At 41.5% G+C, this 1,153,433-nt stretch overlaps 30 protein-coding genes, 3 long non-coding RNA genes and 2 other non-coding genes across 115 annotated transcripts in view; 13 read left to right on the forward strand and 22 right to left on the reverse strand.

The window, feature by feature from the left end:
• Positions 1 to 6,366: 6,366 nt before the first annotated feature.
• CHST3 (carbohydrate sulfotransferase 3) lies at positions 6,367 to 12,004 on the forward strand. Of its 6 annotated transcripts, XM_068688643.1 has the most exons (4): positions 6,405 to 6,496; positions 6,899 to 6,937; positions 9,545 to 9,827; positions 10,003 to 12,004. In XM_068688643.1, exons 3-4 carry the CDS (start codon positions 9,691 to 9,693, stop codon positions 11,249 to 11,251), a joined length of 1,386 nt encoding a protein of 461 aa, XP_068544744.1. In that variant the 5' UTR covers positions 6,405 to 6,496; positions 6,899 to 6,937; positions 9,545 to 9,690; the 3' UTR covers positions 11,252 to 12,004. The 6 variants fall into 6 exon arrangements, with proteins under 6 accessions (XP_068544743.1, XP_068544744.1, XP_068544746.1 ...); XM_068688642.1 differs by lacking the exon at positions 6,899 to 6,937 and having other exon boundaries at positions 6,367 to 6,496; XM_068688645.1 differs by lacking the exon at positions 6,899 to 6,937 and having other exon boundaries at positions 6,415 to 6,500.
• Positions 12,005 to 15,612: 3,608 nt separating this feature from the next.
• AIFM2 (AIF family member 2) lies at positions 15,613 to 21,436 on the forward strand. Of its 3 annotated transcripts, XM_068688649.1 has the most exons (9): positions 15,613 to 16,031; positions 16,596 to 16,711; positions 17,409 to 17,528; positions 17,825 to 17,917; positions 18,206 to 18,314; positions 18,403 to 18,555; positions 19,218 to 19,421; positions 20,388 to 20,585; positions 20,894 to 21,436. In XM_068688649.1, exons 1-8 carry the CDS (start codon positions 15,710 to 15,712, stop codon positions 20,540 to 20,542), a joined length of 1,272 nt encoding a protein of 423 aa, XP_068544750.1. In that variant the 5' UTR covers positions 15,613 to 15,709; the 3' UTR covers positions 20,543 to 20,585; positions 20,894 to 21,436. The 3 variants fall into 3 exon arrangements, with proteins under 3 accessions (XP_068544750.1, XP_068544749.1, XP_068544751.1); XM_068688648.1 differs by lacking the exon at positions 20,894 to 21,436 and having other exon boundaries at positions 15,617 to 16,031; positions 20,388 to 20,846; XM_068688650.1 differs by lacking the exon at positions 20,894 to 21,436 and having other exon boundaries at positions 15,630 to 16,031; positions 19,221 to 19,421; positions 20,388 to 20,846.
• Positions 21,227 to 47,064, reverse strand: MACROH2A2 (macroH2A.2 histone). 3 transcript variants are annotated; one of them, XM_068688653.1, is made up of 9 exons: positions 46,769 to 47,064; positions 40,453 to 40,685; positions 32,219 to 32,325; positions 30,695 to 30,892; positions 29,102 to 29,212; positions 27,344 to 27,443; positions 26,309 to 26,398; positions 24,162 to 24,336; positions 21,227 to 21,939 (listed from the first exon to the last, which is right to left on the reverse strand). In XM_068688653.1, exons 2-9 carry the CDS (start codon positions 40,622 to 40,624, stop codon positions 21,774 to 21,776), a joined length of 1,119 nt encoding a protein of 372 aa, XP_068544754.1. In that variant the 5' UTR covers positions 40,625 to 40,685; positions 46,769 to 47,064; the 3' UTR covers positions 21,227 to 21,773. The 3 variants fall into 3 exon arrangements, with proteins under 3 accessions (XP_068544754.1, XP_068544752.1, XP_068544755.1); XM_068688651.1 differs by lacking the exon at positions 46,769 to 47,064 and adding an exon at positions 46,218 to 46,361; XM_068688654.1 differs by lacking the exons at positions 21,227 to 21,939; positions 24,162 to 24,336; positions 26,309 to 26,398; positions 46,769 to 47,064 and adding an exon at positions 46,218 to 46,361 and having other exon boundaries at positions 27,386 to 28,039.
• Positions 46,447 to 69,977, forward strand: LOC137859519 (uncharacterized). 2 transcript variants are annotated; one of them, XR_011098351.1, is made up of 5 exons: positions 46,447 to 46,586; positions 48,327 to 48,398; positions 62,785 to 62,953; positions 64,290 to 64,376; positions 67,659 to 69,977. It is a non-coding gene; the product is annotated as an uncharacterized lncRNA (long non-coding RNA). The 2 variants fall into 2 exon arrangements; XR_011098350.1 differs by having other exon boundaries at positions 64,290 to 67,764; positions 67,851 to 69,976.
• On the reverse strand, positions 55,963 to 115,308 carry COL13A1 (collagen type XIII alpha 1 chain). Its single transcript, XM_068688641.1, has 42 exons — positions 115,267 to 115,308; positions 112,763 to 112,798; positions 112,193 to 112,219; positions 109,603 to 109,653; positions 105,804 to 105,839; positions 104,378 to 104,404; positions 103,871 to 103,897; positions 102,830 to 102,856; positions 102,702 to 102,728; positions 102,406 to 102,432; positions 98,628 to 98,693; positions 95,597 to 95,713; positions 95,111 to 95,152; positions 94,241 to 94,267; positions 93,464 to 93,499; positions 92,196 to 92,258; positions 91,575 to 91,601; positions 87,383 to 87,427; positions 85,739 to 85,771; positions 84,910 to 84,936; positions 84,285 to 84,347; positions 82,446 to 82,499; positions 81,807 to 81,893; positions 81,519 to 81,563; positions 80,786 to 80,830; positions 80,141 to 80,209; positions 79,627 to 79,650; positions 78,690 to 78,743; positions 78,139 to 78,183; positions 77,659 to 77,811; positions 77,026 to 77,124; positions 76,543 to 76,596; positions 75,697 to 75,738; positions 75,154 to 75,180; positions 73,798 to 73,878; positions 71,750 to 71,785; positions 69,404 to 69,457; positions 69,063 to 69,116; positions 68,243 to 68,278; positions 65,675 to 65,761; positions 61,610 to 61,648; positions 55,963 to 57,803 (listed from the first exon to the last, which is right to left on the reverse strand). Exons 2-42 carry the CDS (start codon positions 112,781 to 112,783, stop codon positions 57,771 to 57,773), a joined length of 2,034 nt encoding a protein of 677 aa, XP_068544742.1. The 5' UTR covers positions 112,784 to 112,798; positions 115,267 to 115,308; the 3' UTR covers positions 55,963 to 57,770.
• Positions 115,309 to 149,560: 34,252 nt separating this feature from the next.
• LOC137859520 (uncharacterized) lies at positions 149,561 to 172,680 on the reverse strand. 6 transcript variants are annotated; one of them, XR_011098352.1, is made up of 10 exons: positions 172,411 to 172,680; positions 165,260 to 165,300; positions 164,023 to 164,169; positions 162,677 to 162,812; positions 159,026 to 161,566; positions 155,912 to 158,937; positions 154,207 to 155,165; positions 153,043 to 154,098; positions 152,450 to 152,705; positions 149,561 to 149,844 (listed from the first exon to the last, which is right to left on the reverse strand). It is a non-coding gene; the product is annotated as an uncharacterized lncRNA (long non-coding RNA). The 6 variants fall into 6 exon arrangements; XR_011098357.1 differs by having other exon boundaries at positions 162,677 to 162,833; XR_011098355.1 differs by lacking the exon at positions 153,043 to 154,098 and having other exon boundaries at positions 172,411 to 172,679.
• Positions 172,681 to 181,696: 9,016 nt separating this feature from the next.
• On the reverse strand, positions 181,697 to 182,770 carry NEUROG3 (neurogenin 3). Its single transcript, XM_068688656.1, has one exon. It carries the CDS (start codon positions 182,494 to 182,496, stop codon positions 181,978 to 181,980), a length of 519 nt encoding a protein of 172 aa, XP_068544757.1. The 5' UTR covers positions 182,497 to 182,770; the 3' UTR covers positions 181,697 to 181,977.
• A 6,353-nt stretch (positions 182,771 to 189,123) lies between these two features.
• Positions 189,124 to 205,323, reverse strand: TSPAN15 (tetraspanin 15). 2 transcript variants are annotated; one of them, XM_068688862.1, is made up of 8 exons: positions 204,985 to 205,323; positions 200,966 to 201,151; positions 198,424 to 198,498; positions 196,692 to 196,787; positions 194,566 to 194,682; positions 191,876 to 191,923; positions 190,631 to 190,747; positions 189,124 to 190,148 (listed from the first exon to the last, which is right to left on the reverse strand). In XM_068688862.1, exons 1-8 carry the CDS (start codon positions 205,078 to 205,080, stop codon positions 189,996 to 189,998), a joined length of 888 nt encoding a protein of 295 aa, XP_068544963.1. In that variant the 5' UTR covers positions 205,081 to 205,323; the 3' UTR covers positions 189,124 to 189,995. The 2 variants fall into 2 exon arrangements, with proteins under 2 accessions (XP_068544963.1, XP_068544964.1); XM_068688863.1 differs by lacking the exon at positions 204,985 to 205,323 and adding an exon at positions 204,834 to 204,967.
• Positions 204,889 to 218,387, forward strand: TACR2 (tachykinin receptor 2). Of its 5 annotated transcripts, XM_068688857.1 has the most exons (9): positions 204,893 to 205,029; positions 206,079 to 206,187; positions 206,282 to 206,836; positions 208,078 to 208,495; positions 208,622 to 209,255; positions 212,481 to 212,675; positions 215,590 to 215,746; positions 216,332 to 216,528; positions 216,966 to 218,387. In XM_068688857.1, the coding sequence occupies exons 5-9, from the start codon at positions 208,852 to 208,854 to the stop codon at positions 217,159 to 217,161; spliced, it is 1,149 nt and encodes a 382-aa protein (XP_068544958.1). In that variant the 5' UTR covers positions 204,893 to 205,029; positions 206,079 to 206,187; positions 206,282 to 206,836; positions 208,078 to 208,495; positions 208,622 to 208,851; the 3' UTR covers positions 217,162 to 218,387. The 5 variants fall into 5 exon arrangements, with proteins under 5 accessions (XP_068544961.1, XP_068544958.1, XP_068544957.1 ...); XM_068688856.1 differs by having other exon boundaries at positions 206,282 to 206,549; positions 208,078 to 209,255; XM_068688860.1 differs by lacking the exon at positions 216,966 to 218,387 and having other exon boundaries at positions 204,889 to 205,029; positions 208,078 to 209,255; positions 216,332 to 216,532.
• Positions 218,388 to 221,132: 2,745 nt separating this feature from the next.
• On the reverse strand, positions 221,133 to 253,001 carry LOC137859600 (hexokinase-1). Its single transcript, XM_068688851.1, has 18 exons — positions 252,830 to 253,001; positions 248,108 to 248,270; positions 243,968 to 244,116; positions 239,389 to 239,508; positions 236,881 to 236,976; positions 235,460 to 235,559; positions 235,183 to 235,366; positions 234,472 to 234,627; positions 232,505 to 232,738; positions 231,502 to 231,806; positions 230,915 to 231,063; positions 230,693 to 230,812; positions 229,577 to 229,672; positions 228,633 to 228,732; positions 226,628 to 226,811; positions 224,443 to 224,598; positions 223,584 to 223,817; positions 221,133 to 222,981 (listed from the first exon to the last, which is right to left on the reverse strand). Exons 1-18 carry the CDS (start codon positions 252,890 to 252,892, stop codon positions 222,837 to 222,839), a joined length of 2,754 nt encoding a protein of 917 aa, XP_068544952.1. The 5' UTR covers positions 252,893 to 253,001; the 3' UTR covers positions 221,133 to 222,836.
• A 14,095-nt stretch (positions 253,002 to 267,096) lies between these two features.
• LOC137859607 (hexokinase HKDC1-like) lies at positions 267,097 to 283,794 on the reverse strand. Its single transcript, XM_068688865.1, has 18 exons — positions 283,503 to 283,794; positions 280,638 to 280,800; positions 278,391 to 278,539; positions 278,180 to 278,299; positions 277,327 to 277,422; positions 276,307 to 276,406; positions 275,496 to 275,679; positions 275,052 to 275,207; positions 274,100 to 274,333; positions 273,326 to 273,630; positions 272,887 to 273,035; positions 272,678 to 272,797; positions 271,549 to 271,644; positions 271,359 to 271,458; positions 270,396 to 270,579; positions 269,835 to 269,990; positions 268,906 to 269,139; positions 267,097 to 268,267 (listed from the first exon to the last, which is right to left on the reverse strand). The coding sequence occupies exons 1-18, from the start codon at positions 283,563 to 283,565 to the stop codon at positions 268,123 to 268,125; spliced, it is 2,754 nt and encodes a 917-aa protein (XP_068544966.1). The 5' UTR covers positions 283,566 to 283,794; the 3' UTR covers positions 267,097 to 268,122.
• Positions 283,795 to 288,478: 4,684 nt separating this feature from the next.
• On the reverse strand, positions 288,479 to 304,198 carry SUPV3L1 (Suv3 like RNA helicase). 3 transcript variants are annotated; one of them, XM_068688853.1, is made up of 15 exons: positions 303,920 to 304,198; positions 300,510 to 300,587; positions 300,141 to 300,248; positions 298,929 to 299,043; positions 298,197 to 298,365; positions 297,123 to 297,234; positions 296,780 to 296,857; positions 296,492 to 296,583; positions 295,371 to 295,551; positions 294,892 to 294,985; positions 293,524 to 293,743; positions 293,082 to 293,162; positions 291,427 to 291,603; positions 289,438 to 289,586; positions 288,479 to 289,035 (listed from the first exon to the last, which is right to left on the reverse strand). In XM_068688853.1, the coding sequence occupies exons 1-15, from the start codon at positions 304,152 to 304,154 to the stop codon at positions 288,540 to 288,542; spliced, it is 2,385 nt and encodes a 794-aa protein (XP_068544954.1). In that variant the 5' UTR covers positions 304,155 to 304,198; the 3' UTR covers positions 288,479 to 288,539. The 3 variants fall into 3 exon arrangements, with proteins under 3 accessions (XP_068544954.1, XP_068544955.1, XP_068544956.1); XM_068688854.1 differs by lacking the exon at positions 303,920 to 304,198 and having other exon boundaries at positions 300,190 to 300,248; positions 300,510 to 300,588; XM_068688855.1 differs by lacking the exons at positions 298,929 to 299,043; positions 300,141 to 300,248; positions 300,510 to 300,587; positions 303,920 to 304,198 and having other exon boundaries at positions 298,208 to 298,365.
• A 115-nt stretch (positions 304,199 to 304,313) lies between these two features.
• VPS26A (VPS26 retromer complex component A) lies at positions 304,314 to 316,116 on the reverse strand. The gene is made up of 9 exons (XM_068688861.1): positions 315,958 to 316,116; positions 314,151 to 314,300; positions 312,506 to 312,581; positions 309,917 to 310,073; positions 309,316 to 309,480; positions 308,744 to 308,850; positions 307,954 to 308,022; positions 306,989 to 307,131; positions 304,314 to 306,071 (listed from the first exon to the last, which is right to left on the reverse strand). Exons 1-9 carry the CDS (start codon positions 315,958 to 315,960, stop codon positions 305,958 to 305,960), a joined length of 984 nt encoding a protein of 327 aa, XP_068544962.1. The 5' UTR covers positions 315,961 to 316,116; the 3' UTR covers positions 304,314 to 305,957.
• Positions 316,117 to 316,335: 219 nt separating this feature from the next.
• SRGN (serglycin) lies at positions 316,336 to 318,236 on the reverse strand. Its single transcript, XM_068688864.1, has 3 exons — positions 318,069 to 318,236; positions 316,718 to 316,862; positions 316,336 to 316,599 (listed from the first exon to the last, which is right to left on the reverse strand). The coding sequence occupies exons 1-3, from the start codon at positions 318,157 to 318,159 to the stop codon at positions 316,404 to 316,406; spliced, it is 432 nt and encodes a 143-aa protein (XP_068544965.1). The 5' UTR covers positions 318,160 to 318,236; the 3' UTR covers positions 316,336 to 316,403.
• A 6,585-nt stretch (positions 318,237 to 324,821) lies between these two features.
• On the reverse strand, positions 324,822 to 334,114 carry KIFBP (kinesin family binding protein). Its single transcript, XM_068688888.1, has 7 exons — positions 333,709 to 334,114; positions 331,974 to 332,072; positions 330,062 to 330,141; positions 329,770 to 329,953; positions 328,551 to 328,635; positions 326,974 to 327,083; positions 324,822 to 326,346 (listed from the first exon to the last, which is right to left on the reverse strand). Exons 1-7 carry the CDS (start codon positions 334,054 to 334,056, stop codon positions 325,468 to 325,470), a joined length of 1,785 nt encoding a protein of 594 aa, XP_068544989.1. The 5' UTR covers positions 334,057 to 334,114; the 3' UTR covers positions 324,822 to 325,467.
• A 98-nt stretch (positions 334,115 to 334,212) lies between these two features.
• LOC137859615 (nucleolar RNA helicase 2-like) lies at positions 334,213 to 345,549 on the reverse strand. Its single transcript, XM_068688887.1, has 15 exons — positions 345,158 to 345,549; positions 344,724 to 345,002; positions 343,208 to 343,283; positions 342,029 to 342,207; positions 340,794 to 340,911; positions 340,042 to 340,227; positions 339,413 to 339,558; positions 339,030 to 339,179; positions 338,477 to 338,638; positions 337,802 to 337,921; positions 337,242 to 337,315; positions 336,275 to 336,434; positions 335,351 to 335,485; positions 335,077 to 335,121; positions 334,213 to 334,474 (listed from the first exon to the last, which is right to left on the reverse strand). Exons 1-15 carry the CDS (start codon positions 345,509 to 345,511, stop codon positions 334,295 to 334,297), a joined length of 2,364 nt encoding a protein of 787 aa, XP_068544988.1. The 5' UTR covers positions 345,512 to 345,549; the 3' UTR covers positions 334,213 to 334,294.
• Positions 345,550 to 345,635: 86 nt separating this feature from the next.
• Positions 345,636 to 359,912, reverse strand: LOC137859613 (nucleolar RNA helicase 2-like). 2 transcript variants are annotated; one of them, XM_068688883.1, is made up of 15 exons: positions 359,592 to 359,912; positions 358,764 to 359,027; positions 357,458 to 357,533; positions 356,584 to 356,762; positions 355,172 to 355,289; positions 354,774 to 354,959; positions 354,069 to 354,214; positions 352,873 to 353,022; positions 350,966 to 351,127; positions 350,077 to 350,196; positions 349,202 to 349,275; positions 348,836 to 348,995; positions 348,441 to 348,575; positions 347,037 to 347,081; positions 345,636 to 346,179 (listed from the first exon to the last, which is right to left on the reverse strand). In XM_068688883.1, the coding sequence occupies exons 1-15, from the start codon at positions 359,895 to 359,897 to the stop codon at positions 345,976 to 345,978; spliced, it is 2,325 nt and encodes a 774-aa protein (XP_068544984.1). In that variant the 5' UTR covers positions 359,898 to 359,912; the 3' UTR covers positions 345,636 to 345,975. The 2 variants fall into 2 exon arrangements, with proteins under 2 accessions (XP_068544984.1, XP_068544983.1); XM_068688882.1 differs by having other exon boundaries at positions 358,764 to 359,030.
• A 300-nt stretch (positions 359,913 to 360,212) lies between these two features.
• Positions 360,213 to 377,753, reverse strand: STOX1 (storkhead box 1). 3 transcript variants are annotated; one of them, XM_068688879.1, is made up of 4 exons: positions 377,614 to 377,753; positions 365,977 to 366,129; positions 361,886 to 364,178; positions 360,213 to 360,788 (listed from the first exon to the last, which is right to left on the reverse strand). In XM_068688879.1, exons 2-4 carry the CDS (start codon positions 366,107 to 366,109, stop codon positions 360,749 to 360,751), a joined length of 2,466 nt encoding a protein of 821 aa, XP_068544980.1. In that variant the 5' UTR covers positions 366,110 to 366,129; positions 377,614 to 377,753; the 3' UTR covers positions 360,213 to 360,748. The 3 variants fall into 3 exon arrangements, with proteins under 3 accessions (XP_068544980.1, XP_068544982.1, XP_068544979.1); XM_068688881.1 differs by lacking the exon at positions 377,614 to 377,753 and adding an exon at positions 370,049 to 370,326; XM_068688878.1 differs by lacking the exon at positions 377,614 to 377,753 and adding an exon at positions 367,081 to 367,335.
• A 7,617-nt stretch (positions 377,754 to 385,370) lies between these two features.
• On the reverse strand, positions 385,371 to 412,427 carry CCAR1 (cell division cycle and apoptosis regulator 1). 5 transcript variants are annotated; one of them, XM_068688872.1, is made up of 26 exons: positions 412,292 to 412,427; positions 412,047 to 412,174; positions 406,528 to 406,700; positions 405,908 to 405,952; positions 405,226 to 405,252; positions 404,059 to 404,252; positions 403,431 to 403,545; positions 403,154 to 403,346; positions 401,875 to 402,007; positions 401,390 to 401,551; positions 400,702 to 400,927; positions 399,278 to 399,391; positions 398,244 to 398,410; positions 397,339 to 397,549; positions 396,451 to 396,534; positions 395,622 to 395,807; positions 393,745 to 393,936; positions 392,937 to 393,170; positions 392,510 to 392,621; positions 392,205 to 392,246; positions 390,747 to 390,829; positions 389,395 to 389,541; positions 388,897 to 389,017; positions 388,084 to 388,269; positions 387,499 to 387,704; positions 385,371 to 386,281 (listed from the first exon to the last, which is right to left on the reverse strand). In XM_068688872.1, the coding sequence occupies exons 2-26, from the start codon at positions 412,117 to 412,119 to the stop codon at positions 386,222 to 386,224; spliced, it is 3,486 nt and encodes a 1,161-aa protein (XP_068544973.1). In that variant the 5' UTR covers positions 412,120 to 412,174; positions 412,292 to 412,427; the 3' UTR covers positions 385,371 to 386,221. The 5 variants fall into 5 exon arrangements, with proteins under 5 accessions (XP_068544973.1, XP_068544972.1, XP_068544974.1 ...); XM_068688871.1 differs by having other exon boundaries at positions 405,226 to 405,258; XM_068688873.1 differs by having other exon boundaries at positions 405,226 to 405,258; positions 412,047 to 412,173; positions 412,309 to 412,339.
• Positions 398,561 to 398,625, reverse strand: LOC137859980 (small nucleolar RNA SNORD98). The gene has a single exon (XR_011098699.1). It is a non-coding gene; the product is annotated as a small nucleolar RNA SNORD98 (small nucleolar RNA).
• Positions 412,428 to 412,515: 88 nt separating the features above from the next.
• Positions 412,516 to 439,991, forward strand: LOC137859621 (uncharacterized). Its single transcript, XR_011098416.1, has 3 exons — positions 412,516 to 412,859; positions 413,765 to 413,835; positions 439,849 to 439,991. It is a non-coding gene; the product is annotated as an uncharacterized lncRNA (long non-coding RNA).
• On the reverse strand, positions 420,233 to 505,184 carry TET1 (tet methylcytosine dioxygenase 1). Of its 4 annotated transcripts, XM_068688868.1 has the most exons (13): positions 504,104 to 505,184; positions 496,774 to 496,912; positions 484,426 to 486,474; positions 479,736 to 479,786; positions 464,714 to 467,234; positions 463,430 to 463,520; positions 462,719 to 462,812; positions 450,257 to 450,465; positions 448,991 to 449,141; positions 445,430 to 445,519; positions 444,845 to 444,982; positions 435,964 to 436,303; positions 420,233 to 431,244 (listed from the first exon to the last, which is right to left on the reverse strand). In XM_068688868.1, exons 3-13 carry the CDS (start codon positions 486,349 to 486,351, stop codon positions 430,103 to 430,105), a joined length of 6,753 nt encoding a protein of 2,250 aa, XP_068544969.1. In that variant the 5' UTR covers positions 486,352 to 486,474; positions 496,774 to 496,912; positions 504,104 to 505,184; the 3' UTR covers positions 420,233 to 430,102. The 4 variants fall into 4 exon arrangements, with proteins under 4 accessions (XP_068544969.1, XP_068544968.1, XP_068544970.1 ...); XM_068688867.1 differs by lacking the exons at positions 496,774 to 496,912; positions 504,104 to 505,184 and adding an exon at positions 493,870 to 494,271; XM_068688869.1 differs by lacking the exons at positions 479,736 to 479,786; positions 496,774 to 496,912; positions 504,104 to 505,184 and adding an exon at positions 493,870 to 494,271.
• On the forward strand, positions 502,142 to 518,806 carry SLC25A16 (solute carrier family 25 member 16). 3 transcript variants are annotated; one of them, XM_068688896.1, is made up of 9 exons: positions 502,159 to 502,491; positions 502,807 to 502,899; positions 505,181 to 505,314; positions 507,082 to 507,145; positions 512,862 to 512,983; positions 513,503 to 513,569; positions 514,324 to 514,486; positions 515,365 to 515,433; positions 517,202 to 518,806. In XM_068688896.1, exons 1-9 carry the CDS (start codon positions 502,392 to 502,394, stop codon positions 517,356 to 517,358), a joined length of 969 nt encoding a protein of 322 aa, XP_068544997.1. In that variant the 5' UTR covers positions 502,159 to 502,391; the 3' UTR covers positions 517,359 to 518,806. The 3 variants fall into 3 exon arrangements, with proteins under 3 accessions (XP_068544998.1, XP_068544997.1, XP_068544999.1); XM_068688897.1 differs by lacking the exons at positions 515,365 to 515,433; positions 517,202 to 518,806 and adding an exon at positions 515,039 to 515,358 and having other exon boundaries at positions 502,142 to 502,491; XM_068688898.1 differs by lacking the exons at positions 502,159 to 502,491; positions 505,181 to 505,314 and having other exon boundaries at positions 502,834 to 502,899.
• Positions 518,807 to 520,714: 1,908 nt separating this feature from the next.
• DNA2 (DNA replication helicase/nuclease 2) lies at positions 520,715 to 539,852 on the forward strand. Of its 2 annotated transcripts, none has more exons than XM_068688877.1 (21): positions 520,715 to 520,874; positions 521,392 to 521,571; positions 522,501 to 522,684; positions 523,873 to 524,018; positions 525,496 to 525,621; positions 526,481 to 526,700; positions 527,212 to 527,329; positions 527,638 to 527,803; positions 529,053 to 529,247; positions 530,059 to 530,289; positions 530,765 to 530,881; positions 530,966 to 531,075; positions 532,328 to 532,437; positions 533,422 to 533,646; positions 534,826 to 535,019; positions 535,123 to 535,212; positions 535,305 to 535,497; positions 536,895 to 536,984; positions 537,575 to 537,757; positions 537,899 to 538,045; positions 538,666 to 539,852. In XM_068688877.1, exons 1-21 carry the CDS (start codon positions 520,864 to 520,866, stop codon positions 538,720 to 538,722), a joined length of 3,093 nt encoding a protein of 1,030 aa, XP_068544978.1. In that variant the 5' UTR covers positions 520,715 to 520,863; the 3' UTR covers positions 538,723 to 539,852. The 2 variants fall into 2 exon arrangements, with proteins under 2 accessions (XP_068544978.1, XP_068544977.1); XM_068688876.1 differs by lacking the exon at positions 520,715 to 520,874 and adding an exon at positions 520,946 to 521,086.
• Positions 539,853 to 540,549: 697 nt separating this feature from the next.
• On the forward strand, positions 540,550 to 569,617 carry RUFY2 (RUN and FYVE domain containing 2). Of its 4 annotated transcripts, none has more exons than XM_068688885.1 (18): positions 540,550 to 540,839; positions 543,380 to 543,553; positions 543,997 to 544,114; positions 545,661 to 545,762; positions 546,950 to 547,073; positions 549,260 to 549,321; positions 549,899 to 549,964; positions 551,457 to 551,523; positions 552,725 to 552,826; positions 553,491 to 553,607; positions 554,240 to 554,407; positions 555,855 to 555,952; positions 561,905 to 562,024; positions 563,813 to 563,942; positions 564,566 to 564,660; positions 566,099 to 566,147; positions 567,089 to 567,166; positions 567,920 to 569,617. In XM_068688885.1, exons 1-18 carry the CDS (start codon positions 540,689 to 540,691, stop codon positions 568,061 to 568,063), a joined length of 1,965 nt encoding a protein of 654 aa, XP_068544986.1. In that variant the 5' UTR covers positions 540,550 to 540,688; the 3' UTR covers positions 568,064 to 569,617. The 4 variants fall into 4 exon arrangements, 3 of the variants coding, with proteins under 3 accessions (XP_068544986.1, XP_068544987.1, XP_068544985.1); XM_068688884.1 differs by having other exon boundaries at positions 540,552 to 540,839; positions 551,454 to 551,523; XR_011098415.1 differs by lacking the exons at positions 564,566 to 564,660; positions 566,099 to 566,147; positions 567,089 to 567,166; positions 567,920 to 569,617 and adding an exon at positions 562,797 to 562,923 and having other exon boundaries at positions 551,454 to 551,523.
• Positions 569,618 to 571,477: 1,860 nt separating this feature from the next.
• On the reverse strand, positions 571,478 to 577,729 carry HNRNPH3 (heterogeneous nuclear ribonucleoprotein H3). Of its 6 annotated transcripts, none has more exons than XM_068688891.1 (10): positions 577,521 to 577,729; positions 576,286 to 576,421; positions 575,623 to 575,761; positions 574,922 to 575,064; positions 574,392 to 574,478; positions 573,973 to 574,091; positions 572,644 to 572,779; positions 572,279 to 572,359; positions 572,109 to 572,195; positions 571,478 to 571,778 (listed from the first exon to the last, which is right to left on the reverse strand). In XM_068688891.1, the coding sequence occupies exons 2-10, from the start codon at positions 576,401 to 576,403 to the stop codon at positions 571,702 to 571,704; spliced, it is 987 nt and encodes a 328-aa protein (XP_068544992.1). In that variant the 5' UTR covers positions 576,404 to 576,421; positions 577,521 to 577,729; the 3' UTR covers positions 571,478 to 571,701. The 6 variants fall into 6 exon arrangements, with proteins under 6 accessions (XP_068544992.1, XP_068544993.1, XP_068544990.1 ...); XM_068688892.1 differs by having other exon boundaries at positions 571,478 to 571,813; positions 574,877 to 575,064; XM_068688889.1 differs by having other exon boundaries at positions 574,877 to 575,064; positions 577,521 to 577,728.
• A 232-nt stretch (positions 577,730 to 577,961) lies between these two features.
• Positions 577,962 to 591,084, forward strand: PBLD (phenazine biosynthesis like protein domain containing). The gene is made up of 9 exons (XM_068688899.1): positions 577,962 to 578,369; positions 580,280 to 580,379; positions 581,662 to 581,760; positions 582,041 to 582,150; positions 582,303 to 582,332; positions 582,825 to 582,913; positions 584,006 to 584,184; positions 585,942 to 586,004; positions 590,468 to 591,084. Exons 1-9 carry the CDS (start codon positions 578,286 to 578,288, stop codon positions 590,578 to 590,580), a joined length of 867 nt encoding a protein of 288 aa, XP_068545000.1. The 5' UTR covers positions 577,962 to 578,285; the 3' UTR covers positions 590,581 to 591,084.
• A 7,490-nt stretch (positions 591,085 to 598,574) lies between these two features.
• ATOH7 (atonal bHLH transcription factor 7) lies at positions 598,575 to 611,671 on the forward strand. Its single transcript, XM_068688975.1, has 2 exons — positions 598,575 to 599,158; positions 608,009 to 611,671. The coding sequence occupies exon 2, from the start codon at positions 608,644 to 608,646 to the stop codon at positions 609,097 to 609,099; it is 456 nt and encodes a 151-aa protein (XP_068545076.1). The 5' UTR covers positions 598,575 to 599,158; positions 608,009 to 608,643; the 3' UTR covers positions 609,100 to 611,671.
• A 2,974-nt stretch (positions 611,672 to 614,645) lies between these two features.
• MYPN (myopalladin) lies at positions 614,646 to 687,737 on the reverse strand. 4 transcript variants are annotated; one of them, XM_068688963.1, is made up of 20 exons: positions 687,611 to 687,711; positions 661,652 to 662,590; positions 651,657 to 651,832; positions 649,983 to 650,034; positions 648,776 to 648,923; positions 647,201 to 647,272; positions 646,849 to 646,990; positions 645,855 to 645,878; positions 643,675 to 643,791; positions 642,530 to 642,896; positions 639,885 to 640,472; positions 637,417 to 637,564; positions 628,378 to 628,599; positions 627,694 to 627,843; positions 626,678 to 626,757; positions 625,992 to 626,118; positions 624,246 to 624,453; positions 623,379 to 623,544; positions 621,386 to 621,519; positions 614,646 to 619,275 (listed from the first exon to the last, which is right to left on the reverse strand). In XM_068688963.1, the coding sequence occupies exons 2-20, from the start codon at positions 662,587 to 662,589 to the stop codon at positions 619,106 to 619,108; spliced, it is 4,029 nt and encodes a 1,342-aa protein (XP_068545064.1). In that variant the 5' UTR covers position 662,590; positions 687,611 to 687,711; the 3' UTR covers positions 614,646 to 619,105. The 4 variants fall into 4 exon arrangements, with proteins under 4 accessions (XP_068545064.1, XP_068545062.1, XP_068545063.1 ...); XM_068688961.1 differs by lacking the exon at positions 687,611 to 687,711 and adding an exon at positions 672,008 to 672,485; XM_068688962.1 differs by lacking the exon at positions 687,611 to 687,711 and adding an exon at positions 671,035 to 671,373.
• A 3,641-nt stretch (positions 687,738 to 691,378) lies between these two features.
• On the forward strand, positions 691,379 to 725,175 carry HERC4 (HECT and RLD domain containing E3 ubiquitin protein ligase 4). Of its 6 annotated transcripts, none has more exons than XM_068688965.1 (26): positions 691,379 to 691,536; positions 692,223 to 692,371; positions 693,598 to 693,884; positions 696,620 to 696,779; positions 697,794 to 697,870; positions 699,697 to 699,918; positions 701,386 to 701,477; positions 704,015 to 704,145; positions 705,156 to 705,316; positions 705,724 to 705,800; positions 708,102 to 708,226; positions 708,731 to 708,790; positions 709,317 to 709,428; positions 709,760 to 709,949; positions 711,470 to 711,642; positions 713,553 to 713,669; positions 716,185 to 716,208; positions 716,659 to 716,757; positions 717,122 to 717,289; positions 717,412 to 717,555; positions 718,323 to 718,489; positions 719,387 to 719,453; positions 719,689 to 719,771; positions 722,068 to 722,251; positions 722,852 to 722,954; positions 723,786 to 725,175. In XM_068688965.1, the coding sequence occupies exons 3-26, from the start codon at positions 693,659 to 693,661 to the stop codon at positions 723,992 to 723,994; spliced, it is 3,171 nt and encodes a 1,056-aa protein (XP_068545066.1). In that variant the 5' UTR covers positions 691,379 to 691,536; positions 692,223 to 692,371; positions 693,598 to 693,658; the 3' UTR covers positions 723,995 to 725,175. The 6 variants fall into 6 exon arrangements, with proteins under 6 accessions (XP_068545066.1, XP_068545068.1, XP_068545071.1 ...); XM_068688967.1 differs by having other exon boundaries at positions 692,223 to 692,322; XM_068688968.1 differs by lacking the exon at positions 691,379 to 691,536 and adding an exon at positions 691,881 to 692,059 and having other exon boundaries at positions 692,223 to 692,322.
• A 6,216-nt stretch (positions 725,176 to 731,391) lies between these two features.
• Positions 731,392 to 752,184, reverse strand: SIRT1 (sirtuin 1). The gene is made up of 9 exons (XM_068688972.1): positions 751,701 to 752,184; positions 749,676 to 749,792; positions 748,272 to 748,513; positions 746,853 to 747,005; positions 743,721 to 743,868; positions 740,858 to 740,937; positions 736,299 to 736,485; positions 734,540 to 735,097; positions 731,392 to 733,502 (listed from the first exon to the last, which is right to left on the reverse strand). Exons 1-9 carry the CDS (start codon positions 752,167 to 752,169, stop codon positions 733,186 to 733,188), a joined length of 2,271 nt encoding a protein of 756 aa, XP_068545073.1. The 5' UTR covers positions 752,170 to 752,184; the 3' UTR covers positions 731,392 to 733,185.
• A 3,848-nt stretch (positions 752,185 to 756,032) lies between these two features.
• On the forward strand, positions 756,033 to 765,507 carry DNAJC12 (DnaJ heat shock protein family (Hsp40) member C12). Of its 2 annotated transcripts, none has more exons than XM_068688974.1 (5): positions 756,033 to 756,302; positions 759,017 to 759,095; positions 761,076 to 761,215; positions 762,491 to 762,686; positions 763,906 to 764,337. In XM_068688974.1, exons 1-5 carry the CDS (start codon positions 756,225 to 756,227, stop codon positions 763,950 to 763,952), a joined length of 540 nt encoding a protein of 179 aa, XP_068545075.1. In that variant the 5' UTR covers positions 756,033 to 756,224; the 3' UTR covers positions 763,953 to 764,337. The 2 variants fall into 2 exon arrangements, with proteins under 2 accessions (XP_068545075.1, XP_068545074.1); XM_068688973.1 differs by lacking the exon at positions 763,906 to 764,337 and adding an exon at positions 764,360 to 765,507 and having other exon boundaries at positions 756,042 to 756,302.
• Positions 765,508 to 771,880: 6,373 nt separating this feature from the next.
• On the reverse strand, positions 771,881 to 771,962 carry TRNAS-UGA (transfer RNA serine (anticodon UGA)). Its single transcript has one exon. It is a non-coding gene; the product is annotated as a tRNA-Ser (tRNA).
• Positions 771,963 to 782,195: 10,233 nt separating this feature from the next.
• CTNNA3 (catenin alpha 3) overlaps positions 782,196 to 1,153,433 on the forward strand; it is a 477,233-nt gene continuing 105,995 nt past the window's right edge. The window contains exons 1-13 of one of the 27 annotated variants that reach the window (XM_068687731.1): positions 782,196 to 782,350; positions 785,569 to 785,692; positions 796,545 to 796,651; positions 801,701 to 801,893; positions 812,040 to 812,206; positions 823,596 to 823,715; positions 883,659 to 883,922; positions 891,562 to 891,765; positions 1,058,833 to 1,058,913; positions 1,063,465 to 1,063,617; positions 1,081,393 to 1,081,485; positions 1,108,405 to 1,108,561; positions 1,136,907 to 1,137,107. In XM_068687731.1, coding sequence (XP_068543832.1) covers positions 796,550 to 796,651; positions 801,701 to 801,893; positions 812,040 to 812,206; positions 823,596 to 823,715; positions 883,659 to 883,922; positions 891,562 to 891,765; positions 1,058,833 to 1,058,913; positions 1,063,465 to 1,063,617; positions 1,081,393 to 1,081,485; positions 1,108,405 to 1,108,561; positions 1,136,907 to 1,137,107 — 1,735 coding nt within the window. In that variant the 5' untranslated portion in view covers positions 782,196 to 782,350; positions 785,569 to 785,692; positions 796,545 to 796,549. The other 26 variants (XM_068687736.1, XR_011098147.1, XR_011098146.1 and 23 more) reach the window with 26 other exon arrangements.
• LRRTM3 (leucine rich repeat transmembrane neuronal 3) lies at positions 913,680 to 999,230 on the reverse strand. 3 transcript variants are annotated; one of them, XM_068687757.1, is made up of 3 exons: positions 998,680 to 999,230; positions 996,828 to 998,359; positions 913,680 to 914,565 (listed from the first exon to the last, which is right to left on the reverse strand). In XM_068687757.1, exons 1-3 carry the CDS (start codon positions 998,681 to 998,683, stop codon positions 914,356 to 914,358), a joined length of 1,746 nt encoding a protein of 581 aa, XP_068543858.1. In that variant the 5' UTR covers positions 998,684 to 999,230; the 3' UTR covers positions 913,680 to 914,355. The 3 variants fall into 3 exon arrangements, with proteins under 3 accessions (XP_068543858.1, XP_068543857.1, XP_068543859.1); XM_068687758.1 differs by lacking the exon at positions 998,680 to 999,230 and adding an exon at positions 963,287 to 963,337 and having other exon boundaries at positions 914,427 to 914,565; positions 996,828 to 998,673; XM_068687756.1 differs by lacking the exon at positions 998,680 to 999,230 and having other exon boundaries at positions 996,828 to 998,673.

Here is a 1,153,433-nt window from a genome sequence, read left to right on the forward strand (position 1 = left end):
AGCTCTGCCACTTCTACATGTTTAGGGGCTCTTTTTTTTTTTTTAATTATTATTACAAAGCATATAATGATACCTAGATATCACCTTCCTGATTGTCGCCATGACATAGCATTACCGTTTTTGCGATATCGCCTAGTAGTTTTCTCCCTTAAAATGGAATCACAACAATTATATAGCATCAAGAGATCAAGCACTGGCCATTTGCCACTGATGCTGGGACGGTTTGCAAGAGGGAAGCCCCAAAGCACAGCTCGCCCTACTGAGGCCAGGTCCAGCTCACAAATACGAGGAACCCACTGCACGGTCAGGGACCTCACCCTGACAGCATCACCGCAGCCCTGCACCATCTACCTACCACCTTCACCACCTTCTGCTTTTGCGAGCTTCTGCTCAGATTTGGGGTCTCCCCAAAAGATAGGCCTTTCAGATAAGGTGTCGCATAAGGCTTCTCGGGAATGGCTGTGGCTTGTCCGCAGTCACAAGCAACTGAGTCAGTGTGCTGTGGGTGGGGGAGAAGGAGACCTTTCCGACCTCATCCTGGGCACCACGTCTGGCATCCACCGGGCTCTGCCAAGAGCAGCTTCAACTCACTGACCTCCCCGCTCTCAGCCAGCTTTCTGCAAGCCTCACAAATAGGACAAGGCCTTTTCTTTGGGTTATTGAGCTCACTTTGTCAGGTAGCCAGCTGCGCAGATAGTGGGGCACTGGCTACAAGCTGCAAGCACTTCTTCTCACGGGCCCTGAAGCCTCCTCGCAGTGCCCTGTGCAAACTGCTAAACCAGAACTATGGTTGTTCAAAACCATGGAGGCTGCTTGTCCGAGAGCTTATTTTCAGCCCCAGTTCGAGAGGCAGAGAGAAAGTGAGTGGGAAGAGCCCCGGGCCGGGAAGCTGCTGGTGGCAGGGACTGTGCTGCAGCCCAGCCCGTGACTCATTTTCAGGGCTGCCTCCCCTACCAGCCAGTCCAGCCGGGCTGGCACCAGGGCCCGGCCGGCTCCAGAAAGCCTGATGCTCGGTTTTGTCATGCCTACGGCACACAAATTCCTTCCACGGGCCGCCTCGCCCTCCTCCTCCTCCTCTCGCGCTGCTTTCCTTGCTTTGCATAAGCAGCAGGCACGCACAGGAGACGTCTCTGTTTGGCAATCTCGGAGGCCAGCCAGAGGCCCCTGCAGGCTCTGCTTTTGCAGCCTGCCGGAGACAACTCTGCAGGAGAACCTCTCTCCTTGCCAAAAACAAACAAATAAATAAATAAATAAATACAGGCATTTTCTGCAGCAAAAAAAATTTCTGGCTCTCCGACCACTTTGCATTTCCCCTCCGACTGCACCAAGCTGTCAGAGAGGAAGCAAAAGCAAGCCACAAATTACAGCCTGGCAGCCTCGGGAAGGGCCTTGAGCACATCTGAAGTTTGTCCCAGCCCGAGCAGAAGCAGCCTCCCGGTGACTCATCACCAGCTCGCCGGGGCTCCCCGCCGTGTGCCAGATGCTCTGCCCCCATCCTCGCCACCAGCACGGTGCGGAGGAAAAGCTCCAGCCCCGACTGGAAGGGGGAAGAAGCACCAGGCCATTTTCCAGCTCATCTGGCCCACGGCGGGCCCCCCGCCTCCTGTCACTTTGTTCTGCTGCTCCTCGGGCTCCTCCACCTCCCTGCCATGGCCCTACAGCCCTGCCCTGCAGAAGCAGATGCTTCTTTGCTGGCTTAGTGACCCGAATCAGCCCAGGGCAGCAGAGCAGCGTGCCATGAGCCAGCAGGGCTGTGAGAGGGAGGCCGAAGCAGCCCCACGCTCCTCCACGAGCCTCGCAGCTCCTTGCAGCAGCACAAACAGCCCTGAGACAGCAAGGAGCGACCCGGTGCTCTCCTCAGGCCGGTTTTGAGCCGGGATCCAGCTTGCTGGTGGCAGCACGGGGTGCAGGCAGCTGAGGACCATCCCCTTTTGGCAGCGCTCGGTTAACGCTGCTGGCACAGCGGCCCTGCTCCTTCCCACGTTCGACAGCTCAATTATCAAAAGGGGTCACATCAAGTGCACCGGGTTTTCCGAGCAAAGCACAACACAGAAAGCCTCAAATCTCTGCAGAGAGGTCTCATTTCAGCATGTCCTTTGTCCTGCCCCGTGGTTTTCGTTCCAGTTAGAAGTTGATTGTTGCTTTTTATTGTTTCTCCAGCATTTTTGTGCTGCTTGCTGGGATTACACCATTCTTCCGAGGCAGGGCATATCCCAGCACACTGCACTGCTGTTTCAAACCAAATAGAGCAGCCATAAATGCTTTGCCCTCGTGAACCAGGGTTTCTGACTTGCAAGACCTGGAAGCACAACAGAGTTGGTAGAAAGGCAGCTGATTCTTCATAAATACGGAGGAATCGATATTTCAGCATCACCTTGCAAAGCCCATGCTTCAAAGGAGCTGCGTAAAAGCGCAGATCCCCATCTCTGCTCTCATTGTGTCATCTTTCCAGGGCTGTCAGCAGTCAGCATGCAGCCAGACAAACCTCTGCTACTGCCATGCCTCTGAAGGGGAAGCAGTTTTCTTGTTATAAATGGAAAGGAGAATTAAGTCACGGGTTCGTTTGCACACCCTACTTCCCCCCTCCGCCAAACCAAACCAAAGCACCAAACGAAAAATAAAACACCTCGAGAAACGTACATCGAGGCTACCCAGGAAGAAAATAAAGCAAAAAATTAATGATAGAGTTTAAAGATATATATCAGAAAGTAAAAGCTGACCAAGGAAAAGAGGAGGGAGATTTTTGGAGGCCTCGGTTCCCATTCACACCACTACAGAAGCAGCTCCCCAGGAAGCGCTGCCCCTTCTCCTCCCTTTCCCCTGTAAGGATTTAAAGCTGCTTACTGGGAGCTCAGATCCCCTCCAGTAAAATTGATTTTGGGGGGATTTCTGCAATAATAGCGAGGGACGAGCAGAAGAGTGCAGCTCCTGCCCTGGCTGAGCCACGTTGTGCTGGTGCACTGAAGCTCATGGTGTGAGAGCAGCCAGCTCTCGGCAGCGTCAGCTATCCCCCAAAGAGCCACTTTGCAGAAGGTGCTTTTAATGCATCAACTCCATTAAAAACCACATAAATAAATAAACTCTGAACCCGTTAAAAACCAGCCCAGCCCATTTCTAAGAGCTAACCCCTCTCCGAAAGGACGCCGCCGCAGAAATAAGCTTTTAGCTCAAGTCCTCAAAGCTTATGGGGGGAAAAAGAGAAGAGAAAATCACCCCGAGCACCCTGTTTGTGGCTCCCACGTGCCCACACCAGCGTGCAGGAGCAAACACCCGGCTTTTTGCATGCACCCCTGGTGGGTGCTGAGTGGGGACACGGGGGGGACCCTGCCTGGGTCTTTATTCGGTGTAATTCTCGGTGTGGCGTGGAGGGAGAGGGCTTTCCAAGAGCTCCCGTGCAGAGTTGCTTCCACGTGGCTTGGTGCTCAGAGAGCTGAGCTGAGCATTGCCTGGGTGCTGTGGAGCAACGCCTGATGTTCCCCTTTGCTGTGCTTTCGCTCCGAGGCAACAGGTTCCTCATCTTCCACCTCCTCCTGCCCGTGGCCTTTGGGTGGTCTCAGCTTCGAGCACAACCAGCAGCTCCACAGGCCACTGCCCTGCTGCTCTGCTTCTCTTACTGCCGGCCAGAATCGGGCAAAACCCCCCCTGCCGAAATCAGATCGATAAATCAGGACGCTTTTCCAAAATGTGGGGCCGAGTCCCTTTCATTTGCCTCCTGCTTTGCAGGTTTGCCAGTGTTACACGTGGCTGCTCCCCTCCAGCCCTCCCACGGCACAGAGCAGAGCTGCTTTGCCTGGCTTCAGCTGACACCAAAGTGATCGCACAGTCACGGGACAGCCAAAACCACGGCCTGAAGGAAAAGCCCCGAGTGCCCTGGGCTTTGCTGAGAAACAAGGCGAGATGGCAGGGCACAAAAAAGCTGCCGGGGCTGGTGTTAGAGGCTTACACGTTTTGGTGCCGGGCTGCGACTGCTCTCACCGTGCTCCTGGAGTTGGACGAGGTTCAGAGCCACGCTAACAGACCTGCAAATGAGAGCTAATTAGCCCGGGGCGATGTGGAAACTGTTTTTCCATTTTATTTTTTTTTATTTTTTTAAAAAGAGGATTATCAGGTTTGAGCTGCTCCTATTTCACAAGGGAGCTTAGAAAGCAAACGGCTTTTGCTCCTGTTTGGTTTTCCGGCTGCTGCCCGGGGCAGTCAGGAGACAGGAGGAATTTGGGTGATTTCTGACCCAAAAAGCCTCCAGATTGCCCCATCGCCTGCCCCGACCGGCCCGTTTTTGGGTTGAACAGCGAGGATTTGGTTATCTCAAGGCAGCCAAGGTTTCCAGGTTGAGGCCTTATCTCTGTATGACCACAGGGATTGTCCAGAGGCACCCTCTGCCCTTCTGCAAACAGGGGCTGAGCTCCGGGAGCATCAACCCCCACAAAAAAAAAGCAACAAACCTGGCAGCCAAGCAAACCAGCAGCAGTCACGTGCCAGCGTGAGCTCAGATCCCTCTGCAGGCGGCTGGGCAATCCCGAGCCCGCCGGGTTTTTTGGGGTAGGGTGGCTGGACATCTGTCCCATTCGCTTTCTGTGGGTCCTGCGGAGCACATTTAAGCAAAAGGTGTTGCTAGATGCTCTGTGGTTCTCGCTTCCTTCTTTCAGAGGGCACAAAAGTGGCCAAGTCATGTTTTTGCACACATTGCTACCCCCACCAAGGCTCAGAGCAGATGGAGCTGGTGCCGTTTGGGGCGATCAGCCCCTTTTTGGGGGTTTCCCTTTGCGCACAGAGCGGTCAGAAAGAAAAACCGGGTTCAGGTCCACCTCCCAGCATCAGGCCAAGGGAAGGAATTGAGATTTCTTTGGCTGACCCTAACCGCAGCACCACGAAGGGGACGAGGGGCAGGGGACGGGGAGCAGCATCCCGGGCTCCCCAGGTGTCCCCGTTCCCAGCTGTGCCATCCCGTCGCCGTTTTGGGTCGGGAAAGCCACAGCTAAAAATAATAAAGGCACAAAACCCGAGCTCGGCGACTTCCCCGTTTCACCCCGGGCGGTTTCGGGGCGAAGCAGAAGCGAAACGGGAACAGAAATCGCGGCGCGGGGCCGCGCGGGGGCGCAGCGGCAGCGGGAGCGCGCCCGGCCCCGCCGCCGGCTCCGGGAGGGATTTTTGGGGGGGGAGCCCGGGTCCTCGCGCCCCCCCTGGCGAGACAAAGCCGCCAGGAGCCGGGTGCAGCCCTGGGACAAAGCCAGGAGCCTCCTCTGCAGCCTCCCGGCCACATCCTGGCCCCCCTGGGAAGCGAAACCCCGGGGGGAAGCAGCCGGGCGGCGGGGCCGGAGGGCGGAATTGGGCAGCCCCTGGTGCGCGCCAGGCGAGCTGCCAGAAAAGCTCTGTCCCCGTTTTACGGAGCAAAGGGCAGCCCAGGCAGAGCAGGACGTGGCCACCGCCGCCTCCTCAGCTTGTGCCGGGGGCAAAAAACCAGCCGGGAGGAGAGTTTGATGCCATCCAGGGCCGGGATGCTCCTGGGGAGAGGAGCCCGGTGGTGCCACCACCGCTGCGCCGCTCCGTGGCTTCACACACACCCCTCCTGCTGCCAGCAAGGTGCTGCCCCACACGCCCTGCCTTCGTTAGGAGCCAGACACTAACGAGCTGCGCGGGCCGTCACACGCAAGCACCCATACAACTCGTGTTTCTGCATAACGCCACGGAGAAACTATGCTGGGAATGCACGAGAGGATGAAACATCTTGTGGGGACCCAGTTTTGGGGTCCTTCCCTGTGGAGCTCGCGGGGGGGGGGGCGCACAAATTTCCACTCATAAGCCAGAGCTGCTGTCCCCATCCACCTGGACATCACAGCCCACCCTGCGGGGACAGGGACAGCCCTGCACAGCGATGGGGAGATGCTGGTCCCCCCCGATGGGCCACAGTGGCCAGCACTCCCCCAAAAGGGCCACGCTCACCAGGGCACCCGTGCGCATCGCATCGTTGCCTGCCTGGCACACGGGGGCCATCGGGTGCCACAAAGCCACCCACAGACCCTACTTGGGGACCAATGCGGGGGGTCTTGGGGTGGCCAACGTGCATGGGGTGGCCAGTATGAGGTCTTAGGGTGACCAAAGTGGGGTCTCGGGGCGCATTTGGGGGGGCAATGCCAAAAGGGAGGAGGTGGGTGCGGAGATGGGGGAGCGAGGTGCAGCCAGCGAGAGCCACGGAGAGGGAGCATCGGGGGGAGGACGCGGGGGTGGCACGGAGAGAAACTTTTCCCCCGAGCTCCCCATTCCTCAGCACGGTGCAGGATCTGTCCCCGGCACCGTGGGACGATGGCCTGGGGCCCCAGCCCCGCCCCGGCCCCGCTCCCCCCCTCCGGCACCCCGGGAGGAAGGAAAGAAGGGAGGGAGGGAGGGAGGAAAGAAGGAGGGAGGGAAAAGGGAGGGAGGGAGGATGACAGCGCCGTGAAGAAAAGCAGGGGACCCGCCGCCCTCCCCGCTCCCGCACGGCAGGACCGGGCCCTCGGGGGTAGGTGAGGGTGGCACTGGGGGACACTTGGCCAAGGGGGGGGTCCCCGGGGGTCCCGGCACCCAGCAGGGGCACCGGGAGCCGGATCCAGCGGGGGGCTCGGACGGGGAGTTGCGGGAAGTTGGGGGAAGGGGAAAGGGAAAAGGGGGGGGAAGGCACGATCCTGGCACCAGGGAGGTTTGGGGGGCTCCGTGGTCGCCCCCCAAAGCCCCTCGGAGGCGGCTCCAGGGCTCCGCCACCGCCGCCTTTGTGCTGCCTCCGGCCGCGCCTTTGTCTGCGGGCAGGGAGCCCCCGCCGGGCCTGGGGGGTCCCCGGGACCCCCAGCCAAGCAGCTCGGGGCCATGGCAGAAAATTAAAAAAAAAAACAACACCAACAAAACCCCATTCTCTCTATATTTATAGCGGGAGAGATGGATGCGTCCGGCAGAAGGCGAAGCCAGGGTGAGCCGGGAAGCAGCGGGGCGGCGCGGGGGGAACTTTTCCCGCAGCGATCCCGGAGTTGCATCATCCGGCCCCATGGGCAGCGCCGGCAAGTTGGTGGCGGGGGGCTGCTGGGGGGCTGCGGGCACTGGCCGGGTGGCCACAGGACCCCAAGGGGCTCTGTGGCCAGTGGTGGTGGGGGTCTGGTGGCCGGACCCCGTTTCGGCACCATTGGGCAGCCCCGAGCTCGGCCTGAGCCCGCAGCATCCCCCCGCTGCTCGCCAGCCCCTCGCCAGCTGCAGGTGGTGCCGAAAAACCCGGCCGCTGGCTGTGTCTGCCAGCGAGTTTGGGTAATTTGGGGTAGGAGTTTGGGTCGAGTTTGGGGTTTTTTGGGTAGCCGGGCACCGCTCGCTGCCGGGCCAGGTGAAACCCCGAGCGTGCCGCAGCTGCGGGGTGCTGGGTTCAGCCGGGTGCTGAGCGGGGCTGGGCGCAGACAGCTCTCCTCGGGCACCAGCCGAGGCCAGAGGGAGGAAAACTCACCCCGTGGTGGCCACAGATTTGGGCTGGGGACACCAACATGCTCCTCCGACGGGCACCTCGCCGGCCCCGGTTTGGCCGAGGCTCGGGGCTATTCTGGGCAACTTTATAAACAGCGTGGGAGTTGATGTTTGTTTTTTTCCTCCCTCTCCTTTTTTTAACTTGAATTACACGTGTTGGTTTTGAGCAAAAAACAAGCACCTCTGAGCGAAAAACCCCGGAGGGAGCAGCCAGCAGCCAAAGCCAAGCGGTGCCACGCTCCAGCGCCTCCAGCCCGCTGGAGGGGGACAGGAGCCGGCCGGGGGGCGAGCTGCTGGACCCGGAGGACAGGCAGGGGCAGGGGCAGGAGCACAACCCCTGCGAGGCGAGGGCGAGCGGGGAAACCATCAGGTTTCCGTCCCAGCCTCTGGTAAACACGGAGAGAGCCGGTTTGTTGTGATTTATCTTTTTTTTTTTTTTTTTTATCTGCACGGGTTGCAGACAAAGAGATCAGCCCGCACGCCTGTTCTCTTTGTTGTTCCAGCCGAGGGTTTCGCCGGGTCCTTTTCCCAACCTGATGGAGCAAAGTGCTCCAGAGGGCTCCCGGGCACCGGCTGCCAGCCGGCGCTTCACCTACCGGCTCTGGGAACTCATCCTCAGCCCGTTGAGTCAGCGGAGGAAAATGTGACTTCACCCCCGTCACACCTCCGGCTGCTTTCCCCCGCGAGCCCACAGGCGCCTGCCCTGCCCTGGATGCCGTCTCCGGGCCGGAGGAGGGATGGGGAAGGGCTGGCCCCGTGCATCGCCCCTCGCCCGCTGCTCGGAAAAATCAGGCTGAAACGAAAAGCTCTTTGGGTTTAGGGAAGAGCCGGGTCCCTCAGCCCGCTCTGCCGTGCACAGAGCCCCTCTGTTCCCCCGCACAAAGAGCCGCTTGTGGCTCTCCTCCTGCCCCGGCCGGGCTGCGCCGCGCGCTCCCCAGCGAGGAAGAGCTCGAGGACGCCGAGCAGCCCCCGGCCACCTCGCTGGGTCACCGCGTCCCCTTCCTTGCTGCTCTCAAACCAGGACGTGCATGGCTTGGGGTGCTTTCTGCCTGCCCCTCGTGCCTCCCCGGCCCCAAGGCTGAGCCCTGTGAGGGTTCAGGGACCTGGCGGCTCATCTGCCTGTAGCCGCTCCTCTATTTAATGAATTACGCCCACCCCGGGCCTTCAAATCTTGGGTTTTGCTGGAAATCGCTCTCCGTACAGTCCCCGTGAATGATTCCTGGTCTGTGGATCATTTGTGGTTTGTCCGCTGTGGGCATTAGAGAGGGGGAAATCCTGGGCTGGCTGCGCCCAGGGCGCTTGGCAGCGCACAGGGCGCCGGCGCTGACCCTGGGAGCCGCCTTCCCAGCGCTCGCGACTCCAGATCCGAAACTCATTCCCCTGGCAGCCTTCCCGGGAGCGGCCGGCACCCTCTGCCAGGGTCTGTACACTTTAATTTCCCCTGGGGGTTGCTGAAATACCCCGAGCCCTGCCACTGCACGGGCACCGGGAGCTTGGTGGGGCGAGGGGAAGGCTTGGTGCAGCGGCGGGCACGCGGTGCTCCGGAGGCGGGCACTTTGGCAGGGCAGCAGGGGCATGAAATGCAGGGTTTCCACGCACGGCGTGTGATGGAGAGCGGGGCCACGAGGGGCCCTCCGCCTCCATCCAGTTCCTGGAAACCCCCCAGCTTTCGCTTTGAGACCCACGGGAAGGCGGAAGCTGCGCCCCAAGCACGCCATGGCAGGAAGCTGCCCGGCCCCCCAAAACGTACTTTGCCCCAAGTGCCTGGCTGAGTGATTCCCCCTGCCCAGGAGGGGGATTTTGGGCCGGCAGCTGGCAGGGATTGGGTTTCGGCGCTGCTGGGAGGAGGTGCAGGAAGGGGTCTCTCCTCCGGCAGATTTATTTCGGGAGCGGGGAGAGCGGCGCTGTCAGCAGCTGCTGGGCGCGGGGTGGAAGCGATAAAAGGGTTTTTGTGGCGCACAGCGACGGGAAATCGCCTCCAGGCCCTCGGCACGGGCTCTCCAGGCGTGGACGCTGCCGGAGAAGCAAGCGCAGAGGAAGGCCCTGATGTGTCCCCTCCTTGTCCCCGCAGCCAGGGCCGCCCGGAGGGGGATGCCGAGGAGCAGAGGATGCCCAGCAGATAGCGCAGGGCAGCGGCAGCCCAGCTGGGGGCTCCCCTGAGGACGGGAGGGACGTCGGGAGGACGCAGAAGCCCCGGCTTCCCGGCTCTCCTTCCCCATGGAGAGGAGATCCGCCCTGCCCCAGGACCTCCGCGAGGTGCTGCACTGCCTGAAGATGAGGAGCAAGTACGCCGTGCTGCTGGTGTTCGTGGTGGGCCTGGTCATCATCGAGAAGGAGAACAACTTCATCTCCAGGTAGGGAGCGCGGGGACTTGCAGCCTGCTTTTAGCCCTCCGCCCGCCCACCCTGCCTGCTTGGCCACCCCAGGGGCTGCGGGGAGAAGCGCAAGGGGGTCCCCAAAACCCCTATGGGGGCAGAAGGGTGGACGGAGGGGTGTCCTCAGCCCCGGGCTGTGCTTGCTGTCCTGCAGGGTGTCGGACAAGCTGAAGCAGTCCCCGCAGGCGCTGCCGGAGGCCAACGACACGGAGGCCAGCCCGACGCCGGCCGAAAACGGGTCCCTGGCCTCGCTGCGCCAGCTGGACGCCGCCTTCTCGCAGCTGAGGACGCGGCTGCACAACGTCACCCTGCAGCTGGCCGGGGGGCTGGCGACGGCGGGGACGGCGCCCCCGGAGCCCCGGCGGCACGTCCTGCTGATGGCCACCACCCGCACCGGCTCCTCCTTCGTCGGGGAGTTCTTCAACCAGCAGGGCAACATCTTCTACCTCTTCGAGCCGCTGTGGCACATCGAGAGGACGGTCACCTTCGAGCCGGGCGGCGCCAACGCGGTGGGGTCGGCCCTGGTGTACCGCCACGTCCTGCAGCAGCTCTTCCTCTGCGACCTCTACACCCTGGAGAGCTTCATCTCGCCGGCGCCCGAGGAGCACCTGACGCCCTTCATGTTCCGCCGGGGCTCCAGCCGCTCGCTGTGCGAGGAGCCCGTCTGCACGCCGGCCCTCAAGAAGGTCTTCGAGAAGTACCACTGCAAGAACCGCCGCTGCGGGCCCCTCAACGTCACGCTGGCGGCTGAGGCGTGCCGGCGCAAGCAGCACGTGGCCCTGAAGACGGTGCGCATCCGGCAGCTGGAGTTCCTGCAGCCGCTGGCGGAGGACCCGCGGCTGGACCTGCGCGTCATCCAGCTGGTGCGCGACCCCCGCGCCGTGCTGGCCTCCCGCATGGTGGCCTTCTCGGGCAAGTACGAGAGCTGGAAGAAGTGGGCGGCCGAAGGGGCGGCCCCGCTGCAGGAGGACGAGGTGCAGAGGCTGCGGGGCAACTGCGAGAGCATCCGCCTGTCGGCCGAGCTGGGGCTGCGGCGGCCGGGCTGGCTGCGGGGCCGCTACCTGCTGGTGCGCTACGAGGACGTGGCGCGGGCGCCGCTGCGCAAGGCGGAGGAGATGTACCGCTTCGCCGGCATCCGCCCCACGCCCCAGGTGGAGGAGTGGATCCGCGCCAACACGCAGGCGCCCCGCGACGGCAGCGGCATCTACTCCACGCAGAAGAACTCCTCGGAGCAGTTCGAGAAGTGGCGCTTCAGCATCCCCTTCAAGCTGGCGCAGGTGGTGCAGGATGCCTGCGCCCCGGCCATGCGCCTCTTCGGCTACAAGCTGGCCGGCAGCCCCGAGGAGCTGACGAACCGCTCGCTCAGCCTGCTGGAGGAGGGACCCCCCTCCTGGGTCACGTAACGCCGGGGGGCAACCGCAGCTGGGGGACCTTCGACTTTCCGGGAGGGCTGCGCAGCCCGGGGGCTTGCCAAAACCACGCCGTGCCCTCCAACGCTGCTGTCGCGGGGAGGGACTGAGCACGGAAAGCAGCACGGCTGCCCCGCGTGATGTGGGGCCCGGAGCAGCGCTGCGCTGAGCACCAGCAGGGACCCGAAGCCCCAAGGCCTTACTGGTTTAGTGCCTTCACACCAGCACGGACTGGGAGCCGCCCGCGGAGCCCCAGCCAGCAGCACGACGAGGTGGCTGCTCGGGTTTGCGCTCCTCAGTGTTGGTTCGGGGGGGTGGGGATGTGGGGTGGGGGTATTTGGTTGGGTTTTAAGTTTGTTTTCTTCCTTTTTCTCCGTGTACCAGGGTTGCAGGGCAAATCTATTTATTTATTACGTGAAAAAGAGGGGGAGGTACACCGGGGGTCAGAGCTAAGCCCAAAAAAATCAGAGCAGCGCAACGTGCTGCGGAGAAACAGGGACACCGACAGCGAAGGCAGGGGGATCGTGGCCCACGGGAGAGCCCCAGGAGAGGGGAATTGGGGGTGCAGCTCCCCAAAAAACCCTGGGCACAGCGGGGCAGGGATGCTGCCAGCAGCCAGCACCGGCCACAACCTCACACCGGGGCGAGGACACCCTGGAGCAGCTGAACCTCGTCACCTGCTGGAAGCCGTTTCACCTGGCTTAAAAAAAAAAATACAGATAATACAAAGGAGCAGATTCCAAAGCATCTCCTGTCTTGTTGGTGTTCATCCCCCCCACCCCATAAACATGCCCCATAAGCCACAGGCAGGATTCGGAGAGCCCCGGCTCCTCCAGGAGCCTTGGCAGCTGCCGAGGAGCCTCAGGGGGGCAAAGCGAGGGGCCCCCACTGCTGTCCCCGAGCCCAGCAGGGCCACCCGCGGCTCGCCGGGGCCACCGGCCCCCTTTGACAAAAGCAAAAATAAATAAGCAGAACTCAGCCGCCACCGGCTCGGCTCTGCTCGGCGAGCTCACAAAAGCTGCGTTTTTTGACCCAAAGCGGAGAACAGAGGCGGCATTGAGGAGCGCGGGGAGCAGCCACGCCAGAGCCGTCGGCAGCCGTCCTCCCGCAGCAGCCGGGGTTTTTCCTTTCCCCCCCTTTCGCTCCGCTTGCATCTGGCCTCAATATGGGAGGGAGCCGGGGTGCTGGATGCTGCCGGGCTCCGGAGAGGGGGCAAAAGCAGGGTTTGTGCAAAAACAGGGGGAAAAGGGGAGAAAAACTCAGCTCTAGTCCTTCTCCATACCATTAAGGACACGGATTTGGGGGAAAAAGGGTGCATTTTCAGCCTGAAGACCTACCTGAGGGTCCTGCTCCCCTCACACGGGCTGTGCCAGAAGACTGCATCTGCACCAACACCTAAAGCCCTCCCTGGGAAGGATCCAAGCTTTCTGGGACAAAACAGCTCCCAGAAAGGCTCGGGCTCACCCCAAACCAAACAACCCTCATTATTCCATCCCCCAGAGCTGCTCCCTCCCCTTTACAACCTGCCCTAAGCAGCTCAGTGCCTGCAGCTGTGCCGCGTCCCGCTGCTGGCGCAGGCCCCCATAGAGCCAGCCGCAGCTGTCCTTTGGGGAAAATTGGGGAAAATTGGTGATGACTGTCACCAGAAGGAGACTTTCTGCAGGCAGCCCAGCGAGGGGAGGACAGGGCCACCAGCCAAAGCCTGGAAATTAATTAAAAAAAGCCATTTTCCAGCTCGGCACAAGGTTTATCCCGAACACAAGAAGCCCCTGCTGCCCTGCCGGCCCTCCTAACCCCCCGTCCCCTTCTCCTCTCCTGCTCCAGCTCGAGTTAATGGGATTGGGTTTGCTAATCCCCCGGTACGATCGGAGGGGATTTCTGCAGCGGGACCAGGAGCAAACCTCTGGCCAAGCCACCGAGTGCCCCGTCCACCCCGCTGCCTCCTGCCCAGGCCCAGCCTTGCCCGCGGAGGGCTCGGCGCGCTCCCCGCGGCCAGGGCGAGGGGCCGGGGGCTGCAGCAGACGTGGACAGGTCAGAATTAAATGACAGCCTTGTTTTCTGTTGTGATTTTTTTCTTTTTTTTTTTTTTTTTAAGAGGCTGCATGCCTGACCAGACCGCATTTCTTGGTCCGCATCCCATATTTATCCTGTAATTACACCTCCAGACAAAGGCCGCCTGTCTGCGCGGGCGCTGTTTTTAAGGACACGGTTTTATTCCACCTTGGGCTTTCACCGCCGTGAAGTCCTGGGGATTTGGGGGAAGAAAACACCCCGCAATTCGGGGGTGAAAGCTGTTCTTTCTTGCAACCCAAACCTCTCCCTCCCCGTTCTGAGGAGAACCCAGCCACACATCCTGCTGCTCCGGCACCCCGCGGGGAGTAACGCCACCGAAACCAGCACCGGGTTTGTCCCATAGGAGAAGGATGGCACCCGAGTGCTGAGCCCCGTGCTCCGTGCAGCAGGACCAGAGCGATCCCATAAAAATCCCACAAAAAACATCCCGGGTAAGGCTGGTCGAGCTCCTTGCACCTGCCCGGCCCACAGCGATGGATTCCCACAAGCCGACGTTTTGCTCCAATTAACACCCACCGCAGCTTTGGCTCCGCAGGGGCGGTGAAGATGTGCACTGCCCGAAAACCAAAGGCATTCGGTGGGGTTTTTGGGGCAGGCTTTCCTCCCAGACAGGAGCTTCACCACCAGGAGCAGGGGGAAGTTTTGTGACCCCAGCTCCCCACGGCCGCTCTTTCGCTGCTCGTGCAGCCCAGCTGAAATGCAGAGAGCTGTGAGCTTTGCTTTTTTTTCCCCAAATCCCTTTTTTTTTTTTCCATGTGGGATCTGCCCGTAAGTGCACGTGGATGTTTTGCCCAGCCCGAGGTGGCCTTGGTGCCGAGGGCTGTGGTCGGCAGCTGGGCGATGCCACCGAGGAACTGGAAATGAGAAAACGAGCGTGGTTGGAGAGGGAATAAATAAAGCAGAGCCTTGTTGACTCTCGTTGAAAGCAGATTTTATTTATAAGGTAAAAAACAGACAGTGGAGACGTTTAAGAGCAGCTGGGAACTGGCCTGAGTTGTTTTTTCCAGGCAATTCTTTGCCCTGGGTTACCCGGGGCGGTGGCAGAGACCCCGTGGCACACGGGAACGACCAGAGCTCGCTAAGAGCTGTACTAAAATGGAAAGCAATCCCTCCATCACACCTAGGGGAACGCCGGCACCTTTCCAGGGAAGCATCTGCAGCGAGCTCCCCGCACCCACGGGGCCTTGAGCACTCGGGTTTTTTTATCCCCATTTGCCCGGGGCTGGAGGTGAGGCTTCCCGAGCCGGCCACAAAGGCCCCTTTTAGCTGTGCTGTTTGCTCTGGGCCCTGTCTGTGCCGCCGGCCTTGTCCTTCTTGTCGGTGCATCTCCGGCTCGCCGGCTTGGAGGATTTTCCCCGTGTTTTCCAGCGGTGGCCCTGACCTTCTGGTGTGAAACCCGATTCTCCTCAGCACCCCCTCTGCCCGCCAGCAGAAACCTGACGGGGGTGTGGAGCTGCCCCTGCCACCGGCTTTGGCTCGGCTTGAAGGCACTCAGAGGAAAAACAAACCCACCCGGGGCCATGCCCGCGGATGTTTTCCCTTTGTCTTGGAGGCAGGTTTAGGGGATTTGCGTTGTGGCCAGCAGAGATAGGGCAGGAACAGCACCCGCTTTGTGGCAGCCGCCGTGTGAATATCCCTATTTAAGGGATTTTGGCACCCTCCGTGCTTGCAGGGCCTTTGTCAGCCCCCCTGCTATGAGGACACCCAGCACGGCCCCGTCCCACGCCGAGCTGCCTGCACCCTCTGGCGGCCACGCCGCCTCCCTCGCAGCATCCCACCAGGACACCCTGAAAACGCTGCTCCCACCCCAAAGCCTGGGCACGATTTGGGGTTTTCTGCCTCCCGGCTACCTCGAGCCAACAGGCAGGGCCAGCTCTCCGGGAGTGAGCTCAGCTCTGCCCTGTTTTTCCTGAAAAAGTGCAAATTCCTTCCTCCATCCCCGCGGGTGAGGGCTGGGGGGGGTGCTCCAGCCCTCGACACGGGGCTGGTGGGCGCTGCAGGAGGAACGAGGAGCAGAGGCGGCCCTCAAAGCCTCCCGTGGAGCACAGGGCAGCGCTGCCAGCAGCGTGCCCGGGAGCTATAATTACCACAGGGCCGGCCGCCTATATTTATCCGCAGTGCCACAGGAGCCAGAAGACTTTGGGGGGGGGGGCGATTTCTGAGGTCTGGGCGCCCTTTTTGCTTCAAACTTCTTCATCCCAAAGGGGAGAAAACCATTTCAAATGTTCTCAAAGCCCAAAGAGCTGGAGGGCTGTAGGTGGGGGCTGGAGCTTGCAAAAACACTGCTGCAGATGGAGCTGCAGGGGCGCACGGCTCGGCACGGCTCGGCACAGCTTGGCACGGCTCGAAACAGCTCGGCACGGCTCGAAACAGCTCAGCATGGCTCACAAGAGCTCAGCATGGCTCAGCACGGCTCGGCACGCCCCGCAGGGTGCTGTGCTGAGTCAGGGGGCGGGTAAGAGGCGGGCCAGCTCCTGCAGCACTGCGCTGGAGCCTTCCTCGCCCCCCGAAGAGGAGCGTCGAGCCATGGGCTCCCGGCTGTCGCTGGACGACTCCGTGCGCGTCGTCATCGTCGGCGGTGGCTTCGGGGGCACGGCGGCCGCCAGCCAGCTGAAGGCCTGGGCCGTGCCGTTCGTGCTGGTGGATATGCGGGATGCTTTCCACCACAACGTGGCTGCCCTCCGGGCCTCCGTGGAGAGCGGTAAGGGGCGAGCGGAGCCAGTGCCGTGGGCCTCATGGCCAGCTCCTGCACCGTGCCCCGGGGCTCTGAGGGGAAAAGGGAGGAGCAGGGCAAAGGAGGGGCCTCCCCGGCTCTTGCCATGATGAAATGTTTGACATTTTCCACCTGGAAAACAAGCACTCAGCTCGGGGAGGTCCCACACACCGTCTGAGTTCGGCTAACCCCGTGGCTCGCGGGAAAAATGAGGCGTAGTTATCCGGATGCTCTTTTTTATTTTTTTTTATTGTTCTTCAAGAACTTAAAAAAAAGTTCACTGAAGTGAAACTCTCAGAGGCTGGAAGGAGCAAAGGGGCGATGTGTGAAATGCTGCCTCGCTCAGCAGCGAGGCCACACAGGACCAAGTTCAGTTTCAGCCTTGTCTGGGGCACCCGGCTCACCCCAACCCTCCAGGAGCTGGGGATTTAGGGGGGAAATTCAGCTTTCAGGGCTAGAAACAAGCAGCAGAATGACACCAAAACCTTTGTGGGGCTTGTTAATCCTCCAGCCGGAGGAAGATCTCTTCCTAACCATCTCCCCCTGCCCCAGGATTTGCCAGGAAGACCTTCATCTCCTACTCGGCCACCTTCGGCGACAGCTTCCGACAGGGCCGGGTTGTGGGCATCGACCCCGCGAGGCAGCAGGTCCTGCTCAGCGATGGCGAGGTGGGTGCTGAGAGAACTCGTCCCCAGAAAGCTGGCAGCCTTTTGGGGCCGCCCGCTGATGCTGAACATCGGGCAGCAGCGGGGTGTGCTGTGAGGCTCTCCTCCTCGGGTTTTCTTCGGTTGGTTTTGGCTGCAGGAAGGCGGTACCCCAAATCCAGGCTTTGTCTGGTTGGAGAAGGGATTTGGGATGAAGGCTGCAGGCAGCTCTGTGTGTTTGGGGTCCTCTGGCAGGGGAGGGAGTGGGCTCACAGAGGGCAGCACGCTGATCTGATCGCCCCTCGGCCCGCAGAAATACCTGGCCCCAAAGATCTGTGCTGCAACAGGGGCGTGCTGCAAATCCTCCATCCCACCTGGTGCTCTGATAAGCTTTTGTTCTCAGGGCTGGATTTAGAGCTCAATTAGCCCTGGAGCTCAGATCCTTATCTGACCGCAGGAATAAACCCAGGGAAGGAGCTCCAGGAGCTCCTCTCAGCCCCAGTATCTCACCTCTGTTGAGAAGGGGGTGAAGGTGGGAGGTCAGCCTGTTATCTGTGTCCCTCTGGACTCTGATCCCAGAGCTCCAGCTGATCTCTGGAGCCCTCTGTGACGGCAGCGTCAGCGACTGACACAAACACCGGGTTATTGCCTGTAAGCCCGTGGTTGTTCAGACCCCCTCTTTTAAAGGTCTAACACCCCCTCCCACCCTCTGCCCTCCCAGGAGCTTCACTACTCCCACCTCATTCTTGCAACAGGCAGCGATGGGCCGTTCCCCGGGAAGTTCAACAAAGTCATCGACATGGAAAGCGCCATCCAGGCCTACGAAGACATGGTTAAGGAGGTGAGGAATCAACTTACCAGACACCACTACCCGTGTCCGAGAAGGAGACCATGATGCCCGGAGGGGTAGGACAAGGGGGAAGCCCCGGGGAAGCACGATCTGCACAAGGGGAGACCTGAAAAGCTCAAAAGTATCACAGTATAGACAGGGAGGGCGCATGGGGTTCTCAATTTCGTCTCCTCTTAACAGACCAGGTGGTTTACTGGTGTTAGGCTGACGCCGTGCATCGGGAGGGTGTGCTCGCAGAGCGGCTGAAAGCCTTTCTCTCCTAACACCGGTTTCTTCTTTACTTCGAGATCGAGAAAGCTGAGCGCATCCTGGTCGTGGGAGGGGGAGCTGCCGGCGTCGAGATGGCTGCAGAGATCAAAACAGAGCACCCGGCCAAAGAGGTAGCAGCACATTAGTTGCTTTTACTTGTTTTTGAGCCTGTTCTTTGATGGGCCTGCTGCAGGTATTGGAGATGGCTACGAATCAGGAGCTTCAGATGCAATGCCAACCTTCCTCCCCGCTGCCTCCTCTTCTGGGAGCACCCTTATAGCCTGCCACCAGCAATTTTTGGCATTTGGCATCTCTTTGGGCATTTTAATGGGATAGAAGGAAGCTGTCTATCGCTGCTGCCACGTGCGTGGTGTCCTGGCCCGCTCCTGTATCCCCGTCTGCTGTTTTGTCCCCAACAGGTCACCCTCATTCACTCCAAAATTGCCCTAGCTGATACCGAGCTGCTCCACAGCGTCCGTCAGGAGGTGAAGGAGATCCTCCTCCGGAAAGGAGTGCGCCTCCTGTTAGGTACGGGCTGAATGCCTCTGAGGATCTGCAAGCTGCTCCTCCTTTAGCCTCGGAAAGGTTTGTGACCCAGGGCTCTCCATCCCAACAGGTGAAAGGGTAAGCAACGTGGAAAACCTCACAACCAACCAGTTCCAGAAGGACATGGTAGTACGGACAGAAAAAGGCACCGAGGTGGCTGCCGACATGGTGATCCTGTGCACGGGGATAAAGATCAACTCTTCAGCATATGCCTCTGCATTTGGTAAGTGAGAAACACCGTGGGTGGGAAAGCAGCACAGCTCCTCAGTGCCTTCTACTCGAGTACCGGGAGGTTAGAAATCAAACTTAGGTTGTTCCATGACACAGCAAATGCTCCAACACCACATTAAACACCCAACTGTGAAACGTGACCTCCAGAAACTTACGGATCATGAGGCTCACCACCTTCTCCTGCTCCTCCTGCTAATACCTGCAGCGTCCTGGGTCAGCACCAGGCAGGTTACACCTAGAAGCTGGTGACAACTCCTGTCATCAAGGCCAGGATTGCCTCCCAGATAAGGCGCTTGCAGAGCTCCCAGCACAAGTAGGCTCAGCACATTCAGCATTCTTGCTGCACAGTCAGTGCCACAGGGCATTGAGCGGATCAGTTTTTCAGTAGCACACCCTCAGTCTGAGTCCCTTACAGCCCACAACAGCTATGGAGTGGTGTGACCATTACCCAGTCCCTTTCTCTGATTTTAATGATTCCATGTTCCCAGACATATCAAACGATAATTGGTTGTATCAGAACATAACTCACTCCAGCAAGGCAACGAGCATCTCCTTCTTGATGTAGAAAAGAGGATGAAAACCTAACTCCCCTCTTTGTGTCAATGACACGTTGGTGGCATCAACCCCAGCCTGAAAGCTTGCTGTTTGGCCCAGCAGGAGAACAGCTGGCGAGCAACGGAGCCTTGCGCGTTAATGAACACCTCCAGCTGGAAGGACACGAGAACATCTACGCCATCGGGGACTGCGCAGACCTGAGGGAGCCCAAGATGGCCTACCACGCCGGGCTCCACGCCACCGTGGTGGTGACAAACATCATCAACAGCCTGACACACAAGCCGCTGAAAACCTACCAGCCAGGTGAGGTCGTCTCTTGGCAGCTGGCTTTAGCTGTTGAGCTGCTTTTCTGCAGGGAACAGCCGCATGCTTTTCTGCAGGGAACACATCTGCATGGGATGCTACTTAGAGGGGGGGAACCCACAATTGGGGTTGGCTATGTAGGCTTCATCTTAGTTCTTGCCAAAGACCCTGCAGAAATTCATTACCTGCGTCAGTCTAGGTAGGGAACGCATCCTTTCTTCACTAACATCTTCCTAATTAATCTACTGGTGGGTATCTGCCATTCATCAATCTTGGTTCCTTTGCTTTAAGTTCCTTACTGTCCAATTAAATCCTAGAAATAAAGAGAGGACTTGACTGTCTCCTTCCTTCTCCCCTTAAATGATACAACAAGCACAAACTGATATATCTGGTCAAAAAAAATCTAGCTAGGTGATGGGTCTCGCTGATAAGCAACTGATTTGTAAATACTTACTGTAATTATCTTGAAAGCTGTTCCACACGGATGGGAGGTATCTGGACTGCTGTTGGGTTTTAAAGGCTGCCCAGTCTACTTTCTTTTTTTTTTTTTTTTTTTCCTCTGCTTAAATTTTGTTGTCTACCTCTTGGACTCCCTCCTGGAAGGACAAAGTCATTCTACACCACACAGCATCAGCCAAATCCTTCTACTGCACAGCTCTAAAGCAGGGGATCTCCTGTTACACCATCAGGAGAGCAGAGCTAGCCTTCAGTTCTTCCGAAAGGCTGATGCCTCCTGAGAAGAGGGAATGAAAAAGGCAACCTCACAGATGTAGAACAGACAGTAGAAAGGAGAGAGTTGCAAGTCGTTCTCCTTGGGCCTGCTCCCTTCCTTGTCACGCAGCACATGGGTTACTGTGCTCAGCAGAGGAGGCTGCTGGGGCCAGCAGAAGTACAGCACCTACATGGAGTACGGTTTGGTATTAAGCTTTGAAATTGCTTCATTTAAGCTCTGTCTCTTTTTTCCAGGCTCCCTAACGTTCCTGCTTTCAATGGGTAAGAACGATGGCGTAGGGCAGGTGAACGGCTACTACGTGGGACGCCTCCTGGTGACCATTGCCAAGAGCCAGGACCTGTTTGTCTCCAAGAGCTGGAAGACAATGGGACAGACAATGCCCTCTTAAAGGGGACTAGAAACAAACCCGCAAGGAATTCCACAACCAGAAGGTGAGGGCGCACTATTGTTGCTTGGACAGACCGATGCTGTCTCCCACACCACCTCTGAAAGCCACCCTTTAGTGCAACACAGTGAAGGGGGGCCCTGTGTTACTGTAAAGGGGAAGGAGGCACTTGCCAAATTAACGAGCAAAGATCTCATCATAAAGAACAAGGAAGGAACGTTTCGTTTACTTCCCCGGTGAGATAGCTCTGAGCAAGAAACTTGGTCTACCTCCATTTGTAACAATAAACACTGTGGTTTGCAAAATGCGTGGCTTGTTTGTTATGTGGTTTCTCCCTGGCTTTCTCTGCTCTAGCTTCTAGGAAGGTATCTGCCTGTCACTCGGGTCCAGAGCTGGCATCTGCTCTGCAGCAAGCAGGAAGAATGGCGTGCAGCAGTGCCTGTGCAAAACCCACCTAGAGCCTTGAAAAGACTGTGGCGATCCTGAAACTCATCAGAATACAATGCAGCTTTGTGCCAGCATCTCCCCAGCAGCTTTAATTATGTCACAGCACTCTACTTCTACCAGAAGTACTTGTGTACTGAGGGTGATACAACAAGTACTTAGGGATGCTGCCTTCCTGTTTTTTTAAGGTGAGAAATTTCCAGAGCAAAAGCAGGGTTTATAACAATAACCACACTTGACACATCTTTTTCTTTTTTTCTTATAAAACAAACAAAATCAACATGAAATATTCCCAGTAATTACAGAGATTATTGTGAATTAAAAGCAAAACAGAAGCTCCTCATGCGTCACTTCCAAAATCCTCCCCCCCACCCTCCCCCGGCGGGCTGGAGGCAGAAGTTTAACATATACCCTCAAGGGAGGGGCAAAGGGAGCAGAATATTTAAGAGCTTTCTCTAAAGTGTGTGTGTGAAAAATTCATCACTACAAATCTAAACTGAAGTTACTCTTTAAAAACTTCTAAACTAAAGTAACAAGGGACACTAAAACTCCTGGAAAAGAGATGGCAACTCAATTGCTTAAGGTGATATAAATGGCTAGAGGATGCTGAGAGCATGAAGAAATCGGACTAAACCCCGCTCACCTCTAGTCACAGCTCTTCATCAAGTCACAACACATCACACTACTACCACTCCCCCTCCTCACCACATTGAAAAAATAAAACCCACCTCTAATGCTTTTAATGCTACTCAAGTTTGTTGAAAAATAAAGTTTCATTTGGCTGCCGTTGCTACTTAGTGTCTAGTTTGGCCATTTCTTGCACATAGATGCCAATACTTTCGCTGTCGAAGAGCAGAAAGTAAATGTTCTTCAAGGAGGAAGAGCTGGTGCCGTCAAAATGGGTGGAAATAGCTCTGAGAGTCACCTGGGCTGCCGTCTGTTTGGGGAAGCAGTTTCTATGTGACAGGGGAAGAAAACAGAACAAGAGTGTCAGCTACCTGTGCAAGCATTATGCACACGTGATGCCAAAAGGCACAAAGCACAGCCATACCCACTACAGGTTGCTGTTAAGACAGCACCAGTCACAGCTTTAACACGTGCACATCCCAGAAGCAAACCCCAAGGTTCTGATAACAACATTCATCTGCTGCTGTGTTAGCTCCCTTGCTGGCATAGCTACTGTTTTCGTTTGCTTCTACTCTTTATAACCACACAAAGTATTTTGAACACTCGCCCTCAGAATCAAACTCGTCTATGCCATGCCAGGCAGGCTAAAAAGCTCAAGGATTTGTTGTTGTTGTTGAAAACAGAATTGGTTTAAAAAGGTGACATCCGACTTCCTTTCCCTGTAATTAACAATACTTTGCTTGAGACCTCAATGAAAATAATTGAAGTTACAACCTCAAACCAAGGTCCACTCCCTCTGAATTGTGACTCTTCTTGGAGCACTGGGCCCATGTCTTTGAGACTTCGGTTTTATTGTATCTTAATCGCTCTCATACTCCTTTTTCAACTCACAGAAGTTCAGCTGCAGCTCGGTTCTTTGCCCTCATTTCAGCACAGAGTAGTTACTGTGAAGGTCAGCAGCTTTTCATCTTTGTTTATATGAAATATGACTGCTATAAAAACAATTTCAAGTACTGTTCTACTTGAACTTGACGCACACCTCGTGAAACACCCTGCCTTACGCTGTGCCTGCGCTTAGGAAGGTCTCCACATCGTTGTACTTTGTGCTTAAGAAGGTCTCCACATTGCTGTACTTGTCTAACACCAAAGAGGTTCCTCGACCTAGAAAGCATCCCTGTCCTGAAGTGACAGATGCGCCTCTCTGTCGCTGAGATCTGGAGGGAAAGACACACTTTTTTTTCATGCTGCTGCCTGACACTGGCTGTGATAGTTCTGCTGATTTTGCACAACCCTAGAGCACGTGGATGTGGCTTCCTCGCTACATAAGCATGTAGAGAGCCGAACAGCTCTCAGAGTCTGGGTGAGACTGTGCTGGGGCATGCTGAATTGTCTGAAGGCGAGTTAAGACCTAGCAGAGATTGCAGATAGGCATTGAGCATAACTGTTGTTTGCTCTTGAGTTTAATGTCTCCTATTTAGATTCTACTGTATGATAATGCTCCAAAGGAAGTTAGATGGATGCCAAGAACTTCAGCCAGAACAACCACACCCTTACTCTGGGGCAGGATTGCACACAACTCTTCTGCTTCTCAATTAAGTTTGTCTTCACTTATCCTCAAAGACCTCCAGTGACAAGGCCACACCAGAACACAGATATGCCATTCCAGTGCCTAACAACGCTTACAGTTGAAAAATCACAGTATTTTTAATAGCATCCAGAGCAGCTTTTAAATTGCTTCCTTTTCTCCCCCTTCTCTGATAACAATATGCTGTACGTTTGTGTATTTCTCCTCCTAAGTGCAGTACGACTCACTTCTATCTCAATTTCACGTTAGGAACTTCAGACTTATCCCATATCTATTAAACACTGCCCAAAAAAAAGCTTGGAAACTGATCATCAACAACTGTCATGTGCATACTCGCTATCATCTAAATGACCACTGACAGACAGACTTTTACTAGCTCTGGTCCCACGACAGACCTCTGTAACAACCCAGTTAATACATCTTTGTGGCAACTAGCTACCAACAAAGACTTTTTGAAAAAGTTTTCCAGCTAGTTCATATTCACAACACGAAAACCACACCACCTTTGGGTTTCTTAGTCAAGAACACTTTATTTGCTAGTTATTAAGAAAGAAATGCGAAGTTTTACAGTTGGTGTCATAGCTGCCTTTTTAGAGCAGAACTGTGTTTAAGAAATGGTGATTTTCTTTTGAAAGAAATCATTTGTGTGACTAGTGTATTTACTGTATATTCTTGGGATGACTTAAGTAAATATTCTGCATTTACCTAGCTCGAGAAGCATCACTTACCTTCAGCATGGTGCCAGTGGAACCTTATTAATACCAGTGGAGCTTTATTAAGGTTTACCACAACAAAATGAAAGGACATAACAATGTTCTTTCATTCTTCTACTCACAGTCAGCTCAGCTCTCCTCTCCTGAGAGTACGCTCATGTCTCTACTCACAGGCTCCCTCTCACAGCAGCAGCTCTGATAGTCACACAATTGTTACACAATTTAAAAGCCTCTTATGCAGAAAAAGCCATACCTGCCACTGGGAAAAGGGGGGAAAGCCACAGACTTCAACTTCTTGTCTTCTGCAGCTGTTAAGCAATTCTTTATGGTCTCTTCAAGCTGCTCTTCGCACTTGTCTGAGCCCCACTGAGGGATGTGACAGTGGATGACAAACTTTGCTGCTAGGCCGCTAGACTGAGTAAGCGCAGCTATCAAAGGAAAATACAACAGCGTTTAGTTTTGAAAGGAAATCACCCGGCAATGACTTCTCAGTCCCACGTACTTTCTTAATTCCATTGCCTCTCCCAAAAGAAATATATGAGGAATGAAAGAAAGCCACAATGACTCACTTGCAATCATAATCTGACTGTATTATCATTACTTGTGTGATCAATTGCTTCTTTATTCTCTAAAGAACCCAGGCTCATTTGGTTAACAAACAGTTATTCAAGAATAGTTTATAGCTTTCTCATTCTGCATGGCCTCTGCATGTTCTTTTTTTTGCAAAGTATCAAAACCTTGCACTGAATACAATGTCATTAATTCCCCAATGGACATTCCTGCAGTGTTGTCACGGCCTTATCTGAATGCCTTGCACAAATATTCTGCAACAACTGTACAGCTCCAGAGTTATACCTGGACCCCCTTCGTGGACAGGTGGTTTCAGAAAACAACCTGAGAAATCAAAGATGTTTATTGCAAAGTAGCCACCAGTATTAGAAATCTCAGATTCATTTTTCAGGACTTGCAACATCCACAGCATAGCACCAGTTTGCTTTTGTGGCAGTTATGACTTTCAGCACTTTTAAAATCTAAGCCTTGGGACTCTCAGGTCAAACACCCAGAAATTAACCATGCAATTATTGCCCAAGGATGAAAAAGTTGGATTTATTCACTTGTTCACTATCACAGAAGAATTCCATCTAACGCTTCACTTTGCTACCTAAATTTCAACCAGGAGAGAAACCTCAGGCCTTTAACCTAAGAAGCAAATTGACTGAAAACAACACAGGTAACCTGTGAACAGCACTTGAATTCAAGGCCTAGGCTGGAGCACAAGTGATTAAAAACCATTTGTTAGTGCTTGCCTGAAAACCAGTGGATGTGGCAACATCAAACGCAGCAGCACAACACAGTGCTTGACAGAGTACATCTTCCTTCCATGAAACTAAGATTATCCTCTTTCTTGGGACCAGTTTAAGAGCACAAAGTAAGTCTATTGTCTATGTGATGTTGATAGAGAAGTAGTTTGGTTGGATGTTGTGGCATATTATTCCTGATGCAATGCAAAAGTGAAGTAAAACACGCTGTACAAAAATCTCTCTGTGATTAGACTGTTCCTTTAGGAAATTTGAAAAACGAAACCCTTTAAAGTACTGACATGCTTTTTTCAGTGCTTTTAGTACTGAGGTACTAAGCCACATAAGGCATGAAGAGATATATTGTAACTTCTCCCATCTTCACCCACATCCAGCTCCTATAAATCGGCTAAATTTGTCTACAAATGAAGACAATCTCAAGCCCTTAACTATTCACTGCTCCACATGTGTTAAACATTTAAAGAGAGCTCCTTTGTAATTTGCATTTCTATATTGTAGCTGTAATGCCTGGGAGAAGAGCAGCAATTGCTCTTTGAAAACCATGCCAGTTCTATAGATTGTATCACATCTACATTTATTGGTGTTCAAACAAAGTGAGGGAGTTGCTCTGACTGCATCGTTCATCAAATATGCATAAATCCGGGTAATTTGTAAACTAGAATTGCTCACAGACTGAGAGCTAATCCTCTCTAAGAAATGTGGTACAAGTAGGAGAGGAAAGAGGCACTGAGGTAATAACACGATTTTTTTTCCATAACTTTTGGACTCCCACAGACAGGAATTGCCTAAGGGAAATTAATCATCCTGCTGTTACTTTTTAGGTGGCACTTAGAAGCCCAAAGACAGGATGTGCACAGCACAGAGGTATCCTAACCCTCTTTCCTTTTTCCCTTTTCCTGCCCCCAAACAGGTTGCCTCTATCAGCAACAATTTTGAAGAAGAAATGTTTGCATCACATAAGCAAAGGCACATATATAATCAAGAACAGCTTTGAATGCCAAGAAAAAAGAACATTTCAGTATGTTCTTTTTTCCTAATGTGTCAAGCCATTTCCACAAACAAAGCAGAATATCCTTTTTACCTTCAGCAACTTCCAAAGGTCCTTGAGATTTGCGAAGCTCCTTCACTGTTTCTAAAAACTCTTTTCCTCCTGCCTTTTCCAAAGCCTTGCCTGCAAGGAAACAGAGCAAAAGGCCTTGGCTTTGAGCTACCAGCAAAAGAAAACAATTCTACGTGATTTAAAAGGACATTGTGCACATACTGGCATGTTTCCCTCTATCAGCAGCAGCTGATGTTTATGCTTGCCACTATCAGCCACAGATAAAGTTTGCTTTTTATTGTTTTCACAAAAAACTTCTCTGTTATTACCGCACATTAACATAACTATCTGTAAGAATGCTAACTTCCTTTGGCTTATGGTTAAAAACACTGAAGAGGGGGATTTTCCAGACTCGGATTTTCAGTCTCCTAAATCAACTCAGCATACAAACACTACTACTTTCCTGAAACAATTTCTGAAATAAACACAGCTGGGATTCCAGTCAAGTCCTCAATGACTGACTGTATACAACAAGGATCCAAAAAGCCTACTAGTGAATTCAGTCCCTCTGTGCAACTGGCTGCATATCTTTTTTACCTCCCTCATGGCAATTCCCCTGTTTTACACCACAGTAATAATATTTCCTTGTATCACATGAGCAGTACAAGGCTTTGTACATGGGTATTTCTGAAGCATACAAAATCCTGTAAGGAAAAGCATAACTGTTATTACTGTAGATGATTTTCCTCATAGAATTTCCAAAAGCCAATGTAAAAAAGAAAATAACCCAATAAAGACTGGAATAACGATTATCTACACCTTTACTGCTCATGTGCAGCAACAAATCATCTATGTTTTCATTGTTGTTAGCCATCATTTAAAAAAATGAAGATCAATTACTGATTAGCATATTATATCTACTCAGTTCCAGCCTGATTTTCAGAAGTGTAAAGTGATATTTTATGGCCTGGGGAAAATCCAGATGAAACTGGATGGAATCCCGGCAGGCAGCTAGGAGACCAGCTGCTGTTGCAACTTTAGATGTTTCTTTTTCCCCTGCAGGTAGCAGGGCCTCACCTATCTCCTCCTTGAGGTCTATTTCAGCAGTTGTAGGGTGAACGATGCCTTCTACTTTCATGGAGCCAATATGGCTGATGTCACTCTGTGTCAGAGAAAGCTGCAAGATATGGATGAGAGAGTAAAAAGAATCAAATTAGTAATCTGTGTGTGAAATTACTTTCATACCAAAAAAAAAAAAAAAAGGCTGGACTCACAATTCACACAATTTTATTTTATTCAGTATGGTTGATTCTGACTTTTAACCTTTAATTAGTCTGTACACCATTCAGATGTTTCACGATGTGCCCATAGCTTGGAAGCCTGTTCCAGAGGAAATTACTGCTACTAGATTCATTCATGTCCTAGCATCACACTTTGAAGAAAAAAAATGCTCACCTTGGAAACCCTCTTGTTTAAAGAGAAAAATACTAAAAATAAAAGGTTGTCCCCTACAGAAACACTTGTCCCCAGTAAACTGCTTGCAGGGGAACTACTACCGATGGGCTAGACCCTATCTTGATCCATACAGACTTCACCACCCATGTAATTAATTTCATTTCAGCTCCTGACGTAAATAAAACAAGGAATGTTTTACCCACCCATGCATCAGGACACAAGAACTGGCCAAAACTTGATGTCTTAAGGAGCCCAAAAAAGGCTGCTCCCCAAATCTCACAGCCTCATCACTTTGAGCAGCAACAGAGGACAGAAATCCTAGAAATTATTAAAAAGACTTTACAGTTGCTGAACATGTGCCCGATACACCTCATTTCTTACAAGTTAAGCTACAGAATTGATGTCCTAATACGAAAAATAAACACCGCCCATTTTAGAGAAGAAAGGGGGAAGCTGCACAGGTTCTGGAGGAACTTAGAACAGCACTGAACTCTAACACAGGAGATACAGGTTTCATCCACCTGGCAAGATTATTGCTTTTAGCAGTCTTCTGGATCTAGTATGCCTCTGGCATAAACTAGACCACTAGTTTATTATGAGATGGGATCGGGTAGACCGAATTTTTAAGCACTGCTTCATATAAGGGTACATCAGTATGGGGGGCTTACAGAAGCAATTTCAGGAACAACACTTTTTCCAAATGATCCTACTACCTGAAAATCAATAATACAAAATCTTTACTCTATCTCTACGGTAATAATTCAAAATCTGTACTAGACTTTATAAGGAAGGAAAGAATAAAACAGATAGTTGGCTGGACATCACTGACACGGGTATTTTGGTGGGACAGTTTTGCAGTTCTGGCCAGGCAAGGTGTCACAGTCTGTGCTGAGATGGAGAAGCAGGCTTGATCACTTTGAAGAGAAAGGCACCCCATGGCCCATTTTCAGATGGAGTGCTCAGGCTTCTGGCACAAACCAGTGTGTGGAACTTGATGAGCGATCCTTAGGCTTGGCGCAGAATTTTAGTTTATTTTTTAATAAGTAATAAATAGCCTAGAAGGTTAAACCTGGTTTGGCAGTATGCTAGACACTCAGACAAGTCCAAATGGAACAAAACTCTACTACAGATTTAGCCAAGAAATCAGTCTCTAGAGAAGAGAGGCTGACTAGCATTGTTCTTGGAAATCTTTTATCTGCAGACATAGTTTTGAGATCCTCTGCCCCACCTATGACTTGAGTGATTTCTGGCCTTAAATTTGGGACCACTAAGGACGAAGGCAGAGAAGATTTTTTACTGCTGTTAGATTTAAAGCATCCTTCTGTTTATGCTAGGCTCCACTGCTACGATCCCAATCTGTTAAATCATAAATTTCATTACCTTCTGTCCTGGCACGAGGCTCTTGGAGGACAAGATAGTAAAACCATCCCCGGGTCCATCTTCAGATGTTGAATTTGAAGCTCCTTCTTTTTCGTTGTCCTTTTGTTTATTCTGATTTGGGGAAGAGGGGGAGAGAAACAGAAACTCTTGAATGCAAATTAATGCCTAACATTATTCGGTAGGAGATTTCATGAGTTAATACAAATTTCATCTTCTCTGAGCAATATACTACTTGTAGCTTTTTACTCCCCAAAGATCGTGTAATAACAGAGGTCTTCACTGTCTATAAAATGCTAAAACATCAGTGGTTTATCTGAGGCATTACATATGTTTGTAGACATTGAGTGTTGGGGCACACACCTCCACCTGTGGTTTTACTGATGATTAAGGTTGTATTTATGGATGGGTGTGTGCTAGTGTGTTTGGTTTTGCTGCTAAGAGAACAGAGCTCACACTGAATCAAACAGGAAACCCGACAAAAGGAAAAAACATCGGAAAGAAACCGTAAGCCTCAGGTAACAAATCGAATCATAAATCTCAATCCCTATTGACGGAAGGGAGCCATCACACCTCCATACAAACAGATGGAATGACTAAATGAGCTAACTAATAGGTGAAGGTTGAATGCAAAACCCCCTTTGTGAGACACATTCCTTCATGCAGCCCAGCTCCAGAAGCAAGAAGCCTGCTCCTGCGTGGGCTGCTGGAGCACACCTTCAACTACACAGCTCTGCTTTCTTTTAAAAAGTTGTTTCTACACATTCTCAACTAGAGAGATGTATCAAAGCTTAGAGGTCTCCAGAAAGATGTGCTTAAAAAAAGAAGTGTAAAAGGTTTAGGTCAAAGTTTAAAATGATTTAATCCCATCCTAATCAAAATTTAGCAACGTCTTACTGTGAAAGCTTTGGAATAACAAACCAAGTGCACTGATCTGTGTTACCGCTTTACCAAATCAAAGCATTTTGGATGGTGACAGAGGATGGGCAACCGTGAGGGAAGATGCGGTGGCCAAGTTCCAATTCATTTATTCTTCTCCTAACTCTTAAAAAACAAACAAACAAAACAAAACAAAACAAAAACAAACAAACAAACAAAAAAAACCAAACACATTTGTAACAGCACACCTAAGAATATATGAAACAAAATGCTTGTCAAAAACGACATGCATGTACCATGTCATGGCAACTTCTCCAGACAGCGAAAAACCTCTAAGAGCAATATGGTACCCATGAAAGGCTGATGGTGTGACATGGCTCAAAGAGAAAATGATTGTAAATGCAGCTCCCTGTATTTTTGTAAAAATTCTACAGTTATCAAGAAGGTACTGCAGAGGGTGACGTGGATATCTGAAAAGCTTCCCTTGAAGCTTTAAAGGTTTTTGTTACAGAAATTCACTGTAACAGTACTGTGATAAGCATCTTCCCTTCTATTTCCAAATTTAGAGAAATAAGTTCCTGATGTGTCTACTACCAACTCCTACCTCCAGTTGTGACAAATGCAGAGGCACCGATTTGTTCCTCCTGATAATTTCAGTTGGTTTTGATCCAAACCTTCTCTCACATATCCAGGATCCCGTATCTGCCTCATGCTTACCTTTTTGGGTGTCCGGGCCTTGTTAGACTTTGCCTTCTTCCCACTCTTTTTGCTCACCATGGATTTCCTTCCCTTCTTCTCAGGAGTCGGGGAGAGGATAGTCTCAGATTTGCCTTTGGCACCGCGTTTCTTGGCTAGGAGCTCTGGCTGAATTCTGGGCAGGACACCTCCACTTGCAATAGTCACACCTTTTAGCAACTGCAAGGGAAAGCAGCATAAAGCAGCTCATTATGAATTCTCAAAGTTTGCACTCCAGCAATTTTTGCTGACTTCATAGCACAAACACACCGAGCCCACACTTCCTAAAGCACCGTACCTTTTTTGTTTATCAGAAGAAAACCCAATTAGAGGGAAAACCTGGCAAGTCCCAGCGAGGTCGGTCAGCATACCCCAGAGAACTCTGTCACTCTACAGGTCAGACCCTTTTCTGTCTTTCAGTGCTGGTCTTTCTGCACACCTCGGTGACTCGCAGACAGTGAGTGAGGGTAAGAGGAGATAAGCACTTGCAGGCTACTTAAAAAATAAATAAATAAAAATTGCACTCCAGTGCTGCTGAAGGAAGGTTATAGACTGCTTTCACAGGAAAGCAGATGCGGTGGAAGTAAGCATAAGACCCAAGAACCTGCTTTGCAGGGGTAAACAACAGGAACGGGCAGCAGTATTTACACAGAGGGCAAATCCTGGCCGATCCAACTGACAGCAGTAGATCTGTTCCACAGGCCAGTGACCAGTTTTATGGTGCAAGGAACGGGCTGGTAGTGTTCCAATTCTTTTCCTTCTCTCATCACCTCTGTTTTGAGTTTTCAGTTTCCGTAACAGAAAACAGAGCTGGATGACTTCACGGGCACCACATTTTCATTATTTAGAGCAGACAAACTCGGTGCAGGAACCTTTCAAGGTGTGAGTGATGTCATCCATCTTTGCACAGGGCCATCCAAGAAGAGGTCCTCTGCTGCTGACTGATCCTTTCCAGCAGCCCTGAATGCTGCAATTCACAGCCCATGCCATGACCTCTCTTCTCCCTCCACAAGTGATCCTCAGAGTCAAAACACTCTGCAAAACCAGTCAGTGTGCTAACAAGACTCAGACATATGGAAGGAGAGGCAGTGCTGGACGCAGCTACAGCAGAGAGTCAGCCAGCTCCCCATCCAAGATGGGCCTCACAGACAGCGTAATAGAAAACACACACACTTCCACAGCTTTTGGAAAAGGCTGTCTGTCTTGTATATTTTTGTTAAGTATCAGATATCACCGAGTTAAAAATTAGGCATCAAGTTCTCCCACTTCAACACAACCCACAGGCTGTGGAAGCAACGAAATTTATATCCAAGTGATTTCAGATCTAATATCACAGAGAACCCTTTTTTTTTTTTTGGCTCTTCATTTGGGTTGGCAACATCTTGCCATCTTCTGCTTTAATATTTGTGTTTCATTCATATGTCAGGCTAGAATGTCTAACTTTCTTGGGAGCAGCTTCATTCATGCTACAGCAGATAACACTCGCACTGCAAGGTAAAGGAGTACCTGATTCAGCTCCTCATCATTTGCTACTGCCAGGAGGATGTGCCTGGGGGCAATTCTTCCTTTCTTGTTGTCTCTTGCTGCATTTCCTGCTAGTTCTAGAATTTCAGCTGCAAAACACATTGAGATAAAAATGAGTGACAAAAATGTAACTTCTGTACACCCTGTGTACTCATTTTACGTTCCCTTTTCCTATCTATTTACCTCTTGGGGGGTATTTTACCGATTTCAATGATCTTTGCTTTGTAAATGCAGAAACCAAACAACACTCAATATATTTTAACATTACATAACAGAATTTGTTCTTTCTAATTTCCTAAAGGACAGCTAGCAGAAAATATGCTCAGCTTGGTTCACATAACTTCTTTTATGATTCCCAAGTCAGAGTTCTCTTTCAAAAAAGAACAAACACCCTATAAAAGTGTACATCAGCAGTCCAGAATGTAGCAGTAACCCTGTAACAACAGAACAGCAAAGCATGCAATGAAACCCCAAACCTAGTTCAGAAAGTTGTGACAAAACAGCAAGGATTCTGAGAACCAGGTAAGACAAAGACTGAGGTGCATTTAAAGAAGTACTTTGAAAGCCAACAAACTAGCCAGGCGATGCTGCAATTCGGTATTAAAGGGCATTGAAAATCGGTGAGAGGCTTCATTTCAGAACAAGATACAAAAGGTTTGGCTTAGATGCAAGCAGAGACAACACGAGAGCTTCAATGCATGATCTGTTGGTAGAAAGTTCTCTAGGTCTCCTGGAACAGGCGGTCAATTCAAAAGTTCGTTCTACTTTTGCAGTAACTTTTAGACAGTGACTGAAGTCGCTGAGGGTTTTCTAATTGGTATAGAGGAAACACAGACACACTTTTTTTTAGCAAACTGTAGCAGTCAGCATTATTAACTTACACAGTTTAGGCTGTATTTACGACTTATTTCTCATGTAAGAACTCCACTGAAGCACCAAGAAGAAAGGAGAAGGGAATGTTTTGCTCCAAATAACCATCAGAAGTCATATTTGCCTCTTATTTCATTTAAAAAGGTATCAAGTGCCCGCCTTGTTTTTGTTTTTACATTTGTCAGTAACAGGAGTAAGAAACTTACAGCCCACCTGCTTTCTGTTATGATATCTTACTCCCATTTCATCAATTATATAAAGAGCTGCAACTATTACAGAAAGAACTTCCATGGAAAGTCTAGTGGGAATCTGCAAAATGCTCTCTGGCTAAAATCCAAAGGATTTCAACAAGAGGTTTAGCCCTCAGTTCATGGGAAAAATACAAGCTTTCAATTTCGCTCTGTTAGAATAACAAAAGTGCATACTTGTCATCCAGCTTTCACTGCTAAAGCACACATATTTAACTGAACGTTGGAGATGTGAGAGCCATTGTTTCAACTTGTGTGCACGTTCACAGCGAATTGCTCAAGAAACAGTCAGCCTCTGTTGAAACTGTTCACAACTATTCATGCAAAACTTGCAAAAAACATTATTAAAGTTGCAAAGAGGAGCATTTAAATTTTAGGAGCTATCAGAACCATGGCTGTCGTAACTAGGCCTCCAGCCTGAGGGAAAAGCAGCGAGCAGACAGGCAAAAACAGGATCGGGACAACACCACAGTGGGTCTACAATAAAAGCTGGGCCAGCAACCTCAGCTCTGGCATTTCCCAACTCTGAGGTGTCTGACCTAGACTTGAAAGGAGATGGAAAAGAGATCCTGCACTGTCCGGTGATGGTCACCCCCGTGGGGCTGCAGGGCTGGTGCTTGCAGATCCCTGACCTCTGTCGGTGGAGCGAAGGCAGCAGCAGACAGCAGGAACAGATTGCCATCCAGTGTGCAGACCAGCAGAGAGCAAGAAAGGAGACCCACACTTCTCCAGGGGGTTGTGCAGATTTATGCTGACAGCAGAGGAGAATTGCAGCAGGAATTAAAAAAAAAACATACTTACCTGGATGGGAACTGCAGTTCTTTCAGATGTGCCAACAACAAGCACATCCTGCTAACCGTGTGCTCACCCCACTCCCCCAGGCTCTGGGTCCTTTGGCCAGCAGCATCCTGATGGTGCACTCAAGTGTCCTCTGCCTAATGTTGAGAGCAAAAAACGCAGAACACTCAAACACCAGGCACTTTGCATCTACCACAGGACACCAGGAAGAAGGGAATCCAAGACAGAGATGATGTAGGGCAGACCGCAGACGATGCATATAAGTAACTTACCAAAGGATGCCAATTATTTGCATAGGTACATAATTGCCTTACCTCCTTCTAACGATTGTCTATATGCGTATTTTTCAAATGCTGGAGACTTCAGAACGAAGGCAGGGACTCAGTCTTAAGAACATAAAATGGCATGTGCAAAAAAGGAAAAAACAATCAAATCTGGAGGCTGCAGTTACCACATCCTCTACTGATAAGAGCAGATCCCTAAAGAAACTAGTTTATGTTTCCAGCAGAAACATCTCAACAGCTGAGGTCATCTAAACTCTAAGGAGACTGCAGTCTGAGAATATAACTCCTATAATGAAGTCCTTCACTACAGCAAGCTCTCTTGAAATTGGGCATCTGGATATTCTCAGACCTAAGTTGGTTTTATTTTATGTCCTCCTAACAGCAGACATTAAGAATTAAAGTGAATTCTGAAATAATTTGGCTCCCTCAAGATTCGAAATCCACACAAGAAGCCTCCACACTGGAAGCTTAACTTCAAATTCAGACATCTTCGGCACAGATGGCTAAAAGCAAACGAGCTCATTTGTGCACGCTGCATTTCACCATAGCCTCATGAAGGAATTGAACAGAGGCAGCAGAACTATGTCCAGAACTGGCCTGACTCTGCACAGCACCTAGGCCATTAAGTTCCTGGGTAGGTGATCACCTTATCAGTATTTAAAAAATCAAAGACACATCTCACCCTCTACAACTACATTTATAAAAAAAAAATGTGGAGTTTCTTGGACTTCGGGCTACAAGAGAGTAGAAGAAGACTGGGCACTGGTGTATGGATCTTGAAAAAGTTAAGTGACCCCAAAAAGAAGTTTTTAAGTCTTTTCAGCAGACCCTCTTAATCCTGTTTGATGAGTACTCAGGAGCAGGGAAGAACCTAGCTGTCCTGCAACCAACACAAGCAGCAGCTAAGCCACGACCTGAACGGGATGCCATTGTCTCATCCTGTAACATACAGGAGAAAGAGAGGTTTCCTTAGCTGATGGATCAACAAATCTGGAACGTGTGCGAACTAAAAGCATCACAGTCAGGCCAAAGTTATTTGGTCAGCTGAGCCCAGCCTGCTTTGTGAAGCGCTCAGCGGGCCCGATAAGGAAGATAACTGAGAACTAACGACCACAGAAGCAGAAGGATTTCAGACAGGTTATTGGGTTTTCCACTTCCCCTTTAAGGTACGCTGACAGTTCCTGTTACGCTACGACACACAAATCTGCCCCGTAATACCTTTGCTCTGACAAGATGCATCAGATGGAGTTTTTGGTCCTCCACTGGCAAGTGGAAAAGCAACTGCTCAATTTGTCTCCTGATGGCAGGTGAGAACACCAGACAGAAGAGCACGCCAGTCGATGTCCTTTGAAGGAGGAAGCATTTGCTGGCGTTGTTCCTTCCCTAATTTAGAGAACGCGGCTTTCCACTGCCACCTCGATCAGTTTCTCTCACCAGCACATTGTTCACATCTCGTCTGCTTCCTAAGCAAGATGCATCTGTATTCTCTGCCTACGTTTTGGAAGGTGCTTTAGGGCGCACATTCTGCTGCTGTTTGACTCAGACGATGACTGCAGTCAGCCCCGCACATGCTGCCAGCACAGTCTGGCACGTGCATGTTGCAAAGTCCAGAAATCAAGAACCAAGGTTATTTTTTCATCAGATTTTTGACTCTGAAGCCAGTGGAGGCCATCACTGTTCCAGGAAACACAAGCTTCTGGACAGGAATTAAGTTGCAGTTTTGCAATATGACCTTCAAGCCTAAGATATGAAACAAGATAGATTATAAAAAATAAATAAAAACATAAAAAGCTTTAGATCCTTGATAAGATCTTCCTCATCTGTGCTAATCAGTCGAGGTTTAACAGTACCTCTTCTCAAGATATGCTGCAGTGATTGTTGGCATTTTTACAACGGAGTTGACAAGCCAGAGCTCAGATTCAGTGTTGACAATGGCAGTGGGCTGCAGCCACAATCTGTCTTGCAAACAAAGGGCAAAAAGGGGATCTAGCGGCCTGCAACACAGAGAACGCCTGCAAAAGCCAGAAGGCAGACTGAACCACACGGTGGCAGGGCATAAGGATGCCCCAGGTGCACATGCACCATCTGGACGATGCTAGTCAAGAGGCTCAGTGCTTCAGGGTAACACAAATTCAGGCCACTGACAAATTACGTACATGGGAGAGTCCATCCTAAGTCCTGGACTGATGTCAGACAGCTCTGGTCCAATCTGACGCCTCCTGCCTCTCCCACCCTACCCATTCCCCAGCTCCACAGCCCATTCCCCTTTCCTAGGCACTGAGACTTCCACCTCATTTTCCTTCCCTGGGCATTTCTGCCTTCTGTCCGCTCTTCTCAGACTCAATCTTCCTTTCTAGATTCTTCACCAGCAGCACCTCCCTCCATGGGATCCATGCCCTGTGCCCTATTTTTGCAACTTTCTCTTCAGCTTTGGGTGTATCATTGTGGGCGCCCTCTGCCACTTACTTCCCCTTTGGCCCTCAGTTTAACTTCCCCACCAGCATGAGCCATCCTCAGCTGTCTCCAGCATCAGCACTCTTCTCCCATAACCATCAGCTCCCCAAAATATTACTAACTGTTCCTCCTTCCCCAAAGGATCTGGAACCTGTTCCCTGGCCCCAGTCTCCCTTACCTGGGATGTTTATCCGCTTAATCCCAGCCCTTCCCAGTTCGCAGCCAGTAAGCAGGATTAGCCTCTCCTACTCCCACCCAGGGCATCTCCAGTCCCAGACCTCTTGCCACCCGCCTCTTTGCAGCTTTTGTCAGCTCTGTGCTGTGACCAGGGGCAGCCAGGGACAGCAGTGAGAGGGGAAATTCCTTCTGAGCACCTGTAGCCCTGGGCTGAAGCATGCTCAGTCACTGTGTGGGGTGGCCCACGCGCGGTCCTGTCTCACGTCAGAGCTGGGAGAGGTTGAGGCACGCTCCGTCGCCCTGCGGGGACGATGCACCGGCAGTCTGGGCAGCACTAGGAGCTGGGAAGGTCCTCACTGAGCACACTCCAGCCTAAGTCTTCGGAGATTTTAAGCTGTTAAAATCAAAGAAGTCACTGCTGAGCGTGAGCAATCTGATTTTTTCAAAGTTACAGCTTGGCCAAACAGCAAATTTCTTTGGGATGGCTGACACCACCCTTCCCCTTTCATAAAGCAAAAAAAAAAGCCTCTGCCTAAAAGCAGAAAATAAAAAAATAGGGGAAAAGTTCTCATGAATGCTTTAACATGGCAAAAGAGAACTGTTCAACCCACTTTGGTGAAAGGGTTGAAGAACCACACCAGAGTTCTCCACCCTTTTACTCCCACTCCCCCAGATTTCGCCTGAAGCAGTTCCCCTGTGTGCAGGCTTTCAGCCCACGTAGTCACCACTTGATGACAAAAACATCATCAAACCAATTTAAAACAGGAAGCCTCAGATAATGCTAAGAAATGCTACCAGTTTGATATCAAATACCCTGTCTGACAACAACCTCAGAAAACCACATTTCATTTCTAAAGGCATCCCCAAACCAAATATTCTATGTTATTGCATACCCGTTGGGAATAGCTGGATCAGCAGGGTCAGCCGCAGTAATGCTGCTTTTTAATCAAGCTATCCATCTCTGTAATCTTTTCAAACAAAACTCTGGACAGAGCACAGAAACTTTGGTTTGGAAGTCCACAAACAATAGGTGTTTGCTCAGAAATATTGCTCTGCTCTCACAATATATACAGGGCTGGGCAAGGGCTCTCTCTGCTGAACCAAGCAGCTTAAAATAACATTCCCTTACAATTTATGTGGGCCCCCAGCCTACATATCTAGCAGTTCTCTTGCTTGGCTGACTATACATTGTTGTTTTTTTTTCCCTAAAACAGAGTGTAGGCCTGCACATAATCTGTCCTTACCATATTAATCATTTAAATTTAACTGCATTTGCTAGCCAGAAGCAGAACCAGAACCGAGGTACACTGTTCTAGTTCAGACAACAGGCAAACTGCTGTGCTGTGGGTTCTGAAAGGCTTACCATGACTTAGTCTGCGCTATGGAGGTGCTGCATGCAACAGACACTAACTTGGCAATTTATTCGTACACCTCGTAATAACTGTGGCAGCTCAGAGAACAAGCTTCTCCAGATGCTTATTCTAGGAAACTCCTCTGAAGGCTGTGGGCCTGTGGGCTGGGAAAAGAAAAAAGGGTTTCTCCCAGGACTGAAGGTCAGCAGTCACTAAGGAATGTGTTATTCAATAACAAAAGTTAGGATGATTTCCAAAATTCATGTAATGCTGTGTTCCTCTTGTCACCCCCAGACAACTGGCTGCAGGTGACTTCTAAGCAATTCGTGATCAATGGTACCGAAAAGCAAACACACCTTGCTAGAGAAATCCATATTTATGGCAATCCTAAAGGTCTCAACCCCGCTAGAAAACATACAGGGGCCCAGCAATAACAACAAGGTTGAAAAGCAGTGTGGGCAGAGCAGGGGAGCTGCAAGAGCTCTGAATCCTCTACCTCCACATCTCCCCCAACCCTGAAGCATCTCTGCTGAGCAGCATTCTGTGTCGCAGGTAAGGAAGCTCCACAAGCCACAGATTTCCCTGGAACAGCACAACTGCACCAGCTCCACTGAGAGAGAGATTTCGGCACTTGTAAGACTTCGATTTTAACATCTGAAACTGGATCGTGCAAATACTTATGTTCTTAATGAAGCGAAAGGGCGCCTCCAAACTCACTTTCAGAACTGATCCTTCTCTGTGATGAAATAAGACTGAAAAATACAAACGTGTTAGCTCTTACACAGCATTTAAAAAAAAAGTGGGGGATATGCTCACCATCTTGGATTTTGTTGTGCTTTTCAGTGGTGTTTTGGTTTAAAACCAGCTCCCTACTTAACTCCTGAGGGAGCTGGAGGTAAACATAAATGCAAGCATAAAAGTTTTGTTCACGTTTTTTCCACATAAGCAACATTTTATTTTGGTCCTGCAGTTAACCAGCACAAACGTGGAAGTTTCTGTAACACGCTATCAGGCATCATCAGAAATGTAACCTGAAGTTATCACTGCTTCAGATGTTCTCCACACCTTTAAAGGGAAACAGTGCTTTTAATGACTTTATGAGGTTTTGGTGTGTAAAAAGACAGCAGTGTTTACATAAAGGCCGGAGCACTGTTATGGACAACCAGGCTCCACACATGCATCGCCTGTGCCACTTTGGTAATCTGCACTCCTGAAACATTAACCCACTCGACTAATTCCAGGCTGGTAACTCCTCACAGATTCTTTAATGCACCTCAGTCTTGACCTGTAACACTTCAGGAACTGGAACTAGAATCCTCTCTCTGCCAAGCAATGAAACAATCCAGCAAGGTGCTGTTTTCCCACACTTAAACACGAATCCAGGCAGATACGTTCATAGGATGGTCCAAAACACCACAGTACATTACAACACACCACAGAATATTACAGTATATGGCATCCCGGTATCACCTGCCCCTTTCTCTGAAGTCACTTTCATAAAGCAAAGGAAAAGCTCAGGTGTGGAGGAAGTTTTAAATCCTGACACGGTTTCTTTATACATCCAAGAAGCCAAACAATTTTTTTAAATACAAATGCACCACCTCCATGTCTCATAGCACTTTGACACTGCTCCATAAGGAAAAATGCAGCCAACAAAACAGTTTGTTCACTTCACACGCACTACAGATGTACAAAGTGAGGTTTTTTTTCCCCTCTCTACTGTTATTCACATCCAACTGTATCAAACCTATCAGTTTTCTCTCAAACTACCTATTGTAGAGCAGCAATAAAGAACAAGCAGCCCAACTAGTGATCAAGCACAGCGCCTCTAAAGGAGAAAATTTCCATCCTCAGCCTCTTCGAGAAGCAAATTAATCTCCTTGAGCACTTTAAGCGAATTTATACCTCTCCTGCCCTTTCAGAGCCAGACTTTCAGAGTGCTGAACACGTCCATACCTCACCCCACAGGTACCCCAGGCTGCCATGCACCATCAGCACCCGAGGGGCTGATCAGCATCGGGTTCTTGGTTTACCTGCTAGATACTCTATGACAGCTGCCATGTAAACTGGTGCTCCGACACCTATCCGGTACTTGTACGTTCCTTTCTTCAAGTAGCGCATCATCCTCCCCACGGGGAAAATAACGCCTGCCCTGCTGGAGCGTGACAGTTTGGACATTTTCTTCTTCCCGCTGCGGCCCGACATCTTGCGGCTTTGTGCTTCTCAATGTGCTGGTGATTCTTAGTCCCTTGCTCCAAACCAAAAGCTGTAAGAGAGAAGAAAGAGGACCGATGTTCAGGATATGAGAAACATCTTTATACATCGTTGCCTTGTTCTTCCAGAAGAAAAAAAAAAACACAAACAAACAAAAAAAAACAAAACCCACAACAAATCCAGTCTCAATACCTGATAAAATCGAGGCATTATTTATATTCAGACAACTGGAACGGGTGCTATAGCTTTGTTTTGTTTGCTTGTTTTTGACTACCGCACCACCAGTATAGCAATACCACAGAAATACTGCTTGGAGAATTAAAAATAATAATAAAAATCCAGCATACATTAAATGAATCTTTAAAAAGAAACACAACCCAGAAACAACTCTCAGGAAGGCAGACAGCACAGCATGGCAAGTTTCAATGCTGATTTTAAAGTTCAGTGAGTTACAGACAGCTGAGAGCTGGGGTGATGGATAGCAGTAAGCAACCTGAAAAGCAGATGTTGACGCCACCTTCACCTGCAACTAGAGGAAGCTGTGCTGCTCGCACAGCAGAAGACAAAACCTACCTACAAATACAGCTTCCTCAGGGGTCTTTTATACAGAAAATCTAGCATGTCGGGCTGAAGAGAAGCAGGGAAGCAGCCGTGCTTCAGGCACCTCCCCTCGCACCGCTCGGCCGCAGGAACAGAGCCCCAGGGGGCAGCTCACAGACCTCACTGCTTTAATAATTCTCTCCGGATCACCTTCACAGTATCTACAGAGGGCTGCAGAAGCCTTCCTCCACGGATCTAAAGGATTAAAGCCCTCCCTTTAATCTCTCATCTCAGAAGGACTGGCTACCATTTTCTCCTGTCCATCCGGCTTTCTCGGGATGGGCTTTTTCTGCGCTGAGAGCCGATCTTGGTACACAAAGAGTAGCTCGAGATGCTCTCCTCTGAAGGCAGCGAGGAGCGTGACTGCCACAGATGGCATTTCTGGTACCGAAGGCACAGCTACTTAATTCCCGGCATCCACCCGCCTCGGTGGAACGAGGAAACAAAAGGCAGGAGATGATCTAAAAAGTATTCACAACTTTACGTGATGGCGTAACATATTTTTTTTTTATAAAATCACAGCCTGCATTTTAAAATAGCCACCTGAAAGAAGGCCTTGGGCAGCACTGCAGGCCCTTGGGAACATCAACATTTATTCGAGGAGGGCACAAAGCTGGGTTTCCTTTGTGATCCTCCCGTGAGGGTCACCTGGCGCCAGCACAGTCAGGCGTTCACAGAAAATGGCTCATCCCTAACAGCCTAATGCCAGGGTGGGTTTCTACGATAATCTAACCGAAACATTGGTTCCACTTACATCAAGGAAATAAACCCACCGCAAGGCCTGCGGGGATGGACAACACCCTGGTGTCTCCTCGTCCATCAGCCACATCATTTCTCTTAGTGCCTGCGATACATTATGGGGGCAGAGTAGCCGAAGCTGGGAAGGATTACACCAGTAAACCTATCAGATGTAGGGACATCCAAATTTATGCTGCTCGTCATCCCATCCTGAGCTCCACAAAAACCGCCAGGCCGGAGTCACGAGTGATGGTAAAAAGCTCATAAACTGCTGCTTATCAGCAGAGGTTAGACAGCTAGGGCCACTTCAAACACACCCAAGGGAATCAAAACTTCCACATAATGGGAATAAAGTGCATTTATGCAGGAGGAATTAGTTGTGTAGGACCAAACAACTGGTGTGGAAAGGCAAGCTCCGTGCCGCGGCCTCCGTGCTTCAGATACGGCACCAAAGGGGGATCCTCGGGAGTGTGATGGGGTTGGCCAGAGGCCTGACAGAAAATCTGAACAGAAAGATGAAGTAAGACATAATAATGGTCTTTTGAGACACAAATGACTGCTTCAAAGGTGGAAAAGATGGGAAAAGCTCCATGACAGCATCACTGGAAGGCGGCAGCAGCTCTCCCTCAGCACAGCTTCAGAGGGGCGAGAGATGTGCCACAAGTCAGCGAGGTACCGACAGGAGGCTGGACAAGGTCATCTCTCGAGGTCCCTCCGCTTGACAAAGTTTGCTACTTCTGACAAACCCTGCACAACTTGCCCATTTTATATTGTGCTACTGATTACCCTTCATAAAGCATCCTTTCCAGCTCGTGGTAACTGACGCTGCAACTAACCAGCAAACATAGGCTGGGGTCTAGGTTTCTAGCCAGGGGAAGAGCAAACTTGTGGATCAGCCTCCTGAGTAACACGAGCATATCACATTTTAATGTGAAACTTAATAAATGTGTGCAGGAGCCTACGATCTGGTTCCTGCTACACCAGGATGGTTTCATCACCCACCAATTCAGTTCTGCACTGAGATCCTGACAGAGAGCCACACTGAAGGGGCACACTACAAAGAATCACGCATCTAAATCATATTAAGCAAGCCTCTCATATATTTGCTGTAGTACCAAATCCCAGTTGCTTATAAATCAATGGGAAAAAAAATAAAAAAAGCAAACATCATGAGGCTTGCATCCACAGAAAACACAGCGGTTGTACTTGATCTCTGTGATAGAAAATCAAAACATGTTTGCATAACTAAGCACACTGCTCCAGGGCACACCGTTACGTTATATACACTTGTGGGTATAATTAAACACTTCTGGCTCATTCCTTTGTTGCCTCATTGAACTTCCCACCTTTGTCTCTGTGCCTTTATTCTCTCCTTATCTCCCTCAGCCTCTGCTGTTCTCAGCCATTTTTACCCACTGCTGCCAAAGCAACCTTTGGATTCCCAAACGTTTTTCCAAATGCACTGCAGGTACCAGTCCAGGTGCGTTTGCAGAATTTTGCTTAAGCCTCAGAACAGGAGAAGTTTCAAAACTCTGCTATCATTCTTCCCCTCTTCTTTGCAATGTACATGGACCAGGCTACACATGAAGCATCTGGAAGCTCTGTTCTTGTCTTGTATCCTACAGAAGATGATTACTGGTAGAAAACACCAAGCTCTGGCATAATCAAATCTGCTAGAATACAATTAATGTGAACTTGAAAAAAGAAACAGGATATACTACAGCAGTCAGCTACCTATGCCAGATATCTTAGGCTCAGATGAACATCAGTCCTCACTATCTTGTACAGAAGAGCTACACCTTGTCCACAGTGAGCTCCCAGGGGCCAGGATCATTTCTCCCCCTGGCAGGGACCCATTTGACCCAGGAGGATGCACACCAACTCATACCTGACGCCATTTACACGATGCACCCACCTGGGCTGCTCCAAAGCTGCCAACAGCAGAAGAGCTACAAGTTGAGCACTGCTGGTCCTCATTGTTGTCTACAGGTGATGCTGCTTAAACATCAAGATCTTATCAGTTGAAAAGCACTCAAGTCTACCCACATTAATCATTGCCAAGCGATGCAATGACTCTGGGTTTGCCCTAACAAACTAGATTCCCCACTGAAAAAACACGGCCATGGCACGTACATGAAATCCATCGTCACTGAGTTGGAAAAACTGCGTCTATATCTGGCTACCGTGACATCATGAGGCTTGGGCAATTTAAAGCAATTAGTGCTTCCAATCCCCTAATTGGTCACGGCACACTCCTACTCTTCACAGCTCCACCACCCCTGTGTTGCTATGGGGGATTTAACAGCTACCAGATCTCCTGGAGCTCTCTACAATATGATGAAAATAAGGTAGACTGTTGCAAGCTGGGCCTTGCTCTGGGAATTGCATCTTCCCAAGAGCCCAAGGCAACCAACAACAATTTCCTTTTGCCTGCTGGAAGCAGGGCTCTCCCTGCTCCCAGGCGGATCTGCTTTGGCCACCTGGAGGTTCTGCCACTGCCCACCCCACCACGGTTACCTGCAGAGGGCAAGCACCAGACTGCCCCATGATTTGCATCCCACATATCGAGGTTTACCAAAACAACCTTAAAACCACTTTCCAGCCCTTCCTACATCGATGCGCAGAAGTACAAAACCACATAGTGACATTTCGGTGGTGAGACCTCCAATACTATTAAAAAACACACGGACCCAAAACCAGATTGTGATGTGCTAGTGAGCCTGGAGTGGAAAAGCTGGCCAGGAAGCAAGCTCAGAGATCAACAGGTTCAGAGATTTATAGGTCAAGATCTGGCAAGAAAGCATGGGTGCCCTCCAGGTAGCTCAGTGCACTACCAAATGCCTACAACAAAACAACTGATTTTTTGTTTATGCTGAACAGCTGTTAGGCAAAACAAAGACAAGATTTTTAATAGTTGATCAAAAAGTATCTAGATCAGAATCTGCTTGTTGGAGCCCAAAGCAGAAGCTGTTTCTTGCACGTGATGTTAGCAGCCTGATGGAGGGGACAGAAGCCAAGGCGCCCTCCTGCTCCCTCAGGTCCCTTCTGGCATCAGTTCAGACAAGCTCCCCAGACCAACCAAGGAAAACTGTCTAATTTATTCTCTCAGAACGAAAACTGATAGAAAACAAAGAAAAGAAAGCTTTGTCTGTGCAATGCAGAACAAAAGCGCTGCAACACGGGTGGAGAACAGCAACCTCCAGCTGCTCCTCTTCACATCCCCGACCAAACACAAGGCAGGATAACACCTACACCAGGTATGAAGCACACGCTAGCGACTACCACTAAGCATTTGAGAAATAATCGGGTAAATCCCTGGTCAGATTAACCCAGGCGCTATATAAACAGCGCATATACGGCCAGCAGGCTATATACACCGTTGTCCTGCTGGGTTTTCGAGGTGGCAGAGACACCCCTGCAGCACAAGGAGCCCGGGGGCACTTGGGCAGGATTTGGGGCAGGATTTGGGGCAGGATTTAGGGTGGGGAGTTTTGGCAGCAGGCGCTCAGCTGGGAGCTGCCCCCACAGCCCTGCTGCTTTGACACGGGGCTGCTGAGCGGCGTTTTGGGGCGTGTGCGTGAGCCGTACGCTTGTGCTGGGCACCCACGGGCTTTGCTTTCCACAAATTATAACTTTTATTCGGAAAATTAAAGGTGAAATGTGTTGGGGGGGGGACAGGGGACGGGACCCGCGGCCCCTGAGGGGAGGCGGCAGCGGGGCCGTGTGCACGCGCAACGCCGCGCGGTTGCCATGGCGACGCCCGCCCCGCCCCTCCCTCCCCTCCCTCTCCCCGCGGGCGCTGAGGCGAGGCGGCCGCCGATTGGCTGCGAGCGCGCGCCCCGCGCAGGCGCCCTGCGGCGGCGAGCGGCGAGCGGAGGGGAGGGGGCGAGCGGGGAGGGGGGGGGCGGAGTGGCCGCGGCTTTCCCGCGCAAACCCCCCCCCCCCCGCCCCTCCCCCCCTCCCGTCAGCGGCCGGAGCCTCCGTGAGGGGGCGGCGGCGGGGGGCGCGCACCCCCCTCCCGCCCCCTTTAAACCCCTCAAACCCCCCTCAAACCCCCTTAAACCCCCTCAGAGCCCTCCCTAAGACTCCCCTCAACCCCCTCACCCCCCTCAGACCCCCTCACCCGCCCAAAATCCCCTCACACCCCCCTCCCAAACACCCTCCCCCCCCCCTCCTCCATCCCCTCACGGCCGCTGAGGGGAGCGTCCCCCCCCCTCACCCCCCCCCCTCACCGCCCGCTCCTCACCTGCCGGTGCTTCCTCACCGCCTCCTCCTCCTCCTCCTCCTCGGGGCCCCTCTCCCCTCTCTCTGCCCTCGCAGCCGCCGCTCGCCCTCGCCTCCTTTTCCCCCCCCCCACCCCGACCCCGACCCCGGGCCCGCTCGCCCCGCCTCAGCCGCCGGCTCCCGTCTGCTACGTGAGGAGGGCGATGGCGGCGGCGGCTGCTCCCGCTCCTGCTCCCGAGGGGGGCGGCAGGGCTTCCCTCCCGCTCCGCTACACCGCCTCTAGGAGGAGTCACCGGCCTGCTGCAAGCCCCCTGCGGCTGCCGCCCTCCTTGCCCGGGGGGGAAGGGGCCGGCGGCGGCGGGGAGCCCCCAGCCGAGCCCCCCCCATGGAGGTGAGCCCGGTGCCGGTGTGCCCGGCCCCACAAAGAAGGGGGGGGGGGGGGCGGCTCTTTGTGTCTTGCGGCCTGCTCAGCCTCCTCCCCGGCCGCCCCTGGGCTTTGTAGCCCGGCCATGAGGGCTGCCAAGTTGCTCTCGGCCTCAGGCAGGGCTAAGCATCGCCCCGAGTTTCTCTCACCTTTTTATCCTCACACGCCTCGCATCCCTGGCTCCGAGGCTGCTGTGAGGCGGCCTTAACCCAGCCGGCTCCAGCTCGCACACGGCGTGGTGCTGGGAGGGTGGCTGGGAACAACAGAGCAGGAGGATAAAGAGGCGTCCATGCTCTCAGCCTGCCCTTTGTTGCTGCAAAAACCACCAAGGTTCACCGGCTTCCCGGAGTTTGTGGCTGGCCCCGCCAAAAAGAAACTTTTGTGCCCGCGTAGAATCGCATTCGGTAGGGGAAAAAAAATGTTGAAGTGTTCCTTCAGATTATATTCATTGTGGACCACACCATCTCCCAGAGAAAGAGGGCGTGAGTGGCGGCAACCCAGGGTTTTCCCTGTGAGCACAGGCACTAACAACAGCTGTATTTTGACATGCTTTAAAAGGGAAATAAAGACACTCCTCGTCTTTTTCAGCAAGTTGCCCAACAAGATCCCCATATCCACAGTTTCATGCTTTGGAGCCTTCTCTTCCCCCTCCTTCGGCCCAGATTTTTTCTGATGTGCTATGAGGAGTGATTCCTCATCGCAGCCTTGCCTCTACGGGCTTTCCTTTCTCCTTTGTGGCCATCTGCCTTTACAAAACTTCCAGGACAGAAGTACGTGAGGTGCGAACCCCTGGGCCAGATTTAGATGAAACTGGCCACAGATTTGCTGGGTCAGTGTACGGGGGATGCACAGACTGGCAATGAGATAGCAGAAGTTTGTTTTTGTAAATGAGGTCAAAATGCTTTGAAACCCCAGGGAAAAACAAACAAACAAAAAACCTTGCATTTAAATTATTTTACACAAAAGGGGAAGTCTTCATTGGATCTCATCTGTTAATACTTTGAACATAGCAAAGGGAAAGATACCTATAGAGTTTTAAGTGTAGTGAACCATTAATAGCTTTTGGGGAGGGTAGGGGGAACAGACGAGTTTCAAGCACAAAGCATAAAACCAAAAGAATTTAAAACCCATGTGAAGGAGGAGGAGGAACATTTGTGTTTTTGTATTTCAAGATAGGAATAATTGCATCCAATAACGCTCACAACCATGCATGTGGCGCATAGCTTTGTTATTAAAAATAATTTGAGACAAAATAAGCATCACATATTTTTGAAAACATTCCCAGTTTGTTGCAGATTAACAAATAGTTGCTGTGTGATAACAACACAAAAGCGTGGGAGGTCTACAAAGAAAAAGCATTTATGCCTTCTGCTTTAGGCAAACTTTCAACACTTGGAAAACTCATTCTATTTACAAAACAAAACACCACAACTTTTTCTGTTTGTACACAGCCTTCTCATTACCTGCAGGCATGTTGTCAAGTCCACCACATGGGTACGTGCCTTTCTTACGGCTCCGAGGAAGTAAAACGCTGTCAACATGGGGCTCCTGCATGTTTTCCTTTTGTGGTATAATGTGGCTATCAGATGCCAGTCCTAGAAGAGGCATAGCTCCTCTGGGTGCACGGGGCTGCGGCCTCCTCATGCAGCTTTTGCCTTCCCTAAAATGAAAATCTAATTTCTGTTTCTTCTTTATCACCCATGGCAGGTTGTTCCCGTTTTCTGCAGTGACAGCTGTTGTGTCCCGGCACAAGTCGCCGCGCCACCGGCAGCAGAGCAGGTACTCTCTGGACTTGGGCTTTCCTGTTTTGCAGCGGCTTTCTGCTATTGCTCACGTTATTTCTGTGGGGAGTGTGGTCTGGGAGGGGGTTCTGTGTCCAGGGGAGCAACGCCAGCACGGAGGAGACCTGTGTGCTCAGTGAGCTGTGCGTGCAGGGCCTCAGAAGCAGCCGTCAACTCACAAGCCACAATGCAGACCAGCAAGGATGGAGAGCTACCACCCGGTAGCTTTCAGAACCACCTTTTTTAGAGCAGCGCAGACACACACATTTTATTCCCAGCTCTGGGCTCGGTGTTGAACGCTGAGGCTGCATGGGAACGGGGTGAGCAGGAGGTCCCCGACGCTGCTCGACAAGGCCTCTGTGGCAGAAGGCACCTTCGCCATCATGGTAGGCAGGGGATGAGCCCAAGGTTTTTGGTCTCAACAGCTTTATGTCCTGGTCTGTCAGATCAACTTGTTCAGGGAAAGATCACAAATAAGTCACATTCCTCAAACGGAAAACTTCCAGCGCTGGATTAAGCGGGAGCTTCCCCCTGCCATCAACAGGAGCGGAGCCTGCCCTCGCTAGGTTGTGCAGAGACCATCTGCCAGTTGCCTTCCCAGTGCAAATACAATCTGTTCCTTTGTCAAAATAAACAACATAGCTATTGACAGAGCAGTTATAGACTGCCGCCTGCCTAACTCACCAGCAAGTGGAATAACAGCCTGTTTATGGCACTCTCACTTTTGGGCAGAAGCTGTTAGATCTCAAACATTTCAATGAATATTTCATAGCGCCAGAACCAGGAGATACGGCTTCACTCTTGCTTAGGCTGGCAGGCATCCAGGGTTGGCCTGGCAGTACAGTAATGTCAAGCACTCCGAAAGCTCTGTCTTAGTGCCCTGTGTAATCCAGGAATTTCATCAAATCAGTACCAGTGTTGTCATGTTTCTAGGACAGCCTAACACAGTAAAAGTTGCTCTGCGTATATTATGGCAGTAGACAACAGATGTAGTAATTGAGTTCTGCAAATAATCCGTATTTCTGTTATGACTTTTCCACATTTTGAGCCATTTCTGAATCCCCCAAACACACCCTCCATAGCGTTTACAGCTTTAATATGCTAGTATTTCTTGCACAGCAAGCTCTTCGTAAAGGAAGTGCAAAAACTAAACTTTTTTTTTGAACTCTTATTGCAGTATTAGTGTAAAACCAGGCTGTGGCATATACTTCATAATTAAACGGTTTCTGTGCCCGTCAGGTTCCGGCATGGTGTTTAAGGCAGACTGGTGGTTAGGCTATCTTCAAAAAAAGTTGCAAACTAGCTCAGGCATAAGCAAAAAGAAGAGAGAAGCTTTTCCTGCCTAAGCACCCGTTCTAAAAGCTAAATGCTGCTTATCAGAGGGGAAAAAAAAAAGTATTTTTCATCCTTGTTATTTATCATTAAACACATTAGATGCAGTCTGCAGAGATAATTGCCTTGACTCAATTAGTCATAGAAGTAAAAATATTTAATAGGAATATTCAAATAGTTATGGTTACTCCTGATAATTACGTCTCTCGTCAAATTGAGATTTACAAAAATCTTTCAGAATTAGAGAAAAAAGAATAAAGGAACAAAAAGGGGAAAATAACACTATGTTCTTTAGTGTAGATAAAACCCGTTCGGGTTTTGTCCCCACAGCTCAGAAACAATAGCCAGAAAGGGGCGAGGTGTACGGAGAAGTGGCACGGTGATCACACAGATGGAGTGGCTTCTCTGAATAAGTAAACAGGTTGGGACTTCTAGCTAAGACAGCACACTATGATGCCATGGACACTTTCTTTTGCTTTGTGTCCCTGTACCTCCAAAGGAAACTATCTTTGCTGTTAATAAATAAAATCCCTATTTCAGTCTCTGAGCTTACGCAAAGCTGGATTGATGGAATGGTAAGTTTGTGATGTGTTTGGCTCCAGATTCGGACGATAACCAAACACTGCCAATCCCAATCTAGAAGGCAGAAAAGTCTCTATCTCTGTAACACACACGTTTCTTGAAGCAAACTACAACAGCGTGCTTACGCTTTTACCACAGCAGGGTTTTTCAGGGATGCCTGGAGAGATGCAGAGAGCAACACACCCCAGCAGGCACCCAGGGACTTCTGCTGTAAGGGTATTGTGGTCCTGCCATTTGTGGAACTTTGCTTTTTGTTGGAGGAGCAGGGGTGTAGCACTTCATCAGCTCACTGTTTGATCAAATCACTCCACTATTCATCACATCAGATCTGTGCTTCGGGATGCTTTCTTAGCAAACTGCCACAGCTCATGGAAAACTAGATTCTTTATCTCATTCCTCACAATCTTTGGTAGTTGTTTCTGATTTGTTGTTCTCATGCTAGTAAAAATATTTGTCCCTTTGCACTTACCCCCTTTGGTATGATTTGGAGCTGTGATAGATATTCCCTTTCTCCGCTGGTGACATTTACAAGCCTGGTGTCTTCCTGCACGGGACCAGTATGCTCTGAGCTTTTCTCAGAGAAACTTCAAAGGACACGACAGCACTGTGCATTCATCAACTTTCATAACTGCAGCTCAATTTGATTTAAAATAGCCAGTTTAAATCATAAATCAACTTTTTATTTTTCCCTACAGAGCCTTCAGGTGAAAAAAGTATCTCAAACCTGATCTATAAATGGAAATATATAGAAAGGCTTCATTTGGGTCACTTGTTTGTCAGGAGCAGAATGCAGCTAACCTCCAAAACACTTATTTATTGCACAAGTGCAAAATTTACTGCTCTCCCGAGGTATAGTGATTATACTTGCAGGAGCAAGAAAACCAGAAGTGACCTTAGATCCCCAAGAAATTATGGGAATCATAGGTTCCTGATGCATTTTCCTCTCCAAGTTGAAGCATCATAATGTGCTTTTTTTTTTTTTTTCCCCTTTTTCTGTGTAGCTTAGTTCATGAGTCCCTGTTAACCACCCAGATCCTTGAGGATTTTGCCTCATGATCCAGGGCTCATCACAGCTAAACCCAGAGGAGGTCAGGAGTGAGGCACTTAGTTTGGCTGTCTAACAGCTCAAGAGCTAAAGGTTTCTCAGCAAATCACTTTCCTCTCAAGGAAACACCACTGTGTCCATGGGCTCTTTCCCTCTGTGTTAATGCAGAGAGAAAGCCAGGAGGAGCAGAGAATGAGTCCTGCAGCTGCCCGTTTCTCCCCTTTCACTGAGAAGGGAGCTGAGGGGACCTTACTCCAAGGCAGGCACCTGATCTTCACGTCTGGAGTTAGAGGAGGTAAACGTATCAGGGGCATGGTGCGATGATCATGATGGCTGTCACAGCATTTGAGGCCAATGACGCCTTCCCTCTTGTTACCATGCCAAAACCAAGCCGCCAGGCCAGGTGCTGCTAGCCCCAAACCATCAGCCAAAGGCTCAGTCATTTGGGTTTTTGGTTGTTTGTTCCCCCCCAATTAGGGATTCATAGAAGCTGATCAGATGTTTCATTTTAGGCCAGATCCCTTAGACAACAGCTTTTGGGTTCTGAGCCTGCTATTTTGTGTTTTAACAAAGAGCTCCGATAAGGCTGGTCAGGGGTCTCTGGTGTCCAGTAACAGAGCTCAGCTGATATTGCTGCCTTTGCCTTAGCACAGGCACTAAGTCGGGCTGTGTCCTCTGTCCAGCTGTTTCCAACAGGCTGGTGAGAACATTTTTGAGACTTTTGTCCCCCTGCCGAATGGGTTGAGATGTGCCACCTAGTGCCACGGTTCCTGGGGTGACTGGCGAACAGCAGATGGCGTCCTCTCCTTAGGATCTTAATCTGAACGCCACCCCCAAGTGCAAAGAGGGGCCACCAATTTCTGGTGCGTGATTTGCATTGGCTGGCATTTAAAAAGAGACAGAAACTTTGTGTAAGTAAACAGGAGTTTTTATAAAATGGAAAAGTATGTACATCAGACGTAACAAATGCAGATCGCACTGGAATATTATGGCACACAGATTAAAATAGAAACCTCATTAAAACATTGACACCACGGAGTAAAGCTTCAACGCAAGGCACAGGGAATTCACCAGACTCCTCTTGGAAAATGATGGGACGACACACCAAGCAGGGTGGTCTGCCGAACACCACAACAACCACCCAGCCCAAGATGTTTTCTGTTACCTCCTGCCTGGTTTTCCAGCAGTCCGTTCCCCAAACTAACTTCCTCCTGGAATCCCCCAGCTTTATCCTGATGCGGTGAATAGGCTAAGGCATTTAAAACACCAACACTCAGCTCTCACATAGCGATTTTCCTTGTAATATAAAACAGCACCTCAGAATAAGATAAGTACTATTTTCTTTATCTGATAACTTGGTACACGGTGATTAAGTATATAAAATTTCCATCACTTGCAAGAAAGTAGAAATGCTATAAAGGCACTATAATTAAGCTGTAGGTTACTTTTTTGTAACTGAACCTCATTTATCGCTGAGCAATCAGTCAGCAAGTTAAGCACACACCTACTCGTAAGGACAGGCATGGCTCCTCTGAAACCATTCAGTTAACGGATGCAGAGTGGGGAACTGAGGCACAGTTCTGGTTCTGACAAAAATCATAGGCTAGTTGTCGTTCATACTGATGGAAGTCGTTTAAGTGAATCCCTTTTCTCATGTTAAATATTTCATCTGTTAAATATCTTTTAAGCTTTAAATCACACAAACATTTTGCTTATAAAATAGCGTAAAAATACAAAGAAAGAGAAACTAAATTATTTTAAGTTCCATTATGATCAGTAACTCCTTATGCCATAGCTCAGAGCGTAACCCTACAAAACAGTACCTCTGCTTTTCTAAAATAAGGTTAGAAACGCTCAACATGGAATTCAGAATTTCCAGGTTTAAAAGAAAAAACAAATCAAAGTTCTCCTATTACCAAGGAAGAAGTAGAAAAGAGAAAGCAAATGCTTGTTTTGGCTGAAGAAGCTCCTACAGAGGCTGGAAAGATGAGAAAGAACAGCCCTTTGTTCTCTTCATTCCAGCAATTATTTAGTGGGGAATTTTCTTACAGGCCAAGAAATTCTGAGTAGCTGAACTACGTCAAAAGGAGTTGAAATAGTGTCTCAGAATCAGCACATTGACAATAACAATTGCTGGTAATACAAAAGAACATTACAGCACTTACATTCGTGAAAGCCAAACAACGTTGGATATTTAATATCAATCAGAGTTCAATATAACCAATGTAAAAAGTGTATACAGGCTTAAATGCCTCCGTCAATCAGTGTTTATAGGAGACACGCAGAAACAATGCCCTGTTGATATTTACCCATAACTCAGCACTTTACTACAGCTACATTAAATATTGTACATTCTATGCCACCAAAAAAATATAAAATAAAATAGCGTCTCTCTTGTAAAATTCAAGAAAACCAGATAGGTTACAAATTGCTTCAGCAATCCTTCTCCTGCAGGGATTAGTGAATTAACGCCTGCCTGACGTTGGCCAACAAGCAGACCTTTGGCAGAAAGCATCCCCAGCATCAAAGAATTTGGTGTCCAGATTAGAGGAAGCTGAGAAACATGCAGTGCCAATGACACAAATGCTCCAGGTGTGGGAAAATGACACCAGGGAGGTGTTTTGTTGGGCTCTGAGTACCAAGGGGAGATCCACTTGACACAACTTTCTTGGCAGAGCTCATAAACAGGGATGGAGAAACCCGGTGAGGAAGCCCTCGGCCACAGGTAGCGAGCTGGGGAGCAGAGAGCACCACCTCTGCACGGCACTGCTCTGCGCTGGCTGCATTTGGCACATATCACCATCAAAGGTGTGCTTCTAAAGCACATCCCCTGCCTGTGCTCTCACGCTCTGCCTTGGCTCCCAGCACAGAACTGTCGAGCCCGTGGCATCTGCAGGCTCTCCCTGTAAACCAGCAGCTCCCCTCCCATCACTCTGCTGCTGAGCATCTGGAGTCAATTTTGCATCATTAAGCCTGAGAATTCCGTGGAGCCAGGCCATTCCCCAGCATCAAAGGGATGCTCAAGCCTCCTTAACAGGGCGGGGGGATGCAACAGCTACATTCTGCCCCGATTTACCCCAGCTCTCAATGAAATGCTTCCGAGGAAGTGTGTCATCTCCTCAAAAACTCACCAAGGTGGTGAGGCTTCTTGGTCTGCAGCTCGAGCACAACACCCGGGTAAAAGCAAACCCTTGCAGGAGAGCAGAGGGGAAGATTTACTGAAGCAACACTTTGAAACATTACTGGGAGAGAACAATGGAATTATCACAAAATGGAATTTCACACGCCCCACAAATCCCCGCCAGGGACAATGGATTGACAAACAGCCTGCAAGAGAAGGCAAGAACACCAGATCCTTTCCATCAGTTTCACAACCGACCCTCTTGCACCTACCACCGCCACGTCTAGCCTACTACACTCAGCATGTGACAGCAGTTAAAGTCATGTCTTGCAGCAAAGAAAAAAAAAAAAAGTCTAGCAAGATTTTCTTAAACAAACAACCCCTCTAATACTTGTACTAATTCTGTTTGTAAAAAACACTTCTTTATTTGATAACTTCAGCAAGCAAATAACCATAAGAAAGCTACGAAGCTAAACTGGTCTTGCCACGTAGCTTTTTAAACAGTAGAAGCTTTACAGTCAACTCCAAAAACTTGATAGATATCTACAGTCTTAATTTGTGTTTTGCTGTGATTTTTTTCCATTGGATCCAGGTGTTGGACAATGAAGGGCTACAGGAAAGGAGGAAGCAGTGCAGGAAGGATAGATAAATGAGTGGGAAAATGATCAAACTGTGACCAACAGGGATTTTCTGAAAATGCAGAAAAGAAAGTCCTTGTCCCTGACCAAACGGGTACATCTGGAAACAATAGGGACAAAAACAAGGGAAAAACAAAGATGTGTAAAAGAAACAGAGGCTCTCACCCAGCCCAGCATTTGCAGGCATGTTCGATGTGGAGCAAAGGCCGAAGATGAGCTGAGTGTAAGTGCACTGCTGGGGCTAGAGGAGGGAAAATAATGAGAGATGACGATACCGTGGCAGGTAACAACCAGGAGCTTGCTGTTTTCAAGCAAGCAGCTTTTGAGCTGCTAGCTCAGAACCACCTCCTAGCGAAGTCTGAGACTTCAGGCTGCAGAATGCTCCTGAAGAGGGCACAGCGACCCTTGCCAGGCTCATTTCCAAATGTCAGAGCATATGAAATCGAAAGAGACCATCTTTAATCAACCGGTCCCTCGCACAGCCCTTTTGGATTCTGTAAGTGAAGTTTTGGAGAGACTGTTTTGTCTGGGAGAGGTCACTGGTACCTGGTCCCTAGGCACAGCCTGTGGGGATGCGTCTGTCCCCACTGAAAATTGGTTTGCCTATGGAGAGCACCATCCTTATTCTTGGACTTTGGGAGAAAAAACAACACGCTAGGAATGTCCTTGGGACATCTCAAGTCAGAAACTTTTACAGACTTATTCCAACAGCTCATCAAAAATATATTTAAAAGGAAACACTAGAAAAGAGCAAACAAATTGCCCCCAAAATATCGTTAGTAAAAAGAAATGTAGAAGTAGCATTTTCAAACTATATACATAATTGTTTTTTTTTTCTTATTAAAAAAAAAAGAAGAAAAACACACACCTACCGCCTGCAGTTCTGGTCAGGTTCTCCCCTTCTCCCCCCACCCTCCAAAGAAATAAAAAATAAGAACTACAAATAAAATAGATTAACCCTTTCACCAGCTTGGCTCCTAACTGAAACAATTTATTCCCCTACTACTGTGCTTACTGAATGCATTTGTTCAGAAAAAAAAAATCACAACGGGTGTTCTTTAGATCAGACTCAAAGTAGAACTTTTCCCCTGCTCCTTTTAAGCCTTGAATTAGGTTAGAAGTGTACTTTCTATGCAGTGGACGAAAAGGGCTGGCTGCGGGGTGCAGATGTCCTTCTCAGAAGGTCGGGACTATTCCAGCTGAGTGGACGAAGCTGTCTGAACCAAGGTTATTGCGTTCTGGGGCTCGCTCAGATCTATTAAACATCGCTTTGAACTTGAAATCAGCTCCTTCTCTCTGAAGCAGCATGAATTGCTTGTCATTTAGTTCTGCCTAATGCTTTAGATACCATTCATCAACTCTAGTAATAATGGCCCCGATTCACCAGAGCACTTAAATATGCAAATAGCATCATTTAGGCCCATGGCAATCACACACTCGAAGTTAAATGTGTGTTTTAATGCTTGGACAAATGGGATTCCCAATGTACTCAACGAAAAAAGAAGTGTTATGAGTCATGTTCACAAGATATGCACTTAGTCTTCATTTTAGCCTTTTTAGTGTATCGGAAGAGTGGTGAAAGACCCTACAACGCTCACATGAACGGGATTTAACCTTCAGCAGTGGGAACTGACGGCAGGTTTGTGTGGCAGTTGGTATGAGGTGCCCACAGTTGCATGTCCTGACCTTCAGGTAGCTGGGAAACGTCCTCTGCACCCCTCAGCGCCTTGCCAAATCTTTATCTCCTTTCAGTAAATGTATTGGAACATGTGACAGTGGGATTTGACCCTTGTGGTCCTTATTTTCCATCTGGAAGTACATCTGTTGAAAGGTACCCACAAAAAGGGCCTTAATAGGACAGCAAAATAATACTTCTGGAGGGCTCCAGACAAAAAAAAACATCCAGTGTGCGTGGTGGAGACCAAACAGAAGCACAGAAAGCAAAGGAACTGTCCAGTAAAACCAGGTTTTATCCATCCTTCACATTTTCCTTCTCTGACAAGATATTTCACACCTTCAGTACCTTTCCCCTTTGCAGCAAAAGGCTTTGTTCCTTTCTAATTTACCAGGAGATAAAAAGTTTGTGATGAAAAGGTTAAGGATGGAATCATCAAAGATACAGGTGGAAGTTTGTCATCTGGGAACCAGATAGGGTAGGAAAAGGTTTTCTCGTGTCCTCGGAGCAGCACTCTGAACTGAGCACGTGCAGCTTGACTGGCTTTCCTAAAGAAAACATTCCAGAAGGATTTCTTTCTTGGATCAAAGGATCCCCCCACTGAAATTGTTTATGTCTTGCGCTCATTTATACAGCAGCTGCTGGAAAACAAGCCCAGTTCTTCATCTGAAGAGCCTGACCACAATAATAGACCGAAGTGAAAATGACCAAAGAAAGAGAACACAAACGGTGTCATTTCCAAACTCTGCCACTGGCCTCTGGGAGAAGGCCGAAAGCAAAGCAAGAAGCGCCAGCACGCTGAGCTCCCGCGGCCCCAGCAGGCCTTATCTGGGCACAGACTCCCGGCACACGGTTGAAGAACTCTTCCCAAGCTCCAGGGAGGGAACTTGCAAAGCATCTCCAGCACATCTTCAGGAAGGTCCTTCTTCTCCTCTCGTTTTGCTGTCGTTTCCCAAACTTCTCCACCCTCGTTTCTCTCACTTTTTAGCTATCAGCCAAGGAGTTTGACCCTTGAAGGGGCAGACAAACAATTTCACATGAAACGGGACAGCTGGAAAAACAGCGCTCAGCTGTGACAACGACCTGGTCCCTGGTTTCAGCAGGGAGAGGCCCTGAAACCAAACCACTGGATTTGGAGCGGCACAAGCCCAGCCTCTGCTAGGCGGGTTTTTCTTGAAATGCAAGGCAGGTAGGGTTGGGTAGAGCAGCTGATCGGTACAATTCCCCTCTGACTCACAGCCTTGGGTTGACTCGAAGTGGCTGGGGAGATCTCTGTACCCACAACCTACAGCGGTTTCAGATTTTATGACTATGAGGGGCTATCTACTTCAGGTAAGAAACAGAAAACAGTTTTTTGCCAAGGTATAAAAGGGGCTACTGCTTTTCAAGCTGAAGTAGAAATTAAATGAGTTTTCTCCTCTGAAACATCAGTCTCAAAAAAAAAACTTTAAAATGCTTTTTGCTGAACTAATTCCAGCTTTTAAGGGAACCCAAAAGGAAGTCTTGGAAAGTCATAAATTGTGCTGCCCACAATAAACACCTCAGAGCCCAGCAGTGCACGTGAAGACAAACCAAGGCTATGAACGGAACCATTTGAGACAGAGAAGAGGAAGGTAATAAGGATGAGCAGGTGAGCTGCTGCCACGTACACGTGCATGTAGGGGGCACACGTCTCTGCTGACAGGGAGTAGCTGAGTCGCACAGAAGGGGTAGCACCAAAGTCTCCCAGGGTCTGCCCTGGATAACTCAGGAACACCTCCACTGCTGACCGAGGAGTTATGCTGGGGCAAAGCTGGAGGTAGGGACATCAAATCAAGCCCTTTTGGTCAGACTCCTCCCTTGCATTTCGCTGATACAAGTCAGGTACTTTTAAAAGTTGCGGCAGTTGTATTTCAGGGTCCCCTCTGCCTCAGGCAAAAGCTTTCTCTCTCACAAACATATTCCCTAAAAACCAGCCCAAGAAACCAAAACAGGCAGAGACTCCTAGAGGAGCCTTCAGCAGCTGCATTAAGACAACACAACACACACGTGCTTCTTTTACTTTCAGATGAGGCAAACCCAAGCAAAGCCCCATGCAGCACAGTCACAAGGGCTACAAAACAAAAACACACTACAGACAGCAAAGGGAACAAGAAGTATTGGCAGGTTCTTCCATGGACTTATCAGTGTTTGAGAGTTAAATACAGCCAGCGTTTTGAGAAAGGACTGAAGCATTCAAACCACCTACCTTGTGGGCCACGTGCTACAAGAGCAGAGAAGAAACTCCTTGCTGCCACCACCATCACTTTTCAAAACCAGCACTGTAGCTGGGGGGGCTTTTATTGCTTTGTGTTCAACAGGTGTGTAACTAAAACACCAGAGCTGTGTGGCATCCTTGCTTAAATGAGGACTGTTCTTGGCTGAGCTTCACAGCTGCAGAGCTTTGTACCAACAAGCTGGGTCTTAAATCAGTGAGAGACCTCACTGAGAACACAAATGAGAATCCCTCAGTGCTCTGCAGTTCGTTTTCTTTCGCTGCCATGTCAGCTCCAGTACCCCTGGCATCTCATGACAACATCAGGCATGGAAAAGTTTCTCCCACAGCACAATGTTGGCATAAGAAGAAATGCTTGTGAAGATCACAAATTAGTCTAGGTTGAAAGTTACAGGGAGCTTCCTGACTGCGAGAGCAATCTGAGCGGGGAGCAGCCTGTAGGCACGGGATGCGGGGGGTAGAAACCTCACTGCTTTTTAGCTGAAGCTCGAAACGTTTCTGGCAGGGCGAGGTGACAAACGGCTTTCAGTCAGACAGGGGCTGGGCTCTGCTCCTGGGGGCCTTTTCTTCTGCACACCAGAGGGGCACGAACCCTGTGGTCGTGGTGCTCTGTGGGGCGTGCAGGCAGCTGGCACACAACCAGCTCGCAGCTTGAAGCCAGCTGAGGAGCGAGCACAGGAGATGCTCATCATCACTTCAGCTGGCACAGCCAGGAGAGGCAGTTGGGGGCACAGCCTGTGGTTCCTGTGGCACTGCCAGAACCGTGGGGGTAAAAACCAGACTGCAGCATTGTGAGGGTACCGATAGGAGGATTTTTAAGTACTGAAAGCAGCTCTGCATCCCCCTGGAAGCCCCAGGGTGCAACCTGCCCTTCACCCTTCGTGAACAACCAAGTAAAGCGAGGTATTTTAGGGAACAGATTTAGGCTCCCACTCTTTTGCTAATTTTGTAAGAAAAGCACTCTGTGATGTTCCTTAGTCTGATGATGTGTTTTGTTTTTCTTGTTGGGTAACAGGCTTGAGACACTAACAGTGGCAGGACAGGAAGGGTAATTAGGGTGGACAAACACAGGTTAGGACACGCTGCAAATTTGCATGCGGCTTTGGTTAGCATTAAAGGAGCCACGGGGCTCGGTTTATCTCATAACCATTCATCAGGGTATCATCGAGGTATCTGTCATCGGCTTAATTGTAAATGAAGCTTTAATCAGGCTTGTTGCAGGCCTACAACTCAGAAAGATGTCTGAATTCCTGAACTGTGGTGTGAGGGGTAATCCAGAGGCAGGAGACCGAGAGGCTCTTCATACACACCGGGTCTGCAGCTCATGGGGACGCTTCCCTTTCTGCGCAGCCCCAGGGGCTGGCACAGGCTGTGCTTGGCTACCTGAGTGTGGTGCTGACACGTGGCTTCCTCCAGAATTATCAGGGAAGCTCAAAGTTCCCAGTGTACAGGGGCTGTCCTGAATCTTGGCCGCAACACCCTTATTTAACCCCCAAAACCCTGTGCATGCGCCTCTTTAGGAAAAATATGCAATACTCAGAGATACTCTTGAATGATTCCAGCTTGAAAAATGAAAACGGCCTTTGAATCTATACAGGGCAGCTCCCGTGGGCGCTTTTAATGCAATAATTTATTAAGTTCCTATATTCATCATGTGTGCACAAGTATCATGTAAATATTACAGCTGTACTCCATGACAAAACAAGCGTAAAGCAGACACAGAATTATACAGAGAACCGACAAACGGGGAAGAAGGGAGATGTAGTATTTTCTGTACAAAAAATATGCAGCTTCTTGATAATTTGTAAAAATGCATTAACTTTTGGCATTTCGGAGAAGAACACTGTATAAAAATAAATATTCTATGTAAAATAACACACACAGGCCAGTCCAGGGTTAGAATCATCACTGCAAAAGAAAACAAACGGGCGTTAGTGGCGGTTCAACAACAGACAACAGGACAGAGGGACAGAGGGACAGCAGGAGGGAAGCTGGCTCCAGCATCTGCTCCAGGAAGAAGCGGGTGCTGGATCTCAGCAGCCACCCTTCGCGCTCTCCTGGAAGCAAGGCCAGGAGCTGTGGTCCACGCTGCTCTGTACCTCTGCCCTCTCCAACCACTCATGTGCTCTGAGTTACAGCACGCAGCGGGTCACGGAGCGGGGCCAGACCCTGGGGAGCAGCAGAGGCATTTAGGGGAGCCTCCAAAGGGAGCTCCTGAGGTGGGCGAGCCAGCAGAAACACGGCGAGAGCGGAGGGACTGGCATTTACACACTGCTGCTAGCAGCAGCGCCTGCCCCAACAGCAGGGCTATCGCTGCGCAGGTGCTGGAGCACTTCAAGGCCAGCCAGCTCGCAGGCCATAAACCCAACGCTACCCAATGCTCTCCTTTTTAGCCCATAAAATCAACCAGCATACAAACAAGAGCTTTGCTTGCTGCTTTTCAGAGGTTTGGTGCTGGAAATCCCACGCATGCCTTCACACCTATTTTGCTCATAGAAAAATCAGCGGGACCCGCAGCGCGGCCAGCTCAGCACAGCCACAACAGCTCCAGGGTTATTTTACCTTGTTCCAGCAGCCTTGAACCGGGAGGCCGTCTTCTCCCTGCAAAAAGGATGGGTGAAAGAGCAGGTTAGGATGTGGCAAGTCGTGCAGAGAATGCGGGAAGAAGGAACAGGCGAACTGCTACAGCTGCAACAAACAGCCCGAAGCGGGGCTGGAGGAATAGTCTGACAGATATTCCTCCCCCCTCTGCAGCGACCCGGCCCTGGGGCTGAGCCCAGCTGGAAGCAAGGAGGCAGGTGGCAGGTCCGTGCCCCCGGCTTGGCTCTGTGGCACCAAGGTGAAACACCACGCCTGGCACGCCAAGGGCAAGCAAACCCCGGAGGCAGCACTAACCTCGGGTCCAGAAAAAAATAATCCATCTCCTTTCTGCCCTGCTTGTTAAAGGGTTGGCTTCATCGCCTGAGAGGCTGCCCAGCTGTCCCCTCTTGCCTCTGAGAAGCTCCAGGGAAACCAGGAGGGCGAGCAGCTGGCAGCCCGTGCCGGCTGAGCATCTCGCTGACTCCTGGAGTGTTTGTGTTTTCTTTCCCCCTCCAAAACATTGGTGAGATTTCTGTGAAAATAGCCCTGCAGTTCTGCAGCCCTGAAGCCTCGGGCTATCCCATCCCAAGGTGGGTACACGACTCATTTATTTATCATTGAAAGCTGGATACTTTAAGGACTTTGCTACCAAAAGGCAGTTGGGAAATGCTTTTGTGAATTACTGCCATTAATTACATCTCAGTGCAGCTTTACTTAACGTGAGAAAAGAGGAAACAAACGTCAACAGTAACGTGCTCTTGAGCAGGAGATACACAGCTGAAAATTCAGGCACAAGGAGCTGCATCTGTGACACCAGAAGTCAAATACTTCTGTGTCTGTCAGGTTCTCGGGCTGGTGCTACTCCCACTGAGAACTGGAGGCAGCAAAATTGTACCGAGCGTGATGCAGGCACATTTCTGCAGTCAAATGACTCAGTTCTCACTGCCTCCAGTACCAGAAACCACTGTTGTGCGTTTCATCCCATTTGAGAAAGGGAGAAAAAAAAAAAAAGCAAATGCACAGTAGCATATTCTGACAAAAACTATTTAACAGAGAGAGACTTTCCAGGGATTCACAAACTGAGCACTGTCGTGATGCTGTAAGCAGTTTCTTGCTTATGTACTAAAATGCATATTGCTTTCTGACTGCATTTTCAGGACTGAAGTCTCCTCGTGGTTCTTTCTTCCCACTTCCACCCTCCCCTCCCAATAAGTGGAAATCCTGAATCACGGATTCATTAACCACCACTTCAACTGGGGCCTTCCCACTGGCATGCCGGTGGTGGTGGGAGCGACCGGTGTTGTGCGTCGCAGGAGGAGATGGCAGGTGAGGTGCACGGAGGAACGGGAAGGCAGAGCTACAGCGTGAGGATCGGAGGAGGACCAGGGGCACGAGGCAGTGTTTGTTGCAGAGAAGGGAAACAGGACATGCTTGTTAGCACCGAGTATCCCCATCCACGTATCAGGTGTGTGAAGCTGTAGTTGGCAGCCTCCAGGAGTTATGCACGTGGATGTGCCAGCAGGATGCTAAGCTTTTAACCCAGTTGGATCAAAAACCGTGCTTATTCAGGTTCCCAAGCTAGCTCGCATGCCAGTACGCTATATCTACATATCAATAAAAGTAATGGCATCTGCATTCCACCAGCTTCTCTGGCAAGTTTCCCTTAACAAAAATAGGTACGAAGAGGTGCGCATTCTCACATGGCCATGCAGGGTAAATTCTAACAGCAGAGACAAAAAAAGAAAGGCAGAATGTTGCGGCACAGGCAGAATCCTTGGCAGCTGCAAAATCAGGTGCTTTATTCAGCCAAACTTACTCCATAGAAACCTGGCTGTTATTAGTGGGAGGTGAAACACGTGGCTCTTCTTCCTTTGGAGACTGTTCCGGGCAGGCATGATTTCACTTTTGGGACTGGCAGAAGAGTGGCTTTGTGCTGCGCTGAATTTACAGAGCAGCAACTGAGAATGTGCAAGTGGTCACCGCTATGGTCACTGCCCCACAGAGAAAAAGGCAGCACGTGGAGCAGGGAGTGCTGGAGGCAAGCTGACACCAGCTCTTCACAAAGGCCAAATAACGAAGGCTTTTCTAATGGCAACCCTGGGGCTGGTTTCCTCAGGAAACTAAAAACCCCTTCTGGACAAAGTATGGCTTCACCTAGATACGTTTTTCTTTGGGATATGTTTTTCCAGTCAGTTGAAGGAACTGATCTCACATCCCCTGTAAATGGCATCAGACAGCTTTAAGAGAGCCTAAGGGATGGAGAGCCCAGGCATGGTGAACGGGGGCTGGAAGGGCAGGGGGATACTACGGGGTGGCTGGGACAGTTGTAGGGATAAACCCCTCACCTGGATGCTGCACAGCCACAGGGCAGCTCTGAGTAAGCCCACAGACCGGTGATGTTTAATGCGACACTTAGAAATCAGGTGAGGTTAAATGCTCCCACCTGCCTTTGTGCTACAGTCATAGGGTTAGATGCAGCACTGGTGCAATAAGCATTCTGGAATAGATGAGTGATTATCAGGAAATGGGCAATTCCACACTTCTTGGGTGCTGTGGGTACCATTCTGATTTTGGGGAGAGCCACAAATAGGAATGGAGGGAGATAAGTGCCTAAATGACATGTTTCACATGGGCTTGCTAACAGCTAGCTGTATTTTTACAGTCAACGGACGGTGACTGAGGCAACGCAGAGCAGTGCCAGACTGTGCTAACCACACCGAAACGCTTAAACGTGGAGCTACGGAGGGAGGTAAGCGTCGCAGCTCCTTGGCTACAGAGCCAAGCTAGCGCAGCTGCAGTCTCCATACACGAGTCTAATAAAAGCTCTCAAAGTGAAGGCAAAGCAAGAATCGAAGCAGTTTTACAATTCTCATTCCTGCTGCATTCTCCTCATGCTGGCAGCAGCTGTGAATCATAGCACCGAGGGGAAAGGACTGATCCTGGCAATAGCAGTGTGAGGAAGGCAGGGCAGGAGAGGTGAGGAAGGAGCTGCCACATGCATCTCGAGGGCATGCAGCTACTTGGAGGTATCGGGAAAGAACAACCAAGGCAAAAAAGCAAACCACCATGCAGGAAAGGGAAGGTACGCCATACCAATGGGCACGGGGCATCCAGCCCGTCCAGCCCAGGTAACCCCGGCTCACCCTTCTCGCCTTTAAAACCTCGGAGACCCTGTTCATGAGATCAACCACTGTCGTTATTTCAGATAATGCCAGGCACCTCCGTGGCACAGGAGGAGAGGCTCAGACCCGCGCTGGGACTGTCACAGGACACTCTGCTGCCTGCCCAGAGGGCACACCTCCCCGGTGGTACTTTATCCCTGTAATCAGCAGGAGCAGGTGCCTGCTCCATGAGTCAGGGCACACGTCTCCAGCTGAGCTCAGCCTGAGGATGGCAGTGATGTTTCATCTGCTTTGAAGTCCTCCATTTTTCCCATTTCCCAGCAGATGAGTTTCTAGAAGCACGATGCACGAGTATTGCTGGGATTTATGGCAATACTACCGATTTCTGGCAGTGTATTTGCTGCAGTATGAGATGAGATGAAATGTGCAGCTATTCATACATTGATTCACCCAGACTGACAGATGGCACATTCTGCCAGAAACGTGTCCCGCTCAGAACCACCGAGATGTGCTTCCCTCTGGGCAGTGCAGCTTGAGTGCCCCGTGTCACTCCCAGGCACTCACGGCGGCCAACCCTTATTGCAGGCCAACAAACAGCTCTGCTGTCATGCAGACGTGATGACACCGAACATTTCCAGAGAGCAGTGAATGAGGCTCAGGGCTCTGTCCGCACAGGAGAAAGCCCTGGGCTCCCAGCACGTGGCACGTAGCCATGAACCCCAAGGCTGTGTGAGCTCCGGAGGAGGAAGGAACGTAACCACGGCCACTCAACGGATCGGCTGCTCCCCACTGAAGGCTGCAGTGGGAGCCAGACCGGCCTTATCTTAGTGTTATGCTTTTGCAAGGCCATTATTTCTGTTACGATTTCCTTCTTCCTTCCCCACCGCAAATCTTAGAACAGTACATTTGATAAAACAGAACATACCAACGGACAGGGTGCATCTAATCCAGGCGCTCCTTGGTCTCCCTTATCCCCTTTAGACCCTCTAGAGCCTTTCTTGCCCCTCTCCCCCTGTAAATAACAGTTTGGTCCAAAAAGAAAAAAAAAAAAAAGAATACACAAAAGCTTTAGGATCATCCATTTCAAACAAATGTCAGCAATAGTTTAAAAAATGATAAACATTTAGGAAACATTTTAAAAGAAGTGAAACCTCCCTTTGGGATGTTAAGTGAGCCATAGGAGGGACCAAGGGAAGGCACAGGTGCCCTGGGACAATATCCTACGAGAGCAGGGCAGCCAAGGACGGGTGTAACAATGGGATTTGCCAGAGGAAATTCTCAAAGCTGCTGAGCATAAAACAGGGAAAGGGGCAGCTGCGCAGGGAAATGAATTTAGGGTCCTCGTGGGAAGGGTTAAAGGAATTAGGGGATAACATCAGACAGCGCAGGCTGCTGGTTCTTCTTTAAAATGTGTTAAACCCAAAGCTGGCAAGAGAAATGGATGGGAGAGGAGAAGCAACGAGGCAAAATCACCCAGAACCAAGCACTGGAACAGAGAGGATAATCCAGGAAAATGCAGCGTGGGTTGCTCTGGAGGGAGCAGGAAGGAACCAGGAAGAAAGGCGGAAGAGGAGGAAGGGATAAAGGGGACAAAGGTGGACCTGTAGGAGCGAGGAAGACACACGTACACACATGAGAAAAAATACAGGCATTAGAACAACAGCAAAGGTATCATCTTGACAGCAAAAGATCAGGGTTTGCACTTTTTCAGCTGGGCGTCCCAAAAGGCTGTGCCTGTTCCCATCGGGACCTACTGGCACCCCAGGCACAGCTGTGCTGCGCCCCACGCTGGGCAGCAGGAGGGCTCCTGACACTGCCAAACCACTGCTCTGTCTAAAGGAACTGGGAGGGTTCGCTGAGGAGCTTGGCAAACTGTCTGGAAGCTTAACAAAATTGATGCACTCCTTTAGTAGTGGTGACCTAGTCACCATTTCTGGAGTGGAGCAGGAGTGAGGAGAAGCCCTGGTACGAATGCATGGTGGGAAAAGAGGTATTTTCTAGGATCCCACCTGAAAAGGCATTGCAGTTGCCCATTTACAGGCTCGGCTTCCTCACGTTTTCACTTCAAAATGTTGGTTGCAATGAGGCAAAACATGCTTCAAGGGGCCAGCGAGTCTTCCCACTCGTGCTGCTTTCCAACCCATCCTCTACAAGGAGGTGTTTCCAGTTTTCATTTGCTTTTATGAGAGCTTAGGGAAATCCTACTGGCACACTGCAGCCAGTGAAAAACCCTTCTTTTAAGTAATACTCCTAGTTTAAAAGCCAACTGAAGAAGTCTAGGAATTGTTATTTTCTGTTTAGAAGCCACACAAACAAAAACACAACACATCTCGCTAAGGAGGAAGTTAAGAAGCAAAGCCAGAAATGGAATGATTAAGAAAGGGGAGGACTTTGGAGCTCCCAGGAAATTTGGACCTTTCTGCCCTGGTATAAGATGCCAATTGGCTACTGCATTCCAAAACTGCTCGTTCTGTGCAGAGCAAGGTCAGAAATACATTGCAGATAAAAACAGAGAACGCTCATTATGTTTAAAAAGCAAAATCATATAATGAAATCACTGCACAGGCACATGCACTAGAAATATTTACATTTTCAGAAAGATTTAGGTCATACCAGGGTCTTATCAAGAGAACGTGTGAGCACATGCATAAGACATACACGTTTGCTTTATTAAAGCTGACATATTTACACAACTGTAGTCTTAAAACCATAATCCAGAAGTCATTTATATTTCTAACTATAAATTATATTCAACTGTTAGTATTTTAACTGTTTTGAATAGACAAGATTCAGACTTAGCAAGCAAGAAGTTCCTTATGTTGTTGAAAATCCAATGATTGGAATGCCAATGAAAGGCAAGGAGTGTTCAGTGCACACTTTATAGTAATATCTATCTTTTTATAACATAGGTGGTGGGACAGAAGAGCAGCCATTCACATTACGTGTTTTGATCCAGCTCTTTAGCACACCCAGTCAGGACAAAGCCTGAGGAGGCTTCATGTCTGACTCTTTAAAGTATGCAAATTTATCTTCTCCAAATTTCCATCTTCCAAATTCTCTGGAGAACCCTTAGCTAGAGGTCAACTTTTTTCATGTTTCAGGGGGAATTTGAAAGTAACATGATAAGATCTGCCAACTGCATCTCAGTTAATTCTCATGGAAATCCCTGGACGCACTACCAAGCAGATAAGCAGGATTTCCTAAAGCACGCCTTGTTGGCCTAACTCCACCACACGTGAAGCTGTACTTCAGTGAGAACAGAGCTATGACAACAAAGAACACGTTAGAAAATTCCTCCTGTATCTTTCAGAGGGACATGCTGTGATGTTCTAGATGATGACAGAAACTACAGGTATCACCTTCAGAAATACAGGTTTGTAAATCATTCACACAATGGACTAGCAAACAGAATCTCATGCTAGCTGTCTCTCAGTGGCTCAGGCAGCAACCAGTCCACCACTGTGCAAAGACCAAGACTTGCTTGGTAACTTACCCGGATTCCTTTGTCACCAGGCAGACCTTGTAAACCCTGAAACACATCAACACAAAAATAGAAATATTTCACAAATGGACAGGTCTCACTGTATACCTCCTCAAAACGAACACGTGCCCAAGAGTTTCTTTCCATCGCTACCCATTACTATGTGGTAAAAATTAACATTTCCTGTAGACAACCTTCTCCTCACCTCCAGGAGACCATCCAGGCTAACACAGCACTGCTTCTACTCTAAGGATTTTTCACATAGAAACCAGACTTGCTGAAAGAACTCAGTTTCTGAAGAGAAAACAAAAGTACACAACAGCAACCTTCCTTTGTGTTTTTTCTTTTTTTTTTTTTTCCTCTTAAAAAAACAATGAAGCAGTTCCCTGATTACCTAAAACCAAAGGTCAAGCACTTGCTGCATTTTGCAAAAGTAACCCCAAACAATGGAACTAACCTCACTCAAGGCAACTTTTGTCACTGTGATGAAACCGCAGATACCCAACGTGGAAAGGTACACCATGCTCAAAAGCAGTATTTTGGAGTAAGATACAGCTCCTGCAAGTCCCGCACAGCTTCTTTTGGTACTTTGAGGGCAACAGAGAATTTAGAGTTCCCTTCAGCTTCATTTATCTCATTCTGAATAACTGCTCTGAAACCACCCAGCTCTTCCTGTTGCTCCCATGGGGTATTTGAGCTCATAATTTTGGTTCTTTAACACCTAACCTAGCTGAAATTGGAAATATTACATTACAGCAGCACCTTAAACTATCAGCCACAGCAAGGAAATAGGGGCTTGTAGATAACACAGTCCTACTGCTCTCACACTTACGGGAAGTCCTGCTGGTCCCATTGGTCCTACAACACCAGGATCTCCTTTACTGCCCTGAAATAGAGACAAAAGAGTAGAATCTGTTAACGCTCCTATTTGGTACGAACAGGCAGCACAACAATGACTACAGAAACACTATAGAAGAAATAGAAAGGTTATGATTTAGAGTACCTAAAACCCCAAGAATAAAATGCTTAGAAATCAGAGACCAAGTTGAGGGTCCTATATGCACAAAGACAGAAGTTTCAGCTGCCAGAAAGACCTAGAGCTTCTCCATTTTAAGGAACTGTTGTGTCTGCAGAGAAGTTACAGAGCATTGGTCAGTTTTGAACCAAACTCACCCTTTCTCCTTTTGGTCCTGCTGGTCCCGAAACCCCCATTGGTCCTGGAGTACCCTGTAGTTGGAGGAAGGGAAACACGTCAGGCCTTTTTCATTCCAGGGCTTCGTTAAAGCCAGGAGCCACCGCTGCTCCTTAGGAAGAAGCACAGCTGGGAAGGACAGTGCAGTGGCTGAAGGCATCGAGCGCCACTACAGCTTTCAGTGGTGGTGGTGATGGGTTTGAAGATGTTACATGCAGCTTGACAAACGGGGACTGCTGCACTCAGTCACACCAGCACCATCTTACAGAGCCTCGTTTTCTGTTTCAATCTTTACAGGGGGCATTTCTACTAGCACCACAAGGGAATATTTTTCTCTCCAGTTTGTCACAGACAATACTGAAAACTGTAGCAGAATAAAGGCCATTTATTTCGACATAAAAAGTAAGCAACTTTTATGTGTGTGTGTGTGTGTTTTCCTTCCCCCCAACCTCACAGTGTCACTAGGGTGGACAAAAGTGAAAGCTTGCATTCCTTGGTGGTAGGCAGCCAGTCATGCAAACTGAAAGACACCATGCTGCAAAGAGGAACACAGATGCATACCAGGAGTGGTGGTGGTATCATTCATTCCCAAGCCCTCTGCTCCTTTTTTGCCATTTCTGCTACTCCATCAGGCTCTTGATCACACTGACAGGAAAACCCTTTTTTTCACTCCACTTTTGGCACAGGGGCCCTCTCCCACTGGCACACCAAACCTACATGCAGGTAGTGCTGAGTCTTGTTCAGGTTTGGGAAATGAACCCAGCCCAAACTGGTCTTTAACGGGGGCAATAGAGCAGGCAGCCAACAGTCCTAACAAAACATTCCCGTTGAGGCAATGCTGGGTCCGGGCACCTTCAGCCCTGTCCAGCCTCCTGGGCTTTGGAGCATTCCTTGCTGTAGGGCCTGCTGCAACTCTCCCGGACCAGCCAAAGCACAGCCTTCACCTCTGCCGTGAGCATTGCCCCCAGCCACACTGCAGTCAGGCATTTATTTACCCAGCCCTACTGCCTACGCTTCTAACACTGGCAAGAATCAGAATGCAGAGTCACAAAAGTAACCCCTCCAAACTGAGTACAACTCCTGGATCAGAAGAGCTTTTCAGACAAGCTAAAATCTGCAGGACGTAAGTAGAGACATGCAGCACAGTTTCAATGCAGTGAAAAAGAGTGGCTCTCCTTGGATTCATGCACAGGAGTCTGCATCACAAAGATCCTAATTGCCTGCATATTTGCGTCATTTTAAGGTAATTTGGTGCCATGAAATATACTGAGAGCTGACCTGCACACTTACAAAAAATCAAGCTACAATTTTCCAGAACGAGTGAGCAGATAAGCTGTAACTCAGAACCTGTCCTGAAGTTGCAGAGCAGGGGATTATCCCCAGTTACACTGAGGAGAAATCACTTTGTAAATAGCCAATTGGAGCGTACGTGGGTGATGCATTTCCCAAGTGGGATAAAAAATGTATTTGGCCCATATTTAACAGTTTTTACCCAGGAATGGCAGAGTGCTTTACGAGAACCAGGTTAGTGGTACTCATCTCGTTCCAAGTTTGGCAGACTGAGAAGCTGAGCCAGAAGGAGTTTATTTCCTTCACATCTCACAAGTTAGCAACAAGAGATGGAGATCTTCTCCTGTTCAACTGAGAGAGGGCCTTGCCTCACAGACGCGCACAGCCGACTGGAAACCTCCCCAGGTATCTCAGCCTGAGGGAAAGCATGCACAGAGCTCATGGAGTTGTATGGCATCGTGCTGCTGGCAGGTGAATGGCAGGTCCTGCTTGCAGAAGGCCTTTTAGATGCAGCTTCTTCTAACAGAGGAATGCTTCCCAGGCAAAGGACAGAGACCCGTGAGCATAACCCGCAGTAACGCAGCCCTGAGCACCCAGTGTGAAAACAAGGCACGGCCGAAAGCTTTTGCTCACAAGATAAAGCAGACAGGCGTGATTATGGCAAAGACACAACTGAGGAGCTGCTGTTGTGAAAAGGCTGCAAGCAAGGCTGCCATGGAGAACAACAGGGCGGAGGGATGGAGACCCCTCACAAGAAAGCAGAGGGGAACCGAGCACCGTGGAGCCATGCAGAGGTTTCATTCATCCGGTTACTGAGATGAAGTGGAAGAGGTAGGGCTGTGATCCCAGACAGACTCATGGTATCAAGAAACAAGCACGTGTCTTAATCACCTCCCAGGCTTTAACACCCCCCCGTGCCCCAGAACCTGCTTTGGAGAAAACGAGGTTACTCCTGGCATAAACAAGACTGGTGGGGAAGACGAGACAAGTCACGATACGGGGGGAGGAACGTAGGGCAAAGGAGAAATGGAACTCACCGGTGGCCCAGGCCTGCCGTCCAAACCTGAAGCACCCTGAACAGGCGGGGAGGGTTCACAAAAACAAGGCAGGAGGAGAGGGGAGGAGGGTGAGGGGGGAAAGGAGAGGGGAGAGGTGAGTGAAGCCGTGACTTGAGACAAACATGTGCTTGCAATCAACAACAACTAAAGGTCTCGAGGACAGGTGATGGTACTTACAAGCAAACCAACAAAAACAAACACTGAGTACATGTAATATTGACCTGCAGCTTTCAGATCCCCTTAAGAACATACATTTGTTTCCCTCTTGCCATGCCACCAAGGAAACCCCTGAGGAAGGAGCTGCTCTATGACAGGTGAGGACGATGTGACAGGGGAGTTGAAGCTTGCACAGGCTTTGCACAACACAGAGACAGAGCTCAGAGGCCTTGCAGTGGCTCTGCCCAAGGCCCATCTAGCCCAGTGCGGTATCTCTGGCAAAGGCCAGGTGAGCAAGCTGAGGTAGAACTAGCACAAGTGGTGAGTTTCCTCCACTTGCACGTGACAAAGTCCTCAGCCTGTCACCCACTGCTGCAGACAAACCAACTGAAATTCTGGCACAGCTTCAAGCACAAAGTCTCACATGAAAAGCCAGCAGAGCCAACCAGGGGATTTTTTTTGGCATCTTGGTAGTAAGCAGCATCAAATAGGTCCTGAAATATTTCCACTGCATTTAGTTTGACAGACTGAAAACATTCTGGATCGTGCAAGGTAAAAGCTTATGGAGAGAGGTAGTTCTGAAGAGGTCTGCGATATCTGTGCAGAGGTCAAAAGACCAGATGCAGGAATAAGCCACAGGACCCTGGTTTCTGGTGGGGCTCTGCAGAGTAATTCCCAGGGCATCTTCTGCTCAGACTGTCACAAGGACCTCCCTTCCCTGCCCTGTTTTCCTCAGAGCTGAGGGAACACCTGTTTGTACACAGACCACTTATTTCTCAGGGCAGAATGGGGACTGGGTTTTTATTTCTCGTGGCTTCACTGTCCTTTGGATTAGAGCCTTCTGAAAGCATCCCCTTCTCGCCACTGGCTCTGCAAGGAGCCCGTTGCAAATACACTCACAACAATCTCATGTGAGTGCCTAGAGTTAGAGGAAGTGCATCCAGGTGCTGGAAGGCAACGGCTATAAGCACAACTGAAAAAGTACAACATTTTACAAACAAAGACACGCACATCTCAGCCAAAGTCAGGGACAAGAGCTCTGGGTGATCAAACAAAGGCAGACAAAGCCACACAGTGCACAGGATGTGCTCTTGGTAGTGTTCACTTCCAGGCAGGACTTCCAGCAAGGGGAGATGGTGTGCTCGGCCATCAGTACTTTTCCTGAGAGGATCTGGGGGCTGGCAGAGCAGCTGAGGAGGACTGAGCCAGTGGTAACTCATTCTCAGCACTCAGGTGAGTGTCAGGCACTGGGCGAGGAGGCTTTTTAGCAGATATGACATGAGCTTTTCTTTGCAAAGTCCTCAGGTTTGTATCTAAAGCTCTTCTAACTTCATAATCCTGCCAAAACTCCTCCCTGCAAGCTAAGCAGTGCACTAGTGCTAGCCTGGTGTTACTGAGGTCGCAAAGCAGGAAACAGCAGGCTTCTGGGGTAACAGGAAAGTACTGGCTGGCAAAGGCTGGATGCCCGCAGAACCACCACCCTTCTGCACAAAGCCTGGCGCAGGTGCCGGGCTGCTGGCAGGATGTTTCCTTCATTACTTCTGCACATCTTTGTGCTTCAGGGAGATGGGGGCGAGACCAGCCACAGCCCTTTCAAACAACCCATGGGAAAGTTACTGTTTTGCCCAAACCTGCCACAAGCAGGCAGAGCTAAAAGGATCAGTGATGCATTTAACAGGCCTTAGGAGATTAAGATTGTGTACAGAAACTGAAGCTTTGTAAGTTTAAGCAGCAAAGGCACAGTTATTTATAGATCATCTTTCTCTGACTTTACATATCAAATCCCTGCGTACATCTCCCATTGAGGGATCTTCTTACGGCTGAAACAAGTTTGGCTTGCTGCAAGTGCTGCTTGCTTCCTGGATACTTACGGGTAATCCCAGTGGCCCTCTGTCTCCTTTTTCACCCTGGGCACCCTTCTCTCCTTTCATTCCATCAATCCCTGCTTCCCCCTAAAGGAAGAAGGATGGAGCAGAAAATAAACTCACTGTGACACCACTTATATAACAAATATTCCTGTTCTGAAGCAGCAGAGGATGCAAGAGGCAAAGAACAACACTTTAGCCTGATTCTTGGCCCAACCTGAAGAAATCCAGTATCAGTCGAGTGACTTGCACGAGTACCTGTCCTACACCAGCGCCAGTAAGAGGGGAATCAGGCCCAGAGGATAACTGAAGATGGTCAAAGGGGGACTGAACTTGCCTCTGTGTTATTCCCCCTGCTCTTGCAGGGGTTGTCAATTGTTTTAAATGGCTTCACGTTTAAAAGTGTGAATTACTAATTATAGGGATGGAACAAAAACTTCCCCTCTCAGGACATCTCACTGCACTTGTTAGTTTAGCCTACACAGATCCTCTGTTTGGGGAGGAAATCAGTGCAGCACTGTTTGTAATCCAGCCTGTGCTGTGCAAGACTGCCACCTGCAATTATTTGGCAGCCAGCCCCCAAGGAGGGGCGTGTGCCAAGTCTTAGGGAAGTTTCCCCAGACACTTGATAGCAGTAGCTAGTGAGTTACGGACCAGGAAGGCAGATTAATTGTATTTGTAATCAACATCCAGAGAAGAAATGAATCAGGATAAATGTATCCTCCTCTCTAATGCCCAAACGGCACAGTGAGCCAAACGCTAAGCCTAGCCAGAATTAAGATGTTTTGTACATCTTCAAACCTTTGCTGAGAGCGCCAGGAAAAATGCAGATCTCACTGAATATTTCCACTCAATTATATATATTTTTCACCTAGGTGCATTCGTTTACTGTGGGTAAACGAGTGGTGCAGACTGAACATGCACACATTTAGGTGGAGATTAGAAAGCTTCAAATCACCCGGAGGAGTGAAGTTCTTGAATGGGTTTACAGCAGAAGTCACAGCGTATAAAACCTGGCTAATTTTAAGCTAGAGGTCAGCTACTTAGGATTGTGTGACAGGCTGCCCGTCCTGTTGTATGGACCTTTTACCCTTCAGACAGAGATTTCAGCTATGCTCTCATGGGAAGATTTCCAAGGGCCGGTGGCTGCCTTCTTCCCTAGAACAGGAGCGCACGACTGGTTTTCTGGATCCTAAAACGAATGCTGCTAATCCATTTTCTTCAAGAAATTATACAGGAGGTTTTATTCTCTTACCAAGTTGGAAGAAAAATAGCTTTGAAAGCTGAGGGGTTGTTGAAGAGAATTCTTGCACCCCAGACAACCCTAGTCAAATTTCAGGATTTGACGTCTCACAGCCTTACCTTCGGTCCCGGGAGGCCCTGAGCACCCTGTATTTGGGACAAGAAACAAGGGATGAGCAATGCTTAAGGGTGTGCCTTAAAAGCCAGGTATTGCAGTTCACTGTGCAGCACAGAGCTTTCATTTTCTGACATGCTGAGGGCACAAATGCTTAGCCCAAAGGCCTCTTTATTTGTGTAGAGGGCACTTCATGTACTGTTCTCATCTGGTAATGAGGAGGCTCTCGCCAAGAACAACCTGGCTGCAGGCCAGGCTTGCTATTAAGACCATTTTTGCAGTTGATCCCTTTAATCCTGTCCATCCCGTCTCACTACTGTCTTCCCTTTCATCTCAGACTAACGTAACCTTCTCCCTTTACTTCCCCAGCCCCTCGTAGCTCTGACCTGCCCTGGGGGTGGTTTGGAAACGACGCTAAGCATGTTCCTGCTTTCAGTGCTGCAGCGTTTCTGGCAGTTATCTCCACACAAAAGCCTCCCCAGCCACTTCCCACTCTATCCCCACTCCTGATCAATCAGGACTCCTCAGGTGAATCACTCAAAACCTACCGGAGGTCCTGGTGGTCCTTGAGGTCCAGGGGGGCCAGACATCTAGAAAGCAACACAAGAGAAGTCCCTGTCAGCCCAGCAGCAGGTGAAGGGGAACTGCTCAGTGGGGAGGGCAGGGCACAGGCTGCAGCTGAGCTCTGCCAGGCTTGGAAACCTGGGCTGCCCCCGAGGGCTGTGTTAGGAAGTGGCAGCAATCCAGGACAGAGCAGCCAAGAAGCAGCAGCAGGATGCTGGGGAGGGTTATTGTGGCAGCTGCAGAGACTTAGGTGGAAGGAAAGCAGTGATTTTTATTTTTTTCCTTCAGAAAAAGGTCCACTTCCACTATGGTCCCACGGTTACTGCAAGGATTCACAAGATTTACAGCCAAAATATCAAAATACCTGGAGGGAGGTTGCTGGCCCTACACACACAAGAGTACTGATAGCCCGTGGGGCTCCTCACTGCAGGGTGCTACAGAAATTAAGAGTGAGCTTTGAGGGGAGAAGTGACAAATTCATGAACCCAAGATCTATTGAAAATAGATAGATCCAGGCAGGTATTTTTCAGAAAATCCCTTTGCCACAAATGCCAAGGAAAATAATTGTTATGCTTCTCGTAGGCTCCTGTTCTTCCCTAAGCATTCATTATTGATTGCTTGCCGTGAGCTAGGTTGGTCTTGTGCAAAGGAGAAGCAGGAGCTAAAGAGGGCTGGCAGTTCAGCCCCACATGATGAAGCTGACTGTCCCTCCGTGAAGGATGTGTCGTAAGAGGGGGGGATGTAGGGGGGGATGTGCTGGTTTCCAGCAGCCAAAAATCATCCCTCCCCCGCTGGCAGAGACTGCAGAGAAAATAAGAGAGGTGACCTACCGATTCTCCTGGGTTTCCTTTGTCTCCACGCTCCCCAGGCTCGCCCTTCTCTCCCTGCACACAACAGACCCTGTCACAACGGCTGCACACTGGTACCTCGCTCCAGCAGGAGCCACCCGTGAGCCAAGAAGCTCCCCAAAAAGGGCTGGGAACGGAGTGGGTACGTCACACACAGCTCTGGTGTCCCTCCAGCACCCCTGCTCCCAGAGGTGACAGCCTACAGAAAGCGAGGCCCCTGGGAGCAGCGGGACACTGCCTGCCTCTCCCCAGCAGCCTCACACCTCTGCAGCACTATGGCACCTGAGAGAGGAGACACCCAGCTGGCTTCCCGCCTGCTGCTGGAGCCCCAGCAGATGTTTGCTGCCACCTGAACACCTCACTCCAAGGGACGGGGGCTCCTGAGACACTCTGCACTTTGAGGAATTTCTCTCTCTACGCTGTTTTCACCAAACAGGAAAGCTCAGCCTGTCTTTTCACTCTTACTGTCAATCCTGGAAGTCCAATGGGACCCGGCAGTCCTGATGGTCCTGGCATCCCTTGGTCACCTCGTTCGCCTTTCTCTCCAGTGGGGCCATCAAGACCCTATGGATCAAGAAAGATTTGCAGTTTTCTGAAAAACTAAGGCAGGCATAAGAGACATTGCCAGAGACGGGACAAGCTCCAGTTGCTCCAAGAGCACACTGCAAAACCTAAACAGCCTTCAGACACCTGAGGAAAGGGAAGGCTGCACCAGCATGGAACACAGACAGCGAGGTGCTTGAACCCCCTCCTGTCATTGGGGATGTGCCGTTCCCCAGCGCAGGGATGGGGAGCTGCTTTCCTGCCTCCAGGTTCTGCTCATGGTTAAGCAGTTCGCTGTAGCCCATGCTAGAAACACTCCAAAAGCCAGCTGCTGTGAGAGCAAGAGGTTTTTTTTTCCAGTAATCCTGCAGAGACGCAAGATTTCACTGCATAAAACCCGCTTGACTAGGGCTGGGGATGCAGAAGCTGTGACAGGCTCAAGCCAGGACACTGTGCACTGCCCCAGTTACTTAGGGGCTCTGAGACATCCAAGAAACCCCATAACCTGGAGGCCCACAAGGACAGAGCAACGCTGAGAGGCTCCGATTTACTTACCGGTGAGCCGGCTTGTCCTGGCTCTCCTTTATCCCCCTTCTGCCCTGCAGCCCCAGCATGGCCGGGCTCTCCCTTTATCCCGGGAGGTCCGTCCTTTCCTGGCAGCCCATGAGGGCCAGGGGGACCCATTTCTCCTGGCTTGCCCCGTGGTCCCTAAAAGAAACGCACACAACAACGAGTGAGTGTAGATAAAAGTTAGACTCCCTAGCCCAGAGCCTCTCTCATTGCTCATTCACTCAACACTAATGCAATTTCAAGAGGCAGGAAAAATAAACAGTAGTTTTGCCTTGCCATCCCAACTCTTCCTTAGAAGTCAGTACTTTGATAAGCCACTAACACACACTTCTGTGGAGCCAGATCATTTCCCCCTACCACCTCCCAGGGGAAAAGTAACTGTGCATCAGCAACAGCAAGATGGAGCAAACTAGCCCAATTTAAGGCCACTGAAGGGAAGAGCAATCACAGAGGCAGCTTTCTTACCTTTTCTCCATCATGGCCTGGAGGACCCGGCAAGCCAATTTCACCCTGAAACACAAGATTGTTACTCCGGCAGTTTGGAAGCAAGTTCTCTGACAACTTGTGTGGCATTGGGATGATGAAGGATGGGCATTACAGAGGCAGTCAGCAGGGACTCTGACTTTGAAAACTAATAGTTACAGAAAAAGCATGGAAAACCCTGGTCAAACAGTACATCATGTGAGTTCTAAGAATTTCCCCAGCCTTGTTTACCCAGAATGACAGTTCACAGCCCCAACACTGTAAGTCTCCAGCCAACACGATCCCTGCAGAGATCAGTTCCCATAAGCTGCTTCTTAAAGGGGAGTAGAACAGCAAGGGTCCCTCATCTTTGAGATAATGCCTTGGTGGGGGAAAGGGGATTCAGGATTTCATGCATGAGGTGTGGTAGAGCCTGACCAGATGCATCCTGATAGTGCCGATAGGAAGAAGAAGAGCACAGGGGAGGGATGTGTGTGAATTCTGCCCAGCCTGCTCCCGTGTTTCCCTCAGCTCCACAAGGGCTGAGCAAATACCTTCTGTCCTGGTGGCCCTGGAGGTCCAGCCACACCCGGAAGTCCTGGTGGTCCCTAGACAAAGAAAAAACAGTTTTCAAAATATCATCAGGGTTTTTGTTTTTGTGTTTTGGACCCTGCTCCTCTGAGCTTACAGGGAAAATTTCCTGGGGACTCCTAGAATTGTATTTGCTTGGGAAGCTAAGCAATGGCAGGCCCTGAGTTAGCAACAGGCTAAATCCAAAGCAAGTTGTGGATAAGTAATCGTTTCTCTACTTTCACATGGAAGAAAAGTTACGACAGCTATTCACTCTTAAAACTGAGAAGAACCTAACAAGGTTTTCCCTTCCCATCTACAAAAATGTATTTTTAGACTAGAGCTCATAGGAGACACGACGCTTCTTAGATCCTAATATTTATGAGCAGACTTTATGACCAGCTTTGGCAATTACCACTTTAAGGCAAGCAGCGTAGCCTAGCAAGCGGTGATCCTTCCACCCATTTTGCTCTGTCCTGTTGTTGTTCTGTATTTTAAAAATCCAGCTCCCCCACCCCTGCTTTAAACAATTAGATCTGTATGGGACTCACGTCAAATTACACTTACCAGTGGTGAAATGATGTCCTCCCCACCCACCACTAAGTGCCCACCATGGACTGCCAATGTTCTTTATTGCAAATCACCCAAGGTTTTTTTCCACTTGGGTCAGCCTCCCCTTGCTCTTCCCTCCCTCTCCTAGGCAGTGTGCATTACATTACCTCTTAAATCAAAGAAATCAAGGGCCTGATTGTAATTCAAGTGCTAAGATCAAAAGGCAAGGTGAGCTATTCCCTCAGCTGTCAACGTTGCCCCCACAGCAAAGGTCAAAAAACTTCAGTTGCACAAAAACCACCAGGCTATCTGCTTAGGATGAACATATGGCCACTTGCTTAAAACCACACAGTGAAGCCAGGAACTCACCATCAAGGCCAAAGTTCGTATTTCCTAGGAAAAAAAAGCGAAGAAACAGTAACAGTCATGTGAAAACAGAGATTCTTCTCAGGCTGGGTTTGTTCTCTATGAATGTAACACCAGCCCAAACGAGTAAGCACCTTAGAGAACGAAGCCAAAACTTATCTCCGAGTCCCATAGAGCTGTTATTCAGCAATTCCTCCCCCATCTCTTTCTTCCAAGCAGAACCCAGGCCAACCAGCAGCACACAGCTCTGGGAGGCTTTGCAGAGCTTTCACCAGTGTACCCCAAGTCACAGGCCCCTCCTGAGGGGCTTCGCATGGCCTTTGTGCCCACCAGTGCTAATGCACCTAATAAACAAGGTGCAAAAACATCTACTGAAACGCAGCACGCAGTGAGCTGTGGGTTGAAGGGAGCTATAGAATAACCAAGTATTTCCTTTGCTGCTCTGGGTTTTCTGCATCCCCTGGGAAACAGTAAGGCACCCAACAGCCACCTCGTGGACAGCCGGGCAGTCGCTCACCTGGAGAGCTTCACTGATGTTGCCATCGTAGTCCATCATTTCATCCTTCCCGGGCTCTCCTTTGGGGCCCTGCAAAATACCAGACCTTTAGTCAGGGTTTAGGGATCGTCCTTCCCACGGTGCAGCCTGAGAGCTGTGGCTCACCCTAAAGCAAGGAGGTGGCAGAGAAGGGGCAGTTTCACAAGGTTCTGGTTTTCAACTAAGCTCAAAAGCATATTTTAGAGAGGAAACACTACAGAACTGTAGCCCCCCAGACTATCAGGCAACAGTCAGGGTCTGGCAAACGATGAAGTTGAGGCGAGAATCCAGGAATTGTCTCTGTTGCCAGACTTGGCATATCAGCAGATGGCAGCAGCAGGGTGTCCAAGAGCCAGAATTCAGCCCGGGGTGCCCAGACACACCTCTTGCAGATGAGCTGAGCGTGAGGTGGCTCAGAAGTCTATTTTTTTTTCCCCCCTGAAGTAGCAGCACCTTCTGATAAGGGTATGGAGAAGTGGCCTGCATCAAACTTAACCCATGACCACCTGTAAGCACTTCAACAGATGGTGAGAACATCAAGAAAGCGGAGACCCAACCTAGACCATCAGTGCTTAGACCCCTGTGAAGGGCCAAAACCCTTTAGAGGTGTTAGTGAAGGACACCTACCCGTGGGCCCATGGGTCCCTGCTCTCCCGGTGCGCCAGGCTCCCCCTGTAACAAGAACGTGCTGTCAGCAGTGCCCGTCACCTTGGCTGCTTCAGCTCCAGGAACCTCCTCTCTCTGCTGGTCCTCTCTGACAGCCTAGGTTGGGCTAGAAGACCCTGCATGTGCCTGCAATACCTCAGTCACCTCAAAGTTTGTAGGTTTTCTTCATAGGAAGTAGCCTCCAACCCCCCTGGAGCCATGCCTGCTTCCCCAGACCAGCCTGACGGACTCTCTGGCACCCTGGAGGTTCAGCGTGCTCCAACACAGGCTGCTGCTGGAAGAGCTGCCCCTGTGGCACCAGGCCAGCCCAGAGGCTGTATTTCACCCTCTCCTTTCAGCATGCCGTGAGCACAGGACCTGATTTCTGACACGTGGTCGAGACCAGCCTGTTTTGCACAGAGGCATCTCTCCTTGCCCCTCCGTTCCTCCCCCCACCTACCCAGCCGAGGGGGCACCCTCACCCACAGCTATCAGGCTGGGGCAGCCCCTCTGCCTCTTTCATCCCGCAGGTACAGCAGCTGAGCACGGGGGGCTGGCCACCAGCCTTCAAACAGACTGACCCTCTGCCTAACCCTCTGCTTTTTGCCTGCTTCCTAGGCAGCTCAGTTTAAAGTGCTTCACTTCTGTGTTTTCCATGTACAGGAATCATTTTGCAGCTGAACGTAGAGCTGGGTTGCACGCGAGCCCTCCGTACCTTTTCCCCCTGCGGTCCTGCAGCACCAACGTCACCAGCTTCTCCCTGAGAGGGAAAGAAAGGAAAGGGATCGTTCTGCATGGGGCAGGTGGTGCAGCTCCTGCATTTCCAGGAGGAAGGCCCACACCAGCCGCTAACCGTAGCTGGAACAACTAAAACACCCTGCAGTAGCTGATATCCCTTCAGCGTGTAAGCAGAAATGGGGACAGATGAGTGCAAACTTCCCCCACACCTTGTGCTGGGCACAACCCCTCACAACAAACTCCCCATGCAAGGAAAAGCACTCACCTTTGGTCCAGGGGGCCCAGGCAGACCTGGGGGGCCGGGTTCCCCTTTCCCTCCTGCCAAGGCATTCTCGCTATTCCCCTTCTCGCCCTGCGTGCAAGGAAAAACAGACCACGTCTCGCTCCATCTCTGCGATTTCACCTGGCAAGCCACTGGCTTAGAGACTCAGGGCCCAGGATGGATTTTGTCACTGTCCCCCCGCCCTCAGCTGGCCTCCAGCTAGCCCAGGGACACCCGTGCTCAGAGCCCCAGCTGGGTGGCCACAAACCAGGCCAATATTGCTCCAGCTCCGAGCCCTGCCAGGACTTCACCCAGTGCTCACCCCTTCGGCTGCAGTGCTCATTCCTCACCCCCCACGCCTCCAGCTTGACCCCACTGTGGGTTGTTTTTTCCCCACTGTTGAAACAGAGCTGATAAAACCACTCGATGCTGGCTTTTTTTGGGTACATCTCCGTCTGGAGGTGCAGTTCTCAGGCAGACAGCCTTACAGAGCAGGTACAAGAGCAGTAAGAGGAGTTGTTAAATCCTCATCCTCTCCTGCAGCGGCCACTGCCATTCAGTGCATGGTCCCCTTGCCAAAGAGCAAGTACCTAGGGCCTGGCTTGGGAGGTGTGATGGCCCCAAATCACAGACAATACAAACCTTCAGGCCGGGGAGTCCGGGAAGCCCAGGGTCACCAGCTCGTCCCTTCTCCCCCTGTTGAGGAAACACAGCCAGGGGCTGACTGCAGCCTGTGCAGGAGGAGCAGCCAAAGGAGAAGCTGCTCCTGCTTTCAAACCGCTCCCCTTCCCCTCTGGGATCTCATTTTAGGCACAGACAAGGCACATGCCAGCACTGCCTGCTTGGGCAGGGAATTGTTTTCTCCTGCCCTTTGCCCCCCTCTGCACATCACTGCCATCTCTCTCCCAAGGAAGGTGAGCAGGCAGGGGATCCAGACCCTCCCACCCTTAATGCTCTGGTCTCCTAAACCCTTCTTCCTGTCAGCCCTCCAGCACAGGCTCTCCCCGCTCCTTATAATTAGAGAAGCTGCTACCCGGGGTGCCTCATCTTATTTGGGGTGCAGGAGCTCAGCTCTTCCCGCAGGAGCTGCCCACTGATTTCCCAGTTTTCACCCCTCCCAGCCACCACAAACTGCTCTGCCCTGGCAGGGATCCCAGCCAGCGTTCCTACACCTCTCCCGGGGTGGCTCCTGCCCCCACCTCCACACCCCAGCCTCATCACGCTGAAATAAAAGCAGCGCAGCAGCTCGGTTAGCAGCCAAGCTCTGCGACACACAGTGGTGGTGGAAAGCAGTGAAAACAGGAGTTTGGGAAAGGGCAGGAGTGGGTTGAGGCCCCCAATGGGATGCCTGAGAGCACGGCCTGCTCAAGGCACCCTGGAGGATGAGGGATGGTGCAGGATGAGGGCAGTGAGTAAAGAGGGCAGCCAGCACCCAGCCTTCGCTTGGTGAAGTGACTTTGCTTAGTTCACCACAGCATCTGCATCATCTGTGGATGCCTGGGGTTCAGCCAGTGGTCTTGACGTTGAAATTAGGTTCTGTTAATGCTATCCCACCCAACCCATGGTTTCCAGCTACTGCGTGCTGCCTGGGGCTCTGCCTTTTGTCAGGGCAGTGTGATATTGGAGGGCTTTTAATGCCGCAGAGACATTTCAAGCGCATCACCAGAACAAGGTGTGTCCTTACCTGCAATCCTCACGCCTCCATGACTAACAATTTGTGCAGATTACAAAGAACAATTCCAACCCCCTTTCCTAGCAGGTGCCCAGCTCTCTCCAGAGCAGCACCGCGTTCCCTGGTGCCGCACACCATGGAGTCTCATGGAGCTCAAGGGCACACATCTGGCATGCAGGGGGCTTGCATCAATGCTCCAAGAACAGACATGCACTGGCGGCTCCGTGGAAAATAATTAACAAGCAGTAATCATTTTTAGGCAATTCAGGAGTGCAGTGACCCCTTTCTCTAAGGTATTTCAGCCTGCTGCCACCTGGAAGGCCCCCACCAACATTTCTCCCATAGCAGAGCATGCAGCCATGAATAATTCTCTCCCTGGAAAGAATAAAAACCTCATTTGGGCAGGACTTCATGCCTGAAGAAAAAGGTTTGGCCTTCAGAGTTTTGGTAAGGATATCAGAATTTAATCATCCCAAATCCTGTCCCTGTAAGGGCTACAAGGGCCCTACCGAAAGCTTTGTGCCACCTGAACACCGGTGTGAGGAGGCAGCTTTCCTGAGGAGGGAGGTCAGCTTACTGAACCCTGGTGTTATTTCTGGAGCCAAGAGGTGTAGAACTGTCCTCAGCTGTTCCCAGGACAAGCCCACGCCCCGGGCCCTTCGAGAACACGCAAACGCACTTCACCAGCGGGGCAAGAGCCAGAGGAGGACACACGATGCCCCGCAAGCACAACGCAAGGCCAAGCAGGCTCCTGCCAGTCCCGCTCTCAGGGAACACAGCACACCAAGGCCAAACACGCGGTGTCCTACCCGCTGCCCCCTTTTCCCTGGCAAACCTGGGGGGCCCATCCTCCCTGGGACTCCGGGCTGTCCCTTCGTGGGGAAGAAAAGAGACAGAGAAGGGCTGTTAGGTGGCTGTAACACAACCCCGCCAGCCTCACACCAGGGGAGCCAGCTGCTCAGAAACCCAGCCGGCTGCTTGGTGATGGAGAGGGACGGGGTATTTTTGTACCCTGCCCGCTGCAGAAACTCAAAGCAGGTCGCACCATGCTGAGACGGGGAGGCTGGGCACGAACAGAGGCACTGCAGGGCAGAGCCAAATGTCTCTGTGGGCACAGAGGGGGTCTGGGGAGAAGGAGCTTGCTGAGACAAGCGTGCTGTGCATGTTTTGTGGGGTAGGGCCAGCAGGAGGGTGCTCCCCAAGCCACAGGCACCAGCAGGAGGGAAGGAATCTGTTTGCAGTAGTCTCTCTCTCACTTGGCATCACTGCACATGATTGCCATTCGCTATTGCCCTTGCTCATGGGGGCAGGTGTCATTGTGACCTGGGTTTGGGCACTGGGAAGTGCAGGGCTATTCCTCAGCTCCCTCAGAAGTGGAGAAAAACACCACAAGACAAAAATCACAAACAAAACAGAGCAATGCCTACAGAGTACCTTTTCTCCCGGAGTCCCAGGCTCACCCTGGTGGGGAAGAGACAGGAAAATAAAGTGAGAAAAAAAATAAAACAAGAAGACAGCACAAAACCTCCTAGAGCTCTCAGGGTGGAGGAAGGAACATTCCTCTACGGATGTCTTGCAAATAAAGGCATGAGGATGCATTAAATGCCTATTAAAACAAGCTCCAGGCAAAAGTACTATCTTCATTAGTCAGCTCCTGGAAAAAACCATCAAGCCTCAAACAAGAGGCTTTTGGGAAACTGAGTAACCACCTTGCAGGGTTTCAAGAAGAGGCTTCCAGATGCAAGGGAGCATGGTGAGACTCTTCTGCTGGCTTTAAGGAACTCGCCTGCTCCTGGCTGTGTTTGCAGACTGCGAGGCTGCAGGCCCAGCTGGGATGTGGGGGTGTGTGTTAATATGGGAACCATGTGGGATCAGGGAGAAAAACCCTCCCCACCAGCTCTGGGGATAACTTCCTTATCTGTCTTTCCTGCAGCAGCTGGGGGCGATCAGGACAACAATCACTGCACATCTCAGATTCCTCAGGGGAACTTTCCGCCCCCTAATAGGCACCCAGCTCACCCCTTGCTGTGCTGCCATCCCAGCCCTGCTGTGGAGTGCCATGAGCTCACCAGCCTCTGCTCAGAGAGGTGCAGAGCAGCAGAGGCACTGCTGAAGGGGGATGTAGCCTCTCTGCCAAAAGCAGTTCTGCGGTTCCCCTGCAGTGGGAGCTGTCTGACCATTTTCCCGTGCTCTCCTCGCACAGCTCCAGCCCTTCCCTTGGACGTGCCCTACTTGAGGGACTGCAGCGCCGCGCAGAACTGACCTTCATCCCGGCGGCGGCCAACCCAGGGGCTCCCTGTCAGAAAGAGAAGAGACAGAAACCTTGTTTAAATGAACTGGACGCGAGTTTTTTTGTTGTTAAGAAATAAAAAAACAGACAAAAAAAAAACAAACAGCCAAGTGAAACTATAAAGCAAAATCCACATCTTTTCCTTTCCAACACTCCGAAGTAATGCCGTAACGCCACAGAGCGCACGTCCTTCCCTGCACGGGGCGTTCACCTAGGGCAGTGGCTTTGCTTTCCAGAAAGCTCCTCTAAAGGCAGAGATCATGGGCACAGCCTGGTCACAAAACCAATTTCCACCCCTACCCTGCTGGTGAAGCAGGGCCAACAAGCAGAACGGCATCAAATAACTGCGGAAAGCAAAGAGACTGAGGACCGAGCACCCAGTCCAGCTCTTGATCCCAGATACGGAGCCCAGATGCTGCTTTTGTCAGAGAAGACGAGCCCTGCAGCAAGATGTTTTCAGGAGAGCTGCGAAGCCAGCCACCTTAGGGGAAAAAAATGACTCCCAAGCACTGCAATTCGGGTGTCATTCCGCACCGCAGAGCAAGCCACCACAAAACCATGGGACTCAGCCTGCCCTGCAACCGGAGACGGGTGCTCAGGAGCCCCAGCAGACAGGTGCACCCATGGACATTTTCCTCAACAGCACGGATGCAAAAAGCAGATCGTCGGCATCAACCCTTTGCTCTACAGTCTCTGTGTGCCCTGGGTTAGTATCAGTTAGGGGCGGGTGAAAATGTCCAGTTACAAAAGCAAAGATGAGGGATAATGGGGGTCTAAGGAGGGGGGAGGAGGTGAAGTAGTGTTAGGAAGTGGGAAATGACAGGGCTCGGGATGTAGCACATGAGGCGGAGAGGAGGACTGGGAGCCAAGTTCAAAGTAAAGAGAGCTTGGAAAAGTTCAAACAAGGAGGAGTGGGGAGCCAGAGAGCAGCGGGATCATACCTCTCAGCTTTCTGAAACAGAAATCGGGGACAAAGCTAAAAAACACAAGGACAGAAGATGGAGATCAGGGATTCTATGCAATAAAAGGGGAAAAAAGCATTCCAGAACGTCTCAGGGGTCAGTAGGTTTTAGTGAATATGGGCTGGAGTTATGAAAGGGATTATGTGCAGAAAGTGGCTCGGGTTAGGCTTTCACAGTACATTTGGGATGCCTGCTCCTCGCTCTTTGGCCTTTTAATGGCAGCGAACGCAGATGTTATTTTCTAGTACTGATCCCAAAACGCAACAAGGCACACGCATGCAGGCTTGCTTGCACACACCGACCCTGACCCATCGCTGCACCAGTCTGGGTCCGTGCCCGCACAACCCTGCGGGCCAACACGCAGCGGGGGCAGGCTCGCAGCGCAGCCCCCGGCTCACAGAGCACAAATTCTGGGTGTTGCCAGCCAGCATCAGACCAGGCATGCCGTTTGCTTGGTGAAACCTTTCTCCCCCTCGCAGTCAGCGCCAGGAATTGGGCCCTACACTTGGCAATTTAGAAGCGGGAAGAACTCAGCTGAGGGCAGCTGACGGACACACACACGCACACCAATCCAGGTGATGCTTGCGCATCAGGGCCAGCCGAGCGGTGTGGGGAGGTCAGGCAGACAAGCAGCACTGTGCTTTTTACAAGGTACCTTCATGCCGTGTCTTCCCGGCAGCCCTGGCATGCCTCTCTCCCCCTGGAAGCAGAGCAAGAAACACAGGAAAAGAGCAACAGACACAACGTGGTGGGACTTCTTGGGGGGACTTGCACTTCCCTGCTGGCATGGCAGCGTCACCCTCAGTGGGAGCCCACTGCCAACCCCCCAAAAAACATCTCTCAGCTCAGAGCAGGGAGTTTCCAGTGGCACAAGCCTTCCTTTCAACAGCACCACTAAAGCTAAGGGCTCTCTGGCCATCCAGCAGTGCGAGCCCAGTGAGGAACCGAGCAAAGGGATGAGAACTGCAACAAAGCAGGGACAAAAACAAAACAAAACAAAAACTTCCCCATCCTCCTTGCACTTCTGCTGTAGTTGTGGCTTAAGACTCATCACTTCTTGTTCAGCCAGCCCGTGGCACACACCCTGTTCTGCTCTAGGGAGATCCCCAAGCTCAAAGAAGTGCCAGATGCTGGGAAGGTAAATCCAAGGAACGCGGTGGGCCACCAGCTCTGCCAAGCCAGGGTACATTCAGGACACAGACCTAACTGCAAGAGACATCTTCCTTGGGCTGTGCTGGTTCACTGAAGCAAGCAGAAGTGGGGGTTTTTACACAGATGCTGAGCTAGGTGTCAGGGTCACACCAACAATTGAGAAGGCAGAACAGAAATACCCTTTTTCCTCGCAAGCTCATTGTTTAATAATAAGATATAACCATTGCACGGCACCTTTTGCCCACTGAGCTCAAAACTATTTGAAAAAAAGAAACAAACACTAGTATTTATGAATGCTTTGCACTAGGGAAGTGAAGACCAGCTTCTGCCCCTCTCTCCCAGCTGATACCCTGTTGTTTTTTTTTTTTCTGAATAAGACAAGACCAAAGCTTTCTGCTGGGAGCATGGCCCCACAGAGCAGCCCTGCACGGGGAAGCAATGCCCCATCCCAGAGAGTTTTCTGGAAGAAACTACCTGCCTGAAGAGCTGTTTAATTATTTAGCCCTGCGAAAGCAAAGCCACCCTAGTGAGAAAGAGCGAGGTAACCCCTAACAGGGGGCAAGTTACAGAGCAACCACGCAGCCTTGACATTTTCTGATGATGGCCTCAGACCATTTGCACAGCCCCCATCAACACCTGCAGGATCACACAGGCCCTAGAGCTAATTAGAGAGCAGAAACAAGCAGGATGCTGCACCATTAAAGAGCAGAAAGAAACCTCCGAGCCACAGCTGGAGGATAAGCAGGAAAAGCAAGGCTCCAGAACGTCTTTAAGCCCCTAAGTGCTTGAAAGCCCTTGTAAGGCAGTAAGTACCCACCGTGCTGATGGCTTAGTGCTCTCCCCACGTCCTCCGTGCCAAGGAAGGGCTGCACAGCGTGCCATAGCCACCACCAAGATGATGGAGCCAAGCCAGAAGCCGAGAAAGATCACCAAAGGCAGATGTGGGAGATGAAACACCCAGCTCAGGGCTCCAGGAAGGCAGCCAGCAGCATCTCCTGGCTCTCCCAAGCTTTGTGCTGTCTTAGGAAATACATCCCAGCTCCTCAATCCCCCTGGAAGAGAAATGTTACCCCTCTTCTCCAGTACAGGGGAAACCCCTGCTCTTGGTGAGCAGCTTTATAGCTGCTCAGTGCCAGCTGTGACAGAGCACGCCCTGTGCTAATCAGCTCGTTAGCAGCACTGGCTATGGGCTGCTAATTACACCGGAGACCCTTCCTTCTCTTCCCCTTGCTGTGACAGGCAGAACACGTGGAGTTATTGAGCAACGCTGTGGCCGATTTCTTCTTGCTCTTTCCTCAGAGCACAGGAAAAAGCCTCATCCTAAGGAGCTTTCATAAAAAGAGACAGAAAATGTCAGCTAAGCCGAATGCAATTGCCAAGCTGGGGGGCAGCAAGTGAAATGCTTACTGAAATGACCCAGCTGGTCATACTTACAGCTTGCCTAGTGGCCTTCAGGAAACACAGATGTAGGCCTCGAGGTTATCAAATGGACAAGGGGTTTGAATGCAATCTGTAAGCCCCAGCAGCAAGGCAGGGCCTTGAGATGTTCTCCCCGAGCACAAGCAGCAGTGATATGCTGCACAAAATTGATCGCTCCAGCTCAACCATGAATCAGCTGCGGTATCTGAGCTGGGCTCCCCAAACAAAGCAGAGGTAGATCCTGGCCAAGGTAATTGAATCCAAAGGTGGAAACATGAAAAGCTTCCCCGAGTCCCAAATGGCCCTCCTGGAAGGGAGGCAGACAGGAAGAAGAAATTTCTGGGGGCAACAAATTCATGCACCATGTGGATGCTCAGGAGCTGCTACTGGGTGATGTCTGGCTGCTGATTTAGGGCTATCTCTTCACTTTTATTTCAATTCCTCTGAGCAAAGAAGAAAGGAAGTAGAGAGAAAAGCGATACTGACAGTAACAAATGAAAGTCTGTGTGCGAAAGAACAGGCTGTTTCGGGACCAGGGAGGTGGCCCTACAGAGCTCCAATTTATTAGCACAAAAAGCGTGGCAGGTTTTGTTTCCACTATTTATGAAGTGAGATGAGTAAGGGCTCAAGTGGCTAGAGCATGTCTCCAGGCTCACATTGAATCTCTAACACAGCTCAGAGAAGGCTCTCAGCTGCGGATGACCCTGAGATATCACTGAAGACTTGGACATTTCCCTTTTGCCAGAGCCCAAACGCAAAGAGCAGGCAGAATTGCTGCAGAGCACAAAAGCTGTGGGGGGAAAGGACTGATTCCCTCTCTGCTTGGTGCAGGCTGCCCTGCAAATAACAGATGGCAGCTCCTTCCCCCATCTCTGCCCCTGGTCCCCTCCCAGAGCCCCCGAGAAAGGGGGAAGAAGAGAGCGTGAGGAGCCCCTGGACCTCCATGAAATAGCGATGCCAAAAAGTAAACTAGAATTGACTCAAGGGCTTGGGAGGCCTTCTCAGATCCATTATCTCCTGCGAAGGCTTTGTTTTCATCCCATCTGGGACGAGGAGGTTTCAGTTTGGGCTCCAGAAGATAAATCAAGGGCTGATTAGTCCTTGTACGTGGGTGCGAGCAGAGCAGGTGTCTGCTAACTGTGAGATGTGGGAGCAGGGCCGGAACACGGCCTCTCCTTCCAGACTTCTCTCCCACCTAGGCCGTGCTCCAACTTCAGTCCTGCAGTTCAGCTTAATTGGAGAGCACCTGGCTGTCGAGACAGCAGTGAATTTGTAGCTCCCAGAGCACCCAGCCCTGGGTGCAATTCTGCTTTCATTTGCATGAGCACAAACCAGAAGCAATTCTTTTGTGCTCGGTGGAATCGCACTAACGCGAAGATGGACACCGGGGAACCTTTGGACTCTGCATGCTCCGTGTTATTTCTGAGGAGGCATTGTTTTCTTGCAGGAAGACAATGCTGCTGTGATATTCAACTGTTAAACCAGAGCCTGCATTCCCAAAGAACACTTCCTGAAATTTGATGTGCTACATCCATCCACGTTAAGTTCTGAAGGTGCCTTTTCTTCTGTTTTTCAAACAGTGATGCGCCCAGATGGAAAAAATACAGCAAATGTGTATGCTGCACCATAAACGAGATGCATGCTACACATGGAATACTTCAAATGTCTGTGTCACTGTTAATGCCTTTCCAAATATTGCAGAACCAATCCTTTCTCGTGATGTTTAAAATGTATGGCATGACACGGGACGCTCTGACTGTCATGAGCACTTGCCAATGTTGTAATGTTTTAAGCACAGTCTACATTGAGTAATATACATTAAATATATGGGTACAGTAAATTTTAGGCAAATAGATAACATCTGGGCACAGACCATATGAGGCTGTAAAAAGTGTACAGAAACAGACAGAAAAAGCTGGTGCCAAACCTCAGCCTGAGTTGCAGAGTTTGAGTGGATTTGATGCGTCAGCTAACCAGATTTTATGAGGAAACCCCAACCCGTCCCATTGCATGGAGAGATGCAACAAATCATTAGCAAGCTTCAGAGTCAGAGAAATGCCTTTGCGAAGCATCAAATTCCACCGAATGGATAAAGGCTGCCTTTATTGCCTGAGCGTGGAGAGTCTGTTTGCTGTTAATGGCAGCACAGATGTGTACTCCATTAAATACCCCACAGAGCTGCCTCAGACCCAACTTCCTCTTACAACCCAGCACCCCAAGGAGCAGCATCTCCCAGATGATCTACTGTGGTAGAAAACCATATTGCTCATGCCTACCTTTATGCCGGCGTCCCCTTTTTCACCCTGCCCGGCGAAGAACAAAGGGAGAAGAAGCAGAGAGGGACAGTGAACATCAGGAGAAATCGAGCGAGCAGAACAATCTTAACAGCAAAGGGCCAAAGAGAAAGTTGCTGAAGGAGGGAGTGGGTGATAAAAGCAAGCCCCGGTGTCCGGATAAACCACGCTGCCAGTCTATACATGGGCTGTAACCCATCCCTTGTGGGAACACAAGGTGGCTCACCTTGCTGGACAGGATGCTGGAGGTAGCCCACACTAATCCCTCCTGCATGTTTTGGGTGCAGACTACTCAACCATTGAACTGTTTTGGGGAGCAGAGTGTCATCATTCTCCCAGCCTTAACGCAAAAGCCTCTGAAAGGCAGGTCACTTCTGTTCTTGTACCGGGACCTGTTTGGGGCTAATCCTGGTCCTGCTTCAGGGCAGCAGGGAATTGCTCAGTCCCTACACACAGGAGCAAGTCTTTCTGTGTGCATGCCTTACACCAGGCAGGGAATCTGCTGCCAGCCCCCGACCCTGTGTTTTCCTTTAGCATCTCTGGGCTTGTGTGGCACTTATCTGCCCCTGGCAGGCAGCCTCACCGGCTGCACCCAGCAGTTACCTTGGGGCCCGAAGCTCCAGGGAGGCCGTGCGCACCAGGCAGGCCTGCCATGCCCGCCTCCCCCTGGGGAAGAGAAGAGATGAAACAGAGAAAAAGAAGCAAACACAGTGAGTGAGCAAGCAAGAAAGGGAGCGTGCAGGATGGGGCAGCAAAGGTGGGAGGGGTCCTGCACACAGGTGCCTACCCGCCAGGCGTCACTAGGAGAGAAGCATCTCTCTGCATCAAGGATGCTCAGGGTGCAAAAAGTACGGATTGAAGGGAACGGGCCCACAATCCTGTATCCTAGCAGAGCTAGCATCTTTGCGCAGCTCTTTGCCCCGTTTTCCCTTTCCTCGACCCACTCACCGGGGAAGATTTTATCCCCTCCTTTCACCCATTCCTTCCACCTTTCCCAGGGAAAGGTCGCAGCCTTGGGCTCGTTCCTCCAGCCAGAGCGCGGGCTCTTAGCTCAGCAAGTAAATTAGCCAGACAAGTTTTTTCACGTAAGAGGGGCTCGTAGCAGAGACCCTCACCACGAGGTCGTTGCAGGGACCCCCTCACTGCCCGCCCGGCGCCCTCAGAATAGGATGGGCCCTTAAAGGAAAAACCGACGGTTCACTGGGACAGGAGGCAATAAATTGCATCTGTCTGCAGGAGTGGGCTGTGGGCCGCGGGGGCTATAATTTCCACTTCCTGACAGAACAAAAACTTCTCGGTTTATACAGGACTAATTAAAAAGCTCTAAGGTCTTGCCATTTTGCTCACAGAGCACCCATAAAGCAGCACAGAGAGAACACGGGACACGGGACTCCTGCCTGCTGGGAGCGTTCACCTTCCCTGTGTCCTGATGACATCTCTTCAGCAGCGTCCCTTCATTCCCTTTCCCTCCTTTGATCTCCCTCTGCGCCTTTCCCCCGTCTCTCTTTCTGTCTCCATTACACCCTCCGGACTTGACTCAACCCTGCTGTTAATTAGCAGATGCTAATTTAACCAGGGAAAGGATCAGCTTTTCCCTGCTTTATTGCAGGGAGCTATACTTAGCCAGGATTTGGCCTTTCCAGGTAGCGCAAGAGCCAGATCTCAGCCTGGAAGTGGCTGTAGAGAGACACACGGACAGGGACAAATCCATACCACTACTGCTGGAGGGTTCAAGGTGACAGTATGGGATCTGTGGGCCTGTCACAGCCCCTGGTCCAGCAGGAGCAGAACTGGGCAGAGAGCTCCAGAGGAGCCCACAAGGCATCGGTGAGTCTGAATTCACTGAGCAGTACTGGAAGTGCCCCTCTTACCTTTCTGCCGGGGTATCCCTGAATCCCAGGGTCTCCCTGCAAGAGGAAAAAGACAAAACAAAGTGATGCTTGCGCTGAGAAGGACAGGTCCCTGCCCCTTCCCCTGAGGAGATGCTGGCACGAAAGGCCACTGCATGAGGAAAATTCACTTTTTTGCTCAGAGGGACCCCCCAAGTCGCTGAACCTCCATCCCCAGGTGTCCCTGTTACCTGCAGTGACTGACACCAGCAGGAAAGATACAAAACCCCCTGGCAGCTGGGGAGCTCATGCCAGCTCTGTGCCCCAGCTCCGTGCTTCCTATCTCCTCACCCTGGCTAAATATCTCAAACAAAAACAAATGGGGGTGGGCAGTTGCAGCTGAAAAACAACAACAACCACCCCCCCCATTCGCACTTTGGCAAGTGAATAAATGGGAAACTGTGGTGGAGTTAACAATAGCATTGCAAAATCGGTTCCTGAAGCGCTGGTAAATGCTTTGAGAGTGGAAGAAGCCAATAAAGCTGTGTGTGGCAAAGAATTTTGCAAGAGGGGCTGATGAGGCGTGCCTTGCTCTGCTGAGATGCAACTCAGACACTTTGCCAGGGTAAAACCCATGAGTCAGCAAGCAAGCTGGGCCCCGAAGGCAATACAGAGCTGGGGCAGAAATCTTTCTCAGATATTTGATGTAACCTCCTTTTCCCCTCCTCCAGCCTTCAAAATGTACACTTCTCCCCGTGCCAGCAGAGTCCACCTCTCAATTTATCACCCTGCTCCTCTGAGCGAGGCCAAATGTCTCACCTTTGGTCCAGGAGGCCCAGGTAAGCCCTGTAGGTAAAATCAAAGCAGACACTGGAGTTGGCAAATGTAGACAACGTTATACAGACTTTGGGGTGATGCTGACTGATTTGGCTTGAAATACACCTTTACAGAAATGACTTGCTTAGGTGAGCTACATCCCTGACCTATTCTTCATGGAGGTAAATACTCCTTTAACCCATACTCCCAAATAGTTCATGCCCGTGCTGCTCCATTACTCCAGGCCTGATCTCACAGAGTCCAAAGACCAAAAGCTGCTTTGCCTCGTGCACTGTGCTCCAGAATCTTTCCTGCTTCTCTGGCTTTGCTTGGGAAACTCCTTCCCAGCCCACTGTGCAGCTCTGGAGTAAATCAGGCATTGGCAGCTTTCTCTGACTAGCTAAATAGAGAGAATATATTAACAAACAAACCACTTGTGTTTTGAAATGAGAAATAACCAAACAATTTACCTGCTCTGAACCATGAAGCACACCGGATATGCGTGCATGTAAATATAAATAAACAAAATATCCATACGGGAGCTGCCTCCCTGATGTGAGCAGACAGGAGGAGAAAACTATCCCAGACATGCTTTGATACCTATATCACCCTTGATTTTGCCTGCTTATGGCAATCCAAATGTTTAGTCACCATATCCTTGGCTCCTCAGAGCTCAAAGAGAGAGGAGGATGCTTGCAGGACACCCGACACTCCATCACGTGGAGAGAGGCACTTTGGCCTCAGGGGACAAGACTTGCTTGTCCTTCTGGAAGGCCTTGAAAAGTCCTGCAGATGGCAGCTCCTTTCACAGGGGCCAGCACGTCACGCTTCTCCCTAGAGCACCCAGGAGGGGAGCTGGGTTTTGGTACCCACCTTTCCATCTCTGCCAGGCTTCCCCGGTTCTCCCACTCGGCCCTGTTGCAAAAGAGAGGCACGTTAGCACGATTTTCTGCTCTGTCCCCTGACACTTAGCAACGGGCTGTATTTTACAAGGTGCTGTAGTTTTCGCCCTCCTGGGCTGCTTGCTGCCAGCCTGAGAGCAGGACAGGAGCAGGACTTCAAAGGGACAGCAGGGATTTTTATCAGCCAAGTTTCTGCTGCGAGGGGGATAATTACAGCCTGCGTGTTACTTCCGTCTGCAGAGGAGGAGGAAACGGGGCTGGTGTCACCCCCTTGCACGTGTGTGTCCAGATAGCGACAGCACAGGGTGCCCGCCCGCCCTCCCTCCTGGGAACTTCTTCCTCCCCACACACCCGCATCCCCTGCAATTTCCCCACCCGTGGCTCCAGCAGAGGCCAGAGGAAATTGCCTGCATTCTAGGAAGAGGAAGCTGAAAGGCTTTTTCTTAATCAGACTTACGGGCGGCCCAATTGGCCCGGGCTGTCCTGGGGTTCCCTCGGGTCCAGCCGGTCCAGAGGGCCCTGGCGGGCCAGGGGGCCCCGGGGGACCTTGGATTCCTGCTTGTCCTTGTTCGCCCTGAGGTTTGTTAAAACAAGAAGTTATCAGCAGGCAGAGCAAACCCATCACCCCAACACCCCGCCACCCACAGCAGGTCAGCCCGGCCGAAGCAGAAAAGGCAGAAGCAAGCCCCAGGTTAGTGCAGGAGAGGTTTCCAAGAGGCAGAGCCCTTCTGAGGACAGCTCCCCACGGTCACAAAGCCAGCTGAGGCCACCTTCTCAGAGCCCAAAGGGATCTACAGATGACCAAGCAGTCCAAACAGATCTTTTCCTTTTTCTTCGCAAGTCGGTGAAGTACGATTTACGTGTTAGACATCTCCTGGGCTTCTCAGGAGGCTTTCCAAAGCACTTGACAGTCACATGTGAAGCGAAGCCTCCCGTGGCCGCGCTGGCATTCCCGGCAGAGCCGCAGCGTCCTACCTCAGCCTGTTTTTCCCCCCGCGCTCCGTGTGTTGGACAAGGCTCCCTCTGTTTTTCCAAGGACCGAAAGCAGAAATGCCACAAAAGCGAACGAAAATAACACGATCATCATGGCATTTCTGGAGCTCGCCCAAAGCAGGCCTACGTCCGCCAGGCAGAGCCAGTTTCTGGAGGATTTCACAAGGCAGTGCGTGCGGGGCCACCTGCCCTTTCCAGCTCCCCGAACGAGGCCGTCCCAGCCGGTTCCTCCCCTCGGTAGCCCTCCGGCGGCTGCGGCTCATGCCTCAGCAATGTCATCTGGCCCCGAGGACCAGGACTCGGGACCAAGCGGCGCTGCGGAGACAGTGGGTTGGAAGCGCCCCGCTCGAATACCAGACTGCTGATCTGTAAGCGATGGATCCAGCTCCATCACAACTCCTCCGGCCCCGCTGCTGCCCCACGGGCTCCCCTCCTCGTGGCCACATCGTGACACCCCACCGCCGGCGACCCAACTTAAATCTGACCGGCTCTTTTTCCACGGGAAGCTCGGGATCAAGCGTGGTGGTTCCCCCGTTGTAAAGCGTTGGGTGTCTGCTGCATTGCTGCTGCTGGGTAAAACCGAGCCCGCTGTCACGCAGCGTATGCGGAGGACAATGCACGAAATCTGTCCCCTGGCCGCGTGCCTCACCAGGGTGATGTTTATCCTGGCTGCCTGTGGTGAAAACACGGAGATACGGGGACATCTGCTTTGTTTAGAATGAGAAATGAAAGAAAGGAGCTGCAAATCTCAGCCCGACCGCCGTGAGCTCTGTTCAGAGGAAAAATTTCCAAGGCGTGGGCCAGGCGGACGGGAGGCTGGGGAACTGGGAGCGGGGGCCGGCTCCCTGGCAGGGGATGTGGAGATGGATGGGGAGAGCAGGAGCCCTGCCCCAGCACGGTGAGTGGCTGCAGGGGGCTCACCCAAAGCCCTCCTCGTGTTGGCTTCGTGTGTAAGGCACAGCGAGTGCCCATCCATGCAGATCCCTCAGCGTGCAGAATGTTACTGCCACATGGCCGCGGTCTTATTAATGCATTCAGCACGAAAAGACCCCCACAGATCTGACTGGCCCGTAAGCGGATACCGTAAGGTGGAGATCGGGTGTCACGCTCCTCAGATGTCGCTCTGTATTTTTAGCTGTTGACTGGGGTGAATTTTTCAGCTCTTTCGAACGCCATTTGGTCACCCTCATTGTGCCTCGGCGATGCACAGGTCTTGCCGATGTGCTGCGAGGCAGCGGCAGGATTTTCCTCTCTCCAACACTGGTGCGAGTATTTACTCTGCAGCCTCGCGTTTTTTTCTTGGTGTTGAAACGCCGGGCTCCTGGAATTGCTCGGTGCTGGCGGATCTGTAGGCGTGGATTACGCTTCCTCACGCTCAGGGAACGAACGTGGCAGCAGCAAAAGAGATCAGGGCAAAATCCTCCGGTGAAGCTGGCCTCTGGGAACGGGGAGAATTTGCAGCCCTGGCTGACGACAGGACGCAGGGCAGCTATTCAAGTTTCCCACTTCATCCTGGATAGGAACTTCAGCTTTCAAAGCCTTCCCAAGAGGTCAGCCCTTGGCCTGGCTCTTCGGATTGTCGTGTTGAAGGGCAACCAGCGCCAGCCACGGGGCTTTCCGTGGTGTGAACGCCGAGCTGATAGGAACGGGACCGAGAGCATGGGACCGAGGGTTAAGGTCAGGGTTTTACGCAGTGCTGGGCAAGGGGCAGGCACCTCGTGGTGCTGCAGACTGCAGCTCCCTGCTAGCATCTGACTGTCTAGACGTGCAGCTGGGTGACAAAACCCAGCCGCTTGGTAGAGGGTGCCCAGCACACTTCAGTGGGGTAATTACAGCGGTTTGTCTGCACAGGAAAGCTAATCCCGACGGATGGAGCGAGGGAGCTTAAAGTGGGCTCATTAAAAGCCACATGAACTCTGACTACGGACACTCTTATTCACCATTCATATGTCCGTAATTCCTTTTATGAATTCATTCCCAAAATAAACTAAACTAAACATGAGTTATGGCCCTGGAAACCAAAATAAATGTGTTTACACAAAGATTTAATGCAATTTAATGAAACCATTATAAGAGCTTATTTAAACACATTCTCCCAAGTGTCTTAGGCCAGACTAGCCCTCAGAAGCAGCGTTTGCCTATTCATTCATCTCAGTTAAATTTCACAGACATGAGCTACATTTCAGCAAGAGGCTTCCAGCCTCTTCTGGAGATTGAATACGCAGGAACTGACTCTTTAAGGTAGGAGACTGCTTGTCGACAGTCCTGAGAGCAGTTTCATGGCCCATTTCTTTTCGTTTAAAGAACTGGCTTCGCTGCGTTTCTTTTTAGCCATATTATCACATCAAAGATTGCCTCCACTTCAAAGCAAGTCCCTCAGCTCTGCCCGAGCCTTTTGGAAGCCCCTCCGCAGGGGAAGACAGACAGGTAGCAAGCTGATTAATTGCAAGCATCGGAGTAGGCTTAGAAACAGGCAACGAGGAGGAGAAGTCTACCTGGAAAGTGCGTCTCTTTATGACCGGAGGTGGAGCCAGCCGCACTGAATTGAGGAGAGGCAACAGCTGAAGATCAAACCAGAAGGTCGCAGGGCAAAGGAGGCCATTAGGGCACCGAGAGTCAGAGAGCAGCCAGGGGAGAGAACAGAGAAGAGGGGAACAGAGAGATTGCCATCAAAGTTGACCGCCGCGCGGGGCACGGGGACCTGCCGGCAGACCTCCGAGCTCCTCCGCGCCGCGTGGTGCTCACAGGGGGACGTGCTGCTCGCCGGCCTCCCGCTGCACAGCTTTCACTGCTCGGAGATAAAACTTACCCAGGGGATTTCTGACTCCGCTCCACTGCTCTCCTCAGGCAGAATTTATTGCAAGACACCCCCCACACACACACTGGCTTTGCTAAGCTCTCCACTGACAGGATGGTTTCCCTTCATCTCTCATCATCATCTTTGGGGCGACTATCAAAAGGCTGATTTTCTCCAAGTTTCCCAAGTGTGATTTCCTATTTCTTTCCCCCTTCCCTTTCAAGAGACTGCCTGTATCTGTGGGCAGTCCCTGGGGTATGGACGGGAGTGCAGAGAGCTAGCTGGGGTCAGCAGCAGGCGTCGGGGCACCAGCATGGTGCATTCAGCCACGTGGACACCACCGAGGGAGAAGACGAGACCTTGGTGAGCCCCAAGCAGGGTCTTTATTGCCCTGGGAGCCTGCGCTTTGCTTTTCCTTGTTTAACAGTAACATCAGCCTCCAACTGCTTATAGCCAGGAATGCTGCCCTAGTGCACAAAGCTGACCCGGACACGCAGAAATCAAATGCACGAAAGCTCGGGAGCATTTGTTCATCCTCGTGCTGTATCCAGTTTCCACTTGCATCCATGCTGCTGTCAGCCTGGCACCCACCGTGCCGGCTCCAGGCCCAGGAATGCTCCTCTGCCCTGATCCGCTTTCCTGTTCCTATCAGTTTTCCATTGAGGCCGATCTTGGTTTTACACAGGGAGAAGAGAAAGAGGCTTTCTGTGCTCAGGCACAAAAGCCCGGCCCTGCTGTGCAGCCTTTCCCCATGTGAGCTGTGCCCTCGGAGGTGTGCCCGCAGGTCTCCCGTGGCACCAGGCGTGCCCTGGTCCCTACAAACGCCGCTCCTCACGCCCGCGGTGCAGGCCAGGACCCGGTCCCGTTGCAAAGGGAAGCAGGCACCCAATATCGCAGCACTGCCCCGTGCTCAGGAGGTTGTGTTCCGATATGCCGATCCTGACAGCCCCCAGCTATGGCAATAAAAGCACTGCTGGAAAATCAGCCGGGCTGATCTATCTGGAGGAAGTCCTGCTCTTTATAGGAGACAAGTGCAGGAGGCCCCTTAGCTCAGGAGAGCATTTGGGGCTGAGCTGACCTTCTCGGGGGGGATGTTGCTGTGAATCAGCACAAAAGGTGTGCCTGTATGAGTGACCCGGAGCCATCTGAGCTGGCTTTGTCTGTCTCCTCGAGTGCTGAAGTGTATCTGAAATATTATGCAGCTCACAGGGAAGCAGAGGGAGGATGCTGGAAAAGGTAAGGAAGCAAGTGGAGGGAAGCAGTAAGAGCTTTCCCAAAACCAGAGGAGAGACAACGTCCAGCGATGGATTCAGGTGCACGTAGGATTATTTAGAGAAGGAACCTGAGGCCTCCTGCAGGCAGCTCCTGCCCTGCCCCTCTGTGTCCCATTGAACAAGCAGCGTGCAATATTGGGTGCACATCCTTGTGCCTTTGCGTCGCAACCGGGTCCCGCCAAGCCGTCACCCACAAACCTTCAGCGTAAGGATCTGGTTAGAGCGCAGGGCTGCGAGGGTGGTGCTTAGGTATTCCTAGGGGACAGGGAAGACGTGACAAAGGGGGTCAGTGAGACACATGGCGTTTTGGAGAGCAGAGGGAGCACGGCTGCTCCCCCTCTTCCTGGCGCTGGGCTCCCGACCCCAGGGCAGCGCTCTGGGGACAGCCAGCCCACACCAAAGGTGCAGCCCCACGCCTGGGATCGTCCCTCGCAGAGCCGCAGGGCAGACAGACTCGTAGAGAAGAAAAAAATAGGAAACTGCAGCATGAGCCAAGGCATACATCCTAACCTACATTTCCTTCCTAAGAAAACAAAGGCCAAACAAAACTGAAATGACATCTCTGGCTTTCCAGGATGTTGCTTTTCCCTTCCCTGCCCAGAGCATCTGACAAAGGTCCTTGTCCATGAGTAAAGCAAGAACAAATTTCAGTTCAGTCAAACGGATGGCACTTTTACTGCAGTATGGCACTTTTTACTGAGGCTCATCCTCTTTTTCATTCCAGGAGGAGGAAAGGGAACTGCACCTCTGCTGGCTGCTCATACCCTGAGCCTGTGAGCAGACCCTCTGGGACAGCCCCCCAAGGGCTGACCTGACAGCAGTCGCTCTTCCCACGAGCACATCCTGGAATGCCTCAGGATGACCCGTGGGCTTTTTAAAATGCTGAGCTTGCTGCTTTGGTGAGTCCAGAGCTAACCTCCTGAGGCTTTGCTGGGATGTGAGGCTTTGCTCCAGCCTTTTCCCTGCTGTCCCCACCCTGCTGCAGTCACCCCAGGAGCGAGCACAGGTTTCCCCGTGTTGCTGCAGGTCCCGTCCCCACTTTTCACCTTGAGCTCTGAGGACAGACAGGAGCCAAGGGCTGTAACCAGAATCCAGGACACTGCTGGGGTGAACATTGCTGCTCGCTTCTTTTTAGCATAACAATCTAGTGAGCCTGCTCGCCTAAAGAAACACAGCTGACCTGCTATTATTGTACCCGGGCTGGCACATGCCCACCGTCCCCATCTCCCTCAGTGCCAGCTGAGATCTCGCCCCTGGCTCTGCCACACGGAGCATCCAGGGCCCTGCTCCCCCGGGGACAGGGCACGGAGCCCAGCTAATTGTCCGGAGGCTCGTCAAAAATAAACAGAAAGCCCTTAAGCCTGTCTCCCTGTACACCCAGATTGCAAATTCCAGCCGCTTCATATGATGTCGTTCCAATGCATTTCCAGTGGATTTCCAGCGCTCGGGTTGTTTTTAGAGCTGGTTAAATTTTGCCCCTGTAATCCCCTCAAACCCCACGATGTTCTCTCTCCTCTCTTGGCTGTGGTACATGCTGACCAGGCCAGGACAGAGAGGCAAGTGGGGCAATATCCTGGCTTTCATTAAGCGGCTGCTGGCATCGGTCCTCCCTCTGTGCCTCCTCTCTACCCTGGGGTCCAGCTCATGGGGGACCAGACAGCGCCGTGGCCACCCCTGCTCATCTTCAGGCAGGGAGCACAACCCTTCCTTCCCCTTGGCTCTGTGCGGGGTTGGGGACAGCAGGAGGAAGAACAACAAAAGAGGGAAGGCAATACAGTGTCCTGGGATCGGCAACCCCTGTACTGCTCCTGGCCATACAAGATGTGGGAGAGGGACGGAGCTGGAGCACCTCTGTTCCTCCAGAAACCCCAGGTTTCACTGGGTTTTGGGGTAAGGACACAGGCCTGGTCTCCACCACGTATCTGTGTCTAACCCCACGGGGGCACAGAGGCTCTCCAGGAAGAAGCAATGACAGCATTTAGCCGGGAGTCAGCCCCGGTGGGCAGGAACAGACCAACAGCCCTCCTGGAAAACCTTATCTGCAGCTTTTCCGTGAAATACATCAATCAGCCGGGTGCTGCTGCCTGGATGAGGCACCTCGTTAATGAAGAGATCTGTATTTCCAACAAGAAGCCACTCGAACGAAGGGGGATTAACATGCAGGAAGGCACAGGACAGACGATAACGACGCTAATGACTTACCCTGTGGGGGTACTCCGCACACTGACCCTGCGAAAGAAGGGGATTAAAAGGAAAGGGTTTAAAACGCTAACAGAGAGGACCAAAATAGACATGCAGGGTCAGAGCCACAAGGTGTAAATCACTGCGGCCCTACTGAACTCAGTGAGGCCATGGCAATTTACACCTGATAAGCAGCCTGCCTTCCACCCCCTGCCCCCAGAGCCCTCTGTTTCTCCTGCATCTCTCGGCCACTCAGAGTCTTTAGTTTTAATTTTTAATTTACTTTTCATTTTCAACACATCTCACGTTAAAATTACCTTTTCTCCTTTTTGTCCCGGGGGTCCCTATAAAAGAAAAGTGTGTGTTTAAAAGCTCTCAGTAGAGAGGTCGGTGCATGCGAGGGGAAAGGGATCAGGGAGGTAGAGCTGCGAGATGGGATACTTACCGGTTGTCCCCTGGGACCTGCAGCACCCTTTAAAGAAACACATTGTGATGAATGTGAGGAGAATTCCCATTTACAGTGACAAGACAACAAAACTCTCAGCATAGGGTGGAAGCTCAGATTTTAAACACGTTTGTGGAGAAAAGTTCCCAAGAGAGCTCTGGGCCCTTCGTGAAAGGGGGAGTGAAAACACACGCATGTTCTGGCTGCACTGTAGTGGGGGAATTATTAGGAGAGGGGGAAAATCATCAGGAAAACACACCCTCATTGTTCCCGGGCCCTCAGCCGATGCGCTGGGATGGAACCAGCGGCGGCCAGGACTGAAGCCTGGTTGCGCAAGTGAGGGCTGTCAGAGCGGGGAAGGGGATCTGCAACATGTGCTCGCCAGAGGCTACACCAACACCCAGGCTCCAAAAACAGAACGCGCAGAAGAGAGTACGCAGAAATTCAGTGAGCGAAGGTGACTACAGAGCTGCTAGCTTAGCACGTTGGTGTTCGGGGATGTCATCATCAGAGATGTCAAGAGAAACAAGACCGCATTTGGGTTGCCATCAAGCACGGCCCGAGTTTATCATTCACGACTGAAAGCATTTCGGTACAGCGCGCAAGTGAAACTAAGCTTCAAGAGGGGGAAGGAAGATATTTAATATGAAAAATGTGCTTGTTTTTGGTTAGATAAGTTGAAAGCCACCAGATGGGTTTTCAGAAAACTTTCCATCAACTTTTACTTCTGCTATGAGGCCAACCACGAAAAATGTCAGCTCCCAGAGTATATTTAAAGAACATAATTGCTAACTGCAAGGAAAACATATCCCATGCGTAACTAGAAAGTTGCTGTTGTGACATGATGAATCGATAGCCGTAATGTAAAAATGACAGACGTGCACCCCAGCATGCTGCAAGTTACAGGATTAGGGAGGGCACTGGCTGAAGCTAGGACCTCTAGCCTCGCTACAAGCTCATTTCCAGCTGAGTAATGTCCTTCCAAACTAACCCAGAAGCCACAAACAGACAGATTTTATTATTATTATTATTATTTTTTACCATTTCCCCCTTCTGTCCAGGATGGCCCTGCAAAAGAAAGACAACGTGTCTCAGCTTCAGTCATCATAACTTCCAGAAGATGTTGGCTTTTCCTGCTTACCCCTTGCCTTGGGAGGTACTTTATTGAGGGAGTTGACACGCCAAGCACATGCAGCTTTGCTTGCTCACCTAACAGGACACCACTCCCCCCTACCCAAAACACTCCGAACAAAGTGCTTTCCCTGCAGCAGGCAGGCTGATGCTCTTGCAAAGTGCTGTTTTATAGATTTGCCTAGAAAGAAAGCAGCCACGTTCTCTCTCCCTTCATCTCTTGACTCCTGCATCTCCCCCCAGGCGTTTGTGGTCTCCTCCTGCCTGCCAACCTTCTAATTTTCTTTTAATCCACGCGTGTGCATGACATTGCAAAATTACCCTCTCTAAAGCGTGCTTTGCAGCAGGCAGGTAGACAGGCCAGTGGGACATAGCAGGAGGGAGGGCACAAAGCCCTGAGAGAAGCTGTTTGCTTACCGGTTTGCCGTCCAAGCCAATAGGGCCCTGAAATCAAAAAAAAAAAAAAAAGAAATGAGGAGAAATGCTGTTGCTGGGGTGTCTGTCTACCTGTCCCAGCAAGCTCTATGTGCTGCAAGACTGCACAGCTGGCTACTACCCCAGCATCCTCACTGCTCCTGCTGGGACCTGCTCTCTGTCAGCCCATTGCAGCAGCAAAGCTGGACACACGAGGAGGCAGGAGGGATTCACGGGCAATTTGCAAAAACCCGCAGCATTTCTTGTTGCTCCGTCCTGTAAAGTAGTTGGAAATCAGCACAGTTTTCTCAAGACTTTGATTTTAAAAGGCACCCACCGTTGGGGGAAGAGGAATTTTTGCAAACGATCGAATAAGAAAAGCGCCCCGGGGAAGAGGTGACACAGCTCAGCAGCATTTTGAAGGTACTGCCTGATGAGAAACAGGCTCTGCAGAGCGCTGTCCCACCCGGCGCTTCTTGAGCCGTGCCGATTTGCTCTCTGCTGCTCCAAAAGCCAAAGACCACAAGGGCTGGGGGGAGATCTGCTTCTCCTCAGCCCGGGGGCAGCTCAGGGCCCCCCTTTCCACAAAGGGCAGAGCCACAGATCCCAGTCAGACAGCTCACAGACTGCCAATTCCTCCTGTTTTCCAGGCGTGAGTCTCCCCCGCAGACCTGCTCTGGCACACGGAGCAGCAGCTGAGCTGCCTGGCGGGAGCAGGGGCGCCAGGGGTGTTGGTGCTCGCCTTAGGCTTCCTGGTTGTCCAGGAGAAGTGCACAAGAATAAATAGCAACCCTGTGAGTTCTCCAGCAGCCTCAATGCTCCGGAGAGCATTGCCAGCAACCGTAGGGCTGAAATGATATTTGTTTTGTCCTCTCCTGGGCTTGTTTCCCATTCCCTTGCCCATCTGTAACTTAGCATTGGAGAAAAATCTCCCCCTTCCTGCGCTTTTTGTCCTTTCTCTTTGGCATGACCAGAGAGTTCAGCTCACAGTCCCCAGCTGAACTGCATCGTGTGGGACCTGTTTGGATCACAGATGCCTGCTGCACTGCAGAATCACCTGAAAGCGCAGTGAGGGCTGGAATTTCGCCTAGCTGGGGGTTATTTTCTTTGTTTGGGTGGTATTTTCATAGGATGGTTTTCTTTTACTGAACAGATCTGGCTTCAACTGTGTTATTTTAACACTTGTGGTGTGGGATTTTTTTTTAAATTAATTTCCTTTTGGAGTTATGTTTTTTTTTTTTTTCCTTCAAGTATCTTTTAAAGGAAAAAAAAAAAGAAAAAAGAAAAACAAGTGAAGAAAAAGCTGCTTTTTCCAGTGATCAAGTCAGGTCCCTGGTCTCAGACAGAAATGATAAGCTCCAGCGAGCACTAATGACGCTTCCTAGGAATGCTGCACACACGTACCCCATAAATTAGCAGTTACACTTACCGGGAATCCAGGAAAACCTCTAGTTCCAGGCTGTCCCTGGAAAGGGCAAAACAGAGAGAGCAGTTTAGAGGAACCAAAGAGGAATTTGATAAACCCTATGTCCTGTCTATGGAACCTTTCCTTCAGCCTCTGCCCATTTATCCTGCAGCTCTCTGAAGAGTTACCCAAGGTCTGATTTGATTTCCCTCCAAGGGGAAGGCGACTTGGGAAGGAGTGGAAATCTCACATCCCTGCTTCAATTTGTACAGGGCCAGCAAAATGCTGGAGCAGGTCCAGCTTGGACTGCAAGCCGTTTCCTTGAAGTTTGTACATTAATTAAACGGGTGTCCCTAGCCCATACGCTAGCCTTTTGGAGTACGTTCCAGAGGCTGAGCTCATTTTATGGCAATTCTTGCTGCCATAAACCAGAGGCGTTTAATGCAGGGTGCTGCTCTGTGCAAGACAAACCTCGCAGGTCACTGGTGTCTAAACACAGTCATTATTCTTTTCCTCCCCTAATGTGCATGTCCCAGTGCATTCATTTTCCTCACAAATAATTCTGGAGAAGAGATGATTTTTTTTTTCTGCTTTTTTTTTTTTTTTTTTTTTTTTTTTTTTCCTCTAAGAGCTATGAGAAAAAGGAGAGTTAGGCGGTGTGATGAGGAACACGAGCACCAAGTTCTCTTCCCCTGTGTTTTTCTGGCTAGCCAGGGCTGGCTACCATTTTGGGATCAGGTACAGCAAACAAACTAGCTCACTACGTATTTGGCAGCTTCTTTACTCACTTAAAACACAAGGAGAAAAAAAAAAAATGAAAAAATTGTAATTGTCCTAGCTGCTAATTTTGCATAATTGTACAGTTTCTGGGGCTTGTGACATGTCAGGTCACAAATACCCTAGGCCTTTGCTCATCCAGTAAAGATCCCACTTTACTTAAGGACTTCACAAAAAAATGAGTGAGCCAAGTCAGGAAGGAAGGTGGACCAGATTTCAGCGTATCTGGAAGCAAAGCCACATAGATGAAAATAGCAGGAAGAGGTAAATCCTGTACCATGCTCATCGAGTGACCACTGTCCAGCTTGCTTTCCCTAAAAGCTGTGCTGCGATGACAAGAAGCCCAGATTTCTTGTGCCTTCTCAGCTTTGTTTTGGGGAAGAAAATGCCTTCCTTAGGCACTTGGAGATACCGTGACTGGACTGTTTGAGCCTTGCAAGGGTCTCCTAGGAAAGAGCTGGGTATGAGCAAGGGTTTGCTTCTTCACCTTAACATCCTGTGTGGTGACGTGGGAAGGGGAAGAAGGGCACAGGTTTGCCAGACTGCAGGGAGCTGATGAGATTTGCTATAGCAGATAATTTCTGTCCCCTTGGGAGACTTCTTGGAGCCATATCAGCAGGAGAGGGAAAACCTTCAGGTTACATCTCCTCCATCCTCCCTGTGCAGAGATATTCAGTGGGGATTTGACCCCGCAGAGAATGAAGGCAAGTAACCTCTTTGCACAGTCTGAGGGCTGCTCCTACCACAGCGCCTGGACTCGCACCAAACAGTTGTGTTTCTCTACACAGTGCTAGCAGGACCGAATCACTTTTGCACTGTTTTCTTAGTTTTGCTAAGTTGAACTTGGTCAGCTTTGCTTTGCATTGCAAGATACATATAAAACCACCTGGTCTTGTTGGCCAGTGACCAGGAGGGAAGATAGGCTATAAATTAAAGGATTTGTCCACCGCTGCTTTCTGAAAAGGCAAAAATCAAGAAGAGCCTAGCCACAATTCATTAATTTTGGTTCCCTGTTGGAAGCCTCCCTGGACAAGAAGTGCTAAAAAAAGAATTAAGGAGAAAATCTGGAAATGGTGCAATTTGGCTTCCTCTCTAGACTACAGACTGCTGCTTCCCTCTCCTTGGAGGCCGGCAGAGTGATTTGCACGGTATCAGGCCAAAACAACAGTTCAGCAGCGAGCAATTCCAAGAGACTGTTTTTGTTGGGTAGCTGTTTTTCCTTGTCTTCTTTTTAAGATGTTGATCCTATGAAGTATGTAATCCTGGGAGCTGCCAAATCGTGGAGATCATCTGTTTCTGCCACTATCGGCACACTGTCCCTCTCCGGCCAGAAGTTTAGCAGCTCTGAGCTCAAGTGAAAACTTCAACCTCCAAATGGAAATCTGGAAACTATTTCTCATCCCACGTCTTCCCAAGTGGCCCCTTGGCCGGGCTTCCCGTGTTTGTCTTCAGTGCTCAGCCATCCTTTTGACCTATCACCAGCTCCACTGGAAACTGGATCATCTTCACAACAGGCTTTGGGGTGGAAAGCGGGGAGCTGCCCCGTTCCTTGCACCTCAGAGCTTTGACCAGGTTAGGCCAAAACCCATTTTAAGTACCATTCACCATTTTCTGCCGTTTTCAGGGTGCAGCATGTTCTGTGCTTTCCCAAACAGCAGCAAAGACAAGGAGGCAAATAAGCAGCACTGAAACAAACATTAGAATTTGTCCTGCAGACCAGGCACATGTCCTGCAGGAAAAGAGCAGTGCCCATCCACGTCTGCAGGACCTACAGTGCCAGGGACCACCAGCTTTCCTCTCCCATTGCTATTCCACGCTGTGCAGGAGGCTGAGCATTACAGCTTGAGGAAAACAGAAAAAAAAAGGTGCGGCATTTACCCTCTGTATCTGCTCATGGGGCCGGGTGGCCTTTCTCAGGGGCTGGAGGGACCGTCTGCTGGGTAGCAAATGCTCAGGGCACACATTCACATCCTGGGCTTCGGTTCTGTCGCTTCTCAAACTCCAGCGTGCTGGGCAGGTGTGCCTGGGACCATGCAAAGCTGTTTCTTGTTAGAAACACTTATCACGGGGCTTTTGGAAAGCTAATTGGAAAGCCAGATGTAGCCAAGCGTTCGTGCTGCCTAGGTCTCTCTCACTTGACCTCTGCTGGGAAACAAAAGTCGCCGGCGGCCCATCCTCTTCGCAGGTCAAGGACGGTGCTCTTCACAGGTTAATCAAAATCGGAAGTGCCCAGCGGGAGGGAGAGAATTGAGGCTCTGGGTCTTTTCTCATGGAAATCTCCGGTGGAGGCTGCACAGGGATGGAGTGAGGAGGACTGGCTGCATCTGCACAAAAGCAGAGGCTTGACGGCTGAACCGCAGAGCAAGAAGCATCCAGTGTTTAGGGCACGCCAAGGCTCCAGCCCTTCACGTCCTGTTGGCCTGTTTTTATTACCCCACACTTGCAAAAAGCTTTGTCTGGCTGACTCCCTGTGCGGATGCTTTTGCTGGAGTGGGGTGCAAAATCCTGCCTGGCCTTTCCTCTGCTCCCCAGCCAGCAAAAGGACTTTCAAGATTGTGGTAACTGTGCTGACAAAGAGTTTCCAAGATTTTGGGTACTGATAAGGACCTCTGAACAACTCGGATCTACCCATCTGTATGAGTTCCCAGTCACCAGCTTAGCCCTGATCCTGCCCTTCTGCAAAATCAGGGCTTTTGGCCTTTACTAATGAAACCAAAGGCTGAGATCAGCCAGAAAAAAGGGATAGTCTCCTCAAAAGTGGTAGTGGCCCTGCCTCAAGAAGGAAATATGCTTCTTCCTTTCAAATACAGGACTACGGTCTCCTTGCGAGGCAAGGCTTCTTCATTTGTTCTGGAGCATGAGCTGTAATTTCATTATATATAGTATATAATAGTGGTATAAAACCAAGCATGGCTCAGCACGAGAACCACATTATACAGGGTTTTTGCTCTTTCCCACCGATGCTGTCTCGCTGCCCCTCCTAAGTCTTTCCCTGTAACTTGCCCACATCCTGAATCAGTCAAAAATAGAGAAAAAAGCCACTTACGGGTGGACCGCGGGGCCCGATGATGGACATGCCTGCTTCTCCTGGAGCACCCTGCAGAGAGGCAGAAGAAAAGGAAAGGGCTGAACGAAGGAAGAAATGAAAATACTTTAAAAAAAGATATTCCCACCAAGACTGAGGTTAAATAAGGGTGCCCAAGGTGTGAGAACATCAGGGCTCATGAGGCAGCTGCTGTTCTGGCCTCCCCCAGCTCTTACCCTGCACTCTGGGAGAAGAGCTGTCATTTGGAGCTAAAATGGAAGCTGCACAGCAAGGAAAACTGTAAACAAGTCAAACACTTGCAGGCTCTGTCCCTTGCAAGTGTGAAAGATTGCCTGAAACCCTTGCTGTTGTTAGAACACATCATGGTGTCAGGCCAAGCTTCAGCTCAAGAGATGACTGTTTTTCTTTGGCATTTGCCCCTTGAAAATATCTGCTGCTGATGCTCAGCCTCAGTCCCTGATCCCCTCCACAGTGCAGGACTTTCTAGGCACCTTTCACATTCCTCCCCGGATGCAGCTCCATTTTGGTGACTGCTTTCTGCCCATCGTCTGTACTCTTTGTAAAGCACCCTGTCTGCTTTAGACAGGAAAAGTATTTGGGGAAAAATAAGCTTAAAAAAAAGCACAGATTCTGAATATTCTCCAGTGGGCGTTTATAAGAACATCTTTTGTAGGCAATACTGCTGGCTGGATAGCACCATACTGAAGAACATATTCTCTATTACAGGGTAAGGAAAGGGCAGAAAGGGATTGTGCAAGCTGCCATGTCTTTGGACTGCAAAGCTAGCGATTCTATGAATAGGTCAAATGAGACTTAATGACCGGACAGGAATGTAAAAGTTTAGGTCTAAATTAAATAACCCCACGTGTAAGCAGCTTGGCATACCGTGCAGTATAAAGGGCTGGGGGGAACATCCAGAAAATAAAGGGCTTGCTCATATGTGGTTTCTGGAAGAGACTGGGTCTGCCATGGAGGCAAGGAGTATGATTAATAATGGATCACGTTGAGCCAGACAGTTTGGGTCCGATCCTAAAAGGACATCAATTCTGACACCATTTTGGTACCTGAAAATTGTTACAGCCCCACTGCACCAACACACACAAAAAATACCTGAGGTCTAGCCCCTCCTGCACCAAGAACCTGCCAGCTCCACTGTGGGAAGGGCTGGATGGAGCCTTTGGGGCTGGTTTCCAGCCCAGCTGGGACTCGATGCGGGAGATCCCAGCAGCAATAACCCCTGGCCACTCGTGCCCTGCCACACAAACTGCCTTCATCCTCAAGGCAGAAACAGCCAAGATCAGCCAGGTCTTGGATCCTCTGGATCCTCTTCTGGGTTGACTGAAAGTCTTAAAGCTGCAACATTGGCTGGGGAGAGTGCAGCATGATTTGCCCAAGGCTTCTTCTCTATTGAAGTGTGGACTGTACTAAGCGGGCACAGAAACAAGCCCAGAAGTCAGCAACAGGCAGCTGATAAGAGGGACGGGGCAATTAACAGCTGCCAGCACAGCAGCTGAGCTCTCTCCTCCCCACAGCTCAAGACCTGGGTGTCCAGGAAGACACTGACGTGTCCTGCACAAGAGACAGAAGAAGGGTGGCCTCGAGGGGAATGGGAGCTGTGGGCAGCTTGCCGGGGAAGAGCTTTTCCAGTGTGCCAGCTCAGATGGGACGTGGATGAGAACAGCAAAGTCCTTGCTGGAAAAGCAAACAGCCGCTCCCCAGCTCCTAGCCACCCACGATGCGCGATGGGCAGGCCACGTTCGTGCCTTTGGAAAGCACGCTGCATCCCTGAGAGGCAGCTCCAGAAGTGCCCTGGGCACAGCAGCCTTTGGATGGAGCAGCCCATAAAGCAAACAGCCCGCGGCAAGCAGGGCTCTCTGCAAAACAAAGCTGGGGTGGCCAAGGAGCTAGGGCCTCATAGAGGGCTTTAGGGAAGCGTGGTTGGTCTGTCAGATAATGTTTGTAGGCTCCAATGAACAAGCAGGAGCTGGAGAGCAAGGAGAGGGTCTGTCCTACCTCACCCTTCCTCACTGAGCTTTTCTATTTCCTAGCAAGAGCAGCAAATGGCCCTGGCATGGTGAACGTCCATCCGTTTCCTGGTTCCTACACCTTGCTGCTGCTGGCTGCAGTTTCCCAGTTATTCACACACCCCAAACACATCCATTCCACTCTTCTTGCGGGTACCAACCACCACCACATCAGAAACAGGAGCGTGCCATCCTGTTTGTCCCTGCAACAGCTCGCACCAGGGACTGGGCTGCCCTGGGAGGCAGAGGGGAGCTGCAGGGGTGGTTAGGGCAAGCGGCGCTGCCAGCAGGGAAGAAACTCAATGGTTAACACCCAGGAAGCCTTGAGGGGAGCCCTACATGTGCCCGCCAGCTCTTACACTGTTAGTAAATTGTCATAAACAATAAATGCAGTGTTTTGGAAGGCTGAGTGGCCTGGAAAGAATTTGGGAGATAAACTCGCACTGCTGGGGGAAAGGGGGCAGCCTGGGGAGCGGAAGCCCAAAGCCAGGGCTGTGGCAAGGGGTTTGGGCTGGCCCTACAGGAGAGCAGCTGGGGACAGTGTGGGCTGCAAGGAGACGACTCACCTTCTCTCCGGGTTGCCCTTTTAGTCCCTGCGTCAGTGGCACCCATCACAGCCACATGCAAGAGGGTGCAGGGGGGAGAGAGAAAGAGAGAAAGAAACACAAACACAGGCGTCAGCGGCAAGAGCGTGCTCCCCTGCCCCCAAACCCAGGCTGTGGGGTCTGGGTGAGCAGGGTGGCCTCAGCTCCCACCCCAGCCCTCCTCCCCATCCTCACCCCAGGTTGCCCGAGCAGAGAGCAGCCCCAAAACGCAGCGCTCAGCCAGACAGGGCTTGCTCAGGGCAGGGTTATTTGGATAGGGCAGCTGCGGGCAGTGGTGTGAGTTAGCAAGCCCACGGTTAGCAAGCCCAGCCAGCACACAGGGCAGCTCCCGAGGGGATGGAAACACCTCCCACACGTATGTCGTTTACAGGGCAGGCCACCCTGTTGCAACCAGGAAAGCCCCTCAGGTGTAGGGCTTGGGGAGGGTGGCTTTGCTCACGCTGACACCCGCCAAGGGCCAGCCTGAAAGACCCCTGAAATCTCAGGGGTTGGAAGAGGAGGGGGAGGACAAGGCACAAGGTTTTGACTTACCGGCCGTCCAGGAATCCCCATGGCGCCTTTGTCTCCCTGGCAATTAAGGCAAAACCAGAGGCAATTGGAAACTGGCCAAAAGCAAGGTTATAAAAACTGCACAAATGAGCTGTGCCACAGACATGGCTGAGCAGCGCGGTGCAAGTATCCGGGGATTTTGAGAGAGGGAGAGAGCAAGTTAGAGAAAAAGTGCGTCTGTGTGTGCCCCAACCTGTCAAGGCAGCTGTGTAAGCCACTGGTTTCTTTGTGATATGACAAACCAGCACGTCTCCCGATAGAAATGACACAAGATGACTTTAGGCAGGGAAAAAAAAGGCAAGAGTCAGCCTTTTGTTCAGCCTAACAAAATCTAATCCCAATTTCCAACACTTCATAAAATCCACGTCCTGGGAACCAGCTTCATGCAGTAGTCAACTGTCACATTTTTCTCTTTCTTCACCAAAATCATCTCTGGTGTTAGCTATTTATTTATAGAGTTATCACTTTTAAACAGGATTCTCTTAGACTTGAGAATACACTCCTGTCCAGAAGCATGAAAAAAAAATATGTGGGAAAACAAGCTGACACAGGAAAAAGCATGTCTGGAAGAAGACATACGAGCAGCTGTGTTCGGTGTCCTCTACCCCTTTGAGATACTTCCCAGCGCATTGTCAGGGTGTGAACAATCCGAACAGCGGTTTGGGGAATGACTTTGGGTCAGGCAACGCTGAACAGAGCCTTGTAAACACACTGACAACACCGGTGGCAATTTCCTTCAGCCACTTACCTACACAGCAGATTCCTGCCTCTCGCAGTTCAGTTTGACTTTGTAATTAAAAATAAAATAAAATATATATTGCTTTTTAAAATTAACCCTTTCTACATTCCTGGTTGCCAAAACTAAAGGCTGTGCAGATCTGGTAGCCAGTCAGAAAGATCCTTTCAGCAATCAGCTGCTGTGGCTTCAGCAGTCACATCACTTTTGTTCTATGTTTTGCAAAAATGACACGATAACAATCTCTCAGTTCTGTTCCCAGTAACGTTTGGGATTTTCTGATGTTTTCCTGCCCACGGCTGCCTGCAGCCCTAGACACAAACCTAGCTTCCTAGTTTCTGCAGCTGGAGACACTGCTTCATCGATGCCACTTCTTTGTGCCTTCCCCAGGGCCAGTCCCAATGTCTGTGAACGCGGTCTGAAATCTCTAGAAGGGGAACGCACTTTTTTTCTGGGTGTACACACAGGTTCCTTTGGTCATGCATCCCAAATCCATGTGTTATTGCCAGGATCCAGCCACGACCTGGTAAGAGTTCAGCCATTTCCCTCTGCAGAGCGGGGAGGCTGTTCAGTTTTGGGTACATTTCTTTCCACACAGCTCATGTTTGGACCAACTGAAAAGCAGTAGCTGCTTTGCAAGAACATCCCTTGCAGATGGACAAAACACTAAGCAGCTGCTTGATATAATTTTCGTAGATGATGGGAAACTGCTTTCATCTAGGGTTTTACGCGGGCTCCCAGTCCAGCTAATATTTGCCTATCTCTGCATGTCAGCAGTGAGCAAAACTCCCGGTGTCAGCATCCTGCCCTGGGATTACTCAGCGGCTGCTGGAGAGCAGAGCGGCGAGTTTCCCTAGGCTTTTAGCCCTTTAAAAGCTGCTTTCCTCCTGAGCTGTGCTCCCTCACGGTTCAAGGTAAAAGCTGAGTTTATTTCTGCTGGCTCTGCTGTGGCCGGTGCCCGAGCAGGAAGAGCCCAAGGTCGGGGCTGAGCTGTGTCTGGTCTCCAGTGAGTACCTGGTGCCGGAGCGGTACGTGACTGCGCCGTGTCTGTGCAGCGTTACAGCCCCCCGAGCAACCTCAATGAAAGGGAGAGCTCCCAGTAGGACAGCAAATAAATGCCAGATGTTTCTGAGGAAAGGTTGGCCGTGACAGGGAGCCAGGAAAGAGCGCTTCTGGGTGGACGATACCATGTAGGTCAGTTACAAATCCACAGCGAAGCTGCCTGCAGCTCCCGTGTCGGAGCTAGAGCAGCACAAAAAGAAAGGAGCAGCCTCTGTCCTGAGCCAGGGGGAAGCCAGCAGCACAGCTGGCATTGCATTCGTTGGGACACTGCCCCTTACAGCTGCTGCCGTCACCAGGTGAGCTGCTGTGAGCCCAAACCCTGTGCTCCTTCCCTGATCACGACCACCACGGATGCAGATATTATGGACTTCCACATTTGTACCAGAGTGACTTAGCTCTTGCAAATCCTGCTGCAATTACCAAGCCCCACCAGCAAGAATACAGCACGCTGCACCTCTTCAGCTGGGCCTTCATACCAAAAAAAGCAACTTCAGAAGCAGTTTCCCAAATGTGGGAAGGCTCATAAGGACTACGCTATCCTAAAGTCTGGTCCTACAAAGCTCGTGCAGTCCCAGACCTGTTACAAGTCATGTGTGAGACCTCTACCTTCTCCCTGCTTACAAACCCTGGAGATGGAGTTACTGCCAGACAAGGAGAGGGAACAAAAAAGAAAGAAGGGAGTATTTACCGGAAGGCCTGGTCTTCCTGTAGGACCCTGAAACAAAACGCACAGAAAAAGTGAAAGTTAGCTTGAAAATCTGAATGGGGGTCTTCATAAAGAGAAGGAATCACAAGGCTTTAGGAAACAGGATGGTTAAAAATCTCTCCCAGCTTGTTGACCATCAGCTCTGACTGCCTGGGTTTCCTAATCTCCTGTTTGTAAAGTTTTCTCTCCTTTTGGCATGGCTCTACCCACAGCTCTCCGCACGGGCTCCAAGGTATCTGCAAGCCCGTGGAGAACAAGCTAATTACAGGGCTCTGACTTTCCTCCTTAGTTTCCATCTGCTAAATATTAATTTTTCATGTATGGAATTGCTGTAGTTGCCACAGAAATGTTGCATGTTCAGAAATGGGAGGGAAGATGTCCGTGAGAGGATCTTTTCCTTCGGATGTGGTCCAGACAGCGAAAAGAGTCCGGGAACCTCAGGCCTATTGCATGATTTCATCATTTCCTTCCTTCCTTTGCCCCTTTTTAGTCCCGATCTCACCAAATTTCTCGCATGACTGCGGGTTGCCCTTGCCTTTACCAAAGCCTCGATTGACTTGGTGGGAGCATCTGTTGGGCAAGAGGAGAGCGCGGAGGCTCCTTTTGCTCCCGGGAGCGTTGCTCATCCTTTTCCTTGGCTCTTCCCCCAGCTGGCCAAGACTACAGGCTGGGCTCAGCGCGTTCCTGAGGTACCAACACTGGCACCAGGGGCTGAGCCCTACCACCTGGCATCTTGTCTTCTGCGAGCTGGGAAAGAAACCCGGGAGAGGGGCGAGAGGTTGCCAGTGCTTTGGGGTCACCGTCTAGAACACGTATGACAGCCAGCCAGGCAGGAGCCCCAGTTGCTCATAAGTTTGGGTTTCCAGCCGGTTTTAATCATGAGAAACATGCAGGGAAGAAGTACTTCCTACGGCAACATGGAAGACTCTGCTCGACTCTTCAGCAGTGAATTTCTGCTCACGGCAACTGAGCCGGTCTCGCTCACCAGCCCCTTGGAAACCCAGAGGTCCTGAACGAGACGAGGGTGCTGTTAGCCCAAGACACATCCCACTTTGGCTAAAGACGCTCGGTCTGCCTGACTTCCTCTTGTTATTTCCATTGGCTGGAGCACTCCTCGCGGCCTGTCCTCAAAGTCTGCGTGCGGAGACAGGTTCAGGGGTCGCAACGAGGCAGGATACGGTAGCGCATATTGTCAGCACTTCTCCGGTGGTCCCATGTGTTTCTGCCAGACTTCAATCTTTCATTATGATATTAAGTTTCTAACCCTTATTGCTGCAAAGAAAGCCTGGTGTGTGCGTCTTCCTCGCCCTGCAAAGGCACGGACTGCTCCCCAGGAGACGTCTGCACTGACCTACTGCTTCCTCTCCAATTTCCCCCAGCAGCAATATAATCATCTAGTGCCAACTCCCCTACCAACGCTGTGCCACATCCCTTTAGCACCGACATGTGCCTGCCTGGGGCTCTGCTTGCAGCCCCCTCCGGAGATGCGATATCCCCCCAGAAACCACAGGCTAACACTGAAATGCGTTCAGTTCAGTGGCCAGTCCTGAAAGCCCCTGGGATCAATGATTGCTGAAGGTTTGCACGGAGCAGGGCTTCCAGCTGTAAAATGCTTTCAGACCTTCTGGCCTGGAAGGTGCAACTTTTTGGAAGATTGTTGTCATTAAATCGGGCTGCGCTCATATATCTGTGGGAGTTCAGTCTACAGCATTTTGACTTGATGAAAGGGGAAAATAGGTTGTGCAGCAACTACTTCTCCTCAGAACGTCATCTGCAAACTGTTTAAGACATTTTTGCATGAACAGACAAAAGATGACTACCGTATGTTTAACTTCTCATGTTCCTTCACAGAAACCAAGTATAGTTACTCTATTGTACAGGAATATAACCCATTTCCTCTGGAAGGACCGTGCTACAGACAATATAGCATTTCTTTATAATCCTGAGAGATATTGATACATGGCCTCATTCCTTACATTGCTTCTTCTGATTCACTGTGGGTCTCTTAATAGCTGTAAGAAAACTTCTGCAATAACCTAGCTATTTTCCTGAAGCCTAAATCGTCTGCGCTGAGGTTTTGCATTAGCTAACATTTGAAAAGGAAGCTGTCAACACAATTTTTCCTCTGAAATTGATAGTTATGCAGCTATACTTGAAGGCCCAACAGTTCCGCAAGCCCGGGTGAGTAGCATGGAGCAAGTCCCTGCCGCTCAGCTCGCGCCATGTGTTTGCGATCCATCTTCCCTTTTTTCACAAACATGTCTCGTTCAGCGTGTGGCATCCAGTGCATGCGAAGCACATGCAGCCGATCCCCCTGGGGTATGCGGGGCCAACTGCTAACACGCGGATATCTGAGCCCCTCACGTTTGCTTTGTCCCCATCCCTGCAATCCCCCTGTCTCGCCCTCGGAAGTTGCGACACAGCCGAGAGGGATCCCACCCCAACGCGGGCGCTGAGCACCCGCAGTACTTGCTGTTTGTGACATCCCGGGGCGCCCGGACTGCAAAGGACACCACAGACGGGAGACTTTGCCAGTTCATGCCCCGCAAACTGTGTCAACAGCTTGTAAAACCACAGAGGTTCGGTACTTACAGGCGGACCTGAAACAGAGAAGAAGAAGAAGGAGAAAAATAATTAACTTCATTAATACAATAAATCCTAAGGAGAATGGCTGGATAAACACATCGTTATCATTTGGGGGGAACTGATCCTGATGCTGCTTCCATTTCCTGACACGCTTTTACCACCTCTCTGCTCTTTAATTAAGGCATCCCCACAATTAGCAGCATCACTTGCCAGTCACCATGAGTGCAGGGCAGCCCCAGAACACCCCGTGTTGGGACGGCTGTGCCGGTCAGGCTCCCAGCACTGTCACCTTTGCTGGTGGTCCCCTGGCACACCGAGGGCTCCCTGAGCGTGACACCGCTGAGCACAGGGTCCTCGTTACCTGTGTGACTCCCCCTCGCATCCCACCCTCCACTCAGGGTCAAGAAAGCTAAATGTGGGGAGGTGGGAGCCCCTGCGCTGCAAAGATGGATCTGCCATCAGTGGTCCTGCAAAGGCGTGGAAAGGTTCACAAGGAAAGTGCAGCAATTAAACACATTGGGTGCTTTTCTCCTCCAGTACATCCTCGTTTTCCTTCTTGCTTCTGCCTCTGTTCCCGTAGAAGCCAACCTGCCCTCTTGGAAGAGATCCCCTAAAAACCTCGCCTCACCTCACTGAAGCACCGCATCTCCCCTGTACAGAACCGTTGCATGATCCATACCCAGGCTCAAACAACACACTTCTTTCATTGGATCCCAGAAATTTCCTCAAAATCCTGACAGATATTGTGTGTGGAAAGAAACCCCTGAACTCACCATTTTGTGGTTTTCCTCTCTGTGAGAGAAGCGAGACACACAATACAACTGTCAGGGGTTTCTACATTTTCCATACTTTCTAGACACTCTCTTCCCTTTTTTTTTTTTTTTTCTCCTCCACGTAAAGTGCCAAGAAGTAAGACTAAGCAGTCTAACAGGCGAGCTGACAGATACCAGGCAGCAACCTCTCCTCTGCACAGGGGGCGGATGTCACGGCAAGCACCTGCAGAGTACGTCGTCATCCTGAAAACGCCCCTGGCTGAATGTTCATGACAGGAACAGGAGACTTCAGATGAACAAACGTTTTCTGTGCTGGAAACATCCCACTTAGCATGACGCCGGCAAACAGTTTGGCTATCAAGCTCTGGTGACCTAAAACTGCACTGTCAAATGCTGTTCTTAGCCTTGTGCTCAGCTTTCTTCTTGGCTGACTGAAAAAGGGTGTCTTTCGGTTAAAACGTAATAAAAAGTTTAGCACCTTTCTGGTAACCAACAGAGCTGAGCCAGAAGGCTCAAGAACCCCAAACAAACAACTCTACCCAAATTTAGAATTGGGGCTCAGTGGGGCTGCCACCAGCACCAGCACTGCCCTAGCAGTGGGCCAAGTCTAAACAACAAAAGGATTTCTGATCAGAGAGTTCGTTTTGGAGGGCAAGGTCAGCCTCAGATTCAGGAATCCCAACTTATGCCAGACTGGGAGGAAAAAAACAACAGAGTTTTCTGACTCTGGCTTGGCTGACAATGAAGTTCTGTGAGAGAACTCTTTTGGAGAGATTCTGTTTCGGAGCGAGCGCCCTGTCACAAGGTCACTGCTTGCAGCCTGCCAACACGCGGACTTTATTTCCATTAGCAACACGACAGACCCTTAATAACCCGCCTACCTGTCTGCGAGGCTCTGGGGCACTCGTGGGCTGCACGAACCGAACTGCTAAGCTAACACCGCAAGAAAAAATTAACGGCAAGCAAATCCTCAGCTCTCCCTGCCCTTCCACACCGAGAGTGGCCAGCCAGCAGCACAGCCAGCAGCGGCATTGCAGCACCGCGGAGAGAAAACACTGCAGCTTGTGTTTGCTCCAGAAGCTGTGTCCACAGAGCTGAGTAAATCAGCAGTGCCGGCAGCCCCGGGCCCATCAGGCTGCGCACCCCACGCAGATCAAAGGCTGGAGGCGTACTGGAGGCCCATCTTTGTTATGTGCCCTCTATAAAATTAATGGTGGCGCGAAGGGGGGGCTGCACAGCCTTGTGTAAACACGCACCAGTGGGCGGCAGGGACACGGTCTTGGCTGCAATAACTCCAGGGGTAGAGACCGTCCAGGGACTGGGCTTCAAGTGTCAGGAGCATCGGTGGGACCCAGGAGAAAGCGAAGCCCTCGGGCACAGCCACTTCTGAAGGCACCGTCGCCTCGCGAGGGCCCAGGGAGGAGGAGGGCAGATGTCCCGAGGACAGCAGGGAGGGAGGAGGTGCTGCTGGACGAGCTGTCGCGGAGCACCGGGGATTCTACCAAGTGAAATAATGCTTCAGCAAAGGGGATTTGTCATGTTCCGTCACGGTGATTAACGAGAAGGCCGAGCAGAGCTTCGAGAGAGGCTCAGCCTTTAATACAACAACGAGTAATTTAACGCACATTAGAGGAAAGAGCGGGCAAGGGAGGGAGGGGACCCCCATGCCTCTGCTCCTGCCACCAGCAGCCGGGCTGAGCCAGCCTCTCCCGGGCAGCACTGGGCTGGCCCTGGTCAGGGCTAAGGCAGAGCCGCCCTGTTCTGCGCCAGGGACAGTGACGACTTCATAAATTGAGCAAGCAGACCTGCAAGTTGAAGCAGGAGCCTTTTAACATCTGGGCAAAGCCCGGCAGAGCTCCCCAGGTTGGCTGTGCTGCTCCTAGCAGGCGACCAGGCTGCATGGAGCTCTTGGAGAAAGCCAGGGGAACGGCGGCAGTCACCGCAACGCCGCTGCGGGTTCTCCCACGCACCCCCAGGTCCTCCAGTCCCTGCCAGTTTGGAGGAGCAGCACATAACGAGGCCTGACTGCCCCCAAACAGGACAGGGCTCAGCGGTGTTGGACAACCAAGGACTCCCCAGACAACCAGAACCAACAGCCTGGACAGCCACGAGTGCAGACCGCAGCTGCGGGGGCTCCTCCTCTGCCCTGCTTCTAGCAGGCTCTTTTGGGGTGAGCCCGAAGCAGCGCTGTGTAGGAGATCAGCTCCATCCCCTGTGCACAAACAGCCAGCAGAGAAAGGCAGAAAGCTGGCGACCTCCTGCCCACGACGGGTGGCTCAGGAAGCGTCTCTCTCGGTGCCGGCACTCTCGCTGAAAGGCACTGCAGGGCTGCGAGCGCTGGCGATCGCTGTTTATCCAGCTGCGGCGCTCGGCGAGCAGCAGGGGACGGAGGGAGGGGAGGGAGCAAACGTGTGGAGAGTGGACGAGTGGGAGGAAGCAGCAGCCTCCTGCAAAGAGGAGACCTCCAGAGCACCTTTGAAAAGGAGCGTTAAGAAAACAAAGGGTTCTTGCGGGGGTACCCAGGGTCCCTCCAAACATGTGGCCTCTGGAAATGAGCACCATCTGCACTGTCCCTCCTCTGCGGCGCTGCTTTTTGTGCAGATAGAAACTCTCTTTAAAGAAGCTCTGCTTTCCTGGAGACCGGGTGGGTAAAAGGAGCAGCCGTGGTCTGCAGGGAGGACGAGCCCACCTCATTGCACCTTCTGAGGGGGCACACCTGCAAAGAACGGGATGGCCGTGCCACAGAGCCCTCTGCTCCCTCGCCCTCCCCTGTGGCCAGCTCAAACAGCGGCTATCAAAACCAGAACTGCAGTGACCCCTTTTCCCTCAGCCACACAAAGAGCTAAAAAGCCACCCTCGGAGCTGTGGCCTCTTCGGGCCCAGAAGAGGGGATGCTTAGTTTTGTAAGAGGGTCATATTTATCCTAATCTGGAAAGTCCCACGTCCCGGCATATCGCAGCTTAAAAGCTGGACTGTACGAGAGCGGGTCAGCGTGGTGTGAGACCTTCTGCTGATGGCAGAGATATCCCCCGGCAACAATCTCGGAACTGATAGGATCATTGAAACCGTCCCAGCCATTTAAGGGCATTTCCCAACATCTGGGAAAGTGGCTGTTTAAAACACTCTTAAATGCTGCTGCTTAATTTTTTTTCCCCCCTGACTTCTTGGAGCCAGGCACACCAGCGTCCACAGCGTGGGTGCCTGCTCCAAAAACCCACATCCAAACCATTTTTTGTTCCTGCTCCAAGGCACAAACGACACCGGGAGGGTAGGGAGGGGACACGAAGACATTGCCATCGCTTCCTCAGATCTCATCTCACTCCACACGGCAGCAGGAGGGGAGATGTAAACATGTAATCCATCCCTGTGAGGAAATCCAGCCACTTCCCAGAGCCAGAAGGCAGCCTTAGCGCGTTAGAGAGATACAGTTACTTCCTGACATTCGGGACTGTTAATTGATAATGAGATAGCTGTGGGCCAGGCAATTAGTTATGAAAGGCTGATTGAAATGTCAGCAGCCCGTGCACAACCTGGCCCCGGGGCGGCAGAGGGAGCCCCTCGTTTGCAGCGTGGTGCTCCCCCGTTTCAGAGCAGGCAGACCCCAGCATGGTGCATGGAGCCCAGCTGGGGGTTTGCCTTTTTCAAAGACTGGCCACGCTGCAGTTTTGAAGCCCAGGGTTCCTCACAGTCTCCTGGAAACATCTCCCCTACCTCCATCAGGGGGCAAATGATTTGAGAGGAGGTAGAGGGAGCGTTAACTCAGAGCTGCAAATGAGGAGGCAAAAATGCCACGCACCTGCCAGGTAACAATGGGAAACACTTGCCATAATTCAACAGTCTTAGAACTAAGTTAAAGACAACTGAAACCTTCAAAATAAAAAGGAAAAAATAATTAACAGCGGTGATTTCCCACAGCACAGCCTCCAGAAGTGTTGCTTCAGGCGGTGTCAGCCACCTGGGAGTACAGCTCCCTCCAGAGAGCACCAACCCCTCCGAAAGCCAGGCGCCCTGTCCCCAAACCAGCCCCCTCCCTGCTATGGCCACGCGGCACGGCAGGAGGTTCTTCAAAGGCTCGCAGCAATGCTGGGCAGCAAAGAGGCTCGCGGGATTTCACGGCCAAAAAATGCCACCAACGCTAAGCCGCGGCACCAGCTTACGCCAGTCACTCGAGCTGGCCTCCGAAATCAAGCCCATGACATCACCGAGCCTCGGCAGTCGATATCAGCAGCTGCTGGGGACAGAAGTCACTGCTCAGGCACTCTGAGCAGCCCCATGCACCACTAGCACCACCCGAGGAGGAGCCGTCAAGCACAGACCTAGAGAGAAGCCCATGGGAAGCCTTGTCCAAAGCGAGCAACAAGGAGAAGTTGTTAATTTTTCCTGGAGAAATTAAAGTGGTTGAACAGCAGTCTCAAAACTAGAAGGTTGGGTCCAATAGTGAAGTTAAGTCAAGGACTCAAGCTGCACCTCTGAGCATCCACTTGTTTCAAGAAGTGCCTAAAAGTGCAACGGGAGCTGCTCAAGCCTGCAGAGAAAATCTGGGCTGATGGCATGACCTCAGCGAGCCCATCGGGCAGTTTAAAGTGCTCACAAGCAAGGGATCAGCAGCCAAACAAATATTCTGGCAGACACGTGGGAGAGCCCCTCGTGAAAACAAAGGGTGGGAAAGGGCCAAGAGCAGGCAGCCCACATGGCGCTGGCTGCACCCGAGACGATCGTGGCACCTCGGGCACCACTGGGGGAGATGTTGGGATGGAAAGGGCAGAACAATGCTCATTTCGGGCAGGCAGCCACGGGTCAAAAAGCTCTTTCCAAGCAGTGAACAATCGCATTTGTCCCTGCCATGCTGAAGCACTTAGCACTGCAGAAAGTGGAAAAATTAGGGCTGGGAAGGGCCCTCAGGGTCAGCTCACCCAGTGGGGTTTCTCGCTCAGTATCTGGAGGCCCCCTTGGGGTTTTCCAGTAGTGGTGCGGACCCCTGGATTGAAAATGTTGAAAGCAGATGGCAGCAGGCTCGCTGTGCCACCGCCTTCTGCCAGAGCCTGCGTGCCCCTGGGCTCCTGCGAACCGCCAGCTGCAAACCGCAGCTCTCGGCTGTCCCCTTTCTCTTCCCCTCCTTCCTCCCCTGAGCAAACCAAGCAGAGATGAAAGGATTCCTGGGGTGGGAGAGGGACGCGAAACCAAGGAGGGAACATCTTCAAAGCAACCCAAGGAAAAAGGCCTCTACCTAACCCACGTGGGCAAATATTGCTCTAACCTGCTGCTGTCCTCTGCGGCTGGAGACTCCACACTCTTACCTCATGATCCAGTCCAGGGAATACTCCTGCCCTGGTTCATAAGGCCCTATTTATTATCTTTCCTAGAGGCTACCCCAAATTTCCAGTGTTGCTGTTTCAGCCAACTGATGACCTCCCTGATGTATAGCAGACGTGAAGAACAGCCTTTTTCTATTTCTCTCCCCTTTGTGGTCACCTTTCACATGTTCAAAGCCTGCTCTTCTAATCCCCATCCCAGTCTTCTCTTGTCTTTAGACTAAACAAAACCTAATTTTTCCAGTCTCTGCAGCAGCCTTATTTTCTGGGTCGCTGGTGGTTCCATCAGCTTGCTGCCTACGTCAGTGGCAGATGACTTGGTAAAGGCAGAAGACCTGGTGTCCACGTACCTTATCCACAGGGTCTCGATCACACAGGGAAACTGAGTCCCCCGTCACCACGTCTGCCTTCCTTTTTCTTCCAAAACATCACTTCTCCCTCACGAGCCCTTAGGGGTTTGGAGGTTTCTTGCAGTGTTTCTGTAAGAAGCTCAGGTGCTTGGTGTCCAGTGGGACCCACTCTCCTGCTCCCCTGAGGAAGGCTTCCTTTTCACTCACAACTTTTTCAGCATTGTCTCGGTGTCCTTGATCATCCTACCTCACGTTCTTCTGTCTTGAAACCAGCTCACTGAGGAGTTTGTGATTTTATTTTGTTGATCCCTTCCTCTACCCTTCGTACTGGGATGGTTTTAGCTCACACCTTTAACAGCAGTTCCCTGCCAGACTGCAGAGTCTCTTCAGCTCCTTCCCCAGGGGTCCTACATATTAATTCTCTTGCCCCTGCTGCACTTTTGAAGTCCACCTCAAAGACCTGGACATGAGTACCTCACAACTCACAGTCTGAAGACACCCATGCAAGTGCAAAAGGCTACCACTCCAATAAAATCCTACCCTTGGCAGAGTAGATGTTTGATTGTCTTTCTGTCCACTTCACATCCTCCATTGCATCCTATTTCCCACCAGAAATATGGTAGATGCTGTCTGAAAGCTCTGGAGATCCAAACCTGGATTGAAAACTGCAACTGGTTATTCAGCAGTCTTTTGAAATTTCTCCTCTGAGGAGCTGACTGCTTCTTCAGTGCTTGGTCAGGCCCTGTACAAGTCCTGCTCCCCAGAGAGCTGCAGAATTAGAAAAGAACCACAGGGAAAAACTGGCCAAAGTAAATCATGGCTGGGTAAAGAGAAAAACAAAATCCACTGCACTTTTACTTCCTGCTGAAAATTACAATCTCTCTCATAATGTGGTTGTCTGGGAACAGTAGAAATTTGGAGCTTACTGCAGCTAATAATTATTTAAATCCATTCTCTGATCATGTACTTAAAATGCAAATGATACATTTTACTGGTCGGATTGCATAGATTCATTTTCTTCCTACACCATTTTTGCAATTTGCTGTTCATTTTAATATACGGTGCACTAACTGTTACTTTTTTCCCTAGTTCTTGTTATTCTTCCCTCTCTTCCATCTGCTTTTTTCTTCTTCCTTCCCCCTTCCAAAATATTTTGCAACTTTTGTACCAGCAAATTCTGTCACCTAGTCGGGGAGGAACAAAAGACCATTGTGTTCGGTTCATCTTTTAATAGACTCCTTCCTCAAATACCTCGTGGACTGCCAGTGCTGTCTTCCAGACCTTGTCTCACACCCTTTTGAGTTATGAAAATGTTTGGGAGGGTCTTTCCTTTAACCGAGACGTTTTTCCACCCGAGATGATTGATCGCTCCCAGTTACCACTAATTACCCTATCAGCAGTTGGACACAAGCCTAGCCACAGCGTTCTTCCTCCAGAGGCCGGCAATGCATCCCTGTCGCTCGTTATCCTCTTCTTCAAGGATGGAACAAACTGGCTAATTAGAGACACCATAAATTCTTCCTCCAGGCTCTTTCCTGATGTGCTGCCTTGTTTCCAAACAGAGCATGTGGAGGAGAGTGGGGCTGATGCTAGTCCTTTTAAAAGGAAAAATGCGATGGGGTTTCTGAGCCCAAGCGGGTTTGCACAGCATGTTTTATTGCACAGGAAGAGGAGGGTACTCCTTCATTCATCTAAATCTAGCTGATGCTTTCTTAGCACGTCTCTAACACCGAGAGGCTTGCTTAGCTTGGCTCCTACCCCTGCGCAGGGCTCTGCCTGGAGGGAGCCAGGCTGGGGCTACACGCACAGATGGAGACAACTCGTGCTGGCTAACAGCAGTAAGAAGATTCAGGACTTTCCTTACCTAGGATGAACTGACAGGCAGATCCCTTCGCCGACGCCTCCGGTGCCCAAACCAGATGCTCTGCACTGTGCACGCTATAAGGAGAGCAATAGGACTGGAAAAGCACAAAATAATCCCAAGCAACTGCTGCCGCCCTGCTGAGCACGGTCTGGAAAGCACCTGTATTCTCTTGTCTTCTCACGGTTGTGAGTCTGGCTCAATGAGTACATTTGCACAGGTTTTATTGCTGCATATACTTGTCAGAAACTCCATTTTGTCTGAGGCCAAAAGATTTTTCTTATTTAGCCACATAGGACACTACTCTTTAAGGTAGCGAGAGATCTCCTGATAATCTCAAGCAGAAAAGAGGAAGCAATGAAGATGGAAGAGAGGTTTCCCCCCTAGAACAGAGGAAAAATTGCTTGGAGGAAAACCGACTCAGTTTAGAAACTAGTCACTAAAAAGCTCTTCCTCTCAGCGTCAAGGAAATGCCCTGAGGGCACAAGGAAGGACAAAGGGCGTTACATTTAGAGAGAAACCTCTCCAAAGTACCAGGGGTTGATGGTATGCACACACTGAAGGGGTGCACATCTGGCAAAAAGAAAAAATCAGGGGGGCTGCTCAGATGGTGCCAAAGAGCTCGGAGTCCTCCAAGAGCAGCAAGCCCTCACTGCTCCAGAAAGAAAAAGATTAAAGAGGAGGAGCAAGGACCGAGGTCTGCAGCAGTTTGCTGCTGGGGAAGGCATGTGGAGAACCCCCCCACCCCCAGAGAACAAGGCAATGGCTGGAAGTGCATCAAGCCACGCAGGGCCAGAGCCAGGGCTTGCCCCACACACGTCCAGGAGCCAGGCTATATATAGCTCCCCTTCCTAAAGGACCTGAGAGTCACTTCCCAACACCTTCCCAAGCAACTCCAGGACCCCTTCCCATTAAAAGCCAGGTTAATGCAATGGCAAAGCACGGGAGGCAAGCCAGGATGCCTTTGAAATTCAGGGCAAGAGGAAGTCACGAGGCACAGCCAACAACCCCTGTCTCCTCCCGTTTCCCCAGAAAAAAACACTTGCTACAGGCACACAGGCCGTCTGTGAGATCACCACGCTCACGGACTGGCAGTAAGCAGAAATACAAGGCTAGGGATGAACGCAGGACATTTCATCACTTCTTTCCACTTCTCCTTCTATTTTTAACCCCACACTAAATTGTAGTGCACCAGGGATGCCAAACAGGGCCTCGCAATGCCACAGCTCTCCCCAGGTTTGGGACAGGTCAGGGCCAGGCTCTTCAGCAAGCAGAGGGCTGAGACTTGCCTCCCGCTCGGTGCCCAGGGCTGTGTCACAGACACGTGAGCTCTGTGGGGCACTTGGGGATTCAATCATTCTTTCACCTTGGATACAGTAGTGTTTAAAGGGTAGTTAATCTGCACGCTGCCATTAGTGGTCATATAACCATTCCCACGTTGCTGCCAAAATACTTCTAAAAGGAGTCGATAGTTAAGAAAATAAATTATGAAAAACAAAAACAACAAAAAAAAAGAGCCCATTGTGTGCTTCAGCTCTCTGTTAGGGACGGGGCCAACACACAACTCCCAGCAGCTGCTGCTGCCTCCAGCAACATCTCCTCCCTCGGACAGCAGCGGCTGACGATAGGGGAGGAGGACAAGCAAAGAGCAGCCACTGGGATCCGGCAGCATCCCAGAACCGGGTCTGGCCTTGGAAAAAACCCTTTTCCAAAGCTAAGCACAGCCTGCATCCCCTCTACCTGCCGCTGGCCCGGCTGTACGGTGGGGGAGCCGGTGTGGATGGGATCGCTGGGTGGTCCCAGCGTAGCTGCCCGGAGCGATACCGAACCATAATAAACAAGTCCCTCGCACAAAGCCTTGTCAGTTCAGATTCCACTTGGGCTGATATAATCTTCATCTTCCCTTTGAAAGAAAGGATGAAAAAAAAAAGAAGAAATAAAAAAGACAAACCCAGACATCCTAAGGGAGAGGAGTGAGGCAAGCGATGGATTGATACTGCCCGTGTGTGTCTCAGCCCCCCAGCGTGGGGAAAATGTGCTGTTAATCAGCCGCCCCCCCGGGGAATACACTGATTTAATTACCACCCGCCTGCGCGGTCCAGCCACGATGCTGCTCGCCCAAGACATCGCATGAGGAAGGAGCAGACAGGGAGCCTCGGCAGCCGGGCTGGAACAGGACGAGAGAGCAGAGCAGGAATTTCCCCAGCCACGTTTGGGAGAGCTGGGGGGTGAATCAGTCCGGGGAGGCCGTGCGAGGGGGCTGCCTCCCAAACCCACAGATGCAAGAGGGGGACAGCATCAAAGGGCGCATCACTGCCCTGCCAGAGCTGCGGGCATCACAGAGGGGATGGAGGCATCAGGGGGTCGCCTCTCCCCTATCTGAAAGGGGAGCTGGCTTGGGGGAAGCGCAGAGAAACACAACGAGGGATTTCCAGATGGGAAAGGGAAGAAACAGCCAGATGAAATGAAGTGGGGACGCCCAGTTAGCAGGACCCGATAACCAGGGGGTTAGCAGGGCACCCTGCAGCCCCCGTGGGGCAGGCAGCTGCAGATCACGTTGTGCCACAGCCCCTGCCCCAAACCAGCAGCAGGGCACACACCCCGCACGTGAGCATGCCTCTCCAGCCCTCCAACTGTCATGCTGCTGGCATTTCGTGACGTTAATCTGGGGTGCATTGGAGCGGTGCTCCAGTGCAGGCAAATGTTTTCCAGCGCTTATGTTTCACAATGCTTACGAATGTCAGAGAGGAAGCGCAGAGCGGAGCAGAGACACGTGCCAGGAAAAGCAGGGTGCGAGCTATGGTGAGCCCGGCAGCGAGGAGGGGAGCAAGAGGGACCTGCAGTCCCCTCAGCTGGGGTTATACACGGGCTGGGATGGGGGAAACCGAGCGAGGGCAAAGCGCTACGGGGCTGTGCCGCGTGTGGCCATCCCCCAGCAACCAGCAGCAGCGAGAGCTGGGACCAAATGTCCCACTTTCAGTCCTGCTCACCTACACCCAAAACTATTTCTCCATGAGCTGAGAGGAGAGACCTCCGCCTTGGGGCTGAAAAGCTTCCTTGGCTCACCTCGACAGCATTAGTGGGGTCCTGGGTTGTTCGCAGCAGTTTGCCCAACGTGGGACCTTTGTCAAGAAGCTTGGTCCAGCTCCAGGAGAGGAGGAGCTGCATCAGGAGCATCCCCGCAAAGCAACGCACCCGATGGTCACTTTGAAGTGGCTTCAGCACCTGACACATCTTCATCTCTCCCACCTGGGGGACAGCGGGGATGTTTAATAATTAATGGCCGTACGCTCGCATCCAAAGGCTGGCGCGAAAAGCGTGGCTGTGTCTTTAACGGCTGCCAGCGATGGGAAACTCATTGGAGTGTGTGTTCGGAGGGGAAGAAGGTTAAGATGATTAACTGGTGCTAACAAGTTTAGGATGTGGAAGAAGTATTTTCTTGGACGTCCATCAAAGAGAGGATTGAATGTTCCCCGGCGGGGGGGGGAGGCAGGCGGTATGTGTTTAGCAGATGAGGTTTCTGCCTCCACCAGCTCTGCCTCCCAAAGCTGCCCGCCCCGCATGATGCAACCTCTCCTTTTTAAACCACCACCTCTCCCCCTGCCCCATCGGCCCTACCTGCGGCCCCCAGGCTGGCACGGGGGCTGAAAGTTGATCCGGGGGGAGGAAAGCCGCCCCTCCGCTCTTCCTGTTGATCCTCACCCCGGGACAGCCTTCGGGCACCAGCGGATCAGCCTGGCCATCGCTCCCCGCGGCCGGCGAAGACGCAGGCGGATGCCCGGAAGAGCAGAGAGGGAATCGGGTATCGCTGCGCTGAAAGCTGACACCTCGAAGAAAGTTCCTCCTGGGCATTTGCAGCCCTGCTGCAAAACCCCACTCCCTGCCCAGTCACGGGGAGGCCGAGCAGAGCCATCCCCACCACCAGCAGCCCACTTTGTACCTCTGCATGGCCCTCAGGCACGCGGCAGCAGCTAACGTGAGTGCCAAAATCCCCTCGCGGATGGTTTTGGAGTGAGCCACTTGCTGCCTGCAGCATCTCCCTGGGTATTCTCAGTGCTCCTCACAGGCTGCCCACGCTTTGTGCCGTCGAGCCGAGCGGCCGGCACGCCTCGCCTTCATTCCTCCAGCCGCCGCAAAGCTGCCAGGATGGGCAGCACACGCGAGACCCGCCTCGTGGGGCCCGGACGTGCGTCAGCGGCTGACGCAAAGCAGCCCGGCCATGTGCACACAGCCCAGGCCTGGGAAAAATCCCTCCAGCCTGGTAGAGCGCTCGCCCTGAATCAAAGCCCTCGGCGTACAGTAGCAGCGCAATGTGCTCTTGGGGTTTCCCCAGCCAGCTGGGATGTCTTTGCCTTGCTTTGTCACGACGCTGATTTATGCCCATATGTACCATAGACATTGTAAGCGCAGGCACGCAATGGTGTAAACACTTCCACCAGACATCTGTACACAAACCCATCAAATACGCAGAAGCTCTCTGCTGCAGCCCTCCGCCTGCATCGCGGGTGCCCTGCAGGCAACCTGTCGGGCCCCAGGCTGCGTGCAGGGGGCCATTCCCCTCCAGACCTGGTAATTGGATGTGCTCTGGACAGTAAAGGTCACGGTGGGATCATTACCTGTCATGAATCAGCCTGGCCACAAATGCTTTCCTTCCATGCCAGGCTGTGCCCCACGCTGGAGCCCACCATGGGGGTACTTGCTCCTCAGCAGCGCTGTGCGCCCTTTCTGCCCTCCAAAATCTCAGTGCTTCCTGCACAATTCATCCTCAACATCTTTCTCTGCGCCATGTCCTTGTCTGGGGAAGAGCTTATTGCCTTTTTCAGACAAAGGACAGCAGAACCAAACAGCCAAGGCTTTTCTGGGGCTGGGCTATAGTACCTGGGCTGTAACATATAAGCACCACTGAAGCTACTGTTTGTGCCACCAGGACTTGTGCACGCTGAGATGAGAATATTCACCTGTCTGAACCCTTAGGGACAGCTCAGCCTCCAGAAGAAAAGACCTGCTGCAGGCCCAAGGAAATATTCTTCCACCATCCAGTCAGTTCAAACAATAAATAAATGAATAAATATATAAAAATGTAGAGGGTGGAGAGAGGAGCCCTGGGGCATCCAGGAGGTAGGCCCAAACATGGCAAGATGGAATTATCAAAAAAAAAAAAAAAAAAAAAAACAGACAGACGTAAATAAATCAGGCACCCTCTCACAGAGCCTTTGTGCCTCAGCACCTTCCCTTTTGACTGCATCGATTGCTTGTGGCCAAATGTTGGATGCAGAGGGAGAAGCGGAAGCTCTCTTCCAACGCCATCGATGTAACAGCACCATCAGGGTGCTCTTGTCTTCCAGTTGCTTTGCAGCCTGGGCAGCACTCACAGCTGTACTAGCGGCTTGTGTGAGCCGTCCTGGCAACAACAGCAGGTTCACTAAAATCATTTAAATAAGCCTTAATAAAGCCAGCTTAAATCCCAAACACAGACTAAGCCGGATGAGTCGATGCTTAGGGGAATAAGGAGCATCCCTGCTCCATTACCGTCCCTCAGCAGCAGACCTGGTAACAACCTCCAGGTGACAAAAGCCAAGGAGGGGTGACTCCTCCATCTGCCCCAGGCAGTTGTGTAAGAGCACAGCTGCCTACGTGTTTGGAGAAAGAGAGTTAACCGACCAAACAAACTGTTTGTTTGTTTTCTTCTGAATCGTTCATCCCCATCTATTCATAACTGCTCGCAGAATCCGTGGAATTCATTGTGTGGTTTGCATCTTCAAAACAAATGAAACAACAGTATGTCTAAACCAAACAAACCCCAACCCAAAATACAGCCAGCAGGCCAGGGCGCATGAGCAACCTTCGAGGCTGAAGTGTGTGTATACTCTAGAGGGCCAGAAAAATGTGGATGGGGGAACACAGCTAAATTTCAGGGAATAATAGAATTCCCAGGGAGATTTCTTAAAAAGGCGGGGGGAGAAAGAGCACAAGCATTTAAGCAATGATTATGCTGCAACTTTGCTTCCAGATGTGCTGCACCGTGGGGATGCCGTGCTAGCTAATGGCATCTTCCGAGGCAGCGATGCGCTGCTCCGGACGCTCAGCAGGAGCTGGGCTCCTCAGCCAGCCCGCCTGTAAGGGCTTTGCTGGGGTATCCAGGGAAAAAGGCAATTCACAAAGCTCCTCTCTCATTAGTTTTTTGTTCGGAGGTAGTTAAAAAGCCATGGTCAGGCACTTCCAAAGCAGAAAAAGGTTGTGACGCAGCCCAGAACACCCTTTGCATAGTCAGCATAGGGAAGCGTGCTGACTTACCATCCTGAAAATGGGGCAGACAAAAACATAGCGCTTGGAACACCTCCCGACAGCAGGCCACGGGGCTGGGTGTTTCATTAGGCACTCCTGCCTCACGTTCCTCAGGGCTCTGAGCCAGGGCCACCCGCTCAGCTCGCAGTCCCTGACATTTCAATAACCGGAGGAGAACCTTTCCATCCCGTGCCACGGATGCCAAATGCCCCCTCCACTCCGGTTTGTCTGTATGCTTTCAGATTTTTAATCTCACAGGTGCCCTCGGATCAACCCAAGCAGTCCCAGCGAGCTAAAAATGACAGCAAGAAAATGTAAAAGTCATGAAAACCTGCAAGAGCTGGAGCACCCCAGCTCGTGTACGGAGTGGGAGCAAATGGTATTTGGTCACCGCTTTCCTTTTTGGCCGATCTGCCCACAAGGGAGTCTAGGGAAGAGATGGGAATCTCAAGGGAGAAACATGGGTGCTGCAGGGCCAGGCTCAGCCCACGCTGCCCTGGAGGGCTGTCCACATCCCCGGTCGTGCCCTTCCCGACGTTTCCTCCCTCTGCCGGCTGCCTGCCGGGCCAGGCAGGGGTCGGGACGTGGGAAATCCTGCTGCCTGCTGCCAGCTGGCCCTGCCGGCGCTGGGTGACACGTCCTGGGCAGGAGCCAAGGCCCTGCCGCGGCCCCGCGATGTTCCTTGCTGGCCTCCTCCAGGGCTGAGCAGGATGCTCGGATCGAGCAGGCATCACCCACAGCCCCACGGCATGAACGGGGCCTCCACCTCACCGCTGCTCTCACCGCCCACCCTACACAAAGGGAAAAAGCAGAAATATTTTTGGGGTGTGGCGGCGCCTGCTAGGATTTCTGTATGGTCAGTCAAGCTGAAGAGAGCAGCCAAGGGGCTGGGGCAGATGGGGGAACATGGATGAGGGTTTGTGTGAGAAGAAATGCCCAAGAAGGGTTCCCTCGCAAAGACCCAAAGGAGTGCACAAGACCCCAGCCCACAGCCAGCACCAAAATCCTCACAGCTGCCCCATGCCCACCCCAAACCCCTAGGAGGGATGAAAAAGCCATCGGGCATCCCTCCGAGCCACTTCCCCTCTCACACGGCTGACCGCCTTCAGCCCTGCGGGCTCCCAACCTGCCCGAGGAGAAACCAGACCAAAACAAGCAGTGCGGAGGCAGAGGGAACGGAGCCAGACCTTTTCTTTTTTTCTTTTTAAGGGATTTCGAAGACTGGAGCAGAGAGCCAGCAGAGTGAAAAACAACCACGTGGGGACAGTGAAAATAGGAGCTGAAGAGGGGAAGATGGGAAAGGTCTAATAAAAAGTCACAGTATATAAAATACTCGGGAGCCCACCTCTGCCAGAAAGGCTGTGGGAGGGGGTTTGGGTGGTAATCCCTGGCTGCTTGAGACTGTCCAGGCAGATGGGGTCTGGATCAGAGCAGCAAGGCTTAGGGTTTCACTCTATCAACCTGAAATACAATGCTGTTCCCTCGCAGGGTTCTGTTATTACACAGCACAAACCAAGGGAGGTCAGTTGGCCATGAGAGGCTCCTCCAGAACTCGGGTAGTTCTCCACAGCTCGCAGCCAAGTCCAAATCCCACACAGAAAATAAATGCTTCCCTCATCTCAGCAAAAGCTACGAGGGGAAGCTCTCGCCTAGAAATCAGGCCCGTGGTCTCACCAGCACCCGCTCAGCCCCAGCGAAACACCCCTGGGAGACAATCCCATGGAATATCTATCAGATGAAGGGAACTGAGTCCTTAGTGAACCCAGGCAGGTTATGCTAAGGTCGCTGGGCATGTCCTCCCCACTTGGACACTGCTGGAGAAGCCCACTGTGACCTCTGAGCTTGAAAACCCATGGTGCTGTGGAACAACATCTCACTCACAGGTAGTCACGCCTAGCCCCGGCCCAAGCGATCTGAAGTACCAGCTTCCCAGCTGAAGGAAACATATATTTCCTTATCGCTTGCTATAAATACAGCTGCGCTGTTTTCCTGACCCTGTTATTCTTACAGTCCTTATCGTGTGCACTCAGATAGCCACGGCACAGTCACACGCTTCACAGCCTTCTTGCTCCGCTGTTCCCAGTTTTTCCAAAGCTTTTACACCCACAGAGCCTCTTGTCCTGAAGCTCTGGCAGTGGGTGACCTTGCCCAGGACCTCCACATCCGTACTGAATGGGTCAGCAGATGAACTTGTCTTCCTTTTCCCTTCGCCACGCGGGGACCTGGCTCCCAGTTAGGGATGTACTGAAATGTCATTTCTGATAAACATTTATTTTCGGTGGGGAACACGATGTGTGCTTGTTTACAGGCGGGGGAGCGGGCCGGTGAGAAGCAAAAGGCATGCGCCAAGTCTTGCGACATCTTGACGCTTCTCCGTGCTTCTGAATACCTCGGCGTCCCGCAAGGGTCACATTGTCTGCTCCTCGGGGCATTTTGGACACGGGGAAAAAAATGCATTGGGGGAAAAGGATTCCCGAGGTCTCGGCCTGGACAAGAGACCATGCTGAGACAGCACAACAGTGGTTTCAGGTGGCCTGCATTGCATCAGCCCAGAGACCGCAGGGAAACACCCCGCAGCAAAGTGCCTAAGATGAGACAACGGCTGGCCAAAGGTGCCTTCGTTTCTGTGCTGCCCAAAGCCAACCCAGGTTTCACCTGACAAAACTTCACCTTTGGACCACAGCTTCCTTTCCCTCAAGCGACAATTTGGCAGGGGGGGGCATGCGGATTTTTACAAACAGCTTCTGTGGCCCCAGGATATTTGATGAGGACAGGCAAGTTCAACAGGTAACAAGGAAGCCAGAATCTTTATGGGGCATTTACCGTCCTCCCAAATCAAAGCTGTCCTTCAGAAACGCTATGAGCTTAATGAAATGAGCAGGTAACTAAGGGCTATGAGAAACCCAGCACCAACCACTGCCATGGCTTCACAAGGGTATCTGTCACCAAGTACGAGGACCTCAAACTGAAATGCTTGGGTTATACGTCTATCACACACATGGTGCAGGCGGCCACACTCAGATGGTCTCTCAGATCAGTGAATCTGCTTCTTCCTGTGCTGCATTCAAGTTCTACGTTTCCTTCTCCAAACTGGCTCAGAAACACCAGGAGGATATTCATTCCTGTGGTTTTATGGCATTTATAAGTCAAGTCTAGGCAGGAACTTGAAAATGGAGTAGTGCTATGATTTGTGTTCCCATTGAAGGGAAAAGGTTAAATTTAAAAACAGTTGAACCTAGTTTTGATCTATCTTTGGAGAAGTGGAGAAGACATTTAATTTGTGCTGGCTTTTAAATTTAAACCAAATGGTTCCTGTTGTTCAAGGGACTAAGATGAAAATCCAGCAGTCCTGATTTGGACATATCAAATCACACATTTTCCAATGTCCTGCAAGTCTGAATCCTAGATTTCACTTCTTTTCCATCACAAACCTGTAGGGCTTTCTGCCTTGCTTTCACAAGCCACCTTACCAACCCATTTTAGTCTGAAAAGAGGCTGTAGCTCCAACATCTGTACAAAGGCCTAAACACATCAAGTATGAGAAAACATTAGTCATAGCAAAGTCAGCCCTTTTCATCATTTTTTCCACCGCTGTCCAACAGATGACCGTACTTAAATACGCTTTGATACCCCCACCGCCAAACTGCAAAAGGCTTCATGTTGAGCACCAAGAGAACCAAGAAAGAAACCACAGAAAATGGAAACGCCATGCTTAGGCACTTAACCAGACACAACTTTCCCTGCCCCTTTCTTTTCAAGATGAGCTTCAGCTACTCAGTTTGGTTATACACATTCAAACTCTTCCAAAACTCCAGTGCCTCTGGATGCGAGGGGTAGCCAGCACTTTTCTATTTCTTCTACACAGTCAAATGTATCAGAAGACAATGAGAAAGGCTGCATGATTCATAGTAATGGAATGAAATGCCATTCACAAATGTTTTTTCCATAGCAATTTGTCACTTATTGTATTGAAACCACTTCAGAAGACGTGTCTCAAAGAGCCTTTTGATATTAGCATGATTAAAAACATAATGCAATTAAGCAATCCCATAAGATTTCTGTATGCTATATGAGTGGGACCTTCAGTGACCACTTCGTTCAACCCCCCTGATATATGGCCGCTTCTAAGAGAAGGCTGTTATTCTGCAACATGCCTCAGATAGTTGTACAACACCAAGGAATTCAAATCTCCTCACCCCAGAGGCATTTTGGCTCACCAAAATTTAGCTATCCAGCTTTGGTGTTTGGCCTAGCCTACATGGCTCAAACCCTCCTCACATTAATCAGAAGGATGCATCTCCTAAAAGCCATTCTGCCCACCTCAGCGTTGATATCTAAAGCTAATGGGAGCATTTTCCCTCTTGATGCATCTTTCCCCCTTCATTAACTATCCAGATGTCTACCCAGGTGACTGGTTTTCCTGCTGTTTGTGTCGTATGCAGAATCGATATTTATGTACGCACCCATCTTGCCATGCACTCGTCCGTATTCATTTCCTGCACTCAAAGCACCTTGTTACAGGAGCACGTATAACTTTTCATTCATATGGCACTGAAAAAGCCTTCAATGAGAAGTAGATAAAGAAGACAAAAGGCACCTCCCAGGCTGCCAGCCGCCGCAGATCCCTACCTGCCGGGCAGTTGCATCGCTGGTGTGTGTCTCGAACTTCTCGATGTCTTGGCAAGTGAAACTTTAATTTCTGTCAAGAAACATTAAAAAGGAGTCGTTACTACTGCTGAAAGCCAAAGCGTCAAATTCTTGGAAAAGTGGGGCTGGGGGGACGTGCCCCAGCAAAGATGGGAAAGACAGAGCAGACCAGCTTGGGAACGAAGAGAGGCAATTCAAGTTCATAGTCTTTAACTAGAAATGCAGGGTTTGATTGGAAGCAGGCTAAGGGAGTTTCGTAATGGCCTCCAAATGTGGTCCTCCTGACAGGCATTACAAAATCAAGAGCCATCAGCGGGGACTGTGTCCTCATGAGAAAGCTGCATTTCTCAGAAGACCCACTCAGCAAACAAACAAACAAAAAAGAGAACCAAAGCAGGTACTCTTCCCTCTGACACTCCTCCAGGTGTCTCACTCACAGAGACACCTAGAAGGACAGAAGGGCTGCACTAGAAAATTACAGCTGAAAGTGGTCTGAAAACAGCAATGACTTTTCATGAAATTATTAGGGGCTTTGAAGTTTAATGTTACTCTAGTGCAGAATGAAACCAAACCTGCTGAGCATTTCCACAAGGTGGAATTACGTCAAAATGCTCATTTCCAATGAAGTAGTATTTCTACTGGTGCTGGTGTGTTAGGATTGCAGAGCAAGAGGCTATCTGTGCATCTCTTAGATGTGATAGAGCCATCCAAGGCCCCAGAACCTTCCCTCTCTGGAAATGTCAATAAAATCAACCCATATCCTGAGCAAAACACATTTTGGGGGCAGCAGCCACACCACCCATTCGTGGACGTTATTAAAATAACCAATTTAGTGAAGAAAATGCAAATCAATCCAAATAAGTTATTCATTAATGCCTGTGAATGACTCTTGGTTAATGATTTGAACTCATTTGAGAAGACTGAGCCGCCAGGGTGCCATGCTACGGAGAACCCCCATCTCCCCAGCTAACCATGCGATTCCAGTTGCATCTTCTTATCGTCCAATCTGCTTCATAGCCAGGGCTGACATTTAGAAATAAAGTCTTATGCTGGGCTCAAAAGAAGCCCACGCCCAGGATCATAAAGCATTGACTTGATTTTCACAAGTAAGAGAGCATCATCCTGCAAAAAGGAAGGCATGGGTTTGGGGATCATTTCTTTTATGGAGGAAAAAAGGCACGGTTCTGCCTGGGACAAGGAAAGGCAGAACTGGCTGGAATGTTTCTATTTTTCTCTTTGAAAGCACTGGCTTCCTCACGGCAAGTCAAAATCAAAAGGGGTTGTTGCAACTGACCAAAAATGGAGTATGTCCAGAGCTTTTTTGTCGCATTGGAGACTGAAATGTTTTGATAGTGAGTTAATTTGATACCATGGTGGGGAGAGGGTTTCACACCAGGAGAGTTGCCAGTTCCCATCCAGCATTTTATCTGAGTTTGCCCTCCCACTCTAAAAGCACAGATGCATGAATCTTGGCATTTGGGCACGCTCCCATCTAGCTGCCACCCCTGATGGCATGACTCCGTTCTGCAGCGCTGTCTGGCTTTGAACACATCGTGCTAATGGTCAAACATGGGCACAAGTAGGACAGGGGAGCCTTTATTTGGATACCCACGGGTATGTAGACATGCACATTCCCATTCCCATCTACACACGGGCCAACCAAAACGTTGGAACTCGGGACTGCCAGATCTGGGTGGCGTTCCCGTATTTGGGAACTGGGCTTAGCACAGTTTGTGTGTTTGTAAGGGAAGAGTTGATGGCTGACACGGACAGGGGCAGGAAGTCATTTCCTAACGAGCAAGGGTCCGACCCCCTGCCCATAGCGGGGCCCTTTTTATAGGGTAAAAAACGGCGAGGAAATGTGCAGCAGATCCCACCCCAGCAAAGGTCAGGGATGTGGAAGCTGCTCAAGGAAAAGAGCCCTGTGGGAGGGATGGAGGGGTGCTGCTGGGCAGGGCTGGGCGCACAGCACCATGCATTCAGCAGGCGCTCACCAGTGCAGGGTATTTTCACCACCCCTGGCCATCCAGGTGGCTCCCCGGAGCCCAGCAGCTCCACAAACCCTGCAAGTGCAAAGGGCAGTGCTGCCACGGGATCACTGCTCTGTGGTGGGAGGCAAAACCTGCCAGGAATTTAGGAGCGCCTGGCTTTCAGCTTCCTGCAGACTCTATCAAACAAACACTGACAGCAACAGAAAAAATCTTTGGCTTCTGGAGACCTCAGGTCAACTTTGGGTTGAGATGGCGAAGCAAAATGAATTCCTGGAGGTTTCTGCTTCCCTCATTACCACTGTGAAAAATACCGCCCGGTCCAACACGAGAAGCTGGATTTGCTCAAGGGAGCAGAAGGAAAAGGCTTTCCTCTGAAACTGGTCTTTTCCAGGCAACAGAAAAACAGTCACTTTACGGTAAGGCTGACTTTGTAAGCAGAAATAAAAGGACTTTGGAAATATGGCGTACCTCTTTTCTGAGAGCTCAGGTCTGCTTTTTCACCTGGAAGACATCAGAGCAGCCACTGTCTCCCTCTTGCCTACGTAGAAATTCCAAAACCCTTTCCTATATGAAAGAGCAGGCTGTCTGCACAGCCTGCTTGCTCTTACCTGTCATGTTTTCCAGTGACATAAGGGCTGCACCTTCCCCCTACGCATGTGAAAGGGTCTGAAAGAGCCTTTGCCAGTGGCTGACCAGCTCCTCCAAAGGGACCGCACGCCCCTGTGTACTCAGGGAGCCATCACACACTACTAAATGCAAAGGAAAAGCCCTGTCTGCAAGAGGGAAGGGCCTGGACGAGCTGGAAATGGGCAATAAAGCCAGTAGCACAGGCTTTTCCCCTGGGTCTTGTTAATTCCCCGCTAGTGAGAGCACAGGTCTGGCTTGGGTGGACAGAGCAGCGAAAGCAGAACCTCTTCTGGCATTAAAGGACCGTGCCTGTGGCCTCCTAAACCTTGCAAGTGCCTGTTTTGCATGGGCACTTGAGATTAGGTGAAAGGGAGGGCACTGCTTCAAAGGGGGCAGATTAATAGCTCTTTAGCAGACGCAGTTGTTTGCAGTCACCCGGGGAGGTGAAATCATTTCCCACCGCTATCTCCAACAGCTAAAAGAAACATGTCCCAAATAGATAATCTATTACACCCATCAGGAGGATTTCAAGGGCTGTTGGTTTCGTTAACTCTAATTGTTTTATCTCCAGTTCTGCTGTTTTTTCTTAAAGGCCCAGCTCCTGAAGCCTCAGGAGTATGTGGCATAGCGCAAAAGCAAGCAGCAAGCTCTGCTGGAGGGAGCAAAAGAGTTGGGAAGGAACGCCATCCAGGTTCAAGGACTGCAGGCAGCTGTGAGGAAATGGGACTGCGCTATCAGAGGAAGAGGAAGGGAAAATAGAAGAAATCTCACACGTTTAGCTTAGTGTTTTCCACCCCAAAGGGCAAGGCAGGGGAGGCTTAGGGTAAACTTGCTTGTGCCTGGGAAAGGGAATTGTGCAGTGCGGTTCTCAAGGTATTTAAGCAAATGGAGAAGAAAAGGAAGAAAAAAGCTTTTAAGTGGGGAGCGAAAGGGAGTTTTCAGGTGTTCCTCCTCTGCTTGTTTATGAAAGGAGAGTGTCCCAAGGAAATGAGACTACTGGGACAGCAGTGGTGACCAAAGCTCCCTGCTCATTCACAGCAGAGCCCCTCAGCCTCTTCAGCATCACTAGAAACTTGAGGAATACCTCTGACACAGACCTGAGAGGCTGTGCACACTCATCACAGTGCAGAAGGGCAGCTGATCATCCCCCAGGCTTTACATGAGATACCTGCTTTTGTTTTACACACACACTTCTCCCCCTACAAACACACAAATTCTTTTTCCCCCCCTTACAGCAGCACTAAATCCATCGTGCTCTCAACCCTGCCAAGCTTTTGGCAGGCAAACCAGTACCAAATGTTACCCAGCATGGGCAAGGACCCTATTTTCTTCTTTGGGAAGTCCTAACTCTGCTACAAATGCCAGTAGTGAGTTTATTTGTGCTCTTTGTATGATTTTCTGTTGCCCCATAAATGCAGAGGAATTCCTATGTGGAGCCAAAGTTCTCCCTGATCTGCCCACTCCACACAGACATTTTTGGGGGAAAGCAGTCAATTTGTGCCTGGCAAAAATCTCCCCTCTGGTATTTGCTGACACCAGGCAGAGGTTTTCACAGTAGCAAGCAAAGCAGTGCTGCCTGGGCTGCTTCAGAAAAAGCATCTGCCACCCTCTCCTCACTCATCCCTGCCGAACTGAGATGGAAACAGCACCACTGCCAGCTGCAGATGCTCCAAAACTGGTCTCCAAGGACAAAAAAAAACATCCCTACTGGCTGGTTCGTATAAAATGTTAATTTTAAGCCAACCAACCTCCTCTCCCTGCCAGTTTTGCTTTATTTCTGCTTGCCCAGAAAGGCACCTGCCAGGACTTTGGCATTTTGCACTCCTCGGTGCAGCCCTTATGGTGTCCCCACGGGTGCCCACAGCCCCTGAGGACACCCAGGTAGAGATGTGGCATGGTCTGGAGGGCAGTGCACACACTCAGAGCAGAGCAGGATGTGTTTGAGCATAACCCCTTGGAGCTCCTCTATCAGACCTCACAGGCTTTGTTTCCTCACGCGCATCCAGCTCATGGGCAGAGAAGATGGGGAAGGGACAGAGATGGGAAGCAGCAAGGATTTAATTTGCCCGTAGCAAAAGCTGAAGTGTGCCCTGGGCAAGGGCCACCAGCACCTTCACGCACCACCTCTCCCCTCACCCTCTCCTGCCCTGACCTCCCCAAATTTTGAGGGCTAACCCCAGCCTCGCTTCGGTGCCCTCCTGTGCCCATCACCTCCCACCCGGCGTGACCAGCTCCTTGCAAAGGCGAGCTTTCTTTCAAGCCTGGCTATTTCATTTTGTGATGGATAGCACGGAGCTGGCAGCTGTGAAACCCATTAAGGTCAGAACATGAGGAAACTGCGAGAACGTGTCAGCGAGAAGCAGTGAGGGTCTGCGTGGGGGGAATGAACCTCTCATTTTCACACCCACGACAGTCATCCTAGCCCCAGCCCCTATTCCCCCAGCCCAGCTTGCCACTGCCTTTTGCTTCCCCAGTTTTTCTCCTTTCATCCCTTCCCTGCTCCCCTTCATCTTCCCTGTTTTTCTCCACTCTTCTTGTCCCTCACCAGCCCATCCAGACGCCCATCCAACTCAGCCTTGCTTCAGACCTACCAAAAAGGAGGGTGGCAGGGGGGTTTGTCCTTTCCTAAGCAAAAACCCGATGTGCCAGCCCACCATCTGCCCTCCAGCAGCTCCTCGCCCTGCACCTTCAGCTGCTTGGCCCACGCCACTGCCCCTGGAGGGGCTGTTTTGGGAGCTGGGTAAAAGTGTGCGGCAAGGCTGGGGAGGGGATCCTGTTGTGGGGGGCACAGGTGCTTTTCCCTGAGCTATTTTTGAAGCTTGTGAAGCTGAGGTGGCCCCCAGGGGCTGAGGAAGGGCTGCTCAGAAAGCAGGGGTGCTGCCGGGCACGTGGGCAGCACGACAGCCCCGTTTCCTCGCTAAGCCGGGCTATAAAAAGGCAGAAAGGCGCCGCGGGCAGCGGAGCCAGCAGGACGCACGGCCCATCCGGCCCCCGGGAGGGGTCCTGCAGCACGTCTCAAATCACCCGGCGGATAAACCCTGACTTCCCAGGAGGCTCGTGCCAGCAGCAAGGAGGGGGACGCTGCACGTCACCCCCTGAGTGATACGCAACCGTGTGGCACCAGTCTGGCTGCTCGTGACACTTGTCCTGCCTCCACTCAAAGCTTTCCTCTCGGGGGTATGGCCCTTGCAGTCCCTGACACACCAAAACCACCTTAAAGCTCCTCTGAGGTGAGGGATCCTGCAGGGTGCCCGTCCCATCTGGGGCAGAGGCACGTGGGCAGCCCCCAGCAGCATCAGCACCGTGAAGAAAAAGGCTTCAGCAGTGAAAGTCGGTGCTTTTTGGCCCTCTTTATCGAGCAGCTCAAACTTAGGCTTCTTCAGCGGCAGCTCTACCCCGTCCTCAGCCTTGGAGGAAGACCCCACTGGCTGTGGTGGGGTTTGGATGGGACCCAAGTGGGTGTAGCACAGCCATATGCTTTGCGGCGATGCCACAGCAGCACCAGAAGCGATCCTGGCAGCACCAGCGCATCTTATTTCGTGAGCCAGGAGCGGTGGAAAGGGGTCAGGGCTGGCACAGCAGGGAAGCCAGCCCAGCACAGCACTGGCACATTTGCAGCTACCTGCAAATCAGCACAGCCAGGGCTTTCCTCCTCCCGTGGTCATGCCAGCTGTGGTGTGCCCTGCCTGTCCCTCTCCCAGGGCTCAAACCTGCACCGATTTCTCATATTCGACCTCTAGCCTCAGCCCTTCCAGCAGGCAATGCCACCAAAAACCAAACGGAGAGGGCTGGAGGCTCTTCTCTTCCTGCAGGGAACAGGGATGAGGTTTCCCCTTTGCAAAGTGCCGGTGTGGGCTGGGGCAGAGGGAAGCAAACGCCGGGCAGGTTTGAGAGGTGGGAGGGACCTGAAGGTACGGGAAATTCAACCTAGCAGCATCGCTTGTGCAGAAACACCTTTTTAAAGGGGGGAGAAACACACAACGCGACTGTACGAGCACGCACGCGCCTTAAAACCTATAGTACCCCAAACTGCACAGGCAAAATGAAAGGACACCGACCTCATCAAGCAGTTGGTCAACTCTTCCCAAAATAGCCGTCTCCATTTGGTCTGCTGAGAGCCAGGCAGGGAGCTGCGTGGGTCTGTCCGCTTCCAAGTGGGACACCCGGGACTGCAGATCAGAGGTCCGAAAGTAAAGCAGGAGGCTGAGCACCAGAGAGAGCAGGGAGACGCCGGGCAGCCCCGAGCCCAGCAGGAGAGGGAGGCGGCAGCATCTCTCCCCGTCGCCGGTCCTGGGGGGAGCCACGCACCCCCTGTCAAAAGCTGCTTCGCCCACGCCTTTCCAGCTCTTCTCCTCCAACATTCCCTCCCTGTCCTGAGAAACAATAAATAAATAAATAGAATAAATAAAGCCTCACTCCTCCTCCGAGAAGCACAATCCAGAAGGCATAGAAAAAAAAGACTGTCCAAGAGGATCCCAGTGCCAGCAAATGACAAATAACAGCAATTATGACAAAAGTGGATGGGGGTGTCTAGAAAAAAAAGAACTACAAAAAACAACAAAACCAAAACACACACACGTGCCAAAAAAATAAAAAGGTGCAGAAAAAACGGATCCAACTGCAGCAAAGATGAGGAGAGGGAAAAAAAAAAATGTGATCAGATTTTTTTTTTTTTCTGTCTTTCAGTCTTTTAGGGCGCTGATGGTTTTTTTGCTTCTTTCTATGCTGCCAGTTTCAGTTCCTTCGCAGACCGGCCAGGAGCTCGCACATGAAAGTCCCCATTAGAGAGAGGTAATTCTCAGCTGCTCGGTGGACGCTGTGCTCTGGCTGCTCGTGGCTCCTCTGTAACATGACACACTCCCTCCAAACGACGGGCTGGGATGAGCGAGCCGCGCGGCTTCCCAAAGTAACCTCCTCTGCTCGCCCTCTCTCTCCACCTCTCCCTCGCCGCATGATTTATTTATTTATGCAAAGCACCGGGGTGGGATCGGGCGATGGGACGCCCCCGTCCCGCTCGGTCCCCAAAGCTCCTCTCCACTGCCAGCCCTTCCCTTTGAAGTGGCTCTCAACGAGGTTATTTATAGCGGCAGGAAAGAGATTGTAAAGCAGAGGCTGGGCTCGCACCAGCCCGCGTCTTTCTTTCCTCCCTGCAGCCAGAGCACAAACGGGACAGCACAAGTGGGCAGAGCCCCGGGCAGCACCGAGGCGAGGGGCTGTGGGGTATTTGGACCCCGGCATTAGGGAAGAACAGCTGGGCAGGGTGAGGACTAGAAGGAGACAGCCAAAAACCAAAGCCAGGAGCCGAGGACTCGGCAAAAACTAGGCAAAGGGCAGAGGGGAGCAATGCCCCAGGCGGGTGAGCCCTGGTATGGGGGGGGGACCTTGTTGGTTGGGTTTGATTTGGGCGTGCAACATGCTGAGCCCGGGGGGACCGAGGGCGTTCAGAGGAATTAATCTGCTGAGGCCCTCTAGTGAAGCAGAGCTTCCCGTCATCTCCCCCACGTCCCACCGGACACGAGGCACCAGGCAGACTCCCCCATGGCAGGGAGCAGCCTCCCCAAAACGTGCCTTAGGGCAGCTCCGAGCCACGCGACCAGGAAACAAAGCCCCTTTCTGTTCTTCCGAAGTACCAGAGGCTCACCTCCCCCAGTTTTTCCGAGCATAACGTGCGATATTTTATCCTCCAGAGTGACATGTGGGCTCTGCTGAGCCCCTGCCCGTCCGTCCGTCTGTCCTTTGATCCGCATCTCGTGCACACACGGCAGAACGGGGCCCACTGCTGTGCACGCTTGCTAAAAGCAAGGGCAGCAAACTGGTCTCTTAAAATCTGGCTCCCTTGTGGCTCCTTCGCTGTCATTTACACATTTTAAATGAAGATTTTGCGTGCAGTCTGTGCTGGAAATTATTGGCAAAGAAAACTCATATTCATCTCTCGCCCGCTCTCTGTTTCAGAGGGCTGGAAGAAACAGACCTTCTGGGAGCAGGTTAAAGCAAGCAAGAGCTGTTTCTTCTCCACCAGACAAACCCTCGGAGGGGCCAGTAGCACACAGCCCCAATTCTTTGAACCGCCTCATTCCTTTTGCAGCCACTCGCTTCCCGAAACGGGGGCTTAGTGTCTGCGAGGCAGGAAATCCTTTCTTTCTTTCTTTCGTTTTTGCAGGTTTCTTGTCATCTTACTGCTCAAATTCACTTTGCTGCTCCGGCGCGCGTGGAGAACACCCCTCTGACGACTGCAGCTTTTCAACAGTTTCTCATATGAGCGGGGCAGGGCCGTGCAACCCGCAGAGCCTCTGTTTGTTCTGGAGGTGCAGCCCCCCTGTCTGCCACCCCTTGCTCGCTCTCTCCCAGCTGCGCCCACATTCGCAGCCTACTTCTCTGCGAAGGAAAAGGATTCGTCAAGGCCATGCCTCTCCAGCTTGGTGCTGCAACAGTGAGAAACTGTTGTCCGAGGAGCCACCTAAGATGCCATCTGCCAGCACAGCAGCAATTTCACCAAACCTGACAGTGAGAAGTGAGGGGAAGATGCTGAGAAGCTGATAAGACATGGGGAACACTGATGGACACAGGGAAATAACTGGGATGCTGGGCACCCTAGAGAGCGCTGAAGTACACAACTTAAGGCCCAGGCTGAGCAACTGGTGACAGCAGCAGCCCGTGTTATACGTAGCTTCACTGAAGGCTGTCTTATTTATACCAGTCCAAGCACTAAAAATCCGGAGAAATGCACCCTCTAAGCTGAAAACGGAAATCTGCTGGGTGTCTACGTTTCATTTCCCTGGGCCAGCTGGGGAGAGCTCTCTGTTCTTTCACTCTGAGTTGCAGTAGAGGTCCTGCTGTCCAGACACGAGCATCGCCTGAATGACTCTGTAAGTGCCTTTTCCTGCCTCCCCGCCAGCTCCCCTCCAGCTGATCAGTTCACTTACAGGGTATGTCAGAGCCGCTGCAGGCTGGGGAGCTGCACTCGGCCGGGTTTCACGGGGAAGCCTTGGCTGCAGATGTGCAGGAGGGTAATTTTTCTATCCACGAGGCATGGAGGAGCCCTGTCATCCCATGCCAATACAAATGGACTAATTTAGCCACGAGCCTGAGCCAAATGCGCACGTCGAGTGTGCAGCACTGCTCGCTGAACGAGCAGCCTCCAGGGACCAGCCCCAGCACACGGAGTCCTGGGGCTGAACACAGCCCAGCCTCCAGCTCCTCCCGCAGCCTCAGGGGTGGTGGGTGCCAGCCTGACACCAGCCCTCCTGCACGTTTGTGATGCCTGACATGGGTCAAGTAGAAGCAGATGCTCCAAACAGAGCGATTTCACTGATCAGTGACTCTCTCACAGCAGGCCGGACCACCGAGCTTGAGGCTATATCCATCTCTCCTCCAGGAGGTTGATGCAATTCCTTAGGAGGACAGGAACTGCACAGTTCCACCACTTTCAACAGGTCCTCTGGGGGATGGTTACAGACCCCAGCACAAACATGCACTGAAATCCAGAGCAAATATAAATATATACCGCCCAAGACAGACAGCTGAATGCATCCATACAACAAAACAAAGCGTTTCACATCTAGCTTGTGGCATTGGGTAGCCAATACGCTGGGTGTAGTTACGTACGGGGATGAGAGCCTCCAGGTTTCTCTGTCTGGCACTGGCACTTTGTCCATCCTGTGCCCCAGAGAGTTTGCCCAGTGCTGTTCTGCAGCAGGCACGCAGTGCACAGCAGGGTACCAAGAGGTCTCACAGCGCACAGCAGGGTACCAAGAGGTCTCACTGCAAAAGACCACAAACCCTCTGACTCCTGGAAATACCACCACAGGCCAGAAACAGGAGAGCCAGGCACAAGTGAAGTTGGGCTCACACTTCAGTGCATGTTGTTCAAGCCAACAAGTTGCCTACAGTGAGTATTCATTTGGCCTGGGAAAAGGTGGGCAACATCAGCAGACCTTCCCCACTTTCCTTCACTTTACGCGGAGCTTTTAATAAAAAAATAAAAATAATTAAAAAAAAAACAAACAAACATACTCTTCCTGTCACTAACTGGAAGTTGAGGCCAACTGAACAGAGATGGCCATGCACTCAATCCCATCAGTAATCTCCGAAACAGCCTGTAGAGTTTCCCCTTTTCAGGCCATTTACTAGGGAAAAAACAAACGCAACCCCACTTCTCTTTTTCTATTTTTTTCCCCTCTCAGGAAATGTGGGGATCTTGATGTGCTTGAACGAGCCATTAACTAGCAGCCGACATCTCCAGCTATTGTAAATATATTAACTCAAGGCCTTTCGCTGCGTTTATTAGACTCAAGAACAACATCTGGAAACAGATGTTTTCTGAGAGCAAAGGAGGGAAGGGAGGAGGAGAAAAAAACAAGGGGGAAGAAAAGACTTGCAAGTGGAAGTACATGGGTCTGCAGACCATCCCTTCACACAAGGCTGTTCAGAAGGAGTAGTGCGAGGGGCTGAGGCCAGCGCAGTCGTGTCCCCGTGTCCCTCCTGTAGACAAGGCTTTGCGAGAGCAGAACGTTTCTGGGGTGCATGTTTTCAGGGAGTCAGTGATGGGGGAGTAGAAAAGCTCACGACTGCTCTCAGGGCTCTAGCAAAGAGCAGTCACAGTGCTCACAAAGATGTCTCCTTCCCTGCCAACCTCTGGCACAGGGACCCACCAGTGTCCCACCTGCCACGAGCAGCCCTTGCTCAAAGGGCAGGCAGTGTGGAAACCTCCCACCCTGGGGCTGGGAAGGACCAAGGGGCCCTGCTCTGATTTAATGACGTCTTAATGGCACCATGGCTCATGTTTAGACACTATTTAGAGAGTTAACATAGTGTTACTAGGGGGAAAAGCATGCAGACGTGTGTACATAAACCCATAACCCGAGCATTACTGGTGGAACTACACTCTCAACTGGACACGCTTTGCTCAGGTTCCAGAAGTGACTAAGGTACAAGAGAGATCTGAGCCCAAAGCTTTCCTGCATTTCTTCTGAGAAGAAGAAATATCCCTGTATCCCTGAATATCCCTGTACCCATATGCTTACATACGCATACTCACACTTATTTTTTTTTTTTTTTTTTTTTACAATCACTAATTTCTCTTCTGTTACCCCAGGCTGACCTCCCGCATGCCCAGCCCCATCGCTCCTCTAATATGCGGCTACTAATATTTGGCTGATCAAGTCAGGAAAATTGAGCATTACCTACTTAACTGGGCAGTTGTTTATAGGATGCATCTAGTAGTCTACGGAGCAGAACAATTCCCGCCTGAGGAGCTGCTCTAACCCATTGTGGAGTTATAGAATAAAGACACATTCGATCCTTTGGGAAAAGGGTTAGGAAAATACATGGAAAAAATGTACTGTCCGCGCATAGTAATATCATGGCTGTTTTCAATCACTCGGTCCCTACAAAACAAAAGGGACCACCGCACAATATAAACTCCTAGCCCTGCCAAGCAGCAAAGGCAGAAAGAAAGAAGCAAAGCTCGCAGTAGCCGGTCGGGGCTTTGCATTTTCATACCCCTAAAATGCCTGAGCTCAGTTTTGCCTCCCTCCCGTCAAAGCCAAACCAGCTTCGTGCAGGCGCCGCGGTGGGAACCTGCCCCCAGAGCTGTGAGAGCTGCCAAACAACTGAGCAGAGCCGGGCTGGGCCAGGCCAAGTGCTCCTGCAGAGGCTGGGTCAGAGCCTCCAAGGGAAGATGAAGCAAACCCTGGCCTCGCAGCTTGAGACCACCCCTTCTCCCTCACCCCCCACAGAGGGAAAGCCCAGACCGTCCAGGCTTTGCAGGATGAGAGCATCAGGCAGCGCCTGGTGGATGCACAGTTCAGCTGCCCACACCCCTTGTGTTTTCAACTAACCTCTTGCCTGTTGTTCAGAAGAGGAGAATGGCCCTGAGCAAGCAGGCTCTGCACCCTTCTCTGTGGAAGGAGGAGTTTTTTCCCCCCAACAGAAGCGTTTCACATCCAAGCTGGGGTGGGGAGATGTTTTGCTTCTTTTCAGCTGTAGGTTTTTTTTTTTCCTCCTCCTGGTCTGGAGCTGATTTTTAATAGGTCGTGCTCAGAGCCGTGGGAGTCTGTAGAGATGGTCATCTCTGCTGGCTTGACTTCTGCCGTTATCTCATTTCTCACAGAGCCTGGGTGGTAGGACCTTCAGGGGAAGAGAAACGAAGAAAAATGACGTTGCTGCAAATAAGACAAGGAAAAGCCTCCACTGCTGCAGCAGCGTTCCCCAAATCTTTCTAGCTTACAGAGGCACACAGCAGCCTGTTTAAAACGGTCATTGCTCAGAGCTGAAAGTTACCTGCCTCAGGAAAACTGCTTCAGAAGCACTTCTGGTCTTGGTGCATCACTACAAGCTCCAGCACACAACCAGAGCAGTGCAAAATGCTGGCCACAGCAAGGGGCAGGCAGATTGAACATTCCAAATCTGCTCATAGGGGTGCAAAACCAAGGGTGAGATTTTCAGGCACTAAACCTGCACAGCCAGCTCCCAGAGCGAGGGGCAGCCATCGCTGGGACACGACGTTCTCCAGCACGATGCTGGAGCTCAAAGGAGCTACTCAGTTCCCTCCTGCAACTCCCCTTGGCCTCTTGCTGAGCCGAAAGCCTGCCTTTATTAAAGCTGAGCTCAGGCTCAGTTACCCACGCACCGAGGCCCTTGCCACAGCACCTTGGCACGCGTAGGGCTGGTAAGTCAGAGCACCGAGCTGCATTTGGGTTTCCCATTAAATCACTTTGCAAGAGGCTACTGCTGAAAGCCCGCAGCCTCGCTGCCCAGCCAGGCTCTTGCATCCACCCCAAATCCACACTCCTCCCACCCTTTCTCCTCAACAGGGGTCCTGTTCAGCCTCTGCTACTGTCTTCCACAGAGGCATTTCTAAGGGATCCCCAGCTCCTCACCTTCAGCAGCTGCGGTCCAGGCTCGTGCCCAGGCTGCCAGCAACCCAGGACATACGCAGGGTGAGTGCACTACGGGGTGAACAGGAAACCCCAAAAGCCTGGGGCCAAGCAGGCCTGCCCAGGGGAACCCAGACACCGCGTGCGTACCCAGAGGCAGGCAGAGACACAGCTCGGTCTAGGAAACCAAACCCTACAGTGCCGGGGCAGGCGCATGTCCCTGTGCAAGCAGCCGGGGAACCCACAGCAGCTTTGTACGGCCTTTGAAGCTAATGAATCGATGCTGGGAGGGTTGGGAAACCCAGACAAAGTGTCAACTGCTCTGAGGGAAGCAAAAATAATGAAGCAAGGCTCCCCCAGAAGACAGATTGCTTCAGAGCCCAGGAGCAAAGCGGAGTGGCTACAGCTAGCTCAGGAAATTGGAAACAACTTTTGGTTAAAACTTCCTTTTGCTCTAACACTCGGCCTTTTATCAAAGCTCATTCAGACTCTGACAGCAGCATGCAAAGAGGCTCTGCTCCATCGTAATGCAAAAGACAGGCCCAGCAGCCAGGAGGTTAGCAGCTAATGGAGCCGAGTCAGGTTTGATTTCCCTGCAAATTGCTCGCAGAGGAAAGTCAGGAGATGAGGAACGCTGCTAATGTCCTTCTGTGACACCGTGCCTCCTGCTGCTCAGGGTGAAGCCCTTGCTTGTGCCCTCTGCCTTCACCCTGCAGCTTGTTCCAGTGCTCCAGCAGGAGGGACAGCAAAGCAAAAGCAAAAAAGAGGGGGGGACGGGACGACACACATGAACTCCTGAGCCACGAGCAGACAGTGCCAGAGAGCAGCACAGCTCCTCACATCAGGGGTTTTCCTTCCCACTGATGTCGCTTTCCTAGTGCCTGATGTAAATCCTCATGCCAGGGGGTTAACCTGCCTTAAATGTGCCTCTCGCAGCAGATCCTCAGCCATCTGAGGAGTCTCTTCCAGCTCATGGTATTTTTTTTATTTATTTTTTTAAAGCTGCCACTGGGGGGTTGTCTCCTTTTAGCAGCATGGCAAGGGGAGCGTGGAAAGCTGTTTTTCCACCCCAAAGGAGCTCTGGCACAGCTGGTTCATGTGTCAGAGGGACAGTGTGCATGAAGGCTGTGCTCTTCCTTCAGGACACTGCGTCCTCATCATGCTGGGGCACATCCAAAGCAGAGCACCAAGAAAACAACATGTTTTAAGAGAAAGGGCCCAATTCGTCTCCCCTGGGACTTGTAACAGTCAATGGAAAAAACAAAAAACTTTTAGGCTTCCCTGGGCTTTGTCCCATATGTCCCAACCCAGCTTGACGTCAGTGTAGTTGCTCCTGCTTTGTGCTGGATCCGAAAAATGGAATCCATTGCGACAGGTCCTGATGAGACACGGGGAGAGCTGGGTCCTCCAGCCCCAAAAACTCAGCGTACAGAGGGAGGAGCTGAGCTCCCCCCATTTTACCACAGGCATCTGAAACTGCCTCACGATGCTTTTTAATGTTCTCCCTCTTTCTCCTCAATAAATCAGCCCTATCTTCTTTGTATGCATAAAAGTAAAAATAAGTGGAAGCTGTGCTTGAGCACTGCTACCTCCTTCAAATCTGAGAGGCCTGGAGCAGATTACAAGCAGCAGGGAATAAACCATAAATGCTTAATAGATCGATATTAAGAAGTAGTAAACACACCCTTGCCATTCCCCCTTAAGGATATGAGCCTGTAAAGGCGGTTCACATTCTTCAGGCTCAAAATATTTACGCGTTTGGGGTTTTTACCAATGTTACCAACGCAGAGAATAAGAATTTTAAAAGGGTCAAGATGGAAGAGCCCCCCTCACGGGTGCTGCTGCCCACCACCCACCTTGCAGAAGCCCACCCTGCCCGCAGCAGGCAGCATCCTGCACAGGTAGCAGGCAGCACCGCAGATGTCGCGAGGGATCTGGGCAAAGCCACCGTCATCTGCAGAGGTTTGGTGTGCTCGGGGGCCAGCAGGAGCTGCCTCCTGCCGTGCCCCAGCAGCGGGGAAAGGTGCGGGGGCCACGCACACAACTGTCCCTGCATACTTGGAGTGCGGGAGTTAGCGCGGAGGCTGAAATATCACGCCCATCAGTAGGGCCCTGTGAAGAGAAAATAGCAGAGGATCTGGTGGCAGCTTCCTTTCAAGACGTACAGGAATAGCAGCACACATCTCTGCCGGATCAGATGGACTGAATTCCTCTACCCAAATCCTTCAGCTTTGAATTCTGCTGCAAACCATTTTTCCCCCCCTCCTTGGCTTGTTTGTTGTTTCAGGACCGCTAAATTACCGAGAATGGTTTACATTATATAACCACCCTGCCCTTATTGCATTTTGGGGAGGAGACTCTGACAAGCAGCCAGATCTAATTTGTACTTTAAATTGGCTTCTGGGCCAGACAGTCATGCCTTCCAGATGGAAAATCCAGTTGCACTCACCAGCAAACATCCCGGTGCGTTTGGCTCCCGAAGCAGCTTTGTTTGTATCGCCCCAAAGCCTGCTCTGTGGCATGCTTTACTTTTACACAGCTGAAGAGAGGCTGCTGGTCACCGCAGTTCCTGGTGAGGCAGCATCGCTTTCCACCACCTGTACCAGTTCAGCTGTCAGCCCTGCCTTGCTGTCCTGTTGTTTTTCCTAGAACCCTACTCAACAGCTGCAGGAGCTTTACAACTGCCAGATTCGGGATTTGTCTCCCTGGGAAAGTCCTTTCAGGTTGCCTTGTCCAAGGGAGACTCTGCTACACTTGCTCAACCTGTTTAATGCTACCCTGAATCAAAAATAATTTTAAGAAAGCAAACGCCACGTTTCTTTTCATGCCTGACACAATTTGGAAGGCGCAAGATCCTCTCTTCTCCTGCCAGGGCAGAATCAAGGGTACGTTCAGCCCTGGTTTAGGTTACAGCCAGGGTCTGGCCAGCAGCACGTTACACACGGGACTCTCTGACATTGCTCACATCCACAGGGACTTAAAATGCTCTTGCTGATGGTGACAAACCTGTGCTGTCACTTGCTTTGTAGGGGGCAAGCAAGGCGAGGTGGGCACTGCCTTGAAACACCCCCAAACACGGCTGGGAGCAGCCAGTGAGCAGCCCTGTTCAACACGTACAGCCTGGGGAACAGCAGCCCAGGTGAGCCACAAAACTGCATCTCACAGGCAGGTGCACCACCTGGGGCTGGCTATTTGCTTGTATTCACCTACAGGAGAAATAGTGTTGGGAGAGACCATTACCTGCTCCAAAGGCAGGTGTGAACCTGCATCTGGGGTGGCCTCAGAGGGTCCATGGCTTCCTCACAGTCCCTGGGACACTTTTCACCCTTTCAGCCTTGATCTCACAAGCTGTGTATTGTCCTAAGGTTGTATAATCTGATGGATAAAACAACAACTAGAGTTTTGAGAGACTCATTCTCGCAGGGGCAAAATTCTGCCACATTTGTTTTTTTTGGTGACATTAGGCAAGGCCATTCATTCTGTGTGTCTTCATCCCTCTCCTTCTCTGCAAAATGGGACAAATGATCCTACTCTGTACATTGATCTAAAATAAACTGCTAAAAAAAGGACAGATAAGCCAAAACACTTCAAGACACAGTTATCAAAGCCTTACCTTGTGTGCAAGTACTGAATCTGACACTGCCCACAACTGCATTGTCCTCCTGCTCTGGAAAGACTCTTGTCACCGGGGCACTAACTCTGCTGATGAGCCTCACACCTCCAGAAGACACATGGCACGTATCATCCAGCGATGAGTGGTGCCGTGGGAGAGCTAGGAAGCCCTTTGGGGCAGTTCTGAGCTAAGTTCCTGTGTTTTCAGGGACTCTTTCCGCCTACCTCTTTCTTGGGACAGTTTAAGAGCAAGCTTTCTTGGGATCATCATCTGTGGGCAGCCAGAGCTTGCAAGGAAGGTCAGAAGATGGCCAGCCATGCTGTGCTCAATGAGCAAAATCTCTCCTCAAAAGTCTTAAAGAGAAGTGCCCAGCCCTAAAAGCCAACGCTGCAGCTGAAAGCATTTGGGTGGCCTCTGCCCCGATGGGCAATGAGCACTGCATTGCACAAGAGCAGGACCACAGTGGCTGGCAGGGACGGAGAGGCTCAGACAGGCATGTTCCTTGTGCAGGAGAGCCGAGGTGTTGAGCAACACCCAGCAAAGACAGGCAGATGCACAGCCAGGTCTCTGCTACGTAGTCTGACAGTACCCACACATCTCCTGGGTCTCCTCCATCGCCTCTTGTAGGGACACACATTTAGCACAGTAGTATAAACCACCATCGAATCTGAGTGGTTGCACTTTATAGCCACTTCAGCTCAGGCCCAAACAATTGCAGAGTCCACCGTAGCAAAGACCAGGCCCGTATATTATTTTAAAGCAGTAGTTTGTTTTGGTTTCGCTCCCTTGCCTGCACCTCTCTGAAATTGCCCTCTGTTTGTTTGGGATATCTGCAGGCATGCAATGTTTTCCCAGCCAACTTTGCAAAGGATGTTGCCGTCCTAACAGGCTCTGCCTTTGACTCCTGTGCTGCTGTGGCCAAGTCCTTGGACTCCTCTGCAGAGTAAATCAAATGACTTCTGCAAAAGCAGATGTGAAAAAAATAACATATGCAAAATGACTGGCACGTAAAACTATGAGCAGTAACTGCAGGTGTGCAGGAGAGCTCCAGGGCTGATGCTTATTGCTCCAGCAGACAAAAATGTCTCAAGGACCTGGGGCCTACACTGCATAACCCAAGTGAAACTCCTGCAATTCTTCCCACTTTGTGGAAACTGGCGCTTCAGAAAGTAGGGAAGCTGCAACCCAGTGACCCCCCAAACCAGTCCCAAGCACTCCCAGCCCCTGCCCCCATTTGATGCTCCCCTGAAGCAGGATTGAGAGGCCCAGCAGCAGGGACTAGCTAGAAGTGGTTTCTTATAAGATGGAAAACAAGTTTCCTGGGGGAAAAGAAGAATCAGGCTTCTTTCACTTTGAAGGCTTGTTTGTTTGGCGCCTTTAGAAAAAAGAAAACAGTGGTGTTTTTGATAAAAAAAAAAAAAAAAAAAAAAAAGAAAATCCCCCAAATGGAGAAACAAATCGTGAAAAAATGAAATAAGACAGTTATGCCTTCTGACAAAAAATGTTGGCCAGCCACAGTGCCGTGCTAAGTCAGATGTGGCACAGCACAGCTCAGCAGCAAACAAGGGCGCTCACAGACCACCACTGGCAGCAGCTGCTGAAAAATCCTGCCCTGGCTTGGAGCTCACGCCCCCTCCTCCCACCCTGCTGTTTATATTAATTGCCTGCTACTTGTACAATCTCAGCAGCACACATATTTACCTACCTGTTAACGCTGCACTATCATCTGCCACACACCAGAGTCACCGAGTTTCTTTTTGCACTGCCTCTACACAGACAGCACCAGGTTTGCAGAAGCATCCTGACCTCTAGGAGAGACCCGAGGAGAGCCAGCAGGAAGGCACGCAGCCATCGTGGTGCCACCATTCCTGCTGTGGAGCTCTACAGCTGCCTGTGCAGTGCTACAGGAAGCCCACTTTGCACAACTCTGCACACTCAGCCACACACCAGCCTTGCCCATGCACACTGCCACCCGCCTACCACTTCAGGCAGACTCCCTGCTAGCACTCCTTGCGTGCATGCCGCCGCTTGCTGCAGCTCACCACTGCACACAAGCTGCTCGCCAGCATTTACCACCACCGCAGGGGTGCCCGCGGCCCACCACTACGTGAGGGCAGCCCGTTTCTGTCTGTGGACAGCTTGGCAATAGCACAGTGCACGGCACAATCAGCATAGCAGCATCAACAACATTAGCACTTCGGTTGTGGCTTGTGATAGAATCAAAAGTTAATAACAGCAGCAGGAGATAATGTGCAGGACAAAGGATCCTAATTGCTGTTGGGATCCTAATGTTGGTCACTCACCACGTACCCAGGATACGCAATCTCTGCATGGCACATTCTGTTATCCGTATTCTTATGATGTCTGTCCTTTTTGGCATCACTGGATTTTCAAATAAAATCCTTCCCTAAGGCAACTGAAGATGCCTTAAATTAGAATGTGACTGAAGTAGCTCTTGGTGGTGTTGCTGTAATAACTGTGTTCCTGTATGGAGCCAGGAGCTGAACTCTATGATCCTTGCAGGTCCCTTCCAACTCGGGAGATGATGTGATTCTGTTATCTTTATGCCACCCTACTACGCTGAGGAGCTTCCATCATGGATTAATTCCTCCTTCCCTCTGCAAATTTATTTATTAAGTGCTGAACTGGCTGATTTCTTGGGCCTGCCCTTCCAAGAGGCACATGATGGTTTTTGCAATGAGCTGCACTGGGAAGAGCAAATAGTATGCAACTAAACATTGTTCCTGGTGAAAAGCAAGAGCTACAGCCAAGCAGCCCAACAAGCTGCCTCATGCTCCCAGCCTCTGTAGGACAAAACCATGATGAATAATCCAAAAGAGTAATCTTCAATACCACGTTTCAGCCCTAAACCAGCTAATCTGGTTAATATTGGTACGTACAGCATGCGTGATCCTACAGAAAGCAGAGGGAAGGATACCTTTCTTGGCATAACTGCCATCTGTGTTCACATCACAACTGCAATACAATAATGTTATCTTCAGTTACCTTTGCACGTATCTATCAAATGTCCCACAGTCAAAACATCTTGCCTCACAAAATACCTCACCGGCTGCAAGTGTCAAAGCAACTTTTCTCCTCCTCTCCTTAGACAAAACACATCCTCACCTCAGTGAATTAACACTGCGCAGGGTTTCTAACATGGTTACAGAAACCCAAGAGTTTCAGTGCCAAACCCACACAGCCCCACACTTGTCACCAAAGCATTCAGTGCTCCAACACTGAAAACCCAAACATTGCCCCTCCTTGCTTTCAAAGCAGCAGCTAAGCCAAAAGCCTCAGCAGGACCCAGGAACCTGAGGTGGTGTCCACAGGGCTTGAGTCCCAGTCACAAAGGTAAAAACTCACATTTCTGTGGGTTTTCTTCTTCTTCTTCACGTAAAGGAGGCAGGCTCTGTGGGCTCACTGCCAGCTGCCCCCTCACCTCAGCAGAGGGGGGAAGTGGAAAAATTGGGGGTGGGGGGAAAAGATATGATAAAAACTGGGAGATCCCACACCAGTTACTAGCAAAACAGACTCATTTTGGGGAAAATTCAATGCAGAGACAGTTAAGATGGATGTAGATGGAGAGAAACAGACAAAATTAAACCATCACCTTGCCCTGTGTGGAAGGGGTACCGGCGACACCCGCTCCTCTGCAGCAGCTGTGGGGGCTCTGCCATGGCAGCCCGAGCCCCTCCCGCCCTTTCTCCTCCTCAGGGCTGTTCCTCACACCTTCACCCCTCACTACTCCCCTCCATTTGGCATTTTTGCCCCTTTCTTCAATCCGTTTCCACAGAGGTACCGCCAGACCCTGAGGAGAGGGAGGCATGAGGGCAGTGCCGGAACATTCCGGAGCCTTCTGAAACTTTTCCCGCCTTTTCCTCACAGAGCCCCAGGTGTGGGGGGGGAGGGGCGCTCCCCACCTTCTCCCCAAAATATCCCAGTCTCTGTGCTCAAGGAGCCATCACCAGCTTCCCCATGGGGTTCTCCTCAGGCTGGCAGTCCTTCACCTCCACCCTGGCTCCGTGACAGGCGGCATTTTGTCCTCCCCTTCAAGCCCAGCGCAGAGGCGGTGCTGAGAGGGAAGTGACTCCGTACGCTCACCACCACACCGCTCGCACCACCTCTGCCCAAGTTTCCAGAAACAACAGTAATTAAGTTGTAAATGCAACGCTTGCTCCCCCCTCCCCATGTGTTTTCACTTCAGCCATACAGCAAAAATATTTCCTGGCAGCTGTCTTCAATTGAGGGCGGGGAGGGAGGTAAGCTGGTGGAGAGGAGAGACCCGTGGAAGGGACATGCTCTTTGAGCCCCTTTGGGAGGAAAAAAAAACAACACAAAGATGCCTTCGATCAATTTTTCATGACCACGATGCTATGAACAGCCATGGTGAAAGCAGGCAGGGAGCCTGAGCCCCGTTATCTCAGGTCTGGCTGACGAAGTCTGTGCATGTGCCCTGCACGCGGCTGCTCCAGCCCCAGGCTACAGCCTGCCTCACCACTTCCACACGCTGCTTTCCAGGCTCTGAAAACCCCCTCCCCATCGACAGCCGCCTGCATTACATGTAGGTCTGTGCAGCCTGCAGCATCGCTGGCAGAGGTGGCTGGGAGGCGATGCTGTCTTGGCTTTATTCACGCTTCCTTGTGAGGAGCTTGTGTCTCTCCCAGGGATCTCGCTTCACTTCTGGATGCTGAGAAAAATGTCCTCATCTTCACTTGCGTGTTTCCTTGCCTGAAAACAAAGAATCCCCCCCAGGATTAGCAGAGCAGATACCAGTGCAAAAGCCAAAACAGGAACAGTAACAAGCTAGCAAACTCACTGCTGGCCTCAGCACGAGGCTCCTGCCTGGGAAAGCACAGAGGCACCACGTCCCCATGGCTGCGTATTCATGTGCAAACCACAGAAACCAGGAGCAGGAGACAACACTTGCAAATGAAAAATCACAGCAAGGTGGAGATCAGGATCCACACCTGCTGCATGTTGGGGAGCACACAGAGCTAGGTTCAGAAAAACTCCTGGCCAGAAGATGAACAGCTCCTCCTTGCTGGCAAGTGCTCATGCCATCACATTCCTGTGCACAACTGGCCTGCACCATGTGAGCAATGTAAAAATGTGTGGTGAAATATCACCTGTAAGCAGCTCTTGCTCTTACAAGGTCATTTCACCTCACCCCTGCTCTCCACATGCACACAGAGAGCTTATTACCCTCTCTTTCCATCTGCAGGACATGAGGTTTTCTCTTCAATATTATAACCCTTCCAGCAGATCCACTTGTACGTTTTTTCATATCCTTGCTGGGACATATAAAAAAATCCTCTCAGTGCAAAGCTATTTTCCATGGCACATCCTCCAGGCTGCCCTGCTCCTTCCCACAAGTTCCAGCCTTCCTCCCCAACCAACCTGGAACCAAAAACTAGTGTTTACTTACACTTGAAACACGTTCCTGCTGCGTTGCGGCCCCTTTGTTAACTTACAAAGGCCTTGCGAAAAGTGCCTGCCATTTCCAGAGGGAAAGCCAAGCAATTAATGACTATCAGAGCCCAGCTAATCGTTCTGCATGCATTACCTTTGCACAGAAGCCAGCGAAGCAATAAAATCACCAGGGCCAGCGTGAACTGCTGTATCGCCCAAATGGAATCACCTGCTGCTATGGTATTTCCATAAAACCCCATCCCCTCTTCCTCCGGGCCACTCCACCCCCACATTTCTTTTCCTGCACTGTGGACTCAAAGGGCAAAAGCATTTGCAAGATTTTCATCGTGCCACAGAAAACACCAGAGTATCTCATTGGGCACCTGCTGACATTCTTTGCCTCAATAACCTGCAGAAACCCCAAAGATTTACACCCTAAAAACACCAGAGTATGCATCATGCGTAAAGAACAAGGAGATGTATCCACATCCAACACTCAGAGCTGTCTTACATGAGACTACGCAGAGAATCCTGACTTTGCAACACCCCCCCTCTACTCTCCAGGTTACTCTAGGTGCCCAGCCCCACAATGGGAGAAGCTGAGCCCCATCCTTCCACACAAGTGCAGCTCCTAATTGTGCACAACCCCACATGATTGGGAAGGTCGAGCTTGCTGCCGCGCTTCCAGGTGGTCCCAATTAATCCCATGGAGCTCGAGCACAGCACGTAATCGGGAGCTCGCCCGCGCAGTCAGCAACTGGGAGCCCCAGACACGCTGTATTTATCTGTAAATCAAAGTGAAGCTAAGCAGCTCCCCAGCCCTGACAGCATTGGTGTGTCTCCCAGAACGTATTACGAATGATTTTTATGACATGCTATGTGTCTTTCCTCCTTGGACAGAGTGTTTACTCAAGAGTTTCTTCCGAAAAAATGCCAGGGACTGTCCATTGGGACCAGAATAAATTCGAGAGGATATGCCGTCCTGTTTTATTTTTTTATCCATCAATAGCCATTGTGCTGTTTAAAGAACTGAGAAAAGTTGTGTTAGTGGAAAAGCTTTTCAACGCTTTGATTCCCTCTTCTCCCCTCCTCCTTTCTCTGCGAAATGCCACTTGCAATTCCCCATCATTTTTTTTCTCTGGGTGGTTATGCTAAAAACTTCTGCCCAAAGGCTTCTGGATAAGTTCTGCCCTCAGATATGGACATTCAACTGCTGGTGAAATTAGTGGCTTCTTTGCGTGCAAGTTGCAGGAAGGAATTTGGCTCAGCCAGCAGCATTTTCCGAGCGGCCACAGAGTGCATGCACACCAATTGTTCGGCCCCATGCTTCAGACACCATGGCCCAGGGGCAGCCAAATTCCCAGACCCCCACAAGTCGCATACCAAAACCTTCATGGTGATGAGCTGTGAGGAAGCATTCCTCAGCACTGGAGGAGGGTGCAGCACGCCCGCCTGGTGTGCCAGCACAGAGCCTGGCTGCTGGGCTCTCCTCTCCAGGACCTCACCTCCTTCTTGGCTATGACACTGCTCAGCTGCCTGAAGGAATCCTCAGGTAGGATCATCACAGAGGAAAGTTGGCACTGTGTGTTAAAAATGTGCATCATCCACACATCAAGGGATTCCCTGGGGTGCTGGTGCATCACTGAGTGGTTCAGCTCGTGTAGGACCCTGCTTGTTCTTCACTGACTGAAGAACGAAGAAAACCTGCTTTTAGAAATCCTGGTTCTTTCGTGTAGGCACACGCTCTCCTTGAAGGAATCTGCCAGTATGAGGAAATCAGGCCAGAGGAAGCAGCGCTGTGCACGGCTGGTCCCCACGTTATTTCGGTTAGCGGCAGGGTGGTAACAAATTCCAAGATGGGTGGAGAGCAGAAGAACAAAACAGCCCAACATCGATCTCTTTTGTTCATTCAGCTAACAGATGAATCGCCAAACGTCCACGCGCCGCTCTTCAAAAAAAAAAAAACAAAAAAAAACGCTTAACATGCCCACCACATTTGCAGCCCAAACGCCTTTCTAGTATTCATGTCCGTCTCCATTCTTACACCCTCTCCTCCATGCTGAGGCACACAGGGAGAAAACAACACCCCTGACCCAATACCCAATCCATGTCCTTTCCAGAACAGGTTATTCCCTCTCCCAGATTTTGGGGAGCCAACCTAAACATGTACCAAACGGGGCTGTTCATAGAAACCTCCCGGGTCAGCTGTTGAATTGAAGGCATTTCAAGCCTACAGAAGCCACCTTTTTGTCAACAGGACTGCCTAACAGCTCTCTGGAGCAGCACCTTCTTCCAGAAGCACGCAACCATCTCCTGAGAGAGTTACATAAAGGCTGTCAGCTTCTTCAGGCATTCGGTTGACTTTTTTTGGCCCTTATCCTGTTGTTCGTGTTCTCCAGCAACCCCCCCGACATCTGTGAGGCTGGTCACTGAGTAAACACTCCCTGCCATCAACAAAAGCCCTGGGAGGCGACTTTGTAGGAACGCACACGGCTTATGGATCTATTGGCACAGCGCAGAAGAGATTTCTAACCTTCCAAAACCTCCATACCTTCATAAACCTGAGGGTTTTTTGGACTGAACCTGCTCTCCTGCAGCCAAGTTGTCCCAGTGGAGCTGAACCAAAAAAAGCCCAATAAACTGCTCAACTAAGAGAACAAAAATAATTACCCCCAAAGGAAGAACCTCTCCAGAGTCTTGGCTACATAACACGATGATAAAACGAGGTAAAACTGGTCTCAGTCTCTTTTGACTCCAGAGACCTGGATGGATGTTGTTGCCATCACTTTGAACTGAAGGACACAGGCCTCATTTATTCTTCCTTCTTCATTCCCTGCCATAAAAGCCAGGAAATGGAGTAATATGGCATTTCCAGTGCCATTTCGTTCACTTTGTGCCTGAATTATTTTTATTTCCCAAGGCAAATGAAGGAGTGTGAGACAAGCGGCTGTCCTTAATTCCAAATTTCCTGCCATTGACCAGCTTAAACCATAGATCTAATGTTGTTAGGACAATATTTTCTTCTATACATGTCTTGCTGGTGATGTTAACTACTTACTGTTTATTTCCTACAGCAGCTGGGAACACGGAAACATGTACTGAAAGGGCTGAGTCACCTCCCCGTTGTCTAATGTTAGCATCACAGCCTGGACGCAGCTTGGTTAGGATGTTCTTGCCTCCAAAACCAGGAGCCCCTGTAAGGTTGGAGCACAGACCTCAAAAAAAAAAAAAAAGAAAAGAAAAGAAAAAAGGAGCAACAAGTAGCGAGAAGCAGCGCCAAATGGGGAAACGCCAGGCAAACGGTGAGCGGGGCCGGGCGGGCGGTCAGACCTTAATCCCACTAAATGGAAAGCAGATAGCCCTGATGGGAGGGGAACTCCTGCTACTCTCATCTCGTCATCTGAGCAGCGAGAATTTCAGCTCTTTGTGGACAAGCAGGGCTTGCAAGGAACGGGGGGAGCCACTGCCTTTATCTTCTCCCCAGTTTGCGCCGCCAGCTGGAGGCGAGCCCCCAGCAGCAGCCCCCGGCACCAGCCTGGGGACCCCCCATGGATTCAGTTTGGGTTAAGAACATCCGTGTTCCCTGGGAGCCAGGGATTTGTTGTGGAAACGCTGCCAGAAGGGCCTAGCTTTGGCTCCTCTTCCCAAACACTTGCGGAAAGGCTGCAAAGTGTCCACCGGGACCCCGAGCTGAGGGGAAGATAGAGGCGAGCAGGGAGAGATGCCCATCAGGGCTGCAGCTCCTGCCAGAGACGTGGCACAACATCAACCCCTGTCATTCAGGGGCAGGTGGAGTGTCCTCTCCTTCCCTCCACAATCTTCCTTCCCAAAATGTTCCTCCAGAAAAGGGATGGATCCAAGGAGCCCATAGGCACCAGGGAGATAGGCACCTCGGAGGGCATTACGCCGCCCTCTCCACCTTTGCACCTCCTCATCAGCAAGGAAGGTGCCATTTGGGACTGCCAGTCACCAGCTGGGAGATAAGCAGGGGTGCAAGAAAAAATAATTACCCTTCTATTTTCTTAGGGAAATACAGCAAAACAAGGACAGGGGATATGAAACTGCCGGCAGGAAACCAAGTCTTAGCAAAGTGAGGTGTAATGAACAGAAAACACCAGTCCATAGGACTCTCCGCAGGGGATGGTCACAACCCTAATGGAGCCATCAGAAAAAATATTGTTTTCCTTGCAGTAACACCTCAAGCCCAATTTACTACAAAGAGGGGAGAGCTGTAAAGGAGTGGGAAGTCTCTTCATCCAGTGCTGCTTCCCAGGGACCGCATGAGGCCAGTTCAATTTGCACCTTTTATCACCCCTGCCTGTGTCTCACTGCTTCGCAGGAGCCCTCTCCCCAAGGCAATAAAACCAAAATTACCGCAGAAAGCAGGCCGTGGAAATAGCTCACCTGGAATCCAAGGGAGCTTTGCTGGAGTGAGAGCTGCCAAAAGACACCACTGGACCCCTCTGGCACCAGCAGATCCTGGTCTCAGTAACATCTTTCACACCACACCAGGCGCCTGCTCCCTGCACCAAAGCACTATGAGCTGAGCTCCTCACTTCTGTGGTGCCAAGTTACATTCTGCTCCTTCCCCTAGGCCCCCCATCCCACTCTCCCCTCTTTCAGGAAGCCCTATAACTTTTTCCATCATTTTTCTTCTCCATTTCTAGGAAATGAGGGTCTAAACAGCTGCTGCCTGCTTCTCTGCTGCTGCAGCACTGCAGAGGATGAGTTGACCTGCAGAGCACCCCCTCCCTGACCCAGCGCTCCCCTCTCTCAGCTTTGTTTTCAGGCAAAATTAGGCTGAGTTTCAAGCAAACCTGGGCTGAGCTTCAAGCGAGCCTGAGCCAACTCCTAATTTATGCCGTCGGTGTATTGTTCGGGGTCAAAGCCATAAGACACATGGAGGCTTCGCTTCATTTTCCCTCCAGCCTGAGAGCACAGCAGAGACACCCGGGCTGTGTTTCGCTTCTGGCAGTCGCCCGGACCATGGCACAGAGCAGGACTCAGCTGGGAGCTGAAGGAGGCAGGACTCCGGGGCCGGGCTGAGCAAAGGGTTAACACACAGGGCCCCAAGTCCAGCCCGGGCAGTTATTTCAGGGTCGTGCTCCCAAGCGATAAATTCTCAAAAAACAAATCTCGCTGCAGGGGAAGATGCAGTTTCTCGTAATTACACAGAGATGCATCTTGGCAAGTAACCCTCCGCCTGCAAGGAGGCTGCGTGTGAGGGTAGGGCTCAACTAGGAAAATGTTTCTTCATTTGGACACCCAGACTTCAACTGCACTTTGTGGATGCTGGGGGGTTATCACAGACATCTGTCACTGGACAAACTGCTGATGGCTTTTAGCTTTGCCCCATTCTCTCTACACCCAGCCACACCTGAAATATTGCATCTCTCTCTGCCACTCTTTTCAGGACATGCAACAGGCACACAAGAGCCAGAAAAGCCACAGAGCCATTTCCACAGCAAGGTAGGCACCATGGACCAGGGACGTGCAGCCAGAGCCTCCCACAGCTCCCCAAATGCTGGCCAAGACCCCTCGCACCATCACCCTGCTGCCAGAAAGGTGGTGAGCAGAGCACAGAAAGGAGCAGGAAAAGGGATCTTGCCTCCTAACAGACCTGCCAGGCAAAGTGGAGAACAGGAAGGCAGGCTTTCTCCTTTGGAGACCTGTACACCAGTCCTGTAAAAGTCACGGGAGAAAGGTTTTGGCAGATTAGGGTTTTGCCTGCACTGCAAAACCAAAAAAACATTCTGAATTTGCAAAGGGAGCTGTAAACCAAACCAGCATTGGGGTGCTGAGGTGGGAAGACCCCACATGCCTGCTCGCTTTGCCAGCAGAACGGAAGGAAAAGCTGACCAGAGCATCTGCTTCATGCAAAACTCCCGTGTACAAAATCCAAACGAGCCGTCTCTTCACAGCATCAGCACAAAGGAGGCAAACCATGGTCTGCCGTGGAGCATCTGCATCTCCTCCTGCAGCAAATACCAACCTCAAAGAGGCCACCAAGATGATCGCACGGAGGCCAGCAAGGCCACAAGCTGGAGCACAGCTCCTCACCTCTGCAAGTTTTGCTCTCCCCGATGGGAAAGTTTAGTCTTTAGGAAGGCTGCATTTATCTTGTGGCTGAAGGAATTGCTCTGAGCTGGAGACCAGTAAGTTAAACAATCTCCCCAGCTTGTCTTTGTGCTGCAAACATGTTACACAGCGCTTCAATAGTTTGGGCAACAGTGGGGCTGTGTGTCATGTATTATTTCTGGCCATCTGGAACAAGCATTAACCACAAATAAGCAAATTTGCTTGTTCTTTACTGCAAAGAAAGAAGAGCGTTGCCAGAGTGGTGCTCATTTCCACTGATGACAGATGTTTCGGGCATGCTTGGGTACCGACGTGCATGCAAACCAGAAATCGCCCTCCTCCGCCCTGAGGACCCGCCAAGTTTTACAGGCTGAGATTCAGAAAAATTACAAGGGGAGGGGGGTGGAAATCTGCTTTTTAAATTGACTTTAGTTTACTTTTTTCCTGGCTTTTTGGCCCGGACTCGCTGCGGAGCGAAGCTCACCCAGCGGCTCCATCTCCTCGCTCTGCCAACTCCTGCAGCCCCGGGCAGCTTGCAGGCGACGCGCAGCGAGTCGCCCAGGGCGGCCGTATGCTCGAGGCTGGAGGGGCACACAGCAGCACGTCTGAGCTGGTGCCTGGAAAAGTCCCCAGACTGGGGATTAGATGCTTCCTAAAGAGCCAGCCCATACCCGCCCGCACGCTTTCTCCCCTGCCTCTCGTACACTCGCGCGCGGGCGGCCGCTCGCTTACTTTCAACCTCCCACACGAGCCAGAGGGACAAAATGAGCTCAATAAATAACCGCTGTTAGCTCCTGCACTTCCAAGGAGGTACACGGGGATTTGAGTCCATGCAACTTCCATTAACCTCATTTAGAGTCGAAAACACAACACCCTGGCCACTGCTCCGCGAACGGCCAGGCTTTGCTGCAAGCCACCGGTGCTGGCAAGACCTCGCTGTTTCTTTGCCCAGATCCAGGATTTTTATTTATTTGTTTATTGAGATGGGCAGCTGCTGTCCTAAAAGCTCCAATTTCCCTGTTAGTGCTTCCAGTTACCAGCATTATTCAGAGGGGGGGCCAGGACCTCCATCCCCGGGTGCCTGGGACTCCGGTTGCAGGCTGTCGGAGCACCCTGCACGCATTCCCATTTCCAGGCAGTCCCATTTCTTGCAGAAATTGCCCTGAAAATACATGTGCTGACACTCCCTACTACCCAGGCAGGAGCAGGGAGATGTGTCCTGCCCCAGTTTGCAATCGGGATAACGCTGCTGCATCCCAGCACTACGGGCACTCGTCACTCATTTGGTAAAGCACTAGAGGGAAGAACACGAGGGCTCACGTGCTGCACCAATTCCTGCAGCCTGGACGATGCAGAAGGAGCAAGAAAATAAATTATTATTTTTTCCAGCCCTGCTAAGCAGCCGATGCAATTAGCAAGGGAAACCAATTGCGATCTTCCTTGCCTTCGCCCTGTGTTGAGCTGAGCAGCTCTCCAAATCGCAGCACAACAGCACATCGCCGCTTGATCACACCCTGATCTGCCCAGACCTTTGGCCGTGTGTTTTTAGAGGCTGCTCAGAAGTACCAGGAGACGAGGCAATTGTCTTCCTGGTTAGGAAATCCTTTTCGAGAAACCCAATTTATAATTGGAGCTCGCTGCAAAAGAAAGCATCCTTCCACAGGAAAGGGCCTTCAAAGTGTTCGGGGACAGCTCTGGAGGCAGGTGAATTGTTCTGGGTTTTTCCTGTGTACTTGCTTTCTCTTTTTGTCTACTGGGACGAAGACAAAAATAAGATGTTTCTGATGACAAAACAAAAACATTTTTGAAATTAAGAACAGAAGAGAAAGGAACACATGCATTTCAATCTCATGCAACTGAGAACCCCACTTTAGATAAAGGCACTTTCATACATGCTCGCTTTCTAGGGGGGAGTCTATTTTGAACACTTCCATCAAAATGTTTTTAAACAAATGCCTTTTGTTTAAAGAAATTCAGCTGCATCTTGAGCAGCTCAGCACACGTAAAGCCAAGCGTTCATCCTGTTGGCAGAGACATTTTGCCAGCAGAACATTTGCAAGGTTTTCTCACAAAGACCAGAGCTGGGCTCTGTTCTTCACCCTCGGCATCACCAGCACAGGTGATGGATCTGTGAACCAAATCCACGGGGAAAGTGCTGTGAAAAATAGCTGGAAAATAACACAAAAGACTGGGTTTGCTCAGTGAGCAACTTGCCTACTGCTACGTTGAAGCAAAACCTTCTTTCAGGTCACGCCTGGAGACAAGTGAGCAAGCCCCAAAAGCTGTATTTACACACAGAGGCACTTCCACACACCTGATCCTAACAAAAAAGCCCATCCACGCAGCACAGAGCCACTTGCACAGGAAAATGTGTGCCTCCACACACAGCTGCGGAGCAGGGGAGTTTATGAAACCTCGTTTACTGCATCCTCAACCATCTGGCTTGGGCTCACTGGTGCCTGATACGAGCCGTGCTCACGCACAGCCTTTCCCTCCAGCAGAACACGGAAAGATCTCCTTTCTAACCTTTTGGCAAGGCCATCCATCTCCACAGCCCCCCCAGAAATTAAAGCCTTGGGACTTCTTCTCCCTCCCTGCCCTTCGCTCAGGATGAAGCCGGCCAGCAGGGAGGACACATGAATCGCAGGTGAGCTTTGCTCCGAGCATTGCACCAGCGTCCCCGTGCACCTCTCGCCCTCAGCCTCCCCCTAGCATGGTGCGGGATCTGCCACCCTAAAAATAGGCGCCCGGCCGACAGCTGATCCCCACACAAAAGACCCTCCGTATCCCAGGAATTTCACATGGCTGGCAGGCCGGGGAGCAGCGCTGCTTTGTGCTCCTGGCCCCAGTCCTGCCGTCAGCCTGTCTGTCTGTCCGTCCCCAGCATCCCGAGCTCGCTGCAAGCCCGAGCAGCCCCCGCGGATGCCTCCCCCAGCCCTTCCCCACACCCCGCTGCGGAGAAAGCCAGCATTGATTTGCACTGACAGATGCAAACCTGGGATGTTCTTATACGTAGAGGCTGGGCTTATTTTCCTTCAGCCTAAACCTTTTGTTTCTGCCCCATTTTCTCCAAGTTCCTGCAACCTTTACGGCAGCGCTTTGCAGCATCCACACAAGCTGCTTTGGACACACACACGATGGGAGCTGAAGCCTGCCCAGCCCCAGCAGCGAGCCACAAAAAGCCCAGAGGCTGCTGCTCGGTAAGTTACCAGCAAAGCGCTGCCTCAAGTGATGCTGTGAAAGTTATGGTGCTTTTGAAAATAGCGATGGCAAAAAAATCAACATCATTGCAACAGGCTGTGCTGAACACACGCCTCTTAGCCTGGAGGTTTTGCTCCCGCTTGGAGAGGGAAGGGGAAAAGGGGTGCAAAGGGGGTACCTGGGGTCAGCAGCATTGCCCCAGTGCAATGTATGGGACGCTGCAACTGCTGAACTCATCCCGGTGTGAGATGGGCACGAAGAGCAGGGCAGCACAGAGCAGGTGTGACTGTACATTGCCAGGGAAGGAGCTAGGACAAGCAGGGCACCCTTTATAGGATGGCCACAGTCTCACGTGGGCATTTCAGGCAGGAGCTGGCAGCTCCAGGCTCTGCCCAGGCTCAGCAGACATCAGGGCCATGCAAGTGCCACCTGCTTTGGCCAGTCAGCACCACAAAGCCAGCCTGGTGCGGATGGATGGAGGGCCACAGGAGCCTGCTGGATGCCTGGGCTCATCCTTATGTTACCCACACACCCTCCAGCCCTGCTCAGCTGCACTTCCCTGCTCGTGCCAGCCAGTGGCACCAGGAAGGTGCGGGGCTGCTGACACCAAAGCCCTTTGTTGTCTATTTATACCCTGCCCTCTGCAAGCAGCCTTGTCAAGGACCATCCCTATCATTATCCTTTTTTTCACAGAAGGACAAACAGGCACAGAGAGCTTCGATGACTGCCCACACACGCCCAATGCTGCTCCATGATACCAAAACCTTTGAGTTCACCAGGGACTGACCCATGGAAAGACACAGCCATGATACAGGTAACACCTACCTCCCTTCATACCCCTCTTAGTCCATGTCTAAGATTTATCCCATTCACATCCTCGGGGCCTTCCAAAACCTACATTCTCCAACCACAAGACCGAGATTTTGATGAGACCAGAGCAAGTGCCCAAGGAAGGGCACAACACCCTGGCAGGGATGCTCTGGGCAGCCTGCTGGGGACAAACCCTCTGCTGACCCCCCAGCCTCTTCCCTCCCCCCTCCAGGGACCAGGGCAGCAGACAGGCACCCAGAGGGACTGACGGACAGGGTTTATTTATGAGCAGCCCAGGGAGCCTCCAGCTGTCTCTGGAGCCACTCGCAAAGCCGTGAGGCCAGAAAGCGTCAGCTGGGGGAGCTGGTCATGTTGCAGAGCCTCTGGTGGGACGGGGCAGGAGGAAGAGGAGGAGGAGGAGGGCCACGGCAGGCGATGGGGCTGCTGCAGCACAGAGCGGGTGTCCCTCCGGATGCATTCTGTGGAGGGCTTGCACTTGGCAAGGTGAAGGGTGTGGGCAAACAAGCAAGGTCCTGGATGGCAGAGACCCAAACGCAGAGCCCACCTGGGAGCCAGGGGAGGCTCTCAGGGCTCTGCTCAGCACCAGAAAGCAGAAGCACAAAGCAATACGGCCCCAAACCCTCCACCCTGCAACACAGCTGAGTTTTCCACCATGTGCAAGAGCTTACACAGCCAAGGCCACATCCACCCCAAGGGATGCCAGGAGGAGCCCGGCGACAGCAAACGCCGACCGCTGTGACCGATTTCCAAAGCATTTCCCGTTTGCTTTCCCGAAACCCCTTTGCTTTGTGCTGGAAGGCTTTGGGGGCAGCCTCAGAGGGTGTTTTTTTTTTTGTGCCCAGGGGCTGAAGCTGCAGTTCAAACAGCTTTCAGATGAACGTAGCATTGGTGAAGCTTTGAGCACCACATTGTTTCCCAAAATACCGCTGCCCAGGCCCCAAAGGACTCACGGTATGAAGGATGCAAGCGCAGTTGTTCTGCTTTGAGCAAGCAGATTGCTCAGTGGCACCGAGATCTAAAGAATTCACCGTAAAATGCAATCCTTGTGCTATTTGTGCTATTCTCTTTTTAACTTCTTCCCTGGAATTTGGGGGTTTGCTCTCCCTGGGAGGCTGGTTTGGGCAGAAGCTTGGAAAGTTTCAGCTCTTCTCAGCAGCCGAGTTTGCCGTAAATGCTGGGCTCACCCATCCGCCCTGTAGGATGCCCCATCCCTGGGCTCCATCTCCCTCCTCTGGGCTACTTTGGGGACAATGCCTAAGTCCTGTCCTCCCAGCAGACCCAGGCCTAATGGCTCTCCTGCCAACATGCTTTTCCCCAGCTAGAAGAGAAGTGACAGCTCTGAATGGTTGCCTGAATGGCCACGTGGCAGCTTGGTGACAGGATCGGTGCCTCCAGCCCTCAGCTCCCCCCTACACCTTTAGGAAGTACTCGTGTGCCTTGGGGAAAAAGCTCTGGTGTGCACAAAACCGTTGCTCTGTAAAGTTTCCCAACACTTTACGTGCACAAGAAGAGAAAATCCCTAAAGAAGGCCATTAAAAAATTAACCACAAGCATTAACGATGTCTCCTGTGAGGCAGGGGAGCCCTGAAGGCACACACAACTTCTCCAGGAGCATCGCTGGAGACAGGCTTGCCATGAGCCACTGCTGCAGCTCCCCAGGCCTCCCCTTTTTCCCCCTTCCTCCTGCATCCCAGCTTCTGGTCCTCAGGAACAGGCTGGAAATGCAGCCCCAGCTCCGAAAAGCTGCTGCCATCTCCTGGAAAGAGAATCCTTCCCTGGAGAGAGGCAAGAGCGCGCCGGGGCTGCGAGCCAGAGGGGAGCTGCGGCCACCAGCACCTGCTGCTCCGGGCTGGCCTAATCCTTCCCCGTGAAGTCACAGCCATCACCCAGCCAAGTGAGGGTGACTTCAAAAAATAGGATTAGGGGCCTGTGCTGGAGGGAGCAGTCAGGGCCACCCTTGGGACCATGCTGAATCTCAGCACAGGCTGCCCATGGGCACGCTTTTCCCCTTTAACCTAACCAGCACGGTTGATGGTGCAGCACCAGGGCTGCTTTGTCCCCCTCCTGATTGCAAAGCCAGCACCTTCACTGCAAGGAAGGGGTGCAGGACGGCTCCCCCGAGCCAAGCACTGAGACACCAGGACCCTCTCACCACCAGGATGCTGAAAAGGTGATTAAAAAAAAAATGCTGCAACCCCCCAGCTTCCCTTTCATCTGCAGCACCCTGTGGCTCCCACACAGCTGGCCAAAACACAACCTGCTGCTTCTGCAGGCCTGCACAGAGGTTTCTTGCAGCCCGAGGAGCCTCTCTCTGGCACTAATGCACATTTCCATAAGCACACATGTCAAACAATGATGAGGTTTCTTTCCCCTGTTTCCCCAAAAAATAAAAAAATTCCATCTCAGCCATCCTTCCCTGGTGCCGTGAGGCTGAGGGGCTCGAATTGCCTTCCCCGAAGGATGGTGCCCATGGAGGCACAGCTGATGGGCTGTGCCGGGGCTGTAAGCCGGCCCGTGTGAGCGTCACTGCAGTATTTATATCCCTTTATTATACTTTAAACCCTTGTGGGGAAACAGGTGCAGAGCTGCCTGCAAAGCAGCGGCTAGCAACTCACACCAGCAATGCTCCACATGGCTGCAGAGAAGCGACGTGTGCTGACTTGGGTTTGGGGCACATCTTACCTCCTGTCTTAGCTTCCAGCCACAGTGGGTGAGCTGGGGGCACCCGCAGGCCCTCCCTAGGGAGGAGGGGAAGCCTCCTGCAGAGAAAATCCCTTCCAGACACAGAGCAGGCTCTTTACATCCCACCTGTGGTGCTCCAAGAACTCCCCGTCTTCCTCCATGGTCACTTTGTGCCTCCCCTTGGGGGCTCCCTAAAGAAATATCCTTTAACATCCTGGAGCCACAGCACCCCCAGCCAACCCAAAGACCAAAAAGTCCCACAGCACAGTAGCCAGGGGTGGTACTTTATCACCTCCAGCTGGTTTATCACCTCCACCCCTCGCTCCTCCTTCAAACAGGTGCTGAGGTTTACCAGGATCAGCGGGGAAACAGCCCCGTGCCCTGCTCTCAGAGATGCTGCAGTGGCACCGAGCGGCACCTTGCCAACGCGCACCACCTCAGGACGTGCCTGGATTTCCTGGAAAGGAGGGGGAAAGCCCTGGGTTAAATGATAAAACATTCACTCACACCCCACTGCTAGAAGGCTGCGTCCCCTGCAGCCGAACACCTCATAAATCTCCCTTTGGGAAGCCGGGGCAGCCCTGCTCTCACCCCGGGAAGAAAGCAGGGATTGTTCGGCTGTGCCAAAACGCGAGTGCTGTGCTGGGGAGCAGGGTGGCTCGGGCTGGGAGAAGACCCCCAGTTTCCCCCCCTTCAGGCTCTGGGGAACAGCCCTTCCAATTTTTATGTTGTTTTCCAAAGAAAAAGATGTGCTGTGCAACAGGGAAATGGAAAGGCACAGCTCAGGTCTGCCTCAACCACTCCTCCTACCCATGCAGGTAGTTGAGATGGGTTAAGGGATGTGCCCAAGGACGTGCGGGGTCTTGGTGGCGGAGCTGAACCCTGAGCCACTACGTCTCGGGCTGGAAGCCTTGTGCTTTAACCAAACCACCCCACTTTGCCCCTCAGGCCAGCTTCGTGCAGCTTTTCTCAGTTTAACCTCACCCAAACATCCTCGACTTCGACACAAAGCCGCGGGCACCTTTCACCGCCGACAGCCTGGCTTTGCAGATCTATAAAACATCTGGCCCGGCCAGGGGAGACCCCGTCCTAGATGTCACCGCCCCGGGAAGAAGCTTCCTCTCCCTCCGCATGGCTCCCGCAAAGGTCGGGGCTGGAGGGAAATTTATGGCCTTCCCTTCCCTAAAGGACTTCTCCAGATGGGTCTCCAGCGCCGGGATTTTTTTTCCAGGTGAAGGAAGAAAGGAGGAGGAAGGAGCAGAGCGAGGGCACGACTGCAGGTCACATTTTTCGGCTCCCGGCAAACCCATCGAGCCCCCCGGGGCGCCTCCCCAAGGCCACCCGGCACCCGCGGCGCTGCTGGGAGGCCACCAGCGGCACAAATGCAGCTGCCCCGCGTCCGGAGGGACGAAATTGATGGGGCTGCGGGAAGCCCACCAGGCCGCACGCTGGCCCCGCAGATTGATGGCCCCGGCGACGAGCCGCGCACAATGGCCAAGTTCAGGCTGCGGCGGCCGGGAGCTGAAAGGCGACGGCCATAAATAAGCCCGGGGAAAAGAGGGGAGGCAGAAGGCTGGCGGGGAGGGATAAATAAATGCGCACCCCGCGGCAGGGGGGGCGCGGGGAGAGGTGGTGCTGCTGAGGGGGGGACTGGTTTGGGGTGATGCTCCTGGTTCAGAAACACTGAGCTCTTCCCACATGGTCTTTCACCTGGCTACAAAGGGGCTCCATCACACATCCTCCCCCAAAACATGCCGGGGCTCGGTATGGGGGATATTAGGGACATAATTACACCATTACCAGCACTGTCTGATGCTTCCCCCAAAGACCTTTAAATCCCAGCAGGTTTCTCCACCGCCAGCCAACCCTCACCGCCTTCCTCAGCCAAAAACACCGACCTGGGGCTCTCTCTCCTCTTCCAGCCATCGGCCACCGACCAGCAGGGGACACGGGGGGGGAGCAGAGCGCACGGAGCTGGACATTTCCCACATTGTCCCCATCTGCTTCCTTCGCGCCGCTCGCTCTTCCCCGCGTTAAACAAGCCCTTTGCATTTTGTTGTGGTCTCCTCTCTCTTTCTCTCCCCTCCGCTGTTTTGTCAGGAAAAAAAAAGAAAAAAAAAACCTTACCCAAAGAGCCACCGTGATTTACGGCACCGTTAACAAATGTCAGAGCTTGGGAGCCGTGTCGGAGCCGCTCGCTGGCAGCCTGCCTGGACAAACATACTAAAAGTCAACCCCGGCGCGGATACTTGAGGAATTAGCGTCCGTACAAAGATGCATTAAATACAGGGAGAAAGACGGGGATTTTTTTTTCTTTATTTATTTTTTTTATTTCTTAAACAAGGGAGGCTTGAAAGGCTCCTCGGGGCTGTTTAACATATGTCACATCGCCCTGCACCTGCCCCGCGGCCCCTCGCTGCCCGTCCTTGTCACTGCGTCCCAAATGAGGACGAGCTGGGTTTTAGGGGGATCCCACAGCTCAGTGCCAAGCCTCTTCTTCTTCATAATCGTTATTTTTGAGGTCCCTAATGTTGTTTTGCCCAACCTTTTTTGTGGTTAATCCCTCCTGCAGCAGCTCCCGCTCCGTGGATCTGCCCGGCCGCTCCGTGCCAGGAGAGGAGCGCTCAGCCTCGCAGAGCGCAGCCAGGCGATGTTCCCCATCCCATGCCAGATTTCCTACAAACCAGAAGCAGAATATTAAAAAAAAATATCATGTCCTAAAATATATATAAAAAAATAAGTAGCCCCTGGGGTTTTTGGTAGAACAAAACATTTTTTCCCAAGCAAACCTGTTCCCATACACGCACGGCTGCACGCCGAGGCTCTGGAAAGGCTGTTATGGGAACTGATGTGCTGTAAATCTCCTGCATTAAAGGGAACGTCCTAACCCAGGGTAATTTAGCAACTCGACGTGCTGCCCCAGCAGGCAGCGTTACCTTATTTCACCTCCACGTCCCATCTCCAAAGCACAGCTCCTCGCTCACCGGGCATCGTGGATGGAGGATGAGCTGCTGGAAACCTCCCGCGGCTGTTCAGTGGTGCATAAATTGGGGTTGCTTACAAGGGACTGCTCGTCAGCCTGGTCCCTCACCCCAAATGGCTCTCCCATCACGGAGAGCACCCAGCTGGGAGGAGGAATGGAAAAAGCAGTCTTTTTTTCATGCCACCAAGCAGGGACAGCTTCAAGGGCTGGGCTTTAACCTCAGAAAGGGGCGAAGAGAGGCAGACAGAAAAACCCCTTGGCACAGCAACCACCCAGCCCACAGAGCAAGAAGTCATTTCTCTCCCCAAATTCAGGCCATTTCCCCCCTCAAATAGAGCCTCTGGTGTGGGGACACCACAGGTGAGGCTGCTCAGCACCATTAAGGGCACTCTCCCCATACTGACCAGGTTGCAGCAGCAGGATCAGGCCCATAAATGAAATCAATGCGGTGAAAACACAGCATACATGGGCACGAGTGCCAGGTCCCCCTACAACTCCACCCTAGGCCCCTATAACACCAAAGCCAGGCCCTTCCCTCACCACTGCCACTGCTCCTGGCAGGCTCTGTGTATCCCAGCCCAGGTATGCGGAAATTCCCCGTTTTTTCCATTTGGGATCACCCAATGAATGCCCCCCCTGTTTCTGCGCTTCAGCCTCCGCGGCACATCATAACCTGGGTTTTTATTAGCCCCCGGCCACTGCAATTCCAGGAAGCTCTAAAAAGCCACTTTGATTCCCAGAGCCCGCTTTTTCTTTGGGAATTGAAATACCTGCCGTGGTCACAAAGAAGGCAGCGGAGCTCCAGAAAAAGAGGGAGGGGGATTAAAGTACTGAGGGGGAACAGCTGGAAGGCGCAGGAACCTCCTTGGGCACATGGGGACGAGGCTCAGCAGGGCACAGGTGGCCCGTGGACATGTTGAATGCCCCCATATGGGGGTGAGGTGGTGGGGATCCATCAGTAGGGCCGTGTAAAGCCATTTATAAGGAGTTTTGAGCGTTAGGAGGGGATGCCAATGTCTGTTTTAATAGAAACGTGATGCCAAGGCTGTGCACTGTTGGCCCAGGCACCCGACACGTAGGGACAGCACCTCTCCACGCCGTGTAACGCCGGCTGGCGCGGGCAGCTCGGCACTCCGGTGGTGGGAACCCATCCCACAGCACTCCGGTCCCCTTCCCTGCAACCGTGGGGACCTTGGGGCCAGGAAACGTCTATATCGGGCCGCTCCCCGGCGGCACGGCGGGCTGCTTCCTGCGCCGCCGGGGCTTCCTCTCCTCCCTCCTCCTGCCCGCTCCCCTTCCAGAGCACCAGGCGGCCGCTGGAGGTGACTCACGGGCCCGTTTTTAGCCCGGTGGCAGCCCCGTCTTCCTGCCGCCAGCCGGGAAGCACGGCCCCCCTCTGGCAGCCACCCCTTTCTCCAGGCTCCTCGTGCAGGGACAGAAAAGCAGGGGCTGGGCAAGCGAAAGGCAGCACAGCCAAAATGCACACACTGGACAGCTTTGTGTGCCAGCGCCCAGGTGCACAAATCCTTCATGCCATTGGGGTTGTGAAAAATAGGAACAGGGGAGTTGGGGGAAAGGGTGATGGGCAGGGTGCCGGTGGGCTCGTGGACACACGGAGCCCGTCGCGAGCAAGGGATTTGGCCAAGTGGAGAGGGAAAAGGGAAAAAAAAATAAAAAGCGAGGCCACACCTTTCCTCAGCTCCATTCCCAGGCACTACAAACCTCCTGGGGCAGGAGCTGTGGGCCTGCAGCTCCCACCAGGCACAGCCGGGGAGCTCCCCTGCATCGCTCTGTCCGTCCGTCCATCCGTCTGTCAGCACTGCGGCGGGGCGCTTCCACCCGCCCTTCACCAAGGGTCAGGATTTCTCATGCGAGCACGGGCAGGGAAAGGCAGCGCTGCCCTTGGTGTATCACAAATTTGGGCAGGCAACAGGAAAAATCTTCCGCAGCCTGGGAGGCACCCAGTCGGGATGGGAACAATACTGGCCGCTGCGCGCTCGGAGCCCCAGCGCTTTTTTTGTGAAAAGTAAGAAGAATGGATGTTTACTCACAGGAAAGCTAAGAACGGAAAAAGTTATCAACTCCATTGTGTGCCGCAAATAAGTTCACCTTACCCAGTCACAGGGTGAGCTTTTAAAATAAAACAAACCCCAAACCGCTGCTTTTTGGCACTTAACATCACTCGCAGCCCGGCGGGCGCGGGGGCAGCACCACCTCCTGGCCGAGCCCCCCGAGCTGCTCGCAGCTTCCCCGGGGGGACCATGAGACCCCCCTGGCACAAAGGACGAGGAGGTGGCACGGGCACGGAGCATCCCATGGCATTTTCATCGTGGGCTGAGAAGGGGAGGGACATGCAACTAGGGGACGAAGGGGGACCCTCGGTGACCGTGCAACCAGGCATGGGGAGAGGGCAAGAGAAGGGGAGCAGGAGGTGAGTGGTTTGATTCAAATCCCCCAAAATTTCTCAGAAGCCTGGATTGTGGTGTGTTTTGTTGTTTTTTTTTTTTTTTTTCCAGCAACAGGTGCCTTTTCCTGTTTTTATCACGTTTATCCCTGGGCTCTGCTGCCTAAAGCAGTTGGTTGACGGCAGGAGCGCCGCACACCCATCGGCGCACGCACGGCTCCCCTCTCCTGCACATTTGGGCATCAGGGGACGCAGCGGGGGGCGGGGGGGGCGCACAAATAGCAGCTGGGTTTGGAAGGAGAGGTGACAAATGGCAGCGCTGCGCTCCCTCGGGAATTATTAACGGCGGGGGAGGCTGAAACCTTGGCTTTGCCCGTGCAGACGGGGCCGGCCGGGAGCGGGGCCCCCAGCGGTGCACCCTGGCAGGTTTACGAGCACCGTGTCAGGGATAAATCATTGCCAGAGCCACAAGGTCAGGGGACCCCCGGGGCCGGGGGAGGTCTCCTTGCTGTGATGTCCTTGAGCTCCCCGAGCCCACGTTGCTCACTGCTCTTGCACACGAGGGGTTGATGCAACCCACGGTCAGACACGCGTTGTTGCTCCCAACCCAAGAGATAACAGGGTGGACCCAAAACCCAGGGACCCCATATGTTGACCCCATATCCTCTCCTTTCTCGCAGACCCTCTGGTGACTGCAGCAGCTCCAGGTGGCCACCGTGCCGCACTGAGTGTTGACCCAGTGCTATCTCAGCTCCCACCTTATCAGGGAAAGGGCCAGCTTCGGCACCGAGCACCTGCCCCATTAATCTTCCCCTGCCCCACGGGCGCGAGGTCTGGCTGGAGGAAAGGACCCATCTGGGGGCGGGGAGCCAGGGATGGGCATGAGCTGGTGGCCTCCATGGGCTGGTGCCCAGCATTTCCCAAAGGCCGGTGAGCAAGTGGGATCTTCTCTGGGGTTAGCCGACGTTGCACAGCCCGGTTCCGGATGCAAATATGCATTGATTTGCCCTTTTCGTCCGCCGTACGAAACCTCCAGCGCCGGCCCCCGCCCGCCCTCCCCGTCGTGTGCAGCCCCTGGCCCAGACGGCGTTTCCCCCTCGCGCAAACTTGTGATCTCCTTTCAGCCCCGGCTTTGTGTATGGGCTTTAAAAGGGGGCACTGCGGCTTTAAAGAGATTCCCAGACTTGCCTTTGTGACCGGAGGAGAGGGTGGGGTGGTGGCGGAGGTGGGGACCCAGAAGAATGAAATAAAGAGGAGTACAACAAAAAGAAGTTAAAAGTGTGAGTGACAAGTTTGCGGCAACAGGCTCCAGCCCCTGTGGGGTCGTTTGCGCGGAGAATGGAAACAAATGAACAAATGAGCTGGATTTTCATGCTTGGTGGACGGTGAATGAATAAGCATCTTTTAAAACCCTATCAGGAACTCTTTGGATTGTCATTATAGCCGCGAGGGGCTGGGGGGGAAGGCAGACTTTTGAGCGCTGGCCATGTGAAAGAATCCCGATTCTTCGCCTTTTCTTCCCCGGCGAGCGCGGCTACGCCGAAACGTGCAGGAGGTGCAGGAGCTGGGAGGAGAGGGTCTGCACAGGAGCATCCTGGCCCCGGGAGCATCCCAGCCCCAGGAGCATCCTGGCCCCGGGAGCATCCCAACCCCAGGAGCGAGCCAGCCGGGCATGGACGGAGCCAGAGGGCAGGGGCAGCGCGCTTAAAGCCACCCTCAGGGCACGGAGAGGGGCCTGAGGTCAAAAGTGCTGCCCCAGGAGCATGGGCATTGCCCAAGTTTTCTCTCTTCTTGGAGCTGAGGGATGCTATTTGGGAACGACGTGGTCAAAAATCCTCTTGTCCAAGCAGCAGGAGACCTAGACCCAAGGAAACGTTGGCTTGTAGCCATGGGGGTCTCCTCCGGCTGCAGAACGAAAAAGACGAGCACATCTGGCAGCGCATGGGCCGTGTTTCTCCCCAAGCACATGAGGGCACAAGCCCCATGGCCACCTGTTTCTGCCAGATCAAAAAGCCCGGAGGCCGCTCGTTGCGGCAGCCCCGGCCATAAAGGCAGGGCGCTGGCGCTGGGACAGCCCCGCCAAGAGAAATGAGACCATCGTGCACTAAACACAGAGAAAAGATAAATGGAAAAGGAGTCTTTCAGTCTTCATTATCAAGTTTCCATGGGCTTGCCAAAACCATAGCAACCAGTTCAAGCAATGATTAACCTAATAATGTGGAGGCAAAGGGAAAAAAAAAAAAAAAAAAAAGCATTCAAGCCCCTAAAGAAGTCACTAGTTCTGCAGAGGTAGTAAATCCGACCCCCCCCCCCCCAGGACATGCAGCCCCACAGCCAGAAGAGCGGTGGCATCCCGAGCCTCTGGCCAAAAGGCTCTGCAAGGCAGGAAAATCCTAGGATCATTAAGGCTGGAAAAGACCGTCAGGACCTTCACCTGGTCCAACCATCCCCCTACCACCAACGTCACCCACTGAACCATGTCCCTAACCCGCGGAAGCGCCCATGAGCTGGAGGTGTGGGGGCACCTGGAGTCACCTCTCAGGGCTTTGGCAAAACCTGCTGCTCCTGGGGCTTTTAGGGCCCTGTCTCCTGACCATATAGCCCTGAGCTCCCTTTGGGAATTTCTCCCAAAACGTCCCTTTTGCAGACAGAAGGGCTGCCCGGTTATCCCCCGCAGCCCCGGGGCGCACACAGGTGAGGCGCAGCGCTGTAGGACCAGCGAGGAGCGGCCCCGACGGCAGCAAGCACGACACCACTCCACCCCCAAACCACCACCACCATTTTTGGGTTGATTTTTGGGGACCATTTCCACCTTTCCCCTCGCTGTGACCACACACGCTGCCTCTCCCCACCGCCAACAATAACGCGATTCAGGCGGCGAGCGGGGCGGGGGGCAGGACTCCCACCACCTCCCCACGCCGCCCGCCCCCGACCCCCGTGCGCGTCCCCGCGGGCCGTGGCGGGGCAGCCCCCACGCGTGGGGCCCCGCTCGCCCCCGGCCCCTCCTCGGCCGCCTTCAGCACCAGGGAGAGCGCCCGGCCCGCCGGGACAGCGCCCGCCCCGCGCAGGGCAGAGCCCCCCCAATTTCCCCAAATCCTCCCCATCCGCACCCCCACACCCGGCTCCCCGCACCCTCTGCGGTTCCCCCCTCCCCGTTCTTCTTCGTCTCGGAGCTTTTTTTCTTTTTTTTTTTTTTTTTCCTTTTTTTTGTAGGGGGGGACGCGCGCCGTTGTGTCCCGTACCCAAATTTCTTTTGTCCTACAAATTGCCTCAATTGCGGGGCTCTTCGCTGCCGGCGAACGGGCTCGGCGGCGGACAATTAGCATCACAACGGGCCCGCGGCCTCGCGGCCCGCTTTGTCTCCCCGGGAGGGGAGGGGGCCCGGCCGTAAATCTGCAGCTACAAATTGAGACCCCGGGAGCCCCCCGTCCCCTTCCCCTGGGGGCTGAGCGGGAGGGGTTTCTCTCCCCACCTCCTGCGTTTCTAACCGCTCCGGCCTCCCCCCGAATAGGGGAGGCTGCTGTCGGGCCGGGCCAGCCCCGAAATGACCCCAGGGCGCTGAAAATCCGGCGGCGAGGGGGTCCCACGGCCCCGCGGGGAAAGGAGCGCAGGGGACGGCGCAAGATGCGCGGGTGGGTGGCGGGGAGCTGGGGTCCCCCTGCGCCGCCCCTGCCCCCGGACCCCAGCTCCGCGCAAGCCCCCGCAGAGCCCGGCGCAGCCTCCGCTGCGGGCTGCGCGCGATTTTGGAAGCGCTCCTCGGGGAAATCAAAACGAAAAACAAGCCAACGAACCCCAAATCGCCGCGTCGCGCAGGTCTGGCCGCGACACACTTTATTCTCCTCTCCTTCCGAATGAAAAAGAAGGCGCCCCCCCCCCTCCTCCCCGGTACAAACAGCCGGACCACCGCTGCCAAAAATACTCTTATATACAAAATATATATTTGTTACGAACTATAATCAATAAATACCGATAGCGACAAATTAATATAATTTACCGTTTCCGAGTACAAAACCGTGATTTGGAGCCGCCTGCCCACCGCTCCCGGGCCAGGCCGGACCGGGGGGCTCCCGCGGGTGTCCCCCCCCCCGGTGCCCAGCGCGGAAAGTGCGCGGGGAGCCCCCTCCGACCGCGATTTGGGGCCGGGGGAGGGCAGGAGCAGGGGACAGCAGCTCCGGGGGGCTCAGAGGAAGGCGGGGAAGGCGGCGGGGGGCGCGGGGGCGGCGGGGCAGGGCGAGCCCCAGGGCCCGGGGGAGGCGGCGGGGGGCGGCGGCGGCGGGGGGGGCTCGGGCAGGCTCTGCTCGGCCAGGCGCAGGCTCTGCGTGAGCGCCCAGATGTAGTTGTGCGCGAAGCGGAGCGTCTCGATCTTGGTGAGCTTGGCGTCGTCGGGGAAGGTGGGCAGGACGCTGCGGAGCGCGTCCAGGGCGGAGTTGAGGTGGTGCATGCGGTTCCTCTCCCGGTCGTTGGCTTTCATCCGCCGGCTGCGCTTCTGCTTGCCCAGCAGCCCCTCGCTGCGCGCCTTCCCGCGGCCCCTCCGCGCCTTCCCCTTCCTGCGCGCCGGGGACGCGCCCCGGCTGCCCGCACCCGCACCCGCACCCGCGGGGCCGCCGGCGGCCGGGGAGGGGGCGGCGGGGGCGGCGGCGGGGGGGCCGCCGAAATAAGGCTGCCCTTCGCCCGGGGGGCACTGGCTCTGCGGGGCCATCCTGCAAAGCCAAGCCCCGCGGTAAGGCTCGGGGGGAGCCGGCCCCGCGGCCCCCTCTGCGCGGCCCCGGCGGCGGCTTTACCTGCGCGCCCCGGGGGGAGGCTGCGGGGAAGGAGAGGGGCCTCGGTTCCCCTTCTCCCGTGCCGAGCCGAGCCGTGCCGAGCCGTCGAGCGCGGGCAGGACAGGTTGCGCGGCCGGCACACGACTGCCGTTAGGCCCCTATATATAGGGCCGGCAGACAATGGGGATTTCCCGGCCGGGCAGCGTGTGCGCCCCCCCGCCCGCACCCACCCCTTGGCACGCTTTTATCTTATCAGCCCGCCGGGAGCGTGCCGGGCCCGGCACCGCCCGCCGCCCCGAGCCGGGCCACGAGAGAGCCCCCGACAGCTCCAGGACGATCCCGGCCCCTCGCCCCCTCTCCTCGCCCCCACCGCGCCGGGGCCGGCCCCGCGCCCCTCGCTGCCCTCCGGGCTCCGAGCGGCCGGGGGGAGGACTGGGGGGGCCTCTCTCCCGCCCCCCCCGCGCCGTCCCCTCGCTCCCCCCGGGGAAACGGGGGCCGCGTCCCGACGGGGAAGGGTCCCCCCCTGTTGCCCCCGGCAGCCGGCGCCCCTCCAGCCCTGCGCTCGGGCCGGGCCGGGCGGCCCCACGGCCGGGGCTCGGTGCGCAAAACGTGCCCGGGATTTTTGCGCACCGGCAGCGACGGGCGGCGGGGACCGGCCCGTGCCCGGCTCCCGTTGCCCCGGCGCAGGGCGGGGGGGCGCGGACGGCGAGGCCGGGGCCCCCCTGCGGAGCCCGGATCCCCCTCTGGGGGCGGGCAGGGCCGGCGGGGGGGCGCAGCCCCGGCGGGGAGCGAGCCCCCCACTCCCTCCCCAAAGCAGCGCGACGGCGCCCGCCGGGGGAACGGCGCCGCCGGGAGCGGCCGGGCCGGGCCGAGAAGGGGCTGAGGCGGCTCCCCCGGGCCGGGCCCCGCTCCCCGAGCCCCGGTGCTCGCCCCCCGACCCCCGGTCCCCGTTGCCCGGCCCCCGGCCCGGCGGTGCGCGGTGCCTCTCCGGGAGCGCGGCGCGGCGGCTCCGCTCCCCCCCGGGCGGCGGCGGCGGGCGGGGGAGAGGGGCCGGGGGGCGGAGGGGGGCGAAGGGGGGGGGGAGACGACGGCGGCCCGGGCGCCCCTTCTCGAGGGGCGGCGAGGAGGGCAGGGGAGGATGAATAGGAAGGGCCCGGCAGGTTTTTTTTGTGCCTGTGCAATTGGATGACAAAAAAATCTGGCGAGCGAGTTTCCAAGCCTCAGACTGCCCACTTCAAACGTCCTTCAAACAAAAGCTGGAGAGGGAAAGAAAGCCCCACCTGGTACCACTGTTTGCTAAAATAATAATAAATAGATTTCGTTTAATAAATAATTACAAGAGATTGTAAAGTGGAGTGCTTTGGGAAGCATTAATCATGGGGCTGGGGGCAGACATCACCTGCTGGCAAACAAGACAACTTTATTGTTAAATCACCTTCCCACTGCCACTTTCCGATAACTCCCTCCTGTTGCCACAATGCCCGGCCGGGTATGTTTACTCATAGTTAGCATAACAAGCACAATATTACCACAAACGTGATAAAAATCTCCGGGGGCACCGCGTCGGGCTCCTGCTCACACCTGTCTGAGCCGCTGCGGCGCGGGGCTGGCACCAAACGGCCCTTCCCGGAGGGGCCCTTCTGGCGTTTACATTGGCCTATTTTATGCTCCTTTATAACAGGTTTACTGCAAGCCCTATCTCCCGGCCCTATTTGTCTTATTTTATTGAAAACATATGGCAACCAGCGGAGCCCCGGCACATCCCTCGCCTGCCAGGCGTTGGAGACGTTTCGCAGAGCCGCGGCCCGGCCGCAGCCCGCCCGCCCGACGGCCGCGGGTCGAGCGGCGGAGAAACGGGGCTGGGGAGGGCGGCCCGGACCCCCACAGCCCCCTCGCCCCCTTCCCCGACCCCCACGGGCACGGCCGGGACCGCTCCGCGCCCCGCAGCCCCGGCCGCGCACGGCCCCGGGGCGCGCCCGCTGCTCCCCTTCCCCTCCTCCTCCTCCTCTTCCTCCTCTTCCTCCCGGGGCCGCGGCCCTGCCCGGAGCCCCCGGTGCTCACGGAGCCCCCCAGGGCCCCGCAGCCCCTCGCTGCGGCTCCCGGCAGATGCTCGGCAGCCCCCGCGCCCCGGGGCGAGCGCGCTGCGGGCACCCGAGGAGCGCGGATGCCGGGCGCGAGGTGCGCCAGGGGCCCCACTCCGTGGGCGCCGGATCCAAACGAGATTTCTCCCTTCCTCCCCCACGGGGCCGGCTCCCACGGGGGGGGAGAGGAAAAGGGGCAAAAAGGAGAGCAAAAAAAAGCAGGAGGAGGGCAGGGAAAGTGGCGCCGGGAGCGCGTCCCCGCCGCCCGACGGGGCGCACGGCTGGGGAGAGCGGGGCCCCCCCGGAGCTCGGCGGGGACAGCGGCAGCGCCGAGCCCGGAGCCCCGCACGGGCAGAGCTGCAAAGGGAGCTCGGAAATCCCGCAGGCACCGCTCCGACCGTGCCCCAGGAGGAGGAGAGCTGCGAGGGCGCGGGGAGAGGAGCGCCGAAGGCTCCGTCCAAGCGTGGCTCTAAAACGCAGCCTGCGGGGGCAGGCGGCTGCTGGCGCCCTGCTTTAGGGTAGAACAGGAGCGCAAGCGTTCAGACACCTGGATTATCTCTGCTTAGGAGGTGGGAAAGGACAAAAAGTGCCAGGGAAAGGACAGGGAGGCAGCAGACGCCAAGCACGAGGTGGTCAGAGGAGGATTGGGGTGGGCGATGCCCACAGGTGCCCGTGCCACCCCGTTACACGAAGGCGCTCGCCCAGGGTTCGCCTCCAGCCCCACCTCCCCGGGTTTGCTCCCCTCTGCCTGGTTCAGAGCCCCCGGCCCCACACTGCTTCACCACCAGCAAGGGGCTGCTGCTTCTCCAGCTGCACAGGGACGGCTCACGCAGCCAGTGCCTCTCCCTTGGGTTTTCCAAGCGTGCCCAAGCCTCACAGCCAGCCCCTGGCCAGGGTGCTCGGGCTGGCATCGCCCTGAGCAGCACTCCTGTCCCACGGGGCAAACCCCAGCTTCTGGCACGCTGGTGCACAACGGGGCTGCAAGGGTGCAGGCTGGGATGCTCGTCAGCTCTTTGTCCTGCCAGCTGCTCATCAGACACAGGGACTGGGCTCACCTGCTGCCCAAAGTGACCCCAGATGAGCTTCCCTCTCCACGTTGTAGGCTCTGCTGGTCAAACTGGAAGCGTTGCAGGAGAAAGCAGAGAAATCAATGCCAAGTGCCAGCCCTGTCCCTCCTCACCCTGCTGCTCAGGACAAAGCCTCTCCTCGCCTCCCTCCCAGGTCCAGCAGAAGACAAGGCGAGTCCCAGAGACAAGGGGATGGGTTCTGCCCTAGGCTGAGACCTGTGATGGATCCTTGGTGATGCGTTCATAGGAAGCCACGGCCAAACCTCACACTAAAAAGCCAGGACAGCGAAAGGCAGTGATTTCACAGCAGATAACAGCAGGGAAAGCTCAAAACGCTCCCTCACCTGGCTGCACCTGTGTGAGATTAGCAATTTGTGTAGCCAGGTGACCCCCAGCCATGGTCTCATTGCTGGCCATGCCTGGCAGCTGGGCTCAGACCAGAGCCGGGCTCAGAGCAGGGGCTGCAGCCCATGGGATGGGGTCAGGACGGGACCATGGGCTGCAGAGCCCAAGGACGTGGTCCTGCTCCAGTCTGCAGCTCTGGCACGTGGTGTTCCCCGACCCACCGATGGGTTTGGGGACCTGGGGGCTGCCTTCCCCCCACGCACACACACGGGAGGTGCTGCTGGCCTGGGTGAAGCTTCCTCGATTTTATCAGCACCTTCCCCCCAGGGGACAGAGGTGGGCTCGGGTCCCACGGGGCACCCACAGGTGGTGCTCACGGCCACAAGGAGCAGCCCCCAGCCACCACCAGCTTCCGTGGGTCCTAGGCTCCAACCCCCCCGTGCTCAGCGCAGGGATCCCCTCCCTCCCCCAGCTCTTTCCATCAATCCCCACCACGTTCCCAACATCATTTAAGTTTCTGAAGCAATTTCTTTTTTCTCTTTTTTTTTTTTGTCCTTTTCTTTTTTTTTTTTTTTAAGCAAACCATCTACCATATGTTCTCCCCTGAAAGGGGTAATTGTTAACAGATCATTAAAACACCGTGGCGAGTGCTCTGAGATTCCTTCCCTCGGTCTTACGCATTATCCCGTCTCTGTCACCCTTTCAATGCGGCTTTGAGGGCTCTGCTTTTCTAACTTCCTTCTCGGGGGAAGAAAAAAAAAATAAATGAAAGAGCCACTAAAGTGACCCTCTTCACAGCTCTCCTCCTTTCTTTTCAATGTCTTTTTCGACACCCAACAATAATCGGGGCCGGCGTGCCGCTGCCGCGGGGCTGGGGGCTGCGGGGCCGCATCCTGCCCCGCTCGGGGGGCACCGGGGTTGAAAGGCAGCGCGAGGTGCAGCGCTGCCAGCCTCACCTTTCCCTTCTGGGAAATGGGTCTACTCACACCCTGTTTTCATTATGTGGCTCAAAAGCTGCCTCCCATCCATCCCCGTCCCTTTTGCCCCTGGGGTTTGTGGAGCTGGCCCTGGGAGGGCTGCGAGGAGCATCAGCAGGGGCAGGTGTGGTCGGTGCCACATTTCGGGCTGCTGTTTTGCTGCCAGAATGAGCCAGCAAAGCCACGGCCAGCCCCAAAGGCAGGGGACTGAAAGTCATCTTCTGCAGGGCCAGGCTCCCCATCAGCGAACGCCAAGTGGTCGGGGAAGGAGAGGGGGATCCTTCAAGGCAGGACAGGGACGGGGCAGGACACCGAGTTTCCTGCAGGGCTCCAACAGCTGCATTTGCAGGTGGCTCTCAGCCCTATCACGAGGCAGGACTTCAGCCCTTCCAGCTGCAAAGACAGAGCAGAGCACGGGAACAGGGGCAGCGTTTTCATCCCAAGTGTGAGCACAGAGCAGGGCTGAGCCAGCTGAGGGGCTGGATTTCATTTTAACAAGCCCGACACCTGCTGACAGCACCGGTGGGGAGGTGCCCCCTTCCCTCCCCGCACAGCCCCTTCCCCAGAAAGGTGCGCGGGCAAATGATGGAGACAAAGCCGAAGCAGCCCCGTGTGCCCCCAGTGCGCTCCGGTGAGCCGAGGTCCATGGCATGGCAGAGCCTGAGGTGACAGCGAGGAGCTGGGGGGGAAATAAAAATATAGATATTATTTCTTGTGCCGTGACAGAGCCACACCGCTAGAGGGGGAAGCTGGAGGGCTTCCTCCCCCCAGCCAGAGCTGCAGAATTGCGGATTTCGTGGCAGAACATCACAAAAGCAGCGGTGCTGGGGTCACGCAGGGCTGTGCCCAGCTGTAACAGCAGCAAGGAGCAATTCCCACAGCCGGCCAGGGAGGCATCCGCGAGGAGGAGTTTGTCCCTAGCTGTGGAAAGCAGGGACCGAGTGGGATCAGTGATCTTCACTCTTTGTAAGACGGCAGCCCCAAGAGAGCCCAGATGGTCTGGTAAAGCACGGGGCTGCTGCGGTTTTCACGCACAGCCACATGCAGGATGAGACCAGGACAAGTGTGGGCATCTTCAAAAGGCAATTGGGTCAAAAAGCCCCATGCACCTAGCCCACAATGGCCCGGTAAACCCTACTCTCAAGTACCACGAAAGTGAACTTAAATGGTCCAAAATCGGGTACACCCCATGAGTTTCCTTGCTAAAAGAGACCGGCTCACTGGCATCCCCCAGTATTCTCCCCATTCCATTTGCCACTTAAATCCCCCTAAATTTAACCCCAAACTTCTGTCGCTTCGTGCTCTCCTGGGTATCTTGTCCTTCAAACATCCACGACACTTAAAAGACACCAGTAAAATAATAATAATAATAATTCGTTTCTCATTCCCTCCTTCCAAATTCAGCAGAGCGCTCCTGCCACCCCAGCCCCGGGTGCTGCTCCCCTCTCGCTGAAGGCCAGGGCACAGCTCTGCTTCTCCCCATTCCTGTTCCCAGCCCATTTCCCACAGCAGGCAAATTTGGGCTTCTGCACAGCCCCCTCACCCCTTCCTCCCTTCCACCAGCAGCCAGCTTCATCCTTCCACCCTGCGCCCTCCTTTTCTTTTCCCTCTTTCTTGCTTTATCCATAAATCCACCCCTAAATCCTGCCTTGCTTCTCACCTTGCCAAGCTGCGTTAGGCAGGACAGAGAGCAGAAAAACGGAGCTGCCAAAGGCTCGGAGCAGCCAAATCCCCAAGCAAACACTAGAGTGTGCTGTGTAGGAAATAACCTCCCCGCGCTGCTGGGCACCGGGAGCCCCCTCTCACAACCAGCAGCCACCGGCATCAACAGCAAAGACTCGTGGTGGTCTTTATTGGCACCTGGCAAAGCATGAAACCCCCTCAGAAATCCTTGGTGAAGGAAGGAGTCTCTGGTTTCTAAGCTGGAGACAAAAAAAAAGAAACAGAAAAGGTGATATTAAGAAAAGCAGAAGACAAGCAGCGAGGAAGGAGTGACACGAGGTATTTCTTCTTAGTGGAGTATCAGAAAGGAAGAGATTTACAAAAGCAGGATAGAAACCATCATTTTAAACAACGTCTTTGTGTGTGTGTTTTGGTTTTTTTAAAAAACTTATATTTTTTATTTTGACAAGAAGAATCAAATTCAGAAACATTTCAGCACATACAACTCCAAAAGAAATCACCTAGTTAAATTACTAATGAGGAAAAATACAGTACATACAAGACTCAAACGTCTCAGGAATTTATACCAACCCAGATAGCAATAAATTGCATTAAAAGTACATCAAGAATTACCTGATTAATTCCACACTGGCATTTGCCCCATTATTAAAAGGCACAAAAGACTGAGCAATGAAAATGTTCAGCGTCACATCCATAATTGTCAGTAAATTGAGATTAGCATAAAAAATTATTCACGGTGTTCAATATCCACCATTCAGGTCAGTAAGAAATCCATCTTCTGCCTTGCAACAAGTAAGAAAATAAAGTTTGATGGGGCTAACATTTAAATACAACACACCAAGGTACAAAAGCTCTTGATAGAAATCTAGCTTCGGATTTTCCCAGCATGAAGCCGTCCTGACCACGCATCACTCAGCAATCAGGCAGAGAGATTCAAGCGCCGACAAGACCGCCTTGGAGCTGTAACAGGGAGCATCGTTCCCACCCTCCAGGACACCAAAATCACTGTCCACCATGGTCACAGCGGGATGGGGCATCCCAGAAGGTCGGCGTCTCCAGGGCTCGCAGAAACCGGAGCGCGCTGCCGAGGGGCCTCGCGATAGCTCCGCACGCACAGAGGGGCAGTAGAAATATTAAGACCACGGGGCAGGGAGAATTCGGGCTCTGTTTTTGGTACTGCAGTTTCAAAACTACCAAAAAGGAGTGAGAGTTGATTAATTACACCCAGCGTCTGGAATAGCTACGAAGCCAGCACAACCCAGCAGAGGTCGGTGGGCTCCTGCCGTCAGCCGGGGTAGCACATGCAGCAGCCCGAGGCAGCAAACTCGGGCTGGGATCTCTGCCACGTTTCTTCAAAGAGATTTTCGCTCAGCTTGTGTTCGCTGATGATGTCTTCCACTCGCGTTATGTAAAGCAGAGACAGCAGCACCCCGAGGAACTGCAAAACAAAGGGGCATCTCTGAGCAGGGGATCGCGTGCCGCTTGTCTGGGCTTCCACAGCACGGCGTTCACAAATCACGCACACGTACATCAGGTTGATGGCTATGTACACAGTGTAAATACTGACAGAACCTCATGCTGATATTCTTCTCATAGGGATTTTGTGTATAAGGGAAAAAAAAATGAATCCTGTTTGTGAATAGCTGATATAGCGAAATATTTACCAGCCCGGTGCCTCGGAGCACTACGAAGTCCTAGAGGACACAGATCAGGTGAGGACTTCAAAACTAACCCCAGCAACCCCCCCACAAGCTGCAGTGGATCACAGTAATGCTGCTAAATTACCGGATGCCATCTCAGCTTACCAGTCACGCTAAATTTAAATAAAAAATAAAATGAAATGTAGTAACTGGGACTTCACAGACCATGGCGACAAATCAGGCACTCCCCTTGCTGGGTACCGCACCGGGCTCTCCTTACCTGGGGTAGCAATATGCCGAGCAGAATGCCAGCCATGATGCTGTAGTTGTCTAAAAACCAGATGAGCACTGCGTTCGTGCACCCTCGGACGTAAATGATGTGCTGAACACTCAGGCGCTGCAAAGTAACAGAACAGACCCTGAAGCAGCAGCTGGCACAGGCGCAAGACGCGGCAACACGCGGCACTGCAGGGCTCAGTCACACTGGGTCTGACTCCTCCACACCTCTTTAAACCTGCCGAGTTTGGTGGAGGCCTCCCCAGGGATCCTTTAGGCTGTTCCCTAGCTGTTCCACACCTGAGCAAGTTATTAAAAACAAAAAAGCCACCTTCTTCTGATACTACTTCCCCAAAAGAAATGCATCTGATTCTAATTTTAGACCACATGGAAAGGACAGAAGTCTCCCTTTAGCTTTTACTTCTACTTCTGAGTTGAAAGTACAGCAGTGGAAAAATATAAATTGCAGACAGAGAGCTTTGCAATGGCCTACAGGAAGGCCAGGAACAAGACAATTTAAGATCGAGCCCCGCAGGCTGCCCTGCACTGTGGCCCCAACCCACTTGAGCCTGCAAAGAGCCCTGAGCAGATGAATTGGGTGAAGTTAAGCACGTGCTTGAGTGCTTTGTGCGTTAGGGGCAGGCTGGAGCAGTTAGGTTTTGGAGGCAGAAGTCAGTGCATCCGAAGGAAGGCAGGTTACTCCAGAGCCTCTGGGGGTAATTTCCAAGGGGGAAAACCAAAGAAGGGGGCAACATCCAGCCCCCAGGGACGAGCAGTCTGGCTGCGGGCACAGCCCGGGCAGACCCTTTCCTCGTCCAGGAATCAGTTGTTTCCAAGTATTTTATATCCCAGTAATGGCTACTTTATTTGTAGGTCTTTAAGCCTAAATTGGCTGCAAGGAAACCAATTTTAGTCACGCCACTGTTGAAAAGCACTGAAGTATCTTTCTTTGTATTTGCTGTGCAGTTACTGTAAGTGTGTGTGTGTGTGGGGGGGGGGGGGTTGGAAAGAAATGCTTCATGCACATCAAACGAGAAATCATGGAAGGTGCAAAGAAAGGAAGATCCAAAAATCAAACAAGATATTTTTATATATACCAAAGCTATTCCAGGTAAAATCAGGTTAGCAGCTGCTTTAACTTTTTGGTAGATTCAAGGGTGCTGAAGACAATTTTATAAGTGACAAAAACGAATCCAGAAAAGCACAAAAAGCACCTTTACTGTCCCGTGGTGGATATGGGTTACTTTACCTCTTGGTCAATTGTTTTGTATCCACACATGGTGTTGATAATGTCTGTCTGAAAAGAAAACAACCAATTTAAGTACAGCAAAGCAAAAACCTGAAGGTCCCAACTGCCCCGGGCTGTGCTGTGGCTCTGAGGCCATCCCACAAGGTGAGCATGGTGGGGTGGGTGATAATCTGTGCCAAAATCAGCCAGGGGGAAAAGGAAGAAAATGCTGGGAGAGTTTCTCCCAATGCCCCCAGGGTCAGACTTGGAGCCCTACGTGGTTTTAAAGAAATGAGTACTGGTGGCATCTCATGAGGTGTCTGACCCCGATCCATCCAGCAAGAAGAGTGGTGTCAGAAACCAAAGCTAGCTAGGACAGACCTGCAAGCTGTCGCTATTTCCAGGGAATGAAGAGTCGGTTTTAATTGTAGGGCTTTAATAACTTCAGACACCATATTAAGAAAGGCAGGGATTAAGGCCATCATTCCATCAGGATGACAAGTTTAAACTTGGAAATGCCCCGGACCCAAATAACGTCGGATACTACAAACATTCTGTGAGCATTTTACGAGACCAAACTCTGAATGTTTGCATTCGTCGCAGATTACCAGACCATTTTCTGTGGTCTTTTAATATTTTACTTGGGTCCCGAAGCCTAAACAGCCTGCCAAGGCTAACAGGAAAATACTGTCCTGGACTTGCAAATCAACTAATTTAAAGCCCACTGGCATCAAACGAAGCCAAAAATGAGAACAAGTAAATGAGAATAAGGCAAAGCCAACTCTACTCTACAGCAATACTCCCCCACAAAATTAAGACAAGATGTAGACTAGTTTTGTGTGTTGTTTTTTTTTTTTTTTTTTTTAAAGAACCCAAGAAGCCAGGCTTTCCCTTGAACATGCAACTGGCAGGCAAACGAGGGGCAGGGCACACCTCAAGAAAACCCCTGCCCATGTCCCAGGTGTGTCCCAAAGGCACGGCGAGGAGCCATTCGTGAAAGCCAAGGTCGGCAGTACCGGGGGCATCGCCGTATTGCCCTGTTTGCTGCCAGAGACTTCCCATTCTCACAACACTTGAGCCTAACATAAACACGCAGGCCATTAGCAAAATATTTGACAACAAAGGACTTCATTGCATCACCGAATTTTAAACATGAGGCTTGCTAGGGAGACATCGTGGCCCAAGAAACTGTGCGCAATGGAGATGAATGCACTAGAAACAGAAGTTTGTATGCTTCTGGGGACTCATTTTTATATCGGCTACACTTGTGTAAGTCTTTATTAAAGACTTTGATTTGATAATAAATCCTTCAGATTGCCCCCAGCATAAGCATGATCAGAGCCTGGCCCATCTTGCACAAGGCTTTTAAAAAGGGTCAGAATCCAACCCTCCTACATTAACAGGAGTTTTCCATGACTATGAAGCGAATGAGTAATTACAAACCATATCTGTAGTTTTCCAGGACAGAAACCAGACTGTATTTGGAAGTGTTTGTCAAACATATAAGATTTATGCATCATCTTTTTCTTTTTTTTTTTTTTTTTTTTAAGGCAGCTGGCCATACAGAGCCGTGGTGTTCGTGTCACCCTGCCCGATACACACCCGTGCTGCTCACGTCTCTCTGACCACGGCACGGCACGCCAATGGCTCCGTGGTCCTGCTCCCAGGTGCAGCAAAGCTCCAAGCCCTAGCACACTGCAGTGTCTTGCTGAAGTCTACCCTTAAACAAGAAATCTCGTCGTGGTTCGGGGACTTCTCCGTGCCTCTCAGTTAACTTCGCTGAGCTTAACAGTTTGCAGGCAACTCCCAGCTACTCACTCTGTACAAAATCCATCAATGCACATCAAATAAGGGACACGAACATACCACAAACAGGACCTAATCATTCCAAAAGTAACTTCCATGTAGCAGCAAGAGCCACTGCTTGTTACAGCACTTACCCTCATGGTACTGCTGCATTTCTACACACATGAATTAACAAAGTGTTTACAACAAGGCTTCATTTGAGAGAAGTGAGATTCAGAAGAGCAAGCCCTGCAGCTGAGTCACCACTAAAAAGCCAGATTGCTCTTTACTGGTCATCTCTGTCTTCCTTTACCATCAACTGAGGGCAAAATCCTGAGCTCTCCTGCCAGCTCCATGCAGTGGATGAGCGTGTATTATTTTCAGATACAGCATTTCTCAAACACCTGAGACTTAAAACATAACTGTTTAGCTTTGGTTTCTGAGAATAAATCAAAGCTCAGCACATATTTAAACAGACTCCTTCTGACCCACAAGAACGTGTAAGCTTATGTGATAAACACCTTCGTGCTATACACATTTCTCAGCAATACCCAGCCGGATTACTGAGATCACTATTGCATTTTTCTTTCTTTTTTTAATTAAACATTTGTGCTTGACAATGAAAGGACTGCGCCTAACAGGCACCAGCGGGCTATCCATCACTAGCTCTCCATCAAAACGGGTACAGGAGACAAGCTGCCAGGTGCTCCCCGTGAAAAGGAGACGTGGATTTGCTTCTCCGAGACGTGCCGACGCCTGCAGAGGGCACGTTCGGGTGACACCTCTCCTCGCTGCCAACTGCTGGCCCCCAGGGAGACAGGAACTCCAGCCTAATCCCGCTTGTGGTCCCCAGCCAGGCAGGGCTATTTTACGTAACCCTGGTCCATCCAAGCCACCAGGTCAGAGGATGCTGCCCCCGGGCTCACCTTGTTTGTGACACAGCACGTGTAAGGCACCCCGCAGGCCAGCGGTCCTGGTGCCTCACAGCTGTGGTACACGTTTTTTGCCCAGTCTCTGTAGTCCTCCCCACCGCAACACTTAAACTGGGAAAACGACACAAAAGACAAAGGAAAAGAGTCAGATGTTAAGAGCAGCTCTTCTAATAACTGGAGGAAAGAAAAAGAAAATAAGAAATAAAACAGTTTTAAGAGCACCAAGGAACACGGCAGCTACCCAGCAATTCTGTTTTTCTATCAGAAAGGCATATGTAGATATATTAATGAAGTGTGACTATATACACAAATAAAATATGTAAGAAAGGGAAAACTATGTTCCTGATCAGATCAAGCAACAAACCTTTAAACCTCCTGGATGTTTTCAGAATCAGCTGAGCTGCAGGGATTGGTGAGAAGTGAAAAAGGAGTCTCTGGTCCCAAGGAGAAAAATTGTTTAATAATGTATCTCATATAAAATCACGTCCAAAAGAATGCTTTCATGTTCAAGACAAACAAAAAGGGCAGAAAGAGACCAAATTGGTATCTAAAATCTGTGAGCGTGGCTTGGCCGAGGCCAGCATAACTCAGGACAGGCAATCAACTGAAGTGCATCTCCAAGTGCTGACCACTACTTTACACAAGCCATCAGGGAGCGCAGGGAGGGTGCCAGATGCTGGAGGCTCTCGCTCCTGAACAGCACAAATATTGCTCCTGCACCAAAGAAACACATCTGAAAAGAATTCAGGACATAGACAGCATTCCTCTGTTGCTCATCAAGCTATTACACAAGGTGTCAGAGGAAAGCACCTGGTGCTAAGTTCCACCTCCAACCTTTTTTCAGGTTGAAAAACCTTCTTTTCAGGTCTTGACATCACTGAAAAATGTTTTTACGTTCACTTCAGCTCATCTACAGCTGTAATGCAGTCCTTCAAATTTTTAATTTTTAAGACATTTCTAAATGTCTCTAAAAGACAACAGTGTTGATATAAGGCATTAAAAAAAATCACCAAAATATTTCAGGTATAATTTAGTTAGTAGAACTGAGAGCTGGCAAAAAAATACTGTAAGTTTACACCAGCTTAATAGAAACATTCCTTTCCTTTAAAACATAAAGTAAACAGCAGCAGTTTAGATAATCACTAACATTTATATTCACTGCATATATATAAAATTTTGGGCAGTGCATGGAAACTTTAAAGCGTTATGAAGTATTATGACAAAATTTCCTCGGGATGATTTGTTTTTGACAGACTTTCTGTGCTAACTTTGTTTTTTGAAGCAGGCTGCCATTTCCATAACGATGTCATAAAACATACATACCATTTACTAAGTTAACGTGTTGTATTTTATTTTTTTCTATTTGGCGTGGTCAATGGCATCACATGGGCTCTGTAAACGTTCACATTTCTGAACATTTTCTGCTTCTTCTATAGTTTCCAAACTGTAGGTCAGAGCTCTTCAGTAAGCCAATAAACATTTCCACACACCAGTGTGAAAAAAAAGGCTATGAGTCAACTGCAAGTGCCATTAAGTAATGCTCAGCTGTGCCCAGCACAACTTCTGATTTTTAATTACAGGTATATATGCTTCCATGGGGATTTCATTTGAATAACCAGCTTATTAAAGAGCTTGCTATGTGCCCTTGAGTGAAAATACGATTGACCAGGTTAAAGCAGCTTACCTGCCACCCAATTTCTTCTTATCCAGCGCTTCCCGTTAACTAGATGTTGTTGAATGTCTTAGACCAGTCATCAGAAGCACTAAGAACAAGAACTTGGGTGGAATTTAAGCTGAATTTGTCCAAATCTGGCTGTGGGCCCCATATAAGCTTAAATATTTGCAGGATCTGGCCTCGATCATCAGTCACACCTACCAAGGCGAGAGCTGTGCTGTGCCCTCCCTTCTTGCAGTGATTTAGGGAGCTTCGGATGCCAGCTGGGACGCTGGAGGAGCCCTGCCCACAGCCACGCCGTAACAGATGACACATGAGACCTTGTCAATATGAATTTGATTACAACATCACTGGAAAAACTTAACACTGTCACTGAGGACCCACTACATCTTGGCATTGCTTGGAACTGGGTTAGTCCCAGGAAAAAAAATAAAAAAAAGCAAACCTGTTTCTGAACTGAATCCATGATGTTCTTGAAGTCCAAATCATCGTAGTAATTCTCAATTCCTCTTCTAATATTATCGTTCAAAAATTTGATTGTCTGGAAGGCAAAAGTAAAACAATTCATCAGTTCGAAATGATGAAACACTTAAAGAACAGGTTTAAGTCCCAAGTGTACCTGACAAGCAGAAAAGAATAGCCTTTTTATTTTTATTTAAATAAATAAACAAAAAAAAAAAGGTTATCACCTCAGCAATTACAACTAGCAAGGTATTTTGCAGGACTCTCCTAACTATCAAAGAACAAACAACAGCAAACATCAGCTACTCTTGTGCCATCTTTAATTACCATCTCATTTAGACTCAACTTCTTAGGATACACTTTGTCCTCTCATCAGGCTCAGGAGAAGCAGCGAGCAGCCAGCTCAGCTCTAAATAATTCATACACCTGCATCACAGCACTGCAACTACTGCTTTAGCTGTAAGGGGCAGAAACATCGATATTACACAATGGTTTTTAGTCCAAATCACAGCTGAAATAAACAAAGGTACCAAATGGACATGAAGAGAAAGGACAAGCAGGGCCCTGTGAAACCCAGTGTAACACATTCAAACAGTGCTTGTGCAGTGTGGCAGACAGGCGAGCTGCACACAAACACCAACAACGCTTTCCTTGTAAATACAAGCCATTGAAAGGTATTTCTCAGAATAAGCATGACTCAAAGAAAAGGAATAGACTGTCCCAGCTCTGAGAAGGAAATAGAGAAAGAAATGGATAAAAACAATGGGATGTGTAAAACTATCAGGATTTAAATGGAGGCTCTTGGTGTAAGCATTTATTAAATACTTCCTTCTCCTCCCCATCCTAACCCCAACTTGTCCATTAACCTCATAAACCGAACAAAAAGCCCTATCCCCTGCACATAGCTGCCCTGCTCAGCCAGCCAGTAATCGCATCAGGAAAGTGCTCAATGCGCAGAAAACCAACAATACTCTGTCTGTGTGTGGGAGTCAATAGCTATTCTCCCTCACCCTCTCAGAAATACCACAGTTGGTATTTACTTAATTTTCAGACAACCAAACCCTCTGTGTCCCGTGATGCCCCCTCCTACACTGCTGAGGCTGATCTGCTCCGTTCAGATGAGCCGGGTGCTCCCACCAAAACTCACATGAGTATTTTAAAACCCTTCTAACAGAAAAATAAATAGTCTGCTGCTTTCCATTAGAAAAATAAAGGTTTAAATATATATATAGGTAGTTATAGTGAGCTTGTAAACGGTGTGGTCTCCTACAGAAATGAGTTACGTTGCTCATGGATATGGGCAGGGAAGAGGTGTCCCTTATGCAAGGTAAAACATTTTGGCCAGTAAAAAAATAACATAGTCTCCAAAATGCAGCTGGAAACTCCCTGAAAGAGCAATCTGAGACACAGGAGGAAAACTAGAAGAAAGCATGCTGTAATGCATTAAAAGCTGGAAACTCGTTTTGCCTGTATTTAGTTAGCAGATTAAGTTAACAGATTTTCTCCAGATCCTTTAATCTGGAACTAATTTCCAGAACTGATGACCAGTTCCACCCTTCCCTACCCCGACAGGCCCTGAGAAGCCCGGACTTGCCTTCAGGCTCCCGTCAGCTAGTGCTTGGGTGACAAATGTAGTGCCTTGTATGTGCTCGGTAGCACAGCCACAACTTCATGTGCCAACCCTGGCGAGTGAAGCCTCAGCTCACGCTGCTCACCTGGTTTCTGAAGATCAATGCCACAACTCCACCCGTCAGCTCAATCAGCAAACAGAGACCAAGGATGTACATGAACTGCGGGAGAACAACAGCAAGTGAGATCTGAGGCAGAACAAATCACAATTACTCTTCCAGTTACTCTCCTTAGAGTCTATAGTATTCAGTCGCCAGCGTACCTGGCTTTCTGGAAACGAGATGTCTTTAAAGAAAATAGCATTTGTTGTTGTTCTTATAAAAATGGCTTATGTCACAAGAAAGACTTTCTTCTTCACTTGAGTGATTCTATATTTTTTTCCCAACTGGCAAACATTATTTTACAGCTCTGAATGCAATCCAAACCAATAGATGCATTTATCATGCCAGGACACTTCTCCCTATAAGAGCAGCCTGGCTCATTGCGAAGTATGTACCTGAACTGCTAGAAAACACACAGAATGTTGGGTTTTGACACTTCCAGCAAAGATGGCACGTAGCTGTTTTCATTTTTTAAGTAAAGCAGTGCTTTAAGATAAGCCAAACCATTTTATATTAATTTGCCAGTGTTAAATCAAAGCCAAATTCTGGCCTTGGTACCTTTCAATGTGCTGTTTCAGAAGTGAAGCCAGCAACTTGACTGTAGAGCCTTCAACGTGTGCACTTGCTGTGCCCATGCTAAGAACAATGGTATCAGCTAGCCATTTATTTACTTGTGTCCTCTGAAGCCAGGACAGTGTGTAAAACCACATAGATACATACATATTCCCATACGCATTGGCACACAGCCACAACACAGATATCTGTGACTACTGATCAAAGCACATCCAACACATGAGTATGAAAAAATACCAAGAAATCCATAGCAACACCATCAAATAACTGAAACATGCCAGTACTTGAAATGTTTTTCCCATCCAGAGGATTCTCTAGGTATAAAAGATCTGTTATGTGAATTTAGGTCTGCTTCTTAACAGCAAAATTCACCAAGAAAGAAGTTTTACAACCCCTGATCTGAACATAATCTTTAACACTCTTAGAGCCTGGTTACCCTCAGGAGAAGGAGGTTGTCCCCATTCGGTATAATTTAGACGGACACCCAACAACACCACGGGTACCCCTGCTGTTCTGCTCACTAACGAGCTCTCTAACGAAGCCGGTGACTTCTGCTGCAGCCCTCCCTGTTGCGAAACCCTGGGCAGCTGCAGGACTTGTCTCTGCGCTGCTCGCTCCACCCCAGCGTGCGGGTTTAATGCCTGGCCCATCGATACCTGGAATGGGTGTTATGAATTTACTGGACAGATGGATATCTTGCTGTTTTTTCCTGCTAAATATGGAATCAGTCTGAGAAACAGACAGCAGGGAGCTCGTTTGTTTAAGTGCCCGACCAGACTTTCTACCACAACGTGAACAGAAAATGCCCTGGGCATCAGATGGGGAAACAAAACCAGGCTGAGAATTGAGGAAATCGCTCCCAGCTCAGGACAGACTCAGCCATTTCTCGTTCCCTTTGGGCATGACTGCACAATGCCTCTTAGCCAGGTTCCAGCATAATTCCAAAATTCCCAATTACCTCTTGCTTTGGCCTAGGTAGCATACCATACACTTAACATTTCTTCAGAAACGTGCTCCTTCCAGGCACTGGAGATCACAGCTGTGTCCATTTCACTTCTCCCCCAGGACAGGCCCCCGTCTCTGAGCCTGAGGGAAACCCCGCTGCCCTACACAGCTCCCTAACAAGTCCCATTTCTCCATCCTCCCCCCGATTTCACACCCCAGCTGAGGGCAGCCAGACCTCAGCCACCTGCCCCACGTCAGCCCTGCAGCTTCTCTCTCTCGTGGCTTCCTGCGGGTCGAAAGGAGAAGCTTTTAGAAGAACCACCAGCGACCACAACTAACCTCTTCACTTTGTGCCTTCCCTGTTTGCTCACAGTACAGGCTTACAGCTTTCAGGCTTGCAGCATTTTCAGATGGGGCACGCCAGGGGCACTCCCACCCCGTCTGCTGCAAGCCTGCAGACCCCTCCTGTGCACTGACAGCACCCCCTGACAGCTCTGGCTCCGTGGTTTAGGTGATGTTTAATCTCTTAATCCTTCTGCCATTTACTATTTTACCTCCAGTACCCGTCCTAGTTCCCCTACACAGCCACCTCCTGCCTTGATTCCACTCCACTTTCAACAAAGTCCCAACTGGATATATTTTAAAGACAGCAAATTAATCATCAGGAGGAATCAAAGCCACCTATGAAATAAAACACGCCCTGGGAGCAGGCTATCCCAAAGCCGTGATTCCCCAATCTTCTCAACTTTTGTCTGCTTTGGACTGATTTTATCCATCGGTGTCTCCAAGCAGTGATGGGGGAACCCTTGCAGCAGTGAAAACTGCTTGCTACATGAGGCTCTTTGGGTCTCAAGACATCTACAGACAACAGCCAGAGGACCAAACAAACTTAGAATATTTTTCAGTGCAGCATAGATAGGGCTACAGGTTTAAATTCATGCGGCACTAAAAGGAAAAGCAATAAGCTCTTAATATTATTAAGAAAAAATAACAAAAAAACACCACTCACCGCTTGAAGAAGGCATAAATTGTCTCTTAGAGAAGCCACTACGCCCACTAAAGACACAACAAACATTATAACGCCCAGAAGTATTAAAATAATTGCTGGGGCTAGGAAGGCACTTTCCAGAGTTTTGTACTTCTGTCTTTCAACTTCTGCATAAATCCCAACTGCAAGGACAAGGCCTCCGATCACCTGGAAGAAAACAAACAAACAAAAAAAAAACAAAACAAAAACAGAATACAGATGTTAAGCTTTTTCCCAGTAAACACAGAGATGACATTTTATGCATACACACCAACCTGTGACTACTCACTTCAGAATTAATTATAACCTGTGAAACACTTCAATCAGAAGTTTGAAATAAAAAAAAAAAAAAAAAAATCTCAAAGTCTGAAGCCAAAAAAAGCTGGATTAGCAGAACCTGAGATTTGTCCATTTCCAAAAATATGTATATTTAATAACATTTTAATGTTCTGGAATTCAAGCAGTTACGTGTGCTTTAATGTGTTTAAAATGCAACTTATTACTCATCTGACATCACATCTATTAACTCACACTACCAAATGGCAGGGCATTACTTCTCCTCCTTCGCATGTCTTTCTTCCCCGCCTGTGTATGCAGATAGATACACATGCCCCTAAAGCGTCCTAATTCCTAGCCAGTCTGCAACCAACAGCTCCTATGTCCCTTTTTTTCACTACCCAGCCCAGCTCCTGGTGTATTTAGGGTCACTACACACAGCCAGGTGTATCCTGCATCCCCAGTCCTCTTGCCGTCATGGGAAACGGGCCCAAATAAAGGGAAAAACGGCACGTTTGGGATGAGGTCACCTTCCTGAGCAACTACCGGACAGAGCTGGCAAGCGAAGCGAGAAGTGATGCATTTCGTATAACAATTTAAAGGTATTCCAATCAAAATAAATATGACTAAGTCAAAATCGTTTGGTATTAATCCCATGGCATGCTGCAAGTTGATATAAACGATGCTGAATTTGGGAAAAAAATAAAAAATAAATAAAAAAGAACAAGTCCACAGTACTCAATCCACACTGCAGTGGAAAAACTCCAGCTCAAAGAGTCAGGCAAGTCCTTAGGGAAATCCCACAAAGCCCCGAGCATCAAATCCATCATTTTGGCAATCAGATAAATAAGAGCCACCTCTCCTGCCCTGACTTCGCTGCAAGCTCCACGAGCCTGCTGCCCACACGCAGGCGGTCGGTAATTACATGAGACTTTTCGATACGACACAGAAAATCCCAGCCCCAGCTCTGGGCAGACACACAAGCTGCAAGATCGTGAGCCCAACAGTCGAAATATTTGTTCTTTATTAAGTGCTTTTAAATAAATAACTTCCTGGAAATACTTGATTTTCTAGAGAAGAATAAACCCAAAGGGCACTGTGTGAGGAACGCCACCAAGTTGTCATTTAAAAAAAATCTCCGAAGGGTTTTCACCTATAAAAATAGGTGCGTGGGAGTAAGTTAAAAAGCAACTTAAAATTTGACACAGCCAAATTCAAAGCAACTCCTCCCCTGACAGATTTAGAAGCCGTAAGATTCTGGATGACAGAAGGATGACACAGCGGACAAACAGCAGGTACACGCATTTACCCTTTCTAGGATTTGACCTTTTCTGCTGTAAAACTTAATCGGGTATTACATTACTGCACGGTCACTTGGCAGTGTTAGCCAGAATCTTTACAAAATTGGAACGACCGAGTAATAAATTACAAAATACTCAAGTGGAAAACAATATGAACAACTTATCTTGAAATCTTTAATGTAGAAATATCAGTTGAGGAAGAGTCTCCGAAGCAGACAAAAATAACTAGAGAATTTAAAACTTGCCAAGTCCCTTCATTTCACACCGAAACACCACGCTGGGAGTGCTCTGCTGAAATGCAGGCACCCAGCACCAACGCAAGGAGAAACTGAAATTAATTCAATTCCGCAGACCCTGGGGACAACAAAACACTCCGCTAAAATGAGAGAGCGGCGCAGGTGTTTGATTAAAACTCTAATATTACTACTATTTTTTTTAAATGAAAGTAAAAGCCCAATCCCCTTATGTCCAGACCACATTTACCTACTAGGCAAGCAGCAGGGAATGCAACGCACGGACAAGCCCTGACCCAAGCCCCTGAATATATATATATATACACCCCAAATTCCCCATTTCCTTCTCTCAGCCCCATCTACTGCTGTCCTAAGGCTCGAGGTGGACAATGTCAGACCCTAGAAAAATCACAGGATTAAAGATATCTCACAAGCCTCGAGGGCTAACAGGGCCCTCCCATCGCTCCTCTGCTCCCCGCCAAGCTCTGCGGGGCTGCTCAGCGTGCAGATGTCAGCGCTTCACCGGGAGAGGAACCCAAAAACTCGGTGTGATACAGCTGCCTCGAGTGATTCTGAAATAAGTTCTGCAAACCGTGAGCTGCAGAGAGCAGGAAGGCTTCGAGCTGCATTCGTCAGCGTTGCTGTTACCTCTGGGTAAAAGCACCAGCTGATGGGTACGAGACAGCTAAAAACCATTACTGGGGGGAAAAAACACCTAATTGCACTATTAAAATCCTCATTCCCCACAATTTATGCTTTTATGATGTTGTGGCTTTTAAAGTATGAAATGAAAACCTTTTCACCCTTTCCCACGCCGCTGTGCTGACTCAGTGGGAATTTCACCCCGCGGACACCGCCTCGCCAGGAGCGCTCTCCCTTCCAGTGCCCAGAGGTGGAAACACAACTTTTACGTCAGTGGCCACAAACACACCGCCTGTTTACATCCTGCATCCTTCCCAACAGCTCTGAATCCAGCAGCTCAGGCTGCGTCCGCAGGAAAAATCGACCGGCCTTGACTCACAGCCAGCGAGCATCCAGCCCCCTGCAAACACCGGGGGCTTTCCCAGGTGCGGAAGTTGCTTTCCCAAGAGGAAAGAAAAGCTTTGATTTCCTAGCTGCTGCTTTTAACCCTGTGTTTACAGCATGAGCTCACCTGCCCACACAGCAAGAGCACCCTCTGTGTAAAAGGCTGGATGCTGCTGGCAAAGACTGGGCTCCCGCCCTGTGCCGGGAGAGCACTGGGGTGCCACCCATGTTATCAACAGGCTCCGGGTGGCACCGGCAGGCACCCAGGTGACACCAGCGGGCAGGGCAGCGACAGGCCCGTACCAAAATCAGCCGTCTGACGCTGTCACACTGACCTGCTTCAGACCCCTGGGATTTTAGGGAACGCCAGCAGCCGCCGTGCCGGGGAAACGGAAGCATTCGGCTGCAAACAGGGACCCGGGGTTAGAAAATCCGGAGCAAACAACCACGAGCAGTAAATGAAACCCTCACACTGCTGAAAGGGGCTTTGTTCCAGGCAGCCGCTCGGCGAAACGTGACAGCGGTGTCCTTTTTGTGCTGGCAGAGGGATTTTTGCAGCCTGGGGGCCGAAGGGAGGCACGGAGCAGGCAGCGCGCACCTTCCTTCTCGGGGAGCCTGCAAAACCGGGTGTGAAACCAGCACAACAAACCTGCCTTCCTTCCCCAAAATCGCACCCACACAATAACCGAGTAATGCAGGAAGCCTTCAGAGTCGAAAATAAGGGGGTTCCTTTTGTTTGCTTGCTTGTTATCAGAGACAAAACCACCAGAAGGCATCCGGGATCCCCCAGGAGCCGAGCTACACCCAAAGCACTTGGCTTTTGGATTTTCATTCATTCCTCAGCTCACAGCCTTAATTAAAGAGGCACCCGGTGAATCCGAAACCACCCTCCCACGCCTTTAACCTCCAAGGCAGAGACAAAAAGAAACCTGCTGGAGCGCCTGGCACACCGACACAGCCCGCAGCCCCAAAAAGCACCCTTTGAGAGAAAACGCGCGGGCTTCACCTGACAACCTGCATGAGCGTCACAGCACGGCTTCCCCCAAAGCTCGGGGGAGGAATCGCCCCTTTACGCCGGCGGATGAGGGCAGAGGCTTTACTCCTCCATCTCACGCGGGGAAGCAGCAGCAGCAACACGCCTGACACCCCGGCACCCCCGGCTCACCCAGAAGGCGGTGGAGTAGGCGATGAGGGTGAACTTGAGGCAGAGGTAGGACAGCCGCTGGCAGTAGCGCGCTTGCTCCGCGTCCCCCGTCGCCATCCTCGCAGCACCTGTCGCTGCTGCCCTGCCCTTCCCTTCCCTGTTCCTTTTTTCCCTTCCCTTCCCTCCCCAGCCTGGCAGGGAGCGGCCCCGCTGCTGCCTCTTCCGCCCCCGGGGACGTGGGGAGCGTGTTCGTGGGACGGGCTTCGTCAACCTCCAAGGGCAAAGGAGAAAATAAAAGCGTAGCGAGCACAAGGAGGCGTCCCCAGAGCGCTCTCCGGCTGGGTTCCCTCTGCTTCCCCCCCCAGCAGGGCCCTTCAGACAACAACACGGCCGTGGGGATGTCCAGCGATGGCTCCGGCTCACTGCCGTCAGCGTTCACGCTCCGTTTGCCACCGCCGGGGTTTGGGGAGCCGCCAGGGCTGCGTGTGGGTCAGGTTTGCTTGGGGGCAGTGAGAACACACCCGTCTGTTGTTAACATCTGGAAAAAAAACACCATCAGCAGCCCCTCACCGCCGGCTGGCAGGCAGGGGATGCGGGAAAGCTGCAGAGCGACGCTGCGGTTGGGGGTGCCCCCACATAACACAATACTTCTGAGTATTTATCTTCTAAAACATCACCAACTTCAACCTTTGCACAAAGCTGCAGATGTCCCTGACACCCACCAGCTGTACGTGGTCAGGAATGTCACCGCGTGGAGTGTCACCTCGTAAATCATTGAGCACCCGTCCCTCGTGTGTTGTGGGCGTCGCACCCACCCAAATACAGCCCTGCCACTTACACACTGCCCTGGTTTAACTCGGTCAGTAGCTGTCGTTCGGCTTTCCTGCCGCCTTGCCTTGCCCTTCGTGCTCCGGTTTCTGCAAATAAAGTTTCAGAGCACGAGGGGCTGGCTGGGGAAGCCGTTTGACAGGAACACCCGTTCTCCCGTTGTTTTCACTCCGGGCTGAGCCAATATGCCAAAGCAGGTTTCTGTTATGAAAGCGTATGGAAACAGCTGAATAATCCTCTTTCGTCTACATCCCAGTAACTTCCACTTCTTCTCCCTCTCCTTCAAGGCCAGGGAGCCATTGCAAGCACACCCAAGGCACGGTAGGTCCCACAGGACGTCAGAAAGCGATGGTCTGCAGAGAGCTTGACCCAGGACACTGGGGATCTGCAGGAAAGGTAAGTGAAGCACAGCGAGCCCCCTGCCAGGGAGTGGCAGGAGGACCCCGAGCATTTCAGGGCTGCCAGCAGCCTTTCTGCTGCTCTCTTCCAGTTCACGTCTGGCTGCTACAGCTGCTGCCCAGCTCCGTCCTGTGGTCCTCACCTCCTGGTCTCAGAGCTGTTCCCTGGACAAAGGTCCTTCCTCCCAAAGCTGAGTCCAACGTGCAATGTGATTAAAGCCCCTACCACCTCTTATTTTGTATTTTTCCACCAGACCAACTGTACCTTTTTCACCCTTCATTGACCTTCCAGACCCACATCTTCTGTTTGCATCTCTCGCCCTCTGCCTGGAGCTGGCACCGGTGACTCAGCACAGCAAGGTTTGGCCCCCAGCTATCTTGCCCATGGTAAAAACAACAATAAAGCCAGCCAAACCCCACAGCATGCCTTCAGATAGGCCCTTTCCCTGGTCTACCTCCAAAAACCATTACAGAAGCAGATTTTGCTTGCGGTCACAGGCAAGAGTGACTTTCCTGAAGAATTTGGATTCTGCCTTTGTAAAAATTGCTGGAGTGTGTAAGTCAAGAGGCCAACAGCCCACACTTCACAGCTGGCCAGGCTCCAGGACAATAACCTCATCGATGCACAACCGGCAACCAAATGCAAGGTGTGGGTGTGTGGAAGTGAAAGCGAGTCCCCAGCAAGTGGTATGATGAAATGTTGACCCAAGGGTGGCTGCTCTCAAACGAACACCCAAGTAACAGATCAGATATAGAGGTCAGAAAAAGGCCGGGGTGGCTCCAAGGAAGTGCAGGCGCCCTGAGCACCTTCAGTTTCATGGTCAGCCCACGGGGATTTTGGTTTCACCTTCGAAACATCAGTAATTTTTGTGGGGAATGCTTGCTAATATTGTGCTTCCCGTAACAAAGGCTGATGAATTACTTTAGCCACCCTCTCAGCTAGACACACGGAGGCTTTTGCCTCTGTGAAACTGGAAGAGATTTGAGTGAGCTAAATTAAAAAAAAATGTGAACACAATTAGCTACTGAACTCACATTGCAAAACAGATGAAAAGCCTTCCTGCACTGTACACAGAAAGCGAAAGGCTCGTAAGCTGTTTAACAAGGTGTCAGGGGAAGGGCCTGGGACAGCTTGGCCACACACAGGAAGAGACATTTTGTGCATTTTTGCAGTTTCTGGGTAAGGGAGTGAGTTGAATCCTGAAAGCAGGTCTTAATACCTGAAATGCTTTTAGCTTCTAGCAGAGCATGCACGAGCCAGTGCCAAGTGCTCTTTAAAATCTCAGCCTTGACGTGTTGCATCTGTTTACGTAGCTTGCTCCAAAGCTGCCAGCGAGCGGGAGAGCTGTGCTCCCAGCAGAGGTGGGGCCGGGGGCTCCCCTTGCAGGTACACCAGATGTGGGCTCCTCACATACATTTTTCTGCACCACATGTTGGGAAAATGGGTGCAGGGATCCCAGGGAGAACTGAGCCTTGGTTTCCGCATCCCTCACTCAGCCCCTCAGCATCACAGGGCTGGGAGCTGAGGTCCCTTGGTGCTAGACAACAGCTGACGGTGGCTTTCTGGAGCTCCAGATGAGATCCTGGGCACCAGCTTCCCCCTGAAGCCTTATTACAAGTCACTGCTCAGGTTTACTGTACCAAAAGCCTCTCTCCAGGCAATATTCACCAGTGATTCTTCAGGCACCAGCAGGACATGCTGCTCTGATCGACGTAAATCAAACCATACCAAGTCTATTAAATAGGGCTGGCTGAGTCGCATTATAGCGGAAGGTCCCCATTAAATGAAACGTATCAAAAGCACCGATAAGCCTACACAGAGCTGCAGAGAGCAGGAGCCCTTTGCTCAAATCTCACTGAATGTAGTTTGTTCCTTTGTTGCTACAAGGGCTCCCATGAAGCCAGGAAGGGTCCTGGAAACCCAAGGACGGCAGGACTGGCAAGCCCAGCGCAGCAGCTACCTTTGCATTTAAGCCTACAAACGCTGATACAGCAGCACGTCCATTTCAGAGATGACTTCCAAATAAACAGAGGGAGGAAACGAGTTTTAAGCACCACTTTGCTGCGTTTCATTCGATGTCGAATTGGTTGTTTAGCTTTTGCCTGCAAGAGACTCCACCTCCTTTCAAAGTGCCCTTAAACCCCGGAGCAAACCCATCCCAGAACAGCTCCCGCCTCGGTGCCACTGCAGAGGGGTCGGATACCTGACGCCGTGGAAAACCACTGCCTCGAAAAGGGATTTCCATTGGATCCAAGTTACTAATGGCTTGATACTTCTATTGTATTTTCTTGGCCCTAAAAATAAGGTAAAGGAAGAGATTGCCTGTCACTGACCTGGAAAACACCCCCCTTCCTTTTTTTTTTTTTTTGGTCTTTTTTAAAGGAAAAGGACCTCTAGTGGGAAGAGTTAATCTCTTGTGTTTGTTCTTCAGGCACAGGTTAAAATGCCAGGCAAGTTGGAGGCCCTTGCCATCAATCACTTCCTCCTGGAACTGCATCGCCTCACTTGGAAAACAGGAGGAGAGGACACGAGACATCGCATCCCAGGGCCTTTTTAACAGCACTTAAGCCATGCACATGGGGATTCGTAACACCAGCACTTACCGCAGGAAAATGAGCAGACGCCAGCTGATTTTATTCTCTGCTTAGCCGAAGAAAAACCATGAGCACATTTCCCATTTCAAACACGAGCGACATTTTGCAGGCAGACTCCCTCGAGGAGGGCGACAACCAGACGGCCGTCACCCAGTTCACCCAGCCGGGCTGGCAAATCGCCCTGTGGGCTATCACCTACTCCTTCATCGTCATCACCTCCATCGTCGGCAACATCACCGTCATCTGGATCATCCTCGCGCACCGGAGGATGAGGACTGCCACCAATTACTTTATCGTGAACTTGGCCCTTTCGGATTTGCTGATGTCCGCTTTCAACACCATCTTCAATTTCATTTACGCCAGCCACAACGTCTGGTATTTTGGCAAGGAGTTCTGCAGGTTTCAGAACTGGTTCCCCATCACCGCGATGTTTGTGAGCATTTACTCCATGACAGCCGTGGCCGCCGAGAGGTAAGAGGCGACTAGGGAAGATACAGAGCTGAGAAGTCTGCTCTAAGGTAGAAAATGTTATCGCAATGCTTTGTGCAATTGGCCCCTGCCTACCCTGTCAGGAGCCTTATCAGCAAAGTGGGGAGAGAGCTAGACAAATAGGCTATGGGGTTACACACTAGTAATGGGAAGAAAGTTAGGCTCTCCTCTCTTATCTCCAGCCTGAGCCATTCCTGAGTCTGTAACAAGTAGAAGTGGCTGAAATTTTATTGTTCCCATGTCCCTGGTCATAAAATGTTTGCCCGTCATCACGCAAGCTCTTTTTTCTTTAAACCACGAGAAGGCCCCATCATTGGGATGGAGCTGGAGCAATAGGAACGTATTGTGGGATGCTGAGAGCATCATAACCCACAACCCCGCTTGTGAGTCCAGTGCAGTGGCAAACCACCAGAAATACTGGGAAGTGGATCAGAAACGGCAGTGGCTTTCACCAGGTCACAAGAGTGACCAGTTCCAAGCGGGAGGAAAGTAATTACAGAGGCTTTGACTTCTGAGGTAATTTGGTATTTTCGTAATGCTCTCTTGCATCCACCGAGTCTCTTTTACTTGAGCTTAAATTTGGGCGCTCCGGATGTGCTTACACCTCGTTGTTGAGCAGCACGATGTTTTGCTTTTTACTAGAAAGCGGTCAAAAGCCCATGGGAATTTCCTGCCTTATGGGCAGTGCCATGTGAAAGAAATAAGGGAGATTGTGCTCCCTTTGAGACTCTCTGCCTGCCTTCCTTCCATTTCTTCCTCTGTTTGCCCAACTCTGGGGAGGAACATCTGTGTCTTTTCCATCCTATGCCCCTGCTGCAACCCCATGGCAAAGGTCTTCCCCCGGTCAGCCAGAAGTGAAGCCCTCGCGTTGGCTTTGCAGTTTCCTTCAGCCTTCCTCTGCTTCTTATCAAGCGTGCGTATCGGCACGGGGCTCTCCCAGCTCCCCCAGCCAACATCCCTCCGGAGCCATCTGCAGACCTTGCTCCCTGAGTCATCGGGGTCACTTCTGCACCGCCCGTCCCTGCGGGCAGCTTGGTTTGCCCTGGCACGCCCAGCCGAGGAAGCAAGCGATAGATAAATCCCATGAGATAAACAAACCCAGCTGGCATAAGAAAGCTTTGCCCTGCAACGCCCACTGAAGCTTGTACCTGAAGCCGGGACATGGCCGTGCCATTTCCAAAGAGCAGGGCAGGGGCTCCTGGAGGCACCGGGAGGATCGCTAATGAGCCCGGGGAGATGAGCCGTGTGCTGGTCACCCCGCAGGTGTCCAGATGAAAGCAGATCTCCAGTCTCAGTTTGAGACTCGAATACCCTTTTGCTGTTCCTGGCTTTTAATCATGGGTTGTTGGTAACAGCTATTTTATACGTGTGGTCTGCCAAAGAATATTAAAAAAAATGATAATCCTTTTCAGCCTGTCCCCATGTCTCCCAGCTCCCATTTTCCTTGGGGACACTTGGCAAAAGTTTCTATAAAGCCAAAATCTCTTTTGTCGCGTGACAAGGATCAGAAAGAAAACTTGGCATCTCCCTGCGAACCATATTTAGCTATTCTCGCTTAACCTTAAAATAGATCCTGACGCTGTCTCCTGGAAAATTGCAGCTTCCACTTGTTGTTATGAGAACTTGTGTCCTCTTCGGCTCGGTTGTTTAAGTTTAATAAAACATCTTTTGAACCTGTTTATTGTAAGGCAGGAGGACAAGAGGCGATCGATCTATTAGGCATCTTTGCTGTGGACAAGGCTCTGTCACAACCGCTCATCATCGCGTTTAGGACTACTCTGCTGCCCCATTTGGGGCTGCTGTGTGCTGGAGCAGCTGTTTCCACTGCACGCAGCACTCCAGGCAAAGAGGTATTATCAGCTCAAGTTTCACGCTCCAGATAACAAAATCTCCTAGGCCCTCTTTGCAAGAGCGGTAGGAGCTCAGCGTATTTCGTCCACGCAGGACAAGGACCAGAGAAAGGGTGCCAGCATCTTGGGGTGTCGCTTGGAAGGGGCACAAAGCAGGGGGGAAATGGAGCTTTTCTGCACAGCCAGAGGAACGAGGAGACCTCAGCAGATCTCACCAGTGGCAGCGTTTATACCTGGGGCTTGTTGGTCACCAAAAGCTGCAGGGCACGGGTTTGGGCACTTCCCTGGGCAAATATTCAGGAGAACGTTTGCTGCTTGATCCTTCCCTGAGCAGTTTTGAGCACTGTATAGTGAGGATGAGCTAAGGAAAGCGAGGTGACACGAACATTTCATAGCTAAATAAGGCTCTGCTGCCGTGCAGCTCTGGCTTACTGTGCTGCCTGTCCGTGCAGTCCCCCTCTGTCCTGCAGCAGTGCCTGAGCAGAGCTCTCTCCAAACGGCTTGGCCAGGAGACAGCACAGAATTTGTCACATTTTCGCTGTAAAAACCAGGAGGCAATTGGCATTTTCCACTCTGTTTTGCCTTTGTAAACAACCATGACAAGGAGAAGGGAAAGCATGACAAGAAATGCATAATTGATTAAGGGCTTGTTACGATACCCTGCCTTCCTGCAGAGGAAACTTAAAACCAGACAGCGCCCTGGGCTTGCAAATAATCTAATAGTCAGATGTGCCATGAGGGCTCCGAGCAGGTGTGGGAAGAAAGGGTCAGCCTTTCCCTTAAATCACAAGCACAAGTGCTCCGGCATTTACAGGCAGAGGTGGATGGCACAGGGCTTTTCCACTGCTAAAAATCAGGGGGAAAAATTCCAGAGAAAAAGAAATTCAAGGCTTCAATCTGCTGTTGTCATCACGTGGGGTGTAAACAAGATTGAGATAATTAATGGGACCAGCACGTTTAGGTCATTTTCCTGAGGAAGGAAGACGGGCATGGTGTTAAACAGTGCATATCTCCAAACTAACACGGTTCACAGCACCAAATTTCAGACCAAATGTACAAAGCATTTTAAAGTGTAATTTAAAAAAATTATCAAAGAGAAATACTTGCGAAGGCCCATATGCAGACAGTATAAATGCTTGCTTCCTCCTTGCACCAGCTGTATCCATCCAGATGGGATCAATCCATCCTACCTTAAGACTTGCAGTTTTTCTCTTCAGAAGGGGGTTAGCTCCTGGAACCTGACCGAATGGCTCTACAAATAAATCCCACCGTATCAGCTGGGGAGTTTTTACACCTGCTGCATTTGTTGTACGGTTTACCAATGGAGCCATAAAAGCATTACCCATTTTTCTTACAGGTATGTGGCTATAATCCATCCCTTCAAGCCCAGGCTTTCTGCTGGAAACACCCGAGTCATCATAGGAATAATTTGGCTGGTGGCATTTGGGCTCGCCTTCCCGCAGTGCTTCTACGCCGAGATCTTGACAGACAATGGAACGACAAAGTGCATCGTCGTCTGGCCAGATGACGTGGGATCGAAGCACCAGCTCACGTAAGAGAAACAAGAAAACTCACGGTTCCTGCTAAAGTTAGCTACGAAATGAATGTCGTGACCAAACTGTGGGCTACAGACAGCACTGGGAGAGAGGGTTGAGGGAGGGGGAGATTGTTAGGGGAACATGGGTTTGGGGCAGCCCATTTAAGCTTGGTTTAAGGCAGCTGTGGAAAAAGCAACCATGTTGTCATGCTCAGGGCGAAGAAGGGTGATACTCCATCCTCCTGCTTTGAAAGTTGGCTATAAGATCTAGAAAGCCTAGATACAGGGCTTGGTGGATTTAAGAGAAACGAGCATAAAGTCTTTAAACAAGCAATAAATTCTGGTTTTTAAAGATTTTGGATTCTCCCCCTCCATCAGGCAGAAGGGAGCTGGGTATTTTTAATGCCGAGAAGCCACATAATTAGCTAAAAATCATGCTGCTGTCTGTGAAAAAAAAAAAAAAAAAAAAAGAGGAGCATGTTATCTAGACACACATCTGCACTCCCGAGAGCTCCTAGCCCTCATAGCAATTTCCTCCTGCTTTAAAGCAAGATTGTTCAGACAGATGAAACAAGCCATACCCTGCATTTGGGGGATCTGCTGTGATTAATCATGATTCAAAGTACATGATATACAGAGCAGCTTGAGAAATCTATCAGGCAAAACATTTCTACAAAGCAGTAATGGAAGAACTGAGGAAAAGGAACAAATTGATTAACAAAATGGAAACAATTCCTCAAACCAAAACCAAGTGCTAATCTCCCCGCATCCATCCTTCGCTGTGAGCGCCTTTCCCCAGCTACATGCACCACGGATGCTTTTCCCTTCAGCACCTCTGGCAGACAGCTGGGCGCCTTCTACAGTTAGTTATTGCCCAACTAACAGGTTTTCACACTAATAAGTGCCAAGTTCCAGGAACTCCATGTAAACTTGGCTGATCCACGGCACATTCAGCCCCTGGCTGTCAGTTTTTCCCAGTCCCAAAAAACAGCAAAGAGTAAAAACAGGTTCACATCCCAGCCCTGCTGGGTCACATACCTCCGAGGGCTCCTTGGTGCTACCCCCGTCCTACGTGCTTGGGAACAAAGTACACCAGGTTCCCATCAACTGAGAAGGAGGGGTAGTAGGAAATCACCTTAAAACCAAGAAGCCTTTTGGTAAAGCCTGAAAGTGAAAATAAAAGATTGTGTCAGCATTTGGGGCCGAAACAGCATTTGGGGCCTATTTGCTTTTATGAGTCAAGCTGGAGAAAGCCACCTAACCCCTCACCTGCAAAGGTGCATGCTATTTCATTCAGGTGAAAAGCATCAGGTTTATTTCTCCCACAGCCATTCTTTGGGAGGAATTGAAGCAAAGCTTTGGCAGATTACCAATGAAATCTCTGCCTGTTATCTCTGTGGGCCCAGAAAAGTTGGGTCCTGACCACAGCAAATAACAGGGCAGATTCCTTCTGGGATCCTCAGCTGAAGAGCAGCAGCTCCTGAGCACAATAAATCTCAGGATGTTCACCAGCTCACCCCCTGAACAGCCTCAGATTTGAAGATTTCAGTAGCTTTCCTAGCAAGGAGGTTGGAAGCAGTGATCTCCAGAAATCATCGTGACTGATGGCTCTGTCGGGATGAACGCCTGCGATACGGAGCAGGGAGAAAAGGCCACATGCAGCCACTCTCGTGACAGTCCCAATCCTAAGGAAAAGAAGTATTAAGAGAGGTGGAGAGCAGGCTGACAACAAACACTCCACAGCTGACAAACAGAGTATTTTTCCACACTTATTTACTTTATTAAGTGCCTTTTCCAGGGCAATGGCTGGCAATGAAATGCAGCCCCCCACACAACAGGGTGGATTCCCCCTCCCAGCACAGCTTTGTGTTGCTATTTCCTGACTCCGAACCATCCCCGCTCCCCTTTCAGTGTCTGTCGGCAGGGTTTAATGTTGCAGAAAGGGGGTCCCATGTGGAGAGCCCCAGTGCTGACTCCTACAGTGCTCTGCAATACAGCCGAGCCCGGTTGTTAATGCGATGAGTATCCGAGTACCCACACGGTGTTGTCCCACTGAGAAAAAACACGCACCCAGCCTTTTGTGGTCTCTGCCAGCAGCGTGTGCCAGAGCCCTCCTGCCTAATCCCAGTTTTTCACACTGTTTATGTTAATGGGACAGCTGCTGTAATGGAGTGAGCAGGTTGTTCCCTCCCCATAAATGGTGGTGGCTTAAAAAAATCAAACCCAAGCACGGGGGAACCAGCAGAAGCTCATGGGGTATCACAGCTCAAGCTCACGTACAGCCAAGGGAGATGGCAGCGCTTTCATCCGGAGCAGAAACCAAGCGGCCTGGTGGTGACAAAAGATTTAATTGTGCATGTGCTCACAAATAAAACCAGCCAGCAACAGAAACACAACAATGGCTGTCACTCACCATGCACGTGCTATAAACCAGCAATGCTCCTTCCTCCCTACCTGTCCTGCTGAGTTTGTGCACTCTGCTAGCAGCCAGCTACATTTGCAAATCCCTGATCATTGCTGACTTAAGATTTTGGCTCCACTGCATTCATCAAGTAGGTTTTTGGAATATTCCTTTTGCAAATACAATCTAAAGGTTCATATTTTTACAGCCAAAAGCCTTACAAGTCTCTTCCCTGAGTGCAGCAGGATAGCAAAGTCCAGGTGGCTGTGGACTGTAACCCTCTGATAAAAGATAAATAGCATTACACTGTCGTGAAAGAGCAGTGAATCCAGTCCAAGGACTAATCATCACAACATGGGAGAGATGAGATGAGCCTTTGCTGCTTACAGAAGCCCCTCTCTAATGATGTTTGCAGGCAAAATTTCTGCTGCTTTATGCTTTGGGGTTGAAGTTAATGGGAGCCAATTTCTGCCAGATCCCTTCAAAGGATGTACTGACGATGCAAATGTGCCTGCTTTTCTGTTTCAGATACCACATCGCAGTGATCGTGTTGATTTACTTACTGCCTTTAATGGTGATGTTTGTTGCGTACAGCATCATAGGAATTACTCTGTGGAGCAGCGCGGTTCCAGGCAACCACATTAATAGAGCCCTCTACGAACACCAAGTCAATGCCAAGAAAAAGGTCAGAGGTGAAACTTAAAAATAATTACCCTAAACACACCAGCTCTTCTGCCCCCAGCTCCAACACAGAGCTTGCACGTCATGCAAGATCTTGTGGGACTGGGCACGAAAGGTTGACGAATTATTTTGGGCTGGGGGGTAAAGGGTAAAGCCAAGAAGCATGAAAAAATGGTGATTCACACGCACCAGCCAGGTTCCAAGGAAGAAAGGCTCACATCAGTGGGCCAGGCTGCCCGGCAGTCCTTAGAGAGTAAAGCAGTGCCCAGTGAAGCCACACACCACAGGGATAAACTCTGGATGGGGTGGAGAGGTTTCAGGGTAACTGCAGTTCTCCCATTTCCCTACCAAATCTCCCTGATGGCTCTTCTGCAGGAAGTGCATGGCAAAACATTTGCTCTCGCTCCCTCCTTGTTCCTCATTTCCATCACCAGGAGTTCGTTTGCCCAAGCAGCCCAGCTCTACGTACCACACACAGCGCTTCAGGAGGGCAAAACAGACCCAAAACAACAGCGGCATCTCCCATTTCCCCAGCCAGCCCAGACAACCCTACAGAGCCCAGGAATAACACACGGTGTGTTTCTTCCAGTTTGTGAAGACCATGGTGGTAGTTGTGATCATCTTTGCCGTCTGCTGGCTGCCCTATCACATATACTTCATCCTGGGGAGCTTCAAGGAGGACATCTACCAGCAGAAGTACATTCAGCAGGTGTACCTGGCGATCTTTCTGCTTGCCATGAGTTCAACGATGTACAACCCCATCATATACTGTTGTCTTAACCAGAGGTGAGTAGCGTGCACGCAGATCTCAGTCTGTAAAGGCAGAAACCTCTGGAGGTGAAAGCCACTGTGATTCTCAGCTGTGCCCAGCAGGCAGAGAAGTGAATTTATATGCTACTAACAACAAAACCGTAAGATTTTCTGCCTCCAAAGAAAGTGCAGACAGCAGACGTGTGATCAGCACGTGGCCAAGACTGAGCGGCTGTGCGAGCACAGCCCTGCTGTGCCAAGAGATGTCTCCCTTGCTCTGCCCTGAGAACGGGCTGCTCTCAGGACACTGGTGAAGCAAGCCCAGCCTCAGGCTCCCCGGTGCCATTTCCTGCTTCAATTTCAATTGAAACCTTTCATCTCCATGGTCATTCCGAGGTAGAATTACACACTTGCTCTTTCTCTGCGCAGTTAAAAAAAGATCTGCCATTTAATTTCTTTTCTTACGCTTACAGGTTTCGTTCAGGCTTCAAGGTAGCCTTCCGGTGGTGTCCGTGTATAAAAGCAACTGAGAAAGACAAGCTGCGACTTACATCCCCATCCCTTTACCAGTCGACCCGCAGGAAGTCAAGGAAATCAAGTTTCAACACAGAAACTCACTTCAATGAGGAAGAGAAGACATCATTTACCCCCACCCAGCAAACGCTTTGATTTCTTCTTCTGGTTCTGACTCTGCTAAAATCACAGAACGGTTTGGGTCGGAAAGGACCTTAAAGAACATTTAACTTCAACCCCCTGCCACGGGCAGGGATGCCTCTCACCAGCCCAGGCTGCTCAAAGCCCCACCCAGCCTGGCCTTGAACGCTTCCAGGGATGGGGCATATCCTAAGACACCATTTAAAGGCAGCAGGTTTGTAGATGTCCTGAGGCAGGTCTGTTTCCTAGGGGGCTTTTACAGGTGCCATCAGCACCAAAAGCACTCTGACAATAAAACAAGACTTACATCCACGTAGGTCCGAACATCACCCAGCTCTGGATACAAGTTCAGCCCTCCTTTAAAGCCACGCTGCAATACAGAAAAGACAAGGTTTTGCCCATCACGTCAAAACAGAAGCAAAACAGACCTCAGGCAGCATCCTACCAATTATTGCCTTCCTGATGGCGAGCTCCTGTTCTCTGTTCCACAAGACAGCTCCATCTGGAAAAGAGCTGAAGGAACAGAAAGGCTGGGGCTCCTCTGGCCCAGTCTGGGCGGACCCTTGGGGTGTGTGGGCAGCTAATTCCTGTGGCTCAGCAGCCTGGAGGTGGACGAGGCTGTGGAGCTGAGCTCCTTTACAACAAAGGCACCCGTGCTGAAAAGCCTGCCCTGAAGCTTTCCTGGATTTTGAGGCCTGTGATTTCACCTGCACCACCTCTCATCATTTAAAGTGGGAAACAGCTCCCTAGAGTCATTTTTTCATGGATTTCTGTAAGCTTGTACCAAAACACAATGTATTTTTCCTGTTGAAGCGTGCTTGAGCAATTCCTCCACCTGCACATAGTCCCTTGTGGTACCTCACCCGGGGAACGAGGCTCTCTGGAGAGCCACAGGCAGGCTTGGTCAGAGGGGCTGCAAGCTCCCGTCACTGGGGAAGGTGCTCAAAAATAGCTGCTGAGCATTGCTCCTCAGCTCCCTAGCTGAGCAGTCATGTTTGCAGCACGACTGCTTGCTTACAGGAGCAGAGGGCCGCCCGGGTGTGACACAGGGGTGGTGCACAGCTGGTGGCATCCCAGAGCTCTGCGCTTCCAGAGCTGCCTGTACCCCGACCCCGACAACCCCACCGTGGTCCCCACCACAGCCAGTCCCTTCGTTCCCCTTTCCAGACTTACCCCATCTTGTCGTCACTGTTCTTCTCTTCTCAGATACTAAAATAAAGGCTGAAATTTGTCATCTTCGAAGCCTGAGGCGTTATGTGCAGACACGCAGAACGGGACAAGCTGAAACACAAGCACAATACTTAATGCCATGCAGTATTTAATGCTGGTGTGATAAGTAGCACCTTGCAATCACCTTCACCTTTGGTGACAGGTTGGCACATAACACCCCAGAGACATACCTTGGCGCACAGGAGGCTCCTACAACACCACCAAGTCCCAGTTATTCCAAATAATCCCCTTTGCTCTGGGAGAACAAAAGCCACAAAGCGTTGCCAGGCTTGACTTATGCAGTAAATTCAGCACAAAGCTTTGTTGCTTGATCAGAAAAAGTGCTCAGGGAAATGATTTTCCCAAGTCCATTTCAGCACAGAAACCAGCAGACACATCTTTCTTCTCCACTTAATCTCCTCCACCTTGCTGGCTGCTGTGGGGAGCAATTATGGTACAGAGAGGCCCAGCAAACTTATCTCACTAATAGGCCGTGGCAGATGGCACAGGGCTGTGCGCCTTTCTTAAAATGTTCATCATTTTAAATTGTTCCAGCAGGCAGCTTCAAGCCTCGATGTTATCTGCCCAGCCTGCTCCTCCTGAGAGCGCACCGCAGGGGTGCACCAGGGCAGAGGGAGAACAAGAAGGAACAGGCAGTGGCAGCCAGCCACCACCAAGTCTTCTCCTACAGGGATTCAAAACACTTTGGAGAGGTGCTCGGCGAGGCACACGCCTCTGGGACTCACGCTCCAAGGAAGTGAAGAACGGCTGCACGACTATTTTGCTGTGTTACATACACAGGCTGTACCTCTCCCACGTGCAGCCGAGGGGACGGTAAGGCGTTAAAGCCCTTCTCCAGCAGCTTTCCAGTGCAGATCTTTTGGGACCAAGAGGGTCCGTCTCCAGCATCCCAGCTTACATTCCCCCGTGCAGCCCCTGACAAGCGCCGACGTTTCCTGCTCATGGCATCTCTCTCATTCTTGGTGCAGAAAGCAGAGGACGACTTCTCCTGTCTGCAAACGAAGCTCCACGTCCCCTGTAGGACTCACCCTGGGGATCCTGAGAAGTCTGTCTGCTAGAAATAACAACGGGTAAGGAAGCAGAGATGCCCCAAGCCCTCGTTGGAAAGAGGAGGGCATGCCGTGGCCAACGACTTTATTTCCTGTGATATACGAGGTAACAGGAACACTGTGCTCCAGAGTAAACACACACAATTCTCCATATAAATATAGACTTGATTAAATGCCACGCAGCAGTATAAAATGTCCAGGTCAGCGATAAATCCCCCCTCTGTACAGCTACTCGTGCCCTAAGTACCACGGAGTCCCTGCAGACTGTAAGGAAAAACATTTGAAGAATCTCATTGTTATAGCAAAGGAACAAACAAAAAGCACAGAGCAGGGTTCAGAAGTTCAGAGACACTTTATTTTGCCTTCTGCTATTATTTTTCTTAAGAAAACAAAACAAAACAAGGGCTGCTTGTTTTAAACCTATTCAAAAGGCTTCTGAGAAAACCCCCAGAAGAGTAAGGAGCAGATGACATTACAACAGCGGTATGCAAACGGCCTTTTCCCCAGGAAATGTAAGATTTGTGTGTCGATATCGAAGTAATTTCTACAGCTTAACAATTAAGAAGACCATGATTTTATTCACCAAGCCTAAAAGCTTTAAGTAAAACATCTCAGTCATTGCTTGGCTAACACTGAAGACATTTCTCCGGACAGTTATAGCTTGTGATTCACTTGCAAGTTTCCTAGGGATAAGAAGAAGTATGGAAATGGAGGATGGAAATGGAAGTCCCACCAGGTCCTGCTGTTTCTCCTCTAGTACATCACCTTTGGGCCACAGCAGGAACCGTCACGCCGTTGGAAGCACAAACTCTCTCCCTGTTTGTTATGAGCTGGATCCAATAAACAGCACCACCTCTGCCAGCATCTCCTCACTCCACAGCCACCCCACGACCAAGTTTAACTTGCACTTCACATTCATCCTCTGTCCTGCACCGAGCCTAGCCCACAAATCATAGCACGATTAAGGTGCTGAGGAGCCGCAAACTCAGGTCCCCCACTCACACCACCCCTACAGCAGCCCTAAGATTTACAAACCTTCAGCAACTAAAAGGCATCCCCTGCACCCGTAAACCTTCTCAGCTTCTTCTGCCTCCTGTTTGGGGTCAGAGCTGCACATCGAGACTGTCCGACTACTCAAGCTGTAACATCAAATGGGCTAGGGGAGAATCCCAGCTGTAGGGTATGCAGGAGGGGCCTTCATACACAACTCCAACGTAGGACGTGCAGCCCAGCAGCGCAGGAGCACCTGAGGCCGTGCTTCTGCAAGCACCAGCCCTGCGTGCACGTGGCTGCTGTGTGCCAGGCTCCTGCAGGAGCACAGCTCTCACAACGCAGCCATCAAAATATCTGGCAAAGCCTAACATAATCACATTTGCATTGGTGCAGTGGGCTGAAGTCTCCCTGCACTGCGGTTTCCCCTGCACAACAGGGCATGAGAGGCACGCAGACCAGCTCCACACACCCCAAGGTTTGGGCACTGCAAGCTCCGCGCCTCTGCTGAGCCACGTTAGGAAAGGCGAGGTTTGGTGTCAAACAAAACCCAACCCCTTTGAATCTGACCCCGAACGCCCGGGAATAAAAACACACACACACAAAACCCGGGCACCAGTGGGATTAGGTTCCAGCTCTGCCTGCACAATAGCTCTGCCCAAAGCACTGCGCCAGCAGCCAAGAGAAGCTCTTCCAGAAAGAACCACCGCACACCAGTTAACGCACATCAAAAAAAGTTTAATATTTCCACAGATATCACGTAACACTAGTATCGGAGCTACTAGTGTGCAAAGTAAAAAGACTCTCTACCTTTGCAAAACCAGTTAGGCATGCAATTTTTCAGGTAGACACACACGTAAAGCTGCGAGGACTGCTTGCGACTCACATGTTACTTTACAACATTCACTCACAGTGCACCATAATGCATATTGAAATGTTATCCATAGGCAGGGCAATCCAAATCTTAGGGGGTGGAAAGAGGACAGAGAAGAGTAGCCTGCAAATTTCCATCTACTTTCTGCAGGAGAAGAACGAGAGCAGGGAAAACCATGCAGAGATCTCAAATTCATTTTTGGTAGGAGAGCGGGAATTAAATACTGCTGTGGGGTCTCCCTCTTTGCAGAAAGCGGCGTGACTTGCAAATGTTAATTGCCTTTTGCCTTCCGAACTGGTTCTCGATTTAAGTAATGCAACTGCTACGCGAGTATAATAATGGCATCAGCTCGACAGAGGGCGGAATACACCACGTGTACACGATACCAACCCTGCTGCTGCTTTAGTTCGTGGGATAAGCTGGGTCCGATTCTGTCTGTGTGGTTTGTTTGGTTTACACACCCAGCTCCTCAACGTCGAGATCCAACTCGAGCCCTCATATTCCTTCCTGATCATTAACTCTAGCTGAGTGTTTGTGTTTCGAGTGGCTGCTTAACAGTATTAAAGATTAAAGCTTTGTGTGGAAGCAAACACCCATTTAAGGCAAGAGACGGAGGTGTGCACATCCAGGTGACACTGTTTTGCTGCAGATCCTGTAGACGGGCAGCTGCAGTGCCCTGATCTAAACCAATAACAAGAGAAAAAATAATTTTGCTCCGACCCCTTATACAGACAGATACAGCACAGCCTGCCTAAGGACCATAAATGTACCCATTTCCCAGGTCTGGAGATTTGGATTACCCCAATCACCAACCATTGTGTTTTACTCGTTAGGGATTTCTTGCCCAAATGTTACAGGTTTTGCTCGGTAACACAACACCATTCACAAAAGCAGTGGGAAATACCAGTGGATCCAGATCCGTGGGACAAGGGCGTTTACTTTAATTTTACCATGACAAAACAGGCATCAAGGAAGCAAGTAAGTCACATTGTCAAGTCCCACTACAGAGTTATGTGCGTGCACAGTGCCGACACACCGCGATTTTTCCACGATTGCTTTAAACGAAACAACAGCAGGTAGGTATGCAGGAGGGAACCGCTGCTTCCCTTTCACTAAAAGCTTCAACACCCAGGTTTGGTGGTCAGCGTGCTGGCGGTGCACGTAACAGGGATGCTGCAAAGGTCACACTTGGTACGATGCAACAGCAGCTCTCAACGCACATCAACTGGGGGCAATTTCATCTCAGACAACAACTGATTTTTGACAGCTGCAGAAATTAGAGACTGATTTTTTCCATGACCTACAGATGGGGAAGGTACCAACAAGGTGAATAAGAAACATGCAGATTGGGGTCCATAAACAGGAGATAGTATTAACAGCACACATTCTATCTTGTATCCTATACTTGTTTATGTCATTAGTTGTATTTTTTTTCCCGATAAAGCAGTGAGTTCTGTTTTATTTATTTATTTACCAGTTCAGACTACGCAGTCGCTGCTTTATGAGAAAGTGCTCACAAGACAGAATCAGGGCCGGGGTTGTGGAGTTCAGTTCTGCTCGGCATCACGAAGCCTGCATCCCACCGCCGTGATGAGAGCTGCCCCTTTCCCACTGCCGTCTTCCGAAAGCAGGAAGGTCACGTCGCACTTGGGTGCCAGGTCTTTGACTGTTTGGTGCATAATCCTCGAAAAGCTGTGAAGGGAAACAGTGGCCGTGGGCAAGGGAGGCCTTGCAGCACCTACAGAGCATAGCAGTGCCACGGGCCTTTGCAGTGCTCCCCCTTTCACAGCAGAGAGAAATAAAATGCTGGAAACATGTTACTACACTACACACACTACAGTGGGTGTGAAGATTGGGAGCAGGGGCCAAACCACTTTCATCCCAGCCCTTTGCTCTCTCTCCGTGTGGGGTTAGCTGGATCTCTTCTGCCACAGAAAAGTGCAAAAGACAAGACGGTGCCCCACCTCCTCTGCCTATCGGACAGAAACATCTGCCCAAGAGGCACCAGGCATTCGAGCAGTGCTCTCTCACTGCGTCTGCATAGCCAAGAGATCTTTCCCCTTCCTGTGTGGCTCCCAACCTGCCCAGCAAGCTGTGTTGCCTTTAGTTTGGCACAGCCCCCTGAATCCTTCATGATCCTCTGATTACCTTTTAGAAAGCCCAAGCAGCCCTGATTAAGATCTCTTTCCCCTGGCTCTTACCCTAGCAAGTAAGAGAAATCAGTCTGGAAAAGGACACGCAGCAACACGTTACAGGTCACGGGCAAACAACCACAAAGAAAGGTGAACACTCACTGTGGGTGTAGCTTGTACAGCGTCCCGTCCACACCAACCGTAATCTCCAGGTGCTCTAATCCTCTGTTCTCCCGAATTTTATCTACAACTGCAGCCATGCCAGCCCCGCACAACTGAGCCGCTCGCTTGGACACTGCTCCACACACGGTCTTGACGATGATGCTGTCGTCGCAGGTGCTGTTGAGCCCCAGCTGCTGGAGGATGGTTCGCACCTGAAGCAAAGCTAACCTGTCGCTGCAGGAGCAGAGGAACACAGAGCTCAGTTCAAGGCCCTCCTCAGCTGAGCCACCAGCATGACCCCCACCACATCGAGAGCTGCAGCCACACTCCCAGGCCACGCAGCCGTCCTTGCTGCTGGTACAAGAGACCCCGGAGAATGCAAACGCACTCAGCACCACGCTGCTGCCAAATTCGGGCAGAGCAGGAGGAGAGCACAAGCAAGCCAGAGGGGCTCTGAGCACAGCTCTGCATTGCTTCCCTTTCTCTTTTCATACCAAGTGCATTTCAGGAAATTATTTTTAATGATGGACTTTATTGTTTTTTTCCCCCCCATAAAGACTCAACAGATTTTAAGACAGTGTCTGAGCAACAAAGACACAAAAACATCCACTAAAGAAGTACGCATTCAGCTAGCATTCATTCAGTCCAACAACAACAGCTAGGCACTCACAACAGGCACAGGAAAACAGCCTGATTTCTGGTGCTTTAAAGAGCCTGCACAGGTACAGGCTCTCAATGAGACCAAAATCATCTCCGGAGCTCTGATCCATCCTCTCCAGCCATCAGTCCCCTCCAGCAGCATCACCAGGTGAGCAATACCACAGTATTTCACTCTGAACAGCCTCCTGTGCTCTCTTACCTCTCGATCTGTGAAAGGAACTTGGTTTCAAAGATATGCCTGGTCTTCAACGTCTCTGAAATCTGGCCTCTGAACAGGAACCCCCGCTTGGTGAAGTCGATCAGAATATTGCGGACTATTTCCCCCAGGTACATCCCACTGATCATTTTCTCATACCTGCAATGAAAGACAGCAGCACAGCTCAGGACACAGCTCATACTTGCAGAAGTGGCACTGCAGCTGCTTATTACCTAGATGTCCTGCCTGCACATGCTGGGGACATGAAATCTGCAAACTGATTTACACAGAATGGCCATTTATGAGGAGAATTGGGCAAGAAAAAGCAGTGGAAAACCTTGCAAGGTTTTCAAACAACCCTTGTTTGCATCCTACAAACACCTCACATACTCCTCACTACCATTCTCCCCCAGGGTAGACCCCCAGGGTCTCTCCACAAGGTACAGGCACTGGGAGTGCAGAGTTTTTAAGGGAGTCCTGTGCTGAAAAACACCCTGTGGAAATTTGAAATAAATAAATGAACGTGAAGAGGTATGTTCAGCATGTTCCCAGGATCACTGACCTGTAAATGAGCGAGCCAGGGGACCAGGGTTGGTTTGTGCTTTTCAGTTAACTCCAGCACCTGGTTCCCAGCAGGGAAATAACAGCCCAAAAGCCACAGGGAGGAACCAGGGTGTTTTGAACCCCCTCTTGACCTCACTTTGCACACAGAACCCAAGTTTTCCGCTGGCAGGCTTGCCCCAGGCTAGAGAGAGGGATATTTTCCACCTGCAGGTCTCTTCCTGGCACACACTGAGGGGTGCTCAGCGCTGGCACGGGGCAGCCCCATGCTGAGAACAGGAGTCTGCTTCGCCTCCCTCCCCTCCAGCACCATTCTGCTTTGAAAGGGGCATTCTGCAGTCCGTGACCGAGTTGTGCCCTCAGCAACGAGAGCTGAACACTTTCACATTTATTGAAAAGTTCATTCAGCCACGCATCCTTTATTTCACCTCCTGGAGCTCTGAGCAGGGTTTCTGCCCTGGCCTGAGCTGAGCACAGCACACCAGCCACCTGGAAGCAAGCCACGCAGTCCATTTAATACCATGAGCTCTCTCGGGCTTGTACCCAGCAAGCGCCTTCCCTCTCAAGTGCCTAACTTCTTCTGGAATAAATTATTCCCCTTGGCAGCTTCCCCTTCTGCCTTTGGCTGCTTACTCCATGCCAACCCTGCCGCCACATCAGGCTTGCTCAGCGTCCGCCTCTCCGTGTCTGTTTGTGCCCTAAACCCTACAGAGCTTCCCAAGGGAGCTGCCAGCTTGCCTGCATCCCTCAGGCTTCCAGGCAGATTTGCTGGAGTCACACAGCTTTCTTAATAGCTTCACTGCCCTCATGTCAAAGCAGAGAAATTATGAAAAATTGCAGTCTGGGCATGCAGCAGCCTCAGCCCAGGAGCGTTGTGCTGGGTCCATCTCCTTGTCAGCTCTTTCTTCGTGGGGGCAGGGAAGCACTTGCTCATACCAGAGCTGGGTTCCCAAAATGGGATCCATCCTCCAGGGCCAAGAAAGGCAGGTCCTCTACTGTGGCATGTCATCCAGAATATTGCCTGATGTCAGAGCTGGCTGCAACTGCTTTACAGTGACCAGCCCCGAGCTCCAACCATGCCTGCAGGTCGAGGCTGAGGATTTCAAGAGGCAGAGCCCTCGAACTAAGAGAACTCAGCTAAAAGAGATTAAACTGAGACCAAGAGCATAGGAATGACAAGCCTTCTTAAGCCTGTAAGTACAACATGGGATGAGAAAAAGGGTATTTTACTAGTTTAAATCCTCCTGAAGTTCTCACCAAAAACCCTGCTGCAAACAAGCTCTGGGCAGATGCTCAGTGGCCACAACAGCTCTGCCCACCCAAAAGGCTGGCAGAGGAATTTGGCTGTAGCTAAATGAACGGCTGCAAAACGGCCAGACAACGGTAAAGGCATCCATTGCCCATACAGAAGAGAAAGCAGAAAGAGAAGATCATGGATGTTTGTCCTTGGGGAAACTAGAAAACAAGAAGCAACCAGAGGCACAGAGGAGGGAAATCCCACAGGGCAGAAGGGCTGCATTCATTTTCCACTCTTAACCTCCTTTCTGAGAAGGGGACAAATTCAGTTCTCTCAAAAGCATTTGAGGCAGCCTGGCTTACTCTTAGCACAGCGTTTACCCCGCAGTACCTTTGCTTTCCAGCATTTAGTGAAAAGTCATCAACCGCTTTGTCATATATCGTCCTGATATCGTCCAGGCATCCATTATCCCCGAACGCTCCCCACTCCATGTTCACACACATCCGTCCTTGCTCACCATCCACCATCTCTATGTTTCTCATCTCTTCCATGTAGCAGGCATTGCTGCCAGTTCCTGAAAAGAGAAAACAGTGAAATTTCTGTGGGTTTTGTACTTTTTTTTTTTTTTTTTTTTTAACAAAACAACATTGGAGCAAGAACAACAGTCCTGACCAAGCCTTCTGGTGGATCTTGAAGGTGCCTTTTCTGAATGATGAGAAGTCAATTCCAAAAGTCACAAAGGAAAAACAAACAAACATAAAAAACCACTTTGATAATCCTAAACTAAGGGAGGATATTAGTGCATTATAGGGAAGCTGTGGCACGCTGCCCAGCGCGGCTCAGAGGAGCAGAGGCTCATCCAGGCTGGCTGGGCTGAGGGTCCCATGTTGCGGGGGGACCAGCAGCATGGCATTTTCAGCACACTGACCTCCAAGTGCTTTTAAACCCAAAACCACAGCAAGCAGCCAGCTGAATTCTGAAGTTTCGGAAGATAGGAGTCATCTTCCACAAAGCCCACAGACCTTCAAAGTTCAGGGGAAAAACTGTTGAAGTGAACACCTCAGGAAGATTTGAGGCATCAGGCAAAGAAAAACCCAGGGATTTTGCTGGCTAATGGCAGGGCATTTTTTAGTTCTTGTTTGTTTGTGTTTTTTTTTTTTATGATGCACAAAATTCAACTGTTTCAACTTCCACATTGAGATGCTGCCATGTTTGACTCTGCTAAACAGGAACCCTAAGGATTGTGGTAATTACCAAGTGCTCCGTGGGCACTAAGTCTTAGGAAGCAAAGCTCTGTTAGCAAAGAGAGGCAGATTTGCTATTACCTGGGGCACAGAACTTCCTGAAGATGCCTAGGAAACTATCACGTGAGCCCTGCATCACAGGCTCTGCACAAATTATACTGGCAAGTGTGTTTTACTTTGTGATCTCTAGGTGATATATCGATACAGTCTGAGCAAAAGTCAGTCCTCCCACAGTTCTCCCCTGCTGCAGCCAAGCTGAGACTCAGCACAGGGTCTTGGGGAAAAGTCATCAGAGCGGCCAAGGCAATCCCAGCAGGAGAGAGGGAGTTGTTAAAGCCCTGGGGCTTTTGCTCTCCTTATCCCAGATGTCCCCAGGCCACCAAATGAGGTGGGGCTGCAGCAGTAGCATCCCAAGGACACACTGCCCTTCCTGCAGGGAACTCTCACCGAAAACATGGAGCTCACAGACACAGCTCCCTACCCACACTGTGCTGTGCTGACTCATCCTGGATGTTTTCCAACTGTCTGAAGGAGAAATTGGTGGCATTTCATTTTCCTACAAGTCACTTTGCAACTGAAAATGTTACTTAAGCTCACAGAAGCCTTGTCCCTTTCCTTCTCTTTCTCACCTGGCAAAGCCCAGCAAACTCCTTTCCCTGGAGAGCTCTGGGAATTCACAGCACCCATGCCACAGGGACTGTCAAATCCCAGGCATGGGTTTTGCAAAGGCATCAGCAGTCACCTGTAGAATTATTTCAGCTGTTTCACTGCTGGGAAGGAATCTGTTAGTTGCTGCATTTTGTCTATCAGAGCTTTCCATTGCATGCTATTCAAGAACTGTGGCTGTGCATTACAAGTTTATTCTGAGAGACCACATGCTCAAGGCAAGCTGTGGGTCACCTGAACACCCAGGAAAATGCTTATGGGTTAAACTAACAAATACTCCAGGAGCTGATAAAACCAACTGAGCTCAAGTTTGCTCATTTCTGAAGGTATAGCTGTTAATCTCCAAATCTTTCACTTCTGGACACCCTAGCTGTATTTTTAGATAAGCACAGAGATGGCTCCATGAGAACACAGACAGGTGTCTGCATGCTGTTTAATTTAAAAAAAAAAAAAAGTGCCAACTGCAAAGCATTTCTAACACATACCCACAATGAGTCCAATTTCACAGTTTGGGTCTTCATAAGCACAAGTCATCATCGTGCCCACCGTATCATTCACCACAGCCACCACATCCAAGTCAAACTCCTTTGGAAGAGAAAAATAAAACAGTGAGAACTCTGGGTTTGGAGCCACCCCGAACACCAAAGGAGACACAAAAAGAACACAACAAAGGGTCGCTGTGAAAACACACTAAGAACAAATACATGTAGCTAGAAGTATTGGCCTGAATTTACCTCTGCAGAGATCAGAAGTTAGCGTACCAGCAGGTAGCTAAGGCTCCTTGCATGCTTTACCTACTACAGACTATGGCAGCAGCAGAAGGCATCTTCCTGACTGTTCTCCATGGCTTAGGCATACTTAAGAATAGATCTTGCATATAAGTACACAGTAGAGACCTATTGCCATTCTGTATCAGAGCAGTGCAGTAGCAAATACAGCAACATTTGCTGATAAAATTCTGTTAAACTCCTCAGGCTGTTTTTCTTCCCTTCCTAGAAAGTTTCAATTAAGCTGCTTAAGACTTTTTCAAGAACAAGAGCTGGGAGTGAGGAGGGAACTGTCAAATTCAGAAGCCTCTGGGGAAGAAAAAAAAAAAAAAGTGAAGAAAAAATCTCCAGCATGGCTCATTTTGAGTAGCAATTTCAGTTTGGTGCCTGACCTCTCCCATTTCTGCTGCATGCCCTCTAGACCATCCTACTATTGGATTGTGACTGGGCTACGTGCCAGCACCAGAGCCAGTACAGCCACAAGCCATCAGGGGCTGCTGCGTCTGGACCTGCAGCAAGACAAACACCTTCTGTGCAGGGCAGGAGGCCCAGCCCGTTTCCTCGAGGCACGCTAACCCCACAAGAGGGAGCCAGCCTGACCCATGAGGTCTGTAAACTGCAGGGGAGAAAGAAGGGGAAGGAAGAAAAATAATAATAATCACCTCTCTTCTTTTAATTCCTTCTCTAAGCAAATACACCACGTCTTCTCCCTCACAGTCTGTAGCCTTGAAGCCTTTTGTCCAGTTGAGGAGGATACCCTAAAAAGAAAGCAAATAGGTTAACACTTTTCTTGATGCACTACAAAATGCCCCAAATCCTATAATCCTCTAAGGAACCATCATTGAATAATTGTATCTAATAACTTCCCTGAATGAACACTTGAAATTTAAAATGTTTTACTGTGTGGTTATACAGAAGACTTTATAAAAAGAAATCTCGCTCTATATAAATCTCTGGAATCTAAAACTAATCATGCTTAGTCTCCAGATTTCCAAGACAGAAACACTTGCTAATGAGTGAACCATTCTGCATCGTGCACAAAGACAGAAAATAAAAACAAATTTTAAAAAAAAATGCAAAACATCAGATACCATAGTTCAAGACTGGGAAACTTTTTTCTTTTTGAAAATGCAGCTCACTAAAAAGGCACATGACCAGGAGAAGCACTATTGCCCAAACTGTAGCAATGCAACAAACTCAAAAATAAAAAGTGTGAAAGAAAAGATATCTATCTACAAAGAAAATGCTAAATAGACATGATATTATTATCAGCTGCACAGATGGAGTTGGTGAAGATGCATGGCAGTGAAGGAGTTAAACAGGAGAGCCAAGAGAACAAGGGTACACTGACAGGGACATGTTATAGGCTCCCCCAGTTCCTGGTTCATCCACTCCATCCAGCAAAACCAGATCAGCCTGGGACCAGGCGCTGGCAGCAGGGAAGGACAGACCCAGCTTGTGCTTATCACTCACGAAAGCAGGGCAGTATCACAGTCCAGCAGGTTTATATGATTGGGAAAAAACACGTTACATTAAAAAGGGCCTATCACCACCACGGAAACTGTAAATGCTCTCATCCGTCACAGCCACGGACTAACCAGCACTTGCATTACTACCTTTAAAGGAGCTGTTTATAGGACAAGCTGTACTGGTCAGGGTCAGAGCATGAACCCTCCCCTCACACGACCTGCCTAGGTGTCGGGTAGGTGATATGAAGGCACAGAAATGCAACCTAGCATAAGCACAAAAGCAGATTTAAAAAATACTAACGGACTTACAGCATCTAGACTGGTCTGCTTGCAAGGGAAGGAAAACGTGAAGCCGAGAGGAAGCCGTGCACCTTTTATTCCCATGTAATCCAGGAAGTCAGAAATGCAGGTAACGATGTGATCAAACAGCTTTAAAGAGAAAAGTCACGCGTTTGAAGCTGTACATTACACCGCTCTTAAAAAAGTATTTAAAAAGCAGCAGTGCTGCAGAAGAGAAGCACAGATACTCACCTCTTCTCCCGTTCCCTGCATCACCTCTATAGGAATTGCATAGATCTTGTTGTGCATTTCTACTGTTCTCCTTTTACCACTGCGAATTTTCACCAGCAAAACTCTAAAGTTTGTCCCTCCAAGGTCAAGTGCCAGAAAGTCACCGTTCTCTGTAATAGAAAACACGTGTGCATTTAAAGAATCCATCAGGTGAAGATATTAGGTGCTGCTCTAATTATTCCAGACTTTTTTTGTGTGTGTGGATTTTTGTTTCCTTTTGTGATGTTGCTGTTTTGGGTTGTTTTTTTTTGTTTGTTTGTTTTTATAAATCAATGAGGGAAAGAGGACCCAACAGAACTGCTCTTTGTTTTCACTGTGAGAAAGTTTCCCAGTTAGCTGACCACCACGAAACACAAAGAACTGCCCAGGTTGTGTGGGCAGGGTTCAGGTGCGTTTGGGTAGTTAGCCTAGCTGTGGTCTTATCCCCGTGGGCCACAGCTTGCTTGCATCCAGAAGCACTGGAATTGGGCTGGAGTGTCTGCCCTGCCCAGAGCTGGGATTTTTCTCCTTAGCACAGCTCTGGAGATCACACCAGATCAGCTCTGTACCTGTCCCATCCGGCGTGCTGCGGACGAAGGTGGGCAGCATCTTCACTTTGGCAGTCTCGTGACTCTTCTTCTTCAGGCCCGCTTCCATCTCCGTCCTCATCCTCTTCTTCACCTGCAGCAGCTGCTCGTGGGTGAGCTTGAACTCAGCCAGCGTCTCGTCGATCAGCCGGTGCTGCTCCGACAGCCGGTACGCCACCGCCGTCACCATCGCCGCCCCCTTCCCGCTGCCGCTCTCCGACAGCAGGAACCGCACGTCCGAGTCGGGCACCAGGCGCCGGGTGGTTTTGTGCAAGCGCCGAGCGTACCTGCAGGGAGAGGCTGCACGTCCACCGGTTGCCCTGCCTCCCCCACAGCCCCCAAAACCTCACTGACTGACTGTGAGGTGAGCAAGGAGCCTCAGCAGCCTGAGCTACGGCCTCCCAAGCAGGGAAACTGCCAGGGAAGAGCAGCTCTTCTTCACTGCCTCTTTTCACCTAAATTCCTAAGAAAAGTCAGCAAAAAACAGGGCAGGGAACTCAGAGTCTCATGCCCTGAACCCAACCACGGATGGAAGAAATGCCCTGGCTCTGGCACTGCTCCGATCCCCTCTGAGGGTCCTCAGTCATCCTTTAGATGGTGTGGGAAAATGATTCAGAAATAAAAACTGCCCATGTATGTTATCTTGACACACCCCAGACATGACCATCTAGAAAAGCTAGTCAAAATAGCATTCCTGGAAATGGTTTTTGCTTCCCAAATACTGTGTTTTTCCTTAATTAACGAACATGGTTTTTGTTGATTTTTTTTTTCAACAAAATAGTGGCAAACTGAAAATTAAATGCTACGTGGTTTTGTTCTTTCACAGATTTCCCCATAAACAACACTCAGTCCTCCCTGCCAGCCCCAATGCAAGGCAGAATCATTTCACTGGTATCCAAGTACTTCAGGGTTTGGGTTGTTTTGTTGTGTTTTTCTCTCTCGTATGTGTGTGTGCACGTGCTAACGGCAGGAGCCGGGGACTCACTGTGGGTGCATCTTGTAGAGGGAGCCATCGACCCCCACGGTGGTGCGGAGGCGGCCGACCCCTTTGTTGTCCCGCAGCTGGTTGAGGATGGCGCCCAGCGTGGAGGCCACCAGGTTGGCCGAGCGGAAGGACACGATGGTGCAGACGTGCTGGACCGCCACGCAGTCCTCGTGGGACGGCTCCACCCCCAGGCGGGTTAGGATTTCTTTGGCTTTATTCAAACCTTCTTTGCTCCTACAAAGAGAGGGAGGTAAAGGAACTCCTTAGAGGGGGGAGGCTATAAAACATAGGATTTAGGGACATCCAAGCACATATGGCCCTGCATGGGGTTTGAGAAAGGGATTAGGAAGAAAATTTCTTAGAGACCTGGAATGGGAGGCTTTATGAGGCTTAAAACAAAATGCTCTAAATACTCATTCATTCACAGATAGAAATATCTGTCCATTAAAGCCTGGTGCAAACATGCCACCTCCAAAATATACTATTTCAGCTATCGCAGCAGCCACCCTCTGGCTGGGATTCCTCCATCTGTACTCAGCATCCTGCCTTCTTCACGTTCCCTTCCCTCTGGGCAACAGTTTATCATGTCCCTGGAAACCTATCAAACAATAACCACGTGCACTTCTCTCTCCAACAGCGCAGGTCTCAGCTGCGCTAGGTGGTGAGACCAAGTCGTGTACCCAGAGAGTTTCCTGTGCCCCAAAAGCACAGGCACAAAGCTTGGGACTGGCCCTGCCCTGCTGTACTGGGGCATCTCCCAGGAGTGGATCCTGTGACAGCTCCTTCTGCACACCCCAAGGAAGTCAGCAGTGGCTCCTCCAAGAATTTTAACAGACCTGGAGGAATTAAATGTTTTTTAATCACCCTGATGCTTTAAACTTTAAGCAGCTTCTCCTCTCTGGAGCAGGAAGCACCAGCCCCACAATTCAGCACAGACCCGAGTGTGCAGCTAATCCTGCTCCCAGGTCTCAGTAAATTAAGCTCATTATGAAAAACAAAACCCCGAGTAAGGGTTGCCAAAGTGATTTCATCCTCACGGCCCTCTTTTCAGGCTTTTACAGCCTCCCTGACTTTCTGCCTCTTGCACTCAGTTTTCCCACGTTAGCACCCAGCCTGAGAGCAAAGTTTCTGGCAAAACTTAGTCGCGTACTGCTCAGTCATTTCCAAGACAAAAACAGAAGGTGTGTATCTTGCCATCACTAGCTGCACTCCCACACATCTTTTTAAGGATTCCTGCGTCTTGCTAGCATCAGCTGGAAATTTGAAGTGGCACAGGAACACCCTCCTTAGCTGTAACCAAAGTGTTCTTCAGGGAATGAGGTGGAATTTCAGGTCAACTTTTGCTCTCATTAACTGAATTCTGAAATTGGAAAGCTGGCCCAATCCCCACAGCCTGAGCTACCCCAGCGATGTGAATTTTAAAACCGCGGGGGGCAGAGCCAGTAAGTGCTGACCGAAAGGGTGATGACACCGTAAGGAACCAACTGGCACATAGCTCAGAGGTCGCCACGCAGAGCCCAGCACTGCCCACGAGACTGAATGCTCTGCCTTGTCACACTCATTTTCTTTCTGCCCAGCAATCCCGTGGATACAGCAAGGAGCAACACAAGTATTTGGTAGGAGGCACTAAGCCAATTCACTCCCACGTTTAGCTGCAGGCTAGCAACGTTTAGGTTTTTGCCATCAGGGTGAGTGGCAGCACAGTGAGTAGCTTGTGGCTGCAGGGACTGATGGTGCCTCCCAAAGCAGAGGGAAGGAGAAACCTGCCACCTCCCAGCTCATGGGAGCTGGTGGCTTGGAGGAAAGGATGCTGGCTGCCTTCTGGGGATCCCCACACGCTGGATACACACCCCACGGGATGGTGCCAGCTACCTCCAATGCAGCACATTCCTCCACAAAGCAAAAAAGTAGTGCTGGAAAATTAACAGGCAGAGTCATTTGGAACCCAGGGAGGGAGAGGTACTCACTTTTCTATGGCAGAAACATGCTTTGTCTCAAACTTCCCTTTGGTGAGAAGCTCGGGGGTGATTCTCCCTTCAAAGAGCAGCCCCTCCTTGGCCATCTTCACCAGGATGAGCCTCACCAGCTCCCCCATGTACAGCCCGCTGACCATCTTCTCAAACCTGCAGGAGAGGGCAGCAGCAGTCACCCAAGGGTCCACAGGCAGCACCAAGAGGCAGAGCCCAGCTGTACGCCTGCCCCAGCACAGGTAAAGTCAAGCTTTCTTCAACTGCTGAATTCATAACGTAAGTGGAGAAGGGAACAGTACACAAAAGCAGCAAGAGTTAATTTTAATTGCCTGGCTCCAGCAAGGGCTACATGGATAAGCTGTGAACTGAAGCTGATAGAGTAAAAATCAACAGCCCTAACTGGGACTGTGGCAACCCTGATCAGATCCTTTCCTCTGAAAACGGCTGCTAAGGGAGAAAATTTGAAGTAATGAGCAAACCATTTGGGGCCTGAAGACTCCAGTCCAAGCAGGGCTGCCCAGTCACCTGGCATGGTGCCTGCTCAGGGAACACGCACTCTCCTCCCAGCAGATGGCAAACTGCAGGCAAAATGTGGTTCTGCCTGGACCACGCCACCATCCCCTAGCATCAGTGAGCGCAAATGTTTCGCCTGAATCATACCACATGGCAGCAAAAGCCAGAGAGCTCGTAAATAACCGCCTCACTCACAGCTGCTTCCCAGGATTGAGGGATCCGCGGTCGATCTCTCTGTCAAACTCGGTCCTGATGTCTTCTAGTGAACCGTCATCTCCGAAGGCCCCCCACTCCGTGTTAATGCACATCCTGCCCTCGTCCCCTTCCACCAGGTCTATGTGCCGCATCTCCTCCATGTAACAGGCGTTGGTGCCAGTGCCTTGAGGGAAAGGACGTGAAAGTGCTAAGCAAACAGGCCAGGCAAAGGGAAAAAAGCCACGTGCACGCTGCTGCAGCAGTGTGTGTGTGTTACCAATGATCAAGCCAACTTCACAACGCTGGTCATCGAAGCCGCAGGTCATCATCGTCCCGACAGTATCGTTCACAACAGCCATGATGTCTGCATCGTAGTCCTGGTGGGGGAACAAAACGTTACTTGTACCATATGGCTGCTCTGCGAAATGCTGCTGGTGTTTACCAGCGCTTTGCTTAAACCCACTAATTTCCCCAGAACAGGAAACAAATCATTTGTCTGAATACCACAGCTCAACTTTTAAATATCACCTGCTCCATCTGCCACTTCTCTACCCCATCAACCCGGGGCAGGGAGAGCAGATTTAAGGCACCAGGAAAACCAACAAATGGTTGCAGCATGACTTCTAGAGGGCAAAGACCTGCTCTCACATAACACCCTTACGTGGGAAAGAGAAGGGGAACGCATGAAGGAGAGAGGAACTATGTAGTTAGAATATCATGGAGTAATTTCACGCCGTTTCCTGGAGCGTCAATACAGAAAATATAATCTTAAGATAACAAATTTCTCACAAAATACACTTAAAACATACTGTTTTATGTCAAATTAAGATTTTAATAATAAGCGTATAAGCAAATAATGCAATTAAATAAGCTATCCAAGCAACAAGAAGCCATTCCTTTCTGGTGTCTTTAGTGTTACTCTGATCACAGTAACTGACTACAGTAATGCTGTTTGGGGACAGTGAAACTCAGGCTTATGTAAAAATCCACGGCTACCCAAATTGTGCAGATGCTGCCCAGTTTCCAACAAATTTAGATGCTGAGTAATCAACGTATCACCTGGCTGGGAGAATTATACAAGCCCAAATTCATCCCACCTCATGCTCAGTGCCTTTTTATTTGCCTAAATCAGCAACCTGGTCACCTTCATCCTCCATAAAATCAGCAGGGAGAAACTGCAGGGAGCAGCACTGCTCAGTGAGCCTGAAATCCCCCTTCTCTTCTCTTCTCCTCTCTTCTCCTCTCTTCCCTTCCCTTCTCTTCTCTTCCCTTCCCTTCTCTTCTCTCTGCTCCTCTCCTGCTCCCCAGTGAGCCAGCTGCACAGCTCAGCCGAGCTGCTGGGGGGAGCCTAGACCACCAGAGGCAGTTTCTCAGGAATGGGAGGTGTAGGTGTCACTGAAAAGGGCAGCTTTTTCTCAGTGTCTGGAGGGTGATAAAATTGCTGAAGGTCGTGAGCACCAAACCAGAACGTAGTTTTGTGCTACGAGGAAAATCACAGCTCCCTCACAGCAACACTGCGACATCTCCACTTCCCCAGCAAACAACAAAACACCTCATATTCACACAAGAAAGCAGATTTGCACCATCATTCACATCCCATGCCCAAGCTGGCGATGTGAATGGTGCTCTCTGGCAAAGAACCAAAAGTTTGCTACGACAGAGTTTTTTAAAAAAATCAAGTAATAATGTACAATTTACCCCACGTTTCTTGATGGCCTTGTTAAGCAGCTTCACAACGTCTGCTCCCTCCACTCCGCTTGCTTTGAAGCGCTTCGTCCAGGTTATCAGAACACCCTGAGAAAAGTAGAGAGACATACTCAATACATTGCCACTATAAGACATATTTTTTTTTCTCCTTTAAAAACAAGATTTTGTACTCCAACATCATCCCCAGGTCTCTTTTCTTATGCATTTTACCAAAACAAATCTGAAGAGACCGAGTCCTTTATTCTAATTACAGTTAGCTGCAAGATGGGAAATGTTTTTCTTTCCTCTTCCTTGCTAGAAAACACTTTGTTTACATTTTGTATCTTCAGCCCACTCTTCTGCCTTCAGCTCCTTGATGTTTTTTCTTAGAAAAACATTTAATCCTGTTGGGCCACAGAAATCAGCTGCATTCATAAAAAGCTGACTGTGCAGGACTGGCTAAAGGGAAAGGATGTGATTTTTGTATGGCCATGGCTCGGCTGCGATGGGCATCCAGCTGCTGCACATTTGCTGCCTGGAGTCCCAGTTGCCCAGGCTTGTTTCACTGGGAGATAAATGCTTATGAGCTAACGAAAATGGAAATACTGCAAACATAACAAGGGTTAAAATGCTTAAATATGTATGTGGGTACCTGTGCTAAAAGCTAATGGCCAGGATTTGGTGTAAATTAACATCTAATGGGCTATGTACTTACAGAAAAGGTCGATATGCTAGGCTTAGGCAAAAAGTCTAAACATGAAAATAATTTCTATGCTGAAAGGATGAAGAGAAATAAAAATAAGGCAAGAGAACAAGATTTAAAAGTTAAATGAAGAAGAACCTAAGCAAAAAGTTGGTGTGATAGAGTACAAAAACCTGTCATACACCATGGCTCAAATAAAAAAGGAAACCCTGGTATTGAATTCCTTGTCTGCAAACTACCATTCATAAAGAACCTGGACATGGTTCCAATTCCAATGACGACATCTGATTTTTCCTATTCAGATGATGCCTAGCTCATTCAGAACACTCAGTAAATAAGTCAGTGATACTGAGATAAAGATAAGAGCATCAACAGCAGTCAAGAGAAAGGATGACTGGGATCAGCTGAGCTTTTCATACCCACCACATAATTCACACCTATCACAACAGGAGTCTGAGAAGCTAAAAAGCAGAGAAGCTGAAGCCTGTAGGCACAAGCAGCTGCTACCCAAATGTATGTTTGTCCATATATCAGCTTAAAAATCAACCACTTGTCCTGTGCGTGCTCACCCTCCAGGTCAGGAGGGTCCTTAGTCCCAGAGCTACCCGGAAAAAAATCTAGTCCACAGAACCCAGCAAACCATCAAGCTCCTAAATATCATGAAAACTCTTAGAAAACCTTCTTATCATAGGACACCCTTGCCTGCCTCTCTTTCCCTCTCCACTCTACCACCACTTTTCTCTGAGTCTCTTTGGGTGTCCCCAGCCCATCCATGTGCTCCCCCCCTGCCCCTGCACCACACGAGCTTTAGTTTATCCATTTTGTGCAGCAAAACAAGGGTAACCCAGCTTCACACCTGCATGCCCAGCACGGCTCTGCTGTGGTCAGGTAGCTTGAGCCTTACCACGCCCCAGGGCCAGACTGCAAAGCCACACCAAAATGAACTCACCTCTTCTGAACTAACACGGAAAAAGGCGCTTCTCTGCTCTGAACCACATTCAAACCCTGAGCTAATAAGTACCCTTGGCTTCAGCTCTCAGCATTACTCAAGATTTATGAAACGTAATAAAAACCATTGCCTCACCAGGCCCTGCTCAGCACACCACCTGGGAGCTGTTGCAGCAGGCTACCTAGAGCCCCGGCAGCCAGAAGAGCAGGTCACGCTTTAACAGCACAGCCTCTTAGGGCTCAGTGTGGGTTTAACTTCCCCGCATGAATTTGTGCCCCCATTGCCACAGCAATGTTGCACCAGCAGGCTGCTGAGTCACTGGTGCTGAAATGAGCAAAATAAAGGAAATACTGGGGCACCCTTCTCATGGGAGTCACATCGGTGGTTCCATACGATGCTGGTTATTTGCATGCCTTTTTAAAGCACGTTGCTTCCAGGTGTGCTATCCAATTCCTCTTTGCACTGAGCACATGCCTATTGGCACAGCTCAGCACCACTGATTGAGGAAAGCCCCAATATGGATCAGTGTCCACATTCGGGAAGTTCAGCAAAGTCTGAGCAAATGCTGCTGGACCAGGTCCTTCCCAGTTATGCTCCATGGAGAGGAGAAAAAGGCTGCATGGGAGCCAGGCAAAATTGTTGCTGTGTTTACACGGTAAGCCGTAATACCGGAGAGGTCACGCAGAGGCAGCACAAAACATCAGCTGGCGCTTTGTCATCTGTTAATCAGCTCTTTCAAACAGAAACGTAAATACAAACACCAAGCCTCACGGTGAAATGAGACCTGTCTGGGACGCTGCTTTCATAGCAGCGAGTTAATAACATGGTGGCTCTTCTGCGTAGTAAGAAAATCGTGAAATCTTCTTACCTCATCTAGCTTGGATTGTCGGCACGGGAAAGAGAACGTAAACCCAACGGGTAACTTCTTGTCTTTGATTTGTTGTTTCTCCATGAAGTCTCCCAGGCATTCAGCAACATGATCAAAAAGCTGTAAGAAAGGGAAGAGCATAAAACCATCACTAGAGTACGGTCTGGGGGAGAAAAGATTTCCAACTGCGTATGAAAACCATCTGGGATGGTGAGAAAGGGGAAGATATCTGCTCCAGGTTTTTAAAGAGATTTCAATGACAGAACTATGAAAATGCTCTCAGTCACTGTATGTTAACATCTTAATAATTAATAAATTATGAAATATGATGTCATTTTATGCAGCCAACTCTGAATTGCATCTTTTACATCCACATCAAAATGCTCTCCAGCCTGCCCTATCGCATGTACTTAACATTTTATGAGAACAAAAGACTCTCTTAACCTTTCAACAGCAGGAAGGACTATCTTAAAAGAACCTTTGGGGTCTGGTCCCATGTGAGGCTGAGCGCTTTTCCAGTGATGCACAGAAGATCGATATCCACTTCGCTCAAGCACTGCTGACACCAGAGAAGTCAGAAGTTGCAAGAGCCACCCAGAAGGACATCACCTCTCAAATCTCTTCCTAAAGCACACAGCAAACAAATGAAATGGAAACCTGGGGGACTTGTCTAAATGCTCTGAGAAACAACCCCAAATGGGAGCATTTTCTGCCTTACTGATGCCTGCAGGCAGCCAGTGCCAGGCTGCGGGTACCAATTCCCACCCAGCAGCCCCTCATGGCCCCATGGGACAGGCCAGGGAGCGCACGGCCCCAAAAGGGAGGGATGGCTTTCACACCAAGCTACGTGGGCAACCCTTCAGGAGGATTGCAACACTCAAAGCCAAAATCAAGCCTTGGCAATAAAAGCAACAAAAATACCCATCCATAGAACAAAAAGCCATATATGAACTGACCTGTACCCCAAACAGGTATCGAGCCTGCCAACAAGTCACCTCCTGCCCCAGAAGATAACTTCATATTTTGTTTGATTCTTTGCAAAAAATACATAATTACACAATATTTAAAAATAAAAATCTATCTGCAGTGTTGGCAGGCCAAGGCCATGAAACCTGCCCAGAAGATTGGGGATAATTGGAAGGGAGTACAGAAAGATATCTGTTGGTTGCAATTAGCCTTCGCAGCTTCATTAAGAATAATTTACGGTCTCAGAGATAGGGCAGAGCACTACAGACAATTACGAAAACGACGAGGAATATTTTGCTGTTTGAAGCAGGTCAAGAAGTGGTGTGTGTAACATTACAACTTAACACCTTTAACCAATTCCTACTCTGAGATCGGACTGAATTAAGCAAAAGCACGGTGGTTTCCCAGGGAAATGTTGCCAGTCCTTGTCCCGGGCACATCAAGGCCACTTCCCGGAGCACACACAGTGCAGCAGCACAGAAAGCAATGCACGCTGCACTGCTGCAACACTGTTTTCAGCTGTTCCAGCAATGGAGAGAGAAAAAGGAGTTACAAAAATAACTACAGCGAAGTAATAAAATACCACAATTTCTCAGGAGGAACACAAAAATAACAAGAGGATACGTCCCTATTATGTTTTCCATGCGAAAGTATCTTGCTGCATCGTGAACCTTATTAAACTCCCAGCTGCTACCAGGATTACGGATGATAACCAGGGGCCAACTGCAATCCCCTCGGGAATTTGGAGAGCAGGAAACAGCAACATTGACTGAGGACATTGCTGCACAATCCCTCCCTTACGCAACAAACCACAACCACACAGAGACAGGGCCTGTTTTCAGTTCCCTCAGCGATCCCAGATCGCTCACAACAGTCCATACACTTGCTGGCGTTTGCCTGTCAAAAACTCCCCTCCCCTGGTTAGCATCCAGCAAGCAGCACACAGCGACTCGTGCACGGGGAATGCCAGTTACCCATTAGCCACGTTCCTCGTGCTACGGTAGCTGGCTCTAGTCAGTAACGTCTGGGCTGGCTGTGCTACTGCTTCCAACGAAGCGTGGAAAAAAGGCGTTGCTCAAAAGGAGGGGAAAAAGAAAAAAGGAGAGAGGCATTTATTAACTTTGCTGCTGTCAAGTATAATACGTTTTTTCTGAGGAGCCTTAAGGAAGATGGGTATGTTCCTACGCCCACCTTAACACCCCAACCTCATAAACAGGGGACAGCAGAAGCACCATCATGAGGTCCTGCGGAAGACGTGAAGCAACACAACTGCCAGCCACCGAGCAATGCGGTACCGGCCCTCGCTGCTTCCCCTGGCCCTGGCCTCGCCTGCTCAGGTTGGGCTCCAAGAAGTTTCCACAGGGATGCACTGGGCTGGCAGCCAGCAGACTTTGGCAAGCAGCTGAAGATCGGAGCTGAGGCTCAGCCTCCTGAAAAGGGAAGACTTTAAGGAGCGAGGAGCTCACAGCTTCAGATGAGAGCAGCCGCAAATCCAAACCCTACCTCCAGCAGTGGCAGAACACACACAGAGCTGAAATCAAGCCTTGAGCACGCTCCCGTTTGCTGCGTTGACACAGAAGACAGGATTCCTGCAAGTTTTAGACCTGCTATTACACTGTGGAAGTCAATGAGAGTTTTGCCCTTGACTTTGACAGGGAACTGTCTCTGACCAGCAAAGGTGGCAGCCTGCACCTGACAGCTGGGGGAAAATCGAAGTGTGAAGGCAATGAAGTAGAAAATATCAAACTGAACTGTGCCATTGAGGCACGAGGCCATAAATCACAATCCCTTCAATAAGCTGATTACATATCAGGCTTTTAGAGTATAATTCAGTGAAGTTAATGACACAGCCTGCTGAAAAACATTAGTGGCCTACCCTGTGCAGGCAGTTCAGTCCAGTCCAAGTATTCCACTAATCTGGCTCAGAGATTTCGCAGTACCTCAGCCACAGGCATCAGTCATAAGCATCAAATCACCACCTGCCTGTGCTCCTCCTGGGCATCTGCCATGTTTTCCTGTGAAGTCTCTCATCGAGCGTTTTAGTCGAGGTTGCATATTGTCACAGGACGACTTCAAGCCTGGATACAGTTCTGATGACGGTCACCTCTTTTTTTCCCGTTAAATACTGGGAGCGACTGTCCACCAAGGCTTACTGGAAACCTTCCTTGCTTCCCTTCCCGTTCAAAAGCCATGACAAAAATTATCAGCCTGAGCTCCAGGCTGCTGGTTCCCGACAGCCAAATGGCCTTGGGATATTTAAAAATTAAAATACCAGCACAGCAACACCCGGGAAAGAATGCAGACCTGATGTCTCCTCTCCCAGCTTCTCCTTAGTGTCCTTATCACCTCTCCAGCAAGTCTCACCCTAAATCAGCCTGCCTGCACTGCCTGGGGCAGATTCTTGCCTCCTGGCTGTGCATGCAGCCCTGCTGCTTGTTGGCCTCCAGCCTCTGATCCCCCCTTCATGGAGGGGCAGCCCCAGGCTCCAAATTTGCCTCCTTGGCAGCCCACCTGACTTCTCTGCTTCCACCAGTAACAGGCAGCGTAGCTCAGCTCCCCTCCAAAATCTTTCCATGGGAAAGCTGCTGCACGGCCTGTCACAAAGCAATGATACTAGGAAAAATCTTTAGTAGAAAGGTATTTTATTGCTGCAGTTCAGATAGCCCAGCAATATTCCTTGCAAGCCACGATTGCCATCTCACACGCACCTTTACAAAGGTAGCAGCACTTACACACCATAAGGATGTTATGGCTACAGAAAATATATTAAGGACAGAAATGCTGCTTACTTTTTGTTATTATTATTCTTTTGAAACAAGCTTTAAGTTTTCTGCAAGCCTCTTGTTATACATTTAAATGGCATCCTATTCTAGTAAAAAGCGTAAAAACCGTGCTTTTTCCAACTATGAAATTACCTATTGTCTTACACTGACACGGAGACAAAACTACCCGTAAAACATTCACTGCAATCTGCTTCCTGATTATAAAAAGAAAACAAATTATTCCAACTAGCACAACTTGAAAACCATGTAAATGGATTCAAATATTTTCTACTCTTGGAACGTGGGGGACCAAGAAAAAAACAACAACAAAAAAAAGCTACATCATTTCTTCAGCAGAAATTAAGTTGAAGTTGTCCCCAAATATCTTATCAGCTTCCTGTAATGTTTCTAATGTACTTGTACCTTTCATGAATGCTGAGTGGCTCAGACTGCCAGGACAAATATTTGGTTGTCGGGATTTTCTGTCCCCCATCTAGTGTTAAAACCACAGGGCTGCTCTGGCTATCTGCTTACCAAGGCCAAGTTGTTTTCCTGCTCTCCGTTCCTACCTCCAGAAGGTTAATTTACTATAAAAGCCAGAATTCTTATTTCTAGGCCAGTTTTCTCCTAACCGAGGCAGAAGTGTCCCACACAGTGACAGCAGAGCTGCAGCACCCAAGAATGCCCTGTTACTTGTTTATCCTCAGCATTGACAAAGAGCTGTAGCAGGGTCCGTGCATGCTATAGGTGCAGCTTATAGGATGATAAGGTCAATCTTGTGCCCTTTTTCTAAAACGGCAGTGGGAAAGCAGCTGATCTTTCGAGAGAAGTCATAAGGAGGAGGCACTTACCCGTGTCCCGCTGCCGTGCATGATATCTTCAGGTGTGTTATAGATTTCGCTTTCCATTTGTACCGTCTGCTTCTTTTCGTGAGACACTTTCACCCGCAGAATGCGAAAGTAAGAACCACCAAGATCCAGAGCAATGAAATCTCCTTTCTCTACGTGGAAAACAAGACACAAGCGATTAAAATGTGCAGGCAACATAAATGTGTGGAAAAAAGAAATAAGCTCTAGTAAGTACAATGCACAGGCAAACACACGGTTCTTATAGCAAGTTCTCAGCTGCAGGGCATCCAGGTGAAGTCCTGCACCACTGAAGCAGATATTTGGAATTTGTTAGCCCTTGTAAGCTCCTGAATACATCCCCAGGAGCCAGGGAAAAAGTTAGGATACCCTCATCTCCCTCTGTAGTGGAAAGGAATTGGGATTTAAAAGGTCTGGAGCCAAATCCACTGTCCCCCCACTGTCACAGACTCCAAGGTGTAGTTCAGGTGACAGATGTGTGAGCCAGCTACCCGAGAACTGGCACTCTCAGTCCCCCTGGAGAGCAAGGCAAATAGATTTAAGCGAACCAGTTCTGCTATCTTGTCTTATCAAAGAGGGAGCAAACAAAGACAGCAATCACCGAAGTTTGTGAAAAGATAATTCTGAGGAAAGCAGTGCACACACCTTATCACACAGCCGTGTGCGTTCCGGCTGCAGTTAATCACTGAGGCTCTTTGCAAGCATTTGCCTCTGCACACAACATCCCCGGGCTCACCCAGAGGAAGGCTGAGCACAGGCACACAACACTTTCTCCTCCCAGTTCCCTCACTGACTGGCACTTTGCTGCAGTGCCAGAATCACTCCACACTGCAGGTGGGGTGAGCTGCAGCCCCTGCTTCCTGCGCCGCTGCTGCATGTTGCCAGTCCCACCCCGTAGCCCTCACTGGGCTCTTTTTCATTCCTGTTCCACCTTTAAACTATGACTACAGGAAGGCCATTCCCAGCATCATCAGTTTTCCATTTCTAACTAAATGCAATGTGGAGAAACCTAGCAGGTGGGAAGGCCAGTACCTGCTGACGTACCGTGTCACCTCAAACTTCAGCTCAGCTCCAGGAGCCTTCTGAGGCTACGCTGCCACCAACACATTGTGTATGCACCTTACCCAGAGGATTTCCAGATGCAGACTTGCCTCTGAGGTTGCTGTGCCCAATCTCAGGCCCAAACTCCCAAAGCCTGACTCAGTGACTGCTCCTCCTCATTGCCCCGTGCACCTCCAGGATCCCCATCCCACTCAGCACAGCTGGCGGGGGCATCCCTCGGGGCAGGACCTCGAATGGGAACAGCCAAAAGAGAAGCAAACACACTGCAAAAGGCTTCCTGCTTTTCCAGTGCTGCAGTGTAATACAGCAAACAAAGCACCACCGGGGGAGAAACGACAAAGAACAAGAGCCTGAATACAGAGAACCTGACAAAAAGACAGTGGGAGCCCACAGCTCCTACCAAGCCTTGTGATTTCACGATGCGGCCGTTCCTTCGTGCTGCTTAAGACAGGGGCAAACTCAGAGGTCCCAACATAAGATCACACAGAGCTTGTCTACCTGTTTCGGAGCTTTAAACACTGCTTAGCTCCAGTACAAATGTCCTGTCAAACATGTAGGCAGCCAAACTGCCTGACTGGAGCTTGCATAACGAATTCAGCTCCTCAGCCTTCACTGGGACAGGGCTGGAAGAAAAGCATTTAGCACAAGTACCTCATTAAGCCGAATACCTGAATACGCGTCGTCATCCTGGAGTGTCATTTGTCCAATGTAAACCATTACCTTCGATGAATAATGAAAAATCAACACTGGACCAGATGGCCCTTCTTCAAGCCTCCATGCCCCAGTAGCACTTCAAACAAAGAGTGCACTTCAGCAATACCTCCCTGGCAGGAAACTAACAGATTAGCCCGTCTGATTTCCAGCGCAGTCGGCTCATTACAAGGTAAAATTTAGCAAGGAGTTATCCTTCTGCATCAATAACAACGCCTTTGAACGCAGTGTAGAGCTTCCTATATGCAAAGGAACAGTTTTCTGTCCAAGTATTTCAGGAGCAGTATCTAATCTATACATTATAAGACAAAGACACAATCAAAGCTGCTGTAAATTAATTTAGGCAGATCCTTTGGAAGCGTTTTGAAATAGCTTCCAATATCGTTCAAGGCATTGTGGACAAAACCTCGTGGCTTTCATAGACTAAACCACTCTGAATGAAGCAAAAGGCCCTGCCAACAACAACATCAACACAGTCACAAAAAAATATGACTCAAAGGCTCCTTGTTAATGGAGTACACGAGCACAGACCCGAAACCAAACAACAGCATTTGTCTGAGCAGCCAGCTCTCAGAAGAACGATCGCACTCGAAGGGAAGGGCTTAAGAGATGGAAATCAGAGAGTGGCCAGAGAAAAGGATGGGGTTTCAGCCCTGGGTGTTTACAGACGGAGAGCTGAAGGCAGAAATTGTGGTCAGCCAGGAGCCACCCTGGGCACTGCAGCACAAACACATCCCGAGCCTGCCCGGAGCCTTTGGAGGCAGAGGGATGGGGACGGGGACGCTGCGCCTGCCCTGACGTGGCCAGCACGAGCAGGTGAGTCAGGGAAAGCGATGCCATGACACCGCCCACAGCAAATATTCCTCCTCGGTGTGGTCAGAACGTGCCTTTCCCAGGAAAACAACGCAATGCTTCTGCTTGTCCTTCAACAGCTAGCCAGGGAGACGCTCGCAACCTGCGTACACAGACAACAAGCCAGGCACACAGAGATCATCTGGGGCAAACCACTGCCTTGCTCTAACTCCATGCTACAAACACAGAGAGCCTTAGAAAGCGATCTCTCACACCGCTCCTGGCCAAGCACACATCTCTTTTCCTTGTGCCATATCTCCAAATCTCCCCAGTTTGTACCACAGAACATCCTGCAAAATTATGCGACTCACTGCAAGCAGCTCTGATTTTCAACCCCGCAACACCTGAGGGACCTGGGGACAGGTTTGTACTCAGCTGAACTCAAGCATGTGGGAAGGAAAACCGTGGATTTCAGAAAAAAAGGTTGGGATTTCCCACAAAAGCCACCTGACAGCACTTGCACAAGGTCACCTCACCTGCAGTCCCGTAGAGAAAGCCCTGCCTGTGACCCAGCGGTGTGCAGCCGCGAAATGGTTGCCTTTCTCAGCAGACTGCAGGTTTCAACACATTTCAACACAACAGCCAGCAGCGCTCATTGAAGGGAAACACAGGGTTCAAGCTTGTTCTCCCTTTAGGCAGACAATAGCGTTTCTATTAAAAAGCATAAGGTGGCAGAAAGCAACAGCAAAGCAGAACTATCGGAGATTTCCACCTGCCAGACAGCTCCAACTACTGCAGGCTTCTCTTTCCTTCACCCACTCGCTTCTTGATCTTAACTCAAAAAAGCCTCAAAACATGCAAGAACTGTTCAGCAGCTGAAACTGTGTAATTGCTGCACGCGGGAACTTAATTTGTGGAGCCACCAAAATACAGTTAACTAACTCATGCTACAGCAGATGGAAACCCAGTGTTAACACTAAATAATAAGCGTTTAGAAAAATATTTATATACTCTATAGAGAGCTTTGGTTTGTTTGCTTGTTCGTTTTTACAAATACTAAAATAAATACTAGGTGTAATCTGAGGCTCAAATACCAATACAACATCTTTTTGGTTTCTGATAGCTCAGCAAGTATGGGTTCGTACTTCCACTGGAAAAAATAAGTAGGAAAAGAGAGGTTGAGTCAAGCAGCAAATGACTAAAAGCCGCTATATTTGCTAGGACTAAATCACATGAACATGAGCTGCATAAATCAGAAATCTTATGCAAAGTACTGATTCTTGGCAGACCAATCCCTGTGGAAGTGTTACCTATCTACTGTTGGTGGGGGGACTGACAGGAACGGTTCTTCTGCTGCCACCAAAGAGAGTCTGACACAGGAACCACAAAATCCTACAGTTTCTGTGGGAACAACACTGAGCACAGAGGGGAGGTTATTTCCAAAATGCTGTCTGGGCTCACCAGGGAGCAAATTGCTCTAGTTCTCAGTAGTGCTTTGGTGTATTTCTAACAGGTTTTTCCACCATACTTTATAGGGAAAACAATTTCTCAGCCCCTTACCTGAGCCGTCAGGGATGGACCTCACGAAGGTGGGAAGCATTTTCACCGTGGCCGTGGGGTTGAAGTCTCGGGAGAGGCCGTTCTTCATCTCCCTCCTGAAGCGAGCCATAATGTCGATCAGCGTTTCGTCGGAGAGCCGCATGGCGTAAAGGTATTTATCAATCTGGGGAGAAGGACAAACACCACAACAGGGTGAAAGGCTACCCCGAGGTGCCCAAGCAGAGCCATCCCACCCTTTAATTACAAGAACAATGTACTGTCCCTGCTTGGCCATGGGGCTCTGCCCAAGCCAGCAACCCAGCTGAGCGCTTCGTGCCTTGTCTTTTGATATAAAATCAAGGAAAAGGTACAAGTGTTATGACTTACGTGGCCCATAAGTCCATCCTGCTGCCTTTCAAGGCAAGGCCCAGTCCTCCATCACTCTGCCTTCTCCTTTCCCCAAGAAAAGCTCACCCACAGCCTCACACTTTGTCTCCAGCCCTCCTCCCACTCATCTCTCCTGGCTCTCTGCGAGCTGAGAAGCTGAAGAATACACCTCTTTTTGCACCTTGTCCGAGCTGGGGGCATCGCCACAATCCCCAGAGGTGCCTTGTAGTGAAACCTTTCATCATGAAGGGCTCGCCACAGCGGTTCCAGCACTGTGCTGCCAGCTGAGCCCCCATTTCTGTGTACCAGGCCGTTTTCCCTGTCCTGCCCCAAAGCAATCACAGCCAGAGGCTCAGCAGAGACAGAACGGCACTGTGGGCAGGTGGCGTCTGCCTCCTCCACGCACAACATCAAATTACAAGGTGTTGACTTCGCCCTCGTGGTTTCCCAGGAAGGAAGTTTATCTCCCTGGATAAAGGAGACGGCTCCAGTTTTGCAGTAATAATACTTTCCATAGTATTACGCCCATCTTTATCATCAGGAAGAGCAAGAGATGCTTTGATGGCTCGGAAACACAACTTGGCCTTGCGGGGTTCTTGCTAAACGCACGTCCCACCCCTTTCATCTCAGCTGCCAGCCCGTTCTTGCCTGGTCTCATTATCTGCCTTGGAAATTTGGTTCCGCAAACAGTTCAGACCGAAGCCACACCTTTGGGATCACTTTGTGCTTGCAGCTCAGTGGGATCAAGAAAATAAAACCCTGCCCATGTCCTCCGTCCCCAGCAAAACTGGAAGAGCCACCTCATGTTAATGGCCTCGTGGGCCATTCCTGCGCTGAGGTTGGAAGCCTGGAGAGCGCTCACCTCCCCCCTGCCACCGCACCCGAACACGGCCGGGCATCAATAAAACTCCCCTCGTAAAACCCGTGCACGCAAACGCCCCGTACAGCTGGGACTTTGAGATGGGGAGCGACGAATAATGCCACGGGTGAGCGGGACACACACGATCCAGATGCAATCAGACCCTAAAGTTCCCATAAAAGCAGCTCCCCGGGAAGCGGTGCCGCACGTAGCCGAGGTGCCGATAGCTGATAGCCTATCTCCCCGCGCCAGGCGCCCTCACACCGTGACCAAGCACTTCCACAGCCAGGCAGGAGGCGGGCATGGACGGCACCATGGGCTCCCCGGCCTCATCCTGACCCATGGGGACAGCATCCCGGGGTCGCGGCCATGTCCCATGCCACCCAGCTGGGCCGACAGCCCCGGCACGGCCCCACAGTGGAGGCAGAGCCTGGCTCGGCTCCGCCGCAAGCCCTGCCGGAGCTTTTTTTAGCCGCGGCGGCTGAGCAGTGATGTCAGAGCCTGAGGTTGTTCCCTTTTAAAGCAGGGGGGGCTGTTAAGGCTGGCGGCAGCCCACGCCGCCACTCAGGGCCCTGCTCACACAAATCCAGGCCTGAAGGGCTCAGCCCCACCAAAAGCCCTGGTGCGGGCACAGATTTGGGGCTTTGTGCCCTCGGGACCAGCCGAGCCCACGCTCCCCAAATCTGCAGCAAGGGGAAATGGGAGGGAGGGCCCTTTGCCCTCCTGTGCAAACACAGCCCATTGGAAAGCTGATCTCGGCCTTATCCCCAGGGAAGCGGCAGGGACAGAGGCATGCGGGCGGACCCGCAGCCCTGAAGGAGCCGGGTGCCAGCCCTCCCCTGGGGCTGGCGGAAAGCAGGAGCGATTTTGGGCAGGCTGTGTGGGCAAGGAGCAGAAAAGGCTCCTTTCTTTAGCTGCCACCTCAGAAGAGCATCGTCCCAGCGTGCTGCCGCAGGAGCCCTCCAAGTGCTCCATCACTTTTTCCTTTTCCTTTTTTTTTTTTTTAAAGCAGACAGAATTTGCAAACCAGTTTTTAAAAATAGGATCTCGCAATCCAAACCACACGCGCCTAAGTTTTCCCGGTCACATACAAGAAAGGCTCTTTGTACGTGGGGAGAAGGACTTTTTGGAATCCCAAAATCGCAGGAGCCTCCGCGGGACGCTGGGAACGCTGCTGAGTGCGGAGCGAAACGCGCAGCCCTCGCGGCCCTTCCTCAGACACGTGCCTAATTCCTGGGACGCTGACTGCAGGCGGTGGTATCCAAGAGCAGGGCACTCCCATCACAACCCCAGAAATCATTAGCACCTACTCTCCCGACAGCTTTGCACGAGCACCCTTCCCTGTGTGAACAGTTTTGTGCAGAGCTGGTTGTGCTCCGCATCAGGAATATTCACCAGGAGCTGAAGCGTGTTGAAACAAGTCGTTTAGGCACCCTGAAACTGCTCGTGCTCGCTTACCATTTATCAGATTGGTTCCTAAAAAGCCTCTGTAGGGGCAGGTCATGTTTCGGGGGGTTTAATACCAATTCGTTCATTTCACACCTCGCTCCATCGCCTTCTTTTCAAGGTTAATGATTAAAGCGTGGCTCCTGATTGCAGGACTCTCTGTGTTTTCCTTCCCTCACCAGGCAGCACGACAGAAAGGTTTTGTTCCCCTGGCAGGCGGACAGAAAGCAGGCAACACCTAGAGGCTCCCTTCCCCAGCGCCAGCCGCTGCAGGTCCAAACCTGCTGGGGCCAACAGGAGCTCGCTCCGCGGGCACTTTCACAGCAGCTCTGCTGCTCCTGGGCCAGCAGCACAGGCACCAGGGACACCCCTGTAACAAATCCATCCCCGAATTCACCTGCTGGGCACTCGTAACCCTCTCTCGTCCCTCCCACGCCCCGCAGAGGCATGCTCAAGGTGACCTGCCGCCCGCACCGGGGAGGCTGAGCACGTCAAAACCCCAGGAGCGAGGCCGAGCCCCGCGGGACCAACGCCTGGAGCTGCAGCCCCCGGCCGGCTGCGAGCACGCAGCAGCAGAAGGCGAGCGCTGCTCTTCCGGCAGCAGAGAGCAGAGGGAGGGACCTGCAGCGGAGCCCCGCACGCACGTACTCCGGCGAGCCGAGACGGGGCCAAATCCCACAAGCAGCACGCTGAGATGGAGCCCAAAGGGCCTCGCGGGGTGGCAGGGCAGCCAAGTGAGGGGGATCGGTCTCTGCTCGGAGAGGAGACAGACAGGAAAAGCTGCCTCACGTCCTCCAACGCCAGCAGCCTGCTTTTCTTTAATTGGGTTTTATTTCGCTCTCCCCACAAAACCAGAGGGCTCTATCAGAAGGCTTCCCTTGCCACCAGACAATAGCGGCCTGGTGGTGCCAAGGCGGCCCGCAATACACAACCCCAGGAGCACCACTGAGTGCCCCCCGTGCCCGCAGCCCCCCGATTCTCCCCCTCGCCGCCTTTCTGCTGCTCCTCGGGCAGCGTGCAACCTTACGCTTATCTCGGCTTGCTAAATATAACAGGCACAGCGAGACGCCCAAGGCCTTACCCAGGCACGCACGCCTGGCGCGGGCACGGTGCGGCCAAATCCCCCAGGAACAGGAAAAAAAGGGGCTGGGGGAAAGGCCAAGCCGCTGCGTGGGGGCAGGAGAGGCAGGGAGCTGCCTCGCGAGAGCTGCTGGGTGGAAAGGCAGACCAAATCCACCGAAGGAGATGGGGAAGGCAGGGGGTGCAGCTTCAGGTTTTATCCAGGGGGTGCGGGTGGGCTCTGCAGCAGCCTGGGGTGTAGGAGAGGTGTAGGACAGGGCCCCCCGGGGCCTGGTGCTGTCTGTGGGGTGGGAGGCACAGCACGGCCCTGCTGGAGCGTCCTCCCAGGGATGCTTCCTTCGGTGGGTGCTCGCCGCGCACGTAGCAGCGCCGGAGGAGGTGGCGAGGGGAAGCCTCGGCTTCGTGACGTCAGCCCGGCCCCAGTGCGGGGCTGGGGGATATTTGCAATCATTTTCCCCCTTCGCATCCCCAGCCCCAGGGTCTCGGCTCCCTGCAGCCCCGCTGGGCCCTGCAGTGCCGTTTTCCTTCACCCCACGCTCCGCACCCGCTGCCCTGGTGGTGCTGGAGGCAGCCCCATAGGGCTAAAGGCAGCCCGCAAACACCCCCAGGAACACTTTCCCCTGCTCATCGCTCCCCAAAAATTCGGGGTGGCTGTGACACACAACCCAAGAGCCAGCTGCAGGCCATCGCCTTATCCCCATCACCCCACACAGGAGCCATGGATGCCAGGGGGAGGAAGGGACATCCTCCATCATCATCATCATCATCATCATCCTCGCTGCCATCCCCATCGCCCCGCATCCCCCGGGGGGGCTGTGGGCAGGATTTATTCCCTCTTCTCCCCCTGCGGGGTCGCTATGGGGACGCGCAAAGCGACGCCGGCAGCGAAATCGTTGATTTAAAAAAAAAAAAAAAAAAGAAATAAAATAAACGGACTTCGGGCCGGGGCGGGGGGGGGATCTCGGCCTCACCTTCTTGACCTGATCCTCCTTGAGCTCGGTGAAGTAGTAGGCCAGCAGCTGGGCGGCGATCATCCTGCCGGCTGCACGGGCGGCTCCGCGCACGCAGCGATGCGGAGCCCGGGGATGGCCGCGCCGCCAGCCCAGCGCCTCCCCTTCCTCCCCTCCCTCCTCCTCCTCCTCCTCCTCCTGCTCCTCGGCCTCCTCCGGCCCCGCCCGCAGCCCCCGCGGCGAGGAAGAGGAGGAGGAGGAGGAGGAAGGAGGAGGGCGATCCGCCGCCCTAGCCAGCTTTTCACAGCAAGCCCCCGGACACCCAGTGCCCGCTGCTCGTTCAGCTCTAGTGGGGAAAGGGAAAAGCAAAATAGATTTATTTATTTCTAAATGCTGAGCTAAAGCTGCTTTCAGAAGCAGCCTCTGCGCCCAGAAACCTTTGGGAAAAGAGCAGCACTGACCCAGACATCGTCCTCTGCCCCATGTGTGGGATCACGGGCAGGGCACCCCGAGCATCCCCTCGCCACGAGCCGTGGGACCAGAGCGAGCGGGGCACAGCCTGGGGGTGCTGGGAGCCCCCCAGGGGGTCCCCAGGGGAAGGAGAATCTCTTGGGCTGCAGTGCTCAGAGGGCTGCCACCTCCCTGCCTCCTCCACCAGCGAAACCCCTGCTTCTAGGTCGCTGCTGGCCGGGACGTGCCGCTGTTGAGTGCGTTCCCTGGTGTTTTCCCACCCCTGCAAAGCCTCCGAGGGCCCGTGCAGCGATGCGATGCCCCCCTGGAAGCTGAAGGATGGACGTGAGCTGACACCGAGGTGATGTGTGCCAGCAGCCCACAGGGCTCTCCCCCACGCCCTGTCCTTCCACGGGGCTGGGAGCGCACACCCATGCAAACGGCGGTGATGCTGGAGGCTTGATTTGCATGGGAATTGGCTGCCAAAGTCCAAGTGATTCAGAAGCTGTTCCCTGCCTTTCCGGCTTCCTTTTCAAGGCTGCTTGAATTCAGTGGTTGCGCTGGCAAAACTCACGAGCTCCTTTGGCAGACACGTCCTCCTTCACGCTGCCCTGCTCAGCGCAGGCAGGCCGGAGAGGATTTCCAGAGCCGTGGAGCTGGGCAGCGTCACGCCAAGCACCTCCTGCAGCATCCCCCTTGCACGGGCTGACCGAGCTCCCGCTCGGGTGTACTTCACCTTTCAGCCACTCTCCTCCTCGTCTGCCGGTTAGAAATTATCTTTAATTCCCGGCCCAGGCTTGCTCCTGTTTTCAATCCATCTGTCATCTGCTCACCCTTGCCTTTCAGCTGAAGTTGCTCCCCTACCTCCCTGCTGCTCACTTGCTATAAATACCCGGGAAGGTAACCGTACACCTCCCGGCTTTTCCTGCAGTAAGTACGACAGAGCTAGCTCTTTTTTCAGCTCCTTTCCCAGAAGACGACCAAGCTGGATTAGCAGCCCTTTTCCACACGCTCTCCAGCCTGAATCCGTCTCTACCAAAAGTGGCAGCTAAAGGCAGGGAAATTGTTCAAGAAAGGGCCCAAACACCCGTGCTGACAGGCACAGTTCTCCAACTGGAAATACACCAACCCCTGCCCATTCAGGAGCACAAAACCTGGGGCTGCCGAGGTTAACTGGGCCACGAAGACTGCCCTGTGCCATCAGCCCTGCTCCCAGGAGACAGCACATCCTTCATCCCCTGCTTACAGCCCGGCGGGGCCGGCAGCTTGCTGGCTGCCAGATGGCCTCACCAAAAAGCTGCCCTGCAGCAGCCCAGGTCGAAATTCACAAACAAGAAATCATTTTGTGCACGTGTGCCTTTCCATCTGCCTTTTGCTCCTGTCTGAGGGCAGCCTGGCAGCGCTTGGTTCCTGCAGGCTTTCCATTCGTGGTGCTGCCTCGGCTCGAGGTGTGCAGGCTGCCCTCGTATCCCCGCCAGCTCCAACACCACCAAGATGCACAAAGCATTGCGGCAGGAGTGTCTGCCCGCTCAGTTAACACACTTGGACGAGCTCGAGTTCTTTTCAGCTAATCTTTGACCAAATGAAGGCAATTCAAACCGCGCCCTCTCAGCTCTCGAGGAATTTGACTCAGCCAGCTGAAACTGAGAGGTACAAAAAATCCAAACTGGCTGTGAATAACGAAGGTCTTCAGAACAAAGAAGGAAGGACAAATTCATTTTTCTTCACCTGCCAAAATTATGCCCTAGGAGTGAACTGAAATCACAAATTTCACGAATCATTACAGTGTCTTTTCTCTCCACTGACCATTTGTATTACTTCATGTTTCAAAGCTCACCCAGAACCAGTTCAGGTTTCCTTTAAGCTACAAAAAGCAATAAGCAAGTTCCAAACCATTACCCTGAAGCCTTCCAAGTTCTGTGCAATGAAAATGAGGCCCATACACAATATAAACCCCCAAATAAACTAGAGACTAAAGCATACGCTTAAGCAGGAGGTGGTTCGTGTGACAGGACTCAACAGCAATCAATGGAGACGGCACCATGGTTTAATGAGCATTGCAAACAACCTGGTTTGTCTTCAGCTGTTGAGCGTGGCACTCAGGAAGAAATTAACTCTACACCCTAAACGACATTAGAAAAAAAAGTAACAGCCCATCTGAAGCAAAACAAGGGCGCTGTTTGCACATTTAGCATCTTTAACCTGCACCTTGTGAGGACAGGTGAGCGTGTGGGCAGCTTGTGTGCTGTAACCAGCACTGGGATGCAGGAGCAGGGCAGCTAAACACCCCCACGGACACCCAGCCCCCTTGCAAGCCCTCCCTGCACCGCCAGGCATGCTGCTGGTACTGCTGGGGTCCAGGAGGAGCTGTGCACAGGCTGCCTGACACAACCAAGCAGCTCCCCACCTCTGCATGCCGGAGAATGCCACCTCCTGCGAGGCTCTTGTGCCTCCTTACCACCCAGCCCTGGGTTTTTCCTTCTGCTTTACTGGAAAAGATCAATTCAGCAGCCAATTAATTACCGGCACCTAATGTACGCTGCCAGGCATCCAGCAGGCTAATTTTGAAGTCTACCGTGCCTCGAGACAAATCACTGGAGGCTGAACGTGACACCTGATGACTTGCAGCTATTCTGATGGTGCTCTAATCTTATTGCCCAGGTTTAGCTGTACCGACTGAAGTCATTCAGAGTATCAACTCTCCCGGGTGTTCCCCCAATTTCCCCCTGCACGTTTCTTCATTAAGCATTTGCTGTTCTGTATTAGTCTGTGTTCAGATGTGACTCTCAGAGAAAGGGGGGATTTTGCTTTTAATCACGTCCATCGCGTAGCTTTGCTGTACGCAGCAGCTAAGTCAGTCCTATTTTTGTAAGAAAAAATTCAGGTGGTAGTTGTGGGGGTTTTTTTTGCTTGCTATTGCTTGCTTAAGTGTCTGAAAAATGATCAATCCACATTTATCCACATTGCATTTTCCCTTCATGATACTTAAAGCACAGTGAAAGAGAGCAGCAACTCTAAGAAACAGTAATTTCCCAGCTCAGAGCAGGACGTCCAACTAAAAAGAGGATTTTTTAATCTCCTTTGAAGCTCCCGTTCCTCAGTAGGAGACCATGTGCTAGCGTGAAAGGAAGCACTGAGCACTGGTGCCGAACTTGGTGCAGAAGCTACTAAGAAAATCTGCAAGCAGCACAGATATCGATTTGCTAATGCATTTAACCTCATTCGGCTGAATTGCTTCTGCAATTTCACCTTGCCAGGAGGCACAGCAAGCAGGCACTACCACACAGCCGGCTGGGGGCCGGGATGTTTCATCTCATTTTTCCCCTATTAAGAAACACGATTAGCTAGGAGCACCGTGGGGAGATCTCAGTCCATACACGGGAAAGGCCACGCCACACGTGGACGTTGCAGCAGGCACTCAGAAGGTGGGTCTGATGCTCCTGGTACAGCACGTGAGAGCACATTTCCTAAGGACGAGTGCTTCTCCTGGTTAACCAAGGGCCAGAACAGGCTGGGCACATCTCACCAAACCAGACACCCCAGCCAAGAAAGCGCTGCGGGTTTCACCTGCGCCCAAACACCAGCAAGGCCCTAAGGCAGGGACCTGGTGGGACTGCCAGGGCTCTGGCAGGAGAGGCCAGAGCAGACAACCACCTCCAGCCCCCCAGAGCAGGACCCCTCTCCTGGCCCTCTGGTGACACAGGCTGAGGACTGCCAGTGCTAACAACTGCCTAACAGTGTGGTTTTCTTTTTAATGCATACTATATATCATCAAAATAATGCTTTAAGTTCTACTGTTTTAATTTACAAGCTAGCATTTTCCACGTCCAATAGTGTGTCTGGGCTGTCAGGCAGCATCACTGTGATATGCACCCTGCTGTCACTGCCTGCAGCAGCCGCTGGTGGGGAGAAGGCACACTGGGGGAAAAAATAAATAAAATAAAAAATAAATACACTATCTGGGAGGTCTAGCTGGTGATTTGTTTTTAAACCTTAATGATGGCAAGCTTCATTTAACTGGGATCTAAACAATTACTCTCCCTTTAGCTAACCAATACCTCCAAAACCCGTGGGCTGCACGAGCTGCTCCACAAAGGACTTCCCTCCCCAGCTCCTCACATTCGTGCTTAATGCCAGGAAACATCTCTCCAGAGTCACACGACCACATGACCTCATCTCCAGCTACCGTGCTATGCAGCAGAGCTTCTCTTTGCAGCCCTGCGACAAAGATGCTAAGAATTGGAAGTGGCTTAGTGTCTGCCTGTGCAGTGTTTCAGCAGAGAGAAAGCCAGCGCAGACGGGAGGGCACAAACGGCAGCCGAGCTGAAGGGCGGAAGGGAGGCCAGGCGGCACTGTTTGTGTCCAAGCCTCCCCTGCTGGCTGGAGGTGAAGCAGGACAAGGAGAGGCTGTAGGGAGAGGAAGAGTTCCTGCGGCAGTGGCAGGAGAGGAGCCTGACTTGGCAGTGAGAGCCAGGCCTCAGCCAAGAGCCACCAAGTCTCTCCTGACACAGCTGTGAATGGGGTGATCCTGAGGTGATCCAGTGCCCTGCCTCAGTAACACTCAAACAAAAGTGGGAATTTACCTACAACTAAATGCTCTCTTGTCACTCTTTAATCTCAAAGCCCAAACTCAGGAGCTTTATCACCCCATATTTATACAAATACCGATAATATAAATCTCCTATTCTCTGGTATTTCATAACATGTAAACAGAACTTGAAAGCCCAAATACTGCCCTGAGATAGATTCCTTCCCCGTAGGAGCATACCTGGCAGGTCCAGAGCGCAGCTACAAAAGGAAGGCACCATCTCTTTTGTGCTACTGGCATCCCCTGCAGCACGGGGATTCACCACAGCAACTTCTCTCTCCCCAGTGTCAAAAGATTACACCTGCTTTTACATCTCCACAAAGAAAGACTGTTGCATCAAGGAAGCGCTTTCACTAGGGCTTTGGCACTAAGTCACCGCTGCAGACCATGTGTGTATACACACACACACACCAGCATTTCAGCAACCTCAGTTTATAGGGCAAGAGAAGGGCTGGGTTTCTATGGTGATGAACCTAAAATCAATTAATTGCCTTTCCTGACCAGGAGGTGAAGCATTTGTTTCATTTCAAAGAACATCTCTTGACTCCAGCAAATTGAAATGAGCACAAATGCAGACTTCTGATACACTGCTTAATCTCTAATGTTAATAGAAAGTTTACAGAAATAACAGTGAAAAATTAAGTATAATACAGAGTGCGAACTGTTCTGAAATTCCAGAAGTCGGGACATAAGTTTAAAATATTTCCCGTTGTTCCATTCAAATCCTTTATCCAGAGAGGAAGCAGCTAAATTAAAGGATGTCTGCATAATCAGTAATTCACTTAAGTGACGAGGCAGTTACAATTAATTCAATGAAGAAAACACAACCTAACTTATTGTACTACACAGAGACAGCTTTCCTAAATCTGCTTTCAGCTCCTCACAGATCACGGAGGCACTTTGTCAAAGTGTAGCTCTAACACACCTTCTGTGCTGGATACAACAACAAAGCCAACCCTGCATCCTTACAAAAAGCCCACAGGAAAGGGAAGGATAAATGCAGGTAAACTCTGACAAACAGCTGTTTTCTGTGCACTGGTATGCACTGTCCCAAAAGCGTTTTTAATCACACACTCCAGACAGGTGTTTGGAGTGATACTGCAATGCTGTATTAATGATGCCCGCCACCCTTTAGCCCCAAAGGGTTGCAAGGCAGTTACTTACTGGGCACAGCGGGGAGCAGCAGTAGCCAGGCACATCCAGGGCATTCAGCTCCTTCCATGTAGCCATAGCGAGAGCACCTCTTGCCATGTCACATTGTCATCACAGGGGGCTGACAACAAGAAAGGAGGCATATTTTGTAGGTTTTCACACCTCCCCCCAGCCTCAGGATGCCTATGGACACCCCACAGGCTTGTATATGCCTTGCAGACAGGTGCTCTATTTAAAACCCATCCAACAGCTGGGGTACAGTCACACAGGCTGGGCTTGCAGTCAAGCATCACCCAGGAGCAACAGCAGATTTTGAGCTGCGCTGTGGCAATTTGGTGGTATTTTTGGCCAACCTCTTCCATCTGTCTCAGGAGAGGTTGGGGGAAGACGTCCACCGCCCCTCCCAGCCTACCTCCGTGAGCAGAGGAGCAAGGAGTTTGGCTTCTGTGATTTGACAAGTCTTAGTCACAAAATCCACACTTTTTAGCCCCAGGGAACCAGGGACCAGGCCAAGAGCTTTCTCCGGAGAGCAGAGGTCGATGTGCAAAGCTACCTCCAGTGTAAAACCCCAGGGTGTGAGGGGGGCACGGTGGGCTCAGCTCCCACACGCCTTGCCCTGGCTTTCAATAAACCATTTGGGCTGCCAAGGGAAGGGGTGACAGGCCCTGCAGAGAGAATCCACCTGCACCTGCCATGGTCAGCCACATCTGCACGCAGCTTCCCCTCACCTCCCCAGCCCTGGTGAGCGCCAGTGAACAACCTGTGAGGGGGTTTTCCACCCCAGTCGTTTTCGGGGTCCAGCTCCAGCCCCAGCCAGCCCCCAGGGCACCCACAAAGGCTTTTTGGGGTCCTCCTCTTCCCACCTCAACCTTTGCTCCCTCAGGCCACCCTGGCTCTCACAAGGTATTTGCCAGGTGGACAAGGTGCCAGCAGCGGGGCTGAGGGGACTCTGTGAGGAGAGGGCATGGCTGCCCGGCTGCTTCCAGAAGGTTCCAGCAGCCCCGCTGCAGGCCACAGCTGAGTCCCTCAGGGGAAAACAAATTGAAGAAGTGGCAAATTGAAGGAATACCAAACATCAGAGTAGTGAGGGGGAAAAAAGCGTGAGGAACAGCCCTGCAAGTCCCAAAAAGGAGGGGAAGTCTGGGTACCAGAGCAGAGACCAACAGCCCATCAGGAGACCACAGTGGGGCCGATCCCCACAGTGCTGATATGTCCACACTGGGAAAGACGTTTTTAATTTTGTCTTTGGTTCTCACAATCCAAATCTACTTTGGTAATGAATTAACTTAATTTTCCCTCAGTCCAGTCTGTTTTGCCTGGGACACCTGAATTTCTCCCCCTATCCTGCTGAGGATGGGGGTGGGAGCAGCTGGGTGGGTGTCTGGCAGCCAGCCCACGGCCATCCCAGCACAAATACAAACCTCAAAGAGATTCTGGGCTGATATTTTCATTCTCAGATTTTCACACACACAAAAAGGGTAGATGGGGAAGAAAAAATTTCAAAATTCATGTATGTATCAGGAAGTCCTTATTTTAACTAAATAGGTTTCTCTGTCCCTCTGACCTGTTCCTAACAGAAACAAGAGTCTGGGTTCATGACATTCTTGAAGCTTTTTTTTTTTCTTTTTCCTTTTATTTTTATTTTATTTATTTATTTATTTTTAATGTAAAAGAAGAAGCTGAAACACCCAGAATAAAGTTATGGCTTGATTTTGCAGACAGAGGAATTCGTGTTTGGACAGGAGAAAACACTGTGGCTACCAGGCAGCATTTGAGACCCAGAAAATCCCCCTCAGTTGCTCTAACACCTGCCTCATTATAAGATGCTACTGATTCAGGCCTCCAGCACCAATCTAGAGGGATGCCCATCATTCACAGATCAGGAGGTCTCAGGCTTTTCAGTACAGGCCTGGACAACCCTTTCCTTCCCCCTGCGTGGCAGTGACACCACACGTGGCTTAATAAATGGTTTCCTGGGTGGTGGGACAAGCACCCTCCTTGCAGTGCCTTGTCAGAACCCCGAGTACTCAGGGAATTTTTGCCTCTCTGAAGCACTACTTATTCAAAACAACAGGGCTCAACTCAGATTCTTTAAACTTTGATCGGAGCTGGGACAATAAATCCGGTCAATTTCAAACTGCAAAAGAGGAATTTGTGTAAAAATAAAACTGAATTTTTCACATACCCTTGACTTTATCTGGAGAGCAATCTGGACAGTAAGATACAACCACCAGCACAAACAGGATCCCCAATAAATTTAAAGAGCAAAAAGTCCCTCTGCAGCCGGGTGACAGTGGTGTTTCATTTGGATCTGCTTTCCAAATACTTACACAGCATCCCCTTCCAATCACAACATGCCACTTTGAAATGCCAGTACCACTTAGCTCCTGAGTCTATTAGACCATGAAACAATAAACCCAGAGATATAAAAATAACCCAGATACCTACTTTAGCACCCAGTTGAATTGACAGGTGTTATCCCGATGGCTCCGTGGCAAAAGCATCTTCAGAAATGCCATACCTTGACCTTTGCACAACAGGCGTCATGAAGATGGTCTCCAAAAACCAGTGTCTTCCCAAAAGGTGCTAATATTAACTAGAGCTCTTTGTTTCTTTGCACTCAAGGTTTCTCCCTGTCAGCTTTCTGGCATTTGCCAGCGTGGTGCACGCTTTATTGGGCAGATATTTAACTGCAAATTCCTTCATACTTCTCTATCCGCAACATTCTGCAGCTAAAGCGCTAACCAGCCAGCAGATGAAAATGCCACTTATTGCTTACTCCTGCTGCAGTTTGTTGAATTAAAACCTCTTTGTTTGCAAGCTGTAAACAAGTTCTTCTTAATCTTTCAATAAAAAATGTCAATTATGCTCTCTAACAATGTAACTTCATTGTGATGAAAGAAGGCATTGCTATTGCACTAATCATGATAACATATCAGCTGCTTTTAGAGTCAATTCCTTTTTGTGCAAAATTTAATGACCATGCAATTATTCAGATTTCAGACTAACAGACTAGGCTTTAGACCTACAATGCTGCTCCCTTACTCTGAAAACACACACTTGAAAGCAACAGAAAAGTCTCTAAAGTAGAACTTCCAAGCTCAGAACATAAAACACCTCTAAAATTCATTCAGCACAGCCAGACTCAGGCCCACATTAAACACAGCTACTTCACTGGAGAGCCTAAAAAGAAAGCCAAATCTTCAGCACTCTACCGCAGGTGCTTCTCAGGCCCGTGGCTTTCATTTGGCTTCACTGGGGGCCGTGTTTATCTCCACCTTCCTCGTCTCTCTCTGGTTTCAGTGCATTTCCTGCAGAATCGCTGGCCGCAGCAGATGTGCCCTTCGGGCATTTCAACTTTTTTTTTTTTTTTCTCATGCCAGTATTTATCCCATTTGTTTCCAGAATCAGCTGCAGCTCCCAAATCAGCATCTGTAACTTTCCACTTTGAAGTATTTAGGACACGCCTGCTGGGAAAGCATCTTCCTCCTTTACCTGCTCAGACCCTCACAGACTCTCACTCCCTGCCCTTCCGTCATCCATTTTCTCTTCCTGCAGAGAGCTCCCCGCTACAACAAAGTTGTCCATCACCAGCTGATCTGCTCTGTTAACTGCTTACGTCCCAATAACCATTCTTGTCATCCTAACCATGCTTTATTTGTGTTTTCATGCAGCCACAGCCAGACGTGGCTGCTCCCACAGGACTTCAGCTCCCCCCGTAAGGTGCCTTTCCCCCACTGCTGAGGGAGCGCCTGTGCTAAACGCAACCCCGCAGGACCCATCCCCTCCATGTCTCCCTGCTCTCCAACTCTCCACAGCAGCAGAGTAGAGCCTTTTTTCACTCCCAGGAGGGGCCAAAGACTGCAGCAATGAGGACAACCCTCTCTACATCCTCACGGGAGCAGCCCTAGTCCTACAGCTAACCAGATGGCCCAGCACCACCGTATGGTTGCCCTATAGGAACTGGGACTTCCCGCGGCCTTCCCAGGTGCACGGAAACCTTTGCCAAGCTGAATTTCCAAATAGCAAGAGGCAAATTAAGAACCACAAAAATAGTAAACTGAATCAACATTGCTGGTGTTTTCAGAGCTGAACCCTGGCATTTTTGAAATGCCCAAGGCGAGGAGCTCTGTCGTCCTGCCAAGTCCGAAGGAAACAGACACTAGTACAGTAGCCACCTCGCTGCCTCCCTTCCCTTTTTATCCTGCTCACAAAACAAACTGAGCCAGTTGACTTACTTATAGCCCTAAATAATCCTTGTAATTCACTGCTTATAACGTATCACACCTTGCATTGCTCTTACCCCTCCTCCCCACTACTGTGACTTACTTTGAGATGTTCCAATCTGCAATAACAAATCTATGGGGAAGCTTTGGCTGTTGCTGTGCCATACTCTTCACACATCTCTCCCTTCTTCTCCAAAGTCTTTATCCTTCCCAACAAAAAGAAGAAAAGAAGATATAGTGGCAGTGAAACCATTTTGGTCTTTCCCCTGCCCATCTCCTCCCTCTGCTTTTTTTTTTTTTAACCTATAGCTTTATTTTTATTTATTATTTGGGTTTAACTTATTGCTTTGTAGATAAAAATAGGAAAATTGTATTTGTTTTGAAAACTAGTCAGGAAAGATAAAGGGTGAAAGGACCTTCCACTCCTTCCAACAAGCTCCAGCTTGCTGAGACTCCCCAGCATTTGGGTCTGAATTCCTTCACAGGAGACCTCCAGCCTGGAGTCTTTTGTCTATTTTCCTGTAGCATATTCCTTGTGCCAGTGGCAAAAGTTTTCTGGAGGAACCCGTATTTACTGGGTATTTTAACTGTTCTGTTCTCTCTCTGTGGCACACAGTTTGTTCTCTCTCTAGAGGTGCCAAGGCCACGTGGGGCCCTCAGACACAAGGCACAGATGATACGTAAGACTGGGTAGGGAAGGGGCTGAAATCCAGAAGATATTAAAAAGCACATAACAAGATCAAAGTTACTTTGGCATTTCCTTCTCTGATAAATGTGACCACCACTTTTACAGCACTTTTAATGTGCACCAAAAATGCAATAGGATCAACAAGAGAGAGGAAAGCATTAATTAAGCTTTCTGTGCTTTTATACCTTGCTTTATATCCACTGAACGGATGCAGTGCTGGGACAAAGTAGACATCTGACTTCCCTGCCTCCCCAGACAGGCCATCCACACTCACGCATAGGAACAGTTCTGTGATGTTTTCTGTTGTTGTTGTTTTTGTTGTGTTTGTGTGCTTTGTTGTTGATGATGGTTGTTTTTTCATGATGTTGTGTTGTGGGTTTTTGTTGTTGTTTTGTTTTTGATTGACAAGCTACCTACTTGACAAGTCTGGGAAACGCTTGGGATGGGCCCTCAGTGACGGTCCAAGGCAGCGGAGGTCCTTACAAGAAAAACTGTGAGTTTACAAAGCTGGACACCACTGAGACTCCCAAGTCCCTCCTCCCTCTCCATGCACCACTACACTGACATTGTGTAGAGATGACATCTGAGACCCCAAACAAAAGACAGCTCACTTTACAAATGCAAAGAAACAGATGACAACAATACTTTCGTTTTGGTATTACCTACATTTCAGCCCCCAACTTCTTTACGCTGATCTGCTAATCCTATATAATACTGACTTCCCAAGGGAGATTATGCTAATCAGGATTTCTGAAAGATTTACACATGATCCTATATTTACTTTTGCACTGACAAAGGGTGGATGTCACCAACGAGCTGCTACTGCATTTTCTCTGGAATATGAGTCAAGCACCAGCGCTGTCCAAATCTATAGCCACTGAAACATCTTTTTAGCAAGAAAAACAATATATGTAGGATCACCTTTTCCCCACAGTTGAAAGGGTAACTGCAACCTCATGCTGGGAATTTCTAGAAAGCAAAAGCCTTTATACCTCTACCCAGTTAAAACTTTCCAAATCAAATGTGTGACTTAGATCTGAAAAAAGATGTTCATGTCTTCAAGAAGCAACAAAACAAAAATCAGGTTTAAGAAGCACCAAACACGTTGACAGGAGGGAAAACCCACAGAATATTATGAATGTATCAAAAAAAAAAAAAAAAAAAAGGCAGTAGAAAAGCACATCTAAGACATAAAACTGGAAGAATCCCATTTTATTTTAAATCAGCTACCAAGGTTATGTGATCAGTTGTACTATGTGTCTTTCAGAATACGGCATACCGTGTCGTATTTAATAGAAGGCCTCTACTTTTATTTTAAAATAGGTCTTTTAACCAAATCACCACATACAACATGCATAGAAGGGTTTTGGCTCAGTGGCTTGATATCCATACAACACAGACTGCAAGTTTGCAACGCTCCTTGAGTTTCCATACATCAACATAATCAGGGACATGAACGCTGCATCATTACCTGGGTGGAGAATGTTTTGTCTTAGTGTCAGCTGAAAGCCTGTGTGTTTATAGGATCCCTGGGAAACTGCAAGGGATGTTTGTAGCCCCCGTAACTCTCACAGCCCTTCCCTCCTCCATGGCTGCCCCAAAAAATCCTTGCTCAGCAGCCTCCCCAGCCTGGATGCCATCTCCCTCCCCAGCAGACGTGTTGTCAGGTCTGTGTGGCAGCTGCCTGGGTTCGCAGCAAACCTACAGAAAAGGCAAGAGCGTGTGTGTGCTGGGCCTTAGGGACTACAACAAGAGCTGTAAGTGCCAGGCACTTTGCGAGCAGAGTTTCAGGTTCATGTGATCAGATTCCACAACACCCACAGATTCACTGGAGAAAAAAAAAAAAGCAGATGCAAACATATACATATATATATATATGTTGTTGTTGTGTGGGGTTAATCTACTGCAGAACAGGAACAGCTGCAGCAGAGGTGTAAACTGACTGTGTGGACATTTCCCTAAAAAGACTAAAATGAAAATTCCAAGCAATATAGAATTCCTTTCTAAATTTAAAGCAAGAATCTGCACAAGTGGTTTACCTCGTGTTGTTACTGATACGCATTCCAGTTGTGCAGAGCCGCCTTTAGAACAGAAGCGCGATACATCCTCTGCATCATACTCACGTGTCCATCATGGGGCAAGTCCATGTCACCTCTCTCCAGCTGTACAGGGACATATTTCACCCACGGATGTACTTTTGCAGATTAGCACAATCCACGCCCCCAAAAGGACCCAGAAGTACAAAGCTAGTACAAGATCGCAGAGTGCCCAGGGGAAAAACAGCCAATGCAAAAGCACTACTGCTAGGCTCTGCATAGCCCCAACCCTTGATTTATTTTCTTTGCCTGTACCCAGCTAGATATAACTTTGCCTCAGCTACACAGCAAGCAGTTTCTGTGACTCTGGGGACTCTGAAATATAACAAAAAAAGGAACATATTAAGCTGCATGGCAGGAGGAGGAAAACATTACAAGTGAGTTCACAACTTGTCTCTTCTCCGTTGCTCAGCACAGGGAGCTCAGCATCATGAGGGACTCCTTCAGAAACAAAAACGACTCCCAGCTACTATTTTTTACCCATCCTGTGGCTCCAACACTCAGAGAGCTGTTGGCGTATTGCCTTTAAAAACTACAAACCAGGAAAAGTCTATATCTTCAAATTTTGCATTTGCCATTACTAAATTTAAACCTGTTGGCCTTATTCCGGATTATTACATAAATCCAGCTGCTTATCCCCGGCACGATAGTTACTTTTGACCTATCTAAGGCTTAAAACACATTTCTTGGCCCCACTTTCTGCTGCCAGCCCGAGCAGAAGTAAATAGCCAAGAAGAGAGGATTAAAGGAGATACTGCAATACTCCAGATCTGCTGCTTCTCTGTATTGTATTGCTTCAGTTTACTCTGAGATGGGTAAGTTAGTGGAAGGGCATCTGGTGATATAAAAGCATGGGGTTTTTTCCTGGTGTTTGCAGGCCTTTGAATATGCTATAGACAAATAAAAAAGTGCTTTATCAGTGTAGAGAAAGAGAGATATTTGGCTTCAATCTGACAGGCCCTATCCACAAGCCACCTTTGTAATAACGAAAATGATGCTGAATATTGTCAGACGCAGATATAAAGCTCCCACTTGCCTGCAAGTTCTTCCCACAACTCAGAAAAGGCACTAGACAGACAAGCAAAGGCTCACAGCACCACAGATTTATTTACAACAAACTACAGACAGGCAGAACAACTGGCAACAGAAAACAAAAGTCAAGGATAAACTCCCACATAATGGAAGCTATCCTCCCTCAAACGAGCAAGTAGATAGCTGAGGGAAAACAAAGAGGAGAATTTCAGAAATTCAGGTGATTTTTTTCCTTTCTACAAAACTATTTTGATGGCCCAAAGATGAACAAATTTGTTACTCTCTAGGTAGCTCTATCGTGCACATACCAGACCCTGTAGCTGCTTCTGCACCCCTTTTTTCCCCCAGAATCAAAAGAATAGCCACAATCAGAGTCCATCCAGCACTGGTTATGTTTATGTGCATTCAAATGCACTGTTATATTTTGACACAAACTGATATTCTGTAGAATCATATTTCTTTCTCATTACATTCATCTATTAAACATGCCTCCTGCACTCAAGGAAGTATTACAATACCAATGCAGTTGGGTGTGAGAGGAAAGCGTCACTGATCAAAGCCCATTGACTTATTTTACCTGCAGATTTATTGTAAGATCTGTGATGTCTTTGAACAAACATGCCCACTGGATATGTGCAACACCAGATATCAGTGTTCCGTGAGACAGGCCAAGTCAAAACTAAAAAACACGCAAATCTTAAGAACTTGATAATAAATTCTCTTGTGGTACAGTGTCTTAACTAAGCCATTGTAAAAAGACATGTTTGGGTTTTTGGTTGGTTGGTTTGGTTTGGGTTTTTCTGTTTGTCTGACTCTTCCATATGCATTAGATTATTCCACTGCAGGAAGTACAGAACTGAGTAGACTGCAGTGTGCCGAGACATAATGGTGGGGAGCAGAAACACCTGGTCCAGGTGGTGTCCCAGGGACAAAAATCCACAATCCTGGCTGGTCAAAAACCAACTACTCCCTGAAAATCAGGTACCTGGGTACTGGTGTCTGGCAAAGTTATCTTCAATCACCGCTCAGCAAATCTCTAGTGCACGTGCCTGGCAGTGCTGAAACAACTTCATTTCTCATTTTTACTTCCGTCCGATATTATGCAATCTTTTGGCCACCGCAGTAATGAGGGCAGCTCCCTTCCCACTCCCATCTTCAGAGAGCATGAACGTCACATCACACTGAGGTGCCAGTTCCCTCACTGTTTCCTGCAGGACCCTAGAAAAACTGAAAGGAGAGAAGAGAACATTTTAGAAGTCCCTTTCCAGTCTAAGACTGTTCTATTCATACATTAGAAAGGAACAATAACCTCAACCAACATCTTCCACTGATTCACCATCGCATCCCTTTCCATTTGCTTTTCTTCCTATACAAAATAGAGACAGGTTTCTGTACTCTATCAGATTTTAATTGCTCCATCTCCACTTTAATTTTGTTCAGCAAGATGCCAGACAGGCCTCTTGCCTTCAGAGACCACAGAAGAGGTGCTCATCTCCCAGCTAAAGCATCTGTTTCAAGGCCTTGCTCACAAAATACTGACCCAGCTCTAAATACTCAACATAACTTTCCTTCTGAGACACCTAGACATTGCAGAAATTCCTTGAAACACTGAGAAATAAATATTAGAAATATAAGTTTGCTCAGTACACCAGAGAACAAGAGCCTTCCAGTGATAACAGGGCTCTTCTTCACAATTTTCAGTCCTTTGCCTAGGCAAAGGAAATGGCAGGATGCAAGAAAACTTATTAGATCTTTATCTTCTCTCCTTTTTGATTGCCTCAGAAGAAGGCTGGTGCAGCTTGCTACATGTTCATGCTGGAAATGAGCTAACAGCAAAGGGAAGGGGTGGGTACCAAGGTACTCACTGCGGATGGAGCTTGTACAAGGTCCCGTCTACTCCAACAGTAATTTGCAAGTGCTCCACACCTCGGTTTTCTCTCTTCTTCTCTACAATAGCTGCCAGTCCCGCCCCACAGAGTTGGGCAGCTCTCCTGGAAACAGCTCCACACACTTCTTTCACAATGATGCTGTCCTCACACGTGCTGTCCAGGCCAAGCTGCTGCAGAATTCGACGCACTTGGAGGAGGGCGAGCCGGTCACTGCGTAAAGGCAAACAAAAGGCAGCACCAGGGCGTTACAGGAAGCTCTGGCAGGCAGGAACCTTTACAAGACTTACAGATGGGATTCTGAGGTGATTCACAGGAAGTGGGACTACTGTTCCAGCTCTCACACCCTCCATTTGTTTTAAAGCAAATTCCATCCTGAATTTAGATCAAAATTTTGCTCCTTGCATGCTCTTTGCTACGTTAGACTGTATTTCCAGAAGGCACAAACAGCAGCTATTCACCTAACTCCCAAAGTCAGGAGGAAGCTGTGCCAGATCAGCCACCTGACCTTGTTTTCTTTTGATCTGAAGGCTGAGACATTACCTTCAACGTTTTTCAATAGTGGGAAGGGTTTCAAACAGCCTGGAAGACTGGTTTGATCATGTACAGGTATTTAGGTAAGCACATATTCATGGGATATTTATATATCCCTGTCCTTTTTTTTGTAAAGTACTATCTTAAGTTCTACAAGAACAACTCCAAGTACAATAATGTTTGATAGCTAAGACATCCAATACAACACTGGTGTGTGGAAATGAAATGATAACTCATTCGGGGCTGGGGGGCACAAAGAAGGAAGCTATAAATGACTTCCTCAAGGAAAAGCCTCCACATTTTTGCAGAAGATTATCTTCTGGATGTTCCAGAAGACCTTGAGGACTTAAAACATGTAAATAAATTAATTTTACCTTTCAATCTGAGACAGGAATTTTGTTTCAAATATGCCTCTCTTCCTGAGTGATTCTGAAATCTGTCCTCTGAACAGCAGACCTTGTTTGGTTAAGTCGATCAGAATTTGCCGCACTATTTCACCTAGATACATTCCACTGGTCATTTTTTCATACCTGTTGTGTTATAAAAGAAGAAAAAATGCTTTTAAATGGGTTGCAAGTTAGCTCTATTTCACAAGTGGTACATACACACCTCTAAGAGGAAAATCTGGTCCCAAAGCAAGTAGAACTGAACAAGAGGCAAGAAGGAACAAAGCAAGACCTACATTTTGCTGGGAAATATTAAGAACTGCACTGTTTGATAAGTGCCCTAAGGTGGAAATAGTGCTCCAGGAAGAGAAACAATATACGTCTTTGTTTTTTTTTTTTGTCAGGATATCTGCGTTACTTACTATGCAACAAATGAAATCTAGTATTAAAAATTCCTTTCCAATTACTCTCATTAAGAACATCTTACAACTCAGTGTGTCTCTAAGACTTGCTTCATCAGGCTCCTAGGACCAGAACCGTCCCGTTTACCTCTGTTTCCCTGCGTTTAGTGAGCCTTCATCTACTTGTATATCATATTTGGTTCTGATGTTGTCAATGCAGCCATTGTCACCGAATCCTCCCCATTCTGTATTAATGCACATTTTTCCTTCGTTGCCTTCCACTATTTCTATGTTCTTCATGTCCTCCATGTAGCACACGTTGCTGCCAGTTCCTAGGAGGAAAGAAATGACAAGGCTTCAGCCAGAGGAAAAAGGATTCTGTCATAGGTCAGAAATGGCTTTGGGAGCCTTTGGCAGATCATTGCTGCCAGTCTGGTTGCACCACAGATCATCTTTTGCATTCGAGCCTGCTTTCTAAAGCAAATCCTGTCTAGTAGCCAGTCAGGCAGAAACCAAGTCTGAAGTGATTTGGTGAACAGGGCCTTATCACTTGCAACACGGGTTACATGAGGCAATACAAAGCTCATTTCTGCAAACAAAATGAGATGGCTGGTGTATGTAACCAGCCAGCAGAGTTTATTTTCTAACTGGGGCTTCAGATCTTCTATGCGTAGATGTATTTCTACATGACAAGTTGGAGGGACCAACTGGAGGGGATCATCTAAAAAGCCCACAAATAATTCAGGTAAGTTTTAAATTCAGTGAAATATTCTTGCTCCAAAGCCTACGAACTAGTTCCACAGGTCCTATTTGCTAGAACATTAACACATTTGCTAAAACAAAGACTCCTGCTGTATCTACTGTTTCCCCATTCTTTTACCAGACACCATCAGATTCTGAATCTGTTGGGCTTCTGATTGTATCTGCTACTGGTGCTATTATATTCTCTGTTGAACACCATAAAAATCTGCCAAGAACCCCAAGCGACCAGTAATACCACATATCTACCTCAAATAAGGGACATTGTTTTACGAATTCTATAGCAGGGCGTGAAGCCTAGCACCTGCACACATGCTTTCTCCTTACAGTGGCGACTGCAGCATCACTGTACCTGCAATAAGGCCAATCTCACAGTTTGGATCCTCATATCCGCATGTCATCATTGTCCCGACAGTGTCATTCACCACTGCTACAATGTCCAAGTCAAACTCCTAAAACATAAGTCACAATCATTAGTGGGGTACTGGAGGAAGAGGGAGCATGCGTTAACACACCAAAAGGAAGAAAGAAGAACAGCTCACATTTCTTCTCCTGATAGCTTCCCTCAGCATATCAACAACATCTTCCCCTTCACAGTCTGTTGCCTTAAAACCTTTTGTCCATCCCACAAGCGTACCCTGAAACAGAAGAGGAAAAAAACAGAAAATGAAGAGAGAAGACCATACACCCCAAGTGTAAGCCTTTTTCCTCTACCACCACCACCCTTTTTTTAATTTTTTTTTTTTTAAATGATGTTACTTCCCTGTCCAGCAACAGTAATAGACCAAACTCATTGGGTGATGTATTATGGGGCACTGAGAGTTGGGTCTCACACAGCTTTCCTGTAGTTTTGGAAAGGATATTGAGAGGTCTCCCCACAAACAAACAAATCTTATTACTAAGCATACAGATCCCAGTTAACATTAGAGGCTGTCTAGACTAGTCTCTACATTCAGAGACTATTGTGAAAACCACCAGGATATAAAAACTTTTGATAAAATAGTCGTCCCTCCTTTCCTTGTGTATTTTACATACATGTATTTGACTAGAAATAGGCAGCAAAACTTCTTTTTCCCCTTTAGGAAATGAATAATCAAGAATGATTTCTTCCTGAATTTGATTTTTTTTTTTAATTCTATTTATTTTTCTTACGTTAGATGGCTGAAAAGACAGAGATGAGATCTGTCAAAAAGCCATATACCTCAGATTAACAAATCCAAGCCAGAGAGGTCCAAGCCTTCCAAGCTCTGAACAAGCAAACTAAGTTCTGCTCCCTGACATTCACCAAGAAGCAGCTAATGCAGTACAGAAGCTACAGTCAGGGCTGTGCAGCAGAGTTAGGAAAATACCCAGGGATTTTAGCTGAAGTAGTACAAGGAGGAGTCTGTTCTCTCTTGGCATTAAAGGGAGAAGGCAGCATAAGAGATTCCTGGGCTATTAAAAATGCGTGGTCATTCAGCCATCATAAGCTAGCACAGCCTCTTTATGGAATAAAAGCAAAGAACATCTACCTCTTTTCACACACATTAGGTGGAAGTTCTACACACACTTACCCTTGTAAAGTCCTACCTGGGGGAAACATTTAGGAGTTTTTACCCACAATTTCCAAACTAACAAGCCATCCTCCCCCAAAATGATATAATTTGACCTATTTGTTATTGCAGTCCTTACCTTGTCAATGCTGGCTTGCCTGCATGGGAAGGAAAAGGTGAAGCCCAGAGGCAGCCGGGCACCTTTAATCCCCATATACTCCAGGAAGTCTGCTATGCACTGGACTATATGGTCAAAGAGCTGGAAGAACAAAAAAAGCATGAAAATCTCATGTGTTCTCCTATTAAGTGGATCTTGACTAGATCAATTAAGTGTTCATTAGAAGTTACCTCTTCCCCTGTCCCTTGCATGATCTCCAAAGGAATGGCAAAGATCTTGTTGTACATCTGCACGGATCTCCTCCTCCCGCTTCTAATTTTGACCAGCAGAACTCTGAAATTTGTCCCACCAAGATCCAGGGCAAGGAACTTTCCACTCTCTGTAAGAGAAGTATTTCATTTTGGTGCTTCTTGCGGCACGTTTGCCAGTCAGAATGCCATACTCTGCCACACATCTGCAGGAACACAGGAGAGCACACTGCCCCCTGGGGCATTTCTGCTCTCACTTCCTTAGGCTAGGGGCTAAAGGGCCAGCCAGAAAATGCTGCAGGAAGCATTGATCTGCCAACAGAAATCCCCCCTGGCATTTTCCAGAATAATTGGCATGTTCTCCCCCGAAAACAGACAGGAAGCTTTCATGTACCACCAGGTGTCCAGGAAATAAACTTACCAGTTCCATCTGGTGTCCCACAGACATAGGTGGGCAACATCTTCACTGTGGCACTGGCTTGCGTCTCTCTCTTGAGCCCATATTCCAGCTCGGCCCTCATTTTGTTCTTTACTTCTCTGAGGGTGTCCAGGGACAGCAGGAACGGTGCGAGAACGGCATCGATTTGCTTGCGCTGAGCAGCCAGCCTGTACGCCACTGCCGTCACCATCGCAGCTCCCTTGGCACTGCCGCTCTGAGACAGGAGGAACCGAACGTCACAGTTGGGGACCAGCCTTCTCACCACCTTGTGCAGGCGTTTGGGGTATCTGCGGGAACAAAGAGCTTCTTTAGACTCATTTCACACACGGCTTATTTCACCTACGCTTCTAATACACATCCAACACCTCGAGTACTGAAGCACAGCCAGAGAAGCACAGAAATTAGGACATGTAAGAAATGTAAGCATAGGTTAAAAAAAAAACAAAGAGGAAAAAAAAAGGAAACAACAAACAGTAAGTGCCCTGGATGCTCAGGAGTCACCCAAGGAACCAATTCTCTTACCCAGACAGCAGTATTGCATGTCATGTTGTTCCCATCCCACCCCAAGCTCTAAAGCTCTGAAGCAAACCCAGCTTTGCAACAGCGAGGCCAGTCTGACCCCCCACATCCCACCATACCTCATCCCAACCCCGCAGCACAACGAGCAGCTCTCCAAAAGCCACACAGACACAGCTGGAAAATCTTTGCAACATCAACACACAGCCAGCAATTCCCAAACCCTCTTTAGTTACTTACTGGGGGTGAGTTTTATAGAGTCCCCCGTCGATCCCGACAGTGGTTCGCAGCCTTAGCACCTTTTTGTTCTCCCTCAGGCGGGTCAGTATGGCTGCTAGGGCAGCAGCACAGAGGTTGGCCGAGCGGAAGGAAACGATGGTGCAGACGTGCTGGACAGCGATGCAGTCCTCTTCAGAGGGAAACAAGTTCAGCTCCGTAAGGATCTCCTTTGTGTTGCTCAGACCTTCCTTGTATCTACCCCAAAACAAAGGAAAGCATCACCTAATGCAAGGGTATTAAGGCAGCACGTAATTTAATATCTGCACGTGGGCTCAAACAAATGAGAGAAGGCCAGGGCAGAACCCATCAGGCACTGTCATAATTGGTTCCCATAAACCAGGAGCGCCTTTCCCACTCTATACCCAAAAGCATTACGAGGCTACTCCCTGGAGATCAGTTTTCTGCAAGACATACAAATTGGCTGACCAAGTACAGAACAGGATGAAATATTTAGAGAGCACAGCAATAGATGCACACCTTTACTCAGCACAAGAGAAACTATTCGTCCACAGTGATTCCCCTTTAAAACACCAGAATCTGTCAGCTTTCCACGTGGTCATCCATTAGGTGACCTATGGCATGCACTACCTCTCTGCAGCCCCAGGATTTGGACATCACAGAAGCTGAAAACTGCAAAAATCCTCCCACATACTCAGGTCTCCAGAGAGATCTTAAACAGACTGTCTGTGATGGCTGACAAACCATTTGCTACTGGGGTATTTTGCTAAAACTTCATCTTTCATCACTTCTGCGTACAGAAGGATCAACTTTTCTCCTAGGCAAAAGAAAAACCAAGCCGAACAGCTGAGCATCAATTCCCAGTGCTCCCTGATTATGAAGGAATGTCAGTTATCATTGCTGTGAGTGTGAAATACTAACAGCCCCTCTCAAAGGGCACGTTGTAAGCTCTTACTTTTCCATTGCACACACGTGCTTCATTTCGATCTTGTCCTTAGTAAGCAGAGCTGTTGACACCTTCCCATTGAAGAGCAGACCTTCCTTTGTCATTTTTAGAAGAATGAGTCTTACAAGTTCCCCCAAATACAGGCTACTGATCATCTTCTCAAACCTGGAATGAGAAGCAAGAGGGATTACAGGTGTCCACCAGCTCACCGGAGCCATAGCAAGTTCAAGTATGTTCTTATGCAGGTCAATCATTTAAGCATCTACAAAAAGGGTTTGGATCCTAAGATACCTTCCTGAGGTCCTGGAACCCAACTTGAGCCTCTCGAGAAAAGTGAGTGATTAAAAAGACTAGTCAAAAACCTGCAAGCAGCTCAGCCACTAGAAGCAGTTTTGATGAAGCGGACTTTAAATATGCACTTTTTAAGTAATCACTTTTTAAGAAATCACTTACAATTGTTTTCCAGGATTGAGAGATCCCAGATCGAGCTCCCGATCGAACTCCGTGCGGAGGTCATCCAAAGCACCATCATCTCCAAAGGCACCCCACTCTGTGTTAATGCACATCCTGCCTTCATCACCTTCCACCAAATCGATGTGCCTCATTTCCTCCATGTAGCATGCGTTGGTGCCAGTACCTATGCATATTAGAACCAGTGTGGATAAATTACCCATTTGCCTCAGGTTCACTTTTTGTTTTAAGCCCACATGTTTGGGAATAAATCAATATATTGTCTTTGAAAGAACGTATACAACCTTGTGGTAAGGATGCTAATATCAAGCCACCTGTGTTCATTAAATAATCATTTAACAGTGAGTGAAAGTACAAGAAATTAATCTAAGGCTTGACTTGTTCAATTATTTTTTCCCCTATCTCAAATGTATCTCTATGTGCCTTTAAAAAGCCACCACAATGTGTAAAGTGGAAGGGTTGTGGAAAACACAGCTGATCCTATCAGACGTGAGAGGAATTCAGCTCTCTCTGGACAGACGGACAGTAGTTTCCTACACAGTCAGCAGAGAAGTTTATTATGCTGGTCACAACTGAACCCAGACAAAATGGGGACTGTGGCCTTTGATGGCAATGTGATCAGCATAAAAACAGCTGCTTTACAGAAGGCAGCCAGGCTTGACAACCTTACCATTGTTTTTTTTCCTCATTTTCTTCCTGTTCTTTCCTGTGCTGGCACACTCCCTTCTGCTCAAGATTTGTTAGGATTAAACAAATGAGGAAAAAAAGATGCTTAGTGAAGAGGAAAACTTACCAATTATGAGTCCAACTTCACAGTGTGGGTCATCATAGCCACAAGTCATCATGGTTCCTACGGTGTCATTGACCATTGCCAGAACATCAACGTCGATGTCCTAATAGCATGAGGATGAGGGGTTAATAGGGAAAAAACCCTACAAAGCCTTTGTACTTCACTAGTACTTTGAAGGCCTGGTTCAGGAAAGCTCTTCAGTTTGAAGACATGCTACTTCCCCTAATAACACTATCCCCACAACACTAGAAAGTAAAAAATAACTCTGAATTCTCAAGTTATTCTTGGCCAGACAGGGTCTATCGCTGCAGGATTTTTTACCCGATCCATCCTTCTTTACCAGAAAGCAATTCATATCAGTTTGAATCTTGTGATAAACTGGCACTAGTGTATCTGTCCTCACAGGCTGAATTCTGGCAGCTTGTTTATGCTAGGATAATGTCCCACCCCACGAGCAGACCCCAAGAAACTGGGGGATTGACAAATTGATCCCAGAAAATTTGACAGAAAATACATAATATATAGAAAATATATAAAGGCAAATATTCAATACAAGGCCATGCACCCACATCACACACGAGTAAAAAGCCTTTCCATCAGAGATATGCAGGTTTCTTTTCCACCCTGAGGTAACTCAATAAAGCCTGATCAAAGTTATCAACAATTCCTGTAGCACAGATGCCAAGACTAGCAGGGAGCTGGACTTCACCCAGGAAGTCTCAGGTCCATCATTTCTGCCAACCACAGCAAAACTGACACAGATAACGAAGTGAATGGAAATCAAGAATCAATTTTTACCAGGTAGGAAAACCCAAGAGCTTCCTTTTTACTGCAAAGATGTCAAGATACACATTTTTTTCAAGTTTCCCTTCCGTGGCTTCAGCTCTGAGGGAGAACTCCCCTCAGAGATGGGGCAGCAGAGAACTTACAAAAACAACCCAAAACTTTACTTACAAAACAACCCAAAACAACCCCCTTACACCAAGCACAGGTCAGCCACTCAGACTGAGGTATAAAACTTGCCTTGTGCTTCCGGAGGGCCTTGCGCAGCGAGCTGACTACATCGGTGCCCTGCACTCCTCGGACCTTGAAGTGTTTCGTCCAGGCAAGGAGAGCCCCCTGGAAAGTAAAAGATCAGTGACCCCAAAGCTCCAGCCTCAGCATGCAAACCCGCCACAAGGTCTGTGGAGAAGCCCGCTATCTCTCTTCACACATAAACATCTGGGCCAAAATAAGTCACAGCAGAAGATCTCACCCTCAGGTGGGTGCCTGTCAGTACCAGCACAACTAAATGCTACAGTAATAAAGTCCTAATCCCATAAATGCATCTCCCTGTGCTTTGTTTAAAGCATGCTTGGCTTCACTGATGTTCATTGCACACTGACAGCATTAAGCACAAAGCACTGGCAGGGCTGGCACCCAAGGCACAGATCCCCAAAATAAAAGAGAAGTTAAAACAAGAGGCCACAAAATATTTGCAGCCAGCCCTTCAATCCCCCATGTGGCCTTTCCAACAGCTCAGCTACAGGTTTCTTAATTACCACCAACTGTAGGAAGTGCTGAATGAGAGGGATTTAAAAAATCACAATTTAGGACACAAAAGTGTGTGATTTAGTGTCCAGCAGCCTTCACGCAAGCCCATATGGTTCCTATGGAATCAGGTATGGATTAAGCCAAATAATAGTTTTAGCTGAAAGGTCCCATTGCCTTGAGATAAGGAATGAGTCCTTGAATGGTAGTCAGCTGTAGCTGAATGGCAATGGCCATCCACCTCACCTTCAGAGAACTGGCTGAGCCCACAAAAAGGCCCCAAGGTAGCACTCCCATGCAATAGCAACCCTGGCTTCTGCCAATAATATTCCTTTTTGCACCTTACCTCTTCCAGTTTGGTCTGTTTGCACGGAAAAGAAAATGTAAAGCCAAGAGGCAGCTTCTTATGCTGCAGGTTTTTGGACTCCATGAAGTCTAACAGACAGTCAGCAACGTAATTGAAGAGCTGCGGGAGAAAGGAGAGGACGGGGTCAGGCTTTGACCAGCAGACCCTGGCCCGAGCACGGCACCCCCACAGCAGCCCCTACGTGGCCTACCTCGGTCCCGCTACCCTGTATGACCTCCTTCGGGGTGGGGTAAAACTTGCTCTCCAGCTGGCTGCTCTGCTTCCCGTCGTTGAACACCTTCACCTCGAGGGCACGGAACTGGGAGCCGCCCAGGTCAACAGCGAGGAAGTCGCCCTTCTCTGCAACACCAGCGGGCAGCCCTCAGTGGTGACGGCCACCGAGCGCGGCCCAGATGCCACGGTGAGGGCCTCGGGCTCTCCTGCCCCACCATGGCAGGTTCTTGGGCCTGGGAGCACCACCAGGGAGGCTGAGACCTGGCCATGCTCTGTCCAGAACCCAGGCAAGGGTATCGAGTCCCTCCTGTCAGCTTGATACGTGGCAGCTAATTTCATTTTTATTTCACAGTCAGGCTTTGCCCACCCTGCTCGTGTTTTCAAGCTGGAGAGGGATGAGCTTCTCAGCAAGAGAGGTCCAAGGACAGCTGATCCTCACTGCTACAATAAAGCACTTATCTCCTACACGAAAAGGCCCTTCCCCAAAGGAAAATGCAGCAGAATGTCATAGCCCTGCATGATCTTTGCTCCATGGTACAAGCACCTGACTGAATTTTATCAAATCTGACCCTGAAAGGGAAGGAAGCAGGAAATTCTACCTGTAATACCATGGCTACACATGGCAAAGGTGACGAGGCAAATTGGGTTACTCAGTAAGCCGTGATATTAGTCAGGCCATTAATCCCTAAATGATTAAAAATGGATGGTGCTCCACGCAGGTCATTTCAGGTAGTTACACCGGGGGCAGTGAAAAAATCTCAAAAGTTCATTGGGAAAAATCCAGCCAAGCTGGAAATGTTTGGACATGCTGGAAGTTTTGTCTGGAAACGAAATACCCAATAAGGAACTCACAGGAAGGGAGCAGAAATAGACAAAAATCGATGCAATGCTTAAAATAGGCGGTATGTCAATAAGTCATAGCCCGCCGTGACACCGCTGCCCGGCCTTGGTACGGAGGGGAGGACAGGAGAGCGTTGTCCAAGGCTGGCCTTGAGGGGCACGACATTTTGTAAGAGCGATGACACCGCGTGCAGCTTGCCAAGTCCCCTCACCTCAGGGCTCCCTGCAGCTCCCGGATGGGGTCACTGCCAGGGGAGACCTCAGGACCTGGTGGTCACAGGGGTAACGAGGGTTAAGCTAATATTTCTTTTTCTCTGGGGAAGGCAGCGCTGGAAAGAAGAGTACCCAGTTCCAGCCGGGCAGTTTCTGAGTATGTAACCTCTCTATCCGTCCCTCATTTCAAGGGACTACCTTCCAAATGTTCTCTTTCTGCCATTAAAGCTGCTATTTCTCATGTAATTGTGAGCAAATTACCTCCAGAAGAAACAAATTCCTGTGGAAACAAAGAGCAAAGCAAACGTTTCTCTTCAGATTTCTGTGTGAACGGCTGTTGCACACAGAGTCCTGACCCAGGCCAGACACAGAGGCCCACACAAATTCGGAGCTGTGGTTACACTTGGAAAAAACACTCTAAATTTCTGTCAGCCTGCAGTGCTAGGAGCCAGCTGAGCCAGGGGCCTCAGGCAGGCTTCTCCAAGCAAGACAGGCTTCTCGGTCCTCACCTCACACCCTCCCAGAGGACACCACTCCATTCTCTGCCTCTCTAAGTCTTGGGGCAACTGGAAATAAGGATCTAGCTGCAGTAGCAGACAGGCTGTTCGCTGGCAGGCTCCATGTAGAAGCAGGTTTTTAGTGCAGAAGGCAAGGAAGGGCAGGAAGGGACCACCTTTTGGTGCAACAGAACAAGACAACAGCACAGAATTTGCTGAATTTGCTGTCAGGAGACTGGAGGAGCATTCTCACAGCTCTGAGAACACCATGTTGCCTCAACCTTGTGGTTTGAGGGGTTTCACTGCAGCATCCTGCCCTCCTGTACCTGAGCAATCCCCCAGGAGCAGCGCTGCTTGCACTGCAGGGGCTGAGCTGTAGAGGCTGCCCTTGCCATGCTCCTGCAGCAACGCCTGCACTGTGCACGGCCACAGTTGCAGTACGAGGTTGCTTTACTAAGATCTAAGCCCTCAAACACTCAGCGCTTGGTCAAAATCCACCTGCTATGGGCAAAAAGGCACCTGCCAGCCCCCCGAGGCTCTTGTCCTCTGCTTGCTGACAGGCAGTGACTCGGCCCACCGGCTGCCCTGTGCTCTTGTTGTGTGCTCCTCGAGCATCAGCAGCAAGCCTTCGGTTTCCCAAACCAGCCCCGCTAGGACTGAGCAGGGGAACTCACCTGAGCCGTCAGGAAGGGAGCGCACGAAGGTTGGCAGCATTTTCACCGTTGCTGTGGAATTGGTGTCTCTGCCCAGGCCCTTCACCATCTCGGCCTGGAAGCGCGCCATCACGTCCAGCAGGACATCGTCGGAGAGACGCATGTGGTACAGGTACCTGTCAACCTGGAGACGTGCAAGGTGTCACGAGGGAGGCAGGCAGGCCCCTCGGTGCTCAGCACAGCTGGGGGGACGCTGCCTTCATGCTGCCTGTGCCTGGGAGGTTTCCCTCTTCCCTGCAAGCGGGGGAACTGCAGAACCTTCCTAACCACTTGCGCTGGTTTTCTAACCATCAGGGGTGTAGGTTGGCATGAGGGATCTGAAAATCCTGTACTCCAGCTCCAGAAATATCCCCACATGGTTAGTTTGTTCGTTCCCACCTGTCTGATGGACACGAGGCTAAACACACCGTGAGGAGACACCAGAATCATGTACACGTGTAACAGACCGAAGGGGAACACACGATCTATGCAAACTGCACCTCTGATCTTGTATTCATTGCACTTGTAAACTCAGCAGATCTAAATTCCCATAAACGGCAGTGAAAGCAAGCTCTGGAGTATCATCACAACATTTACTCTTACAAAAACTTAGTTTAGAAAGTGATTATTTTTTGAATTACTGCCAAAAAGCCATCTCATTTGATGGATCAGTAACTTCCTGCCCTCATGAGCCCACAAGACTCTCTAGACCCTGACAGGCTGTTTTTACACCATTTTTTCCTCCTGTTTGTTTAATGAGCTAAAACTGCAAAGTATCCCAAGCTGGTGAGAATTTGACCTCTCAGAGCCAGGTCCAGACCATGCCGTCAGTGCCCCAGCGTGTCGGCTATGACCCAAAAACATCCATTCAGCTGCTGCCTCGCTCCCCAGCCCATGCACTTGGTTGGCACGCCAGGCTGGAGCTCAAAGCCCATTTCTCACCCCAGCTCTGCCCTCTGTTCCCTCTGATTTTAGGATCACATCGAGAAAACATCCCTGGGTGCAATCAATAACCTTCCTTAGGAGTCTGTAATTCACAGCACACAATCAAATAAAAGCCAGTTGAATTTAAAGGGAATCAAAAGCAGCTATGCCTGGTAGAGAAGCCAATTGGTATTTCTATTCAGCTTCATCCGAGCAAAACTTAAGGTCTCCTTCAGGGCCACCCACTGCTTGGACCGCTACTCACCTGCAGGGCTGTAAGGAGGACTACAGCCACTCAGCTGGATACAACAGAGGATCCATCCAGCAAAAGGAGAAGCTGTCACCATTTAAATACCTTTCATTTCCCCGGGGGAGACAGACTTTGGTGCTGTATGAACAAATACGGTGCAGGCATAGCATCCTGTGCTCCAAAGAGCTGCACACCCTCCTACAAGAGGCTCAGGGCCAGAGGCAGCAGGCAGGGGAGGGTAGTGTTTCATTGATCCCATATACATAGGGAGGGCTGGGAGATCACACACAAACCAGGTCCCACCAGCAACAAGCTGGGCTTTAAGAGATAACACTTTAAACAGAGAAGACGGGTTGGGAATAAATTGGCCACTTCTCTAACTGCCTGGCCACCTGCGTTAATGATGCCCAAACTAATTACCTAGTTACTCATTCACAGCCCCATGTTGAATGGATGGTGAGCAGTGACCCATCTGAGCATGCCAGGACCCTGACAATAATGTGGGCACCTACCTGACCCCAAGCACATGGGAGAAAATCAAACTACCAGGTGTGATTGCTAAGAAGCAGCAGCTGCCTTAAGATACAGCCAGAAGAAAACTATTTAGACATTTCTCTGTAGCCCCAGTTTGCACCACCATTTGATTTTCTCCAGGGCACCTGTGAGGCCCCACCAGGGTGCAGGAGGTGCCGTCTCCGCCCAGGCACCAGCACTGCCTCCTTGGGCACGCCAGCAGAGGAAAGCACGCCGGCTGGAAACACGCAGCGCTCACGCACTCTCACACAGACTCAGATAAACCTTGTAAGATAAGCCCTCGAGGAAAGAAAACTAAAGAGTAATAAAACTGGCTGCGGCCGTGCCTGCAGCTGCCCCACGGGAACTCTCTGCCCCCACCAAAGCTGCGTCCTCCACCCTGATCAGCACCAGCCAGAGAAGGAGACAGCCCTAGCCACGGAGTTAGATAAGGCCCAGCCTGGCAGCTCCCTGATTTACAGCCACAGCAAGGGCACAGGGAAATCACTGGCTTGCAAACTCCTCTCCAAGGCAGAATTAGCGAAGAAGCCCCCCTAAAAACGAGAGAGCTCACGTTTAACCAAGGGCATGGAGGGGACAGCAGGGTGCTGCTGGCTTTGCTGCGGAGGTGGCACTGCCCACGGGGACCTTGGATCGCCGCCCCGCCACGCTGCAGGTAGTCCCATTTTCAGCTTTTCCCCCTTTAGTTCCACCTACACGAGTTGGAACTGTGTGTTGAGTCCCAGGAGACCTGGCCCAAAGTCCCCAGGAGCTTCACCTGCCCCTGCTGCAATGGGAGTGAATCAGGTTCCTGCTCCTTTGAAAGACCCCATCCTTCACACTACCCACAAAGCAACTCAGCACGAGCTTCCTCGCTGCCCTCTGGACACAGACACCACACCAAATAAAGTTCAAACCCCATTTCTCCTTACCAAAGAGTACCTGCTCCACTACTGGAAAAGAATGTGTAACTGTGTAGGGGAAGGCACTAACCAAGACCTATTTCCACAGTCATCAGATGGTTTGTGCTCCAAACCTTTCTTACCCCATTTGGCTCCATGGCTTTAGTAGATAAAGCGCTGCCTAGTTTGCACTACAGACTTCAGACCCCACAGAGCCCCTGAAAACAGGAATCTCAGCTACTGCTCCCTCTTACATACCTTTTTTATCTGATCCTCTTTTAGCTTCGTAAAATGGAAAGCTAGCAAGTGGACGGCAAACATTTTCTTGAGGCTGGTGGATGTGTCGGTAGTGCCAGCTGCTGTGGGGTAACTCCAAAGCGATACGTCTTTATCCACGAAGCTGGAGCTAGAGAAACTTCAGCTGAGGCATTTCCCTCAGGGCGAGCCAGTGGCGTTCCTGGGAAATTGAGTCCAGAAATAAATCCATCCAGTGTGATCGGTTCAATGATTAAACTCCTGTCTCTTTGTATCTCCCCCGACATCACCCCAAAGTCCCTCCCTCCCCAGCTCCACGCTCCATTGTGCCAAAAGCAGGCACCTGGAGAGCTGCCAAGCTGAACGGGAGAAAAATCGATGTTGTTCCTGCTCCCCTTGGGAATTGTTACCACTTTGCCATGGAGTTGCCACGCAGCCTGCCCGGCTTCACCCCGCTTCCTACCCCCAGGGGCCGAAAAGCTGGCTCCAGCACAGCGCAAAGTGCTGCAGGGAATGGGGAAAGTTGGAGAGGATTTTTGGTTTCTTCCCTCTGCTCGGCACTCCCACTTGTGCTCTTCTGCATGAATTAACTCTGCTCTAGTTCCACACAGTGCACACTTATCTTCAGCTAAGCCTCGGCTGCGCAAAGGAGAGGAGGCACACGCGGACCCCTGCCCCCGGCTGAAACGCCTCTTGCGCAATTCCCAGCGGAGAAAGGTTTTGCGCAGATGATTCTCCCTTCACCCCTCCTGAAGGCAAAGTTTCAGACCTAGGCAGATCCTCCGTGTTGCAAAACCCAGGGAGGGGACGGACTGACCTGGCTGCCGGTGCAGAGAGCAGACCGTGGCACTGGGTCGAAGACGTGCCTTGGGCCGGCAGCACCCCGTGCCTGCTGCAGGAGCAGGAGCTGCTTCCTTGCCACCAGAGCTGGATCTGACACAGCCTTCAGCTATTACCCACTACGTTTATCCTGAAGACACGAGCACAGCCCGGATTTCGATATGGATACAGACTGCTGAAACATCATCCGAAGAAACTGGGTGAGATGGTGACACAAAGGAGGGAAGAGGAAAAGAAAAAGTCATTCTGAGGAATCAGTGGCTCGCTCCCAGCCTACACCTACAGCCAGTGCATCTTCCCCCGGCCACCGTTCAGTGTTTCAGCTGGAACAGAGCACACACTGCACTGGCAGACAACCTGCACCCCACATTTTGCTGAAGATTGCAATTAAAAATTATTTTGATAAACCAGAAAAAACAGCCTCGGGGCAGTACTTCAACTCTGCCCAGCACGGTTCTCAGGAATAAAACTGCTCAGCTCTGGCAGCTTGGAGAAAGCGTGGATCAGAGGAGACAGCTCTGCTGAACACCAGGAGCAGCCACAGGTGACGTTTCCTCAGCCTCTGATCACAAGGAAAGGCTGCAGGAGCTGAGGGAAGGGAAGAGAACTGCAAACAAATCACACAACAGCTCCACTTGGAAAGGCTGAGGTCTTTTTTTTGTTCCTTCTGCCTGCCGTGCATCAGGGATGAGCTCCACACAGGAGATCCCAGCAGCTCTGTGGATTTCCCACTATTCCAAAAGGAGAAAAGCGAGAGTAAAGCGGAGTGGATGAACAGTCCATAAATGGGGCTGGTTCTAAAATTAGGCCTTTGATCTTCAAGAGAAAAGAAGAAAAAAAGCCGCACTACCAGCCAGAAAGCACGGTTCACTTCTCCTGTATTCATCTTTTAATAACTGCTGGCTCGTTAAGTCAGAGACTGACTCCCAGAGGGACTGTCTCTTTCCTCATTGTTTGCCCATGCCATCCGAGTCACAACCCCTCTGGCCAGCAAAACTGAAAACATCACCTTTCAAGCTCCATCCCACTCTGATCCAGAGCTCATTGTGCCTGTAATACAGCAGCTTTGTCCCTCATTCTCTCTTTTCTTTCTTTCTCTAACAGATGCCACTGGAAAAGGGTCTCAAAGATCCACACGTCACAGAACTGGCAGCAGGCTCTGTAAAATACCTGTCACGTCACATCCACTGCGCTCACCTCTGGTGCTTCCTAGCTCCAAGAAGGCTGTTGTGTAAGAAAAGCCAAGACATTATCCCATTGCCATGCAGACAGCGGCTCAGTGCACTGAGAGCCCGATTCCCAAATATGTGACAGCCATTTAGTACTGGCCAGCAGAGGGGAGATGATCCAGAACGGATGAGCAGAACACCAGAGGGGCACAACCGGAACATCCACCCCAAGGACAGACGACGTTGAGAAGAGATGGAGACAGCACAGACAGAAAAGAGCACATGGGCTTAAGAGTAAGAAGGCTTTTTGTTATTGTTTTAACCAAGCAGCACTTACCATCATTTTCCATCCGAAGCACAACAATCACACGTGCACACACACAAATAAATTGTGAGACTAATAAAACTCCAACCGTCTGAAATGTGAATGCCTGAACTTAATCTGGAAATCTGAATACCCGAAACAAAAGTTCTGCAAATGTGATTCCCAAATCAGGAGAACAATGTTGGTATTGTTGTTTGGAAAACAAAGGCTCAGCACAGCCCCATGAGGAAGAGCAGCAGGCCACTCCACTCCCCCCAAGGCTTGCCCAGGACATATTAAAAATGTGCAGCTCGTGTAGCTCTGCACCACACCAGTCCGGATTTTACCACATGGGACCAAGCTGGCAGCCCCAGCACCCAGAGTCAATGACAACCACACCATTAGCTCAGAAGAAAAGAAAACTTTCATAAAAAGTCAGCCTGGAAATGCCTGAATAAACCTCAGAGCTCCTGACCAGTTACTATGGAGTCACTATGGGAACAGGCGCTGAATTAAGCCAAACGCTAATCTGGGCAAAATACAAAAAAGAATGCTCAGAGTCATCTCGCTCCCGGACTGCAAGGCTTGCTGCTCAAACACAAGGCTGGCTCACACCTCCAAGTCCCAGCTCCTCTTTCCTTGCTCAGAAGCACACACTGGGAAGCAGCTTAGCACACAATTCAAGGGTACATTTACCAAAACAGTCCAGAAGCAAGGGACAGCAGCAACAGGAGTCTCCTGTGGCTTGGGGGACAGAAGGGAGTCGTCCTCTCAGAAGCAGTGTTTGAAGTGGTACCTTGCAGAGCCAGCACGGTGTTTGCAGTCCAAGAGGTAAAGGAGTGCACACAGGCTGTCATAACCCGACTGCAGGCAGACCACCTACACCTTCCCTTTGAGTTTGCCAAGTGCAAAGCAAACAAGAACTCAAGGGATAGCACTCAGCCACGTAACCCATCTCTCTCCAGCTCTTCCACGAGCATCGAGGGTGATAAATTCGTAAGGGTTAATCACAAGTTTGTGCTCTGTGCCCGTCACGCTGCATTTAAGCAGAGGCTGTCCTGACTCTGGGAAAGAAAGGAGAATCACTCCTCCCCAAAGGAGAAAATGCCCGACATTCACATGGCCATGGCCACACATACATAGCAAAGCCCCATTTGAAGAACACAAAAATTTCCCTCCTCATGTTAGGTCCTGAAATCAGCAGAGGACATGAACTAGCAGCATTTCAGTAAGTAACAGGGAAAGTGCATGAAATACACCAAAACAGCTTTTAAAACCATGTTCAGACTGCTGCAGACTTGCTTCTGATCAGCAGCTTTAAGCTCTGATGCTAGCAGGAAGCAAAGGGGATTCAGACCTAAGTTTCCACCTGCAGAGAGATGCAGTTGAACATTTTAGAAAGTCAGGTATTTGGCAGAGAGGAATTCACCCATTTTCACAAGTATCCCAACATAAAGACAAGCAGCATCTGCAGGCTTGCAAATAGCCAACCACACACACAGAGTTGCCACAGCATAATTCTCCCCATGCAGCCACAGCAACACGTCCTACTGCTGAAATCTCATTCTGTGAGCACACACAGCAGTTTCAGCAGCCGATTTTTCCACTCCCCAGTATCTCTACTAGGAACTCAAAGGTGTACTTGAAACCTTCTTACACTAAAAATAACTGCAAGGGTGACAGAGCACAGAGTCGTGTATGAAACAGGCACAGCCTGGCGTTGCACTGCCTTAAACCTTGTTCCATGACCCTATCAAGTAGAGTTTCCTGAGAACTCAGTTCCAACAGACTAAACCTTCCTCGTGGTTATATGCACACAGGTTTTCCACTTTAAGGTATGTGGCAATACCACTGGCACTAGCATCAACCCCAGCTGTTACTTACTCTACCTAACAGCTTACAGTTGAATTGAATATTTCATGTCTCCCATCAAAATCCAGATGTCACCAACAAGCTAGAACATGAAGCAAAAAAAATATATGAATTGCAATACAACAAAATCATTTGTATAAAACTGAATTAGAAAAAAAAATAAGACAACTGAATTTCTCAAAAATGACTAAATTACACCTATGCCTCTAAAATCACCTTTCCCCAAAAAACGATACTACTTTTTTTTTTTTTCCCCAAACATTGCCTGAGTTTGTGTGATAAGCATTTCCTGCAGAAAAGAATACAATATAAAGAGCAAGGACAGACTTAATTGCCCTTCGGATGACAGAACTGCTACTTATCTCAAAATTCCTGTGACCAGCATGACATCATTCCCAAGGCATTAACACAAACGCTTTTTGCCTCCTTACACATTTTCACAAGACCCAAAGGTTAGAGGCACATGATTCCTGTCATCGTTCTGACCAAATTTCCTGCCAGGTTGTTCATTACCTGTTTGTTATCTGCTTAACTCTGCCCTTTGAGAAGGAATGGAATGAGTAGCTAATTCACCACTAGTGAAATATCTGGTGTTTATTAATGAGGTGAGGATATCTTGCAAGGCAGCAGTGGTTTCCGATTTTCACAGTGAACAAGTGTACAGCAGAGTGGGAAAAGCAAAGGCACGGCCTCTGAGCTTACAGGAGTCTGCCTCTCTGAGTGCTTCACATGAGTGGTCACAGGAGGAGAACGCCATCACAGAGCTGCAGCAGTGTAAACATGAAGTGCCAAAGTAGTTATTAAAATAGTATTTTATTTTATTAATAAAAACTAAACAGAATTGTGACATGGATTCTATTTTTTCTTTTTTCCAGTTTCCTTTGAACTACTCTGATCATCTCTTTTTGAGGCTAAGCCGTATCTACCACTCCTGTGCTGATCCTGCCACTCACTCTCCAGCTGCCTCAGCATCTCTTGTGTTAGAAGTCCTTCACGCAGCAACCTGTTGGCAAGCGATCCACGTCCATGGCTTTTCAAATCCTCCTGCCTCACAGAAGACCTGTAAGCTTTCAAGCTCCTGGCTCTTCTTTCTCCTGGAACCTCCAGTGCAACAGAGAGTGGCTCTGGGGATTTCACACCACGATGGTCTGAAAACACCCTACTATCTCTTTTAGTCCTTGAAAGAGGAAAGTCTTCTGGCACAACTTCTGATGCTCCAGGAGCGGCACTAGACTGAGACGCTCGGATCAGCTTCGTGATGTTGCAGACACCAATTTGTATGATGTCGTCTAGTTTCTTCTGAATACTCCTTACAAGGGCAGCATCAGGGAACATATCCATGAAGCGGTAACTGAAGAGAGGTGGAACAAAACAAAATACAATTAAACCTTCACACTAAAGGAATGCAGACTGGGACAAAAATGAGATGTATATTACGTAAAGTAAAAAAGAAAAATTATTACGTGTTGCATGAGAAGATCACTATATTTTAAGTGGCGCTGCAGCTGCTTCAGTCCAGGATCCCCTTGTTTCTAACTTTCTTTCTCTGTCAGTCACAAACTGTTCTCTGCAGAGCCTACAACTTGCTCCCACAACATAGCTACACCAGCATTTGTCAAGATCCTCCAAAGAGCCATCAAATGAGCCCATACTGCACCATATACACACTGGCTGGAAACACACTGCTTTCTAGGACAGTGATTCATAAATATTAGCAGGGAAAAAAAGTGATTCCCAAGCACCGAGTGAATACCTTAACCACAGATAGAGGTCAAAAACATCATGAACAGCTTCGAGGTGTACAAGTTCCTTGATGTTCTTTGGTGGGGCTAGCGGCCATTTGGTGTGCCGACAGAGCCAGTCAAACGTCAGAGGCTCATTTCTGCTGAACTGTCTTGCAAACTGAAAGAAAAAAAGAGGATTCGGTGAAATACGCAATTAGTCAGGAAAGAACAAATAAATTTGTTTACAGCACAGCCATTTCTCTAACCAGTTGCACTATTCAAGCAGATTATAAACAAACAGGCTATTTACATTCTTGTAACTGACAGAAGGGTAGTTTGCAGTTGGGCAGCTGCACACTAGCAAAGGCCCACTGTAATCCTCCGAGCACAGAACTGATTGAGAGTCAGTACCACAGCCTACTGCTAGCTAATGTTTGCAGGCCAGTTCATTATTAAAGAAACAGCCGTTAGCCAACTCAAAATAATCCCAGTGAACTAAATTCCCTCGAGTCTGTATACATACAATATTCCAGAAAATACCTGCTTTGTTTTACACAGCCCAAATGCCACACATTCTTTTAGTTAATTGCTCAACACAGCAGTCATCTCTCCTTTCCCAGGCCTCATTAACACAATTTGTCCATGGGCCGTGCACAGAGTTAAGCAACAGAAGTACAGAGCTATCCAGCAAAACCTAACACTGGAGGCATATGATTTCATCTAGCAGAGCACGCAGACTTGGTCTTTTCTTCTCCTCTTGCCCCTATTCTGTTAATTATCTTTTTTTTTTCAGAATCTCCAGGATTCAGAAAATCGTATTAAATGTGTTCCCTGACTTATGAAAGGCACTACTCACAACCCAAACAGATTAATCTGCAGTAACAGCTCTTCCGAAACCTAGACATCTCGGCTCTTTTACTAACAGATAAACAAGACAAATAAGATTTAAATTTAAAAATGTCAGGAGTACTGATGACTTGGATTAACTAGTTCCTAACTTGCTAGTACCACGATGTTTTTTCACAAGGGGCTAAAATTCACATCAGCATTTAACAACTGATGTGTCAGCTGTTAAATAAATGTACACTATCACTTTACAACCTTCTGCACCTCTATTATGGGGGATCTGGATGCTTGGCATTTACTTAGGAAGGCAAAATTTATTTTTTTTAAACTCTTGAAATCAATCACTCAACTGTTAAAGAAAGCTACTTGCCAGTTTTTAAAAGCTCAAGTCTATCTGATATATGTGACACGAGGTTAAATTTTTAGACTAACACAATCCTTGAAAAAAAGGGAGAAAGATAATAGCTTCTAACAAAGTGAAAGGCCTGAAAGAGATTATTGATCCTGAAAAACTGAAATCAGCTGACTGAAAATTCCTTCAAATTATCACTGCAGGAGCACTGACAAAAAGAGTTTACCCAGGCCTGCAAACTGAACTGAGATCAATATTACAGCACAACATCTTGTGGGAGTTTAATTCTACACAATTGTATTATAACATCAACAGTCACATTCAGTCCCACATTCTTCTGTTTTGTTGATGACCTAACACCCTGAATTAGGGGCATACTGGTTTTTAAGGACTATTTTTCATGACTAGACACACTGCAGTGCAAAGCTTACCTATGCACAAGTGACTACCTAACAGATACACTTCTGATCTCTCTCATTACAAAGACCACTTGCAAGGCAAGCAGCGTGATTCTCTGAGGCAAACAGTGGAAGAACTATTCAAATTCTAATTTACATCTCAAAATGAAATCAGTTCTCAGAAGTGAAGAGCTTTCCCCTTCCAGGTGAAGAATACAATTTAAAAAAACCCTCTATTTTATATATATGTATATATATATATTTATTTATTTATTTTTACCTATGAGCATGTTAAGAATGCTCTCAAGTGATGCAATGACAATACCCACAATGAGCAGAGCAGCTAGACAAGTCCCACTGCACCACAACCTGCTCAGTTCAATATAAATTCAACATTTTCTAGGGAACAAACAATAACTGACCTTCAGCAACGTGGTGCACACAAAGGGCTCTTTTCTATTCAAGGGTGCAGTGCAGAAGACATATCGCGATCGCAAATTTAGTGGAATGTGCTGAATCATATCTGCTAGAAATTTGAAGTCATCAATATTGCAAACAAAGTAAAGCCCATCAACTTGAGAGAGACTCACAAAAATATCCTGTGAAAACATAATCAAATGAAGAGGGTGTTATTACAGGAAAGAGTTGTCACATTTTATATTGACAAAACAAAATGATTTGGTGTTTTAAATGCTAGTTATACTGACAGAACAGTTAAAAATACTAATTTGAACCACAGTAATAAGAAAAAGGTCAGAGGAGCTCCCTCTCCTCTTTTAAGAGAATTTTAACCAAATTCTCTGACACAGGATCAGAGGATAAGACATAAAACACTATGTTTTGTAGAAGCATTTTCAACTGGTCTTTTAAGTATCCAATTTTATGTTAAAAAAAAAAATACACTTTAGCTTCGAAGAACACTATCACAAGAATCAATTATTTCCACATTTCGAACTTACTCCAGGTTTGTCACTTAGCATGACCCAAAAAGCTAACTTTACAACACAAAATTCAACAATTGAGCTATTTTTATACCAATGCCAGGAGCAGATCTATTTTAGGAAGAAAGAAGTCACAAGATAAATCTGGTGTTGCAATAGAGAAGTTCAAAGAATACCTGAAACTTATCCAAGGTCTGGAGTAATAGGAGATGTCACTGCACATTGCAGGTGGAATTTTTATTGGCCCACAAAACTAGTTTCTCTAGTGTAAATCTTTTGAAGATTTTTTTCTTTAAAAGATCTTTAGAGAAGTACTGAGCTTCTTAATTGGATACGCAACTGAATTCTTAGAGATTGATAATGACGTTTTCTTTTTTTTCAATAAATCTTGATACTGACAAGCTAGCTCAGAAAAACAGTTAGATTTTGAAGATGTGCTGTTACCCTACCAGTCTAATCTTCCAGGAGGTCTCTGCGTGTAATCTTCTATCTCAAGGTTAGAAACTGTAATTTGCTACGTAACAGCATCTCAGCAGGGAGCTAAATATGCACTCATACCCCTGAAAGCTGCCAAGAAGTTCTCATTGTGCTAAAAACAGTGAAACTATTGTTTAAATACAGCATTGGAAACTTAATTTCTACTTCAAAAACTTCAGGTGCTTCCAAAAATTCTATCATTCACGTAATGATGAGATCAAGTAGGTCCCACAAAATTTGTTTACACCAAGCTCAGCAGACTGTTTTACTGTAAAGTCCACAGAAGCACTCAGATATATAGAAACCTGACACGACCAGCTCCATTTCCCAGGAGTTTTCACATAAATTTGTTAAAATTTCAATCTAAGATTTTCAGACACAGACAAAGTCTACGTTTGAAATGGAGGAAAGGTGAAATGAAAAGGATCTTGCATGCTCTTTAACACAAGTGCACATATTTACACACTTCAAAGGCTTTCAAAGTTATTATGAAATGGAATAAGTAGGTGTTCAAAATGTATTTGCAGTCACGGCTGTGGTAAAAAGAAGAATCCAACTGATACACACAAAGCTGTCTGTTACGTTTTTAAAGTACACATTTCTAGGAAAGCAGTGACTATAGGCAATGCTACAGAAGCTAATATTTTGATTGCTCTTACAATTAGATTGGAAAGAGTGGCATCCGGGAGATGATAAGCAAACATTTCTATCTGCTCAGCAGTAGGATGGAGGCCAGCTGCCTAAAGGGAAAAACAAAGACAACATTTTCCATTAATTCTCAACATTGTGCTTAAATTAGCACATCAGATGAAGAATCTAGAAAGATAATATGCCAAAACACCCTACAGAGTCCAGTTTTTTGAGCACACTTATTTGGACCTTACAAACTTTTGAGCTTTTAATTCTTAAAAAAGCGGTTTCAGTATAACTGAAGGTATTGCAAGCCTCCAAATGAGCCATATATTCAAAATCATCCCAGCATGACAAAAAACAGTTTTGTCACTGAGTTGTTCACAGACACAAAGAAAAATGATTTGGGATCAGAAGACTGTAACACGGCTCCAGAGCACATCTGTACACACTGGGAACTGAGCCTCTCACCTTCACAGGGCGCACAGGCTCACTCAGAATCTCCTTCAGCTGCGCTAGGTCATCACGATGCATCGTTGTGACTTCTCCTTGCTTGAAAGATGAGCCGTAACGCCCAGCTCTGCCCGCGATTTGAAGAGCCTGAGAGGTTGTAATTAAATCTATTTCCTTCTCTCCCTTCTCATTGATAGTTGGCTTTACTATTGAGTTAAAAATTATTCTTTTTATACACCTGAAATATTTGAGAAAAAAAAAATAGGAATTTGGTTTTGCAAATTATTTCCAATAATTCACAGATACTACTTAGGAACGTATCAGATTCAAAAGGGCAGCATAAGACTACAGGTTAATAGTTACAAGAATCCCCGTCCCTACATATTTCAGTCCTGTTCTAATGGGGTCCCAGTGTACTCCTCACCATCTGCCTTAGCAGTTGATAGCAATATGACTGCATTGCTTTCAGCAGCATAATAGCTCTGAAACCGGACTGAACTTCGCAGAATCATAGAATTATTTAGGTTGGAAAGTGCCTGTAAGATCATCGAGTTCGACCATCACGTAACACTTCCAAGTCCACCACTAAGCCATGTCTCTTAGTGCCACAACCCCATGTCTCTTAAGTGTCTCCAGGGATGGCAATTCCGCCACCCAAAACCACGACTAAACAACCCCACATCCCTCAGCTGCCCCTCATGTATCTTGTTTTCTAGTCCCTTCACCAGTTTCAGTGCTCTCCGAGCACGTTCCAGCATCCTTCTTGCAGTGAGGGGCCCCAAGCTGAGCACAGTGCTCGAGCTGCAGTCTCACCAGTGCTGAGTACAGATGCACAAGCACTTTCCCAGCCCTGCTGGCCACGCTATTTCTGATGTGGGCCAGGATGTCACCACCCTTCTTGGCCACCTGGGCACGCTGATGGCTCCTGTTGATGGCTCCTGGCTTTCAACCAGCACCCTCAGGCCCTTTTCTGCTGGGCAACTTTACAGGCACTCTTCCCCCAGGCTGTACCACTGCACTGGGCTGTTGTGACCCAGGTGTGGCACCCGGCATTTCACTTGCTCTACATTTCACAAATGAAAGAGATTGACGCTAACAACCCAGCCCATCTGACCCCCACAAATCAGAAGCACCTTAACAGTGCTTACTGTAACATAGAATTAGATCAAGCAAGCCATTTCATTTTTAGAATCAGCTTTAGAATTAAAGCTCAGTCCTACCCAATCAAATCCATCAGTATTTCAGAAATAAAACATAAGTACTGTGGTTTTCTTAGCCATAGCAGATATTTAGCCAATCCAGTCAGAATGGCCAGAAAAAAAGTGAGCAAACTAATGCAGGTATCAGATCCCAAAAAATCATACCATAACCTGCCAAAGTACTTACAAATTGAGTCCCATTCCAATTGCATCTGTAGCAACTAAAATTTTGCATGGATCATCAGGATCGTTGAATTTCTTCGCCTGTTCAAGTTTTGTTCCTAAAGCAAAAAGAAACAAACACTTCACATAGCAAACTGTTCTTAGAAAATAAATACAGCTTATCACTAAGCTTGATGTCTTCATAATAGATTGAGGGGAAAAAAAAAACACTTTGGTATTGGGCTGTGGCTGAGGGTAGAGGGAAATTTAAACCGTTCCCAGAGCTGTGGATAGATCCCATTTAATTAAGTTTATCTGAAGAGTAAGATTAAGTACGTAATAAAAGGTCTGACCCCAAGATTATAAAAAACACCATTCAACAGAAGTCTTTATATTTGGATGCAAAACTAGGAAAACTTCCTTTTAAAAGTGGTTGATTTTTTTTTTCTAGAAAAGCAGCAAAATCAGACCATTCTCTTAAAAATAAAAGGAAGGAAGCTTTACCTGGTGGCAGACTGCCATAGATAACAGCACACTCTAATCCTCGAGCTTCAACCTGCCGACTGACAGAATAAATGTCGTTCTTACTGAAACAAACGATGCAGTCCCCAGGCCGGAGGTTATCCAAAGATTCTAAGGCATAATCCAACACTGTAAGAGGAGTGAGTCTTTCGTAGTTTCGGACCTGGAATTAAAGGAGTTACCAAAGATAATGTGGTTTTGAAATGAAAAATTCCTGTGGAAGATCATCGAGCATGGTTATTGTCACAACTGACTAACACTGAGGGACCTCTCACAGTCCTAGAAGGGTAACTACCAGAGAGAAGGTGACATACACCTCATGCAGTTGCATGCTTGCAACATTTCCTAGTCTGAGAACTAATAGGCCTTTTTAAGAAGCAGAGGAACTATATATTTTTACATCTCAACTAGTTTCAAGCGAAGAAATACACAAACTACATAATAGCCATTCTTGTAAGAAATGAGTTTGTTTTCCTTATTTCAGTCACCTGCATGTTGTAATTCTTTCACAGCTGCACAGCCCAGCAAGCAGATATATGTCATGTTGCAGCTAATTCACCAAGAATTCATGTAGACTGCACTTTCTTAGGACCAGATTTTGGTTTTTTAATGCTTTTCAGAAAGGAATCTTCCGAAGACAGCAGAATTCAAAACAAGTAAGTTGGGTTTCAGAGATTTTGCAATCGCTTTCTTCTGGAGATGAAAGCTCTTAAAGAGTTTTCCTCCTCATATGGAGAGTAAGTATCAACGGATCAAATAACCTGAGAAAACTGAAGGCATGGTTCCGTCCAGGAAGAACAAAAGAGTAAAGAAAGCCACTGAACAGCTACAGCATACCCTGAGGGGAAGTCAGGAAACCAATTACCTTTCTTTTAAGCAAAAACAGTATCACTATACACAAAAGAAAAGAAGAAAAAAAAAGAAATACAAACACTTCTCAACAACTCCTTTGGTTTACAGAAATTGAGAAACATGTTAACAGGAATCCTACAACAGTAACTTTGATCAGCAGTATCCCAGACAAGAGCCTGTGTTTTAGTCTGTTTTCCCAGCAATAAGAACGGGATGCTCTAGCCATAGCTTTGTAGAACTAAAAAGCTTACCTCAACTTCCTCCCCTGTGGTGTACATGAGTTCTGTCACCAAGTCAATAGCAGCAGCCTCTCCACAAACATGGATTTCTTCCGCAGAGAGTCCTGAACAAGACCCAGCGAAACAAAGTAAAAAGTTACATATTTATATCCAGCAGCACTTTGACTGACATTAACTGTTACCCCAATATTACATTTTGGTTACTAAACGCATCAAGGAGCATACTTCACCTCATATTAAATTATGAATTATTGTCATAACCTATGAACAAAAGTTAATTGCCAACACTAACAAGCTTACCTAGAAGGGCTCTTGTCCAAGCCCATCCTCTGGCAGGATCTCGGATCATCTGAATTTCATCAATCACAGCAACTTCATCTTAAAAACAAGAAAAATATGATGAACCGAGGAAGAGCATCCAGAAGAGCAATATTACACAGGAATGAACATCACAAAGGCTTTCAAAAATGTTGCTCAAATCAAGTTAAGCCTCTGCCAGCAAAAAGCTAAGCTAAGATGGTCTACGTAATAACTCAGAAATTGCTCAAGTAGGAGTGAAAAGGAATGGTTCTGCTACTTCAGAGTACCAGCAATAACACCTGCAAAGATCCCAGAGATGTGACAAATGATTGTATATACGTACAAGGTGTGTTAGTGCTGCACATTTCAATGGTACAAGCAATATGAGAAGCTTGTCTGGCATCTTCATTGGCATACACACGCTCTTCTCCTGTCACCAAATCACAGGGCACGTTCTATGGGAATTCAGAAAGCTCATGTTACATTTCCTGAATATAATATAATCCTCTTTCCAAAGGGGAAAAAAAATCAGCCTTTAAGACAGTATAAAGGAAGCTACACAGAAAATAATTACTTGGCCTTTTGAGACTTGTGGCCTGTATTTAAGTCCTATCAGACTGAAGGGCATAACGAGGAGGTAATAACTTTAATGAGATGCCCTCCCCCATTCCTGCAGGAGATTACATCTTACTTGAGTGTACACTTACTTAGAAATTCTCAGACTTAACAATATAGAGAGAGAAGTGACAAGAACCTTGTTAAACACTAATATATCTACATATTACACTGCACTAACGTGTGATGTGCTTCAGTAATACCTCAGAACAGGCATGGTTCTGTGCAGCTGCAAAAACCGTGGTGAAAACCCTTCGGAAAGATGTTGGAAACGATAAAAAAAAAAAGTAAACAAGAACAACAAAGTATTAAAGAACACCTCCTCTAGGGACCTGCTATAACAGGGCGCTGGCTTTCACCAACTCACCCAATCTGAAGTTGCAGAACTTTATTAGATGGCTGAGTTAAATGTATTTAAACACTGAAGCAAAAGGTTGATGGGAGTTAACTGAGGGTAATTACTTGAGTGCAAGCTAAAATAAAGGTCAGGATAAAAGAAGCAATGGTTTTGACACAGAAAAATCTAACAGTACAACCAGGCTAACCCAGGGAGAGAAAATACCACAGGACAATGAGTGCAGGTTACAAGGATGACAACATGGCATAGGATTTGGAGAAAGTAATGTTCCTCTCTGCCTAGAGCAGAAATGACCACCAGTAACTGACACCACCACAGTTTGCCAAAAGCACCCTTTCAAGTACACTGCTCCACGGCCTCCTTTAAGCAACCACAGCACTGAAACATGCATTCATGAGACTGCTCCAAGAGTTAAGAAACAGGTAAGTAAAACAACATACTGACAGCAGCATTACTCTTTTGGAAGATCTCATGAGCCAGAAGTTTTAACGGACCACAGTATATTCCAGACTTTGCTGACAAAAATCTCTGGATAGCATGGTAGGTTTTTCCACTATTTGTAGGGCCAGCATGGAATATTATCTTTCTCTGAATAGCCCTAGCTTCTGGATACCTGAAACACACACAAGAAAAAAAAAACTGTTGAACCTGTATCTGTTCTGGATACTGATATTTAGGTGAAATTCCAAATTAGCTTAAACATTTGCGTATCAGTAAACTTTCATGTGTGTTGAAAGCAGAAAGATCAAGTTCTTGAATACACCCTATAAGACATTAACCTCCTGTATCTTACCCATTCATCATACTAACCATACAATGCTTCCTAAGACTGAGATTGAAATTCATACATTGTGTTCAAAATAACTCTCATTACTACAGTCTCTCTTTGGGTGCACTAACATTTTAATGTTCCAACACACTAATTCCCAGACACAGCCACAAGTCAGCTTTCTGGAAAGAGAATACCAGCTCAGCTACTTTCATAGCTGACATGCTCTCCTTTTCCTTTTAATTGATTGCAAACTATCTTGTAACACAGAGAATTGCTGACACGTTATTCTAAAAAGAGAGAACTGGAACTGAAAACGTAATGCGAATATCCATCACAGTTCAAATCCACAGACTCCGAAATTATGTGAGGCTAAGAAAACACCACAAGCACTTCAACTCACTGACCAGTTGGGCGGCAGCCTTAAATCACTGATCTTTCGCAGATCATCCATGCAGTCCAGCATCGGAAAGATCTGCTTGGCATGTCTCAAGAAAAACGGAAAGAGATCATCCACGTGACCTAGAAGACAAGAAAGGTTGAATGCCTGTCCAAAGGCATGCATCTTCATGACAAATTTTGAAAAAAATTAATGCTGCTTCCACCACCACTTCGGTAATTACTTCAACAAACAAAGTTCTAAAAACTTAAGAGCTAAAAAGCTCTAAACAAAGTTCAATACCACAATCACAGAAAGGTAAACTAACACGAGTCATGGGCTCATTAAGCAGTATTCTACAAACACAAAGGAGCATAAGAAAAAAAACTCAGCTCAGTAAATTCACTCTCCCTAATCTTCAAGTCTAGAGACCTTCCAAATAAAATGAGAAGCTATGAATAAGCTGGGTGAGAAATTTTTCCGTCCTATGAAGATTTTTGTCTTTTATTGCTGAATTCATTTGTGGCCTTGGAATAAAATAAAGAAACTACGTGAAAGATTTTATACAAAACTATTATATAATGATTTCTTAAATTTCCTAAAGAGCAAAATTTCCTCAAGACTTAAAACCAACACTTTTCCATTTTAAGACAAAACTTAAGGACACTGTAACCTTTATATTATCATCATTAAGAACATACGTACAATGCCAAGGTCCAAAAGCTCAAACTCTGGAGAAAGCTGTTTGTGCTGTTCCCAATTAGCATCACCTCTTGGTTAAGTGCCGTTAATTACAACACACGAAGCAGTAAGCAAGCAAGCAAACAGCATTTTCTCCATTAGTGCCACACAGAAGCAGAACACAGACACAGAGTTGTGTTCCCAAGTTTTTCAAGCCACTGGGGCAGGACAACGCTCTCAAAGTGCCCCCTAGTGACTACTAAATTTTTGAGAGAGGAATAAATCAAACAGCACAGTTTCGTTTTAACCAAGGAACAGATGCTATAAAACAATGGGCTTCTACTTGCTAAGACTTCCACCTCTTTTGTCTCCACTTCAGAAGATTTAAAGACAGAACACTCTGTAGGATGGGCACAAATGGTTCTGAAGAGGAAGCAGAACGATTTTCAACCTCTTTTACAGCACCGTAGGGGGGGTCCAACAGGTAGACAGGTAAGTACAGCGGTTAAAAACAAGAGAAAAATGCACATTTTATTTTCCAAGCACCCCAGATACTTGCCTGCACCACAGCATATATCATTGAGAATAATATGCAAATCAGCACTCACAGAGCTGGATTCCATGATATATTTCCTAAAGCTTATAAAGGCTTGGTGAAACAGGCGAGCTGCAAAAAGACAATGAAAAAGTCCATGTGAGTAGAATCACAACACCGTGTTTGTAAACACCTAAAAAACCACTGACGTGGTCCATTAAAAACCTGCACCTTCACTTGAGCTATTATAAGCAATTAAAGGTTATTTAAACCTAGTGACAGAGACAACCTAACAAGAAGTGCTGTGAGAACTGTAAAAGATCCAATCTACTACTAACATACCCCAAAAAAAACAGAGTTCACATAAAAGAAACTCTTAGAATATTTTCTTACCATCTAATCCATTTTCTGTTCCTAGTCTTTGGATTTCTTTTCTTTTGTAGAACTTATTTAAGTTTTTTAGAACTTCAGCTGCAGAAAAAGAAGAACATTTTGTTAGCTTGCTGAACACTAAATCGCATTCTGCCGACCCCAAAATCATGGCTTATAGTCCCATTACTTCAGAGTGAGGGCATCTTTGCCATGCTGAAGAGACTCAAATGATTTTTCCCCAAAAGAAACCCAATCAACAGCTGAGGCCGTTGTGGAAAAGGACGATTTTAAGTCTGGGGGTGTTTTTTGTTTGCTTTTTATCAGCACTTATCAGTAAACAGCAGGTTTTAATGTAAAAAATAAATCTGCTTAAACCATTCAATGAAAGCTTTCCTAAACCTTCCCTCTACACTGCTTCTAAGACACTGAGAGAAATCAGGCCAACCAGATGCGGTGTTCTTTCTACTTCTCAGATAAGGTAAAAGAAAACTGAGCTGACTTTCCTCATATCTGTCACAAATCAAGGGGTTTGACGTGAACACCTGATTATTATAAAGTCATTAATAAACCCATTCTGTCCCCTGAAAGGCAAGTTCTGCGTTTTAAGAAAACTGTATTTATTATTATAAAACATAGAATTTAGGTCATTAAATGTTAGTCAAATCACAACAGCAGAAATGTCAGCTCCCCATCAATAACAAATCGGGAATTCATAGCAACCTAGCAAGTCTCAGCAGCACCTGGCCATAACCTTACATTATTCTTAAAGTTCAAGTCCAGCAGCCCTGTACTACACAGTGCCAGAACTGGTACAAAACAGTTTGCCAGCAGAACACCCCCACGCTCTGCCCTACACAGCTATTACCTATCTGAAAGCTCCGTCATGATGGGGAAAGCTTCCCATGAAATCAACCATAGATCACCGAAAAATTGCCTCTTTTTCTGAAAAGCTATACTCTAGAGTAGAGATAGCCCACTTTGAATAATAAAAATCATTGCTTGGCAAGAATTTGGTGAAGTGCAAACCAGTGCAGCCAAAGCCAGAAGCACAAGAGCAGTGGCTCCATCCATCCCACACTGCATGGGACAGAGTAGTGCCACGGTCTGTTCATAACTCATTGCAAATTACAGGCTGAAAACTACTTCTAAAGCATTCACAGGGGTAACTAAGATGAAGGCTGTTATCAGCAGGCTTACATTTATTATACAGACATTCATATTTTCATCAGAATATATTTAGGGCCTTGGAAATCAAAGACAGACTGGAAAACACCACAGTAAAAGAATGGAAAAGGATGAATTTTTCCTGAGAAGCCTCCATAAGAAGTTACACAAGTTAACGTGACATCAGACGTATTTAAGTCACAACCTGCTGGCCTTACTACAAGACGAAAAGGTCAATGCCAGAACATTTGTTACTAGCCAAGGCAATGTGACGTTGGGACCATCGCAGCCCACTCCAGGTCCCGATCCTTCCTAAGCACAACTACCTTAACAATAAGGCCTAGCCAAACAAAACGAAGCTGGCATCGCACTCCAACGATGCGTACAGCCACTGCAGCTAACATAACTGCACGCAGCACTATTTCTCAAACAACTAGCAGCAGGGAACAAACTCAGGAGGTTTTCAATTTTAATTTAATTTTAATTAATGTTAAATCACTCCATCATATAGTAATATAACATTGTTTTATCGTTAACACTGTGCTTAGGCTTTTTGGAACAAGGATGTCACCATCACACAAACCTATCAGTAACCCTACTAAAGTAAAAGCAATGAGAAGCTATCAAACAACATATTCTGGCACAATCTCTGGAAGAAATGCTCAAAAGCAATGCCCCTTCTACTTGTAACCTGCTTGATACAACAACAAGGAAAGCATACATCACCACTAACGAGGACATCCTAACGAAGTCAAAGTCAAACATAAAGATGCAGCTGGGAATGAATTCCCCTACTTGGTGTTAAGCAGCAGGTTTGTTACAAAAGCTTTTGCAGAACTGGCTTTGCAAAAGTAATCCAAAACGGTGTCTGCCCTATTGACAACGTTTGGCTGGCAGGAAAGGTCTGACCACTGTATCTTTTGGCAAATAACAAACTAACAAGATGATTTACTGTAATTATGAAAAGTGTAAGTAACAAAGTTTCTTCACTGGCTGTAGTGAGAGAGCTTGTAAGTACTCAGCACACAAATTCTTCTTTCACAGTATGTGACAGTAAAAGCTGAGAGTATCTTCATTCAAAATACCACAAGAACAGATGTGTGATTTGCGTTAAGACCTGGTCAGAATCCTGGAGGAAAACCAGAGGAAGAGCATTTTTTTCATAAAAAAGAGCAGATGATATGTGCTAAGGAAGCTAAGGTTTCAAAATCCAAAATCACTGACAGCAACACAGGGTGCTGCAGGCCACTGTGCCAGACAAGCACCACAGCAGCCACCTGGCCAGGGTTCCTCACACCTTTAGGTTGGCTGAAGCAGTTAGCTTTCACCTGCGGGAACACAAATCATTTTAGCCAATCTGTTCTCTCCTGAAGTTAAGAGAGCACACAGAATCTATACGCATTTTCCCATATCATTTTAATTGTAGCTTTGAAGAAATCCACCATAACTGCCTGTCTAATATAGGTGACAGTGAGTACCGTTTGCTACCGTTCATACTCGTTGGCAACCTTTAGCCACTACTCACGGACCAGCCTGAAGACAACACACGTTTCTTGCCTTACAGCTGTCCAGGATATTGCTCCTAACTACGCTTTTTACCTGTCAGGCCCACGTGTCCTTTTCTCAAAGGCTCCGAACAAATTAGATCCCTTTCCCATGTTTCCTATACCTGGGGTTAATAAAAGTAAAATGTTCTCCTAATCAAGTCTTCTGATGGCATAAAAGAAACCTCCTTTTACCCCCTCAGTGCTTGGCACCCCTGAACGCTGAGGGGAGCGGGAACTTGTTTCTTAGCAAGTCTTTAAGGCCAGCGCCCTGGCAGAGCTGGGTAAAACGTAACTCTTAGCGTGCAGAAGGAAGAAGCCGTGCATTTTATGATTCAATAAAATATTGTAAAAGCATCTCCAAACCGCGCCGTGTTTCCTGGGATGTAATTATACTGAGGGACAGAGGAGCGTAGAGCACCTGCAGGCCAAGGATTGGATTTCTTTCTTGTTTCCGCTTACAGAATAAAGAAGGATGCACGGGGCAGAAGATACAACTGATATATAAATAAATAAATATAAATATATATATAAATTCAGCAGGTGTACAGGGAGCTGCCCACCCCGGGAGCCTCCCGCCCGCCGCGCCAACGGCTGGCCCCGCACCTCCACATGCCTCAGGGCCGCCCCGACGGCCTCACCCCACCCTCGGCCCCGCGGACAGACGGACAGACAGACGGACAGACAGACGGACCGACCGACCGACGGCCATCCCGCACCCACCCTTGTCGAGGGGCCGCGTGAGCTCGGCGCCCACGTCCTCCTCCGCCGCGTCGCCCACGGGCTTGAGCGGCACGGGCACGAAGAGGGAGGTGTCGGGGGCCCTGGAGCCGCCGCTGCCGTCCGACGGGGAGGAGGAGGAGGAGAAGGAGGCGGCCGGGAAGGCGGCGGCGCCATGGCGGAGGGGCAGCGGCCGGCGCCCCGCCAGGCGCAGCAGCGGCCCCGCGCAGCGCCTCATCCGCTTCAAGGGCAGCGCCGCCACCGCCCGCACCGCGCATGCGCCCGGCCCGGCCCGGCCCGCCTCAGGCGGCCGCGCCCCTTCCTGGGCCGGGTGCGGGGCCCGGGCTGCCCCGGAAGGGAAAGGGCTCGGCCCCCGAGCAAAAACGACCCAAATGCGTAGTGAGAATACAGCTGTTTTAATAATTGAAATAGCAGCTCAGTATGGTTCTTGTTTATTATACACGGTTGCACAATCTGAGGCTGGTTAAATACAATCAGTTTCCAAAATCTCTTAGAATAGGCTCCGGATAACAACATGCAAGTGACCATGAAAATATTTGGCTTTTTTACTTTATTCTCTTAGATTTCCATACAGGCACTTACATGAGGGAATTAAATTTGCTCTGAAAGATATTCATAGTACGAGAAGTATTCTAGCATAAAGTACACAGAATCTTTGTCTGCTTTATCAAAGTGCCACAGTAATAAAACAGTTCTTACAGAAAAGTAATTCAGTAATTTGCTTACTCAGAAAGTAAGGTTACCAATGACACTTGCACTGAAGTTGAGAAGTCTTGGTTTAAAGGCCAAGTGAACTACAAGCGCAAGTAGCCTTCCACACAGCAGGCTTCAGTTTATGCCCAAGCCACGTGTCTGATACCAGACTACATGCTCAACTGGGAGTAGATGAAGGCTAAGTCATTTAAGCTATTTCTTCAAACACTAAATGCATACAAGATGACCAAGACAAACAAGTTGCTGTGCTAGACAAGCTTCTAACAGTTTTGAGGCTTGCCTGGCTTGAAAATACCTTTCTAGAAGAGCACAAGAAGCATGTTTACCCTCATCACGGGCTTAGATGGATGAGGAAGAGGTTGTCCTTTGAAGATGTTTTGCCTTTCCTATCAAGACAATGAGGAAAAATTGAAGACAGTAGAAGCATGAAACCAGGAGGAACCACATTTTGTGCATTCGCAAAATAATCAATGTTACTAGAGTTTATTTCGTCAACAAGAGAAAGAATTACGTTCAGATACTTTACCCACTCACCACCCAAAGGTGAAATCATGAGAACATCTCCAAAGTCACTCGTTACCGGGCAATGAACCCCCAACAGTCAGGAGCGACTCAGATGAAAGGCTTAAGGGAAGAATGGCAAAGTCAGAACTTGGGGGGGTGGGGGGGGGGGAGAGAGCAAAGATGTTTTCTAACATTCTTTGCTACTGAAATTCAAAGCTTCTTAGAAACCTTGGTAAGGTGTCTGAAGGCTCCAGTTATAGTCATAGTGCATATACGTGCAGTTTGAGTTAAACCCTGTCTAATACAGTGATTAGAAGTCTTAGGACAAGTCCACCATAAACCTTTTTAGTGTGATTTAGTCATTTGCCTTACTGCCATTTCAAAACAAAACAAATGCAAATAAGCAACATCGGAAAAAGACATGCAATAAACAACATGAGAAGGGAAATGCTTTTGTTTTCACTGTATAGGTGATCAGCAAAATCAAATACACCAGCCTACCATGCGTGGAAACAACTAGATTTAAGCTTACGCATATCCAGGTGCATATAACATTACCAAATAAAAGTAAATGTGCAGTATAAAATAGCTTAAGAAAGTTCCAGTGTTTGAGAAAGCACTTTATTTTAAAGGTATATACATACTTGAATGTTTAACTGAAGAATGTTTTAGTAGTATGGTAAATGCAGCACTGCAAGACGAAGGAAGACAGTTGTAATGGGAATTTTGGCCTTCTTTCCCCACAGGCTGCTGCCATCTTTAACCTGCTGAAGCATTGCAAAGTTTTTCGCCTCCTACCAGTTCACATTTCAGGTTGTTCAGCAGATGCTTGTGATTCTGGAGATTCAAATCGCTGGTGAAAGTTTGTTCGTTGTTTCCTCAGCTTCTCAGGCGCTTTTCTCCATAAAATTATTTCCTATGGGAGGAAGCAAACACTTTTGAACCAGCCACTTACCATTAGTATCAACTATTAGTATCAACTATCAACATTTACCAGTAGTATCAACTATCACTAGGATAAGTTCCTAGATGGAATAGGCAAAGGCTTTTGAAAAACCTCTGGATCCCCATTGTTTTCCATATGCACTTCCTGTTATGTAGTTAACAGATAGATTACAATTTACATGTTTAGTTACTGCCTGAATACCAACTTATGAATACTGAGCAGTCACCTCTTCCTTAACAATCCTACTCCTCCCTCTGATGCTATTAGAAGGGTCAAGAGATTTTTCTTCCTCCTCTTCTGAAAATCCCAAACCCATCATAGCCATTGCATGTCCCAGTTACCTTCCATTTCCCACATACATAACACCTGGTCTTATTCTTTAGAAGAAACATTCTGATGTATTTTGTCAGAATCCACATGGCTTCATTCCACTGACATTTTTCGTTATTTCTTTCCCTTTAACAGGTCCTCAGCTTTCGTTAATTTTTCAGTCAATTATCTTGACCTTACTACAGTTTTGAACCTGAGATAATGCTGGGAAGGGGACATTATCTGCAGTAGTTAGAAAAGAGCGAGCACAGACATGCATCTATAGCATCTATAACTTACTTTAGCCACAAAGCATATTGTCTGGATATTCACAATATAGCATTGTTTTAGGGCACTGAGCATTATATCCTTGCTGAAGTAGTATCTGTCATACCTGACTTCCTCCTGGAACTCCTTCTGCAAGTTAATATTTTCTGTATGGCTTCCAATACATTCAACAGCAAAAATATTTACGCCATACATGAAGCATAGCTGAATATACACTCTAATGTACAGAATATCCAAAGCAGCATGCAAAACACCCCAGAATTCTGCAGTGAAATCCCTTTAGACCATACCTGTTGTTTAAAGTATCGTCTGTCTTCTTCATCCACAAGCACAAGATTTAAGAAGTACCTCACTGAAAACTTCTTGTTCACATCTCTCATTGTAGGAGTTGGGTCATAGCCCGCTAAGAAGAGTCTGATAGGAATCGATTCACCTTGAAAAGGAAAGTTGCAATTAGTTCCTGAAAACTGGGTAATAATATCAAAAGCCCAGCAAAATAAAAGCACCTTCACAAGTTCTGTGCCTCTTCTTTCTGCAGGGGAAAAAGGGAACACCAGACTTCTGAAATCTGAGGCAAGAGGACGAGTCCTCTCACCAGTAAGTCACTTGTACCTCATTAGGTTTCAGATCATTTAAGAGCCTTCCACACAGTCATCAGAACCAGCTCCCACTAGTAGCAGCAAGCAAGTGGGAGTCTAGATTAAAATTTGATCATCACACTTAGATGAGACCTAAGTTACACTATCTTGTGCTACTGAAGCACCTTCACAGTACTGCTGCCACCTATGGCATCTACAAGCATTTGCATGTCTGAGTCCTGAACTCAGGCAGTAACTGCTCAGAGCTGGAATGCTTGATTAAAAATTAAAAAAAAAACAACCTCAGGTGAGTATGAAATCAGAAGTGGAAGCATTTTTGTCAGTAGAAGCAAAGTAACCAAGCAAGACAAAAAGAAATTGCATCTTGAACTCTCTACAGATGATTTACATCACAGAGTCAGGTTTAAACTGAAGTGATAAATTGATCAATCAGAATTTTCAATGATAAGTGTAAGAATTACTAGGGTCCCAAGTAAAAGTCCTTCAGTTAGTGAAAATGCCAGTTTTAAATAGGAAAATCCAATATTATTACAGCAACATAAGTAGAAAGGTGTTCTCTCTAAGAAAAGGTTACACAAGTCACGCTTATAATCCACATATTTTTAGGCAGTTAACTAAGAATATTTACCCTTCAAAATACAATCACAAATATTTACCTTTAACTGGTGCGCCATCCATTATTTCATACTTGGCAATGGTTTCAGTCTCCGTTGTGGTACTAGGTCCTGATAAAACAAGTTATCACTCTGAGAACACATGCTTCAGTTTTAAACATATTTACAAAGCTTTATCACAGCAATTCCTACTCCACGGCATTTAAATTACATGCCACCAGATTATTTTTTTGCCTTTATTTTGTATTTACACAGTTAAAGTGAGCAAAGCCAGCTCCTAGACAGAGTAACTACTCTTCATTATCTCCCCCCAGCACTGACACAGAAGAGGCAGTAGCCAGTGCTTCAAAGGAGCCCTCAGTATGCAGGCTTTAAATAAAGGACTAGCATGCAGGGTAAGGTTTGTGAAACTGTTCTGCCTTCCTAGTCCCACAGTGTGCAAGCCCAACCTGCAATAATCGAGCTGTTTCTGCCTCAAAGCCCCTAGATGTTTTTATCACATCAGTTTTAGGCATTTCTAGAGCCAGGGAGAGATTTCATGCCACTCTTTACCAAGCCCACTTCACTAGCTTTACTCTGCAGAGGCAAAGAGGTCTTCAGCATGCATTTTGCACCTCTTCCCTTGTTTGTTATCTATCAAGGCTGCTTAAGCTGCTGTATATTTTTTTGAACAGGTTCCATTTACAGTGGTTCAAGTTTGTGAACCCAGCCTAACATCAAAGCGCCAAAACAATGCCACAGACCTCAAGTATGATAATTGCAGCACAAAATGCAAATAGTTATCAAACATCAGTGAGGAAGAAGCCCATCTTTTGGGCTTTGTTTCTCTTACCAATTCCAGTAATCTCCTTTTTGATCAGCTGCAACTCCATGTGCTGAATTTTTATTCTCACTAAGAGGAAATAAATTTTCCCAACAATCACGTCCTTTAAGTGGTATCTTCGAAAGAACAGAACAAGAGGGGCTCGTTAATTGGAAAAAAAAAAAAAAAAAAAAAAACACTTTTACACCTTCTTCAATCAATTTCTACAGGCAGTTACCTTATCTGCCCCTTCATTACTCAGACCTCACTTCCCCACCAAGCTAAATATCTCAGCCACACTGGTGCAATTAACACCATTCAATCACTGCAGTATTGGTAAACGAAGTACTGTAGTTTTATTCAAAAATCATAAACGCAGAAATCAAGTCCTAAGCACCTGCAGTGACCTTCCTATTAGCACTGAAGGCAGAACAGAGAAGAAAAGCCATCATTATTAATAACCAGGCAGCTCAATACCAAAGTCACTGAAAGGTATCGCTTTCCTTTTCAACTCCCTAGTGCCACACTGTTCATCAAGTATTCCGTATCCTACCCTTTTCTACCAAAGTATTTACCTGTGTTTCACTCTAAGTTCCACTTACTTTGACTTATTGTATTCAAACTCTATATGAAGACAGTCTTCAATGCCTACTTCCATTTTAATGGAGTTGTTTACGTCCGGGTAGGTAGCAAGCTGGTGAACAATCAGATCGTATTCTTTCACCATGTCTGACAGTCGTCTCACTATTGTCACTTTTAGAAAATACCTAGAAAGAAAGCCATGAAAGGTAACCAGAATTACATAAGCAAACATCTTCATGTTCTGACATACAAATCGTTCTTTCAAAGACCACAGTAAATTATCTTTAAGACTGAGCAGAAAACAAAGACACCAAAATACAAGACAGTGCTTTTAGGTTAAAAAAAAAAAAAGTTTGTTTTTAAAGGGAAAGATGCAGACTGTTTTCATTTGCTTGAACTGAAAGAGTTTGATCTACGCAAACAACATCGTGTTACAATATGAGCAATTCCAAATAATATAGTAGAGGCAATTCTCAACACCATGAAACAGGGGACACTACTCACTGTTAAACATGATTTCAAATCCAAGGTGTGTGGGGGCATGAGGGGGACAAGCACAACTGCTAAGCTATGAAATATCCAGCAGGATAAGAGGGGAGAGAAGACCTAGGGGTTACAAACCTCAGCCGGACGTTGGCACCAATGTATGATTCATATGGCTTCTCAACCTGCATGAATTCGAAGTCATAGTTTCTGCTCTGGGTCAGTTCTCCAGGTAAGGCAAGTTCCTTCACTAGGTTCACAAATTCATGAGTATTGCTTTTGTCATTGAAGAGCTCTACAGTTGAGGAAGAGGAAAGTGGGTTTCAGCATTTATTTTTAGCAAACAAAACTGTCTCTAACTTGCCAAGAGCAGATGGGAGAAGACAAAAGCAAGTAATTTGATGTGAGCAACACATTTGACCAGATGTTTTATCCAGCTTTTCAAAGCTATCTTCTGTTTTAGCAACTTACAGTAAGCATTCCTAAAGAGCCAACCACAGTGAAAAAGAACACATTTGAAGCTTCACTAACATCGGATTTATTCTTTCCTCCCTTTCTTTAAATGACAGTTTAGCTAGCTTTATCAAGTATTTCTTGCCTTGCATCCTTCGTAAAGGCCATTGCTCAGTTTTGGCTGATGATGTGTATTGCTGGAAGTACAAAACTTAATGGGCTAATCTTGCTTTGCTTAAGGACATGCCAGTGATCCCAAACTGTATCCTGCAGGCCAACAACACCTATCAAATGGTTTATCATTACCACTGATATAAGTTCTTTTAGAATAATTGACCTTTCAAATAAGGTCATTTGAAAACGAGTTCTTAAGACATTAGCATACACACACCAGTATCACACAGGAACCACACCTCCAGTCCCTAGGCCAGACCACTGTGATTATTATTCACCTGTAGCTCTATGCCATGAAATCCTCACATAGATAAAAAGTTAGAGAAACATAACATGGTCATTAAAAGACTACCCACTTTAGTACATTATAAAAGCTGCTCACAATTCACACCTAAGAACATCAGGTAAGAACAGAAGCGGCAGTTGAAGTGGTTGTACACGGATTGAAACATTCCAGAAGAGAATAAGCAAACATCTACTTCACAGTTTATCACTGCAAATTTGATAGAAACTTGTATGTTCACTAGTAACTGCTTATTTTCTGATACAGCCAGAAATAAAAGGTGTGCTTTGTTTGCTACGACAAGCATTTAAATAACAAAAGGTCTGTTTCCTGTTGCATGTCCACTATTTTTTGTGCCAGTCAGAGAAGTACTCTGAAGAGTAGGTTTAAAATATGCTTGCGACATGCAGCTAAAGCTAGTCTCCATGTAGTGCAGAGAGAAGTCACTCTAACGGGATGTTTTTTGTATTAACTATGTTAAAACTTGAAAGGATACAAAGAATTATGAACAAGTAAAATAAGCAGTAGCTTAAGCCACTCCTGTGCAACTCCTTGAGAATTTCTAAACTTGTAGCACAAGAGAAAGACCCAGAAAAATATAAAAATTGATAAACTCCATCAAGTTAAAGCCATTCAGAGAATACAAATCATCCACCAGAGTAGATGAACATAGATACACAACTATTGGAGGGCAGACAACAGGCTGAACAAAGCTGACATATGGGAGCTGTTTTTTCTCCTAGGCTTCTCAACACCTCATTTCCTTCGCACTGCTGTTCCACTCTACCAGCCTGCTGTTATGGCTCCACTGATCAGATCCTCGAAGCATAAAGCAGCAGGTGTCAGAACTCAGTCATACTTGCTGCACAAGGGTTCACACGAAGGGTAACGAAGCCTAATGACTGAGCAGAAACAGAGCGATCTGTTAAATGCCAACCCAAAAGTCAATTTTATGTCAATTTTTTAGTGAGGTTTACTTCCAATGGGGACAACAGTGCAAACAGCCCTCTAACAGAGAAAGAAGGGATTTCAGCATCAGCCTCAAGAAGCTGAGGTTACTTGGACTGCTAAGAGGTTAGACACGATCAAGGTTCTTCACAGCTCAAAACAAGATCTGGTATAGTTAAAAGATAATTATGTTTATCATGTCAATACCACATCATCTTGCTAAAAGGCACACAGATCCTGTGAAGCTTCAACGGTACTTTATGTTAGCAATACAAAACTGTAGTTACTGCTTCTCTAAAGCAAAGAATTATTTCCAGAAGTGTTTAACTGTAGGCTGTCCCATCATTTCTTTTCTCTCTCTTGTCTTTCAGAGCCAGAATTCAAGACTAGAATTAAGGAGTCTAACACAATAGGTACACCTGATATTTTGGCTTGAAACCTTAAATATAGACAAAAGGCACAAGCAAGAAAAAAAAATAAATGTTTTGAGTTGTTTTTTCAAAACAGGGTCATTCACCACCTATAATTAGTGGAGAACATTCTTAAGTTATAAATGGACTGAAATACATGAAGCTGAAACAATGTGCATCATGGTTACAAGTTTAGATTTCAGAGATCTTGAGTGGTTCTTAATCAAGTTCTTAGCCAGACGAAATACTTGCCAGCCCAGTTCTCCCTCACATGTACACATCCTCCCTTCCAGTGATTTTCTGACTAGCACAAATTAGTATGTCACTTGTGTTAAAATTAGTAGAATACAATCTTCCTTTGGCACTTGTCATCTATTAACCCAAACTGCTGACAGTCGCATATGCAAAGTTGCACACACCACACCCACCTAACATCCCCTTCATAGTTTCAAAACTCACCAATCTGTCCTACAAATTCAATTCTAATTCCTTGGTGCTCTAGTCTCTTCCCATGCTGTTTAAATGAGATGTTTACCTACAAAGGCAAAAAAAGAAAAGTACAACAGTTAAAAGTTAATACTTTCACTTAATACGTGGTCTTAATACAGGCATGTAGCAATTTCCTTTTTAAAAGCTGCAACTCTTCTCAACAGCACTACCCGAGCTTGAAAAGAACTGAGTCAAACAGCTCATTAAAAAATTAAGCATAACCGAGGCCCCGCTAAAGCCTCTGAGAAAAATCTAGCCATCCATGAGACTGAACTCAGTAATCAGCCTTGAAACCCTCGAGCCTCACAATTAGGGGCCCAGCCCCCAGCTTCAGTAGAGCTCACATAAGCCAGCTGTGACTTCCTTGCCATCTTTGAGGGCAGAGAGCTTCAAAACATTTGGAAGTCTGAAGAAGAACTCCCATTAGATACATTCCTCTCAAGTCAAGTGTGCTCAAATCCTTTCCTCAGCAGAAATAGAAGCATTAGTCTGAGACAAATCAATGTTTCTGCACTGGGCAGCTACTACCAGAGAAACTCCTGTACCTTAAAATCCAATATATCATTGATATCCGAGTAGAAATCACTTGAATGGTCTATGTCTGTGATGAAAAGAAGGGAAGAGACAGAGGGAAGCTGCCCTGTAAATTACTGTTCTCCCAAACCCCCTGATCCCACTGTGCTGGTGTTAGTCAAAACTCATCAGGCATCTCTCAGGATGTGCTGATGTAAGCAAGAAGTCATTAGGTCAGTGAACGTGTAAAAGCCAGTTCCTTCTGTTCAAATTTGAGGCCTGTCTTGCAAGAGTTTCACATCCCTGAAAGGATCTTCGTAGAAAAGCAAGCTCATAACATGGGAAGATAACTAAAGAGCAGGAAGGTGCCCAGTGACAATCCGTCAGTCACGACTGAACTGGGTATTTAGAAGCCAGTCCTAGAACCCAACAGCTGGCCCAAGCTTCCTGGAGGAAGAGTGAATCCTACCAGAAATATTCAGAGAATGACTCCAGTAAAACCAGTGATAGTAAGGACTTCTTGTGGGGGAATTCTGAGAGATGAGGAATCCCTCTGGTAATTTTAACCGCATTTCCCCACCAAGAACTCCTGTTGACTCAACAGCCAGCTGAACTTAACATGCTGCCCCTTTGATGTAGTTCCAGAAACCACTTCAGGGCATGAAATGTAAGGCTTAGCTTCAGGGTATGCAAAGCAGGTTGGCTGCACCAGCCAAAAATTGCTCTTACACACATGGGAGTTGTGGATTTCAGAGTTCAAGGGGAAGGGCGGGTCCAGTTTGGAATAACTTTCTTGTCAGAAGCAGTGACAGGATTGCACATGGTTGCACAAACAGCGTATTCATAGAAACACGAAGACCAGAAAAGATTATCAGAAACAACCATGAACAAAACATTGAAAAGGCTCAGTTCTGTTGGCTGCCTGAATAACTATGATTAAAAAGACCAGATACAGGAAAATAGCATTTCCTTTCAGTCCCAACACAACCTGAAATGGCCATGCTTGCTTATGTTTGCTCATTTCATTTCCTGTATGCATTAGCAATCAGTGCAGTAATTAATTGCCACTCAAAAAAAAAAAAAAAAAGAAAACTAGAGTTACCTTTCCTGAGACAGATTCACCATCGTAGAAGAGAAAATGCTTTTCTACTTTACCATCTTCTGTTTTGATTTCTGCCGTTTTCCGTGTTTCAGCATCATTAAGAATAACGTCAATCTCACAAACGGGACTGAAGAAGCCTCCAAGAAAACTCTGGAATGACAAGAATTAGGTAAATGACTTCACAGAGGGCACCCCATTTTAAATGCAGGATCTCCTTGCAGCTGTGCACCATATACTGGGCAAAAACACTCGTGTTTCCATGAAATTAGGAAGCCGTTCTGCATTAAAGACCCAAGATGTAGCAATGACAGAAGAGAGTTGTTCACCTAGCGAGTAGCTGCAATCACAGCAACAAGCAGCAGTTGTACTTGCAAAAACGTGATGTTTATTATTAAAGTATGCAGCATAGCTGCCATCATTACTGCTACCTTAAAATGATAATAAATATTTGTGACTGTTGCAAACAACTTTGGTTTCTGCCGCTGCAGCATTTCATGGCATTTACTGCTAAACCAGTGATTTCACTTTGAAAAAATTAATCCCTTCTAACCACACACCAAAAAAAAAATCTTGTTAACAAGTTTTTTCCACCTGGGTGAGGATTTGAGCTATTACGTCAAAAATACGCATTGTTTGATCCCCACTGTTACTTACTGCGTGAACAGCAGCAACATCCCGACCAGAAGTAAGAGGAATGATGGAGCAAAGCGAGGTGAGAAGAAACAGCTATCAGGGGAATATTACAGAAGCTCCTGGCTGGCAAAGTTCAATAAGGAACTTTTATTTGCTGCCTCTTCCTACGCCCTGTAATTCTCTTTGGGAACAAAGAGAGCATTAGCGGGCTCAGGAGACAGCAGCTCTTCACACAATCTACCTTAACTACTCAACCCTGCCATCAGATGCCTCGCATGTTGCAAGTCTGTCTGTAATCCTGCTCCAGGCACCGATGTGCTGTGAGCTGTAGCTGTCTGTCCTCGCCTTGCAGCAGCATTCCCTAGGCATCAACTTCTGAGCGTTATCAGACAAGCGAGCAGGGAAGATCATCCTTTGACCTTGCACACAAACATTTCTTACGAGAAACTGGAAAACATGTTTGGCAGCTCTGTGGGAAACTCGACAAGGTTGGTGTGAAATCCCAGAGTTTTCCTAGGAATTAGGCACTCATCTGCTTTGATGTTCTGAAGCAGACAACGCTTTGCTAATTCAGGACAATGTTATGTTTTTAAGAAAGCATTTTGCTTTGAGAAGTTACACTTGGTTCTCAGTAAGGGCATCCGCTTTAGTTAGTGGATTTGGGTATAGATATAGCAGTCACCCTCATTTCGCTAATTTAACCCTAAAGAGTGAATACACACACATTCAAATATTCTGGGGACCTCAAGTTTTAACTGTTTAATTAGTAATAAACGGAAAATAAAAAATCTAAAATACGGTTTGATATGAATCGAGCTGCCTAGCAGCAGGAGCACCGAGTAACGTCTCACAAGAGGTGGTGCAACACGGAGCTCTAGGACAGCGACCCCACAAGCCTGAAGTGCCCTGGGGTGGGTTCCAGAGCCAGGCAGCCCCGGATCCCCTCACACAGCCGGGGACCGGAGCCCGCCCGGGGACCCCTCAGCTCCTCTGAGGGCAGCCGAGGCAGGTGGGCAGCCTGAGCGCTCCCCCAGGCAGGAGAGGCCGAGAACGGGCGGAATGAAGGCTCCGGCAGCCGCCCCCACAGCTCCCCGGCCCCTTTTTCGCCCGTTTCTCGCCCGTTTCTCGCCCGTTCCCCCCCCGCCTCAGGCGGCCCCGCCCCGCCCCCACTCACCATGGCCGCTGCCCGCCGCCGCCGCGCGCCACCAGCCCCCGGCCCGCGCCCCTGTCATGTGACCCTCCGCGCCGCCACGGCACGCCCCGCCCACGCGCCCGCCACGCCCCCGCCACGTGACGCGCCCGCGGGGCGGGAAGGGGGCGGCGCATGCGCGGAGGGAAGGGGCGGGAAGGGGCGGCTGTGAGGGGAGGAGCGGGGGGGGAGGGGCGGCGCTGAGGGGGAGTGGCGGGAGTGTCACAGCGCCGCAGCCTTCAGCCTTCACAAACGCCTTTAATGTAGCGAAACAGCGCGGTGTTGTGCCCCAATAAACGCTTTTAATGTACCAAAGCAAGCCAGCGTCCAGCCCCAATAAAGACATTTACCGAGCGAAAGCCGTTCAGGGTTATAAGGCAAGGGTTTTTATTGAGCGGGGGCGGGGGGGTCCCGGCATGGCGGCCGGGGCCCTAGAGGAGCAGAGCCTCCTCCGACAGCCGCAGCCCCAGCCCCGGCGGCAGCTCGGGTCCCCGGGCAGCGCGGGGGGCCAGGATGGCCTCGGCTCCAGAGCCCGAGGCCGGCTCCATCTCCAGTGCCGTGTCCAAGCCGGAGCCCGATTCCTCCTCGGAGAGCGGGAAGATGTCGCTCATCTGGTCGCTCTTCATCCTGAAACAGCAGCGGGTTCATTACACACACACCGTTTCCCACGTTATTTACCAAATATCACGCTCATGGGGCCAGACAAGCCACGGCCCTGCACGCCCACGGCACTGTGTGCACTTACGGGGACGGGTCGGCCACGGGAGGCAGGATCCTGTTGGCACCGCCATGGGGCAGGAGCCAGGGCGCCTTCTCCTCAATGCAGTTGGGGGACCAGGCGTCGGGCCGGCACCTCACCCTCTTGTAGCGCGCCTTCTGCACGGGGGCACCTGTGGGAGCAGCCCGCGTTAGCCACCCGCACCCACCGGTCCCGACGTGGGTGTCGCAACGGCAAAATTACCCAACCCCACCGCCACGGCTCAGTGCCCCCCAGGCCAACGGTGATGAACAAGTCCTCCAAAAGGACCAAAAGGAGAACACGGGGATGGAAGCAACAGTACAGCATCTTTCTTTCCAGTCTCGTTTAATTAAACTTGTTCTGAAGCCTCCTGGCACATCCTCCTCCTTTCAGCACTCTGTGTAATTTTTCTCAGTTTCTTGGGAATATCTGCCTGTAATTACGGCTCTCTGTTGCTCCATGTACTGCCACAGTGTGCTGGATGACTTACCGCTTCCTCCTACACTCTTCTGTCAGAGAAGAAGTCTCTCAGGTAGGATTTCCTGCTGCTTTCGCAGCATATTCCCTTTTCTTATTTATTTCTCTTAGCGTCTTATGGAGGTTTTTTAAAACAGCGGCAACAAAAGAAACAACCGCAGCCGAATACTTGTTAAATAAGCATTATACAGAAAGCAGGCTCTAAGCTCCGAAAAATCCTCCTCAGAGCACAAACAGCAGTAGGTGCATAATGAAAGCTTCTCGCTGCCATAGCCATAGTCTGGCAAGAAATTATCCTACACATCGTTGGTAAGTGCCACTCTCTTACAAGAAGGGAATCCACAAGGCATTTGTCATGATGAATCAACATTTCCTTTTCGTTGTTTTAGTGCTGCGTGTTGCAATTTTCTCTGTACTGAATAAACCGTTTAATTTCCTCACACTTACGTCCGATTTCGTTTCCTCCCTCCCACAAGTAGAGCAGAGAAGTTATGACATGGGGACTGCAACAGCCTGACTCTAGAGCTGCGTAACAGAATATCAGGAGATAACCCGACCCTTGACAAAGGGCTGGTTAAAAATATCTATATCGGCATATATTGGATAGATGTGTACATAGAGTAGCTTATTTTACAAAGTCTTTTTCTTAGACGGGCTGGGCGAGGGACGCAGAAAAGTTCCACTAGCAAAAGGCAGCTTTTCTTCCAATTCTCCCTTCAGAAAACAAGAAGCTAGCAAAGCAGGTTTCCTAAGCAGACCTCGTTCCTCCCAGAAGAAGGTCAATTTGAAAGATTCTCCCTTAAATTTGGAGGCTGCTTCATTGGCCCACACTGCCTCACCCAGAAAGAGGATTACAGAGAGAACAACCGCTCGGCGTTACCTTGCGCTGTGCATCCCACAAAGAGGATTACACAAACGGCCAGGAAAATCCTCCTGCTACATCTGACTGGGAGCTGCATTTTGGCTGGCATTCCTCCTCTCCCCGCCAGCCTCCACTGCGGCCTCGCGCTTCAGAAATACAGTGAGGCGAGGAGACCGACTTTTAGACAAGGTTTCCGAAACCTCAAACCCAACCCATAACCTGCGTCACCGCTTCCTGATTGACTGAAGTGAGGCATGTGTGGAAAAGCCCAGTGCTCCGGCCCCCCACTTCCCCACCGGGCACCGAAATCCCCACCCCGGTGCTGCCCACGGGCAAAGGCAAACCCACGGCAAGCCCACCAGGCACACGGGCCAGGCACACATCCCTGCCCACCGCTCTTTCCTCCAGCCCACCGTGTTGTTGCATTGGCAACTTTTTCATTGGGATTAAACCAGCCAGGCTTGAGTTTAGCCAAGAATAAATCAGGCACGAGAAGGCAACGGCAGTGGTGGGGTTTTTCTTACTCATACCACTCCCCACCAGGTTAAGCCGGGCAGAGATGTGGGGGCCAGCATGCTGCCAGCACCTCCCGCAGCACCGCTGAGCACGAGCTGTCTGTGGTGAATCTATTTTTATGAGGTGGAAAGTCCACCGAGGCCCCGGCGGTGCTTCTGCTCAGCGGTGACTTTCCCTGCGATGCTCCCTTGGATTCACTGCCCGACAAGGGGCTGCGAATTCTTCCCATTTGTTTTCCATTTCCACATGTGGTTTTTCCAGCATGGGAAAACCAGGAGACTGTAAGCTAGCACGAACAGACGGGCTTGCAGGCAGCAGCTATCTGTACCGACTTCTCTACTTTGTATTTTTAGCATCAACTCTGTGTTGGTTTTTGTTTTCTTTTTTTTTTTCTTTTCTTTTCTTTTGAGGTGGTTCTCAGCACATCAATAGGAAACGGAGCAAACACATGCAGGTTGTCATCCCTGCCGTCACACCTCTGACTTTTCCGCTGGTCACGGGCTCACGGAACCTTCCCAGGCCCCCCCCGGGTCTGGGCTGTGTCCGTGTGGGCAGGGGGACAGCTCACAGCCCCCTCTGCAACAGCGATAACCCTGAAACGAGCCATTGTGGGGCTGTCGGAGCATCCTACTGCCACTGTGCTGAAGCACTGCTGCTGCTTTCAAATCACGTGTAAGGCAGATTAAGGGCTTTGCATTTTTCTAAGGCATTAATTTGGGGGCAGGGAGAGGGAGGGGGCTGCTTCTGGCCCCTTGCGCAGACACCTGGGATTCCTCCCAATGTGCCCAAAATGCCTGGAAATAGCCCCAAAGCAGAGAAGAACCATTTCAAAGTCTCAAGTGATGAACAGCTCCTCAGTCATAACTCGCAGGGCTGTTTTATCTCCCACTTTACCTCAGGAGTGATGAGTAATTTATAACATCAGTAAATTGTGATCGTGCTGTGAGAATGCCCAGCATGACAGCAGCTATCCTGCCATTGACAACGGAGGATTTAGGGCAAGAAACTTCCCTCCTGGTGGCCCCGTATCATGCAGGTACAGGGGCGAGGCGTTGTCCACCCAGAGGGGGGTCCTGATAAAGAAGTTCCTCATTCATAACTGCTCAGAAATCAGATAAAGCCCAACTGCTGCGGGGTCACTGCACGCTCAGGGGTCACTGTTATCTACACAAACATATTACACATCGATGCGTTATCTGTAGGTCACTGTGCTGGGGACTGGTGGTACAGAAAGGCTACGCTTGTGCTGAGCAGCGCTGGAAAAGAGGCTAAAGGGAGAAGGATGGCCACGGGCATCACAGCTCGACAAAGAGCTGATGAACCCAGGAGGTAGATTTGGGACCCTTGAGGGGATTTCTAAGTCCAGCCTGGAGCCAGGATGGACTTAGTCCTAAGTCCACCCTGGCTGTGCCTGAGCCCAGCGCCTGGGATGCTGGCGCATGGCAGCCCGCACGGCACGGCATCCCTCTGCCTCTCGTGCCGTAGCCTCTTGCCTCCAAGGGCAGTATCAGGACCTGGCCCGTGAAGATAAGATTCAGATCTCACAAGAAGTCATTGCCACTCACGTGCGTTGCACAGAAATCTGACGTTTGCTGCCATCTAGATCGCGCAGAGGAGCAGCTCCCTGTTTTTTTCCCATGATAAAGGCCAACAGACACCCAGAGAGAAAAGCCACAGCTGCACGGGCACCGAGCGCTGCGGATGGTCCACAGGAAGCTGCCACCAGCGATCTTGGTCTGTCAGAAACAGGGCTCTGCCAGCCTGGGACTGGATTCATCCCATGTGGTGCTCCCAGCAAACGCTGCAGTAGGGATAGGACAGGCTGATGGGGGTGGTCACACCCAGGAGCCCCTCCTGCTAGCAGAACTTTGTGCCTTTATGGCGCAGAGAGAGGTGTGCTCTTACTAAAGCCCTAAGTAACATAGGCAGCTTGGCACCGTAAAAAATAAGACAGAGCACGTGGAGAAGTTCAGGAGAAGGATTTGAGAGTAATTTGCAAATACAGGAGGTTGTGCTGTTCCTTATCGTCCCCTCCTCTCCCTGAGCCTGCAGACCACGCTGGGCTGGTGGTCATCAGCTCCAGCATCACCCCTGCTGTCCTCTCATCTCTATTGCACAGAACCTGATGTCACTTTTGGCCCACCAGTGCCTCTGTTATGTGCAAAGTCCTGGTTTTCTGGCAGAGGGAGGCTCTGAGCTGACCTGACTGCCTTCTCTTGTGGGCTGCTCTGAAGCATCCCTGGAGGCTGCTGGACTCCTCTGGAGACGGGCTCCAGGCGAGCAGAGTTTCATGGCCAGCACTCAGAGCTGCTGGAGAGCCTGGGAACCACTTTCTCTTCCTCTCCTCCGAGAGGGTTAACTTACAGGAAAGCATCTTGCTAATTCCTTCTTTTTGCCCCCTGTGTTTCAGACCGGGACGTTGGAGCTCTCTGACGCACGCCCTCGCTGTCCTCTCACAGTGCCCAGTGCCTGACGTCTCGCTCCAACTTGTCCATCGCAGCCTTCACTCATCACTCACCCAATTCCTTTTTGTTCTGTCAGCAAAGTCTACTAATAGCTCTAACAGTGAAATACTTGCATCACTGCTCGACGTCTCTTTCGCAGTGTCAATGAGCATGTGAGGAGACTTTCAGCATTTCTGTGCACCAGATGAGAAAAAACCTCCAGCACTAAACACGTGAGCATTGCCACAGAACACCTGGATAACTGTGCTCTTCCAAGCTGCTGTCAGTCACTTCTCCAGACAAACTCAAGATATTTTGGTGGCTGTAAAAGGGGCTGTGCTTGGTATTCCCTCCCCACACAGTCTCTCTGGTACAACGCTCACATCTTTGACTGTAAATGCCCAACTGTGAGCTTTTGGAAAAGGGCAGGCAGGCAAACGGTTCTGGTTAGGAAATCACTGATTGCTCAGACATCTCGCTGGGATGAGGAAGAGCGAGACGTGATCAACTAAACAGCGAAATTAAAAAGTGCCAGCAGGCACTTCGAAAGAGTTACTTGGAAGCACATGAGCCACGTCTTTAAACGGAATTCAAAATCTGCATTAATTATTCCTGGCAAGCTCTAAAGTAACCTAAAATGTTGCAACTGAGGAGGAAAAAGTTGACAAATGCTTCCAGCCACAAATGTACACACTTGATGTTAACATAACAGTCTTCACTTCTGTAACTGCAAGGCTGTGAAGGGGTCAGCCTCAGGGACGCCAGCCGAGGTAGGGGTCCTGCTGGTGGGACTGGGGCTGGTTCTGGGCATTTTATAACAAAAAGTTCCACAGAAAACATCAAAGCAGCAGTGATTATCTCAATCTTTTAGAAGAAACACACAAGTAAAGCTCATCTTCACTGAGTGCTGAGAAAAAGGGAAAAAAAGAAAAAAAAACAAAACAAAACAAAACTGAAATGCCTGAAGCCGTAAGTTAAGCAGATCAGCCTTGTATCTCGTTGTCTGATGTTGAGCTTAATCAGGCTCCTGCAATGTTTCCGGACGTGGGGCTGCTGCAGCGATCACACCCAGTGCCAGCTCTGCACCGATACATCGAGGCATCTGCCTGCAGATAGAGGAGGAAGTCATCGCCTTGCCAAGATCACATAAGACTGTCCCCCTTGGGACGCGGGGGACACATTTTCCTGATGGGAAAGGGGAAGCGAGGGCTCGCTTCTCATTTCCCCTGGTGTTTCAGCCAGTGTAAGGGAGGAGAATGGCAAAGGACACGGCCGTTCTGCCACTCTCCTCAAGGGAAAAAGGGAAAGAGCCTCTTTCCATAGGCTTTGGGGTGAGACAGAAAAAGGCAGTGGGTTAATTCTCCGTCCTGAACCATTTACCAAGCTTCCTGATCCACCCACTTTGTAACACGTAAAGCATCTTCGCTAGTATGAGAATTGAGAGCATTTAAGTTAAAACGAAACTGTCTTTAAACAAAACAAATTGCCTCTAGTGAGTATTGTGCTCTGTCTGAAGAAGGACGCTGAGGTTATAGCCTCCACGTTCAGGAGATCTGACACTTGATATGCATGCTGCACAAACATGGGCTTCTTGTAAACCTCACTGCTCCACGCTGGGTAAGGAGAAAAAAAAAAACAGCAGAACAACAGAGAGGAGTTTTCAGTGGCATGAGTTTTTTGAGGTACAAAAAAGAACAAAATGCAGGTTAAATGGAGTTCACGGGAATCTAATCTTTAATTAATCTTTGAAATAAATGCCTGACCTCACACATACTTCACAGTTAAAACTCGGCATTCCTGAAGGGAGCTTTGCTGCCTAATCCAGCAAGTCCCCTCTTGGCCTCCCTCCCTTTTTTTAAGCTACTACACCATCTGAGTCCATTCCATCAGATAGTTTAACAAAGAGGAAATATTCAAGAGGTTTCCATAAAAAACACATGCCTTGAGGTCCCACAACACAATGTGTTGCAGTGAGCATCTGGCACGAACTAGTCTCAGGAATAAAATATGTTCAGCTGGTAGCAGTCTTCAGCTTTTACTGTAGATGAAGAACTGACATGATTGGTTTCTGGAACATTTCCCTAAATGTAATATATGATTAATATTTACACTTACATTATACTGCAGCTTTTAAGACCAGTTGAAGCACTCCCGCAGAGGCAAGAAGTGTCCAAACCACAGCACCAACCACACAAACTGAAAAAAAAAGTGTGAAAAAAAGCCCCGTTCTCTCTTATTTCCAGGCCTTTTAAAGTATTGTCCTGTTCTCCACTGAGCTTGGACCAGGATTTTGGTGAATACAAAGCAAAAGCTGCTACCAAGAGGGGTGCTCCTCTCCACACCAGCTGCTGGCTAAAAGTGACACGGGGCCCTGCACTCGGCTCTGCGTTTGTACGGTGGGTTAGCCCTCGGTCTGCCTTTCCCTGAATTACAGGCAAAGCCAAGTTTGATCAGCCCAGCCTTGCTTTAAAAACTTCACTTGAAGGCCCTCAAGGGTGGAATATTTAAAAACGAAGGAAAAACAAAAACAAACAAAATAATAATAATAATAATAAAAAAATAAAAATAAAAATACTTTTTCTACTTGAATAACTGCTTGAAGTTATTAGAAAAACATAACCTTATATTTTAAATTATACGAGTTAGTGGTAAAAATGCACCCTGCCTTTAACTGCAATCACACAAGAACACAGTACAGCCCTCCGCCAACCTGTGGGCCGTCCCACCGTCAGGCCGAGGGAAAAACTGAATTGAGATACTGACAGTGGAAAGGAAACTCGTAAAGGCTGAGTAGACAAGTAGGAAAACAAACAGTGCACACGCATTCACACACACGTGCCCACACGCTCCCTGCACGCATGCAAAATAGATGCTCTAGTTTTGAGCTTTGCTGCCTCTCATTTCCAGGCCCCGTGTCTTGGCCTATTTGCTTGTGGTTAGCAGTCAGCCAGCCCGTTCTGCGCAGCAGCCTGCAAACGAGAGGTTTTTACCACACACACACACAATGTACTTTCTTGCTTGCATACGCTCCTCCCTCACCCCCTCTCCAGTTAAAAATGTTCTCGTTTTCTTGAGGTTTCCATAAGAAACCCGTTGTTGGGCTGTTCTCATTTAATGCCCTCCATTTCTGTATAAGTCTTCCCATCAGCTCGATAACGATAAGGCTGCCCGCATGTGGCGGCTCGTTACTGCACACCCTTGTCACTGCGCTTTCCCAGAGCTGGCTGACCTCTCCAACTGTTCTATGTATGCGGCTCGATCGTGTGCTCAGCCTATGTTTTATCTACAGCACTGGCTTGTAATCCTTCCACAGACACAAGAAATACAAAGGCAAGCTCAGTGCGTGTTTTGGGGCAGAAACACAGCCTGGTCTTCCATGAAGGAGTAAATAGGGGGCTAATTCAGAACAGGGCAAAGGTGATAGTTTGTGTAAGACCAGGAACACGGCCAAAACAGCAGGTCCCTAATGAGAATCAGCTCTAGCAGCAATTGGCAATCCACAGCATCAAATCAGACATTTGATCAGTGCTCCTGAGGATCTGCAGCAACTTCGGAGAGGTGCCTACCTGCAGCACTGGCTGAGAAAGCTTCTGACCTTCCTGACCTACACAAGGAGCTGTTTATGGCACCTCAGGCCTTGAAGCAGTGTTTGGAGCACTATCCCACGGCACCTCTATACCCAACCACTTTTAAACAGTTGTACAAAGAACAGGGCATCTCCTCCCACCTTGAGCAAGAAAGTCTGCTGCTTTCTTGCTTGTCATTCTGGCGCTTCAGATGCTCGTGTATTTTGATTGATGGCACATGGGAAAACACTTTCACAAGCATTTATTTTGGTAGAAGTTGTACCGTGTATCATATCTTAGTAAGACAAAACAAAACAGAATTCTAAGGACTCTGAACAAAAAAAAAATTAGTGAAGCTAGTCCATTTATTGAGCTCGTATCTGTTAGGTTTTAATTAAGAGGGAAAGAAAACACTGAGCAACACATAAAATAAATAATGAAAATAGAGTTCCTTTCATACTGATAAGGTTTTCTGGGGACAAAGGTTATAAGAGAGAGAAAGTTTTCTAAATGGAAGAATGTGCCTCAAGTTTCTTCAAAAATTTTCCCCAGGGCAACAGATTCTCTTCGAAGAAACCATTCTTATGCAGCACTACATTTAGACCGCATCTCAAAGGGAAAAATAGAAGAAGAGGTTTATATTTACATACAGTACAAGCAATACAAAGCATCCTCTGGACATTCACTTTACATTTAAGGTTTAGACCATTAGTGTGGGTGAGCTACTAAAGTGGAGTGCTCTGTTTTTCAGGAAGTTGTGTTACTGCAGGCTCTAGTTGGACTGCCAAACCGTGGGCACCTCAGTTTTATTAATCGGCACAGAAACTGTCTGGCAGCACTGGTTTTGACAGAGATCATTTTAATAGTTCACCTTTCCTTCAAGGCAAGTATTTATACAAATGGCCCCAGTTTTGCTCTCAGCCTCTCCATTCTTGTTGGAAGAAGGCCCACCATCTCCTTACTGAGCTCTAGTTCAGTCTCAACAACCCGGACAGCATCTGGGTGCTTCTCGCAATAGTCTATCAGAAACGTGTAATATTCTAACGATGTCTGCATATTTTCCAGTTGCTTTTTGCTATCTGAAGTAATAAGCTTACTATAGAGCCGTGCAATATGAAATTTAGCCACCATTGCAGGGCGGAGAACATCTTCGTCGAGCTCTGCAGGAAACACCTTATCTGGGTCCCTCAAAGAATCTAAGAAGAGTTCGTAATACTTGATTGCTAACTGAGCCAAGGAATTCACTTTTTTTATCGTGTGGGAGTCAAGCCCCTCTAACCTGTTACCAATAGATACCTTTAAATCCATCATCTCGTAATAGGTCTCGGCTAGTTCAAACTGCAGCTGCCTACTGATCAGCAGGTAGTACTGCGGGTTCAAGTCTGCGCATATCGGCTCCAGCATGTCTATTCTACGCTTGTGCATTTTGCAGCGTCTCTCATAGTCTTCTTCGAAGAAAGCAAGGACCTTAAACAACGCACTGTGATCCTGAACAATCTCAATATGGTCAGTAACATAACCATCAACCTGGAAGAACTCTTTTGCTTCCTGAACATAGTTCTGACCCACTAGAAATATTTCCCTGGCTTCCTGAAAATCTAACGGATACACGCTGCTCACTTTCTCTTCCATGGCTAAGACAGAGTCACATATATCGCTCGTCCCAAAAAGGACAGCTTTTTTCCTGTCGTTCTCGTTCTCATCTTCCTGTTTTTTCCTTTGGGCTTTAAGTTGCATTTGCCTGAATGAATCCATCTCTCCAATGTCATCCTGAAAAGACAAAGCATAGTAATTAAAAGTGCACGTGCCTTACAAAGGCAGGCTTACACTGGATCATTTTATTTACGAGTTACCTTTCAAATACAAACTAGCTAGCAGCAAAACACAAGAGAAGACACACTTAAACATTAAACCTTATATTCACTAACAAAAATATAGATTGCCATCTTGATTCTGTAAAAAAACAAGACGAAAACAATTTGAGTCTCCCTACTCTGTGTGACAATGTAGTCAAACCAATAAATGTAAAGCCATAAGGCCCTGCTTCTGCAGAGCATTTAGCAGGCTAAAGTGCTGCATATCAAGAGGATGTTCTTACTGACCTGCCAAAACCAAGCAATGAGCAAATTCAAGAGAGGAGAGGAATTGGTGAAGATGCTGTACAAGCAGCACACTGATCACGTTAGCGAGCTGATCTCTCATCCATGTTTACTTCTAAGTACTGCATTAAAGCCAAAACATGCTACAAAATACCTGCTAGATTTCAAACAGCTATTTTATTATTCATTGGGCAATTGCTTATCATTTGCTACCAACTATGAACTGACTCCTGCTACAAGCATCAAAACAGACTTTTTCTTTTTAGCAATCTATTCCACAGAACAGATTTGGAGTTACCTCAAGTAATTTCCGAGCACTCTGCAGAAGATTCAAGCAATACTTAATCCAGCATCTCGCGATTTCAGCTTTTCTCTGTCGAAGGTCCTGCTGGTCTTGCTCATTTTCATCTAGTTAGTGGAAATAAACACAGAAGAACCTTAATACCTGAGCACTCCAGTAATAATCCCAAATCCTACATGCAAAGGAAACATTACTTGTAGTTAATTATTTTTTCTTCGTTGTTGGACAGATACATGTTCACTGTGTTAGGTGACAACTCCGTCAACAGCTGGTATGCTTCCACATGCCTACTGAAAACATCACCTCATTTTTTACTTTAATGACCATATCCAAGAACTCTGACAACTGTGCAGACAGGTAGCTACAGAAGCCCGTAAACACCGATTGAGACCTACTGAATATTTTATAACACAGGCAGTTTGAAAACCCCTGGGTTTTTACAGGCCTAAGAGATCAGCATAACCCGGCTCTGACAGCCCTGTTCCCCTGAAACTGAAAGTCTTTGGACACCATCATTTAAGTACATCCTCAAAGGCAACTGCATACAATTCTGTATTTTTGAGCAAGAAAAAATACTAAAAACAAATCAATGCACTGTCACTGAACTTCAATTAAATAAAATTCATTTGAGTCTATTCAGGTTATACTTTATGTGAATTAACAACATGGATGGATTCAAGTGCTAGAGCTCTAAACAGCTCAAACCATTGGATGTTAAACAATATAATTCACCGTTTAAAGTCAGAGTTATGAACTCACGCTGGGACTACCGTGAGTACTCCGTCAGTTAAGCTCTGTTTTGAAGCTGTCATTTGCCCAAGACATGGAACAGAAAAAGCTGTGCTGTAGATAAGCAAAGCATAATCCTACAACAGACAACTTACGTTGCGTACTGATGCTATCACGTAACCACAGGTCCTTAAAATTGCGGTCAGTTCTTTAGAAGTCTTTTATTGATCTTTGTGCTTAACAGTGAAGTTGTTCCTTTACATAAATACCCCAAACAATAAGGATGATATCTACAACTTCAAAAATAGCCATTAATGAGGCTGCAGCATTCAGCAACAAAAGGCAGTACAAATGCCTTCTCAATTTGTGGTTTTTAAGAGCTGCAGTTTCCCTCCCCCTTCAAAAACTATGCCCAGGAAGCACTCCTTTTGGTTCATTGAATCATCTTCCTCTGATGGTTTACAACAAAGGTAAGCTGGATTTTAAGCACACATACAGTAACAAGTGCGTGAACTGCCACTATTGAAAGCATATTGTTTTAAATTTCAGTTTTTAATCTTTGTCACTTTTACAGTAAATGCAAACCTTATCTAACTCTTTCTGGTATGCTTTCTGAAACATCATCAACAAGCACTCAATTTTATTTTCAAAGGGTTTACTCATAGCTAATCTTAAGCTGCAGTAGCAGCAGCTCTTCAGAGACATTCCAGTTCATTAACAAAAGAGATTTTTGAAAATTAACACTGGGATCTGTTTTATACATATTTATAGGCTTCACTTTTAATGCCTGTATGAATGATGCATAATTCACCGTATTTTATTGTTGAACACTTGTACGAACTTACTGTCTTCAGCAGATGGCACCTGGCCAGCTTGACTAAAGATGACACTGGCTGCTGCTAAACAATGTCGGGACTCCATGAAGCATTGCTGAGAGAAACAGAAACGGCAGCGTTTGTCACTGGAACAAGCAACACAAGCACTGCTCTCAGCTTGACTAGACCCCTCACCTCGGGCAGCACGGAGACAGGAGTACAAAGCAAATTACAGAACTGAGAGGCTCTCAAGAATATTCCCCTGGATCCTGGAAGAAAAGAATTTTTCCACACGTACTACTGAATGCAGTATTTTCTAACTATTTTCTGTCTACCACAGCCATAAATGCAAGCCACTCTTTTAATATTCTTTTTTTTTATATTAGATTGTGAACGTTTTCAGACTGCTCTGATCTATGCTACTATCACTTCCTGACATCTTCTGGTGAAGACTGTATCAGATGGCGTTAGTCAAAAGGAGCTGGACAAACAAGTCAATACATTAAAGTCAGATTTAGACTCCTTTACTTCTATGTGCCTTGTTTTATGATTACTCTTGTCAATGCATCAAAACCACATGGAAGTGGCAAGTTACTCTTCAAATGAGCATTAACTGGTTAATGTATGGCAGAAGTTTTTAAGGATCAGGAAAAAGCACCTGAGTAGTCTGGAACTTCAACATTCCTAACCAAAATGGAAGCATTTCCTAACAGAACTGATTGTTTAGAGTCCAGACAGATGTGTGGAAGTAACAGTTATCATCTTACAGTTAGCTTTAATGTTCACATAGGCTCAGTTCTTAAACACGTGCCAAAATACAAAGGATAATGATTTATATGGAACATTCAATGTGCAATACCTCAGCCCTAAGACGCCTTTGTTTTCAGACTCTATGAACAATATAATTAGAAGGAACAATTTAAGAGTAAGCAATTATGACCTAGTAAATTTCACTTACAAGCATCATGTCACATCACTGCTGATATGCTCATTAACTACACAGCTTTTCTTGTCTACAGCCCTGTCCGTTTTCCCTGCTGTCATCACTACGCCACAGAAAAAAAACAAGGCTACTATGGCTTCTTCAGAAAAAAATAATAGCTCTGTCATGTCAGAAGACAATCCATGGTTTAATAAGAGGCCACTTTTAATTTAACAGGGAGCCCTGCTCCAAACAGCTGTTTAAACAGTAGCCTTACTTGCTAGCCACGTTTACGATATAATTACAGCAGAAAAAACACTATATTACCTTAGAGAGATAGTACTGTGACAGCGTAGCAGCATTGAGTGCCCATTCCACGGGGTAATAGCCACAGTACTCAAGCTGTCGTTTCAGAGTAGTATGGCAATACTGAGCAGCCTTCTCAGTCATCTCTAGGTGTTGGTAGATTTGGGCCAGATAATACAGCGTATGGGTATAGGCTTTTTCAAATCTGAAAAAAGAAACTCCTTAGATTTCATCATTTTCTACTCCCTAAATACACCCTCCTAGGTAAGAAAATAAAAATTACAAAAATTCGAATATGCTGCTAGGCACCCACCTTTTTGATCTTTCTTGGTCTGTGAGTTTTTCTTCTTCTGACATGAAATGTTCACTGGGATCCAGGGGAGGATTTCCATCCTGCAGGAATACATGACCTATTCAGTCAACTACATTTCTCCTACTTTGTGACACAGCGCTCCCTCTTCTGGCTGCAGACTGCTTTATCACTTTGCAATCCTAAATTCAACAGAATTTCACAGAACGCATCTACAGCTATCTGAATGTCACATTTCTGCAGCAATTCTACATCATTCAAAAAATCTGAGACCACAATTTCACACAGAAGTACACCGTGTTCAGCTTGTAAAATATTTCTGCCTGCATACTTCAAAACAACACATGCTACCTGCCCCAGAAATACTCACCCTGTATTTTTACAGGACTACAAATGGGTGTCTTTAGATTATATAACATAATGGCTTTACATCATGTTTTTAAAGCACCAGTTTAATGCTAAGCTTGTCTTCAAGTGTGAAATATTCGTTTGCCCAGCAGCACTAATCGGTAAAAAGAAAACATCCTGCAGGAAGTAGCGCAGAGAACATTATGTGCAGAACACTCAGCAGACCTGATGCAGAGGCTGCTCTTGCCACTTTGCAATCACTCCCTTTATTCACAAGCTGCTGAGGCTGTTTACTCAAACATACAAATGAGACAACAGCCAATGTTTTTGGAGGATGAAGATGCTAAATCTTGATCTAAGACACGACCTACATGCAAGTTTATTAATGAAAACGAGTGAATTATTACTGAAATACTTCATTTTGTTTTGTTTTTTAAACCAAAAGCTCCATCATAATCCTCATGTATATTATGGTACGTACAAAGTAATTATTTTCTTCATACAAGAAGAATCTAATCCACTGAAATATGTGGTAGTAGCCATTCAAAACCATAACCACTGGAGCAAGACACAACCTTTTAGAGGTGCTGTGGAAGCTAACAACATCATACTTGGCTGGGTATATCACTGATGAACATCAGAAATTAATTAGAGTGAGGATCTGTAGAGAGGTACAGTGTCTCTAGTTAAACCAACTGATTCAGAGGGTGGAAAACAGACAGGCTTTGTAACACAAGTTGTTTTTTACTCCCTATATCCATTACCTCTTTTCTAACTGTACACTAGCATGGTTACAAAGGCAGTCCTGTGGCAGGAAATAACCCATAAAGAATAACCCATCTTAAAATTTCCAGAATAACTTATTCTGTAAACCATGTTCATGTAAAACTAATTTAATGCATCTAACTTCTGTCTGGCCTGAAACACAGCATACTTGCTCCTTTAAGTTCACAAATATTTTTAGCTCCCTCAGGAACTCTTCTGCGTCCCTGAGGCAAGTCACTGTAGGAACAGCTTTGCAAAGCACCTAACAATAGCACAAGGGAGCCTTTGTTGATATACAGCAGAATCCATGACTCAAAAGGTTGTTTAATATGCAAGAGGGGTATAACTGTTTGTAAGATTGTCCTCTTTGAAATGAACTAAACTCCTTGCCTCTATGCAATATTACATTGTGCATGGTCAGACCAAGCCATGCAAACATTACACTTTATTTCCCTTATCAGACTGAAAGTTTGACATTTCACAGTGCTCCCAAAACAAGATTAGGACAATCTCAATTAGGAACCAAGTTCTACTTGTTTTCAATGTGGAGTATCACCTCAAAGACCTTTCATCAAGGACTTTTTTTTTTTGAGCAAAACTATTTTCCCGAGTAAACCCATTTTGAAACTAGCAAGTGAGCCTCCTCTGCTTGCAGCACAAACCATCCCACTTCTCAAAAGTATCACAGCAGCGAGTATGAAGCTCAGAAACTCAAGTTCCATTGTATGTTTTTTCCAAGACCAATGAAACTGTAAGTGATGCACAAAAGTAAGACCTGACAGAATATTAATAAATACAGTACCTCTTTCATGTATTGATTATACAAGGCTTCGGCAGATTCCAGGTAAGTTTGTGCAGTTTTAATTTCATCCCTTTCAGACCACAGGATACCTAGATTGTTCTGCATTTACAAGGAAGAACAAAATAGTTATTTTCCAATTACATCACACATTTTATCCAACTAACTTATCAGTCTTCATCCCCATATATGTATTTTAAAATCATACATTTCAAAAGGCAACCCATCTTATCACAAGTTGCTCAAAGAGAAAGGTTCCCACAGGGGCAAATACATACAAACGTCATCTCACAAAGTGTAACTTTCTGTGTTGCTCTCCTAAATTAGGACTGGTGTGTTCAAATAAAGTTTTTTCAACACAGCATGCTCTACATCTGATTCAAGCATGTTTTAAATCATTCGCTATCATATTAGGTATTTGTCATCACAACTTTGTGGAAAAATTTAACAGGGAAAAAAATGCTAGGAATGAATGCTTGTACATTTTGACTACAAGAAGAGATGAAAGGAACTACTAAAATGTAAAAGCTATGGATTACAACCTTTAGATTTATATTACAGGAAAGTACATAGTAACTAACGTGTTACTGCAGCTGTGAACCTACCTTTTACAAAAATAAGACAAAGGTATTAATAGTGATCAATGTCTACTGTGCTAATTTAATTCCTAGCCAGTGTTATTACAAAATCGAGTAAGATTAAAAAAAAGACCTTCAAAAAAGCTACTATGCATAGTTGTATGCCAGCCTTGTGGCCCTTTCATTTCCATTCCTTTTATTATTTTTAAAAGAAAGCACCACGTAGCATGATGTTTATGAACAGAAACATTTTACCCACCGCTGAGCAGTGGAACTGACCAAATTTAATGAGACAAAAGTCGCCAAATATATCCTTACGTAAAAGGTCAGAAATTACAGGTAGGACTACAGGAACAGGCCCAGCAGGAAAAAGGAATGTGCCTCCCCTCCAAACAGCACAAGTGCAGTGACAACATAATTTGCAGTCCCTAGAACACGTTGATGTAGAATTACAGCCACGGTGACTACTACTGTGTTCATACTCAGGTTTGGTGGCTTTGTGGTTTTTAATTTAAATACTCAAGTCTTTTACAGCGCTTGGGATGGAAAGCTGAGGGCACGCTCATTTAGCAGCAGTGCTCATGGCTGCACACCTTGCACTGGGTGGCAGGTGATGGCAGCCCTGTCTGCTGTTGGACAGAGATTTTGTTAACAGTATTATCTACTTCAGTTTTAGGGAGTGAATGTTATTACTTCTAGACTCTCAAGATGGTGTTTACTTGTCTTGAATAAAATATAGTAGATTAAGAGATAACAGGCAATGCTGAAAAGTGAACAATAAGTAATTTTAAGAATAATTTACCTTTTCAGGATACCGCATAAATAAAAGCATCCCCCAACTCGCCTTTGACAGCAAGTGAGGGTTAAGGAGTAACAGTTAAGGTCTGGACACACTGAAATCTTCTACTATTCTTGCGAATTCCTTATGAATCCCTGCTTCCCTGTCTGAAGGAGGAGGCTGCTTTACCAACGCCTGGTTTATATCCAGAGAACACACTGCTAATGCTCCAAAGCAAGCAGCACACCTCCACACCCCTGAGGAACCGCTCTTTTGGGCGAGAAGCGAAGGGGCTGGAGAGGAGCAGCTCCCTCCCAGCGCCCCTCCGCCGAGCTCACAGCACCCAGAGCCCCTCAGGGCCCCCTCCGGGCCCCCTGCCCACCTGGGCCTGGATGTAGAGGGAGACGCAGTCCGGGGAGAGGCGGTGCGGCTGCAGGAGCTGCGTGCAGCGCTGCAGGTGCTCCTCGCCGGCCGACAGCTCCTCGGTGTCGGTGTGGTTGACGCCCAGCTCGTACTCCAGCACGGCGCGCCTCACGGCCAGCAGCCGCGCCTCGCCTCCCTCCTCGGCGGCGCTCAGCTGCTGCTTCACCTCCTGCAGCAGCGCCCGGGCGCTGTACTTGGAGCGGTAGGGCTCGCTCTCCGGGTCCTTGCGCGACTCCACGGCCGACAGGGTGCGGGCGCTGCGGAACTTGTCGCAGGCCTCGGCCCACCAGTCTCCCGCCGCCGCCATCTTGCGGCCCCGCCGCCCGCCCGCGTCAGCCCCGCGCCGCCTCAGCCCCGGCCCCTCCCTCCGCCCCCTAAGATGGCGGCCGCCGCCTCAGCCCCGCCGCGCTGACAGGAGGCGGCGCCACGACCGCCCTCAGGAAACACACGCAGGAGCGCCCCGTTTAGTATTATTATATATATTTTTTTTAACTTTTTATTTTTTTTTGGTAAAAACCAGCTCAGTCCCGTAGCTGTGGTAGAGGTTAAACGGAGGACTTGTTGAAGCGCCGTCCCCAGCTCCCGCCGTTAAACTTGCCGTTGCGCCTGAAGCCGCCGTCCCCAAACCTGGAGGGTCCCCGGCTCGCCTCCTGGGGCTGCTCCTCCAGCTCGGGCAGCTCCTTCGCCACCGCCAGCTGCCAGCGCCGGGTGTCCTGCCACCGCTCCTGCAAACAGAGCAGCCCCACGTCACGGCGGCCCCTTCCAGCCCCATGCCGTGCCCAGAATCACACAGAATCACAGAATTTCTAGGTTGGAAGAGACCTCAAGATCAAGTCCAACCTCTGACCTAATGCTAACAGTCCCCACTAAACCACATCCCTAAGCTCTACCGATGGCTAACAGCAGCACCAAATGCACCAGCACCTCCCAGCAAGACCCAGCCATGACAAAACAGCTCGGCAGAGCCCCACAGGGATCAGCATCAACCACAGCCTTCCCACATCATCTCCTTCCCAAATCACCGCCATGCAGAGGAACCGAGGGACAAAACGAACTGAAGTCCACAGAAAACTCTTTTAAGTGCTGCTACTCTCCACCAGAGAGATCAAAACCCAGAGCAGCCAAAAACATACAACTATGTTTAATGAAAATCAGCTTATAGGATGAGCACTGAAATGAGTATTCTCTCATTGTAATCTCTCCATGCAATGTCCTTATTAAATCACAAACCTGATCTCCCCAAACCACCCAGTATTCAATCTGATGTATGACAATCACCAAACATTTAACTTCATTTATCCCCCCGAAGGTTCCAAAAACAACTTACCTGTATTTGATTCAGTTCGTTAACAGGGATATCAAAGCACACCCCCTATAGGAGAAAAAAATAATCAAAAAACAAAAATAGGCACTTGCTTTCCAGAAACATAACCAAGACAATAAAACTCCAGACAGGCAGCACACGCAACTGAGATATGAACATTTCTATACTGGTACTTCAGAACTCCTGTCCCAACCCCTGTAGAAACTGGCCATATGCACAGACACGCACGTGGACCACACCGCCATCCCTCCTTCCCAAAGGATGGGTTATAACCTACCATCTTCCCCTTAAGGAAGCGCATTGCAGATATTTTGTCATCTATCTCTTCACCAAGCTGTTCTTTTAGTCCTTTCCAGGCGTAACTCATGGAACGCATTTCTATCGAGCACTTTAACACCATGGTCACATAGCCCTTCAGAAGAAACAAACAGAGAAAGACATTTGCAAATACATTTCGTTGGACTAACCATAACGAACAATGCAAGACCCTAAGAGAATCCTAAGGGACCAGCTTCCCAGAAGTAAAGCAACTAAAAGCCTCTTACGCTAAAGGTATACATTTTACCTAGGAGTGCCCATTGATATGAAAAGCCAATAGCATTTCTGTATTTTAGCCAGAAACAGAGATGTTTATTCAATAAATAAAGTTACAGCTGCAAAGGGGATAAAAAAAATGATACAAGAAGTACAGTCCAGTCACATGCTATTTCCAAAACTGTATTACTACACAATAAACTGTGCCAAGTTCTCCCCAGATGCATCAGGAAAAAGAAGGACTGTACTTTTCACCTGCCAGGATTTCTTTGAAATCAGGTAATTAATTGCATGTTAGACCTGCTTGAAATATGCAGAAATGCAAGATGCTCCCTGAGAAAGGAAAACAACAACAGCAAGAACCAACCTATCCGCTTGTGAAATTTCATTAAGTTCTTTTATAGTATCAAAGTCTTCTGTTACTTGGATCTCTAGAGCAATTCTTTTAGGTCTCATTACATGAAAATTTACTAAATGATCTCAAGTTTCTCTCATCTTACTCTGCAAGTAAGAACTGAGTTCAGTTAAGGAACAAGAAACAAACCAGAAGGAGGTAACAGCTGTAAGAAACCCTACTGAAAGAGCCTTAAGGGAAAATGCCACAGTTGCACTGGACTCAAGTGATTTGTTTATCCACTCTTATTAATGCAGGTATAATGCTATTTACCGCAGTTGAGTTGAGAAAGGAGCGCTGCTGTATGGAGGATGCTCCACAAATGTGGGCCAGAGCTGCTGCCAGGGCATCAACCGCTCCTTTTTCCGCTATAAGCTCTCGAGCCGACTGTCTGAAGTAGTCTATTGCAAAAGGAGGAATGGCCTCTATACACCTAGAGCGTTGATAAAAACAGCAAGGAAAGTTTCAGAAAGTGTTGCTAGCAGATCCGAAGATCCCTTGTGTTTACTTCACAAGGGGAACAAGCCACTAAAATACCACTGCTGGGCTGGAGCAAGGCACCTTCTGCTCCCAGGGAAAGCTGATCAAATTGGTTAGTTCTGGGAGAAGGAATAAGAATAAGCTGAGAAACTGAGAACAGTTACTTCTCTAATGCTGTTTTTGGTACACCAGCACTTCCCACCGCTTTTCAGTACAAGGTAAGCCCAACACCATGCCAATCATCTCACTAATGACAAAAATCTGTCAACGCAATTTCCACCAACTGGGCAGCAAGTGTAAACAGAGCTGCATGGAATAAAAAGCATAACAACCCTTGGCAATAAAATGACAGAAAAACACAGGATGGGGCTACAACACACTCACTACTGTAGTGGAATTCTTCATTTTACAAAATATTCTCTTTAAACACTGCTACCGTATACCATCTGAGCAGACAAAACCAGTTTCCCCACATGACAGTAATTTCTTGTTCTGCCTTTGATAGATTACTGATGTTCTAAACACAGGTCAATCTCAGCAAGGATTTAACAGATTATGTTCTATGAAAAGGCTGACATTCAAGCACACAGGTTTACTGATATCATCTTAAGAAAACTAGTCAGTGTCCACATGCAAGCAGCTGACTTTTACTGCACAGGGAAAGACGCTCACATACATGTCTGTTCTTTAAAATTGTGCTAACAGCATTACTGCTGGCATGAACTCTAGATGTCTTTTAAGAACAGAGAGAAAAACTTACTTTTTGGCATCATTACTTGATGCTTTGATTATATCTGTAGCAGAGGGAACACCTATCCGCTTAAACGTAATCCCCTGAAATCAAGAAAACAAATTGCAGTTAAAGGTATTTTCAGCACTCCACAGGTTCAACCCTACCTGAGTCACATTACTAGGACCTCTTTCATTTGTTGTTTATAGCCCCAACAGTCTTTACTTAAAAGAAGGTATAGCTCAAGCTAGAATAAAGATTGGAAGTCACTGCCTTGGTTAATTTGGAGCTACTTTCCACCAGTTTACAAGCAGATTGTAACAAAAGGCATGGCCTCATTCATGTATTCGGCCACAGTCTGCCTCCTGCCAGTAACAAGAGTACTGCCAGCATGGAAAAACTCATGAGACATTAGAATAAGCTGATAAAAAACGATTTACCAACACTTAACAAATATCAGCATTTTAGGCCTACCCACTCCCATGCTGACCTCATGCAGCCCTCAGCAGCTCGTGGTTACAAAGTCCAAGAGTACCACTGTCTTCTTAGGACCTGAATCATTTCATTAAGAAGTCCAAAGCAGAACTCACCGCTTTCTGCTCAACCTGTTTCAGCAAGTCTTCTTCTCTTCTCTGATAGAAACAAATACAGATCCCAGTCCGGCCAGCTCGACCTGTGCGTCCAGAGCGATGGATGTAGGAATCAACATCCTTCAAAAATTCAGATTAACGTGAAAAAAATTTGTGTAATTTAAACCATTGATATTTATACAATGTAAGAGGAGAAGTGGAAGCTAAATTTTAATTCAGAAGCCTAAGGAATGATACATTTCTATACCCAAACTTGTAACTACACACTAACCACTGGAGATGTAATACTTTGGGTTTAACAAATGCTATTGATACACATTTTTAAAAGTAAAAAGCTCCAATGGAGTTTCAAAAGAAAAAGGCTACAGGAGTATTTTAGTATTGTTACAAACTCCATCTAAAGGTGTTCAGAAAGGATTCAGAAATACCTAAACAATGTCAAAAGCTACTGTAAGACTTAGCGGAGTAACAGAAAAGCCTAGCTTTTACTTTAATCAGAGCTCAAATATAAAAGCTTAACTAGAAAATTCTAGGGCTGCATGTAAAAAAATCCACTTCATTGGTGAATCAGAAAATACACATGGCAAAATAAGGAACTCCCAACTATTCTGCCACAAAAACAAATAAACAAACAAACAAACAAACAGACACTTTCTTTTTCCCCTAATGACTTACTTTTGGTGGTGAGCACTGTATAACCAGGTCAACTTCAGGAATATCCAAACCACGGGCAGCTACATTGGTTGCAATCAGAACTTCAAACACACCGTTTCTAAATCCCTTTAAGGTAACTTCCCTCTGTTTCTGTGGAATGTCACCATGCAATGACTGGGCATCCTGTCAGTGACACAAACCGTTAAGATGTCATTTGATGAGGAAGTGTAGTCTGCAACATCCAGAGATACTTTGTATGTGACATTTTTCAAATACTGGGCAAAACATGCCTTCCCACCACTGGGAAGAGAGACAGTATTTCCTGGTTGTTCAGCACTAGCTGCGTATTTTCCATTGATCTGGTCTTGCATGATTTTAAAGCCACAGTAATAATCACATAATAACAGCCACAAGCGTATTTTAAATGCACAGCTCTACTTTTAGACATGGATTTCAGACATCTTAAAAACACACCCAAAAACAACTCCATCCACATGGTTCCAACCTCATATTTCTATCAGGACGTTCAACCCCCGAGTATCTGTAACTGCTGCTTTTCTATTGACCCCAGTACCTGCTTGAGAGAAGAATTCAAAGCCAACTCGTTTGCCTCCTTTTTGGTCTCACAGAAGATGATAGTTCGCCCACGGCTCCCACTGTAGACTTGAATGATATCCCCGAGAACTTCTGCTCTCTGAGATGAGCGACACTGTATAGCCAAGTGCTGTTTGGGAAAGATGCAGACACAATTAATTCAATTGTAGTATGTTTGTACTTTATTTTTTCAATTGCCAACTACAGGCCCTAAGTGAAATCTTTGCTTTAAAAATTCACGTGTCAATCAAGGGAAAAGTCATTCCACACCCCCACTTTCCACTTTGGAAAGTCACTGCAGAACCCATCTCACCCAGGCCACATGCTCTCAGCACCATACCGCTCTGCACCAGACTCACTCACTTCCACAGTGGTGGCAGTCCTCTGGGTCTTCTTGCCAATCAGGTCGATCTGTTCATATTCACCTTTCATGTATTTCTTTGCAACATCGTACACCCAGTGCGGACAAGTTGCAGAAAACAGCAGCGTCTGAGGGTTGTTCTCAGAACCTGGCAGGAAAGACCACCAATTTCAGACATCACAACGGACTCAAACTTGAGGTCTGATTTAAAAAAATCAATTGAATTCTCTCAATTCAATTCTCTCTCTTATAAAACCTATACAGATTTCCTTTTCTAGAAGATTACTTGTACAAATATTACTTGTACAAGGATCAACTAACCCTAAACCCAGTCATCTTTTTCAGAATGAGGATCATTAGGGCTTTTCCTAAAACCTAAAAAAATAGTGTTTAGGGGTTTTTTTCTGCTCTTTTGCCCTCCTCCTCCCTTTTTTCCCCCTCTTCTCCTTCCAAACATGCCATTCCAGCCCATCAGCCATCTGACACCTTGCTCTGAATCCTATCCTTTTCTCTGGGCTTTTATACTAGCATCACACAAAGGATTCAACCCAGGGAGCACCACCAGTTTTGAGGATAGTATAACTGTGTTTTCTGCATTGCCCCCTATTTTTTTCCTAATATCTGCATTTACCTTTTTTATAAGCAAATCCTAAGATTTCTTCTACTTGCTCGGCAAAGCCCATGTCTAACATGTGATCGACTTCATCTAAAACAACATGCTTCACGTTGGAAAGGTCCAGCTTGCTATTCTGAATGTGGTCGTTGATCCGCCCAGGAGTTCCCACTAGAATATCAATGCCAATTTTAAGGAGATCAACTGCAAGAAAAGAAACAAAAACAACAACTGTGTCAGATTACAGAGGAAAAAAAATCTGAAAAAACAACCAGTACACAGCAAAACTTCTAACCTTAGAACCAAGAAGCTGCACTTTCCTGCAGCTTTTGTCTCTGCATAAAAGCACTGCGGCATTATTGCCATGTGATGGCATTAGAAACCTCCATAGCTTTATCACAGAAAAAAAAGCTTGATTTTTTTTAGCTAATTTATTTCTTTCTTTCAGCCACTTCTGTGGAAATTTATGGAGCCACCTGCACATACAGTCGTTGGACAGTCATCCAGTCCCAGCGTATGTCCACTTACAACATACACAAACCCACAATAAAGAAGCAATCAGGAGGATCAGACACTTGCAGTCCTATAATCTTTCCTTTTTTTTTAATGACAATTTATTGGAAATAATTCAACTCAGCCTGTGTAATTCCTTTGAACGTAATGTCATAGCTGCCTGAAGTGAAACTCTGACAGGGAAAAAAGCCAGTTTTACTCATGAAATACATTTGGAGGAAGACAACTCCCATCCATGAGTTTTAGTGTTTACTTACACTGTGCTTTATATGGAGTTCCTCCATAAAAACAAGCCACTGACAGTTTTTTTGTGAGATTCTTGAAGTCTCTGGCTACCTGAATGGCCAGTTCCCTTGTTGGGACAAGAACCAACACCTGGAAAGAGAAAGAAAAGACAAAAATGTAGCTGTGCTTGGGAGAGGATGCAAAGAGAACAGGATTTACTTCATGTTGGACAGGGAAGCCGCGCTACAGAACTGCTCTGATTTTTTGCCTGCTGCTCTCCAATTCTTGTCATTTTGTAACCCTGTTTTTATGCTACACTTGTGGCAGAGGTGCCACAGCTCCCTAACACCCCAGTAACATTTCCTGCCACCTGGAACTGCACATGACAGCCTCAACACCAGCAAGAAGAAACAAGGGAAAGCATTACAAGATAACTAAGATGTAGAATGGTGATTTTTTTTTCTTAACACCAGATAAAACAGACACTTCAGTAACATTACTGAAGGCAACGAAGGCACAGTTCAATGTGAAAGGACAAAAACAGTCACTGAACAATTTGGCGTAGTAAGATCTGACATGATACACAGCATGAAATACTCCAGCCATGTACCCTCCTTCTCCATCTACCTGCCCTCCTCCATTACCTTTCAAGAACAAAGTGATAAATGATTTCATTCCTAGAAATCTTTCAGGCAATAGTATTTCAAATCTTACATCACCGTCATCTTTAAAATAAAGAAGGATGAAACAGGCAACGGATCTGTAGACTGTCACAGCTTTTCAGTCACGAGATAAATGCACACATCTTATCTGTGTGGGAATAGGGTATCTGATTACAGATACCTGGTTATAGATTAAATATCATGCTCAAGTAAAAATGTAAGTAGCCCTTGAATCCATTCAGTTGCATCTCCAAACATGGGGGAAAAATAAAATTAGCACCATCAAACTTACAGTAAGAAAACCTCACTGAGTTCTGAAGAGTCCAGCTGACACAACTGCTACAGGGGCAGGGGACTGAACCCCAAAGCCACACGCCAAATTCCTGAGGACAGGAGTCTGGACATCATAAGGAACCTCAAATATGAAACGTTTTATCACCGAGATGCTACAAAACCTCAGCCACACTGTAGCTCCTGGTCTGAGGAAAGTGTTCAGTATTAGGAACACAAAAAAAGGAAAAACAAGTCCACAAAGCATTTACAAAATGCTTTTGAAATCTGCCCTACTCAAAGGTTTTGGTGTTAACCCTTAAGTGGTAAGTTACTTTTGGTGAACGTCCTCTTCTCTCATCTTGTGTGACGCTCTGAAGTTTTTCAATCAGCGGAATAGCAAAAGAAAAGGTTTTCCCGGTTCCCGTCCGAGCTTGAGCAATTAGGTCTTTGCCGTCATATATGGGCTGAAAAGTCTTCGCTTGCACAGGGAACAGGTACGTTACACCTCGAGCTGCAAGGTAATCCAAAGAGATTTGGTTAAATGCTGCTGAATCTGCTGCAAACTGGACTAACAATTAGGAGCCCTCACACAGAACTAGCCTGAGTATGTGAGACACATCCTGCCAAATCCTGCACGCCACAGGAGGTACCAACTTAGAAGAAATACACACACACCTGTTGGTTTTCACTCTTACTCTAGATCAAGTATTCCACCCCCAAATGCAAAGGTGAGCAGTCGCAATGAAATAAGCCTTCTTTGCAACACTGGTGCAAGACATCAAGGGAAAAATATATGTGGTTTTTTTTTTTTTTTTTTTGATACAGACCAAGATTTTGTTGTAGCTTGGCTTTGAAGGCAGGGGACAAGATGAAGCTGTTTGTTTTAAGAAAACATTCTGAAAATTCAGAGACATTTTGCAGAATGGAAGCAAAACAATGCACCCCAGTGACGTTTCTAAGGAAAATGTAAGGCAACAGCAATAATTTTGTCTGGGGAACAAGAACTATACAACTTCCCAGAGAAAAGTAAGAATTCTACAGCTCTTACTTTAACAAGAAAGCTAATCTAAAGGAGAGATGAAAACGCCCCAAAGTATGAGGACAATCAGAGACAATCTTTCCACAGAAGCCGAAAGGCCCTCATATACAAAACTGCACTACGCTTATTTAAGAAGTGATATTACAGAAAACAGATAGGAGCATTGAAGACACACTGAAAATCAAATGATGCTAATAAGAAAAAAAAACACTGTCTATAAAATATACACGCAGTAGTAACCACGCTGTCAAAGAACAATTCTATCTTGAAATAAGTACACTTGAAATTGAACCAAAAGAACTTTATCAGACTACTAACAGCAGGTTCTTTGAACCTACAGTGACTGCTGGGGTGCGTATCCTTACTGCATAATAAATGCAGGACGATTTAGGTTTCAATCTCTGCTCTTAAGGATATCAGAGCACAATCCCAACAAACACTTACAGAAATTTATTTTGCCACGTTAACTAACCTTTGAGAAGGTTGATGGTGTTTTTGGAGAGCGGAAAATTGGAGAAAGCACCTTCTCTTGCTTCCTCTGTCAGCTCCTAAAAGGATAAAAGAAAACTTATTAGTCCTGAAGTAGGATCAAATAGCATAACCCACATATCCACACAAGAAAAGCTGTCTATTTGCTTTATTGGCACAGTTGTAGCAGCTACCTCCTTTCTAATTAAAAGAAAAGAAAGGCTTTGAAATGCAGGTACTTCACAAACAAAAATGTCATCACTGTAAAGCAGGCAACTCGAATCCAGCCACCCTGAATTAGAAGGCAAGGTGACACAGGTTGCAGCAGTCACAGGGTACAAGGAATTCATACAAGCAAATAGTGTTTTTAAATCAGCACAAACTCTGTGCTACCAAATCTCTCTGCTTGTTACCTGCAACATGTTTAAAACCATCTATAACGTCACCTCATCCCTAACTCAGATATACCTGCACCATATTTTAAAGTCCCGTGGCAAAAGAATGGGAACAAACACTCCTTCCATGTATCTGTGACCCATCACATCATACAGTTATGCTCAGCATGTCACAAAACAGAAACTACTTGCTATCACTCTCAACTGGCTCCACTGAAATAATAATCAGGAAACTTGTTGTGAGCAAAATATATTTGGTATCAGAATTTACCACGTTAAGCAGAAATTTCTGAGCAAACCAAATCTCCTTGGTACACTACACAAATAGCTTCTTAAATCTGCATGCCATTAGATAATTAGCTAGAAGTCATTATTCAGTTTTCTGCTTCAAAGATCTGAGGAATGACATCATTATACCCATGTACAAACAGCACCCTGGATTAACATTTCCATCTTAAACACTCGAGAGAAAATTACACGTGGAAGGACCGAGACAGAGGCTGGCAAGCTGCAGTGCCCACTCACACGTGTGTACAGGACCCAGGGGCTCCAGATGTCCCAAATTTGGGCAAGGAGATCTCAAGGAGAGGGAATTAAGTAACCGTCCTTTCCAGACTCCCTGCCAAATACTTCTTCGCAGAGCCTTCCACAGAGAAAGTGCCATCAGAGCACAAAGCAGTGCACGTTTCTCAGATGGGATCTGCTTGTGCAATCAGGAAGAAACCCTCGTGCTGTCGGACACGGAATGAATTGCTATGGGAAGACAAGCCAATACATGCAAGCTGCTTCCTGCTAGCCAGCCTCCTCCGCTGCCGGACACTCCAGACAGTTTAGCATTTGCCAGGAGGAGGAAGGCAGGACACGCAGACAGCTGCCACATGCTGCTCCATGTGCTGCTGTGCCTGACTCACCCACCACAGCCAGGTGCCTCGTGCTAGGGGCTCCCCAAAGCTGCTGCTCTGAGTCTAAGGAGAGCAGCACCTAACGCTACCTACGGCAGCAGCCAAATGCTCCTACGGGCCTCACACACCACGTCTCCACATGGCGCCCAGCACGTTGTTAAGCCAACTCGTTACCACCAGGACACCAACTAGGCGAGACAGGGGCTCTGCGGGCAGTTGCTACCTCGGAGTCGCCGTCGTGGTCTCCATCCACCTCGTCGTTGGCCACGCTCTGGGCAGCCTCGCCATCCCTCAGAGCCGAGGAAGGCTTGCCCAGCCCCACGGTGCCGCTCTCCTCAGCCCCATCGCTGCTTTTCAGCCGCTTCTTCGCCTTCTTGTGCAGGGGCGGCTGCAGGTCGCCATCGCCCAGCCCGCTCTCCTCAGGCTGCGCCTGGTCGCCCTCAGCCTGGCCGCGGCGCTTCAGCTTCTCCCGGCGCTTCGGCTTCTTCTCCGCGCTCTCCCCCTGAGGACACAAAGCAGCCGTCAGCCGCCCGAGGCGTCCCCTCAGCGCCCTCCATGAGCCCCCCTCAGCGCCCCCCTCAGCGCGGGGGGCACAAAATGGCCGCCCGGGGCGCCACGTGCGGGCAGCCCCGCTCCCTCCTTCCCTCCCTTTCCCACCTTCGCCTTCCTCCTGCGGCCTCTGCGGAGCGGCTCGGCAGCCGCAGGCGCCTGCGGCTCCCCGGGGCTGGCGGCAGGACCGGCGGCGGGCATGGCTGCGGGGCGCTCCCCGCACAGCTCGGCAGCGGATCGGGCTCCAGCGGGGCAGCACCAGGAGCCGCGCCCCGCCCCGGCGCGCAGGAAGGGAGGCGCCCAGACCCGGGGCAGCGCCGCCGCCGCCGCCACCAGCAGCAGCGGGCCCGGCCGGGCCGCCGCCGCCCAGCACAGCCCCCGCTGCCGGCCGCGGCTCGGAGCTGCCGCCCGGGAGGCTGCGGGGAAGCCGAGGCGGGCAGCGCGGCCCCACACGCCGCCCATGCGGCCCCACAGCCCGGCGCTGCCCGCCCCTTCCGCCCGCACCGCCCGCCGGGACGCCCGGCAGCGCCTCAGCAAGCACAGCGCGCCTCACGCCGCTCCCCTTAACACCGACAGACACCAGCACTTCGTAAAATAGCATTTTATTTTTTACGTCTTTTTTTTTTTTTTTCCTGGAAATGTACAGGTTTGGCCAGCGGGTAAGATCTATACATTATACGGTGAGCCAGGCTCCGGAACACGGGCTGAGGTGTCACACAGCTGGGATGGCAAATGCGAAAGAAAGGAAACAACACCTGCTTTTTCTTCTTTTTCCCCCAAAATGAACATGATTTTGTTTATGACCAAAGTAGTACTGAAGAAAAGAACTGAATGTTTCTCAAAGTGGTACAAACGCCCAGGAACAGCCTATTTTAACATCTTATAAAATGCTGCAGTTCCGTTTTCCCACTTTGGGACTGTCGAAGTTAACGATCAAAGGCTCTGTCGTAACTCCGCTTCTGGCCTCTGCCTCTGAATCTGTTTCTTCCAGAGCCGCCCCGCCGCCCTCCACTCCTGGAGCCGGAGAAGCTTCTGCCATTTCCTCCTCCTCCTCCTCGCTGCGATTCTTCTAACTCAGGTAATTCATTCGCCACACACAAACGGCACTGTTTTGAGTCTTCCCATTTTCCCTAGTGCAACAAAGTCACATGTATCAAGTTATATTCCAGAAAGAAAAAAATCCCAATTCATTTCCTAATTCAATTCCTAATGCATTTCCTAATTATTATATTTGCTCAATTGAAAAAAACAAGGAAAAATCTGTTAGCAAATACAGGGTATTCAGGTTTCTTTGTCAGTACTAGTTTCAAAACTTTAAGCATAAAAGCTACAGCTATCTGACTGTGCCTCAGATACTATAAAATAGAATCAAAACCCACTTTAGAGATTTATAGAGCAGCCCTTACCAGTAAACTCTTTCTCCACCTCCCACTTATTAGGAATACCACTAGAATTATTACTGATCCAACAGTTCCCACCCTCCCATCCACGATCCCCCCCATCTAATCCAGAACTAAAAATTGGTTTAGGAACAAATGCTGGGGCACGGTATGGAGATGCTCTGAGGGATCTCCACAGTCTAGGGAATTTTTGGCATGGGAATGCTAACTCTGCCAGACTAAAACCTGATCTCAAATTCACTTTTCTGGGGAGAAGATTCTGCGGGAAAAGCAGCAGGGGGCAGAATGGAAAAAAAAGGATCTTTAAGTGAAACACATTACCTACAGAGAGCAATTCAGGAGCAATAAGAAGGGGTAGATTGTTCACATCACCATTTGTTTCACTAGAAATGTTTCAAGCTACACATTTTTGCGGACAGGAATAGCTTAGGAAAAGGCCACTGTCTATTTGTTCTGTTCCTTTATGGCCAGCCCTTTTGGCCACTAAAAAAGGCAGGATACAAGCTAGATAACATTTTCAGCCTAACCCAGTACAGTCAGCATCATCTACAGTCTGCTGTTAGCAGAAACTCCAGTGAAGTACGTACCTCTATTTCCTTTTGGTCTGCCACAGGAATATCAAAGCAAACACCCTATAAAGAGAAAATAATTTCAGTGGATACAAATTGAGCCTTTGAATTGATTGCAGCTAAAAAGGAGTATAACAGAACCCAGACCTAGGTACTAAACCAAAGTTTTACATTTCCAAGTTATTTTTATGTTGACTTAGGATGCTTCAAAATCTTTGAACGTTGAAAGAGTTACACCAGTGTTTCACAAATCACCAACACTTGTACTTCCTTAATGTTTTTTCCTCAGATATACAATATTTTTTCTCTGCATATCCAGCACTTCATGGATTTTATTCTTTAACAAGCTTATCACCCTCTCCACTCCAAACTGTGGTCTATTAGCTTCTACGTCACTCATTTTTTAAAATTCTCTCAAAGTGGATTTTTTTTTTCTATACTAAGAAATGTATACATGCAGTAAATTGAACAGTTAGGTTCAGACTAAAGATCTCCTGAAGTTAAACAGGTACAATAAACTACATACAGGTTAAATAAAATCCATTAGTCATATGTTAAAAAGCAATTATTTGTCTGAAGGAGCAATTTGACTATCAGCAATTACAACTCAAGTAGGGAAAGCCATCCATAGACTGTTCCACACATCAAGTATAAAACAAGGCTGTGATCAGAAAAGCAATGGCAATAAAGGAAATCTCACCAATTAAGACAGCATTGAATACTAAGTATACATCAAAAATATATCAAAAAAACTCAGACAGATAGTAAAATAGTTCACTGCCATAAAGAACCGTCCCCTCAAGGTCAAATTTAAAATTAAGTCAGGAAACCTTATGAACCTATATATGAAATTCGTAAGTCAAGACATACGGGTTAACTTTTACAAAAAAATGGTACGTAAAAAGAGAATACATGCAGCAGCTAAAACTGTTATTTCTAAATAATCTTAGAACTGTTGCTTTAGTGTAGGTTGCCCTTTGTTTCAAGCTTTCACATGAGTATCCTCAGTGCTGGCATATAGACAAGCTAGGATTTTGATGATTTGCTGAACTAGACAGCGCCAACACCTGCCATTTTTACATCTCTCCCCCCTTCTGGTACTTCCAAAATGCACACAGTCAACTTCTTTTCATAGGGATCTTTATGCTTCTATTACATAGCAAGTTTGTACCTTTTACCTCTACTGCTACCCCTCTGGACATGCACAGTTATACTGAACTATCCTACCTCCTTAACATACCAGGGGAGCAGAGCCCTAAGCTGCTGAGGTGACCACTAGTAAGATAGATTGAGGCCCATCCCTCTGTCAGATGATCCTGTCTTTATCAGAGTCTGGAATGGGGGAAGAAAAGCCCAACTATCCACTCTGCTCTAACTTTCTTACAGTAGCAGAAATACAAGTAAAAAAAAAAAAAAGCTTACCATTCTTCCCTTGATGAAGCACATTCTGTTCACCTTCCTATCAACATCATCACCAAGCTGTTCTCGAAGTTTCCGCCAAGCATAGCTCATGTTGTTTATTTCTTCAGAGCAGCGCAGTATCATTGTAACAAATCCCTAAAGAGTAAGAAATTGGTCATGTTCCATTCAGCCAGAGGAAGAGGTTTTAGCTCATCTATCAGACATGAGAAACCTGCTAATTTAGTCTATAAACTACATTTTCAAGTGGCTCCCATTACAGGCAAACATGCATATTTATAGTCCCTGTATTCTTAGTTCCCATAAGGAGAATGAGGAGACTATTTTTACAAAATACAGGTATATTTGTGGTGGTTTCATTTTTTCTTCAGGACAAACATTAAGCTATATACACTTACAGCATCGGAGTTCAGCAGGGAGCGCTGTTCAATGGAAGTAGCACCTGAAATATGTGCTAGAGCTGCAGCCAGAGCATTAACTGGTCCCTTTTCTTTTATTAGCAACTGAGCAGATTCTTTGAAATAATCAATAGCGCTTTGCGGAACAGAATCCAGACATCTAAACAAAACCAAACAAAATTGTTAGTCAAGGAGAACAAAAGAAAAAGAAAAAAAAATCACACAGAGGTATCTACTTAGCTTTGGAGCATAAATAAAAATAGCAGTCCAAGACTTTAATAGTGATGAGCTCGAAATGGCAATGAACAGTCTAAAACAGCCCTTCTGAACTAAAAAGATAAGAAGATACAATAAAGCTTGAGTCACCTGATAGCATCCTTGCTGGAAGCCTTTATTATATCTGTTGCAGTAGGAACACCAACACGCTTGAATGAAATGCCCTGAAATCCATAAAGCAAAATACAGATGAATGTTGCAAACAATAAATAATTCAGTTTTTAAAGAAACAGCGTTGGACTCCAATGAAACAACCATTTAAATCTGATTTTTTCTTGTGCTTTTAAGTTTTCAAATCCCTACTTTGTTAATAAAAATTACAAGGTTATGATTACAGGAAAATAACTTAAAAACCACTTATGTATCAGGTCAGTTTAAGGGATCTACTGGCCTTAACTGGAAGTGAATAGACTATTCTGATATTTTCCAGCAAAAATGAAGGCCCACAAATTCTAAACAGAATTATATATCCAAGTAAAACAGACTAAAATTAAAGTATGACTTATGTTGCCTTTCTAAAGGCAAACCTAAGTTTTACATGTCTGTGACGAAACCATCACCTTAACTGAATGCTTTAGTGAGAAAACTATTGTATGGAATAGTACTGGGAAGTAACAGTTACCAAGAAAGCTGCACCTCTGAAAATCATTGATCACATAAACCAGGGTGAACACTAAATGGAAAACCTGCTGGCTTTCCCCCCAGCCTCCCCTTCTCATTTATATGGGTACGATCTTATGGCACGTGCTGAAAAAGCGTGGGCATGAGAATCTGCAGTGCAGTGCCTGCTTCACAGCAGCCTACAACATACCCAAACTCTGCAAGGTAACTGAACCTCAACGGGATGTTTTAGATGGTGTACTCTGTCATTGAGCTACACGAACAAAACGTGAGATGAGGATTTTACATGCTGCCCTAACACGTTACATTTGGGTGCTCATGAACAGAAGAAAACTGTGGTTTACCGCTTTTTGTTCCACGTATCTTAACTGATTTTCTTCCTTCCGTTGATAAAAACAGATACAGATCCCAGTCCGGCCAGCTCGTCCTGTGCGTCCAGAGCGATGGATGTAGGACTCCACATCCTTCAAAATAAATAGCCTCATGACTTATCTCATCACTGCAATTTAATCAACTCATTGCATTCATATAAATTAGAAGTCATTACTGTTAAGCCTGAACAATGCACAGTAATTACAAGTGAGAATTAAATTAAAAACCATTATATCACTTAAGTCAGAAGAGTAAGCTTTCCCATAAATCCCCAGAAAGCATGGTCGGAAAGACAGAATTATGAGCACAGCTCAATTAGGTCTTGTTTTGCCATTACCACAGAGAACACGAGAAAAACATTTTAAGTGTGTACACCTCCAATAATTCCATTCCCTGTCTTGCATATCAACTTGAGAGCACGGTTATTGAGATATTAACAGTGAATTCATTGAAACATTAGCTTGTTTTTTGTAAACCCTCTTAACTTCAGCCAATGTTCCCACTGCTGGGGTCTCCTTCTCACATGTGCCCCTACTTTGTTAATCATTCTTGCAAGACAAAAAGCTTTTTTTCCACTGTTCACTGCTTCCAGACCTGCAACTACCATATACAGCCTTGCAGTGAGAGGCTTCAGATGGCGCTAAAAGGCAGCATCGTAAGGAGCATCTTTACATATTCTAGGAACTGATGCACACTGAAAAATCCTCAAATAAACTACTTTTGTGTATCAGGACATTCTCTACCCTCAAATGCAATGCTCATAAACTCTGTAGTGAGCACCATCACTTGACACCATTTACTATCTGAAAACAAGACTATTATTATATTATCAAGACTATTATCATGAGACACCCAACCTACCTTTGGTGGTGAACTTTGTACAACCAGGTCAACTTCAGGGATATCTAAACCACGGGCAGCTACATTGGTTGCAACCAGAACTTTAAAGGCACCGTTTCTAAAACCTTTCAGCGTGATCTCCCTTTGCTTCTGAGGAATGTCACCATGCAATGACTGGCAATCCTGAAGAAAAAAAACAGTATTATTATAGGACTGTACCAACATTCAAAACAGTTCTCCCTTTCATGGTCACTTTTGGTTACAGTACCTTGGTATACAGTACACACTGTACAGTAAGATATAGAAAAACTAAACTGCCAGTTTATACTTTAGATGTCTTATGATACTTCCTTGGTGCTTCTAATTCATGTACCTCAAATACCTTTAACAAAGGTATGAAAACAACAGCAACATACATCTTACCTCCACCTCTAACTACCGTGACCCATGAAAACAACTATGCCCCAGCTTTCCACCCACATCCTCCATACAAGGCTTAGCTGTTTAAAAGCAAGCCATTTCCAATAATGTTCTCATGCCTTCACAGTATTTGTTTAGGTATCTTTTCCAAAATTGCGTTGCTTTTTAATCCCTCTTAGTATATTAGTTTCCCCCACTACAAATTAAAGGATTAAAACATAAGTACTCCTTAAAAAAACAAACTGCAGCATGTTTTTATCTAAATATTCTAAAAGTTCCTTCTGTATCACAGCAGCAACAAGTGCAAAGACTAAAACGTACAGAAATCGTTTTCTCTTCCACTTCCTTTCACCTCTTTTCTGTACTTGATTTCCATGCTTTCCTCATGTAAACAAAATCATTTAAAAAAAAATACTAAAACAATCCTACAGACACCATAATTCAAAAACTTCTGCACAGTTTTAAATTAATGTTGCCCCACAAATGGAAGAGGCATATATGCTGTTAGAGAACATCAATATGCAAAACCAGGAACATCTAATGGTTTCATCTCTTACCTGCCAAGGTCAGAGCTCTGCAATACCTATGCAAGATTGGTATCACTAACACCACCAGTAATGCAGGATAAGACTCCACGTTCAGGTTTAGCTGCTAGTGAGGACATCTAGGAGTGCGGGAGGAACACTCCTGAACACAGTTGCGGCAGATGAAAAAGGTTCTGCTTTCCCTAGGAATGTAATACTCTACAGCTTTTTTAAATATAAGTTAACCCATCTCCCTAGTGAAAATACATCCAGAAGTAGTTGCTGCGATACCACCACCAAAAAGGAGCATGCAGTACCAGTGCCACAACATATCAATATTGCACCACTCCATCAGCATGTTACTTTCCACCAGTGCTAGTGTGCTCTCGAGTGCTGCACCACAAACCTCAGGAATAAACTACAGCTCACTCACAGGACACAGCAGATGGAATTCTTCCTGCGCACACATCTTTATAAATTCTTCGTAACAGCTAATAAATACCTTAATGAGACACAGATAGAGCCTCTGGTGTACTTCTGCTCTAAACCCTAATTGGGGCCCCGTGACTACACTAATTACCATCGGCTTCCTAGCTCAGTAACTGTTATTCCAGTACCATGACCTGTCATCCTAGCAGCTCTACAAGTTTGTTTCTGTGTTTTAATCCAAGAGAGACAGTGTTCTCTAAAGAAAAACAAAATAGTTCACAACTGCTTCATTTAACATCAATGAAAAGATATATTTTCTTAAGAGAAAAGAATCATTTGTAGTCCAGTGTCTGTTAGAGCATCCTAGTCATGAGAACTATAATGCTGAGAACTTCCAACCATTTGTTTAAGGTTTTGCAGTTTCGAAACAATATGACCACCTGCAAAAGCCCGCATCGTTCATTTTCAAAAGTCTCTCCAAAACTTACTCAGCGAAGGTCTAATATCAATAGAGGGTCGATCTATCTGTGTTACCTAATACAGATGATAAAATACCTGTTTGATTGAAGCATTCAGAGCCAGTTCGTTTGCATCCTTTTTGGTCTCACAAAACACAATGGTCCTCCCGTGACTGCCACTGTAGACCTGAATGACATCTCCAATAACTGCAGCTCTCTGAGACCAGTGGCACGCTATAGCCAAATGCTGTGGAAAAGAATTCCAGTTTTTAGCTTACACAAAACCCACAAGATTCTTTAAAGCATTTGAAATTTGAAAATACAGGAATACTAAAGAGTTATACAGTTTATTGATGGCTAAAACATTCCCAGAACATGCAAAACCCCTATGGCCCTTACATGTACAACATGATCAGTCTAACATTAAGTGAAATAATTCGAGTAAGAAGTAGGTTGGACTCGGTGACCTTGGACTTCTCTTCCAACCTAGGTGATTCTGTGATTCTGAAAAAATGACAGTCCACAGATCTGTTTTTTTCCTTGCTTTAAAAAAAGTGGAGATTATAAACCGTGTCTAGAGAATAGTTACAGGTGCAGGATTTTATCAAAGCTATATTAGCTACAGTTATATGTCAGATAAAGTGAAACAGTGTGTTACAAGCTTCTTCGGAGCTCAAGATTAACGTTCTTTCAAAACTGCCATTACAATTATGATGTGCCCAACTGATTCGTCAGAGTATCTGCTAGAGGTACCCTACACCTAAAGAAAACACCTTTATAAGGCACAGAAAATGAATTCAGGCTCCTAACATATGCCTTGTATTCCTTGCCATGGTATTCACCACACAGCAAACAGAGGCCTAGCGAGTTGTGATACCACAGGAAGTCTGAAAAAGCCTCCTGCATACTGAATACCAGAATTTGACTGATGCCTGTAGTCATTCAAAAGAGCCAGGCTGATGTTAATGCATGCCTTTAGCTCACAATTCAGAGATTCAGACATGCTGAATTTCTCTCTGAAAATCAAAATAACTGATAACTGAATTGTCGCTCTGCTATAGGTGCCTATAAGGCTACTAGATACCGTGACAATATGAAAGTTTCTAAACCTAGCAATAGTTTGAGTAGCTGTAGTGTGTCCTACACCTAAGAATTCATTCTAAAAACAAAACTTTCAACATCACCCTTGATAAAGTACCTTAGATGGCACCATTTATGTCAACGGATGACCATTTGTGTAGAAAAGGGAAAGGGATGAAGCCTGAAAACACTGACATTAGACAGATTACTCACTTCTACTGTTGTAGCAGCCTTCTGAGTTCTTTTCCCAATTAAGTCAATCTGCTCATATTTAGACTTCATGTATTTCTTAGCCACATCATACACCCAATGTGGGCAAGTTGCAGAAAACAGTAGCGTCTGGGGATTGTCTTCAGAATCTTAAAACACAGAAAAAATCATTTTACAACCTTTATATCTTTCATTTTACAGACATATACTAGTTCATTACACATTTATTACACATCTCGCAAAGGTCAAATCTTACTATCTGAGATACAGAAGGAAAACTTTTTTTTTCTTTAATTCATGCATTACCAACACCAGGGAAAAGTACTCTTGAAACTAAAAGTATTTTCAAGATTAGAGAAAAAAGTTACTTTGAGCTAAAATACAGTCTGCTTTCAAGTGATTAAAAGGGTAAAAGCTTCTAATTCCTTTCAACTGGAAAAAGTCCAAGAAAAACTACTAAAGAGGTGCCAAATAAAGTTACCTACGGGCTCCTAGGTATTGGATTTTAAGCTCTGCAAAGGTCCTATGAGTGATTCCCAGTTTCACAACACTTCCTGACACTATACATGCACAGTACATTTCCTAGAATACACTACTCAGTCTTTCTAAATAAAGCCACATTACAACTTTCAGAAAAATATTTTTTGGTTTTAACAGACTAAAAGATTCCTTATATGTCCTACTATTTTTTTTAACTTTCGATATTACCTTTCTTGTATGCAACTCGCAAAATGTCTTCTACTTGCTCAGCAAATCCCATGTCCAACATCTGGTCAACTTCATCAAGGACAACATGTTTCACCTTGCTGAGGTCCAGCTTGCCATTCTGAAGATGGTCTTTGATTCGACCAGGTGTCCCAACCAAAATGTCAATTCCACTTCTAATGAGATCAACTAATAAACAGGAAGGAGAAGAAAAGGAGTTAGCAGTGGACCGATGAGCTGTAGTTATTTCCCACCATAGAGAGATATTCTGCGACACTCACTGAATACCCCACAATTGTCCCCCAGAGCTTGAGCTAAAGGCTGCATTTGGTAAGACGTGAGTGCACTTCTTAAACACATCAGTCAATTGACATTTCACTTATTAGCAATGTGTCACTTACTCTGTCCATTATATGGAGTTCCTCCATAAAAACAAGCTACCGTGAGCTTTCTCGTTATGTCCTTGAAATCTTTGGCAACCTGGTTTGCCAGCTCTCTTGTTGGAGCAAGAACCAGTACCTAGACAGAAGGACAACAAACAGATGTTCTCTCAACACAGCTTTCACCAGAACACATTAGACTTCTAGCCAACAGTTTAGGCCCAACCACTACATCATTAAAAAAAAAAAAGTTATCTAAACAAAGATTAGGAAACACACTTAAGCTTCTCATAACATCATTAACCTCCTTCAGCACATACTAGTATAAGACAGGCTTCTTTAAGTGAGTTAGACCAGAGGTACTTAGGTTTTGTTTAACTGCAGCTTTTGAACAGATCAGATCAGCTACAGATCTTCTTCTACATGCACATATATTGTGTGAGTACAAGACCGAAGAAGTTGGGTAAGCTTTTCAGCTTTTTTTTTTTCATTTTGATACTTTCTAGCAACAGAGGCTTAACAGAAGGACCTTTAAGATCCTTGTCTTGTTGTATCTTTCATCATTGACAGACATTATAAAAAAGTAAGAAGTGTACTATGCTGGATTAAGGCCTGAAATCTGTTCTCTTCTGACATTCCTAACTCCCTTGATGGAAGTTTTCCCTTCTCTGCAAACTGTACTGAATCTTAAGTCAGCGTTCCCAGTCAGACAGCCAACACGATGGCCAGATGCAGATAAAACAGCTAGTATTAGTTTTGGAATAACTTTTAGGTAGCCTGTGAGATGGGCGACAAAAAAATTCCACTATGACAAAAAAATTCTACTATGAATGACGAGGCATTGGCCTTTCTAGTTTTGGAAGGTATCATAAGATTTTTGGTAAAATAAACATATTTCTGAGAAGAAAGCAGACAGCTCATAATCAATCTGCATTCCCTGGAGCAGGATTTTTAACATCTGGTGGTGGTCCTACTTAAAAATTTTGTCTATTTTTTAAATCTCCTGCTGTTTATGTGCTTAAAAAAACATGCGTAAGCAGACAGCTATTACCAATCAAGAGAGTCATTATTTTGTTCTAACTTGGGAGAAAAAACAATCATCCAGTGACCAGTGGAGCCAAACAGGTAAGATGGCTGGCCAAGACTACCTAAAGACACACTGAACCCCTCCAGTTTTTTCTCCCTGTAAGCAGAAAAAGCAATTGTTGAGTGGATAGAGCTACTGTGCTCTTTAATCTTAATCAGAGGGCATGAGGCATCACAGGATGCAGACAAAGCCCCAGTGAATATAACTTTAAAAGAAGCTTTCAAAGCTTGCAAAGAATGTGAGCTAGCTTATCCCTGCACAAATGTGAAGAACTTTTCCAGGGGGCTAATGCTGTGAATCACTCAGATGTTAGACAACAGCAAAACCAGCATTCTAACTAAGTTACCTTTGGTGCACGGCCTCTTCTTTTTTCCTGCGAGTCTGCCTGAAGCTTTTCAATTAAGGGAATAGCAAAAGAGAATGTCTTCCCTGTTCCAGTTCGTGCTTGAGCAATTACATCTTTGCCAGAAAACACTGGGTGGAAGGTCTTCACTTGCACGGGGAACAGGTACGTCACTCCTCGAGCTGTGACAATGCGAACAGACTTCCTTAGCACAATCACATTTAAAGTCTTCTCACGTACATTTCAGAGGTCACCCCAAGCAGAATATCCCACAACTCTACAGTAAGTCAGGACTACATCATCACCTCCACTGCTTCATGTAACCACAAAGCCATTTTTAACGAGCACCCTGAGACTGCCTCTCTTACTCTCCCCTGCTTCATACCGCCAGAGAGAGATAGCTAGGACAGAAGAAGTTACTAGCCTATAATAGAAGTCTTTACACATCATGATTTTATTTATGTAACACTCCCCCCTCCTGGCTACAAAAAATCTCTTACCTTCAAATAAAATGCTAGTCAAAATCAATTCTTCTCTCAACCTCATATTAAGTCATACAACTCACGTCAGAGTTGCTAAATACATCTGAATTTCTTTTACTTGCAATGATATAACTTTTAACTGAAAATTTCTCAATTTTTTGAGCTTTTATCTGTTATTTCAAGTTCCACTGTAATGGCTGAACCAGGCAAAACTGAACACAGACTTCTCTGTGCTCAAAAATGTATTTAAAGTTGGCGTTCAATACGCTTTGCATGTAACATCGGTGCTGGCATACACACGATTAAAGCCCACCCCAAAGCTCACTGGGCATATTAAGTGCAAAAACACGACAGATAATTTACTTCCTGTGACCACATCATGCCAAGAAACTTACCTTGAAGAAGCTCAACAGTCCCTTTGGAAATAGGGAAATTAGAGAAAGCACCCTCCTTCTGCTCTTCAGTCATCTCCTGTTGGGTAAACAAGAAATCAAGTAACTTTACATGTGAGGATCAGATGACCTTCAGAAAGTTTAGGATATGGGCATGCACATTGGTGTCATAGACAAAGGTCAGTTTTTCCATAACTATATCACAGCCTTCTTTGTTTTACTTGCTTACTACCATCTTTCAGTTAGACGAAAGTGGTCTGTAATTTAAATTAAGGCAGTTTCAAATATAACAGTATAATAATGGAAAATATATAAATGAACTGTAATAGCTTTTAATTACATTTTAAGATTATATTTTAAGCAATTACGGACAGAGTAGGTTGATATGGCTTGCTAGCCAACTTCCTACTCCCTAACACAGCACAGTAATTTACACGTACACAAATTGATCCCCAAAAGAGCAACACATTGATCATTAAATTCACCCACTTACTAGTGCATCACTTCAATTTACACCGTAGCAGCACATTGACTAAAACGATAAGTGTGCTAAAAAAACCTACCCATGGCAATGCTGGGTGCTTTGCAAAGTGTCAATCTCCACAAAAAACGCAAGCAACAATAAATAACGTGACTAAATAGACTTAAAAACAAATCCTAGGAATGACAATATTTCCCCCAACAACAAAAAAAAAATGAATTATATCAAGCAATTTTAAAAAGACATAATAAACCACAGGAAGGCTTAAAAATACTTACAGAATTGGTCCTATGATATACTTTATTACACTAAGAAACATCACCTTACAAAGCACCATTTAGCAAGATAAGGTAGAAAGAAATTAACATATAACCCTTATTTTTAAACCAGCTAAAAAAAGAAATGTTACTTCACCCAACAAATATCCACTCTATCAAAAATAAGTCAATTAAAATGTATTTCTGGCCATTACAGTCACGTCCAATGATGCTGAATCCCATTAAAAGTACCCTCTCGCTGCAGCTCACCAACAGCTGCCAACAGCTACAACAGCACCGGAATGTTGAAGGCAGGAAACCATGGTGCACTGATCTAGAACCTCAACGCTTTCAGAATTTAGAACTTTTGCAAATAACCTACAGCAACGGCAGGCCAAGCAGCTTGAAAATTTACAGCAGAGTTCCCACTGATTGAGAGGGAAGGAGGAAAGGAAAAAAAAGAGAAAAAAAACGTGTTCTCAATTTAACCTTGTCGTAGCACAGGAGTTGAAAGCTAACCCGATAACTGTTAATAAGCCAGTTATTACTTTTAATCAGTTATTACTTTTACCTGCTCTTGGTCGCTGTCACAGTCCCCACTTGATGTTTCGCTGGAATTACTGGGCTGCTTTTTGCGGGCAGCCTTAAGGGTGAGGGAAGACAACCTGGCATTCTCCGGGCTCTCTCCTCCGGCATCACCGTTTTGCTTCTCTCTGCTCTTTGCTTTCTTGACTTTGGGCGGATCGAGCTCATCCTCCGACTGCTCGCTCTCATCCGTCTGCGATTTCCTCTTCGGAGCCTTGTCGCGCCGCTTGGCTTTCTTCTCTTTCTTCTCCTTCTGGGGAACAACACGCCCGTCAGCACCAACCCGCGCCTCGCCCAGCCACGGGGCACCGAGGCAGCACGGAGAAACGCCTGACAAGAGCCGGCTCGCCACCGGGGGCTCACGTAACTCGCCCAAACCCTCCCCTGGAGAAGAAAAAAACCCAAATCCCGCCCCCTCCGCGCATGTGCCGCCGGGAGCCGGCTTCCCGACGGCGGCACACGCGGCGCTGGGACCGGGGGGGGGTCGGGAGGGGCCGGGAGCCCCCCTGGAGGGGCCTCTCCAGCCGGGCCCAGCCCCGGTGCCGCGGCGGGGGCGTTGTGGCCGGGCTGCGGGGCGGCCGCGAGGCCTCCGGGGGGCCTGGCCGAGGCCACGCCGCCACGCACGTGGCCGGCCCGGCGCAGGGCAGCGCGGGGCCGGGCCCGGGACGGCAGCGCGGCGGCGGGGCCCGGCCTGAGGCGGCCGCCAGCGGAGCCCTGACGGGCGGGGAAGGCTCAGCCCGGCCCGGCCCGGCCGCAACGGTCGCGGAGCCCCCCAGAGCCGCCCCCCGGAGCCGCTCCCCGGTGCCCCCGGTACCTTGCGCCGCCGCCGGCCGTTGGCCGTGGCCGCCTCGCTCTCCATGGGGCTGTCGGAGCCCGCCTCCGCCCCGCTGCCCGCGCACAGCCGGGTGGCCTCGGGCATCGCCGCTCCGCTCCGCTCCGCTCCCCGCCGCCGCTCCTCGCCGCCGCCCTGACAGGAACGAGCCCCGCCCCGGAAGCCGCCCGCCGCCCCGGCCCGCCGCAGCCAATCGCCTGCCGCCCCGCCCCGAGGACTACAACTCCCGGCGTGCCTCGCGGCAGCCCCCGCCCGCCTCAGCCTCGGTCGTGAGGCGGCGGCCGCCATTTTGGGGGTGCCCGTGCGCCGCCCCTCGCCGCCGGGGGGGGGAGCGAATTGCGTGAGAGGAAAAAAATAAAAAAATAAAAAACGCAGGGCGCCCAGCGGGTTAGAGGGGTTGTGACCCTCCCCGCAGGCAGGGATATTGCCTCAGAATGAATCTCCTAGGGGTTTACGGTCGGTAAAAGACCGCGCAGGCTGGAAGCAGCGCAGCCTGCCTTTAGCTACGGGAAGAAACACGAAGGAGCCTCAAAGACCGAGTCCTGTGCGCCACACAGAGCCACGCACAAGCGAGCCTAGCAGCACTGCCGTGATTTCTCCCCAAAACAGTGAGGAAGCCCCAGGATTCATGCAGAGTTTGTGGTAACAAGGTGCGTGCCCAGCTGGTTCCTTTGCGGCGTTTGCTGACAGGGGAGAGGGAGCCTGGAGCCTGCCCCTGGGTCTGGTTTTCCACACAAAAAGTAAAAATTAAATAAACACTTAGGAATTAGATCATCAAACATTCCTGCACAAGTGGTGTAGTCCTGTTAGCGCAACACATACCCTTTCCAGATTAACAAAGGGATCTGAGGGAAGTGCATCAGTCCTCACTTTTATTAGACACAGGGATGCAAAAACTAGAGATGAGAGCAGCAGAAATGTGCATTAGATCTCCACACTTCTAACAAACAGCTCTGATTTAGAGGCAGCCTCACACTGTGACCAGTCATAGCTACAGTATGGTTGCATTGTTACAAAGAAAAAAGTTTACATAGCTCATTAAAAAACTAATCAAACATTCATGACCACAGTTAGCTGAAGCAAGGAATTTTTTGGTGACTGTCCTCCCACTCTGTCCTCCTTTTAGCATTGTTATTCTTTTAGAATTTGGCAGGAAGCTTCATCTTCTTTTCAGTCCATCTAAAACAACAGAATTATTAGATGTCAGACCTCATACTCTAAAAATAACCTGAATTGGCTTTGCTTCTGGTGCCTCAGGTGGCATCGATACAATCAGAATGACCCTTTAAACACTTTTTGCTGAAGAACAAACAAGAGGCTTCAAGTGTCCATGTCCAAATAACACATCAAAATTCTGCCTGAGAGAGTGTACAGCCAAAAAGCTGCTTAAGAAGGGAGAGAAAAAAAAAAACACTTGAGCAGAATTTCCTTAAAAATGGTAGTATGTGATTTATTCCTTTGTGTACAAGTTTCTCAAGGTGACAGTAAATCTCTAATGAGAACTTGGGTGGTTTAATTGTACTTAAATACCAGTCATTTAAGGTCTTAAGAACATACGATGCTATTAAACATCGATATGATTTTTTTTCCTCACAGCTTTTCATTTGATGTTCCTGTCTCTTTAGTTAACAGTTTTGTAAGTCTACCCACATGCAACTATGTGAAATATTGTTTCATACTGGTTTGTTTTATTAATAAATTTTCAAAAATCCACCTGAAAAAGTTACCTACTTATGAAGAGAAGAGAAACCTCTAGGTCAGGTGATGGTCACATTCTCCATTCTGTTGTGAGCAATTCTGATGATACTTTGTACTTTAAATTATGATTGAACACCTTTATAAAACACTTTTTATTCTTTGTCTACAAGTGGGAGAACTATGGCAACATTGTTAATATTACATGGTAAGATCAATGCAAGCTGAGCAACATTGTTAACAGGACCATATTGAGTTTATTCATCACCATGTTTCATAACATTTCTGCACTTATCTACATCTCCTTGTGCAAAGCAGAGCTCATAATAATGTCTTGTCTCATGAAAGCAAAATATAAACTGCAGCATTTGTATAGCGGACATAGGGAGAAAGTTCACATAAAAAGACATGGTAGAACTCTGCATTTTGAGTATTTCTGGGTCATAACACTTAAGTTTTTAAACATAATAACGATTTTGTCGTTGTGGAGAGGGATCTATGGTATACAGCAACCGGTCTACCTAAAGCTGATTGTTAATTTGAAGCTAGAACAGCTAACACAGTCGCATGTGTTTTCTTACCTTGGCGAGTCAATTCCACTGTCTCCTGTTATGCTGTGGTTTTCTGTCCCCTCTGTGTGATTCTGTCCTGATAGCACAGTACCCGCGTTCTTAAAAACCAGACCTTTCTTTCCCGGGGGATTTCTCGTTTCTTTGGTTTGTGGGCCCAAAGCACGGCACGCCACTGCTTCTCCTGTCTCACAGGGGGAGTCCAGCAAAGAGTCAGCCTCGTTGGTGCTGCAGAAATCAGCTACAGCTGAAGCCTTCACACGTTCAGTAAGGCCACTTTCAGCTTCCTTTCCGTGAACTGTCGGAAGAACCTGACTGCACAAACAGCTTTCTGCTGTAAAGTCTGGGTTTTGATGCTTTTTTGAGCCATCAAGTGATTCTGCAAAGCCAGCACACCCGTTAAATCCCTGGTGTCCAGAATCAGGTTTATTTACAGTTGTGTTGTATTGCGTTGAACAAATATTAACCTGGGAGTTTGTTAGAGCTGGCCCCATCTCTTGCACAGCTTTGTTCCAGTCCCTTGTACCTGGAGATGCACAGCCAGGAACCAAGTGCCATGGTTCATTGCTTTCAGAATTGTCACCCAGATGCAGCAAACTACCGGTGTCACAAGCTTTCTGGTACGGAAGATGGCCCTTACCAGTAAATCCTTCACTTTCCACCTTCAGCGATCCAGGATGGCTGGCACACTCATATTTAAATATAAGGTCATTCTTTTTATCAGTCTTCTGTCTGTGTTTCACACCAAATTCCTCTACCCGGCTAACATTGGTTGTACAACGTGAAAGACTGACATTCTGAAACTCCTTTGCTGTTTGATCCAGTAACTCACATACAGCGGCGGCTTTGTACCTGCAGTGCTTGGCTTTCGGATGTAGTGAATGCTTCGCTGCTTCTTTGCACATACCGTTATCCCCAGCGTAGGAGTGAGGGGATTTTTGGATATCCCCACGATTCATTTTGACTGTTCCACTGTGGATGTCTTCAGAAGTAACGCTCTCCACCAAGCATTTACTGTTACCGTCTGTTCGCAAAGTGCTGCTTTGTGGATAACTACGGCTTTCACTTAAACTGTCCAGCTTTACTTGGAGGGAGGACCTATTATCCCATAGTAATTTGCTTTGCCTAGCATTGTCAGCCTGCATTTCAGCAACTGGTTGTTCAGCTTCATATGCAAAGGCTTTTGAGGAGTCCAAGAAACGGGGCCTTTGCGAGCCCCTCTCCTGCTTTGGAGTCCTGGGCTTCAGCTGACTGTTAGCACGAGCTCTGTACCCTTTGGCATAAACGTTGTGTCTCCATGAGAGACCCTGAAAAGGGTTCTGGATCTGTTTTTTATATATGATGTGGGATTCCTCCGCTACATCCAGTGGCTGGTGGGTCATGGTAGGCAGTGAAATGTTCTCTTCCAGTTTCTGGTTTGGGGATGTTAGCTCAGGCATGGGAGATTTCCTGTTGCTTCTGCTAATTTGCTTCTCTCTGTCTGATTTGGTTTTCCTGCTGTGTTTTGCTGTTCTAATTTGTGTCTTTGGAACACACTCCTTTGAAAGATGCTTTTGCCTGAGGGTTAACGCTTCAGCAGAGATACCTTTACTGATACTTCTTTTCCTCTCCTCAACTTTTTGCATTAATTTTGTGTGCTTAATCAAATTATCAACTGTGAGGGTGGGGTTAATACGCTTGATGATTTCATGTTCAATATCACGTGGCATATTATCCAAGTTGTCTTCATCTCGGACTGGCCACTCCTTGGGAGGAAACTGGGCTGAAAAGGTAGAGAACTCCTTCTTCTGTTTCTCTTTTTTGGAAGTACTTCTCCAGAAAAGGCCAAGGCCAAATTTTTTGCATTTCAGTTTCTCTTTGACTGACGTCAGGGATTTGATGGTGTCCCAGGAGTGGTTTTCAGCAGAGGCAGAGATAACTTGAGTTTGAACTGAAGGCTTCAACTCACTGCGGCCTTTCTTAGCTCCTCCGTTAGCTTCATGGTTCATTAGTTGCCGATATCTTCGGTCACTGAGCATATTCTGGTCAGGGAAACAATGGCAGGATCTGTAACGGGATATGGTAGGAATGTTTTCTTTCACTGGGTCTGCACAGCTCTCAGCATTTACAAGGCAACTGATGGAAGACAAGGAGCAGCAACTGTCCTCCAGCAGGACTCTTTTATTGCCTTCTGGGGCATCATTTGCAACGAAGTAGGTGTTGGGAGTGACAATGAAGTATCCTTCTCCTGTGTGATAGATTTTCCTTTCTTTAATTAGAGCGCCAAGGATATTGTATAAGATTTGGTGGGAGGGAACTGCAATGCCTACAACAGAGATAGTACAGATATTTCAAATCAAAAATAAGTTTTCAAATAAAATGGAAACTGGTTGAAGAAAAACTTGCATGTAACAGACCTGGAAACAACTCAACACAAAATACCCGGTGTATTTAGCTTGCGGGATTCAGAATCAGTTTGCAACCGAAACGCGAATGGGAAACACTCAATTTCGACATGAAAATGCCTGGTACCACAGGACAAAGAGCGGGATTTATTTATTTTTTAATACATCACCAGCAATTGTGCTTTCACCCAGCCACATCCCTGTAGGGCTCCCCGCAGGGCAGGGACAGCCCCAGCTCCGCAGCCAGCAGCCGGTGCCGATCCTTGCGTGTCCCTTCCAGCTCGGATATTCCGTGCTCAGCCCTGAGCCGGGGACAGCTGAAGCAGCCAGGAGAGGGCAGCACACAAACGCCATCCCGCCGAGGGGGCTGCAGGCCTGCCAGCGGCGTAAGGACCAGCAAAACCCTTTTAACTCTCTCAAGACCATTCCTCGCTGATGAGGGAAGCTCGCCCCTGAGGAATAAGGCAAAGACAGCGGCGTTTCTGGTGGTCACGGTATTCTCTTTTGAATAAGCAAGGATGTCCCTATGCATCTGTCAGGATATGATTTTTGTGAGACCTTCTGCCAGGTAGGAGCCAAGCCATGTGTTGTTCAAAGCATTTGCCTCTAGGCAGGTTATTTAAGAGCAGCTTTCATTCCTCTTTCTCAAGCTTCTGGTACAGTTTGGTCATATTACAAGCACTGCCAAAATTTACCTCACTGAGACTGGTCTCAGCTGCTGGTTTTCCCTCAGGTGTCACATCATTAGTCTGGTGACACCTGACCAGCCACCCCAGATGCTGCTCATCTCCTACCCACAGGAAGAAAGACTTCCAGCAAGGTACAAACATAGCAAGAAAAATGTTCTCTCCCTCTACAGACTTGGGGAGTACGGCTTCTGGCTGAGCTGAAAACGCTACCTCGTGGCGTCTCAGTGCACATGTGGACTGCATCACATTCCTGGCAGCTTTTGGAGCCAGTTTATGGGGTTGCATTAAAAAATTTTCCCAGTAGTGAAAATGCTTACCAGATCAACCTGTAACATTTGCAGAGCTATAAGACTGCAAAGAATCAAACGAGGAAGCTCAGTATGAAACCAGGGAACCTCCTGCAAAGGGCTATAAGGAGCCTTTACGGAGACACAGGCACACGCACCCCTTCAATACTGCAGATTTAAGGGACGTTTTTCATATTAAAAGAAACTGCAGCATTTAAGAGAAGAGAATCATCAGAAGAGCTCATTAAAGCTCATTTGGTGTAATTAATTTGCTTTCAGGAATTTGACCAACAATCCTGATTCTGTGGGCAGCTCCATTTCAGGTACCAGCCACCAGGTGTAGCTCCCCTACTGTAGGCCCCTTTGCCATCAAAATCAAACGTGTTCCTGGCTCTTAAAGGAGGATTCAAAGCCTTACTGATCTGGCGGTCTCTGCTTTATGCTTTTCTAGATCTGGCATCTCAATCCCTCACCTGTTCTTTCCAACCCTTGAGAAAGGGCATGCTCTCAATGTCCTAACGACCCCAGTTTATTAAAATCTGTAAAAAGGATCATCGTCAAATCAATGTTAGGGATGCTCACAGGCTGATAAGGACGCCATACATATTTGTGCACTCTCCCAGTTGCCTGGTGGTTTGTAATCTTCCACATAGTCAGTTTTACTTGTGCACATTCATTGATAACTTGCCCCATATCATGATGGTGCAGTCACTTTTAAAAGGAAGAGGAAACGAACATTTTACCTGGATAACTTTTCACTAACTGCTCCACCAAAGTTTTCTGTGTGACCAGCATTTGATCTGCATTCATGTCTGATATGGCACGGCAGATTTCTTCTGCCAGAGGAAGAGACTGTGGCAGTGAGCAAGGATTCATGAGAACAGGGAGCACATCACCTGGAGTCCAGAAGGAAGGAAAAAGGCAAAGAAAAAGTTGTTTGAATGGCACAGTGCTTCATTTTTCTGTTAGCCACGATTATATGGTGTTACTTCAAAGCAAGCATCTTACCCTCAACTACTTTTATTTCACTAACTACTCATCAGTATTTCTCAGAGAACACAAATGTCTCTAAATACTCAGTGTGTTTTTGTAATGAAGGCAACAGAAGGCCACCTTAGGCACATCAGTTTGTTTGGTATTAAATTCCAGCTTAAACCTCCATTTAGCTCAGTAAACAGGGAGATCACAGAATCACAGAATTTCTAGGTTGGAAGAGACCTCAAGATCATCGAGTCCAACCAAATGGATGAGAGAGAGAATTAAATCTGATGACTGTTTACAAACAAAACCATGCAGAACCTGTATTTCTCTGAGTAGCTAGTGGAAAAGGTCAGCATCCAACATTCTAAGCACAAAATCTTTTCACCAGATCAGAATACAGAAGAAAAAAGACCAGCAACAGGCCCTAACACACACATTGGAACAGAAATGGTAAATTTTCCATTTTTAGACTGGGCTCTAGAACTAGAGATTATCTACTGGACTGTACAGAGAACAAAAATGCTTGCTATGACTGACAAACCGGTTACAATCATAATTTGTACTTCTTCACCACTGCACACGTTTTTTAGGCTACATCACCTGGTCACGTCTCCTGGTCAGAGACAACAACGCTGTCCCCGCTTTGCATGGCAAGAGCCAAGCCCTGCTCCCCCAGCAGCGCTGCAGCCCCAGCCCAGCCCCTGCCCAGCAGAGCACAGCGCACCCCCTGCCAGCAGCTCAACAGTTGGAGTTTTCATTTCCCTCCCTCTCACAAGGACAGGATACTGCGCTTGGAATGATGTAGGAAAATCTGAAGTAAAGACTTTTCCTGAAAGCTGGTGACAAAGAATGAAGCAGGGACTTACCTGAGGTCTGTGCATACATTAAGACTATGACTGTGTACACCCCAGACAAAACCAGGCGTTTTTCTATTCTTCAGGTAGACCCACGATCTGTTCTCACTACCTGGTGGTGTTTCTTGTTCTCTCCCGTGGTCTGTGTTGCAGAAAGCCCCTGGGTTTGCTCAGCTGCCAGCTCATTACTTCACCAGGCAAAAGCTAGAGTTAAATGCTAACAGCAATTCTCCCACTGGTGAGAATTGACAGCTTCGATTAAGCAATGTTCAGATTTAACTAAACTGCAGTTGGGGAGTCTGTTGGGCGACTCTGCAACCTGATATTTATCCTTTTGGCAGAAAACTAGAACACAAACATTCCTCTGAGTAAATGAATTAAGCAACAGCACTTGGAAAAGCTTAAATCGCTCTTGACCTTTGTTTTACAACTGCAGTTAGGCTCAACAAAAAGCTCTCAGAGAAAAATCCTGGCACCCAGTTTCCCCAGTGACGTTGCTAGGACACTCCTTGCAGGTGCAGGAAGCATTGCAAGGTTTCTTTTTGTATGGGAAAAGACTGTCAGCAGTGAGTAATAACTCTTGTGAACACTTTGCTGGCTCAGCTCTCTGCTGTAGGCACGCAGAGCTGCAGCCAGTTTTACCATTTGTTCCTGTAGAGTACCAAACTGCTAGGGAATAAAACACGAAATGTAATGGAAATGTATTAATGATCTTTATGAATATTAATTACCATGCCATCATTGTCCACATCTGTGTCACAGCCTCAAATCCCAGGTCTCTTCCAAGGGGAAGCCCTTTCAGGATAATATTTAAAACAAAGTAGTAAACAAAAGCCAGCTTGATAGTAAAGGGAAGAAACATAGTACGCTTAGTTGCTTTATAGTTTTTATAAGGACTTGCTTACAGTGACATGCAAGGTACCTGTCAGCCCTCAAGGAACTCAGGGTAAGCCTCTCGGTGGTTTAAATACAGCACAGTTCCCGTTGCACGCTCCGCAGCTCTTACAGAATCACGTTTACCAGTCCCCAGCAAGGCACTTAGCCAGTAGTCACGTATTATTGTCCCTCAGTTTGGTTTACCATCCTATTCAAATGCTGCTTATTACCTGGACACCCGAAACCCAAGAACACCCTTTTAGAGCACATATCAATCGCAGGGTGGGCAATCACCTGTAACACGAGCACTGGTGCACAGGAAGAGCCTCCAAACTCAGGGTACAGGAAAGTCTCCGGGTATTCTTGACCTGCACAAAGCGATTTTTTTGTTCCATGCCTGTAACGTGAGCTTTACCACTTTTCACTGGGTTGTTTAACCAGAAAAATGTGTACAGTGCAAGTTTTTTCTAGGTAAAAACAGGCTAGTCCTGAGAAAGCGAACAGAGGTGCATTTTATTGCATGAGAGCTCGATTTACTTCTTAAAAGCTGGGTTAAAGAATTTACATAGCAATAAAAGGTTAACGATAACTGATTAGTTCTGGAGAAAAATAAATGCCAATCAGCAATAATCTCCACTACATGATTCCACTTACATCTGCTGAGACACAACACCTGGAAATTACATCTAATAGCCAGAAAAGTCTATCTAGGACTCTATAATTGAGCATAAAATCCCACTGATCCTGTGCCTCTTTGCATGAGAGCCCTAACCTGTTTGATTCGCTTCACTTTCTGCAGAAATGCCAGAGGAAAACTATAAGCAAGTACAGTTCTGCTACAACTCCAAGGCTTCTGCTTTTCTGTAGACTGAAGCGCATCCCGGTCACATTTTATGGCAGTTTATAATTAAAAACTAGGAAAAGTTTTAAAGAGGAAAAAAGTTAAAAGGAACATAGAAAGTTTGGGAACTTTTGTAAAATCTCTTTTTGAACATTTATGGAGATTTTAACCCTTACTAAAGGAGAGCATTTCTACGTAGATTCCAAAGACAGAGTTAGGAATCTTAGCTCGCTTTCAGTTACAAGCACATAACCAGGAAGCTCCATTTTGGCATAACCATTGTGTACTAGACCCTCTGTTCAGAAACATCTCTTTACTGATGCGAAGAGCAAATAGTTCAACTCCATTAAAAACTGTCAACTCTTGCAACATGTTTAATCTGTTACTGAAACAAGCAGAAGCTCTGAAGAACATCTTTCTGTTTATTTTGTACAACTCCCTGAGAGAAACAAAATGACTGTCAGCTCAGGTCACTGACACTTCGTCAGCTGGAGCTGCAGGAGCAGCTGCACACACTTCAAAGCATCAGGGTTCCGCAACCACTGCAAGGACACTCCCAGATCACAACAATTAGGCAATGTCCTCCACTTAGAGCCAGGGGCTGATGTTTACAGATGGAGGATGAGGCCATGCCACAAAAAGAGCACTTCTGGGTGTTGAAGATGAGCAGGCAAGTTGTCCAGTGCTTGAAGATGTGTTTCACCCAAAACAGCTGTCAAAGCAGCCACCTCACAAACCACATAAACACATCTGCCTCTGGGTCACCCTCGCTGTTTGCAGCCTAACTGGCAGAGAAACTGGCATTGGATATATCCAGCACAGCTGATAGCAAGGAGGGTCATCGTTAACCATTTCAGCATCCAATGTCTGGCATACAAGGCAAATTGATTCAAAAGTTGCATTGCAAGGAGGTAAAAATAATATAAAACAAAAAGGTCCCTGGTAAGCTGCAAAACCGTGCAAGTAGCCATGGAGGCAAGCAGTAGCAGAAGAACAGCCAAGTCACTGGCAATGCCTCTGGCTCCTGTAATTGTCTGCAGGTGCTGCCAGCCAGAGCTACAGGATTTTGACACAAGCACATCTTTTCCACTGGGCCTGGTCCAAAAAGTCCCTTCTCAACCCTGGCATTTCTCCAGTGAAACCGCTCAGCTTTTTCCTTGCTCCCAGCCCTGCCCTCTCTTCTGTGGTAAATCTCAGCCCGTCCAACTAGCTCTTTAATGTCAAAATCTCTGGTCTAAGAAGTGTTGCTGGTTAGGTACTTACCCGTAGAGCAAAGGAGGCTGTAAAAACATCATCGTGCTGTTGTGCATTCCTGCCTCTTTTCACCGAAAGGTCAGCTCAAACTGCTGCTGTATTCCCAAGTCTGACTCCTGTGCTGGGAAATGTGCCGTCGCACAAAAGGCACTCACAAAAAGTGTACAGCTTAAGGCAACAGGCATGGGAGTAAAATGTAACTATGAGCATGTCTCCCTACCCTAGGTGGAACAAAATTCACTCCTTTGCACGGCCCCTGGCTTCAGCTCACATTTACCCCAGCCAAGGAAAGTCCCACACTGGTCTTTTAGACTAACAGCATGCACAGAGCTCTTCAAAAGAGAACACAGCCCCCTGCAGAGGGTTCCAGCAAACCATGAATCAGGGGACAAAACAGCTATTGCGTCCCACTCGCTCCCAGGCAACCCTTGGCCTAATCCCACCCACAGCACAAAAAGCTGCCAGAGAGCTTGGTGCTGTTGTAGCAGCCCTCGGAGCAGGGCCACTTGCTGTCAGGGAGGGCAGGAGCCACCAGCACACACACAGGTGGAAGGAAGCAGCTCTCAGATCCTGTTTCAGGCCATATCCCACTGCAGGGACTGTTGTCATTCAGCTGAGAACAAAGCTTTGATGGTACACGAGCAATTCGCACCTGTCTGAGAAGCCCATGGTGTTGAAGGATGCACGCAGCCACTTTTAGCTTCCTCTCTCCTTAAAAAGAAACACAATTTTAAAGACAAACCCCATGCGAAAGACTATGCTTCTGCACCAGGGCTGCAATTCTGTGAAAACTGGGTTGCAATTTATGGCCCAAAGGAAAAGGAAAGCAGCACGTTTGCCATCACAGAAGGTCTCTGAGGAGTTGTTTGGTCAGTGCAGAACTAACAGCAGTAGTTTGCATCTCAGGATACTGGCCCAGAGTTCCCAAACCTTTCCCCATGGCTTTGGGGCTATTAAACTCCCCTTCCATACTTCAATTCATCTAAATTTCAACCAAAAGGAAGTGGTAAATGGCAAACAGAGCAACTGAGCACCTTCACTCTGTTACAGAAGCCTCAGTAAATACCTTTTTCAAGAGCCAGTTGTGGAGAAGCTGTGCTGTGAAGGCTGCTGGGTCACACAGAGCAAGGTGAAGCCTCCCACAGAAGTTACAAAGATGTGCAGGTGCCTGTGGGATACTGAAGATGTAGAACAGTTAATGGGGGAAAGTAAACGATGCTGTCCATGAAGTACCTAAGCAAGTGTACGTTAGGGCAGGCTAGCTTTATTGCAATATTTTTTGGGGGGAACAAGGAAAATATTTAATAACATTAGCATAATTCTCAACCTTAGAAACTCAACATATAGCTGGCCATAGAGCACAAAGGAGAAATCCAGCATAAGGGTGGAAGGGGGTACTAAAAGGCAACATTTAAAACCTCATTTGGGAGTGGTTCATTTGTTTTAGAAAAGCAGAATAAAAATTCACAGAGGCTCAGTTTATTTCAGTTTAAAAACAAAACCAAAAACAGCATTTTGGCTTTCGAACAGACTGAGGTTGCTAACCAAACAGCAGTCGTGCCACTGCCCGGGAAGCTTTCTGCTTCGGTACAAATCGGGCTGCTCGCAGGGAAGCTGTGAGCTGCCAGCAAACGGACCATGGCTTGCCACTGATGCATCAGTGCAAGATAAAACATACTAGGAAAAAAAATGGTTTATATCATGGAGTATTTCCAAGGGTTTCACAGTATTCTCACCAACGTGGGCAGTTCTACATACCAAGCTCTCTGTTAGCAGTAAACACTGCGTGAGTCACAGCAGTGATGCACAGCACTGGCATCTTTGTTTTAGCTCTCCCAGGAGTGTTTTTATAAAATACAGTAAGGAATTGGCAGAGAGTGGCTCTGGGTGGATGTTGTTTTGGCAATGCAGACACCTACATCTCTCTAACCTAAAAGTTAAAAAAATAATAAGAAGAAAAGCCTCTTGCGAGTATCACAGCAGTTTTATTGGGCTAAAGAAAACCATGCTGCCGTCATCCTGGTTTAGGAGGACCTGCCAGCAGCCCCTCAAGAAGAAGACAGAGCCAAGCTCTGTGCAGCTGTGCGTGGTGTGAAGATGAAGGACAACAGGCATCAGCTGGAACGAGAGAGGTTCAGCCTGGCTATAAGGTGTTGCAGGAAGCACGGCCGAAAGCACGACAGATACCACTAGAGTCAGATCATGCTCCATTTTATTGCCCGAATAGCCTAACTTTTATAGTGAACTTAACAGGGGCGGATAATGTCTCACACAAGATTATTGGTCAAAAGCACTCAGACAAACAACTACAAGAAAACAACCCCACCTGCAAGAAAACAACCCCTTGTGATTAGCAGTCACATAGACCTTGTCTGTGAAGCCAGCTACTGGTAACAATATTTTTCTAAATTCCTCAGGTGGGCGATGTGGGAACACTGTCATGGGAACTTCTCATAGTTGCCCTGGTAGCTTGGTTTGCTCAGCTGCAGCAAGCCATGGGATCTTTGCTGTTTCAAAAAATCCCTCAACAATAAGGAAACCCTTTTTACCCTTCAGGACAGCCCGGCAGTGGAGCAGGTTGCCCAGAGAAGTTGTGCAGTCTCCAGTCCTGGGGAGTTTCCAAGATGTGACCGGACAAAGCCCTGAGCAACCTGGTCCGACCCCACAGCTGTCCCTGCTTCGAGCAGGAGGTGGGATAGGCTCCCAGGAACGAGGTAACAGTCCAGCATCCAGCTTAACTGGGCACTGGTGCCTGTGCCTCCCACAGTGGCTCTCATCACCCACTTTGACCACCCTGTTTTCTGTAACCCAATGCAACAGCACTTTTGACCTCTGCTAGCTGTGTGAAGTTTTCTTAGGTTACACCAGGTTAAAGAAAAAAGGGGATGGTTACCCTTATATCACGTCAAGGAGGCCATGCAAAACAGCATCTGAATGGAAAACCGATTGGATTTCTTCTCAACCTTCAAAGAGCCACTGTTTTCGTAACCTTTCCTTTGTCACTACCAAACTCTGTCTGTATGGGCTTGTTGTTAGAGTTGGTGCTCTCTGGTGGTGAAGCAGACACATGTTGAGGCAAGAAGGCAGTACAGAAAAGCTAAACTAACCTTAAAATGAAGTCTGATTTTGAAACCATATCAATATCTATATCAGACTAATAAATGCTGTTTATTTTATTAACTGTGTGATATTAAAATAACAGCAAATGAGCTCTTCAAATACCCTCATCGTCATTAATGAAGTTAAAATCTGCTGTTGAGGATTCAAAGTGTGAGAATGCAAAAAGACAGCTCAGCATAGCTCAGTCTGTTCTTGAATTTTGCTTTCTCACTCAAAAGACAAATAAGTTCATTCTGCTGAAAACTTCTAGCACTGAGAAATACACAGCACATATGAAGTTCTGCACAACTGATCTTATTAGAGGTGATGTTTAGAAAAAAAAACAGAGGCAATTGAAATGAATGGAGTTTACTAGATGTAAAAAATACGCTCCTGTTCAGCAGTACTTGTTAAATGGTGCAACAAGAGACCACTCAGTGAAACAGTGGAAAAATATGCACACGCATGTTTTTGCAGATAACACCTTACAGGAATTCAACCTGAGCAGATGTGGTAAATCCATCAGGATTTTGAAGAGTGTTGCAGTGCCTTGCTGCTGGGAGTCCCAGCAGTAGTTCAAATATCGCAGTTAGGTTCAGTGCAAAACACCGAGGAAAGTCTTTTGTAATAGAGGGTTGATAACTTACTAAGGACATGGAAAAGCGTGAAACAGTCAGAGGTGTCACCTCATTTCAAGTCAGTGGTAAGGGCTCAAAGCCAGCTACAATTAGGTGCTAAACGTTGCTAAATAATGTGAGATCTACACTGGAAGGATTGATTCAGTAAGCCAAAGATAGCAAAAATAAATAAAAAGTTGTCCTTTTTCAAAAAGTACAAATGTTTTCTTCCTTTTTTTTTTTTTTTTTATCCCAAAGATGTATTGGGCAGTCACCACTGGAACAACTGCAATAACCAGGAGAACCCGATTACAACAGAACATACAAGTTAGTAAGTTCTGAATCAGAGACCTTACTGAAACTAACTGGAAATAAAAGTTAAAAACGCAACTAAACCGCTCATGTTCTAACAGCCTATATGCAGCAGTGCAAAATAAAACATTTCTGTTCATCCACTCTTCGTCAAGCCTGAAGAAAATAAAAAAGGAACAAACTTTAAAAGAACCCTGAGAAGTCCAATGTGAACCATGACCACATACTGAGAGTTACACTTCACTGCCAACTGCATTGAAGGACAAAACTATTCTGCTTTGACTTGCAAACCTACATCCCACTGGTGAGGCAGGATGAAAGTCCCTGGAAGAAAGGGGCTCCAGAAGAGAGGAATCCCAAACTGCACATCCCAGCCTCTTGCAGAGCCACTGTCCTCACCAAGACCAGGTGTTCCCATGGCAAAACAGCATCTGCTGCTCACACAGACACGATTTCAGCTGTAGTTTCATTAGACTCTGCAGCAGGGTGATGCTGACACTGACAGGAATTGCTGTGAACAAATTCAAGGTACTGAAGTGAAAATAAAGAGAGACAATCTTTGTTCTCTTTTGTGCTTTTCAGCTATTTCTGATTGCTTCACTTCTCCCTCAGTTCTGGGGAGTATTTGCAGGGGAAGGAGGAGATGTGAGGAGCTGTGCTATCAGCTAACTCCATCAAGTTCACAAACAACTGGGCGAGGACCTGTTTTATGTTCTTATCTCATTCCAGTTCTCTCAATACCTGCAGCAAAAATGGACAAACCTTAGCACTTGACAGAGAAGCGCACTGTCCTTTCAGTGGCAGCATTCAGTAGGATGTTCTCCGGGTGTCCCCAGGAAGGCCCCGGGCTGCATTCTGCAGGCCAGCCCCAGCCTCAGCCCACCTGGGAAGCAGCAGGGTTGGTTTTAGCTCTCCTAGGGAGTAACTCGCAGCCCTGCGGGGGAGATGCTGGACCAGCAGCAATTTCAGGCCTCGGAAGCTTAAACAAATGAAAAACTGAATTTTCTATTGTTTGCCTCTACCTGACGGGAACCACAGAAGGGGAACCAGGCAGCTCAGCACACGGCAGACCTCTGGGGAGACAGACACGAGCTGGTTACGACCAAGGCGAAGCAAGCAGCTCCAGCAATGCGTCCTCCTGGGCTGACCCCCCAGCTTCTCTCTTCATACACCCTGGAGCGATGCTCCTCAAGCCGCGCTGTGCCAGCTGGATCCCAGCTCATCCCCGTCCTGCTCCTCTCCAGCACCCTGGGGCTGCCCAGGACAGGGGCAGGTGGAGCGCTTTGCCCCTCATTTGGTTAACAACAGACTGAACAAGCACCGGAGATGGGCCCTCAGGGGTGTTAGAATTGCCACCCAAGCCGCTCAGCTATCAGATCGGGAGGACAAGGGGGTTAAAACCAGCCCCCCTGCTTAACCCTCTGAGGGAGGGTTGAATTGCCATGATTTTCCCTCCACCTGCCGAGGGGGAGAATATAACAGCTGCCCCCCAGCCCTGGGAGTAGTGTGCACACCAGAGCCTGGCTCCAGGGCACAGGGGGAGAAAGAAAGCTGTTTGGGATTTATCTAGGAACAAATACAGCAGAGCGGTTTGCCATTCCTGATAAGCTTTTGGGACTGGAGTTTCTCCTTATTTGCTAAATCTTCCAGTGGCTGACATCAGAGGACCAGAGGAACAGCACAGAGTCTTCTGGTGACCAGCAGTAGCCAGGAAGGTTCCTTGCAATAAGCAGTGAGGAGGCCTCCTGAATGCTCGGGACTTGAAAAATAGAGTGCATCGGGGCCTGGAGCATGGCAAGACCCTCACACTAATTCCTAAGGATAATTCTTCACTGAAACTTGACTTGGCAAAATTACCACTGCAGTGCTGTGTGCCCCTTGCTTCTCGTTTACTGTTCAATGAGCAATGGATTGTGGATTAAAGAGGAAAAGAAAGAGAAAGAGAGAAACACCTTAAACCCGTTGGCTGATTTTCCTCATGAGTCTGAGAACTCAGTCCTGGCCCTTTTAGTGTACCGTGGACATAGATAAAGATATTGCAACCAGGTATCTGTGAAAGCTCTTCAAACACTAATGTAGTTTGCAGACACTGCTATTGCTACACGCTGCAGTAAAGGATGTTTCCTAAGAACCACCTCGGACATTTCTTGTTCCCTACATCCCAGCCACAAGTCGTGGAGCACGAGAAACCCACGTGCCTTGAATTCCACTTTACTGCAAATAACAGCTTGGGAGCAGGTAGATTAAAACAAGCAATCTATATAAAATAAAGACTGCTAACGTGATACCAATAGCTTCATTTTTCAATATTGTCAACTCCTTTAAGAAACAAAACCAAGAAAGCTTTGTCCCTTGGGTTTTAGTTGTCTAACTTGTCACTTGTTTTCCTGGAACAAAACACATACAAGGAATGGGAGAAGAGCCTTTCAGTGCAGAACATGGTCATTATCACGAAGGAAGGAAGAAAAGACACAGTACATCACTTTTCACCAGAAAATTATGTAAATAAAGACACTAAAATTACAAATTGGTTTCAGAAGAGAGGAAGGGAAGGAAGGAATCCCTTCAACATCAAATGTTTGAAAAAGAGAAATTCACAAAGAAGCTTCTTCAAAGGCATTTGATAAAAGAAACAGTAAGAGAACACCAACTTGTTAGAACCCCCTTTGGGCATTACTGCAGTGAGAGATAAAACGTTAGGGGAAGTTGTGTAATTCATTTGCTGAAATAATTTTCATTTGGATTCAGCCAGCCACCCTGTGCGTGAGAAAAGAGGTTACTGGGAAGCAAAAGGATGAAAAACCAAATGAATCGAGGTCTCTACATCATTTTCAGGAGACTGGCAAGTAACATATCAACAGTCACAGGTGATGCAAAACTACAGCAAGAGGGAATAATCCCCAACATATTTAGAAGTGTGATGTCTTTTTAGATGGAGGCCAGAAAGTAAAACACTGCTCTTGCTTATAATGCCCTACCGGGGTTAACAGCGAAGAGGGCAGCAGGCTACTCACGACCAGGACAGACAAACCTCTCGCTGGAGCAGGTGCAGAAGGTCAGCAGAGTGCCCAGAGAAACAAGACTGCATGGAGAGACTGAAGAGTCAGAGAACAGGGCTGAGGCAGAAAAGAGCTCTTCTCTGCAGACTATTGAAAGCAGTGTAAGTATCAGGAAAAGGGAGAAAAAATAAATCTATGTGATTTAAGCTAAAGCCACTGTTAAGAGAAGCATAAACAGGTTGAGCTGGCCAAGGACAACACAGGCTAGGCATCACATATTTTCACATTAAAATTTTTGAAAGAGGTCATTCTTAAGTCTTCCAAAAGGTGACAAAGGCTTTGAGAAAGAATTCAGAACTGCTGTTTCACTTGGACTGCTGCTTCTCTTCAACACAAAGCTTCTGTTACCTAATCAGATCCAGCTCTGCCTGAGGTAACATGTACTGCTAACTTTAAAATTCATCCCCTGACACAGCGGATTACCGAGCTGCCCTCAGGGAAGCATAACAATAAACCTCTCAGAAACGACAGCTGTGAAAATTCCTACCTTTGGAAATCCAACTAAACCAGGATTCGTTTGCACTTCAAGTACCCAGTAGTTACTATGGGGCTGAACAGCTACAAGCCTTCATTTCAGCATCTTCTGCTTGGGCTTTGCCACATTTCTGGTTTGGCTGCTGATGTTTCTAATCCTTTAGTTTGGGGCAAGTGGTTCAGATCAACAGGGTAAAGCAGGCACCTGAGCTGACATGAAGCAAGAACTAGGCTGCCCGTTCATCACTTACCGGTGTTTCTTGGTAATTACAACTTGCTACCTCCTATAATCACCTTCAGCAGAGAACACTCCTAATTAACCACAACAAAACCACATGGAAAGCTGCAAAATCTACAGCAGCTTCACTGGCCAAACCAATGGCTCAAGGAGGAGCTGTGAGGCAGCGTTCGGTACCAAGAGCAGAAATGTAGTTAACACAACTGCAACATTTCAGAGAATAATTCAGTGGCACTGATTCAAAGATCAAAGCCAAAATTCCTTTAAGTGGTATATTCTTTATTGCAGCGCTGGATGCACGGGGGATCTCTCCACCTATCGTGCATACCCAAAGCAGAAAGCAGTCTTGAATTTCTACAATCAATCTATCAATATTCTACAAGCGCCTATACATATTCATAACCTATCCCCGCCTTCCCTTGCTTCTCATGCTAATTAGCCTTTTGGCACCTTGCGCCTGCATAGAGCCTCCCAAGAATTGTGGGCAGGGGTCTTTGGGAGGAAGACCCCGAGTCTTCCTCACAGTGTACTTTTCACTTTTGGTCAGGAATCTGCTGAGTTGGCATGTTTCTTAATTGCAAGAGCTGGTTGTTGCTAATTCTTCCATTTGTTGTATCTTTATAATGAATTCCAATGTCCAGTTTTGAGATTTATAGTCCTTACATTTGTTTCTCTGTCCGTCTGCCGCTTCCTTATCATGAGTTCCAGTGTCTTGTTTTGAGATATACAGTCCTTGTCTGGGGATTGTCCTTGCCTCCCCAGTGCCTCCTTTATCAGCATCCGTGCAGTAAGAGCACTCAGTAACCCAGCAGCTGTATTTTCATGTATATTCAAAGCCCTTGATTGCAGCCTGGCCTCATTAGACGGGAAAGGTTACTAGCATAATTAATTGAATATGGGCTAATTGCAGGTACTAAATAGCAATGATGAATAAATACAATTTTCACCAGTATGATCTTAAAAATACACTTTTTCCCCCCAGATAGCTTTGCCATTGTTCCTACTGCCAGATGTAACAGCATGTTCTCTGTGTATCCCCTGAATGCTAATAGATTAAACAGAAGGGGGAACGGAGACAGTTTCTGCTGCAATATGCTATCTTCTGCAAAACTCTTACCTAAATTTTTCCTGTGAATAATTACATACTTAAGGTAGCAACCTGAATGTGCCCAGGTCTGATTTCTTCTTAGATCTTCCATCAATTACACTTTTCCCTATTTTTAGAAAAGCTTTCATAAACCCCTTTGGAGCTTCTTCTTGGTCAGCATTTCCAGAGGAATGAAGACTAAAAGCAGCTGCTGAGATCAGAGCATCGCCTCCACATGAGGTAACAAAATGCCTTCCCCTCCAGGCAGCCATTGCCCCACCGAGCTGTGGGGCCCCACAGTGCTGGGCACCCTCCACCTTTACCTGCCTCAGTGGCAGCACGCTCTGTAGCATTTTTCCACATAAATCTTTGTGCTGATTCACTCCATAACATCCAGCTGCAGTATTTTTTTTTTCTAGGCATCATTCTCTGTCTGAAAATGTTCATGGTGAATGGAACCGAATGAGTCTTCCACTGGTTATGAATGCACTTTCCAGCCGATAAGAGTACCGCTCTCTGGCCAGTCCCCTCCTCCAAAAACACCACTAGCTGCAACAAAACACCTAAACCAGCCTGGTCCTATCACATTTTCCCTAAACGTTGATTGCCCATGTGCACAACTGCAGTGCAACAACTCACCAGGTCACCACCAAGTGTGCTTCAAAGCAGAGCTCTGGCAGGTGAGACATGGTTTGCCCCGGTGTCCGTAGCGGGGAAAGGCTGCGGTGGTGATGCCCTGCTTGTTCCTTGCTTGCGCAGCAGCCTGGCTGCAGGATTTCTGCCCCCCAGGATTCACGCTGATGCTGCTAATCACAAAATGCCACAGGCAGAAGTCACCTGCCAAGAGAGCATGGTTTGGCACTTCCAGTGGACAAAGTCTCCGATGGCATCTGAGGCCATGCTGCTCAATCAGCCAGTGGCTCCGCAAAGCGGAGAGGATCTCACCATCAGGATCACACAGGCAGGCAGCGAAGGAGACAAGCAACAGAGTCAAGAAGAAAGGAAATAAATTCAGTAGCTCTGGAGGGCTGCCTGCTTCAGCCCCAGCTGCAGCCACTGCGGTCAGTTCTCCCCTCTGTCCCCGCTGCTCCAGCACGGGGCACTCTTCCTCTGGAAAATCCCAGTCTGGGCTGAAGGGAACTGCCTCAATTTTGCACTAGAATCCCACAGAGACAAAAGACTCCCTCCCTATCCCACTGCTGTGTTTTCCTCCCCCAGGGTCAGGTCTTGCCGTGTCTCAGGTTACGTGTTCATGGAGCGTTCACTGAGCGAGGCCCCAGCAAAGGAGGCAGTGGAGGCACCCCTTCAAGGGCAGCAGGCCTTGCTCCACACAGAATTTGGGTTAGACACGCAGTTCGTTCCTGTTGTGCAAAGCTGCACAGTGCATCTTCTCATCTACTGTGGAAAATCCTTGCCAGAGAAGGTAAGAGCACTGCTCATTTTGGAATCTGTGCTCAGGGAGATTTTGTATCGGACTGAGGGGGATTCTGCTGTGCTGTTAACTTGCAGGTCACATAAGAATAGCCTTCAAACCGTCTTCACTGGAAAAAGTGCCTAAAATTGACTCATTTTCCTTTTCTTAAACTTCAAGCAAAGTATCTGAATGAATTAACTGCTCAGAATATCTGCACTGCCACCTCTTTCTTATCAACTCTAACTATTGGCAGCCCCTGCCACCCGAAGTCAACGCTATAAAGTTTCTGCTTTTGTCAGTGGCTCTGTTACTATCCAGTGTATAATTCCAAGTCTCCCTTGGGGCTGCCCATCATTATATCCCAAATCACAAGACTGAAAATGCTGGCTGCACATTCCTTGCAAGCATGTTACTGGGTCCCGTGGATAACCAGAGCATTTGGAGACATGCTGCCACCAATATGTCCCCCAGAACTTGAAGTCACCTCTTTTTCCTCTCATCAGTACAATGAAAAGACACTTCTTGCTTGCCCCCACCACTCAACAACAGAGGTAATTAGCTTGATTTCAGGAAAGATATCAGCAGAAATCCAAGTCCAATATTGGTAAGCAACTACTCATTTTCATCCCTTCGGTCGCATTACACAAGGCTTCTTTGTATCAGAGATAATGGACAAATGATTTAAGGATACTCTCAACGTGTTTGGAAACCTTCCCCAGGATTTTGCAACTTGTAACACGACTGTCTTGATTGATACCTTATGTTTGACATAATACACTTAACAAAAGTACATTTGCTTGAATAGCTCTTTGGTAAAACGAGTTATCAGGAGACCAGCTGGAGGCTTGGACTAAATGTGTGCAGGTTTTATTAGCACGCAGTGACAATTGTCTGCTTCTGCTCCGACACTGCCTCTGCACGCATGCAGGGGTCTGTTTTACACTAAGGCAGGTTGGTCTAGGAGATGAGTCTTTTCTGAGACCAATAGCACCACGTACCTTTATCTCCCACTGTTCATTTCTATGACATGACATGCGGCAGCATTTTCTCCTTTTATTTGTAAATCTGCTGGCTACCATCCAGCCCTGCTAAAAAGAGATCAGAAATTAAGAGCAATTGCTCTCCAGCTGTTTCAGCCCTTGCATGACAAAACAGGAAGGTAACCAGATGACCCTCTGTCAGGAAGACCAAAAACCATTAAGTGAAATACAAGGGAAAAACCAATCAGCACAATCAGACAAATCCTTTTCTATACCATTGAAAAAGTTGCAAGCAACTAATAAAGCAAACTACTGCTCTAAAAGCAGTTGTTGAAATGGAGTGTGGAGAGTTCAGGCTGAGATTCTCTGTACTGCTCCTCCTCTCCACTCTTCCCTTCTCCCCAGTTTCTTCATGATGAAACGGGAACAATTCAGCCAACAGGATCCTTTCATTTGTGCCCACAATAGACTGAGGGAAAATGATCAGATATGGAAGTGAAGGCTATTATTTCTAAATAGAATAACATCACTGAGGTATTTCAACAATAGGACAAAATAAGGCTCACATGCCTGTGGCTTTACATGCTCTGTAAACAGTCTGAGTGTAATGGTGAAGCACTGCATGAACTAGAGGAAAAACTCCAGCAGTTTAACCTCATAACCTAGCACCAAAAAAAGCAAATGGCCAACATGGAACAAACAAATCCACTCAACACCGCTACCTTGCTCTGTCATTGTTAGGAAAAGAACACAGAGAACCAGACTGATAGTGGGCTAGATACAATAGCTTGCAGGATTCCTCAATCACACCTGAAAAGATACCAGTTCTTACATTCACTGTAGGGTAAATGACCTGAATCTTCATATCTCTTAGAATCTACTTGTTAAAGAGAACAAAACTTGAAAAAACAGCAGATACAAGAAATCAGAAGCAGCATAGAATTGCAGAGCATAGCAAGATTTCAAAGCAAATTCAGGTTATCAGGAATCTGGAAATTCAAAAGCAAAGCTCCTAACCACAGCTGAAACACTGAAATGTACAACCTTCAGTGTTCGGTGTGTTCCAAAAATCTGAATTTGTATTCCATATCATAATGTCCTCATTATGGAGTGGATGAAGAAAATATAATTTTGCCTAAAAGTATGTTATATTACTATTAATATTGTATTAATATTAATTAAACTGCAATTAATTTCTAATGCAACACATCTAATGAGACACAATACACAGAAACGTGAGTTTGTTGGGAAAACACTGGCAGTTTTGATAGCCAAGTAGAGGTATTTATTTATGCTGTTTTTATTGTTGTACTACATGGCAATATACAATTCCAGCTGAATTTCTATTTGAACCATTTCTGCTTTCTGAAAGTGCACTGACCGCACTACCTACACAGTTTGCAATCTATCACTGGCCATGAGACTCAGTCACTAAAAATGAAATATTTTATATTTTTAAATATAAACTGCACTGAACAAATGCACTAAAGATTTTAAACCTGACCCAGATACACAAAGATTGTAGAAGCAAGAGAAAAAACACATTTTGTGCACATTCCTGATAAAATTATCAGTGAAAGTTAACTGTGTTACATAAATCCAAACAGATACTCAACATAGTACGTTATTCAACAGAAAGATGGACTGAGAGCCATTCTCTCTCCAAAAGCAGTTATTTCAGCCTGAACAATGAATATATATTATGTTCGTGGACTCAGCTTTATAAAGTTACATTCTGAAATGACTCGGTTGTAAATGCTGGATCTGTGGAAACACGTGGTCACCAGACAGCATTCTAACTTCTGCTCCACAGGCCGCATGAAAGGACGCAGGGAAAACCAAGCAACAACTGGGAAGTGATTCTGCAGCAGTGCCCGGGTGCTACAGCCACGACAGATCAAGCACTGGGTGAGTCAGTAAAACATGTCATGTCAGTAAAACTCTGTCATGGTAGAATATGTAGCGGTGCTAGATCCAGCTCCATTATCGCCCATGCAATACTCAGCTCACCAGAAAGCTTTGGCAAAAATTCTCTATTGGCCTTTTTGCCACCGTTTCTATGTAGCACTGAAGCTATGTACCTCTACCTTTTGTATTACCAGATCAAACAAAGGGGCGTTATTAAAGTCTACTCCAATCTAGATCATGTTGCATGCACATGTATGGTGTGGAACTGTCTTCCTGTGCTCATCCACTGGTCTGAGTATCATGCTGTAAAGGTTCAATTCATTAATTTCATCATCCTAGAGCAATATAAAACGGGAGAAAAAAGCCTATAAACAGATTTGGTTCTATTCACCAGCTTGTTACAGCAGTGCTTTCTCTACAGAACAAAGCACTCCTAGATTTGCTACTCTGCAGAGCCTCTAAGATGAAAAATTACAAATTGTGTGCTTCAACACAGAGAGCTAGCAAGACCTTGCTTCAGCTCTTTTAGCAACCTTTTGTCAGCAACTGATACCCAGGGAAAGGTGTAGCAGTGGAAAGCCCATGAAATGTGAAGCGTGGACCTTAAACGCAAAAACACTTCATAAATTAAAACTGATAGAAGATTGCTTCTCCAAACCCCCATTACTGATACTGCCTTTTTTTTTTTTTTTTGTAAGAACTGCTTCCATTCCTAGAATATTACCAAGAAGTTTTAGCTAATGACCAGAATTGATGCGACATGTATACAGAACTTTGTGCCATTTGATAAAGTAACTTTACATGCTGTGAAGTTGCCTGTTGTTCCTCAGATTATTTGTCCTTTGGGAGACTGGTCAAGCCCTATGTAGGTTGTAAAATTTTTCCTTTTTTTTCCCCCTTTGTTTTTTAACCTTTCATTTTCCTTCCAACATAAATGCAGACTGCACCAGGGTTTTAAATACAATGCACATCAAAGCAAAATAGAGCAAGGTTACACTAATTCAAGCAATTATTTTTCTTAAGTACTATAAAAGTCTATATCACAAGCAATTATGTCACAGGGCCACTCAACTCAAACACAAGATGAGGCCTGCTTTTGTGACAACTGCTTTCATATCAGCTGTTTAAGGTAAAAAAAAAAAAAAAAGAAAAAGAAAAAAAAAGAAGAGATTCCAACAGAAGTTTCACAGTGAACCTACAAAGTTATCTTGTATTCTAAAATTGATCTCTTGCATGTTCACATCTACAGCTGAAAATTCCTCATGAAAAAAGTTATTTCAAGGTCAGTCCTTTCCTTACTATTTTAAATGGTGCTCGACGTATACATGCTGTCAGTCTGTACAAAGGTAAAGGTGAAAAATATAATTTGATTACAAAAGAATTTCACTTTACACTATCTGTATACCAGACGATGCTTTTCATAGGATTCATTTATGACCATCCTCACTCACTCTAATGAGATGTTACCTCTTAATTCATAAAGCATGCAATTTCTGTGTACTTGTATGAAAGAAGTAGTGTTTTTATTTTAACTCCTACTTTAGTGTGAACACTTAAGGTATTACCCAGTGACTCAACTGTGATGAATGAGAGGGAAATTTATGCATGTTATTTTAATGAAGAAAGACTTCACTTGTCTGGCTTCAAAAGAGCTAAGGAAGGAAATGATAGAAGCATCACCTCAGACCCTTTTGAACATCAATTCAGACATTTTAAGGTGTTTCTCACTAAAGCCACGTGAGCTTTCACATAGGTTATTCATACATTTTATGGCACTTGGACTTTCCTAACAGGTATTTAGTTACCTAGGACATCTAGGCTAAACAAAAAAAATCTGTTAAAATTAACCATTGCTGTAAGACAAGATTCCTTTCCCAACCTTCAAAACCCTTAATCTTCCTGGAAGTTGCACCAAAATACCATTGTTCGTGCTTCATCTCATGTAAGTAAGTTGCCTTTGACAAATGATGTCACATTAAGTTTTAAGCTTAGATCTCTGGTTATCTGTGAACACAAAGTAAAGGCAGTCTTAGCCTCTTTTCAACAAAAATTGTCCTGCTCCTTCATAAATATAACATGGAATATTGATACTTGTGTATCTATTACTTTGTTGGACTAGAGTATTTGAAGTAATTACACATACTAGGAAAGAAGTCCAAATTTAATTAAAGGTGACTTACAACGGTAGCATTTTGTCCATGTAAGGCATTATTCTGACATCTACTGGCCTGGTATCCAACCATACATATTAATACACTGCACTTGTTAAAAAGGAGCATATATATTAATCCAAAGGTAAGAACAATTAAGAAAACACGAATGACATACATTTAAAACAGGCCCATATATTTTCATATAAATCTCACAACTCTACCAGTATTGTGGTAGGTTTCTATTGCTTTCTTAACTCATATGCAACTCTGAACTACTGTATCTCAGGAAGCTTTATTACAAGCACTTTTGGAAAATTACAGTTGGAAGGGAAAAGAAAGTTGTGACAAGTAAAAAAAAAAAAATCTGAGAAGCTTTAAAAAAATCTTTACTTGCAAAATTAAGCAGCATGCTATTTTGTGATTTATATTTGAATTTAGAAAGACTAATTAGACAAATAAAAATAAAAACCTAAAAATGGCAATTCTATAAATAATGAAAATTTTGATTTCACTAGACTTTAATGAAAAACATTTGGTAATTAAATACTTGCTACTGTTCATTACGTTGATGAACTTTATTAGGGTTAAAACTGTAATAAAGTTCATCCTAGAACATTTTGCAATGCAAAATTATTTTCACTCAAGGAGTGTCTCAAATTGAATGCTAAGAATTACAAGCAATTTTCAGAAGCAGACATTCACATTCATAAAACTTTATACATCTTTTGGAACTAAGATATTTATACTACTAAAATCAAACATGCATCACTTCCCATACATTCTGGTATCATGATTTATATTACATTATGTAACACCGTTCTTCTAAACAGCAGCAGTTTTATCATACGTTAGCTCCATTTTCTTTGGATTTCTGATCTCTATCTTCGCTTTTCACAATATCCTTTAAAAGAAAAAAAAAAGGGAGAAGACTGTGAGTGCTGGAAATTTTATTTCTCATGTGAACTATAAAGTAGTGCAAGACAAAAATACTGCTTGGCTTTAACTTTTAGTACCATAGGAACTAGAATCTTACTCAGTTTAGTTAAACCAATTCCAGCGTCTTCCTGAAAAACTAATGGAGTAGTAATTAAATGTGACTTAAACAATTGTAAAAAGAAGCACAAAACCATCCCCAGAAGCCTCACTTTATAGTCTAGGCTTTTTTTTTTTCCTTTTGAAAAAAACAAATGAAAACAGTTTCTGCAAAATTCATTACATTATGGCAACATGTAACAGCTCTAATATAAAATACTGATATTGGTCAAAGATGTCTGAAAGCACTGGGCACAGGAGACATTTTCAGTTCTAAAATACTAGACAGAATGAACAAGGATATAACTGGGGCTACTTAAGCGTGGAAACAGAATTATGCAGTTCCTGGGGATTAGCAGTCTACAACACATAGCGAAATGCAGGACTGTTTAATGATACGGATGGCAGTTAGACGGCTGCAAGTTATTGCCAGTTTAATGAGCTACAGTGACTTACCACTTGTATCACACAAAAGAAAAGGCCAAACATTCGGCATACTTCTTTGTACATGTGCTTGAGTTTTTGTAAATGTTATATTTTCAAAATACACGTAGACAGAAGCAGCAGCAAGGCACTGTGATAGTACCAGTTTGCCAATGAGTAGCCTTCATAACCTCCATCTATTCAGCCTTACTTAAAAAAGGATCCTTCCAGCGTTCCCAGGGAATATGCAAATATCTTTTCATACAGGGATGGGGATGCTCTGGAGCATTAGGCAAGTTGCTTAAAAGTCATTTTACTAGAATACTCCTGATAAATTGAAATAACTACATTCTGCCTTGAAAAATTAATAACTGATCAAACGGAATAGTGCATTTGGATAAATGGGGACGGACAAGATCAGGACAGGAAAGCATTAACATGACTTGGGATTTACACTATTTTTTTTTAATATATATGTACTTTTAAATTTGAGTCAGAAACTTGTGTTTTAAGCTTAGAAAAAATATAATGTATTTGTTTTCTTTAAATAATCAGTATCTCTTTGAGCCTCTCATATGCACCATTCTGAGTTTTTTTTTTTAAAAAGGTATCATTAAATCTACAGAAAGCTTATAGACGAACAGAAATGAAGTAACATCTAACCTGTTTAAGAACACTCTGTATTTCATCCATAACAGTAGCTAAATTTTTGATTGTCTTATTCAGCTGACCCTCAAATTGCAAATTTTTATCATCCGAGATTTTCAAGTTCTCTTGCAGTTGACTAAGGTCCTTTTTGACTTCTTTGAGCTCCGTAGACAGACTTTTGTTAGAATTCTCCAGATGCAGTATGGTCTTCTCATCCTCATCTTAAAGAAAAAAAAAGTCACTTCTAACACCATGTATTTTGCATCCTAATATTCCATTACATGCCAACACCTAACTATTAATTTTGAAAGAACATTAATTAAAGACTGCACTGCCTTACCATTTGATAATACTCAATTCTAACTACATTTGAGAGTCTTATATTCAATTTGAATTAAAAGTCAGGAGGATTTCAGCACGGTGACAGTAGTATTTCAACTACTGTTGATGTGCAAGTTCAAAGAGTAATGGCAAATAGAAAAAGTACGTTTATAGCATGCAACCAACCATCTAAGCAACTTAGATCACACATTAGCTTATCTACTAAAAGTCTTAGCATCTTGCATCCATGTAAATACCACCTTCAAAGCAATGTCACACCTGTTTTTTCTTCTAGTAACTGAAGCTTTTGTTCTATCTCTGCCCGCACTCTTTCACTCTTCTCCAGCTTCTGTAAGAGGCTCCCAACATCCACCATAGCGCCATTGTATACAATAAGGCCAACATTTTCTTCTATAGCTTTTGATTCTTGCTTTATTGTAGGTGATGGCAACAGTAATCTGTTTCCTAAATTAGATTAAGTAGTGTTAGTAAATAATCATTGACATTTTCAGTTGCCTACAGTTCCAGGGACTAATGTTAAAAGCTTCCTACATTAGATTAAAAGCAACACCTCATACTAATTCAAAAGCCACACCTTTAACATGACAGAATTAAAATCATAATTTGGGATCTTCATATGTAAGGAAAACAATAAAATTTAGACAGTTTGGTTTGTCTACTCCACATTGCTCTTCTCCCTCCTTACCCCACTCACAGCCTCCCAAAAGATCATGCTGTTTCATGACATTCCTGTATTCTTCCTTTCTGCAGTAATTTGTATTAGAAAAATCACTCTGTTCTACTACCTACAGCACTGATCCTCCCAACTGCAGAGCTGCTGCGAACAAAAAGTGTTAACATTAACCTCCTCCTTCCTGTTCCAAGATACTAAGGTTCATCCTGTAAAAGCAACAACGTCTGGAAACCAGAAATACTGAAATTTATGATTTACTGCCCGAGATTTACTTTTCCAAATTGGCAGGTTCTCTGCAGATCTGCACTCGTTACTGTGAGAAAGCAAACATCTCAGGGCTCCATATCATTCCAGAGAACTGTTTCTGCGCAAAGTTTGTACAATACAAAAAACACTACCTAACATATCTTCCTGTAGCTCTTCCGATTCTTCTTGGTTTTCCTCATCTTTAGAAGTATCTGTTAGTCTTCTGTAAAAGCAGGATTCTCTAAGTACTACTTTATTAAGGAGCTTCTTGACCTAAAACAACCATGGAAAGAAGCATGGTATTACTTAAACACAGAAATTGTACTACCGAAACAAAAATGTTTTAACTTTAAAAACTTAAAAGAAATTGCACAGATTTTTGGTTTTTAACATACTGGAGATTAAAATGAAAAAAAAGTAGAAAAAATAAACATGAGACAAAAATCTACATATGCAATTGTGAGCATGTTAAAAGCTATAAATTTTTACCTCTTCATTCTAAAACAGCTTACAAATTATCAAATTAATATTTCATCATAAATACAAAATGGCTGCATAAAAACCAGGGATAAAGTATATAAGCAATAGCCTTTAGAAGCTGAACTCCATTTACTCTATAGCATTCCTATAATATTGGATAAATACAAAACCTGAGCACGTGATAAGTGTAGTCCAAGAGTGTAGAGTATCTCTTCCATGTCCTTCTCCAGAAGGTATCCACAATGACTTTGATCAAAATAAACGAAGGCCATCAGAAGGTCCCTATTAACAGTTACCATTTGTGTCTTGTCCTTCTCCTACAGGAAATTAATTATGGGATCATTAGGAAGGTAAAAATATCACCTTCTTTTCCTCTACTAAAAAAAAGCAAACTTTACAGTTAACTAATGTTTCTTCTCTGTTCATTTTATTATCACTTTCAGTAAAGCCACTAATACATTTACCTATCAAACCCAGATGTAAACATCAGCAAGCTATTTAGGACAAATAATCTTGAAAGACAAGATTTTACAATCTTGAAAGATTATTTGTCCTAAATAGCTTGCTGATGTTTACACCTGAGTTTGATAGGTAAATGTATTTGCTGATTAATATAATCAGCAGCACAATGCACAGTAACACCTGGTAGACAGAGTTTCCTTTTGTTCAAGCTAATACATCAAAAAGTTTGTAAAATCAACTAAATAAACAAGTGTAATAGGAAAAATCCCTTCTCTCATCAGTCAAATATTTTATTGAACAGCTGTTTTCAAAACAAAATCCCCATAAACACATAATGAATGAGCATCCAGCTCTCACAGCTAAAGCAGTTCTGCAGTCTCTGTTTTCCATTATTTCTGTTCCTACATCTCCTAATATTCCTTGAAAAAAAAAAAAAAAAGGAGAATCAGACGCTTTTTTTATTCCAGCATTTATAAAGAAAATTCAAGCACAACAAATCTAACTTATGCTGTTCCTTAATCTGAACTATGAAGGCTAGCTATTGGCCTCATGACATAAAGCATCCATTTTCCTGCAGGGAGATGTAGAAACACAGCTAATGATGGCATCCATTTTCCTGCAGGGAAATGTAAAAAAATTTACATAATGATTCCAGGCTTTACAATTTAAAAGCCCATTTATTAATCAAGCTAAGCTTGTGCTTTTGTTATTTATGAATGCAGCAGCTGAAAGCCATGGATAAAATGATCATCCGGCTCTTAGGCCTGCATACAGCATTAGTCCTCAGACTTTTCAGACAAATCAGTATCAGATTGTTGTAAGAAAGTTTTTCCAAGAGCTTTTACTTCGCAATCTTTAAAATAAAAATAAAAGTATCTTGTGTGTACCTTACCCAAAGCTGACACATGTTCCCTTTTATATATGCATAATGTTTCACTCTAGAAGTGCTGAAGGAAACAAGGAGTGCAAATAGGTCTTACAGTGAAAACAAAGACAAGCTTTAATTAAGACATCTCTAACAAAAAGGCTCTATGTAGTTGTTAGGAAAGGTATTAATTACTTTATCTTTAGACGACCTCTCTTTGCAATGCCTATTTCCCTCTCTTCTGTCCTCCCGTTTGTTCATTTCCTCTTCATCCCGGTCTATAAAATACAAACAAAATTTAACACACCCACAGCAAATGATTTGAAAAACATTAACTCAAATATGCATGTTCATTATGAAGTTCACATAAACTCCCTAGCACCTGAGAATATTTTCCTCAAAAAGAAATGAGTCCTGTTAAAATGTGTTGTTTCTCTGTTTTTAATATAAGACAATTGTCAATTTTATTCTGTAAATTCTTATTTATCTCACACACAGGATTGAAGAGCTGAAAAAAACACTAACAAGGCCAAAATAAGTTGTGCCAACACCACTATCTATTTAAGTGGTATGTCAGAAATTACCACAATTCTTAATTAGGCTTAGCAGAGTCTGCATTCAGCTGTGGTTATTCCTACCAAAATCAGTACTGTTTGCTTTCAAGTATTTTAGAATACATTGTAAAAACTGTACCAACTATATAATGAAAACTCTGTTTATACTCTGAGTGAGTGAGTGAGAGAGGTATTACTGGTGTATATGATCCTTTACTTTAGATCAAAGTTATGGTTCATATCACTTGTCAGATATGAAGCACAAACTGCACTATTCTTTTCTTTAAAGGTAGACAGTACAGTAAAACTAAAAGAGAAAGAGGAATGTGACAACTGCAGAGACATATGGCCTGCAGCCCTGTACCTTATGTACAAGTTTTTGGTCACAGAACCATGTGCCAAATTCAGCTTTAAGAAACCGCTCACCTTTCTCGTAAGGAAATGTTTGAAAAAAAACACCTACACATCACAACATTTATCTAATTTTGCCAACACATTTCTGAGAACCATGAGGTTTCTCCTGTACCTCCACGGTACATTAAATTGTTCTCACCAAACCTAACTGGGAATGGCACAAGGACAGATTATGGGAAGCAGAAGCACTTTACAGAACAGAGAAGTCCAGGGCACACTTTCCAGGGTCAGGTTATGAGCAATTAAGAGTCATTTTGGAAATAAGAGATTAGCACCAAGTTTTTTAAGGCTGGTGCAGTACTCTGACAAAAATACAACTGAAAACACTTCTTAGAAAGTGCTGGGACTACAAGTTCAGAACTACATCTCTAGCAAAAACTCTACCTAAGAGGACAAAACCCCACAAAAGTACAAACCAAAAAGCGTCCAGGTGCCTTACACCTTCCCGAATCTCTGAGCCAAGAAAGATTATTGCTGCTCCTAGCAGACAGGAAAGTTAATAGTCCCTTTCCCCACTTACTCTGGCAAACAGAACTCCACCCAAACAGAAATCAACTCCTTAGAGCATCACATAAAGAATCCCATGCTACATTGCAGCCTAACAAAAACAGGATGACATTTTAGAACTGATGAAAAGTTAGGCACTTAAAAGTGGCTTGGTTTTTCAGAGGTGCCGAATACTCACATCTCCTACTGACTTCAATGGGAGTTGCGAGTGGTCTGCATTCTGAAAAAAATAAAACCACTTCTATATGCATGCCTTACTTGGAGTACCACAGCTACAGTTTATATATAGACGATGTTAATAAAATGCCTAGCAGAAAGACATCTTAAGCAGATCTGGTCAGAATTACTGAAATAAAATTAGTGTAATAATGCAATTTTTGATTTTCTAGTTCCAGTGCATCTTCCAGCTTGAAAGAAGCTGGCATATGCAGTGGCAATGAAAAAATCTTATCTGGAAGTCACAAAATCCCTATTTCAAGATACCTTCATCTTCATCTTCAGCATCTTCTGCCTCCATTGGGTCGTATTCTTCTTGATTATTGTCATCTTCTGTCTCTTCTTCATCTTTACAATCATCTTTCCTTTTATCTTCCCTCTGTAAAAGTTCCTAGAAATTAGTCCATTCAGAACTAAAAAACAGGAAAGTGAAAACATCACACTAACACTCACTCAAAATTTCAGTATGCTTACATTTCATAGGATCACAGGATGGTCTGGGTTGGAAGCGACCTTAAAGATCATCTAGTTCCACCCACCTGCCATGGGCAGGGATGCCACTATGATATTTAGTCACATAAAAACACACACACACACAAATTTAAGTGATAAAGATGAACTGGGGACACCAGTCAAATTTTTACATGACTGATTATGATAGAAACGCTAGCTGATATACAAGTTAGCTGCAGACCTTCTTTTCATCTCTATCTTCTTTTTTATCTTTATCATCTCCAGATTTTCTCCTCTTAGGTTTTGGTTCATCATTTTCTTCTTCTTTTTCTTCCTTTTTCTCTTTTCGTTCATCTTTTTTGCCTTTTTTGTCTTTTTTGTCTTCCCTCTCTGGGAGAGAAACCAGTGCTTTGTAAATTCTGACACCAAAATCCCTCTGAAGCATTTCATTGAAGAGTTCTGCAAACAATGAAACCTGCACAGAAAGAAGAACAAAAAGAGAACTGAAAATGAGTTTTAAAATGCATATTAAGAATTTGTACACTTATGACTAAAAGAAGCCATCAGGTGTTATCTTACCAAGCTTTCACCACGGTAGTTTTATGCAGTGCTAGACTTCTTACCATTTGTTTTGAATTTGCAAACTTTAAAGAACTTTATACATTCTTCTTTCCTGTACTACCGTAGTATAGGACCTGGACTAGCTGTATAAGTTATAAATTCAGCTCGATATCTAAAAATATATGTATTTCTTCTGGATATCACAGAGTGACTATGTTGCTTTTGTAAACCCTGTACCAAATACTGGACTATTTTCCTAGATACTGCACAAAGAAATTAACTCATTTTACATTAAGTTTTCTTGTGTCATGCTATCATAACTTGCAGAATCTAAGAATACTGCAGTTAGCATAGAATTAAAAAGAAACAAGAATGACTAAGCACAAACTTCTATATTCGCTTGCTAGGCATCAGCTGTTTCTTCAATGCTATGTCTCAATGCAGAGCTCACTGGAAAGTAGCATTAATATGACAGCACCTCAAGTTACCTCAAAGGAATGTTCTTTATTATCCTCTAATCTATAGTCCAGAAGAACACTAAGCGACATAATGCTACAGTCGAACTTTCCACTCTTTGCTGCCCAGTTAGGATGCACAATGATTGCTGGTTCATCAGGCAAGATGTATCGTCTCTCCCGCCGCTGACGTTCCATTTCTTCTTGACGTTTTCTTTCCTCTTCCTAAATAGGCAAAACAAAACAACATGCAGCATATTCCAAAGTTTCAAAATATTCCAAAGTTTCAGCCTGTAAGTTAAGTTTTTACGACTCACTGCTTTGTAGGAAGTGAAGAAAAGCCTAAGGCTGCTTAATGCAATGAAGATGACAGACAGAAATTAGACCAGAATTTACAGAATGCACAATGCACCCACTGCCAACACTCACCTAAGAGTGAAGACTGAAAACTTGAGCAACACAAAGCAGGACATACAGTGTTTAACCGCACAGCAATGAGCATCTTCCAACAATTTCATGGTGCTAACTGCAGCATGTTTACTTAACATTGGAAGGAATCCTACTAATTCACTCCAAGAAATGGTATACAAGTTAGTAAAGGAGTCAATGCTCTGGACAAGAATTTTGGTTGGGTGTTTTTAGAACTGTACAGGGAAGTCCTACTGTAGTTTATTTCTTATATAAGAAAGTCAAATTTTCTACCATCATTGTCCCAAAGATAGCCAATACTGCTTCAACAACTGGCAGGTAACTACTCACCCAGAAATTCTGCTTACAAGAAATGCAATCTATAGATACAACTGATACAGATTTAAAAAAAAAACTGGGGGGGAGTGGTGGTGTTAAAAAAAAAAAAAAAAAGGTAAAATACCAAGCAGCTTATTAATTGCCAAGACAGGAATATTAAGTTCTTATGAATATGGAAGTCACAGCAGAGATTAAGCTTTCTGAAAAGCAAACACGATCAAACCTGCCTGCTCCTAATCTTAAAAGATAGATTTGGCAAGGAACTCCAAGAGAGTTTTCTTCCTCCAAGCTATGTGAGAAGGCAGCAGCTGAAAGAATTAGCAAGTGCATGGCCTCTGCTCCCCCAGTAAACACAACGTTTACGCAGACAAAACTAAAATTTCAAATTATCCCATAATGGTCTGCAGGTAGGAATATACAAAAAGGCAGGTTTAAAAGCAAGTATGGAGAATGCTTTGTTGTATTTATGCCCCCTTTTCTGTTGCTGGGCTTTAGTGTTATTGCACAGATCTTGTTCACCCTCATGAAATATCAGACCAGGCTAAACAGGAATGAAACTACCAACTGCAAAACTGGGAAACCTCAATGCACAAGAATTTTATCCAAATGTGAAAAGTAAGGTTTAATTACACAGAAAAACAGGAAACAGGCAAACCATTAGCCACGTGAAGAATTTAGACCGTTTGAGATACCAAAACATTTACAGATCAAAATAAACATTGCGACACAAATCCCTGAAGGCTTACACAGCAATAAAAGCCAACACAACTAAGCAGCTACTTTTCATATAAGTTTAAGATGTTTAAATCTTGTTAAACGCACTTGCCCGTTCACAAATGAGCATATTTTTGCTGAGGAGTTTGGGATTTTTTTTTTCCTTAGACTTAGGATCCAACATTAATTCAAACACCATTTATAGAGTTGCACATTTCAACTGACTTAGCTGATACAGGAATTCAAGCTTGCCAAGATTTCGTTCCAATTCAGTAGTTCAAGTTACAGCAGGAGTTCCCAGTAGTCATCTGAGAACTAAAAAATCTCAGCAAGGCATCACCCTGTACTTTTTAAAATTTTGTTTAAATAAACATATAAGTTTATATATAATAATTTATATATTTATGTACACTTAATAAGACTTAAATCAAGCATGTCCAAAACCTAACCTCTTTGTCATCTTCAGATTTCCTATCCTCCTCCTCTTCTTCTTCTTTCTCAGACTTTTCTAGCTCCTTTTGCTCTTCTTTTTGTTCCTCTACTTTCAGCTGCTTTGTCAGTCGAGCTATCAACTGAGATTTCAGTCCTTTAGAGCTAAGGGTTCGACTTTCTAATTCTTTTCGAAGGTCATTTACCTGGTAAATAAAACCTCTGTAAGTGGCATCAACCAGCGACATTGCAAAACAAATGATTAACAGAAAAGATGAAGTAAAAATTAGAGTAAGATCACTGAAAACTCAACTGCATTTTTTAAAGCTGTACTGTACAACGCTAGTATTTACTAGCATAAAACATATTACACTGAAAGTCATGTTCTCCCCAAATAACTCTTTTTTGAGGGACTTCATAGAGGCAGGGAAAAGATTTGGCAGTATAAAGCTATTAGTTCTTTTGTGGAAAACTTTTATTACGTTTTTGTACCATTATTGCCTTTTTAAACTAACATTAAAGTATTTTAGACCCCACATTTTTAATATAAGTAGATATGACCAGATGACCGCAGAACTTTCATTTTCCAGTTAAACAGTATCATATGTGATATACTTTAATTGTACAAAGTTCAGAAGTTCACAGTGGTTTCAATTATCTGTATTCATCTCTTAAAATCATAAGTCACATTCTCATACTGTGATGTCATACATAATACCTACAAAATCAACATGGCATATAAAACACTACTAATTTTTTTTTCCTCAGTTAAGGGAAAGACAGCTGTGTTTCAGGTCCTCCCTGAAAAGAGAAAATGTATGATAGAAACGAGTTTAAAAATGTAGTTACCTTCATTGTTTTGGGATCCAGTTTAGACCAGTGTGTGGGCGTAGAGATCTCTTTAGCTTCTCCATCATCCTTTTCCTCTTCATCCTGGCAAATAAAATTTAAAAATTATCATTCAGAAAGCTTGAAAGCATTTTAGTCATTTTTAAAATTCTGTTGCTGATCTGTGCAAGGTCACAACTGTTTCAGACAGTCTTCTCCTAAAGTTATTGTTTAGACAAGTTCACACACACATTCTACCACTTTTTAAATGATCAGTGCCACTCAGCCAATACAAGCCAGATCTGTGGAACACAAAAGGGTGAAAAGCAACACCACAAAGAATATCGGGGTTACAAAGACACTGCTGGTCTCCATTAACCACACAGTGTGTGATCTTCCCCCGGATTTTAAATCCCCCAAGTTCCTCTTTGTTCAGTCAGACTTTCCCTTATTCCAAGATGTTGATCAGCCACATGGCCTGAAATTCAGATGTTTCAGACTAGCATTTGTTCAATTTCAAATCGCACAATTAGAATTGGCCACGAGAGAGAATTTAGAAATTTTAGAAAATGGCAAAATGTTTGAAGACAGCTATTCATAAACTGCATCTCACTCAACAACTGGTCCCAGATTCCAGCAACTATTTCTACGGTAAAAAAATTTCTGCGCATCATAAGCACAATTTTATTCCATTTGTGATATCGGCATACGCATTTAAAGTTAGTAAACTAGCTGAAATAAAAATAAAAAACAACATTCACTACACTGCTGAAAGCTGGTTTACCAGTCATTGTTACCAGTTATGTTCCTCCTATGTATGTATGTTGTGTAGTATGTGATGTGCATTTTGTGCCTGTGTTCCTGTGCCTGTGAGAAGCAGAAATAGAAAAAGGGATTAGCGTTCAGTGCCTGTTCTCCATCAGCCTCCTTGCGTTCACCCTGAAGCTTCTCGACCAGCTGCTGCTTGTATCCTCGGGAGAGGGTTTCCCACTCTGAGCGGGTGGGAAGGCAATGCCAAACATCCGGGAAAAATAAAACCACTGTCTCCACATGAGCTGGAACTGTACGCCCCTTGTGGGTCTCCTCAGGGCGATGGTAGCGAATCTCTGCAAAACGGTACCTGTCGCAAGGGAAGAAGCATGTTGGAAAAAAAATTCTACAATACATTTTAAAGAGCCTAGATCACTTGTAGCACATCAAGTAAAGAAATTTTGCTGCAAGACCTTGAAGTTTATCTAAAGAAAAAAATTATGGAAGCCATATTTTCTCTTTCGGCATATATGTAAAAACATATCACAATTGCAAAGAAAAAGACTACCACAATCCTGTTGACAGTACTTAGTGCACATAGGCTTAATGCACAACGAAGAGGCACTGAAGCACTTCAAATTTAGCTTACAATAGACCTTTCCGGTACTAGTAAAATTGCTCTAAGTGTTAATGCAGGACAAAAACTCATCAAGAGAAAATATGGCTATATAACCAACAGCTAATTTATAACGAAAGAACAATGAAATGAAGTTCTCTTGACGATCTTCTCCAGCTATGCACAAAATGAGAAATATTTTCAACACACATTCATTAAAAATTACAGCAGAACACGTCAAAATAAGTTCAGAATCTTTAATTAGTCCTTAATGCATTATTCATCACAGTTGGCACCAATCGAGCTTACTACGAAAACAGAACACCCTTTGAGTAGTTTACCTGCGCTACCAACAGCGGCTGACAAAGAAGAAGATGTTTCTTTTCTTAATTTTTCATAACAGAAAAGTACTTCTATGGTGTACTTTACGTTGCAGTACAGTACTTACCATTGTGTGCACACACTTAAGTCAATCCCTGTCAGAGCCTTGCAACAACGAATAGCCGTCTTTATCAGCACGGAAGGGTCCTTTTCTGGATCAGGTCCATCCAGTGATGGGGACCAGTGTCCTCCAATAGCCATAGCTTCATCTTTGCCTTTCATACCCACTAAAAACTAGACAAAAAGAGTCTTCTGAATGTTCCCCTGCTAGGGGCAAAAAGTCATCTTCCCAAAGTGTAAAGAATATTTCATAGCACACACACTGAAATCCGTGAGCAAATGTCACGTTATTTTGAAATCTGAAAATGAAAGTCAGTCAAGAAAGAGTTCAGTTATTTTTTTTCCACAGAGTATTTCAGAAATGGAATAGGTTTAAAACATCATCACTCATTCTTGTTTGCAAGACTTTCCATCAAGTTTCTTTATTTGTAGAGGCTTGTTCCTTTGCAATTAAAAGCCTTCTAACACATAAGATAAACGCATCCTATTTTAAATGGCATCTTAATTCCAATAAACAACTTTGTAGATATTCCTGCCTAAAAGTGACAAAGGACAGCTACAAAAGATAAGACTGCAAGAGCATTGTATCTATAAATTCAAGCACTCCCATTGGCTTTAAGATGATGGAGTTTAATTAAAAGAGAACAAATGTGTTGTCTTGAAACACCACAGCACTTACAGGTTGTTCAACTTAACAACTGTTAAATTTCAATACAATAGTTACTTAACTGTTGCTTCATTTGTACTCTCATCACAGCTGAACCCTTAAAAAGGTTTAAGTGCTTGTAAAAAAGAGACTAACAGTTAATTAAATAGGTTTCTCCAAATATCTACAGTTTGAGTAAGCGGAAGAAAGCAGTAAATATGAAAGCAAAAAAGATAAAGCTCCATTAAATTTAAGAAGTGAAAAACTAAATCTCTGAAGAGTAAAATCAAAGCCATCGTTTAGCTGCCTACAAGCTCTTCCCTTACCAACAAATATTTTAAAGCTCTATAACCAACCTTCATTGCCAAGAGCATCTGGCAGTGAAGCATATTTACCTTTACAAGTCTAGCAGGATGCTGAAATCCATCACGAAGTTCTTGGGGATCTTCAGCCAGAGCACACGACTTGTGGTATAGATCCTCCATGCTAGGGCTAGCCATCAACATCACCTGGTGTGTAAATGAGATGAGTCTTGTGAAGGTCTCCCAAGTATAACCGGTAAACAATGACCACAACTTGCAAACACATACATACCAATACTTTTCTTAATGTAACAAAAAAAAAAAAAAAATAAATCAGAACAAGCTAAAAGGAAATTGCAGAACTGAGGCTTAACGTGTCTGCCAGGGAGCTCTTTCACTCCCTCACCACTTGATATACATGCAATGTGCGATCTTACAAAAAGACAAACCAACTGGAAGCGTATAAAAGCAACATGCAGAATTGCTGCTCTGCCTCGCATGTTACCGCTAGGTACCAAATAGCCAAGAAGCACACTGAGTACATTTCTGGTCCCCGTAACCGACTTCTTCCATTTTGTCACAATCACAAGAGAGCCGGCCGACACTCATCTGCCATCTTCTTAGCATCCCACTGGCCCTGCCAAATCTAACAAGCTTACTTTATAATCTAAACAGCTTAATATTATGAAACTGGATGCTATTTCTTAAGATACTGAATATATTTTAAAGATCAACTTTCTAAAACAGAGTTCTTGCTCTGCATCAGTAGAATGAAAAAAAACCAACACAGTACATCTGATACTTGAGCCAAGGCTTCAGACTTTTTATAGACAGTAAAGTAACTCTTCCAAAAATACAAGGGTTAAAGGCAGTTTTGTTTCTAAATTTATCTTTAACATTAAACACTTCTAGAACAGATTGACTTAGAAATCTCAGACCTATTTTAATGGAAGAGCTAATACACGGAAGGGTTTTAGGAAGATTCTTTTTGACCCTAAGATCCTTTACATGTCAAAAATGTTGCACAAGGGGCCATAATGGAGATTCCTATAATCCTGTTCAATCTACTTTCCATCAAATGGTAAAGATTGAAATGAATCTGAAAGGAGTAAGAAAGAAAACATCACTAAGTGGAATAGCACCAACTGCCCAGAAAGGATCCATAAAGGAAAACAAGACTCCATTAACTGTTCAGAGTGAATCGCCTAAGAAATACATTCAGAGATCCTGTGAGATGTCTTTCTTTCCTGGGTGCAGAGAATGGAAAATAGATTTCAGTAAAAACAAGACGTAGGACAGCTCTAGTAACAGGAAAAAACTGAATTTCCATCATGATTCTACCAAGCTCCACCTACCTGCTCTTTACTCAAAGAATTAAAATACTGTATTTTGCTCAGATCATTGCAAAAAACAAACAAAAAAAAACCACAACAAACACAGTTCAGTTATACTCAACTTTTTACTCTATTTGCAAAAAATACCTAATGAAGATCTGTAATAATGGAAACTATACAAACCTTTGCGCTGTACAGATGATCAGCATCAGGTGGATCAAGGACAGCAGCATTTTTATCTATAGGATCTACTTCTCTATGCATTACGTAGAAATTACAGTAGTTTCCGAGCTGAAATGGTCTAGACATAGGGAAAGCATCCACCCATGTAAACTGAGCATCAAAGAAATCACTTGGGATATACAAGTTCTGGTAACGCCTCCTCAGTTCCATCATATCGCAGCTACGACTGAAATAAACAACATTATTTGAAAGATACAGCAATAAAACAACTAAAAAAAGCACATCATTAAGAGGTATATTCATTGGAAACATCTACTGTGTATTTAATACCATGTGTGCAAGTGTGTGCACATGTGTATGAATTCAGAATAATGTATTTAAAAGGTCATGTATTAAGGATTATGAACACGTAACTACTACACATTCTTCTAATTAAGGTTTCTACAAATTAGGGAATATTTATTAAACAGGGCTATAAGCACATTTTGCAGTAGCACACAAAACCAACAGAGCCTAAAACGTTTCATACACGAGGTTCTCAGCCATTACATATTAGAACTTCCTTATGAGGAAGTTATGATCATAATTTAACATTCACTAAATACGTGTGTGCAAGCACTGCTCACACAAGTTTGTGCCCACTATTAAAGTGTGATCTTTAAGTAAAAATTTGGTTCTATAAACATACCAGTCCAATGAAAACTTGGAAAACTGAACTGTGTAACGAGGAACAACACGTCGTGGTCTTCGAGGTGACCTCTCCCTCTCTCGTCGAGGTGATCTCTCTCTGGAGCGTTTTCTCTGGGGTGATCTTTCCCGAGACCTACGTCTCTCTCGTTCTCTTTCACGACTTAAAAAAACATGCAGACAAGATATAAATATTTCTGCATGCTGCTAACACACAAAGCTTTCTAGTACAACAGAAGCTAGACTTCTCAGAGATGGCTCACAGAACAGAAAGGAGAAATTCCTCACCATTTGTTTCAGTACATTATTTACAGGAGAGACTGATAATGCAATTCTTTCATTTCAGACAGGAAAGAACTTTTCACCGACATCTAATGGTAAAAACACTTGTGCATGTCACTGACTCAGCCCGGTGCAAGAAGCTCAGCTCCGTTAGACTAGATTGTAATCAATGCATCCTATGAAGACCTGTTCCCAACAGCATACCTCCTGTCATCTTTTCGATTCGGCATAGGGTCTCCTCCTCTGTCATTCCTCCCAGAAAATCTGGATGGGGGATCTAGTCTTCGAGCTGGTTGTGGCTGTGAGACTAGACGAACAGGAGGCTGTAACAAACCACCTGAAACAAAAACATACGGCATCAACACGGAACAGTGGGCAACTGCCTACTCCCAGTCACCAAAAACACTGCTGCTTTACAGCTGTTTCCCTTGTGTACATTTTCTCAAATAATTCAAGTCAGTAAGTCTATTATTAATATCCTCCCCAAGAAACAAGAGACCTATGCTCTTGATACAAACTGAGACTCAACGATTTTAAAAAACTGAAATTAGTTTGAAAGCATCTTTTTAACATGGAAGCTAACCCAAATCTAAGAACATAGAAGTTACCTTAGTAAACAACAAAACCCTCTTTTGGAAAAGTAAAGGTTTTAATATATATATATGCTGCAAGCTCACAAGAAGAAATTTTACATTTTATTTCTGATTCTATTCATAGGTAAAATAATTAGCTTCTTGTATAAATTACTCTTATTATCCTGCTGCACTAATTCCCCAAAACATGTCTGCTCTCTCAAGACAGCACACACGTAAATGACTGTTTGTAAATATGGCAAACATTGCCAAACACTGCTGAACACCTAGGACTAAATTAGATTGTAATAAGCATTTATCAAAAAAAGTTCTGCTTTGGTGATCTTCTCCCCCTGCTTTTATTGTGGGTAAGAAGACGATGCCTTAACTGCGTCTTATTATTTTGAATTCTATTACTGATTTATCAGCCACACAAAGTTCAAGTGACACGACAACAGCCTTCGTTTCAGATTTGTTACATTCACCAATATTTATTCTTGCAAATGTCAACTTGGCTGACTAAATAAAACAAAAACAAATACAGAAATAACAGTTTTAAGAATACCACTATGCAAAACCTAATTTTGTTGAACATTCCAAATTATGAAGAGCTACATTGCAATTATTTCTTTCAACTCTGCAAATTGTCTGTAAAAGCATCCAAATAAAAATTACATTGAATTGACTTTCAGATTATGAAAACTTAATAGGAATGACGAGAGTCCACAGGAACGGCACTAACCAGCTGATTCTTGAGCTAGTGCAGACCTTACATATACACCTGAAGAAAAGATGCACGCTAAAACTGAAAAATAATGACCCTGCCCTTCTACAGGATCCTTTCCTCATTAGTTCACCTGTTAATTCAGTCAGACTAGACACAAAAAGGAGTTAGGACACTGAAGGAGCACCTTTCTGCTGCGGCTGCTGCAGCAATGGCTGAGGCTGTGTCTGAAGCAAAGGCGTGATTGAAGCTGCTGATATCTGTGCTTGCAACAAGGACTGTGGCTGCGGCTGGGCCTGAACACCGAATGCTGTCTGCTGAGCAATAGGCTGAAGAACTGCTGGAGGTGTCTTGAGTAACGGCTGAGCCTGTGTCTGGTTCTAACAGCAGAAAAGAAAAGGAGTTGTGAACGAGCTTAAACCAGAAGCAGTCAGTACAAGCAAGACCGGGTAAACTCTATATACCTGATTTGGAAGCGTCTGGATCCTCTGTGCGTTCCATTTGAATGGCATATTAGGATTGTAAGTAGCTTCTACCAAAACTCTGTCACCCACCTGAGGTGTCTTTCCTTTAACAGCACTGCAAACATTACAAAAAACACATTGAGAGAGCTTTATTTAGCTACAGAAGCTATTTTTACATTTGCAAGCTATGTTTAAAGTTGTGGGAAAGTAGACAAAGTTGACTGAAAAAAGCTTATAGGAAGAGCATCTACCTTTGGTTCGGAATGCAAAGGAATTTAATACCTGTCTTGGGCCCTAACACAGAAGTTCCCTAAACGATATTAAGGTAAGATAGGCAGATAGCAAAATGCATGCATTTAATCACCCATAAATTCAGCCATTTCATATCACAAGGAGCTTTCTACCTTTCACATCTCTTAACTTTGGGTTTTGCATTAAGAAAACTCAAAATTCCATGTAAGGAACTCACATCTACTAACTTACCCACCATCTGATTTTCAGTGTTGACAGAGAAAATGTAACTGCGGGGACTACCAGTGGAGTCACAGAACTATAACGCAGCAATCTAAACCTTTTCTCTAGGGAGGGAATCACAGAACACATCTGCAGACAACTCTTTACACCTTACCTAAGTTGAAAAAAGACATCTTCATCCACAAAACCAAAGGTATCATGTAGTTTAGTAACTACCCCAGTGAAGACACGCTGCTTTTGTGGCTGCGTTTGCTGCTGACTTGAGCGGGGTGCTGGATAAGAAACTGTTATCTGGGCTGCTGGTTGAGGAGTAGATAGGCTAAGACTGGTAGGTAGCGCAACAGCTGGCTGTAAGCAAAATAAAACAAAACTATAAATCTCTTAACCACCTGACATACCTGCAAGGAACAGAACTTTTACCCATGTAGAGAGGAGCTGATAACATCTCTAAAGCAATTATTCTGAATGGAGATTTTCAGAATGTGGAAGTCTTTATTTTTAAAGATGATCTTTCTTTGCTATTTTGAATGAAGATTGGCTTTGTTTATCCTTTTCTTTCTTTTTTTTTTTTAAAAAAGTCACATTTCCCCGCATATGTACATTTTCTAGAAGAAAATTAAGACTTCCTTATTGTTTACAGGTAACTGATACAGTGGGCTGATTCCCAACTCTGCTAGGAATAAGCTTAGAGATTTCTCCATTTGTATCCCAACTGTACTGTTAAATGAGTTAGTAAGGGTTGAGGCAAACAAGAACCCTTCTCTAACTCTAGTTCATCTGCTTGCCTTCTTATTAAATCAGAATAAGGAGGCAAAATATAAGCTTTACACAGTAAAACAGTGAAATGAAGTCAGCTGTTTTTACCTCAACTCTTTTCAAAGCATGTTTTTGTAAGTGAACAGTACGAGAGCAGCCTGCGGTGTGTTGAATGGTTTCGTATTTTAGGCTTGTCAAACTCAGCGAGATTCTTTTTAAACCTCTATAAATCTGTACAGCAGTAGTGTTAACACAAAGTTAAATTCCTTTTTAAAAGGAGAATTTTCTTGCTACTTACTGCAAAACAACTGAACACTTGAAGTTCAAACAACAAAAAAAGTGCTCAATACACATTTCCTTTAAGATTAAGGAAAAGCGGTTGTCATTCAGTTTTTGAAACCAAGGCTAATCATATTTTAACATCTGGATAAAAGAAACCTGTACCAATAAAACATCCATTCATATTAGTTCTTTTTATGGATTAAAATGCTCAAGAAGTCACAAATTTGCCCTCTTGCATTATCTGTGTTTGGGGATGAAGACCAAACAATAAAACCAAACTAACCTGCGTTAAAATGGTCTGCTGAGGTTGCTGCAACTTAAAATAAATAAAGTTATAAATTAATTTTATATGGTTCAGGAAATTGTACAATTTTACCTCCTTTTTACAAGTAAGAGTTTTTTTGTTTAATGTGAGTCAGTTAATAGTCCTTTGGGGTTTGGTGATTTCAGTGGTTTGCATATCTATAAAGTTGTGATCATTTGGTTAATTTTAAGATTGTGTAATCTAGATTTATTCAGTAATCTGAAATGCTGTTTTCTTGCAACTAAAAGTTAATAGGAATATAAAAAAAAAAGTTTTGGCAGCTGGAGAAGCCCATGCCTCTAATTTCCATGTCCTTTCTAAAATCCTGTCAATTGAAAGACCATAAAATATGTAAAAGGGAACTTTTTTTGGATGGCATCTTTCCAGCAGGTTAAAATACACGGCCCTGATTAGAGCAAAGTTTAGAAGGAATTGTGCACACATAGAATAGATTTTTGATTTCCTTTTTGCATGAAGGTAGACAGGCTTCCATTCTGGATACATCTCTCCAAGTTTGTAAACTCCAAGCTCTCTTTCACTACAAAAAGATATTAGTTTAACAACTTCCCATGTAAGGATGACTTTGCAGACAAATCCTACAAGACACATAACCAACAGTATTTTAAAAAATTGTGACGTATGCAGTAAGAATCAGACAAACCTGTTGCTGTACACTATAGAGAGTCTGCTGAGGTTGTGAATATTGCTGAAACAGATAAAAGCAAAATATCTCATAAACAGAAAGCATTATTGCCCCCAAAACACCAAATACAAGTAAGCTGCTAAGCATGTTTTAGATAAAAAAAAGTATCCACATCTAACAATACAAAACAAAACAAACAGTATCAATATGTACTACTTTTACACCAAACATTCCTCTTTAGACTGGACTCTGAAGCACTCCTCCTAGCTAGAACAGATTTTGTTATGCCTGACACATATAGTATCTAGGGCACAGCATGAAATCACGCAAACGCTATCAAGTTACGTACGGTGACTGGAGATACTTGAAGCTTGAGATAGTCACCTTAGGTGCAGCAAAACTCCTTTTTCCCCAAAGGCTTTCCATAGCAACTCCATAACCATAATTCCCACCTTCACTGATTAATACAGCTAACCAGAGCTGTAGGCCTACAATCCCACTGTTTTTTTAAACAGGTTTATAAAAAAAACAGTGAGCATTGCCCACTTACTTTTCTCTTAGACACTTTTGCTTTACATAACCACTGTTTTATATTTTGAAAGTTCCTACAGACAAGAGCAAACGCTCCTTTTTGTTACCTGCTGTAACGCAGCTGCTGCAGCTGCAGCTTGCTGCTGTAAGGCAGCTGTCTGAGTCAGCTGATAGTTGGTCGGGGTCTGGGTAGTGAGGCCTGCTGCTGCCAGGGCTGTCTGCTGGGTGTATATTGTAGGAGAGGCTCCAAGCAGCGACGGCTGCTGCACGCCAAGAGCAGCTGAAACGAGAACACGCACGTAAGCACAAACAGCAGCTTTAAACAGAGGGGCTTTCTCCCAGTTATCTGGGAGATCTGCCTTCCCTGCCTCCCAACACATACATTCAAGAAAAGACGCAGTGTGCATATTTCAGGTTTTGGATGAGCCTGATGAAGATCCCAGCTCTGTCCTGCAAATCAATTACCATTTCGCTCTGAGCAACCTTCAGTCTAGCAGCAGCTACAAAACGGAGGCCTATGGAATGTGTGCTGCTCTGGAAACGCACATGGCTTAGTCTCACTCAGTACTGTCTTTGTCCCGGAGTGAGCTGGGTTTTGTAGATGTGGGTGCTGGTAGAGGAGGAACAGCCTCGTAACAACGGGGAGTTTAATTAGTCTGCACATATAAAGGGACCAAGTCAAGCTGTCTCCAGCTCTTACTAGGAAGGCTTTATGCTGCACAAGCCCAGACTGCCTAGAAATGAAAAATAATGTATTTTATTGTCGTATCACTTTCAGTTCACTGCAGAAGGCTAAGCGTATCATGAGCACCAGCTATCCACATGGTTTGCCTCTTATGCATGTGGTGCTTCTGAGCAAAGAATGATTAAGCCTTACTTAAGGAACTCTGAAGGACAGCAAACACTGCACAATGTGAGTCTCAGTAAAGAACTGCAAACCTATCTGGAAACCTGCTCCATCTTTGGCAGGGGGCTTTCAAGTAAGTTACTTGCAGCTGCACGATCAAGTATCACTTCATCAGGCTATCAGTCTACTTCACATGTTCAAATGAAACTAAAAAGAAACTCGGCACAGAAGCACATTGCCAGCAAAAACAGGCCAGCCAGCCCCCTTCAGAACTGAAGAACATTAGAGTTTAACAGGGTTCCTTTCTTTTCCAAAGTTATTAAAGACACACAATGAAATTAAGAACAGATTTGCTGTAATCTTCCTGCGCAGTTTGTGCTCCACAGCATGCCTCCTGATCCAAAACGAAGCCGCCACCCCTGACCCACGGATGCAGTAAGACTGCTTTGTTCTCAGTGAACATCACCATAAAGCACACAAACTACAACCAACGCCTTCTGAATGAGGTAACCCCCCCCGCCACGCTGCTCTGTGTAGCAGAGTGAAGATCTTTAGAACTAAACAAGTTGATGGCACCCCTCACCTTACAGTTTGGAAAGAAACCTGCAAGAACTCTGTAAGCAACGGGGAAAATAAAAACCATTGCTATGATCTGGGTCAAATCCTGTCATATTCCAGGAAGTCATAGTATTTTAATAGTGAAATCAAGCATTCTACAGTACAGCAGTATGACAGTATTTCCAGTGTTACAGGAGACTATTTCCCCTGGAAAATTCCAACATTCACTTTGTTTTAGAAGCCAAGCAAGCCAGATCTGAGGCTTCTCCCGTGACAGGCCTTGATCCTCTCGCCCGCTGCTTCTCCCACCACTGGTTCCAATCTGAAGACGAATTTCTGGCCATCCAGCAGCACTCACCTGGAACCTCACCAATGCCTTACATAACATGCCTCACACAGAGCTTGAAATCCAATCTAAACGCTTTGCTGCTGTATCCTGGGACAGCTTTCACTTTTCCTGGCTGCATTACTTTGCTAGCTCATCCGAGGCAAATAACAAACGCATTAGTCTTTCCTCTCAGCTCCTGATGCTGAACAGAAATTCCTATTAGCAAATTCCATGAGTTCACTTCATGCTATTACCTCTGAACCTCTTTGACTATGCTAGTTGCTGTCATTCAGCCTCATGTTCTATTCTACACCAGCACAGAGGCAAAAATTGGCAAGCAAGTGTCATCAGGCAAGTTTCATAAGCCCTCTCCTACTTTTCGTACCAGAATATCCACAAAAATACTAACATGCTTGCTCCCAAAACCAGATCTTGGCTTACTCTGCTCTTTGGTTTCTATCCTGACAACTTCCCTTCCAGCATAACCAATAATCCTCCCTTTATGCAATTGCCAGCCCACCCTACGGCTCTTATCCCATTTTCTCCACTAAGAAAAAAAACATTTTTTCTACCACTACTGCCACTCTATGAGCACTCAATATCAACTGGGCACCGTGTCACCTACAAGACTGCAGATCAGCTTACCAACAACAGGCAAGAAGAGAAGACTGCTGAGATTCCCTTACAGACCAACGTACACAGTAGCAAGTTTCGCCAAGATGCATCTTGTCCCTACTAATTTGCTGCGAAGCATTCCAGGAGTTTCATCTGACTGCCTTTCACCCCTATGTACTCACCTTGAACAAGCAGGCTCTGATCAAATGGATCAAATAGGCAACTGTGGTTGCATTACTAGTAGAAAACAAAACAAAAAACCTATCACGGGGTGAGGGGAGAGCACAGTCACAGAGCCAAAAGCTTACCGAGTGGGGAGCTGAGACCTGACTGCCAGGTATCATTATTATTATTACTGGCAGCACACACCTACAGCAACAACAGCTTCTTGGGATTTACCACGCAGTAAGCACAGTGATGGAGATACCCCACTTCAAAGGCAGCCTGAACAACTTGTACCAAATACTGCACGTCAGTCTGAAAGGGCTCGGATATAGGCTGGAGTCCTAGGCTGCAGCTCAAGCATCCTTCTAAGTCACAGAAATTTCTGTTGCAGCAGACAAATAATAAAAAAAAAAAAGATAATATTTAACAGTTCCTCTTGCTGCTTCCGAATTCCAGAGGTAATTAATACATATTTACATATAACAATAAAAGAGTAGCCTATCCAGGGCTTTGGATGCCTCTCAAAATTCACAGAAATTGACTTTTTTTTTTCCTTCAAGCTTAACACCCTTGCAACATAAACTCCACACAACCTGCTCAAAAAAAAAAAAAAAAATCCCTCAACTGGCACACAATAGAAACTGGTCTCAGTGTATTCACCACAAGCCATCTATTTAGAGCAAGCCAGCAAACTGTGCATCAGCTGCTATTTCTTAGTGGCTCCCAGATGCACTGCAGGCTTGTCTTCCTCTTACACGTTTCTCAGGCATCTCCTAGGGGCCACCAGCAACAATAAGCGCATAGCTGAGCTGGAGGGACTTTTGTTTTCATCAGCTGCACTGTTCCCCACTGTAATGCAATTAGGTCTGGATATGGCAAAGAAGACAGTGCTCATCTGCCAGAAGGCAGCGCAGCCAGGACTTCCCCTTGACTACAGCTCCGTGAAAACAGGTTTCACACTGCAAGCAGAGAGCTCACTCTTTGAAGAGGGCACACGCTAAGCACTGCGCTACGAACACAACACGTGCTGAGAGGACAGGAAGGTATTTCCCTGAGCAAGCTTTTGAGGAATCTGCACATCATCAAGCCAAGCCAAAAGTATAAAGTGCACTTAAAGAAGCAGTCCGTGCTATCAAGGAATTGTATTTTTTTTTTTATGTTCTAACACTCAGATTTCTGCAGCAGGCATAATCTATACTCGAACTATGCTTAACCAGCATAACAGGGACCTCATTCTTTTTTCAGTCATGTGATGCAGCAAACCGTGAGACCAGGACTACAGGAACAATTTTGCTCTAATGCAAGCAGGAGTCTCTCCTCATACACAGGTATTTGCTGGCGCCTGGAATTACCTGTTTCTCTTCTACTACCAGAGGTACAGACAGTAATTAGTAAGCAGCCCCAAAACGATGCCAGGAACCCTTCATTACATGGCACGTAACTCTACAACTACCTTAGAGTAAGGCACCTTAATTAAAAAACCTTAAATCACACGGTGACTTCACCAGGAATGGCCAAGACAGCATTAAGTCAGCAATATGATTAAAAAAACCCCTGAAATTATCTTTCTGCAGTGATCAAAGGGGGCTTTAACATTACAGTCACCACTTCTGGCTACAGGTTAGGAAAAAGCTACCTATCATGTTGCTTGTGCTATCCCCCATCCATAAGCACCTTGATGCTTTGGAGAAGGAAGAGGTAAAACAGCTGGCATGCATAAATGTATTTATACCTTTTGTCAATCCTCTGAAAATACATCACAATTCGGAATATTTTTTAATCTGTTTATGAACACTGAGATTTACAGCCTGCACAACTTCTCGAGCTCAGCCACAGGTGAGCAGTCCTCTGCAGCCAGCACGCCTCAACACCCACAGCTTCTCTCCCTGTGGGGCAAGCAACCCGGCAGGAGAGTTGTACCTTCCTGCTGAAAGCTGCGTGAGGGAGGACTGACTGCCCAGCTGCAGCTCCCATTCTTCAGCTCTCGGCACACCACGTGTTTTTCAAGAGGTTTCCTGTGCTCCCTAGTGTAAGGCAGCTCCGCCAGTACAGAAAGCAGGGAACCAAGCATGGACGTGGGGACTACAACAGGAGCTGGGTAGCACAACCCCCGGGCCTGGCAGAGGCTGCAGGGAAGGGTGTAAGAAGCTAAATGCTTTCAAGTGACTCTGGAGAGAAGAAAGATACTGCAGTGGGAGATGGACACTAGGAACAGGAAAACTGGTGTAAATCCTGGGGGAAGAAGGCAAAAGCTCAGAAGCGGCGTGTTTAACAGCTCTTATGTTCCCAGAATAGATGAGCAGCTACGAATCCCTGCAGACATTGTCCTCACAGAGTAGGTGAGCCATCTCTCTACTGATGCCAACCAGCCCTATCCCAATTAAGTTCTGCACTTGAGAAGTAGGCTAACCAGAGGCAGGGCTGGAGGGATGGGAGCAGGGGACAGACTTTGGGGCACGCTTCTAGCGCCCCCCCCATCCCATCCCATCCACCTCTCTCTCCTCCGGGGCTCCCTCCTGGCCCCTGCTCGGCCTAAGATGGCTGCCAGCTCCTCCCCTTCAGCAGGGGGCTTGCAGCCTTCCCCCCACACCGGGACGGGCCGGGGGCAGCCCCTCAGACCGCCCCTGAGCTGTGCCAGCCTCCTGGGAGCCCCCCAGCCCCCAGCCCGGGGCTGCCACCCGGTGAGGCAGCGCAGCCAGGTGAGGCTGGTGCCTGCCGCCCTCACCCTGCTCCGCAACTTTGTGCGGGAGGAGAAAAAGTGCCGCTGGGATGGGGGGGGGGGGGTGAGCGACTCGGGGAAACGGGGAAAGTGCGCAGGGAGCGCAGCGGGGGCAGGCGGAGGGCTGCGGAGAGGCAGCCTGGGAGTGAATGTGAGGGGAAGAGAAGGAGAAGGCATTTTGGGGATGAGTTCTGGGGGACGGGCACACGCCCGCAGACCGGACCGTGCCCGGGGGGCAGGAAGGAGCCGGAGCACGTTAGGGGAGGAAAACCAACGGCACCCAAAGCACAAACCCGGCAGAGGCGGCCCGGCAGCTCCCCGGAGCTGCCCCAAACCCCAACCCCCAAGCCCCAAACCGGGCAGCCCCCGCCCCCCCCCGCCCCGCGGCACCGACCTGGCTGCGACACGGCGGTGGCGGTGAACTGCGTGGCCCAGGGGGGGTTCTTCTGCCCGCCGAACTGCGCCATGGCGGCCGGCACGGAGCGGCACGGCACGGAGCGGGCTCCGCCTACCTCCTGCGACCTGCGGGGGCAAACGGGCTGCAGCCGGGGGCGCGCTCGCCGCCGGGCCGCCCCCACCGGGCGCCGCGGAGCCCCCCCGGGCCGCCCCCCCCCTCCCGCCGCTGCCCCCCGCCGGTACCTGCCCCTGCCCCGGCCCCTGCCCGCCCCGCCGCCATCACGCCCGGCCCTCGCCGCCTCCCGCCCGCCCACACTGCGCACGCGCCCCGCGGCCCCGCTGCCGGCGCGCGCTGCTGCCGTCACGGCCCGCGCCCGGCCCGGCCTCACAGCGCGCACGCGCGGGGCTGCCTGAGGGGGGGTTGGGCGCGCGGCCGGCTCGCCGCGTGCCGGGCCGTTAGGCGCGGGGAGGCGGCCCGCCGCCATCTTGGCCCCGGCGCCATCTTGCGGGAGGGTCGTGGTGCCGCTGTCCCCTCCCGTTGTGGCCCCGCCGCCGGCTCCCGGCCTTGTCCCTGCCAGGCGGGGCTGTGAGGCCGCGTTCCGCCCCGACAGCGCCTCGCGGGGGGCAGCGGGCGGCCCCCGGCCTGAGACAAAGCCGCGAGGCGGCTGCCAAGGGAGGGGGCAGCGCTCGCTGACGGGACTCCGGTCCCCGGGCACCCAGAAAATAGCGTGGGGCAGCGCCGGGGTGGAGGGGGAGTGGGCTCACCACAGCAGGCGCTCTGAGACAGAAATTGCTGCCAGAAACCGCTGCAGTAAGTAGTTCAAGGGCAGCAGGCGTGTCTCACCCGTCTTCGTAACGATCCTTCTGCCCCTTAAATACTTTGTTTTACCCAAGTTCGCTGTGAGGTGAAAGCACATGCAGGATATTACGCAGTGTTTAAAGTCAGCAGGACACGCTCTGTAAATCAAATCGAGATTTTTGAGGCGTTTTATTTGTTGTCATTCAAAATAAATTTTAGTGATGGAAAAAAATCTACTTTAGAGGCAAAAACATCAAGCAGACATTCCTGTAAGGGCAACTTGCAGTGGGCAACATTATGCTATAGAAGGGTAACGAGAAAAAAAGCAGGAAACCGCCACGTGGTGGTAAATTCCTGTCAGCGTTTGGTGTTCCCTACCATACAAAGACAGAGCTGCCTTGGAACTTTAAAGCACAGCACAATTTACATGAGGGTTGAAATGTTTTACACCGATGAGGATATTTCTTCATCTTTTAAATCTCTATGCATTTTATATCTTACTCATGTCTCTTATTTCTCTTAGTGGCATAACTACATCAAACTCAATTGTGTGATTAAGAATCTGTACCCTTTCACCTGAAAGTAGGATTTAGAGGCTAAAAAGCTGACAGAGGTCTCTCAATGATTGAAATGGAAAGGACAGTGGCAAAAATTTATTAAGGGAGAAAATTGTCAGTAAATGTCAGAATTTTATGAAGTAGCTCAATTCTTCGGTCCTTTGGCCTGGGGCCTGTTTAACCAGACGATGTGTAACTCTTAGTGATGCCCTCAGAAATCATTACAAGTTTGTAGGAAACCTTGGGGTAGAACATGACTTCACGTACTTCCTCCTTTCCATACATATATTGCTACCATTAGCGGGCAGATGTTGATATCACCCTTTAGAGAATACTAATTAGTCCTTTTGATTTCTTTAGGTTTCTGTATCTTCAAGATCAGCCGTGGTGTTGTGACATGGAGCAGTTAAAATGAAAAACAGTGAAGAAATGTAAGCACTTCTTTTTTTTTTTTTTTCCAAACAAACCAAGAAAACACTGTAGGCTTAAGTGAATGTGCCATGTTCCATCTTCTTTTCCCCAAGCCCTAAATATCTTTCAAGTACATTGGACAATTTCAGCCAGAATTGATAAAGGGGCAGAATTCTGACAGGTATGACATTTCTACAAGGTAGCTTAAAGTAATTGGGCAAGTTGAGAAAAAGAGGTAAGTTAGAAGGAAAAAAACAAACAAAACCAAAAACTATAAAGCATATGCAGCCTCTAGCATTCCTGGTGGTAACGGGAATTGTTAAGAACAAGATGGGGATATTGTGGAGAGAAAAGATGACTTGTAAAACTTACTATTAAAGAACTTCATATGTATTTTGGCACAATCAGAACATTTAACAACAATGAATGGGAAAGAACAAAGAAAATACCTTTGGTATCAGGAAATGTTACATAGTAAAGTCTCACAGTACAAATAGTTTTTCAGATCTCTGGCCTTTAGTAATCAGCTGCCTAGCTGTGTCTGGGAAAGCCATGAAGATGGTCTGTGGCACCATCTGTGGTGGTGTACGTGTTCTTTATTATCCAGAGTTTTTCTGGAATTAAAATTACATATATATCCCCTTTGAACAGAGGCTTGTTTGGTACTTAATGGAACACAAATTTCAAAAGGTTTAAAACTTAGAGCTTTCCTCTAAGGATCTGTGTCTAAAGGAGCTCTCAGAAGCTACGCCTCTTTGTATGTCACAAGACAGTCAACTGAAATAAAGACACTATCACAACAGCAGGCAGCTTTACTTTCAGCACTGCAGAAAGAACAACTAATACACCAAAAAGAATCAATACTGAAGTAGCATGTGGAAGCATGCTGATCTTGGTAGTGAGTGTAAGCAGAGTACGGATCTGCGAGTGGATGTCACAGCTCTCTAATGAGCGCATTGGGTATTTAAAAAGCGAGTGTATGGCTTGCTTTGGGGTAGAGGCTTTCTCCATCGACCCAAGGATTATGTCATTGTACTGTTGCTGCATATGGTATACATTTTACACACACACTGATGTTGATACTGATCAACATTTGCCATATGGTATTTGCTGTTTGGTGCAGCATCTCACCTTCAATTGAAAAAGAAGAAAGAAAAGTCCTGTAATTCATTTTAGCGATACAAACATTTGCCCTTGGTGAAGCTGACTAATGACTCCAACTTCAGATCCCCAAGGTGTTGAAGAAGCAGAAAAACAATTACATTTGTCATTAAATAAATCTTTACTGCCTTCAAAGTGCCCCTGAGGTATTTCATAGCAGTGGTTGTATCATAAACTTACCACAGACCAAAGTGTTTGGTGCAGAGGTTTTGCAATTTAGAAGGAACAACTGGGTATCAGCTGCAAATAATTGTCATTACCTTTAGAAGTAAGTTCCACCTGAAAGCCTTGGAAAAGTAGAAGTCCTATTTTTGAAATAAAAAGCAACAAGAAACCCATAACATGTTATCCTTCCTTTGAAAATGTGAGCATGGTAAGGTTGTTTGTAAGGACATGATAAAAAAACATGCTTCGGAGGCACTATCGACAGTACCACAGACTGCTGCAGTACTACTCTGTAATAAATCACTAGACATTATTGACACTACACAGAGAGTTCCATGCTATGAACTCCATGCTCCTCATGGCTCCTTCCAACTCGGGATGTTCTATGATTCTGTAATAAATACAGTAGGACTGAACAGCTGCTAAATAGTGTCCCTCATACAAAAAATAAATACTTATCAACCAATTGTCACTATACAGCAGCACCAGGGATACTGTGATATTTTCCTGCATCATGTAGAACAAAACTAGTTTGAGACACCTTAGGTACAGGCTGTGAAAGAAAAAGATGGAAGGGAATGTGTAAGGCTTATCTTCGGTTGGAGAAACAAACCAACAAAAACCAACAGAAAGCTTGAATGGAATTCATGGTATGTATTTAGGAGAATTAATTGGAGGGGAAATTATAACCTTCTAATAAACGTAATTTGACAATCTGTACAATTGAGAGGACACAGAAATTACCTGTTTTGTACCAAACATGAAGCTACAAGACAGCAAACTAATAACGATAAGTAACAGGTCATATTGTATCTCTCCAGACAAGGTAAGACCTTTGCCAGTTACAGGGAGGTGGCTATTCCACTCCATTTTGATGATGTAATAACTCTGACGGTGAGACATCATAATATTATGTTTTTTTCTTCATGTTGGAAATATATTTCTATGTATCCTGCTCAATCCCTGAATGAACTTTCTGATACATACATGTTACTTCTGGAACCTGCTCTTTGTATCTCTGGATCACTCCGATTTAAACTTACTTTTACCTTTCCAGATATCCAGAAATACCTGATGATAACAATGGTTAAGATAATGGCTTTTTTGATGCTCGAATTACAGGAATCAAGTGCAGAATACAACCTTCTGAGCAGAGTAACTGCTTTTTCTTGCACAAAAAAAAATATTGTAGTTTTTCCTTGGGATCTCATATGTACTGATGCTTGACATTTCCCCAAACATGATATATTCACTACTGTACGTCTATTATACATGTGTACTGCTATACAAAGTCTTTGATGAAAGCGTTTCTGTACAGGCATTACCCCTCAACAAAAACAAGAAGGGGCATCACAGAGTTAAATCAACCTCACTGGGTTTAGCAGATTGCAAATAACAAATTTACTTACTTTTTTAAAGTGTCTCAAGGTGAGGAGGAAAAGGCTTTTATAGTCTACTGTACTGGGACAAAATAAAATGGGTTGAGAATAGACTTCTGACAAAGCATGAATTTTAGTGTAGATTCTGTAACGTAAATAAGACAAACTTTAATTATTTTGAAGCTAAGATGCACCAGAAACACAGGAGCTATCACAAACAATTTATCTAACTGGTAAAGTTCACTGTCTAAGGGAATGGGTAGCGATTCAATAAAATAACTTAAGATCATGCTTTTGGGGAGCTCAAAGGAGATAACCTTACCTCTTGGTGAAAGCCGTCGAGATTTACTGATATTGCCAAAGTAGCTGGAGAAACAAGTCTGAGACAGGCCTCAGTGCTGGAATGTTTTATGTAAGGACTGGAGCGAATGATTTGTTTGTAGATTTTAATCTGAACATTTACCATACTGATTTTTTTTTTTTAAAAGCAGTCTTAAAGTACAGAGAAAGGGCAGCGCAATCTGTCCATCCACTAAATACTGATTTGCTACCACATTTCTTGTCTGTAGCATATGGCTGGGAGACTGGATGCACTTGCAACTATTTCCTGAAATTTAATGTACTTGTATTTGAGAAGAGGCTGGTCCTTCTGCAGTTCAAGTTTGACGGCGTACTGGAGGGCCGAGTCCTAGAATATTTCACAGAGCATGACACAGCTGTTTCAGCTGGTATTACATGCAGAGGTTTGGCCCAGTTAAACTACTTGGGGATTGTTCTTGATTCAGCACTTACATCTCCATCTCAAGAGTAAAGGTTCTTGCATTTTGAAGGACATGCAGATGTAATTCCCAGCGCTGTGCAGCACAGCGTAGAGCTTCAGAGATTTAACTCGCTGTGGCCCATGCAGGCTGCAACTTACAGGAAGAACAGGGAAAAGCTTCTGAACTTCTGTGTGCAGTAACAGCCCCAAGGAGTGCCTCCTTCAGTGGGGGGGACAAAGGAGACAGACTTACAGGCTCTAGTCAATATGCATTTGCTCAGACAGTAGAAATTACACACAAAGGGAATACTCGCCTGTACTCTTTGGGGTGATCCAGAGCCTCTGACACTCCCAAGGCTTGTTGGTGTGCCCTCTGGGCAGACAAGCAGTCTGCCTTCCACCCCAGCCACACCTCTGCCTGAGCCACAGCCCCTGTAGTGGTTAAGCAGTGGCACACCTGAGCCACTGACAGCCTCTTCCCCTCAGAGCAAGGTGATTTGCACCAGTCCAATAGAGCTCACCCTGTAAAATTCATAGCAGCGGTGCCCCACATGGATCCTCACAAGGCTTTCTGCCTTAGTGGAGGTGAGTTAGAGTCCACCACAGAAGTGCTTGCTTGATGAAGCACGGGATTAATGCCTCGTTTTCCTGGAGGGATTCTTCAAGCGGAGGAAGTCAGAGTCATCACTATGCAAAAAACAAAGTCTCAGTGTAAAGCAAAGCGGTGACAAGCTGAACTGCTGACTTGTTATGCCACAGGAGGAGGCAAAGCTCCCACTGTTTGGTGCTGACAAGTAAGGCGAGGTCATGATGTCCCCTGCAGGAATTCCAGGCTAATTCACAAGAGCTAAGGGAGCAGTGTTGCCCAATTTTGTTACATATGAATGGAGACATACATGGGATATCATGGGGCTTATGAGTTGTTTTTGGCCATGTGGAAGAAGACATTGCCATTTTCAAGAGTTCAGCTGATAAGAATTTAGTATAACTGGGGTACGTTATAAAAGCAAGAGAGAATCCAGAAGTAAACAGACTGGACAGGGAATTAGAGGCCACTTTAAGAGTCGTGCTCCAGCCAATGGTTTTGGAAATAGCTGGGTTTAAATTTCCACATTTTAAATACCATCTCAGTGTGATTTAGATGAAAAACATGAACATGTATCCCTGGTAATTATTTTATTTTAGACAATCTAGGCTATTTCCTGAACCGAAACACTACTTACTGGAGCACTATCTCATTTTCTTTACAATTACTTTTGAATTTGATGCTTATGTTGATCTCGAGAATCCACAGACTGTCCTATATAATGATTAATTCCACTTTTGAAGATATAAAGTAGTAGGAAAAAAAAAAGTTATCTTTAAGTTTAAACTGGTGTTAGCAATGAATACTGTTGTCAATAGGTATTGTAATTTGAGGTCATAACATCTTAAGAATTGAAACCAACTATACTGTATCAATCTTGTATTACTTGCATAGTTTATATAAGAAATCTAAAATAGGAGAAAGCACTGAAATCACCTTCAGTCATTGAGCCCTGCAAAATAAACTGATATTCAGCAGCCTTTCTGGGACGCCAGGGCTGGTAACTTTTGTTTGGCTTTGTCCCCCCAAGTCTGAGGTGGCTCTGACTGGCAACAGCCTGGGCAGTGGCAGTGCTGGGAGGGGACAAGACGCGGTTGGCTGGCAGTACCTGAGAAGTAGCTGGCGACAGTTGCTCCGCATCGATGCCTCTCCGTCAGCAGCGGTGTTCCTGGGTCTGCTCCTGTCTCTCAGCGCCATTCAAAGCCCGCGTGCTTTCCTAGACACCTGTGCTACAGGTTACAAACACCAAACCGTGGGACACGTCCTGCTGGGAGGATTTGTTAGCACTGTTCAGAGCACGCCTGGGGCAGTCTGGGAGATGTGTTGCTATAAAAGCCCGTTAATGATCATCCTTTAAAGGAGCAGCAAATTGCATGGCAGGGTGAAGGCCTTCCTGGTGGATTACCACATGCAGCTCCCAGGGACTAGATGCACCGTATTACGGGATGTGTTTTATATTGCAAGGGAATTGCTGTAGCCCGCGGATAGCAGCATTTTTCTGCCTTCTAGGAGATGCCAGGTAGCTGGAAGATTGTTTTAATAGACACTTTTTGCTATTGCATTTACTAGAGAAGGAAAAGAGACAAATGTGAACATGCAGAGAGTTTTCTTCCTTTTCTCCAGATTATAAAACCAGGAATTCTCCCTAGTATTGTTGTGCACTCAAACGTCACCTACATAGTAAAGCAGACTAGAGCCAAGGTTGTTTTTGTCTTGAGGAAAATCTGTGAACTCTGAGATGAAGCAAAGATAAACAGGACTCTCTCTACTGGATGGGAATTAAGTCATAGTAAAAGACTCCCATAACCCTCCTCTGCCAGAAAAAGCTGGTAGAAAAACAAGGCACTGTACAAGTGTTCACAATCTGTGTTTTCAGTCCAAAGATGAAGTTTAGAATTTTCCAATAGCTTTTTGAATTGTTTTACTGACTATAGGGTAAACAATATAAACAGAGTATACAGAATCTAAAGAACAATATATTTTTTAGAGTAACTCCTCCCTATTTTCACATCTTTGCTGAGGTTCTTCACAGTTGCAGAAATGCTGCAAGACTAGACTACCTTTAGAAGCATTTTTTTTTATTGTTGTTGTTTCCCTAAAACGTAAAGCCATGTAATGGTTCTAAATGGTAAATAATAAGGTCTTCTACATTTATGCAACATTATATTCTGTATTATGAAGGGGGGCCTTAACTTTGCTTTAAGTTTTATTGTATAGGCTCTTCAGGCCTTAATTTTCAATCTTTAGTTACCTCAGTATGACTGTCTGGGTATGTATTGGGAAAACAACAACTTTTTTCCCACCTCAAACCATTTTACAAGAAGATTCACGTGAAAAATGCAGGAAAGAAAAATTAGACGACTAAGTGCAAAATAGAAGTATAAAATTTATTTAAAACCACCCACAAAGTTCTGTGTAATCAGGAATGATACAATTTGTAATAGTCTTTTTAAAAACTCATGACAAGATTTAAAATATATTTTCAATTACAGTATTCATTTAGCCTTATTCAGTTAGGACAATAAAAAAATGAAAGTTTACGTTCTAAACAGATGAGACACACAAGAAAAATAGAACAGAACAGACAATTTCCACAACAACAATTTTTACATGTATGTTTCAATACTAGTATCAACATTTCAATGCATCTTGCTACATAAACATGAAATCATGTACAACAACTGCTTGCACCAAAAAACATAGCTTAATTAGATCTTTCAAGTAACATGCAGTCACAACTCACAAGTCTTCAAGTACTGCTGGTAAGGGTTCCCTTGTCTGCAAAGAAGATTTTAAGGTTCAGTTTCTCAGCTAGTTCAACTCCTCACAGCTCCACCAATCTCATGAAGCTATGCTCAGTTATACTAGGAAAGAATCAGGCCCCAAATATTTTTTGAGAAAAGAAGTAATTTTTATACTTTCTCCTGTAAATACTGTGACATAATGAAGTGCTTTTTCTTTCTGATTTTTTTTTCTCCCTGTACATCATCTTTTTGTTTTTGTTTTTAAAGTTGTGTTTCAGATCTAGATACAGTAGGTTGGTAACTGGAAATAATCTAAAACCTCAAAAGTTGAAAAATAAATATCAAATGCATCCCAAAGAAAGAAAGATAAACAAGGAAAGAGATAGGAAGAAACAGAGAAGAAAGAAAATAGCCTTTTTTGGCATACTGTCAATCTTTTTTTAAAGTAGGAAAGAATTCATTAGCCGTATCATTTTAGTACAGCATGTCCTTAGAATTTGTTGTTTTTACAATAGCAAATTTTGAATAGCAATTATGACCTGGTACAATACTGTCACATTATGAGGAGCTGTCTCGTTTAAACTGAGCAAACTATTTTAGAATAATTAATTGTTAAAGACTGAAATGTCTTAAGTTTTTGTGTTGGTTAGAATTGGATTTTAGTTGTATTGGGATATTGGATTTGCTTTTCTTGCCTGCTGTTATTTTTAATTTTGAGGACAAGAGATTCATGAAGTTCAGACACTGCCTTATGCGTTGCAGGGATTACAGTCTGCAATTCACAATGTTCGTATGAAACCAGTTCTCCTTTGGTTCTGCAGTATCACTGCACTTCAGAAGTTTAAGAATGAAAATACAACAATTTTTTTCCTCGAATCTTTTTGAAAGACAAACATTTAACTGCAATGTTGTGAGGGTATGGGGGGCGGCACTTGATGCTTACAAAAAGCTTCCGTAGGCAGCGAGGGAAGCTTTGCGCGACTCAAGCATGCAGGGCAGTGCCAGCAGTTTCACTGCTGCGTATCACCACGGCCAGGGCAGTCAGAAAATGTTGGCTTTTAGCTTCGTCTCTCAAAACCTACCCCAGTGTGGCAACACCGAATGGAGTTCAGTAGATTCTCACAACCCCATTTTATGCAATCAAGTAAAAGGGTTCAAGTAATGATAAAAGCAAGGAAATATTTTAAGAAAAACTACCTATGTTTAGAAACAGCATTACTGACAACTCCATGAGAGATTTCTGGCCAGGTCATTACCTTGAGGTACAAATCTACCACATTCTCATTGTAGACAAGGTTGGGAAAAGGACAGCCAATAGAAACGAATACTTAAAGCTGGTTACAAAACAAGGTGGAGAAATTTCTTTTCAATCTGTATTTCTTAGCTAAGAACAATCTAGGTGTTACTGGCCAGTATGCACAAAATAGGGTTATCATGAAATTGATTCCTGATGGCTGTACACATCAGTCCTTTGGTAAGAATTGCAATTTATACGACTGATCTTTCATACTGTTAGCAGTATAACGGGATGCCCCAAACGATGTAAGCTCAGTGGGCATCCATTTACCCCTTTATCCTTCTAATGGGATGCAAAGGACATCAGTATAAATGAGAATCAGGGCCTTCATTCTTATTTTAAGAAGATTCCCAAACCCTAGACCCTTTTCCATTACAATATAATAAAAATACAGACATACATGTAAAATATTGATCAGATCACAAAACTTTCCACAACAGCATTAAAATGTTCTGTCGCAACAACTGCAATACCGAACATCAAACTAGCAGTTCCCTTGCTCCACTGCAACAGCACTTCTTTGGAATACGGTTCATCTGCTGTAACTGGCAACTCTCTGTAGGTTAGCTGACAAATCTCTCCTCCTTCTTACACAGTTTTTTGAGGTCTACAACCTGTGTACTCTCATTTTAAGAGGAAAGCTGGTAGGGTGTGCAGAGTGTTAAAAACAGCACTGTCACACCAAACAGAGCAAGTCACCTTCACATAAGTTATTTAGCACCCCAGTCTTGCATTCACTGCAAGTACACTGTTGGAAGATTCTAGCATTTTCATATAACTACGTGTGGAAAATGGCATATATCATGGTCCAGTAGAAAAGAGAGAAGTTGCTGTTGTAGAAGAATTCAGGATACAGCATCAAGAAGCATCGTATATCTTTAAAAGCTGAAGTTACAAGTATGTGGTTAAGCACTGTAAACAATGTTGGGGTGGACTGGGGAACTGGATTGGAAAAAGGATCCTAAAGTCTTTGCGTCTCAGAAAGAGAAAAAACAATGCCAACGCTCCTGTACCCTTTTATAAAAGGCAGTTACTATTATTTTCTGCTCAATCAGTTCCACTTGCTGCTACAGAGGAAGAACCCAAAAAATCCATTGTTCCACTCTTTTTTTTCCAAGCAGTCCTGTCAGTTAAGGCATGAACTTGCACAACACTAAGGTTTCTCACAAGGACGAGAACTATCTCTGCATGGGAATATAACCAGAAGATGTAAAGAAATACTCCTGCTCTTGTAATTATGCAGGGTCTGCAGCACCTGTCATGTCAAAATCTGAGCAGAGCTGGTAGAGGAACTCAAAAGAAAAGAAGGCACTCCACAGAGATGCTAGCAACAGGAGTCTTCAACTCTGAGCAAAGGGTCTTTTGTTTAGCTACTTGCAGACAGAAGAAGAGAGTGTAACAACTACAGCAAGAGATCTGAGAGTTAACTGGAAAAATATTTTAAAAAGCAAGGAAATACTGATGAAGAAAGATAATGAAATGTCCTTCTTTCTTGAAATGAAAAAATATCCAATATTATGGGTTCCATATGAGAGAACATGAATTAAAAAAAAAAAAAAGAGAGAAAGAAAGAAAGAATGAAAAAATGAGAACTGCCTTATATAGAATAAGAGGTGACAAAGAAACAGATTTTGGGACAGTCACAGAGAATAGATTCATATGGTATTCCTGAGATGATGAAGACTGGCTGATCTACATAGAAAGTAGCGACAGCTGTGGGGAGTGTTCACGAGCAGGCTGACATCTCTACTCCTACTGCTGAGCACTGAAGTAGATCTGCAGAGAGACAGGAAGAACTTCTGGAGCAGTTCTAAGTGTTTAAAGCATTCAGCAGCAGGTGAGAATGCGATCTAGTGCCGAGTGTGAAAACAGCTAACCACAACAGATGATCCACAAGGAGACTAAGGAATGAGAAAGCTGCCTGTAGTATTTGGTGTCATCTGTATAGAGCAGAAAGCAACACCTACTCATCGACACTACTCCAATTTAACGTTCTTCAGAGAGATGACACAGCAGCATGTTGAGAATTAAGTTGCCTTAATTTAGGAAGCAAATATGTAAAGGACAATATTAAGCAAAAAATTTAGCTCACTCCTTATTTTTGACTTGACCAAAAATGTTTTAACAGGGCAATAATAAAATAAATATTAAATCATTTTTCAAACACTTTAGAAAAAATATGTGACCTATATGCATACTGGTGCCTGCCTGATCAGATACTATGATTAGAAATCCTTGCTCTCTGAAAAAACCTCAAGTATAAATCTCTACATTTTTTGCAGCAACATACTGAAGCACCATTTACACAACTTCTGAAAACTAAGGATCAGGGAAGTCCAGAAGAAACTAGAGCCAGTTTCTGTACTGTTCTACTGAGAAGCCACGTCCTCGGGAGTTTTGACACTGGCTACTCTATTTAATTAAAGAAGGACAAAAATGTGTCATGGACTTCAAAAAGTTTTTGTATTTAAAATTACATACACCAAAAAGTGTCAGTATAAAGAAGCACCCTAGCAACCACAACACGTGTACATGAGAAGGCTGTTTCTGAAGTCCACTGTACCTTTCACAGCTTTGCCTCTGACTGTCTACACAGATTAAAGAGAGTGACCAACTCTCTCACCCTTTTCTTTTTTTTTTTTTTGTTGTTGTTCCTTAAAAAAGCCAATATACTAACGGAGAAAATGAGGGAAAAATGACTGTCCCTGGAGGAACTGTGGAAACAGCTGAATTTGTACGTGTACCCACAGCTGTGTGACACAACGGCACATCCTTGCTGGTTAGAAACAACGCTGTAACGCAGACATTGCAGTGCAGTCCTGTGGTGTTACAATCATCAATGGAAACTTTCTCTGCAGTTTAATTTTACGGAAAGATATTTCTCTGCACTTTCTCCTGAAAGTCAGATCACCACCTGATGGAAGTAAGAAAGCCAGGCTGTATTTCTACATGTGATTGGACTGTTCCTTGTCTCTAACTACTTATTTAAGATCAGATGACAGAAAGTTTCATGGGGCACCGCTGGACAGATGCTTATCACACGTGAGAAATACACCACCACCAATTTTATGGAAGATACGTCACAAAAACCTTACTTTGAATACAACTGCTCTTAAGCACAGGAAGTGTGAAGTAGACATGCGATTTAGCTTTTTGTAATATCTGAGGATATGGTTATTTCCTATAGGTTGGAAATGAGGAGACATTTCTTCTCAGAAAGAGCAGTCAGGCATTGGAACAGGTTGCTCAGGAAGTGGTGGCATCACCATCCCTGGGAGTGTTCGAGGAAAGATTGGACGTGGTGCTTAGGGCCATGGTTTGGTGGGTGATACTGGTGGTAGGGGATGGTTGGACCAGATGATCTTAAAGGTCTTTTACAACCTTAATGATTCTATGAACTTGTATGAACTAAAAGTTACAGGATTTCCATGGGGGGAAAAAAAAGGGCATAATCACATTGTTATAAATTATAAAGCTGATGACTGATTGATAAGTGAGCTAATTTCACAGAGAGAAATTTCATAGCAAGTGAAAAGGCAAGATTGAACCTTACATTTTAAATATAAAATCATGAAGATGCAGTTTGTTAGCATGTTTCAATTAAAATTTGTCATTGAACAACCTATCAAATAAGAAAAAAAAATCACAAAAAAAAAAAAACTGTCAACATAAGCCTGAATCAGGTCTGAAGGAGACCTGCCTGTATGCCTGAAACTCGATGTGAAGGCATTATGCCTCTCTACACACCACTAATCACTTCTTGTGCTACAAACAATGCAACCTTTGCACTTAACCAAAAGTACATTAATCCCAAGTCTTCCTGTGTACGTCCTTGTAAGACTATTAATTGTGGTATTGTTGCAGGGGTCTGAGTCAGCATGGGCATTGGTCAACTGTATCCATATCCATCCAGTTAAATATGAAAATTGCATAAAAGCTTGATAAATGAGCACATTGCAGTCAACAGGGCTGCAGCAATGTAAACAGGACCCAAATTTAACCCACCAATTTTAGTGTAATACTGCAATGATATTAAAAACATCTTTTTTAAAAAACACAAATGGTTGTATGTTAAAAATAATCGTTAGTACTAATGAATGTGTCATTTACCCATGCTTACAATGAAACGTTGCTTAAGATACTATAATTATTTCCTGTTCTAAGTGTAGAGAGGTGCTGTCAGGTACGATAAAGACTTTTAAAAGCAGTTTTCCTAAGTAAAAGAGTTAGCTTAGAAAGTTCTTTTAAAAAACAGAACTGCATACAACTGTTGGAGCTAGAAGGTCACAAGTATTTGTAAGTTCTTTCAAAGTTTTTTGGATCTTGTAACTAAAATATTTCTAGAAACAATTTTTGCTCCTTTCTGTAATACAAGATAGCCTGTTAGTAACACGGAGAAATTCTACGAGTAAAATTCAGTCTGTAATTGGGCACAGCTGCAGTAACTCCAAGGGGGACTCAGGGACTCAGAACTGGCTCTTGCAGAAGGCGCTACATTTCCCCCCCGTGGTGGTCCTGGACCCAGCAGAGAAAGGGGGTGAGAGACATCTCTTCTGCAAAATCAAAGGTGTTCCGTGTTGGGTCATGACAGTTTTTGCTAGAGAACTGGGAAAAAGAGTTAAAAGACAACCATATCCCACCACCAGCCCATACCTGAATCCATATTTTTTTTCCACTGAGTACAATGCCAGCTGTTGGAAACCAAATCAAATGTGTGGGTCTGCCCTAGCCAGCTACCTTAACTTTGGATCCAGTTCCTGATCTGGCCATCCCCAAAGGCCTTTGTTAAGGGATAAAAGCAAACTACGCAAGTGGTGGTGTGGGCTGCAAAGGGAAGCTATACTCCCACAGATGTACAAATCTTAAGAGACGACTACTGTTATAAAATGATAACCTTACTCAAAACAAAACCACATAATTTGTGTACAAGACTGATAAATATTCTGAAATGTTACCATAAATAGCACACAGTTGTAAAAACAGTACTAGGCTGTATTTTCTATACCGCAGTACAGCAATAGAAAATATGAGCTTCCCGACTCACAACCTGCCACGTGCCACAGCAGTAACCAGAAGCGGCCAGCTTACCTGCCTGTTAGATACACGCTGAGAAAGTAGTTATGTTATGAACAGCCAAGGAAAGAGCACCTATTGTACAGACAATATATTTTCTCATATAAGTAATCTTAATAAAGTAGTAGCTCTGAGCTTTAGCACCTATCAGTTAAAAGCATTAATCTTATGTTAAGATAAACTTTTCTCTTAAAATTGCCTTTTCAAATAAGGTAGACCTGGACTTGCTGAAAGTCTCCTGGTGCAGTCACTGGAGCAGTGACTTGCCGGGGGCTATGTTTGGAGGTATCCTTTTAGATCCACCTTTCAGTTTCTCACTTCTTTGAGGGAAGCTGCTGGTTTTTAAATAGAACATTTTCACCTTGAATTTTCTAACCACACAGAAGTAAAATCTGGACATTTACAGGGGAAGATTCAAGTGAAACTGATCCACTGTAACGATCTGAACATTTCTACAGGTAGAGATGGCTCTACCATTACTTTGCGTAGAAAACTTGTTACTCCTATGGGAGTGCTGAATAATATTCTGAATTTGTATTACACAACCCAAAGCTATCAGCACTGTCAGTGAAACCAATAAACTCATCTTTTCTGCAAATGATCGATCGTGGTATTGGACAAGGGTTTTCAGATAGCAAATACATGAATGGAATAGCTAGAGAACGTACAGTACTACTTACTGTACGGACAGCTGGAGTTCTTACTAGTCTTAGGCTCACCAAAAATATACAAGTTTCAAAATGGAAATCTAAGGCACACAAAATACCATAATGATTTGATGTATACTGTATATTACGTAGTCAAGAAGCATAAAACTGCTGGTACAAAATGATGGCATAATATTGTTTCTGTTTTATTATTATTTACAATCCCTTCATATCCTCTATTTGAACTAATATTAAGCTTTGAACTAAGATTTGCAGCATACCCGGTTTTTACAAATTTTACTTAAAATAGGTAAGATACAAAGAATGGGTTCAATTCGGCCATCCTCTGCCATCAACACTTTTGTTAATTTCAACAGGAATCTGTGGAATTGAACCCAGGGTCATTACATAGTGATTGCTACTTCAGACCTTGCTCCCGCAAACACTAGGTGCGTATCCATTTGTACAGGAGAACAGTCTCATTGATCAACGGCCGTATTGAAGTATTTGTAGCACCAAGGTCCTAACTGGCACTATGTGTTAAAAATACAATTTACGTACTTTTCGTACCAAAACTGTAGATAGAGCATTTACAGTTCAACTTTTCAAGGAAAGAGCACCTTGTCTAGGTTTTAAATAAAGCAGATCTAGATAATTCATATTCCTCTGTTACAGCACCACTACATTATAATATTATCAAGTATATTATTAGTATATTTTCACACTGGAAAACTCTAACCTCGTTATGCCTATGGGTTACCCAGCCGGGGAGGACTCCGAGGCAGAATTAAGGTACAGCTTCGTCTCTGGGGCCTGATCCTGCAGCTCTCAGTCACGACAGGAGTCCTGGCTTGCGCGGTGCTCCTGGCTCTGACTGGGCAGGTATGGCTACGCAGAACTGTTCTCACGGAGGAAGTTGCAGGATGAGGTCAGTCCTTAGCTAACGTTGTCATTTGGTAATTTGTTTAAATAAATAAGGTTAAAAAGGAAATACATAGGAGAGGAGAATCAGAAAGAAGAGTGGGATGCTACAGCATTTAAAAGCAATGGAGTGTCTGTTTTTCCTCTGGTCCAGCGAATACTCATTTCACGATATGTCACTTTTGCAACAAAAATGGAGAACATAAATTTCGTATGTTTGGAAGGAAGAATACAACCCTTTCTACATGAAATGTAGAAATAGCTTAAAAATTTACAAAGCATTTTTGTAAAAAAACTGAACTTAGAAAGCTGGTGAATGCTATAGATGGGTTCTTCTTACAGAAAAATTTGCTGTTAAATATTAGAAATTTAATTCTTTTCCAACACTTCTTTTGTATTTTCCTCAAATTAATATTTTTTGTTTCAGAATAGAATAAGGCAACTCTAGGGGGTATTTTTTATCCCAAAACAATCCTACCCCTGAGGCATTGGGAACATTTGGTTGTCATGTTAACTTATAATGCTCCAAACGAATGAGACTTATGCACTTATTGCTCAAAGAAATCGTAACATATGCTGCCTTTAAAAAAAAAATAAAAAATCTTAACTCCCCAATAGCAATGCACATATTGATGTCTCCTAATTTCATGTTTGTACACTCTCTTTCAAATAATGTTTCCGTATTTCATAACTGTTGTTTATATGTAACAAAATCTTCCACGAAAAAGGGCAAGTCTAAAAACAATCACATGCTATTAGCATACATACTGCAGCTGTAACAATATGGAACTCTACACAGCAAGAATAAAATGATTTCTTCTGTAGAGTATGCACAAACCTTAGACAATATGATCCTTATACTATACTATTTCAAGTTAATTTTAAAAATAGAAAGTGCTTTTAAAATATATATTTACAGCTTAAAAACAACTTCCAGCCATCATTGCCAATAACTTCATTTCATACATAATGACAAATCTAGAGAAAAAAAATTCATTGGTTTTCTAAAAGATTTATCTGTAATTTGGACTATATAGCAATGGTTGGAAGTTGTTAAAGCAATGGCACCATGAAGTAATAATTCAGCTTATTTATTTTAACTGTTTGATGTGGTTAAGCACCAAGAGCTGTGTAGAGCTATAACTGTAATAACTTGATTTAACACCATAAAATGTGAACCTGTTAAAATCCCTATAAATGATTTCTGTAGTAAACAGACTTGATTTAAAGCACCAAAATATAAATTCCTAAAGGTAATAAACTGAATGATTTCAATCAAGGTTAATAACCTAAACAAAATCTTTTTTAGAATGTATTAAAACTATACAACTTTTTTTTCTTTTTTTTTTTTTTTGCTTAAAATGTGCTTGAGCACCACCAAATGTTAAAGTCACAGTTTAAGAAGAAATCCCCCCCCCCTTTTTTTTTTTTTTACCTCAGCCTTAAAATGGTTGAGATGAGCAAATAGTAAACGACACGAGACTTGTTCTTTAACAGCACCTTAAAGAAACACTGCGTAATGCTGCACCAAGAGGAGGCATTTGATACTAAAACCTATGCCCAATGGTTGTAAGGCCCTGCAACTCGTGTAAGGGCATAAGAAGATACTGTTATTACGTTATCTTTAGTTACTGTTAATGCTCTGCGTGATGGAATTTGGTTGAACTCATTGTCTTCGTAAAAAATCTCTCTGTTTTCACTTGTTTGCTTTGTTTTCCTGCTGCTAGAGTTCAGTTCAGTATTCTCTGTTCCCAATCGTTCTGCTTCTTTTTCTTTTTCTTTTGCCCTCTCAGCCATCTTTGCTTCCCACATGGCTAACCCATGTTTTGGCTCATTTAAATTTTTGTGTTGGTAGAAAACTAAGGAAATCCGTGTGGGATGATTGCGGTTGGGTTTTTTAATAGGTGTGGTAGCATGGAGTTCACGTCTTGCACATTCAATTAAGATAGAACCATGAGAAGGTGCCACAGCAACACCGCCAATGTCATCATCCAAAAAATTGTGCTCACTGTCTGACCACAGTTCCTCAGCTTTTTCTTCAGAATCAGTCGGTTGTCCCAGTGCACTGTTCTGCTTTTCGTCAGCACAGTCAAAATCACACATCTGTTCTCGAAGGGAGCCACCCTTCTCCACTGGGCACCCGTGGGAGCAGTCAGCTTCATTTCCAACTGCGTCCCTTGCTGGAGAGCTCTGCGGTACTGACAAATCGCCAGAGCTGATCATCTGCGAAGAAGGAGAATTGTCCAACTGAGGCTGACAATTCTGCTTGTCTGGCTGATGTTCAAGTATACTGGGCAGGGGGTCTGTATGGGCTGGGGGGCCTGGAGCAGTGACCTCTGGAAGAATTGGTGGCACACCATTCATCTTGTCATTCAGCAAAATTCCAGTATAATCTTTGACCGACACATCAAAGTTCTTGCAATTAATATAAGGTGTCACGTGAGGTTGCTTACTACTGCATTCAAAATACCCGTAGGGAACTGAAAAATCTTGTTGAATATTAGTCACTGCTGTTAGGCCAGGCTTATGTGCTAACGATGAATAGGGATGTAAACTATCCACCTTGAAAGGGGGGGAAGCCGTGTACTGTTTCAGTAGGGAGCAATTTTTAGTAGTGTTTGAAGTATGTTTCATGGCATAGAGGTGATCGGAAGTCTCCATTTTTATTCCAGGTTTTAAAGCATCTGTTTTGTTCCCTAAAAAAAAGGCACACCAAAGTGTAAGTTACTTTTACTCGGTTAATAAAACACCTTTTATGGTATTTTCATACATGCTTTCTAATATGAAAGATATCAATGATGACTACAAATTTTTCAGCGTGGTAATTTTTAACATTCTAGGAGTATCTGTTTGACAAACTACATACATTATTACCTTGCTGAATTACCGCCTTAATCTGTTCCATCAGACTGTTGGTATATAAAACAGAAAGGTATTTCATGGAGGGATGAAAAAGCAGATCAAATAAGCACGCAGTTCCGATTCAGACAGCCCAGTTCTACACAAGTGCTTCCCAGCAGCTGCCTAACTGCATGGTCCAGCAGGAAGCACTGCATAAAAGGTTTTTAGGTAACTGCCAAAATTTAGTCTATCTGAAATTAAGCCTGTGAAACAACCAGAATTCTTTATCACCTTACCCCAAATTATGACAGAAGGAAAAAGCGCATTTACAGATCCTGTCCCTTGCAGAAAGAAAGTACAATTTGTGCATTAGCAAGTAACTGCTCAGAATTAAAAAAGTATCTGGCAACACACTCCAGGTAAATTCAAACTGCTGCATGCGACTCGCTCTGTCTTGCACCTAATTGGCACACACTAGATATTTCAAATCTTTTGGGGGATTACTTGTTCAGTTTATGTCAGCTCCCAATTTCTAGTCCTGGCACACTGCAGTTGTGCTCATTTGTAGAATAAAACTTCTCTCTCCTCAAATGACTTGTTCTGGTCACAAATAAGTTTCATCCAGAGTCTGTAAGTGTAATGGTAAATAATTCCGTTGACTTTGATGAACTTGACATCATGCCCTAAAACTGCTTTACATCTGTTAGCTGACAAACTAGTACAACGCAGAGTTCTTCCACATTCTCACAAAGGACTGTCTCTGTCAATGTTGTTTCTTTGTTCCATAAATACACAGAATGTCTAACTGCTTTACCGAATATAGAAGAACTATTCTCTCTTCTATTAATTTATAAATAGTGATGGATTAAAAAACATTCTTTCAACATGCTTTCAGGAATGAGGAAAAAAAAAACAAAGTGGGATAAACTACAGACAATACATTTAGCATACAGATACTGAAACTGAGGGGTGACAGAAGGAAACTGCATATATTCTTTTAAGGACCTTTTTATGAAAACAAACTCAAAGCATTCTATTTAATTAAGAAAAAAAAAACATACACTGAAATTCTATTTAACAGCATCAAGCTGAAATCAACATTTTCTATATAGAGTATATACATGTTAGAAAGATATAAAACTGTGTGTTCTGGTAACGTATGGAGGTGCACATTCCTCTGAAATTAATATTGAACAAAAGTCAGGGTCAATGTTTTGGTTAGGAGCAAAATACTACAGATGTTACGAAGCAGAATTAAATTCAAATCTGTGGGTAGAAGGAAATCAGTAACGGTTCAGATAAAGTGGCATCACGTCTCGGGACTACTACCTTGTGTTCAAAAGAGTGCAGCCCCACTGGGATCTGCTGGCTGCAGTACTACTGTGCTGTGGCCAGCTGAGACGCTGGCTCCAAGCTGGTGGTTTGTTTCCGCTTCTGTCCAATACAAGCCAAGAGGAATTGCCAGTATTTATGGAGAGAAAAAATAACATTTCTATCTCTAAAGTTTATTTGTCCAGAATAATGGGCTTTATGATGAAACTATATAAAGATGCATTTTTTTAATCTTTTTTTTTTTTTTTTAATCTTTAATATGTATGTTGTAACAATTTCGGATTTCAGTGGCTCTCAGCATTATCACAAATGTAAAAATTAATATTAATGAACAAAAATTGGCAAGAGGTGTGTGACAAATGCACCCTATTTAATATACAGTGTTTCTACAGAACTCTTGGCACAATTAGGAACCTAGCCAAGACATCACATATACCTGCTCTACCAAGCAGACCTAAGCTGTCTCCAGCACCATAAAGGTCCTCCTCACCATTATCTCTGCTGCTAGGTAAAAACAGAATAGTCTTGTCTTAGCACTGTGTAATTTCCAGCTCTCCATACGATGCAGACATGGCGGGCTAGAGGAGTCCCTCAAGGTTTACAGGCTTTCCAGCTGGGGATACAGTAATGGCTTTGAAATAATGGTCAGTCTCTTTCAAAAGAAGATCATGAACAACGGACAATACCCAATAGTCAGCCTTGTGACTCTTTCAGAATCCCCACTCTACTCCAAAGAGTGCTAGCCTCACGTGGCCTAAAACCTGACTGAATATCCAATGCTTATCTCATCTAATTGCACATTCTCCATATTCTTTTTAATATTTAAAAAGCAAAACCAATACTCTAAACTCTTGTCCTCATTAGTAAATTGAGCACATTACAGATACCATTTATCAATATTTTATTCCTTTCCAGTATACGTAAGTTAGTATTTTATTCTTATAGTAGTAGAAAATTTAACAGCCATATCTGACATGCTTAGGGTAGCTATTGCAGAACTCTCTTTACTCACTGCTTAATTGTTTCCTCCAGTTTGCAGTCAGGAAAGATGGCTACTGGATAGTCTAATTTCAACTCCTCTCTTCCACAGGCCATTTGATTTTGTTGTGATGTTGAATCTCGTAATGTTTGCCAGATTAACATTATTAATTTCTCAGGACTAAAATCATACCTGCAACTGGCAAAACTGAAAGAACCAAGGACTGACCCCTTATTACAGCAAGAAGTAGTATGTACAGGTTAATACTGTAATTTTCTACATTCATAATCCATGGATCTTTGTGTTTTTGGCAAGGGGCAGGGAGGCTGTTATGGTGACATTCAGCCATTGCACTGTGTGACTACAGGAAACACACACAATGCATGTAAATGCTTTGAGGTACTAGTCTTGGCCAGCTGCAGCAATGTGCCATCTGCGGATTTGGGCTTACTGTCTTGACAGCTTTTTTGAGTCAGAAAGAACGGCATAAACTCGACATGTTTCACTTGCAGAATCTTGAGGGAATTCCACTATCAAAATCTGCATGATAGAGGCTGAACCTTTACGACAGAAAGAAAATGGTTTTATTCAACAATTTTCATCTTTGAAAAACTTTCTCACTCTTAGGAGAATTTCTTCATCACCGAGTTATTTTTATCAGCAGCTCTTTTAGACTGTATTACCTAATTATTTAAAGTTAAGATCAGTTATTTAAGTTGACTGTTTTATGCAGTTTTTTTATTATTCTTGCATGTTTAAGGGATTAATGATAAAGTCTTACATTTCCAAAGCACACAGTAAAACTCTGGATAGCATGTCATTTGTTAAAGGCATGGCTTTCAAATTCAGAAGCCATGCCTGTTTTTAATGACAAGGTCACGCTCAGGTAGACAGTTCCTAACTATTTCAGTGTTTCAGCACAACTTTACAGTGAGATCAGACAATTTCAGAATTCCTTCCCAAGCCAGAGTCCTCTAATCCTTCCAGGACTTCCAGTCCACCCGAACCACGATGGAAGTTATTAATCATTGCTTTGGAGTTATTGTTGGACGTTGTCCTCAGCCTGAGAAGTCCTTTTATATTTGTTTCAGAGCCTGGACTGTCTCCCAAACTTACATGCAGATTAACTCAATGGCTGTCTAATTTCCTAGTAGTGTAATAATTCTTTTCTTATTTCATCCTACTGTATGCAATGATTTGTTGCCCTGTCTCATTTGAGAGAAACATGTACTCAGGTTGATGAGTACAAATTACAGATGTGTCAAATAGATTCTTGTTTGCAGTGTTTTTTATTTCCCCAGAACATATCCAGATTTAATTTTTGTTCCTCAAGTGAAATCTATCACATGTACCTGGATTTCCCTCATGAATTAACATTCAAAATTTCAGCAGGTTGGCTAAATCCCCCCTTTTCTTACCCAGAGCCAGACAGGCTATGCTTTTTATTTGTTTTCTCCCTTCTAATTGTAGAATCTACTCTGTGGCTTCCTCCTCATCTTCCTTCTTTTCTACTCTTAATTTCTGAGAAGTCCCAGGGAAGAGTTTTATTGTTCAAAAATACTTGTGCAAAACCTGACCCCAGTCAGCTAAAACAGCACGAATCAAAAGCATCTCCGCACAGCTCAGTCAAGTAATGGCTTCTATGCTGCACAAGCACACATTGTTGCAGAAGACTGAGGCCAGTGCAATCTCCCTGTAACGGAGAAAGCACACCTTGTACTTAGCTGCTGTCAGATCCCATCTCTCACACCCTCACCGACAGCATTTCAAAAAGTTTGATAAAACCTTGCTCCTTTTTTTTTTTTTTGGCAAGTCTCTTGCTCTGCTGCAGTGTCACTAAGTATTAGGAGGAAATTATCATCAACTCAGATTGTCAGAAAGCCAATGTTTCTCATACAAAGTAGGTAATGGTTCTTGTACTTCAAAATGATATAAAATAATGCCCATTGTTTAAATAAACATTCCTACCATTTCAAGATGCTCTTATTACCATACAGGAACCTGAAAACATTTCGTTGGTGCATTAGCATTACTTACAATTACAAAAACACCACCTATCTTCAAGAAGAAGACAGTTATCACCTGTCTTCTTCTGTGCCAAGAGAGAATGCTGACTACACTGTCTTGTTCATTAGCTCCTAAAACGCAGGGCAGGGGAGTACGTTATAAAAATGAGTATTAAAGAGCTTTTCCTTCCCCTCAGATGGGTATGACACAACACAGTGTCAGACAAGACCAGCAGAATTTAATGAGCATCACTCACCTAAACAATGCAATGTGTTGCTCAGATTTTCTGGTGCTTCAGTTTTCAGCTTTACTGGTGTTGAATATTTTTTGTCTATTAATGGCTGCTTTTCGGTTGGGGTCCTTCTTGTGTCAGGTTTCTTTTTCTTTGTAGCTCTGAGAGGCTCAGCTAACATTCGTACTTCTCTGGGAAATGCTGTGAGCACCTGTATGGCTCCGGCTTTTATCTTAGCTTCCAATCCTTCCTCTGTGCCGAATTCATCTGTTTGTGAGATTTTGTAGAGAGGTAACACGTGGAGCTGTTCATCACTTGGAATCACCCCCACTCTCCGGTTATCTTCCTTTGTTAATGTACACACCTGGGAGGAACAGGACCATTTACAAATACAACCAGAACACAAACGTTATTTAAATATTTAAGCATGTATCTTGGACTGCATTGTTTTCTTCTATTTTATAGTCTCAGTGCTATAGATTTTCAAATGTAGACATCTGACACATAATTTCTTTGATTTATGGTGATGCAGAAAAATTACTGGTACCTGAAGAATAAGGTGAAGGCATGTGTTTTGGACAGGAAAAATTTAGCTTCGGGCCAGCTCACACTATCCACAAGCACATGCCAAACTCATTAAATAGGCTGAGCTGTAAGTATACTGGAAATTCGTATTTTTTTAAATATATATTTGATGTTCAGGTTCATTTGTAAAGGCTAAATATGAAAAAAAAACACAAACAAACAAAAAAACACATGGATTCAACAAGAAGTTTGTAAGACATGGAAATATTTTTTGTTGTTGTCTGGCAAATGAAGTTATCTATATTGCTCTGTATTTTCAGTAAATCTCAGCTATAACTCTCTAAATCTACATATCTGCACACACACTTTCTTAAATTAACACCCCTCCCCAACTCTGCCTGCTGTAATGAAGTCACGAGACCCAACAAATATTTGGTTTCTCTCATGCCATTGACCTACTTTCTCTCATTAAATTATGTGTTGCCAAGAAGAGAAGGCTGGCTAGATCCAGTTTGATAAGAAACGTGAATAAATATCCAAAGTTATTGCAACGGTTTTCTTATTAGTTATTCCAAATCATTGCTGAACCTTCGCAGTACTTATGACTTCCAGCATGTCTAGAGTTCCAGCTGTTATTAATATTAAACCTTCACCTTAAAAGAAGAGCTAAAAACACATGCTTGTTTCCTAGGGACAAAAAAAAAAACACAACACAGAACAAAACAAAAACCACAGACACACACAAAACATTCTTAAAAACAGAGGAGCAAACCACATCTATCTGGTTTCATTCTGTGCTTTCCAAGGGATGGCGACAGTTTTACACATTGGAGCAAGTGTTCAAATAAACCACACATTAAGTTTCATTCATTAAATTCACAGGAGAATGCTGTTTTTCACAATATACCACATTACTAGAAAGCCATGCATTAATACCATGGCACAGTTCAGCTTCTATTCATGGGGAGTTGCTAACTACACACACAAAGCAATCTGAGCACCATCCAAGGAGGAGATGATACTCCCTAAATGAGGGCATTCTCTTGCCATCACTGTGTAGGTCAAATTTGATGCATATCACCAGTTAATTCAGTTTTCTAGAATCTTGTCACCATGCCTAACATTTTGGGGGAGAATAATAATATGATTTAGGGAAAACAAACATTTATTTTGTAGCATAGCTTTCACATAAAAGCATCACAGATTTATTTCCAGAATAACAGAATTACAGAATCCCAAACTAAAAATCCTAAATAAGTAAGGTGGTGGTTAGGGCTTTATAAATAGCCATATGCAAAGCTTGACAGTTGCAGAGCAGCAAGAGGAGAAAACTTGAGGGGCAGAAACAAAGGTGGCATTTTAAAAGGATCAAGAGAAGGGCTCTTCAGAAGAAAAGGTGAAAGGGCAAGTAGAAGCTGACGAGTAGCATTTACTGATGTGCTTGCTCCATGCGCACTTACCTCCACTGGGCAGCCTTTGGACTACGAGGAAGATTTAGAAAAAACAAGTCGTTCCATGAGCAGCAAATGACGCCTGGTTTCCTACGGACTTGTCCATCCCAACGCTCCCACCTGCCCAGTCCCAGCACCATTATCCCTGCCCCTGTCACACCTCGCTGCCACCTCTGCTGGGCACCAGCCCACGGCAAGCGGGGCCAGGCTGAAGCTCGGCACCTCCTGCTGTGCATGGATTAACCAGGAGCTGCAGCTGGATCTGGCCTGGGTCTGCCTCCCCGCTCAGCAGTGGACTTTCACTAAGCTTGGAACAAGAGGTTAAAGGCTCCAAGATACATTTCTGTGTTCAGTGGAATCTGGCTGAAATATGCCAACAGATTCCAAATTGTTCAGGGGAGAACTGGAGAGAGAGTAGGACATACAGAGAGCACAACTACATAGGGCTCGGCACATCCTCCCCTTCTAAATTAAAAACAAAAACAGAAATAAAATAAGCACAGAAGCACCTAGCTCCCGTTTGTTTTCATTAGACACTGCATGGTTCTCACTAGCTGTTAAAAATGTTCTGCCCAACCTTTGTCTGGACCCATACGCTAGTCTGAAAAAAGGTCTACTCCAATCTTGCTATTTTGAAAATCAAAACCCTCACTCAATTTACAGTTCTGCATTTCCAGGCATTTCATCAGATATGTTCATAGAAATCTTATCTTGTACAGTTATTAGGTTTATTCTTTCCCATAAAGAGATTTTTTTTTAAATATATTATTTTTAATCATCTGTTCATCTGACTTATAATTAGGCAAGGATAGATTAGCTCTATATTTTTGCAATGCTTGACCCAGGGGGAAGTATATGAGCAGAGAGAAAAAAAATAAAAATAAAAAACTCCTATCAGGTGAAAGAGAGCTTAACTGGAGGCAGAAACGAGTATTTGACAGTATCACAAAAGCAACATCTTCTTTAAAACAAGGAAGTCAAAGAACTCTCTGGAGGAACTAAAGAAGATAATGGCTGTAGGACTCTGGCAGAACTATGTGGAAGGTATAGTCACCTCCAGTACACAATATATTAAATACTCAAATGAGACAAGAATGAAGAAAATTCTACATTCTCCAGAAAAAAGAAAAAAAAAAAAAAAAGAATACCTGAATACCCTTAATATACCTGAAGCCTAAATACTGTAACAGAGAAGTTAATATATATTATTTTTCAGTGTCAATGTTCCCCCATAATATATTTCATTATAAAAGGAAGAACCCAACTGCAAGAGGATAACTGAAAAGTTAATGTTACCAGAAAACAATTTTATATTTAGATTTTAAATTTAAATAAATTAACCTACAGATTAGCTGGCAATTTACAGCAAATGTGATACATCCGTACCAAAAGCCCCTCTGATACTGAATTTTGTGCAAAATATTCCATGAGGAAACTTAAACATAAGCTACAGCTGAGAAGTTAAAAGCAGCATTTTCCATTGGTTGTGATACTGTGTGCAAATGGACCAGAATTAAAACTGAACATGAGAAAAACACGGACTCTGTTAAACCCCACTTAGGCAGTGAAACTGCATATCCTGCTATGCTCAGTATTTTTTCCAGAACATGCAGCTAAATCATCCAGGATGCCAGAAAGCCAAAAAAAATACTGGCCAGGCGGTTTGTTTAGGTTCCGTGTGCCTGGTGATCAAAACCATTGCCTATTCTGGGTTTAGTGATGTCATGGTAAAACTTGCATATTCATGGAACATTTCCCCCCCCTTCTTTTAATTGAAACACACCCATGAACTCAGCGACATGCCCTACACATCTGTAGCCACACAACTGTGAATGAATTATTCTGGGACACTTTCATCTGCCTTTGGCCTCCTGAACTTCACAAGTTGTAGCCTTTTGCACCCCGATGTAAGAACAGATGTTTTAAATTCCAGATGCAGCAAAGCAGTCAAACAGCATTTCCAGCCTTGAAGGATGAAACCAGATTTCCTATGCTCATCGTCCCTTTGCAGATGGAACAGAGAGAAGGTGCCACGTGGGACTCGGAGATGCTGTGCCATCACTGTTTAGCATTACAAATACAAACGGCTTTGCTTTCTTTTCTCTTGCAGCTGAGAAGCAGTTTGTTTTGTTGGCCTCTTATAACCTGAATGAGCTTGCGTAAGTCTGCAAGTCCGAGAAGGGAGTCCCAGACAGTTTTCCTTTTGACCACTTGAGGCTCTACTAACAGTGCCTTCTGGATACACCCACCTCAGGTGCTGTTTTCATGCCGCATACTGTAACATGGGTGCAGTGCACAAACCACTGTCTGGGAACTCACAGATTACCAGTGAAACTTCTAGTATTTCTCCATTTTCACAATATAAAGAATAACAAAAATCCTTCAGTTTTGGCCAACCTCTTTTCAGTGGTTTGCAGGGACAGGACAAGGGGCAATGGCCACAAAACGGAGCCCAGGAAGTTCCGCACCAACATGCGAAAGCACTGCTTCACGGTGAGGGTGACCGAGCACTGGCACAGGCTGCCCAGGGAGGTTGTGGAGTCTCCTCCTCTGGAGATATTCAAGGCCTGTCTGGACGCCTACCTGAGCAACCTGCTCAAGGGAACCTGCTTTGGCAGGGGGGTTGGACCCGATGATCTTTCGAGGTCCCTTCCAACCCCTTCAATTTTGTGATTCTGTGATTCCGTTAAGGTGCTGTGGAGTTTATCTTTTCTCTGATTTGCTATAATCTGGACCTCCAACTTTAAATACTTATGTAGCTCACAAAGAAGTTGTGGACATGACCTCAAATGCACTCTTCAAGTATTTGCAGACATATTGTGTCATTTATTGCAAAGGTCTGGACATACATATGCAGTGGTAACTTGGTGAGCTGTAACTACAGACATACAGTAAGTTATGGGAAGAGCAGAGCAAAAAAAATTATAAGAAGGAAAAAATCAGGAACAGTTTGTTGATGGATTGCTTATTGACACTAACTACTTAATTCTGCTGCCAGTAATTTTACATTGCAGCTGCCTTTGAAGCATAGATGTAAGCAGAGATGTATCTTCCTCCCCCTCCTTCCACAGTGCCTCCTACAGACTGTGCAGCCCCGCCACTGCTCTCTCACCTTCCTCCACCCCAGCAGAAACGGCAACATGCCCCACATGGTGAGCAGCACCCATATGCATGGCACACAGCTAGTAAGGTCATCATAAACCATTTTGTTCTAGCTGTTGTGAAACCCCTTATTTCAGTGATTTAAATGGATTCACGCAGGTATTACGAGTGTGATCCTTTGCAGCTAAGCCATTGAAGAAACAGCAATACTTACATTTCACAGAATCCATTAATAACTATAAAGCCTTTATTTACATGCTGCTCATTTACAGTCTAGCTTCACATCGACAAGGAACACTGCACCCTAACACCGTGTTTCAGCATACAGCAATGGCCCTTAGTACAACATTAAAAGATGACAAAAGAATCTGAGTAAAACTGGATGGCATATTTATTGACTTCGAGGTTCTTCAAAAATTCAATCCATAGGCAGAAATTACTTTGCTTCTTTCAGATAACCATACTAGTTTACACCTCTGTAGAAATGCCAAGTGTTTTCATTCTATTATAGAGACAAAGAGGGAATATCCACTTTTGTCTTCAGCTTTTCTATCAAAATGCAGTTCTGCAAAATTATCAGATTTTGATAGCCAGGAAAGGTTTTCAGCAAATCAAATCTCTCATGGTAAATCTTGCTTTTTCTAAGTTAAAATGTACTATTCTACCTTGTATCTACAAAAGATGTTTCCAAAACTTTTCTTCCTCCCCTGTTAACAAAAATGATAGTCATTTATTTTCAGAAACACGTACAAATAATTCACTTCATCATCAAAACATGTAGATCTGGAAAAATACAGAATGCTTTTCTGAAATTCTGGCAGTAACAGAGAAAGGAAATTATTCTTCACAGCTGATTAGATACAATATTATTTTAAATATACAGTAAATTCCCTACTTGTCCTTAAGCTCATTTAGTGTTTTGCTGAACTCATATCTGTGTCTGATTTAAATCATTAAAAAAAATATCTGTTTTTCCTTTACTTTCTGTGCACTATGCAGTATTTCTTTCCTATTTGTAGAGAAAGTGATTCACCAACTACTGAAGGAAGAAATGAAAATGTCACTCATGCCATAACTAGTGGTGACAGAACTGGCAGCATTTTAGAAATACCATCTTATAAGGTATTTATTTATTTCAACCTTTTTAGTCTAGAGGAACTTCCGATTTTATAAATGAACATGTTGTGTCTGGGTAAGAAGGAAGAGAAGCAATCTTACCAACACCAACAACGTGCAAGATGACAAGTATGTTTTGTACAAATTTTAAAAGTGTAAGTTGTGATTATCATTAAAAAATCAAATAAAGGAAACGAGGAAAAATGTAAATTAATTTGCATGCCTTTCAGTTTTAAAAAGCCAGGCAAGTCATCCCCATTCTGTTTATTAGCACGTTATCAGAAAACAATCATCTATATGAAAACTGACAGTCACCTCAGGTAGGTGTAATACTTGCACACATTGCATTTTGCATACAGAATATGTCAAAGGTAAGATGCAAATACCTCCATCATTGCCAGCAGTGACCTGTACGAAATGCTGATCTATTTTAAGCTAAGTAGGTAGCTGAAGTAGCTTCTGAAACTACATGGAAAACAGGAGGTGACCAGACAGATGCTAGAGTCACATGTGGTAATTTTGTTTTGTGTTCTTACGACTAGTTTTCCTATTTGTTTACAAGCCAAACTTAACAACCCTAATTTTGATCATCAACAAGCTGAATCTAGATTGAAGAAAGTCCAGCATATCCTATTACCTTGTCTGCAGAATAAAACTCTCTGCTTTGGGCTTCCAACTGTACCTACATATCTAAGCGTACTAGACAGCAACTTAATTAAGCCCTCTCACTGTGGATGTTGTATATAGATCATTAGCTAACTCTGAACTCCAGTTCACCTTCTTGTTAAATTTTGTTACATAAATTGAGTGTTAATATTTGCCACCTACTTATACACAGCCTTTTGTTTCAAGCGTATTGGAATAAAGAGAATATGAAGTTTGCAACAGGTATTTGTATGAGTGAGCTATCTGATGAAGATCCTATTTAAAGGTGAACTTCTCAGCAGCTGGAGTGATTTTATGTTTTGTAAGACTTACAAAATTCATCACCAAAATAACATCAGATTATTACACATACATACACGTTCATAGAACTATTCCTTGGTACATTCCTCAAAAAAACACCAGCACACACACACAAAAAACAAACAAAAAAAAAAACAAACAACAAGAGTTAATCATCCCTCCAGCCAACTGCTGGCCACACATTTATGACTTTTCCAAGAGGATAACTGTATTCTTTATGGGATCCAATATGGCTGAGTGAGTAGTGGGATCAGTTTCCATTTTGTCTTTACATTAACAGGCAAAGTAGCACTTAAAATATTATTTTGGGAACACCCAAATTAAGTTTCATTTAAAACTATGTCATGCAGTCTACCATGAAAAGGAAGTCTCATTTCCATATTTGAGATCTTTAAAAGGTCTGAATTATCATGCTTCAGAAGCTCTGAAGTGACTGTACATACACATGAGCTTACTCATAGTAGCTCACTAATACTTTGCAAAGTATGCTTTCAGCATTTTCTTACTAAAATATCTGCATATAAGTAGCATTCAGTATTAGGAAGAAAGTGCTAGTCTATTCAGGACTGGCATTCCTGATGAATTCTGAGGCCTGCTTCCATAGTTAAGTAACAGATATTTACCCCACCTGCAAGAAGACATTTAACATCAACAACCTTTCCAGTCACTTCTCCTTGACGTTACATACAAACACCAGTAAGTATACACTTAAATTCAATGCTTTATTGCATTCAGCTCATCACAGCAACACAATAATTGAATTCTCATTTTCAAATCTTAAAAAAATCAGTTTATAAGATGGCAGAGATTTTAGATGCGTTTCCTTTTTCTGTATACACATCCTTTGATTGAGAAATTATCCTCAAGTGTTACCGATGTACAAGAAGTCATCCTAGTTGTTTAGGAAGTATTTACAGTGTTCTAACTACTAAAGAAACAAAACTCATATTTACACAAGCATTGTCAGCTTTATTTCATTTTCTTCTGACTGTGTCCCTCTTCATGACTATGGGTCTCAGTTTCTAAAAGACTACTTAACTGAGTAATTCCCAACTGATTTTCTCACTAACAAACCAGCAAGGTATTTAGTACAATGATCACATTAAAAACAAACAAACAAACAAACAAAAAAAAAAACACTGATAACTGTGGGTTATCCTTTCATAGTGAGATACTCAGATTTAATTTCAAGGACCGTAACAGGCACCTGAATCCACCACCTGCTCCATGACATCACAGGATGTACTTTCTGACTAGTAACTTTACCAATGTGAAGCCTGGTAAGTGCACACTGCAAGAAGAAAGTGGATTTGATGGGCTGGGGGAGGTAAATTAATAACAAGTTTATTTGTTTAAGCTCTTCTACAGATGTGTGTGCAACTCCTTGATTAGGCCATTATTACCTGACTTTGAGCATCGAGCCTCTACTCAGAATAACTTATCCGTCCCATGGACAATCCTGTCTAAAAGGCTCTTGTGTCTTCAAAGAATTATGGTATTTTGTAGGAAAGATCACTCACATACCTTTCTTGATTTGCTTTACAACAAGATGAACTTATGTCCTCTGTAGACTAATAATAAATAGATCCAAATAACATGAGAATTTATAAATGGCAACGTGCAAATCATTTAATAATCGTTTAAAAAACTTCACACAAGTGTACCCACTAAATTAAGAAACATTTTAGGACACAGAGTAATCACAACAGTAAACAGTACAAAAAAAGAAAATCCTCTGTACATACCACAGTGCTTCCATTGTGCATGTTATGTGTATCCTTATGGGCATGGGCACAGAAATCTATGCAAGCTGTTACACCAGAGAAAGGCCTACCGTCCTTGGATCCAAGCCGACAGTCTGGGCCCATGTGCTCATTTTCCACCTAAAAATGAAATGAACTACAGGTACTTAGGACTGCAAGTGTGTGACGCAGAACCCCCTAAGCCACAAATGCATTTGGGACTGAATAAATACAGCCAGTAAGTATATCAGAAAGCACCTATTTCCCCACGAAACATGCAATACTTCTTACTGGCTGTCAGCAAGATTATCAGCTCAGCCAGGATCAAACCGTCTCTGCAAATAAAGTGTTTTTATTTGCAAGACTTTTAAAAATGCACAGCTGGTGGCGTAACTTAATCACCAGCTGGAATAAAAAAGATTTTAAAACCAACCACATGAAATAACAAATGGAAGTAACAGTGGGATTCGTCACATCTGTGAGATCTCCTGCTTCCACCTGCTAACATACTTCCACGCTGCATCTCATTTTTAAACAATACTGCCTTGCTGGAGGTACAGCTACACTAGTTGGCTGTCACAGACCTACCTGGTTCTGGAAAGCTTCAGGAGCAAGCTTTTTATAAACCGGAGCCACATCAGTAGCTAAAGTTTGCAAATTATTTTCAAGAAGTTCCTCCTGCAGAGAAAGACAATGTTTAGAGAGCTACAATTTACTTTAAATGAATCCAATCCAGTTTAGAGATGTCTGACTCAAGTCAGCAAAACCAATAAGGTCCACCTGTACCTTATTTTATCAATCTGACGTCTGTACCATTGTCTTCTGTCGCTGGACATAAATAAGGCAATTTTTAAATTACTAAAACACGAAAAACAATAAATACAAGTCAACCAAATAGCAACAGAGGATGTGTGCTAAGGCGGAGAAACCTAATATACAAGGAATTTGTTTTTGCCTTGTTTCCTCCTTCTCATCCACAGCCAATCAAGGAAAGAGGTGTGTTCCACAGAAAATAGAGAAATACCATCCAGAAGAAAAAAATTATACCACATTCTGGGTGGAGATGGAAACTCATGTCTTCTTTTAGTGTTTTGTTTATAGGGTCTTAAGTTACAATGATAAATTCCTGCTAAAATATAAAGTTTGCAACTTCTTTGTCTTTTAATCTGATGAGTTACTCCTAACAGTATTTAACACTGATTTCAGCTCGCAGGGGAAGAGGTATGTTTCTAAAACTGCAATAGAAACCTTAGGAAGAGTTGGTATTTTGTTATTTGGGTGTGAAAAATTCACAGGACCTCATAGAAATATCTACTAGATTTGGAAGTAATATTCAGCTCCCTGGGGAAAGCCATGGACACATGATGGGCTTCTGTGGCAGTGTGACATTTAAACTCTTATTTAGAAAAACACAATTCCTAAATTCTTGCTTTTCCTGAATTGTTACTTTTCCAGGAAAATCACCAGCAACCTGGGAAAGAAAAGGTGACAGACTCATTCTGGGGTTATGTATCTCCTGCTTTGTTTTCCTCCAAAGGCCAGGCTTTTGAAGACAACTGCAGCTTCAGTTTTGCACACTGGGTAGTGGCAAAAAACAGCAGCTTGCTTCTTTGTGTTCTACAAGAAACACTTGTCACCACATATTGTAAACACTTATGCCCATAAGTATACTTCACATTTTTCAATGTGATATTACAAAATGATACTGTATTTTTAACTTGTACTATAGCCAGTTTATTAACTGTTGATTGCTACCACATGTTCTTCTGAACTGCACTGAAGGTAACGCATCCTTAATTATCTATCCTATGTACTATTCTTACCTAGGTAAATACACCCTTAACCTCATCTGACTCCATCCAGGGCCTCAAATGATCAACCAATCCAAATCTTTCTGGACTTCGAACTATCTTCGTTTTAATGTGCTATATCTCCTAGCTTTATGCCATCTGCAAAATCATCAATATCCAGTTAGCTAGAAGAAGTATCTGATAGAAAAATAAAAAACCAAATGAAGAGAAAAAATATTCACCAGTAAGTACTCTTTTTTGAGATGTACAGCCAGCCCGCACACACACTGAAGTGCCCAGCCAAGCACCACTGGCACCTAGAGCTGGAGGCTTTTGCACAGCAGCAGCCAAAGGGTGCACACACTTCCCTCACAGACAAACACCAGAACGGAGTGCCTGTGTGCTCTGCAGCCCTTATCCCCTCCCAGCTGCACTCCCCAAGGAGATTTTAAAACTTCAGCAGAAAAAGGGAAATAAGACTATACACTTTCAGATCACACATCTAGAAAACATCCCATTATTGGTTAAGTAATCCACTCAGATAACTGCTAATGTACTGTAGTGGAAAGTATTCTCCTACAAAAACCTGCAGATTACCTGTTAAATGAACAGGCAACCCTAGAGTGCTCTCATTAGTGGGGCACCATTTCTAGATGCCACTATGAACGCCATCGTGCTTGACTGAATGGAGCTCAAGGTGGCCTTTCACAGACACAGGGGAAGTGATGTCACCAACATAGCCTGCAGACTCATGCAACACGGTGTGATGAGCGAAGAATCTATTTGAGCTGCCTTTTAAGAGATTAGGATGCAGGCTAATATTTCATTAGACGTGCATATGAAGACTGCCACCTTGCTGATCTCCCAGCTAATGCCATTAGAAGCATTAGAAACCTGCAGAGGAAACATGCACAGGATGCTCCGTGTGCGACACTAAGCAGGGAAGAACCTAAGACACAGTAACAGAAAACGGAAAGGGACAAAGGGGAACAGGACTACTAAAATGAAGGAACACCCAAACATACACAGTTCTCTGTAAATTAAAATTTATAAAACAAACTCCTTCAAGACATTTTAGACAAGCAGAGAATTTCTGCTTGTACTTCCTGAAGTCAAGTATTCACTAGGAAACAAGTAGAGAGAGGCTGTGTGCCCTAGACTGCTGAGGCAGAAGTCCCATTAGCACTTTTAAGTGCTAATGAAGTTCGTGAATACCCACAATGCGAGTGGACAGCGCAAGTCAAAGGAGAATGAGGGTTTTGCATTGTGCACATGAGCATAATATGTGCTTAATCAGGTCTTTTGTGGAAAAAAATAGGACTTGGGAGGAGTATTTAGCTCCAGTGAATAAACTGACATCACTCTTCCCAGAAACACTGTGTGCGCACACATGTGTACACTACACATTAAAAATGCACAACGCTCCTCCTGTCTGGCCTTCAACCAGTGAGGTCTTTTCTGTATCTGGCAGCAGTGGAGCTCAGGAGCTGAGAAAGACTAATGGCAGGATAACCCAGAAGGAGAACTAGGTAACAGACTGCTCTATATGCGTCTTTTAAAGCATGTCAGATATGCTAGTGAAGACCTAATTCATTTATCCAGGAGCTCCACAGGGAATAGGAGTTACGCAGTCAGAGCAAAAAGAACTTTAGAGTTAGCCCAAGGAATCTTTTTGCTTTATGTCCCTCAGGCAGTGCTTATCAGTTTATACCACATTTATTCCTTCATCACAAAGTAACTTTGTTTTTTAGAGGTATATTACTTGGCATAATCCATCATCATATTTTCTGCACTGAGCTTTATGTCACCACTAATGCTCATTATCAGCAATTAGGAGTATCAGTTGGATGCATCATATCTTACTGTAATTCATTCCCTTAAGTGTTTCAGAAGCATGTTGTCCAAGGAAATAACAGTTTATTCCCGATGTCAGACAGATACCAGGTTGTCTGCTGGTCAGGGATCAATGCAAAAGGCATGCAATCCAAGGCACAAACATTTCTATAACAGGACAAGAGGACTGAATCTGTTGAGGTGCAGTCTTGGTGCTTATAAAACCCTTTATCTCTAATTACAAAGTATCATCATTTCATATCAATTTACACAGTGGAGCTAAATATGTAAAAAAAAAAAAAAAGCATTTAAGGATAATTTTAGAGTACTTAAGGAGATAATAAGAGAGCACTTTCACGCAGTGGAAAAGTTATAAATGCTACAGCTACAAAACATTCAGTTGAATACCCATATGATAAGCAATGCGTACGTATGTGTGGGGAATATCTGCAGATCCCATTTCTAGTTCTGAAAATCATCTGAATAAATAGTTGGAGAAAAAAAAACACACAAAATAAAGTCTTACTTGTTTAGGGTCATCAGTGAGAAGCCTAAATTTCCTGGGGTTTTTGCTTCTTGCAAATTTACATCCATTGAAATACATACTCCATGAACAGCCAAATGAGAATGATGCTCCGCAAGTTTCTGGATCAAGTCCTTGACATGCACAAGTACGGCTATGAACGGAAATAAAGACAAGTCATGTTAGCTGACAATGCAGCTTGTGTTTTTTGTTTTTTTTTTAAACTTATCAGTGATATTTGTTATTTCTTTTATAATACATAGCAAAATAACACAGTTTAACCGGGTATTTTCTGTTAATTAAATATTTGTGTGTAGAGGATTTTTTCCCCAAGGAAGACAGTCCCAACTCCAAAAAGACCCACGAGTTCTACTGCTACAACACTGAGATTTAGCTATGTAAATATATATCCGTGCTTCTTTGATTTTGACTTCCCAACTGAGTAAAATTTTGTCCCACATAAATACCATATTACCCCAAAATACAGTAAATACCTCATGTGCAACAATGCCATTATTGTCAAATTGATCCAACTTCTAAAATGGAACAACCTTACTTAGCCTAACCATTTAAGAGCACAAGCATTACATTCAGGCCACTGCACAGCTGTTAGATATTGGTTAAATACAGGCAACAAAAAATCAGCATGAAGACAGCTCTGCTCCACAGCTTGAGTTTCAATGAGGTTCAATCTCTCATTTATTTAAAAAGATGGAGTATTTTAATTTTACATCTACGTAGAATTACAGCAACGTCAGCTGAAGAACATGAGGCAGCTGACAGCACTACTACTGCTTCTCTCATTTGATTAATATAACTGAAAACAAAGCACATTTGCAGCTGTCCTGGCCAGACTTGAGATGCTGGGCAATGTGTACTGCCAGGAAGAGACATCCTCAGATCTCTCAAAGGCCTCCCTCATGCCGTATACTCATGTGCAGGAGGAAAGGCAGCACACCTTCCTCTGGTGACCAGCCAGCTTGGCTCATGAGCACAGTACAAGTCACATCCTAGCAGCTCCTTACCATGCCTGCAATATGTAAAGTGTGTGCAAAGACAGGGGAGAAGTTGCCACCCGCCTCCCTGGGCTTTCCTTGTACAACTATCCCTTGGAGCCTGGCCTCTAGAAAAAGCCAGGAACTAAATTTTATACTGAAATGACACCTAGTGGTTTGTAACTTTAACACTACCAGTGAAATCTCATGCTATGTATTACAGAACAACATTCAAAGGGTGACCCAACGATCACTGACAAGTGAAGTGACATACTCTTCATTTAATGCACATCTGCGGCTTGTGGGACAGCCGTATTTTCTGAGGCTCTGCGTCAGTTCTTTGTACAGCGTGTCAGCCAGGAGATGAGGGATCCCTTCCCAGGCCAGTATGAGAATCACTATGACGGCCGTTTGACAGTGGTGTCCTGCACGCTGACGTACCAAGCACAGCAACTTTTCCTCATCGCTACTTCTTCGTATCACCTGGAAGAATCATTTTGTTTATTCTCAGATAAAAGTAGGAAACACATAACGTGTTGTTCTTCTGAGACATGTCAGGCCTGGAAGAGAATGAAAAATCGCTGCCTGAAGTGTCCGTCAGCAAGCAGGGGCAGGAAAGCTGTGGTCTCTGATGTAAAACATTACTTCAAATTACTTCTCTATCTGTAGAAACAGCGCGTGTTACAGGAGGAATACCCTAGGTGTTCTACACAAACAATGAAGACGGATTAAGAAGAAAATAACCACTAGAAGTAAATAATCATCTCGAAGTAACAGATCCACTGCTAATAATTACCTTGAAAGTACTACTGAAAATGTACTGCAGAACGCAGGTACATAAAAGCACACTCCAAAAGCAAACAGCCTTGTGTTAAGATGGTTACCACAGTTACACATCAGCATATAAGATGGTTTCTATCTTGGAAAAGAATATTACAAGAAAGTGATGAAAATAAATGGTGTTCTTAGTGAAGGAAGCAAGGAGATTTTACATAACATATCCCTAAATGACCTACATTACAGTACTTAACAAAGTGCTGATTTTTTTTTTACTGATTTTATCCATGCAACAACACACCAAAGGCTAACATGATACAGAACACTATAATGGCTTTCAATATACCATGAAATTAAAGGGGGGAAAAAAAAGATAGTCTAAGTGCTACATATTTTGTTTTTTGGCATAATTTGAAACAAAGCCGCATTATAAGAGGACCAAAAATGCATTGACACTAGGTAGTACTAGAACATAGGCTTTGAAAATATGTTTATCTATTTGTCAAACATGTTTTACCCACCATAGCCTCTATGAGGCTCCAACAAAAGTTCCAAGACTTCAGTGTTAAGCTTCAACAAATGTATTGGACCTGGACCTCTCAGGCATTAGAGGCCAAATCTTCCTCCTCGGCTCGGTTGTACACAGGATGAAGACAGCTGGGTTGCTCCACGCAGTGAGCCTGTATGCTGTAGATGGGCTCTGCCAGCCCCGCAGCAAACACGCTTGCTCAAGGCGAGCAGCCAGTCATCCTGGCTTTCCACCCAACAACCCCTATCCATTAGCAGAAACCCCACAGCTAAGTTACTAATCAGGGCCTATAAAAGCAGGAAGGCAACAGTTTCACCTATTCTTTGGATACCTCCAAATGGCTGAATTTTCATGCAGATTCCCTATCAGACTGATGTCAAAGCTTCTTTGTTGCCAGACTCGCAGCTAGCTGTCATTAATAATGTGAGCGCTAGCCTGATCAACTGTGAGTATCTAAATTATTTGAATTAATTCAAAGTGGGGACCAAAGTACCCTTGCAATTAATCTGCAAATGAAAGGATCTTCATCAGACTAACAGTTTCAGAGCAAATCTGTTCAGGCTGAGAAGAAAGAAGCAAGCTTCAAGTTAGTTTGTGTCAAGGGAGAAAGCATCACCCTTTTAAAGTTGATTACGCAGCCTTAAAATCAGCCTTAAATTGAGTGAGAAAACAAGTAACCGCATCTGAGGTACCATTTCTCAAAAGGAGTCTTGGTTGTGACTGACCAACCGGTACAGTATTTTCTGTAAAGAAAGAAAAATAATGCAACTCATTTACATTTGAGTGAGCTTTACAGAAAAGCTATTAGGGCTGACACACAATACAGGTTATTCATGTTGGTGTGAGTTTTACATTCCTGAGGCAGCACTGTTCTTTCGAGTCAGAAAGAGGAATTTGATTTTGTTACTCAGAAGGAAGGGTGATGTTTTTAATCTCTTTTGTCTTCCTTGGTTTTCTAGACTTCCTAACTTCAATGAGGAAATCTGGTATCTCTTAGTTTCTCAGTACAACATCAGGTTGCCCTTTGTGAGCTCTCACAGAGCTCTAAACTGGAAATACAGGGTCCAGGAAAAATGACAAATGGACAGGAAGGTAATTCATAGTTTGCTTTGAACAAACATCACACCACCCTGGAGTTAACCCCAGCTGGAATTTGCTTTATTGTGCAAGCAGCAGATATTGCAATACTCTTACTGGACCCCAGAACATTTTACAGTCCATTGTCTTTCAGGCCACAAAGGTGGCTAAGGGATTTATTAGTTGCCTGAATTTCATTTCTGCACCTCTTAAGATGTTACATCATATGCTCACATCTGACTACTGCAGCTGCAGTACTCCTGCCCTTTGGTAACTGGGGTAAGGCACTTTTCTCCCCCTGTCTTAGAAGAGCACAACTCACACCGAAGCAATCGCAGTTCCTCCGGGCTCACGGCCAGCGGCAGTGCAGGCAGAGCTGGAGCAGTGCTGCTTTTCCTATGTTAACTGCTGGTGCCCGTTCACACTACAGTTGACTTTCTCAAAGCAGTAATAAGTGGAGACTCTCTTTGCAGTAATAATAAACTCACAGCAACACCACACTCAGCTTTAATTCACAAAAAAGCACAGTTGAGGGAGACAACTGAAAAACTATAGAACAAATCCAGGCAATAGAAACACCATGTAAATTCCTGATGATTTAACATTTTTTCTCATGAGGAAAATCCCCACTGCACTCCTTGACTTGGTGACTTATTAGTGACATTAACACTCATGTAATTTCATTAATTTCCAGCTTGCCATTTGTTTTTTAGATTATATCCACTATGTTTCTAAACTCTGTAAGTAGTTATATATTAAGCTAAAGAAAAAATTACCATATCTGCTTTTCTTCCTGAATTTGTGTTTATCTCAGTAACTGGTAAAGCCCAAAATGCGAATACAAGCTGTGCACTGCTTATCAAGATTCTGTCTGATATGCGAACAGACCAGATTTCTTACTGTTTGTAATGGGCCTCGTAAGGTTTTACTTGATTGATCATTTCTCAAATTATTCTTAAATTCAGGCATCTCCAATATGATTTATTTCCATCCCAGTTTCTGCAACTTGAAGTGATTCAAGATGATTTCAAGACCTCTTAACCCTTAAAGTTCCCCAAACCACAGTGTTTCAACCCACTACTCCCCCCACAAACACACATTGTGTAAAACATCCTGCTTCTTTTAAATTTGTGCAACAACATCATCATTTTAAAGTCATCATGAGTAGCATACAAAGCCTCAGCCTACACTCTGAACAACCTTTTGTTCTTTGGGCATGTGCTTGATACAGTGGTCTTTCTCAGTAAGGCAAATTTTATTCATGCACTATCACAGCCACAGAGAATACAATACCAACATAACTTATGAATCAATTCTTCATGCAATGATTTAAAACATATATGGATGTGTTATTGGAAGTTTGTAGACTAATCCCAATGTACTTATTGTTTCCCTATGACACACTCAGATGCTGAACATGAAGTTAAATATGCAGCAGAGCAAGTCATTTAATGTTTCTCAGACTGTAAACAATGCACAAATCAGCTGGCAAATCTCATCTCCAATAGTTGTTGATCCTACCCATGATTTCTGTGATGTAGTTGTTAAAAATGGTAAAGTAAGCAATTAAATACTTCAGTTTGGTTAATTTGGGTCCCTAATGCACTTAAAAGGAATGAGAAAATAATCATTTAAGTGGTAAAATTTTAAAGGTAGCTTTTTAAGACAGCAAAATAAAAACTTGTCCCTGCAACTGTTTTTCCACACCATCATTTCTCAGTGACTCACATAGACAAATAATATAATAACAGAAAAAACAGACTTGTAGTAAGTTTCTAAAGTATTATATAACACTTAAATGTGGTACGATCATCTTTTTTGCAGGTACATAGGCCCAGATTATCCCTGAGCTCATTTTAGCAAGCAGTAACTGTCACCGGTACTAAGCATCCATCAGAAAATTCCTACATTTACAACAAAATCAGTTCCTGCTGTAACACAGCCCTTCTGGAAAGCCACAGACCTGACAGAGTGCCCTGCAATGCTGGACCTGGGCATGAAGCTCCAGGCAACCTGCTCCTTCAGCAGGTCACTAACATACACACATCTAGGACAAGCACAAAAACTGAAGTGGGACAAACACCTCCTGCCTAACAGCTTTCTTATGCACATCCGTATTTGGACACACAGCAACACAACTATCACCCTTGTAGGTTGCCAGTTTGGGCAGAACGTTCATTTGTTTTTGTCTTTTCCCAAACCTCATTTTGTACATTCCTCCTGTGCTGCAGTCTGGCACCCACCACCATTACTTTGTGGACCATGCCTGTTCTGCATTATTACAGCTCTCCATGTGTTCTTGTTTATGCATGCAACTTAAAAAGACAGCAATTCGACTCATTTCTTTTATTAACTAGTCCAGATATTCTGAAGTGGCAGAATCAGCTAATACAAGTAAGCCTTCAGGGTGAGCCACAAACTGCCAGCTAGGACAGAAAGGCCATCAACAGCACTTCTGGCAACATACCACAGCTAAACCTCTGATTCTACAAGCCACAAAGGTAGAAATTAACCCAATTTTCCTAACAGAAATTATGAACCCCGAACTAGATTATTAAAGAAGTGCCATACACTCCAGGAGTTTAACAAGGCGTTACGGGACAAATAAGCAGCTTCTCAATCCCTCACATACAAGGATACCAAAGAGACAGAGAAGGATAAGAGGACTTCTTGGGATTACTTTACTGCATTCATTTTGCCTCCAACTAAACACTGTAAGAGCAGGACCAAGTCAGAGAAGCTGACTGTCCAGCCTTATCCCAATCCTGGCAATGACTACCAGCAGTTGCCTAGGGATGAGCAGTAGCAGAGGCTTCTGGACACAGAGATGATTCTCATCAACTGTTGCTTCATAGCATCCATAGGCAAAGCTGAATTCCAGGTCGTGTGGAGGAAAAAACAACCCCTTTTCTTTGTGCTGAGCTCATCTTCCCCAAGCACTAGTGCTTTTGGTATAGGATGAGACTGGATGATAGATAGCTACTGGTCTCTCCATGCCACAAAGACCAAGAGAAGTGTGCTTTCTCCCTTTCCCACCTGCCAGGCAGAGAAGCCTTCCCTTGTTTTGCTGAGCTGGGAGACCAGAACTGCTGGCAGAATTTAAGACTGGCGTGCAGCATGCATTCGCCCAGAGGCATAACCATACTTCTTGGTTTCTTTATTCCTTCCCAGCAATTCTCACTGGCTTCTTCTGCTGTTTTCATCACTACTGGACACCAAAGCTGTTTTCTTACGTACTTTTATCCAAGCAGTAACCCTCAGACTGGGGTCCATCACTGTGTATATACAGCTCCACTCTGCTATTTGCATTGCTTCACATTTACCACCAGCAAGACTTATCTAACATTTTACTGGCCATTCATTCTGGACACCAAGTTCTGCCTGTAGGTGATTATAGCTAGCCCTCTTTTCTTTGTTGTCACAAACAACTCTCGTTGGCAACTTGTCACCTCAGTGTTTCCCACTTTTTTCAAATAACTACTGAATATACTGAACAGCATAGATAAAGTTTACCAACAAAACTTGCTCCAGCTGTCCAAGTGTTTGAGTTCTACTTACTTGAATTATTTCTTTTAGATTGTTGAAGCAATTGTCTCAACCCTTGGCAGGAGCTCTAGAACAAGGAATAATTACACTGTGAATAAAAAATACTTGATGTCCTTAAACATAAGCCAGTCTATCTAAATTAGCACGTACATGACTTATGTAACTTGCTAAGAATCAGACTGCAGAAGCTCAGCACACCAGATGCTGAGTTGCCATATGGACGAGAAATTACTTTCATATTTAGGGTAACCAGAATAGTCGTGTGAACTTTGGTACGATATAAACCAGATACTACAAGCAAATAAGTACAAAACTTTAACTGTGAGTTAAATGCAACAAATTACTGGATGAAAACTGAACAGAACTAACAAAAAGGCCCTTTTTAGACTTATTTCATCACCATGTGGTTCTACTGCAATAACTGTCCAGTCCATTCTGAATTTCTTCAGCAAAATAGCTGCGTCTCCTTTGCAGAGCATCAACAGATGATTTTAAAGTGAGAATGCAGCCTAAGTGCTCACAGTAATTTCCTAGGCAACTCATTCAGAACAGCTTGCCTCCACATTTTCTAACCTGTAGATTTTGCCTCTGGGGGAAGTTCACATATCAGAGTCCCTTCTACATACGATGAAATCTTCTGCTAGGATACAATTCCATAATAACCTATACTAGAACAGAGTACAACGCTGCTAAAAATCGCTGCTGTTCTAGCAGGTGAGGCTGTCTAACAGAGAAAGCAGGAGAACTGCTCTTGTTTGCAGCAGAAGAGAGTCTGCCCTCTTTTCCAAATTCAGCCCCCATATATACATGCACAATAAATGACATCAGACTTTTTTCTCACTGCAAAGTGATATATCCTTTTATTCTCAGTATGAATAAAAGATCAACTCCACTTCCCTGAATTCTCTCTTCTCAATAGTACTAGCAGACTACATCAGGTAAGTTAAAACAGAGCAGTCACCATCAATAATGCTATTAAGTTACTTATCTAAATTTAGAGAAATATCACTGAAGTGTTTCACAAGAATTATCAGCCAACACCACTTCCAAACTGATACTAGAAGCAGTCCTGTATACTTAGAAATGAGTAAACAGCAATGCAGATGCTGGTTTTCTATAACCACACAGCCAATGCTGCAGAAATGAGGCCAAAATTCATGTCTCAACTCCCAGTGCCCTCTTACCCTCTGCAGTCTCTCAAACTTCCCCTCCTGTTACATCACATCAATGGTAAACAGTGCTTCATATGATACGGATGACAAACGAGAACCTACACCCCCCGTTTGTTCAGATATCACTGTTTGTTTTGATGTGGTGATAACAGCAACTTAAATGTTTAGTCTTTCATAATACTTAATTTTCTTTATCTTAACGTGACTTTTTTGTTTGATATTTACTCTAATAGTTGAGTTTCACATTAAAGAAACGAGAACACCTCTGTTTCCTGCAGAAGCCATGCAAAAATTTCTAATTATTTTGAATCTCAAAGCATTGTACCACTTAGAGAACAGCTTGACTTTGGGTACTACATTTTTCATCCAAAATAATCTCCTCTATGCTTAACAGAAAAGCATTCCTGCAAACACTAAAACAGTGTGTATAAGAGGTACCACAGGTACGGAAGCACTAACTTCAATGTGTGTTGACAGATGGCAACAAAGTCCTGCTCTAATATAATGGTGGCCAAAAACATGACTAAAACCCCAGCCAACCACCCTACTGTGTGCCAAAATTCACTTCCTTCCGGACTTCTATGGAGATCATCATCCAGACTGGCTGGATGGCAGCAGCCCGAGAGCTGTGGTCAATGGCTGTGCCCACCCTGCCATCCTCCGCCCCGCAGCCAGCCGGGCCGTGCTATGCCAGACCTGCCCATCCCACTGCCAAGCAGCGGGCAGGGATGTACGCATCTGGGAGTCTGCTCACAAGTGCTTGACCTCCTGGGAGAGCAGTCCTCTGGGTAGTTGGTAATGATCACCTACTCCAAAGCACAGTGCCATGCTCGTTTGTCACCTCATTTTCTTTAATAAATTAAAAAAACATCTCTTCTAACACTAACTTACACGTATATACCCTAGAAGCTGGAGTAACTCCTCACTTTTCTTGCTTTTTCTATTTCCCACCACTTTCTCAAGCAAAGTGGAAAAAAAAGTCATCTCTGCATCTGCAGAAGAAATAATTGTTACCAAAACTCATTCAGCACCCAACAAACTGTAGTTTTTAGCATTGAGGCACAAATTCCTATCAGGTCAATGATCTATAAAGTCTTGGTTATAACAGTGAATTATCTAAGCATTACTTTTTGAAAATTTGATGAATTTAAGTGGCTAATATTAAGTCCAGGTCTTTAAAAGAAGACTGTCATTTAAATATATTTCTATTGTATAAGTATTCATATGTGCTTCTTTTTTATCTGTTTTTTTTTTTTTTAATATTTATATAACCTACCAATCTACGACCAACACTAAAAGATCATAAAGCTCTGTCAAGCTATAAACATAAAATCCCAAGAGATAGAAAGTACAAAAGTGAAAGAATTTGACAAAGGTATAACAATCCCATAATACTAAATTTTTCAAACTATTAGGGCTGCCACTAAGATATCAGAATCTGAAGGGTCCACAGATGAAAAATATCCAGGTAAAAAATAACAAAGCTCTCAGAGAAAATAAGGCCAGAGATGCAAAAGCCGCTTCTGCTGTGTTCACAAAAAGGTGTTTGGGAAGATTCCCGCTTCAGAACACTTCTTTGGAGGAAAACCCTCAGCTGTGCACCTTATCAAGCTACAGCTTCCTAAAAAAGTGGTTATAGGACAACAGGAACCATTGAAAAACATCACTCACTCTCCTCCCCAAAGACAGTAACAATTTGCGAAGATCAGGTAACATCCACCCCCAACACTCAAAGATGAGCAACAAAACTGTGACATCTGATGGGCACTGTTTTGGTTTACAATACACCAGTACCAGAAGGCATGAAGATAACTAAAAGTACAGCAGCTCGTAAAATGGGCCTAGGAGAAATCTGCCAATTTAATGATAATGTTAGCCCAGTATCTGTGCAGGGCACATCTGTAGCTCCGAAGGACAGAAGCAGTGATCGCACAGATAACTGTGATGCACAGGGAGAAGTCAAATGTTTGTGAAGGAAAAGTCACTGCTCGGTCATGCTGCAGGTCCTTCTAGAATCCCCAAAGCCACTCAGTAAGGTCCCTTAAAAAAAACAAACACCAATGTGTCTTGGGACAAAGCGAAAGACCACCCAGGAATAACTGGTGAGAAGACAAAGGCTGGTATGTCCCTGATGGGAGCTGTGTAGAACTGCATTCAAGCCTTTGCTCTCCAGCATGTTTGTCAAGGGTAAATAAAAGGATGACAACAGTTGTGGATGACAGCAAGTAATTCAGAGGAGTGAAGACAAGCACAATCTGCAAACAAATGAAGGAGGAGTTCGTACTGCTAAGTGGGCAGTAAGAGTGGCAGATACAATTCACCATAGCATGCATACTAAATGCACGTGGATAAAACTAATCTGTTTTGAAACAGAGAGGGACTGACTGCAGGCTGGCCATTACCATGCAGAAATGAGAATCTGGCATAATGATAGAAAGCTCTAAGAAACTGCCAAATCACTGCTCTGCAATAGAGTTAGAAAGGAAAAGCAACTGCTAGGAATTACTGGAGATAGAGCACATGGCGGAAAATATTTTGCTTACCAGTTTAATACCAAGAGTAAAAGAGGAAGGAAAAGGATGAATAAAGGCAACATTTTTATGAAAGACAACTGAGCACAAAGAAACTGCCTCCAGCTTGGGGAACCTCAGAGCTAAGAATGACTGGAAAGCGAGTGAGTCTTCTGGGGCCCCACTGCCCTGCTCTTACACCTTTCTGCTATCAGACAGCGCTGGAGACAGGGTATCAGTGAGAAAGACCTATGCCCCGACCCGGCTGTTCTTATCAGTTCTTATCTCCTGTCTTTATTCAGAGCTGGAGCCTTAGAAATTACATTGCATCTCTGAATGAAGACAGACAGCAATGATAGCTTAGCTGATCCAAGCCAACGTCCACAAAAACCAGGAGAAGGAACCCAAAGGAAGTCAGTGTAATCCAGAAACGTTAATACCTGAAGCTGCCCTCTGAGGTCAGCGACATCATCTTTGATTTCAGCACAGCAGGATTATGCCAGGAGTGAGGCTACCTACAGATAACAGGTTTATAAACCATTTCACTTAAATGATGTGAGGTAATCTTTATTTCCCATCAGACATACTGAGAACAGAAAAAAAAGAGACCACATCAAACAAAGCACTGATGAAACAATAGGACTGACATGAATCACTGATCACTGGCAGCTTATGGGGGATGCACTGTAACATGATTATATGAATGGGCTAACCCAGGAAGACACGCTGGCAATTCAAGTACTGCAAAGCTTTTCTTTTTTTCTTTTCTTTAACTTGTTACACAGAAACATGAAGAACTCGGACAAAACAAAAATGCCAAAGTGATCAAAACATAATCAAACAAAAAAGGAAAGAAGAGTACGTGTACCCCAGCACGCATCACGGAATGGTTAAGTTATTTTCTAATCATGCAATTAACACCTACAAAGATTTTCCAAGTTTATAGTACCCTAAAAAATAAGGAAGAAAAGGTCATCTTGTTTAGGGAAAAAGAGCATTTCTCAGTAAGTGTTTAAAACAACATGCACATGTTTGGAGCAACTTAAGTAAAAACAATTTTGGAGGACATCAGTATTATGAAACAGTCATTAACAGAAGACTGTATGGACCCAAGTATTTTACAAAGCCTCCTTTGATCCTAAAATGTATCTAAGGAACTGGTAAAGAACAAATTTAACTCATGGAAATAGGGAAATTAGTTGGGGAAAATAGCTAAATATGATCAATTGATACATTCAGTTTTTTTCTCCTCACATTTGCTTCAGCAGAGCTCCATTGTGGTGCTCTTGCCAGCAAGAGCCCTAAGGGCAATAGCTTGTCCATCTGCAAAGCAGAAATGAGTCTGTCCCAAAGTACAGTGTACATGAGTAAGTGAAAGTCTCTGTGCAGCTGACAGAACCTTGTGACTGCAATTATCAAAGAGCAGAGCAAACTTTTTCCATATGCTTTCAAACAAATTTCACAATTACGCTTCTTTGGTCAGAGCCAAAAGCCAACTATGCTCTGTTCTAAGGATTAAAATTAGTATTGTCAATGAGAAGTTAACTCACACATAATGAATACCAACCAAAAAAAGGGCAAATTTTATACAAGATGAGGCATCCTGTATAAAGAAGATTTCCTTCCCTCTCTTCTATTAAGCAGTCACACAGTAACAGCAGATTTGGAAAAGCATTCACCCTCTTTTTGTCTGAGCTTACACACAGAAAGTCACCACTGCACAAAACAAGTTTGGAATTTAGTTAAATTTACATTAAAGCTTACTCTTGTAAACACTTTACATAAAGAAATGTGACAGTCTAATTGAACAGCAGGTCCACCGTACCTTTACAGAGCCTTTTCTATATGCAGCCGAGTGCTTCCTGGCTGTCATATTGTACACACATGTTGGACACCTATGGCCACGCAGACACACAATAAAACCTATCATTCCTGTTTTATATAAAAGGCAGCATGTTGATACTGGCAACAGAAAATTCAATTTTAATAGTTAGCTTTAAATCTCTTCTTCCTTTCAAAGGCTTACAACTTTTTCTAAGATAAGATTTTTAGCTGTGTTAAAATGGAAGGGTTTTGTTGAGCTGAAATGCTAAGAAAAATAATTCCATTCTTTTTGGGTCAGCTGTTTCTGAAATTTGTTTGACCATCTCTGTTTCTTGGATGCCTATTTGTTATTATGTATTATCTGAAGCAACACACACATATGGGAGTCCTTTCCGAATAATAGTTTATGCGCTGAGTATGAAAACCACAATTGGGCTGTTCCAAACATGTAAGCAATAAATATACATGCAGTACCGTTCACGTACATTATGTACTATCATCATTTCTGTCATGTAGTTACCAATGCCAGTCTAACAACTGTACAGGTAATTTCACCAGGTTTTCAGTTATGTCTGAAACTCCTAACAGCAACAATAAAAAATGTATTTTAACAAACAAATTCTTTTTATTTCCAAAACTTAGTTTACAAGATTTCCAGTTTACTTTTTACCCCCCTTGGTGGTTTCAGCAAAGATTAAGGACAATCAATTCTTTCCAAGCTCTTTCCTGGAGCTTGTCTGTTACCTCATTTCCTGGCTCCTATGAAGCAACGTGAGACAAGATTTTAGTGACACTATCACTGCCACATTTACATTTCCAAATATGGAGTACAGCACCTCAAAGAGAGTAACAAACTCCATGGTATATGAAACTGAACTTCCTTATCCAGCACATGCTCCTTTTTTCAGATGATCACAGAATTAAGAAGAGTTTAAAACAAAATTTACTGTATTGTTTTCCAACTCTCCCAAACAATCATCCCTTCTTTCCTTTCAAGCTCCCCAATAGCTTACTTTATGCTCCAGCTTCCAGACACTGTCAAGAATTTCTTACCCTTGATTTGGTCATCTCTGCCAGCTCTATCTCTTTCAAACGCATGCAAACCACAGCACAGCAAACAGCATCACAGCTTAAAAAGTGTTTTCCTTAGCTTCATCATTCAGGCAGATTTGTAGATAAATTAAATGGAAAAACAGACCTTCATTAAAGACCAGATTATATTGAAGCTCAAAGACTGTACACATCATTTGATATTTAAAAGCCACACAGAACAATTTTACTGTTGTAACATAAAAACTTACCCACTTGGCAATCGGACACCCCTGAGAGCTTTTTCCTTCCTTTCCTGTATAAACCACTACCTCTATTCTTACAGCGCTTCCTTTTGCTCCATACCTGTATTAAGAAAGTTAATGAGTAAAACTAAAGCCTCTGAAGACCACTTCAAAACCGTAAACATTTTCTACAAGAACAACTTTATTTTTTCTTTGCTTTACTGAGAATAGAAGAAAACCAAAATATTTAAGATGTCAAAAAATACTTTTAAATTCAACACCCTGCTTGCAAAAGTCATTTTGAAATACCTCGTATAGGAGTAAGCTTCTGCCAAACATTACTTGGAAAGAAAATGTTATCTGCACGCAAATCCTAGTGCAATTGGTCACTGATGTGACCTTTTCTGTCCAACTTGCAGCAGGCTGTTTGTATGCACGACACCAGGAAGTGTAATCTTTGTCATCCCTACTGACTTCAACAGCACCTAAGAGCATACCACTCCTGCTGTAACTGAACCCTAAAACTGCAGGAGCTCAGAAAAAAAACACACAAATTTGGAACTGGAATGCAAGAGCTTACCTCATGCACAGATGAACAGGAAAAGGCTTTACAAATGAGTAGAGCAAAATTTTGTAAAAACAAAGCAAAACATAGCATCTGATTTCTCCTAGTTGCTCTTCTTTCCTGTTTAAACAGTCAAAAATAGTGGGTTTTGTACATTTTGTACATTTCCTTACCTGTTCTCCATTATTTCTCTCACAGCAGCAACACTTGGTCCTGTCCCAAGGTGGGTGTAATATGGGCCTTCATCTTTCTCAATAATTTGCTCTGTAAGCAGGTTGAGACAATTAAGTTTGCACATCCAAATTTTATTTACACTGCTATAAGCTTAGAAATGGTTTACAGAAACATCTTCCAAATTAAATACGTAAAATCTGCCTCTGAAGTGCAATGAATGACTATGACAGATTTTTCTCCTCAGAGAAATTATTTTATACTTGCTTTCTCCTATTAACCTTCCAGTAGATTTTTTTTTCTTAATACTATAGAGAAATCGTAATTATATTTTACATTCTCAGCAGTTTTCCATTGCAGCACCTGGCACGCATTGACTAAGTTAAGTTTCCCAACGCCCTTGTGAGTAGGAAAACATTATTAACTCACATTAGACAACGGAGAAGTGAGACCAAAAAGCATCAACTGAGTCATATACTACAGATCTGAACACATAATCCAGGCCACTTCACCAGCAGTTTGTTGATTCAGAACATTTAAGCAAAGATGAAAAAAGTCTGTCTGTGTACAACCTGAAGTCTCTGAGGTGATTTTTTTTCCCCTCCCCATCTGGTGCTTTGATAGCCTGAAACACAGCATGTCCAACACCAGCAGTCAAGCCGTATTTGGAAAGTTCTCAGGACCGAGTTTGATCCAACACCCCACACCACAATGCCAGCTACTACATATCCAGCTTTATCGCCTCATCTCCAGCTCACCTCTGATCTCTGAGACAAGAGACGTCAGAAGCCTTTGACAGGACACCTCAAGGCAAACTCTCCTCAGGAGCATCAGTGACAGCAACAAGACTGCCCACAACTATGCCCTGCTGCTTATCTAACAGCTTTCGGGCAACAATGAAAATGTATTGGGAATCTTTTGCCCAGCTCACCTCAACCAGAAACTAGTTCTTGACCATAATAATCATGATCTGATATTCTCGGATAAATTTACATGGCATTCAAGTCAGCAATGAATGACAAAACAAGTGAAACAATTCCTTTCCCCCAACTTGAATTTAAACCCTGCAGAATTTAAACTGGCCAGTTGCAAGGCCAAAAATACCAAATTTTGCTGGGCTTTGCAGGCCTGAGGAGCGCCACGCTAAAGTTATAGAAAGGGAAAAAATAATTTTCTCTGATTCCCTAATGGCAAAATGCTGATCCTTTGTCAAGGATCAGCATTAAAGGAAGCAACACAAACACACCCGTCCAAAAGGTACTGGCAGAATTAGCCAAAGGACTTACCAACACAGTCACAAGTTGGCAATTCAGATTGTCCTTTTTTTGTAGGCGTATCTATTAGATTTTTCGTAGGAGTATCAAGAAACTTCATAGGTGATTCAAGAAAGCTGCTGAGTGTGTTTTTTGCTGGAGAACACCCTGAGTCCCCTGTGCTCGGAGGGTGGTCAGTACCCAAACTCGTTGACGTCAGAACAGTAACTTCACCTGCACACTCCACGGTCCTGAGAGCTTCCGCAGCACCTGGCACCGGAGCCCCGCTGCAGGGACCAGGCAGCACCTGTGGCTTCACATCCCCCTGTTCAGTGGCACCCTGCAGAACATAGGCTCTGTCTTCGCTGCGCGTTTCGGTAGCTCTCAGGTTAGACTGATTAATGGTCTGAGGCAAAGGATGTGCCTGACTGACATTCACTGCTTGCTGTACCTGAGAATTGCATTTTTCTGTAAACATCTGTACGTTTTCACTTGGTCTGTTCAACACGGATGCTGTTTGCAGCTGTGAAACAGCCAGAGGATTACGGGAGGGCAGATGCCCGTACTGGTTACATGCAACATCATTTTTCAGTGGATCGACGCCTAGTGGGTCACCGGAGCCTGCAGTTTTGAGTTGCTCATTCATCACATCAGAGCCAAACAACCTGTCTTTTTTTTTCTCCTGGGGTACCTCAGGTAAGCACCTATGGAATTTTATCTGTGTTTGTGGGAGAAATAACCGAGGTTTTTCCTGTGATGCTAAAGTATTTTGATTCAGTGCTTTATGTACTTTGGTTCTCGGAGATTTTTTTTCAGATGGAGCTATTCTGGAGTCCTGTGGCATGGTCTGACCAAGCTTGTGCAGTTTTGATGATATCCACATGTCCTGTACCTCACTATGTTGGCATGACAGCAGCTCTAGCTGGTTTTGATTAATTTGCTGATAGCGTGTTTCTTGAGGCTTTTTTTTGTGTCTTGGTTTCCATGGTACAGCATTGCCTTTTTTATTTGATGATTGTTTTTGCTTTAACAGTAAGGAACTATAATTTTGCCTAAAAAACACAGACTCCTTTCGCTGCAACAGATCCTGGTTATGTTTTGGCTGCCTCTCATGTGATATTAGGTTAAGTAGTGACGCCTTTATGTCATTCTTCTGCTCTGGATTTGTCCGGTTTGATTCAATTAACGCTGCGAGTTGAGTTAGTTGTGTAGCTACATCCTCTTCATCCTGGCTGTGAATTCCTCCTTCTTTAACTAAAGAACTTGTTTCCAAGCTCAAATCATTACAGGCTGGCTTTTGGTCTAACTGGCCAAGAGCATCCAAGTTGTTACCTGCGTGTTGGACATTATGTGAAGCATTGCAATACCGTGCAAGGGTGACCGGATCATAGTTCTTGGCAGCGTGTGCTGAAAATGATTTTGCATTACATGTTAAATCAGATAAAGTTTTGGTATCTCTTGAGGATAACTGCAATTTATACATCTCACTAGCCAGATTGACGGGTTTATCGCGCAACTCAGAAATTGAACTTTGGCCATTGTATAACACTGCCTTATTAGGGAGCTGCTTCTGTGAGTGAGCACAGTGAGCCAAGAGCTGTTGTTCATTCTGCAAGTAAGTGTCTTTGATTTCTTTTAATGTAGAAGATGTGAAGGAGGATGAAATATCCCTTTTATAACTGTGGAGCAAGTTGGAAGTTGTTTCTTCTGTACGTTCAGTACTTTGAGTTTTAGGTGGTGAAGTTGTTTCCAAAGGGGCTTCAGATAACTGTGTTAAAGCTTCAATAGCTACAACCTGCTCTACAGTTAAATTTCTGTTTTTAATCAGGGACAAGAAAGTTGGCTGGAGTGAAGAGTTCTCATGCTGTGTCTCTGCGTTAGGTACTTTAAAGCCATCCTTCTGTACATACGCTCCCTCTTCAAGCAGCAGAGGACAGCACGAGCTTTCTCGCAGATCCAAAATGGAACCAGTGGGCAACCCCGATCTGTCAGAGTTCTGGAAGACACCACAAGCGCAGTTTTCCTCTTTCATGAAAAGGTTTCCGTGTTTGTCTGGGTGAACACAGCTAACGCCCGTCGCCAGAGTGTTTACTATGTTATTCAGACTGGTAGCCTTGGTCCATGGGGCATGGGAGTTGCTTGTCAAATCTGTCCTTTCCTCTACAGATGCTTTTTTCAGTGAAGCAACTGCTTCTGGTGGTGAATAATGTAAAGTTTTTATGCCATTTTTGATGGTCTGTGCAAACGACTTTTTTGGCTCAGCTAACTGACTGGGAGAGACTGCTCTTTCACTTCCTTCAGCATTTTTCAAGTGTTCATGGCCTGTCACAGTTCCGTGGATATCTCCATTGACGTGGACACCAAAGGATGGCTTCTCGTTATGTGCCCACTTCTCTGCTTCTAAGCCTGTCATTCTTTCTTTCTCCTTAGACTGTACATTTTCAAAGGGTTGCGTTTGGTTTGTTTTCACCCTGTATTTTTCACCATGACCACATATACTGCATTCCATGAGTTCTGGTCTGCGGCCATTTACTGGTTTGTTTTCTAAATTTGCCTATGAAATAATAATAAAAAATTTGTTGTAACAGCTGCTCAAAAACATTAAAAACAAGCATAAGATTTACAACAATTAAAGCCTACTTTGACAGATATGAAGAGTATCTTAAATCCAGGCACAGATGTTGGGGGGAAAAAAAAGTCTTAAAGAAAACCTGCAGCCTAAAAACCTTATTCACATTTACAGCAAGGATTGCCTGACCTCAAGTTGGGAGGTATGCAGAGAATCACAGAACAGCTCGGGATGGAAGGGACCTTAAAGATAAAGAAGTTTTAATCCCCCTGCCATAGGCAGGGACACCTCCCTCCAAATCAGGCTGGCAGAAACAAAACATGTGCATTTGGTAGTGTTGGCAAACTAAAGAAATGAATTTACACATAAAGGACTTCACTATTTAGACTAAAATCTAAGGATTCTTTTTTTTTTTTTTTAACTGAATTTGCATAAGCAGATGAAAGTCTCCTTTGAATTCAAAGCAGGACTGAAATCTAATGGCTTGTGCCTCAGAAAGTTTATAATTATGCTCTTTCTAATTATGCTTTCACAGCTACACCACTAAACTGATGCACACCACCTGGCTGGATGTGTGTAAGAATGGCTGATTTTCGGGTTAGCTGCACCAACTCCTTCAGAAACAACAAAAGCTGAAATGAAAAGGGTAACAAGCCAACTACTCTGTCAGCTCATCTGAAAGTTACCATGCAAACATTTGGTTGGCTTGTATGTTTAGATGGTAACTTCCACTTTTTTGAACAGTCCCTCTTGTAATTGAGCACTAGCACTCTTGTAGTAAATTCTTAATATTTAGTTTGTTGCAGCCACATAATATCTGTGAAGATGAAGACTGTATCAATGTCAGAATCAAGACAGAGTCAGAATACCCTGTCCTGCAGAGGATACTCATATAGGCTTCGTTTAAGACAGTACCATGGCTACGAGGTAAGGAGTTATGCAGTTAAAAAAAAATAATTAAGGCAAGAACTCAGGCAGAGACAGCAATAAAGACTGAAATCCAAGTTTTATTACCTTAATTAAATTTTATTTCTATTTATATTCCATTTTCTTTTAAAAAAATAAATTTGAAGTCACAATGGACATTACTGGTGCTTAATCTTATTGTAGTACCTAAGACTTATTTAAATATTCTGTAGCTTTAAGCCCTACTTAGCACAAAAAACAGAACTGCTTTTCAGAGTAGACAGAAGCAATGCATCTGGTTCATTAACCATACACAGAAAATCTTAGCAGTTTGCTGAAAATAGCACCCAAATTAAAATATTTAGTTAAATCTAACATGTTTTAGTAGCCACAGCCAAAATGCATGGAGTTCTCTGAGAAATGAAGTAAAAATGGAAAATAGATCTATGATTAATCATAACCATCAAGGCAATATTGCCAGCAACCCCCAGGCAAAACGAGGCATGTGGACCTAACTCCATCTGGAACCCAGTAGTCAGCTTAAAACTGACTTTTAATTGATGAAAAATCTAACAGAGAATTCATAGCATGCCTTAATATTACCTGAGGCATCAAACTCTCCTGGAAATGCTATGTGAAAATATATCCAGCACCTACATATCTAAGCCAAACCTATAGAAATCTCACTAAGAAATAAAGATACCATTTTAAATGTTTTTTTGTTTTTTTTTTAATTATTATTATTTTATTATTACACACAGGTACTGACTAAGGCAGTGAACCTCAACTCCTCTGGATCCTGGAGGTTTTCCATCAATGACCCAAAGACCTGGGGGGATCACGAAGTAATTTCTAAGGGTTCCACAGAAGTGGGTAACACAGAAGTGGATAACAATGGCTGGGTTTTCTTCAACAGAAGTATACTCAAGATCTCTATCAGTCCAAGGATCTTGACTACATAAAATTGCTATTTGAAGTTATTTAATTCAGTGATTAGAAAGCTGAGGAAACAGAAACAAATGGATTAAAATCGTCTCCCAGCATTTGTAGGTTCTCAACACAACCATGCTTTCATATTCCCTTCATTTATACAGGGTGTCACTCTTTCATATTCCTTTCATTTATAAAGGGTGTCACTCTCTACATTAAAAATAAAAGAGAAATAAATTAACTCTAAGTCTGGAAATTTGCGAGCAATGAGAGACAGAGGGAAAGAGGAAGGTTCAACCATGATCATCAGAGACGAGAGGATCTGACAGAGTCCACTGACAATGCTCAAAGCACAAACACACCATCATATTTCTCTCTCAAATATGCTGCTCCTCACTGAAGTACTTTTATCTGATCAAAAAGCACCACTGTGCTCAAAAATACCCAACATATTCCCCCGTAGAAGAATATAGGTGCAGTGTTGTGTCTACATAAAACTCCAATGATCTCAGCAGCAAAGTGGAATTATTAATAAAATTATTCCCCATACATCATAACTTCCACTAACATTACTGGAAGCTGCCTACATGCAATGAGGAAAAAAAATAAGAACCAGATGAATCATATCACTTGCATTATTTGTTTCATGTTTTTTTCCATACAAAGAATAGAAATTATCCTAAAATCTTAATTTGATTTTTTTTAAAAAAAGAATCTTCTTTTTGAGTAATACATTGCCTTTTCTCTTTTGTTACTGTATTGCAATGGATCCTGAAAAAAATACCTTTTTACTCCTTTTACCAGACTTTTCAGTGGCCTTTTCCATTTAATAGGTAAAGCTACTGTTTCCCAGCATAAAAAGAAGCACGGACATAGTAGCAGGGGCAGAGCTCATTTGATTCTTCTCCATCTAAGCCTGGCAGACCAAAAGCAATAGCTCAGCAAAGCCTTTGCAGTGGAACGACCTAGGAGCAATCTATCTTCCAGGCCTGAATCAAAGCACTCCAAACTACAGGCAAGGATACCACACTTCCAAGCAACAGTCTTAAAATTCATGGAAGCTGAGCACGAAAGACCAATCTGATTGATTTCTAAAGCTTTTACACAAGTGTAATGAAAAGTGGTAGAATAAACTGGATCAATAAAAGTAATTTCCTCTCTTCTTCATTAAGGGGAGCACAGCCCTAGCTGGGGGACATAAAACCCTAACAAATCTCATGCTTAGACCCGACAATAGTTAGTACTATTACAAGAGGAGCCGTAGGAGTATGGTCTCATGTAGCCATTACTAAATTGCTTCAACTCAAACCAGACATCCTATCTTTTTTGTATTTTTTTAATTATATACACACAGAAAATTCACTTCATGAGGCAATGCTTCCAAGCACACATGAAAAGCCAGTCGCAGTGAATCAACCCCCAAGAGTCAAAAGGCTGTGTGTAATATCGACTTTTCTTTCAACACAAGATGCCTCCAAAGTAACGCAAAGGTTTCACCAATTCACAATCAAAATACAATGCCAAGGTGACCCTGAAGACTTTGCCACATTTCCTGTACAATGCCGACCACAGCACAGGTTTACACTTTGTTTCGTGCCTCTAAGGGTGGTAACAACCCATTTTGTACCGAAGGACACAACCAGAAGCAATTATAGCCGTGAGCCAGTAACAACAGACGATGCCCAGATCAGCAACTGATAAAGTGGCTCTCAAGATCCCAAGAGATGAAAATCCAGCTGTACCTGCTTGCTTATGCCAAAGCCAGGATGACCTGAGCAGCAGTTCTTCCAGGCTCACAATGTTCAATGTGGCAAAAGGGTGGGTGAGCAAGGAGCACCTGCACCTCTTCTCCATGGCAGTGCTGTGGATCAGGCCAGACCCTGCTACAGCCCCGCGTGCCCCCCAGGGTGGCACAGAGCTGCTAAGCTCAGAGCTCAAGTGCCTTTAGAGGAATTTCCTTCCAGAAAAATGGTCAGGGGCGAAAAACAAACAAACAAACAAAAAAAACAAGAGACAAACAAACTTGATCTAAAAGAGGTTGGCCATATCCCTTTGTCTCCCACACTTTAGGTATTTATAAACATTGCTAAGATCATCCTCCCTCAGTCTTCTTTTCTAAAGGCTCAACAGACCCAGGTCTCTCATCCTTTCCTCATCGGGAGATGCTCCACGCCCCATACCACCTTTGTGGCCCTCTACTGGACTCTTTCCAGTAGACCCCTGTCTTTTTGTACCGGGGAGCCCAGAACAGGACATAGTACTCCAGGAGAGGCCTGACCAGGGCACAGTAGAGGGAGAAGATCACCTCCCTTGACCTGCTGGCCACACTCCTTTTAACGCACCCCAGGATCCCATTCCCTTAACACAGGTACCCAAAAGTGGCTCTGTTACAGAAAGAAAGAAAAACTGTAACGCTACCTTTTCTGCTACAGAAGCCAATATAAGCTAGGGTCTTGTTTGATTTGTTTGTTTTACTGATGTTTTGATTTATTCAATCATTTATCTTCAACATTGAAATGGAACACTCAAAGAGACACTGACAGCTCTGGAAAATATAGCACTCAATTAACCCACAGGAGAAAAATGATATGATCAGCAGCAACATGTATTCCCTAATATAACCTTCCCCTAATGTGCTTTAACTCAAACGGAGAGATGAAAGAAACTCCGTCTTTGAATTTATCCATCCTACCTAATGTCTCCTGTGTCTACTCATTTATGAAGCCATCACCATAACATTAACAAAGTCCTGCCTGGCCCGTAACTGTAAATGGGGAATCATCACAGAGTACTCATAATGGGGCCTTTAGGGAACAGATCACAGCCACGTATAACATTCTTAGCAATGACCCGTAAGAAAAGTGAATTTAATACTGATAGAAAAATAGCAAAAAATGAAAAAAATCAGACATGATGTTTCCTAAATTGACGGGCAAGGTGGCTGCAAGCAAACCTTTCACTGCAGATACTGGTGAAGCTGTGTATCTGACAACGAAGACATCAGACCGTAATTTACAAAATGCAGGTTTTAGCTTAGAAAGCATTGACCTTAGGAAGGCCATGATCAAGGTCAGCAACCAACTGCATTGTAACTATAGAAACTTCTGTTGCAACTTCATGGCCAGAACGGTTAGTGTGGTTCTCCAGTGCATAAACAGTGGAATTAGGAAGACAGATTATTTTATACCCGGTGTTTGGCACTTTTACACCTGCTAGTGGAACAGAGCGTCCAACCCTGGCATCCCCAATTCAAGCAAAACATTTATATGCTGGACGGGGCTTGGAGGACCATGCAAATGACAAAGGATTGAAGTATCTTGAAGTGAAAGCTGGGAGTCCACTTTCTACGAGTTAGCAAAGAAAAAGAAAACTGAAAGGCCACCAACTATTGCTAAGTCTATGTGGAAAAGAAAGCCAACAACAGAAGGCTCCTTGTTCTAGCAGACAAAAGTATAACAAGACTCAATGACTTTAAGTGAAGGACAGAGAAGTCTGGGCTGCAATTATGGTGCACGTTTTTGCAGAGGGACAGAGAGAGTAAAGAATCTTTTAGGCACCTTGTTACGTGTTTCATTGCCCTTTTCATCCATGGGAATTCTCAAATTGAAGTTCCTCGAGGTATTTTTAAAACATGATGCTTTAATCCAAATAAATTTATTCAGTCATACAAGCTCTCAGAAAGGTTGCTCAGATCAGAGCAAATGATCACAAAGACCTTGCCCGGCTTTGCCGTAAGCAAACCAAACTAACACAACTTCATGATTTTCACTCAGTACAGATCTTTCACTAAGGATCTGAACAGATAACGTTCCAGTTCCTGTAACCTAACCAGGAACACATTCAGCTCCTTATTTAGGGCTCAGTTTAAGTGCCTAACCACCCGTTGTGCAACCAATTGTATTCACAAGTTGCTACCCACTGGTACAGCAGCTCTCAGACCAGATCTGGTAAGGACACAAGCAGCAAGTTAACAACGCTACGGAGCCCTGCTGCTGTCCCTCACTCTGAAATTCAGCCACAGGTCCCAAATAGAGCAACAAGTCATGCACTGAGCTGTTGTTTTCAAATTCAAACATCTGTATTGTAGGAATATTCCAGCCTGGTTTTGAAGCTGATGAGAGGCCATAAGACTAGAAAGAATATCTAATCTAACACTCGTTACCAATGTAACAGCCACTAACAGGTAAGCCAGAGGACGAGCTAAAGACAATTCAGATAGAAGAACTAGAAATAGTCATGCTGATCAGCCAGGCCACCCAACTAAAATCCATGATTCAGGAGTCTGCATCTATGCCTTGTTTATTCCCATAAGGAAAAAAGCTGGAAGTGGCAAACAACGTTTCTCTTATAGCAGCTAGCATGCTCACAAATTTAAATAAAGCTAACAACATAATTTACACACACAACTTCCACTTTCTGCTTAGAGGAGTACCAGGCTCACTCACACACTGCAGTAACAGCATCACTCTGGAGCAGCACTGCAACAACAATGGTGTTTGAGTCACAGAATTCAGGCAGAGATCAGCTGCTACAAAAATAGAAGCTTTACGTTTTTAAATACTTGGAAACGTTTCCTCTTATTCACAAGTTCAATAAAAGCTTACTTTACAAAAATGGAACAGAGCCATATTTTACTAAAGAGCACCAATTAAATAATACAACATGGACAACACCAACAAAACACTGGCAAAGGAATTCCCAACTGAGTGTCAAGGCACAAACCACTCAATTTTAAGTGAGGCTTGGAAAATTCGTATTAAAGGTTTAATGTTAAAGTTGTTAGGACAAGATGACAGCCAAACACGTTCTATACAATAATTTTACAGGCGTTAATGAGAAGTGATGACTGCTAGGTCATTAATGCAATTCTGTTTTTTTTTTCTTGATATTGGTTAAGTCTCATATATTTGACATAAAAAAAAAAAATGCCATTGTTGGAATGCATGGATTCTTATAATTACAAATTTATTATAGTAGGAATTAAAGCCTTTGGTCCCTACAAAGGAAAGGCTCTTAGACTAATGCCCATGGAAAAGCCTGCTGCAGTGGTGTCTGCAAGATTTTTTTTTTTTTTTTGCATTTGTATTGCCATATATAAAAACTTTGCATAACATCATAGAGATGAAGCACACAAGTGAAAATCTGGTCCCACTCAAGTGTGCTGAGGACTTCTCACTGGGTTTCCTCCCACAGCAGTTACTGAAAGCAATAAACAAACTTGCTTAGCAATATGGTATAGGATTCTAAACAAGTAGCACCCGTTTTCACAGCATTTTCTATATACTATTATTATCTACAAATGTATGAGCATCAGATAGCAAACACTGACAACTGATTATTGCAGTCTGCAAAACCATCTCAAACATTTCAGTGCCTAGATTACATGCGGCAAGTACAAGTGTTCAGTAAAGCTCTTAATTCAGTAATAAACGCAAACATTATCAAGAAAACATACCTAGAATATGAACGTGTTTATTTTGTAATGCTAAAACTTCATTAGAAATATCTAAACTTAAGAACAAACCTGTGCATTTGACCTTCATTCATACATGGACGTGTTTTCCTTCCTTCCCACAAATTATGTTACTTCACTGATTATTTTATAAGGTTTTTGATCACAGACATTTGCTACCTTTTCAAGAAGCTCTTCTCTCCTCTAAATTCAACACGGTGGAATGCCCAGCACTGCACTAAAACACAGTGACAAGCAATACCTACAGTATTAGAGATTCAAAGCATGTGCAACTCCACCCCCTCAAAAACCACCGTAACTGCTAGGATGATTGAGCCTGGCCCTGCTTCATCCTGCCTGTGTCTCCAGCACTCCCTGAGCAAGAAGAGGAGCAGCACAATCCTCACAACTGCTCCACCACAGCAGCAGTAGTTAAAACAGAAAGCCCTGGTCCTCCCTCCTTGCCCTTTTCTCAAAAGCGTCCCTTTCTTCCCTGACATCCTGCAGGTTCAGCTGGGTTCTGGGGGCAAGGAGGAGGAGGCTGGCGCTGCTGGGCAATTAGCACAGGGCTCCTCAGAAGGAGGCAGGTGGGAGAGGAAGGGGCACTACAGCAGAGGAGCTCTATGGGTGCAAGGGAAGAGCAGCACCTCCGCGCCCTACTGAGCACCATCAGCACCACAGGAAAAAGTCCACAAGGGACGGGCTTCAACACCCCCCTGAAACTGGCTGAATAAAGTTAAGAGTTATAAAATTACTGGAGTGAAATCTGCAATTTACAAAGGCCTTCTTTGTTAAGACTTCATTCAAAAAACCCATCTACATACAGGTGAAATTTAATGGCAGCGTACAAAGGAAACACAGTTACTCATGTGGAAGTGCTGGAAAGGCTGCACACAGGGAAGTCCGGTACGGAATTCCAGCCTTACAGAATTACCATGCCTGCTTACTTCAAGTGAGGTGCAAGAGGCTGACAAGAGAAAAAAAAAAATCCAATTTGGACACACATTCAGTTCCAAAAAAGTCCTTAATAAAAAGGAACACTTTTGAAGCAAATGCTTTGAATTTTGAATTAAGTTAACTGCAAAGTTACTCCTTCGTTATTTTAAAAATAAGAGTTGGATAATTTGTGTAAGCCATTCCTACGCCAAAAGTAAATGCTCCCTATCAAAAAGAGGAGCAAAAAGGCATGGAAGTAGGCAGACACTTCCAACCAGTACTCAAAACAATTTTAATTGGTATTTTCTAAATGAGTATGTTCCAAGGTAAAAATGTCCCTTTAAAAAACACAAAGCACAAGACCAGTGCTTTCTGGACAGTGTCCTTTCCAACTCCTATTACACCATTCTGCCTTCTTCCTCTGTGAAATTCCACAGCACTGCAATTCCATCCATTGACTTCTTGATATCTTCTTTTAAAAATGAAGAAAATAAAGTTGAATTACTTCCAGCTACATTCTGGCAGACATTTTGCATCAAAACCCATATACTTTTAAGTTAGAATAGGTGTTCAAAAATCAGTTAAATTCATGCTCGCTTGAAGCATTATCCTGCACATTGCTAGTTGCTTCTAACTCTTGTTAACACACACAAGGTTAAAAGAGTGTATTTTTAATTTTAGCAGCGAAGCAAACCACATTTTGAAAAGGACTAATAACAGCAGATCTGCTATACTGACTATTTCTGCAAACTCTTTTTGTTAAGAAACACCATGCTTTCTACACATGGTGGAGAAATATTAACAGAGTGCTCAAGTCTGTATTTGTAGCTTTGATGGAAATGAGACTCCCACTAGTTCCCAATACAACGTTTAGAAATAAATCAAGTTCTAGATACTGAGTCATCTCTGGCTTCTGGCTTGGATTAAACCGAACTGATTTTAGAGCTTAGCAGACATCTTTCACACTTCTCTGGTGCACGGATTACCACGAGAGTGTTTGTGCATAAACATGCAAACAGAATTGGTCAGAGAACAAAGAATGTGCATGCAGTTATAATGCTCACTTAGCACTGCATATATTATTGGGGATCTGTCTCTCCAGTTGCTCTTTTTTTTTTTAATTTTATGTAAAAAAAAAAAACCAACTCCATGAATGCAGCAAACATCTGCAGCCATCCAAAAAGCGGCTTTGGCTCCATGGAACCTAGCAGGAAGACCACGGAGTGCACTTCTTCAGCAGCTGCACCCTGCCTTGTGGAAGGTTTCCTTACTGGTGTCACTGCTCAGCGGGACCTCCCTGACAGCACGATGCCAAGTTCAGCTGTCCCGCTCTTCTGAGCTGTGGTTATAAACTTGTGTGTGGCTGCAAACGTTTCCACACCTTTGAGGGGAGAGGTGCATTGCACTGCACTGCCCAGATTGAGTGAGAACACTGCTAAGTGTCTAAAAGGAGAATGCTACTAACTAAGTGAAGCAGAGCTTACAACATGCCTTTTGAAATGCAGGGAAAATAGTTTTTCAGTATGAATCCCTTTTATCTAGATTTTCCTGCTTAAGTGGGGAATACATACAAGATAATCCGGAAAGAAAGAAAAATAAACAACAACAAGACTATTCCTTCTTTAGTATCTATTTCTATGAACTCACACCAACTCTGTTCAAGGAGCATTCGCTCATTAGAAGAGACGAATATTTCAGATGTTCTTTCAAAATAACTATGGAGAACCAAACCCGGTAGTTATGGCACAGTGGAATTTCCTAAATGACTCTTAAAATAATGAGAAAGAAGCAATAAAACACAAACGTGGAAAATTAAACAATATGAAGTGAGAAATACAATGTAAGTCCCTTTTGTTCATAATGGTTTGTATATGTCCAGCCTGTTTTCAGCAGGAAAGCATTACGTGTTTTCACCCAATACAGAAGACCTCAGTCCTAAAAAGTGTAATTAGGAAGATCAGCAACCCTCTGCATAAATCTATGTGCATGTATAAAAACTTAGGGTGATTGGAGAAATACTAACTCAGACTACTACAAAACAGCCTTTAAGTAAGTTTACAATCCTCTTTGAACCAAAATGCAATGAAAAATTAATAAATCCTGTTAAAACTTTGCACGTCACTGGTCAGCACCATCAATCATTAAAACAAAGGCTGAGGTTGTAACCTAATAGATACAATACCACTTGGCGAGGCAGTCCCACCAGTAAGCCAGGTTAGAGAGTCATATAGCAGAGTGTCATATTTCTAAAACGCCCTTCTGAAGAAGTCTACAAATTATGTAGCTTTTTTTAAGTTCACTGAAGCTGACAGAGATGCAACCTAATTTAAATTGACCAACCTGCCTCTCTAGAAACAAAGCTAAACCTCACCGACCCCAAGGCAACCACTTCCATGTGATGCCTTCAGGGGTACCATGCTTTACTTGGTGCACACAAGTGAGCAAACTCATCAAATACAATTCAGCACCATGAAACAAAGACAAAATACTGGCAAACTGAAAGAACTTTCCCTAAAACCAAAGGGGAAACACCACAGAATCAATTCAGCAAAGGAAAAGCCAAAGCAGAAATAAACACAAGCCCAATGACTAACATATGATACTATGCACACACAAAAACAGACAAGCCTTTTTCCATTTAAGAGCCAAGAAAAAACTGTTCGGAAGGCTTTTTGGAAAAGAGAGGAATGACAGCATCATATTACATAGCAACCTGCCATGCCATCAAATCAGAAACAGTGGTAAAACCAACTCAGGAGAAAAATCTGAAGACCATCTATGACAGAACAGGTGTCATACCACTTACACGTCACAAAAACCGAGTGACCCATTTACAAGAAGTCCTTATTTTGCACACCCTCTACTTGACCACACAAAGAGTACAATGAACAAACGCTCAAGTTTTAACTGCACCTTGCCTTATGCTACAGAAGGTGCAGCAACTAAAATGGGCAATTAAAAGCATATCCACACCTTAATGAAATACGCTAATTTAGTAGATCAATATAATTAATGGAAGAAGAGGAGTACTTGTTAGTGTTTTAGAAGCACACTTGCTTAGCATTACATAGCTAAGCACGCAAGGAGGTGGTTTGCACAACTACACCCACATGAAAACACACACTTGAGATCAGACATTTGCAAGTCAAGTAACTTATTTGCTCTTTACTTAACTTTTAACTTCACCGTGTCTCAAAAAACTACAACTTATTTCACCAAGTTTCTGCAATATGTAACAAAGACAAAGCTGCTAAGGAACTAGAATGATTTCAAATGAGATCACGCTACAGACATTCAGCATTTATCACATCTACCATGTCCCATAACTTCGGAAATTTTTATGTACTGAAACAATGCTAAACTATGTTAAAATCACAATTGGTTGCACTCCATATAAAGAGAAGAGTTCTACAAGTAAGTTTAACAACAGAACATTTTTCTCACTTTATCTTCTTTTTACAGTTGCACCATCCACCCTTCAGCATTTTAGTTTGAAAGAACAGGGTTCAAAACTTAGTTCTATTCAAAATACTCTAAAGATGAACTGAAAAATGCAACATGAATTCGCTACCTGTTACTTCTTAAAATTAAAAAACTGGTCATAAACGTAGCAAAACTGTACATTGGTAAAAAACACAGAACAATATAGCTTGAAAAACAAGTCTTTTGTTATCATAAAAGATAGCCATCTTAAAAATCTTGATCTTAAAAATCTTGATGAAACGTTACCACATGAAACTGAAGGCTTTTGTAAGTTTATAGAATTTTCGGTTTCACTTGAGGCGTTCTAAAGTTTAAAGAAAAAAGGGAATCAAAACTACTGCAATTGAGGTATGAAATTTCCAGTTTCCTTAATTTGGTTTATATTAGACCAATGACTTCTCACGTTAAATTTCAGGTGCTGTAAAAGCCGTATATTGCAAAACCCAGCATACACTCAATGGCTATCTTTGGAAGGAGGCGAAGTAGAAGAAGAGAAAATTAAAGTGAACGTTGGATACAATGGGAAGCAAACTTTGTAGTCTGCAGCGTCCTGCAGGGAGACTCAGCTCTGTATACAGCATGCTGGAAAGCGGAGGGGGGGAGAGAGGAGAGAGGGAGGAAAAAAAAAAAAAGAAAATGTTCTGGGCTTCAAAATTAGCTAATCTGCTGAAGAGCTGGAAAGCGCTGCTGCCCGGGTTAACCCTTCGGCCTCCTGCTCGGCGTGACAAGGAAAGGCTGCTTAAACCGAGGGGAGAAACGGTAAAGCGATCGTCGGTTACCTTAAAAACTCTTTGCTTCCTCCTCTGAGGCCTTTTGTTTTCAGTTAGCACCTAAAAAAACACCAAATCGCACAGTAAGTTGCGGTCACAAAGGCAGCCGGCTCCGCTCTGCCTCCCGAAGTGCACCATGGCGCCAGTACCCCGCACGCCCGCCCCGCGGCACCCCGGAGGGCCGCCGGCGGCTCGACGCGGCCCCGCCGCGGGCCGAGGGGAGAGGCCCCGCCGCCCCCTGGAGCCGGCCTGGCCGCCGCCGCCCCGCATTCCTCACAGCGGCGCCCCCCCGGCGGCCATCTTGCTTCCTGCCGCAGCGCCGCCCTCCCCTCCGGCCGCCGGCGCGGGAGCGAGCGCGGCCCCGTGCGCGCGCCTCCCCCCCCCCCTTTCTCCTTTCTCCCCCCCCCTCCCGCTCCCGCCGCGCGCGCCCGGCGCAGCCAATGGGGAGGCGGCGGCCGCCCCGCAGCGCCCCCCCCCGGCGCTGCCCGAACAAAGGGGCTCCTGTGCCGGGGCCGCGGCGGCCGCCCGCAAGACGCGGCCCGGAGCCGCCGGGGGGACGCGGAGCCGGAGTCCGGGGGGGGGACATGGAAGGGGGGGGGAGCGCGGCGCCCACCCGCGCGGCCTCGTGGCTCGGCGAGGTCAGGCGAGGACACGGCCCGCGGGCACCCGCACGCGCGCGCGCGCACGAGGGAGGGAAGGAGGGAGGGGGGAGCCCACGCGGGGCGGGAGCGCGCGTGGGCAGGGAAATGGCAGCGGCTGAGGGCGGGCGGGACAAAGGGGCGCAGGCAGGCGGCCCCCCCCCCGCACACAGCCCCCAGCAGGACCCGAGGCCGGGGACCCGGGGAGCGGCCGGGCCGGCGGCGCGTTCCCTCGGAAGCCCAGCGAGAGGGGCTGGCTGGCAGCCTGCCCGCCGCCTCTAATTGCAGCAGCCTTCTGAAACGCGCCTGGGGTTTCGGCAGCACGTCGGCAAGCCGCAAGCAAGCGGGCCGCATTGTTGGGCACTATTTCCCCGCTCCTCGGATTACAGCTGGTAAATGAGACGTCCGGAGACACCTCGGGAAGGGCAGCGAGCTCCCGCTCACCGCTCTCCCCTCGCCTCCAGACCCCACAGAGCCCCCGCCTCTAACACCCACACCAAAACAACACACGCAGCACGGCCCCCTCCAGCCCTAGGACAGACAGCAGCCTTTGGAGACACTGTCACATCTGCAGAGCCTGCCCCTGCAAAGCCCTTTTCCCCAGAGAACCTAAATCTAAGGCAGGGATCACCACCTCGCCGCCCCACACGCAGCTCTGGAGACCCCCGGGCCCTGCCCCGCAACACACCAGACAACCTGGCTGTGTGCCATGAGCTGCCAGCAGCCCCACGGGCTGCTTCCCAAAGTGAGGTGGGCTTTAGGAGCCACCGTCTGAGAAACAGCCTTCAGCAACTCCTGTGTCAGCCCTGAAAGCTGCAGTCTCAGAAAAAGAGGAGAAAATGCCCGAGTATCCCACCGCCGGGCAGCTGGGCTTGTCCAAATGCTCTTTTCTCTGGGGAATGTTCCTGCAATATTCTGCTGTCCCTTTCTGGATGCGCAACACCAAGCCTTTTTCCCCTGCCTTTCAAAGCTTGCTCACACCTTTTCCATATCTGGCTGCTCCTTCAGGAACCAGTCAAGGTTTAGGATTTCTTCTTCGCCAGCTCCCAGGCAAGGCACCTCAGCGCAGGTCCCTGCCGAGCAGCACTACCTGTAGCGGCAGTGCCGCGCGGGGGCTGCGAGCGGAGCCCGCAATGCTTTCTCCAGACCTTCTCCTTGTGGCAGCCCTGCAAAACCCATTACCTTCAGCGAGGTAACATACCACGGTGGGTTTATGGGGATGTTATTTTTAAGGGATATTTTTCAAGTCCAATATAGTTTTCAAATCTTTATCTGGATGATGTGTGAATTAATGAAAATAACAGTAACATAACCAATACCAGCTCCAAACATGCAACCGATACTCTCCCGGGGTTGAATGCTTGCGCGCGCACAGCCGTGTGTTGGACTGTGCACTTCAAACTACATTCACGGATCCTACAAGCCAGGTCTGACTCGTCTATCCATAAACCCACACAAGATCTTAAGAAAAAAAAAAAACAAAACAGCATTTTGTGGGTTTGCGTTTGTTTGTTTTTTAAATACCACGCACGGACTTCCAAGCCTTGCACCAGCTCTCCTAGAGCCACCTAACACCGAGCTGTCATTGACTTCCCTCACTTTGGCACTGGTGAGTCAAAGTGCAAAGAAACGATTCCCTTTAAGGCAAAACATCGCTGTTTAAACTGTGATTGTGCAGAGAACATCCATCCCTCCACCCTCCTCCCAGTGAATCACCTCCAAAAAATGCTTACATTCCACCACCAGGACAGGCAGAGCCGTGCAGCTCCTCAAACTAGGAATGAACGCACTGAAGCCAGCCTAATTTCTCTTAATTACGTTCACTTTCTATACCATGGACAGAGACCTACAGCTGTTTTTCTCCAGCTGCCCTCTACTCGAAACACATCGCTGGCATGGAAGTCCCCACTGCTGCGGTCCCACCCCTATCACAGTTTGGGAAAACACAGTGGGATTCCCTTCCGGAGTGGGAGAATCTTATCTAAAGGACAGCTGCTAACGGAGGAATGGGAAATGTTATCTCTGATACCTCCCCCTGTATCTCAACATCTTTAAAGAGCTCTTGGAACATATGTACGCCGTGGAAATGCTTTTCTCAGAGCACAGTTTCTAGAGAACACAAGAGACCAAACTTGCATCTAGGAATATCCGAAAAGGCACCAGGTTTCATTCAAATACCATTTTATGAGAAAATACCCGACATGTTCTTAAATGCCAGGAATACTTCATTTCCTCCACACAGTACTCAAACTTCATACAAAATTTAACGAGAAATGAAGGAGGCCTCTGGTGCAGCTCTAAATGTATTGCACAAAACACAACCCGTTTAATAAAAATAAAAGCACACGAGCAATAAGCTGCCAAAGAAAGGCATATAAACAAGGAATTCCTCAAAGAAAGCAAAAGGAACGTCGAAAGAGGAAAGGGTGAAGGGGCAAGGCTAATCTGCAAGGAGAAGGTCAGGCTGAGCAACAAGAAAAGATGTATGTTTAGCCTGGAAAACAAAGGTTGACAGAAAAACTGGAGTGCTTCCTTTCACCGACCCTGCCAACCCCCTTTTTAAAACACGTCTTTCAAACTGTTTCCTACCTCATCTCCACCAGTGCTCTTCCATGAGCTCCTTCAGTCCCCCTGGCTAAAGAATGAATACAGAAGGACATCATGGTGCTACCCTCTTGCTGTAACAAGTCAGGACCAGCCTCTGTCACCTTTATTGCTTTCTTATAGATCTTAAAGTCACGTTTTAATTGCCCCTTGCCATTTATTAAAAAAGGTATTTGGAAACAGTTGAGACACAAAAGGATTTTGACTCAACTGTAAGCCAAGCTGTTTAAACCTACTTCCCTAAACATTTTAATTTAAAGTACACTTCCCTCGAAGGAGAGCATGCCATACCCTCACTGCTATGGGACTTGTCTTTCTCCTTGCCTGCTGTGAAGACAGAGCAGCCGTGTCTGCGAAACCTGGCAAGCACAGGACGGAGCAGTGAAAACAGGAGGTCTCCTGAGATCTCCGCAGCAGCCAGGAATTTCTACCTGCTGCAAGAACTCGCTGCTTTAATGAAGCTGCTGTCGAGAAAGGTTTTGCAGGTGCATTCCCCCCAGTGTGAACTGCTCAGCTCAGAGTGCACACTGCTGCAGAGACTTGAACCTGAGTTTCCCACATCCCAAGGCAAATGTCCCAGTGATTTAACTACTGGGATGGCATCTCCCCCTCCGCAGCTCAGCCACTATCCAGGCAGACCAACTCCCAGAAGCACAGAGGCTGGCTCTGCAGCACTGAGGTCAGGGAATTCAGTTGGGATGTGGGAAATCGATGTTCAACTCCCTACTTACCTGAATTAAAGCCTGATCTTGAACTGAAATCTCTCAGCAGGTCAGTGCTGTTATCACAGGGGCATACAGACTGTCTTTTCCCCTCCTCTTTGTTCCAAAAGTAATGACCTGGGTTATAAAAGGCTGATGGATCAGAAAAATGAGTAAGAAACACAGGAAAAAAAAGTATTTGCGGGGGATATGGTACGAGAGACAAAGGGAGAGTGGCAGGAGAAATGAAATGAAAGAAACAGAAGAATAGACATTAGAAAGGCAGAGAGATGTGAAAGGGGAAAATGCAGCTACAAATTGCTCCTGAAGATTATCAATTTATTTCTACCAGTTGAGTCATTACAAGCAAATTATCCTAACTCCAACTGAAGAGCACACACAGCCTTCCTTCTTTTACCTGTTAACCTTAGCTATTTTGAAACACAGACCCTTTTCCTAATAATTTACAGTCTCCTAAGACTACCCTCATTTCCTCCCTCCCCTCTAGAACACAGAGTTAAACCATGCTCACTGCTGATTTTATGCATTTATGCAGGAGGAACAAGAATAACTCTAGCTCACTTTAATCTACCCTTCTATAGATACCAAGAGAAAGTCATAACGCAACTTGCTAGCTCCAACAGAAACCCTAAGTCCTCTAAAGCTGCACAGTGACCAGCATTTCCCTTTGCAGAATTTTGAAATGTATCTCAAGCCTCAAAAGGGTGGACTTAATTTGAGACTCCACGGGCTTACCTCAAGAGGTAGTGTGATCGGCGGTGGTGGCTTTTTCAGTTCTTCACATTTTCTCTTTTTACATATCCGGTGACTGGTTTTGCGTTTCCTGCAACAGCTGCATTCTTCACAATTTGTTTTCCGCAGACAGGGCTCACAGACTCCACAACGCCTTCGTTTCTTTTTCTCTAACATAGGGAGCAGGGTTGAATAAGGAACAGGGTGATCACCAGCTGGATTTGTACGAGAGGATGGCCCTGAGGCCTCAACTGCTTCAGTGCTGTCGCTCACGTTGTCCTGAACCAAATTCAAGCTTATTCCAATACTTCCCAGCTGTGATGAATAATCATTATGCTGCAGTCTTGAGTCAGCTGGCAAGTCTGCATTTATGGCTTTTTCTGAGGCAAGAGCAGAGATTTCTGTGCTTGAAGGCAACTCTGAAACAAAACCTTCAGAGAATTGTCCAGAGTTTTCACTGGAGATTTTATCAACTGTGCTTTTTTCTAAATCTGACGATAAAGCGGGGACATAACCTGAATTCAAAATTAACGTCTCTGCATCAATACATTTAACAAGTTGTTCAATATCCTCCACTTCAATATTGCTTAAAGAGGTATCGGAAACTGGTTCACATGCTGTAAATATGTTTTGTGAGTCAGATTCTGAAATCTCTCTGGTAAAGCTCAAATCTGAATTTGAGTCAAGTTCCTTGTGAACGGGTACAAAATCCACAACTAGTTTCATGGGGGATTCTGCAGGGGAGCTTACACCTTCAAGATGTAAAAGTGAATTTGATTCAGTGGCAGACAAAGAGATGGAATTTGAACCGAGGTCTTTATTCTCTGACTCTAAATCCCAGTCTGCCTTTAAGCAGGACTCTGCGAGCAAGCTCGAATCTTCTAAATGTTCTTGTGAGTTAAACTCAGAGGTAACTATGGGTGCAGAACTCGAGTCATGTTCTTCACTAGCTAGCACCAGGTCCGACTCCGTTTCGGTGTGCGGTTCAGCAAGCGGGACCGACTCTTCCAGCGCTGCTGCTGAACTGAGGTCTGAGGTATCGACAGAACCGGAGTCGGGTTCTTGACTGTTAGGCACCGGGTCGAAGGGAACCTCTACATGCTCCTTCGAGTTTGATTCAGAGGCAGTTATGGAATCAGGAGAAGATGGAGGCACAAGCACGGCAGCTTCTACAAACGCTTCAGCTGAACTACCTGCACTGAGATCAGTGGGGGTCTGCTCACAGGGTGGGTCTTCATGCTGAGATCCCACCTCTGACACTTCGGTATCGCCGGCAGCTACCTGACTGCTTGGAACAGTGTCACTTGTTTCAGGTACTTCTACCTCCTCCTCTTGGGCGGCACATGTGGCAGCAGGCTCTTCGTCTGCGCTGCGTGGAGCATCCTCTACAGGCAGAGGAGCTACCTCGTTTTGTGCTGGATCCTGTTCCAATGCTTTTTCGCCCACTTCAACATTTTTTTCTTCTACTGCTGCCAAGGCTTCTTGTTCATGTTTTTCCTTTGTTTCTAGCCTTTTCTGTGCTGCAGTTTTCCTAGGTTTTGTGATTATTGGAGCCTGGCAAAATCTACGGGAGAATGATCGGTTACGAAGAGACATTGTAAAGCCATTGAAGTTGAAAGCATCCTGGTTATGAAAGAGGATATTGTCAGCTTTCTCCAAACTCACCCACGGTGTTCCAGACAAGGTTCTGGTGACACTGCTCCTGAGAAGTCTACCTGAAGAGCTCATGATTGGTTTCTTTTCTTGCTGTTTTTTCTTAACATCTTTTTCTTGTGCTGGCTTTTTGCATTTTCCAGAACTAACAGCCTTTGTGGAAGTCTTTGCGGTTTTCTTTCTCACTTGGGTAGATTTCTTTTTGCCCTGGTTAGTTTTCTTTTTGCCTATCTCTTCCTTTTTGGCTAATCTGGAAGGCCTTGCGTGGTGAGCCATGTCTGCGGAGTAGTAGAAATGTTAAGAGGAGAGATGGAAAAAAATCATGAGCTCTTGAGAGAATTTTTCAATAGAAAACTGCACACTCCCATTGCGGCTCTCTGTAGTGATACAGAGTCAACTCTGAAATAGAAAAAGATAAAAAATCACATTAATAGAAGCCCAATTAACACAGGAAGCACATATACTAAAATGACCATTTAAAAATACAGAGGTAGAACTAGAAACGTTGTTATTGGGTGTGAAGTTCAATCAACACAAAAGCTTTGAAAATATTAGTACACTGCAAAATGGAGAACTTGCCTAAACTCCTAGAACACCAACGAAGAAGTGAGCCAAACTCAGGTGACCATGCAACACCCCATATTTACAATGTTACTTCATTTTTTAAAAGACTGAGCTTTCTCAATCTTATTAATGGTTTATTAGCCACTCCTGCCCTTGGGAAAGAAAAGGTAAAATTTAAATCCACAGATACACTGCGGAACAGAAAGCTACCACCCTAAGGGCATTCGGGGAAAAGGAACAAAGCCAAGTTTACCTCGTGTATGTGCGCACTCATACACCATCCCCTGGCCATCCTTCACACTCCCACAGGCTGCCCACCATGGTACAATCCAGGTAAAAAGGGAGAAGTAACTACCTCCCTAAGCACGTCTAGCTTGGAATGCTGCTCATGGAGGAACTGAACCAGGGAAGAATCTCCTTTCCCAGGGTTATGTCCCGGGATAACATCTCACAACAACGTACTACGCTGCAAGCCTGGGTCCCGTCTAGCTATATCAAATGTACTACGCAAGCCATGACTTCTGCTTCACCAGCAGGACTACCACCTTATTTGCCATCAACACAATACCACCAGGTTTATCCTAAGCTTTTGCCCCCAAATATGAGTGCAATGCAAAAGCCCCTCAACTCCCCAAATACAGTCCAGCCATTTCAGAGGGTACAACCAACTCTTCTTGCTCCATAGCAATTTTCTTCAAGGTGGTTTGTGTTTTTTATGGTTTTAAAGTGTAAAGCAATTCTTTCAAGTACACAGTTTTTAAATGCATGCTATTTTAAAATATCTGTGGAAGGCTTTCAAAGTTTTATTTAGCTCTTCAAGCAGATCAGATGGGTGGACAAGAGCATCCTAAAAATGGGAGCAGGCAAAGCCAAGGCAAGAGACTCTAGTCTCAGGCAGGAGAGTGCTTTCCCTTTGTCATCGTTCCTAGGTGACCAGCAGGGCTCTTAGGCAGAGTCCTGCTGGTGCAGCCCAGCCTACTTAATGTGTAACGGTACCATGCTGCCCAGGTTTGCCTGGTGCAGGGCACACAGAAAGGCACAGAGCATGCAGAGAGAGCAGGCTCTGTGAGAACAGATCCTGTGTAAGCATAAAAGGGTGCAAAAAAACTGACAGCAGCATTGCACTGTGCCAAGATAAGCTCATCAGCCCACCACAGAGACGGTCTAGCACAGCCAACGCGCATGGCCTCTGTGCAGGACCACCGTCTCCTGCTGCCCCCCAAACAGCACACCAGCAGTAAGCTCATCCACAGCTTTGCCTCAGCTGGGAGCAGGCTGCCCAGTTAGCACAATACCTGCCAAGGCTACCGCTAACTTTCCCATACTCTTTTCTATCTAGCAGCTTGCCTAAAGCACTTTGAAGCCCCGTTCCTGTCCATTCAGCAGCAGCAAGCTGAGTGATTCTGTGTACTACAGAATATAAACCTAATGCTTCAAAGGCCATTGCCAAAGACCTAAACAGTTCCTGCAGAGGTGTTCTACAGAAGGTGGGTGAGACACTGAAATAAAATAAATACAAAGCTGAAATTAAGGTAATTTGAGAGATTTCCTCCCTTCACCCTTTCCTGGAGAGGCATGGGGGAAGGGGAGCATGGCCATCACTTGCCACTCCATGAACCCAGCATCAAAGAGGGCATCAGCAGCATGTCAACAGGTCTACGAAACTGGTTGTTAGCAGCCTGCAAAAAGCATCCCATTTTTTTTGTGGTTTGATGAGACTGTGGTTTGATGAGACAAGGCTCCTTGCTCCAAAGGATAGCCTGGAGGGCTGCAAAACCAGCTGCAAACAAGCAGCAGGCAGCACATCTGTAGCCATTAGTGGCTGGTGCTACATAACAGTGGTAGGAGAGGAAATGCGAGCTACTTCCAGAGACTATAGCCAGGAGAGCAAGAAAGAAAGCAAGCAAACAAGGGCCAGACAGTATGGGAATGTGTGAATCAGGAGGGGAGCAGAAGGGAGGAGATAAAGCTTTTTCTCTTTATCAGCCCTGAAACAGAAGCAGAATGATGAGAAAACAGATCAGGAATGGAAACAGACTGGATTTCTGAAGATACTGAATGTTTGTTAACACTGGTCATACTACTTCTCTACATAAACAGCTGCCACTGTTGCTGGGGAAGTTTTGGAAGCATCATGTCCAAAATCACCAATTAGAAGCTTAATTTATAACTATCTTGTCAATCTTTATTTTTCTTTAAAATTATATTTGTGTGATATGCTTTTACCTGCATTTAGAAACTTAAACACTGTTGCTTCAAGACTGAAGAAGTAAGACTATCCTGTTACATTTTGGTTCTGGTTTTTGTTTTTAACAGAAACCCACCTGCCTGGCAAGAACAAAGAAAAGTAACAATGTCAAAGTGTTGCTGCTTTTCAGAGCCAAAATCAGAGGCTCTGAACACAGAGTGGTTGAAGATCTTTTTCTTGGTAAAGAAAGAATGTTGTTATTTGTAGCAAATGGCCTGGCATTTAAATACTGTGTTAGAGAAGATGAGAAAAGCTGTTAGTATTGTCTTGCTCAGAAATAACAATACAGGAACATACAGAAACCAGCAGCAACTGTATCCATTTTGTTTTGATTTTGTCCCTGGAAATATATAGACCTGAGTAATACATCTCCAAAGGTCTTACTTTTTCCCTTTTCTTTTAATACTGGACTCCAGTTTTATTTGTCTGGGACTGAGCATATGACCTCCGAGGTGATTGTAAGCTCCTGGGAGAAATGCCTGTCAGCACAAAATCCTCACTTCCACTTAAAGAAACCCCAGAGTCTCAGTGAGCACTACTCTGCCACAATAATCTTAACTGCTAGATGAAAAATTACATTTTGAAAAGAAAGTTTCTAATAAAACCAAATTACATTGTTATTTCCTTGTTTACATTTCTACATTTAGAACCAAAATATTAGGTAGCTACAAGCTGAGCATTCAAGTTCTGTTTTCTGTTGCACTAAGGAATATTTTACCCTCCCTTTTCCATTTAAAGGGCTGGCAATGACTCTGCGTTGATGCCTGCAGCAGTTGCAAATTGCCTCGCATCACTTCTTAAGGACAGCCAATACCAACACCACACTAGTCACATTTCAAAGCAAGTTTATTTCCAAAATGTCTATGCCAACTAAAAAGGATTATCAAATATAAACCTCACTGTCCAATACAACAACTTGTCAGTTTTTCACCACCCTGGAGAGAAACAAACTTACTTCAATGCTCTCTTCTCAATGCCACGTCAGATGGGATATCCCATGCCCTCCCCCAGAGAAAGGACGGGCGTCCCTATAAAGTGAACCAGGTAACAGGAGGGTTTGCAGGGAACTGCCCTAGATAGTAACTGTGCATTCTGAAGCTGCTTGTTACTTGAGCTGACTTATCTCTTTAATTCATGTGCAAAACCGAAAGCTGGTTGTAAGGCCAGTTGCTTAAGTTTTGCTCACAGTAATAAATCTGGAGCAATCCCACTGACTGCTATAATCCTCAACAAATACCACTAAAAAGCTAATCAAGGGCTAAATCTTCTAGTTTCATCTGGGTCAAAATTCCAAACAGCTATAATGAGAATCTCGTCTACAAAGCACTAGGGGGAATTTAACCCCATATTGCTGGAATGCCTCCAGGGAAAAAAAAATAGAAAAAATTAACTGTGTGTAAAGAAATTGAAAGTAATGTAAAAAAAAAATCCCTTTAGAAGTAGTGTTTATCAAGTTTCTGTTTCATAACTAAGTGGAAATCTGAAAAAAAAAAAAAAGATATGTTTTCATAAAACGATGGCAGCCTTCTCGTGACATCATGAAAGAGAGCAAGTGACCCCTGAAAAAAGACAAAACAAAACAAAAAACATAGCTGCATAGGAAATGGGAAAAATCACACAGCTAGGAATAGTCAAGCCTGGTTTCACTACAGCCAGAATTAACTAATCAAATGCATTTTGTTTCAGTGTTAAGGTGTCTTTTTAAAAGTCACTTGAAATCAGCCTGGTGGGGAAACAAGACCCAGAAGCTTTCAGAAAAGCCACTTCAGCAATAATGAACAGGTCCCAAGCAATAAGGGTCACCATTTGACTTGGATGTCACACAATCTCTGATCTACAATTTTGAATTGAGGAGCTTTTTCAATCTTCCAGCTGCAAGCGCTTTAAAGGATGATGCAAGATACACCAGAAAAGACAGAAATTGGAAAACCTGACGCTCATGCTAGGTACAAAATCTTTTTTCAGCCCGTTCAGAATTATCATATCATCTGGACGCTCCTCCCAGCTGCACCAGTCAACCTGCTTTTCAATCTTGCTCCATTCTCTGCGTCTCCTGACTGCTCTGTACAACACTTTGTATATGAAAAGAAGGGAAATGGGTTGAGGAGGGAATTAGCTTTAAATCCATCTCCGCCCCCCCCCTCCCCTTTTAATCCTTGAGCATCCATTTGGTTTTGGTTAAGAAACAGAAATGAAACTTCTCGCCTGCCTTCTCAGGACCATGAATTATTGTACACAGGCTCTTGTAGAGGCCTCTCCCCTGTCAGCACAGCCTCCCCGCTTTCCTGTCACCCACCACCACACAGCCTCTCAGACTTCTCCCACAGAACCACCACTTCAGACAGGGCTGCAGCCTCGCAGGCCTTGCAACAGCACTGTTTTCTATTTTTCTACATTGATGTTTGCCACCTTGCTTTCCAGGATTATGCCACTCCTGAGGTAAAGTGGAGTATTTTACCCAGCTATATTAAACTTGGACTTACTTCCCAGTAGCATAACTGGGATGTGGGACAGGCAGTGCAGGATGCTGCCTCAGTTTGAGAGCATAACCCTTCTGCTGATGCTCAGCTGGCCAAGCAGCAAGGCCTTCCCCCTGATGTTTGTCCCTCCTGGACCCAGAAGCCTGCCTCTGAGCCTGGAGCAGCACAGGACTGCCACCAGATCCCACTTCCCCCCACTGCACCGGGAGATGAGGACTGCCCCAAGGCTTGCATTCTCAGTCTCACTGAGTTCAGCAAGAGATGTCAAGACTCCACATTTTGCGGCATCATGACTTCAGCATACACTTTGGAGCCTGCACAGTGAAGGAAACTAGCAAAAGCACCACAAAAAAGCCCTCCTACCTTAGGGAAAGCTCTATTAGAACAATAAAAAAAAAAAAAAGGAAAGAAAGAAAGAAAGAAAAAAGGCAAGGAACCACACATGCTTAAACCACAAAACTCAATTAAACCTCAAACAACTGGCACCAAAAACCCATTGTGAAGGCTCACACCGCATGCGCAAGCATCACCCCTCCGACCCAGGGAGCAACATGCATTTGCTTTCATCTGTTAAGCACAGCCAAACACTGACCTTAACTTGGAGAAGTGCTAAAAAGCAAAAAGATAAGTAATTTCTAAAGGCTCACCAACTGAAAACCTTTTCTGCAACAATACTTCTGGAACTTGGGAATAAAAAAAGCAAACAATCTCCCCAAACTAATCATATTTCCCCCAATTCTACATTTATGCTGCTTTAAACCATGATTTTCTTTTTGATAGCACTGGACTCCATTCTTTGAAGATTTTACCTTAAGAAAAAAACAACCACCCTAACTGAATCACCTTATCTCAAACTCAATTAAAAGAAGGGGGAGGTGGAGGGAAGAACCTTCAGGCAAAGATTAAGCCTGGAAAATTTCAGCCTGAAAGGTGTTTTGAAATGTAAGTAACTGAAAACAGAAAGCAGGATGGAAATGCTTAGGCTGGCTTTAACAAGCACGGGTAGTGCACCAGCTATAATAAAACATTATCAGTGGGGATTTTGAATTATTATACAATTAAGAATTCAGTCCTACAGAAATCACAACTATCAGAAAGTTCCTCAGTCTCGCCTTGAATTCCTCCCTGATTACCTGCCCCGTGTAACCCAGCCCATCCTGCATATCCCAGCCTTCTCCTTCACAGCCAAGGCCAGCCCGGCTACCTGCCCAGACCCTGAACAAATGCTACGTTTTCTGGATTCAATCCCTACTCTTAATTTGTGTTGACTGACATTAATGAAAACAAGGTGATTACTGTGTGGAAGAGTCCTCTGCCTCTCCATAAAAGTGCTGGGAAGAGCTACTAGTCAGAAGATTTTTAAATTATTTTCACAGGTTTCTACGCTGGCTGGAAAATTTAAAGAGACACCTTTGACCTTTAAGCCTGCTTGGTTACTCTTTAAGTATCCAGCGCTGCAACTGCACGGTTGCTCAGTTTTGCAGTTACAGCGTTGATGCCTCTGGAAGCGGGGCTCCCTAGCCAGGTCTGTGCTGGTCGCTGACTCTGTTGCTCTTTAAAGTCTCTCTGAGGTGCTGGACCAGCTGGGCACACACGACAAGCACGACTCCTCAAACCGCTGCTGTGCCTGGTGCCTTCTGGAGACCCTACACGCCCCTGGGGTGCAATGAGCTGTACCTTGGCAAGACGAAGCGGTCCTGCCCCCCAGCAGGCCGCCCTGTCCTTTTCTCTCACAGCGAGCCATGCCATCCCATTCCCTCACCCATCCCTGCCTCGGGGCTCCCTAAAGCACACGGCGGGGCCGCCCGGCTCGGGCTCGGCTGCCCGGCGGCACCGGGGGCCTGAGGCCCCCCTGGGCCGGGCCAGGCTCTGCCTCCTTCAGCGAGAGCAGGCGGGCGGACCCGGGAGGAAGGGAAAGAGGGGAGCAGGGAAGGGAAGGAGGGAAGGGGAGAAGGGAAGGGGCAGGCCCGGCGCTGGGGTAGGCGGCGGCTCCTCGTGGCCCGCCGGCCCCGCGACCCGCCCGGGGGCGGGCGGTCCCCGCGGGGCTGCAGGGGGCAGACAAAGGGGCCGCCCCCCTGCAAAGCCGGGGGGACCGGGGAGGGGGGGAACTCGCCCCGGGGCTGCTCCCCCAGGGCCCAGCGCGGAGCGGCAGCTGCTGGCAGCGCTGCACGGCCCCCGCCCGCAGCCGGGGGGGGTGGCTGCCGGGCAGGGTCCCTTGCATGGCTCCGTGCCCCTCCGGGGGGGGCCGCAGGCGGTTTCGCTGGCCCGGCGGCTTTCCGCAGGCAGGCTCTGGCCACGGGGGGCAGCAGGAGTGGGCTCGGTGTCTCTGTCGGCGCTCAATAGCCCTCGGGCTGCCCCACCGCCCCTCCGGGGCCACCCCCTACCCAACTCCTCAGCGGGCCGAGCAAGAGGGGAGAGGAAGAAGAGGGTGGGGGGTGTTAAAAATTAAAAGCGTGAGGAAGCGGAGCCCCCCCAACTCTCCCCCACCCCCCCGGTACGTACCAGGGCTGCGGCGCGGCCAGCCCGCGGCTACCGGCGAGGGGCGACGCTGGGCTGGCTCGGCGCCGGCTCGGCGCGGCTGGGTTCATGGCTCCCTCCTCGCTGCCGGTCCCCGCGGCGCGACGAGCCCAGCGCGGCTGGCGGAGCCCCGGCGGCGAAACGTGCGGGCGGCGGCGGCCCCGGCCGGACCCTCCGGGAGGGAGCGGGGAGGGGAGAGGAGGGGACGGGAGGGCAGGGGAGGGGAGGGGGCGGCTCGGCGGGGAGCTCGCCGCACTCGGCCCTCCCGGCAGGCGGCAAAACGCGCCCTGGATCCCCGCCGCTGGAGCCGGATCCCCCGGCCGCCCCCCCGCGGCTGGCCCGGCTCGGGGAAGCCAGGGGCCCGGAGCCCGGCCGGCCCCGGGGCTGAGAGGTGTCCCCCCGCGGGAGAGAACCGCCCGGACCCCCCCCAGCCACCGCTGCTGCCTCCCGGAGCTGCCTGGTAGTAACCAGGCTGGAGCCGCTCGTCCTACCCCAGTCATCAGCACGGCCCAGAGCAGGCCACCAAGGCTAGCGTCTCCTCGCACTGCAAAACTGGTGGTGGAAGGGGTCCATGGGACTCTGCAGCTCAGAAGTACTTTCTAAAAAAGCTTTGTTATTAAGTCTCTGGCTGTTGCACTAGAAAGCACTTAAAATGTGAAGCAAGCCATTCAAACGCAAGTCTGCAGGGAAGCTTCTCTGCTCTACATGAGAGCAGCAGCACTGCCCGCATCCACTCCTGCAAGGACGTTTTAGCACGAGTATTTTGCTACCTATTGTAATTTGCGTGAGAAAGGAGAGGCAGCACAGACCTGCACAGCTTATTGTTCCTGCCATCTCCTCCTGGCATCAGTTCAGAACCTGTGGGTGCTCATCACCAGTTCGTACCTCCATCCTCTTCTCTCTTCATTTCCTTACAGCCAAAAAGGAATATGATCTGGGAACCTTAGCCAAGCTCACAGACATCTCAGATATAATACAGCAAACCCAACAGCACATACACCTGAAATTAAAGCATGCTCCTTGCACTGGCTGCTAATTTTAACCCTAGATGGGAGCTCTCCCATCAGGACATAGCCACCATCTCTGAATGGTAGATTACTGTTTGGGTAGATTACTTTGTGCGGTGCAGGATATCAAGACTTCTGACAATGACCTGCCCAACAAAAAGAGGAGGTAATAAAATTTAATTAAGAAAGTGTTGAGGGATTTTTTGAAACGGCAAAAATCCCATGGCTTGCTGTAGCTGAGCAAACCAAGCTACCAGGACGACTATGAGAAGTTCCCATGACAGTGTTCCCACATTACCCAATTTAGGAATTCAGAAAAATATTGTTACCAGTAGCTGGCTTCAAGGACAAGGTCTATGTGACTGCTAATCACAAGGGGGTTGTTTTCTTGCAGGTGGGGTTGTTTTCTTGTAGTTGTTTGTCTGAGTGCTTTTGACCAATAATCTTGTGTGAAACACTGTCCGCCCCTGTTAAGTTCACTATAAAAGTTAGGCTATTCGGGCAATAAAATGGAGCATGATCTGACTCTAGTGGTGTCTGTCGTGCTTTCGGCCGTGCTTTCTGCAACAGGAAAGAATACATGATTTGAGAAGAACTATTGCTCTCCAAGTGCTGCACATAGCAGAAGTAGAAGGAAATTGGAAGCTGATGATAAAACCCCACATAAGCTAAGAGCATGGTTCCTGGCAAGATGGGAACACATCGGGGGGAGGGGAGGGCTTGCATAAAACAAGAGAAACACATAACCTGGAGGAAAGCAACAAGCACAGGTGCAAAAGCTTGTGGAATAAAAAGTGTGATAGAATCAACCAAACACTGACATGTTCAATCACTGCCCCATTAAGAACTCCACTAAAAGATAAGAAACAAACTAGAGTTAACATTTGTTTGCTTTCACAAATACAGACATACATGTATGCTTGTGGTCTATTTCAACACTAACCTAGAAGGTGAGTAGCACAAGGTGACAATCTTTCCTGACACTGCTAAGATGCTCAGCCTACCAAAACAAAAGCAGAGCGTAAAGGTTTGCAGAAAGAACTCACAGTAACACCTGGCTGGGCAACAAAATGGTGGATGAAATTATTGGACTAGAACACAAAGTGAGGCACATGGGGAAAGCACAGAAATCACAGCCTCTGAATTAGCTACTATCATTCAGAACAGACACCCTGGTACTGAGACAGGCAGTGCTGTCAAACTCTTCTGTGTGCTCAGTAGTGTCAGGAGCCATTACAAAAAGGGGAGAAAACAGACCAGGAGACACCACCATTCCATCACTTAGTCCAATCTGTCATTTGCTAAGATCTTGAATATAACACACAGTTCTTGTCCCCACAGCTTAAAGAGTCACAGGCACCACCCAAGAAGGCACAAGGGTGGTAACAGCAGCCAGAAATACAAGGAGCAACTAAGCACTCCGAGACTTTCACGCTGAAAAATGGCCAGATAGGTTAAACACCAAATAGTATATTTTAAAAACAAACAACACAAAGTATTAACAGAGAGTGATCACTATTTCAAGCCAATTTATCAAATAAACTCATCAGATGACAGCTACTGTCACAGTGTATTGTCAAACCATAGAACTCACTGCTACAAAGCACTGTAGATTCTAGAAGTCTTAACAGGTTAAGTATTCTTAAACATTAATGGGAGAAAATTGAATCAAAATCTGCGTAATAGAAGAGTGCTATTTCAGCTGTGGATTACTGTAAGGTAAAAGAGTATCTTAAGAAAACAGCCCTGTATGCTACTTCAGCCTTCTTCCAGGGATGTGCTACTAGCCAGAGGTAGACCTTTCAGCTGGTAGACCTTTGGCCTAATGCAGCACTACCATCCCTGAATGTTTATCCAAATTAATGTTAGAATTGGCACTTACCTGCAGAACAAATAAAACCGGGCAATGAAGTACTGAAGAATATAACGCAGGAACCCAGAAGTAGCTCCACATCTTTGTCACCTCTGGCAAAAGTCAGGTCTGCACTTGGTACCAGGGATCCATGCAGAGTATCTGCTCCCTGAGGAAGAGGGAGCCAAGCACAATAATGTAAATGGGGGACAGGAACCATGCTGGCCACTGCCCACCCCACTGCAGCCATGCAAGGAAAACAGAACAGGGCTGGTGACATCAACCAGGTCCAGCCAAGAGTCCTAGGGAGCACTGCTGTCAGATGATGAGACGTGTTTGAAGATGGACCAAGAAGTCAACATGGAAATCAGGTATAGGGGTACAATAGGAAAATAAGGCTTGACATAATCCAAGTGAATGGGGGACAGAGTTCATGAAAACTAAAGAAAACCACCCTTTTAAAATAATAATAATAATAAATATATATATATAACCCAGGGCTGAGCTTAAACAGCGGTCCTGTGTCCTAGGGCAGAGCATGCAGGTAGAGGCAGCTGATCAGGGCCATTAAGACCTATTAGTGCATTATATTAGATGCTGGCCCAAAATCAGTCCTGCAGAATTATCTGGACCAGACTTCTGATCATCTATCATCAGGCCAGGCTAGGGAGGGCTAGAGGTCACTGCTGCCAAGCCTGAGTCAAGCCCTTCACAAGCCAAAACCCCTAGAAATTACACCACGAAGACACCTAAACTGTTCTGTAAGAGAAAGATTGGATCTGTCCAGGCCTATGTAGACTTCTAGTGCCAGGTGCTAGCAATGGAAATGTGATGCTGAGACATTAGAGCTGGCTTCTGGTGTGATTACAAACCATGGGTTAAAACATCTACCTTGCAAAGCTTCCCTCCTATTTATTGACTCAGACTCTGATGAGAAAAAGTGAGGGGCCAGCTCTTGGACCAGCCTGGGAAGCTCCGTGCTGCACCGCCGCGGGGCTGTGCCTGTGAACCCACCTGAACGCAAGCCAGGCACTGCTAATGTCTTTGTAACACAGATAATCAGATAAATCACCCGCAGAATTGTCAGTTGGCAGTATCTGAAAGAGAAGTCTTGAATAACATGTGTTTAATGCAGAAACTCTTGGATTCTAATTGTGGTTTTGACAATGACTTCCTCATTTAGTCTTTCTTGGCCCTGGTTCTGCAGATAGTATCTACCTGCCTGATAGGCACTGAAAGTAAGGTAACATCTGGAAGCGTACTGAACACAGACAGTTTAAGTGTTAATACTATTTTATAATACTATAATTTCCTCTTCTGCCCCAGTTTTACACAGGTCCATTGTATTTAATCCAAATATTTTATATCGGATGTTCTTGACCTGTGGCTGACAGACTACACACAGCCTACAGAACAAATCTGCCAACCATAGCCCCAGCTTGCCACCCTCCTTTCAAAAGGGCAGTTTGAGAGCAGACTGTAAGCCACATGTGGCAGTAGTTTGCCCCTATTTCCCTTTTTTTGGGGGAAATCTTGGCCTGTATTTCACTACATGACTATGCATGAGCAGAGCAGTATAATGCATGAGGGCAGAATAACCGTGCTGTGCCTGGCCAATAAACATAGTCTGACAGTAAACACTATGCCTGGGAAGACACTAGCTAACTTTTCATGCACCAGCCTGGCATTTATGGGTGCTTCAAGTCTGCTGCACTTGTGCAGTAGCCTTATTAAGTAACACTAGAGCTCATGAAGTCTGCACCTCTTCCCTATACTTGAAAGAAAAGTAGAGGCCAGTGTAAAGAAACTTAGCACCACTGTGTTTGCAAGCTTCATGACTTTGGATAATCAAATATTTCTGTTCCTTAAAGACCTCACTGACAAGATACAGGTAGGGACTATAAGGCTCCTGATTGTATCAACAGCATTTAATGGCCCTGACCAGCCCCACCTGGGCTCTCCCCTGTCCACAGTCCCAGCAGCTCTATTTAAACTCAAGCCTGGACACCTATTCCTTATTTGAGCTACGTTATAGGTGTAGCTGCTGCCAGTCTTGGCTCTGGCCTTGTTACTAGATAAATTTTAGACTTGCCTCTAGTCCTGTTTTAGGTTTTACCTCCTATTGTTCCTGATGTGCTTCTGTAGATGGACCCTATACCTGCTTTGTCTCCTGATGTGAGCATTAGAGCCTGTTTCTAGCACCTAGCTCTGCTTCTCCTGCTACAGGACTGCACCCTGTTGGTGAGGATGCACCCTGTGCTGTAGATCAACCTTGGTTCCTGGCTCAGTTCACCTTGGGAAGCAGCATTGGTACCTTTATGTGGTACCAGAGAGCTCAAGATGCAATAGTATCAAGGTAGGCAAAATAGACAAAGACTTGTCTAGATGTTTTCAATTTGTAAGTCATGTCTTCACAGGAGAATGAAAAAATAAAACTTCAAATTCTATGAGTCTTGTGTGTGGAAGCTTGGGACTTATAGTGGCTTTGGGTATAGGTTAGGGCAAATTAACAGCACAGGTGTCAGTAGACCTGAAGTGACAGAATAGGTGTCACTTCAGGTCTATAACCTATAAAGACCAGAAATAAATATAAAGAAGAAAAAAAAATTACCCTAAAGCCTACAGATGTGACACTTGATAAAAACTTGAATGATTGTCTCAAAACAGAGCTAGGCATGCCTGAGCATTTTGAGAGTAATAAAAACAATCTTTTCAGAAACAAGTGCTGTGAGAACAGCTTACTTAATTGTAGTCTTGATAGCTTGTTTAAATTGATAACTGCTTGAAACATCTTAATAAAAACAAGTATCTTTAACAGTGCAACAATGGTAAAAAAATAGAAAGCAATGACATGTATCTACAAAATTACCTGCTACCTGTTTGAGTTTTTCTTCCACTTTGCAGCTATTCTTTTGAGTGTCTTGACTTCCATGTCTTCCCCTGCTGTATGGACAATCTGCCAGGGAAGGCTGATGGTGTCAGGCATGAGTATAACTTGAATGGCATTAAAAATGCTGATGACTTTTAAGAATGGGTCATAAAAGAGTCACCAAAAAAATTCTGTGAAGGGCATAAACATTTATAAACTTACTGCATGAAGTTTAACAAGGGCAAGTGCCGGGTCCTGCACCTGGGGCGCAATAACCCCAAGCAGAGCTACAGGCTGGGAGATGAGAGGGTGGTTGCACACTGGAACAGGCTCCCCAGGGAAGTGGTCACTGCACCGAGCCTGTCTGAATTTAAGAAGAGATTGGACTGTGCACTTAGTCACATGGTCTGAACTTTTGGGTAGACCTGTGCGGTGTCAAGAGTTGGGCTTGATGATCCTTAAGGGTCCCTTCCAACTCAGGATATTCTATGATTCTATGAGTGGTTGGAGAGCTGCCAGGCAGAGAAGGACCTGGGAGTGATGGTTGATAGTCAGCTGAATATGAACCAGCAGTGTGCTCAGGTGGCCAAGAAGGCCAACGGCATCCTGGCTTGTATCAGAAACACTGTGACCAGCAGGGCTAGGGAGGTGATCGTCCCCCTGTATTTGGCTCTGGTGAGGCCGCACCTCGAGTACTGTGTTCAGTTTTGGGCCCCTCGCTACAAGAAGGACAGCGAGGTGCTTGAGCGGGTCCAGGGAAGGGAGACCAAGCTGGTGAGGGGCCTGGAGAACAAGTCCTACGAGGAGCGGCTGAGGGAGCTGGGCTTGTTCAGCCTGGAGAAAAGTAGACTCAGGGGTGACCTTATTGCTCTTTATAAGTACATTAAAGGAGGCTGTAGCGAGATGGGGGTTGGTCTATTCTCCCACGTGCCTGGTGACAGGACGAGGGGGAATGGGCTAAAGTTGCGCCAGGGGAGTTTTAGGTTAGATGTTAGGAAGAACTTCTTTACCGAAAGGGTTGTTAGACATTGGAACAGGCTGCCCAGGGAAGTGGTGGAGTCACCATCCCTGGAAGTCTTTAAAAGATGTTTAGATGTAGAGCTTAGGGATATGGTTTAGTGGGGACTGTTAGCTGTGAGGTTGGACTCAATGATCTTGAGGTCTCTTCCAACCTAGAAATTCTGTGTGATTCTGTGATTCTGTGAAATTCTGTGATTCTGTGATTTCAAGGTAAGAAGATGAAGTGATAGTAGTAAGAATAAGACTTGAAGGTGTAAATAGAGTTTAAAAAGGTTTAGGCTAAACACAAATTTCACTGCTGAGTTTCATTGTGGTAGTGTTCCTCTGAGGAGATGTTCTGTTTAATTTTGCAATACCAGTTTCTTCCTGCTTTCCTAAAAAGTACCCAGTCATGGTGCACACTTCCCTAAATTACAAGGTCTGATGAAGTTTCTTCCTGAAATACCTCACCGCTGTCAAAAATAAGCAACAGGACATTTATGTGGTTACCAGATTTTTCGAGCTGTTTGTGAAACTCTAGAAGACTTTCAGCTGTCAGTATCGTTGCAACACTTGGGTGAAAACAGTAGATAGAAGAAATTGTTTACCGTTGGGGCTGTCCAAGCAGTGTGATTGATGTGAAGTTCCTGAGCAGAATCCCAGAAGAACACAAACTGACTGGAAAACTGTATGAACACTTACTATAAAAATGGGTATTCAAATAACTCTTAATAGGCTGGTTGATTTTGCATTGGAAACTTCAACAGGGCGACCTGAACAAAAACTATGAATTGCTGGTTTATTAAATGTTAAAAGGCTTGAGCTGGCTGCTGTAAAGGGTGTTTCGTATTCTCCCAGCAAGAGAAGTCTCTGCACATCCTTGATAATGTATTTTATTATTGGAAAAAAATGTGTATTACAATAGCCACTCCCCAAATAAGTAATGATCGAGCATGTAACCAACCCAGTACTGAAACAAACTTATTTTTAAGCAAGGTAATCTGTTAAAGGGGGAAAAAAAATAATGTCTGTTGAATGCAGTTTGACACAGCTGAAAGCAGAATGTTCTGCACACTTGCACCTCAGCTCAATGCATATGGGGCATAAAGTATAAGAAATGTGAGTAACTGCAGAAAATGTATTGAAAAGCTGACAGTATTAACTTGCTCACTAATGTCTGGCTTCAGGTACACTCCTTGCTTGTGATGTGCATTGGCATTCATTGCATGTTGAATTCCTGTCCTCCAAATGGTTTTTGGTAAGCCCTGTGCAGTGTATTTATCAGAGACGCTGTGGACAGCCTAACAAGTTGCGCAACGCTCCTGATAGCTACAAATACGGTACTGGTTTTGATAACTCTGACTGCGAGATAATTTTTTCGATGCAGCGTCTACGTCCCTTTCTGATGCATTTCGAAACTTGAGCGTGGGCGCGCTCAAGAACACGAAGCCACGCTGATGCAGACTGACGCAGTTTAAACGCTCGTGGTGCGGCCGGCTCGAAGCGCTGGCCCAGCGGAGCATGGGGTACAAGTTGCACCTCGCGGGGCCGGCCTCGCTTCTGCTGTGCCGTGCTGTGCGGCGCTCTCCCCGGGCGGGACGCTGCCGGCTCTGACGCCATCGGCAGGCGCCGCAGCGCGGCCCGGCGGCCGGAGCCCGGCGCGGCGGCGGCCGCGGGGAGGGTGCGGGCGGCCCCGGCTCCTCCCCTGCACCGCAGCGGCGGCTGCTCCGAGCCCAGCCGAACCGAGCCGAGCCGCCGCCGGCCGTGCCCGCGCTGCCCCATGGCCTCCCCGGCGGCGGCGGGGCCCGGCGCTGCGCTGCCGGCCGGTGCGGGTACGGCGCGGCGTGACTTCTACTGGCTGCGCTCCTTCATCGCGGGAGGTGGGTCCCGTGGCTCTGTCCGAGGGGTGCGAGGAGAGGGGAGAGGAGCCCTCCTTCGAGGGTGAAGGCTTCGCCCAGCGCTGCGGCTTCAGCGGGTGGCCGCCCTTGTGTGCAGCACGCAGTGAGCTTAGGCAGTGAGGCTGCTGGGGTTTTGTGGCATGCTTCTAGAGGATGTCCCCTAATTGGGGCCTTCTCGACTTCCTATGTAAGCTTCCTCTCTCCCACTCCGTTTGAAAATGCACTAGGAAATCCCTTATTTAACTGCTGACTTGAAGAACTTTGGCATCCCATGGCTTTTTTTCTCCTCTTGGAAAGGTGTCGCAGGATGTTGTGCCAAAACAACCACTGCACCACTGGATCGAGTAAAGATTTTGCTGCAAGCTCATAACCACCATTACAAACATCTAGGTAAGATGGCTGCTGCGTGTCTAATTCTGTTGTGAAATGCAATGTCTGTCATTTAGGTTTGTTGAGTTATTCAGTGATGAAATGGTGATAAAGGTGCTAATCAGACAGAAGGTCATTTCCGTTTGGCAGCCTATATTGCAAGCATTTAAAAACGAAACCAACCAACCAAACTGCCCTTAAACGAGAGATGTTGAGCCTGTACAATTAAGTTGCAGCACTGGTTGACAAGTTAGAGATTGAGATGTCAGAATAATCCTCCATAAGGCGGAAGAGCTGGGGCTTGATCCTCTTCTTACTGAAGTCAGCAGGAGATTGGTAATCACAGGTTCAAAGCTTGGGATCATTTATGTAAGACCTGTCACTGCTGCTAACTGTTACTGTGTTTACTGCCAGTACCTGCCTGCAGGGCTTGTGTGAGTGGGCACTTTTCAGAGCTTGGTGGTCCTCGCAGAGGGGCTGGTGATACCATGACGGTGACCACTGAGTCCTGCCAGGCTCGTGCACTTACCCTCCCTGACAGCAGTGTGATTGATGCAAATTGAAAATAAAAGTGGGCTGGTGCTTCGCAAAAGGTGCTGGCGATCTGCATTCAGCATCTGTGTTACATCATGGTGAGAGAGTCATCTCAGAATTGTCAGCATGTTCAGAACCGTTCGCTGTGGGGCTGTAACAGTGCCCTCTCGTGCATAATGTTAGACATATTTTGTCATTTGGTCTTGAAATACACGTCCTAACTTACATCCAGAAATTCAGGTGTGTGTCCAAAAAAAAATAATCGAGTTAGTTAACATTACATGAAATGAAACTTCAAAATTTGTAACTTAAAGAATAATGATCATGTTTTCAAGGCTTGAAAAATAAATCTTGCAACAAAATTCAACAGATATATATTAACTTTGATGTATGAAAAAGGGAAACATGAGGCATGTGGCAGCTTGGTAATGCAATCGCATAAGTACACATTCAAATCTTCACTTTAACAACGGAAGGCTGAAATAATTGGTTTAACTAATAGTTTAAATTATTACTTTGTACTGTGCCATAGTTGGCACTAGATAAGGTAGAATTAAGACTAGACATAGTTAAGTTTTGTATTCTTCCCCACTTAGAGTTAAATATGATTCTGATTGTTAGAAACGTGTCTGACTTGAATGCGTGTCCTTGTTACGTGTAGGCAAAAAAGATAATTATATGGATAGAATACCTGTATGCGCAGAGATCCGGTGGGTGGGTTCATCGCAGTCCTCACTAAATGTTTTTACTGTCCCTGCTCTGTGGAGTTCATGACAGCTGGATCTCAGAGCATGTATTGAAAGGAATAAAAAACAGTAACTCAGCATTGCAGGGTAGAGAGAAATTCTAGTCATGGTGTAAATATTTTTTCAGAGGCACGTAGTAGGTGCAACCTCTTAAAAACAAATACACTATTGTATTCTTAGAACCCCAGAAGCTAATTAACATTTGTTTAAATTTTAAATGGAAGTTTATCATTTTTTTTTCTGCCTTCAAGTAAGGTAGAGGTGGAAGCTTTTCTCAGGTTCACCTCTTCTTAAGTAGTTGCATGTGGAAATTGTTCAACTGTTATGGTTTATTCCTTTATTTAAAAGAAAAAAAATCAACTTGATAGCAGTTGTTTATAACTAATAATATGCTTCTCCTAAAGCTGTTGGTTTTGCCCTAACTTTATGTGATCTTGCATTATTTACCACCCATCAAAAGGGAGTAGGATTGCTTCTTCTTTGAGACAGGAAGTATAAAATGTTGAAGTAATGGGAGTCTTAAACTTGTTTACTTCATTTCCTCAGTAATGGCATTTAATCTCTAATTTAGCATGTGACAACAATAGGTTGTTTGCCCATTATTTTAGATTTGTTGTAAGGTTTTTCATTGTTATTGTTAATTGACTTTTGAATTGACTGAAATGCAACTCAACAGGTTTATTTCCTTCAGTTGCTAGTCTTAGCTTTTGTGGGTAGCTATTGTCATTTGCAGTAGGATTGGTGGCAGTCCAGGCGAGCATGAGGCTTGAAATATGTGAATGCAGAAGGAGATTCACTGAATATAGGAGGTGAGAAAATTGGTAAAAACTTAACCTTAAACCTCTTCCTTCTGGCAATATTTTGGCATTAAAAGTGGGTTTTCCACTCTCCATAGTTAAAGGAGCAACATGGTTGGACTTTACTTCTATGCATACTGTCCTGTTTTACTTGCTTGAAACTTTTTCTTTTTTTTTTTTTTTCCCCAGTGTAATTGTTAAATACCTCTTTTTGCATTGTGGCAGGAGTGTTTTCTACGTTGTGTGCTGTCCCCAAAAAGGAAGGTTACCTTGGGTTGTATAAAGGAAACGGGGCAATGATGATTAGAATCTTTCCATATGGAGCAATTCAATTTATGGCATTTGACCAATATAAAAAGGTAGTTGAATTTATTTTTCTCTTCTCTTATTTTTTTTTTCTTTTTATCTGGCTGCAATGAATACAGATTTTTACGTGATCAAAACTAACACTGAAACTTTTGTTTCTTACTGGTTAATCTGCACATCTTTCATAAGGTTGCTTCATTTTATCCAAATCTAACCATTAAAAATTTCAGAGCAACAGTGAAACTGTTTGCAGTGCTGCTTAAGGAAAAATTCCAAACAATTCTTGTTGCTTTGTATTGTTGATTGTGTGTGTTTTTACACACACACACACACACACACACACACACACACACACAAAGGTCATTAAAGTCTTCTGCTAGTTAATTTTGCTAAAAATATACCTTTGTGAAGAAAGTAGGAACAAAATACAAAACATAACCTTTCTATTCTTTATTATACTGCATTGGAATTCTTAGTACCCGATGTATGGAATAACTTTAACTTGAAAATCTGTCTGGCTATATTACTGTTATGTTTGACCTGAGAAATGACTGTCAGTGTCAGGCTGTAGATAAAAATGACCTGGAAGAGAAGGTGCATATTTCAGGGGGCATGTGTGATTTGTGTATTCCTTTCAACTCTTATGCATTTAGTCTTTCATAATAAATATCCATAGCATGTTTTAGAAATCAGATGTTAGCAGGACTATGTTTTTAAGTTTATATATGGTGAAAAATATAATTTTACTGTTAGCAATGAGGAATTTCATAGTTGAAAGGTCAGATTTAGTACCCAGTGAAGTAAATTGTAGGATTTTCACTGAAGACAGCAAGATTCAAATTGTGACTTCCCTCCCAGAAGAGGAAGTTTCAGAAGGCTCACACAAAGAACTAACTGTAATGAGCTTCATATGTTCTTTTTTTTGTGGTGTAATTGTAAATGCTGTTGATCAAAACGCTATGCTTGTTTTATATTGTGTTGAACAAAAGAGCACATGCCGTGCTTTATAATGAAATGATTTGTGAATCCACACATTTCAAGAAACCATTTAACGTCATAGCAGTTTCTTTTATCTATTATTTGACGACAAACATTCAAGATAGTTTGGAGCAGTGTGTAAAAGGAGGGGGAAACAATCCCATAGAAGGACCTCCACAGGAATAATAGAGGTCTTTAAAAGACGTTTAGATGTTGAACTTAGTGATATGGTTTAGTGGAGGACTTGTTAGTGTTAGGTCAGAGGTTGGACATGATGATCTTGAGGTCTCTTCCAACCTAGACAACTCTGTGATTCTGTGAATATATGAAATAATCCCATGAATGATTCTTCGTAGGAAAAACTGCTTCTTAAAACTGCGTAGTTCTTTGACATAAGTCCGAAAATTGTTTTCTAATTTCCTTGAAGGACTTAATGTAATTTAGGAAGTTCTCGTTCAAATGTGTAACTTTCCAATTTTGCTCACTGTCCTTTGTACTCTGTCATGCGAAAGAGGTAGTATTCAGTTTGCCTTGTTTGAACTGGATTAAAGATAACTAAATAAACAATCTAGTGTCCAGAGTAAATAGTACAAATAAGTTCAACTAATCATTCTGCCTTGTTAGAAGTATTTTAATACTTGGGTGTTTTTAATAAGAAATTGGTACCAACATAAAATTTCAAAAAACTCCTTTAACAGTAATTAGTGGTCTGGTTTGAATTTGTAAGGTTGTAAACTTCTTATAAACAGCTACAGGGTTTGCATTAATGTGCCAGTAAATGGTGTGATGTATTTCCTTGTATTTTCTATATACAACTATTGTAAATGTTCCTTATTTTGTAGGTAATAAAGAAGCACCTTGGGATTTCAGGGCATGTGCATCGGTTAATGGCTGGATCCATGGCAGGTATGGTTTTGTACTTGGGTTTAAGACATCCTTTTTGCTGAAAAGCTAGTATCTGATTAGAGGATGATTTAATGTGTTCCCAGGTCAAACTCCTGCAAATTTGTATTAAGCAAAAATATATGTAAATGGTTATGGTAACAAATAGTTGCCTGGTTGAAAACTGTTTGACTAAGAGTATTCTTTAAAATATATTTGTTCCAATACTGAATTCTGTGCTAGGCTGTAAAGCACAGGTTTTATGGTTTTCCTTACAGCTTCTGAATAATGAAAAATGCAATCTTATCAGGATGAAGAGTAAAGATGCAGGTTTTTGTAGAATTGGCTCATCAGCCTGTCTGCCATTGCTACTAGGTTGAAAATAAGCCTGGAGAAATAGAGGGAAATGCAGCTGCTTAAATGGGTGGGTTCTTTGGATTTCCCAGAAATATTTATATGTTCAACATGCAGTGTAGGATTGTCATAATACCCCTTACAGCATATATGTGAACATTAAAAATAATTAGCTATCAATTAGTGCAATAACAGTAGGAAAAATAACCACTTTTAACTGCCAGTATATAATATGGTTATACAAGTCCATTTTTCTGTTGCTGGTCATTCAGCCAAAGGTAGCTAAGAAAAAAAACAGGGTAAGGTAAGTAATAGTGGACAGATTTTTAATCAAGGTGTTTTTTCATGTGTGTTTTTACATTGTAAAAGAGGCTTAATACAGTCTATTGACAGTCCTTAACTAGTTGCAATGTATTCATATGTAGTTTCTGTTTTTTCTTTTTTTTTTTCTTTTTTTTTTTTTGGAAAAAAGGATGAGTTATGCTAACTTCAGTTAAACTAGGAAGACTTTATGAAAGTATTTTGGTTTTGCATGCCATCTGAGAAAAGGAAAAGATATGTTCTAGAACTTGACTGGCTTTTTGTGTAAAAGAAGTGGAAATATATATATTTTCTTTTCTGTCTTTAACTGCATTAAAAATATTTTTCCCCAAAATTCGTTATTATTAGTTTTTTCAGGAGTCTTGTCAGAGACCAGGGACCTGACTTGTGAGACACTGTAAAAAACTTTGAATAATTGGTTAATTCTGCCAGTATTGGACATGCTGAAATTCTTCGTGTAGGTAAATTAATAGTATCTGACATAGCTTTAAGCACCCTTGTGGTTAAATGTTTTGTGTAGTTAGAGTAACAGAAATATGATGAATATACAGAGGATATATCTGGAAACCCTGATCAAATGAAATGCTTGGTGTGGTGCATTTAAGTACAATATCCTCAATAGTCTGGTACTGAGAACCCCAAAACTGAGTAGATGAGCTGGACTTAGGTGTGTAGTGAAATGAATGTAACACACAAGTACGGTAGTAGTGTGACATTTGGGGAGTTCTAATATTTGTTTATTAGGTTGCATTAATATTAGATAAGAGGGGAGGGTTTATATTGAGCGTGCCAAGAAGATACGTGGAGGAAGGAGGCACAGAGTCTGGAGTGTTAGAAGTTCTCTAGAATTGCAAACAAAAAGAGAGAAGACTCTTAAAAGCAACTGACAATATTTCTGGCTTTAACTCCCATGGCTTAGTCTCTTCCTGGCACCAGCAAAGGGATATAATCCTCTTTTTTTCGACGTTTAAATGACTGAAAGAGATAGTGAGCTGCATGCACCTCAATGTTGATGGAGAGGGGTCTTCACAGTTTCCTAGAACATAGTGTTATGCAGTTGAAAATGGCTAGCCCTTGGTTCCTGTTCCTTTTTGCCCCTTCTGTGCCATCAGACCACACAGCTGTCTGCATTCACTTTAGTGTGTGGTACAGATACTTAAATCTTGCTTATGTCAGTGTTTCCAACATTACTAACAGTCAACAGACCTGAAATCAGCTTCAGAACGGTGGGAAACTTTTGAGTAGCTTTTGTAACTGATAAACAGGATCAAAGGCATATCCACAGGGAAAAGCAAGGCAATGAGGATGGGGGCAGTGGAGTGAGAGAAAAGAAAAACCTATTGTAATGCATGTATTTAAGGAGTTTGAGTTAAAGTTACTGTGGAAACTTCAACTCTGAATTTCCTGGGCCTTGTGTGATTTAAATTTCAGCTGTAACACCTCATTAACAGATAAATGGCTTATAACTTTTTTTTTTTTTTTTTTAGAAAATACAGAACTGGGGAGAGGATTGAGAAATCACAGATGTTAGTGGGGTTTAGGAAACAACACCTGTATTACAGAAAGACTTTGCAAATCTAAATATTTTTCATTTTTCTTACTGACAAATCTGACTTGAAACAGAAATGTGTATTTCTTCCCCTGCCCTTGATTAACTCAAAAAAAATAAAAAAAAAAGGTGCTGAAATAGACTGGATGTTAACAGAATAAACATAAGTTCTGTGAAACTAACAGAGAAAGAGAGCATGGTGGTGGTTTGTTTGTTTTTACTAAAAGTGATTGGAAAACAGTATGGGGTAGGAGGGTACTGCTATCTCAATTTTAAGTAGTATCTAACTAACAGTTATCTAATTGAGTCAACATTTAAAAAGAATCAGTGCTGTTTACTTCTTCAGGTGCCATTTAGAAAGAAATACAATTATGTATTAAAGGCCTAGACATACTAAGACTTGTAAATTATCCAGTTCTTTAACCAGTCTGATGCATGGTCTTTGTCATCAGCCATGTCTCTCTCTCTCTTTGTATAGTTCCCAAAGCTTGTTTTTTTTTTTTTTTTTTTTTTTTTCTCCAGAAGATGCCTCCTTGATAAATCAATCTACTTCATGCTAGTGAAGGAGTATATTTCCTTGCAGGCAGTGACTTGTGTGTATCATTTTCCAGAATGTATATCTCTGAATGAATAATCTGGTAGCACTAATTTAGTCTATGTAGTTTTCGATGTAGTACAAATTGCATGATGTAGAAATCAGATAAAATATGTACAGCAGGTATGTTTGCAGCACCTGTTCTTTATAAACGTATTTCGCTTTTTTCTCACTTTAGATAAGTTTAGTTTTGATTTTCAGAGAAAGAAAATTACTAAGAATGGAGGAATAGTAGGGAAATCAGGAGACAGTTCAATACCCATTCGGCTAAACTCATTGTCAACTTTGAAAGCTTGGATGGCCTAATTCTTGTGCTTTGTTTATGCTGAATCCCAGTAAAAGTCTGTGTAACCCAGTATCTTGTCCCCAAGAGTGGTCAGAAGTGCTTGAAGAAAAATTAATAAGTGAGAAATGATCTTTCCCTGACAATTCCTTGACTTCAGTGGGGTAGGTACTTCTGAGTCAGCATTTGCATTGAAAAAGTTGCTGTATCTGAAGAAGTGGTACCTTACAGGAGGGAGGAACTACATCTGCCTTATTACAGTTAATTTAGATAAGATGCTGGGATTTGCCGTAGGTATCTCTGAACTGGGGAGAGACTTCAGTTCTGTCCTGTTGAGACAGAAATCTCTGCTATAGTTGGTTTAAGTTAGTTGAAAAAGACTTCCTCAAGACAGGGAATCAGCCTTAAGGTGTTGTGGTCCATCTTCTGATAACTCATAGCATTTAGGGAGTAGAGATGAGATTAGTATTCTTGTTGACTTCCCCAAAACGGCTTTCAGTGTCCCAAAGCTGGCCACCATTCCTCCCAGAAAAGATAGTGTCTCTTCTGACTGAGAAAATCTTGATCCTTCCCCAATATACATATGAACAGTAAGCAGTAACATGCCTCTTCAAGTTCCTTCAGGAAAGCATATTGCATATTTTGTGGTTTTATCATCCGTTAATGTTGGACGTCCTTTTTTTTTTTCTGTTTCCAGAATTCATGGCTAGAGGATTTTAAGATAAAGTCAGAAATAGGTCCTATTTAAAACCATGCGACAGTTTCTTTCAGTCCCCTCTGATTTTTTTTTTCTTGAATTGTGCTATTGTGCTGGTTTTGGACTTCTTGTTGACTACTTACTGCATTCATCAAACTTTGGGTTGTTCTGTTTGCTAGTCTTTGTACAGAGGATAGTCCTGGATACTTAGTGCATGAGTGGAATGAGAACAGGGATAAGTTTGTCCATGTTCTGTATTATAACTTTCCTCTGAACTCTAAAGCTCTAAAAGTTTTGCTCTTTCCTCCCCCCCCTTTTTTGAAACTGCTTGAATTCATCCATTTTACAATATTGCTGGACGTCTTGGGCAATCCATTAGGAAAAGGCTGCAGTCTGAGGAATTGCATTTAATAATGTAGGTCAGTGGAAACAGTTCTAAAATTGCTTTGGTGTTATAGAGCTTCCAACTTTTGAACCCTAGGGGTGAGACTGCATCAAAAATCAACGACAGAGTTCTGCTTTTTTGTTCAGAGGAATAGTCCAAAATGTCTGATAGAGGTGTTTTTGTCTTCTAAAATAAAAGCTACAGGAAGACACAAACTTTGCTCTCAGTTGACAGCTGACCAGTGTCAGCTTTTTGGGTAGCCTTCTCATGCTGTTAATTTTTTTTGTCCATTCCTATCCAACACAGATATTTTATGTCAGATAATTCAGCTAACTGGAGTTGATTTTTGTCTCTGTGGACATAAGTTATAGAGATCTTTGCTGGAACTGTTTGGTTTTGCCTGTTTCACTTTTGTCTCTTTTCTCTTGTGGCTTTCTCTTCCTCTTATGAAAGAGGGAGAAAATGATGCATCTACAAAAGAGATACCAGTAACAGAGTATTAAAACTTAGGAGGAACTGGTGATTTCCTGCCAGTGTTCCAAAGTGTGCCCGTTTTCTGTAGGATCAATTTTAAGGGTGATCTTTAGGTAAAGAAAAGCGGTTGCTAGGGAGCAGAATAGGCTTTTGCTTTCTTCTTTTCCCAGTATATATATATTTTTCAAGAGCCAGTGGTACACCACCAGAAAATAATCTGGTGAGTAAGCAGGTTTTAGTAAGCAGTTTTAACCATCCCCTCCAAATAATTTGTCAGAAACTGAGTGGTTTACCTCAAAGACTAGTGGTTAAAAGGAATTTATTATTCAGGTAAATATAATAGAAGTTATTCTTTGTACTGAAGGTGTGTTTCCAAAATGACGAGTTGGTCAGTTATCTACACAGTTTTGAAGTAGGATTCATCCAGTTACGAGCTAAGATTTTTTTTCTTTTTAACATCTTGTTAAGTATAGAAATAGCTTTTTTGGTCAAAGTTTTAAAACCGAAGTGCTGGTATAACAAGAACTATAAAAATGCAGTAATGCAACACAGTTCAGTGCTCTTCATTAGTAGGCTCCTGACTTCATTTTAAACGTCGTTAGAATATGTTCAGTATTTTCAGATGCAGTAGGTAAATGCATGTATCTATACCCAGTAATCACACTTGAATTCTGACAACTTTTTGGTAATTAAACATATAAATGGTGCTATTTATTAGGTAACAGAGGATTAGATTTTGTGGTTGCAGTCCAGTAAAGGCCAAGGCACTTGATTAAGCTGATGCTTAAGAGCCACGGTGAAGATCGCTCATGTGAATACAGTTAGACCCGTAAATCTTTGGAGAATCAAGGTTGATGTGCAGCTTCAGTGAACATCGAGTATAAATATAAATTCCTCTTGTGTTGCTGAGGTTGCTATTTGCTGATTAGAAGTGATTTTTAAGTGCTTCTTTAACAAAGTAATTTGTATATGCTATTATATTCACTGCTACAAACAGAAATTCTAATTTTCAAAATAATCCTAGATCCAGATAAGGTGTAGGTGAGTTTTGTTTGCTTGTTTTGTTTTTGTTTTTAATAAAGGTATTACAGCAGTGATTTGTACTTACCCTCTTGATATGGTTAGAGTTCGTCTGGCATTCCAAGTAAAAGGGGAACACAAGTACATGGGAATTATCCATGCATTCAAGATGATTTACACAAAGGTATTTTTTCTTTTAATCTTCAGTCCTGTCAAAGCAAAATATGCTCCTTAAATAATGTTGCACTGCATTGAAGTAGTGAACTGGTGGAAAATAACATGAGTTCATTGTGTGTACCTTGAACTTCTTAATGTAAAAAATTATCTGGATGCTTCCTTCTACTTTGGCTGCTAAGATGTAGCTAAGGCTTGTATAAGTGGGAGGTAAAAACAAACAACAGAGAGAAGTTGGTTTTCAAGAACATATAATAATGATTCCAAAAATTTGGGGAGGGATATGTATAATGCAGAAATGTCTCCTAGGTTATGATGTTGGATATAGATACTATAGATTCATTTTGCCTTCTTCATTTATGGAGCCAGCAGTTGTCCCCTCAGTTCTTCAGGCACAAGAAACAGCACCTGCTGTTAGCTCCTTGTTGCTAGTCAGATTGCTGTTGTGCAGATCTGTATGAACAGATTTGTAGCTTAAGACATTTATTGTATTTCTTGCCACAAATGTCCGTGTATTTTTCTTTCAAAGGAAGGTGGTTTTAGTGGGTTCTACAGAGGGCTGATGCCAACTGTTGTAGGAATGGCTCCGTACGCTGGTAAGTTAAAAACAACACAGCAATCCTTCAACATTTTTGTGTGCTGCTAAATTTGCTTGATATGCTCACACAGCTACTTAATCAGCTTCTGTTAAAATCAAGGATTTTGTGTTTTACTGAATGGAGAGGGGAGGCCATTGGAAGCATTTGTAGTTCTTTATCTAAATTGATCAATGTGTGTTAAAGCATCGTCAGCAGGCTTTCTGCAGACTTGAAGTTGAGAGGGAAAGAGGCAAAGTAGTTGTTCTCTTCCTCTTCTGCTTCCCAGTCTTGTCGTAAGAAAGCATGTAGGTTCTCTCTCAAACAGGTAAATCCACGGGAGGGCAGAGGCGGAGGCTTAGTGGCTCTCTGTTGGCTCCATCTCCTGGTGTCTTCTGTAAAAATGCTTGGCCAAGCTGAAGTAGGTGGTGTGAGATGGAGGAACAGCAGAACTATCTACCTAAACTACACTCACCTCTAGATGATAAGTGTTTTCCAGTTAAATAGATCTTAGGGGATTACTCTTAGCAGCAATTCAGTAATATAAAATCTGTGGTCTAGCTTATTTAAAGCATTCTTTTAATATTAATTATAAACGTTTATTTGGACAAACTTAAAGTATTATTTGTCAATTCTATTTCTTTCTGCTTAAGAAAACTTCTGATAGGATTGGAAAATAGTTTAATCTTGTAATTGCAGATTTTTGTTTATGATGATACATACATCAAATACTTTGCTCTTTTGTGAAAGTACATAAAATTAAATTTCCTTTTAGGTTTTTCATTTTTTACCTTTGGTACCTTAAAGAGCATTGGACTTGCTCAAGCACCTAACTTGCTTGGACGGCCTTCCTTAGATAATCCCGATGTCTTAGTTTTGAAAACACATGTAAATCTGCTGTGTGGTGGCATAGCTGGAGCAATAGCTCAGACGATATCGTAAGTTTGGGTATTGTTTGTTTTTTTTGCTATATAGCTGTTTGTTCTAGAAAGTGTTTTTCATGAGAATGACTTTTTCATGAGTCTAGTTGTTAGTAAGGGTTTTTAATCAGACACGCTGCAATTATATTGCTTCACTTAGTAAACATCTATTTAATTCTCAGGGGGGTTAAAGATAAATGCATTGAGTCAATTAAATTCAGACAAAACTAAAATCAGCTGGAATCTTGTGCGGTAAACTATGAAATCTGGAGTGGGAACATCATTTGCAGAATTTTATTATTCCAATTTACTTCTAAAATTATGTAACCTGCAAATCTATAGAATCTACAATAACTTAAACTTTTCTTTTGTTGTTTGGCATTACCTTATTATTACTTTGCCTCTTTTCTTCCATTCTCATGCTGTCCTTGTTATATTTTCTTTTGGCCATAAACCAAGTGAATTTGAAAGACATTCGTGACATTGATTTTTCACTAAATCACTGTATTACAAATGTCACAAATACATTTTCTATTAATCTTTAAACTGTTAATTTTATTTTTGATTCAGGTGTCTTCTCCCTCCAGCATTTTACAGACTGTTTTATATTCTCATCTGATCTTCATGTGTCTTCCTTACTCATGCCAAATGGAATACCTTAAGGGATCTGATTTGCTGATTTTGATTGTATAGGGAAGTCTCTCCTTTTTGGAGAACTTTCAGCTGTGTTGAGAATCTAAGCCGGATTCCTGACTCACTGAAAAGGGAGCTTGGAAGTTGCACGTGGACTTCTGTACTCTTTTTTTTGTTTAAAAAAAAAAAAAACAAACAACACAATATTCTCATGTAGTCATCACACATTTGGTTGAACTGCTGTTCAAATATCTCCTCTATAGATACCCTCTTGATGTAACTCGTAGGCGAATGCAGTTAGGAGCGGTTCTTCCAGATTCTGACAAGTGCCTGTAAGTATTTCCTTTTCACCTTTGGGAACTGAGTTCCGAGATGTCTGAGCAATGTTAAATTCTTAGTTTAAAAGTTTTTTTTTTTAAAGAGTTATTGTAGTGTTGATTTCATTATGCTTTTAATCAAATATGTGGTTTCCACACAGTTAGTCAAAAGCTGGGGTTAAAATAATAAAAATCACATACACTTTGTTTTTACTAATACCGTGTTTGTATGAATAGGTATATATTTCATATTTTAACTCAACTAACTCATCCTTAGTATCCGTAGGATCCCTGAGAGACTGCCTGCTTCTCCTGAAATGAGATGTCTCAAGGCATTTCTTTAATGGTGCAGAATCTGTTCCAAAAGTTGATGTTAAATAATATTATTCTATTTGACTTGCTTTATTGACTTCGCTTACAGTAATGTCACATGCACTGATTGTAGTTGGGGTTCCTGCAGGTTTTTTAGTCATATGCTTCAGTCCAGTAGAGGTGGAAGTACCATAATATCCTTCAAATCATAGTATTAAGTCAGTTGTCATCTTGAAAAACATTCTGAGTTTCAAATTCCCCTAAACAAATTAAACTTCAGGAAAGTTTTATCTTGGCTACTTCACATTTTGTGGAATTGTGTGTATCTGAGTCCAGTTATGAGCCACCTGCATGATGAGTTGGATCTTACAAGCAGTAGTCTCAGTGAGCTTTCATAAATACCTTAGATGTTGCTCACTGTGGAAGTTACTGTTCTGTTTTTCATTAACAGCGTAAGTTTTGTTTTGTTTTGTTTTTTTCCTTGATTATTTTCACTCCAGATACTTTTAAAATAAAAATGTGTTACTTGTCCTTGGGCTTTTGCTTCCTGTGTTTATGAGAATTAATGCTTTTACGATTAGGCTTCCAAGTTTACCAATTCCGTTGTGACTGTGTTTGGGGAGAGAGCTGTACCTTGAAGTATAGTAGACAAATGTCTTTAGCGGACAAGAGGATAAAACAAGAAAAATACTGAAATTCTGAGGCACACTGAAGATATTCTCAAAGAGTAATGTCTTTAATATCTTGGAGTGCTGAGCACCTTACAGGTTTTTACTCGAGGGCTTTGCATTATAATGTCTTTGCTCCGTTTCAATATAGCTATGTGAGGAAAATCTTTCGCCTTGCATACCTTCCACAAATTCTGCTTCTAATAAGGTCAAACGTTATACTTAACATGCATTAGTGTCTCTCTCTTGAGAGAAAAGAGGTCTTTGCTTGGGGTGAGGAGGCTACACACATGCAAGATGTAGAAATCATGGCTAACCAAGCTTTATGTGCAGAACTTTAGGAGAAAATAAGGGAATGGAATGCAAAACCTAAATACTGATATTTCATACCAGAAGTGTGCATTGGGCAAAGTATATTGTTTTTGTTACTCTGTATTTGCATTGGTAAGCCAGAAATGGTGCTTCATAACTGCCTTCTGCCAGATAGAAAATGTGTGGCCATTCTGGTGTAAAATTTCTTACTACGTCTGCTAGGGCAGATCATTTTCAGACTGCAGTGTCTTGATATGGGATTGCACTGTCCTCTTTCTGATTTCCAGCCTTCGTGTGCAAACGTCTTGCAGAAGCTCAGACTGTCTTCTGAGTCCTGAAAGGACTGTCATATTCTGCTTTATGGAGTCATTTTTTTATTTTTAAACATAGATCTCTTGGGAATCAAGTAAAAGAAGTGGTTTGTGTTTAAGAAAGTGATTTGGCTGTTAAATGCATTTATTCAATAATGATTCAAGTTCTTATTTTTCCAGTACAATGGTGCAGACACTGAAATATGTCTATCAACAACATGGAATACGAAGAGGATTATACCGTGGTCTATCGCTAAATTATATTCGTTGCATTCCTTCCCAGGCAGTGGCTTTTACCACATATGAACTTATGAAACAATTCTTGCACCTCAACTAAATTTTCTGAAGCTTTAAGATAAAACTACACTATCAGTCCTCAAGTGTTATTGGTGAATAAATTACTTGAAGTTAAATATATGATACTGTGGAGCTGCTGTTGTATGACAACTTAATTTTATTTGCCAAAATGTAGTTAATTTTCTGGATTAAAACCAGGAGACAGATCATAATAAGTATTAGTTAGCTATAAACATTTTTTGCACTTGATCTTGTAGCCTTTATTAGATTAATGTTAAGAATTACACAGTTTTAAAATTACACCCACATTTTATACGGGTTTCAAGCTGTTAGCTATCTAGCTTTATCACCATTCCAGGAGTTATATACATGATTGTATTGCTTTTTAAGCTAATAGACATCTGTTCTTTAAAATTTAATTTGATTAAACTAATTTGAATAAAATGTAATGTTTTTTATATTCAACTACTTGCCAACTCTGCGGAAGCTAAACTCAGTAGACCACAACTTTACAATCTTTTCTTTTTTTTTTCCTTTTGTACAAATTTTCTGTATAATAAGAACAATGCACATATCTTCAGATGGGTACATATGAAAGTCCTTTCAGACATTTCAATAAACTATGACACAAAGTATTGAACATTATTTGTAATCTTGCAATTTGGAAAGCAGTTTATTTGCATGCATTCTATTCTAAAAAGAAAATGCTCTATCTACATAAAGAAAAGCAGGTGGAACTTGTACAATGACAAGTGCTAGAAAAGATCTCCTTAGGGCAGTTAGTATGGGCCTAATCTTGCAATGCATTATGAACCTTTTATGTGGAGCTTAATGTTCTCAATTTAGTTTATTGTAGGCTGTAAGTATATTATCTACTTGACAGTACTGGCTTTTGTAAACAGGTTTGTCCCTACCTTAAAATGTGGTGACAAACAAGAGCGCATGCTGCTGCATTTACTTATTTGGGCATCTGGACCATATTCAACCTCTTGGGGAGGATGTGAGGAGGAGTAAATGAAGGTTGTATTGGGAATCTGTAGATGTGTGTATGTATTGTTTCTAAAGTATGATATGCAATAGACTTACATTTTTCTCCTACTACAGTTCCTTTTGTAGAAGGAATTGTTTTCCACATTTGTTAATACATAATCTGCATTGGTACTTTTGATTTTATTCACTTGATTCAGGAAACTGTAAAGCATTTGCTTTAAGTGATGTAAATTATTTATTTATTGTAAATATTTTAGCAGTGTCCTTTAAGAATTGGTAATGGTTTTGTTAAATGAACTGGTTGATGATACCATGAATTTGCTTAAATTTGACAAATTTGACAAGCTGGATTTTGAGTTATATATCCCAAACCAACTTTTATGGCTCATTTTTTTTTCCAGTTTCTTAAAAGTATATATTTCTTTGATATTTAACAATATAGTTATGGACAGAGAACAAGATGTATTTGAATTTATTTTATTAAAATTTTTGAAGTAATATCTGTGTGATTTTGTGTGTTGTAGCAAAAAAAAAAAGTTTATGAAATTATCTGAATGTTTCTCCTTGTAGTTAAATCTGCATAAAATTGTCATTCTTAATTAAAAGAGACAACAATTAAGATTTTTGGTCTGATTTTTAGTTTGACTTGCAGGAAAACAATATTGCAGTGAATTTTTATTTCTGAAATAAATTTCTAATTTATTTTTAAACTACCCTTCTGCCACTGTTTTTCTAAATTTACTGGTTTGTCAGCAATTGGACCTCAAAGAACTTGGTGATCATTAACATACAGTTTTATTTTCAAACTATTCTAGTTCTTCAAACGTATCAGCAGCATAACAATTGGAAATGTGCTTGGGTACTTCCTTTCTAGAAACTTTAAAAGTTACTATAAATTGGTGTGTGAGTGTGTTGGTTCTTTCTTGATTTAATTGCTTCCAAGTCATTTTTAAAGGTTTGCTGAAGGTGGAGAAGATGTGTAAGAAAATATTTTTGACAATGCCAAGATTTAGTTTTTCTGTTTATTTGGTGGTATAGATAGTTATTCCAAATGACTTTATTGAATGAAGAAGCCTCAGTATCTTTTTTTAACCACATTTCCTTAAAATCCTAATCATAATAGTCTCATAACTGCTAGTGCTACCCAATGAAGTACTTAGCTTCTGTGAAGAATTGGTTATGTAGTCTTGGATAACACTTTTAAAACTCTGTTAACCAAGCTATTTCAGATACTCTTTGACATAAAAGTTTATGTGCAGGTTTATCCATAGTAGTTCCCAAAAATCGCAGTCTGAGTGTTTGTTTCCAGTGATCAAACACTATCTTTAAAATAAACTCCCTACTTCAACTATTTTCTCATAATGGAAATTTCTGCCTGCTGTAACTAACTAAGGCATTTATACAGGAATGATGGTAACATTTTCAGGAAAGTTAGACAGGAAAGTTTGCATGTATTTGAATCTTCTTTTTACACTGATAATTTTCAATATTTCTTTGCATTGTTTATTCTCTAGTGTATGTGAAAGGGAGAAGCAACATAAACGAATCTCCAGAATCCAAGGCTATCAAATGTACAAAGTAAAAATTGCTGTGAAAGTAATGTTTTAATACCATTCCAAATTATGTGCCTGTGCATTTAATAGTATGGCCATATTAACTATTCAGATAGCTTCTATTAGTGGCTGTGCGATGGAAACTATATAATGTAGTCTTTTCCATGTATATCAGGATTATCCCAAAGAGCAGGCACTCACTTGAGTACGACCTTACCTTGCAAAATTCAAGCTTGGATTCTCCTGCTACGGTGCATTACCACTTGCCAAATCTGTCTTTGAAGGACCGGAGGGCGATACTGTTTCCCAACGTTCGGCTACATTGAAGAGAGGCAAGACCAAATTGCAATTACATAGCTTTTATAACATTTTAACGACAGAATGCTCATATTGATGTGTCAAGAATAGATCTAATACCTGTGTCCTTCAGTCCTAGCGGTCTTGTGACAAAAAAAAAAAGTCTGCGTGTCAGTGACTCCCGTGCCACCTCAGAGGCCCTCGGTGTGGCTGCCCGCCCAGCAGCGACCGGTACTGAGGGGTTGTTCTCAGAGAAAAAGCTCAACGCCAGGGTTGAGGTTCGCCGACAGGCACTGGGAGAAAGAAAAGCACCTCGAAATTCCCTTTGAGCCGCCGCCCGGCTGTCGGAGGAGCGGGCACCAGCGGCGCTGACGCTGAGGGGCCGGCGCTGACCGTTGGGCTCCCTCACAGCGCGGCCCCACCCCTAACGGCCGGGGGCCGCCGCGCGCCGCTTCCCGCCTTCACCCCTCCGCCGTGCGGCGGCGCCTCCCATTGGCTGCGCGGCCTCCTTCCCACCAATGGCCGGCCTGGGGGCGGGGCTTCTCGGGAGGCGGGCGGGGCGGGCCGGGGGGCGGCGGCATTTTGTGAGGCGCGGGGAAGGGAGCGGGCCCCTCGCCTCATCTCTCAGCAGCTCCCCTCGCAGCGCTGCGGGGCTCAGGCGGGCAGAGCTGGGCCGGGCCGGGCCGAGCCGCGGGGGCTCTCCTCATGGCCGACAGGTAGCGGCCGGCCGGGGCGCAGCGCCCCTGGGGCGGGAGGTTTGAAATTAGAAGCGCGGCGTGAGGGCGGCTGACAGGAATAACGACCCGCCGCCGGGGGCTTGCTCACGGGCGCAGGGTTTGAAGCGTAGTTGGAGTTAAGTTTGGGATGAGCGAGTGTTGAGGCACCAAATGGAAGCACTAACTGCAATAAGGAGTAGCTTATGTGCTACGTATGTCTCCTTCATTAAAGCTTCCGTGGTATTTATCTTCTTCCTTATGGTTCATATGTCCAAATGGTGTCTTTGACTTCTTTCAAAGAAACAATATGGAACCATTGTTAGAGTTTTCCTACACGCTATCGGTATAAAACTTAAAAAGCACACTGTAATTACCTGTCTATATACACAAACATTTAGAAATTTGAAGGGGGTCGATGTTGAATTTATGCTTGAAGGTTGTTCTCGTCTTGTGTGTGGGTTAGCTCTTTTCTTCTCAAATAACCTAATGTCTTTGTATTCACAAATTGTTATTTCAGTTTCCGGAAGACAGTGACTGACTCCTCTAGTGCAATACTTAAGAATGGGTTGAACAACAGATACCGTGTGTTGGAGGTCAGCGTAAAGCAGAGTAATGGAAATGATTCTGAAAAGCACCTGACAGTCACCTCATCTCAGTCACTGCAAGATACAGAGCTGTGCATCCTTAGGAATGGCTGGTAAGGCACACAGAAATGTAGACATGAAATATTGTATTAATAACTCAATTTTCTTTGTGTTGCCTTAGAGGAGAGTTTTACTGAAAATGAGAGTATTGTCTTAAAAATGATTAGAAATGTTGAAACAACCTTTATCTAATATTGTATTGTCATCATTTTAGTGTAATGGGTGTTTGTCTTGAGAAAACTGATGCCATTTAACTTGTATTGAGTGCATATTGCTACCATAAAGTTTTAGTTTGTTCAGTCTTGCCTTCATATGAAGAAGTAGAAAGATTATAAATTTTAATTAGGCTACTTAGTTTCAGGTAGAAGTGTTACTCTGAGTGATGAACCCTCACTGTTCATATGAAAGTGCTATGTCTGTAAAACATGGGGTTTTGAAACATACGTTGAAATCTTAAGTTGAGCTGTACAGTAAAAGTATTTAATAAGGGAATCAATGAGGATTCTAGTTTAGGTGTTTGTGCATTGATGGTATGTTGTAGAGGAAAGGACTTGTTTAGTCTTTTGAAACACAGGGAAATGCATATGCAGTGTGCTTTTGAAAATGAAAAGCACTGCTTTTAATTTTGCGTGAAAGTCTGGAAGATGGAAAAGGAAAAGCAAAGTCTAAGAAGACTTTAAAAGACAAAATATAAAAGATCTTGAACCTTGAAACTTGTCAATTAATGAAAATATTTTAAAATTATTATTAATAATAAAATACTTTGAGATTTTGCTGAGCTTTTGAAACAAGTTTAATAGAAAGGTTGCAGTCACGTAATTAAAAAGTGTAGCATGCTAGCATAAAATACAACAATACTGAAATGACTCAAAGCATGGATCTGGAGTGACTTGAAGTATGGTGAATCTGTTATGTTAATGTATAATTTCTTAGGTGTGGTGACCTTTGCTTGCAAATGTTTTTTTAATGTATTGTTTTATAGGGAGTGTGTTCCGGTTGTTCCAGGAGACATCGTTCATTTAGAAGGGGACTGTACTTCTGGTACGTGGATAATAGATGAACAGTCAGGATACCTCATTCTTTACCCAGATCTGCTGCTGTCTGGCACTACAATATCAAGCAGCATTCGATGCATAAGAAGAGCAGTGCTGAGTGAAAAATTTAGGGTAAGTGTTAATTGTGGAGCATCAGATGTTTTATTGGGCTAATGTTTCATGGAAACTGTTAGTTTAACTCAATATTAATTAAAACTGTTGGTTGAGATGCTGTTCTGTAAAATTGTATTGATCTTCACAATGTTTAGGCTACTTGTGGTTTGTGGTTTTTTTGTTTTTGCAGAGGTTTTCAGTTGAAGTAATCTTGTGTTCTTAATACAGGTAGTGGGGACAAAAATGTTCTACCCCCCATCTTAAGATTCTGGCAACTTCTTTGATGCTCTTCTGGTTTTTAGACATGTACCTTGTGCATAGGAATCCCTTCTGAGGGATGTGCCTCCTGTTGGCTATATGAGAACATAATGTAACCTCATTTGGATAAGTTAAAAACATCAGAAAAATCAGCAAGGCTAGGCAGTTTACCCTCTGGAAAGAGTTCTTTAGCTCATGATCTAGCTGGAATATACCTATACTGGAATTAGGGCTGATGTGGGCTAATTCTGGAATCTAAATCCAAGTACTGGAACTTGGAACAATTTTGTTTGGAAGGGGCAATGCAAAGGGTGCTGATCACAGGATAACACCACCTTCCAATTGGGAGTGGAACCCACAACTGCCAGGTCTGTGAAAGAGATCAATAAGTACAAAACATACTGATTAGCTTTCCAGTTTCTTGGTGGCTTTTTAAAGGTCATAATTTACTGCTAAAGTCTACAGAACCCATTCCTGAATGGCTTAGACGGGTTTCTGAGCCATTCTGGTATTGCTTGGACTAATTTCATGTGAGTTGGTAAAACAATGTGAAATTGCTTAATGTGTGCATAATAAAAAATAGTATTTGTAAGATTGTAAAGAGAGTTGCACTAGGAAATGCTGCTGTTAATACTGTTCATGAGCAAAACTTGCTCACAATTCATTTTAATCTGTGTCTTTGTTCCTCACCTGTCAATCACATAAAGATTGCATCTTAACACCAGAGAAAAATGAGAGAGAAAGCAATAGGAGAGACTCATTTCATTTTGGCTGCATTCACAGTCAGGTTTGAACTGATATTAATTAGTGAGATGAAAGATCAAATGGTTTGTCAATTATTAAATAAGTGACATCTATCATGTGCAGTAAATAAACCCAGACATTTTGTAAAGAAGCTACATGAAGTTAGCATAAATCCTGATGTTTGTTGTATCATTTCTGTTTTAGGGCTCTGACTCTGGATCACGCCAAATGCTTGTTGGTACAATTCTTCATGAAATTTTCCAGCAATCAGTAACAAATAACCTGTCACCTGAAAAAGTAAAAGAACTAGCAAATAAAATCGTATATGGACAAAAGTATCTCAGAGAAATGTAAGTAGCATTGCAGATACATGTATGTTTTTGTTTTGAAGACTGGATAGGAATGCTTGAACTAGCAGATAACACATTTTTTTGAAGTAGAAATTTACTATTATCAGGAGAATGTTCTACCAAATGACCTTGCTTAATAAAACTCAGGAGTCTTTTAATATTTCACTGTTCCATAATGTAGTTTAATATGCCTGCCCTGCTGAATTGCTTCCATAGATGTAAATTATGCTTCTGAAGAAACTCCAACAGTGTGCTTGTGTGGGTGTTTTTGTCTGTAACACCTTATTTCTCGGCATTTCTTAAAGCTGATGAAAATTTGATGAGCATAATTAGTGTTGATAGCTGGGAAATAAAATAGTGCTTGGTCACCAACAAGCTTCTGAGATGTTTGATATATTCTTCATTGGGTTATTTAACGTCTCTGATGTTAGAGGACCTTTATTTTCTCAGCAAGTCTGATGGAAATGCTAGCTGGATGAATAGTAGTCTTCATATTTCTGTCAGAAATGATGAGACAAGTGGCTGTCAGTTTAAAGGGATCCACTGCAGACTTGACTAAAATTGAATTCAAGTCACATAAATCCAGTTATCTCTAGAACATTACAAAGCACGTACTGGGGAAAGTGTCTGTCAGCCTTGGAAGAGATGAGAAATAAAATGAGAACAAGATTTATTACTCTGGTTCTGATATGAAGGTGACTGTTTTAGATTGTCATTCCTCAAGGCATGTGTCTCACACTGGGCTTCCATATTTGAAACTGTTCGTTTCAATTGGTCTTTGCATATGTAAGCTACTATTTCTTGGTACTAGAGAGTAAGTTACATAAAAGCCTGATGTTTAAAGCCATTTGCACTTGTTTTGTAAAACTTGCTTGTATTTCTCTGGTGCTGTAAAATAATGACATTATTTCCAGTGGATGCCAGCACTGAATTGTCTAATGCCACATGATCAGGCTCTGTTTAATGAGGCTTCTGCTTTCTTGCGTGTTTGTAACTGTAGCAACTGAAGATGGTGATTCCTTCCCCCATTTGAAATGGCCTGAAGCCTATCAAAATGTATACCAAGAGCAATTAGCAGATCAGTGTATTGAGACAAAAAAACAAATACAAGGAAATGGTCATTTTCGTTCATGTTCTCAGTTTTGCATAAAGCATAGGAATAGGCAGTTCTAAATGCAGTCCTCTTTCACTTCTACTGTTGGTTTTATTTCATCACTTTCACCTTGCTGATGCTTCCTTTGTATTACATCTGTTGTTTCAAAGGAGTTAGATCAGAAACAGTGTGTTCCATCTTTTGTAACTGGTGCTCAACTGTAGTTTTATGGATTAATCAGTTGAGGTGAATCTTAATGAATCTGCTGTCTGTTTTATAGATGGTTCTTTAAACTTGACAGTCATTTCCAGTAATGTTTGAAATTCAGTGTCAGAAGCAAAGGTAATATTTGTCTCCTTAATGTAAGTGGCTTTATTTTTTTAGGTATCACTTAAATCTGAAGCAAGCAGAAGTAATGCAGGAAATAGAAGAATACTTGCCATCATTTTTTAAATGGACAGAAGACTTTATGCACAATCCAGTTAACCAAAATAAAATGCAACTAAAACTGTAAGAAGAAATTTAAAGCCATTTACAATTGTGTATCTTGTTTGGTTTGCTTTCATTTTTAGAAGAACGCTTCTTATGCAAGTCAGTTCAGTGATGAAGAGTTAATTAATCACCTCAGTGCCTAAATAGCTAATCTTGAGCTGCATATTTAGCTCCAATAATGAATACTGGGAAAAATATAAAGGACCTTTTATAGGACTGAGGGAGAAGTTACAAATAATCACAGTAGTCTTAACATTGTTTATAAAAATGTGGTACAAAATAGATATTTTAGTAATTAGTAGAGCAAGCATACTTGATCAACTGACTAAGCCTGAAGTTATAAATGTGTAAGACTGAAAACTAGAACATTAGAACTTACTGAAATGAAACTCTTCAGTAAGATAAGGTTATCAGTGAAACAATGTTTTGACTCTGCTGTTGCAGAGTTCTTCTTGTCTGACTTCTTGTTGTCAATGGTAACAGATGTAGGCTGTTTAGGTTTCAGAGAAATGGCAGGTCAGGAAGGTAGCATAAAGTAAAAATGTGTATGCTACCTTCTGGTGCATATATCACTAAACCTTTTGTAGAAATGAAATGTTTTTAGAGCATGTTGATTCAGAAAAGACCAAATGCTGTTAAAAAAACATTTCAAAATTGTATTTTATCTTTGAACTTTAGGTGAGTAGCAAAACTACATGCAAACCTGCAATTTAAATTAACTTTCTGATATGCTTTCTCTGTTAGTGGGAAAATGGCTTCTGTGAGACTTAATAGGCACCCACTTTAGAAATAATGTATATTATAACACATTTTAATGCTTAAGTATTAAGAACTAAGGGAATTTATTAACTTCTGACTTCCTTTATTTTCTTCTTAGGTCAAGTGATGATAAAACTGGAGATTTCTCTTCTAAGATAGAAATTCTAGAGATCTTAGACATTGAAGAGAATATCTGGTCTCCCAGGTTTGGATTGAAGGGAAAGATTGATGTTACAGCCAAGGTGAAAATCCATCGTCAATCTGGAGTACAATCTAAGATAATGCCATTAGAGCTCAAGTCTGGAAAGGAATCTAATTCTATAGAGCACAGGAGTCAGGTACGGAAAACCAAACAACCAAATAATTTGATTCTCAGTGGCCGTAAGTAATATCTTGTTTTATTAGAATGACTTATTTTGTCTTAATGAATGCAAAGTACTTTGTGTGTGGTATAACCAGTATTTGTGGATGGCTGATCCTGGAATGCAAAAAGTTGTAGATATAAAGTGAAATTTTGAGTGAGAACACTTACCACTTTCAAACACCTTTGTCTTTCCTCTTGAAGAGGAAAAAAAAACTCGATACATTCATGTACTAGCTTGAGGCAGACTGCTTTAAGAATTAGCATTGTACATCCTGGCAGATAGCTGGTCAGTGATCTAGAGGTAGTAGCCATGTACAAGCTTTTGTTAGGAAAGATGCCTTTTAATTGAAATATTTTATTAGGTGCTTACTACTTACACTTTCTAGATACATTGTGATAGCAATGGCTGCTTAAATTTTGGAAATAATAAATTCAGCCTTTTTTGGTAACACATTATAAAAGTTTGATATTTAAAATGTTTGCAGGTTATCCTGTATACCTTGTTGAATTTAGAAAGGAGACTAGATCCTGAAGCTGGATTTCTTCTTTATCTTAAAACTGGTACGATGTACCCTGTTTCTGGGACTCGCATGGATAAAAGAGGTAAAGCGGTTCCCTTGTCTTGCAAACCATACTTAACTATCATAATTAAAACTAAGCATTCTAGTAATAGTTAAACACATCAAGACTTACTCTTACGGACGTATCTGTACTTATAGATGTACTGCTTATCCTATTTTTACCTATTCAAATAAGCTTACGTTAAAAACTTAAATGTTTTGTTAATATGTTAGGACTTTGCTATATGAGTACCTATGCCTTAGCTAATTGTGATGCCTAGTTATTTTTCAGTTAAGAATGATTAAAAACAAAACTTAAACTGTCTACCTAGTTTGTTCTTTTTTTGGCAGAATTAATGAAGCTAAGAAACCAGGTGGCCTTCTACTTAATGCACAGCACATATAAATCTACTGTGGGAAGACAGCACTCACAGCTCGCTGCTTTGCCTCCTGTAATTGATGACAGTCAAGCCTGTAAATATTGCTCCCAAATGCACAATTGTTTCCTATATAGCAGGTAAAAAATAATGAAGTTTGACTCTTGTTTTTAAATAAGCTTTAAATGCTTTTAAATGATGCTGTAATCTGATTTTTGTGATTCAGTGTATTTATGATAATTCTTGCACCCTGAAATAACACTGTTGAATCCTGCACAATGCATATAGTCTGTCTGATCTGGCAGAGACTTAAACATCTTTGCTCAGGTGCACTTTGAGCAGGACAAAATCTGAGAGAAGTCTCAACAAATCACTTGATGAAGACAACAGCTGTCTACTATATTTAAATTAATAATAATTATGGTTAAAAAACTAATATCCTTACAACTTCTTGAAGTGGGCAGTCTTATGAAGCAATAGGGCTGAGTTGTGACTGGACAACTTTCTCATGGACTCCAGGCAGTAGTTTCCCTGTAAGGGTATCACACAAAGAATGATACATCAATACCACTGTAACACTACTGTAATCAGTGGTCTTACCACAACTCCCATTAAAAGACATGAATAAATGCTTGATAAGTTTTTACATGAAGTTTTTGAATTGGTTATAAAGGTATTATAAAGCTGAATGGTTGTTTTGTGTGTTTTTTTGACACTAAAAAAAAAAACAACACAATTTCATACTGAAGAGATCAAGTGGGTTTTAAAAAAACAGAACTATGGGGAAGATCTTTTAAAGCTGTAGGGATAAAAGTGTTGAGGGGACTAGTTTCGTGGGTATATGCTGTGTTTTTGTACAGTAATTTTAATTAAATACTATTTGTAATATTCAGCTGTTAAAGCATTACATTATTCCTAATTGAGTAATATTCTTAACTTGTGAACTAACCTTTTTCTCTTTGATTACATTTCTGTATACGTGATTTAAGTATGTCTATAGATAGATAGTTCTGAGATGAATTCACTTGAAGTATGAGATTTAACAGTTACTACAAAAACATTTGCTTAAATAAATCTCAATATAGTATTCATAGCTTGCTTTAAAAAAAAAAGGTGTAAAAGATAAAATATCTAAATATGTGTACAACTACCTTTGAAATATCTTTAACTGTTCTTTAACTTATTGTCCTTAATTAAAAATCAGAGAGGTGATGTAAAGTTATTACTATGAGATTGTTCATATGAACAAGGATGTATTCAACCTTATTTCAGTCATGATAGATAAATTTAAGTGGTGTGTTTTTCAGTGATTAAATTTAGATTGGCATTACATACACACAGACTTGTGGATAAAAGCTGATTCTTTCCTGTGTTTGGTTCTATTCCTAGGGCTGTAGAAGAAAAGATTGCTAGTATCTCTTTTCCTCCTGCCATGGTATCGATTATTGAAAAAGAGACCCAGCACCTGAAGCCCTCCCACTTGGAATATTTTAGTCTGTGGTACTTAATGTTAACGTTGGAGATGCAAACTGGAGAGGGCAGAAAGGGGTATAAAAATATATGGATGATACCTTCTTTGGAAAGGTAAGATAAATTTGTAACCTAGTACAAATGATCCCCTCCTTCAGTAACTGGAAGTGAGGCACTGTCAACTTGTAGTTTTCCCTATAAGGAAACTAGATGTTCTCCATTGCTTGTAGAAATAGTCAAATATGCTTTTTGCAAGGTTGTTTTTTGTGAAATGTGACCTAATGAAGGCATTAGCTTACTGCATTCATAAGTTTGCTATTTTCAATAGGAGATTAAGTCATATACAGGGAAAGTAAATTAACTGCAGCCTCAAAATTCAGAAGCAGGAGTTAGTTTTGTGTTGTTTCAGTGTCTGAGGGTTGACCCTGAGTATTGACTGTGAGTCCAGCTCATTACACCAGTTTCCTGAGGGTTGATTTGATGAAGAGTGATGTGTTTGGGGTCATATTCTTAGGCATGTCTAAGAACATGGATGAAAGGTGGCTAAGGGCTTTTGCTGGCTGAAGTGTCTTGCTATTTTACAGTGCTTGATCTAGCAGCTGTGGAAAAATTGGCAGTTTTGGGGCCCGTTTCAGGATGTCTGTAGAAGGGAAGTGTCATTGTGTTTAAGGTGAAGCAAGAAACTCAAGCAAATATTAAACACTTCAGTGAAGTGCATCCATTCATTTCAGTGTTCAGTTTTGAACAGGAAGTTATCTATAACTTTAGATAGCACAGTCTCATTGAAACAAGTACAGGGGTTTTTACAACTCTTCTGGTCAGAGTGCCTGTTGAAAAGTGTGTATTTAATTCTTTGTTTCTTTTTAAATAATCTCTTACCAAGGGGATTTTATGTAAAATATCACTTTTTGTTATATCTTCACAGAGAGAAGGCTGGAGATTGTGTTGGAAACATGATCAGAATTGATCAAGTGCAGGAAATTTCCGAGGGACAGTATCTGCATTCTTTCCAACGTAAAAATGGCACAATACCTGGAGCAAACCTCTTGGCTGGTGATAGAGTGGTTGTGAGTGGAGAGGAACATGGGTTGCTTGGTTTGGCTACTGGCTATGTTAGAGAAATCAGTGCAACAAAAGTCTCCTGTTTGTTGGGCAGGTAATAGAACAACAGAAAAAGCAGCTACCTGAAGGCATTATGATAGGGGCTTCAGGCCTATCAGGGGCACTTCCAGGCCTCAAGGCAACTCTGATGTGGTGACTTGGGCCTGGGGAAGTACACCCTTGAAAGACTAGTCTTGATTGAAAATGTCTGACCTTGATTAGTCTCTATGCTTGTCTATTTAACTAGGTTGACTGATTAAAAACATGTTTAAACTCAATTTACTTATTTCTCCAACATGAGACGATATGGATACTGTGACTGTTACTGTTAAAGGTAACCTGCATTATTCAGACTAAACTGCCTTTAAATTTGGCTCTGATTTTTATTTTTGCATCAGTCAGTAGTGTTTCTTCACGTTGTTGCTTCACTCTGTGACCTCTGGGAGCTTAATGCTTAGTAAAAAGTCTTTCATCATCAGCATGCTGCTTGTAAATAGAATTAATTTGTCCCTGTTACTGTCATCCTCCAGGAATTTATCAAAGCTCCCCAAGGATACCACCTTTAGGCTGGATCATGAAGAAGGAGATTTTGGTACAGGGGTCCCTTTTGAAAACCTTTCCAAATTGATGAAAGATTCCCCAGTCAGGTATGAAGAATCAAATTTGAAGGTTTTGGGGTAGTTTCTCAGTAGACAACTCTTAATTCTTGGTTTTTTTTTTTTCATCCACAGTGAAAAGCTCCGCAACTTGATTATTGACTTTGACAAACCACGTTTTATACAGCATTTGAGCTCAGTTCTTCCTGCAGAAGCAAAGGAAACTGTTGCAAATATTTTAAAAGGTATAAAATCTTTCTAAACCCTTCCTCTCACCCCTCCTAATCTTTCGTCTAGTAGCGTAAGTCCATTGACAGAGCATTTATCACACTAAATACAAGTTTCTTTCTTTCTGAGATCAGGGCCTGGTGGTAGTTTTCTGCTTAAAAACAAGACAAGTTCTAACATTACATGTCTTTCTGTGATTAAAATAGTTAGAAACTACTTGGAAGACATGACCAGATGTTTGCTTCGAATTTCACTTTTGTTACTTCCTGCAGCTTGCTGTTTGTTCCCGATTTTGTAAAAATAAGAGAGCAGAAAAGACTCTTGGGATAGGGGAAGTGGACTCTCAGAGAGGAAAGAGATGGGCTTTAATGTAAGCACTTGCATAAGCGCTCTTGCTGACTTGTTGACTGCTCAGTAATATGTGAAGCTTTGGGGCACTCTTGTTTTTTTTTTTTTCCAACAAACTTTGTATGTGGTAGTGTCATGTATTTGGTGAAAGTGTTTCTTTGCCTTTGGCAGAGTTGTCTATGAAAGCAGAAATTTAATTGATTTGTCTTAACTCTGAATACAAACTTTCTGAAGACTGAAACCTCTTGTTGCTTTGAGGTCTGCTTCAAATAAGGATTTGCCCAGCCTCCTTGCCAACTGCTGAAAGAATAGGAAATGCGGGGAAGGCATATATTATGAAATTTAAGAATGACAGATTAACAAGTACTGCAAGACAAAGAGTAACAGATCCTTCCTGTACTTGCAAGCCATATGTGTTCTTTATAGTAAGGCACTGATCATTCTAGATACTTTTTTTTTCCTTGAGTTTTGTCAAATCCAAGGCTCTGAAATATACTGCTCATCTGCATCAGACAGGGGAAAAATAGCTCTGGTTTCTTGCTGCTTCTTCTAGAAAAGATTATGCAATCTCTGCAATTCACTTCCCTTTGCCTTTAGACCTGTGTTTGAACCTGAAAGTGGGTATGATAAAATAGAAATGTCCATGCAAGATACCATATGGAAGTGGTCATTTAGTATATTAGGAAAAAAAGGCATAAAAGGCCTACAAAGGCAAACATTATATTATAATGTTGAACATTATAATGTACTTTATAATGTTGTACATTATAATGTTGAACTTCATCAGAACATACAGACTTGCCCCAATATTTTCTTTAACAGTTTAAGGGGAGGCAGAAACTGCAGTTTTGATTTAGTGATGTTAGCAAATATAATGATTTTGAAGGACAGATAATTGATGGTTGTTTTAATTCTTTAAAGGTCTGAATAAGCCTCAGAAACAGGCAATGAAACAAGTGTTGCTTTCGAAGGACTACACGCTTATTGTGGGTATGCCCGGAACTGGGAAAACCACTACAATATGTGCTCTGGTAAGATCTTGTGCCTGGACTTCTAATTTTTTTATGACACTTGGAGGGGAGTATTAAACACTTAATAAAGTGTATTTTTCAAAATTGATTGTCATGATTTAGTGTACTGCTATTTGTGTTTTCTTATTTGGATTTATACATTAATTTTGTTGAAGAACCTTTATTTGGTACAACTAAAAATTTGTTTTTGTGCACTTCTGCTTACTTCTGCTTTTGTGGAACTATGTTGAAGGGAGAAAATTCAATAGTAATATTTAGTCTGACATTTTAATGTTAAATTCTTTGGTCGCAAATGTCAGCAAGTCCCCCAATCCTGACTCACAGCTCAAAAAAGGACTCCTTGGAGAAGTCTGTAACTTGCTTGTGTTTAAATTATACAAATGTGTGGTGCTGAAGCATGTGTAGCCTGCTAGCCAGCTCCTCTGGCTAGTGTTCTCTCTCCAGGGATGGACTGTGGGGATGTACTGGACTCAGGCTGTAGGTTGAGTGAGTTCCTGACAGCTGAAAGTGAGATGTCACTATTATTTCATCTCTCCTAATTGGGTATTCTGCTCTTGTTCCTTACCTGCTCTGTGATCTCTGATGGGGAGAGAGGAGAAAGGAGAGCAAGCAGTGCTGCTATCAGATCAGCTCATTCTACTGAATCTAACGTAGTTAAATTGTGGAGAGAAGTATTTCTGGGAATGGACTGCATGGCTTGTTCTTTGGTGTGCTGCCTTTTTAGTGCAGTTGGCAAGTCTGAATGGAGGTTATCTCTCTGTTTTGCAGCATATGTTGTATGTGTGCTATTTAGGAGAAACATCACATCCATTGCCTGTGTCCCTTTGATAACAACTAGGTAGCAGATTTGGTCGTGAAGAGCAAGTCTTCATACTTGCTCTTGGTTTCCTCTGAAGATTACTGTTCCCCCTAGACAAACTTGGGATTGCTGGTTCTTTTTTATAAGCTAACAACTTCCTTTTCTTTCCCTTTGCCACTTGTTAGGTGAGAATTCTCTCCGCTTGTGGCTTCAGTGTTCTTCTGACTAGTTTTACACACACTGCTGTGGACAATATTCTGCTGAAGCTGGCCAAATTCAAAGTAGGCTTCTTGCGTTTGGGACGAGCTCAGAAGGTTCATCCAGATATACGGAAATTTACAGAAGAAGAAATTTGCAGGTCCAAGTCAATTAACTCTGTAACAGATTTGGAAGAGCTCTATAACAGTCAGGTGAGAAAATTGTTTTTGTTAGCCCTGTGAAATGTTGAGGATAATTGTTAGCATTTGAACAAACAGAATACTACGGAGAAGGAAACTATCCTAAGTGTGTGTTACTGCTATGAGAAACTTGAGCTGAACAAGATACTCAATTGTTGCCTCATTGCAATTTCATTATAGCTAATAATGACCAACATCAGTAATCTAAAAGCAAAAAAGCATTTTTTCTGCTTAAAAAATAGCTACATACAATATGTAATTACATGTGTAATACATATGTATAATAACTCCCACAGGCTCCAGTCCCTGTTATGTGTGCTAGTTGTGATGTTTGTAGAATCAGGGTGTGGGGAAGAAGAAGAATTGTGTTGTGGAGCTGATCTGACCAAACACTAATTTTTGACGGAAAGATCAGTGCTGCTCTGTGTGTTAATGCAAAGGACCACACCATGAACTGGGGAAACAGAGTGGGTGACAGCTTTAAATTAAATTCATTGAAAGAATGAAATGCCATGGTAGTTGGAATAAATGCTGTACTGCCAAACCCATCGCTTACTTTGCTGCTGATAGGCGTTGCAGGAAAATCATTGAAGTAATAACAGAAGTATTGTAACACTTCATATTTAGTCGCTTCAGATTGCACTGGAAGCACAGAGATGGAAAGAACTTATCATAGAATCATTTAGGTTGGAAAAGACCTTTAAGATGACCTAGTCCAACCTTTAATGAGTCACAATGCATTATGTATTCTTGCTGTGCTTCAGAAGAATATAAGAGTTTTATAAATGAGGAAATAATGACAGCTGCAAGTTCAGCTTTCTATTTTTATTGTCTGTTTGAAAGCTTAAAGGGGGGAGAAGGGGAGAAAAAAATGCTCCTACTTTTCTAAGGTAGTCATTTTAACATACTCCAGGAATTGTGTATGCACAGAACTTGGTATTATCCTGAGCACGTGTCAGGAATGAGTTATTTACCAAGTCCTATTCTAAAGGTGATTTTTGTTTGTCATTTGTTGATGCAAAATTTTAGGAATATTAGGCCAATGTGTATGCAGAATGTGAACTGCTCTGATTTCAAGGATTAAAGGTTTCTCATTTTTTCTTTTTAGTTAATTTAAAGTTTTCTTCTAATCTAAAAATGTACTGTTAAAGTGTGTAAGATGTCTCTTATTTTTACTGTCTCAATTTTCAGCCAGTGGTAGCAACAGCTTGCATGGGAGTAAATCACCCCATCTTTGCTCAGAGGCAGTTTGATTTCTGTATAGTTGATGAAGCTTCCCAAATAAGCCAGCCCATCTGTTTGGGCCCACTGTTCTGCTCCAAAAGGTTTGTGCTGGTAGGGGATCATCAGCAGCTGCCTCCACTTGTACAGAATTCAGAAGCAAGGTAAGATAAAAATGCTGCTGGACAGATATTAGTGATATGAATTCTGGGAAGTCTCTTGCAATGTGTGGCCTGACACATTTTTGTGGTTTTTCTTTTGTAACAGAGATCTTGGTATGAGCGAAAGCTTATTTAAAAGGCTGGAGAAAAATCAGAATGCTGTTGTCCAGTTAACTGTGCAATACAGAATGAATAGGTATTTGTAACTTCTACTTGTTACGGTAGGGTTTTCAATGTGGGATTGAAATTGCAGGATTTAAATTAATTTCTTCTCTTCTAAATCTTTAGTAAAATTATGTCGCTGAGTAATATGTTAGTATATGAAGGCAAACTGGAATGTGGATCAGAGAAGGTGTCAAATGCCACTGTTAACTTGCCGAACCTAAAGAAGTTGAAACTGGAACTTGCAGATGCTTCAAAAACATGGTTGAAAGAAGTACTTGAGCCAGACAAACCTGTGTGTTTTCTGAACACTGAGAAGGTAAAGTTCATTATATTCTCCTTTCAAAATTGCATTTTTGATGCAAGTTTTCAATACAGTCAGCACATAAGAATTCATACAGCTAAGGCAGGGTAAAGTACTTAGCTTTAAAATTGGTTTCTTGTTTATATGTAAACTGCAATGTGTAAAGATGTTAATAGCGGTAGAGTTGCTGCTGGAAATATTGCATTTAACAGCAGTTGAAAAGTTTAATTCAGGCAGTGCTGCAGGTAATGCTATATGTGCTATAGACTTTGTTCTTATGTAGACAATGCAGCTGTAAGTGTGCAGCCCTACTGATGTCCTTGCAACCACAGAACGCTGTCATTTCCAGTGGCTGAGGATCAGTATAGTCTAAGCTGTGCACCACTGGGAGGAATTATTGCAACTCTATTACATTTTGGAGACATTTTAAATTGGGAGGAATAAGTTGCTTCAGGTGTGTGCTTTAATAGAGACTCAATTTATTGCAGGAAAAATTAAACTCCATAATAGATGAGAATTAGGTAAATAAACTGAGGTAAAATGAAGAAGAGTTGATTAATCTTTTTCCAAATATATTTTATACTAACATATACTCAGTGTCATATTTGGAGTCACTGTAGTTGGTGACTAGATTATAATGATTTGAGTCTAACAGCTTGGATGCTGATTCCTCTTGACACCACCTTTTGCCAATAATCGCTGACCCTGGAAAGAACTCACCAGTCAGTCTGTGTGCTCTCAAGCACGTTTTCTGACCCTTTCATAGAAAAGGTAACAGTTGGTCATAGGGAAAATGCTTGTCACAGCAGGAAACGAGTTGGTATGCTGTCTGTCCATTAATCAGACCAAAATTAGTCATGTGAAACTGGATCTGCTGGTCCATTTTAATTTTTTGCTTTGCTAGAAAGCCCGTCTCAAGTATGTAGAGCTGTTCTGTTTGTAGAACCATCAGGAAAGTTTCTCTTTCCAAAATATTCTTGGTTTTGTTGAAGCATTAGGCTCTGATGTCACGTCGCTTTCAACTGCTGTAAAAATTCCACTTATTGTAGTATTCAAACAAAACCAAAAGAGCCACCTACAAAAAAGTCCATTTTTATATGGTATATCAGGTTAACTGTAAAGTAAGATGATTGAGCCTTGACAGTTTCCTGAGGTGCATTGCTATTACTAAAAATTCTCTATTATTTGAAAGTGCTTTTACTAGAAACTCATCTTTGTGGAGTGTTTCAACCACTTTGCAGATGCTGTGTTCTGAGGTTACTTTATGGTATAGGTTGTTATAGTCTGTCAAATTTAGTTTTTACCCTTTTTTATTAAAACTTAGTATAAAAATGTTATGATATGGTGAGTTAAGGATCAGAATACAGTGTGTGATTGTAGACACTCATTATTTTCTGCTTATATTTCTAAAGGTCCCAGCACCAGAACATGCAGAAAAAGGTGGTGTATATAATGTGACAGAAGCCAAACTTGTGTTCTTCCTCACGTCCTTATTTATTCAGGTATTTTTTAATTATGTTGCTCAAGAGTGACAGCTTTATAATGAATCTTACATTGCTGTAGAAGCACCAACCACACGTACAGGAGAGATGACCTTAAGGATAAATTCAGTGTTAGGTACATGTCACTATAGTGAGGGATCTGAGGTCTGCATTCAGTTCCTGTTCCTTGCCTGGTTGCAGCTGGGCTGCATAAAAGCTGGATGACAATTTCTTTGAGATTAGGACTTTTTATTGTAAGGGAGGGGAAAGGATTTGCACTTGTTCCTTATTTCAGCTAGTCAACTTCAGGAGTAATACAGAGTAATTAAGAGTTACGAACGCTCACCTCACAGTCTGAGGAAGAAAGGAAGGTGAGGATTTTGATATCTATCTTTATGCCAGGTTTAAGACAAAGCTTGGGGTCTTGCAGTATTTAGTATTTTCTTTAACGCCAATTATACCTAGAGTTCCACTGACTTTTTAGTGTAGAGATGATAGCTTGCAGCACTATTTAAATATATAGATTAGCCTCATTGAGGCTCTTCTGACTGTAAAGAGTATCCCAGGCTAACTGCAGTGACTGTTTTCTTCTTTCTATTTTCTTTATTTAGGCTGGTTGTAAGCCTTCAGACATTGGTGTGATATCACCATACAGACATCAATTAAAAATAATCACTGATTTGATGGCGAGACTGAAGGAGAACAGAGTGGAAGTCAACACTATAGACAAGTACCAAGGAAGAGACAAAAGTATCATAATTGTATCTTTCGTTAGGAACAGTAATGAAGAAAATGTGAGTTGGTTGTACTAACTTGACTTTCAATCTGGGTAAAACTCACCCACAACCTTGAAGTTTTTGATGCATTTTGACAAATTATCTACATTAAATTCTACGTCTTAGGTAGGAAAACTAATAGCAAATCATGTTTAACAGCTTGGAACCCTCCTGAAGGACTGGAGACGTCTTAACGTTGCTATCACAAGAGCTAAGCACAAACTAGTCATGGTGGGCTGCATTCCATCTCTGCGCCGCTACCCTCCTCTGGAGAAGCTATTGTGCCACTTGCAGGCCGAGGCAATGATATCCTTTTTCTCCAAACCGTTTTGTGAAAAGGAGAAGGTAAGATGGGACTTGTTGGGATAGGAGGTAAGGGTGGAAAGACCTCTGATCATTTAGGTCGTAGTTGTAACGTTGGTTGACAGCACAGTACAGAACGTGTCAAATGTGCCAAAAATATACTTTGAGGTCAAGCTAATAGGTGGACCTAGAACCTTTGCTCTATCTTCAAAAGTACAAATAAGTTCATGGTGATTTGCAATTCAACTTAAACCTAAGTTATTAAATCTTTCTTTGCATTTTTTTGTTAATCATCTTAGTTCCTTGGCATCTTAATGTTACTGTGATTCGTTTTCCTCTGGAAGAACGACACATTTAAATACAGGTTGAGAGAATGGTTCAGGAATAAGGTTGCTAGATGGAAAAGTAGTATAACTTTGATATGTGTATGTTTTTTTGGTTCTCTCCAGCATTGTGCCAAATTTGTTCTAGGTGTGGCTCCTTACATTTCCTATTTAAATGGGAAGGTTGAAAAGCTCTTAGATGTTTTTTTTAAGCATCACTACATACTCATCTTGGTTTTGTGTGTGTGATAGCAATACCTTATTGAAATGTTTGAGAACTACTTCCTTAACTTTTGCTACATCTTCAATCTTCCAGCTGGGGCTTATGAAAGTATCCACAAATGTAACATTTTGTGATTATGAAGACTTTAAAAGACATTTCCCATCTATTTTCTTCTGGTGCTGCTGAATGTAAATCACTGCTTGGTAGGGTGAGTGCTGATGTGCACTGTTCAATGTGAATGAAGCCAAAACTGAAATGACATTCAATTATTTTAAATGGTTCATTTCAGTAAAAGTAACAATACACATTTATTTCTTCAGTAAGCTATTTCTTAAGCTGGCCATTTCGGTACCAGTGTATTTGCAACAAGTGAGGAATATGAAGTCTTCTGTTCCTTCGGCTACTGGTTGGCTATTTCTATATTCACTTCTATCTTGATGAACATTTTTCTGTATAAGTGAATGGAGAAAAACTTGAAAAGAGGGGAGTAAACCAGTGCTGCATCGAGTCAGTTTTCTGGGCTCAGTTTGGTTTTAAGCACTCTTAACATGTAGTTGACATACCATTAATCCCGTTGTTAGCATTCCTAATAAACTGTGTTGTACAGTTTTGGGGGATGTGTTCTTTCAAAGCCTTGTGTTTTCCTTTTTTTTAAATACTGATCTCTCTTATATTTATATACATACTGTAAATAATCTTTCATATGAGGATCCCTTGGTGGCTTGTCTAATCCCTTGATTTTATGTACATCTGGGAGGAATGTGATACTGATTCACTTAACTCCTTTTTATGAACTAATGTATTTAGCAGGTGAATCTGCTGAAGTGATATGCTGCCCAGCTGAAGATTGTTGTAAAACTGCTGGTTTCAGTCTTTGATGTGTGGTCTTCATACAATATGAATAGAATTACCAAGAAACAAAACTAGAGTTGCAGCTTGCTGGCTAAGGTGTTAACATGTGCTTTTAATGATATCATGTTCAATACAAAGCATCTTCTACTTGATTAAGTCTAGTTTCCTTATGCTATCTCATATGCTAGAATAGTTCTGAAAGGCTTCTTTCAGAGATCAGTGGGAGAAATGTCAATTTTTCTTATTCTTAATCTTCAGTATTTATTTTCTCTTGTATCAATGTCAGGTGGTTTTGTGTATATAGTTGCAGACACTTCCAGATGTTAAATGTGGATATCTTTGTACTTCTTTAAGCTACTCCCTAACTTTTGTAATGTTTGAAATAATAAATTTTGATATTGGTTTCATTCCAGTTGTTTGTTCACAATGCTTCACGTAATACACAGCGCAGAAATAGTTGGAATACATGACAGGATCTCCTGTTTTCAGGTTACATGCTTCTTCAGCAACTTCGCATGTTTGGGTCTTTTGAAAGATACCGTTTAGCTGCCACCCCACTTTTTGCTTATAAGCATTGTTAGTTCAGGATACTATATTCTTGTTAGAATAGTTTCTTTCTTTGATTAGGATATGTACACAGAAGGCTTAAGATGTAGCTTTTTTCTTATACTAAATTAGTCATCCCTCTACCACCCTGCATCGGAAAGAAGCATGAGAAAAAAACTCTTCTTCCCTTATCTGCTTCTTCCCTTGATGTAGGGTAAAATCAGATTACAAGGGAAACAATGTTTTGGTCTGGTGGTCTTACACTTATGCTGTGATTCTTTGAAATACTCTTCTTATCTTCTAAGGAGTATCAAAAGCATCTCTTAAAAACTGACTGATCTCTGCTGCCTTAAGAACTGGTCTTTCTCAGTCATGGGTATCACCTTCAACACTGCCTTAGTGCTATATATTTCCCTAGGCTACTTCTGTAACTAAACATAGAAAGGCAGCAGTTGCAAAACAAAGGAGGAGGATCAGAGCCTGAGCACCAGGGCTGGTCAAGGTTTACAGCTATCGCTTCCTTTTTTTTTTCCTTTATATCGTTGAACGCTAAGGAGCCCTGGCACTGCAGCCGTTCTCCCACCTCTTCCCCTCAGACGCCAAAAGCCTGGTGCCCGAGCCCTTTTTATTCAGACAGCGACCACGAGCGGCGCCACCACGAGCGGCGCCACCACGAGCGGCAGCTCTGTCGCGCCTATCGCGATGGGAGGCCGGGGGCGGGTCCTCCCGCCGCCGGGGACGCCGTGTGGCGGCGGGGCCGGGCCGGGCTCACGCAGCGGCGGGGCGGGCGGAGCGGCGGGGCCCGCAGGGAGCGGCCGGGGCGGCGGCGGCGGCTCCTCCTCTCCGGCCATGGGTGAGCGGCGGCGGGGCCGGGCCGGGCTGGGCTGCCCGGGGGGCGCTGAGGTGCTCGGCCCGGGGGCGGCGGGGGGCGGCGGGCGCCGCGCCTCAGCGAGCACAAAATGGCCGCCGCGGGCGGGGGGCGCTGAGGGGCGGCTGGCGGCGGGCGCGCCCTCAGGGGCCGGTGCCCTCCCGGCCCCGGGGGGGAGGCAGAAACCGGCCGGGAAAGGCTAAGGGTGGGCTCCGGGGAGGGGAGGGAGCGTTTGCTGGCGACAGCTGGCTCCAGCCTGTGACTGCACGTTTTTATTATTTTCACGAATATAAAATTGTGGTGGCTCTGAAGCAGTACGAGCCGTGGCGGTGAGGCTGGGGAAACGGGCGCTGCCTGCAAACAGGCCCTTCAGCTGCTGCTGTTTTGGGGTGAGAAAAGCCCTTTTCGCCACGTCCTACGGAGGAGCAGCCTGCCTCATCGGGCAGCAGCTGTCAGAAAGCACACCGTGTAGAATCCCAAGTCGTGATTTTTAAGAAGCAGATGAAGGGAAATAACTCAATGCAGCCAGATCATATTTTAAAACAGACCTAAAATTCGGTGTTTCTGCATTAGAAGGACTGGGCAGGAGGGCTGCTGATTAAAAGGACGGTGGGTGTGGAACTCTGTCTTCCTGCGGGCAGGATCAGCTCCAAAGTCAAAATCAGGTCGCTTGCAAAAGGAATTTGTGAGATGCCTTTGGGCGGATGGACCGAATGCGTGGCGAGGGGGAGCTGTCCACCTGAAGCGAGCAATGCTTTGGCTACGATGAAGTTGGAATTTAGCACTGTCAGTACCAAACCTAATAAAGAAAGCAGGAAATCTGACATGACCCATACTAGCAGAAACGCTCGGGTTGTTGCAAGCCTGCTCCTGTTGCAGAAGGGGTATGGATTCTGCTCTTCCTCGGGCTGGCAGGCAAGAGACAAACAAGCGAGCAGGGACTGCTGACTGGGGGAATCCTTGTCACAGCACTGTCACTAGTTGGCTGCTGTGTCTGCCACCAGATCTTAATGCTTTCTGTTAAAGTGCTGGTAAATTAAGAGAATGTAAAAGTGATTTTTAAGGTTATCTTGGGTATATCACCTCAGTCAATTATTTTTTTCCTGGAACATTGACATAGGTCAGGCTGTATGGTAATATGGTACTTTGGCATTTGATGGGCAGTTATGAATACAGAAAACTAGAATGCAGCTTTCTAAGTTTATAATATCTAATACCTAAATACCTAGAGCTGTGCTACGTAAGAAATCAGCCAAATGATTTCGTTGCTGTTTGAGGAATCCACCAAGGAAGTGTGTCTTAGATATTTTCTTTTGAACACTGTTTCGTGCTTTCTGAAATCCAGAGAGACAAGGATATTAACACCAACATTTGCAGAGGAAGAGGGGAAGAGGTTCATGATCCCTCAGACACAAATATATAAGCATATTTTGACATGTGTGTCGCAATGTTTAAATAGGTGTTCTTCATTTGTTTGCTTTTTTTGGTTAGATTTAATTGCAAATAGCAGAAACCAGTAAATCATCAACTTTTTTCTTTGCCTCTTTACAAGTTCCTTTGATCATGGTGAATAAACAGAGGGTTGCTTTGTCTCTTGTTTCACTTTGGCAAAATAAAAGGTGGCCTGAATGCATGAAATGCTTAATTACGAATGAAATTAACTGAGAATCTTCTGAACACTCTGGTTTCAGTAGCTGGAGCTCAACAAAGAGGAACCTTGCCCATTCTGTCAGATTAGAACGATTTTTAAAAGGTGTGGGAATTTTACTGTCAAGGTTTAATCTCCAAATGTAAATTTTGTGGTGTGCATTTTGTAAAGTGTACCAAGAACATATTTAAGTGGAACTTAAGGTGGAACCTTTATTTCTTAAATGTTAATGTGTAGAAATTAATTTGTAGTTATATGAGAAACTTAAATATTAATTTTCCAGGAACAAAAACAACACACATGTGCATATGAAATGTCTTCGTGAAATCACTCCAGATTTACTCACTGAGACTATGTGCAGACTAAAAAGGAAAACAAATGCTTCTGTCATTGGAAATTAGGGCTGCAGTGGAAAATGGCTATATATAGAAGAGAAATATCACGTCTCTTTGTCGTTAGCATATTATACTATAATACACCAAGTAGATGTTGGCATCAGTAGAAATGCTGCTTTGATATCATGGTGAGGGCACTGATTGCTGTTGTGCCGATGAGTATTTCAGGACAGCAGTGATACCGGTGTTAATTTGCAGTTACTGATTGTTACTGGGAGGTACTGAGACAAGAAAGTAATGGAGAACTGACATTTCTGGCCTCATTTTTTCATTCACCTACTAAAACAATCTGTAAGGGCATTTGTTCTGAGCTGTGTGCTTTTCCATAATGTAGTGTCGTATAGCTCTTACTAAATTATTTCTTGGAATTTATCTAGTTTAAGATAAGCATTCCTTTGAACATGGCAGCCAAGAACCATTTTAATATTCTGCATCTTTTCTAAAACTTGAACCGTAACTTTTTGTTTTCTTTCTTGCCTTAGCTGTAAAAGACCCGACAGCTGTAGAAAGAGCAAATTTACTGAACATGGCGAAATTAAGTATCAAAGGACTCATTGAATCAGCTTTGAGCTTTGGCCGCACTCTGGATTCTGACTACCCTCCTTTGCAGCAGTTCTTTGTTGTCATGGAGCACTGCCTGAAGCATGGCCTTAAAGGTGTGGTAATTATACTAGGTGCATCTTTCTCTTCCCAAACATGCAGTTTTTCTTCCCTTCTTTCTTGAATGAGATGAAAACAGTGTTTTTTTTTTGTTTTTTTTTTTTTGCTTTAAGAAGAGAATCAAGTATGAGTTGTCAACTGTTATAATCAATACCGTTATTAATACTTTACAACATATATTTCTACATCTGCCAACTTTTTGTTTTGTAAACTGTTGTTGTAAGTGATCCAAGGATTCCACAACTGTATGTGTGTATGTAGCTTGTATTTCTAGCTAGTCACACTTTTTGTTACTATTTCGTTCTAGCATCAGCCATAATTCTATGTTCATGGCAAAGTAATTTGCGAGAGGGCTTTGGACACTGGTGAACCGACTAGTTGTTTTGAAGGAAGCTGGTCTAGTGTTTAAATGAATTCAGTTACATTTTTCTTCCCCTAGTAAGAAAATCCTTTCTAAGCTACAATAAAACCATCTGGGGTCCTCTGGAACTTGTGGAGAAATTATATCCAGAAGCTGAGGAAATAGCAGCAAGTGTCAGAGATTTGCCTGGCCTCAAGTAAGTTGTATTGGTAAAACATAACAAGAAGATACAAAATCTGATCTACAGATGTCTCATGATTTCATTTGGCACTAATCAAGCCTTTGAACACTAGCACACGATACTGGGGGAGAGCACAGGTGGTTCTTGGTAGCTGCTTAAAAATTTTTACTGTCAAAAGTGGGATTTTTATGTTCTTTCTGATATCCCTGTGAGAAAAGTCTCCTAAGTGGTAGACAAAAACAGCAGAAAAGGGAATGGGTTGTGTATTGCAGTCTAGAACTGCAAAGAACACATGTTTCTAGTCAGCAAAAGCTGTATAAAAACAAAAGGTACCATACTGAAGAGGAATTAATTGGGCAGTTCTTTGGATTTTTGTAGGAATATTCTCCAGTACAGCATCCTTCTCTAATGTGAATTTATGCTGTAGACTACAATCTCCTTCCATCTCTCTGCACTCCACTTCTGTGTTTAGCGTTTTAATTGACCATATATTAAATTCTGAAGGGATTTGCTTACATTGTCATTGGTTGTATGGCAGCATAAGTTATAATTTGTAGCCTTAGACCTCATCTAAAGCAGATAGGTATATAAATTATTATTTACTCTTGTATCAGGCTTGATGAAATAATACTTTTTGCTAAGTGTGTTGCACTTTCTATCTTGATACAGCATATAGGCGTGTGTGTGTGGTATTTTTTTTCTTTTTTTTGGGGTAGTGTTGTTTTTATTCTGTTTTGGCTTGGTTTCCTTTTTTGGTTTTTATTTTTTCTTCCTCATACATTCTCATCACTTAGCATGCAAGCACTTGAAGAGGAGGATGTGAAGTTTCAGGTTTAATTTGTTAGGTATTAATGTTTGCTAATTACATACATCTTCATTTTCTTTGAATTGTCTCTTCAAGATACCACAGATATAAAATGTACATACATAAAATGTATGAACTCAAGTTAGAATTCACTGTGTTTTGAGAACAGGATTGAGAAGGCAAACTTGCATGGCAAGTTGTAGTGGACGTTCAGTTACTTTTCTCACAATTTCTCTAAAGTCTTTATAAGTGAGCTGGAGAAAGGAATCTGAATTGTTGCAGACATTTTACTTCAGCTGGAAACTGGACTTTCAAGGTCATTGTTCACAATCATTGCTGTCAGGTTAAGAAGCAGGTATTACAGGAAAAAGCACCACTCTTAAAAATTCTTTCCACTTGGCTAGCCATGCATTGTGTGAAAACAAAGTACAGCGGTGTGTAGAAAGTTGCATGCTTTTACCCTCTTGAGCTAAACAGCTAATTTTACTGGCAGGCTCCTTTGCTTTTTCTATTGTTCTTTCCAGGGTCTACTTGCAAACCTGGCTGAGTCAATGAAAAATTTTCTTATGTTGTCCCAAAGCTTGGAGTCAAAGCCTAGAAAGCATGTCTGCACAGACTGTGTTGCTCAGTCATTTAAAATAACCTTTCAGAAATCTCAGTTGCTCTACCAGTATACTGGTAAGATAGTTAAGAAAATAAACTAATTGCTATATTGTTGATTTTGAACTGCTTGTCTTCTCTGTCCCCTTTGTCCAGAACACCACTGGGCCGTGCCCGGGCCTGGTTACGGTTGGCACTAATGCAGAAGAAAATGGCTGACTATCTTCGCTGTTTAATCATTCAGAGAGATCTTCTCAGGTAAACAATTAAGCAAATTCCATTTAGAACTTACTTTTATGGATTTAGTCTCCTGAAAAAATTACTGTCTTGTATTTACTACTTTTTAATTTATCTTTAACATAGTACGGCATAGTTTCTGGCCTGTGGGCTGATTTCTTCCAGTCCCTGGGGCAGAGGGGCCAAATGCTGTCCTCTCATCAAGACTGAGGGCCAGCTGATGGATGAAGAGATGACATTTCTCCCCATCATGGTAGAGGGGCCTTCTGCAGTGTACCTGCTGTTCTTTCACTGGTGGGGAAGGGGTCCTACTGCGTTCCTCAGCCATCCAGAATATGGACTAGAAAATTCTGTATGGGAGGTTAATCCACCCTTACCACGTGCATGGTTTTCTACTAAGCAGCCATTGTGTGGAGGGCTATTGCCTTGATTTTGCTAGTCCTTTCACAATTCTAAAACTGGCATTTCTCCCTTCTGTCATAAGGTCTGCTTTGTGGTGGGGTAGATGAAGCACAAAAGGAAAAAGGACTTGCCACCTTATTTTCAAATCTATAACCTATAAATATTTTGAAGAACTGTTATTTCTCGTAGATGATGCAGGTGTGTCAGGATGACACTGTTGGTCAATGGTTGTGTACTTTTCCACTGAAAGAACGGTTTCTTTCATAAAGTCTAAAACTTTAGTTAAAAAAATACAAGGAGGAGGAAGTAAATGTTGATATTCTGTGGCTTAGTGTAGTATTTTTCTTTAAAAAAACCTTTCATAATTTCAGCCCTTTCCATATTTCTTATACCCATTTACTCACTCGAAATTAAAGAAGCCAAGTAAGAGTGTTTTTGTTAAAGTCCAGAGCTTTTTTTTCACTAGATAAAATTTCTATCAGAAGTGGCTCAAAGCAAGTGTACAGGAAAAAAGCCTTTTTTAAGGTAAGATAAGTTGTATCCCCATCTTATGTACCCTAAGCTTGCAGCTTAGATTTCTGGAGCCGAGGGTATTAGCTATGTTTTTAGTAGCCTCTGAGACAAACTGCGCTTCCTGCTTTTAAATATTCATGAAGTCAAAATATAGGCAGAGTTTTTTGTCATTAAGAATGTTGGAGTAAGATTAGAATAAGAGAAACAATTCAAATTTAGATGTCACTTATAGTTAATTTATTGCACCTACATATACTGTATGTATCAATTTAGACAATCTTTTTATTTAACAGTGAATTTTATGAGTATCATGCGCTAATGATGGAGGAAGAAGGAGCAGTTATTGTTGGATTGTTAGTTGGCTTGAATGTAATAGATGCCAACCTGTGTGTAAAGGGCGAAGACCTAGATTCACAAGTAAGTCAATACAGGTAAAGTAACAAACATGCACTCTGGAAGATTTTGTGTACAATGAATTTCATTATTATAGAGCTGTGACTTGTTAGAAATCTTTCTAGATAGTTGAGGGTGTGATCCAGGTCCTGGATCTGTGGGGCCGTTGCATTAACCTCAATGTTGGTTGGATCAGACCTTTACATGGTGATAATGGTCAGAGTGCAAAGGCGAAGTTTTATGGCTTCGTGTCAAATGGATGCAGCAGTAGTAATGGCAGAGTTCTTCCCATTTTAATTGCATAACTCTGCTTCTTTCTTTGAGTATAGTTCACATAATCCCATTCAATTCATTTATTGTTGTTCTGGAACACAATAGGAGCAATGTGACCTGAAAAAAAGATAAAACGCTTCACACAGTGTAATAAAAGTCTTTATAAGAGAGTGACTGCTTTCAATGTGAACCAAGACTGGTATCAGTAGAGCAGCACTGCATGCTTTACAAACTGTGTTGACTTTGAACTCTGAGCTTTTCCAAGAAAATCTTGATGAAATCTTTCTTAAAGGCATAGGCGCAAGTGTTTTTAAGTATATACAAGATGTGTTCAGCCCTGACTGTGTCCAGATAGTTTGTGGAAAAATTCATAACTGTTTAAGTGATTGTTACTGTATTTCAGCATATGTTTGATGAAAAGCAATTTTTGTATTAAAGAAAAGCCGTAGCTAAGTGGTTTTGTGTGCTCTTGAATCATAGTTCACTTGTATTTAGGATTCCTGCTAGTTAATATCTAATGGTTTAGAAACTGATATTGGCTAACAGAAGACACAATATTGAAAAGCATGTAATTCCAGAAATTTATCAGTGTGCTTTCCCCAGTACTGAGAATTACACATGTGTATTATAACTTACAAAACAGCTATTGCTAGCTGCACCTTTGTTATCTAGGTCACTTGCTGGCTTTGTTCTATGAGGGGGGAGAAAACTTGATTTGAGAAGGTGATAGTGGCTGCCCTGGGGAGGTTCTACAGTAATTCTGTTTATGAAGAACAGTGTGAATAAGGCATCTTCCTCAGAGAAGCCAAAACCAGCAAGTTGTGTTGAGCAGAAAGAGACTTCTGAAGGGTTATGAAAGTCACATCCAGGAGTATGGTTTTGGTATTTCAGAAGAATCCTCTCCAGTGGAGAAATGTGTGTATGCACATATGGAGGATTAAAACAAAGTACATTTTATAGAGATGGCATTTTGCCTTTTTGTAAAGGGAGAATATTTTACTTTAATAAGCAAAATACATTTAAATGAAAGCTTTTGGAAGAGGGACCTTTCAGAAAAGATGAGGAAAAAACAAATAGAAGATGGTGATAGGAAGTGTGCAGGAGAGCACTGTACAAACCAAGGAAATGTTAGACTTAGCAAGTTACCTGTATTCAAAAGCTAAACGGAGCTCAAGAAAGAAGCAGTGGATCAGAGAAACTGAAATAATTTTATGAAGAGGCTGCTAGAGACCAGAAATAATTGGTTTTGGTAAAGTAAATAGTTTAAGTATGCTTGTAGGGCTTCATGAATAGAATGGAAAGCAGAACTCAAGGTAATGGTATTCATGGTGTATATGATTGAATTACAATTGAACAGAAAGTATATGAATTGGATTCATGTTTAGCAAGGTATAAAAATATGAATGGACAGTTGAGTGTGCACACCTGGGAGTCAGCAAGCGTGGAGAGGTAGTGCTGTTTGGCAAAGAATTTTGAAAAGCTGAACATGGGAGAAACGTCAGTTTTGGGAGTTGTGCTGCAGAGAGAAATGGCGTGAAATGCTATAGACAAATTAATCTCAAGTCTCCTCAATCAGTGATAGGGTTCAGTAGCATCTGATAGTCTCCCAGAAAAAAATCTTCCTATGAACTCTTGGCAAAGCTCCATCAGATGTAAGAAATCATCTTTTCTGAACTTGACTGAAGGATGTTTGTTTCACGGTGTGTAGTTTGTTTCAAAGGAAACATCGTTTTTAACAAACACATGAGACTGGCCTTTTGTTTTGTTCTGTTTAAAATATTAGTGTTCAATTCTTTGAGCTTCACTTAAACACACTGAAACTGGACCAGCCGTTGGAAGCTGATGTAGCTGAGGTTTTAATAAATGGAGACAAGACCGTGTATGACAACAGCAGTTACTTGCATGATATGAGACTGTGTACGTTTACTTTCCCTTAGGTTGGGGTGATCGATTTCTCCATGTATTTGAAGAGTGATGATGACATTGGGGGAAAGGAGAGGTACGTCCTCACACCAAATGCCTTAGTTTTTGCATATCAACAAATGTTTTCTTGACTGGTGCCCTGTTCTTTGTAGAAACAGGGTTCCCTGAATATGAAATTTTCTGATCTCACTGTCTTGAGATAGACGGCACGCTACTTTGGTCTGTGTTACTAGTTAGCTGTCAGAATATTTGCACCCTGTAGCAAGCCTAAGCAACATCACCTGCTGCATTTACCTGATGAATGGTATTGAAGGATTGCAAAGTGGCAGTGTGAAAGAATCTGCTAAGCTTTTAGCCCGCAGCTTGTGATGTAGTCAGTATATCAAAGAACCAGAGATATGGCAGAGTAAATAAATATCCTTTTTCTTTTGAGACTGTATAGATTTTTACATTCCATGTGTAGAAATTATTTGCAGTTAAAGCATTAGATCTTTTGTCTTTCACTGTTGTCACAACAAATAAGTTACTGACTTCATGACTGTGAGACAAAGTTGCTTCATTTTATTTTTTTTAAGCACACAATATGGATATTTGCATATGATAATTCATTACAGCATTTTGATACAGCTCACTTTATTATGTTCTTGCTTTAGAAATGTTCAGATTGCTGCAATTTTGGACCAAAAGAATTATGTTGAAGAACTAAACAGGCAACTGAAGTAAGTATTATTTTGAAGTATGAATGTCAGTTCAGGCTTAAAGGTAAAACACCTCTATTTCCGTTTCTATTTTCCACCCCAGCTTTGGGAGAGAGAACCTGAGGGAAATGGGTGAAAATTCTTCGTGCTTAGACTGGGGATGAAATGAAGTTGGAAAGGAGTCTACATTTTCTGGAGACATTGAGGGGAGGAAATGTTAATTTTCATGCTTTTGTTTTTGATAAACATAACCTTTAGAGAAATGAAAAACGAGAGGGCAAAATTGATCAAGGTACTTGGGGTTCATAACATCATAGGGTTCCTAGCATCATAGGATTTATCTGGGTGTGCAGTCGGTACAATTTTAAGTGCGATCTGTTTTAATAATAATTTTTGAAAAATTTTACTGTTCTGGATGATACCTTTCATAATTTAGTTTGCAGTTTTAATAACTAGGACCAAAACAGAATAGATTCATTGCTGTTGGAAACTATTGTATGGTCATGGTTCTTGCAGAACCAAAGTTTGCAGGAAAGCAGGCTTAGCTGCTAATATCCCATGGTGCTTGAAGAAAGTCAGTGCTGTGAGGTGCCTTTTGCTTTCCCGTTTCCCCTTAGATTGTAAAATATATTGATGTCTTCTACCTTGCCATTCTTAATGAATTGGTGTCCTGGTTTCAGTTAGAACAGAATTAATTTTCTTCCTAGTAGCTGGTGGAATGCTGTGTTTTGGCTTAGGATGAGAAGAGTTCTAATAACACCCCGATGCTTTAATTGTTGCAGAGCAGTGCTTATACTAAGCCAAGGACATCTCATGGCTTCTGAGGACACCATACTAGAAATAGGTGAAAAAGTAAATAGTTATACAGAATAGAGATTTTTTTTCAGTGCATAAAGGGAAGCCTAAAAAGGTGCTTACAGCAGAAATGGGCAGGTGGGTGATGACAAAGTGCTGGTCAAAGGGTGTAGTTTGGATTTAAAACCAAACAAACAAAAACCAGACAAACAGAAAGGAAAAAAATTCTGATGCGTCTTGTTAGTGAAGTCAAGAAGCAGCAAGAAAGAGGGAGCCTGAGGATAATATCTCAAAAAATGTGGAGAAGCCAATGATTTTATACAAATAAATGAATTTTGGAGGAAGATAATTTAGACAATGGTTTTCATTATATGGGGCTGGGGGAAGGCAAGATGATGATTGCAAACTGCCTTTTAAGGGAACTCATTAAACATTTGGATACAATATAAGCTGTAAGGATAAAGGAAAGGGAGGAATGTAGAGTCACATCCAAAAATGAGTTTGTGACAAGGATGATGTTGGGAGTTGGGAAGCAGTATATAAACATTTAACAAAGGAGACTAATTTTCTTATATTTAGGTAAACCTCAAATAATGGGAGAAGACCTTGTAGCACTTGTTAATGATTAATCACTTCCTTGCTTTAAAGCTTTTGAGCTTGGTTGAATGAGTTTGTATGTCATTTTGAATAATGCTTTCTTTCTTTTTTCTCTCAGTAGCACAGTTAGCAGTCTACATGCAAGAGTTGATTCATTAGAGAAATCAAATACTAAACTGATTGAAGAGGTATTATTTTTTAGTAATATATAATACATATTATTTGCACTCACTATATTTATAAACAAAACTTCTTTTAGTTTACGTCAGTTCTTTATAATATGTTCAGATACTTTTAATTTGACTTGTAGAAAGGGTTCAGTAGCTGCGGGGATTTACAGTCAACTTGCTTTAGTATCATGCAGCATCAGTAAAGGAGTTCTAGGGAACATCACAATTTCCTGCTTGGGACAAAAACAGAAAAGAAGCCTTTCTTAATGCCAGCTGTCAAGACAATTTTGTGCTGGTGACTAGTCCATAATGGATGACACCGGTTGCTACATAGAGACAGAAAGTAGTTCAGCAAGCAATTTCTGTTACTGTTCTCAGCTTTAGCCAAATGTTTCTTTCTCGTTTATTCACCATATGCTTATATACAGGTTTTTGATCTGCCTAGCTCTGGTTTTGCATTTATATCTTATATTTTCAGTTATTTCTGTTGCTTTGCTAGATTCCAATATATGTTGCTTTTTAAGAGAGAGCACAATTATTTTTTAACCCAAGCTGATTGAAAAATAGTTCATGTAGTAGAAAATTTAAATGTCCAAATTCAGTGACTGAAGAGATAGCTAGCTTGCTGTGGGTATTAATGTATCCACAGAGAGGAAAACACTTTTTCTGAGTGCTAATTCTCAGTTTTCTGGTTCCTTTGCAAACCTTCACTTCAAGGTGTCCACCTGTTTTGATCAGATGGTTTATATTTCTGTCATTGAGGTATATAGTATAGGGCCCAGTTGTAATGTTTTCCTCTTTTGTGTGTGTGTTCTCACCACGTGGGAGAGCTTTTCTTATGTAAATTGCTCCATATGATATGTTAAGATGACCAAAAAGTATCAAATTGGATGTATTTGAATGCAATTAAAAAGAAAAATGCAGGATGAGAAAAGGAGACTTGAGGGTCTCTGCATCGTAACGAAGCAATGAAAAGAAAACATGTTCTTCTTTACCGGACATGAAATAATGAAGTATCTTGGATACATATGGTGTTGTGTAATAAAGGTGACTCATTACTAAATAAGGGACCTTTATGTTTTCTTTAGGAATCCTTTATTTCATAGACTGCAAGAGTAGGGCAGAGAATGTCTAGGTCTTGCATTCATCAGAACATTTATTTGTTGTTTTTTTACTCACAAACATGGTCAGTGTCTTTTTTCCTTTTTTTTTTTTTCAGTTAGCAATAGCCAAAAACAATATAATTAAACTTCAGGAAGAAAACCATCAATTAAGGAGTGAAAATACTCTGATTTTAATGAAAACACAGCATCATCTAGAGGTACGTCATAGCATGGTTCATTGTCATTTGACTGTGTTTACATTGCAACTTAAAGTAAGCAGTACCTGGCCAAACTTAAAACAGCTCTTTTAGGGAAAGAATCTGTTAGATCTGAAAAGCTTTATTATGGCATAAATATGTTGAAATTTTAGGTCACTAGGTTGTTTTATGCATGTTTTTTTTCTTTTTTTCTTTAAACCGTAAGCTACATCTTAAGGGCATTTAGTACAGTTATCTGAAAATCTTGTCAAGGTAGTATATGTTTTAGTTGGTGAACAGTCTATTCTGACCTGTCTCATTATAAGAATGTTACATCATTTGGAATACTTGTATATACAATTGCTAAATGCTTTTTAAGCTGTAATTTGTAACTCCTTATGTAACTTCCTACACAGGATAATAGATAAACTTCTTTTACAGGAAAACAAGTAAAAGCACAGGTTAGACAGATATTTCGATTGTTCAGTATTGAAACGGTGTTTCGGAATGATGTACTGAGGGAGTACTGTACTGGAGTACAGCTTAGTTTGCTCATTTACTCAGTTTTCATAAAAGTGATGAACACGTAGCAGAAACAGGCTGCTTTCCTGTTTCTACTGTGCTTGGGGATTATGCTGTTAATTGCTAAACTTGTAATGAAAAAAGATTCTGCATATCTTTGTAGGTAACTAAAGTGGATGTTGAAGCAGAACTTCAGACATACAAACACTCCAGGCAGGGGTTAGATGAAATGTACAATGAAGCACGTAGACAGCTTCGAGAAGAATCACAGCTTCGACAAGTGAGTACATTTTTCTAGAGGTACACAGCATTTCTAGAAGAGATTATACTTGAGAAGAGACTGAAATCATTTCTAGTTTTGCTTTTGCACAGTTTAAGTACTGCCTTTAATTGAGTGTTGTTCCTCTAACTGCATGTAATAAAAAGGTTTTCTAAAAGAGCAATTTGCATTACATTACATGAGCATTTCTGTAACTATGTTGCCAAAGCATAGTAAAGAAAATACAAGTTCTTTGAAAAAAAATCAGATAAATTGTTAGTAGTACTGTATGCTTTGTGTATGTATGCTAGGTATTTTTTTGCAAAACTAGAAATCCTGTAGTTCTATTTTCGTAATTAATACTTAGTCAACTCTGTAAGAAATCAGTATTATCTTCCAGTATTGAAATGTGAGTTGTCTTCTCTAAGCTTTTTAAAGCCTAAATCACTAAGCACGTGAGTGTAATGCTTAGAGAGTGGGCAATTACTCAGCAAAGTTACAGAGGGGCAGAATCTCTGATGTGGTGAAATAGGTGGTACTGCAGCTCTGTTAGAGTTAGCTTTGTACTTCTTCAAAACGTAGATAAAACGTTGCATAATTGTTGAACGGTTCTGTGTTGCATTGTGTTGGTGTGATTTTTGTGTGATTTGTAGGATATGGAGAATGAGCTAGTAGTTCAAGTTAGCATGAAACATGAGATAGAACTTGCCATGAAGTTACTGGAGAAGGACATCCATGAGAAGCAGGATACACTCATAGGCCTTCGACAGCAGCTTGACGAAGTTAAAGCGATTAACATGGAAATGTACCAAAAGCTGCAGGTAAAGTCTGCTCTCAGATGAAATGATGTTGATAGAAGTAAGAAAGATATATTACCATTTTCTTTAGATACTGCTATTTCCTTAATTTTTAGTTTCTTTCCACTTTTTAGGTCAGTGTGCTTTTTGGGAACGTTACTGATGCAAACATGATTTCACACAAAGCAAAGTTTAAGGAAGTCACTTAATTTTATTGGATTATAGAATAACAGAGCATGAGAATAGGAGCATGAGAATAAGAGCATGGTCTTGTAACATTTTATGTGAAATAGTTATATCTAGAGGTATTCACGCTTTTTGGCCTGTGCTGTATAAAAACCAGAGAGAGAACTATAAAAGGTAGAGGCACGTGGTGAGGAATTAAAGAGAAAATGAGATGTGAGCATTCAAAGTAGGACATGGCACTTGAAAACAAGGTTCATTGGAGAAAGCTAATTACAGCTTTTTAAAATCTGTTAACAAATAAAGAAAATGTGTAACAGTGCAATGCTAAAAAAAAATTTCTTTGTGAGAATATGGATCTCAGAGACCCAAAATACATTTAACAAAACACCAAGGAGGTTTAGTATTAAATTATTTATGCACCAAGGAAGTTTTATGTATGGAAGGAATTATCAAAAACAGCACAAGAAACCAGTCAAATCTCTGACAGAATGAGGGAAAAAAAAAGTAGTGTGCTGCTGAGAGTTAAGTGGGATGAAGGACAAAGGATTCTACTCTTCTGCTTGCAACTGTCAGGAGACTGGACCAGAAGATGAGAAATACAAACAGAGCTAGGAAGAAGAATAAGAAGTGAATATTATTCATTATGTTAGCATTTGTAGGTTTTTGTTTTTCTTTTGAAGATATACTTCTGGGGACTGTAACACAAATTTCATGTAATGACGTTCAGACCCACTTTCTGGACAATGAAATGAGTCAAGCAGTTTAATCATGCTGAATTTCCTGTTCAGGGACCAGTGTATAGTGTTGATCTGTATAACAAGGATAATGTTCTCCCTTGCATTTAGATCTTCAAGCTGAGATTGTGATAGCTGTGCAAGCAATCAAAATTGTAAAATGTGCTAGTAAAATTCACAAAGTATTTTTTGGCACATATGGTAAAGTCTGATAGTGTGAGAACCTTAGTGATTTCCAGGTTGAAGCATCTTAGTTCTTAGTGAGCTACTGAAAAATACGGCCAGTGAATTTAAGTTGACTTGCAAAATGATGAACTAAGAAAGGAAACCAAATAAAAAATTCTTGTTTACTAAATAGCATCTACACATGTAAAGTACAAAACTACATGTTTTTAGGCATGAAATTTTGTCTAAGTACTTTGTCAAGTACACTTTTTAGATGGGAATGTTAAAAAAAAATCCATCTTCAACAAAGATGTTGAAGAGAGAAACTCCATGGGGTAACAGTGCAATACATACCTACTTCAGTTTTACCCTTTTTTATAACACAGGTCTCTGAAGATGCTATGAAAGAAAAGAATGAAATAATTGGTCGCTTAGAGGATAAGACCAATCAGATTAATGCAACGATGAAACAACTAGAACAAAGGTACAGGTCTATCTTTGTTTTTCTTCATTCATTTCTCCATCCCCTTACATTTACTTCATTCCCACGCAGTTGCCACTGAAATGTAACTTCCAACTAGAAAATTGAAGACAGTTTCTGAAACTCTAACTACTGCTTTACTGTTTGTTTGTTTGTTTTTTTCTTTTTAACAAATACACTTATTCAAAATACAAACTTAATCTTTCATTTTTCTTCGTCCACTATCTTCTGGTCCTATGTTTTTGTGCTGACACCAAAAGCTGTTGTTTCAGCTGTTTCAAAATTTAGATTCATACTACCCTTTCCCCCCTCCCCCCCCCAAATGAATGAAATGCAATAGAAAGCAAAGCATTAATATTGCTTATACTTAAGCATGGGCTTAATATAAACATTTAATGCCTTCATGGATCACTGCTGAATTTGCTGAATCTCTTAAAATTATTGTCAGTTGCTTTGGAACTACCATTGTTCTAGCCATGTAATGTGTTTTTTCACTGAAAGCTTGAAAAGTGAAAGACTAAAATTCCAGTGTATAAACTTCCGTTATGGTTAGATTGCATGTGTAACATAACATGAAAATGTGATGCATATGTTTAATTTAGTAGCCTATATGCAACATTGGTCTTTTTAATTGTAGAATATAACACATCCATAAACATTGTCATGTTGGTGTTTGACACGTCTTTTTTTCATTTAAATCTGATTATAAAAAACATGGTTATGTATTTTAAAAATTAGTGACATGAATATTCTTTTATTGACATCCTTTTTCCTCTTTTTTCTTTTTCTTTTTATCCTTTATCCCAATTTTTGTTCTTACTGTTTTGCTGCCTTCATCTGTCTTTGATTTTTGTCCACTGCATTCATGAAGTGACAAAGATCTGTTAACTCAAACTAGGACTATTGCAATGTCATTCGTCAAATGTGCCAGCCATGAAGCTCAGCACCAGTATAAACTTGTCAAAGATATATCATTCTGAAAGCTCCTCCTGATCTGTTGTGTTTAAATAATTACTGATAAAATACAACTTAAGCATTGTAAAATAACAATTTTACATGTAAAGTGGTATTAGAAATCCTGCACTATAACTGATCATAGCTGGGTTCTATTTTGTTTTCTGAAAGATCATCTCTGATCTCACTTTGCCCGTCTTCTTAAAAATAAGAGAGAAAGTAAATTATTGCACTATTATTAAGCAAATGTAAGCTAGTTTTCTAATGGTATTTAATCACTTCTTAATTGTGAAAGTTTATTTTAAAAGGTTAGCTATCTTCATTTTGACTGTACATATTTATGACATTTGTTGCTAATCTAGCCATTTTTCCTGTTGTTTGCAGTACTAAAAGATTTTAAAAGTAGCCCTTCTGGCTAATATTTCCCTTCTCCCCTGCTTATTTCTTTCATTTTTAGGCTGTGTTTATCCCAAAAGCATGCTCTTTGATGTGTTTTTTTTTGGTTGTAACTAGCACTGTTTTCTTGAACAGCATGAGCAGGAGATTTGGGGAAGGGAGGCTGAGTGCTCTTTCAGAATAGTATGCTTAAAAAAGGGGGGGCGTGTAAAAATATATGTTGAATACGTACAGTTGAAGAATTCGAGGGTTTGGGGATAAAACAGCAAAAGCACAATTCCATTCTGCTGATGTGATGGAGGATAAAACATTTTCCCAGAGGTACATCGTGTTTGGAGCCTGGACTTAGGCAGGGCAGCCTGCTCCAGCACATTTTGTAGCTGTAGCTTCTGCTGAGGATAGAAGCTGTAGCAATAGATAGGATTTACATTTCAGGCACAGATCCTGAACTTGTCTAACTTGTTTTTAAGCTGAGTTTCTTGCAGGTCATTGTAATCCTAACCTGTGGCTTTGCCCAGCCCCTTTTCCCTCTCTCCACCCGTCACTAGGCAGTCTTTACAAATCATATCTCTGTTGCTGCTTGCCTGCACTGCTGAAATAAGGGAGCTTTAGCTGCTGACTGCCCTTTGTGCTTTTCTCACTGTTTCCCTTTGTTAGAAATGGATCAGGATTCAAATTAGGATTAAATAAAAAAATAGGATTCATTAAAAGAATATAAAAGAATAGAGGTAAGCAAACAGCGCTGGGTGCACTGGGAGTCTCCGCTCCACCAGGATGCACACCAGCCACATCAAGTAGCTGATTTTTATGCTCCTAGACTAATACATATTCATTACTACTTCTAAAAAAAACAGGTTATTATAATTAGGTTCCGGGGTCCAGTCCCTCCTACTGGAGCATGCACATCAGTCTCCTCTGGGGGTCTCTAGGGGTCTTTCATGCTGAAGGCTCGTAGTCTTCCTCTCCAAGTCCTTCCCAGTTCTATCCTACTGGACAAAATGTCCACCATACAGCTAAATAAAAACATCATACGATGGGTGAGCAATTGGCTAACGGGCAGGGCCCAAAGGGTTATGGTAAATGGGGCTGCGTCAGGCTGGCGGGCGGTCACCAGTGGGGTCCCTCAAGGCTCCATTTTAGGGCCGGTATTTTCAATATTTTTATAAACGATCTGGATGAAGGAATAGAAGGTATTTTGAGCAAGTTTGCTGATGACACCAAACTTGGAGGAGTTGTGGACTCTGTTGAGGGTGGAAAGGCCTTGCAGAGGGATCTGGATAGGTTGGAGAGCTGGGCGATCGCCAACCGCATGAAGTTCAATAAGAGCAAGTGCCGGGTCCTGCACCTGGGACGGGGAAACCCCGGCTGCACGTACAGACTGGGCGATGAGACGCTGGAGAGCAGCCTAGAAGAGAGGGATCTGGGAGTCGTGGTAGACAGCAAGTTGAATATGAGCCAGCAGTGTGCCCTGGCAGCCAGGAGGGCCAACCGTGTGCTGGGGTGCATCAAGCACGGCATCGCTAGTAGGTCGAGGGAGGTGATTGTCCCGCTCTACTCTGCGCTGGTGCGGCCCCACCTCGAGTACTGTGTGCAGTTCTGGGCACCACAGTATAAAAAGGACATGAAACTGTTGGAGAGTGTCCAGAGGAGGGCTACGAAGATGGTGAAAGGCCTGGAGGGGAAGACGTACGAGGAACGGCTGAGGGCACTGGGCCTGTTCAGCCTGGAGAAGAGGAGGCTGAGGGGAGACCTCATCGCAGTCTACAACTTCCTCGTAAGGGGGTGTCGAGAGGCAGGAGACCTTTTCTCCATTAACACCAGCGACAGGACCCGCGGGAATGGGGTTAAGCTGAGGCAGGGGAAATTTAGGCTTGACATAAGGAGGGGGTTCTTCACAGAGAGAGTGGTTGCACACTGGAACAGGCTCCCCAGGGAAGTGGTCACTGCACCGAGCCTGTCTGAATTTAAGAAGAGATTGGACTGTGCACTTAGTCACATGGTCTAAACTTTTGTGTAGACCTGTGTGGTGTCAAGAGTTGGACTTGATGATCCTTAAGGGTCCCTTCCAACTCAGGATATTCTATGATTCTATGATTCTATGATTCCCTTTGTACTCCTTTGGAACCGTATCAAGTTTATAGAACATTTTCTGCAGGTCTTGTCTCCTAGCCATCCTTCAGCTTCTTTTTTTTCTTCGTCTTAATCTCTTGGCCACCTGGCCAGATACCAGAGGTTTGCATAGTATCCCATAACAGTCACTAGTTGTTATCAGTTGTTCTGAAACCCACAGACATCAAAGACTTCATACAAACACAAATAACTTTCTTATTGACACTTCACCAGTAATTAAAACATTCTTCACCAGCCATTCACAGGGACAGTCACACCTATAGCAGTGTTAAGTTAATCTCGAAGAAAACAAAAAAAAGGCTGTAACTGTTAGAAATAGAAGTCCGGAATAACAAAAGCAAACAGGTTCATAAATTTGAGGAGTGTTTTCTGAAGACTTGATAAATTGACTAGAATGAGGGGGAGACTGGGACACACTGCATCTGTGGTTCAAGAATTAAATTGCCAGTGCAGGGCCCAGAGGCAGACAGGACTGTTCTTTATGGACACGAATTGTTAAAACATTCCTCACACCTTGAAGTGTGGAAGGGGAGTTGACAGGGAAAAGAATCAGCAGGAGGGAATGTGCTTGCAGAAGTGGGGGCAAGACACCATAATTCAAGAAGGGTTTCTTACTTTGTGATTATATGTCATATTCCTTGGTTTGGAACCAGCAAGAGCCTTTAAAGTGAGCTGGCTACTAAAAAAAAAATAATAATAAAAAATCTTCCATCCTTGAAGAAAACCCAAAACAGAAACAATGAAGAAACCAAAACAGAAACAACGAAGAAACAAGGTGGATCATAGCAGAAATGGGAGCACTAACGATCTCATAGTCAATTAATGTGAACAATATCTGTCTCGGAATCATCTGAATCTCAAATCCTGCTGTGAACTCGGTCGAATTCAGCATTTGTCTGAATTACAGCTGTGCTGTTGGCCTTGGTGCTAGTCTAGAGGATGGTGCTGTAGCTTGGGTTGGCTAGCATGTTTCTTGGGTTACAAGCTGCCTTTCTACCTTGGCTGTGGAAACTGCATGGCACTTTAATTTGTAATTTAGAGAGGGTTTTAACTTGCCGTGTCTTTTCCTGTCTAGTGTAACTTGATTCAGTCTCTTGCCCAGTAAATTGACCCTGCTTTTTCCAAGTATTCTCCTTTCCATGTGTCTGCTTTGGCCCCTTTGTGCACTACCTCTGCAAATGTGACAGGGAACACACTTACAACAACTGGTATAGTTGAATGAGATAGTACATACTTCAGAAAGTGTTTTAGTTCCAGTCTTTAATCACTTGTTTACTGGTAGCTTTTGGAAATTCGCACTGGTGCAGCTTCATCAGTGGAAGCACAAATGTGATGTATTGCTGACTTAATTTCTTTTTAGCTGGGAGTTGAGATGGGTGAATGGGTGGCTCCATTCAGCTAAGGAATTGTCAAATCAAGCACAGCAAGAGAGTTATCACAGATTTCTCCCACCTCTTACCTGAGCTGGCACTTGAAACATGTTTGTTAAACTAGGCACAGCAGGTGGGGGCATTCAGTGGTATCGTACAGGCCTTTTTACTCTCCTGCCTTTTCATCAAGACAGGTGTAGCCACAATAGCACAAGTTCCATCTAGACACCTTTACTTTTGTTACATTACATCCATCTTTTTTTTGGACTTGTAGAGGTGGTCAAGCAGAGAGAAACCACAAGGAGCTAGTGGATTCCAAGGGGAGCTCTAGCTGAAGCAGAAACAAACCCCTAGAATTCAGAAAGGAAAGATTAAATTGAAAAGAACAACAACCCCTCCCTTCATGATTAATCAGTTTTATTTATTTTGTCTGTAGTATGGAGCTATTTAAACACTGTAAGAATGTATTATTTTTCATACAGATAATTACTAAGTTAATTACTAATGTGATGTAGTTGAGATAGTTCTCTAAATGTAGTGGGACCTGTCAGGGTGTGTCTCGTGTTAGGCTAGTTAAGTGTTTTGCTGTATGATTGCAGTGCTCTGTGTTCAGCCTTATGCTTGAATTGTTTTAAGCTGCTTTTGCACAACACATGTTCTGCCCTCTCTTAATGGGTGATTAGTCAAGTACTAGCCAAGCCAAGTACTTTTACAGGGTTTATTTTAAAAAAGATGAGAAAAAAGGGAAAAAAAAAAAGCTTCTAAAAATAACACAGGAACATATAGTAGAGTAAAAAAAAAACAAAAACATTAAGGTATTTGCTTCAATTCTAAAATGTATCATCATGCTTTGGCATCTGTTATTGATGAGCATAAAATAAAAAAACTGATTACTTACAGTGATTACTCTCTTACTGTATGAAAAACAGGAGCTAGTTCTCTAGGCATTGTATGGATTTCTCGTTTGAGTTTGTGAGTTTCCCCCAAACTTTGTTTTTATTTAGAAATGTTTCTATTTCCCCATTTTTCTTTTATTTGTCTTCTTCACCCTCTACACCCTAGTTCTAGCTTCAGTTTTACCCAAAGTTGATTTGAATTACACCAGATTGCAGCAAGCAGAGAAGGCTCAAGTGGAAGCAGAGAATGAGGATGAGAAACTTAAACAGGAATATGTGAATAAATCTGAAAGTCTGCAGAAAGAATTCTCCCAGAAAGAGAAACAGCTGTAAGTATATCTGTCCTGTTTGGAAAAATGTATAGCCGTAAACCTTCTGCAGTGCAGCATGTCTCCTGTGTTAATGCAGGCTGGTGGTTGATAAATGGTTTTGAACAGAATGTAAATACTAAAGATGGTAATGTTAGGTACTGGCAAAGTGACAGAAAATAAGTGCATTCCAGGGAAGTCAGGCTACCTTTGGGCACCTCTGAAATGGCGTGCAGCTCAAAAGGAAGAGAAAGAAGTATTTTTTGGCTAAAGGTGCTGGCGTAATTCATTAGGAAATTATCATAAGCAGGGGAAAATACGTAGTGTAGTAGTAGTAGTAGTAATCCACACTTTTAACAAACCCCATAAGTATGTAATAGTATAAACTTAAACAGAAATGGCATAAGAATAGTACAATTGATCAGGCTTATGAATAAGGTAAAAGCCTTAAAAATGGTTTAATTTACCACTGCATGAGAAGAAACCCACAGGAATCAAAAATACTAAAATGCAACATAAAGGCCAACCCTCTACCCTTTCTCCTGTTAAATTTTTCGGTGCTTATCTAAATAAATATCTAATGTAAAAAGCTCCCTGTAGGGGCAGGTGTTTTCTCTGTGATCAACATGACAAGTAAACTATTTAAGATAGTTGCAGATCTGTGACAAAAGGATTGGAGCTTAAATATTAGTGAATTCCAATCCGATTACCAGCCCACCCTGCCTCTCGTACAACTCTGAATGTTAATAAACTTGTTTCACTGTCATGACAAATGTTCACTTTACTACCACAGTCATCTTTGCAGATTTTGGGCAAAAGAACATTTCAGACCCCAACCTTAGAATTCTGCAATTCTGAAACCTCAAGGTCATGCTCACTTCTGATCTTTTCCAACCAGATGCTGAGGTAGTGTCCCAAATGTAAGTCTTTCCTTTAAAAATGATTTTGGTTTTAAAACAGGGAAATTAATGTGGATACAGGTTTTCCATCAAAAAACCTTGCATGACTACTCTCAGGCTTTTTTTCTTCTTCTGGTGTGTTGGCAAGATTTAAGTGTAGAAGGTTGGGCAGTGTGCTTCTGTCCTTTGTTTTCCGTGACATTCTAATCACCAACTCTTCCACAAAACTGATAACAAAACTCCAGCTAGAGTGGATCTTCCATCAGATTAACCCCAGTGCCAATAACTGGCCTCCTATTAAAGTAATAGGATTTAGATCCCTCTTTATGTTGAACCTCAGCCATGTAGGAAGCTCAGTTAAAATAGCACTTCAAAGTCCTTCCTTCTTTAGTCTTAATTCAGTTCAAATCTCCATAAGCCTTATTCTAAACAAGAAGATTAACACCTGAAGATACAATATTAAATAACTTCTGTGAGCACCAGAGACATATGTAAACATTCTGTGTATCACCAATGGCAGTGTGGTTTGTTTGTTTATTTTAGAAACAAGGTACGTAAAGTTAAGGGAGGACATCCCCTTATGCATGTCTTAAAAAATGCCTTAGAAGGTTGTGGTTAATCTTCTCTTGCTCATTTATTGTACAGCTCTTCAAAACGATGCCATAGTCTTGATCCTTTTAAATGATTTGTTTTTAAAAGCATTTCCTAAGTGACAGTGTTTTGTTTATTACAACGAGGTCTAAAATGTTTTAATAGTGCCGCACTATTTCTGTTTTAAAAAACACATCAGCTGTTTATTATGGTAATAGGATATTGCACCCAGAAATAAACTCATTTTTGTTTTATAAATGGTACTGTTGTGCTCAATGATTATTTTCTTTTGTTTGTTTGTTTGGTTTGCATATTCTAGGCTTCAACTGGAAACTGATTTGAAGATAGAAAAGGAGTGGCGGCAAACCCTAGAGGATGATCTTCAAAAGGAAAAAGAAACAGTATCTCATCTACGAATAGAAACTCAAGAAATAATTAACCTTAAAAAAGTAAATTCTACAATATAACTTCAGTTTCTAAATTACTACTGACTTTAAAGTTAATTATGAATTTAGGCGTGGTATTTCTAAGGATTTCTGCAAGTAGATAAGAGAGATTAGACTAATGTATTCTCACAGATTGATTAAGAAAAAAAATGGAAACATTGGTTTTCTTTTTACTCCCCATTTTTTATTCACATCAGAATCCCCTCCTTTGAATAAGGAAAAATTAAATTCTCATTTTCCTTTTTCAGTTTTATTGAACAATGTCTTCTTATGATAGGCCAGAAAGTGCTTTAGGTTCTCTCTGGCTTGGTACATGGCTATATAGTGTTGTTGATCTCTGCAATAAATTGTATTTATTTCCTGGAGAGGACCGAAGAAGCAAAAATGCTTCAGCTCTTAGGGTCTAAGAATTTAATCTTGAGTTGTTGCTGTTTGAATTGGACTTAGAAATCTTTATAGAGATTGATATCATCAACTGATATGAATCATCAATTCATTTACTTTTCTCAGTAAGATCAGCTTGGGTTAGGAGCAGTTTTCTATCCATTAGGCATGTGCATCTATATTTGCTGGGCTTTAGGCATATACATCTATATTGTGTGGATATATTTTTTTCTTTTTTTAAGGAGTTCCTTAAACTTCAAGAAAAAAACAGGCAATTGAAAAGGATATGTCAAGACCAAGAAGCTGCTCTCCAAGAACTGGCATCCAAGCTGAGCGAGTAATTATTCACAATGATTTCATTTGTCATGTTAACTTGGATTAAGAGAAATAATAGGATGGTGGTCATTTGAAGTTCAGTGTATAAGACAAGATTACCTAACCAGTTATCAGGAAGAAATAATGTCGTGTTAGTTGAAGTCTGCTTATTTTTATTTCTGACTTGTGGGCTAACTCATAGGCAATTGTGCACAGTGCTCTGATGAGGAAAATCCTAGGTAAAAAGGGTATGGGGGGCAGTAGGTGGAGTTTTTCATTGGAAGTGGCTGACAAGTTTGCATATCTTAGCTTTCCTAAAGAAGGAACCCAAGCAGAATCACAGAATCACCCAGGTTGGAAGAGACCTCCAAGATCCCATAGTCCAACCTCTGACCTAACACTACCACGTCATCCACTTAACCATATCGCTAAGCTCTACATCTTTTCAAGACCTCCAGGGGTGGTGACTCCACCACTTCCCTGGGCAGCCCATTCCAATGCCTCACAACCCTTTCAGTAAAGAAGTTCTTCCTAATATCCAACCTACACCTCCCCTGGTGCAACTTTAGCCCATTCCCCCCCCAAAAGAAGCACTCACACAACCCCTGAGAATCAGCAAGAGCTGTTTATTGCCAGGACATCTTGCAGGCAAGCCTGCGGGATGCCCGTGGTGTTTGGTGGCTCCAAGCTAATGCTTGCAATGGAGCCTGAGCAACAAGTAGGGGGCTTGCCAGGCACTCCTGCGCTGCTGTTGGTGCTCTCAGATGGCAGAGCACAAAGACGTGCTGCAGTAGTCCCAGGCCTGTTGTGGCAGAGGTGGATCCACTTCCATCCGTTCCTTCACATCTGGTGGATCCAGCTCCATGGGCTCCACGGTGTTGGGCAGAAGGCTAAGCCAGTCCTTGCCTGGGCTATGCCTCTTCAGACTATAATGAGCAGTAAGCTCTGAGCACAGTTTGTATCCTTCTCCGGTGTTGTTAAAGTTTCATTTAATGATATGTCTTCTGAATTGTTTTGCCATGACCAGTGTAGGCTTTCATGCCCTGTGTAAAAATTTCCTGTGTATATTGTAGTTTAGACAATCCGGAGTGGGCTGGCACTGGATTGCTGGGGGAAGGTTGGTTTTCCCAGCATGACTGTCCAGAAATTCGAATTCCTGGTTCATACCAATGCCATGTGCTAGCTTTAGGTATTTGCACAGAGCTACGCTGGTACAAATTTCTTTTATCCATATAATCCCAAACATATCTGCAGCCATTCGAAGGATTCTGAGCTCTTTGGAGAGAGCTTGTTCTCTTTGTGTAGTACTTAGGACAGCATCTCCTAGATGCTGCTATAATATGAAATACTAAGTAGAAGTTCAGAGTACTCTGCTTAAAAGTTGTTAAATACCTACACCTTTTAAAGTTGTTGGGCAGTAACTGACAAAAGTTTGAAATAGCATTATCTTTATTTTTTAGATCAAAGCTGAAAATAGAAGATATAAAGGAAGCCAACAAAGCATTGCAGGTTGGTAGGATTTGGAGGAGAGAGATACTTTTTTTTTTCCCACTGTCCCCATTGAACTGTTTTGCAAGCATGAGAAGGCTCCTCTCCAGCAGCAGCTCTACAGGAGACACTCACTCTATGACATCCTCCAGTGGGAGAGAAGCAGAGATTCTCTGTAGCCTTAGGGAAAGAAAATATACAGTTGCTTCTGATTTTTATTGTTTGACATAAAAGTACGTATTTTGACACTTCTTGCAACAGTACACCCTTTTTATTTTACAAAGTGTATCTAGGAAAATCTATGTAGCCAACTGAGCTTAAATTACATGCTACTTGTCAGCAATCACTAAATACTTGATCATCCAAAAGCCACTAAAAATACGATTTGTAACATTGAAAGATTAGGAACTTTCTTAAGACTTGCTCAGGGAGCACTTGAGAGCAGCAGTTGTGTCTGCACACATGCTGGATCACGTGGTGTGTACCTTCGGTGTTCTTTCAGTCCAGGTAAAGGTGTGCGAAGTGGTTTTGCCAAACACACTGCTGTTTTTATTAATTGCTTTAGACAGAAGGAAATGAACAGCTCTTGACACTTTTTTTTTTGTGTTTTTTTTTTTGTTTTTTTTTTTTTTTCTCCCCAGCATCTTGAGGACTGTTCCTCTGTGATGGACAAAGAAATAGGTTTCAGCTTTGAGACTTGGATAGCTTTCTGCTTTTCCCATCTCAGCCATTGACCATCTTTACTACCTCAAGCATGTTCTCTTTGCACCTGTTCCCTTTCTCTTAGCAGTGTTTTGGAGCAGCGTTACTCTGCATTAGTGTCTCTGTGACATTAGAGTAGTCTCAGGGCATTAACCAATTCAGGCAGTAAATGCTACTCCTATTGATTTGTTTCGTCCTTTGGAACCCGAAGGTTTACCTTTATTGGATACACATATTTATGATCTTTTTTTTTTCTCCAGGGCCAGGTTTGGTTGAAGGACAAAGAGGCTACACATTGCAAGTTATGTGAAAAGGAATTTTCCCTTTCCAAAAGGAAGGTAAAACTAAAACAATTTCTTCCAACTTTTTTACATGTATTATGAGAAATGTGTCAGCTGTCTTAGAGATGTAGTATGAAATGTCAACCTTCAGATGAACGTGTAGATATTTTCTGAGATGCTTTTCTAGTTCTTTGATATGTGTAACACAGTCAGGCCCTGCTATCAAAAGAAACACTGCCTTTGGGTAAAGTGTGACAGAGGACCATACTTAAAATTATTTGACCTACTTTGTGGAATCACTATCTCTAGTGCTTGTCAGCTGTGACACTGTTAAAATTTGACACGTGCAAGTCATCATATTGCATTTTTAATATAATAAACTTAAAAAGTTATGAATTTATTGTGGTTTGAAAGTGGTGTTAATTTCCAAGCTTTATTAATGTATGCAGAAATTTTTATTTTACCTATTTTTTATGTTAAATCTCATGAGCTGCTTGACAGAATTGTCCACTCATGCTTATATTATATTTTTATTTGGCAAAATATATTAGTTCATCTTATTTTTGGGATTGAAAAAAATCTGCAAAGTTTAGAAATTTAGTCTGTAAAAGATTGCATTATAGATTGAGATTTAGATGAATTATCTTTTGAAAACTGATTTCATACTTGGACCAAAGTATTGGAAGGAATCACAGCTGAGATCACTGTGTATACATGGTTTATTGGTATCCAATTACCAAGTATATTTCCACTGTAATTTTTATTTTTTTTTTTCTTGACAAACACTTCTCCCTTCTCCCCATTATTTAGCATCACTGTAGAAACTGTGGTGAGATCTTCTGTAATGCCTGTTCGGACAATGAACTGCCTCTGCCTTCTTCGCCAAAGCCTGTTCGTGTCTGTGATTCCTGCCATGCAATACTTATACAGAGGTGCTCTTCTAATGTGCCCTAAGATTCTTTTACAAGTAATTTATCAATTTTTGGTATTTAGCTAATTCTTTAAAAGTGTACCAGCTACAGAATGTACAGCACTGTTTCTGGAATTTCAGGTAAGCAGTCTGGAGTTGCATTTTCAAAGCACTGTAGAGGAGTTTAGTGGCTGCTTTCTGTTCATACAAATAGAGAAAATGGGATCCAAAGATGGAAAACACATGTTAAAACTGAACATGTTAAAAATACAGATCACAATGTTAGTCTAACAGATTACTTGTAAGCTTTTCTGGAGGAAGGAGGGCAGTTTATACAGGAGACTCAGTGTTAATGTGTATTTGATAAGTATCTTAGTCATTTTGATCTTGAAAAACGTGATATATTTACCTGCTTTTACAGGCTAGTGTGCAACAAGTCCAACCTAATTCTGCTGCACAATTTGCCTGCAGTATGCTGCTGTGAAGTAAAACTCTACAGTAGGTAGTTTTAAATTGTAGTTTAAAATTAGTAATGAAATTAATGCAGGTGGTCCTGTAAGTTATTGCCAAATACCATATTTGTTTGTTTCCCCTCAATTCTCAAGATTTGATGTATCAAAGAATATTGCACTGACAGCTCTGTTCTTTGTAGTCACAGCTGCAGAAGATTTTATCGGACAGGTGAGAAACAATGCCTTTAGGCACTGGAAGAAAGGGGATGTGTTTTGCCAAATTATTTTGGAAAATGAACTATTATTTCGGCATATCTGTGTTTTCATGGAGAGATGTTCATCCCAGTTGTTTTGCCTTATGTTGTCTGTAGCTTCAAACGAGTATCTGCATTGTTTTCATGTAAGTCATGCTTAGCTCTAGAAGCAGCGTGAATGTGCTGCCAAGAGACACTAGGATTAAGCACTGCAGACTGTGTCCTTTGTGTGGTGCCTGTGTTGACAGGAAGGTTATTCCTCATTTTGTCACTATCTTTCTCAGATTTCTAGTTCGTTTCTAAATCGGTCTTTCTTTTCTTCAAGACAGCTTTTGAGTGTTGCTAGGTCTGACACCATCTCTCACTCCTCTCATTGTTATCCCATGGTAATTTCTGCTGGAATGTAAGTCTTTATTCTTCTAGTAGCCAAGTAAGAATACATCCTTTTGGGTTATATTTAGTATTGGCCTCAGTTTGATGTCACTGCACTAGCATTAAACCCTCTTCCCTTCAGCCCTTTGTGTGGCTGGATCCAGCTGTGCAATCTGGTCAGTACTGAGGAGCAGTCAGCAGAATTATCAACTCCCTGGTTCTTTCATCCATGGGCCTGTTATATTCCTACTAACAGGAGCATGGAGGCTTAGAAACAGGTCTTTTAGTCATTCCTAAACTTCGTTTAGCTTAGCTGTGTCTTTTAAGGATAGGCATTTAGCCAGTATTCCAAGAGCCATCCTGTTAATTTCCACACATCAATGTAGTTGCTTATGTAGCTTTTGTAAAGGAAAGTGTTTTTAAAATTACCCAGCATTACTTTTTGTAAAATGTAAAACAAATATTTGTAAATCTGTAAATAGCTTTTGGAAAAAATAAATTTAATTGATCTGCAACTTAATGATGGGAGCACTGTCATATTAAAATTTGCAATTCAGAGTATTCTTAGCATTTTATTGATGTGATCAAGTTGCTTAGAATGTCTTTGCACATGTTGGACAGAGGGGAGCTACCCTACTCCTTACTTAACAAAGTGCTGCTCACCTGCCGCCTGAAAGTACTCTGATCTGAGGATGTTTGCAGGTGAGTTTTTATTCCTCTGCAATTTAAATGCCAAGTTCCTTGAAAGGTTCAGTACTGTTACAGGATGAAGCATTAGTGGGGAAGGGGCAGTCATAAGGCATTCACTGTCCCATACAGCAGAATTTCATTCAAGACTCACATTCAGTGTACCTTTTGTAACCTACACTTCAAGCTACTTTGAGTAACCAAGTAATTCCCCCTGGTCTCCCAAAGGTAAGTTTTAAACCAGTGTTGTTGTGTTTTTTCTCAGAAAATAGAATGCTGAGCATACTTGATCGAGGAAAGATTAGAGCTGACACTATTGTACAGTATTCAGACGCTATGCTTTTACAAAAACCTTTAAGTAGATGTGCTTTACCTGACTCTAAGATACATTGTCCTGACCTCTGTTACCTTAGTTTTACAAGGCAAACCTCAGCAACTGACTAAGAACCCCCTACTTAGATTGTGAGCACCAAGTTAAAAACAGAGCCCTGCACCATCCCTGGTATGATTTCAAGCCATCTTTCCTCCCCTTCCTCTCCCAAAGTATTTCACTTCCTACATGCCCCTTTCAGCTCTTACTTCCAGTCACTTGGACACAAGCACACACTCTCTAGTGAAATAAACTCCATTCTACTCTCTCCTGCAGTTAAGACATTTATTACATATATAACACAGTACTGGCAGAACAGGTGACAAACTTTCAATACCCAAGATCACATTTGACATTTTAAGGGAGGCATTGAGGACAAAGCAGTTAGTTTGGGAGATCACACTGGCTCAGAATAAATACCTCGTTACACATCAGGTATGTTAAGTGTCTTCAAACAATTGTTTCTTACACATCTTACATGTCACAAATGCACAAAAAACTTTTTTCCAATGTGTTCGGGGTTGTGTCACTTAACAAATATCGGGCTTACAGTTGGCATTTTAGAGATGTGGCTCATAACAAGCTCATCCATAAAATGGGTTGCCAAGTTTTGAACAAATACAGACAAATCAGCTATGTGCACTAAAGGAAAAAAAGCTCAATGATGTTGAAATACAAGTCTGATGAAAGAAACTTATGTCTTGCTTCAAAATCCCCCCATCTTCCTAAAAACACCCAAAAACAGTTCGTGAAGAAAAAAAGCTAAGCTAGTTTGAAATTAACTAGTATTTGACCTATTTCATGTTAGCTGAAAGCTGTGCTAGTGTTTTAGTTTGATTAGCAACTCATTTGCAAGTTAAATGTGTGAAATGCAGCACCTGGAGTTCTACAGCAAAGCAGAGAACTACTGTAGCTTGGTGTTGTGGATGCACACAATTTGGAAACTAAGCATTTATGTAACTGTGCATTTGAAAAGCACAGTAGATTGTGATAGTACAAGGAAGGAAGCTGGAACTATGACTTTTAGCCTCCACAGCTTTAGCTTAATGCCATGTTGAGAAATTATTACATACAACTTATCAAAAGGATTTAGGAAAGACTGTTACCAAATAAACTAGTCTATTAATCTACCTTTCTCCCCCTTAAACAAGTGAATTTTTCAAACTCGTTCACTACACCAAGATTACATAGAACTCAGTGTTCATAGGAGTTACAGTACAACCACCTTTATTGAACCATAGTACAACATCTTAAACCGACTGTTTCCTGAATATGTAATACATCCTTAGGAGTAACTAGTATAAAAAGTATCAACATCAGTGGTTTGAATATAAAAATTTATTTAAAGTCAGAGTATGCAACAAATAAAACCTACAGAAAACAGATTTTCCCATCACAATCTGTTGCTTACCAAATAATATTGTGAAAACACATTCCTTCAGTCATTATAAAGTTCTTAAAATACAAAAGAAATTAAATTTTGTAAGAAAGTCTAGTAGACCAGAGACTGTTTCTTCCAGGATATTACGCAGAAGCAAGGCTATCCTTCAATACATTCCACGCCATCCTCCTCCACCCATACTGCCTTGCCCATAGTATCCTCCACTATTTCCACTGCCACGACCTGCAAACAATTGACACAAGGTCACGTATACATACCTTAAAAAAAGAAAAGAACGTGATGGGTAATACAAAACTGTTCAGCACCAACTTAAGTTATACTAGAACAACAATACTTCAGCACTATTTTTCTAAAAAAGCATTTGCTGCAGTAGCCAAAGGTGTAAAAAAACCAAAACATGTGATTTGTAATTGAAGTTAAACCAATGCCCTCCCTTCCCTTTCTCCCAGCACATCCTACAGCACCCAGAACCCACCCTTCCAGATCATCTGTCAGAAGACAGATGTAGCAACACAGTCAGAAAATAAATTTTAAAACAGAACATCTACTTACTGTATCCACCCAAGCCATCAGGAGTTCCGTACCCGCCGCTGTAATTGCTACCCATGCCCATTCTACCAACGGAGCCGTAACCTTGATCTGAAAAGCAGAATGTGCACCGTTACAAGCTGGGAACCCCACTACGTTTGGCAAAATGAGCTCAATCTGGAATTGATGCATACCCATGCCATCTCTGCCATAGCCTCCCATTCCAGATCCACCTCCAGCAGTTGAATTCAGGAATAGTTCAATATATCGATGTTCTGTAGGAAATCAATAAACTAGGTTGTATTTTGATTCAGGAAACAGAAAGATTTGAAGAAAAAAAAAAATCCATCCTGCAGAATTAGTTGCAAGTCCACAGGATTTTTTTTTTTTAAATGACCAATTAGTCATTATTCTGATAAGCAGCAAAAAATACCACAATGTGTGTATTTAATGCAGTGTAACTTCAGTTATACTGAGTTTAAACCCTTACATTCAGCTTACCTATATATACCATAACAAAGCCTGGTCAACAAAAACCTCATTTGAACACAACACTCACGCATGTGATTCTTATCCTTTGACATAGCAGCTACTGCATCCTCATGTGTTACGAATTCCACATCTGCCTCTCCTGTTGCTCGTCCATCTGCCCCAATATCAATGTGAACTCTTATAGGATTCAGTGGCGAGAAAAACTAAAAATAAAAACAAAAAAAAAAGTCACATAAATTTAGAATTTAAGCCAGGTACATTTTTTGCTATCGCAGGGATTACAGCACTAAGCACTAAGTAATGGTTTTGTGTGGTAGAATGAGAAATTTAATTACTCATTTCCAGAGCATTACTTACAATCCCTATTATACAACTTGAAGAACTCCAGCCACAGATCTTAAGAAGCTCTCTTAAATATCCTGAAGTAGGGACACGTTTATGGAATAACAACAAAAGAGCTGTTAATCAGATTTCTCTTCCCACATAAGTCATGAAAAAGATGCAATGGTGTATCTGACCAACTGCTCTTTTAATAGACAGTATGTGCAAATGAACTTTTAGGATAACTATTGAGGAACTACTCAGCACGCTTTCAATTTGCAGTAATGCACTCTGAATCAAAGACTGAGGTCAGACCCTTGTTCTTGAAGAGTCCTTAGACTGAAGGAAACAACCAAACTAATGTTACAACTCAATTTCAAAATACAGAAAAAAATGGAGACGAGCACAACCTGATGGAGTTCCACATATACACTAAACAGATACAATACAGAAGGTGCCCCTTGTACAAAGCCTATGGTTAAACCAGGCCCACTGTCCCATGAGAACCCTCCCTGTAATCACAATAGACATCCACACTGACTCAAGATTCCTCAAATCCTGCACGTGTCCCTTTATCTGCCACCCTGATGTCGTATGGGTAAACATGATACTTTCCCTGCAAACACAGCTCCCTACTGTTTTCCCACTTTGTCCATCCTAAAACAAGTTTCATGTCAACATACAAACACCATCATCAAAGTTTTATATCTACTATCACTCTTTTACAAAATCACTCTATCTTCAGTTAAACTTCAGCTTCTGAAAGTCTTAGAATGAAGATACTGATTGCAACAACTGTATCCATCTTTTAAGGAAATTAAAATGCAGAAAAGTACAGGAATTAATGTTAATAACAATCTGACTTCTTTAGTAACCTTACCACAGACATTACCTTTATAAAAGCTCGTTTGTTGTGAAGTTCTGCAGAACTTGCATAATTAATCATGACTTCAGGTAGCAGATGTGTTAAAGCTATCAATCACTCACTGGAGAACGGTAAATTAGTTTGGAAAAGGGAAGATAAGAATGTGTAAACTCTTGGTGTTATAAGGTCAGTTTTTCCTAGTGTACTTACATTAGCAATGTCATTTTCTGTTGCTCGAAAAGGCAGTCCTCTCATGTGAACAAAATGACCACCACCATGGAAACCTGAACCTGCATCTCCAGCTCCACCGTAGCCATGTCCTCCCATGCCTAGAAAAACACAGCCAAGAAAACACACACCTGGTAAGTACACCATGAAAAGCAAGAAAAGCGATTACTAATTTTCTTTTCCTGAAAGTGCTGACTTTAGACTATTGAATAGGTTGCAATTCTAGTGTATCAACCTAAACACTTATCTGTGTATTATTTCCCAGAGATTCCTCAACTCCCCTTTCCTAAGTAACCTTCTTTCTTTACAAAACAATTTAATAAAGAAATCCACTTCTGTCTTGAAAATACTGTCTTACAATTCAAAGATAAAAAAACCCACATTTAAACAGTATTTTTTACCTCTCCCATCTCTCATTCTGTCATCATAGCCATCATTTCCGTAGCCATAGTTGTTATAGCCACCATAATCATCAAAGCCACCATACCCTGTACAAGTGAGAGAAAGAAAAAGAATGATTACGCTGTTACTGAAAACTCAGTGATGCAAAAGAATTGTTTTTTCAGTCTTTGAGCACCAAGATGTCTGTGTTTGCCTCTACAGACTGTTAAAACTGGGTTCTGAACAGTGTTCAAGTGCAGAATCCCTTTTATACCATAAAAAGACCAACATGCAAACAAGATATCAAATTCTAACGAAAAGTTTTCAAATATTTTCCATTACTCTTAAATAGGAAGCTGCATTTTTTTGATATATTACAAGTCAAATTTCTTTTTAGAGAAGTGCATCAAACCTAATACGAAGCTACTGCCATTTCGTTATTTCTTGACAAAAATGTCAGAAACATGAAACTGACAACAGAACCCCTATCATTAGATAAACATACCACCGTCATATCCACCACCTCCTCGACGCATTCTGTCATACATACTTCCACGCCCAGCTCCATAATAACCCCCTCTTCCTCCTATTGGTCTATCATATGGTCCAGGTCGCTGTTGTCCCATCATTCTTCTTGGCAGGTCACAGAATCCTCTGATTTCACTCTTACTACTTTTGAAGATTTCAATATATCTGAATAAGAGAGGATTTTCAAAGTACAAGTAAGAATACATGCGTAAGCTCTCGGAATATTATAAAAGGCCATACTACGTTTTCTACAACTAGATGTACAATCCAATAAAAATGACTAAAGATACCATACAACTTAATTTTCTTCTCAAAACCATAAGAATCTTTACTGTATCAAAGAAAAACTTAACAATAGCAAAAATTACTGTGTGAAAATTCTAGCTGTACAAATTAAGCATAGAACATGTCTTTCCAGTATGAGAAAGATACTGGTGAAAAACAATGTCTGGCTATAGTAGCACTTAGCACAAATTACCCTACACATGACAGAAATGACTGAAACAATTTTCTGAGTTTAGCAAGCTACATACACAGAGTAGTACTGTCTCCCCCACCCCCCAAATCTACCATATTTCCCCAATTAACTTAGGATCAGTTACAAAAAAAATCTTTAAAATACCCAGTTCCATATTATGATCCCCAACCCCCCCAAAAGCATTACTGACCCACAACCCCCAAAAAATAAAAATTTAAACACCATCCCAAACTCTCCATCCCCACCTGTGCCCTATTCTTTCCTTGTGTTTCCCCAGAGCATTTTCTGCTATCTCCTTTGAAGCAAACTGCACGAAGGCCTCCCCTGTGCTTCTCCCCTGGTAGTCCAGCGTCAATGTTATCCCATTTGGCACGATTTCCAACCCTTTAACCCAAGGACAAATAACCCCATCAAGGGGAACAGTGTTAAAGGCTGAAACATTCCCATCTGCAGCAAATACTTTAAGCATATCTAAACAACAACAACGAAAAAAAAAAGTTTCCCCCATCACCCAACAATACAAGCCAACAATCTTTCATTAAACATTTATGGAATTAGCCATACTTGTTTTCTGTTTTAGTTATGCAAAAATGCAACCACCTAGGTTACATGACGAAAACATAGCTACCAATCAAGCAATTTAACTGCTCCAAATGCTAACGTATAGGTTATCTCAATATGCATAATACATTTACCACCTCAACAAAAATAGATACATACTCAGGTGTACTACATCTACAGTTGGTTGTACTGTAATTACAGGACATAAATCTTACTTAAAGTAATCTAATCTGGCACAATACCCCCCCTCCACCCCATTAATGGGCATTACAAATTAAAGTGTGCAAAACACTGAGTAAAAGATACAAGAAAAGCCACTCTCTATATTTTGACTACACTAGAGATACCTTGGAAAAACTGAACAATTTCTTCTTTGCTGCATCCAAATGGCAGGCCTCGAAGTCGTACCACCGTTCCATCGTTAGTTGTATCATTCGGCCCGTTGTGTTTTCCACTCCAGTCCATTTTTATTTAAGTTAAATGCTATCAAGAGAAAAAAAAACGAATAAGTTTCTTTAAATTCCATATGTACCTGAGTCTGCCCCCCAAGCCTGAAAGGAAATCAAGTAGTTTTCCTCCCGTGAACTACTATTAAGTAGTATTATGGATAATACGCTTTATTCCCGTTATGCATTTAAATTTTACTTTGTCCCATCTTAGGCACATACACATCTAAAAACATCCCCGAGTCCGAGAGGGAAAACCGCTTGTAGGGAGCGTGGTACGCGGGCCGCAGCAGCGCTCGTTATTTCCTCAGCGTGCTCTCCGCGCTAATCCTGGCGGCTTTTGTTTTTTAACGCGTGACACTCGGCGGGGCAGGAACCACGCAACGGCTGCGGCGTGGAACCACAACCCTCCCCTTCCCCTTCCCTCCCCTTTGTCTGCGAACCGAGCGCCACGGGCCACGCTCCCGGCCCCTTTTTGTGTGCGCTTCCCCCCCCCCCCCGTCCCCCCGTGCACACGGGCAGGGCTTTATTCCCAATTCAAGCAGCCCGGGGCGGCGCCGCGGGATCACCTTGAGGGGCAGGGGGAGGCAGCCGAGCCCCCCCCCCGGCAGCAGGTGCCTGCAGGCCGCCACCGGCTGAAGGCGAGGGGGGGCTCGGAGCCCACCGCGCCGCCTCCCGCGGGCTCCTCACGGCCCCGTCCCGCCGCCGGCCTCCCCCCGCAGCGCCCGCTCCCCGCCCGGCGCCATTTAACGCGCCTCCACGGGGCCCCCTCACGGCCGCCCCTTCCCCCCCCGCCTCCCCCTTTCCCCTCGCCGTCCCCCCGGCACCTCTCAGCCCCGGCGGAGCCGCCTCAGCCTCCCCTCAGCCGCCGCCGAGCCCCGGGGAGCCGCCGCCCGCCCTCCGCAGGCCCGCTGCCGCCCTCCGCCTCAGCTCCGCAAAATGGCGGCCGCGCCGGGAGCGAGGCGCCGCCCCCTCCCCCCCCGCCTCCCTCAGCCCCTTCCCGGCCGCGGCGAGGGCCGGGGGGGGCGCGGCCGGCCCCGGGGGCGCTGCCGCCGCCGCCTCCTCCCCGGGCGGCCCCGGCGGGCTCCGCTGAGGCGAGCGCCGCCCTCCCGCCCTCCCGCCGCCCCGCCGCTCACCGGCAGCCGCTCGCACAGCCCTCAGGCGCGCCCCCGGCAGCGGCAGCTCCGTCCCGCCGCGCAGGAAGCTCCTCCGCGCTCCCGACCGGCCGCCGGGCTCCGAAACGACGCGAGCAGCCGAGGCGCGATGGCGGCCCCGAGCGCGCAACTATCGCGACAGCGGCGCCGCGCTCCCCTCAGCCCCGCCCGGGCGGCACACGGGCATGCGCGGCCGGCGGCGAACAGCGGCAACTGCGCATGCGCGGCGCGGCCGGGACGGGAGGGGAGCGCCCGCTCGCTCCTCTCCCGAGGGTGGCTGAGGGGCGCCGGGGCGCATGCGCGCTGCGCCGGGCGGGCTCGGCGGCGGCTTGGCGCCAAGTCTCTCAGAGAGGGGCGCGTGCGCCCCTAACGGTCGCCCCCTAACGGTCGCGCGGGCATCGCCTCACGCGGGCATCGCCTCACGCGGGCATCGCCTCAGCGCTGCCGTCGCCTCGGCGCGGGTATCGCCTCTTTCAGGCGGCCGTGGCCGGTCGGGTTGTCGGGCGTGTGTCCCTCCCGCCGTGGGTTAGGGAGGCAGGACGCCACACAGAGGTTAAAATCTGCCGTCATGAATCCAAGCCGCCGTTGGGCGCCCTCTATGTGCTCGGAAGTGACGAGCAGCACCCCGCTGGCTCCTCCTGTCGATAGGGAAACATTAACTTCAGAGCTGGGCTCCCTTCACGGGGTAGAACGGGTTAGAAAGCACCCTGAGGTAATCAGCGTAAAGCTAAATAGGCGCAAGCAGCAATGCAGATTCCTATTTTTACGGTTGATGCTTTTACAAACCGGCCGTTTTGCGGAAACCCTGCGGCAGTTTGTCTGCTCGAAAATGTAAGTTTAAAAAAAAAAAGTTTAAAAAAACAAAAAAAAAAAGTATGAGAGACTGCAGTGTTTTTTTTACCACTCCTAACTTGAGTGCTCAGTACCAAATAACAGAATCAATATTCAATAATTTTATTCTTGATTGAAGTTTTATTATTTGTTTCTTTGCTTTTCCTGTGGAAGAAAAGTGTGTGTGAGGGGAATGTGTAGGACTGGATCTGGGTCACTGAACGTGCCGGGCTCAGCTTTTCGCAGGTCTAAGCAAACAGCTTGCAGCACTTCAGAGCAGCCTGGTAGTTCTGTGGCATTCAACAGCAGTCGTTCTCTTCATGAAGATGTTCTGAACAAATGGTTCAAGTTGATATGCTGTTGACAAGTTCTACCACAACCTAGTCACTAAATAAGAGTAGAAATTTATACACCTTGTATTTTCGTGTAGTATCACTTGTTCAAAATTTAAGTATAAAAATATAAATAGTCATTCACCACATGAATCCTGCCTAAATCACTGCAATCCTGTCTAGATCTTGTACCATATTGTATACTTAACCAGCTCAGCTAAAGTTGTGATAGGGAGTATCTCACTTCAGAAGCATTGTAGCCCTTTGAAATCTAACTGCTCCCTCTCAGAACTAACTTAACTTAAAGTTATAAGCTTCTAATTGCATTTTTATATTAATCTTACTTTATTACATTAATGTGTTGTGGGCAATTTGCATGTTGCCTTTGGCATGTTGAAGTTTTGACTTTTTTTTACAGTACACAGGGTTAGAGGCTTCCGTGTCATATTAAAGCTGACATTCTAATTAATAGTCTTATTCTAAGCTCCAAAAACATACGGTGCAGGTAACAGCAGTGTTTCTGTTCCCTTCAAAGGCACAGCAGGTGCTTTACAAAAACTTGCCAGTAAAGCAAGAATGGCAAAGCAAACTTGCTGTGTTTCAGAAGTGCCACATGATGGCAGTATTTCAATAGAATTTTAATACTAATAAAAATTTTTTTGGTCAGTGTTTTGGTTTGGCATCTTTGGAGTAATTAACAGCAAGAATTATTTTCCTGGAATAAAGGAGACTCTTGGTACTGTAAAAGGTTAGGATGTTGTTTCATTGTATAGAATTAACTCTGCAAGGATAGGTCTATTCTGCCCATTGGTAGTTGTTTCATATCTATAATGTGGGATCATTGGTTTAAAGGATTAAAATTATTAAGAGAAATAAGTAAAGTTAGCAGGGCAAAGTTCAACCCGCCGGAGTTCGGACTTGTTCAGGTCCATTTAGTACATCATTGTTTGTACTTTGAAGACCAGATGCTTATACCTGGCCAGTCTGCATAATTGTGGGGAAAGAACAACAGAACAAGGGTTAAGTGAAATTTCATACTGTCACTACAACTCATGTGTCCCAGTATCAATGTTCACTGGTTGAGATCTGCAGGCAGTTAGAGCGGAATGTAGTGAGCCCAGCATTTTTGTTTTTTCAGTTTATCTCTCAACTTCTACTGACTTAGCATGTTCAAAGAGTAGTATTGAGGGTACAGCAGTAAGTGCTGATAAGCTGCCTTGGCCATTGCCCTAGCTGTTACTACATACCCTTTGCTGACATTGATTTTTCAGAGTTACAGAAGGAGGTTTTAGTTAGTTTTTGATTGTTCAGAATTACTTCAGTGTGACTTTCATCATAATTAAGAAAAAAGATGTACTCATTAAATGTCTGAGTTTAGTATTTTTGTAACTTTGTTCTTCATGTAGTTCAAGGATTTGTGAATTTACAGAATACAGAATACATGCTGGAAATGCAAAAAATTGAACTAAAAATGAATCTGCTTTATTACAATAAAAAATAGGATGACTGTGTTTATTTGACAGTTTGATTTTGCTTTTTATGGACTGCTTTTAAATGGATTTGTCACTTCATTGTTAGGACTTGGATGAAGGTTTGCACCAAAAAATTGCAACAGAAATGAATCTTTCTGAAACTGCCTTCATCAGAAAACTGCACCCTGCAGATGACTTCACCAAAAGTGAGTGGTTCTGTTTGAGCACCAATATTGCTTTCAAAAGAATAAGAAAATACTGTGGGTTCATTTATAAGGAAAAAGCTAGTTTGTAAGACAGCAAAAGCAAAATCTTGGAGTTGAGTTGCATCTTACAATAATAATATTAAGGTTTTTGCACATGGATTCTTTACAGTACTTGTTTTGCATATCAAATTAATTTTATAATATGCAAACACTCATAAATTAGAACATTTGTATTAGTATCTTTCACTAAGTAAGCAAGTTGTATACAGAAAATCTCCTGAAAGTGCCATGCAAAGATCCTTCAATTAATACTTCTATTTCTACTAATTATCTCTTGAGATAGTTCTATTATACATCCAGAAGAGAGACAGGGCTTATTCTGTATGCACAGGACTGCAGAGTGAGCAGAATCTGGCTTGGCTGTTCAGGAAATCATCACCAGGGTAACTGTAAGCTGTTCTTTGAGTTTGCACAAAGTCTTAGAAACTGACTGTGGAGCCAGTACCGGAAAAAAACAGGTTTCCATCAAAAACAAGGAATGTGGAATTGCACAAACAAACGCTTAAGGCTGCTTATTTGATCAGTTTGAGTGGACAGAATTCACTCTTCTTCTTTGGTAGGGCTTGTATATGTGTGGGGTGAGGAAACGGGTAGATGCTGAAAAAGGCAAAAAATATCAAACACAGAGCCCAATCAGAATTGCTTTGTGGATTAGTTCTCAGTATGCTGATTCTACTCACTTTGCAGCTGTGTTATCCTGAAGACAGATTTCAGATTAAGGTACTGAGTTAGCATCTAGTTATCTTAGATTTTTTGAATTTTTTTAATCAACCAATTGAAATAAATTTTTTAGTGAAATAAATGGTTAGAATACATTAGTCTTTTACCACTATTAACTGGTAGTTTAAACAAAATAAGTCATAACTGCTCTAGCTGAGGTGTAAATTCCATTATACCAGCAAAACTCTTTACTGGTGCATTGTGTTTTATTTATGGGGAAAAATCTTGTTTTACACTTGTAAGCAAGGAGCTTCTCTACTCTGCAAATTCTTTGTCCTTATAACAAAGTAGTTTTCCTCTGTAGACTCAAGTTGTAGTCCTGGCTCAAAAGCAATGGCTATTCCAAAAATCAGTACAAAATAGATTCCTAAAAGGGTGTTTGGGACTGAGACTGATTACAGCATGCATTTTAACTTAAATGTCCTTACTGTATATAAAGTTTTTGACATAAATTGAAGAGGAAAAAATCCTCTTCCACTAAATAACAAACTTTATTTTTAAGGTTCCTGCTTTGGACTCAGATGGTTCACTCCAGCCAATGAAGTTCCTCTGTGTGGTCATGCTACACTTGCCTCAGCTGCTGTTTTGTTTCACATACAAAGTATGTTTACAAGCTATTTGTTACTATAATTTTTTATTAATTGTAAGCTTGTAGTCTGATGTCTGCATTTAGGATTCTGATGTCCTGCCATCACTAAAGACTAGTCTCAGCAGCTTATTTACTAAATTAGCTGGGAATTTTGTCCTGGAATACAGGTTTACTGTAGCTATTAGGTTTTTAGCTGTATAACTAACTTTTTTGAATGTATTAGGCTAAAAGCTATAATAATTTATATTTAAATTCTTACGCTTGACAATGTTGCAATATTGTGTCTCTCTAGAAAACACAAATTCAGTTCTTACTTTTGTCACTCTGAGTGGGGAATTAAAAACGAGACGAGAGAAAGATCATATTGTCCTGGACTTACCGCTTTATTCAACCTACCCACAGGTGAGTCAAAATTTTATTTATAAAAGGCTTTCAAGGAAAGCCTGTGTTTATGTTTGCATGGGTGTATATATATCTACCTATCTGTAGTCAGATGGCTGTATGGCATACATGTTCTATCTTTTACAGTTTTTCTTTTTTTTTTTTTGCTTTAGGCACTTGAGGAAGTAGGAGAGTTAATAAAGGTAAGTAGAAATACTCTTAGAAATACATTTAAATTAGCTATACTTATTTTTGTATATTAAAATGGCTGAATAGTGACAACATGATGTTGGTTGAGGTACTTCATAGAGATTCATAAAACCTGAAAACTCTTAAGTTCTGCAGTTCAAGAAATGGAATTCTCCAAAATGCTGCAGTTAACCTTTTTGTCTTCCACTGCCGGTGCTTGGCATGTATTTCAGTGAATGTATGTGAGGGTACTCTGGTGTCCTTGCCCTGTTCTTAGTTTCTGGATTTCTTTCCAAGTTGACAAACATGGAGCTCCTGGCACCTGCCCATATCCATTCATGCACTTAGTGAATTTAATTTTCTTGCATGTGTGTTCTCATGGGCTGCGTCAAAGACCTTGCATGAGCCCTATTCTAGCAGAGAATTTGTTTGAGGAATATTTTAAGGAGATATTTTATATTCAGATGACTCTGTTTTTCTTTGTTCCTTTAACTCTTTTTTACCAGGCAGCTGTTGGTGACATGATTGTTCAAGATCTCCGTTATTCTCCTGACACAAAGAAGCTCCTGGTCCGCCTCAGTGATACTTATGAAAGGTTTGTGATACTTTTTGAATCAAGCATGCAGAAATTGATTCCTTTCATTTAACCACTATTCCATATAGGCTAGGTTTACTTACTTTTTTTTAGAAACAGTTGGAGATTAAAAACTCTAATTTAAACTCTCATGTTAAATAATTCTGTAATCTTCCCGTGTAAGTTTACAGAACCAGCAAAACTAAACTAAACTGGGAGTCTAGCTTCTCAGCTGAAGAACTATTAATTGTAGAGCTATAGAGGTCCTCATGGTGAGACAAGACACATCGACAGAATGCCATGGATTCACATGCCCAATTGACTGTAATCTGCTTACACATTCCTTACAGCATCATAAGTAGCTTTACAGAGGAAATTCCAATTCAATTGATTTCAAAGCATTTGTTAATCTCAGAGACCTGAATTTCCTTGTTGAATATCATTTGTGTGTGTGTGTGTGTGTATATATATATATATATACGCACATACATACATATACGTATATATTGTCCAAGCCTAAATTTTTTAATCAGGTCAAATTGCAATTGTTACTTGAAATTTGGACAAACTACTGTTTATAGAGTGAGGTAATGGGGAGATTTAAACAAAAAAATCAGCTGAATATCAGTATTTTTACTCTTTCAATACTTCGTTTTTTAGGGAGGTATCTGCAGCTTCACAGAGACTGAGAGAATTGGGACTGTTATAGAGTGCTTTACAATTCTTTGAAGATCTGAAAAGTATTAGTTGTTTCCTTTTTCTGGAAGCATGTGGAGTGCTTACACTTTGCATTCTGTAGTGATGAAATATTTTGTCCAGTGATGGAAAAACAGAAATGAAAGCGTATATTTCTAGAGCTTTTTTTTCTGGGCATTTTATTTCTGTTTTCAGAAATAGGAAATACATGGCCTGGCCTTTTTTCTCTGCTTACTAGGAGTGTAGTATATTCAGGGTAGTCTTATGTCAAAAGACATTGGGAGAACAATTTGCTCCAACACTTTGTTGTGGCTGTTTTGAGATTGTAGAGAAGACAGTTTTGTAGCTTTCTGATGCTTTTCAATACTTGAACTCGTGTGAAATTAATTTTTAAAATATTCTATAATTAAATTCAAGGTCTGTGTTAGAAAAACTGCAAGTGAACGCACAACAATTTCTATCAGCTGAAAAGACTGGAAAGGTGAAAGGACTCATACTCACTCTTAAGGGAAACTCCAGAGGAAAAGATAAAGGCCATGATTTTTACTCCAGATATTTTGCACCTTGGTATGGAGTTCTGGAAGACCCTGTTACAGGTATGTATTTGCATCATGGATGAATTACTCTTGTTTCAGTTCAGTTAAAATGTTCTTATTAAACTTCATGAATTAGTACTTCAGAGTCTCTCTTATAAATTACTGCTTTCTATGGACAGCAGGAAAATTTTGACTGATGTGAACCTCATTCAGAAAAAATCAGCTTCCTGCTGTCAGGAAGCCAGGTCAGATGTTCCTGCCTCTTTTTTTTTTCAGATCTTTTCCCTGAAGTATTACAATTACAGAAAAGCAAGAGAATGCTTTGGTATTGAGCAAGTACTGCAGAAGTTCATATCCACTTCTTTCAGTGTTATTTTGTGCTTCAGCTGAAATCGCTTCTTGGTTTAAGAACATTTTATTGTGTGTGTTCTCAGTGCTGCAAGTAATAAGAACTTAGCTAGGTATATTTTTAGAGGCAGAGACACTAGTTCGAAGTCTTCCTTTGATGTTCTGCTCCATAGATGTGATAATATTTGCTGCAGAATGATCGAAGTAATATTATTTGCTTAGGTACCCCTTAATCACAGGTTAATTGCTAGTCTGATGAGAACTTAGTCAAAAATACTCATTAAGTGTTTTGCTAAATAGAAGTAGGTCTTTATTGGAATAATGGTAGTCATTCTGCTTTTCTAGCAGAAAGGTTTGCAAGTAAACACAGGCCATGTTTCAGTTATTAAACTTGTAATCCTGCTTTACTGTTAAACCAGGGGACAGAGTAGTGGATGTATCTGATCCCAGGGCTTGTTCCTTAAGTTTTGTGAGAAGATTATTATTCTTATGTAGGAAAAGCTATATGTTCCCTGAATCTCTGAGATTTTCTAGGCTCGTAGCTCACAGTTGCTTGTCTTGCACCTGCAATCGCCCTTTCTTTTATAGAAACCAATCTCTTCATTATACTGCTGAATTGTACTTGTAAGTGATACAACTTTGTATTATCTTTCTTCTGTGAGAATTTCTTAATTGTTACATGTCCTGGTGTCCCAGAGCCCTGATAATTATAGCTAGTTCACAGTTGGGTTTCCAGCAGAGTGTCTTTGCCCCTAGCTGCTAATGTATACTGAAGCAGCATGTCCAGCTAAAAATCCAATAAGTCATTCTACATTTTTAAGCCATCTGCCACTCAGGAAACAATAAGTTGGTCTACCAGAGGCTGTAGTGAGATCTTAAAAGACCACCGTGAGTTACATCCTGATACTTAGTGTTCAAGACTGAAAAAAAACCCAGAGGTTTGCTTGTGAAAACTGTTAAGAGAGGGAATTCTTTCTTTTTTGCACATTGACTTCTGTCTACCTATTCTTAAAAAATAAAAAAATCCAAGATTCTTTTTTTTTTTCCTTATGGGTAGCTGTTGGTGTTTAATTGAATAACATTATGTTTAGATGAATAGTATTATTAAGCTTAATATTTTGAGATTCCATTGTTAGGAAACTTCACTTGTTTACCAAAAGTCAATACTTTGGCCCAAGTATTTTAATCTGTAGTGTCTGTTGTTCCTACCAATTGAGCCTCATTTTGAAGCCCTTACGCAAAATTTCCATTGAAGTCAGAGGATGAGGAAGTAATACTGCTTGATCATAAATAAATGAAATGACAAAGCTTTACGTTCTGTCTGCTCTGCAGACTCCTAGGCATTTTTACTCTTAAGTGCACACAGGTGCCACTTGATTTTTATATGGTATTTACATTTTGAATGTGATTGCTCTGTAAAATAGTGATTCTAATGTAATTCTGTACTTTGTGTTCTAATTTCTTTTCAGGATCTGCCCATGCTGTTTTAAGCAGCTACTGGTCAGAGCAGCTGGGGAAGACAGAAATGCTTGGTAAGAGGGACTGTCATCTTGGAAAGCTGTCCATTTATTTAAAAGCTACCAACTTTAAATTAAATAAAATTACAACCCCAAAACAGTAATAACTCCCTATCCATTTTCCCATCATGAGTAGAATAACATATAATAATTTTGTGAGAGATAATCTTTAAAAAATTGTTTTGTTTCCTGCCTACCAACGTGACACACCATGTTTGCATAGAATCTGAAGTGTCAGTTCTGGATCCTAACTCTCATTAGTTTTTGATCTCAGCTTTTGTATTTTAGCTGTCATGACCTTTCATCATGGCTGAAGCTTGGTAAGCTTTAGATGATATCCTAGTAGTCCTGTCTCTCTCAGTGGGTGGTGATGACTGTGTTAGAAATACTATTTTTTTGTGCACTCGGCAACAATTGGTAATACCTAGTCTAATCAGAGATTGGACTCTTGTTTGTAAATGCTTTTCCAAACAGCCACTTTGAATATAAGCCTTCCTATATTTAGCCAAATGAATCTCAGAGTGGACTTTTTTTGAATGGTAATCTCTTTAAAGGATCTGTTAGCCCTCCGTAGCTTGGCATGATAATCCACGGTAACTGAGACCTTCTCCATCATGGATTGAAGGAAACGTTTATCAGTCTGTTCCAAGGTCATATTTGCATTTACATCATACAGATCTGTGATAGTTATCATAAAGTTGAGGAAAAAATATTTTCTGAAGAACAACCGTCTTTGGTATTGCATCTTTATGGACTGGCTGTTTCTCATAAGATTTGTTGATTTCAGTCTTTAATGTCAGGTGCTGAAAGTCTTCCTTCACACCTGTCAGCAGTGTTTCTCTAAACAATCAGACACAAATTCTGTCTGTATTTTTATATGGTACTTTCTACTTCTATGTTTTCATTTGTTTCATATGTGTCATGCTGTTTCCTCTTTTAGAGAAACTATCTCAAGCAGCAAAGGCAATTTATACTATAATCTACTCCCCTAGTATTTTTAGTGGGGAAGAAACAAGTCCCATCTTCCCGCAGGCTAGATTTTTTCATATTTCATGCATATATGAAAAATACTCTAGTACAGGTGAAAATAAATCGCCACTGGGAAGTCTTCTTATGAATAGTAAAGCAAGTATATATCAATCTTTTTCAAATTATTACCACAAAAGAAAGTGTGTGTGTATATTATGTATATAAAATAAAAATAAAATCAGTAGTGGCAGTAATCAGTAGCAGCAATAAATAATATTGCAAAAAATATATATATTTGTCTTACAGGTTACTGAAAACATCACTAGTAAAGTAGCAAATGTATTTGTGGTAGATTACCTATATACACAAATATATGTTCAAAATGTTACTGATAGCAAGCAGGTACAAATTCCATTTTTAATTTGATTATTTATAAAAGATAACTTATCACCAAAAATTTATAAATAAAAGCATATTTTGACTCTTCAGAAACTTTCACAACAGCTTTTTTAATATCTGATATCTTTTATTGCAAGAATTACGGCTTTCTTCCAAATGAAAGATCTGTTAGTTCCAAAATAGATTAGATATGAAATGGTATAAAAACGAAGAACATTACATGTATTGTCAGCTCTCTCTGAGTTTTGGGACCTCTAGGAGGAGGTCAGCTACATCTCCGCTGAAGTATCAGACATAATATCCTGTGTCTAGGTTCTCTTCTATTTTTATTAGACCAAACTGTCAAACACTGACAACTCCTATCAACTACAAAGAGAATTTTCAATTCTTTTTACAAGGTAAAATGCTTTAATCATTTTTCCTGGAGGTATGTAAATATTCTTGTGTTTAAGGTGTGTTAAATGAGAATTCACTATCAGTCCTTACGTTTTTTCATTTGAAGAGTCCCTGAAATATATCTATATTTAAAAAAAAAATAATCTATCCTATCAGGTGTTAGATTTCAATTGCTAATGAATACAATATTTACATTATTTAGCAATTTTCACAGTATTCAGTCTTTCATGTAGCTTTATGATATTTATAAACCTACATGAGCAATATGATATATCCAAACAAATTATAGGACTTTCCAAATTATTTTAAAGACAAGGGGCCTGATCCAGGGCAGGTTTTTTTGTATTTGGTAAAGCTAGAGGAGTCTTTTCTGTACCTCTTCACTTCAACTAACTAAATTATTTTATTGCATGGTTCCTGTTGTTGCCTCTAACTTCTGTGATTCCTTTCCAATACAGAACAGGTTTAGAAATTTTAGTTGTGAGTTTTTTGGGGGAGTGGGATAGATCCTTTGCCCCCCTACTTCAATTGTAAGCTTGTCTTTTAGAAACGTTTGCCAGAATTTCTTTCAACATAAGGTCCTGTCTGTTAGTTTTTTAGTCTCCTCACAATTTTTGAATAAGTTGCCTCATAAGGTGGAATAAATATGTGTTTATTTTTTTCTGCTGATTTTAAGTCTCATGAAGTGAAGAGTTCTGCACATTTACAGTCATAGCTTTCATCTTTCCCAGTTAATCTCAGCATACAGACTGATAGAATTCACTGCTTTTATTTTTAGTAGGTGTTCTGTTTCCCTAGGGCTACATTAGATTTACACAGAAGTATAGTATTTCTGCCAAAGTGTTTCCCTCCATCAGTCAGTAGATTTGTCCACCTTCTCTTTTTAGAGAAAGTCTTAGAGACTGAATTCAGCTGTGATATATTATTTCTACAGATCAGAATGTACAGATTTGTGTTTATACTGGGAATAGTGTGTGTAGTATGAGAAATTCCTGGTAAATCCGCACATGGGAGGGATGTGCAACAACTGCATGTTCCAGAAAGCGAGTGTGTACATCAGAGATGGTTGAGTCTCTTTGAAGACAATGCTATTAAATAAAATCATCTAGTTAATGAAATATTCCATGCAAGTCTGTTTCCTTTCAGACACAGTGTGAAGTATCATTGTTTCTGTGTGAGAGAAAGAAAAGATCAAGTACCATTTACATACAGGCTTGCATAAAATCTTTGTCTTTTTTTCCTTGTATTTTGGAGGTTTCTTTGAAAGTAAAATAAAATGGACCAATATCAAAATAACCTCAGTAATCTTGCCATGAAACAGACAGAACTAGTTCCACATTTAAAGAAAGAAAAACAAAAATCAGGCAACCTCTGAAGATATGAAACAATTTATCTCTTTTCTTTAAATCTGCTATCACAAGGAGGTGGGGAAGGTTTAGCTGTGTATCCACACTTGGCAATAACAGTTTATCAAATTTATCATGGTATGGAGTATTCTAATTAAAGTCATTAGTCCATAAATAGGTATTGCTCTGATAAGTTACAAATGATAGCCAGTAGTTCTATAAATAAAGAAGACCAGAAAGTATCAGTAGCAATTATTATAGAGCTCCTGTTCTTACTGGTTTTGGAGCCTTGGGAATCTGATATCCTGCTCTAAGTAAGAGCTTTCTAGTCAGCTGTGGCTGAGAAACCATCTTAAAGCATATGGTGTGTGTGCCGTCTGATGGAGATCCTGCACTCTGCCAGGAACTGAATGCAGTCTCTACCCAATTACAAATTGGGGAATTGTGAGGAAAAGGTTGTTTGCTTTGAGCAACCTTTGTCATTGGAATTTCATTGAGTAGGGAGACTGTGAACATCAGTGGCTTGTCTCATCCATTTACAGCCTTTTACAAAAACAAAATGATATGAAACTCTAACCTTTGCAAGATGACTTCTTAACGAGAGCATTTGCTGATCAAGTAATTATGCAGCTAAAATTGGACTACTGAAACAAGACTACAGACTCAACATGCTAGCTAAGCGTTATCTTCCCACCTGAATATGGCTTAAACAGCTTCAGCAAAAATGGAGCTTTGTGATTATTCACAGGTGGAAAGCTATTCTCTGTAAACTTTATCTGGCTGTATTAAGTGATATTTTCAGAATTATATAAATCAATATCTTTTCCTGTCTACGTAACAATTTGTTCTCAGTTTGTGACAGCTGAAGCAGTGTCTATGTTTCTTCATAGACCACTAGGTACTTCATTTTTATTTACCCTTTAACCCAAAACATGCTTTGAACCTTTTATTTAATTGTAGTTCAGTACTAGAAAAGTGGTTCTCTGTTCTTTCACAGATAAGTGTTCTTCCTTCTTGCTTATGGAAACTGTATCCCATGAATGGGTGCATTCAAGACATACCTAAACATGCAAAAGAAACTTAGCTGGCTGCACCACAGCAAACCATCCTTCATTGCTTAGTACTACGTAGTACTTCTGTCACATTCTGTATGTGACATATATGTATATTCTTGTCTGAGATAGACCCTCAGCTAATCTTCATCCATAAAGACAATTCATCCAGGTTGTCTCTGGTACAGTGACTGACTTGATGCTGCTTGCTTTCTGGAGACAGAGGCATCATTAGCCTGAATTTTCATGCATTTAGAAAAAAATAAAATTGTATTATATACTAGAATTTTAACTCTGAATTCTTGTTTCTATTTAGCTTTTCAATGTTCTCGCCGTGGAGGAGAATTGAAGATTTCACTGCGTAATGATGGAAGAGTTGAAATTGCGGGGCAATTTGCTATTGTGTTGAAAGGAAACTTGACTTTATGAAGAAACTGATACTAACAGTTTCATCTCTCACACCTTCATATTATTCCTATTGTGTTGATTATATCTTAGTTCTAGACACTGAATCACCATGGTCATCAAGAATCTTTGATTACTTACTGTCCACCTTTAAAAGGTGCTTGAAAACGTTCACTTCTAAACTTCAAGATCCCTGATATTGTTTTCTTCACTTTCTTCTGATGACTTCGTATGTGCACTAATCTCAGAAAGCTGTCAAAGGATAGCTGTCTAATTTTTCTGCTCTAAAATGATTGTTTCATTTGTTTCCAAATTCTATGTTTTAAAAGCCATTTCTGTCTCCTGGATTGATTTGTAAACTTACCTGATGGATAAAACAATCAACCTTTTTCCGTATTCAGTTATTCTCCTTAAAATCTGTCATCCTTCCAAGAAAAAAAATCCTCTCTGCCACATCTTGAGATGTTCCTCATGCTTGTTAATTTACTTGAATTAAAATATGAAGCAAATATAGAAGGTTTAACAATATGCTTTATGGTTCTCTTTTATGAACAGTATCTTCCAAAGACAAATGGTGTTGCAGTGGCTAATAGTACTGCTGCTTAGTCAGTAGTTTAAAGTTTTAACAGAAAGATTTAAGAGATTGACATAGCGATACACTTAAAAGTAGCTGAAATTTTAAAGAAAACTTTATTGGTTAATGTAATATTTACTTTTCAAAGACTGAATATTTGCTCCTAAATTAAAAGTTTCTTCTGTAATGTTCTTCATGGAGCATACTGCTTCAGATGTCACTTTTTCCATTTGTGTTCTCATTTTTCTTAGGATTTATTAGGGATATAATAAGTAACTGTTTTAGCTACTCTAGCTAAAATCTGTTTTCCATTCCAAATCACTTTTATCCTAAACTGAATTAGTTCTTCTTTTTTGTGATCTTTCAGGATAATATATTTTAAATTCAAAGGCATTGCCATACTGTGGAAACAGCTGGATATTATATGCAGTCCTTTATAAATGATAAGGAACTTGTGCCAAATTACCATCTTTCCAGCTATCTTGAATTCTATCACAACTCGTAATTTACGTTTTACTTAAGCCCAAGCAGCTGAAGGCAAGTAACAGTGTGAGAATCCTAGGATTCATTTAAAATAAAAGTTTCTGGTTCTTGTAGCTGCTTAGCTACATATTGAAAATGTGATTTAAATGTACCACAAAGATTGAGAGCAAGACGGTAAGCAGATTTCCAAGTTGAAATGCATGTTCTTCTGTATTCAGTCTTGCCTGAAGATCAGGGATGTGACATTTGATTTACAAACACGGAATCATCATGTGCAAGACACAGAAATGACGGCAGTTCAACAGCAATGTTGCAGTGGCATATTTTGCCTTGACCTTGCCTTCTTGTAAAGAAAAATGATCACTTTCCAGCTAGTGACTTGGATTCATTTGAGGAGCGATACTGGAAACTTGTTTTCCTGCTGGCGTATGCAAAGAGTGAATCTCAGAATCTGAGGTGCTTTAAAAACACTCCAGCACTTAAAGAATATAAATCAACTAAAGAAGCAATTACTGTTCACATGTCTGCATTTAATAAATATTAATTTTACTTATTTATTACCCAGGGGGACTAATAAAGAACCAAGCCGTGTAAATTTTAGATATATCTGCTATCTAAATTTCCTGACCAAACCAATATACTTGTGGCTTGAAGCTTTTTTTTTTTTTTTTTCTTTTTGTACTTTGCTGCTACTTAGTCTTTCTTTGTGGTAAGGGTAGAAAAATCACCAGAGCTCAGGTGGGATACTATGCAGTAATGTGCTTGTAATCAACAGATTAGTTAATCAGCCATGATTTATTAATGATGAATTAATTATACCTGATTGTGCAGTTCTGCTGCCTAAATGGAGCTTTAAAGGACTTATTTTATTAATCATCATTGTGCTAATTGCAGACACTTACAGAAGGATCACTAATTAAACATGCAACCATATGCAAAATAAGCAAGGCTGCTGAGAGTGGCAAGAAAAAAGAGCATTGATTTTCCAAGTAGCAACTGTATGTTAATATTGTGTAGTTGACCTGGTGATCCTAATTACTCACTCAGACTTATTTTAATGCATTGCATGTTTTCAGTGAACAGTAAAGGAAATCAGTTGGAAATCAGTAGCAAATTTTGTTTATCTTTCCGAATGCGAAAAATAGGTTGTGTGCACTTCAAAATTATTTTGAATTTGTGTGCCCTTCTTTCCCATTTTCATTCAGAGGTTTTCCCTGGTAGTTCTACTAGCTGTATACAGTTAATGAAACATAACGAACTTAACTTTGAACAAAGTCCTGAATGCTACTTGATAGTTGCTAAGTTACTGTGGCACCACATCAAACGTCCATTACACTTGAAATGAGAAATGTGACTCAAAATTGAATGAGTTTAACATGAAAAAGTGAGAAATACAATGATATTTAAGTTAATTAGTAAGGGCCAAGTTAAGCATAGAAAATGCACAAAGGAAATAGTACATAAACGTAGGTTTCTATGAAGAAAATTGATCTTCAGCTTAAGCAGCACAAGTTTCATGTCTTTGTAATTCTAAAAACAATGTTTGAGGGCTACAAAATTTCACGCAGATGTCATCATCATGGACTTCCCTCTTTTTTAACACAAGTTTTATAATATTATTGCAGTTATCATTATAAAATTTAGGAATGTAATGTTTTTCCAAGAAAATATTTAGCTTTAGTGTAAGGTTAGTGTAATTTTGATTAAATTAAAATGTTGAGTCAAAAGTTAAGTGAAGGTACTAAATAGGAGGCTGGAAAAATGCAATGTATCTTTGTTTAGTGTTTCTGCTACCCAAATTTACAGAACTGCTGCTTTCTTGAATAAGACTATAGCATAGGGATGCATTGAAGTAAGCACAAATGCTTCAAAGGGAAGATACAATTCTGGAAATTCCGATGTGCTTAAGTATTATTTACCATGAGAGTGTCTGGCAGAAAACCATTACAAGTCACTGCAAGTTTTTCTGTAAATACCTGGCTGTATCCAGCAGCCAAGACATGAAAATTTAAGTGCACTTCTGCACTTCTTTGGTGTCTGCCTTTGCAGAGACAAAGCTCATGTAGGAGCCAAGAAAAAAGTACATAACCTAGAGGAAGGAAGCAAAATAAGTTACAAAAATAAAAACTGAGCAATAGAAATCATTAAGTCTGTTGCTGTAGAACTGAATGTATATGTAAAAAGGAAGAAAGGGAAATGGAAAGGGATTTTTGTTTATAGTAAGCCATCTAATGGATTTGCTTAAAGGATTCCTGAGAATACATGTATTTTGCATTTCTTGTGTGTCACCTAGATGAGAATAGACAGCATATATTGCAAAGCTTCCAAAACTGGAAAGTTTTTCAAAAATTTGAAATAAATATTTCACAAATACATACACAGCAAGAGGTCATAGACAAGAGCCATGTTTTCCATAAGGGATAGGAAGGAAAATTAGCAAAAGAAGAGGCAGTTATTTCTGGGAAATGAAAGATTTCTTTGTCTCTTTATTCATCAGAGTGACAGGGAAACATGCCAGAAATGAAGGGAAACTTCCTCGGAGAAAAAATTAAAAATAAAATTAAGGGTGATGCCAGATCAAGTAAAAATTAAATTAGTGTAGTTAAAAACTGAGAAATCCCCAAAAGAAGCAGATTGAATCTGATGTCTGGAATTTTTATTTATTCTTGCAGAAGAGTAGATCTGTCTTTAAAATTATTACTAATCCTATACAAAAAGACAGAACAAGGAATTTTGTCAATTCCTGAGTCACTCTCCAACTTTTCTTTCCTAAAAGTTATTGCAAGCCATAAGTAAAAAGTTACAAGATAATGGGAGAAATGATACAACAGAAAATGTCATTATAACAGATAGTATAAACGTGTAAGAAAATTTGACTAGAGGTCAGTTTTAACCTAAGATGTTTAGTAAGCAGAATACTAAAACATTGAATTATAAACATTTCCAACTTTGTTGGTTTCTTTAGTGAGAGATTCAGTTTGACTGCTGTGGTTTTGCCTTATGTATGGGCAAAAGAGGACATACCTGGTTATAATGTCATATAAGCAAAAAAATTATTCACTTTCCTTTGTTCTATAACTTCTTTGTGACACCTTTGTAAACCAAGAAACCACTATCCCATACATTATTTTTGTCCTATTAAAAATTAAAGGGTGGGTAAAATACATTTAGCAAACCCAAGCAAATTCTCAAGAACACTTCAAAAATCGCGAAGAAAAAGAAATTCGTAGGGTACGGAGTGAGTGGGTTTGTGAGGTGGCAGAAAATGCGTATTGCCTGCATAGAGACTAATGTGTGAGCAAAGTTAAAACTTACTGGGCATATCTTCAGTTTTGTCTCTGGCTTAAGTTAATGATGCTTTAACAGTTTGGATGCTCTGGGAATGTAGGTTGAGAGATACTAGGCTAGAGAAGAGGTTAAGTAGATTATAGCAGAGCTGGATCAGTGTCTGAGGTAGGAGAAAGCCAAGAATGTGAATTTGAATCCAAATGCGTTCTTTACTGATGTTTTGCAAATTGCTTTTTGGATCCGGACCAAAGTTTTTGAGTGCCAATCCATCCAAGCTCAATTCAGATGGGAAATTCCATCTGGAATTCTTGAATTTTTATTTTGTTTCAGAAGGGCTCCTTTCTCCATAAATATTTATGGCCATAAATACAAATATGTTATAATCGTTATGATATTTTCAGTCGCCCATATTCAGAAAGAAATGACAAATTTCTGAACAAAACCATTCTGTTTTAAAACCAGCCTTTTGGGCTTCAATATATTTATGTGTAGTAACTTTCTGAAGACATGATTGATTGGTACAGGTATCTCAGCTTCCATTCTTTCCGTGTTCTTAAGGAGTATGCTAACTACAACTTTCAGAGACCTTTCAGCAGTTAATAACATCAATAGACAAAGTACCCTCTTAATAACCAACTGCATGCATTTTCTCAATAAAGTTACGATTTCAGCAGAAAAAAAAAAAAAAAAAGTAGATTAAAAGGAAACACCTGCTCCTGTAAATTACTCTGCTGCAGGTACCAACCCAGGAGACTCTGCAGATGGCTCTGTGTTTGCAAACCTGACCTCAACACCCCTTCATCAATCTCTGGCTGATTGATTCTCTCCAAAGTAGAGCACACCATATCCCAAGGTACTAGAAGACACCTTTGAATTAGTCCCAGTCAGAATACCAATTAGTTGGTGCTTTTGTTTCATTTCAGAAGTTCTTAACAAAGGATTTAATTGTCTTATCAAGCACTAGCACTGACTGAAATGCAGTACAGTCAGGCAGTTCCAGGAAGAATTACAAATGTACTTCAGGGGGCGTAACATTTGCTACATTTCCCTGATAACTAGGTGTGTGGGTTAAATTGTGCTATGCCCTAGGATTATGAGGTAGAGAAAAAGAAGGCAAAATCTTGACCTGTAAAATGGTTCAAAATGACTTAATCTTCTGCCAGCTGAGAAGAAGTAAAAGAGAGTTCATGAAGTCTCTATATTCATTTTCTTTTCTCAACTGTTTTCAGGCATCTTATTCCTTGTATCGAGACCTGACACTGATTATACCAGTCTTTTCTTAACTGAGACAAACTTTCTCACATCATCCAGCATGCACCTATGCAGAAGCCATGTACCATATATTGAGTCTAATCTAATTAATTCATTCTTTTTGTTTATAGAAAAATTCATTAAAATCCTTTCTGGAAAATAAAATAATTCTTCTGATTAAAACAGATACCTGCTTGTGTTCCTATTTTGTCACCCATCCAATGCAAAACTCAGAAAGACACCAAGTGATGGTTGCAGTGATATGTTTTGAGCTTCAGTGGTATCAGTAAAATATTTGGGTTTGTTTCTTTTCATTGATCAATTTGAATTTTACACCTTCTTTATTCTATGAATGACTGATTTGTGTTCAGTGGCTTAAAGGAGGTATGTGCTTTCCCTAAAGAAAAAGATACAGAGAGTAAGGGAATTTAATCTGCATATGGTTTGCCAGAATTCTTTGTAGTTTCAGACTCCTCAGATTGCTGTCTTGGATTATTAGGTAATTTTGGTAAGTGCATTTCATAGATGCATACATGTAGGTGTAAGTCCATTATCAAATCTGTTGACCTGAATTCATATCATAGACAGTAATATTCCATAAAACAATCTATGCACTAAAGTTTTGTGAGTTAGGTATAGTAGAAAGACACCCACATTTCATATAAAATTGTAAGTTTATGAAGAATCCATTCCATTTCTTAGTAAAAAGTCTAGGAAATGTTTGTGTTTTCTGTTGAAAATATTTTTCATGGTTCTTGAACTTTGCACTCCAGGTATTGGATCATGTTAGTTTGTCTGTCAGCTTAAGTAGCTATTGCTGCAAAGTTTACATTCCCGACTTTTTGATGTTATAGAACTTGGGCTGAAAATTCTCCTGGTGTTTGATTCTAAAAGCGTCACTATTTTTTTTAACTGGAATAATAAGGAAATTAATAAATTAAAATAAGGAAATTAATAAATTAAATATAATAATAAGGAAAAACAATGTAATACCTTTTGATTCTGTATATGAATCAAAAAGTATATGAAGACCAATTGCAATAGAAAAAGATAGCTGCCTTACTACATTTTTTGCATTAGGAATTAAAGTCTGTGAGTAGGTGATAACACGTGCAATTAAATAAACAAGATTGTAATTTATTTTCTACATTTAAAAGCACATCTGTTTAACAGGAGTGGCCGAATAATTAATTAATTAATTGAAATGTCTACCACAGTATTAACAAAGGCCGAGGAAACTTCCTGAATCTCAGGTTTGGATCATTCAAGAGAAAATGCCAGTAAAATCTGACACAATGCTGTAACTTGAGATTCTTGGTATCTCTAAATAAGGAACGAAGAGAAACAGCTAGCTTCATGGGAGAAAAATAAAACATATAAAAAGCTTTTTGATACTGAATACTCAATCCATTTTCTATATACGTTGGATGAAGTGATTTTTTTGCTTTTCTTCTATTTGGGTTTTATCAATTTTTGTTCTCTTGTACCTCATGGGAAACATTGTCCTTTGTGCATTCTAAATCCAGCATTATATATGATCAATCAGTACGTTAAGTGTTCCTTTATTCACAACCAGCTCTAGTACTAGCTTTTAGAATATATCTGTCACATCTAATTCATTAGAGTTTGGAAATGTGACACTTGGGAGATTTGAAAATCTGAAACATCACATGTTACCATGTGCCTAAATAGAACGTCTTAATCTTTCAGGATTGCATTTCTTTTGATGGAAAAACCTCTGTGGCGTCCTGCTGTCCATTTGGACAAAAGAGCAGATGTGTTATATGTGTGTATGCTGTGTGCTCGTCTGTCTAGGGCAGGATGCAAAACAGTATAGCTACCAAAGTTCCTAGTTAAGTTGGAAGGCATTAAGTGCAACATCAGGCCTTACAGTTAATAGTGTAAATTTTACTTAAATTGAGTGTGGATTACTTAATTTGCATAACAGTTTAATTGTAAAGTCAAAATGTAATGGTAAAGTACCATCAAAAACGAAGGAGATACGTGTATATATATTTATGTGAATATATAAAAGTATGTGTATATATATGTATACAACAATCTGTTTTAATGTTTCCTTTTCTTTTAACCTCTGTTTATGATCTTTGCCATCTCTCAGAAAGTTTCAAATTTCAGCAAGGAAAGATAATCTTGTTATAATATATTTTTAAATTTGTTTAAAATAAGTAAAAATATGCGTATGGAAAACAAAAAGACTTAACACATGCCCTCCCAAAAAAGATGAATGCTATTCTTTCATTAAATCAGTCGCTGTCTGGTTCACACTAAAATCATTATGAACTGAGGTCCTAGATGACCAAGACTTACAGCTATTTTTAACTTGGCACATTCATCTAGTCCCGGTAACTACAGTAGTATTACATAAACATGTAAGGTTAAGCATATATGTAAAATTAGTATATGGAACATCTAATGAGAATTCTCATTATCTTTACTAACAGGCTTTTTGAAGGACAATATTTAATGTTCTAAAATGTATTATGGAGTATTTAGATGATAACTACTACATATTAATAAAAGAAAAGCACAATTTGCAGTAGAGTATTTTAAAATATACTATAGCCATATAGACACATAACGATGCCATGAGAGAGGATTTTTAATTTAGAAAACTGAATACATTACATCTGAAATGATACATATCAAAAACACATGATCCATTGTTCCAATAATTTAGTTAACTTTTTAAATACTTTTGACTCATTGAAAATGTCACTTAGCTAATGATTTTTACAAATATACTCTTAAATGAGTGAATTCTTCTATTTCCTTTTTATGAAGCAGCATTTGATGGTTTAGGTCCTTGAAAATATTATTGAAAATATTATAATTTCTTATTTGTATGTATGTCTTTGAATGGCAATACTTATTTTTTGTATTTTTTTCAGGGTAAAAGTTGAAAGTTAAGAATACTTCCACATAAATACATGGACAATGTGGCTCTTACCCCAGAAATGCTGTTGTGAAATACTCTGAAAGCTGATGGTAAGTACATTTACATAGCAGTTTTCTAAGTATATGAAGTGAAGGGTAATAGACAAAAGTCTCATTTATTTAACAGCTTTGACCCATTAGGGGCTTTTAAATCATGCACCACTGACTTCAGGGTTGGTGTTGTCAAGCTACTTACAGATCCAAGTTAAATCAGGCATTTCATATTTTTGCCCTCATTCTCTTTTGTTTACCAGCAGGAGACAAGATATTTAATTAGTTTTGGGGCATTTATAATCTCCCCTGGGCCAGCTCCAGCCACAATGCTGGACGCCACTTCTGAGTTAATTCCAGTCAGACTGGCCCCTCCGGTACAACATATGGGTAACCTATAAGCCTTTAGCAAAAGTTGCAACTGAACTATTAGAGGGGTGGGACCTCCCTGCTGGGAAAACACAGTGCAACAAAGCCAAAAGGGGCCAGCATCACCAGTGGAGGTCAAGGCAACACTTAGACCAAACAGCATCTGGCAAACTGTGCCAAGTAGAAATCAATGAGAAGCAGGACAGTGGGTAGTAATTTTATGCCTGTTTGCACAAGAAAATAGCTCCTCCTGAACTGAAAAAAAATATATAAAAAATTATGAAAAGCTTGCACCATCTTTTGTCATCACCCTCTCCACTGTTGCTTTATATATTTTTATTCCAGTCAGTAGACTGAATGGTACAATTTATACATATTTTGGGCAGACAACATTAGTCACAGCATTGATTATGTTTCTGAAGATGAAGAGTTTTGAGTGTCTTCTTCTGACTTGGCTTAGGTACCCAATGTAAAACTGCAATTCATTTCCAAAATGCATTACATTCTCTTCTTCATATTACGGTAAGTCAAAGGTCTTGAAAAGGAAAAAATAAGAAAATTCCTTATACCATAAACTGTAGATCCCAGCCACTGTACATTGGTGCAGCTCAACCCACCTGAATCCTTCCCTTATGCTTAATCATCTTTTATTCTCACATTCTGTTCCTGCCTATATCTCTCCTTCTATCTCACCTTATGGCTCTTATTTTTCTCCGTTGTCTTTCTTTGTTTTTTCTCTTTCCCTGAAATTCCAAATGCCAGTGTTTGTCTTAAATAATACAAATTGACTGCCATTGAATTCAGTGGGATTACTCAAAGCTTTAAACATACTCGAGTCTTTACAGGTTCATGACACAAGACTTCATATTTTACCCCTCATAGACTTTCATGCTGGTGCAGTGTTCTGCTTCTCAGAGCAGGGACAATTCTCCAAATTTTCTAGTTTTTAAAATGCCTTGTCAAGAAGTATTTATATTTTCAAAAAATTAAACTCTTATTTTCATACTTGTCCTGCACATTAATTCTTTTTGAGTGAAGCTAGTTGCAGATTGTAAAGCTTTTATGGTATAGAAATGATGCACTAATAGCATTTCATAAATAGATTGATGATGCTGTAACACCCACTTACAGGTCTCATTAGTGTTCCGTGGTTATAGGTGCAGGGGAGATGCCAACTTTGTTCTGAGGGATCTGATCTGATGCTTCTTGATACAGAAAAGAATAGACTATAGACAATGACTTTTCACTGCAGGAAAAAAAAAATACAGGCAAAATGAATGCTCCATCACTTTGCTGGACAGAATAATAAGCAGGATGTAGAGAGCATTATTGGTCCCGTCCCAGGGAGGGCTGCTGTATGAGAAAAAAAGAACTCATGAGAAGTCAAGTGGACTAGCTGTTGGTGTCCAGAGAGAGAAATGGTGCTTTTACTCTTACAGACTGCTACTTTCTGACACTTATAAATTACATAGAACAATACATTTAACAAAATAGCTAAGTGCTGGAAGTGTTTTTTTGGTTCTGCCTTTGAAGTATGTCAAGCTACTTGCCCGACAAAAATCAGTATGTGCATGCAGTTAGTTCATTTGTTTTTAAATAGGAGTTTTTCTGCTGATGTATCTGGAAAACTTCCATGGAAGCACATTCTTACATTGCTGTGTTTTAATACCATGAAGCACCTTTTATAACTTCCTTTTTCGATTCCTCTTTATTCACAAACAGAAAACTCCACTAGTGCAACAGCTGTTTCTTCCATGGCTGTGATAAAATAAGTTAATTGCCAATGCAGAGTCTATAGTAGTGTTTGAGCAGCTTTAGTTTTCTCCTGTATATCAGCAAGATAATCCCAACATATTAAGAGAAAAAGGTATATGAGAAAAAAACAGGTTGTCTTTTCACGCATTGATAATTAATCATTTTCAGTAGCTAGCTTGAGAAAGCCCTAATGCCACACAGCTGTAAGAACCTGCTACTGCATTGTCTGCAACATATAGTTAGTATTGTTGCCTATGGACTTGTGAACGCTGGAAATCACTGCTCTCAGCAAAGTCCAAGTAAAATGCATTGTTACTGATTAGCAAGTCAGTTGGATATAGGCATATTGGAATTGGAAATTATAGTATTTAGCATTTTAGGTATATGTGTACATGTATTATTTAGGATGAATGTTGATAAATGTAATATGCTGAAAAAAAGGTATAGGTACTTCTGGGGAAGTAATTTCATTCCAGAATGAAATTCTGAACTGTCTGTCAGCATAGTTAGTTACCTGCTCATTTTCTTTGTTTAGGATTTCTTACAGCTTTTGTTCTGAATTCAAATCAAAAATCCGTTTTAAGGGCTAATTTTTTAATGATCTTGGTATTCTTTGTCTAATTAGAAAAAAAAAAAAACAACTTTTTTTTAAAACAGTGATTATTTGTGATAAGTTTTTTTTATGGCATAGGAAATGGGTAATGTAGGAATTCCAGGATAATACAGCAGTCATATGCATTATTCATATGAGTACCATTACATGATTCAGATGTACAAATCTAATAGCTTTTCTGTGGTCCTAAAAGGAAGATCCTGCCTGCCCTTCTACTGTTCCTAGCCAGGTGGTTCCACAAAAACACCAAGACAAACTTGACTGACTACATGGTGAGCTGATTCAACTTACTAACCCAGCAGAAAATCAATCCTTCAGATATATTTCTGATGGGCATGAGAGAGAAATGGCTTACTGTGTAGTCATGTAAACATCAGAATGTGCAGAGGGAGAGTATAGCCACAACTTCCTGTTCGACAGTCTCAAGCTGTTAGATCAGCTCAGCTGTTGAGCCTGACTGTACTCTGCACTGCCTGGTTCACTGAGATGGCTCTCATTTCTTCAGTCTCTAACTAAATTTATGTAAACTCGCAGTATCTGCAGTTATGTTGCAGAGAGATGGACAAATTACTACTTATTGTGTGGAAAGATATCTTCTTGCTTTTGCTTTGAACCTCACTATAACATCATTTGATGCACTTTAGCTCTCTATTAGAGGAAGGAGTGGAGAGCTGATTCTTAAGCACCCTGTCAATATAGCTCTTAGTTTTGCTAACATCTCTCATATCTCCCCTTTGCAGTCTCTCTTCCAGTCTAAGGAGTCCATTCTCATTGAGTTGTCTCTTCTATGAAATCCATTCCGTACCTTCATACCTTTGATCACCTAGAGCACTCTTCTCTTGATCATCCTTGCTTGCTGTTTCTTTTCGTTGATTTTTCATAATTTTGTTAAACCAGTCAGTCAGAAATTTTCATCTTTGGACATCTGCCTCAGGCTGAATTGGTTGAAAAGGTTGACTGTAGTGTAGCAGTTTTTACTGACATTGTAAGTTGACCTCTTTGTTTATATTAGCGGAATAAAAGGGCATACACGATTATTTTGTCTCTTACCATGATATATGTTGCACCTAGTGTAGTGAAGCTGTAGGATAGCATACCCCGTAAAGTCTGTGCCTACAGTTTCAGCTCTGTCTCTGCTTCCATGCAGCCACATGGTACTGCCACTTCCTTTGCACTGAATCAAATGATTGTGTGATTTTCATTTAAATCAATTCAGCAAACGTTCATGATAGAGAGCTGTACTTCAATGTAAGAAAGAGTATGTTTTCCACAGAGTAGGCCTGGGGAACTGACTCACCCTACAGCTGCACAACAGCTTACCCTGCCAGTGTTTGGGAGTAAGTAAGACACTAAGGATAGGAAAGGAGTAAGAGTACCTATTTTAGTAAAAGCCCAAAGTTTCAGCATGCAAGATGTAACATCAAATCACACGCTCTGCTAAAATGGGATGATGTCCTAAACTGCTTTAGCTTTGTTGCTTGAGATGCTGCGACCATAACTTTTGATTGAGGAACGCTGTGAGCTCCTTTTCCTGTTAGGTTTTGGTTAATCCATTCTATTTAACAAGATTAATATTTTTTATTTTGTTTTGTTTTCTTTGTAACATTGGTATTGCTGCAGTGTCAGGGCTCTCATTCATTTTATTTACATTTATACACTTTTGAAAATAGGCAAATAAATCCAAGTTCATATATACTGTTTCATCGCTTGCTGAGCTTTGGTGCCACCATATCTGCAGAATCCATTTGTAACCTGTCAAAGGTTTTTCATTGTTGTTGCTTTAGCAGTGCACAGTGTTGCAATATCATACTAAATTTATTTTCATTAGTTGTTTAGTTATATATATACATATATATGTATGTGATAGTAATCATTATTCAATACATAATATAGGTGGGAAACAGGTTCAAAACATGTTCCTCTCTGCCATGATAAATGAGCTCCTTCTCTATTTTGATTTTTTTTTCAGGTTTTCATCCCCCTAATTGTATAAGCATGCTTTAAAACAAAGTTATATTAAAAGACTGCTCTGTGTAGGATCACCTGAGGGGAAGCTATTTAAGTAAGATAGTGTGGCATTTATAAGGGTGAATATCAAGGAGAAATGGCTAAATTGAGAAGAAGCAATAGTTGGAGGATAGTATGGTAAGCATACCCATAAGTGTAGCTGGTAGACTGAAGGAAAAGCTCACCCCAGAGAGTATTTAGAGGAAAATGAAATACTGTAAGAACATGTAAAAAAGGTGCACCCTATGATGCTGGGAAGCACTAGGAGAAATTATTTTAAACTCATCTTACTGCTGTAGATTGCTATTCAACTTCCCAATATGAATTAGTGTCTAAATTCTCCTTTAGCATACAACATTCACTTGAGATTTGTTCTGTTTGCTAATAATCCTACAGCTGTGATAGGGGAAACAATGTAAATATAACCAAAGAAGGAAAATACATTATTCCCTGCACCACAGATTGCTAGCCTGTCTTGTGAGCCGAGTCAAATATTACTAGAGACTGAGCCCTTAAGGATAGTCACATTTTGGTAGTTACCCACCTGCTATTAATTAAGCAGCATACGGCATGCCAGTCTTTCAGATTATCTCTGAATAAACTACCTTTGAAGATCCTACAGTTGTAAGAAATCTTGATGAGGCTTTTAGAAAGGATGTACCTGAAATGAAATAGTGAGATCTGGCTAAAAGGAAGAGGTAAGATTCTTACTTTGATGTATTGCTTGTATATGTTGTTTTAGTACAACTAGAGGAGAGAGGGTGTTCAGGAAATAGATTTTAACCAGGAATGTTACTCTCACTTCATTTTAAAATTAGTAGTTAGCCAGAGTCATTCCCTACGAAAGCAATTAAATTGTGTTTTTCACAGTAATACAGGTGGAGGATATAAGTTTCCTCTTAAAGAGTGCAGCATGAGTTACTAATTTGAGTTACTAACTTGGATATCTAGCAGAAAACTTTTTATGTTTTTCTGTGTCTAGTCCTAAATTCTGAACCTAGTTCATTTCTCAATGGACTGAAACTATCCCTTATTTTCCTAATATCAGTGGCGACTTAAAGGTAATATAATAATTTGGTTTATGATTGAAAAATCATTCTTACCTGTCTCTCTTGATTTTCTCTGAGGAAAAACACAACATTTTGATTTAAAATATCATTTTGGAATTAAAATGTGAACCAAGAATAATGCTGCTAGGGTCACGGAGCAGCTCGAAATTTGTGTCTGCATAGTAAGAGATTGAGAGATTGAAATCTGAGTGAGCAGAACTTCTTCCTGGTGATTTGAATGTTTCTTCTGGCTTTAAAATACATTATGACAGAACAAAATAAGAGTAGAAGGGAAATTCTTGAGAAATCATAGACGTATAGATGAGATGAAACTAGCATAAACTGGGATGCAGACACTTTTTAGTACCACGCACAGCAGTATTTCACACTAGAACATATTATTAGTTTTCTGAAAACTAATATGGTAAGTATCTTGAGAATTGTTCGAAAGATAATTTAAAAGAATAAGATCTCTGAGAAATTATTAAAAATAAATGGAAGAGGGAGTAGAATTACATAAGTAATACTCAAGACAAGATGAAATGTTGAGAAAAACAAACCAGGGGAAGAAACCTGGGAAAATTTCACTGATAGCCCTTCTGTTATTGACTGAGCAATAAAGCAGTTTGTTTTCTAGCTTAAGATGATATATTTTCATATAGCTAATGGACTATGCAAATGAATTAAATTAATTGGTGTGGATAAGACCCTAATAATCAATTTTCTATGGAAAAGAATAGCCTTTTCATATAAGCATAAGTGTTTTTTCTTGTGCACATTGTCAAATAAAAACACTTATATTCTCAAATAAATTTATTTCTCTATTAAAAAGCAGAAACTTAAAAAAAAAAAAAAAGTGACACAAAAAAGAGGCATTTTGACCTGCCAAGAAACAATTTTTAGCTTCACTTGTAAGTCATAATATCCTGTTAGGGGTCTTAGTAAATCCAGATAAACTTGGGGCCTTATCCCGTGATTTTATACTAAGTCATATAAAGTGAAATTACACTTTGTTCAGGAAGAGAGGTAAATCACAACTTCTCTCAGGAGGTTAAACCAATGTGTTAGTCAAAGCATGATAATGATGGTGAATCAAATAGGAAGGGGGAAAAATAACAGTATATTTTATTACACTAATGAATAGTAAAATAGTAAATGACAGTAAAGTTTTTAGGAACTGTGATTTTCAGTATATTTGAAGTCTTTGTAATTCATACTTGCAGAACATTAAATCAGAAATGCTTTCTGTATTTCTGGTATGAAGTTAACAGCATTGTATTAACACTGATTTATTAATAGTCTGAACTAAGTAATAACTATCCCATGAGAATGCACAATGTTGATTAATTTAATAAAGGCCTTAATGTTATTTTATTCTTCTATATTAAAAATCCCTTGAGATTAAGCAATAAAAGATTTGACTAAAATTTATTTGTGCATAATAGGTTGCAATACTAAAATATGCTGCAGCAATAGCATGAAGATCAGACTTGTATTTTTTTTTCTGTTGCACATGCATTACTTCCCATGAAGTGTCTTCAGAAAAATAAATATTTAGTAAGTTCTAATTGCTGATCCTTCTGCAAGAGACATAAGCTTATGCAGTTTTCTGAAAGATGCTGTTTTCAAATCTCTCACGCACTTAAGTAAACACAAATTGTCATTCAGAAATAATGTTTTAATGTGTGGTAGTATTTTTTTTATGTTTGGGAGAACATCTGTCAATGCACGTAAATAGGAACATGGAACATTAGCATGAAATGTGATAAAGTTGTGCTACTTTAAAAATTGAAGATGTGTCATACATTTTGATAATGGAATAATGGAGACTCCCTACCCCAACTATCATCTCTGTTCAAGACCATTAGGATTCAGAATATTAAGAGCAGAGCAACTGGGCGTAACAGCCTACGTTCAACATCTGTCATGCTGGAGTCCATTAGTGTTCAATTGCATCCTATTGTTTTTGGATTATTCAACCTCATTTCATTGTCATTGCTTCTGCTAGGGATTAATCAGCTGTTTACAACTACACCAAGTTTTAGAGTCATAATGAAAACAATTGAGCCATAGTTCTAAATAAATATACAGTATTCAGCCTCTAATGAAAAAAATTAGTAATTTATGAATGCTGGTAACAGTTTAATTAAGTTTGAAATCAATACAGATAATAAATCATTGTGTGGCAGTTTTTTTTTTGTTTTGTTTTGTTTTTGTTTTTTAACCTTCTGTGTTTATCATAACATGATCATATGATGTTTCCTTGTAGGTTCATGTAGATTATGGTTTTAATAGTATAAGTACAGTAAAACAGAGAGTTTTGTTTATAGTGTGTGCGTGAATGGTTCCTTCATTATCAGTACAGTTAGTAGCAGAAATGGTCTCTTACCAGCAAGCAGATTCTTTTTTTCACATCTTTTATTCTCCTTCCCTACTTAAGGATATTCCTAAGAAACATTTTGTATTTAAAACCACACAAATATGCATATGTACTTTATGCACAGTATATTAAAAAGGACAGTTTTCAGACTGTTTGTATGCATACATGCTTTTGCATGTCTGTATCAAAACCTCTCCAAATACTTTTACAATTATTCTTAGATAAATCCATAGCTACATTTTAACTGTTTAAATATTTTCTAAATTATTTTCATAACATCACTGACATGGAAATATACAATACCAGTTTTTCTCAAGGTACTGCACTCTGCAATGGAGTGTACTTGAATCCTAAAGGGCTTCTGATAATTTCAGTCTTCTTTCAGCACTGTATAGTGTGACACAGTAGTATTCTCTGCCATATATCACCAAGCTTATTTCTCCTCTCCTTCATTAGAACGATTATTTCTTTTAGCCCTAATACTATCTAACTAGAATTTTCAGATAATGTATGAATACTACAATGCACAGTGAGAGATTTTTTTCCCTGAGTTGCAACAGATTATCCATTGAAAGGATCTTTTGCTTAACTGCCTAGAGTCTTGTGGGGCCAGCCAGACACTGCTCCAGATGGCAAGTTGTTAGGGCTGGACAGAATGGCTTTGGAAGACTTCTCAACAGATGAAGGCTGTAATGTTCGGGTTTTACTGTTTTTTTTTTTTTTTTTTTTTCCTGTAGTTCCCAGGGTGGGAAGGTACTGGGATGGAAAGCAGAGTGCCGCCCGCCCACCTGCTACCACCTGTTTAGCTTTTGCAGTTTCTATAAAGCCTCTTCTTGTCTGTAAGACACAATCATTGCTTACCGGCAGGAGTCAAGAAAGGAGAGGTTTTTGTTACAAAGTTATGTCTTCAGATCGCAACAGTTCATCATTTCAAAATACTCTCCGAAACTGAATCAGAACTTCTTTCATTCAGAATGGCCATTGGAAGTGATGTGTTTTTAATTCAGTAAGATCCTTCTTGGATTAAAAGGACAATCTTCTTCAGTAACTCATATTTTGAGAATGGAGTTTTCTGTGTTTTCTATCCCTTTGAGTTCACAGAAATGAAAAGAATGAAAGCATAAGGCATTGAGAACTCTTTAAGCAATCCATTAAGCAATAAGAAGCAATTTTCAGACACTTCCGGAAGAGCCAGAAGACCTTTTGTTTTGTTATTCTTTAATGCTAAGAAAAAATCCTCGTTGCTGTTTGGAAGAAGACTCAAGAAGTACACGGGCTAGTCATAGGAGTGCCTTCCACTACCGCAGTTTAGGTGCTTCATTTTTTAAAAGTAATTTTCGTGTGTGTGTGAAGCTACAACTGTAAAACAAAAATGAAAACCTGTAAATCCAGTAATTTGGATTCAGGTGTAGAATCAGACAGCCAGTGTGGAAGTGGACCAGGCTGTGTTGTGAAGTGCAGCTCAGAAAGGATGGAGAACGCTGCCAAGAGAAGACTGGCTGCTAATGCCAGGGAGAGAAGACGGATGCAAGGACTGAACACAGCCTTTGATCGTTTGAGAAAGGTGGTTCCACAGTGGGGTCAGGATAAGAAGCTCTCCAAGTACGAGACCCTTCAGATGGCTTTGAGTTATATCATGGCTCTAACAAGAATACTTGCTGAAGCAGAAAGATACAGTACTGAAAGAGAATGGATAAGCCTTCACTGTGAACACTTTCATCCTGAGAGCTACCACCATTATACGGGACAAAAAATGGCCACGGACAGTGATCCTTACGCACAGCGAATATTCAGCTATCACCCTGATCACTTTCAAATAGCTAATTAGAACTTATTATGAACTAAGAATATGCAGCAGGCAAGATGTGTAATTTAATAATTAGCAAGAGTTAATCTGCTTGAATAAGGTAATATTGGCATTATAATAGCTCATTTGTGTTTGCATCTTACACTAATTTGACAAAATAAATTTGCTTTGAGAACTTTAAGTCAATATACATTTAAGAAGATTGAATTTATTTAATGCTGATGGGAAGTGTAGTTTTAATTCAGCATCTTTCAGACAGTTGCTTGCTAGTTCATTTGACTCCTTTAAATAATGCTTTTTCTTTGTTAATCATGATTCATGACAGTATTTTCTACAAGTCATGGGACGAATTGACCCATGTGTGACTGTATGGAATAACACTAGAAATGAATTTAATTCCATGTTTTATTTTTACATCAGCTTTAAAGTAATTCTTTGTTTTACTTTCATATAAATGGCTCCCATGGGAAAAGCTTTATAATGTATTGGAGTTCTAGTCCTCAAAGAACTAACTTTCTTAAACTTTGTAAGTTTGACATATGGGTTCCAAAGTTGCGTAGGTTTGCTTTAATCCAACTTATGTTGTATCTTGTATGCTCAAAAAAGAGCTAGTTGCAAGTCATGAAAAGAATGGCTTTATTTTTAGTGGATGTAAAAGTACGTGATTATATACTGCAATGAATGCTCGTGTGAAAACAATCTAAACTTCTAGATTTTTGTAGAGTTTGTGTTTGCATTTTATTTTTTAATTTTATGTTATCTGGAAACAGTAACAGATTTTGTAAGTCGTAAATAAAAGTGTTTTCTATGACATGTCCTCACATGCTACCTTAAATTCCTACTCTAAAAATTACTTACTAGTGTCTTCCTTGCCCTGAATGTTCTATTGCTTCCATCACAGTCCTGGCAGAAAAATGAACTAGCAAATGATGTTTGCTTACCCAGTTACAGTAGGAAGTGTGTTTCCTGTACCCTCTGAAAAACAGCCTTTGAAGATGAGTTTGGTTTAAAGGCATAAAGCATTCTTGCAAAAGAGTTAATTTCATCCCTGCTGATGCCCTGAATTGTCTTTAGTTTGTTTGCTTGCTGCTTCTGCTTGTGGAAGATAGAGGGATCTGGGCAGAAAGGGCAGAAGAGGAAAGGAGTTGGGAAGGTTAAAAAATGAGAAGGAGCAGGACAGCTGGAGAAGCAGATGTGTTTGTAGCAGGATGTAGAGTCCACAAAAGTTTGACTGCAGATGCCTGTTGTGATGGCAGCAGACTGTGAAGCTGAAGGGTACTTCTGCTGGTGCTGCTGATGGGAGTTTCCAGAAACAAGCCCCTTACTAGTGTTAGCCATGTGGGAGAAGGAGAAAAGGAGCTGCTGTTTGAGAACAGCTGTTAGTGGATTTCCAGCAGGGAAGGCTGGCAGGTTCCCTGCTGGCTGCTGCCGTATCTTATATTTTAGAATTCTTTCAAATGACAAATGAATAGCTTTGATAGAAGCTATTTTTAACAGTTGAGCATCTTTCAATGAAAAACAAAAGCAGCAATAAGAACTAAGCTCTGTTTTGGGGGAGGGTGACTCTGCCACAGGAACAGTTACATACAAAGACCTGACCTTATCATTTGCCTTCTCTCTGAACTTCCATTGACATTTTGCCCTTGCTCACTGTCTTGCAGACATTTCGAAAGCCAGGAGTCAGACTGTCTCTGGAGTGAAAGCTGCTGGGACAGACTTTCAGGTCTAGGTTAAGCAAATAAAGAAGAGGCAATGTATGTTCTGAGCAACTTTCTCCCTTAAACACTGGTATTCTGGTGTGTTTTTTAATATGTATTTTAGCCTCTCTAAATGTGGTATTGAGTAGAGGTAATGTTTAAAATGTGGACTTTTTCTTATTATGAATTACATTAGCTCTTTATCGGCAAATAGAAAGTGTCCTTTGGCTCAGTGCATGTGGATTCAAACTTTTGGGAATTTAATGTTGTGCTCACTGGATTCTTTGCAGAAATTTATAGAGAGAGATAATAGAATTAATTGTTGTCCATCACATACCCAAGTTAATACAGTTGGAATTACACTTACTGTTAAGTGATCAGTTTATGTACGTAATCAATACAATCTTCAAATAATTAAATGATGTGCCATCTTGTACTAATTTACTAGCTGTAAACTTTGGGCAGAAATTGTTTCTTGCACTACTTGCACAGCAGTGGGTTTTTCATCCTGAAGCACGAATATAATGCAAATAAATTATGCAAGACTCGGCTTAGTAAAAGAGAGCTTTCTTAACCCTGTGTGGCAAGGATAATACAACATAAAAATATACATACCAGAGTAGCATAGAAGAATAGTACAAATGTGTACTACTGGCAAGTAATTTGATTTTGTGGGATGTGACTGCAGTTTATATGTAAGCTATGTAAAAGTATGTGACAAACATCTCTCGTCCAATTCTGTTTCTTTCATGCAGCATTGTAATTTATTGTTCACTGATAGTGGTCTGATGATAGAAATAATTACAAAAATAATGGTTTAGCATGCAGTGAGTGATTAAATGATAATAAGTTCACATGAAGAACCGAAATTCAGCATAAAAGTTCAAAAATGTGTGGTCATATTACTTAAAATTATTAAGAATTGAAACCAAAGCCCTAAAGAGCACTGTGAACACTTTGTAGATGAAGTCATTGCATCAGTGTCTGTTATTAAATAATATGATCCCCACTCTCTCAGATTTGGTTGTGCTAGGGAGAGGTGAATGCTTTATTCTCTTTAACTGACGTGCAATCTATTAATAATTAGTAATGCTGTTAATAACTGAAATGTGCTTTTACATAACGGTGCAGTATTTTTGTTTCTTGGGATAGTGTGGTGTTAAGGTGAAAGTTAGGATTTCTGATTTACTACAGCACTTATGGCAGCAGAGTAAGTTCTTTGTAGTGTATAGATAGCTGTCTGTCTATTGATTATATGTCAAAGCTTTTAGGGAGGTATAATGAGGGCAGGGAGAAATTTAATCATTCAAATTATTTTTGAAGGCAATGTGAACAGCAGATATTCTCCACGCTGGTTTGGACTCCTCAAACTCAAGAACTATTTGGGAAGTCATTTGTTTCTTTTCCTTGCTTTCCTTTACAAATACTTTAGTGACTCTGTGAAAGGTAAACTTGACCATTTGGCTTGGGTTTGATTGTTGCTCCAGCACATTTGTTCCCCACTGTCTGTTTGACGTTCCTCAGATAAGAGTAGTGACCCTTTTTCTGTACTAGACTTTTAAGAATACAGGCATTTGAAGCCCCTTCCACTTAGTTAAGTTTTTGCTTCTAGTAAGTCTCCAAATGAAGGAAAAATTTAGATTGGCAGAGCTTGGTGTGTTATTACAGCCTGAGTTTTGTCTGCTCGTAGATTTCTGTCCCACTATACAGCAGTGCAGACCTGAGATACTTCTACTTTTAATATCAGTACATAGCAATTCTAGAAGCACATTGTGAATACACTGAAGATGAGAAATGCTTGCTTCATTAAATATATGCTGCATCCTAAAGACATACATGTTCCACTATTGAAATTCAGTGCTCAGTTCTAATGAACTATCTGTAGGAAACTAACCTGTGTTCTTCTAGAAGGTTCAGACTGTGTTTCAGGGTTTTCTCTTTGAACTAGTTATAGGTGCTCTTCCACAATTCTTTGAATCGTGTCACCCTGTTTTATCAAGGTGGCCAAAGTTATTTTTGAACTCAAGCTGGAGTGACATTTTTAACAGCAGTGACTTTTCAGTGCTGAAAATGGAACTAGGGTAGCATGTTCCCCAAATGTATGTTAGTAACTAAAACTTAGTGATTTATTTGTAACTATTGAGGTTACCAGTGGATATGTATTAGCTAATCTTATAATTTTAATTCATTCCCACTTTTTAAGCTTCTTTTTTCTATCTCCCCATTTATAAGGTGCAGTCCATCTTGTACTATACACATGTATGGGGTAAAGCTCAGTTCTTGACTGGAATTTCTAAATGCAGTACACATTATGAAAAATAAAAACATTGCTAACCTTAGTTATAGTCTTGTAAAGTCAATGACATCACAACTTCTTCCTGAAGCATGAATATTGTTAGATTGTTTAAATATTTAGCTAAGTTTCCAACACTTTGTTAAGCAGAACATCCTTGGTGAAATCTTCATTGAAGTCCCTATTGCAATGTGATTCACTAGGCAAAAATGGCAATTAAACAATTCCTATCATATTTTTAATATTCCAAAATATGCTTCTGCCTTATGATAATGTTTACCCTTGCACTTAGGTTTCCATCTATTTTGACTAAGCAATATGGATGCAGTTTTCTGTAATTTAGGATTTGATTTGTCTAGATTTAACAGATTCAATAAGAATCTTCAAAATAGCTTGTTGTTGCTCTACTTATGTTCAGCTGTTGTATCTCTCTAAAATATCCAGACAGAAAAACAAATGTACTGAAAATAAAGACATGTTTATTCATTGGAGAAACAGTCCTCTGCATAGATGTAACAGACACTGATTTCATCCATTACTTGTGCATTTAAAAAAATAAATGTCCTTCTTTAATTAAATTTCAAGAAGATATTGCTTTAAAAAAAAGCAAAACCCCTGCATAATATTAAAATGTATTTTCTACCAAATAACACATTTTAGTATTTTGAATATTAATATTTTTCTAATTTGCAATTCAGTTTTCATTTCTACAGAATTAATCATGCAAAGTGTATTTTAACTTTCATAGGATCTGGTTAAGATGTCTTCATATGTAACTCCAAAGAATAAAGAGAAGTTCCTATTTGAGTAGCTTCCCACAGTCCACAGTGCATAGGCAGTTTACCAAAATTTCAAAATGTCTTCATTCTTTTTCCATTTCTTAAAAAAAAAGTCGCATGCTGCTAAAGGATTATATAATCCTAAAGAGTCTGTTTCTGAACATAATTTCACACTGATATAAATGGAGAACTCCACTTAAATTCGTAGCACATATGGCCCAAGATTTATTTGTATTATGCAATAAATGGTTCTTTTTATCTATAGTAGACTTGAAATATAATGGCATTAATAAAAGCAGCTTTTACTGCTCGGGGAAATAACATTTTGCAGCTGCTTTAGCTCATGGAGCTGTAGCTGAGCTGAAATGGTCTTAAGAACATTGTCTCTGACCCAACAGATATAGATGTACCTAAAAATCAAGCTATGCAGGAGCAGAGAAACATTGTTAAATGGGAAAACAAAATCAAGAACAACAAATGTAATATAACACATCCTTTTTTTCCCCCTGTTGTTTTCTATGCTAGGGTTATAAGATCCAGCTTCCTTGAAGTGTTCATTTTGCATCTGCTGCTCATTTCAAATACACTCCAAAGTGTGATAATGGACCCTTATACAAAGAATATGCTTAATCATTCAAGTTGAAGACAATTATCAGGAAGAGTGAAATTTAGTGTGGTTTGTGTCCTTGGTTGGCCTTCATTCAATTTTCACTTATTAAGTATTGGATAAACAGCTAAGGGTTGAGAAAGTCTTGTTCCACACTTTCTCAATTATTTGAACACATCGAGGACACACTCTTGTATGCAACTCTGAAGCATTTATTTAAATTCAGGTGAGATGAAGGGAAGTACATTACTAAACAGGCTTTTTTTTTTTCTTTTTCCATTTATATGCATTTAAAATGTCCTTTAAAACTGATATTAACATTTTTATTTCCCATAGAGAATAACTTTGGATCAAAAAAATAAAAAATATCAACTTTAATCAAGAAAAACTTATAAAATAGAATTTTAAGGCTTAAAGTGAACATCTTTGTATTGGAAATAGTAAGGCAATTAACAGTGAATCACTTCTTCAAAATTGAATAATTAAAATTTTTCATTAGATCTTGCTAATCGTTTTGTACGAAGACATTTTCCAGAAACTAACGCTTTTTTACCATTGTAGCGCTAAGAACAGAGTTCTTAGAGGAATTCTCATTCCAGATTTGTATCTTTGCAGTATCTATTGGCAATTGTTTACATATCAAGTAAAAGACTGCAGACTTGGCTTTGTGTATTCTGAAGAGTGCTCTCCTCATGTTAGTGTACGTGAGGCATTCAGAAGGTATGCTCCATGTTCCATATGGAAGCTAATGATAACAATCCAGCTGTTTTAAGGCAAGAAGTCTGTCAGTTCAATGCAGACTGCTCTATGATGCTGCTGAGGACTGGGTCTGTACCAAGGTGGACCAAAATTTTAAAGCGAAAATAATACTTTAGCCTTCTGGAATTACAACACAGAAATTGTAATTTCTGATATGGTTTGAAATATATGGTGCCTCTGGTCATATACAAAACCAGGACTAGAACAGAACAAGAAACTAAATAAACCTACAAGATTCTGAATCAGAAAATGACCTGTTATTGAAAGTTTACAAAAATAAGCATTTCTATATCTCATTGATATAATGTTATGCTTCACATTGTGGTGTTTTACTGGATTTTTGGAAGATAATAGGTAACAATGACTTCAGTAAATGCTCTAACATTGATTTTTGTTGTAGTAGTAGCCTGCCCTGAATAAGAGAATGAAATACCGTGTTAGTGTGAAGTGTGAAATCAGCTATTCAGTTGAATAAAACAATGAAAAGTCAAGCTGTTCAGGAAGAGTGCACAATTGCATAGTCTCTAGTGCATCTTGACACAGTATGATACCTTCATGGCACATGAACTCAAACATCAGATTTTGTGAAAACTCAGTGTTCTCTCTTTTGCTTACACAAGTGATTTTTCCCCTTGGCTTTTCCATCAGTCAACAACATAAGCATCATTTGTGCATCTTCTTTGTGACGAGCACAACAGTATTACTAATTAACAGCATTTACATCCATTCACATCAGCTTCCTTTTCACACTTATTTTATGGGCTCAGTATATGCAGAAGAAAAATGTGCTGTAGGAGTTAATGAGTAAAAATTAATGACTACAGACCATTTGGGACCAGATACTGATTTTGTTTGTCAGATCCACTGAAAGTAATTCTACTGACTTATGCATTACATAGGGAGGTATGGTAGATAAAGTTTTGATCCTTTGGCTAGTAAATACCATCATGAAGATAACATAGTTCAGCTGACAGGTTCTGGTGACCCACTCACTGTAGCCTATTTCTCAATGGGACTTCTGGGGCCTCTTGTTGAATGACTAAGGATTAATCCTTCTTATACAGATTTTTGGGAAAAGTCTTTCAGCAGTAGCTTTTTGTCTTTCCCACCTCCGAAAACAAATGAGTGTACATTTTAAAAAATTGTGTACCATTTAACTTTCAGCTTGTCTGTTCAGGTTATAATGATGTAAGGCAGGAGATACTTCAATGAAATTATTGAAAAAATCTTTTATCTGTGCACATTGTCCTTTGATTTGTACCAAGTTCTTGGGCATGTTGTCTGATGTTATAAAATGTGAGAATCACTGCTAACATCAGTAATATTAACAAGTATGATTCTAGCACTGGTAGCCAGGTATTTGCTAGTAATAAGTACTACTATTCCTTTCTTCTAAACTGTGTAAAGAAATCAGGTATTGAGACTAGTGGAATATATCACAGTGAAAAAGGAGAAGCTTGTGCTTCTTAGTTTCGACTCAGTCAGTAACTTAATCTATACAGGATATTCAGACAGGCAGTGGAAAGTAAAAGAATTTAGGAAGTATAGGATGATTTAGGTTGGAAGGAACCACAGGAAGTCATCTGGTCCAACCCCTTACTTAAAGCCAGGCAAGGGGACCACAGTGGAGTGCTAGACAGGAAAACAGCTCAACTGAGCCTGTACTAGGTGCAAAGCCTGATGAACAATATCCAGTTTTGAATACTTTCGATCAAAATCCACTTTTCAGTTCTGTTGTGAAGTAATGGGAAGACCAGGGCTGTAGATGGAGGTTCAACATTATCTTTTTTGTCTTAATTTCCTCTCTTCCCACTTCCCAACAGCACTGGATTAAGTAAACAAAAACTAAAAACTTCCCTTGTATTATTTTCCCAAGAGAAGCTACTGACATGGGAAAGTTTAAATTTTGGGTTGCCCAAATTTGACTCACTCCAGGTTTAGCTTTTGAATCCCTAAGCCATCCTAGAAACCAACGGATTGGAGGAACAGTGGGTTCTCTCTCCTGGAGACCCACAATTTGTCTTAAATTGGGCATCCCATAACTGATGTCACTTTAATAAGTGTATCACTTTTAATAGCTAGTAGTTTTATTTTGTTTGCCAGGGAGGATATGCAACATCAGCAACAACTGGCATTTCTGCTTTCCCACTGAAGTCACTGTAACTTGTTTTGTCGTTCAGGATAGGAGTGTATCTTAGCTTCCTGGTCTGCTCAGTCTGCGGTGAATCACCTGAGTTTTCTAACAAAGGCACTGAAATTGTAATGGTGGTTTTGTGATATGATTTCCACTCAGACAGGAAGTGGAACACTGCTACAAACTCACTTCCCCCGAACCCTTAGAGAACCAACAGTTAGTGACATCAAAAGTTGGTTTTGTAGGAAACTAAGGGGTGAGAGGCTTTCTCTTTCTCAGTCTCTGGCTATATCTAGTGTTGGTTTGCTCTCAAGATAACTCCTCATTGTTTTCTTTGCATTTGCAATTTTTAAGTTACTCTAAGTATTGAAAAAAATCCAAATAAGATCTAACATGACAGTATCTGTTAAGTTTTCATCTCTGTGACTTTGATCAGGACTTTGTTGTATACGCTTCAGCCATGTTGAAAGCAGGAAGCAAGAACTGCTTGAAAACAATGTCTAAAGAAGAGAGATAGCAATAACTTAAAGGTGCAAGAAATCATCTTAGATATTCCCAGATTCTAAGTGCTGTACAACTATATAGATGCTAAATGAATTTAAATCAGCTGTTGTGTTCTCAGCACCTTCTGTTGCACCTTCATTAAATTGCCTTATTTGCTACTATTACTGGATACAGTAGGGCTTTTTAGCTCTTTGTACATAATTGTTGCTTGAATTCATAATTTTTTGTGTATTAATTGAATTTCCTCTGTCTTCATAGTAGACACCACACTTGTGATTGTTTCCTAAATGATGGTGAAATCATTTAAATCTACCGGATCATAATTCCTTTCAGTTAGTTAAAAAGCAAGCTAGCTGGTAGATTCTTTTCTTTGAGTCACATTAAAAATGAGGAGAAAGAGATTGATATTTGAAAACCCTGAAGATAAAAGTTTGATATAATCTGTGTTTAAAGGCAGAGAATCACTATCAATGTAAAGAAAAAATATGAAGCACATCTGGAAAATACTTTCAGCTATGAGTTCTACAGAACATGCTTCAGACTACAGGAAGTTTAGTTTCCTATGTTAGAGTCCTAGGCACATGTCCTGTACCTTACTTTATGAATTATTACACCATGAGTACACAGTTCATGGAGTACACACACACACACAAATATAAATATATAGGGTACACAGCTGTACCTACATGAAATGCTCTACTTATCTAGTCTTGAGTTCAACAATTCTAAAATTATCTGGCATAATCATATATAAAAATGAGTTACATCTTGTCCCTTTTACTTGTGCTTTGTGTTTTTTTTTGGCTTTTTTTTTTTTTTTAGAATTACATTCAAAGTCATGTTGTTTACCCTCATTCAGGATTGTTGTTACTGTAGCGTTGATGTTTTCACTGGTAGTTTTCCAGCTAAACATCATCGATCCTTAAAATGGCTTGCTACAACACAGTAGCTTTAATTCAAGCAGTAGAAGTGGTATTGGCTTTTAAGTGCTGAAAACTATGTTTACTATGTAATTCTTAGCAAACTACACAGTACTGAATTTATTGCACAACACTCCATACCACAATTATCCTGCAGTAAAATACTATGCAAAAGTCTTGTATATGTTACTTGCAAAATTTGCAGCAGCAGTACACTTAATTACAAACAGGTTGCTTGTAAACCTTGGCATCTTGACTTGTACCTCTTTATTTTTTTTTCCACAGTTCTAGTATTTCTGCAGGTGTAACTGGAGCCATTGTTTGCTTATACTTTTCAAAGTTCTTCACTTTCCACCACCTTTTGGGTTGGGGATGAAAACAGCATAGGGCTTTCAGTAGTTGGGAAGGCAGAAAAAATCTCGAGTCCTTGACCAGTAAGGTTGGCATACCGGCCACCACCAGGTCGAAGCTTTATTGGCTGTGCAATTTGATGGTGCCACTGAGCTGAAGCAACAAAAAAACAGAAGAGACTATGTAAACACCTAATTAAGTTAAAAATGAAACAACAGAAGCCAATGTACACAAATGAAAAGCTGTTTCCAACATCTTTGAAGAGAGCACAGCATTTTGTTTCCCGTTTTAGGGTCTGTTCCTTCAAATATTACCATCCATATAATTTATGAGATGAGTATTTTTATTGCGGTATTGATTCAATTCCATCCCTGTACAATTCAATGGCAACACTTACATGGATTTCAGTCCAAAATTTAATCATTTAATCTTTGGAGCCTTCTCCAAAGCTCTTGCAATTAAAAGACATACTGTAGTGTTAACAGAGATGAACAAACTGAACATAACTCTGATTTTGTACTATTCCACCCTCTAGAGGACTTTTTTCCTTCCTTTTTTTTTTTATAAGTGATTACAGTTCTGATTTTTCTCTACTGTTTACAATTAGTAATGTTTCTGAGATATTTTTTTTAATATACTGAATGAAATATAATCATATTAACGCTTACAGAATCCAAAGTTAAATATTTAATAATTTAGAAGTAAGATGCAACATGTTCCCATATAAAAAAAATACTATTACAATTTTGTGAGAACATTTGGCTATTGCATGATAATTAACAGCTATAATTCTTAAAATATTTTACAAAGGGGAAATGCGTATTATCTTAACCTTTATTTATCCATACAAAAGCTCCAAGTCTGCACTCAAATTTGACAGGCATAGAATCACAGAATGGTTTGGGTTGGAAGGGACCTTTAAAGCTCTTCTAGTGCCAACCTCACTAGTAATTAAAATGAAAAAGTACAAGTTCAGGCTACAATAGTTGGAGAATAGTTTAGTGTGGGAGATATATAATCTCCATATTACACATTGATAAGAAATTTACTATTTATTTATTATCTTTTCATGCTGAATTTTGACCCTGTCTTACTGGAAAATTTTGAAAAAGAGCTTCTTTTTTTTTTTTTTTTTTTTAACAGCCCCCAACATGTTTGCATTTGAGCCATGCTCTTATTACTGTAGTTTTTTCTTTACACATGGAATCACAAATTCAAGACCAAACTTTCACTCCCCACTCATTTGAAATTGCACAAAGAAAAGTGGTTTCTGTCACTCCCTTTGGCGTACAAGACTTGCAGACTCTTTATAAACATTTCTTACTTCCCTTCATTTTCCTGCTTGAAGGTTGCATCCTTCATATGAAAATTTAATGTCCTTCTTGCCACACTTAGACACCTAAGGAATTATTTCTCATTTTGTGTATTCTGTTTTGAATCAGCCCCTCACCAGCCCTGTGTTGAACATTATATTTCTGTTGTCTGTATCACCACCACAAGGTGGCAGAAAACTAACAGAGATGTGTGGGTGACATGTGGTTATCCCTGATATTAAGTGTTTTTTGTTGTTGTTTAAGTGAGAAATACAAGGTTGAAAACTATTTTTTCGTTTTCAGGGTTGGACATAACCCCATAGTTTGTGCCATGTTTTTTTGATTATTTTTGTTATTATTATTATTTTATTATTGCTTAAGTAATCAAAGTATTGTCTCTTCTTTTGGGGGTCTAGATAAATTACCTTAACTAGTACATACATCCTGCATAGATAAGGAGAAATTAAATGACGTGCCATAGTTCCTGAACTAGGCTTGGGCCTTCTGAGTCCTGGACTAACACATTATCATCTCAACTAGCTTGCGTTAGATAGGCAGAGTTTGCATCACACATGCTGCCTGGAAGAAGTGGTCTGTTTTCCTGTGTGTGTGTCAGAGGGAACAGTTAACATTCAATTTGAATATGCATTCATTGTATGTTTACGTGTTTAGGGAGGTGAAAGGCGGAAAACATGAACAGAGAATACTATGCAAAACTCCTCTCTTTTTTTCCTCTTTACCCACCTCTAAACTGGTGTGGGAGAGCCAATCTGGTTGTTTAAAGATATCATTCTGCCTCCTCCTGGTGGCCATATTAAAATGAAATCACGCAGTGACTCTGTAATGTCTTATCCATGGCAAAACTAGCAATTTAAGCACTAAGAACTGAATGAGGGCTGGGACCTGTCAAAGAAAATACTGATTTGGTTTACTGACTAGTTGATACCTACCGTATATGTCAAGTCTAGCAGTACAAGAGACAATACCAGCTTCATTTTTTGCAGACAAGGTATACCAGCCCGCATCAGCTTTCTTGGCAGGCTGAATCAGAAGGCAGACGTACCCGGTTGTATCTTGGTGCATGCTGGGAAAAGAAGTGTTTTTGAGTTAGAATTTCTCAAGAACATGTCAATTTTGAGATTTTACAGTATATACGTTCACTATGAAACAAATACACCATAACTTCTATTCTCAAAGAGGTAGCAGACCAAGACCTTTATACTTAATAGGCTTGCTTTCAGTATGGCCCCAGCCAAATGATCTGAGTTGCTGAAATCTATTCTTGATCCTCTCAGCTGTGCAAAGCCATGGCGTGACACTGTAAGCTGAACTTTTGTTCTGTATGTGTTAATATTGCAGTTGCTTACTGAAGTCCAATGAACTAAACCTGTGCAAAGCTGCTGCAGGTTGTTTTCTTCTGGTTCAGAAGCTGGAGGAATAACATTTGTACAAGCTTGTGGTATTTTTCACAACAGTAATCAGAGCCAGTCAGAAGCTTTCTCATGGCACCCATTTTTTTCAGGCATGAGAAAAAAGCCTGAGTGGCAAAATCATGAAGATTCATTTGGACAACATTGTAAATGAAACCTGTTTCATTGTTCCTTCCTCTTCCTTTGCTTTTCAGCAATCCAAGGCTTTCTGGCCAAAAGTCGCAGGAAAAACTATTTAGTAGTTTATCAGAGAACTGAGGCTCCTCTGTTCTCTAGGCTGTAGCTGGTTGTTTTTATCAACCCAAGCATTTCCCTCACTAAAAAGAAACAAGTGGGAGATGAGCACATCAGAATACTTAGAGTTGCAGGATGTTCTGAAAATTGACATTTTGCTTCCATACGCACTGGAATGAAACATCAAACCACAAAATTTCAGGTTGAGAGGACATTTTGTGCTCCTAAATAAAAAAGGGAACATTCAGCCTTTGCTATCTGCAGTATGTCATTTGCCTTACGCTGGTGACACAGAGATGTAGAAGCTCATGCATGTCCATATCACAATACAGAAAACATCTCTTGGTCTCTTTCCCAGCAGGAAAATAATAGGTAAGATAGGGAAAAGCAAGGAAAATGCTCATTGCACAAATGGATCTCTGTGTAACCAGCTGAAGGCTTGGGTTTATACATTCCTGCAAGGGGCAGGACTTTATCAAGTGAAGTTTCCATTCATAGCAAGTGCTGCTGCTGAGCAAGTTTTCTTTACAGATAGGCTTCAGTGTATGCATGTGAAAATGGTGCTTTTTGAAGTTGATAGCAGAGAGCCAATGACTGCAGCAGATCAATAGTTAGAGCCAAGTAAAGTAAAATATCCCAAATCAGATTTATATCAAAGTATAAACCACAAAACGTGATTTTTTTTTTTTTTTTATTAATCAGAGTCACATACACTATTTCATCAGTTTTTCTTTTTCAAAAAATAAAAAATAGTGTTGTATTTGAGTGGAAGAGCTGAATCCAATCAATGTTGCATTTTTTTAGCAAAGTATTTGCCTGTGCTTGTAACCAGACTTCATCGGCCTCTATATCTGATGTGCTAAGCTCTCTGTTATCCCATGCTCTGGCGTTCAGAACCATCTTCTAACTGTTCTGAGTTTGAACTGTTTGAATTAATCTTTAGTTAGAGCTAAATGGTGGGGGAAAGAAAAAGTTTAAAGAGAGAACAAGCTGCTAAAACACATGAAAAATACCATAACAGTATCTTTTATTATAAGATGTTTATTAGGCCTGTGACCTGAAAGGTTTATCCCTGTTCCCTGAAGCAGTGGCATGTTATTTTCCATGCCTTTATTCTGAACCGCTCTTGTTCACCTGACAGAGAAGCCAGCATTTTAAACCTTTATGTGGAAGAAATAAATAGTTTTAAGAATACCACCTATATTAATTGCACAGGTTTTCAGTGAAACAATTGGTCCAGCTGCAAGAAATTCCTAGTATGGGTATGATGATACAGTACCTCATCCTCTCTCTGTTTGATGGGATGGTTTCATTATCCTTCTTCCAGTAAAATATGGGGGGTGGCATTCCCACAACCCTGCACTCTAATCTGACCGGGTACCCTTCTGGAACACCACAGTTCTGAAGCTTCTCCAAAAACATGGGGGCTTTTTTTACTTCCTTTGCTGGAAAAAGAAGAAGAAGGATTAATACCAACTATTTTTTCCTTGTTTGTCTTTGAACAATAGGGAAGAATGCAAACAAATGGTTCTTGTGATATCAAAATAGATTGTAAATTTTTTATGAGATATTGGAAGGAAAGTGAAATGCCATGATGCAGCCCCATAAGAGAACATACAGCAAATAATATGCATTAAAGAATGCATGCATATATGTATGCATGGGTGTAAACCTACTACCATAGCAGGAAATTAATGCCGGATCAGTGGATTTCAACAGCTTGCATCTTGCAAGGCTTTAATAAAGAACAGTATTCATATTTGTACTTATTTTATTCAAAAATACTTTAAAAAAAATAAATTAAATTGGAACTGGCATCTAGGAGACCTCAGCATATTTTATGAGCTTAAACCCTATGAATTCTGGGGAGAAAATTAAGGATGTAATTTTGCCAAGACAAGAGAAATAGCGTGATGATGATTCAGAATTCTTAAAGGCCTCTGCTAGTAACAGGACTGCACCTCTCAGCTGAGCACCAGCTCCATTTCTCTCCATCAAATGAGTGTTGTAGCCATTGAACTATAACTGCCATCAGTGAATTGACAATTTACTTATACCTGTCTGTAGGAAAACTAAGCAAGATATTTCTGGAGAAATGCATGTAAATAACTACAGCACTCTTGACTAATTTTTCAATTATTCTTACCTACAACAGTCAACTCCAGAGTAAATGAATTTTGTCCTGCTCGATTAGTGGCAAGGCAAGTATAAGTTCCAGCATCATTTTGTGAGAGAGGATCAATGAGCAGAGAGTGAACTCCAGTCTCTCTGACCAGCATCTTGTGGGTGCTGTCTGGTAACACAGGTTTGCCATTCAGAAGCCACGTCAGGTCTGGCGTTGGTAACCCACTCACCTAACAGAGAGTGAAACATCCAGAGGCAGATGTCAAACTGACAACTGGATTTTAGTAAATTCATAGGTAAGCCTTTCTTCAGATATCATCTGAATAATGTCAGCTTCTGGGTTGTTTATTTTACTGATTAGTTCCAAAAATAATCAAAACAGAAAACAAACAAATACCAAGAGAAACAAATTTATGAAATGCTTACATTTATCTTAGTCAGAAAGGACAAAGTTTGATTATATAATCGGATTCACAGAAGGCTTCTAATAATCTGCCAGTTTTCTTTTTTTTAGTGATGATTATAAATCAAAACTACTCAGTTTAACAGACATTTAAAAGTGTTCTATACAAATGACTTTGTATTTCAGAAATTTTGATGAGGAATTATATACTTCTTTGTAGCTGTAAAACTTATATGCTTTATCAGAAGATACATATTCTATAGAAAGGTTATTAGACTATTATACTCTTAAAGATCTTTCCAGTAGATAGAAGTACTTACTCATCTCCAAAATATTCCTTTCCAAACACTATTCTACAAACCAGAGAAAGAGGGAAGTGGAACTTGCCTGAACAAAGAGCTGCTTTCTTCCAGGTTTGTGTAATACCAGACATGCTCTAAGACTTCTCAAGCTCTGCTAGGACAGCACAGCTAAGAATAGTCAAATTCTTTGGCATGCTCCCTAGCAAACTTTATGTTGTAAATTAAGTAGTAATCAATCTTACTCATCTTCAGGGAAGCATTTGCATCTGCTCCAAAGCTTCTACTCTGCTCAGGGTAGGAGACATTCTGGAGCATCGAAGAGGTCAGTGTCAGCACTACCACCTTTCTGTTTGTACTACTGGGACATAGAACAGTTACCGAAATATATCGGAGAATGTGAGTTTCTTAATGCTGTTCAATAACAGGAAACACATTATGCGCGTGCTCCAATTTCTGACAACTCTGTATTTGGGATTTGAATCTATAAATTGGGATTCTTCAGCATGTTAGGGAAGCATAAAATGAGCTAGGCTCTATTCCTTCTTTTTTAGGGAGTTTTAATCTTCAGTGATTCAGACCAATACAATGGATATGCTAGTTTGAACAGAATACAACATGCTAATTCTCTCATGATTTTGAACTGTTATGGATTAAGTTCAAGAATCTGATAGTGCAGCAGGAAGACCTGATGAACTTTTGGAGTTTGGACTGGTAAGGACACTGTGAATGTATTTAGTAATTTGAACAACCCCCTAAGTGAGCCTTCTATTTTTGGGGTTGTGTTCTTTATGTTCTTCATGCCATACAGCATATGTTGTAAAGAAGTCCCCGAATCCACTCAAAGAGAATGACAATAAATATTCATATATGATATTCATATATTGAATGACATATAAATATTCATATTGTCATTCTCAAGGAGAATGACAATAAGCAAAAACTTTTAAAAATGAAGCATTAACCTTTAACAGAAAGCGTTCATGCAAACAATAGAAACATGAAAACACCTACTAATACGTATACACAGATATGAAAAGAGAAGAACAGAGGGAACTGTTAATACCTTACAATCCAATCTACAAAGTCGCCCTTCATGTGCTACCATATCACCTGGAGCCTGTAGAAAATAGGGCCTGAAAAAGCGTTCTTGAACAGCTTCTCTGTCTCCCTCTGGAACCCGGGATCTTGTTCTGCAAGACAAAAATTCCACGTGTATGTTTGGAAGCCAAATTCTTTTACCTTTTTAAATGCTGAGTACAGAAAGAAATTGCAGAAAAGTAGGAACAGATAGTTTGAGCTAAATAAAAGGGTAGAAAGAAATTCACTGATTTACATTGTAATTTACATTGTAATTATCCTATGATTCTATGATTTAATTGCATATTTTCCATTTAGATTATTAAATAAACTATATTAGGTAGTATCATTGGATTCCCAAGCCACCCTTTATTTCTTTTAGCTTTTTTTTTTTTTTTTTGGCTGAATTTCATCACACTAATCCATTCCTTTCCTCTAACTCTACTAAAACAAGTGAAATAATACTTTACATTAAAACTTCCCTGCATCTAAAGATGACTTTCAAAAATGTTACACTCTAGAAGCAACTTGTTGGGAGGTATGTACTGCTGTTATTTCCATTTAATGGTTGAGAACTGAAGTGGAGAGTATGCTGAAGTATAGCTGCCAGTTATTTTGAATGCCTTCAATAAGAAGCATAAGGAGGGTGTGAAGGGTTTGTTTTCCTTTTACCTATGAGGCTGGATTGTTGATATTCGGCCCCGAATAGGGATACTCTGAACCATCAGGTGGCCTGAACAACTGACTCTTCCCTGCAAATCACAATGGAAACAGAATTAGTAGTTGATTAATAGTTCATTTAACTGTAAAGTATAAATATTTAACATCTACAATGCATTAGGATTTGTTTTTGTTATGTAAGTGAACTAAGTGTAACTACATTTTAGAAGCAACTGCTTTTAGTGTTTGGTGGAGTGCAGGTGAGGCAGGCGTTTCTTTGTGTGTCTGGAGCAGTGTTTCTCAAACTCTTCAAGGCTGATGCATTTTGCAAGGCTGTGGCAATGAATTTTTCAGCAGCGCTGTATAAACCGGCTTAGTGTCTGTATAAACCGGCTTAGTGTCTGTCCTTGCTTGCTCATTCCTGCTACTGTGTCTCCACAGGTACTGTCTGCTGCTCGATTTGTATTAGCATAGTTGTTGTTTGTGCTACCACGTGGAAACTGAGTATTTGGCTGAAGTCTAATTCAGAAAAAAAGTGAAAATTTCAACTGGAAAACTTGCCTGATCTAGTTGACTGTACAACTAAACAAACAGCTAAGCTAGCACATGGAGTGAAGAGGAGTGATTAGGGGACAAGACTACTTGCAGATGCACATTTTTTGCAGGCTAGATAAAGAATAATTGTGGTTGTTAATGCTTTCAAATTTGATGTACCTATTGGTTTCCCTTTGCTCTATTCTTCCTGCCTGACATATGATGTCTGCCTTGTCATTATATCTCAAAAGATAGCTGTCTACAACAGGCAGGGTTTCAGTGCAGGGGTTACTAATGTGGAAAGGATATCCTTAATGATTGTGACTGAGGTGAGTAAGAACAGGGGAGTAGTTTCATCATTCTGCATTATATTTCCCTCTCCTATCCTCTGAAGCATCTGATTTTTGATACAGTCACCACATTGACACATATTATACAAAGACAAAAAAAGCTTTTTTTTTTTTTTTTTAATAGAGGAAAATATAACACCTTACTTGTGGGTTTGCAGCCATAATGGTATAGTTTCCATCATCATCATTAGTAGAAGTTTCAATATGTAAAGAACATGTTCCATCTTCCTCTCTGCTCATTTTGAAATGTGAGTTTTTCTTTGAAATCTGCTTGCCATCCTTGAACCAGTATACCTGATCAGAAGAAAGAAGTGACTTACTCTTGCTGTGTAATCAAATAGAAACTATAAATATGTAGGTAAGACACAACAGAAGTTAACAAGTTGCTTGTATAAATTTTAAAATACCATAAAATTTACAGGTGGTTTACAATGTGAAATAGAATGATTCCAGGCTGAGCTGAGAAAACAATATGTCTCCTTTGCACAGCTGAAATTGTCAGCTTCTGTTTTCTTGGGTGTAGAAACTTTAGTGGTTATCTCAGACCAACTCTCATCTTTCTGAGAAGTTAATTATTTTTTGTTTTGTTAGGACTTTCTGTTTTTCTTAGTCAGGTGGTTGAGCTGCAGTCCATACAGTACAGCAAGGCCTGATACATGCTCAACAGCAGGTACTGTTACTTGAACAAGTTGGGGGAAATAATTTGTTTTAAAGCTCTCTCCACAGAATCGTGTTCTTTAGAATGCGACTTGCCAGAGGGCTATATAGGAAATAACAGGTAGTTAATTTTTATTCCTCCACAGCTAACAAACAGTGAGAATGACCTACCTTGGGAACAGGTATTCCAACAATTTTGCAAGTGAATGTGATAGGAGATCCTTCCATTACCCGGAAGTGCTTGAGTCTCTTGTCAAAGATGGGTGCTATATATTTGCCTGTAGGGATTTCCTCATGTTGCACTTCATCATCTGATTCATCCACCGGGGTGCGTTCAAGGCGAAATTCTATTTCGTTCATCAGCCTCTGCTCAAAGCTTGAAATCCTGTATTCCTGCAGAGCGAGAGAGACACGACTCAGAGCCAGATGAGTCATGTTCTATGGTATTTGCAGTCATTTGCACCTTTAGACTAATGCTAAAATGAGTGAAAATAGAAAAACCTGTGCAAACTAGGACTTATTGAAACAGTCTGAATTTGGTCTGCAGGAACAGATTCTCACTGCATAGGAAGTTTGCACAGTTTTAGTAATGAAACTGAATGTTTTCAAAGGCAGCAAAAAAAAAAATAATCCCCAAAAGTGAAACACAAGCGCACTAAAACCCGTAGAATATTAAATAAATGGAAAACCATTATATCCCTGCATAAACGACCATTTCCATATAGTATGATGTTATTACGAGCCTCCTCCATAATGCCCTGATGTCAGGTAGAAGCCTCTTGTTACTTAGCTGAGCACTGTTCTGCATGAGGATGATTTTGTCAAGACCAAGAAACATTTGACCAGATGTTTCCTGATGTAACATGTGAAGCTTCATGCCAACAGCCAGCTTCAGGTTTTGAAACCAAACCTGTATTTATCCTCAGCATGGTAAAGCAATACAGATACACATGAACAGCAGCAGGAATATCTTACTTAAGTAATTAAATTTACTCGTGGAGAATAGAAGTTACTACCATATGCAGGCCTTTAGCAGTAACCGGATTCTTTTGTTTAGACCAGATTTTGTGCAGTTTGTGAGTCCAGAGCTTGCATTCTGGCTTCTGTTGTCTGACCGCTGACATTTCTGAGAGCAGGCTTCTGTTTTCTTCTATTCCCACAGCAAACACGGATTTTCAGAATCTCACCTTATACTGTCAGATATTTCTGTTATGATTTTTTTTCTTTGTTAAAGAAATGATTAAAGAATCATCAAAATTTTCAAATTATGAGAAGTATATCCCTGATTATTTAGCCACTCCATCACACTTGCGATTGTGCTTTTTACCAATAGTTCCCAAGCATTAAGAAGCAAAAGTTGAGAAACATCACAAAATGTTAGCTAAAGAAGTCTTTGAATTCTTCAGGAGTCCATGGAGAGGGAAGTGACCAAAGGTTGAGAGGTTGCAGGGGAGTTATGAGGAGATGGGTTCTAGGGCTCAGCGTGAGAAATGGAAAGGATTAACATGACAGTCACAAAGCCTAAGTAAAAAAGTTCAAAATTGCTGTGGTGGCATAAATGCTCTAATAATATCCATCTTTGGTACTATAATGGTAGATGTTTTTTAACGCTCTCAATCTAAAATCTTTTTTTTAGGGGGGATTGTTTGTTGTAAGATCTGCTCTACTAACATTAGCTATGGTAGGAAAAGCAGATAGTTCAGGGTAGGGAAGAAAGTACTTTATGAAAGAACTGTTTTTGCTGTAAACTGAGCCCTCCTTCCGCTCATCCCTGTTTCTCTGATGCTGCAGGGCTGTTCCTTCCTCCTGTTGCTGGATCCCTCCTTCAAGATACCTTCCTTACCCATAACTCTCTCTCTCCACTCTGACAGGGACAGGCTGTTGCTGATACTCTCTTCAAATATACCACTGCGAGTACAGCTTTGCCAAGAGGGAATTTTTGAGCTTGCACATCTGAAGTGTGCAAGACATGCACCAAAGGGGGAGAGTCGGCCGCTAGATGGAACCGTCCACTTTCCTTGCAGGCTTTTGTTTGCTCTGGGCGCTGGCCTGCAGCTGATGACCAGCAAGCAGCCTTATAAAGTTTCATCCTGTTGAGCTTTTTTTGTTTCTCACAGCATGTCTCAGCAAATGACTTTAATAGATCAAATTCTTTTATCAGTTAAGCCAGTGTAAAACCAGAGATTCTCTGATTTCTAACCAACTAGTGCTTGTAGTGGTTACATTGGTTATAGTGTCCTAAGCGGAAAGTTAAGCAATCAGTCTTTTAGCCTTGATGTTGAAAAAAGGTGTGCATGATTTTAGGAAGAATCAAGTGAAAATCCGGGAGTATCTGCTTTAAGAAATATCCCTGTGACCAAAAGGTACTGCAGTCATATATTGTTTCTAGGATCAGCCATAAATTAAGGAATTCAAACGTAAATGATTTGTGGTGACCGATGGACTGAAGAACATATTTGGAGTTTGTTTTTCCTTCCACTTCTTTGAAATCTTTTAATAGATTCCTTCTTGTTGTTTTAGGTAGTTCTTGACAGCAGAAAGCAAAATCTGTGGCAAAAAATTGCACCTGCTCAGAAAGGATTATCTTGAGTCTCTTGAGTTTTCCAATAGAACCTGACTATACTACATATAATTCTTCTTAGAATTAAATTATTTGCAGTGATTTCACATGTTGTGTGGCCTTTGGAAATGTGGAGGCTAATTTAGGACTAATTAAGCTAGGGGTAATCTCTTCCCCCCTTCCTTTCATTCATTTAATGAATTGTAATGTGATAAAAGGTCAGGACAGTATAGCAAATATGGTACAGATTCTCATTTCTGCCTGTCTAAACATGTTACTGCTTTTTATGTAAGGAACTTTTCAAAAAAAAATGTAATTATTTCTAGATATTTGTCCTATGACAGCATGTTTTAAAGTTAAATGCGCTGCTTTGCATATATGTTTCTCATTTGTCGTACCTGAGCACTTTTTAGCAGTTATTCCCTTTGTGAAGATAAGCCATTTTTCAAGTGTTTATAGGGCAACAGAGCTGATGGACAAAGTAGGTGATGTGACCCACAACTTTGTTACCTCAAAAACTAAATACAGTAAATCCATGACAACTTTATACTCCAGAAGGGGAACTCTGAACTCAGATGAGAAAAAAATGAATGCAATAGTCTAGAAGACTACTAAAAAAGCAGTAGTCTAGAAGACTAAAAATTGGAAGAGGGCTTTTGCAAAAGTCAGTACCTTTTAGTTGTTAAGTGCAACCTAATTAAGAACAAAGGTTGAAAAGGCAGAGGGCCTGTCTTCTCTCATATAGAAAACAATTAAACACGCAAAATCAAGAAGAGAGCAGATCAGTTATTTACTGCCCTGTGAGCCTTACCAACAGTTAACATCATTCTTTTATAGCAGTACACAAATCTGCCACTAGACCATCTTAGTTGTGTATATTTTTAGCTGGATTGAGCTTAATGCATGTTAGAAAATATTGAACTTAGGTTTCCCATGGCCCAGAAGTGTTGCCTGTGTGTTGTGTTTATACTTTCATCTTAGCCCTTTAAATGTGATTAGTGTGCATATATATGTTTATTTAAGTTTACACACAAATCAACAAGATTAAATTAACATTGTTATAAAAATTCTAACACCAACTTTCATAGACTGAAGGTGTTATACCACACTTATGAAAAACAGAAATCTCTGAAATAAGGGGAAATAAATAGCCTTATAGAGAATATAAACTTGGAGATTTTGCTTGATTGGTAGATTTCCTTGTAGGATTAGCAAGAACAGAAAATATTTGTTAATATGGCTTTCTGAAGAACTGTTTTTATCACATAAGCCATAAAACTATTTCTGAATGTAATTACATAAGTGGAGTAGAGCAAAGTGTTTGTGGTTGTGTTTCAGACGAGTATTTCGTAAAGTGTCATACAAAGAACAAGTCAATTTGATTGCTGGGTATGATGTTAAAACTAGGCTGGAGTTCAGCATGCTAAGGAGACTAAGGCAAAGAGTACAAAGGTTCAAGCTCTGTTTCTGGGTCAAAAATGTAGGGGGCCAGCTGCACTTTGGCAACTTTTCTGGAACATGATATTTTTACAGACTAAAAGCCATGGAAATTACCACAATCATAAAGGTTAGAGGAGCTTTAGTTGAGTGTTGATTCTCATATACCATATAAAAACATTATTTTGATCGCCACTCATTGCCAACTCCAGACAAGTTTCCCAGTTTATTCCCAGTGTTAGTGTTGTAACTTCTACTAGGTTGGCTATTTGGCAGTTATTCTAAATCCAGTTAGCAGTTTGTCTAAGAAACTAACATATATTTCATCTCAGTGACTATTTCTAAGCTGTTACACTCCTTGGCTTTAAAGTCTAATCTAGGCTACTCTGACTGAAGTCTTCTGTTTAGTTTGGATTCTTTCTCTCTACCCCCATACCACTCCTCCAGCAATCAGGATAAAAATACAACAGATCCAATGTGCATGCTTTTCTTCATATATCATGTCCCATGCAGAGATAGCAGGGAAGTAACTTATTTCTTGCAAATGAATTATTCTGGGACTCTTACGTAGCACAAGGCCTGAATATCATGCTATCCATATGTAAATACTAAGCCCTTGAAGAGCCTAGGAAGTCAGTTGTGGTACACAATAGATGATGCTCAAAATATAATTCAGCTCAAAGTGACTGAGCAAGAGGAAAACAGAAGAGAAAAGAAATGAAGTTTTTATCTCTAACTTCCACAAACTTAGCTGGAGTGAACGGCTCAGGACCGTGTGCAGCAGCATGAGGAGCTCAGATTTCCTGTCCTAGGCGGTGAGTTCTGCAAGCCAGGATCCTTACCAGAAGAAAACTTATTTGTACTTCGTTGTTTAGATCTAGGTTTTGAGAAGGCATCTGCAAGTGACTGTTCAGTGATTCATTACTATGATTATTGAGAATTTATACCTATTAATACTAAGATCTTCTAACTTGTCTTGGATGGGTTCTTAAATCTCTTTCATTTCTAGTTCAGAGCAAACTTCTATGAGGACTCCTTGGGGTTTAATTCCCATCTGTAGTTCAAAATTATCTACATTTGCTGACTTTGGGATATGATATGAAGTTTGTCTTTGAGCAAGCTTTATGGAGTGGTTGAATTAAGTGTAATTATTGTGCTCTGGGGAATAGACTTATTGATTCTTGGGACCTTTCTGAGGCTGACTTAGTACAGGAACTGCAGGAAGATGATTGTGTTTAATCACTGTTGAGGTATTAGTGATGATGTGGCCTGTGTGGTGAGTTGGGTTCTGCAGATGACTCTACAGACTATGGTCTTAAATGTTCTAAAAGCTTTTGGACAAACACTACATTTCTTCTGCTCCCAAATTTATTGTACAGTGTATATACTAGCAAAAGTAAAGAATATTCATTTGAGGGCTGTGAATAATGCATTTTCTAAACAGCTGTGGTTTTTCTCTTTGTCCTAAAAGTAAGGCAGTGACCACGCTGCTCTCTGGGTCTTACATAAGACACAACCAATGAGCATTGCCACACGCTATTCTTCATAGTAAATGACACACATATGTGGGCACAATTTATAATTCGTATTGAAAAAAGATGTTAAACAGGCCTAGGTACTTACTTCTTCCCTTCTTTTATTATAACATAGTTAATTGCTTTAATTCTGTTACTGCACAGGATTTTGAGGTTTAATTACTTCAGTTTTCTGTTTGATATTTGTATAGCAAAGATTTAAGGTAATAATGCCTTCAGTTTCTAAGATTAGCTTGTAAAGCATAATTTCCTCTATTTATAGTCCCATTGATGTGAAGCCTGTTAATGTTTTCAACTAGAAATTTAAAATAATCACTTTGCATTACAAATTTATATCTTTATTCCTTAGATTGTATGTCTGTCCTTTTCTTACCATACTTACTTTTACTTCTATGTGGCATATTCTGAATGAATGTTATGAAGATATATTACTTGCAGGGAAGGTGAGAAGCCTGATGGACTGTATAGACAGACTTGGGGAAGTGGAAACATGCTCTCTGTTCGTCAAGGAGTTGGACACTCACTCAGTTTATGAGACTTGGATGCTTTGTCTCACAGGATTTCAAACTCAGTCTCCAAGAGGAAGCTCTAAGCTGCATTCTAATACAGCATTGTGGAAGTGGAGATGAGAAGGAAGTTCTGTCCTTGTTCTCTTTCTCTGTGTGTAAATAGTTAAGTGTCCACTAGAGCAAGGACAGAGACCTAGGTGTTTGTCCTAGCTCCTAGGCAGAAGAGTGGATTCTCCTTCTTTCTCAGCCTGTCCCTACCTCTTTTCTCCAGCACAAAGTGGAAGAAAGAATTCTAACAGCTTCCTCAGACAACCATAATCATTAGAGCTGAAATGCTCTCTGAAAAGTCCTGCTAAAGGAGGGCCTGTTCCATGCTGCCTCAAATTCTTATTTTTGTTCACTGAGCTGGAGAAGGCAGGAGAGGGACTCATGTCTCCTATGTCTCCTGGTCAGACAGCTGTTCTGAAAGGTGGAATTTCCAGATTTCTGTGTTGCTGCTAAAGAACAGTTAATGATCTGTGCAAGCTGGGACAGCACCAACCATTCACTGTACCCACTGGCACAGGGTCATGCAATCCTTCTGGGAGTGAAGAGTTTTATGTTGGACTGTCTTGAGGCTAAGGAAGAAAATGGGTGAAGTCTCCCATATCTTGGGATTTGTCCTAACCAATTCCTGCAAGTGGATAAACCAATCCTCATTTAGTGTATCACCGGTTTGAAAGAACTGAGCAAATCTGACTTTAAGACATTTGGAATAACTGAACACATTTTTTCCAGCATTTCCAGTGGTGATGAAATTTCACCTGGCAATCTAACATACTACCATCTGCATAAATGACAGGTATGGTGTTATTTCTGGTAAAAATGACAGCTTATTATTACATGTGCTTGATCAAAAGTGAAGCTAGAATCTTAGCAAAATTTTATCTGTATTTCTATCAAAACTGCATGATTATCATTGCTGTAAAAGACTGAAGGCGAATGTGTTCTGTTCTCTGCAACAGCAAAATCACCAACTGCATTCTGATTCTAGATTTCTGTATTGTTGGTGATGAATGATGTACTGGATGAAACAGAAGGAGTACATCTGGATTATTAGATACCATGCTGAGTGCATAATGCTGACACACAGGAAAATCTTGACTTGTAAGCTAAACACTTATCATATGGAAGTCAATGATAATAATAAATAGTGCACCAGGATGTAAGTCTATCATATTAATTACTGCACTTTATATAGTAATATTAATCAATACCAGTACTTTAAGATATAGATCGTCATTTACAGCTTTTATTTTGGATGATCCCTACATGTTCTACACATACTGTAGATGAGACCAAGTGCTGCAATTGAAATATGAGATAACAGTAAGGAAAATGCTATGGAACACATTTTATGAGAGGGAATTTTTGAAATAGTATGTAAAAAATGCAAGGAAGCCAACACTTCAGGATTCTTATTGGATGCTGTGCTCCATTCATTATGCAGTGATCTCATACAGAGGGGAGTTGCATTTGTATTTATGAGAAAGTGAGTAAGAGGCTTTTTCCTCCCATTATAATAAACAATTTAATGTAAATGTACAATATATAGGATGAATATGTCTCATTTTAAAATTTGTATGAACTACAAAAAGAAAAAACAGGACAAAATCTGCAGGTGTGAATCCACCTCTACAACGTATGACTCGCATGATGTTGATTGTTCTGTAAATGGCAAAGCTGTAGGAATTCTGAAAAATACTATGCATTGCCAAGTCTTTAAGTAATACTTCTTAAATAAGAAGTATTCTGCTTTCACTGAGGAGAAAACTCAGACTTGAACGTTTTCAGTGTTTTAAAGATTTTTGAATCAAGCTTTAGGTTTGGTGTCATACAGAACAGTAAATAAGTATATAAATAACTTCTGCTGTCAGCTGCTAACTTTGACGCTGGTGGTGATCATTGTTTCTAAAGGGGTTATCATGCAGTTAACTCGAAAGACTGGTTGGTATTTCATAATAGTTCTCTAAATAGTTTGTCTTACTACCATGGCAAGTACAAATCGTAACACTTGTGATTCATCTGCAAAACATACTGCTTTGCCAGTTGTTTTGCTCAAAAGTGCTGTGGCAGTGTGATCTGTCAGAAGGAAGGGTCAAGAGCAAACTTTAAAAAACAGGTATTATGCTGCAGTTGTCCACAGAGGGCAATTTATTCCAGAAATCCCATGGCTTTTTGCTTATCTTTGCATGTTCTATGTCAGAAGGGCTAACAAATGTGAAAAGTTCCCTTATTGATGACAGATCAGGATAAACCATTATTTGCTGCGTTAAGCATGAGCTGGCAGGATGACGATGGAGGGCTCCATGGTCAAGGTGAGAGCAGAATAATCGCCTGCAGGCAGAACAGCTATCTAGCAGTGCTTAGGGCACCCTACAAGGGTGGATGAACCTGCCTTACAGTGATTTTAACCTCAAAATATTTTTTATTCCTTCTTTAATTTTGTAAACACTGCCCAGACTGGTGAATTGATTGATTCCAGTTAAGAAGGAACTGATATGTTTTAACTTCAGCTTTGTAGAAGGCTTCTTGTTTTCCTAAATTCTAATAATGACAGCCCTAAACTTAGTGTCTGCCAGTAACAGCTACCAAAACTTCTTTGTTAAGTACTTTCCTAACAACTTCCAGACAATTCATACGTATCGGGAGATTTGGAAAAATATTTAATGCTAAAAAATGAAAAAATGTATTTTAGTTCAATCAAAGTGAAAGCAGAAACCTTTTTGTTACAGTTTGATTACCTTCCTCTTTAGATTGGGTTAGAAACATACAGTGTCTGAATGCGTGTGTGTGCAGTGAGTTGAGCAGCTTGTAAACTAAAAGATGAAATCCTGTGTGCAGAACGTTATATGAAAAGAAAAAAGTTTTGCATTCCTACCGTTCTCTAATTGAGATTATCAGAAATGAAAATTGCTATACAGTCACAAAGCAAAACCTCTACAGCTGCATCCCCTTGGACTTCCTATTTAAAGCTCCAGTTTGCTATTCCAAAACAGTACTTACCACAGACGCTTACTCTGCAGAGTAGTGTAGCTGCTCAACCATGCAAACACCTTTTGTGCCACAAGTCATAATACATGCCTTGTTCACAAGTGAAATTTATTTTAATGACACTTGTTTTTCTTACCTGCTGACTACTTTGTTGATTAATATCCTCTCTGAAATGTAGTTTTCTTTCCAGGTCCTTCACAAGTGCAGCTTTATTTTCCCGAATAGAATCATCTGTTGCTAATGGCAGAGGCTTCAGATTTTTCTTTGTTAATCCCTGGGTTGAGCTATTAAAAGAAAATTCTCACACTAACATGCAGCAACCAGTACAGATATTTATATATACAGTCACCTGTGATATAATATGTTAAGCTTCAGTTGTCTGGAGGGACTTACTATTTATTTACATAGAAGCCAAAGCACAAGATAGGATTTGTTTTTTTTTGGTACTATTTTTATGATGCATCCCATTCCCATTAATGCCATCAGGAATTAAAGATGCACATCTTAAAGAGAATAAGCGCTATAATACTGCAATAAAATTCTATGTTCTGTTTACACTTATCCTAGAATAATGATGTTGCAATGGATGCTGAAGAGATGTGCAAAGGTATTACTGTAGGTGTACAATTAGTGCATTTTACTGTATCAGGCAATAATTTAGAAAGTTAATGCAATTTCCTACTGATCTTTATCTTACAACTTCAGTGATTACTTATTCTTCCTATAGTCCTTCATTTTTCTCACCCTTTTATGACACCTAACATAACATCTCTCTTTATTTATAGATTTAGTGTTGTTTTATTTAGCAGGGTTTGGGAATAGTTTTTTAAATAATATCAAGGGACGTGATATTATTATAATGCATTGCTGAAACACAACAGCCACACAATGTTTGAGAGAGTGCAGTGTTCCAGTAGCTTCCCAGTAGTTGGGATCCTAATAACAGGGGTCTAGGTAAAAGGCATAACTGATCGTTGCTGTGCAAGATACCTGCCTTGTGGAATGTCCTGCAGGCACAGTGACCTTTCAGCTCCGAGTCTCAGCACAATACGCTCTGGTTATGTGAGAACTCAGCTCACAGGGGAATGGTGAAATGTAAAAGACAGTATCTAACTGCCCTTGCTGGTAGGCATAGTGTAAAGATTTATTTGATAATGCCTTCATAATGGTTTATTTGGTATGACAGTTACAAAAAGTGAAGCACCTTGCAAACATTAAGTGTTATTAGTGCAAATCAATTGGACTTGAGCGTTTGTGCACCAGCTCTGAATGGGAGGAAGGGTAGTGGATGTGCAGTTGCATTTGATTTGTTCTTTCTGGGGCAACTTTATGGAAGCAGGTTGAAGGCTTGAGTTGGGTATAGTTAAAACCTTCACTGTGAACCTGCTAACCTTATTTTATAAGGCCTGCCCATGATGCCAGGGCCTTGAAGTACCCGAGGCATGTGCCACAGGGTAGCTGTAATTACCTGCCTGTGCTGGGCAATCAGGAAGTCTGGGAGCAGAGGTGCAATAACGGATTAAAAGCAAGATTTCCCTGCCAGAGTGGTGAGTGCTCTGTATGCAGGGACACTTTCTCTGTTACAATTACAGGTTGGTGGATGTACTATCAGCAAAGTAAATAGGAGCTTGGGACTTACTGATGGCTATCACTACTTTGAAGTGTACCATTGGTAAAAGGGGGAAATATTCCTTACTTTGTGCAGAATTTGGAGTTCTGCAGATAAAGAGTTTTATCAATCTACTGGTGCAATTTCTTATTGATGAACACATGCTAACACAGGTTACCAGATTACCATGCTAACGCAGGTTTCAGTGTCTACAAAAGAGGTATTAATTTAAAGTCTTCTAGTTAAAAGGGAACTCATAAGGCCACAACCTTTCTAGTACATCATCGTCCTCATTTGCTTGTGTGGTGGTAGCCATTTTGTCACAGAAATCATTCTGGCTGTGAATTAAAAGATTTCTGTGCAAGCCATTAGCTCTCCTGAGATTTTCTAGGAGACTTTAAATACAGAAGGTATTGCAGCCAGAAAAATAACTTTACAGAAAAGTAACATTCCACAACTTACTTCTTCAATTTATCTGGCCTAAGAAATAACGTATTATGAGGTAGGATAGGTAAGAAGGTTTTTATAGCTCATATAGGCAAAAGGGCTTTTAGGCAAATGGTCCTTTATAGCTTATATAGGCAGATGGAGTGGCTTATCCTGCGAGCTCATGGTGAAAATTCTTTTCTCCCACTAGAACAGTTCTGTGAATCTCTGACTGAGCCCCCATATTCTTGTCTGTATCTGTTTGGAAACTCCCATTTCTCTATCCTGAATTTATATTACCCTTAAGAGAGGAGATAAATAAAATGAATAAAATGCATAACTGTAAACTTTACCTTTTTTTTTTTTTTTTAATAGAAGCAGTTTTCTCTTCCTTTCTTATATGAATGTAAAGATGAAGTGACCAGAATATGAGTAACTCACTTTTCTATTATATGAATGATTTGCATTCTAGGAAAATCTCCGCTGAACACTTGAACAAAAATACATCTTAGTTTCTTTTACAAGTATTTCACGTCCCTGCTTCTGCACATACAGTTCATACTACTTACGTGACTGGTGTACTTTTGGGCAGCCCCATAGCATTGGTTGATGGTGCAGAAGGAAGTGAAGGAAGAACAGCGCTAAGGAAAGCTACTGGATTTGGAATTCGGCCAGTTGGGGAGACAGGAGTAGGAGTCACACTCTGTGGCTGAAATTGTTTTACACTGGATGTAGACAGTGTTAACGGAGGCACAGTGGATTCTTTTGGGCTTGATAGAGACTGATCACTTTTGCTTGTAAATGCTCCTGATGGCCTTGATGGTGTAGGTGGAGGATTTGCCGTGACATTTTCCTTGTTATTTGTTCTTTGAGTTCCTTGAGAGACACTGCTGTATATTGTCACTGAGGAGCTAGAAGAGGAAATGGTAGGCGGTGGGGTCTGTGGCGATAGGAACTGCTTAGGTCGGGTATAGTTGAATGCTTGTGAAGCAGAGGCTTTGCTTTGTTTGTACGTGGTTGAGGTGGATTGTTGATTGAATGAAGTAGCAGAATTCAATAAAGCTGTGTTGAATGACAGCTCTCTTGTAGATGTCTGATGCACAAGCTGTTGCTCAAGCAAGACTTGGTTGTGGAGCTGTTTTAACTGGGTCTGATCACTGCATGCAAAGCAAAGATAAACAAGATTGGTCATGAGCCTGGTTGAAGCCCTGAACGTGCTGGCTGATCATGTTTCCATATGCGAATTGTGAGAGAAAAGACCTATGGCCTGTGAGAGGCCAGTGAGTGAGAGGTAGGGAAAGCTGCTAAATGACATATTCTCTGACATTATGGGAAGAGCATAATATTAGTTGGCTACAAAAATAAACTTTTCTTTCCTCTGTCCTTCCTTGGAAGAGTCATGATAAAAGCTTTTGGACTGAAAATTATTTGATTGAAAGATGATCCTTGCATTTTAACACATAAAAAATAAATAAAAATCTTACATGAAGATATTTAAGGGATAACATTGTTAAGTTCTGCTCTATGTCACCTTAGTACATCTCTACTTGTGTAATAAAGAGTAGGACTGGGTTTGTCGAAATGAGAATTTGCAAGCCAGAGTGCGGTTATTCACCTTCTGTTAAAGTGAGCTTGGAAACCAGTATTCTGGCTGATAGAACTTGGCAATAATCCATCAAAAGAGACACCACCAATGTAGTTTAGGTGGCATTGACATTTAGCAACAGGTAATAGTGCATCTTTCAGAGTGTATTTGCACCTCATGCAATTGTTATTTCTGAGATGCTCTCTATTGTATGTGTCTTCAGAGCTTTTCTACTTTGCAGTTAAGAAAAACTATTTTACATTGTCAAGTGGTATATTTTGTTATTGCATGTATGGAAATACAGGCTAGCTTTTCTCCTTACAAAAACAGAAACAACATAGTGGATTTGGAAAATTATCATGTAACAAATTGTCCAGTATTAAATAAATATCATCAAAAAGTTAAAAATGTAGAAGTGGAAACACAATGGTACTGGTAAACCAAATACAAGAAGTTAAGTGAATTTATTTAAAGGAATTACTCTTTCTATAATTTACTAAACAAAAATCCCATTAAAGGTAGATTAAGTTAGCAATTTCAAGCTTTTGAAAATTGCAGAGTTAGAGAATTAGAAGTTGTGCAATTCTGATTTTATCTCCTTCATATGCATCTGCACAATAGTGTACTGTATAACATTTTGTAGATGTTTTGAGAGAAATCCTGGTTTATGCAAGCAGTGATGTGAGCTGTGGGCAACTTAACGTCTGCTTCTACTCATCCCTTAAATATAGCTTTAAAAGTCAATAGGGCTGTGCGTCTGGGCTTGAAAAATAAATAAATAAAAGTTCTTGCTCTCCTACATGGTATGCAAGTTCTGTTTTCTCGCTTGTCATGTTTATCCTATGAAATTACATCCCTGCTTAAGGATATCAGTGAATTATTTTATAAAAGTCCTTCCTGAAGCTTTAGTTAAAGCTGCTGCCTATTTAAGAAGTGAACTCTGTGTGCTTTTTGTTAAACTAGTTTTTAGAGGTTCCAAAAATACTGAAAAGATATTTCTTAATAAACTGCAGTGTGCATTCCAGAGATCATTCTGTAAGAAAATTACACTATTCCTTAAACATCCCCCTTGGACTCACAGTGCACTAATCATGCAGGTGCTCTTTAGTTTATGTGGTTTCACATTATCAAACACTTGCAAGTATTTTTTTCTGTTTTAGGAGGAATTATGTTTGTGAGACATAAAATCATGAGGCATGGCCTTTGGGACTACAGTTGTTGGCCCATACTGTATGCAAGACGAGTACGTCTGCTTTTGGCAAAACTGCATAATGAGAATTGAATGAGTTATATTGGAAGAACCTGCTTTTATTTTCCCTGCACAAAAACAATTTTGTTCATCTGTTATTTGCGGTAGAAGATGTGGAATTAAATAAAATATAAAAGGGAAAATATATTCCTTTGGAACACACTTTTCTCAAGAGAGATATACAGAAAAATCTCTGTCTCTTTGGAAGTGCTTTCTAAGGCTTAGTTGGTTAATTAGGCCAGCACCGTGTGATACTGTCTTTTTGTTCCATGTTTGTGTTTTTGTCTCCACAGTGTCCTGGTCTATGAATAGACATGTGATAAAGCAGATACAAAATAATAGCAATCATGCTCCTGAGACTTAGAATACCTTTTACTTACAGCTTTGGTTTAGCCAGTACTGGAGGGGGTTCCTTGGATGGTGATGTTGGCTCTGGTACTTTCACTGGCTGTCCATTAATCCTGTCCTGGAAGTAGTTGGGTCCTCTTTGGTTTGTGGTGCCAAGTCCATCCTCTGGTGGTGACTCACTTTCTTTGTCATCTTCAGGCAGCTTGAAGTGCACACGGAGACCTATCTTGGAACTCGATCTGGGTTCGTTGTGGTTCACAAGAACACCTTCAAGTTTAGGTTTGGGGGGTTGATTTACACGTTGGGAAGGAACATGTGGGGGAGACTGATGTTCAGCAGCAACTAAGTTGATTGAGCTCATTGTGTGAAGGGCAGCAGCATTACTACTGTCTTCAGATGCTGAAATAACAAATACCAAAGTTTTGATGATACATAAATACCATAAATGACAGTGAAATGAAATCAGAAAAGATACATTTGGAAAAACCTTCTCTAATGTCCTGGCCAGCTGTTGGAATGAGTAATTTCACTTCATTTGTTTACCAACAAACTCCCTTAACAAAATAGTATTGTAAAAAGGGAAAAGTGGGAGGTACAGCCACAGCCCTGGTTTGGAAGATCCAGTAGTGGTCTACAGCCATGAATTCCACCAGCATCTTTGCAATACAAACTTTCTTTTCAGAGAGTTCTCAAGCTTTTTAGTTGTTCAGAGCACTGCCAGGACTTAAGCTGAATTGGAGTTGTTCAGAGCACTGCCAGGACTTGAGCTGAATTGGAGTCCCCAGCGTGCTATGCTTTTACATACAGGTTCTTCACTCACCTACCTCCTTAGTGCCTTGGCAGTATAAATCACGTAGCCAATATGAAAGAATCTGTTTTGGGGGTTCCTATTATGGGTTCTGCACTAAAGGTTTATTAAAGAGCAAAGTAGGCAGTCCATGGAGATTCCACAAATGGCTATTGGCCAACTCTTGAAGTCAGCAAGAGTCTTGTTTTAGGAAGGGCTGTGTGGGATTCATTCCCTAACGTTGCTTGCTGCTTCATGTTTCTAACTGGGGAAAGACACTTTGGAAAGACATAGCAATCTGTAAGTTTGATAAGCAGCCTGGAGCACACAGCACATCAGCCTTCCCTGCTTGTATTTACTAGCCAGCAAAGGACTCAAACAATCTCTTACCTTTGACAGTTAGACGAGCTATACTAGATACTGTGCCATATTTATTGCTTGCAGTGCAGGTGAAACTGCCAGAGTCTTCTGAAAATACTTCAGCAATAACCAGAGTACAGATTTCCTCTGCAAAGCATCAGAGCAGTGTTATTACTTGAAATAAGCACACATTGAACAAACACACAAAGCCTTGACTACACTAGGGGATGTTTCCTTAAGGTTTTCCACCTTGCTCAGTTTGATTTTATTTTCATCTGTATTATCAATTTTGGCAGCCTTTGTGTGCAGCAGCTGTTATCAGCATTGTGTGCAGCAACTGGTACCCTCTGTGCTCCAGCATGCCCAACAAAAGTGAAGAACAGGTGGCAGCAGTGTTTGGAAAACATTAGAGAATGTCCTCCCAATCACATGAAGTACAGACTTTCTTTATGAAGAACTTAATATTGAATCTGGAGAAATAAAATGCACTCTGTACTCACAAGTCACTAATATATATATATTTATCTCTTTGCAGATTGAAAGGTTAGTTATAATTAACTGGGAATAATTCAAGTAGAGACACTGTAAAGTGAAGAAATGCAAAATACATACTTTTAGGCCAGCATTTTTCAAAAATACTACTGCAGATCACCAGATAGATGGGATCATGCTAATTGTGCTTATAGGAAGTTGCCTTTTCTCTTTGCAAAGAAGACTCATGTGGGCATGAAAAAATGTTAGTGCAAAACTGTAGCAACAGAAACGAAATTCTGTCTTGAAAAGTCAGTCTGGGGTTATGACATTCATCCCCAATCTGTGTCTGATGTCCAGGCAGCAGTACTAGCTGATAATAACTGTGGTGGTAGGATTTTACAACTTTTTTTTGGTCAGGTATATGGAATGGGGAGGGTGGGTAACATCTAAAGGGTACAGAAACATAGGCTGATAGCATTTCTTCAGTTAATAGCCAGTGACTATTTTGCTACCATTTTGCATGAAACTTTCTTAAAAAAGTCACTGGATTAATATTTCATTATAGCTCTTATAGAAGACCATACAACATTTAAATGTAATTGTTTCATGTCATCACTGTGGAGAATCTAGCAGCAACAAAGATTATTTGCTAACAACCATAGGAGAATCATAGTTTATTATAGTAGTAGGATTATAGAACTAGTTTAAGGCATTAGAGTATCTAGTTTATAGTACTTGGATTTGCCAACCACTGCATGCGTGGAAATCCAGATTCCTTCTGAATGAGCAGCAGGTGATGAGGCAGTGACAACTGCACCCGACTGATTACCCTCTGAAAACTGCTTCACATTACTCAGCAGTGATGCCACTGGACACTAAAGGAATGGCATCGGTGGGTTCTGGTAGAAGCTCCGCTTATTCATTCCTAAGTCTAAGAGACAGACATTGCAGAGAGAGGGGAAATCCTATAGATTTTGGAATAGTCTCTTTCAAGATACTTTTTGGAGTAAAACGCTTTTAATATGAAAAGGACAAAAGTTACAGAAGTCTGTATTTCATAAGAATTGATACTCCTTTGGTTATTTTCCGTCTAAAGAGGGGCTCCTTTATTTTTTCATAGCGAAGAGCATAACGGAGAGGGTGATCGTCTCATGGAGAAGTAATCAAAATCAATGAAGTTCCTTTGCTCCAATCAAGCAGAGTAGCCTGTGTTTTCCTCTGAAATTAACAAATCCAGCCACTTTTATAGGATTTGCTGATATCAGGGGTAGAACACCTGATGTGATACTCTCATATTACACTGGTAGGGTGCAAAGGGAATGGCTGACATGGCTAAACATCTGATGCAATGTTCCCTAACTGGTGAACTAGATAAAAATAGCTCAGTCCTGCATCATCTGGTGTACTTCTGAACTTCAGATATAGGGAACCCTCATACGTTAATTTTGTTAATCTTCAGCTTTGTAAAAAGTGAACAGATCCTGAGTTAGAACTGGGACAAAGCAGAATGGAAACATTATTTTCTTGAAGTGATAAAATTCATTTAAGTTACATGTTTATGGAACATTCGACCATTCTAGAAATGCCTCTCACTAGTAACTATAGAACATGGGAAAATTAAAAATTGCCGTAATTAAACTGTGGAGTTTAAATAATGGATTTTTTTTTTTTTTTTGAGGTTAAACCACCATATTTGTATAATCAAAAAAAAAGATGAACTTTTTGATGATCCTCACCTGGTTCAGCCATAGATCGTGGTTCTAAAGGAAAGAAAAGCAGAATTAGCAGATGGAATATGTTTACTTTTGCATTTTTTTTTTTTGAACACTAACTATAAAGCTTGATCTTCTCTATATGATAGGATACTCCCTTTGATGTAGTTTTCTGTTTAAAGGGTAGTGGAGACAGCCAAGCATTGTGCTCAATGGTATGTCAAATCCACTGAACATAGTGGACACCTTTGACCACTTACAAATAGGAAATGAATTCTTCAAGGAGTTTTCTGCAATCTTAATATTACTTCAGTATTTACGACAATTTCTGAAACTATTCCACACATGAAATCAAGTTATGATAAAAAAAAATATCTTTCATTTAGGTTTGATTTAGTGGGATATTTAAGGAATTTCTATTGAGTTTTAGCAGTTTTAGCTGTCCAGTGGCATGAAAACCACAGACATTTCAACTGCACTAGAAAAGGGAAGTAAAAGTATGTTTTCAACCCATCATGTATCATGTGCACACACATGTATAGGTGAGCATGCAAGAGTCATGTTATAATGTAACATGTATAAATACAGTTACTTTTGTGGAGAGGTAAGCAGTCACTGTCCATAAGCACTTGTACAACTATAAGCACAGTCACTTAAGTAAAAGATGGGGCACCTTACAGGCGATGGAACTCTACATAAATGGTGCAGAAAGAAGAACAATCAGAAGAAGTAAGACTAAATTAGAAAAGGACATTGCAGTGACAATGGGATCAAAGCAGAAGGCAAAACAATATAACAGTCTGGGGAATCTCAGACACATACTACCTCTTAGTATGCTGTTCAATTCATCTCCAGTTTTGGCTTCTGTGACCCAGATTTATTGCTGTAAATAAGGCTTATATAGTTCTTACCATTCTAATAAGAAACTTAAAGTGTTATATAATTAAAACTGCTATATTAGCAGTTTTGTTTCTTGCCTATATTTTGTATTTGCAATATTTCCACACAAGAAACTTACTTTTCTGTAATATCCGAAAATCTGGAGAATCTTCTATCAGTGTTCCTTCTCTGTACCATTCAACCTTTGGGGACGGAGCTCCTTTCACCCGACATTCAAATACTACAAGCTGCCCCTCAGAAGCTGAGATGTCCTGTAACATCTAATAGAGAAAATGTATAAACACAATCAGTAAATGTTTTATTGATCTGGAAGTAATATTGATTTTAGAAAGATTTCATACAGTCATTCGAGTCCTTGAATGCCTTAAGAAAGGCATTTTTTTTCCCTTTCATAGCTAGAAAGTTTTAATTATCTCTCCAAACAATTAATTGGCCTCTTTTCTTATGAAATACATCATGAAGCAAGTTACCTTTGTAAATACAGGAGCAGCAACTATAGGTCTTCCATCCAATCCTTGCAAATAGTTAGTGGGGCTTTGAGCCTGCGGGTTGCAAAACATCACATGGTGTTTAAGTGAGTATAGGCTGTTTTTCCACATACAGAAGAAACATGATACATCCCTTACATGCTAATTAAATACTTTGAAAATTGAAAGGCTCAGGCACCCCCATTCTTGGCTGTTAAATGGAAAGAGCTTCCTGTAAAAATTTTACTCTAGAGTAAATAATATCTGGGACTGAAGAGTGAAAAATATACTGGGTTTAAAAAGCATTGCTATTACAGAACTATAGACTAAAGAATCATTCAGGTGCTGTATACTAGACACAAAGAAAGTATGGGTTCTGAACAGACATGGATACCTGGCTTTGTGTCAGATTGCAAGGCAAGTCATTGCATGATCATCTAAGTGAGTGTAAAACGTGCTTTATGCTCATGGAATGACACAAAAGAGATTTTGGTTGGTGAAGTCTAGAGCAAAATATTAAATGCAGTGAATAAATGTTGCTCCGTTGCTGACTACTGGAAAACTTCCTTATATAGCTTGGTTAATAGTGTTTTTCTCTTTAGTCAAAATAGAAGTTGCCCCAGAACAGCAGAACTAGGGATTTGGTATCTTAGGAGAACATAGACAAATTCTATAGATGTTGTCTTAGAAGTCAAGAAGCTTGAAAGTGGTAATAAGCTTCTGAGATAGCTGTCAAATTTGACTTAGGCAACCTCTGTCAAAAAGTATTACAGAGGCTTAGTTCTTTTTTCTTCGCAGTCAAAAGTAAACCTGCATTACTTCATCTATTCAGTATCTGTTTACTGGTTACCACCTTAGTGTTAAACGTTGTAAAGGCAGTGTAAATGGAATTTAACTTTCCAGTTTTATTTTTAAGTAAATGTCGCTATTCTTTCCTCTTAAGAAAGAATTCACAGTTATGGTTATTCTGATACTTTGCAATGAACAGGTCTATAAATGCATGCTAACATTAATTAGCAATCCTGTAGTATGGATACTAAAAGGATAGTATGGTAAATAAACATAACTACATATAAAGTAAACAGAGCCGTGAAATGATTTAGCTGGAAGTAACTCTCATTAAAAGAAAATTATCTGAAGCAGGTTCTGTAGGAGAGGGCGAGGAGAAAGGTATAGGCTGCCACTATGGAAGTGAGCAAGTCAGTCTGCAATGTAAGATGCCAGTTGACTTACACATCCAAGTGCCCTTCATGGCATGCAGCGTCTGACCTGCTGGAGCGCACAGGCTCCTGCCGCTGGCTGAGCTAGTGGCAGCTGCTCCTTCTGCTCATTGCCGCAGAGATGCCTGTAACCCGGGGATGAAAGCTTCCCTTCCCTCTGCCAGGTGCTAAAGGTTAGCTGGCAGGCAGGACATCTCTTCTGCGTATGCAATTACTGTGTGGCTGTAAGGTTCAGAGCTGAAGTACAACAGCAAAGTAAAAACTAGAAAATGTTGGGATTCTGAGTCAAAAGCTGTAGAAGAACCCATTTTAAGCGCTTTCTTTTCAATCTTGAAATATAACACATCATCCCCACTACCTGAGTAACTGGCGTAGACACAGGCTGGACAGGTACAGACACAGGCTGAACCACAGCTGATGGTGCCTTGGAGGTTTCTTGGTGCTTGGTTGCAGCTCTAGTAGCAGGAGATGCTGCCTTCAGGGAGGTGTCAGCTGGCTTTGCATTGCTGTGAAATATTAAACAAAAAGAAGTTCTCTTAACTGGAAGCTAGACCTATACGTGTTTCCTTTAGTTACGTCTGTCACATCTACGTGCCAAACCTAGCCTCACTTCTGGGATTGGATTCTAATTAGTTTAACCTAATAGATACTGCCAAGTAAACTTTGATTTGTAAGAATCAGCCTGCATATCTTACCACTGTAAGCTCTCTTATCTAGTTCAATTATACCAAATGCAATAAAATGGCCTGGGTTAACTGGCTTGAAAGGTGTTGCTATCAGCTGTGAGCAGCACAAGAGGACAATATTAGTTTCTCTTGTACTGTTCCTTGTGTTTGTATGCAGATTGGAGCTCACAGGATAGTAAAAATACCATGGTCCATGGTATTTTATAAAAAAAAAAAATGGTATTAGTGTCTTAAAAGAAAATGAAATTTCTAATGAATGTAACCCTCACTAATAAATAATGGGGAAAAAATGCATAATGGGGATAAGTGGGGAAAGAGTGCATAAGGCTATCTATCTAATTCAAATTTGCACTTTATAAATCACTGGTTGCATTTGGGATTGTATGAATGCATGCAAAGGAGCTCAAACAAAACAGGGACTTATGCCCATCAATTCAGTTTACTCCCGTTCCTATGTATTAATTTCCATGTCTGAAGTCTGAATAATCTGTGTATAGCAGTCTTCTGTCAAAGACTTTATGACACAGATTTTCTTGAGATAAATTTTACTACAGTTTTTCCAAGTCAGACACTTAATTGACCATTTAACTTGTATGTAGTCAAATAGCATGTTTTAGTAGATTTATTTAGTATTTTAATGTAGAATATTTCTTCGTATGTTTATATTTAATAATAGTTTCAGTGCTTAAGCTAAAGTTTGTTGTTCCATATTATTTGTAAAACAAACAAGCAAAACACCAACAACCCAAAGAATCCAAACAAACCCCAAACAAAAGCCAACATTTTGCAAGCTGCAAAATATTAATGGAAATTCAAATGTCTACACTTGTGGCTTCTTTAGCTATAAGAAAAAAGGAAGATAAAACATTTTAAACTTACTGATCCATTTCGTCTTTGATGGTTTCACCTTCAGAGTCAGAAGAAGACACTCCTATGAAAACCCAAAAAGAAAAAAAAAAAAGTGAAGTGGTTTTTGGAGAATTTTATCTAAGAATCATATTTATCATCTTTATTAGGATTTCCTCTAGAGCATTGGAAGGATGCTGTATAAGGATATTTATTATAAAGCTATGCCAAAACAAAAGATCCCATTGCAATGGAAGTGAACATTCCTGTTCATTACAGACTGTGTAAGACACAGAACTGCTCTTGACATAAGGCAGATTTAGGATGACATGCAATTGAAATGAGGAAAACAGCATCCATGAGTGAATGCATACCCAAGCGCTCCTCAGGTTCTCTTCGAAATGCCACTCGTATGATTTAATCTTTAATTGCTGTTGTGGATCAGATAAGAGCTTCTTTTCTCAGATACCTGATACTAACATTTTTAAACGGGGGGGGGATAAAAGAAGAGAGACACCTAGAATCATAGCTATTATTCATAAACTAGTGCCTCGTAACACAGTTTGGAGAAGACATCAGCTCGATTTACTAACAGCTGTCTTCCTGAGACATTTTACACTTCTGATTCAGCCTTCACTGCTTTTGGAATTTGCATTTTCTCTGCAGTTTCTGCCAGTGAGCATCTCCACGAGCCATGGCTTCCATCCAACATCGTCTGAGTTAGGTAAAAGCAGGCCTTGGCCCCAGTCTCAAGAACTTATAAAGCCCTGCCAAGCACAGACATCTCCCATTAATGCCAGGGGCAGTGCTGATACTAAAAAAGGATTCGCCCTTTCACTGTCAGATTAGAGATGTGAAAGAAGCATAACAGTAGAGCAGAAGTACCCTTGTATGAAGTGTGGTAGGTGCTTTAATTTATGAATGGTCACGCTGTTGTCAGTGATGTTACACATAGTGTGATATTTCCCTGCCTGAGAAATTAAAAAAGACAAGGAGTAAAAAAGATTCTATGTGTTTATATTAAATTTATAATCCTGTTAACACAGTGATGAATGCAATCTAAAACCTTACCAAAAACAGTGTTAAAAAATATGATATATAAATCTCTCAAGTAGGATATATTAGATAGCATAAGGAGAAAGAAAATAGATTTAAATCTGCAGGTATATATTTTGTTTTATTTACAGTACCTATTCTGCAAGTAAAAGATCAAATTGCTGATATGTACCTATTCATTTCAGTTACGAAGTGCCAATAATGGGTTAAGATCAAGCTACTTTTAAATTTCTCTGGTGGAAAAAGACCAGCTCTGACAAGACATTCCATCTAAAATAAAGACTCTAGGGAAAAGGGTCTAATAAGAATTAGACACAAAGTTGATGTTTCTTTTATTTATATAGAGTAACCACAGGCAAAAAATATAGGTGGCATCAGAATTTCAGTATTTTTCAACTTTGATCTTGCAATCAGATAGATAAAATCTATGGGAAGCAACACATTAAAATGATACATAAAGAGCAGTCACTTCTGTGAAGATATTTTACAGAGAAATAATAGAATTGTTAGTATTGACTGAAACAGTTGACTTCCTGCTACATATTTTTTGTGACAAATCTAGTAAGTAGGTAACATACACAATATATAATTGCATCTTAATCCTGTGTTGCTAGTTTCAGCCACCAATTTCTGCAACAATTCTACAATTACCTTCTATGTAAATCTCCGCAGAGGTGGAATCTGTTCCATAGATGTTTGAAGCAAAGCACGAGTAACGTCCTGTATCCTCCTCAAAAGCTTCAACAATAACCAATGAGTGTCGATCACCTGTCTGGATAATTTGAATGTCTGGTGAGTTTTCAAGCTCCTTCCCTTCACAGTACCACCTGCAAGGTAAAAAATATGGTTTGTCAGTGCAAGCATCTTGACAACTAGAATGACAATGTTGGAAATCTTTCTGATGATAAAATCAGTGATTTTTAGCCTGAAGGTTCCAACAGAATATTGCAGGCAAGTTTAATCATCAGTCTAATGAATAAAAATATTTATGATTTTCACAGTATTCAAGTATGGCAAATAATAGAACTCCTTTCTTTGCAGTATTTAAAACTTATTGACTAGTTTATATAAGCAACTCTAGCACATACATTTCTCGCTACACAGATTTCAATAGTAGAGTGAAAGAAAAGGGAGATATGAGTTTGAAACGCTGTCGGTCTAGCACTGAATTTCTCTTGAGGTACATTCAGATCTGTGTTGTGGCTTAAAGCATAGCAAAAACAAACAAACAAACAAACAAAAACTAAATAAACAAATTTCCCTCAAACTTGTGATTCCAAAGTTCATGTTAATTTAAAAGGTGATTAAAATACACTGTAATGTTAATCTTTGTTTTGTCATATATTTGAGAAAATCTTCTTTTAAGAAAAGAGTGCATAAATGTATCATAAGTAAAGAGAAGTGGTCTATTACAATATAGAGGCACTTCCTTACGGAGCAATGGCTAGTGAGAAAGCTGGACCTTGAAATCTTTTCTGCGTGGTGTTTGCTGTTTCTCTTTCAAACCCAGCTACATATCCAAGAATGTTTTGGGTCCTTTAGAGGCTTCACACTGTCATCTATGATGCTCCTAAGCACTCTTAATTCCCTCAGTGGTTGGAAGGGTGGTGTTAGCAGAAAGTGCAGGACTCTAAACAAAAGTAAAAGCAGCACATGAACAGACAGCTCCTTAGGATGTGTTAATGACAGCAACCATCAGCTCAACCTATTTATTAGTAGGGGAGAGCAGTCCTGACTGCTATTGCTTTTTCATATGGAAAATACAGAACAGAAAGAGAAAGCAAGTGGGTTTGCAGTACCAGACTCAAATTCAATTGGACAGTGTAGGTTTTATAGAGAAGGTGTAGTACTATGTATAGGAATCCAGTTTGGGTTAGTACTTAGAAATACTTATATTTTTAGGTAACTAGCTAAATTTAAAAAGCCAAACTGCAGTGCTGCCTTCTTCACTGTAATTTTTCTCATATATATAAATGGATATAAAACTTGAACAAAAAAAATGTGTTTGCTGTTCATTGTTGCTTTCTTACCTGTGTATGGTTGATTAATGCATTTTGTGTATATGTATATGGGGGCTATCATGCTGGTAACGTTTTTTTTATTTAATTGATTTTTAAAAATGAATAGTTGTTTCATCCATCTGGGTATGGTAACCTGGTAAAAGTATCTGTTAGCTTCTGGGTGCATACCAATGCTATCAAAGCAATGGGAAATGTATTTTCCATTATATGTTACAGCAAGTAGAATTAATTGAGGAAAGGCTAAGGGTGAGCTTTTGATTATTAAATTGTAGTAATTCTTATTTCTTAGCTCATACTATAAGGTACTTTGATATATTTCCATCTTACATCATTTAAAAGAAATTAATGAGTAAATTTGTTTAACCATTCAACTATATTAACCTCTCAGAAGCGTAACTTTTTACAATAGTTTATGATAAAAATCAAGCATGAAGAAAACCCCAAATGAATATGCCAGGGAAAAAAAAAAAAAAAAAAAAAAAAGGCGATATAATAAACTAGCCCATGCCATGGAAAACCAGAATTTGATAGAAGCATGATGTAAAATTGAAAAAGGACTCTCAAAAGGACAATGAGGTATAAAAAAGTACAGAACTGCAACTTCAATGTTCTTTACATAGCTAAGAAGTGAACTGTGAACTATTTGTACACCATCAATCCTGGCCATCCAACATGGCTTTCTTAAAGTAGGCAGGGTACCCCAGTCTACCTCAAGTTGCACGATAGTGGAATCTTTTGCTGTGCAGTCAACTGACTTGAGTGTACAGCCTGGAAACCATACAGGTCAGCCTAATATGGAGGGAAGCTCCTGCACTGTAAAATGAATCATAGTGCTTAACACAATTTCCCCTTTTAGAAAGACAACCCTTCATAGCTAGAGATGGAGAATTGGTTTCTGTCTGTCTCCTTGCTGTCCTCTTCTATAAGTCTCCATTGTAATGTAATTGAAAATGTGTGTCACAAAAACAATTTTAATGAAATTAACATTTCCAACTGAAGTAGACAGGCATGTAGTAAATATGATGCTAAAAGAGAATGCCAAATGAATGTAAAATGCCCCATCTCTCCTTTGTGACATTTCATAGCTGAAGTACAGATTTGCAGCAGTAAAATACATCCACATTACTCTTGCAGGGTTTTACCAAAGAGAAATTGGCATTATTCTACATGGAGAACTTCACAATACAGTGTAAACACCACTCTGCGTATAAACCAAACCCATACAGCGTACAGCACCTTTTGAAGTAAAAGGGAGCAATGACATCAGCACATATCCTAGGATGCTAGGTGAGATAGCACATGTAGCAAGATAAATAAGAACTTACTGGGTATTTGTTCTGGCTCAGACTAAAGTCCACCTAGCCCAGCATCCTTTGACAGTGACCAAAACCAGACATTTATGGAAGAGTATAGGAACAGAGCGAGTATATACATGTATATATATAATATTATTTCCCCAGAATGTTTAACCATTTGCCAGATATTTTTTTTCACACCTTTTTATTACACCCATCTGAAGGTGTGAAGCAAGTTTGAAGTAGTTTTAAAAAGGCAAAATCACTGGTCTTAAAACAACTGTTTACAAACTACCTGTCTTTTAAACAATTTCTCTATCACAGTACCATTACCATTATTTTCTAGTAGATTAGATAGTATGGTTCTTTGCTAACATTTTATTTGCAAATCCTGCTTTTTATTTGTGTTATTACATAATCCTATCAATTGCTCAGATATACATGTATTTATTTTGAAAGAGTTGTTTTCTATTCAAAGTAGATTTCCTTTAAAAAATAATGATCTTCTGAACTTATTTCTTCAGGCTGAACCATTATATTCACCTTTCCTCATAGTCCAGTCAAGAACTTTCAGATCCTTTAATGCAAACCTCTTCAAACAGAAGAAACAGCTACATTTATTTTAGACTTTGCCCATAATAACTGGTATTTTCCCCGCTAATGGTTAGGTACAGCTTGCTTTTTGACTGGTTCCCCAGAAGTGCACGTTTTCTTTGCTTTTCTGTTCAGTAGTTTTTTAGTAGTTCCAAGGGAAATATACTAATGTGCACTGCAGAGTTGATTGAAAAGATCCTTTGAAATTGATTAGTGCCATTTTTAGGTTCAAGAACAGGAAATTATATAGGATTCCTGTGATCCTAAGGGGTCTATATATTAATTCTACATAAAACACCGTTTCTTCTTCCATCGTTTTCAAGATTTGCAATAGGTGCTAATTGGCAATGTTCACGTTTTCAGGAAAGAAAACAGTTGTGTGATTCATCACAGTTGTGTGACTGCAAGCACATATGGGTATTTGAATGTACAAGTTGTCTTTTAGGAGGGTAATTCATGTAGGCAACTGTATACTTTGGGAGCTGAGTCATGTCCCTTACTCATGTCTTTTTATATACTACCTCATGTTTCTTCCTTATAATGTAATTTTGTTTTAGCATGTTAAGCAAATATGAAAAACTATTGAAGAGAATACCCTTGTTCTCAAATTTGATCTCATTTTCAGCAGTATCTTTCAGAACATTACAATAACTTATGTACTACAATAACGTTATATTTTGCATTGACTCAAATGCAGTTCCTCAGTCAGGTGACAAATAAAGCAAGACCCATTGCACAAAACGTTGTGCTATAATCATCAATAAGATTTAAGAACTCTGTGTTCCTACTGATCAGCCTTTCCAACCAGCCTGTTGTGTTCGTGTCAAGATGTCTGTACTGCATCCCCTTGTGAGGCTAATTCTAAATTCCTATAAGCAAAATTACACACATCATGTAAACTATTTCTTCCAGTTATTTTAGTGGTATATGAGTAGTATATTCCTTTAATAGACTTAAACAGACGATGAAGCAGGATTGAGTTGCTTTTTCTTTTTGCAGTTATTTTTACCTTTGACTAGTCCAAAATTTGCAACATAAATGATTTAAAATTTCAGGAATAAACTTCTGTTTTAAACCTGGGTTTAGTTCTCTACACAGTGTTCTTTCAACACTATTTTTGTTAAATTATTTTGATGTTAAGCCAAGAAAAGAGTGTGCTAAATATATGCTATTTCTTTGCAATGCTTACAGGTGAAAAAACTCTCTCTTGTAGAATTAAGCTTTGGGTAAATCTTTGGTATTGCCATATTACTCCTTGCTTGTTAGCATTTTATTTTACTCTTACCATCAAAATGTTGTACGTGGTACCAATGAAATGTCAGTTACAAGGGGAGTTCTGACATTGAGATACATGGCATGGTTGCAGTAGCAATACTCTCTGTCACTGACATTTCATTCCTGCCATGAATTGTAATGATAGCTTCATCATACAAGGCAGGTTCACATTAAGCACAAGCAGTGTCATCCACTGTGCCAAATGCATCTGAGGTATTAATCCATTGACTTGATTGGAGTTGTATGTTAAGAGAAGTTTGGCTCTCTAGGCTTTGAGCACTAAAACAGATAAATGTTTTCATTTGGCAGCCAGGAGAAAAGAAAAAAAAAAAAAAAGCTTAATCAATCTTATGTGACTTTAGAGTCCAAAAATCTGTGATTAGTTGCAGATCTAGTCTTCTTAAACAAAGCAGCACTAAAGTGCACTTTTTAGGCTTTGTATGCCTATGTTAAAGAATGCATTCATGGAAACCTTATGACATAGAGCCTGTTTTTAGAACACTAAATCCTCATGACACTTCCAGGACGGCTGTGTATGCTACGCAATGTGATTCATAAGTAAAATTAACCTAGGAGTGATGTGCCAAGCGGTTTGGAAAAATGCAGACACCTCCAAACTTGAGGGAATAAGAAGTGCTCTCCTCACAGAGATGAGTGAGTATCATACCTATCATTACTCACACAGAAACAGAGCTTTAGAAGGAAGCATGGGAAGGAGGTCAACAAAACCTTTAACACTTTGCAGATATGTGACACATCTCTTAAATGCTTATTTCTTACCTGCATTATAGTCAGAGTAAAGTAATGTACTGATCATTGTATTAGTGCTCTTTGATTGTGAGCTAATGTTTGAGCTAGCTACAGGCCCTTGTACTACAGTACCAATCTTTGTTCGTCTCTTCTGTGTCACTGCATTCAACTGATGATACTGAAAAAGGGTAACATTTCACTCAAACTTCTTTATAGATCGATAGGCTGAACCACCTTACTCTAACATGTGAGTTTATTACATTAAGGCTGAGTTATCTTAAAAGCAGTTGGACGGGTCTATCTGTATTCATCCAGGCAGGTTTTAGCTTTCCATGTACTAATACTTTAATCAGTTCTCATTTTCTTCTCTTGTTCCTCCATCAAATTATCTGTCCCTCAATGAGCTCTCATATAGCCCAAATACACTCACCAAGTCTGTAAATTATACTGCTTTATCATCACCAATGATACTTGACCCTGATCCACCATGAAAGTCATTTACACCATTTTTACAGCATCCATTTTGTTTTGTACTGTCTTGCTTTCAAACACGGTATCTGACTGTTCATCATATTTTCCAGACCTGTCCGTTCCCATGATCAGTTTCTTTCTAAGTCTCCTGTCTCTAACATCCTCCCATATAATCCACATTACATCAGTTTAACCACCTGATTGCTCCTTGTGGTGACCAAGAAATGATGTTACAGAGCTTGTTGGATCTTGTTCTTGTTTCACAATGCGCTAGGTTCCCACAGTACCACTACTACATAGTAAGTGTATGTATCACAAGCATTGTGAGTAACTTGGGATTCATTTCTGTGATTAGAAAGTCCAGGGTAAGTCACAGGACACAAGCAAGAATGAATTAGCACACAAGTGTCTGAGGGATGCTTGTTTATTTGTGGACATTCACATAGGTTGAAGGAAGAAGAAATCATGTCTCAAAGCCAGCCAGCATTAAGCTTTCTTTTGCTGGTTGTTACCTTGCTAATGATTCCTTTCCTGGGGCTACTGATTTTTGTATCTGTCTTGCTTAGCTGTTAGAATTCTTCTCTCCTTTCTCTCCTTGCACAGTTCCATAGGTGCTGAACTAACTCACCATAAACCTCAGGAAACTGTTACCCTAAAGGAAGGGTAGTTGCCAACTGTAAGCCCAGTCCTGGATACAGTTCCACTACTATGGCTAACAAGATGCTTACTTCAGTATTCTGGAAACTCTACACTGCAGATCAAAGATGAGCACTATTCTTACCAAGAAAGCCTGTGTTCTCAGAGTTCCCATAGTTAATGGAGCACATACCCTGGAATATGTTACATTTTCTGGTTCCCTCTTCCTGTGGCAATGACTATAAAGGCCAGATCACTGAAAGCACATGAATATGTATCATTCATGCAAATGAATTTTTTACACCCTTCTTTAGGGTGTAAAAACTCATACACATTGGTGGAGTTAAAAGAATCTTGGATGAACAGGACAAAAATCTTGATACCAAACAATGATCAGGAAACTGTTCAGGCAGCTAACATTCCCAGCTTTCTCCCAGCTGACAGCATGTACTTACACACACAAGCACACAAACTCAAGGGGAGAGTTTACACTGGCACTCTTGTGCTTTATCTTTTATTTGTTACTTTGAATTGTGAAACTGCAAGCCAACCCTGATCTTTCTCTTGAGTTTGACTGCTTGGGACTGAATTTCTATGGGACTTCTTTCTACCTTTCTGGGCTTACATTGGCCTTAGGGTATTGGGCCTTAGGGCACGTGAGTGAATAATTACTAACCCCTCTCTTCTGTCATGCACTCAAATCCTGATGTCCTAACAGGCTGCAGTGAATGCAAGGTATCTTCTGTCATTTAATTCAGGGTAAGAGCATGCACTGGAGCAGGTAATGCAACTGACAGATAGATGCCTTGTAAAGTGTTTGTGTGCTCACATCCCTGCAGAGGCATTCCCTCCCTTGTGGACTTCTGTGTTAGCTCTTCTAAGCCCCTAGTCTTGTTACAAGCATGAGCCAGTAAACCAAACAGGCATTTCTGATAGAGCAGTACAATGCCTGACAGCAGCGTGCTGTTGGAAAAGTCTGACAGATACTTATTCTCTCAAAGTTTAACAGCTCCTGTATTAACTGTCACTTAATACAATGCGCTAAATTTAAGTGCATTAATACAATGCACTTAAATAGATTGTTTTATTATCTAAAATAAACAAAATCAAATGTTGAGATGGAAATTTCAGTGGAAAAGCTTCAGTTTTGATGGGACAAAAATAGACTCAAGTTACAACAATACTCATCACCCAGTTCTGTGGAATCACAGTCCCTGAACTGGGTGCATAGGCATCCTGGCCATCCATGGATACTCCATGGGATGAGTCATTGTTCTTGGGTTCTCTGATTTGCCCTTGTGAGGTTTCACTGACTTTATAGTGTCAGCTTCTAATTCAGATACTTGTTAAACACCTAAACTTAGATGGCACGAATACCTTTTGAATTTTATGTATGTGTCAAAGGCATGGGTATGACATGCTTTTAAAAGGATGATGTAGTGACCTTCTGGAGAAATACATATTATTAATACTGTGCGCCAGATTAATCGTCTGTAAACAAGCAAGGTGGTGTTCACCTTTTCTAAGTACAAAGAAAGCCAGACTGAGTTTGTGTACAAGTCTATCTCTATAAGAGAAAATTATTTTACTTGTTCTCTTTGTATTGTAAATTATGAACGATGGGAGAAGAAAAATAGATTGCTTCTCATGTCCAAGGATCCTAGTGGCATTTTTAATATCAAGGCAAGTGCCTGGACAAATAAGTCTCAGAGCCTTTATAATCAAGAGATTTATAATTCAGAGAGGGGTGTTAGTACCTGGGGAATGATGATATTTCCTGTTTGTTTTCTGTCAAAAAAGGCAAATTTCTGGCACTGTTTCCTTCTTGATCAGACTCCTCTATGAATTTAAGGGCTGAACACAATACAGCATTTATAATGGCATGAACTCCACCAAACGAGTGTCAAAATTGTTCATTACAGAAGTGAGTTTGGACATGAAGCACAGTAGAAAGCGTATTCTTCCCAAACAAGGTATTTCGCTAGCTTCAGCACAGATACCTCTTTTAAAAATAACCATTTAGTCCTTCACATTTTTGTCAGGGGCAAGAGACCCTAATTGGCACCATGGGTCAAGGTCCTGTTAGGGACTGAAAACCTACATGACACTACTGAATGCACTAGTGGGGCAAAATGGTCTGGCAGTTACAGTTCAGGGATCCTACAAACTGGATAACTTCTTGTCTTCATTACAAGATTGTCTATAATGGACGACAGGCCACAACAAGAGGATTCATTTGTAGATCCTTGTTCCTATGTACTTAAAATTATGTTGTAATAGCTTCTTCCCTCTGAAAAATAGTAGTTGGTGTGTCAGAAATCCAAGGGAGCAGAAGACAAAGATTCTTTGGAGTTTCTGTACTCGGATGTTGAAATAATTTTCATTTAATGATGGTGCCTGTTCATTTGGTGAGGAAGATGATAAAGGTGTTGAATGCAGTAGAAGTGGCAGTAGTGCTGCACCCAGCATTTAAGTATAGAAGGAAGACAAGGACCAACAACTGGAAAAAGTGGACCATCTGTGAAGCTCAGAGTCCCTTAACTGGATGCTGAGGACACAAACAGCTCTTTACAACATTTAGAAAAAGCAACACAGCTCTAAAAGGTCTATAGGATAAGCTTCCATCTAGACTAAAGGAAATCTATTTATGATAGTGCAGATATGTATAGTATTTCTCTAGAATGGCAAATAGGATAATATTTTTCTTCCTAATGGATTGGTATAGTCCCAGCAAAGTAAATACAATTCCCACTGTCAGTGAGAGGGAAATTTGGTTAATTAGCTCTATGAGAACAAATTTGGATTCAAAAATTCTGCTGAGATTAATAATTTCTGAGATAAATTTAAAACTTATAATAATGTTTCTTATTTCATTGATGTTATTGATGAATAAAGCACAGCCCTTTCACATTGCCTTTCATCTTCAGAGATCTTTGTAAATGTTACCTCTTTAACCTTCAAAATCCTTGTAGATACAGGTGAATACTTAATCATCAGATTTAGCAGACTCGTCACACAACATGACTAAGTGTCAGTTAATAACAGTGTCTTCTACTTGGTAAAACAGAACTGATTTTTGTAAGGTTGTGACAGAATTGTTGTCAGAATCTGAATTAGAAATGAGCTGTTGATGGTTATTTGTATAATAACTTAAATGATTTCCTTCCTTTTCTGTTCATTTATGGATGTCTTTGATTTATAGGGATCTATGTTCACTCATTTCAAATACCTTCAGACATCACCCTGAGGTCTCATGGTCATCAGTGGTTTTAGCCAGTTTATACAATCAGACTTGGTTTCCATAAAAATAACTGAAATTTCTCACTAAGAAGTTATTGGTTTCTTGTAATTATGGAAATACAGTATTTATGAACAGTACTCTAAAGTTCAAAGAAAATAGCATGCCCCAAAATGTGTTGTCATAAAATATAAATTAGCTTTGTTATGATTTAATGGAAGTGTTTGTTTGTCTTAATTTTGATAACCAAGGTTAATGGATTTCTGCTGCAGATTACATAAATATGTGCATTAAAATATCTGGAGAGAGTAAGGCATACACCTACTGTTACAGAAATACAAAATGACAAGTGCAGAATATGTTTACCTGACTTCAGGTGCTGGGATTCCTACCACAATGCAGTCCAATTGCACTTTGGTTCCTTCAGGAACTTCCCTGCTCTTCAGTTTTTGAGTGAAGCGTGGTGGCTGTCCAATGGGCTCATCAGAATATACGGATGCAGATTCTGACTCTGCTTTTAGTTCTGCACTTGTCAATTGATTGATGGATTCCAAGTTTGCTGCTGGTTGATCATCTAGTTTTTCAAATGCTTTCTCTGCTTTATTTTCCAAGTCTTGAGGTAATGGAATGGAAAGCCTTTCTCTGTTTTCTGTTGTACTAGAGAGGCTAGAGCTACCTTTTTGAGCAGATTTATTCTTAGAATCGATTTTGCTCCTGTAGTTTTTGCATGTTCGGGGTCTTATTCTTTCAGAGTTGTGAGCTTTGAAAAGTGAAGAGAGCTCTTCAATAAAATCTGCGGCCTTGTTCAGGAATTCCTTTTTTGATTCTGATTCAGAGGGAAGGTGCTGTTTCTTTAGGTCTTGAGAACTCCCTTTGGAGCCTTTTGTATCTCTGACATGGTCCTGGCAAAAGTTTGTGTGCAGGCCATTGTCTGATGTTTTCAGAGCTGTAGAGTGGGCCATTTGTTTATTTTTTCCCGTGTTTTTCAGTTGATCCGGGGGATAATGTGAACGTGTCTGAAGCTCATCCTGTTTAGTTTCAAGTGGATTCTGATCAATAGCTTGTCTTGCCAGGTTTACGCTTTCATTTAGCTCTTCTTGGCTCAAAAAGGCAGAGAGATCTGGAAGGTCGTCTTGAGCAGCTATCTCATCTGAATCACCACAAGTGTTGCCATAAAGGAAATTATGAGAAGTGGACTCTGATCTGCTTCTTTCACTGTTCCCTCGATGTCTAGTTTCAGCTAAATAACTTTCTCTCAGAAGCTGAGATATTGAAGTTGAGGACTCTAAGCTGTCGTCTTGCATGCTGCCAATAAAAAGGACAAATAGGACCACGCTTTATCAATAGCAGATTTGTTGATTGCACAGAATTACAGGCTTCTGAAAAGCAGAACACAATGTTTTCAAAGTGCATCTGGTTCCTGAACATTAACTTGCAAGTATAGCCTCGTTTTAAAGGCCTGTTTCTGTACACACTGCCAGATACTGCCACACTGCCTTTGCTCAGTGAAATCCATCTTTTATAACTTTCTACCATTGGTAGCCTTGTATTGCTAAAGCAACTGCAGGTGTGATAATTTATACTCTAGTCCAGGCAAAACTTCAACTGCAGAGCTATTGTCTGAGTTTCAATGTCAAATCTTTATCATTGCTGATCTGTGAGCTAAGAAACAACCTCATCAGATAGATTAAATGCTGGGTATTTCAAGGACTGAAAGCTGTGGGGGAATAACAGTACTTTTAAATTAAGTAAATTTAGATTGAAAGGCACTGAAGTAGTAAGAAAATGAACCCTCAAAAGCATTTGAGGGATGAGGGAAGGAAGGCAAAGGGGAGAGAAGAAAAAATATATTCTATAATGACAATTTTTCATTTAAAATTCTTAAAGATACTGCATTATAGGAAACAATAATGATGTTAAATGCACTACAGCTTCTTAAATTAAGCACTATTTCTAATAAGCTATCTATTTAAAGTAAGTAAAGTAGATAATTATGTCATTATCCAATACAAACATCATTTGTACTACAGGTCTTTCAAAGTCATTCTCTTAGGTCATCCTGATTCCAAAAAAATGTACCACAGATGAGAAGACAATATCAGAAAGCCCATTTTTAACCTGATAAGTGAAGCCGTCATCCCTTCTGATACGTAGGTCAGTACTGCCATTTATTATTCTCCCTTTTTATTTACACGAGAGCCAATATGAATGTAGAGCAATTCAAACATCTTATTAATGTGTTAATCTTGGAGTGGCTTAAATATGAAGACAAAGAAGACAAATACTGTTCACAATGTTACAGAGCTGGTACCTCACAGATACTGAAAAAGGTGTGTGACTATTTACGGACTCCCAGAATATGCAGTGCATGGGATCTCTCTTGAAGCTCTTCATTTATGGCCCAGCAAGTCTTGGTGTGGTGGTTTCAAATATTCCTACCCAAGGGTGTCTGCTTTGTCACACTGCAGAAGGTTGTGTTCCTGTCGTGGCATCAAGAGAAGGGAACATGCGTGCCCCTGCCTCAGCCATTTCCATTCATAGCATTATGTAACAGCCAAAAGTGCCAGTGAAGGAAATGTTAAAAAGGTATCTCCGCTGTGAAAGGCTTTCTGCTCTGCTAGAGGGACAGTTGTCTCTGGAAAAGGGCTAGTCAAAACTAAATGAGGCAGTAATATCTTGTACTTCTGCAGTGTTTCTTCCAGGAATGTGAGAGAAAGCCCTTCTTCTATATTTACAAAATGGAAAGCTTCCGTTTAAAGTTTTTATATTCTTCACTGAATGAGTTATCATATTCTCATGTGCATTTTGAGGCCTAAGTCCCTCTGCCTGATGCACAGTATGTTCTGTTTCCCATGTAAATATTTAACATTTTAGATGCATTGATTTCATTGTTTTATTTTGGTAATAGGAAACAAGCAAACTCAGTAAGACAACAAAAGTACCCAAACAAAGTACTGATAAGTTGTGCCTATAGGAAAAATGACAAATAAAATACCATATAAGTTATGTACTTCTAAACACCCAATTTAGTCCCCAGTGCAAATTCCAGCTGTAAAGCACCACCTGCCTCACTCCTGCAACTGAGCCAGGATCTTCAATACTGATCGAATGCCTGCTGTTAAATTATCTGGCACAGTGATTCAGTGAAGCTGTAGTGCAAAAGAGAACATTGATTTGGGAAGCCCACATGAGATAATGCTGTGAGCTGTTTCATGATTGGACAGGGTATGTAATACAACCTCTTAAGAGAACAAAGAGGTCTCCCTAAGGCATAAAGTTCCTGCTCTATGGATACCACTTTTGCTTGCTCAGCTTTTACTTCTTAAACAGCTGTGCAACCTTACTGTAGCTGAATGCATTTAAGAGATTATATTATCTTGTTTATGTGCTGATGGCACACTCTGTACAGTAAAGGTCACAGCTAAATCTACAGTTTCAGCTGTGAAGAGTTTAAATGCATTCTGACATAAGGAGTTACAGCCTGGGAGAGAAACTCTGCACATGAATGAATGTGTTTAGATGGGCAGAATAGCTTTATACTTCTAGTTTGAAAAAAAAAAAAAGTACAGTGAATAAGCCACTCTCTGATAGCCAAAGGAGGAAAAATAGGTGGAAATTACTGCAAAATAATGAAACCAGGGGTGCTTATAGCTGATGAAAATCTAAGGTGATAAAGGAAATTTGACCAAAAAAAAAAAAAAGTGTCACTTTGAAAAGTGACCAAATCAAAACTTCCTTGCATTGATGGTTCATTTTGGCTAGCTCTAACGCATTTGGATAAAGCATCTCCTGTTCAGATGACCAGGCTGGACAGTGTAGCCATACATGGAAGATCAAAACCCATTTGTTTGTCACAGTCCTGAGTGAACATGTACAAAGCAAATGGACAAATGACTGGTTCAACCCTGTGTGTGCCCTTCCAAGGAGATTTGAGCAAGTGCAAGTGGGAGAAATCAAACAGTTCTTCAGGAGAGGAGCTAGAACAGCTTCCTTCCTTGTGTCCATCACAGAGCAGAAGGAGTAGAAAAGATCAGAGTGCTCCTTCAGGTGTTGGGAAACAAGGTACTGATGAGAATAAATCTGAAGCCAAATTCTTAGAGAGCCTTCAGTTTTCTTGAGAGCTCACCCAGGGTCAGAATGTTAGATATAACTCTTCTCTACTTTCAGCTAGTGTAGAATATAACTTTTAATTCTATTTTTAGTGAGGGAAAACATGAGTACTAGTCAAACGTAGCACTTTGAGGCAGTGCATGGCTACTGAAGTTTTAAGATATTTTGAATGATGTGATATTTCTTATTAAATCGAAATGCTTAGTTCAGGCAAATGTTGCTGTGAGGCTGCCAGATAGTCCATTTACAAGCAAGCCTTGCAAGATGCCCTGTTCCTTTTTTTTTTTTTTTTTTTCTTTTTTCTTTTTCTCCTACAAGGAATTGTTTTCTCAAGTAGTATAGAGGGCTAATGACGGAAGGAAGCACTGGGTAGGCTGAAGCCATCCAGATTTCACAGTCAGGGGAGATCGGCTTTGTTTCAAATGAGCCAAGCATACAGCCTGACAAGGTCTGTGGGCTAGACAATAATATGTCTGAATTCAATATATTTTCTAAAATATCTTTTCAGACCACCTTTCTAGTGAGCAAAAAGATATCACCATAGGGAAAACTATGCTATTACAGGTTTGATTAATGGTAATTGATATTCATTGAGGCTTTATATAGCCAAAATAGGAATCTCGGCTCCTAAATTAAGACCTGGGCTTGAATGCAGTCTTTCTCTTTCCTTGACTTTCTGGATTGTTTAGATTGTGTTGTAGAATTGGCCTTGATATGCCTTGAGCCGTTCCTATAATTTGTTCAGATTCAGACTTTGGAACAGAAGCGTCTTTGTGGCCACAAAGAAGCCATCCCATGCTCACCCAGTGTGCAGCGACACAGAAGGCTGGGAGCAAGCAAAGTATGCTGTAACTGCAGATATCTCTGTAGAGCTGTAAGGAGTAAGCCATAAGAGGACAAACTCTGGTAAAAACAAAATAGAAAGTAATCTGTGGTGTTGATGAAAGCATCAAGAATTTTGCAGACTGGAAAAATCTCTGTCTTGATGAACAGGTATCAAGGGGAGGAATTGTAATGCTAGTTACAAATACTAGCTCTAAACTGGTGCTGTTTAGGACTGGGAAGGGAATGACTGGCCCCAGGAGTCAGCTGTCCTCCGGTCTTGGCAGTTTGTTACTTCTAGCACCAAAAAGTGCATTGAGGGCAGCCTCTTTTGCTTTCCCAGGACACTAACAGCAGTGACCCTGGGTACCTATTATATTGAGAGGCAACAGAGGATGTCACGAACAAAACTGACTGCATGTACTTCTTCATTCCACTAATTCTGTTTCCTTGAGCAAACTAACTGCACGAGCTTTCTGGTTTTTCAAGAGACTGTGTCTACAGCAGTGTTCTCTTATTAGCCAAGCAATCTTTATGATAAAATATACACAGAGGTACAATTAGATTCCAAAGATTGTTTGTGCAGTGCCTTGACATGAAAATCATTATATGGAGGGCAAGAAAATCACTCTAGCAAGCTTATGCAGTGTGCTGCTGTATCCTTTCATTTCCTATTGCTGAGTCATCACTGAAAGAATCTGATCTTTTTCCTAAGAAAACATCAGTAATGAAATCTCCGCAAAACCAAAGGCATTCACAGGTATGTTAGAACGCAGGTCATCTGTTCTCTTTGTTAGAGACAGCTTTGATTGCTTAGTACCCTAAAGACATTCTTTTCAAACAGTCTTTCACTTATCCCTAAAAAAGAGGCTATCTGCAAATAGCAGATTTAATGCAAAAAGCACTTAAAAATCTTCTTTGGCTTTCACTTGTACTTAAACATGAATAGTTTTAGTCAGCACATGTTGCTTCTAGCTGGCTTTCCAAGCTACCATTTCTTTGAGACTGCTGTTGTATGAAACCCCAGGATCAGAACAGCTAGCAAACTGCTGCTGCTTTCTTTGCATGGTGGCATCCTGTGGGCTTTACACATCAAATGTGCTGTATGTCCAGCACCTCTGCATGGAAACTAGAAAGTTTAACAGATCTTAGAGGCTTATATCCTTTTCCAGTTAATTTAATTGCAAATAAATTGCATTTACGCATCTGCTGTTAACACTAACAGTTACATAGGTGTTTCAGCTGTAGGATCGCAGCTATGAAAAACAAGAGATGACACGAGCAGTCTGTCTCCCACACATTTAAAGATCACAATCACATTCTTATGTGCTTGCAGGAATTCTCACTTGGCAGTTGCCATTGTCACCGTTTCCGGTTACTGCCTGTTGACATGCTGTAGCTGCTGGAGGACAGACTTTGAGACTCCAGAAGTATGAGAGGTTAGGCCTGGAGCAGAGGACTAAGGTTAGCCGTCTTGTTTGTAGTTATGGGTTTGAGTGTAAGGCAATTTTAATAATTGTATCTAAAAATCTTTGTACAACAAGGTTATTTACTTTTCTGCTTTAGACACATTAGTAGCTTCAAATTCCATTCCTTGTAATGAACCAGGAAAGTCAGGTAGCTAAACTCCCATTTCCAAGTAATGTAATTAAATAATGGAAAATGAGGAGAGAGCCTCCAAGCCCAAAGGTATAAAAGCTTCTGTTGGAAATAAAATCCCTCTAAGAACAAGTAGGCTAAAGGTTATGTCCATGTTTAGGAAATGTCCTGGTTCTTCATGTGTATTTTTCAACATAATCTTTTCAGTATTCTAAGTATATTTTTCATTTTCTTCCAGTTAACCCATTTAAAATTTTCCAGATCTTATTGCTGCCATTTGATTACAAGTCTAAAAGAGGCTGGTAGCTTTTAATTGCTTGCTGTTACATTACTTTGTTAATAGTGAAAAGACTGGTGGTGGTGTTTTAAATATCTTCACATATTGCTGCTCTTGGATTTAATGTATGTATCTGCTCTTTAAAGGATTTTTAATTGGTGTATGTATGGCTACTGATGTATGGCTACTACTGCTTCTGTTCAGATAAGTAGTGTCAGACCCTCTTCTGTAAATAAAACTTACGATAGTCCAGCTTCTCCCTTAGATATGTTGCAGTATAAATCTGGAGTAACTTCACTTACACTGCCCAGGATATTTATCTATCTTGATTTTCATAGGAAAAGGGAATACAGAATTGTATTATTATCTATATACAGTTATGCATCATCTGTATTAAACAATATTATGTTGAAGTAATAAATAATTTGAATGGAAATATAATTCCATATTATTTACCATGGTTTTTTTATAAACATGATGTAAATAATTTCAAACCAAATACAAGTGATTTGAAGCAGGCAATATTTAAGTCTAGATTTCTGTAGCAGAGGATCTATCTTGGCTTTTTTGTAGCGATGTTGGTCTCCTTTAACACAGCTCTTCTCTTGTTGAGATATGTTCCCTGTTTCACTCATAGGCATTTGAATGTTACTCAAAATGTTCAGATGTTAGAGCATTAATAGTGCCTATTTTGCTTTAAGAAACTTCTGATGAGCCTTAAGAGCACCTGTTTTGCAAGCAAATAGTGCTAGAAATATGAGATGTGAAATGTGTTCTTCATTACCACTGTATTTTGTCCCTAATGTCTCTTCCCTTTCCCACTGACAGCATAATTGTACAGCCCACAAAAGGGAAAAAAAAAAAAAAAGGAATTTATCATCTCAGAAATGGGATGGGATAAATCCTGTCTCCAAATAATTGCAGAAGACACTCAAATAGGCCTTTGTGCACTTGGAGTCATGCCCTTGAATACTTAGTCACCTGGCCTGTGACCTCAGGGTTGTAGTAGTGGGCACCCTAAACAGTCTAAGATCTCCAATTTTTCTTCAGGAAAAAAGCCCATTCAAAGATCTTTAACTTTTTCAATACTTCTTTCATACTATCATAAGAAAAAGACCATTTTTTTGACTCTGATCACAACAATTCTCTTTATAAATAATATTGTCCAATCGTAGTTCTCAAAATAAGAACTTAGATCCTCTCTTACCCATATCTTAAGTTGTCTTTGCTCCTTAGTGAACCTCCCTGAACTACGAGGTTAAACAATATCTTTAAGAAACTCCAAAATAAACTTAGTCTGATTTTTAAATTAGAAAGTCAAAAAGGAAAAGACATGACAGCAGTCATGGACTGCTAGAGATGCTTCTCTGTCCTCCTTTCCTGTTGGTCTGTGAGGGCTGGGACACAGATGTTAGGGCAAGCTCTGAGTGTAGCACTTCAAGTGCTGGTAATGTAGGACAAGTTTTTATTAATTTAAGTATAGTATGCAAGCCAAGTTCCTTCAGGGATTGCCCACGTGAGAAAGAGTCTTTATGAAAGGTCTGAAAACATACAGCAGAAGTTCACAGTTTGATGATGGGTGTGCACACAAAAGTCCACAAAACTAAACTAAAGCTAACAGGCAATAATATTCTTTTCTTCTTGGTCCAAACACAGGCACACTGTGCAATCCTTTCATGGCTAAAACTGCAAATCCACTTTCATGGACAGTGACCCAATTGATTTAAACTAGGTCATTTCTGTTAGTCCTGCTAGCAGTACGTGTGAGCAGTGCAGAAATCCACAAATGCCTGAGGCTGAGGACTATTCCAAAGTTTTATTTTGGGACAACTTAGCTCTGTGACAAAAAACGATGTGAGCAATGCATGGCCTTGCTGTAGACCGGCAAATTACAAGACTGCACAAAGTACTTGTAATAAGAATTTGCATGACTTAAATGCTGAGCAGATTTCTCTGTTCTACCCATGCATGTAAACAGCACTGATGTCAAAGGAATTGTGCACATGTATCTGAAGACCACTGCTTGTGTAGCCAGAGTGAACAAGCACAAGCCAGACAAAGGGAAGCCCTGAAAAGCAGTGGTATGCAAACTAAATGGTATTAGCACGTCTGCATTTTGTCTCGTTATTTCAAATGTATGGGCTGTTTTGGTTTTAAAGTGAGATTAAGTTTTCACATAAATATTGATTCCTAGTGAGAAAGGGAATGTGAATCTTAAACCTAAGGTACAAAAGAAATCTGGCTTGTGTTTTTTTTCCATAAGGTTTTTTTCCGGTTGTGCCTTTCTTTTTTTCATATTCTCATTGTATATTTTTTATCTCCTCCTCTATCTTTTTAATGTTTTTTTCACAAATCTTCCCTAAGAACATTGTAACATAAAAAAATTCACTTTTGAATCATATATATAAATTATGATGTTTAAATGAGATTTAAGTTAGGTGAAATAATTTGCCCATCTTCATAGAATGTTACTATTTATGAAAACAAGTATAGAAAATTAAACTAACATAGATAAATAGCCAGTGACTTAGACTGTGATTTAGATTGCATTGTCCAATTGCTGTTACAGTATGCGGTAAAATTTTAACAAACCATCTTAATGCTTTATTTACTTGCAAATATACCCAGACTGCTAATTCTTGGCAGCTGTTGATAAGAAACATTCCTTCAGTAGCACAGCAAGACATACTGTAAAATTTCTAAAGAATGCACAGGAATAGTAAATCAGCACAGAACACACAGTTCTTTGTCTCTGGTAGTCTGTCAAGTATAAAAACTAACTCCTCTATAGATTATAAATTATTTCTGATATGTAAATATCATTCTGTTCAGCTACAGAAACTAAAAGCTTTCTATTGCTGTTTGATTTTGTTAGACATTTCTGAAAGAATAGAGAGAGAAAGGGAGAGAAAGAGAGAAAGATAGAAAGAAATATTCTGACCTTAGGAACTTTCAGGAGGTGTAGGAGAGGGAGAAGAGCAGTATTGAAGTTTACGAAATTGTTCCATTAACATTTGCTGATTTTGTTTCCACTCTTAAACTCTAGAGCATCTTCCCAAATGTAAACCTCATAATCAAAACAAAACTGTTGATAAAGTAATCAGTGTCTTCAGCATGATTCGTATAATGTTCTGTTGACGTAAATTCAAGAGCTACTCTGTTCTCTTCTCAATTGTTGGCATATTATTTTGTAAAACTTAAGATGGGCTTCTGATTACTGCTTAATGTTGCAATATATTGAGCCAAACATTTGCTACTGACAGTCAAATACTTTTCTGAGAGAGAGAAAGAGAGCAGGAGAGATAGTGAGAGCTCAAGGGGGAGAGCTATGCCCTTCTAGCAGGACTGTTTCTGCAGCTGTTGTGCACATTAATCCAGAGAGCAGATCTCCCAGCACTAAATATAGCCCGTGGGGTCATTTTACACGACAAAATAAATAAATAAATAAATAGAAAGTATTTAACTATGGGGTCACGTTAAATTAGGTTTGATTTTGCTTAAGAAGGAAATCCAAATTATGGCATATTGGTTTAAGACTGAACACCAGAAAGTAAATAGTTCAGAAAGTGAAGGGCCAGAAGGCTGAAAGAAGATTACAGTCCCAGCAATGAACTTTTCAGGTCTTTACTATCTTCTGTTGATTCTTTGGAGGAGTCAGACTGGCTCCGAGGGATTTTGAGAATCCCCCCCCACCCCAGTGCTATTCAAGCCCTTTATAGTGCTGCAGAACATTGTTTCTCTTTCACTGCAATACACATGCCTCAGCCTAATTTAAGTCAGTCAGTTTTAAAATGATTTGTTCCCTGTATACGTCTTATCAGCAATAATTAGCTTTCAAAGATACATGATCATCAACCCCTCTGCACCTGTGCTGCAAAATTAAAATGTAGACCAATCTAAAGTTGAAGCATTACCTTTTTTAGTTCCTCCAGATGTTGCTGCCCAACTCTGGCAGTTAGTAGCGATGACAATTATCCAGAAATGTGAGATTAAAGTTAAGGAAGCGAGGGAATTCTTCCAGTCCTCAGGAACAGGAACAGCTAGGAGTCCATACAGTGAAGGAAGTTAACCTTCGTTATTATGAGGATGGCTGTAAGAAGCTGGACAACCTGTCACCACCGGAGCAATAGCATTTGTCAGTTTGCAGGTCCCAAGTTATTTTGAGCAGCGTAAACCATGTGCCTGCGGAGCATTCCACCTCATTGGACAGGAGAGTATCGAGCACAGGGAATCCACTGCTCTGACAGCACCTATGGGCACTGAGTGCCTTCTCCTCACCATGAAGCAGCCCCTATAGATGCTTATGTGGGTTTTGCTGATGTGTCCAAGAGGCGCTGTAGTGGCGTGTTGTCAGCCGGTTTACACTTCAGCCTTTTAGAATTATTTGTCACTGCTGTTGGCTTTACATTTTGATCAGAACTCGAAGAAACTGGGAAACCCATTAGTGAGTAATAATGTAAAAGTTTTGCAAATCCAAATGCAAACACAGCAAATGTGATTTAATATTAGAATATTCCTGACTTCTTCAAATGTTTGATTTAATAAACAAACACAGCGATTATGTAGAAATCCTTAAGGATGGCCTGTGGCTACAAATCCTCAAGAAGCTGGAAGTTCTAAACTTGTTATTGAGTGCATAGGAAAAAATGCCCCGGGGGAAAAGCAATTAAAAGTGGCAAATGAAAACTGGCTATAAATAGAACTGAGATATGAATAATTTAAAAATATTTTAAGCAATACACAGAGAAAACCTGTTATTACATAAATAATAGTTTATAAAAATGAGCTACTAGATAAAAACCTTGAGTGACTAAAACCTACAACATCACATGGAAAATGTTGAGACTAGATTTTCTTTTCTACTCATCCTATACACCAGGGACAACAAAATCTGAAATTCTAAATGGTTCAGTTTACCAAAAATGCTTCTTGATTGTTGATATTTTATTAAATATGCTCATCACAGTTCCAGTTTTAAAATATTAGTAAAATGATACATGTATATTATGGGGAGTTGATACATAGGCCTTTCCAAAGCTAATGATGTAATTAATTGGCCTTTCTACCTTCTCCAAATTCTCGAGTGTTATCTCGTGAGCTCCTTTGCTAGTAAAGACATTCTCCTGGGGGATGCAGGTGCAGAAAGATATTTTGTAAATCAGAACAGTAGGAAAAATCAGAAGCGTAATGGCAGATCTCTTCTGAAAAAAATGTGTGGTGGACTGGAGGTGGTTTTCTTTTGTTTCTCTCTTTTTGTAAATATAATTATCAAAATAGCTTGTGAACCTCATTTTGTGACATGGTTTCTTCAGTGATCTGGAAGTTGTACGGTGAAGTCAGACCTTCTTCTGGGAATAGGGTAGGTATTTTATGGGTTTAGTGATGTCTAATGTTACTTTATTACCTGGGTCAGAGATTTAATGTATTCTTTATAATGTCTGTAACAGTGGATGTGAGCCATACAGTAATGACAGGAACTGCGTATTGATGCTGCACCACACATTACTGTGGCTTGGACATCATAGTATCTGTAGATGAAAGCTACAAAGTTTGAAGCATGAAAATATACATCTGATAAAATAACTGTAAATCCAAGTGGACTTCTGCTGAGATATAATTATTGCAAAACATGTGGAGCTGTGAGCTGCTGTTTGTGCATGATAGGCAAAATTAAGCAAACCAAAGTAAGTATTCAGTCTGATCCAAAAAAATACACAAAACTTTTCCATTTTGAAGAACTTCTATAAAGATGCTAGAAAAGCAAAATCATTTAACAATCTGTGCAACAAATGAACAGAGTTATGCAGAAAGTACAGCACTGAGAAACCATAAAGGTTATGAGCCTTTCCTGTGACTAACACGCTGACCATACTTAAAATGGCTGGTACAAGGACAAAACTTTCAGGAACCATGAGAAGTCCAGGCATACACAGTAAATATGCAGTTCACTGCAGAACCAGCGTCTTGATAGAGCAACATCAGAGAAATTCAGATTCACCAGTTTGCAAACAACAGAGTCCATGAAAATACTGTTGTACCTCTGTGACTGCTTTTAGAAGGCAATCAACTGAGACCTTTGACGGCAGAGCACTAAAAAGTTGTACTGTGGCCCTTCAAGATATTCTGACTTCCAGCTTTATGTTCTTTTGTCTTTGCTGACTGACAGAAGGGAATATCTACCTCTCTAGCATAAGGCTTATCATGAGGGAATATCTACCTCTCTAGCATAAGGCTTATCATCCACCTAGCACATAGCATGCATTTTCCTAATTAGTTTGTAAAAAAAAAAAAAATCTGATTCAAGCTACCTCAAGTTCACAGTTACACATGTACAAAGCTTTATTTCAGCTTTAGAGGTTAGTGCTGGAAATAGTGCTGACAGCTGCAGGTTGGCAGTAAGCTTTGGGACATACGTTACAGGGCATCCCTGATTAGTTTGATACTTCTCACAGAAGCTAGTGATGAAAAGCAGCTGGACAAACTTCAAAATTGTCTTCTGAGCAGGAATACTGCCTTAGAACAAAAGGCATAAAACTGAGTGCTGCTGACATTTAGGGCTGGAACCAGGGAGAGGACAGAGGCAGAACCAGAAGACCAGGAGCCAGCTGACGCTGACTGTGCAGACAGAGGCCAGACTGAGCCTTGGGCTGGCCAAGAAGGAGGAAAAACTGCACCAAGCGGAACATTAGCAGTGCAGCTCATAGGAAAAAGGGTATCCGTGCCACAGGGAAAAAATTGCTGGCAACATTTTAACAGCTGGTTTATGAAGTGACTCTGATTTTAATTAAGTTCAACTGGACTAGACCAAGCTGCTTTCAGGTCAGCTCCGGTCAGTTTACACACAGCAGCTGTCTGTGTGCCTGAGGGCAGACCAAAACAGTGAGAGTTTCTGCTGTTACTCTTAAAGATCAAGTGTGGTACTGTAGCTCGGGTGATGCCTCATAACTCATTCAACCATTAGAACTTGATCAAAATTCTTAGCGAAAATTTAAACTTATCAACAATATAATTGTGTACTGTGGACACAGCAGTGAAGAAACATTTTCAGAATCAGAAGATGCTGAAGTCACAAAGAGACCTCAAAAGCACAATTCACAGAGCATGCCACAATCATGGTTCCTTCTGGAGCTGCTCAGTCGCTGTGACTTTCTCACCTAGCAGTGTCTATAGTAATGAAAGCTCATTCTAATCTCCTCTTGTCTTTGTTATGCCATTATTTCAGAAGAACATAATAGAGCTCAGTGAGTTTCTTCTAAGGTGTTAGAGAGCACCATCAGTGTCCATAGGAAGAAGAATTTTAATGTTGTTACAGCTCACCCATCTCTTGGCTTAGTTTTTAAACCAATAAGGACCGGAAGGAATTGCATTATCATTAAAAATATGGGCAATGATATGCATGTCACAGGTTGTGATTTTGTACTCAAAGTGTTGGCTGCTGGGCAAATGCAGATTGTTTTTTCCATGCCCATCTCTGCAAGAGACGGGCAAGAGTGCTGAGGCAGACCCAGAGATAGTTGCTATAGTCTACATATCACATTGGCAAAAAGAAAAAAAAAAAAAAAAGATGGTCAGAAATGACCAATTTCCTTGCTCTAAAAAGACACCTGAGAACAGCTTGACTCTGTATAATGGGGAAGAAGGTCTGCATTTTCTGAGAATTACAGTGAAGATCCTCCAGGAGCTTTGTGTGGAAACCAGGAATCGATACATGAATGGTAGAAATGACAAATCTGGATTGTCAGCAAACTCATGTCCCATAGTCTCTCTGAGGCTGACAGAGAGGTTTACATCCAAAGGGCTCCAGCTATTAGCAAAAAAAAGGTGATATCAGATATGTCACCTATGTAACTTCATATCATTCCATCACAAATGGGTTCGTAAAAGTATGCATTTTAATATTCTGATTCTTGCCATTAAGCTGATAAGGGGTACGCTATACAATACCAATTTGCTGTTGATTTAGAAGAACATAATATGTGCTTTTGAAAATCAAATACTTACTGCCTGTAGATATAATTATAGTTTTTACATGCACTTTATCAAAGCCCAGTTTACGAAAGAAAAGACATTCAAAAGAAACTGTGCTATTACACTGATTGTTATACTTCTGCTGTGAAATTTCATATGTAAGAAAAAGTTTTGAGAAAAGACACAAAACCACCTTTTGCATAGAAGTTTTATTGTATTTCTTCTGAGTGATGCCTGGGAAACACCCGATGTACAACACAGCAGCCGACTGTATGAACATGTGGAGTAACAGCCATAGTCATTGCGTGACATTCAGAGCAGGAAGGTGGTGTTTACACAGCTGTCATACAAGCAAAACACTTTACCTATTACTGGTTTTATTCCTATAAAGTCTATATCACATCTACCTAGACTTGCATAAATATCTTAATCTGTAGCATGTAAGCTAATGGTAGCTGTCATCGTAAAATGCATGCAGTTTGATGATATTTCTCATGATTCCATTGAAGTAAACCATACTGTTATCTACTTTTCACAAACAGATACTTATGAAAGATTAGCATTGAATTAATTTTAAGAATCAGGCTTTCACAGAGGTTTAAAAATGAATCCTCTTTGGTACAAAAACAAACAAAGGAATTTTGTGTGTGTATTTTAGAAGCTAAGAAATGAACAGAATTAATTAGCATAGAGTGCGCTACTAAACCAATATGACATATACCATAGAAGTGGATAATGAGAAGCTTGGTAAGCACAGAAAGGATGACTAATTGAAGTATGAGAGGGCAGTATCTTTTTCTTGCCCTGTGTTACTTTGTATGTTTTTATGTTTGCCCAGGAATACATTATTATTGTTGTCAGTTGGTATGACTTTGTTTAAAAATCAATCAAAAGAACTGAAGGGGTACCTAGAAGTCAGTGTGATTAAAAGCAAGAAGACTTAGAAGGAACATCCAAATTCTTACCTACTTTAATATGGTAATCTACATTAATTTATGACCATTAGCAAAAGGCAGTTGTTTCCAAAGGTAAGGAGTTTATGTCTTGTAGTTAAGGGTGAAGGAAACTCATTAACCTGAAGTTAAATTCTCAAAGTTAGATGTTGAGAATACTGCCGGGAACCACATAAATGCCTTGCAGGATCAGAAGATGTGCAATGAAATTGCAAAAAAAGGAAAAAAAAAGAAAACAAAAACTATTCAGCAAATCAGTAAGTAGATCTAGCATAACAAATCCAGCCAAACATTGTGATATTAAAGGTAAGAAAAAAAAAATCCCAGTTTTTGCATCCTTGTATACAGAATTACTATTATATTTAAAGGTTCAGTAAATTGAACAGCATCAACCCTCTTTCTCTTTTAGGTTATAAACTATACTGAATTACCTTAAGGCCACTGTTCTTTTGGTATGTAAAGTGTTTAAAGCAATTTTCTGGATGCTTCTGGTAAGGCTGGTTCAATAGTGATTTGCAAACCTTGTGTAAGACAATATCAGTTGGATGTTTTCTATTCATATCATTATGCAGTGCATCTCTTAGCAGAAGCCTGCCAGGTATTCTGTGGTTCTAACTCAGAGTCTAATTTTAGAAGTGGAGACATATCAGAAGAATGAAAGAAATGGTAGCTCTTTTCTGTAGAAGGCTCAAATAATAATGTTGAAACATTCCCTCAGTTTCTGTTCCTTTTTCACCCCAAACAGGCTTTATCATTTAACAGGACAGCACTCATGTGAGGATTGCCTGAATGTTACGACAGAATTTTCCAGTCTCTAATTATTCAGGTGAAATGTACAAGTAATTTATGGGGCCTGATGTGTTTCCACTGAGATTAGCAATTGTTCTGTCACTGACATCAATGGGAGAGGAGTCAGACTTCCCCAAAGAGTTAGTTATAACCTCAGCAATGAAAGCAGTCTTTCGGTCATCCACACAGAACCACAGTCTCTTGTGCTATATTCTTCCAGTTTCATCCAATATTCCATCTGTTTTTTTTTTTTTTTTAAATGAATCAATAAATATAAAATGCCAGTATTTTCCTTTGATACAAAGGAAATGGTATATCTGAAAAATGTTATCAGTATTTCTATTAAAAAAGTAGAGATAATCCCCAGACAAGAAATAATTTATGCTATGGATGGCAGTTGTAAAAGGAGATTTGTAGTATACCTTTTTTGTAAAAAAGTTTTTGCACAATTTTGAAAATGTCTCTTTAAATTGGATTCCCTGCCTTGAAAAAATGAAGGACACGGAGTCTTTACTTCAAATTTCTGTCTTGTGCTGTATTATCCTTTGTACAATACTACCTTTTATAATATTAGCCTTTAAAATGATCTGGTCAACTTGCAAAGATATCTGTCATAGAAAACAGTTAACAGAAGTATTCATGTTTTACTATTCCTTGCATAGTTAATATTTTACTAGGTTCTCCCAGATTCTTCCTTTCAAATTTATTTATTTATTTTTAAAGTCAGGGTATCTCTGCATTCCACAAGCACCTGGATTCTTTAATTTGCTAGCATTCAAATTTTAAAGCAGATCATGTATTGTTCAAACATAAAATACATGAGCTCTATCTGGAAGTGCTCACATGGCTGAGTAGGATCTCCTTGAAGTTACCATCATCTGGGACTGCAGGCTTTAGCTCACATCAGCCTTCCTTCTGGGACAGGGTCAGTGCTACCAGACTTAATGATTTGTAAAACACACAGCAAGTATTGATATATAAAGGCTGACAGTTGTTCAACAAAGCAAAAGTTTGGTGCAAACTGTTATATAATACTGCTTTTAAAAATGATAAAAAAAAATCAAACAGAAAAACTGGAGATAATACTGATGAGGGCTCCTCTCTGTAAAATCCAGTGACTTGGGGGATACAATGCCTGGCAATCAACAGAAACATGGATCAGAAGTAAATAGATTAAAATTTATAACCCAGAAACTGGGTTTAATTACTGAACAAAGTATCAAGGGGATATGCTGTTCAATTCATGACTTTCTTTGGGCAAGTGAAGCAGGAGGAAGCTTGATTTGAGTTAGATACCAAAAAAAGAGCTTGACTGCAAGGTGTGAGATATACACTCAGGGTTACTACTCCCAGCATGCTCAGACTACAGGATCTTACCTGATACTATAGGATTTCACTGTCCTGACTACAAGGCACGTCTAGTCCAAAACATACCATAGAAGGGGATCGAACAATACCAGTTTACTGTCTTCACCTAATCTGGGGCAGTGTACTTTGTAAGATTTGCATTCCTACTGTACCCTCTTCATCCCCTTGTTCTCTTATTTCCTCACTTTATTTCTTGTCTTTCATGCTTTTCTTCTCTTTTTTTTTTTTTCAATAAGAACCATTGAAACTCTTGAATGTTAAGAACCACTGAACCACTTGAATGTTAAGAACCACTTTGACTTACCAGAGACTTACTTTGCCATGTTGTTTCAGGCCTCCAACTAAGAGAGCAGTTGTTGGCACCAACTCAAGTCTGATGCTGGTACAGGTTTGCCAGATCTTTGTGTAGCTGATGCAGTGATGGACTGGACATGTTTTCCTCGGATTACATGTAAGAGATGGCACTAAGCCAAACACTGTGTTCTGACTTTTGCTGAACTTTTCTGGGTTTGTTCTCCCTCTTTTTGTGGCTTGACTGATTTGTTCTTTAGATAAGACAGGATTAGACCCTAGCAGCTACAAATTTCCATTAGCTTCTTTACCTCTCTTTAGAACATAAATATCCAAAGTATCTAAAAAGGTTGTTTATAGCCACGATTAATATGAACTGAACAGATTGTCACTTGAAATGATAAAAATAGTGGAGGTATTTTGTTACCTAGTCTAAAGGAAAAGGAGATAAGGGACAGTTACTGAAGGGAAAGCCGTATTACAAACTTCGTATTTTGAGTATTTGAACTTTTTCTCCTTCTGTATTGTAATAAAAGTTTTTAAAATAATATTAATGGTAATTATTTCTGTGGTTGATATTAAGTGGATGTGACATCTACAGTGTCTGCCTTTGTTAACTGATTATTGTTCTCCAGTGACAGGGTCATACACATGAATGCCTTTTGATTTTGGGTTGAGATTATCACAACAATGTATTACAGGACGTATTTTTAAAATCGGATTAAGAGTCAGGCTAGTGAGTTGCATTTTGTAGCCCCATAGTCTCTATTTCTAATTGCACATTTGACAAACAATGTTTTACAGTGAAGTCTTTATAACTTAAATGGCATTGCACATCTAGAAATTCTGAAAGCAGAATTTTCTCCAGGTTACTTACAAAGAAATACCAAAATCCTAAAGGAACTGAGAGACTTCACTGAGAGTTCATCTACAAATGCTTCTAACAAAAGAGCAAAATAAGCCGTGCTACTATTTGTGGGAACCCAGTTAATGTGAATTGCTTGGCAATGAGGAAAATGTACTCAGAGGTTTTTGCCTTCTGTCTGAACTAGCAATGTATACACCATTTATATAAAATACAAGGATGTTCAGTATCTCTTTTCTAATTAGGTGTAGTGGCTTTCCAGTATATTTCGTTGTTTTATGCTAGAGGCCTGGAGGACTCCTGCAAATTAAATCCAAGAGGGCCAGGTAGAGCCCTCTACCAGTGGGCTGAGGCAGCTCAGGCTAACTGTAGTGTACATGTAGATTAGGACCTTCAGAATTTTAGAGGAACCAAAACCACAATCAATGGCTGGTATTTTGAGCACCAGAGGCTTCGGCATCTGTTATAGATAACAGAACTTTAGAGGAAATTAGCTCTAGATGTTTAATAGGATAAAACATTCAGTAACTTAGATGCCAAAATTATATTTCATCAGATAGACCCCTAATTAGAATGTCCTAGCTAAAGGCTCATTGCTAGAAGAGAGTAAGGAGAGGGCACTCGCAGATAGTCCACATTTTTAAAATACTTTCTAGAGACCTCTTGCTTCCCAAGCACATTCCGATGAGGGTTTCAGTGGTTTGTCAGCAGTGTTTATGGTAGTCAGTGGGGTCACTGGCTCCCCAGCTAGGTAGACTTGGGTTAAACACTCTGGAGAACAGCAACGTGATTGTTCAGTGAGGGGGCTAGAGGAACTAACTGAAGCAGAGGGTTTGACAAGCATAAATTATGTAGCAGGAGATTGATAACAATTTGCTAAAATTGGATAAAAGGGAACTCCATAGAAAGGAAAGACTGTGTGTAGTGTTTTACCATGGTGCGACAGAACGAACTGAGAAACAGTCATGTCTGAAGGTCTACAGCTGGGGAAGAAATTCTATATCCATGCTTACATGGAATCTGTGATCAAGACACATGGTGGCAGCAGAAAAGCGTGGCAGTAAATCAATTAGTGGCCCATGGGCTAGGAGCATGGTGTTTTCTGGTGTTTGCTGGGGGGGATGAGCGCTAGCTGCTGTTTTTTGTCCGCTTGCATATAGCATTCAAAAACATTCACTCTGTCCTGCTGTCTGCTTGTACAGACAAAAAGAAGCAATTTCTGTAGAAGTTCTAAGGCTTCTGAAGTTTTCTTCCTTTATATTAAAACAGTGCCTTTTTTGTTCTAATGAAAACAAAACTAGGATATCATTCCCATGCTCTGAATCTCACTAGTATGAGAAATAGTTAATATTTTACCAGCACTTTGGTGTGTCACCTTATTACACTTGCTTGAGATCAGTTTACCAGCCCCTCCCAATTATTCTGGCACTCTTTCCCTTATGCTGCCTCATCTGTCTGGAACTCTTTACCTCAGGCCACTGAGTCACCTTCCCACTTTAAATGTTGCTTTCTTCATTGTAATTTTAAACTGACTGGCATTATAACATCATTTGTGAAAATGTATATGAAGATGCACTGCAAAAATCATATCTGTAGATATTAATGAAGCTTAAAAAAGATTTCCTTAGGATACAATGTTACTGACAATTTAAAAAGAATATACGTATATAGTCTAAACTCATAATGTACAGATACGAGAATTCAAGTCATTTGATAGTATCACCATATTAAACACCAGTAGAATCCTAATCGTTGTCTAGCTAAAGAACAAGAACGATTCAGGTAATGTAAGCTCACTTACCAAAGTAAAGATCACTACTGACAAAACTGCTTCAATACAGCAATAAAGTGATATATTGGCCGTTCTGTCCATATGGAATGCAAATAGTTGTGCAATTGTTGTGCAAATTGTTAACTGGTCCAAATGTGATTTTTTCGTAAGTACTTAAGACAGAGAATGAGAGAAAGAGCAAGAGAAAGAGAGGAGGATATATCTTTCCTATTATGAAACTAAGTAATACCTCTAACTCATTTCAAAGAAATCACCTGGTAATCAGAAATGGTTATGACCATTTTCCCAGGCCACGTTTAATCCAGTGGTTCTGCTCATGCAGTTGTCTGATTCAAGAACAGTCTAGACTCCAAACAGTCAAAATATCAATTTACCCAGTAGAAGGAGTCAAAAGATATATCACCGGATTGAAAATATATTCTGATCTGATAAACCATGTGTGTTACAAGCCAAGTTTAGACCAACTGGTACATCTGTGACATATAGTAATGCCATGTGCTATCACACAAGTTATAAAAAGGAATTTTCTTTCTGCCTAGTGTGCCTTTGAAAATGCTTTTTTAAATGTCTCACTTCTTTTTGCTTTAGAAAGAATACTGGAAAACTTCAAATTGACACTGGAAAAGAAAATGCAACTATTATGGTAAGTATTTTTTATTTAGTATAATTAGTAAAGGCCTTCTAAAGCACAAAAATGTTTATGATATGCTTAATTGATGATGTGGGGCTGTGAATGTATTAATGTTTGAATTAAATTTTAGGTACAATGCTCTTAAAGTATATGCTTAATGTTAAATAAGGAAAATATAGTGAATTGGCAAAATGTATTTTGTAAAGAAATATTTAGTGGTTTGAAAATTCAAAGACAACCTATGAAGAACAAGCCTACATCTTCATTAAATAGTTAAAACCACATACTTTCAATTTTTCTACATATTCGTTGAAAAGCTCAGGGATTGCCTGTGTAGATCCAGTTGCGTATTCACATTTGGGGTGTTTATACAACCTGATATTTTCCAAGATTTTGACATTTAGGTGACTAGAGGCAGTCACCTGATCCTCTGAATCTTAACCATTTTTTGAAAATCAAGGTACACATTTTGAAGAGATTTACTTTAGAAAGTCTCAACCACGCTTATAACACACAGGTATCATACACGAAAACTGTTTCTACTGTATAGAGGGGATTTATTTTGTTGTGTATTGAGCTGTTAAATAGAATTTAAGGTGTTGGAGTAGATAGAGAAATTTAAGTGGTGAGTGGAGCAGGAAGGGGAACCAAAACTGCTGATACTACATGTATGTTGTCATGGACAGAATTGATGCAAAATGAATGTTGGTTTGCTGACTGCTCTGCATTAAAAGGAGTATAAACACTTATGTTTTCATACTTCGCATACTCAGTTGTGGTTTTGTACTCATTTTTGTACTCGGTGAAGTATATCCATTCAATGCTCAACTAGGTTAAATTGGCATTATTTCCACTGATTTCCACTGAGAAACAATTTACCCATCTGAGGTTTTGACCTACAGGAAAGGGCAGCAGGGAAAATTACAGCTTTCTCTTGGCCACTGAAGGCAAAGAGAGAACTCATTGGGAAGAACTTCCAGAATTTTCCCAGCTTTAGGCAAGATAATAAAGTTTAAAAATCTAAGAACCAGTTAATATTTTGATTCCCAAGAATAAGGCTAATTATAATAAGAAGAATAGTCTCCACCTTGCAAATATGGCTACTTCCTGATGCCCTTCCATGGGCTCCCTTTGATTATGTTCATGAAACTCTTAAGGAGGGATAAAAGTGCTCCAAACAGTATTGTTTTCTCTCCTGAATTTGAAAAGCTTAAGAAAGTGTTTATGTATTTCCTATGTTATGTTCTTCCTAATCCTGAAATACTTGCTGTCCACTCATGTTGAGCAAGAGAAAGCCTTCAGTTCTTTTGGAGAGAAATGAAAATCTCTCTGGTCTAGATTCTGAGATGCAGCATTTGTTGCAGCCAAGTGTCTACATCAGAAAAAATGTGACAATTAATATAGTATTGGCTTCAGGTTTTTTTCTTTTTATGTTGATTACTGTGTGTCCAAAGAAATTATGGCAGAGACAAGCAATAGTCTGAATCTTTGATTTGAAACTTTATTTATTTTACAAATAATTTAAAAATTATGCATTTCCCGAAATATAGCTATAAAGATAACTTTACTTGCTAATTTCTTGAGCTTTTGAGTTTCCTTTTAAATTATGTAAATGTACATATTCAAAAAAAAAAGTGTTGTCAAATGGCATTTCTTTTAACTTGTGGTCTTGTTAGAAAACATCAGGAAAATTAATATTATAACTCTGTTTTATTGTTATTGGAGCAAATAGTGAGTTCTGTATCCAGCCAAATTTAGGTGTAAAATGAATGGCACATAGGAACAGCTGTAAAAGTGTAGGCTTCAAATTTTTATATATTGCTATTAAATATTCTAAACTAAACCTTAGCCGTCAGATAAAAAGTTTGACCTGAAAGTTTGACCATAAGTTTTGACCTGAAAACATAGTAATCCAGAACCCTAGATTCTTAAGAGATCATTGCTGATATAACTCACTGGAAATTATGACTAGTTGTAGTGGTTATAAACAAAACACTTCTCAGTTCATGTCTATTACAATTCTGCAGGGAAGCCAGAAGGGATTATTAGAGTTATAAACAGACTGTTTTAATGCTTATGATTATTATATACTTGGAAGATAAGCCAAGCAGGTTTATAATGGTGATGAACTATTTTGAGGCTCAAACTTGAACAAGAAGCCAGGAAAAAATACAAAGATTACGTGTCATTCGCTTTGCAGGAAAAGTGATTTTTAGTCCTACTATTGTTTACTACAAAATAACCACTTGGTCATCAGGTCAAATAAGCATTAATTATTAAACATTACTTTCATTCATTTTATTTAAAAGAAGTTCTACTGAAAACAATTTATTTTGTAATGTTTATACTGTTTGTTAAAGAGTGTTCAGCTGTCTGAGTCTGCCTCAAGATTATCAGCAATTATAGTATTGTAATATTGTTCATATTGAATTGTTTGTATTTACAAAAGTTTTATTATGTTGGGTACAATATTTTTTACAAGTCTAAAAAGCTAAAAGTTCTACAAGTTTACAAGCTAAAAAATATTGTGGAAGTGTTTTGTGATGAAATCGGAGTTTCAAACTGACTCCTGCTGACAATCTGTATGGTTTTGGATGTCTCCACTGGGGTGTACAGAAGCTGCTATGTCTCAGTTTCATGGAAATGCCGTGTCTTTTCCTAAGAGGGTCTCAGGAGTAATCCCTCTTGAATCTCCATAGATCCAAGCCCTAGGTTTACTCAAATTTATGTCTATGTATGTTTAAGGGTCATTTTTTCTGCTCTAGAACCCTGCTAAGAAGCTGGAGGTAACCCTGTATGGTTCTTTTGTGAAACTAAGGAAATACTTTTGTAAATAACTTACTTCCTCTCCCCCCTCTCCCCCCCCCCCCCCCCCCCCCATTTAACATGTGTTAAGTGGGGACTATCCAGTATTCCTCAAACAATCATTTCTCTTTGGGATCAATGATCATATTTAGTGGTGTCCTAGTGACTTGTTGACATTAATGACAGGAAAATCTTCATCAATCAGACATGGGTGATTAATCACTGATACCATGCTCCTTATCCAAGAAAAAAATGCCAGCTAAATGCAATGGAGGTTTGGCACAGGTGGCTGCTCAACTGTTTCTGCTTGAAAATGATATATAGTTGCTTTGGCCTCCCCTTACAAGTGTGAAGTTTTAAATTGAAGCCATTTTTTAATGCTGACAGACCAAATAAACAAAGAAACAGTCTTCTAAATACATTGTACTAAGATTTTGTGGAGGGAAATAAGATTCTCTAAATCACTCATTAAAAATCAAAAACAAAATTGTCAGCATTTTGCACAAGTCCAATGTTATTAAATAGAAACAAAAGATCGCTAGTCTGCAGCAATTTTCCTTCCTAAATGGTAGCTTATTAAGTATCGGGGTGCAAGATCTCCAGAAACATGAGCAGCCATTAAGTTTATCTGCATATGAATTATGCACAGGGAAGCAATAGCAATCCCATTTTTTCACATAGTTATGAGGATTTGATTGCTCATCTTATGCAATTTACTTTGCTTCTCTCTCCAAAATGATGTGAAAATTTTTGGAACTCTTCTGTTCCAGTAGTAAGGTTGAGACTTACATCATACGAAATTCAGAGTTAAGTTCTCCCTAGGACTCCAATCTCTGACTGCTCACATATAATTTCTGTGGAGCCCCTTAACAACCTCTGAAAGAAAAATCTAATTTTCCACCTGTCCAAGAATCTTCATCCACTATGAAAATTTAATCCATGTTTTGAACAGAGATCTCCTACACTGTAGTTGATACAAGTGGCACAGGTTCTCTACCATTTTGGCAACACATTTCAGTCCATGCTATACCAAATATCAGTTGCTAACTGCACCAAAATAGATCTTAAAGTATCATGCCCCTCTGGGTTTCAGTAATACATGTGAAATCATGAGTCTTATCCTGAACTAAATCATGAAAACTACAGAGTACTGTCCAACATCCTTTACCAAACATAAATATCTGTTACGAAACAGTCCCATATTATCGAAAGCAAACTCCCAACAGAAGTAGCAGCATATAATTTGAACATACTGGTCACAGTTTATGCCTCCAAGTTAATTATTTTATTCCCATTTATTCTTCTTATTCTACCATGGGAGTAGAGAAAACAGCACATCCTGACAATCATGTAGGCACGGAGCCACAGGCTATTGCACTGAGCTGATGGTTGAATCCTCTGCTTCCTAGAGACACATGCTGTGTCCTCTGCTCTCCTAGCAATTAGCCCTAACATCCATTCGATGTTTTGCCTGTTGTGCCCTCTGATACTCAAATCAAAAATTAAAGTGTTTTTTTTTTTTTTTTCCTTATTTGCAAATTTCTTGTTGGTCCAAAACCTTTTCCTTTACTCTTGTACCCAGACACATCCATGCGTATCTTCCCTCTGCTTTGATGTGTTATTTTTATTTTTCTCTCAAATCTTGCTCCTTGTAAAGCCCAAAAAATTGAGTAAAAAGAGAGCTGAACGTCTGGAAAAAAATCATTCTGGCTCAACAGAAAGAGGAGGGTTTATTGTGGTATTTCTGGTTCCTATATGGGTACTGTTTTTTCTTCCGTTTCCAGTTCTATTCCATTAGCAAGCTTCATTCTGTGAATTGAGTGCCAGTCCCCCCAACACATACATTCCTCTTAAGAAAAAAGACCATCTGTGTTGTTTTCACCATTAGTTGTTTCCTCTGCTGTTTCCCAAGCCCTCTGAGAGAACAGATCCTCCCCCCTCCCTTCCATTTGCACGATCACCTTTCTTTCACAACCAGGTCACCCTGTGGTTGGGATAAGAAAGGACACTAAACAATCCAACATGGAAATTTGCAAAGAAGCCAAGAGTGCTCACCATGAAGTGCGGGGACCTGCCTGTGTGTGAGCCTCAGCTCTGGTCCTCTCCTGTGCCTCTTTGTTCTCCTCAGTGCAGGCTGCTACCTTTCTGCTTGCTCTTTACGAAATAGTAAGAAGGCTAATTTTAGGGTGCTTCATCATCCTGCCATGCAAAGACACAGTGTCATGTCAGAATCAGCAGCATGTGGCACCACTTGGAGCTGCTATTTTATAAACTGAGGTTCAGCGTGTTCTCAAATTGGTCTCTGCAGGGCAGAACTGGCTCAATTGTTGATCTTGTATTTCTGGAGGAGTACACCTTAAAAATCAAAGTTCGGTGTTTCAGCCTGACCAAATGCCCAGTTTAATGACATGGAAGTCGGTGACTCAGCATCCCATACTTAAACAAACAAACAAAAGATTACAGGGGAACTTCCTGGTGTGCAGTTAGTACCTAGCTTGCTGTTCTATTCTTATATAAGAAAAATTCATGAAATAGTGTGAAACACCAGAGCAATAGGAGGAGAATGTGTCACATGCGGGAAAAGGCTGCGCTCCTAGCCCTCTGTGTGGGATGCTTGAAAATGTTCAGCATCTTCATCCCCAACCTGCAGGCAACCAGGCACTTGTGTGGCTTTTGCCACACTGCCAGGCAATGGGGTAGTTGCTCTGAGTCCCAGCTGCTCTTTGTGTGGGCTTGGGGATATCGGATCCACGCAGAAGTTTGTGAGCACAAGAGCTGCATACCTAATGCAAAGGTCAGGTTGTTCCCTTCATTGTAGTCTTCCTGTCCAGCATTCATGATTGTCCTTCGCTGCTTTTCCATTTTCTTCACATCTGTCATTCTGTGAATAGCATTCTTTTGGCTGTTTTAGCTATTTTGTGGCCTGAGGGGTTGAAGGGAATGAGGTGTTGCAGCCTTTTGTTCTTGCTTATCTTATTTGAAGGTATGACTCCTGTGCGTTTAATGAGAAGCTCCCTTAATTAGATGCCTCAGGTTAGACACAGAACTTGCAGTATTTTAGATTTAGTATTTACTGATTTACATTCACGGTAAAAAAAATGTTCATTTTTTTCACTACAGTGCCATCAGTTAATAAAAAATGGGTAAGCACATGTCCATTTGAGCTCACTAGAATTACTACAATGTGCAGGGTGGGCAGAGCAAGAACTAAAACATGCTCAGCTATAAAGTAGCAGAGCGTATAAAATGCGTATGTGTGAGTTATGTCTGCCTACATAGGTGCACATTCATTAATTTGCTAACACTCAAATATTGATCTTGTGAAAAATATGAGGATAAAACGGAAAACTGAAACAGCACAAAAACGTCTGTGCATACCTTATTTGTAAGGCTATTTGCATGCTGAAGCCTTTCCTTTGTCTTAATCAAGAATGCTCTACACACAAAGGCTTCTCACAAAGGCTAGCAATTTCTCACAGCAAAATGCTGACATCTCTAATTTCATGTTATCAGCTGTTCTGGACACGCATTTCTATTTTCCATAGACTGTGACATATCAGAGTATAAAACAAAGGGGTTTGAAAAGAGGAATTAATGTTTAAAAACTATGTACTGAGTGTTGCCAGGAGAAAATGGAGGCAGAGAGCAGAGTCCATTTCTGTATTCACCATACAGAGGTTTTATTCCATAACACAGTAGTCTAAAGAACATGTAGATTAACCAAATAATGTTTTCCAGTATTAAAACACAAGGTATATATTAGGTAACATTCCATATGTTTTTTATTTCATTTTTATGTTGTCTGAATAGGTGATTAACTGGAGTACAAATTAAAAAAACCTCATACTGACAGCAACCAGCAACCAAGCATTGCTATTTTAATAATGGCAGGATAACTGTAAAGAGTTTCCTGCTTGTTATGACCATCAATAAGAAGACTGAGCAAGTGTAATAAGAAGTCCTCTATGCTAGGCACTTTGGAGAAATAAATCACTTCCCTGAAGTTGACTAAATTTACACTTCTTGCTTTCACCGGATTTTGTATCACTGCCAAATCTTTTTTTTTTTTTAAATTTATTTAATATGAGTACTAGAACGGACATTGGGAACGGTGAGGTGCAGGCAGGCTCACCCACAGTTCCCTTGACCGCTGGCACTGCACAACCACAGTTTGGCAGATTTGATGCCAATGGATGCAGAGTTGGTTGTACTGAGCAGCAGGGAGGCCAAGCAGTGACAGGCACTCCCTTTCCCCCGCCCCTGCATCTATATCTTTAGCCCCAGTAAGGAAGGGGCTTTCTCAAGGCATTAAGATAAGCAGGATATGGCTCATTTGGCACAGAAAAAAAAATTCTCAAGATGGGTAGTGAGTGGAATAAAAATATATGTTATAGTTCATTTATAAGAGGTATATTTGTGTAGTTTTACTTGCATTAATGTGATTTAAGAACTAAAAAAAATTAAATGAAATAGCAATTGTGTTACACAAGGAAGGTGAGATCTGTATGACAACATTATATTAAATAAGAAACATAAAGCATGAAAATACATATTTTATTTAATGTGTTAGGCCAGTTATCAAAATAATTTTATACATAGTAATTGCACTGGGCATATTAATGTTATCTTCAAGTACATGGACATATCCCCACATGCTGGTCAGAGGACACATTGCACAATGAATGACTTAATGTTTAAAGCCTCCTTCACGGTGTAATTATTCACAGTTACTGTCCTGATGGACAAGGCTCTCAGACACAGTTTGATTTTTGGGTTGTCCTGTGTGGAGCCAGGAGGTGGACTCAGTGATCCTTGTAGGTTCCTTCCAACTCAGGACATTCCATGACATATAGAAAAAAAGGAAGCGTAGAAGATAATGAGTAAAATCTTTTCCTGTGTTTGCTATGTGTAACAGCTGCTGCTAACTTTCCAATCTTGCAAGCAGAATGGAAAGGCAAATTGCTTGCATCCCTCCTTTAACCAACAAGGCTGTGTAATTGCTGCATCACTTAGGCCATGTCAGCCATGCAGCTGTGTCATTTCCTCTAGGGATGGATTTAACAGTTCTGCACGGGACCTTTACTGATCAGTTAGAACCACGAGTCCCGTGGAGCCTTAACTACGTAGGTACACAAAGGAACAGCTCATGGCTAGACCAAGACATCCTATTTGCTTTTTTTTTAAAAAAGAAAAAGGCAAAGAGGCAAACAGACCCTCTCCATCAGGGAGCAACACGCTACCAACCCCATCCCCTATCGCCTTTCTTACCGCGGTCTGTGAGCGCGTCACCGCGGGGCACGGCCGGGCCCGGCCCTCGGGGCTTGCCGAGCTCCGTACCCGCGGCTCGCAGAGGCCGCCGAGCAAGGAGCCGGTGCGTGGCGCTGGGTCAGCCCCTACACGGCGGGCAGGGGCTCCCAGCGCTGAGCAGAACCCCAGGGAAGCGGCACAGCAGCCTAGGAGGTGCCCGTGCTGCGTTACCGCGCACAGCGGCGTTTCAACGCGCCCGCCCTGCCCTGCCGCCGCTAACCGGAGCGCTGCCGCCAGCCGCCCGCCTTCACGCCTGCCCCTCAGGTGCGGCCCCGCAGCACGGACACCCCGAGCCCGCCGCCTCCGTTCGCCGCCAGCCGGGAGCTGCGCCGCTTCCTCGCCCCGGGGCGCGGAGAGCCCCCGAGCAGCGCCGCCAGGAGCAGCTCCCGGGCCGCCTCCCCTCAGCCGCCCCCAGCCTCGCGCCGCCCGTTAAACGGCCGCGGGCCGCGTGACGTCACGCCGCGCCGCCGCCGCCGCCCCTGAGCACGAGGCCGGGCGGCGGAGCGGCCCCGCCCGCGGAGCTTGCGCCTGCGCAGTCTGCGCCGGCCGGGCCCTGTCAGCGCTCCGCGGCGCGGCCGCTCCCGCCCTCAGCGCTGCCCGCGGTGCCTGAGGCGGCCGGGCCGGGCCGGGCGGCGGGGGAGCGCAGCGCAGCGCAGCGAGGCGGAGCGCGGCCGGTGAGTTCCGCCGCGTTGTGACGCGCCGCCGCCCCTCCGCGCTTCCAGCGCCGCCGCCTTCGGGCTCCGCGAGGCGGCTGGGGCCGGCGGGACCGGCCGGGGGCAGCGGTGGGGCGGGGCGGGGCGGGGGGCGGCGGGGCAGGTGCGGGCCGGCCGGGACCGTTATGGGCGCCGCCGCCTCGCAGCCGGGGAGCCCCCGGGGAGCCCGGCGCCGCCCCGCCGCAGCGGGAGGAGGCCCCGGCCCGGCCCCGCGCCGTGGCCGCCCCCACCGGGCCCCGCCGAGCTCCGGGCCGGGCCGCGCGTCCCCCCCTGAGGGAGCTGCGGGCCCCGGGCGGCCGGCGGCACAGCCTGCCGCTCCCTGCAGCCAGCCGGCGGGGGGCGGGCCGGGGGCTGCCTGCTCCTGCCCGGTGTCAGCGCCGGGAGCCGCTCACCAAGCCTCGCGGAGCGGTCAGCAGCCTGCAGCTGACAGGGGGACGGGGCTGGCGCGACTGCGTGCGAGTGGAAAGCGCTGCCGGGATCTAAGGTTAAAGTACAAAACTTTTTTGGGTGCTGGCTCTTGAAACAAACAAAGCTTCTGTGGGAAGCAGAGAGGAGAAACTTTCCTCTTTTTTATTTTTTTTTCCCCAAACAGAGATCAGTCTTGAAGCACTGTAATCATACATCTTTCCTAACTCCTTGTATTGCAGGTTGAAGCTTGTATTGCACTTACAGATCTGTGAAAGTTGCTGTTGCATAGCTATGTCTTAACTGAAGACGTCTTCGTTTCGATGCCCGCTTCTGAACGTGGTACGATATAGCTAGGGAAATTTTGATCATGCCTCATCTCCTGAGATAGGTAAACAGACTGCGATATATTTTAAGCTGTATGGTTGTTTGTTTTCTGTGAGATCATAACAAGAGACGTCTTTTTTACTGTATCTGTACTTATGCGAAGAAAAATAGTTCATCTTGTGCTGGCAGGAATTCTGCTGTTCTTTGGTTTACGTAACACTTCGGTGCTAACTGATGTCTGGCTTCTCTGAGCAGTCTTATATGTAGGCAATTTATATACGTTATAGAACTGTGCAATATAAGATTGAGTGCACGTGTTGTGCATTGTATTCCAAGTTACGTTATTCGTGCTGACTTCCTACTAATGATCACAGATGAAAGTTTACAGTGATTTTGCACTGTATTGCACTGATTTCCTAAATTGCTCTGAAAACATGGGGAAACTTCCTGTTGTGGAAGCGTGATACAAGTAATAGTAAATATCATCGTAAGCTCTTTGCCATCTGGAATACTGAAAATGAAAAGGGAGCGTAGCTTTTTATCTTCTCCAAATAGGTACAAAGTCTGTCAGTATAAATACTGTTACTTGCAGCCTAGAGGTGTTAGTTAGGGATGTGAGTTAGCAGGGATGACTCTCCCTGTGTGACTTCCTGTTACTGCAGCAGTAACTGAAGCGCTAGCCTGTGTTCTGTTTCAAGACTGGGGCTAGCCTATTTATTCTCTTTTGCTGTGTAAGTTCACTTGACTCATGCTTGTTTAAATATAATGATTGACACACTGTTTTATTCTTTGTGTTGTGTAACTGGATTGATCAGAGCTGACCAATTTTTTCCAAGCTGTGAGTCAAATGTTGTTTTTGGGGCTCTCGTCAAAGCCATATGCAGAGCTTTCTGGAGCCATGCAAGGCCTCATGTTAACTAACTAGCCTGTACTGTTTCCTTAGAAGACATTTGAGGTCTCTTCCTCTGTTTGGCTAGAATTGGTGGTGATTGTCATCTAAATAGTTCCAGATAAGGAACTAGAGAAGCTTTACAGTGAATAATATTAAAAAATTTTGAAACAAACTGATAAAACTGAGGACCTGCACATCTTAAAACTGAAATTTGAAATAGGAAGGAAAGCATCTTACTGCAAAAAAAATATTGTCCGAGAAAGTAAATCACCCTTCTGAAAACTGTTCACTAATTTAATATATGGTTACATTGAAAGTGAATGTGTGGTTTACATGCTATATAGGAGGTAAACTTTGGGGACAATTCTGAAAAACTACATTTTCCTTTTCTTGAACAGCTACACACAAGGAAAATTCTAGAAAAGCGAAGCTGGAAGATCTGCAAGCAAGACCATAAACATGTTGTGCTGGGGAAATGCATCGTTTGGACAGCTTGGGTTGGGTGGAATTGATGAAGAGATTGTTTTAGAACCGAGAAAAAGTGACTTTTTCTTAAATAAAAAGGTCAGAGATGTAGGGTGTGGACTGAGACACACTGTTTTTGTCCTGGATGATGGGACTGTGTATACGTGTGGATGCAACGACTTAGGACAACTAGGGCATGAAAAAGCCAGAAAAAGACCTGGTAAGTTTACAAGTAATCCATCGCAGAGCATTATGTGCCTTTTGTTTCATTATGCTACATCAAGCCCAAGGCTGCCAGTGTTTTTGCCTGCGTGGAACTGTATGCACAGTAGTTCTTCCAAGAATGGGCATATTTTAAACTTTAAAAGCATTCCCTTGGATCACGTGGCTGTGTCCCTGTACTTTTGCCTGCCATGTAGCAGGACAGTGCCGATAGATTTGGCTTCCAGCGTGGAACCCCTGCACTTGGGGCTGTGTAGGCCTCGTTGGCTGGCTTTCCTCCCGAGGGGAGGTGACCTGCCTCAGTACGTGGATTAGCATTGCGCTGGGCAGATGGGTTTGGCTACTGGAGTACGGTGGAAATGAATACTTGGCATGCCACAGTCGAGAAGCATTCTGTGTATTTTTAACAGACCAATATATGATGCAGAGCAGTTCTGATTAAAGCAGCGTGATTTATTTTCTCTTTTTAAGAACTAAAAATAAAACTTTCGATAAAAGACTTGTACACATATAAAGTGTTGTAGGAATAGGATTTGGAAAAGCCTGAAGGACGCAGTGTTCTTTGGACTTTCTTATTCCTACCTGTGTTATATGTGTGTTTCTGCTCCTTGCTAGTGCAGTTTGCTAGCAGAAGTGGGTAAACATCTTGTAAGGACTGCAGAGGAGTGTGCACATGGGCTCTCCTCAGAGCTGTGCATGTGAGTCATATCTGCAAGCTACTGAGAGATGGAGCAGTGCTTCTGACAGTATTAAAGCATCACGTAAGCAAACTGAAAAGGCTTAGTAAGAGTTCATTCTATTGCTACGATTGCAATTTTGCAAGTTAGTTGGCACAATAATTGATACAAACAGTTCAAATGGAAACAAGACAGTACCTCTATTATGCAATATTTTAGTAGCTCTTTGTTCAGAGTTTGGATTTTGGTGCCAAGTAAAGATTTTTCTTGTAGTTTATACATAACGTTTAGAACTGATTTGAATTTCTGTTGGGAAGCAGTAAGCGCATATTAAAACTGATGAATTGAATCCTGCATAACCCTGTTTCATGAGCTTGAATAGAAACTTGTCAAACTTGCTCTGAACACTTGTTATCACCTGGGAAATAATGCTGAATTGTCTTTTAAATCTAAAAATTACTCTAAGAAATCGGACTTGTAATTTTGTTTTTTAAAACAGCCCTGCATGAGCTTTTGCATGTAATGGGCAAATACCCACTATAAATCTTCTTTTAACGTGCTCAGACAGCAGTCTTGAGGGCTGTAATGTCCTCCTCTATTTTTTTCTTAAATTAGAGATTACTGACCATACTGTTGAATGTTATGATGGAAGTCAATGCTTTGGGATAGTTTTAGTCAAGAGAGGTTCACTATCTTTGCAAATGGGTGGAAGTTCTTTTTGGATGTATGTCTGCTAACTAAAGATACTTTTATCACTGACTGCTCGTCTTTGCCCCTCAGTGTCACCAGTGGTGCTGTTTAGCTGTTACCTTACCTCTTTCCTCCTCTCAAAGCTCTACTTGCCACAGGAATTGGTTTCTTAATCCATATTAGGCAAAGTCAGTGTGGCTGCTTCAGCAGCCTGTGAAGATAATCAGCGCTAATGTGCATGGTGTTGCCTGAACTGGAAAGCATGTACATGACTTCTTCCACTGGCAGAGCTGGGGAGGCCTTAATGTGCTAAACTGGGGGGGTAACCTCTTTAAGAAGACCAGCTGTTAGCAAAATGAACTTATGTCTGCTGCTTTTTTAATTCTGTTTTGGAAACTAATTGTCTGTTATGTTACAGATATTGTTAACTACTGGTTTGAAACTGACTTAGGCTGTGCTACACTGTGTTTACAGAGCGCATTACATTGATGATACACAGGCATTTCCAGTGGTGTGGGATTCTCAGGCAGGAATAGAATATACATGTTGGAAAATCAGACATAAAATGTCCGGGCAGACTCTTATTTAACAGAACTGTTGAAAACTCTAGCTGTAATGACAGGCTCTGATGATATTTTCTCACATTTACCGTTCCTGAAATGAAAATGTTAGACTTCTGATCACAAGTCATAAGCTTAATAACAAATACATTCAAAGGTACTCAAAAGTACTGATGCAGACTACTGGGAAAAATCACAGGTACCTTAGTGTTTGCTTTTCAGAGGTGTGTAGTGTATATCCAGAACACTAAGCTTTAGGATCTGTTTCTACAGTAATTTGCATTATAAAGAGGACATTGTGTAGCTAATTGCAAAATCAGTAGGTTTAGTCTTTAATTTGCCCTGCCTTGTTTTGCAGGTTGTTTTTTTGTTGTTGATAATGAATAAGTGATTTTAATTTGTTTTGGTGGAATGTTTTCCACTTACATAATGTCTACACGTGTAGTCATTTGACAGTAGTGTATTTGACCATAACTGAGTTTCTTTACTCATTTTCAGATGGCAAAGTTAGAAGAAACAATTAAAAACCACAGAAACCGTGGATTTTGTGCACTTTAGTATGTTGCTGCTCTGAGTTAATTCCAGAAACGGTTTTTGTTGGGTGTCAAATTTAACTTCTGCTAGGATAGCATGTTTATAATTTTAAATTAAAGATACTTTGGTAGAATTCTAGGGTTACTTTAGTGTCATTTTGATGGGTATCTAGTAGACAAATGACTGTAACTGTCATGGACAATATTAGTTTGTTAGTTGCCTTTTTTCAAGAAGAAACAACAAACAATTAACTTCTATTCTTGTCTTCTTAGAGCATGTTGGTGCACTGGATGCCCAAAATATTGTAGCTGTATCATGTGGAGAAGCCCACACTCTTGCCCTAAATGACAAGGGTCAGGTATATGCCTGGGGTCTGGCTACCGATGGACAGCTTGGCTTGCCTGGAACAGAGGAATGCATCAGAGTGCCCAGGTTAGAAGCAATAAGTATATAATAAAGTTGTTTTCTTTGAAAAAAATGTACTTACATCATGTTGGTTAGGCTTTTAAAATTAAAAATACAGCTTAGGAAGTGTATTTTAGCATTTTAGCTGTGGCATGTGCATTCCTCAGACTGTTTATTTCCTTTCTCAAAAAGGCAACTTATGTGGGAAGTACGGCGTAAATTTGCTTGGTTAGTTTTTGTTTGTTTTTAAATTGTCATCTCCTAAGAATGGAGGTTATGTTGCTAAAGTAGTATGGGTGTTTTTTTGTTTCGCTTTTGACGTAAGAAAAAACACAAGCAACAGTTCCTCAAAACATGAGTAATTTATAACTTGGCCATGCCTATCTGCGATGTGTAGATATGGAGGATATAAATAGCAGTTAACCCTTAATAAAGGTTACTTATTTCTGTGTCAAACCTAAAAGTCCATAGGCCTTTTGGAAACCCCTGTTTTTCTCATAAAAAATGAAAGCATTCTAGATTAAATGTGGTTTTATTTGCAACTTGTTGATAATATTGGGTGATATTTGCCAACTTTGAAAGCAGTTTTAACTCAAGTTAATGTTAGTATACCGAGATAGAAAAAGTCAGTCAAATTTTAACAGAATGTAATTCAGTCTTTCTATCAAACACTGATGTAAAGAAGAGTAATATATCATAAAATCTCATTTCTTTTGAAAACTAAAAAGAAAGAGCCTCTCTTCTTGCTTCCTGTATTCATTGGCTCCATTCAGCTGTGTGACACCTCCTTCCTAGTCTCTCTAAAGTACACGAACCTCCTTAATTCTTCATTATGTTTTTTTTTTTTTTTTACTGAATTAATTAATTCGAAAATAAGACAACTTGTCTTATAGCTGTAATTAAAGTTACAATATTTAAATTAGTTTCATATATACTTCAGTGGAAAGGATGCACTTGCTTTATGTTGCCCTTTGGTGTGACTTTAGATTTCATACCATGACCTAGTAGCTTAATTCCTTCTCTGTTTTCTTATCCCAATAGAAATATTAAAAGCTTATCAGAGATCCAAATTGTGCAAGTTGCTTGTGGTTATTATCACTCACTTGCACTCTCAAAAGGTAAGCAAGATTCTTCTGAAGTTTTGTGTAGTTTCTTACCTGGGAATTCTGAAGTTTTCAACATTCCACTGCACTGAAACTTGAATTTAAAAAATAAATTTATGAACCAAGGTAGTGTTGGTTATTCTGCTTACTTTTTTTCTTGTGCTTTTTTTGATTTTTTTTTTTTAACAACATCTTGCTTGCAGGTAATTTCCTTTTTTAATTCATCGTTGTTTCTCTCCTTGTTCCATCTCTTTCATCCTGCTAGCATACTACTTTGTCACTAGTCTTTTATTCTAGCCTCTAACTTCAAATTATTGAGGCTTGCAGTAAATGACTTCCTCATCTGCTTTTCTATTGCAAAGCCTCTGTTTTGTCGGTGATTCTACAGTTAAAATGAAATGTCCCCTTATAACCCGCATTTTGAAAGTTCTAACTAAATGTGTCCTCAAAACTTTTAGGGGGGCTCTGAGAACGTAATTATTTGGCCTCACTTGTTTGTCTAACAAATACAGCTGTCTGGAAATGAAGACAAATGTGAATTTAAACTTGCTTTGTGTTTGTTTTTACTGCGACAAAATAGAATTGTGGCCAAAACTTTCTTTGAAAGTGTGTGCTGAAGAGGGTGAATTTCCACCATGGAAACATAGAGCATTAAGGAAAAACAGTCACTGGGTTTTAAATACTTTACAGCTTTGCTTACAGCATCCCTGAAGAGTCCTATTACTAATTCATGGGTTTGCAGCTGCATGTTTCAGTTTGTCACGTGTTGTAGTATTTTGTCTTTTTCTTCTGGTTTTGAAAGAACATGCAGAAATACTTACAGAGTATCAAGGTCAATCACAGTTATGGCCTTAAAATAGACCCACACAGGGAGGAAAATGATGTGAACTTCCTTCATTTGAGCAGCTTGAGTGGGGACTTCGTAGTATTTTCAGTTCTGTGGGATATCAATCAGACAGATTAGTTCATGTGATTAGATTATAAATATGATTGGTTTAGGATTTCTTTGGTGTTAAGAAGATTGTTTTTGCATTGAGGGATTTTTTTTGTAAATAAATACAGTTTGGATGACCTGTATCTCAGGAGATGGATCTCCTCACTTTCTATATTGAATTGAAAAAGTGGAGGTAGAAGGGACATAGGTAGCAATACTGTTTGAAACAAATTACGTCAGCAAAAGCAAAGCATCTTTGTGATCAGCTGTTCACCTTGGGATAGTAAATACCTTGGTAAAACATTGTTTGTTCATTAAAACATTTTATTTGGGAGGTAATATAAATAAATAGCTCTCTGAATTGTGAGTCTTCAAAATACATTTCTTTTTCTTTATAAGATATTAAATAGCTTTATAAACTTTGCGCTTCATCTGTCATATTTTTAACACAATATTTTAAAATCTAATTGTGTGTGGAAAAATAAATATGTTACCATATAAAAGCTTAAATGGGGCTTGTGACTGGAAATGGGAAGTTTCTACATGTCCATTATGCAACTTTGACAAGATCTCTGCATAAAAATAGGCACAGTAGTGGAACTCTCAATTGGAGAGCATTTTGCTTCATAATAACCAAGCACAATTTATCTGGCATTGTTGAAACAGGAAAGTTAAGAGTAGTGGTGAGGGTTTTGAAGGTGATTTAAATATTTGGGTTGAACACCTGCGAATTACAGAATGCATAGCTTCAAAAGTGAATGAGTCTGTTTAGTGATTCGTGTGCATTGTCAAATCCAAAAATATTTGAAGAGTAACTGTCTAACCTCACTTCTAGTTTCTCTTACAGTAAATAAAATGTATAGAATTAAATTATATTGATTATATTTATTGTTATCTTTTTAAACAGGAAGTGAAGTGTTTTCCTGGGGACAAAATAAATATGGCCAGCTGGGCTTAGGTTATGAGTATAAAAAGCAAAACTCCCCACATGTGATTAAATCTCTGCTGGGAATCCCTTTTGCACAGATTGCAGCAGGAGGAGCTCATAGTTTTGTATTAACTCTTTCTGGAGCAATTTTTGGATGGGGACGAAACAAATTTGGGCAGCTGGGTCTTAATGATGACAATGGTAAGTAAGCATTTCTACAGTAAAACTTCATGCTGAAGGTCTTGGTTTGTGAATCTAAAGATACCAGTCTTCTTAGAAAAGGAGCAGACTAAACAAACCTTTGTTGAATATTTTCTGATAGTGCCAATGTCATGTGAGTTTATATAAAGAGGGCAGAGTTCTACCCCCAGCTATTTTGTAGTGAAAGTTCGGACAGCATTATGTTGAAATTCTAGCTGGCTTGACTTTCTTTCTTTCCCTGTTCTAGATTTTTCTGACTTAGGCTTTTTGAGTGGGATTGAATTAAGATACTGTGCAGTAGCTATAGTTTGAATTGAGTTTTAGGTAGATTTAACTGCTGGACAAAAACAGTGAAAGTACTGAAACTATTTGATTGTCCTTAGAATGTTTTAAGATGTCTTTGTAGTTTATTCCCACTGTACAGATACTGGCCTTTCTCAGACCACTTCTGAAAATTTTTCATAATCTTCAGCTACTTCCAAAATTTCCTCCATTATTAAGCCAACACTCAATAATAATTAAAAAAAAAAAAGTAGACAAAGTTTTGTTTGTTTGTTAGTTGTATTACATTACATATACGCCATCAGGGCACAGGGCTCCAAGATGGAAGTATAAGATGCCAGATTCCCTCAGCATACAGTTCGTTATTGAATAATCTACATCTAATTTCAGGAATTCGTGCTTTCTCACTGTTCTCAACACCCTTTAAAATCAGAAAAATACATTGCAGTTAAAATGTGTATCTGAATTCATGCTTTAAATCTGGCTGCAGTCATGTAACAAGAAAATTACACATTCTTTATCTGATGTTTTTCCCATGAAATTTGATTTCATGGGAATTTTCAGTTACTTCTATATTCTCTTTGGAAAAGTGTATGGCCCCAATTTTGTATACAGTATCACTTGTCACTAAAATCCTTTTTTTTTTTTTTTTTCCTGACATCTATATAGGGTCTTTTTCAGACAAGTGTACCTGACAAAGTTTTAGGCATTAGCATTAACATTTAGGAAATACAGCGTTTGTGCAATTGGGTGACAAAGTTGATTTGTTGCTGCACTAGAGGGAAGTTAGTTGTGCCTCCTAACTATTCAGTGTTCCATTCTATTAGACCTTTAATAATATTCAACTGTGATCAACTGCTACCAATTTATTGGAAAGCTTTACAGTTGTGAAGCTTATAAACACCTCAAAACATTTGTGACTTTTTTTTTCTTTTCTCATGGCCAATGGCAGGTGCTAGTGAAACTGAGGCTCTTTGCTAAAAAGTACATCAGTGTAGTAGTTCTGTGTTTTTCTGTAGTAGCTCTTTCATCTAAAATTTGTATAAACCCTGTCACAGCGATTGCATTCTGTTGACAATTGTAAAATGCTTGTTTGGTTAGAACCAAAAAGAATGAATAGGCAAGACTATTTGTTTGTGTTTTGTTTTCAAAATAAGCAATCTACTGCTGTATTAAACCTCTCAGACAGGTATGTTCCTACCCTGCTGAAGTCACTGAGAACTCAGAAGGTTGTTCATATTTGTTGTGGAGAAGATCATACCGCTGCCCTTACAAAGGTACAATTTTTAAAGATATGTTTATAGTTTGATTTTGAATGTTTTCAGGAGAAGATGCTACCTGATTAGGAAATAAACAAAATTCCACTTGAAATTTCTTCAAAGTTTGTTGGATTAAATTGAGGAAGGCTGGAAGAATGGTTAAATATTTGGAAAAAAAAACACCTTTCCAAATACAAGAAATCTTTCTCTAGTTTTAGATTTTATCAGATTTAGTAAAGGTGAGCACACAAAATAAAACATTTTTTATAAGACAGTGCATGTTACATTATTAAAATTGTGCAGGTATTGAAATTTATATTAGAATATACTAAAGAGATAGCTGCTTTCTTAATGTAATGCCTCTAGCCTTGTTTTTATCACTGATCAGTCCAAGTTGATTTTAAATTTAAATTACACACCAGAAGGATTGGGGTGTGTGTGGTTATTGGGAGACACTGAATTGCAATTTGCTGCTTATGTCCTATTGGCAAACAGACAGAAGAAATTGAAGATTTACATAATCTACTATAAAGTATTATATTGTGAGGTTCTGTGGAAAGTTATTCATTTATTTCAAGGCCATGTTGGGAAAAAAAGAAGCACATATTCTGTGTCAATGTGACATATTCATGTATATATGTAAGAATCAATCAAAATAATTGGAAAGTTTAAATGTGCCAAGTTGCTGTGTATATGTAACTGTTGGCTAAATGCATAATCTGCAGTCTTCTGTTTGTTTAAGGTTTGGATGCTTTAAGGAGGAACATAGAATGTAATGCTTGAGCTCTTTATACTCATCTTAGTGTTGGATAGTGCTTTTCAAGCATCAAGTTATAAGTACCCTTACTTTGTGGTGGGTAAAATAGTACATACACATTGTTCTTTAAACGATCGACTCCTCTATCTTCCTGTGTTTTGATATTTGAATTCAACTTCAACATTTAGGTATAAATCAGTAGGTGTTAATGTTCTGATGTTTAATTTTGTTCATTGTTCTCGATAAAATGTGTCAATTTATAAACAACGTTTTGAACTTGTGAATAGCAGTAGACAAGTATTCTGACCAATTGAGATCTGGACGTGACTAAGTATTCATTTATCTTCTGAGTCTGTATTCAGAACTTTGTTGTAGAAGGTGTTGGAATTTTTGAAATAACTATTTTTCAGTTTTTTCTCTGAAGAAAAAGAATCTGTATTTACTCTCTTGAATAATGTACACTTTTTAATGTATGTTTGAAGTTTTAAACTGCAACAAATGAAAGTTTTGAAGACTGTGGGTTGTCTAAGTATGGCCATACTGTAGTTGCTTATACAAGCTTAATTGTCTATAGTGGAAGTAGAAAACCGTTCACAAATAATTACTTCTTGTCATAAAATATTCTCTTGCTTTGACTGGAAAAGACGTGGCAACTTTGCAGTCATGAAATGGATATTTATGTATTGTGTAAGGCTATGGAAGTACAGAATGTAAAGAATTATAACATATTCTATATGTTTTTCACTTTTTAATATATGGAAGTTAACTTCAAACTTGCTTTGATGGACTCAATTAAGATATTGAATTTACTGTAAATTGTATGATTTTATGTTACCCATTTATATAGGTCCATTTTTCCCTTGCATGATAAGCCTTTCAGAACCAGGAGTCTTGATACATCTTTTGTAGACAGTACTGTGTGTGAGCATTTTTCAATTCCTTCTCAAGTTTGGAAAAACCTGTCACTGTTTGTTATCCTGATTCAGTGAATGAGGCTGTTGTTTTTTCTCAGTGGATGCTGCCATTTTAATGATGATTTCCAGCAGAGGTCCAGTCTGATGCAGAGTAGAATTGAAAGAAAGAGCTTTACAATTTCAAAGCATTTCAAAATGGAAAGTTTCAAAGTTGTTGTAAGGTAAGTTGTATAATTTGTGAAAATGGTTCTGGTTTAATATTCATTCATTAAAGTTTTTGGTTAATTTATTGATAAATTAATCAAAAACACTTCTAAAAATGACTTGCCTTACAACAAGGGTGAATTTTTCTGGTTTGTCCTTTCAAATAATGAAGCTGGCTATTTCAGTCATACTCTGCATCATCTGTCTGAGGAGGGCAGCTTCCTATTTGGTAATTGTTTTCAAATTTCTCTTCAAGATTTAAAAGCCAAAGTATACTTTTTAACAGTAAGAATTTATGTACCATTAGAGTTCATCAAGAGAACTGGAAAAGAGAAAAAACAAACAAACAAACAAACAAACAAAAAAAACAAACAACAAGGATTAGTATCTTTTAATAATGCAAGTTAATGACAGGACTCTATTGTATGCTAGTATGGAAATTACAAGAATAAGATTTAACATGAATAAGGTAATTCTTGATAGCTATGCCACATTTTCATAACTGCAGTTACTTTGTGATTCTTCTGTGTCTCAGGACCCTCTTGAACAAATGTATTTTCTGTCTTTCTCCCTGCAATTCCAAAATTATCAGATAAGGTAATTTATTAAGCCCCTGTTTCTGATAATATTATTGTTCCAAGATATACTATTATTTTAATCCACATAATTTATTTGTTTAGGAAGGTGGGGTTTTTACATTTGGAGCTGGAGGCTATGGTCAGTTGGGTCATAATTCTACCAGCCATGAGATAAACCCAAGGAAAGTTTTTGAACTTATGGGAAGTGTTGTCACGCAAATTACTTGTGGCAGGTAAGGTCTCTTCTGTGCTACTGCTCTGAATCTTATAAATTACTTGTTTTGTATAAAACTTCACATATATTCTAATATGAAGTGTATTTTTCCTTAACCTTGATGGTTAGGGAAGATGAGATAAATAAGATCTCTAAATACCTTTAGCTAGCAACATTACTGGGGTTTTAAAAACATTCAGTAGAAGTGAAGGATGTTACACTGAGAGTGCTGATTCTCTACACTGAAAATGTTAATAATAATATGGTGCTGTTTATTGCTGTCACTTCGTCATTCCCTATTAAAGAATGAGCGTGTGTGGGGAGTTACTCTCACTTCACTGAGGATAAATAAAATTTGGAAACATACATCATTTTTTAAAATGCCTGTAAAACTGTACTGTGCTTCAGTTCCCAATGTTGTTTGTTTGTTTATTTATTTTAATGATGTATTATTAAAAATAGCACCCAAGAAATTTGGAAAAATTATCAAAGCAGATGAAAATGTCCTTGTCCTAAGAATTGCATTCTAAGACAAAATGGTGGAGACAACATAATGTTTGAAGAGGGCATATTTTGTTATTTGGATTAAAAAACACATTATGTAATCCTTTCTGCATTTTGGTTGATGCTAATTGGACCTATTCCCTTTTATTAGTTTATGTGAACTCAGTAGTGGTTCTTCCCAGGGGAAAATGGGAAGGGAGCATCTGGAATTGAGATGAAGAAAAGGGGATGCAGCCAGTCTGGTAGAAACTGCAAATTTCAGAATGTCCAGAGATATGCCCTAATGGTCAGACTGTGGATAGACAGGGTTTCAAGGCAAAACCTGGCATCTCCATTTCCTGAATGTTTCCATGAAAATTGAATGTTGCATATTGCACTGTCACTTGAAGTACTGCCATAGCCAATCAAGATGTGGAGTTTGTGATGAGACCTTTAACAGAGTTTTTAACATTTAACAAAATTCTTAGATTGCATAAAGCATGTTATAGTGCTTATGTGTTTTTTGTTTTTGTTTTTTTCCACTAGACAGCACACTACTGCGTTTGTTCCTTCATCTGGAAGAATTTATTCTTTTGGACTTGGAGGTAATGGGCAATTAGGTACGGGAACAACCAGTAACAGGAAAAGTCCCTTCACAGTAAAAGGAAACTGGCTTCCTTACAGTACTCAGTGCCTGATACCCACAGGTAAGCAACACCTTCACTCTGGATTCACTCTTTCTATTCCTGTTCCTTTTTATGTGTTTCTTGGCTCTTGAGATTTTAACTGAACATGGAATATAATCACTTCCTTCCACACAGTTTGTTTTCACTGTGCTCTAATTCACTGAAGTTCATTTCTGCTGTAAGAAATACTTGCAACAATTTCTTGCTTTGCGGTTGGGGTAGGTGCTTTGTTAGCACTGGAGCTAACACTTAGAGCTGTTAGTGTTTACCCCCATTAAAGACAGTTTTAATTATTGCATTGCCAAGATCTGCGCAGAGCAAGTTTACGTAATAAAGGAACTGTTTCCTAATTGAGTATGTTGATAGCAGTGTCTTGAGTGTTTCTCAAATCCACATTTTCAGTTGACTTTTTTTTATTCTTATTGCAGATAGTGAGCAGTATTACTGTGTAAAGAGAATTTTCTCTGGTGGGGACCAAAGCTTTGCACACTACTTTTATCCACAGGTAATGCATCAAATATACTTTAGAACCAAGGTGAATTTATATTGTTCTAATGCGTTTTAAGGGATATTTCATATTGAAGATGCAGAAGTATGCTGTAAAATTTTAAACTGTGGAAGCACAAGACATTGCATCAATTAGCAATCAGAAGACTTGGATCCAGTCTATTGAGCGTTAGCTGTCAGTGAGCTCATAAAGCTTTTTGGCACAGGCTTTTTTCCTGAGTCATGAATGCATGCCCTTCTTTCCTTTCTAAAGAATCACAGCAATTGAGGTTGGAAGGGACCTCTGGAGGTCACCTCGTCCAACCCCCCTGCTTAAGCAGGGCCACCTGCAGCAGGTTGCCCAGCACCATGTCCAAGTGGCTTTTGAATGTCTCCAAGGAGGGAGAATCCACAACTGTTCTGGGCAGCCTGTGCCAGCGCACAGTCAAAAGCACCTTTTCCTTTGAAAAAGGAAAAGCCCAGAGCTCTTCCCTGCCCTTGTCTGCTGTGTTCTGCTCTGTAGCCAATATAGTATGTCACAGTGATAAGGAAACAAACAGCTGACTTTTTGCTAAAAATGAGAAGTGGTGACACAGTTTATGTTGTAATAGTTTTATACTAACCTTAGAACAATAATATTCTTTAAAAGAACAAGAATTGGTCTGTTTAAGTTCCAGTGGCTGGGGAGAGGGGCAGATGTAGGAGGACTTGACAGCAATAATGGTGAGGTGGGAGTGTGACGGAAAGGAAATGCTCTTAGACAGTGACTTGGGAGGAAAGAACAAGGTGAAGATACATGCCTGGATTCACATAGAAGCTACTTCCATATAATAGCCCAGCAGACTTTAGACCACAGGGATTAGTGGCACAGGAATGAATTGAAAATGGGGGGTGAAAAGTGATGACACAAAGGGAATCAGTAAAGATTTAGGGGGAAACATGTTTGTTGCCAAGAAAAACTGGGGTCAGGAAACCCTGTGCTCCCACAGCTTATTCTGCTTGTGAAAAATCATTATTATTTTTTTTCTATTTTCCCCTCTCTTAATTGTGATTAAGTTTTGGTAACTATTTCTGTATTTAATAGAAACTTGTTCAACAAGTGAACACAGAAAGACTAACTGGTAGTGTAGGATCAATACTTTTCTATTAAAATTCCACTCATAAAAAAATTACTGTGCAAATTTCATAATTGAAGTAGATTGTGACTGACAAATTGAGGTAAACTCCTTAGTTTGCTAATTTGCATTCTTTCAAAGCTATGTGAGTTCTGTACTCCTGGGACTTGGGTGTCCTTGTCAGCTGAGGGGTCTCAGCAGGCAAAAAAAATTATTTTTATTTTATTTTATTTTATTTTATTTTATTTTATTTTATTTTATTTTATTTTATTTTATTTTATTTTATTTTATTTTATTTTATTTTATTTTATTTTATTTTATTTTATTTTATTTTATTTTATTTTATTTTATTTTATTATTTTTTTTCCCCCCAGTTAGTTTTTGGGCAGGTCTCTTCCCTGTATTGTTTCACTGTGATGCTTCTGCTGGACTCAAGGAAAATAGAAAGAGCATTTCTCATTCCGATCCTCTGTTTCTGAGGATGGGATCAGAAGTACTGATTTTTGGCAACAGCTAGTCATCATTACACTGAGTCATCTATGTTGTAAAGAGCATGTTCTCAGGAGAAATGTCTTCTTTTACTAGTTTAACCTTATTTTTGGTGCTGTTTGCCACCTCTTTTTGAATCAGTGCTCTTACTCATAAAGGTTTTCTTGCTTCTATTCCTGTTTTGTGTGAGAAACCTCACTAATTCATTCGGTTTGAGCAGCACATCAAAATGCAGCTTGTATGATAATGCAGTAAACATTCAGACAAACATGATTCATTCTAAGAAGAGATATAGGGTGGGAGAGCAGCTGTCTGAAGAATTGAATGGGTCCTTTTCTGTATGCTCGCAGCCTGGCAGTGAGCTAAGTGGCTGACAGTAACCAGAGAATAAACATGTTTGCTACTCTTGTCTAAAGCTTGTTTAGTGTTCATCTCCTAGAAAAGTGCTTGTATGTTTAGGGGATTTACCATGAAATAACCTGTGGTGTGAATTAACACACTAATCTGGATGGTTTTAGTTTATCATAGCTTTCTTTGATTTCATAGCAAGTGTGGAACTGCTAGAATATAGTAAATTGATTCTTGGGCTTGTTTCAAATAATAGTTTGGGTAGGCAAATTGTCAGTCAATGAAGAGAAAAAGATCTTAGCCACAGGACTGTTTTTTTCTGGAAATCGGTTTAATGTGCCTGATTCTTTGTTTTCTTTACAATTTAGAACATGGTGCCGCCAGATGATTTCAGGTATCCTGATGTTCTGAAGCAGATCTGGACTGTGAATGAAACATTTATTCAGAGATTGCTGACTTTCCCATCTGGAAGACTTCCTGTAGAGATAGCTAAGTAAGTATTGTAGAAGAAATAAGTTGTCTTCAGTAATTTTATATATGATTTGGGTGTGAACATGGTTTTGTACATGCATAGCAAGGATAATCTTAATTACTGCTTTTATTATGTACACAGCTTTTGTTGTGCTTTCATTGTCATGCTTATCATGTAGTTTATCTCTGTCTCATCTCTGTCACAGTTTAGGTCACTGCTCCATACAAGATTAGTTGCACTTTGAAAAATAATAGTGTGTACAAAGGAATATGAGAATAACTCGGAATATTGCTGCTATCTTACTAAATAGGATGCAAAGAAATTAAAAACAAACTACACGTCTCTTGTTTGTACCTGCCTTAAGTGTTGAGTCTTGAATGGAGGTTTTACAGGATGTTGTTTGGTCATATTCAAATCAGGTCCTATGTACTATGTTACTTATGAAGGATAAAATACAATAATTTTATATAAGATGCTAATTTGTAAAAAGAAGTGTAACTTCTTCTTTCATGTGAACAATTTCAGTGAAATTGATGGAACATTCTCCTCAGCTGGGTGCCTCAATGGGAGCTTTTTGGCTTTGAGGTAGGTGGTCAGGCTTTTAAATAAGTATTCCTGTGAACAGAAGAATTAATGGTGGTTACCTTCCTAGTGTTACTCATTTCAACTGTGACACCTTCCCACCATTTTCGCTTCTTAGTATTACTCTGATGCTTTCAGTTTAACCTTATAGCTCCATTACTACCTGTAGTTTGTCAGCTGGCCTAAGTGCAGTATGTCTTCTGCCAGTTCTTGGTAGTGTGTGCCACCTGGCTGCTGCCATTTAAGCCAGCAAAAGTAATTAATTAGCAGCCGCAAGTTGTATATAATTCAAGGGGAATATATTGTACAAACTGGTTTAGATCTCAGTGATTGCCAAGATCTAAAGCATGAGTGCTTTGCAGTTAAGAGAATACTTTTTTTTTCAGTTGCTTCAAATGTTGTGTAACAGTGATACTGTGATCACTAACATGTTAGTTCAATGTTAGGGTTAAAAATTCAAGGTGGAAAATTTGTAGAGTTCTAAGAATACAGGATTCAGTCTTTCTCTAATTTTTTTTTCTTGCTGTAGCAATGATGATCATTACAAAACCAGCAGTAGATTCTCAGGGGTTGATATGAATGCTGCTAGACTACTATTTCACAAACTTATACAGCCTGACCACGCTCATATATCACAACAGGTTTGTGCTGCATATTTTCATTTTGTTTGGGATCACCTTACTTTGTAGCTATAGAGAAATACTTCTGGTATGCTTGCTCCAATCCTTTTAATATCTTTCTTTAGTCAATAACATATCAACTACGAATAGGTAAAACTGTATTGTGCTGTGCCAGAATGTAACACACCAGGATATTGTATGTCTTTAAATTTCAAAAACAAGGCAGTATATTAAATAATACAACACAGGTTGAAGTCTTGATTGTTCTCTCATTTACTTTTGATCTAGGTGTGGGATTTTGTTTAAATGCCCAATTGCATTAAAACAAACTGCATTTTATTATGCATTGCAGGTGGCAGCTAGTTTGGAAAAGAACCTTATTCCAAAACTGAGCAGCTCCTTACCGGATGTTGAAGCTTTAAGGCTGTATCTCACTCTACCAGAGTGCCCACTGATGAGCGATGCAAACAATTTCACAACTTTAGCTATTCCCTTTGGAACAGCAATTCTGAACCTAGAAAAAGCTCCTCTGAAAGTTCTTGGTAAGAAAATGAATTTTTTACTATTCAACCTAAGGATCTACAAACAAAGATGTATAGAAATTCCATCAGTGATGACGTGGTCAAAACAACGCCTGCTTTTGTATTTGCAGTTTTGTAGAACTCCTCAATGAGAAAGTTAAGAGTTAATATTGCTTGCTATGTAAGAAAACACCTATCCTGTTGCTTCTGAGCTAGCTGGCCATCCATATAGATTCATCTGGTTTTGTAATCGTGGGACTCGTTCCATTTGGGAGGAATTATACTACATACATGAGTGCATTTGATATGTGTCTTTGCACTTTAAAGTGAAAATTGTGTGCTCAGACAACTAACAAGCACTAAGTAGTTTACAGGAGTGCTACAGAGCAGATATTAAATTGTCTTTGTTTTGACTGTAGTACCCTTTTTTTTGTTTTTGAGATCCATGTTATCTCACTGATGCTAAGATGCAGTCTTGAAATATGGAGATTAGAATAGTGTTTGTTTTTTTTTTAATTTCCCTGCACTTTTTTATTGTGACTCCTGTCACCAAGGATTTCAGCTTGAGGAGTTGAGATACCAGAACATTTCCTTTGTACTTAGTATTTTTTAAAAGGGTACTTTCCTCACTGGGGTGGTGTGTTTTTGATTTTTTTTTTTTCTTTTTTTCCCCTTTACTTGTAATCCACCTCTTAAACTTCACAGTAGTTTTTGGTGAGTGTAAAGTGTGCAGTCAGTAAAAAGCTTGCCTTCTATATAGAAAAGCAAACTGATAATTTATTTGGACTGCATGTCCTTTTTTGTGTTGCTTCACTACAACAAGTGTTTCCACTGTTCTTGGTAGGACCTTTTGCTTAAGGTTTCAAGGTTTAAGCCACCTGTTTCATGTCAGAAGTAACTTCATTATACTATTGTGTACTTTGGATAAACAGACTTAATTTAAAGAATTTGTGTGTAACAGTAGGAGCATACAAATATAAGTTTTTTTTACAAAGAGCAGTTTATTGTTCAAAAGTTTGCCCCACTCGTTTAAACATTTTTTTTTTTAAAGAAGCATTCCCTTTGAAAGCAGTGGCCCGTTCTACTTTACTTTTCCCCACCTCAAAATACCTTTTCATATACTTAGCTTAGTTGTCTCCTGCTCTCTAATTTGTTGTATGTCTTTTTTTTTTTTTTTTTTTTTTTTTTACTTTCCAGAGCTTCCCCATTTCAGTAATGCTTACACATGGTCAGCTGCTAATACCTCTTTTGTGCTGTTTTAAATCCCAGAATGGAGTGGGAAAGGGGAGTAACATTGTAGAATAATACACCAGAACCATTTCAAAGTTGAAAGTCTGTTGCTTCCCCAAGTCTTACTGTATAGAAAACTGAAATTGTATTGAAGTGTCAATATTTTGTTGTTCTTTCTCTGCCCACCTGTCTTTAGTTTTTGGTAACTGACAAGTGTGCTTTCTAATAAAACATGTTTTTTAATTAAGAGTAGCGTAACATACTGTTGTAGTGGCAAGTACTACATTCATGTGTTCACCATTTGTTGACAGAAAATTGGTGGTCTGTACTTGAACCTCCATTATTCCTCAAGATAGTGGAACTCTACAAGGATGTTGTGGTCCACCTCTTGAAGTTGTATAAGATTGGCATTCCTCCATCTGAAAGAAGAATATTTACCAATTTTCTACACACAGCTTTCAGAGTTCTGGAAATATTGCATAGAGTATGTTTGCATCAGTTTTAACCAATTATTTTGTTTGTTTCTGTCAGCATCTGTGCTGTGTAGTTGTTGAAAAAAAGTTAAATAACTGAAGAGTTTTAAATATTTAGACTTATATCTACAGAAATGCTTGTAGTTGTTCCATTTAGACGTATGAACCATTGGAATTCTGGATTCCAATCTGACATGGTGATGGAATTGTCACAGACTGACCCAGTCAATTGCACCTGTGAGGGTATGTTGGGAAGAATTGCCTCTTAAGTTTGAAATGATAGCAAATAAGGTCAGAGTTGGAAGGTAAGAGCAAGTTACATTTTGAGTAAAATCTGAACAGTTTTACCAGGACAAACTTTTTCGTCTCTGATTTGTTTATTTAGTCTGGTAGTATGTTAGCTTAATTCTTAAAAATTAGTAAATCTACAAGCCTTGAATAAAAAGCCCAAATCATTCAGAGTGCACATCAGAAGCCTGAGGAGCTGCAGCATCTGTCTGCTGCTGCTGCAATTTCCCCTCTCACCCTCTTTTTTTTTTTTTTTTTTCCCCATTGTAATTTATTCTGGTCATATGGCATTTTGTAATTACATCCTTAAAGAGCTTGGAAGGCACTCCATAAGGTGCTAATCAAGTACTGTATTCACACAATCTAGTGTAATGGGGACAACTGTCTAAATTGGACCTTTGTGTGCTGTATGTACACCTCCCATTCCCCAAGGAAAACAGAAAAGATATCTGCTTTGGAAGCTGGAATTCTTAGGCTTTGGTTTGCTGTGCTTTTCTTTCATTTATTCTTTATGAACACTGTCAAATTAAGGCTGGGAAATATGGCTGTTCAGTAGCCATCCTGTTTTGGAAGCACAAAATGGAAGCACAAAATGTCCATTAGAGATTCCCATTTAGAAAGCTGTTGGTGTGTAAGAAATGATTATTTTGCTGCCTTTAGAATTTATGTCACTGCTCAGGGTTGTAATAGCTGTAAATCTTAACAGTTGAAATTGATCTTGAAATATTTAAACCTTGTGAGTAAATGTAAAGTTATAATCTGGCTCTTCTCAATTCCCATTTTTTGGAAACCCAGCTTTGACTAATAAGGACTTACATGGTAGAAATAATTACATTTATAAACAGTTGGGCAGCAGGGTAGATATACTGATAGATGCTTAATAATTACCTGGTATGGGCTAAAGTAAGAATGGAAAAAATGGGGATCCTTATCTAGGATATTCCACAGATTTGATGTCTGTTTTTGTTTGTTTAGTGTTTTTTGGGGGAAGGATTGGGTCCTTTGGTGGTGGGGGTGTTGGAGTAAAGCAAGTTTAGACTGTCAGTTTTTAAAGAGAGAATTTGTAATCCTTCTGTTCTGGCAGTTAATGATGGTTGTCAGTCACTGGGAAAAGAAGCGTGTGTTAAGAAAGCAAATGTACTGAATCCTCTTGGAAGCCCTGGGTTTAAAATTGCACTATAGAGACAAGCCTTTAAAAAATGTTTGTTTTCCATGTCATTCTCTTATTTTTCTAAGCTTAATGTTTTTAAATAGAAGTTGTTCTCTGGTCACAGGTAACAGAAATAGCATTCGTATTGTAATTGAGAACAAAGTTTTACACTGTAGTTTGTAAGTCCATACATATAAAAATACTGTGCCTGTGAAATCACATCATGTTTCAAAGTGGCAGCACTGTATTGTGCAACATTGCATAATTGATTAATCTTACTTTTTTGCAGCTTAAATAGGATTGTTTGGATCCATGTTTCCATATCTTTAACATTGTTTTTTCATGCTTATTTTTTTATGCTGTCGTTTTTCTAGTACTTCTTAGTAGGTGGGTGTCTGTGGCTGACATAAGTGCTTGAAAACTACAGAAAAAATCCTCTTAAACTGTTATGCAAAGTGATAAAAATAAATTTTACTTCTTTAGGTAAATGAAAGAGGACAAGTTATACAGTATGACAGATTTTATATACATGAGATACAAGACTTGATAGATATCAGAAATGACTACGTCAACTGGGTCCAGCAGCAGGTGTTTGGAATGGTAAGAGTTTGGATCCCTTCTTCCCACCCCATGCTTGCTTTTGGTTGTCTGTGTAGAGAAGCCTGTAGATTTTCTAAATAGGGGCACTTTCTTTTCATACAAGTATCTGCACAGATCTCTGATACTGACCAGACTCAACTTTTGTCAGGTGCTAACTAAAGAATTGTTAAATAGGTGTATTTCTTGTAGGGTATAATTTTTAGGACTGACACCATCTAACATTTTAATAAGAATGCTATCAGTTGAGATTTGCCACATTGGAAAAGTTAGGGAAGTGCTAACCGGAAAACATCCAGAATAACTTGAATTACTATGCAAGCTAGGTTCGGTCAATGTTGTCAATGGAGGAAGCTGAAAGTGTCATGGAAAACTAAGTTTAGAAATGAAGTAGGGAGTTAAAGGGGACAGGTAACCAATGTAATTTTCTGCTTTGAGTGTAGTGACAAGAAGTAAATTCTTAGATCTGGAAACAGAAGAGTGGTAAGTGGGAATAAATGACTGTGCACAGAACTAGTGAGTTGAATAAGGTTTTGTTACACAGTTCTTTGACTTAAGCTTTGACAGAGTAGAGTAGGTTAATATGCTTGCTTTAGTCCACCTAAATTTAATTCTGCAGCAGTACCTAGAAGTTCCTGAACAGGGGAGACCTGCTTTTGTTGTGTGTTTTATGAATACAAAGCAAAAGATAGCCCGTCTACTAAAGGATAAAAAATTGTAAAATAAAATAGCAAGAGCAGGGAGATGAGGGATTGTAAAGAAATAGAGAGATGATAGTGGTAGTCATGACAGACTTATGTTTCAGCCAAACATCTCTGAAAAAGTATTCTGTGCTTGATGTAGGTTGGTGTTGGTAGCTGACAGGGGCAGTATACTAAACAAGATGGAGAAGGTGGGGAAAAACAAGGCCTTGGAAGAAGAGACAGGTTGTGTACTTGGAACAGAGAAGGATATGGCAGTGAAGGACGTAAAAGTGTTACAATTAGAAAGATTATGACCTTTGCAGCTATGCTTTAAATGGATATAAACAAACCAGAATTGAATTTGGCATGATCAGACAAGAAAATTCTGAGATAAGGGAAAATGATAGCTGGAAATTGATTAGTGTCTGATGTCTTAAGCTGCATTTGTTAAATTGGAAAATTAAGCAGTAGCTTGATATTAGTAAGAAGATAATACTGAACTTCCCTTAAATCATCTTTATTCTGTCATGCATTTATACAGGTTTAAGTTTAGCAGAGAAAAAGACTTTAGTTTATTACAAGGCTGAAAAAAATCACGGCCTTAGTCTTTTCACCTGCATAAATGGTTTTTGATGGCTTTTTCTTGCCTTTGTATCCAGCAATTTGTGCTCTTGCTTGTAAAGTAGTTAGAATCTTTATGTGCCTGTTTTATCACTAATATTAATCAAAATTTCTTGTGCTAGTATCATTTTTTATTGTCATAGCTTGAGGCAAAGGTGTTTGTTCAGTTCCTTAATTAAAATGTGAAATGTGGAGAGAGAAATACAAAAGAAATGAAAAATTCAGAAAAGTTTTAGAAATTCAGAAGAAAAAAATTCTAAGCTTTCAACAACAGAAGAATAGGAAAAACTGAAGTTATTATATACAAATACTCCTTAAAAGGGTTGATTGGGAAAAAAATAAATAGAAATAAATTATGGTATATACAGTAGGAGTACAAAATAGCATAAATTAGACTGTGAGAAATGGGCTACTGAAATCTGGTGTTTCTTTTAGGAATTGGGGATATGGAGAGAAAGCAGATTTTACAGATGATGGTATTTTTGGTTATTGCTTTCAGAACCATAGTTGTCTGCCTATTGGACTCCTAAGTCTCATATGTTTAGTCACATATCACATTTAAAATTTATTAGTTTATCATTAGCTTTTATTGTTTTTGTTTTGTTTTTTTTTTCCTTTCAGCAGCAGAGGATAAGGGTAACAGTACCATAGAGATAACTTAGTTTCTTAGCAGAGTTTATCTAGCTTGTTCTGGAAGTCTCTACACAGACCTAGCAATATGTATTGGTCTGTCTCTAATTTCAAATCTCAGTTATTTTCTCATATGCAGTATCGTAGATCCAAACGATTCTTGAGATTTATTGACTAATTGTTTTTTTGTCTTTACACTTTTACTCAGTAAAAATAATTTAAATTTAATGTGATATGCTTCAGTCATTTGAGAGTGAAAATGTATATGTGAAAGTAGATGTCATTTTCAATATATGGAAATAAGCATTTTAAAATGTTAACTTTTATATCCAAGAATACAAGAATACTTGATAGTCTAATGCTCCCCTTTTAAAGACACGTAGGATGTTAAAAGACATTGTTGCATTTGGTGAATTAATTAAAATGTTTATGGTGGTTATTTATTTTTTCAGTAAATACTTTTTTTGGGGGGGAAGCTGTAGTTAAATATTCTTAATTTTACATCTAAGATGAATAATTAATGCAGACACTAATGCTGCTTTTTCATCTTAATTGTTGCTACCTTTGTGCAAATGCTGTCATAGGATGTCAACCATGGATTGTCTGAGGTAAGATTGGTTGCAATCTGATTTCTTTTCCAAAATGTAAGGAAATCAGAAATAGGAGTGTGAAGGATTGTGAGATGTGTTCTGTTGGAAGTAAAGCCTTATATTGGCATGGATGTAATCTGAAAAGGTTTTTATGGGGCAAAAGTATGTAGTTCTGTGTATAGAAAATTCAGAGCAGAGTTTGAAAGCAAGGACTTGTTTGATGATAACATACTAGCTGTAATAAAAGGTGTGAAATTAAAACATACTAAGTGGGGGTGGGTTTTCTGCTGAAATGCTAAACAGCTGAACATCTACTTTGCTGAGATGTTTTTGGACCTGCATTGACAATGAATAAAGGTTTGTTTCTCTTTTCAGTAAAACAGATATATCAAATATTATGGTAATGACTATAAACATTATAGTATTTTTTTAATAAGCAGAGTTGTGACATGGTTATTCTCATTCTAGCTCACAGATACTCCTGTTACAATTTGCACATACCCATTTGTTTTTGATGCTCAAGCAAAGACAACTCTCCTGCAAACAGATGCAATCATACAGATGCAGGTGAGAGTCTGTTTGTTTGTTTGGGTGGTGTTTTTTCCATAACTCTCTCTCTCTTCCATGAAAATTGAGTGGTCTGTTGTTTTTTTATTTTTTATTTTTTATTAAACACCTTAGTCTTCATTTGCCTGTTGGAGGAACAGAGGAAGTTCAGGTGTTTTGTTTTGAAGGGGGGAGGAGGGAGTAAGAGAAACATATTCCCTGGCATTAAAGGAATATGAAGATAATTTGGGTGGATTCAGTAGCTGTCTGCATTCATGTCTTCTGACTTTAAGATAAGCAATGAACGTTAATGTTGACAGGAACCTAGAGTTACTTAATAATTCTTATAGTATGTTTTTTGTTGTTGTTTTTGTTTGTTTTCCAGATGGCTGTTGATCAAGCTCACAGGCAGAATTTGTCTTCTCTGTTTCTGCCTGTATTTGAATCTGTCAACCCATGCCTGATCTTAATGGTGCGGAGAGACAATATTGTAGGAGATGCTGTGGAAGTCCTAAGGAAAACAAAGAATGTGGACTACAAGAAGCCACTCAAGGTATTACCGGTACACTCTGGTCTAAGTGTTTTTTACTGACGTGTGAGTAATTGAGAATACATTTTGGACAAATGTTTTGCTTCCTGTTTTTAATTCTGTGCTAATTGAGGTGTGTGTTCCAGGTTATTTTTGTAGGGGAAGAAGCTGTTGATGCTGGAGGTGTTCGCAAAGAATTTTTTTTGCTCATAATGAGGGAGTTGCTAGATCCCAAATATGGGATGTTCAGGTACTATGAAGAGTCCAGGCTGATTTGGTTCTCTGATAAGGTAGGGTGCAATTGACAATCGCAAATTTTCTTTAACTTAAAATATTTCTATTTAATAATGTATGATCATAGTAGTTTGTGATAATTTTATTTCAATAGGAGAAGCTGAACTAAGTAGTCTTGAAATATGCTTATTTTTGTCATTGTTAGATCAAAACTTCCCCCTTCCTTTTGTTCCCCATGTTCCTTGCTCCTGATCACTTGTGCCCAGTCGAGGTGACTTCAGTGGGAAGTGCCAGCCAAAATAAATTGATTCCAAGAGCAGAATTGGAGTGGCAGAGAAAAATGATGTGGCTTGTTGAATATGTCTTTCTGTGTTTATTTGCATTTATGAGTCTGTTTTATATATAGTCACCTGGTCATACTTGCTGGAGAGTTTTGACTGTTGACGTTTTAGTCCTTTTTCAGAAAAATACTGATGAGAGTGTCAGTGATTCCTGAACACTAAATGTTTCCACAGCTGTGTTTTAAGCCTTAGCTGTTAAGTCCAAGGGAGTCAATTGTGAGCTCCTCACCCCTCCATCTACTGCAACCCTCTTCAAAACACAAATTAAAATACAAGGACTGAATAGTGTAATAGTAAGTCACTGACAGAAACAGAATCTTTTTTTGCAGTAGTTTCAGAAGCAGGCATCACGTATAGTACAAAACATATCATCTCTCTGCTTTTTTTTGTACGTATATACTGCACACATGCTTTTTTCTGCACTCTAAATGATTAAAATAACTGAATTAATTTGAACTATCTTGTCTGTTTTCTGTTCGTAGACCTTTGAAGACAGTGATTTGTTTCATTTGATTGGAGTTGTCTGTGGGCTAGCAATATATAATTTTACTATTGTAGACCTTCACTTCCCTTTGGCTTTGTACAAAAAGCTATTGAATAAGAAGCCATCCCTAGACGACTTAAAAGAATTGATGCCAGATGTTGGCAGGTAAGCAAGCAAAAAAGAACAAGACTAGGAATTAATTTTTAATTCAAGACTTTTCTTTGAGAATTTCAAGAAAACACCTGATATTCACACTAACAGGATGAACAGCTCAGAGTGACTGGCTGCCATCATGCCATTTCAGACAGGATAGATGCTGTTGTTAAACACCTGCTTCTAAATGTTTGGTTTTGGTACTCATGTCTTCTGTGTTTTTATCATGCTACAAGACTTTTAGGGGAACAAAATGTTTACAAGACTTTTAGGGGAACAAAATGTTTGCAACTCAAAAAATTAGAGTTTCAGCTATTAATTTTATAAATTAAGCAAGAACATAGTTTTAGTTCCAGGCAACTTACTTAGTCCAGAGAGGAAATGTTTTTATTTATTAACAAGTGCATGCTAAATATCTGTCCTTGAGAGGGGATTGGTATCGAATTTACAGGAGTTTCAAATGGGGTGGTGGAGTGGGTGTTTGCCTTGGTGTTACGAACAAGAAAAGTTTGCATAGGTTAGAGGAGAAATTAAACAAATTAATGGAAAAGCTCAGCAACGGTTGTTAAGGACTTCTCACCTCTGACTTGGGAGTCCTTTAGCTAGAGAATGATACGAATCTTCTGTCTTCGCACCTGGATATAACCAAAAGGAAATAGTACTATAAGTAATAGAGAGACCATTGCTCGTCTTTAAAACTTTGCTTACCATACTTTTAAAAGTAACTTGAATGGCTTGAGATTTCCCAGCACTGTGCTACAGGATGTAAATCAGTGACTTAATAGCTGGAATATACTACTAGAAACAACTATAGATTTTTCTTGAATAATCAAAGCATATTGAATACTTCAGGAAGATAAATTTATCTTTTTTTCCACTGATACAAGTACTTTGTGAATTATTTTGTAGGGGAATGCAGCAGTTGCTGGACTATCCAGAGGATGACATAGAGGAAGCATTTTGTCTTAATTTTACTGTAAGTTTTACATGATGTTAGTCTTTTTTTATTTTAATGAAGCTTCCACTGTCTGTTACAACTGTTCCTGATGAATTGTCTGAGCAAAAGCATTGGCTGCTGGTTCTAATGAGTTGTAGCGCTCTCTGCTTATGTAAAGATCTGTGTCTGCTGTTCATGTTGCAATTAAAAAAGTGATAGGAAGAAGTCCTCTACATGGTAAATAAAACCAATACTTCTTGTTTGTTTTAAATAGATCACTGTGGAAAATTTTGGTACAACAGAAATTAAAGAACTTGTTCCTAATGGTGCCGACATTCCTGTAATCAAACAAAATAGGTGAGTTTTACGGGTCACAGGGTAGTTCAGTGTTACTATCTGCTTTGGGAACATAACTGGGCTGCTGTAAATATCCTTTGCCAAGCTGTTATACTAATAACGGGAGGCAAAACTACTGTGGCTGTTTTTCCAAGTTGTTCTCATGTGTTGTTAAAACAGCTATTGTATTTAGGAATTCACTGTCTGCTGAGTCTTGTCTAACTTTGTAATACCTCTTACACCTGTGTTATTTGTTTATTTATTTGCTTCAAAATACTTCTAAGCTCTTTAGGATCCATTTTGACTACACGGTCTTTGTTTTAGAAGATGAAGAATGGTTGTGGTTCTGCAGGAAGCTACTGAGTAACAATGTAAAAACATCAGCCTAAGCACCATTATGTGGCAACTATTCATTTGTAAAATAATATTTCAGGAAAGTCTTCCCTTTGTAGAGCAGATAAGTTAGTCTGTTATTTGTGTCATCCTCAAATGAGGGGTGGTGGTTTTTTCCCTCTTCCATGGATTCTGGTAATTCCATTTATAAAAGCAGCCTCTTCCACCCTTTATTCCCATTCTGCTCTTGAAGGATAGACAGAATGTCTGATGGTACTCTCATCCATTTTTGGAGAATACTGTCACTTTCCTATCTCTTCCTGTCCCTTTCATATATTTGCCTTGGTTATTTAATCTCTGTGCCTTCTATGAGCTTTCACTTCTCCCTGAGTGAAGGGAGAATCAAATGAGAAGGGCATACTGTATGAGAATAGCATGTACTTGGGCTGTACATACTAGGAATGAGGGAGAAAATGTGCATGAGGCATGTTCCTGCTTATCTCTGTTCTGTGTTTTGAGGATCATTTTCTGTGAGTAGCTAGGTCCCTTGTACAGGACTGAGTTATGACAGAAGGTTCTGAAGGTATCAAACTCATGCATAGATTAAGACAGTGACAGTGCCTTCATTCACCTGACTTCTCATTACTGGGAGAGAAAGACAGGGAGTTCACAGCTCCAGTTGGAAGGGCAAGATTGAGGAAGATCAGTGAATGGAAGAAAAAGACCAAACACACTAAGTAATTTTCCTAAAGATGCTAATACCATTCAGCAACAGCAGTCACCACTTAACGCCTGTCAGGTGTTTTTCTTTTTTTAGTCCTCAGTAATAGCTGAGGATTTATGGTACTTCATCTTAAATGTGGTAGCTCGTAAGTGTTCCTAAGGTGGTTTCTCAAGTCACAAAGTGACAATGAAACCGAAATACAAAAACAGTTTTAGGTTGCTCATGGAAGGCATACTGCAATGTCATCGCTAGTTGTCTGAAGAAGTCCTGTTTCTTAAGACCCATGAATCTTTAATTCAGTTTTAAAAATGTTAACAAGGGGTATAATAATGTTAATTAATTTACTACTGTGAATTTGCTCTGGAGAAACATTTCTTTCCACTGTTACTATTTATTATACAGATGGTGCTTAAAACATATCTCATTGAGTGCTTTAAGAGGGGAAACGTTCTACAGCTTTAATAAGTGTATCATAAAAATGTGTTTGTTTCTTTTACTTACTGGTGATGTTATTCAAATACTGTGGATAAAGAAAGTGCACTGGTATGTTAAGTGTAATATATAACTGGAGTAACTTTGTCAAGGTAGAAACTAACAGGATCATTTAATAAATAATAAATATTGTATTAAGGAATTTTAACTGCTAACTGCTGTGGAAGAAGGTGCTTTCAAGAAAATGTGAGAACTTGTACTGAAGCATAGATAAGGCTGTCTGTTTTTTCAGTATCCTAGTTAATTTTCCCTGATCATTTTTACTATGTAGGACTCGAATGTATGTTTGAAGTTGATTAGCATCTTCAGTGTGCATATAGTAATCCTCTTAATAAAAACAAAGCAAAAACAACCAAAACAATAGAAAAAACTATTTTGACATTATGTGGCTTCAGGACATTGTATGCAATTTGAGCCTTTGAGCTTGTTGCCATACAGTTTGGTTCACCATGATGCGTACAAATAGGAAAAATGTTCATAGTGGTTGAAATAAGTAACTCTAAATGTTGTAGGTTTTATGTTGCACATCAAAGGCTCTGTCTTGGAAAAAAAATATATACACGTATACATTTATGTGCTATTTTCAGTCAGGTTATCTTCACTACACCTGAAGCATAGAGCAGAGAACATAAGTATATGAAGATCCTTTTTGCTTAACTTCAGAGGAGGTGTTCTATACTCAAACGGCTACTGTTTTATTGGTGGAAGGGTGACATACTTTTCTTCCCTCTTCCTTTCAATATAACTTTTTTTTTCTTCTCTGTACAGGCAAGATTTTGTAGATGCTTACGTGGATTACATCTTCAATAAATCTGTGGCTTCCTTATTCAGTGCATTCCATGCGGGCTTCCACAAAGTATGTGGAGGTAAAGTTCTTCAGCTCTTCCAGCCCAGTGAGTTGCAGGCAATGGTGATTGGGAACACAAATTATGATTGGAAAGAATTGGAGAAGGTAAAAACCATAGCTATTTGTTTCATATATATGTTTAATTTAAAGATGCAAAACCAAAATCTGTAAGTGTCCTTTGAGCTCTGTTTTCTCTGTCAATAAGTGATGAGTATGAGTTCCAACCCTGGTGACTGTATAACTGAGGAACTTCTGGGTATAAATTGTCAGTGAATGAAGACACCAAAATATTATTTATGTTCCTGCTTTAAATTTTCCCATCTAATTTCTGAGGGAAGTCAGACTTTTGGGGAATAGAGAAATTGCACAAACCCAAAAGGCAGCTTTAAATAATGTGTTATGTTAGAAGGGGAAAATTAAACAAAAATGCATGCAGCTAACAAATGTAAGTATTATTGGTCACTAAAACTTACTGTGAGATTTTATGTTACCACTTCATTGGGGTTGAAAATGCTTTGGAGTATGTCTGTCTGCCCATGTAGTTGAAGTCAGACTGAAGAGCTGAAGAAAACTGACCAAGGAAAATTGTAATGTGTAACTTGCAGAGCGGTATCCCTTTACATAAACCACATTCTTAATACTTCATTGCTACATTATCCTACTGTTTCTACATGCGAGGAATAACCTAATTTCTTGCTCATTTAGAATACAGAATACAAAGGAGAATACTGGGCAGACCATTCTACGATTAAAATATTCTGGGAGGTTTTTCATGAATTGCCTTTGGAGAAGAAAAAGCAGTTTTTGTGTAAGTATTTGATGCTACTTTGCAGAAATTGCTAAGTGAACAGGATCACTGCGATTTCAGGCTCTTCATACATTTGGGTAGATGCAAGTATTAGTCTGTAATGGTGTGATTGTATACAGGAAAAAAGTCACAGTAGAAGCAATTGATTATGAGCTTCTCTGTGTTTTTTGCTGAGGTTGTCCTGAGTAATTCTGGGTGGTGGAGGGTTATAAAATCACAGTAGACTGAAGCAGCATTTAAATAAATAAATAAATTGCCCAACAATGTAAACTGCTAATATCGTCTATCTGATGACCTCAGGTTTTTTTATTTGTGGACGGACATCAGGTTTACATCCTCTACTCTTCATTGCACATAGGTGGAATAGTGGAGTTATAACTGATTGTAGATACTTCAAGGCACTGATGTGAGAGAAAATGTACAGGGTAAGACAAAGATACAGAAGCTGCTTGTGAGCAAACTGTTGAGAATAGATCACAGATTATTTCACAATTTAAACAAACTTTGTATTGAACAACCTAATTCTGTGTATTTACAAGATGTTCACAAGTGCAATAAAGGTGTAGCCTGTGGATTTTAAGTAACAAATCCTGATGCAAGAACAACTTTCTGCTTTTATCAAGGACTGTTTGTTTTCATATGTTATTACTTGTTGGGTCACAGTTCTGAGTTTATACGTGCAAGCTGGAGATCGGGCTAAGTCATTCATTGTTTTTCAAACTTATCTGATATAATTGAAAAATGTAAATAATGATTAGAACTGTGTATGTGGGATACATGGTATTTAGTCTTAAACTGCTTTCAGGACTTTTTTTTTTTTTTCCTTGACAGTGTTTCTGACAGGCAGTGATCGTATTCCAATTCTTGGAATGAAGTGTCTTAAACTAGTCATCCAACCGACAGGAGGTGGAGAAGGTTATCTTCCGGTAGCTCACACTTGCTTTAATCTTCTTGATCTTCCAAAATACACAGATAAAGAAACCCTAAAATCTAAGCTGATCCAAGCTATAGATCACTATGAAGGTTTCAGTTTAGTATAACTTCAGAAATGAGAGTTCTGTGTAATGTGGGATCATTAAACTAACTTTTTGTGTCTTTCTTGTGGTGGTAAATTCAGTGGGTTAAATGATGGAGATGATAATATAACTGATTATTTGCAAGACGTTCAGTGGTGTGGATATTCATGGGAGCCAAAAAAAAAAGACAGAATTGAGGAACATTTTCTTGTACAGAACCATGTGGATTTCGCCATCTTACAATAAAAATTAGAGTATTGTGAATGGGAGTCAAGTTTCACTAACATGAATTAACATTTCACCTTATACAAACAATTTGGCGTGTGAGTGCATGAGAGACTTGCTTAAGTTTTTCAAATCACTTAGTAAGAACATCTAACTCTTTCCCTGATAAAATTCACTTGGTAACTTTTCATTTTGTAAATAATAAATTTTTGTGATAAAATAATTATGTTCCAATAGCAGTATGGTTTCTATTGCTTGTAATTGAATATGAGCTTATTTTATGGCTTTTAACAAAAAAGTGACTACTCTGATTTCTGAAGATATATTTTTCTGGTTTGTTTTAAGAACCTTAATAATGGAAGTATTTGTTTAAAGACATTCATCATCACAGTGTACAATCCAACAATTTCCATGAAGCTGTCACTTAGTGCTGGTTTAAAAAAAAGAAAAAAGTACCTACATGCAATGGCATTTTTAATATATGGATTGACAAGCTGACTTAATACTGCACTGTTTTATTTTTTAAGGACTGATTATGTAAGCAAGCGGACACAATTATAAAAGAGGTTAATTTATCACTGGGAACCTCTGCAGCCATGTGTCAAGAATACAGCTTAAAAGAAAAAGGTGCACCAGACAGTTATTGCTGTCAAGAGGTTAAACATTTATTTTTTAAATGCTGAAAGTGTAGTTTATGGTTTCTAATAGAATTTTCACTTTTTTCCAGATAAATGCATTTGAAATAACTCTTTAACACCCCTCTCCCCTTTTCTTAAGATTTTATTTTTAGTATAATTGCCCTGAGACGATTGTGCTTAGCTGGACACTTTCAGATTTGACTTTTCCTTCTCTGGTTAAATTCCAGATTTTGTGGTGTTAATGCATATGTGACTTGCAGCTGTGAAACAAATATTTATTTTTTTTAGATTTTTAAATGCAGTGAAAAAAATTCAAGCTATAATAAAAGACTTGAATGAAAACCTTTGTTGGTTGATGTGTATGGATGCTTGCATCATGCATATTTCTTCAACTGGAGGGTAACTTGCATGCATTAAGTCAGCAATACAGTTAAGCTAAATAATAAGATCTCACTTTAAAAGTAGAGAAATTGATTCAAACGAATTGTTTAATATGCAGTTATTTGACGTGCAGTAGATGTAGATAGAGAAAGCAGTGCGGTTAAGAGCATTCTTTCCATAACACTGTGTTTTTACAGCATTCTGATGCAGTGTAACTTCTAGTAATTTCTTTGTATGCAGACCATGTTTCATCTTTTCCAGCCATTTGTCACTTGGCTGGCAAATTCTTTTCATTGTGAAATACAAGCAAACAACAAATGCTAAAGCAGCTTGATCTTACTATACATGGAGGAAAGAAAGGGAAAAAATATGTATATTATGCCTTCATTTTACCAGGTAATAATAAAACTTGGAGAATTATGGAACAACAAACTTGTAAAGGCAAATAGTCAGAAACCAGGAAATGACTAACTTAAAGCTGTTAGTGGTGTTTTTTCCCTTGTGTATTATCACATGTGAAAGTCCTGGTTTCTCCCCTGTCCTCCATGGAATCCTTCATTCAGTACACCCAGCTGATGTATGCGTTATTTCCCTGTTCAGTTGTGCATGACCAAGCCTAATGCACATCACCTAAACTTAGCACTGTTTATTTTTGATTTCTCTGTAGGATTGTTTGCTAAATTGAATTCTTCATCAATATTCATCTGAGATGAGTAACAGCCTTATTCTGTAGATGAGGGCATCTAAGACAGAATTCAAGACATTAAATTCAATAACTGGATTATTGAACATTTATTAATTTTTGAACATTTATTAATTGTTATTGAACATTTATTAATTTTTGGTGCCCAATTCAGGATGTGCTAGAGAATTTTAGATGTTCTTTGTCTCTGAAGTGCAGTTATTGTTGATTAGAAGTGCTTTGACAATTGCTGAAGAAACATTTGCAGCAACGAGAAGCATCAGAAAGACAGACTTCTGCTCCTGGAACTCGGGTGGAAATTGGTAAGCATGTGGGATTGGAATCACTGGTTAAATTACACATTAAGAGCCCACTGGCAGAGGAGGGTGAGAGTTGCATTCCTCAAGACAGCATTAACCTGAGACATTTTTACAATTTCAGCCTTGGTTCTAGCTGTGTCTGCAAGAAATGGAGTTGGGTCCCACAGAGTATGATAACATCCCAGCTATCTTACAGGTGTTGGCTCGTTCAGTGCAGTGAAACAGGTGTCCTGTTGCAAAACAGACATTACGTACATAAGAAGGTAAAAGACTTTCATCTAGTACTAGAAGTAAAATAGTGACCAGTCATATTGTTACTTCTGTCAAACAGGTGTTTATACTTTATCATTAGTTCTGAAAACAGAAGATCTTTTTTTTAACCAAAGTTAAACACAAAATGTTTCCTCTGGTTAGGAAAAGGTGGGTAGTGTGAGGTGTTTTCTCACCTTCTTGGATCAAGTGTAATTTTGCATACAATAAAAATCAATTTTTGCTTAGCTAAAAGAGCCATGGTGTGAAGGAAGAAAGGAGTTTTCTTCCTTGACAGATCTCCAGTTAATCAAGAAAGCTTGCATACAGGTTTTTAAAAGAATAACGTGAGCAATTAGGGGAAAGTAGTATTCTGGGCTGTGTGGGAATGCTGTAAAATAATTAAAAGTCTTTAAAGAAAGTTCTTTTGTTTAATAATAAGATCAACATTCTGATAAATATTCAGGACTATCACTGGACAAAGCTAGCTGTATATCCATTTTCATCATACTTACTAAAGGAAGACTTGTTTTTGTCGTAGCAGTGGATTTACTGCATCTGTCACAATGGTACAGAACTGCAGGTTGAATTTGTGTGGCAGGCACATTTCAACGACAGGCTATTTCAACAACATTTGTCACTGAAGCTTGCCCCTCATAGCTACTGCTATTAAGATTGTTTTAATGTAGAACATCGAGACGCAGTATTCCCTTCAAGGTTTATGCCCTACAGTGAATTTTAATCCACTGCACTGCTTTGTGCAGTGGATTAAAATTTTAATTAAAAAATTATTTATTATTTTTTTTAATTTAAATTTAAATTTTTAGTTTGTTTGTTTGTTTTACTGGTCTCAGATTATTAGAAAAGAAAATGAGGGCTATGACACTTGTTCCAGATATGAACTATAGAGCTAGTATGTTTTGGTATTGCTCAGTGTTCGCAGTGCCAGTGGGGATCTTTGTCTCACTGAGACTCCGGGCTGGTCTTATCCTTGGGTTATGCCCAGACCACATGAATCCTATACATTGTGCAGTGCCTGAGGGGCTGCGAATCTCTGCAGGTACAGCTTCCCCCAACACGCCTGATTATGTGAGGAAATTCAGTGAGATGAAAAAAAATACATATTAATGCTATATGAAGACAAAAGTATTTGACTTCAACTATTTTGTAGTCTGTGAAAAACAGTTCCCTTCAGTTTTTTGAGCAGGTACACCAGCTTTTCTATCAAAACAGGCAGAGTTGGTGGGCTGTAGCTAAAACCCAACTTTCCACAGAACTGGTATCAGTCAGGTTTTAAGGCTGGAACTAATTTAATTATTTGTGACTTAATTCTGCACAGAGGCTACATAGGTGCACTTCCTAGTACCAGAGCTGGGTACTCTTTGGAAACTACGTATTGCATCTCAACAAGCCTGAGGGTGTCCACTGGCAAGGTATGAATATGGAAACACACTCTGAGGTGGCAAGATTACACTGGTGACACATACACAGAGATGGTGAGAGAGAAGGTAAGGGGAACCAGTGGCACATTTATGTGAGGGAGGAGCTGGAAAGGACTGATAGCTGCTTGGAGTTCACACACAAATCACGTTCAACTCTGCAGCAGGGAGTGCTAATGCCTAATAAGAATAAATAAACTCATGGTCTGGCAGAGGGCAGCGCAGCCTGAAGAGGGTATTTGAGGTTTCTGTAGCTTCCTGTCTGCCAGTGAGCAGTAGTGAATGCCAGGAGATGTTTGTAAGATCGGAGTTTGAGTGTAGTGATACCTCTACCAGGCTTGCACCTCTTCTCTAGCATACTGTGTTTCTGGGCCACTTTGCTCTGTGGGGCCCGTTCTGGGGATGTGTAACAGCTCCTTTGCCACAGAGCGAGGGGCTGAGCTGGTCTTGGAGCTTCCTGGGGCTCCTTTGTGTGGAGCTGCTGTGCTGCAGCTCACCCTTGTGCAGCTGTGCTGTTTATTGCAGTGTCCTGTCCTAAAACAGATGCATCCTATAGTCATAGCATGCTCATCCAAAGAGTGCAGTGCAGTCTTAAAACACTTTCTTGCTGGCAAAAAGCCTCTCGTTATGTAGCCTAATTTCCTGGAGCTATATTGAGTGCTGTCACTTTCAGAAGAGCACATCTAAACACAGCAGAAGCACCTGTGGAGCTGGGTGCTGCACCAGCTGAGGTGCATTGATGGGGGCAGATCCTTGTGGCTGTTCCTCAGCCTGGCCTTCTGCCCCTCTGTGGAAGTCTCCGCTCGTTCCAGATGCTGCTGCAGAAGCGGTAAGTGGTGCTGGCAAGGCAGTGGTCTGCAGCTTTGTGAAGGGGTGGTCTGCTCTGGTGTGGTGGGAGCATTGTTCTCTGCTGTTTGAGGACTCCTTGTGAGCTCCCTGCATGCTGTTGGGAAGGCGCTTTCCTTCAGCTGAAGCTTTTGTGTGGAAGCAGTGCTTTGTCATTTAAAAGGATTAGGGATAATGATTACAGAGAAAAGAACACAGATGTGCTGTTTTAAGGACTTAAGAATTATGTTGCTTTGTGGCTTTCAAAATGTGTTGAGTTAGTAGGAATATCTAAAATTTGTAGTTTAATGTAGTTATTTTGTCCTTGGCTCCTTCACACGTGGTACTGGTGCTGGGGCTGGGCTGTGACTGGGGATGTGGTGTTTGCAGGGATAAGAGTGGACAAAAGTAGTTCGTAGTTGGGAGTACTCAGATTTGTGTCTTCTAAGAAAAGAAATCCTTTAAAGACCTGTGGTCATACATGTATATCTGCTTCCACTACCTCCAAGATAGGATAAACAAATACATGCTTAGAGAGTGCCTTACCAGTGTTTGCTTAGTCCCTGCTTCATAATGCCCAGTACAAACAGATACAATGGAGCTCCCAAAAGCACTGCTGCTGTATTTCCCCTAAGAACTGCTGTATTGGGTTAATCTGAGGTGAAAACTGTCCACCTGTAGCTGGTCCAGTTGCTTAAGAGCATAAAGGAAAATAGCCTCTTTGGAAGCCCCTTCAAGGAGCTTCAGTAGGTAGACCTGTCCTACCTGAATTTGTGAACTCCAACAGGGTCCTGTGGCAGCAGGTTGTGTAAATTCCAGCGTGATGGCTCGTTTTGTTTCTTCTGCTTTTCTGCACGTTCAGCTGAATGGTCTCTGGGCCTTACATTGTGAGAGTAAATAGTTCTTTACTCTTCCTATGTCATTATATATTATATTTCCTGGTTAAGTCCTGGCAGCCCATGTGTCTTTTTAAAAGTGCAAAGCACACTGACTATTTGAAGGATGCTAGTGTGACTCCGTGACCTTCTTTTGATTAGTGGTAGCTTTTTCAAAACCCTCTATTACGTAGGTATGACCAGTTGTTTTAGCCTGGAATTCTGCTCTGGGTTTTAATCCCCAGTCACTCTGTAGATAAGTCTATCATTACAGCTGCCTTTAGACTTGGCTGTTTTCAGTATTTAGCCATAGATATTGAACCTCAAGTACTGAACCGTATCTTCCTCTTTCTCAATTTCAATTTTTCAGTTTTATTCTGAGTGCTGGTTTCATTCAAATTCTGTGTACTTATAGCCCTTCCAAATTTGATGCTATTTGGTACTTTACTGTCATTCATTTAGTAAGCATTAAATATTTTTGATAAATGGAAAAAAAAAGTTAAAATGTACTTGATTCAGCATAGACCATTATGGAATATATGGCTATTCAGGAAAAAAATATTGTGGACTTTTAAAATACTTGACAGCTTTTATATCACCAGAAATACTTTTTGTATCTAATACAATGATGATTGTATCTAATACATCAAAGGCAGCTGAAGGTGGGTTAGGGAGTGGGGTTATAGCATTAAAGAAATGCGTGTACCTTGCTTTTTCTCTTGTACATCTGTTTAGTATAAATGCTACAAGGATAAAGATGCTTTCTCAGGTTAGTAATGCAAATTTGGAGAAAAAGAAGGAACCTCTTTGAGATTCAGCAAATTACAACTGGAACTGAACACCTCCTTCCATGCTTCCAGATGAATTTTGGGTAAGATGCTGAATACTTATAGATAACAGTGAGCCATGATAGCAAATGGTTGCTCATCCCCATAATTCACCTCATTGTTTGTATTACACAGCATTCAAAGATGTCTTCACTGCAGGGAAAGGATAGCATGTGAAATAGAGGAATGAGGTGACACATTCTAGTCTGGGGTTTTTCTTCTGTTCAGGTAATAGAGGCAAAGATCCAAGGAAGAGCAAAAAGGAAACTTATCTGGATGTAGAAAAAAAGGGAAGGAAGCTGTTTTATTCTGGAGGAAAAATGTTTTCAAGTCCTTTGAAAGTGAAGCTGTTAAGGATATGTTAGTTGTGAGAAAAACACTTTATTTTTAGTATTTTAGTTCAGGTGTGTGTGTTTGATTTTTTTGGCCTATATATCTATTACATACGTACATACACATTTATATATATATAAAATGAGGACTGCTGGTTTAGAAATACAGAGGTAAAGTGTGATATGGTTAACCAGTAAAATATGCCCTGAAATCCTGCGTGGTGCAGGGTTCTTGCAGAAAGCTGCTCCTGGCTGATGCTGCTGAAGGTTGGGGTGGAAGTATCAAGTCCCCAAATAAAGGAAGCTCTGGGCTGGGTAAAGAAGGGCAAGAGGGAGGTATAGGAATAAACACTACTGTTCAGTGAATACATCTAAATGTAGCGTGGGGCTTGAAAGGAGAAACGTAGTTTCCTGAAAGATGAAATTGCATTGTGGTTTAGGATGTCACTTCACTGAGGACAGCGCAGCCTAGCTTTGTTCAGCCTTTTTTTTTTTTTCCTCCCCAGGGGGTCAGATGGAAAAAGCAATTTACTATATAAATACATTATCTAGGATATACCTTAAGACTTTATAGAGCATCTTTTGTTGAGCTTTTAGGATCTAACTAGAAATTAACAGAAACCAGAAATCAAATGACGATTTTAATAGACTTTAGAACAGAGTGTACGAGTATAAAACACTGGTTTTGTATTTCAAAAGTTGCAGGAAGATAGCCAGTTATTTTAAACAGTCTTCTACAAAACATATGCCAGTAGATTACATAAAAGACACTATATACAATATAAAAGAGCAGAAAACAATCCTCACTGTAAAAATAATTTAAAACAAAGTATTTCAATTTAAAATATCTCCTATAGCACAAACTAATACATTGTGACATGCAAGTGAAAACTAAACATATTGCATTCTTTAGTGTAGGCAAATAAGAGCTGTATTAAATTTGGACAATGAGACAACATGCCAACATTTTTAGATGGATACAGAAGGCTGTTCTTAAATATTTATTTTCTGATGTATCTCATGTTCAAAGAACAGCTACTATACATCTTCCAAAATGTCATAATAAATATTAAAGCAAAGAATATGAATAATCTACATCGTAGAGATCATTGGGGCCAATGTTGAAAAAGTGGTTTATATAAAAATGCTGTTTCACTTACTACTGCACTGTGCAATTTTACAAAATTATTCTAAAGGCTTGGAAACAATCTGCACTTGAAAATTTGCAACATCCAGTTTTAAGGCAGCCTAGCACTTGAAGATGCAGTGTAATAATTGGAGTAACTGCTTTGCTTTCAAGATGTGAGTGGAGCTAGCAGGTAGAAAATGATTTTCCTAACCTGAGACATCACCTCAAAACAGCATGCTTCCAGGTTAGGTTGTTTGTCTGTATTTTATCTACTCAGCAGTGTAAGCAGAACCTCTCACTATTGGAGCGAGTTTTTCCTAATTCTGTTACATCTTAAGTATTAGAGAAAGATTTGTTTTTTGCACCTTTCCACACACTGGTAGGAGCACTATTCTGTACTCAGCCAAGCTTCCACCTTACAGAGCCTTGGCAATTTATCAAATACTTTTTTTAATGCAAGCTGCACTATATTTGACTATATTTTCAGATATACAGCCTGAAAAACTTACACTGTAGGGGATTCATTTTGTTTAATATGCCAGTATTCCAGTATAATAATTGCTAAGGAGCCAATGTCAACATTGCTTCATGTCCACAGGAAGTATTAAACTCAATAACTTAAGCATTTTCACAGCACTTCTTGACCAGTCTAAAAAACAGGGTAGGATTTTTCAAGTGCTTACTGTTTTGTTTCCATTTTTAACTATCTACTCACATTTAAGTATGTCTCAAACATACAAAGTAACTGTTGAAGCAAAAAATTAGCTGCCACAGTAGGTCTTAGAAAATGCCAGTGTTTAATGACAGACTATGCAAGACTGAAAAATTTAGCAGAAGCATAAGAAGGTTTTAAATAAACCAAACTGTTACAAAGCAAGAGGTGTGAAAATACCATTCTTTGGTCTAAATTAGCTGTTCCCTTTATATTAGTTTAACATTCCAATGGCTTTTTCAAAACTGTTTAAAAATAATACAAGCTGAAATTCATTAAGCAAAAATATGTATTATATACATGGATGCCTGATCAGACAGCTGACTTAAAAGTGAACATAGTGACAATTGTTTAGATATTCCTAGTACCTTTAAAAAAAAAAAGATGAGTTAGTGTTGAGTGTGCAGTAATAGAATTTTATTGAAAAAGGTAAAAAACTAAGCATGAAAATCTGTTTTAGTTGTTTATAAACACTACATCCTTATGGTTTTGTTGCTCTAAATTCAGACGTAAACATTCATTCTGACATGCCAAAGCTCCTAATGCTGGTGGAAAGTTCCTGTAACCAGTCAGTGATCACTTTACAATTTGTTGCTTGTTGGATCATTCTTTGCAGCTTCATTTGTATAAGCTGATTCATCAACTGCATCTTGTTCAACTCCATCTTCCCCAAATCCAGCTTCTTCTTCCCTTTCTGGAGCATCCTCATCCTCTATGCCATTGTAAAACTCTTCAATCTCACTCTCATCTTCCACATCTAAGCTCTGACTACGACATGAGCCACTTTCGCTACTACTCCCACAAGAGCTAGAAGACATGATATCATCTTCAGAATCTGAGTATACCTCAGCACCATGGAAAATATAGCGATTTGGTGGTAAAAATAGATACTGAGTACCTGAAACAGAATTTAAGAAGTCAGTATCACAGAATCACGGACTGGTTGAGGTTGGAAGGCAACCTCTGGAGGTCACCTGATCCAACCCCTCTACTTAAGCAGGGGCAACTATAGCACTATAGCAGGCTGCCTGGGAGAAATAAAAAGCTAAAGCAAGCTACTCATACAAGATCTTGCAAATATTTGTTTACCTGCATAGATATGTTTTCAAAAGTCAGGCTTATCTGACAAATAAGGCTACATTAGAAATCCATTTATTTCAGTGTCTCATTAGGAACAGCATGTAACATGCTTCACTGGAAAGCTTGGTATTTCTTCTCCCCACTCACTCTGACACAAAACAGTATTTAAACTGTAACTTAGCAGTGCTTTTCAGTGGTATGTGTGTTCACAGCTAGATTGCCATTGGTTGTAACACAGAATTGGAACCCACTGTATGGAGTATTTGACAAAGTTTAAACAGTTGCTTTAGAGAAGTGCAATTTAATTCCTGGTTCTCCATCCATACCATGTTTCTGATGTGATTACTTGTTTACATCAGTTAACAGACTGCCTACTGAAAGGCTTCCTTGGCAAGTCTAAATATCGCTTCAAAATCCAACTGTGCAATTTGCTTTTCAAATCTTACCATGGCTTCATCAGTCAGTCCTACAAGACAGCTACCAGTCTGAAGACTGATGTATTGTGCCCATTATCGTAAAACCTCAGGATCCATCTTATTCTTCTGCAAGAGCATTCGGATTTGCTTCTTTTGTAAGAAGCACGGATTTGATACTTAGCTTCAACCTCCTAACCTCTGATCTTTCTAGTAATCACTGATTAAAAAAAAAATACTCTAAATTACAAAAAATGCTCCTATTGACTTCTCCAAAAGAAGAAACTCCATAATGCTGAAAAAGGTAGGTAGACATTTGTCTGAGCAAAAATAACCACAGAGAACACTGATTCCCTCAAGGGCAACTTATTTATTGCTTCGAAGTAAGTCTAGAATCAACATTAAAGTCAAAATCTGCGGAATACTGAAATAAGTTACTCACCATCCAGCCTTTTGCTAATCTGTTCTTTTGCAGGTCTGTTTACCCAGCACTTCTTCAAGATTTCTCTCTCTTTGTTTTCTCCGTTGGTGGTTCCATTTTCCTTCATTGTTTCAGAGTTTATTAATTCACTAGTAACATTTTCAGGGTTTTCAGAGGATGTTTGTGTGTCCTGAAGCTTTTCCTCTGTGCAGCTCATTTTAATTTCTGAGGCAGGATCACAGTTTTCTACCTTACATTCAGCTGGCTGTTCCGAGGACACCACCACAGAATCCGGTGGAGTCATTTGTTCTGGTGAACTAGAGTCTTCTGAAATGTTTAAAGGGGTAGGTGGTAGCTCAGATGAGTGCATTTCAAGCTCCTTGTGCGGTCGTGGAGGCTTTTCTGTTATTTCTGAAAGTTTTACTGAATTGTAGCAAAGTTTTGTATATTCGCTACCTAGCCTTTGACATAATTCATTAATAATAACATCACAGTCTCCCAGAAGCTCCACATCAAAGTGTAGATGAGGCAAGGGTTCCCTATTTATTAAAATTTGAGGCACTTCATGGGGGATGGAACCTGTACATAGAAAAGATAATTTCAAGGTAGTCATTTGATAATTTCAAGGTAGTCATTTCAGCTTGACTTTTAGCAGAGATCTAGTTAGAAAATTTGTTTTCTTGAGTTGTCTTCATGCATTCAATTGCAATGAGATCAAAACAGACAGATCTGGAAGAGTACAAGCAAGTCCTAGAACTTAACACCTCAAGCTGCTGTTTTGGGTATGCCTACTGTAGCCTAACTAGATTATCTCCCCACACACACTTTTTTTTCCCCAGTAAAAGGTGTTGTTCTACTCAAAAAAAGCTATGGTTGGTTGAATGTTAAAAATATTATTAAATACTACACCATTTTAGATGGATTGCGGATATCCTGTGCATTCATTTGATGTACTTAAGTGTACACAAAGAATATACTGATGGTAACCGACATTCCCTTAATTAGGAAAAAATTTTTACGAATACAACTTGTGCTGTATGGGGTTGCTCAACCTATTTCTGACAGTCAGGGCTCCAAAACCCACCAGGCTAATAACCTAGTATTAATTCCTCAGATAATCAACTAATGAATCCAGTCCTAAGACATGGATGGAGCAATGGTTTGTGTAGTGGATCCTGACTTTCTAGTCTTTGCCCTTCCCCTCAGTCCGATGCTGTTACTACAAAAGCCATGGATGTGGTGCTGTTCCTAGTTAACAGCAGGGGGTCAGCACATGCCCTTCTCAGGCTTGCACTGGGAGAGTGTGTTGAGTATGAGTAATCTTGCATGCAGTAGGCAAATAAATAACCAGTGTGAAGTACTGCCTTTAAACTAAGTTACAGCTCAGACCCCAGGTGTAGTTGAACTGATTTTTTGATACAGTATTTATCTTTCACAAGACAATTACTTACTAAATCTTTCAAGTAATTCTGAAAGGATAGTGTGAGCTGGGAGAGAAATTAATTTGATGAATCTTAAAACAAAGTAATCAAGTTCTAGACAACTAGCTTTTTGGATTATAATTTCATTACCTTCAGATCCATATTGTGCCTTGAGCATAGAAAAAGCACTTAGACTTTGTTACTTTGTTCATTTTGCATTTCACCTTTACATTCATAGTAGAAAAATACTTAACCTACTTTATTCACTGAATCAAGCCCCAAGCCATTCTTAGACCTCTTAACTGAGAATTCTACTTTGAACCAAGTTTTAGAAGAAATTACCAGAGATAGTTACTTACTTGGAATCAATGCTACTGGTCTTACTTTCAGTGAAGACCCAATGACAATGAGGAGATCAACTTCATTTTTGTCATACTTCATGGCGCGATGGAACTGCTCAGGTAAATTCTCTCCAAAGAACACTATGTCTGGTTTCATGATGGCAAGCGGTTCATCAGGTGGACATCTGGGACATCTAGGAACAACCTGCAGTAGAACAGCTTAGATTACCACTGTGGCTGTGACCTTGAAAACATCGGATTTTGGCAATTCATGGTGACTTATTTTGGCAAAAGACAAGGATGTTTCAGTGGTATTTCCTGATTTGATTTTCCTGTGGATGTACAGATAAGTACATTTCTTAGCCTAGTCTGCAGCAAATGGACACAGGAATAAAGACTGAGTCCTTATCATTCAAAATGGAGAAACCGTGAAACTGTGCCACAGTTCTTAGCTATCTAAGCCAAAGTCTAGAAGTCACGCTTGACACCGAAGTCTAATAACCTCCTACTGGATAGGAATATATTTCTCTTGGGTTAATCAGAACAAAAGCTTTGATTTCACTATCAGTTTCCATTGCACAGTCTGATACAAAACCCTTCCTAATCAAACAGTATACTGTAGAGCTTTACATCTCTACCTCCTTTTCTCCTCCAAAAGGAGAATGTTACATGAATAAAGCAACATGGCACTGTAGCAGATGGCTAGCAAAAAGCATACAGAACAAGAACATGGAGCAGAACTTTTAGTCTCCGTTTTAAGCTTCTCTAATTCCTCCAGAAATGGAGCAGAGAAAGCAGTGGGGAGTTATGTTGGTGGAGAAGAAGGTTCCCTTTCCCCTCTTGAAACCAGAGCATTTTCTTTCAACTTTCAACTCTTTCCTAGGATTCTTTCAGGGAGAAGAAGCAAGAAGGTGAGTGATGCGAGTATATACAGGCAGAACTTATTACTGAACAATTGTTCTTTCAAATAGAAAAGTTCTCTCAGCTATACTCCAAGAAGTACAATATCCCAAAATAAATCTAAGGAGCTGCAATCTTATAGTCTTCACAAGCAATTTAGTGATTTGTAAAGGTGTAAAGAGATGTGTAGTATCTGTTGTAATAGGGCAACACATGAAGGATACATCAAAGAAGACATTTAAACACATAACTCCCTCTTGTAAACAGACTATATACAGAAAAAGACAATATACAACTGTTTAAACCGAAGAACCAATTTATTGATGTCTGCAGTGTAACGAAAGACAACGTTTTCCACATGGGAAAGCATTGCAAACTAAAGGCCTTTCTCTGTAGGAAGGACCTTTAGCTTGCAATGCTAAAGGACCTAATCAAATGTCCTTACCCAAAATTCAAGTCTTATCTAATCCTTCTTTGGGGAAAACTTTGTAGGAGAGAAGCATAAGAAGCACTGTAGCACAAGAACTAGGAAGCAGTATAGAGAAAGCCTTCATCACCTCCCCAAGGCTAAAAATATTAATCCACATGCTAAAGGGAAACCAACCTAAAAAATTGCCAAAACACAGAAGGTGGGCAGGATGAATCTTGAGGTTTTTTTCCTTGGATCTCTACATATTTGAAAGACAGCTAATAGCACACAAGCTTTCCTGAAACTTTTTACCCTGCTGTTTCATCTGTTGAAGGTAGTAATGCCTTCTTTGCATTTTAAGTTGCAAGATTAAGGAAATAAATATATTTACTCTGTATTAGGAGGAAGATGAAATCATAGAATCATAGAATATCCTGAGTTGGAAGGGACCCTTAAGGATCATCAAGTCCAACTCTTGACACCGCACAGGTCTACCCAAGTTCAGACCATGTGACTAAGTGCACAGTCCAATCTCTTCTTAAATTCAGTCAGGCTCGGTGCAGTGACCACTTCCCTGGGGAGCCTGTTCCAGTGTGCAACCACTCTCTCTGTGAAGAACCCCCTCCTGATGTCAAGCCTAAACTTCCCCTGCCTCAGCAGAGATCTTCAAATGAAGATCTCTAACTTCTAATTTGACTAAAACGACCAAGCAATAGTAATTGATGCCATCCTCTCCTGCAGGAATTCTAATGACATTGTTTAACGGATCTCTGTAGAGCAACTGATGTCCCTATCCAAATTGTTTGAGTTACTGTAAGGGGCCCATAAATATGTTTCAACACTACGCTACTCACCATCTTCTCTGCTAATCCTCAGAAAGGTCGTCAGTAAGGGGGAGATCTATTCCAAGAGCTGAAATTGATACCAAGAAGTTAAGGCTAGGTAACTGGCCACTCAGTTGCCTAGGATTCTCTTTCCCTCCAGAGGCAGCACTTCCCCAGAGCCCCACCACCTCTGCTGTTGTACTCGTCTAACCACAGAGAACTAGAATTCCTCATGGGCTATTGATGCTATTAAGTATATCAAAAACAAGACAAGGAAAGATTATCTTGGTTTAAGAGTATCCAAGGCCAGTTGCATGTTTTCATGGTCCTTTTCTTCCTAAATCTGAGATGCTTTTACTATTTCCTGAAGCTGCCTAAAATAGTCAAAAGCAAAGTGAAATTGATATTTTTGGAAGTAACTGAAATTTACTATCAAGTTGTGGTTTTTTTTTTCTGTGTGATTTATAATGTCTGCTATTTCTTATCCAGAAGGATGGTTGCATACAGCAACCTAGATAAAGAATCATGCTACAGGGAACTAGGGCATTCCATTTGAACCGGCTGAAGAATGAGAAGGATCAGCAAGAAAGGGGTAGTTTTATAACCAGATGTTCTTAAGTATCAGCCTCTAATATGTGGAAAGGAAATCCTGACAGAAATATGCTAGGTAATTTCTTGTGAAGCACTTAGGACTGTAAGGGGAAGGACCAGAGGAAAGGAAAGATAATTTTTTAATGGAAAACAACCTGGGGCCACATATAACTGAACTTCCAGGTAGCAAAGGACAGCGGAGAATAGAAAGTGGACTCTGAATACTAGGACCGAAGTCTCAAAACCATTTGGTGATAGGGAGATCTTGTTAGAGAAACAGAGCTGTTGAAACAGACAATAGTTTGTTTTGTACATGTAGAACAGGATTCTTTAAATATCTAAGGAACCAAATTCTATATTCTGGAGAGGTAACATAAAAAGAAACCGCACAGCACCAGTTTGGGAAGTGGAAACTGGAATAGAGATGATGGGAAATAGAACAATTGTTTTGAAGGCATAAAGAAGGATTTTTTTTTTCTTTCAGTAGCTCTCTTTCTTGCTGTGTGAAATTATATTCAGCAATAACCATATGGAATTACTGTTCTGCACAGTAACAGCCAGGGCTTCCCTCAGACTGAGATACCCAGTAACCGTACTGTAAGAGCAGGGCTGACAGATAGCATGTCAGAAGTTCTGGTTCTTGGAATTCAAATCCCTCTTTGTTCTCACTGTTCGCAGGTATTGCTACAGGCTTCTATCCCCTTCCCCACACTTCCTCTGCTGGCCACAAGCCACCAAGGCAGAAGTTCAGTTCCACATATGAAAGTACAATGATTCAAGTCTTGTTAGGAGAAGGAGTCATGACCACTGGTCAAAACAAGAAACCACAACATGCTTAGGAAGAGTTGTTCAGAAGGAAAACAAGAAACAAAGCCCAAACCCCAACCAACTGGCTTTGAGGTAAAGGAGCAGCAAGCACCTGTAAGAAAACTCTCAGAAATAAGGTTAATAGCAAAGTAAACCATATTTCAAACATCCAATATTTCAATGCTACAAAGCTTAAGTCTTATGAGGTTGGCACTTCTTAAAGCTTTTACTCAAACATCTCTTCTGAAAGGTTCTCATTGAGTTCTGTTTCAAATGCAGTACTTGAAAGATGTTCTCTTTGTGTTTCTCATTTAAAATTGCAACTGTGGACTCTATCAACCCACAACAACGTCTCATTCCATTTATATATACAAGATCTTTTTGATCATTATCTCTGTTCCTTCAAAAGATAGGGAACAAAAGCAAAGAGGGTCCAACCAAGCCAAAGCTTATTCTAGTCTGACAGAGCAGAACTCACTCCTGACTTGGCTCTGGAGCACTTCACACCCAGATGTGGGGAGCTGGGAATACAAAACAGTTCACAAGTCCTAGAAAGTACATATCAGACATTTCATGTCCTTCTCTTTGCTCAGAGGCTGCTTTATACTGCGCAACTTCTCCATGCATCATTACAATTTAAACACACTTTTAATGTACATAAATGCTCTAAGAGCAACTGATGTTATCAACGGCTAAGAATACTTTCTCAGTGTGACAGAGTTCAGATTAGCATAACGCAGGTGTAAATCCAACTCCCTGCTTACCATTTTAAGCTCTACTTTTCTCAGAATTGCCATTAGAAATGGACTATTTTTTTTTCCTGTCTTTTTCCCAATACCTCACTTTGCAGTGTAGTAACTGAGTATATTTCTTAATACTAGAGCAAATGCTAAAATACAGATAGGAACATATGAAATACATGGGAAGATGTTTTTAAGACATGAGTCTTCTAAAAACAAATTCAGATCTTTTAAGCAATCCATTTTTTTTGGTATGTTTTAAGAGTTACTTATTAGAAGGCTGCAGTGACTTTTTAAAGTTTTTACCTGATTGAAAATATCTCCTCGAACAACTTCACAGTCAACTCTGTATTTACAGATCAGGCAGGAAGCTGTTGCAAAGGAACCTAAAAGGCAAAAACCCGTATGGTAAAAGTAAGAAATATTCAGTAATTCAGGTTTAGTCTTTTTGCCAATGATGTTAAGACACAAAGGCTATTACATTGCAGTGCTAGATAAAGACAAAAAAAAAAGTCATTAAAAGTAACTTAAGAGAAAGATGCCTATGATACTAAAGGGTAGTTCTTCCAGATGTTAGGCAGGAGCAAGTCTGGTTTAGCAGTAGGATATCCCGCATGCATGGTAACAAATAATACTGCATCATTCCTCCAACTTGTGCAAGCATTTAAAGTCTAGATCTCTAATTCCTAATGGTGATAAAGGGCAAGAAGAAAGCCCTGCTCTCCCATTGTGACAGAGTAACTTAAAAGGTGGTAGAAAAGTCTCTTCTAAAGGAAACTTTAAAAAAGGTAATAATTAAGATATTGAGAGTGTCAAGTATGTGCAGAAGGTGGGAACAGCTAAGAACAGATGCTCAAGACTAGACATTATTTGCTCCTTATATGGTATGTCACAGGCATCTGTCAGACTAGCAGTTGCTCCAAGGCATCTGTTAGCACCTACTTCCAACACTATTTTGTTTTTTCCACTATCAAAGGGACAAGAGCAAGAAGTTAGGCTGCCCCACATCCTCTATCCTTCAGCTACAGCAATGGTAAGGAGTATGATCTAATTCCAGATGTGTTGGTTGAATGTAAAAGGCATTCTAAATTCACAAACTACATGTAAGATACAGCAGTTCTCATACTAGCGCTTTGCTGTAGTTCTGTGGCATGAAATGTGTTCAAGTGTTCATATATGAACTCCCCGAACTGTTACAAGGTTCCTTGCCATTGGCACACTCACGATTAGCTTCAGGCTGTCACACAGAGACAAAAAGAATAAAGATAGAAGTACAAACCCTTAAACAACAGAACTTCAATTTCTTTTTAGTCACCACCATTAGTCAGTTTCCAAAAGCTGCAGATTCTCAAAGTCCACAGCATTTTTTCTACTGTTACAGCATATACACTAAAGCTGGTCTGAAATCTGATTACTGTAGTGTGCAACTGAAAAAGTGGAAAGTTTGAACGTGTCAGAGATGTGCAAAAACACAACCGCACCAGAAATTCATGATAGATACCTAACAAGGAATGATAACCAAAATAAAATGCATGATACACTGAGTATGCATAGAAACTACCATTAGTTTTGGGTTATTCAGTGAGCTGGATTCTATGGTATGTTCTCTGGTCACCAGGACGGAGCATCACATTTACTATGGATAAAGCAAACTGACAAATCTGGCACTGAGCTAAACCTTGTAGATAAGGAAGCCAAGTGAGTTTGGTCCCTGGAAAAGGTTGAATTAGACTCTCTAAGAGCCAGTCACGGTTAATGGGTAAATTTCGATCTCTAGTACTGGGCTGGCATCCCTGAACTGCTGATAGCTGAGACAGAAAAGAACAGCATATAACTCTCTCCAGATTTTACTTTGGATACTGTGAGAACAGTAACAAGTGGGTCTTGTTCAGGCAGAACCAACTATCCCTTCCCTCTAGCTGTTACCATTGTTTGAAATGCATCCTCCAACACTTCATTCTCTCCCCTTCCTGCAAGGAGCATGAACTGACTAGAACAGCTCCCTGCAGTCTTACTTTGAGATCAGGAGTTAGCCTACTGTTAACCTAGCAGTCAATCTCTTCAGTTCCAGTTCTAATACAGATACCAGCATTAAGTCAGGTCTTACAAACATCGACATTGCTTTTAAGCAATTTATTTGCTGAAGTCTACTGAGTGATCTAGACACACACTCCAAGAAATGTCATCTTCACTTAAAAATGGATCCTTGACCTTTTAGCTTGACATTTGCAGTTTTTTCAAAAAGGAAAACATATCAAGCAACTAATTAAAAGATTCCACCTAATGTGGCATCCTAATTAGAGAATGTTTGACACTGAAGGTGTAATAACATGATGTTATGTTCAACAGCTGATTAATCTGTAATATTTTATACATAAGGTAAGTCACTGAAGTGACAAGGTACCTTAAGGTTTCAGCAGAATGTATTCTAAGCTAAACTCCATCTCACTAACAAACAAATTTCATACTGTTCTCATACATGAATACAAAGAAACACCAAAAACATAATAAAAGGGAAGGTCTAAGCTTGTGGATCTTCACTGATGTAAAAGGACAACCATTTATCAAGCATTATTTCTAAAAATAGTATTTCCGCTTGAAATGCCTCTGCTTTAAATACTTGAGCTAACTTACAAAAAAAAAGTTGCATTTTCAGCCTGTAAAGTACACAGTCCTATAAGCAGCAGAGAGACACATGGAATGTGTATCTTGGAAACTCATCCTTGTCTGGTCCCTAGTCTTCCTGCTGACACAATTTTCCATTCATCCTCCTGTTGAATTTTAAGAAGCCTGGTGGAACATACCAAGAAACACAAGGAGCTCTAAATTTTTTCTGAAGCTATAATGGAAAGTTCAAATTCAGGAAAGTTTAGTGCATTTAATGAAAAAATGCAATATATGAGAGTGTTGGCTACAAACATGAAATTGGGCTTTACTGTCTGATGTGTCTGAAGAAAATGTTTCTCAACCTCTTTGTTATTTTGTTTTGTTATTCTATTGGTAATAATTTAACCTAATACACTAAACTATTTTAAAAGCAGAGTACTTGTTCTTGAGAGATGTCAATTGAAGGAAGCGAAAATATCAATCCCAACAGCAACTACCATGTCACTTTCACCAGTAAACATTATTCATATATGTAAAATTAAGTGAAACTACCATCACTAACCATGACACTGAATTATCCTTTGGATTCCAGCAACTTGTTCCAATGTGTCTATGTTCTGAGTATAGTTGCGGAGTAGTTTTCCTTCTTTATCCATCAAAGCTATGAACTTGTGACAGAGAGATGGCTGGAATTGTCCTGGATAGATTTCCTGTGGAATTCAGAAATACATTAGAAAGTGTATACGAATACGAAACTGCAGCAATTTACACAGAGCTAAACAGTAGGAGCTGCAATTATATGAGTATTTTCTGTAGTCATTCCCTTTGCATCTCTCAGACCCAACTCTTCTTTCAGAAGCTGAGCTTCTTGTCATACCAGGATGAATTGCTCCATGCGGACATGCGGAAGTTGGCATTCTGGTCTTTGTGCAGCACAAAGCAAGGTCTAGGTCTGTCTTGGTTTTGAGAACTATAAGAAAGGAAGGTTGTTTTTCCCTTTTGTCAAGCAACCTCAGTGTTTGCTATTAGAAACATGCATGATTTAACAGCAGTCAGATAAAAATTGCATGAGCAACTTGGATTCTAGTCTTTTGGTTTAGGATAAACAGATTTTATTCATCAGCAGTATCAGCAGCCATTCGTAGGAAATTAATGCCCAGACAACAGAACTACAGATTGGACATAAAGTGGAAGGCAGGTGGTACTCAGAGCAGCTTTACAAATTTAGCCAATTACAACAGTCATCAATTAAAACCTTATGGCTCAGCAGAGCAGTTCTAATAGCCCTGAGAGATGCTCAGCCTTTCCATGAGCTCAAGGCAGAGGAGAAAGGCATTTAAGGAGCATACTGCAAAAAAGGGGTGCGTTTTTATAGAATGATTTGATGCTTGCTCACAGTGAACAAGGAGCCAGCCAAAAGGAAAAATGAAGTGTGGGCACCCAAATGAAGGAACCACTAGGAACCTCTGCCTAGAGAGGACCACCCAGAGCAGTTCCTCCAGTTGCTGTGTGACAAGGAGGACATCAGCAGCAGCAACTATCTGTTGTTCTGCAGCACTTATTTAGAGGAGGAACTTGGATTCCAGACCCTCTGCTCTCCAATTACTCTCACCACTGAATAGCAACTGGGCTGGAGCCTCACCTGGGAAAGGCAGGCCTTGATACAGAAAGTTAGCAAGGCACAGGCTGCTGCCTACCTTTACCAGGAGGTACTTAAAGCTGAACCATAAGTTCTAGTACAACAGTGGACTGTTTCATTTATCTTTGTGACAGCCCTGCTTTGGCTACCATATAGCCTAACAATTAACAAGCAAAAGAGGCTTTTCGAAAGTATTTGTTTTCCACAAAAATATTTTAAGTTACTCACGTTGCTGAAGCTATATAGGTCTTTGTACGTAAACTGCAGCAATGATCATTGATTGCTTATGGTGATATCACCTGGATTGTAACTAGGCTACTACACAATTATCAGATATTTGTGTGGTCTTAAGAGCTTCTGTATCTTTGTCTGAACAAGCAAGATGTGCTCTGCCACCACTAGCCAAACAAATAAATACACAGGAACCAAAGGGAAGGGTCGTTCTGGGAAATAAGAAAAGTGTGAAAGGACAGAATGCACTGAAGAAGTGGAAGCAGGAACTGAGTTTTTAGCATTAATGGTAAGGAAAGTGAGATTGACCAGAGAATTAGAAATGCACGTACATACAGTGCAATGGCGGACCTCTTGCCATAGATATACAAAGACAAAGGGAGTGAGGCAAACATGATAGTGCACACAGGGAAGTACACCAAACATAGAGCAAAGCCCATGTACAATAAATGTGCCTTAAAAATGTATGTATTAAAGTAACAAATTCATCTCCAAGTCCAAATATGCTAGCTGAGTAAATTAACCATTGCTTTGGCAGGGTAAATAGCTTGCAGAGTTGCTATAGTTACATTTTATCTTTTTAATATCAGAAGTGCTGACTTGCCACAAACTTGCAAATCTATTTGGCCATTCTTTGCTTCTAGAGTTAAAGGAACTTAAAGATTTCATAGAATAAAGAAGCAATAATCTAGCTAAGGACAGAAAATAACTTATTTCAGGAAAAAAAAAATAGTAGCCAACAGCATTCTGGTAAATGGGCATATAGGAAGACTTCAAAGGTTGTTTTTTTTTTTAATTTATTTTGATATTAAAAAGCCAAGGTACTGAATATACTAATGAACATCACAAAACGTGTTAGAATCTGGGTAAGAGACGTTCAGAGAAAACCAAGCAACTGCGGCATGTGTTGGTTTCTCTTTTCCGATCTCTGGATCAATAACAGAGCAGTAGTACTAACTGCGAGCAAGGGGAGGAGAAAGTGAGCACAATCAGCAGTGATAGGTTTTCACCAGTCCTTACTGGTCCTGTAGCAATATTTTTTTGTTTCTCAATAGCTAGAGTTTCTAAATTTCCTTCTTGTCTCAGAGAGATAATCCCTGCATTTATAATTAAACTGTTTATCACTGTCATTGTTATGTAAACTGCTACATCCTTACTTTCAAAAAACTAACACAATCCCTGTAAAAAGACTTGAATTTCCTAAGATGTACAGAACCTTGTGACAACTACATCAAAACCTGAAACAAGAACAAACTCATCAGTGCATGAAGCTGCTTTACTCCTCCTAACCTTAAATACAGCGATAAAACAAGAGTAAGTTCCATGACATGAAACAGCATGCCGCAGCACTTCACATTCTAATTTATTTTTCCGTTTTACTTATGTGTGGGCCAGAAGTTTCTCATTTTATTTTTTAGTGATTGGAACAGCAGCTAGGAATATTGAGGATTTAAGGCTTTTATTTATCCTCCCTGAGATCAGAAACACTAACTGGAATGGTTGTACACACAGTGAACTTATAACAGGAACAGTTGAAATGAGCTTAAAAAAAAGTTGCTAAGTCTTTTCAGTAAGTCTAATACATGGTTGCATACAATAACTAAAGCAACACTGAGGATATAAAATCAATAGATTGCAAAGAACTGCTCAAGAGAATAATCAACGCACTACTGAATGAGATGTCTCATTAAAATAAATTCTATCTTTTTAACAAAAGACAAAGATACCCTTTTGTTAACAGAGTAATTCAAAATCTGAATTATGCATCCTAATACTGTTATTTGTCTTTACTGACCAAGATAAAGAACAGCTGGAAAACCATACCTTTGCAAACTTAAAAAATGGCCTGGGATCCTTTCTGAAGTATTCTATATCAAACATTGCTTGAGGATCTGGAAGGTCTGGGAAGTCTACAGCAAGGCGTGCATAGATGCCATCTCTTGATCTAAAGTCAGGTATTCCACAAGACACAGACACCTGAAATATATTTCTGCAATAAGCAAAACTACATATTGGCCACAAAGAGTTACTGTGATACAAAGCATTTGGGAAGCCACATCCCTGCATGCTCAGTGCTCACAAACATGAGGAACAAAACCATCCTCAGTTCCATGCATTTCTTTTTTTTTTTTTGGACTAACCTAACTTTCAACTCAAGCAGGAAAAACAGCACAAAGTTTGATTACCATGTCCCCCAGAAAACTTTAGTACAATCCATACAAGCAGTATTAAGACACTAGAACTTTTAGTACTGAAAGCCCTGTAAGAAGTGCACAAAGATTTAAAATAAGAACTACATGAAATACGGCTTACTGATCATTGAGCTGCTAACTTAGCTTGGGACAAGGTGGTTCACTTCTTTTAACACATGCTAATGCAGTAACAGAATAGAGATTCTTGCTTTTGATGAATAAAATGCTTCTGATAAACTAAGGTAAGCACTGTAGTAATCTAAGACTAATTTATTGTCCCACACTAGCCCAGAATACTATAGGAAGAGGAGGGGAAAGGGGTGTATGATAGCAATCGTAGGAAGAGCAAGAATGGGTAATAGAAATAACGGTGCTTTTCTGAAAAACTGGTCTGAGTTGGATTTTCATCTTTTCTGAACAGTGTCACACCCCCTGCGTATGACCAACAGAAGCAAAAGATCAGTTTTCATGCCATGATCAGGTACACAGGTATAAAGCTACAAATATACAACAGTTCAGGCATTGTTTAGTGGAACAGTGAGTAATCTTATTACCATCACAGTGTGACACATTAAAAGTAATAATCTACTGAAATCCAGTCAAACTCTTCGCAGGATCCAACCCCCTCCTTTTTTCTTCCCTTTTCAAGTCCTATTCTTCTAGTCCCTCTAGCTCTACCAGGCATTTTAAGAAATCCACTGAGACTTTATAAGGAAAGTCATTACCTTTGTTTGAGATGAAAAAAGACTAGGATAGAAAGTGTTCTGGAACAGGCAGATATAATTTTATTTCATAATTAGTTTGCATGAAAGCAATTGTTTAAGTGTTTAACAGTATTTTCTTTAAGAAGAGAGATCTTGTCACTTCCAATTTAAGCTCCAATCTTGCAGCGTGCATCATTCTAGCAGACAGCTTGTACCTCGTCTTCCCATCTAGCACAATTATTTGATTACCAGCATTGCCAGTGTCAGATCTGCATGCTGTAAAGCTTTGGATAAGAATTTAACCATTTCCCTATATATTCTCATACTGTCATTGCAGGAATACGTACCCCAGCTCCCGTCAAGACCATTATTTTTTTGCACTCTTGTAAAAGTTTCACAGCATCATCAATAGTATTGATATCTTTTCGCTTTTTTCTTTTTGGTGGTTCTGAAAGAATGTTTATGACAATTTGCCACAGCGTCATATCATCCAGTTCCGGTGGAGGGATTGTTTCTGGTAGCAGGTCTTTCAGAATTGTTCGTGGGTCTGTACCTAGCATGAGATGTTGCTGAACAAAAGTGTAAGGACCTAAGAAAATTTAAAAACAAAGCAAAATGGAAACAAACTGAGCCAAGTATTTGATGTGACTGTGATCACCACTCTATTGATTAATGCTTGCCACTTCATTTTATTAATCCAATGTAATGCCCTGTTCATTCAAAACTGTACACGTTGGTCAAAATTCTGAAGTGATAGCCTAGCTAGGGTTTTATGATTATTTTGTGTTAATCCATGAAGGATTTCCTAGGAAATCAGTCAAGGTAAGAATCACAGCTCATAGCAAGCTTGATGGCTCTTAGAAGCACGTATTTAGCAACACGATTTTCACAATACATCTCTATTTCAGGATTCCATTGGTGTTTTTCCATAGTTTCACAGCGTATTCAGAGAAATTAGTTGAAGAGACAACAAACATGCTTATACTTCTTTGTCTTTCATTGAGACAAATGGGCCCACCAGTCCATGGATTTGTTTTATTGTTCTTTTAGTTATTTAACGCTAATCATTTCAGACATGACCTCCTACAGCCATTAATCTTTCCAAAAACACTCAAGGCAGTAGAAGAAAAATAAATCTTAAGCTACACTAAGAAAGCTATCATACATGTTTAACCACAAGGTACCAACATTGATCCTGTAATGAATGGGATCAGTAAAGAGAACATATGGTCAGATTTTAAGTAAAATAGTTTGTTGCCACCCTGTCCCACAGGAGTCACCAGTGACCTCACCAGCAGTTCTCACCTCTGCATGAGGCAAAAACTTTCTACCAAGGTCCTATGCAACAGATGAAATGGGTTTCAGAATTATTAGTCCATGTATTATGTAGGACAGTGGGCCCTACAGTGTAATTAGTCTAAAATTACACAAGTGTTTCTTGATCCTTAAAGTATGAATAATACTAAGTAAGAAAGAAATATTCCAAACAACTTTCCAATTCAGTGAGTTTGCATTTATGCCTTTAACATGGATCACGTCAGGATTTCTACAGAAAAAAGTGACATTTTAATCAAAATACAAATTCAGGTTCACTTTTAAATTCCTTAGGTATCATACAGGATAGGGTAAATAACTAATCTGATGAAAAACGGTAATTGCTATTTTTTGTAATACAGTCATCTGAAGACTAGGAAGAACTTAGTAACTGTTCAACGGTAAACAGGATCTAAGAACATTATATAGGCTTCTACCTATACGTGGTCTTGGGGTCCAATCACTAGAACTTGCATGTGAGGCTCTGTCATCTTCATCACTATCACAGGAGTGAAAACCATTGGCTATGACTTCATCGCTAAAAAGAAAGTTATCTGCAAGACAGCACAATGACATATTACAACACTTGAGCCAAATGGCAGTTCGTATAACACAAGATCTGAAACTGCATGCTATTCAAGTTGATTGCAATGAATTACAAACTGTTTCACCACTTAGACACTGTTTTTTGAAAGAAGTTAAAGATCTGCTAACAAGCCTTGGGTTGAATGCCAGATTTGCTATATTAATACTGGCCTCAGTGGGCTGGATGTTGACCTGAGTGAGGTTTTCATTCTACAAAGTGCTGGGCACTATGTTTATTTGTATGTTCCAAAAAAAAAAAAAAAAGTACAATTAAAATTCTCTTCTCTTACAGTAATATGGAATAAAACCAATGCACCACCACTTACAGAACAATATTTAGCTAGGTTATTAACTAGGTTATAAGAGCAAATTTAAAAACAAATACAATTGGACACAATTGAGGTGCAGAATTTTGTCGTGCTGACCATATACATGTTTTTATGCTATTTCAGCTATGACAGAAAATGCGCTACCTTGAATCACCTTCACTAAATTTATCATCCATTTTACCTTGCAGTTGGTCTGGCGTGCGTTGCTCAGCTAGTGGCCTTAAGCCAGAGTAACTCAACCTAACTTCATCGTATGTCTAGAGTAAGAACTCTAGAGGGGAACGGGATACTTGTTTTACAGCGTGCAACGCTAACCCAATGTTTAAGGAGAAATTCAAGTTTTAACATGAGTAGTTCATTACAATAGAGAGCACTGAGCTTTTCTAACAACCTTTTCTATTAGAAAGCCAAATCAAGTATAGCTTAATTTGCTGAAAATCTATGAACAAATGAAAAGAAGTTTCAGTCAGTCTCTAAGCAAAGGATCACTACAATAGGTTTTGACCTCTACTTGAATGAATTCCTACAGTATACTAGCTAGGTTATCTCACTTCACTCTTAAATAAAGACCACCACAAGACACCACCGTATTTTTATTCAGAGGTTGCGTTGTCCTGTTTTCCTTTATCACATAAATTGTATAAATTGCTCTGACTAGAATGGAAAGTGGCAGAGGACAGAAATTTGCTTTTTATAGTTGTCTTGCTCCGAGAGCACAGAGGTGCTCTTCTGACTTTACTATTTTGTATTATTTTATATATTTACAGCATTTCACTTCTGTCTCCTGATGCACAGAATCAGTGAACATCTTATGCAAAAATTATTATGAAGGAAAAAAGTTGATTAGTACCCATCAGTAAGTGTAACGTTATACTAGAACAACCTTTAAGTCTCCTGTGTAAAGAATGAAAGTCTACATTGTTAAAGACTCATCACGTACAGGTCGCACTGTCTTATGTTTCTGAAACATGACAGATAAACAGCTTAAGGTAACAGCCCAAATCGTAACGCTCCCTATGGATTCACCTGGCTCCTCAAAGGGAAAAAGGGATCTTGCTAGAAATAGCCAACACAAAGCAAAGCGTGTCTGAGAGCTTTAGCAACTGGAGCAACGGGCTTCTTATCAGGCATTTCTAAGAGACCATCAGCTCTCCCGTGCTGTTCCGGGGAGGTTTTTAAGCAGCGAGGCTGCTCCGGGCGCACCACGCAGCGCCGTTCGCTGTCGGATAGCTTTGGCCCTGAGAAGTTTGCTCTGGAGCTTCACGGAGGAGTTCCCAGATCTCCAAGGAGGCATCAGCTCTTTAACAGCTTTCAGCACAGGCCGCGGTGCCCCAGCCGGGCGCTGCCTCCCACCCTCCGCGGCCGCCCCGCAGCTCCCCGCTGAGCAGCGCCGCCCCCCGGCCCCGGCCCCCGCCCCGCAGGGCCCCGCCTCGCGCCGCACCGCGCACAGCCGGGGGGACGGGAGGGGAGGGGAGGGAGAAGGAAGGGGAGGAAGGGGAGGGGAGGAGAGGAAGAGGAGGGGAGGGGAGGGGAGGGCCGGGTGCTCACCGGGCTGCGGGGCCTCGGCCGCCCCGTTGGAGCGCTGCCCCCGCCCGCAGCCAGCGGCCGCCTCCGCCGCGTCCTCGCCGGGCGCCGCCTCCGCCCCCTCCCCCCGGCCCCGCTGCCGCGGCGGCTCCGCCCGGGCCAGGCCCCGCCGCCCGGCCCCATTGTCCGCGCCGCCGCGGCCCCGGGCCGCCGCCGCCTCCCCGCCGAGCCCCGAGCCCTCCGCCCGGACGCGGCCGCCGGCGCCCGCCCGCTCCCCCGGCGGCTCCCCGGGCGCGGCGGCGGCACCGGGCGGCGGCGGCGGCGGCCCCGCTCCCCGCTCGGGCCGCGGGGCGGGCGCCGCGCCCTGGCCGCAGCCGCCGTCGTCCGAGGCCAGGCGCTGGCGCTTGGGCGCGGGCTCGGCGCTCGGGGCCGCCGCCGCGGGGCCGCCGCCGGCGCCGCGGGCCCTGAGGAGCGAAGCCTCCCCGTCCGCCATCTTGGAGCAGCAGCAGCCGCCGCCCCCCTCCCGCCCGGCGCAGCGCGCAGCAGCGCCGCCGCCACAGCCCCCTCCCCCCCGCCCCGAGGGAGCGCTTTAACCCCGGCACGTGACCGCGCCGCCGCCCACGCGGGCACCCGCCCCGCGGAGGCCGCAACAACAACAAACCGCGTCACGTGACGGGGAGGGGGGCGTGCGCGGCCGCCGGCACGTGACGGGCGCGCGGCGCTCAGCTCCCCCGCCCCGCGCGCCGTGGTGGTTGCCCGGCACGTGACCGCCTCGGCGCGCTCCCGCCAAATGGCGGCGCGGGGGCAGGGGGGCGCGGCGGGGACTGCCCGCGGCCGCGGGAGGCTCGGGGGCTGCGGCTGCGGCTGGTGTTGCTTTGCAGCAAGCAATGCCTGCAGTTCCTAGGCCCAGAGATGTATCGTGTGTTTATCTTCCCTTCTACACTGATGAAATAAAATAACCTCAGGCAGCTCTGTAACGCGTTGCGTGAATTGGTTTTACATCCTCCTTTCATTTGTTTAGTTGCTTCTGTTCTGATAGGAATCACTGCTTGCTTTCAAAAAAGCTTTTTTTTTTTTTTTTTAAATGAGAAATGGTGCATACATTGCATCTACTTCCGTTTTGTTGTCTACCTGCACATAAATCTTGATCTAAACTTCATGGATATAAATTTAAATACTGTTTTCTTTAATATTACAGCTTTGTGCCACCAACTATTTACATAACGGTCCTAGAGAATTTACTACAACCACAGCCCTAAGTTCATTGGCAATACCAGGATTAAACAGGTAGAATTTGCCTTTGCAAAACTCAGCAATACCAGCTTTTTATAAAAAAAATACATACTTTTGGCTAAAATTGTGGACAATTGGTTTTGGCTTCAAAAGGGATTACTTACAGACTTTAGATGTGGAATATGTGTTTATAAGGGGATAAAAATGTGGTTCTTTCAAGTATTAACAACCCCCAAAAGACTTACATACCATTTTTCATGTGCTTTACGTGTATCTCAAAACCCAGTTTCAGATGGGAGTCACAACAATTCCATTATTCTCTGCAAATTTGTATGCATTATTTTTCCTTATTGAAACTGAGGGGAGGTTTAGATTTTTAAGCATGAGAAGGAGAGGTGTAACTTTAACGTTGATATTTTGGCGCTTACTTATGCAAAGATGATGTTAAAAGGAAGACAACCTATGGCTGACATAGGTGCATGGTATAAAGGTTTTTGTGAAGTTAATGGTAAGGAAATGAATCAAGGATCCTGAAGTTGACCCTTATATTGCGAGAATTTACACATGATGATAATGTTGTAGCAATCGCCACTGAATCAGGAAGTCTGATAGTGGTCAGGTCCTCTTCTGTTCTTGCAGCTCTAAGTATATGAGCATCCAAGGATGGGGCATGAAATGCAGAATTAATTTGAGGTCTGCTGTACCTTGAGCTTCCTAAAAAATGTGTACTCTGTCCTTGGGAAGCAAAACAACTGAAGTTGGTTGAGAAGAACTGGTACTAAGAACTTTAATGAATTTTATGGGAACAAACTGCATTTCAAATCGTCCTGTTTAAAGGGCTATTTCAGGCTTCTGCATGTTGATGGCAAACCTCCTGCTATGCTGAACCAGGTTAGTTTCACTCTACTCTAAGCAAGCAGAACTGTTGATTACGTGTTAGGAATGAATAGAAACATTTTGTTCGTGGTTGGGTACAGAGAACAAATATGAGATTTCCTCACTTTCTGTACTGTTTGTACACTGAGCAACACTAACCAAAACATGCGAATACACATAGCTGTGCCGTCTCCCTTGCTGTGGTTCTTTCAAAGTTTATCTTCTGAGGGTAATCTTTGTATTTTTGTATACAGGTTCTCTTATCCTCCTTTTTGTCAATGCCTTGCCCTGGGAGTTGTCCCAGTGAAGCCAGAAGGAGCAGCAATTGACTGCATTAATATTCAGTATTAGTATTTTGCATCTTCCGTGTACAAGCCTTCAGACTGTGCTGTGGGGCTGTTTGCATCCCGAGCACTGGAAATCTCTGGATGGAAGGAAGACAAGAATGCTCGCTGCTGCCATTGGGATCAAAGCATTCAGTCTGAGCAGAGTATAGATGGGAAAATTCCCCGTGAACAAAAAGATTGCAAGTTTCAGGGCTTTGTCTGTTGAATCCTGCTCTTGGATCTGCAGTTCACTTTGCAGGGAAAAAATAAAAAAATAAAGAATACCCTGAAACCTGAAGGGAAAAAGGGTTAAAGATCCTTCCCTTTCACCTTACGCAAATATGCAAGAAATACTTGGACAAGAATGACATGTCAGGAGTGCTGCTGGGCAGGAGGGACAGCTGTTTGTTTTTTATCCTCCCCCAGAGTACAATCTATTTAAATATTTACATGATCTCTTGCTAAAAGGCTTTCCTTTCTTTATTGTACTTTTGTGGTTCATTATGAAGTTAGGAATGGAGAAGAGGGAGAGGTTTGTAACTGTTGCCTCTTCTACTTTGTTGAAAAAAATCTGTTTTTTATATACTCTGAGAAATATTATAATGTTTTCTAACCACTTTAAGTAGTTTTGCAGAGGTTTGTACTTTGCTGTTTGATAATACTGCTTCTTCCTTTCATGTTTTATATATTTTACAATCTGAACAGGCTACCTGAATACACAGTAAAAACAAGAAACCTTGGACAATACAGCCTTGAACAGAAAGCAGTAGAAGGCTCATATGTAGATAATTTCAGAAGATTAACAATATACATAATAACAACAACAACAACATAACATAATAATAATGTAAACACAGAGATTACATATTTCACATTATATTAATAATATAATGTCACTAGACCCTTCACTCATTAACATACAGCTCTGATAACCTCGGTTGCCCTCTGTGTGTATGTTCTGCATAGACTACTAGGTCACTGCATCTAAAATTGTAGGGATGTTCAAGACAATGTATTTTTAAGTGTGTTAGTTTAAAGAATGAGCAATATTTAGTGTCATTGAACATCTTAGGTTACAAAGCTCTTACAGGAAAGTAAATATAGAGCTCCTCAGGCTCCAGAGGAAAGACTCTTGCGAGTGGTTACTATTACACCTAGGAAATATCTTTTAAATTCAATAGATCATAGGAGAATACAGTTAAATATAACTGTAGTCTTTGTTGGACTGAGGCCTTGATCATTAATTACAGTTCAAATTAAAAGGTGCTTCACTTCAATGTCAAATGAGTTTTACCAAGAACGTGTTGTGCACATGATACAGGCCTTCAAGACACACTTTGAAGTAACTTTTACATGAGCATCTCTTTCTTTTGATAACAGTAAGTACACTGTCTTGTCATCTTTAATTTTGTCAGAAAAGGAAACTGTACAAAAGCAATAATCTGTTTTTGAACAATAATACAGGTGCGTGCTAGGTAGCCTCCAAAGACCGGATTCACTACCCTCTGCGAAGGGACTGGCAGAACTCCTAGAAGCTTTCGCAAGGCTGGGACCTCACTCACAAAAGTGTGCAGCTCTGTAATCGTTATTTTGGAAGCAATTCTTGCTCTTTTCAATAACTACCTCTATAATCCCCTTGCCAATGTCTTGGGCAGCAGATGCAATTAAAAATTAAACAGAGAATATATCCTTGTATATGTAGACCCTGGGGCAGGAAAGCCTTTAGCTATTTTACCTGGCTATATGGGAAGATCTAAATCTCCAATAAATACAGCTAGATTTTACTTGGTACTCAGAACTCTTTTCAGCCTGGACAAGAATCAGCGTTTAATGTTGAAACGAGATGGACAACTACAAATCCCAGGGAGCACTGCTGTCAGCAGGTTTGTGCCAGCGGATTGGCATGCTGCAGGGACCAATGGCAGGCAGAGAAATCACGAAAATTCATGTGTGTCAGCTCCCTCTATTAAAAAGCGCTGGAGAGAGCTGCGGACCTGTGGGGAAATTGCCTGTTTCCCCGGGCTACTTTTAAACCTGTTTGTAAGCTTTGTATTAATATTGTTTTTTACACCCCCTGTGCCTCAGCTTGAAAAAGCCCACTGGACTAGCCCAGATGGATGCAATTTTGAACTGCAGAGCAGATGATTTGGAAGATTACTACAACTTGCTAGGATGTGATGAACTGTCTACGGTAAGAGCCTTCCCCACCTCCCCTCCAGGTTAATAACATTTTGAGTGTGCTTGTGTATCTGCGGGGAGGATTTGAAGTCCTTTATCTCCCAGGGTAGGACTATTTGAAATGCATTGCAAACCTTCCTTCTAGCCACTTTTATCTTTTATTAACTTCCTTTGCAATGCTCAATTTTCTGATCTGTCTGCCTATGTTCAGATCCTAGAATAAAGCTCTCATGAAAAATGTCTTGTAAACCAGGATTGTATTACAGATATAAGTGAAATAAACGTTTCTTCATCAGTTTAGTTCAACATATGATATGGTTATGAATTGTGAGCCAACTGCATAAATTTGACAACATGCAAATAACATTTTGGAATACCTTTACAGTTTTAAAAGATGAAAAAAGCTATGTATATGCAACTAATTGAACATTCACAGCTGTGAATGACAGATAATGCTATCAAGTTGCTCAAGTATTTATCTTATACTTTTTCGTTTTTTAAAATTGTATTAATTTGGGTAGAAAAACATTTTTTTTCATTCATTTTACTAACGATTTCTAAATGATAATTTGCCTTCAAAAACTAGTTTTAGTAATTTGTTTTAGTAGCAGGTACGTACTTTAGGGTGAGAACTATGTAAGCAATTGTTGAATGATTTGTAGGTAAGCAAGTCATTTTCTTTCGAAAGATGTCTATACATTTTTTTTTTTATAGAGTTAGGGGTGTGCTAATATTTTTAATCTGTCTGCTCTGTTTACTGGAACTGGGTTCAGACTTTGGAAAAGGAGTTTTGATTACTCTGCTGTAATTAATGATATATTCAGCATGGATAAAAGCTATATTTTGCTCAGTAAATTTAATCACACGCTTTCCTTTGTCTTAGTAGTCAAATGCTGGGATAACACCTCTGTCTCTTTTATCACTGTAGGCAAATCAGTAAGCATCTTTGTTCTGTGGCAGACGGTAATTTTTCTCTTTCCTGAGAAAATTCTCTTTTCCTGAGATAACTTCCATGTTCCATCCCAGCAGAGGGCAGTATTAAAGATCCTGTCGAGGCTTGTTTCACAGATGCTTTTTCTCATTTTCTAGCTCATATTAATTCCTTATGGGTTTATTAATTAATGAATAATTCGAACACATGAAATAATGATTTGTCAGATTGCTTCAAATTAAATTTAAAAGGTGAAATGACTGCTAATGAGTCCTGAAAAATAATCTGTCAAGTACTATCTATTGAGAGAAGCAGCAGATGTTACAACATTATTTTTGACTTCAGAGTATGAACTGAGATCCCAGTTTGACTGGGCACCATGATTGCCTTCTCTCAGGATAGTGCACATGACTACTTCTAGCTTTAAAAAGAAATTCTAAGCATTACAGATATTTTGCAATCACACTAATTTGTGTAATCAGAGCATTAACATTGTAGTGGTACAGGCTTCTATGGGTTCGTCTTTAGGCAGAAGCAAATTTACTCTTACACGCTCTCAGCTGCAGTATTTTTGTGCAAGGTACTGAATATTCTGTTCTTGATCTGACCTGCTTAAATTGGAGCACAAATAATCTCAATTTCTTCAACAGCATTTCTCTGTATTCAGGTAAATACCTGTGTACATTCTTGGCTTCTTGAAGAACTGAGCTCATAGACAACTACTTCATCTTCAGGAAAGAGATCTCTTTCCTACATCCTTCCAAGAAAAATGTTATTCATATCTAGTGGGTTTTGAATAACTTTCTTGGTAGAACATATCATTGAATAATTTATGTAAATTTAACGTATTTTGTATATCTGACTTAATCGTGAAATACTTCATTTATGTTTTATGTGGACAGCAGGGTCTGATGGATGAGAAATTCGTATGAACAGCTTTTCCAGCATGGAAAAAATAGTAGCTAGTTGATATTGTAGGATAAATTGTTGTAATAGCTTGAGCTGTACAAGAATGATTCAAAAAAGATTTGGCATATGAATTGTAGGATGAAACAAGATACTCTGAAAATCTAAGCCTGTCTCCAACTCCAGGGGTTTCCTGTGTTTTGTTAGAAGTTAAATGTCGCTGCTTCTCCACAGCTTATAATAACATACGGCACTATAAACTGTGTGGGAGCTTGTGAATAATATAAACCAATACCTTTCAATATTCAATATTGGTTACAAATTTATTCTATTCCAAGCCAACCTTTTGCCCAGAAAATAAACTTGACAGGAAGACTATTAACTGCTCCTTGTCCAGCCTTGTGGTATGCAAGGTAGATAAGCCATGTGGCACTGGCTAAGTTTCCTTGCAGAGGATGTGGAGAAAGCCATCCAAACCCACAAACTGATCCTTAGCAATACAGGCTTTTGCTTCCTGCAGTGAGACTTTGTGAAATGATACAGTTGATTAAACAAGATGAAGAGCAACTGAAGTGATACGTTTTACTTGTGTGTTCAGAAATAAGGAAGGGGTTTTGCACACATCAACTTCACATATTTTTCTTAAAGCCAGCTCACTATGTTGGGTGGCTAAGCTTCATAAAACCAAAAGCAAGGATGAGTGCATAGGCATTGAAATTAAATAAGCAGTGTCACTGACAGATGGTTGTTACCTGTTTTGCCTGTACTAAAAATGAATAGAAAAAATCAACATTCTCAGTTGTTCCTCCCAACTCCTTTCAGAGAGCAAATCTGAAAATCTTTAATGTATGTATGTATTTACTCACTTTAAATCTTGACATTCCATTTAGGTTGAACAAATTCTTGCAGAGTTTAAGATTAAAGCCCTTGAATGTCATCCTGACAAACATCCTGGAAACCCCAAAGCAGGTATGTATTCTTCCCTGTTTAAAAATAATCTATTTTTTCATAAGATAGCTAAGGTGACTAAGACAATAAATTTAGCCTTAAAATTTTAGTAATTGTTCTCTTGCCCAATACATTTTAAACATCATGTGTATTTGAGTGTATTCTTTAATTAGCAATCCTTAATATTCTGTTGAAAACTTGCACACTCCTAGGTGGTAAGAGCAGAAAGTCACTTGTAGTGTTTTCATTTCTAGGAATATCATTATTTGTTTTCCTATGGTAGAGCATCTTCTAATCTAGAAATTGTTTATGGAGTGTATCCCTTTCTAGACTTCTGAAGCTGGCCTGCTTCCATGCTCAGTGGCATTCAAATGCCACACTTGCGTCAACTAGTTGATTTGCTTCCACGAACAAGCCCATCAAGAGCATATTAAATGTAGTTTAGTTTCTTTTAATGTGATTTAATGACTGGAAATAAAAGAGAACCTGGCACCACGTGAGTAGCCATCTGTTTGCAGAACATCAGCTAACATCTGAGTTTATGAAAGCATGCATGCAGTTCTTCATATCCAAGCTGTGCCTGCGACATCTAAGCAGCACCTGAGTTATTTGGAGACAGTCTTATCTAGTTGTAACTAAAGGATGGCTCTCATTGATGCTCCCCTCTCTCTGAATAGTTTATATTCTTATAATAAAGGCCGTTCTGATCATAACTATGGTCCCCACTAAAAAATGGTTGTAGAATAATCAAATATACTTCTTATTTTGCTTAATGCATGAAAATTTTTCCCTGGGATCCTTCCTATTAGTTTAGTTATAAACTGAACAATACAGGCTACCCACTTCTGGGAGTTTGACCGCATCCACACCCTCCCCTGGGACGGCAGAGCTATGAGTGTAGTGGATGTTACAGGCGACTCCCACTCCACTGCCTCAAGCAGAACTCTCAGCCAGCTTGGCTTTTGCTCTTGAAGTGCCACCCAGGTCTAGTGTCAGTGAGTTCACAAGGCAGGGTTAAAAGGCAGAATAGGTGGGATTTTTCACTCTGATATTCCCTGCCAAGGAACCCCATTTGATTTGGCATTTAAAAGACAATCTACCACCTATTAACAATAGCCTCATCACTAGTCTTTAATTCATTAAAAATGGTAGCACAAGTACCAATGGAAACAATGGAATAGAGTTTGTCTGCAGCAAATTCTGACTCTTATGGCAAGGAAATGGGAGACTGCTCCACTGCATGTAACCCCTGCAGCAGCTCCCTCTAAATTCACTGAAACTCAGTAACTCAAAATGCGAGGCCAAGTGCCAATGTTGGAGAAGCTTTGTCAAAAAGAAATATTTTATACTCTATTTAACACGATCATCCTGCCTTTACTTTAAATACCTTTTTACAGTACTGGTGAAAGTTTATATTTTTGTTTTCATCTGTTTAACAAAGCTCAGTAAAGAGTAATTAAAGTAACTTTTTATTTGTTGAAAACTAGTGACACTAGAAGAAGGAAACCTCAGAGAACTGCCTCCCCAGCCTGTTGTCTGTTGTTTGATTTATGGTAATCAATTTTGATTAGTGTTTGGGCTTAGCGTATTTCAAAAGAAATCTAATTTGTGAAGTGGAATAAATGAATAATAATAGTCATAATAATAGATCACCGTAACGCAGGTGACTCATAGATAAAATCTAAATCTTTATGACCCTTCTACAAACAGTAACACGCAGCTGCATCCTTAGTAACTATGTAATGAAAAATTATCCTGTAGGGAAAACTAAGGGCTCTCATTCATGCAGACTGGTATCCAAGATAATATTTTAGCATATGTGGAAAAAATATCCAATGAAATGCACAAGTTAGTAATTTGCACTATATTTAGGTTCCTCTACATGCTTGTCATTTCTGCTTGTCAATTTAGCTTGCATTGCTGGCAGCTCCCCTTTCACATCTGAATTAATTTATTTGAAAACAAGTGTTGGCTTTAGCATCTTTTTGGTTTGTGTTCTAGTGGAGAATTTCCAGAAGCTGCAGCAAGCTAAGGAGATTCTTATTAATGAAGAGAGTCGAGCACGCTATGATTACTGGCGGAGAAGCAAAATCACCATTCCGTTCCAGCAGTGGGAGGCCCTGAGCAACTCTGTGAAAACGGTTGGTGGTGTCTAAGTTTGGACATTCAGGAGAGGGGAGGTAGGGCTGGCCCAGCAGAAATGTTCCACTTAGTGACAGGGTGAGTTGCAACACTTCTCCAGATGTAGGTTTTCAGGATGGGGTAGTGCAGGGTAATTTCTAAGGAAACTCAGATAAAATTGGAGGGCTACAGAAGCCTGTTCGTAGAAGGGTTTTAGGCTAGTAGTTCTATAGCAAATTTATTACAGTAACGTAAAAGCTGTTTTCAAATGTTTCATCACTCTTTGCCTTTCTTTGCAGGGATCTTTTTATTTGTTTTAAAAGTTAAATTAGAACTAGGATCCTTGAACAATATTCTAAATTCCTGAAATGCTGTATTGTCCGTCAGACTCTCTGGAGTTGTACTGCAGCTGTGTTCTAAGACAGCTAACAGCACAAATGTCTGAGAAGCACAAATGACCCTACGAGTCAACCAGAAATGCAGGTTACCTAAAAATGGTGGGAGCAATTTCTTCTGTCACCGGAAACACCGCTGTTTAAATACCATTATTTCCTTGTAGTAAGGAAGTACTGTTGATTTGCACAGTGGCTTAGAGACACATGTTTTGAGGATTGATTTCCTTCCTAATTTTGCTAGTGTGATAATTTGGTGGTGTGTTCCTAGTAGGTCCCATTTCCATTATGTTTGATTATTTTCTCCCTTGTTAGAGTGCATGGTAGTTAAAATGCTACGTGATCAGATACTAAGACAAGTGAACAAATATGTTTTTCATCCCAATTCTGCTTGCCTCAGTTCTGCTTAGGAGTGATGTTTGAGAGCATCTTCAACTGAAGCATCATGCCTGAGTTTAAATGTTTGCTGGAAGTATCCCACCGAGCATAGTTCAGTTCCAAACAGAAATCATTCTGCAGACTTCAGTAGAAAAGCTTTCAAAATACTCCTGCTTTCAGAGAGCATCTTGAAATCAAAGAGATCTTTGAAAAAGGAAAGAGAAGTCACTTTCAATCCTCTTAAAAAAAGTGTCTGAACTCATGATGGAAGAAACTGGACAAAAGACCCTTATAATTACTTGATGTACTCCTACATGTTGTTCTTCATGTCTGCCTCACATAAACTATCCTCTTAAATGCTGTTGGCAATATGTTACCATGCTTTCCTTATGCTATTGACGTGCAAGCTTCTCTAGTATGTGCTTTTTTTAACCATTTATTACCAGAATATAAGAAAGAAAACTTCTGAAAATCTTTTAAAGTATGGGAATTTGTTCTTTGTTTCCTATTTTTGCATTTCTTTAGTCAATGCACTGGGCTGTCCAAAATAAAAAAGACCAAATGCTGGAAGCTCCTGACTTGAATAATAGCAACAACATAGCTAATGAGATTTGGACCCAGCAATCTGAAAACGATGAATTGTCAGATGGGAACAGGGAGCAAAAAGATGTTGCAATTCCTGATGAGAAACCACAGTCTTCAAAGAATCCAGACTCCCCAAGTAAGTAAAACCAGCAGTTGCAAAAGATTGCAGTATCCAGACTCTGGCCTGAAACTGAGGCTTTTAGTCATGAGAAATTGTTCTCTGAAGCAACACATTTAATTGGTAGCTTTTAAAATGCGGTTTGGGGCTGGGGTTTTGTTTTAGTTTTTGGATTGTTGTTACTTATTTATTTTTCAAGCTTTCAGACCTTTCTCCCTCCCTACCCTTTGTTTGTCTGCTGTTTGCTAGTAAAAACAAAAAAGGAAGAAGAGGATAAAATAGTTCTTAAACTAAAATGGAAAACTCAAGTTTTCCTGTTAGACTGAAGTGGGTAAAAATCATCAACTATTTTCAGTAATTTTTTTTACAAAATAACTTTAAAGCACATTACATAAAATACATAGTTATTATATACATGTGTTTTTTAAATCCAGTATTTAATACTTATGCACAGTTTGCATCTGATGAGCTCATGAGGACTAAAAATTGAGGCTTGAAGGCTTCTTTTGTTTATTTGTTATATACTTATATATATGAACAACAACAGTGCATGCACCTGAATAAATGTGTGTTTCAAAAGCTGTCATCTGGCTAGTTAGCATTTCCTGTCTATTTTAGGTTAGTATACCTGAATTAAAGTTAGGACACTCTCTGTTGTTTCATCCTTTAGGAGTTTCATAATCTTATATTTATATTATCAGAGAACTATTATTAAACCAAGTCCTATCATTTCTTCTCAACTTGATCAAACAGGAAATTAAACTAAACAGGGAGGGAACAAAACCTAGTTTAAACCCAAGTGTTTGTGGAATGCAGAAGATAGATAAAAAGTTGTACAAACAAATGTTGGTGAAACATAACTAAAAATAATATTTAAAAATTGTGCCTTATAACATTAAAGTATTTTGTATTTCAGGTGATTAAATCAGCATTGTCACCTTTGTAAAGGAATCAAATTTCAAAGCAGAGAAAATGTCCCCTTAGTCCTTGTGGTAGCTGGCTTGCTTTGCAGGCATCTTCTGTCTTACAAATTTTTAAGGTTTTAATTTATTTTTCATAGATTTGAATGTGAAAATTATCAAACACATTAAATGATTCCTTATTTTACCCAGTGGATGCAAATTACTGTTAATAAATGTGAATATTAGAATGCATTTATTTGTCAGAGCCAGCATGCATATCTATGTTCATACTTGCTAATGAATGTATTAATGAATTTTTGTTTGCTTTTGCCAAGGTAATTTTATTATACTGGATCCTCCTTTTAAATGGAGATATTTTTAGTTTCTGTCTGCTGGTCAGTAAGAATTACAGACTACAACTCCACATAGCTATTTCAACCTGAATAAAAGACTTTAACAGTAAGTCTGGTAGTAGGTTTCAGCTTCCTGATATGGGAAGTTCACATTTTAATATTCACAGCTCATAGATGATAAAAACACAGCACTGGGCCAGAAAAACATCATACACATCAAAACATGGGCCTGAAAAACTCTACTTCTTTGAGTGTGAGAAGAACCAATACACCTTCTCTTTATGCTGCTGCCTTTCACATATGTGGAGATTAATCCTGTAACCCTATCTTCTTTAGATTAAGCAAATGTAGTTTTTCATTCTTTCAACAACTCAGTTTTATACTAGTTTATAATAATTTACTTGCCTTTTTCTCTCTCTTTTTTTTTTTTCCTCAGGGTTTTCAGAGGCAAATTACTGGCACTTACGTTTCCGCTGGTCAGGGGACACCCCATCAGAGCTTCTGAGGAAATTCAGAAACTATGAGATCTAAAATGCAAAATACGCAGGAGTGTGAGATCGTCTGTTCAACAATTCAGTATTTTTTGCAGCAGCTTTAAGTTATTTGTATTTAGTATTCATTCACTGTGATGTGAACATTGTTTGAATAGATGTCTTAATACTTATCTGTTAACACACGTTCTATGAGCATTACAGATGGAGGTTTTGTTTAATAAGCAAGCTTTAATAAGCAAAGTCCTTTTCAGTATTAACATAAAGTAATTTTGTGTAGTTATCTAATATCTTATATATTGTTTCTTGTATTATTAAATGTTATGTAGTAAGTAGTATTTTTCTCTACACTGTGAGGTAAAAATATACTCTCAGTAGAACCAAAAGTTCATGCTAGAATCCAGGATATTATGCTGTTAAGTGATGATCTTCCAAAAGCTGTATGACAATGAACTTCAAACAAAACTGTGCTTATTTCTAAACTATGTACTTTGGTTATCTTCTTTTATTGCATTGTACTTACTACAGTGATTTGTAATGCATGCATGCACAAGGCTATAACAATACTATAACTTGTTGGACAATTACTTACAATATAAATGCAGTAAGAACCTTCTTATTATCCAGAAGGTCACTGTGCTGGATCAAGCACTCTTAAAAATCACCTGCATTCTTAATAAGTAAGTTTTTCTGCACCAAGTATTCATTTTGGAAGGCAGTTCCAGAACCTCACTTCAGATAGAAACATTCTTGTTACGATTTACTGGTGGACATCTGATACCCCTTGTATGTATGCCAGCATTGTCCTGGCTTGGTAGTAACTGCCCTCCCTGCTGTGGCCTCATATATAGGGCCATATCAGGGTTTGTATGCTAAGTAATGAAAAATCAGGCCAGTTACCATTAATGTGTTTAAAATCTTACAGGTCCAGCTTTTGGTATTTTGAACAAACTTTTAAAATTCTGTTGTACTTGTTCGTTTTGCATTTGCTTCCTGTTTTGTAACCCTGGCTAATATGTCAGTACATGTACTTTTGTGTACACAAGTAATTCCATCAGTAATTCTAACGAATAAAGCTACATACATACAGAAAGGGTTGATTTCATTTTTTGAAGTGAAAGCCTCTACTCAATGCAGAGATCTCTCTTGAATTTCTTGTCACTTGTCCCACCAGTGGGGAAATGCTTAAGGCAGTCTGGTTATAAATCCTGGGCATCTCCATGGAAAGTTTTACCTAAAAAAATTGCAGTTTACTCCCAACATGTAAACAATACTAAATGTCTGTTCCTGGAGTGACACATTTGGCCTTGTTGTGCAGTGGTATGATGTGCTCACTGACTTACCATGCTTCTGTTTGATGTGTATTGCTACAAACTGTAACACAAGTACTTACCAATGCAACCCAGAAAATCATGGAATCATGGAGCACTTTGGGTTGGAAAGGATCTTGAAGACCATCCAGTTCCAACCCCCTGCCCTGGGCAGGGCCCCCTCCTAGCAGACCAGCCTGCCCAAAACCCCATCCAGCCTGGCCTTGAACACCCCCAGGGATGGGGCAGCCACAGCTTCTCTGGGCAGCCTGTGTCAGTGCCTTAACACCCTCTGAAGAATTTCTTCCTAATGTCTAATGTAAATCTACCCTTTTTTAGTTTAAAACCATTCCCCCTTGTCCTATCGCTACACTCCCTGACAGAGTCCCTCCCTCCCTTTCCTGTAGCCCCTTTTAGGTACTGGAAGGCTGCTGTAAGGTCTCCCTGAAGCCGTCTTGTCTCCCATCTGAATAAGCCCAACTCCCTCAGCCGTTCTTCATAGCAGAGGTGCTCCAGCCCTCTCATCATCCTCACGGCCCTCCTCTGGACACGCTCCAACAGGTCCACATCCTTCTGTTGTTGGGAACCTCAGAGCTGAACACAGCACTCAGGTAGAGTCCCACAAGAGCAGAGTAGAAAGGGAGATCTTCCTTTCCCTGGTGTCTACACTTCTTTCGATATAGCCCTGGACACAGCTTTTTGGGCTGCAAATGTATTTTGACAGCTCATGTCAAGCTTCTTATCCACCAACACCCCCAGGTCCTTCCCCTCAGGTCTGCTCTCAGTCCATTCTCTGCTCAGCTTGTATTTGTGCTTGGACTTGTCCCTACCCAGGTGCAGGACCTTGCTCTCGGCCTTGTCGAATGTCAGGAGGTTCAAGTGGGCCCACCTCTCAGGCCTGTTCAGGTCCCTCTGGATGGCATCCCTTCCCTCCAGTGTGTCGACTGTATCACACAGCTTGGTGTTGTTGGCAAACTTGCTGAGGGAGTACGCAACCCCACTGTCCACGTCACTGACAAAGATGTTAAACAGCAGTGGTCCCAATACTGACCCCTGAGGAACACCACTCGTTACTGATCTCCACCTGGACATTACGCCATTGACCACAATTCTTTGAGTGTGACCATCCCACCAATTCCTTTCCCATCAAGTGGTCCATCCGTCAAATCCATGTCTCTCCAATTTAGAGACAAGGTTGTCATGGGGGGACAGTGTCAAATGCTTTGCACAAGTCCAGGTAGATGATGTCAGTTGCTCTTCCCCTACCCATCAATGCTGTAACCCCATTGTAGAAGGCCACCAGATTTGCCAGGCAAATGTGTACATCTTATTAGCTTAATTAGTATCATTATTCTGGTGCCAGTTTTCTTTACGGGGCATTACCAGTGTTGTTTGCTGATAGTGGTTACGTTTGCACCGGTCTATTTATAAAAGCTCAGAGTAATGCTGGTCTGTTGTTACAGCTATATTGACCCTACCTTTGATGGCATTGGGAGTGACAGCTATTTTTACAACATATAAACTTGCTTATCCAAAATCTTTTGAATCTTTCTAGATGCTTTTCCCTTGCATATTTTGCACCTGAAAACATTAAAGGCACAGAAGTAATAATCCTCTGTAATTTCTGCCAAATGTGATTATTTATTTTCTTTTAGTGCACGTGCTGCTTTCCTCTATACCTGTTCAAGACTTCCAGTCCACTTTATCAGAGAGGGACTGTAAATAATGTTTCGTACTGGGAATAGAGAAAACACTAGTCCATAGGAGAGATACACAGTAACAGGGTACAATTTTTCTCTCTTTTACAAAAAGATGGAAGTGCAACCAGATGAATTACCTCAGATCAGATGACATCTGAGTCTTCCCTCCCCATTTCACTAGCTCCTAAAGGTAAAAGTGGATACTTTGATGGATGATTTAGTGCCTAACCAGGTGGTTAACTTTACAAGTGAGCATACACTAGGGCTTTGAACAGACCTTGATGTCACACATGATTAAAACTGGGCTGTTTTGGCAAATCACCTTTGGATATTTGTTGCAGATGTTTGTAAGGTTCTTAGCTCCTCAAAAAGCAATAGAAAAACTTGCATTTTGTAACATACCTGCTACAGATCAATAATTGTATTCATATTTGCCCTAGTGAAGGAGTAAATTACCCTAGTACACTGATACAGACATTTCTTATACTTGCATAGACACTTTAACTTGAAAGGCCCAATTTTCTTTGTTTCTCAACTAGGAGGTGATTTAACATTTCCTAGCAGAGCAAACCTAGCAGCACTGGAAAGCAGGAGGAAGCTGTGCAGCCTCTTTTGTTCTGGGGACAGTACTGGTGTGACCTGACCTGCTCGCCAGCAAGAACAGTGAACTGGAATAAGTGGGCACCCCAGTTCTCCCTCATCTTAATGTGGAAAACAATAAACACCTGACAAATTTCTGTGTTAGGTGATTCAGGACTTTACCCACCTCTCCCCAAGCAGAAGATGCTTTTTCAGCTTGTTTTATATAAGATATATATATATACAGTGGTTTTAGAAGTCTTGTTGCCAGTAGCATCAAAAGACCAGTAAACATCCCATATGACATTACTAACAATAATGTGGGGCCTTGGCCTCTGCACTTAACATACTTGACATGCTTAAATATAAATTGCCACAGGGGCTGTAAGATGCGGCTCTCAAGCTTTTAAAAAGATAGCCAGATATATGTGGTTTTCTAGCAGCCAAAGAAAGAATTCGTCTTCCTCTGCAAAATGGAGACAGCTGCAAAAGAACAGTAATTGCAGGTAGTGCATTAGGATTAGAGTCTTTGAACTGCAAGCTGGGAAGAGGGCAGACACCTGCAAAAGCTGCAGGGGAGGGGGATAACTCCTATTTTCCTCTTCAGCACTCCCTATGAGTTAAGTAGATAATAAAGGGTTCTGAATCTGGTGAGTATCTGAGGGGTCTGACTTGGTGTGTCTTGTATTATATAAAATTAATATAGCCTTAATTCCTGCTGTGATTCCTGGTTTTGTGCAAATGCTGAATATATGACAGAGAATGTTCCAGTTCTTCACAAGCTTCTTGTTTTTACCAGTTGTTTTGGTAACACTTCTCAAGTGTCAATGTAAGAATTAAAATGTTGATGATGAATACAAATAGTATAGGACTTAAAACCTCAGGCTGAGTAATGCTGAATGATAGGTAAGGTCATTTCCTGAATGCTTGTTTTATTCTTCAGAAGAGACAGGAAAAAAAAAAAGGCAGGTTATATGTTCTATAATAGAAGTAAGTATCCTGATGATTAAAACAGATACTGACTAGCTTTAATTTCCTGAGCATGAATATTGCTATCTTACACTTTCATATCCTGAAATGAGACAAGACTGCTGGGAAGGTAAGCAGCAAAGCTGTTATAAAGCTGGTGAAACTACACAGCAAAAGATAAAGTAACTCAGTAAGTTGTCAGCCTCTGTTCCTGTCAGATGGGGTGATACTTATCAGTTAGTTTACGCTGGGTATTTTTATTGCAGCTCAGTGTGTGTGCTTGTGCTGTGGTTATGAGAGTCAGCAAGCCTGCCCCCTTGACGTAGGTGCTGCATGTTTGGTCTTCCACCTTCATTATATTAGTCTATTCGTCCTTCCATGTTAATGAAGATGAGACTCTTCAGGCGCTCTGTTTGTCCCAGCTTTGAAAGGCTTGCGTCTGAATGATTACACTGCAGCACAATATAGAGAATGGGAAGCTTTACAAGTCTTAGGTCTCTGGTGTGTATCAGAACCTGTCACAGGCAATGGATGTTGCAGAAAGGTAATTTATTTTCCCCTCTCTATAGCATCTTCACAGGGGTTTGTTCCTGGTCCTTTCTCTTGGTGGGGCAGCGAAGAAGGGCTACTTCTCTATGAGATTCACTGCCATTATCCAGATTTCCAGTCTGGATGTACAATGTAGTTCTGTTTTGGACATAAAGATTTGCTTGCCTCTTTTTCAAACTGCCTCTGTGAAGACATCAAATGACCCTGAGGCAAGTGATTTGCTACAGCTCTTTTAAGGAGATGGAGTTTGACTTGGGTGGCAGTCCTTACAGAAACTAGATTTACCCCTCAGGACTGTTAGAGCTGGTTCTTTAGTAGCAGTTGATTTCCACGGTACCCCCAGGTTTCTGCTGGGTATAGGATTGCCCAGTCTTCCCCTTTCTGATCCAACAACATTGTGTGCATGATACCTATGGGAAGTGGGGCAGGACCACTAACAGAAAGATTCAGAGGTGTAACAGACTGTTCCAGCTGCTTCCACCATGGTGCCTTTGGTATTTTTCTGCTCCTTGCAGTCCTCGATTCCAAAGGACCTGAGTCCTCCCCAAGTCCATCCTTGACCTGCCACTGCCAAAGGACAAAACTCATTGTTTCAGTACGAACAGATGATAAAAAGGAGCCTGGATATCTTAAGCATCCCTCTGCTAGATGTATGCTGAGCCAGATTTGGGGCAGAAAATTGCACAGATATGTGGAGCAGTATCATGCTGAGCCCACACGTACCATTTGGGGCCTGGACTCTAGAAACAGACTCATTACTGCCCTGCTTTTTCTCATTCTTATAGCTGAGGTTTAAAAAGGGAAGCAAACCAGAACAGTAGCACTCTTAGCTCTCCGCTACAAAATGGAAATCAAAAGTGACAGGAGTCTAGGAGAGAGATCTAGTGGACTAGGACTCTAGTACTGCTGATGTGCATATAGCTTTAGCAGACTGTTTGGCAGTCGTTACTTTCTTGTGTAATTACAAACAAACAACAACAACACAAAAAGGCAAAAAAACACAGCCAAGCAAAAAACCCAACTCCTTACAAAAAATAACTGCAATTAAAACCATATGTTCCCCCCCCCCCGCCCCTGTAGTGCCTTGATGGGAACATTTTTATAAATCTTGCTGTAGGGGGAGGGTGGGAAATCACTTGGGTGTTTGCTGCTGCTTTTTTGTTTCAACTGCAAACTTTAGGGAAAATCACTTTCAAGTAGGAAAGTTTCATCAAATGTAAATACTTTGTTAGACAAAGAGATTTGTGCTGCTATTCTGACAGACTTCTTATTTTTCAATGCAAAATTTAAAATAACCCTATCTTTTGGTGTTGGTCATTTGACAATTTGACATTTCCATCACTAGCAAGGTTCCAGTGGAAGGATGTATGGAAGATGAGATCGTCTTAATAACTATTTATTAGGTGGTGCTTTGTCTTTGGATCTATTAAAGTGACAAAACATGTTATTTTGAAACAAAACACTTAAAGTGGTCAGTAAAAAACTGGGAACAATTTCAGTGCTTTAGTAAAAAAGATGGACTTAATGCAAAGCCTGCCTGCTGTGTTTTGTATTTTGACTCTTTTAAAAATTTTTATTAATTTGGAATGCTACCCAAAACTGCATTTCACAAAACAGAGCTTTTCTCGTCTGTTCCAGATTAGCAGGGTGGGTGGGATCTTCAAGTTAAAAACAACAACAAAAGAGTGTTTACATTCTTGATGTATTAAAAAAAATCAAGTCCTCCATATGGAAAAGAAGTTATGTTTTGGATTTCTTCTTCAATTGGTATTTGAAACTTACACACACTTTGAAAACTACAGATGCATGTGAGCAGAAAGCTGTAAATCCTTGATGGAGATCTAGGAGTAATCAGCTCAGCTTCATTCATGGAAAGTGTGGTGGAGGAAGTACAGTCAATATAGTGTAGTCTGCTGCAGGCAAGAGTTTATGTATTTTGCATCAGCTATAGGCCATGGGGGAGGAGAATATTCTTGTGGGCAGATCGGCACACGGTGTAACAGGACTAATCCTGAGCTTTGTACTTTGGCAGTGTTTCTTTTGGCTATAGAGGACCAGGGTGGTGAGCTGCAGGGAGAGCACTCACCCCAGTGAACCCTTCTTTCACCTCTGTCAAGTGTTGTTTTTCACACGTGCTTTACATGAAATGCTGAAAACTTGCACTGGGCACTGCTGCTGCTTTGGTACTACTTTTTGGACAAAGCCAGAGGAGCAGTGTGGAAGCACTACCTACTGAACTGCAAGAGAATAAATACTAGAGAACGCCTCTACTTGCTGCAGACTGACTTTGAGCCCCGTAAGAAGACATAAGGAGCAAAAGCGGCACGGCCCGAACGGCAAAAAGTAACCCCCACCGGGCCGCAGCGAGCAGGGTTCGAACCTGCGCGGGGAGACCCCATTGGATTTCAAGTCCAACGCCTTAACCACTCGGCCATCGCTGCTGCTGGTAGCGATAGGCTCTGCACAGCTCCTTACGCAGCCTCCCCGCGCGGCCCTCCCCGCCCCCGGCGCTGCTGGCTGCCAATGGCAGCCGCCGCCGCTCTGCGTCCCGCCTCCGCCGCGGCCGGCGGGGCCAACCGGGAAGGGGCGGGCGGGGACAAGGGGGCGAAGCCGCGGCGGGCAGGGGGCGCCCGCAGTGCCGCGAGCCAACAGCCAGGCGCAGGGACGCGGCTCGGTGCCTTGCGGGAGGCTTACGAAGAGCTGAACGCAGGCTCGGCGAGCTAGTTTTAGGGCTCCTCTTCAGCCTGAGCTGGGGAAAGGAGAGAGGGGCGTTAGGAAGCAGAGGTGGGGCTGTAATGTCACATAAAGCACTCGTCTTGTTTTCCTTCTGCAACGCTTACTCAGCTCTCTTTAGCGTTTTAAGTTAATAAGGTTAAAAAGCTGTAGTGCTCGCCTTACGCACCCGGTGTTAGCAATGAGTTCGGTTGGGTTTGGGCTGTTGTCAGGTACCGGGGTGCTGCTGCTCAGTCCCATTGTGACAGCCAGCAGAGAGGTGGGCATTGGCTCCTATGGGAAACTGGGACGGGTGGTCACAGGGCTTTGACAGAAGCAGGTAGTTCTGCAGCTGGGTGCAGGCCTGTAGTGCTAACAGACCTCTGACCACCCTCAAGAGCAGGTGGTAGAAGGCTGGCATGGTACAGAAATATGGTACTGCGTGTTAGGGATTGTTTGCTTTCCTGCACGTAACTGTAGAAGGTTCAATGCCACTGGTAGTATCTGCACATTTCTTCATTCTCTCCCACGTGTCTCTTTGTGTTGTGGATCTAGTTAAAAAGAAGGTCCCAAGCTTCATTCTGAATTTCTGCTTGTGCTGTTTAATGCTTTAGACAATGAGGAATATTTTAAAAACATGAACATATAAAATGGTTCTATTATCCTGCTTTGTATCGCCCTATCTGACTCATTAGTTTGGCACTATAATATTTTTTATTTAAATTGCTAGTTGTTTAACGTGATGTTTTTCTGATGTCTGTGTAATTTTGTATGTTAGGGTAAGGCCCCCACAGGCCGCATTACGCCTGATAAAATAATCTCTTCATAAGCCCATAACTTGTACCTGGTTACACAGACATGAAGGTGCAAAACATGATTATGCCAAATTCTTATGTAAACAATTGCTCAGCAAATACCAAACAGATGAAGAGCAGGGTGAGGCAAAGTGGTGCCTTCAGTATGGCCTCATATAACCAAGGGGAACTTAGTAAAGGAAATAAACATAAGTGGACAGTCGCGGATCATGTTGGTGGAGAATGCGAGTATTTGTCAGGTGAAAATGCCAGAAAAGTCTTGTTGGGGCTTTTAGTACAAATTTTATTTCTGTGCTTTTATTAATTTGAGGACAAGGAACAAAGCTCTTTACTTCTTTGTTCATGGATCTGCTGCAGTTTTACTTTACAGAAAATAGATTACTGCTGTGGGCAGGGCTCCCTCCCACCAGCCCAGGCTGCCCAAAGCTCCATCCAGCCTGTCCTTGAACACCCCCAGGGGTGGTGCATACACAGCTTCTCTGGGCAGCCTTTGCCAGTGCCTCACCACGCTCTGAGTGAAGAAATTCTTCCTTATGTCTAATCTACATCTCTCCTCTTTTAGATCAAAATTGTTACCCCTTGTCCTATTACAATACTCCCTGATAAACAGTTTCTCCCCAGCTTTCCTGTAGCCCCCCCCTTTAATTACAGTAAATTAGCTACTTGATTTAGACTCAGCACATGTGTGATGTTTAGTGCTGAGATTTTCAGTCATTCAGCAGGCCATTTGAAGCTGTAACTGAACTGATGGATATTTACAAACCCTTGGGTATTACAGAAGATCTTGATCTTCTGAACAGCACATTTCTAGAACGAGTAAAGGGCAATGACTGGGACATAAATTAGTTGGTTCTATTCTGGTCATGAATGAAAGCCTCAGCAACTTAAGGTTGTTGAATGACTTAAGAGATCTGTGCAATAGATAGCTGATGAGAGCAGGTGGCCACCTGAGTCTTGTATGTTAGTTGTACAGAAATATTACTTTATTTTACCCAGAAATCATAATACAAGACTTTAAAATGCTCTGTATTTTTAATTTTAAGTGTTTAAGGATGTTTAAGTGTTTAAGGATGACAAGAGGAAAAATTCTCTTATCTAAATGAAATATAAAATTGTCTCACCCTGCTTTTCCAGATGTTTTTTGTTATTTCCATTGAAGGAAAATGAAAAAAATCCATTGTACTGATAAGAGTTAACATTCTCAAAGTCTAAATTAAAATAGTATTGGTTTTAGACTGCAGAAACAGTTCTTGAATTTAATTCTACTGAAGAACTACTTTGTACAAAGGAGTACTTGTTACAGTAGCTTTGGAGAATTCTAGATATTTTTTTCCTGTATTTTATTGAAGAAGAGTTTTTCTTAATCCTTTTCTTGACTGAGGTGTTAGAATTTATGTCTTCACTTAAGAGTTCTTGATAGCTACTATGTTCTAGAATTACTCTTTTGTAAGCTTAAAAAATATGGAAGTTATTACCTACCACAGAGAGATTTTTGAGCTGCGTAAGGAAAATGTTCAAGCGAATCAAAACTCAGCATGTTTATTAATATTTCATGTGGGTTTGACAGAAGCAAAATTAATGTGAATGGTATCATTAATGTCTGCAATATGCAAATGATCACATTGCCACAACTCTCACATTGTTTTACCTCTGTTCTAATAACTGCCCCAAACTACAACAGCACAATTCTTGCATCTCAGGAATTAGGTTAACTGGCACTGATATTAAATTATGCAACTGTATTTTGGAGTTTCTATTTGATCTCATTGTCAAGATGTATGTTTTAAATCTACTGAAAGTTATGTTGGAAAGACAATTATGTCTTATAAGAAGGAGTGGGCTGGCTACAGAGATTAACTTAGTATGTCTGCAGAGCCAAACTCAGACTTAGGGTTTGATGTAAATGCCCCCACTATCTATTAGCAGCAAATCCAAGCTGCTTCCTTTAAACCAAACTTATTTGTTACCAAAAACAAGGTTACCAGTCTAAACTTATAAATGGCAAGACTGTATCCTTGGGGGAACTGTATAGTTAAATTTTGTGTGGTGACATAAAGACGGCTTACAACGGTCCACCTGGAAACCCCTGCATGGCTGACAGCTACATAGACATAAGCCAGTGTGTATCCAAGACCACTCAGGTTTGAGGGTTTGAACCTACAGCTTGAGGAGCAGTTGACTGCAGCCTCACTCGAGTGACTTATGACTCAAGTTACTTATGTAAGTGACTCACTCGCTTATGCAAGCCTTCCTTGAAAGGTGAAAACACCATAGTCTAACCGTTTCAGTCCCAGAAGCTTTTGCCAGGCTACAAGGAATGGTGACATCTCAAACATACTTGTGGTATTCTAAGACACAAACTTGGAAATATATTCAGTGTCCTTTGTGGCTGACAATTTGTAATGTATTACTTTTATATTTTGAATTTAGGAGCCTCTACTTCCTAGCAGGACAAAATAAGAAATTTTTTCTTTAAATGCCTGTTGTAAGTAGTTTGGATTCACATGAATCCAGGACTTGAGTTAAAAGTGTAATCTCAGTAAAACATAATCACAAGAGTTGGCTGACTGGTGTAAATGGCACACACAGTGTTGTATTTAACCAACTATATACAATTTAACCTTGAAAAACATCCTCTCTCCAGTCGTCGCTTGAGTTAGAGTGACCCCCAGTGTTCTTTCTGCAAGCTGCAAGTAACACAGCAGATAAGATGTGCTGCAGGTACTGCAGGCAGAAGGAGCAGGCTTAAGCACCTCTATATAACCTGTGTAGATGAACAATGATCAAAAATGCATCAGGGAAGAACAGTATTTTCAGGGTGCTACTTGAATTCTAGCACTCTGGTACAAAGCCACAATTATTGCCAAGAGAGAAGGAGATCTTGCTACAAAACAAATCAATAAACTATTCTAAACAAAGCCTCAATTAAAAAATACCATTCCGTGTTAAGTCCTAGGTACTTTGAGATAGTAAAACTTAATATCTAAAAAAAATCATGAAAACATCCAGGTATAACCCTGAAGTAAAATCCTGAAACAAATTCTTAAACTAATAAACAGGTAGCTTGCCAAATGCTGGCGAGTTTCCCCATATGTGGGTGCTTAATTAATAAAACACATTACCTATTGTACATGATCTTATTATAAAGATATTGAAGTCCAAAATATCTATCTTCAAGAGACTTACACAGCGTAAGAAGAGAGAGGTCAAAAGAAAACTGAGCGAGTGGGATCGAGCTTCCCTAGCATTCAAGTAGGCACTTGACTTCTGGATGCCATAGCTGGCTCCTCGGGTCACTTTGTAGACATTAGAGAGAGGGAGATCCTTGCCCTTGGCAGGTGATTAAGTTCATCTATTTTAGAATGGTATGAGCAATTCCTGAGAAATACATTCCAGTATCAACTGAGGGGCCCTGAAAATGCCTAGGTTTGAGACTAATGGCTTAACGATGTTATCATATGTTATCAATGAAAAGTAACAGTAATTTTACACACAGTTAATTTGCATACAATGATACTGCCAATGATTCAGCTCACTGTCAGAACTCATGCAGTTAACACTGCTTTATAAATGTACTGTTCTGTAATTTTAGATTTTTTGGACCTATGCAATCTGTTTTTAAATAGGAAAAATATTACAGCTTTCAGGAAGGATTGTGTTATTAAGAATGTTTTCATGAACTGGAAATGCAATTTAAAAATACTTGTTTTGGGAACGCAAGCTAAACTAAAACCATTAATACTTGGAATTTTTCTTCAGGGTAGCACTAAATGTGAAGTAAACACTAAAAAAGCTTTAGTATATCTCATGGGCTTTTACTTAAGACTTTACGAGTACATAGGATGTATGATATGAACATAGGATAACATGTAAAATTTCCCATTGGATAAGTGTTTTGGAAAGTAAGTTTTTCTCACAAAAGAATCTTAAGATTCTTATTTCTTCAGTCAGTTAAAACTAGCAAGAACTGGACATTGGAAGAAATAATGGAGATAGAAAAAGATGTTTAAGGACTGCACATAAAATAAGGGTAACAAGATAAGTTTGCCCATATTTTTTCATGTCTTTAACACAGTAAGTAAAGAGCATAAATACTGCAAAATTTGTCACAGGAATATGGACAGTTCATTAAAAAAAAAGTAGGAAAAATATGTAATTGATAATCAGTATCCAAAGGTATTCTTTAGTATTAAATAATTTCTGTATTACTGTTGTCTTTACAAATATAGGACTGAGCCCCAAGCACTTTATCTTTGTAAAAATGTTTAACTTTTCTTTTTTTTTTTTGACCTCAAATGCAAGGTTCATTTGGTAATACCTATTCCATGCCTTCTCACTCATTTGCTCTGTGCCCTTTAACTTAATCAATCTATCTGCTTTACAAATTGAATAGTTTCAACATTTATTCCTATTAGTAAGCCAGACTTTCCAAATGCAATTCTTTTATTAAAAGCTATTAATGTTATGCCTCTGCTGTTTGCAGCAAAAAAAAAAAAAAAATTAGATTCTGCCTGCTAAGAAACATTTGCAGCAATGTTAGTGGAACAGCAACTTAGTGCTTACGTGTAAGTTAAAATATTCAAGAGGAAATTTTACATCTCCTTTGACGAATGCAAGTGAATTAATGAATCCAATGCAAATTGCATATTACAACCGATAGTGCTAGCACCACTAGACTAAATCTTGTTTCATGTTTTATTCCTGAAGATAATGAATAACAAAAATAATGCTGAATACTTATTTAATCTTCTGTAAACCCATTCCATCTATCAGCTTTGTAGATCAAGTAACAAAGCTGAATGCCTAAACCATACAATCAGGAAAATTTAAAAACAAATTACTTCAGAAAAGCCTGTACAGCTACAACTTCCCAATCTGCGTAACTAAGAATGGATTTGTTTCAGGTACAGAATCAACAGTGGCTTCATTCTGGGGATGTTTAAGGTGAAACCCTTTCTGTGATTTAGCACTGTGTTTCCTTGTTTTGTGGCTCCCCTCTCTTTGCTGGGGCAAGATCAATGTTTGTCCACTTTCCTTATGTTTGGTTGAAAACTTTCTGACACAGATACACTAAAATTTCACATTAGAAGATTGCCAGTTTGTGAAGCAATTTACTTGCTTTATGCTACATTTATAACCCCAGAATCTATTGCTAAGAATATCTGAAATGCTCTTTCTAGTGTAATATAATGCAAGAGCATTGTTAATCAACTGATGTGCTTAAGACTTGACACAATCTGATCGAGTAATCATGCAGTGACACATGAAATGTTGTATGGAATCCCACTATCTTAAACCAGAAAGTTATTTAATGGATATTGTGGATCTTTATCTGGATAAAGAGAAGATTAAAACCCCTTCCCTTTACTGAGATCAAGACATTAATTATTGATTGGAGAGACAGTAATGTTTCTAGACATTTTTACTACCTTTGTTACTCAAAGTTCTGCTCTGCCTTCCCTTCCTCTGGTTTACATCAGATATGAATACTGAGTGCTGATATGTCTGTCTCATTGACAACACTAAATAAAACCTTCTCTTTAATGTTATTTTACTGTTTTCTTTTTCTGCTGTGAATAGCCGTAGAATTTTGTGAATACTTTTTTTTTTTTTTTTCCTGGGACTGAACTGCAACTAGAAGATGCCAAGAAATGGAAGACCAAGACTATTTATGGACCTGTTTATGACATACGGAACTTTTCATCATTTAAAATTTGTCAGTAACAAAACTGGTTGGAAAATAACAGCTGCTGGCAGCTTCTATGGAATTAATTGGTATCACAAGCTTATTTATTTATTAAGCAAAAACTCATTGTTACATTACAGAAAAAAGGGTCAAAAGCATTCATGTAACTCTTTAAAACATTAACAAACTATATATAGTCTGTTTTTTCCTTTAGCTTTCTTCTCATATATTCAGTAAGGTTTTTAGAAAGGTGCTAATAGTTGTACTTACGCTTTTAATTAAGTTTCAAGTTCATTGTTACAGGATTATCAAATGGTATCACCGAACACTGTTGTAGATGTCTATGCAGTCAAATTTTTAGCTGCATTCTTACCTTTAATTAACAGTATAGTCATGTGTAAAGTATACTACTAGATCAGGGCCTTTTTCCTTAACTTGTTTTTGCATTTCTATCAGATTTGTACAGTTTTACACAAAAAGCATGTTCTATGCCTCTTCTTGCTACTGTGTTATATACAGGTTTCAAATGTGTTTATGGAAATGGAAACGATATAAGTGCATATAGAAATGCCTCTCATGTTGCCTGTAAACGGTTATGTTTTCATAAACTGAATATGCTAAATATATGAAAAAGCTACTTTATGGGCCCCAAAAGCTCTCGTGGTGTGACTATTAATTAGACCTGGCTTTCACAATGCATCTGCCATGCTGTAAATACAGACAGAGTAACATATTTACTACCTATATGAAAATTAAATATGCTTATGGCTCCAATTCTGCATTGCTTTGCTTTTTGTCCCTATTCTGAGCACAGATTCTTATGGAAGTATGGAGACTGATTTAATTCAAAGTTTAATTCAAAGTCTTTTGTATGATTCAAATGTTAGAATAAAAGATTTGTATTTGTAATTTCACTATGTTTTTCCAGATTGATAGATTTTTTTCTACAGTATATAGAGAGCTGTTTAATAGTTAATTAAAAGCTATGATTTTGCTGAGTTTTACCAGCTATTTTCCTCATTGTCAGTACACAAACAGAGGCATTATGATATTGGGTAAAACCAGTAAGTGCATCTAAAGCAATATCCTGGTTTTTGGTGGAACCTCCATATTACCAGTTACTTTATTAAAGAGTTTAAATGCAGTAATAGTGAGCAATTATGCAACAATCCCCACAAGAGAAAATATTTCTGTTGATCTGCACTTGGCTTAAACCTGAAATACAAATTCGTACTTAAACGTAAGATCCATTTGTACCATTAACAGGTTTCAGTTATCCTTTCTAAATGAATAATCCAACTTTAATTCCTGTTAAACCTCAGTTACAGATAATAGCAGTAAACCACTGTAATTTTTCCTATGTGTAAAATCAAATACTTTGTATGTTTTGAGTCATTAAAGAAGAGGATGTTGAATGTAGGAAAGCTAAATATCTGTAACAGATGGAATGGATGCAACTCCGATTATTCTTCAAAGTCAGATTACCAGGGGTCTTTCTGCTCAATTTCTTTGTTTCAAACTACGCTTCTGCATATACATCACTACACAATATTAGAAGATCTGCTAACTGTACGTGTACTGTCAGCATTTTGCTTGTGTTGATATCTATGGAATACAAAATTAGAACTTATGGTTAAAAGTTTGATTTTTCAAAAGTCTCCATTGTTGATGATTTCTGTTTGTGGTGCACTGCAAGTGGAGAAATACAGCGCTAAGGTGCTTTTGCTGAGTAGTCTGAGCACCTAATGATCTCCATTAGTATTTTAACCTCTTTTTGTTCTTTGGTTATTTTCATCTTTAGAACCTACATTTCCTACTCAAGAAAAATATTCCTGGTGAAAATTCCAGAAGATAGTTTGAATAATTAAATCTCAAGCAATGAAAGTCTAGAACCTTGTGTCTTCTCTTTGTGTGGATCCCAAGAAGACATGAGAAAAGAAAGGCTTCATGAACTGAGGCACTGCTATTTCATTTCTACAGCTCATAGTTATGATTAATTTTGTTGTGTAAGCTTCTGTACTGCTAATTTCATACTACATGGCTTCTCAGTAGTAGTGGGTAATGCCTTGTAAGCAGGCTGTTTTAAAGTAATAATGTCTATTGATTGTATTAAATTATAGCTTATGGATTCAATTACAATTCTGACAAGTCTGATTAAATAACAATGTACAAATGTGAAATATATTAACTCCATTCAGTATTTCCATTAAAAGCAAATAAATTAGTAAAGCAACTGAAACTAGAAAGAAAAGAGTAATTACTGAATTTACTTACAGATAATAGTTGAAGGCAAATGGACTGTCAGAATATTGGAATGTGCTGTCTGTAAAGGCTTGTGTGCTGTAAAGGAAAAAAAAAACTTGAGTTATTCTTAAAGTGATTTAAGTGACATGAAATTTTCTTAAAGAATGTTATTTTAAAAAATCAGCTTTCTGTTTGTTTGTCCTTTGGCTTAGTATTGTCCAAATATTTAAGCAAATATGATTTTATATATATATGCACCAGTGGACCCAGGGATAACTCTAAGGTCCTGGGTCTGGTCACATTATTCTGTCTATGCCCTGATGCCATGCAGGGGCTAGACTCAGCCATTCACAAGTTAAACCTTTTTGATTTTGCTTCTGTGGAAACAAAATCCAGGTCCATGCGAAATGTGAAACCCTGAATCAGCCAGGATGCTCAATTTGGTGACTGGGAACCCGGTCTGGGATGCACTGCAAATTGTGTCCACCCAATGCAGACATTCATCTCAGATCATGGAACAAGGTATCCATGTCTGCAATATGCTTTGCTAGAAGAGCTGGGTCTGGTAAGGTCTAGCATTTATCGAAGCTGTGAAATCCTATCCAGAATGTCCTGTATCAGAATATGTAAAAGTAGAACCTTGTGAACCAAAGAGAAAAACTATAACAATTTGTAAAACAGAGAGAAAAATCTATCACTTGACAAAATCCTCTATGTCAGGAGTGTTACACAAACTGCGACATAACATTTGACCATAAAAAAAACAAACAACACAAATAGGCTCCATGCATGTTTACACGTTCAATTCTCAACAGCTACCATGAGGAAGTGAATCTGACTGAGTTGCCAATAATGGCATCTGTTCATGGAAGTTTAATTTTGCACTCTCTGGGACTGGAAGCACTGCTGCAGCCCCAGGTCTTCCCACAAGCTCCCTCAGGTAATAGCTTTCTTGGTGGGCACCCTTTGCAAACATGCTGCAACACAAAAGCTATTTCTCTCAGGATTTTAAATTAGAAGCCTTTTTTAATGAAACAGCAATTTGGCGAGTGCTGGGCAAGTTACGTGAGGGACATTCCCTCAGAAAATTACCTGTCAGCGGGCAAACCGCGACGGCGGAGAGGAGTCTCCTCAGAGCACCACATGCCGGGCGCGTGCACAGCCGTTGGGGCGGGGCCGTGTGCAAAGCTGTGGGCTGTGGAGGCGGGTGCGGGGAGCCGTTGGGGTGGGGCCGTGCGCAGAGCTGTTCCCTCACAGGGCGGCAGCGCTTCGTCGGCCGTTGCCGTCCTCGTCTCTGTGGTTGCAGCGAGCTTTGTCGTCGTTCTGCTCCGGTCTGTGCGCGAGTTAGAGCTGAGTGAGGAGGAGGAGGATGGTAGGGAGTTTCCCCCCTTTCTCCCCGTACTCTCCTCTTCGCCCATCCTGCGGGGGGGGGGGGGGGGGGGCGGTTCTGTCTACCTCAGGGAATGGGGCATGAGCAGCTGCAGCCTTCTGTGGAGGAGGATGAGGGCTGGGAGTAAGGGGTGAGTGAGGGGCGAACAGGGAGCTGGGCAGGCACATTAGGACGTGGGTGAGTGTATCTTTAATGGGCTTTGGTTCATACAGACCCTTTCATATATAATCTGGTAAGGCTCTCAGGTGCAAAGATGTGAATTTTATCCCTTACTGAAGAGGAAATGGAGCTCTGAGGGAGCCACATATCTAAACACACACTATGTTTACAGTAAATGAAATACAGAAAAAGGAGCAAATTCCAAATTTTATTTCATGATAACGTTTAGTGGAATTTTCACAGTAAAATGACTGCTGTTGAAGTGGTGATCTGTTTTTCTGTTTGGATGCCATCAGATTGCATTGGCAAGTAAAAATTTGTAGAACAAGAGATAAAAACCAGAGAAATTACTGAAAGATAATCTAGGTGTACAATACAGATGATTAAATTCGGTAGGGTGTAAAAGTTATGAAATGAGAAACTAAAAATCATCAATAGATACTGTACATGAAAGAGGCTCAGATGAGCCTCTTTTACAAGAAGGCTGTTATGGAAATCTGGAAGACAGCCAAGGTGAAAAAGTAGAGTATCATATATAGTGGTTTACAGTAATTCATGCTGTTAAAATATTTTTAGATATATACTTCAAAATTGGCGATGTTTACTTGTAATAACATGTGCCTGCTACTGAAGAGTTTTTTGTTCTTAACCAGTAAAATGCAAGATTTAATGAAAAATCTTTATAGCAGTAACTTTCTGGGAGGATTTGTTGAGGTAAAGACCACTTAAGAATGATTATTCATAGAATATTCTGAGTTGGAAGGGATCCATAAGGATCATCGAGTCCAACTCCTGGCACCACACAGGTCTACCCAAAAATTCAGACCATATGACTGCGTGCACAGGCCAAAAGCTTCTTAAACTCCAACAGGCTTGGTGCAGTGACTGCTTCCCTTGGGAGCCTGTTACAGCGTGTGAGAACCCTTTCAGTGAAGAACGTCTTCTTGATGTCCAGCCTAAACCTCCCCTGCCTCAGCTTGACACCATTCCCGCTGGTCCTATCACTCGTGACTAATAGATCGGCACCTTCCCCTCCACTCCCCCTCGTGAGGAAGCTGTAGACCGTGATGAGGTCTCTCAGCCTCCTTTTTTTCCAGGCTAAACAGGCCAAGTGACCTCAGCCACTCCTCATGTCTTCTCCTCTAGGCCCTTCACCATTTTCACTATCACCCATTAGTGGGTGTGTACAGCCATGTTAGATGCTTTTGGTCTCTTACAGCATCCTTGTATTCAGCCCTGGCATTCATGTTTGGGGTCTATGGCAGACCCACGGCATACTGGGTGCTTGTGAGATAAATGTCTTAAGCATCTTGTGCCATTTTAAACGCTAACAAAGTCAACTGAATTCCATTCCACATGATACAATGCAAATGGCAGGACAAAGAACATGAAGTAAAACTGTTAATTCCTTCAACACTTACTCATGTAATTATTAAAATAGGGAGGATCTCTGTTCACCAACACAGTTACTGACTTCTGGAAAAAAAGTACTGATGCAGTTATAAAGATCCAAAAGTATAGTGAATATCTAGATAAATTTCACTTGCCTATTTTGAATCTTGCAATTAAGTGACTTGCTTTTTTGTTTCAAAAAACTTAACTTTCAATAATGTTTATGAAGTAAATAGGAATTTAGAAATGCTGAGAAAATCTGTTTTGATTAACAGCAATTAGTAATACTTCAGCTTGGTTTGCATCGCAGTTTTGACACGGTGCTCAGGAAGTTGAATCTTAATTAGTGTAGCTGCTCTCTTCTCTGGCTGTTGTTCATGCCATTGAAAATCATGAGTTGGAACAGAGGAAAAAAAGAAAGATCTTCTTCCCAGGTCGATTCTTAAAATTTGGAAGGGAAAGAATTACGAATGAAATAGTAGGTTTAATATAACAGTATCAGGTATGTTTCCCCATAATAAAGAATCTGGAAAAAGATTTTTTCATCTAGAAAATTTTCTTGTGTTTCTATGAGTAATGTTTGAAGCTGTTGCAGGGGGGAAGTTCTGTATACAGTATCACCTTTTACCTGACTTTTAAATGTTCTGTGCAGCTTTTAAGTGCAGAAGGTGCCACTGAAGTCAGTTGGCTGTTGCATGACAGGGCCCAATAGATAGATCTTGTTTCATCCCCTCCAACTGTCTCAGTGCTGTCTCTTAATGTATATCCCAGTCTTGTGTTTTCCTCACCTGTGAATAATCACAATGTGTACTCATTGTTTCTCTGGTTTCTCTTTTTTTTCATGCAGTTGAGTCCCTCCAGTATTCTTCAGCTGGTGTCAGATTACCTCAGCCTTCAGGATGCCTGTGCCCTTTTCACCTCCAAAACAACTAAAAATAACCAAACTGTTTTGGCTGAAATTTTCCAAAAAGAAAATTCAGCCTGACACAACCTGTACTGTCTGGAAACCTGAACAAAACCATTAAAATCTTAAGTAGTAGAATAGATGTTTTTTTTGCAGAATTAAGAGAAGTATTGAACAGCTTCTGTCCTTTTTGAACTTCGTTCTCTTTTTGGAACATGCATATTTCTGTATAATGCAGTTTGAGTTTCTCAAATCTGCTATAATTCTTATTTAGCAAAACTTCACTGTACCTGTTTTAAATGGCTACCTTGGTGGAAAATATTATAAACGTGGGTTTATTCATGTGGAAATACGTTCGGAGTGTTTCGTGATACAAAGGTAAATGAAAACTCACGTAAATCGTGTTTTGTGTGAAAGTTCCCGGTATGTACATTGCAACTGTATTTGACCTGAATTTTATAGTAATGGCCTTTGCTTTCATTCTTCCATTTTGCCCTCCCATGTTCAACCTCAAACTCACTGATTTTTGAGGAGGCTTTACCATTGGCTTCAATGGCATCTGATTGAATGTCTAAAAGCTCAGTGACAGAACATGTTCCAAGACTAATAATGAGCCTGGGCTTTTTTAAAGCACTGTTTTCAGTAACAAGTTGTCAGTAATGTCGGGAACATACAGCTTGGGAGGAGGTCCCAAATGGATACTCTCCTCCCCGTTCTGACTCTTCCCCTCCTGCTTTTTTTGTAGGCAAGGAAGGGCAGGCAGTCATTTGCTGTCTCACTCTCTCTGTGCCTCTAAAGTCAAGCACCATCAAGAGGAGTTCTTCACTGAGCTGTTTCTGGGATCTTGTCTTAGAGTCTTGATTTGAAAGGTAAGATTAAAGAGAAATGAATTTTCCATGTAGTGAAGGAACATGAGGCTTTGAGTTAAACTAGTCATTAAATAATCACTTTGAGGCCTGAGTTAAAAGGATGAGAAAGGATGAGTTTTCTTAACATGCTTCCTAGAAAAAAAAACTTCTGAACATGATTTTTTTTTTCATGTTCTAAATATTCAAAATGATGATCTTGCTACTTCAAGCCAGTAGCCAAAGGTGTCCAATGGGTAGATGTATTTTCCAAATAGGAAAACAATATCAGAATATTGTTAAAAGAAAGATAAAATGTTGTGTGAATGCTGTTACTTTATCAAAGATTTACTTACTTCCTTGTACTTGGAATTTTGCTTATAATGTTAGAAAGGTTTATGTAAATGTACATTTATCACCTACTGTTGAAAATACAGGGTAATTTTATACAATTATTTGTTATTAAGATATAAAAGATTGGTTTCTAAGTGAGGGGTAATATGTATACCAAGACTGTTTTCAGTTACGTAAAATGTATTCGGATTCTTATTAAAGATGCAAGGTATGTGCAGACCTAGTAAAGCCCCAAAGACTTAAAACAGCAAAGAATTATGCCTGGTGATCAGCATTTAGAAAAAGTATGTAATGAATTGTTGCTCTTCTCTCCTATTCCTAATTGGTTGGTATTAGAAAATTAATTTATTTTAAAACAATTCTTATGGGGTTATTCTCCATCAAATGCCCATTGTGTTAGAATGAGCGTAGGAGTCAAAAGGGGCAGAATTATCATTAATCAATAGTTTTGAAGCTGTTTCACCAGAAACAGTGCATCAGGTAAGTAGGGTTTTTCTTCTGAGCCACTCTTTGATTTGAAAATTGTTTTTGGAGTCAATAGAGGAACTAAGGTGCCTTGCTGAGCCTGGAGCCCCACTGGAAGAATGAATACGTGTGTCTTAAAATCACAGGTCTGTACATGCATACCGTTTTGTTTAAATACTGTTTCTTTATCCCCATTATTTTAGTTAACGCTTTTGTAGGTGCTGGCTGATGAGCTGCTTGCAGGCATCCAAAATGGTGTGGTTTCTCTTTTTTTTCATGCATTTCTCAAAATGAACACATGACTTAAAAACAGTGATTTTATGTGCTACTGTTATTTCTGAGGTTGATTCCTGGATGTCAGGAGACAGCAGGGAGAAAATTAAACTGTTCAGGTTGCTGAAGAAGGTGAAGAATACAAATCTTTACGGATTATATTAATTTGAAAATAGTTGCATAAAATGGTACATGATGGTGACGCATCATGGGTAACGCTTGGGTGTGAAACATTCTCTTTTGAAAATTAGCAACCCTAAAAAGACGGGGAAAAGCATCTTTTAACTCATTGCAATGGAGTAAGAAATAAATATTTGTTACACAAAGCATTATAAATGTTGTAGTAGATAACCCCCAACAAATAACAAAAAGTATAAATGGAGGAGCTACACTTAACAGGAAAAACATTAAATCTTACAGTGCATCATGGAAATTGTTGTTTAGTGATGTGTTTTTTTTCTCCCATGAGCTGAACAATGTCCTATTTTTAGTGGAAGGTCAACTTGAACTTTATTTGAACAGTCTCTGGTTCTGAATAGAGATAGAAACACTTTAAGAGTGATAACAGAGGGGAGGGCTTGAAGCCAAACCTTCTTAACCTATCATTACCAGCACAGGATAGCCATCCATGGAGGAACTGGAAGCCACTTAAAGAGAAAGGGGTGCTTGTTCAAGGGTCAAAGTGCATGCAATGAAAATAGTCCAGAGGTTTGTTCATATGTAAAATACATGCATATATATATATATGTATATCCTTTTTTTCAGACCCACTCTGTATTCTTTTAGTAAAATATTCATGAAAACCTTCTCTTTTTGAATGAAATGGTGCCATTTGATGTCATGCTGCCTTCTTTTTTTCTGAAGTAAATACTGTTTTGGTATTTTAAACATTACAGCTGTAGTTCTGAGACACAAAAATTCAGTTCCTGGGAAAATGTACCTTGCAGGGAAGTGTTAGGAATATAAGTTTGTTACAGTATCTACAAACCAAGAAGGAGTGTTTCGATTCTGTTCTCAGTGGTGTATATCCTCTAGAATTTCAATGGTATCAGGGGAATTATTTAGTTTACTGCTAATAAAATAGCAACACTGTGAGACCTGCAGGTTTCTATAGTGATACCTCAGTGGAGGAGGTTTTGCTTGCTGAGGCTGTAGTCTCGGGACCATAGCACACATTTCTGGATAGTTGTTGGTTGAAGTGTCTGGCATGACACATGGTTGAGTCTGGCATGCTAGTGCAAAGCCAACTGCTCTGCAGCTGGTCAGACCATACGATTCACACCTCTGCTGGAATGTCTCCTAGAACTCGTCAGTGTGTTGCAACTGGCTGTGAGAGAGTGCATTCACCCAAGGCAGTAATTTTGATAGTATATTTAAGGGAGAAGAATGTGTTAGCTGATGTTACTAAGAATAAGAAATAATAGTATCTAAGAAACTTTGAGCTGAGTATCGAAGAATAAATTACATTCTTTAGATTTATATTACAAATTGTGGTCAGAAATGTTTTTTTACTCTTGAGCCTGTTTTACTGGCCACAGTTAAAGGGGGAGTAAGGTGCTCTAGTGATTAGGGAGTTGCATCCCTGATTTTGCCACTGGCGTTCTGTATGGTCATAAGCAAATAACATTTCTTGGGGACTCTCTTTGCTTGACTTAAGTACTGAAAGATGACCTCTACATGCAAAAGCGCTTTGATGGAATGCACTATATGAAAAGTAGGCATGACTGTTTCTCAAGGAAAAGAGAGTACATCCAGAATGTTACAATCCTGGGAAAAATCATAACTTGGTATCTCACAAGATGTCAGACATTTTGTAAGAGACATGTTCTCCGACTGAGGTATAGTGTGTTCCCCATCTTAAACATTTTTTTCTATAAACCTTAACTGGAGCTTTTCACACCATTAGTTCAGTCACAAGCTGTTCCTCACCATGTGGATTCTTCTGTATCCAGTAAGAACTAGGCTAATACTGCATTCTTTCTCTTGATAGATTCATTTTAAGGGATGATGTGTGATAATCTCTAGTTATTTATGCTGAGAACAATGTTGAAAAATTTGGTAGAAATGTGTCCATTGGAATTCCATCTGTTTTTCAGATGTGGTTAAAGTTGGCCAAAAGATTAAAAAGAATGAAACACAGAGGGGTGAAAAAAATCAGAATAAATACTTTTTATTTATTTTTTTTACCCTCAGCATTAAAAATATATTTTGACTACTTCATTGTAAATGTACTTCTAAATGCAAAGACTGTTAGTAGCCTTCAGTTAGTCAATTCTTGCCACCTTCTTCACTTCTATGGCTATTCTTTTGTTTGTGCTGCCTTTGCTTTAGCAGATGTTTTTCCTGTTGCTAATGATAAGAAATGACAATCTGAAGTAGTTAGGGTGTAACCTGACAGCTTTATATGGAAATCTGATTTGCCAGGTGTATTAAGGATTTTCCCCAGTGTTAAATGAATGATGTTCTCCCACGGTGTTGGAAGTATTGTTCCAGTCCAGTGCGTGGTCTGGCTCTTGAAGTACAGCAGGCATTAAAACAGGAAAGTCCATGCTATTATTTTGCAAACACAAGTAGTACATTTTAACAGAGAATTCCTGTGTTTCTGAATATCTTTTTTCATGCGTCAGCTAGAGGATTAAATAAAAATACAGCCACTGTTTTTGTTGCTGCTGTAAATCCTGATTTGTGCTTCCTATACCTTACTCTTTAGAAAAAAATGGTTACAAATTTTAAAAAGGGTGTTTTCACCAATTGATGGAGCTATTACGTAATAAATATGAACTAAAGACAAAACATTCTTTTAAATACTCTCAGCAATGCATCATGTCTTAGAAATCCGCAGGTGTGCTATGCACGTGTATCTTGTTCACAAATACTTATCTACCCTATAGGCCCATGCATTTTATGAAATTGATAGGATAATATATTGTATGCCGGTGTTGAGTAACATACAACGGGGGGGGGCAAAGAAAACAAATTTGGTGCCAAGTGACTGGGTAAGAGCCTTATGAATCCTTTTGCTGTCCAGTTCGAAAGTCTGAGTCATTGCCTTGAGACAGAAGTTGGCATACAACCAAAATGTATGGGGAAACAATAGCCATGCCGAAAATCGCAAGAAATAAGCACCAGATGTATGAGTAATGACATGTTTCATGTCATGTAATTGTTCAAATTTGTTTTTATTAAAAGGGTTTTTAACCTTTTTCTTTTTTTACATGTCTCTGCACTCGAATATAGCTTTAAGGATGCCCATCCCCCTGCCACCCCTTCAGCAGCCGCTGTGTCCCGTCAGTCATCCTGAAATACACTGGAGAGCTTGTAAGGCAGTCCCTTGCAGATGCCTCAGAAGCCAAATAGTGAGCCAGACAGTTGCACTGAAGCTCCTAACACAAGGATATTTAATAGGCAGTTGCTTTAGTTCTGAATATGGACCGTTTGTATTCTAGGATAGGTGAGTGATGTGCTATTAGTTTTCTAATGACTTAGCAGGAAATGGGTTCTAAAGTTAACTTTTCCTAACTTGCAGAATATCTTTGGCTCTGCCTTCTGACACTGACTAGTTCATCTATGCCTGTGTACAGTTTACTTACTACCTGCAGTTTTCAGACTATGTCTATGTTCACATTATGTTGCAGGTTGATATAAATTTTCACTTGTCTTTAGAGTGTCTTTTTTTCTTACACCAGAACACTTGGCATTTTCAGTTTGGATGCCTCTGCTGACAAGACAAAATTCTTGTTTTAAGTTTGCAGCACTTGTAGAAGTGTGCAGGTGGTTCCTTTTCTGGCTCTTCAGAGACAGAACTGTATCTTGTGACACATGCTTAACATCGTAAGTGTTGTAAGAGCTGTTGGTCTACAGTGCTGAAATTGCCTACTGTAAAGGTTAATGTAACCAAGTGTGAGGTTATAGCAGGCTTTTACCAAAATATCTTACAGTCAAGATCTGTGCTGTAGTTAGAGGGCATATAATATAGGAGTAGCTATATATTTCAAAAAAAAATTAATCGTCTGTGTGTTATGCACCAACATTTCTTTGCTATATGAAGAAGTTGTGGAAGGTCAGAAGTTTACTTTCTGAGTGGAAATGTCAGAAAAAGCCCCAGAATGATCTTTACTGCCTGCATATTTTTCTTTCTGTCTCACAGTATACTATATTAAAAAAAAATCAAATACTGATTTACTAATATGATAAATAACACTAACAAAGAGATTGATAAGTTAAAGATACATGGTCAGAGTATCAATATAAAGTTTGCACTCTTCACTGCATTTACTTGCAAGTTTATTTTCCTATTTTGTCTGCTTAAAGGAAGCATTAGAATTGTAGGGAGAGGAACAACTAAAATCAGAAATTGAACCTTTTAAATAGATTATACCTTAGAATATAATGAAAATTTCCAGAAAGCAGCTTTTGAAATTGATTTTCAGTTAATGATAATTTATGAGCCTGCCTCAAGGCAAGGAAAAAAAAAAAAAGAAGAGCCATTGTTGAGTTGAAAAGCCAGCTGAGTGAGGACTGGAGCAAAGAAGAAAAATGCCTATATTAGGCAACATGCTATGGTTTAACAATCTAAAAACACAGAAGGTAAAGTCAAAGCATGTGGAGATTTTTCTGATCCTCAAAAATGCAATTGGATTTGTAACACTTTGCAAATTTGAGACTGTTCAGTGGTAGGATGCTGGAGCAGAATGATCTTTAGTAAGAGGAAGTGAGTATAATTAAACTATACTTAATCTGCCAAATTTTATGAAAGGTCTGACCATCAGAGGTGATCTGTAGTGTGGGAGGATGCCCTGAGAGAAAAGGGGGCAGCTCTTGCTGCAAGCAGCAAAGGTATAACTTCTGAATTTTGAGTAGAGCAGCTGTTAATACCCTTTTACCAGTGACTTGAAGTCTCTACAAAATTAAAGCATGACTGTATGTGCAGAAAAAATAACCTGGCAATCATCTTGTGGTTTCTTCAAATCTCAGTAGAAGCATGAAATGCTGTCTATATCCAGTTCTTACTTGTCCCCTTGCAACTGATGCATGTCTTGCCCAGAAAGAATTCACAACAGAATCAAAATAATCTATTTGCAACTGTTACGATGGATTTCAGAAAGTACCTGTATTCTGGGAGGCTTGTGAAAATCATGTCAAAGATGAGGATTGTGAACCAGCAATATCATATGTAAAAGAAACTTTTTTTGTGTGAGTAGAAGGGAGATTCATTGTAGTGATGTAGAGGACCACTAAATTCATGAATTGCATATAGCAAGAAAAGACTTATTTTTAAGGATATGGTTTGTTTTGATGCAGTCCTGTAGAATTTGGAGGAGAGTCTTTTATTGAATTAAATGGCCTTTTTACTCAGTGGCGAGTGCAGCAAAAAAACTTTCCAGCAGTGTGGGTGCTTCTTTGTTATACGGGGTGTACCAACGTGCTGACAGGTAGGCACAGAAATGACTTAGGCTCTGTGTGCCAGTACTGCAGTATCAACCAAAAGTGTGTGCACTACTGGTGTATTATGGAAGAGACACATTAAACAGCTATTAAATGGGAATGCAAATACAACTATCGAAGAGGAATGCAATATAAAGAAGCCAGGAAGTGTAGCAGGTATTTTAAAACTTGTATTCTAAACAATGACTTTGTTTTTAAAACATGTATTTTTAACATTTCATATTCAAGATAGCCTTTCCTATGACTGAATGCTACTGAGTGATAAAGGTGATCTGAAGTGTTTTAATGTTTGGGTACATGTGGTATAGTTAACTGCAGATTTGTGAAGCTGAAAGAACTGTTACATTGAAAGGTGAAGTCACAAGCTACAGAAATGAGGATAATGTGCAAACATAACCTACATTTTTATTCTCAGTACAGCTTTGTAGTCTTAGAAAGCCATTGTCAGTTTTCAAAAATTGTATTGCAATTAGAACTCAAAGAAACAAGAGCTGAGCTTTGAAACAATAAATGCAGTCCTAGCAGAAGAGAAGTATAAACAGATACTGTTAAGATTACTTTGTCAGGATGCCAGCCGAGGTAGTTGCCCGCTCTTTCTTGCTTGAATTTAGCTCTCCTTACAAATAGTCAAGGCTGTGGCTGTGATAAGGATGAAATGAACAGAATATTTTAGTCATGAGTCAAATTGTGCCTTGATGTCAGTGTTAATTTCAATTCATCGAGAGACCAAGTCTAGTTCTGTGACGGGATGAAAGTCTAGGAATGAATCACAGGCCCTGCTTTACTGTGTAGCAAAACTTGCAGATGGCTGCAGCTTCATTAAAATGATTCAATAGACTTGAAATAATTAATATGGATTAAAACTTGGTGCTGCTTAGATGCATTACCTGAGTGTAATGCCTTTGGCTTCATCAATTTTGTGCTTGCCATATAGGGTTTCCAGGAGCAATTAGTTGCTGGTTCACCTGGTACCATTTTGTTATTGAAATGTTCCTAATGGAGCCAGAATGTGGATGCTTCCACGTAAATAAGTAGTTATGCCCACTTTTTAATGGGGACTGGCTCTCACTGACAGTTTTTCAGGAGTAGTGTTAATTTATATAATCTGTTCCTATGCTCTGGAACAACCTATGGAGAGTTGACGAGAAAGTGGTTACTTCTAAATATTAGAATGTAAGCATTTAGGAAATATTTTCCTGAATACAGGTAATGAAAATCACTTACATGGTTTCATAAACCAGTATTGGTCTCAGGGTATGCATATACCATGTTGTATTTTTATCAGTCAGGTGCATGGTGCCATCATATTTGAATAACAAAATTAATTTGCCCCAGAAAAAAACAAACAAACAAAAAAAGGAAACAAACAACAACAAAAAAACACAACTTTTAAATTATGACTGTGTCTTTCCTGGTTGCTTTTGTCTAGGCATCTTCTACTTTATGAGGTGACTCTGAAAATGTGACATAAACTATAGAGTGCAAAACAATTGTTTGTTGACTAATAGGTACAATAGAGAGCTAGGAATGGTAAGCCACCAAACAAAGCATTAATAATGCCTCTGTCCCCAGTGTTTTCAGTTGCCAGATGGTTACCAGTCAGATGGGAAATGGTTGGTTTCTGTTGTTTCTGTGTAGTGGACTGCTCCTTTGATATGGAGTTGCTCTCTTCCAGCTCTCCCTTTTTCACCCATCATGTAGTGGTTTGGGTTGGAAGGAGTTCGTTCTAATTCCCCTGCCATAGACAGGGACCCCTCCCACCAGACCAGGTTGCTCCAAGCTTCACCCAACGTGGCCTTAAATACTTACAGGGATGGGGCATTCACAGTTTCTCTGGCCAACCTGGGTCAGTGCACCACCACTCTCACAGTAAAGAATTTCATTTGAATAACTAATCTGAATCTACCCTCTTTTAGTTTAAAGGTATTACCCCTTGTGCTATCATTGCACTTCCTGATAAAGATCCCATCTCCATAAACTTTTAATGTCAATGCTTTTTTTCCTCTAGATTTATGGAGCTTTTAAATATTACCATTTTGACAATTACATGTGAGATTTTACTTTCTTCTTTTCAGTTTTCCATGTAAAAATTTGAAAAGATCTGTCAAATAAATAAAAAGTACATCTTTAAATGGGTTCTAGGTTAGGGATATGCCTGGATGCTGGACATGTATGGGAAGAATGAACCAGAGGGAATAGACAGGCTTGCATGTCCTCACCGTGTAGCCTGGCCGTTACAAGCGTATTGGGCTGGATGGACTGTTACGCTGATCCAGTAAGATGTTTATTATGTTGAATGTGTTTGTATTTTGAGTTTAACTTCTGATGCCTTCTGCCTTTCCTGGTTCTCATTGGACTGAAATACTGAAAAAACTACTTGAACAACATGGAAACAGTGTTTTGCTTTCTGGGAGCATTTCTTAGCCACCAGTGTCTACAGCTACACTGTGTTTTAACCTGTTTCTGTCCTAGCTAAGTGGATAAATAAGTACTTTACATTGAGTGGAAAAGAATCAGCAGTAGATAGCAAGTCATCCAGCTCAAATCCATTTCTAATGGCTGCAATGAGGTTGTGGGAATGAGAGGTGGGATTTGTCTTCTTGGCTTTATCCCATGAGATACACACGTTAGTCTGAGCTAGCAGAAGAGCTGCAGCCCCTTTGACTAGGAGACACCTGCGTTTCTGAAGTGGTGAATGATGGTGTGTGTGCAGGGTCAGTTACCTTCAAACAGAAGGGTAAGTTGCATTGGAGTCTCTTAAAACTGGAGGAATAGTCTACTTACCGATTCTTTGAACAGAAAGAGAACCACAGATGCCAGCAATTCTGGTTTCCTTGTTTTTTCTTACAAGTGTCTAAGAACTAAGTGTATAAAATATGGACAAATGATTAGTGTTGACATTTCTAAAGTTCTCCTTTTCTGCAAATTTCTATGGAAGGAAAAGTGTAGTTCTAGTCAACGTCATGTCAGGTTTTTGTTCTGTATCTTTTGACTTGGAAATAGAATTAAAACTGAAAAATCAGTTCTTCGCATGCTCTCAATTGATTGTGTGCAACTGAATTGTGGGGAACCTAGAGATGCATCTTGTGTAGTTTACAGTAAAGCACTAAACTTAGTACTCATGTATAACCGTTACTGGGAATGGCAAAAACCTAATTTATCTCTACCCTTAATGCTTTAATTATCACTCATACTATCTTTGTTTGCAAGTGAAATGTGTATACCTATTATGAAATAATTTGGCACAATTCCTATATGATTTGGTATAGAAACCTTAAATCTACAGTGCTGTGTTAAATCAATGCTAGGTTCACCAGAAGGTGACAATACATCTTTTTAGCTTGCACAGTCGAACTACCTTATTACTTTATTATACAGCATCAATGGTTCTAATAAGTCCTGCTTAAAAAGGACAGATATCCATTACTTGTGTGTTTGAAGTCTTTATTGGATAAAATGGCTTTGCAGAGCTATGTTTTATGGGAACCTAAGTTGCTGGAAAATTAAGTCTTTTATTTTGGAGCAATAATTAGTTGCATTCCTACTAAAGCATGGTTATAATTCTTTGCTGGCACATGCACATTTCACTGCAGCTAAGGACCTCAACCAGGATGTGGTGAACTGAGTGAAAACCCTGAAATTAACATCAGTGGGCTTTGGATCAACTCCTAATGAACGATTGATTCACTTTAAAGCCCTTACTTAGCTTTAATTTCAACTTACTGATTTCAGTTATAGGTTGTCTTGACTTAACCTGCCTTAACACTTCAAAAATATTTGCTATTACAGGTTATTTTATAACTAAATGTTTCACTTACTCCAGTCATTAATTACCAAGCCTTTTAGGAGCTGCTCTGTGTGTTCTCAAACTGTTAATTATGACCATTGTGATTGAACATGTGGAATAAGATATAGGTGTTGTAGACATAGCAATAGTGTTTTTCTTCTGTGATAAATTCAGTAATGTAATTTTTGCAATAGATTTGATAATGCAATGTAGTGTTTTCTTTATAGCTCAATTTCATTTACTATTAGAGAATTTATATTGAAAGGACTTCTAATGCATTATTCTCATATTTTTTAATACGTGGTCAATTTAGAAATCCCAGAAGACAATTATACAGTTTTTAAATCTATTATTTCAGTTTGTGCAAGTTTCTGTGTATTTTTTTTTTCACAATTAGGAAGCAAGTAATAACAACCTTAATTGCATCTCTTGAAATCCTAAGCCTGTTGTGGAGCTGAATCTACTCCAACAAGCAGTCTCTGGGTGCTGACAGAGGGCAATGAGCTGTTATGGCTAATTATTGCTTATTGCATTTTTTTGCTTTGTACCTAGGTGAAATGTCAACAAAAGTGCCAAGCGTTAAACTGAAAATTGACCCTCAGGATCTGCACATCCAGACGTTTACAGTGGAAAAATTACTGGAACCATTGATAATTCAGGTATTTTAATACTGCAGAAAATAAGTTAGATAAGTGGGTTGCTAAGTGTGTTCAGGCTTCTGCAGCAGTATGTTACAGGGTAAGCAACAGAAAGGACCTCTTCTATTTTGAATATCCTTTTCATTTTACTCAGGGCAACCATGTTGAAGCACATGCTTCAATTAGTCAGTTATATCATGAAGATACTAGACTATCACTGTCCTTCAGCTTTGCCAAGATGTTGCAGATCAAACTACTTATCACAGCAGTACACTGCTTATTTAGTTGTCTTCTTCCTGGTGCCTCAGGGAATATTTACATGGCAATCATTGCTCTGGCTGCGGTTTGGGTAGGCGCAAAAAACTGTGACTTCACATTCAGATCTCTTATTCATTTGGTAATATGCAAAGAATACTCCGTAGTTTTTCTGGTTGTGAAAATGTTCAAGTTATAATGGCTATGAAATAGTTTCTGTGATTGATTGATTTATATATTTCCAAGCTCATTGAGTAATGCCTGCTAAAGACAGTAGCTTTTTATTAAACAGTATATGCTAATAAGCAACAACAGAAAAAACTTACTGGGAGAATGACTGTGTAAATAGAGCAAAGCCAGACTCAATCATGTAATCTGGCTGTTCTTCTGTTTATAGACATGTAAGAATTGGAGATGTGTAGTTTAAGTATTTGTATTTAACAAATTTTTTGTTATTTCTGTTTGTTGTTGTTGTTTGTTTTTTTTTTTCTTTTTCTAATTGCAGCTTCCCTATTTAAAAAGATTAAATCATTGTTTTAATTAAGGTTAATACTGTTGTTGAACAAGTATTACAGGAAAAGTATTTTTGTGCAGCTCATTAATTGGCATTTTTGATTGCACTCAGTAACCTTGTTTTATGGTGAATTTTTATTCCAGGAGTGCACTTCTTGTCATACACTGCTCTGGTATCTGTCATACATTGCTCTGGGAGCTAGTCCTCTGCATGCTGGTTCCCTGAGCTTGCCAAAGGGTTGTGATCAGATAGAGGTATTGTCGGATTATATAATCAAAGAGGCAGCATGTAATGATATGATTGTAGGGAAGAAGAATATGGAGGTGAAAGATATGGACAAGAAAATATAGAGTACATTTTGTGTGGTGATGATTCTTATGTTGATTTGCAGTTCGACAGAAAGTTCCTTTATTCTAGAATTGCTCTCCACATGGTCTAAAAACTAGGAAAAGTAAAGAGGTGCTGATCGTGTTTTATAATGGATGTCCTAGGAAGAATTTCTTTAAAAAAAAAACAAACAATTCATTGAAATAAGTTTCTCTTCACCAAAGCTGTATTTTCTTCATTTGCATCATTTGCCATTGCCTATCCCTCATCCATTTCTTTTGTGATTGTCTTTGAAATTTCTTCTTTCCTTTTTGACTTAATGTTCTTTTCCTTCCTTACTCAATTGTTCTTTCTGGAAAATTCTCTTTTTTCCAGAAAGTATCCTTTTCTTTTTATCATTACTTCAATTTAAGCTTTTATTAACTGAGCTGCCTCTTACTCTTGTGTCTTCCTTTTTATTTTTGTATGGGTGTGATTGGCAGTGTTTAAAACCTCAGTAACAGCTCAGTGGTTTGTGGGATGTTGTCAAGATAGACCATTGTTGTGGATGAATTTTAAAATTTAGTTTGAGTGGTAGGCTTACAAGTCTTAATAGACTGCATTCTGAAACCATCTCTTAATGTCCTTCTAGGTCAACCTGTGCTCAGACAGCTGCAACGCTGGGCATTTTTACAAGAAATGAAGAAATTTATATTTTGGCCTGATTTGTTTTTGAATCAAAGAATCCCAATAAAACAAATACAGTCTCAGAACAACACAATAAACCCTCTAATATATTAAAAAATAAATACTCTGAAGTGTCTATTAAAAGCTTCAGTCTGTCTTTGACAAAACCATGGCACATGGCAAAGTAGCATTGGGCTTATTTTCTTTTGAATTTACATACAAGTAAAAATTATGAAAAAAATGACTGGATGAGATTAATAGGACTTCACTAATTGGTGGAGAAAATGCTTCATAACTACCTCTGCTGTGCAGTTGTTGCAAGTCTTGTAAACTACCAATGAGCCACTTGGAGAGTTTATCAGAGGAGTTCTCTCTGTATTTGTATGTGTACACACTTAATATATGTTGTACGTACATGTATAATTAAGCAAATATGTGTAAGAGCTTTTCCATATATTTATATTCCGTGCATGTATACAAGCTAAGGAAAATCTATGGCTTTTAGAGAGGTATGTCTTGCAGGCTACATACAAACACACGTAGTTTAGGATCTCTTCTATTACTGATGAAAAATAAGCAAGTTGAAAGACATTTATTCTGATGTCATCCATACTGATAAAAGTTTGGTTCCTCACACAAGTGATATGCTCATTTTAGTTCCATGTATGGTGAGTTTACTTTAGGCACAGCTAAAGGGATTAACCAGCATTTATTTGTATGGGCAGCACTGTTTATTTTCAAACTTGAGACTCAAAGGATGGTTAGCATTTGAAACAGTGAGCAGGTGCTTCTGCCATTGTCATTAGAATGCTGAATTCATATATTGTTCTTTAAATGTCCAGGTATTGCTGTTACTGAACTAAATACTTTTTCAACACTGGTAGAATGTTCCATGATTGATGCTTTAAAATACTTTTATAATAATAGCAAAGGTGAATCAAATCTTCTGGTGTTCAAGGTGTTAAATAATGTTTTTCTTTAATACTGCAATATTAAAAGATAGTATTTTAAAGGCTGGTCAGAAACGGAATATAGCATTGGAAAAACTGCTGCACAGTTCCTTAGAAATTCACTGATAATCCTGACAAAAATGAGAAAGCAACCCTATAGTGACAGCCTAATAATAATGGCACTAACTGGTAACAGTGACTCCGATTGGCAGCTGTGGTGGCATATGGGGCTTAAAAACCACATCTGAAAAAATGTTTTATCTATAGCAGATTTCCCCAAAACACAAAGTAACCAATGGTAGTAATTTCCATTGAGTGCTGGGAAACACCCATGTTTGTATGGTGATAAGGGTGTGTGTCTGCATGACAAGAACTGTGAAACACAGTTGGACATGAGCAGAATGAATGGGGTAGGGTTCACTTTTTTTTTTCTTTTCCTTGTTTTCTCACAGTGCTGTAATTTTGATGGCATATTCTGCTACTGGTGTGCAACTTGTGTGGACAGTGGCTCAGAAGAACATGCTTTATTAGCTGCTGTGTAGTTCAGTTCTTTGTGTAAGATCAGTATAAAGTTTTAGCATTCCTTACTGGGGTTTTGTGCTGGTGAACCGAATTTTTTTGTATTAACTGCCACGAGCCAAGAGCTACCTGTCAAATTTTAACTTGCATTCAAGATCACAAGCTGCCTCTGTCAAATAGCATTGGGCTGTTTCCCATGGAAATCATGTTTTAGCTTCTGATTTTTCCTGGCAGTGATGCTGAAGATGAAGGGTCTTAAGGCATTTAAAAGGCATCTTTTACTTAATATGTTTTGGGGGCAGCATCTTTTTAAACTTTTCTGTCATTCTTGTTAGAAGTGTCAGTTTATAAACTGGCTCTTTAGACTATCATCACTGAAGCCACGCTAAATGCTCCAGAAATAATGCTGTAGGGTTCTTTTTTAAGATATTTAAGTTGTTATTACCAATATATTCTCTACCATCTGGCTGGTTTATGTGCAATAAATACTTGCATTTACTTTCTTTTGTGGCTGAGTAGAAGAACACCCAAATCCTTTTTAATAATATGACCCAGTATAAATATAATTTATGTTGCTTTCTTCCTTTTGATATGCCATAGCTGATGTTAAGTGGCTGGTTCTAATTCTCTGTCCCCAGATTTTACATGAATGAAATAAGGGTCAAGGCTTTTTTCTTTCAAAGATGGCTTAATAGAAATGCTTCCCAGAGAAAGGTTTGTCATTTACTTATGACAGTGCTGATTGATGAAAAGGATGAGCGTGCATAGATTCACAGGAGATCTAAAGGTGATCGAGGGCACTGGATCTTCCCCTCATAGAGGTGTGAAAGTAGCACTATTCCATAGACAAGCTCAAACCACAGGATGGACTGAAATTCCTACGCAGCTTTTGCTTTCCTTGTACAATGTTGTTGTCAATTCCCTTACTGCACAAAGAAGTGGACTGATTTAGGATGACTGGAATGCCATTTAGTAAAAGTAAGCAATTTGTACATATAAAATGTATTCACTGAGTTCCAGGACTAGCTCTGTATTTCTTATGACGCTGTCCATGATCTGGCACAGAATAGAAGGATGCTTAGTGAACTGAAAACAAAGCATGTCTTGAGATATCTGTATAACACTTTAAAAATCTTCTAGGAGCTTTCCCATATTGCTGGCAGCTCAAGCAATGCCTCAGAGAATAGTCTGTTAGAAACATTCTACTGGTGTGTGGAGGTTGGACTGAGATGGCGAGGAATGTGGAGTGGGATGCTATATAAAAATAACTTCTTTATGGATGTTAAAGAGCATTATTAAAAAAAAAAACAACAACTCTAATTTAGACAAGTAATCTGTGTTCTGGTTAAAATTTTGTATAATTCTAATGCTGAAAGCTCCTCATAATTCTAAAGTGTTGAGTTTTGGCCACTGCAGCCTTTGTCTGTAAGGAGAGAAAGCATTTTGACACTGAAGAGGGAAGTGTGGGAAGATGCAAAATTGATGCCTGCTTGGCTGAAGCCTCCTTAAATAACAGTAGTAATTTTTATACCATGAGGAAACTTCTATAACAAGTTGTGTCAGGAGTTTACAGCAGAACTAATATGACAATGATATTTCCATTGTGTTTGCTTTGATCTTAGAGAAAGAACATAAAGATGAAGCATATTAAGTGTTCTGTCAAACTTGATAATTTTGCACGTTCTCAGTATGCATGCTGGGCTTGCCTGCCCCTATCTGAAGCAGGGGAAATCCTATTGTTTATTCTCAACTATGATATTTTTAAAATTTGAAAACAGTATAAATTTACTTGTAATAGAACTTAAACTACTATTGTCTTCTTGTTTCTTTTAAACGTAGGTTACAACACTAGTGAACTGTCCCCAGAATCCTTCCAGTAAGAAAAAGGGACGTTCCAAAAGGGCTCGTGTCTTGTTAGCTTCTGTGGAAGAAGCCACTTGGAATCTGTTGGACAAAGGGGAAAAAATTGCCAAGGAAGCAATCGTCTTTAAAGAGGAACTTCATGCAGCACTGGCTGATGTCCGAAAAGAGAGTAAGTGTTATGATAAATAACTTTGGCACCGTAAGGAATCAGTTTACCGAAGCAAATTTGGTATCAAAATGAAGCGGGGGTATCTGTGAGGAATGTCTTTGTGTGCAGTGTCTCAACTGTAAATAGTCTGATTGTATGCTCTCATATACCACTGGTCATGAGGTAAAACATACAAATTGAACCTTATCATGAAAAAGCACTGATATCAATGGCAGTATTGCCAGTTTTATTTTTTTTCTAATGAAGACAGGATCCCCCTTGTCAATTTTATTCGCTGTTAAGCACAAGTTTAAGTTGATGCATACTTCCATGCTTTTCTTGAAAAGTATGGTTTTCCTGAGTCAGAGATCATGACCTTTTCAGAAGGAAACTTTTTTTTTTTTTTAATAAAGACATTCCCTCTTGTATGCAGTAGTAAGGATTTCATTAAGGAAGATGCAATAGGATTGTTTGGAGTTATATTTTGAGACTTCACTAGGAAGTAGGTGAATGATTAATTCTTCAAGCTACTCTGTTTTATCTCTTTATGATTGCGCGGCTTATCTTTGGCCAGTTCTTGCCATGTTCCGTTTCCTGATGACCTATCTCACTGTTTCCAACCAGGCTCCCACATCATTAGTCACATTCTTTCAGGCTCTGTGTTTCTTTGTTGATTTTTGCTTTCCTCATGGATAATCGGACCTAGTTAAGTGAGTAATAAACTCAGGTTTGAATAGTTGTGAGTCGGATGACAGACATTTAAAACAGCGTCCTTTGGAAATTGTCCTTGAAAATTGATTCAGGAGGAGGTTTTGAAGGAAAACGGGGACATAAAAGTAATGCTTTTAGTGTCTGGTCATTTGGCAATGATGTCCTTTAACCAGCACTCAGTTTTAGAAGTAAGTGGTGTCCAAGTGTTGCCTGGGATCAAATTAAGAGTGGCTGATGAGTCTTCTCTAATAAGCAGCAATGAACAAGCAATGAATTATGGTCTGCACCAGAAAATTGTCAGGCTATGGTACTGAGTGTGCTAGTAATCAGGATTGGTTTTGTCACCCAATAAAGTGGACTTGAGTCACCTTTTCACTAAGCAGTGTATCATGTATTCTTATGTTATGTGGCAAGTTGTGACTGAAGAACTGTGTTGGCCATTTAAATCAGGTCTCTGTATCACCCTGCCCTTACTAAAGCTGCAACTTCAGGACTTTTTTGGTGATGGTGGTTTTCTTTGTGGTTTGTCTTCCTCCTCCATGTGGAGTTGAAAAAATTTCTAAGTCTCTGCTGTCGTTCAGGCTGGTCACTGCTAGCTATTGGCTTCTTCTGAATTCAGAGATGGTTGCATTTCAGTCTGATATATATATGTATAGTGTCTGAGATACCCTAAGGTAAGATACTTTGAGATTAAAAGCATTATAACCACCTGTTATTGTTGTTATCTGTCACACTGATCAGCTGAGCTTTTTGAAAAATCATTTATTTTGGAATAGTCTTAAAATGTTATCCCTTCGATTCCAGGTCGATAACGCAAGACAAGAATAAAATATATAGTTTCATATTGATTTTTATACATAGATAATGTAAAAATATTTCACATTTTCAATTTATTTATTGATTCTCAGCCAAGACCAGAGATGACTACAAAAATAAATAATACATAAAGTAGATTATATACACCTCATACATTTTAAAAGAAAGTTAAATCAATGTTATTACCTATCATTATGCAATGACAAATTGCATTGCTTGCAGCCCCATCCTCCTCCAAAGATTTGCTGAACTGTTTAAGTTAATTTTAAGATGGTGAACAATCATACAATAAATAGCAGTTTGTTGATTTTTGCAGGTATTTTTAGTGCTTTGTAGCTGCGTCTTATTTTAAATTTGCGGTATGTAACATCACATGTAATTTTGCTTGTTGCTGAAGTAGCATTCTGCTGCTGTTAAATGTCTCCTGTTACTTCAAGCTCTTTGAAAGTGTCTGGGTCACAAATTCTGATAAACTGTGCATGCAGTCACCTGCCATTCATGCCATTATTTTTCTCTGGGTATATTTTTCCATGATGACAGGCAGATACTCATATGCTTTAAAATCAGTTACGATTTTTTGCATGTTGGCTGCAGCTTATTTTTACTACATACTATAATTTTGAAACAATCTATGTAATTTCACTCAGATATGAACCAAGCTATCAGACCTAGAGTTGTGTAGAAAAACAACTGGAAAGAATAATAAAATCTTTCCTCTTCTGACATTTTTATGTTATTCACTGAGCTTGTTAAATGGGACATTAGAATTACACCTTTACTATTTTGGAACATCTATGGCCAGTGCAAAAATGCTGCTTTACTACTTTTGGAGCTCCTTAATAGAGTTCCTTTTAGAGGAGTGATAAACTTTTTTCAAGCTGCTGATAAAAATCCTGTTCGTAATAATATTTTGGGGAGTAAAGGGGCAAATTAACAGGATGAAACTGAAGAGCAGAGAAAAGAAATGGAAGATGTATTTAATACATTTGATGTACTAGTGGCTCATCTAATGTCTTTAGAAACAGGGGTGTGGTTATGGCTTCACTGACTATAGTCTTGACTAACAGTGTCAGTATATGAGATTTTGGTCTCAAATTCAGTTGACTTCTGTTAGTGACATCTGAAAGCAAGTTTTGCTATGATGGATGGCAGGTATGTTCCCTGGATAAGTCTAGTTTGTTTCTGTTAACCTCTGGAAAGTTTTACAGAGGAGTGATAGTCTTGAAGGTGATCGCCTTAATGCAGAGATCTGCTGCATTTTTCTTTGAGGTTCAGTTCAATAATGTACTTTTCAAGGCCTGCTTCCATACACATCTTGAGTGACCTTCTAGAACTCTACTAAACTCTTTGTCTCTTCTGGTCAGGCTCCAAGTTAAGGTTCTCCATTCTGGTGATGTGAATCAGGACTTCCTGCAGTGACTTGGCTTGCATCTCCTTATAATAGCACCTGCAGTTGTGTTGCTTTTTGCTTCTTTGTTCAACCAAACACTGTAAAGTAGCCTTCTGTTTTTTTTAAAGAGATACAAAAAATGTATCTCAGGCTTTGCTCTTGGGTATTTAACAATGTTTTTTGACATGCCTTTGAAATTTTGTTATGTAAGCTGGCCAGAACTCTGGAGAAAATAAACGTTTCAAAGCTTCTGTCGTGGTTCTTACTACTAAACTGTGAAGGGGGAGATCTTGAGACTAAAAGTGATAGCAATATGTTATTTTACCTACAGTGTTTTTTTTTGAGCTACAAATATTATCTTCTGAATCTATGATAGGTATGGAATACAATTGGTCCTCTCTAGTGTTGCTTTGATTTTCCATGATATGCTGAACTATGTTTTGTTTTTTATAGCAATTAGGTTTTATTAAATACATTCCTTTGGAGATGGCTGACTTGCCTGGAACTATCCCTAGGCATGCATTTACTGTTGAACACAGTAGTGTTGATATGTTTTTGTTTCTTGTTTGTTTGCCTGAGCGCACACGGGCTATTTTCTCAACTTAAGGAGGTTTGGAAAAGTTTCCTTGTGTTTAGCTGTTTCAGTACTTCACACTAATCTCATACAAGCCCTCACTAGAGAAGGAAATTTGTACCAAATATTTAGCATGCAAAATAGTTGCAAAAAGTAACTGATGAACAAAAAAGCAAATGCTATTCTTTTTTTTTTTTTTTTAATATATATTCCTTTACTATTTTCTAATTGTATGAAGATTGGGATCAGTATTTCCTATTGATAGTGGGAATTGGGTTAAAGCTTTCTGTGTCTGGTTAAGTGATGGCAGGCTTTATTTGGAAACAGTCAAGCTAAAGCAGGCCTCTGCAAAGAGTTTAAAAGTTCTGACTGGTGTATTCCACATAACTGATTGTACGTCATGTGGAATTTGTGGAACAAGGTAGATAAGGCTGCAATTTGCTATGTCCTGCTTTTTTGCCATCTAACCTTACCCATAAAAGTGGCCTAGAAGAAAGCTGGAGAGGCATGGAACCAGGAATAATGGCTTTGAACAAATGGAGGGGAGATTTAGATGAGATGTGAAATTACAAAGGAATTCTTCACTCAGAGCAAAAAGCACACATGGGAATTAGGGCTGAAGATGCACCTTGCTTCTGTTCTTTTCTGTAAAGAATAGAATGAAATTGCCTAAAAAAGAGTGTCAAAAATAAACACAGGGCACAGGATGGGAGGTGCAGGGCAGTCCCTGTGGCACCAAGAAGGAATGCACCTGAGCAGAAAGAGATATGTTGTGGGCGGAGGGATAGCACCAGCGGCACAAGAGACACCAGTGCCCAAGGGACCTCTGGCACCAGCCCACAGACACATGCAGGTGGAGCCATTGGCACTGCAATGATGCAGGGAACAGGCTGGCCCCTCACACAGCCAGTGACAGGGGGCCTGGGCCTTACCATCGGAGCAACGGTGACGTGGGGCGAAGGTGGGAGCATCAGGCAGACAGCCGCAGGGAGCAGAGGTGTGCCCATAGCCCGGAGCACAGTGTGGGACCCAGGAATGGCCATAAACCAGATGGCAGTGTTGGACCCGTGCATGAAAGTGAAGCCGACAGTGGCATGGGACCAAGGCATGGGACTGGACAACCCCCAGGTTCAGCACCCTGGCCAAAAAACATCCCAGATGGAAGGCATCCTGTTTGGGCAGTCCCGGGCAAGGACTGGCTTAGCCTTCTGCCCAACACCGTGGAGCCCATGGAGCTGGATCCACCAGATGTGGAGGAACGGATGGAGGTGGATCCACCTCTGCCACAACAGGCCTGGGACTACTGCGGCACATCTTTGTGCTCTGCCATCCGAGAGCACCAACAGCAGCGCAGGAGTGCCCGGCAAGCCCCCTACTCGTTGCTCAGGCTCCATTGCAAGCATTAGCTTGGAGCCACCAAACACCACGGGCATCCCGCAGGCTTGCCTGCAAGATGCCCTGGCAATAAACAGCTCTTGCCAATTCTCAGGGGTTGTGTGAGTGCTTCTTTTGGGAGGGAATTGGCTAAAGTTGTTCCAGGGGAGTTTTAGGTTGGATCTTAGGAAGAACTTCTTTACCGAAAGGGTTGTGAGGCATTGGAATGGGCTGCCCAGGGAAGTGGTGGAGTCACCATCCCTGGAGGTCTTGAAAAGACGTTTAGATGTAGAGCTCAGTAATATGGTTTAGTGGGGGATTGGTTAGTATTAGGTGAGAGGTTGGACCCACTCTTCCAACCTAGGTGATTTTGTGATTCATTAAACAAGTCACCAGGCAGGCCTGTGTAGGCTGTTGATAGTCTGCGTCATACAGGAATCCAGTAGCCTGGTAACTGCCAGGATTTCCTGGTGATCTGGTTTGGTGCAGCTTTTTTACAGAGCACTCATGTCCATATTTTCATTCTAAAATAATGTATTAATACCAACTCTAAGTATTCAGAAAAAAATTTTGCCGTTGGATTTCATGTATACAGCGTTTCAAGAAATTGCCTTCTGACTCATACTATGTTGTAAATTAATTGTAAAATAATTGACACCTGTGAGTTCAGACATGAACACTTCTGACACTAAACTTTAATCAGTGTCCCAATTCTGATGCTTCATCCATTTTAAGACAAAACAATGATGCAATTTATATGGAGAAACACTATCTTAGGAATTTATGTTGAAGTCCAGTGTCATACTTGCATTTACGTTAAGGTGCAATTCTGTTATAATTTTCAAGCAGTTGTACAGGCGCAACTGAAATGTTTGGTATTTATTGCCATTGCTTACTGACTATATATGGTCAGAGACACAACAGTTGTTGCCTCTGTTGTTTCCATCTATTGCAGTGTCAGTGTTACATGGATTTAGCTGTTATCGTGTCTCAAGTGTGTTCCTAGATAAGCCTTACATCACACATAGTGAATTGAAAGCATGTTACTTGTTAGAGTTGTATTTTGAGCTTTCAGTTACCTTCCAAGAGGAAATGGTGTGAAGTGGGGATGGTACGCACCTTTCAAATGTCCATATTTAGTTTATTTTGATAGCAAAAAGGGAAGTACCACATTGGTGGAGAATAAACTACAATTCACGGATTTAGGAAAAAAAAAAAAGGAAATTAAAAATGGGGAGGGCACTGTAAGGGTATTTACTAAAGAAAGGGGATAGTGCTGACTTCTATTGTACTGTATTCTTACCAACCCCCTCCCCCCCCCCCCCCCCCCCCAAAAAAAAAAAAAAAAAAGGTTAATGGGTTTTGCTTTTTCATCCTACATTAAGAGGTACATGTATGCCTTGCATCTTGGGGACTTTGATTCTTGGAGGCAGAATTTAGAAAAGTGGCTTCAAAATCATCTGTGGTGTACACTTTTTCAGTGTACCCTAGCAGAAAAGCTTCTGACAGCTCCATCACTGGGCTCGGATGTCCCTGTGTATGAAAAGGGAAATGAAGAGGTTGGTGTAAGGCATGTGGGGGGTGTATGTGGTAGCTTTGATTACACATTAGGAAGAGCAGTATGAAATGTGGAAGTAGAACTTCCTAATATACAGCAGTAAAACAGTTGCAGTACAACAGAACACAGGGGTAAGAGCCTCTGGCAGGAGAAAAATGTCCTGTAATGGCTACTGTAAGACATTGCGACAAGGTGATTTATCATGGTATAGAGTATTTAGAATATGCAGGAGGTATCCATCTGCTTGGCTTTGACACTGTTGGTGCTAGTTTCAGCTGCCTGACTGTAGCAGATAAAGATGATATCTGGGGGAGCAGAACAGGTGATCATATGGCCCAGCAGTATTTTTTCATCTTTTCTTTTTAGAAGGTGTGAGTTTCATGTTCTGATGTGATACTGATTCCTAGCCTTCTCTGGTTTCTGCAGGCATAAGCAGAATGCTAGTGTAAATCAAGGCTTGTAAGTTTTCAGTTGTTAGTATAAACCACTGATTTTTCTTGTTTGCGATTAGAACTCCTAATGACAAATGGCTTTTGAAGCACTTGTAAAGGAATCACTACTAAAAGACCTGCTACTACAAGATATGCAGGCAGCAGCAGTCATACGGGTATTTATTCATCTGAGTTTAATAGCCAGAAGACTGATCCCTGTTTTAGATGTAGCTGGCAGAAGTTCATATCTTTATGGTCCCCAAACACATGGTAATTACTGTTACATAAACAAAACCATCCTTCATTAGTGTTTAAAAACCACAGAAAACCACAATTGCTGCAAATCTACGTGTTGGAAAACTGAGCATAGAACACGTTTTGATGCTTGATGTGTTTTTCCTATCCCAGGGAATATCAGATTTGAAATCCTCTCCTGCTGGCTCCAGTACCTGCTTCCCTTCTTCCTTTAGTTCATGGGCTCCATTTGACAGCTGTGTTTATTGGGGACTGTAAATCCACCAGCCTTAAGGGTATGCTTCATGGGGGTGGGTGACAGGACTTTCTTGGCAGCAATACCTCCTTGTGGGAGAACACAAGAATGATGTCAGATTCACTGCATTCCATGTGGATTTCACAGTGCTGCAAACCAAAGGAGAAAGCTAGATGTAAAAACAGAAGGATGTGATGTTTAGGGTTAAATAGAAGAAAGAAAATAAATTCAAAGAAGTAAAACAAGAAAGCATTATTTAAATGGTTTTGTCTAAAACAAGGAAGGGCATTTAGCTGTTGCCTGAGCATCATCTGGAGCACTATCTCCGAGGGGTGCTCACCAACTACAGGAAGTGGAGTTACTGCAAGTCTCTGTACAGACAGCCTGCCCTTGACTAGCAGCCCAGCAGATGTGTGTACCTTAGTCAGCAGTTTGCAGGCAGGCTCACTTATTTGTAAAGGTATTTTCAAGTAATTTTTTTTTTTTTTTTTTTTTTTTTTTTTTTGGTGCTAGAGAAAGTGCATGGATGTACTTAAAAAACAAACAAACAAACAAACTTGTGGCTGAGCAGTATTTTCACCTTTCCCTGTGCCTGAGCGTTGACTTATTCTTTTCATTTTTGGTATGCACATACACAAATAACATTTGACAGCAGCAGTCAGTAGTTGATCAGCTTATGGTAGTAACACTGTTTACTTTAGGAATCATCTGTCTGTGTGTGCTACGCTGTGCCTTGGAGGTATCTGATTTCCATTAAATACGTAGTTAAGATGTATCCTGACTTCAGTCTTCTCAATTTCTTTTCCCTTGAATGTCTGAAATAGCTGAAATCCTATGAATACTTCATCTTTTTGCTTCCCTATTTATGCTACTAAATTAGCACTCTGTCACTTGTGTTTCATTGTTTGTGACAAATATAATTAGGGAAGAAATCTGCTTGATGGGATTTACAATAAAATGGATTAAATTTTATCGAACTGTCATGCTGTCTACAGCATTTTAAGAAATTTCTAACGTCTTGGTGTTGGAGCTGTCATTTCCTGCTGCTTGTATATTCATAGTTCCTCTCTTCCTAGACTGCATCGGAACTGTATTTTGGGATCGTGGTCCCTTCAGCATCTTATACTTGTTCATCTGGTTGTCCCAGTTTATGTCCAGCTCGTTCTAGGGGTTTGTGTTTTAGATCCTTCTGATTTTGCTCACTCATTTGTCAATGGTGAATTAGATCCAACCTGAATAAAGAATAAAGTTCCATGTGATTGACACCGCTCAATTTCAACCTTGGCTGGAGTAATTCTGTATTGCAAGTGTACATGTAGTCTGACTCTTGACTCCTGCCTGTGTAGTGCAAAAAGAAGGAAATAGTTGAAATGGATGTGAAATAAGTTGGAAGCGTGGCCTGAAGCCATGTGCTTTAGAAGTCCTGTGGGGCTAAAATGTTGTGTGGTAGTGCTCTCTAGGATACCTTTTCTTACAAATTAATAGTAAAAAAAAGCAGGTAAATTTGCATGTCTTGCAAACAGAACTACTATTTTAAACATAAGGGATGTTTTAGATGTTTCAGTTCCAACTCTTACCCTTTTCTTCCTGAAACAAAGTAGTAGCTTAGGGATTTCTTCAGCACACAAAGAACATTGAGATGCTTACAAATGGGGGAGAAAAAAGAGAAGCAGGAAAACAAATAAACCTGTTGCAGTGCTGAGAACCGCATTTCCCAAATTTGAGACCATTGGCACACTCATGACAACAACACCCAAGATGTGTTTGGGTTTTCTTCTCAATGCATTTGAAGTGTTGTGGCTAGGAGCTGAATCCATAGAAACAAACCAACTAAGTTGGGAGCTGCCTAAGGCAGTTGACACAAATATATCTGAGTAGGAGGGTATGTATTAAATATTCACCTGTTTGTGCTGCGTTGTGGCTTCTCGCTTCATTTGGCATGCTGTGCAATCACTGGAATATTCAGTAAGAGCTGGATGTCAATGATGAGAAGGTGGTCTGGTCTGGGTTTTTCAAAGCTTAATAAAAGGCGTGGGTATTGGGACAACAGAAGATAGGATTTGTGATGTGCACAGAGTTAATTATGATCAATATTTTTCTTGCTACTTACTAGCAATTATTTAACTTTGGGTATACATGGAATTGAATTAAATGATTGGTTTAATGAAGAAGACAGGAGGGGGAGAATTTGGATGTTTATGTGCTATCCCAAGACCTTTGAATGGTTTGTGTGGGGTTTTATTTTCTTCAAAGACTGAATGCTGACAGGAACATGATGTGCATTTACATCTGGTTTGGGAAACTTCATGTTGTAGAGCTGTATGTTATTATCTACTTGGCATAGTTGCTAGCTTCATTGCTTAGATTTAATATATTTTATGTTGGTGTCAGATGTTTGGGTATATAAGATTTTCATTCTGTTAACTTTTATTTATAATGAGAAAGGCAGTATTTGACTCTTCTGTGACCCAGAGTTATCTAACAGTAAGGAGAGCAAAGTATGTAATGATATAAAAAGCAGGGACTAGAGCAGTTTAACACAGAGCCCCTGGCCTTGTTGTGTACAGTTAAGATTCATGGTGATTTCCAAAGGAGTTATTTCAGAATTAAATGATTCAGAAGAACAGAAAGGGAACGTCATTCAGAATAAAGCATATTCTGTGTGATCTACAGTAATTGACCTTCACTCCAAGGCATGAGGGCAAGAAAAATATACCAGAGTTTTTGGTGATAGTAGTGAGTTGCCAGATAACTTACTGAGTTTTAACTATTTTTTCCAGAGTTTTTCAATATAGTCTAAGTGAATTTGTCTTCATTTTGCAGGTCAAGCCTTGAAGGTATCAGCAGAGGCATTTACCAGTGATCCCTGCTATCTTCCTAAGAGGCAGGCTGTTGTCCAGGCAGCACGATCTCTTCTTACAGCTGTCACACGGCTTCTTATTCTGGCAGATATGGTTGATGTGGCATACTTACTGGAACATCTGACTGTGGTGAGTAGAAGTTGACTTAACTAACTGGGTCATCTTTTATTTTCCTGGCTCTCTGTACACAAGTGTTAGTCCTATTCTTCTTTTCCCTTATAAAACTAACCCATGTCTGTTTACGTTACTTAATTAGGCAAAATAACCACAACTTTGTTCACAATTCAACATCAGAATACTTTCCCATCTACTTAAATGTGAGTTCCTTTAATGTCAACCATAGGGTTTTGTGTGACTTCAACATTACCAGATCGTGCCTCTGACTTCCAAAATGCTACTCAGTTTCTTCTCTGGCTGCTTACTTCACTCTGTCAGGTGTGTGTATTGTCTGGGAAGAGCAAGTAAATATTCTACTCCTGCTCCTTTTTTTTTTTCCTAGCATCTTCAGTAATGAGTGATGGACTGCTTAAAAAATCAAAGTTCTATTGTTTTCATAATGCTTCAAAATGGAGGCTGTTAGTCAGTACCACCGCTTTGAACAGTACCTCATTGCCACAAGAGGATGCAGTGACTTAATTGTAGTTATTTGAGGATGGGGGATCAAAATTTATCTCCCAATCAGGGTAGGAAGAAGTGTTGCTTTATCCTACAGTATTTCATAATAAAGCAACGTTTTGTGGGTTTCAGTGCTTCATTTGAAACATCCAGCTTGGACAATTGCTAGAGGTGCAGCACAGTACTGTCTTGCAGAAAAGTTTATATTGTTATATACATGTGAAATTCTCCAGCTATAAGACAGTGCCGTGTCTTTGGTGCTGCTTGTGGAAAAAAAAATATTAAATGATAGTTTTCATTGGTTGCCATTCCATTTTTATGTATGTGTTTTCATAATGCTAGATGCACCCTTCTAAAATGCTTTGAGTATGTTTTATATAAGAGAACTAAAATTGAGTTGTCTTCTTTCCTGGAGTTTCAGTATTTCTAAACAACCCTATAATTCACTTCTTGATTTTCATTTGAAAATGAAAGCCAACTATAACTCAAAATCAAAAGAACAAAAAGAATCATTCAGAGAAACTCCAACACTGTAAAGATTACAATTAAGTTATCTTTTTCTTCTATACTTTAATTTAGTTCTTTTAATAGGAGTAAGAACTAAATTCCTCACCTGATTCTTAGAATAAATTAGTGTGGCATAACACTCCAAAATGCCTGTGTAAAAAGGACTCACCCTAGTCCTGGAAAGATGGTACATTTCCATGCTTATTTGGTCTCTGCTCTGGCTGTTGAACATACCAACACTGGTATTAGTTGTAATCGTTTCTTTTTATGTTGACATCTAATTAGGAAATGGACTTAGAAGATTTACAAGTAGGTTTAGATTAGATTTAGAAGATTTAGAAGACTTAGAGGTAACTTCAATGTATGCTACTGAGCCACCTTCAAATGGTAAGAGCTTTTAAGTGCCAACCAACTGAGACAGATTTAAATAAAACTGAAGTACTTAATGATTCTTAATTTTTCTCTTTTCAGAGTTCTTAACTTCAATAATTGTCAGTCAGAACTCCCTTAGGAATTCCTTTTTTTCTTCAGTGTAGGCTTGCTCCAGTAAAAAGGCATTATATTCAGTGGCTGTAGCATAGAAAATACTTTGTATTTGCTGTATCAAGTCTGGTGTTCTCAGAGTCTATAGGTTCATATGACTTAAATATCAGCTTTCTTTAAAAAAAAATAAATCGTTAGCAGTTTCCCTTTGAATTTCTTATAAGGTTTTGATGCTTAATGCTCAGACCATTTTATCCTTCTCTTCACAAAGACAAGAATGTTACAGCTGTTATTAATCCTTTGAGAAGAGATGAGAATTTTAATTGCTTTTTTATTTCCATGTCTCTGAGCTCTGTAATTGTCATAAAATCAAGATGTTTAAAGGACTGAGCCAAAATTAACTTAAAAAATGGGGAAAATAAAAAATAATTGAATTATAATAATGCAATGAAAACTCTAACCAGGGATTTTTTTTGTTTGTATTTATAAAATGAAAGAAGGTAATCCAGCACTATGAAAGATCTCTGTAGAATATTAATTAAATCTCATTCAATGTGAAATATTTAATAGGGCATTATTTATGTATGTTATTTTTTAAACTCATTTATCAAAGTACTGAAAGTTTTTTGTCTTGCTCATTCAGTAAATCTGGTTAATTGCAGCACTGTCATTCAAAACATTTAAAAACTTGCTTACTTTTACTGACAAAGTACAGTCTGGGTTTTCAAACTTTAATTTCCTCTGTAATCTTAGAACAAGAATAGCAAGGAAACAATGACAAGCAGTGACTAGCTGTTATATAAAGGCTCTTCTAGTGTTACCTGTCACATCTGCCATTCTAAGCATGCCTAGGAGCAAAGATGAACCTCAGCTACTTCCAGTTGGTAGCCTCTAAAACCATTGTGCTATCTGTGCAGACTCACAGAATGGTTGGGGCTGGCAGGGATCTCTGGGTCTGTCTGGGCCAACCCGTACTCAAGCAGGGCCACCCACAGCAGGTTGATCAGGGCCATGTCGAGGTGGCTTTTGACTATCTCCAACGAGGGAACCTCCACAACCACTCTGGGCAGCCTGTGCCAGTGCTCAGTCACCTCCCTAGCACAGAAGTGCTTCTCGTGTTCAGAAGGAACCTCTTGTGTGCCCATTGCCTCTTGTCCTGGCACTGGGCACCACTGAAATGAACCTGACTGTCCTTGTTGCACCCTTCCTTCAGGTATTACAAACATTGAAGAGATCCCCCTGGAGCCTTTTCATTTCTTGGCTGAAGTCTCATATCTCACAGCCTTTCCTTGTAGGAGAGGTGCTCCAGTCCCGTAGTCATCTTTGTGGCCCTATATTGGACTCTTTCCAGTGTGTCCATGTCTCTCAAACACATTGTTCAGACTTGGGACCATTTTTTAATTTTATGTAATAAAATCTTACTGTTACGCAGAATGTAATGATGAAAAACCTAATTTTAGTCACAAAAATATTGAAATGCTGCCTTTAAAGTAGAAACTTAGTTTAGTTGGAAGAATTTGATAAACCTGTCAAGAATTTCACTCCAAGTAAAAAAATGTCCCAAACCATACCATTGTGTACATGAGAATCTTTTATGAAATTTCACTAATAAAGTAGAAATAATTTTGGTTCTTTATTTAATTCTCTGAAGTCTCCACCCAGCAAAGAGGATATAAAATAAAGCATGTCAGAGCCAGCATAAAGCTTCAGTGAATGATTGTATTTGAGCATAGCATGTTTATAGCCATTTGTGGAATTTGCAGCCTAGTAAGAGTATGATGGTGCAGTACAAATGCTTATTTTAATTAAAGTGGACTGAGAAAATGAAGTGCATTGCAGTGATGAGAATAGTCGGTTTCTTTAAACAAGTTTGCCTGTTTAAATAGTGGTCCACATGGGATTTCCCTTCCTTAGGTTGGAGTTGGAAGTCTAATCAAAACTGAGTTGTGAAAAGTGTAGTCAGACAAAGGGCAATTTCACAGATCTCACTCTTGAATTCAGAGCTGCATTAGCAGCCCCATTCGTTATGGTTAGTGATTCTCAATATCTAATTAAGTGAATTAACAGACTAATGGAACTGCTTGAATTTATTGATCAAGGGAGAACAGCAAGACAGTAACAAGTTCTGAGTGTTTCATTCAAAGTGCATTGGCGGTCTGTCTTTCTCTTATCTATTTCACTTCAGGCTGAGCCAGCATGTTTTGTTTACCTCTTTCCTCATCTTGTCATGTTTGTAGATGAAGTGTTTAAGTCTTCATACTTCTCACAAACACCTCAGACAGTGCTTGCATAAGCTTTATACAGACTGTTGGTGCAACCCAGGTATAAGGGGAGGGGAAATGAAAGAAACAGGGCTTACTTTGAATGGATAGGGCTTGCTTTAAGTAAGGTAGAACTTTTCTGGATCGGTTTAACATAAATGTTATGGAAGATGCTATTTATTGTTTTTTCATCAAAATCATTGTAAAACTGTGCGATTATTTCCCAGTGAAGAAAGCTTAAGGATAGAGCTTAGGGATAACTATGATGCAAACATTGTTTATACAACAGATCAAAGTGGAATGCATGCAGTTTCCACAGGTACAACCAAGTGTGAGAAATCAGTGTAATGTCTGGTGGTGACGAGGTTTGAAAAGTACTTTGAGAAGTTGCAAGATGGGATATTAGTAGCTGGCTGGCTGCTTTTACTTATTTATTTGGACTACGTAGCCGTCTGCATGCTCTAGTCAGGGACCTAGGACTCCATTGTGGTAGCCTGTCTTTGAGCTGATCATGAAAAAAGAGCATTTCTGAATTTTCTTCTGAGTAGTTATAATTGTTCTGCTGCTACGGCAACACTTACATTGAAGTGCAGTGCTTTATAAGAGAGTAATACAGGCATGACACTGTGAAATTCCCTTCTGTGAGTGTTAATCTTGGAGGGCAAATTCCGGATTAGTGAAAATGAACTTGGAAGTTCAGTTTCTCTTGGCAAATTATTTATTGATAGTATAGTAATGAAGTCAATATAATGCAGAATAGCTTGTCTGATCAACAATTATTTGTATCTCAAGCATGCACAGATCATTCTGATCCAGAGAATTTTATTTTATAACTTCCCTGGAGGCAGATAAAGGGAAACGCATGCAAAACAAACAGTATCTGCTTTATCATCAAAATGCATGTCTTTAGACCATCCTAAAATGAGAGCAAAATTATGACATTTCCTGAATGAAGGAGGCGGTGTGACACTCTCCATAAACATCTACAAATGGGCACCTTGCCCATACCATTACAGCAAAATACTGAGAACTATCTTTCATAAATGTCTGCATTTAGTAATTGGAATTTTAGAGAGGTTTTTGACTATTTTTCCAGCCATATCTCCTGGTGATATAAAATAGTCTATTTAGTGTTATTTAGTCTTCTAAAGTAGCAGTATATATCGAAACAGGAAGGCTTTTTTAATGAACTGCTTCCTTGTGTCAGAACGGAAAATAAATTTGCTTTTCTTCCTCAATTCATCAATATTGAAAGAGATTTTACAGATGAACAAAACAGTTCAGTGCTATTTTGCTGCCCTGCGCTACAAAAGATTGAAATGTTGAGTGGCAAACTTTGTTTAACTTCTGTGAGCCATTCCTCCTTTTTATATCGAATAATGAACTGGCTTTTGCAGCACTGACACTAACGGTGAGCAACGCCCATAATGACAACAATGGGAAGTGATTGTCCCCCTGTACTTGTCTCTGGTGAGGCTGCACCTTGAGTACTGTGTTCAGCTTTGGGCCCCTTGCTACAAGAAGGACACAGAGGTGCTCGAGCAAGCCCAGAGAAGGGCGACAAAGCTGGTGAGGGGTCTGAAGAAAGTCTTATGAGCAGCGGCTGAGGGATCTGGGCTTGTTCAGCCTGGAGAAGAGGAGGCTCAGGGGCGACCTTATTGCTCTTTACAGATACCTTAAAGGAGGCTGTAGCGCGGTGGGGGTTGGTCTATTCTCCCACGTGCCTGGTGACAGGACGAGGGGGAATGGGCTAAAGTTGCGCCAGGGGAGTTTTAGGTTGGATGTTAGGAAGAACTTCTTTACCGAAAGGGTTGTTGACATTGGAACAGGCTGCCCAGGGAAGCGGTGGAGTCACCATCCCTGGAGGTCTTGAAAAGACGTTTAGATGTAGAGCTTAGGGATATGGTTTAGTGGAGGACTTGTTAGTGTTAGGTCAGAGGTTGGACTCGGCAATCTTGGAGGTCTCTTCCAACCTAGATGATTCTGTAAAGTAAAGGAAGCACAGCACGTCATGTCAGCCTCCTGTCTTAGCTGGGTGCCCATGCAGATGGCACTGCAGGTATGTGGTTTGTCAAATAGCATCACTGGCAAATTGAAGCGTTATCTGCTGCCTCCCACACCTCTTTGTTTGTGGGCATTGTATGGTTATTACCAGAAATAAGACTTTGTATTTCATACTTACTTTTTCCTCCACAAATCCAGTTGTAAGCAAATGAAGTACTTTGCACTACATATCTACATATATACAACATAAATATAGATCTCTTGTTTTCATGGCCTGGCCTCTTGTTTAGTTGACAGGCTGTTAATTTTCATAGTGCATATTGAGATTCCCAGCTGTATCAAGGGAATCCTGTTGAACTTTGAGTGAATTTTGTCTACCTAAGGTATCTGTTTACTTTTCAAGGATCTGGCTTATGTTAAGTCCTAAACCAGGATGCTTCAGATCCAACTTAGTGACTTGAACCAAAACCTCAGACTGAGCCAAACAAGCTCAAACTTGTCTAGTGCAGGAACTTTCCTTGGGATACCAGAAAGGATGCAAGGATGCTAAGTGCTGTTGCAAAGAAACACTATCAAAATGTGTTAATTAAACTAGATCTTAAAAATCAGGTATCAAGTGCTTTTAATACCATTACTCATTCCATAAATACTCTTGTAATTAATCTGTTCGCTTGCAACAGCTAAATGAGGTATAGCTGTTGCAAGCAAACAGTATAGTCTTATTTTAGTATTGCTAATACTAAACAATTAAATTAACCTTTTACAGAAAAGTGCAGAGCTAAGCTACAACATTCAAACAGTGTAAAGTTTATTGAATTGAAGAAATTAATTTGAATAAAGACTAAATATAGTAGACTTCAAGAATCAAAATGTTAGTATAATTTCCTGCTGAAGCATTCTGCAGATACTTTGTGTATGCCTCGGCCTCTTCTCTTTGAATCCATTGCCTGATTTTCATCACATAAAGCAGAAGATCAGAGATTCCAGGGCTCATGAAAATAGGAGGGTGGATAGTGAAGGAAAAACTTCTGCTGCAGATAAAAAGCCTGCAAAAGGTGCTAATAAAATCACCAGTGGATTCTTGGGTAGCCCTCGTATATAGCTTGACAGCAGGAAAACCTTTAGTCAGAGCTCACTTCTCTTTTTGACATTACATTAAATAACCTGTCAGACTGAAGGAAATTTGGTTTATAGTTTATAGTAGCCCTTGTTAATTAGTTGGAACCATGATCATCTTCTGTGAGGAGACTGTGGAGTTCTCAACACGCTTATCAGGGCCAATGTACTTAGGAGGCCATATTAATAACAATTCCAGTCCATCCTCATTCTGGATTCTCATCACTTTCTGAGTTGTGGATGAGATTTTTGTGCTTCAGGATCCCTTAAATGGGACTATAGAAGTTGCCTCACTTAATTTAGGGCTTCCATTGTGTGTTCGTTTCTGGTCAGGTAAGTATTCAACCTTCATTCAGCACCTGACAGTACTACTCGGGTCATAGTGGCTGGTGTGGTATCCACTTTGTGGTATTTTTTTTAGTTCCAGGGTACTTGGCACTAATTTTACAATTGTTGACTTTTTTATTTTGAAAGGAATGTCATAACGTTCATCAACTGAATCCATAGATTGTTCTTGTAAGATCACTTCCTGTATTTTGAAAAGATTTAAAGTAATATATGATGTGTTTGTGCTGATATTAAGACAATTAACCAATAGTGCCACAGAGAGCAAAATAGTAGTAAAGGAACGCTGCTTCTCAGCTTCCAGAAACTATGGTCAAAGTACTTTGAAAAAGTAATAAGAAAAAAAGAGCTTCTGTGGACTCTCCCCTTAGGGTTATTTATATTCGGTTATCAGTGAGAAAGAGGAAGAAAATTCTAACACTACTTTTCACCTCTAGACAACAGTCTTGACAGGGGTTTTCTTGCCCTTCACCTACAAATAGTAGTTTAGACTGATAGAGGAAAATCCAGATATGGTTAAGATTTAAAGGACATTCTGGTAACTTTTGTATGTCCAAGGCAGCTTTTTTTAGTTTCCTTTTGATGTCAGTGAAAAGGGAATAAGGATGTTATCTTAAAGTTGTTGGCGTGTTTTTTGAATTTACTTTTGAGTTAAACTTTTCCTCGCATGTTAAGACAGATTTACTCTAATTGGTTAGTTTCTTGAGGATGGCCATCACACATCTTTTTTCTATTATTCAAGTATATTATCCCTAAAGTTACATGCTTGGTTTGTATTTATTCATCCTTGCATGCTGGTTCTTGTATCTCTTTCCAGACAGCCAAACACATTATTAATATTCAGATTGCTTTAGGACATGAGGAATCAAGTGAGCTTGCTCCTGCCAAATGAAGAATTGGAACTATGGGATTAAGTACATCCTTAAGAGGATGATGATTCTACTGCTCTACTACTTGTGTCTAATGTGTTGATGAGAAAAAAGACTGCTTTGTAGTAGCTAGTGAGTTTGGGAATCATTTGTGACGCAGTATTGCTCAACCCCATAACAGGGTTCAGGCACTTTGAGGTAGTTTCTGGAGAAGTGTGTCATGGGTTTGAGCTGAGCAAATATGGTGTACTGGGACAGATACATTATGAGCAGTTTACTAGACTCATCAAGGAGCAGTTTTATTTAATTGTTTAAACTTTGCTCCAGTCTTGCTTGCAGATGATGTAATTAAATTGCTTCCACCTTACAGGACACCCTGCTGGAGTGTGAATTGGTGAAAGGAAGCTTTGCAAGTTCAAGGATTTCAGAGCATCTCTGGAGCAGAGGGAAAATCTGAGGGGGAAAATGTGCAAGATAATGAAATTGAACAGAAGAGAATTAAGAGTTGTACAGTTTAGCATTTATGTTTTCTCAGCTGTGCTGTTAGAGAATTCAGTGCAGTATACTTTGGATGAGAAAGTATTCTTTTATTTTTTGGTAGTAAACATTTGAACTGCAGCTGGAAAGTCTCAAGTTAACCTTGAGTGGTGCTGAATGAGGTGTAATAAGGTAAATGACAAATGGAAATAAATACTGCTTTATCTTGCTTCTTAGTTTTGAGAGCAGTAAGACTGAAATATAGGCCTGCAGCATGTGGAAAACCAGAAGTGGTGACTTGCCTGGGGATTCCAGGCTGTGTCTGTCAGTTGCAGATTGCCAGCTGAAATCTGCAGCTGTTCATCCCCAAAGTGGGGCTACCTAGTGGCTGTTGAGCAGTGTCCACACCTGAGGTTTCCTTAAATGCCCACAGAACAAGTCATGCTGTGGAGAAGTCTACATCCAGGTCAGCACTAGCTGCCAAAGCTGCTGTCAGCTTTTAAAGAGGGACTGAAGATGAGTGGAGATTGTCTCTTTTTTTTCTGCTCCTGTGGTTCCTTTGTCCAATTCAATGTCTGTAGTGTTAGCCAAGGTACACAGAAGTGTGCTGTAGTTGTTACTGCAGTGCCTAGTTTGCCAGAAATGACTGGAACACAGTTCATTTCTTTGGGTCATCTGCCTCGTTTCCCAGACAGTAGTACCACAATCCAACTTAGAGTAGGTAATTCACATACAGGCTTTGTAACTGTAGTAAGCTAAGGTAGTATCTTGGACAGATGTAGAAAACATGTAGTTTTTCCTGATTATCAGTGTAAAGATGTGTTTCTAGACTAACTGCTGGTGCTAATTGCTGAGATAACAGAATATTTCTAAACTACTTGTGGCTTTACAGCTGTTACATGCTTGTGTGGGAAAGAAGAATATTTACAGATAGTGAAACAGCAAAAGCCAGAGAAGTGATTTCCTGAAGCAGCAAGGAAGCTGTAGCAAAATCAGATATCTGACCTTGTCAAAAAGATAGAATTCCATTTCTGTAACTGCAGGTGTGAATGACTTCAGTCTGCTGTTCTAGGTCTTGGACCTGGAATACTAACAGAGCCATGGGAGGGCAACTTCCTTCCCTGTGCATCGTTTTGTAACTAGTAGAAGAGGTATAATACACCTTTGTCTTTCTGAAGCATCATGTATTAACCCCTGGAGTGCTTGACAAATCACTTAAATGTATCAAGGCTAGGATCAGGTAGGGACTGAGCTATTTCAACCTGCTCATGTTTTCTTTACCTTAACAGAAGAAACGTGGTTGAGGATGTTTGTTGCTTAGGGTTTTTTAATCGATACACCAGTTCATATTTTCTTTCTACCTTCTTTTAAAATTTGCTTATCTGTGTGTATGTTACTCGAGCGAAGTCTTCATAGTGCTTTTTTTCCTTGTATAGCAGCTGTTAAATACTGTTTTCACCGAGGACTCAAGAACTATATTATAAACAAGTGGTATGTGGGAAAGCTTTTTTAAAAAAGTAATCTGAAGCATATCTCCCAGAAGAAGAACACTTATAAAATTGAGGTTTTACTTTTTTTTTTTTTGTTAGACATGCCTGAATAGGGAAGAGTATGTATATCTTGCTACTGCTTTATAAGCTCAGGAAGTTGTGTACAAAATACTTCTGTAACTTTGTATCAATGATGCAGCAAACAACCTGATCAGACCCTAAAGCATGGATTTTTGATTTGATTAAAATTAAAACTAGAAACAAACAGGTTTTACGCTTGCTGTGACCATCTCTGTTGCCAAGCGCCAGAATGTGTGTTGTGTACAGAAAGTCCATCCAGCAGTCAGACCACATGATGCTTGTGTCCAGGTGTTAGGACCAGGATCTGTTGTGAAGATCAGAGGCTGAGGGACACCGGTTGTCAGGTCTTTCTCAAATCTCCTGGGTTGTTCTTAGGTTGGTGTCCATGTGCATATCTGGGTTGTCCTTCTGTACCTTTTTAGACCTAGCAGACATCAGCATCCCCATCCTGTCTGAAAGTCCTTGCTAGTCTTTGTCTCCAGTTCTAGATCACAGTGCAGTTGCTCCTAGGTGGTAGATGCGGTGGGATCTTGGTGACCTACTAATTTTTGGGCCATTCTGTGAGCCCTTCCCTTACTGTGTTCCTTCAGACCGTCTCTGTGCTGGTATCTCCAGTTCTTCTTTTGCACAAATCTTATCCTTTCTGTTGCAGTTCCCTACAGCTGGGTTGGTATTGTTCATCTCTTTGATAAGTACCAGTTCTGTTTTTAGAAATAGTGTGTGTGAAAGAAGTGTTTCATTTAAAAGTGAGATTTCAAAGTATGACTGATCTTGTCACAGCTTTCCTGTAGTATCTGAGCACTTTGCCTCAGGTGAGTCTTGAGCCTTGCAGAGTATGGTAAGTAAGTTAACTTGATAGTACCCTGAAAAACAGGATCCACTGTTACGCTTGTTCAAATGAGGAGTTCATGGGCTTTATGAAGCTGCATATGTTTTTTGTTAGTTGGGGGGCAAGAGGGGAAGTATCTGGTAGATTGATAAAGAACTGATCTTTAGAGATCAGGCAGATTGCTCGTGTTTTGTCTTATGTAAGTCTTATCTGTGACGTCAATTAGAGGATTTAATTTACTTAAACGGGATATGTGCGCTATACTTTGGATAATGGAATTGATTTCAAAGTTGTAGAAGTGTGCTTGTGTCTATGAGATGGTATACTTGAAGACAACAGTATTTAGAATAAAAACCTTACACACAAAAAAAAAACAACACCACACCAACAAAAAACAAACCAACAACTGTGTGAGTGATATTTTTTTCTTTACTATCACAGTTTCGAAGAACCTTTGAAATGCTAAGAAATGTGTCCAGTAAGTCTGAACTACAGAAAACCTACCAGAAGTTTCGGAAAGATCTGGAAAATCTTGATTACTTGGCATTCAAACGTCAACAGGTAAGAACATGGAAGCTGGGTTGGGAGACATAAAGCACTGGGCATTGGAACGGGCTGCCCAGGGAGGTGGTGGAGTCACCATCCCTGGAGGTCTTCAAAAGACGTTTAGATGTAGAGCTTAGGGATATGGTTTAGTGGGGACTGTTAGTGTTAGGTCAGAGGTTGGACTCGATGATCTTGAGGTCTCTTCCAACCTAGAAATTCTGTGATTCTGTGAAAAGCATGGTAGGTGAGAGAAGAAGCATCTGGTAGGGTTATTGTTCTATCAGTGGGGTTTAATACTTACATAATGTGATTGTGAAAGTCAGTAGAAAAGGTGGCAATTCTCTTTAATGCATAAGGTGTTGCAACGCGTGGTACTTGATTTCTGAAGGTTTCTTTGTTGTAGAGCAAGGTAGGTGTGGCAGGTAGGTGAGGCTCAGCTGACTATTAAGCTTTGCATTAACATAAAATGTTTTCATTAAATGGCATAAAAGTACTGTTTGGATTTTGTTTTTTTACTTGGGAAATGAACTTAAATCCACAAAAGTCAATGAAATCAAATGCTAACTGTACATGCAAACCATCAATTATTTTTTTAGAAATGAATTTACAAGGCTAGATTGCACAAAACAGTGTATATACAGTCTTTCACTCATGCTGGTGAGATCAAGGTTAAATCAAATTGTTAACGTATTTAATCTTGGACATACTTTCTGTAACTTGTGTGATATCTGTGAAATTGTCAGCTCTCATATTATGTCTTAATTTTTGCTTTCTTGGGGGGAAAAACAGGCCTTGTGTCTTCCAGATCATATTGATGAAGTGCACTACCATTTCTGTGTGGGTTGTTTTACTTGGTATTTTTCTGAATTCTGTCACTTGGTGTCAGTGTTGTCTAACACTTCACTTGCTTGGAGGCAGATCAGTTCCAGTTGTTTATATCAGGTAATTGATTTGATAGCTTAAAAAATGAGGAAAGGGCTCAGGGACAGATTGTATCTGAACACATGAATATTTGGTTCTTTAATTGGAGAGATCAAGGAGCAATTTGCTTGGGTGAGTTTTGGAGTGGTGGGAGCTGTTATTCTGGGAGAAATACAGCATATTTCTTTGTGCCCTTGGACATGGGGCTGCTGGCAAGTGGAAGTGTTTCAACTGGCAACTAATGCTAGTTTTAGCCTGTGATGTGGGTTTGTTACTTGATCTCATAGTTATGTCAAGCTTAATAAACGTCACATCTGCAAGGGTTTGGAGTGTGTTTCTGAGCCAGGGAAATGTAAATTCTGTAATTGGTTCTAAGGCTATCACCACACTTTTATTGGGATTAGCTTTCTCTAGTCTGAATTCTGATTCTGACTTTGCAAAATTCCTCATCGTTTTAGGCAATATATATCTGGTTCTCTAGCAGACTCTGAACATGCTTCAGTAACGTACTTCACCTTCAGCAGGGTGTCTTTTCTCCTGATTGCAGATCTGTGCAATTTTTCTTTTCTATCCGGATTACTTTAAAGCCATTTAGAGAATCTCAACATTCTTGTTTAATATCAGGTATTCATACATCTCCTCATGCTATTTCTGACGTCTTTTTGCTCTGTTTCTGTGTTGGCAGAAGTTTTTGCACTTGTAGGTACTAGAGGTGTATTAGCTATAAAATTACTTCCTGCTTTCAGTCACAGAAGATAAGCTTTTTACTAAGCTGTGCATCTGTACAAAATGAAATACAGTGCTATTAAGAAAATAAACTAGGCCAAGGCTGAAATCAGAATAAGTCTAGAGAAGTTCTCTGTATCTCAGTCTGAATTGCATACCTGATCAGTAGGTCTATGGTTTGGCAACTTTTTTGAATAGTAACTGGTTTTGAGACTGAGATTTTCATCTCAGTAGAACTTTCTGGAGATTGAGCAGAGAGGAATTTGAAAAGCTGCTTCTGTTAGCTATAGAAGACACTTTAAATTGCCTCCTGCTCTGGCAAGAAAGTGATCTCTTTTGAAAAGGTTAAGATTTGCTTTGATTACCTATGGAAAAAGCACAGATCTAGATTGGGACTGAAGCTGTTCTGAGCTTGTGACTTTCATTACTGTGTTCATGGAGTGTACCTTTAAATGATAACCTATGTGCTCTCTTGTTAGATTAAGGGATATTCATAGCCCTACTGGCAAACTGTTGAGTCACTGTAATCTATTTGGAGATGAACAGCAGTTGTATACAATACCAGTATGAATCCATTTGTCAAAATAAATAAATAAATATTTGTTTCACTTTATCCAAAAAAGAAAGATGGAAGCAGACAACTTTCATTCAAAAGCACTGTAATTCTGCAGAGTTGGAAATTTTCAGATTAGGTGGGAAATTACTTTTTTTTTTTTTTTTTTTTTTTTAAAAAAAAAAAAAAAGAAGGATTTTTAAAATGACCCATTTTGCCTTTGATTTTTAAGTATGGACCAAACTTCTATGAGTGGTAGAAGTATAAAAGAGACAAATGTGTTCGGAATGATGGCTTACGTTAAATAATATTTAGCTGGCAAATCCCAGAATGGAATAGAAGCTCTTGAATTTTCAGGTAGCCAACAGATTGCTGACATAAAACTATTTTTAAAATTGTCAACAGTACAGTTCTGGCTTTCTTCATACAAAAGCCTCAAGTTTGTTAGCATGTGTTGGTAAATACTCTCAGAGCTTTCAGATTCTAATTTTACAAACAGTCTGAGTGGATGTGTGAGTTGGAATAGTAGTGGTCAGGGTGGCTAACTTCTTTGGTAATTACACGGGAGGAATACCGAGGCTTCTTGGAGTCATGCATGTTTCAAGGCTGAGCTGTGTGCATGACACCTAGTGGTGTGCTCAAAAAGCCTGCAGGATGCTCTCTGATTCTTTTGTGACTCGAACACATGAAATATTGTTACATGTGTATACAGGATCTAGATTCTATTGCTGTGGTGAACTCCTACCATATTCAGGTCTGCTCTGCTATGCTGCTGTATGTCAGCTTTCCTTTTTGCTGTCAGTGGAAGACAAGTCTCCATCTCTACAGGCTTGCCATACATTTCCAACAGATTCCTTAATAGCCAAGTCACTTGGAAGCATGCTTAACTTGGGTCAGGTGAAGATAAAACACAAATAAAACATTTATACTCAACAGACGAACATAGGCAGACCTCTTGCAAATGTTGATGAATGATGCAGCTGAAGAAATGCACCAAGCTGTTCGCTGGTTACTGCAGACCCACTCTTAGCCCCGGCATAGGCTTTTGATTTACATGCCTTTTATTCTCCCCATTCTGGCATTTGGGTGACCCTACATAGAGATACTTCAGCATGCTAAAATGCTTTTTGGTGATCTCATTATTTTGTTACTTGCTTAAATTGACATTCTTTCTCCTTTTGTCCATCTAACTTCCTGTAGACTTCACTGACACGACACTTGGTGGCAATTTAGTCTTTCCACACACTTCTAAGGTTGGGTTGTATCTGATGAGGAGATCCATTTCATTTGAGAATAACAGTTTATAGCAAGTCTCCCATTTTGAAGTCTTCCAGGAGATCTGTGTCTCAGAATTTCTTTTTTCCACGTCCAGCTTACTAATTCCTTTGAATTACAACAGACTTCTCAGTTTATTGATATGGACTGTTGTCTGAAGTTTGACCAAAAGAATAAGTGCATACCGCAATGAGTAGTAGATTTTTTTTCTTGTCCTGTGACTTATGGAATGTTTCCAGTAAGAGTTAAGTAAACTTTACTATGAGCATTGTTTTGTATCAATCCATGCATTAACATGTCTGTCATATGGATAATTACATGGGAAATTAGATAAAATGGTAAAGCACTTTGGGATAAGAGGGGACCTTAAGCCACAGATCCCAACGCTTTTTTTTTTTTTTTTTTTTCCTCCTTTGGGGTACTGTAGTAGAGCTGTAAATAACACTTTGCAAACACTTTGCAGCAGGCCTGTTTTATACTGTCCTGTTTGCTTCCCATTAATACTTCATTTTGTCCAATGTCTCTGTTACAATCAGTAGCAATAGATCTCTGCAACCCAGGTAGTCTTTGGAGACTTTAGAGAGTTACGTTAGGAAGACAACAGTATCACTGTTGCTGTCTAATTCACTTTGAGATGATGGAAAAACTTCTAAAAAGTGTCTTATTTTGATGGCATGGGTAGATTTGCACAGGTAAGTTCTATGCAGAATGTACTAAGATTTGTTGTTTTTTCAAAGTGTCTGTAGCTGTAATTGTTTCCTGAATAGTTTCCTGTTCAGGAGAGACAAGGTATTCTACCTTTTCTAAAAGTCTAAAGAATAATACAATTTAGATGGTTCTATAAAAAATTTCCATGTTTTAACACTGCAAGCTAAAACAAAAATTATTTCCTGTGTTCTACCACCTTTGGTAGAAAAGTAATGAGAAGAAGACATAAGCAATCTTGTTTGTCTTATTTATTTGTTTAGACTTCCTTTTCAGAAATAACGTTCCTTCTGAAATCCTGTGTGGTAATTTCCATTAATTATAGTTTCTGTTGTTAAGGAAGAATTTATTTGCAGTAAGCTTTGCATGGGCTAATGCAAATTTAACAAATGTGCAGCCGTGAGCACCACTCAACTTTCTGCTTTGCGAATTAGTATGAACTTCATGAATTATTTCTTGCACTTTTAGTATAGATGATAACCTGTTGGAGAAAAAGAATAAAATATGAATTCTGTGTGTTGAGGAATGATTAAGAGTGGACTTAGTAATAAATAGACTTAATAGGCAAGTCTTAGATGCTGTGTTTATTCTGTTGATCTTCTCCTGTTTCCACCTAACTAGACAAAAGTTAAGGAAGCATGCAAGCATTTTACAGTAGAAGGACACTGAAAGCAATATTAAATCAAAAAATCCTTATATGGTCATAGACAGAGAAGTGTAGTACTTGTGAATTCTTGTGGATTGCTGTCAGATAGAAGGGAATGGAATGGTATCCTCAGTGAATCCAAGAGGTACGGAAAAGTAAACAGAGGAAAGTATAATTGAAGAGAGGACAAAAAATACAGCGTCAGTCTTGATCACAATCATTATTCACAATTGTTTTCCTTTCTAATTATCCTGGCCAAGGAATGTGGTTTGATCTTTAACAGATTTTTAAGTGTTTGTGAAGATGCATGAAAATTAATGGGATTACTTGTTGGAGATGTTTGAATGCATGTTCTTCCCTGTCTTGCAAAGCTCCTGTTAGGATGGAGGATGTTAGAGGGGGGGAAAAGAAGCAGCAGTAATATGGGGATGAAAATGGATGAGAGGGGAGAAAGGAATTGTTTTAATTCTTATAGGTGTTATTTTGAGGCAACTCAGTGTGTCTGAAGACACACTGTCTGAAGACAGACACACTGAGTTTTGTATGGATTTTCTTTGTCGATAAGAGCCATTTGCATGGGCATTAGGCAAGTCTAAAGATAACTGTAGATGTCAGCAAAGAATCTGTGATATTAAAACCTAGTGATCAGTGGGGAACACCCAGGCATTTTCTATCCTCCAGCATTTGTGGTCTTAGGACCTGCTTTTGCTGTGTATAGGAAGATTGTGAACGTTTGTTCACTTCTTCCTTTTGTTTACTTGAATGCCCTCCTCCACTTCTATAAATCAGTAGAATTATACTGTGTTAGTAGCTTCTACTGTTTTTCTCTATTTTGCTAAACTGTGGCATTCTACCTAGATAGCAAAATACATTGTTGGCTTTTCTTACTGGAACAATAGACCTTCTACTTGTGAGTGGAATACTGTATAATTTGTCTCAGAACCAGACAAGCAAGGACAAATCCTCCTATGTTCAAACATCGTCAATCAGATGAAGCATAAATTAGATTTTCTGTGGTTCAAACACATATCAGGAACCTATCGTTAACATATCTTAAAATGGAAAGGGGTAGCAGAGGAGTATTTTAAAGAATGCATCTTGGCGAGCGTGGTTTTTTTTTATGTCTCTGATTTTGCCTCAAAAATACTTTGTCAATGTAGATTTTACAGTATATCTCTTACAATTTTGTATCATATTTGTAAAAATTCCCATTGACAAAATATATACATATACAATATATACACCTGTATACACCATTTTTTATAGTCAGCACATTTTGGAAAGAATGTTTTTATTGTTCATGTCAAGATACAGCTAACATATCCCAAGGCAATCCTAAAAATTAAGGTAGGCTGAAAATAACGAGGTCAATTATTTGATAATGGAAGTCCCTCTGGTTATGGCTGTCTAGTCTGTTTGCAGAAACAAAAGCATTCTTTCCAGTTCTGGTAAGTCTTACTTTAAAAGGATAAGAGAAAGTTCTTACAACAACAAAAAATTGAAGATGTTAGCTATAATTGAAATAAATGTGATTAGCAGAGAAACTACATACAAAACTCATTTACAAGGAAGATGAGTCTGTTTTGACAGGCATAGTACATTTATCACAACACCTGTCTCTGTCACTTAAATAACATTTTTCTCCTTTTGTTTGCTTTCTCCATTGTATCTGCTGTTCTCGTTTTCAGAAAACAATGGTGCTGTAAGCATTAATGAGATTGTAGTCTCCTGCTGTCTTGCCTGCCCCCTCCCCCCGAAATGGGTGTGCTGTAGTATTTTTCAGATGGAATGTTGGAAATGCATCATGAACTCGCCAGGAATCTCTGCCAGCAAATAAGTGGTCAGCCCTACTCCACAGACCTAGTCCTACTGTATTTATGCCAGACAACTTTGAACCTGGAGCTCTGCCAGTAGATAAGGTCCCTGCAGTCAGAAGCTTTCTGCCTTCTCTTTGGAAACTAGATCTTGTTTTACCATATGTCTATATAAGATCTTTAGGGTAAAGATCCTGACTTACTGTATGCATTGGAGAATGCCAAGAGTGTCCAGTACTTAAAATAATGCCACTTTTTATAAATGCTGTCATAATACTCTGGACTGCGAATGTCAACAGGCTATGGGCCTGCCAGTTGCCTGGGTTTTCCAGGACTTGCACAGGATTAGAAGATTGTTTTCTCATAGTTTTTTTTTTTTTTTTTTTTTTTTTTTTTTTTAAGCAAAAAGAACAATAGCTGTCTTGACTTTTTTTTATTTTTCATTCATTTTCACAATTACAAAGGAGGTGCTTATTTTTTTCTTGAGGCATACTTTGCTTCCTCCTTCCCCCCTACCCCCCATATTCCATTTCCAATTTTCATTACATTGTAACGTTAATAAGTGTTTGGTGTATAAGTAAAGAAGGAGAATAAAAAAAAAAAGGCAAAATTGAATGTAACTGGGTCACAGAGAGCTGCAAACAAGGTGCTGAGCTTAGTTGTGGAGTTCAGAGATGGGCATGAAGAGCAGCAGGATGCACTGTGCAATGTGGCTTCCTCAGACACAGCGTACTCTGACACCCAGGTAATGTACTGGTGCATTTTACTTTGATTTGAGTTTATCTTATATAGTGCTGTCCTTGAATGTGCATTTATAACCCCTGGTATCTCAGCTTTTAGATGAATGGGTTTTCAGAGCTTGGCTTAGGAATAGGTCCCTATAAGCAGCTGCTGAGATTTGCAGAGCAAAGGGTTGAAGTATTAACATCTGCCTTGCCTGCACTTCAGGTTGCATGAGGTATAAAAGCAGAGTTCCTCCCATGTTCCCTGTGGGGCTGGGTTGTTGCTGTCTACCAGCCCCTGCTTTTACTGAATCCTCCAAGATCGTGTGGAACACTGCATCGTGCAGTTGTCCTGGCCTTTTGCCTTTCATCCCTGTTCTCATGCAGCTCAGCAAAACAGGTCAGCACTTTATCCAGCATCCTGTAGTTTCTCTAATGTGCAGATCCAAGTGGATCCATTATATATTGGGAACTTCAGTGGTGTTGAAGATATGCTGTGCACCCTATAGTATTTTATGTAGCTGGGTATGAGGTAGAAGGGTGAGCTATCAGATGAGATCTGTGTTTCAATGTTCTTTGAATCACTTGCTAGGCAGAATGTGACTAGCTGCCCCTGGCCTCCCTGCCTGCAATGGGACTTGAGGTTATTTCGTGTGACACAATTCTAGACATGGAAATGCAGAAGAATCTATCTGTTAGCAGGAGAAAACTAGGTGTTGTAGGCTACAGAACGCAAAATTCAGCCATATAAAACAACAGTGATCGTATGGGCTAGATACTTTGTTGATAATTTTGTTTTGAATTCTAATTAGCTCTTACGAAGTTCTCACAAAAAACACCCTGTAGTATTTCTAGTTTTCAAACTTTCTTTTAATGTCTTTTACTACATATAGCATTAGTGGGAATACAATCCAAAATGTTGGTTTTTTGGTTCTTAACAGTCAAAGGGGATGAAGATAAATAGATGAACAAACTTAATTGAAAACTGCTAGAGTGCAGGAGATCAAAAGCAACAAAGCACTGAAGCAATGAACTTCATCAATTATAAAAGACAACTTAAAAATCTTTAAAATCTGGCAGATCAATTCATAGCTTCCGAGTGATTCCCTGTTACTGGTATGCACTAGATGTACTTACAACGAAAACGGATCTCAAGGCTGACTTAACAAAGACCAGTAATTATTCCCTATAAGACTTCTGTATTATAAGTACAGTTCATGTAGGTAATGTATAAGTATGTTACCATTTTTTTCCTCTGATTTTCACCTCTTAAAAATAATTTCTAGGTACTATTTGCCAACATGGTTTCAATGAATACAACTTTGAGCTCAGGCACAGGGAGGTTGCTGACAGCATTTTTTTTTTCCTTCCTTCTTTACCAGTCTGTTGCTGGGAAAGCTGCTTAGCCTTGCCAGTAATATGTCAAAGCAAATCTGTTTTGTGCTGTTGAGCTGCCCATAACATACCCATCCAGGTGAGGGAGGAAAATAGACAAAAGAAGAAAAGATACCAAGCAGCATGAGTTTTAATGCTGCCACTGTGAGAACCAGCTATTACATGTTACTCTCTCCACTCAGTAAATCACCGGTGGTGAAGGCTGTACAAAAATGAAATATATCAAGGTTCCGTCTTATTTCTTGTATGAATGTGGTCGTGCTGAAATGAATGTTCTCACTGTTGAATGAGAAAAACAATCTGAAACCTAGATGTCTGTGAAAATAAAATAGAAATACATTACATTATGAAAAGTACAACCAAAAAATCTGTCTTCTGAGAACTAATACATGTTACACAACTCTCCGGTGATCTAACAAATCTATAAATAAGCCAACACTTTTTCTACTAACGAGCTGAAAAAACACATTTTTATTGTATACTTTTATTATTTTAGATTTTAGAGTTGGTCAGGTATTCTAATCTGATAGAAGAAAAATGTTCCTTAATTTAAGCAGTTACTTTTTCTGTGGAATTGGTTTTCAAGGGCATTGGACTGATTAAATTCAAGTTAAGACATGAATACTTTGTTTTAGACCATGGCATTCAGCTGAATTCAGTACAGCTAAATATGTAATATGAGGCAGAATAAGGGAACAGACTATTCAGAACATCAGAAAGTCAGAAGTAGGGGGCAATGAAGCATTTGCTAAAACTCTTTGATCATGCAAGGTGGATTTGTATCACTTGTCTTTTCTTGCTGATGTCAACTAGTCTTTGAAGAAAGTAATGGGCTCTGATAGCTTCTTAACTTCAGAAGAACATTCTGTTTTTAGTAGTACTTTTGGAAAAATATTCATGACACATGCTGTTCCTTAGACTGAAATCTGCCTCATTACTACAGAAGGCAAAAATGTGGTCCTTTGGAGTTTGTGCAGATATATTGTTTTAATGCAGCTAGTAGAATAGTAACTATAAAAAAGTGCTCCTTAAAATAGTCAGTACATTTGTTCAGTGTTCTAAATGCAACTAAGTGCATTTGTTTATGAGGAGCTGTATTATACCTTGATTTAGCATGCAGATGTCATTAACTAATTTTGCTTTAATGAGGTGAAGTGTATGTAATATCTTCTAGTTGTCATCTTCTCTGGAAGTGCTGCAAATACTTATTCTCATGCAGGAAGAGGATTTGATGAGAATCTAAGTTTACAATTAAGGGGGAGAAAGTAAATATTAATCATATAAATTGCTGATGAGGGATGAGTGTTGTTTTAGGAAAAGATGAACACAAAATAAAAACAGTTTTTGTTTTTCCACATCATGGAGCATGCAGTGATTAATACCCTGAGTAGGGCAACAATCCATGTATAAGTTTGAAGAGTCAGGAAACAGTCTTCAGTTAGGTGACTAGACCAGCTAAAGGGAGAAAATTCACATCCAGAAGCATATTGCCAATGAGAACACAATGCATTTTGGATGAAAATTTTAGTTACTGTCAGATTACTGGCTTCAGCTTTGCTGCTTAACAAGTTTCCAACGTACATTTGCACCCATGCCACTATTAGTGTGTTTGCTTGTCCTGTGATGAACTGTGGTAGGTGCCATTCTGCAAGAGCAGTTGTAGGTTATTTGTCTCAGAATGCTTTACTAATAGGATCAGTGCATTTCTGATTTGGCTTTTATGGGACAAAGCAATTATTTCTGTGCAGGCCTCTGATGCTCTTAATATATAAATGGTGCATAGGAGATCATTGTAATAAAGTAGCATATATGGCTTCTTCTATATATGGGTGTTATGGGACCCTTGTTTAAGAGAATGTGGGGGAGAAAAAGCTGTCTTTTTGTACGCAACTTGAATGTTGTGCTTGCTTCCAAGGTTTTGGTTTGGCTTTCTCTGTTGCTGTTCCTCTGGAGGTAGAATGGTTAAAAACGCTACTGGGTTTGCTTGCCTACTCTGTGCTCTACAGAGGTTTGTCTTAGTGTTGATTTCATAGCTACTTGCAGCAACACTTTAATTTATTCAACTGAATATTCTGACTACCCTTGATATAGCATAGAAAGTAATATTAATTTGGAAAAAAAGCAGGAATGATATATAAATGTGAGTGATTTGTAACTGGGGATGTGTGTTATATGTGTGTGGGTGGGTGATTTGGGGAAAAAGAGTACATGCTTGTATGTTTCAACCTTCATTGTTCTATCATTGGAGACAGCAAAAGACTAGTACATGTGTGAGTGTAAAGTATTGAAAGTATTGTAAGGGAGGTGGGTGTATCCCAAGTGTTAAGATTAACCTTTTACTTGAGTCATTTATGTGCTTGCATGGAAGTGATAATGTCTTAATTTCTGAGATTTATGAGTACCTTCAAAGTTGTTATGGTGCTGCTTTTTGAGACTGAATTTGTCAGTTGTTAAACCATTTGTGGCTATTTTTTTCAGATTTACCTCAAAATTCATTGAGACTTAAACATGCATGTGTCCTGGTACTGGATGACTGAGTATTTTCAAAAGTAATCTCCATACTCAGATAAGCTATATTTGATTTCCTCACTCATTTTCATTTGTGCATATTTCACACATTTTCATTTGTGCATATGCATTTCTCTTTGTATTTGGCAATCATATGAAATGAGTATCATTTTTTTTCTGAATGTAGAGAAGGTTGTAGCTATCCCCATCAAGGATTAACTTGGAACCTTTTTGTATGTTGCAAAGTTATGTGCAAACCCTATGAGGATTGAAGCAGTAAGTTTACTAACTGATGGTCCTTATTTCCCTATCAATTAACCCAGCAAGATGTCTACAAGATAGCAGATTCCACAGCATTCCTTGGCTGTTCTTGCATTTCATTGAAAGTTCTTTTTTTAATGTCTTACCTGAATCCTCCTTAATACATGCAAGTTCACAGCAACTTGTACTTTCTACCATGGATGTAATGGAGAGTTTATTCCTTTTCCCTTTGCAGTATTATCAACATGCCTTCTCTCAGAATTCTTTGCTTTAAAACAACTATGCTCAAAATTGTTCAATCTTCCCTCTTAGGTCATGTTTTTAAGACCTTCTGTTATTCCCTGATGCTTAAATAGTTCTACTCTTTATTAAAGGATGAAGTTTTGCTATAAGTTGAATGGAAGGATTCCTACTGGTGTCTTCTGTTTAAAACATGCGATCTGACTTGTATGTGCAATCATCTTTATGATCCTAGAACAACTTTCTATGAAGTTTTGCCTAATTTTGCCTAATTTTGTTTGTAATCATACATTGTGCAGCTGATTGTTCCTGCCTTCATGTAGTGCTGTGTACTTACGCTTAGTGAACTGTATCATATCTGAGAGTATCATGTTTATCATTCTTTTGACGTTGAATCGCGTCCTCCAATGTGCTGAATCCTTTATCTTCCCACCAGAGAATCCCTTTCTGTTTCCTTCTGCAAGTGATTGTCGTGGTTCCGCTCGAGTGGGCAGCCGCGCTCCACCACAGCCGCTCTCTCACTCCCCCTCCTCAAAGAGGAACGGGGAGAAAATACAATGAAAAGGGCTCATAGGTTGAGATAAGGACAAGAAGATCACGCAGTAATTATTATAATGGGCAAAACAGACTCTGCATAGGGAGATGGTAAGATTTATTGCTTATTACTAACAAGCTAGAGAAGTGAGAAACAAAGGAAAGAAACCAAAAGAACCTTTCCCCCCCCATCCACCCTCTTCCACCTCCTCCCCCTGAGCGGCGCAGGGGAACGGGGGAATGGGGGTTATGGTCAGTCTACAGCGCTTCTTCTCTGCCACTCCTTCTCGGTCACTCTCGTCCCCTGTGCTGTGGGGTCCCACCCACGGGATGCAGTCCTTGATGACCTGATCCGGCATGGGCTTCCCACAGGCAGCAGTTCTTCCAGAACTGCTCCAGATATGGGTCCGTACCACGGGGTCCATCCCTCAGGAGAAAACTGCTCCAACCTGGCTCCCCCACGGGCAGCAGCTCCTGCCAGGTCACCTGCTCCTGCGTGGGCTCTTCTCCACGGGCTACAGGTCCGGCCCGGAATCTGCTCCGGCAGGGGTCTTCCACAGGCGGCAGCCTCCGTCGGTGCAGGGCCACCTGCTCCACCGTGGTCTCCTCCACAGGCTGCAGCGTGGAACCCTGCTCCACCGTGGTACTCCATGGGCTGCAGGGGGACATCCTGCTTCACCATGGTCCTCACCACAGGCCGCAGGGGACTTCTGCTCCGGCGCCTGGAGCACCTCTCCCCCTCCTTCTGCACTGACCTTGGTGCCTGCAAGGCTGTCCTCACTCCTCTCACACTCCCAGCTGCTGTGTGGTGCAGTGTTTTTTTTCCCTGTCTTAAATATGCTCTCACAGAGGTGCAAAACAACATCGCTTATTGGCTCGGCTCTGGTCAGCAGTGGGGCCCTTACCAAACATGGGGCAGCTTCTAGACCCTTCTCACAGAAACCACCCCTATGGCCCCCTGCTACCAAAATCTTGCCACGTAAACCCACTACAGTGATACTGAGATACATCCAAAACAGACCCCAGCAAAAAATCGTTTGATGAATTTTTCTCTAGCAGCAGTGAATTGCTGGTAACTGCTCTTAAGAAATCTTGATTGTATAGTAATTTTATCTAGTACTTTCCTATTTATTTACAAGAAAAACACATGAGCGTCAAAAATCTAGTCATATTATGAGACACTACTAATCCTCTGCCTACAAAGAAATGAGGAAGAAGGAAATCAGATGGTTTTGGCAAGCCTTGCTCATCCAGAGCAAAGCTGTGGTGTATATTACTCACTCCTATGTTTATTTCTAGATGATTAAATAGTGTACTGCATTATTCGTTTTATTTTATTTTTTTTTTCCTGAAAAAGCGACCATTCCAGATCCTTGATTTTTCTCTTTGAAGAAGGACTAGTCAAATTTGCTCCCTTTGTTTTCCATTATCAGGCAGGTCTTCATGCTCTCTCACAGGAAAACACTGGTAGCTGGAAGCACTGCTAGTTCTGTCATGAACCATTCAGTTCTCTACTATAGTAGGATGAAATTCATTCAACTCAACTGAGTCTAATGAAACCTGCTTACTGGAACACATTGCTGTTTATTTTTTAGGTTTTCATCCTGCTTTTTCAAGAGTAATAAATGCCATCGTTAATCCAAAGTGACTTTCAGAACTTCACACAGTTTTTCTATGTTGGCCAAAATAAAATTTGAGTTTCCCTCTCACTGCTTTCTCTACTTTCTCTATCAAATATTTATGTATTTCAAGAACTCGGTGAACGTTTTCCACAGTACTATATTCCCTTCTCCACTGGATATTTCAAAGTGTACATGGTAAGTCCTGTACTTTGGATGCCTCTACACAAAGGAAAGATTTCCCTTATGTTCTTGGCATGGAGTCATGTTGAGAGATTCCTCTCCCAGCCAGTTCCCTCTTACAGAACTCCTGTATGCAGCAACTTGTTTGCAGGTCTGGCTGGGACACAGCACTGCTGGCTTTTAATGTCCTCATTCACGCAGCTGTCAAGATTACAATACTGCATAAAACTTGTGGAAAAACCTCTGCAACACCATGTTTTGTACAATGTTAAGCTTGACAAAGTTTTTATTAAAAAAAAAAAAGACTTTACTAACAGTGCATGAGAAGCAATACTTATATTTGGACTAGGTCTAACTACTGAATTAAATATCTCTGAAAACAATTAAAATTTTTTAATTGTTTTGCAATTAAAAAATTGCAAATTTTTTAATTTGCAATTAAATTAGCCTCCAAGATACTTTTAATAAAACAACATCAAAATGATAACTGATTTGGTGATATCTGTTTTTCCCAGCCAAAGGAACTCACTTTGGTGAGTTCCTGAAATCTGAAGTGTTAAAAGGATGCTGTTTCCAAAGACTTGCTGACTTTTTTTTACCTGTCTTGTGGATCTACAGCTCAATACATTTTTATTGGTTGAAATCATCACCAGTAATGTGATGCATAATTCTTATCTGTAATTGAAAGAGAAAACATGCCCTAATTTTCTGGGAAGTAATATTTCTCAAATCTTCCACAAAAGAAGCAAGAATTATAGAGAATGCCTCATTTATTGAATGCTGTCAAAGGTGATATACGAGCTATTTCTGATTTTTTTTTTTTTTAAATAAACCAGTCTGTAGCAGTAGGGTGGGTGGTGGTGAGAGAATAAGGTTTTCCTTACATAAAAGTGTAGGAAGAAAAAGAGTAAATGCTCATTTAGATCCTTTCAGCATTTTCAGACTTGCTTTCCTGTTGTTTTCTTGTTTGACCTTGAGTAAGCCACTTGGCACCATTCATACTAGTGGACATTCTTAAGTGCCTACACCCAAGAGTTAAAAATCAGTGGGTGTGTAATGACTTGCTGGTAATATTCTCTGGATATTTGACAGACCGTCTGCTTTGTCAGGAGCAGTTGGGTCAGCTTGCTGTATTTTTCTAAGACTGAGCTTGAGTTGTAGTTATTGTGAACACTACTTCAGTAGACTTCAGTAGTTTAGCAGACAGAACATTTATGTAGGACATAGAAAACATGGATTTAGTGTACTCAAACCTGACAGAATTAGTGTGGAATTAATGTAGATTTTCTTTTCCTCGTGCGAATACCCCGGACTGCCTGGGTGCAGGTCAGGAGGCAGAGGTAATTCGTGTGTCTCCTATGAAGCTCATGTCTCTGTAAGATTATAAGATGGGTAAGCTTCATGGCTCACCCCTAGTGAAGAACCTTGTTTTCAGTGAAGGGCTCATGAACCTTGTTTATGAGGTTTCTAACACTTGACTTGCAGGTGCCAATACACCCTTTTGGCTTCTATCTGTTGGAGGATATTGCTGAGCTATGCAAAGCAGAAACAGTACCCCAAGAATGGAAATAAATGATGTGAGTGCTAAAAATTACTTGGTAGTGCTGTCCAGACAATATTTTGACTTAGTTTGTGAAATTACTGGGTTGGGCCCTTATTCCTGTTCTTGTATTGTCTTCCAAATGCACATGCACCCCCCTCTCCAACTCCTCTTTTCCCAGCAAGTATTCTGCATAAAATTGCATCCTGTACTTTGCATAATGTCACCCACATGCAGTTTCCCTGTAAAGCTCACTGTAGTCATTCAGCATGTATATTTCTTAGGCAGTCACTGCATCAATTTTAGTCCAATCTGTCTCTTTCCTCCAAGCCTTTCTGTCATCTGTCATCCACATCTCATTTCTGCTTGTTCATTCTAAATGTATTTAATCATTCATTTTGCTCACAGAAAGATGTTTATTGCATTAGACCTAAACAAGCAATTCTACCCGTACGTACACCATTTCCCTTTACTTTTCCTGTCCACACACAAAAGATGCAGTACTGTTGGATGTGTGTTTTTACATGGGGTCTAAAGGATCACACTTAAGTGTTGGGGAGTGGATGGGTAGTGACAGGTCACAGTGATGTTGTGCATGGAGGAAAAGGGCAAAGCATGAGTTATGACAGAAATCACTGCCCCAACCTACTCCTGACCTTCTTATTGTGAATTTGTTTTTCCTATACCTTCAGAGCTTGAGATCCATGTCCCAGCATAGCCAAAATGGATCCGGTTGTCTGTGATGTTGCCTGTCCTTACTGACTCTTTCTCTTATCAAAGATTTGGAACAACATAGAGACCTTCCCCTTACTTGGTGGGACGTACAAGGCTCTGGTGTTTTCCTCTGTCACCTATCTTTCTGTTAAAACATGAGGCTCTATTGTAAGATCTCCATGGTTTAAGAGTGCTAAAGTCAGTTCCTTTTCAAAAAGCTGGTTCCTTTCCAATGTAGACCTTATTACTCAGTTGATCTACCCTGAAGTCTGCCTTCATTGTTATTGAGGGAGTTATTGAAGGAAATTGTTGAAGGAATTGAAGGCTTTGTATATGGCCATTATGGACTAAAACCCTCTTTGTAGGTAAAATCTACATTCTCAAGTTAGAGTTCCCATGTCTTTTCTTTACCAGATCAGTAGACAGCAAACAGCTAATTTTCCAACAGCAGCATGGTAAACAGGATGTCTTGGCTCAAAACCAAAGTGAGTTCCTTTGGCTGGGAAAAACTGATATCACCAAATCAGTTATCATTTTGATGTTGTTTTATTAAAAGTATCTTGGAGGCTAACCAGCATGTTCGTTAGAGTAATATGTCCAGTTCATGGCAAGTACTCTGTTCTGGGTGTATCATAAAGCACCCAGGACTTCGTATTGAGGAGCAATTGGAGAAAGAAGGCATCCTTCAGAACTAATTCCAACAGATTTTGAACTCGTATAACAGTGCTTTTATAACTAATGAGAATAAATTCTGCTGGCATTAGAACAGTGAATGCTTTCTTATGTTTAATTTAAATTTAGGTTTATTTCCTTGACCAAGATTTTTTTTCTGCATAAATTTAAAGATGCATCTGATTTGTACATTGTAAGAGCAAGAGATAAGATGTAATAATCTGTGTTACTTCAGTCAAGCTTTACATATGTAACAATGAGATGAATTTTTAGCTGTGATTTGAGAGGCCATCACTGGGAGAAGGATGAGCATCCTCTTTGGTTTGTAGGAGGGAAGTACAAACTGTACTGCAAGGAGAATTTTATGTAGTTTAGCTAGTCCCTACAGGGTTGCAAAAAAAAAAAAAAAAAAAAAGTGCCAAGTGCTATATTTTATAATATTACTAAGTTATGTTATCTACATTCAAGAAATTCAACACTGGATTAACTAAATTATAGAAGAGATTAACAAACCACATTGTCACAGAGTACAGTTAAATATCCTCCAAGGAAAGGAGAACTGGAGGCCGAGAACTCCTAATGACGATTCCCCTTTTCATTTTTGGGATGTGAGGTCTCTGAGCAGTCCCTGCAAATGGTATCTCTAAAGTGTGGAGTTAGTGTACCAAAGAGAACTATTTAATTTGCACTTGGAACATGGCCCAGAAGTAGAAAAGGGACATAGAAGAATTGCTGTTATGGATCCAAAAGGTCTGATTAGCATGCTGCTAGTGACCTGTGTGATCTTGAGATGATCTAGGAATGTGCAGTGAGCTTAAAATATATATATAAAGTTACAATTCAGAGATACTACCAGCAAAGTATTTCAGATCAATACTATAGTATAATCAATACTAAATCTCACTTGGAAAAGTCCAATTCAAGCACAGTCAATTCAGAAAAGGCTTGAGAATAAAGCAGCTATTGCAAGTACTGCTTGAATGGAAGCTAAAAGCTTGGAGAAATCAGATGTATGAGGCATATTAATGATTCAGTTTTAGTGTATGATTCCTGATTAGGATCTTAAAACCTTAAAAAAGCTAGATGACACGGAATGTTGTTGCTGTCTTCCAGATCTTTCTGTATGCTGCTGTGAAAGAGAAAACATTTCTATTTACACATCAGGCATTTCACTATCAAATTCCATCCTCAGCATATCCTCTTTATGTGCATTTTAGTGATATTAAAGCTTAATGGAATGGCTTAAATTAACTTCTGCAGTCATTATAGATAAAAATGCTTGTCATTGCTGCGTTGTTGGCTTTCACTGGTATTTCTTCCTCAGTCTCTTCTGTAAGTGATCAAGTCCATTACTGAATTTCTTGTATGGAGAAACCTAGTTGCACACCAGCCTAATATCTAGTTGGACTCAGAAACATTAATGGAGTTTTTGGAACTGTAAGTATCTTCAAAAAACCCCAGTGACCATTGCAGAAAGTGGGAAACACAAAGGGAAAGTATGAGGCTGAAGTTGTTGCACCTGGTGATATTAAATAACTTCAACATATATACTGAGCAATAGCTCCCTGTTGGCTATTTGTTCTCTTTACTGGCTGATGCAGGTGTTGCACTGTGCTTCTCATGCAGAGCCTAGACAAATATTACATGTTTCTTCATACATTCAGATGAGTAAGCTAATGTTCAGTTGGTCCTTATACATGTATGAGCATCTGTAGAAATCCTGCAGTATTTCTCCTGCTTAGTTAGAAGAGCCCAATAAACTCTTTTTCCAAGATCTGAATAGAATGTGCAGCATTCCACTAAATTTCCTTACTGATCATCAGTTTGTAGACAAAATACATGTGCTAGAAGTCAGCTACTCACCATGTATGTTTGGATTCCTGGTAAAAGTTACATTTTCACTAATAGCCAGCATTCTTAGGGCAGTACTTTGTATGTCTGAACCTAAATCGAGGGCATAAAGTCCCTGGAACTGAACTTCAATTGCAAGCCAGAACTTTGGAGCTGCTGATTACATTTTATTGCTAAATTGGTAGATCAGAAAGGAGAATATACATACAGAGACAGTACAGAGACAATATAAGGAGCAATATTACTACCCCACACACACACTTTACAGATAGGTAACAATTCTTAAGCAAAAGTAAAATGATAGCTAAGTGTCCTGATGCACTTAAACCTGGCCCCTCTGAACTCAAGAATCTGGGAAGATTTTCTTAGAATAGTGCTCTGCATTTCATCACGGGGTGGGCGAATGGTTTCATTGCTGTGGTATCTGTAGAATTGAACCTGGAAGGTCAGGGAAAGGAGTTAACAAGAAAGATAGTTGAAAGCAGAGTAGAGAGTTCTTGATCCAGGCCTTGGCCTCTTCCTTGGCTTATTGGAAATAAAATGTAAAGGTTTTAAAGTTGGCTGAAAAATGATTCATTAGAATTGCAAAGAGCAAGCTCAAGCTCTAAAGAATCTAAAAAAGGTTAAAACAAATGAAGATCAATTTGAAGCAGTGTATTTCTGCCTTCACACTTGCATGAATTTGGCCTAATCTTTTTCCACCATTTCTGTCAGCAGCAATGGTGGTCCAAAAAAGCAATGTACTCCCTTTACAGTGTCTTTAGTAGTTCAGAGGAGAAATGGCAGATGCTTCTGACTTAGTTGCAAAATAACAGTTGGCAGGAGAGGGAGGAAAGAAAGCTATATTGAAAATAAAATGATTATGAAAAGAAGTAATGTAAAAAAATGAGTGCTATTGGAGTCCTTCAGAGAAGATGCAGAAGAGAAATATTTTAAGAAAATTCAAAATAATTTCAACACATCCTCTGACTTTTTTTTCAGCGTTTCTTATAAACTGAGCAATAATCACATAATGATACTTTCTCTAAAGTATTATAATTGCCTGTTTTATACAAAACACCCAAACCCTAAAGACAGTGGCAGTTTCCCTGGAAGTTCTTACATTCTATGGGCATGAAACTGCCAAGGGAGGTGATTAAAGGAGACAAAAGAACGAGAGCTGCTGCTCAGATAATTCAGATCTAATAAATTGTTTAAAAAATGGCTTAAATCAAAAAATGAAGGTTCTTCTATTGGCTTTAATTACAAAAGAATTGCTGCCAGGGTCTGTTACGAAAACATTAGCAAATTTCCTGTATGTGCAATAAAGCTTGTCTTTACTGGCCAGCAGTGTTTTCTCTAGTGCAGTGTTATAGAGATTCCTCGTTAAGACTTTGAAAATTGTTGCTTTTCTTATGTTTGCCTTTTAGATTTATTTATTTATTTTTTTTTAATGAGGGCTGCCAGTGCAGAATTCAGAAGCTGGTAGAAACTATGCCTAGAAAAGGAACTTGCTTGTAGGTAGAAAACATCTTTTTTTTTTTTTTTTTTTTTTTTTTTCTGAAAGAGCTTTTATAATTGCTCTTGAATCATAGTTATTACAGACTACGCTGTCTGGCATCTGAGGGAAGTGGAGCTGTTGTCATTACCTATGCAAATTCTCATGAAATACCACTGCTGCTTTGTGTGTGTGCACGTACAGACTCAGGCTGGTAAGATGGGGTTATGAGTGGACAGTCGGTACACCTTATGCCTACAACATTCAATACAGTTGCTGGTCCTGGAAAGGTCATTTTTGATCCTGCAATATTGAAAGCAAGCATCTGTTGCAAGGAGAAATGTTTTTATTAATGGGTGTATAATATGAAAGGAAGCATTCCCATGCTTCTCGTGCTAAACTGGGAATTGGCATCACTGTAGCAGTGAATCTCAAAGACACAGCTGAGGGGCGTGCAGGACATCCAAGTGCTGTGTGAACTAGACAATAAGAAGAAAAGTTTATTTAGTCTCTAGTTAGTCAGCTTGCTAGGATAGAGATCAACCTACTTAAATAATGATAATAAAATAGCCATAAAGCAATTTTTTTAGTTGGACATCAATGTTCCTGGCAGACAGACAAAGAAAAATGTGTTAAATAATTATTCTTTCCTGCCCTTCATTTACAAATACTGTTGTTCGTGGGACTTGAGACAAAGGGCTCTCTGTGGTGCCCGTCGTTAACACAAATCAGAAGTTTATAAAGTGATGTGTGAGGCCTGCAGTGAGCTAGATGCACCAATATTCATAATTTTCCAAGTTCTATGATAGCAAATACCCTAAAATCACAACCAGCCATGACAGACCCTTGCGCATTCCATCTGTATTCTTTCTCAAGCTGCTGCAATTGACCTGTTAATTGAAATAGGACATCCTATTCAGATGTCAAAGAAGGATACTTGCTTAAATACGTATCTAGCTGGACCCATATAGGTTATTCAGGATATTCTATTTTATTTTATTTTATTTTATTTTTTTAAACTTCATGGATGCCTTGTGCATGTGGTCTCTGAAAGTGAAATATTCTGCCAAGAGTTGTTTTTTTTCCAGCCTCCTGTTACAGTGGGACTTTGACAGATGTAAGACAAACATGACAGCATGCTCTGGAAAAGTTGCTTTGGGAATGGAAATGATCTGTGTTATAAGTAAACAGTTTTGGTGCTAATGCACAGTTTTGGTGCACAGAATTGGTGCTAATGCAAACAAGGTGCCGGGTTATTGTGTGCATTTGCTGTCCTTGCGAGATGGAAGGACGGGCTTACGGGACAAAATGAGTGGTTCTTGTCAAAGCATCCAGTTTGAATTAGAGATTCCTTTGGTGATGTTGATGTGAATTCAGTACTCAGTCCTAGCACTAGTGGGAATTGTTCTGTAAAATCTTCTGATACAGACAAGATTTATTGACACAGACAAGAAAATCAAAGTTAAAAGCTGAAGCATGTCCAGTACTTAAATGATAAAATGCATACTTGCCTTTTAGCAAGACATGGTTAGTTGTAATCCTTGTTTTAATATGAAGGAAGTAATTCTAATAAAATGTAACCAGTTAAATCTTATAAAAGTTTTAATTTATACCTTTTAACATGCATACAAATTTTACCATGTTCATATCTATAATAAGAATAGTTTGTGAACTGTAGTTTGCAGGATTTCAAAACTCAAATACTTTATATTCCTGTATAAAGACCATGGTAATCATTTTGCTGAAATATTATTTTATATGTCACAAAAATGTCACAATGAATTATTTATGACTACCTCCTCCAGCTTCTCCTCAGAATTACAGAATCACAGAATAATTGAGGGTGGAAGGGACCTCAGGAGGGCTCAGTCCAACTTACAGCTCAACGCAGGGTCTGCTGTGGGGTTGGACCAGGTTGCTCAGGGCTTTGTCTAGCCACATCTTGGAAACCTAAAATGGCACAACCTCTCTGGGCAGCCTGATCCACTGCTGGTGTGTTTTTCTGGAGAAGAAGGTTTTACTTATATCTAATCTAAAAGTCTTCTGATTTACACCTCTTGTTTCTCATCTTCCTACCATGCATTGTTGTTCAGACCCTGACTCTCTCCTCTTGTGGGGTGGCTGCTGTTAGGTGCGCAGAAAGCCGTATCTTCCCCAAGGCTGGGCAAACCTCTTCCCTCAGCCTCTTTTGACAAAGAAGCGCTTCAGCCTCCTGTTAATACAGGCCAGGATACTTTGGATCCTTAAGTTCCCTAAGAATCTCCCCAGAAAATTACTTTGGCACCATGCTTGCAAATTCATATCTTCAGCAGGATGACTAGTGTCAGTGAAGTATGTGTTTGAAGGAGTGTGGTCTTCAAACCATATTTTGTGTGTATACATTACACTGCAAATCCCTTTTCTGTGGAAGTTGCATTTAAATAGAATATACTGCACAAACTTTATCAATTCCTTCTGTAAATAAAATGATGTATATCTTTATGGTTCAGGTGTTGTTACAGACAGTATCCTAAAGCTATTTTCTGTATTCCTTTACATGTGAAGAAACTTTTGCTTACAACCTTGTATTCTTTGTTTTGTAATTTGCAGCTGTGGCAAGCCAAATGACTTAAAATCAGTGGGTTGGTGGAATCACTGGTCAATCCAATGTATTGTTTTCTTGAGTGGAAGAGGCTTTAATCTTTTTTTAATGATTGTTTTGCAGTTGTCTGAGAAGACGAATTCTTTTCCAATATGTCTAATCCATAGTTTTTCTGAGTATAGGAAAGTTGTCTCAAAAGCAAAGCAAGCAAACTCTTGCTGGACTGGAAAGAAGTGCTGTTTCCTGGCTTATGTTTTGTAACTCCTAAGAATTAAAATTAAATAAATGTGTAGTGATTGCTCTTTGCTGCAATGGTGCTGGGACCTGCTACATAGGAAGGCACCCTGTTATTTCACAGTAGGTGCCTCCTCTTTGTATTTGCTATTCCGTAATGCGTTATGATACTGTGATAAGTAGTGATTGTAGTCAGGCTTGACATGGGAAGGGGAAAGGTGGTCTGACTGTTTGTAGACGTGCTTCCATTTTATTGATTCCTTCATCTGTCTGGAAATGGTTTGCTTCTCTGATGTCTGTTTCTTCGGGCACCTTTGAGGAGTAGTGAATACTACCAATGAACCATGTGTTTTTAAGCCTCTTTCTGAAACTTTAGTTTTAATCTTTTCTCCTTACTGCTGGCCGTATTTTCATCTTGGCTCCTTAGAAACGTTATGCCAGCATCTCTGCTAAGGAACAGCCTTAGGACAGTTTTGACTGGGCCTATGGTTGCCCTTTCAATGATTTGTGATCGGCATTTAAACATTGTGTCAGCTCTTCTATCCAGAATCGTTATTGCTTGTACAATTCTTAGCAGGTGTTGTAGTTTGATACCTGAACTCCTTCACTGTAAAAGTTACCCGTGTAGATGTTTGTTTGGAAGAACTGTAGAACTCACAGGTAGGTGGTCGTAGACCTAATTATAAGGTACTAGTAACTACCTTGTAGAAATAATGGGGAGTTCATAAGACAGAACTTTGCTACCTTTACCATTACATCTTTCCACAGATATGGAGAGAGACATGGCGAAGTTTGTGAATGGACAGGCTTTGTCTGTACATTGTAATTGATTATGACATTTATGAGAATTTATTTCTATACAGCACAGAGGAAAAGTTATTTTAATAATATAACACATAAAATTGTGTTTTCATGTCATGCCTGTTTAGTGTAATCCTGTCATGACAGGAAGAAATGCTGCTGCTGCACTAGAAATGGAACAATGAATGGTAGGAACTCTGGTACAGAGAATCATTAATTACTTTTTAGAAATATTTTTTAAAGAGAAACAAATCAGAAATTCAGGTATAAATGAGACTTTGGGACAGCTCTAATCACCTATGTTTCCCATAAACTTTTTATGCCATGAGCTGGACAGTGGCTTATTAAAATGATGTTATTGGGTGCATCTCTATAATGATATCTTTCTGTGAACACATATAACACAAGTTAAATATATGCACATACTGTAAATTCTAAATGTAAGCACAGAGACAATACTAAGATGTGCTTCTTCTGTTTCAAGTTTATCTGCTATGTACGGTGCTATTAGATTGTTTTTGTAGTGATGAATCTGATCATGTAGAAGACCAATTACTGGACCAGATCAAGAATTACTTTTATTCTCTAACTCTTTCATTTCTCTTTTATATGCTCATGTAAAGACAGTCTTTCAATTATGTTACTTTAGTCCATTAATAATTGCCTGTTATAATTGTAGGTTTTCCAGGCAAAACTGGTACATTTAGGTGAAATAATGTCTTACTAAAACCAACATTTTTTTCACTGGCATGTTTCTGATTTTTGATTTTTTTTTTTTTTTTTTTCCCCAAATTGGACTTTCTCTCTGCACCTTCCTGGTTTTCTAGTTAAGTCAGCATTTCTTGAACAGCAGTGACAATTTGCTATAATACCTAAAACAATGTATTAACTTCCATTTTTCTATCTGTTAATGTTTTCATAGATAAAGAAGTAATTGAATGCAAGGTGTATTTCTTGAAAATTTCTGGCATGTAAGATCAGAATGAAATAATTATATATATGTATTTACTTCACCTTTTTAAACTTGTCAGTTCTTCTGCCTATTTGTCTTTTATAAAGGATTTTTCCAAACTTCTAATTCCTGTGCCCAGAAGAATTTTTGTCATATGTTCTGTTGGTCTTGAGTTAAACTTACATGAAGTCCTTGGCAGCAAAATTTCGTGTCCTAATACAAAGGTTTATAGCCAGTGATTGTGTTGTAGGGGAACAGTTGTAACGATCTGAAGATTACCAACTTGTTAGGGTTGTAGGAAAGCTAATGATTTCATTAGGCCAGTAGGCAGTACTTTTGACCAAAAACTCGTCTGCATTTTGTCCATCAAAAAATCAGTTCTTCTAGTTGGAAGCATTACTGGCCTATCAAGAATCCCATTGTTTATATGAATGCTTTTTCTTCTTTTATTTTTGCCTTCTGGGAAAAAAAATATCTAAGATAAATGTTTCCTTTAGTTCAAAGATGCTAATTCTTGAAATACAAACATCTCCTGGTAGGGGGGGAGCTCTATCTCCCTACCCTGCTGTCTTTATTTTAAATTTGGACTCAAACAGATGTGGGTCAGAATGGATTTGAGTTCTAAGAATTCTTATTCTAAGGTCTAGCCTTGGCTTACCCCTCTATATGGGAAAAAAGCTCCCCAAAAGTACAAAAAACTGCTTCATACTTCCAGTCAGCTTATGGAAGCAATTGCCTATCTTTGACTGTCTTCAGTATTATAAAGCTGCCCATTTTATATTTGCTTGTCGTATATCTGTTGATGGTAATAGTCTTAATGATCAGGTAGGGACTGTACACGTCAGTGAAGTGTTACGGTTTGATTTGAATGGTAGCTTGTATGTGTAGGTCCTTGTATTTTGTACCATGACCTCTAGGATATCTTTTGAGAATGATTTAAACCCTGCTTGACCGAGCTAGGACTACCATCACTTTGCCACCATACATAATGTTTGTGAATGGTTAGAAAATACTTCATTTTCATGGCAAATCAGTAAAAAAGATGTTAGTTTTATCATGAAGTTACAGAAGCATTTCCATCTGGGAAAATCATATTATTTCATCTGGAATTATTTGAATAAGGTAATCTTTGTTCAAGTGACCTTTTTATGTTTTGTATTTCTTGCAATACTGGTAAAACTCAACAGAATACAGTGTGAATATTTAGCATGTTATATCTTGTATTCATATTTTAATGGCTAACACATTCTTGGGAATTTAATGATATTGGATGATGCTGTTTAAAGAAAATGATGAAGAAATTCAAAGACTGTCAGAATAACTCATGCATGACAAGCATTCAGTGTTTCTAGGTTATGTACTGTCTTCATCTGGGAAATAGGATGTTTCGCTGTCCCCTAGTAGCCTAAAACACTTCATTAATCAGCAAAACACAGTGTCTCAGGGGTGTGAAGTGGAACAGTTTTTGAGGTACTATGAAATCCACCACTGAAAAAAAAAAAGTAAAGTCACTTAACTATGCTTTCAGTTCCTCAGTGTTTGACAATAAATATTTTATTAAGGAGTTGTGAGGGTAGTCAGAATAAGAAGCAGCAGTATATTTTGAAGGTAAAATATGAACAGATGCACTGGACAATAGGAGGGAAGCATAAGGCAATCTGCAGGTGTAGAGAGCAGCAGGAGGTTTGCACAAGTCAACAATCATCTTCATTCTGAAAAATTCAGTCATAAAAACTGAAAGAACCATACTAACATCTTTATAATAGGGAGTTCATTAATGACCACTGAGTTGAAATGAATTGGGGGGGACTGGTACAGAAGTAAACTGTTTTTTAAGAAGTTGAATATTTGTAGAGATATAAATGTTATGTGCTTACTTATGACAGAAATAAGAACAACCAGTTAGAAGGATGGGCAGTAATTTATTTTCCTCCAGATCTGTGAAAGTCTGCAGGATGTTAATGGTTTGTTCATTAAAGCATCACTCACATGGGTAATTTTATTGGAGCCCTGTTTAGCCACCTTAGCATAAAGGAATGGCTGACCTCTAAATCGGTTACTTTACAAGATGAAATTGTTTTCATATGTGTGCCTAGCTTTGGCACTGAGGTAAAGAAAACAAAACAGTAAAAGGCTGCTATATATTTACATAAATATTTGAAGTTCACAGACTGAAGTTGAATGCTTTCCTTCAGAAATGTCTGTGAAAGAAGAACAGACCTTGTGGTTTTAAAGAATCGGCTCTAGTTTTTGGGCACAAATCTTTCCTTGGGGTACTGGATGTTACTTGACTATGTTAATTCATCCTTAGGAGAATAGACAGTCAATAATTCATGTGATAAGCCAAAAGACCATATGGCCTTACTTCTGCCATTTTTTAGTAGATGAAAATCCCATTGAGTTCAATGAGACTTTTGTGTACAGAGACTTAAAGCACCAATTTTCATAGCCTTAATCCAATAAAACTGTTTAAACATGTAAGTAGATTCGCATGCATAGAGTGGTGGCACACACTAGAGAATATATTTGTATATTGCAAAACTGCTTCCAGGAACCAGTAAACTCTCTAAAAATATACCTTAAAATATACCTTAAAAATATACCTTAAAATATACCTTACACCTCAGAAAAAAAGAAAATTGGAAAATCATTCAGTTTTTGAAAATACATTTCCATTGAAACTAGTATACATATAGAGTAGTTTAATATTGTCAACTCTTCATTTCTGGGAAAAACTTGGAAAGCTTTGGCCATACTGAAATGCTGTATTTTGATATTTGTTGACAAGGACGTGTTAATTACTATCTGGAAAGACAGTTCAGTACAGTTTAATTACCTGCTTTCCAAGGCCACAGTCATCCAATCAAAACCTATACCATACTAAGTCCTGTCCTTCCTTTGCGCATAGTGCTGTTACCATTAACCTAGCATACCAAGAAGTGCTGTAATATTAAGAAAGATCAGTTGTCTGTTTTTTCTTAATGCTCTAAATTTTTCATTGTTACGCATGGAACAGAAGACACGACCTTATGTGTATTTAGGGATTATTTGTGTCACTTCATAATCCTTCTTGATTAATCTGCTTCTACGATAACAAAGAATGTAGCTTGCAGTAATTATATAGAAGACAGGAAATTCACAGTAACAAAAAGTAAATGCTAACCAACAACCCTCAAGCTGATTGATCAAAAATGTTATTAGCCTGTAAATTAAAACAAATCTAGCTCTTTTTTCCATAGGTAGCAGCATTTTATAGAAGTAAGGTTTACAATGTAGTTTGAGATTGTAGGCTAAATCTACTGGCATTTGAGTGAAAGTAGATATCAAGGCATTTTGGAATGTAATATTTTGATCAGATTTTGTATAACGTCTTAATTATTTATATAAACATGAACAATAGAAGAAAGAAGATCTTCAAAATTATTTTTGGGGCTAAGACAGGATGGAGTTCCTTGAAATGCTTTGCAAAGTGACATTTCATCATCTATGGTACTTCTGGCAACAAGTTGTGCATGAGATATCTTTCCATGTCCTGGCATTGCTGTGCCAAATCAAAAATAATTTCCTCCTCTACTCACATCTGGCAAATGTTCTTATTTCAAAAAAGAAACAAAATGTTCTTCCTTTTATATGTTCCTGTATACGTGTCGCATTGATATTTGAACCCTACTTCTTGGTCTTTCCAGCAATTCTACCTTTAAAGACCTGTCAAAATAGCTTGATTATATTGTCTTAAAGAACTGCTGTAAGATTAGTAAGGATTTGTGTAGAAAATCAATGTCAATACACCTGCAAGTGAAGAGTGATGACTGAGAATTTTCTGTCTTCTGTTAACTAAGAATCTTTAAACCACCCTGATTAGGAAGCAGGGATCTACTTTGCTACTCTGTATTTATTCAGCCAAACAAATCTCTGGGTTGACGATTGGTTTAGAGTGAGTAAATTAAGCAGAAGTTATGGCATGGTCACTAGATTTGATAGACTAATTTCAACATGTTTAACCATTAAACATGTTTAAGCATAACACACTCTTCCATTGTTCTGCTGCCTTCAGCACTGCTGGAACCACATCTCTTTGTAACAGTCTTTGAGGTGATCACAACTCTGAAGGGAATGCAGAGGCACCTTGTGAGCTCTTTTGCCAAGTGGCTAAGTGAAACTTCCCAAAACAACCATCTTGTCAGTTAAATTGGAGAGTTTTATACTTCGGTTATAGACAGGAGACTTCTATGCAATCTTGAAAACTTATTGTACTATGTGTAGATACAAAACTATGGTGTTTTTTTTGTGTTTTTTTTTTTTTTGTTTGTTTGTTTGTTTTGTTTTGTTTTGTTTTTAAAGTCCTAACATCCTGTGTATCTGCTTTATATTGTCTCAGCAGTTATATCTTTGAAGAACTCCAGCAGATTCTTTTTCTTACACTCATCTTAATTACATAGGTATGTAATTTCCATCTGTTGAACACTTCCTTAACCAGTATCGATGCTTAGTGTTTCTCTCTCATCCATGGTCAGTCTTTACAGTATTTTATGTATGAATAAAAATGGTGGTTCATACAAAACCAAGTCCCCCCAGTCTTGTTTTAAAAAAATAAATAAATTATGTATGCATTACACTTGCATGTAAAGGAGCTTTGGACTCCTTTAGAACACTCAGTATCTCAGTATGGTTCTGGTTCCTTAGGCAGTTTATGGCAGGAGCTGTATTTAAACAGTGTAGTTTGTCCACCATGAAAAAATTTTATTTGGGTTATTTTCGTACTGTTTTTGGTCAAATGAATCTGGAGGTGTTCGGTACTGTGCAGTTCAAAATTCTGTCAGATTAATGCTGCTTCATTTTTATCAAACATTGTCTTAACCTGCTACAGAATAAGCTGCAGCTCTGCAGTCTGTCTTAAAGTCAGTCTGTAATATTTGGAGACTTTATGGTGAAGAGAGGCTGTTCTCAAATATGAAGTAGAGGGAGTTCAGTAAACGGACCGCTTGATAACCAGACTGCAAGCTGTAGAGGTATAAATAAGCTAAAAATAATTGAGATGATTGTGAAAACATTAGAGATTTTTCTTCCCGTTTTAGGTGTATATTTGACCTGTGCAATATATATGTAAGAGTGTAATATATAAAATGTAAGTATCATTTACAAACAGCTGCGTTGCAAGGCTTGGAAGGAAGTTGAATTTCACACATATATACTCTCATAATTGCCGCTGTTAGTATAATCGGGTCTATTTTTACCTGTTTTATTGGATATCTGCGTGGTTTGTTAACTATCTGTTTACACTGCCAGCTCTTTGGGACACATGCATCCATCTTATTTCCTCCTGTGAATTTTTTAAAATGCTTTAACTGATCCACTTATCCTTCTGTGGACTGCCACTAACACTGCAGCACATTGGATACAGGGTTAACGGGCTTAGAGCTCAGGCACCCCTTTCCTTTACATGTCTGGGGAAGCCAAATTGCCAGGACATGCTTGGTAGGAAGGCAATAGACATTTTAAAAAAAAAAAAAAAAAGTCCACACTGGACATTTATTTGCTTTCTCATCAAAACTTATCATTGAAAGATTATAACCTTTCATGAATGTGACATAGGATCTCAAAGTGAAGACTGCTATTAGCAAGATAACATTACATTATTTTTGCATTTACAAGTTAGCAGTAATACTTTCTTCTATGCAAATGTTACTTCTTCCTGTCCTCTGGGACTCTTAAATTACATGATGCTGCCAAGACTTCGGATACTTGTACTTTGTCTCCTGTGGACCGTTACTGTAAGCCTTTGGTCTTACACAGCTGCAGAGCTTCTTGCAAGGTGTCCTCATGCTGTGATCCAGGGAGTGTGTTGGTGCACTGAGTTGTCATTCTGTGGCCCTTCTGCTGTAGGCAACTATTGCTTGCTTGTCTTCACCAGCAGTTAGATTGGACTAATTAAGCTAGATTTATGTTCCTGTGCATATATTTATCTCATAACAATTTCAATGATTGTTTTCTTTTTTGTATTAATAATCATGCAGTTGCTTACATTCATTTTCACACATCATCAAGATATATTGTTTTACAGGGAACATTGCATTGTTGATTGGAATTTGGTTAGGGATTAAAAACTACTTTTTTTCCCTCTTCTGCCTGCAGCAAATATCACATTTTGGCATAAATAAACAAACATGCAATTTGTTAGTTTTTTATTTGTTCAGATGAGAGGAGGGTTAATTCAGTTAAATGGGTAAAAATCTGGCTGGATAGTGGAAGTGTCTCAAGATGTGTTTTTAGTGAAAAAAAAAAAAAAAAAGCAAGGCAGCTTTTATACTAAAATAACTGATAGGAAATAAGAAATATACAAGGCAGAAGAGCTGGCAGTGTTGGAGATTTTGATACTGAGTCTCTAAGAATCAATTTGCTTTTACTATGTTTAAGTCTTTTAGGGTTACTTACATTAAAAGCTTGTAGCCTTTCCCCACTAGAAATCTTCAAATAAAATCAGTTTATTTGAAAAAGTCGCATAACAATGAATCAATGATTGTTCTATGTAAAGTTGTTCATGGTAGATTTAGGGACTTTCCAGTTGATTGGATTGCTAACACCAAGTTGCCTAAGTACCCACTGGAATAGAGGAATAGAAAGATGCAAAAATCCTTACAGCCTTTTCTTCAATTTTCCTGGGAAGAAGGCTAGCTAGAATCTGTTCCATGCTTGACAGAGTGCTTTGGACACTTCCAGTGCACGGCAACTATTAGCCTTTCATTTGCATGCATGTAGGACTGCAGTAGTATTAAAAAACTGAGGGCATCCAGAGCTCTCACCGATGGCTCTAAATCTAATTTAATAAATAAACACATTTTCTATGTATGTTTCTTAAATCCATTAAAAATATTTATCCCCATTTATTACAGGCAGGCTTTCGTAGTTTGCATGAAAACAAACATGAGTTTTAACTTAGGCCTAATACGTTTCAAACTACATTTCACCTTGATTTGGATTATGTTTCTGTGTGCTTGACACTGTAGGATGATGTCTTTTTGCCTGTGGGAGTGGGATGCAGCAGGTATGGCCTCAGTATGGACTGAGTGACACCTGACGAGCACAGAGGTAACACGATGAGGGTGTTTTCCTTTGAGACCAGTAACGATGGAGGACCTGAGCCCTGGGGACAGCATGGCCAGAGGGCTGTCAGGGTCTTGGGTCTCCTATTGGATCTCTATCCTAGCACTGCTGGCTTATGTGTTGTCTTCTATACAGCAGATCTCTATAGTTCATATGAAAACAACATAAACACTGACTGCTGATAAATTTGGCCTTCCTGTATTTGGAGTAGTTTACCCATTCCTAATCAAAACATGTATGGATGTGAAACACTAGAGAGGCAGCCCATCAGGGTGTATTCAAAATTAATTTGAGCCCCAGACGAATTCAGCTTCTTTTTGTTTTTTTCCAGCTTTTTCTCTACCGTTGGTGGATAAAAAAAAATATAATGTTCTGCTTCTCACAGTTATTTATATTCTTTCCAATAGACATTTATAGTCTATTGTTTTATTTTGCCCTCTATTAGAGTCCTGACTGCATCTTTAAATCTAAATGTTAGCAGAGCTGTATTTTACAGTCTTCTGTGGTTCAGGTTGCCCAAAAGCCAATGAAATCACAAACTCATGTCAAAGATGGCTGAAGTGTGGGGTAGATTGGGACTCATGTATGTATTTGAAACAGTTCAAGGTATAATATACAGTAAAAATCAGTGTTTGGTAAATAATATGCAGTGCATTTAATCGTGTATAAATCATTATGGGGAATAAAGTGGATTAACACATAGTGCAAATAATGGAGCAAATGGATTATTTAAAATGCACACTGAAATAGAAAACTTCTGACCTTTTTTTAACCTGCTCTTCCTTCTACCAATCATCCCTGAAAATGAGTAGAAACAGTTGTCAACCTTGTTTCAATTTTAATGTGTGTAAAGTGTTTTCTGCTTATTTACTGCTAGTAGTGAAATAGAAAGAAAAAAGAACATTTTATACCTAGTAAAAATACAGGAAAATACATGTATACATAGAAGTCTCTGTATGCTTACTGTTTAATTGAGAATCTATTTGCGGCATTGGAATGGGAGACTGTAAACCTGATGTAGTGCAAAAAGATTTTAGGTAAATAACTTGCAAATAAATAAATGCACATTATGCTCTGTATTTAGGTTTTCCAGTATCCTTGCCCATATAGAGTGAACTTCTAGGCTGTAATCTTTGGATTGGAATGGCTGAGAGAGAAACTTCTTGATTTCTGGTGTGTTGCATTAATTCTAGCGTGTCACATTAAAAGAAACTGCAAAGCGGACATAATTCATTACTATTCTGTAAGGAAAAAGAAGTCTACCTCCAGGCTGTTAGTATCAGCTGCAGAAATAAATCCAATGAGGTTGTTACCCTCTCTTAGACTTTGTACCCTAGGTTTGTTCATGAATTCCTTATTGGTAGTGTAAATACAGTTAAAAAAATGTGCTCTACTATAATCTTAGGTACATTTTCTTTATTATATACAGTTCCCCTAGAAAAAGGGGAGTTAATATGTCTTTGATACACTTAATTTAAACCAAAAAAATCCATTTTTCAAAATGAGTGAATGGCTTTACAAGAAAAGTAAACTCCTTTGCTTACATTTTTGGTGAGGAAATAAAAATTTTCAGGGATCATAGAATATATTTCTCCCTGAAAATTTGCTTGTTTGAAACATTAGTCGGATCAGAGGTTTGAGCCACTATATTTTCATTTTGGCATTCTGTTTTACATGCTCAGAATTTTGCAAGTATTCATCCTTAAGGCTGTTATTTTTCATGGATGACCTTTTCACAGAGGTGAACTTATTTTTGAATGCAGGAGAAAATACTGTATAGTCCCTTTACTCATAAAGTTATGGGGAAAATTAATTTAAAAGTAAGCTTTGTTTGGTATGTCATGTGCTTAGTATATATTCTTGATATGTACTTGGCTGCTATTAGGATTAATTTCCTTTTAAAATGGCAGACAGTATGGGAAACAACATGCCTTGAGATTGTTACTCTCTGGTATAATTCTAAACTATCCCTCAATTCTTCATCAAACATAAAATCCATATTTGGATATAACTTTAAGATGACTTCTAAAGAATGAGCTGTTCCAGTTTTCCCTCCTGACTGACTCATGATATTTATGTTTTAATCACGGCAGCTTTTGCAGGCAGGCAAAAGCAGTTTCTCTTTTTAAATATATTCCCATAAAGCCAAGAAAGAAGTAACTTTATCTGTACAGCCTGGAAACTGCGGAGACTGCTGCAAATGTTTGTTCGTTATCTGAAACTGTTGGGGTCTGGAATTAGCCAAGCATCTCAGTACCTTCTTAACCCTAAATGAAATGGTGATGAAGTAAAGAACACAAAATACCAGTACAAGGAGAGCATTTATTAGAAAGGTATTTATGAGACTGACATTTCCAAGAGTAAAATCTAGCTCTTGGGTTGTGCTGGCAAAGTTTCATGCCCCAAATATTTTCTTGCTCTGAAACAGCCACCTCTCTAAAGACAGCCAGATCTGACCTTCCACCTGGGTGAGTTGAAGCAGTGTGTTGTTTGCAGTTGGAGATGAGACTTCAGAAACTTTGGAGCAAGTTTCTTGGGTAGAAGAAACTTACTGCATATTCTAAAAGCAGGTTGGCTTTTCATGGGTCTTTTCTACAGATTTTCTTTTCTCTCACTACCCTAATCTGTAATATCTTCCTTTTTCTTGCTTTCTGACTTTTCTCTGCAAATGTCTTCCTACGGCAGTTGATGGACTGCTGAGCAATCCAAGTCTTCTAGGACTTTGTGCAATGTTATGGGCTCTCAGTTACAGCCTGTGTATCATACAGACTTCCAAATCAGTGTTTTCAAATACAGTAGTCTGTTTTTCAGGATTGCTAACCACACCTTTGTTCTCACTGAATGGTTGGTGTTACATACCTAATTCTTCTTAAAAATACATCTGGTGGACTTAAGACCTCAATGCCTAACTGGTTGACTACACATCAGAAAAAATTAATGCTTAGGTAAAATAATGATGAAAATTTCAAACCAGCTGCATTTTAGGAAGGTGGTTAAGGGGAAGATGGAATATATATTTTTAAGTGGATTTTATGAAGCAGAAATGAGTGATGTCTGCATACAGATAAATGTGTGTTATAAAGAGTTGCTACAGGGATACTAATTTTAACACTGCTTCAGAAGCTTCCAAAAAGATGATTTTTCTCACTTGTAGACTTGCTGTGCAGCAATTTCTTATACTGATTGTAGTGCTGTATTCTTAAGTGAGCTTCCTTGAATTATGCACAATGCGTGTACGTTCAGCTTACTTGCTTTTGATATGCAGTGCTAGTTTCAAAAAAAAACAACAACCCTGTCCTGGTAATATTAAAAATACCAGTAGCCTGCTACTATTTTTTAAAAAGTGCATCAATTAATCTGAATATTCTGGTGTAGATGTAAACTTAAAACAACCTGCAGGATTGGTTTGGTTTTAAAATGTTCTTTAGTTTCTAGCTTGTTAGTGAAATCAACAGGAACTTTTCAGGTAATGCTAAGCTGCAACAAAATGCAGTGTGTTTTGACTGGTGGGGATATTTGTGAACTGAATTTATAGTTTGGAAATAAGGGGTTATTTCCTGCTATAAAATAAAATCATTATGTTGAACAAAACATTTATGGTTTAAGTAAAAGAAAATGATTCAAACTTTAACCTTAGCACAGTGTGAGACTGAAAACACAGTATTCAGTAAATCTACTGCTGGGTAGCTTTGCCAAGTTGGCACTAGCAGTTTGGAGCAGCAGTAAATCGAGATGCATTTTCTCCCACCCAGGTCCTAGTACATTGGTTACCTACATACATGTATTTCAAGACATCCGAGACTACAGATATTGTAGTCATTATTTTAAATACTGTCATACACTATGCTGATGACTGTTACTTAATTGTGACCTGTTACTCAAATACCTGTTAATGCTTCTCACACCAAAATCAGTTTTTGACTGTGGTCAAGGAGGGGAAGACACCACTAAATATTTCTGCCTTTGTTCTTCTGTCAAAATTAATTGCAGCCACTTCAAAATCTGTACAGAAGAGCCAAACATGAGCTTTTCCTTGTCACTGATGCTTCTGGCTTGGGCTACTCGGGAGCTTGCTGACATTGTGCTTCTCTCACAGGAGCAGCGTGGAGATAAAATGAGTACTCATTTAAGTTAAAAGCAACTTCTAAATAATGTTTTGCTGAAGATTGTGTAACGACTATTTAAAGTTACTTGGTATCCGAAAATAGACGACTGCAGACTTGGTACAGCAGGCAAACTGTCACATACTCAAGGCAATCATTCCCAATTAAAGAATTAACAGTCAAGTAGAAAGTACATCTCTGTTCTGTGTATAAGTACTCACACGGTATAGTGTATCAACAAAGTCAAATGTAATGGTCGTTTCAGGTATAGTAACTTGAAGCTTTTGGAACAGCACACAACATGTAAGAAATAATCCAGAGATGTTATCTATAGGTGTGTGTGAAACATATGTGTAAATAAATGTTTTGTTTACTTTTAGGTAGAACTGATTGCGTTCAGTAACTTCTGTAATTAAAATTCATTTACAGTTCCTTTTCAAAATGGTTCTTGTCTCTTATCTCACACATTAAGCAGTTCTGCTTCTCCACAGAAAGTTGTCTCAGACAGTAGCCAGAAAATAATATATATATATATTTTTTTTCTTTCCACAGTGAGGTTTTATTTTTGCACAATGAACTAGCAATACTGGAACGGATTTTAGAGCCACTGCTTGTGTGTGACCTTGAGGCATGCAGGTCTGTGATTCCCTGCAGCAATTCTGGCTTTCTGGTCTGTGTTTAAGGCAGAGATACTTCAGCCAACCCAGTAACTGCATTAGGTGCTTGCCTAGCCTTCCCTGTTTTAAGAAATTGGCAGAGGATTTACTTCAGTTCCACTGCATGCTAAGAGTACAATGATCTTGCCTCTTGTTGAAACCTTAATTCTCTTCTTTAGGCAGTGATCTTGGTTGAGGAGGGCATGTGGACAGAAAGCTTTGGCTAGGCTTTTTGTGTGCGGAGTAGACAGGGAAGCTTAGGTAATACTCTTGCTTTCTTTTTCCATAAGCACTCGAAAGCAGTATTTTATTTGGGAAAGTAGTTTAAGCAGAATCAGAAGAACATTACTCTTTAGGAATATTTGATATAAATACGTTTCTAAACCACCATAAATTCTACTCATTGTTTTTGCAGTGTTTCCCCAGGGGTGGGTCTTAAACTAATAATCCTTGGTACAAAGAAGTGATTGCTGAGGGGAATTACAAGCTCTTGTGTGTGTTTTCATGTTGTGTTTTTGATAAACAAATGGTGAAAGAAATGCTATAACCATTTTGTAACAGTAGTAAGAATATCAAGAAGTGCAGTGTACTGCAGGCAGCCAGAGTTCCCAGCCTTCTGACTGCATAGCCAAACCTCTGTACGTCCAAGATCCATAAGATGCATATCATGAAATCTTGGCAGCTGAAGTGGGGGAGAGCTGACTCTGAGCAGGTGCTCCTGCGGTCGCTCCCAGGATACAGATGAACTCAGATGATGAGCTAATGGTGACTTACTTCCTTGAAGAACCCGGATTTTTGGTTATCTGATATCCTTCTTTGCAAAACCCCTCCATTCCTGCTCTACTAGTTGCAGATTACTCGTATGATTAACAATGAGGAAGGGACATTTAAACTGCTTTTAAGTAATAGGCAGTTCAAGGGGTACAGGCACATCATTTAGGTGTAGACATGTCTGTATTTAAAATAAATGTGATAACTGCTGTCAGACAGAAATGTGATCCTAGCTATAGGAACACAAATTCTTTTTAGCGTTAACACTGTTTTGTTTGTTTGTGGGAAGTACTGCCTTACCAGCAAATGCTTGACAACAGCTTTGAAAAAGAAATTGGAAATACCCTTTGTAATGAAAATACTTCAGACTTTCAGAGGAGCTCACTCAGGAGCTGCAGTATTACCTACAACCCATTCAGAAAACTAAACTGATTTGAATATAACAGTATAGAGTAAGTGGAGGAGAGATCTGTAATGAAAAATTATAACTGCTCTCTCATTCATTTTAGGAAATGCTTTTAAAGCATATGGTAGTCATATATATGATAGTCATAATGAAAAATGAAGGGAATGGCATGCAGCTTACCCTGGCAGGAGTTCAGGAATCAGCGAAGAGATGCCAAATTATAAATTTACATTATAACCTTCTCCAAAAAGCACAAATGGAAAAGATGTTGGAGTTATGTAAAGATTAGGAACTTCAACCTCATTTGAAAAACCTCTTTACTGCGAAATGACTGCAACATCAAGTGCCTGAAAAATACAAAAATAACGTGCAGCTATATAACGACTGGTGTCATGTAGTGTCAGCTGTTATCAGAGAGGGGTCTGTCTATTGGGCTTTGTATCAAACTGGATTTAGGAGGAAGTTGCCAGCATTCCTGTTAGTGCTGGCCCAAATCCTCATGCACAGCATGTCAGAAGCTTGTGAAAAGAAAAGCTGGAACATAACCCATTCTTTGCAAAACATTCTCAAAAATAAATGAGGCCTATTCAGTCAATATATGATGTTTAGTGCATATAAATCTTTCAGGGCTGTAGATGAAATCCAGTGAGAAAAATCTTAAGAGCTGAATTGCCCAGTGCCTGGTTCTACAGGAACAGAAGTCTACTTGCTACTGTGCACCATGGAATATGGCCAACTTCCATTTTGTTTGGAGAAATTATTTTGGCTTCCATAGTATTTAATTTTTAATGAAATTTTATCAAAATGAAACTGCTTTAGTGTTACTAAAGCAAAACAGAATGCCATAGATTTCAGTTCATCCTAGAGTGTCAGGGAAAACTTGAGATTTAACAGATTACGTAGCTCCCTGGTACGTGATAGGTATTTGTTTCCCTTCTGGCTCGTGACCTATTTAAAAATGAGCGGTGTGATGTGTTCCACATATCCTTTTGAGTACAACCTCCGTAAATATTTATCTATATATTTTATATTTTTTACAACTTCAATATTTACTGCAATAATTTGCATGCTTGATCATGGCAACTATTACGGATATAAGGTTACAGGCTTTTTGAACAAAAAACTCGTGAGACAACTTTACATCAGGATGCTTCCATGACAAACTGAAAATAGAAAATCGGATGGGCAGTGATACTGTAACTGTTAGCTTGTTTGACCTGGATGATCAGAAAAAAAAAAAAAAAAAAAGGTTGGAAGAAAATAGCTTGCTTCACCTTTTTTTTTTTTTTTTTTTTGCGCAAACTGCATTGTATGTTTGCATTTGTAATTTTATAATGTATATCAGTATATGTCTTTATGCATCACACTTTTTCAGTTTCAAAAGTAGTTTCAATATCATAGATAATTTTATGTATCTAATGGAAACACGGATTTAAATCCTCCCAAATAATCACACAGGTGTTGCCTTGGCTTTATAAAGTAACCTGAACACTTGTTAATGTATTGGTGTATACATTTCTAGCTTTCTTCATAAGTTGGTGTGACTTTAAACTGTGATGCACACTGATTAAAAAAAAATACATACATATGTTTCCTTTTTGTATACATAATTGATTCAGAAAAAAAAGTGACGTCACTGTGTGTTTCCTAGAGTTTGTTTCGTATTAAATACATTCCAGTGTCTGAATTTTAAAGATGCAATTATTTCCTCCAACTGGATGAGAGCCCTAGCTGTTTACACAGCTGCTCATCCAGGCATCCTCCCTCTTTGTTTTGTCTTTTGGGTGGCATAGTGGTCTTAGTGTTATGTGGCCAGAGACTGCTGAACCCTCTGCCTCCTGCTGTTTTGCAGTCCCTTTGTGTTGAGACGCAGCATGCAGGCTGGGGAACAGACTTCGTCCATCCAGCAAAACAAGAAGAGATGTGAAGAACTTATCTTTTTCCTGTAGAAGTCTAAAGATGGAAACAAGGATTTTTTTTCTCCCCCATACATCCAATCCCTTCTTTAATCCTTGGTGCCATAGCTGGGAACATAGTCCTTCAGGAAGAATGCATTTATACAATGTTTATTACCTGTCACTCACTGGGTTTCATGAATACTTAGTTGTGTATATATTCAGTAATACGTATTTTTAACCCTAATGATTTACAAGTGTTTTTAAAAAAATGCTTAGCCTTACACCTTGTCAAAGCACATGCACTGATTAGTATACTGATTAAATAGACGTTTTTGGTTATTTTACTGAAAGTGCATTTTTTATCATATTCAACCAGTTTCTAAACAGTCTGACTTTCAGTGCACTAATCAGTAGATACATTTTCTATTATTTTCAGAATAATTTCCAAAGAGATGTTACAGTCTTTTTCCATGTATTTTCCAGTTCATTATCTTTTTTAGCGCTTGTGAAGGAATGTAACATTTCACTTCTCTGCTACTATTATTTGTAGCCTGAGCCAATGATGGCTCAACTGTATTACCAAAGCGCAGGGGCTTCTGTAGGATTTCAAGGTGTGTGGTGTCATGGTTGTTAAGGATTGAACTGAAGTTGCTCAGCTGATTTTTTTTTTTCCCTTCCTTAGCCATGAGTACAGACCTCAGAGATGAGGTGCTCTCCAAGGCAGGCCCTTTCACTCACTGCTGGTTACAGACTGACTGATATCCAAGGGCTCATCAGTTTCAGTAAAGCATTTCCAGGCCCTAAACCCTGTTTTATGGCATTCTTTATAAGAGTAAGTGTGAGAGATGTCACAATGACTAAATGCAAAACTGTCATGAGTATGATGTAAACATGCTGTGAGAGGAGATGCTTCAGGGTGATTACTGGTTTGGCATAGTCAAAAAAGACCCAGGGTGGTACTAAACCAGTAATAACAGCCATTTGTAAACATTTGTCACATGCTCACATAGAAGACAATAACAAGACTTTGAAAACTGCCTTGCCCTTAGAACAGATTGGTACAATGTCTATAATTTGCCTGCATCACTCACAAGAAGAAAACAGCAAGTAAACAAAAGGCTCTTAGATGGGGAAATTAAAGAGGAGGGGAAGAAGGTGATGGAGAGGCACATCATTTTAATCAATGGGGGAAAAAAAATCCCCCCTGATGGGATGCCTGTTGAATCATACAGCACTTTTAACACTTCTTAAATAATTCCCTGCTTATTTCTAATCATCTCTCCACTACTCTTCAGTAGGTGTAACAGTAATTACATTGCTCTTCAGACACAAAGGTCCTCTAGATGAGTTGGTCGCAAAGCTGTGGTGTGCCAGGATGTGCAGCTGATTCACAGAACTGTTGTAAGCAATGTTTTCAAAGAGCTTTTTGGGTTAGAAGTTTGAGATGTGTTCAAGCATCTGAGGAGCTTTTAGACCTGATAGTATTTTTGGAGCTGTTCTATAGTTAGGGAACTTGCTCAGATACGTGAAAGAGAAGAACATGTGTGCATTAAAAAATTGTTTTTAATTTCTTTTTGCTCAGATTTGTGTATTCGATGTGCAGCTCACTCACTAGACCATACATATAATTTCTGTGTGTTTTGTAGCAATTACTTTAGGGGCAGAGCAAGCTGTTGCAGTGAGCAAAAATTGTATGCGTGGGTCTGTTCAGCCTTAAAGGCCAGTACAGCAGAAGCACAGACCCTGTGTACTTCTGGCTTGTTCTCACAATGTGCCTGACACCTTCATATAAGTCTGTACAAGATGGTTATTTTGGTTATGACCAGAACAACTGCTGTCCAGTTTACTGGCCTATGGTGAAAAACGTTTTCTGCCTTTGTAAGTCTCTTCTGTTCATCAGATGTGTTTCCTTCTGTATTGGAAGTGAAATCTCTTTGCTTAGTCTGGTGGAGAGCTGTGATAATTTCTGTGATCTGTTTGAAAATATGTGTTCATAGAATCAGAAAAGTAGGTCTGAAAGGAACACAGGAAGTCATCCAGGATCTGTGCATCCTAAACCAGATTTAAATGTAGGTGATCAACAGATTTTTTTTTTGTTAAAGTCTCTATCACTACCTGTTCTACAACTTCTCTGTACTAGCAGTTCCAGTATTTAACTCGTCTTGCTGTTAAAATGTTCCCTTTTTTATCTAATTGAGAGTTTTCCTTGCTGTCATTTATTTATATTTTCTTATCTAGTGTTCACAGTGGTCATGGGGTCACAGATAATTAAATTCTTTTTTATGCATTTATTAAAAAAATATCTATAGTTCCTATTAATATTTTTGCAGCCTCAGTCCTCTAACAATTCAGCTTGGGATTTATCAATGTTAAAGATGATGAAAGTTTGCTAGAAGTTCTTACAGGCTGCAATCCATTCATCTACTTTGCTTTGATATTCCCTGCTTGGAGAGGGAGTATAGGGAGATTTAAAACAGGGTGGTGTGTTTTTGTGTTTTTAGGACTGCAATATAGCCAGCAGTTTACTTTTTCCAGTTTGAGTACAGACACTTACTGAAATGTTTGCCTTTTTTTTTTTTTTTTAGGTCTGTTTTTGTAGTTATCAAGATTTTCAGTTTTAATCTTGCCCTTTGTCATCTTTACATTCTTTTTCGGACTTCTCACATTTTTTCACAACCTTGGTTGGGAATATTGAGTTGTTCCAGACATAGAAAAAAAATATGAAGAACCTTACTTAGTATACATTTCCATTTCATTCTCTTATCTATTCCAGGACATTTTCACTGCCAGTGTTTCTGTGTGGTCCTTACACCAGTTTCATTAAGAGCATATTTTCTGAATCTGATTTGAAGAACATTATTTGTGATGGGATTAAAAACTCTGCCAGAGAAATGGTATATGTTATTTGAGCCAACCCAAATTAGCTGTAATTTACTTTTCACTTTTCTTTTGTGTTTACATTTTATTTCAGAACATGTCAGAATGGTTAACTGTTATTTCCTTACTCTTTCTTGGGTGTTTTGTTTGTTTTTTTTTACTTTATGTTTTGTTTTTTTAAGAACTTTTTTTCCCCTTAAATCTTTATTTTCCCCATCACTGCTCCAACAGGGTCTGTTCAACCACTTACGGCTTTCAGGTTTGTTGATGAGACGAAACTAAGCAGGGTTAGCAGATGTGAAAACTGCCAGGTTATCCTTCTAATGTTTTGTGTGTTCTTTTCCAATATTAGTCTGAAATCTTACTATTTTTTTTTCCTGGTTTTAATTGATTGAAACATTTCTTTCAAGTGAAGTCTAAAGAAAAAAAAAAAAAGACAACAAACATTGTCTTTCACGGTGTAATCTGTCTCTAGAGTTTTCCCTGTAGTGCTCCAACACTTCCTTCACCTTCCTACTCCGAATTTACATTTCCAGAATCTCTTCTTGCTGTGTTTCTGGCTAATTCTAGCTTATGGTATGTCTTCAAAGTATTAACTGTCCGCCTTTATGTGTTTGTGCTATTGTTTTAAATTTGACTGTACTAACCTGACCTAGTTTCATGTCAGATGGGCTGCATTCGTCCTTCGCAGGGAGCTATAGAAATAGCCGAGGACTAGCCCTTTTTTTGTTTGTTTGTTTGTTTTTTGCTTTCCATTTCCCATATCGTGTTTGTTGTAGTTGCACTAGAACAACAACAAAACACTTGCACTGAAATGCAGTAGCCCTGAAGCATTTCTCGTGGGATTTGTCTGTGGAAATAAAATGTCTCCACAGATACAGCACACACAGCTCTTCGCCTAGTTGGTAACAGGTGACATGCAGCCACTAGTGAATTATTTGGCTAAGAACTCCACGTTCTTGTTAGCAACTGTGGAAGAACACCACAGAGGAAACAGGCAGGATTTGGGTGCTTTTTGGTAGGTTAGATGTTAAGAGATACAGGTCTGGAGTCTATACATTTTTGTTGTTTTTTTTTGTGTAATCCCCATCATTGTACGTCGACAATGGACTAGAAGAATTGTACATCTTTGTATAACCAAGTATTTGTTTCTCCTGGAGGTAGTAAATTCTTTATTTGAGCTTGGTAGTCTTATTTCTAATTGCACTTTTCCTCTGTAGGCTTGCATGTCTATTCATTCAGACATGTTTTTGTTTGGCAATGAAGCTGCGGCAACATATGAGATATTTTTTGTCTTGGACAAGTACTTTTTGTGATTAATCTGAGTAAATGGTGAACTGTTCAGAAATTTTCTGAATTAAAACAAAGTAAATCAGTTACTGGGTTCTGTTTTTTCAACATGTTCCCTGCTGAAGTGCCTCTGAGTGCCATAACATTTTTCTTTAAAGATTTAAATATTGAGAGTAGCATATTGCAACATGACTGTGCATCAGGCTTCCTAATGAAACAGTAGGATAATGTAATTTAGTCGCTGTCCGTTTGATTTTTAGTGTGACAGTAAACTGCAGAAGTGTAATATTCTTTAAAGCAAATCCACATGATTTAGAGAATTGCAGATGATGCATAATTAGAGAAGTTCTGTGCAGTTATTATTCTAATCACAATTATCTTCCCTCAACTAAAGCTTTTACTAAGGAACTGCAAGCTAAGGATTTTAAACAGGGTTTGCAGCATTTAAGAGTGCGGTATCGAGTCCTACCAAAATTTGTTTATGCTACTATATAAAAGCATAATGCTGAATGCTGGCAAAAAAAGTTATCTGCATCCGTAAAAAGCGGAGATTCTCTGCAGTAATGTAGAAAGCAGAAAATATGGGAATCTTATGTTGAATATTTGTGGATTTTAATATTCTAGACAAGCTGCCTTGATCTCTTGGCAGTGTTAATTACACCATATTGTGAGCATATGGCTCTTGGTTTTCTTATAACTATCCTCATGGATTGTCTGTTGACGAAGTGCTGAATGCCTTCTACTCCTATTGATACCAGAAAGAAAATGTCAGTTTTTCTTTATTGACAGGTTGATAGATGATAAACTCATCACCTGTAGTTCTCATGGGCAGTCCTGCTTTGTGGTTTATATAAGCTGTCAATCTGAAGCCTTAGATTCCTTTGAAAAATTAAGTCTTTAATCTTTACTAAAATAAAACAACTTTATAAATTCTGAGAAATGTGTTTCATGTAAGTGACAAAGCAATACTTCTTCTATGTTTCATTACTGACTAGAGAGACTTTGAATAGTCTTTGATTTTTGACTTACAATATGTGATAAGCTCTTTGGTCCAAGGCTTTGATAGCAGTGTACGGAGCCTTGAATCGAAAACCAGAGGTTCAAATCTGGATACTTTCTGATGATTAGAGATGACATGACAGCTGTTCACTTTCTTGCTGGAAATCATCTCTGTGCATTAGTCTAGCAATGCCCACATCACAGGTCTTACAAAATAAGCAGAAAATGGGTCTCTAGTTCCGTGGAGGTTGGTGATGGCACTGGTGTTCTCAGTTAGATTTATGTAGTCCTTTGCTGAATCAGAACCTGAATAAGAGGATGACTTTAGTAGAGAGTAGGAGCGAAGTCTCTCATGAATCAGATCTCTTTGTTATCATGAAAACAGAAAAACAGGTTGAGTTTTATTGATGCCTTTGGGACACATTTTTCCAGGGTTACTGGATAGATCACCTGTTGGAGAATTCTGTGCATCTCCATGGAGAGAAACTGCAGCATGAATTATTATTACTCAACGTAACAAAGTTTGGATCAGTTCTTTGAAAGTAACTTACTCCTCATTCAAAGGCCAGACTGTGGCTGGTACTGTTTCCAGCTCAGTGATTAAAAGCTTACTCATCCTCTTCAGTTCCTCCTGGACTGCTGCCCTGGGTGGGAACTGAGCTGGAGCTTGACAGGGACCAGTAGGCCAGGATATTGGTCTGTGTATTGACAAAGAGCCTGTTTAAAGAGCAAAATGTTAGTAACGTTCATTTGATGGTTTTATCCTATTGAAGCAGCAAACTGCTACAGTTTTGAAGTGATTTTTCTTTCCACATGAAAATTAGTAAAGACTTGTTTTACAGACTTAGCTTATGAAGCCTTTTTTTTTTCTTCCCTTTTTTTTTTTTTCTCTCTCCCGTTTTATAGCAGGAAAGAACAGTCCTGTTTTCATTGGGAAATGAAAGCTTAGGGGCATAGGGAAATGTAGACTTAGGTAATCATTGTGTCTGTCTGTGTTTCTGGGTGCCCAGAGGGTTCTGTGCGGTTCCTTCGCTTCAGACTCCTCTACTAATCAAAGAAGGACTGGTATCAGTTGTTGGAGGTCTTTCTGGTTCTCCAGCTCTCTCTGTGTTGACCTCATCTATGTCTCTCTTGGAACAAGCTGGAGCTCACTGAATTTCTATTTGACACGTGATTTGTTTTGTCAGACAGGGGTCAACAGAAGGGAGTGTGTTAGACAGAACGTAAGGCTGCTTAGAGCTGTGTTCTCTGCACCTTTGTCAAGACTTGGCAAAAGATACTAATTAGTCCCTGCAGCTTTAAGCACTGAGAAGTAATGGTAACAAGGTTTTGCATGCTGGTACTCTCCAGGTACAAGCTCTGGGGGAAGGAGAAGGAAGTCTGCCCTCTCTGTTGAAGAAATAAGCAGATTCATTGCTTCAGAAGCAATGATCGTGATCCTTTTATTTCCAGAGGGGGAATAACCCACCAGAAAGTTTCCTTGCAATACAGCAGTTATTGAATGCAACATGTAAATTCTATAGAAAGAATTTAGTTATGATAGAAAAACAATGTTCTTATAGTTCTTTTCCTGACTCTCTGAGGAGACTGTAATTATCAAAATTGCTTTCCAGTGGCAATCGTTACTCTGTGGCTGGATTTTTGGCATTATTTTTGGCCTTATTCTCACTGTGGCATTAGCAGGCTAAATCATTGGCTTTCACAGCTGAAGTTCACTGGCTTTCACAAACAACCGGAATTTTCAGGGCTAGCTGTTCAATAGAGTGCTCAAAAGAATTTCAAATGTTTTGCATTTGGGATATTTTACTGTGGTGAAGTGATCTATGAGACTGGTTCTAAATCTAGAAATTGTCATTTTGTGACTCCATAACAAGGACAAATTGTTTTGGTTTGCGTTGGAAGATTACTCTCTAAAGAGGGGGGAAAAATAGGTTTTAACAGACATTCCACAGGTGCTGTGTGGGTGTTGTGAGTTGAGTTACTATACAGAATACAGGTGTAGGCATTTGTTAATCTTTTATTTTCTTTGGCTTTTTTTTTTTTTTTAAGTGTATGAGGAGCACTTTAACTGAAGAATATTTTCCATACTGCAATTCCCTTACTACAGTTTGCGGTTTGATGACAATTCTATAAAGAAAATGTGGGATGAAGAACACTGAAAGGGTTTTAGAGACTTGGGCCATTTATAAACAGGTATCAGTGCTTGATTGCTTTTTTTTTTTAAAAAAAACAACATACATATGTATATATGCCTTCTTAGACTGAGATCCTAAGGTAGGAATATATATTTTTTTCGTACTAGGTTAGCTTGAAAAATGCTTGAAGTGAAGGATTATTTTCTTTTGGAAGAGCATGGTTGTCAAGACGCATTAGGACTCCATATGCAGAACCTTCTTTGCTCTGTATTGCGAGCTGCGGCCTGCGTGCGTAGTAAGCTGGCCTCACAACAGTGTGCAGGCTTGCAGTAGTCCATATGGCTCTTGTTCCTCTTTGGGCCCTCTATTCTTTTATTCTCTGCTAGATAAATCCTGGGCCAGGTGCTGTTCTTTCAGACTATGTAATTTTTAAAATGAGTGGGATTTCTTTTTTGCTATTACTGAGATGCTGACAATGTTGCATACATTTGCCACGCTTTGCTAAAATTGCTACAGCTTCTTGTAATTAAGAACATTTCCTTCCTCCCCCCATTCCTTTCCTTTCTCCTCCTAGATGGAGTGTGTCTAAGACGAGAACAAAAAGCAGAAGGTGTGGTTAGAGCTATGCATCCCTGTGCTGACATGTTTGCTGTCATCTTTCAGTGTAGTTTCTCTTATTTATTTGTGCATTTGCCTTGTGGCAGGAGCGAACTATCCCTAATGCTAGGTTTATGCAGTGCCTGGGTGCTGAGGCTGCTGCTATTCAACCCTACAGCAAACTGTGCCTCTTCTCTTAGAGAGAATATTGCAGGATGCGGCTGGCATATTTAAGATCTGTGGGGAAGTGGAGGTAGGAAACTTACTTTTGAAACACACAAATAACACAATTGCATCTCACGTTTGGGCTGAAAGGAGTTTATTTCAGAAAAGTAGGAGCTTTCTGCCTGAGCAAAAATAACTCCTTCAATGTTGTGTAAAAATTGACTGTTACAATACAGTGTAAAAGATTTGTTCCCTTTCAGTAGGCAATTATGCTCATTAGCTTTGAAGGTGAGGTCTCTGAAGGATTACACTTCTTAAAAATTCTGTTCGCTTTTCAGAAGTGATATTCTAATAATAAACTAAAAGGTAAATTGATTGGATAGGCTTTGAGTGTGATTTATCATTTTAACAGTGTGGTATTGTCCTACAAAATTTTGTTAATGCTGCATTAATACATGACATGAATAATCCAGAAGAAAGGAAACAGAGAGGGGTTATTTTCATTTTAAATAAACTCTCCCAGACAAAAGAACTCTACTACAATTTTTATATAAATGCTATTCACAGTCCTTAAAATTATAAGACAAGATCTTGATTGTAGTGTGCCTTCAGGTGCATACAGAGGGAATGTAATTGTTGTGTCTTAGAAAACAGGTGAGGAAGTCACCACTCAGCCAGAAGTTGAAGATGAAAAGTGCTCTGGGTACCTATGTGTCTTAGAACTTGTGAGTGTGCTGCAAATGATAGTCTGATACTGTAACAATATGAAAGTAATGAAATTTTACTTCATTGGGCAATACTAACTAGCCAATGACACAAATACATAAGTCAACTTTTTAAAAACCAGGTAAGCCAGAACTATAAAAGACTTGGCTGTTGATGCTGAGTGCTTTTTATTTACAATTGAGGGGATTTGGGATCAAATCTGTATTTAGTCAAATTGTATTTATTGATGGGAAATTAGATGCTCAGTAGTAACATGGTGTTCTCCTCAGGCTAGTGACTGCTAGCGAGAAGTATGCAGGGGCACCAAGTAGTAATGCTAAATGTTTAGAACTTGTTGAACACATGAAACTGAGTTTCTGTATGAAAAACAGGAACATTCTGTAGGAATGTATGTTCTGTATGAAAAGTCTTGAAGTGCTACACCTTAGAGATGCTTTGTTCGATAAATTATTTGGTCATGAGAATTACAGTGCTGCACTGAGTGATTTACCTGGCCTCACTTCAGCAGCCTGTCCCTATGAAATGAAATGTAAAATACAAGGCTTTGTTGGCACTAGTAGCTTCAGTGATGGTTGCCAGTCCTCCCTTTCCATCTACCCCATGCTCTTTGGTTCACAGAGTCCAGATGAAACCAGGGGACAGAAAGTGATGTTCCTCTCCATGTTCCATGACACATGGGATGGGGAAGGGGGTGGAATTCTCCTTCCTTCCTTTATCAGGAGGGACTGCTGGGTTTGTCTGTTACACCATGTGCCCTGAGAAGATCTCAAGGCCTCCCAAGACCAGTATTACTGGGGCCTGATGGCCACGTGTCTGTCTGCCATTACTTCTTGCTGTTGCCTTTAACTTTTTCCCTACTTCTCCCTCACCTTTAGCATTCCTGCTTTCTAACTGCTGATTTTTCTTTCACGTTTTCTTCCTCCTTATCCCTTTATCTACTCTTCTGTTCATTTTTTTTGTCCTGATTTGTGGTTCCTCTAACAATTTTCACAGCCTATGTCCCTATCACAATCTCTCTTAAGAACGTGGGGGGAGTATGTAGGGACTGGAAATCCTATATGTGTTGACTGGTTGTAGTGGGCAAACTATGCTGTGTGGCATGTAGCCATATAATTTTTTTATTTTTTTTTTTCTTGCGGAGTCTTTTCTTATTAGAGGCCAGGAGAATGTTGGTCTCTGTGCTTAAGTCTTGCTCATGAATGTAGGTGTGAGCAGCCAAGGGGCTGTCTTTGCTGGAAGCTGATAGAGTAAACCTAAACCTGGCCAGTGAAGGTACCCCCACCCAGACAGCTGATGTGATCCGTGCTAGCCCAGAGTACTCATTTGTCAAAATTACGAGCATCTAAGAGCAGGTTTTTTAGAATGAAAATGTCACACACACCGGTGCAAAGTATGCAGATTTACTTTCACATTTTATATCTCACCTGCAATTTGTGCTTTAATTTTTCTTCATTAAGTTTTCCGCAAACTTAACATTTAAAGTTACCCATGAGGGGTGGGTTGGAAGAAGAAATCTACAGAAATATTTTCTCCTCCCAGTCTGTCAGATTTGTGGAATATGGGGCAGTTAGCATTTTATCATGACATATGTCCTGATTAGTAGGAGATTTCTACATCAAAGACATAGGAGAAAGCAGCTTTTCTACAGACAATGGAAGGAACCAAGCCAGAGCAAAAAGACCTCCAACCCTAATACCGGTAGTGGTTCAGAGCCTTGGGTGAGAGGTTGGGAATGTAGAGGGCAAGGGCATAATTGCCTAGGGATTTTTTTGTTCAGGTGCCCTCCTCGGAGGCATCCAATTTGAGCTATTGCTGTAACTGCAGAAGCTGCTTTTTGGTTATTAACGTTGCAGAAGCTGGAGTTGTACCCTGTTATGGTGATGGACTTGCATAATTTCCATACCACTATGGTGATGGGAAGAACTCAGGATTTTCTTACTACGTAATGCTCTGAATAGGAAGAACTCAGATGTTCCATAAAGCTACAGAATACTCATTTTCAGCCATCAAATAATGTAAGTTAATATCATACATTAGGAAAAAGGAACCTCTAGAGATGAAGTCCAGTACCCTGCTCAAAGCAGGGCAAACTTCCAAGTTCAGTCAGATTGCTCAGGTGCTGTCTGGTCAACCTTGGAATATCTAAGGATAAAAATGTCATGGTCTCTCTGGGCCAAAATATACTCATCTTTCTAAAATCTTCTAAACTGTCAGCACAGAATCATGTCATATGTTTTATTTTGCTCCGTTGTTCTTGCCAAGCAGGGAAAGATTGATTTTGTTTTTAATCACTTTCCCTTAAATAAAAAAATCTTTTTCGATAGATTTTTATCATGAGCACTTAAAGAAGATTGTATTTGTTTATCTTTCTGTTTATAAGGTTTCAGGGTGTAACTAATACTAATGAGGTTGCTTTTGGTTCAAAAGAATTTTGGGAAAGAATTGCTTATTTAGAAGCACTTAAGCCTGAGTATCAGAAATGTTTCTCAACCAAGAAGGCTGTCTTAGACTCCCTAAATCATCTGAATTCCTTACACCCTTGTAGTTTCTAACTACAAGTGTTAGTGATGAGAACATTCACTTTGACACTGGCCTTTCCTCAATGGAAAAAATGACCTTATTCTCATTGATGCAAAACCACTGGAGTTAGAGAAATGACTGTATTCTGTTAAGGCCTATTACGCTAAGGGGTTGGCAATTAAGATAATAATTTGCTCCAAAGAAAGAAAATGATACTTAGGAGAGTAACTACTTAAACAAAACCCTTGAAATCAAAAACTTCTTATGCCATTTAATTAGATGAGCCTTCGAATGCTACATTTTTATTTAGTGTTCTTCCACACTATTGATACCATTATAAAAACAAACAAACAAACAAAAAACTAGTCATTTTTAGCTATTTAGGGAAAACAGGGAAGTCTGTGTTTGAACAGGTAAAGAACATTTTGGCAAAACTGCTGCTGCTGTGTGAAGCTGGAAGTTCTTCCCGATTTGCCTTCTTCCTGAGAAATACCATTATTCTCTTGTGAGATAGGGAGATGATGATAACAAGGCAATGGGGGTTTGTTTCTGATGCTGACTGTGATTTTATGCTTTAGGAAGAACAGCAGAACTCTGATATATATATGAAAGGACAGTCAGTAGAGATAAAAATTTCAGCGTTCTGCAGTGTCTGTAGGGTTCTCATCCTCAGGTTTTTCGTGTATCGATGAGACTTGCATTTTATTTTGGATGTTTTTTCTACTGAACAGAGTTCTCTTAGAGGATGTTGCCTGTGGTGTACCCCTTGTTTTAAGGTGAAGATCTGTGTTGAACCTGCTGAGTCATAACAGCTAGTGCCATATGAGAGGATACAAACAAGCTTGCTGCTTTGTTTTGTAGTATTTTGTCTCTGAGATAAGGATGAAGCTGAATTCTGACCGTTTTGAAGGCCCTTCATGTTACTGAACTTCTGATAAGACATTCAATTAAAATATTGAAATTATTTATTTGAACTTCTGTGATATTTTTGGAATAAAAATCTGCTCAACTCGGTTGTTTTTTAAGGGACTTAAACGTCTTATTTTTTATATATTTAGAGTTCAAGGAAACTGCATTTACTGGCTTTATCATATAAGAAATACACCAGAGGGTTCATTGTGACTTGCTTTGAGCACAGGAAGACACAATCTCCTTGGGATTCATTCCAACTGTGAAAGTTGGAAGCTAGCATATGAGGTAAAATGGGGGTTTTAGCCTCTGCTAAGAGGCAGTAGTATCTTAAGGTAACAGACCCAGTGCCAATGCAGTTCAATACCAAACTCATTCTAGAAGAAACTATTAGTAACAGCTTCAACAAAATAATTATTATGGTTTCATAGATTTTGAAATGAATTTTGTTAGTAAAGATGTTTTTACAGAACATTCTTTTATAAATATAACTGTTAAAGTGTCTTTTCTCTGAAAAATAACAATATTTTGAAAGTCTTCCCCATTTTCTGAATCAAAACCACGAGCCCAAAAGTTGCACTTCCTTGGTAGTGAAAAATTCAGATATTTTTCATACTTTAAGATCCATTGCTTGGTGTTCACAAATAAGCAATCAGTAAATGGCTGAACAGACATGTGATTTTGGGGGGCTAAGCTTTGTATTTCTCCAATAAAAATTCATCAAATTCTGAAATTTTTAGACGTTGGTTGCAGAGTATACACAGTATTTATAGCTATTGTGGTACAGTGTGTATTTTTGTAGGGTATTGGGTTGTGTTTGGGAGCTGGTCACAGTACTCTGAATGCGATGCAAAATTCTCTCAAGCATAAGGAAGAACAGGAGTGTGTGATGTGGCTGTCAGCCCTGTTGGTAGGGAAACATCTTGAGCACAAATCCAGCTGTTCAAACCTGTGTTTCAATATTTGCTCTTTGTGGATTTGTGTAATATAAATCACCTGTTGTACAGTGTAAATCATTGAATCAGAGTACTGTACTTTTCTCATACTACCAAAGCATATTCAACGCAAACCATAATATGCTCATTGTTAGCTCTTTCAGACGTTTCTAGCATTTATTTTGTAAAACTGTGCTGGGTTTTGTGCCTTTTGAATTTCCTTCAGTGTTATTAAGAATTAAATAACCTTCTGCACTGAAGTGCCATCAGGGGAGATGAATAGAAGTTCTAATCTAAAAGGAATCTGTAAAGGGTAACTTCTAATTTTTACAGGAATGCTAAAACAAAGAAATCAAGTTTTATATTTGCTGCTTTTCTTGACAAATACTGATGCTGTAAATTATACAGCTGTTCTTCCTCTGTATGGATTTTTGCAATAGTCACAGCGATTTATACGTGCAGAGTGCAGCTGCTGGAAGTCATTTGTTCTCATTTATGTATTAAATCTATCATACACAAACACATTAACATTCGGTACAGAGCTCAAGGGCATAAGCTTTTTCTTTCTTGCTCTGAGTTGCTGTCCTGTAAGTGTTTGCAAGGTGTGCAGAAAACAACATTAAAAAAAAATTAAACTGATATGCAAAAAAAAAGGGAAGCAGTGCTGTACATGATAAATACTTGAAACCAGCTAATTCTGCAGTTTAAACTGAACAGCCGAAACTAAATGTACTGTTAAAACATTTCTGAAATTGGTAATGCTAATAAGCTTGTTTTGATGGATTAGCACTTCAGTTCCAATTGCTGGAGTGCCACTCTTTATGCATGTGAGTTGGACGTATGTTCACATTACAGGAACTTAACATTCTCTGCAGTGTTTGAATTGTGTGCATCCTAAAATAGTGTGTGAGGATACATCATTGACTTACTTGATTCAGCTTGCTTTAGTTCTGGGCTTTTTGATCATAAAAAAGGAAATATTTTAAATTGTTAGCAACTATTTATAAGAAATGTAAAAAAAAAAAGTTAAAAAGTTAAATTGCAACTGGAGTTTGACAGGTGAGTAGTGGCAAGCACCATAAATATTTGTTGAGTACATAATCTGTGAGAAAATTGCGGTTGAAACAGGCTGCCTGGTGTGAGTTGTGTATCTACTTATCTCTGATGGTTTCACATCATAGATATGTCTCATGCTGAGACATTAAATCTAGGAAAACTTCAGTGTGCTCTGTTCAGGATCGGGAGAAACTTAAAGCTAGGGGAACTTGAGCTGATTTGTTGGAGACAGGTCCTGAACTTATGTGATAGATGGAATATGCTTAGAGATGGTGTTTAGTTTCACTGATGTGCATGTAAGTGATCTTTAAGTCTTAATTTCCTTCCCCTCTCAGTTTTAAGGCAGTATGTGGATTCTCATGAGGTGGACACTAACCTCACAGAAATGATAAGCTAAGTTTGTTGTGGATTTGGTGGAATGGATGGGCCTTCTGGAGGTCAAAGAAACAACTCCTCTTTAAGTCATCTATATTTCTTCTGTATTCCCTCCCTTTCCTCCTTCATGCCTTCTTTACCCATCTTGTCCTCCTGAAGATGGGATAAGACCTTCTGGAGGTTCCTAACATCAGATCTGGTGTTTAACCTGGGCCCCTCTCCCTGACAAATGTTTCCTGCTCTGGTTGTAGACATGCTCATTTATGACAAATGTGCCCATAACTGTACTAGGAGAAAACCTTTATGAGCTAATACATTAAGTGGTATATGTGTGCAGAAAAAGGATTGCTGGACTTAAAAATTCTGTTCCATTAATTCTTAGAGGGAAAAATTGCTTTGCTACCTTTCAAACTCAGCCACTTCATCTGGGAGATGGATAGTTACCAGAGCAGGGTATTAGAAGCGTGGGGACCAAATTCTGAAATAATGGATAGAGAAGTGACAGCAAGGTGTTGCTCTGTCATCTGTAAGGAGGGAAGAACTTGATGAAACACATGAGTGTGGTGCAGCAGTTGCAATCTGATGCAAGGATGTCGTCAAAAGAAACAACATTACCTAACTGAACAGCAAATTCCAGAAGAAAGCAAACAACAACAAACAAACAAAAAAAAGCAACAACAACCTGGGATATTAACCTGCTGTGATCTGCTTTTGATTCTTTGTGCATGTTAGCTGTGCTTTTCCATGGTATTGTATATTAGCTTGAGTATTATTAACAACAAATAGCTGTAGGTCCAGAGAAAATTGCAAGACTTCACTTCAGGTGGAACCTGAGTCCAGTAAATCATGGTTTTATAATGGCAGCACAGAATCTTTGTAGAGGCAAAGTGTGCTACTTACGGTTTAGTCCTTAAAACCATGACTTTCAGTCAGCTTAAATAACAGGAGTGATTCAGTCAATGAGAACACACAGAGCTGTGTTTAAACATCTTCCTGTGATTCATTGCTGTTCTGAATTTATAGGCATGCCTCCTCTGGGGTGTTTGACTTGCTGTGGATGTGTTACACATCAGAAGTGAGGCTCTTCATAGGCAAGTTTACCAATACCATGATGTTGCAACTTCATACAATGCTGTGTGAAATAAAACAGAGTTTTAAAAACAATAGCACACTGAATGTTTTAGACAAGAGCTGAAGGGAAAAAAAAAAAAAAGAGCTTATTTTTATGCATCTTAGTATGTAGTTTGGCAGTGGCATAACCCTGTTTGTATGATTGCTGTGCTCATGGAGAAGGCCTTGTTGATCTGCAGCTTTCTTGAAAGTTGGATCATATGAAGGTACAGTAAGTTTTTACCAAGTGTTTGGTTACCAAATCTAAAACTGACCATGTGCTTTACAAACAGTGGTATAAATGCAGGCTTAGAGACTCTGAAAGAAACTTAGGTGTGTCTGCTTGGCTTTTTGATGAGTTGTAAAGATTGGGAATGGGACGACTTGTCTTGTGAGGAGCGGACGAGCAGTCCAGGCTTGTTCAGTCTGGAGAAAATGTGGGGGGAACCTGACAGCAGCCTGTGGTACCTACAAGAAGCTCATTGAGAAGACCAGAGCCCTCCTGAGGTTCCTTCCAGCCTGCATTACCCCATGTTATCATGAATGCTAATATTTCACTGGCTTTCTAGACTTAGTGGTGGTTCTTCCACATCTTCTACGATGCTCCCTTCAGGGAAACCCGTCATTGGGACCCTTTATGTATGTCTATGTACATATATGCACGTATACATCTATGGTTATAGTCTAGATTCATCTTTGCAATTGCTTTGTCCTGTGCTCTGTTCTATCTGTATTTTTTATCAACCTAGTTGGGAAAGAACATGGCCTTTATTCTCAGCAAATGCAGGCGCTTCCCCCTCTTGCTGTGGAGATGCTGGTCTGTTTTAGGCAAGGCCCACACAGTCTCACCTGACCGCACAGCAAGGCATCATTCTCATGACAGAAATCTATCGAATTCTTAACTCTGTGGCACTCATTTTGTGGGCAGCGCTCAAATCTGAGAGGAAAGCTTTCTTACATGTCAACTCTTATTTTTTGCATGAGCCTGTAAAACCCGTAACTGTACCTCACTGCCAATTGCGTCTGTACAGTGCAATTCTTGAACTACTTCTTTGTGAGTTCATGTGAGAATTTGGGGTTGATACTGAGTTTGGTGTCTAGTTGACCCCTAAACCTATCTTTGGAGGGCACACAGACAATTACAGTCTGATGCACATATTTTTGTTCAGTAATTTTGTAAGCAGTAAAATGTACATATTTGTTTTGTCTGAGTTCTTCGCGTTTCTGCACTGTTCCTTGAGTGAGCTGTGTTACAAGTAGGTAGTAATGTATGCTGAGCTGTTTGGTGCGGCTTTTACTACTTGCCTGGGTGCTTTTTATCACTGCATGTGCATTCTGATGGTCAGAAAACATATGCTGTAGTCTCTTTATATTGTCTTAATATCACCCTCTTAATTTATATCTGTATCTTAAATGTCGTACTTTATCCCCTATTTCTTCACATAAAATGGAAAGACGAGGAAGTGTTTTAAAACAGAAGTCAGTATTGGCTTTTTTATTTTTATTTTTTATTTTTGGATGTAACTATTTTGCTTGATTTGCTTGTCTTTTACTTCCCTCAATTTATTTCCTGTGTCACAGTGATCAGAGTTATTCCATCTCCTGAACTAAAACCAAGTTAATTGCATTTTGTAAAGTTTTTTTCTTAATGTAATCTCTGACAGTTGAACGCATCCCTGCCACCAGTGTAACAATGCTGAGCATGGAATCTGGCAAAGGAGCAGTAGAGGGAGAAGTCAAAGAGGCAGAGGCTAAAATCCATTAATTGAGGCAGGTGTGGGGAGCTAGAGTCTTTTTGCTACATTTTTCATAAATCTCACAGTAAAATCATACATTTCTTTTCTTCCCATTCCAAGGAATCCTAGCGGCAAGGGTTAAGCCCTTGCCCTGTCAGAGGCATCTGTACGGGGTCTGGGGGGGTGCCCAGTTTCCTTTGGAGCTGGGGTAGGAGTTAGATGGCTGCATGGAGGCATAGTCTGCTAGGATACGGTCCCCTCTCCTTGATGAAGTCCCTGGAAGGCAAAGGAAGAGAAACAGAGAGAGATCCTATGAACATTTTGCCCCAAATGCATCTTCCATTGCCTGGCACCCTTCGTGCTGACCCTCTCCTAGCTAGAGTTCCCTGAAATCCCTCTTCTCCTTGCTTCCTGCATTCTGTCCCGTCTATGAGTCTAAGAGACAGAAACTGAAACAGAGTAAAATAATTTTAATCTACTGAGAATGCATATCATGGTGTTTACAGCACTTCTTACTGTTTCTATAGAATTGAATGTGATAACAAGACGCATAACACCCCTAAGAATATCTGCGAAACTTGTGTGAAGTTTTGGGTGCCAGAGAGGAGCATGACAACTTACTTTGTGTATGAGCTACTTTTTCTCTGCTCTTTGGGTTTGTCATGAAGACTCGTGGCACTTTGTTTATTATTGAAAATGGATGTTGTGTTGGTGTCCTGCTGTTACTGGCTTTGTGCTATGGGCTAGGCAGTTTTGGATTCCGTAGGAACCACTCATTCCTGGTTACACAGTACTTTTTTGGGTGGAAAAAGTCCTTTGGAAGGATTTTCGAGTTTGATCATTTGCATATGATGCTGCAGCACAGTAAGAATTGCTTAGAACAGAAGCCAGCTAGATTGAAGTGTTGTATTGACTTACCGCTGTATCTCCGGGTCTGTAGCTTCCTTGCAGTACAGCAGAAAAGGGAGCATTCTGTCTTCTTGTCATTTAATTGCAGGAAAGGTAGATTTGCCAATTAGAGTAAGAGTCTGTGTTGCATGATAACTACTGCTTTTTGCTGAGAGTGCACTGCAGAAGTTGCAGATGCTTTACCAGGGCTGGAGGTGCAGTTGAATATTTGGATTTGAGCATCCTGGGCAAAAAAGTCATTACTACACAGTATTGTTTTTTTCTGTATTGGTTTATTGATTATTATTTTTTTTTTTTAACATTAAATATTAATCCTCCCAAGACAATAGCTCAGTTCTCTAATTCAGGTGATCAGCTGGTGGAACAATTGTCTGCTTCTCTTTAGGGCTCCACTGTTTTTATTTTCTTTGCTGTATCCCTGAGATTTCCAACTAAGCCTGAGGAAGTAAGATCCCATCCTGTGTCCGGTGCATTTCTTACAATGAAAGAGAATTAAAAAAATAATAGGACTGGTTCCTTTAATATCAGATGCTCTTCATCCGTAAATGTAGAAACTTCATGTGGCAAGACGTGGGTATTATGATCCTTCTGTAAATAATGCATGTAGAGCTTCATGCAATGCAAAGGAAAACAATTAGGAAGACTTCAGCTTGCTTCAGAGCAGACTGTGAGCAGGTTTGTGCACATTTTGTTGTTCATTCCTCATAGTGCCTCTTCTCATCATTTGAAGCTGATGCCACAGGCTTTTCTTGTTCTGATGTGCTGTTTTCCCTTTTTTATTTTTTCCCTTGAATTTAATTCTCTCCTTCACCCAAGCCATTTTGCAAATATCTACTAGTATTCTTCAAAGGGACAAGATGCAGAAAGAAAATGAAGAAATTGTCTACAGTAAAGCAGGCAGAGACAGGCAGCTGCTTACAATCCTAATGTTGACTGTCTGTTTGCCCTGAAGTGTGTAACTTTCAGCTGTCCAAATAACAGCTCCTCAGCTTGATTCCTAGAAACAGTTGAATCTCACTTCCAATTTCAAGGTTCACTTTGTTCTTTATTGTCTTGGATGGCAGAAGGCTGCAGGGTTTCAAAATCTGGGTGGAAGAGGAAGGAATAAGATGGAAGTGGCACGATCCCTGAATGCTCACGGTGTGCACATAGCAGTGAGAGAGGAGAAATAGGCAGTGGCACTTAACAGAGGTGACTTTTCACAGACAGTTTTTTGATTTCCCTACTGTCTATGCTTCCCATTTCCCTGGAGTTCAGAATTCGCATCTCTGCCTGCTGTTCCTTTGTATAGAGTGCTTGAGACATACGCTAGCAGGGTGGGGAAGCAAATACAAGAAATATATTTAGATGCAACAGTCAAAAACTCTATTCTTAACCCCATCTACACCTTTTTCCTCTATCACTTATTAAGACAGACATGTCTGGGAGAAGCAGCAGCTAAATACCAAACCTGTTTTCTCAAGGGAAGATTATGCCTAAGAAGCAGCAAAAAGTTGACCTTTCATGGTACTGGTTATAAAATACAATAAATAAAAATTTGGTGTTGTTTAACATAAGTTTTGTTCATCCCTTGTGAGATAGAGATGATTCGATTGTAAGTACTGTTGTAGACATAGTCCATTTTCCCAATCTTTGATAAATTTAATTCGGTATGTCCTTAAACAGATTACAGATAGCTAAAACGTTGTTTATACATTACTTGTCAATTTTGAAGTTTTGAAATGCTTTTGGAAATAAGCGGCATGTTCTTTTGCTGACAGGATTTGAAATCTAGCAATCAGCGAGATGAAATTGCTGCCGCACGTGCATCCCTGAAAGAAAATTCTTCTCTTCTACATTCAATATGTTCGGCTTGTTTGGAACATTCAGATGTTGCATCCCTTACAGCCAGCAAGGATTCAATTTGCAGTGAAATACAGAATGCTCTCAATGTAATTTCTAATGCTTCCCAAGGAGTTGGAAATAAAACGGGACAACCTTCATCTCACAAAGCCACTCTGGGAAGTGCGCTTGATGAGCTTGAGGTAGGTGAACCCATAAATTTAGCACACTGCAACATTTTTGGAAAAATGGTTTGCTTTACTGTTTGTATTCACTAACAACTATTGCTGTTAGAAATGGCAGACTAAAAGGTATTAGAAATCAGTGCTCTGCATAGTCTTAGTCTGAATAGTATCACTATTTTATTGGGAAGAATCACCTCTTCAAAAGAGTTTGGAATTAATTCTTCATGCATGTTCACTGTTTTGCTTCCTTCAAACAGCAGTTAATGATTACTTCCATGCACGTGAGTAATGGTGGAGGCAGAAATATCCTTGAATAAGAGGGCAGAACCCAGGAGTTCAGTTTACAAATGACAGTCATCAGTGGTAATCACGGCTGCATTGACTGCATTTCAACTAGTACAATGCACATTGAAGTTACTTACTCTGATACTTGTCATTGGGATTATTATGTAATTTAATTGAAATTAATAATTAATTTCAATTAATAATTGAAATATTTAGAAACTTAATTATGTTTTTATGATTAAGTGATAAAAGCAATACGCTTTCACAAATCGATGTTTCTACTACCATATTGAAGCAAATATTTGGAGAATGTCATCTCTTCCTCTGCTCCTGACCTACTCGTAGGCTTCTGTATGGAGCATTCCTTGTTTCATACGGCTGCTCTGACTCTTACCAGTATAATTTTCCATTACTCTGCCGAAATTGGTAGACCTCCTGTAGATGAGGTCTACAGACCATGCTCCTCATCTGGTATAATTGATGTAGACCAGATCAACAAAAGGAATAAAAGTTTCTAAACACATGTGCAAATACGGGCCTTTTTGGTTGTAAAAACTCAGATTTATCAGATTCCAGCCTTGCGACTCCAATATTGTTGATACATTTTCAAGAAAATTGATGTTATAACTGATGATGATAGATTTTGTTTAAAATTTTCAATGAAAGGTGAGAGGAATAGATTGAAGTCCATATATTTAACACAGATCTTGTAGTGGCAGTGCATTGATCAAAACGGACCTCTCAGTCATACCCTAAGTTGAATCTGACAGTTAGTTTTTTTTTTTTGTCCTCAGAGGAACAGGCTATGATTGCATGTTACATGTTAGCCATCCTTTTTGCTTACACTGGGTTTTAAAGTTACAATTCATAAGCTATTTTGTTATTTAGTGAAAGAAAAAGCAACATTTAAGTGTCACAAGTGATTTCCTACAATGACACCCTGAATGAAAATGTAATTTAAATTAGAGTTATTGTTTATCTGTTTTATGTAACAAAACAAACAAAAAAAATACCTAAGTGCTTGTATCTTCTCACAGCAGATGAATTCATCTTGACTGTATGTTAGCAGTACCGTTTTAATGTTTTTTTTTTTTTATCATTATATCTATTAGTTTTAAAATATAAGAATTTTGCTAATCACTAAATGGATTTTTTTCTTTTGGATTGAATTTGGTTTTATTTGGAAATGTAGCAACATAGGAGCCTCACTTGTAAAAAGCCATTTCTTTATGGCCTTTTAAATTTATTTTTACCTAGATACCACAAATGCGAATTGAAGCTGTATTTGTTAGATAAGCACAATTTATAGAGCATTTAAACTTTTAAAAAATGATCTTATGAATTAGATGGTTGTGCTTTTCTTTCTTTACAGAAAGTTCTATTGGCTAAAGACCTGAAATAACCTTTGCTCTATCTTGTTGCTGCAAATACAGTGCCATGAAATAAATTGATGTAGTAAACAGTCTGTTGGGAACAAATCTCATTAAATGTTTGTAGTGGAGAAATGTATCACGGAGCTTACCCAACAATCTAGTATCTAGATGGTTTGCAGTGTCATTCTTCCTTTGCCACTGCTGGCAGTGTGAAAGTAATTACTGATTGTAAGATGAGGAAATCACCAGTAAACCTTAGTGTAGTTAACTTCTTAAATCAGTTGATTCTCAAGAATTCATCTCACAGGTTCCATATAAATACCACGTTATTCACAAGTAAACACAAAATGGCAGTGTCACAAATTAAATTGCGTAAGATCTGTGTTAAAAGAACATGGGTGCAGGTTATCTAATTCTTTTCACCGGTATTGCATCTTCTGATGTAGAGAGATCTCTAAAAAAAAAACAAAAAACAAAAAACAAAAAAAAAAAAAAAAAAAAAAAAAAAAAAATGATCCAGGCTATGCATGCCTGACTTATCACATTCATCTGATACGTTGTCATTTAGTGATTATGGCTATCTAGCATAGCAATTATATATGAGATATCAAAGTACTGTAAATTGGTCCAAAATGTCAGGAAATGGAACCAGGTTTCTGGATATCCATGATCCCTCTTTCATGAATCAGAAAACCAATGAGAGGAAGAAGATAGGGATGTAATAATTCTGTTTGAATGCTTGTGTTTAAAAGCTCAGGTAGCTAAACACTGCTTAACCCTTTGAAAGCAAAAAAGCAAAACTACTTGTTGCATATCTAGGGTCCTCTGATTGTTTGGAAATCAAATGATCTTTTCTGCTTAGGTATGCTTATCAGAAATATTTGATGAAATTGCTTGAAGAATCAAATCTGCAGGCAGAATCTTAAACCATTTTTTCCTGTTACTTTTGCCTGTTTTTTTTTTTTTTTTTTTTTTTTTTGAGCTGAACTGTAGGTTTTTGTTTGTTTGTTTTTTTGCTCATACATGCCAGTGCTTCTTGTACATCTTTTCATGCACTTTCTGCAAACTATCTCCTAGGAGAAGATGTTTCTCCTCCAATTTTATCTGAGATTTTAAAGGCAGTCATTGTGCTAACTGAAATGGCTAATTGGCTGTAGCCTTTAGGCATGACTTAGTTTTCCATCATGAAGCTTTTTGTTTCTGTAGTAACACTTAAACATTCTTCTTAGCAGATGCATTTTACGTTATGAGGGACACTGTAGTCTAGTGTTTAGGGTGCTTACTTGAGATACAGGAGCCCAACAATGAAGCTGCTGATCCAGTGAGTAGTGACAAAGGGGCAGAACTCCAGCAGAGGTGAGGTACCACTGAGCAGTTTGGCATACAGGATGTTAATATGAATGTAAGAGACAGTTTCAAATCTCTAACACAAATAAACCTGTCTTCCGCATCAGAAATGAATGTCCTGACCTCTGGAAGCTGGCTATCTGTAGGATGTCTTCCCTTATCATTCATACATCACTGTGGATGAGTCTTTCCTGTATAAAAATAGTTTGAAGTTATCAATTTGCTATAAGTTAATAATAAAAAAGTAAATATTGTAAGTATTTAAACACTAATGACTAGCTTCATACAGTTTTCTAAGCCTGTATTACCGTGCTAGTTGTCAAAGTGCAATCTTTTTCATTTATAATTCTGCTATGTCTTTGGATACAGCCAAAACAATGAAGACCTAGGTAACTTAGGGGATTAAAAATCTGTTACTCAGGGAACCAGAGTTCCTGCTGCTAAGAACTGCTTGGATTCTGCTTTTAAAATCACACATTCCTTCTGGTAGAGGTGGCAGCTGAAAGAATTCAATGTTCCAGAATCACAGAAACCCCTCCATTTCAGAGTACGTAACAGCACTTCTTACTGCTTCCAGTTTCCTGTACTGCATTGCCCTAATTCTCTACAATGCATATTTTGTTTGAGACATGAAGTAGGTTTGCTTGCTTACATGTAAATAGGGTGCAGTTTTGCTTTGCTTTCAGCTATGATATCACTGTTGTAAGCAAGCTCAGCAAACAGAATACATGAGAAAAACTGCTCAATATTTATATTCTTAATGAGTCTCTAAGCTATGTTTGTGATGAAGTGGGATTTTACTGCCTTCACAATTCCAGAAGAGTGTCTTCAGGTACATTCCCTGCCTTCTGTGGAAATACCTGTTATAGAAAAGGACAAGGAGTCTTAACATTTTATTTGCAGTAGGGAGGCTTCTGATTATAATACTGAGCTGGATTATTTCTCCTATCAGGTCTGGCTCCAGGCATTGTCAAATTAGGAATTTGCCTGCAAAAAGCAAAATGATTTCCTTTGCTGGTGACTGGGTGAACCAGTCTGGCTCCCTCCATTGCCATCAAGAGGTTAGGGTATATGGAGATGCTTCAGAGCAGGACAGCAAGCCATCTTCCTTCTCTCCAAGCCATCTTCCTTTTCTTTGGATTTTACCTTTAAAAGCAGGGCCTGCCATGCTTCAGGAAGTTTCAGCATTGGAGAAACTTTCTTGGAGAGTGTACAAGTCAAATTTGTTATAAATACTGAAAAGTTCTCAACTCACTCCCAACTTCCCTGCTTCCACAAAAGCAGATGAAAATAGTGGGCTGCATGTTTCCTTTGGTCTAGGTTTGTCAGTAGACAAGTAGTGATTAAAACTATGGTCCCATCCCATTTTGGCTCTGATTCCAAAAGTTGCATGCGAGATGATTGCTTCCATGATCAGTGTTTATTTATTTAACATCTTTCACTTAGGAAACAAATAAGTGGTACAAATAAGGTTACTTTGTTGCTTTTATGGATGCAGAAATAGCTGCACAAATAGTTTTCTTTATTTTTAAAACATTTAAGCTCTTTTCCTCCTGTTTATGCTTCAGCTCCTTTCCAGATTGTTATGTGTATCCAGACAGGTGAAAATTGGTTTGAGGAAAAAACAGGAACTTAAAAATACATAGTTACTACTTTATCTTAATCTAAGATTGCATCTGCTGGATGCACATGAGCACCTGACATAAACGTATAAACCATTTTAATGATACATCCTGTCACTTGTTGAAACAAATAGACAACAGAAAATTGCAATAGCAGTAGCACTGGGCTGCCTTTTTTTTCTTCTTTTATGATGCTCTGCTGTGATACAAAATTCCCAAAATTCAACACATTTACTGTGAAGAGAGACAGAAACTCACAACTACCTTTTCCTTCTGGACACTGTGGAAATTTGAGGACTGTAGTTCATGTAATCACAGTTTCTGGTATGAAGCAGAACAGGAGCCTAGAACTTACAGCCCCAGAAGGGCTTACAAGGGTTACTTTAGATTTAGTGTCCTCTATTATATATATATTGATTGGGAGCAAGTGTGAGGCTGAAGTAGTGAGAATACTTAAATAATAGGAGTACTTTTAAATGATACTGGGGACTTCAGGACAATGGAATACTAGTGCAGGTAGAACATGAGAAACCTCCACTGCTCCTTCCTACGTGCTGGGAAATAACGAGCTTCCATTTGAACTAGAGTAACGCAGAAAGAACCTGTGCTGTCTGATGGCAGTATTAAAAGGCTTCCTTGGGAAATACTCAGATTCTAAAGTCTGATTTTTCTCTAGCCTTGCTGGAGAATATCCCAGATGTCTCAAAGCAATTGTATATTTTGGGAAGGATAGAAGAACTAGACCCGGAACAAAAAGACCTTCTTTCCCTAAATCATAGATAATATGTAAGAGATTGCTAAAAATAATCAATAACAAAATTGGAAGGTGACCCAGCTTGGTGAGCTGGGCGATCACCAACCGCATGAAGTTCAATAAGAGCAAGTGCCGGGTCCTGCACCTGGGACGGGGAAACCCTGGCTGCACGTACAGACTGGGCGATGAGACGCTGGAGAGCAGCCTAGAAGAGAGGGATCTGGGGGTCGTGGTAGACAGCAAGTTGAATATGAGCCAGCAGTGTGCCCTGGCAGCCAGGAGGGCCAACCGTGTCCTGGGGTGCATCAAGCACGGCATCACTAGTAGGTCGAGGGAGGTGATTGTCCCGCTCTACTCTGCGCTGGTGCGGCCTCACCTCGAGTACTGTGTGCAGTTCTGGGCACCACAGTATAAAAAGGACATGAAACTGTTGGAGAGTGTCCAGAGGAGGGCTACGAAGATGGTGAAAGGCCTGGAGGGGAAGACGTACGAGGAACGGCTGAGGGCACTGGGCCTGTTCAGCCTGGAGAAGAGGAGGCTGAGGGGAGACCTCATCGCAGTCTACAACTTCCTCGTAAGGGGGTGTCGAGAGGCAGGAGACCTTTTCTCCATTAACACCAGCGACAGGACCCGCGGGAACGGGGTTAAGCTGAGGCAGGGGAAGTTTAGGTTTGACATCAGGAGGGGGTTCTTCACAGAGAGAGTGGTTGCACACTGGAACAGGCTCCCCAGGGAAGTGGTCACTGCACCGAGCCTGTCTGAATTTAAGAAGAGATTGGACTGTGCACTTAGTCACATGGTCTGAACTTTTGGGTAGACCTGTGCAGTGTCAAGAGTTGGACTTGATGATCCTTAAGGGTCCCTTCCAACTCAGGATATTCTATGATTCTATGATTCTATGATTCTTATTTCCATTTTTAAAAGTTTAATCTTTTATCTTAAAATGCTGTAACAGAACACTTTCTCTACTTCTACAACTTCCTAAGTTGGGCAGTACATGACAATGAGATATTAAATCTAAATTGGAAAAATAACTAAAATTCTCTGGATTAAAAGTAGTTCAGCACATATTGGATAATCACTGATAACTTCTGATTTACCTGACCTAAATTCCACTTGAGGGCATATGGCGTAGTTTTCTTGTTTAATAATTTTTCTGTAAGCTTAGAATCACATATGCATATATCAGGTAAGGGGACTCGCATGGAATTTGGGCTTTGGTGATCTGGAGAGTAATGCTGTTCTTTCAACCGTTCAGTTTGATTAAAAATGAATAGTTTGTATTACTTTAAATGTTGAAGCTCGAATACAATTGCTTTTGCATTGTATGAAAATATCACCTCTCCTTTTCTTCTTGCTATGCTTGCCACAAAAACATAACTAGTTTTATCATGCCAAAACACTTTGCTGCTTTTGTTTATTCCAGCTGGTGAAAAGCAAGAGGACACTCCTTTGAAAACACAGTTGTTGAACAAAAGCTGCTATTTTGTGCTTTGCTCAGCCTGTTAAATGTAGCAGCAGTGAATTTCTGCCACAGTGTTTAACTGTATTAGAATAAAAACCATCAGAATCCAACTGGTCATGTAACATCTCTCAGCTGTAAACTAGTCAAGTTGTTTTTATGCTAAATCTAGATGTCCTCCTGATTTCGCAAAATGTAAATGTTGGAGGTGTCAACCCTCCCTGTAGACTTCCAAACAAAGCTAGGCCTCAATTCTGAGATACTTTGGTAAGATATGTAGTATTAGTGAGTAGTGAATGTCACATATATGGTGTGACAGTTGTACACAGACATTATAAGCATAGTATAAGATGTGTTTCTTTTTAAAAAATTTTTCAAGGTAAATTCATGACAGGCCCCCTCATGCAATAGAAGTAGGAAACAGAGACGACTCAGAGATCAGGTAGTTGTGGTCAGAAGATGTCAGTGTGGCCTGGGAACTTGTTCTACTGTGTTTCACTGAGGTGTGAAACAGTTCTGTCTGGAAAGCTCTGATGCCAGCTGAGGACTGAATAAAGGCCAGTAAGGTTTGATAACACAGATGTGAGATCTGGGTGGCAGAGAGAACTGGGCTTTGTCTGCAAGTGACCTGTACGTGTAGCCACGGTAGGGAAAATGGAGTCTTCCAGGGTCAAAAGTATTTTGGATACATCAAGGGTAAAGGGCTGTTTGGAATTCTAGGAAGCATAACGTCACTGCAGTTCATGCAAGTGAAAAATAAAGCAGCAACTTAATTAGTCTGACTTCTCTTACCAGTACTCCTAATGTTTTTCAGCATTTAATTATCCAGGATCCTCTTGTAGTGAGTGAAGAGAAAATACGGCCATCACTAGAGAAACGTTTGGAAGCTATTATCAGTGGAGCAGCTTTGCTAGCTGATTCCTCCTGCACGCGTGATTTCCATCGAGAACGCATCATTGCTGAGTGCAATGCTATCCGTCAAGCTCTCCAAGACCTGCTGTCTGAATACATAAACAATGTAGGTAACCAGACTTTTTCCCTTTTTAAAAAATGTAGATAATATATGGAATATATTTCTTTTTAATGTAAATAATATATGCAATAGAAGTCACTTGGCCATGACTGTCTCTTGTGATTGTTCATAGTTTAATCTGTATTTCTCAACATGGTCTTTACAAGATCAAAAGGAAATTTGTCTACATAAACTTAAGCAAAAGCTAAATACAGACCTCCAGGAAAAAAAAAAAAAATTGTTGTGTAATATGTTGTATAGAAAATGCTGTATTACAGGTATGACTTACACATATTTATATTACTTGATGCTTATTGTGAACTGTCACAAGGACAGAACAGCCATGATCCTTTCTATGCTAGCAAGAGTTTCTTCATAATTTCACTTTCCAGTTGAGTCTTAAAATCTGAGGAACCAGAGATTAATTTGTTCCTGTAGAATGAAACAACTTAGATAATAATTTGCTAATCCATGAGTAGCGACAGTATCATTTCGGGGTGTTCATGCCACTACATTTGATTTTCGTAAGGGCACTGATTTACAAGTGTAGAAATGACTTAATTCCTACTTCAGAAAGCTAGGACTGTTCAGTAAACCCAGAAATGTGGTTGTCTGGTGTACTTGTAGGCCAATTCATCTGTGAATTTATGAAAATGAATATAGTTTGATTGTGCTTTAAAAACATAATTATTTGTTTAAAGAACGGATTTGGTTCTTCTACATCTGGCTATAAACATATCTACATGATAGAACAGTGGAGACTCAGATACTATTCATGTGGGTACGCAGTGTTAATATCATGCCTTTCCTCTGAAACATTTTCTATAGGCATACTGTTCTTATCTAAAGAATGCTTCAAGATGATTCATCCACCACACTGAGAAGATAATTGTATGATACTGCTATTTGTTTCTTTTTTTTTTCTGAAGCCAAAACTCCTTTCTCTTCTGTAAGTTATACTAGTTAACCCAGTCCAAAGCTGCTCTATTGAGACTGTTTTCTTTCTTATCCTATTGTCATTAGCATAATGAAGTGTAGGGACTAAGATAATTTATGCATATCAGATGTTTTTTCATTTTTCAGATGTTGTACTTGTTGATCTTCTTTTGGATTCATACTACCGGGTTGGGGAGTGGGTGGAGAACTCCATTTATTTAATTACCTGTGAATTCTAGGTCCTCTTTCAGTCCCTACACCAGATAAAAATGCTTGTATTAATTTTTATTTAGAATTCACCTGCAGCTTCTTTTGAATACAATGTAATTCCTGAACCTCTCTGGTAGTTTTTTGCACTTGGGCTACTTATGTGAAATTTTTTTAGTTTTGGTTAGCTCTGTAGGTTGGTCTCTGATACCTTCTTGCAGAAGATGTCTGTTGTGGTATCAGTTCTAAAATGAATTAAGTTTATTGATAAATGGCTGAAAGTTTAATAAGAGAAGGCATTGAGCTGAAGTAGCTAGGAAGTGTGGGAGGATGCAAATACTCTGTGTACCAACCCATAGCAGCCCAAAGGATCACCATGGGTTTCTGGCAAGAACTCTTCAGTAGAATTCTGTGTTTTGCAGGAGTCAAACTACATGAGTGTAAGTCACATGGTCACATGTAAGTCTTAAATTCTTCAATCTCAGAAGAAAATTGTGATTAGCTTTCATATTTCAGAAATAACCACGTTTCTAGGGTTACCTAAGGTAAGTGAAGAATACATTGCTCAATTCAAAATATAAACTTGGGAAAGGCAGCAGCTGTTTAAATATGGCAAAAAGGGAAAGTATAATATAATGTGCTGCAGAACACAATGTCTGCATAGGCTTGCAAGGACAAGGAGGGAAGTGAAAAGGAAGAAATACAGAAGATTTATATGTATGTGTCTTTATAGGTGTTAAACTAAGGTTAGATGACAGAAGTGAATTTAAAGTTTTCGGTTTCTTTTAGTGCTCTTGATCTGCTTATACATTTAATATTTATCTTAGTGGAAAAAACTATCACCAACAGTAGTTTATAGCTATTACTGAGACTGTACTGAGTAAGTCTTTCTTTGAGGAGATTATCAGGAGTCAGTTTCACAACTCTAACTCACAGAAGAATAGAGAACAGATCCAGGAGAAGGTGCTGATGTATCACTGCCTCCTGGGCTCTTCTATTAATAATTTCAGTAAGCTAGAAGTGTGAATTGAATGAGCTGTAACAGGTATGCAAGCCATTTGTTAGCACAGTATAATTTAAGGTCTAGGTTGTGGCCCCTTTCTTTCCCTGTCCCTGCCATGCCCCACAAGCAGTCCCACTGTTTACATAATGCGTAGCATGAGTCCATGCGTGTTGTCTCTTGGTGTATTTGTGCCGTATACTCTGAGTGAGGCACCGAGAGATCTGCACTAAGCTTGAAGGTGAGTGTAAAGTTTTCCTTGATGAGCATCCGCAGAGGATATACTGTTGCTCCTGTCTTTGTCCTGATGGGTATACAGTTCACAAAATAGAGTCTACCCTCTTTCATTTCAGTTTTTGTCAATCACTCTCATGAGTTGTATATAGCTGCTTTGAAGAGTTTTTTTTCTGGGTAAGTATCTGTTGTTTCTTGCTAGTATATTAGTTTGATTACTTCTGCCAAGGCTTCGTTTTATCTCGCTGTTGCTAATGAAAGCTGCATTGTTTCAGAGACCCCTTCCCCCCAGGAAGTGCCACCTTTGCAAACTGTTCCCAGCACCTGGTTTTCCAGGAAGCTGTAAGAGATGCATTGGCACTGGTAATACGCAGTGCATTTCTAAGCCCCCTGGGTCTTGTTCTGGTGGTGAATGTGTCCTGGCTGGTATTTGCTTAGCTTTAACAGGATCATTTCTGAGAGCTTCAGTGCCTAAATTCTGTGTAAGCTGTGCATCAAAGTGTATTTTTTGAAACTAGCCCTCACTGCCTGAAAGAGTGTAAAGAAACTTAGGATATACTCTGAACTATTGAGACACAAGAGGGAATATAGCGTTTTTTGATGCTAAATTTGTTTATTTCTCACTTATTCTAAGTTTCTAATAAGACGTAAGGACATCAAGTGAAATCAAGGGCCTCCTGGTGTCAGTGATAAAATGTAGAGGCTTTTAGTGCAAGCTGGGAGAAACATCTTTTCAGCAGATGCTGCCTTTTACATAAATGGCTACTTTTTGCAGAGACTGCACCACAGTGAGGTGATCTGACAGATATTTAAGCAAAATGTTCTTTATGCTAATGAAGACCCAGTCTGTCTTCAAGAAACTTAAACTTTTCTACTGACAAAATTATGCAGTCATATAGTAAATTGCAATTATATTTATACTTAATTATTCTAAAAGGCAGCAAACTTTTTTGGGGTATTTCTGAATTATTTATGTACCTTTGTTATTCTCTCTGAATTCTGCTCAGAGACATATATCATTAAGGTATGTATTTGTATTTCAGAACATCAAATAGCAGAAATTACTACTGTGAATTTGGAGAGCTTATCAATGTTAGAATGATACTGCGGTATATGGATAATAATGCATTCATAGGAGCAATCATTTTGTTCTAGTAATAAGCACTTGCATTCTCCTAATGACAGGCTATTGTCGTGTCTCTGTTCATCCTTCACAATGGAAAGTTATGGAATATATTCGAGTTCAGCAATACTAACTTCATATTTCTTGAGTTCTGTCTGCTTTCAGTCCCAGTCACAATAGGGATATGCACTCATCTGGGTGATCAGAAGGGATAAGAATTGTGATTGAGTGTGGGTTAAAGTGGGCTGTAGTGAGCAGCAATTAGGATGATGAGCACGGCCTTTTCTGCCTTCATTAGTAGGGATGCTATGTCTGAATAATTGTTCTGCACCATAACCTGTGGGTTGCAATAAAGTTAGATTATTCAGACAAGGCTGAAAAATGCTTGGTGAAGGGCAGGTTGGGTATTCTGATAGTGTGATAGCTGCATTCTTGACTTATTTTTTTCCTCTTTTGGAATGTTGTTTTATGAAATTGGAGCTTTATTAGTTTCTCAGTGTTTTCAGGCTGTTGGTTGGGTGTATAGCTGTATTTTCTTATTCAAACTTGGCTAGTATGCTGTATGCCTTTCCTGGTAGGTTGTGATTTTTTTCTTATTCGTTGTATGTTTCAAAGTCATCTGCTTCTTAGCTAGGTTTTTATGTTGACATTACCTAAGACACATGATGTCAGTAAAATTGTTTGCATTGTTGTTGCCATTTTTAATTTTTTTGTGAGTTTTCAAGGTTTGTATCTTAAAAAGAGTTTCAAGTGGAAATCTGAAAGATTTATATCAAAATATTTCTGAATTATATATATCGTTTTCAGAAATATTATATATATATATATATATATATATAAAATAAACATACCAACTTGATCCAGGCTTGAAAAATGTGTCAGTACCACAAAATAATTGATTTTGTTAAAAGTATTTCACAGAGTGTTTCACACAAAACTCACAGGAACAGGTGATTGTGCAAACCAGCAGCAACTCAGTAATTTAGTCTGTAGTTTTGGAGGTCCCTGTGCTTCTTGTGCCACCAGCAGGGGCTGCTGCTCACTGTCCCACTGTTGCACCATACGTGCTGAGTGTGGCATAGAGCAGAGAGCTGTGTCACCCCTGCTCACCCCAGGGGTGGTTTCACCCTCCTGTTGAGACACTTAAGAAAATAGGAGAAACTTACTGATGCATTTTCCTTGGAAATGCAGCTGTGGAGCTTTATTTCTGGGGATTCCCTGTAAGTAGTCTGAAGCCTCGTGCTTCACCACAGGTTTGTGTGCAGAACTTCTCGATATGAGAGACATTTGGATTTGAGGCATGCTTGGATCTGAGCGTATGAACTGCAACATTGTGAGGATGGGACCAGACAACCTGAGAACCCTGATAGGACAGGGACACCTGAGGCAGGGAGTAATCTGGACCATGCTGAGCTTTCAAAAAAAAATTAAAAATAATAATAATATGCAGCACAGAGCTGTGGGAATGATGAAAGCTGACACACTGGGTAGTTGCTGGAAGTTGTGCAGTCAGATTGCAATTGCTGTCTTTTTCCTGGAACCTGAACACTGGAAACTTAAAAACAGAAAATGTATGGAAAAACAGGTTTGTACTGATGGCTTTGTTCTGGGCCTTACTGTTTATCTTGACTCATGAATTTTAGTGCTGTGGAGTACAAAGGCCTTGCTTTACTCTTGTATTGAGTGCTCGTCACCAGCAGCTTAAAGTCTGACCCACTGTCTCTGTGGAGACTGCCAGTGATTAAGAATATTTTGTTTAGTATTTCATGGTCATGCTTACTCTTTTGGAGTGAAAGAATTTATAGATACCTCAAAACTTCATGTTAGTTGTGCTTTATGCTTTGCTGATGATTTTTACCACTTTTCCTGGCTAGAGAGAAGACAAGGCATTTCGGTTTGTAGTCACAGTGGTGCAGTGTGTCTTGCATTTAAGCGAATTACTCTTGCCCTGAGCAGTGGATTTTTCATTTCAGTGCTCATAGGGAACATTTTTGGTAGTTCTGGAAATTGCAAAAAGTCCCCTAAAAGAGTTATTTCAAGTTGAAGAAAATATTTTGTTCAGTTTAAAAAGGAAATGTTTCATGTTTTTTATTTAGAGTATTGTCCCCTTGTCTTTGTTAGGTAATTGCTTATTGTTGGGAATATTTCCCCTTATTTATCTGTATCTACTAGTTGCAGAAAAATGGATTAGATATAGTTAGTAATATGCATGTGAAAAGATTGGTGCTCCACAAATACTAAATTAGGACGCAAAATGGTATCTCTTACAGCAGAAAATTCACACATGAATCAAATAAGTGAACTCATGAAAAAGCTCCAGACACTGTTGAATCTGCTACAGCTCCTTCTAGTAAAGCTTGCATTCTCCATTCACGTATGGGTTCACCTAACCTCTTTCTGTCAGATGGGTTTATAGCCTTAATCTAGACCACTTTGCTTGGCAGAGCCATTACTATTGAAAAAATAAATAATGTGAAAAAACAGATGATTTGCATTTATGTTTTGGAGTAGGGGTGTAGTGAGCACTCTAATACGAGTATTTTTGATGGTATGCTGAAAATGCACTTAGAATGTGGTATTTACTTCATGAATACATTTTTCATGACTTATTACACTGAAAACTCATGTTAGAGCCTGCCAAATTCTGTTTGCTCTTCTGTAGAGAACTGCTATGGTGATGTGTGTTAAAATTCTGTTGCAAGAGGAGTTCTTGTCAGGTATCATAAGTATTGCAACCAGTCCACAGATTATATGGTGGTAAGTCTCAATATGTATATTTTAGTGTTTTCACATAGTTTGTCCCTTTTTTCTTCTTGTTTTTTTTTGCTGTTGGTGAAACTCCTGGAAGGACATGATGAGTTAAGCTAAGTCACATACGTCATTTCACACATATATATATATCCGACATCTTCCTGAAATCTTTTAATCTTTTTTTCCTTTATTTCCATGCTGGCACAAGTCCAAACAGAACTTTACTCATGTCTTTCTGTAAAAGCAATGGATTTAAATGTTCTTACTTTTCTGTTCATATTCAAACTTTTTCAAAAACTGCTATTCTAGAGAAGTTTGGAAGTCCTGTATAGCAAAATGTAAACTACATAAATATCAAATTTATATACACAGTGCTATGTGTGGGTGGAAAGTGTCACTCAGATTTTTCTTATTCAGGGTTTTTTTAATAACTTTATTGAATATGATGTCTTCAGGAAAAAAAAAGATTAATTCCAGCAAAATTGATATGCCCATATGGCATATTATGCTGGCATTTATAGAGGAAAACATGTAGTTTTCATAATTCTCTTGCTGACATCGGTCGAGTACTTAATTAAGTTGACTTTCAATACTCCTGTGGTGGGTTTCCGTACATATTATATGGGTAATTGAAAATTATTTTTTTAATGTTACTTTGTCATTTGGTTAGTTCTAAAGGAAAATTAGATATGAAATATTCAGGAAAAAGATTTTAGTGTGCTTAAAAACCAAAAGTAATCTAGTGAATTTACTAAATAGATTCACAGTTAAAAAATAAGCTGCAGTTAAATTTATCTGTTTATATGTGGTCTTACGGAATTTGCAGTAAACTGGGAGCTACAGACATGAGCTAGAGAAAGATAATGAAAGATTTTCTGTTCTTAAGCCCTGTTTTCATTTAACGGTTCTGAGCCAAGCTATTTCTAGGATTAATCGGATCTTAACTTAAGGCTTGCATTGAAGTAATGTAGGGTGATGAGCGAGTCATGGCTCTGTAGAGGATGATTCAGTACAATAGGAATTTGAATGCGGTACACCTGACAGCATTGGAAATATATTGGGTTGCTGAAGGCGAAGTATTTTTTTTCAGGGAACCTCCAGTAGTGTACCATTTTCTGTGTTCCCCAGCTGAAATGATTTCTTGATTATGGCAATCAGTAATTCATAATAAATAATCTTTATTACGATAATAAATAAATAATTTAAAAAGCATTGCAAATGAATATTATGAATGTTTGTTATCTGAACATCCACCTAGCTGTTTAACTCACAAGATTTTTATAGTTTGTGCTAAATTGCTGTCAATACACAAGATTGTTCTTGACCAATTTCCTATTTTCTTGATGATGTTATACTGATCATTTTTCTGAATGTTAGTATGCTGTTTCTAGGATCACTGCTGGAGCCTGCTGTTTCAGAATGCATTCCTGTTGGGTTTTCTCTCTGTGTAGGACAGCTGGCTTTTGTTGCCCAGATATACTTCTACACTGTATTTGGTTTCAGATTAGAAAGCATTTACTTCTTGTTTATGTAACAATTCTTATTAAAAAGATCAGTCATTGATAGTTTAGAGGACTCCTATTAGAATATTTATATTGTGAATTAATATCAAACCCATTTTTTTTAACAAACAAGAATTTTCTTTGAAACAAATCTTAAATTCTTCCCTTAAAATTTCAAGTGTGATCATTTTAAATAATCTCCCTAAATTATTGTCATAAATTCTTTTCTTAAAAAAGGTTTAATAGCTAAATAAGGAACCTGTCCCATCATAAATATATTTGTGCAATACTCAAATGCATGTTCAGTGCGACAGTATTCTGGATGTTGTTTAAGTTGACAGTTGTCAGGCTTCTGACACTGTCTCCACTAGAAAAAAATGGAGACTCCACTAGAAAAAAAAAATCTAACAGAAGATTGAAAGATCTTTTGGTAATGAGGGCAGGGCAAGAAATTAGGTGGCGACCAGTAAAAATGATCAGAAGGCTGAAAAAGTAAACAGACAAGCAAAGTCTCATCATCGTATTATTTTATATAGATAGATAAATCATTTCAAGATCAGCTTTACTCAAAAAGTGCCTCTTGTGGTTATTTTCTAAGCTTATGGTACCAGTGGGCACATTTTCCTTCTGTTTGAGTATGTGAAGCAAATAAATGTCTCAAATCAGACAACTGCAAAACTTAGTAGAATACATTAAATAAAGTAAATCATTCTAATTGCTCTATAGATTGGAAAATCCTTGCTATCTTAGGTTATTCTAAATTTTATCGATTGTTTCATTACCAGAAGCAAAAATTAAAGCAAACTTACACACAGACGAAACAAAAGGATAGGGCAGCTACCTAACTAGAGGCTGTAGTCAGCAATAATCTAGGATTGTCTTTTCTATTTGATAGCAATGTTTCTATTTTTTTTTTTTAAACCTTAATATGGTATAGAAAGAATTACCAGTCTATAAAAGGAGATAACTGTTGAAGGAATTTCTCCTGCTCCTTCCTTACAGAATATATTCAGCTCTTTCCTGGAGAAGCAAAGACTAGTAATGAGTTTGAATGCAATGTAATAGAAGAAAATAAGAAAATAAGCAACTGCTCTTTAAATTAGTACTGCTTTGCTGAGCAGTACATTGTCACACAGCAAGAAAAAGTTTATCTTGGCAAAGAAGTCTCATCTCTGTCACCTTGCAGGACCTGAGACTGTCCCTTTCATGATGGAGGGCAGCTCTGCGTGAGTCTGTGTGTTGCATGTGACACAAGAATGCCAGGCAGGGCTCATGAAAGAACTGGAAAGTGTTTTTCATAGCCAGACAGGGCTCATGAAAGAACTAGAAAGTGTTTTTCATAGCATTAACTTCTGTGCTTCTCGTCCAGCTTGTCCATTCCTCCCATAGTGGGCCAGCAACCGTCTTCTGGTGACATTAGCAGTTAACTTAGCTTTTGGTCTGAGGGAGGCTGTAGGGTCTTTATGGAAGCATTTGAAGACACCTGCCCTGGGACACAGCTTGAATGTCACCAGCATGGAATGACTGACTCTGGTAAGGCATCTTTGTGGTCATGGAGGAGTGAGACACACCAAATGATGAAGGAAAGGATGAGGTTAGAAGGTGGCAGATGACATTCCCTTGGGCGTGATTTTGCCTGTTCAATTTCATTCAGTATTGGGGAAAGGGTTGGAATATGAAAGAACCTACTAGTAGTATTTGTGTATATACTGATTTCGTTTCCTTGCGAGCTCTTGGCATGCAAGTAGTACATTTAACAGTGATTCAGCTGATCATAGTAGCAGTAAATTTTTACCCTATCAAATTTATAACTACCTTAGAAAGATTTATCTAAATTTAGTACTTTAGAATCTACTTAACAATTTTATATCCTATGATCTGTTCATGAGCTGGAACTTAAATACAAGAAAGAAAAGATTGGAATTTTGCTGTACAAGATTAAAATGAAATATTACATTTGTGTAATAACTGAGCTATTCTTTCATATTATCTTTTTTTCTGAAGAAAGCTGCTATGCACTGTAAAAACAACAACTCAGCGATAAAGAAAATATTGCTTGTATTTGGTTCTATGGCAGAAATTCACAATAATTTACCGGTGTTAGTGTAAAATGCAATAAATAGTAGTATTTAATATTTAACGTTGCTGTTAGTACTTAATGTTATGTTTAATATTAATATACTTTAAGAAATGTCAGAATCCCTGTTCTTACTGTTTTTATGCCAGAGGTAATAACACTGCTTGGCTTTCTTTTGTCTCTGGGAGGACTGATTTACCTAGTGTTTTGCCAGGCAGATGAAACTTTGCTAACAGCTTCAGCAGAGAAGCAGCCAGCTTGACAGACCTTGTGATGGGTGGGCGTGCTGTTAAATGTTTCTGCTCTCAGTGTATTCTGTATGCACTTGGTATTATGCTATTTTAAAAAATGGGGTAACAAGGCACTTATGGACCTACCTATTCTGGGTTTCAGATGAAAGGTACCTATATAGTTAATGGTTGATGTATGACAGACTGGAATGTAAGACAACTTTGTATTTGCTTCTTTTTGGGCAGATATCATGTAATTTTAAGACATAAGGGAGCTTTGCAATTCTTTCAGAATTTTTACTGGAGCTTTAGGCACAAACTGATGGGTTTATTCTGGAATAGACTGTAGTTCATTCATCTGCTCAACTTGAAGAAGCTTTTTTTTTTTTAATTTTACATGAGTTTTGGCTATAAAGGAAGAATAGCTTCATTATGTATTGAAATGGCTTTTTCCCAATTGGTCTGAGAATCTGAAAATATACTATCAAATGTCACTATTTTATGTGATATATTTCACAGTTTAAAGCACAAGTTTTTTTTCAGAGTTGAAATTAAAATTGCCGACAGTAAGGAAATAAAATGATTGATGGACTGTTTACAGTTGACCAGCTGCTAATGAATTCTCATTCAATATCTTGTTGGCTTGTGCTGATGTAATACATAAAGCAACTGCAAAAATAGCCTCAAGTTCCTAAAAGTACAAAAAAGAAAAATTAACTTATTCTGACACTTTTGATCTATGGACTATTATATAAGCTGTGACTCCTGTTGTTCTGGGATGATGTGATTGATGGTATCATTTTTGCTGTTTGATTGTTTACTATTTACTGACTGTTACTGTATGTTATATTTTGGCTCAAGGCAGGGGGAAAGGTTGCTTACTTTCCTTTTTTGGCCTCTGTAACCTCTTGTTCAGGTGAAGCTTTCCTGAAGGAATGAAGAATACACTTCCTTTGAGCATGGTTGAGCATGCTCAGCTGAGATAAAGGTCAGGAGTTTCCTGAGCTGGGAACTGAGGATCTCTTGGAGGAGACTTCAGAGAAAGAAGATCCTGTTTTCTCAGGATCTGGTGGGGTTTAGATACACTTTTTGCATTTCAAAAAAAAAAAAAAAAAATCAATGAGAATACTTAGCTTGATCACCAGCTTAAAGGAAAGGGTACATGATGAGCAGGGTATAGGATTGGCTAACTGACACTTCGACTCTTTGTATCTTTTATCCAGCAGGACAGAGTTTTCAGTCTTTTGGCATTGTGTTGCGATAAAGCATAGCTTTAGTGAGTTAAAGCCTTTTTGTTTCCCATAAGGAGGACATAGAGAAGGCTCCATTTCAGTTCTGGCCAAGAGGGGACCAGTCTCCTGCGGCTCCTAATAGCATCTTCTCAGTGACTCATTAATTAAAAGTTTTTAAATATCTGTCTTGATGAATTGGTTCTTTCAGTATGAAAAGGAATGAGTTTCCCTCTCATCAGATATGCTTTCAAAGTATAGGAAAAATCTCAGGTGTTCGCAGACAAGTACCTCATAGTGTGCTTGGTCCATGTGAGACAGGCCATTGCCTGTCTCAAACTATTTCAAACATAAAACACTCATTCTTATCTCTTCTGCTTAAACTCAACCGTAAAAGGGCCAAAATCCCATTACTTTTAAAGGTCCAATCTGCTGAAGCCAATGGTGGAACTTTGACTAACATTAGTGGAGACAGACAGTCATCTTGTTTCAAGTACTTAAGCTCAGTTCTGTGTAATTTTCTTTAAGGAGTCTTTTCTGCTTTTTCAAGAGTGTGGTTTGTGCTGAAAATCATGCATTTTATTGTTGCCTACATTGAAAGACACCCATGTTTATTGCGATGTCTTATACTTTCTTCAAAAAATATACTTCCTATTATTTTTAAAAAAGTCTTGTTACTGTCCCTTGTTTATATGAATAGTGCTCTCTTTGATGTTTTCACATTTCCTCTATGCCATTTTTCTATTTTCTTTTTCTGCTGATATTCATGCTGCAAGACAGAAGAATTCCTGCTGAAGCTGAAGGAATTGCATTACTTCTGCACAGTATAGAAGAAATTTAGGCTTGACCCAGTGTTTAAGCTAAGCAAACTAGTAAAAGAGAAAAGTTGCATAAAATGTTGTGAATTCATCCTGTTTTCCTCATTCATTTTTTATCAACGTTTTGTTGCTGATGAAATTTCTGACCATAATGAGACTGTATGTCTCTTTTGGCCTCAAACTGTGTGTAACCACTCAGAGTCTATGCTGTTTGTCCTTGTAAGAAGCCTTATTACTCACAGGCAAATGTAATCTATCATCTTTTCCTTGAATGGTTCCCCTTTTCCCTCTACCCCAAAAGAAATCAGAAAAGATTTATAAGGTTCTGCAACCCACGAAGTCTGCTTCATCATCCTTAAATAAAGTATATCTGACTGCAAAGCTATTATTTTTATATGAATTTTGGGAGCAGAGTATTTTACCTTTTCCTGTGTGCTTTGACTAAAGGTAGAAGATTTTAGTTTTTTTTTTTTTTTGGAAGAAAACAGATGTATGTACTTCAAGGTGTCCAAACAGAATGAAGTATTCAAGCTGAAAAGATACCATCAGTTCCCATAGTAGTGTCTTCAAGGTGCTACTGTCCTATCCTTCTGATGTAACGTAGCATCGTACTCAACTTGTCTACCTCATCTGCCATGGCAGTAAAAATGTGTTGAATCTAGATGTCACCGTGTTCACTACTCTTCCCCCAGAGGGGGAAGACATCTGATCATTGTAAATGAGCAGTTTAATCTGGGCCTTCCCATTGTCACTTTTCCTGCTTATTTGTTCATATTAATCTGTTACCATACTGGCCAGATAATGTAGTGTTGTCAGGTTCTTTATAGTTATTCATGGCTGGATCTTTTTGTTCAACTTTTTTGTATGCTTCTCTTACTGTTTTCTCTCCTATCTTTCCTCATTTTTGGATATTGTTCCACCCCTTCTCTTTAGATAGAATGATTTTTTTTTTTTTTTTACCTAGTTGGATGTATTTCCTGAAGTTCTTGGCATAGACGGATATGTTTTTCAGTGAAATGCTGATTCATTTTTGGACAGCTTTAAAGGAGATTATTGCTTTTCTGCCTGAGTAATAGCTGTGTGGATCTCAAGAGTTGTTATTGGTAGTTAGCACTGTTCATTCTCATTCTTAATTGCTGGTTTCCTTATTTATCTCTTCAGCTCTGTCTGTCACACATTACACTTAGGAAAGGAGCAACTCGCAGGATTTCAGCTTAGTTGTCTAGTTGATGCTGCAAGTCAAAGGTTTACCTTTTATAATGTTTGCTTAATTTTTTAATTATTTTCCAAGGTTACCTTTATCACTTAGTCTTGAAAACTGTGTGGCTAATGGGAGAACACATGTATGCTGTTAAAGCATAGCAGCCCTCTGACTGCTTTTGATAGGCAGCATTATATATGCTCACTGTCCCTTGTATTTGGATTAATTTTCATATGAGCGATACTTCTGTGAACTTACATTTTCAAAACCTTTTTTTAGTAATTCTGTCTTCAATTTATTTTTCATTTCTCTGTGTTTCCCTAAACTTTTAGATGAAACAGGTCAATAGAAATAACAACTGATTTTTAACAAAGAAACTTTGATATGTTTATTTCTCTTCCGAATCAGTTAGAAAATTGAGATCTACATGTTTGTGTATGGTGGCAATGTCTGCTTTTTCCCTGTGCTCAGTCACTCCTCCCAGTTCACGTCTATAAGGCCAGCTTTACCACTCTGAATGATTTACATTTGGATGCTGTCCTTCTGATTACTCAGATACACAAAAGTTAGTTAATACTACAAAAACTGGAAATAAAATGTTTTTCATTTGCAAGGAAAGCAGAAGTCTGTTTCATGATCAGGTTGATTACTTCTGTGTCTTCAGTCTAAACTGAAATTTAATCCTTCCCATTTCTTTCTTATGTAGCACTTTATCAGCCTGTACCTCCTTTTAAAACCCACCCTTAAATACCTTCTGTGTTAGCTCCATATCATTTTTTTAGAACAAGTATTTTGTTCCTGCAACATAATTTAGTTGCATCCAAAATGCTTATATCCACTTTCTTTACATCTCTTCTCAGAAGTGACATGCAATTATTTCTGCATTTAAATCTGCATTTCAAGTTTTAGCTATCAATATGAGTGTCTTATTCCAGTAACTGTTGGATTTTTGTGGTATGAGGATTGTCTCTTCACAACTGCCTCACCTGAAATTTTGTAAAAGAAAATCTAAACCACGAAATCTTTCAATAGGCCATTAATGCTTACTTCTGAAAGCAGAAATTAATTTGTTCTTTCTGTAAAAATGGTTTGATTTTTAATAAGATTTTTGCATATTACACGAAGCAATCTTAGAATGTAAGTTAGTGTAAATCATCTGAAATAACTTTGTAATCCTGTGTTTCTTTTGCTAAAGAAGAGGTGGAAGTTCAAAAATCCTGAGCCAAAATGCACACAGGTAGAGAATAAAAGAAAGAACAAGTGCCAAGGAGTCAGGCAGCAATTTACATTACACTTGTCACTTGAAATTCGAATGATGAGATTGATCCTGCAGTGCAGAACAGAAGCAGATCTTATGCTTGTTTGGGACCAGTTACCTTCAGCACAATTCCTTGCAGGTTCAAGGGGTCTTCTACAGAAATATCGCAGAAAGCTTCAGGGAAAGAGTAGCTTAGAAATTGCAGCATTTAAGCTAGAGAGTAGATAAGACTATTGCGTAATTCTTAGGAATTATAACTTATTAAAAATGGAAATAAAAATTAAATCAACAATGCTTAGCTTCACTAACTCCATTCCTATTTATCATTAAAAAAAAGTTCTAAAAATTGTGTTGGTCATTTCACATGCACTGTATCTGTCTTTTTGAAAGCTTGAAATTTGGGAAAATATCCTGCTTTCTTTCGTTAGATCATCGTGAGACTTTCAGTCAGTCGTATAACCTGTACAGTCTTTATTGATACAGCTGGGACATCTGGGTGTAAACCTACAAAGTGTGCAAGTAGCAATTACAGTCGTTTGGAAAACAAATTAAGGGAAAAGAGTAAGCCAATACTGAAAAGCTGCTTGTGAAGAGAAAAGGATTAATTTGTTTTCTCTTGTCAGTGTGGATGTGAGAACCAATAAAGCTTACATTGAAGTCAGGAAGATTCAGGTTAGGCATAAGGAAAAATGTCTTAAGCAGAAGAGCAGTTAAGTGTGAACATGGATGGAGATTCCATGTTCCAAACTCAAGATACTGGAGATTTCAAAAGAAATTACAGAAGCATCTATCACAGTAAAGTTGATTTTACTTTTAGATAGGGCAGACATCATCTTCACCCCTTTCAGTTCCTTTTAAAACATTCTTTTTGTCTCGATGAAAGTGGAGTTAGAACACTTTCTGCTGAGATCTGTTATTCATATGTATTTAAGGTTTTAGTGTGTAAATACATATAAAAACCCCTCCCGACTTGTGTTGTGGTAGAAAGAAAAACTTGATTTTTGTTTGCATGTGACAACGTTAGCATATTTCAGTTTATATTTGCAGGATCTAGTAGTGAAGTAAAAGGCACTCGAGTCAGACAAGCTGTAGTGTGTGCTCAGTAGGCAGCAAACCTCTTCAGTTCTGGAAGTTGATACCTGAAAGGTATTTAACACTTCGTTTTAACTCCGGTGCCTCAGCCCAAATAGTTTTTTATTTATTGCATTCTCAGTTGTGACAGTAAGAACTTGGAGAAAGAGGCAAAATGCAGAAGAGTAAGGAAAAAAAAAAAAAGTGTCTAAATAATGCTTCAGCATTAGACAAGGAAAAAAAAAAATCCAATTCCTGAATCTTAATTATTTATTTAATTATACCATTGATAAGTGTATTTTTCCCTTCCTGAAAATTAAAATAAGGCCTTTTCTTCTATTGAAGTCTAGACTTATCATGTGAGTTATAGGTTCTTTACATGTAAAGATAAAGTTAGCAACAGCAAAAGGTAGAAGACAAGTGCATCCTCATTACTAGAAAAATAAATCAGTTTTAATATTTCATTTGAATGGACAAATGAAAAAAAAATGTGTCCAATACTAATGGTTCAGTTAGTGTCTTTTCCTGCCTCATTTATAACACACTTTTTATAAAACTACTGAAATTATGGAAGTACATAGTGCTGGAGGGACACATCATTTGTTATTTATGAATGTTCTCATCCCTAGCTGGTGAGTTTTTGTTCTCTAAGAAGCACAGAATTAGTATATAGAAAGCCTGAATTATTTGACTTTGAAATGTATTTCATTGGTGCAATTACTTTCGGATTAGATTGTAGATAGAGCTATTGCTGAATTGCATCCACCATAAAGTCTGTTTCTTAAAAAATACAAAGTGAAAAGTACCCTCTGAAAGCTGGAAAAACTGTTCTTATGTAACTGAACATTTTCATTTCCTTCAGTGTTCCTTACAATAACATTCATTCTGTTTAGGTCATTTGACATTAATAAGGCTGTGATGTTGATCCCAAGAAATTCTATATTAATGAAACATTAATTAACACTCACTTGTAAATTACCACCATTACATGCATCGTGGCTGTAGGTGGGGGTGATACTTTGAAGTGTCCATGATTACGAGTGTATTAGGTCTTTAATGGGACAGGACTGGGCATAATGAGTTCCATGTTGCAGAGCCATTTCCTGTTACACAGAAGGTGCTCCGTTGTAGCTAGCCATCTAAAGAGACAGTTTTAAGAATGATTTATTTACATACAAAATTGATGTTGATAAAGTAGACTCAAAGCTCTGTGCCATGTGGGATTTTCACAGTTGTACATGTTGCACTTCAGCTCCACATAAAAATTCTTAGCAAGGTTCCAGTGGCAAAATGTTAATTCCTTAGGTGTTCATTAAAATTACATTAATCATGAACTCTGATGATGTTCAAGTTGATTTATTCTGAAACTTTATAATTAAAATTAATCAGGTTCTGTAATTAGAGCAGGAGAATGGAATTTGGCCTTGTTATGTTAGGATAGTACTATTAATTCACTTAAATGTTCAAGATTTTCTTAGACGTTTAGTGAGCATCTGCTTTACGTACGGATTGTACAGTCAAACCCATATAGAATGAGAGGTTCACGTATGTATTTCTGTGTTGAAAATTGTTCTGCAGTACTTTGTGAGAAAGTTTTTTAGTTTGTTCATTTACCATTTTGACGGACTTGAGAAAGCTGAAAAATTATTCTGCTTTCTGGTGAGCTGAATCTCAGTTTTAACTAACTCCCAGCAGGAAATCTGTAATTAAATCTATAGGGTATCAGATAACATCTATGCTTTAGATGGCCGGATAGATGTTATTCAAACTACCTGGAAGTCATCAGTTTGTCATTACTAATTACATGACAATCATATTTCTTGGTCAGAAATGGAAGTGAAAAATATTTTTATTATGCTACTCTATCATTCATTGCTAGAACAAAGAAAAGAGGTGACTTTTTTCTTGTCAAAGTAAATTTACTTTCTGTAGGACTTATGCACGTGGCTTCAAGGGGACTCAAAAGACTCACCGAAGGACTTACTAACACGCTACCTTTAGCCCTACGTGACCCTGGCCTACAAATTGTTAGTGTCTGAGGAGGGCATTCTGGGGAAACACTGCAGTGTGCTTGCATAATTCTTTAGTTCTTCCTTGGACTTCATCTTCTAGCTGCTGTTGAAGACAGCTTATCAGGCCTTGAGGTACCTTTGATGTGACTGTGTAGAACCATTATTATGTTCTTTTGCAGATATTTATGCTTTGCTCCTGAAAATAGGGAGAGATGTGCTGGATTTATTTTGTCATTATGTTTAAAGATCAGACTAAAATTTTTCATTAGGTGCTGTGTTACAAAGAGAAAAAAACAGTCTTCCAAGAAGTTACAATGATATATTGAAAATAACCTCTTAAATCATGTTACTGGTTTCAATTTATATTCAGCTGATAACCAGTAAACTACTGAGTGGTTGCTAGCCTTTTGGAGAGAACCAACTTGATTCATATCTCAGCAGTTGTCAAGGATGTTTAAGTTATCAAAACTTCTGGAAACCAGGGCTACTCTTCGATGTTTCAAAGTTTACCTTTTCAGTAAAGGTATTTCTGCTAGACCAGTTGGGAGGTAAGTAGAGCAGTTTGTATTTGACACTATATGTGATTGTGTCATTTGTTTACATTAACAATATTTGAGTAGCTACATTACTAATAAAGCAAATTCCTTTGGTACTGGAATCCTGGCTTTATTTTTCTTGTCCGTGGTGGTGCACTTGTAGACTTCTTTTTCCATTCGTGTTTCAGTTTTTGCATAATTTCTGTTCTCTTGTCCAGTCTGAGGATTGGAAATAACAGTAATAGATAAAGTGTAAAGAGATTGTTGTATGCTGTCAAATATATATATATATATGTGTGTGTATATATATATGTACATACACTATATCTATATGTATACTTGTATCACTATAAACTGTGTATATATATATTATTATTACTATTATTTGTTTATGGTAGCCCCCTGGTCCCTTGCATAGTGTGTACAAAGACTTATACTGCACATTTTGATCACTTTTTAATTGAAATGGCCATTTGCTTTTTTTGTGTTGATGTTACTTTGGTTTGTATTTTTTTTAATATACTTAACATGTACTTAACATGTATTTAGGTCTCAAGATGTGATAATCTGTCAGATTAATCATAAATCTTCATCTATACCTTATTCCTCAGGTAGGACCAAATTTCAGATACTTGCACTCAACTTCCTAGTAGGTGTTTCAGCCTGGTAAACTGCTTCACAACCACAGTCCACTGATGGATGGTGTAAGTTGTTGCTTGTTGATTTATGTTGAAAATTGGCTGTTTTTTTTTTTTTTTTTTTTTTTTTTTTTTTTTTTTTTTTTTACTATTATTATTTATTGATTGATAGAGGTTACACTATTCGTCAGTTTGTATTTTTCAAGCATAGTAAGTTTGCCTAGTTCTCTTGATAAAATGCTTTACCAAGGTCTGGTGGTATCACTTGACTGAGATTGATACTGTTAGCTACCTCTATTTCTGTTTTATGCATCTTATTTCAAAGGGAAATATTACATGAAAGCGGCCTTCTGTAAATAAATATTTGACCCTACACCTACAGGTTCAGCCTGCATTCTTCTTGCAAATTTATAGCTTATAGCACTGTTCTTTTTTTCTACATATGATGGGTCTTTGTGTAGACTGCGTAACTGAAGGATTTAGTATTTCTGTGTGCTTTGAGTCAGCATATAGCTGGCAATAATCTCTTGGAAAGCCAACGTGCATACACCTAAAGTAGGACCTAAAGAGTAAGTGCTTATCTGGGTTAGCTTTATGCAGATTATTTTTCTTTAATAGAATTTAGGGAAGGTACCTACCTGTCATCTAATGTCCTTGTAGACATACGTCTTGCTGAGAATAGCAAGTTTCAAATTGATGCTGTCCATGAAAAAAATGGTATCCAGTGATGCTTACAGAAATGCATGTTTTAACTCTCCATGTTGGGGTGGATATTCTCCGTCTTTCACTTAGTTCGTTCAGCTTTGAGAAGAGGAGATGAGGGGAGGCCTCATGGCGGCCTGCAGCTGCCTCGCAAGGGGAGCGGAGGGGTAGGTGCTGAGCTCTGCTCTCTGGGGACAGCAACAGGACCCAAGGGAACGGCATGGAGCTGGGACAGTGGAGGGTCAGGCTGGGGATTAGGGGAAGGTTCTGCACCCAGAGGGTGGTCGGGCACTGGGACAGGCTCCTCAGGGCAGTGGTCATGGCACCGAGCCTGTCCAAGTTCAAGAAGGATTTGGGCAATGCTCTCAGACACATGGTCTGAGTTTTAAGTGGTCCTGTGCAGAGCCAGGAGTTGGACTCAGTGATCCTTGTGTGTCCCTTTTGACTCGATATTCTGTGATTTAAGCCCAGGGATGCTGTGTCTGTCTGTCAGAGCACTGGAGAGAAATAGTTGAGGTCAAAGAGTGGCCCAGCTGGGTTAGAGAGCCTGAAATTGATAGCGCTAATACAGCAGAGCTGTGGGGTGCAAAATTGCTCCTACTTCTGTCACCCTGTTTTCTACCAGCCTCTTATTGATATACTGGTCTAAAACAACAAGTGTTTCAGGAGAGGTCCAAGACAAACCACAGTCATTAATGAATGCTTCGTTGTTGAGGGAAAGTAACGAAAAGAGAAACATTTGTGTTACGTGAATGTGTGTACCTAGTTGTGCTTCTTTACCCAGTTTTATCAAAAAGATTCTGTCTTGGCATAAGAAAATATTTTTCATGCTTTTATCAAGAAAATTGATAGCTCTAAGTTGATTGGAGTGTCTAATATGGAAAATATTCCTATCATATAGTTCTCCATAAACTGGAAGTACTTGGAGCCTTTGAGCACCAGTGTGTTTTGAGTAATTACATCAATGGCAGAACCCCATTCACACACCGTAAATATTAGAGGGCAGTCGGTCAAAGTGAAAATAAGGAAGGGCAGAGTAAGAGTAACTGAAATAATCTCTTGAAAGGATGGCATTTGAGTCTAAGAACTTCAGCCTTCAATCATGACTAGAATGGCTAAACATTGAACCTTAAAATAGCTTTGAAAGGAAGCAGTTAACTTTTTCCTGCAGTACAAATGTCACTCGACTCCAGAATGATGGCTGCATTTTTGCTTTCATTTTATAGTTAGCAAAATGTATTTTCAAACTGTGCATAGTAAAATTCCAGAGCTGTAGAAGATGACCAGTAATTCAAGAACCCACATAGTAAAGATATAAGAAACTGAAATGTGGAGGCTTAAGATGAGTCTTAAAAAGACGAGTAATGTTTTGAATAACAAATAATTTATGCAAAATATGTTACAAAATCTAAGATGCTAAATAAATAAACAGTACAATGTATTCTGTTTTGACACTGTTTCCACTTAAAAGATAGTGAATGTAGATTAATTTGTTAACAGTATTTTGAAGTTATCCTTCATTATAGTTGCTTTATATTTTGTACAAACAGTTGAATTGTATTTTTAAATTTCAGTCTTCTGCTTTGAAGCTACATGAAAATACGGTGGGATAAACATTCAGAAAAATAGATTGTGGTTATATAATTTCTCTTTATTATAAAAAAGTTGCTTCACCATATGAAACTTTTCTCCTGTATTTTGGAAGGCTTCTGTTCCCTTTGATATTTCACCCAGTCAGTATGGTATACTATGTTTCTAATTTCTGTAATCTTTTATGATTACAAATTGAGGGTAGTGTTATAAAAGTAATTCTCATACAGTATTGAGAAGTCTTGAAGATTTAAAACCGATGAATGGGATATAAGAATGCTTCAATACTAAATGGTAGACAAATAAGCAATGTAGTAATTGTTAAAGACTTCATACTACATTTGTGGCTGAAGATTTTTTTTCTTAGCTAGATGCAACACGTTAAAGGACTATTAACCTTTACCATTTGGTCCAAATAGCTATAATTTCCAGCAAGGTAGAAGTTTCTTGCTTTTGAGTAACATTTTACATTCTAGCACTAATATAACTTTGAGGGCTTATTTCTGTTGCCACATCTGTCAGCAACTGTCTTTGACAGAAGTGGGTTTTGGCCCTTTTATCTTTAAAATGAAATACAAATGCCTGGTTTGGCAGGCTATGCTTTCAGAGCAGATTTTGTGAAGACAGCTGCCTATTGAAGCCTCCTGTTCATGTTGTCTTGCAGAACAGCGGGGCTTTACAAAACTTCATCAGTGTTGGTTAACAGTTGCATACATAAACTTTGTTGTTAAAATACATCTGTTCATCATTACATTTTTCTGATTTAAAATCAGGCTGTTTTTCAAGGCAACAGGCAAGTCTGAGGAAAACTGTGAATATAATTTTTTTTTTTTTTTGATTTTCATTTATAAGAAAACTTGGCTATGTATTTCAAGAATTTCTTAGAAGTCTGAGTAGTTAAACCCTCCTTTTGGTTAATATATTACTTCTGGAACAAGTAGATAAAATTCTACACTTTAAACATGGTAAAAATGGTGCATATTCTGCAAAGGACAGAATTTTAGATTAAAGTTTTCTGGGCACAAAAGCAGTAACAAAACGATCCCTACAAAACAGAGTAACTGAATAACACAAGAAATAACTTTTGTTAATTTAAAACTTTAGAAACTGAAACTTGTAAGATGTAATTAAATTATGGTACTGTACATACCAGCTGTTCTTGGTAATTGAAACTTTACAATATGAAAAATACATTACATCTGTACAGTTTATACAGGTAGGTAGGATGAGGTTTGAAAAAAGATTCACTTCAAGGGTCATACTCTGAAGTCAAAAAATACTGCACAACTTAACTAATTACAAATTGTAGACTTGAAACAATTAATTGTTGTGGTTCTTTTTTAAATTGAACAGGGATCCTAGAATCCATATTATTATGTCTTCTCATTTCTGTCAGTAATGTTACATAGAATTTGGTTGCAGCCTCTGCTACAGGAAAAAAAATAAATCACCACTACCACAAAAAAAAAAACAAACATCAGTTAAGCCAGCTGCTGACTGTGTTCCTTGATTCGTGCTGCTGTTGTTATTGTGCTCAGATCCAGATCAGTTTCTAGGTGTGTTTCCACTGTTTCTTCCCGGGCATTTGAGTCGTAAGCCTTGTGAGCAAGCAGTTCATGATGTACTCCACAGTAACTTATCGTGGGCTGATCATAGGCAAGAAATGTTGACACGTTCATAGCCAGCGGAATCTGGGGGAAAAAGAAAGATGAAAACGAGCCAGTTGCCAAGGCATAATCCAAACCTTCTTGCAAGAATTTGATGTTAAGGAAATGAGCTATCTAAAAACACTGGCTAAAACCACATACAGTGCTGCATGTAAAAAAATCATTTCCTTATACCGCTCACTCTAATCCCTCCACCCCACCCAAACCCTGGTCTTTCCTAAATTGTTCTAAGTCCAACAACTACCACCTTTGATCTTGTGGCATAGGACTACAAATGTGCTAGTGTGTGCGAGTGCTGTAAAGGAGTCAGGTTTGTATTAAGATGCGATTGAACGCCATCTTTAGAACATAATTAGCCTCTGATAAAATCAGTCTATCAGGGAGGAGAAAGAGTGACTCAGTTGGGGTTAAATGCAATATTTCAAATGAAATTTAAATGGATTTTGAAGTTTAAATGTGTATCTTGCTTGAATGTATCAGTGGGTGCAATATCTTTGGTCTCCTGGGAAATACCCACAGATCAGCACATTTCCTATTGTAGCATAAACATGGAATCTAGCAGCCTGTGGTAAAAGAAGCACCGTGGTGGGTGATAGCTTCATCCACCATTAGGCTGTGATAGCTGGAAGCTTTTCTATTGTAGGTTTAGTTCAAATGCTTTAGGCTGAAAAGTTGCTAAATTATTTTTGACTGTTTTCTTTGGGTTTTGAGCACATTTCAGCATAGAATTATCTACAATATGCTTTTGAATCATACATGAAACAAATTCAGACTTTGAATTATATGTATTTCTACGTTTAGATGTATTCTTATATATATAAAGAGAATCAAACGGTGAAAAAAGTACTTGAGTAGAATGCAAAATCCTCTCCTGTAGGTAATTTTTGATATTCAGGTCTGTTATAAATTTTTCCATACTCTTTCTTCTTACCTACTCCTCCTCTCTTGTTGCATCTTTTTTCCATCCTTAACAGTGTAGCAGTGTATTCCCCACCCCCTTCTGTCTTTTTCCTGGGCAGGTCAGGATCTGACCATCTGTAGTGTTTTGTTCAGTGTAAGTATTTGTGGAAGAAAACTTCTTGGATGCTCCAGTTCATACCACAGCTCATTTGTAAACATCACGAGAGGCTGCTACCAGCTGCTGCTTTACTGTTGTCTGGCTGCACTGGATCACTTTAGGTCTCCCTGGTCATAGCTCTGGAACAGAGATGTCAACCCTCGTGGCATGGTAATTAGACAAGGAACATCCCTGTCTATATTTCCTGTGCATTTCTCTATTCCCGTTCTGATAGTCGTAAATGTCTTGGGAAAAGTTCTTTCTCTATAAACCTCATCTTCCTTAGAGTTGTTATTTCAAATAATGTAAATCAGTAAGACCATAGCATTTGTGATGTTAGGTCTCATCTCTTTGACAGCAGTTGTAGAGTAAAAAACTCTGCATTGTTTCATTACTAGCGGTGTGTGAGCTTCAGGTTGTTTGGAGTTCAGGTTTAGATTAGGTGAGCATCCAAAAAGCCTAGGCTTATCTCAGATTTACAGTTCAGAAGCTTTAAAATTGCAATTACTATTCAGGGGAGCATCTGTTCTGCAAGCTGAATTTCATTGTATGGTATTAAATTTCTGTACAGTGATGGGGAAAAAGAGTTCCAAACCTTATATCTTATCTGGTAAGGAAGTCTAAAACTTTAGACTTGTTTTACATAGAAAATACAGCTAAAAGGTTACAGTTTCAAAGCTGTGTAGAAAAACAGATTTAAATAAATAAATAAATAAATAAATAATCATTATAGTCAGTCCTGACAAGAATTTAATCCCGTGTTTGGGATGTTGATGATTTCACATTTGTGTTTTGATCCTCTCTGGAACTTGAAAGGAAAAGAGACCACAGATTAAAAAGGAAGGTGCTGTGTGGGAGTTGTGTTTTTTTTTTTTTTTCCTTTTTTTTTTTTTTTCACAATTTGGTTCCTGCTTCTCTCTAGCAATTATGAAGGTCTGCAGGAAACAGATTATTTTATCCAGATTGCAGAAGTATATTTGCTACTAAACAGATGTAAACTGATTGGAGATGGGAATGCTTCTAGCTACAGATGAGTATCTTGGCAGTTAGCAAAGATGGAAAGGTTCTAGCAAAGACATACAGAATTTATTAAGCTTCTGGTGTCGTGGCTGTGTTTTTATCTGATTGCCTGACCTTGGCTTGGCTTTCATAAGAAAAAAAATTGCTATTTTTTTCTCAATTTATTGTATTTAGACTTAGAGGCAATATTTTCAGCCTCAGGATTTTGGTATTTTGTAAAATTTAATGCATATGTGGTGTTCAAAGCTGCTTGGGGGATTTCATGACTAAGTCACAGAACCTTGGAAATGGAGGCTTGGAAACTGAAGTGATAAGGGCATACCCACAAATCTGCAGTCAAGAATGTAGGCATGGGAAAATATGATAGGGTAAAGGATCTCCATCTGTGAAGATGGCAGAGAGAGGGAGCTGAAAAAACACAGGTCATGAACAGGAGGGAGGAATAAAAAAAAAAAAAAAAAAAACAAACCACGAAGTAAACCAGGCTCCACAGCGAAATATAAGAATAAAATGAACTGAAAGCTGGAAGTAATAGAAGTGATGGAGTCATAATACAGAGCTCTGAAAATGTAGGAATGTCATTACAACACAGGCATGGGAATATAATGTGTCAGCATATGGTTATATGTTTCGGATGTGCATCAGCACATTCATGTTTCATATCAAAATTAGTGGAGGTTTGCCATCAGCTTCAGTAAGTAAATAATTGTAACAAACCCTTGTAAAATCATACAGGTTTTAGTGGCATGAGTCAAAATTAAAGCCTTATTCATGACCACTGTGAAAATGGCTATTATTTCAAGTAAAACTCCAACCTGATATTTTTTCATTCACTTTTTTTTTGTGTGATTTTTTTTCATATTATTTAAATTTATTGGTGGTTAAATTTTTAGTAGTACTATTTTTGGCTTCCTCAGCATGTAAAACAAAAAAGGCTTTAGAGGAATAAAACACCTCAGGTTTATTAGATAGGGAATAGAATATAATAAATTATAATTAACATGTTTAGGAAACCTTACCTAAATTGTCTCTTCCATGAATCTTAACCTGAATTCTGTCTTTGAATTGGAAAGTGAGGGCCATTTCTGTCTGCCTTTTCCTCCAGAAATCCTAGTTTCTCTCCTATTTCTCATACCTGTGAACCTCATTATTGAATGCTGTCCTCAGCAAAGCATCACTGAACTCTTTTTAATGATATTTACTATTAATATTAATAGTGAATATTAATGATATTCACTATTTCCCAGTTGTCTTTATTTTTCTGTAAATATCTGTTTCGCACCACCTCGCTCACTTGCAAGTGAGTTGTCACATTGTATGTTGTTTTTCCACCTCCACTTTCGCAGCCCCCTCTTAACGTCCCAACTTGCCTAATCCAAACTTCATTAGGATCTTGTCTTCAGCATGGTTAGAAGCATTTACCTCTTTTTCTGTATTTCTAATCTGTGCATCTTCTATCTTGAGCCATGGTTTTATCTTCCATTTCTACCTCGCACAAAAGGCTGTAGGCACAGTTGCCGAGATTTTCCTGTCTACCTATCTTCCATATAGTCCTCTATAGGTGCCTTTCTGTTTTCATATTAAGCACTGCAGGGGATTGTAATGCCTATCTGAGATAGGCCACACACCCTTCCTAACATTTTACTCTGTTTTCTGTGTCCTGGGCAGGTCTTAGAGTATTTGAAGTACTGGCAGGGTCCTGCTTTCTTGGTAGTTATACAAGAACTAACCAGAATATTCATTCAGACTTCTTAGAGGGCTTCTCCTGGAAGCTGAGCCCCTGTTACCTAAGGAGTCTTATCCCAGGGCAGCAGCAAGATTGTCCTGTACCTTCCACCCACTGTCCTGCCCCTGCACACCTGCATTTAAATCCTCTCTGTGATTTAGGCATGTATTGCATTTGACAAGTCCCTTATTTTATCTCTTAAGTAGCATATGCAGTGGCTTTCTGTGAAAACCCTAGAGCTGTCTGGTATGTGTTGTTATGGAAAGAGCCAATTGCTTTCACCGTCTGCTTCTTCAAGGAAGTATTTACTTAAAAGTGCTGTGCCATGAAACAAAGGGAGAAAATGAAACTCAAGCTTCTGTTAAAGGCATAGATAAACCTGTTACAGCCAATTTGAGAGAGTCATGGTTTCACAGTTAGATCCTCCTAGCTCCTCTGACAAAATGTACTTCAGCTGGGGGGGATGTTAGCAGAAGTTCCTTTTTGGTGGTGGTGCTTGCATATGCTGTGAAGGGGCCTTCCTGTGAAGCAACTTCTGGTCCCTCTAAAGAGCTGACAATGGATGCCTGCAGAACTGCTAGTCACTTTTAAACATCTTGGTTTTCTTTAAAGTAGAAATAATTTATACATTTCTTAGGTGGTTGTTCTTTAGAACTTGCATCTGCATACATCAACCTTTCAAAGCCCAGGCTCTAAAGGCCTGGGAAAGGGCAGGTGTTGTTAGATCAACTGGTCAAAACTTCGGCAAGAAATGTCACGAGGCATCGGCATTAACTTGGCCGGCTTTACTTGTGAGTGGCAGGGAGGAGTTGCGCCAGTGAAGGAAACGCAAAGGGAGAAGGTATTTGCAAGTTTTTTTTTGCTTCTCTCAAAATTAATTCCAACTCAGTTCAGGCTGTAATTAAAAACCTACGGAAAGTGCAAAATGATCATAATAGTTTTCATCAAATAGCGCGTTTGTTGTTCACACAGACATTAAGTTAATGCCCCCTCAGTGAAGAAGAATTGTGCTTTCTATTCAAGGGCAGTTTTCTCCCAATGTTGTATATACTTCCAATATACTGTCTGTTTTTCAAAAACGCTTGCTTTTGCTATAATTTCCTTCTCCGCACTAAATCTGGGCAATAAGGTCCAGTAGTAACATGCTTCATGTGTTCTGCTTGGGTTTGGTAATCTTTGTATTCTAACTTGTTAGTCTTTGGTTACCTAACTTGGGGTCCCACATGGTGGGAAATAATGCAGCAGAATCCAAACATATAGCTATGCATCTATTTTGTACCCAATCTCCTCCGTCATGCTAGATCAAACGTGAAGTAACTGTACTTCTATCAGAGAAAGACAAGAATGAAGAAGCAAGGGACAGATGGGAGGTCTGTATCACTGTATCTATCTGTATTCCAAGCTTTTTAAACCAAGCATTCAGTCACATTGAACATGAGGACCGGTTGTCTCCATGGCAATATAAGAACCATGTTATTTCAAACCTCCTATTGAAATAGCTGCCGTTTCCAGGCTTTACTTGCTGTGCTTGTGGCTGAATGCCTTGCATTTACACTGATACGAATAAAATAAAATCAACAACCCCACAGAAAAAAAAAAAACAAAAACAAACAAACAAAAAAAAAACAGCACCTAAAGAAAACTTCAGAAAGCACATGAATAGAATTACAGTCCACCGGTAGTATTTCGTTACCTGTTCAATATTTAACATGAATTTTGAGTAATTTGTGTTGCAGCACATTCCCAGGGAGACGACAGTGGTGATAGAAATCAAATATAAAAATCACCTTGAAAAAAATGGTTGTTACTTTAAAGTGTTGTGTTGAATGTTTGACACGTAAAGGGAAGTGTGTTGGTGATTTGTGTTGGTTTGTTTGTTTTTTGTTGGGATCAGAGAGGGTGCAGGGTTCCCTCTGTTGGGTTCCATGAGAAAGCATGACAATTTTTACTAGTCCTATCAATGTGTATTTGGTATCTTAAAGTAGAAGGAATAGGGAAAATATAATCAACAAGCCGAATATACTGGTTTCAAAAATGACCTTTACCAGTTTTTGAAGTGCCAAAATGAACAGTTGATAACAGCTGCTGTAGAGTTTGGCCCCTTTCTTTCTATTTTAAGGTAGTAGTAGAAGGTTGGAAAAAGGAAGAACAACTAATGAGGTTTTATTTTTTATTCTAATTCCATTCATTAGGGTTCAGAATAAGAAATAGTTTGTGGTTTCCTAGTTGCTGGATGTTCTGTCTTGCATGTTGTGAATTTTCTCAAAATTTGAACAGGGTGACATTTGCTTCATCTCTTTCCTTCCTGTAAAGAAAGTGACATTCGTGGGATGTGAACAACTTGAGACTTGATTAGCTTTAATTGCTTGCTTGGCTTTGAAAGCAATATGTACTAAATTTGATTTTAGTTAGACATTAATGTTAGCTGTTAATTTTCAAAAATGTGTATGTTCTAAATATTAGCCTACCTGACAAGGCAAATAGTTGCACTGCATTTTTGAGGCTTTTTCTTTATTTGTTTTGTTCTTTTGCTTTAATCCCCATCAGTAGCAGACTTTTTTAGTTTTTAAATAATAATCCTTCAACATCTCCCATAGAAAAGAGAATTAGGGAGTAGGTTTCAGCATGTGTGATTATCAGTAAAAATGTATCCTTTCACTTGATGTATGGTCTGAAATATGCTTCATGATATTTAATAATTAAGTGTATATTGTCCTAAATTACTTCTAAAAATGTTAATACAATTAGATCCATCTCTCTTAATCTCTAATCATTTTAGCTTTTTGATTTGTTTTTAATTTGTATAAAAAAACTTGGTAGTTACTGATAGGGTCTGTTGAAAGCATAATTACTGAACTATTTCAAAAAGACAGCTCTGAACTTTGTGGGACTAAAAATAAATCAACACAGATAAAGCTTTTACTTTAGATGCTGGATAAATTATAGATCCAGTTCAAAGTAATTGGTAGCAAGCATTTGTTACATATAGAAAAAACTAACTATTTTTGTCTTAGTAAAATTAGCTGCACTTAGAGAATCTGACCATCATACTGGATTTCAGTTACAGTTTGTAAGTTAACAGTAGTTAGACAATCTTAAAATAGGAAGAGTGTACATGAATAAAATCGTATGAAGAAGACAGCTTTAAAAAGTAGATAACACATTTTGTAAGGAAGGCTGAAGAAAAATAAATTTGCAAGCCACCCATATGTAGGTAAATGTGTCTGTATGATACACGTTAGCTTGTGATTCTTCAGGATGAGCGTTAAAGGAGGTCAGTGCAGCTCTTTCCCTTCTCTGAACCTTCTCTGAAATTTCCAGAACACTAAAAAGAAAATTAGATGCTCTTCTTACATGTAGAGGGAAAGGAAGCTGAATGAAAGGAACCAACAAGCTGCTCTGAGATTCATTTTGTTTATATTACACCTTTTCTTTTTGGATATTTTTGTAAAATAACAACAAAACAAGCAAGCAAAAACCCATTGTATGATAAAGTTGAGGAAACAATGTGTTACAATTAAGTTTTTGAAAATGTTTGCTAGCCAGGCTTAGTTAAACTTTAGTGTGCCTGTAGTGAACAGTTAGAGAATTAATTAAATACCCTAGGGCCTGGTCATGGAGGACATCTTGCAGAAACCAAAGGGAAGAGTTTTTGTTTAGCAAAGCTCTGTGGATAGAAAGGTCTGCATGTGGTATTCTGTGGTATTTCTCTTAATGAGCAAAAATCGCTGAAGAGCAGCTATATCTAAGCAGTTACAGCACAGACTACAGCTATATTTACACATTTTCATTAAGCGTGATTGTTATGGTTGATAGTTGGACTCTTTATAAGGCAGAAATATATTTTTTTTCAAGGGCCCCATTCTTCAAAGGTTAGGTTCTCATATACTGGATAGGCTTGTGTAGAGTATGATTAATGTCATCTAATTTTCTTTATTCTTCTCTAATTATTTTAATGTAACGAGCAATTTTAATATCCCCTTAGTGCTGTGACAGGCAATCTCATTACTTTTCATCAGGCTTGTTTGCAGAGAAATTAAACAGCAGCAGAAATACATAAGACCAAAGAAACCAGAAGATGAAATATGCAGAGCAAGGAGTCAGATGCCGAAGAAGTCATAAACCAACCTTAAGAATAGGATATTTTTGTTAATATAATCTTTAGCTTATTGTTTACTTCTTGAAGATGAGTTACTAATCTTCTTACAGCTCTAATAGAAAATAATCAGGAAACTTGGTAATAGTGAAGATGCAAATGTATTCCTTTTTCTTCTTTACCCTTTCTCTCTCTCCACTGTTATCTCTCAACAATTACCCCATTTTTTTACTTCTTATTTGAATATTTTCTCTCTTTTTCCCTCTTCAAGAGGGAACATCCTTATTACCCGTATTTTGTATAACCTCTCCCATCTTCCTGTTACATTGTTGTTTGCTGCCATTAGTCTATTGTTTTATTCACCTTTACTTTTCTTCATGTTCTTCTCTCTTGGGCTACCTTTTTAGTAAGGTGCCCTAAAACCCTCTTTCTGTAAGTGCCAACTTATCTTTTCCTGACTACAGGAAAGGATCCAGGAAGGGCTGGTGGTGCTGAGACAAACTCACAGTGAAACCACCAATTACTGTTTTATATTTTGAGTGTGAACTGTTAGCCTTGATATTTAAACAGTTTCATAGTGCCCAAAGTCTGAACGTGCCAACTGTTGCATGCAGTTGCAACTGGCCTGTTAGACTGCACTGATGTGACATCCATGTTGTTATTCTTCTGTTTGTATAAATTGGATTGTTGTGAGCTAAGAGATGTCAGGGTCAAAAGCTCTGATGGGAAGAGAACTTGCACTGCTACTGAGAGCAATGAAGAAACCTTATTTACTCTCCCAGTTCGATTTCTCTCTCTCAGCTGATTTTCAGTAATGCTGAGCCATTCAGTGTTCGGTGATATGAACTCATGAATATACCTAGTTAGTGAAATCTCAAGTCTCAGGCCCTTTAGGAGGTGTGCAAGATAGGTTGAAACTAGCAAACAAAATAGAAGCAGTGAAGCAGCACCTTACCCTTCTCTGATGCCTCTTTGTACTGTTTGTTGTTTTCTGAGGCAATTCTTGTCGGTGCTTGAGGCTGGTCAAAGCACACTGAGGTATGACATGTACCGATTCATTTAAAAGACATAATGAAAATGTCTCTTCGGATGTAGGAAACTGCTTATGAAAAATCATTGTGTTAACTGTGGGTCTTTGATCTGTGATACAAATTCCTCTTTGTACATCTTAACCAGAGCAGTGTTCCCCGGTGCACAGTATTCTCAAATTAATAAATAAAATTAAAAGTTATAACTTAAATTCATAGCTTGCATCAGCTTATGATATGAGAAATAGTATTTCAATGACTAATCCAGATTTACCTGTCAGAGACAGAAGACCCATACTAAGACTGCTTTAATCCTTTCAGTAATTGTTTGATTCCAAAGTCTCTGCAAGTACCTGCCTCAAATCCAAATGATGTCTTCAAGTGCTCAGTTTGGTGTTATCCTTAAATTTTTTGGAAGATACAGGTTCATTTGGAATTCAAACATTTGTTGACGCTTAAATGGTTTGTTTATTGTAAGAAGTGTTTTATTTTAAAAATGTTTTGTAGTATGTAACACCTGTATTCTCAGTGGAAAAGTTAGTACATACAGCACAGAATTACAGAATTCCCATCTTTCCTGTCTTCCCTTTTCCCCTCCAAACACATGCTTGTGTGTTTTCTTATATGCCTAATAGAAGGATAGCCTTTTTTTTTTCTTTTTTTTTTTTTTCTGTTGTTATTGCTCTTAGGTAGCTTTGCTTTGCTGAAAAAGGAGGAGCTAGGAGAAACTTGCTTAGCTGCAAAGAAGTTAATGCTGTCAGTGGTGATCTGCAGCTGTGCATTAGGGTCGGCTAATGCCAGGGCATCACAAAAAGTTGAGGGGGCGATAACAAGGTGTATACAGGTCATGAAAAAAGACAGCTACTAGGGAAGAGTCCTTGTTCTGGGAGGTTGGATCGTGTTGCCCAACGATACTTTACAAGTGAGGAGTGGAAGGAATTGGATCATCATCTGTCTATTCAAAGAACAACTAAAACAGGCAAAATACTGGTTCTCCCTATAGTTACTGTTATACTTTAGTTAAATAACCAGCACATTGCCCTTTTCAAATTGTTTGAACAAAGGCAGCTTCATGTATCTTAAAAAACCTTTTGAATGGTGCCAAAAAGCTAGTGCACTTTGGCAGAGGCTGTCCCTGAAGGGAATGAAGTCCTCTTTCTTTGTTACTGGTAGGCAAATTGATGTACCCGCTTAGAGAGACTTCGTAAAGGGTATTGGGAAAAACAACCCAAAACACAGAAGTTAAACCAAAAGTAGGATTTCTACCTGGCAACTTACGTCAATAGAATTTAATACATGCTTTAAAAATAGAGGAAAAATTGTATTTAATATGCAAATAAAATGCTGCTAACAGACTTGGTTTTTAGAAATTACTATAAAATGAGCAGTGCTTTGTATATTTCTACAAAACACTGTAATTTCCTAAAACTGATTTGAGTGAAGTATTTACAACTACATACATTAGTGAATAAGCTCTGTGTAATTATTTTAGTAAATTAAAGAAAGAGATGCTTTTTAAAAACAGAATGATTTTGTAATAGAATGCTGATATTGGATGCAGCTTAAAAACCAAGAGCTTTTTCAACATATATCTCATGGATGCGGAGCATGGTACATGTGATTCTTTCAGTTCTTAGTAAAGGATCTTAAAAAGTTCACTGTGTTTACTTGACAAATACAAAATTGTTATTTTCTGATGTAATGGACAGTAGTAGCAATATAGTATTTGTTTTCTTTAATTAAGATATGCCCTTATTATTTAGTATTTGTGCTAATGAAGCAATTTTATTTTTTTAAGCTCCTTTCCCTCTGTGAGTGTGTTTAACTGGCCTTCATACCGTATTTGTCACTGTATAATTGTGGAGAGAAAAAGCTTTGATGTATTCCCAAACAGTATATACTGGATTATTTATATGGATAAGAAGTATTAATATTTGCACTTGTAAAAAATATTTATACCATGTGCATCAGTTGCACTGCTCCTAAGGTATTTGTGTGGCACTCAGGTAGGCTGGATGTTTGTATATCTACCCCTGATTAAACAATTCTTCAAAGGAGGACTAAGAATTTTGTAGGCAGGAAAGCATTATTGAGCCAATTTAATATCATTCTTCTCAAATCCAACACAAACAGTCAAAGCATAAAATGGCATATTGCTGATAGCCGGGTTGTTCATCATCCTTTTCACTCTTAAATGCTGTGATGGTTACTGTGGCAGATTTTAAGGAAAAATCCAGTAAGCAAGGCAGCATAGACAGTGTGCTGTAAGAGAAGCGCAGGCAAGGGGGACCAAAGCTGACTAGAGTAGTTAAAAAATATAAAATCCAGGAGAAAGTTGTCAGACCTTTTTGGTTCATTAAAGGTGACCTTAATTGCTGGCTTGCATGGTTCATAGAATTGGGACTGGAATTTGGAGCAACTCTTCTGATTAGCCCACTGTGGTAGTTTTCAAAAGCCATTAGGAGGCTGCCCTGTTATCTCTGTATAGCTCTCTCTCCTTTATAGACCTCATCGTGCAGGAACTTTCCTAGGACGAATGTGGAAAATAGCTGGCACTGTCTGTATCTGGGTTAGTATTCCCCTTCACGATGTCTTTGTCAAGTGGACCTTAAAACCCCAACCTCCCATTGACACCAGCAGTATTTGTAACGATGAAGTGTATTTCTTCTTCAAAGAAATCCTGAACCAGTGAAAGAAATTTAGGATATTCATTTAGAGCCAATTAAGCCCAGTCAGTTTGATCTTTCTTAGTAGTCATACAAATATGTTTACTTTCTCAGAGCAGCTGTTGAAAGATGCATCAATGTATGCTTAATGTGCAGTGGTTTTGGTTAGCAGGTCCAAATGAATTCATGTGGCTGTGATGAAAGAGGTGGCTTGCACTATTTTGCATATTGTGGGTAGGCAGATAATGGTTCTCTACAAGACATGATACCCGAGACACTAAACAGTATTAAGAAACCCCACATATGTAGCTGGAACTCAGTTTGAACTTAGCTGAACACAAAGAATGGGTGATGTGCTGCATTCCTAATGGAGAAAAAGAAGGGAGCCTGAATATTTTTCAAACAAGGGAAAATAGTATGTAAAACACTAAAAACAAAAACATAAGCCATACACCTATGCACACACACACACAAAAAAAAAAGCAAACAAAAAAACCCTAACAGCACGCCCATTATTGTCTTGTTCTATGTATGTAATTCTGTATGGAAACTTCAGATGAAGTTACAAGAGATTTTTTTTCTGTTCAAATAGCTTATTTGCTATTCAAATAAACAAGAGAAGTCATTGGTAAACGAGACAAACTTAAGAGGGCTCTAGAGCTGTGTGCAGTAAAAAAACCATCCTCTTCTAAGAAAGTCAGTTCTTCTAAGGAGGAATTAAATAGAGCTCTCTACTGGATGTTCATCAGTCTGCTTGGCCTAGTGTCAGTATTTACTGCCTGTCAGAGGTAGCAGGAGCATGACAAAGAGAAGACTGTGCTGGTAATAAACAGAATTGCTCTCTGTATTTGAGAAATATGAAGATGTTGTGTGCACCATGATTATTAATGGATGTATGCACATTTCAGATAAAATGATGCTAGTTTTCAAAATGTTAAGAAATGTGCCATTCTGAAGCCTGCAGGCTCTACCTGCGTTATTATTAGACAGGTCCTGAAGATAGAATATGAGCTTCCACTTCGATGGAAATTCAACAGTGAGCAATTCTGGATACAGAATGAATTAGAACAGAAAATCATGTAGGGCTTTTGAAGATTTTCATAGCACTGATGTATTTTCATGATGAATTAGAATATTTTGTTCTAACTTCTCTTATTGCACTCTATATTAATAATTAAAATATAGTTGCAATATCACAAATTCTCAAAATTGATTTTTGAAAATTTAATTGGAGTCTTAAATAGGCAATAATGTTTAAAATCATAATAAGAACATGGTCTAATCTAAATGTTCTAGCATTTTTAACAAAATACTGTGAATAAAATTTCATTTCCTGAAAAATTCACATTTTATTAATTGAAATTTTCTAATAGAGAAATCCATCCATGTAGTTTTGGACAATTCTGAATACCTTGGGCATAATTCCAAGGATTGATGCATTTGTTAAGGCCAGGTCATGCCCTGAGCATGATGGTGTTTGCAGTGTGCTGCCACATCTTGTCTGAGGCTTTAGATTCAGATCTAAAAGGCAATCTAGCAACAGCAGATTAAGTTACTAGTTGCAGTAATGTAATGTTTAGTGGCCCTTACTAATTAAAGGACTTAATTAAATTGTTCTGAGAGAATATAGGTCGTCACTATGTCAGCTCTTCCTTATCATTTGGCTGCTTGAGCAAACCACTGGTAGATATATTTTATGCACCACTATATGGCATGGTTCCCCTTGCTGTCAGTTTCTTTAGATTTTTCTGGATCTGTCTTTTGGAGTATAGTAATAAAAAACAGGCGTGGACTTATCTCATATGAAGGGCTCTAATGCCACCTGTTCCGTATTGGAAGTTCAATGCAAAAGATGACGTGAGTAATGTGGCTTGATGTAATCATAAACTACAGTTTCATAAGTTAATCATAGGCACTACATTTCACCCAAAGATTATGAATCAGCCTAAAGAAGGGCCTGTGTGCCTAAAAGCTGTTTTTCTTCAAAGTTACCAAGCTGCTCTAATAAAAAATAGTAATAAAAACAAATATTCTATGAATCTTCCTTGTGTAAAGGACATCAGCCATGGCCACAGAGCCCAAAGTCTGGCTGAAGGAGGAGGAAGATCCACTATGTCCTCAATAAAAGCAAGCCAAAAGGAAAGAGAACTCAGCTGTTAAGTGAGGCTTTCTTAGGAGATAGCCCTCAGACAACCTTTCTGAGCAAATGCCTATGACCCCTACAGAGAGTATAGGTGCCTGATAAATCTGTATCTATTGAGAGACCATTGTACGTTTCCACAGAGAATAGTTTTGGCTACCTTTGCCACTTACAGCCCCCCTCTAAACCATCTGCTTTGAAGACCTTAGCATAAAACTTGAGCTGCAAGAATTTGCATGAGAATGACCGAAATGTAATTGATTTCTAATGCAACCTTTTCATAATCTGGACCTGCATGCATACCAGATGGGCCGAAAACCTGACCAAATTTCACAATCAGTTTTCACAGGTAAAATCTAATTAAATGTACAAACAGAAATTTTAAATATTTGGACAGAATTTCTTTAGTGAGATTTTTAGAATAAAGGAGAAATGTTTTACACAGCTTTGCATGACAGAGATGTTTTCCCCTTTTTAAAGAATAGTTTGCTATTTATCGTTATATTCTTCTTCATAGTGTGCCTTGCACATTAAAAATGAATGAACAGAGAACTCATCAGATGAGCTAACCAAAGCTGCAGATGGCTAGTACAGAAATCTGCTAGTCTCTCAAATCTGTGTTGGACGATTCTGTATGAAGGACGCTGCCTTGAAGCTGGAGGTAACTGATGTTAGCTTCAGAAGTTTACTGATGTTAACTGACATGGATTGTGTTTGGTTTTTACCAGTGGATTTTACATTTGTACAGCAAAAATTTCTTTAACATTATGTATGTTAAGAAAGTATTTTATAAATCACATACAGAGGATTTGATTACAGGGAAGCTGATTTAGATTTTATTGCTATCGTGATGGTTCATTCCTTTATGCGCCGAGTCTGTACGGCCTGCTTCTGAATCAGGCTGCTGGCCTTGGTCATGTAGAAGTCTGATAGAAGACTTCATGCCTCCATGGGGTCTTTGTGTCGCTGCCACACAGGCACATCCTCACTTGTAACCTGCCTTCTGCAGAGCTGTCTGGGCAGCCAGTCTTTATCTGCACTCTGAATCTGCCACAGATAGGAAATGGAACCGGAGGAGACAAAATGCTGCCCAGAAAAGATTACTTTTTCCTAGGACTTTTTCACAACTTGGTGAAAACTTATTAGTTTGGCCATCTGTTGAAAGAGAGGGGTGATAAAATAATTGAGTTGTCATGATTTCTGGAAGTTACGGCCAAATTATTGATTGTTGACAGCAGGTGCATTAATATGAGATGTATGAATTTCCTCAATTAGTGAAGGCTCTCTTGAGAAGGAAGTTACTTTAAAGCAAACTGCTGTACAGATTGATTTATTCTACAGTGATTGGCCAAGAAAATGTTCCTGCTTTACTTTCAACACAAGATAGTTTTGGTAGTTTTCCTGTCAGTTAAAATAGTGCCTGGCATTTCCTCTGTCAGTGTTTTCACCATTCCCTCAGGTATCAAAGGCATGCCATACATGAAGATAGACCCCTTGACAGAACAGTGAAATTCACTGATGAGACTTGTCTGAAAAGGCTGAACGAAGGTACTCTGCTCAAGGAAGTAGATCTCTTAACCTACAGTCCAGTGAAAATGCTTGTAAAGGAGCTTCTACATTACAGAGTGTAGCACACCGTGGTACACAGCTGCTAACTTTAATCTCAGAAACAATATAGTCATGTTAGGTCTGTGTTGTAGGAGCGCTGCTAGCCCAGTGTCTTTTCACATAATCACAGAATGACATCTTTCAAATCTTGGAACAGTGTGTGCTTAAAACCTGCTTGTACAGAATACCCACTTGTGGTTTGGAAGTAAGAAAGGGAAATGATAACATGGTACTGAGTGGTACTGTTGGCTGGATGTTACCGAGAGAAAGGATGGACAAAATCTGTTGCAACCTACTCCAGAGATAAGAAGGCAACTTTGATAGAATTCAACAAGAAAAGGAGGAATAATTTGTTTGAAATTCAAGTTGTAGATGTAGATGTACCACTCAAGACCCTAAATATCTGTCCCTTACACTACATGCCCTCATTCAGTAAAATCCAACACAGAGCTTATAAAACACTCTTAAAAATTCATTTTCTGCAAAGTAGCTATGCCCTTTGAATAAATGGCACACAAATTATCTTTTTTGTTTAGAGAGAAGCAAAAAATGAGAAGGGTAGAAATTATTTGCCTTTTAGAGAAGCTATTGTTTTCCTGGGCTGATGGTTTGCATTAAATTGTAGATATGTTCATGTCTTCTTTGTGACATGGTCTGTTTTAGTCCATATGAATTACACCCACAATCTAATAGGGCTTTTGGTTTCTGGGGTTCTTTATGTCCTGTTCTTATTCAATTAGTATATGATGTGTTCATGTGTGTTTTTTGACTGAAACAAAATGAGAGAGACAAACAAAAAAATGTCCTTTAAGTGCTCTAGTCCCTATTCTTAATTTAACTGCTTTTTCTCTTCCTTTCTTTCCCTGAAGATGTTGGGTCATGTCTGCTACTGCTTTATACACCTCTTTGCTTCCCTGCAGCAAACACAGTCTCTAGCATTTTTACTGCATGTGAGAAACCAGATTGCTATTCCTGCTGCATTTACTGTACTGCTTTCACCGATACTGCTCTGCTGCCCCCAAGGTCTGAATGACATTGATCTGATGCTCACAGCCTAGACATAAAGCCAGGGAGAGCTGTACACAAATCTCCTGGCCAGTACAAGAAAATCATTAACTCTTTCAGTTTGTTCAGATAAGTAAAGGAACGTAATGAAATTTCAGCTTAGCCAAAATATGGGAAGCATGATAATATTGTTGGGGCAGGGTCTCCACAGAAAAGCAACACAAATGCGTATGTCATAAGAAGGTTTTAGAAAGCTAAGTTTGTTTTGCTGTCTGATTGGAAAACAACTACTGCAGTGAGAGCAGTCATATTTTAGAGCCTTAATGCTAGGTTTGCTGAGCTATGGTAATCTTTCCCATTGTCAAGCTATATATCTTTAATTTCCTTGTTGAAAAGACCCTTCTGGAGAATCATCTCGATACTCTTCATCAGTGAAACAGTTTTCCTGATAAATATTGTATATTTCTTTTGAATCACACTATAATTTATTGATGTATCACTCCAGTGTTGTTTTCCTTGGTGAGGGGTCCTCTTAATTTCCCTGTTGTACTGTGAGCATAATATATTGAGTTCTGTGCAGCATTATGGTAGCTATTCAGATAGATGCTTTTTCATTTCCTTTTCTCTTCTACCTGAGCTAACATAGGATTGCTTCCTGTGTAGTTTTGCTTGTTAATGAGTCTCTCACTGGGCATCCATTTGTACGTGTTTGACACAGCACTTCATTTGCTTGTAAGAGCCCCATCACATGAGGACTGGCAGAGCTTTTTATGCCTCCATTTTATTTTGTAATCAGGAATATGCCTGCTCAGTGGATTGTTCTAGCAGCTAAAATATGTGCAAGAAATGTGTTTTTCCCTATTTTTTTTGTGGAATCTTCTGCTTTGATGGGTAGAACTGGATGTCCTCTTTTTTTTTTTTCCTTTTTTTTTTTTTTTATGTTGGAGGATTATTAATACTCCTCAGCTGCCTCTCAAAATGTTTTTCTTCAATCAGGGCCAACTTTAACTTGATGGAACAGGTGGTTGCTTAACCAGCAAATTGCTTAACATAAAACCCCAGCCAGGATGTAGCTTCTTATAATTGAAAGACTCTTACTGCTCCTGCCAGCCATCCTTTCCCTTGCTCAGCATTGACCCACCATTTCAGAGAGAATGTGCAACAGTAAAATAAGGAACGTCTCTAATGTTAACCCTGTCTCATCCAAATCACCCAAATTTTTTCTTGTAAGTATTATCCGATTGAGGTGCTGTAAGATTAGGTGGGACCTGTTTTCCACTTCCTGGGAGAAAGTATTTATTTCTTTTGGAGATAATAATTTCTTCCCATTGTTACCATTGTTCTACTGGGGGTGGGAAACAACCCAACCTAGAAGACGCCCTCCTTGCTGCAGCTGAGGCAGGGAAGGCAAACAGGAATATCAGTGTGGGAAAGAGGTCATATGCATATATAATGTCCTTTTTATTCCTCAGTAATTTGAGGATATATTTGAAATATCTAGGATACTTAATGTTAGTAAATAGCTGCCAAAACAAAAAGCAACAACAACAAAAAAAGTAGATAATTTTGAAGACTTTTTTTTTTTTTTTTTTTTTTTAATATAAGGCATTATTAACTTCTGGATGCTAGTGTCTGCATTACTTTCCAGTGAAACATTCTTCCATCACCTGAGCAGGCAGACTGCTCCATTTACTATGTTATAATCCTGTACTAGCATAATTGTTACTTGTAGAAGCACAAACCTCATAGCTACAGGGTATTACAGGTTCTTCAAATCTGGTGTTCTGTATTCTATGTTGAAATCCGTATTTTTGCCCCTTTTATTTGTAGAAATATTTGCTGTAAATCTGTGTTGGATGGTTGTACTGAGATGGGTAATTCACAAAGTGAGATTGTTACCAACTAAAATCCTCATTTTCTGTTTTGACAAAAGTATTGTAATCCCAAGTATTCATGGTGACCTACTTAAGGAAGATGCAGTTATTACTATTATCATACTATTTATGCAGACATGCAGAATATAAAAGGAGAAATCTGTTATTGTTACATTATAAAATATTATTTATCTGTTTTTTAGGCAAAAGGGTTTTATCACATACGAGTTAATAGTGTATGCAAAGAGTTCTTTACCAGATGTCTGAAAAATGATCCAAAAATTCTTTGTTCAGAACAAATCTAATGTTGATTGCCACCAAAGTGGGAGCTGGGGCCTCCAGTGTAGTTCAGCCTTTGTAGTCTGAACTAAGGAACTGGCAGCTTGTTTACACATAAATCTGCACTGAAATAACAAATTCCATTTAATTTACTTCCTTTTCTTTTTGACTGAAAGTCTTTGGGCAGAAAGATTTTAGCATAAAACTTTTCCACTCAATTTCTGCCTTTTTTTTTTTTCCTTCAAGTTTAAGCAGTTGTTTGTGATGTCTTCAGAATTAGCAAGAATTTAAAGCTCTATATTTCAGCTTAAAAAGCCTGTTTACACTGTTTTTGTATCAGCAGCAAGAGAGCTACAGACGTATATTTATAAATATATTTATATATATATTTATTCCTGACGTTACTTGGTGCTTATTGTCAAATTATTGTCAAATAATTTTGCTTGCAGGACAGGATGGTGATCTTTAAACTAGTTGCCAGTAAATACGCCTTTTCTCTTTTAATTGTCGGTGTTCATAGAAATTTCACACTTCGTTGCAGTAGTATATCTCTGCATATCTGATGCTGTAGTATATCTCCGCATTCACGTGAATGATAAGAACTGAACATTCATGTATCCTCTTGGTATTGTCTCTAATTAGTACTATCCTGTGAAGCATTATAGATTAATTATCTATTTTGATCAAATAAATTTTTCAACTGATTAATGAGTTAACAGAGAGAGACTGGTACAAACATATGATTAGTCCTAGAATAATCCTGCAAATCCAGGCTTTGTATCACAATCTGGCCTCCTGTATATACAGGTTGAAATCACCCATTAATTAGGAATGAGGGTGAGAGAAGTTACTAAATCAAGATTTCAGAATACTTGATCATTTTGTGTCCTTTCAGAAATCTACTAGCCAATTGTGAAATCAGGATTTAACACATGATAATGGATTGTCACACATAATACCAAGACCTTATATGCTGTGTTGAGCATATGTTGAATATAACTGATTTTTAAAAGGTATATTATGATTGTAAACTGGCTGTATTCAGAACATCCTATGTTAAAGCCTCCCATGTGTCTGCCCTGCATAATTACATCTGTTGGCTAGTTGCAAGCTACACCTTTTGAAAATAAATGTATTGAGTAACTCTGTAGTTCGGTGTGCGTAATAGCCTGACTTTGAAGTGTTTGCTCATCTGTTATTGTAATGTATGTTAGGTGTGTAAAAGTGTTAGAAGGAACATCTGCTCCTGTCGTAATTGATGCCGCTTTTCATCAAGATCAGAACGTTAAACTGAATAGGTCATTAATTAGTATCGGAATTGGTCCAACTGTGAAGAATTTTTCCTTTGTGTACAGTGTGGTCCATTTGGCTAGTGTAACAGTGCTAATCCTGATTTCTAACAAGTCCAGGTGAAAGGTCCTTATACTCTGGCAATTTGTTAGGGAAATCTTCTGTTCCTGCATCCAGCTCTCAGTTTTCTTAGGGTATGTGGCATTTCCAGGTGGGAAATAGAACAGAAATCTGATGAATCCATACCCCAAAGAAATGCTGTGCTGTTATACTATTTCATGGCAGTTCTTACAATTCTGTCCATTTGTGCACATGTGTGCTTTCAGTTTTCACTTCAATACACACAAAATATGACCCTTCCAGTTACTTCGGGAACTTTAATTTCCAATTGTCTCATCTTTACTTTTTAAAATCAAAGTGTTTCATTAATGTCTATTTCTTCCATTAAGCTTTGAAAGGATATATTTCATTCTCAGCCTACAGCTACAACTGGTTAAAGCAATTTTCGTGGTGGCTATAGACATATGCATGCTAAGTAAATTAGCTTTTATTGTACTCACTGTTGGTTCTCTATTGCATATTCTTGTGTGAATTCTCAAATCTATGTATATTAAAATTAGAGATGGTTTTAAAGCTGTGTGCCTAAGTATTTCCAAAGAGGTCACTCGTGCTGCATGCATGAATAATAGAGCTGAAATACCTCCATTTATTGGACTTGTGCAAATGATCTGCTTAGCACATTTGGCTCAGCAAGTTCAGGATGTATTGAAGAGGCAATAGACGTGTCTGACATGCCAGACTCAGGAAAGCTGTCGTAATACCAAAACATCCTGTGTGTTTCAGACGCCTTGTACTTGTGGTAGACAGTGTCCTAATCAGTTTGCTAGCTGGTAGCCACAAAGTACAAACTGTAGAATAAATCTGAATATGTGTTTTTCATATTATTTATCTTTTAAGAAGTGTGTTCAGAAAGTAGCTTCTTACATAAATGTAGAATGGACTTTATTTCTGGTTATTTTCACAGTATAAAAGTAAATAAAAAAAAAAATTGGTACTTTAAAGAGGTGAGTTAATATATCTTAATTTGGCTGCTATATATCTTAATTTGGTACTATAGGAAAATCATGAAAGTGAAAAAGAGTTTGTTAGGAATATGAACTGAAAGCTTAGCTCATCTGTTAAGTGCTGAAATGCAGATGAGGGATGCAGAGGAGCACCCTGGCAAGACAGCAGTGAAGTGACACTTTCAGCTTGGAAGAATGTACCAAGCAAACTTCTGCAGAGGTCTCTGCTGGTGATTTGGTCATAAGGGAGCTGCTTAATGGAGTGATTTGGTCATAAGGGAGCTGCTTAATGGAGTGAAATATCAAACTGGTGGGAGGATATAGTGGGTATGTTGGAGGGCAGATGTGGAATTTAGATTTACTACCAAATGGAAAAGGTGGTTGGAGAACAGAGAGCTCCTGCTTGTGCTGGCCTCTTCACGTGGCCATGGTTGGCTGTGTCCACATTGGGGGAGAAGCAGCAGTTCAGGAGGAGAACGCCTATGGGTTGCACAAAGCATACACGTCAGCATCGTCCTGCTATTATGAAATAGGTATGGCAAATGAGGTAGCTGGTCACTGCCAAGGCATGCACAGTAATTCTTTTACACTGCCCAGCACTGCTGAGGCATTGGCAGGAGAGAAATACTGCCCAGTATTGAGCAATGTTGTTAAAGAAAGATACAGAATAATCAGAGACTGGCTAATGAAGAGTATTAGGAAGGATCAGGGTCTAGAAATTATGGGGATGATTTGGAGTCTTTAGTTAAGAGAAGATGAAGTAAGATGTGATAACACCCTTCAGATAGATGAAGGGCAACTGTGAAGACAGGATCACCTCTTCTCCATCATAGTGCTGGGTACAAGAAGAAGCAGGTCTTAAATAGGATTCAATAGATTTAGATTTCTCATGTTAAGAATAATAAAGTACTGTAATAGGTTGGTGGAGAAAATTGTGAGCTGTCCTTTGCAGGAAAACAGATAGAAATCGGTTAGCCAGACTTCAGTCGAGGACAACAGCATTCCTGCTAGGGGCAAAGTGATGGATCTGGTGATCTCCCCAAGTTCTTCCAGCTTTATTCCAAAATGTAAATTTTCAATGTTGCTTTGAATAAAACAACCAAAAATCCCTTTAGAATTGACACACAGAGAGACATACACATGCCTTCCAAAGAAAGAAAACCCCTTTTTGGCCATGAAAACTTCCTAGATAAGTAAAAGCTGTTGTTTGTTTCCAAAACTAGAAAATACATATTCTCTTGAGTGGGTATGGTCCTTGTTAGGTAGAGAAATAGAGCCAACAAGTAGGTTTAAGGAGAATTTGGAGAGATCTCTGTTCTGTGTGGGATTAGAGGCTCTCTTGCCAAAGTCCCATCTGCTCAGCTTTTGTTCAGCTGTTTTCTTTTCACCTCCATGTTGTGTTAGCGCTCCAAATGGAGGCATAATGGAATGAAGTGAAGTCCTGAAGTTGTGTAGTGCTGGTTGTCTCTCCAAGTGCAGGTATCACAAATAATGACCGAGTTTTCATGGAGAGGTTGCATTTGGTAGTAAAATTACCTGATGAAGAAATACTTAGATCCAGGAAAGCTTATGAAGCTGTCTTAAATGGGGAGCAAGTCAAGGAGAATTATGCTATTCTGCACATAGAAAACACCATTTCACCACACAGGATTTCTACAATTGACTGAGAAACTATGTATTCAGGACTCTGCATAATCTATGTTAGTATGTGTTAATCACACCTATCATGCTAACTGTTAATCAGGAAAATAACACTTTAATTAAAGTTACGGGGAAAGATATGTCTGAAAACCCAGGACTGAATCCTCAGTCATAAGCGTATAGATTACAGCATATGGCATAGCTCTGGGGATTCTGGGTTGAATGTAGTCTGGGAATGTACTTAGAGGATGAACGATTGAAAGGTGTAACCTACAGCAGGCTTAAAATGCTGGAAATTTGGCATTTGCATCTCATTGCAGCACCCTTGCAGACCCGTAGGACCGAGGGCTATTTCCTTGTGTTGTTTGTTCATGGCTCATTGGAGTTTCAAGAGAATATTTCTTCTTAAAGAGAGACACTTCTAAGAGAAGAGATTATTTCTATTTTATCTGGAATTGCTTCTGCTGAGGTAGTTTTTGTGCTTAAAATAGATGGTTGACATTTCTGTCTGTTTCCAAAGAAGTTCATAGAGAGTTTATCTTTCTCTCTACCCTGAAGAAACAGACCTCGGTGAAAGTGATAGCAGTAATTGGGAGAGACAGCCCTGTAGGATGGACAGCACAGTGGGCTTCCATGCCTGCTGAAAGATCTGGGGTAGGTGGAATATTTTTCCCTTCATTAAGCCAATGGGAATGGCTTAGAATCTACCATAGCTTATTTGTGGGAGAGTGGGATAATGGATTGAATTCTTCTCCTGTTTAAAGCATTGTGAATCAAGACTGACTCAGTTGGGTTGATGCTAATATAAAATAGTAGGTGTAGACAGAAAACAGGGTTAATCTCCAGAAGTTGTTAAAATAACTCTTGGGTAATTTACAAAATTAAATGTATATATTCTGTGCTACTCAGTTGTTGTTTGAAATCTAGGTATCTGTTCTACTACTGCTTTTTTTTTTTTTTTTCTAAAAAAAAATAAAATAAAATTGTAACTGCAGCAACTTGTGGCCTGGCTGTATTTTCTTACTGCATGTGGCAATAGACTGTATTTGCTGCAGCACTGTAGCAGAATGAGTGTAGAAACAGTGCAGAGTTGGAATAGGCTGTGTGCTTCAGGACAAATTAATAAGAAAGTAAAAAGGGCTCTCTGTCAAATGTGTTTGCAAAGAAAATCATACAGTTGCTAGGAGGGTATCTGTAATTGCCTGTTCCATGAATCTTTCCTGAGAGCACAGATCCATACAGTTGCTGAAAATGAGCCTGAAGTGCAGGAGTTGTGAATTGACCTCCAGACGTATTTTTATCTTTCTACAACAGTTTTGAACAAGCATTTAGAGAGCTAAGTTACTGGCAAGGGTGGTAAAGTTCTATTGGAAAAGACTTACTGGTATTTTGTAATCCAGATAATTAAATACAGCACATTCATAGTTCTGGCCTCAATGCAACTAAACAGCATAATGTGTTGTGCAAGATAATCAATATGTAGCTAGAGCCTTTCTGCAGTACAATTAGCTTCAGTTGCCTCTCTGAGCACAAAGATGTGTGAATTTTCCATCCATGCTACAGGGTCTTCTAGAGCAGTACGTGTCAGAATGATGCAGGACATGGTAGTTTTGTCCTGGAGCTGCAAGTGGACTAGGTAACTTTACAGCAGAGCAATGTGCTACTGCAAAAGGATATTTTTATCATGTTAGCCTACTGGAGAAACAAACCTTTCCATATTTAAGTTACAAATACGTCAGAAGACAACATAGCCTTTTGGTGGACATTCTGTCACATCGGAGCAGCAGTTTCTGGCTGTGCTTGAGCTCTTTGCTCCATGGTATGCATGCTGCAACAGTATTGACAGAGTTTGTGTTTCTTTCCTGAGTTGTACTCTGGTATTCACTGCAGGTACTGAGTCTGCTTTTAGACTTAGCTAAATGATTGCAGTCTGGTCCCTTTTGGTGGGTAGTTTTCTCCCAGAACTGGCTGCCCACACATCGCTAGCATGTAACAAGTTATAATAAGCAATTTTATTTCTATGCATGTGATTTTCCTGCAAAAGTTACAAGGTACGTTTCCAGTTTTTCATATTAAATCAGCATGAAAATGATGGAATTATTTCAAATGTTGAAATAGTCTTTACTGGGGCATGGACTACAGAAAGCCTTACTAATAAATACTTTGCCAACTGCAGTAGTATAACTTTCTTAGAGAATCTGATCACATTTGACAAGGGAAATAGGATTCCAAAGGACGTTACATGAAATTATGAGATGATATAAATGGAAATATATTTTCTTGGGGGGAGGAAAGAGAACAACTTCTCCATAATTGAGTTACAGATAAAATTGAATTTAAAGGGTCCGGCAAACTTGTTTGAAGTTCAAAGAAGCTTGTGCATAAATTTGGCCTGCCTGGAGTTACTGCATCTTAACACATATAACTTGATCAAAAGAAAATTAGAAATTGAGTAGTTCCAGAAATCTAGACTGATTAAGTCAATCTTTCTTGCCTAGTGATGGAATTTAGCAAAATATCATTTGGTCTTCTCTAAAGTATTATCCTCCTGGATCAAAGGATTTCTCTTCCAGCCTTTCTATACTAATCACACAGTGAAAAAAAAAATGAACTTCTGTAGTGAAAAGATCTTTGTGATCCATTCAAGTTAGCAGTTCTTTAGGGCTGTTGTTCTGAAATACAAACTAAAAGAATGCTAGTAGTCAATGGAGATATTATTTACCCTTTAGTAGCTCAAATTGACCTCTATGACAAACTTGTAGCTTAATTTATATGACTGTACTTTGTGTTGTGATTTACTCTTTTGTTTCTGTGAAATGCAAAGGCTCCCTCTGAAGGAGGGAGAAGTCAGTAGTGATACAAAATGTTTGTGGGATAAGGTCTGAGGGTCCAGGAACAAAGGGAATGGGGGCTCTTCAAGAGGGAGGTGTGCATTTCAGTTAGCAGGAACTAACTAGCTAGGCTGAAAATCTGGATAGGGATAAATGTCAAGGTGCTATTCTTAGCATGTCCAGCTTCTGGAAGTTTTAATTCAAGGAAGCAGGACTTGAAAGTATAATTTGTGCCCTAACATGGGACAGGGTCAACCAAGATGACTGAGGCCCATGAAAGTTGGACCATGACATTTCACATAGCAAATACGATTCTCTGAGTTATTAGTGATAGTCATAATTTTCCACTCCAATAAAAGCCAACTTCAGGGAAACATTTAGAAAGGTTTTCCAGCATGCAGGAGACATACAAACAATAAGATTAGAAAATGCCATATTTCATATAGTTCTGATCTGCTAGACACAATGTCATTTGGGAATTGGCTAAACCAAGTCTCTTTACAGGCCTGCTAATCTGCCAGTGTGAAGTTAGGAGGAGTATTAGAACCTGCCATATTTTCTACTTACCAGAGTTTTACTTTGTACTGTGATATTCAGATCATTTCAGTACCTCATAAATATCCTTCAATATCCTTTAAAATAGGCCAAAGAAAATACATTTAGGTGAAGTAGTTTTAGTATAATGAGAAATTTCTCCTTTACCAGCAAGTTTTTGTGCAGTTCTGAAGCCCCGTACGAGCCAATGAGGAAGCTGACTTCTGTGGAACCTGGGAAGCTTTGCAGCTCATTGTAAATGTGCATCTAATATTCCTGGGTGCCTAGTAACTTAAAATCTGGCCTCTATTCGTGGTGGCACAACTCTAATTCTATTAGGCTGTTAAAAATAATATAAATCTGTTCAGTCACTGACAGCAGGGTTTTTTTTATTATGTGGTGATTTGGGATTATGTGAGTTATGGGGAAAGGTGACCTTGATGCAGGTTTAAGTGCAGCAATTCTTGACACAGTGCAGTAAAGAACAGCACTGGTGTGAACTTAATTATTTTATTAAATGCACTAGGGTTGAATTACTTAAATAAAAAAATAAGTGACATTCACATTTAATAAACTGCATTTAATCTCATGCATGGATGTGTTTATGATAGAGTTACAGCAATACAGTAAATTAAATATGAATAGAAGGCTCGCTAGTATCCTCATACACAGATGTTTTCTATTTAGGCTAAAATAGAGACTATAAACCACGAGTCATTCAGGACAACATTGAAGTTCATGTATTTAGTAAAATAAACAAAATTTTGATTTTGAATAGTTAATATTTGCTCTGTTATCATCCAGCAATAATTTAGGCTGGTTAATATGTAGTGGAGTAAAACTGTACTAATCAGAATTTTACACTAGGATTTTGCAGAGAAATAAGCACAAGTGATAATACAAGCAACAGAAAGGGGTTGCTGATATTCAGAAGTCTTAACATTTTTTACCTGCTGTAGAAGTGTTTCATTGGTGTCAATCAGAAAACCTGTATTATTTATTAAAAAGTTGTAACTGTATTAAAAAAAGTAATTGCTGTATTTACTGAAGTTTTACTACAAGCTTTTCTCAAAAATTCTACCTTGCTCTGGGAAGAGTTGAAAAACCTGTATAAAGGAAAGACGTTTCAAGTTAACATTAGTATACTTGATTTTTGCCTTAGTGTTTTAGCCAAACAGCTGGGTACATTTGACCCACATTTGTTAAACGGTTTTAGGAAATCATGATTACGTTTTGTGGTGAATAAACTATTTAGAAGGAAAAATCAGGCAGCTCCATTCCTTAGTAATCCTGAGGCAGAAATGAGCTGTTATAAGTGTAAAACCCCTATGTGCCCATTCACAAATGGGTAGAATTCGTAATTCTGTAGTTTATCTACTGATTGTATTCCATTTTACAGCGACAGTTTTCATTAAGACTACATGTATTCACAGGAGGGCAAGCCTAATAATAGTAGCCTTAAATCAGGGATTTGTTGTCCTTTTCTAATGTTACACTTCTGAAATTGTGTCATTTAGGCATAACAGCTTTCTTTTTAAATTGTGTGAAATTTAATTCAGTTGTTCAACGTACATTTCTTGGAGAATGTGCGGTATGTTGTTGATCAAAAAGCATGTTTTTTTCAGGTACTGAGGTAGGACTGAAATGACTTTGAAAAAAAGGCTTGATGAAGTGTTCAGTCAAAGCTGTAGACACCTCCATAATTTCAGCATCTGCACAGTATTTTTACCATTTCATTTAAGTTTATTTCAGTGTTAAAATTAAGGTTTAAATAGGGTGGGGAGTGGGGCTTTTGGCTTATTGGCCTAAACACACTGTAAAGAGCCTTTCTTTTATTGTAAATGTTACTCTTTAGCTTCATTTTTACCTTGTATGTTCCATCCAGCATGGTAAATAAACATTCAGTAAACCTGTGATTACTTTTTATATCTGTAGGTTTTTATTTAAAATCTTATCAGTAGATTAGAACTCACCAAACTCTAAAACCACTTCTAATATATTAAAAATGAAGACATGTCACTACAGGAGTAACAATGGAGAGGCCTGGCAAACCTTTATTTTACTGAAGTTTTTATTGCAGCAGATTGGAGAGAATTGAATTTGTGGTGTATTTGAAATAAAGTAGTTTGGGAATAGTTCCCTTCTTTCATGAGGCTTCGAGTTGTGCAGGTGTCTGCGTGATATGGCTTGTTCTGCTTGGATACAGATGCCTCAGTTGTGTGGTGTCTGTGCTGGTGAGGAAGAGCAGGACCTACTTCCCCTGCTTGCATTTTGCCATGTTGGTTGCTCAGAGAAGGGCTTTGCCCCATCTTCTGCTCTGATTTATGTTGTCAGACCTGCCAAAGGAACCTCTCTGCCCATTTTAGCTTCTTAAGTATTGCAGACTGAATGTAACACTCTCAAACCTGACCTCTCATCAATACTGGCAGATTGTCATACTAGGCAGGAGCATTTTTCAGCACAGGACAATTAGAGAAAGACATACCTGTCGTGGTAGTATGCATGTGTACATTCTATAATCATTCCTTATGTTGTAAGAGTACCCCTTACGATTCTGAGGTCTTCTCTTTTATGCCTAAAAATCTTTTCTTCTCTCATCTAGTAAAGCCATCATTTCTGTTACATTTTTTTTTTTTGCGTAAAACTAGAGCTGTAAAGCAGTTGCTGTAAATTTTTCAGTGTGTGGACACAAGCACAGAACATTATGGCTTTTTCATTTATTAGCAAGAAAGAACTAAATGTGTGAAGTCTAACACAAAATTAAAGCAGTGAAAAAGTCTGAAAAAGTTATTTAGGAAAAAAAAAAGATGCTCTTAAAAAATGACCAATTAAGCTTTTAAGAGTGAAATACGTTATGCATTTTGAAGAGAAGGTGAGTTTGAGAGGCACAGCAGTTTACTTTATCACACATTCCTGCATAATGCATCACACCGAAATCCTGTTTATCTAGTCTATTGCTCTTGGCAATTAATCCCAAAGAAGGATGTGAGGGGTACTGGGAAAGGTGAGATGTGTTCATACCTGCTGTAGGATCTTCTGCAATAGCTTTATAGTCCAAAGTATCAGGTAGGCAGAGATCAGGAGACTTATCTCCTCACTTTATCCATTTATGTAATCCTGTGGCCCTTAAAAACCATCTTGACCATCTTGGTGTTGTTTTTTTTTTTGTTATTTTTTTTGTTTGTTTGTTTTTTAAATTCACAGCTATACCAGAATTTACCTCATACTGCTATCACCAGAAAGGTTGGTAAACAAAATGTGACATTGTGTGGATAAGAACAAGATAAATCCTTGCTTGGAGAGCTTTTTGTTAGTTAATAGCACTATATAATAGGTAAATATGTTTGCTACCTGATTGAGTTACCTCCTTCTCTCCCCATCCCCAAGATGGATACTTCACAAAAGGAGTTGTGTGCTCATGGTCTAAATACTATGATGAGGGTTAGAATGATCTGACTCCTGAAACTGTATTTTCAGGATGTTGGAGTGATGATTTATTTAAGATTAGAAGTAGACTTGAACTGCAAAATTTGCAGCCACATCTGGATATCTCACGTCTCAAATTTTTGGGAAACATGATTTATGTTGTAGCATTTTAGAAACAGTGCTTGGGATCTGCAAGTGAGCTCAGCATTCAAATGCCAGCAAAATAAACACATTTTGGGGTTGTGCCTATTAGTAATTATGATGGATGCAGAATCTGTTTGTTAGAGAGGTCTTTCACAGCAGTTGCAAAACAAATAATATGCTCGTTACCTTTCCCTTCTTCTCATACCTCATCTCCTTTGAAAGTTGCTATTTTTCATTTTATGGCACTGGTGAGTAAGTGCTGCTGAGTCAATGCTTGATTAGTTTCCAGCTGGTCCTGTGTGAATAATTTATTCAGATGCCAAACAATCAAATGAAATTTTCAGAGTATTATGGCCTTAATAGAACTGCAATGAAATTGTGGTGTTGTCATCATGGTGCCGTCCCCAAAGATGCTCATGGCCAGTGACTAGTGTCAAGTTGTGTCCTCAGACTGGCAGGGACACCATTCTGCCACAGTCTCCATTTTCATTACTTTTGGTAGCAGTGTAATGTTTTAACTGTAACACTGCTGACTTCCATTTATACCAGTCTGAAATTATTTTGAGAAGAAACATTGCATAAGAATAGGAAGGCAAAGCAATTGTTGTATTTTTTGTCAAGAACGTGTTAAAAGTTTTCTGTAACTGCAGTGGCAATGCTTTGGAAAAAAAAAATACTAGTCAAGTATTTTATACTCATGGTCTGAACTCTTGAATTTGACCATGAATTTTATATTCATGGTCTGAACTCTTGGGTAGACTTGTGCGGTGTCAAGAGTTGGACTTGATGATCCTTAAGGGTCCCTTCCAACTCAGGATATTCTATGATTCTATGATTCTAAGTAATTTGTTTTCCAACTTTAAAGAAAAAATGAGAGTGTTTTTTTCTGTATTTATATTATCTAATCAATGCATATTGATTTAATTTTTTTAAAAAAGTCTGAAATTGATGCAACATGAAACAGAACAGCTTTCCTTAATTTGCCAAATGAAAGTCTTGGAAATTATGATTAGGTGATATTTACGTATCCTCTCTGATGTTAAGATAGTCATTTAATTTTGTTGATTCAAATGTTAATTATTTTTTAAAATATTAATGTAACCTGATTTCGTAGCTTATCATACTTTGTACTCATCACACCTGCTGTGGAAAAGGGAAAAGAATTCAAGATCTGCATGTTGCTTTTATAAAATCTCCTAGCACTCACAGGATATTTTGAAAATTTAGACCTCTTTCATGGGGAGAGCAGCTCCTGCATATCAGGACTTGTACCTCAGGGTGAATGCATTCATTTTTCTTTCTATTCTTTAATATTGATCTAGGTTCCCCTCTTCTTGATAGAAGTTTTATAGTATGGTAAAGTAATTGATTTTTTTTTCCTAATGATAGATATAGACAATTACTGACTTCACTTAAGTCCAGCTATTGCTAAAGAGCTGCCAGGGCTAAGGACTGGTTTCAGGCCAGTTACACTTTTGTTAGAGGAGTTTTGTGAGAAAACATGAGCTACATCCAGATTAGCAAGTGCACAGGGGCAGATGTTTAGAGGGAACAGTTGGTGAGGAGGACCCGGAGTCTGCACTCTGCATATTTCCTTTCAAACCACGTCTGATCTTGTAGATGGACTACTTGCAAGCATTGGAAGCATTCCTGGAGCACATCCTCCCATTTAGTTTCATGCAAAAGGAGTGCAGTTTCTTTGACTTGAGATGCAATGCCAGCCAAAATGTGATAAGGAGTTTGGCTCCTGAAGTGCTTATGTCATCAGTCTGAACTGCTGGTGTAGACAGACAGAGAGAGAGAGATGTGTATGGTGAAATGCCTAAGGTGGAAATTCCCCACCAGTTAAACTGTGGAGTTTGTCAGACATACTGAGGTTGTTTTTCCACAACTAGTACAGGAGTTTATGTCTACAATTAAATTAAAAGAGAGATGGCAACCTCTCAACAGGTATAATGTCAGCACAGATAAAAGGTGGTAGGAGCTACAGATAATGCAAAATAGCTACACGTACATGTATATTGCTGCTAATGGATAAGTGTCATGATTCCCTTTCCTCTTGGCTGTCATTGTTTTCAAACAGGAGCATCTTACCTGTCTTAAAAATTCACTATGATCTGCCTGAAAGCTACACAATTATCTGTAAACAAAAGAGATTAAAAGTCACCTAAGTCAAAAAATCATCAGTTCCCCTGCTTCCAGGCTTCTGTATAATCCTAAAATTATCTAGAGAAGTGTTACAGCATTCAAGGGTGTGATATTTGACATCTGCATTGCCTCAGGAATATTTTAATGATTAAGGCTTGTCATTCATCTCCTGAAATCCCTGAGAATAGAAGTACATTTTATACTGAGAATATTTCAGGGACAACACAGAAATGTTGATCCAGAACGCAACTGGGGTGCATTCCATCTTTATTAAGGATTTTGGTAAATGAATAGAATAGTGCTATCAAAATTTTTTCTAACTCTTTTTGTAACAGAGGATTCACCGTCAAAACCAAAACCGTGACCTTAAGCATTCTGTGTCCAAAAGGGAATATACAGCTAGCATGTGTCAAAAGGCAGTGTCTCCAAGGAGGACTCTAACAAGATTACAAGATTGCTAGCTTCTCTAGCAGCAGCTCTGCTCCTTTTATTAGTAACCTTTTTTTTTTTTTTATTCCTGTTAGAAGGAGATCTTTGAGAGGTGAGGAAAAGGTTTGTTTATCTACCTATTGGTAGTTGTTTGATCAAATCTTGTGATGGCCAAAACCTCTGCTTCTGAAACCCTAGGATAGATGCCTTAAAAATAGCTCAATAAACGTTGCTTGCATTTATTAAAACTGACTTCGGTGTAGTGTTTGCCAGAGGATTGAGATTACCCATAATTCAAAATATTCTAACCAGAGATGCTGTTTTATATGAACTTGAGTTAGTCGAACAAACCTGGGGAAGGTGGGATAGTCTGAACACCTATGTGATCAATACAATTGTGAGATATTATCAAATGTACCCTAGGGAAAAAAACCCTATGACAAAGACTTGTGGAACGACACTATAGTGAATCCAGTTTTTAAGTCCCATAAAAACGAACTCTAGAACTGCTTTTTACTAGCACCGAAGTTTACACTGATAATTTTTAAAGAAGTTTATTCAAAATTGCAGCATGTTAGAATGAACCAGTCATTTTCCAGTTGTTCTCCTCATTCATTTCCTGGTACTCCTTCATTCCCTTTGTGCTCAGACGTAGAAATTGCTAACAGAAGACAGTCTGCATTCTTGTCATAAGCTCACAGACCTCCATGCAATCCTATCAAGGCTGTGTTGATACAGAGCGAGAGGCAGCTCTCAGGAAGGGTTGTGTACTACATAACGGTTTGTTGTAAATGAAGACAAATTAGGAGGTTCCTTTTTGCTGCATAAGGTCATCATCAAAACCCATTTTCCCCCCTTCCCTTTTGCTAGTTTTGTTCTAGAAATACATTTCCCTAATGTTAGAAATTCTTTCATTTCTTTTCAAATTATTAATGTCAGTGTAAACACATTTCACTGCCTTTTGAGTTTAAGTTAATTTCCTTTCTCTCTGGGCTGTATTCACTGATATATATACATGTTTTCCAGCCTTTTCCTTAGTTTTTGTGCTCTAAAAAGAGCTGAACTAGACATTTCCTTTCATCCATCCCAGTGATCATCATACAGGTTCTTGTCTACAACAGAGATTCACTTTGAATCTCTTCCTTAAATATAACTGGGCCGAATTAGGTATTAACCAAGAGAAGTTCTTACCTGTGTCTGTTAAAGTAATGTTAATACCTCCTTTTCTATACTGAAAATTACTCATTTGACATATTTAGGATCAGATTTACTTTTTCTCACAGTTATACTGTGTTACTGCTTTGTATAAAGGCTGAAATTGATGAACACATTCAAATTTTTTTCTGCTTTTATTTCCAGTGAGCACATTCTTTACAGCACGAAATATTTCATCTCCTAATGCATGACTTTGTAGTTTTCCCCATCAATTTTAATCTTCTTCCTACTACTGCAGTCTTCCCTGACATCTCTCTTTCAATATAAAGTTCCAATCCACCTCTGTTGATGATGCTTCATAAATTTGTGTATCAGCAAATTTCATTAGCATAATTTTACTTTCTTGTGCTAAGACCATAAATGAAAACAGAGATAAGCCATTTATAATCTCTCACCAACTTTCTTTTCAAACACTAAATTTTTGCTTCTCTTCTAACTTCCTCCTAATCAATCACAGAGCTCTCATCGCTAATCTTCATTTCTTGATCAAAACTAATAGATTTTCCAGGCAGTATAGCAGGTGTTTGTCAAATCTGAATTGGAGCCTTTACACAGAGCAGTAGTGTCTTTCAGCAGAAGAAATTTCAGAGATGAAATACAGAAGTAGTGAGGAAAAACCTTACTTATTGGTCAGTTACGGGAAACACAAGATTACGGTCACATTATAGTGTGCAGTTAGGCACCCTGGCAAAGGTCAGTGTCAGAAAAAAACCACAGAAAGTGAGCTGGAAGAAGGCTGGTAGATCTTTGAAAGCTTGTAAAATCCAACTGCATAAGAGCCAGTTCTAAATCCCATGGGTATCATTCTTTTTTGCTAGAGGCCACATCTAAGCAATCTAATGTTAGGCACCTGTGTTTAGACTGTTTTGCATCCTTGTTTCTTTGACTTCTTCTTTTCAGGAACATATGGCTCTATGAGTGCAAAGGACTTACTCCTCCTGCAGCAAATGTCACAGCTGCTAGGGGCACCCATCACTTCCAGAGCTGCTTTGCAGTTTTAAGGCTACTCTTGCTTATGGCAAACCGTAAACAGCACCTAGAAATATACTTCCAGCTGGAAGCCTTCCTGCTGTCCCCATTCTCTGAGTTTTAAAGTCACTCAGTGGGTACCATTGTGCCAATTTCACCTAACAATTCAATGGGCATGAGTTTCACGGATTTGGAGGTGATGTCTATAGAATGAGAGAGAGTAGTAGTAAAGAGTCATTTTCAACAGGCTTCTCCTGAGATGAGGGAACTAGTTGGACATTTGATGATCGTGAATGCATGTAATCTTAAGTGAAAGAATTCTGGTCAGCTTTGAAGTGCTGCTATTAATGTTACGTTTCTGAGGAAGTATTCTTTTTATTTATTTATTTATTTATTTATTTATTTTTATTTATTTATTTATTTATTTTACAAACTTTAACAAAGGAAATTTATATTTACATTTAGAACACAGGAGGCTGGATTTATTTGAGAAACATGACTAACTGTGGAATTGGCATGGTATTCTGTGGCTTTTCCCATTAATTTCAGAAGTAAGTATTATAAACTAAAAATCAGATGGAAAGTTGACAATATGTTGGTGTATGTAACTTCAGGTTTGGTCCAGATGAGCACATACATGTTTAGATAAATGATGCTCCCTTACCTGTCTGTTATTCATCAGATATCTGGTACAATGGTCTAAACATCAGGTCACTAGGCTGTTTTATCCTGAAATTAACATATCATCAAGAAAAGATGAAACTTAATATCCCTTGAATCTGTCTCAGTCTAGTAGTTCATTTTAATTGTCTATCAGATCATACCAAGTGGACATGAACTATACCTTCTTCTTTTTGTCCTCTGCACCTTCTGTTCTGTGTTCAGTTGGTAAGAAACTTCCTTATGGGAAGTTTGAGCTTACTGTATAACATTCATTATGAAAATGAGTGGAAGAAGCTATATATCTGATTAGTTTTACTTAATAGAGACAAAGCACTTCACATGTTGTATAGGATAATAAGATTCTGAAAGAAAAATATTTGTATCCTATTAGAAGTTCTCATCATGTGAACTTTAGTGGGAACACGAGCAAGCTGTAAAACATTTAGACATATATAACAACTGTCTTTCCCATATAAAAATACTCAACCAATGAAGTATTAGAGAGATATGTGACACAAGCCTAAGCTTTTAACACGTAATCATATCCTAAGCTCATCCTATTGTTGCTGGCTTCAGCCATTCCCTTTTTCACCTGGTAGCTGTGTCCCCCACAAGAAACATTTCTTCTAACAGCAGGAAGAGAAGGCAGCGTACTGGGAGTGCATGGAAGGGATTGAAGTTAATTTCCAAATATCCAGATTAGTTTTTTGGCTGCCACCAACTGCCATGAGGCAGAAACCTGGTGAGTTCCAATTTGTGACCCCACAAAAATGCTGAAATAGTCTGCTGATACATTATTAAATCTGTAGGGCCAAGTTTTATGCCGGAGAAAAATTTAAGTGATGAGATTTACATCATTGGAAGGTTTGGTCCATTATTAGCTAGTTCCTAAGGGTCTAACTTCTTTTACTGGCATGATATTTTATTCAGGAGGCTGTGACACCCAATTGCAGATTTTTATTGTAAGGAAATACTGTAAAACACCTGCTTAATCTCAGAATGATTTCAAAGTTAGTCAAAGGTGGTGGTTTTATTGCAAACAAAGATACAGTAAGATCAGTGGATTTTTCCCTTCAGTGAATCTGTTAGTGTAAAAAAAGCTAATGAAAAATTACCACATTCAGGGGCTGTTCATGATGGAGAAAAATCATTTCTGCCAGGTCATCCTGCCTTGCCTAAATGGGCAGGGAGGATATTTCAGGAGGATTCCTGAGATTTGGCACCTCAACAGCAGCAGCAAAAGGGATCTGGTTATTGATAATAGATGTTTGTCCACATCTGATTTCTTCTCTTGAAGAGAAGAAATATGTAATTTATATATAATTTTAATTATAATTTTTTAAATAATTTTTAAAGAACCACCCAACTCAAAAGATTCACCCATTGAATCTTCCCCAAGCCTTAGGTACTGAAGGTATTAGATACGGGACTCGTAGGATTTTGGATACATATAGATTCAGCTCATCTCCACAATCGTTTTTGGCCAGAGGAAATGAACAATAAAATATTTTCCAACCAGGGAGCTTTAAATTGGAGAATGGACAGTGCTGAAGAATGGTATCTTCTATCCAAAGTAGACTGGACCACATGTCGGTGAGGGTTAGGCAACTTACTGAGGTTGCTGTTACAGCAAAACAAGAATTGTCTGCATAGGAGGAAGAACCTGGCAACTTAAGACTCCCTGTAAAGGGTTTTTGGTATTTACATTGGATGGACATGTGAAAATAAAACTAAGTGAACTGGGACTTCAGAGTCCCCTCAATAATATTTTACATTTTTTCCCCCTGGTAGAAATTAAGATTGTTTCTCTGTGATAGCTTGAGAATTAGATGGCTCTTTCCTTTCTTTGCAGTATTTTTATGATGAGTTGCCTGTCATAATATTGTAGATCTTTATTACTCATGGAAACAGGCATAACTGAAGAAAAAACTTACTGGGACCAACTTTGCATCTGTTTTTATACAGTGTAAATAAGATGGATAGACAGGTTTTTTTAACCTCATGCTCTCCGTAAGTGTTGTGAGCTTTCAGCTTCTACTGGCATGATTCAATGTACCTTCTACTAGCTTAGATTACTTTTTTCATGTTACCCCTAAAATTATCAAGACAAAATTAATGTTAAATTGAAGAATTGTATATGCTGAAGACAGAGTTTCACATACCTTTTGTTCACAATGAAAGTAGGTTTGGAAAATGTTTTCTTTGACCTTGAGCTGTTTTTCATTCTTAAAGGTCTTAGAGTGAAACTTTCACTTAGAGACTGAAAGAACTTAATCCAAATGAGATATTCAGCCTCAGTTATTCCAGAGTATTGTTCCCAATGCCAATCATGATTTGTAAGACTGAAAAACTAGTCTAGAATAGTTTTAAATGAGTTGTGTGACTCCTTTGGAATCAGGAAGTGCGAAGTGCTGTTAAGAATCCGATTATAAAATCCATAGCAAGGACTGAGTTAACTATGTTTGCTCTCACTCTAGAGCTGAGAGAGCACCAGGCCAGTAGACGCCTTGCTGTAGTAAATGCAGCAAGCAAAAAGAATTTTCAGGGGTGCTTTTTGCTGCACAGCTGTCCTCTGTGAGGTTATATGGCTCCATTTGCTTTCTTATCACCACAGTTGTCACTGAAGATAAGCTAAAATCTGGTTTGAGCTGTCTTCGTATATAAGTATAAATTTCATTTAAATATGGAAGTATAATCTTCTGTTTTTATGCAAATGAGCTCAACTGTATCGCACTGAAATCTTTTCCCAAATTCTAGTAAACAGTAAAAAAAAAAAAAACAGACTGCATCACAGTATTTGCATCTGTACAGTTGCTGTGTTATTTGACATGGTGTAATCTGACAATGACTGGCTGGCAGCATTTTGTTTGGGTGAGTACTTTACGTGATGGGTGAGTACTTTACATGAAGCACTGGCAATTTTTCAAAACTGGGAAATGTTCAGAAGTGTTCAAAAGTCATCAACGTTATTATCCAAAATCACGGTATCAATTTTGGAAAATGGAGATTAGGAATTAATCAAGTTATATATATATTTTTTAACCTTTATTTTGGAATTTTTGCTGTCACTTATTTTCAGTCTTTTTCAACATTCAAGACAGCAAGACTTAAATTCTTTATTTTTAGTAATATATAATTAACTCTTCTCACCATTGTATGTGGGGAAGATCTCAAGAGATGAAAGGCAGTTGTATATTTACAGAGGTAGCAGATATATCTGAAACGTAACATTCATGCTTTTAGGGTAAGTGCAGTTTGGGCACTGCTAAGTTAAGAAAAGGAGATATATTGTGCTGGCTTTTGGCATCGCCTTTAGGATGTAGACAAGTTGGAGAAATAATAATGATAGAAGGCTTAGAAAATAGTACCTATGAAGAAAGACTGCAAGAGCAGGGTTTGCTGTCTAGAAGAAGTGAATGAAACAGTTTTTCAATACATAAAATATTGTTGGACTTAATATATTCAAAAGAAGGTATGTTCTAGCAGTTGAATCCCTTGAAGTCAAAGTGCTGGAGTTCAGTGCTAAAATAAGATGGGAGACACTGTGCAAGTGGGATGGGGAAAAAAAATAAATTTGTTTGTTTCTATATTTGTATGCTGTTTCTGAGATTCATAAAACCACATTTGGAGGTTGTGAACAAGAATTATTTTTAACTAAAGGTCCTTGTTCCTTGGCTGAATATGCGATTTCCTTATGATGGATTCCAAAAATAATATCTGGGAATTTGGGTGGACAGGGTTGATGTCAAGATGGCTTGAGTACTGCCATGTCGTTTTTTCGTCTCTTAAATGCTACACAGAACATAGCTCAATGTTATTTCATTTATGCAAGATCAAAACCAAACAGATCATGTCCTTGTACCATGACTGTCATAGAATTCACAGTGAAATTGCTTCCTACAAAGACCAGTGGCTGCAGACCATCAGAAGATGAAGCTTTAAAGAATGGAATTTCAGTGGAGATTGATTGTCAAATACCTGTAGCGGTGCTTTAGTTATTTCTAAGAATTTAAATAACCTTTTTTCATCCCTTGTTAAGCAGCAGAGCTCCACTAATATCAAAGAAGCTATCTTAATTTAAACTTGCAGAGGTTAGGCTGCGAATCTTTTGAAAGAGACAAAAATAGTTCTTCTTAATCTAAATTTGATTTTGATTAAAGGTCTTTTGTCAGTGCAGTTCCTTATTGCACACGTTGGGGTACCTTGAGTATAAGTTGTGTTTCTTGAGTTCTTTTTACAAGAGCAGTTATTAGTAACGTATGGGGGGAAAAAAGTAACAGATGGGTGAATGCAGCATAGATGCAATTGGGCTGAATTTAGGTCAGGATCCAGCTATGGTGTTGGTGGTAGAGTTAAAAAACAGCAGAGCTTCTTCCCTATCGCATGATCTAAAATACCTATTTTGGGATGGAAATACTGAAATAGGGTGAATACATCTCTTCCAGCACTGAATCCAGCTGTTGTATGTACTACTTACAAGTAGTCTTCAGTATCAATTCTCCTCTTACAAACATCCCTAATACATGTCTGACAATGTACGCCAGAGTCAGTACAGTCACACTGAATGAAGAACTGTGATACTTTTAAGTGTTGGTGACTCATGCACAGTAATTTAGAGGGTGGCTGCCTACAATTTCCAGGTGCCATCAATCTCCTAGGAAAGATAATTTCCTGCCTTCATATATATGGAGGAGGAAATGATACACCATGAATTTCTGATGATGGGGATGATGCGTAGCCTTCATATATTGTTTTTTGCCTTCAGGGTGGTTTACAAGTACAACTTAATGTTCAGCATACACTTCAAAGTTTGTAAGTATTAATACTCCATTTTATAGAGGGGGAAAGTGAAGCAAAGAACTTTCCCAAAACTTTGGAAATCATAGGAATAATTTTCAATCCTGTGCCTAGACTTTGCCTTTTTTTTTTTTTTTTTTAAGAGATCATAAGCTAAGAATTTGAAAACTTCCGATTCGTGAAATCATAGGAGGTCAAGATATTTGTGTTGTTTGGTGTGGTAGCCAGATGTAGAGAAGGGCTATAGATCAAATATACAACCTCGACTATCCACAAATAAGAGAAAAATGAAAAAAATTGTAGGCATGAAAGACAAATTCGGCTGATTGAAATATGAAAAGATTAGAATAGACTCTTAATGATTTTTAATTTCCTGACCATTTTTAGATCTAAATGTGATTTCTGACTGAGGTTTCATGTTTAGAAAAATAAGTGTTTAGCTAAGCTAATTGTTTGCTTGTGGTGATAACCGTATTTGTGCACACACTCCTAGGATTTAAGTACTTAATGCTTTCTTCTCTCACTAATATTTGAGCATAGACTCAAAATATTTCTGATTTTTCCTTATGTTTTTTTTTTCTTTGTCATTATACGTAGTGACAAGGCCCTTCTGGCTTTGTGCAAGGTGTTTTATTTATTTATTTTTTTTTTTAATAAAATAAAATAAATAAAAAAAGAGAATAGATTTAGTAACTTCCTAATTCTTTTTTGCATCTAGGTAATGAAGGTTGGTTATTGACAATTAACGATTGAGCTAAATGTCATTTTCTGTTCTGATAAAACAAGGTGGTCATCATTAGGATTTGAAAAGTAGCTTTTTACAGTGACATGAAAGCTAGTGTTTCACTTTTAGACAGAACATTTTTCTCAAAGTTTTTAATTCATTAATACCTTTTGTTCAATTTTCACAGCTCAGCTTTTTAGCAGTTTAATTTATTTTTAATTTAATTTCTAAGTGCTTTAATGGCAAACATTGTAGAAATTCAGTGACAGAGTTTTTAAGCCTCACATTTGACTCCACTGTAGAACTGACATTTCTAATGACACAAATTGTTGTGCCTTCCTCTGTCTTTTGAAAATACACATCACCTGTGTGTTAAAAAGATACAGGTAAAGAACAGTCTAGCTGGCTGAAAACAGGATAGGGACCATGCTGGTGCATATGATACAAAACATCTTCTTACCCAGATGTAACTAGAGCAAAATTTTGTCTATAGCTTAATATCGTTTCTTCTTCCTCTTTTACTGTACTACAGTTATTTTTGGTGGGCCGTCCTTTAGATGGACTGTCAGTTCTCAGATTAATATCCATCAAAAAGTTGAAAACTCCAGAGAAGTCTGCAAGATTTGTCTGGCTTGAAAAGTAAATGCACATTCACTTTTAATTTTCAAGTCCCAAATCTGTGTATGAGATTTGTTGAATAAAAACAGTATGTAGTTTTTTTTTCCCTAAAAAATAAAAAAGGTAATATACCAGTCACTATATTGGGCAGAACAGCTCTTCTAAGAAATCTACAGACTTCTTGACTCCCCTCTACTTAGCAGTCTGCTGTGCTAGGAAGTTAGCTGAGAAAAAGTAACTTCTCAAGGTGAAGCCACCCTCACTTACCAGCACATTTCACCAACGTGTGGTTTACAAGGTGGCCGGCTATATTTAGTAACATTCACTGTGATTTTTAAATGTGATTGGTACAGCTCAGAAAGCTAAAGGCAGGTTCACAATGCTTCAGCTCTCTTACCGAGCAGAGAGTATTCATTTTTTTAGTACCAGTGAAACCCATCTTTCTTTACTGATGGGCATCCATCCAAACACATACTTTCAAGGCAATTAATGATTATTCTTTTTGCAAACTTAGCAACTACTACTGATGGGTATTGGTGGAAAGCACAGCATTACCAGGTGTTCAGAGCTGATGGAAGCTTTTCCTGCCTTGGAGGGGCGAGTTAGTTCTTTTTAGTTCTGTTTCATCCAATGAGCTGAACAGTCCACTGCATCTTTCCTTCAGTATGAACATTTATACACTCTCTCTCTTTACATTTTGCTCCCTATGTTCACAGAATCCATTAGAACTATTTTTAAGAGCTGTGTCATCTACTAAATTAGGCCAAAATAGATTAACTGGTTAAAAAGGAAGAAGAAAGGAGATAGATTGATGTGTGCACATACATAAACATTCAAAAACATTATAATTTCCTAAGGAAATAGTGCTTAAAAGTAGCAGAAACCTTCAAAACCAAACAGCTCTGCTCCTCTAGATATTACTCTCTTCTCCCAGCCTTTTTGAGAGCATTACAGGAGATAAGTAAAGACAAGTTTCATACAGCTGTTTACTAAAGCTCTTGGGGAAAGTCTAGCAAAATATGCTTTCATAAATAAAACAGAGTTAATTAAGAACCACTTGAAAAGCTAGCACAGGGGAAAGTTGGGAGAAAATTACCATGTAATGTGAATGTGGTTAGCAGAAGCATAATTCTAGCTGAAATGAGGCAGATACCTTACTGGGAGCTTGATTCATCCATTCTTTCTCATGTTGGGTAGCATCTTATTAAACAAATGATGCCATTAAAATTGATGGAACTACTCGGCAATAATAATGGCAGCAGAAAAGGCCTTCCCTAGGTAACTTGCAGCTAGAAATGTGATAAATGCCTGATAAAGTTATAGAGAAGGGTACTGTGTAAATGCAGGAAAAGACAATTTTAATATACGTGTTTATTTTTCAGAAGTCAGAAGCAATGAATTGTATAAGAAATGCAAAGAGGATAGTGGTTTCCTGTAACCGGGTAGGCAAATAATAGTGCATTTCCTAAATCGGGTTTTATGTAGCATCGTTAGAAATGCACAGCAAACCTGATCTTTGAGGATTGGGTGTCTCAAAACATGGTAGCTAGATGTCTAATCTGTGTCAGTGGACAGTAGGTGGCAACTGCTAAGGTCATTATCTTCTACTGTGTCATTGCATCTGAGAAGGCAGTTTGGTTTGAATCTATTTCCAAGTGGTCAGATGAGAGCAGTGTAACTTCTGTGAAGTTGTCTGAGTGCTGGTCTCATCTGAATGTGGCACAGTGACTAAGTGATGAGGCTGTAAAGTCTCTGAATAGATATACCTGAATGGAAAGGATCTTGGGAGATTCGTGTCTTGTAATGTCCCCTGGCCTCCTTGTTGGTTTCTGCATATGTTTCATGCACGTGGAAAACACCTAATACTGCTTGTTTGTATTAGCACTAAACTTTAGTATGCAGAATCTGTACTCAGCTATCATTTTTTAGTTCAGATCTGCTCACAATCTGGCTAAGGTTGCCTCGGTACTGCAGAACAGATTATGTAATGACTAGTATCTGTGTTACCTGTTGGGAGAAGAGCACGTGTTTTGAAACAAATGTGAAGAGGAAAACTGCTGATATTTTATGGCTCTAGCAAGAAATAATTTGCACTTGCTGTACTTCGTAAACAGCTAATTTGTTGGTCCCCTTTGGCATTTTGGCACATGCTTGCTTCATCTAGCAGTGCTAACAAAATCAGTTGTGATGAGAGTGGCTTCACCTTGAGAAGTTACTTTTTCTCAGCTAACTTCCTAGCAGACTGCTAGGTAGAGGGGAGTCAGGAAGTTTGATAGATATATTGCTTAGGAGAGCTGCTCTGCCCAATATAGGGACTTTACAAAGACTGGGATGATGGTCTGATCTAGGATTTTGATTCAAGATCATCTGTCTTTATTTATTGCTGCCTTTTTTTTTTTTTTTTTCTTCTGAAGTGTTTTATTCAGGCATAGCATTAGACAAGCCTAGCTGCTGTTTTAACTTTTGTCCTTGGTAGGAAGCCTGCACAAATGCGGTGTTGTTCTGTCAGAGGTGCACTTGCAAGTCCCAGTTTCTTTCGTAGCATTTGGCGGAGCATCGGTCACAGGTGAGGTGGGATTAACCTCACCCACCCTTGTCTTACATGTATGGTTTAGTGCAGGATGGAGTACAGGACTGATGAGGGCCAGTTTCCTACTGAAAAATGCATTTTTGTCTTTACTGGGTAGAGTGGAGTTTGGTTATAGCAAGACCTGTGGCTGTTGGCATGGCAAGTGAGAACTTCGGGTGAGGAATAAAAAAAGAAAGTTTGCAAATATGGAAAACAAGCCAGCTACAGCAGTTCTAGTTGCAGTGTATGGTAGAATGAAGTAGAGAGCTGTAGGTTGTTCTAGAGAAAGAACAAATAAATTACTAGCCCTATTTGCCTAATTGTCCAGGGAAAGAACAGCTATTAGGCATTGCAGAATTTACACACACACACGACAATAAGAACTACACTCAGAGCATTTCTAAGACCTTTGAGCTGTGAAAGAACTGGATGGAAGGCTATATAAGACCTGAAAACTGTCAAATTCACATGCGTGAGTTGGGCTGTCTGCTTAATTCAGATAAATGATGTCTGTTAGCATTTCATTTCATCAAATACACTTGTTAGAAAGCCTTGTTTTGAAAATTCATCTGTATTTCACAGTTTTGGTATTTCTGATCACATTTTATATTCATGTTCTCCATTTTTTTCAGCTCCATAGTGCTGGCAACTTTCAGGATCTCACCAAGACCCCTAAATGGCATTTCATTTTATAACGTTTTTTAAGAGAATTACATACAGCACAAGTGACGAAAACTAAACTGATATAACCTGTTGCCTTTACACAAGCTACTTGCTGAATTAATTTCGCTGACTGTCAACAGGTGAAAGGAAAGTGAGAATTTAGGAAGGGTTTGGTAAAATGGCAAGCCTTAAGTGTATTTTTCAATTTAATACTCAGGTTTAAAATCTGCCCACTATGTCCTCAGCCCATGCCTTATACTCGGGAGATGGGAAGCAAATATTATTTCATCTTCTTGGGGATTATTCTGGGGTGAAATGTGGGGGAAAAAAGGGAGGAAGGGTAAGGGAACTGCCCCTTTATGCACTTTTAGTTGCACATCAGAACTCCCTGATGTGTTAAACATCATTTGTTTGCTTGTTTTTGTTGAGAACTGTTTTTTGTGTGTGGGCTGTCAAACCAGACTTCACAACTGTGTGCCACATGCATGCCATGTCCCAAATGCTATCCTGTTTTATCTACTGGAAGCCAGATTCCTTCCAGCCATTGGTATTTATGCCCAGTAAGAGGACATAGTCATCAGTAAACAACTTAGCATGCTTAAAACACTTGCTGCTGTGTTCATTCAGTACTGCCAAATTCCAAGCCATATTAGCAGCCTCCTAACTGAGCTGTCTGTGCCATTCATTGGTGTACCCTGAATGTTCACAATAATGTCAAACCAGTTTTGGCAGTACTGTTGCCCACACAAAGCAGGTGTTTGGTTGGGAAGGACCAATGGATGTGACATCTTTACATGCCTTTCCTATGGACTAAGCTTTGTTTTTTCAAGATAATTTCTCTACTGTGCAAATTGTAGGGATATTGTTTGAAAGATAGCTTTTATTCAAACAAAATGTTTGCATTTAGTTTAGGATTTTACAAAGGCATTTTCATTCTTTACCACTAGGATTTATTTTTTTTTTCTGTATTTGTTTTCCCACCCTTTTCAGTACTCATATAAGAATTAATAAAGATGGCAGTAGCAGTGTAGGGTACAGTGCTGTGAGTTTTGAGCAGTTTGGGAATGTTTGTGTAGAAGATGGCTTAAGGGCTCTGTAGGACAACCATCATACACAGAGCACCAGGTGCATAAAGGCTGTATTTTGAAGTTTTAAAACTAATATAAGGTTAAGGTAAATTTTTTGTCCAGGGATCTGTTTTTAATCTAGTTGTATTTTTAAAGTAGAATTAAAACATGGTTTCAAGATACTCAGGGTGATAAACCTTGAAATATAGAATCACAGAGTCATTACGGTTGGAAAAGACCTTCAAGATCATCTGGTCCAACGATAATAACAAATAATAACAACACTGAATGTTGCCATTCCTACAGAGAAGGAAGTCCCTTGAAAAAGGGAAGTTATACTTGGTTTCAGTGGGATGCAAGAAAGTAAAAGAATCTATTCTCTCTTCATCATGTTTCTGGGTACTCTGGGTAAAGGACAGTGTGTGATGTGGTTAATGCATAGGCTTGATTTATCCTGAAAGGTGGAATGAGTTTGGCCTGTTACAAATAGCTTGAGGTAGATTTTAAATGAACTTGATGACATCATATCTGGCTACTTCTTCTTTTCCTGTATTTCTGAGGCATCTTTATTACTCATTGTGCTGAATACATGATTTGTAGTTTGTTGGCACTGTTTCTATACTTAGTGATTTAGATTTTCTTTTCTGGAATACATGCGGATTTTATTCTTTAATGTAAGGGACAGTAGCTTTTATCATTTGGTCCTGGAACCTCATACTTAACTCCTGCTAGCTTGTTGACAACCACCCTCCTGTCTCGTATATACTCTTGCCTGTTTAGTTTCTCATGTGCAGATTTTGTTTTCCAAGCTTGCTTTTCTACTTAGAGTGACAAATGTAATCCATTACATTACCTAATAATTTTGATAGCTTAATGTAGCAAGTATTAAATTCACGTAGCACCTCAGATCAATTGTGTTTTTTATTTGTGGCTTGTAAGAAGCTTATGTATTCCTTGCCAACATCTGGCAGTGCGGAAGCATGGATGAAACCGAATGGAATTTGCACTTCGCTATGAATTCTGTTTGCCTCGGTGCCTAACAGAGTGCTTTTGCTACACTGTGATCTTTGTACAGATCCGCCTTTATCCTGGTAGAGGCAGTAAATACTATTGCTTTGAGAGGAAGAAGCAGAGGAAATTGCAAATGGAGTTTGAAGCGTTCTCTGTTACTCCACCCAAATCTTCATTAAAAATTCATAAAATTTGTTCTTTTTTTTTCCTCCCCTCAATTGTTATTGATAATGTTGATTAATACTCCTTTTCTACAAATTTTTATCAAGTGGGGAATTGCTCTCATTTCCCTCATTTTTTCCAAACTAAACCTATTTAACTCATCAGAAGAAATGTTAACAATATTCCTTTTGATTTTTCTTTTCTCGTCCATTTTGCCTTTTTCTTTATTTTCCTTAAATCTGTAACTGGATGCAGTGTATCAGCTTAGGCTGACTGGAGTAAAATTCTGCTAGGCATCCTGTGCTTTTTATAAGATATCCTGGAGCTAACGTTAATTGCTTATCTTATATGAAGGTAACTGGTTATCTGTTCTTTTCTTTCTCCAATCCCATTTTTTTAATAATAATTCTTCCTGAGTACTTTCTTATCCAGATTTGCCAGCAGCTATATTTTCAGTTTTTCTTGAAAATGTTTTCCTCCTAAATTCAAGTGTGCAGGCTAATTAGAACAATGGGGCAGAATTTAAAAAATGAAGATGTTCCCATTCACCTGCATTTCTCCTGAAATGTAATTAAATAAGTGTTCCAGTGTCCTATACATAACAAATTGTAGTGACCCATTTCCACAGCACTTGTACACCACGGATTAAGTAGTTTTGATGTCGCTAATGCTTCATCTGATCTGCATTTCAGATGTCTTGAAATTCTTCTGGTTAGTTATTAGTGAGAATCTTAAAATTTCAGACGTATTTGTTATAGCAAGCACCGTTTCAGATTGAGTTATTTTCCTTGGCTTATCAGAATTGTTATCTTTTCCCTTCCCCACAGCTGTTTCCTGGTCCATTTGAAATCACAAAGAGAGAAGACTAATGGTCTCTGACACTGAAATGAAGCTCAGGCACCATCCAATTCCCATGATAAAATGCTAGCAAGTCTTTCATCAGCTTACCTAAGAGTTATTTCAGATTGAGACTAGTTTTATCTGCTAAATAGCAGTAGGATTATTTCTCTAGACTTGTTGCTTGAATTGTAGTTGGGTTCTACCCTATTTTTTATTTCTTTTAACAAAGATACCAACAGAGTCAATTAAATTTAGTGTTAGCGTATTATGGGATTGGGATTTTTTTCTGTTTGACAGGTTATATATTTAATTGGTGTTATATCGATAAATACTTCTTAATGCTATGCTGTTTTGTACTACTTAAAGTCAGTAATATTTAAAGCTTGCTTGCATCATGAATTCAAAATGCTTTCCAAACATATTTGAGGTTTATTTTGCTAGTCTTCCTCTTGTGGAGTTCATGTGTATGAACTTCGGGAAGCAGAATGCGTCTGTCCGTGAGTTTCAGTACTAATAGGTATGACTCATTTTCTTTCATCTTCAAATAGGAAAGATTACGCTGTGAACTTGGCTACTAATTGAGAATTTAGTAATTGAGAAAATATGACAACATCGAATTTTATAGCATGATAAAGGAACAGACATGGTCATGGTTTCGTTTGTTTATTCAGCCTGGCAGCAGCATAATCACTTACAGTCTCCCCAGGGGGACTTCTGGTCTGCTAAGGGCTCCACTGGGGAATTTGTTGTTCCACATGCAGTCTAGGGTTTCTCATTCAGCCTTTTTAGAAATTCTGGTTTTCTGTGAAGCTGAAGCTTTGTAGCAATACTTCTTAAGCTTCTTTTTGACAGAGGTCAATGGAATTAACTGTTTTGCATTATCTTTTTTAAATTAGGCCTCTACACCTGTTTATGTGCAAAGCAGTTCTCCCTTAGAAAGTTGTTTCCCCACATAGTAGAATTTCCATTGAAGAAAAATTACTTTGTCCTCAGGGAGAAGGAACAAATGAATTGTTCACTCATCTCATTCCAATTATCTTTTTCAACTCAGTATCATTTTAAAAGCTGCGTTTTCTACAGACATACAGATAGGATATTCCACACTGCATGTTAATGTGGGTAATGAAATGATGAAGAAATATCTAACTACTGTTGCATTACATTAAAACCAACCAACCAAACAAAAAATATTGTCATTTGTGGTCAAGAAGGAGGCTATCAAATCGAGTTTCACAATAGAAAGGTAGAGGGTTCTTATCTTAATTCATGGTTATATAGTCATGTCAAATGAAGATCAATCAGTTCTTCAGCGTTAGCTAGTTTTGAACACAATTTGTTGTTGTCAGTCACATTTGTCTATGCTATCAGACATTTTAAGAATTCACAATGTGCACAAAGCACTAAAAAATTCTACAGTAGTTTACAAAACTTTTCCACTTACTTCTTCCAACCATGTTTCAAGGATTCAGTGGTACCAGCCATCATTTCAGACCTATGGAGGTCAATATTTACAGCATTAGATTTCTTTGAGTCACTAGCTTAACCTTTATTTTAATATATAATGAAAAGGGGAAAAGTAATTCTCAGAATTATTCTTAAATTCAAGAATAGTAGGAAAATACTACTTCTATTCTTACATAATCTGGTTTCACTTACCAGTAAAGCAGCTATATTAGGGAATATATTTTGTCAACTCTCAAAAACCATTTCAGTAAACTATCTTTCATGAGTTTCTCATTAGTTCTCAGTGAAGCCCAAGAAGCTAGTTTTAATGAGACTGTGCTATACTTTATTATTCACCGTGTTATACCAAATTCTCCTGGAATTAATCAAGTGAAAAATCACCTTTAGTAAAGGTTTTGTATATAAAGTGGTTTATACCTACAGCTTTAAGTAGTCTTTCCTGCTATGTAATACACTGTGAAAGTATCGAAGAGTCTAAACTATGTTTGAGTGAACCTGTTGTTATGGCGTGTTCATGGGAACTGTGAGCCAAGAAAGAACTTATATATTTTGAGTTCAGTATTCATGGAAAATACCAGGAAGATCATAGTCTTCAGAGATGTATGGCTTAGCAAGTGAATAGGTAAACTGTGCAAAATTGATCTTAAATTTTTCGCTGCAAGGATGAGCTCTCAGTATTTATCAACATTCAACAATATTTTTAGCATTTTCATAGATTGGCAGTGAACATACTCAATTTCATGAATAAGTTCAACAAAGAGTATCCTAAGAACTGTTGAAACGAAAGGAAGGGTAGGATCACCATTTTTAAGGACAGGTCTATCACAGATGTTTGTCAAACTCCTGATTCATATGGGTCTTGCTTCGTCTTAGTCCTGTTCCTCTAAGATTTCATTATTATTTGTGACGCACAGTAGTGGAAGAATTTAACAGTTATACCCATATGCAAAGTGCTAGCTTCAGTGAAGAACGTTTCATGCTGATTTTTTGCAATAACATCTTTGTTTCTGGAATTGCCCTGGATTTCTGTTTACATCTGTGGTCTCAGTTCCAAGACTGCTTGATAAAATCTCTCTGCTTCCTATTCCTCCTCTTCCTCTCTGTCTACCAGATATGTGATGAACTGTGATGTGCTTCTGAAGAGGTCCTTTAGCTAAATTACACTTGGCTGAAGCCAGGTTGTTTCAGTGAGACCCCTAAATTAAGTGTCATCTTGGTACCTCTCACCTTGTTCACATATTACAGGACTGCCAAAAACTCTCAATATGGGTTTTACTTCTGCCAGAAGAGATTTTATTTTGATTATGCTACAGTTCTTGTTGCAGTAGGCTAATTGTTCACAGCATTTTCTTTATCATCACCTTTCTAAAATAAAGGTCCTGATTTTTGAGAAATACTAAGATGTAATATATGAGATGAGCAGAAGCAACAAAAGGTTAAAATCTTTCGTACCTTGAACACGTACACTTTAACCTCTTAAAATATATTATAAATGATGTAAATGTTAATAGAATCTGAAATATTATGTACAGTTCTGGAAATTAAAAGATAGCAATTTAGTAAAAAAGCAATACTCTGAATTTATTGTTAAGAATTACACTAAATATAGGAGTTACTCAACCTGTTCTCATGTCAGCGGTGGAACAACAGTGTTAAGTTCAGCCCAGTTTTACGCCTATGCTGCACCTGAAGACCTTTGCTAGAACATTATTTTCACAAGTGAATCTCTGAAGTGAAAAGTACCTTTTATCCAGCTGAAGGATTTTTTGTTGTTTTCCTGCTTGGTAAAGATACCTGCCTTACTGGTTAAGAAAGAGAAATCTCAGTGCATTTTGTGCAGATGAGCTGGAGTGGAAGCCCACAAGGTGACCTTTGGTGTAACACTGCTTGCATGGCTGATGGCTTCTGGGTCCAACCTGCGCAGCCATGGGGGTTTGCCAGCACAAAACTGAGGAACCTGCGCTGTGTGAGGCATAATCTGATCTGCCTTGTGTCTGTGTGCTGTGTAACAAATTTGAGTTGTGTTGGATTTCAGCTTTTAGTTTGAGAAACAATTTCTTGCCTCCAAAGCTGCAAAGAAAAATGCAAAAGCTTCAAAGAAAAACTTCCAAAGGTTAACTTGACAGATCTGTGTTGAGTCTAAAACACATCATAACAACTTTCTTGTACCCTGTTAATATGACTGAAGTTTGTGCTTTTTGATTTTATCAATAACCAATTGTTTCAATTATTTTTTCAATTATGTTCAGAAGCCAACTGTGTAAGTATATAAAAGCTAGGTATGATCTCACATCTTCATGCAAAATTATATTTATACCTTCAAATTTTTTGTAGTAAGTGGCAAGAAGTATATGACCTTAGATTTATACTGTGCTCCCCTTTATATAGGTAAAGGTAAATTCAGCTCTTCTCCACCACATTTCTTTGACTGGATTTCTGGCTGTAGGTACTGATTTCCATCACTTTCAGTACATTTTGGAGTGGGTCCCAGAAGAGCTGGAAATACAGACAAATTTTCAAGCAATGGCTGCATCAAAGACCTTGGTGGTTTTTTATGAGTCATCTACAAAAGCAGTTGCTTGCTTTAGAAAGCATTCCCAGTCCAGAATGAGAGAGATGGAAGAGGGGGATCTAACAAAAAACCCTGCAAGAAGAGTTTGTCAGGTGTGGAGCTGGAGATAAGCCAGAAAGAGAGACTTCTTAGTGGTTAAACAAGGACAAGGGCCTAGAGAATTGCCAAAAGACTGTCCTTTAATCTATTTAGTGTCATTGAGAAACATCAAAGAGGAGCTTCAAAGATGGTTTGTCTGAGCAAGTCCTGAAAAGAAATGAATTGATTGTTTACGAACAAATATAAGTGGTAGTTCTGATTATAAAACTATTTTTAGTTTGGTTTTGAATGATTGCATCTTGATTTGCAGAACTGGAGCTGCTGCCATTTGATTCCTCCTTGAGGTTGTCTCAGAAGTTAAGTTCTATCTGTCTGCATCTGTGAAATGTGGTGGTCTAGCCAAAAAAAACACACAGAAATCAGCATTAAAGCTCAGAAGTATGAAGTTGGTTTATATAAAGTAATGAGATAAATAACTGAAAATAGAAAAGAGATTTCTAGAACTTGAACATCTTTTTTTGCAACTTGGCTGTTTATGGAAAATTCATAGCCAAAAGTTCTTCCCTGACGCCTCGCTAAACAGTGTCATGTTGTAGGAAGTCTAAAATCTGTCTCTGCTAAACATTGCATACGTTGTCTTGTTTGCAGTCTCTCAGGCACAGAGAGGATTCCTGTCTTGTAGCCTACTGCTGTGAAAGAAGCCTCAGCGATTTGAGCAGGATGGAGATGTTTATAAAGAAGTGGTGGCTGGGACTTGCTCAGAATCACAGGGAGTTGCTGTAAAGGGAGGAGAGTTGCCCGGGACCGTGGCTATTTTCTGTGTCTAGATGTAGCCAGGGCCTTCCCCACATGTGGTTTCATGCTCCCTTTAACCTAAGCGTGGTTGTGAGGTGCTTGGGCTGAGCCCAAGCAGCATCCCAAGACAGGAACTGATCCAGTCTAAGAGGAGTTGGACAAGACTTTGAAAACAGCAACAAAACATAGTTTGCAGTTGAATCAGTGCCCTGTGTGAAACGCCAGATTGTGCTCTGTGTGCGCAGTACCAGTTCTAGTGCCAGCGCAAAGGAGGAAGAGAAAATCCAGACTTTGTTTCCCATCCTCTTTTGCAGCAGTCAGTAATTAGGTCAGCTTAAAGCAACTGAGAAGCTGCAGCCTGGGGAGGAAAAGATCAGCAAATTTTCCTTGATAAGGGTTTCTCTCTCATTACCTAGTCTGCTAATTTTCCTGAAGGCCTTGCAGACGATACGTAGACTATGGATTGTCTTGTGTCAGCAGCAGGGTCTAGTTTGGGTGGCAAAGGCATGCTGAGGGCTCAGTGCTCAGTCTCCCAGCCCTGCCTGCCCGCAGAAGCCTGGAGCTTCCCTGGGATGCTCCAAGCACCACTGGTACCGCTCGTCAGCACTTTTTTTCCTCATTTCCTGACTCCTAACAGCTACTCCGGTGCTCTAAAGGATTCACCTCTGCATTTCACTGGTAGTATAGTTTATAGCTAGAGGTGCATTTGTGATCACAGGGCTTGGAGAGTAATTTTGCATCTGCAGTTGCTTTTGGAAGCTGAGATAGTTAAAAACAAACAAGTGAACAAACCCAAAAATGCTGAGGAAAGTGTTTTGTTTTTTTTTTTTCCATGCTGAAATCACAACATTTCATCATCTGGATGGATTGAATCAAACAAATGGTTTTAAAAAACATGGGAAACTGGGTAGTTGTGATAGTTTAAATCCCTGTTCTACCTAATTTGAAAGGAGCAGCTAAAAGTCACCCCCAGATCTGACTCTGTCTTTCTCAGGCAGAATCCGGGATTTAAGAGTTGATTTTCTACCATGTGTGGAACAGTGTCCCAGCCACTGGGAAAAAAAATAAAATAAAATCGAAATGTTCTGTTTTCATCCTTAAACAGAACAAAAATGGTGTCAAAGCCCCTCACCATTGTCCTGTGGTTCTAATTACAAATGGGGTGAAATCTACACCAAGGGAATTACGGGCATTACACACTGGGAAGTGATAGACCTTGCAAGGGTTACATAAGGGAACCACTTTGAAGTTTCAAGTAATTGTAAATCCTTGGGGATTTTTACTGTTTCAGCACAGTGCCCTGCTGGCTAATGAGTCTTGGCTCTCATGTATGAAATATTGTTTGTTATCTGCACTCTTTGGGCAGAAGGGAGAGTCCTAAATTTGCAGGAGCTCTGCTTGTCCTAAAGCTTTTAATTTATTCCAATTATATTCTCAGTCTTCTGTTCTTTCAGACCTAGATAAATGGTGACGTCCCATGGAAAATAGTTACTCATATGAATTATTGGTAATTCCATTGATTAGTATTAGCCAATATAAGGCCGCAGTCTGGCCCTTAAGCTTTGTTTTTCCTTCTTTTTTTTTTTTTTTCTTTTTTTTGGTAACAAATTCTAACACATTTAAAGCAGACAGTAGCCCTGGCCAGTTCAGGGCCTGAGCAAATCCTTCACAACGAATCATTTGCTCTAGACTTTATGTGCTGATCATTGATTTTTTGGGTATGGATCCTAATGCCATATTAATAAAATTTTCGTTTATATATAATTTTTAGTTACGTTGATTCATAGTATACTTTTTATTTATTAATGTTTAATTCTGAAATAAAAAAAAAAAAAAGAAGGATGTTCCTTTATTGGTATTAGATGGCAGAGTCGTGTGAGAGAACTCTTGTTTCCTGACTGCTCAAGTAGGTAGCTGGTTTGAGCTTGCATATAGATATAAAATGATACCAAATAATAAGCTTGAGACTCAGGCCAGGAAAATGTAATCACTCAAATGTATGGGAAGTAGACAGTGCTGTTAGATTAGAATCATAGAATCATAGAATATCCTGAGTTGGAAGGGACCCTTAAGGATCAAGTCCAACTCTTGACACCGCACAGGTCTACCCAAAAGTTCAGACCATGTGACTAAGTGCACAGTCCAATCTCTTCTTAAATTCAGTCAGGCTCGGTGCAGTGACCACTTCCCTGGGGAGCCTGTTCCAGTGTGCAACCACTCTCTCTGTGAAGAACCCCCTCCTGATGTCAAGCCTAAACTTCCCCTGCCTCAGCTTAACCCCGTTCCCGCGGGTCCTGTCGCTGGTGTTAATGGAGAAAAGGTCTCCTGCCTCTCGACACCCCCTTACGAGAAAGTTGTAGACTGCGATGAGGTCTCCCCTCAGCCTCCTCTTCTCCAGGCTGAACAGGCCCAGTGCCCTCAGCCGTTCCTTGTACGTCTTCCCCTCCAGGCCTTTCACCATCTTCGTAGCCCTCCTCTGGACACTCTCCAACAGTTTCATGTCCTTTTTATACTGTGGTGCCCAGAACTGCACACAGTACTCGAGGTGAGGCCGCACCAGCGCAGAGTAGAGCGGGACAATCACCTCCCTTGACCTACTAGCGATGCCGTGCTTGATGCACCCCAGGACACGGTTGGCCCTCCTGGCTGCCAGGGCACACTGCCGGCTCATATTCAACTTGCTGTCTACCACGACCCCCAGATCCCTCTCTTTTGGTAATAAGGAATTAATTTTAAAAGACTGTTCTGGAAAATCTGCCCAGGTTGGGTAGTCCTAGTATTACAATGAAACGCTGATTCTATCTATGTGCAGAGCTTCCATATGGCAGGCTCCTTTCAGGATCACTGCAAGCAGGATGAATTCCTCCTGGTCAATGACAGGGCACACAGACTTTGAGCTAATCTTTAAATTATGCATCTTTTGAAATGATGCTAGTGTAATGATGCAATATGAGCCTCATGAGAACATCGTTCTGAGCAAAATTCTTCCGCAGACTCGTACTTAATTGTTTGGCTTGCTCAGAGACCCTGAATGTGGGGACCCTTTATGGAAGTGGTTGGCAGGAACTGTAATGCTGTCTGCTTCAGAGGCGATGCTGTATCATTCCTTTTGAGGTTTTGAAATTATGAATAATTTTTGAAGCATGACAAATACGAATTAGGTTCATCCTGGTATTTTGAAAGACTCTTGTTTTGACATAAGAACTGTTCAATGCACTGCCCTTCCTTCCTTCAGAGAACAGTAATGCTGAGTCACTGAGGACTGTATGTTATTTGAAAGGCCATATGCTTCTGATTAACACGAAATGTAATGTATTAGCTTTTCTGAGGTTGAAGTTTGGAGGTGCTTCTGTTTTGATTCAGTGAAGCTGACTGGAGAATCTAGTCAAACCCTGGGAAGGTTTTTTCCATGTACCAGCTGATCTGGCAACTACAGCTGTGTTGGAGCGCTCAGTACCTCAAAGCACGGGTAGCTTATGGGCTATGCATTAATGCAAATATATTAAGAGTCTGTTGACGATGCTGGCAGAATTCTCACATTGTTAAATCAAATCCAAATTAAGGTTTAATTGCCAAATCCCAATCTCTTGTGTATTACAAAGGCTTTTCTTTTTCTCTTACTATTGTTAGGAGACGAACAACTAGCATAGCATATTAAATTAACGTTTCTTCTAGAAATCACAATGGAACTATTTAATAGAGCTGCTTAAAAAGTACCTTGTAGAAGTTAATAGAAAAATATTTAAAAGCTTTGCAGCAGAAGGTTTAATTATGAGCTGCCTAACATGCCTGGGCAGGAATTGAAAGCCCTCCTGTTCCTTCAGTGCCCTGAGCAGCCTCTAAATGGGGAGATTATTCCCCTGATGTTGTGTGTAGGGCTGAGGAGTGGGCAGGAATGGCGGGGAGAAGAGCTGAGTCTCCATCTCATGTGCTCCTGAGACAGTGGGCAGCACAGCTAGGTCAGCTTGCCAGGGCTGATGCTCTACGCCAGATACTTGCAGGAGGAGCTGCAAACTGCTGCAGAAAACACACAGGCAGGGGGGAGCAGTCTGGAGTACCAGGTGCCCACAGACAGGTGGAATTTCTCCAAACCTGAGCATGGTGCACAACTTTTGGGTGTTTAGGGTGTAACTTTAAAACTAGTTTGAATTCAGTTTGTTTCAGTCCTCCTAAGGCTTTGTTCAAGGAAACAGTGATTAAAGTAAAGGTGGTGGCTATGAAGGGTTGGTTTTGGAAAGAATGACTTGTTTTCTTCACCAAAGATCCTTTTTTTTTTTTTTTCTTTTTTTTTTTCTTTTTTGCCTTTGAAGTGTATGTGTTTGTGAGAGGCTACGCACAACTTTTGTTTAGATTTATAAAACTGCAGTGCTTTAGTGAATCTCTAAGGCTTTTGTGCCTTACCTTGATCAACGCAGTGCCTTTCTAAAGAGGAAACTGCTACAAGGGAAAGCAGAAAACAGCCACCATACCCGTGTTTCAGTGCTGTGTTTAACAATGCTACTTTAAACTGCAGAGCTACAGTCATCTTCATTTTTCTTTTAATCCCTTTCTGTCTCCAGAAGTGCTTGGATTCTCATCTTCATTATCCTGCTTCCCATTTTAGTTCCCCCTCTCTCCTCCCTTAACTTGACTCTTTCTTTCACTTCTGTAAAAGCTCTACAGTGGGGATGTGCTGTACGAAGGACAGGAGCTTGCTTTGAGGTCGTGGATCCGGGGCTCCCTACGTGGGCCAACAGGGAGGCCTGGAGGGGACTACAACAGCTGCCCTCTGCATCAGGCACACCAGCTGGCTTTGGGGGAGGCAGGAGCAAATAGAAATAGAAAGGCTTATTTTAACAGGCCTGGTCACCTCCCACACAGCCTCCAGCTTCAGTTGTGTGCTCCTCTGCCCTTCTCCTTCCCCCTTCTAAGCTCCTACTGCAGCCTTCCCTGGGAGCAAGCACCGATGTGCAGCTTCCCTTTGCTTATGACAAGGGCGAGTCCATAAGTATTCATTGCCTGAGCACTGGCTATCCTTCTCATCATCAAATTTCTAAGTCTATTTGTGTTAGGTGTCTGCCACCGTGTCAGCTATCAAATACCTATTGGAGTGTGATGAATAAGGGTTTAGAGAGTTGTGAAGGTAAGGGAGCAGTGAGGGTAAAAGAAAAACAATGCGTCTCTTTTAAACTTGACTAGCAACTCTGGATTTGTATAATTATGGTGTTCAACCAGCAAAATAATACCGCTCCAGGAACTAATTTTACCTTGAAATAACAGAAGTGACTTGTAGGTACTGTCAGTGGAATGGCCGGAGCTAACCTTGTTGCAGAACCGTGTCCAAAAAATGTTAAAAGCCAGTATTTAAAAAAGTGCCCATTGGAGCCCAGTTCTGTTAACTTTTGTAAGTCCCACCTGAGAGAGATGGGATTGAGAATCTGGGAAGCTGGATTTTGTTGTATATGACAATTTTGATTTTAAATTTAACACAGTATCTACACAAGGGGTATAATTTTTAATAATTTTCTAGATGTTTAATAAATGGTTGTAAAGCTCCCTCATCTGTTTTTGGAGTCCTAGGTAAAGTTGCAACAGGGCTGTGAGGTGTGACTTTTCTTTACCAGTCTCCTTAACCCTTTGTCAATATATATAATGATTGTCCTTTTTCATGTTATTTGGGCTTTTTACTATTGCTCCTAACGTTTCAGTTTAGGTGGACATTATATGTACTGGTCCCCAGCAACTTGGGTTCAAGGCTTCTTAGTAAGCACCAGCTTCATGCATGCTGTCTTCCATTCTGATATTGCTGTGGTTTCAGAGCATGAGATGGCATGCCACAGAGACTAGTTTATTTATCCTTGAATTTGCTTGTAATTTTGGGATGAGTTCTGGCTGGTCCTGGTGAGTTTTTACAGTTCCCTTTTTCAATTTATTCTGCAACCTCTTCTACTGTACCATCACTTTCAGTCAGTTTTGCAGCAGCTTCATCCTTTGGGAAGGATTCATTTATGGAAACCTCCCAGAGATTTTCTGCACATGCAGAAAGATCCATCTGTTTTTTTCTTGAATCGCCATAGCTTCTGTGCATAGTCCTCCTTGATTCTTTCTCTTAATACTGATTTAAGTACATCACAGTCTTTTTAACATGGTTGTACCCTATCTTAACCTGGTTAAACACAAAGGGTTTTTGTTGTTAAGTGTTTCAGAAGTTTATTTCAAGTGGGTGGTATATGCTTGCTCTGAGACCTTCTACTATTCTGTGCTAACATAACCTTCATGCTACTTCCAGTACTTACTTTTAGATATTTTGTTTTCTTTCGATAAGCTCACATTTCTATTTAGCTCACCTTTTAAAAGTCAAGTGCTAATAGCATTGATGTTTTGGGCTTTTGTCTGTGCAGTAGATATGTTGCATCTGAATATATTAGCGTCCCTCTTACAGACTGTCCTCTTGATAGTAATATTCTCACTGAGATCCTCAGCATTGCACCTGACCGTGTCGCAAACTGTTTTTCTTGAAGTGGGTTTTCTGTCTGCTACTCCATGAAGTACAATCTAAAGATTAAGTTTGGCACCACAGCATGTCAGAAGTAACTAAACCCTCCCATTATAGCTGTTTTTCCTTTACTAGCAATTATTCTACTTTCTCTGGGCATGACAGGGTAGCTGTTGCCAAATGACAGATAGAAGATTGTCCTTAATAATACATTTTTCCTGTATTGAGACATGGACATGCAATTTGTAGAGGTTCTATATTATTTATTGCTACATTTAACCAATCTCTAATTTGATTCTAAGCTGTTTTTAACATGATTTCTTCACATGATTATTCTACTGACAAGAGTTATTGCCTATTTATCCTTTATGCCCAGGAACCAGTATCCCAATAATTGTTCTCTTTCTTCTACATTTTTGACATGCTTTGAAACATACTCATTTACAGGTATTCAAGTTTACCCATCTCAATTCCTTAGCCTTCTCAGCATCTGAATAGAAACACATGTACTTTTAGTTTTTCTTTTTCTTGTGCCTCTTCTGGGAAATGCTCTCACCATTTCATGCTTGACTTGTGCTGATGTCTTTCCTATCCTTGAGCCTGTGGGTAGACTGGGGAAAGGAGACATGAAGTTTTACCATGCATACATCTTTCTCTGGGGATCCTCTGCTCCTTTTACAAAGTATCTGTATTCAGATGAATTTTGCAGTAAAACTGATGAGTGTCCATGCTCTATTATGGATTTGTACTTATGGGGGTGGGTGACTCACATTAATAAAATTTCAGCCAGCTGCTTAAATCCATTCCTGAGTCAGCCTTAGGTAATATGTTTGTCATGATTGATTTTAAGCATAGTTGAAGATGCTGAGGCTGAAGACTTGCCCTGAAATCTGCAGAAGGCTGTGGAACTTTGTGAGGCATGCTACTTGTTGATAGCATAATATATGTGTGAGTGTGTGTGTGTATTTCTATTTATATTTATGCTATTCCAGTTTGACTTTAGAGTTACAGGGCAGGCAATACAAGGACAAGTGGGAGCTGCAGTATTTTTAGTGAGCAAAGGGAATGTTTGTGTCATTATGCAGACTAGTTAGTGAAGAGTAAGCTTCCAAGCAATTAGGCTTAAATGGTTTTCCATACTGCTTTGCTCTAGAAACTTGACCGAATCATTTTGTAAAACAATCTTAAAATTGCTAGCAATAATGCATCCCAATGAAAATAATGCAAGAAAATATTTAGTCTTATTTTTGCAGTGAGATGTATAAAGCTGTAATGGAATGAGATTTTGAGCCACAGCAAATTTTGGACTCTCACAGCAGTTACATTCCCTTCTTCCTCTCACCAAAAAATGCTTTTTTACAAGCAAGATATATTTTACTTGCAAGCAGGGAACAGATTTATTACAGATGTAAGAGAATATTTAACCTTGTAGGGGGCTGTAAGGACCCAAATATATCTAAGCTTTGATCTGGTAATAGCAGGCAGATGAGCTAACAATATTCTGTATTACATGGAGATTTCTGTAACCTAGTTGGAAATGGTTTTTCATTTAAAATTTAAAATTTCATTTAAATTGTGTTTGCTTAAATTTAATACAAAAAGGAAAGAGAAACCCTCTGCTCTTTTTGTACCTTCAAGACAGATACGCCTCTGGGTTTTTGTAAATAAGGGACTGCATTTCATTGACTATGAAAACTGCACTATTTCTACTTTTTCACGAGACGGCAAACTTTCTGAAGCTTCTTTCTCAATAGGTGTATTATAATGCCTTTGTATATTAAAAAGCTATGCCTTTTCTAAATATAAATTAATATTTGAAGTACATTAAGAGCAAACACTATGTAGAACTGAGGGCAAAAAGGTATTTATGGACAATGTTCAAACCAGAGCTAAACTTTAAATTCATGTTTTAGCTACCTAAAGATAAACTGGGGGACCTGAGTCTTAATAAATAAATAAATAAATAAATAAAAATTAAAAAAATCCACAACCTATTGAAGAGGTCACCCAAATGTTACTTTAAGAAATGGCCATCACCTCATTCAATTTGATGGACTATTCATGCCACTAGTATTATACTGTGTCTAATCTAGATGGTCAGAGAATTAGAGACCTTGTTCATAATTAGTTTGAATTTGCTCATGAAAAGTGAGGTGGTTTGATTGCCTGTCCTCTCCTCCCCTACATCTTACCCCAGCATGGTATCTCTGGAGTAGAAATTAAGGTGCTTGTGTTTGGATTTGGTAGCTTAGCTTTAAACATGCATGTTTGTATCTTGTATGCAAATTAGCCTTCAGAAGATTAAGTTCCGTTTGGATTATAGTGCCATGAAGATCAGCTGGAGATTTCGTGTAATGGTATTTAATTGTTGTTAATAGGCATTGGTGCCTGTTTTTATATATGCAAGATGTATTTAAAAAATATTTATGTGGAATATTTGTGTCAGATTATTTTTTCTCTGTTTATGGTTTAAGCAGAGCAAATAAACTTTTTTTTTCCTTTGAAAAATAGCACAGATGAGACAGTGTTAGGTTTTGTAAGATGGTAGCTTAATAGGATAGCCAAAAATGTGACTGATCTCATGCATGTATTTTATAAACAAAACACGCATAAAATGTTATTTTTCTCATCTTGTTTCTCAAGTATAAAGGTATTCATGCATGGATTGTTAGAATGACAGACATTACTTGAACTAAACATGCCTTTATCTGAATACCAGCTATGCTTGTATACTTGCACACTGTCTTCATCTACTGTTATGTACACTTCTATTTGCCAACCATAAAATAAATGGATTTTAATTTGTCATTTACATGCTTTTGCATTGTGCATCAATAAGACTCTAATCAAATTTAATTCTACGCCCATTGCTGAATGACAGTTTTTAACATAATAAGTCTTGATTTTCATATTCATCTCGCTGATTTTCAAAGAGAAATTGAAAGAACTGTTCACTGAATTTTCCCTACAGAATGATAGTTTGGTAATAAAATTTTCTAGATTTATTCCAATGCATATGAATGAAGATTACAGCTGTATCTTTACGCTGTAAAGCCTTAGTGCTTTGTAGTATGTCTAGCCTAATATAAACATACGCTATTGGAAACTAGAACTAAACATAATATCAAAATAAATAAAGGAAAATGAATTAAGGATAACGTTACTGGGTGGAGCTGAACTCACTAAAGAAAAAAATTGAGAACCACTGCTGGAAATTCCTTCTTAACATGTTTCTTGGGAGGATGGTACTGTAAATGCTTGAGATACTGCACATAGCTGCTTTTTATCAGCCTCCTAATTATTGTGTCTAGTAGATGTGGTAGATGGGGAGCAACTACTACTGTCTTAGGTGCTTAAAAGTAGCACTGACCCAGAAAATTGTGTTTTCTAAACCAGCTTTATCACAGCAGATAATCAGTATTGTTTCACAGGGTAATGTGGGTAAAGTACAGCACATTCACAGTATTTATTTGGACTCTCAGAAGGCCTTTGCTGGAGTTCTTCACAAGGGGCTATTTAGGAAACTAAATAGTCATGAGGTGAAAGGGAAAGTAGTCTTCTGGGGTCGGACCTGGCTAGAGACAGACAAGAAAAGAAAGAATGAAGTGCCTGCTTTCCATGCAGCAAAAGGTTAACAGCAGGGAGCCCTCAAGTATTCAAATGAGGTTCATGTATTTTTAAGTTTTCTCTGAAAGGGAAAATGGCACAATGTGCTGATAGTATACATTTATTTAGGTCTGTCAAATTTAGGAAAGTCAACCAGGAACTTCCAGAACACAGTAAAGCTAGATGAATGAGCAGCAGCATACCAAGCAAAATAAATTGTTGACAAGTGTAAAGTATTGCCTGTTGGCAATGATTGGAATAATCTGAACTATAGACATCTGCTGTTAGTGCTTAAGTGAAGTGTTAGCAGCATTTGAAGAGTATGTTGGTGTCTTCTGGACACTTTGTTCAAAAGGCTTGTGCAGAGTACAGTGATGATATAAATAGGGTTCTGGCATACATGCCATAGACTAGAAACATACTGAAAATAATATTTTCTTCTATGCAAGTGTTTGATCTATTCTCTTGTGTCTATCTTCGTTTCTAATTAGGTAATAAACATGATATCAAGGAAGATTAGTAGAAACAAAAACGGTTTGGAGATTGCTGAATGAAATGTTTAAAAGTATTTGATTCAAGTCATATGTAATTGGTTTTAAAATGATCTATTAAAACCTTTTTATTCACAGCCCACAATTCATCTGTAGAACTTCCTGCCAGAACTCAGTGCTGTTAAGGTTTTGGGAGAATTTCTCTAAAAAGGTTTTATTTCTCTCTATATAACACAAATACTTATAAGCATGTTATTGAAAGTCAGATGTATGATACGTGATAAATGTGCATGAAGGGATAATGTATGAAAGGCTAAGAAACATTTTTTTTCAGTGGTATCTTTTCTCCAGCTGTTGTAGCATATCTTGTATTTTCTTGTAAATATGAATTTCTACCTGTTGTTATATATAGGTTACTCAGAAAGCCTACTAGTCAGGTCTAGTATGACACTTATCAGTGTAATTGCAGTGTCTTTATCTCAGGAGAGAGCAAAAATAGTAAAATGCCCTGCATATAAATTTGTTTGATTTATAAGCTATTGCTTCCATAAAAGCATCCCTGAATTTAAACTAGATTAGTGTATTATGGATCATCGTGGTCTGAACTTTTTAAACAGAGACACACAATGTTAATCCCATGAAAACAATTTTTGTGTTGATATTTGTTTGTGTGATTTAGGGTTTCTATGGAGCCCATCATCTCATTAGTATTCCAGCTCTTTTGTTATGCTAATGAAGTCAACAGATTGGAAGAGAATTTTCAACTTTTAAAATGCCACTTGTACCCCCTTTCATGTGCCATCATGTTTCACAGAGAGAGATGGTGAAAAGCAGCATTTGGCAGTTTGTAGCTGGACCTCTTTCAGGAATGAAGGAAAACTTCTCTGAGCAACTTCTGCTGTAGGGGATGTGCTTTCATTGCATAAAGGATGGAGTATTGTGTTCCCTGGTGTAGTCTTGCTCGTTTCTCAATAATTCCCTGTCTTTCCTGTATAGGCAAGCCTGACTGTGTGCTCAATGTACGTCACTTTATAATAATATTTCTTACATCAAACAAATGCAACCAACAAAAATCCAAATCTTTTGAACTATTTAAAGTTGTCTGTTTTCATATGATACATCTTTCATTTCTCTTTGTGGTATTAATAGTGAAGCATAATACTGACATGTAATTTCCAGACTAGATCATTGCTTGTCCTTAATTAAGCTGGATTTTGAACACTAAACCTTAGTCCTTTGGAAATGATAAGCACAATATCAGTGTGCTCTTACTAAGACATGTTGGATAGGACAAATAATTAGAAAGGAAGATGTGAGGATTAACATAAAATGAAACTTAATTTTGTTTAACATTGTTAAGTACAAAGTTATTACTTCAGCTGAAGTTAATGTTTATTAATACTAGATGTTGAATACAAAATCTGAATTTAGTTATTTTTTCATTCTTTTAGGAAATGTTCACCTGGATAGACATCCACAGTAATACAATACTCCAACTCTACACTAATTTCTAAGCACTCATGTATTCACATCAGATCATGAGTCACTTCAGAAAGAATAGCCATAATTCACAAAGTGAAATGAGTTTTTTAAAACTGAAATTAAAAACTCAAGCTCTGGATTTATTATGGTGGTCATAATTGCTGGAATGGCTATTGTGAAGGTTTTGATTTGTTTACTTGAATGAAAAATATAAATGCCTTCCAATGCAGTGTTGTTCTGCTGTCATGCAGCAAAGCATTTATGTTTCTCTAAAGTTCTGCAGGCAATCATCATTTATATTTGACAATGTAGGAGGAAAACCTGCCAAACCACAACAGGCCTATGTGATTTCTGTGGTGATTATAAGCTCCGAGTAATTTTATTTTATGGGTTGACAGGCTGTAGAACTTCAAGCAACACTTCTGAAAGCATGATTTTATGGGATTAAGGTTATATCTTAATTTAATATATTCTGAACCTTTCTAAATTCAGATGGTAGTGTCTGGGGCTGCTCCCTTGCTGATGTGTAATCCTTCACTCACTTTTTCTAACTCATGCTCTTCCACCCACTCCTTGTGGGTTCTCTCTCCACTTTTTGTAAGAAAAAGAAGTAACAACTAAATTTATTTTTTATTATTTTTTTAGAATAGCATATAAACATTTTCTAACTGTATAAACTGAGATTCTGCTAATCTGAGAACCAAAACGTGAGCACCACTGCTGCTCAGGTAGATAGTAGACCATACATAAGATAAAGACACAATTTGTACCGTATACTGGGTGAAGGCCGTTTCCATTGGAGTTCCTTAACTGCAAGTGAGAGCTACAGTGTAGGGAAGTCCCTTGTGTGTTTAAAGCTGTTCTGCACATTTCAGAGCTGCGGTGTATCTGCTTTGGAGAAAAACCTATGAAGTTGCTCTGGTGGTTCTTGGGCACTCCTGCCTCCCTTCTCCTTGTTCTTCCCACCCATCTCAAAAGCAGAGTTAACTGTTTGAAAAGGTTCTCAAATACAGTGAGGAATGAGAGAACTGGACATTTTCCTATGTACTAATTATGTACAACATTTATTTGAATGCTAGGTTTAAGGTATAAATGGAAATGGAAATCTGTTCTGGCTCGATTAAACAAAATAGTTGTAAGTTGTGTAGAACAGGCAGTCACAAAGATCTGATTGGAGCTGGAGACCAGCAGCGGGAGGTTGAGCATCTGCTCCCTGTTCAACTATTGTCCATAAGGAAACCAGATCAGGTGTCTTTTCTGTATAACTGACATCAATAATGCTTGCCTAGTCTTGTTCAGTGCTTCAAGACTCTCTAATGAAAGATGTTTTGATATTTTTGTTGTTAAAATTACTTAAAGGAATGACATTTATTTCTAATTACAACTAATTATTTGTATTATGAAGCAGTTGGGGAGGAAGGTTATAATCTTCAATTTATTAATTGATCTATATCTGACTTGATGAGCTGTTTACTCTCAATTAGAAATTAATGGAAAATTAAGTGATAGATTTTGTTTTATACTAAAATTATAAATAAGAAGAATGATTACTTGCCAGATTGATGAGTTACTTTGGCATGCAGCAAGCAAAGAACAAAACAGATGTAGTCCTTTCCTATTTTATTGCTGTTGGGAGTATAATTGAACGGAAATCTATGTCTTTATGGCCACATCTACTGTCCTCCCAAAACACAAACCATTATGAGGCTATCAGAGAAAGGTCACGAGGTATTTTGGTCACAGGGAGACTGACTTGACTTGGATATTTGAAAATCCAGTGTTTTGTGGCCTCCTTTGGTTTGGGAGGAATTGGGTGCAGGTGGGCACACGCTGCAACATGTCAGAACATTACCTGTGTCCAATATCAGACCTTCCCACCTGGACTATTAAACACAGGAAAGACAATGATAAAAAGATTTATAGTCTGTTATCGAAAGCAAGCAGCCTGTAGAACTTGGAAAGAGTAAAACCACACCCTTTACAGTGTTGGAGTGGCACTAGATTCTTCTCCCCGAGAAGAGTTTTGGACATGATGCAAAGGGTAGTATCAACTGTTTTTCACCTACAAGTCAAGATGGCCTGAACGCCCTGAACCTGTTTTTCAGGAGACGTGATGAATCAGTGGTGCCATCATCCTCTCCACTGAACAGATTGGCCTGCCTGCCCCCTCCTACGGCTTCTGTGAGGAACAGGAGCTAATGAATATTATTTAATCAATCAAACCTTTGAAAGATAGAATGCAAAAAAGGCTGCTTGTGACAAAATAATTGTTTCTCTGTAGTGCTGGCTTCCTTTTATTTACAGACATCATGAATTTTCTAAATGCTAGATAAAGCAATTCTGTAAGCTTGATAAGGGACTGTGATTCAGCAGGACTAATGTTGCATGTTGTGTTAGTGTAACGCATGTCTGCAAAGATCTTTGAAGAGTGTAGGCCATTTGTGGCTTTGGGTATGTCCCTCAACAGCAGCATTGTGTGTCAGTTTTTCCAGACTGGTCTTTGTGCCGCATCCAAGTGTGTGGGTGCTAAGGAAGGGCACATCTCAGCTGCTGTACGCTGTGTTGAGAAGGGAAGGTGGTGAGTTAGGCTGCTTTTCCTTGTCTCCATCCCTCCCAGTGGCTGAAAAGCTGATAACTGAGAAGAGTGGATTTGTTGCAGCCATCACAAGTCATGCTTATTTAGTGAGGAAATTGTTAAATGCTGAGGCCTCCTGTCAGCATAATATCAGTGTCCTACTTTCATACCACTGATTTACAAGTTGCAGCATATGACAGGCTTCTGTAAAATTCAGCTAACCTTTTGGAATGCTTTGATGTATGAATTAGTTACGAAGGTTAAATTTTCTGAAATATCCTTGTGGCTTTTATGGTAACTTATGCACAAAGTCCTCATGCGAGTACATTCTTTATAAACTCCGTCTTCCTTTGAGTTTTGTGGGACACTTATCCTTTGAAAAAAAATCTTAACTTGTCTTTTGTTCCAATAGAGCGATTTGAGCCAAACAAAAAAGAGGGAATGGGACTACAGGAGTGATTTCCTGCTTTTATCAATAAAGTTGTTGCTGTATTTGTATTGATGGCAAGGATGACGGGAGGTGTTTCGTTGTTGCAAAATCAAATAGCATCTGTGGTACAAAATTAGTGGACATTTCACAGGACTGTACTGAAGGTTCAAAATTCTCTCCCCCACAGCTATTAGAAATTAAACCTCTCCCACAGTTATTCCAAGTAGGGAAAAATATGTTTAATGCCTTGAAATAAATTTTGCATTAAGGCTGTGGAAGGACAACCAGAGGGCTGCTTTGCTGTATTTTACTTCATCCTCAGCTCTGCAGCTTGTAGGCTACAAGCCTGAAATTAAACTCCTAAAATTATAAAAGCTTAAAACAAAGAGAACATTAATGGTCCCTGGCTTCTTTCCCACAGGCTCTGCAAGCTTTGATTTCCGGAACTTTAATAGACTAGGAAAGCATAAAGCTATTGCTGTTATGTATTGCTCTTCTTATACTCAGTATTACTACTGTCAAACTGAACATCACTTCCTTAAAAAAATAACACATCTGAGTTGATAGTTAACCTGAGAAGGCTAAATGGTACTTTTGAACAGCCAGGAAAGTGCACTGTTTTTCCATTAAACATGCTCTTAAAAATAGAATAAAAGCAGCAGAAGGGGGATGCACAGTGATTCTTCACTGATAAATGTTGTGTCAGTGGCATAAAATTAATGCAAAGGTAATCTAACCACCCTGAACGCCCATTCAGTATGGTTTTGCCAATAAGGAGCCTTTTTACAGACCTTACCATGGATGTCTACTCAAATTCCTCCATTAGAAATGAAGATATGGCTTAGAGAGCAGCTTCTTTTCAGCTATGTAGGCTCATTGGACAGCTGAATGTAAAGCTGATGAGACTTCAAGTTGTGCTGGGGCATCAGCAGACTTTTCAGTGTAGTTTACCTCCTATAAGTGTGTTGGTGAATCCTCACTAAGACAAAAATCAAACTTCCTGAATCAAAAGATAGTCTTCTCCGAAGGATACAGATGTCTCTCAAGTTACTGTAGACTTCCAGTACTTCTTGGAAAGGACTCACAGGCCAACCCAGTCAAGTTATTTCACTACAAATCTTGAGTTAGAAGTTTGATTTAGAGGATCAGTTTAGAGTACTATCATGAATCATAGAATAGTTTGGGTTGGAAAGGGATCTTTTTTGATCATCTCATCCAAGTGATAACCATTAATTTTGGGTCAATTAGCAACTGGTCCAACACATGAAGGAACCAAGTCAGATACAGTCAGAAATGAATTTGAATGGATGTTTCATTTTCAGCTATATCCACGTTTTTTTCACGTTTTTTCCACGTTTTTTTTTCAGCTATATCCACGTTTTACCATTAGTGCCTAAATCGCTCACCTCTGGTGAGGCCGCACCTCGAGTACTGTGTTCAGTTTTGGGCCCCTCGCTACAAGAAGGACATCGAGGTGCTTGAGCGGGTCCAAAGAAGGGCGACGAAGCTGGTGAGGGGCCTGGAGAGCAAGTCCTACGAGGAGCGGCTGAAGGAGCTGGGCTTGTTCAGCCTAGAGAAGAGGAGGCTCAGGGGTGACCTTATTGCTCTGTATAAGTACATTAAAGGAGGCTGTAGTGAGGTGGGGGTTGGCCTGTTCTCCCATGTGCCTGGTGACAGGACGAGGGGGAATGGGCTAAAGTTACGCCAGGGGAGTTTTAGGTTGGATGTTAGGAAGAATTTCTTTACTGAAAGGGTTGTGAGGCATTGGAACGGGTTGCCCAGGGAGGTGGTGGAGTCACCATCCCTGGAAGTCTTCAAAAGACGTTTAGATGTAGAGCTTAGGGATATGGTTTAGTGGGGACTGTTAGTTTTAGGTCAGAGGTTGGACTCGATGATCTTGAGGTCTCTTCCAACCTAGAAAATTCTGTGATTCTGTGATTCTGTGAAATAAGCCTAAATAATGATCACAATGATTTCTACAGTATATAAATTAAGAAACAGGGAAAGGCAGTATTTTCAGGTGCCCACAAGTTTTGTGCGGTTTGGTTTGAGGCATTCTTATTCCAGGCTGTTTTTCCAAACAGTTCAATCCCTACACATTTTCAAAGTTAATATTCCTTTGCAAATCCTTTTCTTTCTTTTTCTTACACTAGCATGCAGCACCACTGCAGTGTGTTAGCAAAAGATACGTAGCAGGTGGATTTCCACTTTCAGTCCTGCTTCATCTCCTGCCTGGCACAGGTTTTCTCTCAGCTCTTGCGTTTCTGTCAGCTACCCTCCCCCTTCAAAGCTCTTAATACAATTCTCCTGCATTCATTCAACAAAATTGGTCATACAAATTTATGCTGAAAATAACATGTAGTGTTCCTTGTTTTTTTTTTTCATTCTGTTGAGGTTACAGAGACATGGAAGACGATGTCTTAAACTGTATAAAACAAGCATTAAATTGAATGAATGCTCATGTAAGGGGCACAGGCTATAGATAGGCAGAAGGATGTCTGTGAAAATGCGTGCTTTATTTGAAACCTCTTAAAAAGGGAAAGACTCTTTTTTTTTACGAGTGTGGATGGGAAATTTTTGATTAAAGTCTTCTGAAACAACCCTACTAAATAGAAGCGAAGTGTTCTGTGGTGCTGAGGTTAAAGGGATCACGGTTTGTTCAGCTGCAGTTCTAAGAGAGCCTGTTATAACCACGCATTTTGATTAACCAGGTCAGCTGAAGAAGTATTGTCTATATACTGCTGCATAGTTGTCTGCCTCAAACTACCCTATTGATAAAGAGAGGACTTGTGTTTGCAGAGTTCTTTTCAAGTACAGAAAAATGTATGTGGGAGAGATTAATTAATAATTCAGCCAATGTGAAATTAAAATATAGCTGGAATAGCTAAATCAGCTTCCTTTTTGCAGCATTAGAACATGTCCTGTCTGTTATATCCAGGTAAAGCATTGATACGAAAAAAATTATTTGTAACTAATCAAAATGCTGTTGCAGCAAACCCCGTAATTGGAGGTAACTTTTGTTTTCTCACGCATAACAATGTTTGAATGCTATGTTAATTTCCAGTTAAAATTGATAGGGTTTTTGCAGAAGGTATGAATATCCAAAACACTGATTGGAATTTTTTTTTCTTTTTCCCCCTGACTATTCAAGCATGGTTTTATTTTTTTCACTCTATCATTTTGCTTGTTACTTGATCAATGAGTCTTCTCTGCTGGCAGAGGCAATTTAAAACTATTGTGAAAATTTCTCATAATGTTCTTTTGCTGAAAGCTTGCTTGCTGTTGGAGCTGACTGTAAACAAGGCTTTGCAGAGCTCTGCAGAACTTGGTAAACTAGAATTCAAGGGCATCTGGTACACCTATGTTCTTGGATTTTCTTGGATTCTCTTTAATTCTGGGAGATAGGTAATCAAAAGAGTAGAGGACTCAAAACTGGAGTAAATAAAGTGTGTGGGAGAGAGATATCTGAAAAATAAATCAAAATAATGATACGTTTCCTTTTTATGAGAAGTAAACCTGCTCTTGGGGAGTCTTGCTGCTAAGAAATTCCCATAATAACCTTCTTTAAGGTTAAAAGCACATACAGAAAGTCTGGTGATCTACAACAGGGATGAAGATTCATGAATTCTAATGTTGCTAGATTGAAATGAAATCTGTAAATTTATGAGGGGGTATGCTTCCCTGGCTTTCATGTCAGAGACCATGGTGCTGCTGTAGTAGAACTCCTGTAATTCACCCACACTTCTGTAAACCTCTTTCAACTGCTTTTCTGAATTAATTTCAACAGAGGATTGTCCACAATAATACTAAAAATTCATGAGCCTGGGTATGTTGTATAGTCTGCCATTAGTGTTTTATATTACTTATTGGAAAATTAAAATGCTGGACAGCCTGAAATGCCATTTTGGCAGTTTCCTCTGTCCTGTATAAGGCCTTACTACCCATGTAGCTTAAAAGACTGACTCTTCTATATTTTATTTCTAAGGTAGGTGAATTTTGTTACCGGTTTGGGGTAGTCATGCAGCTGGATAACTGGGGAAAGATTTGGAAATAATTTTCCCAATGAGCAGCTGGGACTGTACAAAAAGTTATCAAACATCTATAGCAAAGCTTTGCACCAAAGTTGTCTTAAAGCTTGAATCAATAGCAGATTGCAGTTGGTTAGCATGTCACAGTGGCTATTCTAGGAGCCCTCAATCTTAGGGAAAAGGATCATCTCGGAGATTGTCAAGCCTCAAATTCAATATACACAGACAGTCACAAACAAGAATATTTTGGTATCTTTCGCTGCTGATATTTAGAGTGTTGACAAATGTGGGACAACTTCTTAAGTATATGAGCTTAGGTAGAATTAATGAGTACCAGTAATAAATTCTCACTATAGTCTGTACGTAGAAGTCTTTTCTTTTCATCATCTCATTAATGACTTTGAGCCATTAACAGCTTAGAGTGCTGAATAAGGATTTACATTTAATTGAAGTCTTCTGCTCTTAGCTGACAAGATGTATTTTAAACACTTGATGGATGTAATTAGTGTGATGAGGCTTTAAAAGAAATTGTGTTTGTTCAGTTTAGAATTTGCCATGTTGGTTTATACGTGAAGCTAAAGCATACTTATCAGTAGTTCGATGGGTTTGGAAAAATGTATTTTATTATTCTTGCTAATATATAGAAGTTTTAACATGTTGTTACAGCCCAAATGCATCATGGTTTTAGATTTGAGAATGCAGTTTATTATGTTATGATTGCCAATTAATTTATAATGCTACAAAATACATTTTATTCCATGTCAGAACATAAACTACAGTTACAGACAAGTCTGTATTCTTCTGGATAGCAAGTAATTGTGCATAATTGTTTAAGCTACTGTGCTTATCAAACTTTCAAAAAAAATAGACCTCCATGAATACTGCTGGACTTTGGTACCTGCAAATTAAGGGCAACTGCCTGCCACTCAAGGTCATTAATTCCCTTCAGTCATTTCCTTCTGTTCAGCCTGATAGGCAATAGCTTCTCACTTCAATAGTTCAAGATTCATTATAAAGTTATATGAAAAAATTAAACCAAAAAAAACCAAAAAACAACAAAACAAACAAAAACAGTGCAGGGATGTTGAGTTGCCATGGTGGTTGGCTTCCTGAAGTTGTAAAACAAATACTATCTGTAAGTTCAAACTCTCAATGAGAAGAGCTTAATGGCAACTACATGCAGATTGCCTCACAAAGTTTATTGCTTCCCTTGTGGGAAGCAGTTTATTTTCAATGTCTTTTTTTTTTTTTTTTAATTAGGAAGATGTAAAGATTTAATACAGAATCATAGAATGGTTTGGGTTGGAAGGGACCTTAAAGCCCATCCAGTTCCAACCCCCCTGGGCAGGGACACCTCCCAGCAGTCCAGGCCATGAACACTGCCAGGGATGAGGCATCCACAGCATCCACCGGCAGCCTGTGCCAGTGCCTCACCACCCTCTGCATGAAGGATTTCTTCCTGATGTCTCATCTAAAATTCCTCCTTTTTTGTCCTAAAACCATTTCCCCTTGTCCTATAACTACACTTCCTGACAAAGAGTCCCTCCCCAGCCTTCCTGTAGGCCCCTTTGAGGCACTGGAAGGCCACTCTGAAGTCTCCCCGGGGCCTTCTCTTGTCCAGGCTGACCAACCCCAACTCTCTCAGTCTGTTTTCATTGGAGCAGTGCTCCAGCCCACTGAGCATCTTTGTAGGCAGAATTCTGATTTACGGTGTTATTTTTTCCCCTATATTCTATCATTGTGACATACGTATTGCCAGTGTCAATAGGGATGAACAGAAATATATGGTCCAGCATCATTCATGTTGACGGAAATCTGTTCTTCAATGAAAGACAACTTATTGGCTAGGAATTGGAAGTGTTAAAGAGCTTTTGCATTCATATAACAATAGTGCTACTTTTTGCTGCTGTCCCCCATTTGTGTCAGTAGTGCAGCTTGAAAACTGTTGTTAAAGATTAGTGAAATAAGGGAGAAGTAATCATTTAGTCCTAAAAGTACAGAAACTATTTGGGTGCAAGTGGCTGTAGGAAAAGTTCTCACTGAAGGGTTTCTGTCACTGTCTGTTGTGATCCTTTGTTGGAAGGTGGATAGTTAGTATATTACACTGTGACTCACAGGTGTAACATGATAAGAAATGCATTTCTGAATTGGAAATTACTTGTATATGCAATGCATATGTATTCTGGGTAGTACAGTTTGTTTCAGGAGAAGCTGGCTGATATGAGGCAATGTAGAATGAAGCCTGCACTGTTCTGAGGATATGACTCACATTACAGATGGCTAGGAGGCTAATATTGTGATACGAAAGTGTTATATTACAAAGAATAGTGTACTGCTAGCAAAACTCTGCTGTGCTGGAATTGTTGTTTGATGTTACTATTTTTCGAAGAGGAAAAGATGATCCTTTTCTTAAACTTCAGCTAAATATTTTTATATAAGATTACTGTGATTGTTATTAATGAGGAATGTGGGGAGTAAACTCATCTGGTTAAAAAACAGACTCTCTATATAGCTGTTTTTTATACTGAACCATAGGTAATGATTTTTCAGAAATCAGTTAATTTTAACTGGGTGGCAGGAATCAGTGGCAGCCCCTTTTATAGTAGGTAACAAGACAATGTTGTGATAATGTTGTGTTGTTTTTAATATGCATCCCACCCAATGTTAATAAGATGTATCTGCCACCATCTGCACAACATTCTGATACAACTGCTGGCTTTCATTGGCAAACAAGTTTCCTGGAAGATAATAGTTGAGACTAGCTTCATGAAGCTTAGTCAGAGCACTTTGTATAGCTTACAGTCTTCTTTAAATTTCAGTCTGGGGGGGAGGAGAGAGGAGATAGTATTCCATCAAAAAGGTTAAGTACTCAACTGTTGCAAGAAGTGAAGATTTAAACACCTGGGTGTTTAAATTCCCATTTGCAGATTTGAAAATCTTTCCTGTACTCTGTTTTAAAACAAACAAGATAATCCATAGAAAACCGAAAAATCAATAACAAAGCATCAATTAAGATGATGAAGTCTGAAGTGTGTTTGTTTGTTTGTTTGTTTTTTGGTGTAACTCCAGTATTCATTTTGTAAACTGCATTCCCCTTTTTTATTCCTTTAATATCTGTGGCTTTTGCACAGCTTACCACAAACCAGAGAAGTTTCTACATAATTGCAGAAATAAATAAATAAACATGCAACATGAAACAATGTGTGTGCTAGAATATACATTATAAAATCTGTATTTTGGAATAAGGAATCCAATTACAATGGTTGTATCTGCAGTGGCTCAGAGATTGTATGACTAATGCATTATTATTGCTTATTATCTACATTCTAGCAAAACACATGTTCAGTCTTCATGTTTCCTTCATCTACAGCTACTTGTAATCTTGAGGGCAATGAAGGGAAGAATTACAAAGGCAATTAGGGTGCCCAGCTTCCATTGGAGATCTTGTTTGTACCTTTGAACGTTTTTATGTGTATTTTCTCTCCTGAGTTACAGCTGAACCAGCAGAAGGGGCTGGTAATTTCATTACATTATTTTGAAGTTGATTTGTGAGTTTTACAGCCTTTAAGGAAGTGGAAAATATAGTGCCTAATTTAAAATCTGAACTATGAGTTCTACAACACCAGTTATTATAGACACTAGTTAAAGAACTTATTCAAACATGCAGTGAGTCCCTGACCATAAAAGGCACATGTAAAACCCAACAACACAACCCATGTTTTGTCAGGAAGCACAGAATAAATGCTAGGGGAATATACTGAGCTAGAGTAATGCATGTTAGCAGCAAACAGTATCATCATCGTTGCTAGACTTGTTTAAAATATTCATACAGGAAACAACAAAATATTAAGATGAAATGTATTTTGGTTATTTCTGTATGAACTGAGTCCCAAAGTTTCATGAAAAGGTGTTTTACATCATAAGAAGGCAGTTTTTCTCTCTCGTTAAATTAGGTATGAAACAGAAGTTACTAAGAAGTTTTTTTGTTTGATTTTTCAAGATGCTAAGAATCAGATAGTAACATTTTTTAAAAACAAAAAATGCTTAAAATACTTTAAGAAATACCTAAATGCTATTTTGTTCTTAACATTCGAATTTCCATTACCTTGGAACGTGTTAGTTTGTCTTTCAAAACCACTTGCTTGACTTCTGGAAAAGCTCAGAGATCTTCCCTGACTTTTTACTGGCACTCTTAAGGCATTTACAGTCCTCTTCCTGATTCTTTCAGTTTCCACCTATCAGTATAATTATGCACGTGAATTGTAATGCCCATAAAAATGCAAAGTTTTCGTATAGTTAGTATATCACATTATGGGATATAGCACAGGTATAATATATGACAGTTATAGAAGGTACTGCTGGATATCAAGTGAGAATAACTATAATAAAGGCTGACTTCATGATGACAACTGCAGACTGCTGCCAGTATCAAGGTTGTTTGTTTGTTTATTTTCCAGCATTAAGCAATTAGGTTCCTTAGAGACGAACCTAGCTAAATGTGTTGTTAGTTTGAAGAAGAAAAGAATTTGTGTGCAGAATTGAGCAGATACTTTTTGCAGTGGTGTAGTGAAGCAATAAACCTCGCAATGTAGTTATGTCTTTGGAGTGTAAGTAAATGAGTAATTAGGATGTTTCAGTTTCCTATATGTTTATACTAATAAAGTCAGTGCTACCACAAAACATTTTGAGAATTTGCAAGGTTAAATTGTAATTATGAAGTCCTACATGATCTTAATGCTACCACTAATGTTGAAGTACTAGAAACGTGGCATTCAATTAAGAGTGCAAGGTGTGACATGTGGTCAATGTATTAGTCACGCAGAAACATAGGAAGTGACTGTTTTAGGGAGTAAGGAGATGTATTTGAGGGCTTTTTGGAGAACTCTTTTTGAGAGAGATTTCTAGTCATTCAGTTTTATCTTGACAAGCCAGTTTGTGTGAAACTAAGACACTGTAAGAAAGAATTAAGGATTTTGTTTTCTTAAAAAGTTTGCTTGATTTCAGTAATAAATAATTTTAAATTTGTGGTTTTTTTTTTTTTTTTTTTTTTTTTTTTACACATGAACATAAAATACTTCCTGTAATAATGTCAGTGAATTTCATTGATGTGTTCAGAAAGAAAAGCCTAATAAAGGAATAGGGGTTAACTACCCTTTTGTCCCTTCTTAGTAAAATAGTACTCGTTCTTACATTTGAATGCTAATGCTATAGCCATGATACTCTAGTATTATGAGCAAGACAAAAATTTTAGGTAGATGGGATCTTTTTGATGGGTTGGTCATATCAAACATTCTACCTCTCTTTGAAAATTTTTGTTCATTATTATTTTTACAAGGCTTGGACTAGTTCTAAATTTGACATAATTTCTTTGGTAGGTAAAACATTGGCCATCGACTCATCAACTCCCACCTATCTATCGTTGATTGTCTTGAGTATAGTCCTTTTTATTAATTTACAACCTTGATAATCTCTTCATAGCTCCTGAACACTGCCATTAAATATATATGTATATATTATATGCTTTAATTTATTTTTTGCATCCTATCGTGTTCCATTCACCATTATGACAAGAATTGGTTCAGCTGTAGCCCTGAGGATCACATCAAAATCCTTTATTGTACCACTGTGATACACTAATTTTAGAAAGCCTAGTTAAGAAGAGGCTGGATATCACTGACTGACAGGTGACCTCCATGCACACCTACATACATAAAGTTGCAAATGCAACTGTATTTCATTCAGTGTAGAGTGAAATGAGTTCTTGTGCATCCCCTTAAGGAAACTCCATCTACAGTAGCTGTAATCCTGATGTCATTGGTTTGTATCCTTCACTGCAATTTAAAATACTGCTGGTGGCATAGACATAACATAAGGCCTAAAGCAGTTGCTGCAAACCATACCAGCAGGTTGCTGCATGCAGCCTCTGCCCAAGAAAATATGCTGTGTACTCATGTCAGTGGTAAGTTTCCCATTATTTTGTTTTTATTACTGCTTGTGGATTTGATCTTTTATAATTTCTTATGTTTTCTGTACACTGTGTGTTGATGTTACTGTAACTGGTAAAAAGGGGGTAGGTGCCCTTCCTTTTGGTGTCTAATGAGACCTTTCTCATTGTAAAAATACATGTTACAATCTGCCAGTGAAGGAAGTTGAAGCAGTTGCTTGTAGTCTGAGTTTATTTTTATTATGTCTTAATGTCACTTAGTGGTGTTTTATAAGTAATAAGTTCTAAATGAGTGGCCACAAATTTGTTAAAGCACCTGTCCTTCCTGCCTAATGCTTCTTGCCTTTTAATGATAGTCTATCCTTACACACTGGATAGACCATTTCTTGCTAGTATTCATCTGCTCTTTTTTCCCCATCATTCACTACATTCAGGTTATGACTCCCATACATAGAGATGAAATTAAAATACAATTGAATATTTAGTATGCTGAAAGGATTAGCTGCTGCTATCTCATTATACATTAGAATGCAAAGTAAGAAGGCAAACACATCTGTATGCAAGAGATACCTGTGATTAAGCTAACTACCCACTGGATGTCACTATTGTTCCACAGAAATTCATCTAAGAGAATATTTATCTAGAGTTGAGTGGCTGACTGCAAAGACCTTCAGTTTGTAGTAAACTGAGAATTTCTAATTGTGTTTGCGGGAATATTGTACGTTTATGTTCATTTTTGCAATTGAATTTTATGTCAAGGTTTGCTAGTTCATAAAAAAAAAAAAATAATAAAAAATTGCCAAACACTAAGCCATGATGACTGTGTAAGTGCAGATAGTGAGTAATGAAAACCTACCAGCCAGTAGAGATGCTTGCATTCATTATATTCAAGCCACTTGTTCTCATTATTATTCTCCTACTCTGCAATTGCTGGAGGTAATCTCAACACAGTGAATGAACATTACCAGTCTGCTTGAATTTGCCTAGTACGTTAGTTATTTTCTTCTCCAAAAATGTGCATTCTGTATCGTTTAGTATCCTGAAATATCACTGGTATATTTTAAGAGCTAGTGAATAGCATCTCAGGCTTTTAATTGAGAAGTGAAGTAGTCCACTGGCTAGGAGGATATCTTTGGGAAGGAGACTGGATTATCTTCCAAGTACTCAATAGGTGTGTGATCTCGAGCAAATTACCCAAAATGTCTCTTGTTGTTTGCTTAGCAATCTTTTGCCTGTCTTCTCAATATCCCTTGTATAAACATTTAGCATAAGAGATTGCTGCAAGGTGCTTATGGAATAGCTATCAGAGGATGTCCTAACATCAGATTTTTGGGGTGGTATCATAAAGTGAAACAACCTTGTTTGGTGATTCCACCCAACATTTGTCTTGTCACTGTTTAAACAACTATTGACTGCTTTACCAATAAAAATGAAAAGGGTACTGCATTTTGTCTGTGGCTTGAAATAACTTGGTCTTCAAATGGTAGCCCCAGAACACAAAATATGACTCAGGAAAAGGAATAGAAGTTGTTTTTTAAAAAAACAATCAACAGAAAAACAAACAAACAAACAAAAAAAACAACTTCTAAATACATTCTTGCTCTCCTAAACTTGAAATATATGGACAGCATCAGGTCCATTAAAGGATAGGTGAGTTATGAGAAGCATTCAGTCATCTCCTTCCTCAAATTGGTACCTGAAATACTTGAAAAAGTAGAGCTTTAAAAGCCGTAATAGCTTTTGCCCATCCTCTGAGGATTGCTTGGCATCAGCCCATTAAGGCTTTAACAGTTCTGTGAGAGAGTGGCATCAAAGTATACCCAAACCAAGACAGAGTGGGACACTAGGTACCTGCTTTCCAAACTGGAGAGAAGCAAATGAGAAATTTCTTCTCTGGAATCACTTTACCACTTAATTTGTATTCAGGAAGAGGGCAGCCTTTCACAGGGACTGGAAGTTGCTCGGCTAAGATGAGGTTGTTTCCTACAAGATGATTGTAATTTGTGATTCTGGTGGCCTACCCACTCAAAACAAGTCACTTCTTGAGTGTTCAGTTTGATGGCGGTGAGATTAAGGTTAGTTTAGTTTGTATTGTCTTTGTGCAGATCAAAGCATGTGTTTTGTGGTATGTTTTAACATGTTATGAAGCTGGTTAAAAATGTTTTTTAAGCCATAGCCACTAGAGTGGGATTTACCAACTCAGTTCTCAGGCCTCGGGCTGTGCAAAAAGGTTCAATTAGTTATACTGGGCATTTTATTTTGTGTAATAAGACAGCAGTTTCATTATCAATGGCAATAGCAGCAATTATATGTTCATCTGTGTTTGGTTTATAGTTGGAAGGACATGAAAAGTGAAGTCTGTTGTATCTTGGGTGATGAATGACTTACTTGATCTGAGCATGTCTGTGCTGGAATATAAACATGCTGGATTTTCCTCGTTATTTTTGGTACCCATCTATGGTTTATGACATACTGGCTTTATTTGCTTTTTCACTCCCATAGTTAAATATTTTTGAGGGGAGTTAGTGATAATTTTACAGGTATTAATTCCTGTAGGATTGATTTTTTCCTGAGTATTGAGATAGAGTGAGGCATTAAAGAGACACACAAGGGAGCATATAAAGTCAGACTCAGTTATTTACAACTCATTCACAATCACAATCCATTAAGAAGTTTTAGAAATGTATTGATTATTCTTAAATAACAGAATTTTTAAATTAAACATATGAAATCATTTTCAGACTGTAGTTAGCACTCCCCAAGCAAAGGAATAGCAGGATTTTCTTTTACATATGCATGTGTGTATGTATGTGTGTATATATTGTGTGTGTGTGTGTGTATATATATATGTATGTATATATATGCACACACATGTGTATATATATATGTTGGGGGACAATCTTTTTTTATTTTGTAGTACCTGATATTAGTCATCACTGTAGACACTGAAGCCTATGGAAGTAAAGAGATGGTTCTTACCACTAAGTTTACATACAGCAAAGTATAATCCTTCAGCACAGGGATAACCAAGACCTGCTGGTAGAAAACTGAATCATGTAACAGCTAAGGTAATTTAATTTATATTGACTTTTAGTAGCAACTTTTAAACTACAATTAAGCTTAAAAGTCATAATCTTCTCATTGCTGCTAAAATGTCTTAAGCACTTTCATTAATAATTGATGGGGATCCTATTTGTATTGAATAATATGGGGTCTCAGTGTTGCAGGATTCAGGGTAGTCTCAAGCTCCTGCTCTTGGTTGTTTTCTCACTTGAGTCCTTGAAAATGAGAATGGTTTCACTACATGAAAAAAAAACAAACCACCACCACAACAAAAAACCCTTCAAGTATATTAGTTCTTTTTAAGGAAATGCTTTATAGCTTTGTTTTTATCGTATCTCAAGGTGATTGGCTGTGATTACTATTTTTCTAGTAAAACTGTAGGAGAACATCCTGCTAAGGTTTTGCTTTTTTTAGTCTGCTGCAATGAAACTGCTTTGTAGAAACACTCCCTCCCAAGTGATTGAAGACGTGCAGTTTACTAAGCCAAATCAAGTTACAAAATAGACATAATTACATTACTGACTCTACTTCTATATGGGTACTGCTGAATTATTTCAAGAATGAAAAAAAAACAAACAAACAACACCTTCCTGAGATGGAAGATCATTAAAATATATAGGATGCATGGCTTCTTTTTTCCAGGTATATGGGGGATGTTATATTCTAATGTAATAAACACAATTAGATGACTTTGGGAGTGGGATGGCAGGGAGTAGCCAGGTTCCAAATTTGAATTTTGTCCAGAGCCACTGATGAATGACTTCACATTCAAAATGAGTATCTGAATTCTAGTAATGTTATCAGGGTATTGCTAAGAGAGAAACATAATTTGTTACTGATTCCTTTAAAGATTTTTGTATGCAATCTTCTTAGATCAGTGAACAACCAATTTTCTCTGAAAGCTCTTTTGCAGTTGCTGTGTTTCTAAAATGTACACTGTTTTCCTTTATACATAATGAAGCTTTATTTAGTTATTAGAGAGACAGTGTACAAAATGCATCACAAAACCCTAAAAGCTCAGCCCAGCAAATAGAAAGAAATAGAAGAAAATGACAGATTTCATTGTTTCCTCAGCTACATTAATGTCTTTGACAGTCTTGAAAAGAGAATTTCTAATGAGCACTTGAACAAATGTGTGCAGGAAGTGGTCTTGCTTTTGCTACTGCACATTTGAGTTCCTCTAATTGCATCAATAAGGAATTTCTGCTCCTCGTTTAATGAATGCCTTTTGACTACTTTCTGAAAGGCAACTGGATATAAGGGATAAACACTGGCACCTTTTGTATGAAGTCGCATAAACAGGTTACCGTTAGTAGTTATCAGCCTTAGAAAAACTGTTATAATGCAGTAAAGCCCACATTTTTTTATTTCAATATTTTTATTAGGCTCAGATTTCTTACTACTTTGCTTTTGGTTTGATAACTGAAGTCCTAAGACAGTGCTTTAGCTCTTCCCTGGCTTTTTATTCTATCTTGTGCTGGGCAGAAATCAGGCATTCTTTCAGAGCTGTTCCTGCACCATCTCTTGCCTCAGAGAAATCAGAATTCCTATGATACTACAGCACCTGGGTCTTTAATTTGTTTTTGGCTCAAAAAGTGAGTTTCAGAGCATGGGCTAGGGTTAGTTTGGGGGAAGGGAGCTGGGTTTGATTTTTTTTTTTCTTCATTGTCATTTTTCTCCCTAAACAGAGGCACACTCGCTGCAGGTGCAGTAGATTAGTTATGAAAGAAGTTTTCTATTTAAAAACAAGCAAGACTTTAATGAAATCAGGAGAGGGTTTGTACAATAGGTATTGTATTAAACCAGAGCTCAGGCTTCACATTGATTGCGGTATTTAAATTTCAATGAGTTGATTATGTATGAGAGTAAAATGACCAGTATTATGAATGTACAAAAAAGTGACATGGAAGAGCTGTGCCAGAAAAGTGAGAAAAACGTTCCCTTTATAGTCCCTAGAGTTCAATAAAGCACCACTATTTCCCAGCTTTTAAAAGCTCTTTTATCACAATGGTTCATACCTCGCATTCCCTGGAGCCTGATTTGTTATACGTGCAGGGTCCTGCTCCATTCAGCAGCATCTCACTGGTTTCAGTGTTGGTAGGTTTGTAATCTACATAAAATTCCTGTGTGCTTGGAGTCATTTGCTTCAGTGACTGTCTTTTCTTTTTCCTGTGCCTTCGCATGAGAGAGCGCTGCTGCAGCTGCTTCATACTGGCTGGGTAACGCTTCCATGACACATATATTACCAGCAGGATCACAAGCACAGACAAGAAAAGGGCCACGCTCCCTGCAATGATTTTATGGAAGGAGATGTGTTCTGTGTCATGCTCAGGTTCGGAGCTTGATTCAGTGGCTCCAATAGTTGGGGGCAGGGGGGGCTTGCTGTCATGTTTAGGCCTGGTGAGTTTTGGTTTAAACGTTGGCTTTGGGAGAGCTCGTGCTAGTTCAAACCTTTCCGTGGTACTTTTGCCACAGATGCTGTAGTTTTTCACTGCATCAACAACGTTCACCCCCTGCAGTTCTTTGGGGCTGGCACAAATAATTGTATTTTCCCTCAGCCCTTTAAAACTTTTAAGCCAGTTTACCAGAGAGCAAATGTTTCTGCTGCATTCCCATATATTCCCAGCAAGGCTGATGTCATTGAGGGATATCCAAGAGTCCAAAATTTCTTGACCAATAAATGTGAGCTTGTTTGAATCCAGGTTGAGGCGCTGTAAATTGGGCACACACTGAAAAACACTAGGTCCACTGAAAGCTTCTATTTCATTGCCAGATAAATCAAGTCTTTGTAATGAGCTCCAGGTCCAGGACATAGTTTGTCCTATCACACTGATTTTATTCCACTGTAAATAAAGGTTTTGAAGGCTGACTAGCCTTGGAAAAAGTGCCAGGTTGAGCTTAGAAAATTGATTGTGCTCCAGATGAAGCTCTTTCAGTCTGATCATGCCTGCAAAGACATTTCTTGCTAAACTTCGGATGCGATTATAACCCAGGTCCAACAGTTCAAGGTTCCTACAATCTTGAAATATTCGAACAGGGATGGTTCTTAGGGAATTGGACCGCAAATGTAAACTCAGCAGCTTCCTTAAGCCCCTGAACTGTTCAGATCCCAGAGACTGCAGCTGATTGTATGACAGATCCAAATTCCGGAGATTTGTCACAGGTCTGAAGGTATTATTAAGAAAATAGGAGATTCTGTTGGAACTCAAGATCAACTCTTTTAGTCTGCGTATTCCATTGAAAGCATTTTCGTCAATATTGCTGATGTGGTTATGGTCTAAATAGAGCCAGGTGAGTTGATTAAGACCTTTAAATTGATTGTATTTTAGTGTTTGGAGGCTGTTATATCGAAGGGACAAACCTAAACAACCAGCAGATATACTTGAGGGAATCTCCTGCAATTTCTGAGATTCACAATATACCATTTTGCCTTCACACCTACAGCCCTTAGGGCATCCTCGTTCAGCAGAAGAAAGCATTGTCAGTAATACAGTAGGGGCTATTACCAGAGCTACAGCTGATCCGCTCAGTAGCCTAATTACATTGAAACCTGGAAATAAAAACAACTTAGAAAAGTTATCCCCCCACACATCAGTCATTTCTTTCAATCATGCTAAAATCTTTATTTCAACAATCATTTAAAAATCCCTAGCTTGACTCAACTACTTTTCACATTGTTTTCTTTACTCAGATTTTCTTAAAGAATGCCTTAATAAATACTGAAAAACAGTTGGGTAAAAGGTGTAATCCCTAAGCAATTTAACTGTAATCACAAATCACATCAAGGTAAGTCTATGGTAAGTCTAGTAAAGCAGAGGCTATGCAGTGGCTATGAATTGTATATTAAAAAAAATAACATGAAAAACATACCCATCCTTTGTGTTGTTCAAAGGTCGTCCTTAGGTCTTTTGTTTTTTGCTTAGTGTGCCACAAGCATGGCAGCCCCTGTCAGCTGCACTGTAGTGAGTCAGGGCTCGCTGACACCCAGGAAGAAAAATTGGACCCCTTGGGAGATGGACCGATTTTGGAACATTATTCTTTGCCAGCCATGCAGAACACTCCAAGAATAAATCAATCCCAACACAGCATTCGCAGCAAAATGTCAAATTCTTCCTAGGTAATAGGATCTTCATGGATATTACGTTTTTGCATCTTTATAGTTAGGAACCTGGCTTTTAAATTTTCTCTTTATAGGAAAGCATGTTAGATTCCTCCAAGCACCGTTTAGCTATCTGAATTCACACATCTGTATTCCATAGCACAGCAGTTCCCTTACTTAGTACCCGATCCGGCTAGGAAGCTGCTTTGTAGCAAAGAAGGTGGAATAAGCCCGTACAATGAACAAGCTCTGCTCACTTCTGCGTACTGTCATTCTGAAAGCTCCGTCTGACTGTTGCTTTGGTTTCAGTGAATGCAGTCTTATGTAAAGCTGCCCCCAGTGGTGAAGAATATTATGGGCATGTGCAGAAATGTCTTCCTTTTATCTTGCAAATGAGTAAGCTCTGCTGGGAAAAGAGTGATTGTTCTGAGTGACTAATAGGAGCAGACTGGTCAGCTTCAGTGTAAACTAGCGAGGTGTGCTGAAATATCCAAATCCTCTTAGTCTCTTTTGCTGCATGTGAAAGCTGTTTTGCATCCTTGAACTTAATAGCTCTGTATGTGCTGCTGAGACTTTTGTCTGAAGGGCTAGCATGACATTTGTAGGACATAGATACAAATTTTCAGTCCTAAGGGTTGTTTTTTTTTTTGTTTTGTTTTTTTTGTTTTTTTTTTTTTGTTTTTTTTTTGGTTTTTTTTGTTTTGTTTTTGTTTTTGTTTTTTGTTGTTGTTTTTTTCCAGTTCAGGTATCAGTTCCTCAGTGTGCCTCTTACCAAGCATTTCAGTGGGAACACTATATTTTACAACATGAAAAATGTTTTGGAGCTGACATTTTGCCTTTTTACTTCTTTCTCTTCTGTTAAAAGGCATAATGCCAGGAGGTTAGAAGAGACTATTGTGTTCATTTATTTCCCAACTTGCTGTCACTTTGTTCCATAACACTGAGCGTTTCAAGCACAGGCTTCTGTAATCCTTACAATATGAGGACTAAGCAGCTTCGTGTGGTACTTTGATTAGGTGAATTGTTTTTACTGTGACTTCTGTCATGAGCAGGATTTTACGTGAAGGTAAAATATACAGAGCTCTTTTAGATGTGTGACTCTGGACAGTTCTTAGATATCACAAAGAGCCTTTTTCTCTTTCCTTTTCTCTTTCCTTTTTCGCTGTGTGCTGTACAGGAAGGACACATCCTCTTAACTGGGCAGAGCAGCGTTAAGATGGCATTATAGTAAATGCACCCCACTAGCAGTCTTCCTTCACCAAGAACTACGTGATCAGAGATGATGGTGGGGAAGTGTAAACTCATGGCTCTGTGCGGTGCAAGAACAGGCAGAAGCCTGAAGAGAAGGGTGCTGCTCGTTAGAAGAGTAGTACAGATTACACTCCCTCAAATGCAACCAGACAGCTCTAAGAAATCCTGTTCCTCTGTGAGGCAGGATCCTTACCCCTTGGAGTAATGTGCTTTGGATTATACTGTATTATTCACTGCTGTGAGCATTGAAGAATGTAAAATGAGGTGAAACCTGATTTTTTCCACACTTTAAAATGCCATTGTTGCCCAGTACTTAATCTGCGAATGACTTCAGGCTTAGAGCAATCCCACTAGAATTAATGCACCTACCTGTAGTGCCTAAATTAGGAGAACAGTTGCCCCTGGCTAATAACTGTGAACGTTTTTTGTATCATGAGTCAAAAATACTTACCTGCATCAAGCCACATCGTATGTAAATTCTGCCCTGTGGGTCAGGTTTGTGGACATGGAAAGGGTTAATTCCTCTGTTAATTCGTCACACTCTCCCATTCTCAACTACAGCATGTCTTTAGCTATTAAATTTGATCTGTAGGGTTGAGGAGCCAGAAACAAGCTGCAGATTGCAGTGGACACTGTGATTGTCTGGGGAGCTGTTCTGCTGACAGGAGTGTCACGTGCCTGTCCTGGTGTGCCTGTTACAGGTTTTCCATGACTGCCTTGAGGTCTCTGTGTACTCGATGGAGCAGGACAGGCATCTTTGGAAGACAGTTCAGACCTTCAGTAAGCCAATTTGTCTCCTGGAACTGCCACTCTCCCCCTCTTGACAGTAGAGGATGCCTGTGACAAGTAAGCTCCTTATTGAAATGGTTCAGGTTCCTAAACTGGGTGAAATTAAGTCTGAATCTTCACCTGGTTCAAATGCAGCACATAAAGCTTCAAACAACATCCAAATTCTTTCTCAAGAACAGTTGGTGCTACTTAGTTGGTGCTAGTATACCAGCTCAGTCTGAGCTCAGTCTGAGCTTTCTCCCCAAACTTTGCCAGTTCTCTGGCTTTTCCTATTCTGTCTTCTCTTCTTCTTCTGCCTTTGTCATGAGGTTAACAAGTAATTTCACTGACACCATGAGTCAGCAGAGCTTCAGTAGCTTTTCCAGGGTTTTAATAATTGTCAATATGGTGGACAAATATGAGGGAGCAGCCACTCTTTTACCATGAGTTATTTTCATTTTTCTGAAAGGGGTGAGACATCAAGAGATGAACAGAGAGAACATCAAATCTATATTAATGGATTGCCAAATTCAATTTTCTTTACTGAGATCCTTTTTGAATTACACAAGCAGGAAAAGTGCCAGTGTCTGATAAACAGTTTTTTTTAAATTACATTTCTGTATCTTCATACAGCTCAATGGGTTCTTTTCAAATTGTGGAAATAAAGCTGCTCCCAGTATAAAACATTCCATACAAATTTTCATTTGGTCTGATGGTCATATTATAAACTATGAAAAACAGGGAATTAAGTTAAAAGCTTGCATTTTAGATAAGAAGATACCTTTTGTAAATTATTTAACCTTTGCCTTGTATCAAATACAGGTTATGCATCTTTGCAATCTCACTGCATTACCTTTTAACTCATGCCACTAGGAAGAAAACTCAAGGCCAAACTTGTTAACGTCTCTTATGGTTAAGCTAGTTCTCATTAAAACCAATACCACAGCTTCTGAGTGCCTAAAATCCAGGAGTTTGTTAAAGGATTGGTGTGAGTTTGTTAGATAGGTGCTGTAGTCCCAGTACCTTTTAAGCTCACCTCTCTGTGTCACTGCTGGGCGACCCTGCCTCCTGTCCTGGAATAGCAGTTCCAAGTCAGAAACAGGAGGTAAAAGCTGCAAGTATCAAGTCTCAGTGACATCATGCTGACTGAATATAAATGCTCAGAAACAACATTATCCTTTTCTTCTGCCTATGAAGACAGCATTTTATACAATTCTGCAAAGACAATACTCTTAAGAGAAATATTTCATTTATTTGTCTACTCTCTTACACAGTCTGTTCTGGGATTTCAGCCTTAGACATAAATTGAGATACCACATACCTTATTAGTTCTGAGTTGAATACCTTCATCATCACTCTGATTTGTTTTTCTGGGCTTTCTCTGCAGGTAGAAATGACATATATCAGAAAATTCATTGACAAATGTGTCACTACATGTCATACTGCTTATACAGATGAAAAGCCAGTGTTGGGTGGAGCCTATGATAAACACATTGTTTTCTTGATCCATGTGACAGACAAATCAAACTCAAAGAATTTGAAAATGGTATGCTATCCCAAGGTAGAGATTGCCCAGATTTTTCTTTTAATACTAAACTTTCAATGGATTATCTCTCTGGATTTCTCTCTATGTGGATTTTCTCACTGCCAGATTTTGCAGTAATTTAATTTCTTGTTTGTTTTTGGTTTTGTTTATTTAGTTAAATTTGAGTCTGTTTTCTTTTTCCATTCATTCTGGCTGTGGTCTTTGCCTAGCTGCAACCTCCCTGCTGAAAGCTCATTACTCCCTAACCTGAACTGCAGCCAGAATAGCAAAGCTTGAGTCAAAAGAGCACATTCGCTGTGAAGGCCAGTACCTCCACAGAGCTGGTTTGGAATTGAAACGTTTTACAAAGGACAGGTGAAAGAGCAATTCTTGGATTTGATGTATTTGATTTGATGGATTACCTGTAACGTCTGTAATGTATGTCCATCTGCTAAAGACATTTGAAAAGAAGGGATGACATAATTACCAGGCTCCAGTAGAACGGGGACTGAGGGGTGCAGGGAAGAGATGTAGAAGTTCCTGAACCATAAGAAACCAGCAGCTACCTTCAGGTTAGTGGGATTCCATGTAAATCAGCAGTCAATGATTGTTTTGTCACTTGCTTCTCATTAGCATTCCTCAGGACCTTTCATGCTTGCTCTTTAGAATGCAGTTCTTGTGTAATGATGTTGTCACAAAGTTTTTTTAAGAAATGTTTTTGTTTCTGTTACTCCCTTCAGAAAACCATTCTGAGAAATAATTTGATCCTTTGTAGCCACAGGACCTTGTGTTTTTAATGGACAGATTTCAGAGTTTAGACTTCTGGTTACAGCGTTTTTCTCCCCACAGATAGAGCTTGTGGGTCTAGGAGTGCCTTTTTGTGTGTAACCACATGTCCCTTTTGGGAACTATCGTAAACAATTGCTGCACTGTGTTCTTTTTGGGTCTATGAAGTGGCAAAGTATGTCTTTCTCTCAACTTTATGTTACTATAGAGAAACTGGGAATCAGCTGGGTTAGCAATAGTAGCTTGTTCTAAATGGTACTGTAGTGTGCTATCACTGTATCATTAAGAGTAGATAAGTCTAATAAAATGTTTGCAATTTTTGAGCCAGTGATTAAATGAACCTGATGTTCTATGAGGATCAGATTAGAACTAGAGGAGGATAACTCCCAGGGGAAATAACAGAGTGTGGGAAGACAGAGGGAAACTCAGAAAGATGCAGGTTTTGCCAAACGTGGACATAAGGAGAGGGAAGTGTGGGAAAGTGGGGTTCAAGGAACATGCAGTTGTGGGAAACAAAATACTCTGGAGAAACAGGGAAGAAGACTGAAAACAGGGAGGATCTTAGCCCAGCAGTTTGTCAGTACTGACGTAAAGGATCATGGTGATAAATGAAAACATTCCTTTGCTGTCCTGCTAAGAACAACTAGATTTGCAAGGCTACCCTGGCCTCTGCAAGGGCTAAAGGATCCCATGTTACAAATTCTGTGATAAGCTGGAGGCAGATCTGAAGCTGGTTAAGAGCCATGCCTCCTTTCTAGGAGTCAGTAACCTCTGTAACATCTGATTGCTTGTAGAGGACTTCAGGGACACATCTGTCAGTTTCTGTATACCCAGAGGATTTCCTCAGTGCCGTGGTTCACAGGGCAACCCAGGCTATCACTTTCCTCATGCACAGTTACACACTGTTGAATAATAAGGCTTTTCCAGCTGTACAATTTTGTTACAATCTGTGCATTGTGGATAGGTCAGAGGGGCCTCTAAGCTGTCCCAGGGTAAATTTTACTGCATGCAAGCTTTCCACCTTTGTTCATGGCAACCAGTGGCTAGATTTTTTGGATCCTGTCATAACTCCTCTGTCCGTAATGAGGCGTTGGATACCCAGTTGTTCTTGTCCTATGATTTTTGAAGCAGTTGGAAAGCATGCAGCCAGTCTTTCAGTCCCATCATCTTGAGGCACAAGTACATGAGATGCAAAGCTGTCATTTTGCTTCCTCTCTGAAATTGGTAGGTAGTGGTTCTGTTTCAGTGGATGTAGTATGTTATTAAGGCTTGTCCTCTAGCACTTTGGTGGAAGGGGAATATGAATGGAAGAAGCAGAAAGCGGATGATCATCACTGAAGAAAAGGAAATTCCCTCCATCTTATGCATATTGCTAGCTTCAGCCTGCAAAGCATGAATGATAAAAGCACTGTTGAATGATAAACGTTCTGGAGATGTGCAAGTCCAAAATGAAAGACTCTCTCAGTGGCCTCCGCTTGCAATTCTGCCTGTAGTCCTCTGTGAAGCTGCCAGGTAGGTTAAAATAAACCCAGGCTCCTTACAAATGCTTCCCACTCTTTTCACTGGACACTGCTTGAAAGAATGTCTAATATCTTACTGTCCAGGCAGCACACACCTGAGTTATGTAGCATAAAGTATTCAAAATGTCTTAGGTGTCACCATGAGCTATGCTTGCCACCATTGTTCTCCTAGGGATATGTGACTTCTACCTTGCTATAACAATTACTGCATATGCATCAGCAGCAGATATTGACTGTGATAGATAGCAAAGGTAATGAATTTATTTTCTGAGGAGACAAGTTAACATGGGAATCTTGTAGGAAAGCTCTGTTCATGAAGAACTCCAATAATGGTTGGGACATGGAGCCGGAGGTATTGTGTAACTGAATTCAAGCAGATTTGCAGCCTGGTCCCAGCAATGTCACATCCTTGGAGCAGTTCTGTGCTGCCACATGAAGAGTGAGAGAGGATGAGGAGCAGCAAATTCCAAAACATGTACCTTTGGGACCCAGGCTCTGTTTGATATTACAGGCTCTGATTGACATCACAGACTGCTCCAGGCTCTCATCAGCTGAAGAGTTTATGACTTTGCTATGATAGTTGTGGTTGGAAAGGAGCAAAAGGGGGGAGTGTCAGTCTTATTTTCTAGCAAGGCCTAGACCAGTCTTTAGTATTGATGTGTAGGCAAAAACCTCAGGACTAGCCTTTCCTCCTCTGCCTCCATGCATTTGTCCATTTGTCCAGCCTGTCTTCTTTAATTCCTACCGCATATATACTTCTCTGAGGAATGGACATTTTCCAGTTGCTCAGCACAGAGTGTATGCATACAGTGCACGTTCTTAGGAATTTTGGAATTTCAGATATGTTCCTTATTACACATTTAACTAATTGGTCTTTGGTACTCCAGATGAATCAGCCTTGGTATCGCACTGTATGGTGAAGCTTAGGAGTTAGTGATTCTGTCAGATCAATGAGGGAACATTTGTTGGCTGCTGTGGCTCCTTAAAAGCTAGAATAAGGCAGCTGGCAAGAACTTTCATTATAGGAAAACCATAAAGTCCACACCAAAAGCCTTTAGAAAAAACCTCGTACCTTGCTTATAAAACTGCAGCTTAAACTCTAATTTTCCTTAGGCCTCAGTTTCTTCATTTATGAAAGGGACAGTGACAGTTAAAGATTCTGGAAGTTGATCAGCATAATAGATTACTTAATTCACTTCATTTATTTTTTATTTTTAATCTGACACTAGTTATTTTCAAACATACTTCTTTCCTGTCAGTTAAGCTTATTGAACTTCCATAATTAATCCATACCTATTGTCATTTTATTACTTGCTTTTGGGTATGATTTATTTTTGATGTATTTTTGGGCTATAATGACTGGCAAAATTTAATGTGAGGACAGAATAGTCACTTAAATCTAGGAAAAGAGGCAATTTCTTTTAAAATGCAAAATCATTCTAAGTCTTTGGCCAATAAGGTTGTCAACTTCAGTTCAGTATAGGATTTTTTTTACATGTTAAAAGCGTTCCATTTTGAAAACAATCTAAAAATCTGCTTCATAGTTTTAGTTCTGCAAATGAAAATTGTGAAGAGTGCCTAACATATTTCAGTTAGTTGAAATGAAAGGAGAAGTGTAAATGTAGCATTTCTTAGGATCAGTCTGAGATTAGTAGATGAGAGTAATTTGTATTAGGTAGAGCTTCTTTCTAGTTTTTAGTTACTTTTCCCTGCAAACAATATACAGGCATATAAGCAGTTAGTGCAGAATACCTGGATTTCATTTGACCTGTTGAAATACTCTAAAATAATTTCCAGTTTCTCTTTTTACTTGCTTATGGATGAAAATCTGTTCAGAGAAGCATTCTAGCTTACCTTTATGAGGACTTATGCTTGGACTCAAGCTTGGTATTCTGAGGTTGTGGTTTTCAAATCCAAAGATAGCCAGAATGATGTGTTACTATACAGTATTAGGTACGTTTTGAAGAGAAGACTAAACATGACAGTTGAGCAGATTTGCAACTGAAAGAGAAAAACATGAACAAAGTTAAGAAGCATATAATTATGTTCATTCACACTGTGACTGGCATAAAAATGATTTATTCCAAATGGTTACAGTTGCATGCTTAGTCACTTCCTTCCCTGGCTTCAGCCTAATTCTGTTTTCTGGCATTTTCCTGAAAAAAAATATATTGTTCTGTCTCATCAAAAGTTGCAGATTTTTCTAGTCTTTAATAATTCAATCAAGTCTTACTCAATTAAGCAAGCTACAGCAGTTTTTAGATATTCCAGCTGTGGTAGCTGGTGCTCCTGAGAAAGATCAAGAATCTCAATTACACTGAGAGTCTTGGTTAGTTAACTAGCCTCTAATCTGCCAGAAGATAATTAGAAATTAGTCATAGAGGTCACTTTTTTATGCACAGTAAGGATGGGCTAGAACTTTCTGGTTAAAAAGTACAAAAGGTGAATTGTTGAGGTATGTCTTGACTAGCTATGCCATTCTGCATTTGCCATCCTTCTTTTGCCAGTGGCATGTCTGGCAAATGGCTTTGATGAAACAGTATGCAATTTAAATGACTTATTAGCTCATCTTTTCAGGCCATGTCTACCTGAGAAAATTGTCATAAACTAAATGTGATTAAATCAAACAACCAACCCCTACCATATTTAAGCAGTTTATAGAAAAGCAACAGGGTCCCATATAATTTGTCAAAATGAAAATCTTCGTTATTATAGATTTATTTTTTTTTTTTCCAGTGACAGTATACTCCACTGTTCTATTAAAACTAATGGTGTCTTTTATCCAGTGGACTGGACAGCAAACAAATTGCATAACCAAGTTGAAGGAACTCAAATATAGATGGGGTTTTCCTACTGCATCACACTGTAAAGCAATAAATACGATTGGCCAAAGTTTTGAAGAGTGCTGCTGACACAGGGAGAAAGAAAGGAAGTTGATGCAAAGAGGAGAGTTAGTTTTCACCCTTTCTTTTCTTCCCTGCAACTGTAGTGAGTTAGGTATGTTGTAGTTTTTGCACTTTGTAGCTTTTGCATTTTTATATCTTTCTATCCAGTCTACTATGTCTCCTAAGTAGCTACAAAGCTTAAAAAAACATACATTACATACATACAAAACATACAGTTATGAGGCTAGTTGCATACAAAAGAGGTTAGTAAGCAAAAAATGCTGACAGTTGGTAACCAAGTAGAAGTTCTAATCAGCCTACGTACTGGGGAGACAGGAGAGCTGAATCTGAGTGAGTCACTGGCTCCATTTCTGCATCCCAGGTGGCCCTAAATGGCAACAAGAATTGGGACAAAACACTAAAGGTGTATAAACATGAGCTGAGTTTCAAAATCAAGCATTTTGTCTTTAGAAACACAAGAAGCAGGAACATCTCCTTCCACTTACTCTTTCAGGTTGCCTCTTCAGTTATAAATATATGACAATAATCTGCTCTCTATATAATATGAAAATCCTGATTTGCTGATTTGATCCTACAGCATATGCTTGTGTCATCATGAATATTCCTGCTGCTGTGCTTTGAGCCCTTTCCCATATTTCTTTGTAAGGCTAAGCTCCTGGGAAAGAAATGTACTTATTTATTTTCTGTCTTACTGAAAGGGACCCTAATCTTAAGATAACTATGTACCAAACTAATACACAGAACAGTCATGAATAAAATGATATCAATATGCTTAGTCTGCATATAATTGATGGGAAGAGTAGAAAAGAAGAACCTTTCAGGGGAAGCTAAACATTCATTTGATTTTTCTTGACTTCATCAAAATGCATCACTACAGCTGTATAGTTTAGTTTATACTATGATAATTGAACTCCACAATACAATCTCTGAGGGATCCCTTCTGAGGTGATGTGCCCTGGTGCTTTTTGCATGCATAGATGATTAAAATACAGAAGGAAAAGATAAAGGACAAATTCCCATGTTTCAGTGTAAAAGCCAGAAATAAACTAATGGGTGTTAGGGGAAAAAATAAAAATAAAAATAAAATGACCATGTTATTGAATAAGAACCATCTCCTATGAAGATATTCGCACTTTCATTGAAAATGCCTAGCAGTTGCCACTCTGAGACAGAAAGCTGGAACATATCCAGTGCTCTTATCTGACATAACAATTTCAGTGTTCTTCTCTATGTGATTTAAAGTCAAGTGGAAATACGCTGTTAGGATAGAGTGATCCGTAAAGGAATAGAAAGAAGTCTTGAAGTTGCATCAGAACACCACAGTATCAAAGATGCTTCAAAAAGAAAAGTAGAAATGTCCTTGAATACGTTTACTCCTTATATAAATAGCATGACTTGTGGAATTCTGTGTAAGATACTTGCTGAACAAAGGAATAATATTTTAAATAAGCTGATAATTCGTATGTTTATTGTCTTCAATATTCTACCTTTTTGTATACACAGAAACATGAGAGAAATGTAAGAATGAATATGCCAGGCTCTGTAACAGTTGATCTACAAGACTTGATTTTGCAAAGCTCCTTCATTATCATAAACACAAAGTCTTCTCCAAATGCAGGTTTAGAAAAGGTCTCCAGAAACAGTTACTACTCTGGATATTTGTATCTGTGCATGAATTCCACATCTGCTTGTGAAGATTTTTGTACCTGTAGTGAGAAGGGTGCGTCATTGCCCATTACTTGCATTGTGGGAATGAACATAGTACTGATAAACTTCTGACTTGGATCTGTTTTAACATGTTGTTGTAAATTAGGCTGGGGACATTGAGAAAGAGAGAATTCCTGCTCCGGGTAGTGATTTTTTTGTTTTTTTTTTTTACAGTTAAATGTCTTAACTGACAACGGTATGACAACGGTATTAATTATCATACAGTGAATGTGGCTTATTTACAGAATTTCACAGTGGAAGAGGTTTCTCCATTGGTATATTTCTCTATCTCTTTTTGAATGTTTAATACCATATCATAAAATAAACTATTAAAACAAGAAGCATCCAAAAGATCAAGGAGAGGGGAGTTGTAAGTCTGGCAAAATTAACCTCTTAAATGTTCAGCAAATAATGTAATAGATAAGCCAGATGAGCTTCCTTCTGTTGTTCTTTTGACAGCCACTGGAAATATTTGATGGCTATTATATGTCCTTTTATTTCATAGTATTTATCTAGTGCATCTGTGTTCTTTGTTATAGTACCTTACTGACTTACTGACTTTTTTTTTAATTTATTTTTTAGCTTCAGGTCACTTGCAGCAAAAATGTATGTAAGCAGTAGAAATCCTGTATGCCCCACTGTGTCTAGAATATATTTCAAAAAGAGTAAGTGCTTTCAGTGCTTTACAAGTTTGTAGCCTCTGCCACCCTTTGCTAGTGTTTGTCTTTTGCTTTATGCACAATTTGCTTGGTGCCATATGCTACTTCCTTGTCAGAGGCTGGCTGGGAGTGTTACATGTGTCACTAGTTGCTTATTTTACTTGCCACAGTTTAATGCAAAATCACTGAGCAGAAGCAAAGGAATCTGCTTTGTTTCAGTCCCTATTCTTTCAATTGCTGCTACTAAAGAAAGTTAGAAACTATGTATGAAATCATTTATGAAATCATTAGGGAGCTTCTCATGTTCTCAGACAAATGTGGCATTAAAAAATATGGACAGTTAGACTCATCATTTTATGGAGTGATATTTTCCAAGAGTGGCAGTCAGTAGGCATATCAGTGAGGCAGATAGGAATATGTATGTCAAAACAATACTATCCTTCAGTACGTAGTTCTGATATGCCTTTCAGAAGCTCTTATTAGGAGCTTACTGGTGAGTTTCATGATTTAACACTTAACTGGAAGAATGTTTTGCTCATTTCTGTTTCCTGTGGAATTAAACACTGCTTTTATTTGTATCTAACTTGAGCTCTACATGATTAGAACAAGGGTCAGAGGTAAATATTTTGTGTAGAGTCACCATTGGATAGTTTTTTTCCTGATATTCATGGCAATTCATCTATTGTATTTTACACTAAGATTCCATTTTTAATTTAAGCATTCATAACTTAAAGAAGTTGAGAATATGTGTTAGACGTGCTTGTGTGGGCTTCAGGTAATACTTTTAGAAGATTGCTAAAATCCAAAATTGAAGTAATCTGTTGGCTTGGAGTCTTAAGGAAAGCTACAGGAATTATTGTTGGTTTTGGAACAACCTGTTAATCACACCTCAGTGCTTTCAGTGACATGAATAAGTGGGAAATCAAGAAAAAGAGCTGCTGCCTCTCCTGAGTTTTGCCCTTATTAAATGGAATAGGTTTTGGCATTCCTCAGCCAGCCATAGTGGCCTCCTATTGTCTTTACTTCCCCAGGAAAGGGAAATATTTAATGTAAAGAAAATGCTGTATAAATGTCTCTGTTAAATGAAGATTGCATTCATAAGACAAGTGCTGTGTAAATAATGCATAGCTAAAATCTGTTTGGCTCTGGTTGCTGTGAGAGGTATATACCATTCAGTCTAAACATACTGGCATGAACAATGTTTTTTGTCATAAGTAGCTATCCCTCATACTATTGAATGTCTTCATTTAGGGTTAGGGAGCCATGCTGTAAGGCTGTCTTCCATTTGCATCTTAATTAACTTCAAACTGAAGCAGATAACTTATTTGACATTCTAAAGGGGAGCTTTTGTGTCCAGTTACTCAGGATTAGTATTCCGTGGGGAAAGAGGCTGAGATAATGAGATTCTCACCACCTTTTGGAAAGTCCCTCAGGTACTGGTTAAAAGTCTTGTTTGCAACGTTCATTTCTGCTAAGTAGTGTGAGAATATAGGATGTCATGTTTCACCATTTTCAGCTCCTTTTTAGATCTACAATTAAAGGTCAGTTTAAGCCATGCATATTCATCCATGTTATGCTGCTGAAGTAAGTACTTTCTGTGAGTCTGTGCTTATCTAAGTGTGGTGGTACCAGTTTGTAAGGTGTCAGCTTTCAGGTTCAGCCTGGCCTGGGGCTGATAACAATGGTGTTCTGTGATTTGAGGAATTTCCTGCCTTCCTGCTACTCCTTTTAATCCATATATAAATAAAGGTTGAGTCACTTTCTAATGCATAAAGAAGTAAATAGACATCAATTTGATATTTACAGGAATCTTGCTGTAGTGTACAAGGGAGGTGTTTTGCTTTTCCTGAAGATTGTTGCAAGATGATATTGCACTGGACACAGATTACAAGGGAAATGCAATAATCCTTTTATCAAAATAGTTGTAGTTCCCATATAACTGTAGCTGAGACAATAATGGAGATTTCTGACAGCAGTTAGTCTATCTGAGCTCACAGCATTTTTCTATTTGGTTCAAACACTGTATAGATGAACAGTTTTATATGACTTCAAAGTAAATTTCAGTGGTGTGCCTGAGTTGTTAAAAAGTGCAAAGCTTCTATCACACTGCTGGAAAGGAACTGAAGTTAGTATAGAAACATGCATCATAGTTGGAAAAATTAACATAGCGTTTTTCAAGATAATATAACATTCATCAAAATTCAATGCACTTTTCTCTGTAATGCATTTCCCGTGACTCAGAACCCGTTTCAGTTGAGCCAAATAAGGATTGTTCCATGAGACAAAGCAAAGCATTATATTTACTGCTGTATCTAATGGTTTTATCTCACTCTATGGATTAAAATTATTCTTGTTGTTCAATAGATACTTAATAAGAATTATAGGGGAGGTTGTTAAGGAAATTTCTGTTTTTAATGTCAAGCTTCTAACCTGCTGAGTTTAACAGATCAGATGGAAAAAAAATGCTTAAAGGATATTTTTAACTATTCATGCAGTCTCTTCAAGTATCCATTCCCCATTCAGTAAACAAAAAAGAAAATTAAAATATGCTTGAAGTTCAGCAAATAATTAGAGCAAATAGATAAATGGTATCCATTTTATTAATTCAAACTTTGTCTAACAATGAATAATTCCGCTATTCTCATATCTTCCAGTAAATAATAATTATATTTTAACCCTGATTTTCAGTTGGCTGCTGACCATGTCAGTTTTCATCTTATGAGATGAAGGTATGTTTTTAACTTCGTTTCCATAGGACAGTGTCTTATTTTGCTGCCCACATGGTCACTATTATATGTTAGCCTACCTTACTTTTACCACCTTTAAACTGGGAACAGCTTCTCCAAGCCTATTTAGCTTTATTTCCCACCTGTATTTGAACAGGCAGTACATTTTACTAATTTAAAATGATGAGACTTCCTCTGCATATGCAATTCTTTCTCAAAATCCTGAAATCTCTCCTTTATAAATTCTTGAACATCCTTGTTATATATTACAAATACAGGCAACATACTTGGTAAGTAAATAGAAACCTGTGCTTCCAGTCCTTACGTTTTAAGCCTAGTAAAAGTTTGTGTTTTTTCCTCCTTCTACTTCAGACTGTCTTTGAAGATGTTAGTCAGTCATGTATCAGCTCTTCAGGCCTTTCTTTAGTGGCCTTTTCTTCAAGAGAGGGAGCCACTGAAGTTTGAAATGGAGATTTTTTCTTCTGACATCAGGACTTCGTGCTGTACCAAAGGTCTATCATAGTGTCTGTGCATTGTCGTCTGTCTTTGAGGCTGACATGCTGTCTTACCCATAAAGTTTCAACAGTAATGTTTGTCAATGTGGAACAAGTAAATCAACAAAAATACAGATGAAATGAGTGTGTTATCACTAAGAAACACTCCTCTACGAAGAATTCCCTTCCTTACACTTATGTTTTGTTCCATATCGGGCTTCTGTATTTTGAGGTTTTCACCCAGAGGAGCAACAGCTGTGACTCTTCGCATGCTTTTGAACTGCTCAGATGGCTTGTGCATCCATATAGAAATTAAATATATACACATATATATTTTAATAGGAACTGCTGTTTTAGTAAATTGGTATCAGATTTTATGGTGTGTATATTAGAAATTGACAGGGAAAGTTCACTAATTTTCAATTTTCTTCTTCCCAAAAGTATAGCTGAAAATCAAGGATTGAAGGTTTATTTAACAAGGTGATGATTTTCAAAATGAGTATAAAATTGTTTCAGCTTTATTTGAAGTATTTCATGCTGGTAATTCATGAATATTTCATTTAGTTTAAATATATATATATGCATGGAGAGAAATGGGAATTACATAAATAAATAATAGGTATAAAATATTAGAAGTAATTGTTGCTTTACTTTGAATTTGAAATGTTTTTCATTTTTACCCGCTGATTTGATTTCTTTTTGGATTCTTGTAGCAAGACTCAAAACTTCAAACACATTTTATGAATGAAAAATATAGACTGATGCTTTCCCACAAGTCATTTCAGATTAGATTAAACAGCACTTTAGTAAAAATATGATTAATTAAGTAGTTAATGTATTATTTTAATGATATTATGTGTTTATGTAGAACCATGAGTTTTTAATATATAAAACTGGTTTGAAAAAAAAAAGGTCTGTAAACACAGACCAACGAGAAAACTAGTTTTCAAAGATAACATTGCATTATGGTTTTAGGTGAGTTGTCTGCTTAGGCAATGTAAATAGACTAATGTCTTTAGAGATTAACATCTAGAAACTGTTTAGACGTGTCTAGAATTTATTGTAATTTATTATTTGTCTTGGACTTCCAGAAAGTTGAATATATGTTCTTTTTACTGGTCATTTTTCAAATTAGCTATTCCGATTACACACAGTAAAAATTTACAAAACATATTCTTGAAACTGTAGGGACTGGAAAGAAAAGTTTTAGGAATCCTTCCTCGAAGTAGGCTCACAGCCGTAGGTATATTTGGGCATTTGTCTGTATCGGTGTTCCTTTTGACATGAGAAGTAGACATGTGCTATAGTTCTGATGATAGCTTTGCTTAGGAGGAAGGATAAATGTTGGAGCCAGAGATTATTCTCTTTGTTAGCACCAGTTTCTCTGTACACAGCAGGAATCAAATAACAGTTTGATTTAAACCTCATCGGTACTGTTTCAAGTCTCTTTCAGTAACCAAAAAGCATACCCTGTTGTATTTTTTTTTTTTTTTCTTTTTCTGGGTACTACAGTCTCAGGATTTGATGAGGTTAAATCTCTTAGATTATTTTGTAGCTCAGCTTCTCTGATGTTTCTCCCTTCTTTTCTCTACTGAATATACAGAAGCCTCCACAAAGCAACAGCCATTACCACTTTTACAATATGGTCTAATTTCTGACCAGTTCTGCACATCTTGTTTCTTGCGACACTGATACACTTGTCTTTTATCCAGATGAAGGCTCCTGCAGCTGTTATTTGAGTGATTCTGTGGAAGCATAAGAACTCTTCACAGTTATTTTCAATTAATTTTTTTTTTAAGTTACAGTTGAAGTTGTGGTTGGATGTGCCAAGTGCTAGGAAAGGTACTCAGAAGCAGAGACATGATATAGTTGGGGCAAGGAATATCACTGCACTTACTGAGGAGGAATCATTTCATCATTTATGAACACTTCATTATTTACTGAAGCTATATGGAAGTAGATGGGATTAGGGACAGAGAAAGATTAGAGTTGTGTGTTTTGGGTTGATGTCAATAGTACTGTCAGAGTGAGGGTAGGGCAAGTGGAATTTGTTGTTTGGGAAGAACTAGGAATATTTGCTGAGGTCCCATCCAAATAAATGTTTATATTACCTATTCTGATATTATGCCATTTTCAGATTAAACCTGAGTGTCTGTAGCCTAAGAATTTTCATGTAATTGCCATAATTTTATCAAGAAAGGCAATAGCATATTGAACTCAAAAGTTTATATATTATCATTTGTCTGTTTGCCGTGTTGGATTTTCCAGAGTTCTGTGATCACACAAACATGTTCTGAATGAAAAAAAAACAAAACAGCTTTGATTTAAGGCATAGTGTGGTTGTTGCCATGCAATATTTTTTTTCCCCTCCTTTTACTAATGAATCATTGAGATTAAGCATTTGTAAAACTGCACTTTTCAAATTTCTGTTCTTTTTCTGCAGTTCGTATTCTGAGGGATACTTCAAAAAGTTAGATTTTTCCATTTTTCCACCTTAGTAACCCAGCTTGAGAGCTACTCCGATTTTCTAGGATTACTTTTATTTAAAGCAGTGCAAGCTTAAAAAATCTTGCGAAGTTTTTTTTTCTTTTTTCTTTTTTTTCCTCCCATATTGTAATCTCTACTTGCTACTGAGCTTGGATGAGTAATGGGGAAAATTCACATGCAACGTTCCCATGTTCCTCCCCTCCACTCAGTTCCAAAGCAGTTTCTTTTCTTTGTCCCTATGTTCTCATCAGGGAAGATATATTCTTTTTTATAATTACAGTCTGGGGTAGAGTTTTTGAAAGTTGTTTCATTCCCCTTCTTTCCCATATAGAATCACAGAATCATTGAAGAATCATTTAGGTTATAAAAGGCCTTTGAGAACGTCAAGTCCAGCCATCAACCTGACCAGGAAGTTGAATGGCATTTTTACTGCCTCTACAGGAGTAAAGTATTTATACAGCTGGTTGAGACTAATGGTAACAGTAATGCAGTTATCTCATATTTATTCTAGGTTAAAAATGCAAAGGTGGAAAGCTGTCACCTGATAGGAAGTAACTTGTTGCTGTATGAGAGTACTTGACTACGTTTAGATTAGGAAACTGACATACTTGCTACAATGAACAGGTAGTGGTGAAAACTTTGATCGGTCCAAATCCAGCTGTGAGTTCTGTTGTCAAACATTTAACAAAATCCAAAATTTGATAATTTAATATTCTGTACATAATTTCTTCTGAACTGCATGTCCATACTGCTAGCATGATTGTCCTGTAGTCACTGGGGTGGATGTGTTTGATACTCTTAAATACTAAGTGGTTGCTGATTAAGGTTTTTCCGTAACATGGACTACAGGACATGTTCTGATGCCCTTTCCTTGATGTGAGTTCACATGATCTTTCAGTTTAATTATATCATTTGAGTATTCACATTAAAAGAAAAGTCAATTTCTGAGGTATTGATTGGAACAAAATTCAAAACGTCAAGTATAATGCTTGATTTTGAAGTCTCTGGCTTCTTACTCTGTTCAGTTAGGTGTTACGTATTAGGCATTGCAGCTCATCATGGCTAAGGATCACAAAATAGAAAGTGTAATGCTGTGTTAGGCAAGAGTAGCTAGCGTACTGTCTGCGTTTAGGACCACTGAATGGGTAGGGTTCAGGATTGAAAGACTCTATGTCAATCTCCAACACTTGCTAACATCATTTTAAAATAAATATAATACAAATTCTGTATAGGTCTTTACTGCATAAATTATTGGCTGGAGTAGTAACAGTGGACAATACACAGGCAGGGTTAAACCCAGTCCTAGGAGTTTATAATCTCACTGAAGAAAGGACATGGCAAGTGTTTTCCAAAGACTGAAAGAGTAGAAGGTATGATAGTTCTTTTTGTAACTGTGACTGCATAGGCTAACTTCCCATATAGCTCAACCGTTAGGCATTAGTGAACCATATTGACTTTATTAGAAAGTTGAGAGTAATTGCTGCTGTTAGTAAATTGATGTTATGAAGCCATCACATCAAACAAACAGTATCTACAGTAGCTTCACTGCTATTAGAATGGTGGTGCTTCAGCTTCCTAGCATTTTATACACTGATAAATCAGGGTAATTCACCAGCTTTTACATGAAGGGTGAAGTGTAGTACAGATGAGAGGAGCATATTAGACAATTGACAGTAAACAATTAGAGAAAGGGAGAAACCTGATTGTACTCTGGATTTCAGAATTAGCATGTTTACATTTTTAATAAACAATTGTCCACATTCTGTGGTGAAATTTTTGAGATATTTCTTTGGCTTAGCTAAGTGTTTAGTAGTGTTATTAGCAATTTTTTTCAGTTATAACACAGTTTATGGAATGAAATGTTCATTTCTCTCTCCATCCATCACTTAATGATGCCTTATAACGGAGTTAAACTATTTCCTATATTGTGTATGGAATGTGTTTCTGCATAAGGTCTCCTGTAGTCATCCTTCCCAACATCACATTGGTTTTCTTCCCCAGTAGTTAGGCTTATGTCAAAAGACAGCTTGGGAGCCAGCAATACATGGTGAATCCTTCTGCATAGAGCAATCAAATATAACAAAGAGAGAGGAGGAAGACAATAAATAGACTTCAGCAATATACACTGTCTGGATGGACTGTAACGTAGTCAGGCTGTGAAGGTACTGGATACTGCATGGAATGCATTAAACTTCAGAATCTTTAAAATTCATTTTGTCCTGCAGCAAGAAAAGGTCTCTCTCTTTCTTTAAGGGAAGCTAAGATTATTCAATGGGAATAAAACTTTTATGGCAAAAATTGTTCCCTGAGGAAGAAAGGAATTACAGGAACATAGTCTTGCTTGCCAGTCTGGTTTCAGTGGGAATGACACCTTGTAAAAACAACATTTGTTCATTTCTGATTGTGTATGAAAGTGATTTATTTGGACGCTTTTGGTGACGCAGCTCTCAGATTTCAAGCGAATTGTCTCCAACAGCGGAAGGTATTTGAATTGAATTTCAATTAGAAACGTTCTGTTAGAAATCTGTTACTGAGAGTTTTGCTAATGCAGCAAAAGGCGGTTCATTCCTCAGGACTATAGAAAGGTATTTCCTTAAAATCAGTACACAAACTGTATTTAACTATAGCCTAATAAAAAAGGAATTAATACAAACTCATACATCTGCAGAATAGACTTAATTTGTTATACTTGTATTATCACTTTCAAATGACATTGAATTTTAAAATGTATAATGTTTGCATACATTCCCAGAGATTGCAAGCAGCTTAACATTATTGCAAAGTATGGGCTGATATCAATAAAAGAAATCAGTAGTTTCATTGTTTTGCTCAGATTCTGAAAATCAGAGATGAGTAACAAGATAACTGCATTCATATGTTTTATTGGTAAATTCCTCATCTGCACAAATGTGACTCAGTTAATGACAGCCAAATGGTTCGATGCTCAAGTGAGGGTACTGTAAAAAAAGCACTTTATCAAGACGTTTATTTTTCTTTCAAGGAAGATGTTATAAATCACATTAACCTATTGATGATAACAAATTATAGCTTTAAATGACACCAGTGGTAGAAAAACTTTTAAGGTTGGTAAACCTGAATGGAATTTGTAGCTATCACCTCTGTCATGCTTACAGCTGCTGCTGAGGTGACACAGTGAAAAATCAGTGATGAGGTACAGGTCCTAATCCACAGTGTGTCTATAGGATTGGACAAATGCTCTTTCCCCTGAAGGTATACTGTATTTTCAAAGTATTTAAGAACTAATTAGAGGAAGGACATGTGCTGATCTTCATGCTTCCACTGTTTTAAAATAGAAATCCCAACTCCACCTCTAATTGATAAATATCAGTTTGGGCAGAACTATATGGTTTGTGTTAAGCAGACTTCTCTGTTAAATTAACACTTGTTATACGCCTTAGCATTTAGATAAGCTGTAAATTAATTTAATACTTAGTTTTCTTCTATACTTTAAAAAAATGCATTTTGGTTTATTGGTTTGTCAAATTATCATTGATTAAATAACTAACTTCTGTGATTTCTACTGAAAGCCAAAGAAATAGAACTTTGTATTTTACAGAAAATCTTCAATATAAGCTCAGATGATCCTGGAAATCCGTGTCACTTCAGTGAGCTGCTTTTCTTAAATCCTCAGTGGGCCATAGGGCATTAATTGTGATCCTATGGCTAGCCATTCCACATCAGCTCTCAAATGTTTATTTCATACTCAGGGCCAACTTCATTTTTTAGTAGAAATAGCTGCACTTCTGTGCATTGTGAAAGAGTTTAATAAGGGTTAGGATGCCAGATTTGAAGTCTCTATTTGTCAGTCGTTGCCATTGATATTTTAACTGTATCAAACTCTATCACCGTGTTGTCTGGAAACTTTGCTTTAACACAGATAATTTTTTGGGTGCTTGATCCTACTGTAGGATCTGGAAATGAAATGGTACGAAAAAACAGGGTTTATGAACCATTTCTAGCAACTGAGCTGTTATATATTTTATAGAAATAAACCTGTAATTGCCGTATGTAAAGTATGAAAATATTAGCTTCAATATTTAGCATTTGGGTTTGATGGGCAAATAAACACACAAATGTTGCAACTCTGCAGAATTGTCATGTCACAGTCAAAACATGAAATGCAAGTTACAGGAGTGTTACTAGTAGGTTGAGCTGAGATGCTGAACTTCAGAAATACACTGTAAAAGTATAAATGATTGTGGTAAGGAGGCTTAGGCTAGTGCTAGTGCATTGCAAAAATAACTATACTTACCAATTCATGGTTTGTTTGTTTGTTAGTTTTCAGTCAGGCATAAGTATGAGACAATGTATGTATGTGATAACTAGAATTAAATTTATAGAAATTGAAACATTTTCAAGTAAAGTCAGGTCCTTAGAATGCTATGGTTATGAGAGGTAGCAAGAAAACCAGAAACATTTTTACCTCTGGATGCCACAGCAAAGCACGACACTATCTCAAAACTGAGAGTGAGATGTTTTGGAGTGACAGCAACTGGGCTTGTGGATTTCAAAGAGGGAATGGTTCAAGGAACAGAGAGATTAGGAGGTGAAATTTGAGTGCTGGAAGCCTCACAGTGGTGAAAGCAGAAACACAGCTAATCAAAACTCAGAGGGATAACTGAGAACTGAAGGCTGTATGGCAGGATAGATGGCACAGGTGGATAGGCACAGTGGGAGGAATAAGGTTTAGTTGGGGGTAATCTATCCGTATTAAAGGAATAAAGAGCAGGGATTTTGATTTTCATAACTGGAGCAAAACAGAACTGAAATCGCAAGTGAGTGCTGCAGTGATGAGAATATTTACAAAGAGAAGTTATCTTTGGGACAGGTGCTTCTGCTGTTAACATCTATAACCAAAAGACAAAAAAAAAAAGAAGTCTGAGTGATCTAGTGAAAATAAAATCTGGTTGTTTAGAAATTGAATGCAACAACTACAGCTGTTATTTTTTTCCCACCAGATTGGACCATCACAAAATAGCAGGAAGGGCTGGAAACCACACGAGCATTTGCAATAGAAAGGTCTTCTCTGTAAGAGCTGTACACTGCATTTAACGAGGGTTAACTGTTAACTTTACTGAAAACTGTGGTTTAATCAGAAATCTAGATAAGTACAGGAAGCATAGAGCCCTGGTGAATCCAATCTCCAAGGCATACAGCTCCCCTGTGTATGGAGAATAAATCTGTAAGTAGCGTTGAGTGACTGAGGTAGGTGCAATACAAAGAAGAGTGACTGCAGGAGGGTGAATCTGTGTGCACTTACATAGGAAGCAGTTATCCAAGGAACAGTCTTATGTCAGTGAAATTTTTGGCTTTTCATCTCAGGTCTGATGAAACAGTCCTGAGAGGGGACTGAGTAAATGTGCCAGCAGTCTTCTTTGGTCCCATGGCACATGCATTATCACTCTTCTTCAGTGTGAGGGACCAAACTGCCGTACCAAATCTATTCTTTCATCTGGTGGTCAGGCCTGAAAGCGAGGCCTGTGTGCTGAAAATACATCAGGCTGAGTCATGCTGTCCTGAGACATGTATCTAAACTCTGAAGGGAGGGGAGAAAAAAGATGGAACTCTGTGGTTTTTACTTCCTAATGGCTACCTCTGAGTATCTGTTCTTTTTGTGCATCATGTTTCTGAATTGTCCTCTAGGAACTTGTTTCTTCCTGTTGATTACATAGAGAAAGTGGAGTGCCATCACTAATTGGCATCTGACTTTGTGTATTGACCCTACCTGGAGAAATTCACACGGGTATCTTGATTTAGCCTGAGATTTCCAGTCTGCAGCACAAAATGGGTAAGACATTTTGGGATGAATTCTGTTGTGCCTCCACTCAGTAATTCTTTGTTTAAACCATGCAGCTGTTTTGAAAATCAGACTGTCTGCTTGCTTGCATTATTTGCAATTTATTGTTCAGGGTGTGCAGCTGGCCACCTAGTTCATAGGGTATTGCTTCTTCTTGTAGATTCAGTGACTAACTAAATAGTAATGAATTATTAATAGCTAGCAGTAAGACATTTTTATTCACTGCTGATATGAATTTCTACTATGAGGTGGATACCACCTCTTTCTCAAGAAGTCACATACGCTGTATATTGTCAAGAGGTGGAAGCACATACTATAGAAAACATCAGTGTGTACTTCTTCTGTCCTACACTCTTTTCCTGTTTGTGGTTGATCACTGCTAGAAGATAGGATAAAGAGCAGCTGTGAACCTGTGGTCTGATCTCTTATACATATTTAAGTGTTTATATGAAGTCCCAAACACTTGTTTATATACCTTTTTGGTGTGGATGGGTTTAATGTAACCATTTAATCAGTTTGATGTTTTTGATGTTTAATGGGTTTAAATTAACTGAGTTATTTGGGGACCATCTTGAAAAGCTTTTCATGTGAGCACAAATGTCATATATGGCATCATTTTTACAGGTAGCATTTGTATTAGATACATTAGGTTGCTCTTTCAGATAGATTAACTAGATAATTAGATAATTAGATTAATAATTAGTTAGAAAAGGTTGAACTATGGCAAAGATTAATTTTGCCTACTTGAGCATTGTAAACCAACTGAATAGTTCTTACCAGACTTGTACTGTACTCTTAGAGGAAAATCATACATTTTTTCATGAAAAAAAAATCAGTGAATTGGAAGTCTGGGAAACAGGAAGTAACATTTTCTATTTTTATTTGTATTTTTTATTGAGTTTTGGAGTAGTTGAATGAGATAAATGAAACTTTTAAATAACCTACTCATTTGTCACATACTCATTTGTCTCTTTCCTTTGGTATTTATTAAGAGCATTCCTTCTTGTCAGTGAAAGGCTTTCTCGCACTAGTCTACTGCACTCTATTATAATGCAGTATATGTCCTTAACAGACACAGCTAACTTCTTTTCAAGGCAATACATTTTCTGTTGTTGTTTAAGAGAGAAAAAAAAAAAGGGGGTAGATAGTAAAAATACAATGTCATCTTAATCATAGATTAAAATTGTTTATTCATATTTATTTTAAATAATTGGTTACTGCATAAAGTAATGTATGTATTTTTATATGCTGCTATTTAGATTTTATGGAATACTCTTGCAGGCAATATCATTAACAGAACTCTAGCTGCTCTTATTGAGCAATGTAAAACCATATTTTACTGATAACAAATCCTCAAATACGATTTTTTCCAATTTTGAAATTTTGTTCTAGCTTGAGACTAAAAATGCATGTATACAGATTTGAGTGAATGCTAAAACAATACTGTACACATTGTGGAGTTAAACAGGATCTTTATAAGCAAAATGTAATTCCTTCTAAAAAAGAAGGAGAAATGTCTTATTTACGTCAGAGCAGGAAATGAGAAGGACTTCTTAGTCTCTTCTTAAATTAAGCCTGTCCCATTGTTTTCCAGTGCTGGCTTCACTTTATGATGGAAGAAGGTGAGACCATTATGGAAAGGTTCTCGTATTTTTTTTGGTGTGCAAAGTTTTACTGAACTCCAGAATCTTCTGCTACACTACAGCTTATTTAACTGGACTCCTTCATACTTAAAATTAAAACATTATTTTATATGTTTTCTAGCTTGAAAAAAAGCTCAGTGCTTTTATAAAATTCAACTATTTTACTTGGTATCTTAGGAAAATTAAGGGTTAAGTGATTACATTGCCTACTCTGGGTCCCCCCTTGATAATTTTTGAATTGTTGAATGATTTCAGCCAGATTTCTCTGAATATAGAGGTCACTACAATGAAGTACAAAAAAATCAGATGTTGGTTGGAGGAGAGAGGTCCACATTAAAGCTTCCAAGGAATATAAAGTAGTTATGATACATTAGCTATATGGGGAGTCATCAGCCTGTTAGCTGGTCAGCATAGCTGTATGGTTAATCAGCACATATGTAACACCATGCTTCCCATGCTGCATATGTTTAATGAGTAAGACAAGTGGGAGGAAGGACTGACAAAATGGGACGGGTTTTAGGCATATGATACAAATCCATAGGAAATCACACTTCTTGGGTGTTCTGCACGTTTTTCAAATGCCTGTCTGGTCTTACATGTCCTTCTAAGAAGGGCCAAGTTGATGTGCCGTAAGTATGAGCTGGTTTTTTGCTCACTAGATTCACATCATAATTCACATCAAATTATGTTGTCTCCTGTGGAAGTATTCATATCTTACTCTGTAGGGTGTTGAATATATGGTATATTAAGAAAAAAAAAAATCAGAATATATATTTTTTGTGAGAAACATCAGCAGAATAGTCAATATTCTAGTTGGTACTATTGTAGGATTTATAGATGAGTCTCAAGGACATTCTAGAAACCTCAGAAAATCCATTTACTCTTCAAGGTATTCAGCATCACATTTGTTATGATGTAAAACTGGTTTGTTTTCAGTAAACAAGAAATCCTTGTACATTAACTGTAGCAATGTCAATGTGTTCTTAGTATACCAGTCATCAGCTACGTTTTGATCTCAAAGGTAAGAATACTGATGTGAGAGTACACTTAACCTGGAGGAGTGTGCTTCTTTCCTTCTTTCACATATTATGCATCTTCTCATATTACCTTTATAAAGGAAGCAAGGTGAACAATAAAAAACAGATACCTCCACCAGCAACATGAAAGTACTTGAGTGAGGTTGGCATGTTCCTTCCAGTGCTGAGTAAGTTCTTTGATGCAAGGCACAGGTTTTTGCTTTGAGCGAGTGCGTGTTCAGTGCTTAGTATGCTGGCAAGATTTATGCATGTAGATTTACAGGGTACACTTTGCAATGTTAGCTAACTTTCTTGGATTTATAGCCTTTCTAAAACCAGATGTTACTTCTTACCTTTAACAGCACTACAGAAGCATATCTGAAACCCTTTGCAGTACACAAAAATTGTAATAATGCATCTAGAATGACTTCAGAGTGACAGAATTCATTAGATGCCCTCAAGAACCAATTTAGTTATCTGGAAACTTCAGCTGGGTTCTTGAAGTCACCCAACAGAACCAGGATTCCCAAGTCTGGAGGGGCCAGTTGGCATCTTTACAGAGGATATGTGGGAGCTGGGGCTACTGTCGTGGTCATTGCAAGTCTCCCAGATGAGGAGTGAAGCCAGGATGGTAAATTTTGTCACATGTGACTACCTTTAAGGCAGTGAGATGGCCCCAAATTAGGTGCAGTGAGATTTTTTGCCATCTCTGTGATGGAAGGATGCTGGAGAGGAAAAGCCTACATAACAGATCTCCATTGTGGGGTCTGGCTTTTAAAAGATACACAGACTGTGAACATGGAATTAGTAATTGGAAGAATTCAATGATAAAAAAAGCTTGAGGAAGAAATGAAAATGGAGAATCATGATTTCACAGCAGATGAAATGAAGGTAGCAAAAGAGAAGCCATGCTAAATGTAATCAGGCATTGATTCCCTGTAGGCAATAACAGAATAGGGCATGCTGCTGGGATTGCTTGCCATTTACATTCGTAGTCAAAGTATGCATACAGCTGTTGTTTTGAGATAGCATTTCCCAGTAATGTGCCATTTTGCTTTATTCCTGTGACTGGTGAAGCGATAGCTCGTTTATTTGAAATCCATCAATGTAAAATGTATTGCAAACAAAGGCTGTGCGTACTATCATGTTATACTTATCCCCATTTTTATAGTCCCTCTGCATAAATACATACACCCTCCTTCAGATTGTTCAGTCAAGGGCTTGTACATGAGTCACTTGTAGAGTACACTCGGCTCTTGCTCTGAATAATAAGCAAAATTAACTTAATTGTGTAGAAAATACATTATTTATGCTGGCCTGGAATGAAATGACTCAGGTCTTCAGAGAAAATGTACTGTTGTATCTTGTTGGATACAAACAGAAATGTATGTGCTGATGACTGGCAAGTGCAGTTTTCTGCCACTCCACATGCATGGAGCTGTCTACCATCAAGCACCCTCAGTTCAGCTCTGAGGAAATGGCTTTTGCCCAGCTGGATTCCTGCCGCGATCTGGGGAGATGCAATTGGAGGTGTCCTCTGAGAGAAGATTACTCTGTCACTGGAGGAGTTAGGACCTGCTGCTGCTGCTTTCAGACTTCAGTCTGAAACAGATGAAGAGCCAAACATAGGAGAGGCAATGAATTTTAGAATATGAATTTAATCTCTGAAACTGAGACTATAATATCAGGCTGATTTTGAGGAGTATGATAAATAGCCTACCATAATTTAATCATGGTATTTTCTTTCCACATTTCTATTTGTAACTAAAGTTCAAGCTCCTTAGCATAATCTGCAGGAAAAAAAAAAAAAAAAAAAAAAAGAAAAGAAAAGAAAAGAAGAAGATGAAAATAGCAATGTGTTTGCATAGACAGATACATGTTTCTGTCTTTAATCCCTTTGGATCTGTTAAGTCTCTCTCTCTAGGCCAGCTGCTTTAGGTTAAGCTACACTAATTGTGGTAATGTCTATAGAAAATACTCTAAGATACATTGTTGAGAATTTATCTGTAACAACAAATAAATAACCTTGCATAAACAGTTTACTGCAGCTAAAGTGAACACAAAGTAGCTTTTAAAATGAAAATATACCAGAGTACCCTTTTTTTTCAAGTATAACAGTGAAAACCCATGGGCATCTGTAAGACAGAAAAATCATTAAACTTCACATATCTAATTGGTATCTGTATGCTGCTAAAATTTCTAGTTTAGATTTGGCCTAGTACAGAACGGGCTTTTTTTTGGCTAGCAAAATGTTTGTTTCTCTGACGTAATGATAGGCCGTAAGTGAGATTTAAAGCAAATGGCTTTACAATACAAAATAAAATTAGAATTAGCTCTGAGAGCAGAATTTAAGAGGTATGCAAAGTATCAATCTCTGTATTGTTTACTCATTGGCTTTTTATCAGATAAATATAATTTGCCGCTTTTACTGAGGTAATACCTGCTTTCAGTTGCCACATTCTTGGCTAAGTTACAGATTGTATCTACAGTTAAATAATATTTTTATGTTAGCGAACAAACAGCCACAAGTGAAGGTTTTATCAGGAAAGCTGACCAAGGCTTTTTGTACAGACACTTGTCTTGGAAACCAATGTTTAAAAAAAAAAAAAAAAAAAAAAGGGTGGCGGGGGGACGGTTGGCACCACTACCCGTAAAGGATAGCCACTCCCACCCCCTCCTCAGCAGGAAGCTGCTGTGTCTGGCAGAGGGCAGCGCTGCCTCTCCTCACACAGGCCCCCGGCCCTGCCGCCACTCTTGAGGCGTGGACGTCTGCATCGCATGGCTCTGCACGCTGTGAAATGTCAATCCCAAAGGTAATCTTGCAGGTTGTTTTGTAGGATATAACAAACAAAAGATTTTAGTTCTGGAAACTTGTAACTTTGAATCCACATTCCTGGTTTGAGAAGGGACTTAAAAGTGAGAAAACGTTGGCAAAAACTATGGAAACATGGATACTTTCTTGTAACATTTATGACTGGAAGGGACAGCTTTTTACTTCTTTAAGATTAAAATTGTGTATTTTACTTTGCTTACCAGCTGGTAAGGCTGAGGTACGCTGTGTTAAAGAGGAGGCAGCAGCTTTGGCTCAGCAGTCGCTCCTGTTCATGGCTCTCGTGCCACGTGTGGAGCCTGGGCCTCTGGCTCACCTAGAGTTTCAGTTACAGAAAGAACTGGACTTTTTTTTTTTTTTTAATTTTTTTGGACGCTGAGTGTGGAACTCACATTGTTTAATTTTCAGCATTTCCAGTGTGATGATCTGCAATCTGACCTAGCTGCCTACGTTCCCATCACAGGGCTGGGCGGCTGAGTCAGTAAGTTCAGTCTGTGGAGTCTACAGGGATGCATCTGACCAAATGAAAGTGCCATATTTAGGCTGAGTTCAGTTGCCTGTCCTGTTTCTCCCCTGCCACATTACTCATTCAGGCATAGATACCAATACTGTAGATACCAAGAGTTAGATGATTTGAACTGAGTAAGAAACATGATCGGATTATTCTCCATTGCTACATGAAACTTTGCTCATTTTGACTTGCCAAGCATTGATGAATCAATAGACCTGGTCATTGAAAACAGAAGACTTCAAAATTAAAGTAGCAAAGAAAAGATACCCTGTGGTCTTTCAGAAAATGACAGTAACTAGGAAACAGATCAGTGCTTTTAATTTAATCTGTTGATTTAATCTGTTAAAGATAAATGAATTTCATCAAAAGATCAAAGGCTGGAATAGAATTTGGAAGATACTTAATTTTTAAATTCCTTATACAGATGATTCCTTTCTCCCCACAACTTGCTGTCAAACGCAAAATTGTAAACAGAATGCTAGCAATACATTCTGAGGTCTCATAAATGGGATGGAAAGTAGGCATGAGTTGTTTGAGACTAGCCTAAACAAGATAAGTTGCTTTAGAAAGATGAATTTGTGGTTTTGAATGTGATGCTAGGTGTTCAGCCAGCATTTATGCCACTTCTATTTTACCTTCTATGCAGTATGTAAGATAGTCAAAGAGAAAGATCTATGACTGTACCAGTCAGCTAGGTCCAACTGGGCATAAATCCCAAACAGTAGACAAATCATTTTAAAATAATAAGAAAACAAATTCAAGTTTTGTAGTGGTTAAGTGCAGAATTGTGAAAGCTTGTTTTTTCCTTTCATCCAAATTGGAATAGCTGTGAACCTAGTCATAACACTCCATGGAGAAAAATGAATTACCAGGTTAGAAACAGAACAAATACAAGAAATAAATAACCACCATGTAGTGCTATAAGATTTGAGGCCTAAAGGCTGAGAAAATTAAGGGAAATTTGGCTGTAGTAAAGGTACTGTATCATAGTGAAGTGTAACAGAATTGTAATGTTAAGTCCGTTTTGTAGGAACAATAAAAACTGCCTAAAAACGATTTAAAAAAGAAATCATCCCATGGGACTTTGCAAGTAAGTCATGCATACATGTATGTTCCTTATTCTTAATAATAACTTACTTTAAGCAAATCTATTTGACACTTACATGAGTAAATCCCCATTAGGCATATACCAGTACTAAATTAGGCCCTATATTTACTGGCAATCTGAAACATTAGAAGGTGTCTATGTTTATATTTTATTTGTGTGGCTATTGCTTCTGAAGGAATTGATTATAGGTTTCTGAGAACCTTTTTTATTGTTGAAGCAAGTCCAAATCTGGTCCAGAGATATTTCTCTGTTAAGAGCAAATATTTTTTATGTTACTTTAATTGTGATAAACAGTATTTCATGTGCATGTCCTATAAAATGAACCACAGAAGCGAAGTATGAATAACATCAAGACTGTGCTTTTCATTTTTGCTTCATATGAAGCACTGTATTACAGGATTGTCCTGCTGAGTTTTTAACAAAGTCTTGGCTGATGATAAACATTTCACAACTGCAAGTATGTTTGCAAACTGCATAATGCCTGTCAGTCCAGAGTGTTTATTAACACAAAATGTGCTAAAAGTTGGCCTGCAATCTCCGTAATCATATGCTAATGGGTTAAAGATACTCAAAGCAACAGTGAAGCTATGATGTGTGTAGGAGAAAAGGCATCCCTGTTGTCAGGACAGTAAAGCAGCTGTGAATGTTTCTGTAAGATGTGGATGTTTCTTTTGCAGTCTTGATGAGACAGCAGGTCATACAGCCTCAATACACAGCTTCTGCACTGGAAAATGAAGGCATGTTGGTCTTTTGGCTCCGTTTCTGGAAGCACATTGCTTTCTGACATTTAGTAAGCCACAGTGCTTTGGAGTTGCAAACACCAGTTTTGGTCTTCTCAGTGTAATGGAATTGTACTTTTTCCTACCAGGTGATCCACCTTTGGGGAGATGTAATTGTGCCGAACACCCCAACTGATGAAATGTTTTCAATTAGGGAAGCTATTGATTTGACACACTTAACAGATTTATGTGTGTGTGTATATATATATATATATATATATATATATAGTGCACAGCCTTTTTTAAATGTAGCTTGAAACCTCGAGTTATTAGTGACCCCAGAACTGCCTACACTGTCACGGCTTTACATTAGTTTACGGACAGAAATGATTAGAGGTTGTACAATTCAGAAGATCGGTTCGTAACTTTATAAAAATCTGTATATATTACATGTTGTGGTAGTTTAATGGCTATGTGTGAGTGGTTGCCTTCTTAGTCTCAGGCTGCATGTTACTGGCTTTTCTATTCTCATCTTCTGAATTTCGTATCATGAGTTTCACAATGCACATTGACCACAGCATCTTTGAAGTGCTGGGAAGGAAGCAATTGAGAATGCAAAAAGTAAGGAAAATAGCTTATGTGGTTATGTTGTACATCCTTAGAAAATGTGAGGAAAGCTCAAACTTAGGAACATGCAGCTGTGTTTGGTATACTTTCAGTAGGGTATTTCAACTGCAGTTGGAAAGGTGGTGCTTACTTGTATTTACTGGCATCCTTTTTTATTACCTTAACCCCAGTGCTAAAGACTGTGAATCTGTGAAATGAATTAACGTAATTCTGAGTTTTATTTCCTAATGTGAGAGAAGAACAAATCATGAATGATAGCTTACTGTGCTCTGACCTGCCTTTGGACTACAGTTTCATATCTAAACAAAGAATGGTAATTTTAGAGATGTTAAATAAGATTTATTCATCCCCTAAACTATCGAACAAAATAATAGAAAATGATTTTCACTACTGTGTGTTTTATGATGAGCAAGACAGAAAAGGATGGCACTGCTCATAAAGTTATGTGATGTACACCATTCTGAAGACTTGGAAACAACTTGCCCATCCATCTTGGAAAGATAAATTTAAGCTTTTGCTATAATCTTTAATTTGTGCCTTGGTTTGTAATGTGCAACAATACTCCAGCTAGCTCTGTTTCTTTTTATAGCCCCAACTCCATAACATTTGCAGAATACATTTCTGGAATTTATAGAGGGTCAGCTCAGGAAAATATAACTGATTTGTAGATCCTTGTTAGAATGAGGAATGGAATAATTAATTCATTCTTCTACTGCCACACAGAGTTAGTTGCAGGTTAAGCAGAATAAATGTGTTTTAATTTTTCTAGTTCACATGACCTGCAAACTATTTTGTTTTCAAACAGTAAATTAATTCCTCCCACGGTTATATTGCTTTTAACTTTTCAATGACCTGATATACATAAACTGTTAAAACAGATTTCTAAATGTTTGATTTTTTTATTTTCCTTGAAAGTTTTTTGAAATGATTATAAGAGTAAGACTTAACGGCATAGGCACAAAGCTAGGGAGATGCAGAGGTAAGTTATTTGGATATTTGGTAAAATAGAATGATTCTGCTTTTGGTAAATTGAGGTTGTTTTTTCAGTTTTGCATGCATGTCTCTTCAGTTTGTTAAGATGGTTAGTTGGATAATGGCAGCCTTTTAGTTCATATTGAAGATATGGTTGCATTTCATTTTCTTTAAAGCAACAAGTTACAGTAACAACTGAAATCAATGGATACTGAGTTTGTAAGGTGAAAGCCTGGCTTGCTGGGAGGCCTTGAGCCGGAAAGAAGATTTTCCCCTTGTTGGCACAGTTGGTTACTCCATGTATGTATTCAATCTTGTTTTCAAGTACAAGTCCTTTGAGCTAGATGGCTTCTTTTTTAAAATTATTTTATTTTTATTTTTTTTATACCTGGTTTTGCCATTGGCCTGAAGGTGGTGATGGCCAAGTAACTTCACTGTTCTATGTCTTACTTTTTTTCCACCTGAAAATAAGGGAAGAGTACTTGATTTCCTTACAAAACACTTGACAAAAAGCTCAGTATAAGAGCTAATTATTGCTATTGTATTTTGCAGTCCTTCCTCTTCTGCAGTGGTACTTGGCACAATATAAACAATATGCTACATTAGAATAATTGTATTGACATAACTATGTAGTATTTATAATGATGATTCAATGAGTCACCCAAGTCACAGAAGACCTTTAGGCCATAGATCTGATTCTTTTGCAGAAACAGTAAAATAAGGCAACAAAGTGATATCACCGACTGAGCTGAATATGTCCCCCAGGAGTGTCTCTGTATGCAGTTTTTAAACAGGTGGATGGTAGCTTTCTATTCGTGGTTCAGTAAGTCCAGGGCACTTCCCGTTAGCTCTTCCACACGATGAGGGCTGAAATTGTCTTATTTCTGGGCTTTAAAACACAAGAAAATGTAGTTGGAGAAAAGCTGTTGATCTTGTTCTGCTGAGTATCTAGTTACTATGATTTTGCTCAAGTTGAGTATTTGCTTTAGATGTCATGAGAGGAATAGGAGCAAGGTTCATAATGTGATTTTAATCTTATCTGTGTTTACATAGGGCTTTGACTGGAGTGGGGTTTAACAGCAATGTTAAAATTATGTGTCTCCCTCCAGCATTAGTGAGATGGCTTGTACAACAAAGCTTGCTCTCTTGCTTGTAAACTTCATAGCTAAAGTGCTCTGCCTTTGTATTAGACAGAGCTGCCTTACAGTTTCAGTTTTCATGTGTATTACAGCTGGGCCAGTTATATAGCAGGTAGTATCTATATTATTTGTTATCTCTGGACAAGCTTGTGTTTGTGTCTGAAAGAGGGGTTTCTCTGAGTAATAACATGCCACTTGTATCCTTAAATTGTGTTTTTTTCATTGTAAAGAATTGTCTTTTCAAAAGTAGACACTTCATAGAATTGTCTCTGAATATTGAACTATCCATGTTTTTGGCTTTTTTCCTTTTAAAATACCTTTCTTCTAAGGCTAATAATACAAAATTATCTATAACAATAATACTCTTGAAAAAGCAATGGCATTTTTTAAATTGAGTTACCAATTGCTTTAGAAAACGCAAGGAATTCACACAGAACTTCAGTTATGATTTTACTTTCTATGGATTTTCTGTGATTTATATTTTTGTTTTTGTTTTCCAGTGTACTAAAGAATTATTTTAAATATTAAATTTATGTTAATGAAAAATCTATGGGAGAGAAACGATTATATAAATGTGCTTACCTACATGCATGTGTATAAAGAGGTGAATTTTACTGAAAGTTAAAGGCATCTGAGAAGATGTGCAGTTGCATTCATACTGATTTAGCAAAACCTCGTACACATATGTCTAGCTTGGGCAATCTCACCTCTTTCATTAGGCCTTTTTTTTTAGTTCTGTTCCACTGTCCATTGAAGTCACATCACAGAAGAAGAAATACAGTGGACAGGAACAGCAAGAACCACATGAGATTTTGAACAGGAAACGTAGCTCTCATAACAAATATAGTTTTTGTCCTCATGTAATGATGCTGTCCATGTCAAAATTTGTATTTTGTCTCTGTTAGGACACTGTCACACTTCATGCTTCAGACTTGTTTTCTGAACACTGATTAAAAGTAATGGCCAAATGGCCAGATCAGATGCATCCTTTCTTCTATTTTTATAACCACTGAACACACTGTATGCTCTGATGGAGATGTGGAGAGCCAGTGAAATACACACCTGTGTAGTAAGTTTTATTGATACCAGTTTAAGAATGTAAGAAGATAAATTTCGAAGTGGTCACCTCCTTACTCTACAGAGAACTTGATTTATTCTTAAAAGCAGTTATATTGAAGAGAACATCTGAATTTATTTTTCTTGTGAACAAGCAACCACTAAGGGGCAAAAGTGGAGTACACTATGTGTGTGTGTTTCTGTGTAAGTACACGTAATTTTCTTGGTTACTCAAATGTCTAATCATGTCAAATCAGCAGCAGTGCCCATGTTAGAAAACTTCTGAATCATACACAATCACATTAAGCATGCTATGGCCACTTCTGCCTCTTAAGAAAAATCAATTAATACTGCAAAGTGAATAACAAATTCCAAAGAAGAGAGAAAAAAAACAGGTTAACTCTTTGTTTCTAGGTAGAGTTTCAAAAATGCTAAGATGAATATTTTATTTTGTTTTAAAAATCAGTAGCTATCTTTTTTGAGACCTCCTAGTTATTCCAAAGGTTATTCCAAGTATTTGTCCTGAAAAAGAATTGAGCAAGTATTTACTGCTGCTCGCTCTTTTTTTTTTTTTTTTTTTTTAACAAAAAAAATGGATATTGAGAAGAATTTGTCTAAGGCTGAACACATCAGTCTGGTTGCAAACAGAATAGTAATTATGAAACACACTAAGGTTCAGAAAGCAGATACTTAAAGGGAGGTAATAAAGGGGGTGGGTGTCTTATTTTCTGATGTGCAAAAAAAATGCAGTTCGGCTGTGTTGCTGTTCTATTAACAATCATGTTGAAACTATGTGGTATGAACTAAGGTGCTACATGTGATGGTATCTTATTTTTTCCATGTTTCTGTCTCTTGAAGTGGATAACTATATTACGTTATTGATTTTATATTACGTTATTGATTTTATTTTTTTTTTTCAAGCTTGTCAAGAAGAAAACAAAACAAAACAAAAGCTAGTCTGGAGCCTTTAATGGTGCCCACCACCTTCTCGAACAGTTTCAGAGTAAAGGATCTACTATGCGTGGGTGCTGGAAAAGAGGAATTGACTTGAAGGGACTTGATGTTAAGTACTTTACTCAAGGTGTATGAAGCCAATGTTTCACCTGAGTCTGTGGACTCCTTAGGGTTCTCTGGCAATATCTTCCCCCTTTCCTAGACAGCATCTCATTTCAAATGAGAAGGGAGTTTTTACATTGTTGAATTTTTGCATTAGTTTTGGAAATTATAAGGGTATTTTTGGACATGCCTTTGCACAGATTTATGGAAACATTTGACATCTGTGTATCTTGGTTCTTGAATTATGACTTCAGCAGGCATTGGTTAAGAGACTTCAATCTAACAGTTGTGTAGTTACCTTTGTAACTATGGAGGAATTGCTAAAAGTCCACTTACTCTTGTAAAGGTAATGTGCACCACAGAGTATTCAACTAGCTGAGATGGTGAATCTCTCAATCAGCAGCAAACAAACCAAATGATAAATGAGTGGGAACAGAAGTTGAATTACTCTTCTATCCCCTACATGAGCAGCCCTGCAAATTTCAGTGATTTCCTTTAACAAACTATACGAGCCTGGCAGGTCTTCTGTGTAGGAGTGCTGCAGTATGACTGAGTACTGGGAACACTTAAGGAGTACAGGAACGGGTTGATGTTTTTCCTGAACAGCATTCTGCATCTCTTTGGTTAATCAACTTCAGCTTCATTGTTGTTTGTTCTCCTCCTAGCTTTTTTTTTTTTTTTTTTTTTTTTTTGATGTAAAATAAGGAATTCCTCAGTTATTTCTGAATGGCATACTGAACTTAGTTAAAAATGTCACCTTTCAAGAAATACTTTGTAATGGATGTGAATTTAAAATATTTGCAGAAGTAACAGAACTAAAACCTGATATACATGTGAATGATTTGGAAGAAAGGTAATAAAATAGAAATTGAGAGGAAACTAGAAAGGGCAATTAAGAGTGAAATGTTTCAAAATGATAGGGAGATTGTTTGAACATGCCACGTTAGAGGCCCACAGCAGACATGTAGTACCTATCAGAGAAGATTTCTGAAATACTATAACGACTGAACAATGATGTGAATGTAAGTACAAACAAAATAAAATCACAGTGACTTTAACAAAGAGCATGCAGAAAAGCTTGCTAGAATTAGGTGAAGAGACCACTCTTTCAAACAGTTCAGGCCCAGGAAGTCACTAGAAAGTCTATAAGATAAGCTGAAAATGAGTGGAGTATCTCAAGAGAATATTAAATGAGAACAAGTTCATCCATGTTTGTTAAAAAAGTGGTTGGTAGGCCTCTTAATCCAAACTTTACAGCAAGCATCAGAGGTCTGCCTCATGAAGCACAGAAAATGGTAATAAAACTCCAAAACTCTGTTATTTCTTATTCTAAAGGGTGTTAGCTGAACTACTGGCTATGGTGTGTAACAATGGTAATAAGTGTCTCTACTAGACTACTGGTCCTGCTGTCCCTGTTTCTCCAATATCTTTCACACATCTAGTGCCATGTAGCATTAAGGCAATGGAGATATTTATCTGAAGAGTCTTGGTGAGGTTCATAGTTGTTAAACATGGGTGTAAGGCACTGGCAAGCTAAACCTACTGTGGAGAGGGAACTGTATAATGTTTCAAATGACTAGACAGTTTGAATTTTTCTATGAAGTATGGTTTCAAATCAAATCCCCATCTTCTCTCCCCCTTGGAGACTCCTGTGTTGCCAAAATGTTAAAAAACAAATCTATTAGTGCATTTATAGCTGTATCACAACTTCATTATCTGTCAGAGGAAGTTATTATTGTGTAGGCTATTTTTATGATATTCACATATTCTTCCTGGGTTCAACAGCCTGGCCTTCTGGGTTTTGTCAGCGTGTCTGCTGAAGTCCATTATTGCCCAGTCAAGTTTTCAAGGATCTAAAAGAGCCTGCTAAATAAAACTTGGCTATATAAATGCTCTTTCCTACAGTTTGCATAAAAAAAACTTGAAATGTATCCTGGTATAGTGTTTTAATGCACAGTTACGAATACCACAACTGTGACGTTGAAACATCAGTACTTCAGAGTAAGCCTAGTACTTATGGTACAGTCTTATTCATGATACACCAAATACCTTATAATAACTCAGTTAAGAAATTCTTCTTCAAGATGTAGCAAATTGTAGACTGTTTTCTTGCCTAGTCTTCATTGTTTCCAGGTAAGTATTATAACTCAAATTTTTCAGTAGATTGAAGATGAACATTTCATGAAAATCTTGCAGCATTAACTACTGTGCAATAAAAGTTGATGAGAAAATTTTTATGCCACTACTCCATTACTGTTAATTATTATTACCTTCATTGCACTTACTTGTTTCAGGCAAGAGCCTTAGTGTATTTGGATGTGTCCAAACAAATTGAAAGGATTTTCAGTGTTTATAATATACTTGGGCAAATGTTAGAAAAATCCTGTTCATTCTTTGGAAGCTTGCTGCTGTCTTTCAGCATAGTTGTTCTGTGTTCATCTGTACCAGCTCCCAAATTATGTTTGAATTGTTTTTTGTTTGTTTGTTTTTGTTTTAGATCTGTGGCATGACCTTGCTTGGCAGAAACATTTCCCTGGCACTAGAATTAATATTGCTTGATTTCAGCAGTTTCACACCCATAGTGAATTTGTGAGTCTCCTATACACATATATTGTCTTTCTTATGTTAAAATACTTGCAGATAATACTTGCTGGTGAACAGGTATTATTACAGAGCATACTACTTTATTTTCCGTCAAGTGACGGAGATGGATATAACACTCTTGTTTTTTAACAGGCCAGTACACTTTATTTATCTCTATTCCCTTTCAGAATGAAAATAGTGTTTTAATCTAACAAAAAGCACTGAGTGAAAATAGTTACCTTAAAGGGGACAGAACTTGTTTTTTTGTTTTTTCAGTGATTTCAGTTTAGTCCATGTTTCAAACCATAAGAAAACTTCCTGTCACTCACAAGCAGGTTGTCCTGGCTGAAGATTAAAAGTGTGTCAGGCGTGGAGGCCTCTGGCTGGTTCCACACATGGAGCTCTGCGCTCAGTTACCCTCCTTCTGGCTTGCTCCCCTCTGAGAGATCTAGACAGAGAAATGATGTGGTCATCTGGATGTAATGCTTGGGTCAGCGAAAGATGCGCACTCTGAAATTATGCAATGGCCTGTTCTTCACCCTTTGTATTATAAGTGACTTCTCTTACAATTTAAATATAATTTGCATATTTGTTTTTTTTTCTCTCTAGTTGGGCTCTCAAACATCTCTCCTTTATAAACTGAGAGTTGATTTTATCATATAATGGAAATGTTAATGAGAGGCGTATTTATTTATTTTTTTTACTATTTCTGGATCAGGCTGTTTATTTACTTTGCAGCCATTATGCTATGTTATTAGCTTGTGCTATTTTCAGAGGAGTGTTTTCATTCTGAAATGAGCACCTGTGATAAAGCATGCATCTGTGGTCTAACTGGCTCTTTTTGTATTGGCTTATTTCACTGTAGGGCATTGAGAATGAATATGCAGTGAAAACATAAAGTCATGAGTTACATTGAACAAAATCCTTGACACATGTATACATTCTTTGCCTGTGTCCTGCTTTCTCTTCATTTCTCTGTTACATAGAAAGCTAGTGCCGCATCTATTCAAAGATCCTACCACATGAAAGTTCTGTAAATCCATGAATGACAAGTGCAAAGGTAGACAAGCAGGAATAGTCACAGTAATCTTCACAGTCTACCAGTCTGAGAAAAGCCAGATATGCAGCTGATAAAACCTTTGGTTATTATGAGAAAAAAGGGGGCTGAAGTTTAGTATGTGTATAGAAGCTGTAGGGGAAGATGCCCAAGTAGGCCTGTCCTGAAGCAAGTCAGAAAAGTATTTGATAGCTCTGTAGAAGATGAGTGAAGCTCCTAACAAGTTGCAATGTTCCAAGTGAGACCTGTTGTGATTTTGCCTTCTGTTTTTTGGCAAATAATGGTGGTTTTAATTTGTTTGCATATTTTTTCCCTTCACTGAGGTTTTGATTTCTTTCTCACTGTTCCTGCTGTTGAAACTTGTATACTTTAAATTTCCTGCCACACGAATATTCTTTATTGCTAATTTTGTCTTTGCATCCTTTTAAAAATCTGATTCTTATTCCTCTATTAGGTGCAGGGGGAAACAGTGGTGAAAGGTGAGGGTAAAGCTGAGGTACTTAATGCTTTCTTTGCCTCAGTCTTTATTAGTAAAACTAATTATTCTCATGGTACCTAGCATGCTGAGTGGAAGACACAGACAGGGAGCAGAATAAAGCCATCATAAGTTAAGAGGAAACAGTTAGTGACCTACTACAGCACTTGAACACACACAGATCCATGGGGCCAGGTGGGATCCACCCAAGGCTCCTGAAGGAGCTGGCAGGAGTGCTTATCAAGCCACTTCCAATAATTTACCAGCAGTTCTGGCTAACTGGGGAGGTTCCAGCTGACTGGAGGTTGGTGAATGTGACACCCAGCTACAAGAAGGGCTGGACCAGAGGATTTACAGGCCTTTTGAGTTTGCCCTTGGTGCCAGGGGAGGTTATGGAGCAGATCATCTTGAGTGCCATCACACAGCACTTACAAGACAACCAGGTGATCAGACCCAGTCAGCATGGGTTTATGAAGGGCAGGTCCTGCTTGGCTAACCTGATGTCCTTCTATGACAAGATACCACATTTAGTGGATGAGGGAAAGGCTGTGGATTTTGTTTGCCTGCATGTCAGCAAAGCGTTTGGTACACTTTCCCACAGCATTCTCTTGGCTGCTCATGGTCAGGACCAGAAGGTCTCTGTGAAAAGAGTTAAATCTTGGTGGTGGCAGTGGTGTTACCAGTGGTACTGGGGACAATTTTCTTAAATATTTTTGAGTGATCTTGATGAGAGGATTGTGTGCACCCTCAGTATGTTTGCAGACTGTACCAGTTTGGGTGGGAGTGTTGATCTGCCTGAGATATCTAGATCTTTTTATTGTGGACTGGTATCCTTCTAGGCACAGTATAAATGTGCTAAAGTCCTCTGCCATGATCTGTTTGGCTTGGGGTATTCTTGTCACTGGACTGAGAACTTCTGTCCCCAGGTGTCCAGTCTGCATTCTTCCTTTTGCTATCTATCTAGCATTGATATCCCTCCTATGTGTGAGGTCTTTGGGGGTCTTTGCTTAGTGTTCAAGATAATTAACAAAGATCAATCTTAAGTTAGCCCATATAAGCACATTCAGTTTGCACAGAGACCCAGAAACGGATTTGTTTGCTGTGCTGTGTTTCAGGAGGTCAGACCAGGGGCATTTACATTGTTGGTTTTTTTAGTCTGTAGATGGAGGTTTATTAGCACTTGAAGCTGGAATTCTGTGTGTAACAACGTGATACAAACCTATTCAGAAAGATGTTTCTGGTAAAATTATTTTCAGTGATTTTGCAAATCTGTGTATACACATCGAGGTGGTGTCTTTGGCGTTTGTTCTGTGTCTGTCTACAAGCCCGCTGAGAAAAATGAGAAGTGACTGTTAGCAAAGATAAACTTTGAACTTCATCTCCCGTATCTCTGATCACTAGGGGTAGCTGTTCTTCGGCATTCTCTTTGTTGAGAAAGTTACCTTAATCTCTCTGTGGATCTGGCAATAAATTCTTAGCTAATGTGAGGCAGCCAGTAACACAGATAATGAGCATCACTGTATTCCTAGGGCTGTGTCATGAGATTTATATATTAGAGAGTCTGAGTAATTACTTAATGACAAGGTGTAGTTTTCAAAAGCTTTTGACCTACTCAGGTTTTATTTAAGGTACAAAGAGCAAAAGGGACAGAATCTAAACAGATTCTTGTAGCAGAATCTGAAAAGGTTCACAGCTTTTATATTGTTAGCTCCAAGTGAGGCTTAAATAAAAAAGGTTTAAAAAAGGGAACTTTATTATTTTAACTTAGCATTTTGCAGGCTGCAGAAAGGAAATGTATTTTACAAAACTTACTGATCTTGATTTGCAACTGAACGAACTTGTCATATTTCATATTGAGCCTTAGATGAATGAGTTTCTACAGTTGGCAAAATTGAGTAAGAAAGGCTTCTTCGATTTTGTTCTGGTACGTGTCCAAAATCCAAAGAGATTTTTGGAGTGTGGTTTTAGAACTGTGATGAAGTGTCCAAAACTTGGGAAGGTTAAATTCTTCATGAGGTAACAGATGGTGCCTAGTGTCCTTTGTATGAACCACCAGCTTTTAGAGATTCAGCCTGAAATTTCTGTGTTGGCTTCTGTCATTTTGCTGTACATGTACTTATAAAGGGAATTCATTTAGAGGTATTTTTCAGTGTAGCAACTTTTCATATTCATTGAAATTTAAATCTAAGATTGGTACCAATGTTGACTGTTCTCAGAATAAGTGCATGTTGAACATACAGGAAATTTATGGCATTTGCTTGCTTACAGATCAGTGTGTTGAATCATACACGTGTGTCATTTAAATATGGAATAGAAATTAGATCGATTTTTTATTATAGAAATTCAACTGTTTTAACAGTATGTATCATTATGCTGCAAGGTGTATAACCCACCCATATTTTATGAAAGGTTTATTTTAGTTGCTGAAAGTCAGAGGCCAATTAAACTGGTTCTGTAGTAGTGGATACATCTTTAATACTGTTCCGCTGTTGTGGTTTAACCCTGCGGACAGCTAAGCACCACACAGCCATTCACTTGCTCTCCCTGCTGTGGGATGGGGGAAAAGGGTAAAATTTTGTGTACAGAGATAGAGACAGATTAATAGAACAGAAAAGGAAGTGAGCTTAATAATACTAGTAATGATAAAAAAAATACTCAAAGCAAGTGATGCACAGTGCAATTGTTCACTGCCCGCTGACCAATGCTCAGCCAGACCCTGAACAGCAGCAGCCCCCCAGCCAACTCTCCCAGTTCATTGCTCAGCACAACCCATGTGGTATGGGATGTTCTTTGGGGTCACCTGTCATCACTCTGTCCAGTCCTAGCTTCTGGTGCACCCCAGCATGAGAAGCTGAAAGTCCTTGACTCAGTGTGAGCACTGCTCAGTGACAACTAAAACATCACCGTGTTGTCAGCGTTAGTCTCATCCTAAATCCAAACCGCAGCACTATACTAACTACTAGGAGGAAAACTAACTTCCCCAGCTGAATCTAGAACATCATGAACTTCGTTTTCTCTTTCAAAAGATGGGAACGAAGTGATTGATAAAGTCCTGCTTTTTATTGCAACATTGCTGCCTACTAAGTCAACAGCAAACCTGTTGAAAATTAGAGATGCTGTTTCAGACCTCCCTGTGTTAGCCTTCCCAAGATGCCATTCTGCCATCTGGCTTGTTAATGCTCAACTTTCCGTCTTCCATTACTCCACTTATTCCCTAACTGGGAAGCAGTTCATTTTCTGCCTCAGTCTCTGGAGTCAGCCAATGCCTTCATTTTCCAGCAGTGTCTGGGCATATTATGTTTGAAGTGGGTGAGGCACTAGCTTCTAAGTGATGATGCGTTTGAGGCACTAGCTTCTAGGCGATGATGTGTTTTTTAATTCTAATGAGTATTTTATAAATTCAGGGATGACAGCATTGCATGGAACAACTTTAGAAATTTAAAATTAGCAGGAATTGGCAGTTACTGTCACTCTCTGCCCTATGTTGAACATTCTGTGAGACTGATGCCTGATTTGCATGATTTTTTGTTTCTTCACTGATTTTCATCATGTATCATTTATGGTCTCTTGAGTATTCTCTTCTTTGGTATTTCAATTATATATGAAAATGAAAGCAAAGCATTTTTATGTTTCTTAACAGCCTGTTCTTCTTTTTTTCAGCTTTATCTACAAGGTCGGCTATGGTGTACTTAGGTTTACTAGCTCTTTCAACAGATGCATTGAATCTTTCAGTTTTGTTGTCTTGTTTTTCTTTAAATACAGATTCCAGGTAGAATGTATCTGCATTTATCTTTCAAAGTGATATTGAATGCCATTAGGTAGGACCACTTTTACTCTAATGTCCACAAATGCAAGTAGCTGCCCTTATTTAGCACCTGCACTACTCTCACAGGCTAAATGTCTTTAGGCAGGGCATAGCAGTGTGTAGGGACCATGGCATGTAATTTATTGCCATCTTCTGACTTCAGATAGTGGCATGGCTCTCTGTGGTTTTGTTTAATCGCCATACTTTCTTTAGATGGTGTTCCAGGATTCAGTTCTAGAACCTGGATTAGCAGAAAGATAATCTGCAAGTATCTTGGCTTTTCTCCCCCATGTTCCTGTACACAGCATAATTGAACAAAGCACAGAGAGTGAAATCTTTTGGAAGAAGAGCCTTTGACTTCACCACATTCGTGTTTGAGTGTGGTTTATTTTTGTTTGTTTGTTTTCTATCTCAGTACCCTTAAGTTATTAACCCATCTGTATATGTCTTTGATAGCAGTTAATGCTATGCGTTAGTTTCCATTTGAGGCATCCTGAGTGTAGTAAGAATGTTCTCTATGAGTTTACTGTTGTTATGGCTGAGCATGAAAGAAGTTTATCAGTAATACAAAGAAAAGGTGAGCCTGAGCTTGATAGTCTTAAGCAAGCAAAACTGAGCCTCAGTTCTGCAAACTTGCTGCAGTTGCTAGTACTCTTCTCACTCCTTGTGAATAGGGAACAACTCTTCCATAATTTATCGCTTGATTTCTCTTTTGTAATTACACAACTAACCTTGCCTGGAATATTTACTTTGGCTTTTCTGCTTAGCTTTCCCATTCACTTTTGTTTATTATTTTGGTTTTGCTCTTATTAACATTCTTCTCAGACACCGTGTCACATCAGATTTGCTCTTTATGTTATATGGTTTAGTACAGCATCCATTTTCTCTTTTGCTATCAGCACAATCTGACATAAAGCCTTTTCATGTACACTTGCTCTCATATTTTGTTGGATTCCATTAATGTGGTTTTGTTCAATTATTGTTTTAGTTGTCTTTAATTTATAATGCTGTCATGTGATTGTAGAGCTGTGTTGCCTACATTGGAATACATACTCTAGTTACAAATGAACATCTTTATCTTTCAGGATTTAATATCCCTGAAAGGATAGGCATTTAAGTGTCCATATTCAGTGTGATAAATTGAAGTAGTTTGATTAAGGTGATAATAACAAATGTTTGTTTTAAGCAGTTGTTGTGGCAGTGTGGAGGAATAACCATGCTGAGGTGAATTTGATAAAACTGTATTTTTAAATACTGCTTTCAATAGGTAAGTTGATGCCAAACTGAGTTTCAACACTGAGTTTTCTAATGTGTTTCTGTACTTTCTCAAACAGTTGATACTTGAGCTGATCCCAGATTTTTTCTACAAACAGACATGTAATTTTACCTTTGTTATTCAATCAGAGCTGATTTTACAGTATTTTTCTAGGGATATCTCTTGATGCAACAGGAGTGGAGTGGGAGGGATTACAGAACAAAGCTTACTTTCTGCCATACTATTCATGGTACGATAGTAAGTATTCGTGAAAGCCTCAAGTAAGATAAGTGTCAGCATTATCTTAATTCTCAGACTCTAGTTCACATTTTTTCTATGTGCTAAGCTCTCTTTTAATGGCATTTATTTGCAGAATTTTGCATGACAGCAGTGAGCATTGATATTTCAAATTAATAAAAAAAGTTTTTCATTGATTTGCAATGCTTGAACAAGTGGCTCTTGAATACAGTAAATTGTCCAGTTAGTCAGTTTTGTGCACTTAGTGTTCTAAAATTTCCATTAAATTAGCATGAGTAATAGCAGTTCTTTCAGTCTAAAGAGTGTGTATGAAGTGACCCAGATACAGTTTTACCTGCATTACATCTGCCTATGTATGTGTGATGTCCTGACGCCTCTGAATAATACACCTATGCATATTAACATATGAACATATGCATAGATACGTAGTTAAAAGCAACAAAACTTGAAGCAGCAGGCAGTTGGTGGAATTAAGGTTCTTCAAATCTATCAGGTCCTATCAGCAGGATGCATGCTCACATTAGCATACATCAATCTTTAAATGCATGCTTGCATATTGTGTTTTTTCCACGCTTTTCATTTACCGCAAAGAGTGAGTAAACAGTCCCTTTCTAAATTTTTCTATTTATTGATGCTTACTACTATTGGGAGATCTGCGTCCAACTATTTGTGAGAAGACTATGTAAGACTAAGCTGCATCTGGGCCTGCAAATAAACTGCTGAAATCACAGAATCACAGAATTTCTAGGTTGGAAGAGACCTCAAGATCATCGAGTCCAACCTCTGACCTAATGCTAACAGTCCCCACTAAACCATATCCCTAAGCTCTACATCTAAACGTCTTTTAAAGACTTCCGGGGATGGTGACTCCACCACTTCCCTGGGCAGCCTGTTCCAATGTCTAACAACCCTTTCGGTAAAGAAGCTCTTCCTAACATCCAACCTAAAACTCCCCTGGCGCAACTTTAGCCCATTCCCCCTCGTCCTGTCACCAGGCACGTGGGAGAACAGACCAACTCCCACCTCACTACAGCCTCCTTTAAGGTATCTGTAAAGAGCAATAAGGTCACCCCTGAGCCTCCTCTTCTCCAGGCTGAACAAGCCCAGATCCCTCAGCCGCTGCTCGTAGGACTTGTTCTCCAGGCCCCTCACCAGCTTCGTCGCCCTTCCCTGGACCCGCTCAAGCACCTCCATGTCCTTCTTGTAGCAAGGGGCCCAAAACTGAACACAGTACTCAAGGTGCGGCCTCACCAGAGCCGAGTACAGGGGGACGATCACCTCCCTAGCCCTGCTGGCCACACTGTTTCTTATGCAAGCCAGGATGCCGTTGGCCTTCTTGGCCACCTGAGCACACTGCTGGCTCATATTCAGCCGACTGTCAACCATCACTCCCAGGTCCTTCTCTGCCAGGCAGCTCTCCAACCACTCATCTCCCAGCCTGTAGCTCTGCTTGGGGTTACTGCGCCCCAGGTGCAGGACCCGGCACTTGGCCTTGTTAAACTTCATGCAGTTGACCTCAGCCCATCGGTGCAGCCTATCCATATCCTCCTGCAGAGCCTTCCTACCCTCAAGCAGATCGACACACGCACCTAACTTGGTGTCATCTGCAAACTTACTGAGGCATCCTACAATAATCCTCAAAAACTGATGTCTGGGCTTGGGGTTTTATCTCTCAGTGGTTGCTGTGCTGCCCCCTAGAGCTTCATTGTCACTTTTATTAATGGCTGCAACATCTTTGAAGAATCAGATGATGATGTAGCTTCTGGCAGCTTGGTGCTACCATCAGTAATTGTACTCCAAAGCTATTTGCCAGGTAATAAAAGAACATGATAACTGACTGCACCTGTGGTTAGCATATGTACAAGGACTTGCGAAGAAGGCTTCCTTACCAATAAACTGTTCCTTGCAGTGTGCAGTCAGTGAGTACATTTGACTTCCACCTGTCTTTTTCTGTTCCTTATTATTCTTCAGTTATGTCACTGAGAGGTAACTGAACTAGTGACAGCTGCTGTGACCTGCATACAAAAATGTTGAGGAGCAATAAGGGAAGCACAGGAGTCAAATAATCTGTAGATAGTACAATGAAAACTTTCAGGTCTTACAGAGTGGTGCATGAATGTATCCAATTATGAAATACGCAAACAGAATAAATATCTTTGAAGACCCCAGTTACAGGTGAATGATTATAACAACCCAAATATTTCTTTGATATAAATGTATCTGCCTGTGAATTTACGTGTACATTACAACTGGTGAAAAATATTTACAATGGTCATAGTTAACTTTTTCCTTCTTTTGACTTTTGTGTATATTTAACATTTTTTAAACTCATAATTTGGTAACACATTTACAGAAAGAAAAGGTTACTAGTTAGATTTCAGCCATGTGTTTTATTGAAAGTGAAGGAATGAGTATAAATTTTACAGGAAAAAAATGTTCTTTTGAGCTCTGTGATATTACTGCATCAGTGAAAAAACTGTTACTATATTATGTTCTCTGACCTTCTAATTTTTTTTTTTAAGTTCTTTTTATCACTTCTTTCTACTCTATGTTGGCAGCATACCAGCCTGTATCTGTTAGCATGCTGATAAAAATACACCAAGGTATCCTAAAGAAATAGAATTCTTGCCTGCTTTCAGTACAATGTTTGCTAAATTGTGTGTTTGTCGTTTTTATTGATCTCTTGATGAGACCTGAGTAACATACTTTTAAAATACAGTATCTTCTGACAGAACCTAGTCTGAATCTACTAATTTTTTGTTTTTGTGATACAATATGCATGTTCAGTTATGGTGTTCAGTTATAGTGCATGAAACCACCTCATGCCATTGGGTTTTCAGATACTTTGCCTGATTCCACTTTGAGATAACTGGTGTCATTACAAATGACTAGTCAATAATTTCTCTGTTGCAGAGAAATTTTATTCATTTCTGAATTACATATAGCTGCCTAAAAGCTGTTAAAATTGCTAGTCCAAGAGAGCCTGGTCAAGGGTGTCTTCCCCTTGACCTCCAAACTTCATCAGTGTATGACTCTTACTTTCTGTCGCTGCAAGTCACTGTACATCCTGTATCTTTTCTTCTGCCTGTGTCTTAATGCTCTGCTTGAGCTTTCTGCTATTATCAGGACTTGTCATGACCACTTACTTGGTCTTTGCTGCCTGTCAGTTGAAAGCTTACTCTGTCTTAAACCAATTACTGATGCATCAGCACTGTATTTTACTTTATATACATCTCTCTTAAACCTTGAATGAATCTTTTTTTCTGCTCCTAGCTTTATTCATCATAATACCTAGTTACTTTTCTACTGACTCTGTTCTAGTTACATACTTCTCTTTCCTTTTCTTTTTTGAAATTTGGTGTTCTTAATGTAGGAAAAAAAAAATCTCTAAAATATTTAAGTTAAGGTCCTGCAGAAAGATAATCTCCAACATAAAGTATGATCACTTCATTAGAATGTCAACAACGTTGTATGTTGAGTTTGAATTTTTTTCATAAATACATCCTTTTTTTTTTTTTTTTTTCTGTGCAAAAAGTAAATAGGGAAAAATGCAGTTCATTTCTGCACAGAACTGCAGAACAATCTGCCCCGAATAGCAGACGTTCTTGATGTCATGCATTGTTTTGAAAATCCCTACCCTGTAGAGACTATAATTTTCAGTGGTCTTCCCTGCATGCCGTTACATACAGCCTTCCCTGCTCTGTTTGTTAGCTGCTGCATTTAATAAATTGTTTTTTTTTTCTCTGGTAGCACAGAAACCCAGGATCTTCAAACTTGTACTGAGAGTATAACCACAGTAACACTCAGGTTTCTCACTGTCCAAATCAATCTGCTAAATAAATGGCTATGCAATGGCCTCTTTCCTAGCAGTTGACAGTGTGAAAAGATCATTCAAGTGTTCTTCTATCAATCTCTTCTGTGTTCTTTTCCCCATAAGTGCTAACAGCAGAAACTATCTTGAGTAGAATAGATTTTCTCTAGTTAACAGTTGCGACTTTTTAAATAAGATTTGTGTACTGAATGCATTTAGTTACGAGCTTCTGGGAATAACACCTAGAGTCATTTCATTGTGTTTAAAAAATGATATGTGTTAGTCAGGAGTGACTGATAGTGCTGAATTCACCTGGTGAAGTGATTGCATCAACTATTATTTCCTCTTAGAATCCCCAAAACATCTTAGGTTGCTATCACTTACGTTGTAGTCTTCTGTATAGACAAGGCATGTACGAAGGAATTCATTCAGTCTGGATTCATTGTATGTAGACGATTCTGACGAGTGTTTAGTTGAAATACTTGTAAATTTGAGAGCTAAATATTTAAACCAACTGCGTTATTCCTCTCCCTAAGAGCTGGATTTTCATTTATTGCACATTCTTAAGTGACTCGCAGCCTCCTAGATTCACAAATTATATTGAAGTATGGTGTTGTGCTGAATGAGTTGCTCTGGTTTAGAAAGGTTAACCAATACGTTCAGTACGTAACTACGTGGAACTATGGATTTTACCTATTTGGAATTTCAGGCTTTAACTTCTATTTTAAAGAATGTTTATCAATAAAACAAAACCCATAATGTGCATACTAGTTGAAACACCCTACATTTGCCAGGTCTTGAGCTGAAGTCTTTGACAAATAAACACTTCAATATGGTTTCTACATCTCAGCATGAAGACAGAACTGCATAAAGGAAAAAAAAATCTCAGTTTCACAATTTTGACTTATATCTGTGTGTCACTGATGTAATGGAAATAAAGCAGAAAGTGTTTGATGGTATTGGATGATATGGAGAGGCTATGAGGACCTGAAAGTGAGATTCTTTTCAGGATTTTTTTTTAATCACTTAAATTCTATACGTTTTTAATAAAAAATGCTGATTGATTTAAATGCTATTACAGTTATCTTAAGTCTGTCAGAAGCTAAGTTGTAGGTATTGCATTAAAATACAACATCTGAAATGAGAATAAGATTTTTCTGTTGTTTTGAAAAATGCCTTTGCTTTGTGGAAGAAATACTGCTCTGGAACTTGTACGTAGTGCATCTCCAGGTATGGAAGAATTCTAGTAGCTTAGGGCTGGAGATTTTTCCCCGTTTATGGTTCCTGTTTAAGACCATAACTTTTTGATTTAGAGCACAGCTAAACCCTCTAAACAATTTGAATGAGATGGACCATCTTAGCAGCTCTACTGTATTTATTTCAAATTTTCCTCCCCTTCCATCCCCTTCATTCCTCACATAACAACATAAAATCTCCAAGCAATTTATATGATAGTTCATCATAGGACAGTCTTATGTTGCTGCTGTAGGATGAGCTTTTCTCCAACTAATTTCCGATTTTACTGCTGTAACACTGCCAGAACACTTTGATGAATGGTAGATGGATATTCAATTAAAAACTTTTGTACCCGGGACTTAGAAAATTGCTCCATAGCGAAAAGCAGATGAATGTTCAGTATGTGTTGTGTTTGTTTCATGCTGTGGATATTGCTCTAGTTCTAGTTGTTTGCCTTCCCTCCTTGGACCATCAGTGAGTAAGACAGTATCTGATCAAAATATATTTTTTTCTTCCTTACGATTTCCTCAAATAGTTGTAAAGTTGAAGTACAACCCAAAGTAAAGTACCATTGGACTTTTTGATTTCTCTGTGCAGTGTAAAATCTTGTATTTCAAATAGAAAGTACATGTGGCTTTTGATTTTGCATTAGAAATTGTAAGCAATCGTTTTATTTGCTTTGCAACATACCAGCTATGTTGCGTTAACTTTCTGTGACTATTTATCCCAAATGATTATTAGGAAATCATGGGCTGTTTTAGGACCATCTTGGAATCATACTGAAATTTTCTGATATTTCAAATGCAAAAAAAACAAGTGAAAAACTGATATCATGATAATTTGACCTTATATATCAGAAAGAAACGATAAAAATTCAAAACAACATAGATTTCTCCTTCCCTTCTGTGGCTTGCTTGCAGTCCACTTTTGAGGGAGTTTACAATCCTCTATCTCTTACCAGAAGCTGGGGATCCATCACTGTCCTTGAAAGCACCTTGGCTACCCTCCCCGACTTCAGTTTTGCTTCACACCAATGTTTCAGAGTGAATGAGAATGTGCAATATTCCAGCAACATCATTATTTCTGAGAAAATAGGATTAGTTACAATCTGACAATTTCTGGATAATTTTTTATTTAAGGTGTTATAAATTCTGTTGTTGTTTTTGTTTGTTTCTTTGTTTTAGGCTATTTTATCCATGCTCATTTAGAATTAAATCCACTTTTTACTCTTAGGAACTAGTTAAAGCTGAATGCTAAAAGGGAGTTACACTGAGAAGGCTTTACATTCAAGACTTCTCCTGTATATTGATTGAGAAAGGGTAATTCACATAGTGAGGAGAGAGCCCTCTGCACTCCAACTGATATCGATAGAGGTTGAGGTAATTCATTTCTTATGAGGTACTTCACATCTCACAGCATTAGATCTATAGGGAGCTGTCCATGATGGCTTGAGAGGGAAAAAAACAGCAATCTCATATTGCAGATGTTGAAGAAAAAAAAAATCTGTAATGAGAAACAGTTCCACATGAAAGATTCCTTATTTGCTCAATTGCATATGATTTTTCATGCCCTTGTCATTTAATTTATATATATTTTTAAATACAATTACTTGTTTTTCACAGAAGCTGGCTTCCTTGACTCAGGTGTTTTTAGAAAAAGTGCACTAGGCTGTGTGTATTGGAGTGAGTAAGGAATCTATTACTGAGTAAATATAGAGTTTTCAACTTAAAATACTTGTTGGCTATTCGTTCTTTGTATTCCATGTATTAACAAAGAAAGGCATTAAATATTCTTGTAAATGAATTTCCTTTTGCAGGCTATTGATGTACAGTAAAAATATGCTTTGAAATGCTGTATGAGAAGGTCTGGAAACTTTTGGCTTTTCAGAAGAATTTTTGTTCTTTATAATGTCAAAAATGTCAAGTACTTTCTTTACTGTTTTGTCAGAGGATTTCTTGAATAACTTTGAAATATTCATTTAAGAGAGACCTCAGACAGCAGTTAACAAGATGGCACAATTGAATCCTGAAGATTTGTGGGAGAAAAAAAAAAGGGGGGGGGGGGAATGTGCATATAACTGTGCATCTAAATCCTATTGTTTCAGTGAAGTTATTTGCAACAAAAAAGGTACTCTCATCTCTTTCAGGAACAAAGTCTTTCTGAAAGTTTGTTTAAAAGCATGAGACATACTTGTAAACTACAATTGTAAACTGTTCAAATCCACCTGGTTTCTTTCTGTGTTCAAATCTGAAAGACTTGTCCATTGAGATCTATAGCTTTGGAGAAGCTCGTGGTTTTAGCTTATTTAGCTAGACATTATGACCTTCAACAAGGGATCTTGCTTTTTACAGGGAAGTTCAGTTTGTAGTTACAGTGCAAGTTGCAAACTTGAAGAGTAAACTGCTGTTTCCATGTGCTCTGAATGTATGGGACAAATACTCTTAGGGTCTTGCGATTTTATGACTTGATAAAAGAAAATACAAAGATATTCTTAACAGTATTTAATTTTTTTTTCCTGTTGATTATAAGAGTTTTTGTTCCTAGTATAGTGGAAGACAGTAATGGCACTGAAGGATTTAACAGTCTAAAATGAGACAAGAAGGCAGTAAGACAGAAAAATTTTTGAGTAGTTTCTTCTTTGTATTAGATTGATTTAAGAAGGCAGATGCATTTGGGTACAAGAGGTGTTTGATAACAGGACAGCGGAGACTTAATTTTCATGTTTGGGTAATAGAACATCCAAAGTGCCCCAAGGGAAACAGGTGTGCTAGGGGTCCTAACACCAAGAGTACACATACGGCAACTGCACAGAAGCAGAGACTTGCTGCCACTGGCATGAGCAGCGCAGGGAGCAAGGGAAGGTGAGGAGGCTTACAGAGCAGCCTGGTGGCAAGCACATGGACCAGAATGAGGGCTGCTGCCAGGAGTTGGATTTGGATTACATGTTTCCACTTGCTTGTTTGTCCAGCCAGATGTTTCTGAAGGAAGGGGAGAGGCTGTCCTCATGGAAATCTGCCCTGAGTCCTCACTTTGACAGTAATTGTAAAAAAGTGTTTATTCAAACACTGCTGACTTGGACCTCCCATGCTGTGTTACATTGTTCCCAGCGCGGGGATGTTCCTGGGGTCTTGTTATCCTTCTTGTGGTGTGGCTGTCCCAGACTTGGCACCTCTCACAGGTGTTTCACAGCCAAGCTACTCTACCGTGCTTCATCTCACATTGCTGAACTCTGCACGTGACCTTCAAGATGATGAGTAAGTACTTTGTCTTTTTCCAGCCAAGTATATAGGCAGTGAAATTACTTTTATTTACTTACTGAGTGGCTGAGACACTGCCACTAATTTTGATGTTTTTTTGGGCAAGCCCACTCTAATAAAAGTGACAAGCTTCTTGGCCCTACTCTTTTAGTTCATGTATTTTAATATAAATGAGGAGCTGTTGTGGTTCCGCTCGAGTGGGCAGCCGAGCTCCACCACAGCCGCTCTCTCACTCCCCCTCCTCAAAGAGGAGTGGGGAGAAAATATGTAAAAAGGGCTCAAAGGTTGAGATAAGGACGAGAAAATCATGCAATAATTATTGTAACGGGCAAAACAGACTCGGCGTAAGGAGATAGTAAGATTTTTTGCCTATTACTAACAAGCTAGAGAAGTGAGAAACAAAGGACAGAAACCAAAAGAACCTTTCCCCCCCCCAGTCCACCCTCTTCCACCTCCTCCCCCCGAGCGGCGCAGGGGAACGGGGGAATGGGGTTATGGTCAGTCTACAGCGCTTCTTCTCTGCCGCTCCTTCTCGGTCACTCTCGTCCCCTGTGCTGTGGGGTCCCTCCCCCGGGATGCAGTCCTTGATGAACTGATCCGGCGTGGGCTTCCCACAGGCAGCAGCTCTTCCAGAACTGCTCCAGATATGGGTCCGTACCACGGGGTCCATCCCTCAAGAGCAAACTGCTCCAACCTGGCTCCCCCACGGGCAGCAGCTCCTGCCAGGTCACCTGCTCCTGCGTGGGCTCCTCTCCACAGGCTACAGGTCCGGCCCGGAATCTGCTCCGCCAGGGGTCTTCCACAGGCGGCAGCCTCTGTCGGTGCAGGGCCACCTGCTCCACTGTGGTCTCCTCCACGGGCTGCAGCGTGGAACCCTGCTCCACCGTGGTACTCCATGGGCTGCAGGGGGACAGCCTGCTTCACCATGGTCCTCACCACAGGCCACAGGGGACTTCTGCTCCGGCGCCTGGAGCACCTCTCCCCCTCCTTCTGCACTGACCTTGGCGCCTGCAAAGCTGTTTTCTCACTCCTTTCACTCTCCCAGCTACTGAGTGGCGCAGCGTTTTTTTCCCTGTCTTAAATATGCTCCCACAGAGGCGCAAAACAACATCGCTTATTGGCTCGGCTCTGGTCAGCAGTGGGGCCCTTACCAAACATGGGGCAGCTCCTTCTCACAGAAACCACCCCTATGGCCCCCTGCTACCAAAACCTTGCCAAGTAAACCCACTACAGGAGCGCAACAGGATTGGCCTAGGTCCTCCCTTACAAGGGCTTTGTTTTTGTTTTGTGTTTAAGATAGATGCCTGCATTCTTCCTTATTTTGCTGAATTGCACAAAATATTTTGAACTGACAGCATGTCCATGAGCTGGGTAAGAAAGACAATTGTATTTTTGCCTTTGCACAAACCTTTTAATGTAATTTTCCTCATTAATGAAAACTTGGTTTCAACATACACAAAAGTGTGGAACTGTTTTATACTAGATAAAACTTTTTTCATCACTGTTACCATTTTCTCTAGAGTTCAAAATGGCTTTTTAATTCAAAAGGGGAAACATTTATAAACACTATGTACTAAAAGATATTAAATGGTAAATTGTGACAGTGGACATAAAATGCCTGATATCTCTTTAGGGACTGTGACTTTATTTAAATGTCTTACTTGGGTTGTGTGATAATTATTTTTTTTTTCATTGTAATGCACAAGACCTTATCATTGTCTAATATAGGATTCTAGTAAGTCAACACATAGCCTGGACTATGATCAGTCATTTAATTAGAGCTCTGACGTTTATTAACTTATAGTATTGATTGGTGTTTACCTTTTAGCTTGACATTTTTTAGAAGGTTTCCACAGAGAACTGATTCCAATAATTGTGGTAGTCTTTTTGAAAATAAAATTGACCTTTGGACTTTGAAGTAAATCAGAAGACTTTTTTCACCAAGTTGTGGTACTGCTGCTGTTCGAAAGCAGTGAATATCACACTTCGTTGCTATTTAGTCTTTTCCAAATTGTATGACAGTTTAGGAATAGATGCATCCCAGGACACAAAACATAGGTTCAGTTTCTAGCTGTAGCCTTTTCAAATATGAAAATCTGTTTTCAGCAGAGCCTTTGAGTACTATAAGGATTAATGCTAGGAAGCTGGTTTTGATCGTGTATGTAAATTTTAACATTCCAGTGAAGGATCATTGTAATCTTTTAACTTCTGTCATTTTAAAACTATATGTGAGTCTAGTAATGCAAGATGAACTTGTGTTAGACCTTTTTAGCTAAATATTTCGAACATTAGGAACACCTTGTTTATCTGAAGCCTGTTCTGCCTGTTTACAAACAATCATTTACTGTGGTGTTTAAGGAAAGAAAGTCAGGATTTCTGTCTAGATAAATAACTTCATGCTTTGCATTTTTTGTAGTCAATGGCACTCATAGGTACGACATAACAAGGTTTATAGCATCTTTATAACACTATACTGCCTAGTACTTGCACATATTAATTTAAATATGACTTGGCCAAGAAGGATAGTATAGTTTACAAATTTAGAGTGAGGCTTAAGTCCCAGGCTCTGCATTCAGTACTCCACCATAACTCTTCCAGTCTGTGGACCCCAGATAGATCCTCAATTCTTTTGTATGCAACCAAGATTCCAGTTCAGCTACTGTATCTTGAAGCCCTAGATAATGGCATGGGTAGAATCTCCTGGCTGTGTTGTTGCCATACAGATCCTGCAGGAATCCTTTAGGACCAAAGTAATATCTTGTTTAAGTTCATAGCTCAGACTCCAGCTGTTCTGGAATACAGAATTCAGAGAAGTCTGCTGATCTCATCTCGCCATGGATATGATAAAATAAATTAATACTGCTCCCTTTTACTCCACAATACTGAAAAACTAGAGTCTACAGATGTGTGTGAATATTTTGGGGAACTCTTCTCAAGACAAAAATTCAACTTGATAAACTAAATCTCTTTCACCACCCTCTGTAATGACTAGAAGAAGGCTTAGGCATTTCAGAGGTGACGCTAAAACGATTCCTTTTTCTCTTTGGTGACTGTAAGGGGACTTCAAGGAGTTGCAGCCTTGCAAGATTTACATTAATCCTTGTGAATACTGTATCACCACTGCATACATAAATACATTAGCTCTGTTTCAGTTGGCCATATCTTTTTATTTTAGCCCTGCTGGTAAGAATACTTCATTGCTCTATTGTAACTGCATTCTTGATTATGGCTAAAAGGGATGTTGCTCTTGGATTCACAGAATGATGACAGTATTTATTATTTTAATACCTGTGGCTAACTGTAACCTTATTATAAAGCTAGCCTCTGTCTGTGAACCTCAATATCTGAAGAGATTAGATTGTCACTTTGGTAGTTTTGCCCAAATCTTCTTTATAATCTTCAAATTACAGTTCAGACAGGAGACATAGTAGAACTATTGGATATAAAAAAGTATAAATACCTTATCAAGATAATGATATTCTTTTGTTTAAGCTCTCTTTTGAAATCAACAAAGTATGAAGTTGGAAATTACTGCTGTCTTTGTTACTACTGTTAACTGTTGGCATGTACCAACCACTGGAGACATGTTCTTGAGTCCTTCAAGGTTGTGTAGCTAAGGCAAGCACATTTGTTTGCATCAGTGTATCTTGGATTAAAGAAGGTTCTGTAATGCCCATGAAGGTCATGATTCCATGCTGATACAAATGAAGTCTATTAACAGCACTGTAAATCTGGTGATTTGTTTTGACTTAGGTTCTGCACTAAGATATTTACTATTTTAAATGAAAATCTGGCAGGGAAGTATTTCTGCATGTGTAGTTTTTGAGTCATTCAACTACTGTTTTTTGCCAGCATATGAAAAGGGTAAGCCTGTATTGTTGGCAATACTTAGCATTTATCTTCAGGCTATGCAGTGTTAATTAAAAATAACTTGTTTTCACTTATTGAAGTGTTAATAACAATGTGATTTTGTGCTTGTAAAACGTGTCTTGTATTTAAAATGCATTGAAATAGGAGCTGGATATTGCTTGTAATATCTTCACAAGGGAGCCGTATAGCTATTACTACATATATTCTACAGAGTAAAACTGTAGCTGAAGGCAGGAAAGCTGTGATAAAGGGGTGAGCTCAGTTGCATGATTTTTGGAAACCAGAGTCTAGTATAACATGCATCATTTTCCTAGCCCTTTCCTTTATTCAGTCACCTTTATGGGAACAAACTATTTCGGGGAAGATTTGTTTCTTTGTTTTTAAGTACAGCAATCATGAGAGCGACATTAATTGACAAGCAGATGCGAAATATTTCCAATACAGACACATTAGCTATATTAATGGGGAGTAGAATATACTGTGGATATGTTCAGATCGTGTTTAGTTTCTGTATGCCATTGTTCATAAAACATATTTTTAAAATAGTGAATTTGGTGTTTTTAAGCTATTAAAAAAGTGTAGTCAATAGTTGTAGGACTTCAGTGGTTACTGTCATGTAGGTATCTGAGATGAAAATCTGCAGAAGAATATAAGGTTAACTTAAAGAGTAATTCAGTGTTCAAAAGTACTTGGGACCAATGGATCAGATATATCACAAACTGGACAACACTATACCAGGCCATTAATACTTAAGACTACTCTTGCAATAGATTTTGTACTCAGTTGTCCCCCTAACAGACTCAACAATTTTGAAATACTTACATCTTTATAAGAATGATTTATCCAAACAGTAATGTATGTTTTGGAGTTTTACGTAATACTTTAAGGAAGAAAAAGAGTCTGAAGCTATGAAGCTAACCATATTCTTGACCTGTCCACATTCTTCATCTGAAAGCTACATTTTACAGTACATTTAGTTCATGGGGAAAACTCAAGGCAAAGAGTAACTTCAATTGTAGTTAGGTTTGCTTTCTGGATGTTGATTACTGATAGTTACGTGTATATTAAGAATTTGCAAACAAAAGTGTTTATTTGTTTGCTGTTCATATTTTTTTCTTCTGTTCATATTTTTACGCTTCTTGTTGAGTAAGGTTATTTCCTATTTGCTGCCTCAGTGATGTAGGTTTGCTTAGAACCAGTTGTATTATTAGTTGCCACCTTTGAAGTTGCAGCTTACCAGGGAACGTTTAAAAAAAAACCACAGTATTTTACATGGATTTCTGTCTTGCTAGACAAATAAGCTCTGAATACTAAGGTTTTAAAGCATGTGCCACTGTGGAACCATGTCTTTATCATCTGAAAAATGCATAGATATACACTGAGCTGACTCGTATCCACAATGCTTTTGATAGTCCTGTTTTGCTAGCAGTTCAGAAAGGATCGATTTTGTTGTCAACGCTGACAATAGCTTGCAAAGCATTACAAGAGTCTTTATTTACTTTGGTTCCTATGCAAGTGTTGGTAGGAGAATTGGTCACATTACTGTAATGACCTCTCTCTCCAAGATGTATGTTTGATCTCCTCCCTGTGAAGATTATAAGAATTTCAGAAACTGCAAGTAGTAGGGAAATTTCTATGTTAGCATGAATCTTGAAATACTTTTTGAAAGTAATTGTTCCCTTCATCTGATGGAAAATGTTACTCATTTTGAGACATTTATTACGTTACATGTTGACTTGTAATACAAAAGCTTTTTCCTGATCATCTCTAGTTTCTGCTTTAATACTATGCATATTGCTCTGTTCACAGATGTTTTTATTTTTAGCAAGGAAATTACTCTGAAATATTGTATAGTGTGTATAAGAAGGCTATACAGCTAGGTACATACTGAGGTATGACTACTTCTGTTTTCAGTGGTATTTATTTTGGTATGATGTGTTATGTTCATAATATAAACTTAGTGTACTATAGAGGTCCAAATACTATGGTTAGTAAACATAAACTATTTCTTTGACATTTTGGAGAATATAGTCCTTTCTCCAGACATGTTATGAGTACTGACTTAAGACATTATGTAAAGACACTTTTACTATGGTTTCTTTCCTTTAGACTGGAGCAATCCAAATTAGTGAGCAATGAATGATTGCTTTAGAGAAACAATGTTCAGCAGACATTTTTGTTTTTCATATAAGGTATGTAATAACGTAAGAAAAAGATTGTTCAAAACAACTGGTATTGTATAGGAAAAATGCTGGGTGGTAGAATAGAATGTGAACTACACTTTTCAAATAGATAGTAATGACATAAGCTCTTTGGTTATGGATAGAAATTGTTTGGAAGGTATATAGCTGATTCAGTAAAGACATCTGAAATATCTCAATAGCTCAGTCTCCTATTGATGCTGAGAATGAATGTGCTGTTAAATGAAAAGATTGTCTGTTTTCATGTTTTCATTGACAGTATTTATTGAATTTGCATTGCAATGTTGTGGACGTTTTGAAATTCACTCATTCTGCTCTGTGGGAGTAAAATAATAAATGCTGCAGATTAAAGCATTATCAAACTGCACTGAGGCCATCTGAGTTTATAAATTGCTTATAGAGAGAAAAAGTGATTTTCCACATTAATGTGGTGATAATAGATTGGAATCAATAATAATAATTATATTAATGTTGTTCCATAAGTAACCTTGGAGTATAAATTGCTGTATTACAGCAATTCCGAAGATGAAAAGTGTTTAATTTCTTTCCTACATACAGCTAGCAAAACATATTTTGATTCTGTGGACTTTTGCTCAACATCACAAATCAGTGTTCTGTGGCTGTAGGGGTACTGGTTCCTGAAATGCAGTGAGACTAAAAAAAAACAAAACAAAACTGTAAGCACATATGATTTATCAAATGTTTTGATGAACTGAGGACACAAAGAGCACAGTTTCTAAGAGATCGTAAATAACCATTGGTTGTTTCTTTTTCCTGTCATTTTTTTTACAGACTGACAAGAAAGAAAAAAATAATGCTTTGAATGTTGCAATAGATAGTATGTGCAAGAAGACAAGAGACCTTCGCAGACAGGTAAACAAACTGGGGAACTGGTAGAAACTGTAGACTTAGAGGCTTATATAAATTGCTATTTTCAGACTACATAGTCAGACTACATGCAGAACATGAGCACACGCTGCTCTCATTTTGTCTCTAGCAATGGCTGTTGGTCAGTTTTCTGGTGGAAGAATATCCCTCCTAACTTTGTGTACAGGTTTATAAGCCAACCTGTGCTTTAGGATGGTGAATAAATTCCTTTCTGTCACCCATAGTCAGTCAGGAGAATCCTTGAAAGATAAGATTAATACAATATAAATATGGTGTTATACAAGTAACTAGTCATCCAGTTTCCTTTCACGTTTCACCATTACTTGCATCACAAGCTCAGTCTGTATGTTATACTCTTCCATTCTGACATGCTACCTCTTCAATAAGTTAGTTAAACTTCAGTTTATAACAGTTTACATTTCTTCATTCTGTTACAGTGCTTAAAAATTATTAAAACATTTTATTTCCTATATAAACATTTGTAAAACGTTCAGGCAAAATGTAGTCATCCCCAGTTTGTAGGCAATCTAGAACCAGTATTTTTCTTTAAACAGAGTAGCTCTATGGCTTCTTGGTATTTTCCTGGAAGGTATGTATGAGTAAATAGTTCATCTGTTCCCTACAGTTCTGTGTTCATATGTGTAGATTGCATAAGAATTGTTTTAGGAAGAATGTCTAACCTCTGATCTGGGAAACACGAAATTGTAAGTTGTGCACCTGCAGATGTTGCAGTACTCTTAGTTGCTCTCAGTTATGAACATTCATTATTAGAAACATGAAAATGTTTATGTGATGCATTCTTTTAGCTTTTATAATATATATTTTTGAATGATATAGTGTACCATAACAGGTATTAGGTTCCTACAGTAGATTCAAGGCTACAGTGTGCATAATGTACTCTGCTTTCAGCCAGTTACTGGGATTGTTTCTACAGAATTGGGGTTGAAGCTGAAACCTTATGAAACTGTATTTTGAAATCCCTTGTAGCTATCATTTTAGCACACAGTATACAAAACGATCATGTAAGTTCTTGCTTAGTCAGTGCCTGATTATGAGTTATCCTGTGGAACATGGTTTTGGATCACAGAAAGTGAAATGAAGGAAAGCCTGTATCTGACAACACTTGAAGACCAAAGTAGCCGTCTCAAGAGCAGTGTGTTCTAGAAGCTCTAAAAATCTCTTGCTTTTTAAATTAAATTATTTGTATTCACTTCAAGAACTTTACTGGTACTTGTGGGGATTTAAAACTGTTCTGTTTTGTTGTGACTTTATTTGTATTGTGCAAAGATGTGCATGTCATTTCTGTTTGTAGAGTTTTACCTATTTTTTTTTTTACAGTTTTACACTGCTTCCCTGCCTAGCAAATCTCCATGAATATTTAGGATGGAATTGCCTGTTCAATCCAGAATCTAATTCTGAGAAATTACCAGACTCTGTTGTTACCTCCCAGTTGTTTACTGTGACTAGTTTGCACAGATGTTTTTCCTGTGGTTGCTGCAGTGTCTTTTTTTTTTTTTCTGTGTGTATGTCTGTGTGTGTATTCTTTCTTAATATTATTATTGATGATATTCACACAGTTGTATTTGGCTTCATTGTGGATGGAAAGCTTTTTCTTTAACACAAAACAAGTTGCATTCCTGGCATCCCTTTAAAACAGGGAAGAGAGATCCCTCATTAATAATGAATTTTTAGTTTTTCCAGGACTTTTGCCAGTGTAGACTTGTGAGTCAGTAGAATTTTCTGTGAGCAGTTTACTTTACTCATCAGAATAGTGATGTTAATAATGTTGCAAACAGCTGCTGGGATTTTATTCTCTGTACTCTACTGTTTGTTCTTGACAACCTCATGTCCAATGTTTTATGAACAACATTCTTCTTTCCTTTTTATCCACTTTGATATCAAAACAAAAATTCTTCATGCTTCCATTTCTCTAACAGTCTGTTCAAAAGGTAAGGATAAGGACTTACACCTTAAAAACAAAACAATTTGGTAGACATCATCCTCCCTCTGCTTTACCTCTTCTGATGGTGTCTCTCTCAAATAGGAGATAAAATTTAATCATAGCACAATAACTTCCCTCATAGTGCCTGCTAGTACTAGTGGTGCTGTTGTTCTTTGTTTATGTGTCTCCATATATTTATGCTTAGATTTTAGCCTTTTGCTCGAGAGGTGGCCAGTCAGAAACAAACATACTGAGTAGTGGAAAAAATGCATTATTCTTATTAAGATGAAGAGAAATTGATACTGCTTCAGATATTTCTTTTTCCTTTCCCTGTTTTACATTGCTTTTCTTCATTCTTTAATGCCACACAAGCCATATTTGAAAATCTCGGCTTTGTGTGTTCCTTAGCATAGCTGAAATAACATATGTCAAGCTTGTTTGTATTCAGCAAAGGCACAGCATTATCTTTTTTTTGGAAGAACTGTTTCACTTTGTTAAATTGCAGGATAGAGGATTTCTTAGAACAAAATAATTAGGATAATTTATGTATGAAAGGTTAATTAAACCACGCTCACCAGTAAATAGCTACAGCAAAGAATGATGTAATGGGTGAGAAAATTAGGCCTCTAGTTTAAAACTGGATGCCTCTAAATTACCTTGAATGTGACAGAGGTCATTGCAGTCACTGGTCCTAAAATAATTACTAAGATCAAAATTACTACAATCGTGTCTGTGAAGAACCCAAAACCTCTTGGAGATGCTGAGTCATCAGCTCTGGATATGGTTACACAGTGTTTAATTGTTGATTATTATAAATTAAAATCCTAATATATCAAACTGCCCTTCCTCAAGGTCACATTCATGTACCTAATTTTAAGCAGGTGAGTAAATCTCTTTTCTACAATTGGATTTCTCCGTCACAAAACCTTTAACAGGTAACCTGGCAGAACTGGAGGTTCAGTGTGTTTTGTTTCTGGTAGTGAAACTTCTAACCATTTTCTTTTTCACTCTTAAAATTGCGGTACGAATAAAGTTGGGACCATGAATAAGACAGTAAGAATCCAATTCTGTGTCGGGATGTCATAGCTTCTGTCTTTGCAAATGATTTTTGAGAGCATGCAGTGTATCAAGACTGAGTCTCCTAATGCAACAAGTTACAGTAAGTTGGAAGACAAAAACATTCCAAACTTAAACTTCTCTGTGTGGTTTTGGTAGCTTAGTGTATCCTGAGTACTTGGTCAATCAGTAGAAGCTGTCTTTGGATGTTGAGCCTATCCAAAAGATCTAGTAAAGGAATTCACATCCAAATCTTGTCTTGAGAACCATCAGATCTCTCAGCTGTTGTTTGTGCTATGCATTTTCTTCTGCCCTATCTATAATGGCAGCAGCATCAAAAGGTTGTTTTGCATTTTTATAGCCGTAGGAGTCTTTACCTTTAGTGAGTTTTCACATTGATGCACATTGGTGCAGAACACTAAATGAAAACATTTCCTTCAGCAAGAAACCTGTCAGCATGTAAGAGCTTAAAAGACTTCTGTTTTCTGTTCTAAACAATATTTTCTACATCTGTCTTAAAAAAAAATAATAAAATTGCAGTAAGAAATTCTGTAAACTTGATAATTCATATCCATCTCATGTGTAATTTTGATAGGTATATTTCATGCCGCGTTCTATGATAAAAATGAATAGTTGCCATGGTTAGGATTATACCTTGGAAAATAACCTCTAAATAAAGTAAATGAAGTCCCAATGATCAATTAAAAGCTTACATAAAATCTAATTTAAGAAAGCTAATTTGCAGAGAATGTTACACTTACTTAATAATTTAAGAAAGAAGTTCCAAGAACAATTAATTTACATAAAGAAAATGGAACTTCAGACTAGCTTACAATTCTTCTTGCTCTATTAATCTATTATTAGGTGGCATAATCAATAATCTCATTGATAAAATTAATATGAAGGCAAACATATAAAAACATATAATTGTTTTTTTCCAACAAGATATTTAAAATATTTAGGTAATTTTGCAATTATGAAACTGTGATGAGGGATATTTTGTGAGTACAAACATAATGAAGTTAATACTTTCTATGTAAAATGAAATAGCTTTTCCCCTTGGCATCTGAACTACAAGCGAGAAAACAGAAAACAAAATTAAGTTTGGTCTAACTGTAATTTTTAATGTCTGCAAGTATTTTTAGTAGTCTATTCTGTTCATCGAAGAACATGAATATTTGTTTGGCTCTATTGATTTTGAGAGTGCTAATACATATTTTAAGTGTTCTGTGTATCTATACTCACACAGGCATATGCTCACACATATGAGCATGCATATTTAGGTACTGGTAGATAAAAATTGTCCCTAAAATTAAATAGTGTTTTCTATGTAATTGGCAAACTGTAGCTGCAGTAAGTTTTAGGCACATAATCGTGCCCCTAATGTAGAAATACAATATGTACATGTTGATGTTATAGAATACTAATAGACAATAATAACAGTAGTCTTTAATAAATAGTCGTTATATATAAATATATATATATATATAACAGACTTCACCAAATAGCTGATAGTACTGTAATGCTATCTTTTGCAGCTTCGTAAAGCCATTATAGATCACATCTCAGACTCCTTCTTAGATACCACCGTTCCACTTCTAGTTCTCATTGAAGCTGCTAAAAATGGAAGAGAAAAGGAAATAAAAGAATATGCTGCTATATTTCGAGAACATACCAGCAGACTTGTGGAGGTACGTTTTATGGACTTGAATTTTCTTTTTTGGCTATATGGTATAAGCGACTTGCCAGTGCAACATTCCCTTTGCTTCCAGATACCATGAAACCAACTAAGTGTGGCATTTCAGGTAAGAATACATTAATGGCCTAATATGCAAAAATGCTCATTTTTTTACATAATGGTATGCATTGAGATAGTGGATTTTGTGATATTGGTAATTCTATTTTATCGCATTAAAATTCTGTGGTGGGGAATTCTTCTTTTAGAAATTAGTGTAAGCCTTTCCACAAAGATGCTGAGTGGGAACTTGATCAAATGTTTGACTTTAGGGAGTAGTAGCTTGAAGTGGAAGTCTTCTAAGACATAATACACTAATCCTACTCTGTGTACACAGTGTACACTTGTCTGTGTATATTTATGTTATGATTTAATATGGTGCCTACAGTTAAGGGTTCATACTTTTAAAAACTTTAAGTAACTGGCTTTCAGAGAGACTGCACGCAGTCCCACCTCCTATTGTATAATTAGTTATTTCAACTTGTCACTTTACTAGTGATTACATTGGGTACTGATATTCAAAATGAACATAAAATTGAAGTTACCTTCTAGATATCTACTAGAACTGAAATATCTTATTTGAAAGTTGCTTGTATTGATTTAGAGTACTTAATGATATCTTTCAACAAGAGCTTGATGATATATATTCAGCAGCATTTTGATAAACTGGACTGCTAAACCTGCAAGCAAATTAGTTGGATAGTAGTTCTACTACATCTGTCAACTGCTGGCCTACCAGAAGTAAAACAAAACAAAGACAGAAAAATATTAACAGGTAACCAAGTTTTCACAGAGGGACTTCGTACGTACAAACAGATTTATCTGATTTCTAAGAAAAAATTCAATAATTTCCAACAATAGCAGCAAAGAAAAAGAATTATGGCAGCTCTTTTGTAGAAAGTGGAATACCAAATAATTTGATACAAATAGAATAGCATTTAAATACATTATATTGGAAAGTGGAAGCATATTTTGTTTTTTAGCATCTCAAAAGTTGGTAAGCACAAAATATGTATTTTTTTAAATGACCATAATACAGCACTGAACTGTTGCTTTAATTTGCCAAGTAATACAATATGTAGATAAAATGAGATCTCTAACAGATCTCTGGTTTTGAAATACAAAATTGGAAAGCTGGTCATGTATACCATTTCAGAGTTGGGCTTCATATTCTTTGTAATTGAGAATAACTTTAAGTCACATATTGAGTGCAAGTGTATGCCTGACTGTGGAATACTAATGGACATGATAATTAAAGGTAAAATCCCTGAAAAGCTAAACAAGTAAGTAAAATGAGTTGCCAAGAATAACATATGACAGTAACAATAGTAGAAAAGAGTCATCTAGTCATCTAGTACCCTGAAAGTCCTCTGGCAAATCTTCATAGGTTGTTCTTTTATTTACTACATGGAATAACTCTGTAAAAGATGAGGCAAAAAAAAAAATAATACAGGTTAATGCAGACACTGTGAACTCAAGGAAATTTCTGGCTTACAGCTTTCTCCCAGTTTCCACCAGATTTGTTCCTGAGGTTGGAAAAAAAAAAAAAATGATGATCTTATTTATCAGCTATGAAATGCTGGTTACTCAGCCACACTGATGTTTAGTAAAGCCCTGTGGTTTGTCCAAGAACAGAACAGGATGAGGAGGAGTGGCAGGATCTAAATGCCTGGATCTCACTGTTGCATGCACAGCACAATTAACAATCCACCTCTTTCCTGGCAACCTTAGGGAGTGCCTTTTCAGTTGTCTGAATGTAGGGAAATAGATCTGTCAATTTCTGCTTGGTTTTAACATTGTTCTTATAAAATATATTTATGGTGTAAGAAAGCTTTATAACTATTTCCTTTTTATTCATGTAAAGGTAACCTTTTGCAATTGAAGATATTTGCTGTAAAAAAAGACACAGGTACCCTCTGCTAAAATTTAATTCTGTCCAAACAGAAATTAAAAAAAAAATATATATATATATATATACAAATATATATATTTTTCTTGATCCAGTCTAGAGTTCAGCTTCTCTAAGTCTCTTCATTAAAATAGTGTTTCAGGTTTATCTCATTCCATCTGAACATGCACCATACACATACAACATTACTTAGCTAGGGTCATGATGTTAGTTGTTGCACCAATGAGTAATTTGATGATATCAATTCAAAAATGGAGACAGGACAACATACAGTAACACAAGATTGATAGTGCATTTTCAAAATAATCACCCATCATTTCAGTCAAGATAGTTTTATTATTTTAGTGATCCCTATGTAAAAGTTGATACACATTTTCATTCTATAAAATTCTGTGTCGGTTCTAAATGTTACTGCTGTTGCTGGATTGGTAAAATCATCAGTGCTTCATTTTATTTCAGTGATAACTTTCCTTGCAGAAATTAGCAAAATAAATTTTTGAATCCGGTACAACAAGACCTGTGTATTTGCGTATTCAGATATCCAGTCGCACAAAAATCGATTTTAATATTGCAGCCGTCATGTCCAACGGTGATAGATAATGCAATGCATTTGATGTTACAGCATTTGGATATAAGTCCATTTTTAAGAAAAACAAGCCACTGATTTTTTTTTTTCCCAATTTAAGTCTTAATTACTCAGTTCAGATTAAAATAAGTAATACTCCTCTCCCTGTACCAGTAACAACCAGTATCACTTCACTCATTTGGTTTGGTTTGTCTTCTAAATAGAAAAAGTCAGATTTCAGATTTTCTGAGATTGATTGATAGTGTTGTTGTTGTTGTTTTTTTTTTTTTTTTTTTTTTTTTTCCGATATAAAGCCTTATTTATCCCATTTACACTTAGCCCAAGATAATGATTTCCCAGGGAAGATTTATCTTACTAATAGTAAGTGCCTGTCTCTCCTTTGACTAAATGACTAGTTTAGACTGGGTGTCTAATTTCTAGATAGCTGAAGTGAGGTGAAATGAATTGTACTTTGAGAGAGGAGTGTTTGTTTCTTTTAAGACATATGTTATGTTACAATTTCTTGTGTTCCATATAGCAGTTTTTAATTGAGTATCTCTTACCTCTCAGTGCATTTTTTGTATCTACGTCAGAAAGATCAGGGATGTTTGAATAGTCATTTATGAGACTGTTCTGTATATAAGTAAAATAGGCCAAGTTGGACATTAAAGGTTCATATTCTCACAGTTTTCTCTAGCAGTGAAATTGATACGGGAAACTAGAAGTACTTTATGAAATATGAAGAGATGTTCTGTGGTTTCTATTTTAATCAGAAAATGAAAATTTTTCCAGCATAAACAAAAAGTCTTGAGAAAGAGCATGTTGTGTTTTTTTTTTTTCCTCTCTGAATATGAAATCTTTATTAATCTAAGCTAAATTGCCTGTTTCTGTAAGTGCTGATAGTCTTATTTAAGAAACAAACAGTATCTTCATAAGCCAGTGATCATTGTAGATCAGCTTGAGGATTCATGTTTCTTACACACACTTATCTTCTGACTTAGCATATGGAAGTTTACAGTCTTCCTTTAAAAAGTTCATTGAAAACATAACAGTGTGATACAGTTCAAAATTATGTATATACATGTAAGTTTAGTGAAGCATGAGATATCAGTGAAATGAGAAGACTGAACACCACCCCAGGTCTGGGGCAATGATGTTTCCAAAGTAGTAGCAGCTACGGGTGCTACTTCTTTTCCATGTTTCTTATGTTATCTTTCTCCTGAGATTATTTACTGTTCTTTGGTCTTAGATGAGAGGTTTTAGCTTCTGTTAAAAAAGTGCAGGGACACTTGAGATGTTAGCTAAACTTACCAGAAATATTAGCTGGTGCTTTTTGGACAGTGCTAATATTTAAAAAGCTCAGACAGTGGCAAGGTATTTGAGATTCCTCGGTTAACATCTTTGTACCATTAACAGCTATGCTGTACTTGCACAGAGCCGAATCTCCTGGTTGGAAATATGAATACTTTACTCAAATGTATGGAGGAAATGAAATAGTCCTAGTTACATGGTTTAAAAAACAAACAAACAAAAACTCAAACAAAAAAATAGACTCTTTGGCTATTACATTGGATACTTTCCATATATGAAATAGTCAGCAGCTGAAGTATTTCATGAGTGTCAAAGGTCACTTTAAACATTCTTCATATGGAGGTTATTCTATACTACTGTACCTTATTTTGCTCATATACTGCATCAAGTATATGTAAGTCTGAATATTGATTATGTGATATTGAGAAACTAGTACGTATTGTAGAAAGAAAAAAGCAACCATATTTGGGTTAAGATTCTGTCTATACTCAGTCTTTCTGAGCCTTGGCTAAAAAAAATACTTCCAAAAGGTATGTTTTGATTAGAAAATCATTTTTATTAATAGCAATTCTTTAATATAATGCATTAATGTTGATACAAACATTTCAAAAAAATAAAAACTAGCTGCTTTGAGATGTCATACATCTAGGTTGTGATTTGAAATGCCTTTTCATTCAAAATGTTACAATGAAATTGCAAATCTAATTGAAATACTTGGTTATATGGAAACATTTTTGAACATTCTTATAGGAAATTTCAGAGTTGGTTCTGTACTGAATCTGAACAAAAACACTACTTAAAATTATGCAGATTACCACAGAATTATATTAAAAAGCTTAAGGGAACTTGGTTGTACTTTGTTTATCATCCCTGGCAAGACATGGCTATTTTTAGTGAATATTGTATTCTGCCTTGTGTTTTGCTTCTACCAGAGGTGAAAACGACTTCTGCTATTGAGAGAACAATTATGTGATCATGAACAAATTATAGGTAAAAGGAAAGACTGAAATTTCCTGTCTGCTCAAGGAAAAAAGTAGATCTTTTGTAACTAGAAATTTCTTGTTTGGGAAAGCAGACAGGCTGTTCTCCTGAGCAGATATATCAAAGAGATGTATAGCTTTTTGAGAGGTGAAGTGATAGGCTGGGTGAACTTGAGATTAAAAAAGGAATTTGATGGGAGCAGTAAGGAATCCTCTGATTATCCTTTCTGTTGGCACAGATGCAAATCTCCCACTGCAGTGTTTAAAGGTCAGCTGTACTGAGCAGAGGCTGAGAGATGTAATAGGAGAAGTGGAGGCAATGATGAAGTGAACTTCATGTTCTTCATCCCTTTCTACTCAGTACACAAATGTATCATTCTTTGTAGTTTGATCTAATAATACTGACTTCAGATCTACTACTCTGATACATAAACTTGAGGGTTTAACCTGTTGTGTAATTCTTGCTTTTTTGTTGTTGTTAGTTATTGGTCTTGACTGTGTTCTGGTTCACATTTCTTCAGTATGCCAAGAAATACTGGTTTCTGTGAATTAGGGATTTCTAATGTGAAACATGTTACTAACAATGACAGCACGTATATTTAAGTGCATATGTTAATGTATTGATATACAACAGCAGGCGCATGCAGGACATAGAGTTTGTTGTTAAACAAGAGTGTTGGTTGGTATAAAGATTTCCAGTGCAGGAAATCCAGCACATCTATTGAAAATTAATTCTCCTTAAGAAATCAGTATGTTAAAATGATGCTTTAAATCCTAAAGACCTAAAGGAGAAAATATCTTGAGTTCTATAAATATTTATAGAGAAATAATTTTGTTTTATTTTATTTTTGCTTGTTTAGCTAAACAAGTTACAGGATGCTTAGTAACAAACTGTGCAAATACTGACAATCATAAAACTAGTTCAGGAAAAAAATGAAGATCTTGAATAAAACAACTTTCTGGCTCTTGTTACTTCAGCTACTTCTACAACTGACTTTTAAAAATATGAGACTGATGTCTTTAATGTGTTGGCAGAACTTTGCTTATTATTTTGGTCTAGGCTTAGCTTGCTTAGGGTAAGGCCCCAGGCCCCTTACCTGGTGATGCTGACACTGTCTCTGGATAGCAGAACACAACAATGAAGAGAATAAAAATTACAGTTAAACTACTTTGCCACTTTAACATGATCAAACTGCTGTATATAGAGTGACTGCAGTCTTGGATTGGCACCTTTATTATTTTAAATTTAATTATAAATAATCTTTTAGTTGTTTGTAGAGCCTTTCCTACTAACCTAGTAGTTGAACACAGAAATACGTTAGAATAATGTGAGCCAAACTCATGTAAGTGCTCATCTTTCACCAAAAAAAAAAAACAAAACTTAATGTTGATTTCATTTGTGTTCAGTAGCATATTGGTGTATTGGGTCTGGCTGGAATGTTAACTTTCCCGGCAGCAGCCCATACAGTGCCATACTGGGAAAGTTAACATTCCAGACTGCAGGAAATATCCTGGTCCCTCATCTTGGAAATAAAAATGAGGTAGATAAACTGAAGAAGGAGACAGAGAGGAAATGGAATGAATTTGTCATATGAATCAATGGCCTGGAATAAAACAAAGATAAATGAATTTAGTTAGCTGAAAATCAGATTTAAATTCAGTCAAGAATGACCATGTATGTGTTTATCTGAAGTAATTCCTTCTGTTCAGAGACTCATTAATAGGTGTGATTTCTCTAAAAAAAATGATTTATATTCCTGCTTATCTATATATGTATCAAGAAACTTACTACTTTTCATTCAATGCTATTGGAATCCCATTTCCAGTAAAAAAATATAGAAGAACTTATATATGGTATAAATGAAATGTTTTCAGTGTTAAACTTAATGATCAAAATGTTTGCAAAACTCAGCAGGATTAAAATAATGTTATTTAGTGATGAAAATTAATCTATATTGACAGTAAATTAATAAGTGCATGACAAAATACTTCTTTTCTCTTAGTGAGGCAAAATACAGTGCCAGTACCTCTTGAAATAAAGCTTTGTAGATCTGCCTCTAGTGCAAAACTCCTCTACTGAAAGTTAGTTTCAACATGGAATCTACAGCTTAATCTCAATAATTTGCTTTTCGTATTCTGTACAAACATTAAATACCTCTCTTGAAATACAACTGGAAAATTATCACTTAGTTGCCACTCTGTCTGACTTCATATGTAATTTGTAGCATCTTCGTATGTCAAATTCTAAATATACTGACTCAGAAAATTGGGTTCTGAGAGCAACTCACTGTAGTTCTGAAAGAAATTGGCAACAAAACAAAAATAACAAACAACCTGCAAACAAAAAATAAAAATAAAATCTTGTGCTTTCTAAGACCAATCTATAAGAAACAACCTTCAAGAAGCTAGTATTCTACCTCTGAACATCCAATAGGTAAGGACTATGTTCCCTTAGTTAGTTTTCTTCTACTTGGAAGTAACAGTCATGGGAAGAAAACCACAATGGGATTTCTGAAAACTACCACCAACAAAAAAGATTTGCCACCAAGGTGGCAAAAACACTTAAATAATTTCCTGGTGGATAGCAGCTTGAACTGAAATGAAAGGTACCAGCCCACAATCACTGAATTTTTCTCTACGTGTTAAGGTGCTTCATACATGAAGTACTGACAGCTTCAAGCTTCTTATTTGTTCCCATCCCCTTCAAAGATGGTAGGGAATTGAGGTATTCTCAGCACTGCAGAATCACCCATTTCTGTGGGTTTTCATCTCAAATTGGTCAGCACTAAAAATAACATCCTAATATTTAATTACTCGTTCTTCAGAGTTGATTTTATTTAGGTGTTGAAAAACCCATTTTTGTCAGTTGCAAAACTCTACAACTGCATCTGTAGAGGTCAAACTGAGAGATTATTGGAACATCTTTGTTAACTTCCAAGCTATCAAAAGAGAGCAGAATCTTTTATTACTCTTCTTGAGAGCATAACCAGAAGACAAGAAACATGGATGCTGTTGTGCACAGGTGTTTAGTTTTCAGGCAGTTCAATGGGAAGAAATTTCATACCAAGACATAAGATACAAGTCTGGGTGTTGTTATTTTTTTGCTAGCACTTTTCTTGTTACTGTTTTTCTTTTACCCATAATGTACTTCCAGTTGTTTCATCTTATAGTTACATCTGTCTCAAAGTAGCAAATAAACACCCACGGCTGAAGAGTGTGTCATCATCCCTGGTTTTCAATTTCTGTTTAACTTCTATCATTTGTGTGCATAACCACACACAGCAGCTGTCAGGAGAATGCAGGATCCTATTGTACCATGTGATCTGCAGACACAGAAATAAAGTGTTTTTTGTTTTTTTTTTCTTTAAAAATCTATATCTAAGTGTGAAACATGAAACACCATATACAGATCATTATTGCATAGAAAAAAAGGAAAGAATATTTGTTAGTACTTTGGAAGTAAAATCTACCCATCAACTGACTAGAAGGACGTTTTTTGTAAATAAGAGAAGCACTTCTAAGCAGGTCAATATTTATGAATGGCAAATGGATTTTCAATACATTACCATAATAATTTTTAGGATCAGTCTATCTGTAACAAATTAACTTTCTGCTCATATCTTACACGTTTTTGATGGTTTTCAGACTCTTACTTAGCTAGTTAACACAACGTTTTGCTTTTGATATGAAAACCACCTTTGGTTTGCTAATTTACATGTATCCTCAGTTGTATGGTTCTGAATAACCATTCAGTAGTCTTCTGTTTTTGTCCAACTTTCTCACTTCTAGGAGACCAATGTGCAGAATGCTTGTTCAGGCAGGATATAGTTAATGGCACATCCTTGAGATCAGGGTAGCTGAGGTTCTTTTCTCGTAGGATCTTCATTGCTGCAGTTCTATTAAGATCTTAGCTTATTCATTTTACTGAATTTCATTCAGTAAAATTCAGTGAATTTACTGAATTTACATTCATTTTAGTCAACATTTCACTGTTGACTTTGTTTGCTTTATTTGTGATTAAATAGCAAACAGTACCGGTCTAAATACAAACTAAACCCCCCCAAAAAAAAACAAAACACAAAGCAAAACCTTCCCTCCTTTGCTTACCTTTTTTTTTTTTTTCTTTCCTGTAAGGTGTTTAGAAATGAAACTTTTAATGCCTGAAACACAAACTTAATTCCAATAATATCATTAGTTAGCCTTAAAGCTGTACTTTCCCATATTTACTGGAATTTATTTCTGTGCTGAAGGCTCTGAAAGTCCTTTAGCAAACTTACCTGGTTGACAAGTTTATGTGGCAGCTGTCAGTAAAGAGCATAGTCAGCCTCACTGGTGTACCTACAAACCTGGTGTTGTCGGGTGTTCTTTTTGTTTGTTTGCAGATAGGATGCAAAAGGGTAGCATAAGGATAGTGGTGTTATTTGAAGGGTGTGGGAACTAGTTCTGAAGAAAAAAGTAGCAGAAGAAAAAAATCACATGCTTTAAATGCAAAAATGCTTAGAATTCTGACAAAACACGACAACAGTAATTGGGAGATGGCAGGGCAGGGCAGGCAGGTGGAAGGAGTCCTTCAAAGATACGTAATTTGTTCTTGATGCATTGGAGTTGGTAGAAGGATGCTCAATCAAGGGCTAGTGTGGTCATAATGGTGGAGAAAATTATTTCCATAAAATTAGCTTAAAGTCAAGCATAAAGTCTAACCATATACGTAAATGTTAAGATTTTGAACCTCTCTATTTTGGTCCTCACAGAGTTTTAACACCCTGCAGCAAGTCCTGAATTCATAATATGAAAATTTTAGCACCTTTATGTAATTAATTAAATAAGGCCCAACTTCCCTATTACTGATTGAGCTTCAGGTGATAAACGGTGACATTTTCATTAATCCTCTTTATCACAGCCTTTATTGCATAAGTGTGAAGAAAGAGAACGAAAGATAAACAACCAGAAGATTGATCAGAGTTCTACGTCTAAGGGGCATATTTCATCAGTTAGAAATGTCAACCACCTAGTACCATGAGGCAGTGTGTACTGTAAGTTATGCAAGCTCCCAAAGGGAAATTGTCTTTGTTCAACATGGCCTTCTTCCCCTCATACACCTGATTAATATTTTTGCTGATATTGTAAAGACAGCTTACACCAAAGTGCAGTGGCAGTTACTTGTTTCTTGAATTACTGAAGAAACTGGATGTTATCAAATTGATGGAAATTGTGATAACTGTGATTCCATGTGATATACCCCAAATTCTTTTTTGACAGAAGTGATCTGTATTGCCAGTCTCCCATAACACAATAATTCTGAAGTTCCAAAAAAAGGCAAACATCACCCAAGTCTTAACATCAGTTTACCACGGCTTATGTTTCTTAAATACCAAATATCTACATTTTTATGTGTATGCTATTGTTAAAATGATACAATTCATATCATATCATTGTCATATTGATAGTAATTTCCTCCCTCCCTTCCTCCCACCCTCTTTCCCCTTGGAACATGGATGCTGTGATTCCTGGTGGAGAAGAAGGTATATGGTTCCCAGTGGAATGTTCTCTGTTCTACATGACCTTCTTTATGCCAGTTGTCAGAAGTGCATATATTGGAAGCTGTTCCTTCAATCAAATGAGTATATAAGCAGATACGCATTTATGTAGAGAGGTATAGAGAGGTTTGCGCTAACTTAATCTCTTTTGCAAGCCAGTTTTCCAGCCTTAAAGCATGAAGTTATGTTTTAATGTGTTGCATTGCAGGCTACAAGAACTCGAGTACTTTTCTAGAGGATCAAACAATATGTTTGTTTGCTTAATTCTCTAGTAATAACCTTTTGGGGTACCTTAACAAATGCCAAACAGCTTCCAAACTAGTTTTTTTTTCCCCTCGGCCAGAGTTGACTTTTTTGAAGACTCTACCTGATAACATGAATTATTGAATACATTGAAATAACTGAGAAATGTTCTGAAAAGCAGTTTGTGCACAATATTTAGGCTATCAAATATTTTGTCTTTGAGGCAGGAAAACAAAGTAGGACAAATCCTTTCATACTGAAGATATAACAGCATACATAAAATTTGAGTGTAGTAGCTGAACTCTTTAAAAAAGTAGAAAACAAAATCATGAAGAAACCTGCTATAGAAAGTCGGGGACTAGAATTTCTCATCATAAGAAAGGCAAATGGTTGTTCAACAGGGAAGTTGGATGCTTTTGGTTTTGATAGTTTGGCTGAGACAAAAGGCACCTACTGTTAGCTATTTCCCTTTGGCATAATTCTTCCAATATGAGGGGAGGGGGAGAGGAGGGGACACACACAAACAAAGGCAACATCCAATAATTTGAACATAGTTATTTCACATTGGTCACATTTTAACATCATTGCATTAAACTGCTTTTTAGTAAGCGCCTCGTATTTATAATACTGAGCACATGTGGAGAGGGAAGTGCAGATTTCCTCCCCCTGGTATCTGATGACAGGGTGTATGGGAACAGCACAAAACTGCACCATGGGAGGTTTGTACTGGAAATTAGGGAAAATGTCTTTACTGTGAGGGTTGTTAAACACTAGAACAGGCTTCCTAGTGAGGTGGTTGATGCCTCATGCCTGTGTCCAAGTGACACTTGGATAATGCTTCAACTTCTGGTTATCTCTGAAGTGGTCAGGGAGTTGGACTAGATGAAGACCATTTCTTTGATGGCCCCTTCCAGCTGAACTATTGTATTTTTTTTTTTGCACCAAATCTCTAAAACTTCATTCTCCTGAAAAAATACAGGGAGTTGTTGCCAGACCCCAGGAGCCTCCTTGTTGGACTCAGGACAGAATTACAGTGCCTAGACATTTTTCTTCTTAATGAAGTGTCCTTAGCCAAAACGGTATCAGCTGTCTTTTACTCAGCCAGTCTGGTAAAGGAACACATGGGCAGGAGTAGCAATATCCCAAGTATTTTTGTGATGGGAGGTTCGTAGCACCATTTTGAGTTTTAGCTTAATTAACGTGTACCCCATCACCCTTTATTTTAGGAATCATTTATAGGTTAGAATTCTAGACTTCCTTGCCCAGAATTTGTTTTCTTTTGAAACTTACTAGTAACTTCTGCATCTGTTGTTGTTGGATGGGCATCTACCAAATGTTAGGATTGTTTTTCATGTATTCATTGTTTTGCCACGATTAACAGTGAATTCATTTGCCTTTGTTCAAGGCCAGTATTCAGTGAAGAAAATACAAACTTGATAGGGGCTTTGACAGTGATTTTAATAGGATTATAGTCCTTAAGTTGTATTTACATGTTTGATGGTCAGTACACACATTAGCACTTTCCTGGATGTCACAGAGTTCATCTGCAGTTTTGAAATCTGATTGATTTTGTATGTAAATTCTGGTCGCAAGGCTTACAGATGGTTTTAGTGTTTTCCTTTATGATCAATTCTACCTTTCCGAGAACAGAGATTGTATGACACAAATGAATGAAGGAATTCTTATAAATGATTTATAAACCTTTAAACTCAACTAACATGGTTTGAGTGACACAGAAATAATTTATGTTAGTACAACATATATTCCATATAAAGTATAGTATCTAGGAGACTGCCTCCAGCTCCATTGCAGTTTGAATTTGCTGTCTTCAGATGGCTTTTATAGTACCTGCAGAACACAGCTCATGATACCACTCACAAAGAGAATGAACGCCATTACACCTAAGAAAAAATATTTAAATATTCATTTAAGGGATTAAGGAAAGGTAAAAATGAGTGAGAAGATTAATTGTGTTTTTAAAAAACCTGTAGCATATAGCAAAAGTAAAAGAATGTACTGTAATTTTTTTTTTGTGTGCTGTGACAGAGATGAGATTTTTACCACTGGAGCAGTGTAACATTTGTTTTGCTTTAAGGACAGCTTAGTTACATAACATACGTTTATGCTTTTATTTCATTGTGAGTGAATTATGGATTGCTTTACAAATAAGTATAATTAACTTGAGTAGTTCATAAAATGCTTCCAATTCATGTTTGTATCTTTAAATTTCAATTTAAAATTTAAATTTAATTTAGTATGGACAGTTTTTTGAGTAGACTCACAATATACCCAGACTACTGCCTATCCTGTAGATCTGATAATAGTTCAGTGGGAAATAAGAGATTAAAGAAGGCAAAAACATTGCCACTTAGAAATCAGAGCGTTATACAGTAGCTTTGCAGAAAAAATGCTTTGAAACGAAAAGGCTTTTTTAAGCTCTGTGCACATGCCCTCCTGTCCTAGGCATAGGTGCCATGAAGGCCACCCAGGTCCCTCCTGTGCTGTAGTGCCGGCTGAGGGGGGAACGGGGGTGCCAGGCCCAGTACCGCTGGGAAGCAGGCACAAGGGGCGCTGATGAGGGCCCGGCAGTGTCTTGGCCGCCATTTTGTGAGGCCGCCATTTTGTGGCAATGCCTCGCCTCGCGGTAGTGTGGCACACAACCCCTTCAGGTACATTCCATGGCTGCAGCAGGTTTATGGCGTGGTTGGGTGAGTTCTGCTCAACAAAATATATGGCAGCACATTTCTTAATCAAGATTTTAAACTAGATTATAAGTAGGCTCTTCCTTTTTCTGGAAGTTGTGTTTCTTTGTATTTGGCCTAGGCTTTTCTGAGTAGTGAACCGAGTGGTTCTGAGGAGGAAAACTGCTCAAGCAGTGTGTGGCACAGAGTATAGGGCAATTCAGATGTACAAAAACTAGAGTATCTGTGGTTAATTATTTATTTTTTATCACCTTATTTATGTCAAGATGTGTTAGTTAGCCTTTTGCAAACACTAATCTTAATGGCCTTGTTTTTTGAGACCTAGTTTTCTAAAGTAAAAAAAATCTGAAATATTAAACTAAAATAAAAATCCATGAGGCAATTTATATAAGAAAGTACATTAGCATTTTTTGTTTGCTAAATGATCTGTTTTAATTTTTTTAGATGATTTTATATGAGTAGTAACAAGCTCTTGGGAGCAGTGCATATGTGAATGGATGATCACCAATTAAGGATATGTAGTCGAGGTTATAGCACTGTTTTTGTCAATATTTGTGCTTAGGTTGTTGTTACTATTAAATCTTAAACTGGTCACTGATGGAGGGGTAAGGCGGGCTTTCTCCTCTGGATTTTTTTATTTCAATTCCAGGAAAAAAATGAGTTGTCAACATTGTAACTGTTTGAAAGTTTAAGGGAAAAGTGAGTCATCCAATTAATTCGAAGTGTAAAAACAAACAGTTACCTGATAGTAAGATTTTTTTCCTGTGTTCAAATGTGCTGTGAGGGTACCACACTATTTAGCAATTGGTTGGCATTACTGTCCCGAAAGTGGCAAGCAAATGACAGAGGTGTATGACTTAGGGAGTTTGTGTTGTACCTGGCTGGCAGTGCTTCAATGCCTGAACTTAACTTGGCCTTTTAGAAATCCGTTCACTCTCAGAGCAAACCTTAGACTGGCCTGGTCTATAGATGAGAGTGCTGTTGACCAGATATACTAAGAATGATGGGCTGCAGCACTTGCAGTACAGAGGGAGAAGATGCACAATCTCTAGGATTTTTGGATTTCTTTTAACCTAGCTGTCAAGCATCAACAACAAGAAAATAAGACTTCAAAACACTGTGCTTACTGAAAGAGCCTTGCTGTGTAAATGAAGAGATATGTTCGTTTACTTCCAAGGATAGGTGAGATTTCATCAATGTAAGTGTGCCTTTGTTGTATGCGTGTTGTTTTTTTGTTTGTTTGTTTGTTTTTGTGTTTGTTTGTTTTGGAAGCACAGGTGTTTATACAATAGACATACAGTGACCTTTTATCAAGAGGGCTTTATTGTAAAACAAAACAACAAAATAAACAAAAAAAAACAGCAAACATTCTACAGTAGTAATTAACAAGAATGGTAGTTGAGAATGGACTAGAATATAAAGTAACTGTTTCTTACTGGAAAGCAGTAAGAAAGCAGTATGTTGTGGCAGACAAATGAAGTAGAATTTGTTTGCTTCAATGGTAACAGATTCATCTGATGATGTTAATAAAATTAAATTTTCCTCCCTTATAGGTTAGTTGAAATGGAAAGGAGTTATTAATCACCTTATAAATGCATTTTTATGTAAGGTAGTAAGTTCTGCAGTATTAAAAATTCAGTCTGTCCATATTAACACTGCATTTTTTTCTCATGTCAAAATGAAAAAAAAAGCTTTTATACAGTGGGAGAATGTATTTTGGAAGATTGCAAGTATATTATTTTACCTTTTGACTTGAAAGCACACCAAGATGAATATAAATAGTAAGATCCGGTTTCTAATTATTATTTCTGTAACGAAGGAACTGAGAAGTTCAAACTGTGAAGATTCCTGCTGCTTAATATCTCTAGTGATACCTAAGGTGATATAGTCTATTTCCAAGTCTAGTTCTTAGAAGCATAACAGAGGTCCATTGTGCTTTGCCTAGTATGTTTCCTTGAATAAAGAATCTCATCTGAGATGCTGATGTCATGTAGATAAAAGAATCTAATAGAACATTCCAACTGACTTTATTTTTCTCAATACTAGCATGAAATTTCTGATGTCAGTAGGGTTTATAGAATCGTATAATCATGTAGGTTGGAAAGAATCTTCAAGATCAGGTACGCTGAGGTCCAGAGAGAGAATCCTTAGCCTAGTTCTTCAGATGCTTTTAGTGTGACCAAGACTTAATGAAGTTTTGCACCAGGCCTGACACAGGTAGAGAAAAGTAAATTATTTCTGAAATGGTACTGGGCAGGGTTATCACACGTATGCCGTCTTTGCCTCAGAATATTGTGTTCTTTAATTTATTTTGCATTTTTATTTTGGTCGAGACCCTGAAGATGCCATAGGACTTGCTTTTCAGGGCCCAGGATAATGTTTTGGGTGGTTGCATGGGGCACAGGATTTGCTTCCAGTTATCTAGTGGTTGCTTCCACCATTGTAAGTACATGGTGCTTGCCATTGTGAGTTTGAGGGGGTGTGATATAATGAGGCTGCAAGACCTCCAGGTATTTGAGTTTCAGCCATCATTCTCTGTACCAGACAGGCTTTAACCACTTGGCTTGCTTACGTTTCACATTCATGGCTGACTTGTGCAATAGTTGTTTTTTAGGTGGAACAGCTGTTAATCTAATCACCTACTCTATTAGAACTCTATTTAGGCATAAGGTATATAACATGAAATTGTGACACTCAAGTGCTGAGAACAGAAAGTACTACCCATTTTGTCTAAGGGCAATGAAAGGTTTTGTTACCTCAATCAAAATGAAGGGCAAAGGACTAAATTTGCTGTTTGTATAGCAATGTAGTATGAATTTGTAATGCCCAGCCAAAATGTTGTAACACAATAAACATACTTATTCTAAAGTGACTCACCAACTACAGCTTTTTTTTTTTTTTTTTTAAGAAAAAAACTTTTATTGATTTTTAAAAGACTTCCAATGTAGACAATGCAGTCCAGTTCCTTTTGGTTATAAAGTGACTTAACATAACTTCCTAATACTTATATCCTTTGTAGCTTGTTCTTTGAGAAAACTGTCATGAATTGGGTCATCACCAGGGAATACGTAAAACTGAAGAGTAAGCAGTGGAAGCATAAAATTAGGAACAATCTTTCTCAAGTACTGTATTAAAAATACCATGGCAGTTGACTAAAGTAAAAGAGAGTGCAGTTTGAGTGCAGTTGTAAAAATGGAATTTCTTCCATCCTAAAAGTTACTTTTTTTCTGTGGACAAGATAACATCACACAGTGGGGAGCAATGAACTGTGTTGGAATAGCAGGAACAGGTTCATAAGTATTTCTAAGAAGGCACAGCTGTACATGCAAGGCCGTTCATTCTAGCCCTCATCCTCTTCATAATTTTGGATGGGACATGTAATTTATTTGGCCTTGGGCTAGCTAATTCTGTGTAATTATTTCCATCAATTAAATAATAAAAGCTTTTGGTAGCAGATCATCATTGACTTATTGTTCTTTGTTAGAAATAGTATATTAAAATGTTGATAAATGAAGATTTGCTTTTTTTTTGCAGCACCTGGGCCCTACAACTTTTTGAGTGAGTTTTGAATAACTGCAAAGTAACTTTGTATTTGTTTTGTATCTCTGTTGGTAGTTTCTGTGATGCTATGGAGGACTATTTCTCAGGTAGTTCTTGGTTTACTTTAACGTAATACAACTACATCAGTGAAGGATTACAGAAGCTAGCAAGTATGGTAGTTCACGTAAGGGCCTTGCATGAGCTCAATATGATTAAAAGATTACTGTATCTCAGTATCCCAAACACTATTGTGCCTTTATCAAGGCAGCATGTTACAGTGTGTAGTGCTGAGCTGCACTGCAGTCAGAGCATGCTCTTTTTCTTTAATCTTTTCAAACTTGTTGAACTGTTGAACCTTGTAGCAGGTGATTTTTTTTTTTTCTTCTACTATAAAGGAAGCTGTATCTCCATTGTGTACATTAAATATAGGACAGACTTGAACTTCCACATATTTCGTGTTTTCTTTTACATTCTCAATATAAGGTGTATTCATATGACTCTTTTGGTGGAAAATTCTACAGCTAATAAAAATAGTGATCTGTAGATGGCTCAGGACATAAATCATTCTATTTTGTTCATCAAGTCAAGGCAAATCTTACTGGATATTTAAGATCTTAAATGTAAGTTTTAAAAAAATATGTGGACACATGGTTTGAAAGGTTCTGAAAAGCAACAGAAACAACAATGCATATGAAGCTACAAAGTCCTAAGTTATCTAAATGCTATGCTGCAGGTATTATGTGGTGAACCTGAACTGGGGAGAGGTCATGAAATTTGTTACTGTCACTGCTTTCCACAGCTCCTTTTCTCTGAGTTTTCCTGTTCAGCTATGTTTTTGGACAAATTAATTTCCCTAAATAATGAAGGCTTCCTTGCAGAGATATTTTCAGAAAGTTTGAGAGTATGGGGATGAATATATGCTTACAAAGCTTTGTTTATTTAAGGTTGCTAATCTTGCCTGTTCATTGTCAACAAATGAAGATGGAATGAAAATCGTGCAAATGGCAGCTAATCACATCGAGACTTTGTGCCCACAGGTATGATTTTTTCAATTAATTCCTGTTACAGCGCACTCAGCATTCACTGTGTTTTTGTTGCACAACATAGATGTTTAGTCAGGCTTCTTCAGTCTTGCATTCACATTCCATCCACGCATGTTAATGTGGTAAATGGAGACCAAATAATAAATAGAGTGCACATACTTAGTTAATCCTTTTATTATTTCTTATTGGTTAACATAGGAATTATGAATAATCTGTATTATTTGGACCTTTTAGAAATCGTAATAATTGCAATTGAAAAAGCATTATTATGTTTCTGAAATGTAACCAGATTGAATTAATAGTGTACCATGATAAGCAAATTGGGAGTGTCTTTACTGTTGGAAAGCACAGTACATATATTGACTTGAACTTGAAATGTTAATTACATTTTGCTTTATTTTTTGTGTGTATGTGAATGTTAAAAGTGTTATTTCTTCTGATTATTGCCAATGAAAAAGCTTAAGCTTTTGTCTTAAGCAAATGAATGAGAAACAGCACAGCTGCAGATACATTTTTGGTACTTACCTTCTAAAAAGTGTTTTCATTCTATATTTCTCATGTTCAGAATTCTAGAAATGAAAAACTTGAGCAGTTACATTATTATTTTGTTCAGAGCAGAGACATAACTGATTTTTGTGTATCTGATGTGAGTGCTTCAGCCTCGAGGCTGCGTAATTTCAAGATTTTGTTCTTTGAAGAATACTGCAGTTTACACAGTAGCCTAAGTATTCTTCCCTTTTTGTGTGGTTGAATGGTTAAGGATAGTGGAAATACAAGGTGAAGAACAAATATTAACAGTATGCTCAATTACAAGCTTCAGGAGTCCTTTTTATACCTGTTGAGTAAATGGCAAGACTTGGGAAAAAGAAATTTATATCAAGAAAATGTGATACTCTGAAAGTATCACAGATCAGCGTTCTGTCTTACAGAATCACAGAGTGGTTTGCGATGGAAGAGACCTTAAAGCTCCTCTAGTTCCAACCCCCTACCATGGACAGGGCCCCCTCCCACCAGCTCAGGCTGCCCAAAGCCCCATCAAGCCTGGATGTGAACACTTCCAGGGATGGGGCATCCACAGTTTCTCTGGGCAACCTGTACCAGTGCCTCACCACCCTCTGAGTAAATAATTTCTTTTGAATATCTTAATCTCCCCTCTTTTAGTTTAAAGCCATTACTCCTTGACCCTTGCTTCACTTTGACCTTGATTCACTACACTCCCTGAAGTGAATCATTGTTTCGCTGCCTATTTTTCTAACAGTTTTACAGTTCAATGTCTTTATACATGCAACTGTATAAAAAGGGGCATTTGCTTTATTGTGTTAGTGCTTTTCTAAGATTATTGGCTTGTAAGAAGAATTAATGAACAGTTTCTTCCAGCTGCTTTGTTTCTCCAAGGTACAAGTGCACCTTTATAATACATTATTATGCATCCAGATGTAGTGTTTCTATTGAAAACATATTCTTTTCAGTATTGCGTCTGGTAGCAGAAGCACCTAAAATGGAATTTTGACTACAAGATTGTTGTTTTTGTTTTTCATGGCTATTTAAATTGCTAGGATTTAAAATATATATAGTAAAATATATAGTAAAATTGAAATGTAATGTGATTTTTGGTGTATTTTTTAACTTTGCTATGGTGGCTTTTTTATTTCTTTTTTCTTTAACTATTTTTTAGCCTTTGGTAAAAATGGGTGAAATAGTTGAAGATTATAGATCTGTCTAAATGGAAAATGTGCTATGTGATAAAATTATATTACTATTAGTGGTGTGTTCATTGTGCAGAATTTGCTGCTTTCTCAGATAAAGATTATTCCCTGTGAAAGCAGTTGCTGTTTTACCAAAGTAAGAAACAGCAGAGTAAGGTTTCTGCATTTCACAGGAAATCAGATTATGCTATATCATTTAAAAATTCTCCACGGGGAAAATAATTATTTCTTAAGATCCCTACAGGGCATATCAATTAGAATTTGGAAAGTGGAAATTTGCATGCAGAAATCCTCAGTGTTCATAACTCTGTAGAGTAAAAAAAAAATAGGGTTTAACTCTTATGTACTATTAAAAACACGTTGCCTGAAGGGAACCACATGCTTTGGATTAAAATCTAAAAAGGTTGAATGCAAAACAAACAAAAAAATACACACAAAAACCAAAATGCACAGAAAATGGTGTGGAGTCTTTGGAATTCTGCAGATTGGAGCATTAAAATAGCACCAGTGAAAAGGTAGGTAGAAAATTGGAAAGCCCTGGAGGAAACCCTTCTAATTGTTAAATTCTTATTGCTTATGTTCTATTAATTATACTGTACTGTACTGAAAACGTAGAGGGTTGGTTCTGAGCTCTGACCTTTTTTTTAATCAAGTGAGATTATTAGCAAATATTTTGACTGTTCAATAAATACAATAAGCAGAAAAAATCTGTTAGAGCAGATATGAAACAATGTTCATGAAATTGCATGAATACTTCATGGGGAATGAATGTCAAAAATATTTAATTTTATATCAATAACAGAATGAAGAGAGAGAGCTGCTTGCATGTGTTTTAGTGAAGGAGAAATAACTTCTGTTCATGTTAATAGCTTTTGGTGGAAGCATTTTCTTGAGTGTTGTCAGGTAGGTAAAATCTAAAATGTCACTGTTTTTCTACATTGGAATCCATATTGCTTTTGTGGTGTGCAAGCAAAATCACGATCTCATCAAGTCTATGAGAAAGATAAGAATCCACAAAAGCAAACTGTATCATTGAACATCAAGGGTGCAAATCTGTAGTTATATACTAATCTAGAATTTGAGTTTGTGCCCCTCATGTTTCACTTTAGTGATACGTTAGAAGTGTCTGGTTCCTTGTACTGTTAGTCTCATGGAGTAGGTCAGGATACCTGATAGAGGGTAAACCTGTCAGAGAGATGGAAAAACTCCCTAAATGTAGGACAGCAGAGATTAACAGACACAATGGTTCCAGTTTTTCTGTCTAAATTACTCTAGGAATTTACATTTCCCTCAAATTCAGACTGTGATAAGCTTTCATGTGGCTCAGCGAGTACGCTGGTTTCATAGTACATGAGTATATAAAGAGCAGCTAGCAAAGAGAAGGCAAGCTAAATCTATTTCTTTTTTAGTGCTTTCCATTGCCTTTTTTTTTTTTTTTTAAGTGTTTATGAGATGCAGTTATAAGGTGAGAGATCATCTGCACCTTCTGAAAAGTAGGAAGAAGATGGAGGTTGATCACAGATGAACTCCGTTGCTGCTTAACAAAGCAATATCTGCTTGATTAATTCTGTGAAACACAGTTGTTAAGCAGTTGTTAAGATGTAAGGGGAGTGGGGAGGGGACTACATCTGCAGCCATAGGATCTCCTTGGGATATACCTTTTTGCATTAAAAAACCTGTGGTGTGTGGAGCAAAAAAATTACTCCAGATACCAACAAACCATCTTTTATCTGTAATCACAAGTACACGGCCAGTGACCAACCTTTTGCATTTGAAGAGTGTTTTCTGTCAGGGGTTTATGGAGCTCTGCTGAGGGATCAGCTTGAGGAATAAGCCTGCCTTCTGCAGCAGGCTCTGAAGGAGGGAGAAGGTAGTGAGAAGAAAACAGTTGGTCAGATCTTGGGTGAAGCTGAAAGCCTTAGATCCCTGATTTAACCTGGGATATGGTAAAGTGTTGAGGGAGATGAGAGAAGCAAGATAAAACAGTATCCAAGTTAGGTGAAGTTGTGATGCTTCTCTCTGAAACTCAAGTCAATCAGAAGCGTGCATAGTGGAGGTGCTGTGATGCACATAGTGACATTTGATAATGACATTTTACTTCTTGAAGGAAAGAAAGCCAGTGAGAACCTACAGTGTTAATTCAAACAGATCTCGAGTGTTTCTTTGTGAGTGGATGAGTGACTTTGAACTGAAACTTGGACCAGGTGTTTGTAATTGGAGATCAGAAGTGGCCAGGGTCTTGAGACAGCAGCTGAGAAGAGCTTCAGTATTTCAGAGGGCTCTGGTTAGAAGCTTTTTATTAGAATTATTAAGGATCCCTAGGGAGATTTAAGAGCAGAAGGATATTGGAAAAAGCGTACGCAAAAAGGTAAATACTAGTTTTACTTCCTTTCAGGATGAACTTGTGCGGATTCAGATCTTGCTAGAGTTTGCTTGCTACTGGTTACTGAAACACAATTGGCATAGGGGAATTAGTTCTTCAGTGAGCCAAGTCCATTCTGGTATTGCATGCAAGGAAGCAAAATGCAGGAAAATTACATGAATGTTTATGGTTCAGTATGATCTTTATTTGATGGTGAGTAATCACTCCTATGTAACATTATTCTCAGCTATTTAAAAAAAAAAGGCAGGGTACACACAAGTATAACTAGAACCTTGGATCTTAGATATTTTTCTTGAGTTCTGTTTTTTTCTTAAGTATTGAGAGAGAGATGGAAACCCTTCGGCTATAAAGCTGTTAGGTGAGAAGGAAATTTGGGTAGCTAGAAATCTATTAGAGATAGAGTTGCTCTTTGTGTCAAAAAGAACAAAGAAACTTTATGTTGTTCTTAATGTTATTTAAAGGGGAACTCAAATCATGCGATTACACTCAAGAACTCTTCCACTGCTTCATGAGGGATCTAATAGAGAAAAACATACCAACTTTGTCACAGGTTAGGTAGGAATAAGGGAATTTTGGTACAGTACTGGTGTATAAGGGATGACTTGGAAATTTCCACTGTTTCTTTTGGTACATGTGTTTTATGCTCTGAAATTTAGACTCAACTTCTTTCACTCTGAAAACTCTCAGGGAGAAAAGATAAATGATCTGGTCTTTTTTTTTTTTTTTTTTTTAACTTCCCTGAAAACAGCCCTGTTAGTATCCTGCTCTAAATCATGCTGATTACTGGTTTGCAGTGGATTAGGACCTTTTCTAGGTACCTGGGGCTTGTCTGGGTTTATTTTACTATGACATTTATTTCTATATGAAATTCAGTGGAAAAATTCAATAAGCACAGAACTGCTACTCTTTAAGTGAGGACCCTCCCCATTCCCACAGAAAGAATCAAGATAGATTAGCCAAGATTAATTAATGTACACAAAAGCATCTGATAAGAATCCTATTTGAGTGCAGTTTTCAATGTAAAATTTCATCCTTTTCACAGTCCAAATCAAAATGCTTATTTCTTGGCAGGTGCCCACTGTCTTTTAAGTAATTGTTTGGATAATGCTATTTAACACAATACATTGAAGTAAAGTCACAAAGCAAATTCTACTCTTCGTAAATTCTTAATAAAATGGCAGAGTTCAAAAATGGATTTTAGACATGGCAAGATTCCAAAGTCTTAATGATAGTCATCTCTGAAAACAAAGCTACAGCTCTTATGCAAGCCTGCTGGTTGTGCTCTGGAACAGACGATGTTCAAGTATGCTATGTTTTGACGTGTGCTACCATAATACTGATCTCTGACATTTAAAGTGTATATCATATAGGGTTTGTTGGTGCAGTTTGTGTTTATTTTTATATTTGCTTTTCTTTCCCCTCCTACAATACTTTATATATATGTATATATTATATATATACACACTAATCAAAAGAGCATAACACTTAACACAATTCTGACACAGCTTGAATTCTTGGTGCTGTCTTTCCTTGCTGTTTCAAACTTCATATGCTGTTAGTTATTTTTAACATAGTTCTGTATGTGGCTATTAAAATACCACTGAAGATAGAAGCTGTGTTTTTGGCTGTGTGAATTTGTGAATAAATTACTGTGAAAGTTCAAGTAACATGGGGAACTATTGTGTGTGGGTGCTATTGAAAAGGCATTTAGATACAGCTATTATGAGGCATAGTCAACATGGGTTCTTGAAGGTAAAGTCCTGTCTTAGGACTTCGGGCTATGATAACATCACTTGTTTATCAGATGAAGGGAAGGCAGTGGATGTAGTCTTTCTAGCTTTATATAGGGCCTTTGATTCTGTGCCTCACAGTATCCTTCTGGACAAACGGTCCAACTGTGAGATGAACAGGTACATAGTGTGCTGGGTGATGAACTGGCTTGATGTTAATGCTCAAAGGGTTGTAGTGAGTGGCTCTACATCTAGGTGGTGGCAAGTCACTAGTGATGTTCCCCAGGGCTCCATTGTATAGTCAGTTCTTTTAAACGTAAATGATCTGGATGGAGGAGTTGAATGCATCCTCAGCAATTTTGCTGGTAATACTGAACTGGAAGGTGCTGTCATCTCCCTGAAGGGTTGAGAAAGGTTGCAAAGGGATTGAGGTAGATTGGAACACTGTACAGTCGGTGATGGCATGAAGTTCAACAAAGCAAGATGCCAGATTCTGCACTTGGGATGGAGTAATGTTGGGCACAGGTACAGTCTGGGAGACAAGTGGCTGGAGAACAGTCCTGTGGAGAGTGATTTGGGAGTGCTGGTCAGTAGCAGGCTCAGCATGAGCCAGTAGCATGCCCTCATAGCCAAGAGGGTAAAACGTGTTTTGGGGTGCATTAAACATAATATAGCCAGCTGGTCAAAAGAGGGGATTCTCCTGCTATATTTAGCATTGTTGCAGCCTCACCTTGGATATTCTGTACAGTTATTCGCTCCACAATGTACAACAGGTCCTTGAAAGCATCCAGAGGAGGGCAACAAAGTTGGTAAAAGGGCTGGAAGGCATGTCCTATGAGGAGAGGCTGAGGATGCTTGGGTTGTCTAGCCTGGAGAAAAGGAGGCTGAGAGGTGACTTCGTTGCTCTCTGCTGCTTCCTGAGGAGGGGAAATGCAGAGGGGGGTGCTGGTTTCTGCTCCCTGGTCATGGGCGGCAGGATGTGTGAGAATGGCACAAAGCTGTGCTGAGGGGTATGTGTCTGTGCGTCAGATTGGATTTGAGGGGAAATCTCTTCACTGTGACAGTGATGGCACAGATTTCCTAGTGAGGTGGTTGATGCCTCTTGATTCTCAATGCTCAAGAGGCACTTGGACAATGCCCTTTAGAAAATGCTTTAACCTTTCGTTAGCCTTGAAGTGCTGAGGCAAGTTGGACTAGATGTTCTCTGAATTTTCCTTCCAACTGAACCTTTCTGTTCTGTCAGGGTAAGCAAGGTGTAGAGCTGATCTGTGGAACATATTTATACATCTTAGATTTCCTAGCCATTCAAATACAGATCTGGGAGCATTGTCTTCAACAGTTTTTATTTGTTTGGCTTGTCCCAGCATAATATATGTTTTTCAGCATTATCTCGACTGCCCGGAACTTACTGTATGCAGTATTGGGAGATTACAGAACTGTTTCTTTACTGGCACATGCATCTGCAGTAAGGAGAATGTAAAAAATGGGAAGACTCTCCATGAGAAAGCAGTCCTTGCAGCCCTCTTCTCTTTGAATTTTAGTAATTTCAGCACTGTTGTGTAGTGATTCTTTCCTGTCTCTCAGCCAGACAACCCTAAACCTGTTGTGTAATCATAACTTGTTTGTGATTCCTATATATTTTGCACAAGCTTTAAATGTGAATGTTCTATATTTTCTCAAAATCAAACATCTAATCAGTGTTTTTTTCCGTTATAGAAACCAACAGGGGAATTAGGTATTGTCCTTTGAGCTGTGTTTTGATTTACACTTAAATTGTTTAGCTCTTCTGAGCTGATCCAGATACGATTTGCTTCTCTATTATTATTTGGAAAGTATTTACTTATGCAACAAAGCTGAAAATTTTTCCTCACAAAAAATGAGACTTTTAGCTAACAAGCAGGCAGTATACTTCAGATGTATTAGATTTTTCAGATACTGAAGTTTACTTATATTATGATGCTATGGATTTTTGAAACTAACAATCTACGTTTCCTATAGGTTTGCTTTTTCTTTAGGGGAAATCAATCATCCATTTTGTTCTTTGTTTTGGTACATAAAATGGTGGAAGCATACACTGAAGAAGCTTTTTATTAGTGCCATAAAAATAGTTCTACAACATCACTTTAATAACCACAGTTGTTTCATTGTCTTGGTGGAACAGGCTGTGTGGCATCTCCTTTTATCTGTCTTAATGCCATTTTCTACACATAGAGCAGTCTTGTGCAAGGGCAGAAGTAATGGGGGGGAACATGGTAAATCAGTGAGTTCTCTACCATCTGCTTTCAAAGAGATAAAACAGATGTTAGTATCTCTAACAGTATCAGACATCTTTTTAAATACCTTCTGCAGTCTTTGAATTGAGAGATTAATTAAAAGTACATATCATGCCTTAATAATATTTCTAAAACCAAAGCAAAGATGTTTTGGTGAAGCAATGCATTTTGCTTGTAGCTTTTTACCATGTTATCAAAGTTCATGCACAATGATGCTGAAGTTAATGAAGAAATTCTCATTAACCTTAATAGCTATCATAGTCTGCTTGAATGTTCCTATATTTAATTCCTTTTCTTACACCTTTGTTCCACAAGCAGTTTAATCTGTCATACATCATCAGTGCTGCTAGAGATTCGGTCTCTCTTCCTACTCTCAAGCTGTGATTTCTGCCTCCTTTCCTTGTGACTGAAGCAGCAATTGAAAGTATTCAGCCATATGTATCAGGAAACTGATGCCACTGAGAATTAACTTCAGAAGCAAGCAAGGAGTTTAGTTTTCATTCAAGTCAGTTGTCTGATATGGTTTGCAGTATGGATGTATGAGCACTCCGTACTTGCTCAAGCGAAAGAATGAGAAAAAGAAGTCTAAACAAGGAGAGGGCCACTGCCTTCAGTGGCATTACAGACTAGTGCTGGGTTGAGCTGATAATGAAACACCTTTGGTTTTAGAATTTCGGTGTTTGTTACCAGTATCACAAAATACCTGTCACCAGCTACTACGAGACGTTGTGTAGAAGTTGTTTTTACTCCAGTCCTCAAGTATCATAATACATGATCCTGTTTCGCATGGATGATCATTTATACCATTAGAACAGTGATCTGCTGTGCAGCCTGCGGCAAGCTGCTGAAAAGGAACATGTACAAGAACAGCCATGCTCTAGAATTTTCCAGTCTGACCATCTGACAAGGACTGAAAATGAGAAAATAGGAAAACCTTTCTCATTTCCCCTTGCATCATTTCTTGGCATTAATAGTTGTTACCTTTTTCTGTTTGTGAGATTGAAGTCTGTTGTTGTAAAAAGCTTGTGGCGTTTTTAATTGGTTGGGATACTATAGAATCCTAATGCTGTGGGCCAGCAAAATGTAGTGCTTAATGCTCTAATGCAAATAGAATTAGCGGGATGTTTGTTTTGGCTTTAACTTTTCCAATAATCACTTTGAAGGGAAATAAAAAGTAAACTATGACTCCTACTTTTCCCTGGAAGTCTCATGTTCATTGTGACTGCTTGGCTATTTTATGATAGTACTTAGAGAGAGAATAATTAACTATGCAATGCCTTGAGGTTTTCTTAGTTCTCATCTTCCAGCATCTGTCGTGTAAGAATAGAATCCTCAGCAAATTCTCAGTTCATAATATTGAGAAAGTACCAACTATACGTGCTGAATGGCCTCATCTTCCTTAGCAGAAGTTGTTGTGTTTTATCCTCTTTTCTGCTTGCCCCACCTGAGATTACTGCAAGTATTGGAAAGACAGAAGAACAATGGAGTTTTTAAAATTGTTGGAAGGCATTTGTTGTAGATGCATACTCTGCGAAAAGTCTATGAATGTTCTGTAAAAGATGTATTTTTCCTTGTGCCTTTAAAACTTTGAAAGCCTTCTTCCTGGAAAGGTACTTCTTTTCTTTCTTCAACTTCTTCATTTCTCGCGATAATTTTTCCTGAGGTGCCACATTTTGTTTCTGACAGTTCTGCAGCAGAATGCTAAGGAAGGAAAGAAAGGCAGTAAAACATCCTTGTTGGAGACTTGTCATAAAGAACTACTGAGTCTGTGGAGGAGGGTGGTCATACACTAGGAAAGTTCATAGTAGTACATGACAACAATACTTCTGTTAACAGCTTTATTCTTGCATGGTTTTTGGAAGAGAGGGGAGGACAGCAGTGAAGAGCTGAGAATATGAATAGCTATTGCATGAAGTAATATATAAATAGCACAGATGGGAACATTTTCCTCTTGTTGAAGCAAGAAGCTGAAATCACACGGTTCGTGTGTGGTTTCATCTGACATTGTTTCATGGCATTGGGCTTAATGTTGCGATCAGCTGCTTCCCCAGTTCTGGGATGCGTTTTGGCTGGACTGTTGGATGTCTGATGGGGATCCTCATGGGTGCTTCAGCACCCTGGAGGCAGCTGGTGATGTAGATGGCAGGAAAAAGATGCATGCACCAAGTCTGGCAAGCACCAGGTCTCATGCAGCAGTGGGGATGTTGGTGTTTGGCAAGGTTCAGACAGCAGCAGCTGCCTGTGAGGAAACCTACAAAACCATTATGCTTGGTGGCTTTTTTGGTGGTTTTCATTATCATTATTATTACTACTAATTCTTTTTAAAGTTTCTCACATCTGTTAGTACTGCAATTTAACATAGGGGTAGAAATAGGAAGTGAATGAGGTGAAGGCAAGTTCAGTATATCTGTAGCATGCATAGGGTGGGGCTATACTGTTTACCTTCTGGCATGTGTATAAGACCCCCATAAGGTTGCAGCTAAGGAATAAGCTTTTGGCATTTTCTAGTGACTTCTGTACAATCTTGCAAAGCGAAAAAAGGGTCAGGAAAATGTTATTTTTCTTTTCTATGTACCCATCTTCTACCTCTATCGGGGTAGACTTCACTGAACTGGAGAATTCTAGAACATCTCCCAAGGAAGTGTCTGGCCTGGAGACATGTGGTAAGGTAAATTTTACAGAGTTGGCCAATTCACATTTCTGATGAGCTTCCAAGTTTTTAAAATGTGGTTTTAAATGTTTCCTGTAAAAGAAGAGCATCAACTTGAAGGCAGCAGATAACTACCCTTCTTGTGTTCTAATCATTTCTTCCTGGAAACCAAAATGTTAAAAAGTCATTAAAAAAGAAGGGAGTTAACATGATTTGCAAGAGGCTTTTTATGAGCTACAGTACTGGAATGACAAACTCCAAGTATATGTGACAATTTGACAATCTGCTACACAAACTAAGAAAAGGCAGTCTAAAAAACAGAGAAACTATGCACCCAAATGTGAATACTGAATACTTACCCTCATTTTCAATTTTTTTGTACTGCTGCATCATTTTAAACTGAAATAATGAGAGTACTTTAATATTACTTTTTATTTATTGTCTCAGTGTCTTGTTAGGGTCTCTGTTCAATCCCTGAAGTGTTAAAGATAACGTTCACTGTCTTTGCTGTGGAAGGTTTACATATGCATTCAGGAAGACGCATGTGGGACCTGTATCAACCTGACATAGTTGGGTATGGGGTTAGGGAAGCTTTAGAGGATGTTTTTCTTTTTTTTTTTTTGTTTTGTGTGTGTGTGTTTTTTTCCCCTCCTTCCTCATGATCGCCCCACACCTCCCAGAAGTACTAGGTGATGCTGGGAGTTAACGCTTACGAGTTAAGTTGCACAAATTGTTTTTAAAAGGTACATGAACATTTATCCTAGTGTAATGAAAACATGCTTCTTCGTATCACTGTCAACCACTTTTCAGATGTCAGGAGATAGATATACGCAGGAATCTATTTCATTTCTACCCTGGAGTATTGGATTAATATTGTTCATAGTATTGTGACTTCCCCCTCGCCCCACAGTTCTGTTTGTTCGTGAGGGAATTCTTTATATGTGTGTTAGTAATTCATTCACAAGCCTCCTGGCCAGTAGCTTGTAATAACCATGTAGAAATTAAATCTGCCCAGCTAGTACCAAGAAGACCTTTGCTAAATTTGAACAGTGCGTTAATACATACAAAATTTGTTCTGTGACCTTTTCTCAGAGCTTAATTAAAGGTAACTAATACTATCAGAAGTTAATCTTTATGTAACCTCTACAACTCAGTCAACTTTGTCCCTACCAAAACAAATGCCTCCAATGCTATCGTTTCTTCTGCTTCAATTCTGCTTCAAATAATCTGAAAGGAGGAAGGAACAGTTAATTAAATGTTAGTTTAACCAAAACAGAGCTTGAAAATGAAACTTCTAAAATGTTGTTTATCCTAGATATTTGAACTCACACATTTAGTACTGTGGAGATTGCTGTATGTTTTTTTTTTTTATTATTACATCATTATTTTTTACTGGATTTTTTTTTAATATATACCTCAAAGAACAGGTGTCTTAATCTTTTCCGAATATAATGAAAAATCTCATGGTTGATATCCTGTCATACCATCTGTGCACCTACCTCCTCCTAACTGTTGGTACTTGATAATGCTATTGAGACTATTTAAGTTTTTCAGGATACAGTGAGAGAGTAGTATGCTGTGAATGGGACTTGCCCTGTTTACAGAAGCTGAGGGAAGTTTCATGTGGAAGTACAGTCTCACTTTGTCAGTGATCTGTGAATTTTTGATCTAATGCTTAAAAGATCTCCAACTTCCCATTTTCTTTTAGTTTCATTGGAGGTAGATAGCACTTCTAAAATTCACTCAAAAAATAGAGTAGATTTTATTAATAATTACACATAAGTAATTCTTAATGCATTATCAACATGATCTCAATTTTATGTAATGTTGACTGAAATACATTTTGTGATTAAATATTATATATACAGGATACTCAGCTTTTAAAGTTTTAGGAACTTTTCAAATTTTGTTATTTTAATGGCTTTTTATGGCAGATGTGAAATCAATAATTCCGTATTCTTAAGCTTTTTTTTTGCTTTGTTTTTAAATCATTGTAGTGATTTTTTGTGTTTAGATATTTCTTTAGGTTTTGGGTTAGTGGTAGATATTGAGACATTCTTACAGAGTTGTGGATGTCTGGATATTCATTCTCCCTCACTGTGTTGAAATAAATACTAGGAAGAGCTTGACAAAATTCTGCACAAGGTTCTGGTGAAAGAAAAAGCTAGCAAACTGCTAGCTTTTTTTAGTTTTGTTAGTAAAACTTGTTTTGGGAAATACTTTTTCATGATGTTGCTGCAGTATGTGTTGGGTATAATCTCCTTATACTTCTGTTACTTTTCCTAGAGTGTATCCCTGAGAAGTGAGTGGCTCTTGCTGCAGAAATAGTCAATCTTCATCATAAGTAGAATACTATATAATTACTTTTTAACATTCAAATTGGAAGGGACCTTAAGGATATCTTCAGCCCAGCCTTCTACGCAAAGCAAGTTCACCAGTGAATACAAACTGGCTTTCTCAAAAATTTGTCCAGTCACATCTCAAAAATCTTGAAGAACAGAGGCTTTACAAACTCTATGGGCCCACTGTTCCTGTGCTTGATTGACCTTGGTGCGAAAACGTTTATGCATTTATACTGTTGTATAGATAGTCCTTAACTTTTCTGTGTAGTTATCCACACCTTTAGAGATGAACACCCCAACCATGAAACGTCATCCTTCTAAAGATGAGGATGAAGTAGTCAATCATATGATAGTTAGGATTGAAAAGCAAAGTTTTCTTTGCTTTGAATTTGTGCTCCTGATGCTAGTCTGTTCTAAGTGTTAGTCCGTGTAAAATGGTCTTGTCTTGTTTACTGCTTAACAGGGGTAAAGGTGGCAAAGCATGGCCCGTGGGGAAAAGAAAAGGAGGGATGGCATGCAAAACAACCAGGAAGGTAATTTCACTGTCAGAACGCCATTTTTATGGGGACTGCAGTCTAAAATTTTTGTAAAGTGTGAATTGAGGTTTTATATAGAAAAGACTTTAAGAAACACAGTTCTGAAGTTCTTGTTTTTAATATAGTGGCTGCCTTTGAGATGTTGCATGTAATTGGAGAATCTATTACATACAGAAAGGACAGTTAGTTCTTGGGGTAATTTTTAAGGACAGTAGAATAATGGCTATCAAGTTGAGTTTGTTAGTACATCAGATGTATTATACTTGTGTTCATCTTTGTAACGACTTTCTGTATAGGCAGGATAGTATGGATTACCAATAGCTTAAAAATGTATGGGCGATAGAAAGGCTGTCTGCCGATGTCGACAACAGTGGAATAAATGAAACTGATGTCTGAAAACTTAGATATATTTAGAAGGGGGCTTATATACAGTATCTCTTCCCACCCATGCTTACACTTAGGTTGAAATTACATATGGACATTTAAGGTATTACTAAGCTTCAGGATAAGCAAAATTGAGAACATTTATTCTCAAACAAAGCTATGTGTTACTCATTTGGCTGGGTTCTAAACCATGTGATCTTGGTGTAAGTTAACTTCAGCTCTTTACATTTCACTGTACTAGCATACACTAGGGCAGAATTACTTTTTTTTTTTTTCTTGGAGGTAAATTTCTATAGCATAGTTGAGAAGTATTAGATTGAATTTGGCTCAGCTCTTACTCTGTCAAGTTGATGGATCTGCCCACTTACTTAATTTTGTCAGAAGCTATGAGATGCTGGAGCTGCAAATGAATGTAAAGCTTGGTTTGCTCCCCCTACTCAACTGCAAAAAAAGATAAGAAACAAACAAGCAACCAACCAACAACAACAAAAATCCACACAAGCAATAAAGACCTTCTCTTCATTTCACTAAAGACTAATATTTTTTTATCAGTATTTGCAATATCCTGGTATTTTTTTTCTGAGAATTGTTTTTTTTTTTTTTCTTCTGCTGTAATGCCTGTCATTTCAGACCTTTTCCCTTGCTCCTATTTTAAGTTAAATTGATGGGATATTTTGGGAATGTTACTGCAATCCTATGCACTTTCTATTGTTCTGTTGTCTTCTTTTGCCTTGCCTTTAGCTGGATGACTTGACCTCAACTTACTGGCCAATCTCTCTGAATATTGCTTGTTCTCATTGTGTAGTAGGATTAGATGTCTGTTAGCTTCCATTTTTTTCTTTCTAAAATACAGGAGTAACTGTCCCATACTCTGAGGCTACCCTAATGAACACTTGTCCAGGTTTTTTCATGGTAACTCATTATGCCCAGGGGTAGCTTGCTGAAAGATCTTCTCTATCCTGTGCATGCCTTAAATCTCAGTTTAAGTTATCTGTGTTTTTATATAGTAATCAGCTGTTTAGAAGTTAGTTTTTAGGAGGTATGTAGGATTGTCTTATGATTGTTATCACCTTGCTCTATCCTCGAGCTTCCTTTCACTTGGGTAATCTGTTATTGTTCCTTTAATTTATTGAGACTGGCTTTGATTTAATGAAGTGTTTAGAGAGTATTTAAGAGAGTACTCTTTTAGAGAATATGCTTTATCCTGTGCTGGATGAGGACATATGTATGTACTGCAGTACAAGTAATGAGAATAAATGCTGTCCTCAGCTAACTTGTGCAGGGAGATACTTGAAAACTGTTAGTTCAACTCCTGGCAATAGGCCTAAGCAGTAGAGCAGGAGGAATAACAATTTTCTGGTAATGTTTACCTGAGCTGTGGGATTTAGAGCACAGAAGTGCCATGTCTGGGACACGTGACAAAGTAATGGTAGGTGATAATGACATTAGAACAACCTAAAGATGCTAAAATAAGAAAGAGGGAGGCTTTCTGTAATTGGCCAGCAACAAGTGACTACCCCAGTTTAGGTCAAGAAGCAGTGGTGAAGCAACGACTTTCAGATGTGTTCTCTTTTAATTGTTACTTGAGGTAATTTCAGATAATGTTTGATTTATGCCATAAATGATAATTAGAGTTAGGTAGAAAGGCTGAACTGCATGGAGCCTAAGAAATGGGCTAAAGCTTTTGAGCTTTAGCTAAAAAGAAGAGAGTCCTGGTGAAGCATGCGCTTTTTTATTTTTAATTTTCATTCTACAGGAAAAGAGAATTTAAAAAAATTCCCTTTATTTGTGTGATCACTTGTCTGTTTCTTACACCATATTGAAATTATCCCATTGTCTAAATTATACGTGTTTCTGATTTGTTTTTTTATACTCAGTATTTTGTGGCTTCTTTGTGGTTTTTGAAGTTCTAATTACATTTTATTCTGAAAATCAAAATACTAGTATTGTTCGGGTATTTAAAAGTTGTTTGTTTTTTTAAAATATACATTATATTATTTCTTCATCAAAATGGATAAAGATTCTTGTCAAGTTGGGTTATTCTAAAATCAAGTAAAAAAGTGCAAAGAATATGATTCAGAAAAGAACATGAGGCTGATCTTAAAGAAGAGCGTTGCATTGCACTGTTTGGATGAGTTCTTGTGCCTGTTAGGTTTGAGGTGGATCGACCTCTACAACGCAACACCAGAATGATGAATGCCCCCTTTTTCAATCATATTGGAATTGTCTTACAAAGACTCCGATGGCTACAGATTTGGAGCCTATTCACAGGTTTATACAATGGAGCATTTCTTGGTAGTTGCTCCTAATTAAGTGAATCAGGGCCTTTGGGGCAGTTCCAGATGGAATCAAGAAAGCTAATAACATGCCTGGATTTCACCAGGTTTTAGCAGCCTCACTTAGTCCAGTGATCTGTTACTTTTAGATGATTCCCAGACAAAAAATCTGCTCTGTCATGATTATGGGAGGATTTTCCTTACCTGTTTAAAATAAATAAATAAATAAATAAAATTACAAGTATTGGTCTTAATTGTCTTATGGAATATAGGTATTGTCACATGTTGTGAAAGCTTCATTTAATCAAAGTGGGATTAAGTCTTCTTGTAACTGGATATTGAGCGCAAATTACTTTGGAAACTGTAAAGGATGCAGTAACCTGAAATAGTTAATTTAGGAATAGCTGCCTTCCTGTAGAATGTTAACTGATTGAACCTGGAACTGTGCACTTACTGGGTGGAAACCTTAGTTAATCTCTGCGGTTTGTGTTAGGTGGTTGGACTAGATGATGTGAGGATTCTGTGTAGCTTTAGAGTCCATCAATCTCAGTGTCAGAGCAAGCTCTGTATTGTTAACTGAAGATGCCTGCCTGTGCTGTAATTTTTACTTTTAGTGAAAGTTTCAGGGCTTTATTTCCAGACATATCTGGAGTCTATCTGGATTTCTCAATTCACCTATTTAATAAAGTTGACTACATTCTATAAGAGTTTTGGTTGTTCTCCCAAGCAGTTTACCTGTTTTTTTATGTTTTTCAGGATAAAAATTTTACGGTTTTTATGGTACTGAAACAGCTTTTTATATAGTCACATCACTTTATTTTTGGCTGTCAGTCCCCTGGTAAATCAACTGAAACAAAAACAAATAGGAAGAAAAATGTTTGATTGTATCCAACCAGAAACAGGGTTTGACTTTCAGATAGCTTATCATTTCAAGCTTGAACAGAAAAAAATTAGAAATTACTTGTGCAGTATCTGAGTCTTGATGGACCCATTTTGTAATCAAAATTATTTAGTTACTGTGATGAATGGAAACGGGGTCAATGTGACCTAAGAATTACTGAGGTGAAATACTGAGCTCCTAACTGACAAGATCAAGCATGAGAGGGAATGAACACAGTAAAGTCCCAACTTAGACAAATGTGTTAACTTTAAGAGAGTGTTGGAGGAGCTGTTGTAATATACAAAAGTCCTACACCGCTGAAAGTTACTTTACCTTTGATACTGATATCCAAATAAAGAACAATGAAATTACTACTTAAATGCAGCTATGGAGCATCCATCACGTGACCAGATTTATCAGTGGCTTTGGCTTAACAAATGCAGAGTCTGTTTAAATGGGTACTAGTACTTGCTTGAGCTTTGTTCCATCTTTGTATCTCATTTCTGGGACTCTTTGGGCAGCAGACACTAATACAGTTGTACAGCTATTGTTCTCAATGCTTTATTGCTAGCACATGTTGTAGATCAGTTGTTGAGGTGCACAGAAGAAAGCAGTACTAATATTTGCCAATTGTGCAGAAGTCTGTGTGCTGCAAAGCCTAGCTCCCCAAGGATTCCTGCTCATGTTCCACACAAGCAGTGGGGAGAGCACCTGAATTAGAATCTTTCTGAAAGCTGTAGGTGTCCAGCTGTCACAGTGTGGTCGAGCAGTCAGTTCTGAGAGCAGAGCAATAAAGGCAGGACAGATCTGCTCTTGCTGTGTTACCTGAGTAAAGAAGTGGGTAAAGATACAAAAACGAGTACTTTTCATGTAGTCTGTCTAGCTGCTGCAGACTTCTAATAGAAATCAGTAACTTTTTTTTTTTTGTTGCTTTTTCTCCCTTCTAATTTTTTTTGTTTTGAGGAGAGTAAAGAGAAATTCATTTCTAGAAGACACCAGAGCATATTTTGCACAGGCCCGGAAAAGGGACTATTCCATTTTACAGAGAAATCTTTTCTAGGAGCAGTGCCTGCGTATATTGAAGTGAGTAAGTGAAGAACAAATGGGATATCAAGAAAATATGATGGGTTCTCTTCAGCATTCTTGGCCACCTCGATTAGACTGGGAATGAGATCTATTTATGTTAACACTTGTTGGATTTCCCTCTGATCACATACATTGGAGTTACCACTAAAATATGTGTGTCTAATTGCATATTAAAATTCTGGCAGAAGTTAATGTTTTCCTAGTGTTAAAAGCAGTTATTTTCCTCAATTGTTTTGAAAGGAGGTAGGTGTGAGCTTTAACTGTTGCAGAAAGCAAATCTAAAGCTATTTTAATGGGGGGAAAATAATAATGGTACTTAATAAATGCTTAAATTTAAGGACTTTAGTTAGACATTATAAATAAAATATGTTGGACAATAGTTAATCTTGTTTTTTAATTCACTGAACTAAAATATCCAGAAAGTTGTGCATCAGAATCAAACTCCAGAAACCCAAACATCTTCAGAAGATTGAGTCAGCTCTGGGTTAAACAGCATTACTTTGTATCAAGTGCAGCTCTCTATTCTGAACATAACTTTCAGTGAGCATTGTAGTTTAATACAGGTTATTTTCTGATTTTATTTTGGTATGTAACTCACTTGAGGGGTAAATGAAACCTTAAATGCTTTGTGTGCTGCTTTCAGTTCTTGGCAATCTGACACCACAAAGAATTGTGTGTCAAGAATGAGAACAGTTTATAAAAACCTGGCATTATTTTAAAGTCTGTTTTTTTTTTTTTTTTTTTTTTTCTAGCAATACATATCATTCTCATAAGTTCAAGATCATTTATTTGCATAAATGGATAATGTAGTTATGGGTAGAAGATAACTGTGCTAAGTCCTGGTTTTCATGTTTTCAACATAAGGGCTATCTATAGATATATCCAGGCTGGATGTGGCTTGGGGCAGCCTGCTCTAGTGGTTGGCAACCCTGCCCGGAGCAGGGGGGTTGAAACTAGATGATCTTTAAAGTTCTTTTCAACCCATGCTGTTCTATGATTCTATAAATATTAAATTAGAAAACTCAGTTGAACAGTTTCGAGAATGCAGCGTGCTCAGTAATGAGTAACTTCTAGATAGTCTTTATTATCTTACGTCATATCTTTTTTCCTTCCTATTCTGTATGTATTATTTTTTACCTTCATATTCACTCTTTATTTTATATCTTGCGTTCTGCTGCTATACACATTTAGCAGAACATTTTTTCAGCCTTTCTTATTTTTCAATATGTGGCACTATGTTCAATTCACAAGATATTATTAAAAGCCTTTTTTGAAGTGAGAAATAGTAATTTTCTTGCTATTTTTTTTATTTAGTACAGATCTCCAAGTGCTTGTTAGGTATTATTTTCATGAGTCTGCTATGAAGTTGACTGCATGTGATAAAGACAGAAGGGTTAATTTTGTTATGGTATATATATTTTGTATTGCATGTTTTTGTAAGAGAGGCTGAACAAGAGATAGTAAGACAACCTTTGGATTGCTGTGACATATACATTACAGGCCAAATTGGGATTGCATTCTCCCTGAAAGCATCTGCAGACTGGGACAGCAGGCAGCTGAGGTACTAAAGGCAGGGATCTGTGATATAAGCCTGGAGTGAGAAACTAGAGAAGGGAGCAAAGAGCTTGCCTATAAGGAGAGAAATGAGCTCTCGACTAAGTTTTTGTGATGCTGAAAAGATAACTTTCACAGGGATGGTGAAGATTGTGGAGCAATTTGTACAGTTGAGGAAGCCACTAAGAGTTTTTGGACTAGAAGACTAGGCTGTGAAGATGCAGTGATTAAGTGATATTAGGTATTAGGTTTCAAGTGTTTTTTAATTAAATTGTCTACCGAGATGATCTGAGTTTTTTTTTTTTTTAATATATTTATTTATTTATTTTTATTGGAGAAGCTGTGGAGAACTAAAACCTTGTTTGAGCTTACTGCATAAGAGCAGAAGGAAGTTTGCTTTCCTTTGGCAAAAATTAGAAATGTTTGGTATCATTTGGTTTGTTTCTTCACGAGAAAAGTGTGTGTCAGTTCTACCTGAAGAGTTTGCTAGAGTCAGAAAACCCTGTATGGAGGATTTAATATTTATTGCAGAAGTGGCACTGAGTACAAAATCTTAAGTATCCGTTAATTTTCAAGTGCTCACTTAGTGTCTGAATTCTTCTATTCATTTTCAAGATTGTGCAGCTAGTACTTGGAGTACTTATTGGCTAAAAGCTAAGCCTGTCCCTTGTCCCAGAGGTACACCTCCTTCCTTATTTTACTAGTTTGCTTTGAACCCTGTGGTGATCTTTTCTATTTTATACTGCTCCAGATCTGCTTTGGGTGTTGATATCATTCTTTTTTATGGCCTTATCTAACCTCAATGTGACCTCTTTGCTTCTTATCCTACTGTCCCCCTGGTTCTTCTCTTGAAGATATTCCTATCAGATGTGGTGATACATCCCACAGGTCATCAGTCCCATTTTTTTTTCACAGAAAGAGCTGGTCCCTTTCTGCTGTAATGGTAAGAGCTGCTTGTGAAGGACAAGTGTCATTTAACAGGATCTTTAGGGAATTTAGTTTCTAAAATCTGTTTGTACTCAGTATGTGGAAGGTAGAGACTAATAACTTGGACTGTTTTGACAGGTTACCTGCAGACAGCAGAAAAGAGGTTATAGTTTCAATAGGTCTCTCTGAATGCCAATGTTTTTCCAGGAAGAGCTGTCAGATGTTGGCTGTTCTTTGGCATGGTATTCTTTACGAGGTTCAAACTTGTTTTCTCTTCACTTTGTTCTTGGGAATGGCCAAAATGATGACTTTGAGGTCTATCAGAAACTGAAAATTGTTCCTCGGAACTGGAAATATTTCACTAAGCTTAAGGAAAATAAGCCTTTAAGGAACATGTAAAGATAGCATAGTCTACATTCTCTTTCTTCGACCAGTACAAGATCAACTCTTCCATGGACTAGAGGGTTAAAGTATTCCTGATGAGGTTTAGCTACCCTCATCTTAAAAACATTGGGTGATGGAGAGTTTGCAGTCTACCCAGACGGTTTGGGTTTGTGCATAAAACTGTCCTTTCGGTTAGGTGTTGTATTTAAACAATAAAACTTCTCCCTCATGTCCATTGCTTCCTGTCCTGTTCGTGGTGACAGAGATTTTTGTTTTATTTCTCACACCGAGCAGCTATTTGAAAATTGTCCTATCTCATTTTTATACTACAGTTTATACATGGTACCAGTATAGTTACTAGTCCTTGTTATCCCAGCCCTTCCTGTAACAAATTTATGACAGATAGGTTTCTTATTAATAGGCTGGCCAAAATGGCAAAGGTAACGTTCCCATTGCAAATGTATGAATATATATGGATATATTACATGACTTTTGCAAAGTTTTTTTCTGGCCTTTTCTAGGATGCAAGTGCAATTTGAACTATATATTCCCTTTCTAGATGGCAGATGAAAACCTGAAATATACTGTGCATGTTGGCTTTGTTCTTTTGTTCTGCTCTTCTTTCTCTGCTTTTTCATACTCCATTTATTTGTTTGCTGACACTATCCTGTTTTTACATTGTGTGTTTTCTGTGTATAATTTTAGAATAGTTACAGGCACCATATACATGTATATTAAGAATGATGCTTGATTTTAATATATTCTTTTTCTGAATTTTTACTCAGCTTCTTCTTTTTCTCATGACATGTTGTGTTCTGGCTAGGGAAAACACTGCTTAGAGTAGGATGAATTTCCTGAGGGTAAATGCTTTTTAATGGCTTGTACCTTTGAAACAGCAAACAATGAGTCTTGACTGAAAGACAAAGGAAACTGAGTTTTCTACTAATTCTTACTATTAGCAATTCCTAAAATGGTTAAACCGTTAAAAATTCCTTTTTAAAAAAGTATGAAAGTAAGTTGTTATTTTACTGAACTTTCTGTTTCTGTCTTTCATACAGAAAGAATGTTACAGGCAACATAGTTTCTCAACTGAAGTGGCTTGGGCATTGAGCTGAAGCTTGTTAGGGTTGCTTTTGTTCTACAGGAGATTATATGAGGAGCTGCAGGATGTGATGTCTACTGTCACAGAAATGGTATTCCTCAAGTATTACATGTTTTAAAAACAGGCTCTGAGTAGCAGTCTTGAGTCACTGTGTTTTCCCCCTCATTTTCCTTCCTGATTTTCATGTCTGGGAATTAAAATCAGGCATTGAGAAGAAGGCTTTAGGCCTCTGTTCTGCTCTGAGGAGAAGAGCCATTAGGAACTGAAAGCTCTGTCTACTGATAGAGGAGATAAAATAAAGGGAGAGTGCTGGCCCTTTCCTACTCAAGTTTGTCTATTCCTTTGTGTATATGTAGGATTTTTTATTACTAAGTCACTTGTGATAGCCACAGTCTACAGTTCCTTACAGATTAGAAATAATGTCATTGTAGCAAATAATTTCCTTTTTATTGTGTTGCTGAAGCACCTTTAATTGAACAGAAACCATAAGTAGCAGACTCCATCAGCACAGGTGCTGAGAGGTGTGGTAACAACATAACATAAGGTGAGCTGAAGCAGTTAAAAAACTTGGTATGGTTGCATCTTTTGCATTTTAAGCATTTATTTTAATAAAGGAAGTGATTTGAAGTTCTGGTCAAACTCTGTCAGTTGAGGCTAACTTTAGCATAATGTGCTACCGCCTGCTTTGAAGCATTTACTCAAAGTGCATTTTTACTGCCAAAGGTAGTAATATAACAGAGGAAAATGATGAACACTTATCTTTATAAAAATGAACCCTAATAACCTCTTAAATTCTCAGCTTTAGCTATTTGAAAAAATAAAAAAGTCTGTGCTTGCAGAGCTTTCAGTAGAAGCAATGTATGTTAATGGAGACTGAAGCCTTCAGCTGTTTGAGCAGAGTAGTTTGTTGACTTACATGTACGTCAGAAGCCAGAAGCAATTGGCTATCAAAGCATAAATAAATGTCTGCAGGGAGACACCTTACATTTCCAAAGAAGTGATGCTGCAAATGAATAGTGCATGTGGGAATGTGAGCGGAGAGGTGTTATTATGGTAGGTTGCCTATGCCTAGGAGATAGGCACCTTTGCTGGTGTCTTTGAATAGGCCTTTCTAGGTCCCCGGTGACTCACTTGAAATGTATGCATTCTGATGAGGTATAAATGATCAACCTTTTCAACTGTGTCAGCATTGCTGTGCTATTGTTATTTTTCAAACGTTAGAAATAAAATGATGCATGATTTTAGCAGTGCTCCAAACTGAGCTCTGCATTCATTTTGGGAGAGCTTCTCATTTCCCTGGAATTTACTGTGTTTCTTCACTGCATTTTATTGGAGTAGAGAAATTCATTTACAAACTTAAATACATGTTACCTTCTACACATTCAATATTTTAACACAATGTATTTCCAGACAATTACATGAAAATAATATAGTTCAATGGGGAATTGGATTGTATTTTTCACATGAGACATAAATGATGTGCCTACTTTTAGGGGTGGAATCATGTCATCGAGCAAGGAATCATGTCATCAAGGCAAATCTGCTGCCAGATGACACAGTTGTTAAATGCTGTTGCTGCAGGTTTTGCAGATCTGGAATATGGATAAAATATGGTTGTATAATATGTGGTGAAGGGGCTTTATTGAAGAGATGTCTGAAAAGTAGGGGAAGAAGTATATATTTAGCATAATCCATGTTATTGTTGGAGAAAGAGTAGTTAGTTCTAAGTCCTTAGTTGGACCTGGCTAGAGAAGTGCTTTGTCAGCTGCTTGTCATATCTATAATTTTAAAAGGCAGTGGCTTTGTTTTAAGGAGATTGTATGAAATTAGACTTTTTTAATGAGCTTTTAGACTTAATGTGTATGGTATGACTTGTGAGCTGTATTTTTTCTTCCGTTGTTTCATAGGTAAACAACTGAAACTATAGCTGGTAATTGTGGATTTTGAGGTGCTTTTGATTCTTTTTAGGAGTATTGCATAATGTCTGAGGTACGTATTTTAGTGTGTGTTGTTTTTTATCAGATTTTTGAAACAGGGTTTGCAGCTTTAGAAAGAAGACTGATGAGACCCAGGAATTTCAGATGCTAATTGCTCAACTGTTGAACAATTTTCTCTTATAGCATATACTTTCTGCATTTAATCAGAATTAACTTGACACTTTGGTTCTTTCCTAAAATTTTTAATCCATGGGTAACAACGTAGCATGTTCTTTAAGCTACCTACACGGTGTTTTGGTGTTTATATGAAGGCAAAATTCATTGTCAAAGATGCTAAAAGTCTAAGTAATATAGGTATCAGTCTGCAAAATGGAGAGGATGACAAATACAGCTTTATTTCCTTCGTAGTTTTGAGCATGAATTTGCATACCTTTTTATCAAATTAAGAAGATTCTTCTGTGTACTTCACCACTAATTGGTAGTAATTCTAAGTGGAGGGGATCGTCATTGCGTTTAGAAGACAATTAAACAATGTTTAAATGAAACAGTGTTTAAATATATTTTTTTACTATTTATAATCAAATAACATCTTTATGATATTATGTTACGGCTTTATGAAAACAAATAGTAAATAATTTCAGTATGTTGATAGAATGTTGTATGTTGGTGCTATTTTATGCAACAGATTACATTAATATTAGTCTTCTTTAGTTCAGCAATTAGCGTACTTGATACTTTAGTCCAAAACAAATAATGGTTTTTATGTGTTAGAGAATTGAAGGTAAATGGAGAGCTTTTTGCCAGGTAAAAATGGAATTACTGTATGGTTGGTTTGGGTTTTGCTGTGGTGGTGAGTTTTTGTATGTGTTTTGTCGCTATTTTATTTTATTTTATTTTATTTTATTTTATTTTATTTTATTTTATTTTATTTTATTTTATTTTATTTTATTTTATTTTATTTTATTTTATTTTTATTTTACCCTTCCTGCAATTTGATTTTCATGATGCACGTGGAGTAGTCTATTCCTTTAATTTTTACACTGGCTCTTTGTCTTCAGTCTCTCTCTTTTACTAGACTATTTTTTAATTTTATTATTTATTTATTTATTTATTTATTTAGATCTACGATGATGATATTGGTGTTGTCTTGAATGGGAGAGACTTCCTTCTAGAAATACAGTGTCCCTAAATGGGTAGGGTTTTGCCCTTAAAAAATCAGTACTTGAAATGTGGAGCAAAACACTTGCATCGTGATTTTTCAACAATTGCTTCTGTTTATACTTTTCCAACTGATGATTTCTCTGACAGTATTTTATTTTTTGTGACTAGTTGTCTTGGTGGACTTGGTTATATTGACTGATGAAGTGTACATGCAGATACTTTTTTCGCTGCTGCCTGCCCAATTGGTTCCAATTCTAAATTTACAATTTTCCTATAGTGAATTTTATTTTCCTGCTGGAGAGTAGGATGCTTGTTTGGCCTTGTATTTTTGACCACATATGCATTTGCTGAAGAAATCTCTTCTTCATTGTAATTACATGCCTTTCTCCTTTTCCAGCTACCTTTTAAAGTAACAAGAAGTCTATTCTTCCTTTCCAGAATTTTTAGTAAAAGACTTAATCCCAGCAGTTTTATTGTGAAAGCCTGTCTCTCTCTGTTTCTTCATTATGACAGCATTAATTTTATTAGTAAGCTTGTAATTACTTAAATTTCACCAGGTTGGTCAAGTTCATGTGATACGTAAAAATACCACTCCAATAAAATGTTTATTTAGTTTATGATCCAGAGCAGGGTCAAGAAGATTGATGATAGCATAAAGAAGCATCAGTTGTATTTAAGATGAGGAATTTCCTAGTTCTTATTCTTCTGTAGTGACTCTATTACAGTGGCATGATACTAAAGCTGTTTCTTGAATGTATAGTATTGGCACTGGGGATTAGTGTGGTATCTCTTTTTGATTCTTCATATTTTTTTGCTTTATATGGTGGTTTAAACTCTTCCTTTGCTAAGGAAACACTATAGTTTGATGTATGTAATGTTTATGGATGTAACATCAATAAAAAGCCATGTTAGAAAAAGCCCTCTAGCTAATTAACATATTGAAGTGATATCTAAAGAATTAATCACTTAATGATCTAATATTTCTATATTATATTAGTCTCTGTTAGGAGAGATGGAGTCTGTCCTCTGCATGTGAGCATAGTTACTATTTCTAGGCCTAACTGATACAGAAACACCAGTCTGCTGTGTTCATAAACATTTTGGATGTGTTATGTCCTTGACATCGATTAGGCAGCTGTTGTCCTTGCAAAATCAGCTGCTTTTACATGGTAAAGGCTGATACCTCTTTCAGTGAAGATAATGCCATAATAGATTCCATAATATCTGCTGTTAAGAATTATAAGTTTGAAACTGAAGTAATTATATGTGGCACCTATAAGTATGTCCCTTACGTAAGTAAAAACTTCATTGTCCTTGTATATTGCAAACTGGAATAGCATGAATTGTCTAACTAAAAATAAAACATTGAAATTCTTGTTACTCAGTTCACTTAGAATCACACTTCTTCTCACTTCATGAAGATAAAAAGGAAATTGGTTTAAGCAACATCTGGCTGATATTCCTGTTGTGAACAGAAAAGCTAAACAATTCTTCTGTTTAGAAAATCTTACTGCTCCTCTGCAGCAGTAAGTTATGAATAAAAAATTGTTTCAGAAGACAATATTTAGTTGTTGTTTTGTTTGTTTGTATGTTTTGCTACAGGTTATTAATGCTGCTTTAGCTCTTTCTGCCAGACCAAAAAGTCAAGTTGTGAAAAACAACATGGAGATGTATAGGAGTACATGGGAGAATCACATCCATGTTCTTACTGAAGCTGTGGATGATATAACAAGTATTGATGATTTTCTGGCTGTATCAGGTACATTAATTTTCAGAATCTGATTGTTCTTTTATGTACTTTGAAAAGTAACTCTCCTATGTAAAGTTTCCAACAGGCAACAAATAGAAGATTAGATCTTGTAAGGTTTTGTGAAACTGTATGTATAAATTGTCCCAGCATGGTAGGTATTTTTAGTCTCCACAGCGTAGAACTCGGTAGAGGTGATCTGAACAAACTGTAGGGGTATGAAGCAGAACTGCTATATTGTAAGGGTTTAAGGGTTACATTTATCCAGTCTCACAGGTTGATCTGCCTCGAACTTTTAAAATGCTCTGTGCATCTGTGAGAAGTCTTCTGTAGGAAGGAAGCATGTAACAGTGTGCATAAACACAGAGGAGGAGATTTCTCTGGCTGTTGTCTCCCCTATGTATCATTATTCAAAACAGTGCAGTTCAATGTTTAGTAAATCCAAAGACATATAAAAGCTGTTGTAATTTACCAGAATACCACCAACAGAAATTTTCTAGGGACACTTGATAACTTCATTAATGAATTTTGAATTCAAGGGAGAAAAGAATGGGATGCTAAATCACATAGATGTGATCTGATGTGATCTGGATAACATTGATAGATGCTTGAGCTTTTCCTCGAGCTGAGCAGGTACCAAATTTCCAAACATCCAGTGTTGTTCTAGATGTGCATATAAATTTTGGAATGCAAATACAATCTGGTTCTACAGTAATTCTTGTGATAGACATGGAAATAAGAAATCATATGGGCTACTTTTTTAAGTTGATATATTTTAAAACACCTCATAAACAGAACAGATGCACTGTAGCATTTCCAGAAACTTTAAAGCTATACATATTTGTCAAGAGGAATGTAACTATAAATTCCTTCACTGAAGGAGCCTTTAATATTAGTAAACTATTTCTTGAAGCAAAGATTGTCTTCAACATTGAAATGGGAGAACAGCTGTTCTACTTCCTGCACTTGAAAGACCAAAATTCCACACTTCTGACTTGCCTTAGTGTGTTGTGTAACATGGAAAAGAACGAAAAGTTTGTGTTGTCTTCAATTCATGTGGTTCAATACATTTTGTTTCCTTATGGCTAGTATGACAACTGTTTGCCTATTCTTCTCTGGGCAACTCCCTAGAGCTTAATTCCTTTTTGCTAGTATTATGTGCTTTATGTAGCAGTGCAGGACATAAAGAGTTCTGTAGGTGTCAGTAGTTTGAAACCATGGTAAGTGAATTCAGAGCTGAGTGCATTCTGAAGTTATTTGTTAATTAAAAATGAAGGTGTACTCCTGTCAAAAACATAGGATATTTGTTTCTCTAAAGATGACTTGTATATTTTCAAATACGACATCTTTACTGGGGTAGCTGGAAACAGCTGGACTAAGTCCCCATAACTGAGTGGCACTTCTCTTGTGAGTAGGACATGAATACTACAGTGCAAAAACCGTATGCAGAGATGACTGCTCAGGTCTGGATAAACAGTTTGTTAGTTTTGCCTCAGAGCAGCAGACTTATCTTTGCTTTACGTTAGTCCATTGGAATACCTAACCAAGTGATTCAGATCCGAATGTAGAAGAATTTACTGCAAAATTGTGTGAATGGATTATTTGTGGAGCTACTGTCCTTACATGCATCTCAGTACAGAAAAACATAACCTGAGATTGTTTTCAACTGTAATTTAGCCTTTAGTAGAAGCCAATTATAAACGATCTTGTTTCGTGTAGGGTCCAGGAGGTTGCAAATCTGAAATTTTTGCAAGTAATGCTAGAGCCATTAGTAAAGCAAAGAAACAGGTCAATTCTCTAAATTGCTGATGTATTAATTATGCAAATCTCTTTACCCTACTATGAAATACCCTGAGTTTAGAATTCTTTCTTTAAAATTTTCTCTTTAAAATTCATTGAACTAAACGTTTGACGACAAAACTGGGATTCATTTAAATAGCATATTTCAGATATTTTGCAAAAATTCATTGGCCTTAAGAATAAAATAAGAAACTACATTAATGCATGGGAAAAAAATCTCTCATTGGGCAGCTACTCATTTCAGGGTTAACTCATCAATTTTTGGTCTGTTCTCTATTACTTGAATACAATTGAATGATTTGGTGTTTGACAGTGAATAAAAGCAGAAACTGTAACTTAAGTAGCAGTGATGAGTCGGCCTACATATTAAGAGGTCCTAAGAACTAAACATTCATAGAGTTATTCTAGATAGGACATGTAAAATGTTTTCTGTAAGCTTTGGCAGGGCATTTCTGCACACCGTATTTCATGTCCATCTTCAAGTGTCATGTTTTTTCTTACATGATCTGCTGAGCAGATGCTTCCTTATGGTAGTATAATTTATTTCCTTTGGGAAGACTTCTTTTCAGCTCATGTACATAGAGCTAATTATTAAGACTAATTAGAAAGAATGATGCAAGCTACTCGGTACAATCATAAGTGTATTAGCACTGATACTGTGCTCTGAGAGTAAAACATGTTGCTCTATCTAAATAGAAAAGTTAAATGAAAGTAAAGTAAAGGATGTTACCTAACTCTTTGGGAAATTACTTGGTCATTAGGAAAGATAACGAAGGTTGAATGTTTTGTTTCATGTAAGAGGAATGAATACAAGAATAGATTTATGATGGACGTGTTTTTTCTACAGAAGAATTATTTTCTAAGTTAAATGCCCACATGGATGTACGGGGGGGAAAATGTTTTTTAAATATTAGTTCAAAATTAATAGTGTGCTGATATACTGTATCAGATATAGGCAGTTGGTTTTAATGGCTGAATTTGCAGGTGTAACTGCATCTTCCAGGATGGCAATGGAAGTGGGTAGTCTACGTCCAAAAATATCATACACTTTTTTTTCTAAATATTGTGAACACACCTCTAGTAATTTTGGTAAATGAGGATTCTAAATCATTAACAGAATTGTCTACTTAAGAGTTTATTTTATATTGTATCTCTGGTTGCTTGATAGGTCAGATTTTTATACTGAATACACAAAGTACTTTCCAAACTTCGTAAGAATTGGGAGTTTCTATTTTGTCGTTTAGTTTATGTACCTCCTTTTCACACAGTGTCACCCGAGGCTTGGATTGCAACTCATTGTATAAAATGATGATGATGAATGTTTTTTGTGGGTTACTGATGATTCGGAAGGTAAATTGAATACTTATAGGTGTGTTTCTGTTGTGGACACTTCTAAGGTACAATATAACTCTCTTTAAAGACACTGCAAAATCTTTCAGCAGAACTCAGAAGCAACTGGGTTAGTCCCTATGTTTCTTTATTCCAGGTTGTTATTTTTCTGTCTTAAAAATAAGCTGAATATGGAAAAATATATTTGAGAGGATTGGTAGGAATTGCAAATGGTCCCTGCAAAAATACCTTGTTACTCTTCACAAACCTGCTATGGGGTTGCTGAAACAAAGCATATGTACAGAGAAACTGTCTCCTAATGTAGTACATGCGTGTCCTTTTCTGGTGTAGCACAGGGGGAAAAGGAAGTATTCTGTGGCAGATAAGAAAACCTGAAGGGAACTGTGACCATATGAAAATGGGAGGGGGGGGAGTGCTAATAACTGCCATCTGTTTTAAGTACTAATTAGTTTCCTTTTCTGATTCACCTATCCTCATGTTTTGTTTTGTTTTTTCCTTTTGTTTCAGTTCTGTTTTATTATTTTATTTGGATGTGATATTTGGTTTAAAGGAAAATAATGCTACAGAAGACAGGTGAAATTAGGTCTTTATATTTGAGGAAGAGGTCTGACTGCAAATAGCCAATTTAAATGAAGGTCTTTTCTTTTTAAAGGAAAGCAAGAGCTAACGAGATGTGTAAAAAATGTCATTGTGATTATAAAACATGATAAATGATGAGATCATTTGTTCATAGATCTTTTACGCTATACCTACCAAGAACAGAGAATCAGTGTCAGCCTATCAGTTTTGGATAGTTAATTAAAATAAGGAAAAATGTGAGTATTAATCTTTATGATCACTGACATTAAGTTTAAAAAAATACTGTCATCCGTTTATCATGACAGTGTGAGGTTTTTATACTCCTATAATGGAACCAAAACATGTTACTGCAACCAGTGCATGAATTTCCAGGAAACTAGTTATGGTATGCTCGTAATTTTGTTTATACTTGTAAATTTTAAGTTTTATCCTCAACTCTGGTGTCTCAAATTGAATATTCAGTGAGTATTCATATTTCTTGATGTAGTTAGGGTGAAAGTGTAGTTTGGATTTTCATTTTCTAAAGTTAATTCTTTATTCCAAATTATGTGAATAAACTTCAGACACAGATGGAAAAAAAAAAAAAGAAATGTCAGTATTTCCTTCTTTTTATATGTACGTTTTCCTTTCTTGATTATAATGTGGAATTACTATCACTGGAAAACACTGTAATTAAGTATTTTAACATTATTAAGTATTAGAAAACCAGTAAAAGAGGAATTAGATCTTATAGTCCAAGAGTTAACTTCACTTCTACAATGGTCATAGGTAAGAAAAGCATCAAATGTGTTTTTATATATATTAAAATCATTAGGATCTGTTTTTCCTCGTTTTCTTCAAGAGCTTGCATTACAGACCCTTGTGCTGCTTTTCTGTCCTTCTCTGTGTGCGTCCTTTCCCCAAAACTATGATAATTTTGTCTCATGAACCTTCTTTCTCCAGCCTCTCACGCTTTCCATCTCAGAGTTTTGGACTGTCGTATTTGGAATACAGCTACGCTAGCCACATTTTTTAAAAATCCTTTTATATTAGCTCCTCTATTGCCAAATTTGAGGTTTCTAATTTTCATAAACACAAGTCTCTTTTCATTTTAGTTTATCTTGTTCTTCATCCTTCATCTGTGATGAAACGTTCTTCTTGATGCACTGCATGTGAATGACATTCTCTCCTGTTGTATACTGGGTGTAATGTCTGTTGTCTGCCTTTTCAAGTACTTCCTTAAAAGACAATTTGTCTAAAGTGCATTTTGACTTCTGCAATCTAACCCAAACTTTAGGCTAAGTTGATTATTTTAAGCGAAAGGCAATCCAGAGGTCTGGTATTGAGTTGTTAGACTTTGAAATGGTTTTGTCTGATGCCCATTTTGCTGTTACTTTGCTAGAAATTTTTTACTTGATGGTTACCTAGTGGAATGATAGTGAGTGGAATTACTTGCATGTTTGCCTCAACTAAGGGTTTTTGTAACCTACCTCTGCAGTCAGTGTACACTGCTAAACTCGTAGTGGTAAACATGGACACCTGCAGGTCCATCTGCAGTAGAAAACTGACAATGGAATTGTCATATCCAGATTGTAAACAGAAAATACTGTAATGTATAAAGAAGTTACTGGCAATTCAACTCTTTTTAGAAATTAAACTGATCTGTCTTAGATAGATACAGACTTCTGAGACTGCTGAACAAGTTCTGTGATTGGACTAAAGATCATTCAGGCTGACTTGACTAGCCAAATGGGAGTAATTTTTTAAGTGAAGAATTGGCACAAATCAGTTACTTCTGTCAAAAGGGAGAAGAAGTGATGAGTCATAGTTCGTTTTTCTATTACACTTTTGTTCCAGTGTGATGTATGAACTTTCAGAGGAGATCCAGGGAAACGGTGCATGGCTGTCCTGCCAGATGAAATTGAGAAGAGCACACTCCAAATTTGGAGTGTGCAAGAAATTTCTCTAAAAATCTGAGTTTGTGTAGGATAGAAGTTTGTTTTCAGTATCTTAATCCTTTTCTAGGAATGTAAGAATGTGTTAAGCTTCTTCAAACACAATGTAAATCAGTAAGGCATCGTAGTCTTAAAACAGAAATTCCTTTTAATGCAAACCTGTGCCATCTAAAAATTCTTTTAATTCCTGGAAAGAAGAGAAAGGTAGGATGTTATTATAAAGCATTTGGAGAAAGCAGTTCTTGCGGATACGAGTGGTTTTATGACCCAAACAAAAACAAGAGCTAAAGGAATGCATTTTTGCTGTCATAGTGAAATTTTTCTTAGATTTCAGTCAATCTTCCTCAACAGTTGCAAAAAACAAACAAACAAAAAAAACACTTAGGTTCTGTCTTTTTTCCTGTTTTCCTGTTAGCTTATGTCCTCTTTCTTGTTTTAAGGATGTGATTTGTTGTGATAGTGCAGTGATAGCAAAAATGCAGCTTCACTTCTTTCTAAACATTACACCTTAAGATCTAAAGCCCCTGCTGTTACCATAGTGTTTACAATTAGAAAGAGGTCTTCAATAGTTAATTAAAAAGCAGGAAGTTGGATGAACTTTATTAACATGAAGTGCAACCTGTACAAAATTGCAAAATAGAGGAGTGTAATCAAAGAACAAAAGGTAGAAGAGAACTTTCAAAAGTATCTAGTCAAACATGTTGCACAGAACAGGATAAACTTCAAATTAGACCAAGTTACTTGTATCCTGTTGAGAAGATGTTTGAAGACTTCCAAGGATGAGTATTCCCCAACCTCCTTAGGAAAGGTGAAATATAGTTTTTTCTTTTGATTTCCCTTTTTGATTCCCTTATAGAACTTTAAAATGGTTTGGGTTGGAAGGGACCTTAAAGCCCATGCAGTACCAACCCCCTGCCAGGGGCAGGGATACCTCCCACCAGCCCAGATTGCCTAAAGCCACATCCAGCCTGGCCTTCAACAACACCATGGATGGGGCATAAACAGCTTCTCTGGGCAGCCTGTGCCAGTGGCTTGCCACCCTCTGAGTGAAGAACTTCCTCCTTATGTCTAATCTAAACCTACCCTCTTTTAGTTCAAAGCCAATCCCCCCTTGTCCTATCCCTATACTCCCTGACAAAGAGTCCTTCTCCAGCTTTCCTGTAGCCTCCTTTAGGTACTGGAAGGCCACTGCACGTCTGCCTGGAGCCTTCTGTTCTCCAGTCACCCACCCACATGCTAGCATTCTAGTTTGTAAGGATGCTTTCGTAGACTGTCAAAATACAATTGAAGGAAGCAATACCAACTCTGCTCTGTTCATCTGCAGAGCCAGACACTTCATTACTGTACACCATCAGTTTGGTCAGGCATGATAAACGGTGCAGGTAGCTGGGTTCATGATCAAGTATGGTTCGTTAAATTTAAGAGTATGAGAACTTGAACCATGCTCAGACCTGTGGGCTATAGTCGCTGCTTTCTTTTTCAGTGATCTGAATTTTCTTCAAAAATTTCTACTTCTTAGTCACTTTAAAACTCATTTACATTTGTCACACCCCTCTTTGAAAGAACAGTGTCTTCTCATACTTTAATAGGTACATCCAGCTTGGAGAGTATTTATGAAACTTCAGGAGCTTTGGAATATCACAGAATCATCTAGGTTGGAAGAGACCTTCAAGATCACCTAGTCCAACCTCTGACCTAACACTAATCAGTCCTCCACTAAACTATATCCCTAAGCTCTACATCTTAATGTCTTTTCAAGACCTCCAGGGAAGGTGACTCCACCACTTCCCTGGGCAGCCCGTTCCAATGCCTGCGTGAGGTGAAGGAAGTAGGTGGATGCTGGGTAGGCTGTTTTTGTTTTTACAGTGGTCTTTTTCCTCCAGTGGCCATAGATGCTGCCAAGTTGGAGTTTCCTGACACCCCAGGAGAATGTAGCTCTCCCCAGTGGTGTTGGGAAGATCCACCATACTCTGAAAGTAACCAGCAGTGGTTCAGAAGGAATTAGTCAGCTACGGACTGCCAAAACAGTGACGTACCCCTTTATAGGTATGTTTCCCATACAAGCTTAGAACTCAAGTTGATTCAGACAAATACTTTTCACTGGTTAGTAGGCTTTCTCCCTGTCCACTCCCAGCACAGTTACTCTTATTTATGTTGTTGTATTTGGTCTATTAATTTTTTCATACTGTAAATGATTGTGGTAGGATTTCCCAATTTTAAATTCTGGTTTCTTCCCTTCTTCTTCAAAACCCTTTAAGGTCTTACTTTGTTTTCAGAAGTGGGCTGATTATTCATGTCACGTTTTATTTCTCTGTGTACTTAAAAATACGATCATTTAAGAGAAAAAAAATACCATTTTTATGTTCTTACTTGCTGTAGTTCCACATGACAGATCTTCTGAAATATCACAATGACTGCAGATTAGGTATAACCTTAAAGTTCTGCTCTAGCACATAATCCTTTTTCCCTTAGTTAAATCACATTTAATAATGATGCTTCCATACCCATACTCTCTCTAACTTGGTATTATGTGCTTTTAGTCTTTCTAAGCTGTTGTCACATGCTTCCTCTGGAGTATGTAATCCTTCAGTACTGGACCCTACAGTGTATCAGTAACCGTGGTTGAACCAGTTCATGGTTCACTAGTTGCTTGGTTTGTCCAAACGTATGCTTATATTACTAAAGCATAAACATAAAACCAGGGTTTGGATTCTTCAAGCCATGTAGTTGATGCTGCTTAATAGTGTCTGGTCCTTTCTGCTAGGTGTCCTGATCTCTTTCTAGTCTATTAGAATATTCTTGGGGGAATAAAAATGCTCTATAAATCTATATTCTGCATAAAGTTGAATTGAAAATAAATTTATTGTAACGGTTGGGAAGAGACCATCCTGTATATCTGTTTCAGATGCAGAACAATGGGGAATACAGTACAGAAATATAATTTCAAACTTCTTAGTTTACACATGATCCAAATCTATTTCATTGCTCTTAATTATTAATGTACAACAAGGATCAAGCAGTGCAACACTAAAGCAATTACTCATCTGCTCTAATAATAAATAATGTACTTGACCATGCCGTTCTATCAGTTTCATCACTTAAAGAAGAATGGAATTCATCTGAGGCAGAGAACCAGGAATAGATTCATGTAAATGTGAAAGTTTTTAGAGTTATATAAAAAATGACAAAGTTGAAGATAACACTAAGATACGGCATCAGCTTGAAAAGAGGTAATTTAATTAACAGATAATTACCGAGATACAGGAAAAAATGTGATAACTGCTCTTAAAAGTGAAAATTTGTTCAATTGCTTAGTTCTTTTTCTATGTTTAGATTTTTCATATGTAATTTTGCAGCTGTGTACTCATGGGTAGAAAGTGGGGGAGCCCAGTGCCTTTTTAAAATCTAAAGCACTACTGAAATAGTCAAAAAAAAAAAAAAAAAAAGTATATGTGTGTGTGTATATATAGCTGTGTTCCTCTAGGTGTGTACATGTACACACACACACAACATATATATATGTATATATGTACACACACACTTGAGCTCTGTGAGTTGTTGCATGTCTTTTCCTAAGCTGGTTGTGAGGAGGTTTATAACTAGCCAAAAAACTGACCTTTTCTTCTAACTCAAGAGGAACTTCATACAAGAGGAAATACAGCTGAAATGGGAACTTAATTTATAGTTGTTTGCTTAAAGCTATTTTCTAAACTGGAACACTTGAAAGTTACGGGAACCTACCATAATTTGATAAAGGAAAAATGGCAATTTAGCATTATTATGAAGTTCTTGAGACATTGAAAGATTTTAAGGATTTCAGTAGATCTCATACATACTTAAGTAGATGGAAAGCAAAAACTTTGTGTTATATAAGTAACAACATATGTCAAAATATTTTGACTATATAGTGATGTTTCAGGATTTTCCTCAGAAAAAGCAGGCCTCTTTCTAAGAATTTAGTCACCTGTTTTCACTGAAACACATGTGATTTTGGATCTTCCGATGTCTCTTCCCTGTCTGGGGTTTCAAACTGATAAGATGGAAGCCCAGGTTGGAGGCAACCAGAAAAAAACCAGCAGGACTTTGTTATTTCTGTGTTGCTGTATAACTTATATATTATTATGTTATTTCTGTGTGTCTTTGTTACTCTATTTTTACTAAAACAGCATTGTTGAAAACTTTATGAAGAGGTCCCTTGCAGAAATCTGGATTCTTAGACTCCTCTTTGACTGAGTTTCAGTAGTTACCCAATTTCTGTTGGGTATTCTTATGTTTGCCTTTTTTTTTTAAGTACTGTTTTCATTTTTCATATCTTTGAGAAGATCTGAGGAAGATGGACTTTCTGAGTCTCGACTGTAACTCTGCATTCGATGGGCGTGTTCCTTATAGGCCTTATATTAATTTCTGTTGTACAGTTGTGAAAGAACTGTACAGAACTGTGACCCTTGTACTCCCTTGTACTCATCAATACAACTGATCTCACTAAGTTGTTAATTTTTTAGTTTACCCTTAAGATAAATTAATTTATGGACTTAATTTTTCATTGTTCTCTCTGAATCAAAATCAAGCCATTGTTTCTTATTAATCATAACCCATGTTCTTAACAAAAGTAATTCTTAAAGAAGTGAATTTTTGTGAGAAAATATAATGGACATTTTTTTTCTTTCTATCTGTAGATGAATTAATATCGTAAACTTAGTTTTATCTCCCTTTTCTTCTGTACTCAGTGAACAGGGTATGTCAGTTTGTCTTCTGGATAATTCAGTCCTTCTCTATGTAATACAGAAGCAGCCCATTGAGAGTAGACGTCACAAACTCTTGTGAATTAGCCAATTGATCTTCCAGTCTGATGTGTTCCTGTTGCTAGCTAGGTTTTTAATAATTTTTCAAATTTAATTTTCAAATTTGTAACAGATCCTTAGCATTATTCCATCTCATCCAGAAAAGCAGATCTTTTCTATAGTTCTCCACAGTTGCTTTGAATCAGATGTATTTTTTTTAAATCATACTGCAATTTTTATTTTTACTGCATCTTTCTCACATCCTTAACATGCAATTACATAATGCTGTATTGCCAATTTTGGAGTATATTTTGAATATGACGTTATTCCTTCTGCTCTGTAGTACTGTGCTGTTGAATCAGTGTTCCTCTTTATGCGGTTTCACATTGTGTATGAAGACATTCTCAAGAAATACTTTTCTTTATGCTGCCTCATCTTTTAATTTCTTCATGCACATTTACCCAGGACTGCTCTGGAGTCTACCCAGTGCTGCATTTTATTTTATTTTCCCTCTGTGGCCTCAAAACAAGCTGTAACAATTTTTACTTGCCATGATGGTCTGAGGATGGAAACACAGGTTAACATGTGAAGGGGGTCTTAATATCTTTTTGTTACAAGTGAAGGGAAGAAACCCCTTGTTTATATATATATATATATATATAAATATAGTTTTATATATATATATATATATATATATATAAAAGCAGCAAACTTCAAGGTGAAAATAGCTTGGGATTTAACTTAGGTTAATTGATGCCATCTTGAGAAAGAAAGATGCTGAGCATCAGTAGTAATTAGCATAATTTACCCCGCCCTGCTCTGTTTATTGTGTCTGCTTACCAGAGGTCATGGTTCTTTTAGGATCTATGTGATGACTCACACTGATTATCACCGCTTTTAAGTAAAATTCGTTTCTAGACTAAAAAGGCAGTTTCCAGTTTCAGGCACTCTTCTGGTGATGGATTGAATAGTGATGGGAAAGGAAGTGTTAAAACTCTTTGTGCTGGGGTCTTGTAGTCCTTGAACCCCGTAGCAACTTGTATGGTTTCACCTATGTATATATTTAAGTAATTGCACAATTGCAGGAATTCTTAAATAACAATTCCACAGAAAAGTTTATCACACAGTAGGGAAATACTATGTGGCAAAGAAGGTAGTTAATCTTAGGGAAGACAGCTGACAACGTTCACTTCTTATATGTAGACATTTGCAAGTTATTGACTTAAGCTTATGTCTGTTTGGGGTAACTTTAACACAGTGGTTTTCTTTTATATAATAGCCGATTGCATTTTCCCCTGGTTAATTGCCAGAACGTTTGAATGGTATAAAGAACGATGTGCTACATTTGTTTGAATTTGGTGACATTGTGGATAGCACACAACTGGAAGCAGAATGGAGATTAGATATGATGGGTTTTGCAGCTCTCCGTATATTGCTACCTCTTGCCAAAATAGAGATACTAGTTCTCACAGCATCATTTGTCTTTCACAGCACTAAATCAGTTTCTTGAAACAGACGGTATTTTTGTGCTGTGTGTCATTACTAGGGAGTGCATCATACATGTTAAGTCTAATGTTATTTTCATCCTTTTCAAACTCTTTGATGTGTGAAACTAGATAGTGCAGTGGTGACATCAGGTTGTTGAATTGTGGGAGTCACTGACACACTTGTTCATGATGCACGATTCTCTCTTCTCTGCTTTGATCTTTTAAGATTTTTGCATGTTAAAAATTGATGCTACAGGTATAAGCGTAGACACAACAAGAGCTCTTTTTAGAGATGCCACTCATACTTACTGTAAATACATAGAGGCAGATGGTAAAATGTTCAGAAATGCTGAAAATGTCTATGAATTTTAGTGGGAGAGAATCCCTACACTGTCTAGGAATGTTTTGAATAATAATAGTCCAACTGCATAAAATCCTGTTCATTCTACATATTTTTTTTCTTATTCTACTGGAGGTCTTAGATATCCTGGGAAATTTTATTTAATGTCAATTACTGAAACTCAGAAAAAAAAATAATTCTAGAATTTCCCATCCGGTTTTGTAGTGTGTTTAAATTCAGAAACTACTTTATATGCGATTTCATCTAAGTTTATTTCTAAATCTTAGTACATTTTCACTTAACTTTTCCCTTTCTTCCCCTTGCCATGCCTTTAATTTCTTTCCTTTGAATTTTAGCTGTGAAACCTTACAGAATCTCCTTCCTCCCAATACTACTATTCTAAAAAAAGTGAAAAAAAGTCTGCAACATTACAGTATGCTGCGGGTAAGGCTGTAAAACGTCAATGCTTTGTCTGCTAAGTTAGTGGAACCACTTGCAAACAGAAACACTACATGACATCTCTGCATTTTTTCAGGCTGCACTTTATTCTGTTTTATTTTTGTATGAATATATGCTTTCATCTTAATGAACACCTACACTAAACTTGCATTAGGAAAGGTGCTAGACTGAGGTTACTGCAGTTCAGGTACTTATCTGGGCAGAACTTTTAAAATTTTTCTCATCACTTGTCTGCAAAAATACATAGTTGTGCTTAAGCAGCATACAAAGTGTTGGATTCAATTTGGACTAATTAGATTACTATCTGAAGTTACTTCTGTGTTTTGAGGGTTTTACCTTTGGGGTTAGGCCTTTCTCTTGAGCTATGTGCATGTTAATTTTTAAAATTTTACCATCAGAGTCCTTTGCCATTATGGCTAGATTTATGAGTGGCATAAAGTTTCTTACCTTTGCCAAAGGCTGCATCGTCAGTGCATTGTTGGAACATGCATGTACTTCCCTTAAATTCTTTGTGTATGGTTATTTAAAAACCTTGCACCACTTGTGGCAATATTTATATGCCATTTACCTGCATGAAGACATCTCGCTTAGTTTTCAGAAGTGCCTGCATGAGAATGAGTCACAGAATTGTGTGTCTGTTGTTTCCATCCAAAGTCCCCCTTGTTCTTTCGCTGATGGTTTTTATTGCTAGGGAATGTTGGAGGCATTTAAACCTCTGGAGAAGGGCCTCTTCCTGAATGAGTCCCATGTCAGTGGTGCATCACAGCTTCTGCATTTAGTGCCCATTTTGTGGGTAAGCATTGGAATTTGTTGTGCAGCAACGTTTCTGTGTTATTTTGTGTGTGTGATTTGGATGATAGTGGACAGGCTTTGGTGTTTTTCTGGAGGAAGGAGAAGCCCATGTTCGGGTAACTATGTAAACTGCAATCACAGTGCAGTTTGTCATATTCTGGAACTCAGGAGGTAATCTGAAGATCTGAAGTTTCTTACAAAATGCCTTTTTTAATTTTTAATTTTTTTATTTTTAGAAAGATGTTGCCTATGAGTGAGAGGGTGTTCTTTATATTATCTACAAAATAAAACTTGATAATGCCTGCTGATACAGATGCTGAAAAACTATTAGTCAGGACTGAGGTTTGAGATCTAAGGTGCCTGGTTTTCTTTGTTTCAAAAGTTGAGACTACCCTTTTTGAACCCTGCAACATTGTTGTATCTTCTATTATGTTAAAAACCACTAGTTTAAATACAATGAATCAGAAGGCCAAGCCTCAACCTGTAGGTACTTGTAGCATTGAATTTTAAATCTTCATCAGAGTTATGTTTCAAATTACTTTGGGTAGTTACAGTCATTAAGATATCAGTCCGGAGAGTTGAAGTGACTCAAAATAAACTGCAGAACAAACTGAAACTACTTGGACAAGGAATAAAGGAATGATTCAGATTTTTGGCTTGCTAATCTCTTGATTTAATAACTTTTCCATCAATGGTTCAAAGTTCTAGTTCATTTTCTTGGTATGTAGCAAGTTTACAGATGAATACATTGGAAAAATTACTAATTACAGATTTACTTACAGCAGAGCTATGGACATGGGAAAAAAATGAAGATGCTTTTCAGACTCCTAAGATTAAATGTTATATTTTCATGCCTGCTTTCATGCATCTGCAATAGCAAAATGCCATGCCATGTTTTTTGAAAGAGTAGGCATATAAGAGATCTCTGTAGAGATTTATGCATTTATTTAAGGAGAAACAGTATTCAAACAGAAGGTAGATTCTACAGTTTGTTTCAGTACCACTTATCTCAAGTTTGTTTGACCTGATTATAATATGCTTCAGGATAAATAAGACTTCATATGCTGTAATCGTCAAGCTCCTAGTTCATGGTTCTCACTGAGTATAAGAAAATTTCCTGAAATTTTCCCATTTTTGATGGAGACTTGAGGTGGGTGTCACTGACCATCCAAAGTTGGCTTCTGATGTCACCACTTTAAAAACTCGTGTGAAAGTTTTGTCAATGCCATCATATGACAACACTGTTGCTGGGCATATCCTCAGCTGTCTACTGCTTTTCAAAGCCATTTGTCTTCCACAACATTACGTAACTGCTACTTAAATGATTTAGAGAAAGACTTTGTAAAGAAACAGGGATTTATTTATTTATTTGACCTGCTGTTTAATGAGATGGATGCTTGTAAAAGGGAGAAAGGACAAGAACTACATACAGCGTTTAAGATGTAGGTATGTATTTAATATGTACCATAGATTATGATAGCATAATGAACCCTTTATTTCTGTTGCCTTCTGCATACCTTTTGGCATTGATATTGTTGCCCCAAAAGTTGAGTACAGTCCCTAGTATGCAGCCATAAATGCAAATTACTCCTGTAACACTGATTGCTTAGACTTGATGGCAAACATTGTAATGGTGATATACTTTTTAGATAATTGATACATTAGTAAGGATCACATGCTTGGTTATTCTGTAACCAAGACACCAACTTGGATCAGTATCACATGCTTATTTTGGGAACCTGCTTTGGTAAGTGTTGTGCTGTGAAAACCTGCTATTGCAAATCCACATTTTCTAATTGAAGGTTTTCTGTACCAAAGATTATGGGAATGTTCTAGTCATTAACTTCTTGTAGGCCTGTGGAGGACAAAAGTGAGTGAGAAGATGTGGAAAGTTAGCTAGTAAATAGTCTGATGTAGTTGTAATTCTATTTTTGTTTAATCTGTCAGAATTCAGATTTGGCAGTCTCTGGAGCATGATGGATGTATGAGTTTTGTACGTTTTGGGATTAATTTTTTTGTATGTTGATTTTCTAGCAGCTTGGTTGCTAATAGCTTTCCATCTGCAGCTGTGGCAGTAGCTTTTGATGGTTTTATGCAGCTTTGTAGAAACTGATCTGCTTGATTTTTGTAATGAGGCCTAATGGAAAAATATACATGTATTCTAAAAAATGGTATTCAAATAAGCACAACCAAATAATAAAAGATTTTTTGGTCAGTGACACTAAGAGTTCAAAGTGATGATGCTACTGTGGTGCAGAATGCCAGACTTTCTTGTTCCCAGTTATGATATAATACCTATTATCTTATAGCCAGCTGTGTCATAGTTCTGAAACTTAGGAAGTGTGCTTTGACTACTGAAAGTCAATTTGCCAGACTAGGGTGTAGCATGTCAAACCCTTGTGTTGTTTTTTGTTTGTTTATTTTGTTTTTTAATGAAATGAGAAGATGCATAAGTGCACAACTTGAGCAAAAGGAGACTGCTGATATGATGATGTGTTCCTTTAAGGTCCCCTCTTGTGAATGTAATAACAAGCAGTAGGACACTGATGAGGTTTTCCTGATAACCAGAAAGCAGCCTGATCTATGGAGTCTCCAGCAGCTGGAGAGGACGTGTTTTTGATTTCCATAAAGCTGGGAATCCTTAGGATGTCAGGGGAAAAAAAAAAAAAATCTCATGCAATAGTGGAAAGTGCCCAGGCTAAAACAAACAAAAGCCCCTGAAGTTAAAAATAACTATTAAAAAAAAAAAAAAAGTGCCAAAAAAAAGTCCCAAAAAACATCATCAACAACAAAGAAGTTTTTCTTCTTTCATGTGCAAATTACAAAACTAGTTAATTATTAACTGGTTATTTGGGATCCTGACTGCAATAGGGCAGACACAAAGAGAGTGTTCTCCTAAGTGTGCTGAAGTTTCTACATTTATTCTAGAATCAAAATACAGCAACAGATAAATCTGGTTTATGGCTTTCTTGGCATTATTTCTGACTGCAAACATATTGTAAGTGCAGAAGCTATACTTCAGAGTAGTCTTAATTCCAGGATAGTTCTTTAATGTCTACATGTATGCACGCTTACATGTGTACTTTTTGAGGATACATTTTATATTACAATGTGACATTCAGTGCATATCTTTAAGCAAAAAAAAATAAGTCTTTTCATGTATGTGATGTATGTGCTTACAAAATTATGGCTTTTCCCATTTTTTGTTCCATTTTTTATTGTCCTGTTGCTGCTTCTACTCCCCCCCTCCCCCCTCGCCCCCCCAGAAAGAAAGCAAAAACAACACACACAAAAACAACAACAAAAAAACACACCATAAAATACCACCATCAAAACTTAATGTTCTGATTATATACAGGATGTAGTGGATTCATATGAGATATGCTCAAAAATGCAAGCACTTGGCGTTACTCAGTATGAACATATCAATGTGATATAAACTTGGTGTATGGAAAACAGTGTATTAATTTGTGTGGCTTCCAGTTAGTAAACTCACACCTTATTTTTCTTTTCTCATTTCTCATACTGTATATCTCTATAGAGAGACCAGTTCTCTAAGTTGTCTTCAGTGACATTGATAAATGTGTGTGTGTGTGTGTGTGGAATTTGGTCGGAAACATAACATGCAGCTGTTGAAGTGGTTTTCATTTAATACAAACATTCATAGGAAATATCAAAAAGCCTCTTAATTTTGTTGTTTACTAACTAAATGGAGGGGGTAAGGAGGAAGCTTACAGCTTTCCCCGTGAGCCAAATTGTTTTTTGTTCTAAAAAGTAGACTTTGAAGAAGGGCTGGTAATGGAAAGTGAAATATGTTTTGTCTAACAAAAAGGATGAAAAAAAGCTTCAAATAAAAATGGAAGGAAAGCAAATCCGCAACAGATGGAGCAACCCTGTTTTTCACACAGACATGCTGTAATGCAGGGGTAGTCTTCTGGGGAATACTGTTGAGGTAATACCCCTGTATTTGTTTTTGATACTTTGATAGAATGAGAAGGGAGGCTTAATATTAGAAGCAGCAGCAGCTGATGGATGGGTCAAGAAGGCTTTTCTTCCTAACTTCACTTGCCAATTAATTGTTTTACATTTCTTAATACTTTTTCTGTGTATTGGCCATTGTATCAAACAAATACTATATGCTCATCTACTGTTCAGTATAGCAAATAAAAAGCTGTTACCTGAGAATATTATTGCACCTGAACAGTTACCTAAGAGGGACAGATGGCTGTTACCTTTTGAAAAGATTTTATTGACATAACTGAAATAGCTACTATTTAACATGGTATTGTCTGCTAATGTTACACACATTGTAAAACAGGTAATGCAAAATTACCCCGTTTTACACCAGTAATCTAGCAGAAGGAAATAGGTAGTAAATTTTCATTGTTAATCCTCCTCCCCCAAGGAAACTGAACCTTTCTGAAGTTGGTAAATTGACCATTTCCTCCATCTGATCCAAAGGCAGACATTCAGTGTTCCCGAGATAACGCAGATTTCTTCTATGCTGCTTGGCCCAAACTAGGAAGATTGCCAACTCTTCATTCTATGGCCTTTGTCCTGAAATTATTAACAAGGTTATTGGCTGTGCATTGATTTATAAGGGCTGTGCTTTGAACTATTTTACTGTAATCTGGCTAGTTATTTGACTGTTTAAATGATTTTCATTACCTATTAGATAAGGATTGAGTTGAACGAAAAATTCTGTGTAATCCCTGGCACGAACTGATTCTTTGAGGTAACCCATTTTTCAGAAAAGATTGCTTTAGTCGGTTTTAGACTTAAGGATTTTTGATTTACTAAGGACTTTCTGAGTTTGAAGAGAGATTTTCATGAAGTTAGTAATATTTTAGATAGATTTGGGTTTTAGATGTGGAATTTAGAAAGCAACAATAAATTTTCTATTTCCTAGCCATAGAAGGGCAGAAAACAGATTTATTTATGCCCTGTATAGGGCCAAGTCATTTTTCACCTAAGGCAATAAAACTGCAGACTTCAGCTCTTCTTTCTTGGCAAAGCAAATGATATGGAAAATTGAATCTCTGCTTTCCTAGCAGTGAAAGTAAAACGTGTGTGTTTTTTTTTTTTTGTTTGTTTGTTTGTTTTTGTTTTTTTGTAGTTACTATCTGCTTTAATTTGTCAGCTCTGTAAGCAACTCTGCTTACAAAAGGGGCAAATGGGGTAAAAGAAGACTGAGCAAAGGCTGGTGGAGTGTTTTGTGTGTGACACAGCCTTCTGCTCATCTGCTGAATGAGAATCTTCTCTTGTCTCTCTTTTATTTAAGAACTGTGTCCCATACAGTTCTCCTAATAGACTGCTGAAAAGCTAACAGGATTGAACAAACAAATGATGGGAAAAAACACCACCTCCTCACCTCACCTCACCTCCCAAAGTGGAAGGGAAGGCCTAATTCCTCCCCCTCCCCCCCGCTGTCCCTTTGTAGTTCATCTGCTTAGAAAAGAAGCCTCCCAGAATTGTAGCCTGAGGATATTAAAGTTGGCAAAAGGGAAACTGTCCTGTGTTTTCTGAGAGGGGATGTTCTGAGGAGAGTAATAAATGCTTTGAATATTCATTGCCATTTAAACAAAAATGTGAGGCCCTGAGTAGAGATAAACTGGTTGTCCCGTGTATTTAGTGAACTGAATGTACATACTTTGTAAAATAAGATTTTGTAAGGCAAATAACTTCTCATCTAATAGTTAAAGGGAAGTGTGAAAAATAATTGCTAAGTCTAAGATAAGTTTTAAGATAAGTCTAGGTAAACAAAGAAGAAAGAAAACAAGGCTGACAGGTGGTGTCAAATGTTCTGATGAATTTTATGGCCAAATGTGTAGAAAGGACTTGCTGATGCAGATCAGGAATGTTTCAGTAATTTGTAGAGCCTGGATATAAGTTGAGTGGTTAGAAAGTTGCCCGGTAGAGAAGGACCTGGGAGTATTGGTTGATAGTCAGCTGAATATGAGCCAGCAGTGTGCTCAGGTGGCCAAGAAGGCCAACAGCATCCTGGCTTGCATAAGAAGCAGTGTGGCCAGCAGGGCTAGGGAAGTGATTGTCCCCCTGTACTCAGCTCTGGTGAGGCTGCACCTCGAGTCCTGTGTTCAGCTTTGAGCCCCTCACTGGTGACAGAACAAGGGGGAATGGGCTAAAGTTGCGCCAGGGGAGGTTTAGGTTGGATGTTAGGAAGAACTTTTTTACCAAAAGGGTTGTTAGGCATTGGAATGGGCTGCCCAGGGAAGTGGTGGAGTCACCATCCCTGGAGGTCTTGAAAAGACGTTTAGATGTAGAGCTTAGGGCTATGGTTTAATGGGGGACTGGTTAGTGTTAGGTTAGATGTTGGACTATGGGACCTTGGAGGTCTCTTCCAACCTAGAAATTCTGTGATTCTGTCCTTAGACCATGTCCTTTTAGGCTCAAAGTTCTTACCATGTTTTCTCTGTATCACAGAATCATAAGTCATTCAGGCTGGATGGAACGTCAAAGTGTAGTTCACCCTCCTACACAAGTTCACAGCTTGGCAAACTCTGACTAGTCTCAACTCTGATTTCAGACCAAGTCCAGAGATTTCACAGCCTCTTTGAGCAACTATTCTATTATTGTGAGCCTCATTATCCTCACAGTTTTGCTGACTTTTTTTTTTCAGATTGTCTTCTGTTTCATTTTGACTCTCTCTCTTGTTCACCAGTGTCACACCTTAGTAAAGAAGTGAAAAACTAGAGTCAATTAATCTGTTAATGTTGAGGTAATACTTGTAGTATTAGGTGCAAATATTTTTAAATGGTAGGGGTACTTTTTGGAGCAGTTTAGTAAAGCTGGTTTTATAATACAAGTCTGTTGAAGTACTCTTCTCTATGGAGTAGAAAGGGGGACCATTTGTTAGTCCTTGTATTTGTGTTCAGATCTAGGAGATGTACATGTACCATATGAATTCTGATGTTACTATCATAGCATTGTGTCCTAGTTTGTACACAGTGGGCGAGACAAAAAAAGATCTTATAGTTCAGTGCTTCCTAGCATACTAGTCTAGGCCAAAGGGCCCTCCAGTTGGTGTTTTTAGGAGTTGCCAGGATCAGATTCGAGTTGAAGGGGTTCATTCTGTTGTGCTGTGAGAAGCTGGAGTTGTTGAATATGTTTTTTTGGAGAACAAATTACAACTTTAGTAGGTTTTTACTGAATGTTGGTTGTAGTTACTTGGGTGAAGGCGATACCATTTTAGGAGAATGTAGTTGATAATACAGTTATGCACATTTATAGTCTGAATAAAAGCATATTTATGCTGTGGAAGAGTGATACATTTCTTTTTATGCTTCGTAGTTTTCTTTTTCATGTTCTGCTGCAATTTTCAACTATTTTTTCCATTCTTGTCCTATAAAATCAGCATCATATTACAGAGTACTAACACATCGAAAATTGTTCTTTGTTGCGCTACATATTGTCATGAATACTGGGAATATGGAACCATCTCCTGCAACTTTCAGAATCAAAATTGAGCTAACCATTTGCAGCTTTTTTTATAGTGAAAGGAGAGAAAGGGGCACTTTGAAGACCTAATTCAGCTGAATACACTTACATGTAAGGATGAGGGAAATTACCCCTAAAACATACAGTTTCTCTCTGACCTATGAAGGGTATGTTGAAATTGAGAAGTCCAAATGAAGAAGCTGGGGGAAAACTGTATGTGTGCTAGTCACTGCTGCATGTTTGTGGAGAGTTCCTTGATCTTGTAGGCCTGGGGAGAAGAGGACTGTGGTTAGAGAAGTGACCCGTACCCAGCTGGGAATGCTTGTGTTTCTGCTTTTTTTCTTCTTTTTGTTTCTTGCCAGTCCAGGTGTTGATGCTTCTTGTTTACTTTATAGCCATTTTTCCTTTATCAGTCTTCATTTTTAGACATATAGATGGCTGTATGCTTCTGCAGTGTACTTCTGTCTTCAGAGATCACAGAGCCTGGCTCATGTAAGGCTGTAGGAAAGCAGAAGGTCTTAAACATGCTGTCCTGGAATACATCAGACTACTGAATGGAAAGCTGAAAATCCAGGAACCTGTCTGTGGGCTGATTTTTTTTTTTTCCCCAAGAAATTGACAGCAAAGACTGAAGTACAAACTGTTAACATCTCAAACCATCCAAAGCTTACTGGGATGATGTTAAAATGGAAGATGGAAAGAAGGAAAACTCTTGAAAAGATTAATATTGCTCTAAGATTCTCACTTGTGAATTTCTTTGTAATTTAAAAACTTCATTATTCAATTAAGCTTATCATTTTGGGCTTCCAACTCTGTAATTAATAGGCAGTGTCTCGAAGAAATATTCTTCTTTCTTTTGTTACTCGTTAGATAGCGGTGTTTTTTTGTTGTTGCTTTTTTCTTCTATAGCTTTTCTGAGTTTATAAGCTAATGACTGAATCATTTATGCATATGTGAATGAAAACAAACCTCAAGGACAAGCTTCCAACTCAGCCAATATGTTATTCACCCTAAGGTAAAATACAAAAGAAATAGAAACTTAAATAAACATTTCCTGTAAACAAAAATGAAGATCATATTTCATACTTCAAGATGAAGTGTCTGTATCTGAAAATGTACATATTGAAATGATCAGTGCAAAGAGCTGTTGCTTCTCTTTCCCTTCAAAAATTATCTTGCACAGATAGTGATAGATCCAGAAGAGTTTTCACTACCTTGCTGAGGGGAAACTTATTGCAATCCACTTGTGTCTGCCCACATTCATCTTCATGTTCTGTCACTGAGTACAATCAGTTTGGTCATGCTCGAGTTGGTATTAAGAAGATGGGGAACAAACAGTGCTGGCTTCTGTCCTTCATTGGCCTGGAGGCCAATATTTTTTTTCCATTATTTTCCCAGGAACAGAGGTGAAGGCCATTGCTTCCTGCATCCTCCTCTTTGCCTTTTTTAAGATGGATATAACAGTAGGCATTTACAGGTATTAAAACTGAAATATCCAGTTGTATGTGTTTAAAAGTGAGCATTTTGGAAGCATCCTGAATTTATGTGCTGAGTAAATATTGTATCGTTACCATGCTGCTCAATACCATTCCTGGTCTGAGACAGAATAACAGTGTTGTCAGCTAGATTAGCAACAAATAATATTAGAAAATATCATCTCATTTCTTAATTTTAGCAGATAGAATGTATTTAGTTAATACAACCAGAGAAGACAGGACATTTATTTTTTTTTCTGAGTAATTCTTTATTTACACTTCTTTATTTTCAATTCTTGTATTGACGTTTCCAGTGACTTAAAACATTTCGTGATTACCAGCGATCTCTTGCTTGAACAGTGACTAAGACACTGCCCTGCATGTAGAATGTAGATATTCTGTTAAATACTGTTAAAAGATGCCCATGTACCAAGAAAATCTGCTTCACCAGATTGCTCATGGAGATCTGGTGCTGAGTGTTCTCTGAACTTTGGTATGTAGGAGAGAGATGGGAATTCAGTGCAGCATTTTGTATTTTTAATTTTGGTCCAAACAGAGGAAGAAGAGTGGTTGGAAAGGTAGTTGACTTCTTTTATGAAGTTTCTTTGCTTGCTCTTTTCTCATGACAACAGATGATAGAGGAATAATTTTGGTTGTGTTTAAATATCAATACATTTCTACATCCAATTTATTGGTTTAGGCGTTAAAGGCAAGTATGTTTTATTTTCCATTTTTTCTTCAAGAGACAGATTGAGTTTTTTAATGTCTCTTCATAGATTTCTTAAATCGCTATTATTTTTCTATTTTAATTTTCTTGGAATGTCTCCATTTGGCCTACAACTTTTCTTGAACTGAATGGAGAAACTTTAATAAAAAGTGCTTTAACAGAAGCTTTACTAGTGCCATATGGAGGGGAAGGGCATCACCTGTCTTTTTCTTCAAATGATATGCTAAGGAAGAGCCATTAGTTTTGTCCTAGAGATAGTCTGAGTAATGTCTTTGTCAAAACCAGCTTTATTATATGATAGTTAGCTCAGCTGAGATAAAAGAGTTTTGACCAGTATAGTTAACACCAAGATCCCAAAGGAAGATCAGAAGATACAATGCACCACTCGTGATAGCTGCTGTGGTGACTGGCAATCTGACAAGTTCTTTAAAAGTCTGTTAATTCACTGTAAGAATTAACTCTTAAATATTTTGAATCAGGACAACGAGATGGTACATTGTCATAAACTTCCTTTTCTGCTTTGGTATTGTGGGAATAGAAATGTTGTTTTTGCAGAGTTACATTGTTTTGAAGGAGGGAATGTGGTACTGAGATATGCTTACAGTGATAAGAAAGTTTAGCAGGCAACCTAGTAAAATGCAGACAACCAGACTCCTTAGGACAATTAGGTGAAAATCACGGTGTCAAGTCAGATAAGTGAAGAAACATCACCACTTCAAGCAGTAAAAATGTCAAAAGAAATTTGAAATTTAACAGGCCAGCAACTGAAGGCCATGCATTGTTTGTGAAGCATCAGATAGATTGTGAACCTGGATTACCCACTCAGTGGGGAAACAGGGGAGGGTCCTGCCATCAGAAGGTATATAAACTGTGTTTTGGAACTAGTAGATGCGCTCTCTCCTGCTTGTGGGGCGCCCGCCATTGCAATCGCGAATAAATTACTACTTCACTGAGATCCTCGCCTGAGCCTAAGTTATTGGCTATGGAGTGTTTCTCACAGTATGTAGGATACCTGGATGAAAATAAAAAGTTATCTAATGCATTTTATGTAATAGGAGGAAGCATTTGTAAGAAAGTTGCAGGTTAAAATGATCTCAGCTGGCCTGTCATCAGTGCTGTCTTTCTCCTTTTTCCTTTAATTTCTAAGACAAATGTTAACAGGAAATGCCCTGTGGAAAGTAAGTTAAACAGTGTTTAAGCTATTGATTGTGAAGTACCTCATCTGGGAAGAGCTTCAGATTATAGTGAGACTGTTCATGTAGGCTCTGGTATTCAGAAAGGCTACCACTTAGTATTACTGGTGTGTGGAAATGTAGCCATTTGTTCTCATTGAACATGCATATTTTCTGTGCATTCTGTCATGCTGACAAGAGCTCACGAGTTTTTGATGCATAGCATTTGTGTCAAGTACTTATCTGATCCATTGTGAAAATTAGGGATGTAGCAAGAAAAAATGTAGCAGATAAAGACAGATACTCTAGTACAAGGTGTGTGGACAGTATGCAGTTACTCAAATCTGTTTCTGTTTTCATCATCTTTGAAACATGGTACTTGCAGGGTCTTGTATTTTAATTGATATCTCCTGATATTCTTACATGCTCTGATAATTATATTCTAAAAAGACTTACTATTTGGAAGGAAGCAGCTAATGGGGACCTCAGGTTACAATGTGCAGGTCAGGTCTAAGGGTATTTATGTAAAGATTTTGGCCTCAAGTTTGCTTTTTCTTTCTCCATGGAAGTCTTGCCTTTGACTTCTCTTGGAAGGGTTTGGAAAAAGTGAACTTTCCATTATGTGTGCCATTTATATAGTATTTACATTCATATAGAGTAGTAGGCCACATGCAGTTTTTATTGTAAAGTTACTTGAGATACATATAATTCAAGATAGTAAGTTATTTATGTTTTTCTATGGTTGAGATTTCACTTAGTAAATATCAGAAGAACTGTACCTTTCTATTTACACTTTCTATTTACAAAGCCCCTAAACCCTTTAGTTGTCATCTTTGATGAGCAGTTAAAAAGCAGTGTATTCTTCACACAAAGGACCTAAAAGTAGAGGTTGCTGCATCTAATTCCTTCTTAACACATCAACAGTAATAAACCTAATGTAATGGTGACTTGTACTTCTTCCTTTTAGACATAACTATGGTAACAAAATTGTTTTTTTGTTAGTCCTTTCTCCTGCATTCTTTGCCTGTCAGCCCTTAGGGCATTTATGTCTGTGCTTCAGCCTTTATCAACCATGTGCACATTCACACACTGGATTGTTAGTAGGTCTCCTGCTGTGGAACGCACAAAGGGAAAGATGCTTGAAAAAAGAGAAAGTATTAACCTGTGTAAGTAGCACAGGATAGTTCCCAAAATGTCTCTTTGCATCTTGCTATTTGCCCCTTTCTTCTGCATAGTTGGCATCAGTGAAACTGCAATAGTTACCAGTCTTGCCATTGCCCTGTTTTCATGTAGATGATAGTCCATGGGAGTAGTTAGAGAGTTTGAGCAGGCTGAACAAACAGGGTGATAAAAGTTACTGCAAGTAAACTTCCCTTTTTCTGCTGACCTTTGATATTGTGGACATGTCCGGGGAAGAATTTGGACAGGGACAAATACGTGTTTCCATATTCACAGAGGCATTCTGTGAAGTAGCTGTTCTGTAAGCTGAACCAGAATTCATAATTTTTTGTATAGACAGAATCCCAGGATACTCATGGTAGATGCAGTTTGTAATTCAGGATTACCTGTTTGATGTGTTTTGTCTGTTTGAGTTATCATGATTTTACAATTTATTGTGTAACATAAAATGTAATTTAATGCTGATATACTGAATGGCAGTTATCTGAGTTAAAAAGAAGCATGTATACTGTGAATTATTTCATGCTTTAATGCAAGAGAAGTTTTACAATGGTACTTCTGAAGATAGAACAGATCTGTTACCTTCACATCTTGTGTTTCTAATGTTGTTTTACAATAGTCTCTGAGAGACAGCAGATTTTAGGTTTGTGTAGAAAAGGAAATTCAATATCAAAACTAACAGATGCTTTTAAAAAGCATTTCAGCTTCAAAACTGTAAACATATTCTTTTTTACATTTTATAGTTTTACCCTTTATACAGTTTAATTCAGTTTTATATTTAGATTACTTTGTCTATGAAGAAATAGGATATGCCTTTCAATACTTGTATTATAGACTGGAATATTAACATAATACCACATACTTGTTCTCTGTGTAACTCTTGACATTCCTGGTACTGTTCTCCAGCCGGAACAGAATTCCTGCACAGTTCTGTTACTCTTTAGTTTTATGGCCCATATTTCTTACTTTAATACTAGTGTTTTTTTTTCTTTCATCTGTCTTCCTTCCTGATGATGTTCTTTTTTCCTTCCTGTTGCTATAAATTTGTTTATCAAAAATTATTTTGTTGAGCAGAAATGTAACTTTAATATTGCCACTGGAAAGGCTGAGAAGATGGATGTTCAGAAAGAAGCGTGTAATAATCTCTTATAGAAAAAGAGTTGTGTAACTTTGCAAATATCGTATTATCATAGAATGGTTTGGGTTGGAAGGGACCTTAAACACCATCTAATTCCAATCCCCCATCATAAGGAACACCTCCCACTAGAAATGTGTTTAATGTCAAAGGAAGACAGAATCGGTTTACTTCAACTCCTGTCCTTAGCAAAGACACCGCTGGGTACCTCTTTTGTTAACTGTATAACAAAGATTTCTTCAGCTCTCCACTGTGTATTGATTTTACTTTAACATTTGCATGGCTTCTTCAATGTTTGATAAATATTCGCTATATTCAGAAGATAGCAATTACTGTGATGTATACTGTTGTTTTTTTTATAGTACTGTGGAAGAATAATCATGTTTTATTACATCTGTCATCCCTTTAGTGGGATGATTTTGTGCATGTTTATTTTTTCTTTAAGCATTTCACTAGGAAGATATTTTTTAACCCCTCGAGTGTCTCATCGAGGAACTTGTGTTTGAGATTACGCCCTGTCACGTATGAATTTCATATATATTAATATAATCTCCCTACCTGTCCCAAAATTCATGTTCATTTTTGTACTAGGAGTGTAGTATTTTGAATCTAGTAGTATTTGTACAGCTAAAGGTAATTATGACATACATATGTGTTTTAATTATTATGGTAAAAATGCGTAGTTTTTGGATACACTGCAGCAGATGATTTAAATCAAGTGGGCAATAAACCAACTGTCATACTGAGAAAAGATGAAGAAAAATACAGTTCTTCATTTTTTCAGTGTAGTTTTGAGTTTGTGAGGTGACGAATTTGAACAAGGGAAATTCTAATGAGGGAAAAAATACTCTAGGAATGAAAGCATAACAAGAGGACAGAGGAATTCCTTAGTTAGGGCATGACAGATAGCTGAAGGGGAGGGTATTGTGAGACAAGAAGGCACAGTGAAACTATATAAAAGGAAGGTAAAAGGAAGCCAGTAATGCATAATTGCGTTATATATTGCTAACTGATTACATATGTATATTGGGAGCTATATTTGCACGTATTTAAATATTAAGATTGTATCAAATATACATAGTAATGCAGTAAGTGTATTGGTATAAAAGATATAACTGTTACAGTAAAATATCAACATGCATTTTGTAATAATGTAGTGTATTGAAATTACTTGGTATCTAATGATGTAGTCTTAATACCAGCCAAAAATATTTCTCTATTAATATGATTTAGCATGAAGATCCTAACACACAGGCATGAAAGAAGTTAGCTGTTTAGGCAGTTGTTTTTTGGCAAAGACTCATCTTGTAGTAGCTCCTTTTGTCATGATGGTTTAAGAAGGTTTCAACAATAAATAACAGCCATAATCCCTTTAAATTTTCCTTCATACTACAAATACTCATGATACATGTAAGGTTTTGTGGTTTTGATGTTTTCTAACACTTTGTAACTGACCATTTTGTTATTGTTGTTGTTGCCTGTAGGATAGTATGACATTACTTTTCTACAGATGAGTAAATTGTTTTTAAGGATCTCAAGTAGAGTTCAGTGTAAGTGTCATGTTTTAAGTTTTACTCCCATTCATGTTGGCCAGTGTATTTCAATTGGGAAGAAGAAAATGTAGTCAATGTCTAAAATAGGTCCAATGTCGTAAGAGGTGCCATCTAAAAATACCTGTTGTTTTATTTGCAGAAAGCCATATTCTTGAGGATGTAAACAAGTGTATCATCGCACTGAGAGAGCAAAATGCTGACAATTTAGATCGTGCAGCAGGTGCGATCCGAGGGCGTGCTTCAAGAGTAGCTCATATTGTTTCGGGTGAGATGGACAATTATGAGCCAGGGGCTTACACTGAAGGAGTGATGAAGAATATTCAGTATTTAACCAAGAATGGTAAGTTTCATTTCTGAACTGTGTTTTCAGTTTCTTTAGTTGTAAAAGCATTCTTTTATACGTCACATTTAAAAGGAATCCTGTGATTCTCTGATTTAATGAATTAATAATGCACTGATGTTTCACTATATGGTCTCTTAGCTCCTTTCAGCATACTGTCCAATTATAATGATACCATACAGTTCAAAACTAACTTTTAAAAATTAAATTACATAATTCATGTAAGGGTTTTTAACTTCTAGAGAACTTTCACTACAGTTTTTACATAAATGTAATTAGGAATATTTGGAGACTTGTAACTGACGAGGCAGCAGCTTTCTGCTGTGTTTTACTGGCCTCAGCACATCTGTTTTAAGCAGATGAAAGGAAAGCTTGTAGAGAAATAGAAGTTGGTTCATGATTTGTTTACACTTCAAGGATTATTGTGCAGTGGTTAAACGTTCTCAGATATCTTCAATTTTGCTATGTGAATTTGGAACTTCTTAAAATATTTAGTAGTGTCCATTTCATTTTCCATGATACTAAAGAGAGTATTCTTTACTGGAATATCCCCATATTGGAAGCCGGATTATAACTGTCCTATTCTATAAATGGTTTCTGGTTTTAATATAAGCAGTGTAAGGCTGAAGATGGTATGAGGGGCTAGAGGAAGATCAGGAGAGATGAAGTGTATCAGTTGTGTCACTATATGTACTACTTTTTGTGAAAGACGATCTTACACATCTAAAATGTAATTTCTGTCAACAAGAAACTGAAGCGAACTGTCAGCCATTTCCTATTGCTATTTTTTTTCTACTTACTCTTTAAATGGCATTATAAAGCATGAGGCTGCTTGGGTGTGAACAGAATTGATTTTTAATCCTATTTGTGTCCTAGAACATTTAATCTCTGGCCTCATATTTTTTGATTCAGTATATACACTAGGAGCCTGTAGAGACCCCAGGACTTGCATGTTCTCAGTGGCTGGAAGTCTAATAGTTGGGTGGTATTACCAGTTTTCTGGTAATCTGTGTGTCTCTGAAATAGAGGATTCAGTTTCATGAACACAGAAGTCTGAATGCTAGCTCTGTCAGTCTAAACAGGTTTCTAATACATTAAGTTTGCTTGACATTTACTTTATTTTACTGTGAGAAAAGACAGTTTGAGCAGTTTTTTAATCAGTTCAAATAGGTCCAGGACAGAACTGCCTTCATGTGAAACAAGAGTGAACTGACATACCAAAGAAGTTGCAAAAGGGATAGAATAGTGAGAAGATTTTGGAATAGACTTGCCTGGTTTTATCTCCTTTTCTGACATTTTGATGAGAAAATCTGAGTACTTGGAACATAATGTTCTGTTTTCGTAACTTTTGAAAGTACTATGACATATAGTTAAGGAAGAAGCAATTACAGGAAAGCATAGTTTTTATTCCTATGTAAAAACTGAGCTCTTCTTTCTTGAAACTGGTGGTATTGAAACACATCAGGAGTTGATGCGGATTTCTGTTCTGTTGCATTGCTGTGACAGAAATATATATATAAATCTGCGTATTTAAAAAAGACAAAGCATAAAATTGGTTTGGGTTGGAATATCTGGCTGTGTCAAGGGACATCAAGTACAGTGTCATTTGCGCAAACTTCTTTGTGGTACTTTAAACCTAAAAGTCCTGTACTTCACATAATTCAATAGGAGCTGTAAAAGGAAAACTGTACTTTTCATTCCTACCCTTATTTATATGATCTGCAGTGAAGAGGCTTCAAATCATTATGAGGATTTTTTGGTTGGTTTTATTTTTCTACTGCTTCAAGAGACATGAAAAATGCAGGTAAGCTGCAGCCCTCAAGTTTAACCTGGTGCACATAGTTACTGCTGGGTCTTCCAGGAGCCAGCTGATAGCAAGGTGGCCTTACTAGAAAATAACTTCGCATTTTTTCTGCCATTAGTTCGTTTGCGTGACTAAAGCAGGGCAGTGAAATGCATTTTTTATGCTCAATGAAAAGGTAATGTGTTACTGAAGAGACATTATATGAGGAGTATACAGTTAGTGAAAATAGAATTATGGAATAATAGTGTACTACACAGAAACTGCAAAAATGCACATGAAAGCCTAAGGTCACTGAATCTCTCCTGTTGGAAGACATCATGCTTAAGTGAGCAGGCAAAATTAGCTATTCATCAAATACTTCTTTAATAACTGCTGTACAATAAGTGTTAAAAGCTGCTGCTTAGTTTCCTAGTTGAAGTTACATAGTCCTGTCCAGATACCAGTTGTTTTTAAACAAACAGATTTTATAGTATTATATATTGGAGTGTCTGCTTTCTCCAATTTATGTTATTCCTCTCCTGTGTTTTGCACCTTCCCATTCACCCAACAACAAGAAAACCCTAAGCAAAAAAACAGCAAAGCTCTGTCAAAACACTCTTAAGGTTGTGGAGTCCACCTCTTAAAAGTTCAGTTATACCAGAATAAAGGTTGTCTTTTTAGCCTTGATTTGCACTTGGTATATGCATTATGCTGTTTGAAGTACGTGATTACACAGTTAAGTTATGAAGTAGCTGCTTAATTCATTCCACTGGATGGACCTGTTTTAGGCGTTCACCAGGGTCACATATTGAAGGAGGCTGTTGTCCATAGGATCAGTTCTGAAAATAATGGGGCAGAAGAATGCAGGAGGACAGTATATGATCTGATGGTGCAGATAGTTGGTTTGGACTGCCCTTGTGTGTACAGAGAGGTGACACTTCAGGTTAATGAAGTTACAGCTAAATGTGGGATGCAGGAATACTCGCCCCCTCCTGGTGTGAGCGAGCACCCTGAGTACATCCTAGTTCTATGTCAAGATGAGATTGGGAGCTACTCTCTCTCGTCTTCTTTTCAGGTTTTAGTGGGAAGGACATTAGGCTGTGTGGTCAGAAAAAGAAACGTGCAAAACATTTGAACCAACATCCCTGTCCAGATGTTAGGAGATCAGTACTGAGAATCATGCCCTGGAAATGCAGGCGCCATGGTCTGTATGAAACCTTTACTGACTATGGGGAAGAAGAATGTTCAACCATGTGGTCTACAAGCTTAATGAAGGCAGTTGTTGAAACCAGCATTTCCTGTCTCGATTTTACAAATGCAGAGGTAGAGGTGCAGGTTGTATTCTTTTATGTTTAAGACTGAAAACATTAATATTGGTACCTCTCCATCATTCCTAATGCCTGGCACTGTTGATTAGATTGAAAAGTGCAGGTCCTTGCATTTTGATAGGATTTGTTTACTGTTGCATGAATGCAAAATGAAACCTTTAAGGAAGACTGATTATAAAAACACAAGGTATTTCCACTTCTGAACTGGAAGAGTAACCCTGTACTGTATTTTTAAATAATCAATCTACTCTATTCATTTTCCTACCTTCCAGAATCTGCAGTAGTTAAATTTAAGTAAACAGTTTATATTATGGTATCTACCTGTTGATACAGTAAAAAGCCTGTGTTTATTGTAAATATTGTCAGCAGTGTTTCTTCCATGTCAAAGTATAATAATACACTGTATAAAGTGCACATTCCTTTTATATAGATGCATGTATACATGTGTATAAATCCTCTATTTATTTAGATTTAAGGATCTTGCAAAAATAAGGAAAAGGGATGGAGACAAATACTTTAACTGTATTAAAGCATTAGCACTTTTAACTGTGAGTCACTGTAGCCTTAAGTCCACTTGTTTTTGTGCTCGTAGGGCTGAGGGACGTAGAGGAGCCCATTTTCCACAGCTTTTTAAAAGCAGAATTATGAAATGCCTTGTGTGATTCACTTAGGGATAGGGCCTAATGTAAAGTTCAGAAATACCGATGAAGGTATGTTTGGAATGAAAAGCATGTTTCTGTTCTCAAATTGTAGATCAGCTGTAGGTGTTGTTCTGAAACTGCCATTGGCAAGACACAAAATATCGATCCCATTCCATTTGAAATATGACTGAACATAAATTAAGACAGAGTTTAATCTATAAGAACGGTGATACCAAATATAAAGCTGAACATGAATTTGAAATTGTTTTGCTGCTTCAGAAAATATTTAGAAGCATGTACATAGCTGTGAATTCCAAAAAAATTCTTCAGAGGGACGTCAGATCTATCAGACCTGATACCAACAATACTGATTATAATTAGGAATTCAAGAGCAGAATAGATGGGAAGGGTTTTTTAAGCAATTAATCATCTGGGTAAGCATGAGTTTCTAGACATTTTGGAGTCAAGGAAAATCTCATATCCAGTCCCATAACTTACTTAGGAGGCTGTAGGACATCTCTTTTGGGTGTTACATACACATGCGTCCTTGCTATACCAAGGGGATACCAAGGAAATCTTTGACCTGATTTTCTCCTTTGTGGGACTTGTGAGAGCTGTTTTAGGACTATTTCTAATTAAAGACTTTCTCAAATTCGTTCATTTATGCGTTGCCAGTTTGCACGTTTTCTTCATGTGTCAATGTGAGCAGCTCCACATGGATGAGCTCCACAAGCTCCCTTGGCCCCAGTGGGCCAAACACTTCAAACGTAGACCTGTTCTGGAGGCACTTGGCTTGTGTTTAAAAACCTTTACAAGTTCAAGTTAACCTTTTCTGAAGTGCTTTCCTGTGGTTTTGTCCTGAAACTCATTCAATTCATCCTGACCCAGTTGTCTGCTGTATGGGCAATGTTTTTGCATCTTGTTTTCCAGTGACTTTAAAGAATTTTGAATTAAATTATTTATGTTTATTTCTTGGTCCCAAGAATGGTATCTTGGACCCCTTCCAGAGTCTCCTCTCAATTCCAGTGTGATCAGTTGCATAGCCTCTGTGCTTACACTGGTCTGCTCTACCTCAGACAGGACTTTGCTTGTATAGCACTGTATTAAATAATTCAGCTTGATGGATTAACTCTACTACATTGCTTTTCTCTGGGAAAGAAATTTATCTCAGCAAGTAAAGATATTAGTGTTATCTGATGTTGATCTTCTTGCTTGTTTTTTTTTTTTTTTCATTTATGTCCATATCTTGCACACTTACAAAGTTACTAGCTTATGCATGTATTTTCTAAGTTGCTTTATTTGCTTTTTTCAAACAACAGTAACCTAGACTTGTAGCAACAGTTTATGCTAAGCAACTGACAGTTTCCTTTGTCCACTGTCAGAATTGTTTGCAGTAAGGATTATATATTTTATCCAATTCAAAAACTATTTTCTCAAAAGATACCAGCCAAGGAGGTAACACGTGGAGGCTTTGTGGCATTTTTTCCTGTTCACTCCGACATAAAGTATTTTGTTCTATTTTTGCATGCCATCTAAGCCAAAATAGGGGAAGAAAAGTATTTTCAGAGACTTTATTGTCTTGCCTAAGACATACCTACAGGTTACGTAGAATGAATATGCTGTTGAAGGTCTTTATCTCTTTCATGGTGAAAACGGTACTAATATGAGAGATCTCATTCTAGATGACTTAGATGATGGCGGCTGAAATGAGGTTGCTGAATCTCATTTTGTAGTTTATGCAAATTCAAAATCTGTAATTAATTAAAAGGGTGAATTATTTTTAAGGGAAAAACATTTTTCACTGTTTGTCACCCTCAGTGAGATTTAAAGCGAATGTTGTAATTTATAATAAACTCTGTTTATCATAACAGAGGTTCGTACCCTTGCCCATGAAGCCCAAGGTCTGCTAAATAGGACTGTGTCCTTTCTTTGGAAATGACTGAAAAGAATTTTGATAGAAAAAGACAGCGTATGGCTTCAGCTTGGAAGCTTGTGGAATTGGTGTAGAACTCAGACAAGAGACAGGTCGTAAGAAACTGTATTCAACAAAGAATTGTAAAAACTAAGAGGATAACTATGAACTAAGAAAAGTGCTGTAGGTAAATGTTTCCTCTCCCTTAAAGTTTGAGGGATGTTGATCGTTGCATAACTTAGCTTAATACACACACACACATATATATTTTTTTTTGCTTAGGATTACCAATAGTTGTAAAATTTTCTAAATTAATGTCCATTGGTTTTTGTATTCACTGCTCTACTATAGAGTCAACAACCTGCATTAAGTCCACAGTGAGCTTTTTTTGTAAAGCACTCTTCTAATCCTTCTGAAGCTGTGTTAAAAATACTAGCTGTAAAAAAATGTCAGATTTGTTTCACATGTAAAGAATGTTATGAAGAAACAGAAACGTCATCTAAAGTCTTTGTGTTTCAGATAATCAAAAAATGACTCTGAGCATAACGCCATGTCTTCTTGCCAATCTTACCTTCTCTTCCTGTAGCTTAAAAGTAGCTTTTCTTCATTCTTAATATCATTAATATACGTATTAATTATAAATGGTACATGAGAGTTAAGATGCTCATAACTACTCATTTGCTTGCTTTAATTTGCTGTTGTGCTTAGTGATCATCCAAGGAACTGAGAATAAACCTCTCCAGTGCCCTGTGCCAACAGGCTTTGTTCGGAAAGAGCTTCAGAGTATCTGGTGCAGTCTTGCTATCTAGGGCTCTAGGTCTTAAACACAGTCTTCAAAAACTTTTCTCCTTCCTGAGATAAAAAATAGCAAGAACGGCATTTAAAACACAACATTAATACAGAATGAAGTTACGTTTATAAATAAGCTAATAACTTTATTTTTGCCTCCTTCAGTTGTTTTTTCTTTTTGTTCTTTTTTTTTTTTTTTGGTTGTTAGGCCTTTCTTCTAAATTAGGATAGTAAAATAAATTTCTGTTACCAGCATGGATTTGACATACGTGATGTTGCTTCAGCTAGTTAAGTGGGGAGAGGGGAGGAAGATGAGGGAAGTGTCTCTTGGTTTTAGTGGCATCTGCTGAAGAAACTGGGAAAGAGAAGTGTTTTTTTTCTTTTTCTTTTTTTTTTTTTTTAATTTTAAAATGTACTCCTGTGATAACAAGTTTGCTGTGTATCCATGTGAACCTAGCTTTATTGCAGTCTGATTCTGGAGCAGAGGACTCTTGCATAAGCCTTCCTTAGATGTTAATATAATAATGTACAGGAAGTGCTCCTACATCTTCCCCCCCTCCCCCTCCCCGCCCCAGTATAAATTTACATCTACCAGGATGCAGTTTGTCATTTTCCTCCCTCCCTCCCTCCCTCTCTCTCTTCCTTCCTTCCTTTTTCCATTTCAGAATTTACTTTTTATGTTCAACATACACAATGTGATGATTTCTTCACTGCTTCTGTTTACATGAGGCTACTTGAAGCAATGGCTTGTGACTTTCCAACATGTAAATTAACTTAGTCTATCCCTTTAAATATATTTTCCCTTTTAGGCTTTAAGGATCCAGTACAGGGATTCTTTTGGCAGTGTCCATTCATAATGGATTTAAGTTGTTACCAAGATCAGGGAACTGCTATTGATCTTTCTATTATATATTTTATTTTAAACTTAAGCAGACTCTTCACTGAGCTTTAACTTGGACAGTTGTTATGTGTGTGCCCATATCAAAGCCATTACCAGCATTTCAGCTGGGACTTTTTTCTGCAGAGGACCTTAGGTTCCCCTTCTTTTCCAAGCTAAGAACCTTTCATTTGCAGTTCTGTAGTCTGCCTTTCACTTGCAGCTCTGGAACCTTTCAGATAGTTATTGTGAATGTATTTTCCAGCATCTCTGTGGCAGTATTTTCTTCTTGCTGTGTTAATAATGTTTTTCTCATAGTCTTGCACCTACAAACCCTGTTATAATTGTTATTGTACGTTCTTGTGGGAATTACAAGTACGCTGTGCTCTTTTCATATTTGTCTGTGATTAATTTTTTGTCTTAGACGCCAGTTTAGCAATTATTTCCTTTGTCATTCAGCATTCAAAGAATTCTTTTGTCTTGTTGTCTTTTAAAACATTGTAGTACATTAGGGATGTCATATACTTTACAGCATTCATTAGTTTTCATCTGAGTATTTTTAAAAAAGTTGGTGTATTAGGGACAGTCAAGTTCTTAATCTAGTAGCTGCATCTGTTTCTGTTTCTTCTTGGAGCCAGTTGGTCAGATATTTCTACTGTTGTTTTTTCCTGTTTTCCATGGTCCAAACCTTTAAGAATTCTTCAATGTTTCTTCTAGTTATTTGGTTTCACAGCATTTACATGTCAGAGTGTAACCTGCCTTCTAAATAGGGCTGTGGACTGAGTAACTCTATCTCACAAATCACAAAGTGCTTAAGGATTTATTCAATATTCCATAATCTGTGCAGAAATTTCTGTTCAAATACCCAGCTTGAATACTGTCCTGTTAAGATTTCCCGCAGACCTGAAAAATTCACTTATTGTTTTCCAGTTTTAGAGCATTCTCAGACCTGCAGTGGTATCATTTGTTTTTGTTTTCTAACCTGAATTAAAAAAGGCAAGAAAACCTTTATATTTCCTACATGGAATATTTTTCTCACGTTTATAACAAAATTTCTTAATTGTTAAAATGTTGCATCATAATCATCAAATTACATTACATGGTCTTTCTCTTTTCTTTTTTTCTTTTTTTTTTTTTTTTTTGTAATAGTTTCAACTATGTACAGTTAACCATTCAATTCAAAAGTGTGCTCTGGGTAAGATGTTCAGTGTCCCACCCAGATTCCTTTCTGGCAAACATGCCCTGAACTCTGTCAGCTTTTACTGCTCTATAGTAACTGCAGGCTGTTGGATTTGGAAATTATGCAGCAGAACGTGTTGGGGGGAACATATGCATAATTGAGCAGGGTTTATTTATGCATGTGTATTTATGTATGGATCATAAATCTGTTAATATAGTAGAACTGATTCATGCTAAAAATATAAATGATACATTTGTGATCATTTTGTTCACATCAGATCACAGTAAGTCTCTCAGCACTTCCATTAATGGCAGTATGTGGAGAAGTGTTATTGAATTAATTATATGCTGAATAAAACATCTATACATATGGCTTCTCTTTCCTTTCTAAGGACCAGATTCTTCTTTTTATCCAAATCCCACCACTACTTGCACTGTACAAGGTCTGGTCTGCTGTGAGCTTTGTTTTGACTCAGAGTTGATGAGAATTTCAGACTGTCCCTTCAGTTTATTCAGTACTATTAAACAACTGTAGTTAGATTAGTTCTGGAATAATTCACTAGACCATCTTAAGATTCATCTTAAAGTGAAGCTTTATATAGCAGATAAAAGTGTAGTAATACATTCATCAACTTTAGAGCAGTTGGGATGTACATGTAGTTCATGCAGGAATATATAGCTGTCCATCACTCATTCTCCTTTATGATTGCTGTCAAGAACTAAAAATTAAAAGGTAGACAGCTTCAGTTGGAAGATTAGAAGGTGTGTGCCTTGTACATTGTTACAAAAAAGTCACGATAGAAGCCTTCTGTTGCCATGCCAAAGCAATATAAAGCAGCAGCCATGCTTCTCATATGGACTAGTCAGAGTTTGCTTCAGCAGCTAGGTTAGGCAGTGAAGAGTTTGACTCCCCTCCTCAGCACCAAAAATGCTTTGGGAGAAGCCATCAGTCTTTCGATAGCATGCTGTTTTTATCTGAAGCAATTTTATAATTTGTTTCCTGAACTTAAGCTGCAAATGAATGTTTCTTTTATCTGACCGTTAGTGTTTTCTATATTGTGTAGCCCAGAACCAGCATTATAACACAAGATACTTCCTTTCTTCTAAATGTTAAGGGAGACAATGTGTTTAATTTTTTAAGTAGACACTTAAGTAGATTTATATAAGGGTCACCTTTTCTGGGCAATTAAATGTTTTTAAAGGGTGCATTCATACTTTGTGCAGTAGCATACCAGGATAAGCATACCTTCTCTTCCTTTGATGTCTTGTTTACTTGTAAGAATTGGCAGTGTTATTATTTTGGAAGTTTTTTTTTTTTCAACGTACAAAGGTTACAAAGACTTAATTCTGCATTTATGAGTCTCCAAAGTACTAAAGAAGGTATCTTATATAAGTATCCTATAGCAGAAGGGAGCTGAAGCATGGCAACTTTGCAAATGGATACAATAAATCTGTATGATTTAATATGATACATTGTCAGATGCACAGATAAACATTTAAAGTCTGTTGGTACTTTATTTTTACAGTGCTTATTTGCTCTACAGTCTTTTAAAACTGTTGATTTTTTGAGAGCTAATTGTAAGATTTTCTGCAGTGCTCCATATTTCTTCTGAACAGCAACATGTAGTCATCTTGTATTTACTCAACTTCTTCACTTGTCTTGTATTTATTCTGTATGACAAATATTATTCTGTATGACAAATAAGGTATGTACCTGTATCCCATGAATCTATAGAGTTTATATTCTGCTGATGTTGGGAGTGATGTTAGTTTAGGCAGTATAGTATGTTTCTAACTGTTGATCATGAGTGGGATGTGCATTTAGAGTTGATAATTGACATGGTTGAATCCTGAAGTCTGCCATTCTGAATCTCCCTACATTGCAGGTTAGGAGGAAGTAATGCTGTAGCAAGCTTTTGTAAATTCTAAACCACAATTAAAGAATAAAAAAACCTTCTGGAACCTTTTCAGCTTTCCTGTACTCTCTAGATAGAACTGAAAGCTGCAGGAAATCTAATTGAGAATCACTACCGTGTCTGTCAGCAGTCCATTGCAATTGGAGTTCACCATGACTGTGTATCCAGAACAGTCAGCACCTATTACAAGTTTCCATTCTCACTTTTTTTCCAGATTCTCATAGAGGACTTTCTTTTCCTAAAGAACTTCTTCCTGAAAACAAGACTAGCATTAGCACTGATATCTGTAAATGTTCCTTAGTTAATTAGTTACTAGATGATTAAGAAATTTCTGGTAATACTGAAGAATTTTCTTCTTAATGTCATTGGTAGATGGTTGGTTGAGGCCAAGTTTCTTTTCTTGGAAAGCACGTACTACAAGATGCAATTGCTGTGAGTATAGTGAACACAAATGTCTCATTTAGATTCTTGCTTTTGAATGCTTTTCTATTTCTGGGGTAAGAATTGAGGGACAGGGCAAGTTGAACAGTACCTCTGGTATTCTTAGTTCAATATTCTACCATTTTGTCCTTTGTTTTGTGTGGTAGCCCATCCTGCTACTTTATATAAATAACTGATATGTGAGAACATCATACTCTGTCTCTTCATCATTCAATATAAAACTAAGAAAGCAATGACTTTGTTAGCCTGTGTGAGTTATTTTCATTATTTACATCAGTTCTGTCTGGTTAGAGGGCTTTCGTGTATATGATCATCTCATTCTGTTGTTTATGCTTGATCTGTTTGGACTTCCAGATATAATTACACAGAATCCCTTTACCATTTCATTTTAGATGCAATCAGATATAAAAACAATGCCTAAAATATTCTCAGTCCTTGCAGTAGTTAAAACTAAATCAGTTTAGGTAACATAAACATGCAGGTTCCATCCAAATGTACCATCACAGATCTTTGAAATGGTGCTGAGAGAGGTTCAGGTCAAAGCCTGATTAGGCGAAATCCAGCATAATTAGCACCAAGTTCAGTTTTTACCCTGCTTTGAGCATGAGGAAGATTTCTCAAGTTCTTGGATAGGTTTGTTTCCTGTATGACCCCTTTGGGAGTTCTGTCTGCACGTATGAATTTTTGCGAAGATGTGGAGATGCAGATTTTGGACATAGTTTCTAAATGGAAGAATATTCAAGGATGAACAAAGTATGTTGAATGTGCAAGGAAAGATCTAGAATGTACAGTAATATGGAGAAGAATATACAATTAGAATAAAATAGAATGCAATCATCTTGTTCCAAAGTATTACGTAAGAGAAGAAACTAAAGATGCTTTCCTTACCTAGACCTATGCTTTTTTTGTGGAAAATGGCTGAGTAGAGCTCTGTTATTTTCTACAAGTGAATGGTGTTCTGCGTTTTCTTCCAACTGTCTTGATTATCATTAATTTCTGTAGAGCAGTGTGGGCAAAAATCGTACATTGAGCGCTTCAAGACAGAAAAATACCCTTCTGATTTGTGAGCACAATCAACAAAAACAGGTGTCCAAGAAGGCTTACGCAGCTGCTTGCATCAAAAGAAGGATATGATATTTTTCATCTTCCATGGCAGCCAGAACTCGAACAGTTTGCACTCTTGTTTCTTTGTTAGGAAGTTGTCTTCCTCAGCCTTCTTCAGCTCAGTCAGATGGTGAGCTCATGGCTTAACACTTTGGATAGGAAATTTTTAAGAGATCTGTGAGCCTGGAGACTAGATTACTAACGTGGGTTTCCGGTTGTATTTATGACATAGATGCTTGAATTTCCGATAAACATACTTAGTGCGTTAGTATTGGTAAACAGTTTGATTTGCATAAAGATCTAACTGAGGTTATTTTACCATCTAATCTGAAATCTATTATCTACTTCAAGTAAGTCCACTAAGGTAACACACTTTGAGTAGCATTTAATTATGTTCTTTTAGTTAACACATAACAACCTTACATATCAAAATGCAAAGTTGTCTGTGTCTGCAAGTTTGAGAATGATTTATACTTTCAATGTAATCAGGAACATAATGGAAGAAACCCAAAGTTGTGCAAACTGGAGACCCCCAGCAGGTTTTGTTGTTACGGTAACAACTATTTCAGGCTCAATCTCAACACACTGAACTGTACGCCCAACTCATCTTTTTCTTCCTGCAAGGACAGGAGTGTGAGTTGGTTTTAAAGCACTGTCGTAGGCACCGGTGGACGAAGAATGTTAGTAGGATGCCTAAAAAGCCATTTCTTACTAGAGTAGAGGTCATTATCCAGATGGCAGCATTGTGAAGGCTTTCTTGGAGTTGTCAGTTGCAACAGGGTAAGTTAAAGTATTCTAGAAGGCAAAGCCATTTTTAAATGAAAAGACAATTGACAAAACAAAAAATGCAAAAAGTCCATGAAAAACACAACAAAAAGGCCACACGTAAAAAAAAAAAACAAAAAACTTCAAACCCACTGAAATCACTGGAGTGGTTGACATGAACTCTGCTGGATCGTGTCTCAAAAGCCTTGTCCCAGTTCTATTTACTGAGTTTTACTATTGTTTGTTATCAAAATAAACCATGAAGAGCATATAAGTTTGCCAGTGCAAAGTATATTAAAGTGTTAGAACAAAGACAGGCATTAAATGCACAGTTTATCATGAAGTAGTGTTTCCTGAATTCTTTTGAGTAATATTTTTTTCAGTTGGCAGGCAAGTTCATCGATGTTCAAGAACATTGATGTTCAAGAAGTATCAAGAACTTCAGGACTTGGTCTAACAAGTTGTATTTTTCTTGTTTGCCTTTTAACTGTCAGTCTTCTATGAAATGCAGTTATTCTTGATTAAATGCTTGTAGTTATTCCAAGTTCTTTTTAGTAGACATGTCACCTTTTTCCCAAACATGCTTTGTATGTTTATCTTTTTGTCTTTTGCTAACACACATCTCAAAAGCAAAGTATCTGATCTTGCTTAAAACAAACAAACAAACAAAGAGTTCACTTCAGATGTTTCCCATTTGCATTTTTTTTTGTCTTTGTACCAAAGAAAGTTGTTTTTATTTTTTGTTTGTTTTGTTTTGTATTTTTTTTTTTTTTCAGGAGTATCACTTCTGGCTAATTCAATTACTTTCAGGTTTTATAAGATGATACTATACCCAGTGGCAACCAGATTTCTCAAAAGAAGTTATTTCTAGTTAGGTTCCAAAATAAATGGCGACATTTTGGAACATTTAGATTGTTTTCTACCAGTAGTGGTTTGCAGACCAAGTTATTTTCAGCATGATTTCAATGTTGGGAAAATATGGCCCACTTCTATGTTCACACCTTCTAAAACTGGAGCGGTGCATCCTGACCTTACAGCATCACAGTAGATGAAAAATTCCTTGTACAAAGTGCGAAATAACCACTTCTCGGACACTTGTCTTCAGCCTTCTTCCATCACTGAAGGACGCGCTCTGGGGATAATGGAGAAGTTTGTATTCAGTAGATGCTAGGCTCATTTTTTCCCCTACTTGTGGATCGGATGACTGGAATTAACTCTGGTTTAGGCATTGTTTTCCTGATACTTCACTAAATCTGTTTCTCATTAACGTCATGGAAATTTAACTTTTATTCTTGTCTGAAATGTATGATTTCAGTATAATGCTTACAATATTACAGACTAATGTTCCTAATAAAATAATGAAATGTTACAAATTAAGTTTTAGCAATACCACATAAATGAATGAATTCTAGGTCATTTTTAGCACATATGAGACTACTGTAGGAACATATAACTTCTGTGAAGCTGTATTCAAATATGGGATTTTAGACTTTGATTTAGACTTTTTATGGAGGCTGCATTCACTGCACATAAAGCATGTAATGAAGAAAATCTATTTGAATATGTGATAAAAGTACTGTATTTTCACTGGGCTAATTGAGGATGAAGGCACATTTTCAGAGACTTTTAAAGTCATGGTGGTGTTCTACTATTTAAAAACTTGTGTAAAATATTGGAAGGAGAATATATACTTTCTATTAATATGGATTTTAATGAAAAGCATACATTTTGTGCTTCATTAAAATTATTTTTAATTCTATTGAAAGATCATTATTTCTTGCTGATACTTGTAACTCTTGTAGATAAATTAAAGAAATAAGTGCTTTATGAGCAGTAGAGCTGTAATCTATTTATATATACATATTTACACACACACATCCTTTGAGGTATCCAAATAGAGCAGTTTTTTCCAGATGTTTCAAATCTGGAAACTATTAAAAAAAAAAAATCCACAAATACTGCAATTTGAACTTAGTGGCTAATGTGGAACTTGAAGGAGACCAAAGCTCTTTGACAGTCTGAACAGAGAGTTTGCATATGCACTGTGCTATGTTTTTTGATCACACAGTGAAAAAGTTATGTGTGAAGATAAAAAGTCACCACAGCTGGACACAACATCCTCAGAAACATGTTTCCAAATACTGTTGAAGCATGTTCTAGTGAAAAACCTGAGGTAAAATCATTTAATATCCTTCAGGTTGTTTGCAAGCAGACAAGAGGCAAAGAGGAGACAGCGTATGTTGTTTGTGGCTGCTTTGAAACCTCCCTTTCAAAACACTGTTGTCACAGTACAAGTTCTCATTTCTGGAGCACTGTTCCAAAGGAAGTCATTGGTTTTCTTTGGTTAGGGTGTTAAATTGAGGGAGAAGGTTGAAGAATGTTGGTCTGATTCTCCTTCTATGTACCTGCAGATTCAGTCCATCATTTCCTACATGGTTTCCAGTTTTCACAGGAAACCCTTTCTCAGCCCTCAGAAAACAGTTCTGTTTATTCCTATGTTTTATGGCATGATTGGTTCATTCAATGCAAATTTAAGTATCTATGTGTTGTGGCCCACCATAACAATAATTTTTTCTTGATTCATTAAGCTTATGTTACAGGCATGAAATCAACTTAAAATTGGAAAATTATCATTTGTGTGTAAAAGATTCAGATGATTTTATAAGGAGATCATTTTTTACAGTGCAAGAGAACAAGAGTACCAGTCTTGTATTCCAGTTTCTAGCAGAGTCCAGCAGAGAGGTCTGCAGCATTCTCGCTCCTGTTCTCGCACACCTTTGCACGTGCCTTTCTAAATTTTATCCCAGCAAGAGATGAGCAGAAAGCCTGTAGTTACTGCTCACAAGCTCTGCCTGGTTTGGCCCGCCTTTTTTTCCAGTAGCCAAGTGGTGGATGTAGTCTGTTGTTTTAGGTATAATGGTCCCTTGAGCCAAATGTATGTTTGCTACTCTAGAGAATACAGAGTCACCGCTTAATGCTTCTGTGTAGACAAATTCAGTCTTGCAGCATTTGGTAAAACACTCTCTTTACTCTCAAATGCTATTTATGAAACTTGTACATTTTTCTCTGTCACAGTGTCTCAAAATTGTATGAGTTGTATGCGAAATAAAAATACGATTTTTGGGGTAAAGGGTCAGGCTTTAAAATTTTCTGTATTTCATCTTTATGAGTTGCATAAAGTGCAGTCTGGTACACAAAGGAAGAACAGCAACGTATTTCTTCTACTCCTTTAGATGTAAAATATAAACAAAAAATCGTGATCTGTTTTAGAATCTGCCAAGAAAAGTGACTAGATAATGAAAAATATTAAAGATCATACGAACAGGGCTTATGCTAGGGTACAGAGTAAGGGTTCCATTGCAGATTTTTCATCTAGACTTGTTCCCCTTCAAATAAAAGGATTCTCTGCCTTGATTTGTTTGTTTTTAAAAACCTATAAAATTAGAACTTCAGGATTGCATTGGCAATTTGACATTAAAAACCAAACTGAAATAAGATGTGACAGGTAATGACTGACATGAGCCACCAGTCAAAATACGGTATGTTTAGTTCTAGTGTTTTTCTGAAAACATACACGCCAGTCTGTATGAA

Source organism: Anas acuta, chromosome 7, assembly GCF_963932015.1.
Source record: "Anas acuta chromosome 7, bAnaAcu1.1, whole genome shotgun sequence".
NCBI lineage: Eukaryota > Metazoa > Chordata > Aves > Anseriformes > Anatidae > Anas > Anas acuta.

Excerpts from the sequence above, each read along its gene's own strand:
- CHST3 (XM_068688642.1), top strand. The coding sequence starts at position 9,691 with ATGGAGAGGAGATCCGCCCTGCCCCAGGACCTCCGCGAGGTGCTGCAC. Across the intron at positions 9,828-10,002 it reads GAGAACAACTTCATCTCCAG|GGTGTCGGACAAGCTGAAGC; the intron begins GTAGGGAGCGCG and ends GCTGTCCTGCAG.
- SRGN (XM_068688864.1), bottom strand. The coding sequence starts at position 318,159 with ATGCCAGCCAAAATGCAGCTCCCAGTCAGATGTAGCAGGAGGATTTTC. Across the intron at positions 316,863-318,068 it reads TGTGGGATGCACAGCGCAAG|GTGCCCCCGTGCAGAAGGCG; the intron begins GTAACGCCGAGC and ends CTGCTCCCACAG. Across the intron at positions 316,600-316,717 it reads CCCGTGGCCGACCCGTCCCC|GATGAAGAGCGACCAGATGA; the intron begins GTAAGTGCACAC and ends CTGCTGTTTCAG.
- RUFY2 (XM_068688884.1), top strand. The coding sequence starts at position 540,689 with ATGGGAGGCCGGGGGCGGGTCCTCCCGCCGCCGGGGACGCCGTGTGGC. Across the intron at positions 547,074-549,259 it reads GCGAAGACCTAGATTCACAA|GTTGGGGTGATCGATTTCTC; the intron begins GTAAGTCAATAC and ends ACTTTCCCTTAG. Across the intron at positions 549,322-549,898 it reads GACATTGGGGGAAAGGAGAG|AAATGTTCAGATTGCTGCAA; the intron begins GTACGTCCTCAC and ends TTCTTGCTTTAG.
- NEUROG3 (XM_068688656.1), bottom strand. The coding sequence starts at position 182,496 with ATGGCCCCGCAGAGCCAGTGCCCCCCGGGCGAAGGGCAGCCTTATTTC.
- VPS26A (XM_068688861.1), bottom strand. Across the intron at positions 308,023-308,743 it reads AAAGGAGATTACTGGAATTG|GACCTAGTACCACAACGGAG; the intron begins GTAAGAGAAACA and ends TTGTTTTATCAG. Across the intron at positions 307,132-307,953 it reads GGATGGCGCACCAGTTAAAG|GTGAATCGATTCCTATCAGA; the intron begins GTAAATATTTGT and ends TTCCTTTTCAAG.
- STOX1 (XM_068688878.1), bottom strand. Across the intron at positions 364,179-365,976 it reads GTTAGTGAAAAGTTATCCAG|GCATTGCAGTTCCCTCCCAC; the intron begins GTAAAATGTTCG and ends TCTCTGTTGTAG. Across the intron at positions 360,789-361,885 it reads AGTGGAATTGACTCGCCAAG|ATGGACTGAAAAGAAGATGA; the intron begins GTAAGAAAACAC and ends CTGTTGTTTTAG.
- ATOH7 (XM_068688975.1), top strand. The coding sequence starts at position 608,644 with ATGAAAACCTGTAAATCCAGTAATTTGGATTCAGGTGTAGAATCAGAC.
- HNRNPH3 (XM_068688889.1), bottom strand. The coding sequence starts at position 576,403 with ATGGACTGGAGTGGAAAACACAACGGGCCGAATGATACAACTAACGAT. Across the intron at positions 572,196-572,278 it reads CTATGGCAGAGATGGCATGG|ATCAAGGTTACGGCTCCGTT; the intron begins GTATGCATCAAT and ends TCTGCTTTTCAG. Across the intron at positions 571,779-572,108 it reads TGATGGCTTGGGTGGATACA|GTCGTGGCAGTGGAAATAGT; the intron begins GTAAGTAGATGT and ends AATTGTTTGCAG.
- SUPV3L1 (XM_068688853.1), bottom strand. The coding sequence starts at position 304,154 with ATGAGGCGCTGCGCGGGGCCGCTGCTGCGCCTGGCGGGGCGCCGGCCG. Across the intron at positions 297,235-298,196 it reads TCCAAAAGAGTAATGCTGCT|AACGTGCCCTGTGATTTGGT; the intron begins GTCAGTATGTTG and ends GAATTCCCATAG. Across the intron at positions 289,587-291,426 it reads TGTGCACCACGTTGCTGAAG|TTTGCAAGACAGTTCAGCAG; the intron begins GTCAGTTATTGT and ends TTTTTCTTTCAG.
- DNAJC12 (XM_068688973.1), top strand. The coding sequence starts at position 756,225 with ATGGATGCAATTTTGAACTGCAGAGCAGATGATTTGGAAGATTACTAC. Across the intron at positions 756,303-759,016 it reads GATGTGATGAACTGTCTACG|GTTGAACAAATTCTTGCAGA; the intron begins GTAAGAGCCTTC and ends CATTCCATTTAG. Across the intron at positions 759,096-761,075 it reads TCCTGGAAACCCCAAAGCAG|TGGAGAATTTCCAGAAGCTG; the intron begins GTATGTATTCTT and ends TTTGTGTTCTAG.
- KIFBP (XM_068688888.1), bottom strand. The coding sequence starts at position 334,056 with ATGGCGGCGGCGGGAGACTGGTGGGCCGAGGCCTGCGACAAGTTCCGC. Across the intron at positions 327,084-328,550 it reads GGTGCCATCTGCTGAAGACA|ATGAAAATGAGCAAGACCAG; the intron begins GTAAGTTCGTAC and ends TCCACTAACTAG. Across the intron at positions 326,347-326,973 it reads GTGCTCGGAAATTACTTGAG|GATGACATTGGAGAGATGGA; the intron begins GTAACTCCAAAT and ends TTGTCTTTTCAG.
- SLC25A16 (XM_068688896.1), top strand. The coding sequence starts at position 502,392 with ATGGCCTCCCCGGCGGCGGCGGGGCCCGGCGCTGCGCTGCCGGCCGGT. Across the intron at positions 502,492-502,806 it reads GCGCTCCTTCATCGCGGGAG|GTGTCGCAGGATGTTGTGCC; the intron begins GTGGGTCCCGTG and ends CCTCTTGGAAAG. Across the intron at positions 514,487-515,364 it reads GCAATAGCTCAGACGATATC|ATACCCTCTTGATGTAACTC; the intron begins GTAAGTTTGGGT and ends TCTCCTCTATAG.
- COL13A1 (XM_068688641.1), bottom strand. The coding sequence starts at position 112,783 with ATGGGGATTCCTGGACGGCCG. Across the intron at positions 102,857-103,870 it reads CTGGACAGAAGGGGGAAATG|GGTGCTGCAGGTCCCAGGGG; the intron begins GTAAAAAATAAT and ends GTTTCTTTAAAG. Across the intron at positions 61,649-65,674 it reads TAGATGCACCCTGTCCGTTG|GGAGAAGACGGCCTCCCGGT; the intron begins GTATGTTCTGTT and ends TCCTTTTTGCAG.
- AIFM2 (XM_068688649.1), top strand. The coding sequence starts at position 15,710 with ATGGCTCACAAGAGCTCAGCATGGCTCAGCACGGCTCGGCACGCCCCG. Across the intron at positions 16,712-17,408 it reads TCCTGCTCAGCGATGGCGAG|GAGCTTCACTACTCCCACCT; the intron begins GTGGGTGCTGAG and ends CTGCCCTCCCAG. Across the intron at positions 17,918-18,205 it reads CAGAGCACCCGGCCAAAGAG|GTCACCCTCATTCACTCCAA; the intron begins GTAGCAGCACAT and ends TGTCCCCAACAG.
- CCAR1 (XM_068688871.1), bottom strand. The coding sequence starts at position 412,119 with ATGGCGCAGTTCGGCGGGCAGAAGAACCCCCCCTGGGCCACGCAGTTC. Across the intron at positions 401,552-401,874 it reads AATCGAAAAGATGACAGGAG|TCGTGAAAGAGAACGAGAGA; the intron begins GTATGCTGTTGG and ends TGTTTTTTTAAG. Across the intron at positions 397,550-398,243 it reads TTAAGTGTGTGCACACAATG|GTACCGTTTTGCAGAGATTC; the intron begins GTAAGTACTGTA and ends CCCTTGCGACAG.
- LOC137859600 (XM_068688851.1), bottom strand. The coding sequence starts at position 252,892 with ATGATCGCCGCCCAGCTGCTGGCCTACTACTTCACCGAGCTCAAGGAG. Across the intron at positions 232,739-234,471 it reads CATGTTTCTGCCATAGAAAA|GAGCAAAGAAGGTTTGAATA; the intron begins GTGAGTACCTCT and ends CTCTCTTTGTAG. Across the intron at positions 229,673-230,692 it reads AGCAGACCAGTCTAGATGCT|GGTATCCTCCTCAACTGGAC; the intron begins GTAAGTCCGTTA and ends CTTTCTTTTTAG.
- TET1 (XM_068688868.1), bottom strand. The coding sequence starts at position 486,351 with ATGGCTCACCACGCAAGGCCTTCCAGATTAGCCAAAAAGGAAGAGATA. Across the intron at positions 479,787-484,425 it reads CGATCACACTACCTCTTGAG|GTGCTAACTGAAAACAAAAG; the intron begins GTAAGCCCGTGG and ends GTGTTTTTTTAG. Across the intron at positions 445,520-448,990 it reads TCACTGATGACCCTAAACAA|GAGGAACTTCTTGAAAATAA; the intron begins GTAAGACTTTAT and ends CTTTCTCTGCAG.
- PBLD (XM_068688899.1), top strand. The coding sequence starts at position 578,286 with ATGCAGATTCCTATTTTTACGGTTGATGCTTTTACAAACCGGCCGTTT. Across the intron at positions 581,761-582,040 it reads TGTTTTGTTTCACATACAAA|AAAACACAAATTCAGTTCTT; the intron begins GTATGTTTACAA and ends GTGTCTCTCTAG. Across the intron at positions 582,151-582,302 it reads TTTATTCAACCTACCCACAG|GCACTTGAGGAAGTAGGAGA; the intron begins GTGAGTCAAAAT and ends TTTTTGCTTTAG.
- DNA2 (XM_068688876.1), top strand. The coding sequence starts at position 521,046 with ATGGAAGCACTAACTGCAATAAGGAGTAGCTTATGTGCTAC. Across the intron at positions 521,572-522,500 it reads TGCATCCTTAGGAATGGCTG|GGAGTGTGTTCCGGTTGTTC; the intron begins GTAAGGCACACA and ends ATTGTTTTATAG. Across the intron at positions 537,758-537,898 it reads GGAACAGTAATGAAGAAAAT|CTTGGAACCCTCCTGAAGGA; the intron begins GTGAGTTGGTTG and ends CATGTTTAACAG.
- HERC4 (XM_068688965.1), top strand. The coding sequence starts at position 693,659 with ATGTTGTGCTGGGGAAATGCATCGTTTGGACAGCTTGGGTTGGGTGGA. Across the intron at positions 696,780-697,793 it reads GAATGCATCAGAGTGCCCAG|AAATATTAAAAGCTTATCAG; the intron begins GTTAGAAGCAAT and ends TTATCCCAATAG. Across the intron at positions 709,429-709,759 it reads ACGCTCATATATCACAACAG|GTGGCAGCTAGTTTGGAAAA; the intron begins GTTTGTGCTGCA and ends TATGCATTGCAG.
- LOC137859615 (XM_068688887.1), bottom strand. The coding sequence starts at position 345,511 with ATGGGCGGCGTGTGGGGCCGCGCTGCCCGCCTCGGCTTCCCCGCAGCC. Across the intron at positions 339,180-339,412 it reads GGACTGCCACCACTGTGGAA|CACTTGGCTATACAGTGTCG; the intron begins GTGAGTGAGTCT and ends TTTCCCAAACAG. Across the intron at positions 335,486-336,274 it reads CCTTTCTCAACTCAACTGCG|GGCTATGTGACCATGGTGTT; the intron begins GTAAATAGCATT and ends TTTCTTCTGAAG.
- MYPN (XM_068688963.1), bottom strand. The coding sequence starts at position 662,589 with ATGCAAGACGACAGCTTAGAGTCCTCAACTTCAATATCTCAGCTTCTG. Across the intron at positions 637,565-639,884 it reads CCCAAAAGTACACCAGTCAC|CTCAACCCAGGGATTAACAA; the intron begins GTAAGTAGTATG and ends TTCTTTTAATAG. Across the intron at positions 628,600-637,416 it reads ATCAACAAAGTAGTCAGCAG|GAATACAGGATTTCAAGCTT; the intron begins GTAAGAAAAACA and ends CTCGCTCTGCAG.
- LOC137859607 (XM_068688865.1), bottom strand. The coding sequence starts at position 283,565 with ATGTTTGCCGTCCACTTGCTAGCTTTCCATTTTACGAAGCTAAAAGAG. Across the intron at positions 278,300-278,390 it reads TACAGGGTAGCGGGACCGAG|CTCTTCAATTACGTTGCTGA; the intron begins GTAGGCCACGTA and ends TTTCTCCCGCAG. Across the intron at positions 271,459-271,548 it reads AAGCTATCAGGAGAAGAAAT|GAGTTTGACTTGGACATTGT; the intron begins GTGAGCTGTTCT and ends CTTATGTTTTAG.
- MACROH2A2 (XM_068688653.1), bottom strand. The coding sequence starts at position 40,624 with ATGTCGGGCCGCAGCGGGAAGAAGAAAATGTCCAAACTGTCACGCTCC. Across the intron at positions 29,213-30,694 it reads AGGCCCGGACACCCAAAAAG|AATAAACAAAAGGACAACGA; the intron begins GTAAGCATGAGG and ends TCCCCAAATCAG. Across the intron at positions 21,940-24,161 it reads CCCCCTTTTCCCAGTGGCAG|AAACTGCTTCCCCAAACAGA; the intron begins GTATGGCTTTTT and ends CCTGTCACATAG.
- TSPAN15 (XM_068688862.1), bottom strand. The coding sequence starts at position 205,080 with ATGGCGACGGGGGACGCGGAGCAAGCGCGCTACTGCCAGCGGCTGTCC. Across the intron at positions 196,788-198,423 it reads CATTGATCTTCAGAAACCAG|ACAATCAAATTTTTGAACGA; the intron begins GTGAGCAGCGTG and ends TTTGCCTTCCAG. Across the intron at positions 190,748-191,875 it reads ACAAAACAATTGACCAAGAG|CGCCTGAGTGTTCAGCACAT; the intron begins GTAAAGTAACCC and ends GTTACTTTGCAG.
- LRRTM3 (XM_068687756.1), bottom strand. The coding sequence starts at position 998,408 with ATGACTGATGTGTGGGGGGATAACTTTTCTAAGTTGTTTTTATTTCCA. Across the intron at positions 914,566-996,827 it reads CAGGCTCCAGGGAATGCGAG|ATTCCGCTGGCTATGAACGT; the intron begins GTATGAACCATT and ends TTTTTCCCCCAG.
- TACR2 (XM_068688857.1), top strand. The coding sequence starts at position 208,852 with ATGAGCACATTTCCCATTTCAAACACGAGCGACATTTTGCAGGCAGAC. Across the intron at positions 209,256-212,480 it reads ACAGCCGTGGCCGCCGAGAG|GTATGTGGCTATAATCCATC; the intron begins GTAAGAGGCGAC and ends TTTTTCTTACAG. Across the intron at positions 215,747-216,331 it reads AAGTCAATGCCAAGAAAAAG|TTTGTGAAGACCATGGTGGT; the intron begins GTCAGAGGTGAA and ends TGTTTCTTCCAG.
- LOC137859613 (XM_068688882.1), bottom strand. The coding sequence starts at position 359,897 with ATGGCGGCCGCCGCCTCACGACCGAGGCTGAGGCGGGCGGGGGCTGCC. Across the intron at positions 348,996-349,201 it reads TCCAGCAAGGATGCTATCAG|ATGTCTGGATTCTGTTCCGC; the intron begins GTGACTCAAGCT and ends GGTTTTGTTTAG. Across the intron at positions 348,576-348,835 it reads CCCTGCTGAACTCCGATGCT|GGATTTGTTACAATGATACT; the intron begins GTAAGTGTATAT and ends CTTACTCTTTAG.
- SIRT1 (XM_068688972.1), bottom strand. The coding sequence starts at position 752,169 with ATGGCGGACGGGGAGGCTTCGCTCCTCAGGGCCCGCGGCGCCGGCGGC. Across the intron at positions 736,486-740,857 it reads GAGGAGATATTTTCAATCAG|GTTGTTCCTAGATGTCCCAG; the intron begins GTAAAAACTTTA and ends GTTCTACTGCAG. Across the intron at positions 733,503-734,539 it reads GATTAGCAAAAGGCTGGATG|GTACTCAGTATCTATTTTTA; the intron begins GTGAGTAACTTA and ends ATTCTGTTTCAG.